The sequence below is a fragment of the Sarcophilus harrisii genome, chromosome X (genome assembly GCF_902635505.1).
Source record: "Sarcophilus harrisii chromosome X, mSarHar1.11, whole genome shotgun sequence".
NCBI lineage: Eukaryota > Metazoa > Chordata > Mammalia > Dasyuromorphia > Dasyuridae > Sarcophilus > Sarcophilus harrisii.
Window position 1 is genome coordinate 31035243 of NC_045432.1, and position 1153433 is coordinate 32188675.

The window sequence follows — 1153433 nt, forward strand, 5'->3', positions numbered from 1 at the left end:
GATATTGCTAGCTTACCTTCCTTCACATTTTTCTGCATTTACTTTCTTGATAGTCTTGTCAATTTGATACTCAAGATATAATTGTGTTTTTTTTTCTAGTTCTGTAATTCTTTGGTAATTTGATTGGTATGGCACAGAATACATGAATTAAATTAGGTAGTTTTCAACATTTTTTATCATATTAGCTAGACCTAGCAATGAGAAATTAATATTTTTCCAATTATTTAGATCTGTGTTCGTATGAAGTATATTTGGAAATTGTTTTCATATAGATCCTGTTTGAATTTACAGGCAGACTCTCAACTATTTTATATTGTCTGCAATTATTTAAAATGGAGTTTCTCTTTCTTTCTCTTGCTGCTGGGCTTTATTGCTGATATATAGAAAAGCTAATGATTTGTGTGGGTTTATTTTGTATGCTGCAACTTTGCTCAAATTGTTAATCGTTTAGAATAGTTTTTTAATCCACTCCAAGGTTCTCTAAATATATTATCTCTAAAAAATGACAGTTTTATTGACTATGCTTATTAGTTCAATTTTTTTCTTATTGCTATAGCTAGCATTTCTAGTCCAATAATCACCAATAACAGTGATAACGGACTTTCACTGTTATTGGTATTTGGCATCTTTTTATATACAGTTTACAGAATATAGCAACCCATTGTTTTTTAAATGTTTAATAAAATTCACTTGTAAATCCATCTAATTCTAAGGCCCCTTTCAACTTAGGAAGCTCTTTTCTGGCTTAATTTATTTTTTTTAAGACAGGGTTATTTAAACATTCTATCTCCTCTTTTCTTAATCTGGACAATTTCTATTTTTGTAAATATTTGTTATCCATTTCATTTAGATTGTCAGTTTCATTGATATACAATTGGAAAAAAATGACACCTAATAATTGATTTAATTTTATCTTCATTGATTGTATTTTACCCTTTTTATTTTTGATATTGGTTATTTGTTTTTCTTTTGTTTTACAATCAAATTAGCCAATAGTTTTTTTTCCCATTTTTTAATAAAATCAGTTTTTAATTTACTATTTCAATGGACTTTTTACTTTCACTTTTATTAACCTCTTCTATGATTTTTCAACATTTCTATTTTAGTATTCAGTTGTGGATTTTTACTTTGTTCTTTCTTTAGTTTTTTTTTTAAGTTTTATGCCCACTTAATTGATCTGCTCCTTTTCTCTTTTACTGATATAGTGTTTAGAGACACACATTTTCTCCCAAGTTCTGCTTTGACTGTATCCCACAAATTTTGGTATATTGTCTTATTATTATCATTATTTGAAATGAAATTATTTATTGTTTGTATGATTTGTTCATAGATCCACTCATTCTTTAGGATTAGGTTATTTAGTTTGTAATCAATTTTTAATCTCTCCTTCCTAGGCCTAGTATTAAATGTAACATCCAACTTCTTGAAGGAAAGGTTTAATTAATTTTAGGAGGAAATAGACAGTAAAACTATACTAATGGGGGACCTCAATTTATACCTTTTAGAACTAGATAAATTTAACCCTATAATAAATAAGAAAGAAGTTAAGGAGATTTATAGAATTTAAAAAAAGTTATACATTAATAATTATGACTGATAACTGCCTATTTCTCACTATCCTATTCTCTATTATCTTATTCTTTTTTTATACCCTTCTGTCCCTCTTACCATCATCTTTCTTTCTCTTACCTGTTTCCTTTCATATTTTTCTGTGTAGAGGAATTTCTAAACCCAACTGTGAAGATATAGATAGATAGATGGATATAGATACAATACATGCACACATAGATAAACACACACACACACACACACACACACACATATATACTTTATGTATATGTATATATATGCACACATATAAATGTGTGTATATGTGTATGTGTGGTCTTCCCTCTTTTTTTTCCCCATTCTTTTGATTATGAATTATTGTCTATTTATGTTTCATGGAGTCATTATCTTTTTTTTTTTTGGTGAGACAATTGGCACTAAATGACTTGCCCAGGGTCACACAGCTAGGAAGTGTTAAGTGTCTGACACTAGATTTGAATTCAGGTCCTTTTGATGCCAGGGCTGGTGCTCTATCCATGGTGTCATGTAGCTGACCATGAGTTATCTTTCATTCAACCTGCTCTCATGTTTAAATAGTAAATTTTCTTCAGTGAATTTTTGTGCCTTTTTAAACATCTGGCCAATGCTGCCCTTTAAGAAGTTATTTTTTTTTCAGTTATTTTGTAACACTTTTATGAAGTTGTCAATTCTATCTTTATAATTTTCAAGCACTGCTTTCATTTTCTCCTCAGTATAATTACATGTTTATTACCTATATCTATATGTATACTTCTCTATAGACTTTGTGAGATCTTGAGTCAGTTTTATACTGACAGCTGCCACCAGTGGATTGGGAAACCTATCCCAAACAGATTGCTCCCTGTTTACAATCCAAGGTGATTTATGAGATTTCAGTAAAAGACTTTTTGATTAGGAGAGTAAGCTAATTTGCCTGAACAATCATTTCTACTTAGGACAAAAGGTGCTACTTAGCAGAAAATGGTTATGAATTAGGGATCTTTTGGTAAGTTTTTAACAACCAGCTCTTCAGAAAAAAAAAAAAAAAGAAATGTAAGCGTGAAACCCTTAATTTGCAACATTAATGTTTTCTCTATCACTTCCTTAAGTCTAGAAAAGCAAAATAATCAATCAGACAATGAAGTAGAAATTCTCACACTGAAAATTTAACACTTGGTTCTTTTAAAGGCATATCTGCTGGCTCCAGCAGACATTCTGTGATAGATAGGAAATTGAGGTGAAATACAATTCTTTCATTTGGGGCAATCAATTGCCTACGGAATACCATTTGGATGGCACCAGGAAGGTGGCTTTGTCACAAATATATCCTATAGAATTGTCTGATGCCTAACTATTGTCTCTGGCTTTCCATTTTGATTTTTTTTCTTTTTTGCAAAATAGTCTACATTCTGAAAAAGATAATAGTTATTAGTTATTAGTACCTCATTTACATTAAAAGACTTTCTACTCATCAAAACCTCTTAATGGGAAGAGGCTACCCACAAATCCTTGGAGCACTACTAAAGTATCGCATTAATTGACTAGTTGCAGCATCCTATGTTACAGCTAACTGAGGAGAGAACAACAGGAAATGAGAATTTGAAAGAGGAAGATGGGACCAGAGGGCAGAATGCTTTTGGAGTATAGGGCCACCATTCAGAGAAGGCTCTAGACATTTAGGAGGCTTTAAGTATCTAGTTTGATTCAGTGTTAGAAAGTAGAAGAGATCTCTTCCTTTCTTCTCCCCTCAAAAAATACTGAAGGTTCCAAAGCCAAACTCTTCTCAAATCACAGGCCATAAGACTTTTACACCCAGTATAAATTAAGACTTCCAATCTGGCCTCTGACACTTATTAGCCATATGACCCTGGGCAAGTCATCTAGTTGCCTCAGTTTCCTCATCTGTGAAATGAACTGGAGAAGGAAATGGCAAATCACTCCAGCATCTTTGCTAAGAAAACCCCAGCACAAAGGAACAGACATGATTGAAAATGTCTGAAGAACAATACAAGCAACAGATTAAGAAGTAGAGGCGAGCATGTCTCTCTGGCTATCTCTGTGAAGAAAGATATTCCTTTAAAAGAATGATTCTGCAATGGAGAAAAATATGAAAGCACAAAGGATATATCACCAGGGCACACAGTGGTTTTGTACAATGAAACCTTTTTATGAGCTTCTTCTCTGCTCATTGGCACTTTTTCCATGTTGTGAAATGTTTGGTATTATCATTTTCCCTGGGTTATCGGTACATTTTCCATTACTGGCTGCCTAGAAAGTAGCTAGGAATGGCCTATACATTTCAATCACATTTTTACATATGAAAGAGATACTGGAGACTACAAAGGATTCCATTTAAAGGAATGGATAGGAGGGTACCCTTTTTTTTTTTTATCAGGAAGCTGGATTTGAGGATGAGAACAGAGATAGACTATTTCCTGCAGAAGAGATCACCAAGCAATTCAGTCCAGTAGAAGCAACACTTTTTGTAGTACACTGTCCTGACTTCATTTATCTGTTCAATGAATAGGAAATCTATGGAAGTCACAGATATGCCAAGATATACCACTTCTTTCACATCAAATGCATTCCCCCCCATCCCCCACCACAGGAGTAATGGGGAAAAAAAGTGTTCTAAATAACTAAAAATGTCACAGCCCACAGAAAGCTTAATTCATGCAGCGAAATGGTGAAAGTCGTAGACAAAATGTTTCTCTGTGGTTTTTAAGTAAAAAATAGTGCATTTTAAAACTTTCTTCACAAATGACGCTTTTTAGCAAATTGACAACCTGAAATTCCCACTTTTACACAACTACCTCTGTGCACTGGACTGATTTCTGTTTGTTAAAAAAAAAAAAAAGAAAGAAAGAAATTAGGTAAGAATACATTTCTTACAATACTACGGCAGGTAAGGTACTGGCAGTTTAAGACTGAATCTCTGTAAAGAACCTCAATGACTTTCTTCTTTTGATGACATTAACAGAACCTTTTGTGTAAATTTCCAAGTTTGCTTTCAACTTGAACCATCCACTGCTTTTTTGGGGAAGCCGTAAAGGGCTCATTTACCAAGAGACGTCTGAAGATAAATAGAAGAGTGATAAGATGGAATGAATAAAAAATATGCACGTAAAAACAATGTGCTAACCTAACAAGAACCTTTCAAGGAAAATAAGCAGTTATAATTAGTTATAGGCCATATGTTTTTGTGTTCTACCAGATGATCTTGTGCATCTAAATTATATAGAGCAAGAGGTATGACACTAATAAGTTATTGGAATTTAGAACCTTATATACGTCTGTATTCAAAAACAAGTATGACCCATAACCCAAGACACAGATATAACATGAACTTAGAAGGACAACACAAATGAATATGATGCTTTAAATCAATTGCTATCTTTTGGGTTTAATATGGCAATTTGCAGAGAGATAGCCTAAAGGCAGAATTAGTCCATAACTATTGGGCAGCAAATCATGGAAATATCTGGAGTCCTTCCTTCTGGATACACAAGAGAAGAATTAATGTATCTTAACTAAATTTCATCATTCAGATAGAATCAAACAAAGCATTTCTTTCTGGAGTATTTAGTACTGACCAATGGTAGAAAAGGACCAACCTGTATCATAGAAAGTGTGATCAAAAATGTGGAAGTCAGCTTGTTCTAGCTGGTTTGGGGATTCTGTTCGGAACACCTGAGGGCTCCTAGAACCATGACATCAGTGCTTTATACACTGTGTATCCTCGGTTTGAGATATCCACAAAATATAGAAGAGGAAGATGTCAGGAAAAGTAGTCAAATTCCACCAAAGGTTTTGGAACGCTATTCTCTCTGAGAGTGCTACTACCACATATCATCACAGGTTTAATTTTCTTGTCCTAGAAAGCTGGGAAGGGATGCGAACATGGCCCACAGATCCACTATGTTAAAGATAGCAGTCAATGGAAGGGCTTGGCAGTGCACTTAGAGAGTGAATGATCTGGAAAGGGAAGAGTCTTTTTGCAAGAATAATCATTCTCTAATTGATTCTATAAATTTTGAATCAAGTTTGTTTAAATCTAGACACAGAGGTTTTGTAAATTTTTATTAAAAGAACCCTGAGAGACTATGTTATTTGTACTGCAGTTTTTCCTATTGACTGAATTATTTGAAAACCTGAATTCCATAAATAGGTAACAGGTAAAATCCTATGATGTCACAATTTCCATTTAGATTTCAAAGTAGACATTATAGAAGAGAAATTGCCATTTTTTTCATGGCTTCCCCACAAAATATGGGAAATCAAAGTGAGGTCCGTTTCACAGGATTTGTTTCTACAGAGCCATACCAACACAGTTTTGTGATTTGGATGGCTAATGACAGAATCAGTTCAAATTTTTATTTTTGCTCATTTTTTAAAATTTTGCTTACTTGTCTGGTGAGTGGATCCATTTGAAAGTTGGAAATGTTCTAATCAATTCCTTATCTTCTTAGGTACCACCAAGGACAGGTGCTAAAGCATTCTATTTCCGCAGTCAGTAAGGCTGCCCTCTGGTGCCGTGACTGTCAATCAATCATGGGGTCCATAATCAGAACTAATCATTACTATAAAATTCTAGGTGTTTCCTCCACTGGTCAAGTGTTCAGCTAGAAATTAAAATAGCCTCCTGCAAAGCCATCACCTGCACAGACCCTCCAAGACATCTGGCTCTCTGCATCTGTCTTAGGTTTTCTAAGTATTTGTAAATCTTTTTTTCATATGTTTGTTCTGTTTTTAATCTAGACTGTGAATTTCAACAAGGCAGGCTCTTTTTTTTAAGATTTTTATTTTCAAAACATATGTATGGATAAGTTTCCAACACTGACCCTCAGAAAACCTTGTGTTCCAAATTTCCCCCTTTTCCCCAACTCTCTTCCCTAGATGGCAAGTGATCCAATCCATGTTAAATACGTTGAAATATGTTAAATCCAATATAGGTATACATATTTATACAATTATCGTGCTGCGCAAGAAAAATCGGATCAAAAAGGAAAAAATGAGAAAGAAAACAAAATGCAGACAACAAAAAGAGTGAAAATGCTATGTTCTGATCCACACTCATTTCCCACAGTCCTCTCTGTGTGTGAAGATGGCTCTCTTCATCACAAGAGCATTGGAAGTGGCCTGAATCAATTCACTGTTGAAAAGAGCCACGTCCATCAGAATTGATCATCATATAACTTTGCTGTTGCTGTGTACAAGGATCTCCTGATTCTGCTCATTTCACTCATTATCAGTTCCTCTAAGTCTCTCCAGACCTCTCTAAAATCATCCTGCTAATCATTTCTTACAGAACAATAATATTCCATAATATTCATATACCTTAACTTCTTCAGCCATTCTCCAACTGATGGGCAGCCATTCAGTTTCCAGTTTCTAAGGCAGGCTCTTTCTATAGGGAGTGTTAAATATATACTTACTGACTGCCTGGATTGCTTGAAGATTTCCTGTATTCAAACACTAATGAATGTCTCCTGAGCCCAAACTAGATAAAACAGCACAGCGGTGTTGGAATTGTGATAGTGAAGCTTCTGTGCTGGGCTAGATTTCAAACCCTGGGGTGAAGAGGCAAAATTCTCAGAAACAACTCTGTTACCAAGCAGCTGTTTGACTAAGGACCTCAGGAGTCTCCCCACTCCACTAAACATAAAAACACCTGAGCCACTGTGTCCAAATAAGATGAGTAGAAACTGTCCAAAGCCCCTTTGTTCTTCCAGAAAGGAGAAGGAATATCAATTTGTGGCCAGTTCCCTAGAAGTAGTTTTCACTCCTTTCCCTAATAGCAATAAATCAGCATTAGTTCCCAGATTCAGTTTCCTCCTTCCCTCTCCAACTGGGTTGGGTGCCCAATCGTATCCAGCAAACCTTTTTTTTTTTTTTTTCACAATCCAGTCTTGCTACTTGTACATATGCTCTACAGTTCCTTTTGGGAACTCCCTTTGGGAGTTTACTCCTTCAGTCATTCCTTCCTTTCCTATCCCTTCATCTTCATTAGTTCTTTCACTATCACCAACAAATGGCCATCAACTTTTCCCATGCTTAAAAGAACCTGCCATTCTAATTAGCTGCCATGCCATCTCTCTCATTCAATCAACCAATAAGCATTAATTAACTACCTATTATGTGTTAGGCTCTATATTGGGCCTTGGAAATAAAGACAAAAGTGGAACAGTTTCTGACCTTACAGAGTTTTATAGTCTTGACAGAGGAGACACTATATAGATATATAGTTAGATACAAAATGGATACTTATGTAATGCGAAGGAAGTAGTATCTTGGAGAATCAGGGAAGTCTTTAAACAGAATGTGGCATTTGAGTTGAGCCTTGATGTTAATGATGAATTCTCAGAGATGGAGATATATATCTCTAGAATAAAAAACAAACTCCCAAACCTGGTTTTTAAAGACCTCCAGAAGCTGACTTCCTTCTATCTTCCTTATAACTCTATATAGCTCCCCTTCCCATTATTTCTGATACAGTCAGACTAGTTTGTGAGTTATTCCTGAGATATTACATTTTATCTCTCTACTCTGTGCCTTTGCTTAGGCTGTACTCAATATCTGAAAAAGATTCCTTCTACATCTCTACCTTTAAGAAAACCACTAGCTTCCTTCCAATCATAGCTCAGATATCACTTCCTATAAAAGAGCTTTGCTGTTCTCCAAAGTTGTTAGCATATAAATGTATCATAAAGCTAAAAAGTTAGGTTGAGTCAAGATGCAGATACATTTAAAAGTCAGAGAGTTTTGTATTCAATCACAGAGATAATGGAAAGCCACTAGAATTTATTGAGCTGGGTTATGACATGGTCAGCCCCAGGCTTTTGCAGGGGTGGGGAACATCTGGACCATGATCCGTATAAAGTCCACACGACTATTAGCTAAGGCAACCACAGGTAATGATGAGCTGAATGCTAGGTAGAACAACCTCCCCCTGCTTGAGTTCTAGAAGTTGAGAATTTTGTAGGGCCTGCAAATGATGGTGCAAATATCCAAATGGCCCTTGGCAGAAAAAAAAAAAGATTTCCTTCTCTGCATTAAATTATCACTTTGAAGAGGGATTTGATTTGAGACACAGAAACCAATGGGCAAAGTTCTGGGTAAAGGTTCTCCCATTACCAATGCAGTTTGTAGTCATAAAAAAAATGTCTGAAGCATTGAAAGGTCATGTGACACAAGCTCAGGATCACAAAATCAAGCTCTCTCCTCATTATTTGATACTGTTTCTCTGGAAAGTTCTACCTGTCTGGATTAATCAAGATAATACCTAATATGCTTTTGGTATTTCTGGAGACATAACCATGGCTGCAACTGTTATTTGTCACGGGGTGGATAAGAGGAGGAGGGCAATACTGGTTAGTGGGAGCTCAGCTTTTGGGTCCTGTATAATATATTCGGCCTGCTGTAATATTCACGTGGGTATGCACTTAGAAATATGGAATGGAGATCTCAGTTTCCTCCCTATTTTAGAAAATGTGTAGGTATCTTGTATCCCATAGGTTCACTGAGCGCTGAAAAAAAGATTCTTGGGCAAAATGTAGATATTTAATGAAACAAGGGATTCTTTAAAAAAATAGCATTTTGTTTTTGTCAATTACATATAAAGACAACTTTTGACCATAAATTTTTTTGTGTGGAATTTTGAGTTCCAAATTTTCCCCACTCCTCCTTCCCCTCCCCTTCTCCATAAAATGGTAAGCAATTTGATGCGGATTACATATGTGCAATCACGTAAAGCATGTTTCCGTGTTGGTCATGTTGTAGGGGAAGAAGCAGAACAAAAGGAAAAAAAAAAAAACAGACACCAAAAGAAAGGAAATTAAAATTTTAAAAAGCTTCTTGGTTGCTGAGTTAGACTTGAGCGTGCATATAAAAAGCTCCAACAGATGCCTGTGAGTGAGATAAGAAACGCCAGAAACCTCCAAGTGGGGGAACAAAGTGACAGTGGCCCGCTGCCCACTGCCCAAACCATCTCATTTCCAGACCCAGCTGTCAGGTGGCTATAAATACTGGATGCTTCTTTGTTTTTCCTGTTTCTATTGGATTTTATTCTTTGCCTATCTTAGGTGAAGAAGTATCCAAGACAGAATGGACCAGAAAGATGTTGCAAGCTTCAAAAGGTCAAAAAGAGGCATGGTAGAGTTCCTCATTAACCAGAACAAGTAGCTGGGATAAATGAGACCAGTTAGAAGCAATTTCCAAGGATCAACCTACATGCCTAGAAGTGAATAAAGGCAACCTTTGAGAACCATTAAGAGTCCATCGTCGGATGCGTCAAACTTGGAAGTGAACTTCAGGGAAGGAAAGTTTGATAGCAATTACTCTAAATTTGGACTCACTTTTCCCAAGATCAAAGGCAATAAAAGAATTTAGGCTTCTGGCTTAAAAAGTTGTACAAGAATATTTGGTAACTTCTCAGTAAATAACCTTTGTAAAAGTGAACTAATGTTAACTAGTTATAAGAAATTAGGGAGATATTAACTAGCAATTCCTATTGGGGGATCATAGCAGATGCTGATTTACTAGTAACAATCCTGACCCTACCATTACTAGGGGTAATCTTTCAGTATTACCCCTAAAACCCTGAAAGGGCCAGATGAGTTCTGCCAGAGGAGTGGCAACAGAGAGGATGAGCACAGGGCCTATGTATTATAGAGTGATTAAATATATTAATTCTTTTCAAGAGGCTTTAGGTAGTATACCTTAGATGAAAGGCAGGCAAGGACTTATTGTATCTGAGTTCAAAAGTTTATAGGCAGAGCAAATTGAGAACTTAAATCACTTTGCAGTGACACCTTAATATTTTGGAAATTGCCTGTCTCACTCCTAGAATGCTAGGAATCTGTGGAGGCTTCTCCCTAATGGTTTTGAAATTAACACTTTGGAGAACCGAAAACAAGGTGATTTTTGGACAACACTTTTGTTTGGGGAATTTGTTTTGCCCTTGGGTCAAACTGTGCAAGAGATAACTTCCCTACCCAATCCCAAGTTGATTGTATGGTTGGACTTTTCCCTCCTAATTTTGTTCAGAGTTAAACTGATAGGTGTGAAGTACAAAATAGTGTTCATAAAGGAATATAGGAGTATTTCTGGTCACCAGATCTATTGAAAATATTTAAAAACAATTAAAACTGATATCTATCGGCATCAGTGGAGAAACTTTACTGAAATTGAATTCACACAATCCCAGCATTTAACTTAACTCAGCAAACATCTCTGCAAGGCATGCTGTAAGGTTGGAGGGATAGAAGGACAAATCAAGAGAGCTCCTGCCTTCAGTGAGCTTATACTCTATCAGAAACAGACATAAAATGTGTACACAGATTAAACATATATATATATATATATATATATATATATATATATATACACATACACACACAAAGAATCTGCATGCACATTGCAAAAAATTATGTTTGTATTATACAAAAATGGCAGCTACCATATAGACAGCACTTTAAAGCTATAATCTCCTCTGAATTATTTTGTATGATCCACAATTTGCTCCTGTGGGATGGCACTTGAGATGGGATTATCCATATTTCACATATGAGAAATTATGCAGCTTAGATAAGTGACTTGAACATGGTCACAAACTAGAGTCTCTGGTAAGATGTTAATTAATTCAGCTAAGTCCAGATTCTAAGGACAGAAGCCCTTCTCTTAGCCCATGGCTTCTTAAATGTTTTCTCCATGAGACCCCTTTTCACAGCCTCTGATTTTTTACGTAATGCCAGGTATATAGGTATAGAAAACAGGGATGCAAATAAAACATTTACTGATGGTAAATATCACTTTCATGTCTCTCACATTTAGTTATGAGACTTTAGATGGGGTCACAACCCACAGTTTAAGAAGCCTTGTTTTAGACCATATACACATAATCCGTGAATACTGGTCAGCTGTCAACTAGTCCCTTTCTTATAACCGTGGCCTGCTTCATGTTAGTCTATTGTATCTGCTTAGCCCTTTTAGCAGTTAACAAAAGGAACTTTATTAATCATAGTATGAAAAGCATATTTAATACTGATTCAGTTGAGCACAGCTTTTCAGTCTTTGGGTTGACCCTTCTGATGTATGTGTATTATTTATACACATACACATGTACATATATACATATTTCACATATATGTGTGTATTTATAGATACATTTCCTAAGCATATATGTGTTTGTATTTAATACACATTTACTATACATACATGTGTGTATGTGTGTATTTATATATACACAATTCCCTAAATATAGTTTCCAAATTAAAATATTTCTTTTATCCCCACTGTTTTACTCACATAACCACCAATGAGATCAGGAGCTCATTATTTTTCTCCTTTGGATTTCAATAACTTTATCATTGGTTGCCCTCCTGCCAGTTTTCCTTCTCTCCAATTTATTCTGTACAACATCAAAGAACTTAAGAGTTGGAAGAGACCTCAGAGGTCATTTTGAGCTCAATGGTATCAAATTCAAATAGAGACATGTTGGTAAACCTTACATAAGGCGCTGTGGTCACATATTGACTTAAAAATACGTAAGCAAATTATCTACGTTAAAAAAAACAGATAATTTTTGCATGTTTTTAATTTTTATTTATTTTGTTAAATGTTTCTCCATTGTATCCTAATCGAGTTCTCTTGAAATATGTATGTATGAAGTTGGAAGGCATAGGAGATTATGGTCTCATGCACTCCTGGCCTAATACCTCTAATGTAGCCTAACCCACAACAGAATAATTCCCATCATGACATCCTCAACAAGGATTTATCCACTCTTTGCTGGAAGATCTCCAGTCAAGAGAACCCAATATATTCTAAGGCAGGGTTTCTTAAACTTTTCCCACTAATAACCCCTTATTTGCAGGAGAAATATTGACCCCAAGTATACAAGCATATAAAATAGGTATTCAGTTACTGAGAATAAATAATAATTTAATGACCCCCACGTTTAGCTATAAGACCCCACATGGGGTCCTGACCCACAGTTTAAGAAACTTTGGTTTAAGGCAGTTCTTTCTACTTTAATGAAGCCCTAATTGTCAGATAATTTTTTTGATGGTAAACCTAAATTTTCCCTTTTACTATTTCAACCCTTTTTTTCCCATTTCTGTCTTTTGGAGATAGTCAGAATAAGTTCAGTCTCTTCTCCACATAATGGTTATCCTTCAAATAACCGAGGATAGCTACCATTGGCCCTCAGAATCTTGTCTTTTTCAGGTTAAAAATTACTAATTCCTTCTGCCAATGATCCCTTCTGGTTGCCTTTGTCTAGATATTCTACAGCTGATCCAAGTCCTTCTGAACAAGGACATCATTTTTTGCTAATATTCATGGACTTCTGGTCTATCAATAATTCTGACATAGGCAGAGGCCAGAGCCCTGAATTGGAATAATTTACCCCAAAGGCAGAATAAGCCTAAGTATAGTTGGGGAAGGAATATTTTGAAGGGGCCTTTAGCTATAGATGCAAAGTGGATTCCTGCTTCTGACTAAATGATCTCTGAGATACCTCCTGATGCTGCAAATATTAGGATTCTAGGAAGTAGTTGACTCAATATTGACATTTTTTTCTTTAGTGTTTTTATAAAAAAAAGAATTCTGAAATTTTGTTAAGAAAACAATATAACAATCCTCTCTTGTAAGGTATATGAATCTTGGAACAGTATGGAATCATTTTTAAAGGAGTTGATTAGCAAAATGAAGTGTGAGTAAAATAGGTTAAAAAAAGTAGGAGGACATTGGAGTAATATTGGAATAATATTGGAGTCTCAATGAAAGGAAAAAATGGAAAAGACACCGACAGGTAATACAAGGAAATTACAGCTTTCATTAAAAAAAAAAAGATATTTTTTGTTTGTTTGTTTTAAGTACTATCTCAATGAGGTCATGTTTGCATCCAAGTAGAATCTACACAGACAGACTAATAGGAAGGTGAGCTGAGAAAATCAGAGATAATCTAAGGTAGGAACAAGTAAAGTGGTAAACTCTGCAGCTCAAAAGAAAAGCTTAGACAAAGAGGCTGATTTCCCCCCTTCCAAACAGCATCTTTCAGCCCAGTGAATGAGATGCCCTGGGGAAGAAGGGAAGAGGTTTTGAGACCAAATTAAGACTGCCAGTGTAAGGAAGAAAGAAAGGACAGCATTTAACTCCTCTGAGCCTCAGTTTCCAAGAGAATGGATTGGATGATCTGCAGGGTTTCTTCTGTCCATAAGATTTTTCTGGCCTCACTTTGAGGCCCTATTAAGAGCAAGGTCTAATTTTATCCCAAAAGGCTGTGGAAGGTATATTGGGGTATTGGATTGCTATACTGCTAAGGGCTTGGCAATTCTGCCCATCCTCCCATAAGTGGCACTGTTCCTTTCAGGGGGCCCCCTTTCAGTTGTAATGTAAAAGAAATTGAGGCAAGACAGACAATGGTTTTTAATCTTTTAATGGGGAGAGTTTAATAAACTAGCTGACTTAATGGACTACCATTAGTCTAGAGTGACTAAGGCACAGTGTTTATATAGGATTGTAACTAGCAAAGCAATCGGGTGACACAGAAGTAAAAAGAATGCAGTTAAGTCATCAGGCAGCTGTTATATAAAAAGTTCTATTTCTCACAGGGTAAAGCAATAACCAGATGCATACAATGATGGGAATGGGCTTGGGATCCATACAATGGTGGGAAGAACTGGATGCATACAATGATGGGAATGGGCTTGGGATCTATACAATGGTGGGAATAACCAGATGAATACAATGGTGGGAATGGGCTTGGGATATATACAATGATGCAAATGGGTTTATGGGGACCTTCTATGGTCAATATTTTTGGAGAACAATAACTGATCTTATCTATAGAAACATCTTACAGGTGTGATGCCCAAGTAAGTAGAACAGAAATAGCCAGAGTCACTCTATGGTCATGCTTGTCACTTTGATCTAGTGTGTGAGGAAGCTAAGTTCAGATTCTCATGAGAAATTAGGGAGTCCTTTTTGGTTTAGCACAATCACGACTTTTTCTTTTTCTCCCTTTATGGGGGGATGGCTTTTCTTTCAATCAGCTAAAGCACAATGGAAAGAAGAATAGGCAATTCGCAGCCACCCATGCTAGTCCCTGCTTTTTTTTTTTCAACCACCTCATACCCACAACTGCTTACTTCAATTTCTAGAAATATCCAGAGGTAATTTTAACTGCTCTGGGAAAATACATGAGAGAGAGAGAGAGAGAAGGAAGAAGGAAGGAAGGAGGAAGAAGAGAGAGAGAGCTAGAGAAAAAGACAGAAAGCGAGAGCGAGAGCGAGAGCGAGAGCGAGAGAGAGAGAGAGAGAGAGAATTCTCTTTTGTTCACCATGAGGTCAACAGAGTCAGGACAAAAATACAAAGGAAAAAAGAAAGAAACACTGATGTCTGTGTTGTCATTGCTTTTCTGGTATGAGTCTCTTTGGGAAGCTGCTCCAAAGTTCTTTTTTCACATCAGAAAGGATGCCTCTGGCTATTAAGCCACCTTTTAGTAAGTGGCATGGTGAATAGAGCTCAGGGGACTGCAGTCAGAAAGATTCATCTTTATGAGTTCAAATCTAGACCCAGACAGTTCCTAGCTAGGTGAGCCTGGGCAGATCACCTCATCCTGTTTGCCTCAGTTTTCTCATCTGTAAAATGAACTGGGGGAGGAAATGGTAAACTATTCCAGTATCTCTGCCTAAGAAAACCCAGACAGTCAGAAACAAATGAAATAAATTAACAACATGAACTAAGCAAACCTGCCTCAGTCTTTCTTAGAAGCCGAAATCAGGTAATCCAAGCATATCAATTTCTTGCTTTCAGAGGCCCATACCTGGGAAGATACTTGAGAATGATGAAGTGACTTTTGGTTTCAGCCTTACAGGGTGAGGCACATTTTTGTCCTCCCTGCTCTACTGATTATATCAATTGGAGTGGAAGGAGAAAGAGGGGAAGGTTCTTAGCATCTACTTTGTGCTAAGGACTTTTACAAATATTATTTACAAATATAGATCCTCACAGCAACCCTAGGAGGTAGGTACCATTAGTTATTCCCTTTTAACAGATAGTGAAACAGAGGCAAACAGTATGTAAGTGACTTACCCAAGGGCCACACTTAGCTGGTAAGTGTGTAAGGTTAGATTTGAATTCAGGTCTTCCTAATTTCAGGCCTAGAACTCTATCAATTATATCCCTAGCTGGAAAACAGGGAATTGGGCATTGGTGGCGAATGTGGGTCTTTTTGCTAATGAAGTCAAAATTGTGCCAATCATCCTATATGGCATGGCTCATGGACTCCAGGAGCAAAAGAGGGAGAGCATATGAGAAGAAAGACTTTTTCATGACGTTCCAGTAGACTCTGGTTATCTGATCAAGACAAATGATTTCCTTCTGGTTGTTTTCTTCCATGATCCAAGAGGCTCCAAACCTATTGAGGGGGACAAGGGCACTTGAATCACTTTCTAGAGCCAACACTAGCCCAACTTAGTTTTTATCTACAGGATAAATGGAACTCAGATTCCCAGGGTAGAAGCCAGCCCAATGTATTGTTGACAAAAAAAAGTGTTTTCTTTTAAGAGCTGAAATAGAATGACGTTCCTAGGACTCCTAGAGCTTCTTTTTAAGCTACTGTCATGATGGACTTTTGACAGAGAAGGGAATATTATATTTGACATTAACAATATTAAAATTAATTTTCTTGTCAATCAGAGGAGCTTCTTCATTCTTTCTTCAAATGCAGCTTGAAGGTGGTTAGGTATTACATGTAAATAATATCAGCACTTTCAACATAATCAAATATATTAGTCACTCAAAAAGATTTAAATATTGTCATTTCTAAATACTGTATTTTAAGAGTACATCATTTACCAATGGCTGGCTCCCTGGGCCTTTCCAACAGTCATATATGTCTATCCACCTCAGTCTTATCCCACACTTTGTATCACATTAGTAGAAAGTTCCAGCCATGACCCAGAGGAATACTCATCTGGTGAGCTAAGTTTCTCCCCACAAAAAGATTGTATTTTTTCATCCTGATTCCCTTGTACTAAGGTTAATAGATTCTACTTTGTCTTGGCAGATCTAAGCTAATCTGGCCTTTTTTCCAAGGTCAATTCTGACAATCTGTTGCCAGACAAATCTCTCATTGATTAACAATATTTTAACTCTATGTAATATCCTGTCATCCTTTGTAAAAGACCTAGTAATGAGTTTCTAATAGCTTTCTGAAAGTCTTATTTTACCAGAGATTTCAGAAGGGTACACTTCTCTTGAAGTATCTATAGCATCTCTCCAGGTCCTTGTGTTTTAATTTCTGCACTGCTCCCTATACTAGGAGTGTTTGTATGGTGGCTAGAGATGTATTGTTAGGGATATGTATTCTAGCTAGGCAACAATAATACTACTCATATCAGTTCCCTAATGAATGCAGAAATATAATAGCGATTTTAGATATATAATATCAGTAATATGATAGCTATATTAGATATAATAGATAATGAGTGCTGAAACATTCAAAAGGTATATCCAAGAAACATATATGACTTGTCAAGGAAACATGCTGAAAAAAAAATGACTTATCTCATCACAGTCTGAAAGCCAAATAACATGAAAGGATCATTTTTCTCCAGTGGATACTTGCAACTATAAGGTTTTCAGAAAGAAGAGTAATAGCCCCTGCATCTCTCCAATAAGTCCCTACAAATACTCAGAGGACTTAAAAGATAATCCAGATGGACCCCCACAATATGGCCCCCTTGGCCATTCATTAGCATTCTTGGGATTCAAGTTGAATCCCCAGAGGACAACTATCCTTACAAATTCAAGGTTAATTATGTGGATCCAAACTCACAAAACTAAAGCTTACAAAGCTTCACCAGTTCATTAAGATTTAATAATTGATAGATACAATTACAGCAAAACAAAAGCATCAGTTGAGATGGCAAAGGAGTATAATTGTTGAGTCAACCCACAGAAAAGGACCCACTATGCAAACATGTTTGTAGAAGCCTTTTGTATGTTGGCAACAACTGGAAACTGAGTGGATGCCCATCAGTTGGGGAACAACTGAATAAGCTACGGTATATGGATTGATGAAATATTATTGTTCTATACAAAATGATGAGCCGGCTATTTTCAGAAAGGCCTGGAGAGACTTACATGAACTGATACTGAGTGAAGTGAATAGAACCAAGAGAACATTGTACATGGCAACAACAAGATTTTGTGATGATCAATTGTAACAGACTTGGCTCTTTTCAACAATTAGATGACTCAAGGTAATTTCAATAGACTTGTGAGAGAAAGAGCCATCCACATCCAGAGAGAGAACTATGGATACTGAATGGGGATAAAAGTACAGTATTTTTGCCTCTTTTGGTTGTTGTTTTTTGTTTCCTTGCTTTTTCTTTTTTTCTTTCTCTCTCATGTTTTACCCCTTTTTGATTTGAGTTTTCTTATATACCATAAAAAATATGGAAATATATTTAGAAAAAATGTACATGTTTAACCTACATTGGATGCCTTGTTGTATGAGGAAAGGTGTTAGGGGAGGGAGGAAAAAAATTTGGAACACAAGATTTTGTAAAGGTGAATGATGGGAATTATCATTGCATGTATTTGGAAAAATAAAAAGCTATAAAATAAAATAAAATGTAAGCTATAAAAAAGAGTCAACCAATAAAGCTTAGGTGCACTCTCCCCCCCCCCCCCACAAATACACACAGCTTAATAGGAAGAGTAGAGCCAAGAAGAATATTTTGGTAGAGAGGCATACGTGTGATAAACAAACATGTCCAATATGAATCATTCCTCTGATACCTCAGGAACTCAATGTCCTGTATTTGCTCCTGGTATTTTCACACTACTCTTCCCTAGGTCTGTTGTCTCTGCTTGATGGGATTTTCATTTCTCTTATCTAGACACTATACCTGTATGAAATCAACCTTTAAATGATCTTTCACATTAGATTTGTAGTCAAGAATTACTGCTGGCCCAGAATGAATCAATTAAAACCCTCAGGAGCTTTTTGCATGAGCTGTCATTAATCAAGGTGCCCCTCATTTTCTACTCATGAATTTGTGATTTTGAAAGTAAATTCAGGAGCATTTTAAGTTTCATCTTGTTAGTTTTGGTTCATCATTCCTGCCTGTCAAGATCTTTGTGAATCATGATTCTGTCAACCAATTTATTAGTTATCCCTCCCAGCTTTGTGATATCCACAAATTTGATAAACATGCCTGCTATGTCTTTCATCCATGTCACTGATAAAAATGTTGTACATGACAGAGCCCTGTAGCATGCTAGTAGACAGCACACTTTTAGGCTGACATCAGTCCATTAATCAATACTCTCAGTACACTTCTCACTATGGAGTCACACATTAGGATCATTATCCTCCAGTGCCCATTTCTCCATATTGTGTACAAGGCTGTTCTAAGAGATTTTATCAGATGGTTTATTGAAATTAAGGTAGAATTATGCCTATGACATTCCTCTTCTTTATTAATCCAGCAAGATCACAACATCATATAGACTTGAGCTAGAAGAGAACTTAATAATGTATCATCCTGATAATTATTATTTTGGCCAACACTTATGATTCTATTAGTGTGAAAACTACCTCCATAGTTCCACATGTCCATCAGGTACTACAGTTCATAGGTAAACCAAACAGCATTCATGACACCAGGTCCAGGTCAGTTAGAAGAATATGATGTTTCTCTAGTGTAGAATGAAAACATTGATTTTAGGAGACTTCTTTGACCTAAGACAATTGCCTACAGTTGTTCCAGGGAACAGAACACAGAGATCAGAATGAGAAATTCACAGGTAAGGGAAACAAAGATGGTGAACTAAATCAAGGTCTAGAATGACAGATCTTTGGTAAAATATATTTTTTTATATATTTTGCTTCAGTTGAAGATTAAAAAAAAGCAGGGATACTGATCCTGATATCTCAGACCAAGCAAAAGCAAAAAAACTCAGATCTAATTAAAGGAGATAAGGAAGGAAACTGTGGATTGCTAAAAAGTACCATAAACCATAAAAAGTACCTTCCATAAAAAGTAATATCAATACTAAACAAACTTGTTTAGTATTAAATGGGTATAGCATCCAAACTCTTAGAGCAGAAGTTAAGTGAGTCTCAAGAAGAAACAGCCAGCAAAACTATACAAGTGAAGGATCTCAACCTCACTCTCTCAGAACTACATAAATATAACCACAAAATAAACAAGAAAAAAGTTAAGGACATGAACAGAATTTTAGAAAAGTTAGGTAGGATATACCTTTGGAGAAAACTGAATGGGGATAGAAAGGAATATACCTCTTTATCATTGGTCCAGGGCACCCACACAAAAACTGATGATGTATTAGGGCATAAAAGCCTCACAGTCAAGTGCAGAAAGGAAGAAATAGTAAATGCAGCCTTTTCAGATCATTATGCAATAAAAATTTCATGTAATCAAGGGCCAGAAAAAATTTACAAAACATTAACTGGAAATTAAAGAATGAGTGGGTCAAACACCATATCATAGAAACAACTGAGAAATATATGCAAGAGAATGCCAATAATGAGACAACATACCCAAATTTATGGGATGCAGCCAAAGTAGTTCTCAGGGAAAATTTTACATCTTTAGGCGCTTACATGAATAAAATTGAGAAAAAAAATCAATGAATAGAGCATGCAACTAAAAAAAATCTTGAAAAGGGAAAAATTAAAACCCCCAAATAAACACAAAATTAGAAATTCTGAAAAAAAAATCAAATGAGAGATTAATAAAACTGAAAATAAGAAAACTATTGAACTAATAAATAAAACTTAAGAGTTTGTCTTAGGGGAAAAAAACTAATAGATCAGCCTAGAATGACAGACCTTTGTTTAATAATAGTACCATAGGTTTTCTGCACAAAAACATATTTTTATAATTATTTCAGGGGCATCTAGGGCATCTAGGTGGTACTGCAATGGATAGAGCACTGTGGTTGGAATCTGGAAGACTACTCTTCCTGAGTTCAAATCTAGCCTCAGACATTTCCTAGCTTTGTGATTTTGGACAAAGCACATAACTTTGTCTCCCCACAGTTTTATCATCTGTAAAATGGACTAAAGAAGTAAATGGTGCATTATTCTAGTGTTTGTGCCAAGAAAACCCCAAATAGCTTTGTCGCAAAGAGTCAGACACAACCGAAAAGAATGAACAACAAATATTTCTCATGTTTCTTATTTCGTCTTTGTATTAGTGAAAAACAATTTAGGAACCTAGAAGTATGCATGATAGAGACAAATGAAACATTGTTAAAGTAACATTATTAACTAGATACACATCCTTTTACTTTTGAATTTTTTTGCTATTTATACCAGAAGATAAATTCATTATTTATTTTCATTTTGTAATTATTCATAAGTTGGTTATTTTCATTCTGTAAACAAATAATTGCCTTTTAGATCATTTGAAAATACTGAAAATAGGCTAATTTTTAAAGTTTGGGATCTAAGTATGTTAGAAGTTGCTAGAAAAAAATATGTATGTTAACTGATACCCACATTATCACTACCTAGATGCAGAGAATCATCTAGATTGATTCACAACTATCAGAGCTATTACCTGGCTCTGAAATCATTGTCTATGCTTCCAACCCACTGACTTCCTAGAACAAAGATAAAAATTAATAAAAGGAGAAGAAAGCAGAAAAATAAAGGGAAAAGGCATATCTTCAATTTTACATGTTTAAATGAGTTACTTATGCAAAAAAAGCAAGAAATAGATGGAGGAAAAGACCTCTGCAAAAATCAAAATAATTTTACATAGAATTTAACTGATGGAAATCAACAAGAAGAAAATGTTTAAAAATGGCCTTAGCAAGAAAATTCTTGATCTACTTGCCAAACAGAAGGATATCACAGCCACAGTTAAAAACAGTTCAGTATGTAAACTTATGTATAAAAATCATATGGAGAAAATTAGTAGAAATTTATGAAGTCTTTTCCCTTCTCCCAAAAAAGAAGCAGTGTCAGGAAAAAAACACTTTAAAAAGTTTGGCAAGAAGAATAACTATGCAATCATCCTGAGGATATTTAATGATGAAACTTGAAGAAAAGCAAACAAAAGATCAGGAAAATCTGCAAGGATTTTTCTTTAACACAAACTTCTTTCTACCATCAGGGACAATTAGTATCAACACATGTATTCTCTAACACCAGGTGATTATGAAAGAAGTGGAAATGGTACTAAAGTAAACATGGATTAGCCAGACCAGACCGAATATACACAGAGAAGATCCATGCTTGAGAAAACAAACTTTTGAAGGTGCTGAGTGATCAATTCTCAAAGCATCTCAATTAGGAGAAGATACTAAATGTATGAAATAAGTCATATATTATTACTGCAAAATGGTAATTAAATAAACATATGTCTACTTATAAAATTTTTATAGAAATAATCTATATAGACATTGAGGATATCCTTTATGAATGTATTATAAGAGATCTACAAGTCTACATAAGCTATATTCTACAGTAGATAATAACTTTTAGTTCCGCAATTGAATGAAAGATGTAGAGAATAGACAATACCATGGTATTCATGATTTAACTATAAAAATTAATTTAATATAGTAGAGTAAAAACTCTACTGAAACTGCATATCATCCAAGGAAAATGGAGAGGCAAATAGTACATACTAGCAGGCTTGAAGACATTAAAAATAAGACATTAGGAAGGCAAATCAGAGCAAAGCATGTCAAATAAGAAATGCATGCATAAAAAAAAAAGATGGTCTGATCATGGGTCAAGAGAGAGAAATAATCAACAAATAATTTTCGCATTAGTAAGAAAAGTTTCTGCAAATTCAGTGGAACTATCGTGGCAAACATAAAGATGTGAATGAGAGTATTTCAGTACTGGCTATGTGAAAGATATGAATTCTACTTCATTAGAAGGAATACCCAGGGATGTGATCTTTGATTTTTTGGAGTATTTGAGTAAGACTAAACTAAGAAACAGTCTCCTATTAAAAAAGTGTATTAATTAGGCAGCCCTCCTAAGGCCTCCAACAATTTTTCATAACCCCCTTTAGAGAATTTATTGTTTTCTTTTATGATCCTAACAAGTTAGCTACTATATTCAAAATTACAGATTGTCAGAAGTGAAAGGGACCCTAGAGATTATGTAGTAGCTAATCCCCTTATTTGACAAATGAAGACTCCAACATGCAGATATATTAATTGACTTGATCAAGGTCACAAAGTTAGAACCAGGATCTGAACCCCCATTCTCTGAATTCAAATCTGGTATGTCTTCTACTACAACATGCTATTAGAACTCAAAATGTCAGCACTGAGGAGGCCTTAGAGATTATCTCACATAATTTGTCTTTTTGGAGAAAACTGAGGAAGAGAGAAGATAAGAGACTTATCTAAGATCACTGTGGTAAGGAAAAGAAGAATTTAAACAAATGGGTTTCTTAACTCCATCAAGTATTCTTTCCACAAGAGAAATTCTTTAGAAATTAGAATTTAGAAAGAAAAATTTATTTAGGAAAAAATATATATCCATTCCAACAATGCTGATAAGTTTTCATGTCTTTTACTCTGAAGAAGGTACTAGCTAAAAAAAGTTTTCCATAAAAATGTTAAATTTTTTTCCATGTGAGAACAACCAAAACATTCTTGGCAAAAAGAAAATGATTGTGTGTATTGTGTATGTGTGTGTGTATTTGCATGAGTAAACATGGAATCACTTAGCTGTCCAAAACATTGTCATCGGTCTTTCCTAATTGGATTCTGAGATTTGGGGATGCTTTACTTTTACTTATCTTTAGTCAAATGTTGTACCAGACAGCTAAGCCATAAGAATAGTCATTATTATTTTACCACCTCTTCACAAAATATGAAAGTGATGGTACAGCTACATATAGTTATGTCTAATGTACACTACAAAGAGGGAAAACATTACATTTAGGAATGATGATTCTTTTTAAACTTCCGACTTCAAAACCAATTAGTTCAATAAAAACATATTCCTTGTTTTAAGGCACAAAAATTTGGGTGAGCCAAATTCAAAGTATGGAGTTGAAACATATTCATTGTCTTTGGCTGTGATTTTCAGAATTTCTTAAATCATGGCCTTTGGAATGAGGAGATGGGAGCATATTAGGACCTAGAGAACCCCAGATTCCCCATAAACTAATGCATTTTTGAGAGAAACTCTAAACATACATCAGAAGAAACAGTTATAAATTAAACCAAAGAGAAAAAAAATCTAGTGCAGGATTGCAAAAAAAGACAGCAAGAAACTGTCCTGAGCAGAAGCAGGTACCAGGAAGTGGAAACCCAATCTGAAATGCAGAGCAAGAGACAAGGATAGAAGTACACTGAGGTAGGACTGCATGCGAGCAGAAATGACATCTACTATGAATAACCATAACTGGAGGGAAAGAATACTCTCGAGAAGTTTTAACTGGGAAAATTATTGTGACAGAATGCAATATCAATCCCTCAAGCATAACTAAAAATTTGATTTGGATGATTTCTTACATGTTCTTTCAAAAATGTAGCCAGAAGTGACTTATGAACCCTTAAGCAGAACTTAACTAAATTATATAATTTGATGAAAAAGGAAACAATACTTTCAGCATTTATTGTAGGAAAAGCAGAATGTGATAAAAAATTGATTAATTCAGTAACTTTTATTTAACTTAAATTTATACTTTAATTATTAAGAACAGTTACAACAGAACATCAGAGATGGAAAGGGGCTAAGGAGCCAGTTAATATCCATAAGGGGCATAAAAGTAAGTGAAGAGCCAACCCTGTATGTGATGGAGAAAAGTTGGAAGTCTTTCCAATAAGACCTAAGGCAAAGCAAGGATATCCATTATCATCCCTGCTATTTAAAATTGTGTTAGAAACACTAGCCATACAGTCATTTTTATAGTGACAAGTAACTGGAAACTGAGTGGATGCCCATCATTTGGGGAATGGCTGAATAAGTTTTGATATATTAATGTTATGGAATATTATTGTTCTATAAGAAACAATCAGTAGGATGATTCAGAAAGACCTGGAGAGACTTACACGAACTGATGCTAAGGGAAGTGAGTAGAACCAGGAGAACATGGTCACAGCAACAACAAGATTAAGCGATGATCAATTTTGAGTGATGTGGCTCTTTTCAATATTGAGGTAATACAGGCCAATTCCAATAAATTTGTGATGGAGAAAGAGGACCACGGGGACTGAATGTGGATCACAACATACTTTTTCACCTATTTTGTTGTTGAATCCTTGCTTTTTGTTTTCTTATTCTTTTTTTTTTTCCTTTTTGATCTGATTTTTCTTGTGCAGCATGATAAATGTAGAAATATGTATAGAAGAATTGTGCAAGTTTGGCATATGTTGGATTACTTGTCTAGGGGAAGGGGTGAGGGAAGAGAGAGGGTGAAAAGTTTGGAAAACAAGACTTTGCAAGAGTGAAAGTTGAAAACTATCTTTACATATATTTTGAAAATAAAAGCTTTTATTACCAAAAAATAAATAAAAGAGAAAAAAGAAATGTTTGCTTTAGCACTAAAACAAAAATAATTTAAGAAATTCAAAGAAAAAAACAGAGAGGAAACAAACATCATTTTAATGAATATTATTATAACCTAACTAGAAAGTCCAAAAAAATCAACAATTAAAAAACTGACACAATAACTGGCAATGTTCCAGGATATATATTCATATTAATCATAAGAGCATAATGCCAACAAATCAGATTGAAAAAGATAGATACTTTTATTCAAAGTAATTTCAAAATGTAAAAAATATGAATGTCTATCAGGCCCACACCAGAATTATTTGGAAATAAGTACAAAGCACTGTTGAAAGAAATACACAGACTTTTAATAACTGGAGAAATGACATTTGTTGATGTGTATTCCATGCTAATAGTAAAAAGTTACTATTAATTAATTTATTTTTGGTAGTTCGGTAATTTGATATGCCAAACACCAAAGGATTCATTTATAAAGCTAGATAAAATAACAACAAAATTCATCTGGAAGAACAAAAGGTCAAGAATATCTAGAAAATTAATAGGAAAAAATGAGAAAGAAAAGGCCTATTGATGCCAGATCAAAAATTATATTTCAAATAAATATTCACTGATATTAATTTTTACTGATAAAACAAATTAGAAGAGGGCACAAAAGGAATTATCTTTTATATCTCTGGAGATCAGTTAAGTTCATGATTAAACATGGAATAAAGAGGATCAAAGACAATAATTTTTGCTGAAATAGACTATGCAGCTAAAAGTTGAAAGGAAATGGTAAACCGGGGGAAAGTTTTTACAACAAGCTTTTTGATCATAAAATCATAATCAAGACATACAAGAGCTACAACCCAACAGGTAAATGGTCAAAGAATATGAGCCAGCAGTTTTCAAAGGAAGAACCCTAAGTCATCAAATTAATATTGGGGGGAAATTATTAAGGAGAAAATGCTTCAAATCTCCAATCAGCAGAGAAATTAAAAATAAAACAACTATGAGGCTCCATCTTATACCCATCACATTGGTGAAGATAACAAAAATAATAATAAAAATGACAATTGATGGAGGGACTTTGAGAAAGAAAACATGTGAATGCATTGTAGATAGATATAAAAATTAGTCCACCCATTCTATACAACAATCTGAAACCTAAAAGTCATTAAACTATGTATATTCTTTGAACTAGTGATACCTTTACTAGTCTTATACCACAAAGAAAATGACTCATATGTTCAAAAATGCTTATAGCAACTCTTCTTGATATAACAAAGAACTGGAGGTTAATGGAGTCCCCATCAATTAAAATGGATAAACAAATTATGGTATACTAATGTCATAGAATACTGTTGCACTGTTAGAAATGATAAAAAAAAAGAAATTTGGCAATAATTCCATGAAATGATGCAGAGTGTCATAAGTGGCAGAAGATCATTGCATGCAAAAATAACAACACTATCAAAACTAATGTTGAAAGACTTAATTCTAGTCAGTACAATGATCAACAAAGATTCAAGAGGACTAAAGATAAAACATGCTACATACCATCTTACCAAGAGGTAATAAACTCAATCTGCAGATTAAGACATATCTTTTTTGACATAATCAACATGGGAATTTCTTTTGCTTAAACTATGAACATTTGTTACAAGGTCTTTGTTTTTCTTTCTTTTTTTCCCATTCTGGGTGTAGATGAGAAGGAGAGAAGTTGTATGGATAGCGAACAAAATGGGAGGGAAAAACAAAAGAAAATTCAGTCACTGAATCTTCTTTTTTTTAAATGGTCACAAAACAAGGGAAGACGATGCAAGTAGGACAATTTGAAAATTAGGCATTGAAGATGTTATGTTTGATTGTAATTTATTTTATTGATAAAGGAAGGAAAGTGGTACATAATATAGATGCACGTTTTCATGTATAACCCTCTTTTTTCTCTTGTACTAGGTATATAAGATGTTCCTTTTATTTGGTGTTAAGTTCAGAATATAAAAAAGGAAATATTAAATGATTCAAAATAAGACTGTTTACTCCTTTTTATACCCTGATATGGACAAGTATGTAGTGGTCAGTATTTTAACATAGATAATGTTTTAAAATTTTAGTTGACAATTTTCAAAAATATTTCATTCATTTCTAAAGAATAACAAATAAATATGCTTTTCCAAAGGTTAAAAAATGAACCCATGAAAATAATAAAAACATCAATTCGTAATTCTTGGTATTAATTACGTGAGAAGTACTAACTAGCAAAAGGCAGGAGAAAAGCTAAAATATTTAATAAGCGTACTAGCTAATTACAGGTGAGGCAAGAATTTCCCACCTTTCCTAGGTTAGTACAAATGAGTCAGAATTAACATAATAAGCTTATAAAACTTTGAAATAACCAAGTATGCATCCAAGCAGAAATGACATTTATTATGAATAACGCTAACCAGAGGAAATAGATATTCTTCTGAATTTTCAGCTGTAAAAATCATTGTGGCAAAATGCAATATTAAGGAAAAAAACCAAAGAAACCTTTAAGAAACCAAAGATTTTCATGTGGGTGATTTCATTCAAGTTGCTTTTATAAATTTAATTCTGACTTATAACCACTTTATCAGCACTTATCTAATCTATACAACTCAATGAAATAAAAGACAACTCATCAATTCATCATTGGCATAGATGAGTATATGGTAATTCTGTAACTTTGGTTTATCTTCCAATTCTACTTTAATTATGAGCATCTAGAATTTCAGAGATGGACAGGGTTTCAGAAGCCAACTAGTCAAACCATTAACTAAATAATAATCTACTTACCAACATACCTGGCAACATACAGGCTTTGACTGAAGACGTCTAAGGAGGGAAGCCCTTCTCCTTTGGGACAGTCTAATTGTGACATTTGGCATAAATCAACTTCTTTGTAAATTCCACTCACTATTTGTTCCTCACTCTGTCCTTTGGGATCAAACAGAACACCTAATCCTGCTTCCACCTGCTAATACTTGAAATGCTTGAAAAGAGTTAACATTTTCTCCCCTATGCCTTCTCTTTTCTTCCAGTCAATCATCTTGAATTCCTTCAGTTATTCTTTAATGGTTTCCTTTTCTCTCCCCAACATGATTGCTATTATCTTATATATGTGTTACAGTTAAAAAAATCTTTCTAAAATGTGTTATAATGAGTGGAATATAATCTTTTAGATGAAGCTGACCAAGATTGATAGAAGAGACCAGAATTATGACCTCGATAGTCTTGGGGACCAGAACTATCTTAATATAACTTAAAATAGCATGTGATTTTTTGGCTGCTGTTATCACATTGTTGACTTATATAGAGTTTGAAGTGACTGAAACTCCAGATATTTTTCAGACAAATCACTGACAAACATGCCTCCCCATCTTGTGCTTGTGAAGTCAATTTTTCGAAACGAAATGTAAGACATAAGATCTATCCCCATTAAACTCACCCCAGTCGGCCATCTAATAGCTTCCTATTTTAACTAATTAGTCTTGCTAATTAGGCACAAAATTCTCTTGTTTCTAGCTTCAGAAAGACTTAAAGTGCTATCAGTATCATCTAAATTTGGCACCCTGAAGCCAAGCCCCAGGTTCTCCTCCCTAGTTATGGCTCTGTTCATATTTGTTATTTAGCTTCATGTTCAATGATCCTTCTTCTCTCCCCTCTTTGCTTTCACATTTTCCCATCTTCTAACCTTTTGCTACAGGTCAGAATTCCATTTTTCCTATGTAGATCCACCTTTTTTCCTTTGAAGTCAAATTTATTCTCTCTCTCTCTCTCTTTCCCTTCCTCCCTTCCCCCTCCCTTTCCTCCCTTTCCCCCTTCTCTCTCTCCCTTCAGCCTCCAATATGAAGTGTAATAAGGTACTCTTTTAACCTCTTCATGTTCTTTTCTGGAAGGAAGAGTTATCTGTACATTTTAGAAGAGAATTATCAGTCACCTGACAATAGTAGTAAGACACACTTGACAACCTAGGCAGGTTAATGGACAATTACCTGTTTTTCATACTGCCTATAAAGTAAAGGACACACTAATCTATCTTCAGGCTGAATTATTGGTTAAAAATGGTTTCCTTCAGTAAAAATCATTTTCTCCCAAATGGCTGAGTACTGGCCCACACCATTGTCTCCAGGAAATCATCATCCAGCAAAACTGAACCAACTCTGAAACTTGATCCTCCTCAGTAAACCCCTGACCCTGGGACTCTCCCCTCCCTCTTACTGGAAAAGGTTGATTGGAGAAGTCATTAGAGAACCCTCAGATCTTCTATTTAAGGAGGACTCTTTCAGGTACCCATCCCGTTGCCCCTAACCTTTTCAGTTTCATTTTACATGTTGTATGTTGTCTTCCTCCATTTGACTGGGAGATTCTCAAGGATAAGGGCTATCTTTTGCCTTTCTGTATATGAATCTCCAATGTTTAGCACAGTGCTCAGCCCATGGTAGGCACTTAATAAATGTTTATTGACTGTCAAATTTTCACATCTTTTTTACCTCCTTAGCACACCCCCAACTGAAATTTTCAGGGAAACTTTGAGTAGGATTTTATGCCAACTTCTTCCTACTTGTCACATAAGTAATACATAGCCTCATAATATTTAAGGCTGTAGAAAATGATTTGACAGCATAACAATTGTTGGGGAAAAAAAGACTGAGGGAAAGAAGAAAAAGAAAGCTATGTAACCATGTGCCAGCCAAAAGTACACAGTATGCTTTCTCTAGAGTCAAGTTTAATAGGACTTTCAGTATTCTAGCTCTGATGATTACTATTATCATCATTTGCCTCGTGCAGTGGGAGTCCATGGGCTATACAATAGGAATTATCAAGAAAATACATTTGCAAATGTGCGGCACAAAACTTGTTTATAACAGCACGAAATTAATGCTGATTTTTTTATTAACAAGCTCTTGCGAGACCCAGACTGTCATTGAAAACACAACTGCTACAGTGCCTAGTTCAATTATTTAGCCCCAGGTTTTAATTTTTTAAAATGTCTCTTAAATGGAGAAAGTCTTGACAAAAGTGATTTTCAAAGACCTTTTTTCTTCCCTAAGCTACCTCTTAAAGTTAAAAGTAGTTATTTGGCATTTGAGAAATCCTCCTCATCCAAAAGAATATGTTTGATTTTCTCTTAGCAGCATTTTTCCTCAGGACGCACAGTTCTTTCATTGATTTTAAGGGAAGATCCATCCCTGATTTATTCAGAGTGTGTGTATGTTGGTTTCCTTCTGCTTTTCCTTAGATGGGAACATAAAGCTGTCTCTGAAACTGGGCACCTCGTTACTAGTTACTACCTTGTTACAAATGACAATGGTTATCTTAATACATATTTACCAATTCATTAAAAAAGACTGAAGGGACTAAATGTATCTAGGCAGGTATAGAACTTGGGAGGCTTCCACACCCCAGGTTCTGTTCTTATATTCTTCTATATGCGATATGCTTGTCCACCCTCCATATCTTAAATGATAAAATGGATAAATTCTATAAATGACTGTTCCTACAAGAATATATGACCATTCTAAGAAATATATAGTCAGCCACCCTACTGAAGGCAATATTGGGATTATTTAAGAACAAGTTAATCTGTTTGCAGATGGAAACTTCTCCTACTCTCACAAAATTCTTTACAAGTCCCTCATTTAAAGTTAACCTTCCTGATTAACTGGCAATGAGGTGATAGTGTCCACACCCAACAATTCCCAAGGGTCACAAGCACACCACAAAAATCTGAGGCAGTTAAAGCAGAAACAGAGTTCTTTTTTATTAAATGCTTATGGTTCATGGGTCTCTGTGAACCATACAAAGAGCCTGAGGAAGGCCTCTCACATGTTAGGTGGACCACCTAAGGAGAATTTCCATGAGGTCATAGATGAAAATCACCCAGGATGAGAGGGAACAGAGGGGTCAAAGTCTGGACTAGTGGAAGGGGAAACAAATGAGATAAAATTCGATCTCAGATCAAGTGCTGGAAGGGACTACAGAGGCATCCAGTCCAACCCCTGCACTTTGCAGATAAGGAAACAAACTCAGAAGAAATGAATATTTTGCCCAAGGTCAAACAGCTAGTGTCAAAGGTGTGAATTTAACTCAGTTTCTCTGACTTCTAAAACATGGCTCTTCTCTCTGTTATATTAATTGATCGATTAAAAAGGCTTAAGATGGCGCTGGCAATATTACTACATGCAATATTAGGAAGGAGTAGTGTGATATAGTAGAAAACAACAACATTAGACTTGAAGCCAGGAGAACCTGGGATCAAATTGTGCTTTAAGTGCTTAGTAAAAAAAGTCACAACTGATCTGATCCTCAATTTCCAAATCGGTGAAATGGGGATAATAAAATCTATAGAACCCACTTCACAGTTTGATGAGAATCAAAGTAAACGATAACATAAATGTGCTTTGCTAGTCTTAAAGCCCTCTACAAATGTGAACTTTGTGAATTATTATATTACCAACATGTTTTTGTCTTGATTACAAATATGCTGAATCCAATTCCACTATTATATTTCCTCCTGGAAATAGGTTAAGGCCATGATAGAGCTATGCTGATTCTTGGAGGGTCCTAAATAAACAGCTCGAAACTCCTACTAGAATTCTAAGAGATTCACTGTCATGTTCTCTAGACAGAAACACACTGTCCGTGTAGTATTTAAATAATCTAAGTGGTTCTACTTCTTTTGTCTTTTCTGTAATACTTCTGACTAAAGGAACCATGAGTGGCCACTGAATCCATTTCTATGCTGTCCAGATTTTCCTCAAAGTTCATCAGGGACAAGAAATTATGCTACCTCTCCCTAACATTTCATAAAAACAAAGCGAAGGAGAAGGAAATAGAAAATTTGCTCCAGAAAGATAATTTTCTATCACCTGAAATGCATTCAAATTCCAAGCCCATTCTTAAGGTTCAATTGTAGCCAGAATAGTACAAGGAACATTAGATTTGGAGTCAAAGAACCAGGCTTTGGGTCCCAAATCAGCCACACTTACTACTTGGGTGACAGCAAACCCTGTTTAGTGCTTGTGAGTCTCTTCTTCCATATTCTATATATAGATATATATTCTCTATTCTAAAAGGATTGAGCTAGATGGTCACTAACAGCCCTTCTTCCTCTGATTCACAGCATTCAATGGTTTGTGCCTGGGGAAAGTTATAGATCTGAGAATGTATCTACATGGCTTCGTTGCTATGGTTTCAAGAAATATTTCACATACATACACACACACACACACACACACACACACACACACACACATCCCTAATAGAAGAAAACATTCCCCAATGGATCAGTATGGAGAAAAAATGGCAGACCAATTGGGAGAACTTAATTATTTTCCAGGAACACTCATCCTTTTCTTTGTACCTGACCAACATTCTTATTTTCTAATATAATTTACTCAACTGTGCATGCTATAAATACTTTCCTTCAATTATTCCTGGACTTCATTTGAATAATGGTATAATACAGTTGCCTTGAAGACTGCAAAACAAAAACGAAACCAATGAAGAAGTGCATAAAGAAAAGAGAGCATTAATGGACTCCTTCAATGTTTCTGACTTTCTGAAGTTTTCCCTGGGTACCAAAATATAAAATCAATTTTGCAAACTTCAGTATCAAAAAGTATATTCATTTTAGACACACCATCCAAGCTTGGTACCACAACAACAATAACCAGTAGAATAGGGATTTATAAATCATTGCAGCATATCAATGGTACTTGAGGGCTGTCAATGTATACATATACATGTATGTATATATGTATGTATACATATATACATGTTTCTGTGTATATACATATGTACATTATATATAATCTGAGACTTATAACAACTTTCTTAATCCAATGCTATTATTGTCACTCCTATTTTACAGATGAGAAAACTGAGGCCAGTTTATAAACATGTCTTCCTGATTTGAGGTTCAGCGGTGATTATTAGAGGGATATCCCCCCAAATCACTTATGAGTCCAATGGGCCTAAGTGATAACAGAATCCTGTTAAATGTTGCCTTTGCTACTTATTAGCTATATGACTTTGGGCAAGTCACTTTCCCTTCTGAAATCCTGATTTTGGCCGTTGTAAAATAAGGTTAAATTTGATGAAGTCTAAATCTATAAAGACTTCAATCTTTGATCCTACACAAATATCACTCAAAGGCAATATGTTTTATAGTAACGCTAATACCAAATTGCCTCTGATTCGAACCAAATTTAAAAAACAAAAACAAAGAATGGATCCGGTAAAAGGAACATGTTTAGACTTGGAAGGTTTTATCCTGAAAGGTAGGGAAGCTCAGCTAAACCAGCTTCTTGTTGTCTCATTTGGGGTAATAAAGTAGCCTTAAAGAGTTCGCTGTGCTGGGAAAGAGCTTATTTGTATTGTGAAAGAAACAGGTGAATAGGGAGATTTCTCCATTTGGCCCTTACCATACACTCTCAGTCCTGTGAATTCACTGTGAATTTTCTTCATTAATATGAATAGGGTGGGTCAATTACTACCGTCATTGTTGGCAGAACTGCCAACATCTTTGAGATCACAGATCCATACAAGTACCCACCCAAGAATAGCCACGATGGCATGGTAGCAGTGATCATCCCGGGTTAGTGTTATAAACTTAGGCTAGCATTCAGTGGAAGAACTTAGAATTGTACTTAAAGGAGAGGGAATCTAGCATTCTGGAGAGACAACTCACCTCACATCCAGTGAAAACTGGGTCCAAGTCCCACCTGTGATACACACTGGCTATGTGACCCAGGGAAAGTGACTTTTGGTGCTGGGAGTAACTCTCTGAGTGCCGATCTACGGCGGGGGGGTGGTGTAGGAGTTTCCCTCTTGGCATTCCCCAGATAAATAATATCCCATGTCCAGTCCTTTCACCAAGTACAGCATTTCAGGTTGCAGTGAGGGAGATGAAACTAGATTCCAAAGGAGCATCCCGTTACCATGGCACTGATAAGACAACACAGGCATTTTTCAAACTTCAAAGTTAGCTGAACGACCAGAAGACGATGGAAAGTAATGGTTCGATGGCAGATATATATCATGTTTCAAATGGTAGCCTGGAATCTCAAAGAAAGAATTTTTCAAATGAGAAAACTCGCGTGTCCATTTGTATTAACATGTTAGAAGATATGAAGTGCTTGTGATAGCCCTGTCATCTGGCCTTATCCCTAACTCCCCAAACTTACACAAAGAATGTTCCTAGCTGCCGTTGACTGGCACTAAACCTCCTATACCATGACAGGTGTAATCCTCTGGTAAAAGAGGCTTCTTTATCTCTAAAGTTATCAGCTGTCAAACAACGTGATGTGATGTCGCATCAAGGACAGAATATAATACGATTGGGGTATAGATACACAAAATTTTCTTTTGCATGGAATAATCTGATTTAGAAATCCCCGACAAGCACTGTAATTATTTAAAGTACTTATGACAAAGTAGCATAATTTGTCAATATTGCAAACATAATTGCAATGCAAGTCGTCAAAATCATTGTGATTAAACCACTCTCCAGACACTGTTTAGATGGGGATATAATGAGAATGACAAGGAACTGTGGTTACTGACATTGAGAACTCATGGCAATTTTTCAACATATCTATAGGGATTCCTTTTATGATAAAAAAATATTTTGCAGTATGAGTTGGATGCTACAAAGGTGCATGATACTGGCTGTGCATTTGGATGGGATTGTCAAATGCATCCTGCCTTTCCCAGGACATGATCTATTCAGTCTGTAATTACTGTTTCATCATGTGTGTCACTGCAGGAGAGTTCCACCAATTGCCTGCCTGTCTCCTATTTCCTCTGTCTCTCTTCAAAGGAGCCTAGACCCTAGTCCAATTGCATTTCCAAATAAGTGATGCATCTCTTCCATCTCAGACTATTATAGATCACTGTTAGATTTTTTTTGCTATTTGTTTATGCCTTCCTTCACTCCCTTCTTGGACATTAGCTGATGTCCTTGACCTACTGTATATTATCTTTTTATTTATTTATTTTATTTATTTTTTTTTAATTTAATAGCCTTTTATTTACAGGTTATATGCATGGGTAACTTTACAGCATTAACAATTGCCAAACCTCTTGTTCCAATTTTTCACCTTTTACCCCCCCCCACCCCCTCCCCTAGATGGCAGGATGACCAGTAGATGTTAAATACATTAAAATATAAATTAGATACACAATAAGTATACATGACCAAACCGTTATTTTGCTGTACAAAAAGAATCAGACTCTGAAATATTGTACAATTAGCTTGTGAAGGAAATAAAAAATGCAGGTGGGCATAGATATAGGGATTGGGAATTCAATGTAATGGTTTTTAGTCATCTCCCAGAGTTCTTTCTCTGGGCGTAGCTGGTTCAGTTCATTACTGCTCCATTGGAAATGATTTGGTTGATCTCGTTGCTGAGGATGGCCAGGTCCATCAGAACTGGTCATCATATAATATTGTTGTTGAAGTATATAATGATCTCCTGGTTCTGCTCATTTCACTCAGCATTACTGTATATTATCAATGCATGTGGGCCTTTTTTCTCTCATTGTTTTCTATTTACAGAATCATAGAATTTCAGATTTAGAAGAGATTCAGCGGCTATCTCTTCGGCCCCTTACCCGAATGACAATTCATTAAATTCTCTTATGTTACAGTAATAAATACAATATATAATATAACAAATACACACATATCCATACATATTTAAATGTCTACCCATATATATCTAATTGAGCAAATAACTCGGTTGAACACATTTTTTTTTTTGCTTTTCCTTTCAAAGCGGTATTATACTGACTTCTGCTTTAGTCTATAAATAATATTTCAGCTTGGAATATGGCCATGGCTATTTCATATACAAGGTCACTACTCATATCATCCTTGGGAAAAAATCAAAGCAAAACCCCACACATGACCATTGAGATGGCCTTCTGACCCAACAAACAACACAGAGCATAATTCACCCAAATCTGTTTCATCTTGCCTTCTGACATCAGGGCCACGCTAAGTACAGAGTTCACTGTAGAAATATGGCTCTGAGCTTGAACCTGGCCCAAAGGACTCAAGCTAGATCCTACTTTCCAAGTAGTCTTCCTCCTGGCTTAAGCAGATTTCCTGAGGCAAATCAAAAAGCAGTCCTTTATTGGGGATAACATTCCTCACTCACTAGCCTATAAAGAATAAAATCATTCACGACCAAGCCTCCATAACCCAGTCAGAACAGCATATTTCAGGCTCTTCCCTTTTTCAGAATATTTGACAACTCACAAGTCTGCTATTCCTTAAACTGAACTTGTTTTCTAGATCATTGATCTGGTTCCTCCATACTTTATAATCCTTGGCATTTTCAATTAGGATCATGCATTATCCTATCAACTGTTAGTCCTAGATTTTCAGTCTTTCAGTGAAATGCCATTCATTGATTTCGCAGGGCTGGAATCATATTGAATCTCATGTTTGAAATGACATGGAACAATTGGATGGCACCCTGCAGAATATTTTAAAAATAAACCAAATTTTTAGCAATCAGTCTTCTAATTTCTAAGAACAGATTCAGTAGACTGAACACTAGGCACTGGGCTGAAATCTAACAAGTAGAAGTTTAAGACTGGGCCAAAGAATATTTTGTATTGGTTAAAGCAATAGATTTTTCACACCCAAATTCATCTCTTGCTAATGTTTCCAGTTTCAATACTATGCGAATGATTTATTTACATACTATACACTCCCCTTTTCCAATGCCTAATAAATGTGTTAAGTAAGATGAGGTGCCCATGGCACCTGACTAGACATCTCTATAAAACATCCTGGACTGCAATGGCTTTTGTTTAGTAGTTTATTAGTCAAGCTTGTCTTTAGAACTACACTGTCATGGATGCCAATTAGAACTAATTTTACAACCAAAGTGTGGTGTCAAATGATTTGCACCATGTTCTGACTAGCCGGCTGTGTTCTGTGCCATGGTAAGAATGGATGGCAGTCTATGGCTAAAGAGAATCTTCCCAAAAAAGAATAGTAACGGAAAATATTTGATAAATCTCATGTCATAACATAATTGCCACTATTCTCATCTCAGACAAGCATCTGAGATATTGTTAGATATTGATATACAATGAGATAGAGAAAAATAGAGATATAGAGATATTTTTAGATAATTCTGATGACCAAAGACATTTGTACACAGGTGATAATAACATCTACAAGGCAATCATCACGACACTTAACTTCAGTGAACCAGGATTTCATCGGTGCAGATGCTCTATCTACCAATAGAGGCCACAATCTGTCAGTTCTACCATTTAGGAGACAGTCTTTAAGTGTTATTATTGCCCCTAAATTAATCCTTTTGCAGCCAATCTGCTGTCAACTTAACTAGTCTTGTTCTAGCTCAATAGGTCTGTCACCGAGCCTGTGTTGGAGATATTTTCAGCTTGATGTGGCCTAGGAGAACCAAAGGTCATCTCCAGACCACAATGACTCCTTAAAAGAAGACTTTAATAGCAGCTTATATTTATCCAAAGTAATCCAAATATCTTAGTCAAGTTTTAATCTATTAAATTTAAATAGTGTTTTAGAGTTTACAAAGCACTTTCTTCACAATACAATGAACTGTATCTATCTTAATTTTAAAGAAGCATCTGGGGCTCAGCTTAAAAATGGCAATTTAATTTCTTTGGAGTTCTCCTCCTATTTCTTTCTTCTACCACAGCTAAATTGTAAATTCTATCAGACAGAATTAATCCCATCCCATTTTTATTGGACTAATAAGACATGGCCATGATCTTTAGTTCATATTATTAGCCAAGTAGCTTCATGGAGGTTTCTAGAGACTCTCTCCTGGTTTGACCCAATATTGCGAGTCTACTCAAAGCCATTTGAAGACATGCCTACCAATTTTAAAAATGATATATTTTAATCTTCTGAAAAAACCACAACTCTAATATAATAAGCCCAATATATCATTATAAAGCAATATTAACATGCACCTTTTTAGAATAAATAGTAATCCCCAATGCACTGAACATTTAAATTAGAGAATTATTTTTAAAAAATACAAAATTTTGGCTGTAATCATTTAAAATTATTTTGAACTCTCCAGTTTTTAAGGACTGTAATTTTTCGATATGCTATTCCACCTCTACTTTTGAACACGGCAGTACCCAGAAGGCAAACCTAACAGAACCTGGAAAATAATTGTTATAATGGTGATTGTAATCTGTTTGGCATGGAACAGCCTAGTAGTGCTCAAATTCTCTTCCCATTAACTTTCCATTATATTTAATTTCATTTTCTACTACTGCTGTGTTGCATTTCTTTCAATAGGCAGAACTTTAAAAATAGCAGTCAGCTGTAGTCTTTGGCAGGAAGGCAGAGGTTTTAAAGCATCCGGACAAAGGCTACCTACTGCGTGCTAGGGACTTTTAAAATATGTATATTTAAAGCTCTGCAACAGTGTTGCTAATGTGTTTCACATAATCACACATAGCAGGGTCTAAATGTGTGTGTGTGTATGTGTGTATGTGTGTGTGTGTGTGCAAGTACCTGCAAAGTCTAGAAACCTTTGGTATTAGAAAGTTTCTTCCTCACTCTGACTGAAAAGTCAATCTTGATCTCACTAGGTTTTAATAAGGTAAAAGAATAGCTATGCTTTACAAATGAGGAAACATCCAAAAACAAAGGTTAGGTGGAAATTGACTTTCTAGTTACATAAACTCACAGAAAGGAAAATTGCCCAGTTATAAGTGTAATATATATGCTGAATACATTCTCTCATTTGATCTTTACAACCTTGTGAACCAGGTAATGTGGGGTTTTCTTAAACAAATGAGGCATTTTAAACAACTCTATGCACCAATAAAGCCAATCAAATTGACATTATAACTATTTACATGTGAATAAATGAATTGTATCACAGAAAATATCTGTTATTTTTGGCAGTCATCCCCTTGATCTCTTTTTAGTTCTGATCCTAGAGACCATTGGCTACATGTGAATGCAACACTGGTCTAAAGTTGATAGGCTGATCTGGTAAGGCAATAGTCATTTCAGCTCACCTGGAACTGAGTTTCCCAAAACTTAAATCTGAGTTGGCAACCCAGACCTATGGCAGGCCTTCATGCTGTATGTAATATTGTGGAAAGGGCATAGGATCTGGAATGAGAGCAGTTGGGTTCTAATCTTTGCCAAGTACTCCCTGTGGGATCTGGGATAAATCAATTCCCCTCTCTAGGAAAATGAGACACTTGAATCATGTAAAGTCTGTTCTAGTTCCAAATTTTGGATCTCAGGTATTTCACTCCTAAATTCTCACTCTCTTCCCTCATTTCCTTCTTGCAACTAACCCAAACAAGTAGTTCCTTCTGACCAAATATTAGGATCTGTCTTGCTAATGTATCACTTGCCTGAATATTATCTTTGATATGGGGAATGTCATCTTTTCTTTCTAGCTTCCTGGACTACAGATTCTTTCCCAAACAATACATCTGGAGTGGAGGAGAGACTGCCCACATTTATAAAATACTACCTTATTCCAGGTAAACTAAAATGTGACTTCAAGCCAGTTTAGAAGTATTTGACAACTTACCAATGCAATTAAGTGGGTCTGTATCCCAAGGAAATCATAAAGGAAGGAAAAGGACCTACATGTGCAAAAACAGCTCTTTTTGTGGTAGCAAAGAATTAGAAAATGAGTAGGGGAAATGGCTGAAGAAGTTGTGATATATGAAGGAAATGGAATATTATTGTTTTATTAAAAATGATGAACAAGTTGATTTTAGGAAGGCCTGAGAAGATTTACATGAACGGATGCTGAGCAAAACAAGCAGAACCAGAAATACATTATACACAATGACAGCAAGAATGTGTGATGATCAACTATAAAATGCTTGGTTCTTCTCAGTGGTTCAGTGATCCAAAGTAATCCCAAGAGACTTTGCAAGCTACAAAATGCTGTAGGAATAAGAGAGATGAGTGATATTATTTTATGTAGAGGCTTGGGATTGCTATACTATAGAGAATTTTCCTTGAAAAACTTCCCCTATTAATAGAAAGTAGATACTATTCTGCAAGCTAATCTTACAAATGTACATGGGTGTACTGAGAGGTTGTGAATTTTTCAGGGTCACAAATTCAATATTTTTCTGAGGTCAGACTTGAACTTGATTCTGAGGTCACCTCTATATCTAGTGAATTGAGTTGCCCTCATTATTAAGTATGGTCATGTTACAAATAATTCAAGATTTTGTCACTGTGGATGATTTTTCTGTCTATGCAAATTTCAATACCCTAATGCTCTTCCTCCTCATCTCTGCGTTGTAGTTTCCCTGTATTTTTCCAAAGCTCAGCACATTTCTTGGCATACAGTTAAGTGCTTAATAAATTCTAGTTGCCTGACCAACCCTAGCAGATAATTTCTGTTACTTCTCTGTCTGTCTCTCTCTCTCTCTCTCTCTCTCTCTCTCTCTCTCTCTCTCTCTCCCTCCCTGTCTCTCTGTTTCTGTCTGTCTCTGTTTCTGTCTCTCTCTATCTCTCTATCTCTATCTCTATCTCTATCATCTCTCTCTCTCTCTCTCTCTCTCTCTCTCTCTATATATATATATATATATATATATATATATATCAGGTGTCCAACATTCTGATGAGAAACATCTTCATCATTATTTAGGATGGCCCTCAGGTGACTGTAGGTAACACAACCTTTTACCAAACATGCACATAGCCCTTCCAGATTGGTGGGAAGAGCTTCCAAAGAAAAACATAACTCCCTGCTTAAAAATTTCCAGTTGTTCCCTCTTGTCTTTTAATAAAGTACAAACTCTTTAATTTGACATTTGAAGTCCTTAAAATCAGACCACTGACTACATTTCCAGTCATTCTTTCACATAACTTCCCATCATGCACTTCAAATTCCAGTGAGTCCGGTCTACTTGTCTGCTCACCATTGTCTCTCCTGCCAGAGAGTCATGGTCAAAATGTTCTCTTTGAACATTGTACACAGTAACAACAAGGTTATGCAATGATCAATTCTGGTGGATGTACCTCTTTTCAACAATAAGGTGATTCAGGCCAATTGTAATAGCTTTCTCGTGGAAAGAGCCCTCTGTATCTAGAGAGAGGACTGGGGGGACTGAGTGTGGATCACAACACAGGGTTTTCACTTTTCTGTTGTGTTTCCTTGCTTTTTTTCTTTCCCATTTTTTCCCTCTTTGGTCTTATTTTTCTTGTGCAGCATGATAAATGTGGAAATATGTTTAGAAGAACTCCATATGTTTAACCTATATCAGATTACTTGCTATCTAGAAGAGGAGGGTGGAGAAAGGGAATGGAGAAAGGGGTTTTGCAAAGGTGAATGTTGAAAGCTATCTTTGCATGTATTTCGAAAATAAAAAGCTATTGTTCAAAAGGTTTTAAAAATGATGTTCTTTTTACTTCCAATTCTTTGAAACCCCTTCCCTCCTTCCTTTTTTCAAGGCTTAACTCGTGTTATCCCCTACAGAAAGCCTATGCTGATCAAACTGTTAGTACTCATTCCCTCATAAATTAATCATGTGTATACCTGTTTATATGTTCTATCCCTGCAATGGAACCTTAAAAAGTGAGATTTTTTTTGTTGCTCTTTAAATCTCAAGGAGAATTTCTATATAACAGATGCTTAATAAGTACTTAATGGATTGAATTGAATTGCTGGATTGTAGAGAGACTAGGATGATGAAGAAAGAGATTTGATTCTCTGGAACATGAAGGACCACTGAAGGAAATGGAGACATTTACCCCACTGCAGAGACGATTTCAGGGGCACAGGAGATCTGTCTTCAAGTATTTAAAGGGCCATCCAGTGGAAGGACCATTAGACTGGTTCTGTTCTGCCCCAAAGGGTGGAAGTAGGAACAAGGGAATGGAGCAGAGTGGGGATGGTTTTATGGTAAAAGTGTTTCCAACCATTGGAGCTGTTCAAAAGTGGAATGGACAACATGGGTGGAGCTGAAGGGGGTAAGAGGTATTCCTCACTGGAGTCTTCCAATAGAGAGAAGTGAACATATCAGACCTATTAAAGGGAGGAATCCTTTAAGTATGAATCAAGTTATATGGAGTCTCTTCCAGCTATGAAATACCCTGATTCTCTGGGTGAGATTAGACATCTAGAAGGAACACCTAGCGAATGGAAGCAATTTAAGAACAAGCTATATGTGAGTGGCAAAGAGCACAGAATAAAAGATCTCCACTTCAGGTGGCCTCAGCTCGGAAAGACTTCTTAAAGGAGCAAGCTTTGAGCCGAGATTTGAAATATATGAGTGTTATTTGGTACAGAAAAGGGGCATCCCTGGAAGAGAAACATTATAGGCAAACACGCACAGACCACATTTGTTTGGGGTGTTTGAAATAACAGAGTATCTCTGTGGGGGGAATGGATAGGGATTCATGTTGCAAGACTGTTCTACCTTTGTTTATGGATTTAAAAAAATAAAGGAGTAATTGCTTCTGGGCTATACCCGTGAAGTTATTAAACAAATAACACCATAAGACTTTATTTGTTGCCTGTTTACATCAGATAAGAAATGAAACAATTTCTATAGCATATTTGCAAACCCTGAACTTATGAGCCCTTATTTCTCTTTAGACCTCTCACTATGCTGTTTTTATAACACATTGCAGATCTGCACTACAATTACATTAACAAAGGAGTCCATCACCATATCTACTTATTACACCCAATTAGAGAACTGGAGCTGCTTTGCTAAGGTATTCATTAACCTTTTCAGAGCTTATAATAAGAAATCTAATCACATGGAGGTGGTAGACTGCATTCTGAAAATGAGACTAGTTGTCATGTACAGTAAATTTTAATACCCAAATTCTCTGTAAATTGGGCAGTTTCATGAAATTGAATGAGGAGCCTCTCTTTTAATCAGCTTAAAGGTATGAAATTTGAATTCTTTTGCACTGTAAAAATAATGAATGTCTTGGATAAATGCTAAAAGAACATTTTGACTTTTTAGTCTAATTAAAGGTGTTGCATTTATTAATTTTATTTCTCCTTTTTATGTTTTTTCAGGCTTTTAAATTCGGATGGAAATTATATATTCAGTAGTAAACATTGTTAGTTGATCTCTCCCTTGCCTGTATTCTCATGAAATACAGCAAGAAAGCTAAGTATTTTATTTTTAATAAACAGTTCAACTTTACATTTCGTTGTTGTTTCCATGGAGAATGGTGCAGTGTGCTTTGAATAACTTGCCATGTCTAAAGCACTAAACTAATTTCCTTTTTTCTATTAAACTTTAAAAATTATTTTAATTGATCCAAGCATAGCCTATACCTTTGTATGTTTGTTGGTGGGTTTTTTTTCCAAGTGTCACATTTTTATGCTTTGACTCAAAGGACCTAAGATTGCAAGGTACCTCGGAGATCATTAAATCCACAGCTCTCACTTTAGAGATGAAGAGACTGACATCCAGAGAGGAAAACTGATTTTCTCAATGTCATCTAGATAGTAACACACAGAGTCAGATTTAAATCATATCCTCTGACTTTGCCTACAATCCACACCATTTTCCCTGAAAGGAAACAAAATAATTCAAAAAATTCCTTTCTGAGACTTTAGGCTACTTCCATTATTGCACATGGAGAATCAAGCTTTCTAATTTTCCCAAATTCAAAGGTATTTACCAATTCTGGCAAGATACGGAATCTTACCACAAATTACCACTTCATTTTCATAACTCTTTACCATTTTATAAGCATTGCCACAAATATTGTTTCATGTGATCATTCAATAGGTATTCCTTTATTCTTCAAATATTTTCAGTGTTGAGGGCCTATTAGGTATAAGGCATAATACATATTAGGTATAAGACATTGCGAACAAAGTCAGACTCACTTGAATGAGCCACCTGACATCCATTTCCCTTATGAGGCTAGTCGAAGCCATTGGGATAGTCCTGTGTTGCAGGAAAAATTTACTGGTCACCTGGATGAAAATTGTAATTCACCCAAAGGGAAGAAAGCAACTGGATTGTTAGAGACTCCTGTGAAATGTTTGTGTTTTTATATAATCTTTCTCCGAGGTGAAATAATCACTTTCCTATACATGATACTGTTAACTTGAGTGCTTGCATGAGATCTGGGGCCCTTTAACTCACATTTGTGGAGGCTTAGATATGATTTATATTACAAGGGTCCCACTGAAACATAGGGAGGTCAAAATTAATCACCAAAGAGAGTGATTTCTGAGGAGCTGGCCCCCAAGATTGAATCCGATTAATTTAAGCTCAGAGTTAGGATTGCTAGTATTGGTGATACAAAGAATATAATTCAATTGGTCTGTCTTTATGAAACCGAGCCACAAATAAAACAAAAAAAGTTTTAATATGAGAGGATGTGAAAGCCCGATATAGGAGGTAAAATTCTCTATGAAAGTTAAAAGAAAGGAAGACTGATTCAGACTCTAGGAATGAAAGAAGTCTTCAGGGAGAAACATTCAACAGGCAAATCTGGGACGGGGCATCCCAGGAAGAAGGAAAGGCATGAACAAAGACGCAGAGGCAGGAAAGCATGGGCATTTTTGCAGAACAGTAAATAGTCCTCTTGAGTGAGGGTAAAAGGTATACAAAGAGGAGAAATGGAAAATTAGGAAGAAGATGTTAGATGGAGCCAAAATTATGAAGTCCTAAAATGCTATAATAAAGAATTTAAGCTATGTTTAATTGTCAGGAGACTATCATTGGAAGGTTTGAAGTACTGGTGACATGATCTAAGAGGTGCAACAATAGAGATGATCAATTCTAGGGGAAAGAAACCAGAGCCAAGAAGCCCAATTAGGAGGTGCTCACAATAAGAGAGTAGACAAGAGGTGATGAGCAACTAAAGTAGAATGGAAATAGCAGAAGTGGGGAAAAAAAGCGTGGGAAAGATTTTCGGGAGAGAAACGCAAAGATAGCAGCCAATTAGATGAGGAGCAGAACAAAGGGAGAGAATGGAGTCAAAGCCAATTCTGAGAAAAATGGTAACATGAACACAAATAGTACTATCAGGTAGATGGGTCATTTTGGAAGAAAATTAGTTTGGTAGTAGACATGTTGAGTTTATAATCAGGAAAAAATGTGGTTCTAAGCTAAACTGGGGAAAGTTCTTTAAGACAAAGTTTCAGGAGTAATTAATGGAGAAAAGTGATAGTTGAAACCAACTGAAATAGACTCTTAGAGGTAAAGAGTTTTATCTAATGGAAATTTTTACAATTATTTTAAAAGAAATTTTAAAGTCATTTTTTTGCTATGTATAAATGTAATCTAAAAGTTCTCAGTTTGGTAAACAAAAATATGAAACCTGAAGGGAATTCAGCTGACAAAACAATGAAGATTTCTTGGCAACAAACACATCATATGTTTTTAAAATTTTACTTCATTTTTTGGTCTAACTATTCCCTTCCCTTCCTGTCCTTTCCCCCCACTCATGAAGTCTGGACTTATTTACTTTTAAAATGTTTAATTGGGTGTGTGTTGTTACTTATCCATCTTATCAAATATATTTATATATGTAATTTTCAATATGAAAATCACTTGTGAGACACTAATAACATTCGTTACCCATCTCACCAGCCAGAGCAAAACAAGTTCAGTAGAGGCTCATTAGTGAATATACTACCAGTAATACTTAACATAGGTTTACAATTTCATATGACAAAGTTCACAAAAACAGAGAGGCATCAACCCATGGGAGTAGACAGCAGGAAACAGGATGAGAGTTGCTGTCACAGTTGAGAGTTTAAGAAAAAATAAATGGGCTGATGGTGGCAGATATACCATTCCCTTATCAATTCTTTTCTTGGCATCTATTCCATAACAAGATCTGGAAATCTAAATCTCAACCATTAATTAGTCACTAATTATTCAGGAAATCATCTTATGTGCCTGATTTCAATTTTTGGTTCACTGATTCTCAGGACATTACCGGTTTAGGGAAGACCTCACTAATATGACCTTGATATAAAGTGTATGACTCAGTGTCTGTTGATATTAGGGAAGTGTACTAAAGGCTAATCTGTGAAGGTCAGAGTCAGCTACCTACTCCTCACCTGGGTATCACTATGTTCTGCCTCATCAGAACTTTGCTATCCTTTTCATCATGTCTCATGTGCTTTTTCTTGACTGGTCTGAAAAACAAATTGTGCTCTTCCCGACTAGTCTCATGTGATGGGTCATTAAAGAATAGGAGAATACCTCACTTAAAAAGCCCCTCCAAGTACTTAATCCCCTTGGTCCCACTGACCTCTATTAAAAGCTGGAGTTCCCCTCCAACTATATCTTCCATAGGATATCTATTGCAAATGGGGTAGCCTTCCTAGTTCTGTTACAAGAGATACAGAGCTAGACAAGAAGAAATCCTGGGAGCCGAGAAGTTGAATATCTTAATTTTAAAAAATATTTTAAAAATAAATTTTAAAAATTCAAAATAAATTTCTTTTAAAAATTTCAAATAAGGCCTTAGGACATAAAGTATATTTTTCCAAGATGACAAAGATTTTCTGACTCGTGAATCAATATTCTTTTCCCTATACCATATTGTCTTCCTTTTAGTAGCATAATGAAATTTTTTGAAAGGAAAGATATTGGCCAATATGTGAATTGTATTTGATATTTTAGTCCGAGAAATTCAAACTCTTTCTCATGTTATTTTTTTAATCCTCATGCCAGGAAATTATGGTCACTGCTAGCCAAAGTTCATCATCTTGCCAGACAGATCATTCCTGGTAATTCATCAAATAGGGCATTCCTCTGTTGTCGCCTCTTACACAGTACACTGTGATCTTGTTTGCTATTCCATGGTTCCTTTACCCTAGCATAACAAAGCACTTAGAGATCCTGATCTGGTTTTTTCAACACTTTATATATCCCCTATCTTATTCAATAATCAGTAAATCCCAATGAGGAAACCTGGGATTTGGACTTGGCAGCTGTTCGCCTTTGCTCCTTCCTTGGCATTTCTCACTTACTTTACCATTGCCAATATGAGCAAACCAGCTGCAGTGACCAGGTTGAGACATCCCAGACACAGAAGATTCTGCAGACGTAATCATAATAATAATGATACTAACTTAGTTGAAGCCCTGAAAATAAAACTTCCAGAGAGAAATCAAGGAAAGATGAAAAGCATGCAATTCTTTTCTGTGTCTTTCAGATAACAATCAACAAGCCAAAAGAATAAAATATCATTTATTAAGAGCACTTCTTGTGGGCACAACGCCAAGTTCTGTCATTACAAATACAAGCAAGTAAAACATTTCCTGTCCTCAGGGATCTTATGTTCTAATGGGGACAGACCACACAGGAAGAGGTGCTAGAATTGGAAAGGATGGGAAAGAAGAGTTGAGAGCGACATGTTATGGAGCTGGTAAGGTTGGAATTAGAGGCTTTCTAGTACCCGAGCCAGATACAAAACAATAGGAAACTGATATAGATGTTGTCATCTTTAACAAAAATATTGCATTTCTAACATTTCCTATTAGGCAAGTATAAGGACCCTGCCAAATAATTCACTAAAGAAACTCTAACCTGGAAAATTGGATGTAAGTCAGATTCTATGTTCTGTGTGTGGACCTGTCACAGATTGTAAAATGGCCAAGGATGCCACTAATCTTACATTTACCTCAGTTTCAACATCCATAAATATGAAAGGAAAAGTCAATTTCTTTATTCTATAGAGGTTTTCAAAAAGAAATAGCCCAAGAAATCATTTCTCATTTTTGAACCTCAGTTTCCAGATTATATTGGGGGGGGAGTTAGACTATATGGTTTGTTAGGTCCATTCCAACTTCAAAACCTGTGAGCCAAAGGCATAAAATAGACCCAAGACCCATGCTCAGTGGCTGCACATGGACTTTAGTGTGATCCTATCCTACAAGGGACTATTTTTCTTGCTATAGAAGATATGGCTTCAAGAGGTTAGAAGCTGAGAAGGCAACAAGCACATAGGTCCCCTCAACTGGGACTGTACCTCCATGCCAAAATCATCCATAATTTACTACCCTATCAGAGGTAGCTGTGAAGGAAAGAGGTCTTGGCCCATGAACGTAAGTTCAAGAACGCAGAAGGAATATCTCCAGCTAAGGGAGCAGTCAGCAATGAAGGTCAGGTTATTAGGCTAGGATAAGATACACAGAGACAGATCACCAGCACAGAGGAGAGCACCTGGGGGCCTTAAATACTTATCTCCATCTGGCAGCATCTGTTCCTCACCTTGGCCCTGACTCAAAGGTTAACCTCTTATGAAAAATGGACGGGAGGACGAAGGGAAGGGAAAGGGGAGGGAGGGAAGGAAGATGCTGTAGCTGGGTTTTTCTGCCTGGCTTTGCTGAAAACATTTATCTGACACAGATTATCTCAGTTGTCTGGAGAAATGGTTGTTAAATTAATATTTCACATTTGTTGCAGGTTTATATGTACCTTGTTTCTCTCGACAATGCCTACTTAGTCGAAATGTATATTCATTTGAATCAAGGGCCAAAGGACTGCAGAATATACTAAAATATATTTGTTTGAGGAGGAGCAGGAAGGATGGCCAAAGGTTTCTATTTCAAAATATCTTCTAAGAAGCCTGTTATTAATGCTATCCAATTCTAGTCTACCTCTGAAGTGTCACCTAGTCTCTCACTATTTCTACTGCTATAATGCTTGTCTAGGTCATCATCAACATGAGTGTAGAGCAATGTAGCAGTCTCCTGGGGTGGGGATCATCCCATAGGACATCTCAGAATTCTGTCCTGTTTCTGGTCACAGCCCTGCAGCCACACTGTGGCCCAGCAACAGCCAGGACATGGCAACTTGGTCTAATGTGGCAAGCCCTGCAGTCTCTTGGTACCCAGACAGGGTTGGGAGACAGATTTTTTGGTGGTGCTGGGGGAAGGGAAGAATGATTTCATCAGCAACTAAACACAGTGGTATATGGGCAGTGGACCTAGTTCAAGTGTAGCCTCAAGCACTTAGTAGGTATGCAAACCTAGGCAAGTTACTAAACCTCTAACAGGTTCACTTTCTCCACCTGTAATGGGATAATAACAGCACTTACCTCCCAAGGTTGTTGGAAGATAAAATGAGTTAATATTGTTAAGTGTTGTGAATATCTGAAAAATACATATAAATGCTGCTTATTGTTGTTATTGTTATTATCAGTTACAAGAAGAAATAAGCATTCAACTGGGCCTTCAACTCTTGCATGTGACAAGTGGTGCTCTCTGTCTCTAGACTCCCTCTGAAGGGGAATGGGGAGATGGGCATTGTCCTTTGGGTCCGTATGAAGCAGAGACTTAAAGCGAACCTGCACCTAGGGCCCTGGCCGTCCTTTAACACTTGTGCTTCTTTTTCATAGAGGATGACCTAGCACTGTTCTAAGATGGGAAGTACCCTGGCATGGAGGTAAAGTTGTGAATTTGAGAGACCCAGGGGTGTCAGGTTCCCTTAGGATTTGTGAAGTCTAGTGACGAGGAAAGTTTCTGGACACTGAAGAAGATGGCCAATGACAGGAGAATGGGTCATTTACCAAAAGACATCGATAAAACAGAAACTTGAGCCATGCTGAGCAGTCCTGCAAACTCTGTGTGGATATGCTTCCAAAGGTATGCTTTCCAGCTGACTGTAACAGTAATTACAGATAATCTAATCATATTTGGATTTGTTATTATCAAATGAACACTTGGAACTGTTTTATGTTAGGGATTTCTTTTTGTATACAGAAATATATTGTCTGTCCTGTACCTGATTAGTATTCCACCTTTTACCAAGTACATTCTATATGTCTATTTTTGGGGAACCCTCATATCTATGAGTCATAATTGAAATTATAAGTAAAATCATCTCAGGAGTACTAGGGTACCCTAAGAATGTGAAGAGAGGGAGCCTACAACATTTCTTATTAGAGGGAGGGCTTCTCAGGAAATGCCCAGTCCAAATCACATGCCATGGTAGAGAACAGAAAATGGTGTCATCCTCCAGTCTCTCTGGGCCCAGCAGCAATACTTCAAGAACAGACTCCTACTGGGTCTTTCCCCCTCCACCCTCTGCTTCCTCCAATCTAAACCTCACAGTTTTGCCAGACTTTTATCATTCTTTATCTACTTATTTATCTACATCTTCTTCCATCAGCAGCCCCTTAATACCTACTGAGTAAAGTTCAAACACCACAACCTGGCATCCAAGGCTCTTCATAATCTGATCTAGTCTTATCACAAACTAACTCTCCTCTACATATTTCATATGGTTTTAGCAAACTGAACTCTTTGCCATTACCCAGAGATACTTAGAACTTTTTTTTCTGAGAAAATTGGGGTTAAGTGCTTGCCCAGGGTTACTATTAGGAAGTGTTAAGTGTTTGAGGTCACATGTGAATTCAGGTCCTCCTGACTTCAGGGCTGGTGCTCTATCCACTGCACCACCTAGCTGCCCCTACCTAGAACTTTCTTAACTTTTTTTTTTTTAAATTAGTGCCTGTGTTTTACTATCATACTCTTTTACAGAAGTATCCTTTTCCTTTTCTAGAATGAATGGCCCCTGATAACAAAAAAACAGTTAAGCAGATCAAGTAACTAAATATTCTGACTAAAGATGTATACAGAATCAGAGACACACAGATTATCAGAATGGAAAAGCACCTCAGGGGTCATCTGGACCAAAACTTTGCCCACTCATGACCCCTTTTGCTTAAAAAAAGTTTAGTGACCATGGGTTTATAGACACATAAAATGTGAATATGAATCAAATATTTACAGATAATAAATCATAATATTATGACCCCCACATTCAGTTACAAGACCCCATATCGAGTCACAACCCAGAGTTTGAATAATCATCTGTTGTACATTGTTTTTATTTCTGTATGTACCATCTTTTACTGCTTGACTGTAAGCACCATGAGGGCAAGAATTATGTTGTATTTAGAGTCTTTGTATTTCCCCAAGTGTCAAGAATAGCCATTTAATGAATGTTTATTTGAACAGATTTGCTACCAATTAATTTTTCTCTGTTCCATAATTAAACCATAATCCTATGATCTCAGAAATTAGTAAACAAAACCCTAACACATACACATTTATACAAAATACCAGGAAATAAGCAAGGTTAGGTATGCTATTACAAATTCACTATCACTACTAGAAAAAACTAAGTATATATTCTGTCAATGGAATATAGGTAACATCAACTTTTCCCATGCAGGATAGAACATTATGATTAAAATATAAGTTGATTATTGGATAGGATAGAGAGATATTGAGAAAAAGCATAAAAATATTACTGGTCTATAGTTTTATATATATAGTATGGGTTTAAAGGGCAGTCTTAAAATTGATATCATATAAAAGCATTATTTCCATTAAAACTTAGTAAAACTGAATAGGGTAATGATAAACATCCACACACACACACACACACACACACACACACACACGCCCACATGTGTGCACATATGCACAGAAGGTATATATGGTTAATCCCCCAATTCCCCAAGCATTATTTCCCTTCATTAGCTGCCTTTCCCCTGCCATACCAAAGAAAGCGTGTCACTTCCCCATCTTCCATATGTCTCATCGTGAACATATCATCTGCTATTTCCAAGTTGGCATCATTAATAGAAAGGAGTTGACTCCTTCATTGCATTCCTAGTGCTTTGCTTCAGTAGCCAAAAGCTCATTTGCTTTGCCCAAATTGTCAAGTCCATCTGCCGGTAGCCTCTCCAACTCATGATGCCATCTGCCAAGCACTGACCTATCATTCCCATTGGTCTGGATGCCACATTGCCTGAGTCTGGAGTCTCCAAATACTCTCTTACTTTCTTCCAGAATTTATAGAAATGATTCAGCTTGACATTTTACATCTAGCAAAAGAAGGAGCAAAAAGAATTTTTTTTTACCCCGTGAACCATTCCAACTATTGGACTCCATCAGTATTTTCTCCAAATAGCAGTATGAAAGTTTTGACGACTGGAAGAGATCAATAGATTTTTTTTTACCTTTCAGAGGAAGTGAGAAGCTGAGGTGGGGAGAGCAGGGTGGGGGAGACAAATACTCTTTGTTTTCTGAATCTATGTGTGTCCATACAAAATGTAGAAGGGACAGTTTTAAGGAGAAAAAAAGTTTTTATTTTCTATGTAACCTTCTCGGTACAGCACTGACGTTTTTGAGCTCAATGATTTCTGGGGCCCCAGGGATGCTGTGTTTGACGTAAGGAGGTTCATTACTGGAAGAGACAGTGCACTTCCTCAAGCTGCTAACTCATTTAGTAACTGGGAAGAACTTGGACACTAGAGAAACAGATCACACTATAATAAGAGAAGTCAGCTTACATGTACATTTCTACTGCCTGCCAGGATAGAAAATGTGATTGTTCATGAAAAAAGAAAAAAACCAGGTGCCAGAAACACAGATCCTCTTAGCTATTGATAGAAAGTCACTGCAAGATCAACAAATGGGAAAATAATCCCCAGCCTGGTAGTTTATAAAATTCCCTCAAATATATTCATGGACCCTGTGTTAAAAAACCATCAATTGAGAGGATTTTGATGAGGTTCCTCATAAAATTTCCTTAATTCTTATTCCTCTACAAAAAAAAATATCAGTATGTAAGCTCTGACTATCATTGTGATGGTCCTTTTTGCTTTACTTATACTGAGCCCTACAAAGCAATATGAAGAAGCATATTTCAAACTGACCTTTCTTCTTGCCTTTGGATTCATGATAAAGCCAACTGGGCCACTTTTTTTATAATCTCTTTCTCTCTAAGGAGAAACTATAATCCTTCCTTTTAGTTGAGGCTTCTTTTTGTCTTCTTGCTTCATTTGTGCCCAAAACATCAATATAGATATGGTACAGTTACTATATATGTAGCTAAATCATCAGCTGTTGGACTCAGAGCTCACCTCTGGAGGACCAAGAATTAAATTCGGATCTACAGACAATCAGAATCCTAAAAACATACTCTGCCTACATTCCTATTACATTGTCATAATCAGTACTAGAGTAGAAGGCAGCTACTGTACTGTCACCTAAAATAAATTATTCATATGGAAGTGTGAGACATTAACACATGCATGACACTCTGTACAACACTTTTGGGATACCAAAAGATCCTGAGAGGCCGCCCTATCAAGTTGAATATGCTATGATGAAATTCAATATGGACAAAGATAAAGTATTAGATTAAAAGAAAAACCAGCTTTGCAAGTAAGGGGAGAAGGCTGTAGATTTACTTAATATCAGTTTATCTAATTAAAAAAAATATCTGTGTGGTCATCAGGTTGGCAATGTGATGTAGCAGCCCAGAAATCAGATATGATCTTCATCCATATAAAGAGGATCAGAGCTTGCAGGATTGAGGTGACAGGGTCCCTTTGTACTGTACCAAATCAGACTACATTTGGAAGAAGTGAGCTCACCTCTGGTCACCATGGTTTAAATGATGTTTACTGGATGGAGAACAGATAGAGGAAGACAACCTAGATGATCAAGGACCTACAGGCCATATTCCATGAAGGTCAGCTAAAGTGACATGGGAAGGTGAGCCTAGGAGACTGAGAGAAGATATGGCAACTGTCTTCAATCAAGTATGTAAAAAGTTGTCATGTGAAAAAAGGAGCAGACTGGGTTTGATCACAGTGAGTAAAAACTGAAATAAAGTGTAGAAGTTGAAAGGAAGCCGATTTCAGTTTGATGTCAAGGAAAACTGCCTAATGATGACAACTGTCCCCAAAAATTAAACCAGGAAATTCAAAATATGGAGGTCCCCCTTACTGGAGGTCTTCAGGTAGACGCTAGGAACTACCTGTCGGAGACAGTACAGTGAATGTTCCTTTTCAAGTATGTGTTGGAGTACATGATGAGATGCCTCCCAACTCCCAAATTCTCTGATCCCATGACTTCTGAATAGTCTGCAAGCCCTTTTCTCCTTTCATTCAATCATTCTGAACCATGTTTTCCAACATATTGTTTTACGGGCTTGTACTTGGCATTGAAGTCACAAATACATACAATAAACGTATGGTGAATTAAATTGGAGGAACCTGTCATTTCCTCATAGAATTTCTCTACCTCTTCATCCTGAACAACAAATGTTAGCAAATAAGCTACAATCATTGTCATGGTCCTCTTGTTGCTTAGCTCATCATGAGCACCACAAGGCAAAATAACCAAATGTCCTTGTATTTTTTTTTCTTTCATAGCTTCCCATAGCCAAAAACTTTTTCACTTACCAGCCAATATGTTGGTGATGAGCCTTTCCATATGTTCCTGGTCTAGTCTCTTATTGTGGGGCCCTAACTTGGAGCATTGTTGGCTTGGTAAACGTGCCAAAGTTTGGACCCTGAGGGCAGAGTATCTGCGTGCCCAGAATTATCTCCTTGCCCCAATGAGACACTGGAGAAGGATACAAAGCACAGTAATGCAATAAAGTCAACATAAACAAACTGTCATTCCGGGATACTCGCAGTCATCAGATAAAAAGATGAAAGAGGCATCAATCTCCTACAGTCAAATTAGTTACTGGGACAGAAAAGATACACAAGAGTTTGCTTTTATACAGCAGCAGGAGACCATTTCCCTAGTAGGCAGAATGAAGATTATGCTATTTTTACAACTCATTAGGCAAATGTTATATTATGATAAATTATATACTGAACATTTTCCAATATAAAGAGAAAAAATATTTTACCTATCCACTTCTCCATCTATTTATAGGAATGTTTGGCAACTACAATAATTCTGTTTGGATATTGTTTTAAATTAGTTTTTGGTGACCAAGAAAAACACTCAATTTAATGGCCCTATGCATGTCAACAAACAAGCACTTATTAAATTCCAACTACATATGAGGTACTGTGTAAAGTGCTGATAATATAAAGGCAAAAAGTAGTCCCTGATCTCACAAAACATGTGATCTGAAAATATGCTTCCTTTGTCTTGACTGTGCCCTATCTTTACCCAGAAGTTTTTGGTGTCAGGGGCATTTTGAAAACAAAACAAAACAAAAAACTTGAAGCATTTCAGTATGATTCTAAAGTGAAAGAAGCTGTAAAAAGCAAGAACAGCTTAAGTAATTTAAAGTTATGGTCAAACTTTTTTCCCAAATGAAGTACATCTCTAGATACAGAATCCTAAACTTGTTGGCAGAGTCAACAAAGGTCATTTTTGAAAGATCATGAAAACATGTACGATTGGAGATGGCTTACTATTTCAATTCTGACAATAACAAAGGGGGGGAAGTAGAAACTATAAACTATAATCAATGAGCTAAACTTTAATTTCAAATAGAATTTTAAACATATCAGTGAAGGGATGGGATGTAATAATTTAAATAGAAATTTCAAAAAAAACCTGAATTTATGAAGAATAATGAAAGGTGAGCTTGAAAAGTCTATTTCATTCTTTTTGTTTATATTCCCACCATGTGCTAAAGAAACTTGCCCCAAATAGGTACTTCCTTAAAATGTTTATTAATTTTATTTATTTAAACCAACCCTTTTTCCCATCAATAATTTTATTTGGATTGGAACCCTAGTCTGGTAGATCAGGACAATGCTACTGGCACAGATTACTGAATTTCACCTAAACATTTGATAAGGCCTTTTATGATATTCTTATGAAGGACATAGACAGATGTGAGCTAGACAATAATACATTTATGTGAATTTGTGAATGACTGAACTGCTATCCAAAGTACAGCCATTAAGGGCAATATGTCAACTTGGAGAGCAATTTCCAATGGATTATCAATTATTTACTCTTGTCTCTCTGTGTTATCAAATCTGAAGATGGTCCCCAACTGGAAGAAATAGCTAATAAATTACATGACAGCGAACAGGAAGATCTCAATAAGTTACAAGGACAAACACTCCTAAGAGGATTAAGGCACTATCAGTCATTACCAAAATACTGTGAAGTATCCCAATCAATCAATCAATTTATTAAGTGCTCACTATGTACTAAGCATTATGTTATATGCTAAGGATACAAAAGCAGACAAAAGAAAGTTCCTGCCCTTAAGGAGGTTACAATCTAATGGGATAATATGTAAAGAGATATGTACAAATGAGTCTTGTATAAAATAAAAAAAAAATATATGAGGAAAGAATTGGAAAAAACTTCCCATAAAAAGTGGGATTTTAAATGAAACAATGGAAGCCAAGGGAATCAAAAGGTAGAGATGAAAAGAAAGAACATTCCAGGCATGGGAGAAAGCCAGAGAAAATGCCCAGAGTCGAAAAACGTCATATCATAATTATAAAAGATCCAGGAGGCCATTGTTACTGGATTAAAGAGTATATTTTGGAGAGTGAGATACACTGGAGAACTAGGAGGTAGCTAGATTATGAAGGGTTTTGAATCCCAAAGAGGATTTTGTTTTTCTTTTTTTTTTTCTTTTTTTTTTTAATAGCCTTTTATTTACAGGTTATATGCATGGATAACTTTACAGCGTTAACAACTGGCAAACCTCTTGTTCCAGTTTTTCACCTCTTACCCCCCACCCCCTCCCCTAGATGGCAGGATGACCAGTAGATGTTAAATACATTAAAATATAAATTAGATACACAATAAGTATACATGACCAAAACATTTTTGCTGCAAAAAGAATCAGACTCTGAAATATTGTACAATTAGCTTGTGAAGGAAATCAAAAATGCAGGTGTGCATAAATATAGGGATTGGGAATTCAATGTAATGGTTTTTAGTCATCTCCCAGAGTTCTTTCTCTGGGCATAGTTGGTTCAGTTCATTACTGCTCCACTGGAAATGATTTGGTTGATCTCGTCGCTGAGGATGGCCAGGTCCATCAGAACTGGTCATCATCTAGTATTGTTGTTGAAGTATATAATGATCTCCTGGTCCTGCTCATTTTACTCAGTATCAGTTCGTGTAAGTCTCTCCAGGCCTTTCTGAAATCATCCTGTTGGTAATTTCTTACAGAACAGTAATATTCCATAATATTCATATACCACAATTTATTCAGCCATTCTCCAATTGATGGACATCCATTCAGTTTCCAGTTTTTAGCCACTACAAAAAGGGCTGCCACAAACATTCATGCACATACAGGTCCGTTTCCCTTCTTTATAATCTCTTTGGGATATAATCCCAGTAGTAACACTGCTGGATCAAAGGGTATGCACAGTTTGATAACTTTTTGAGCATAGTTCTAAACTACTCTCCAGAATGGTTGGATTCGTTCACAACTCCACCAACAATGCATCAATGTCCCAGTTTTCCCGCATCCCCTTCAACAATCATCATTACTTTTTCCTGTCATCTTAGCCAATCTGACAGGTGTGTAGTGGTATCTTAGAGTTGTCTTAATTTGCATTTCTCTGATTAATAATGACTTGGAGCATCTTTTCATATGACTAGAAATAGTTTCAATTTCTTCATCTGAGAATTGTTTGTTCATAGAGGATTTTGTTTTTCATCCTAGAGGTGACTGGGAGCCACTGGAGTTCATTGGGCAGGTATGTAATATGGTCAGACCCATGTTTTAGGAAAATAGCATTGGTGACTGAATGGAAGATGGACTGAAGTGGAGAGAGATGAGGCAGGCAGACCTACACGCAGGTTATTGCCAGTCCAGGCATGAGACACTAGAGTAGCAGCTATGTCAGAGGAAAAGAGAGATATTTGAGAGATACCGTCCAACTGAATCACCTTTATCTAACCAGCTACAGAAATTTTGTTGACTTTAGTTTTTTCAGTATGGCAATGGAAATTTAGATTAACCAATAATTTTGGAGCTCTGGGTAATATATAGTTTTGCAGGGGCAATGTTGGATAACCAGAGAGAAGCCAGAGAGAGCAAGGTGACAGGAAAGCAAACCTTAATTATACCCTTTCCAATGCCTTCTCTTAGGTTGACCTTGAACCCTGATAAGGAGGAGAATATGGCTTCTTATGCTGCTTCCTCTTCCCGCCTGCAATGTAGGACCTCTAGCTGTAAAATACCTAGAATTCAGTCTAGTATTAATTACAGGTGAAAATAGGTTTCAGAGAGTTATCCTTTAAAGCTACGTACCATGTAGAGCTCCTTGCATAGGAGAAAATGTCTTCTGATTTTTCAAAAACAAACAAAGCAGAAGCAGACTACAAAGGAAAATCTGAACTGTCCATATTAAAACATGATTCTGATTTCTTCCTCATACTTAAACATGACTCTGATTTATTTCTATTATGCTGTCTGTGCAATTTTTTTGCTACAATGGGTACCAATCTCTTGCTACAGAGCTTTGTTAAGAATCTTACTTTGCAAATTATTGTACCACAGAAAGAACAAAATAAACATCTTATATCTGAAGAGTCCTATGTGGCCCAGTGAACACTGGAGCCTTTAACTTAATTTCCCCAGACAGCTCTCTTTGTAATCATCACCTACATTCTGCCCAAATTAGGAGTGCCTCGGTTAGGCTGTAGTTGCTTGGCAGAGGGACTGAAAGACGTGGAGTCATTTTAAAGAAAGAAAACATTGCTTGCATCTGAATATTTCCACTCAGAATACAGGCCTACTTCACCTCCAGTTGACCATATGCTCTACCCGCATTCTCTAAACACTTTGTTTGGTTATGACACTTGGTTATTTTTATCCAGTCTGCCTCTTTTCATAAAGGGAATCAATATGAATTTACTGATACAACTTTATAAGTAAGACCCTAAAGGTATATATTTGTCATCTGTCATTCTCAATGTTGAGAGAGAACCTTATGAAGTAAATGTGAGGAGGTAGCTATCTTTGTACCTATCACTCAGTGTAAATACAGATGTCGTTCCCACTTAGTGCTCCAGAGCTCAAATCCCCAGGGTAGAAGGCACCTTGAGAAGCCTCTGATCAGAGGCAGAGCTGTTGTCCCCAGAAGAAACAGGTACTCCCTTGTAAACAGTGGAATTTCAACAGCCTAAGGACTATTTGATTTACAATAAGAGAAGACGACACGTGTCCTAGTGCTATTCTTTTTCAGTGTCTGGATGTGGAACTAGGCACAATGGCTTGCTCTGGATCCTTTGATTAAACTTGGCTATATGTCTCTGACCAAGGTACTTAACTCCCAGTGTTCCAGGTAACTTGCTAAGATTCCAGTCACAGAAAGAGTGCTTCTCAATTCGCAGTTTCCTAAATCATTGATGCAAAAGTCTAGTTCTGATTCCTAAAGGGCTATATAATTCCTATGGAATGTTAAGAGACCTACAGCAAAAAATAAGTCCTCAAAAATGGGAATGGATCCTTTGCAGAGGATTTCTGGGATGACATGGAAAAAATGTCACAAAGAATTATCACTAATTCCCTTTGCGTTTTGTGGGGTTATGCCTCAGGGCACTGGACTGGGCCTCCTTCTCTCCCTACATTATCTCATTATCTCTCAGCAACTTTATCTATTATTCTGGGTTTAACTATTTCTCTCTCTCTCTCTCTGTCTCTCTCTCTTTTTGTGTATATGTATATGTATGTATGTATGTATATGTATATATATATGAGATGCCTAGATATCCAGGACCAAGTGTCTCACCCTAGTTCCTCTCACAGATCACTGAAATCCCAACTAGATGTTCCAAACCCAATCTCAAACCCAATATGTCATGACATACCAAAAAGGAACTATTACTCCAGTCAGAAGATCTGGGTTCAAATCCTACCCCAGGTACTTGACTACCTGTGTGAACCTATCTAATTCATTAAATCACTCAGAACCTGAGTTTGCTCGTCTATAAAATGAAGAGCTAAACTCAGTGATAATAAGGATCAAAACCAGCTCAAAACGTACAATCCAATGATACAGAATCAAATAGTTTTAAGTCTAAAACAAAATGCATGATGTTTTTTTCCCCAAACCCGCCTTTCTTTCTAACTTCCCTCTATTGCTTCAGTACATTAATACTCTTCTAGTCATGCAGACCTTTAATATCCAAGTCATTCTGAAGTCTCAACTCCCACTTGTTCCCCAGTACCAGTTTCCAAATTTTGTCAATTCTACCCCCAAAACAGCTCTCGGTTTGTGGTCCCTTCTCTCTGCTCATAGACAGCTCCCACCCAGTTGAAGACCTCTTCACCTCTCATTTGGACTATAACAACAGTGCATTATTCATCTCCCTGCTTCCAGTGTCTTCCCATTCCAATCTATTTCCCACAATTGCCAAACTATCTGAACAACACAGTTCTGACAGTGTCATGCTCCCACTTAAAAAAGTTTGGCGTCTCCCAGTAACTTTTGCAATAAAATACCAACTCCCTTTCAAAACCTTTAACTTTGCAGGCTTAATGAATTTAAATGCCATTCATGCAATCTACATTTAGGCCAATGCAATCCTCTTGTTGTTCCCCATATCTTATATCTATACCTTTGTATAATTCCACTGTGTTTTCCCTAACTTCCTTCAGTTCTCATCTCAAGAACCACCAAAGCAAGTATATGGCCTATCAAGATTCCCTGCTAGGGTCATCCTTAACTGTCAAAACTAACTCTGTATGCATGCATGTATGTATACATGTAATTTCTATTTCCTTCTGTGTATGTGACATCTCTAGCAACAGAACATAGTCCCCTTTACAGCAGACAGGGTCAATTTCATTATTTGCCCCTGTATCACCACATCACAGCACGGTATCTGGCACATAGTATGTGCTTAATAAATGGGAATGTCTGTGTATGTGAATTTTTAAATTGAGCCAAAAAGTGTAAATGGATTGCAATCGGTCCTGGTGGAGAGGAGCACCTACTCCTAGAGATCACAGATCCATCCAAGTGCTGAAGCAGATGGGGCAGGTTAGCATTACATGATATATGCCAACGGGAAAGAATAGCTTTCAGAGAATGCTGAAAAATGTACTAGAAGCATCTCTCTCCTGTCTGTCAGTGGAGTATATGATCAGGCCACACAAAAGGAAAGGAGAGCAGGATAGCTGGCCCTGTCTAAAAAACAGTTTCTACTCCCATGCAATAGAGCCTTTCTGCAGTAAAAGATTTCCCAGTTCTTGCTTATAAATTATGTAGTGTGGTATATAGATTTATGAGAACACTTTTAATGTATAATTAATTGTGAAACTGATTAAACATTTATTTAATTAGATTATAACACAATAATTTAGCAATTACATTAAAAGGTGGATAAAACAAGACATAGAGAAAATATGACTGCTTTCCTAAGGCTGTGTCGGCCAAAGGGATCTTTCTAAAGCATAGGTCGGACCATGTCATTCCCCTACCCACTTAACTCAAATGTTTTCTTGCCAGCTCTTCACAGCTTGGTCTCTTTTCACCCTCCTCCCCCCCCAGTCTTCTTACACATTCCTCCTTTCCAAAAATTCTATGATCTAGTCATACTGATCTATCTGCTATGTCTCAGACATGACACTCTACCTCCTGTATCTGGGCCCTGGACATCTACCTTGCCTGGAATATTTTCCCTCCATCTCTTAGAATCCCAAACTTCTTTCAAGATTGAGCTCTAATCCCACAATCTAGAGAAGGCTTTTCCACAATAGCCTCCCTCAGGTCCAGCAATGTGCTAGGAAATGTTTTAACAACTAGCTTGAGCAGGAAAGTGAGGGAGGGCAGAATAGTATACACCAAATGCTTTTAACCTTAATCAGCCTCATTAATATTTTCTCCAACACTAAGGATAGAGATAACCGACAAAATAATAAATCAAATCAAAGCCCTGATTTGGAGCATCTGTCAACTTCTTGGAGTATAAATGCTCACATCAAAACTTTACCAATTCTACCCTAAGTCTGTGAATACCTATAAAATAGTCTTAAAAATATATCTAGTTCTGTACCAGACCTAAAACTATATTATAAAGCAGCAATCGTCAAAATCATTTGATACCAGCTAAGAAATAGAATAGTACACATCAGTGAAAAAGAATAGGCTCATGAGACACAATGGTCAATGGCTATAGTAATCTAGTGTTTGAGAAACTCAATGACTCCAGTTTCTAAAATAAGAATTCACTGATGGGAAAATTGGAAAATAGTATGGCAGAAACTAGATACTGACCAACAAGATAAGGTCAACATGGGTTCATGATTTAGACAAAAAGGATGGTATTATAAGCAGCTTAGGAGAACATGAGATATTCTGTCTCTTACTTCTGAGGAGAAGGAAAAAAAATTATGGCCAAAGAAGAACTAGAGAACATTATATAATCCACAATGGATAATTGTTATTATATTTAATTAAAAAGTTTTTATATAACCAAAACCAATTCAGACAAGATTAGAGGGAAGCAGAAAATTGAGGGAAAAAAATTTACATCCAAGGATTCTGATAAAGCCTCATTTCTAAAATTTGTAGAGAATTGACTCAAATTTATAAGAGTACAAGACATTCTCCAATTTATAAATGGTCAAAGCATATGAAGAGTTAATTTTCAGATGAAGAAATTAAAACCATTTCTAGTCATATAAAATGCTCTAAATCACTACTGATTAGATAAATGCAAATTTAGACAACTCCGAGGTATCACTACACATCTCTCAGATTGAATAAGATGACCGAAAAAAATAATGATAAAAGTTGGAGGAGATGTGAGAAAACTGGGACACTACTACATTGTTGGTGGAGTTGGGAACTTATCTAACCATTCTAGAGAACAATTTGGAACTATGAACAAGCAGCTATCAAACTGTGCATACTCTTTGATCCTGCATTATCTCTTTTGAGTCTGCATCCCAAAGAGATCATAAAAAAGGGGAAAGGACCAACGTGTGCAAAAATGTTTGTAACAGCCCTTTCTGTAGTGGCAAGGAACTGGAACATGAGTGGATGCCCATCAGTTGGAGAATTGCTGAATAAGGTACAGTACATGCACATTAAGGAATATTATTGTTCTATAAGAAGCAATCAGCAGAATGATTTCAGAAAATCCCAAAGAGACTTACATGAACTGATGCTAACTGAAATAAGCAGAATCAAGAGCAAGTTGTAGATAGTGGCAACAAGATGATGTGATGATCAACTCTGATGGACTTGGCTCTTTTCAACAATGAGGTGATTCATGTCAGCTGCAATGATCTAGTGATGGAGAGAGCCCTCTGCATCCAGAAAGAGGGCTGCAGGGACTGAGTGTGAATCACAACCTAATATTTTTACTTCTTTGTTTTTGGTTGCTTACTTATTTTCTCATTTTTTTTCCTTTTTGACCTTATTTTTTCTTGTGCAGTATGACAACTGTGGAAATATGCGTAGAAGAATTGCACATGTTAAACATATATTGCTTGCTAATTAAGGAAGGGGATGGGGGAACGAAGGAAGAAGAATTTGGAACATGGGGTTTTGCAAGGGTGAATGTTGAAAACTATCTTTGCATGTATTTTGAAAATAAAAATGTATTTAAAAAATGAAATTCATTGTGAAACCATAAAAATGTATCTAATAGTCACACACATACACATATCTACACAACTATTCCAACAGGATGGTGATTCACAATCAAGAGGGAACCAAATTACTAAAAATCACACATTGTGCTACTGAGTAAGACAGAAACTCTGGAGTTCTTCAAGTCAATAAGAACTTGTTCATTTGTAAAGAGTTACACATGTTTTCCCTAAGGTATCAGAAGGCTAACACTAACCATCATAAGCCACTATAAATTCAGCAAACATAAAAAGTAACAGAATAATGAAAAACTCAAACCAGATGTTATCATTAAAAAATCAAAATTAAAGAAAAGACTTCTGACATTTATGTTTTCAAAGGTGAAAAAAATACTTTTATGCATTGATAGAAACCGCTTTTGCCTCAGGAGCATAAATTTCAAGCAGGAAGGGACCTTACAGGTCATCTAATGCTATCCTTCACTTTATAGATGGGGAAGGTAAGACTCAACAGAGGTCAGTGACTTGTCAAAGCCCATATACAAATATTAAATATGTATGAAAGATATGAATAAAGCCAGTATTCTCACTACTACCTGGTGATATTCTCTATGGCCCACATTATTTAAACATTTATGGGTACTCTGGCCTTCTCTTTCCCCCTTTGATTGTGAAACTTAATTCCAAAATTTCCAAAATGCAAGTGAAATTTCTTTGTGTGGAGCATGTAAATGAGAAATATGTAGTATTTTTAATACTGCCTCTTTCTTGTCATTTTCATGCAAAAACGGACACAATATAGGACAGAAAAAGTATAAACTTAATAGAAGTGGAAGAGATTAGGAAGAGCAGGCAAAAATAAACAAAATAACTACACAAGAAAGATATTAACATCACTGATAATTACATTGGTATGATTACTGATCTAGAACCAGACATCCTGGAGAATGAAGTGAAATGGATCACTAACAATAAGGCTAGTGGAGGTGATGGAATTCCAGGGAGCCATTTAAAATTCTAAAAGATGATGCTGTTAAGGTGCTATATTCAATACACCAGCAAATTTGGAAAACTTAACAGTGGACACTGCATTGGAAAAGATCATTTTATATCCCAGTCTTTTTTTTTTAATAGTCTTTTATTTGCAGGTCATATGTATGGGTAACTTTACAGCACTGACAACTGCCAAACCTCTTCTTCCAATTTTTCCCCTCCTTCCCTCCACCCCCTCCCCCAAGATGGCAGGATGACCAGTAGATGTTAAATATATTAAAGTATAAATTAGATACACAATAAGTATACATGACCAAATTGCTACTTTGCTGTACAAAAAGAATCAGACTCTGAAATATTGTACAATTAGCCTGTGAAGGAAATCCAAAATGCAGGTGGGCAAAAATATAGGGATGGGGAATTCAATGTTATGGTTCTTAGTCATCTCCCAGAGTTCTTTTGCTGGGCGTAATTGGTTCAGTTCATTACTGCTCCATTGGAACTGATTTGGTTCATCTCATTGCTGAGGATGGCCAGGTCCATCAGAATTGTTCATCATGTAGTATTGTTGTTGAAGTATATAATGATCTCCTGGCCCTGCTCGTTTCACTCAGCTTCAGTTCGTGTAAGTCCCTCCAGGCCTTTCTGAAATCATCCTGTTGGTCATTTCTTACCAAACAATAATATTCCATAATATTCATATACAACAATTTATTCAGCCATTCTCCAATTGATGGGCATCCACTCAGTTTCCAGTTTCTGGCCACTACAAACAGGGCTGCCACAAACATTCATGTACATACAGATCCCTTTCCCTGCTTTATGATCTCTTTGGGATATAAGCCCAGTAGGAACACTGCTGGTATATCCCAGATTTAAAGACAGGCAGTGCTAAGGAATGTTCAAATCACTGAACAATTACACTTATTTTACATAGCAGCAAGGTTACGCTTAAGATTATTTAAGTTAAGCTTCAACAAAATATAAATGGAGAATTGTCAGCAGAGCAGGCCGGTTTTCAAAAGAGGCAGAAGAACTAAAGACCAAATTGTCAATATTTACTAAATTATGTTGAAAGTAAAGGAGTTCTACAAAACATCTACTTCGGTTTCATTGACTAACTAAAGTCTGCATGAACCAAAACAAACTCTGGCAAGTCCTCAAAGTGATGAGAGTAACAAATCATCTAACCTGTCTCCTGAGGAAACTATATGTGGTCCAAGAAGCAACAAAATTGAACGTGAAACAACTGCCTGACTTAGGAATGAAAAAAAAAAGTATGACAAGGCTGTATGTATATTGTCACCTTATTTATTTTTATATGCAGAGTACCTCGTGTAAAATGCCAGGCTGGAGGAATTAAGCAGGAATTAAGGATGCTGGGAGAAATGTCAACAATCTGATGTATGCAGATGATACCACACTGAAAGCCGAAAATGAAGAGAAATTACCAAATTTCTTGATGAGAGTGAAAGAAGAGACTTTAAAAGGTGGCTTAAAAGCTTAACAAAAAAAAAATCTTGGCAACTGTTCCCATCAGTTCCTGGGAAATAGAAGGGGAAGAAATGGAAGAAATGTCAAATTTCATATTTTAAGGCTCAAAGATCACTACGGATGGTGACTACAGATAAGAAATTAAAATATGCTTGATACTTGGAAGGAAAGATATAGCAAATCTGAACAGCATAAAAAAAAAAAAAAAAACAGATTCATCACCCTGCCAACAATGGTCTGTATAGTCAAAACTATGTTTGTTTGTTTTTTTCCTAGTAGCAATTCACAACAGTGAGAGTTGTACTGTGAGGAAAGCTAAACACTGCAGAATCGACTCCTTCAAATGTTAGTACTGGAAAAGACTCTTGAAAAGCCAACAGGCTATTTACTGGGAAGTTTAACTAAAGTTTAAATACTTTAGTCACATAATGAGAATTCAGAATTCATTAGAGAAAAGAGAAAAAAATTAACTCTGATTTTGGGAAAGATTGATGGGGAAAGGAGAGATAGTGAAGGCCAGAAGGGTCTGATGTGCTTTGGTACATGGGTCACTAAGAATAGGACACAAATGAATGAATGAACAATTAACATTCTATTAAGGCAAAGCTTCTTAAACTGTGGGAAGTGACCCTATATGGAGTTATGTAACTGAATGTGGAGGTCACAAAATGTTTGACAATAGTAAAGGGTATCAAATACTCAAACACAATCTAATTCTTTATGTAAAAATCAATCAGCACATTCATCTCATTAGTATGCAAATTTGCTTCTATCTTTAATAATAAAATTATATGTATACCACAGAAGTATTCTAAAACAAATTTCTTACTATCAGCATAATTGACCATATCAATAGCCAAACTAACAGAAATCATGTGATTATCTATAGATGCAGAAAAAGCATTTGACAAAACATAATACCCATTCCTAATGAAAACACTAGATAGCACAGAAATGAATAGAGATTTCCTTAAAATGCTAAGTGACTTCTATCTAAAAGCATGAACAAGCAGTCTATGTAACGGGGATAACTTATAATAATTCCCAATAAGATCAAGGGTAAAACAATGTTGTCCACTGTTACTACTTCAATATTGTACTAGAAATGTTAGTTTGAGCAATAAGAGAAGAAAAAAATTGGTATGGTTTTTCTTGCAAAACATGAAAATATGGAAAGAATTGCATATATTTAGTCTATATCAAATTACTTACTGTCTTGGCGAGAGGGAGGGAAGGAGAAAAATTTGGAATATAAAGTCTTATAAAACAAATGTTGAAAACTATCTTTACATGTATTTGGAAAAATAAAATATTATTAAAATAAAAAAAATAAAACAGCAGAATAAAAGAGAAAGGAAAGAATTTTAAAAATAAAATATATTTCTTTGCAATTTATCAATAAATGTTTGATTTGTGATACACACACATATACACACACACACACCTATACACGTATACATACACACACACACATATACCTGGGGTTGTATAAAAATGTCTTGGGCAAAAGGCATTTGTGAGTAGGGGACGTTTCAGAAGCCCTGTTTATAGAACCAGAATGCTAGGGAAACAAAGAATTGTGATTTAATATGATATTCAAACCTTTTCTTTGTTGTTGAAAATCATTTTCTTTTGATGTTTTTACAATGGCTGAGTCGATTTCTTCCCTGCTTTTATAAGTTCAATCTTGTAAACATAGTTGAATCTTTTTTAATGACTGAATCTCCTGTAAGTGCCTTTTAAGTCATCATTCTGAAGATCAATGATCTCTTTGTAGAACAAATGTAGAAGGTGGAGTGGAACCAACGGTATATTGAGCCCCAGCAAGGTCTGGAAGTTGACTTTGTGACTGAAATCCCTGATACATATGTGTGAATACATATGCACATGCATAAATATAATTGCATACATTTGTATATGTATATGTGTATTTATAGTTTCTGAAAAGGTAAATACAAGTGGGAAAAATCCAGATAATTGAACATTCTAATTACACTGGTTCTTCCTTAAGCTGTATTATTTTCAGCAATGACCAGTGTTATTGTTTCCACATCAGAATATTATTAAAATAAGTCAGTTAGCATTTACTACTATCTAATAAATTGCCATATATAATACAAAGCAGATTTTTTAGTCAACAGTGTTTGTTGGAACATCATTCTCTAGAAATTACCATAGTAAGAATTATAAAAGGAATGAAATTAAAGAAAAAATATGTATGATATATTGTAACATATTTAACATGTATTGGACTACCTGCCATCTAGGGGAGGGAGTGGGGGGAAGGAGGGGAAAATTTGGAACAGAAGATTTTGCAAGGATCAATGTTGAAAAATTACCCATACATATGTTTTGTAGATAAAAAATTTTAATTAAAAAATGTGTATGTCTTTTTCCCAGTATACTAGGAAAACAGGGAAGCTACACATGAAGAAATAAAATCAAACATAGTATATAAATACTCTGTGTTTATAACTCTATGTATAAACATAAATGCTCATGCAAAAAAAACATGTAGATAAACTGATTTCAATGCTTCATATGTGGGTCCATCCTCCACAAAAGGTGATGGCAGCCACTTCCATACCTTTCTGGATGGTCTTCATTACTTCTTTTAGGGGAAAAAAATTCTTATTTATAAGTATGTTGGAACTTAGGAAAAAATGATACATGGAAAAAAAGACATACACCATTACTGAGCCCAGACCTGAAGTCTTTCTAGCTCAGAGAGAATTGGCATTGTTGTTATACTATTGTTTGTCATGTATAACTCTTTGTGACCCTGTTTGGGGTTTTCCTTGGCAAGGACAGTGGGATGAAATTGAGGCAGAGTTAAGTGAAGTCCCAGGGTCACAGAGCTCATAAGTACCAAAGCCTGTATTTGAATTCAAGTCCTTCTACTGCATCAACCAGCTACCCTCATATCAGGTTTTGTTATTGTTGTTGAGTCCTTTCTGGTGCATCTGATTCTTTGTGAACCCTTTTGGGGTTTTCTTGGCAGAAATACTGGAGTGGTTAGCCATTTCCTTCTCCAGTCCATGTTAAAGATGAGGAAACTGAGGCAGAATGAGGGTCACACAGCTAGCAAGTGTCTGAGGTCAGATTTTAACTTATAAAGATGTATCTTCCTGATTCTAAGCCCAGTGCCCCTATCCAATGCACTACCTAGCTGCCGATATCTGTACAACACATGTACATACACAGGGGAGGGGAACAGTGGAGTGAGAAGAAGAGAAAAGGACAGGGGAGAGGAATCTGAACTTATTTGATCCTCAGACAACTTTTTAAGATTCTAAGAAATGGATAAGCACATGAAATGGTAGAAAGTCTTTCCAAACTAACAAAATTGTAGGGCTACAGTGTAGTGATGCATATGTAGGCTTTAGAAATATATGTGTATGTTACACCTATACACATGTACATGATCACATACTCATACATGTATAAATAAATATACATGTGTATAAGTGTGTATGCCATAACTGGTTAGAAGATCTAATGAAATAAGAAAGACTTAATTTTTTCCTTCTGATTCTTACTTTCTGTGTGACTGTGGCTAAAACCCTTACCCACTCAAAGCTCCAGGCACACCTCTAGGTTACAGAGGAATTACTAAGCTTTGGTGATATTAAGTTTCCACATCAAGACCTCCCTCCACTAATAAAATCGCTAGCAGTATGTGTGTGTATATATATATTTATACCTTTTTATATATACACATACATGAACATATACATGTCTACACGCCCATGCATATGTATATGTATGTATGTATACACAGAGAAAAAGTGATAGAGAACAGGAGAAAGAGAGATGCAACACCCCCCCCCCCAGCTATGGATACTGTGTTGAAAGTAATTTAAGTGGTTTGTGGCAGCCCTTTTTGTAGTGGCTAAAAACTGGAAACTGAATGGATGCCCATCACTTGGAGAATGGCTGAATAAATTGTGGTATATGAATATTATGGAATATTACTGTTCTGTAAGAAATGACCAGCAGGATGATTTCAGAAAGGCCTGGAGAGACTTACACAAACTGATGCTGAGTGAAATGAGCAGGACCAGGAGATCATTATATACTTCAACAACAATACTATATGATGACCAGTTCTGATGGACCTGGCCATCCTCAGCAAGGAGATCAACCAAATCATTTCCAATGGAGCAGTAATGAACTGAACCAGCTACGCTCAGAGAAAGAACTCTGGGTGATGACTAAAAACCATTACATTGAATTCCCAATCCCTATATTTATGCCCACCTGCATTTTTGATTTCCTTCACAAGCTAATTGTACAATATTTCAGAGTCTGATTCTTTTTGTACAGCAAAATAACGTTTTGGTCATGTATACTTATTGTGTATCTAATTTATATTTTAATGTATTTAACATCTACTGGTCATCCTGCCATCTGGGGGAGGGGGTGGGGGGTAAGAGGTGAAAAATTGGAACAAGAGGTTTGGCAATTGTTAATGCTGTAAAGTTACCCATGCATATATCCTGTAAATAAAAGGCTATTAAATAAAAAAAAGAAAGTAATTTAAGTGAGTCAGAAAATGTTCCCCAGAATAGGAGATATGCGTGGAGTTTTTGGAAAAATGAGGCAGATTGTGGAGCAGTCTAGAGGACCAGTATGTGAATAAGGCAGGCTGGAGAGCCTTTACTACTTGGTTAATTACAAGAACAAAAGTGCTAACTTGGCGAGGAGATGGCAGTTAGGGATGGGTTTTGATGGGTACATGAAATTGATGGAAGAATAAAAACCAGAGAAGGGAAACTGTAGGATTTAGAAATGGAAAAATGAAATGAGTAAACTAATATGTAACATAAATTAAGGGGAGAAACTGGGGGCAGGTAAACTAAAGTTTCATATGGCTTTTTGTACTTATAAAATTGTTAAAATAGTCCACAGTTTTTCTGTACTTTAATTAAAAGATCTCAAACAGAACATGATTTTTGAAAGAGCTGTTGAAAGCCTACATTATATTGCAAACAGAAGAAAGTAAACTAAAATGTGAGCTATGTTATACACAATCCATTCTTGTACTTGATCCTACTTGAAAAACTAATTTAACTCTAAGGAATTTAACTAATATTATGTTGTAAAAATGAGTCTTCACAGGCCCCCATAGATTCAATTCACATCTTTTTTTTTTTTATTATAGCTTTTATTTACAAGATACATGCCATGGGTAATTTTTCAGCATTGACCCTTGCAAAACCTTCTTGCCAACTTTTCCCCTCCTTCCCCCCACCCCCTCCCCCAGATAGCAGGTAGACCAAAACATGTTAAATATGTTAAAGTATATTTTTAAATACATTATATGTATATATAGCCATACAGTTATTTTGTTGCACAAGAAGAATCGGACTTTGAAATAAGGTAAAATTAACCTGAGAAGGAAATAAAAAATGCATGCGGATAAAAACAAAGGGATTGGAAATTCTATGTAGTGGTTCACACTCATTTCCCAGAGTGGTTCCCTTTTGCTGGTTCTATTCATTATTGAACAAATGGAACTGATTTGGTTCATATCACTGATTAAGAGAGCCATGTTCATCAGAACTGATCATCATATAATATTGTTGTTGAAGTGTATAATGATCTCCTGGTCCTGCTCATTTCACTCAGCATCAGTTCATGTCAGTCTCTCCAGGTTTTTCTGAAATCTTCCTGCTGGTAATTTCTTACAGAACAATAATATTCCATAACATTCATATACCACAATTTATTCAGCCATTCTCCAACTGATGGGCATCCATTCAATTTCCAATTTCTAGCCACTACAAAAAGGGCTTCCAAAAACATTTTTGCACATACAGGTCCCTTTCCCTTCTATAAGATGTCTTTGAGATATAAGCCCAGTAGTAACACTGCTGGATCAAAGGGTGTGCACAGTTTGATAACTTTTTGAGCACTGCTCCAAATCACTCTCCAGAATGGCTGGATGTATTCACAATTCCGCCAACAATATATCAGTGTCCCAGTTTTCCCACATCCCCTCCAACATTCACCATTATCTTTTCCTGTCATCCCAGCCTATCTGAGATGTGTGTAGTGGTATCTCAGAGTTTTCTTAACTTGCATTTTTCTGATTAATAATGACTTAGAGCATCTTTTCATATGGCTAGAAACAGTTCCAATTTCTTCATCTGAAAATTGTTCATATCCTTTGGCCATTTGTCAATTCTCTCTATATTTTGGAAATGAGACCTTTATCAGAACCTTTGACTGTAAAAAATACTTCCCAGTTTATTGCTTCCCTTCTAATCTTGTCTGCATTAGTTTTGTTTGTACAAAAGCTTTTTAATTTGATATAAACAAAATTTTCTATTTTGTGATCAATAATGACCTCTAGTTCTTCTTTGGTCATAAATTCGTTCCTCCACAGGTCTGAGAGGTAAACTATCCTATATTCTTCTAATTTATTTATAATCTCATTCTTTATGCCTACTTCATGAACCCATTTTGACCTTATCTTGGTGTACAGTGTTAAGTGGGGGTCAATGCCTACTTTCTGCCATACTACTTTCCAATTTTCCCAGCAGTTTTTGTCAAACCATGAATTCTTATCCCAAAAGCTGGGGTTTGTGTCTTTGTCAAACGCTAGATTATTAAATTTATTGACTATTCTGTCCTATGAACCTAGCCTATACCACTGATCAATTAGTCTATTTCTTAGCCAATACCAAATGGTTTGGTGACCGCTTCTTTATAATATAGTTTTAGATCAGGCATAACTAGGCTACCTTCATTTGATTTTTCTTTCATTAGTTCCCATGAAAGTCTTGACCTTTTGTTCTTCCAGATGAATTTTGTTGTTATTTTTTCTAGAACATTAAAATAGTTTTTTGGGAGACTGATTGGTATAGCACTAAATAAATAGATTAGTTTAGGGAGTATTGTCATCTTTATTATATTCACTCATTCTATCCAAGAGCACTTAATATTTTTCCAATTGGTTAGATCTAACTTTATTTGTGTGGAAAGTGTTTTATAGTTTTACTCATAAAGTTCTTGACTTTCCCTTGGCAGAGAGATTCCCAAATATTTTATACTATTGGTAGTTACTTTAAATGGAATTTCTCTTTGTATCTCTGTTGGATTTTGTTAGTGATCTATAAGAATGCTGATGATTTATGTGGGATTATTTTGTATCCTGCAACTTTGCTAAAGTTGTGGATTATTTCTAATAGCTTTTTAGTAGAATCTCTGGGGTTCTCTAAGTATACCATCATATCATTTGCAAAGAAGGATAATTTGGTTTCCTCATTACCTACTCTAATTCCTTTAATCTCTTTCTCAACTCTTATTGCCAAAGCTAGCATTTCTAATACAATATTGAATAGTAATGGTGATAGTGGGCAACCTTGTTTCACTTTTATTGGTAATGTTTCCAGTTTCTGGATTACATATGATGCTTACGGATGGTTTTAAATAGATGCTCCTGACTATTTTAAGGAAAAGTGCATTTATTCCTATACTCTCAAGTGTTTTTAATAGGAATGGATGTTGGATTTTATCAAAAGCTTTTTCTGCATCTATTGAGGTGATCATATGGTTTTTGTTAATTTGGTTATTGATATAGTCAATTATGCTAATAGTTTTCCTAATATTGAACCGGCCCTGCATTCCTGGTATAAATCCTATTTGGTCATGGTGTATTATCCTGGAGATGATTTTCTGTAATCTTTTGCTAATACTGTATTTAAGATTTTAGCACCAATAGTCATGAGGGAGATTGGTCTATAATTTTCTTTCTTTCTCTGTTTTCAACCTACCTGGTTTAGGTACCAGTACCATATTTTCCTCTCCCATGTTTTAATGAAGTGAGATAAATTTCTCAGTAAACCAAGTATGTCTATTATTCTCTCTTTGAGCCAAATCTGATAAGAGTAAGATTCACACAATATTCTTTTCCCTCCCTAAATTCCCTCAGATATGATAGGTTTCCTTTGCCTCTTTGTGGGATGTAGTTTCCCTCTTTTTATCTCCCCTTTTCCCTTTTTCTGATACTATCCCCTTTTCACTTGTACTTCCCTTTTTTGTATTATAACAGTAAAATCAAATTATACACAAGCTCTTTATGTATGCCCATAACAGAAATACAATTCTCAAGAAGTCTTTTTTACCTTTTTCTGTTTCTTTTGAGTCCTATATTTGGAGGCCAATTTTTTTGTTTAGCTTTGCTTTTTCATTTGAAACAAATGGAATTCACCTCTTTCACTGAATGTCCATCTTCTTTCCTGGAAGAAAATGCTCAGCTTAGCTGGGTAGTTTAAGCTTGGCTGCATTCCAAGTTCTTTTGCTTTTTGGAATATCAGATTCCAGGCCCTTTGATCCTTTAATGTGGAAGCAGCTAGATCCTGAGTGATCATTTTTGTGGCTTCTCGGTGTATGATTTGTTTTTTCTGGCTGCTTGTAATATTTTTTCCCTTAATATGATAGTTCTGAAATTTAGCCACAATATTCCTTGGAGTTTTTATTTTGGGGTCTCTTTCAGAAGGTGTTTAATGAATTCTTTTAATGCCTATTTTACCTACTGATTCTATTCTTTCTGGACAGATCTCTTTGATGATTTCCTGTAAAATATTGTCTAGACTCTTTTTTTCATTAGTTTTCAAGAAGTCCAATAATCCTCAGATTATCTCTCCTAGCTCTATTTTCCAGGTCTGTTGTTTTTCCACATAGATATTTAACATTTTTTTCTTTCTTTCTTTTTTTTTTTAAGTTTTGCTTGACTGATTCTTGATGTCTCAATGAATCATTCATTTCTATTTATTCAGTTCTGATTTTAATGAGTTATTTTCTTCATATGTCCAATTGAATTTTTCAATGAGTAGTTTTGCTCTACGTAATTTTTTTTCCATTTCACTAATTTTTTTACTGAGTTATTTTCTTTTTCCAATTCACAAGTCCTACTTTCCTGGGAGTTCTTTATGTTTTCCAATTCACAAATTTTGTTTGCCTGGGAATTCTTTACCTTTTCCAAATCACATTTCAGGAAGTCATTTTCTTTTCCCACTTTATCAAATTTTTCTTTTAGTGAGTTATATGCCTTTTATGTACTCTCTTGCATACCTTCTCTTTCCTTTTCCCATTTTTCTTCTAGCTCTTTTTTAAGATCTCTTATAATTTCTTCTAGGAGAGCCTTGTGTGATAGGGACCAGGTTACATCCCCCTTTGGGGTTTTGTCTGGAGATTGTCTGCTATTTGTCTCCTTGGGGTTGAAAACCTGCTCTCTTTCTGTATAGAAAGTATCAATGGTTAGAGTTTGCTTGGCTTTCTTACTTATTTTTTTTAAAAGTCCTTTGGGTCTGCCTTCAGGGCAAGGAGGTTACCAGTTTCCTCTATAGAACAGGGATAGATAGATGGACAGTAGCTGTCTTGCAAACATGCTGCAAAGAGCGGCCAAGCTATGGAAATGCTCTGTGAAGAGCCCTGCAGTGGAAGTGTCACTGCCCTGGGAAGAGCATCTGTGAGAGTTCCGCTGTCCTGGGCAGAATCTCCCCTCCCCCCACTGTGCAGAAGTGTGGCTGCCCCAGGCAGAGCCCCCCCTGCTGTGCAGAGGTGTGGCTACCCTGGGCAAAAGCCCAATGCTGCAGAACGTGGCTGCACCGCTGTGCTGTGGTTCATGCTAAGTCACTTCTGGTGCTGGGTGTATGTAGCCAAGTCTTGTTAAGCTCTGGGGTTTGGGGGTACATTCAACCTTTGGCATTTGTCTAACTTCTCTGCTGATCTACCACTCTGCAACCAAGACAGAACAGCCAATGTGTGGTAGAGTCCTCCCTGCAAATTCTCCACCTGCAGTGACCACCCCAGCCCCTGGTCTGCTCAGCGTGTTAGCCCTCCATGTTCTGGCTCCTTGCCTACACTGGCCTTCTCCTGCTCATCAGGACAAACCTTTTTGGCAATCTTCCAGATTATCTCCAGCTGGTAATTTGTTGTACTCCCAATATTCATGGATTTTACCAGTCAAGCAATATTTCAGAAGCTGAATTTTTTCATCAGTAGTGAGGGTAGAAGAGAGTTTAGAATGAAGTATGTGTCCTCCCTACCATCTTGGCTCTGCCCCCAGCAATAATATTCTTAAGTGTTTTTCACTAAGGATCTCCTTGAGGTGGTGATCTGAGGATTTTTTTTTCTCTATTTCTACTTCCCGTTTCTGTTCTATCACTCCAGGACAATTTTCTTGGTTTGTTTCTTGCATTATCATTTGAAGGTCCTTTTTTGGGCACAATTTTCAGGCAGTCCAATTATTCTTATATTTTTTCTTCTTGATTTGTTCTCCTTATCTGTCATTTTCCTTATATTTCACATTCTGTTCCATTTTTTTATTCTTTATAATCTGATTTGTTATCTCATGGACTCTTGTAGCTTCACTGGCCTCCCCTTGCCCAATTTTAATTTTCAAAGAGTTATTTTCATCTTTGAGATCCTGTATCTTCTATCTTCTTTTATAGTTGGTTACCTTTTTTTTTTTTTTTTTTTTTAATAATTTCCTTGTTTTTCTTGGATGGTTTTTATTTTTTTAAGTTTTTTTTCTCAATGTCTCTCATTTGATTTTTAAATTATTTTTTGAGTTCTTCTATAAATTCTCTCTGGTCACATTATTCTTTTTTGTTAAGCTTTTTTTTTACTCTAGTGTCTTCTGATGAAGATAAACCCCAATATTCCCTGTTCCCATAATATGTTTCTATAGTTGGATTCTTATAGTTGGATTCTTTTTTTTTTTTTTTTTTTGTTAAGCTTTTTTTTTTTTTACTTCAGTGTCTTCTGATGAAGATAAACCCCAATATTCCCTGTTCCCATAATATGTTTCTATAGTTGGATTCTTTATTCATTTTTAAATAAGAAGTAATAGTATAAACACCTCTAATCCTGGGATGGGAGAGTGATGTCTCTGGCTTATCTTCAGCTCTCCACTCTGACCAAGAATCCCAAACAAATAGTTCCACCCTCCAGCAAGTGCACATAGGCAGCAACATCCCTGCCTCACTGCCCTTGCACTCCTGATATGCTGGTTCCTTCTCGCCGATGGCTGCTTCTCAGCAACACAGCTGGACCTGGCATTCCTAATCAGCCAAGGTTCACCCTGTCTTCCTGGACTCAAACCCCTACTTGACAAACAGTCCAGGAGCAGAAAGTTTGTGTGGTTCCTGCTGAGGTTCTAGCCATACCCAGCTAACCCTAGGACTCCCCACTTGGTGGTTCTGCAGAGCTAGCCCAGAGGTGTTTGTATTACAAATTGGATAATCCCAGGCTCTGGGTCTTTCTTTGGATCTTTTCAGATTGTATGAGGAAAACTCCTGTTCTGCCCCAAGTTTTCTTGATATTTCACCAGTCTGTGTTTGCTCTGAGGCTCAAATTTGTTCTGTTTGTGGAGAAAATTGGAAGAGCTTAAAATTTATCAACCTACTCTGCCATCTTCCCAGAGTCCTCCCCCCATTTCATCCTTCTATCATCAGACAATATATGACAATGATCATCACATTTTAGGGAAGACATTGATGAACTGGGCAGTATCTAGAAAGGATCAATCAGAATGGTGAGGGGTACTGAACTGATGGCATATAATGATCATTTGTAAGATTTAGAAACGTTAAGTGGGGAAAAGAGAAACCGTGTGTGGGAAAGTGGGGGTAATGTTTATGGTAGAATGGTAGGTGACCTGAAGCATATGAAGGGTTATCTTATGGAAGAGAAGTTAGATTTGTTCTACTTGACCCAAGAGGATAGAACAATGAGCAATTGCTGGTGCTGCAAAAAACAGAGATTTCAGGTCAATATAGGGAAAAATGGGAAACTGAATTAAGCTTCAAACATGAAATACAAAAGACATTGTTATCCTGGAATTCTAAGAGACTAATGACTTCCAGCTAACTCCCCAAAAAAGTAATTATAGGTGAGTGCAAGAGATTGTTTGTGACAAGGTTAAGAGAAATACTGTGTGTATCCAAACATGCTTGGTTTTCGAAAATGAGCAACATTTTCTAATATGGCTAGTAAACATCAATTGTTTGCAAATCTATATCCTAAAGGCAGGAAAAAAATCATAAAGGACAACAATTAGGTAGATAGGATTTTCCCTAGAAAACATGGTAGCAAGCAGACAATTTTGTGTGTTGGGCAAGTAATTTGTCTTCTAAAATTTCCTGGTATCCTTGATCTATTTCATGCCAATATTAGTAACATTACATGATGTACAACATTTGTTGAACTTTGTCTTCTTCTACATCATTTTGTAAGTCACAGATGCTCCCAGAGTTTAAATAAGTCATTGCCATGCATCTGTCTCTTCCCTCCTCTAGCTTTAAAAATCCATTATATTTGGAAAATCTTTAGTTTTCCCATGAAGACTTTTTTTTTTATAAAGTAGAATGGTAAAACTATTTTAATGTTGCCATTGATGATGTATCTTCTCTATTTCATTAAAAATTAAATAAAGACCCAAGGGGTCGAAGGAAAATGGATTTTCCTTTTTTTTTCTTTTTGCTCCTGAGAATGATTTATGAAGTACAAGTACATTCATAAACTGAGATACCATACTCTAGAGAAAATAAACTAGATATTATTCCATTGTTCAGGGTCTGTGTTAGGAAATGGCCTCAACCAAATTTACATGGTGATTTTAAGTCATTTTTAATTGCATAATGTCAGGCTGTATGATGAGAAATGGGAAAGAGCATTCATCCATTTTTCATCCAAATCAAAAACCTTTCCAAATCGTTTCAAATGAGATGTCTATTTTACATGGTACAATCAGAAATGCTACTGCTACTACTGAGTTCAGTTCATTATAGGGGACATATGCAATGGAACAAGTCTTCCTGCTGCATCTTCCTGCAACTTGAGCTATTTATTCAACTTCTGTTTTCATGGTATAATACAGACAATAGTGATATTTCAAAAGTGGAGCTCTTGTTGAATCATGAGTCACTACTAGAAAACAAAAACAGTACTAGGGGTGCTTCAAAATTTTCAAGCACTTATTTAAGAAGGCCAAATTCCTACCATACTTTCATTTTCCTTCCACTGGACCCAGTGCTCTACACCTCTAAGTAATGTCAGTGAAATCCTTCCATATACCCTGAAAGCAATTCAGCAAGTTGTCTGAAATAATAAATCAAAAAGAAAAATTTCAAACATATTTCTTCTTCTGATTTCCTTGTCTCTGAGACACCTGCATTCACTGAGTAACCCAGGCTCAAAATCTGAGAGCTCATATCCTTCTAAGAAGTCTTCCTACATTTATTTTCTATCACTTCTCTCCACATGATTGCCACATTACCCTTATTTATTCCTGACTTCAATACTATATCTCAACTGTAGTCTCACCCTAGAACATCTCTTTGCTATGTCAGTCCTCTTCTCTCATTGGCAAATTACTGCTGAGGCCTCCATTTTGTGCAGGCTTCCTACTACTCATTTCCCTCTTCATTTCATTTACTTTTGACTTTCCCGACTTCAACACCATATCCCCAAATGGTTACCCTTTCTCCACCTCTTGCTTTTCAGATTACTTTTATGTGTTGTTTTGTCCTATAAAAGAGTAAATTCCTTAATGAAAGGTTTTATCTTTTTGCTTAATTTGTTTTTCTAACATTTATCATCTTTCCTAGAACACCGCAAAATGCTTAAGAAATGTAGATTTGTTACAAAAATTTGTACAGGTCTGCTCAAAATCATTCACCTCTCTTTTGCTATCAAATCAAGTTCAAATCCTTATGACTGGCATACTCAAAGCTTAAAAAACCCAGATTTTTAGTTCACACTACTCCCCTTTGGCTATCACTCTCTAATCAAACTATACTGCTCAGCATGCCTCATATTTCCTAGGATTTTTTGGCTCCAGGGATGTTCTCTGCCATCTCATCCTTTCATCTGCCAGCTATCCTATCTTTACCTGTTAAAACCTTACTCATATTTTCTTATTCAGTTAAGATATTGCTTCCTCAAATTTGTGACCAAAGAAGAACTAGAGACCATTACTGATCACAAAATAGATAATTTAGATTATATTAAGTTAAAAAGTTTTTGTACAAACAAAACTAATACAGACAAGATTAAAAGGGAATAAACTGGGAAATATTTTTACATTCAAAGGTTCTGATAAAGGCCTCATTTCTAAATTATACAGAGAACTGACTCAAATTTATAAGAATTCAAGCCATTTTCCCACTGATAAATGGTCAAAGGATATGAACAATTTTCAGATGAAGAAATTAAAACCATTTCTACTCATATTTAAAAATGGTCTAAATCACTATTGATTAGAGAAATGCACATTTAAAAAACTCTGAGGTGCCACTACACACCTTGCAGATTGGCTAAGATGACAGAAAAAGATAATGACAAATGTTGAAGGGGATGTGGGAAAACTGGGACACTGGTACATTGTTGGTGGAACTGTGAATGGATCCAGTCATTCTGGAGAGCAATTTGGAACTATGCTCAAAAAGTTATCAAAGTGATGCAGCAGTGTTTCTACTGGGCTTATATCCCAAAGAGATCTTAAAGAAGGGAAAGGGACCCACATGTGCAAAAATGTTTGTGGCAGCCCTTTTAATAGTGGCAAGAAACTGGAAACTGAGAGGATGCTCAACAATTGGAGAATGGCTGAATAAATCATGGTATATGAATGCTATGGAATATTATTGTTATGTAAGAAACGACCAGCAGGATGATTTCAGAGAGACCTGGAGAGATCTACATGAATTAATGCTGAGTGAAATCAGCAGAACCAGAAGATCATTATACATGGCAACAGCAAGATTATGCAGTGATTGATTCTGATGGACATGACTGTCTTCAATAAAGAGATGATTCAAACAAGTTCCACTTGTTCAGTAATGAATAGAGCCATCTACACCCAGAGAGAGAACTATGGAAAATGACTGTGGTTCACAACATAGCATTTTCACTCTTTTTGTTGTTGCTTGCTGGATTTTATTTTGCTTTTTTTCTTTTTTACTGGTTTGATTTGATTTTTCTTGTGTAGCACAATAATTATATAAATATGTTTGTTTATGTTGACTTTAACATATATTTCTACCATGTTTAACATATATTGGACTATTTGTCACCTAGGGAAGGGTGTGGGGAGAAGGGAGGGAAAACTGGAACACAAGGTTTTGCAAGGGCTAATACTGAAGAATTGTCCATATATATGTTTTGAAAAATAAAAAGCTTTAATAAAAAAAGAATCCCCAAACTGAAAAAAAGATATTGCTTTATCTATGAATTAGTAATCCCAAAGTCATAGTATAGCACACCAAGTAGCCTCGATTTGGGGTCACAAAGAAGTGGGCAAAATTCTGCCTCGGACACAACTTACATAAGCATAGAAAAGTCACTCAACATATCTGAGGCCTAACTTCCTCATATGAAATTGGGGGGAATACCTGTAGTATTTTCAGAGAGGACTGCTGTGAGGTTTAAAAATAGAACTTCAATAAGGGGCTTTGCAAACTTGAAAGTTCTCTAGGCACAGGATTTAATTGTATCATCATCCATCATTCATCCTTCAATTGACCTCAGATAGCAGTGGTTTCTTCTCTTATGTTCTTATCACATCCTCTTAAACATTTTTTATCATTGTACACTTCCCACATACTTGTATAGATAGGGTATTTCTCCTGTTAGATTGCAAGTTCCATGAATATTGGTTTTAATCAATCTATCTGCACCAGGATCTACCTCCATGTTCTGTACAGAGAAGATCTTAAATTACCCATTGTTAAATGAATAAAATTTACAGGTCTTTTGAAAAGAATATGGATCACATATCGTCATAGAAGCACTTTTACGGAAAGGCTCAGATCCAAATGAAAGTGCTATGTGAGGAGGAGAAGGAGGAGGAAGAGGAGGAAGAAAGCATATATTTCTACTGAATTGCGAGGTTTACAAAAAAAATTACCCCACAACTATCATATACACAGTGGGTTATATGAGTATTATTTTTCTCTATTTCACAGATGAAAAAACAGAGATGAAAAAAGTTTAAAAGTTGTCCCAAATCACAGAACAGGTGTTGGAAGGACCTTTAACAGGCAAAAACTCTATGACATTCTAACCTAGTAGTTATCTCTTGCCTCTCCTTGAAGAACACTACTGAAAAGAAAAAACAACATGACTTAGTGAGACAACCTGTTCCACTTCAGACACTCAAATGACTGAGAATTTTTTTTCTTTTTATCAAATCAAAATTTAAATCTTTGAATATCTTGTTAATTGATCTATTTTTGGTCAATCAGAATAATTCTAATACTTCTTTAAGGAATCACAAAATGGCAGGTTAGAACAAATTTCTTTAGCCATCTAGTCCAAGTCAGACCCAAAAAGGAATCCTCACAATGACACATCAGATAAATTGTCATTTAACTTTTGCTTGAAAATCTCCAAGGATGGGGAACTCACCCTCTCCTGTGATAGCATGCCATCCCACTTTTGGACAGCGCTGATTTGAGAGGATATTTTTCCTGACATCAAAGTAGAACTGACCTCTTTGCAATATCCATCAGGTAATTATGATTCTTCTATGTGAGAATACTTCACATACCTACATTTCTCCCTTCATTATTCTTCTCTGCTCTGGGCTCAGCATTTCTCGTTCTTTCAAATGACCTTTATGTGACTTAGCCTCCAATTTCTTTACCATCCTAACCTCTCTTCTCTGGATGTACTTCAGATTATCAATATTCTCCCAAAAATGGGGCACACAGAATTGAACACAGTTTTCTATTTCTGAGCAGTACAGCTGTACTTTGACTTGCCCTGAATCGCTTTTCATATAGACTAAAATAACACTTGAAGGAACCAGAAGGAGGAGACTTCCCTTTGGCCATAATGTTTTCCTCTTTATTAATTTCTAAATTTGCTGCTCTCTAAACCCCAACTCAAATTCCACTTCCTCCATAAAATCCTTCCCTTATTTCCACTGGTCTGGAACAATTCAGATAATCAATCAGTTATAAGTAGATATTAAGTTCTTACTGTATATGAATAGTTAGCATCTATATAGTGCCTTAAGGTTTGCAGTGCATTCTACAAAATTATCTCATTATGTAGCTCTGAGAGACAGGTGCTGTTATTATCCCCACGTTTCAAAAGGGGAAACTAAGCTAGGCAAAAGTTAAGTTACTTGCCCAGGGTCATACAACTTTTAAGTAACTCAGGTCAAATTTGAAACTAGACTCCCAGTCTAATGCTCTATCTTCTGCACCATCAAGCTGCTTTTCTGAGGCTGGAATTATGGGAATTAATGGGATGCAAATACACAGCGTCCACAATGCTCTTGTCCACAATGAACTTATATTCTGCTAAGGAATAGATGCAAATAGCTAGGTATAGAAGAGAAGGGGGCTGAGAGGCAGAGAGAGAAAGAGACAGATCTTGTCTCTCCACATATGCATACAGGCACATATAAAATCATGTACATGTATGTGCATATGAATATATACACAATAATACATGCTCGTAAGTGGGTATATACGTGTCTGTCTATAACACAGACATATACACAAGCAAAATACATATGAACACATAGAAACACAAGCATACATTTATGCATGGTGATGACTGGTAGAGGGACCATAAAGCCATGATGTAAAAGGCAAGACATAAATGGCAAATCTTGAAGGAAATGACAGAACTCATGAGGCTGGGGGGGGAAGGGACAGAAAATTCTAGGCATAGGAGTCAACAAATGCAAAGGTAGGGAACTGTTTCTCACAGATCTCTTCAGTATCTTTTTAAAAAGTATTTCAAACAAATTTATACTGAAATGTATGGAAGCATACAAGAGCCCACAACCAGATTGACCGGATACAAATGAAACTAGTTTTATTGACAACTATGTTTCAATCTGGAGAAGTTAGGTGGTTCAGTGTTAGACTTGGAGTCAAGAAGATTCTTCCTGAGTTCAAATCTGGCCTCAGACACGTATTAGCCATGTGACACTGGACACTATTTCACCCTGTTTGTCTCAGTTTATCAGTTTCAACTCTCAAATGAGCTGAAGAAGGAAATAACAAGCCATTCTAGTAACTTTACCCAGAAATACCCAAGCAGGGTCACAAAAAGTTGGAAAAGCTGAAAAAACAACTGAACAACATCAAATTTAAATCTATGATGAGTCAAATATTACCAATTATTACCTATACATTTGTAAATGACTTTTTACAATCTCTCCCCTGTTTCCCCCATTTAACCAGTAAATTTTTAATAGTCAAGAGAAATATTAACCAAAGCAGAGTGGATATACTTAGAATGTTAAAATCTATAGCCAAATTACATGCCATTTTGATACCATAGATTTTTTTTCTTCTAAAGATTTCACATCAACTTCTTGAGGTGTGCTTTTTATTTGCCAATTGCTTCTGTGCCCATTTACACATGAAGAACACGGCAGTGGGCCCGGTTAGTGTTTCGTAAAGTTACTGTAAATAAGACATCTATTTCATACAACACATCTACTCTTTCAGTGTCTATCTTTTGTTTACTGGTTCATGAAAATGAACCAGGAAGCTCTATAGGACTTTTTTGTTGAATGGGTGCTCTGATTATCAGGAACATTTGTTAACATTTAATAAAGAAGTATTAAAAATGCAATCATCAGTTTCCTGATCTTGCCCACATTTTATCCCAGCTTTTTCTTTGCTATAAGATTATAGAATAGTAGAGTTTGAAGAGCCTCTTGAGAGCAATATAATCAAAACTCTTGTACAAAAGGAGAAACCGAAGCCCAAAATTGAGTAAGTGACTTATCCAAAATTACTCAGCTAGTAATTAACAGTCAGCATTCCAACCAAGGCCAACTCACTCCTAATCTGATATTCTTTCCAGCAAAACCTAAACATTAACTGAATCAATATTTATCAATGGCCTTTGAGGAATATGGACAACCTAATAGGTCTGATGAAGTGGGCTACATAGCTTTGTTCCAGCTCCTACTCATTACACTCTTGCCTTTTATCTTTCTTTCTGTAAAGGAAGAACAAATGCTCAAATTGATTTCAGTCTCCCCATCTCCTCCCTTTCTCCTGCCCAATCAACCTCAAGGGAGGAAAAGTATCCATTGGAGCAGAGGTATAATTGACTGTACAGGTGCTGAGAGGTAATCACCTCACCTCCTTGCCTTCCCTTTTCAATTTAAAACAAATCCATACAATATACACCTTGCACCCTGACAGTTGATATTTACAGGACCAGAACTAATTGCTGACTGAACAGCAACTCACAAATATTTATGTGTAAATGAAACAAGTAGTTGGTACATAGTTTTGAGATTGTGTTATTGTGAGTGTTAAAAAGAAATGTTTTTGTATTCATCTCAAAAAATGACAGTCATCATCCCCACTCCAATAACAGGGCCAGCAAAAGGGGGAAAATAGAAGAAGAGCACAGACTGTGGGCAACTGTGGGGTTCCACCATTATTTTGATTTGTGCTTTTCATTTTGAGAATAGGCAAGTTACCCAGAGAGAGTCATCAAGTTAAACAAAAAAGATTCAAGCTTTTAATAAGGCATCATCTTAAGCTTATGCTGAAAGCAAACTATATCAGTGCTATGTGTTTTTACATATGCACGTACACATACATGCAAACACACAAAGACTAAAAAAACTCAAAGTGCCATAATAATAAAAAATCATTTTCCATTGTAGACAATTCTCTGGCCACTACTTACAAGAATGGAGCATTTCACTATCAACATACTGACTGTAAGGGAAGACCAAGCATCTGACTTTATCTAATGGTCTGGAAGTAGAAAGCTCTGATGTTGCTGTGATTCCCAATGATCCCAATACTAATCACAGCACCTTACCAGATCTCACAGTTAGAAACTCTTTCTCATCTTTCGTTAGCAATGTCATATTGCCTCAGGTAGTCAGGATCAAAACATGTAGGTGAAAAGGGAGGCAATACAGCCACTCAGATGTCTTTATTGTCTACAGTGTGTTAAGTGGACCATTTGCCAAGTCCTGTATTCTTCTCCTGCTTGTTACACTGATTAATTTAGCTAGATTAACAAGTTAATTTGCCACTGTGTAAATGTGATCATAGAAACCTATCTAAAATTCATAGTAGGAAGTAACAAATTTGTAAATGTATGAGTGATGCTTCTGTTGATCATCTTATTTCCAAGCCTAGTGGTTTACTTAACACCTTACGAGTCAAGGCTTCTGCTTTAGCCAATGGGGGGAAAATGGTTCTCAAAAAGGTTTGGTTTTCATAAAATGAAACCAAGTTCAGCAACGATAATTCCAAGTACTGACATAATAAAATAAGACAAAATTAACCACGAGAATGAAAGACTAAATAGAAATGTAATTCACACATCTGTTGATTATTCTTTCCTCACTGACAGCATAGCAACATTTTCAATATATCAATATTTTGATATATCACTTTAGGGCTTTAACTGATATTTTCACCTCTGTCATCCTCTAACTCACAAGCCTGATAAGTTATATTTGGTGATCTTGAGTGATGTGGAAAGTCACCTGACATCTTCATTTTAGGTTATTATAGAATAACTAAATTTAGAGCTAGAAAGTCTCCTTGATGACCATCCAGTTAAATAAACTTCAGGAAACTTATTCCTGAAAAAAGGATCTAGTACTGTGAGCTATGGAGGAAAAAAAGATATGCCTAATAATTTTTAGAATTTGTGGGTGAGGAATAAGGAAGTCTATTTTAGAATAAGCCTAAATCTCTCCTACTAGACTAGACATCTTGTCTAGTTTTCTCTTTACTAGATTAGGCTTAAGAAGCCTACTAGACTCACTCCTTCAGAGCCAGACATAATAGGTAACTAATAAAACCACAACAAATATTGAAGTCATGTGAATTCTTCTGGTAAAAAGGAAAACATTTTCCCTAACTTATAACTATTTTTAAGCTTTTCATTTTCAAAATACATGCAAAGATAATTTTCAACATTCACCCTTGTAAAAAAAACCTTGTGTTCTGCATTTTTCTCCCTTCCCTTCCACAGAAAGTAATCCAATATAGGTTAAACATGTGCAGTTCTTCTTAACATATTTTCATATTTATCATGTTGCACAAGAAAAAAAACAGATCAAAAAGGGGAAGAAATGAGAAAGAAAACAAAAAGTGAGCAAATAACAACAAAGAAAAGTGAAAATACTACATTGAGCTCCACACTCAGTCACCACAATCCTTTTTCTGACTGAAGATGGCTCTCTTCATCACAAGACAAATGGAAATGGCCTGAATCACCTAGCTGCTGAAAAGAGTCATGTCCATCAGAATCAATTATTATAATCTTTTTGTTGCTGTATATAATGTTTTCTTGGTTCTGCTCATTTCTCTTAAGTTCATGTAAGTCTCTCCAATACTCTCTGAAATCATCTTTCTAATCATTTCTTATAGAACAATAATATTCCATAACATTCATATGCCATAACTTATTTAGCCATTCCCCAACTGATATGCATCCACCCAGTTTCCATTTTCTCGTCACTACAAAAAGAGCTCCTGCAAACGTTTTTGCACATGTGGAAACTTTTTCCTCTTTTATTATCTTTTTGTGATACAGACTCAGTAGAGACACTGTTGGATCGAAGAGTATACACAGTTTGATATCCCTTTGGGGATAGTTCCAAACTGCTCTCCAGAATGGTAGGATCAGTTCACAACTCCACCAACAATATATTCATGTTCCAGTTTTCCCACATCCCCTTCAACATTTATAATTATCTTTTCCTGTCAGCCAATCTGAGAGTTGTCTTAATTTGCATTTCTTTGACCAATAGTGATTTAGAGCATTTTTCATATGACTAGAAATGAATTTAATTTTTTCATCTCAAAACTGTTCATATCCTTTGTCCATTTAGCAATTGGAGAAGACTTGTATTCTTGTCAATTTGAGTCAGTTTTCTATATATTTTAGAAATGAGGCCTTTATCAGGACCTTTGGATGTAATTTTTCCCCCAGTTTTCTGCTTGAAAAGGGAAAACATTAAAGAATTATATTCTAATGCAAATCACCTTTAGTGGAATTCTAACAGATAACCTGAGGGTATTTCTCTAAAACCTGAGCAAACTTTCCACTACAGCACAAGAAGCAGTTATAGCATAAGGCAAGTAACAATTGGTCTGAAGTCAAAGTTCAGGTCAGTGCTGAAATCTTTTAGTCTTGAGTTCACCAAGTATTTAAAGCTGTCAAGCACTGTTCTCTCTGCTGGAGAAATATTACTCTGGCCTACTGTTTGCTTAGATTGGAAACCTGAATCATGGAGTCTCAACACAACCTCCACAAATCAGGCCTTTGAATTTTTTTCACTTTGATGACTCTGCTTGCTTGATAATCTGATTCTGATCATCTGTGATTATAGGATTATAAAACATTAGCTCTGGAGAGAATTGTACAGGTCACAATCTACACTCCTCCCAGTTTTTCAGATGAGAAAAACAGGTTTAAAGGGATCCATTCAGTTGCCTAAATTCACTCAGGCAGTAAGTGGTAAAGCAGGGATTTGAACCTATTCCTCCATTTCCAAATCCACTGCCTTTCAAACTCAATATCCATTAGTTTTTTCTATTTCACGCTCAATCTGGATCTCTGTAACTTTTCCCTAGCATTCTGATTTGAATTCACTGTATCCAGTTTTCAGTAGTAAAGCAAGAAGACCCCAGCATCTTTTCCTGGCCTATTCATCCTAAAACTATACAAAGTCCGAATTGTTTCAAATGACTCCCACTGTCTTGCATAGGAAGACACACAAGCATACACAAACATATGTGAAAATAGAAATATATTTTTAAAGCAGTCAATTCTATCTTTGAAAAAGGACCTCAAGAGCAAGTCTGTCATCTTTTAATGGATGATGGCAACATGTATATATTTTTCAGGGGGAAAATGATGAAAGTTATTTGTGGGTAACGGGCATTTGGATGCTAACTCCTCTCTTTCTCCTGAAGCTTTTTGGTCTTTTCAAATACATTCCCTGAGGGAAATTCTGAACAATCAAAAATAGGCAAAGCTTATGTTTCAAACAATCTGGTCTCATGTCAAGTATGGAAGATGCTACATGTGTTTTTGTGTTTTTATTGCTGGATGTGACAATCTAAAACTTCCAAATAAATTCACCTATTTAAATTGTAATAAACTAACACATGCCACACATCAAAATGGATATATGATGAATAAAAAAGTGATATGTCAATCTATTTTTTTTGTTTACTTGGGTATTATCATGTTTACCACTTCCCTAGTTAACTTCTGGGCCAAGAAGGAATTGGGCAAAGAACATGGAAATTTGGAATGGGTATCTGAGAAACTGGGTTTGACCAACGAAGACAAACTTCAGTATGACATCAGTGTGTAGTCATGAACAACATGGTGAATGACAAAGACAGATCTAGGCCACTCCATGAATTTACCTATAACTGGCAATGTCATTTTCTCAGATAAAAAACTGATTTAAAAAATCCTGATAACCAAACCTGCAACAACATTTTCTCCTGACTACCAGCTCTGCAAAATCAAGGAATTACGAGGTAATATTTCATAGCATGCTTTTAATCTATTTTTCCTCCATCCCTAACAACTGAAATTTGGGAAACTCACTTTTTATTTCTGCCTGCCCATCTCTCTAACCCCCAAGGGAAACAGACAAATGGCATCATTATGGGCAATGTGGTTTCTGCTTTTCAGAAAGATGGTCCTGGTGCATAAAAGGCATGAACAGAAATTGGGCAGAAATTATGTATAGCACCATCAATATGGTATTAAAAAGACAACAATACAAAATGTGCTGTAAGTAAAAATTGATGGTTTGGGGACAATATTTGCTTTGTACAAATCACTTTTAATTAATATTTATGAAATGCAAACATATGTTCTCAGATTAGTTTAATTTAAAAATAAACCATAAACAAAAGTCTCTCAAGAATAATTTTGTAAAAATTACATCCATAGAAATAATCCTGGTACTGTGTTTCTCTGCTCATTTGCTAATATAAATATGCAATACTGCTGTACAGCAATGCATTTGTAATCATTGTATTTCTAAATGAAGTGAGTTCCCTGCATCTAGATTAATGCACCTGAAGAACTCTTCCCTTTATGTCTAAGCTCATGAATTATTTTGAGCATTTCATCTGAAGTTACATAGCCTAGTAGCCCACTGAGCCGGAATGGATATATCCAAAAGGGTTTTTGATTTGGTCACAATCTTAGGGAAAAGGCTTTGCTATAGGGAACCTTGATCCCTACTAGCATGGGCTAAATCCTAAAAAAAAAAAACAGAAACTTGTCTGCCAGGAGAGACCAATGATTCTGGATTGGGTTCTATGCGACTTCTGAAGTCTGCTCCAACTTGAATAGTCTGAGGTATGTTGTGGAATTTAAAGTTAGGTCCAGTCCATGGCAGGCTAGGTGGCAGAGTCTAAACTATATTTTTTCTACACTGACATCCGTGTCACTTCTTTGTGCCAATAAATATGCATGTCAACCTCTTCCAACTCTCAATCATATGTCAGGATGCAATGTGGGATACTGCAAAGGGCAGTGGATATGGACTTAGAAGATATGCATACAGACTTGACTTAGAAGATATGGATATGAACTTAGAAGATATGAATACAGACTTAGAAGATACAGATAAAAACTTGGAAAATATGAATATACACTTGACATAGAAGATATGGATGGAGACTTGACTAAGAAGATATGAACATGGACTTAGAAGATATGAATACAGACTTAGAAGATATAAATATGGAGATAGACTTGACTTAGATGATATGGATATAGACTTAGAAGATATGGATGTGGATTTTTAGAAGATATGGAGATAGTCTTAGAAGATATGGATACAGACTTGACTAAGAAGATATGGACATGGACTTAGAAGATATGAATACAGACTTAGAAGATATGGATATAAACTTGGAAAATATGGATAAGACATGAATTAGATGATATAGATATAAACAGATATATGGATACAGACTTAGAAGATATGAATGGAGACTTTTAGATGATATAGATACAGACTTAGAAGATATGGATATTGACTTAAAATATGGATATAAACTTAGAAGATAGGAATATAGACTTGTCTTAGAAGATACAAATTTTGACTTTTAGAAGATATAAATTTTGACTTTTAGAAGATATGGATATAAACTTGAGTTAAATGATATGGATAGAGACTTAGAAGATATGGATATAAACTTAGAAGATTATGGATATAGACCTAGAAGAAATGGATATAGACTTGCAAGATATGGATATGACTTGGAAGAACAAAGATACAAATCCCTCCACCAATGCCTACTATGTGATCCTGGATAAGTGACCCCCCAGGCCTCAGTTTCCTTTTTTGTAAAATGAGACAGCAATACTAGATCAGCCCTCAAGTTCTTGTCTAGCTTTACAGCTCACTCCCTATAACCAAACCTACAAACTTTAGGATTCAATAACTGAATCATTACTTTCCAGCAGAGCCATAATAAGGAATTATTATACCTCAGGCATGTATCCAACACAAATATCATTCTGTCAAAACAAAGCCTTTGAATGGGAAAGAATGGCTTCTAGTAGAGGAGAAGCTCATTTCTATGGAAGCAAGAGGAAATGGGGAATGAGCCAACAAAATTTGTAATCAAATCTGATCTGAGACACTGCTAGCTGAATGACCCTAGTCAAGTCCTGGAATCTCTCTGAGAGAACAATCAGTGATTTGAAAAGAAGGAAAATAGTGCCTACCTTAAGGGATTATGGTAAAGAGTGAATGAAATAGTAGATATACAGTTCTACAATACTTAAAGCCTATATCAAGGTCAGCTATTTTGAGTATTATTTTAACTATTCTTGTAGACTCAGAGCTAAGCCCATTTGTTTCTAATCTCCTAAAAGGAGGGGCAATTGCAATCAATTCCCTCTAAATTGGGCACCCTGGAAAAAAATCCCTGACCACCACATTCTAGTTATGGCTCTGCCATCTTAACAGCTTCATCTAAGTGTTAATGATCCCATTCTTTTTTTCTCAGATTCTTCCTCTTTGTAGTTTGTGTGTGTGAGAGAAATAATTGTTGATAATCAATTACTAATTGAGAGGATCCAGGCTTTTTTTCTTCTTTCTCTTTCCTCCTATAAAGGCCAGATCAAAGTAGCTTCAGAAGGACAGGGTTGATGATGACATTGGGTTAACATTATTCTTAATCTCTGGTGGGACCCCACCCAACTAGGAAAGCTTATTTCTGATCAAGAATAAAGACCATCTAATCTAGATCAATTCTGGCCCACTGTTCACCCACTAAGTGGCTTGGGTGGAAATAGAGTTGTCTGGGTAGAGATGACTCTCTTTGTCCAAGAGTGATATAATCAGAAAAAAGTACACAACCCCTCCTTAGAATAAGCCCACCTTGCATTATAATATCCTTTTTCTCATTAACTGCTAACCAAATGCAGTTGATTTACACCTACTGGGAACACCTATTCTTCTAAGGATATTCAAACTCTCAGAGGTCTCCCTATGTTTCATCATTGGTTTATGAGCCACTGATCATGATTTAATTATTTACTAGTCATAATTTATAAACATTGAACATTAATTACCCAGAAATTATGTATCTCAGATTTTTGATTCATCACAGTTAATGGGTGTGTGTTCAGGGGGTGGGGGGTTGGAGCAAATCCTACAAAGCAGGAGTACTCCTAGTGATGCTAGGAGATGTGTAGTAAATGGTAGATGGTGCCTTGAGACCCGATTCTCTTACTGTGTAATCATGGTAGGGGCATGAATCATAGGAGCATCAAAAGGCCAGGATTCCAGACTACTCATGAGGATTGCAGATGGGAGTTTTTTTTTTTCCCATTGAGCAAGGCCATTTACAACAACTGCACTCCAACAGTGGCAAAGCATTCAGATCCCATATCTCCCAAGAAACCTGCATTGGCCATGTTTCTCTCCTTACTCTCAAATCTTTACCACCCTCTGTGTGTTTGCCTCATTGAAATGAACCAATGTTTGTGGATACCCCCCTCCACCTTACAAGAATTTATAGATAGATCATGGGTGGCTGACATTGAAATCCTAAAATGTGCCTTTCCCCTATCCCTGGATTTTAGACTGGAAGACATACAATATCCTTGAATCTTATATCTCTAAAACTGTTAAACAAGGCTAGAAAAACTGATATTAAATCACTGTGAACTGAGCAGATAGTTATCAGGGACAAGGAGCTGGACATAAGGAAGGAGGAAGGTCAGGGCAAAGATATATATGCTCAAACCACAGGAGAAGAGCATTCCCTTCCTTATTCCTGAAAGCTCCACATCTCTGCTGTGGTGCAAAGGTCCCATAAAGCAAAAACAAAAGTAATACAGCAATGCTTTGCCATGTTGCCATGTCTAGGTCTAAGGAAAGCATCATGAAAAGTACCATCAAGTCATCTCTATATTCAGTCATGCATGAGTGTCTGAGTCAGGGGGTGACAGAAAGGACTCAGTGAAATACCACAGATCTCTGGACACCATTCCTTTTAAGTGAGAGAGAGGCCCCAAGACATCACAAGTCTACTGTGAAGGAAGATTTACCAGGGGCAAGAGCAGGGAAAGGCCAGACCAGAAAGGACATTTACTAGGAGAACAGCCACCAGGTAGCTTCCTAGTGAAACTCTTTATTCTCATGCAGAAGGAATGGTTTGAAGCAAATCCTACAAAGCAAGAGTTCTCCTAGTGATACTCATGATGTAATACTGGAAGGCTTGAGGTTAGGAGATATGTAGTAAATGGTAGGTGGTGCCTTGAGCCCCGACTCTATTACTGTGTAATCAGGTCAAGGGGATAAATTGCTAAATCATAGGAGCATCAAGGGGACTGGCCACTAATCCAAGAGTGATATATGTGATCAATACTAAAAGGAAATGGCTTCACCATCTGGTTTCCTCTTTCCTTGTGTATGCTGCAGGTGTCAAGAGCTTCAAGCCTCTCCCTGTCATCCTCTGCACTGGCAGAATGAGTGAACTGATTAAGCAAAGCAATCAGCATATATATTGACCTAGGTGGACTGGAGACTAGATAGCAAATCCCCAGATTCCTCTTCTGCTGTATGTTTCTTTCCTGAATATAAGTTATTTTAGAATACTGAGATGAATTTTCTAGGCTTTTTGGAATTCCTAAGTTGAAGTTGGGAGTTTCTTGCTCCTGAATCATGACTAACTACACTTTAGGGGAAAAAACCCCCACTGGAAACCAGTATAGCACTTCTGAGAGGAGATGACTACTGGCAGGAGGATACAAACCCAAGTCCTGACTTGTGTTGCCAAAAGATATGGAAATAGAAAACAATTGCTTGGATAATGGAGACCTGAAGTAAAGATGAAATATCAATTCAACAATTTTACAAAATATTTCAGGTTTGGATGTTATAAGTATCTACCCTCCAGGACATGTATGTGTGTGTGTGTGTGTGTGTGTGTGTGTGTGACTTATTTCTACTTCTTAAAGTTTTTTTCAAGGCATAGGTGAGTCTATTAGGTTTTGGCATTTCCTTTGTGTGAAATATACTTGATTTGCATTATACAATTAACAATTTTCTTCTTTTCCCTTTTTGAAATGACATGAACTACAACCAAGAATTCAGGGATTTCCTCCCAGCACTTGGCTTCAGTAAGCAGTTCTTACCCTGAGTCTTCTTATGCTTACTAACCTGATGCAAAGTTCAGTTGTTTCTAGCTGCTGAAGAGATACAAACACTGTCAGCACCCTCTAAATTTTGGTGCCCTGAAAGAAAGTATTCATCTTTAGTTATAGTTCTGGACACCATCTATTTGTCTGCATTACTCCAAATAAATAATGCAATAATTCAATGCTCCACGAGTTTCTAAAGTCTATAACCTAATACTTGATCCTCTACTGTTTTATTCTCTCCTAGTCGCTTATATATATATATTATAAGAACTGACCCATAATTTCAAAAATGGGGGTCAGGTTGTCTACTTCTTTTCAGCCCCCCATAAATCTAAGGCATTAAGCATTCAATAGGCATATCATTACACAGTTTCTATGAGTGTGTGGTAATTACAATGAGAGGCCTCCATAAATATTTGCTGATTGACTCAATAATTCAAGGCAAAAAGTATAGGATTTTCTTTCTTCTCCAGCACACTGTTGCATATCTGGGCCCCTTTCCTATTTTATGAAGGGCTAAGGAAAGAATGTTAGCCACTCTGATCTAATCTGAGTTAAAATATTAAAAAGAGCTTAAATATAGAAGAGGCACTTTTGTCTGTGAAGAGGCCTGGTCAAGAGGCAGCAGCTACTGTTGACACTGCTAATACAGATACCTTTGAAAAAGGAATAAAGGAAGAGACTGAAGGGTAAAGAGAAAGGGAAACGAATGAAAAAGCTGACAGGCCATTCACAAATATGCTCACTGTGGAGAGTTATTTGGATGGGAAAGTTCCCCATCAGTATTCCTATATAGGAAGAAGGATGTTATAAACTCAAGCTTTGCAAATTGGAACAATTGCTCAGCTCAGATACAAAAGCATCTGTCTTCACAAATGGAAGAACACAATCATTTTCAATATAGTATATACAGAGCCCAAGGTTGCCTTTAAAAAAAAACAACTATTATTGTGATGTGATCTGTGTATATGTGTGTGTGTATATTTGTTCCTTGACTTATCGTTACTTGCAATGACTAAAAATAGGCTAGTGGAGGGGGGGGGATAGAGGATGACAATGAAAAGAAAAACACAGTTAATTAGGGTTGCTATAAAATAATATATGGTAATGACACCCTGTTATTTATAAGCAACACAAGGCCAACTATTCCTGAATTATGAAGTCGAATAAATTTTCACTTAATCTCTAATTATAATGCAGTTATACTACTGCAAGCTGTGACCTTGTCAAATCTCTCAAGATAAGCAGCTGTGAACTGGTCTCCAGTCAGATGGAAGGCTTCCTCAAGACCTCATGATGCAGAAATGAGTAGAGATGACTCAGCAGGCGGTGTTTTCTTTACAAAGTCACTACTAAAGGCACATTTTGGCATAAGGCACTAGAAATGCAACACGTAGGGTTAAGGAGCTGGGGGAAGAAACAAGGCAAAGGGGCAAAAGAGAAAATCTCATGTAGGATTAAGGAGCTGGGAGAAGAAACAAGGCAAAGAGGCAAAAGAGAAAAGTTCATGGAGGATGAAGGATTTGGAAGAAGAAACAAGGCAAAGGGGCAAAAGAGAAAATCTCATGTAGGATTAAGGAGTTGGGGGAATAAACAAGACAAAAGAGCAAAAGAAAAAATCTCTAATTTGAAAGCAAAGCATTTCAAGGGGATTTGGTCCACCCCTTGCAGACAAAGGCCTCCCCTTGTACCCTTGGGTATCCTTCTCCTTTTCCACTGGGTAGTTCTACTAAAGGACATCATCAAGCATACAAAATTATGCAATGTATACTGTCTGGACATCCCAAGAGGTCAATACACCTGAGGCAGGACATCTGTACTATCGATCAGTTCCTGGCAGGAAGGGAATAGAACAGCTCTACTGGTAAATTCTAGCATTCCGAAATTCCTGTGCCATCTGCTTAAGCATCACTCTCCCTGTTGGCTTATTAGCATGCATGTGTGTGGCTTAGAACTATATCCCATATAAACTAATCTCTTTAATTAAATGTGGGAGAAGAGAGGTGTTCTCTTTATCTTCCAAGGCAGAATAGAGAATATGTTTTTATGGATTTGCTACTGTGGGGGAGAATCATCTGATAGAGGCAAGAAATGTGAAGTGTATATTTAATTTACCAACATGGCTGAAACAGCATTCATGTAGTGGATTAATGGGAGATGTGACTGGAAAGGGAAGCAAATAATGTTCATTGAAGGCCTTGAATGCCAAAATAAGTGCTTTGAATTTTATTCTGTTGGCAAAGGCTTTTCTGAGTAAAAGAGTCATGGATACCTAGCAATCCTACAGAAAAACTAAGTGTGTCGAGACTCATTTAAGACAGATCAGCGGCCACTCCGTAGGTCAAACACTACAGTCGAACAGTTTGGTGTGAGATAACTGGTACTTCTATACTACATTAATGGCAATAATGAAGATGTAAAGGAAAAGGATGGATATGAAAGACATTATAAAGGAGAACCGAGAGCTTTTGTGGATTTGCTATAGAAAGTGTAAGTGGTGGCTCCAAAGTTTCCAATCCAGATGGCCAGGAGAATGATGGTAACACTGTCAGAAATAAATAAGTTAAAGCTCACAACTTTTATTGTAGTAGGGCTTATTCTACTGCATGAGGAAGTAGGATGAACTAACAGAACAGAAGGATGTTTTGATGGGTTATTTTGTTATTGTCATTATTTTCTTCTCTTCTTTTCCAATGGGGTTCAAATAAAAATAGTACTGATACATATTACAATCGTATTATTATTCTTGTTACTTAATGTGCCATAGACTATTGCACAGCTTAAGAGTAGAAGGTTTTTTCTTTAGTTTAGCACACATATTTGCATGAAAACATCCTCCTTAGGCTTAGTATCCTCAACACAATGCCAGTAACATACAAAACAAGGATGACACACGTTTCATTTGATGAACATGCACTTTGTTGGGATCTCTCTGCTAGGTTGTTGTTGTTATTATTACATTTATCTCCTTCGTCTGGTCAGAGGAGTTCAATAGGAATATTCCTGGAAACAGTCATTATTACTATCCTTTCTAAATTAAGTTCTAGGTTAAAACTGAAAAGTAGGCAACTTCTTTTTCTGGTTGGATAAAATAATATGTAAAATCATATTCCAAATTTCTGGGAAGTTGTCTTTAGAACAATTCCAGTAGCATACAGGATGACAGAGATGACAGGTCATCCTCCTTAAGTCTCTATATTTTGAAAACTTTTCATGTGATATAGTTTGGAGAATTTAAGTAATCGCTGTGGCATCATAGATCAAAAAGCAGGTTTTTATGATTTGAGGTCAAGTCCAAGTGAATGTGGAGAACAGTTTGGCTTGTGAGAGTGGTCTGGTGCCAATACCATTTATTTGTTGAGTTCTCCAAGATATTTTGAGGTCTATATTTGCAGTATATGTATCTGTCATCTATTAGTCCCTAAAAGATAGGGAATTTCTGGTATATAATACTAGCAACAAGACTCTGTCTTTTTAAGCACCTGTTAGAGACTGTTGATGTTTTTTTTTTTTACATTCTTCAGTGAGATATTATATAGTTTCTATCATCGTGCTGAAAAATCTGCGTTAATAAATCCAGATTCCCTAAAAATGACCTTTCTATAATTTCTGGAGGCAACAACCTGATCCTGAATTGCTATTGTGTACCCCTACGTTTCTGTGAACAAATCAGTCTGGGTCAGCCATTTGATGCTCCTTTTTTGGCAGATTATTCAATGAATTCATATCTTTGATGTCCATGAAGCAGCTTTCCATTGCTCCTGGATCTTCTCTGTGTCATAGGCTCCATATGGAGACAAACCTTGGTTACATTCAACATACCTGGGGGGGTATATATCTGTTTTTACAATTTATGAAGTGAAATATGTTTGTCCCAAAAACATTACTTTATACTTTTAATTGGTTTGTCTAGTGATCTCTTTTTTGCTTTTGATGGAGAGGTATTAATTTTTCTATTGTTGCCTTAGTGTGGGTATGGCTTTTTGTTTGGGTATAATCTAAACCTTTTGTTACCTACTTGGTTGTGCTAAAAGTATAAATGAAGAAACCTACTGTGTGTTAACTGATCTAAATGGGATCTTTCCTAAGATGTTTTGCAGTCTCTTAACACACACACACACACAAGCTTTCTCCTTGATTGATATCTTTGGATGCGATATGTCTAGCCCACAAGAGAACATAGCACATATTACCTCCAGACATTAGTTCAATTAAGTCTCTATTCAAACTCAGAAATCTGCTATTTCAATTCTTCCTTCTGACAACACACAATGATTTCAAATGAAACTTTGATACTATGGGAGAAAGTTTTCATCAGATGAAGTCAGTGTTAAAGGTGTTTTCATCAGGCCATATATCTACCTTTGATGTGACACATGTATATCAAGGAATTAACATGTTAGCATTTTGGTATAAGTCTTCCTTTGCCTTAAAGACCCATTCATTTCCCTTCAGGAGTAATGGCAATGGTTTAAAGGCTAGGAAGAATGACAGCAGTCTTAAACTTTTTCCCTAAAGATGCTATGTTTAAATCAATAGCTCTTAATATTATTTTCTTGGTGGCAATAAGTAGGGACTAATTTCCATGTGGAAATCAAATACTCTAGTATTTTATAATATATTTTATCTAGAAGGTTCACTAATATATTTAATATACTTCTAGTATGTGATTAAACCATAAATACAGACCAGAAACAAAGGTTATGAAGTAACCAATAAAACAGATGTAAATCTTATAATGTTTTTGAGTGACTGGTTCAAAAATCACCAAATTGGTAGTTAGTTATTCTTTAAACATAGGGCTTTTTGATCAACCATTTTTTCCTTCATCCAATATATAGTTTTCCTGGAGACTTTTTGAGAGATATGAATGCTTTGTATAAAGCATATAAACATATGATTGAACTATATCTGGAGGGGTCGTTGGTACTCTTGTCTGTTGACAATAAATAAGTTAACTTCTATTCAAAAAAAGATTGAATCAGATTTGCCTAAGAGAGGAAGTTGGCTGCACTTTGCTAGTAACTACTTAACACTATAAAGCTTTCGAGCCAGTGATGCAGATCTTATATGAACCAAATGCTTACCGGATTTGCAGAAAAACAATAAATTAAATAACTGCCCCCTTCTCTGCAAATAACCATTCCATAATTTATGACAGTAAAGCTACATAATCTTTATCACCGTCATAACCTGTTTCTTTATCTAGATATTAGGTCTGGTGAAGATTTAATTACTCTCAGTTAAAAGATATTAAAAAAAAAACTCCAAACAAGGTAAAGTTGGATTAAGTCTATTAGTGACCATATAAATAACATTTAAAGATGTATGTCATAACAAAAATCATCATCAAACTATGCAGGAACATTGAATCAGGGATGAGGTAGCAGAATAATATTCAAAGATTACTATATTTTGAATCAGAATAACTTAGTTCAAATCCCAAGTCCATTCCTTATTACCTTTTTGACTTTGGGCAAGTTACTTCCCATTATCATGTCTCCGTTTCTTCTTCTATAAAATGAAAATACTCGGTCAGAGGGTCTCCAAGGTTCCTTTCTAATCTGATGCCACAATCCAATTAAATGTCTTAAATGAACACAACAATAATTCTAAATTTGAAGCAATCACTGAATGGATACCTCACCTACTTCCCACAAAAGAAAGAATATTTAGGAAATCACATTTTTTATAAATAGGGCATTTTTTGATTTTCCATCATTTGGATTGGGATCATGTATCTGAAACTCAGTTAGAAAATATGAGGACATGGGACTATGGCCATGACTGAACTAGTTCATCTCTTCGAGGTAACAATAAATTCCTTTTAAAGGTCAGTCAACTCAGTTATTTGACTGTGTAGACCACCTAGGTTTACACAAAGTAAAGTAGATGAGTGTACATATTTGGTCCAAATTTGAGTTGGCGATGTTCCTTCATTCTATTAGGCACATCCAACAGTAAGATTATAAATAGGTCACAGAGTGAAACCTATAATTTATAAAAAAAAAATAAAGAAATCTAATGATTTACTTGAAAGTTTTCTACAGTTCCAAAGTAATAAGGGGTTCATTTGTGTCTATAGATTGTTCAGCACTTAAATGAATTATTTCATCCTATTCCAGGCATTGTAAATTTTCTGCTCCTGCTGTGTCCCAGAGACAAATGAAAATGAATTTACAATAATAAAATTAAAGGCTTAGCCATGCTGTTCTTGTATGTGGTCATAAAGCTTTTCTATTTCCTTACCTACTGATTCTTGCTGTGGGGTTTCAAAAATTCTCTGCCAGACTGGTAGCAAATCCATTAAAACACAGAAGTATGAAAATATCCTTTGAAAAACTAACAAACTTAGGGAAAACTTTTCAAGATATCTGGTGTAAGAGCTAAGTACATTGTGACTGGAGAAATCAGACAGAATATCACAGACAAAGCAACTTCTTCCACATTTCCTTCCGCTCACCCAACTTCACGGAAAAATATCTTTCTACTCTCCCAGCCCTCAACTTTGACCTCCCACCTCCCACTAGCCCCAGTTATATCTTTGTTTTTGGAAGACATGCTTTGAAAGTCATATACTATAATTTCCCTGATATGTTGTTACAGACTTAGAGGGTATCATATGAACATATTTTGGAACTGGGAAGTTCCAAACGTTACCTAGGCTGAAGTCTTACTTTAGAGTTAAGGAATCTGATGCACTGGCAGGGAAAATAATTTTTCCAAAGTCATTAAAGTCCTAAATACTGAGGTCTTCTGACTCCAAATCTGCAACAGTATACGGCCTTTATTTATTTCTGGTGGCTTGAGGCTATTCTGAAGTAGCTCTTCTATATAAGCCCAAACTTAAGAAAAACTATTAAGAGCTGATTCTTTCCTTGGTCACATAATGGGAGAATGGTTTACCAGAACCCAATTCTATGGTGGACAATGTTTGCTTGCTCTACTCAATATGCATCTACCAAACAAATAATAATAATAATAATAATGACATCCACAGGAGAAAATAATTGATTATTATTGTTGTTCAATTGTGTCCTTCATAACTCTTGATAACCCTATTTGGAGTTTTCTTGGCAGAAGTAATTGGGTAGTTTGTCATTTCCTTATCCAGCTCATTTTGTAGATGAAGAAACAGATACAAACAGGGTTAAGTGGACTTACCCAGGGTCAAAGAGTTAATTAGTGTCTGAAGTCAGATTTGAACTCATGCACATTAGTCTTTCTGACTCCAAGCCTAAAACTCTATCCACTGGGGGCTCCATCTAGCTGCCTCATAAGTAAACTAATGTCACTTTATAAATATACCAGGATCATGAGAAGTTGTACAATTTATTTGTTATTGATTCTGACATCAGCAATGGATTAAAAAAAAAAAAGGATAGGACATCATTAGGTTTACTCACTGCATCTTGAAAGTCAAATAAAAATAAAAGAGTGATAAAGGAGGAGATGATAAAGAGTCAACTTATCCAACATTCTACCAGGAAAATAGTAGACTAGCATCAAAATAAGATCTAGACAAACACAGAGAAAATCTCAGTTGGTCTTTTTAGCCTTGTGATTTTAAGCTACATTGTATCTCCCCTGTGCTACTGACTCATTGATTTGCAAATCCCAGGAGGGGGAAGCAACCACATTCAGGTTATTTGATTAACCAGATACATATAGATTGTTGAAACAAGTTAAAAAGTACCACATGCAGATATTATTTTAAAACTCAATTATCTTCATACAAAGTGTGAATTAGTGCAAAACATCACAACGTAGTTCTTCCAATAGGAGTGCAACAAAAACCAAAACCAAAACCTCTATCTTGACCTTTAGCAATTAACAGTCTCTCCAACACCAAGCACAAACTGTAAGGCAGATGGTGGCTCCCAACATACAATCATTATGGAGAATAAACGACTGAAAGGAATGTGAGAAAATTTGCGGACTATTTCCTCAAAGTGTCTGTAAGTTACATGACTCCAAAGGACGCACAACAGGCAACAAAAGAAGTTTGTGAATTCATCCTTGTTCCCTCCATTAGATCAAGATAGGGGATGTCACTTGCTGCCTGCCTCTGTGAGATTTCATCCTCCAAACAAGGAGCATCCTTGGTACCTTGTCACCTGCCTCGAGTCCTTGAGTGTTTCTCGGCTGAATAAATGGTTGAAAAGTAATCTTTTTGAACTAAATTGCGTGAATGACATATGTACAATAAATACTATGCCTTACAAAGTACATATGATTTACAAAAATTAGTCTAAAGCAAGGCTTCTTAAATTATTTCCATTTGTGAATCATTTTTGCCCAAGAAATTTTACGGGACCCCAGGTATATAGGTATACAAAAAAAAGATATACAAATCAAACATTTGCTGATAAGTAATAATTTCATAAACTCCACATTCAATTACCAGACCCCATATGGGGATGCCACCCACAGTTTAAGAAGCTGGGGCTAGACAAGAACAGCATGTCAGTGCATGAGAGGTGGCACAGTATAGCAGAAACAAACTGATAATTGGTTTGTTCATATCCCATCCAGCCTTTGATACTTGCTGCTAGACCATAGAAAAGTACTTAACCTATCAGTGCCTCAGGGACTTATCTACTAAGTCACACATGGGCTGCAATCTGCATCGGTAAAAGATACCACAATGGAAGTACTCTATCAACAAAACAAGATTCTTTGCATATTTGTTCCAGTAACTGCAGAAAAAGCAGTAGGTTAATAGCATTTAATTGCAGACTCCCCTGCCTACAACTGGATATATCTTATGAAAGTGTGTTAAAATAAAATATTATCTCACAAGGTAATCGTACATGGTCTGAGTCTCTTAGAAGCGTCATTTGAAATCTTAAATTCAGAGGCCCTTGGCCAGAGGCACAAGTTACCAAAAAAGATGTCTCTTTCCCTGGTGCAGCTTTTGTTTGGTAACCTTGCCCTTTAGTTTGATCACCTGTTAGCATCTGGCCCTTAGAATAAGTTATTGGGAGTAAAGAAAAAAAAAACTGCTGAATAAAATACCATCTATCAAACTAGGTTATTATCACTTCAGATTTCACAGATAAGAGGTAAGACCTTAAGTGAGTCATTGCCTTTTTTAAATGAAAACATAAGATGAATGAATACATCTTATGACAAGTTAAGAGGATAAGAGTTTTAAAAAATTGGACTGGAAAACCATTGTCATAAAAAATGTAGCAAAGCATTGCCCATTGGCAATAAGGAATTTTAAATGAGTAATATATCTCTTTAGCAAACAAAAGCACAGCCCTAGATTCTGTCCATGATAAAGGTACTGCAAGGAATTTCCAGAGGCATTTAGAAAACCCTATACAGATACTAAATCTCCAAGACACAGAGTCTTGATTTTATGGGGGGGGGGGAATGGAAGGGGGGAGTTGTAGTGCAATCTACCACCGCAGCCCATAAAGAGCTGATTAGAATTTCTTCTCAACACTGATCACACACTTATCTCTACATCTTCTGTACTGTAGTCCTACATCTGCTCCCAGGAACCAACCTGAAGACACCAATTATGTCCCACCCCATCTTTTCTCCAGGCTACACATTCAGAATTCCTCCATGACTGATCCTTGTATTACATGAACTTAAGGCCCTTTATTACCCTGGATGTTCTTTGGCTAACTATTAGTCCCTCCAGAAATGTGACAATATGAACTGAACAGTTCTCTAGGTATGGTCTGATTTGAATCAATGTATAACTGAACTTTCAGTTTTTCTGCATGTTACTCCTTTCTTAATGTAGCCTACATTGCATTAATTTTCTTGGTTGTCATATCACATTGTTGACTCTTATTGGACATGTAGTCCACTAAAAACCCCAGATCCTTTTCAGAAGACTACTTGTTGGGAATGCATTATGACTATAATAAATGGAACTGCAGTGGTCTCTAAGTCATGAGAGTTCCCGAAAGTGCATGACTTCTCCCAGGGAATAACTTCAGCACTAAGACGATATGATTTATTCATTTAGAATGATTATGATCCAAGAATGAAGCCTCACAGTGCTAAGTAAGGAATGTTTTTGAATGAAGGACTATTAAGAATTGTCAATGTAAATAAAAAGCTATTAAAAAATTAAAAAAACAAAGAATTGTCAAAATAAAAACTAGCAGAAGACATGCATCTTCTGTAACAGCTTTAAAAGTCACTAATTTCTAAACAAGTTTGGAGCCCAAGGGTCTGTGTAAAATAAGTGTTAACCTCAAGAGTTTACTCATTGCATTGCTCTTCAGGACTGATTCCTAGTGATAGAAGGGAATAGGCTGGATAGAGCTCATTCCATATAAAATTCTGCAGAAGTATCTGGTGGAAAAGTAGAGATATTTTTATGACTAGAAACAGTAAAAAGGAGAAAATTTTAAAGCTTTTTTTTTTCATAAGCAGACCAAAAAGCCTTTGCAATGGTGCCACTTAATCCAGAAAGGAGTGTAACAAATAATTGAAAGATACATTTTTATCTGTTGGAATCAGCCTCTATATGCAAATATGGGATTTATATGGGTGACAGAAAGATTGAAATCATTGGGAGCTTTCAGCCATGAAGAAGTTGCACACTGTAAACACTCGAATCAAGATCTGTCATCCATGACCAAATGCTTGTTACTTTGCACAAAGGACAATAAACTGTCTCATAAGCAAAAGGAGTAATTGTTTTAAACACACTACAGCATGTATAACAACCCATGTGACATATCTGCCTATCAAGCTCATCATGTGTAAATGCAAAGAGATTTTGAAAGGAAATCTGAAAGCCAGGAAGAAATGGAAGATGGAACATGATTGTTATTCAGTGGTCTTTGCCCTCTGTTTTAGAACTCAAATGGCTCAAAGAAATTAGTAATCACAATGTCTGATAAATTGCCTTCCTGGTGGTAGACACAGAGAATGGAAAATATTACTCAAAGATGGCTATATGTCATTTAGGGAAAGACTGAAGAAACGTGGGACAAAGAAGTTATTAGGTTTCTTTAAGTCCCAATTTATGAACAGGCTTTTGATTATTTACAAGCTTTATGAACAGTACACTGGTATTTAAAAGACAGGAATACATTTTATATGCTATAGTCTTTAAATGATTAACAATGAATTGTGTCATCCTCACTGGCATGGCAAGGAGATAGAAAACAAATGATTGTATTTTCTGTGATAGTATTTTACTGAGGGGGCAATGGTCCCTAGTAGAGAGCCTGAAGTATGAAAGACTTTTCTTATGTGTTAATTTTGTAGACCTGGAAAATCAGGTTATCTCTACATATATTGAGAACTTGGATATTTAATCCCAGGGAAGTTGCAATCTGTCTTGGTGGAAAGAGTTCCCTAGGCTGGTAGAATTGCCAATCCTTAATGCATTCACAGATTTCTGCCAAATGAAAGGTACCAAAAACATAGTTTGGAAGCAGGGAGTATATGGCAATCAGGTTCACAAAGGAGGAAGGTTAATTTCTGTCTTTCAAAAGATGACCTAAAAGTAGTTTATATCAGAGTGGAGACAAGGATTGTGGAATCATATGAAACATTAATTTTTAAAGGAAACTGAAATAAACTCAAAAGACACTGAAAAACACACACACACACATGTCTAAGCTATCAAATGATCAAGCAATTTTCCTTTGTTTATGCTGGTTTTATTGTCCTAAGTTGTTCACTTGTTCACTTATATCTGACTCTTTGTGACCCTGTGGACCACACTGTCCACAGGCTTTTCCTGGCAAAGATACTGGCGTGGTTTGCCATTTTCTTCTCCGGTGGATTATGACAGAGGTTAAAGCAGCTTGCCGAGTCACATAGCTAGTCAATGACTGCAGCTGGATTTGAACTCCAACTTCTCAACTCTGAGCCTTTCTAAAGAGTAATAAAAAACTAACAAAATTTGCAAGTTTACAAAATAACGTTTTATATCAATTATGTGAGGGGTTTATTTATGCTTAACAGCCACACCAGCTTCGACAAGGTAATTAATATATTGGTTGTGCATTAAGTATGACAAAAGTACATTAAGAATCCTGATTCTAAGCATATCATTCATTGGCTTAATGTTTATCAAAGGGATCTTTCACTTGGACCTTGCCAACTTGGCTCAAAAGGAATAAATAGGTCACTAGTCTTGACTTTATATATACTTAGATTTATATTAGAACACTGAAAGTATCTGTGACCTCAGGAAGGATAAAACCTACACTCAAATCTTTCCCAGTTTACCAGGACCAATCAGAGATTTCATTTCACTGGTCAAATCCAGTGGCCTTTTTGCAGTCTCCATTCTCCTTGATCTCTCTACAACCTTGGACATAGTCAATCACTGTTTTCCTTGATAATTTTTTCTCTCTAGGTTTCCATGAAAATAGTTTATTCTAGTTTTTCTCCTATCTATTTCACCAAACTTTCACAGTCCCCTTTATTGGATCTTCATCCAGGTCATGCAAATCAACCAGCAGTGTATCAGAGGGCTCTTTTTCCTGGGCCTTCTTCACTTCTCTATCTATACTATTTCTCTTGGTGCTCTCACCAGCTCCCATGAATTCAATTATCTCCTCTATGATGATGATTCTTAGATTGACTTATGAAGCCCTAACTTTTCTCATGGCCTCCAGTCTTACATTTCCAAAGGTCTACTAGATATCTCTAACTTGATATAATGTAAATACAACAAGCTTGACAAGTCTAAAACTGAATTAGTGAACCCTTTCCCTCACGCTCCCTTTTTGTAACTTCACTATTATTGTTGAGGATGCCTTCATTCTCCCAGTAAAGCAAACTTGCATTCAACATATACAAGTATGACATATATGATTCCTCACTCTCACCTTCTGTATTCAATCAATTGCCAAACCCTATATAAATACTTCCTTTTTAATCTCTCTCATTGTTCTTTCTCAGATCTGATACTTTTTACCATTCTAGTGCAAGCCTGTATCATCTCATGCCTGGACCACTGTCATGGCCTTTGATTTGACTCCTGATTGGTCTCCACTCTATTCTAGCCTCTTTTCAACTGTTGAACTGATCTTCCAAAACCCAATTCTGATCACACAATCCCCCTATTCAATAAACTGTGGCTTCTTATCATCTCCAGAATTAAATACAAAATTCTTTTTTGACATCCAAAGCCCTTCATCACCTAGCTTTCCAGTCCTCCCTGCTCTTTACACCATCCAATGACAATGGGCCCCTTATCGTACCTTATGAAAGATGACTCCTTACTAGGTGCATTTTCACTGGCTTTGCCCCAAGTCTGGAATTCTCTCCTTTCTTATCTCTTCCTCTTCTTTTCCTTGGGTTTCTTCTAGTCTCAGGTAATTTCTCACCTACACTAAATCCATCCTCATTCTCCTTAATCCTAGTGCCTTTATACTGTTGATTATCTCTAGTTTCTTCTTTCTCTAACTTCTTTGTACATAGTTGCTTACCCGTCTTCTCCCCCCATTAGCCTGTGAACTTGTCCAGGTCAGGGACAGTTTTTTGACTTTCTTTGCATCCCAAGTCTTATTATGCCACCCGGAACATAAAATACTTAATAAATGCTTAGGGACAAAGTGACTGGCTCTGCTTATAAGAAGTTGAGGATTTCTACTAAAATTCCTCCCTTCCACTGTGAGATAATAGTTTATAAAACACGTCATTCATCGGGACAGACATACAGACAGATGGTAGAGTGAGCTAAAATGATTTATTTAGGAGGCATAATGGGTCGGCAGTAGATAAAGAGTACAGGCCTAAGAGTTAGGAAGACTGGATTCAATTACCATGACTGACACATTCTGTATGACTTTGGCCAAGTCATTTCTTCTCTCAGATCCCCCAAAATCACCAAGACACTAAGTTTGGGCAGAATTGTTGATGTGTATTGTGTCTGTGTGTCTGTGTACATACACATGAAACATTTCATTATCGGTCTCTCTTCTTCTGATTTGCTACTTCATCAGGAACCGGGACATAAAGATGAGAAGAGGACTGGCTCTGAAAAATTGTTATCACATACAATTTATGAAAGAGAAATTAAAAGACTTTATAGGAAAGAGACAAAGAGACACGTTCTTTATGATATCTCAAAGCTCCTTCTTTTTCTATCACTACATGTAATTAAAGCTATGCCCCAGGCTCTTCTGTGATTTTATCTGAACTCCTGCAAACTGGCCTTTGCAGAACTACTGGTTTCTAGCTGATCCTCCTTTCCTCACCTCTCCCCTCAAATATTCCTCAAGTGGAGTTGTTAAAATCATCTTCCTACATTGGCCTCCCTATGCCCATTGATAATGTCATTCACCTCTTGTGACCCTGATAGTGAATTCAAAATCTGATATATTAAATCTCAACTCCTGGACAAAGACTTCAAAAACACACAAATAGCACATCACTATGGCAGAACTACAGTTTATCCATGAAGTGAGCTATCCAGATGAAATCAGTAGCTTCCTACCTCTGACTCATACACCAACTGAGAAAAAGCACTGACCCTTCAAGGAATAATGTTAGGACCTTCTGGATCTGGAGGACAAAGGAAGGGTTGGCCAACAATAAAGATGTATGTGAGGGTATATATGTATGTATAGATGTATTATTTTTCTTTTTATATTATAACTTGATCCTTACATTAATTTATAAAAGTTTACCCAACACTCTTAGGGCCCTTAAATGTTATGATGTCAAGAACTTTTTGCAAACTTTACTCACCAGTTTTAAGCAACGTGAGTAGTCTATAAAGTTTGGGGTTAAAGAAGCACATTATCCAGATTTTACAAACCCCACAGATGTCAAATATTCCATACCAAAAAAATCTTAAAAATCAGATTTTTCTGAAGATTAAAATGGATATGTTTACATAAACCTATTTTAGGCTTTAAATTGCCATGGATCATGTACACATATATAATAGGTTGTTTTGTTTAATGAACCAGATTCCTGAGCACAAGGTTTCAGTTCATTTACGGTGAATACAATGACTGAAGGCATTGAGGTGTTTCCTATCAGATGTAGCTAGCTGGCTAATGCCTGAAGATTCTGCAGTAAATGATCAAATTCACCTGGGAGAAAACTGATGTCAATGCTAGGCTTTTAGGGATCAAAGTTCCTTTAACGTGTTTGGCTAAATGAACAAAGGCCCATATTTCCATTAGACTTCCACTCTCAATAGTTCTTGCATCTGTCCTCTCCTCTCCATCTACATAACCAACACTCCAATCCTCTTCTCATAGGTCCTCATGAATCTCTTACTGGGATTATTGCACCAGTCTTCTGATAAGTCTCAGTGTCTGATCTCTCTCTTCTCCAATCCATTCACCACACAGTTGCTGGGACAATCTCAATAACAGGTTGGAAACCTGCTACTCTCCTGATCAAGAGATTTTAGTGGCTCTTTTTTCCCCAAGAATGAGATACACACTTCTCAACTTGATATTTAAAAACCATCACAACTTGCTTTCAACCAATTTCTTATGATTCCTTGACAAACTTTCCACTTTAGATAAACTGACCTACTTAAACCTTCTCTAATAGAGTATTCAATTCCCACCTGCATACTTAAAAACAAATGGTCTCAAGTGCTTTAAAACAAAATTAATTAAATTGTGGGTCATGAACCCAGGGGGTTGCAAAATTATGGGTATATTATCAGTAATTGTGTATTGGTATAACTATTTTATATACCTATTAATTATGGTTGTATAAAAATTTCTTGGGACAAGGGGGTCATGAATGGAAAAAGTTTAAGCCACCTTGCTTTAAAGGAGCTGACTCAAAATTTCTATGCCTTAAAATCAATAAGAGTCCTTCAAGGTTCAACCATTATTTTTCTTTCTACATGGTAATTAATCTTTCCCCCCAATGTACACAAAACCTTTTTGAACCTCCTATATGTTAGAGTTATCTTCAATTAATCTTATATTTATTAAATATTAAATACTGTTTCTTATCATAAAAGAGGAAAAAAGGACTCGTGTAAAAATCTTTCTAGCAACTTTTCTGTAGAACAAGGAATTGGAAACTGAGTAGATGACAATCAATTGGAGAATGACAGCATAAGTCTTGGTATATGAATGCAATGGAATATTATTTTGTTATAAGAAATGATGAGCAAGTTGATTTCAGAAAAGCCTAGAAAGAATGAGATGAACTGATGCTGTGGGAAGTTAGCAGAACCAGGAGAACAACCTGTGATAAGAAGATTATAGGATGATCAACTATGACAGACTTAACTCTTCTCAGCAATGTGGTGGTACAAGATAATTCCAACAAACATGGGATGAAAATGCCATCCATATCCAAAGAGAGAACTATGGTGACTTAATATAGATCAAAGCATAATATTTTCACCTTTTTTGTTTGCTTTTTCTTTCTCATGCTTTTTCCCCTTGTGGTATTATTTTTCTTACACAAAATGACAAGTATGAAAATATGTTCTAAAGGATTGTACATATATAATCTATATCAGATTTCTTGCTGTGGTGGGAAAGGGAAGGTATGGGAAGGAGAGAGAAAAATTTGGAACATAAAATATTAGAAAAATAAATTTAATTTTTTTTTAGAATTTTCAAAATTTAAATAAAAATTTATTTTGGAAAAAATAAAATTAAATAATCTAAAAAAATATTCTGTATCTTTAATAGGAAAACTACTTTTTTTGTTTTTGTTTCCATGGTATGTAGTACTATTTCTTGCACATGACAGACAGTTAATTAATTCTTGGTGGTTTCTACCACATTTTTTCCAGTATCAAATTTTTCTTACCTGGAGAAAAATCCTCCTAACCCAAAACACCACTATATTAATTTCTCTATCTTGAGATGTATGAAACAGACATTAATTCAACTCAAGAAATAGTTAACTGGTAAGGTTTTGGCAAAGATAGATTTAGAAGATGTTCCACAGATATCAGGCCTATGAAAACTTTTTTTTTTAAGATTCTATGAACAATTCATTGTCAAGTCATTTTTCAGTCACATCTGACTCTCCATTTCCCTATTTGGGATTTTCTTTTTTAATTTTATGTTTATTAAAAAAAAGAGAGAGAAAAGGAAAATTAAAAAAAAAATAATATTGTCATGCCCAGCAAAACATCTGATAGGATTAAAAATACATGACAATAAATTAACAGTTCAAGAAAGGATATATAATAGTAGAAGAAATTATATTCATGGGCAATCATTTTTCTTTTTTGCTTCCTTGTACGCTGTTCAGTTGTTCTCTGCTGCAAACTTTTTACTTTATTCTTTTTTTCCTCTTTCATCCCCCCACCCTTCCCATGCAGAATATTAAACACAGATATATTTATATATACATATAGATATATACATACACATATATATATATACATGCACACACACATATATACATGTACATATATATACACATATCTATATACAAACATATTTCCTCCCTTTCCCTGCTAATTCTTCTATTTTAATTTTGCTCCTTAATTTATCTATTACTTGATCTCCCCCCACCCATGGATCCCTCCCTTGTCTTTTCCCCTCACTTATTGCTTCCCCCTTCACTCATTCCACCCTTTGCTTCTTTATAGATTTTGGAGAGTACTATACCCTTCATGGTATATATGTAGTGATGCCAATTTAAGTCATTTCCAATGTGAGTAGGTTTTCAGAACTAACAGTCTTCTCTCCATCCAATGCCTTTGTGTCTATTCTTCTTTTGTAGCTCATTTGTATAATATAATTACTTTTTTTTCCCCTTTCTTAGGGAGTTTTGTTTATTAGTGTAAGATCATTTGTCCCAATTTTTCTTTTGAGCTACCCAATTGCTGATGTCAATCTTAAACATATGGTATATATTTCTATGTTAAAAAATAAAACAAATTGTTCATATGAAGTCCCTTGAAATTGATCTTTTGATATTGGTTCTTATAGGTTAAATTTTCTATTGAGTTTGGGTTTGGTTGAAAGAAAGTCCTGGGGGGTGGAGCCAAGATGGCAACGAGTAAACAAGACTTTGCCTGAGCTCTTCCTCCCTTCCCTTAGAATCAATACTAGATTAATTCTCTGAATAGATTTTGACAGAACACACAAATATTTGGAGTGTAACAAATTTCCAGGAGAAGATATCTTACAAGAACTTCAGGAAAGGTCTTTCTCAATTGACCATGGGAGAAATGGCCCAGTGCTGGTGCAGCACAGGGAGACTAAGGGCAGAGAGGCCACACATAAAATCCAGTGGGAACAATCTATTTATTTAGCGCTATACCAATCAGACTCCCAAAAAACTATTTTAATGACCTAGAAAAAATAACAACAAAGTTCATATGGAAAAACAAAAGGTCAAGAATTTCAAGGGAATTAATGAAAAGAAAAATCAAATGATGGTGGCTTAGCTGTACCAGATCTAAAATTATATTATAGAGCAGCAGTTACCAAAACTATTTGGTATTGGCTAAGGAATAGATTAGTTGATCAGTGGAATAGATTAGCTTCAAGGGACAAAACAGTCAACAAATATAGCAACCTAGTCTTTGACAAACCCAAAGATCCCAGCTTTTGGGATAAGAACTTACTGTTTGATAAAAATTGCTGGGAAAATTGGAAACTAATATGGCAGAAACTAGGCATTGATCCATACTTAACGCCGTACACCAAGATAAGGTCAAAATGGGTTCATGACCTAGGCATAAAGAATGAAATTATTAATAAATTAGAGGAACATAGGATAGTTTACCTCTCAGACCTGTGGAAGGGAAGGTCTTTATGACCAAAGCAGAACTAGAGATCATTACTGATCACAAAATAGAAAATTTCGATTATACCAAACTGAAAAGTTTTTGTACAAACAAAACTAATGCAGACAAGATTAGAAGGGAAGCAATAAACTGGGAAAATATTTTTACAGTCAAAGGTTCTGATAAAGGCCCCATTTCCAAAATATATAGAGAATTAACTCTAATTTATAAAAAATCAAGCCATTCTCCAATTGAAAATGGTCAAAGGATATGAACAGACAATTCTCAGATGAAGAAATTGAAACTATTTCTAGTCATATGAAAAGATGCTCCAAGTCATTATTAATCAGAGAAATGCAAATTAAGACAACTCTGAGGTACCACTACACACCTGTCAGATTGGCTAAGATGACAGGAAAAATAATGATGATTGTTGGAGGGATGCGGAAAACTGGGACATTGATGCATTGTTGGTGGAGTTGTGAACGAATCCAACCATTTTGGAGAGTAGTTTGGAACTATGCTCAAAAAGTTATCAAACTGTGCATACCCTTTGATCCAGCAGTGTTACTACTGGGATTATATCCCAAAGAGATTATAAAGAAGGAAAGGGACCTGTATGTGCACGAATGTTTGTGGCAGCCCTTTTGTAGTGGCTAAAAACTGAAACTGAATGGATGTCCATCAGTTGGAGAATGGCTGAATAAATTGTGGTATATGAAAATTATGGAATATTACTGTTCTGTAAGAAATGACCAACAGGATAATTTCAGAAAGGCCTGGAGAGACTTACACGAACTGATGCTGAGTGAAATGAGCAGGACCAGGAGATCATTATATACTTCAACAACAATACTAGATGATGACCAGTTCTGATGGATCAGGCCATCCTCAGCAACGAGATCAACCAAATCATTTCTAATGGAGCAGTAATGAACTGAACTAGCTATGCCCAGAAAAAGAACTCTGGGAGATGACTAAAAACCATTACATTGAATTCCCAATCCCTATATTTATGCACACCTGCATTTTTGATTTCCTTCACAAGCTAATTGTACAATATTTCAGAGTCTGATTCTTTTTCTACAGCAAAATAACGTTTTGGTTGGGTATACTTATTGTGTATCTAATTTATATTTTAATATATTTAACATCTACTGGTCATCCTGCCATCTAGGGGGGGTGGGGAGGGTAAGAGGTGAAAAATTGGAACAAGAGGTTTGGCAATTGTTAATGCTGTAAAATTACCCATGTATATATCATGTAAATAAAAGGCTATTAAATAAAAATAAATAAATAAATAAATAAAAGATATTTCAATTAAAAAAAAAATCCAGTGGGAACTTCTTAGGCAAAATACAGCAGTATTGGTTACTGTATCCTGGTTCAGGAGGCCAGTGGATCAGCAATGAGACCTAGCTGTGAGACCTCCAAGGCAACTACAAAAAACAAATAGTGAGCCTCTGAATCTCAGCATAATAGTCAGGATTTCAGTGGTCAGGCCCAACCAGTAGGGAAAGAAGGAAAGAACTGGAAAATGAGTAGATGCCCATCAATTGGGAATGTCTGAACAAGCCATGGTATATGAATGTAATAAAATATTGTTGTTCCATTAAAAAAAAAAAACAGAAAAAGAAGCTGATTTTAGAAAGGCCTGGAAAGATTTACATGAACTGATGCTCAGCAAAACAAGCAGAATCAGGAATACATTGTACACAATAACAGCAAGAATGTGTGATGATCAACTATGAAAGACTTGGTTTTTCTTGGTGGTTCACTGATCCAAGGCAGTCCCAAAAGACCTGGGACAGAAAATGCCATCTGAATCCAGCAAAAGAACTATGGAGACTGAATATAAATTAAGACATGCTATGTTCATTTCTTTTTTCTGTTGTTTTTTTCTCTCCCATGGTTTTTCCCTTTTGTTCTGATTTTTCTCTTCCAATATGATTCATAAAGCAACGTGCATTAACAACTCATAAATAAATAAATAGATGACCATTAAAAAAGAACTGTATCTTTGTCAGAGGTATAATTAGAGGGTGTAGGTATAAGCTGACTTTAATGTAATGACATTAAAAATGAGGGGTAGAAAACGGATTGTCCTGGAACAAGAGGAAAGAAGCAGTAAAATGGAGCAAATTACATCACATGAAGAGGTAAAAAAGACCTGTTAGAGTTGAGGGAAAGAAGAGAGGGAAATAAGCATTGTTTGAAACTTAATTTCACTGAATTTGGCTTTAAGAGGGAATATTATACTTATTTAGTTTGATATAGAAACTTGTATCACCTTATAATAAAGTAAGAGGAAAAGGGAAAGAAAAGAGGAGGCTAATATATGGGAGGACAGAAGTCGAAGGGGAAAGTGATAAGAAAGGAGAGAGAAGCTAAAAAAAGGGAGGGCAGATTGAGGAAGATGGTAGTTAGAAGCAAAACATTAGTGAACAGGGAAACGGGGAAAGGAGAGAGAAAATTTTAATTTGGAAAAAGTAAGATGGCAGAAAATAGAGTTAGTAATTTTACATATGAATGTGAATAGAATGAACTCTCCCATAAAACACAAGCAGACTGTAGATTAAAATCCAGAATCCTATAATGTGATGTTTACAAGAAATACACTTGAAGCAGAGAAATACATACACAGTAACGGTAAATAGAGCAGAATCTATTAAGCTTCAGCTGAAGTAAAAAATTCAGGGCTAATGATCCTGATATCACATAAACTAAAAGCAAAAAATAGATCTTATTAAAAGAGAAAAATAATTGGAAACTAAATAATCTGATCCTAAAGAATGAGTGAGTAAAACATTAAACCATAGAAACAATCAACAATTTCATCTAAGAGAATGGCAATAATGAGACAACATACCAAAATTTATGGGATGCAGCCAAAACACTACTTGTGGGAACTATAATATCAATAGATACTTACATGAATAAAACAGAGAAAGAGAAGATCAATGAATTGGGCATGCAACTAAAAATATAAAAAAAGAACAAATTTTAAAATCCTCAATTAAATACCCAATTTGAAATGTTGAAAATAAAAGCAGAGATTAATAAAATGGAAAGTAAGAAAACTATTGAACTAAAAAAAAAACAAAACTAAGAGTTTGTTTTATGAAAAAAATCAACAAAATAGTTAAATCTTTAATTAAATTAATTTAGAAAAAGGAAAAAAGAAAAGCAAATTACCAGTATCCAAAATGAAAAGGGTGAACAAAAAAGAAAAAAAAATAAAGCAATAACTAGTAGCTATTTTGCCCAACCATATGGCAAAAAATCTGATTACATGAAATGGATGAATACTTACAAAACTAACCCAGATTAACTGAGAAGGAAATAAACTACTTAAATAGTTCCATCTTAGAAAAAGAAATTAAATAAGCTATAAATCAACTCCCTAAGAAAAAAATCTCTACAGCTAGATGGATTTACAAGTGAATTTTATCAAACATTTAAACAACAATTAATTCCAAAGCCATAGAAACTACTTGGGAAAATAGGGAAAGAAAGAGTCCTACCAAATTCTTTTATGACACAGACATGGTACTGATAACAAAAACAGGAAGGGCCAATACAAAGAAAGAAACTGATATTCCTATTTCCCGAATAAATATTGATGGAAAAATTTCAAATATTATATTAGCAAAGAGATTACATCAACTTATCACTAGAATTATTTCAAGAATATAGGGCTGGTTCAATATCAAGAAAACTGTTAGCATAATTTACTATCAGTAATGAAACTAATAGAATCATATGATTACATCAATAAATGCAAAAAAAGAATTTGACAAAATACAACATCCATTCCTATAAAAAGTTTTGAAAATCTGTAAGTTTGTTGAATGTCTTTTTATTCATAATTATGGATAATTTTGCTGTATATGATATTTTTGGCTGCAAACTGAGTTTTTTTTGATTGTCAGTATATATGATACCACAACTGGTGAACTTTTATTGTGGCTGCTGATAAATCCTGTACAATTCTAACTGTAGCTCTAGTGTATATGAATTGCATCTTGTTATTTCTTGCAAAATTTTCTCTTTGAACTGTGGATTCAAAATTTGGCAAAAAAATATTCCTATATGATTTCCACAAAGGACCTCTTTGAAATGGTGATTGGTGGATTTTTTTTCCATTTCTACTTTACCTTCATGTTCTATCACTGCAGGACAATTTTCTTGGATTATTCCTTACATTATTGTAAATTATTATTGTGTCAAGGTTCTTTTTTGGAGCATAGCTTTCAGGGCTTTCAATTATTTTTATATTTTCTTTTCTTGAACTGTTCTTCAGATCTATTGTTTTTCTTATAAGATGTTTCACATTCTATTTTTCTTTTTCTATTCTTTATATTCTGATTTGTTATTTCTTGATCTTTTACAATTTCACTAGTTTCCCCTTGTCCAACTCTAATTTTCAAAAACTTATTTTCATTTTTGAGATTCTGTATCTTCTTTGTTAGTTGGTAAACTTTTTTTCATAATCTTCTTGTATAGTTTTTATTTTTAATTTTTTTTTGTTTTTTTCTCAATGTCTCTGATTTTTAAATTCTTTTTTGAGTTCATGTATAAACTCTCTCTCAGCAGGAAGCCATTTAACATTACTCTTTAGAGTAGAAGAAGCTTTTTTATACCAGTGTCCTGCTCTGAAGATGAACCCCAGTCTTCCCAATTCCCATAGTAAATTTCTATGGTTAAGCTCTTTCTTCTTCTTTTAATGAGAATTGTTAGTGTAAGTACCATGAATCAGAGATTGAGGGGATGGTGCCTCTAGCTTCACTTAAGCTTTCTACTCTCCCTTGGAATCCCAAACCAAAAACTCCTCACTCCTGCAAGTGCCCTTAGTCAGCAGCAACTCTGCCTCACTGTCTCTGCACTCAACATGTTTGATAGTTCCTTCTTACCCAGGGCCACTTCTCTGAAGCAGAGCCAGGCTTGACATTTCTAATCAGCCGAGTTTCCCTCAGTCATCAGGGACCCAGATCCACACTGTCTGGAAGGTGAAAGTTTTTGTGGTTTCAGTTGAAGCCCCATCCAAACCCAGTTCACCCTAGACATCCACACTTAATGTTGTGCAGAGCTAGCCCAGACATGTTTGAAGTTTACCAGGGTTAATCCCAGTCTGAGGTCTTTCTCTGGAACTTCTTGGGTTGTGCCAGTAGGACCCCTATTCTATCCTAGGTCTTTTTGTTCACCTAATTTTTTTTTCAGTTGGAGGAAGGGTGATCTGCAGAGCTTGAAATTTACTGACCTATTCTGCCATGTTCCTGGACTATTTTTTCCTACTATATATAGCTCCTTTGCCAAACTTTACCACATACTAGAACATAACAACTTCACAAAAATGCAAAAAAGAGAGAAATATTAAATGTACTCTTTAGATCATAATGCAACAGTATAACACTCAATAAACGAGCCTCAGAAGCTAATTGGAAATGAAATAATCTAACCCTAAAGAATGAATATCTTAAATAAGATATTAGCAAAAAGACTACAGAAAATCATCTCCAGGATAATACACTATGATCAAGTAGGATTTATACCAGGAATGCAGGGCTGGTTCAATATTAGGAAAACTATCAATATAATTGGCCATATTAATAACCAAATTAACAAAAACCATATGATCATCTCAATAGATGCAGAAAAAGCATTTGATAAAATCCAACATCCATTCCTATTAAAAACACTTGAGAGTATAGGAATAAATGGACTTTTCCTTAAAATAATCAGCAGCATCTATTTAAAACCATCAGTAAGCATCATATGTAATGGAGACAAACTGCAACCATTCCCAATGAGATCTGGAGTGAAACAAGGTTGCCCACTATCACCGTTACTATTTAATATTGTATTAGAAATGCTAGCTTTAGCAATAAGAGCTGAGAAAGAGATTAAAGGAATAAGAATAGGCAATGAGGAAACCAAATTATCACTCTTTGCCGATGACATGATGGTATACTTAGAGAACCCCAGAGATTCTGCTAAAAAGTTATTAGAAATAATCCACAACTTTAGCAAAGTTGCTGGTTATAAAATAAACCCACATAAGTCATCAGCATTCTTATATATCACTAACAAAATCCAACAGTCAGAGTTACAAAGAGAAATTCCATTTAAAGTAACTACTGATAATATAAAATATTTAGGAATCTATCTGCCAAGGGAAAATCAGAAACTTTATGAGCAAAATTACAGACCACTTTTCACACAAATTAAGTCTGATCTAACCAATTGGAAAAATATTAAATGCTCTTGGATAGGGCGAGCAAATATAATAAAGATGACAATATTACCTAAACTAATCTATTTATTTAGTGCTATACCAATCAGACTCCCAAAAAACTATTTTAATGACCTAGAAAAAATAACAACAAAATTCATATGGAAAAACAAAAGGTCAAGAATTTCAAGGGAATTAATGAAAAAAAAATCAAATGAGGTGGCTTAGCTGTACCAGATCTAAAATTATATTATAGAGCAGCAGTTACCAAAACTATTTGGTATTGGCTAAGGAATAGATTAGTTGATCAGTGGAATAGATTAGGTTCAAGGGATAAAACAGTCAACAAATATAGCAACCTAGTCTTTGACAAACACAAAGATCCCAACTTTTGGGATAAGAACTTACTGTTTGATAAAAATTGCTGGGAAAATTGGAAACTAATATGGCAGAAACTAGGCATTGATCCATACTTAACACCGTACACCAAGATAAGGTCAAAATGGGTTCATGACCTAGGCATAAAGAATGAAATTATTAATAAATTAGAGGAACATAGGATAGTTTACCTCTCAGACCTGTGGAAGGGGAAGGTCTTTATGACCAAAGCAGAACTAGAGATCATTACTGATCACAAAATAGAAAATTTCGATTATACCAAACTGAAAAGTTTTTGTACAAACAAAACTAATGCAGACAAGATTAGAAGGGAAGCAATAAACTGGGAAAATATTTTTACAGTCAAAGGTTCTGATAAAGGCCTCATTTCCAAAATATATAGTTAATTCTACTCTAATTTATAAAAAAATCAAGCCATTCTCCAATTGAAAAATGGTCAAAGGATATGAACAGACAATTCTCAGATGAAGAAATTGAAACTATTTCTAGTCATATGAAAAGATGCTCCAAGTCATTATTAATCAGAGAAATGCAAATTAAGACAACTCTGAGATACCACTACACACCTGTCAGATTGGCTAAGATGACAGGAAAAAATAATGATGATTGTTGGAGGGATGTGGGAAAACTGGGACATTGATGCATTGTTGGTGGAGTTGTGAACGAATCCAACCATTTTGGAGAGTAGTTTGGAACTATGCTCAAAAAGTTATCAAACTGTGCATACCCTTTGATCCAGCAGTGTTACTACTGGGATTATATCCCAAAGAGATTATAAAGAAGGGAAAGGGACCTGTATGTGCACGAATGTTTGTGGCAGCCCTTTTTGTAGTGGCTAAAAACTGGAAACTGAATGGATGTCCATCAGTTGGAGAATGGCTGAATAAATTGTGGTATATGAATATTATGGAATATTACTGTTCTGTAAGAAATGACCAACAGGATGATTTCAGAAAGGCCTGGAGAGACTTACACGAACTGATGCTGAGTGAAATGAGCAGGACCAGGAGATCATTATATACTTCAACAACAATACTATATGATGACCAGTTCTGATGGACCAGGCCATCCTCAGCAACGAGATCAACCAAATCATTTCCAATGGAGCAGTAATGAACTGAACCAGCTATGCCCAGAAAAAGAACTCTGGGAGATGACTAAAAACCATTACATTGAATTCCCAATCCCTATATTTATGCACACCTGCATTTTTGATTTCCTTCATAAGCTAATTGTACAATATTTCAGAGTCCGATTCTTTTTGTACAGCAAAATAACGTTTTGGTCATGTATACTTATTGTGTATCTAATTTATATTTTAATATATTTAACATCTACTGGTCATCCTGCCATCTAGGGGAGGGGGTGGGGGGGTAAGAGGTGAAAAATTGGAACAAGAGGTTTGGCAATTGTTAATGCTGTAAAGTTACCCATGCATATATCCTGTAAATAAAAGGCTATTAAATAAAAAAACAAAAAACAAACAAACAAAAAAAGAATGAATAGGTAAAAGAGCATATTACAGAAACAATCAATAATTTAATTAAAGATAATGACAACAATGAGACAACAAACCAAAATTTTTGAGATGCAGTCAAAGCAGTACTTAGGAGGATATTTATATTTCTAAATGCTTATATCAATAAAATAGAGAAAGAACAGATCAAAGGCATGCAACTAAAAACACCTAGAAAAGGAATGAATTAAAAATGCTCAATTCATGAGCAAAACAAATCCTGAAAATCAAAGAAGAGATTAATAAATTTCCAAGTTAAAAAACATTTAACTAATAAATAAAGCTACTAGCTAGTTTTATGAAAAAAAACAATAAAATAGATAAAACATTGACTAATTTTATTTAAAGGAATGAAATAAGGGGATCAAAGTACCACTATCAAAAATGAAAAGGCCAACTCCACTACCAATGAAGATAAAATTAAAGCAATTACTAGTTGATATTTTGCCCAATTCTATGCCAGTAAAATGGAGCTAAATTTAATGTATGAGTATTTACAAAAATGTGATTTGCCCAGATTAACCTGAAATGAAAATAGAATGCCTGAATAACTCTATCTTAGAAAAAGAAAATTAACAAGCCATAAATGAATTACTTAAGAAAAAATATCCTGGATCATGTGGATTTATTAGTGAACATGACCAAGCACTTACAGAACAATTAATTCTGATACCATATAAACTGTTGGGAAAACATAGTTTAAAATAGAATCCCACCAAATTCCTTCTATGGCACAAGTACAGTTTTGATACCTAAACCAGACACAACAAAAATAGAGGATCTTAAATAAAATACTACCAAGAATATTACAACATATTTTAAATAATCTATTCTATGATCATGTGCTATTTATTCCAGAAATACAGAGCTGCTTTAATAGTAGGAAAACTATAAGCATAACTGACCATATCAATAAGAAAAACAATGAAAACCTTATGATTATATTGAAAAACAGAAAAAAAACTTTTGACAAAATACACCTATTCCAATTAAAAACACTGGAGATCATAGGAATAAATGGACTTAAAATGATAAATGGTATGTATCTAAAACCAAGAGCAAGCATTATCTTGAAATTGGAATAAACTAGAAGCCTTTTTAATAAGATCAAGAGCGAAACAAAAATGGCTGTTATCAACACTATTATTCAATATTGTACTAAAAATGTTTGATATAGTAATAACAAGAAAAAGAAACTGAAGGAATAAAAACAGGCTGTGAAGAAACAAAACTATCCCTCTTTGCTGATGAAATGGTATTATACTTAGAAAACTCTGGAGAATCACCTTACAAACTAGCTGAAAAAATGAACAACTTTAGCAGAGTTGCAGGATATAAAATAAACCCACATAAATCATCAAGATTTCTATATATTACCAACAATTCCCAGCAGAAAGAGATAGAGAAATTCCATTTAAAAGAATTGTAGACAATAAAAAAATCCTTGGGAGTCTTCCTGCTATTTCAAACCCAAAAACTATATGAATACAATTACAAAACACTTTTCACACAAAAATGCATCTAAAGAACAGAAGAAACATTCATTGCTTATGGGTAGGCAAATCTAATATAATAAAAATGATAATTCTACCTAAGTTAATGTATTTATTTAGTATCATACCAATCAATTACCAAGTAATTCTTTTACAGAGCTAGAAAAAATAATACCAAAATTCACCTAGAATGTCAAGGGAAGCTATGAAAAATATGTAAAGGAAGGGGGGGGGGGTCTAACAGTATCAGATTTCAACCTGTACTACAAAATGGGTAATCATCAAAACAAGCTGGTGTTTGATAATGAATCAGTGAAAAAGATTACATATACAATGCACAGTAGAGTAAAGGATTACACTAATCTATTGTTTGATAAACCCAAAGATCTAAGCTTTTGAGACAAGAATTCAGCATCTGACAAAAATGGCTAGAAAAAAAATTGGAAAGCACTGTGGTAGAAACTAGGAATAGACCAACATCTCACATTGTATACCAAGATATGATCAAAAGGGTTACATGATTTAGACATAAAGGGTGACAACATAAGCAAATTAGAGGAGAATGGAAAAATTTGCCTGTCAGATCTACAAATAAGGGAAGAGCTTATGATAAAATGGATCACAAGAAGATGAATCATTTTAATTACATGAAATTAAAGAGGTTTTGCACAGACATAACCAATGCAGACAGAATTAGAAAAAAGCAGGAAACTGGAGTAAGGAAATATTAGCAAATTTCTCTGATAAAAGATTTGATTTATAATATACATAGTAAACTGAGCCAGATCTATAATAAATATGAGCCATTCTCCAACTAAAAAAATGACCAAAGAATATGAACAGGCAGTTTTCAGAGGAAAAAATCAAAATTATATCAATAGTCACATGAAAATGACCTACATAACTATTGATTAGAGAGATACAAACTAAAATGACATTGGGGTATCAATATCTCCCATCAGATTGGCTAATATGACAAAAAAAGAAAATGATAAATGCTGGAGGAGATGTGGGAAAATGGGGACCCTAATGCACTACTAGTGAAATTGTAACCATTTTGGAGAACTATTTGGAACTATGCTCCAAAAGGCGTTAAAACTATGTATACCATTTAACTCAACAATACCACAACTAAATCTGTATCCCAAAAAGATCAAAGGAAAGGGACCCATATATACAAAATAATATTTGTAGCAGCTCCTTTTGGAGTATTAAAAAATTGGACATTGATGGGATGTCGATAAACCATAGAATAGCTGAACAACATGTTGTATGTGATTGTGATGGAATACTGTTGTGCTTTAAGAAATGATGAGCAGACATGCATGAAATGATGAAGAATTAAATGAGCAAAAAGTTCTACACAGTAACATCACTATCAATCTAAGAAGATTTTTGAACAACTAAGTCATTTTGAGTATTATTAACACTCAAATCACCCACAAAGGACATATGAAGGAAGATGCAATTCACACCTGGAGAAAAACTGATAAATATTTCTGGCTGCAGCAGAGAGCTACATTTTATTAAAATCCAATGACTCACGTGGTACACTAAGTAGGTTACATGGAAAGGAAACAATAAGACAATGGGATAGTTATTACCATAGAGTGGAAGGTACAAGTTAGGCTTTATGGTTAAAAACTAACAAAATACCCTTCTAGCTAACTCAAACTATCCTATACAGCATGAGGATGCATATGTATAGAAGGCTTACCACTTTATTGTGTGTATGTGTCTGTACGGTCATATGTGCAATGCAATTATCTGTCTATTTTATGGTATGTGTATATGCACACAAACATACGTTAGACAGCTGAGCCTTCTCTTAATGAGACCTTAGGAGCAATGACCTGTTGATTCTCCAGTTGCTAATACAAGGGAGAATCTGATCATGGCTAATGAGCAGCATGGTGGCTATCAGTCTTACTAAACCAACAATAGCTTCAGGATCATAGGATGATTTAGAGCCAGAAGGAGCCTTAGAAACTAGCTAGTCTAATTTTTTCTTCCTTCTCTCTTTTCCAATGAAGAAACTGAGGTTCACAGAAGCAACTTGTCCAAGGTAAAATAAATGGCACCATATTGCTTCTGAGATTCAAATGTGAGTCTTCCAACTGCAAATCCATTATGCCAAAATGGCCCCAGCAATACAGTTAACTTGGGCTGTTAATATACAGAAAGTTGATGTGACAACAGGATTATTTTCTAAATCTGCCAGTGTTCTAATCTGAAAACTTGAGAAGTATCCCTGCTTCTTCATGCTTCAGGACTTCCAAAAGGATGTCTGCTATGGTTACTGTAGTATCATAGATTACCCAGGTCTGACTGGTCCAATGCAAAGTTCTCATTTGGTTGGTGAAAGCTTTGCTTATCATTTTGGTGTTACAATCCTTGAGCAAAGGATATTTGCAAATTGACTCCATCCATTTGCCATGCTCAACATGTCTGTCACTATAAATATTTGCATTCTCTTATCAATTCATTTGGAAATGATCAGTCTTTACTGAAAGGCAAAGAATCATTTTCTGATTTTTTTTCATGAAAAATGTCACATTATTAAGGACAAAAAAAGCACAGATACTTTAGCTCGCTTTTCATATACACATTTTTCATTTGATTGGAATTTATGGACTGATATTCAATCTTTCGATGTCACCCCTGGTTATATCATTCATCTGATTCTGTAGTGTTAGTAAGTGGAATGACACAACACTCCAAAGATCTGGCAACCTCAGTATTGCAAAAAAGATGAATGATTAACATGAGAATGAAAGGACATCATGATGGATTGGATAGAAATTTGTTAACTATGCCAGAGTGGGGGACGAGCAAGGTGGACCTTGCGTATAATGGAGCCAACACACTACTGTGAGACGAGTTTCCTTTTAAAAAGAAGTCTTTCCAATGGCAATTGTCATCATCATTTCAGCACTGAGAATCTTTAAGCAGATTCCATTAGACAAAACTGAAGATTCATTTTAAAATCTGCGTGTCCATTTGCAGGATATCATTGATATCAGAAACTGTTACCCTATCTACTGTGATAACTAATAATAATGATAATGATTATGATGATAATGATGATGATAGGTCTGTATGTCTCACTTCATAAGGGAAGACAGAGAGTCCTTGGAATTGAAAGGCCACACTTGAACACATTCAGTGCTCAGCAAATAATTTCTGAATGTCACCGATCCTAGATCCTTTTTAAAAAGCTACTTCTCCTTACTTTGACAGATGGGTTAGGCTGCATTTCATTACTTTTCCTCCTTACCTCGTTCTTCTTTTGTTTGGAAATAAGTGATGAGACTTTAGGTGAAGATTAAGTGCTAGCAGGCAGTAATGCAATGGCCCAAACATGCTTTTAATTGGAACCTCAAATCCAGTGGAAAAATAAGAAATTAAATCATTAATAAAATGCATTTTCCAGAAGACACCGTGTCGATGCGTCTTTTAAAAAAAGGCTTCAGGTTTCCCCCCCTATATTATTCCTAGAGGTATCACTGTACAATACCAAAGCCACCAGCCAAATCTCATTAAGTATAAGAGAAGAAAATTCTCAGCCATCCAAAGTTCCAAATTTCAATGGTGTAATTAAAAGCCACGGTGACTTTACTTTTTTTTAGAATGAAGAAGCTTGGCATTTTGATGTCACTGTGAATCCCCACATTCTCTTGCTATTACAATGTCTTCCTTGCCTAATGAATTCCTGACAAAGCACTTCAACTGTATTTCAATATGACCTAAACTCAAGACACAATGATAAACAAGTCAAGTCACTGCAAGACACATAAAGTTTGGAAACACGTGGCTCACAAAGACTTTCGATACATAAACTTCTAGTAAAGGGAAGCAAAAGAATCATTTGATAACAAGGGATAGGAATGCAGCAATGTCCCACAGGTGATTAGAGTATCTTTTACAAGGAGCAACCTATTACACTATGACTGTTTCTAAAAACCCAAATTTTGATTTATTCAGACAACAAACAATTAGTGAGCAGCATCTAGCACTCTCCTGGTCATCTTCAACTGCTACAAAAGAAGACTGCATTATGGTCGGTACCTTGGAGAGTTTACAATTAGGTTGGAGATGAATCAAACAGTTGAAAGAGACTTATGTGGCTCTAGGGTCAAAGGACTTCAGTTCAAATTCTGTGTCTGACATCTACTACATTTGTGAACTTGAGCAAGTCAAGTTGGCCCTCAGATGCCTGCTGTATAAAATAGATGGCCCTTGACATGCCTGCTAGCTCTAAAGCTAGGAGCTTATGAACACATTAAACAACTAGTGAATAGTTGTAGTCATTGTTAAGATGTCACACTGAGTTTGTACATATCTTGAAGCAGGTGCTCTTAACTTGGAGTCTATGACCTTTTTCTTTTAACATTCTGATAACCATATTTCAATATAATTACTTTCCTTTGTAATCTTATGAATTTTATTTTATGCATGCAAAAACATTATTCTGACTAGACTGCCAAAGAAATTCATAGCAAAGAAAAGTTTCAGAACTACTCTCTAAAGGCAATGACTATGAGTTCAAATCATTACCATTATTATTAATCACCAAATTTGCAAAATGAGTTACATTTCTATCATAGTCTAGATTTCTATAGTTCTTAATTCACAACACCTTGTAAGGTAAAGAGTAAAATTATTATTCCCATTATACAGATAAGGAAACTAAGGTTCAGTAGTTAATAAATTTTCCCTCTTCCTCCCTCCTTCCCCATACAGTCAGTAGCCAAGTCCTGTTCTTTCTACCTCTCCAATAACTAGCATACTTATCCCTTTCTCTTGACTCAATCTGCACTATGCTAACTTAGGTCTTTTCTTTCTCAGACTATCACAAATGCCTCCTTAATGATCTACTTGCCACCATTTTTTTTATAATCATCATCATCATCATCACATAAGATTTGCAAAACGTTTTACAAATATTATTTCATTTTATTGAACTAACAATCCTGTGAGGCAAGTGCTATTATTGCCCCCATTTTATACCTGAGGAAACTGTGGCAGAGATATTAAATGATCTGCACAGCGTTCCATAATCAATAAAGACCTGCAGCTAGATATAAATTCAAGTCTCCCTGATCCTAAGTCTAGTGTTTGTCCTACAACACCATCTACCTAACTCACTTCTTTAGTTCATCTTTCATAAAAATTCAATGTGAAGGGCCTTCTTCACCCACATAATTGAAAACATATCTGAAAAAGTCTGGTGCTAACAAGTGGTCGTACAGTTTTTTCTTGAAGACTCCAAACTATGGGTTTCCCACTATCTTCTAAGATAGCCTATTTTACTTTTTTCAATAGTTCTAATTGTTAGGAGCTTTCCCTTGCTTCAAGCCAAAAAGTGGAATGCTAAAACATTAATTCTACTAAATAGGTGGGACCATACCTATGTGGGGTTTAAAACTCTTTAGAGGATCACAGACTTAACATTAGAAGGAACTTGAGAGGTGATTCAGACCATTCTCATATTCATTTAATGATTGGGAAAGAGATCTGTTCAACAAAGGTACCTTGCCTCCTCTTTTACCCTCCAAGGGATTAAGCCGACATTGAAGACTCTTCGGGGTCTAGAACTGATCTGGTTTCACAGCATTATTTACTCTATGTATATTGCACATATGTGGATATGCTCCACACATATGAAGTCCTGCTCCTACCCTACTATAGCTTAGCCTATAATCTATTTCCCAAATTCATCCTGCCTTCTGAGGAGAACCCTGGGCTAGTCTCCATACTTGAAGCATGCCTTTTCTTGTTTCAATGTCCAGCTCCAGCATCAATCACTCAGGAAAACCTTGGCTTTTGCCTGATTCTTACCTTGTGCCACATCCCACAAACTAAAAATGATCTCTCCTTCCTCAAATCTTCTTAGAGAATTTTCCCTACATCTCTCTTTTACTATCTAATATTCTACTTGGCTCATATTTATTTTGTGGCCATGTTGTATCTGCAATCAATTTCCATGTTACCGGGGCAGCTGCTTCACTGCACCCCTTTCCCTCAAACCTGCAGCCCAGCTGCCATAATTGTGGGGATATTCTTTTATAAAGCTGTCTTCAGTCCAAGCTCACTCTCTGCTGCCATTCCCTTTCTACCCCACCTTGCTTACCACTTCATGCCCTAGGATTCTTAATCAAGCCAATAAGACGAAAGTTTTAGGAAAGGACATGTCCACTGACTGACCTAGGACTCCACTCATGATTTATATGACTCCTCAGGTCAAAATCCCATTTCTAGATCAGGAATTATTGAAATGTGCTTTCTCCTTTTATTAGAAACTAAGCTCCTTGATTTCAGAAGCTGTTTCAATTTTGTATTTGAATGTCCTGAGTTTATCACAAATTCTGAATATAGTAAGACCATAACATATTTTCATACTTAATTGGTACTTAATCAGTTTTTGCCTTAAGGATAGTTTTGGACAGCTGTGGGCCACATAAATGGTAGGGGATAGAACCAAGAAAGGAACTGAGTTTTTCTCACTTTATACTTAATACTGCTAACCCTGTGTCTTTTCTCTGTAAACAAAACCCCCCCCACAATTTTAGGGAAATTTGTCATGTTCTCTATGCTTAAAAGAAAGGAATGACACACACACACACATATATATACATACGCACATACACACATTGTTTCTCTGTGTTACTTCCCATCATTTGATGACAAATATAAACAAAAAGTGAATCCCCCTTGAAATATGTTTTGGTTCGTCTTGCTCTGCTGTCTGCAAATAGTCCATGTATTTGGCAGAGTTTAATGTGGATATACTCTCAATTCCCTGTAGATGGCAGGTCCATGAACTCCTGAAAAGGTCACACATTTTTTCAATGGCATCCTACCAATTAGAGTTTGCTCCTCTATTGCATTCATGCTGACAGATGCTGATGAAAAGATGTATCCCAAAGATCATCAACATGATGGCAGTTCTCCTCTAGTTCCTTCTATTGGCTTGAGCATATGGCCTGGAGAATTCCCACAGTGTTTCATCTGGCTTCTCCACTCAGAAAATGAACATCATTCTCATTCAAGTTTAATGTTAACAATTTAGTGGTAAAAACAAAGGCCAAAGATGTGACCAGTGAGTACGTAAATTTTTTCAGAGAAGCATCAGGGCAGAACAGATAGAAAACCAAGCTTGGAGTTGGGAAGAATGATGTTTGAATTTTGCTTTAGACAAGGCCTATGTCTGTGAACTGGGCAAATCATGGTAGGTCTCTGGGTTCGAGAATCATCCTTTATAAAAGGGGGATATTGATAGCACTTATGTGGTGAGTTATAATGAAGGTCAAAGGAGTTAAAGCAAAGCACTTTGTAAACCTAAAAGCCCCAAAGAAGTAAACATCAGAGTTTTGAACCTGTTGTTTTACCAGTAAAACAGCATTAAATGTGTCTAATTGCTGGGAGATACTACAATTTTTCAGTAGATTTGTGATCTCAGACATATGGATATTATCTCTAGCAAAGAAGATTCCAGCCCTTCAATGCTGGTGCATCCTGTATGATTCTTGTCCACTTTACCAATAAAACCAATGTTAATTAACCTATGAGAAGCGAGATGTCCAGAAACTGTATGTTAAAGAGAACTTTCAGGTTAAACTACCAGATCTCCATAAAAAAGGGGAAAGGACTTATGGGTGCAAAAATGTTTATAGCAACCCTTTTGCAGTGGCAAGAAACTGGAAACTGAGTGGATGCCCATCAGTTGGAGAATGGCTGAATAAGTTATAGTAAATGAATGTTATGGAATATTCTTGTTCAGTAAGAAACAATCAGCAGGATAATCTCAGAGAGGCCTGGAGAGACTTACATGAAATGATGCTAAATGAAATGAACAGAATCAGGAGATCATTGTATACAGCAACAATGAGATTATATGATGATCCATTCTGATGGACGTGGGTTTTTTCAACAATAAGATGATTCAGACCAGTTTCAAGAATCTTGTGATGGAGAGAGCCATCTACACCCAGAGAGAGGATTGTAGGAACTGAGTATGGATCACAACATAGTATTTTCACCTTTTTTGTTGTTGTTTGCTTAGATTTTGTTTTCTTTCTCATTTTTTTCCTTTTTGCTCTGACTATTTTTTTGTGCAGCAGGTTATTGTGTAAATATTTATAGAAGAACTGCACATATTTGACATATGTTAGATCATTTGTCATCTATAGTAGGGGGTAGGGGATAGGGAGGTAAAAATTTGGGAAAACAAAGTTTAACAAGGGTGAATGTTGAAAACGATCTATGTATATGTTTTGAAAGTAAAAAGCTTTAATTAAAAAAAATAAAAAAAAAACTACCAGATCTCCAAGTCAGAAGGGAATTCTGAGGCCATGTTGTTGTCTAAACCCTGCAAGGACAGAGAACCTTCCTATAACACTGCTGCCAAGTGATCATTCAGCCTTTGCCTACAGGCCTCCAGTGTTGACGGGATAAAGAAGATCCACGACTTCCCTGACAAGGTCCTTTCATTTTTTGGAAAAAAATGTAATTGTTAGGTAGTATTTATTTACATGAAAATTATTTTGATCCCTTTACAATCTCTGCCTATTACTATAGTTCTGGCTCTTGAGGCTAATTTAATTGCTCTTCTACATGAAAGTCCTTTAAATATCTCAAAACAACTGTCCTGTTTCCCTTATGATGTTTTCCTTATCTAGGATAACCATCACCAGCTAGCTCCTTCAGTTGCTCCCATTTGTAGCCTGATTTCAAAGTCCTTCACCATCCTGATTACCTGAATTATCCTGAATACTCTCCAGTTTGTCAACATACTTTCTAAAATGTAGTATCAAAAGAGAACATAGTTCTATGGCAGAGGACAGAGGGACCATCTGCCCCTGTCCCCTCAAAATCTCCCTTTACCTCTTAAGGAATCCATGGGAGACACAAGTACCTGCTTTCTCTTTGGATTCCTTTGATGCACCAGCTTGGCTCCTTCCAATCAGGAGATGAGAACACAGATATGTAGATTGTCTTTTGATCAGATGTGTTGAATATGTTATTTTATACTGGTTCAATTCAATTTTTTTCTAGAGCTTATTCAGTGGCTACATAGAAGAAATGAAGAAGGAAAACATTTTCTTGAGGGATTTGCCATCTCTCATACCAGCAAGATTTTCTTTCAGGGAGTGGGCTCCAACTTTTTGGTTTGTCATGTACTTGATTTGGTATTGGAATGCAAGTCATTTTGTACATAGGCCAAGAGATGTGTCTTACTGTTTCAGACAATCCCAAAATGTCACCTGTATGGCTCCTCTGTCTTTAACTAAGGATAAAAAAAACCTTTACCCTTTCAAACTGATGGAAGGCATGTTCTTTAGTCTATACTTTGGATTGACTGACTGATTGATTGATTAAATAGAATTGTCTGGACCTTTAGTGGATGCATTAATCAACCCCACCCTTACACATTTATCTCTATTAAATGTCATCCTATCAGGTTCAGGACAGTGGTGTAGCCTGTCAAGATCTTGTGTTCATTCATATCATCAATAAAAAGGTTCAACATAGGGTCATTCTCTCAGGGCCTAAGGTGTTCTGACATAATCTGATAAATAATAAATTCTTATTATGGAAGGGATGGATGAAATAAGATTAGAGCACCGCTGACTAGGAATATGTGCATTTGAACTGTAGCCTTCTAGAAATAATGACATAATGTGTGTTGTCTGGTCCAAGTACTGGCAACTGATGGTTGAGAATTTATACCAAGGATATTTGATGGGGAGCACATACGGGGCAGACACTACTCTTTTTTTCTTTTCTTTTCTTTTTTTTTTTAACCGTTGTTCATATAACAGTATTGCTTATTTCTTGAGAATCCCAGTTCAAAAGAACAAGTTACAGAACCCTTTGAGATCATGCAGGTTCACAGGTAAGCATGGAACTGTCATTTATAAGTAACAAGGCAGAAGGAAAGGTTCTATCAGTAAATAACCAGAAAGGAAGGCGTTTTGAGTAATAAATCAAAAAAAACTTGTTTTTTATGTTAATTTCTTTAGACTTCCCAATGGCACCAGATAGCTCACAACAAAAGAAAGACCTTGTCCAAGTTTTCCTGTTACTGGAAAAAGTCAAATGGTAGTATGGAGAATCAAGCTATTTTTTGAAATGTTTTATAATTACTGTATGAATCACAAGGAAGTAGCACAACCTAAACTACCTAAACAAATGTACAGTCAGTTCTGCCATAATGAGACATGTGTTTCTAAAAGCACTATGCTATGCAAAATCATGCAATAAACACCATCAACCTCAAGCAGAAAATGGGGTTGGGGCACAATGCCCAAAAAAGTTGACTAGTAACATTAAAAAAGAAAGAAAGCCAATAAAACCACTAGCACACTTTCAGTTATTTTAAATGTTTAAGAAATATATAAATACTATGATAAATAGTGTCCATAAACTGACTTTTGGGGTTTGCTCTGTAGGCTGAAGGAGAAAACTGGGCAGGTGTGACTCCCAGACTCAAGCTGAAGGCCATAGTAAAAGTGTGAGAGAGTGTGGAATAACCCTGCTCTGCCCTGCCCACAACTTCTGCCAGAAGCAGAGTAAGTTTGGTACTCAATCCTGACAAAGGCTTTTACTCTGCTCCTTGAAGTGGACAGCAAATGTGTTGCAGGTTGAGGATTACAGTGAACCGGGGAAGAACTCTTGAGTTCTCACATTGTTTCTAGTAGAAGAAATCAAGCAGAAGTAAATTTGAAATGTTTTACAAACAAGAAGTTCCCTAACATATTAACCACAGAAGACAAACTGCATTTGAGAAACATGTGTGGTGTCAGAACTGTACACAATCAAGCTTTTTGTTTGGACCTCTCAGGCTTTTTAAAAATACTCCTTTGTTTTATGTTTGTGCTACAGCTTTTCTCTCTGACTAGATGGCAGGGAAAGGGTATACTCTTTCTGTCAGTGGAGACAAACGAGCACAAGTAAGCTGTACCTTACTTCCAAGGATCACTTATACTGCTTGATCCAAGGACTGTCATGAAAGAAACATATGAGTACAAATTCAAATAATAGGATCAGCCTTATACTGAGGAAAAAGAGACACATGGCCTAAGAGCTATAGCTTTATTAAAATAGAATGATCTAGAAAGAAGAACCAACCATGTTGGATAGAACATGAAAGGTAGTTATAAGAATGGAAATTCTTAAATGTTTTCTACTTGTGATCCTTTTTCACCTGAGAATTTTTTCTTTTTTTTTAAAGTTTTTTATTTCCTTGGATAATTTTCAACATTCACCCTTACAAAACCTAATTTATTCTCTCCCTTCTCCCCACCCGCTCACCTAGACAGCAAGTGAGCCTATATATGTTAAACAAGTGCAATTCTTTTATACTATACATATTTCCACAATTATCATGCTGCACAAGAAAAATCAGATCAAAAAGGAAAAAAATGAGAGAGAAAACAAAATGCAAGGAAATGAGTGAAAATGCTATGCTGTGGTCTACATTCAGTTCCCACAGTCCTCTCTTTGGGTGCAGATATCTTCATCACAAGACCATTGGAATTTGCCTGAATCATCTCACTGTTAAGAAGTGCCATGTCTATCAGAATTGATCATTGTATAATCTTGTTGTTGCCATGTACAATGATCTCCTGGTTCTCTTCATTTCACTCAGCATCAGTTCATGTAAGTCTCTCCAGGCCTATCTGAAATCATCCTGCTGATTGTTTCTTATAGAATGATATTCCATAACACTCATATACCATAATTTATTTAATCATCCTCCAACTGATGGGCATCCACTCAGTTTCCAATTCCTTATCACTATGAAAATAGCTGCCATAAACATTTTTGCACATGTGGATCCATTTTCTTCCTTTAAGATCTCTTTGGGATACAGGTCCCATAGAGACAATGCTGGATCAAAGGGTATGCATAGTTTGATAGCCCTTTGGGCACAGTTCCAAATTGTACCTGAGAAATTTTTATGTGACCTGAGGTATATAGGTATATGAAATAGATATACAAATCAGTCATTTACTGGTAATAAATCATAATTTCACAACCCCACTTTTAGTTATGAGATCCCAAATGGGATTGCAAACCACAGTTTTAGAAGCTGAGTATTAGAAGACTTGGATAAATCTAAATAAGATGAGAGGGCATGGAAGGTTTCAATCAGCACTGGTGGAGAATAACATTCATTATGTAATGAGACCAGAGAGAAGCCAAGGAAAAGAAGCTTGATATGGCAGAGGGAAGTCTGAACCTTAGAGTCAGGAAAATATGAGTTCAAATCCTGCTTCAGAAATATATCAGCTGTATGACTTCTCTCAAGTTTCTTTATCTCCTTTTGTAGTTTGTTGCCTTAACAATTAATCAACAACTTTCTAGACTCCAACATGGCAGAATAAGCAGTAAACTGCTGTAACCCTCCCATCTTCATCTCCTGGCATTCACAAAATAGCAGCACAAGACAGGTCCTGGAGTGGCAAGAAACTCTGAGGTTTGGCAAGAAAGGTGCTTCTCACTTGAATTAAGAGGGTGCACAATCTAAGACAGAAAGTTTTTGCCATGAACCAACAGGAAGCCTAACTTCAATAAATCAGTAGATCTTCAGCTGTAGTATGGTGGAGTGGGCAAACAACAACACACTATGGCAAAACCCGGGGAGCCAGTGAATTCAGCTCCAGGAATTATCACATCCTTTGATATAGTCCTAAACAAATATATGTCCTTCAGCAGCCAGCACCCTATGTGCAACAGGAAAGCATCAAGAAAACGGCGGCCTCCAGAAGCCAGATCACTATGTGCTTCAGTTTCTCCAGGGAAACACAGACACACCACACCCGGACTTAGCACACTCAGGATACTACCATTAGGACTCCATCTCATTACAAGATAAGCTGCCAGACCCCTATAGCCTTCAGTAGTGCCAGCCACCCCTGCTCAGCTAGCAACAAACACAAGGGCCCCTGTGGGTCTCAGGGTAACATCAGTACAGTTCAAAGCACTGACACAAGGAGTCCAAGACATTCTCTCTCCACCCAGGGAGCAGAGCTTCAATTTAAAAGAAAGGGAAAATGAAGAGAAAGAAGGAGAGATGAGAGGAAAGGAAGGAGGGAGGGAGAAAGAGAGGGAGAGGGAGAGAAAAGAAAAGAGAGGGAGAGAGGGAGAGAGGGAGGGGGGGTGGAAGGGGAAAGGAGGGAGAGACAAAGATACAGCAATGACAAAACATCTATGGACAAAACCCTGAGAACAGGAAGTGGTTGCAAACCCAGAAACAACTCACTGAAGAGCTCAAAAAGGAACTTAAAAATCATAAAAGAAAGGTAGAAGAAAAAAAGGGGAAAAGAAATGAGAGTGATGTAAGGCAATTATTGGGGGGTCGGTAAAGGTAAAGAGTCAACAAATTGGAAAACTGCTTAAAAAGTAAAAATTGCCAAATGAAAAGGGAGTTGCAAAAATCCACTGAAGAAAACAACTCCTTAAAGAGTATAAGTGGCCAAATGAAAAACAATGTACAAAAACTAAATGAAGAAAACAGCAGCTTAAAGTTAGAATTGAGAAAGTAGAAAGTAATAATGACTCTAGGGAAACTCAAGAATCAAACAAATTCAAAAGAATGGTAAAATGGAAGAAAATGTAAAATATCTCATGGAGAAAAAAAAAAAACTGACCTGGAAAATGCATCCAAGAGAGACAATATCAGAATCACTGGACTACTTTAAAGCCATACTCAAAAGGAGGATCTGGACAGCATTTTTCAGGAAATTATAAAAAAATTACTCTGATATTCTACAACTAGAAGGGAAAATTGGCATTGAAAGAATTACTCTTTACCTTAGAAAAGAGATTATTAAAAAAAACACCAAGGAACATCATAGCAAAATTTCACAACTATCACAATGAAGAAAAAATACTGTACGTGGCCAGAAAGAAACAATTCAAATATCGGGGAGTCACAATCTGGAATACACAGAATTTGGCAGTTACAACATTAAAGAACCATAAACCAAACAATATGATATTCCAAAAGACAAAGGAGTTAGGACTACAAGTAAGTATCACCTGCCCAAAAAATTAAGCATAATGCTTCAAGGGGAAAAATGGTCATTAGATGAAATTGAAAGATTTCAAGTTTTCATAAGGAGAAGACCAGAACTGAAAAAAAAATTAATATCAAGACCCAAGAGAAGGCTAAATAGATAAAAGAGGAAAAGAAAATATAAAAGATTCAATGGAACCGGACTGTTTATATCCCTACATGGGAACAAGATACTTGAAGTTCTTAAAAATTGTATCACCACAAGTACAGCTAGAAGGAATGCACACAGAGTGTACAAGTATAAGAGGAATCTGAGGGAATGACATAAAAGATAATTAAAGGATGAAAAAGAGGAGTATACTGGGCAGAAAGGGTAGAGTGGTGTAAATTATTTCACATGAAGATGTTTGAAGGACCTATTATAGTGGAAGGGAACATGAGATGTGAGTTATGAACATTACTTGAACCTATTCTCATCAGTATTGGCTCAAAGCTGGAGTTATCATTCCCTTATACACAATCACTTGAATATACAAACACATATTACCAGAGAAAAAAGTAGGAGAAGAAGAGATTTTATAGATGGAGGAATTGACAGAAGGGAAAGCATATCAGGGGAGGTAGTATACAGAGTCAAAACACTGGTGAGGAGGAAAAATGTAAAAGGAGAGAGAGAATAAACAGGAGAAAGAATAGGATGAAGGGAAATGCACAGGCAGTAAGCATAATGGTGCTTGTGAATGGAATGAACTTTCCCATAGAGTGGATCAAAAAGTAGAGTATGACAATATGTTGTTTACAGGAAAGACATGATGCAGAGAGACACAAAGAGTGAAAGCAAGGGGTTGAACCAAAATCTTTTATGCTTCAGCTTAAAGTAAAAAAAAAAAAAAAAAAAAAAAAGAGAAAGCAATCCTGATCTCAGACAAAGCAAAAGCAAAAGTAAACCTAATTAAATAAGATAAGGAAGGAAACTACATCTTGCTAAAAGGTACCATAGATAATAAAGCAATATCTATACTAAACATAAATGCATCAACTGATATATAGCATCCACATTCTTAAAGGAAACATTCAGTGAGTTATAGGAAGAAACAGACAACAAAACTATACTGAGGGAAATCTCAGAATTCAATGAATCTAACCAAAAAATTAACAAGAAAGAAAGAGAGGTAAAGAAAACACTAGAAAAGCTAGGTATGGGAGATCATTGAAGAAAAATGAATGCAAACAGGATGAAATAGACCTAATCTAAGCAGCACATAGCAGCAACAGAAAAACAGATGATGTGATAAGGCATAAAAACCTCAAAATCAAATGTAAAAGGGCAGAAATATTTAAAAAAAATTTTTTTTCAGATCTTCATGTAATAAAAGTTACATTCAACAAAGGGCAATGAATAGATTAAAAATTAATTGAAAACTAAATAATCTAATCCTAAAGAATAAGTAGAACAAATCATAGAGTCAATCAATATTTTCATTAAAGAGAATGATGAGACAAAAATGGATGGAATGCAGCCAAAGAAGCACTTAGGGGAAAATTTATTTCTCTACATTCTTACATCAAGTAAATGGAAAAAGAACAGATCAATGAATTGGGCATGCAACTAAAGATCATTGAAAAAGAACAAATTGGAAATCACCAATTGAGCACCAAATTGGAAATCATGAAAATCAAAGATAAGACAAATAAAAATGAATGTAAAAAACAAACTACTATGCTAATAAGTGTAGGACCCATTTTTATGAAAATCAATAAGATATATAGGTCATTGGCCAATTTGATTTTTAAAAAGAAATTTTAAAAAATATCCAGTGGTAAAAATGAAAATGCTAAAATCAACACCAATGAAAAAGAAATTAAAGCAATCATTAGGAAATATTTTGCCCAATTATATGCCAAAAGATCTGATGATCTAAACAAAATTAAGGAATATTTACAGAAATATGAATTACCTTAATTAACAGATCAGGAAATAGAAACCCTTAATAAGCTCAACTTAGAAAAAGAAATATAAAAAGCTATTAATAAACTCCTTAGGGAAAAAGTTTCCAGGGCCAGATGGGTTCATGGATGAATTCTACCAAATATTTAAAGAACAATTAATTCCAATATTATATAAAACATTTGGAAATATAGGTAATGTGCTGACACCTAAACAAGAAAGAGCCAAAAGAGAGAAAGAAAATTACAGACCACTTTTGCTGTAAATATTGATGCAGAAATTTTGAACAAAATACTACTGAGGCAATTATAGTAATATATCACAAGAATTATACACTATGACAAGGATTATACATTAATACCAGGAATGCAGAGTTGATTCAATAATAGGAAAACGATCAACATAACTAACTGTGTCAATAAGAAAGCCAATAAAAATCTTATGATTATTTCAATAGATGCTGAAAAAAAACTTTTGACAAAACACAGCATTCATTCTTACTAAAAACATTAGAAAGCATAGAAATAAAGGAAGTGTTCCTTAAAATGACAAAAAGTGTGTAGCTAAACCATCAGCAAGCATTATTTCTAATGGACATAAATTAGAATTCTTCCCCAAAGGTCTTATCATTATTGTTATTCAAGAGAGTACAAGAAATGTAAGCTATGTCAACCAAAGAAGACAAAAGAATTAAAGGGATTAGAATAGGCATTGAGGAAATACAACTATCACTCATTGTAGATGATATGGTGGTGTACCCAGAGAATCCTCAAGCATCAACTAAAAAATTACTTGTAATAATTAACAACTTAAACAAAGTTGCAAGATATAAGATAAAGCAACATAAATCACCAACATTTCTTTATATGATCAACAAAGTCTAGCATCCAGAGATAAAGAAATTCCATTTAAAACAACTGTAAACAACATAAAATATTTAGGAATCCACCAGACAAATGGAGGAACTATATAAACACAATTACATAACATTTTTCATACAAATAACAATGGGAAACAACAGGAAAAAATCAATTACTCATGGGTTGATCAAGCTGATATAACAAAAATGAGAATCCTGCCTAAACTAATTTATTTATGTAATGCCATACCAATCAAATTATGTGATAAAGTCAGAAATAATAAGAAAAAATTCACCTGGAAGAAGAAAAGGTCAAATATATCAAAGGAATTAATGAAAAAAATATAAGGGAAGGTGGCCTGGCAATACCAGATCTCAAACTACATTATAAAGTTGTGATCATCAAAACTATCTGATTCTGACTAATGAAAAGAATGGTGTATCAGGGGAAAAAATTTGGTATACAAGAAACAGTGGTCAATAACCATAGTAACCTAATAGTTGATAAATCCAAGGATCCCAGCTTCGGGGATAAAAAGAATTCACTGTTTGACAATAACTTCTGGGCAAACTAGAAAACAATAGGTCACAAATTAGGTATAGACCAATGGCTTACATCATGTACTAAGATAAGGTCAAAATGGGTATACAAATTAGACACAGAATGAAATCATAATAAAATTAGAAGAATAATGAATAGTCTATGTCTCAGATCTATGTGGAAGGGAAGAATTTGTGACAGAATAAGAGATAGAGTTACAAAATGCAAAATACATACTTGTGATTATATTAACATAAAAAGTTTTTATATAAAAAACCCAATATAAACAAGATTAGAGGGAAAGCGGGAGAGTTGGGAAACAATCTTTATAGAAATTGTTTCTAATAAAGGATTCATTACTCAAATATATAGAAAATTGATTCAAATTTATAATGCAAGCCTTTCCGCAATTGATAGTCAAGGGATATCAAGAGGCAGTTTACAGATGAAAAAATCAAAACTATAAGCATATGAAGAGATGCTCTAAATCACTTTTGATTAGAGAAATGAAAATCAAAACAACTCTGAGGTATCACCTCACACTTATTATGACAAAAAAGGAAAGTGATAAATGTTAGAGAGGATGTGGGAAAATGGGGACACTAATGCATTGTTGGTGGAGCTGAGAACTCATCCAATTGTTCTGGAGAGCAGTTTGGAATTATGCCTAAAGAGAAAATAAAATATACATACCCTTTAATCCAGCAATACTACTACTAGGTCTATATCACAAAGAAGTTGAAAAAGGGGAAAACAACCTACATATCTAAAGATATTGCATGTGGTATTGTGTGGTGTGTGTGTAGTGGAATTGGGGAATGGCTTAACAAGCTGTGGTAAATGAATGTAAAGGAACACTATTTTGAAATAAGAAATTTCAGAAAAATCTGGAAAAACTTGTAAGAACTGATGCAATGTGAAATGAACAGAACCAAGAAAACATTGTACACAACATCAGAAACACTGTGTGATGATCAGCTATGAATGACTCAGTTCTTTTCAGAAACACAATGATCTAAGACAATGATCTACAGGATTCACAAAGGAAAATGTTATCCATATCCAGATAAGGAAATTATGGACTTTAAATGCAGATGGAAGCATATCTTTTTCACTTGCCTTATTCTTTCTTTTGTTTTTTTCCCTCTTGATCTGCTTCTTTCACAGCTGTGATTAATATAGAAACACATTTATACTGATAATGCATGGATAAACTGTATCAAACTGCCTACCATCTTCATAAGAGGGGAGGAAAAGGGAGGGAAGAAGGGAGAAACATTTGGAACTAAAAATCTTGTAAAAATGAACGCTAAAAATTTTCTTGACATGTAACTGGGAAAATGCTATTTAATAACAATGAAAAAAATATAAAACTAAAGAAATCAATCAGCAAGTACTTATTCAGCACCTATTATATGTTAGGTACTGTACACTAGCATAGGAGTACAAGTACAAAGAAAGAAGTAAGTTCTGCTTCCAAGGAGCTGGCATTTGCACCGAAAATATGGGAAAAATCATAGCACCTACCTCAAAGTGCTGTGAGAATGTAATATATATATATATATATATATATATATATATATATATATATATATATAGTGTGTGTGTGTGTGTAAAGTATTCTGTAAACTTTACAACCAACACTGACTTATTTAAAACAATAAGATATTTTCTATGTAATATATCCAGTGCTAGATTATACATATCATATAACTAAAGTTTTAAAAGTATGTAACCCTAACCCTACAGATCTTCACAGAACTGGGGCTAACTACTGGTATTCAAGTGATCCCAGATTAAAAGAATTGAGAGATGAGTAGACAAGTTGAGAACCTACATTATGTAAGAACTTGTGGAGATAGGCATTTATTGCTATCCTCTTTCATTATGGCTTTAGTTCTAAGGTCAAACCAGATACTTACCCAGGAAGAACTACAATTTTTATATAAAATTTAAAAAGTTTTGAATAAACAAAATCCATATAACTAGGCTGAGAAGGGAAATATTAAAATTGGAGAAAATCTTTGCACAAGTAATTTCTAACAAAATTATACACACATAAATACTATATAAACACACATGTGTGTATATAAATATATGAATACATACTCACAATTTCATGTATTGTGTATGTTTAAGGACAGGTAAATGGTGTAACAGATGGAAAAACTCATTCTCATCTTTCTGAGGTTAAATCTGCCCTTACGAACATGAGTCTTCCCACCTATTCTACCATTTACTCATCCTTAAACATACACTACACACATGCATATATTAATTTGCATTAGCTTATTCTCAGTGATCTGGAATTATTTTTCATATTACTACAGATCTTAGCTTTTGGTCTCATGTATTTTTATTAATTATATATTCCGCATATATGGAACTACTAAATATTATATTTCATATTTAAGGGATCATATAATTTTCCACATATATAATTAATAATTTTGTTAATTATAAATTATATATATGGAATTGTATATATTCATATATACACAGAGAGAGAGACATAATTATAGAAAGAAAAAAACACATCAATGTAATTTTTTAAAAAAATTATATTTGCCAGAAGGGCTTTACTAAAAAAGAAAGGGGTGGGTGGAGAAAACTGACTATGTATATGTACAGTGTAAGAAGAAGTATAGCAACAGGGATGCCAACAACTTCACAGGAGATAAAACTGAAGGGAGTCCAAAAAAAATAAACATGCGTGTCTTCTGATGTCTATACAGCAAATGTACAAAGTACCAATAATAATAAAAATAAACTAACAAATATACCAAGTATCAAACATTCCCCAATATTCTTGTCCTCATTATCTCTCTCTCTCTCTCTCCTCTCTCTGTTGCCCCCCCCTGCTCTGCCTCTCTGTCTCTCTTCCCCCCCCCATTTCCCACTCTTTTCTATCATCTGCTGTTATCTTCTTTTAAGATTCATTGTTCTCTCATTTCCTTTCCCTTTTCTCTCTCCCCTGCCCAGTGGTTCTTCCCGTTTCTCTACATCTCCACTGTCACCAGTGGCCTATTCCCTTCACTCCAAAAAAAGAAAAAAAAACCCTCTCTCCTGACAATGCTCTAAGTGATCTTTTACCTTATCTAGCTGGGAACTGAGCCTCAACCTCATTCCCCTTTCCTGCTTTTCTCTATGTGTTATCTTCTACCAGCAGAATGTTTCGCTTTTTGTGTAGGGTTATATTGCTTGAACTTAGTAAAGTATCTTGCATATAGCAAGCCCTTAAAAACTGTTCTATCTATACATCTCTACCAGATTTCATGGTATGAGACTCATGACTGGACTATGGTCCCAGAAGAATATATGGAATTCCAAAGAAATAGGAGAGGGACAGGAAGTTAATACATTACAAGCTATATTCATGTGAGGAATCTCAGAAAACAAATGAGAAAAACATGATGGAGAGCATTTGAGCATAGAGCAATGAAAACAGAAGCAAAAGTAATATTATCTGTCATTAAATAGATTAGACAATCTAGACAGAAAGAAGTAGATAAAGAATTCGGAAAAACAAAAACCACAAGTTGGTTATGGCCTCAGAAAAAAGGAGAGGTTGGATTTATAGTCATAAAAAATGCTCTAAATCACTATGGATCAGAGAAATGAAAATTAAAACAACTCTGAGGTATCACCTCACACCTCTCAGATTGATTAAGAGGACAGAAAAAAATAATGATAAATGTTGGAGGGAATGTGGGAAAACTGAGACACTAATGCATTGTGGGTAGAATTGTGAAATGATCCAACCATTCTGGAGAGAGTTTTGCCCTAAGGGCTATCAAACTTTGCATACCCTTTGATCTAGCAGTCTCACTAGTGAATTTGTAGCACAAAAAGATTATTAAAGAGGGAGAAGGACCTGCATGTGCAAAAAAAGTTTGTAGTAGCACATTTTGTGGTGGCAGGGAATTGGAAATTAAGTGGATGCCCATCAATTGGGGAATGGCTGGATAAGTTATGGTATATGAATGTAAAGGAATATTATTTTTCTACAAAAATTATGAGCAAGCTTATTTCATAAAAACCTGGAAATACTTACATGAACTGATGCTGAGGGAAATGAGGAGAACAAAGAAAACACTGTTCACAGTAAGAGCAAGATTATGTGAGTATCAACTCTGATCGACTTGGCTCTTCTCAACAATACTATGATTCAAGACAATTCCAACAGCTTTAGGATGGAAAATGCCACCCACATCCTGAGAGAGAACTATGGAGACCGAATGTGGATCGAAGCACAGGATTTTCATGTTTTGTTTGTTTACTTTTTTCTTTTTCGTAGTTTTTTTCCCCTTTTATTCTGATTTTTCTTGAAAAACATGACAAATGTGGAAATGTGTTTACAATGATGGCACATGTTTAACTCATATCAGATTGCTTACTGTCTTGGCGAGGGAGGGAGAAAAAAATTTGGAACAAAAAGACTTAAAAATGAATATCAAAACTATCTGTACATGTATTTGAAAAATAAAACACCATTGAGGGAAAAATAAAATAAAATGCTCTAAACTCCAAAAAAAATAAATGTAGGGAATTTGTTAAGCTCTTCCCATAATTGTGAGGAAACAAGAGATAAAATGGCAGTGGAAAAAAAAGAATGGAATTAAAAGAAACAAAGGTGAAAACACTGAGAATACATCAATAAATTTAGGGTTTTCTTTTAATGTACATAAAGTGGCCGCCCGATCAGGGAACATGAGGATGCATGCAAAAGCAGGGCATAGTTAGGGAAGAATAGTTTTCAGAACAAATGCTAGCTGGCAAAGAAAACTTAGGATGAGGAAAAGGATGGTGCTGCTTTTAAAGTTCTCTAAGGGAAAAGAGGATTAGAATAGGTATGGGATCATTGTTTAGATGGCAGAAAGCCACTCAGCTGTTCCTTTTCTCCATGGTTGTTCATATTTGTCTTCCTCATTAGAAAATATGCCTCTTATCATTATATACTTCAACAACAATACTATATGATGATCAATTCTGATGGACCTGACCCTCTTTGGCAATGAAATGAACCAAATCAGTTCCAATAGAGCAGTAATGAACTGAACCAGCTCTACCCAGCGAAAGAACTGTGGGAGATGACTAAGAACCATTACATAGAATTCCCAATCCCTATATTTTTGTCCATCTGCATTTCTGATTTCTTTCACAGGCTAATAGTACACTATTTCAGAGTCCGATTCTTTCTGTACAGCAAAATAACTGGACATGTATACTTATTTTGTATTTAATTTATATTTTAACATATTTAACATGTGTTGTCAACCTGCCATCTGGGGGAAGGGGTAAGGGGAGGGAGGGGAAAAATTGGAACAAAAGGTTTGGCAATTGTCAATGCTGTAAAATTCCCCATGCATATCACTTGTAAATACAAAGCTATAATAAAATTTTTAAAATTCTTAATGTGGGCTTGGGGAATAGGAACTGCTTAATAATGCTTACTGGCTAGATTGTTTTTCTCTCCCACCCTTGGTCTAGAAAAGGCAGCCCAAAAGAAATGCTGAAAAGAAAGCTGATAACCAAGATAGAATACAGCAGTTAGATAGTGCAGCAGAGAAAGCACTGTGTTTAGAGTGAGGAAAATTCATCTTCTGAGTTCAAATCTAGCCAAGACAAATATCTAATAGAGGGGCCCAGGCTTGTCAGGGAAATAAGTAAAGCCAGAAATAGGATTGAGAAAAAAATGATTTAAAGACTGAAGGTCAAGAAGTAAAGAACCAGTTGAATAAGTAGGAGGGAATGAAAGAGGATGCCAATTAGGTCAAAACCAAGTTGTAACATAGGAGTTAACATTAACTTACAATCAAATTGGAACCTCAGATCCCTAGCATATATATATATCATATATATATATATATATATATATATATATATATATATATATATATGAAATGTCCCAAACAACTTCTGTGAAAAACACCCTAGTGAAGATGAAAAAAAAAAGAATTCCAGATAAAACAATGTTTCAATAAACCTAAGAGAAACATCAACAATCCACTTCAGGACTGAACAAGATTATATATATACACATATCAAGATATGTATATATCTATATACACTGCAGGACTGAAAGGGGACTTAACAATCAAGAGAAACTTAAGATTTAGAAAAGCCGCAGAGGTAAAGCCAGAAGCAAAGAGTAACTCCATAATAAACAAATGCAGAGCCTCAGGAAAAATGAATGCAATTCCCATAAGTATTAAAAGAGCATATATAAGATATGAAGTAAATGATTTTTTAAAAAATGAAATTAGAGCTTTTAGGGAAAAGATGGAAGAAGAACAAATAGCACAAACAGATATAGAAAATCTTACTCAAAAGAATGGAACAGAGGGACATCAATGAGTCAGTAAGGCAATAGGAAATATTTTAACAAAGTCAAAATACTGAAAAATTTATAATATGTAAGGCATCCACTATCAAAGAATTTCTCAAGGTGAGAATTAGTACCATATGAAAACATAACTTAACTCACTAAAAATAAAATGCAAATTAAAACACCTCTGAGATTTCTTAGACTGGCAGATGACAAAAAAAGTCAAATGACAGTTGCTGAAAGGACTATGGTGACAAACTATACTAGTGTAGATAGAGTTACATAGTGGTCCAAACATTCTGGAAAGTAAACTGGTATTATATCATAAATTTCACTAAACTCTATATTGTCTTTGACCCATTCATATCAGTAAAAGACATGCCCAAAGAAGGTAAGACAAAGGAAAGGACACATTTGCAGAAGAACACATTTGCTGGCAGCAAAAACTACATATATATATATATATATATATAGATAGATAGATAGATAGATAGATAGATAGATGTAGATGTAGATAAAGTGTGGCAACAAAAAATTAAGCTAATGTATAACTGACATAAAATTGCTTGCCTTATCAAAGGGTGAGTGAGATATGTCAAGAAAAGAGTGACTATGGAACTCAAAAGTTTAAAAAAAGTTTCAAAAAGTTTTTAAAAATGTTAAAATTTTTACATGTAATTGGAAAATTAACAATTTTTTAAAAAAATGTTTGAATTATATTTTGAAGGAATACAAGAATTCTATAATTGAGGAATGAATGCATTTGAGGCATGGGGAAGAATGTACTGTGTGATTAACACAAAAGAGAGCAGAAGGAAGCTCAAAAGGGAACACATATGAGGACAGTTTAGCTATCATGCTAAATTTAATATACACTTTTTTAAATTGTCATAGAAAATAATAGTCTTACATCTTTTTACCTCTTCTTTATATTCCTAAGTGTTAATGCTACTCAGGTATATAATTTTTAAATAATTTGAAACCTTCCTGAGGGCAAGGAATATTATCTCCTTCAGGGTCCTTCAGATAGATAAAATAGATAAAAATTAAATAGATTTGTTCAAATGAATGAAATTTATACTCAGAAAGGGGGAACTCTATGTCTCTAGTTTTAGGGCTTGGAATATGCCAAACATTTTTTAAGAGTTCAAAGATCATTTCAGTAACTGGCAAGTTCGAAAAATTATTTACCGTGAAGAGTGAGTCAGGGACATATTTTGATTAATTTCCAGTATGCAGAGAAAGAAAGGGGCGGCTATAAAACAAGTACCAATTCTTTGATTGACTGGTTCTTTAGTTTTCGCTCTTCTTGGGTACCTGAAATTTCCATTTCTGTGCTTACAAGTACTTCTTTTCTTTCTCTGCAAACTCTCTCCTTTGTTTCATAGAGTCAACATTTGTGATGATGACATTTTCATATTTGCGTATATGTGAACTAGAATAATTTTAATCATCATTCTTTGCCAGAGCTGGATTACTCATTTTCATAAAGATAAGGGTAAAAATAACTATTTGGGCAGTCCTGGTTTTATGGGACTGCTGTCTACGAGAGGATTCTGTGATACACGGTTCATCCTGAGGTTGGGGAGAATAGGGAATTGTATCCAACCTCTGGAGCCATTCAACCTCTTCCATTTCTTTAAATAGATGAGCAGCTACCATTTGGAGCTCTTTATTTCAACTGGTTTGGTTTTTAACTACTTAGGAGCATAAGAAAAAGAAAGAAAATCAAGGAGACCAACAGTGATAGCCTTGGCAGATTTCTCCAGCTTGACAGCCATTCTGAACACCTTGTGCAGGCTTCTGGGAATAGGTATTTGATTGACAGGTATCCTGTTGACATGATAGTGGAATGGGGCAGCACTGACAGCTACTCTTCCACTGGCTAATGCTTTAAGTTCATGACTAGTTAATGCTCCAAATAAAAGCAGAAGGCTATGTAAGTGTATAGAAAGCTGGTGGATATGAGTGGCAGGACTGATTTTTCAATGAACCAACCAGAATTGATCAAATGCAAATGATTTCCAGCCCTCTTAAAGTCATCAATCACCTTGGGAAGGCATCGCTGTCATTGTTCAAAACATTTCCTTTCAAATTATCTTCAGAGTCTCCTGGCTTAGTTTTTTAATATCTCTAATAGTTGGGAATCTGTATCCTTTGGAGGCAAAATTGGTTTCTAATAGGCAATAGCACTTTGAAGCAAGTTGAATGCGCCTATTCCCCATACATCTGGTGAAAACTTACTCAGTGTTTCGGGCCTCCTTCAGAAACTATCTCTTCCATGAATCTTTCTCTGATACATAGAGTGATATCCCATGCCTGAAGAAATGCACTGAGGGGAAAATGTTCTGCTTTGAAAGGCAGTCCATTCAGCCTTCAGAGAGCTCAGGATATTAAGAAATTTCTCTTTACATTCACACTAGCTTTTCCTAGATAAAACTATCACCAGTTGCTCCTAATCCTACACTTTACAATAAAGCAAAATAATTCAACACCCCTTTGACATAACAATGCTTGAAATAACAAGAAATCCTATATAATTTTAATGTATGCACTGGTGACAATTTATTGGAGGAGATCTTTTAAGGCTAACTTAAGCACTACTGAGTCAAATACTTTTATGTACTAGTCAAAAAATAAGTAAAATATCATCTTTTATTCTCTGTCAAACTCGCTGCATTGTGGAACCATAAAGATATAGTGAAATGGACTTCTGTTAAAAAGCATCTGCATCTTTCCTCTTGCTTTTTTATCAAGAACTTCTTCAAATTAAGTGCAAATCATTTTCTTTTCTTATTATAGCTTTTTATTGACAAAACATATGCATGGGTAATTTTTCAACACTGATCCTTGCAAAACCTTCTGTTACACATTATCCCCTCCTTCCCCCGACCTCTTCCCCTAGATGCCAGGTAGTCCCATACATGTTAAATATGTTAAAGTATATGTTAAATACAACATATGTATACATATTTATATAGTTATCTGTGCAAATCACTTTCAAAAAGATTTTTTAGAAATGAGAAAGTAGCCAAAAAGGTCAATAAAGCACAGGGCATATGTCTGATACACAGTAAATATGTATGAGTTAAATGAATGAGTGCATGCATGAATGAATGAATGAATGGATATTTTCTTAATCACCTTTTAATTTTTGCGTGTTTTTTCCTAGCGATTTTGGTATCACATACTTTGAAAACTGATACTCCAATACATCCAAAATTATGCCCCTGTACAGATTTCTTTTGTGTACTTGATCAAGCAGTTCTTTCTTATATATATATATATATATATATATATATATATATATATATATATATATATCTTCCACATACATAATATACTGAGGACTAACATATTTGATTACAAATCCCTTGGTTCCATCAACACTGGTGATGAACATCACTTGTTATAAAAATTCTGACAGATTTGTTTTATTTTTCATGTGATTTTTACTTCCCTTTTAAGTGATTTGGAGATAGTATTGGGATATTTTCTATTACTATACTTTGGTCGCATGCCAAACTTTCTGCAGACTTCTGTTCTCCCCTCCAATACTCTTTGCTGTTTTGTAAAATTGACGAGGTCCTGGGTAACTAGATGGGGTTGGCAGAGAAAGCCTGAAGTACTGATAAGATTATAATAGCCCCTGAGGCAAGCAGGGAAGGGCATTGATGAGGATTAGCTCAGCTTTATACTCTCATACCAGTAGAGGTCTTGAGAAACCACACCAAACTATATCCAGTCAGAAAGCCAAGTTAAGATGCCAAAACCTCTAAGTTACATTTCCCTTATGGATCTGTTCATGTCCTTTACCATCTTTGCTGAATCCATATTGACGTTAGCCTGTCAAGGCATTCTGCCTCATGGTGTTTTCAACCTCTCCCCCATGCCTCAGGGTGTCTTTCCTGTCCCCCTTTTCCCCTGTGTCTCATGGTGTCTTTATCTTTCTTATAGCTAAGTAACTCTTATACACTGCTAAACTCCTCTATGGATTTAGCCTGCCACTTAATGACATACTCCCACCTCATGGCATAATCCCTTTCTCAGGGTTAATTATGAGTCCCACTGGGGAATTTGTCTTTTCCATTGCTAAATGTTGAAACCCCTTTCCTTGCTAACTATATAGTCTCCCAAATCTGTTTCTTATTTACCATTCCTGGTATCTATTTTATTTCTTCATTTTGTACATAATCTTTTCTCAAAAATAAAAGTACCATTTGGTAAGGAGGAGGTCATTATGAATTCTTCATATATGGATTGCTACCAAATCCCATCATTTGGTGACAATACCCAACACGTGGTAATGGACCTCAATCTCATCAAAATGATACTGCTAACAATCTTCTACAATCTTCTATAATGTTTTCTAAATTAGTTTATATTCCAAACTTGGTTTCCTCTTGAGATTCATTTCTTTCTTCTTAGAAGGGAGAACAAGTGTTTGCTAGCTGACCTGGATTCTAGGTTCTTTTGGCCTCCCCAGTTTGGCAACAGCTTTCCATTTTTTCTACAGATACAGTGATAATCTAAGTATCTCTTTTTATCTGTTTTCCATTTAAGAGTATCAATGGGTTGTTTGGAAACATTGTAATTACATGCAATCTCTTTTCTTTTAACCTTTGTTGCTAAGTCTGACTTTTGTAGAGGGTTTGCCTCCTCAAAAGCAGACTTTTACAGAGGTTTTTAGTTAGAACTTTCATGTCTGTGAAGATGTTTTGGAATTTTTTTAACTTGTCATGATGTATATATGTATATGTGGCTATTGGATAACTTGCAGAATATTTGCTTCTTTCTTTTTCCTTAGTTCTGCACTGTATTTTTCAATACATCTATTCATCATCTTTCCCTGTGACACCCTGGCCCTAAAGCCTCAGTTATATTTTGACATGGTTTGAAGAACTCTAGAGTGTTCTTTTAGTAATTTGAATACCTAAGATTGCTGTGGATAGTTTGCAAATTATATTCACCTAGCTGGCTCCATCCATGCTTCTCTTCACTCTAAATTATCTTATTACCAGTTGCCTTGCTGTCCAAAATGAGGATACACTGAAAAGAGAGGGGGGTTCAGTTCTGAAACTCCTTCCTTGGGACACCAGTTCTAATCAGAGAGGGCCTCTTGTAGCTCACATTATCTAGGCTACTTCATGTCTCATCATCTTCTCACCAACCTCCTAATCCTTACATTCTAGTTCTGGAACCAGAATCAAATCAATACTAGTACCCCTATTGGAAAGGAAAAGTCTATATATATATTTCCAGCTGGCTCTAATAATTATCTTTGTAACTACTTCTCAAACCCAAACCTCTCTTTTCACAATCCTCTCTAAGTACTGTCTCCTTCTATTAGAATATCAAGTCCTTTTAAAAAAAAAGAATACAAAATCCTTAAGGGTGGGTATTACTTTTATATTCATATCGTTGGTACTTAAGCACAATATTCAGCAAATATTAAGTGTTCTATGCATGCTTTATCATTCATTCCTTCATAGTAGTCTGCTTATGGACATCATTAGCACTTCAAAATAAAATGCTGAAACCATCTTCTGAAAAGCTATCTCCTATTGTCTTTGAATAACGGGAAAAAAATTCTACCAACAAACACTGGATTGGGCATCACAGGTCCTGGGTTACCTGTGTGAACTTGGGGAAATCACTTAACCATGTTGAGCCTCATTTTTCTTGTCAATAAAATTAAAAGACTGGAGAAGATAATCTCTGACATACCTTTGATCTATTTTCTTAACTTGTGAAACTTAAGATGTTAAACTGCAACTTCTAGATGTAGTCTAATCAGAATATAGTAAAGCAGCATTATTATTTCTTTCATCATAGCCATAGTTCTTTGCTTAATGATTCTTAAGAATTAATTCTTGACATGTTGCTGATTGATATTGAGCTTGTAGTCCACTAAAACTCCCAGATCATTTTCTGACAGACTGCTCTCTAATCACATCTCACCAATTTTCCTTTTATTTTTTTTACCTACATGTAAGATTTTACTTTTATCCATACTGAGTTTCATCTGATTCTGCTCTTCAGTCCATTCCTCTAGCCTGTCAAATTCTATTCACATTTGTCATCCAATATTTGAGCTATCCATCTATGTGAGATCTACAAATCTAATTAAGCATATTGTTCATGCTTTTAATCTTATATTTTTTAAAAAGTTAAATATAACAATGACAAGCACACATCTCTGAGTCACTCTATTCCAGATTTCCTTCCAAGTAGACATCAAATCATTTAATGACTACATTTTCAGACTAATCATTCAATCAGTTTCAAATGCATTTAACTGTTCTATCATCCAGCCCACACCTTTCTATCTTATCCACAAGGATGAGCGTGAGAAACAAAAAATGTTAGCTGAAAACTAAATAAACTATATCACTTTTCCTGACGTAGTTAGCAATTTTGTCACAAAAGGATAAGAGATTATTTTGCCATGACCCACTGCTAATGACTCCATGATGGTTCTTTTAAAAATGTTGGCTTTCTGGCCTGAAGAGACTTACATGAACTGATGCTGAGTGAAATGAACAGGACCAGGAGATCATTATATACTTCAACAACAATACTACATGATGATCTATTCTGATGGACATGGCTCTCTTTAACAATGAGATGAACCAAATCAGTTCCATTTGTTCAATAATGAATAGAACCAGCTAGCTATAATCCAGTGAAAAAAATCTGGGAAATGAGTATGAACCATTATATAGCATTTCCAATCCCTCTATTTTGTCTGCCTGCATTGTTGATTTCCTTCTCAGGCTAATTTTACATTATTTCAAAGTCTGTTTCTTCTTGTGCAGCAAAATAACTGTATGGATATGTATACATATATTGTATTTAACATATACTTTAACATATTTAACATGTATTGGTCTACCTGCCATGTGGGGGAGAGGGCGGGGGGGAAGGAAGGGAAAAGTTGGAACAGAAGGTTTTGCAACTATCAATGCGGAAAAAATATTCATGCATATATATCTTGTAAATAAAAACTTATAATAATAATAAAAAATGTTGGCTTTCTGATTACCACTTTCTTTTTCAGGTGTTCACCAAGCATCTCTCTAATGTTTTAATGTTATATATTTTTTAAAAAGTTAAATATAACAAGGACAAGCACACATCTCTGAGTCACTCTATTCCAGATTTCCTTCCCAGTAGACACCAAGTCATTTAATGACTACATTTTAGTTAGAGAATTTTTCCAAAGACCAAGGTCAAAATGACTCACCTATAGTCTGTAGATTTTTACATCTATACTGTCTCCCACTCTCTGTCAAAGATCACCAAATGCAACTTAATCATCACATTGGTCAGTTTGTTCAGTGCCCTGAAATGTTCTTCTGGTACTTGGTGACTTAACAAAAGCAAATAGGCAAGAAAATGCTGGTAAATGGTTAACAACTGACTATGGCAGGGTAGGATATGGAAGACACGTTGTTAAAATGAAGCATAAACATTTTATTCATTCATTTCTTAAGGCTAAACATTTTTTTAAATCAATCAAGCCTTGTTTTGTAGCATTTACCATTTTCTAAGTGGTATATACTCATACTGGAAATTTAACCATTAGCTCTTCTAAGTTGGTAGGAGCTGGCTCTAGTATACCCTGCAGAAAGGCCCTCTAATTATCTCCTTACTTATCTTGGATTACAACTGCCTATGAGACTTTTCCCCCAGTCATGACCAACTTAAGATATGGCAGATAACACAGAAGCAAAATGAGATTCAAATGGTTCTGCCTTCTTTCTGAAAGCCTGTCTCCTATAGTGGTGTTTACATCAGGGGAAACATTTGTACAGCATCTGGCACACAGCAAGTGTTCAATAAATGCATAGAGATTTTCTTCATTGTTACCTCCACTTTTTGAAGAAGCAAATTATCATTAAGGGAAATCAATAATTTAATTTCTCAAATAAGGACATTGAGAGCTAGATATTAGATTCTAATCTAATCTAAATCTAATTCTAATATCTAATAGTAGATATTAGAATAATTACAGTATCCCTACAATATGATATCATTCCACTGTGATAGGCTTTGATATGTCCCAAATTGATTTACTTACTCTTTCTTATCAGGAAGTCTGTAATATGTTCCCACAACAACATTGCATCTTCCATTAATTTTCTTTTTAAATTTTTTTTTACATTTCAGCTCCAAGCTCCCTCCCTCCATTACTGTCCCACACAAGGGAAAGCCAACAGTTGCCAGACAAATTTATGAAACAATATAATACACCATCCCATATACCAGTTGAAAATTTGAAGGTGGATAGCATCTTCCTTCATAGGTTCTTTGTAGTAGATTTGAATAGTCACATAATTCAGAATAGCTTAATCATCCACATATACTCTTTGAGCAATATTATTACTATATACAACATTCTCTTGGTTCTTCTCATTTCACTCTGCATTATTTTATGCAGATCCGTATTTGTTTTTTTCTAAAATCCACCTGCTCACCATTTTTAAAGCGCAGTATATACCACAACTTATTCAGTCACTCCCAAAATGATAGAAATCCTGTCAATTTCCAGTTCTTTGCCATCACAGAGAGACCTACTATAAATATTTTAAAACACATAGGTTCTTTTCCTCTTTTTTTCATCAACTTGGAAGACTTAATAGTGATACTACTGGTCAAAGGGTAAGCGCAGCTTTATAAATATTTGGTCGTAATTCCAAATCGCTCTCCTAAACCGTTGGAATAGTTCACCATTCTACCAACAGTACATTAGCGCTCCAATTTTTCTATATCCCCTCAAACATTTGTCATTTCCTCCTCTCATTTTAGCCAAACAGGGTAATAGGTGCATCTCAAAATTATTTTATTTTGTATTTCTCTAATAAATGATATATATATATATGAAATATGACTTTGATTTCTTCCTCAAGAAATTTTCTGTTTATGTCCTTTGACAAGTTCTTTATAAATGGAGAGATGACTCATATTCTTGTAAACTTGACAAAATTACCTACATATTTTTAATGTAAAAGGTCTTTATCTGAGAAACTATGTATAAAATACTCCCCCCCCCCATTTTCTGCCTTTCTTCTAATTGTGCTTTGTATTTACAAGAACTTTTAAATTTAATGTAATTAAAATTATTCAATTTATGTTTCACAATACTCTCTATCTCATTCATAAATTCTTCTCTTATCTATAAATGTTTCTTGTTCTTCTGATTTACCTATAATATTTCCCTTTGTGTCATGTATCTACTCTGACCTAACTTTCATAAGTGGTTTACGATATTAGTCTATAAACCTAGTTTCTCCAGGTTAATTTTCCAATTTTTCTAACAATTTTTACCAAACAGTAAATTCTTGTACCAAAAGTTTAAATATTTACATTCATTAAACACAAAGTAATTATAATCATTTACTACTGTGTATTTTATATCTACTCTATTCCACCAACCAATCATTCTTTCTTAGCTAGTATCAGAGTTACCACCTCAAGTTACCACTTTAAGATCAGACATAGTAAGATATGCTTCTGTTACATTTTTTCATTAATTGCTTTGATATTCTTGAACTTTTATTTTTTCTACATAGAATCTTCAATTATTTTTTCTAGCCCAATAAAATAATTTTTTGGTAGTTTACTAGGATGGCATTGAATAAGTAGATTAATTTATGATGGTTCTTACTGTTGTTTTCTGAGCTCTCTCTGAGAGTCTGTGACATCTTCATTCTTCCTATATCCTATAATCCAAGTCCAGGTGTAGTCACTACTCTTTGGATTCATGCCTTGTTTTATAAGTGATCTAAGATATTCCTCTTCATCCCAGAGCCTTGATATAAGGCCCCCACACTACCAACACTGCAAAATCTCTTGGTCCTCATATAGTATATTTCACTTCTCCTTTTCTGTAGTTACAGCCTGGTTACCCATCCAATCAATGGATTGGCCCCAGGTCTAGGACCTGTGAAGGGCACACAACAATCTGATCAGCCACCCAATTCCCACACCATCTGACAAAAGTTCTTGAAACTGAGACTGTTGCCTAGAGAGTGCCTCCCAATTAGGCACATTTGAGCTGTCAGATCTTTCTAAAAGTTCTCCCAACTGTCATAGACTGGATGACTGCTTTACTACAAATTTAAATTATTTGTACCTCGCAAAAATTCATTCTGAAATGTCAAGTTTTGAGGTTTGGAGAGCTAGATCATTTCCTCTCTTATTCTATAATCTTCCCACAATTCTCCCCCCCCATTAACTTTCACTGGACTTGGAAATAGAAATAACTGGGTCCAGAATCTGCCTTAGAAAATTAAAAATTAGGTGACATCACTTAACTTCTCTCATTTTCAGTTTCCTCATCTTTCAAATGAAGGTAACAACAACAGCTAGTTCACAGGATCATTGTGACAATCAAATGAGCACATATATGTAAAGCATTTTGCAAACATTAAAGTGCTATATAAAATTTATCTTTTTTCTCTCTACCATACTTCTCCACAAAATATGCTTCTCAGAATTCCTCAGAGAAGTCTATCTTCTTAATATTCAACAAGACATGTCCCTTTCCCCCCCAATCTCTTCTATTCTTTTTGAATTAGATGTAGCTTTCCATCCCACCAGATTTCAATCAATATCTACTTATGAGGTCAATTTGCCTTCATACCTTAGGATTTCTAGTTTACTTTGTATTTTGTACAGGTATACTTTTTTTTTTTTTATTTAATAGCCTTTTATTTACAGGATATACGCATGGGTAACTTTACAGCATTAACAATTGCCAAACCTCTTGTTCCAATTTTTCACCTCTTACCCCCCCCACCCCCTCCCCTAGATGGCAGGATGACCAGTAGATGTTAAATATATTAAAATATAAATTAGATACACAATAAGTATACATGACCAAAAGGTTATTTTGCTGTACAAAAAGAATCAGACTCTGAAATATTGTACAATTAGCTTGTGAAGGAAATAAAAAATGCAGGTGTGCATAAATATAGGGATTGGGAATTCAATGTAATGGTTTTTAGTCATCTCCCAGAGTTCTTTTTCTGGGCATAGTTGGTTCAGTTCATTACTGCTCCATTAGAAATGATTTGGTTGATCTCGTTGCTGAGGATGGCCTGGTCCATCAGAACTGGTCATCATATAGTATTGTTGTTGAAGTATATAATGATCTCCTGGTCCTGCTCATTTCACTCAGCATCAGTTCGTGTAAGTCTCTCCAGGCCTTTCTGAAATCATCCTGTTGGTCATTTCTTACAGAACAGTAATATTCCATAATTTTCATATACCACAATTTATTCAGCCATTCTCCAACTGATGGACATCCATTCAGTTTCCAGTTTCTAGCCACTACAAAAAGGGCTGCCACAAACATTCGTTGCACATACAGGTCCCTTTCCCTTCTTTATAATCTCTTTGGGATATAATCCCAGTAGTAACACTGCTGGATCAAAGGGTATGCACAGTTTGATAACTTTTTGAACAAAGTTCCAAACTACTCTCCAAAATGGTTGGATTCGTTCACAACTCCACCAACAATGCATCAATGTCCCAGTTTTCCCGCATCCCCTCCAACAATCATCATTATTTTTTCCTGTCATCTTAGCCAATCTGACAGGTGTGTAGTGGTATCTCAGAGTTGTCTTAATTTGCATTTCTCTGATTAATAATGACTTGGAGCATCTTTTCATATGATTAGAAATAGTTTCAATTTCTTCATCTGAGAATTGTCTGTTCATATCCTTTGAACATTTTTCAATTGGAGAATGGCTGTACAGGTATACTTTGTAATTTGTACATATATGTATAGCTCTCTGAAAGCAGGTTTTTTTTTTTTTTTTTGCTTCTTCTTTAGAATTTTTCTTCCATTAGTCTCTGGGCATCTCTATCATTATACTTTGCCCCATCTTTGCTATTTCCTATTGTTATCTTGTTGGATATGTAAAAATAGTTGTCTTCCTTTCCCTTCATTTTTAGGTTAAAACTTTTTATTAGACTTGCAAAACTGTCCTTGTTAGATATACTCCATCCCCAGCCAGAAGCCTATCACTGCTATATTTTAGGCTGTAGCACAGAAATCCAAATTTCATTCTCAAATATCATTTCTTGAAATCAAATCTATTTTTTTTGTCTTAAATGCTTTTATTTCTATGGGTAGCAGTGATGAACCACAACATACTGGCAAAAACAATTACAGAAACTGATAAACCCATATTTCTAGCTGTAGTAGAACGCCAGTGACACAATGACAGAACTGTTCTGACATCACTGAGTCAATCAATGTGGAAACACCAATGAGGTGATGGGACAATTGACAAAATTTATTAAGTGTTTACTGTGTACTAGGCATTTTACTAAATGTTGAGGAAACGGCAAAAAGCAAAATCATGATCCCTGTTCTCAAGGAGCTCATATTCTAACAGGTTAAAAAATATATAAATCATTATGCAGATACAAGATATATGCAATTAAATAGTTTATTTTAGACCGCCCCTTGTTATACATGTAAGGATTCACATAGGTGACTCTAGAACATAGGTTACACATCCGGAAATCCCCTTAGTAATTGCAGGTGTTTCACATAAGGTAATTTTTACTAGGTCCAAAGGGCAGTCATCACTAAAGACAGAAGTAAGAAACTTTTTGTTCACATTGTCTATCTAAAATCTTTTGTAAACTTGTTCTATCCTTTGTGGAGTTTATAAATTGGCTCAAAGGGGTTCTCAAAAGGTTGTGAGCAAATAAGGAATCACTAGAAGGTTAAGTCCAACTTCAAATGAAGGATTTCTTAAGAGTGTGTTATGTAGCAGCAACAGCATTATTTGTACTTGGGTGGGATCATTGGCCCAGATAATCCCAGCCTTTCAGAAAGAAGTGATAAAGGAACACCCAAAAAGAAAAGCACCTTTATTTTGGAGAGAAGGGAAAATAGCAAACAAACAGTAAAGTAGAAGCATGCAACACTCACCCATCATTTGAATAATCCATATTTTCAGTAGCATTTAGAAACTGACTTTAGAAATGTGGCTCTCCAAATCACAACTCCAGTTTGAACTGAAGCTTCCTAAAATAAAATAGAAACAAAGAAACAAATAAAAATGTCTTCTGGGCTCCTTTAAAATATGATGTCTGCATATAGGTTTTTTTCCAATAGTATATAAATACAGTACTCTGCAATTTGATGACCCATTTAAACATCACGGTGTTATTAGCAATGAAAGTAATGTACCATTTTGCCAATTTGCTACATTTATATTTGGATTATTCCTATTTTACTGCCTTAAAAATGAGTGCTGGGCACAACAGTCACATTTTGTCCACAAAAGGCAAAGAAGAAGTACTTTGACGATGATGATGATGATGATATAGCAGTTAGCATTAATATAGCACCTACTATAAGACAGGCCGTACTAAGTTCTGCACAAATGTTATCTCACGTTTATCTTTACAATTATCCTAGAAGATAGATGCTATTATAATTCTTTTTTCACATTTGAGGAAACCGAGGCAGACAGAGGCTAAGTGATTTGCCAAAGGTCACACAGACAGTAAGTGTCTGGGGAAGATCTGAATCTAGGTCTTTTTGACCCCAAGTCCAGAACTCTATGCACTGCTGTACCATCCTAGTGCTCAAGTAAATTTCTTACCAGGGATTTGGCCCATACTTATAACAGTTATAAAGTCTGTAAGGTTATAATAACACATTAATTGAAAACAGGTTATTTCATGCAAACAAAGGCACAAAAATTTCTGTTAAAAAAAAAAGGTTCCTGCTTTGGTTAAAATTATGGTCTGTGGACCAAAAAAGAGATAGAAATTAATTTCTACTAAAGGAATTCTCAACACATTGAGGGCAAAAGCTGTTATCCCTTTTCTTTGTATCCCTAATGTCTGATATGACACCTTACACCTTTTTTGGAGGCAGGGTGGTTGTCTGTTCTGAGATTCGTTAGTATAAATATTCCTGGTAAGAAAACTATTTCAACCAATGTAGCTGCTAGTCTCTGAAAGTTGCCTGAAACATTGAAAGCTTAAGTGACTTGCTTAGGGTTACAAGCCAGTAGGTGTCAGAAGAATGACCTTAGCACAGGTCTCCCTCACTTACACAGGGGCATTCTAACTCCTATGCCATATCTCCTCTTGTCTTAAACAAAATAAGCACTTCATGTTTGACAAATTGAATTATTGAAGGATAGAATGGATAGGTAAAACCAGAGGCTTATAATATCATTAATATTCTGTTCCTGAGGAGTCTCATAATATTCAAACATTTAATTTGACCAATGAAGTAATTCCACTTAGAAATTATTCCTCATCCCATATGCACATTCAATGAATAGCCAGTGCCTAGCAATAATAATTCATTCAATTGACAGAGCTGATTACACTTATTTGTAACAAGGGAAGGTTTTAATTTGGGATGGGAAGAAAGCAGTGGTGGGGAAGGAGGCAATAATAGGCAAAAGAAAAATGATGACAGGTCAAAGAAAAAACTAAAAGTACAAAAATTAGGGTAAGAATTTTAGAAGGGAACAAAGACAAAGAAAAATAATATTGTTATCACTATGTTCAACTAAATAGATACTCATTCTTAACATAAAGTAATAAATACCTTTAAAAATGAAATAACATATGCATAAAAGATTCAATTTCACATACAATCCTCTTTTTCTGTTCTTTGCATATTGAGAAATCCATATTGATTAGTGTCTTTTAGTATGGTCATTTTTTTTTATTTAAAAAGAAGAAATAAAGGCAGCAGTGCCCTAAAAAGATTTTGCCTCCAATGTCATGGAGTAAATTTACTACATTGACTTCCCTAAAAAGACTACAAAGGATTCCAAGTTGTCTAGATTGGTTTTGAAGTTATGGCCAGGACTGAGGGAAAAGAATGGATGAGATTCCTATTCTTCTGCTCACAGCTCATGGGCATTAGATGGATTACTCCTAATGAATTTCAATGGTCTTACTATTAGGGATACTGAATGTGACTGGCACTGTGATTTCATTATTATAGGGAACTTCCAGATGATGAAATTCCCTCCATCAATCTAAGTCAGTAACTTTTCTAGACCTTAAGTCTCAGAAAGTTACAAAAAGCACTAATGGGTTAAATAAAGGCACATAATATGGGGAAGAAGTAGAACATCCTAGCCTTCTTTGAATCCAAGACCAGTATTTTTATTTTTTTTTTGATTTTTTTATTAACTATACTATACTGCCTCTCTGGTAATTCCTTGCTTTTACTAATTCAATTATGTTTCCCTCACTCCCGTAAAGAATTGAGGTGATCTGTGATGTTCACAAGTAGAATACAACACCTGTAAAACAGGAGCAAATAAGTTCAAGAGACTATCTGTTACCTAGCAACAACAAAGATTTTACCAGTCTTTACATTTAAAGATTTATGTTATGGAAGTTCCAGGGACAGAGCCAAGATGGTGGAGTAAAGCCAGGAAGCTAGTCAAGCTCTCCCAGTTGCCCTCAAACACCACATGAAACCAACCCCTGAACACAATCTGACAGAATGAAAATCACTCTCCATCTCAAGACAGACTAGAAGGACTTCAAAAAAAATCAGTCTCACTGGAATGAAAGGATATTCAGCCCAGCTTAGTCAGTGTCCAAAAAAGCCTGTGAGAGGATCTTAATCACAGTAGACCAGCAATTCAGAGTCTTGGTCCTGGCTCAATAGAGGGGACAGACGAGTGGGGCAGCCTCTATTGCTAACAGAAAAGGAAAATTGTTACCTAGGGAAATCAGGCTGTTTCCTGGAGAGAGAGTAGGTAGCGCTATCTCCTGCTGTGAGCAAGACACCAAACACAAGGGGACTCTCTGCTCAAAGCCAAATCGCACTGGAAGATTGATACAGGGCCCTCCTTGCCCCAGAATCAGAGTTCAACCATAAAAAACACAAAAGAGGAAAAAAGGAGGAAAGACAATTAACAAGAATTAGGAAAGAACCTTGACACAGAAAACTACTATGGTAACAGCAAAGACCAAAACACCAGTACAGATGAGAACAGAATCCAGAAAGGAAATCTCAAAAAGTGAAATAAATAGGTCTGTAGCCCAAAGAAGCTTCATGGAGCTACTCATAAAAGATTTTAAAAGGCAAATTAGAAAGGAAGAAGAAAAATGAGAAATGAAACAAGAGATATGCAAGAGAGAGTCAACATCTTGGAAAAGGAAGGCAGTTCCTTAAAAAAAATACAATTGGCTAAACACACAAAAAAAAATCCTCTGAAGAAATTAATTCCTTAAAAAAACTAAAAACAATGGAACAAATGGGAGGGGAGAATCCACTGAAGAAAACAACATCTTGAAAAGTAGAATTAATGAAATGGAAGAAGAGATACACAAGCTAACTGAAGAATATCACACATTAAAACCTAGAATTGAGCAAATGGAAGCTAATGACTCTAGGAGACATGAACAGTGAAACAAACTAAAAAAAATTAAAAATGTTATAAAATGTAAAATATCTCTCTGGAAAAACAGCTGACCTAGAAAATAGTTCCAGTGTAAAAGTTATTGGTCTATCTGAAGGCCATGACCAAAATAAGAGCCTGGATAGCAATCTTCAAGAGGTCATCAAGACAAACTGCCCTAATGCCCTAGAATCAGAGTGGGAAATATACACTGAAAGAATCCAATGATCATCTCTGGAAAGAAATTCCACAAGGAAAACCTCAAAGAACAATATGGCAAAATTACAGAACTATAATCTCAAGGAAAACATACTACAAACTGCCACAGAAAAACAATTCAAGTATCAAGGAGGAACAGTCAGGATCTGGGAGCTTTTAAAACAAAGGGTTAGAGGGCCTGAACACCATATTCTTTAGGGAAAAGGAATTAACCAAGAATTAAATACCTAGTGGAAGTGAGCACTATCTTTCAAGGGAGGAAATAGACTTTCAACGAACTAGATACTTTCAATTGTTTCTATTGAAAAAAAAAAACAGAACTAAACAGAAAATTTGATCTTCAAACACAGGACTTGAATGAAGCATAGAAAGGTAAACAGCTAAAAATGTATATATTTAAAGGTTAAATTATATCCCTAGATGGGAAAATGATATCTGTAACTCTTGAGACCTGTATCTGTTATTCTGGCAGAGAGAGGGGGCATATATTAATAAAAGGTGTGGATATGAATTGACTCTGATATGATGATATCAAAGAAAAAGACATTAAGGGTAAAAAAAAGAATTGTACTGGGAGAAGAGGAAAGGAAAAGTAAAATAAGAAAAATCAGATCACATGAAGAAACAAAAAAGACTTAATGCACAAGAGAGAAAGAAGGGAGGAGGATAAGCACTATCAGAAGCTTAATTTCATCTTAAAAGAAAACTGAAAGATAAAATAACTTTATCACTCAATTGGATATAGAAATTTATCTTATTCTACAAAGAAGTAGGAGGAGAAAAGGGAAAGAAAAGAGAAGGGTTTGATAGAAGAAAAGGCAGAAATACTAGAAGAAAGGGCTAAGAGAAAAGAGGAGGGGTAATAGAAGGGCAGGTCGAGGAAACAAAACACTACTAAGGAGAAACAGGGTGCAAAGAGAGAACAAAAGTATATTCAGGGGAGAAAGTAGGATGGAGGGAAATACAGAGCTGATAATCATAACTGGGAATGGGAATGGGATAAACTCTCCCATTGAACATAAGCAAATAGCAGAGGGAATTAAAAAAAAAGAACCCCACAGTATGTTGTTTACAAGAAACACATTTGAAACAGAGAGATACATACAGTAAGGATCAAAGGCTGGAGCAGAATTTATTATGCTTCAGCCAAAGCAAAAAAAGCAGGGGTAGTAACTCTGATCTCAGATAAAACAAAAGTAAAAATAGAGCTAATCAAAAAGATATGGAAGGAAACTACAGTTTGTTAAAGGGTAACATATACAATGAAAGTAGTATCAGTATTAAATGTATATGCACCAAGTGGTAGAATACCCAATTTTTTAGAGAAGGAATTAAGCCAGTTAGAGGAAGAAATAGCAAGACTATATTAGTGGTGAAGCTCAAACTCCCTCTTTCAAAAAAAAACATAAATCTAACCACAAAATCAATAAAGAAATTAGGAAGGATAATAGAATCTTAGAAAACTGAAATAGTATAGACATCTGGAGAAAACTGAATAGGTACAGAAAGGAACACACCTTTTTCTCAGAAGTACATAGCACCTACACAAAAACTGACCATGGATTAGGGCATAAAACTTCATAATCAAATGCAAAAAGGCCAAAATAGCAAATGCTTACTTTCCAGAGCATGATGCAATAAAAAGATATTAAATAAAGGGCCAAGAAAAGATAGATTAAAAACCAATTGGAAATTAAATAATCTAATTCTAAAGAAAGAGTAGCTTAAACAAGAAATCATAGAAACAGTCAATAATTTTATTCAGGAGACTGACAATAATGAGGCTAATTCAATATCAGAAAAACTATTGCCATAGTTTACTATATCAATAACAAAACAACAGAAAGTATATGCTAATCTCACATATTTAGACAGATGCAGAAAAAGCTTTTGACAAAATACAGCATGCATTCCTATTAAAAACACTAGATAACATAGGAATAAAGGGAGTTTTCTTTAAAATGATAAGCAGCATCTATCTAAAACCACTAGCAAGCATTATTTGTAATGGGGAGAAAGCTAGATATATTTCCCAATAAGATCAGGGATGAAACAAGGATGCCAATTATTACCATTATTACTCAATATTATACTAGAATTGTTGGTTTTTAGCAATAAGAAAATAAAAAGAAATTAAGGGAATAAGAATAGGCAATTGGGAGATAAAACTATCACTCTTTGCACATTATATGATGATAAAGAATTCTAGAAAATCATCCAAAAATCTATGGGAAACACTTTAGCAAAGTTGCAGGGATATAAAACAAACCCACACAAATAACCATCATTTCTATATATTACTGACAAAACCCAGCAGCAAGAGTTAGGAAAAGAAATTCCATTTAAAATAATTGTAGACAAAAAAAAGTATTTGGACGTCTACCTGCCAAGACAAACCTAGGAACTATATGAACACAATTACAAAACACTTGTCACACAAATAAAATCAGATCTTAAATAACTGGAACAATATCAAATGTTCATGGGTAGGCCAAGATAATATATTATAAATGACAATTATACCTAAATTTGTCTATTTGTTCAGTGTCAAAGCAATCGAATTACCTCAAAATTATTTTATACAACTAGAAAAAATCATAACAAAATTGATCTGTTAGAAGAAAAGGGCAAAAATACCAAGGGAATTAGTGGGAAAAAAAACACATAAAGGATGGTGGCCTAGCAGTACCAGATCTAAAATTATATTAATAAATATAATATTATAATATATATTATTGTTATTACATTAACATTACATATAATGTTAAAAATATATTAATAAAACTATATTATATATGCAGCAGTCATCAGAACCTTTTGGTACTGGCTAAGAAATAAAGTGGCGGATCAGAAGAATAGGTTACATACACGTAGCACAATAATCAATAACTATAGTAATTTAGTATTTGACCAACCTTCAGACTCTAGCTTCTAGGGTAAGAGCTCACTGTTTCACAAGAATTGTTGGGAAAAGGGAAACTAATATGTCAGAAACTCAGCATAGACCTACATTTAATCATGATAAGGTTAAAATTAGTACATAATTTAGGCATGAAGGGTGATACCATAATCAAATTACAGAAGCAATAGATAGTTTACCTATCAGATCTTTGGAGAAAGGTCTTCTTATGACCAAAGAAGAACTAGAGAACATTATGAAATGCGAAATGGACAACTTTGATTACCCATTGAATAAAAAGAGGTTTTAGACAAACAAAACCAAAAGAAACAAAATTAAAATGGAAGTACAAAACTGGGAAAGTTTTTATAGCCAGTGTTTCTGATAGAGATCTCATTTCTAACATACATAAAGAATTATGTCAAATTTATAAGAATACAAATCATTCCCCAATTGATAATTCATCAAAAGATATGAACAGACAATTTCAGATGACAAAATTAAAACTATTCTATAGTTATATGAAAAATATGCACTAAATCACTATTGATTAGAGAAATTAAAATTAAAACAACTCTGAGGTACCACCTCACAGCTCACAGATTGGCCAAGATGACAGGAAAAGTTCATGATAAATGTTGGTAGGGATGTGGGAAAACTGGGACACTAATGTGTGGTTGGTGAACTTGTGAAATGATCTACAATGGTTGCATTGTAGAGAACAATTTGGAACTATGTGCAAAGAAAACTGTGCATACCTTTTGACCCAGCAGTGCTATTACTGAATCTGTGTCCCAAGAAAATCATAAAAGAGAGAAAAGGACCCACATGTACAAAAATGGTTGTAGCAGCTCTTCTTATGGTAGCAAAGAATCAGAAAAATGAATAGATGCCCATCAACTGGGGAATGAATGAATAAATCATGATATATGAATGTAATGGAATATTGTTCTATAAAAAATTAACAGGCTAATTTTAGAAAAGCCTGGAAAGATTTACATGAACTGATGCTGAGTGAAACAAGCAGAACAAGGAATACATCGTACACAATAATAGCAAGAGTGTGTGATGATCAACTATTAAAGACTTTGTTCTTCTCAGTTTATCAGTGATCTAAGGCAATCCCAGTAAACTTGTATATAAAACACCATCTGCATCCAGAGAGAGAATTATGGAGACTGAATATAAAGCAATGCAAATTATGTTCACATTTTTCCCTTTTTCTTCGGTTTTTCCCCCTCTAATGGTATTTCCCTTTTGTGCTGGAAATGTATAATTTAAAATTAATGTACATGTATAAACAAAAAGTAAAACAATTAAAAAATTAAAATTAAAAAAATGTTCTTAAAAAGAGATCTTTGTTGGGGAGTGGTGGAGGAAAAGTCTAGTTAACCACACATAGACAAAGCATATGCAAAAAAAAAAAAGATTATTTGAACTGGTTTTATTATGTCTTTTGCCCTTCAACCATTATAATACAAGAAATCATAATTTTGGAATCCTTAAAGAATGAAATATAAAGCCAATCCACCATTCCTATCATGGGCAATTAAATAACAATATTTATTAGCACAGAAATGAATATATTTGATGAAAACTTGTAAAATTGTCTAGCATTGAAAATTGGAATTTTGTACTATCTGGCAGAATACAATACAGAACAAAGACATACCTATACAGGTATATGTATGGATATATATCTATATAGGAATATATACATATATATTTATATATACATATATTCATTTATAAGTTTATGTGTGTATCTGTCTATCTGTGTAATCATATATATATATATATATATATATAAAATCTCTCTGTACATCTATACATATATATATGTGTGTGTGTTCATATAAATATACACCAAATAATATTGATTTAACAATAAAAAGAAGTCGTTCTCAGACCGCTTTTGGGGGGGGGGCATAATTCCTTCCTCTTCTTTCTCCTTCACTCTACTCTCTGCATTTTGGCCATTACCCTGTTCATTAGCACATATATCAGACAGAAAACAAGAAAACAAAGGAAAAGGTGGTAAGACAAAGCATATATTTTGCTCACCATTAGCAGTTTTTCAAAAAGCAGTTGGAAGAGAAGATTGAAATTTAATTGTAAAATGGATAGGATGTATTATCAAAGCTTAGTTTAGAAAGTCTAGAAAGAAAAAGAGAAGGACTAGTTTTTCAAAAATTAGAATTGAGCTTTCCTTTTTACTCCTTTATTTCCTGTATTTATTTAATATTTAATTTTTACCAATTATATATAAAAACAATTTTAACACTAGTTTTTTTTTTAATTCTGAGTAGCAAATTTTATCCCTCCTTCCCCTTCTTTCCCTTTTATTGAGAAGGCAAGCAATTTAATATAGCTTATACAAGTGTAATCATATTTGCCATAGAATCAGAGTATATCAACAATAAAAGTAATATTTATTGCTTTCAGATGTCAAACTATATTATAAAACAATGAGCACCAAAGCTATTTGATACCGATTTGAAAAAATAGGAAAGATGTACAGTAGGGTCAACCAGTCAAGGAAGGATTGAAAAAAACTGCACTCAGCAACCTAGTTTCCAATAAAACACAAAAAATATTTCCTAAGATGAAATTGAACACTCCATATTTGATAAGAACGTATCAAGTTAAGTGGGAGGATTTAAAAACAAAAGAAATATTTTTTTTATTAAAAAAAAAGGGCTGATGGCTTATTTGGCCAGTCATGAGTAAGGTAAGAGTTGGAGATTATTTTCATTGCCTGAAAGTCTTTTGAATTAAATAATTAAGAATAAAATAATATCACAATTAGAAAAAATTAAATAAAAACAAATAGTCATCAGTATACTATAATGAGCCCAGGATGTTAATTTCTCTCAAATCTTTCTCCAAATATTATTTTTCCTTGGTTTTACAAGGAAACATGGACATACTGATTGGTTTTCATATTAATATCTTAAAAATCTTTAAATATATTTAAATATGGATGTGATATGTGCATTTCGGCTCAATTGGCCATCATTGGGTGCAGAACCAGGAACTCATTTGATGGCAGCAACTAGAATTATAAGCAGAGTGTCTGTAAGGAAATGATTGCCCATTAGAAAATTTAACTCACATCAGTCTTAACAAAATTGACCCCAAAATATATCAACATAATCTGGGCAAAATGTAATATAGAAAACTGGTGGCATGGCATTACTGTTAATACAGTTAAGATAAATGATATTAAAATGTGCAAAACCCAACAATGAATATGTAAAAAGTTCTATAAACATTAGACCTATTCACTTTAAGATACACAATAAAATTTAAATCAAAATCTTTGGTTATTTAGACTTAGAAAAAACATATAAACATAAATCTATAGTGTTAAAATTTTTGGAACCATTGTATACATCTATACTGTGTTTCAATTATACTTCTTGAATCTTTCAATGTTGAGGGTCTTTAAGAAAAAAAAAACTCAGAGAAAGAAAAATTAAAAAGACATATTAGATACTTCCTTTTTAGCTTATCTCTGAAATTAACTATAAGAGTATCTTCATCCCAATAATGAGTCTACTAGTGACAGAGTAAAGCAATTAGAGATAGTTTCTTTGTCTTTATCAAATACTGTGTCAACTGAGACTATGCAGAATGTTTTAAATTAGATTGGTATTGTAGAGAATAGCATTAGTTTGACAAGCTTTTATATGCATAGTTTTTTGATTGAACTGAATGTTCTGAATCAAGCATTTTTCCAAATGAGGAAAATGTTGTAAGCAAACAAATATTCATAAAGTGTCTTTAAAATTCCCCTAAGATGCATTTTTCCTCATATTACTTACTTCAGTAAACATCAGACTTTCTGCTTGGTTGGAGGTAAGCATTCTTCACTGGGTTTCTGACCACAGAATGAAAAAATATGGTCTATACTACTGGTTCATAAAGTTTCAAGTAAAAGGATCTCCTTTTGATATACCAAAATTCCAAAGACAGTAGAACACAGCAGCATTTGTACTATTAGGAGGCAATGATTGAGAAAATACATGACAAAAGCTACTATAAATTTAGTAATATATTTAACTGAATTTTATATCTTTAATCACAAAAGAGTGCACATGACTTTCAAAAATACTTCTATATTAAAGTGTGAGTTGGTATTGATTTCATTGACGGAGAAAATATTTACATATTTATGTATTTTCACAGAGATTTATATAACCTCCAATTCTTTAAGATATCTATGACAATGGGAAAGAAACCATTGGTTTGTATATAATAAAGGAGCCACATTACTTTAAAATTATATAATTAATTGTCTTTATATAAAATTATTTCAGTGGTTTTCTAGGCAACTAAGTAGCTCTGTGAATGAAGTTTTGAGCCTAATAACAGGAACATTTTAATTCAAATGCAGACTCAGACATTAACAACCTGTTACCCTGGGTAAGTCAATTAACTTGTTTGCCTCAATTTTTTCAACTGTAAAATGGGGAAGATAATACTTCTTCCTAGGGCTTTATAAGAATTAGATGAGATGTTAGTAAAATGATTAGCAAAATCAATAGGATTATGAAAAAAATCTCTAAATCACTACTGATGAAACACATGCAATTTAAGAAAAATCTGAGATCATTAAAAAGGGAAAAGTACTGACATATGCAAAAATGTTTGCAGCAGTCCTTTTTGTAGTGGCAAGGAACTGAAAACTGAGTGGGTGCCCATCAGTTAAAGAATGACTGAATAAGTTATGGTATATCAACATAATGGGATATTATTGTTTTATAAGAAATAATGAACAGACTAATTTCAAAAAGGCCTGAAGAAACTTACATAAACTGATGCTAAGTGAAGTGAGTAGAACCAAGAGAATATTGTACAAAGCGACAAAAAGATTGTGCAATGATCAGTTTTGATGGATGTGGCTCTTTAACAGTGCAGTGATTCAGGCCAGTTCCAATGGTCTTGTGATGGAGAAAGCCATCAGCATCCAGAGAAAGGACTGTGGGAACTGAGTGTAGATCATAACATGGTATTTTCATTTTTTTGTTGTTGTTTGCTTGCTTTTTTCTTTCTCATTTTTTTCCCTTTTTGATCTGATATTTCTTGTGCAGTGTGATAATTGTAGAAATATATATAGAGAAGAATTACATGTGTAACATGCATTGGATTACTTAAGGGAGGAGATAAGGGAAGGGAGGGAGAAAAAATTTGGAACAAGTTTTGCTAGGGTGAATGTTGAAAACTATCTTTGCATGTATTTTGAAAGCAAAAAACTATTATTTTAAAAAGAAAAGAAAAAAATCTGAGGTATCACATCACCTTTATCTGATTGGCTAACATGACAGAAGAGGGAAATGATAAATGCTGGAGGGGAATGTGGAAAAACAGGGGCACTGATATATTATTGGTGCAGTTAAGAACTGGCCCAACCATTTTGGAGAACAATTTGAATTATACCCAAAATGGTATAATAATACTACTATGTCTGTATCTCAAAGAGATCAAAAAAAGGGGAGAAGACCTATACGTACAAAAATATTTATAGCAGTTCTTTTCATGGTGACAAAAAATTGGAAATTAAGGGGATGTCCATAATATGAGGAATGACTGAACAAGTTGTGGTTTATGATTACTATTACATACTATGCTATAAAAATGTTGAAGAATATAGTTTCAGAAAAATCTGGGGAAATATATGTGAACTGATGCAGTGAAGTAAACAGAATCAACACTATATTGTATACAATAACAGAAATAATATAATGATGATCAACTGTGAAAATTTTAGTTACTCTGATCAATTCAATTATCTAAGATAATCCCAAAGGACTCACGAGCTGTCCAATTGTCTATTTTATCTATCATCATCTTCTCCATCCCCTGTTTGGTTAAGATTTCTCCATCTAGCTTGATTTTAAAAAAGCATATAACCTCAGTCACTTCTAATTTGTTTATCAAATTACCTTGATATGTTCAGGATGTGTATTCATTTTTAGGTTATCCATAAACCATACTAAGTAGGGAATTTGCTCCTACATTACAAATAAATAAAATGAGTCATTTGAATTAAATTGGAAGAATTCTGAAAAGAAAGAAGAATGAGAGATAACTGTAGGTCAAGCATTCTCTTCTAGCTTAATTAAGGAAGTAAAGGGTCAAAAAATGTAACAAGTATAACAAGGACAATGAAAAGAAAATTAAAATAATTTTGTGAAGTATTATTTTATATATAATATATATATATATATATGTATGTGTATGTGTCTGTATATGAATACATATACACACATATATACACACTAAATGAAGCCTTCCTCACACTTCTGGCACTCTTGTCCCACATCCCCTTACCAAACCTCCCTAAAATCTAATGCTGAACAGAGGCAGGGTAGCTGTGTAACTCCTAAAGCTACTATACTTAATAACCATAAATATTTATGCCCACCTTCTAGTAGTATCTAAAAAACATGATACTCTAAAGGCCACCAAAAAATCCCCTACCTCTTGGCACTTCAGTGCTTATGCTCCAAAGCCATACCCTTAGCATCTCCAGTCCAGAGTAGGTTGAATCCTTTCCAGATATTGCTGTTTTAAGCACTCATTACTTAAGTTATGCACTTTCTAATGTCCTTGAGAAAATACTGATCCAAGGGTTAGTTGAGGCTCCAGACTTAGACCAGAAACAATTCTCTGGGAAAAAGAAAGGGTTTCATGCTGAAGGACTATGAAGCTAAGAGGTAAGATTCTGGAGAAAGAGTAAGACTAGAAACACAGTGATTCTGAGAAGTTTTTTTTATTGACTATAACAAAAGATGGGAAAAGTTAGCCAGTAGGAGTGAAAGGCGAAAAAAAGATCTAATTGGAAAAGCTTCTCAGACAACCACAGTGTCAAGAAGAGTACTTAAACCTAACTACTTCATAACCAGGTCCCAAGGGTCAAATAAAATAAAAAAGAATGTTAGTCTTAAAGAGGAGGAAAGACCCAAGAGTATAGAACTAATGAAAGAATAGAGCTAGAGAATAATCCCAACACTGTTTCCCTGAAGTCATATCCCAGCTGATCAACTTCACCCCTTGATGGATACAAACTACCCCCCATCCTGGCAGTCTAAAAAAAAATAAGTTGTAGTATGGGCAGCATAGGCAGTATAGACTGGGGAATTATTACAACATTCTGGACTCTCAGAAGGAAGAGTCAGTTGGAAGCATATTAACAGTAAGGAAATCACAGAAAAATTAGCAGACTGATAAAGAAAGGCAAAAAGGAGGTTAAGTGGGGAGGAGGAGTGAAAAAAATATTAGTAAAATAATCTCAGTGGACAAGTACTTTGAAAAAAAGGAAACAGCCTAGAAATCAATACTCTAAGGGAGGCAAAGTCATTGATACAACCTCTGTGTGACTTCCTGTTAAATAAGAGCAATGAAATAACTTAATGAAACTATCAAGTATATAAGAAATCAGAGCTCTTAAATAAGAAAAAACAAAATAAAAAAGGCTACAGTATTTAGAAAGACAGAAACACTGCATATAACAGTAGTCTGTAAAGAAATGAAAATCATTTGAATGAAAAAGTATAAATTCAAGAAGAAGCAAAAATAATGGAATAAAAATAAAAATTCAACAGATCTTAAAACAAGACTGAAGGAACATAAAAACTCTACAAAACAAAAAATAGTGACCCTGAAGATAAGTGGAGAAGAGATAATTTAAGAATCACCATTATTATTAGATAAATATAACACAAATGTGAAGCCTGAACGCTATGCTGAAGAAATGATACTGAAAGAACTGTTCAGAGACATTATAAATAGACAGAAAAGTCTAATGCAAGAGAATACCAAGAGAATGAAACCTTAAGGTTAATTCCTGAAGAAACATCAGTGTCAAATTGCTAAACAACAATGTTGAAGAACAAATTACCAAGGCAACAAGGAATAAATTTTTAATATTCCAAGGATGCACAAAAATGGTATTTACTTTACATAGACTGGTATAATGTTCCTTTAGAGAAGCAAGAAAGCCATACTCTAGACTTACTTAGTCAAAACATCTAAAAGTACAGAGTTCAGATTGTACAGTGGATTGGTCTTGGCACAGTTCCTTTACTCTGAAAGATGTTTGTCTGATTCAGCATAGGTGCTCACTTAAGTGTAGATGTGGATTGAGCACAGCATATGTTTTTAATAAGGTATATAGTTTCCATTCATTTAATGCTCATTTATTAAATGCCCATTACTTTTTTATACACTGTAGGTACAAAAGCATTACAACAATTAAAACTCTGCCCTCAAGCAGTTCATAATCTGGTACATACAGGAAAGTGAAGAAAAATAACTGGTATGTGATATTCCAAATAGCCAAGAATATTGGTTGGTACTTAAAAACAATATATTCTCCAAAGACAAGCCTACCACAACAAAGAAAACAACTGGATACTCAATGAAAAGGAAGAATCTAAATTATTTTTTCAAAAGACCACAGTGGCGAGCAAGATACTCAACATACAAAAACAAACAAGTAAATTCAATGACTTCAGATTGTAATGAAAGAATAAGAAAGTGTCTGTTTTCATGTGGTTAGGGTTAGAAATTCCTATGAATGAATGCTGAAGTGGCAGAGTTCTGTGTTCAAGAATGCAAAGAAACACAATTAAAATTTTTAAATTTCTGAACAGTAAAAGATAATAGAAAAAGCAGGAAAGGAGGTAGAAGTAGTAAATTAATATTTCTTTGTATAAGGTGTGTGTGTATACACACCCACAAAAATTATTTTTCTTCACTTTACTTTTTCTGTCTCTTTCTTTCTTTTTTCTCTCTTTTTTCTCCCCTTCTTTCTTTCTTTCTTTCTTTTTTTTCTGAGGCAATTGGGATGAAGTGACTTCCCCAGGGTAACACAGCTAGGAAATGTTAAGTGCCTGAGGCCACATTTGAACTCAGGTCCTTCTGAATTCAGGGCTGGTACTCTAACAACTGCATCACCTAGCTGCCCCTGTCTTTTTCTTTTTAATCTATTTTTTTCAAAATTGTGACTAATATAGAAATGATTTTACAATTTTTTTACACATTTGCACCTATATCGAACAGCTTACTGTTTTAAGATGGGGGAAAGGAAGAAAGGGAGGGAGAAAAACTTATAACTCTAAATCATGTAAAACTAAAAACTGTCTTTACATATAATAGAAAAAATACTATTAAAATGAGGTCATATGTGCGGTGTTTTTTATTTAAATTCATTTAACACTAAATACAAAATAAGAAAAAACAAAAGGGGAAAAAGAAAGACAGAAAAAGGAAAACAAAACAAAACATTGTCATATGCCCAACCGAATATCAGGGAGGATTTGAAATAGATAACAATAAATTCCCATTTTAAAAAGCATATATAAAACAATAGAAGATATTATAGTTATAACTGCCCATCTTTTCTAACTGCCCATCTTTTCTTTGTTTTGTTATAGGTTATAATTTTGTTCTCTGCTGCATACTTTTTACTTTATATTTTTTCCCTCACATCCCCCTTGCCACATTCTCTATGAAGGCTACAGTCAAGCACAGATATATTTGTTTACATATAACACATACACATACATGCATATAGAGAGAGACACACACACACATACATATACTTATCTATTCACACCTATATCCACACTTCATTCAATACTATGTTTAATTTTACTGGATATTTTTGCTCATGGGGCTAATTTTTTAGATTGTTGATATATGTTTTTCTAAGATCTTTTGCCATAGCTGCTAATAAATGTTGTATGATTCTAACTGTAACTCTAGGATATTTGAATTTTTTTGTTGTTGTTTCTTTATTTGCTTCTTGAAAAAGTTTCTTTTTGACCTGAGGGTTTAAAAATTTGGCAATAATGTTGCTATGTGTTTTCTTTGTAGGATGTCATTGAGGTGGTGATTGGTGCATTTTTCTATTTCTATGTTGCCCTCTTCTTTTATCAGTTTAAGACAATTTTCTTTGAATGTTTCTTGTATTATTGTGTCAAGGTTCTTTTTTGGTCACAGTTTTCAAGCAGTCCACTTATTCTTATGATTTCTCTTCTTGATTTGTTTTCCAGATCTATTGTTTTTGCTATAAATTGTTTCACATTCTCTTCTATTTTTTCATTCTTTATATTTTGCTTTATTATTTCTTGGTGTCTTATAGTTTCATCGGCTTCCCCTTGTTCAATTCTACATTTCAAAGAATCATTTTCTTCTTTAAGACTCTGGATGTCCTTTTCTAGTTGGTCGACTTTCTTTTCGTAATCTTCTTTTTTTTTTTTTTTTGAACGCTTATTTTTTTTTAGTTTTTCCTCAGGCTCTCTCATTTGACTTTTAAAGTCTTTCTTGGGATCTATAATTTTTTGGTAGGGAAGAAGCAATTTAACAGTATTCTGTGGGGTAGGAGAGGCTTTTTTTTTTACTTCAATGTCCTTAGAAGATGAACCTCAATCTTCCCTATTTCCATTATAAGTTTTTATGATTGAGTTCATTATCATTTGCCTGTTCGTTTTAAAGTGAGAACCTAATTAGTATCACCACTTCTAGTCTTGGGGTAGTGATGGGGGAAATGATGCCTCTGGGCTTCACTTTAGTTTTCCTATTTGGTTAAAACCAAGAACTCCACCAGCATCCCGGTTCCACTGTTCTGAAGTCACTACATATGTTAGTTCCTTCTTCCCCAGGGCTGTATCTCTGTAACACAGATGGGCATGGCGTCCCTAATCAGTTAAGGTTTCTGCAGTCTTCCTGGACTTAGACCCCCAATGTGTGGATAGACACCACACTATCCCAGGTAAAAGCTCCTGTGATTCCGGCTGAAGCTGCTTCAGAACCCAGATAGCCTTTGGGCTCTCTACTTGCTGTGACACCAGAGTCAGCCTAAAGGTGTTTATACTTCACCCTGGTTAAACCTGAGTTCTGGGATTTTTCTTTGGGTTTTCTCAGATTATTCCAGGAGGACCCCTGTTCTGCCCCAGTCTTGTTTTTCTCTGGTATATTTAGCCTCAAGATACAATTTAATTCTGTTTGTGGGATAAATCTAGAGAGCTTGAAATTTTCTGACCTACTCTATCATCTCCCCAGAATCTACAGATACACATATTTAACACTATTATCTATCTACCTACCTACCTACCTGTCTATCTATCTGTCTATCTACCTATCTGACAATGTATCACTATGTTTGCCCATGTGTATCTCTATCTCATTCAATTTTCCTAGGATAGAGGTATCTATGTTTGCCTCTATAGCTATAACAAAAGAACAAAAACTTAACATTTAAAACTCTATATGTAAATGCAGCAAATTATCCAAGTATAAAGAGAAAGAAGGAATGCATATTAAATAAAAAATTCTACACATAAAGAACATATTTAAGATATAGAGAAACAGAGTAAAAATAGATGAATGAAATAAAATCTCTTGTGTAACATAAATCTTCAGAAAAATGAGAGGAATTCACGATCCAAAACGAATTAAAGTAAAATAGTTGAAGCCAAGAGAGAAAAATAAAAATAAGGAACCTCTGTTATACTTAAAGGTACCACCAAGAATGAAAAAGATGATATTGAATATATTTACACAAAATGAGTTCACAGAATCATAACTTTGGTGTTGGTAGAAAGCTTAAAGGCCATTAAGTCAGTTTCCTTACTTTATGGATAAAGAAACTGAGGAAAAAAGAAGTGCAGTTTCTCACTCAGGATCACACACTTAGAAAGTCTCTGGAGTAGCACTTGAACCCAAGTATTCCTGACTCCCACACTAGCTCTCAATCTACTATCTCTCAAAAATTATATATATATATATATATATATATATATATATATATTAGCAGCATAAGAATTTCATAGGGATTTAATATTATTTTCTCAGAATTAAATAAATCCGAAATGAAGACAAACACAAAGGAAAATACATAGCAGAAAACATTGTTGGCAGTTTGAGATTTGATTGACCAATGTCATAAATTTTTTTAAAGATTTATTCCTCAGTAACTCACAGTATCTTTGTAAAGGCTTGTCATATATAAGGGCATAAATGAATCATAAATAAATGAGTAAAAAAGAAATAATGCACAAATAATTTCTAGAGTACAAAACTATGAAAACTTAACAATGAGTGAAGAAAATATAAGAAAAAATGTAAACCAAAGCAGAGATTAAATAATGACATCTGGAAAAAACAATTAGATAAAAGAATAATAGAAACAGTAAGTGACCATCTGAAAGATAATGATAAAATAACATTAATCTACAGAGTGAGTAGGTGAAATAGTTATTTGGAAAATTTATATCTTATTTATACTTATATTAATTTATAATTTATAAAACTCATAGCAAAATAGAAAAAGAGTGGCTCCATGGAGTGAGCATGTAATTAAAAAGATCTGAAAACAAAAGTCACCTTTATAGGAAAGTTTATATCTCTAAAAACTCATTTTAATGAAATAGGAAAAAAAGAAAGGATCAATGATCTGAGCATGCAAATAGCAAGACTTAAAATAAGCAAATTAGCAAGTCTAAAACAAGTACAAAAGAAGAAATCTGGAAAATTATGGAAATTAAGAGACATTAAAATATAGCTCATTGAAATGATAAAATTATGAACTGTATTTTTAAAGGCTAGGAAAACATAACCGATATCTAATAATATAAAAGCAGGAGGAAAATCAAGTTATCAAAATTTTTAAAAAGTTAACAAGTAGAATCACAATAGAAAGAAAATAAAAATAATTCTTATAAACAATGATGCCCTCAAAACTGAAGATTCAAAAGAAGTTAATGAGTATAAACAAAAAATATAAATTACCCAAACCAATACAAGAAGCAACAGAGACTTTAAACAATGCAACTTAAGAAAAAGAAGTTGAGCAAGACATAGATGAATGGTTAGTGTGTGGTGGAGAGAGGGGAAGAGTAAAGTGGAAATTGGAACAGTGGATTTACAGTGAATTTTAGCAAATGTTTTATTAGCCACATAACCTATGCTAATTTTTTTTCCCTCAACAACAGAGAGAGAAGGCACTCAATCAGACTCTTTTTAAGAGCGTAAGATACTGAAACTCAAAACATGGAATGACCATGCAGAGAAAGATACGTATAAATCAATTCCATTAATAGTGATACATCATTATTATGAATAATTACGTTGTTTTTGTTTTAGAAACCAATGATTACAAAGTGTTTGAATAAATTCATTCACTCGAGAAACAAGAAGAGACAGTTTCAGTGTAACTAGTAGTAATATCTCATCCACTCCCAGACACAGCCTTAGGCAGAGGAAATAAATAGTAGACTACGATCAGAAATTTGGAGTTGAACAGGCTACAGGACTAGATTGTAATTCTGCTGTAATTCTATGTTGCTGAATGGAGCCTTCATTAGCACCTAATCTCAAATGAGTTGCGTAATCATGATTTTTCCTTTTCAAGTATATTAGTGGGAGTATTTTTCACCCAAAAAATGTTGGTCTCTAGGTGGATCAGATAACCTACATATTAAAAATTTGTTTCTCAGAAGGGAAAAAAAAAAGCTGAAATGTCTTACATTGTTTTATTTATTACCTAATTATGAGTCTCTTAGACTTGTCTAAACAACTTTTTGTTTATTTGTCTTTGTTTGGGGAAAGATAGAGAATTTAGTAAAAATTAATTGGCCTAACCTTGTGATACTGAGAAAGCCCCTTCATCTCTGTCAAGGCATCAGTTTCTTGCTCTAAAAATGAGAAGGTTAACTACTTCTGAAATCCCTTCCTTTTCTTAGTCTATGTACTTAGAAATGACCACGGCCTAGTTGCTTCCTTTCCCTAGAGCTTTAGTTTTCTCCTTTGTCAAATGAGGGGGCTGGACAGATGGCCTCTAGGGCCTCTTGCAGCTCCAATTATGTGCTGTTATAATCTAAAACTCCTTTAAAAAGGATTAATTGGCCAATTAATTCCCCAAAAATTCCAAAATTCTAAAACCCTTTGGTGATCTAACTTAAAGACTTAGCTTAAAAAGGCCAAGATGTGTTCAGGGCCATCTCCAGTGGTTCTCATCTATAAATGGCCACCAGATCCAGATTGCTCCGGTGGAGAGAATGAGACTGGTGACTTTGTACATACCTCCTTGGCTTAAATCCAATACACCTGTAAGTCATGGCATCACATTCTGAGGTCATAACCCCCACTGAGAAAGAAGGACAATCAACAACCAAACAAATGTTCATCTACCTTAAGCCTTCTGTTGCTTTTCTTTATTAAGGGTATGGCTATATATAACCAAAACAACAGAGCAAAAGATAAAAGATATGGTTTGTCAACCAGCAATTTCAGCTACAAGATGCCAAATAACCAATTAATGGATTTTTCCCTCAGTGAATTGGCCAGATGCTTTAATGTTGCATAGACACAGCCTAAGAAACTCACTCAACCACTGTCTTTTAAATTTGTGTGGCAGAAGGTTTGGAATTTATATGCTTAACCACACCCACATTGGCAGGATACACCAGTTGCATAAAGTGAAGCACACTTGTATAATTTTATGACGATATGCCCACTGCAATATTTTACCTTGTCCAGGAATTATGAAGACATTCCCTAGCTACATAAAAAAGTGTCTTGTTTTACCAAAGTTCTGATGAATTAAGGTAATTTATGATGCACAGTCTTTGTATGTGTTTAAAATACCTAGAACATGAAGGTTTTTTTCTGAATTATTAATCTAAAGATTTTTCTGATGATAGAATTGTGAGCTCCAGGCTGAATTTTTAGAAGTAAATGTGGTGGTAGATTTACAATTCAAAGGAGTTACTTAAATGAACAGAAATGCCCTAAAAGAACATCTGTCTACCTGAATGATCCAAGAAAATGAACACTGAAAATAAACAGCTGCCCTGTAGAAGACTTTGTGGTAAAAAGCAATCACCCTAAGCATAATGAATTTATTTTCCTTGTGCTTATTATGAACTTGGCAAACTTTCTCCCATATAAATATTAAATGTTAACACCCCAGAGGGACGCAATATAAGATATTAGGGCAGCCTCTGGGAACCACATCCTACCAGAGCCTTTGGGTCTTCTGAGAAAGGAGTTAGCAATCTCTTCAGAATTAAGTGCTGTTCCCAGTGCCACCTGCAGACCTTCCCCACAATAAAGGAAAAGGAACTCAAAGGAAAAGAACAAGAAATATAATTCAATCAACCAAGCACCGGCCATGTACAAATTATGTGCTAGGTGCTAGAAATGCTCTGATAGAAAAACAAATAGTCCCTGGCCTCAAGAAGCTTACTCTCCAATAAAAAAGAGAGTTTGGGCATAATTGAGAAAGATGAAAGGAGAGAGAAAAATCAAGGTTATGAATGTGCTAGCAGTTGTAAAAAGTCACTCAGTGAGAAAGGCAACAAAGAACCAAGGGTCAAGCACTAAATTTGGAGTCAGTTATTCAATTCTATTTAATTCAACAAGCATTTACTGAATACCTAGTATGTGCGGAGACACTGATAATACAAAAACAAAAATGAAATGACCTTTCAGGAAGACCTCCATGACATTCTACTGGAGGAAGAGGCATTTACATAGATAAGTATATGCAGAACATATTCTATGTTATGGGGGAGGGGGAAAAGGGCTGGTAAATCATCTTAAAAAGTAGGGAAGGCAAATTAGAAAAATATCCTCTGGGAAGTTATAACTGAGTTATACTTTGAAGAAAGTAAGAGATTGATTCTGTGAGGTAGAGGTGAGAAGGAAGAACATTCTAGGAAATGGAGACGGCCTACGAAAGGCTAAGAGATGGAATGATGTATACATGCAGGGGAATAGAGGTATACAGGGAATAGCAAGTAACAGAGTTTAATTATGCAATGTATGTGAGAAGAAGCAAAGAAAAATCTGACTAGAAAGACATGTTGGAAGATGTGAGTTTGAATCTAGCTAGATATATGCTAGCTGTTTCACCCTGAGCAAATCAATTAATGTTTTTCTGCCACAGTTTCCTTGTTTTTAAAAATGAGGATAATAACAGTATTTATTTTTCAAGGTTCTTGTGGGGGCAGAATGAAATAATATTCATAAAGCTTTGTAAACCATAAAGAATGGGATCATTTTACTCAAGAAGGATTCTATTTTTTTAAATTATAGCTTTTCATTTTCAAAATATATGTAAAGATTGTTTTCAACATTCACCCATTCAAAACCATATATTCCAAATTTTTCTCCCTCCCTTTCCTCCTCCTCTTCCTCTAGACAGCAAGTAATTCAATATAGGTTAAACATGTGTAGTTCTTCTAAACATATTTGCACATTTATCATCCTGTACAAAAATATAATCAGATAAAAAAGGGGGAAGCTGAGAGAGAAAGAAAAAAAGGTAAGCAAACCACAACAAAAGAGGTGAAAATACTATGTTGCTATCCAGATTCAGTCCCGACAGTCCCCTTTCTGGAAACAGATGGTTCTCTCCATCACAAGGTCTGCTGGAATTGGCCTGAATCATCTCATTGCTGAAAAGAATCACGTCTGTCATATAATCTTGTTATTGCTGTGTACAATATTTTCTTGGTTCTACTCACTTCATTTAGCATCAGTTTGTATAAATTTCTCCAGGCCTTTCTTAAATTACTGATAGATTCTTATAGAACCATAGTATTTCATTACATTGATATACCATAACTTGTTCAGCCATTTCCTAGCTAATGGGCATCCACTCAGTTTCCCATTTCTTGCCATTATAAAAGGGCTGCTACAAACATTTTTGCACTTCCCTTCTTTATGATTTCCTTGAGATATAGACCCAGTACAGACACTGCTGAAACAAAGGGTGTGCACAGTTTGATAGCCCTTTGGTCATAGTTCTAAATTGTTCTCCAGAATGGTTACATTAGTTCATAATGTCACCGACAATGTATTAATAGGATTGGAACCCATGAGTTTAAGAATAGCTCAAAGAATCAAGCAAATTTTTGCATCAATTGATATATCTGTTCCTTCCTGCATTATTATTATTATTATTATTATATTAATCTATTAATATTATAGCCAAGTACGGGATAGTAGGCAAGACATTTTGGTACAATATCTAGCCATGTCCCATAATCCCAAAAAGGTGCATGTGAAAGGAAAACATCCTGAAATGAACTAGTCAAGCATTTCATCTCTAGGACTTACAGTTAAATACACAATAAGTCCATAATACACTATGAACAAAGGCTTTAAGTCATAAGGTATTTTTGTGACCATGCTAATAGGAAAGCTTTTAGAGGAAAATAAATTGGGATCTTTTAAACATGCGAATGTTTTACAAGATTCTAACATTACAAATTCTCAATTACAGAAAATTCCATTAAAGCACCTGTTTTCATAAAGAACTTATGTGGAAAATGAGTGAAGCAGAAAAAGTCAATACTGCTGCATGATTTTAAGCAACACAACTCAGCCATCATAGTCCGGCATCTCTACGAATGCAACAGACAGATAAACACCAAGATAAGGCTCCTCCTCCTATGGTATGAGTGTATCATTCTGCTATTAGAACCCCAACATCAGTGACCATGTAGCAAGCTATAGAAACGATGTTTTGGCTCACTTAGGCTTAGAACAGATTGCTTTTCTACAATTTCCTCATTGATTTGGAAAAAAATAGAAAACTATTATCTTCTTAATTTCAAAAAATTTCTATCATTAGGCTTCCAAGTTTGTCTCTTATTTTTTGGTGTTTTTAAATGCTTTCTGGAGGATACTTTTCCTAATCTGATCCCAATAGGTCAAAGGAGGTGGTGGGATAGGGGATGGGAAAATCATGGAAGCTGGGAAGGCAGCTGCAAAGACATATATGGAAGGGCAAGACACCAACCACATTGAGAATAGTCTGGATGCTGAAGGAGAAGGAGGTCAATGGGATTGTTACCCTAAATCAGCAAGGAGAAAAGACTAGAGACTCTGCCTTAAGTCTATCAGTGAGTTTGGAGGAACTCTTTCCTATTTTGGCTGGAGTGGTTGGTCTAACAAAAGTGATGGAAATTGGTCAAGTAGCTGGACATAAACCTATCCTGTCTATCTCATTGCAGAAGAACTAAATGGTATAGTGACCTTCATGTCAGCCTCAGTGATATGTGGCCAGGAATGACAGTGGAAATGGCATTAGTGCATCAACCAAGTGACAGAGCTTTGACTAGAGCAAGGGTTTGTTGACAGACCTATTTATATATATCCTGTGTAAGAATTGTTTTTACATTTTTAAATAGGGAAAAACTGTTTTATTTTTTCAGTAAAGAAAAATTTATTTTAATTTGTAGTTTCTTAATTATACATACACACACACAACATTTTAGCTCACAGAGAATATAGAAACAGGTAGCAGAGCAGATCTGGCCTGTACAATGTAGTTTGCAAACTCCCAGTCTAAGGGAAGGGACTGGGAAACACAAAGTAGCAAGAGAATTCCAGGAGGAAGTGGGATGAAAGAGAGGGAGAGACAGACAGAGAGATAGAACAGATTTTCCTAATCTCATGAGAGCTCAGCTAGCACTGGATACTTGTGGGTTTGGGTATGAGAAGCCCCTTTGGCTGCCTAGTTACTGAGAAATGTAGTGCTAAATAATGAACAGAGACCATGAAATGTGGTATCTGGGGGATACCTCTGGTCTTGGATGAGGAGTCACAAAAAGTACTAGCGAGAGTATTAAAAAAGAAGAGCAAAAGAACATTAGGTACAAAGCATGACTCTTACCACTCTTCAAACTCTAGGCATCTTTCTCTCTTACATATGAGACATATAAACTTGGACTTAATTTCCATCTGCAAGCATTTCCTTTTAAAATTGGTACCCTCTGCTTCTCCTACTAAATTGTCAACTCCTTGATGTTGAAAGTAAGCCATATGGAAATTGGGCATTTTCCTTCTAAGCTTATGGTTTAAGCTAAACTTTTAGCTCCTAGAAATTGTGCCCTCTAGCCCAGAATTTTAAAAATTTGCCTGGCTTGCTTTGTAGAGTACATACTATTTTGGCGATGAGGGAGTGAGCAGATCTTTCTATGCAAGGTTCTGTGCACAGTGAGAACAGTGTCAGTAACAAACAGTGTTTAAAAAATGAATATAAATCCAACAGACAGGTAGATGATAGATATTTGCCTACAAAATTCCATTCTTTTTAAACTAGAGACAAAATGAATGGTTGTTTAAAAAAGAAAGCCCCATTACGACTGTACTTCCTTTGTTCATGATGACTGTTTGATCTGTGTTTCCTTCTTCTGAAGATTCCTCACCTCAAGCTTGGGAAAGAGAAGAAGGGCCAGTTAAATGATTACATTCATCATTTTTGGGCCATAAAGAAATCAATCAAGTTGACTATTTTGAAGTATGGAAAGCACACAAGAAAAGAGAGTCTTGGCTGAGTGTATTTTCAAATAAAAAGGGAAGAGCAATCTTAAAGATCCATTAATAAATAAGTACCAAAAAGCCAGAATTTAAATAGGTCTTGTTAATTGTGTTTATCTCAGTGTGAGACCATGTCAAAAAGCCAGAAGCAAATGTATTTTGTTAAAAGTACCATTGGCACAGCAGGTCTTGAACATTAAAAAGGAAGCTTGTCATTATGGGCCTGGAATGGAGAGAGGCAACTAACATCAGACTAAATCATTAATATCATATCTTAAATTTGAAATGCAGCATTAAAAATCCATTTATGCACAACATTATTTCCTAATATCATGCTTCTATCCCAGGCCTACTTGGCTTGAGAGCCTCTGGTTCTGCTCAGCATCACACAGGCTCAGAGTTCTGTGGCTTGACCTCATAGCTGGTGAGCTGGGTTCTGGTATATGCAAAGAAGGCCTATGTGTTTGAAAATAATCATGGCTACTGCTGTTTTGTCGTCAAGGATGCCATTGGAATCGGTGATTAATGTTATTGTTTGGGGGATCATTTTATCCCAAGGAAATGTTTGCAGAGAGACACAATATCTGAACTAAATTAGCAGGCCATCTACCCCAACCCAGAGCTGAACAAGACTCCACTCCATATCCTGCCTTTGCTTAAAGACTTTCTATAGTTTTCTCCCAAGGCCACCTATTCCATTTTTGGAGACCTCTAATTGTCAGGAAGTTTCTCCTTAATTTTAATTTGTTGCATTGAGACTTCCAATAACTGCCCTTTGGCCTGCCCTACAATGTAAGAACAGAAAGGAAAGTGACCAAAGGATTGGGAAATAGAAAATACGAGGAAAAGAATAAAGCAAATTAAAAAAACTCTCTTTTATCAGGAGAATAGTGATCATAATGTTTCCTCTCCTCACAAAGGAGTGTCCGTAAAACAAAACAGGCTTAAAGTGCAACATGATGAATTTGAGCTGGATTCAGGAAAAGACTAAGGATAATTAGATCCCCCAAAAAAGTGGCCAAGAAAAATATTCCCCTTGGAGAAATGTCACGTCTACAATGTGACTTTTTCACTAAAGTGTAACACAGCTGGTCTCGGAAGAATTTCCTACTTGAAATGAATGGCCACAGCTACATTACTTCAGTGCTGATTGGCAATGTCTGCAAAGATGAGCCAAATGGTAGGCCATGACAATACCCAGCCATCTGTCTAGCTATTGTCAGTACTACCAGAAAATTAGCCAGCTTGATCTCAAACAGTCTTTTGGCGTCACACATCCTTGATTCTAAAATGTAAACTTTAGCCAGTAAGTTTCAAATACCTGGAACAGCCCATTGGTGTGATGATACAGTAAAGAAAATCTACAAATGGGTTCAGGGAATGTAGGGACAAATCCTTTTAAATCTTCTATTGCTGGTAAGGAGGAAATATAGGAAAAGTGAAGAACATTAGCTACGTATTTGCACAGGATTAAGATATATGATTGTGAAAAAATTAAGGACTCAACTAATTTAAGCTTTGAGTTAACTAGGTTTTCTGTATTCCCATTTTACAAAAATGACAAAGGGCAATAAAGTAATAGAATATGAACTCTTTTGAGGCTAATGATTGTTTCATTTTTGGCTTTGTATGACAATCGTCTGCTTCTGATTTGAGGGGAAACTGAATTTACTGAATTGACAATATGATTCTATGAGGAATGTAACCCAAAACCAATTTCCAAAGGGTAGACTTTGTTGAAGATCACTCTGGTCCAGCTTCTTACATCTCCTTGCTTTATAAAACTAGACACACTATATAAATGTGAGTTACCTGATATCCACAGCACTAGGGAAAAAAAACTAATTTCAAAATGATGATGGTATAGTATTATAAGGCCATCAATTCATGAGATTCAGTTATCTTTACTTACTGTCTTTACTAAGGCAGGAAAATAGACTGAGCAACAAATGGCAACAGAATGATTAAAAGGCAATCTCTCGGTTGATAAGAACATTAGGTGAACCATAACACCCTACTTCTTGGACACTTCTTTTCAGAGTAGCTTTACCATGTCACACTGTACTGCTTTCTGAGCAGGGAAGACGTCTATTTGGCAAGCTGTATCACCAGGATTTACCACTGGAATAATTTGTTTGTTTATTTGTTTTTTGGGGAGAGGGCAAAAAATAATCCTCCAAAGCATAGCTATGATCTGAAACTACTTCTTTAGTATGCACCTAGATCTCCCCCCAGCAGGACACAAGCATCACAAGCATCAGCTTCCTGGGGCAGCACACACATCCGTCCACCATGCTGTGTGTGGTACAGAGCTTTAGGCTTCAAGCCAAGACTTGTCTTTACCTGCAGTAACAACTTCTCCTGACTTCTGTTAATCACAGATTACTGTCTATGTGAAGATTTCTTTTTATGAAATCGTACATTTCTTCTCCAGGAGGAGGTTTTCAGAGGAAAGGATATTTTTAAAAATCTATAGAAGATGAGAAAGTCATTGTTATTGCACAGAATTCTTTGTAATAAGGTTGCAAGCTTATTCCCTAGCTCTTGTGGTTATGGAAATGATTTGGTTGCTTTATCTTTTGAAAATTATCATGGGATATCAAGTAAGAAGAATAACTGATGTGAGAATATCTTAAAAGATGAAGCAGAGGAGAAAAGGTTCACTTTCCAGATTGGCAGAGATTGCTTAATGTTCGATAAAAATGAGGTATTATCATTAATACAGAGGACTATGGTAGTAAAAAATTGGAAATTGAAGGGATGCCCATCAGTTAGGGGATGGCTGAACAAGACTGGGACAGAATGCTATTGTGCTGTAAAAAAAATGACAAGAGGAAGGTTTCAGAAAAAAACAAACTGGGAAAATTTATATGAATTAATGTGAAGTGAAGTGAGCAGAACCAGAAGAACTAGTAACGGCAATAACGTAAGGATGACCAACTGTGAATGCCTTCACTATTCTTAGCACTACAATGATCCAAGATGATTCTGAAGGACTTATGATAAAAAATGCTATCCACCTCTAGAGAAAGAACTGACAGAGTCTAAATATAAACTGAAGCATGTTATTTTTCACTTTATTTTTCTTGGATTTTTTATCTGTTTTTTTCCCTTGCAACATGACTAATATGGAAATATGTTCTGCATGACTTCACATGGATAAGGATGAGAAAGGTACAAAAGGAGGGAGAGAATTTAGAATTCAAAATTTTAAAAAAATCAATGTTTAAAGTTATTTTACATGTTACTGTAGCAAAATAATACATAAAATGTACTGAGGACTAGCCTTGTGAGTTGGCAAAGAAAATGACTCGCATGGTGTGATGTTGGCCAGCTCTGCCCCATTATTAATTCCTGATGTTACAGTTTTAACAATCATTCCTTTGTACTAAGCATTGCCCTATCCAAGCAAGCTTCTCTGAAAGTGAATTCAGTTTTTTTTTACATAAAAGAAACATTTAAACTTACTGTGAATTAATTGATCAAACAGGATTCGTCAGTTATAAGAGCAGGAACTCTATAAGAATACCAAGTTAACAAGCATTTATTTAAACCACCTACCAGGTGCCAGGCACTCTTCTAAACACTGGATGAGCTGCCAAGCTATTAGGATTTGTGTCAGTAATAGGGGCGAGGGTTGCTGAAGGTCAAATGAGAGAGGACACACTGGGAAATGGAACAAGATGAAAGGTCTCTTGAGCAAAAATACCCTGATTCACTATTCTGCCCAGTGCCAACCCAGCCAATACTAGGACATTTCATTTCTTCCTCATCTATCTAGATGTCAAATGTCTTTGAAGTGCTTTGATTAGCAAGCTAACTTTTGTCCATCAACACACAATTATTCATCCTTTACTATATCCCAGAAATCATCTAAAAAGATACAAAGAAAGATAAATGCATGGGCCTTGACCTCAAAGGGCTACCAGTTTAATGGAGCTTGAATTTGTCTCTAGGCTGCACTCCTGATTCATCTCCAAAGCACTGGTCTCTACTGTACCAGAACAATGTGTTCACCCTGGAAGCTTGCTCCAGCCCGCATGACTTTTCACATTGGAAGCATCTTCTTTCTGTATGACTTCTCCATCTGGCTGTCCAAGTCCTCCCAGAATTTCATCTCAAGAAGGAGGCCTAGGGCAAATATGCCCTCATTCCTCTCCAGGCTATACTCCTGACTCATCCCCACAGAAAGTTGTCTATCCCTCACCTCTTCTCCTTGTACCTTCATCTTCTCACCCTCACCTTCTTTTTTTTTTTTAGCACCCTTTGATGTGTGGACTATCCCTATTAGAATGTAAATTCTTGAAGGGCAGGAAGTGATTTTTCTGCTTCATTTGTATCCCCAGGCTTAGCACAGTAGGCAGCACATAATAAATGCTTCTTAACTGACAGACTCATAGGGAAATCAACAAGCAAACAATGATATGTAAGATACTGAGAGAGTCCATATAAGATATATAAGGTAATGCTATATTCTTTACTCTCACTCACAGAATTTATTCCATATCCAATCAGTTGTCAAATTTTATCCATTCTACCTCCCCTTTCTACTCACACAGCTATTACCCTAGTTCAGCCCTCACCACCTCTTAGATTACTATAATGGCCTCCTAAATGGCCTCTTAGGTTTCAGTCTCTCTAATCTCCAAATCATCTTCCACACAGCTGCTAAAATAGCCTTCCTAAAGACTGACTACGTGACTCCCCTATTCAAGATCCATCAGCAATTGCTTATTAGCTGTAAGACACAGGTCCTTAACCTGGCATCTGAGGGATCCATGGATAGATTTCACAAGGTCTATGAATTTAGATGAAAAAAATTCATTTATTTACATTAATTTCTAACTAAAACAGTATTTTCTTCAGTTACAAATATAGGCAACAAACATTTTTTTTTTTCTAAGAAGCCTTCACTAGACTGTCAGAGGGATCAATGATACACAAATGGTTAAGAACCTCTAATGCAAAACAAACAACTCCTAAGTATGAAATATTAAACCCTTTATAATCTAGCTCCAATCTATGTATTCAGATTTAGCCAAATCCAGCCGTGCTTCAGGTTCTATCATGGCCATTTTCCGGCTCTCTGCCCTGTCTTCTGCTGCAACCTCTAGAACAATGGACTTTGCATGCACACTGCCACCATTTAGGTCCCCTTCCACTCCCCTGGCCACTTTCCAGTACTGAAACTGTAGTCATATTAGCATTGCCACCATTCCTGGAAAGGTTAGGTCTTCCACATGCCATTTGTCACCAATGACCAGTCCTGTGTCTTCTCAAACCAAAATTCTCCCACCTGAATACTACTCTCTGATACATCTCCTTCATTCGAATATAAGGTCTTTGAGGGTATGGATCACAGATGCACATAACAGTTGCTGCATTGACCTCACTCCTTCAGAATATGAGCTCTTTAAGAAGAGCAGAAATTGCATTTTTTGCTGTTATTTGTATCCTCAGGGCTTAGCACAAGCACCCTGCATATACAAAATAAGTGATTAATATATGCTTTTTCTTTCATTCCAAGTACTCATGCATACATACATACATACATACATGCCATTTTCCAGACAAAGAGGAGAAATGTGAGATTCTCCCTTGGACATACAAATTCTCATTAGCAATCACTCAGTTCATCCTCACTTCCACTTCTCAGAAATTCTAGTGAACATCTTTGGAGTTTTTTCTTTTTTTCTTTTAAAGAATTTTGATGTGGGAATAGGGGAAGAAAAGCTGGTGTTTTCCAAGTCGTGTGACTGTTGGTTTAATTTCTTTGCAACTTTTTTTCCAAGAAATTCTGATAAATCCTAGCGAACTTCGAGGCTCCCTTCATGCTTCGCAGAAGCCCTTCCAGATTCCCCTAGTTGTAAGAATGACCTTTGTTCTTCTCATATTAGTATGTAGTTAATTACCTATTGATATGACATATTCCCAGCCTCCCCCAGCACAATGTAAGCTTCTTCAAGACAAGCGTTCCTTCTTATCACTTCAAATGTCCAGTGCGTGACATATAAATGCTTAATAAACCTCTGGTGGATGCAAGTGGATATGCATTATATGAATCTCAGCTTGTTGGGAGTGATGATTACATGGATTTTTCCATTATGATACTCCAGAAGCTTCATGAGTCCAGATTAATACAACCCTTTAAAGTGTTTCTTGGGATCTGGTCACTGACCTCTGAATCCACCTCAATCTACTATGAGAAAAGGACATCTGGGGAGAAGCTCTTTTGACAAACAACACATGGGCATCCTTGATCTTTCTCATTCTGCTTTTGTCATTGAAAGGAAACCAATACAAGAATTCTGAGACTGAGAGGTGATGGGCAGTCCTGAGAAACTGAAGAGACAAATCTTTATTAAGTGTAAAGCATTATTTCTAAGGGCTTTCCCAGAATTAACTTTTGCGGTCATAAGTAAAATTTAATTCATGGAAAACAAGAAATGGGATCTTTAGCTTCCAAGTGAAATCATAGGTGATCCACAGACAAGTCTGGGCATTTCACTACTGGATCAAGTATGATCTAAAAAGAACAAGGCAGAGGGAATGTGGAAGCTCTCTCTTTAACTAGAACAAATAAGGCCACATGCAAGGGTATTTAAGATAAAACTCCCTAAGAGTCTGAGGGTCACAGGTAAATCCAAAGAAAAATTCAGGCAAAAACTAAGGTAAATGCTGTTTGCCAAAAATGAGAATTTCGTGACAAAGGAATCCAAATTTACCTAAGTATTTAAATTTCTTTCTTTAAACTGCACTCTCAATATATGGCCTACTGAAACACAATTTTAGTGATATTTTTAATAGAAAAATAATTGAGGAAAAACAAACATAATAGTAGTATTAGAGACTCATAGGATCATAGATTTAGTGCTAGAAATAACCTCAAAAGTCATCTAATCTAATTCCCTCATTTGACAGATGATGAAATTGAGCTACAGAGAACTGAAATGATTAGCCCAAGATAAAAGAATTAGTTGCCAAGTATCTGAGCTGGAATCTCTGGCTCAGTTACACAGTAATGGAAAGAATACAAGATTTTGAGTCAAAAACCTGGCCTCAAATCTAATCTTTGCCACTCAAGCTGTACTAATAGTGTATGAGTTATGACTCAGAAAAATACTCAAATCAATCTGTTAATATATACCCCAAATTTTTATGTTTAGTATCTTTTTGTTTGTGTGGGAATAAATGGACTGTCCCATGTATGATTCATCTCTGTCTTTCTCTGTCTATCTACTATCTATCAATCTGTTTTTTCTTACTTTTACCCCTGTCTGAGAAATGTTTTAAGTGAATGTAACTGTAACCCCAGTTGAAAGTCCATTAGTATGGGATTCTCTCCTGATTGGTGGAAATAAATTCTCCACTCTTACAGGAGAAGTGTGACTTTAGTGTCAAGAGCAACAGAGAGAAGACCACGTCAGTGCTCTTTGAGCTTCAAGTTGCTTCAGGTGCTTCTGGCTTCCAGCTTCAAAATAGCTAGGGCCACGGCCACTTCAAACACGGATTAAGAAGACAGGAGAGGACCTGGCAGTCTCAGTCATATAATTGTCCTTAAATTCTGCACTAGAGACTTCAAGGGAGTTTCCCCTTGAGTGGCATCCATAACTAGTTCTTGGATGAGCCGACTTATGTGGATCCCAATGGGAAAGCTCCTTCATTCTCCTGGGTCTTGTATATATTCTCCAGTGAAGACTTTCTCTGATTTCTGTCTTGCTAACAATTTGAATAAATATTTCTTCTTCTTCTTCTTCTTTTGATAAGGCAATTGGGGTTAAGTGATTTGACAAGATCATATAGCTAGGTATTGTCAAGAGTCTGAGGCTGGATTAGAACTCAGCTCATGCCTGACTCCAGATCCTCTTGATTCCAGGATCAGTCCTCTATCCAGTTGTTCCTTAAACAGGTTTTCTTTGATAACTGGTTTTTGGAGAGAAGGGAGAAAACCCTGGATACAAAGTCTGAGGTCCTTGCTTCCCCCACCATCATGACAGCAATCAGAAGTTAGTGCCATTCCTTAGACTAATAATATTTAAGGGAAAAGAGATAATTGTATCTGTGTATCTGCTCTGAGGACAGCAGAGTGACAGTCTCTAGTCCCTGCCCTCTCTTACTTTGCCTCCTGGAAGAAATCAGCCTCCCTTGGAGAAGTGGAGGAGGAAAAGCACAGAGAAAAGATTGTATCTATTCTGCCCCACTTACAGCCACAGAGATCCCCCCATATCACATGAGGGAGGTGGTGGGAAAGGTTCCTAGTACATTTGGCCTGATTGCAATTACATAAGTAGAAACTTCTAGGATACTGGAATGGGCATGATGACCCCCAAAATATAAGAATTGGGGAGCTCATTTCTCCTGTTTAGAAGTCAGGATCCCCCTTGAAATGAACATGGCAAACCCAGTCGCACAGTTGTGTGATAGAAAAGGAAGCAGTACAGGTCACCAGCCCTGTGAGTGCCAGACAAATTGTTATCTCTAACCAATATATTGCTAGATGAGAAAATCATGTCCAAACATTGCACAAAGACTTTGCTTCCCAATTTCCTTAACAAGGTAAGGAAATGATTTTTTTCAACCTTCGCCTTCTTTTTGGATGTAATTCAATTTTGCCATGGAGTTAAAGCCTGAAAGAAGGACCCTGAAGCCTTGGGCTGCTTCTTTTTAGGTCACTCACCAAATAGGAGGCTATAATTCCATCTCGAAGGTCCGCAGATAATAAACCTCAAGAGCACAGGTTTCTGTTAGCCCGCCCCTGGCTCCCCTTGCCCAAGCCCCTACAGATTATTTACTTTTCAAATATATCATGTAGGCAGAGAAAGTCCACAGTACAGGCAACACAGAAGGAAAGAGGGCAGCAGCTTGTGCTACTGGGGACAGAGAGCACTTGGAAATGCAAAATTTTACAGATGTTCCTGCTGTCAACAGTTCATGAGAATTGTTTGTATGAAATTAAACCACCAAATCTCTGGGGGGACCTGAGGCCCATGGAGGAGCTGTGTGGCGAATAGAATCTAGACCTAAGCACATCCTGACCTCTATTTTCATTAAACCAAGTATGACTTTTAAAATGCATGTCCAATTAGCTCATCCAAAGGGGATAAAGAAAAAAAACAACAACAAAAAACCAGGGAGCACTTTCGCCTTTGCCTCATTTAGAGAGCTGTCATCATCAGGGTCCAGCAATCATTTTCTTAATTGCTTGTCCTGTCCCTTAAGCAGCCTCCTTACATTGGGGGAGGTAAGGAGAGATCTCAATGGACGCTGAAGTTTTCCACATTCCTTCTGCTAAAAAAGTGATTTTTTTTTGAAACGCTCAAAGAAAATGAGTCCAGCTACCTTTGAGTTATGTGAGCTAAGGGTCAAGGATTCATTTTCTTTTGATTATTTGGACTTTTTTGAATGTGTCCCCAAACATCTCAGGAAAAATAGATGCTGGATTACCACAGTATCTGTCTGGCCATACTGGTCTATACTTGCTGGCAGCTCTAGAAGAAATGAGGATTTTTGTGACTTCATTACAAATCTACCTGTGAGCTTCCTCAGTGTTATTTACCTGGTTCAGGTTCCCTTAAGGAACAGACTAGAGCAAGATTTCATACCAGTGAAGAAAGCATTTTGAATTATATGGAGGTGAGAGAGGGGAGGAGTCTGTCTGGAGAGATAGTATATTATGAGTACTTGAAGATTTGTATTAACTACAGTCTAGAATGGGCAAGAGTAAACCAAAGTTAAAAGGCAGCACAGTGTATAGTAGACAGAATACTGGAACACCTGTTTTGTGCAAGACATTCTGGTAGGTACAATGGATAAGATTTAAAAAATTAAGATTGAAAATGAAAGATTAAAAGATTTTTTTGAGTGCCACAGTCCCGTTCTTCTATAGGCTACAGGTGAGGGCATGATATGTACACAAATAAGTATATAATATAAAGAAAGAATATAACAGGGACAATGGAGGGATCGTAAAGACCAGACATCAAGAAGTGGAAGGAATCTTAGATATGAGCAAAGTATTGAGAGAACTTGGGAATAAATCCAGTTGGGAGATGAGAAAAGGCTTTATGGCAGCAGGAAATGAGTGAACTGAGTCAGGAAGGAAAAGTTTAGAATGGCAAATATGGGGAAAGAAGAAATTGAAGACTTAAAGAATCATCTGCACAAATACAAAGAGGCTAGAGAGGGTGTTAAATTCAGGGAACAGTTAAAAGGCCAGTTTATCTGCACCTTTAAATGTGTGAAAAGGCATGATGTGAGGTGCAGCCCCAAGGTGTTTGGAGCCCTAGTAAGGTGGAAAGCTTGAAACTCCAAAGTGAAGAGTTTGTATTCTATCATAAAGACACAAAGGAACTATTAAAGACTTTGTATTCAGGCATAGTAGCAATGAGGAAATGGTGAAGAGATTTTGAACAGGGCACTTACCTGGTCAGCCCTATCTAAACTTTAAAAGAATTACTTTTGCAGAAGTGTGAAGGATGGATTGGACAGGGGATAGATTTCAGGCAGGGAAACCGGTTCAGAAGCAATTGTAATAGTCTAGGCAAGAGCGGTTGAGGGCCTAAATCAGGGTCTTGGCACAATGAGTGAAAAGAAAGCTGCAATGTGAAAACAATGAAGGGAAAATAGAAATTCGATGGATTAGAGAAGGCAAGGGAAAAGGAAGGAGAAGAAAAAGACAAAAAAGATTCATGAGGTTTTAAGACTATAGGAATGGTAACTTAGTGGTACTGAGAAGTTCAGAGAAAGAGAAGACTATGGCTTCCATTTTTAAAATGTTTAGTTTGAGATGGTACATAAGATACAAAGTAGAAGTTCAGGATAGATTAGAACTGGATATACACAAGTGGAATTTAGCTACAGATAAGTAATAACTGGACTAAGTTCAGGAGAGGAGATGAGAAAAATTTTTAGGACAAAATAATGGGGACCCCCATAACTAGTAGGGAAGAGATGGTCATGATCTACCAAATGAGACTGAGAAGGAGCAATCAGATAAATAAGAGATGAGCTGGGAAAGCCAAGAAAGGAAACCTCATCCACACAAAAAGAACAGTTAACACTGATGAATGGAGCATCATGTTCAAAGAGGCTACTGGATTGACCATTTCAGAAGTCACTGATGACCTCTGAGAGGAGAATTCAGAGAATCACAAAATCACTCTGTGGGTCTCAATTTTCTTATCTGTAAAAATGAAGCATTTGAATCTGGTCACCCTTAAAATTTCTTGTGACTTAAACCCCTAGGATTCCTGTGAAAAAAAGTATTGAGATAAGCCATTCTTCGAGTGATAAATGGTCAAAGTCTATGAACAGATAATTTTCAGATGATAAAATTAAAACTGTTTCTAATCACATGAAAAAAATGCTCTAAATCATTATTGGACAGAGAAATGAAAATTAAGACAACTCTGAGGTACCACTACACACCTCTAAGACTGGTTAAGATGACAGGAAAAGGTAAGGATAAATGTTTGAGGGGATGTGGGAAAACTGAGAAACCAACACACTGTTGGTATTTATATTGTGTCATTAGTATTGTGAACTTATGCAACTATTCTGGAGAGCAATTTAGAACTATACCCAAAGGGCTATCGAACTATGCATACCCTTTGATCCAGCAGTGTCTCTACTGGGTCTGTAGTCCAAAGAGATCATAAAAATGGAAAATGACCCACATGTACAGAAATGTTTTTTTTTTTCCTTTTTGAACTGATATTTCTTGTGCAACAAGGCAATTATGGAAATATACATAGAAGAATTGCAAAAAGTATTGAGGAAATGGAGAGAGACTACTGCTGAGATTTCCATATTTTCAGAGAAAAAAACAAAGGTAAGAGTGGATCAATCAAGCAGTTGATAAGAATTTAGCAAGCATGTATCCCTCCCCAATCTTCCTCTTTCCCAGGAATCCTTATAAGCAGGAAAGCCAGTATCTGAGTTTAACATATCTTCAGCTTACTACATCTGTGTGTGTGTGTGTGTGTATATATATATATACACACACACACACACACACACACACACACATAAATTTATGGAAGAGGGAAATTCCACTGATACCCTCTAAGGGTGACTATTCCGGGAAATTAATTGCTCAGAATATCTATGAGTATTTCAAAGTTGTACAGTTTTAAGATACAGCTCCAAAGAAAAATGACTAGAAATAAGCACATTTCTTAAACTTGATCTTGTTCTTCCTATTTAATTTTATTTCTAGCAAAAAAAGTATTACCTTTTAAATACATCAGAAGAAGGATCTATAGCTTACTCCCATAGAACAATCCTCTCTGAGGAGATTTGGAGATATATGCAACTCAGAGTCAAGAGATATTAGTTCTAGAGCTGACTCTGTCCCAAATGAAGTGTGTGACACAGTATCAAGGTAGCCAATCACTGAATGTCCTTGGGTATTATTGAGTTCTGTTCAGTTCAAGCCTGCAATCCTCTATGAAGTACTCAGTTTTAAAGTCAAGGGGTACACAAAGACAAAAATGGCAGTTTGTGACCTCAAGGAGTTTATTGATTAGAGGAATGAATTTGGCATGAGGAAAACTGAAGTTTAAAGTTAGAAGAAAGCATTTACTAGTTTCAAGACCTTGGGAAAGCCTCAGTTGTCTCATCTGTAAAATAGAAAGAGGAATAAAATCTGCCTCCCAGATTGCTGTGTAGATCAACTGAGATAACATGGACATTTTGTAAAACCTAAAGTATTACATTAATCTTAGTCATTTTCATTATTATTCTATTATTACTGAGGGTTTCCTCACATAGATAAGTGAATGCACAGCTCATACAAAGATCTAAAGTCAATGCTGGGAGGGGGTGGCACACTAACAGTGGGGGAAATTGGGAAAGGCTTCTTGAATGAGGTGGCCCTTGAGTAAAGCCTTGAAGGCACTCAGGATTTTCAGAGGGAGAAGAGAGAGAATTCTGGATGCTGGAGCATCCTGAACAAAATTGGAAGAGAGAAAGATCCACATAGGGAACAACAAATAGAATGGTTTGGCAGGGGTGTAGAGGACATGAGGGAAATACAGTATGTTTACCTCAGATAGAGCAGTGCCCAATTGTGAATGTCTTGAAATGTCAGAAATGTTTACATTTAATCTACAAGATACTAAGGACCACTGATGGTTTTGAGCAGAGCAGTGTAATGATTAGAGATAATTTAGAAATAATAATTTAGTACTTGTATGGAAGAAAAGGGAAAAGATTTGACATAAGAAGCCCAAGTAGAGGGCTATTCCAATTGTCTAGGAGGTGATGAGGGTCTGTATTAGAGTGGTTGTGGCATGAGTAGAGAAAAGCAGATGAAAAATGAAAGATAATTATGGAGATGGAATTGATAGATTGGATAACTAAGGGGAGAAGGAGAATGGGATGGTGAGAATGAGGACCTAAGAATGATTCCTATGTTGCAAACCTGGGTGGTGAAAAAAATACGAGGACACTCAATAAAAAAGAGGGAATTTAGGAAGAAGAATAGTTTTAGTGGTCAAGAGGATATGTTCCATGGGGGAATACCTATGGGACATCTAGGTGAACATGTTCAAAAGGAGGAAAGAGATGAAGGATGATTAAACATAAAACTGGGATTCAGTAAAGAGAAATGGCATCTGAACCCACTGGAAGTGATACTATCACTGAGAGTGCAGGGGAAAAAAAGAAGAGGTCCCAGGCCAGAGATCTTGGGTACATCCATGTGGGAGGGAAGGAACCTGAACAATGACCTTGTAAACGAGGCTGCAAAGGACTGGTATGATAACTAGAGAAATACAACAAATCAGGGCCAGGAGAACAGCCAGGGGTGGTCAATGGCATCAGTTAAGGGAGGGTAAGAAGGCCAACATCTGAGAAAGGGACTCTGGGCTTAGCAGTCACAAGACCATCAGTACACTTGGCCAAAGCGCTTTCAGTCTGACAGTGGGTATGGAAGCCAGGCTGTAGGTGGCTGAGAAGAAAGCGTGAGGTAGAAAAATGGAGTCAGGTAGTATAAATGGTTCACTTTTCCTTTTTTCTTAGCAATTTGGCTGTGGAAAGGGAGGAGAGACATGATGAAGGGATAGCTTTGAGTATCTCAGTTTCTTTATCTGTAAAAGGAGGACTGCAACATGTCTTTATATCTATCTCCTAAGCATTTACATAATATACTTCTCCATTTGGAGAACAGGCTCAGGTTGACTTGTTCCCTCCCAGTTGTACTTCTGCCTAATATGGCCTTTGCCAGAGTAACTCTTTCTCCCCCTAGAAATCCTTCCACTATGCCATTGGTGCATATCTTACAGGCCTTCTTTTGGGGGGAATGAGCCCAAGCTTGCTAAGCATCATTTCCCTCCTGGCTTTACAAATGCCTCTCTGCATTTCACTATATACCCTTGCAGGTACCTGTTCCTCCCTTCTCCTCACTTTTCAGCTTCCTTTTATTTGTTGTTTTCCCTCATTAGAACGCTTTGAGCTCTTTGAGAACAGGGATTGACTTTCTTATTGCCTGTATTTGTATCCCCAGCATTTGGTGTAGCATGTGATTCATGATACTTGTTGACTGGCTCATCTTTGGCTCTGTTTCAAGTGTTAAACTCTTCAAAGTATCACTGTTTTCATCAGTCATGTTACAACATGGCATTTCCTTAATGCAAGTTAGCCTTCATCAGCCTCAGTGGCCTCATCTGTAAAATAGAAAGTACTGGCTCCAAGTTATGTCTAATGACACAAATTGATACACAAGAGAAGAAGACGGCATAATGTAGCTAACCCCTATGGTGGATGCCAGTCCAATTCCTTGATATAAGAAACATAATTATGGCTTTCATCTGCCGAGAGTCTTAAAATGCTTTTTCTATTGGTTCTTCACTAACAGCCATCTATAAGACTATCGACTTAATCATCACCTAAACGAATTCTGCATCTGGACCACTACTGTCACCTGACAGTTACAAAGTTTAAAAAAAGGTAAGATTCTTGACTATTTGATGGCCTGGATCCCTTTAACAATCTGGGGAAGCCTATAAACCCTTTATCTGAATCATGCTTGTAAAATTCATAAAATAAAATACAAATAATTCTAAAGGAAACTGTTTAGAGTGAAATCCAGTTATCAAAAGAAATTCACAGACCCCCAAGTAAGAGCTCCAATTTAAGGGTTGTTGATCCAAATGACAAAAGGTGAAACAAAACAGGCAAGGCAAGAACATGGCTGAATAAGCTGGGCTAAGGAAAACCTTCAAATTCTAAGGACTTCTTAAAGTGTGTTTTTTTTTTTTCTCATGGACCCCTTTGTCAAATCTGATGAAGCCTATGATTGGCCACCTTAGAGTAATGGTTTTAAATGAATAAAATAAAGTACAAAGGATAACTACTATCATTAAAGAATAGGAGTAAAATTTGGAAGTCTACCAAACAATGAGATGCAGATAGGTGGCTCAGTGGATACATTACCAGGTCTACCATCAGGAAGACTCATCTCTGAGTTCAAATCTGGTCTCAGATAATTACTGGTTGTATGACCCTGGGCAACCCCTTTGCCCTATTTGCCTCAGGTTCCTCTTCTGTAAAAGGAACTGGAAAAGAAAATGGCAAAACATTTCACCATCTTTGCCAAGAAAACCCCAAAGAGGATCTCAGAGAGTTGGGCACGACTAAGCAACAACAACAGGGCAATGTTAAGGGTTTATTACAGAATAGCTCTCAGGAAAGGTCCATGACAACAGTAGTTTCCAGAACATTCTTTTGAGCAGGAGCAGCAATGGCCTACTTACTCGAATCCATTGCTGACTGATAAACTTCTTTGCAGCTAAGGGACGCTGGTCTCGTGCTATTATTGCCGGTTATTTTTTCCAAAATGAAAGATGCATGGGCTCACATGTGAGTGACAGGCTGGGGGGTGGGAGGGATATGTACGTGGGCATCCATATGCACAGGTAAGGATTCTCATGGTTGGCTGGCTTAGCTCTCTCTTTCTCCTTCCTGTCCGAGGTTGGTATACTTCTTAAGAAAACTGCATTACAAGAGCTTAGAAAGAAGTCTTTATGGTTTAGGAAATATGGGAGCAGGCAGGCCCATGACTGTGCTAAGAGGCCTTAGTAAATTGATCATCATAGCCAAGAAATCCCCAGATACAGCAACAATGGGTTCTAAAGAGATATATAACATATAAAATATTTACTAGTGGTTCTGAAGATCTTACTCAGTGTAATCTCAAAACATTTATCATGTTGTTTCAAGATTGAGCCATAAATTGAACTTAAGGCATATCTTTATGGCTCTTAGTTGTATTCTGAAATCAGTTAACTTCAACAGTTATAATGGAACAACCAAGGACAAAAAGATAAATAAGTGAAATGTCAAAGTCAAACTGAAACGGAGCCTTCACATGTTATCCATCCAAATCACTTCTGAGTCTGAAATCTTTTCTCAATTATTAGGGGAGTTGATCTGGAATTTACATAGTGATACAGTGTGGGTCGAGTGAACTCTCTGGCAGGGGTGAGGTCCCGGGGGGTGGGCAGGGTCCGAATAGCCAGCAATAGCTAGAATTACCAATGGCTCCCCAAGAAGATCCCTTAAGACCAAAAGAATTCTAGCAGGTCCTGTGTACACCCTTATCTAGAGCATTCATAATTAGGAAGGCAACCTGTATGGTAATAGATAGTATTTAGGGGACAGCTAGATGGCTCAGTGGATAGAGAACTGGCCCTGAAGTCAGGAGGAAGTGAATTCAAATCCCCTTCAGACACTTAATAACTACTGTGTCTGACCCTGTGTGTGACCCTGGGCAAGTCACTTAACCCCAATTGCCTCAGCAAAAAAAAAAAAAAAAAAACAGTATTATATGACATGGAAAATTAAGTCTTGGAATCACAAAGGATGTAGTTCAAATCCACTTTTACCCCTGGCTATGTGACTAAGGAACATCACTTAGCCTCACCCTGGGCAACTCTCCAAGACCATACATTGCAAAGAGCCATTAACAATCAATCAGTGCTGACTTTATGTTGAAAGAGGGAATTTCCTCACTAGATACTCCCAATTTCTACTAAATAACAGGTATAGTATGGGACAGGGATAGATTTGTTGTTAACAATAACTTTCATTTTTGTACTGCTCTCCCTTCCTTTGAAGTTCAATATCTGTCATTCAAATTGACTTGAAAACACATACAGTGGAGTGGGATGGGGATTACTCAGTCCTTCTCTAAAATAATCATATCTAGGGTGTTCATGAAGAGGTTGTTCAATTTCTTTTTATAAAATGGGAATATTTAAGTAATTTATTTCCTCCTCTCTCAATCTGAGCAAACTACATTTTTGTAAGTATTCATCCATTTCACTTAGACTAACAGGTTTATTAGCAAAACAGCTCCTAATTACTGCTTTAATTTCCTCTTCATTGGTGGCAAGTTCACCCTTTCCATTTTTGATATTGGCAATTAGATTTTCTTCTTTCCTTTTTCTAATCAAATCAACTAGAGGATTATCTATTTTGTTGGTTTTTCCATAAAACCAACTCTTAGTTTTGTTTATTGTCCAATACTTTCCTTACTTTCAATTTTATTAATCTCTCCTTTTACAAAATTATCATATCTAGAAACAACTTTCCTTGTGGTACAATAAGCACCAGAAATAGAAGGCCCTGAAACTCCTCCTCTCTCTTTGTGTTAGAGGGAAGAAATTAATTCCAAAGTTTTCTTCTTCTTGAAAGTTCTCTTGTGCTTCTTATTTTCATGAGCAGAATCACTGGCTTATATATATATCTAATTTCTTATAAGTATGTGGTTTGGTGTGCTTTATTATTTAGTGACTAGGAAGGTGTGAAAGAGAGAGACACAGAGACAGGCATGTGATGGTATGAAGAAAATAGGTATTTTCAAAATTTGGTAAATGATTTGAGGCACTGTAATATTTCCATGGCATTGTCTAGGCTATGAGAGGGCCAAGAAAAGGATGGAAGGGATTTCCCCTTCCACCTTGTGGCAGATTGACAATGGCAGGCCCCCACTTCCCCAGCCTACCCCAGTCCAGTTTTCCAGGGCAGAAAGGAGGCCTATACATATATTAATAATTATTCTACTTTTGGTTTTGCTCCAGCTAGATTCTACTATTAGGATACTGGAACTGAAACAGTATAAAACATATATTCAAGTGCTAGGGGTAGGCAGACTCAGCTTGCAATTCTGGGCAGGGCTAATTCTGAGACTGCCACATAAGTAGTTTCCCATCTCAGAAAACAGAATCAGCTGGGACTACAACAGCCTGTGGAAGGAAGCTGCTCAATCCTTACGCTGTAGTATTGTTCAGGCATGTATAGCTTCACTAATATGCTGTAGACAGTTAAATCCAGCACACTTCAGGGAGCTGATTTTTGAAAGTTCAGTGTGAGCATCTATAGCTCAAAATTTAAAAATATAACTTGGAGCTGAATTTATTGTCTACATTTACATGATGAAGAAAATATTAATAATTCAGATTAAGTTTAGAAGAGTATCATATGCATTTTTGTTCAGAGATCTACTTGTTAAACATTTATCAGTATAATTATGGGGTTTGTTTATTAATATAGTACATTAATTCCAAAACAAATCCCAGAGGTAGACCTAAGCAGTACAGGAGACTCTGTTTCTCTCCCTTGTAATCTAGAGTCAAACTAACACATACATGTACTTGCTGACCTGTAGCTTAGTCCACCATTAGCATTTGTCAGTGTTCTTTGGAATCTTAGAGGTCTATGAAGAATGAAAAAAAAAACATGTAATAGTAGAGAGGCAGACACAGAAGTGCTCTCTACTTTTCTTTCTATATGTATAAAAGCGCAAATTAGAGAACCAATTGAGATTAGTTTAAACTGATAATATTACTGAAAAGTTGGCTTTTTAGTGGCCTAGATACTATTCTTGAATACCCTTAATAATTATGACACACCATGGACATGATTGTCTGTCTTCTTTGGCAAAGTACATGTTAAATAATGAGTATGCATTTATATTCTATTTTTGCAGTAATTCCTTTACGAATAATTGAAGAAAACTAGGAAATTTAAAGAGACAAGAATGCATTCCTGTAAATAACAAGGAACTCTATTGATGAAATCAGTACCCATAAACCTAATCTAAACATAAATTCTTAGTATAGTTTTATACTGTACTATATAAGATCTGGAAATATAGTGTGCAACTCCAAATTGGTTTTTTTCTGGTAATCCAGATAAGACAGTATGTGTTATATTACTAGTTTTTAATAGTTCCAAGATTCCAGGAAAACAGCTAAAAACAACATAGATTTAAAAACAAAACTCTTAAATATTGAAAGGAAAAAAAACGTGATGATGGAAAACAGTCACCTAAATACAAGATTATAGGAATGAGGATAGCAGAAAGTGAAACATCTTTCTCTTTTATCCAATACTGTTCCTAAATATAAATAATACATTTATTGCTAGCGAATAATCTCATCCTCACTAAGTCAGTATTTTTTTTTGGCTGAGGCAATTGGGGTTAAGTGACTTGCCCAGGGTTACACAGCCAGGAAGTGTTAAGTATCTGTGGCCACATTTGAATTCAGGTCCTCCTGACTTCAGGGTTGGCGCTCTACCTACTATACCAACTAGCTGCCCCACTAAGTCAGTACTTTTAAGCTACTAAAAAGATACAGAGTTTGAAATGAATCTTACAATACTTACAATATAATAAAATAACTTTATGATACTTAAATATTTTTATTTTATTTTTTCTCAATTATGTTTAAAAACAATTCAAAATTTTAAGAATAATTTTTGAGTTTTAAATTTCTTTTCTCTCTCCCTCCCTTTACCACTTTTTGACAAGTCAAATAGTTCGATATAGATTAAACACGTGCAGTCATGCAAACTCTATTTCCATATCAGGCATGTTGCAAAAGAGAAAAACAATAGACCAAATAAAAGAAAGAAAAAGAAGATTTAAAAGTATGCTTTGATCTATATTCTCTAGAGGCAGATAGCATTTTTCATTCTTAATCATTCAGAGTTGTCTTGCTGAGAATGACTAACTCATTCAGAGTTGAATCACACAACACAGCTGTTACTTTATACATTGCTATCCTGACTTTGGTCATTCACTGAACTAATATTCAGATAAGTCTTCCCAAATTTTTTAAAAAGAACTTGGTTTGTCATTTCTTATAGCACAATAATATTCCATTACAATCATATACATACAATCATTTGTTAAACCATTCCCTCATTGACGGGTATCCCCTCAATCCCCAATTTTTGACACCACAAAAAGAACTGCTATAAATAATTTTGTACATATTTTGGATCTTTTTGGGATACAGACCTAGTAATAGTATTATGGGTCAATGTAAAGTTTTATAGTCCTTTGAGCATAATTACAAACAGTAGGGTCAGTTTACAACTCCATCAGAGTATATTAATGCCACATTTTCCCATTCCCTCTCCAACATTTGTTTAAAATAACATGTCATTTATTAAAATAACAAATGTAAAATCATTTCTGTCATACTACCTAATAGGTGTAAGGTGATAAATAAGAATTGTTTTAATTTGCATTTTATAATGCATAGCGATTTACAACATTTTATATGACTACAGACATTTGATTTCTTCTGAAAACTATCTGTTTATATCTTTTGACCATTTATCAGTTGGAGAATCAGACTTGATTCACTTCTGTATATATTTGAAAAAGGAGATCTTTAGTAGAGAAATTTGCTACAAATTTTCTTCCCAGTTTTCTCTTTTTTCCTAATCTTGTAAATTTCTTTTTATCTTTTTAATTTAATGTAATTAAAATAATCCATTTTCCACATCACAACATTGTACCTCTTGCTTGGTCATAAATTTTTCCCTTACACAGTAATCTTATAAGTAAAGTATTCCATGCTCCCAATTTTGTTTCTGCTATCATCCTTTAGGTCTAAGTAATGTGCCCATCTTGACCTTCACTTGGTATATACAGTGTGAGATGTTGGTCTATACCTAGCTTCTGCCAAACTGTTTTCTAATTTTCCCAACTTTTTTTTTTGTCAAATAGTGAATTATTTTCCCAAAAACTTGGATCTTTGCCTTTATCAAACACTCAACTACTAACATCATTTTCTACTCTATATTGTATACCTAGGTGCAAGTAGGAGGCAAAGTGGAAAGAGAGCCAGGTTTCGAGTTAACAACACTCCTTGAGTTCAGATGCATAGTCAGACACTTACTTGCTTTGTGATTCTGAGCAAGTCACTTAATCCCATTTACCTCAGTTTCCCTATCTGTAAAATAAACTGGAGAAGGAAATGGCAAATTACTTCAGGATCTGCCAAAGAATCAGATATAACTGAAAAAAATACTGAACAACAAAAATTGTGTATCTAATCTCTTTGACAGATTTACCACTCTATTCCTTACCTACTACCAGATTGTAATATACTTTGAGATCTGGTACTGCAATAGTACTTTCCTTCACATTTTTTCATTGATTCCCTTGATATTCCTGGCATTCTTTTTTTTTTTTTTTAAATGGATTGGGTTACTATTTTTCTCACTCTGTAAAATAGTTTTTAGTAGTTTGATGGAATGGCAGTGAATAAAGGACTTAATTTGAGTAGAGCTGTCATTTTTATAATGTTGACTCAACCTACCTTCAACAATTAATATTTCTCCAACTGAGTAGATCTAAGTTTATATTTGAGAAAAGTGATTTGTAATTTCATTTATATAATTCCTGAGTTTATCTTGAAAACTCCTAAGTGTTATATATTATCTATAGTTATTTTAAATGAAATTTCTCTAGCTTTCACTGTTGGACTTTGTTGGTAATATATAGAAATGCTGATGAGTTTTGAATTATTTTCACTAGTTTTTTAATTGATTATCTAGGATTTTCTAAGAATAGCATCAGATCATCCACTAAGAGATACTTTTGTTTCTTTTCTACCTGTTTTAATGCCTTTAATTATTTCTTCTCTTATTGCTACTGCTAACATTTCTGTTAGCAATATTGCTAATTGAATATTGATTCAATATTGAATTGAATACAATATTGTATTGTATTCAATATTGAAAAATAGTGACAGTGGGCTTCTTTGTTTCATCCCTGATTTTATTGTGATAGCTCCCAGCTTACATTATCTTACATATAATGCTTACTGGTGGTTTTAGAGGGATACTATTTATTGCTTTAAAAAAAATTCATGTATTTCCAGGATTTCTACAGTTTTTATAAGAATGAGTATTTTATCCAAAGGTTTTTTATGTGAGATAATCACATGATTTTTATTGTTTGTGTTATTGATATGAACATTTATGCTGATCATTTCCCCAATATTATCAGCCCTGAATTTTTAGTATGAATGCCATCTAATAATAATGGATTGTTTTTGTGATGTATTGCTATAAACTTGCTAGAATTTTTTTAATATTTATATCAATATTAATTAGGAAAATTGGTCTATAATTCTTTTCTTTTTCTTTGCTTTTCTAGGTTTAGGCATCAGCACCAAAAGGATTGCAGTAGGACTTCTTCTTTGTGTATTTTCCCATATAATTTATATGTATTAAACTTAATTGTTCTTTAAATATTTGGTAGAATTAGTGTGGTCCTGAGGATTTTTTCCTAAGGGAGCTCATTTATGGCTTATTCAATTTCTTTTTCTAAGATAGGGCTATTTAAATATTCCATTTCCTCTTCTGATGATCTGGGAAATTTATATTTTTGTAAATATTCATCCATTACATTTAGGCTGTTAGAATCATTTGGCATATAATTGCGTAAAATAGGTACTAAGAATTGTTCTAATTTTATCTTCACTAGTGAGGAATTCACCCTTTTCATTTTTGATACTGGTAATTTGTTTTTTTTTTTTTTAATTCAATTACCCAATGGTTTGTCTATCTTTTTGTTATTTTTCTAAGTACACATACAAATGCATGGCCCCTACATTAAGAACTTTCATCTTTTCTGCCACTGATAAATGGTCAAAGCATATGAACAGACAATTTTCAGATTAAATTAAATCCATCTATAGTTATATGAAAAAAAATGCTTTAAATCACTATTGATTAGAGAAATGCAAATTAAAACAACTCTGAGATACCACCTCACATCTCCCAGATTGGTTAAGATGATAGGAAAGGATAATGATAAATGTTGGTGGGTATGTGGGAAAACTGGGACACTAATGGATTGTTGGTCAAGTTGTGAAATCAACCATTCTGAAGAGCAATTTGGAACTATGCTCAAAGGGCTATCAAACTGTGCATACCCTTTGACCCAGCAGTGTTGTTACTACTTCTGTATCACAAGGAAATCATAAAGGAGGGAAAAGGACCCACATGTGCAAAAATGTTTGTAGCAGCTCTTCTTGGTGGTAGCAAAGAATTGGAAAATGAGTAGATGCCCATCACTTGGGGAATGGTTGAACAAGTTGTGGTATATGAAGATAATGGAATATTATTGTTTTATAAGAAATGAAGAACAAGCTGATTTTAGAAAGGCCTGGAAAAATTTACATGAACTGATGCTGAGTGAAACAAGCAGAACCGGGAATACATTCTACACAATAGCAGCAAGAATGTGAGATGATCAATCAAGTATCAAAGACTTGGTTCTTCTCAGTAGGTCAGTGATCCAAAGCAATCTCAATAGACTTTGGACAAAAAATGCTATTTGCCCCAAGAAATAGAACAAAGGAGACTGAATGTAAGTCAACACATGCTACATTCACTTTTTTTTCTGTTTTTTTTCTTTTTCCCATGGTTTTTCCCTTTTGCTCTGAGTTTTCTCTCTCAATATGATTCACAAAGCAAAGTGTGTTTAAAAAAAAAAAAAGGAAAAGAAGAACTCCCATCTTAAAGGAATTTGGGGGTGGAGGTATTGTGTACTAACCACATCATATATAAATATAGCTACAGATAGACATATACAAAATAAATGCATATATACATATATATGTATATGCATACATATATCTGTGTATATATATAGTACACATTCTTGAATATGTGTGTATATATTTAAATGTTTCAATATCACTGATATCCTGTATAATTCTTTATATTTTATTTTATATACTTAAAATATTATTTTGAGAAAGGGTCCATAAGCTTCCTTCCCTGGATTGTCAAAGGGGTCTATGGAACAAAAGAGGTTAAAAATCCCTGCTATCAGAAGACAAATTAAGAATAATGCTTTTGAATGATAGCTAGGATAACACTGGGGATTGAATGAGTTTCGGTTGTTCAATAATTAAATAGAAATCAACAATATCATGTCCTTCTCAGGTGGTAAAGAGAAGGCAGTGAATGCACAAAGTAGGAGAAAGAATAACACAGAATCAGAGAATTTCAGATATGTAAATAGGACTTCAGTGGCCAACTAGTCTCACACTGACAAAGGATCGTTTTTCCAATTATCTTCTTAGGTGGTCACCAGCCAGCCTCATCTTACAGGCCTCCAGAGAGAGGGGGCTTCCTAGGTATCTATTCACTTTGGGACAGCTTTCATTTTTAGGGAGTTCTTTTCAGTAAATCTGGATCTTCCTCATTGCTATTTCCAAACACTGGTCCTGATTCTGTCCAATAAAGCCAAGTAGAATCCATCTAATCTCTCTCCCCTGGGAGATAATCATTTTCCATTCCCTCTTCTCTTGTCCAGGATTGCGATGCCAGTCATTTTTCAAATGTATGTATGTCTACATATGTGTGTACAATTACATACATGAACTCATGCATATATGCATGTTTATTTCCTTTTATATTTCCCAATCACATAAAAATTATATTCATTTTAAAATTTTTTTAATTTCAAATGATTTCCCTCTTTCCTGTGCCTCCCCTTCCTGGAGAAGGCAATTTGATATCAATTATATATGTGATGTCCTGCAGAACATATTTCCATTTTAGCCATGTTACAAAAGAAAACAGACAAAAATTCCCAAGAAAAATAAAATTGAAAAAAAGTATGCTTCAATCTGCATTCAGAGTTTGTCAGTTCTCTCTCTCTGGAGGTGGATAGCATTTTTCATCATGGGTCCTTTGGAATTGTCTTGGATGATTGTCTTGATCAGAGCAGCTATGTCTTGCACAGTTGGTCATCCTTACAATACTGCTGTTACTGTGATCCCCAGTCCTTTCAACTAAACCTCCAACACAATAGCCCTTTACAATTCCAGTTGCCTTCCTCTGGACAGTGTAGTTCTTTTCTTTTCTTTTCTTTTTTTTCATATCCATTAATGTTTTCAATAGGGGGAACTCCTAGTGGGAAATTTTTCCCACTAATATAGTTTATAGTCACATGTTATTTATAGCTTAGAGTGCCTGGGGCATTGATAGGTTAACAGATTTAACCATGGTTACAGAAGCAAGATATGAATCTCAGTCTTCTTGCCTACAAAAATCTGGGCTCAGTAAACATTATATAACATTCCCTGAGGGAAAAACCTTATCCTCCCCTAAAGTGGTGGTCAGAACTAGACTTAGTACTCCAGACATGATCTGAGATGAAGACTATGTCTCACTTTACCCTATTCTATATCACACTGCACTAATGTTATAGAGAGAGCAGAGTCAAATACCACTCCCATCCCATGTTTTCTAGGTTGGTTACTGTCTATACACTACTCTCCATTTTGTACTTGTGAAGCTGCTATCTTGAACCCAAGTCAATGGTATTGCATTTAGCCCCATTAAATTTCACCTAAATTGATTCATTTCAATGTTCCAACCTGCCAAGTGTTTTTTAATTGTTGTTTAACATGGGAGCCATTGCTTCCAGCTTCATGCCATCCACAAATTGTACAGTCATACCATTTATATTTTTATCCACATCACTTTTTTAAAAAAAAATTAAACGGCACAAAACCAAGCACAGATCCTTGGAATTGCCCATTGGAGATTTTCCAAGTTGATATTGAACCATTAATGCTTTTTGGGTCTAGGAATTCAACCAATTTCCAGTCTAGGGAATTTTACGATCACGTCCGGGGCTTCTTAAATTTTTTTCCATTCGTGATCCATTTTTGCCCAAGAACTTTTTGGTGACCCTGGATATATAGGTATACAAATCAAACAGCCACAGATAATAAATCATAAATTCATGACCCCCCACATTCAATTAAGTAATCCCATAAGGGGTTGTGACCCATAATTTAAGAAGCTTTAACCTAATCCACATCTTTCCATATCTTTCCACATCCATATCTTCCAAATCCACATCTTTGACCTAATCCACATCTTATATCTTTTCATAATAAGACAGGGAGAGAAATTATGCAATACTTTGCTAAAAATATAGGAAGACTGCATGTACACAAACAACCCTCCCCTGCACTATTACATTAGCAACCTTATCCAAAAAAAGAACACATATTTTGTCTGGCATAACTTGATAAAACCATGCCAGTTCTCTGTGCTCAACCCTTCCTTTTTCTAGACATCCACTAATCATCTGTTTAGGGACAGAGTTGAACATTTTGCCAAGAACCAAAGACAACATAGTTGCCCTTTAGTTTGCACTCAAATTTCCTCCTATTTTTTAAACTCAGGATAACATTTGCCCCTTCTGAATTCTTTTCTGCTCTTCTTTTTCTTCACTGTCTTTCAAATATTATTGACAATGAGCTCCAGTCACATTTTCCAGTCTTCTTTGTTTTTGAGGATGTTGTTCATTTGGGTCAAGTGATATGAACTCATGAAGGACAACACATTATGAGCCAATTTGATTGGATCTTTTCTCATTAAAAGATCCTTCCACTTGGCAGAGAAGGCAGAAGCAAAATAAGGTTATCTTCAACCTCATCCTCCACAAGCAGCTGTTCTAACACTTCTTTGATTGTCCTATTTTCTTGACCGATTCCTGAATAGTGTCATGAAGTTCAGTTACTGTAGCCTTTCCCAAATATTCATTGATACTACTCTCACAGTTGGACGGCTGCACTGGATGAACGACTGGCCTGCCCCACTGTGATAGGTCTTATGTTCTCAAAGAGTAGGCCATGGGGCAATGTTGAAGAAATTTGTATTGTTTTACCAAAGAAGAATTGAGTAAATCACTTTCTCTTTACCTTAGCAGAAGTCCAATTATGCCTTTTAGCAAGAAGGAGTATGTTTTGCTCCTATGGCATCCTGGGAATTTCTACAACAAACCGTTTGCTGATTTTTAAGAGAACACTCACCTGAAGAAACAACAGAGGAAGATAATGCAACTTCTACATGGATGATCAACCCAATACACAAGGAGAGCAATGCTGTGGAAAGTATTTCCAGGACTCAGTCCATGGGTCATGGAACACTGCTCTTACTTAGCTTCTGTTTTAGAGAAATGAGGAAAATTATTCATTTGAAAGGAATGATGCAACAGCCATGTGAAAATAGTGATGTTTCCTAGAAAGACTTTCAGATAACATTTTGTACAGCTCAACATTATCTTGGGAGTCAAGTTGAACACTTCCATAGGGAGAAGGGGACATAGATGGATGTATTGATCATTGTAGATTAAAATCAGGTTGGAAATATCTCAAATTTCTTTTTTTTAAGGGACTGAGTAGACATTATGAAAGGTGATATAAATCATGGTCTCTCCCAACTCTCCCAAATATTTATTTGCCTAAAACAGGTACTGAAATATCCAACTAGACAGATGCATTGACATTTTTCTTGACAGATTCATAACCCTATGGTTTCCAAAACTTTAATGTTCAATAACATTTCATTAGTATACTCCAGTGTATTTATTACTATGCATTATTAATACAGATATGTGCTGAGGAGATGTACAGTTTGTAATTATTTTTCCTTTCAAAACATAATAGCTTCACACTGGGCTTGTTGCAGCTACGATATTTCATCTCCAAATGCTCCTTCAAACATTCTGGGGCTGTGACAGAAATTTGTATTTGAACAGAAAAGCTGTCAGGAAGGTACTGTGGGACTATCCATCACATTTCTAATCCTGCCCATACTTAGATGCTAGTGAGGCTAGCTGTCCAGGACACTAAACAAAGATTGAAATTATGCCTTCTGTTCTTACACATCAAAGTATCACCCTTATGGCAAATTCAATAGGCCCGTATTACAGTCTATTAATTTCCTATTAGTTCTCAGCTATGCAGAATCCAACCATGGTGTCACTATGGTTTAGACATGCTACCTTGATTCCAGCATCAAAAAAAATGGAACCTGTCACTTCTAATAATTTTACAGGATATTCTACAAATGTAAATCCTTTTTCATCCTGTCATCCTTTCATGTCTTTAATGAGTTTGCTCACTAACAGTGTAGAATCTTAATTTAACTTTCAGAAATATTAACAGCTATTATAACTGAGCATCTCTAGGAGTAGCCTAATTAAAGGATAATAAAGAATAATTTATAGTACCTGCAAGGTTTTTTTTTTCTTGACAAACAAAACAAAACCAAACAAACAAACCAAAAAAAAGATCAACAAATCACATTGACTGGTGTTCATTTGGAACAAACACTTAAGTTCACCAGCTGATCTCTCTGCATAACCAAATTCTCGACTTTAGAGGGAAAGTGATGTCTCACACACTCAGGTTCTTACATATGCTCTGATGGCCAGCAAGTGAATTTCTAGCATTTGTAGAAACAAATGACATTCCATTCACTTGACAGGCAAATTACCCTGGGATTGCCATTTGTTAAAATTTCATCATAGAAAATAGTTTAACTGTTGTGGATAGGTGCCAAGATCAGCCTGACAAGTACTTTACATGAAAGATTAGCATATTCTCTTAGAGAAGTTTATACTTAATTCAGATGCATTGACTTCTGGCCACCATTGCTGACCTTTACGTCTAATTAAAGTTCCTTTGAATCTAAATCCACCCCCTTTCATCTCTCCTGACAGTGCCTAATTTGAAGGTCTGTAATAAAGTATATTAACATTTAAACCATACCATCGGCAAGTGGGTAGGGTAAGAGATCAGTTGGCTGCAAGAACGGATTTCATACTTTCAATGGATTGAACCGATTCATCTGGAAGGATATACAGCTTATTAAAATATTCCCAATGGATTCCATTGGGGTTTCAATTGCAAGACAAAACAGGAAGAACAGAATAAGTGAACACTTATGGACTTCTTATGTCAGAAGCTCTCACTGACCATGAAGATGCTCTTCAGACACATAGTGCATTTATTATGAACTTATTATTATTAAGCCAGGCACTGGGCTAAGACTGTTGATACACATATAAACAAATGGAATAGTCCTTAACCTCAAGGAGCTTATATTCTAATGAGGGGAAAACGGAGGCGATGATAGAATGGCCCCAGTTGAGTATTCTTTCTTAAAAAAAATGATCTTAGAGGACTTTGTCTGATTTGCCATTCCCATCAAGTAATTTAGAACTATCCAATGTGTTGGTACCAATGCTCCTTACAAACATATACCGATCAAATATTACATTTATTCACAAAGTAATACAAAACAAGGGAAGTCACACTGCCCATGGAGATATTATCCACCAATGAACAACACTTCCCTTTAGAAATTAGGAGAACCTCAGGTACTTTTCTTCTCTGGACTTCAGTTTCCTCTTCTGTAAAATGAGGGATTGAACTAAATGGCTTCTATGGTCCCTTTTAGTTCTACGTTTTGAATCCTAGGATTCTACTTAAAGCATGCAACAAACAGGTAAAACTCTCATGGCAAAATGGAAAGAGAGCTGGATTTCAGAAGCAGATGACCTGAGATTGAATCTAAGAGTCTTATGAGTGGGTGTCACTTCCTGGGTAATCATGAGAAAATCACTTAACCTCCCCATTTATTCAAATGTAAAATAAAGAAAAATTGGATTAGATGGCCTTCCAGGTGGTTTGCAGCTCTCAATCTGATTCTCTATGGTATTTTACATTTCTCTACAGTCTGGCTCCTCAGTTCACCTCATTTTTAGGGTTTCATGGTCATTCTCATGTGGTGTTCTAGCCTCCATGTCATCCTGCTTACAGGCCTTCTTAGCTTATAGAAAATCACACCCAGTGTGTCCATTTGTTACATGGTCACCAGAGTATGTCCTAGAGTCTTTACTTAGAACAATCTCTTCACCTTCCCACCCCCTCCCCCAAACATGCACACTCATTGACCTTTTCCATGACTCTGCTAGTAGTATTACAGCCAATTCACCCTATAACCAAAGCTCCCCCTTAGAGGTGGGGGAATTCTTCAAAGCTCCTTTTTTGGAGCCAGTCTTAAAGATCCTGCTATATCCATGATACAAGCAATCCCAACAAAGCATCTCCCTCTGGGTTTTTCCCTTACTCTAAAGTCTCTCAGGTTCACTTCACAAAAGTTACCTCAACCTTCAAAAGCATTCCATTTTCCTTCTAGTTGGTTTTTGGTGCTCATATACCCCTTTGTACCAACTGTTTAGGCTCCTTTCTCTTTCAAACCTTTGCAGAGTCCCTTGGAATATTTCCCAGTAATGGAGAAGCTGGGGAGCCATATGATTCTGGGTCATTTCCTGGGATATCTGGTTTAGGGTAATGCACAGAGAAATCCAGACACAATTCCTGCTTCATGCACATGTAGCATTCTTCACAAAGACTAAGAAAATCTCTTCCACTTTTAATACTTGAGCTTCTAGGCTTAGCATAAAAAAATAAGGCCTCTGAGAATCTTTACTTCTAAAATATAAATTTGTTTTATTCAACTGAACTCCCTTTAATTTAATAATATACACTTGTGATTTAACCTTGTTAAAGGAACTGGTCAACTAAGAAAGATATTACAAAAGTACCTGAAAGGGTTATAAGATTAGAAATTTTCTGTTTCTACTCATAAATGATCTATAGCCCATGAAAGCTCAAATTATATTTAAGTTTACACAATCTCTCTCTCAGGAGTAACCTACATCAAATCAGTATTCAATACTAGTTATATGGTACACAAAACAGTATATCCTTCTCTGGTGTAATTGTGGGATGTGAAGCAAGATAAACAAGGAAGTGCAAAAAGAACAAGGTAGAAGAGAAAATGAATCCATAGACACTCATTTGGTGAGTAATAAAATTGCAAACGAAACTAGGTCCCTAAAAGACATAACATCTAGAATTATGTGCTGCTAACAAATGAAAATGAACCAAACTTAAGGCTGCCAGCTAATACTTTTTTATTGGCGATGAGTTGGTTTTTAATGTTTGTTTTTCTTCATATGCAACTACAGTATCATAGGATTTGGATTTTTTCCCTCCCATTCCTCTTCTGCCTTCAAAGTATCATCTCTACTCATGGTTTATGGAAGAAAATTTCCCCCTTCTCTTGTCATCATATATCACAGTTTTTTGGTGCAAAAGATGCACACGCAAGCAGGCCTTACTCTAAGACAGCTTTCATAGGGTACAAATCCTATTCTCACTGAAGGCCAAAGCTTTTACTTTGAAGGTGACTATTTAGACCTCATTCACCATTTGCACCCTTGGATTTTTGTTCTTCTCATTTCTTTTTTAACCAAAGTTAAAGTTCTTCAAATTGGACTTAAATGTCTTGTTAGATTCTTTCTTCTATATATCTTGAACCCAGTATGTTTCTTACTTCAATTAGCCATTCCTTTTAAAGCCATCCCACTCTGGAATCAGTCCTTCTCTTAGAACCAGTTCAGCCCAGCCAAGCTACAGAGAATTAGGTTATCACATTCACCTAAAGATTAATTTCAAAGATGACTGAATTTTCCAGTAATCTGTGATGTACAGAGTCCAAGGGACTGCCAAAATATCCCTGGGAAATTCTTCACTGTTTAGTGATATGTTATGGGAATTCAGAAGAAGGAAGATTTTTTTTGACTGATCATGGAGAAGGTAACATTTGGCTGGGCCTTGAAGGATAGCCATATAATTTCAACAAGGCTAGACTTAAGAAAATCATTTCAGGAATATGGAATAGCACCACAAAAAGTCTGAGGTGGAAAAGTACAGTACATACTCAGGACATAATGAGTAGTCCATGTTGGTAAAGCTGGAAAGATAAGTATGGAGGGTCTTGAATGCCAATCACATAGTAAGAAATATAAGGCTTTTGAGCATTGGAGGTAACAAAACAAAAACAAAACAAAACAAAACTTCAACAATCACTCTTATAGTATTTTAAAGTATACAAATCAATTTCCTCTTTAAAACTTTTTTTATTTTCAAAACATGCACGGAAAATTTGTCAACATTGATCCTTGCATAGGATTGTGTTTTGGATTTTCCCCTCCTTCCCCCAACCCCTTCCCTAGATGGCAAGTAATTCAATATATGCTAAACATGTTAAAATATATGTTAAATCTAATATGTGTAAGCATATTTATAAAATTCTCTTGTTTCACAAAAAAAATCAGATAAAAAAGGAAAGTAAATGAGTAAGAAAACAAAATGGAAGCAAACAACAAAAAGAGTGAGAATGTTATATTGTGATCCACATTCAGTTCCTATAAGTCCTCTCTCGTGGTGTAGATGGCTCTCTTCATCACAAGATCATTGGAACTAGCATCAGTCATCTCCTTGTTGGAAAGAGTCATGTTCATCAGAATTGATCATCATATAATTTTGTTGCTGTGTATAATGATCTCCTGGTTCTGCTCATTTCACTCAGCATCCATTCATGTAAGTCTCTCCAGGCCTCTCTAAAATCATGCTCCTGATCATTTCTTGAAGAACAATAATAGTCCATAACATTCATATTCCATAACTTATTCAGCTCTTCCCAAACTGATGGGCATCCACTCAGTTTCCAGTTTCTTGCCACTATGAAAAGGGCTGCCACAAACATTTTTGCACATGTGGGGTCCTTTCCTTCATTTAAGATCTCTTAGGGATATAGGCCCAATAGAAACACTTTGTTATGGAATTAGTTTCACAATCATTTTTATACTGTCAATGTTTTTGGTTTAAACTTCATTTACCTATTTTTCCAGTTTTAGTTCCTAAATTGAGATTTTGTGACAAGACCAGACTCTGCTTACTGTGGTATTTTTAGATCTACTTGGTCTCAGCCTAGGTTACCAGGTCTCATCTGATATCTGATACCCGTTCTGATGTTTCAGGTATTAGTGAGTATTTAGACTGTTAGTAAATTGAGAACCCCTGGGCCAGGACCATCCAGTTCCAAGCAGTCAGTACCATGCTATCTCCCACACTGTACCATGAGACTTCCAGCATTCCTACTTTAGGTCTTTCTAAGTATTTTAGGCCTTTCTCAAGGGAGCCCTCTCTTCTTACTGCCTCTGCACAGAAGGACACAATGTATTATCTCTGCACAGAAGGACACAATGTGTTATCAGCTACAATACTTTGTCAACCTTAAAATGCTATATAAATGTTAGCTATTAATATTATTATTACTCTTTCAAAATTTGTAATAATTTGGACAGAATCTAAGCAAAGTTTACCGCTATTTAGCAAATCTATTGTTCTTAATAATATAAACAAGTATGCAGAAGGAAATGAGCAAAATCCTTAAGAGAAGATATTGTTTTTGAGAACCGTCAACACTTTAGAAATAACTCTCTATAGAAAAATCATTTATATTCTAATTATAAATCCTTCTTACTAAGACATTCCTCAAAATCTCCTGGGGCTTTCTACTAGTCTGAGTTACTGTGGTTAATTGAAAATAAAAAATACATTTCCTTAAAAATATTTTATAAATCAGACTTTTGACTAATTTAGAATGGTCCACCCCAATTAGTCCAATATTACTGAGTTTTACTATATATAAACACAATCTCATAATCCTTCTCCTAGGAAATTAAGGGATATAGCTAATGTATTTATAAATCACTCAGCCCATTTAAAAAAAAAGGATTAAAAAAAAACACCCAAGAGACAACAAATAAGTAACAGAGACTAAAATTTCCAAAAGTCAAGAAATTAAATAATAGATTATGGTACTGAAAGAAATGTATATTCTGATTTTACATCCTGGACTTCTCTATCAAGTGGAATACAATCAGCTCTTTATGGACAAGGGTTTCATAAAATATTCCAGGGTGCCCTCCAGCCAAGAATCCTTATGTTAATTTGTCACTTCTGTTGTCCCCACAGCCAAAGGGGGTGATTCCTCTATGTTACATAGTACATACATCTGGAGCTCAAAAAAGAAGAAAGGCCAGTGATCAGATCTTGGAAATCATCTTCATAGATGTCACATTTCAACGCCTGGTAGAACATGGGAGGGCAAAGAAAGCTGATATGACAACTCAAGACAAAGCTTTAGAGAACACTGAGGTAAGAGTAGAAAATAAAGAACCATCGAAGAACAAAGAGGTGAGGTGAAGAAGATGGTAGGAGACATGAGTAAACATACTCCTGAGAAGTGGAAGATCCTAGCTGCAGTGAAACCATGGAGGAAAATATCTAGAAAGGACTCCTGGATTGGAAGGTATATTGGTAATGATAGCATCAGGAGGATGTATCTGTATTTTACAGTTTAGTCCTTTTGAAATTGTTCCACATCAAACAGACCCTGTAGCATTTTAGGTGTGTCTACATATTCTACTTCATTGAAGTACAGCTTGTCACCTTCTTGTATGTGAGATTTTGGGATGGATTTCCAAAATAACCAGGCACATAAAACATGTTTTCTTCTCTCTGCCCTCCAGATCCCATATTTTAAATATTTCTTGACAAACAATGGTTGAAAGGCACTTTAAACTAAGAAGGTTTGCACAAGCTCGCTCATTTTGACAAATACATTTTCTAATTCTAAGGGAGCATAGCAGTGGTCTTAAATGACTGCTACCACTATTTTTATGGTGGAAACTTGGGGCTTCTGACAAGCCAAAGAGGAGGTGCTCCCAGGGAGACCTTTGTCTTTCTCCTTCACTGTTGGAGAATTCTAATGAACACCCCATTTTGACACTGATAAATGGGGAAGTTCCTATGTCAGAGCATTTCAAGCTTGTACAAACCTTGGAAATCATCTAATCCAATACCATTCTTTGAAAAACAAGGAAACTGAGACGTGAAGTCAGAAAAGGACTTGCTCAAAAATCAAAAAGCTAGGAAATAGCAAGGATGGGACTTAAACCCATCCTTGTCCTCTGACTACATATTTGATCTGGTTTGTGTGGTTATCACCAGACACAACAGGTGAGCACACATCTCCCATGTTCGTAATGTTGCACCGAACTTTCAAACCAAGACATGCTACCCTAAAACTGAACGCTGAAGCAAATGTCAACAGTTCCAAAGCAAAAAAGGAAAAAGTGTCTCTAATATTTGTAAAATAGCCCAGGTGTTAGACAAAGAAAAGTACTGAGGATGAGATCTTATTGCTTCAGTGATTATAAAACTCCAGCTGCAAATGCTGGTGCCAGGGGGCCATAGGTATTAAGTTCTACTGTTGCCAATCATCTGATCATCTTCTTGATTAGAACCTCAATTTCTGTGAGACTATAAGACTGAGAATTCTAAAATCAATCTCTCTCTCTCTCTCTCTCTCTCTCTCTCTCTCTCTCTCTCTCTCTCTCTCACACACACACACACACACACACACACACACACTCCTTCCTCTACTTCAACTGTTGGCAGCTCATCAGAACCTTCTCAAATCATGGCCAACAGATGTTTATAATGTTCTTATGTCAGTGTATGGCAAGACAGCTGAGCATATGTTCCCCATGTTCCCAATGGCACCCAAAATTAAAACCAAGTGAAGTCCCCTGCTCTGGAAGAAGCTGTCATATCATGTGCCCCATAAAATATAAGTAGCTTGTAGAACAAATCAACACAACAACCAACCAGTCACATATTCTCTTCCCTTTGGCTACTTCATGAAGTTAACATTTTACCAACAGCTGAGAAAGACAAAGGCAAAAATGAAAACCAATTCTTGACGATGATAATAACAATTTTCCTTTAGCATTTTCATTTTCCAAAGTACTTTCCTCACAAGCACCATGTGAGGAGGCCAGACCACTAATTTGTAGACAGCAGGCTGCAGAAAGTTGCGGCTGCTCTTGCCAGAAATGAGAGACGCGGGAGCCAAAGTTGCTACAGTCTTGGTCACATGGCCCTGACGCCAGACAGCTGGGCTGGACTACTTCAAACAACGCCCACTCTAGGGGTCTACTACCTGCTGCTGGTGGGTATAAAAGGGAACTGCGCTACCAAACATGTAGCCAAAGCACACAGGCTGAAGCTAAGCAAAATCAGCACCTCACTACCACTCATGAATATTTTATCCTTATGAGTTTCTTGCCAGTTGGTAATTAGTACAATCTGAATATACTTTGATGAATTCTGACTGAAAACAAATGTGAAATTTATGAAGCTAAATATTCCTGGTCCTTGAAATTCCAGTTTTACATGCCATTTCAGAGTCATAAAATTTAAGTATGTAGAAAACAGTAACGTCAAATAACACATACACATAGACAAACACAAAAACTCTGCATATGCATTTCCCTGTTCCTAACTCTAATGGCTTAGAAAGAAAAAAAATTCACTTAGAGGAACCAGCAAAATAATCTTTTTTTATAGATTTTTGTTGACAAAACATATGCATGGGTAATTTTTCAACAGTGACCCTTGCAAAACCTTTTGTTCTAATTTTTCCCCTCCTTCCCTTCACCCCCTCCCCTAGATGGCAAGTAGTCCCATACATGTTAAATATGTTCAAGTATATGTTAAATACAATATATGTATACATATTTATACAGTTATCTCAGCAAAATAATCTTGCAGCCACAGTTGGAGCGAATATTTGCTCAAAGAGTGAGGAGAACTGCAACTGCTGCTCTGAGAGGGAATCGAACTATCTGTTGACTCCTACAAGTGTACAAAATGAAAGATGCTCTGAGATTCTGAAGAGTTCACCATCTATGGGAAATAAATCCATCCAGAATAAAGCTCCCTAAATCCAAATAGGCAACACATCTTAGCCCAAATGACACCAACTGCAATTACTTGCACTTTAGGGAGATATTATCATTTTAGCTAATTAAGTCAAAATGCCAACAAAGAAAAAGGAAATTGAACTTCTTCAGGAAGATTTTGAGGACCCCTGGGGAGAAGCTTTCAAAAATGAAATGTAGTAACCATTTCAGTTTCAAAAGTCTCTCCATTTCCAAGGACCAAAAATTCACTTGAAATGAGGTCATATTCACCTTGGAGGCCCCCACAACCACCAAAAAAGGCACAGAAGTACCAGTTTTCTTTCACCAAAAGTCTGTGAAGGACCTTAAATGCCATATAAGCATTGGCTAATGAAATAATAAATGTTAAGCCTAGAGAAGAGAAGACTTGGACAAGGAGTGGAGGAAGGCATGATAGTTTTTTACTGAAGAGGCATTAGATTTGTACTTGGTCTCAGGTAACAAAATAAAAAGGAGTGAGTGGGAGCTAAAGAAAAAAAAAAGAGAGGTATAAGTTCGATTTAAGTAAGGACTTCTAATAATTAGATCTGCCCCAAAGGAGAATGGACATCCTTCAGCTGACAGGGAGCTTCCCTTCTCTGAAGTTCTGCCTAGCTTCAAGCAAAAGCCATATGCCCACTTTTGTGTTACATTGTACAGCAGTGACATCAAATGCAAATAAAAATGGAGGTTACATGTCCAGGGTTTCTTATGTTTTTCCCACTCATGGCCTTTTTTTGCCTGGAAATGTGTACATGATTACTGTGTATACAACTATATCAAAGCAAAGCAAACATTTACTGAAAATAAATCATAATTTTGAGACCCCCACATTCAAATTACATGACCCCATATGAGGTTATGACACACAGTTTACAAAGCTCTGCACCAATCCATATATAGGGATCACAATGAACTGCACATTGTTTTAGTTTCAAAATGTAATTTTAACTATGTTTTAGTATATTTTATCACTTCCCAATTATAGTTTAATCTCATTCAAGCAGCACATGGCTGAGAGACATGTGTTTGATACCTCTGCTATAAAGAGATTTCCTCTTTAGGTAGAGGTTGGACATGAAGACCTCTCTCTAACATTGACAATCTCTGACTCCATTTCAAGAAAATGTATTTATCACTTTTCACAACAAAGAATTTTGAGATGAATATACATTATATTTTAATGTATTTGTTTCAGGGCTGAAATGAAAGCATTTTAGTATGATGTAAATTGAATCATACATCTGAGATTTGAAAAATCAAGGATTTCAAAATCAGAGTTAAGGTAGTTTAGGACCACGTGAGCATATGGGCTTCGAGTTGTTCTCCTAATAGTGGTGATGGAATTTTCCAAATACATCTATCTACACACTCTTGGCTGCACCCCTTACTAATGGCCAGCTTAATTGGCTGGCTGACAGAGGGATTCAGTCAATGATCATGAAGAACACTGAAATTATCTAGCCCTTTTAGGGCCTGCCTTGTTTTCTTGGTGGCATTTCCACTATACTCATCAAACGAGTATTCCATAACAGGTACTACTTATTCACACTAATTTACATTTGGTTAATTTCAGCTAAGCTCTTTTTAACTAACTGAAAAAAATTTGAAAGATACTCAGGAATGGGAGGGGGAGAGCAAATATAACTAAGAAAAACTTAGAGGTCCATAGAAACCACAAAATTCATAGTGATTTACAATATTTGAAAATGTGAGTTCAAATTGTCCTTAAAAAATAAGAAACATCCAGTGCTTCCCATCACAGATCTATCTGGTTGATGCTGTTTTAATAATAAAACAGCATCAAATGAGCTCCTGACTCAGACCTGGGCTTGAGATTTCACTCCCTAGACCAACCCCACACTGAGTATTCCAGAGATAGGAACTGAGTCTCCAGGGGAAGGTGCTGGCACTTCTCCTCTGTGCCACCCTCTGCCAGGCAATTAGTACCACAGCTTGTAACAGCAGTTTGACAAAGGCACTGTGGGCACTATTCCTGCCAGCTGGAGGTGGGACACAACACAACTACTGTGATAGGGAGGAGATATTGGGGCTATGCCAAGAATGGAAAGTCAGCTGAGAGAATACATTTGTTCCAACATAAGACAACCAGAGTACTCACGATTTTGACAGCAAGCAAGAAAGCAACCTATTGTGCACAAAGAGAGAATGTGCAGGTAGTACATTATGAGTTCCTGGATTCCAGCTGTTAGCATTTCATCATTGTTGCCAATCTGCCATTACCTAACAAGTTTACTACTTTGGGTGCTCGCAGGTATCTGGAGAGAATAAAATGGAGGCTTTTATTATGCCCAAAAGAGCTTTCGAAGGAAGCTACTAATTGCTGACCCAAAGTAACTGAACAAACACGCCTCTTCTTGCGAGGAAAAACAAAATGCCTGCTACAGAGAAACAAAAATTCCTTTATGAGTCTCTTTGGCAGTTGGCCAAAGCAGATCGCCATAGGACTTGGCCAAAAGAACAATTAACAAGAATTCTATAGGACTGGTATCTGTGGGCCATGATTCCAGGAAGCATAGAAAGCAAGGAGAATTTGGCAGTGATGGACATACCATGCAATATTTGCATATATGCTTTATTCAAATAACTTCTATAAGTACAGAATGAAGGTCAAAGTAAAGGTTAAAGAATGTTCCACCACTCTTCAAGTTATCAAGGAGAATGAAAGGCTCTGTGTTGGGGGGGGAGGAGCGGGGGGGGGGGGCGGCGGAGAAAGGGGAGGAAGAGGAGCAGGAGGAGAGTATTTATCAAGTATCTATTTTGTACCAGACATTGTGCTGAGTTTGTAAGTTTGATCTCATTTGATCCTCACAAAACCCTGAAAAATCAATATTATTATTATCCCAATTTTACATTGAGAGAAACCAAGACAGAGAGCACTTAAGTGACTTTCTCAGGGTCACAAAGCTAATATTTGTTATAAGATATGAATGCAGGTCTTTCAAACACATTTGAAAAAAAGAGACATATACAGAGTAAAATTAAAAGGCTGAAACAATTTATTATGCTTTATCTGAAGGGAAACATTTAGTTTCCCAAGTGGGAGAGCAGTCAAATTCCTAGAGAAGATTTTAAGACAGTTACAGGAAGAAACAGACAGCAAAACTATACTAGTGGGAGACCTAAAAGTTCCCCTCTCAGAATCAGACAAATCTCAGCACAAAAAAAGAAAGAAATTAGAGAGGTTAATATAATCCTAAAAACCCTAGATATGATAGACCTCTGGAGAAAACTGAATAGGAACAGAAAGAAATAAACCTCTTTTTTTTTTAAACTAGTACATGGCACCTACACAAAAACTGACTATGCATTATGGCATAATAACTTGACAATTAAATGAAGAAAGGCAGAAATTGTAAATGCTCCTTTTCAGACCATAATGTAATAAAAATTATATTCAATAAAGAAGCAAGGAAAGATAGACTAAAAAGCAATTGGAATTTAAATATTTTAATTCTAAAAAATGGGTGGGTCAAACAACATTGATACAATCCATAATTTCATCCAAGAGAATGACAACAATGAGAACACATACCAAAACCTTTGGGATGCAGGCAGAGAAGTTCTTAGGGGAAATTTTATATCTCTAAATGACTACATTAATAAAATGGAGAAAGAGAAGATCAATGCATTGAGCATGCAACTAAAAAAGCTAGAAAAAGAACAAATTAAACCCCACCAATTAAATACAAAATCAGAAATTTTAAAAATGAAAGGACAGAATAATAAAATTGAAAGTAAAAAAAAAAAACCACTAAACTAATAAATAAAACAGAGTTGGTTAAGAAAAAAACCAAATCATCAGCATCAAAAAATGAAAAGGGTGAACTTCTCACCAATGAAAAAGAAATGAAAGCAATACTTAGGAGCTATTTTTTGAACTAAACAGGCAAAAATTCCAACAATGTAACCAAAATGGATAAATATTTACAAAAATCTGAATTGCCCAGATTAAAAGAAGAAGAAATAAATTACTTAAATAGTCCCACTTTAGAAAAAGAAATTGTACAAGCCATTTATGAACTCCCTAAGAAAAAATCTCCAGGACCAGAGGGATTCACAAGTGAATTCTACCAAACATTTAAAGAATAATTATTTCTCATACTATGTAAAATATTTGGAAAGACAGGTGAGGGAGTCCTGCCAAACTCCTTCTATGACACAAATAGGTACTGATACCTAAAGCAGGAAGCGTCAAAACAGAGAAAGAAAGTTACAGATCAATCTCCCTACTGAATATTGACGTAAAAATTTTAAATAAAATATTAGCAAAGGGATTACAGCAATTTATCAACAGAATAGTACACTAGGACCAAGTGAGATTTATACCAGGAATGCAGGTCTCATTCAATATCAGGAAAACTATTGCATCAATGACAAAACAGAAATAATATAATTTCAACAGATGTAGATAAAGCTTTTGACAAAATACAACACCCATTCTTATTAAAAACATTAGAGAGCATAAGGATAAAGGGAGTTTTTCGCAAAATAATCAGCAGTATCTAGCTAAAACCAACAGCAAGCTTTATTTGTAATAGACAGACATGTTCCGAATAAGATCAGGGTGAAACAAGGATGTCCATTATCACCACTATTATTCAACATTGTTGAATAGAAATGTTGGCGTTAGCAATAAGCATAAGAATAGGCAGTGAGGAAATAAAACTATCACTCTTTGAAGATGATATGAGGGTATACTTAGAGAATCCTAGAAAATCATCCAAAAACCTCCTGGAAACAATTATCAGCTTTAGCAGAGTTACAGGATATAAAATAAACCCACACAAATCATCAGGATTTCTATGTTACTGACAAAGCCTATCATCAAGAGATAAAAAGAGAAATTTCACTGTAGACGAAATAAAATATTTGGGGATCAACCTTCCAAGACAAACCCATGAATTACATAAACACAATTACAAAGCATTTGTCACACCAAGTCAGATCTAAAACAACTGGAAAAATATCAATTGCTCATGTATATACTGAGCTAAATTGGTCTACTTGTTCAGTGCCAAAGCAATCAAACTTCAAAAAATTATTTTATAGAACCAAGAAATAATAATAACAAAATTCATCTGGAAGAACAAAAGGTGGAGAATATCAAGGGAATTAAAGAAAAAAGAATACAAAGAATGGTGGCTTAGCAGCACCAAGCCTAAAACTATATATTACAAAGCAGCAGTCGTCAAAACCATTTTGTACTACCTAAGAAACAGAGTGGTGAATTAGTGGAATAGAATAGATACACACAGCAGAAAAATCGAGGCTTATATAATCTGGTATTTAATAAATTCTCAAACTCCAGCTTCTGGAATAAGAACTCACTATCTGACAAAAATGGCTAGGAAAACTGGAAAATAATATATCAGATACTTGGCATAGACCTACATCTCATAATCCATACCAAAATAAGGTCAAAATGGGTATGTTATTTGGGCATAAAGGATGATTCCATAAACAAATTAGGAAAGCAAGGGATAATTTACCTTTCAGGACTTTGGAGAAGGGAGGAATTTATGACTAAAGAACAACTAGAGAACAGCATAAAAGGCAAAATGTAATCTTTGATTACATTAAATCAAAAAGGTTTTGCACAGAAGAAAGCAACAATAAAAACATTAAAAGGGAAGTACAATGCTGGGGGGGGGGGAAGTGTTTGTGATAAAAGTCTCATTTCTAAAAATATATAAAGAACTATGCCAACTTTGTAAGAATACAAGTCATTCCCCAACAGATATATGGTCAAAGGATATGCATAGACAATTTTCAGATGAAGAAACTAAAGCCATCTATAGTCATATGATGCAAATTATTTTTTTTATTTAATAGCCTTTTATTTACAGGATATATGCATGGGTAACTTTACAGCATTAACAATTGCCAAACCTCTTGTTCCAATTTTTCACCTCTTACCCCCACCCCCTCCCCCAGATGGCAGGATGACCAGTAGATGTTAAGTACATTAAAATATAAATTAGATACACAATAAGTATACCATATGATGCAAATTAAAACAACTCCAAGATAACACTTCACACCTCTCAGATTGGCTAAGATGACAGGAAAAGATAATGATAAATGTTGGGAAATGGGGAAATCTGGGACACTAACGCTTGTTGGTGGAGTTGTGAAATGATCCAACCATTCTGGAGAACAATTTGGAACGATGCCCAAAGGGCTATCAAACTGTGCATATCCTATGATGCAGCGGTGCCATTACTGGGTCTGTATCACAAGGATATCATAAAAAAGGGAAAAGGAAAAATGTTTGTAGCAACTCTTTTTGTGGTAGCAAAGAACTGGAAAATGACAAGATGCCCATAAACTGGGGAGTGGCTGAATAAAATGTGGTATATGAAGATAAAGGAATATTTTTGTTCTATAAAAATGATGAACAAGCTGAGTTCAGAAAGGCTTGAAAAGATTTACACAAACTGATGCTGAGAAAAACAAGAAGAGCCAGGAATACATTAAACACAGTAACAACAAGAATATGCGATGATCAATTATGAAAGACTTGGCTCTTCTCAGTGATTCAATGATCCAAGGCCCAATACACTTTGGACAGAAAATGCCATGTGCATCCAGAAAAGTAATTATGGAGACTGAATGTAAATCAGCACAAGCTATCTTCATTTCTTTTTTCTGTTTTTTTCCTTATTCATGGTTTTTCTCTTTTGCTCTGATTTTTCTCTCCCAACATGATTCATAAAGCAAACGTGTTAAAAATAAATATTTTTTTTAAAAAAATAAATCTGGTCTTCCTCACCCCAAGCTTAGCACTCTATTAGAAAAAGGAGGAGGATATAAAGTACCTGATTTGTGTTAGAAGGTTGAAGGTTTGAAGAATGGAAATGGATGGATGGAAAGTAAGAGCAATATAAACTTCTTCCTTAATGATTTCAGTAAGGTTAGAATATGGCAGACCCTATGAAGAGAAAGCAGTTCCTTGTACTTTTGGAAAAGATGCTGTGAGTGCATAGGTGCTACCAGGTAAGAGATCATCTAATATGGGTTAGAACAAGAGATTCACGGTAGATGATTGATTAGTGACTGCCTAATAGGAGTTCGAAGCAACTGTTTGTTGAAATTAAACAAGCAATAGAGAGGTTTGCTATCTTCTCACGCATGTTTCCAGGATATGATAGAGAGCCTTCTCAGATTCCAAATTCAAGATATTTCCAGAGGGAATCTACAAAATTTTTCTAGGAGTAGTGAAATTCTAGGAAAGAAATTGAAGAGCTTAGGGTCATTATTACAGATTGAAGGCAAGGGCTTTAAGAAAAAAATGAAGACTTGGTAAGTGAATGGCTGTTTAAAAGATGATTCTTCAGAAAAATATATGGATTTCTGGAGCACAACTTAAAATAAAGGGAGGTTCATGATCTTAGTTGTGGATGGAATGTAACTGACAAGATGGAAAAAAACATACATTTTCCTCGAATCTTGCAAATATGATCAAGAGAAGGTTAAAATAAAAATGGAAGTGTCTGGGAGGGGCATTATACAAAGCATATGTATCAAGAATTATGTGATATGTGATTGTTAGAATAGCTGCAATATCATAAATAAGTAAATACAAATAAACATATATATATATATATGTATGTAGGTGTGAAGCAGAAGTTCTCATTAACTCATGGGAAAAAAGTTCAAGGAAGCTCCAAGTTATCAAATGTTACAAAAATATTACAGGATGAAACAGAGATGTTCTTTTTTTTATAAAGCTTTTTTATTTTCAAAACACATGCATAGACAGTTTTCAACATTCATCCTTGCAAAACCTTGCGTCCATTTTTTTCTCCCTTCCTTACACTCTCCCCCAGATGGCAAGCAATACAATATATGCTAAACAGGTGCAATTCTTCTAAACATATTTCTACAAATATCATGTAGCACAAGAAAATTCAGTCAAAAAGGGAAAAATGAGAAAGAAAAGAAAAAGCAAGCAAATAACAGAAAAGGTGAAAATACTATGTTGTTATTCATATTAAGTCCCCATAGTCCTCTCTCTAGATGCAGATGGCTCTCTCCATCACAAGACTATTGGAATTGACCTGGATGACGTCATTGTTGAAAAGAGCCAAGTCCATCACAATTGATCATTGTATAATCTTGTTATTGCCGTGTATGAGGATCTCCTGGTTCTGCTTATTTCACTTAGCATCAATTCATGTAAGCCCCTCCAGGCTTCTCTGAAATCATCCTGTTGGTCATTTATTACAGAACAATAATATTCCATGACAGTGATATATGACAATGTATTCAGCCATTCTCCAAATGATGGACATCTATTCAGCTTCCAGTTTCTAGCCAATACAAAAAGGACTGCAACAAACATTTTTGCATATGTGAGTCCCTTTCCCTCCTTTAAGATCTCTTTGGGAGATAAGCCCAGTAATAACACTGCTGGGTCAAAGGGGATGCACAGTTTGATAACATTTTGAACATAGTTCCAAATTGCTCTCCAGAATGATTGGATTCATCCACAGTTTTACAACAATGTATTAGTGTCCCAGTTTTCCCACATCTCCTCCATTATCCATCATTATCTTTTCCTGTCATCTTAGCCAATCAGAGAAATGTGTAGTGGTATCTCAGAGTTGTCTAAATTTGCATTTCTCTGATCAACAGTGATTTGGAGCACTTTTTCATGTGACTACATATAGTTTTAATTTCTTCATCTGAAAATTGTTCATATCCTTTGATCATTTATCAATTGGAGAATGGCTTGATGTCTTATAAATTAGAGTCAATTCTCTATATGTTTTGGAAATGAGACCTTTATCAGAACCTTTGAATGTAAAAATGTTTTCCAAGTTCATACTTTCCCTTCTAATCTTGTCTGCATTAGTTTTGTTTGTACAAAAACTTTTTAATTTAATATAATCAAAATTACCTATTTTGTGATCAATGATGATCTCTAATTGTTCTTTGTTCACAAATTCCTTTCCCCTCCACAGATCTCAGAGGTAAACTATCCTATCTTCTTCTAATTTGTTTATATTATCATTCTTTATATCTAGATCATGAACACATTTCAAACTTATCTTGGTATACAATGTTATGTTTTGGTAAATGCCTAGTTTCTGCCATAATAATTTCCAATGTTCCTAGCAGTTTTTGTCAAATAATGAATTTTTATCCCCAAAGCTGGGGTCTTTGGGTTTGTCAAACACTAGATTGCTATAGTTGTTGACTGTTTTGTTCTGTGAACCTAACCTATTCCACTGATCGACTAATCCATTTCAAATAGCTTTGATGACAGCTGCTTTATAATATAGTTTTAGATCTGGTACAGCTTGATCTTTTGTTCTTCTAAAATTCTAGATGAATTTTATTTGTTCTAGGTCAGTAAAATAGTTTCTTGAAAATCTGATTGGTACAGCACTAAATAAATACATTAGTTTAGGTAGTACTGTCATCTTTATTATATTCACTAGACCTATCCAAGAGCACCTGATATTTTTCCAATTGTTTAGATCTGACTTTATTTGTGTGGAAAGTGTTTTGTAGTTTTGCTCATATAGTTCCTGACTTTCCTTTGGCAGCTAGATTCCCAAATATTTTATACTATCAGCTGTTATTTTAAGTGGGATTTCTCTTTGTACCTTGTGGTGTTCTTTGTCCAAAACACAGCCAGGTGATTAAAAAGTTCAGATCTTTTATTGTGTCCTTCAATATAGCCCATTAGCTCAGGCCTATCTCTCCGCTTGGTTCTAAGAGCTCCGCCCGAATGTCCCCAAATCCAAAAGTTTGTCCTTCCAACTGCAGCCAGCACCAAGGTGAAAGATGCAATCTCTCTTGCCTTGAAGATAGGGCTTGTGGGCTTCCTCCCAGAGTGCTCCTCTCCGACCCCAGTCAATGTTACCAAGAAAAACTCTATCCAAAGCTCTAAGAGCTTCCTTTATATATATGATCTCTCAAAGGTTAACTCCTCCTTCTGGAGAGAGAGGGATTCTGGGTTATCTCCCAGAGTGCTCTCTGGCCCTAAGGGAGGTGTGAATTCAGATATCTCATACTAAGCCATACTTAGCCCTGAAATTTCCCAAACGTGTGAACTTCATTGAGCACTTAGATACTTATGAGCTCTCTAAAGGTGTGAACACAAGCATCGTTTCTATCAGTTGTATTTAGTACCTTGTTTCAAGTTCTGGCCCAAAATATCTCCTTCTAAGATCAAATCAATCATATTGAACCATGCCAAATTAGATAATTATTGTCTCTATCAACTCCAATGGCTTAACAGTTTGTAAAGATTCCAACAGTACCTCTTGCTGCTAGATTTTGTTAGTGACGTATAAAAATGTTGATGATTTATGTGGATTTATTTTGTATCCTGCAACTTTATTAAAGTTGTGGATTATATCTAATAGCTTTTTAGTAGAATCTCTGGGGTTCTTTAAGTATACCATCATATCATCTGCAAAGAGTGATAATTTGATTTCCTCATTACCTACTCTAATTCCTTTAATTTTTTTTTCATCTTTTACTGCCGAAGCTAGCATTTCTAATACAATACTGAACAGCAGTGGTGATAGTGGGCAATCTTGTTTCACCCCTGATCTTACTGGGAATGGTTCCAGTTTATCCCCATTACATATGATGCTTACTGATGGTTTTAAGTAGATGCTACTGACTATTTTAAGGAAAAATCCATTTATTCCTAAACTCTCTAGTATTTTTAATAGGAATGGGTGTTGGATTTTATCAAATGCTTTTTCTACATCTATTGAGATAATCATATGGTTTTTGTTAATTTGGCTATTGATATAGTCAATTATGCTAATAGTTTGCCTAATATATAAATATATTTATTTTATATTTATATGGCATATTAACATTGACATTCATTATATTATTATATTTATTAAATATAAATATATAAATCCTGGTATAAATCCTACTTGCTCATGGTGTATTATCTGGGGGATGATTTGCTCTAATCTCTTTGTTAATATTTTATTTAGGACTTTTGCATTAATATTCATTAGGGAGATTCGTCCATAATTTCTTTCTCTGTTTTCATCCTACCTGGTTTAGATATCAGTACTATATCTGTATCATAAAAGGAATTGGGTAGGAGTCCTTCATTCCTTATTTTTTCAAATAGTTTTTATAGTATTGGAGTTAATTATTCTTTAAATGTTTGGTAGAATTCACATGTAAATCCATCTGGTCCTGAGAATTTTTTTCTTAAGGAGCTGATTAACAGCTTGTTCTATTTCTTTTTCTAAAATGGGACTATTAAAACAATTTACTTCTTTGTCTATTAATCTGTGCAATCTATATTTTTGTAGGTATTCCTCCATTTCCCTTAGGTTATCAAATTTATTGGCATGAAGTTGGGCAAAGTAACTTCTAATTATTGCTCTAATTTCCTCTTCATTGGTGGAAAGTTCTCCCTTTTCATTTTTGAGACTAACAGTTGGATTTGACTCTTTTCTTTTTCTAATCAAATTTACTAAAGGTTTACCTATTTTTGTTGGTTTTGTCATAAAATCAACTCAGTTTATTTATTAATACAATGGGTTTTTAATTTTCAATTTTATTAATCTCTTCTTTTATTTTTATAATTTCAAATTTGGTATTTGATTGGGGGGTTTAATTTGCTCTTTTTCTAGCTTTTTTAGTTGTAAACCCAATTCATTGATCTTCTCTTTCTCTATTTTATACAAGTAAGCATCTAGAGATATACAATTTCCCTTTATTACTGCCTTCGCTGCATCCTACAAATGTTGGTATGTTGTCTCATTGTTGTCATTCTCTTGGATGAAATTATTTATTGTGTCTATGATTTGCTGTTTCACCCATTCATTCTTTAGGATGAGATTATTTAGTTACCAATTACTTTTTGGTCTATTTTCTCCTGGCTTTTTATTGAATGTAATTTTTATGGCATCTTGATCTGGGGAAAAGTGCATTTATTATTTCTACCTTTCTGCATTTGATTTTGAGGTCTTTAGGTCCTAATACAGGGTCAATTTTTATATAGGTTCCGTGAACTGCTGAAAAGAAAGTGTACTCCTTTCTGTCACCATTCAATTTTCTCCAAAGATCTATAATACCTTACTTTTCTAGTATTCTATCTACCTCTTTAACTTCTTTCTAATTTATTTTGTAGTTTGATTTATCAAGTTCTGGGAAAGCAAGGTTGAGTTCTCCAACTATTATAGTTTTGCTATCTATTTTTTCTCGCAGCTCTCTTAACTTCTCCTTTAGGAATGTCCATGCCATACCATTTGGTGCATATATGTTTAGTACTGATATTGCTTCATTGTCTATGCTACCCTTTAGCAAGATATAGTTTCCTTCCTTATCTCTTTTAATTAGATCAATTTTTGTTTTTGCTTGATCTAAGATAAGGATGACTACCCCTGTTTTTGTTTTTTTTTACTTCATCTGAAGCATAATTCATTCTGCTCCAGAATTTTACCTTTGCTCTGTATGTATTACTCTGCTTATATGTGTTTCTTGTAAACAACATATTGTAGGATTCTGGCTTTTAATCCAGTCTGCTATCTGCTTCTGCTTTATGGGAGAGTTCACCCCACTCATATTTATGGTTAAAACTACTAATTCTGTATTTCCTGCCATCTTATTATCCCCATATTCTACTTTTCTCTTACCTTTTCCCCTTTCTATTCTCCCCAGTATTTAACTTATGGGTACCACTTGCCTCAAGCAGCCTTCTCCCTTTAGAATTCTTTCTCCTAGAGGAAAATCAAATTAGTAGTCTTAAAAATGAAAAAGGAGAACTTTGCACCAATGAAGAGGAAATTAAAGAAATAATAAGGGGTTACTTTGCTCAACTTTACGCCAATAAATTTGATAACCTAAGAGAAATGGATGACTACCTCCAAAAATATAGGCTTCCCAGATTATCAGAGGAGGAAGTAAATTGCTTAAATAGTCCCATTTCAGAAAAAGAAATAGAACAGGCTATTAATCAACTCCCTAAAAAAATCCCCAGGACCAGATGGATTTACATGTGAATTCTACCAAACATTCAAAGAGCAATTAGTCCCAATGCTTTGTAAACTATTTGAAAAAATAGGGAATGAAGGAGTCCTACCAAATTCCTTTTATGATACAGACATGGTACTGATACCTAAACCAGGTAGGTTCAAAATAGAGAAAGAAAATTATAGACCAATCTCCCTAATGAATATTGATGCTAAAATCTTAAATAAAATATTAGCAAAAAGACTACAGAAAATCATCCCCAGGATAATACACCATGATCAAGTAGGATTTATACCAGGAATGCAGGGCTGGTTCAATATTAGGAAAACTATCAATATAATTGGCCATGTTAATAACCAAATTAACAAAAACCATATGATCATCTCAATAGATGCAGAAAAAGCATTTGATAAAATCCAACATCCATTCCTATTAAAAACACTTGAGAGTATAGGAATAAATGGACTTTTCCTTAAAATAATCAGCAGCATCTATTTAAAACCATCAGTAAGCATCATATGTAATGGAGACAAACTGCAACCATTCCCAATAAGATCTGGAGTGAAACAAGGTTGCCCACTATCACCGTTACTATTTAATATTGTATTAGAAACGCTAGCTTTGGCAATAATAGCTGAGAAAGAGATTAAAGGAATAAGAATAGGCAATGAGGAAACCAAATTATCATTCTTTGCTGATGATATGATGGTATACTTAGAGAACCCCAAAGATTCTACTAAAAAGTTACTAGAAATAATACACAATGTTAGCAAAGTTGCTGGTTATAAAATAAACCCACGTAAGTCATCAGCATTCTTATATATCACTAACAAAATCCAACAGTCAGAGTTACAAAGAGAAATCATTTAAAGTAACTACTGACAGTATAAAATATTTAGCAATCTATCCATCAAGGAAAAATCAGAAACTTTATGAGCAAAACTACAAAACACTTTCCACACAAAATAAGTCTGATCTAACCAATTGGAAAAATATTAAATGCTCTTGGATTGGGCGAGCAAATATAATAAAGATGACAATACTCCCTAAACTAATCTATTTATTTAGCGCTATACCAATCAGACTTCCCAAAAACTATTTTGATGACCTAGAAAAAATAACAACAAAGTTCATATGGAAAAACAAAAGGTCAAGAATTTCAAGGGAATTAATGAAAAAAAAATCAAATGAAGGTAGCCTAGCTGTACCAGATCTAAAATTATATTATAAGGCAGTGGTTACTAAAACCATCTGGTATTGGCTAAGAAATAGACAAGTTGATCAATGGAATAGGTGAGGTTCAAAGGACAAAACAGCCAATTACTTTAATTATCTAGTGTTTGACAAACCCAAAGACCCCAGTTTTTGGGATAAGAATGCATTATTTGACAAAAATTGCTGGGAAAATTGGAAATTAGTATGGCAGAAACTAGGCATTGACCCACACTTAACACCATACACCAAGATAAGGTCAAAATGGGCTCATGATCTAGGTATAAAGAATGAGATTATAAATAAATTGGAAGAGCATAGGATAGTTTACCTCTCAGACCTGTGGAAGAGGAAGGAATTTATGACCAAAGAAGAACTAGCGATCACTATTGACTACAAAATAGAAAATTTTGATTGTATCAAATTGAAAAGTTTTTGTACAAACAAAACTAATGCAGGCAAGATTAGAAAGGAAACAATAAACTGGGAAAATATTTTTACAGTTGAAGGTTCTGATAAAGGCCTCATTTCCAAAATCTATAGAGAATTGACTCTACTTTATAAGAAATCAAGCCATTCTCCAATTGATAAATGGTCAAAGGATATGAACAGACAATTTTCAGATGATGAAATTAAAACTATTACCACTCATATGAAAGAGTGTTCCAAATCACTATTGATCCGAGAAATGCAAATTAAGATAACTCTGAGATAGCACTACACACCTGTCAGATTGGCTAGAATGACAGGGAAAGATAATGCGGAATGTTGGAGGGGATGTGGGAAAACAGGGACACTGATACATTGTTGCTGGAATTGTGAACACATCCAGCCACTCTGGAGAGCAATTTGGAACTATGTTCAAAAAGTTATCAAACTGTGCCTACCCTTTGATCCAGCAGTGTTTCTACTGGGCTTATACCCCAAAGAGATACTAAAGAAGGGAAAGGGACCTGTATATGCAAAATGTTTGTGGCAGCCCTGTTTGTAGTGGCTAGAAGCTGGAAAATGAATGGATGCCCATCAATTGGAGAATGGTTGAGTAAATTGTGGGATATGAATGTTATGGAATATTATTGTTCTGTAAGAAATGACCAGCAAGATGAATACAGAGAGGCTTGGAAAGACTTACATAAACTGATGCTGAGTGAAATGAGCAGAACCAGGAGATCATTTTATACCTCAACAACGATACTGTATGAATATGTATTCTGATGGAAGTGGATTCCTTCAACAAAGAAAAGATCTAGCTCAGTTTCAATTGATCAAGGATGGACAGAAGCAGCTACACCCAAAGAAAGAACACTGGGAAATGGGCAAGCAGTTTACTTGCATTTTTGTTCTTCTTCCCGGGTTATTGATACCTTCTAAATCCAAACTGTTCAGTTCTGCACACATATATTGTATCTAAGATTTATTGTAACTTATTTAACATGTATAGGACTGCTTGCCATCTGGGGGAGGGGGTGCAGGGAGGGAGGGGAAAAATCTGAACAGAAGTGAGTGCAAGGGATAATGTTGTAAAAAATTACCCTGGCATGGGTTCTGTCTATAAAACGTTACTAAATAAATAAATAATCATTGGGAAAAAAAGAATTATTTCTCCTTTAGATCCCTCTCCCTTTCTTATACCTTTCCCTTACTATTCTTTCCTTCTATTTAGCCTACCCCTTTTCTTTTTGTCTTTCCCCTCTCCCTTTCTGCCTTTCCTCTCCCCTTTTCAATAAGGTGAGAAAAGATTCTCTGTAAATCAAATATGTCTAATATTTTTTCTTTGAGCTAAAACTGATCAGAGTAAGATGCACATAATTTTCATACCTCTCCCTTCTTTCCCTCAAATATAATAGGTTTCCTTTTCCTCTTCTTGAGATGTAATTTCCTTCATTTTACCTCCACTTTTCCCTTTTTCTGGTACAATCCCCTTTCCACCTCTAGTTCCTTTTTTATATCATAACAGTAAAATCAAATTATACATGCACTCTCTATGTATACCTATAATAGAAATAGTTCTCAAGAGTTCTTTTTACCTTTTTATGCTTCTCTTAAGTCCTATATTTGGAGGGGAAATTTTTTGTTTGTCTCTGATCTTTTCATCAGAAATAAATGGAATTCACCTAAACAACACTGGAGTGTATAGGAATAAATGGAGTTTTCCTTAAAATGATCAGTAGCATCTATTTAAAACTATCAGCAAGCATCATATGTATTGGGGATAAATTAGAATAATTCCCAGTAAGATCAGGGGTGAAGTAAGGTTGCCACCTATCACCATTACTATTTAATATTGTATTAGAAATGTTAGCATTAGCAAAAAGAGAAGAAATAATGTTAGCTTTAGCAAGAAGAGAAGAAAACAATGTAAGGTAAGAAGGCCAAGTTGATTTCACAGGCATCACTCAGTGATGAGTCCAAAAAATCTTGGTAGGCTACAACACAGGGGAGAGTCTAATAACATGAAATTTGATATAAACAGATGAAAAATACTTCTTATGGGTTCAAAACAAAATTCCACAATGACAATATGGAAAAAACTCATGTTTAGATATGTTTTTTTTAAATCTAGAGTTTTTAATAGAATATAAAATCAATATGATTCATTAATGAAATTGGTAAGGCAAAAAGTTGTTATTTACATTGAAGGGTATGGTGTCAAGGACTAGGAAGGTCAAAGTTGGACTTTATTTTAGCCTATGTTCAATTTTGGACACCAGCTTTTAGGATGCAGATAAAGTGAAGATCATTCAGAGTATGATGATGAAGGATCATGAACTCATTGAAAGAACCAGGGTTGTCTACCATGGAAAAAAGAAAACTTGGTGAAAAGAAATAGAGTGTGATGTCCATGTTAAAGTATCTGTAGTTTTGTCAGATGGAAAAAGTTATAATTACTTTACCCTAAAAAAGAGAAGTAAGAACAATGGGAGGGAATTGAAAATATTTGGATTTGGATTTAAGAGAAGATTTCTAACAATTAAGGCTACCCAAAGGTGAATTAGGATGCCTCAGAAAGTAGGAGGTGGCCCTTTACCAGAACTCTTCAATCAAAAGTTGGATGACCTCTCATCAGACATCACTGTATTCTATTATATCATGTTATAGAATATGATGTGAGATGATACATCATATTATACAGAAAAACTCTGGGATTACATGATTAATTGGTTCAGTCAAGCATGACACTGAATAAAATCCCAATGTTCTAGGGGAAAGTGCACAGGAATCGAAGGAGTGAAGTCAGTGAATTGGGGCATGAAGAACTGTGCTGATTGTGGAGGGGAAACCATGAGTGAATGGGCTACATGGCTAGAGAGGATTCTAGATTGCTGACATCCAGTTCCTCATGGAAAATAAGGCACAGGCCAGGGGCAGACACTGAAATGATATAGATTTAGTGGCCCACTGCTGTCAATTGCTTGTGTGACCTTTTAATTGTAACCTAAGTAGCCAAAGGCCTTTGTTTATGTAAGGTTTCTGGTAGGTTTCTGGGGCTGCAATCTTTCACATACCTCCTTATAGCCCTGTCGACTTTACAATACCACACCACTGTTCGATTTCGAGCTTTCAGTGAGAGAGACTGTAAATCTTTGGTTGCAGTCATCGATCCACAGAATTCCAGAGTTTCAAGATTTAAAAAAAAATCACCAAGATTTGCCAGTATATTTTCTTTTTCTATGACTTGCAGTCATATAATATTTTTAGAAGAAAGGCATAAACATATAGAATTTTATGTTTTACGGGTCATTGCAGGGATGTACAATTTGTTTCTAATATCTGAAGAAGAGAACGAAAAAGTCAGTGCTTTTCAATAATGTTTATCAGACTTATTTTATCTTCTATATGTATTTCTGTTTGGGGTATTCAGATATATATTTAATTATTTTCCAAAGGCTTTAATAAGCTATTGAGGAAAAAAAGTAAAAAAACCCATTGGATTCTTTTCTCATTGCCATAGCAAAACCTATATAGACTAGAGAAAGATTCCTTAGTTTTCCTTATAAGGAATTTCTATATTGAGGTTACTTAACAAAACCTTTGCAAGGCTCTATTGCGATTATTTTTAATTTTTATTTACTTCCTCACAACAAAAGAATTGTCTTCCTGAGATGAAGTTCTTCCTTCTTTTACTTTACAAATAACACATTTTCCCCTTCCAGGCTTTATACTTTTAGCTATACTGTATCTTTATAAGGATTAGTTCAGTTTGAGGAACTGCTTAACCAGGACCTGATTCTCACCAACCAGGAGGAATTGACTGATAGAAATGTCTAATAGGATTTCAAGATAAGCAAATAGCACTTATCTACTCCTTCCAGAAATTCAAAATCACAAGATCCACATTAACTACATCCCAAGGAACTGAAAAACATTGTTTAGCTACTATCAAAAATCTCTGAAAGATCACAGAAAATAGCCGAGGTGGTGGAGAAGATGGAGGTATTTTGATTCAGGTATGGCTTGGACTACATGGCCTCTGAGCTTCCTCCACATTCCAAGATTCTGTGATTCTGATTCTTTAGAGGTATGACTCTTGGGCAGAATATGCTTCAGAAACTGCTCCGTGCCTCAGAAGGTAAAGGTTTCATAATGTCTAGAATCACATGATCACCACAGACAGCATCAAATGAAAATATCATGGGAATGACCAAACTTATTCAAGATGTGAAGTTATAAACTAGACTTTTATCAACCAATAAGAGTAAAAATAGAGCTAAATAATCAAATATACACATATCACCTTGGAAAAAACATTAAAAATAATTTAGAATCAAAGAGCATAGAGCTGGAAGGGACTTCAAGATTCATATATTCTAAGCCCTTAGAATAATGTGACAACTGATGGCCAAGGAATGGGAATGTCTTGCCCAGAGTGATATGGGTAGTTTGTAGTAGACCAGGGACTTGATCTAAGATCTCTGTTTCTTAGTCCATTGCTATTTCTACTGTGTCATAAAGAGGTAACTTAAAAGTTACCACTGAAAAATGAGTAGATGCCCATCAATTGGGGAGTGGCTGAATAAGCTGTGGTATATGAAGATAATAGAAAATTCTTGTTCTATAAAAAATGATTAATAATCTAATTTCAGAAAAGCCTGGAAAGATTTCCATGAACTGATAATGAGTGAAAAAAGCAGAACCAGGAATACATCATATACAATAACAGCAAAAATGGTCAACTATGAAAGACTAGGTTCTACTCAGTGGTTTAGAGCTACAAAGCAAGCCAGAATAACTTTGGGCAGAAACTTTATCTGCATCCAGAAAAAGAACTAAGGAAATTGTAAATAAACACACGCTATTTCACTTTTTTCCGTGTTTTTTTTCTCTCTCGTGCTTTTTCCCTTTTGTTCTAATTTGTCTCTCCCAACGTGATTCATAAAGCAACGTTTATTAAAAATAAATAAACCAAGTGGAAGAAAAAAAAGTTAGCATGGCCTGGGAAACTGGCTTCTTTCTTTACCAGTCCATGTACTGTAAACTAGGAACTAATCATTCAGAGTTTCTTTCCCCGGCTAGAGGAATTGCAGGGGAGACAAAATTTACAGTTCTGAACGATGCCAAGATAAAAGCTCTGAGCAACTTAAGATAAACTAAGCCCCACTCAGGACAAAGTGGGAAGAGAAATAAGATCTACTTGAATTGAGAATTCACAATGTTGTCTAGGAAGAACACCAAATTAGCCGTAATACATACTGGAGGGACACTATACTTTTACCATCTCTTATGTATCTGCCTTCACTCTTTTTTTCTTATTATGGTCCCAGCTACCCTTAGCATTGCTCCTATCATTTTCTTGACCTTCTTTCCCTGAATATAGCTTCAAAAATCTTTCCCCAGATCTTTCACTTCAGAAACTAGTATTTCTCCCTTACATTGAGCCCAAATCTGCTGCCTGCCAACTCAAGGTCTTTTAGGTAACTTTCACATATTTGAAATAGCTATCTCACCTTCACCAAGTCTTTACTTCTCCAGGAAATACATTTCTAAATTTCTCCAAAGGATCCTCTTATGTGATTCAGGACTGGTTCAATGAAGATATTAGGTAATGTCATATATGAGATGGTTGGAAAGCTATTTTGTGGGCCTTGCTAGCCCATAAATTCCTCTATTGGCTCAAATTCTCTACAAGGTCTGGCTCTTTCCTGTTCTGATTTCATTATACTTTGATTTTTTTGGTAATAGAAACATTATCTCCAAGAGGTCCTTATTTAAATATATAGGCTCTCTAGCAAAGGAAGGAAAAATCTAATAGTCCTCTCCCTGGAGCACAAATTAGTTTACCAGATTAGCTAATCTGTCAACTAGGAAGTAGCATCCCTTTGTACTAAAGGAAAGAGTTCAAGGTCAATATATTTCAAATGGTATATTAGTTTAAGGGATACAATATTTTACCCACTCCATAATTTCACTGAAGGCTGACCCTGTCTGGTTTCATCTTCTAGCTTGTGTGTGCTAACAGAAAAGAAACCAAAAACTACCAAGTGACCATTCTAAGGCTAACAAGGACTAATCATGAAGTATATTAATAGCTAGCAATTAAGCAGTGTTTTAAGGCCTTAAACCAAAACAAAGCTGATTCTAACAGGCCACCTAATAGGTGGGTCAAGCCCCAATTGGTCATTGTTGGGGTTCTGATTGACTCAGATTGAATGCAAGTAGCAGTCATGTCTGCTTTAGCCAGAAACCCTGAGGGTCTTCCCCTCCCAGATTCATTCATTCATTTCTTTATTTAGTTTTTTTTCTGGACTAAGTGAAAGAGGAGATTCTTTGCCTTAATTACAATCAACCCTTAATCACTGATGGGGCATTGCCTCAGTCAAACTGAGACTGCTGAAGACCTTAGCGTTAAAAGGCTAAAGTCTCCCACTGCATTCAGAGCCACCTCCAGTCTTCCAGATCTATATCTTGTGATCTCCCTCACTTCCATCTGATTCACTTGCAAGTCATGGCATCACCTCCCTGAAGTCATGGTCCTCTTCAAGAACAAAGGACAAACAACAAGAACCTGTCTGAGTAAGGTTTACAAATCGCTTTTGCAAACCCCAGGAGATGAGGGACTATTATTCCCATTTTATAGATAAAGGAACTGAGGCAAACAAGTTAAGTAACTTACCCAGGTTCACAGAGGCAGTAAGTATCTGAGGCAGAATTCGAACTCGGGCTTTCCTGACTCCATGTCTAGCACTTTATAGACCAAGATACCCTGGCAATTGCTAGAAAGTTTCTTAGTTTCCCTCAATTTCTTCATCTTTCTTCCAAGACCTAAAAGATCTGCATCTATTTACAAAATAGCAAATGACTGAAAGAATTAACCAGATCCTGCTTGTGTACAAACTAGTCCCAAGAAGTTCACCAACTGGGCCATTAGCAATATGGAAGTCCTCAAGTTTCACTGAATGCATTTATGATTCCCTTGCTACAGGATGCTGAAGAGCTCTCCACAGCTAAGATTCTTCAAGGGATTCAGGAATTAAGGCAGGCAGCATAAACATCTCTGCAGAAAGGCACACCACTATGCCAAGGGGCCCTCCTTTCAAAATCATAAAAAAATCAGCTCTGTTTCTTTCGGCAATTTTCAGAAATATAGCGCCGATGTTCCTATATCTAAACTGAGGTTAATAATACATATTAAGGGCACTGTAGGGTTGAATTAATGTTTGCAAAGTGATTTAAAGATGAAAAAAATCTCTAATTAAATGAATAAGCCCTATAGTCTTTAAGTTCTGTGTTCCATTGTGCTGGGTATAATACCTAATATCAGGCTAGAGGCAAGTTAGAAAATTAACTGAATTCATTAGGAGACTGAATTCATTCGTGAAAGTAAAGCAGAGAGATAAAACTTTGTCTTTCTAGCAAAATCCCTTCCACTGAGCTCAGTGCCAAAGGGGTGTGATGGGACAGGAAGCTCTCTTTCAATGAAATGCATGACAAACAAGTCTCACAGCTTCAAGCTCAACTTTCATAGGCTTAATCTACATTGAGCATTTCACCTTGACTAAGTCACTGCATCTCTGTGCCTCAATTTGTTCCAGGGTAAAATGAGGGGATTTGACTTCAGGATCTTTAAAAGGCCCTCCCAGGTCTTCCACTGTCATGCTGGGGCTGGGCCATTTTCCCTGCTATCGGGGCCACTTTTTTGTTTCCTCAATAGCTATGGGCAGGGCTTCCCTGTATTTATGTGAATTACATTCAGTGCTGGAAGAACAGCAATCAAGGGTCAGCCACAAAAGGCTATTATGGTTTTAAAGAAAATTCCTTGGTCACATATCTTCACATGGGACCACAGACTGGGAGCATCAATCTACTGAGAAAAGGTATTGAAAGGTTTGTGAATTTTAAAAGCCAAAAGTAAAAGAATACAGTGTACCTTATCAAAAGTTGTACTACCCTTTTTGGTGTAATCCTTTAATCAGCCTGAGAACATTTATATATTTAATTCTGGGCTACATTTGAGGGTAGTCTAATACTTTAATTAGCTATTTACACATGGCAAAAATTACAGAAGTAATTAAGGATATTCAGATTAATTAAACGCATTAGGAGGTATTAAATGTGAAAGAACAGATTTTAATTAAATCTTTCAAGTATTTTTTCATAATCTCCTGTGTTGAAAAATAAATGGTAGTAACAATTATATCTGAATCAGTTATGTGGTTAATAGGACCAGGCTACTGTTACAAATGTGGAGGTGGGAGGAAGTTAGACTCGGTGGGTTCAAATTGTTTTTGTTTTATTCCTAACTTATTAAAAAATGTTTTGGAGATAGATTAACCTTCATTACTATTTATAATTGTTTCAACAGCATCAAAATGGGAAATATAAGCTCTGCTGAAATTATTCATTCCACTGGAGCTCCGGACCTCTAGAGTCTTCCATTATTACCGGACTCTCCTGCATTAAAAAACAAAAAGTGAAATTCTACACCACTCCAAGAATCAGGCCCGGCAGCGATACCCTAAATTTGGCAAAATCCATGCTCACTCAAATGGCTCAAGCTTGAGGAGGACAGGGTTGTAAAGATCTGGACCAGATGTAGACACACCAATGCAAAAAGCACTACAAGCAGACCTGAGGCATATCTACCGCTCAGGGCAAAGCCCCCATGAATCCTCCCACAGACTGTGAGCTCACTAGTTTTTAGGTCATTTATTGAATAGCTTCTATTTATTCATTGTCAGAAAGTCTTTCCAAATAAAGGACTAAAGTCTGCTTCCTTTGAACATCAACCCATTGCTCCTCATTGTGCCTCTTGGAGCCAAGCTGGGAAAGGCTCATCCCTCCTTGTTCACCTACCAATGATTCAAATTCTACAGGAGAGCAAATAGGTTGCTCACTCTCATGCCCCCTGTACATCCTCTCTTCTCTAAGCTAAAAATCTCCAGGATTCCCCCCCCCCTCCATTTTGTTCTAAAATGCCATTGCTTTCAGTCCAGTCGCTATCCTTGTTCTCCTGTGATGTTTCTGAAAAGCGGCTCTCACAACAGAACAAGATACTCTGTGTGTAATCTCAACAGTGCAGGAGACACTAGTCATTGCCTCCAATGGGTGGGAAACTGGCCTTCAAGTCAATTTAGCCTATAATTGCATTAACTTTTTAAACAAACTTGTAGTTGACTAAAATCCCCAAATCCTTTTCCCTTGATTTGTTGGTCAAGCTAGCTCTCCCATGTTATTCTTGTGAAACTGATGTTTTGAACTAGATACAGAGCCTTAAGTTTATTCCTCTTAAAATTAATTTTCCCTTCCCATTCCCCTCCATCCTCAAGAGTCAAGATCCTGAGTCTTCTGGTCAAAAGAGTACCATATTTCGCCTAGTGGATAAACACACAGAGTTTTGGAGGTGATGAGCGGTTTGGAGCAGGCTTTCAAGATTACTACCATCCTGCCAGTCACCTGGACTCACAAAATGGGTAGCAGTCTTGACTTTCCCACCACCTCCCCCATATTTAATTTGTGACCATGTACTGTACATTTTGCTTTTATAACATCTCTTACATAGGCCTCCTTCTTTCTCCTGATCCCCCCACCACCATGATGTAAGCCCCTCTCACCTCATAGCCTGGATTATTGCAATATCCTACTGATGGGTTTCATTGCCCCAGGTCTATCCCCACATTAATCTATACCCCAGTTCAGTTGCCAAAATTATGTTCCTAAAGGACCCTCTCACCCCATAGTTAATAAAAACCTTCAGACTCAAATATAAAATCCTCTGGCATTCGAGGCCCTTCAAACCCTGCCCTCACCCACATTTTCCCAGTCCTTTTATATATTATATTTTATGCCTACCCCATATACACCAACCTTCCTGTTGCTTCTCTAGTAAGACACTTAGTTACCAGACTCTGGTATATTGACCAACTCAAGACTTGTTTTAAAGCCCTCTGGCCTCACACAAATATACACAGGTCAGCAGAGACCTGTAAGGTGGCTCTTCTCTTATTCGTAATGTTTGATTCCCCTAGACCAGAATCTTATAACACAAAAAGACAAAGTTTGTAAGATGGGGGTTGGGGAAATACTATCACAGATTTCTTTAGGACAGAAGAGAGAATTTCATGGAGAATAGACTCCAATGGGAACTCTTCTAGCCTTGGGCTTTCAGTTCAGCACAGATTTCCAGTAACTTAATGTTGGTGGAAAGAGACCATGAGTGAAGATTCTCTTGGGCTAGGTATTATGGACAGCATCCTACTGTCACTGCTGGGTATTGAAAGGTCAACATCCCTGTGATGGGGCCACATGATCTGAAGTTTCAGAACTGCCCTTAGGCACACGAGTGCCTCTTGAGCTGCCTATAACCTTATCACTACCTGTGACAGTTATAGTATGCTGTCATAATATATTAGCTATCCATCTCAGCTTTGTGTCTTGCACAAATTTGATAAGTATTCCTCTTCTGTCTTCATCCAATTAGCTGATAAAAATATTAAATCAAACAGCATACTTCTAGTTCCGTGCCATTCTTTATAATGTTTGTTTATGTGCTCTACTTCCACCATTTGCACCTGAGTTCATCATAGTTATCTGTACACTTCCCTTGGTCTTTTGTCAGTTTAGATTTGTTTCTTTCCTTTGTTGCATCATTAAAGATTCTACGGTCACAGTTTTGGTTCTGAGCTCCTTCTAATTCTCTTAACGGGACTTAGTCATTTAGAATTATAATAATGGTTTATATCTATTTATATCTATCTTTTCTCTGAAAATTTTAAAGTCTGCATTCCTAAAAATAAATTAGTTCGATATCAAAGTTCAGCTCCCACGACTACTGTGAACTCTACCATGCCATGGCCATATCCCCAATGATCCTGTGAATTCTCCAGCCCTAACCAGTTCTTCCTTGTTCCTCAGAATTAGGTCCACTCCTCTACTGCCCTTACCAGATTTTCTATTTAGAAGTTCTTTGCAAGCAATAGTGAGATTTTTTTATTACATAACTGTATCCTCAGCATCCAATATTTGACTTAGAATACAGTAGGTGCTTAATAAATATCCAATTGTTTTTGCTCCTTCTAGCTTCAGAGAGATGGCAAGGCAAGAATTTCATAGAATCATAAAATTTAAGAGTAGCAAAGGCCTTCAGTACCCATCTAGTCCAACCTTTGCACAAAACAATCCTCAGAATATAATACCCCCAGCAAGTGCTAATCCAATGTTTGTTTGAGGACATCCAAGTGGGAAAAATTGACCACTACTCAAGGAGGTCATTTCACTTTTGGATATCCCTCTTTCTTTGGAAAGGTTGTTTGCTGGCTTTTAGATAAAACCAAAATTCTTCTCTGAAAAATTCTTCTCTGAAACTCCTACCCCAAACTCCTAAGTTTTCCATGTGGTTCTAACAGAACAAGTCCAATCAGCTTCCATATGACAGCCCTTCACACTTGAAGATAATTATCACTTCCTCCCCGAGTTTCCTTTTCTTCCGGTGGCACATAATCAATATGACTTTCTCTCTCATAAAACATGAACATAAAAACTGGTGCCATCCTTGGGTGTCATCCTTGGGTCATCTGGACATTGTCTAGTTTATCAGTGTCCCTTTTTGAATTTGATGCCCATAATCAAACTTAATGTTTCAAAAAATGGCTAATGAAAATGGTACAGTAGGACACTTAGCTCCCTATTCATGGAAACTATATTTTTAATGTTATACAGCCCAGGAAAACACTAGTTGTTTTTTGTTTTGTTTTGTTTTGTTTTTTGGGGATAACCACATTGTACTGCTGACTCAAATTGAGCTTGAGGTTCATTAAAATCCAGAGACCTTTTTTCAGAGTAACTATCTAACCATATAACCCCCCATTTTATACTGGTGATGTTGATTCTTTGTACCCAAGTGCAAGACTTGATGTTTCTCTCTGAAGAATTTCATACTATTACATTGAGACTCACATTATAACTAGTCAAGATCCATTTGCATCCCTACTCCATCATATATTGTGTTAGCTATCTTTCCCAACTCTGCAGCATCTGCAAATTCAGTAAGCATACTATTTATAGTTTTATTGAAATTATTAAAAAATATTATACAGAATATGGCTGAGCCCAGATTCCTAAGGTCCTTCACTGGAGATCATTTGCCACAATGACATCTTTAACTTTGGTCATCCAGACAGTTGCGACTTCATCTAATTGCATTATTATTGTCTAACTTATACACCTCCATCGTCTCGAGAACAGTCTGAACTACTTTTTCCTAACCTCTATCTACAGCATGCCTCTCATTTTGTCAAAAAAAGAAAAAGGAATCTGTGTTAAGAGATTTTTTTTTTACTCTATTGCACACAAGTTGTTGACCACAGTGTTGTTGTTGTTGTTGTTCTTGTTCAGTGACAAGATTCATAACCCCATTTGGGATTTTCATGGCAAAGCTTACTGGAATGGCTTGTCATTTCCTCCTCCAATTCATTTTACAGATGAGGAAACTGAGGCAGAGTAAAGTGATTTGCCCAGGGTCTATATTTTTTTGAAGTATCTGAGGTCACATTTGAATTCAGGTCTTCCTGACTGCAGGACTGGGTACTCTTATCCACTACAGCACCATTGAGCTACTTTTCATTCCAGAGTACCTGCAGGGTATATGGCAATAGTTTCAAAATTAACAGAGTTGTCCCTTGCTTAGCATACCATGTGACATCTCTGTCACTCAGTCTGCTGATTTCTTCAATGGGGATGAGATTACCTGTAGTGACAACTTTTTCAGGTTCTAGAGTCAGGTGAGTTATTTTTGTGACAATAGAGTTTTCCACCAAGAGACCCACAGAAATTCTAGGTAAAGAGAATAGAAATATTCTCCAGATCCTACATCCAAATTTAATTGGAATTTTTTTTTTACTTATTAATAGGATTTCTATCTTCTCTTTTCCGAAACTAGGGAAAGAAGAATGACAAGTCCTGGTAGGCACTGGCAGATTTATCAAAACCAAAAGGAAGATCTTCCTCTATTTGTAGGGGGTGGAAAACATTGGCTCAAGAGTTAATGGCTCTTTTGATACAGAAAAGTACGTTCATCTAGACTTTAGGCAACTTCTCCTGCCCTAATAAATCTCTCTGTGTGAAAACATATCCCCAATCCCTCTTTTATGCCATTTTCCTTTACAACCTTTGGAAGTTGTTTATTTATAGCAGTTGAATGACATTTTAGATACTGTTCTTATTAAATATATCAAAGAGAATCTACAGTAGCTAGTCTTTTGAAGAATCCACACACACATAAGCATACACATACATACACGCTTTCTGCTTCATTCTCAAAGACCCATATTGCTGAATGGCTGTGTCTGCCAGTCTAAGAGAATGTCAAAGGTTATGCAGTCAAACACTTGACCAGATTCATGGATTCTCAATTAGTGAGCAGGCAGTCTCTGCATGAACACCTGGACAGCCTACCTCTGTAAGTAAAGCCTAATTACAAGTAATGAAACAGGAAAAATGTTTCTCCAAGACCTTCACGGAAACCTGGGCCTATAATCCCTGCTACAAATATAAAGCCTTGACTTCTACTTTCCCAATACTTTCATTTTGTTTGTACATTAGTCACATCTACCATATTAGATAATAAATCCCCTAAGAATAGGGAACCCATCTTAAATAATCGTTGCATCTTCCCTAATACTTAGAACAATACTCTGCACTTAGGAAGTGCTTAATTAATATTTATTGTACTGAAATGAATTAAATAGCTTTATCTTCCTTACAGCCTTAGATAGTTTAATTTTAAAATAGAAATAAATAATATAGCCAATATTCTCTGAATAAAAAGAATACAGACAGCTGGGTTAGCAATTTTTATACTGAAAGCCACTTCTTTCTCTGTTTTCTTGCTCCCCACTGCCTTCCAGTCTGTTCCTGGGTAAGCAATAATGGGGTAACAGTACCACAAGCCAAGGTTGTACTTAGAAGAAATATCAGTGTCTCAGGCTGCATTCAAAGTCCAGTAGAAATGTTTGGAGCCAGGACTCTGCCCACTCATTAGGATAAATAATTGTGAAAGTACTATTATAGTAAACCAAAGCCATAAACCAAAGAGAAGTAATTCCTTAGCACTCATTCAAGTCTCAAAACCTATACAAGTGACAGTAACAGAACTGACACTGCATGTTCTGCCCCACCCAGGTTGCTCTTGCTGTAATAAAGCAATTGCTAGTCTTTCTGAAGGCATGTGACATTGGAGGCAGAAAAATTGGCCTTTGTAGACCAATCACTTGTGACTTTACATCTGCCTCTATGTCCTCGGGAACTAAAACAAAAAATAGGTGTGCTTAGGCCAACTGTCATTACCAAAAGCAACAAAGCTTGGGGCAGCTGTATGGCATAGTGGGTAGAATACAGACCATGAAGTCAGGAGGACCTGAATTCAAATCTGGCCTAAGATACTTAATACTTATTAGATGTATAAGTGGGCAAGTCACTTAACTCCAATCACCTGGTCAAAATATATATGGATATATATGAATGGTTTTTTAAACAACAACAACAAAGTTTAACTGAGTGATTCCAGAAATATGACTAGAGAGGGAGAGAGGACCTTCTCTTGTGAACTGACTTATCAAAATGTCTCCTATACATATTTAACATGGTTAATAATGCTCTTTCCCTGAACCCTAAGGTCATAGACTCCTGCAACTGGGAGGAGCCAAGCTCTTCCCCAATGGGTAGGCTCTCAATATAAAAAGAACAGCAGCCGGTATAAAGCACAGGTGTTTAGTAAAGATTTGATGAATCCACTTAAGCGTCCTTGAGATTGGTCTGAGCCAGAATGAGCCTACCCTCTTTCCCCGAGGTCTTTTTTTATGCCCATTAACAAAAGAGGTAAACTGTGCTCACAAAAACGAATCTCAATTATTATTTCTAATCTTAAGTTTTTACAAATGATTTTATAGTAATGCAACAAAATAATTTATTTTTCTCTGAAACATTTAAGGTATTTTGACAATACAGATTTAAAAGATACTGGAATAATTTTGGCAACTATGCCAGTGTAATAAATCACACTTATTGTGAAAATATGAAAAAGGATTTAAAATACTCTCAGAAGTATGCAGAGAAACAGATCCTTATAAACTATTTGGGGGCGCTAAAGTCTATTATTGTCATGTACCTAAGAGTCCTTCTTCCCTCCATATCAGGAAAGGCTCTTATTAGAAGTATGTAATTTGAGACAACAGATTTTTAAGAATACATATGAAGGAAATGGAATTGGTTCAGAGAAGAAACATTTAAAACAAAAACAGATCCTTTGCAGAAAGGGAAACAGGTTGGGGTTGCTTAGAATGAAGGCACATAAAATTATAGCTCTGGAGTTGGAAGTGATTTTAGAAGCCATGGAGTTTAATCTCAGGGGAGAAAACTGAGGCACAGCACAGAGATGTGAAGAAATCACCAAAGGTCACAAGGGTAGTGTGTTGTATACTGTGTCCCAGGTTAAAGGGGGACAAGCTTCAAGAAAGTGAGGGTTATGTGAAGAGGGTGTTGAGCAGCTCTCTATATACAATAAGCATCAAGCAAAAGGAAATAGGCTCAAATAAGTACAGGGGAGTTGTCATGTGGGTATTACTAGTCACTAATGAGAGGGTTTGGTCAGGTTGACTCTTTTCTCAAAGAAGTCAGTTGCTTCTTCCCCAATGACTGTGGAATGAATATTCTTTTAGTTGGATTAATGTAGTCCTGGCCATAAAGAAGAGCTTGATGATCAGGGAACTGATGTACTATCTAAAGTTCCAGGTGGAGGTTAGGGAAGCTCTACCCATTAGATCTTTCACAAGAAACAGGTGCCTGAAAAGGAAGGGACTTTACTAACATGAGTAAGAGCCACATCAGGAAGCTAGAAATTTTTTCAGTCATCAGACTTTAAGACATATACCCAGTGGCCCTTGGGTACTCATGGAGATAAATAAAACCTTCTTAGATTACTTAGTATATGGGGGATAATATTATTGGTGACCTTTTGCTTCCTTGATAACTGTGATATTATGAAACCTATTATCCAGAAATGCATTCCACACACAAACCCCATGCATGCTGCCGGCATAGAGCCCTGATCCTCAAAGAAGAGTGTCAATCAAACCAAAGGGCCCAGAGAATATTGTTCCACAGTCATTGGGGAAGAAGCAACTGACTTCTTTGAGAAAAGAGTCAACCTAACCAAACCCTCTCTCATTAGTGACTAGTAATACCCACATGACAACTCCCCTGTACTTATTTGAGCCTATTTCCTTTTGCTTGATGCTTATTGTATATAGAGAGCTGCTCAATACCTTCTTCACATAACCCTCACTTTCTTGAAGCTTGTCCCCCTTTAACCTGGGACACAGAGTATACAACACACTACCCTTGTGACCTTTGGTGATTTCTTCACATCTCTGTGCTGTGCCTCAGTTTTCTCTCCTGAGATTAAACTCCATGGCTTCTAAAATCACTCCTATGGTAGGATTACTATTTCTATTCTACCAAATGAGCTACAAGTAAAATGGTGATAAACAATCACCAGGAGGGAAAAACAGTGAGATGTTTGTTCAGTTTAGGAGGGAACCTGGTGCTGATGGAAACATAATGGAGGGAGAGGTTGTGGACTGCACCAGAATATGTCACGTTGGAAGGCTTATGAGAGGCCATGTGGCCTTTCTGAGAAAAGTGCACAAAGATGTCAATTTAAAACAGTAAGATAAAGAAGCCTGCCTCACAGAATAAGAGCACCAGCAGAGCAGCACTAAGGTGGTGAGAAAGCCAAGGTAGTTAAGATGTGTGTGGGGGGAGGGGAGGAGGTGGCAACAAGCAGCAAGGTGCAATGGTTCCAAGGAGGACATCATTCTCTCTCCCATTCAGGGGAAACCACTGATAGGAATAAGAGAAAAGCAAAAAGAGCCTTCTGAATTGGTGGTTGTGAAGTGGGAAGAAAACTATAAAGGAAGCACAGAGAAGACAAATACATACCCCAATGAAACCCTTCCCCAATAGAAGCATCAGACCTCCTTGCTTCGCCATCAAGAGGCCTAACCCTAGCTGCCAGTTTTTTCCACACATAGATTAATAGAGAATCTGATTATCATGGCTACCCCAAGAATCGCCAGAGGTACAGAGTTTTGATTTAGGCTAGCATGCTGCTGAATACATTACAAGACTATAAATAGCAGCAATTGTTTGCCTGATTACGACTATGAATATTTGTGATGAGACTTTTGTTTTTGTTTTTGGTTTTCCCCAAAGTCAGAAGAAAAGAAAATAATGCTTTTTTCTTGAAAAAATAAAATGTTTTACAAGTCATTCCCCAATTGATAGTCAAAGAACATGAACAGGCAACTCTAAGATGAAGAAATTAAAGCCATCTATAGAATTATGAAAAATGCTCAAAGTTATTACTGATTGAAGAATTGCAGATTAAAACAATTCTTTAGTACCACCTCACATCTATCAGATTGGATAAGATGACAGAAAAAGAAAATGATAAATGAGAGGATGTGGGAAAACTGGGTCACTAATGCACTCTGGCTGGAGTTGTGAGCTATTCCAACCCATTCTGGAGAGAAATTTGAAGCTCTGCCCAAAGGGCTATCAAACTGGGCATATCCTTTTATCCAAGAGTATTACAACTGGGGGGTCGGTGTTCCAAAGAGATCATAAAAAAGGGAAAAGGACCGACATGTGCAAAAATGTTTGTAGCAGCAATTTTTGTGATGACAAAGAACTGGAAACTTGAGTGGATGTCCATTGATTGGGGAATGGCTGAATAAGTTGGTTATAGTAATGTAATTTAATACTATTGTTCTATAGGAAATAATGAACAGGCAGATGGTAGAAAAACTTATAAAGACTTACATGAACTGATACTGAGTGAACTGAGCAGAACCAGGAGAACATTGCACACGGTAGAAAAACTTATAAAGACTTACATGAACTGATACTGAGTGAACTGAGCAGAACCAGGAGAACATTGCACACAGTAACAGCAAGATTATATGATGATCATCTCTCACAACTTAGCTCTTTTCAGCAGTAAAGGGATCGAAGACAATTCCAATAGACTTGTAATGAAAAATGCCATCCACATCCAGAGAAAGAACTGTGGAGACTGAATGCAGATTGAAGTGTACTATTTCCAATTTTTTTGTTTTTTTGTTTCCTTTTGTTTGGATTTTTCTTTCACAACAACATGGCTACTATAAAATCTGTTGAAAATTATTATACATGTATAATCTATATCAGACTGCTGTTTTGGAAAAGGTGAAGGCAAGAGAAAAATTTAATACGTAAAATCTTACAAAAATGGATGTTGAAAATTATCTTTAGATGTAACTGGCAAAATGCTGCTGGGAGGGGGGAAAATAGAAAATCATGTAAATCATTTAAATCCATTTGTAATAACTCCAGTTAATTTCAAAGACCTACCTGGAAGGCCCCTTGCTAGGCAGGGAGATCACATTCATTTGGAAGTCAAAATGCATTCTGAGAAAGACAAGATCATCTAAGGAAGAAAAGCACTCTATCAAGTGTAGGGGGGGCAAGGAAAAGCTTCAGGTCAGAGCTAACCCTTGAGGTAAGTTTTAAAGGAGGATAAGGAATCTAAGACATGGAGATAAGAAGAGAGGACATTTCAGACTGGTAGTTACGGGGTGTGGGCGACATGTATGGAGATCTAGGGGCAAGAGCTAGAATGGTAGGACGAACAAATCATGGGCTAGTTTGGGCGGAACTGAGAATACAGTAAAGTGAAATAAGAGTACCAAGAGAGGCTAGAGAATGAAGAGCTTTAAATATGAAGCTGAGGAGCTTAGATTTCAACCTGGAAGTAAGAGGGAGTTATTGGAGAATTTTGAGGAGGAGGGTGACCTACTATGCCTTGTAAGAAGATTCTTTTTTTTTTTTTAATGCAGACTGGAAAAGGGAAAACAATTAGGAGGCCATTATTGCCAGGGCAACCAAATCAATAGATCAAGGCAATGGAGTTTACCTAGATCTTAGCAAAGCATTTTGACCAAGTGTCTCCTGTTTACATTCGTGGAAAAGAAGGGGAGACGCAGGTATCCTGAGATGGACAGCCAGGACCAAAGAGGAGTCATTACTGGATACGTTTAGAGGAGACCTCATTGGAAAGCCAGAGGAACTTGCACTTGGCACAGCCCTGCTTCATACACTTATTCCAGACTTGGATAAAGATGTGGCCTCTTTATCCAACTTGCAGAGAATACCAAGCTAGGAAGTATAAACAACACAGGAATCACAGAGTCAGAATGTTAAAAAAAAAAAAAAAAACCGATGTGCAACAGCACTGGACCCTTGCATTGAATAATGACATTTAATAGGGATAATATAATTTCAAAAATCAAGCTCACCAGGACAAAATGACATAGATATGAAAAGCAATAATTTACCTGAAGAAGATCTAGAGAAAATAACAGCAGCCGCAACAGTGACAACCAGCACTTAAGTAACACTTTGAGGTCTGCAAACTTATTTGCAAATACTATTTGCAGATACTCTCTTACTTTGTACTCGCAACAAACCTGGGATAAAGTTGCTATTATTATCTCCTTTTGCAGATAAGTAAACTGAGGCAGACAGGTTAAGTGACTTGCCCAGAGTTTTATTGTTAGTAGTACTCTGAGACTGGATTTGCTGACTCCAGGTCCAGAACTCTGACCGCTACCTTGTTAGTGAGATGCAAAGTCAACATTAGTCAACAGTGCGACAGGGCAGCCATTGAAATCTTAGGCTGCACCAGGGAGATGACACTTAGAGTGTACTCCATTCTGGTCAGGTCACATCTAGAGTAAGTATTATATTCAGTTCTGGGAACTACATTTTCAGAAGTTGGAAAGCTTCCAGAGAAGTACAGCCTAGAATGATGAAGGGCCTTGAGTTCAGGTGGGTGAAAACCAGCTGAAAGAACTGAAGATATCTAGCTTAGAGAAGTCAGCATGGGGGCAGGAAAATAACAGTTGATTTCAATTATGTGAAGAACGTTCCTGTGGAGTAGTGGTTAGATTTCTGCTTGGTCCCAGGAGGTAGCATTCAGAGCAATGGGGAGAAGATGTGAAGAAGCAGGTGGAGATTTGTTGTAAGGGAAAACAAACCCCAAATGAAATGGACTGATATGAAAAGGACCACGCTGTTTCTCACCGGAAGTCTTTAAGCAGAGCCCAGATGACCACCTGTTGGGCCGATATTACACAGAATTCTTGTCCAAACATGGGTTAAACTGAAGGGCCTCTGAAGTTTGTACCAATCTGTAGAATCTCTGATTCCATGTTGGAAAAGGGTGTTCTGTTCTTTGCCAGGAGCAGAAATTGAAGTTAAAAAACAAATACCGTATGGCCTCTCCTGTAAGTTAGTTCATATTTGGAAAACCCTGGAAAGATGGGGGAGGTGTTAGCATCTTGATGCCAATCAGGGTCACCAGAGAGTCAAGTGTTGAGCCTGGTCTGTAGGACCATGGGATCCCAAAGGTACTGCCCTACATGGAGATTCTTCTGCCTTTCTGGAAGTACCGATCATTCTACTTCCCTAGCCAGGGAAGTCAGTATTCCTCCGTGGTAGAAATGTTTTTTTTCCCCTTTTAGTTTTTCTTTCCTCTAGGGTAGTATTTCTACCAGTTCATCCTTGCATCGGGTTAAGAGGGAAACAACACTCTGACCTTTGTTGGGCATCTGACCTACACAGATCTCTCCAATGAGTTGTATGTAGAATAAAATAATATGCACGCATACACACGCACACACACAGCTTTCTTTCTATTTCGAATGAAGCTCAGTTCGGCGCTTGGATTAGAGTCATTTTTCCTGAACACACATTAATATGCCAGCAGCTAAAATGTCGAGGAGCTGAATGAGCTCTAGTTCAAAAGGACAGACTGCAAAATGAAATCTGTCTCCTCCTCTTCCTAACCCCATATTGCCCTCTTCATCGTTCCCCTTCCCTCCCTCCCTCCCTCTTCAAAAAAAAACCACAAACCAAGAATAAAAAATAAATCGTTCCTCTTAAAAACCATCCTAAATTGAGATAGCATCATCTGATATTTATGGGCAATGACTTTGGCCATCCTATATACTTTAATCTACCTGAAAAATATGCCCATAGAAAGTGATCACCACCCCCATAAACTCAGTAGCCACTGTTTTTTACTCTCTTAGGATTCTCAACCAAGGTAATTGATGTTGGGCACAGCCTGTCTTGAAAGCATCGATCCCAATCCAGGCACTATAATGCATCACTACATGCCAGCCTGGAATTTTGTAGAAGGTGAAATTGACCTTCTTTAGGTGTGCAAAAAAAAAAAGGGGGGGGGGGAGGAGGGGGGTGGTAGCTGATGCAATAGCTTATGATGGACTGAAAGACAGAGCTTCTCAAATGAGACATAACTGGAGCAAAGGAAAGAATTAGAACTCCTCCTCCACCCTAAACCTGATGGGTTAAAGAGAAAATGACAAAATGCCTTTCTTGAAGCTATTAGAAGGCCAGTCAAAAGTGTTACAAGTCACCTGTTCCTACAGTGAAGGCCGGTTCACCTTTAAGAAAAGTACATTTGCACAACACAGATCAGGAGGTGATTATTTAAAGATTCACTCCCAGGTATGTTCCTTTTAAAAAGAGAGCGCAAAGCTGTGAGGATAGATGGGGGCGTGTACAATGACAGCAAAGGTATGACTGACAATACAAACAGATGTCATCATTGAAATGAAATATCTAAGATTGGCTCCAGGTTTGAAGTTGTTGTTGGGACACAGTCATCTCATTTTGGGGACACTGTTTGCCTTTCTTTGTACTTCCAGAATTTGGCACATAGTAGGGAATGACTACGGGTACAAAATGGAGCACGTGCTGCCAGCTGAAGCTGTATCTGTTTCAATTTGTCATAAGCGTGTGGAGGGGCGGGGGGATCATGGAGGGTGTTTCTGAGAAGGGACGGTGACAAAAATACAAAGTATTCAAAATATTGAGATCCTCACAATAGACAAAAGAAGTTTCAAAAGACCAATAAAATGTACATTTGTACCCAAAGTTTCAGATTGCTGTGATGTAGCAAAATGAAGCCCACTTAACATGACCCTAACAAATGTCACTGCCTTGAGACAGATAATATGAGCTGCTCACTCTAAGTTCCCTAGATCCTGCTCTCTTGGTATTGGAAAAGAAGAAGGAAAGTATTCTCTGGGAGAGTCGGAGGCAATTGGTGCCAAATGCAAACTGGGAGAGTGGAGCCCAACTACCCAGAAAGGCTTCTGAAATGTGTGACTGAGCCACTGTTGACAGACAGAAGGCTGATAACAGTTGGGTGTTGTCCCTCTTTCCTTGATCTAATTTCTTCTTTTGTCACCACAGTAACAGTAATCTTTCTCATACAGCACTCTGATCCTGTCACTCCCCATTTCTTATCTTATCAGATTGAAACTCTTCAGCTGAGAAGGTTGCAAGGTAACAACTCCTGCCTCTTCATGGCACTATTTCTTACTAGGGCTCTTAGGCCAAAATGGGTGAGTGGTGAAAAGGGAGACAAGGGGGGCTTGGTTGTTCCCAAATATTCCAGTATACTTACATCCCTGATTCTTCCTATGACTTTGTTTTAACCTCTACCACGTGCTTTCATTATGTATTCCTCCAATTCTCCTCCAATATAGAAATGTCTCCCTCCTTTAAAAAAAACAAACAAACAAACAAACAAACATCAGATGCTATAACCTTGACACCACCTCATAGGATGCTGCCTTGGAAAGGTAATTCAGTTTTTATATCAACAAATGTGTTCTAAAAGTGTGTGCACACATGACAAAGCAAGCATTCAGTAGTCATGTATACAGGCAATGCCCCAAAGTTTTGTGGGTAAACATGGGACATTCGCAACTCCTTAGGTGGACATGACCCATGTTTGAGGATAAAAAAAAGAGGGGGATCATAAGCCATATTTTTTTTTTGGTAAAAAGTAGCATTTTCCCCCCCAATTACATGTCACGGATTTTTAGGATCCATTTTTTACAAGATTCTGAGTTCCAAATTGTTCTCCCTCTCTCTCCCTCTTCTGAAAATGGGAAGCACCTTTAAACAGGTTACACATGCTATCATGTAAAAATATTAGATAAAAAGAAAAAAACACAAAAGAGAACAAAGTAAAATAATATGCGCTGATCTGCATTCAGAGTCCATTAATTCTCTATCTGAATGTGGATAGCATTTTCCTTCCTGAGTCCTTTGTACTTGACTTGGATCGTTGAGTTGATGAGAAGAGCTGAATCGTTCATAACTGGTCATCACACAGTGTTGCTGATATGGTATACAACATTTTCCTGGTTCTGCTCATTTCACTCTGCATCAGTTTGTACAAGTCTTACCAGATTTTGCCTGTTCATCATTTCTTAGTGCACAAAGGCATTCCCTTACTTTCATATGCCACAGCTTGTTCAGCCAGTCTCCAGTTGATGGTCATTCCTTAAGTTTCTAGTATTTTGCCACTATGAAAAGGGATGTTACAAATATCTTTGCACAGAGAGCCCTTTTCCCTTGATCATAACCTGTTTAGGATACAGATCCAGTAGCAGCACTGCTGGATGAAAAGATATAGCCCTTTGGGCAAAGTTCCGAATTTCTCTCCAGAATGGTTCAAAACTCTGAGCATCAGTGTCACAATTTCCTCACATCCTTTCCAACATTTATAATTTTCCTTTGTTTTTCATCTTAATCAATCTGATAGGTGTAAGACAGTATCTCAGAGTTGTTTTAATTTCCATTTCTCTTATCAAATGTGGTTGAGGGAACTTCTCCACATGCCCATAGATAGTGCTGATTTCTTGATGCAAGTTTTCACATCAAGACTCCCTGTTCATATCTTTTGATCATTTACCATTTGAGTAATGCAAGCCATCTATTTATGTTGACAGTATAAACTCCCCTGGACAGAAACAGACTCCTCCACCAAGCTGTAAGGTAGCTTGTTTGTTTCTACGCCGATCTTACCCTCTTTTTAAGGACCCTTTTCTTCTCTTTTGGTAACCTCCCTTTTTAAAACATTGAGCTCCTTCATCTGATTGACTAACTAGAGCTCTTTCTCCTCAAGGCTATGCTTCCCATCCCTCTTTTTCTACCATATCAAAACCTCTCTGCTGTCAGCTGAAAAAATTATTAATGAACCTATTCACACTAAGTTCTTAATGCTAATAATAGCTTAAATCTCTATCTAAGGAATAGCTATATTTTAACTTGGACTAATGGCCTTATACTGGAGAAATAAAAGTGCTAATGGTGGAATTTTCAGCTTCAGGGGCAGATTTCTGAGGGTGAAAACTGGGGGCTGAAAGGTTTTCCTAGTGCCCTAAAATCAATTTTGCTTCAGTTTGCATAGCTCTGGTATTTCTGTTAAGCTGCTAAGATTTCTGACCTTGGATACCCGTCCAAAAAGGGCAAAGATTATCCTTAAAGAGAACCATATACATTCTTCTTTCTGTCGTACCACTTTCTTTTTTGTATTTTGCTGCACCCTCTAGTCTATATGGACCTTCACCTAGTTTATAAATCCATTAATCTATGTATCAAAATCATGATTCAAAACTATGAACTTGTAAGTCTTCCAGGTCAACTCTTCACTTTCCACATGAAGAAGTTGATATCCAGGAGTGAGAGGCAGAGGTGGCATTTGAATTCAAGTTTCTGACACCCAGTCCTACCAAGCATTATACTTCTACAGGAGACCATGAAAATAGCATTGAGAAAGAGACAGACAGACAGGCATAGAGAGAGAAAACACAAGACAGATGGAGATAGACAGCTAGCTTATATATACGTATATTATACATAGATACTATATAGTTCTGTATATATATGGAAATGTGTATATATACATATATACTCACACATATATGCCTATACCTATATATTATCTCCATAAACTACCTAGCCCAACAGCCTGCCTTGATTGTGGCAAAGAGAAATACTTTTGGGGAGGATACATTTCCTTTATGTTCATCTCAAGAGGGGCAGCTAGTTGGTGCAGTGGATAGAACATCAACCCTAAAGTCAGGAGGACCTGAGTTCAAATTTGGTCTCAGACACTTAATACTTCCTAGATGAGTGACCCTGGGCAAGTCACTTAACCCCAATTGCCTCAGTAAAAACAAAAATTTAAAAAGGGCAACTACTATGTTCATCTCAAGAAGTTGGGAATATGTCCCTTAATGGCCCCAACTTTTCTTTAATAATCCCTTAGTGACCTGGCATTTATATGACACTAATTTCTGAAGCATTTATGTAGTTTTTCATTCTGAAATGCAGATTTGGATTTCGTTTGCTTATTATACAATATTTAATGTCCTCATTCCTGATTCCAGGAGAATCATGAATTCAAGTAAATAAAGTTTTGGTAAATAAGACTTTGCAAGCTATTCATAATTGAAAGATGTGTTAGATGCATCCCCTTTAACCCCCCTAGCCCCATCCTCCAATTGTATTTCATCTTTCTAGGCTTCAAAGCCCATGTGTTTTATTTTATCCCCATAAGAAAGTTTAGCTAACCATCTCTCCAACTTTTCCAGGTCTAGCCGATATAGAGCAGCATAGGTAGTGATGGTTTTATATAAAAGGAAATACTCATTGGGTTACACTCTTGAGAAATCTGTGATGACTCCATAATCCCTATTTCTTAAATCTGTAACTAGTAAAGAATGGTAAATCTAGATTAGCAGAGAATAACCAGGAGATGGTGGGGCCATGCCCGGGGGCACTACATTTGCAATCTTTTAACAGTAGTAAGAACACAGTTCAGCACATCAGTGGCAAAAAGAATTGATTAAAAGAGAATCCCCTTTCCCTACGCTGCTTCAGCACTCCTTCCCAGAAGCATTCTTGTGTCTACTTCCCTGACAGCTTCACCCCTACAAGTGATGATACAAGCTGTCACCCCAACACATGGTTTGAGGTATTCTCTCAAATTGCAAGAAATCATACTCTTGCCTCTGCCTATTTGAAATCAAGCTGACAACATAGAACCATCCAGCCATCCTTCTCTCTTTCTCCCTCTATCATTTATATAGAAAAAGCAAGAAAGAGATAGTTATCTCATGTTATGTGTGTGTGTGTGTGTGTGTGTGTGTATATATATATATAAATATATATATAATACATAGATATGATATTGTTGTGTACATATATACAGATATCTGTGGGTGTGTATATATATATATATATATATACACATATATATGTATGTATATGTATATATATATATATATATATATATAGGTATAGACACACATACACACACAAATAAGTCTAGACCCATACCTATACATATATATGTATCCATTAAAGACCAAGAGCTGGTAGAGACATGCCAGAAGCTGGAACCTTTCCTATGGCCCAGGAAAGAGTGGTTTTTATATTTTAAAATAATTTGTATTGTGTTTTTAAATGTAGAAAACCCATCTTGAAGGTGGTATTAAAAACAGGTAGGAAGGCACATTTGGAACTCAAACCATTGTTTTTTGACCCCTGCTTTAGATTCCTTTCCCTAGAAAGTATATGGACCATATATGGTCCAAGGGAAAGGAAAGAAATAAGTAGATGAACATACTTAAGAGCCACATACTACTCCTAATCTAGCCAGCCTTAGTCGTGCTAAACAGATAGTTTTTTTTCCCTCCAACTGAACTGATAGGAAGATGCTTTGAAATTCAGAAACTCAACATCACACATTCGAAACAGTAGCACTGGAAGAGATACTATAGGTCATCTAGGCAATGCTTTCATGTTACAGATGAGAAAAACAGAGCTGATTTGCCTGAAGTCAAACGTTCAGAAGTGTGAGAGTGCTACACTGAAATTGGAGTCAAGGTCTTCTGAGTGCCACTTAGTTGCAATGTCAATGTCAATATTAATATCAATAAATATTTATTAAACACCCACTAAGTCCCAGGCACTTCGCTAAGCACTGGGCATACAAAAAGAGGCAAAAGATAGTCCCTACCCTGAAGGAGTTCCAAATGCAATGAATAAATAGTTCAGGGCTTTTTCCAAAATACTATCTCACATTGTACAAATGAATTCAAAAAGAAGAAAAAAGTTTTGTAAGAAGTAACAATGGGGGCAGCCAGGTGGTGCAGTAAGCAGAGAACCAGCCCTGAAGTCAGGAGTACCTGAGTTCAAATCTGACCTCAGACAGTTAATACTTCCTGTCTGTGTGAATCTGGGCAAGTCACTTAACCCCAATTGCCTCAGCAAACAACAACAACAAAAGAAATAACAATGACTTTTATGCAGCCACTGAAGGTTTGCAAAGTGCTCTAGGTACTGGTTTGCATTGATCTTGAGGACAACCTTGTAATTTGGGCAATGGTACTTATGTCTGGGGACCAAATGCCCCTCCCCGAATAATGTCATCACTTCTGATCTCATCACCATGTAGTACACTCAGTCCTTGGACACCACCTCTGATTGGAGGGCTTAGAGCATAAAGCACCAAACTACCCAGAGCCTTCAAAAGGGGACAGAAATTCTATCTTCAGCTCACTCCTACCTGGTTTCAGCTCCATAGAACCACCTGCCTCAGGACCACTGGGTACCCTCCATGCTATCTTGACCCCTGGCTCACCTTTTCTTTTCCAGCTTTCTTTTACCTAGCCTCTTCTCTTATCAGACAGTAAACTCCTTAGGGGCATTTAGGGATTAAATATGTCCTACCTACAATAAAAGAGACTGAGGCAGACCTTTAAACCAATGGCATTTAGTTAAAGAGTCTATGGTCTCCTTTAATTAAATGAACCTCATGATTCAGGCCAGTTCCAATGGACATGTGATGGAAAAAGCCATCTGCACCCAGAGAGAGGACTGTGGGAACTGAGGGTGGGTAACAACATAGGATTTTCACTTTTTTGTTTTTGTTTACTTGCTTTTTTTCTCTTTTTTCCTTTTTGATTTGATTTTTCTTGTGCAGCATGAGAATTGTGGAAATATGTACAGAAGAAGTGCATGTTTAACATTTATTGGATTACTTTTCATTTAGGGGAGGGAGTGGGGGGGAGGAAGGGAAAAAAATTTGGAACACAAGGTTTTGCAAGGGTGAATGATGAAAATTATTCATGCAGATGTTTTGAAAGTAAAAAAGCAATAAGTGACTCTCAGATCTTCCTCATTCTCTGAGACTCCCCCCTTCTTCCAAGATCTTATATTTATAAAATATGATATTCAAATATGTAAAAAAGGCATGGTGAGGTACATAATCTCACTGGTTGGGATATGATGCAATCACATACTCATACTGGACAAGAGAGACTGGTCCAGAGGTACAAAAATAAATTGAAGGACTTGAATCACCTTTGCCACACTGGGTTTGATCACAATGACAAGGAAAAAAAGGGTAGAGAGTCTCTAGTTAACTTCTTACACTTGAACAAGTGAACTTAGAATTTGCAACTCACAGCTTGAGGCCTTATATACAGAACTATGGTACGATTTTATCAAATTGATCAATGATTGGAATAGAGTAAGGGTCCAAATGATTTATTTCTTATAGTCAAAAACTGCCTCTTTTTCTTATTTTTATCCCCAACATTTAGCTCAATGCCTGGCACATAGTAGGAGCTTAACAAATGTTTACTGAAATGAATTTTGCAGATGAGAAAGTTGAGATCCAGAGTTGGAGTGACTTTTGCCCAAGGTCCCATAATTAGTAGTATCTGAGGCAACATTTAAACTCGGGCTTCTGCTGTCTTCAAGTCCAGTACTCTGCATGCTGCTTAACAGCTCCTTCAAAATTCAATATTCACTAAAGCAAATGTTTCTTACTTGTCTTCCCTATTTTCTTCCAAAAAACAAAACTGAAACTGAAACCAGGCACACACTGAATTTGTATATAAAATGCTAAGATGAAAAACAACAAAGCCCTTCCAAAGGACTTGAGGTATCCTCTAGGGCAAGAATTCCTCCTTGGGGTTTTCCTCTCTCTTTTCTGTGACCTAATATTTCTCATTAGTGTAGGAGAACAACCTCCAACTAAGGATTCAGAATGATGATGATGATGATGATGATGACGACGACGATAACAACAACAAAATTTACAAAGTGATACAAGGTCTGCAATACACTTTATAAATATTATTTCCTCTGATCCCGGAAACAACTTTGGGAGATAGTTGCTATTATCATCATCATGGTACAGATGACACTGAGGCTTATAGCAGATAAATGATTTGTCCAGGGCCACACGGCGAGCAAGCAAGTATCTGAGATAAGATTTGAACTCAAATTTTCTTAATCACTCAAGTTCTGGCACTCTGGCTCAGAGAAAGGATAAGAATCTCTTCACTCCCTTAGTACAGAATGATCCTGATCTCTCCTGAAGACTTATTCCTGAGCTGGAAGTATCACCATATACAATGGGGAAAGTAGGAGATTAGCCTGTTGGTACCATCCAAAATACTAGTTAGTTCAATGGCCAGAGATGCCTGAAAAAAAGAATTTTAAGGCTCTTTTAGTAAGGGGTGGTATGTGATATAAGTAACATCTAACCACACAGACTAGGTTAATCCCCCCCCCCCAAAAAAAAAAACTAATAAATTATTCTTGAGATTTAATTGGTTGTGGGAACTAAAGGACTGAAAGTAAAAGGGAGATGAACATTTCTTAGGCTCAGCTTACCTGAATCAGATCTGGCCCAGAACATCCTATAGATATCCACTATCTCAAAGTTACCATGGGAAAGGGAGAAAGAGGTATAAGATACCCTGGCTCTATGTGGATACCAATGGAGCAAGGGACAGGTTTACTAAATAGCCCTTCTTGCTACCTGACTAGTTCACTTCCTTTGATATGCTAGGATTTATTTGATAACTTTTAATTAATTTATTTATTTAATATTCTCCCCAGTTACATGTAAAACAATTTATTACATTTATTTTGAAAACTTTTGAGTTCCAAATTCTCTCCCTTATCTCTACCTCGACGGCCATTAATAGATCATATGTGACGTTATGCAAAACATTTCTATAAAAGTCATGTTCTGAAAAAAAAAATACATATCTCCCACCCTAATAAAAAAAAAAACCCTCAAGAAAGATCAATGGGGGCGGGGGAGAGGGAGAGAGAGAAAGAGAATGCTTCAATCTGTATTCAGACACAATCAGTTCCTTCTCTGGGTATGAATAGGATTTTTCATCCTAAGTCCTTCAGAGTAGTTGTGGATCATTGTACTGTTGAGAATAACAAAGTCATTTACAGCTGGTCACCCCAAAACATTGCTATTGCTTTGTACATAGTACATTGAAATTTGCTTGATTTCATGGAGGACTTTCCAAGTTTTTTCCTGAGAGCATCCTGCTCATCATTTCCCACAGAACAATACTATTCCATGACAATTACATAACACAATTTATTCAGTAATTCCGCAATTGGAGGGGATCCCATCAATTTTCAATTTTCTGCCCTGAGAAGAGAACTGCTACAACTATTTTGTACATATAGGTCCTTTTTCTTTTTTAAAATCTCTTTTGGTGTTCGTGCTTAGTAGTAGTATTATTGGGTCAAACAATATGCCTGAATTTATTACCCTTTGATTGTAGATCATATCTTCTGATCATTTATCAATTGGGACATGGTTCTTAATTTTTTAGAAATTTGATGCAGTTCCCTCTATGTTTGAGAAGTAAAGCTAAATACAGATGTATATATATAAGTATGTATATATGATATCTTTTGGACTGCTTCTTGTGCATGGATCTTTACTGGTAATGTGTGGTGATCTCCTTATAATCACCATGAATTTTTACAATAACTTTGGGGCAACCAAAACCTTGAATTCTTCAGAGATCTATGCTTTCCAGACATTTAGTATCATAAGAAGAATATAGGTATTAAAATGATGGGCCTTTGTTTCAGGGAGAAACTTGAAATCATTAAAAGTACTGTGTAATTCCCCAAATGTAAAGCAACTTCATCATCATTTGTGGCATATATATATATATATATATATATATATATATATACACACACACACACACACACACACACACACACAGTGTCTGTCCAAAATATATGTAGTTGCAGATCACTGCTATAACTTGTCCATCTAACTGTACAGAATAATCTAGGCAGCGTGTATTTCACATTCACTTGGCTTTTCCTATGTGAATGCTTAACGTACACTCTTTGAGGTACTCGTGATTCTCACTGAAAATGCTTTGCAGTGAATGATGTTGTTCACAATCAGGAGCAGCTGAAGGACCTCACCATCTGCAGAGAATCCCTCTTCCATTTGTAGTCTACAGTGGCCATCCTGCACCCTGCAGATGTAACCCCGTATTATGCCTTGATTGATATTCATAATCACAGGCTTGCTAAACAAAGATATCTCTATCACTGCATCTTGATTTTGATATGTACGAAGGGCAAAGCTGCTTTGGAGGAGAAACTTAAGTTGGTCTTCTACTATTTCAAATCAAATGATTTTTCCAATCAGCAAGAGACAATTACACGGGGATCCTGTTATCGGTCCACCTTTCAATCAATTGTAAGACTCAAAATATGAGATCTATGTATAATATCATTTATGAAAGTCTGCCTATTTCCTTCTTATGCCTTCATCAGTGATGTCCTGAATAACGTGTCGTAAGTGGTTCTCTTTTTTTGTACCGATGAGATGCATATGGATGCACAGTTATTGATGCTTTCCCAGGAACCCCATTCTTTTTGGTCCTAAGAAACATATTGAAGGATTTTCCTTCCTCAATGACAAAATGAAGGGGTTGATAGATAATTTCTAAGTCCTCTTCAGCCCCAAATTCTATATTCTTTATGAACTTCTGATTGGGTGCTAATCCGATACGAAGGTACAATTCTGAGGCAGAAGATATAAGGATGATTAAGGTGGGTCCTTGATGCTCGTGGAGCTTATCATATAGAAAAGAAGAGCAGCATGTGTACAAATGGTTGCCATATAAGGAAGCATACGATAAATGCCACATGATCAGGACAAAGAGTAGGCCAGAAGAGTTTACGGGAGAAAGAGATCACTCCTGCCATTTGAGCTGGGACTGGAAAGAGGAAGAGAATTTGGATAGGCAGAGATATTGGGGGGAATGCCTCATAGGCAGGGGGAATGAAAGAAGCAAAGCAATTCAGCAGAGTGATGGACACACAATGTAGTGCCATAAGTATATTCTAGATAAAGCTTAATTCACTGATTTTTCCAAGCCTACATCTGGTTTTCCATGCTCACTCATACAGAGCTTTAAGACTCAAGAAGAGAAAAATAATTGACTCTTGTTTTGTTCATGTCTGTGCTTTTATCACAAGGTTCCAACCCGACTTCCTTTAGAATTGGAAGCAGTCTTTTGCCTCAGTTGAGAACATTATAGCAAATAAGTTTATTCCATTCTATGGATGCTACAAAGATTATTTTTCCCTGAGAAAATCAGAGTGAGCTCACATGACATGACTGGTGAATCTCATGTCTGTTCCATGATTCCATGCAATCTCCTTTTCACTTATTTCTGTCTTCTGTAATAGTTACCTAAGCACATGTCTTTCAATATTATTAGATTATAAGCTGCTGGGGGAAAGGACCTGTATCTGTATCTCCAACACTGAACAAAGAGCTTTGTACATGGTAGCTGCTTAATAACTTTTTTTGTTGTTGAATTAGGTTGAACTGAAGTGAAATGAATACAACCAAAAGGTCCAAACAAAGCTGTGTTCTAGATATAATGACCTAGGCATAGTGAAGGAAAGAAGATGGAAGAAAGGAGAGAATAGTGAGTGCCTAAGAGAAACAAAAAAGGTATAGAGAAAGAATTGTTAAAAAAAAAAAAAAGTAAAAGAGAGAAAAAGAAAAAGTCTAAGTGATGAGGCTTGATGAGTACCACAAACATGTGCCCCCTTCCAGGTCATTCTATGGCATTCTCCCTGCAGGTGTCCTGATGCTTAATTAATGGGTTTTGATGCTCCTTGTACCTGCATAACTGATAAGCCTACCACCCCTTTAACTGATATTTCTGTGAGCTACATGGCCAAACCTATCCATCATCTTTTGAGTAGGCTTTTGTTGAGGAACCAAGAAATACTATTACCTCTAGGGGAGGGACAGATCGTTTCATGGAGAGCAAACCTAGTATAATGAGTAGTTTACCCATGGCAATGGCAAGCCAGGGAGGGAACCCTGTTTCTGACCCATTGGCTGCATGACTCTAGACAAGTCAGTCCACCTCTGTAGTATTCTGAGCTCTGAGGACAGATGATGAAAATAAGGAGCTAAGCTACAGCACATGCACATGTGTAAGAGGGAAAAGAAGGAGAGGAAAGAGAAGGGAGAGAGAGGAATAGGTTTCATCTAGCAGCTCCCCACGTGGATGAATAAAATCCCAGGTCTAGTCTCTCTCCCTAAAATGTTGACAACTCCTCTACCTTTATGGATAGTTGGATTAAACTCCATTTTCTGATACTCTGTTTCTCAAAACCTCAAAATTACCATCAATTTTCCATTTATAATTTGATACCACTTTTAAATTTGGTTTTTATTCAAAAGAGCCCTTTCTGGGTTTGATCTCTGGCTTTGATCACTTCCAATCAAATTGCCTTAGATTAAATCTTCTTTTGGAAGGCCCCCATTTTTTCTGGGTGGTAGAATACCACTACGCTCAGAGTGTTCTGTGTAATTAATTAGGGAATCCAAGTCACAATGGGACATTTTACTTAGAAAATTTTGTATTGAAACAGCTGCCTCTCTCATTACCAGGAGATCGGTACCCTTTCAGATGCTGGGGCTGACATTTCTGTTTTTCCATTTCTCTACAAAATGAGCATCTTGAAAAATTCTAAAGGGCCTGTTCATGAGTAACTTCCACAGTGGCATTTATATAGGGCGGGTTTTTTCCCACACACACTTTTTATCATAAGAAATTATGTATGATTCAAAAGCTAATAAGTTCTGGGGCAGTCTTAGTCTGTCCAAGGATACAAACTTTGGGGAACGAGAGGAACGGAAGAGCCGGGCGGGAGCAATGGTAAAAAGTCAGCTGTGGGCAAATATGCAGACATGGAAAGGCAAACAAAGGAGAAAGAGAAAACAAATAGAGGGGAGAACCTAGCATTTCCCACATCTCAGGCAGCCAGAGATGCCCTATATAGCCCCTCTCCTGCTGGTAAATAACTAGCTTTGACCCTCATTGATTTTCTGTCAAATAGGCATATTTACCTTTAAGTACATGCTCAAATACTAACTGGGAAAACCTTTCTTTAGGAAAAACATTCTAATCTCAGAGTATTGGAAGGGCTCTATCTTATAGGCACACAAACAGAACCAGGGCTGAGCCTAAGAAGGCCTTTTCCATTGCTTTCTCAGGCCTCCTTTGAGGGACTCGCACCTATCTTTCCAGGTGTCCAGGCCCCACCTAATGGACTCTGGCTTCCCTGCCTCACCTTTCGTCCTACAGCTTTTCATTCTACATCCTACATCCTACAGGGCCTTCCCAAACCTACAATTCCCCATTATCTTTCCAATTCTATTCTGGTCTTCAAAGTCACGATCCTTGTATTGCCTGTTCACCCTGGAACTTCTCTTAGTGCCTCTTCCAGGGGAAAGAGGAATGGAAGAGGCCGCCACAGGCTCCATATTTCTCCTATTGGTGACTTCTTGGAGTCTCACACTTTTGGAGGAACCAAGGCTGGCTCTCTTTCATTTTCTGTCAAGGTCTATTCCTGACTTCTTTGTAATTTCCAAGCCATCTTGCCCCTGGTTTTCAGCTCCGTGTTGTGCTTATCTCCTCCCTTTCCAACATAAGCTCCTTGAGGGAAGGGGCTGGCTTTCTTTTTGTTTCTTTCTGCACCCCCACTGTCTGGTGATAAGTATTTAGGAAATACTCATTTTTCTTCCTTCCTTCCATGATCTGGAACTTTCTCTCTCAAAGGGAAGCCCATCTGACCTTTGCCTCGTTCCTTAGGATGGTTGACTAGCTAATGTGATGAATTCATTTAAATTAAGGTGTTCATGCTTGGTAATGGCTTCATGTATTAGTACTCTCCGAAAACACTTGTAATATCTTACCCCAAAGGAGTGATTAATGACCAGGATCGCAAGCTACATAGCATGTCTGGAGTGAAAATATTTTTCTACATTTGCTAACTTTGCCTGCTTGTGAAATTAGCCCTATTGGCAAAAAAGGCAGCAAATGCTGTCTCTTGTCTGTTTCTTAGCTTTGGATCCCAGGGGACAGATTGCCCAAATGTATTCTGGCCTCAAAATGCTGCAATTCACACACACACACACACACACACACACACACACACACACACACACACAGCAAACTTTAGATTTTATAGGAAGAAAACTATATAAGATGAACTTAGAATTTTTCTTCTTGGTTAGAAAACCCATTCTACTAATTCACCTACTAATGTAACACATAATAAGGGGAGAAGAGAAGAGAAAAGGACAAAAACAAAAAGGGGAAGGGAAAGGAAAGGAAAAGGAAAAGAGAACAAAAGAAAGGAAAGCAGAAGAAGAGAGAGGACAGAAGGGAAAAGGGAAGAGGAAAAGAAAAGGAGAAGGGGAGGGAAGGGAAGAGAAAGGGAGGGAAGGAATGATAAAGACAAAAAGGAGTTAGCTTCTTTAAAAGATGACTCACAACATGATATCACAGAAGAGTTGGATTTCATAAAAGCTGAACAGAATCACCTCCAAATCCTCTTTTTTTCCCCTTGGAATTTTCCTTTTTAAACAATCCCGTGAGGTGACCATCCTACCTGAGAACAGAATTTATTTGAAATCACTGACTCCAGTTCACTCAGGAAATCTTATCTCCATGACCCCTTCTCTAATATTAGATTTCATCTACCTTTTAGCCTTTACAGTACTGTTCTTCTCAGTGTGAAGGTTCTTTTCTTTTGCAAAGAAAACATAAGTACTGTCAATAAAAAGTTATTATAATAAAAAAAAACTAAAAAAGAAAAAGAAAACATAAGTAAATTAACAGTGGAAGAATTGCTTCTTTTCTTGCTCCTCCTATCTCCCCTGCCCTACTCCTCCACCCCATGATTCCATCCCTTCTTTGATTTCCTTCTTTTCAGCTTGATCCCTTTGGGGCAGAATTCTTCCTTATTCTCTGTCCCTACTAAAGTCCTCAAAGCACATTTTCTTTTTCTAGCCTCCTGACACTTTCACTTTCATTACTCCCAGAACAGCAACTTTCCTACCCAGACAAAATGGGCTCCCTGGGAATTGCCAACTATATCATTATTTAAACAAAATTACATATGTATGTCAATTGAATTGTCTTCCAATATCAGTGGTATTTCTCAGTCAGCAAGGGCCCGGGCAGAAGGTGTTTTGCATTTTCATCTACTTTAATGTCCAACTGCTCAGCTAATGAAATCACTAGAGCCTGATGGGAAGTTCAACTTTTAAGCCCATGTGTTTTTTTTTAAACCCAAGTTTTTACAACATTTTTCTCAACTGAAATGCTGGAGGTTGTTGCATTTGATCCGTTGTTAAATCTATTCTGTACAGAGTATAAGCTAGAAAGGGTCTTATCTGATGAGAAAATCAGTTTATTGCCACCCTCTTAGATTGCCTAGGGTAGCTATTTCCAAGTATGAAAATTACAGAAATATGTGATATTCTTAATTTCGACTTCTGCATTCAGTTTCTGCATCTAATTTTGTATTAAAGTCTCAGAGGCCAAAATATTTCGAGATACCTATGCAAATTGCAGTGGAATGGAATAGTTTGGATTCAGGAGAAACAACAAATACTCAAAATATTACCAACTAAAAGTAAGCATGTTAACCAGGTCAAACAGAACCCAACTACTGAGCTGGTCTTTCATCACCACTGGCCTTTTTTCATGCTTTGTCACTCTTGGAGCCATTTACGATTAAATGGCCAAGAATCTCTTCAGTTTTCCTTAGGGCCAGGGAGAGGAACTACTAGAGTATGTGATTTCCCATTTTCTCTATCACATATAGACGTCTCATTGTTTTGGTCGGAGCAAAGACTTATGCCATCGGCCTCCCCCCCTTTGACCAGATGTAACGTGAAGTAGGACAAGGAGCCTGATTCAGATTGAAATCACTGTTCTCCTTGGTTGAGGTTTTAAAATGCAAGTCACTCCATTTTTAAACTGCATCTCAGATTTCCATCACTTTGAAAATCATATGCAGTTAAATTTGAGTGATCAGAAAAACCAGGACAGTAAATTTGGTCTATACCACAAGACACTGTTGCAGTATGTCATTTGTCTGCAACTCAGCAGTGATGGTAAAAGAATAACCAAAAAGAATTCCTCTTTATGAAGAATAATGAAACAACTCCTTTTTCTGAACCTCAATTTTGGCACACATAAAATAAAGAAAAATTACTCATCTCTCTTACAGGGGTATTAGAGAAAAATAAAATCATACATAGAATAGAAAATTGTCTGGAAAATAAAATCAAATATCATTCTATCATTTTATGAATATCTAGGGAATATGTACAGGAAGGACCAATGCTAATGAGGCAAATGTATTCCTAGAAGAACCTTCTTTATTAATTGAAAGGATTCCTGGGACATCATCACACATGAAAAAGATAGGCCCTTGTGTATAAAATCAGGAATTATTAGAAAGAATATTTGGGTTGAGGTAAATAGAAAGAGAAGCAGAAGAGATATTATCATGTGAGCATAGTAGAGATGACCTAGAGAGAGAAGAAGGAAACAAATTCACAAATATGAGCATCAACTTAGTAGGAAGGTTTGGTACTAGATTGTGAAGGAACATCAGCTGGAGACCTTTTCTCCTGTTTTTCTCCATTTTCCCCACCTCTTCTATGCAGAGCATCTGGTAAATTTTAATTTTATACTATTTTTTGAGAAACAATAATGGATATAACAAATAGAGGACTATATTTGGAGTCTGAAAGAGCTGGGTTTAAGTCATGCTTCTGACACATAAGCACATCATTTTATCTCTTATTTCCCTCAAGAAAACTATGAGAAGCTGTAAGATACCAAGAAGCTGCCTATCTTCATTGATGTAAAACTGAATGTTTCTTCAACACAGTGAAGTACTATTATGGACTTGATTTAGGTCGACAAGAAAGTGCAGAAATAGAAATGATAGAAACCCTTAAAGCTAGATCAAAGAACATTTGTTAAGTCCCTTCTATGTATAAACAAGTATGGAGAGTGCCACAGAGGGATAGAGAACTGGCTTTGGAGTCTGGAAAAGTGAGGCTCAAACCATACCTTTGATATATATTGACTAGATGACCCTGGGGAAATGTCAGCCTCTATATGAGCCAGTCAACACTCTAGATCTGTTGCAGGCAGAGGTGGTAAAGGGCATTTCCTCACTGGGAGCCCTATCGTACTGAAATCTTTAACATGAACAATAACACAAAATGTGTCCACCATTTTTACCAGGTGTCATGGATACAAAAAAACAAAATAATGTGCTCCTTGAATTCAAACCCTTATAGCGTGTCAAGTGCAGTAGAGAAATAAAATAATATAGTCATGTATAGATGTAACAGAAGGCAGGATATACTGGCTACAAAAGAGAGACTTTAGCAGAGGTCAAGGAGAAGCTGAGGAGTGAGAAAAAACTCATTTGCATACACGAGGGAAGTCTTCAAGAAGGTTTAAATTGTGAGTTTCCTGACTATTTTATTATTTTTGTATCATCCCCGATTAGCATTTGCTGTTGTACAATCATTTTTCAGTGGTGCCCAACTCTCCATGACCCCACTGGGGGTTTTCTCATCAAAGATACAGGAGTGGTTTGCCAATTCCTTCTTCATCTCATTTTACAGTTGAGGAAACTGAGGCAAATAGGGTGAAATGACCGTCTCACTGTCACTCAGCTAACAAGTATCTGAGGCTGAATTTGAACTCAGGTCTTCCTGACTTCAGGCCTGGTATTCTATCCACTGAGCCACCTAGCTGCCATAATGACTGACACAGAACTTGGAGGAAGTGATTCTTGGGGAAGGAAAGACTTTACTTTGGTCACAGGTTTTCAAGTCACATAGACGTGAATGATAGTGTGCCTAGTTTTTAGCTAGTTGAATTGTAGAGTCTGAAAGGCCTTAAATGTCAGGTTAGAGAGTATGTATTATATCCTAAAGGTAACTTCATTTTGGAATTGGAAGTAAATAAGAAAAGCAAACATACTCTGAAATACACCCAAGATTTTGGAGAAGGCAGATTTCAAGGGGTAGAAAGGATAGATCTGAGCTTGTGGCCCACAATTCTACAAGAAAAGCAAGTTCAAAAGTATGCAGAGCTCTAAGTAGGAACATTTGACTTTAAGATGGAACCCTTCAAGGGCAACCTGGTTCTCCCATGTCTAGTTCCAGCAGTAATCTATAAAGGTTACCAGGACAAAAGATCATTGAGAAGAGCAAAGAGAAGAAGCATCAAATAAGCTCCTCCATTGAAACCAGCACAGTGCACAAAAGACAGTGGAAGTAGAGTCTGGTCAGGGAAGCAAGTGTGAACAGATGAAAGGCTCAGAGCCAATAAGAATACCCTGACTAGAGCGGCCTCAGGATAGGGCAGAAGCCCACAGTAGGGCTAGGGCACCCAAGAGGGAATGGAACATGGTAGTGATACCCTTACTTGGGATGACTCTGAATCACATAGAAGGGCATAAACCAAGGGCACTTTGAGAGTCAGAAAGCCAACAGTTTGGCCTTCAATAGAGGCATTTCAGGGAGGACAGAAGAATTTCAGCAGCACTCTGAGGAGACATGCTGGGGCAGGGCTTTTCCGAGATTGAAGCAGGGCTGTGACTGGGGACACTGCAGTCTGTTAGTGTCCTGGGCACAGACATACAGGAAAGTAGAAGCTAATGAGAAACATTCATTAGCTTGTATAAGATTCTAACTATTCTCTGGGGCCAGGACTTCTACAAAATGAGTGGGAAAATATGGGAAATTGTATAGATTATGAAAAGCTAAGGGAAAATATGAGTATTAATCAGAGGAAAAACAACCCAAACAGGGCCAAACCACCTTCACCCAAATGTGCAGAAGAAGCCAAGTCTGGCCCTGGAATTATTTCTGAAATCAATAATTGAAGCTAGAGAGAATAGCAAGCAGAGCAAATATTATGGGTGAAGACATACCCAAGAACTAAACCTAGGAGACGACAAATAATAGAACTAATTAAAAAGAATGGAAAGAAAAAAACTTTAAAAACATAAAGTATTAATGTAAAAAAAAACAGACCTACAAAACAGATTGAGAAATGATTCTTAAATCTGCCCCTGAAATGTTATCAGTCCAGAAGATTGAGGTTTGAAACACTGGCACAGCCTCTGGGTGGCCTAAGGCATGAAAAGCTCAATAGAAGAGGAAATGGGGCTCTTCAGGCTCCATGGATGAATCTACATAAAATACTTAAAGAGGGGGACTATATGAAAATGAACTATCTTTCCCATGGTATTGTGAAGTAAACTTCCTTTTGTCAAATATTATATGGACTGTGAATACTTCTTTTCCCTCCAATCCTGACCCTAAACCAAGAGACTGGCCCGAGTCAATCCTGGACCAGAAGAGAATCCATCAGAGCAAATGGCTAAAGGGGTTCAGTTCCTTTAAGCAGCTTGTACAGCATGTTTCATTGTGGAGTTGCTATAGGGGATATATGCAAGCTAAAAGAGCTGAGAAACATTCATTAGCTTGTATAAGACTCTGTCTATTCTCTGGGGCTAGGACTTCTACAAAATGAGTAGAAAAATATGCAAAATTGTACAGACTATGAAAAGCTAAGGAAAATATGAGTATTAATCAGAGGAAATACATTACGTTAATACTTATTGGGGGAAGGGTGGAATAAGTATTTATATGGCAACTATTATGTGTCAGGCACTGTGCTAAGTGCTATGCAAATATTATCTCATTTGATCCTTATAACAACCCTAGGGGGTGAGTGCTGTTACCATCCCCATTTGATAATGGAGGAAACTAAGGCAAACAGAGGCCAGTTTTAGGGGAAGGTATTCCTGACATCAGGCCTAGCTCTAACCACTGGGAAATCTAGATCCCTTATAAGGCAGGAGTTCTTAACTTGGGATCTGTCACCTTAAAAAATTTTAGATAACCATATTTTAATATAATTGGTCCCTTTGTAATGTTAAATATTTTGCTGTATACGTTTTAAAAAAACATTATTCTTAGAAGGGGCCACAGACGTCATCAAAGGAGACATGACATAGACGCAAACAAAAGATAAAGAAATCCTAGTAGAAGGGCTTTGACCATGCAGTATATACATGCAGACACGTGTAACGATATGGCAATACCGAGAGTGAATTTAAGCTTGTCTTTAAAATATTTTACTCAATAAATGAACAAAAATATTACCAATTTTATATTGGAGAAACTGAGAATGACATGTATAGTCATAGTTTTGAGTATATAGCCATACATACATGACACATGTAGCAACACATAAAAAGGCCCCAAAGAGAACAGGGAGACACAATAGACTGTGATTGAATTGGGAACTCCCAACCTTCTGAGAGAGGAACCTTTTTTGACCAATGCCAGTGATAATGAGAGAACTGCCCAGAGCACAGAGAGGGGAAGTAAGATGCACAGGGGCTCCCAGCTTGTGTCAGAGGTCAGAGGTCAGAAGTATGGAAGCAAGTCTACCTGGCTTCTAAGTCTGCTCTCTATTCACTAAGCCATGTGGCCTCTCCTGGCAAATAAAGCTTAGGAAAAAGAAAAAATCACTTTAGTAACTGAATCACACATGAGTGCTTCGATTACATTTCCATGTACACATGTGTATATATATATATATATATATATATATATATATATATACATGTATTATGACTGCACAAATTGTCAAGGGAAGAGTAGTTTACTTCAATAGACTCACAAATCCACTAATATGTGGAAATCTGTGCACAATATTCATATAAGCAAATCCCTGTTACATTCATTAATGATGGGGAACAATGGCATATGGAATCCCAAAGAATCCTATATACACATTTGTTTATTTGCATCCGGATTACATTTTCCACAACAGTTATATTCCTGCTTATTTTCTGCTTAGTATAATATGAAAACATAAAAATTACTATATGCTCGCAAGAGAGAAGAGAGAAGCAGCCCAGAAACATCCCTGGCCCACAGTTTGAAATGAATTTTGAAATATCCGTAAAGAGAAAACTCGAAGTAACTTACATACAGGGGTATGTGTGTACAACTTTTACAACTGAAGACCTAGTAGTTAAAAGTAGCTAAGGGATATCCTAGCAGGGATAATTGATTGAAACTGCAGAAATGGATTATTTTCTTTTGATATTCTTAAGCCAACTGACTCAAATGATGCTATCTAACTATGAAGCACAGGGACCACAATCTCCAAAGAATTAAGTAGTGTGGGTCAACCAAACGAGCAATGGAGAGTTGTGTGGTCAGCTCAACTTACTTGAGTAACAACTCAAGTTACTAAGTTATTACTCAAGTTACTTGAGTAATAAGTAACAACTTACTTATACACTACTAACGATACAGGTATCCAGGTCTTGGTACCGGCACCTCCTCCTAACCTCTTGCTTCCTAGAATTCTAGTTCAAGCTATACTCACATTGCCTCTGTCTCTCCTATGGAATTAATTACATATATGTTGCCTCCCCATTTAGAAAGTAAGCTCTTTGAGGAAAGAGATTGCGATTTTTCTTTTTATCCCAAACACTTAACACAGAGTTTGGCAAATGCTTAATAAATGTTAATTAACAAACAATTAGAAAAAGATTGAGTCAGTCATGTACAAAAAGCAAGAAATAAGAGATGGACAACCTACACTCTCAAATGTCAAGAGATCTAGAAGACCTTCCAGCATAACGAGCGGACTTCTCACGATGAGGATATGTCATAGAATGGTGAACGCATGGATGGGCTGTAATCTATGGCACTGGAAACAATACCCCCATCTATGAGAACACAGATCCATTGATATATCAGAGTAGTTTCAAGCCCAATCATTTTTCTTTTGTCTTAATAAGCTCTTTTGCCTGGATTAGAGTTGTCAAGATGTGAAAAAATGTTGACTAAGCCTGACTCCCTAATGTGAGAAAAGAGATCCATCAAATTCAAATATGCTCATCAATATGCACACAAGTTCATGTACTAATGCCCCACTGTGGGGAAAAATCAAGAAAAAAAACCTCTCCATTATCTTTTGGAAATCAAGTATAAACAGAAGGGTAGTGCATTTTCTGATGGTTCTTTGAAGCTGGCATCAGCAAGAATTTCAGCTTTAGGGAAAACGTCCCATTTCCACCTGTGCCTGTGTGCGCACTGGGGAAAGGTAGAGTTTTAGATGGGAGGGACAGCCTTCTATGTATTGAAGGTTTTTTTCCACACATAGCCACCTGATAGGATTGGACAGTATGGAATCTGATCGCATAGTTGCAGATAATACAAAAAGACCTTAGCATTGCACTATCTTGCTGGAGGCTAATCACTTTATAATGAGTTTAGTAAAAAGTACCTATACAATAAGTTGTAGCTGACAGCAGCCCAAGGGAACCTCTAAGTGCTCAAAATTAGCAGCTGAGAGATGTTGGATGGCATCCTTTTGAAGATAGGAAACAGATTCCTCTCGAAAATACAAGCAGTTTAAAGACAACATAAATCACCCAGATGGTAAAAGAAATAACTTGTTGCTATGGGCTTTATTCTGTGTTTGTTCCTACTGCTTTATGGAGTAACAGAAGACAAAAGAAAAATCCGTCTGTTAGCGTTCCAGTTTGCAGAAACAATACCTTAACACCACAGCTAGAATACTCTGGGGTAGTGGATATTGGACAGTCCAAGAAAATGTTTACTTCAAGTTCCCCTTTTGAAGTGTCTGTTGGACACAGACTGAGCATTCATCTAACTTTGAAAAGATGATGTAGTGTTTTAGTTGGTCAGAATTAAAAATGCCATAAATTGTCACAAACCAGTGGATGTTGGGGGGAAATGGGGAGCCCAAAGGGGTCACTGATTGTATTCTATAAGCTCCTGGCTCATTAGGAAAGGGGACTAGTCATTGCAGGCAATTGAACTGGGGTTACCCCGTGATGATGTTATTGATAATCATCCATAAGTCCTACTCAGTTCTACCTCCAGTGAAGATGTACCATGACTAGTTAAGAGAAGAGCAATCACAGATTCCTTGTTGGAAGGATATCTTTTTTTCACCTTTATAATATGACACTTAAAATTATAGAAAATAAACTAGAGAAGAGATACTTAAATTTTAAAATGAAAAACACCACCAAACCATTATATTTTCTGATAGCAAAGTGTACACACACAGTATATGCTGGTTTTATAGAGAGCAAAATAATCAACAGCCTGACATTTCTAATTGGCTTAGATGCAATCACTAAACCACTGGTATGTGCCAAAGTAAATACTTCCTACAGAAATTAGTTAAGTACCACATAGAGTTCTACAGACATGGTAAGAAGAAAACCAGTTTACCGTAGAATATGACAGTGCCCTGTATAGAGAGAAGTCTGATACCTAATGCAGACATTGCTGTTAAGTGACCCTGTACCAAGAACACTGGAGAAAAGTCCAAATTGTCAACCTTTCTAACATTCACAATGACATCCTCAGAAAAGGAGAAAGTAGAAGAAAAGGTATTCTCCTTCCCTGGCCCCAAGGTATTTCTTCTCAGTGGTCTATTGGATTCCTTCAGCTTCTTTTTCTTCTCTTATTGCAAACACTGAAATTAACAGTACAATACTGAATAATAATGTTGATAATGGGCATTCTTGTTTCATCCCTGATCTGATGGAGAAAATGTTTAACTCATTCCCATTACATATAATGCTTGCTGATGGTTTTAGATAGTCATCATTTTAAGGAAAACTCCACTTATTCTTAAGGTCTATAGTGTTTTTAATAAGAATGAGTATTGTGTTTTGTCAAAAGCTTTTTTCTGCATCTATTGAGATTTCTGTTAGTTTGTTATTGACATGGCCAATAATGTTGATAGTTTCCTAATACTGAACCAACCCTGAATTCCTGGAATTAATGCCACTTGGTCAGAGTGATAAATGGCTAAAATTTCATTTTATTTAATATTTTATTAAATTTTTGCATCAATATTCATTATAATAAATGGTCTGTAATTTTCTATATCAGCATCATATTTATATCTTTAAAAGAATTTGATTGAACTCCTCCTTTGCCTATTTTTCCTCAGTAGTTTATCTGGAAAGCTCTCTCTTCTCTACTTCCAGGCCCTTAAATATGATTCCACTTAGATTTTTTTTTATAATCCCCTCTACCAGCATGAACAACCTTCTGTCATATCAGGCTTTTCTATACTTCCTGAAATGATATCCATTCTCCCCGAATCAACATACTGGGGAGTGGCACCTTCTCACTGACTTTAAATGGGGTGTGGCTGACCTTCACTCTTACAACTTCTTAAAAAAATTTTGATAACTGATTGGCAAAATAACTGGTTATGCATGAAATATATAATAGTAAATATCCTTTATCCAGAAACATACTACAACAAGCCAATGATAAAAATAAACAGAAGATTGTAGATCTTTTTTTTTCTAAACTTGGTGATGTAGACCCAACTTCACTTTGAAAGGCCAGGCTTTAGAACCATGAATAACAGACCTCTTTGAAGATGTCTCTTAAAGGTGGTTCATTTATTATCTTCTAAACAGATTTATCATTTAGAAAACATGATCAATAAATCCATCCACTAAAATAATAGTGAGAAGGAGCAAAAGCCCAGTGCTGTCTACCAAGTAAAGGTAATAACATTAACTCCTTTAGTCCAGCAAATGAAAAGCCTTTTCTCTATAATGTTGAAGCAGTTACTCCCAGAGGCGAGATCAGAGGAAAAAGGAAACATTCTTGTTACATATTCAGCAAAAATGAGAAATTTTACATACTACAAATCTTTTGCATGGCCTCATTTATTTTTATTGGCAGAGAATACAGAAGCAAGTCAACATTTTTTTTGGCATCTATATGCCTCCCTGAAGACCTATAGAATCAAATATCAACTTTGGTTCAACCCATTTTTGTTAGGTGGCAGGACTTAGGCAAATATCAAGAAATATAGGAAGTATCTATTCACATCAGAAGTTCAAGTAGGGTTGTTTCCATTTAAAAGATATTCAAAAACTATGGCTCATTTACATTTCTCTTAGCTAGACCTCTGGATAATATTTTTAATACCTTCATTTTATTATTACTCTGCTATTTTCTTTACCTCCTTCCATATGAACTGAAATCTTAATTTGACGTGTCATTACCAGGGATTCAGTTCTCAGAAAGTGATCCAAACTTATAGGCAAATACTCCAACACCATTTTTCTCTAAAACAGGCTATTTAATGATGATCTGAATTTCAGTATGAAGAAGTGTGCATCGTATCCAAAAGAAAGCACACTAAGGTATTATCTCATGTTACATAGTGGACATCTGTGGTTCTTACTGCCATTTTTTCATCAGAATAAATTCGTATTTCAACTGCACTGCTCGTCACTCCCATCAGTATTCTTTCTACAATCCTTAAATTTCATTTTTAACACTTGTATAACACTTGCTCTAGATGGTCTGGGACATCCCTCCCACTTCTGAGAATACCTGATTTTATGAAATCACAAGGTGGCTTTAGTCATTCAGATCCTCAATTGCTCTTGTGAAATTGTGTGCCAAATTAAAATGCAGACGTTTCTAATGAGAACATACAGACAGACTATTATGGTTCTGTTGTTATTGATGAGTTTTTTCACCCCCAGCCAGCAGTGTGAAAAAGAACCAGTTGAAATCCTACTCTCCAGCCTGAAGGTAAGCATTACCAAGGAGGATTTTGAACTTGGTCACCAAAATTCAGATCCTGATTTCTTATGCCTGCAAATAATAAACTATGAGAAAATCACATCATCTCCCTTGCTTAACAACTTCTATTTTTAAAAATGTTTTCAGGAATTGGAAGACAAATGCTAATGTATTCTGGTTATCCCAATGGGAGGCAATGAAAGGCATGAGGTTGTCCTTCCACTTCCAAGATCCCGAGTCCCCATTAAGCTAATCATGTACTAGTTACTCTTAGTCTATTTACATTCTTTTATGTGAGTGACTCAATCATGGAAACAATCATAATTCTATTTGAACTAAAATAAATTTAAGTAATGTTTTCTCCCCAAGCTTAATCTTTTTCCCACTAGGAAACTAAAAACCTCAGCAACATTCAAACATAGCCTAAAACTCTTTATTCAAGAGGTACCACAATTATGTTTCTTTTTTTATTCAATTTCAAATGGCAGAGGATAAAAATACCCTTTTCTACTCTACCTCAGCATGATCACCCTGACCCTAATGCTAATAGAGATTAGTACACCATGGTTCCTTCTTAGTCCTCTCTTCGACCTAATACTTTAAGCCTTTGAAAGCCCACGCCACCTTGGTCGTGAGTTTTATTCTTTCACTCTTTCCCAACTACAAAATCCCAAGTTTGTCAAACTGGTGGAAGATGAATATTTAGTCTTCAAGTTTATGAAAATCAATCGTTTTGTTAAGCAGCTAGCTGCAATGAGCACTCTGCTAGGCTAAGACATGATACATGAAGAGTGTTACAAATTGGGGAAAGGAGCAAAGTTTTCATGGGGAAAGGAGATAGGTATCAGAGGTAGGGAATCAGTATGTCTTGCCAAGAAGTTTCTATTATAATTTTGATAAATTGCATTGGAAGAAAAAGTTAAGGGCTGTGAGTATTCTTCTATTTCATTTTATCCTCAAGGAGGAATTTCTCAGGAAAATCTGTCTGAAACACCTATCAGAAAGAGTGGAACTGAATGAATGAATGAATGAATGAAGCAGACAAGCAAGCAAACTTTTGATTAAATACCTAGAATGTGCCAGGAACTCTGCTAGGCAATGGGAATAGAAATACAATAATGAGACAGTTGTCCTCAAGAAGTTGATACTTTACTGGGAGTGTAAAGGATGATGTATGAGAAAATATCCTTAAAATAAGAGAACAGATATATGTGTAGTAAAAGAAGAAAAGCCAACATTGCCTGGATGTCAGAGCATATTGGATGAGTTTCAACCTGATGAAACCTCACTTGCATTAATGTATTTTGTGGTGAATCACCAAATAAATGGAGCCATTCTAAAACTACCAGGCAGAGTTAAAATACATTCAAGTTGGATCAGAATGAAGGGATTGTGTGCATGTTTGTGCTGACAACAAAATTCAAATCAATTCCACAAATATTTATCATATAACTTATGACATGTCAGATTCCTATCTCCTGAGTTCCTTACCTAACTTCCTACTTGCACTACAATTTCATTTGAAATCCTGATTTCTATGTTTCAGACTACAGTTTGGCAATGGGGCACAGATGTCTGATTGCTCCCTTATTCAACAGTTTGGTGTGGGCAAATTTTTTTAAAAGGCTTCACTATTTTAAAAAAACTTAATAGATATTAGTTATTTCTGGATAAAAATCTCTCTCCCAGAGAGCCTTCCTCTGGAACAACTGAAAAAAAAAACTTAAGAAAAACCAAATTAAGACAGCAGTTCTATATGACACTATATACAATGTTCCATATCCACGATTGCTCACTTTTCCCATCAAAGAGAGGAACATTTTCTCATCTTTAGAGACAAGCCCAATTTGAAAGAACTAAGGCAAAGTGATTCAGAAGAAAGACCCTTTTGCTGACAATATGAGGAGGCCATGATACACTTCTATAACAATAACAATGGGAAGTAGCAGCATAGACCAATTAACTGGTATAGAGACTGAATCTTCCCACTAGGCCTAAACTGGAACAACTTCTCCAAGAGAGTTAACTAAATAAATCATACCTGAAATGTACAATCCAATTACAAAATATAGGATCCAAAAAAGAAAACTATGATGAAATGGTCCAATGCTCTAGAAGAGATCAGATCCTTTTCTAACTTGTTAACATAATGAAAAGGAAGCACTAAGACCGCTAGCATAATATCATCTCTCAGTCAATGTTTTTAATAACTTTTTTCACTTTTCTATCATCAGCACAAAGAGTTAAGTTCTAGAACTCAAAAACTATTTTAGTGAACTGTTTAAAAAACAAATTTGAAAGAGACTGCTGAAATTTTATTTGGCATACTTGGTAATTTGAAGCTGATTTTAGTAAGATATTTTTAGATTATAACTTCTCTGCTGAAGAATTGTTTATAGTGGTTATTCATATTTAATAAAAATAATGTTAATTCTGTGATGGGGGAATTAAATGAGTCATCTAGGAGAACGATTATAAAGCCCCAATCACTGTTTTACAGTAATTGAAACATTACTAATAATTATGTGTATAAGTGCTGCCTGTTAGTAAATGAAGTTCCCAGTTTGAATGCTCAGGGACTTGGAAGATTCCTAAGAATTTGAAAGAAATGTAGTTTTCATTAAAAAAAATAAAATGTGATGATAAAAATAATGGTATGAGATGAGTTTCTTAGGTTAAACAGGATTTGAAGACTCCTTTTTCTCCCTCCTCTTTTTTCTCCCTTTTCTAAGTCATGCTCCAAAAGGATAGACTCTTCTTGGTACAGCAACAGACAAGGTGAATCAATCCTATGACTAGAAGGCACTTCAGAGGTCATTTTTGTCTAGTTGCTTCATTTCAGAGGAGGAAACAGGTCACCTTTCTCAAGATCACATAGATGGTCACAGATCTTTGTCTGAAAGGGACCATAGATACCATATAGTATGACCTTCTTTTTTAGGGAAAACTGAGACCTAAGGGAGGTGTGATGCCTTGCCTGTGGTTACACAGGAGTAAGTATAAGAAAGCAGAATTTGAACACAGGACCTGTAGTTCCAGTGTCAGCCCTTGGAACACCCTCCTATGGGACACGTCCCTCAATGGGAATGCCTTGACCTTGTGTGAACAAGTATTTTTTAAAAAAAGTATTCCAGTCTTTGTCACTGACTTCTTACACACAACAATGGAGTCATTTAGCTTCTTTTCCCTGAATTTCTTCATTTATAGGAGAGGGTTGTTTCAAGGATCAAAATAAAATAATGGCTCTATATGCCCATGGCCAAGCATAAAGTTCTCTACAGAAAGACCAGAGCTATTACTAATTGCAAAACTTGTTGCTAATGAATGTCTACTGGAAGATGTGCCCATGGCCTAGAGCTGGGGAAAACACAAATCGGCATTAGCCAACAAGTGGTACTGGGAATATAACAGAACTATTGCTAACACTGTTAAAAATATAAAAGTCATGCATAATTAGACAACAGTATTAAGATAAAAGGGGTATTAATAATATATGAAAAAAATTCATTCCAAGAAATATGTATACTAGGAAAGGAGTTGCATCTAGGTTATGTCTACACCATAAATGCAAAGCAGATCCCTATGTTGGAAATGAAAATGTCACATATTTGTAACCATCGATAAACTTATATGCACTTGGGGAAGAGAAAACTGTTTCAGTGATATTTTTCAGGTCATCTTTACAATCCGGTTATAATCATCTGAGTCAGGCTACCATGAACTGAAGTCACATTGTATAAACTAGACTAATGAGAGCTCTAGCTGTTTCAGGGCTTTTAAAGAAAAAGCTGGCAAATGATTGTCAACCTCAATGAAAAAGAACGGGAAAAAGCTCATCTCTTTATATTTTCACTGGGTGGGAACAATTTAACTTCAAGGAAAAGTTATCAAAAAATTAGAGATGGTTATTGCACATTTATTTATGAATATTTAATTGGAGCTCAGAGAACTGGCAGGATTTCAAGCTGTTGATCACAGATTTCTAAATGCATATTAGCTAATGGGTGTGTAAAATTATGCCTATCTTGTCTCAGATAAATGTCTAATTAAAAGTCCTGGGTGGGGGGAGGGGAAGAGAGGGCCCTTTCACATCATTACTAGGTGAAAAATAATATGGAACTGTGTACAGTGCTCCAAAGTCCTTGTACCTTCCCCATCTGGAGACGAGCAACCCAGGTAAACAAATTTTGCTCATTTAAAACAATATTTTGCTGTACACCCAGAACATAATAGCTAATTTTCAGAGAGCTTCAATTTACCTAAATTGATACGTGAGCTTACTAAAGCATAAGGGGAGCAACAATTTTTTCCTTTCATTATGACATAGTGGATTTCTAAATTCAGATTTGAAATCAAAAGCACCAAACCAATGCCAGGATTTAGATGGCTTGAGAAAAGCACTCTAAATTAGCCCCAGATTCAAAGTTCATCTCTGAACTCTCATCCCCAATTACACGACATTTACAAAACATGGTCAGACAGGAGTTAGGAAAAAGAATTAAGAAGGCGGGGTAGAAAGTAGTGGGCTGTAAGATTAAAATGAGTCATCAGTGTGATTCATCAGCAAAGAAAACTACTTAATCTGAAGTTGTGTTAAGAAAGAAAGGCAGATCTACGATTGGGGGGGGGGGTACTAGCAGACCTTCTATCCTCTGCTCTGGCTAGACCACAGCATGATTGTGTTCAGTTCTGAATATTACACTCTAAGGAAGGGCCTTGATAGACTGGACCAGAGCATCCAGGGAAATAATTTAGGGGACTAAAAGACCTCAAGGTCACGGCACATGAGGATTGGCTGAAGGCAGCAGGAGCACTCAGAAAACACTTTGAGACAAGGAACACCATAGCTATCTTAAAGGAGGGCTTCTTAAACTTTTCCCACCCCTGATCCTTTTCACTCAAGAAACTTTTAGGTGACCCTGGATATATAAGAATATAAAATAGGATTGCAAGTTAAAACATTTACTGATGATAAATCATAATTTTGCGATGCCCACCTTCAGTAACAAAGTACATACAGGAGAATCATGTGCAAGAGGGATTCAGCACAGTGTGTTTGACTCCAGGGGACAGAAGAAGAAATAGTGGATTAAAGCTAAAAAGAAAGTCAACTTAGCCTTGAGCAGTTGAGAAGGGGAATAAAACGCCCCGCCCCAGAAGTCTTCAATCACAGGCTGGATGACCGTTTGTTGGATATACGGTAGAAAAAAAGGGTTTAGGGACTAAATGACTGCTGAGACTCCCTCCCATTCATAGAGTCTGTGATGAATCAATACAAGAATGACCAGCAACTTGAGAAAAAGGAAAGGATCCCTTAATAGCATTAACTCTTGTTCACCAAGAAATGGGAGAACACATCTAGCACTTCTTCAGAGGATCCTAAATTTGGAGATAGAAATTCTCTTCTAGGTCACCTGGTCTAAAGTCCTCCCTTTATAGATAGGAAGACAAAAGAAGAGAGATGTCAAGTGAGTGGAAGAGCCAGCATTTGCCACTAGCAGTTCAGCTTCCATACCTGGGACTGTTCACTGGAACACTCTATATACCAAGTTCTCCTAACAAGACTAGCATGAATCTGCCATTTACCTAATCAGGAGATGAGAGCTTTTCACTGGGGTTTGGGGCCAGACTTTTTTGTCACTGGTATAGGGCAACCTAGTGAGGAAACTGCTTCCACCAATACAGAATGATACCTGGTTGGCAACTTACAGTCTTTAAGAGATGGCCCAACATCAGAATGAGAGGCGACGTAAGCACACACTACTGCATGTCAGAGACAGCACTACACAGAAATAAGGTTGTTCTGACTTGGAGGTCAAGGGTAGCTTTCTACCAAATAAGTCACACTCTACTTCTCATCACATTTTAGTGATATGACCTTAGTGTAAATGTGTTCCTTTTAAGAAAACTTGGCCTATAAAAATCCAGAATTACAGAAGAGATAAATTACAGAACCACAGAAAGATAGGGCTCAAAGGTCATCTGTTCAACCTCTTTCCCATTTTACAAATGAAAACAATGAGATAGAGAATAGGAAGTGATTTGTTCAAAATCGCAGATTGAATCTTGATGTTCCAAGTCTGTCCAACAAACCATGTTTCATCATTGGTTTTACATGGAGATTCTTTACCTTACACAAGGATCCACAGATTCCTTTATTCATGCTTTCTCTTATAAATACATAAGTTTTAATTTATACATAAATATGAATTCAATCAAGTTTGATTTGCTTGTAACAATTTCACTCAATTTCTCCTTTGAACTTATGTTCTAACTTGTATTACCGTTATTTGTTTACATGTTTAAGATGATAAGGCACATGCATGGGAAAGCTCCCCAGGTGTGTGGCAAGCAGAATTTTTTAGGAGGGGAGCTGTTTATATAAACAATTTGATTATATTCTAAAATTAAACATTCCAAGATTCATGAACTTAAGTGAGATATACTAATTTCTTGATGATGATTGAGAATACTAGCTAGAGAAGAGGCACTTAGGTGTTTGCCAGGCACAATGATCAGGGTAACCAGATGCTGTGCCCAAATCCCATGGCTGGAGTCACTAAGGGCAGCTCTGCAAGGGTTTAGGCAGAATATAAGAGCTACTCACCCACCCATCTTCCCTACCCTTTCCTGCATCTCACCCCTACCCTCTGCCAGTCTCATCTGTGAGCTCCTCTACTAAGGCAGACAGTGGAAATTGATGTGGAATGAATTACTGCAGCAATCCTCTAAGTCCCAAGCTCCAGAACAGGCAAGTTATCTCTCAGCTCTCAATCATGTCATGAGCACTAGGTCCTGGGCTAAGATCTAGAGCAGGTCCAATTCTAATGGCAATATTTTAGTCTGAATGTTTAAGAATTACAGGGGTGGGCAGCTCTTAGGGCATGGTCAATGGGGCTCCAAGGAGCTGCTATGCTACAAGCGGTTCCAGTGCCCAAAGAGCGAGTCTGGGGCAGAGTTCAGCATCAGTAATGGGACATGTTTTTAAATAAGGGATTGGAAGAGGGTAAGAAAAAAGGTGAAGGGGAAAGGAAGGGCTACCCACTTCCTGGGGTTCCTTTTAGTACATGGACATGAATGGGGTGCTTAAATAGACCTCTGCATAGGATGGCTAGGGTTTTCAGTTTCTTCCAAGGAATGGGATGGAGTGTAGGCAGGTTAGTTTCTACAAAGTGGGAGATACCACCAGTGACTATTGCATGGTATCAAGTATGTCTTAATAGATATGTGGGGCTCTCAGCTACATCACCACTTGGACAAACAACAGATTTCCCCTACCACTCCCCAATTGCAATCACTATGAGGAGCAACCTAGGTACAATTGAAGTTACTCCCTCCCACCTTCCCCCAAGCTTCCCCAGCATCTAGCACAGATGCTAGAACTAGCTCAAACCAAGGTTGTAGAGGGCAGGAACTCTGAAAAGGTACACTTAAGGCTCAGTATGATTGATTTAATCCTACAACAAGATATTAACTCAGTGGAATTGATGAGACAATTGGTTCCCTGGTGATATAATGATTGGCTTATACTCAGGATGATAAATTGATTTAATTGTAATAGAGTATATAAACTGGGGACAACCTCAGCCACAGAAGAGAAGACTTGACTAGCCTCATGGTGGCTCTTCTGCCTTCATCACTTCTCCACTAAGACCAAGGATTTGGGCTGGTCCTGAGAGCCTCCAGAGAGCTAATCTGGACACTATATTTTAATCCACCCCAGTGTGGGGTCTCTAGAAAGCAAAAGTATGTTTTGTCACCCCAACTTGGGTGCTCTAAAAAAGCAGGACATTACATTGAGATGTGTAGACTGCTGACTGGCTGACTGACTGAGACTGCTGGTGTAGCCTGGGAGACTGAAGGAGACAATAAAGACTTGGGACCTTATCCCTGACTATTCTTGGGGTGATTGTCCTGCTGAGACCAAGATTGGTCCCAAGGCCCTCCAGAAAGCTAACCCAGACATTACATAAGTTCCCAAGAAATACTGTGAAACTGACAGCATACACATTTATAACTCAGAAATGATCTACTATTACAAAACAGGACTTAATTTATTGTTTTGTTGATTCAGAGAGAGGACACTGCATACTCTTATGTCCATTTCAATGGATGGACAAGGATCCCAGATGTTGTGCCTTAGTCTGAGAGTTGGAGTCAGCAGAAAGGAAGGTTTATGAAAAACTCAGGGTGCAGGGGTGTGTGACAATTGGTGGATGTTGCCCACAGAAGCTGAATTCTACACACATACACGCACGCACGCGCACACACACACACACCCCTTAGACACTCCCTAGTCTCAAAAAATTATGGCCCTGAGTTTACATAGTGTGCCCGCAAGCGTGGTAGGAGGACCCTGGGGGCAATCAGTCAATAAACACACCTGCTATGTTCTAAATGGTAGGAATACAAAGGAAAGACAATTCTTGCCTTACATTTGCTCGTAGTCTAGGACTGTCAAAGTGTAAACAAATACAAATTATTAAATCATGTAGGACAAAATGGAGATAATCAACAGAGGGGAAGGGAATTAGGCAGATAAGTAACTGGAAAGATAAAATAAAAGGGACTGGGGGCAGATTTCCTACAAAAAGTAGGATTTCAGATAGGACATGAAGCAAGTTCTGGAAGCCAGGAAGTGGAAATGAGAAGGGAACAACTTCTTGGCATTAGGAACAGCCAGTGAAAAGGCTGGAAATAAGGGGTCTTATTCAAGAAATAACAAGGAGGCCGGTGCCACTGGAACAGAATATGTGAGGAGCTATGAGATGTAGGAATACTGGAAGTGTAAGAGGGAAGCCAGGCTCTGAGGAACTTTCGAAGAGAGAGGATGGAGAAAGATTTCTGGGAATGACATTAAAAAAAATTAAGGGTTAAGAAAGAGAAATACATTAGGGAAAAGTAGAATGGAATAAATTATTTCACATGAAGAAGCACCCAAGATCTATTACAGTGGAGGGAATGATGGAAGGGTGAGCAATAGCATAAACATCATTTGAATCTTACCCTCATTGGTATTGACTCAAAGAGGAAATAATATACAAATCTATCTTACCCAACAGGGAAATAGGTGGGGAGGAGACTAAATAAAGGGAGGTGCTGAAAGGAGGGCACATCAAGGGAGGTGATAAACAAGCAAAATACTGGTGAGGAAGGAAAGGATGAAGGGGGAGAGAGGACAAACAGGAGCAAAAATAGGATCAGGGACATACACAGCAATCATAACTGTAAATGTGAATGAGATGAATTCTCCCATATAATGGAAGCAGATAGCAGAGTGAAATAAAAACCAAATCCTACAATATGTTGTTTACAACAGAAACACTTAAAGCAGAGAGGTTGTTGTTTGTCCTTCATTCTATAAGAGGATCTCATCAAGAAGGGGATGCCATGACATGCAAGTGAATTGGATTTGAGTGAGGGAGGCTGGGCAAAGTCACCTGCTTCAATTTCCCTTCTAGAGCTGTCTGGGTCCAGTGACTAGATAGAGATCAGGACAACTGGAAGTAGCTGTGAATGCATTGAGAGACCTTGGCCTTCTTAAACTGAGGTCTTTAATATGTCTCAGTTTAACTGAGACAATACCCAATAAGTGATTAAGAGAATGACCTCTTTTAGTTAGTCAAAAAAATCAATCTGGGAGAGGAAGACCCTCAGGGTTTTTGGTTATAACAGAAAAAATTATTATTTACATTCACTATGAGCCAATCAGGGCCAAAACAAAAACTAAGTAGGACTTGGCCTGTGACTTATTGTTGTCCAACCTAAGAGAATCAGAGTGATTTGGATTTAAGGCATGATACTTAAGAAATGAAACTTTAAACCTTTAAAACCTCAAGATATCTTGAGAGGTTTCAATGAACAAAATTCATTCATTTGGGCCAAGTAACTACAAGTAATATCCTATGTGGGCAGAGAGAATGGAAGAGAAAGAAGAAAGATAAGAAAGAAAGGAAAAGAAAGGGAAGGAGAAAGGGGGGAAAAGGGAAAGGAAGAAAAGAGGAAAACAAAGGAGAAAGGAAAGAGGAAGGGGAAAAGGAAAAGGAAAAGAAAAAAAGGGAAGGGAAAGAGAAGGGGAAGGAACTTGTCAATTATTCATTAACTGACTAGAAAGGCTTAATGAAATATTTACATTAATGAAATATTACATTTAATGAAATATTAAAACATTTTTTTAAAAAAACTAGGAATACAAATAATCCCAAAAGAAGAAACAATGGGTGAATTTTGGGGAAAAAAAAACTATGGAAAGGCTTCGATTTATCAAGGAAGATGTTATCAATCTGCAGAGAAACAGAGGACAAACAAGCATAGTATTGATGTAATATAGCTTCTAGGGGAGATAGTAATGATTTTGAGGTCACTTGACCTTAGGGGGCTTCTGTTCTAACAATAAGTCGGTAATTCTAAGTCCTCTAACTTTGGAGTCTGACTCAGACCCAATCTAAGAATAACAACCTGTCTGATTCTGAAGTCTTCTGGCCTCAGGATAGTCCCATGGATGAAACTCCTGAGACAATAGCAAAGAGACCACTCCTCAATTCATTAATGACTATCAAATAGATAATCTGTTGTTCAGTGAGAACCAATTTCCAGAGACCACTCCTTGGTCCTACCTCTGGGCTATAAAATGAGCACATCTATAACATGAAGAACTAGCTAAATGTGTCTCCTTGCTTCTGTTTCTTTGCTAAATTCTCTTGAAATTTAGACTGCTTCCAACTGATGTTACAATTACAATAAACTTTGCCTCTTGACTTAGAATGGGTTCAAGTCTGCAAATTCTTTTGAGACACCTCGCAGTATTATTCCCCGATACAGATGTGAGTTGAAACCGATTTAATTTAAGTGGAAAGTTTTATTGAAAGTCAACTGACCACACAGGATTCCCATCCAAAGCACATGGCATCAAACAAAGGGGACATAGGGCTTTATATAGGGTTCTGTGTGAGCGGGGTTGACAGTAGCCAGACAAGTGGTCAGTCTACTTCCTTATCTAACATCTTGCAGCTCTTGTTATCTTTAAGGAAATACTTTAAAGACAGGGACACAGAGACAGGGGTCTGCATAAGGTTTCCATTGCTATTCGTATGTGAAAGAGGATTCCCACAGGGACAGGGAGACAGGGATCTACATGAGGTTTCTGTTGCTATTCATATGTGAAAGGGATTGGGAGTTTTGGGTCACCTTAAGTTTAGGGTTTTTTCAAACTCAGTTTTCCCCAAGGAGTAGAAGGGTATGGTCTATCATCCAGGGTCTAACAGCAGAAACGCTGGTCTGTGACTCCAAACTTTTGAGGTTCCTTTCCAGACCTCAACAGTATGGTCTTATATAAATGTATATGAGTGTATATGTACCTATATGTATTATTATAGCTATTTATATATATATATATAATGGGGGTATATATTTGTGTATATGCATATATATATGCACATACACACATATTTATTCTCACTTAATTGTAGCCTTCTTGGGAGAGAGGAAAAAGGAAAAAAGAAAAAGTACAACTGCACAGATGAGAACAAAAGAAAACCTACAAAAAAGTACAGGAGAGACAGAAAGCTCTGAAGACAATGTATAGTATTTATTATATAGACTTTCTTGAAATAGACATTTATTGCCTTATATTTTGAATCCTCTCATGTTTTGCTGTTATATAGCAATGTATTTTTTTCTATTTTGTATTTAAGTTTTAAATAAATAATTGTTTTTTAAAAAGTAATGATGAAAATTAGAGGAAAAATAGAAAAAGTTTGACAATAACTATAAAAATAATAAACAAGACTGAAACTTAGTTCTTTGAAAAGACACTTAAAAGATGATATGAAATTCAATCAACAAAATGGTAAATGAATAAATTAAAATAGCAATAAAGCAAAAAATTTAAATGAATTCGGAGACTACTAGGATTGTTTATATGCTAACAGAACTGAAAACACAAAAGAAATGGAAAAATAGTTTTAAAAACAAAAACTTCTCAGAAAAAGAAAAGATCTCAGAAAAGGAAAGAGAATTAATGATAATGAGAAAACCAGAGGAAGAAAAACTGGTAATGGAAAAATTTTATCTAACTCTAAGAGAATAAATACCCATATCACACAAATTATTCTCAAAAAATTGAGAATAAAACACACTACCAGAATCCTTTTAGTAAATGAATATAGTCCTAATACCGAAAGCAAAGATGAATAAAACACAGGAGAACTATAGGGCAATATCATTAATGAATATTAATTAATAACACCAAACAAAATCATGTCAAATGGACCACAGAAATTCATCCAATATATATTTCATTATGACCAGGTTAGACTTATGCTACAAATGAAAGGATAATGCAACCCTAGGAAAATAATACACATAATTAATCAAAACAAAAACTTCCCTAACCACATGATTATCTTAATAGCTGCAGGAAAAACAATTGATAAAGTGTGACTTTTATATGCTAAAAACCTATAAAACAGGCAAATGGTTCTTTTTTTTAACATCACAAAAAGTACCTAAATACAACCCAAATATTACAGGCAATAGGAATAGATGGGAACCTTTCTTAATAAGTAAACCAGTAAAGCAAGGTTAGCCACTTTCCCTTCTAGTATTTATGAAAGAAAATTTTATAACAGCAATAATTGAAATAAATTAAAGATATAAAAATAGGTAAAGGTATAACAATAGAAAATCTTAGGGAACCCAAAAAAGATACAAACTGATAAAATTAATACATCAGCAAAGTTGTAGGCTTCAAAATAGACCCACACAAACCAAGAGCATTTCTAAATAACAATAAATAATAATAACAATAAAAAGGCAAAAAAAAGAGAACTTCCATTTAAAATAACTACAAAATACATAAAATATTTGGGAATCAATTTAATAAAGCCTACAAAATTCTAGTATAGACCTTGACTGTAAACAATTGCTCATTAAAGAAATAAAAAATGCAAATACCTGTAAATTCATTGCTGGTAACTAAATGAAAGACTATTTTCTCTAATCCTCATGACCTCCCAAACCACTCCAGGAAAAAATTACTAACAAGAATTAAAGCAATTTCAGCTTTCTTCATGATACATCAAGGATTATAGGCCACTATATAAAGTATATTATTTAAGTTACATGAAATTGAAAAGTTCCTCACAAGCAAAATTTATGCATCTAAGAAAGGAAGTAGGTAAATGGGGAAAAACTTTGTACCAATTTTTTTCAGATAAGTATTTGGTTTTTTTATATATAATATATAACACACACACACACACACACACACACATGTAGAGGGCCAGAACTATGGAGAAATATATTTGAAACAAGGATACTTACAACAAGGTGTTATCTCAGTGGAATTGATGAGATGATGGTTCTTAAGTATCCATGTATTTAGTACTTAGCATGTGATGTAATGGTTCTCTAGTTCACACATATTCAGTATGCTGTAGTGATGTAATTGTACTAAGGTATATAAGGGCTGAGAGGACTAGAAATGAGACATACCATTTTTGACCATCCTCCTGGTGGCTCTCCTGCCTCATGCACTAAGATCAAGACTGGTCCCAAGGTCCTCCAGAAAGCTAGCCCGAACGTTACATATATACATATGCAAAAAGTGCTGGTTCTAGAGTCAGGAATACATGAGTTCAAATCCAGCCTCAGATACTTACTACCTGTTATGACCTTGGACAATCACTCAGCTTCCATATTTCTCAGTTTCTTCATTTTTAAAATGGAGACAATAGCACCTACTTCCCAGGTGAGGATAAAGTGAGATGATATTCGTTACGTTCTTTGCAAAACCTTAAAGTGTTGTAAATAAATGCAAGTTAATATTTCAATTCTCAAAAGAATTGAAATCTATTAAAAACCATAGGAAAGAACGTTCAAAATCACTAATATTGAGAGAAATATGAAAATAAATAACCCCAAGGATTAGCCTTATACCCTGAAAGTTGGCAAAGATGACAAAAATATTTAATATTGGAGGGGTTGTAGGAAGATAAGCACATTAGCACATGGATAGAAGAGCTGTAAATTGGCACAATCATTTTGAAAAACAATTTGGAATTATGCAAATAAAGTGACTAACACTTCTATACCATTTAGCCCAGAGATTCCATTACTGGGCTTAGTTCCCAAAGAAGCCGCACAAAGTCCCCAAACATACCAAAATAATGATAGCAGTAATTTTTGTGACAACAAAAACTTGAAAACAAAATAGATGTCCATTGTTTGGTGTATGGCTAATTAAATTGTGGTTATATGAAAGCAATGGAATACTACTGAGTCATTTCTATAAGAAATGAAAAATATGAGGAATATAAAGAAGCATGGAAATATTCACATGCACTCTACAGAATGAATTGAGCAGAGCCATGAAAACAAGAGACAAAACCTAAAACAAAATAAATGAAAAGAATGACTTCCATAAAACTATCAAAAATGAATGCTACAGAATTATAAAGACAAGCACAGCCTCATAGAAGAGATGAAAAGACATCCTTCAGTATTAATTTGTACAAGTGGAAGTTCTATTGACTGGTTTTGCTTATTTTCAAAATCTTCTACCTTTTTTCCTTTATTTTTTTAAAAATATTTTTTGTTATGTGAAATGCCTCTCTAGGAGGAGAGAGAAGAAAGTAAACAGAAAAAAAAATGAAGGCCATTTAAAAACCTAAAAGATGATAGCAATAAAATGTATTTTAGAAATTAAAAATATACGTTAAAATTTCTCTATGAAGAAGATTACCAATTTATCCCCCAGTAAATATATTGTAAGTGCTTTGAGGAAACTGAAAATGGCTTAAATTCTTTTTTAAATCAAATGTTTATGTGAGGTAGGGGAAAAGAAAAAAGAAAGGAGAGGAATTAACAAAAGAAAGCAAAGTAGAGACAACTATATGCCACATAAATTAGTGCTTTGAGAATTAAATTCTTACTTTTGAAAACTAATCTAGAGCATTACAGGAGCATATTTTTTCTATTAGCTTTCTTTTAAATTTGTAATTTATTTTTACACATATTTATGATGTATTCTTCCTACTTTCCCTCTTCTGTACAAACAGCAAACATCATAAAGTAAATCTTAAAATTTAAAAAAAATAAGGAAAACGGATAGTCCAGCAAAATAAATTACTTAATTGGCCTTGCTCAAAAACAAGCCTTATTCTACACGAGAAGTCCTTCACCTCTGGAAGGAGGTAGATAATATGCTTCATTTTCATTCCTCTGGCACAGTGGTTTCTCACCGCATAGCTCACAATTCTAGTCTTTCGACGTTATTATTCTTTATAATGTTGTTGTCATTATATAAATTATTCTCTTCGTTCTGCTCACTTTACTGTGCATAAGTTCACTGAGGTCTTCCCAGCATCCTCTGAAAATGTCCCTTTCATCATTCCTTATGGCTCGATAATATTCCATTACATTCATATACAATAATGTTTAGCCATCTTCCAATATGTGCACATCACCTTAGTTTTCAGTCTTTCTCTACTGCAAAAAGAGCTACTACAAATATCTTTTTACATATGGGTCCTTTTCCTCTTTCTTTGATCTCTTTTCAGTAGTAGCAGGATCACTGTTTCAAAGGCTATGGATAATTTAGTGACTGAAGGCGTAGATTCCAAATAAGCATATATCAGCAGAAAAAAAAAAAAAAAAAAAACTGTCCTTAGGTCCTAAGAGTTGGGACTGACCATCTGACTGATTAGCATGAAAAAGTTACCAGTCACATTTATTTTACCAATCCTGAGTTTCTTTTAAATTGACATTCTGTTCAAATGTGATTTTACTAGACTTTATTGCTGACTCTCTGAGTTTTATGCAGAGCAAAAGGTAAAGCCATATTTTTAATTGTAAAAACAAAGCACAGTCAGAAAGAAATTAAAAATAGGGTTTTCAAGGTGAGAAGCTAGAGCTATTGGTAATGATCATAAATATATAAGCTCTTTGTACTCCTCAAATTGGGCTAATTATGTTTGTGTTAACTAAATCATTGTTCTCTTATTAAAGGCCCTCCTTCAATATACCCTCTGAGAGAATTCTGGTGTAACTTACATACATGCTACTGACATTTGTGCCTTCTGCAGCCAAGAAGAACAGGCCTAACCCCACTACAATATGCTGGCCCTTCAAGTACCTGACGGCAGCCATCATGTACCTGCCAAACCCATTCTCACACCCATCACCCTGGAGATGTCTTTACCAGGTGAGCAAGATACCTAGTTTCTCTAACTGATCCTTCTATGATATGATCTCTAAGCCTCATCATCCACAATTGCACCACCAGCATGGTCCCAAATCATTCCTCCTCATCTACGGCCCAGGGAACTCCAGATCAAGGGGGTTACTCCTTAGAGATAGGAGAAAGAAGGAATTATTACAATGTCTAATGCATTAAAGACGTTTCCAGATTTCCTGCTTTTAAAGCTTGCCATTTTTTGATGAGACAAGACAGGAGTTTACATTTTCAGCTCCAGTATTCACTAGAAGCTATTTTTTATCTGTGAGAAATTCATAAAAAGAATCTAAAAATACTAAGTTCCCTGGGAGCCCTCTTTTGTTTTAGCCTCCTAGAGAGGAATCAACACTATGGCAGCTCACACTTCAAGAAACTACAGACATGAGCACTTTTATTATTCTGCACAATGAAAACCATTTAGCTCCAGAGAATGATGCTATTGAACCCACATTGTAAATATTATTCTTCTGCATGTGCAATTTAACTCCTAGTTGTTTACTACTCACTGCCACCAAAAGCCTAAAGGGGAAATGGGATCAAAAGCCCAATGGCAGGATGAAAAAAAGGAGAAATTCAGAGAATTCAGTTGAAGCAGCTAGGTGGCAGACTAAATAGAATGCTGTCTTGAATTCAGGAAGACCTGCATTTGAGTTCTGCCATTCACAACACTTAAAAGAATGACTTGGGATGTTACATAATCTCACTAGGTTTCAGTTTCTGATTTTATGAAATGAAAAGTTTGACTTAATTTTTTTTCAGTTTACTTCCATATCTAAAGTTACAATCCCACAATTGCCATAATTTAGCATGAAATGTAACTGACAAGGTTGTGTGAGCACTGCTGTGTCAGTAGTCATTGGCGCCAATCTAATCACTAGCTCATAGTATTTACAGAAAATACCAACTCCTTACTAGCATCTAAGATCCATGGGATCACGGAGAGTTGGACATAACGGAACAACTGAACAACAATAAATCAAGAGTAAAAAAAGAAATGTTACCCATTTTGTTGTAGGAAAGGGTACACGGTTAGCAATGTACCTTTCATGTTAGAGGAGCTGCTCCAAATCAAAAATGAGAAACTATTCATCAGGGTGAAAATTTTTTAAAGTAAACCCTTATTCTGCTAGAATAGTAGAACAGTAAGGAAGCAATAGGAAAGGATTTAAAAAGGAAAAAAATACTGTATGCTATTGGTGTCAAACCCAAATAGAAATTAAGGTTACTGAGTCATACATATGGATCTCTGAAAGTACATAATGGCTTAGAAAACCACACAAAACATTATCTGTGTTCAGCTAGATGGAACCACAGTGGACAATTGAATAGGGTGCTAGGCCTGGAATCGGATTTATCTTCCTGAGTTCAAATCTGGCCTCAGACAATTACTAGCTATGTGACTGCTGGAAAGTCATTTAACCTTGTTTGCCTCTGTTTCCTCATCTGTAAAATGAGCTAGCGAAGGAAATGGCAAATTCCAGTATCTTTGTAAAAAACAAAACAAAACAAAACAAAAAAATAAATGAGGTCCTGAAGAATTGGACGCAATTGAATGACAAAAAATTCAAAGTGCATATAATTTGTAAAATACTCTCCAATTACATTTAAAATTTTTTTATTAAACCAAATAAAACAAGAAAAAACAAAATAAAAAAGGAAAACAGAAAAATATAATTAAAAATAAACACAAAAGATTGTCACTTGCCCCACAGAACATCAGGGAGGATTCAAAATATGTAATAATAAATTTTCAATTCAAGAAAGTATATAATTTTGTTTTCTGCTGTGCACTTTTTACTTTATTCTTTTTTCCCCTTTTATTCTCCCCACTTCCCCCCAGCAGGCTATAGTTAAGCATAGATATATTTATACATAGAAATATACACACCCATATATCTATATACATAAGCATATCCTTACATGCATACATACACACATATATACACATTTACACATATGGAAACATGCATTTAAAACAATATGAACATGGCTGACATATGTAAATTTCTCTCTTTTTTGAATCTTTGACCTTATCTGAGATCAATGATTATTATTCTCCTTATTTTTCTAATAAATTCTGCTCCTGATTCTTATTGTAGCATTTCTATGTAGCTCTTATTTCCTATGCCTGATAATTCTTCTAATTTAATTCTGCTCCTTAACTTACTTTGCTATTACTTAACCTCTTCCCATCCATGGATCCCACCCTTACCTTCTCTCCCCATCCTTTCCTTCTCTCTTAATCCCATTCCCATTAATCTACATACTTTATCCCACTCCTTTTAATCTAAACACCATTCTGTACCCCCACCTTATCCTACGCCACCTTTACCCGCTTTATCCCTTTCCCGTTAATCTACACACCTTGCCCAATTGCCACAAATCTGCATGTTCTGCTATACCCCATCTTATTCTATTCTCTCCCCCTTTATTTCTTTATAAATTTTGGAGGAGCTATACCCTTTATGGTGTGTGTATGTGTGTATACACACAAAAACACACACATATATACATTTTCTTATTAATACATTCCCAATGTGAGTATATTTCAGAATTATCAGTCTTCTTCCCTTCTAATGCCTCTGTCAGTTCTTCCTCTGTACTTAATTTGCATAGCATAATTACTATTTTTCCTAGATACTTTTGCCTTTTAGAATCAGATAACATTCAATTCTGCCTCAATCCTTCTTTTTAACTACCCAATTGATATCAATCCAAACATATGATGTACATTTCCATGTAAAAATATAAATAATTTGTCCATGTTGAGTCCCTTGAAATTAATCTTTGATGTTGGCTCTTATATGTCAACTTTTCTATTAAGTTCAGATTTGGTTAAAAGTCCTGAAAATCTTAATTTGTTGAATATCATATTTTTTGTTCAATGTTATTCTTAATTTTGCTGTAATTTTATAATTTTGGCCACAGACCTAATTCTTTTAATTGTCGATATGTATTATTTCAGGACATTTGTTTTTTATTGTAGCTGCTGATAAATCCTGTAAAATTCTAATTGTAGCTCCAGCATATTTGAATTGGTTTTTCATTGTTTCTTGTAAAAATTTCTCTTTAAACTGGGACTTTCAAACTTTGGCAGTAACATTACTATGTGTTTGCCACACAGGATTTCTTTGAGGTGGTGATCAGTGGATTTTGTTTATTTCTACATTCCCCTTATTTTCTATACCTCCAGGACAAATTTTTTGGAAGCATACTATTTTCATTTTTTTTTATTTTGGGTGTTTTGGGTGACTTTTCCCTTTTTTTTCTGTTTGTTTTTTCACAACATGACTAATGTGGAAACATGTTTACAAGGCTGCATATGTATAATCTATATCACTTGCCATCCTGGATAAGGGAGGCAGAGGGATGGAGAACAATTTTGAAACTCAAAATCATAGAAAAATGAATGTTAAAAACTATCTTTGCATGTAATTAGAAAAAATAATAAAATGCTACTCACTTTTAAAAACTGCTATATTTGGAGTCTGAGGTCCTAAGTTCAAAATCACACTCTGAACTAAGACAAGAAGTAAGTCTCTTCACTTCTGGACACATCTGCTTCCTCATCTATAAATAAGGTGGCTTATCTAGATGCAGGACAAGTTTCTTTCATTATTTCTTGGGTTATTATGTGAAGGTTCTTTTTTTGCTCATACCCTTCAGGTAGCCTGATTATTCTTATGTTTTCTCTTCTTGATCTGTTCTACAGATCTATTATTTTTCTTACACTTCACATTCTCTTCTAATTTTTTTTCATTCTTTATATTCTGTTATTTCTTGGTTTTTTTCATAGCTTCACTAGTTTCCTCTAGCCCAATTCTAGTTTTCAAAAAGTTATTTTCATCTTTAAGACTCTTTAACTTCTTTTATAATTGGTTAACTTATTTTTCATAATCCTGTTTTTATTAGATCATCCTTATTTCATTTTAGTTTTTCTTCAATCTCTCTCATTTGATTTTTGTAGTCTTTTTGAGTTCTTCTGTAAATTCTTTCTGGTCATCTGCTAGACTGTCTGTGCGCTACCCTAGGTTGCCAGGGCAATACTCACAAGTCTTCAGAGCCTACCTGGAGACACATGGAGACAAGCAGACAGGCTATCTTTATTTAGTAATTATCTTAGCAGGAAGCAAGAGCAAGAGAGTGCAAGAGCAAGTATGCATATATGTCTCCCAGTTCAGCTCGAAGCTGACTCTTTACGCTTCCTCTCTTCTGAGATTACCCCATGCCCATCCCACTCAGTACTGCATAGGTGGAGCCACAGAAAAGAAACACCTGGAATTAGTACTGTGTCCCAGGTGGAGATCTAGCAAGAGGACTCACTCCTCGCCACCTCAAGGAACCTATTAGCAGTTCCTTTAACATCTGCTAGACACCATCTCCTGCTTCAGAGGCCAAGCCCCTTTTTACCTCCTGAGCCCAACCTACCAGCTAACATAGCATATAGGCTACATGGCAACTCTCGGGGAGAGAGAGAGAGAAAGAGAGGAATGCCCCTAACATGGTCAGGTTGCCATTTGATGTCACTCTTTGGGGTTGGAGCGGCTTTTTTTTTTTTTTACTTTAATGTCCTCCTTTGAAGATGAACCCTACTCTTCCTTATTCCCGTAGTAAGTGTCTGTGGTTGGGTTCTTTCTTCTTTACCTGTTTATTTAAAAAAAACTGAGAATTATTAGTGTAAACATCTTCAATGCTGGGATGGGAGCATGATGTGTCTAGATTCACCTCAGCTCTCCCCTCTGACCTGGAACCCCAAGCCAAAAGCTTCCCACTCCTATACGTGCTCACAGCTAGCAGCATCCTTGCCCCACTGCTTGTATACGCCTGGTGTGCTGGTTCCTTCTCATCCAGGCCTGGGTCTCTGCAGCACAGCTAGGCCTGGCATTTTTTTTTAAATAAAGCTTTTTATGTTCAAAACATATACATAAATAATTTTCAACATTTGTCCTTGCCAAACCTCAGGTTCCCAATTTTTTCTCTCTCCTTTCCCCCCCACACCTCCCCAGATGGTAAGTAATCCATATAAAAATGGCAAACATGTGCAATTCTTCTGTACAAATTTCCACAATTATGATACACAAGAAAAATCAGATCAAAAAGGAAAAAAATGAGAAAGAAAACAACCAGAAAATGTGAAAATACTACGTTGTGATTCACATTCAGTCCCCACAGTCCTCTCTCTGGGTGGAGATGGCTTTCTTCATCACAAGACCAATGGAACTGTGGGCCTGGCATTTTTTAATAGCCAATGTTCCCTCAGTCTTCCAAGTCTCAGACCACAACAGCCCTTCCCTTCACTGTCTTGAATGAGAAAGTCCCTATGGTTTGGGCTGAGGTTCCCCCCAAACTTAGCAAGCCCTAGTATTCCTCACTTGCTATTATGAAGCTAGCCTAGAGGTGTTTATACTTCATACCAGTTAAACCCATCCTGGATTCTGTCTTTTTTTCCAGGACTGTTCCAGAAGGACCCTTGTTCTGCCCCAAGTCTTACTTGTTTTTCCCTAGTTTACATTCGCCCTGAGATGAAATTTTGTTCTGTTTTGGGGGGAAATCTGGAGAGCTTGGAATTTTCTGACATACTTTGTCATCTTCCCAGAATCCTCCCCTCCCTCAATTAGATTTTAATCTGATTTGAGCACTCCAAGAGGGTCAGCAGGTGCCTACTTGACACCTCTGCGATAAACTACCAGAGACAGACATATTTTAACTCCCAGTCCTGATGCTTTTCTCCATCTACTCCCCTCTTCCCCTTCTCATTCTTCATCTAAGGATCTACTTAGGATTACTTAGATCCACTCAACCCCTCCTTCTTGTTTTCTTGATATTTTGTGCAGCACTCAGGCTTGCTCTTGCTATGTACATGACCAAACCCCTTTTCTGGTCATAGGTATCCTTGATGATGTGTTTTATGTCATTTCAATACAAGTCAGAGTTGGGACCATAATAATGCCTACTTGCACTTGCAGCAAAACTTTCCATTATCCTTTGGGTCATCTACAAATCTTTAGACATTATTTTTTACCAGTCCCATATTTTTTTTTATTAATTACTGCTATCTTCTGCTGTAATCTTCTGCTTACCCTCTTTTAGACATGATCCAGCTTTAACATTTTATTCCTTAGTAGGTGGACTTAACTGTATAATTTTATGCCATGGTATCTTACTTTTTTATCTGAACATTTCAAATTCTGCTTTCCAAAAATCTAGGATCTGCATCAGACTATGTCTAGTTTTCTTCTCCTTCCTTGACAAAAATTTTAAGAGAAATATCAATATTAATTGGAGGTCCTCCCAATTTTCCTATCATTTCAATTTCAAGGTTCAGTTCTTTAAGAAGAGAATCAGGTAATAATAGAAGCTAGGCAGACACCAACATCTAACACTATATACCAAGATAAAGTCAAAAAGGAAAAACAGTTTAGACATAAAGGGTGATAAATTATGCGAGCATGGAAAAATGTACCTGTCAGATTTATGGGTAAGGGAAGAGTTTAAAACCAAACAAGAGATGAAGAGTCTCTAAAATGGATAATTAGGATGGCATGAAATTAAAGAGCTTTTGCACAAACAAAATTAACGATGCCAAAATTAGAAGGGAAACAGGAAAATGAGAAAAAATACATAGCAAATTTCTCTGAGTAAGGCCTTATTACTCATCTAGATATAGAGAACTGAGCCAAACTTGTAAAAAGAAGAGTCTTTCCTGAGTTGATCCATGATCAAAGGATATGACCAGGCAGTTTTTAGAAGAAGAAAGCAAAGCTTTGAATAAGCATTAAAAATACTCTTAATCACTACTGATTAGATAAGTGACTTAAAATACTATGAGATGCTATCACATACCTAACATATTGGCAAACATGGCAGAAAATGAAGATGATAAATGCTGAAGGAGATCTAGAAAAATTGGGATACTAATGCATTATCAGTAGAGTTGTAAAGTGTTCAGCCATTCTGGAGAACAATTTGAAACTATGCCCAAATGGCTATAAAACCCTGCAAACCCTTTGACCTAGCAATACCACTACTAAGTCTGCATGCCAAAGAGATAAACAAAAAAGGAAATGGACCTATTTGTATAAAAACAATTTTGTGAAAGACAGAAAGAATCAAGTATAGACCTCCATCTATTATTTGCAAGAATAAGGGACTATCTGTGGATGTGGTTTAGTGAACATGCTATCAGATTTGGCTAGTTCTGTTGAACTTTTTTCATTAGCTTTCTTTTTATATTCTTTGTTAAAAGAGTAGGAAGATAGTTAGAAATCAAAGTTGTGTTAAATAAAAGATATCAATAAAGTAAGAAAAATAAAATCTAAGATAGCTAATTTTAAAAAATCATATACACAGTAGGATTCCTTCTCATTGTTTCTTCCATTTTTGAAGCATTACATTATCATCAAGGCAAATCATGGAATTACTAGTTCCTATATTTTGGGCAGAGAGCTACAACAAATATAGAGTGAGCTTCTTTCATCCCATTTATTATTACTACTATTATTATTTTAAATATTATTATTATTAATATTATTACTATTGCCAGGCTGCCTTGCTTGGCTTGCAGTCTCTTTCCCAAACTCATTGATTTCTTCTTTCTGTTCAAGGGTTTCAGTCTTCAGTTATCTTAACCCAAATACTGCTTCCCAAATCATGTTTCCCTCATTTTTTTTTGGATTTTTTCCTATATGAATATATCTTCTTAGCAGGTAAATGTATGCCCCATTTACCTATCATGTCCATTTTATATAAGATGTAATATTTAAGAACCATCTTCCAATAATGTATGTTATCCCTCCAAGTCTCAGTGAACCTGTGAGATCAAAGTCATTTCCCTATTAAAATCTCTAGTGATTTCTATTTCCTTCACTTAATGCCTGGGTTATACAAATACCTGAGGCTATGATTTTCATTGCTGGCTACTTTCCTGGATTTCACCTCATCTGGACTTCTACAATTCTTCTTCCTATGTTGCAACTAAGCTTTGTCACATATAGCTTGATAAATAGAGTTAAGAGATCAATTCTCTTAGGCTCTTCTCTTAGGTTTAGAATATCTTAATTAGATTTGCAAGATTCTTGGCAAATACATTTGATAAGCCCTTATTAAGTACACATCAACCTAGTTTTAAGTGTAGCTAGTCTTCACTGATTTTTGTAGCTGAAAAACATTTATGCTCTATTGACTAACCTTCTAATTGTAAGCTTCTCCATAGTTATTGAGCCTGGTCTTCTTGTGTTAGTAACTGAGTCCATCTTTGGATGTGTAATTGAAGCTGGTTCTGCTTGTTAGGACCAATCATAATTCACCTGGATTTCTGGAGAAGGATGCTAAGGTTGATACTAAGAAATTCGGGGGAGGGTGGGGCAGAAAGTAATTCATCTGAATGACTCAAACCAAAAGAAAAAAAAGGAAAGGAAGAGTTCGTTAAAAATAATTATCTCATTTCTCTTCATGTTGAGAATAAATTTGACTTATCATTTGTGGAATAAGACTGCAAACTGCTCAACTTCTCTGGTCTCCATCATGGTCTATGAAATAGTTAATTAAAATGACAGACACTTAGCTTTCCTAATTAATATAGACAAGGACATGCTCTTTAGCATCACACACTGAAAAAAAAATTATGACTTTACTACAGTGTCTATTCTGAATTTGATCTCTTATCCTTCAGAGTAAGCTGGACCTTACTTCAAATAGTTGAACTGTTGGGTTTCAGTTTGTCCCAAAGCACTTTGTAGAACTTTCTTTTTTTTATTTTGCAAAAGAAAGGTAGAGTAAGTGTGTACCACAGAAAATTCTCCTTTTTGTTTTGGATTTTTAAAAAAATTTTTAACAGCTTCAAGTCAAGCTTTCCAGTGTGTATTTACTGAATTTATGATACTATTCTTTCAAGCTTTTAATAAAATCACATGCAATATGTCTGATAAACTAAGCAAAAGAAAAATTCTAGAAAGGCAAAGAGTAACATCTTTATATGAAAAATTACACAATAAGAAAAAGGTCCCACCTGTGCAGTATTCCAAAAAGAACCAAACTTAATTGGACATTTTTTGCTGTAACATTTAATAAAGGAAGTTAAAGATAAAGTCAATTAACTTCTCTGAAATGAAATTCTTCTTGGGAAGGCACTACAACATGTAATGAGAGTATATTTTGTATTGTCATCAAATGTACTAGATGTTCTTTTAGAATACTTCTCATTTTCTAGATAAACAAATATACATATACATACATACATACATATATATATATATATATATACATATTTCACATATGAGTACATTAAGATATAGATAAATATAGATTGATATCTAGACATATTGCTGATCCAGATACAAATGATATAGATATATGAGTGAATATGTGAAAGATATAGAGATTTCAATAATATGGTATGGGTATACATATAGATTATATAAGTGACAGAGAGATAGAGGTGATAGAGATAGAGATGAGAGAGAGAGAGAAATAACAGCCAGAGCTACAAGTAGAGGTATGGATCTAGATCTGTGATTTCACTGTTGTAGAGAACTCCTAATGAAGAAACTCCCTTGAATAGTCTAGAACAGCAAATGTTTTCTAATTTTGTGGCTTGTATGGAGGACACTGAAAGACTAAGTGGTTTTTCCAGGATCAAGTAGCCAGTAGGATTTGAAGCCAGATTTTCCTTACTACGAGGGTACTTCTTTATCTCCCATTTTTTTTTATCCAGTTAACAATTCTGGATTCAATTGATCTCTGCCTTAACTATCATACAGAACAAGGATTGAGCATTTGCCTTGCTGCCCTTCCCACTCAACATGGAGAGATAATCTACTCAAATTACCTTTCCCATCCCTTTCTCAGGGATTATTAATCAAATCAACACTGTCTTTGTAACTGAGTCCATCATAACAATCTACAGCCATTTGGATCCTCCCCCAATCACTATAATCCTGTGTCAAAAGTTGTTTAGGCTGAAGCTCCCTTCCCTGACCACTACCCCTTGGCTCCCTCATATTCATATCAACTCTATATTTCCATTTTTCCTAGCTCATCTATGCTCATTCAGTGCCTTCAAGAACATCTGTTTGTTAATAAACTACTTTTCATTTTAAACCTATGCACTCTCCCATACAAAATTACATTGTAAGTATTTTGTATGTGCTAATTTATATATGTACAAATCTCTCCCCACCCCCAATATAATCTTGTTGAGGAAAAAAAACTGTTTTATCTTTGTCCTCAGTACTTATTATAGACTCTTGCACATAGATGGCATTTAATAAATGGAAATTATATATATTATTAATAACCATTAATAAACAGAAAGGTTAAAGCATTCTAATGAATGCAGTGATCAATGACAAATCCAGAAGATTGACAAGAAAACATGCTATGCATCTCTAAGCTCTAATCCTACATTTATCTGCTTCGGACTCCTCATTCTGCTCATAACTGGAATGCCCTACCTTGTTATCAACTGAAATTTTTACCCATTCTTTCAAATCTCTTAAAAATGCCAACTTCTTCAAAAATGCTTCCCCTGACAGTCCCAAGTCTCCCCTTATACTCCCAAAGCAGAAATGTCTTTTCCTTTCTTGGCACTTAGAGAGCCATGTTTTACACCTCTATATAGTATCATTTCATATTACAGTTTCATATTTGTCCTATCTGTTGCTAGACAGAAAATTCCATGAGAGGGGGAATGTTGTGCTGAGATTTGTACACCATATTTTACTAAGGACATGCAAGAACTGAAGATTGTTCAGAGTAGTATAACTAAGGTGGTGAGGGGCCTTGATTTCAAGCCAGTGTGGACTGTTGCATAAAAATGGAGCTGTTTCACCTGGAAAAGACTTAAGGAGCACATGATGGATGTCTTCAAGTTGTTAAACAGCTCTCACTTGGAAGCCAACATAGATATATTGCTCTTCGATCCACAGAGGGCAAAGTCAGGAGCAATGGGTGAAAAAAGGAAAGAAACATATTTAGGTCTGCCATGAGGAAACACTTTCGATCAAGGCTGGCCCAAAGCCACAGGACAATAAGCCACCTTGGAAGCGGGTGAGATTTCTATCACTGGAGAACTTCAAGCAAAACCTAGATGATAAACATTCACTGGATACAGATTACAAGGGATGATTTTTGTTTCATTGTAAGGTGCACTGAATGTCCTCTTAGGTCCAACTTTAAGAATTGATGATTTCATGAATTATCTAACTATTATACCTATTCCAGGACAGTGCATGTTTAGTAAATGTCTGTTCAAAGTAAAGCAAGGTATGTACATTAATTTGATTCTTTAAAAACTAAATTATAAAATTCATTAAATCATTGTTATGCTAGAATTGCAGTTTTTCAACAATTATATTAATGACCCTTAGCTTAGTGGATTTAGTTTTCTAATATTTATATCTCAAAAAGATATTATCGTTATAATGGGCTCCAAGCTGAATCTGAGTTCTCACTGTCATGTGGGACTCCCAAAAGTTGAATGGGAGTTTGGGTGACATTAAGAAAGAATTTCCAAAACCAAGGAATTCTCTATTCTGCCCCAGTCAGATTACATCTTGTGAATTATATTCGGCTCTGAATTTCAGAGTTCAAGAAAAAGGTTGATATACTAGAGAAAATCCAAAGAAAGACCCAGGGGTTGGTAATGGGTGCTGAAAATATAGCACAACAGGAAAGGTTTAAGAAGCCCGGGGAAGTTTAGCCTGGAGAAGAGAAGCATGACAACTGTGGAAATTCCATCATGTGGAACACAACCTAAGGTTTGTTCATGCTCAACCCCAGAGGCCAGAACTGGAGTAGAAGCAATGAAGGGAACAATAGGGGATAATTGATAACAAAGAGGTGTCTTTCAGCTTGATAGCAGCAAAATACCCTATCAATGAGAGCTGTCCTGAAGTGGTGAATCCTCCTCATTGAAGGCCATCAAATAGTCTGGGCAAACACCTGTTAAGCTGAGAAGATGGTGGCAAGTACACAAGACTTTGCCCCAGCTCTCCCCGGCTAACCTGAAAGGTAGATCGAGTCTCTCAATGGATATTGGAGTGACAGAAACAACAAACATTCACAGCATAATGATTTAAGCTTAAGATGTCTTAGAAGGGCTTCTAGATAGATCTGTCTGAATTGGGCACGGGGTGGGGGATGCAGTCCAGTGAAGGCCCCAAATGGGAAATGTAACAGGAGGCTGTTAAGCAAAGTACAACAGTCTCGGTGACTCTGTCCTGGTTCAGAGGGCCAGTAGCTCAGCAGCCAGCTATGAGACCTCCAATGAGACTACTGAAGGAAAATTCTGAAACCCTGAACCTAAGTAAAACAGGTGGGACTAGGCCAGACTAATACATGGTAGTGGAAAAGCTTATAGTAACACCGGAGCCTGGTGTACCAAAAAGTCAGTGAGAGGCCTCCTTCCCCCAAAAATAAAGGGGAGATTTGGAACAATTTTCCCTGTATCCTATGAGCAGAACTCAACAGTTACATATAAACATAGCAGGAAAATGAGCCCTGACCATAGAAATCTGCTATGACAACAGAAAATCGGAACAGAAACCTAGAAGAGGACAGCAATGGCAAAATGCCTACATGAAAACCCTCAAAGCGGGATTTAAAATGGTCTCAAGCTTAAAAGGCTCTTTTGGAATAAATCAAAAAAGGATATAAAAAGAGAGATAGAAGAAAAATGGGGAAAATACATGAGAGCTATGTAGAAGAATTATGAAAGTTGAAGGCAAAAAGCCAACAGCTTTGAAAAGGAAGCACAGAAATTGACTGAAGAAGACAATTTAAAAATAAATTTGGTGAAATGGAAAAATATATATACTGAAGAAAACAACTCCTTAAAAATGGAATGTTGAAATGGAAAAAAAATGACTGGAAAAAGCAACTCCCTTAAAAATACAATTGGGCAAATGCTAAAGGAGGTAAAATAGTTAATTGAAGAAAATGATTCACTAAAATTAGAATTGGACAAATGGAAGTGACTCAATGAGACATCAAAAGTCAATCAAACCCCAAAAAACTAAAAATAAAAGAAAATATAAAATGCCTCATTGGAAAAAAAAAAAAAAAAAAAAAAAACAAACAACCAGCCTGGAAAATAGAACCAGGAAAGACAATCTAAGAATTATTGTACCACTTGAAAGTCATGATGAAAAAAAAAAAGCCTGAACATCTTTCAAAGAAATATCAAGGAAAACTGCCTTGATATCCTAGATCCAGAAGGTAAAATAGTCATTGAAAGATTCTACTGATCACTGAAAAAGACCCTAAAATGAAAACTCCAAAGAATATTGTAGCTAAATTTTAGGATTATCAGATCAAAAAGAAAATACTAGAAGCAAATCAGAAAGAAACAATTCAAATATCAAGGACGCACAACGAGCATTCTTCAGGGCCTAGCAGCTTCCACTAAAAAGTATCAGACGGACCAGAATATGATATTCCAGAAGGCAAGAGAGCTTGGACTACAACCAAGAATCAACAACCCAGCTAAAGTGAGCATTATCTTTCAAGGAAAAAAATAGGCATCCAATGAAATAGGGGGTTTTCAATAATTTCTGATGGAAAGACCAGAGCTGAAAAGAAAATCTGTTCTTCAAATAAAGAACTCAAGAGAAGCATAAAAAGGCAAAAAGGGAAGGAAAAAACCTCACTATATATTTTTTTGATTACAATAACTTTTTTATTGACAGAACCCATGCCAGGGTAATTATTTTTTACAACTTTATCCTTTGCACTCACTTCTGTTCCGATTTTTGCCCTCTCCTTCCACCCCCTCCCCTAGATGGCAAGCAGTCCTATATATGTTAAATATGTCTCAGTATATCCTAGATACAATATATGTGTGCAGAACCGAACAGTTCTCTTGTTGTACGGGAAGCATTGGATTCAGAAGGTAAAAAATAACCCGGGAAGAAAAACAAAAATGCAAACAGTTTACATTCATTTCCCAGTGTTCTTTCTTTGGGTGTAGCTGCTTCTGTCCATCCTTGATCAATTGAAACTGAGTTAGATCTTCTCTTTGTTGAAGAAATCCACTTCCATTAATACATCCTCATACAGTATCGTTGTTGATGTATATAATGATCTCCTGGTTCTGCTCATTTCACTTAGCATCAGTTCATGTAAGTCTCTCCAAGCCTCTCTATATTCATCCTGCTGGTCATTTCTTACAGAACAATAATATTCCATAACATTCATATACCACAGTTTACCCAACCATTCTCCAATTGATGGGCATCCATTCATTTTCCAGTTTCTAGCCACTACAAACAGGGCTGCCACAAACATTTTGGCACATACAGGTCCCTTTCCCTTCTTTAGTATCTCCTTGGGGTGTAAGCCCAGTAGTAGCACTGCTGGGTCAAAGGGTATGCACAGTTTGATAACTTTTGGGGAATAATTCCAGACTGTTCTCCAGAATGGTTGGATTCGTTCACAACTCCACCAACAATGTATCTATCACTATATTTTTAAAGGTTAAAATGTTTACATCCCTACATAGAAAGATGACATTTGTAACTCTTGAGAAGATCTTTCTCAGTAGAGTTATAATGGATATACATAGGCAAAGAGTATGGGTATAAGTTGACTTTAATGTGATGATATAAAAAAACAATTAGAGGTAGAAAAAGGATTGTACTAGGAAAAGAGGAAAGGGGAAAGGGGAAGTAAAATGAGGAAGTACAACTTATCACAGTAGAAGGAAAAAAGGAGGGGAATGAGAATTGTTTGAACCTTAATCTCATCAGATTTGGCTCAAAGAAGGAATAACATACATAGTTGGTATAGAAATTTGTTTCACACCATAAATAATTAGGAGGAGAAAGAGGGAAAGGGAAAAGAAGAAAGAGGCTAATAAAAGGGAGGGCAGAAATAGAAGAGAAAAGGCATGAGAAGGAGGCTGATAAAAGGTAAAACAGACTAAGGGAGGTGGGATTCAGAAGCAAAATATCGGTGAAGATGGAAAGTATGAAAAGAAGAAGAAAAAAGAAAATTATAAAATGGGGAAAATAGTAGGTAGAAATTACAGTTAATAATCTCAACTCTAAATGTGAATGGGATGAACTCTCCCATAAAACAGAAGTGTATTACAGAGTGGATTAAAAGCCAGAATCCTACAATAATGGTGCTTACATAAAACACATTTGCAGCAGAGAGATACATACAGAGCCAAGGTAAAAGGATGGAGCAGAATATATTATGCTTCAGCTGAAGTAAAAAAAAAAAAAAACAGCAAAGTAGTGATCCTGATCTCAGACTAAGCAAATTCAAAAATAAATCTAATTAAAAGAGATAAAGAAGGAAATTACATCTTGCTAAAGGGGACCATAACTAATCATTAGGGAGGTTTCTCTCTCTCTGAGAATTGCCATGTACACCATGTCAGCTGGTAGCATGGGCCCAGGAGGAAAAAAGGGGCTTGGCCTCTGAGGCAGGAGGTTGTGTCTTGCAAGTGTTAATAGGTTCCTTGAGATGGCAACGAGTGTGTCCTCTTGCTATATCTCCATCTAGGATGCAGAACTAACTCCAAGTGTTTCCCTTCTGTGGCTCCACCTACACAGTACTGAGAGAGAGAGACTAAGTATAAATAGCTAGCTTTGAGTTAAATTCTGAGAGAGACACAGGTACACATATGCACACTTCCTATTGCACTCTCTTGCTCCTGCTAATCCCTGCTGAGATTACTAATAAAGAAAGGCTGTTTTGCACCACATCATCATGTGTGTCTGAGAATATCCTGAAGACTGGTGTGTATCGCCCTGGAAGTAATGGTCTGGCACAGCTAATGAATTAATATCAATACTAAACATATATGCACCAAGATTATTAGACAAGTGAGCTGCAAAAAGAAATAGACAGCAAAACTATACTAGTGGGAGATTTCAAGCTCCCTGTCTCAGAAACAGATAAATTTCGCCACAAAAAAATAAGAAAGAAGTTAAAGAGGTAAACAGAATTTTAGACAAGTTAGGTATGATAGACCTTTGGAGAAACTTGAATGGTAATAGAATACACCTTTTTTCTGAGTGAGACATGGCACCTATGCAAAAACTGAGTATTATGGCATAAAAACCTAATAATCAAATATAGAATGGCAGAAATATTAAATGTGTCCTTTTCAGATAATGATGCAATAAAAATTACATGTAACAGAATCACTTTTTTTTACATTGTGGTAGGAATATTTTGGAGATATGAGCTAAATTAAAATCAGTAGTATCAGACTAAAATATAAAGGAATCCTTGCTGGCCACATATTGACTTAGAAAACTACAGATAATCATTTTCTTGTTTTGTTAAACATTTCCCAATTATATTTTAATATATTGTAATCTGGTAATGACCTACCTAGGAGTTCTGAAGGCTGTGTCTTTGAAACCTCTGATTAGAGTCTTTTTGAGGCCCTTTCTAATTCTTAAATTCTGTTGATTTGGAATAGATGATATTTAGATTGTGTCTTAAGGGTTCCAAAGTATCTTATGCTCACAACTTCATTCTCTATTCACAAAAACACTCTAAGGGAGGTGGTACAAAGGAAAGAGCCTGTAACTGTGATTGTATTGGTTTACATGGCTCCTGATGAGGAACTCCCTCTACCATTGGAGTTCAGCACCTTCTCTGCAAGTCAGTCTTAGAGTACCGCCTAATATATCTCACAGGTGAGACCTGAAGTCAGATTTTCATATGTCTCTATGAGGTACATTATATAATATTCTCATCCCTATTTTATGGATAAAAATGGACATGGAAGCTCAACAAGTAACAAGTTCAGGGTTGCATAGCTTTTAAAAAGTCAAAGGAAAGATTTGAAGTAGCTTCTCCTGACTCAAAGTTCAGCTAACGGAACTCTCAGCAGATCGTTTCCAGGACTGGGAACATCAAGCTTCTCTTTTCAGCCCCTGCTCTTTAACTGATTGCAGCAGTTGCCACTAAGGCAGGAAGGGCTTAGTAAAGTTTTCCAAACCATCTGTTTCTTATATATAGTATAGTTGTGACCTTGCATAAATCACTTCCCTGTAATTCCATTTGCTTAGGTACAATGTGAGGCTAACAATATCTGTCAGGATGACTATGAGGAGGCCATCTAATGTGGTCATCCTGGAAGGAAGGAATGACTGATAGTGTCCTACAAATTTAAAGTTCCATACAATCTACAGTGTGGTTAATGTTGTTATGACCTGTACAACAAGGAACATGCACTAAATGATCTTTGACTTTAGGAGTCTCTAAACTTCCCCATCCACATAAGAGAAGCCATTTTGTTATCTAGGGCAACCATTTCCCAGGTGTTCTGAATTGAGAAAGGAAGGGCAATTGATCCTAATGAGAGAAAAAGTTGGGAACAGAGATAGTACTAGTGACTTTTTTCACCTGGGACAAAAAGAGTTGGAAGCAAGTGCAACAGGACAAGGGAAAGTCTTCTGGGAATGGTGAAAGGGAATAGTATAATCCTGTGCATAGTAAGCAATAAATGAAGCTGAGTTATGCTGTAAGAGGTAGGTCAGTGAACGAACAGGAGTTATGAGGAATGGGGGCAGCAGCATACTGGCTGCTGCTGAAGAAAATACTCTGCTTCCTACCAATATTTCTTTTATCACAGAATTCTGGAGCACAGATTTACAGAGCCCCAAGAAATTATTTAGCTCAACTGCATCCTTTTACAAATGAAAAAATGAAATTCAGAAAAGTTAAGCGAGTTAACCCAACTTAAACGGGTTGTGTCAGTTACCTTTCAAAATCAGGTCCTTGGGTGCAAGATCCAACTTGTTCCCAGGTAGAATCCTAGTAGAGTCATTTTGTATTACGACTTCTTTAAACCTGGGGATGGTTTTTAATTTGAAAAAATGGTATAGAGTATTCTGTATTACTTCGTGGAAAAATACATATTACATTGATATACATGTGCATGTATAATATATACATTTATGTGTGTATGTGTATAGATGCTTGTGTAAGGATGGCTAGATGATACAGTGGATAGTGTCGCAAGCCTGGATTCAGGAAGACTTTTCTTCCCGAATTCAAAGCTGGTGTCAGATACTTCCTAGTTGTATGATCCTGGGCAAGTCACTTCATCCTGTTTGCCTTAGTTTTCTCCTCTGTCAAAAGAGCTGGAGAAGGAAATAGCCAACAACTCTAGTATCTTTGCTAAGAAAATTTCAAATGGGATCACAGAGAGGCAGATGTGACTGCAAGAACTGAACAACAAAAACCTCTATGTATGTATGTAAATGTGTGTATAAATCCCTAATGAAAGACATGAGACTTATGTATTTAAATGCTACAATGAACTCAATGGGGAAATAAAACCCACAAGGAGAACACCTACTATTTTAGAACTTGTGACAAAATCAGACCACTATTAAAACATAGAAAAAAATCAGACACTCAATTGAAAAATGTCATGTTTATGCTATTAACTCACCTGAATTAACTCATGAGATTAAAAATAACCATTTGATCTAGAAGTCACTGATTAATGACAGAGCTTACTAAATTTTATTAACATTCTCATCATTGAAGAAGCACTTTTAATTTTAAACTACGTTGTTGTAATAACCCAATAGTTTGTTGACACACTTTGAGAATATAGGGTTGCTTTCTAAGGTTTTTTTTCCTCACAGAATGGTTCTACAATTAATGTCTTCATTAGTTTAACAAGGAGATTGTGAGAAAGATCTTTATTTTCTTGAAGCAGAGCATCTTGGACAATAATGGTATCCAGTCATAATGGTGGGAAAGTCTTCATCGGTTGACTTGAGTCATTTTTGACCAGGTTAATGTTTTGAAATTATTCTTAGGAAATAACTGTATAAATTTCCATTCCATTTCAATACTTTAGATAAACATGAAAGCTTAATGCAAAGCCTAACTGGTAAGAAAGAAAATTGTAATACGCTGCATATTATAGGGATTAAAACAAATTTGGTTGAAGGTTTTCAAAGCATTAATTTGAGAGGTTTGGGGTGAATATTATCTATAAAAGCATACTTTCCAAATCCCTTCTGGGCGATTATCAGTGAATTGTTTAACATTTCCATTGTGCTTTCCTCCTTTCAGATCAGCTAGCTGTCCATCCAGGATTTCTGAGTCTAAGCCACTGGGCCAATATCACATTAGAATTCATTTCACTTTCCCTGGCACATTCATAGTCTCGTTTTCAAAGCAGCTCAATGGAGCCTTCCCTTTTACCCAACTGAACTATGCTGTTAGCTAAACTAACGGGTAGATTAGGTGGTCAGAGACCCTATTATGGACACTGGCAAGGAAAAGTGGAGAGATGGAGAATCACAGGCCCAATGTCATCTTCTGTTTCCATCCAAAACAGCATGCAAATGGAGTGCTTTGGGGACTTGGTTGGGTGCTATTTTGTCACTCACTAAGGCACCATATGAATGTGCTAAGAAAAGGGACAGGGTCCATTCTAGTGAGATATAGGATCTGGCATAAATCATACAGGATACCCTCTGTAATGATAAATTTATTCTTACAGTAGTGTGCCAGAAAGTGAGAATTCCCTTCCCACAGTGCCCCAGGGACCTTGTAATAAGGATAAATATGGAAGAAAGGCAGAGAGGAAAGGCAGGCAAGCAAATAGTAAATAAATAATAACTCTTCATACTTCTAAAGCATTTTAAGGTTAACAAAGTGCTCTCCTCCCAAATCCCTGGGAGGGAGGTAATGCAAGTATTATTCGCCCTATTTTACAGATGAAACCGTGGTTCAAAAAGTCAAGTTATTTGGATGGTAAAACACAGTTCATAAGGAACAGAGTCAGAGGGTACATGGTAAAGGTTTCCATACTAAGGTTACTTCTTTTCCTTCTCTAGAAATGAAGGAGTTAGGCTACATGATCTCAAATATTACTTTCATCTCTGCCATTCCATGAAACTCTACCAGCTGCTACTAACATGGTCTTTGGTGATTCTTGATATCTGCTTCTGGGACTTGAGCATGTTGGGACCATGTCTGGATCAATCTTTCCTCAAATGTGATCCAAACATCCTTTTTAGTATCTTACTAGCCTGCTCAACCTGGTATCTGCAATGGTTGGATCATGGCTAAATTTGGTCTGTTCTAGAGTAGAACAACCTGAATATTGAAGAATAATTGCTTTTGGATAGAGAATATTTATCTTTCCAGTAAATCCTTTCCTACGAAAATAGAGTTCATTCATTATCCTAGTGTATATCTGCAAAAGTTAAGTGACTTGCTTTTTAAAGTTAAGCATTAACAACACTTTTTGACCCCTGAGTTAAAAATTATAGTAGGACAAACAACAATAACTATAAGAGGTTATGCAATTATCCTCAACACTGAGCAGGAGATGATCACAAGTGCTAAACACAATGGAGAGTAAAAGATTTCTTCAGAGAGGAATGCAAAATATTGTTAACCACTTTTACTCAATTATCTCTAGAGGAAGAGAGGATAGCTTGTCCACTTGAGGAGTCAGTGTCCTCCTCAGTATGCATCCAGAAAAGAAAATCAAGACTGAGTTCTCATTGATCTTACTACTGCCATTTGGTTTCAAAACTTTGTTATATGCTTCACTCAACTTAATTGCTCCTTTATTGAAATAGTCACTTTATATTACTTCCTAAAATCCAGAAAAATATTCACATTTTTATTGGGATAGTTTGTCTGTGATCCAATGCTATCTGATGCTAGAGCATAATTAGGAATTTGCTTATGTTTTGGCAAGGAAAATGGCACTGTGATTCATTTCAATGCCATGCAAAGCACTGGACACAGTCTGCTGTATGGAGAGCCCTGTGGTCTCTCTAATGGGGAAATAGAGAGAATATATATACAAAGTACAATGAAAGAGAATGCTTATTCAAAGAGTAGGCAGCAGCTAAGCTGGACTTTGAGGGGTCAATAGGATTTCCATAGGTAGAGATGTGGGAAATGATATATTATAAAAATATATTATAAATAATGATATCTCAAATATAGCAAATGTCACAAGCCAGTTCAAGGAAGCAGAAAAGCAAAAGCAGAGCATGAGGGATGTCAAATAGTCCCATTTGGCTAGAGTATAGAATATATCATAAGGAATAGTATCATATATGAAAATTCAGCATTTGTTCAGATGAGAAAAGGCCTCAAATTCTAGGTCAACTAGCTTGGATACTATTTGTTGTAAAATAGAGAAAATTCAAACATTTTGAGCAGTGGTAAGTTGGATCCTTACCAAGGAATATAGAACAAGGACAAATGTAAAATGTACATTAGCAAATGTTTAGTTGTGGGAAGGAAGGGAGCTAAATGAGGCAAAAATCAAGACTTCAATCACGTGTAAAGACAAACATCTAGACCTAAAAACTCCTAACTAGTAGATCAAATATATTGCAGAGAAAGTAGGCTTTCAAAAATATGGTACATATGGCTAGTGGTGATGCCAGGGATCAAAATAGGGATGTCAAGTTTTGGAGAAATGTTAAGTAGTGGCAAAGAAAATGAAGTGTTTCCAATGGGAAATACAGATGGAGATGTCCTCAAGGGAGTTAGAAATAGGGGTCTGGATCTTGGAAGAGAGGTCAAGACGGCAGCCAAAAGCACTGGAGTGGATGGAATTACTAAAAAAAAAAGAAAGAACAGAAAGAAGAGTTTAGGCTATAGGTTTGAAAACATGCATATTAAAAGGCCAGGGAAAAGAACCAGCAAAAGGATATGGAGAAGAACAAGGAAGAAAACGAGAAAGGAAAGCTTTGAGAAAACAATAAAAAGACTGAAGGAACCTACTAAAAAGCTGAGAAGTGAATATATGGTACAGCACCAATAGAAAAAAGAGATTTCAAAGAATAGAAGATACTTTAAAAAATTTCAGATGTAAATGAATACTAAAAATGCATAAGTCCAATAGAGAACTGAGAATAATTACCTTGATGAATTAAGCAAAAGTAAACTTTTGGCTTGAATTATAAGAATAACTCCTTCAATGATCCATTTCTCTTTCCCCGTCTATATTTCAATATTTTAACAACTTAGGCAGGTTTGTCCCCCTAGATGACAAATGTAAAATCCTTCACTGGGACCCTATTTAATGTCTTTTAATCTGGGTAGTAACTTCCAGAGCTTATGCAATAAGATAAAGCCATAGAAAATTCAGAATTAGCTCCAGGTCATTTTGAGGTATGTGAAAAAGGAAATCACTAATGGAGTTCCAGGTCCACACCAGGTAAAAATACCCGCATACTCCATTTTTACTTGTAATTTATTAAAATGTAATGTATAAAGAAAGAACTCAGTTTTCAATGAAATAAGAACATGTAAAATGTCTATATATTTTTTGATCCCCTTCCCTGCAACTTCCGGGTTGATGTAGTCGTAAGACAAAGAATATAAACAAAGACCACAAAATTTTAGTATGGTAACAAGGTGTTAACCCCGGGAGATCCCTTTTTTGAACTTTGAATACTTCTTTTATTGAGGCAAAATTTCAGGACCAATTATTCTCTCCCTCTAGCCTACCTTCCCATGATCCTTAAATGGCCTGGTCATGTTGAGTCAAGACTTCAAGAGTTCAAGAGTATCAAAAAGAGAGTTAGCAATTGGGCAGGAACCTAGATCTTTACTTCTCTGGGGAAAGTGGGGCATTTTTCTCATCATTCTTCCTGCCCCAATATTGATGATGCTGCCTAGCAAAGAAGTTATATATTGAAAGGGAGATATTACCCAACAGCTAGAGTTAGTTTGAGAGGTCTGAAGACCGGTGAGGGAAAGCTTTTGTTGTTGTTCAGTCATTTTTCAGTCATGACCCCATTTGAGGTTTTCTTGGTAGTGATAATAGAGTGGTTGGCCATTTTCTTATCCAGCTCACTTTACAGAAGAGGAAACTGAAGCAAAAAGGGTAAAGTGTCTTGCCCAGGATCACACAGGCAGCAAGGCCTTGCAGTGAATAATCCAAATCTGACCTCAGACACTTAATGACTATATAAAATGGGCAATTGACCATTCCAGTATCCTTTTTTCTTTATTTGCTTCATTTTTTCTGGTAATACATGTATATTAAGTTTTAATACATATTTCTTTATCAATAGTATTGGGAGAAAAAAATCAGAACAAAAGGGAAAAACCACAGGAGAGGAAAAAAACAGAATAAAAGAAATGAACATAGCATGTGTTGATTTACAATGAGTTTCCATAGTTCTCTCTCTGGATGCAGATGGCCTTTTCTACCCAAAATTAATTGGGATTGCCTTGAATCACAGAATGACTGAAAAGGACTGAGTCTTTCAGAGTTGATCATCACATATTCTTGCTGTTTCTGTGTACTGTATATTCCTGGTTCTACATGTTTCTCTCAGAATCAGTTCACGTAGATCGTTCCAGCTTGTTTATCATTTTTATAGGACCATAATATTCCATTACCTTCATATACCACAACTTTTTTAGCCATTTCCTAACTGATGGGCATCTACTCATTTTTTAATTCTATACTACAAGAAAAAGAGCTGCTACAAAGATTTTGCACATGGGGCTCCTTTTCCCTCCTTTATGATTCCCTTGGGATACAGACCCAGTAATGGCACTGCTGGGTCAAGATATGCATAGTGTGATAGCCCTTTGGTCACAGTTCCAAATTGCTCTCCAGAATGTTTGGATCAGTTCACAACTCCACCAACAATGCATTAGTGTCCCAGTTTTCCCACATCCCCTCCAACATTTATCATTAACTTTTCCTGTCATCTTAGCCAATCTGAAAGGTGTGAGAGGTACCTCAGAGTTGTTTTAATTTGCATTTCTCTGATCAATAGTGATTTAGAGCATTTCATATGACTATATATGGCTTTAATTTTGTCATCTGAAAATTGTCTTTTCATATCCTTTAACCATTTATCAATCAAGGAATGATTTGTATTCATACCAATTTGACAGTTTTTTATATATTTTATAAATGAGACCTTTATCAGAAACACTGGCTTAAAGATATTTTTCCCAGCTTTGTACTTCCCTTTTAATCCTGCTTCTGTTGGTTTTGTTTGTGCAAAACCTTTTGAATTTAATATAATCAAAGTTGTCAATTTTGCATTTTATAATGTTCTCAAGTTCTTCTTTGGTCAAACATTCCTCTCTTCTCTAAAAGATGTGATAGATAAATTATCTCTTGCTCTCCTAATACGCTGATGGTATCACCATTTATGTCCAAATCATGTACCCATTTTGATCTTATTTTGGTATGGGGTGTGAGATGTAAGTCTATTTTCCAGTTTTCCTAGCACATTTTGTCAAATAGTAAGTTCTTATCCCAGAAGCTAGAGTTAAGTTTGGGGGTTAAGCAAATACTAGATTACTATAGTCACTGATTATTGTGTCATGTGTATCTTATCTCTTCCACGGATCCCCACTCTATTTCTTAGCCAGTACCAAATGGTTTTAATGACTGCTGCTTTATAATATAGTTTTAGGTCTGGTATAATTAGGCCACCATACTTTGTGAGTTTTCTTCATTAATTCCCTTGATATTCTTGATCTTTTGTTCTTCCAGATGAATTTTATTATTATCTTTTCTAGATCTATTAAATAATTTTGGGGCAGTTTGATTGGTATGGCACTTAAAAAGGCAACCAATTTAGATAGAATTGTCATTTTATTATATTAGCTTAACCTACCCATGAGCAACTGATATTTTTCCAGTTGTTTAGATCTGACTTTATTTGTGTGAGAAGAATTTTGTAATTGTGTTCATATAGTTCATGGGTTTGACTTGCCAGGTAGATAGCCAAATAGTTTATTTTGTCTGCAGTTATTTTAAATGAAATTTCTCTTTCTATCTTTCTGTTAATCTTTGTCAGTAATATATAGAAATGCTGATGATTTGTGTGGGTTCATTCCAGTATCCGTGACAAAAAAAAATCCAATGTGGTTATGATAAGTTAAACATGACTGAAATGATTCAATAAGAAATAAGGGTCACATTGCTAGTAAGAGTCTGAGGTCAAATTTGAACACAGGAAGATGACTCTTACCTCAGGGATAGTACTCTATCCACTGTGCCACCTATATCCCCCAAGGGAAGGGTGAGCTCTTGATAAACACTTGATTTACTAGACTCTCCTTCCACAGAGAAACATATACATAGAGGCACTCTCTTCAAGAAGGAAGGTTACAGGAGGAAGACCTGCAGCACCAGACAAAAGAGTTCTTTAAAGACTAAAGAGACAGCTAGTCCTGGCAAGCTGATTGTGATCTCCTGATCTCTACAGGAGACTAAAGAACTTGAGGTCCAGCAGTACCAGAAGAGGGAAGAATAGTATTACTAACATGTATTTTCTCTATGGGTTCCACACTAGTAATGTGTTCTAAGTTTGTGCCTACTTTTCCTACAAACACTTAATTTGTAGAAGAGTGTGCCATAGGTTTAGGCAGAAATATTTGTAGCTAGGGTTAGAGGAGCCTCTTTTGTTTGTATCATACTACCTCAGCATATCTCTTTCTTTATAGAAAAAGAGTCTACAAGCTGACTGCTAATGGCAGCTTAGAAGTTGTAGCTACAGAAGTCTAGACCCATAAGATTCCCTAATATCCAAGGGGGATACGTGTCCTCTGAAGACAAGTAATTTAATGAAAGGGGAGAATTTTAAAGAGCAACTAAAAGAGTCAATTCTTGTGTTGTCCAACAAGTTCCCTCCAATGTTGTTTTGTAAAACTATCAATGACTTGTAATGTGGTTTTGTTCTTGAGTTGTGCTTGTGCTGTCAGATTATTGACAAGCTTCCACATCTGTGTGAAAATTTTAAATCACTGTAATACAGCAGATGAGCCTGTAAGCCTTCTAAATTAATCACTGCTAACCACAAAATCAAATGGGTGACAGGAGGTTCAATATTTCCAAAACTTAGCCCTCATTGTGGTATTTACACTTAGATTCAACAAAATAATCTATATTATTTGTCTTTTATTTCAACACAGGTTAGAGTATTTTATTCCCCAGTTAATTAAAAAGAAGCATGTAACTGCAAATAATTCAATTGTGGGACATTTACTTGAAAATAGACTAAGGTGTTTAGTCTTTATGATCTAAATCTTTCACTGCTGACCAATGAATTTTTAAATTATGATCTGAAATCAAAACTTCCAATTCCAGCACAGCATGACCAAAATTCCACGTCATTGAAACTTTTAGAGTAAAAAATTATTGCCAAACTTCATTGTCCTTTGTTCATATAATTCTTTTCTCCTTTATGTGGGAAGAACATAGAAGCATTAGCAAAGAGGACCCTCAAGAAAGACAGCAAAGGCAGCTGGATTTTAACAACAAAGAGATCTTTGGCAACCTCAGAAAGAGCAGTTTAAGTTAAGTGCTGTGTCTGAAAGCCAGATTGGAATGGGTGGGGAAGTGAGCAAGAGCTGAGAAAATAGATGCCACGAGTACAGATGGCTTTTTCTAGGAGCTCAGTTGTCAATTGGAAGAGAGCTAAATAACAATAACTTCAGAATGTGGTACGCTCAAGTTAAAGGGTTTTTTTTTTAAGGAAGGAGGTAATCTCAACATTTTTGGAGGCATCATGGTAATAATTAATAAACAAAAATTAAAGATGAAAAAGAGAGAAGATGATCAAAGGGGCAATGTGTCAAAGGAAATGGCAGAAGGAGAATCAGGGACACAAATGGAGTCTTAACACAGATAAGGACTACCTCTTCCTAAGATAGTGCAGCAAAAGAGAAGATGATATGGGACCATTGAAGAACTGAGAAGACAGAGCATGAGATGAACAAAATCTTGTTCTCAACAAATGAAAGGTCACTTAGGGAGAGAAATGTGGTAAAGGTGACTTGAAATGAGAATGGATTTGGAACAGAGGCAATGGAGAATGCAAGAGGGAGTTGATTAGTGAGGGCCCTGTTGATCTTAGATAAGGCAAATCTGTAGTAAACATAATTGCCATAATTGCGGGAGGTTTTTAAGGGCTCTGCAGGAGCATATGAGTAAAAGCAGAGAAGAAGCATTCCACGAATGATTTAGGGTTCAAGGTCAAAAATGGATGATGGTCAGCAATAGGGTAAGAGGGAGGGGGCCTAAGAGTGGAGGCAAATACAAAAGTGAATGCTAATTGTAGGATCAAGAAGATGAAGTAAGGAGAATGAGATCAGAAGATGGATGATGGCCCAGGAAAGTAGGGAGTCACAGAGAGAATGAAGGTGGTAGTGAGAGTGAAACATAATTATAGGAGCAATGAAGCACGGAGAGTGATGTTTGGATAGGAAGCTGTGGTAAGATAGAGAAACTTTAGTATTCTGCATCCCAGAGGAAGGAAGAATGGAGTAAACAATTATGAAGCATTTCTAGTGTGCCAAGAACTGGGAGGAAGGGATGGCTAGAAGAAAAAAACAGAGGCGTTCTTGGAGAGGAAACATTATTAGGCAGGAAAACACTCTGAATGTTAGTCGGATAAGAAGAAAGGAGTTCAGTTTTCTCAGCGTTGGGATAAAGACACAGGGCTCTGTGCTCAGAGAACAGTTGGGCTTCCTCGTCAAAGGGTTACACAAAGAGGCAGCCCCACAGCGTGAGGTTTCATATCAAGTAGGTGAGAAAACTGGTGCATTAAAGGACTGATGACAGGGAAAGGAAGTAAGGCTCATTAGTGAGCCTGAACCAGAGCAGCAACTGTCTTTATCACCCATACCTGAAACAGCTAAGACCATGTCGGGCCCATATCACAGCCACATACAGGCCACCTCAAATACTACCTTTCCATGCCAGTGACAGGATATTCTTTGAAGAATCATCTTCAAATCAGCTGAGAGACACAGAGGATACTTTTCAAGCCCAGAACTGATCCCAACTGTGGCAATTGGGTAAGAAGAAAGATAGCATCTTCTTAGCCTTGGGGACTTTGTTAATAGTGATCTCTGAACCAAAGCATTCTGTTGCCTCCCATAGTTCTGCTAGCACAGTTAGCCCTATCAGGGCCCAAGGGATCATTCTCATAACCTGAAGCCAGAGAGGACTCCCAGCACCTCCTCCCAGTGTCTACTTTCCCCTCTATACTTCTCATAATTGGACATTAAAGTCACAGAGAAGGAAGCATGTCAGGTCTTGTTTTCCCACTTGAGCACCAGATTCTATCTAGAACTGGCTTAAACTCTGAAGCAGGCTAAACCATCTATGGCTAGCTGACTGGTGTGTTAATCACATTTTATTATCTCTCTCATTGCCTTCCTGGTACAGTACTTTGTACAAACTTGAAAGAAAAGAAAGTAACAACACTTAAAACTATGGCTGGATGACAATTTTAGTTTCTAAACTGTTTTACATATGCTCTCTTATTTGATCCTTACATCAGTCTTGTGAAATACTTCATCCAAGAACTGTTATCTCCCACTTTACTGATGCACACATTGAGGTTCAGAAAGGACAAGTGACTTCTCAAGAAAACAGAGATAGTAAGTGGCAGAAATGTGCCTCCAATCCAGATCTCCCCAATCTAAGGAAAACTAGCTTTCCTTCCCCTACCCCAGAGTCGCATAAATATGGGTTACACTGGGACTTAAAAGTGAACAGAAAAATGTAGATTGTGATAATGAAAGTAATTCACTGCACATTTTAAGGATGCCAAAGAACTTTATCTCATTTAAACCTCACGATGTCAATAACAAAGACACTTTAGGAACTGTTATACCCATTGGAGACTGAAGATTCAAGTCCTTCTCAAGCTAATAAGCCAGCATCGAACTTCAGCACAACTGAATTTAAAGCCAGTCTTTCTGACTCATGTCCGACTACGTTACACAGTAGAGCTCAGTTGACTTGTATAGAGTATTTGTAAAAGTTAAGACAATTTATAACCTTAAGCTCTCAGGGAACAAGATAATTAATAAATGAATGAATGAAGGACATTCATTAAACTTAAAATCCAAAGATTTCCATTACTGGCAGCTAAAGTGTAATGTGTTCCAGATAATCATCCCCACCAAGGATATAAAGAAAATTATTTTTGATACTATGATGGTGTCCTTGATTGTCCATATAAACCCATATCACCTTGGGGACCAGGTGTGACTTGCCACCAAAGTCTTGTGTTGACAGTTTTTTTAAAATAAAAATTCAAAACAAAAACCGAAAAATAACTTTTTATAATCCAGACAGAATCACATCTAAAAAGATGACTTCTTGGCATTCATGTTGATATACTATCATGATCCAAAGCTAGGCTGGGATTTGAGAGACTCATAGAATATTAATATGAAGTTGCTTCTTTGCTTTTCTGAAAACTTTTGGTGATTGGAATTGTGGCTGTTTTACAGATAATTAAACTTTACCTAAAGGGCATCCTTCATGTTATTTATCTCAAAAGGCCTACTCAATTACACATTGAGGAATTGTGTGATATTTACCACCTCCTCTGGTTAATAACCCAATGTGTGACCTACTTTGATGAATTAGTCGTGTGGTGATATGTGATCATGCATGCCAAAAGCAAAATAAAGAAAATGTCAACTTACTTTGGTGGGTGGAATCAAAAACAGACTTCAATTCTCCATAAGCTCATACAATGCAATCACACTAAGAAGAACAAGAGGCTCTCATTCAGTGACTTCCCAAGAGTCTTCAGCAAAACCATTGGAAGTACAGGAAGGTCTTTTTAGGAAGCCTAAATATATTTGTTGGCCCAAAATGCAAGGCTAAGATATAATACTTTCTAACTCTCTGGATACCTTATAGGTACCCCATACGTTACATGTCCAAAACAGAATTCATTATTTTGTCCCCCCCAAAAAAATGACCTTCTCCTCTTAACTTTGATGTTTCTCTCAAGGTACCACAATTCTTACATTCACTCAGGTTCACAGTCTTGGAGTCTTCTGCATATTTCCATAGTAGCACAGGATTGGTTTGGGAATGGAAAGGAAAGTAGAGGAAGAAGGTGCTACCTGACTATCTAGAAAACTATGTTTTATTGTTCTTAAGAGCATAATGAAAAACTTTGGCTGTATTCTCTCTCCCATTCAATTGCCCAACCATTTATCCCCTCCCCATCTAGCTATAACTAAATTTTAATTATATTCAGGCCCTCCTGTACCACTTCCAAATATCCTGTGCCTTTCTTTATAATTCAACTGTCAAGGATCAAACAAGTAAGACTAGAGTAGGTATCATCATTCAAATTGATCTTTAAAGATGGCAAATAGTTCTAGGTTAGAGGTAGGTATAAGTCCACTAAAAATTATTCCAAATGACCAACATTTCAACCTTTCTGAAAAGGTAACATATTTATTTGAGGATTTAGTTTTTCAATCATTCTATCTCAACTACTTACATCTCTAAAATCAAAGCACATTGGCCTCTAGAGCAAATGGAAATCTTTAAACTTATGTTGTTTTGTAGATGCTCAATATTTGGAACTCCAATTAAAGTTAATTAATAGTCTTTCATGGACATTCTAATGTGAAATTTGGAGAATTCATTTGTTGCAGAAACAACTACTGTTAAAATGTATCCTACTCCCACAAAGCCCTCAAAATTATTTACTGAAAGGCTGTATCCTATTACTCATCCCCTTCTAACTATCAATCCGAAGCCAAAATGCTTAATGTCAAAGAAATGAGAGAAAGAACTAATATTTATAATTAAAGGACAAGTTATCTCCTGTACTACCAAATGTAAAAAGAAATGATGATTACAGTCTTTATTAGGTCTTGAATAATGGGAAGACATTTTGCAGTAATTATGTACTACTTTGGGATGCTTATCAAGGTGTCTATAGGACATCAGCGTATCACTTTGCTCCAACAAATATAGAATGAAGAGAAAGGAATCCATTGTAACAGTCTAAAATGCAAATATAAATTAGAACTGACCTGAGTGGGAAAAATAGAGGTCAAAGAGAAAGGAGCCACTATTACAGGAAATAGACAGGGACTCACCTGAACTATCTAAAATTTCCCTCCAAACAACTTTAAATAATACCTGAAAATGAATCTTGGAGTAGCAGAATCTACAAAGGGGCAGGTTTTAAAAGCAACTAAATCAATCAGCTGCAATAATAGCTTTCAGAATTCTCAGCTGGGGTTGGACAAGTGGATGAAAAGAGATTGCAGGGGTCTTTCTGCAGTAATAAGGTACAGGATTATGTTGTATTGCCCATTTTCAAATCCTGATCACTGTCCAAGGATGAGGAGGAGTTAACTAACACAATAGACACTGCAGCTGTAGGGGAGCCAGGACTCTGATCACTGTTCCAAGATGGAAAAGACAATTTATGATCCCTCACAGACTACAGAACAGGACAGGACTAAATTCTTTTTAGATCATACCAACACAAAGAAATTAGAAACTCAGAATCTATCAGAACTGGCTCTGAAAACAACTGCCCTAAACACCCTCAAACTTGGGATAATGCCACTTGTACCCCAGGAGCAGAGCTCAACTTCAATATCAAGTTAAAAGTCAAGAAATAGACCTAAAATGGAAAATAACCCAAAAAAACCCTGAATATAGAAAGTTACTTTGGTGACAGGAAAACTCAAAACACAAACTAAGAAAAAGACAACAAAGATAAACTGATAATTCAAAGCCTCAAAGAAAAATATGAATTGGTTTTATGCCTCCAAAACATTCCTTAAGAAGCTAAAAAAAGGAGTTAAAAATCAAATGACAGATTTGGGAGGTAGATGGGAGGTAGAGAAAGAGACAGAGACAGAAAGACAGAACAGAAAGAGTGAGATAGAATTTGGGAAAATAAATGATGGTAATACAGGAAAATCATGAAAAAGATTCAATATTGGTAAAGGAAGCACAAAAATATTGAAGAAAGTAACATCTTTAGTTACTAAAGTAACAGAATAGGACAGGGGCAGCTAGATGGTGCAGCCATTAGAACACTGGTTCTGGAGTCAGAAGAACCTGAGTTCAAATCCAACCTGAGACATTTAACACTTTCTAACTGTGTAACCCTGGGAAAGGTTAATCTCAATTGCCAAGCCAAAATAAACAAACACATATATATGAAGTAAGACAAGTATAAAAAGAGACACAAAAATCCAATGAAGACAAAAATTCCTTAAAAAGGAGAATTGGCCATATGTAAAAGAAAGTACAAAAGCTCACTAAAGAAATGAAGTTTAAAAATTAAAATTAGCAAGTAAAAACTAATGATTGCATGAGATATTAAGAAACAATAAAACAAAGTCAAAAGAATGAAAAACAAAAATGTATAAAATATTATTGGAAAAAGAATTTATCTGGAAAACAGATCCAAGATGATAAAGTGAATACCGTGTTTTTTCTTTGTTTTGATTTGTTTTTTTAAGAGCCTTGCCATCATCTTTCAAGAAATTGTCAAATAAAAAAAATACCCTGCTATTCTAGAAAAAGAGGGTGAAAGAGATTTTGAAAAAAACAGTAACCTCTTAAAAGAGATCCCAAAATGAAAACTCCCAGGAAGATGATAGTCAGATTACAGATCTCCTAGGTCTATTGTAAGTAGTTGAAAAGAAACAATTCAAATATCATAGATTCAAAATCAGGATAATCCCTGATTATGGAATCAGGGATAGGAATATGATATACCAGGGGGCAAAGGAGCTAGGATTAAAATCAAAATCACCAAGGCAGCAAAACTGAGTATAATACTTCAGGGGAAAATAGATTTTTAATAAAAATAAAGACTTTCAAGAATTTCTGCTGAAAAGGAACAGAAGTGAACAGGAAAATCTGATTTTCAAATCTAAGACGGGGAGCAGCATAAAAAGGTAAACAGGAAAGAGAAATTATAAGTGATTTGTAATGTCCAGGCTAGCTCCCTGGAGGGCCTCAGGATCAGTCAGAGTCTGGATCAATCAAAATCTTTGATCTTTAAGGGGAGAAGTAAAGGAGGCAGACAAGATGCCAGGAGGCTTGCCAAAGATGTATCCCAGATTCTGAATTCTGGAGTTTCCAGGCTCTCTCCTCCTCGTCCTGCAGCCAAGTAACCCTGACCTCTCTCCCTCAGCCCTCCAATCTTTGCCTACATTTGCCAAACATTCAGCAAGCACCAATCATGAGAAGAGCCATCACATTACTTATCATCTAAGCATATCTTATAGAGCCATTATCTCACATCTAATAGGTAGTTGGCCTTAAGTTCTCTGCTGTCTGATTGAAGCACACCTTTTCAGAGTTTCAGCCATCTACATCATCCCACTTTCTTTTGTTTTAGAACACAGGTGGTCATGCCCTCCCTGACTTCTCAGGGAGGTGAGAACCCCCAAAAGGAGATGATCATGTCCCCCTGACTTCTCAGGAAGGGAAATGAAAACACTAAAATGGAGATGACAGGGATTCAATAAAGTTAAACTTTTCATATTCACACATAAGAAGAAAAGAGTTGTCACTCTTAAGAATGTTTTCATTAACAGGTCACTTAAAATGAGTACACATAGAAAGAGAGCATGGATGTGAATTGAATTCAATGGGATGATATCTAAAAAAAAATAGAGATGAGAAAGAAGAGAGAAAAGGAAAGGTAAAGGTAAAATGCGATAAATTTTCTCACATAAAATAGATTTTTCACAATGAAGAGAAAAATGAAGGGTGTTGGGAAGGGAAACTTGAAACTTAATCTCATCAGAGTTGGCTTTAAAAGGAATAAAATACAGGCACAGAAAACTATCTTACCCTATAGGAAAGTAGGTGGAGAAAGGGATAAAAGAAGGGGTGGTATTGATGGAAAGGCAGGTAGATTGAAATGGGTAGTAGTCAAAAGTGTTCTGACAATAAGAAATAATGAAAAAGAGTAATCAATGAGGAAAGTTCTACAAAATGGTGGCAGAAACCATGTGGAGGGGAGAGTATAGAATAGACAGTTTGGAAGCTTTGATTACATAAATAAACAAAGAAAAAAGAGAGATTAGACAAATATGAAGGTTATGAATCAGAAAAAGAGGGTCTAGAGCAGACAGAAAGAGAGGGCATACCATGGAAAGAAAAAAAAATCCTTTTTCAGAATGGGACATTAAAAATGAAATTAAAAGAATAATAATGGACAAGATTAGTTGCCAAGGTAGAGATAAAGGGAAAATCTACTTGACTGAGAGGAAAAAGAAGAGAGAATATATAACCAGATAATAATAGTGAAAAACGAACTAGTAAGGAAAAGCCCAAATAAAAATGGGTAACAAATGAAAGGAAGATATAAGGACTGAAGAGAAGATAGGTAATAGAAAATGGTCACCTTCATTGATGCATTGTTGGTGGAGTTGTGAACGAATCCAACCATTCTGGAGAGCAGTTTGGAACTATGCTCAAAAAATTATCAAACTGTGCATACTCTTTGATCCAGCAGTGTTACTACTGGGATTATATCCCAAAGATATTATAAAGAAGGGAAAGGGACCTGTATGTGCACGAATGTTTGTGGCAGCCCTTTTTGTAGTGGCTAAAACTGAAACTGAATGGATGTCCATCAGTTGGAGAATGGCTGAATAAATTGTGGTATATGAATATTATGGAATATTACTGTTCTGTAAGAAATGACCAACAGGATAATTTCAGAAAGGCCTGGAGAGACTTAAACGAACTGATGCTGAGTGAAATGAGCAGGACCAGGAGATCATTATATACTTCAACAACAATACTATATGATGACCAGTTCTGATCGACCTGGCCACCCTCAGCAACGAGATCAACCAAATCAGTTCCAAGGGGGCAGTAATGAACTGAACCAGCTGTGCCCAGAAAAAGAACTCTGGGAGATGACTAAAAACCATTACATTAAATTCCCAATCCCTATATTTATGCACACCTGCATTTTTGATTTCCTTCACAAGCTAATTGTACAATATTTCAGAGTCTGATTCTTTTTGTACAGCAAAATAACGTTTTTGGTCATGTATACTTATTGCGTATCTAATTTATATTTTAATATATTTAACATCTACTGGTCATCCTGCCATCTAGGGGAGGGGGTGGGGGGGTAAGAGGTGAAAAATTGGAACAAGAGGTTTGGCAATTGTTAATGCTATAAAGTTACCCATGTATATATCCTGTAAATAAAAGGCTATTAAACAAAATAAAAAAAAAAAACTAAAATTAAAAAAAAAAAAGTAATACAGTGATCCAAGATAAACCCAATAGATTTGGGATTTAAAATGCCATCTGCATTAGAGGGGAAAAATGGAAACTGCAGAATGAAACATACAATTTTCACCTTTTTTATTTGTTTGCTTTTTCTTTCTTGTGGTCTTTTCCTTTTGTTCTGATTTTTCTTTCACAACATGACTAATATGGAAATGAAAAAAAAAAAAAGAAAATGGTCACCTTAAAAAAAGACTAAATTCAAGTAACTTAAGGAATATAATATTGTGTTAACAGCAGAAAAGGGGAAATTCATAACTTAGAAAGATAAAATTAAAGAAAGTTGGAGGAAAATACAAAGCAAATTTTTATAGGTTTAAGTATGAATAGATAAAATGATTAAATAAGCCAGCTACAGTTAAACATATATATATATATGTATATATATATATATATACATATATATATATATATATACATATATATATATATTCACACTCATCCACAGACCCATATATATATATCCACACACACAAATATATACACACACACACACATATAGCTGCTTAAATACATATACTCAGATACACATACCAATAAGTAAATATGGGTAAATATTGTTTTACAATATTAATGTGGCTAACATATAACGTAGAGTTCGCTCTTGATTGAATCTTTCATTTTGACTTTGAGATCAATGATTACTAGTTCTACTTTTTTTCCTAATAAATTCTACTGGTGATCCTTGTTGTAGTGTTTGTATATATGTTTTATTTCCTATCCCTGCTAAACTTTTTACTTTAATCCTTCTCCTTAACTTGTCTTGTTACTACTTTCCCTTCCACTCATGGAACCCTACCTTATCTTCCTCCCTTTCCTTCCTTATCACATTCCAATTAATCTATAAATTTCATCCCACCCCTGTTAATATAAACACCTTTCTGTATCCTATCTTATCTTATTCTTCTTCCCCTTATTTCTTTATATATTTTGCTATACCCTTCATGATGTATATATCTATATCTATATCTACCTACCTACCTACCTACCTATCTGTATGTGTATATATGTAGTGTTCCCTATTTAACCCATTTCCAATGTGAGGTTTCCAAAACTACAAGCCCCCCTTTGCCCTCTAATTTAGCCTCTGTATCAGTTCTTCCTCTGCCTCTCGTTTGTATAACATAATAACAGTATTATATTTTAGAATCAGATCATACTCAACTCTAACCCAACTGTTCTTTTAAGGTACCCAATTACTGATGTCAATCTTAAATGTATTGTATACATTTCCATGTACAACACATCCAGGGATCCTCAAACTATGGCCCGCAGGCCAAATGTGGCAGCTGAGGATGATTATCCCCCTCACCCAGGACTATGAAGTTTCTTTATTTAAAGGCCCACAAAACGAAGGTTTTGTTTTTACTATAGTCTGGCCCTCCGACAGTCTGAGGGACAGTGAACTGGCCCCATATTTAAAAAGTTTGAGGACCCCTTAACGATTTGTTCATGTTGAATTCCTTGAAATTAATCTTTGAACCCCAGCTTTTGGGATAAGAACTTACTGTTTGATAAAAATTGCTGGGAAAATTGGAAACTAATATGGCAGAAACTAGGCATTGATCCACACTTAACACCGTACACCAAGATAAGGTCAAAATGGGTTCATGACCTAGGCATAAAGAATGAAATTATTAATAAATTAGAGGAACACAGGATAGTTTACCTCTCAGACCTGTGGAAGGGGAAGGACTTTATGACCAAAGAAGAACTAGAGATCATTACTGATCACAAAATAGAAAATTTTGATTATACCAAACTGAAAAGTTTTTGTACAAACAAAACTAATGCAGACAAGATTAGAAGGGAAGCAATAAACTGGGAAAATATTTTTACAGTCAAAGGTTCTGATAAAGGCCTCATTTCCAAAATATATAATTAACTTTAATTTATAAAAAAATCAAGCCATTCTCCAATTGAAAAATGGTCAAAGGATATGAACAGACAATTCTCAGATGAAGAATTGAAACTATTTCTAGTCATATGAAAAGATGCTACAAGTCATTGTTAATCAGAGAAATGCAAATTAAGATAACTCTAAGATACCACTACAAACCTGTCAGACTGGCTAAGATGACAGGAAAAAATAATGATGATTGTTGGAGGGGATGCGGGAAAACTGGGACATTGATGCATTGTTGGTGGAGTTGTGAACGAATCCAACCATTCTGGAGAGTAGTTTGGAACTATGCTCAAAAAGTTATCAAACTGTGCATACCCTTTGATCCAGCAGTGTTACTACTGGGCTTATATCCCAAAGAGATTATAAAGAAGGGAAAGGGACCTGTATGTGCACGAATGTTTGTGGCAGCCCTTTTTATAATGGCTAGAAACTGGAAACTGAGTGGATGCCCATCAGTTGGAGAATGGCTGAATAAATTGTGGTATATGAATATTATGGAATATTATTGTTCTGTAAGAAATGACCAACAGGATGATTTCAGAAAGGCCTGGAGAGACTTACACGAACTGATGCTGAGTGAAATGAGCAGGACCAGGAGATCATTATATACTTCAACCACAATACTATATGATGACCAGTTCTGATGGACCAGGCCATCCTCAGCAACGAGATCAACCAAATCATTTCCAATGGAGCAGTAATGAACTGAACCAGCTACGCCCAGAGAAAGAACTCTGGGTGATGACTAAAAACCATTACATTGAACTCCCAATCCTTATATTTATGACCACCTGCATTTCTGATTTCCTTCACAAGCTAATTGTACAATATTTCAGAGTCTGATTCTTTTTGTACAGCAAAATAATGGTGTGGTCATGTATACTTATTGTGTATCTAATTTATATTTTAATATATTTAACATCTACTGGTCATCCTGCCATCTGGGGGAGGGGGTGGGGGGTAAGAGGTGAAAAATTGGAACAAGAGGTTTGGCAATTGTTAATGCTGTAAAACTTTACAGCATACTTTACCCATGCATATAACCTGTAAATAAAAGGCTATTAAACAAAAAAAAAGAATTTAATCTTTGATATTGAATCTTCTATATTAAATGTTTTATTAAGTTCGGGTTTGGTTGAGACAAATCCTGCAAAATTCACAAGTTTGTTGAATGTACATTTTCTTCATTCACTATTAAGGATAATTTTGCTGGATATAATAGTTTGGGCCAGAGACCTACTTCTTTTGATTGCTGGTATAAATAATTCTAGAACCTGCAGCTTTTTATTGTGACTGCTGCCAAATCCTGTACAATTCTAATTATAGCCCCAGAGTATTTGAATTCTTTTTTGTTTCTTTCTTGCAGAATTTTCTCTTTGATCTGGGGTTTTCAATATTTGCCATTAATGTTCCTATGTGTTTCTCACAAAAAATCTCTTTGAGGTGGTAATTGGTGGATTTTTTTCTATTTTTACTTTCTCCTTGTGGTCTACCAGCCCATGACAATTTTCTTTGATTATTTCATTCAGGTTCTTTTTTTGGTCATTGAATTCAATTAAGTCCAATTATTCTTATATTTTCACTTCTTGATTTTATTCTCTAGATATGCTTATTGTCTTATGTTTCCATTTTTTCATTCTTTGTTTTGTTATTTCTTGGTCTCTTATAGCTTCACTGACTTTTTTTTTCTTTTTTTAAGATATTTTCAATCTTCTTTTCTAGTTCGTTAACTTTTTTTTTCAAAATTTTGTTTTCCTTGGATGGTTCTTATGCTTTCTTCCCCCTTCCCAGTTTTTCCTTAATCTCTTTCACTTGATTTTAAAGCCATTTAAAAAAATTGTTCTATCAATTCTTTTTGGGTAGGGAACCATTTAACATTACCCTTTGAGGTAGAAGAATCTTTTTTTTTTTTACTTCAAAGATTGGAGTCTTTGGGTGCTGTCTTTTGTACATAACCAATTCCACTGGTTCACCAATCTATTCCTTAGTAACAGATATTTTTGATGATTAATATTGTATAATATAGTTTGAGGTCTGGTCCTTCTAGGCTACCTTCTTTTGTACTTATTTTTTCATTAATTCCCTAAATATTCTTGATCTTTGCTCTTCCAGATGATGTTTGTTGTTATTTTTTCCAGCTCTGTCACAAAATTTTATTGTTACTTGGATTGGTATTATGGACCTTAATAAGTAAATTATTTTAGGCCCAATTATTATCTTTAAAATATTGTCTTAGTCTATCCACAAGCAACTGATAATTTTACAACTCTTTAGATTTTACTTTATTTGTGTAAAAACTGTTTTGTAATTATGTTGCTTTCTAGGCTGGTACACAACCAAGTATTTTATATTGTTTATAATTAGTTTAAATTTAATTTCTCTATCTCTTGCTGCTGAGCTCTGCTGTTCATATAAAGAAGTGCTGATGAATGAAGCAGGTTTTTCCTATATCCTGTAACTTTATAAAAGTTGTTAATTATTTCAAGTAATTTTAAGTTGATTCCCTAGGGTGCTTTAAGATTAGTTCACAACTCTATCAATAATATATCAGTGTCCCAATTTCCCTACATCCTCGCCAACATTTCTCATTTTCCTTTTTTGTCAAATTTGCTAATCTGATAGATGTAAAATGGTACCTCAGAGCTCTTTTAATTTACTATAACTATAGTTAGTTATAGTATATAGTATATAGTATAGTTATAGATTGCTATAGCAATCTAGTGTTTGATAAACCAAAAGACCCCAGCTTCTGGGATAAGAATTCATTATTTGACAAAAATTGCTGGGAAAATTGGAAATTAGTATGGCAGAAACTAGGCATTGACCCATGCTTAACACCATACGCCAAGATAAGATCAAGATGGGTTCATGATGTAGCCATAAAGAATGAGATTATAAATAAATTAGAACATAGGATGGTTTACCTCTCAGACCTGGATAGGAGGAAGGAATTTGTGACCAAAGAAGAAATAGAGGTCATTATTCATCACAAAATAGAAATTTTTTATTATATGAAGTTAAAAAAGCTTTTGTATAAATAAAACTAATGTGGACAGGGTTAGAAGGGAAGCAATAAACTGGGAAAACATTTTTATAGCTAAAGGTTCTGACAAAGGTCTCATCTCCAAAATATATAGAGAACTGACTATAAGAAATCAAGCCATACTCCCATTGATAAATAGTCAAAGAATACAAACAGACAATTTTCCGATGAAGAAATTGAAATTATTTCTAGTTATAGGAAAAGGTGTTCCAAATCATTGTTGATCAGAGAAATGCAAATTAAGACAATTCTGAGATACCATTACACACTTGTCAGATTGGCTAAAAAGACAGGAAAAGATAATGATGAATGTTGGAGGGGATGTGGGAAATCTGGGACACTGATGCATTGTTGGTGGCCTTGTGAATGGATCCAACCATTCTGGAGAGCAATTTGGAACTATACTCAAAAAGTTATCAAACTGTGCATACCCTTTGATCTAGCAGTGTTACTACTGGGTTTATATCCCAAAGAGATTAAAGAAGGATAAGGGACCGAGATGTGCAAAAATGTTTGTGGCAGCCCTTTTTGTAGTGGCTAGAAACTAGAAATTGAAGGGATGCTCACCAATTGAAGAAAGGCTGAATAAATTCTGGTATATGAATGTTATGGAATATTATTTTTCTATAAGAAATGACCAGCAGGATGAATACAAAGAGGCTTGCGGAGACTTACATGAACTGATGCTAAGTGAAATGAGCAGAACCAAGAGATCATTATGCACTTCAACAACAATATTATATGATGGTCAATTCTGATGGATGTGGCTCACTTCAACAATGAGAGGATCCAAATTATTTCCAATTGATCTGTAATGAATAGAACCAGCTAAGCCCAGAGAAAGAACACTGGGAAATGAGTATGGACCACAACATAACATTTCCATTCTTTCTGTTATTATTTGCTTGCATTTTTGTTTTTTTCCTTAGGTTATTTTTACCTTCTTTCTTGATTGCTTTAATTTCTTCTTCACTGATGGTGATTTCACTCCTCATTTTTCCATACTGAATAGTTTTCTTCTTTCTTTTTTAAATCAAATTAACTAAAGACTTATCTACCTTATTGTACTTTTTCATCAGTCAAGCTCCTCTATTTATTAAATAGCTCAAGTTTTTTTTATTTTGTTTTATTTTGTTTCAGTGTTATTAATTTTATCTTTGATTCCCAATGTGGTGCTCAATCGGTGATTTTTAAATGGTTCTTTTTCTAGTTTTTCTTAGTTTCATGTCCAATTCAATGATCTGTCCTATGCATTTTGTTGATGTACAAATTTGGATAAGCGCATTTTCCTGTATGGACTGTTTTGACTGCATCCCATAAATTTTAGTATGTACTCTCATTGTTATTCTCTCTAATGGAATTATTCTGTGATTTGTTCTTTGAGCCACTCATTATTTAAGATTACATTAGTATCTAATTAATTTTTAACTTAAGTCTATCTTTCCACTGCTCTTTGTTTAATGTATTTTTTATTGCATTATTACATTAAAAGAATACATTTACTATATTTACCTTTCTGCAATTGATTCTATGAGATTTTTATGCCCTAATACATGGTAAATCTTTGTGTAGGTGCCATGTGCGCCTGAGAAAAGGTATATTCCTTTCTGTTCCCGTTTAGTTTTCTCAAAAGATCTGACATATCTAATGCTTCTAATATTCTATTTATCTCAATTTCTTGGATGGATTTACTGAGTTCTGAGTGGGGACAGTTGAGGCCCTCAACTATGAGGCCCCCCATCATTTTACAATGTCTTCCTGTAACTCACTTTACTTCTTCTTTAAGAAATTGAATGCTATGGACTTGGTACATATGGGTTCAGTACTGGTATTTCCTCATTGTATATGGTACTTTTAGCAAGATATGCTTTCCTTCCTTGTCTCTTTTAATTAGATCTATTTTTTTCCTTTTATCTTGACTAAGATGAAAATTGTTATCCCTCATTTTTTAAACTTCAGTTGAAGCATAATAGATTGTGCTCTAACCCCTTACCTTTACTCTGTGTGTGTCTACCTGCTTCAAGTGTTTTACATGTAAAGAGTGTTTTGTAGGATTCTGATTTTTGATCCAATCTGCTATGCCCTTCCATTTGTTTGTGGAATAGTTCACTCCAATTCACAGTTATGATCATGTGTACTTCCTTCCATTTTGTTTTTCCTCCTGTTTATCTTTATTTTTTTCCTTCATTCTCTCTTCTCACCAGTGTTGTCTTTCTGTCTACTACACTCCCTGATCTGCTCTCCTTTCTGTCAGTCCTCCTCCATTTATTTAATCTGATATCTTCATACTTTCCTGGTGAATGAGATAGATTTCTGCATCTGTATATTATTCCCTGTTTGAGCTAATACTAAAGAGAGTAATGTTCAAGTAATGCCCACAGCCCATCCTTCCTTTTCTTCCTCGAATATAATAGGTTTTTCATACCTCTTCATGTCAAATAATTCACCACATTCTAAGTCTCCCTTCCTTCTGCACTCAGAGTACTTTTTTCCCCTCATCCTCTGATTAATTTTTATGTTATTCCTTAAAATTTGCTTTATACCCATATTCTCTGTCTGTGTATTGGTCTACCTGTGAAAGCCTGAAATATTTTATTTTGCAGAATGGCCATTTTTCCCTCGATGTATAAAGCTTATTTTTTCTGTGTAAATGATTCTTGGTTGTAATCTTAGCTCCTTTGCCTTCCAGACTATCATGTTCCATGATCTCTAATCTTTTAAAATTGCAGCTGATAAATTCTGGCTAGTCTTGATTATGGATCATTGATATTTTACCTATTTTTTCCTGGCCACTTGCAGTGTTTTTTCCTTGACCTTATAATTCTGAAATTTTGCTATAATCCTCCTTGGAGTTTTTATTTAGGGATCTCATTCCTGAAGTGATCAGTACATTCATTCAATGCCTATTTTGGTTTCTGGTTACAGGATGTCAAGGCAGTATTCTTTGATAATGATGTTTTCTAGGACCTCCTTTTGGTTATGACTTTTGGGTAGTCCAGTGATTCTGATACTGACTGATCTGGAAATATTTGCTAGGTCAATTGGTCTTTTTTCCCATTAGATATTTTACATTTTCCTCTTTTTTTCATTCTTTTGAGTTTCTTTGATTCTTGTTGTCATTAGCTTTCATTTCTCAATTCTAACATTTAAGGAGTTGTTTTCCTCTATTAGCTTTTGAACTTTCCTTTCTATACTGCCAAATGTAATTTTTATAAGACATTTTTTCTTCAGTGGATTTTTCCATTTCCTTTTCTATTTGGCCAATTCTACTTTTTAAACAGTTGTTTTCTTTTCCCAAGTTGCTGAGACTTTTTTTCCCCCATAATTCTCTTGTATCACATTCATGTCTTTCCCCAGTTTTCCTTCTCTCTTACATGACTTTTAAGTTTCTTTTTGAGTTCTGCTGTGAGTTCTTTTAGACTTGAGACCACTTCCCATTTTCTTGAGAACATTTCCTATTATGGGTTTTCCATAGATGTTTTGACATTGTTGTACTCTTCTGAATTCATGTCTTGATTTTCCCTGTCACCATAATAACTCTTAATGGTCAGATTCCTTTTTTGTTTTTTGCTCACTTCTTTAAAAAATCATTTTTCCTTTCTTTTAAATTTCTGCTCTGCTTCCCTGATGGAAAGCTTTCTTGTGCCAGGGGCTGAGAAGACTTGGCTATTTACCTTGTACTGCACAGATGTTGCCCTGAGGCTCACAGGGGACCCTCTTGTCTGGTGCTGCACTGAGAGGGATGGTTGAAGGGTGGCTAGTGCTGCTGGAAACCATAGGGGATGTGGCAGTTTAGCTGGGGCTGAATGGGTCTTATAACTGGTGCTGGAGTATGCAAAAGCCAAAAGATCTGTTTCTACATTTCCCCAGGGATACACTGAAACAAATGGAGTCCAAGCTGCTGGAAATTACTTGTTTGTCCAGGACTATACTGAAATACATGATGATCAGACCTGGACTCTGACATTTCTCCAGGCTATGCTGAGGCACATGTGATGGCATTTGCCTGCTCTGCCACACTGCAGGACCTACTACTAATTTCCTGAGCTGAAGCTTGCTATTGGCTTGCTGGGATACTTCCTGTCCTGGAATGAGCTCCCTTTTTACCCCAATGAGAGAGATTTTTTACTGCCAATTTTCCAAGTTTCTTGAGCTCAAAGATTCACCAATCTTTTTTTCCAATTCTGCTATTCCAGGATTTTGGGAGCCAGTTATTTTATGATTGTTTGGGGGTGAATATTTGAGTGTTACAACAATTTACTATTTACTCTGACATCTTGGCTCCCTGAGGCCCAAGAAACACATTTGTAAATAAACAAAGGCATACACAAAATAAAATTGAGGGGATGGAAAAAAATTGCTATGTATCAAATGAATCCCTCCGAAAAGCAGGAGTTACAATATTCATAAACTTAAAAACAAGGATCTTTTTTATGATGAAAAGAACCATAGACAAAAAAAGCATTATCAATAATAAGCTATATTCTCCCAATGCCTTAGCTTACAAAATCAAAGAAATATCTATGTAACATACAAGAAGAAAGATACAGTAAGGCAACAGTATCAGGAGACTTGAATGGTTTTGTATCTGTTTTGGATATGTCTAAAAGAAAAATAAACAGAGAGAAAAACATGGAACTGAACAAAGTATTGTAGAAACTAGAGTTAAAAAACTTATAGTGCCTTTTAAATTGGAAAGCAAAAGAATATACATATTTCTCAGCCTCACACAGAACTTTTACAAAAAGTTATGACCTGAGTTCAAATCTGGCCTCAGACACTTAATACTTCCTAGCTGTGTGACCCTAGACAAGTCACTTGACCCCAATTGCCTCAGCAAAAAAAAGTTCTATGCTAGGGTACAGAGATATTGTAAATAAATGTAAAAAGGCATATATATTTAATACAACTTTTATGCACAATAAAAACAGAAATGTATTCAGGGATTATTATAAACAAAAAATACATATCCAAATAGAGACCTAAAAGTGAAATACTAAATAATGACTGGATCAAAGAAAACAGTAATAGAAATATTTAATAATTACATAAAAGGAAGTAATAATAATTGACATATGAAAATTTCTAGGACATAGCTAAAAGAGTTCTGTAGGGGAAAATTACATATTCAGAAAAACAAATGAACAAAATAGAAAAAGGAAGGATAAAATAACTGAACATTTATTTTTAAAATATAGAAATTTAATGAAAAACCAAACCTAAAATAATTATAAAAGAAGAGAAATTAAAAACAAAAATAAAATATACAAATGATAAATAAAATTTAAAACTGGTTCTTTGAAAAGACTGATAAACCTGACAAAACTTCAGCTATTCTAATTAAAAATAATTCAGCAGAAAATCACATCAACAAAAAAGCAGGTAAAATCACAGAAAAACTAGAAGGAATATAAATAATAATGAGAGTGTATTATGCACAATAGAGAGAGAGAGAGAGAGAGAGAGAGAGAGAGAGTGTCACAAAAAAAAAACAGAGGAATGGCTTTAAAAATATTAAATACCAAAAGCATTAGATTAGAAAAAAAAAAAACAACTTAAGTAACCCAAATCTCACAATCTTTAAAGATCAACCTATAAAGGAAATTCCTGGTTCTGATGGAGTCACCAAAAAATTCTAACAAATCATTCAAAAATCAAATGCCACCTGTACCTCACAAATTATTTTCAATAACTGATATATTACCCGACCAAATTTCTTTTATGAGACAAATACAACCCTAATGCCTAAAAAATCAGAGAAAGATAAGATACAATAAGAAAACTATAGGACAAAATCATTAATGATTATTCTATCAAAAACCTGAAATGAAATCCTATTAAACAAGCTATTTTTTTAAGAAATCATTCACTATCACTATTATCTATATACCAGTAATGTAATGACTGTTTAATATTAAGAAAACAATCAAAATAATTAATCATATTAAAAACCAAAATACTTGAGACATCATCATCTAAATAGATGCAGCCTTTCATTACGATATTCTTTTCTGCTGAATATCCCTACAGAGTATAGCCACAGAGGGACTATATTTTAGTAGAAAAAGCATCAGCCTAAAACCAAAAAGCCAGCATACAGAACAGGGATATGTTAGAACACTTTTGAATAAATATGAGTGTGAAGCAGGGATACCTACTCTCTCCACTAATATCTGATATTATTCTAGAAATGCTAGCAATAGCAGTAAGTGGAAAAAAATTAATGAAATAAAGAGAAATAAAGAGGAAATAAAACTCTCTGTTGCTGATATTATGGTTTACTTGGAAAATTCTAGAGAACCAGCAAAGATACTAATTAGAACAATTAATAGCTTCAGCAAAGTTGCACACTATAAAATAAATTCTTAAAATTCAACAGTTTCTATATAACAATTAAAAACACAGAAAAAAAACAATAAGCATAAGAGAAATCTCATTCCAATTAATTACAAAAATATAAAATGTTTTCGGGCATATAAAATACCTCTTGAGACATACAAAAGACTATTACAGAATTAATTACACAATGCTCTTTAATGAAATGAAGGATAACTTAAATAGCTGCAGAAATATGCAGTGCTCATGGCTATGCCATGCCACCTTAATAAAAATGATAATATCATCTAAATTAATGTACACTTTTAATGTTATGCTAATCAAATGACAAAAGAGATATATTATAGAACTTGATGAATAATAACAAAAATCATTTGGAAAAACAAAATATCTAAATTATCAAATAAATGATAAATAGAAGTAGGTTTGAAGGGAGTCTAGCATTCCAGACCTTAAACTATATTATAAAGCCATACTTGACACCATTTGATATTGGTTAACAAAGACAAAAATATAGCTATAGAATAATCTATACAAGGGATATTCAGAAATAATAAGACTTAATAATTCAGTACTTGATAAAGTAGAAAACTTAAGTTCCCAAGAAAAAAAACTTTTTATTTGATAAAAAAAACTGAAGGGGGAAAAATCTAACAAATTTCTCTGATAGGGAATTAGTATCCAAGACATAATATTAATAAATATATATGTGTGTGTGTACACAAAATCCATTCTTCAACAGAAAAGTAGTCAAAACATATGAACAAATAGTTTTTAAATTAAGAACTCCAAAGTATCCATAACCACAGTAAAAATTCAAAAAATTACTGATAATAAAAATGAAAATCAAAACAACCCTGAAATTTCACCTCACCCTGCAAATTAACAAAAATTATCAAATATGGCAATACTCAATAAGTAGATATTGTTTAAGGATAGGCACAAAAACACATTGTTGGTGGAACTGTGCATTGGTACAGCCCTTTTGGAAAACAACTTGTAATTATGCAAATAAAATGACTGAAATATCCAGACCAGAGAGTTCTTTAATGGGCTTATACATCAAAAAAGCCATAAATAAGATGAAAGTCACCATATATTCATAAAAATATAGGGGAATACTTTTTTTGTCGTACCTGAGAACTGGAAAAGATGGAGATGCCCATCAACTGGGGAATGACCAAGTAAATTATGGGAAATGAATGTAATGGAGTTGTACTGTGCTGATGTAAATTGTGTGATTAATAACGAGAACATGGAAAAATCTTTATGAACTGATACAGGGTGAAGTAAGCAGAGCCAAAAAACCATATACATATATATACATATATATATATATATATATATATATATATATATATATATATATGCAAGGAACATAATACAAAAGCAAAAGATAATTATAAAGATCAAACAAGACTTAAAAGTAGAGATATAAGAGGTGTCTCCCTACTCCTTTGTAAAAATGAAAGGTCCACAGGTATTACACATTGCACATGTTTTTTGACCTTTTCAGAGTATTACTCAGTTGTGATGCTTTTTTTCCCTAAAGAATTTTATTCATCATATGGGATAGACAAGTATCTGGGAAGGGGATGGGGAAGGATATGTGTAATTAACTGTGGAGATTTAAGAAACAAAAAATATCAACAAAATCTTGTTTACAAAACAGAAGTCTAGCTTTTTATTTTAGAGTTAAGTCTAAATTTTCTCTGCATCAGATACATGAGAGAGAACCCTATCCATTGGACAACAAACTTACATGGACATCTAGAAAAGAAAATGTTCCAGTAACTTATGCTTTTTTTGTATGCATTTCTAAAATGTGGATACCACCTTATATTTTTATTTTATGCTTTTCTTTGTAAAGTCCTTCAACATGATGTTTTTCTTTTCATTATCATTTTTATTTTATGGGCTGCCTAGTGAAATAATATTTTGAACACTGCTGAGCTAAGTCTCAAAGAAAGGTCAAAAATAAATAATTTGTCTTATAATTTGTTTTGTTAATTTTATTTTTAGTATAGCTTTTTATACACAAAACATATGCATGGGTAATTTTTCGACATTGACCCTTGCAAAACCTTCTGTTCCAACTTTTCCCCTCCTTCCCCTAACCCTCTCCCCTAGATGGCAGGTAGTCCCATACATGTTAAATATGCTAAAGTATATATTTAATACAATATATGTGTATATATTTATACAGTTATCTTGTTGCACAGGAAAGATTGGATTTAGAAAGAAGGTAAAAATTGCCTGAGAAGAAAAAAATAAAAACGCAAGCAAACAATAAAAGAAAGAGTGGAAATATTATATTGTGGTCCATACTTATTCCATAGTGTTCTTTCTCTGGGCGTAGCTGGTTCTGTTCATTACATATCAATTGGAAAGCATTTGTATTGTTGAAGAGAGCCACATACATCAAAATTGATCATCAGTGTCCCAATTTTCCCACATCCCCTCTAACATTTGTCATTATATTTTCCTGTCATCTTAGCCAATCTGAAAGGTATGTAGTGGTATCTCAGAGTTGTCTTAATTTGCATTTCTGTGATCAATAATGATTCAGAACACTGTTTCCTATGACTAGAAATAGTTTCCATTTCTTCATCCGAGAATTGTCTGTTCATATCCTTTGACTATTTATCAATGGGAGAATGGCTTAATTTCTTATAAATTAGAGTTAATTCTCTATATATTTTGAAGATGAGGCCTTTATCAGAATCTTTAGCAGTAAAAATATTTTCCCAGTTTACTGCTTCCCTTCTAACACAGTCCACATTAGTTTTATTTGTACAAAAGCCTTTTAACTTAATATAATCAAAATTTTCTATTTTGTGATAAATAATGACCTCTAGTTCTTCTTTGGTCATAACTTCCTTCCTCCTGCCTAGGTCTGAGAGGTAAACCATCCTATGTTCTTCTAATTTATAATCTCATTCTTTATGCCTATATCATGAACCTATTTTGATCTTATCTTGGTGTATGGTGTTAAGTATGGGTCAATGCCTAGTTTCTGCCATACTAATTTCCAATTTTGCCAGCAATTTTTGTCAGATAAAGAATTCTTATCCCAAAGCCAGGGGTCTTTGGGTTTGTCAAACACTAGATCATTAAAGTTATTGAGTATTTTGTCCTGGGAACCTAAACTATTCCACTGATAAACTAGTATATTTCTTAGCCAATACCAAATGGTTTTAGTGACCGCTGCTTTATAATGTAGATTTATATCAGGTACAGCTAGGCCACCTTCATTTATTTTTTTTTTCATTAGTTCCCTTGGAATTCTTGACCTTTTGTTCTTCCATATGAATTTTGTTGTTATTTTTTCTAGGTCATTAAAATAGTTTTGGGGGAGTGTAATTGGTATAGCACTAAATAAATAAAGTGGTATTGTCATATTTATTATATTCGCTTGACCTATCCAGTAGCACTTAATATTTTTTCCAACTGTTCAGATCTCTCTTTATTTGTGTGGAAAGTGTTTTGTAGTTTTGCTCATAGAGTTCCTGACTTTCCCTTGGCAGATAGATTTCTAAATATTTTATCCTATTGACAGTAATTTAAAATGGAATTTCTCTTTGTATCTCTTGCTGTTGGATTTTGTTAGTGATATATAAAAATGGTGATGATTTATGTGGATTTATTTTGTATCTTGCAATTTTGCTAAAGTAGTGGATTATTTCTAATAGCTTTTTAGTAGAATCTCTAGGGGTGTTTAAGTATACCATCATATCATCTACAAAGAGTGATCATTTGGTTTCCTCATTACCTACTCTAATTCCTTTAATTTCTTTTTCATTTCTTATTTCCAAAGCTAGCATTTCTAATGCAATATTGAATAGTAATGGTGAAAGTGGGAAAATTTGTTTCACTCCTGATTTTACTGGGAATGTTTCCAGTTTAGCACCATTACATATAATGCTTACTGATGGTCTTAAATAGATGCTATTGACTATTTTTTAAAAATCCATTTATTCCTATACTCTCTAGTGTTTTTAATAGGAATGGGTGTTGGATTTTATCAAATTCCTTTTCTGCATCTATTGAGAGGATCATATGGTTTTTGTTAATTAGCATAATTGCTAATAGTTTTCCTAATATTTACCATCCCTGCATTCCTGGTATAAATCCTACTTGGTCACTGTGTATTATCCTGGAGATGATTTGTTGTAGTCTTTTTGCTCTTATTTAAGATTTTTGCATCAATGTTCATTAAGGAGATTGGTCTATAATCTTCTTTCTCTGTTTTCAACCTACCTGGTTTAGGTATCAGTACCATGTTTGTGTCATAAAAAAAATTTGGTAGGAGTCCTTCATTCCCTATTTTTTCATAGTTTATATAGCATTAGAGTTCTTTAAATGTTTGGTAAAATTCACATGTAAATCCATCTGGTCCTGGGGATTTTTTCTTAGGGAGCTGATTAATAGCTTGTTCTATTTCCTTTTCTAAAATAAGACTATTTAACACATTTATGTCTTCCTCTATTAATCTGGGCAACCTATATTTTTGAAGGTATTCATTCATTTCCTTTAAGTTATCAAATTTATTGGCATAAAGTTGGGCAAAGTAAATCCTAATTATTGTTCTAATTTCCTCTTTGTTAGTGGAAATTTCTCCCTTTTCATTCTTAAGATTAACAATTTGATTTTCCTCTTTCCTTTTTCTAATCAAATTTATCAAGGGTTTATCTGTTTTGTTGTTGTTTTTTTCCATAAAACCAACTCTTAGTTTTATTTATTAATTCAATAGGTCTTTTTTTTACTTTCAATTTTATTGATCTCTCCTTTTATTTTTAGAATTTCAAGTTTAGTGTTTGATTGGGGGTATTTAATTTTCTCTTTTTTCTAGCTTTTTTTAGAGGTGCCAGATGATTTTCTTCTATTCTATAAGTAAGCCTCAGAGATATAAAACCCCCCATTACCATTGGCTGCATCCCACATTTTGGTATGATGTCTCATTATTGTCATTCTCCTGGTGAAATTATTAATCGTCATGATTTGTTTTCACCCATACATTCTTTAAGATTATTTAGTTTCTAATTACTTTTTCGCCTGTTTATTCCCTAGCTTTTTGTTGAAGGTAGTTTTTTTTTTTTTTTTATAAGGCAATATTTTTTTAATTTAATAGCCTTTATTTACAGGATATATTTGGGTAACTTTAGCATTAAAATTGCCAAACCTTTGTTCAATTTTTCACCTTCCCCCACCCTCCCTTGGCAGGATGACCAGTAGATGTTAAATATTTAAAATATAACTTAGATACATAATGATACAACCAAAACATTATTTTGCTGTAAAAAAAGAATCAGACCTGAATTATTGTACAATTAGCTTGTGAAAAATCAAAAATGCAGGTGTCATAAATTGGGGATTGGGAATTAATGTATTTTTAGTCATCCCCCAGAGTTCTTTTTCTGTATAGTGGTTCAGTTCATTACTGTCCCATTAGAAATGATTTGGTTGATCTTGTTGGGGATGGCCTGATCCATGAACTGGTCATCATCTAGTATTGTTGTTGAAGTATTAATGATCTCCTGGTCCTGCTCATTTCACTCAGCATCCAGTTCGTGTCCTCCCAGGCCTTTCTGAAATCATCCTGTTGGTTTTCTTACAGAACAGTAATTTCCATAATTTTCATATACCACAATTTATTCAGCCATTCTCCAACGTGGACATCCATTCAGTTTCCAGTTTCTAGCCACTACAAAAGGGCTGCCACAAACATTCGTGCACAACGGTCCCTTTCCCTTCTTTATAATCTTTTGGGATATAATCCCAGTAGTAACACTGCTGGATCAAAGGGGCACAGTTTGATAATTTTTGACATAGTTCAAACACCCAAAATGGTTACCACAAACCCACCAACAATGAATCAATGTCCCAGTTTTCCCCTCCCTCCAACAATCATCATTATTTTTCCTGTCTTTTAGCCAATCTGACAGGTGTGTATGGTATCTTTTAGAGTTGTCTTAATTTGATTTTCTGATTAATAATGACTTGGAGCATCTTTTCATTGACTAGAAATAGTTTCAATTTCTTCATCAAATTGTCTGTTCATATCCTTTGACCATTTTTCAATTGGAGAATGGCTTGATTTTTTATAAATTAGAGTTAATTCTCTATATTTTTTGGAAATGAGGCCTTTATAGAACCTTTGACTGTAAAAATATTTTCCCAGTTTTTCTTCCTTCTAATCTTGTCTGCATTAGATTTGTTTTTGTACAAAAAACTTTTCAGTTTGGTATAATCAAAATTTTCATTTTGTGGTCAGTAATGATCTAGTTCTGCTTTGGTCATAAAGACCTTCCCCTTCCGGTCTGAGATGTAAACCATCCTATTTCCTTAATTTATTAATGATTTCATTCTTTTGCCAGGTCAGAACCCATTTACCTTTATCTTGGTGTTTGGCGTTAAATGGATCAATGCCTAGTTTCTGCCATATTAGTTTCCAATTTTCCCCAGCAATTTTTATCAAACAGTAAGTTCTTATCCCAAAAGCTGGGATCTTTGGGTTTTCAAAGACTGGTGCTTATATTTGTTGACTGTTTTATCCCTTGAACCTACTCCTATTCCATGACAACAATTTTTTCCAATACCAAAAGTTTTGGGTAACTGCTGCCTTAAAAATTTTAGATCTGGCGCAAGCCACCATCATTTGATTTTTTTAAACCCTTGAAATTCACCTTTTTTTTCCATATGAACTTTGTTGTTATTTTTTCTAGGTCATTAAAATATTTTTTTAACTGATTTTGCCAAAAAATAGATTAGTTTAGGTAATTTGCATCTTTATATTTGCTCGCCCTTCCAAGAATTTAATATTTTCCAATTGAGATCAGACTTAATTTGTGGAAAAGTGGTCTGTAATTTGCTCATAAAGTTTGATTTTTCCGGCAGAAGATTCCTAAATATTTTATATTATCGATTACTTTTAAAAACTCCCTTTGAACCTTGACGGGGATTTTTTGTGATATAAAGAAGTTGAACTTAGGGGTTTATTTATAACCAGCAACTTTGTTAAAGTGGGGTTATTTTTAACTTTTAGAAATCTTGGGGTTCTCATACCCATCATGTCATCGGCAAAGAGTGATAATTTGGCTTCCCATTTGCCTTTCTTATTCCTTTAATTCTTTCAGCTTTAATAGCTAGCGTTTTAATAAATATTAAATAGTAAGTATGGGCAACTTTACTCCTTATTTGGGAATGGTTGCAGTTTGTTCCCATATATGCTTCTATTTTTAAAACAGTGCTGATTATTTTGGGAAAAGTCCATTTTTCCCTATACCAAGTGTTTTAATAGGAATGGATTGGGATTTTATCAAATGCTTTTTGATCTATTGAGATGACTAGGTTTTGTTAATTTGGTTATTAAAAATTATAGATAGTTTTCCAAATTGCCAAACCATTCCGGAAAATCCCTTGATCATGGTAATCTTTTGATTTTTAGTCTTTTGCAATATCATTTAAGATTTTAGCATCAATATTCATTGGGGAATTGGCAAATTTTCTTTTCGTTTTCAGCCCACCTGGTTTAGGTATCAACCATTTGTCCAAGAAGGGAATTTGGTAGGACCCTTCATTCCCTATTTTATCAAATAATTTTTAATATAGCATTGGGCCAATTGTTCAAAAAACACATTAAACCATCTTCCGGGGATTTTTTTTAGGGATTGTTTTTGCCGCTTTTCTTTTTGAAATAGGACTTTCAACAATTTACTTCCTCCTCTTTGTTGGAAGTCATATTTTAGGTAGTCATCCATTTCACTTGGTTATCAAATTTATTGAAAAGGAGCAAAAAACCCTTTTTTTAATTTCTTCCCTCCCTTTTCATTTTAAGACTATAATTTCATTTTCCTCCCTCCTTTTTCTAATCAGATTTCAAAGGCTTATCTATTTTTTGGCTTTTTCATGAACCAACTCAGTTTTATTAATTGTTCAATAGATTTTTTACTTTCAATATTTTTAATTTCTCCTTTTAATTTTAAATTTCCAATTTAGTATTTGATTGGGTGTTTTTTAATTTGGTCTTTTTAGTTTTTTTAGTTGCAAGCCCAATTCATTAATCTTTTCTTTTCTGTTTTATTCAAGTAAGCCTCTAAGGATATAAAATTTTCTTATTACCGCTTTGGTGCATCCCACAAATTTTTGGAGATGTCTCATCAGTCTTATCTTAGTGAAATTAATTTACAAATTTTCCCCTTCACCCAACCTTTAAGATGAGATTTTTTACCCAATTACTTTTTGGTCTATTTCCCCCTAATTTTTTGTTGAATGTAGTTTTTATTGCATCATGATCTGAAAAGAAAGCATTTACTATTTCTGTGAATGTTGTTTTTAATTGCATTGTGATCTGAAAAGAATGCATTTACTATTTCTGCATTTAATTTTGAGGTCTTTATGTCCTAATATATGGTCAATTTTTTTAGGTTCGAACTTGAAAAAGTGTACTCCTTTTTTTCCTCCATTCAGTTTTCTCCAAAAATCTATCATAGCTAACTTGTCTAATGTTATATTTACCTCTTTAACTTCTTTCTTATTTATTTTGTTGTTTGATTTATCTAATTCTGAGAATGCAAGGTTGAGATCTTCCACTTTAGTTTTCTTTTTTCTTCTTGCAGCTCTTTAACCTTTACAAAGTTAGATGCTATACCACTTGGTGCAATATTTTAAATATGGATTTGTTTCAATATCATCTACCCTTTAAAAGATAAAGTTTCTTTCCTATTCTTTTAATTAGATCAATTTTTGCTTTTTGCTTGATCTGGATAAGGAGGGCTACCCTTGCGGCTTCACCTGAAGCATAGTAAATTTGCCGCCTTTTACCAAGTTCCAATATATATCACCTGTTCGGTTTCCTGTAAACAAAAGGATTCTTTTTAATTCATCTGCTATCGCCCCGTTTATTTTACCCATTCCATTTTATAAAACTACTAATTCTGTATTTCCTGCCATCTTATTATCCCCAAATTATGCTTTGCTCTTTCCTTTCCCCCTTATTCCCCTCCCTATTATTAGACTTATGAGCACCACTTGCCTCACTAAGCACTTCCTCTTTAGAATCCCTCCTTCCCTCTTAAAGTGCCTCCCCTTTTCTTAAACCTTTCCTTTACTATTTCTGTATTCCCTTCTATTTACTCTAATCCTTCCCTTTTCATTTTCCCCTCCCACTTTTCAATGAGGTAGGAGAAGTTTCTATATAAAATAAATATGTCTAATATTTTCTCTTCGAGCCAAATCTAATGAGATTTAAGATTCACACCATGTTCATCCCCCTCCCTTCATCCCCTCAGATATAATAGGTTTCCTTTGCCTCCTCATAAGATGTAGTTTCCCTCTTTTTTACCTTCACTTTTCCCTTTTTCTGGCACAATTTCCTTTCCACCTCTAGTTCCTTTTTTATTACAGTAAAACCAAATTATACATATACTCTTTATGTATACCCATAAGAGAAATACAGTTCTCAAGAGTTATTTTTACCTTTTTATGCTTCTTTTGAGTCATATATTTGGAGGAAAAACTATTTGTTTAATTCTGGTTTTATATAAAGAATAAATGGAATTCACCTATTTCATTGAATGTCCATCTTCTTCCCTGGGGAAAAAATGCTCATTTTGGTTGGGTAAGTTATTAATGGCTGCATGCCAAGCTCTTTTGTCATTCGGAATATCAGATTCCAGGCCCTTCGGCCCTTTAATGTGGATGCTGCTAGATCCTGAGTGATCCTTATGGTGGCTCCTCTGTATTTTTGAATTTTTTTTTCTGGCTGCTTGTAGTGATTTTTCCTTGGTCTGATAGTTCTGGAATTTAGCCACAATATTTCTTGGAATTTTGATTTTGGAATCTCTTTCAGTAGAGATCAATGGATTCTTTCGATGTCTATTTTGCCTTCTGTTTCTATAACATCTGGGCATTTCTCTTTGGTGATTTCCTGAAAAATAGTGTCTAGGCTCTTTTTTTAATCATGATTTTCAGGGAATCCTATAATCCTTAGATTATCTCCTCTAGATCTATTTTCCAGGTCTGTTGTTTTCCAAAGTAGGTATTTAACAATTTTTTCTATTTTTCATTTTTTTTTTTTTTGGTTTTGCTTGACTGATTCTTGGTGTCTCCTTGAGTCATTCATTTCCATTTGTTCAAGTCTGATTTTTAATGAATTTTCTTCATTTGCTTTTTTATTTCTTTTTTATATTTGTCCAATTGAATTTTTAAATGAGTTGTTTTGTTCTATGGGTTTTTTTTTTTCCATTTTGACAATTTTTTTAAAGAATTATTTTCTTTTTCCAATTCACAAATTCTGTTTTCCTTGGAATTGTTTACCTTTTCCACTTCACCAATTCTGTTTTCCTGGGAGTTGTTTATCTTTTCCAATTCACAAATTCTATTTTTCAGGGAGTTGATTTATTTATCCACTTTATCTTTTAATGACTTATCCTGACTCTCTTGCAAAGCTTCCCTTTCCTTTCCCCATTTTTCTTCTAGCTCTCTTTTAAGATCTTTTCTTTTAATTTCTTCTATGAGAGCCTTGTGTGATGGGGACCAGATCATATCTATTTTTGGATCTAGAGACAAATTGTTTTTAGTCTCCTCAGGGCTTTAAGTCTACTCTCTTTCCGTATAGAAGCTAGCAATAGTTAGAGCATGCTTTGCCTTTTTGCTCATTTTGAAAAACAAACAAACAACGACAACAACAAAAAAAACCCTCTGGTCTGCTTATCAGGAGTAGTGGGGTAATTCCAAGCTACCTCTACAGATGACAGGAAGTGGCAGTGAAGGGGCAGTGGGACAATACTCACTGGCTGTGCTGGGACCTGAAATCAGCAGCAATAGAAAGGCAGCTACTAGGGCTGCCCTGGACCAACAACTGTGGGTGTGCCTGGATTATGCCGAGTCACTTTGGGTACTGTGTGGGTGTGGATCCAGGTCCCAAGAAACTGTAGCATTTCAGGGTTACAGTCTTTACCTCCTGTGTTTATAGCTTCTCTGCTTATCTACTAGCTTGCTGCCAGGGCAAAGTGGCTCACACTGTGGTAAAGTTCTCCCCATAGATTTTCTTCTGGCTGAGATCACACCCTGCCCCCCTCTGGTCTGGTCAGCATGACCAAGCTCTCACTGCCTTGCTGAGTCTGTGCCTGGCCTACCCCCGTTCTGTCCCTACCCATGAGCAAAACAGACCTTTTCTGGTGAATTTTCAGATGATCTTCAGTTGGTAATGTGTTGTACTCCCAATATTCATGGGTTCTGACAGTCAAGTACTAATTCAGAGGCTGAATATCGTTAAAATAGATTGAGGGAAAAGGAGAGTTTAGGGAGATGTGCGTGTCCTCTCTGCCATCTTGACTCTCCCTCTTGTCTTATAATTTGAAGAAAAGTTCTATATCGCTAGTTTTGGATATTTAGTGTTCTTCCAGGTATTGTGCTATAGCACTGACATGAGTAACAGAACCTCTCTACCATAAGTGAAATATTGAGAGGAAAAGGACCATGTGCAAAGCAAACTCTTATAGGAAAAATAACAGATCTAGAGAACAGAATAAGAAAAAAACATAAGAATAATTGGGCTACTTGAAAGCTGTGATCAAGAAAAGAACCTTGACACAATACAAGAAAAAAATCAAAGAAAATTGTCCTGAAGTGACAGAACAAGAAGGGAAAGTAGAAATAGGAAAAACAACTGATCATCACCTCAAAGAATTCCTATAATAAAAACACATAGGAATATTGCAGCTAAATTTCAAAAGTCCCAGATTAAAGAGAAAATTTTACAAGAAACAAAAACAATAACAAATTCAAATATAATGGAGTTACGATTACAATCGTAGAGAATTTATTAGCAGATATAACAACAGACCAAAAGTTTGGGGATGTTACATATCATCAATCAAAAGAAGCAGACTTGCAGTCAAAAATATCACATCCAGCAAAACCAACAATAATACTGAATGAAAAAAATGGACTTAACAAACTTGCAAATTTTTAGGACTTTGTCTCGACCAAATCTGAACTTAATAAAAACTTTAATATGCAAGAACCAACATAAAGACTAATTTCATGTAACTCAGTAAGGACAAATTATGTCTTATATATGGAAATATAAACAATAAGCCTAAGACAGATCGGTAATTAAATAGTTCAATAAAAATTTGAGCAGAGTTGAGTCCAAAAAGCAAAATTGTCTAGAAAAAGGTAAAAATAATAATTAGGCTATACAAATGAAGTACAGAGGAAGAAATGGTGCAGAGGCACTTGATGGAGGAGAAGGACTAGCAGTTCTGAAAACCTACTCACATCGGGAATAGATTAAATAGGGAACTATCTGTCTATGTGTGAGGTATAGCACTCTCCAAAATCTATAAAGAAATAAGGGGGAAGGAACAGGATAAAGTGGGATATAGAAGAGTATGCAGATTTATGGCAGTGAGACAAGGTATGTGGATTAATGGGAAAAGGATAAAGAAAGAAGCAATGGGTGGCACAGGATAAAGTGGAGCACAGAATGATGTTTAGATTAAGGGGAGTGGAATAAGGTATATAGGTAATGAGCATGGGATTAAAAAAGGAAGGAAAGAGTGGGAAAAGAAGATAAGGGTGAGATCTTTAACCATTAGGCTAAATAATGGTAAGGAACTAAGGAATAGACCCCAAGTAGAACTTTTAGTAGGGATAGGAAATAAGAGATATACACAAACACAATAACAAGGGTCAGGAGTAGAACATCTTAGAAAAAAATAAAGTAGGGCTAATAATCACTGATCTCAAAAACTATCTCAGTCATATGAATATTGTTTTAGATGCAAGTTTATATATATATATATATATATATATATATACATACACATACATATGTATATGTGTATATATACATATCTATGCATATAGATACATGTATGTGTGGGGATGTTAATACACACACACACACACATGCTTAACTATAACCTGCTTGAGGAAAGTAAAGGAGATGAAGAGGGAAAAAGAATAAAGTAAAAACTGTACAGCAAAGAACAAAATAGTGACCTACAAGGAAGCAAGGAAAAGAGGGAATGTCATGAATAAAATCTCTTCTGTTATTATATATGCTTTCTTGAAACAGAAATTTATCATTAAATATTTTGAATTCTCCCTGATTTTCTTCCAAACACAAGGCAATATACTGTTTTTGTTTTTCCTTTTTTCTGTCTTTTTCTGTTTTGCTTTTTTCTCATTTTGTATTTAGTTTGAAATAAACACATTTAAAAACTCTATCACTTTGCTTACAGAAGACCAGACTATACCAATTGATCTTTGATTTGGACATTCTCTTTATAAAGAAGTTCTGAGGCACAGAAGAAAGAAATGAAGATTTCTATTCCTCTGAAGTAGACAGTTCTCCCAGCCATTTACCTCCTAGAAGTGAGAAAGTCATGTACATTCCAATCCATCTGGCATTGATTTCCCTCCCTCCTAAATGGCTACACATGAGTGCAACTCTTCCTTATATGGCCAATTCTGACAACCCTTTTTCACTTACATTTTTCTCTGCACAAAATGACTATAACTTACTGAAAAAGTAAATCAGAGGCGTGGAGCTTTTCACTTAAAAATTGTCACCTTCAGTACATTTTAACCTTTTCTGCATGAATTAAAGACCTAATGAGATATTCAGCAAAAGCACAGTGAGTAAAACTTAAGTTGGTATTCAGCAGGGGGTGGGGGTGGAGAGAAACCCTTTTGAATTCACTGTAGCTAAAATCAAAGACAATATATTAATATATAACTTTTTATAACACGAATAGGAAAAAAGAAGAGAAAAATACTAGTTAAAGAAGTCTTATAAAGAGAAGACACATAGCTCTGCTCCTTAACAAAATGATAACTTTTTGGCAATGCAGAAGTACATTAATTTTTTGTGTAAAACAATTTAAGGATTAAAACAATTAGTATCAGGGAAATCTTAAGGAATGTACTTGAGAAAGACAAAGCCAGATCTTTGTCCACTTGCTAGTAATTTAGGCTCCAGATTTGAAGCTAATAGGAACATTAGGAAGTATCTGGCCCAATCCCCTCATTTTACATAGGTGACAAAGATAGTAAATGGAAGAGCTAGGTATTGGAATCCAAGTGCACCAACACCAAATGAAGCATTCTTTCTACAAAACCACACTTTCTCTAGTGATTTTTAAGAAAAATCTATAATCACAGGAACACTGTGTAAGGAGGTAAGACAAGGAACTATGACCACACTGTTGGCCTGCATCTGCATCTCCATATCAACCCAATAGAAACACTTTGTGAGGAAGTAACTTGTGTCAGTAACCTGCTGAAGAATGATTTAAATAACATTATAACTGACACAAAATTTTGTTTCCTGAATGTTAAAGATATAAATTCATCCATTTTGATAAAGTTTGTGAAGAAAAATGGAAGCAAGAACTATCTGAACCCTTTCAAAAAGAATTAAAGGAAGCTCAAATGAGTTGTCTGAAAAACAAAGGAGGTCAGTGACAAAATACAATCTCGAGTCTTAACTGACAATCAAATCATGCTTTTCATAATATTTATTGAACAAGTATTTGTTAGGTGTTAGTTGCAAAGGAGAACATAAAATGGGTAATATAGAGTTCCATCTTCAAGGAGCATATAAGCTAAAAAGAGAGAAATTAAAAGTATATAAAATAGATTACAAAATATAATGTGAAAAGTGTGTAACAAGAAATTTTGGAAGAGATTGCGGAAAGGAAAACTCACTGAGTTCCAAGTAAGAGGGTAGGAAAAATGAGATCAGCAAAGGATGGGAATAGGGATATGAGCTAAGCATTTAAGGATAATTTGGAATTCAACAGAAATGGGGCTCAGAGAATAATGTGTTGCTAGTATAGAAAATGTCATGAGCAAAATAAGACAAGGCAAAAAAGTTAAAGATGGGAAAGGACAGAGAGCAACCCAGTTTAGCTTAGGGCATAATTTAAGTCGTGAGTAGTGAGATTATAATAATAAATATAATAATGTGTTATAGAGCCCATTGATGTTTTCAAAATACTATATATATATACATATATATTCATTCTCATTTGATCCTCACAATAATTTTTGATATAAGTACTATTAACCCAATTTAACAGATGAAGTTGATAGAGTTTAAATAAGTTTCACAGGATCACATAGAGCTACTAAGCAAGTATCTGAAGCAGAATTTGAATATAGGGTTTCATGACTGCAAGTCAGTTTATCACCCTTAACTGTTACAGAAGATTTAGAGAATCACAGAAATTAAGAGTTTATAAATAATTTAGCCCAAATAATAACTTACCAATCATCAAGACCCATCCACTTTATCTGAAGAGCTCTAACAAGGGGAAATCAATGGTCTTCCTAAAAAGCATATTCTTTTTGGGGGCATTTCTAATTTAAGGAATTTTTTTTTCATGACAATCAAACAAAGTTGCTTCTTTACACCCTTATCCATGGTTTATACTTTTCTCCTCTGAAGTCAAACTGAACTAACTGAATTCTCCATCTACATATCAGCTCCTCTAATACTTGAATACAAGTATCATAAGTTCTGTAAACATTTGCTTTTGTATAAAAAAATTATAATTCAGCAAAGTTTGCCAGATATTAAACAAATATACATCAACCATGACCATTCCAGTATGGTACAAGCAAAACATAACAGGAAGAAATGGAACAATAAATTCTATTCAAAATAACAATCTACAAAAGCTACAAAAAGAAATAAAAACAGACCTAACTCATTGGAGACACATGAATGGCTCAGGGCAAGTCAATTAACAAGACAAATTATAATACTACCTAAATTAATTTATTTATTCAGTACTATGCCAAATTACCAAAAGACTTTTTTAAAGAATTAAAAAAAAATTCACATGGAAGTCAAGAATTTCAATATCAATATAAAAAAGGTAGGGGCTGTCAGCACCAGACCTCAAAGTATAATACAAAACAAGAGTTATTAAAAAGTTTGGCAGTGACCCATTAGTGGAAAGGATCAAATATATATTACAGAATCAAGCAAACACAGGAACCTGGTGTTTGAAAAAGACAAAGACCCTAATTACTAGGGAAAAGACCTTAACTATTGGATAAAAACTGCTGAAGAATATTAAACAGCACCTAGCAGAAATTGGTCACAGATTAATTTCACAATATATACTCACACCATATACTCCAAATGTATACATGACCTGGATTTAAAAGGTTACGTTATGAACAAATAAGAGGACGAAGGAAGAAATGATCTTTCAGATATCTCAATAGACATATTTTTTTTTATAATTTAAAAAGTGATAGGATTGCATAAGAAAAAAGAACAATTCTGATCATTAAAAAATTCAGTTTCTTTCACAAAACAATCTGATTAGTGGTCAAAATTAAAAGGGAAATAAATAGAGAAAATCCTCATAGAAAAATTTTCTGAGAAAGATATCATATACAAAACATAAATTAACAGATGCAAATTTATAAAACTAAAAGCCATTGTCTAATAGACAAAAAGCATATGAATAGAAAGTCTGTAAAGAAAGAAATCCATGGTATTAACAATCAGATGATAAAAATGCCCTAAATCACTGAAGTTTGTTCAACCATTTTCAATCATGTCTGACTCACTGTGAACCCATACAGTTTTTATTGGCAGAGATACTGGAGTGATTTGCCATTTCTTTCTCCAGCTCATTTTACAGATGAGGAAACTGGGGCCAATAGGGTTAAATGATTTGTCTAGGTTCACATAGCTAGTAAGTGCCAGAGGCCAAATTTGCATTTACAAAGATCAGTTTTACTGACTGAAGGCCTGGCACTCTAACCACTCTGCAACCCAGGTGCCCCAAATGACTAATGATTAGAAAAATTAAAATTAATGCAAATTTAATATTCTACATCAGACCTATCAGATAAAAGAAGAAATAATCAATGTTGAAGAAACTGCAGAAAAAGGCAAACTAACGCTCTGAATTAGTTCAAGAATTCTGGAAATCAATTTATATCTATGTTCCAAAAATCACTAACCTGTATATATCTATCAAACCAGCTATATCAAGCCTACCAAGATTATAGCCCAAAGAAAATAAAAGAAATAAAAAAGACATATTAAAATATTTTAGGACTTCATTTTGTTGTAATATAAAAACTGTAACCTAAGGAACTGCTGTCTTTTTGGAAAATGAATAAAGAAATTAGGGCATGGGAATGAAGCTGAATATTATTGTACAATTGGAAATGACAGAATGAACAGTTTCAGGGGAAACTAGTGGGAACTCTATGATCTGATGCCAATTAAAATGAGCAGAAGTAGAAGAAAATATATAAATTGGCCACAACATTATAAAGAACAACTTTAAAGGTTTTTAGAATTATGAACAATACAATGATAAAATATAAGTCCAGAAAAATGAAGATGAGAAATGTCATTCACTTCCCACCAGAGACATTAACTTAAAATGCAGAGCAAGAGATATGTTTTTTATATTTGGGGGTATGGCCAATTTGAGAATTTGTTTTTGACTATCCATTTTATGAAAAGGCTTGGAATTCTCTCTCTTTTTTTTTTATTTAATAGCCTTTTATTTACAGGATATATACATGGGTAACGTTACAGCATTAACAATTGCCAAACCTCTTGTTCCAATTTTTCACCTCTTACCCCCCCACCCCCTCCCCTAGATGGCAGGATGACCAGTAGATGTTAAATATATTAAAATATAACTTAGATACACAATAAGTATACATGACCAAAACGTTATTTTGCTGTACAAAAAGAATCAGACTCTGAAATATTGTACAATTAGCTTGTGAAGGAAATCAAAAATGCAGGTGTGCATTTATAGGGATTGGGAATTCAATGTAATGGTTTTTAGTCATCTCCCAGAGTTCTTTTTCTGGGCATAGCTAGTTCAGTTCATTACTGCTCCATTAGAAATGATTTGGTTGATCTCGTTGCTGAGGATGGCCTGGTCCATCAGAACTGGTCATCATATAGTATTGTGGTTGAAGTATATAATGATCTCCTGGTCCTGCTCATTTCACTCAGCATCAGTTCGTGTAAGTCTCTCCAGGCCTTTCTGAAATCATCCTGTTGGTCATTTCTTACAGAACATAATATTCATATACCACAATTTATTCAGCCATTCTCCAACACCCAACTCCTGAATGGACATCCATTCAGTTTCCAGTTTTTAGCCACTACAAAAAGGGCTGCCACAAACATTCGTGCACATACAGGTCCCTTTCCCTTCTTTATAATCTCTTTGGGATATAATCCCAGTAGTAACACTGCTGGATCAAAGGGTATGCACAGTTTGATAACTTTTTGAGCATAGTTCCAAACTACTCTCCAAAATGGTTGGATTCGTTCACAACTCCACCAACAATGCATCAATGTCCCAGTTTTCCCGCATCCCCTCCGACAATCATCATGATTTTTTCCTGTCATCTTAGCCAATCTGACAGGTGTGTAGTGGTATCTTAGAGTTGTCTTAATTTGCATTTCTCTGATTAATAATGACTTGGAGCATCTTTTCATATGACTAGAAATAGTTTCAATTTCTTCATCTGAGAATTGTCTGTTCATATCCTTTGACCATTTTTCAATTGGAGAATGGCTTGATTTTTTATAAATTAGAGTTAATTCTCTATATATTTTGGAAATGAGGCCTTTATCAGAACCTTTGACTGTAAAAATATTTTCCCAGTTTATTGCTTCCCTTCTAATCTTGTCTGCATTAGTTTTGTTTGTACAAAAACTTTTCAGTTTGGTATAATCGAAATTTTCTATTTTGTGATCAGTAATGATCTCTAGTTCTGCTTTGGTCATAAAGACCTTCCCCTTCCACAGGTCTGAGAGGTAAACTATCCTGTGTTCCTCTAATTTATTAATAATTTCATTCTTTATGCCTAGGTCATGAACCCATTTTGACCTTATCTTGGTGTACGGCGTTAAGTATGGATCAATAAGGCTTGGAATTCTCATGAAAATGTTAGAGAGATAGTAAAATTATAATTGAAGTTAATTTTCAAACTATTAAAAAAAAGTTTCAGATAGCTACTATTGGATTTTTTAAAAGTAAAAAAGAAAAGGATTTGTTAGAGTAAAAAAGAAAGCCACCAATTAAATTCCTGAATAGGTCAAACTCACCCCCAAAATAGAATGGATTATAATGCAGACCATAAAAGTTTGCTTCATGGAAGATGAATAATTAAATCATAAAAACTGAAAAAAATGTTAAAAAAACAGGCTAAAATGAAAATTTTTGTTGGGTAACTAGCTCCAGAAAAATTGCACTACCAGACATGCTCTTAGAATTAGTAGATACTCTCAAAATAAAGAAATTAGGAAAGTACATTATATTTAGAGATATCATATGGCAATGGAACAACATTTGTAACAAGCACATATACCCCAAATATTGTGGCTTTGAAATATTTGAAGGAAAAAAGTATCTGACTTGCAAAAAAAAAAAAACTTAGATATAATAAAACAATAACTGTAGAAGACTTCAAAGTATCTTTTTCATATTTTGACAAATCTAATGGAAAGGTAAACAAGAAGACTATGAATCTAAATTGAATATTCAAAAAAACTAAATTATAGACCTTTGGTGATGACTGAATGGGAATTTTATGGCATACACTTATTTTTCAACATCATAAAGTACATTTATGATATTGATCTAAAGAATAACAAAGTCATAAATAAATGCAGAAATAGTGAATACCTTTTAAAGCCAAGAAAATTGCCTTCAATGTGAGAAATAAGAATTTATAAAACTAGAGAGTAAATTGCGAAATAAATAATACAGTAAATAAAAATAATCACTGAAATAATAAATACTAATATTAAAGAGAACATCAAGTAGGTAAGATATTGAAACTTGTGCAATTGTGCTAATGGAGTCATTGCAGCAAAGTTTATAACTTTGAAGTTACAAAGAAAAGAAAAAGAGAAGACTCATAAAATGACCCACAAACTAAAAAAAAATAGAAAATTACCAAATTAATAAGCCCATCAAAGACACAAATATGTTTTTAAAAAAAAAATATATATATATATATATATATATATACACACACAAAGAATGATGAAGTGATCCATAAAAGTATGCTGTTTTCTTTAAAAGATCATCAAAAGAACTGGATCCAACCATTCTGGAGAGCAATATGGAACTATGCTCAGACTTCTGCTCCAATTTCTGGGCTGCTGAGTTCTGCTGAAAGAAGTTGCATAAATTCTAATTTCAGCTAGATCTCTTTGTCATTGTAAATCCTGTCCTTCACCTCTGTCTCAATAGAGGGTACTTTAGAAAATCTATATCATTTATCATGCGTTCCCCTTTCTCCTTGCTCCAAGTCTCAAAACCCTCACCCCCCACTATCTCCTCCATGGCAATTGTCTCTCTATTTGTGATCTCTGTCCTCTCTGAGAGTATTCCTTTTGATTACCACTCTCACCTTTAGTCGGTCATTCATTATCTATTGGCTCCTCTCTGTACAGATAAATGAGGAGGTCTCATCTAACTTTTAAAATAAAGTTGCCATTCTTTCATGCTTTCATTCGCCTTGCCTCTTACAGGACTTAATTGTTTTTCCATTAGTTTTCCCTGCTTCTATTATTTCTCTTTTCCAATCCGACTGCCACACTACTAATAAAATAATCTTCCTAAACTGACCATATTATTCCCTTGCTCAAAAATCTTCAGTGCAATGCATTTTTGATGGAATTGTGAAATGATTCAGCCATTCTGGAGAGCAATCTGGAACTATGCTCAAAGGACTATAAAAATGCGCACACCCTTTGATCCAACAGTGTCTCTACTAGGTCTGTATCTCAAAGAGATCATAAAGGAGGGACAAGAACCTACATGTGTATAAATGTTTGTAGCAGCTCTTTTTTTGTAGTGGAGTGGCAAGGAACTTGAAATTGAGTGCATGCCTATAAGCTAGGGAATTGCTGAATAAATTATGGTATTTGAAGTCATGGACTATTATTGTTCCATAAGAAATGATGAGCAGGCTTATTTCAGAAAATCCTGGAAAGCCTTACATGAATGATGTTGAGTGAGGTGAACAGAATTAGGAGAACACTGTACACAGTTATAACAAAGTTATATGAAAATCAACTGGGATGGACTTGGCTCTTTTAAACAATGTGTTGATTATTAATTATAAATAAAATATTTATTCATACATGATATGTAAATTACATGCTTATATGGTAGGGGAATATATATGAATGTCCTATGTATAAGTATGTCTTATAGCATAAATATTATGTAATAAGCAATTCCAAATAGGCAATTCCAATAGATGTGAGACGGAAAGTGTCATGTGCATCCAAAGAGAGAAGTATGGAGACTGAATATGGATTGAAGCATAATATTTTCACCTTTTGTTGCTGTTGTTTATTTTATTTTCTTTCTTTCTCATAATTTTTGCCCTTTTGGTCTCATTCTTTTCATAATATGGCAGATCTGGAAATAAATTTTAAAGAACTGCATATATTTAGCCTATATTACATTGCTTGCTGTGTTGGGGAAGGGGGCAAGGAAGGGAGGAAGACAAATTTACAATGCAAAATTACACAACAATGAATGTTGAAAACTATATGCATTTGAAAAAAAAACTATTGGAAAAAAACCAACAACAACAACCATCACTGGCTACCTATTGCCTGTAGGATAAAAAAGAAGGTCATAGCTGGATGTATAAGTACTTCACAAATGACTTCAACTTAACTTTCTAGACATATTTGCTACTAATTCCCTTCTCATTCTCTCTGTTCCATGACAAAGAATCCTATTACCTGTTCCAAGAACTTGACTTTCTATTTCCATTTCCTTGATGTCACATAATCTAGTTCTTATTCCCTCAATGCAATCCTTTTACAGGCTCCTCTTGGAATGCTTAGCTTTCTTCATGGCTACAGGGCCATATACTATAAGAAGTTTTTCACAGTTCCAACAATGTACCATTATCCCAGTTTTCCCATATCTCCTCCAACATTCGTCATTATCTTTTTCTATCACTTAGCCAATTTGAGAGGTGTGTAGTGGTATCTCAGAGATGTCTTAATTTGAATTTCTCTGATCAATAGTGATTTGGAGCACCTTTTTTTTCATATAATTAAAAATAGTTTCAATTTCTTCATCTGAAATTTGTCTATTTATATCCTTTGACCATTTATCAATTGGGGAATGGCTTGAATTCTTATAAAGTTGAGTCAATTCTCTATATATTTTGGAAATGAGTCCTTTATCAGAACCTTTGACTGTAAAAATATTTTTCTTTCTCATTTTTTCCTTTTTGTTATGATTTTTTCTTGTGCAGCATAATAACTGTGGAAATATGTATAGAAGAATTGCACATGTTTAACAAATATTGGATTACGTTTCTTCCAGGGGAGAGGGTAAGGGGAAGGGAGGGAAAATTTTGGACCACAAGTTTTTCAAGGGTGAATGTTGCATAATATTTATGCATATGTTTTGAAAATAAAAAAGTGAGGGGTAGAGCCAAGATGGTAGAGAGGACACATATTTCTTTCTAATCTTTTCCCACAACCCTCAGACTAATTAGCAAATTTAGCCTCTGAATTAGTTCTAGACCAGCAGAGCCCACAAATATTAGGAGTGTAACAAATTACCAGCAGAAGATATTTTTTAAGTTCTCCAGAAAAGGTCTGTTTCAATCAGGCACAGTGCTTGGTGGGCCAAGCACAAGCAGGCAGAGCACAGACTCCAGTGCTGGCAGCTCACAGACCTGAATGTTGTGGGCTGTGCACACCAGAGAATTTATGGGGAGGAATCAACAGCAACGTTGACTATTATGCCCTGCATACAATCCATTAGATCAGCAAACAAGTTATAAAAGATCCAACACAAACACAAAAGAGAAATAATGAACCCCAAAATGCCAGAATTCTACAACACCTGGCCACACCAATCGAGCACCTGAAGTCAGTCTGTGCTGACCTGGTGTAGCCAGCACTGACCCAGCAGAGCCACTGCCATTTGTAGAAAAAGCTTGGGCAATCTCCCTTGCCCTAAAGCAGATCTCAACTTTAAAAAAAATAAGTAAAAAAGCAAAAATAACTCTGACCATAGATAGTTTTTTGATGAAAGGGAAGAACAGATTGCAAACCCTGTGGAGACTAAAAGCAGACTGTCTCCAGATGAACCCCCAAAGGGTGGTATAAATTAATCCCTATAACACAAGGCTCTCCTAGAAGAAATTATAAAAGATCTTAAAAGAGAACTAGAAGAAAAATGGGGGGAAATGAGAACTTTACAAGAGGGTTTAGAAAAGGAAACAAGTTATTTGAAGAAAATTTATTACAAAATAGACTTAGTGAAATGGAAAAAGCATATAATTCCTTAAAAATAGATTTGATAAAATAGAAAAAGAAAACAACTGCCTGAAAAACAGAATTTGTGAAATGGAAAAATAAAATAACTCCTTAAAAAAATTTGTGAAATGGAAAGAAAAATCCATAGAACAAAACAACTCATTTAAAAATTCAATTGGACAAATACAAAAAGAACTAAAAAAGTAAATGAAGAAAATAATTCACTAAAAATCAGAACTGAACAAATGGAAATGAATAACTTGATGATACTTCAAGAATCAGTCAAGCAAAACCAAAAAAGAAAGAAAGAAAGATAGAAAAAAGAAAGGAAGAAAGAAAAATAGGAGAAAATGCAAAATACCTACTTGGGAAAACAATCAACCTGGAAAATCCTTAGAGAAAATCTGAGGATTATGAGACTTCCTGAAAACCATGATGAAAAAAGAGCATAGATACTATTTTTAAGGAAATCATCCTGAAGAAACTAAGAAGGGTAACTGATTCTTGGGAAATCAAAAAGAGATAAGGGATTTTCTATATATTGTGGTGAGCTTAGCCATCTTGGGAGGAAGCCATTTCTTATACTTCAAGGAACTCAAATCTGCAGAAGCCTTCAGGAGAAAGGTCACAAGTCCGGGGAAGAAGACAATAGTTTTGACTGGGAACTGATTCCCTGAAAAAGACTACTGTTGTGGCTTGTCGTCAAACTGGCAAACACAATAGCAAGTTCTTCTGTCTTCTCAGAGCATGGACACAGGAAATGACTAAGACTTGTCAAATATAATACCTAATATCCACACCTCATGATTCATGGGGCGTGGGGGAAAATGATATCACCAGAAGTAAAAGAGAAAGCATTAAGAGGGGTTATGAAGTCTTGGGCAAGAAATTTAAGCTGTTGAGGACACAGGTGATATTCTCATCAGGGTTGCTAATGGAAGGCAAAAGCTGCAGAAGAGAAAAGCAGACTTAGAAAGTGCCAAAGGGGAGAATATCTGAGAACCACATTGGTCCTTCTGCACCCTGGCTTAAAAGATAGGAAGTATGAGCTCTTGGCCACGGAGGAAATGCACCCAACAAAAAATTGTCCACCCCCAAATTTGCCAGGTGTCCTATGAATCTAATCTAGGGGAGTTAAGCCAAAATGAGAAAATATAAGGAGGAAATATATAGATAAAGATAATGAGACAAAGAGAAAAAGACACACAGAGAGAAGAGACAGGGAGAGACACAGAGCATGGCATAGTTGATAAAAAGCCATCCTCAAAGGCAAGAAGATGGAGCTTCATACCCGCCTGTGACACATACTGGCAATGGGATCCTGGACAAGTTCTCCAAGTTTTCAAGCCTCTCCATAACTTTCAAAGATTGTATGTAGCAGGGAAGGCACCAAGTTGTACTGGCTGAAGTGATGTTCCTACCCTGGACCACTCTGTATTAATGAAATCATAGTTCTTGTTCCTATTTATCTGCCTGTCTATCAATCAATGTCTAGCTGTCCATAGATCTGTCTGTGTGTTCCCCATCTGTCTCTCCCTCCATCTTTCTGTGTACCCCCATCTGTCTGTTCCCCATCTGTCTGTGTGTCCTTTTGTCTGTCTGTGTCTCCCCAAATCTGTGTCCTTCTGTCTGTGTGTCCTCCCCTGTCTGGCTATGTGTCTCCCTGCCTGTCTATATGTCCCCTGTCTGTGTGTGCATGCCCCTGTTTGTCCACCTGTCCACTTTTGTAAACATAAAGAACTCAGTAATTGGAAAGCTATTCAATGTTCATGGCAAGTAAGTACCAATGTGGAAAAATGATACTATTATTCTACCATTCAATGTTATATCAATCCTATTACTAAAAATAAATTCTTTAATATCACAGAAAATAATAATGAAATTCATATGGAAGAATATCAGGGGAAATGATAAAAAAGGAAGGAAAAAATAGGCTTTGGTGTTATTGACCATAAATTATATTGCAAAGTAATAGCTGACATCATTGTACCATAACATTAAAATATATATATATATATATATATATATATATATATATATATATCTTTTCTGTTAACTACTAGAAAATTGCAGAAGTGGGAAATAACAAATAGCATCAGTTAAAATTATAAGATAGTTTTTCTTAGCCGTTTTCATAAAATATAGTGTAAAGGGGCAGCTGAGTATTTATTCAGATACATTTGTTGGTTCACAATTAATGTAGTAATTTGGAAGAACAATTATCAACAACAATATAAGAATCTGTCATCGTGGACAAAAGAATTGGCTTTACAAAAAAAAAAAAAAGGATTAAACATGAAATTAAAGAAAAATCTTTGGTAACTGTTTATCTTTGATATTGGGGTACCTCAGATGACACAAAGTGACTCTACACCAAAATGGTCAAATAACATTAGCACTTTTAACCAGTCTTGGCTCAAATTCATAGAATTTCCCAATGAGCATTGACAGTCTTTACATTGATTAGAAGAAAGGGAAAATAACAAACTGAGAATTATTTAATATTTTACCTCCCACCTCTGTCAATATATCAGCTTTCAGATATTTTAATTCTATATTTTATTCCTTTACAAATATGAAGATGTGAGGTTAAGACAATTAAAGTGAAAATGATCAATTAATTAGAGAAAAAAAAAGAGATGGTAAATGAGAATAAGGCAATTACTTTGATGATATTTTCCCCTGTGTCATGTGTCTTCCACACCACTTTACTGGCAATAGAATTAAGAGGGAAATAATAAAATGTAAAATCAATATTGTAGGATCCATGTATCTTGTTAATGGTGAAAAAAAACATTTTGAATGTGAAAGACCATTCAAGACTAGTCTCAGAACAGGACAATAAAGGAAAAAAAATATCTGAAATTCAAAAGAATAAAAAAATAAATATAAGACAAATCACTTAACACTAGAATAAAATCACTATAGTTATAAAGTAGTATTGTCCTATTAACTTTTGGAAGTGGACCTGTAAAATAAGCAGTAACTCCAGCAAGCTCCATTACTAAGTTCATTGGTAGAAATTATTTTCTCTATAGACTAGCTCCTACTTTTCCAAGAATATGCCTGAAGCTAGTAAGTATACCAAGTTACATCACATACTCACATATGTGATCTAATTTTTGAAAATAATTGCAAGTTTATGGTTCTAATAGTATTTTCATTTATCAACTTAATGCCTATATACTAGTAACACATATTAATGTTAAAAAAAACATACCAAAAAAACCCAAGAAACATAACCCAGCCTACAATGTCAAATATGAACTTTACCAGACCATCACTAGTATACCACAAGAGCTACTTGGCTCCTGACCATATTTCGTCATTTACAAGTTTTAGTTCGAAAGTAAACTATTTTAATCTTCTCTTTATTCATTCATTTAGAATCATCAGCATTGTCGGGTCAAAGTATGAAATCAGCAAACTTGAACACTAACAAAAAACAGTATTGCAAATTAGCCCTCTATTCAAAACACAGAAGTTCCTTTTAAAAGAACAGTCACTGAAACCTGTCTTACAAATAATGGACAAAATGACTGAGGGAATATATTGTCCTTTGTGACCTAATGGAAGAATATGATATCACTATGAAAAGGTATTACACAAAATGATTTATGAAATGTCATTTTCTAGAATTTAGTTTCTTTTGTTTTCCCTAGTTTCTTTCTTACAATTATCTCAGCATCCAGGTGAAATTTTATCAGTCACTTTCAAAAGGGTCGAATTTCTTCTGGAAGTAGACACGATCTGATAATCCTATTTCTGGCCCTGTCTGATAATCAATAAAGTTCGAAATACTCTGTTCATTTTTAACATCTCTAGTACCTAAAAAGCTATTGATTAAGGTGCTCTATGTAAGAAAATATCGTTGTTCTAATTAAGGTAAGTAGCAAGTTAGTATCTTAAGTCTTTCTAAGATGTGGGCACATGAAAAAAAGCACATTCAGAACAATAGCAGCATAACAAACCTGCAAAAGCACTTGTGAAGTCTCCTAGGCCAGAGTCCTGCTTCCACAGAGCACTATGAAGAAACAAGAAAACACTAGTAAAGACTGGGTTAGCAACATGCCCTAATTATGTTTTTAATAAGTGTATTTAGAGGAAGCATTAAGTATAATATGGATTGTTAAAATGCATTTCACCATTATAACCAAAATATATTTCTAAAAGGAAAAATCCATATTCACAGTTTGTTTACAAAACTGTGTATATTTTGTAATCGAAGATAACCAGAATCTATAAGTTTATTTCTATTAAATATAAATTAAAATGTCTAAAATCACAGACATCAATCTTAATATAGTCTGACTAAAACTGGCCACAGGTCATTCCTCAGGATCCTTTGGATTCAGAAATGGCTTTCCTCCCAATGACTTAACCAGTCTGTACTCCCAGTAACTCTAAAGAATGTTTTAAAAGTTAGTATTAACAATTTTTGATAAATTATGAAATCAATCTCAATATTTTTTTCTAATCATGACTTTAAAATGTAGAATATGGTCATAACTCTCTGTAACTAGTAAAAATTACATTATTTTAAAAGCAAACAAGAATAAAAATCCATCTTCAGATTTTTCCCATGTGAGTCCTAAAAGGTAATAGGGAGCCAGAAGGGTTTATTGAATAAGGGAATGTCACAGACAAAATTGCATTTTGGGAAAATCATTTCTGTAATTGCACGAAAAATAGTCTAGAATAGGGAGAGGTTTGAAGCAGATTCTTGAGCATTAAGATAGCATGGTCACATGAACTCCTTAGGAGGATATTATGGCAACTTCACAGATCATCCACTAGAAAGGAGGGAACCAAAAAAAAGGAAACCAGTTATGGGATTATTACAGTACCCTTACTACAAAGAGATAAAGACCTGAATTAGGGTTTTAAATGAGCACAGAGAAAGGCACAAATTCAAAGAACTGACAAGACTTGGCAATGAAATAACAGCTTTAGGGAGTTAGGGAACAGTAAAGGGCATGATCTCCTCAAGATTTTGATGCAGGAGGAGAGAGAGGATAATTAATTATCATTAGGGTATTCTTTTCAAAAAACACAGTTTTAAAATATGGTCCTGGAGCAGAATCTCTTAAGCTTCAGCTGAATTAAAAAAAAGGAATCCTGGTAGGAATCATGATCTGAAAGCAAAAGCAAAAAACAAAGAGACAAAAAACAAAAACAAAAACAAACCCTAATTAAAAGAGATAAGTAGGAAATTACACCTTGTTAAAAGGAACCATAAAGAATAAAGTAATCTCAACACTAAATATATGTAAAACAAATTCTTAAAGGAAAAGTTAAATTAATTACAGAAGGAAATATTAAAACCACATTAGTGGGAGACTTCAATTTCCCCACTCAGAGCTAGATAAATCTAACCATAACAAATAAGAAAGTCAAGAAGATGATTCGAATCTTAGAAAAGGTGGACCATGGGGAAAACTGAATGAGAACAAAAAGGAACATATCTTTTCTCCACTACACAAGGTATATTTACAAAAATTGATCATGTATTAGGGCAAAAAAGCCTCAAAGCCAAATGCAGAAAAGCAGAAACTTTAAATGCACCCTTTTCAGACCATAATATGGTGAATGATATTTAATAAACACCCACTGAAGCACAGATTAAAAGTTAACTGGAAATGAAGTAATGTAATTCTAAAGAATGAGTGGGTCAAAGAACAAATCATAGAAAGAATCAATAATTTCATTAAACAGAATGACAAAAATGAGACAATAGTCCAAAATTTGCAAGATAAAGTCAAAGCAGTATTTAGGACAGAACTGATATCACTAAATGAGTACATCAATAAAAAAGAGAAAAAGCATATAAATGAATTGGGCATGAAAACAACAACAACAACAACAAAAACCCTAGAAAAAATAAATTAATTAAAACTCTCTAATTAAACACCAAAATAAAAGTTCTGAAAAATCAAAGAAGATAGCAAAAAAAAATGAAAATAAAAAATAATTAAATTAACAGTTAAAACTAGAAGCTGGTATGATGAAAAAATAATAAGAGAAATGAATATTTACAAAAATATATATTGCCCAAATTAACCAAAGAACAAATAAAATGCTTAAATAGCCTTTTCTTAGAATAAGATCTATGGAGATTTATTTAAAATAATAAGAAATAGCCATCAAAACTATGACCAAGGATTACTCCTAATGGCCTATCTGTTCAGACAAACCCTGGAATTACATGAACAATTAAAATGCAATTTTCACACCAATAACAACAGATCTAAGCAACATTAATTGCTTATGGATATCCTGATTCAATAAAAAATAATATTACCTAATTTAGTATCAAAGCAGCCATAACACATCAAACTAACCAATAATAATTGTATAGAGCTAGAAAAATAATAGGACCAAAATCCATCTGAATGAAGACAAGGCCAAGAATATCAAGGGAATTAATGAAAAAAAATTATCAAGGAAGGTATCCTCATAGTTTAAAATGTCAACCTATATTACAAAGTGGTAATCATAAAAACCTGGGTAAGTAGTGCCTAAGAAAGATAATGGAGGATTAGTGGAATAGATTAGGTACACAATACACACTTAATAGATGAGGTCCCCAATAACTGAGGATAGTAATCAAGTGTTTGATAACTTTAAAGATACAAGCTTTGGGGATAAGAAGTCCATTTGAAGAAAATTATTAAGAAAACCAGGAAGCAGTTTGACAGAAACTAGGCATAAACCAACATCTCCCACTATATATCCATATAAGGTCCAAATGGTTAAATGATTTCAATATAAAGGATGATATAAATAAATTAGAGAAGCATGAAAAAAGTGTACCTGTTGAATTTATGGATAAAAGAAGCATTTATGACCACACAAGTGATACAGATGCTTGCAGGAAATAACATAGACAATTTTGATTACATGAAACTAAAAACCTTTTGCACAAACAAATCCAATGCAGTCAAAATTAGAAGGAAGACAGGAAACAGGGTAAAGGGGAATTTTTGTGCAGATAGGTACTTTTCCATTTTCTTTGATTTTGAGAGGAGAGATATTGTTGAGTTAAAATGTATGCACAACTTTATAGCACAAAAATATTAATAGCAACTCTGTCTGTGGTAGCAAAGAACTGGAAATCAAGGTGATATCCATCAAGTAGACAACAGCCAAACAAGTTGTGATATATGATTGTGAAGGAATGGTAGTGTGCTATTAGAAATGATGAGCAAGATAGTTTCAGTAAAACCTAGGAACATTTAAATGAACTCATTTATAGAGAGCAGAGTCAGATGAATATTGTACAAGCAACTATGAAACCTTTGACTCTTTTGATCAAGACGAAGATCCAAAATAATTCCAAATCAATGTCAAAAACATACTATCTACCTTCAGAGAGCAAACTAATAAAGTCTGAGTGAAGACTGAGGCACACATTTTAAACTTTCTTTTTTGTTATTTATTTGTGTTTTCTTTTGAAACATGACTAAAATGGAAACGTTTTAAATGACTTCACATGCATAATTGCTATCAAATTGTTTGCTTTCTCCTGAAGTAAAAAAAAAAGATAACTTGGAACTCAAATTTTTATATAGTTTTTGGCATTTAATAACATCTTATTTTTTGAGACACATGCAAAACTTGTTTTCAACATATACTTTTGCAGAACATTATGTTCCAATTTTTTTCTCCCTCTCTTTCCTCCCCTATCCAAACACAGCAAGCAATCCAATATAGGTTAAATACATATTTCCTCAACATATTCCCATATCCTTCATGCTACACAAGAAAAATCAGATCAAAGGGGGAAAAATACAAAAAAGGGGGGAAAAAGCAAGCAAGTAAACAACAACAAAAGGTGAAAATATTATATTCCGATTTAGATTCAATCTCCATAGTTCTCTCTCGGGATGTGGATGGCACTTTCCATCACAAATCTATTGAAATTGCTTTGAATCACCTTACTGCTCAAAAAAGCCAAGTTCATCACAGTTGATCATCATATAATCTTGTTATTGTGCACAATATTCTTCTGATTCTGCTCACTTCATGTAGCATTAGGAACTCAATTTTTTTTTAAAATAATAAAATCTTAAATAAATAAAAATATTTTAATAAAAAAAATTAAAGTGAAAATAGATAAAAAGCTAATACATTACTTTCCAGTCACCCATAAGGACTAATACATTAATTTTCACTTTGAATACTTTAAGATTATCACTTTAATATATTCTACATTACCAGAACCACAATGTGAGATTATAAATCATTAGAACAAAATTTATAATGCATTTTTAATACACCCTGGCATATTTGCCTAAGAGTAAGCATAGTACAATGAAAATGTCAAGGATTCTAGACTAGCTGTCAGTATAACTGGGTTCCATTCCTGCATCTGACCTTCTATGACTATGGACAAGTAACTTAACATAACAACCCACCTGCCTCAGTAAAATGAGGATGTTGGATAAGATGCCCTACAGGATCCCTTCCAGTGTTAAATCAATGATCTTATAATAGGCTTTGGAGCACATGAAAATGAAATGGTAAAGCAATGGGAGAATGGTCTACTGTCTTCCTACCTGCCATTCCTCATTCAGTTTCCATCATATTTAAAAAAAAATCTAATTAAACAGAGAATTGCTTAATTAATGGAATGACATATTCAATTTGAATTTTTATAAGGCCAATCTTATAAAAATCTTTTAGGAGCACTACTCCATAAACTAAATAACAAGGTCTGTTTCCGAACTCAGCATGTGGCTATCAATCAAATGTTAAGTCACTTTGAAAATCCCTAAAAGCAAATTCATAATGTAGTCAAAGAAAAACAAAGAATGATTTACAAGGAATTATGCCAAATATAATCTAATACTTTGATAGAGATTCACTTTTATTTAACACTGTAATTTATCTAAGAGTAGTTGGGGTTTTTTGTTGTTGTTGTTGTTGTTGTTTATTTTGTGAGTGAGAAGGATGGATTTGTATTTTTTCACACCCCCTATAATAAAAAATTTGAAGGCATAAATTTATTTTATTGCTATTTTTTCAGAAAATCAACAAATGGTTCAGAGTTAATAAGTATACCATAAGTTACATTACATATTTATCAAAATATTTGCTGTTTCTTATATGCTATCAAATCACAAAATGAGACAGGCAAGTGTTTAAGGAAATCATACCTATGTAAAGAGTTTTCCTTGAAAAAAATGTTTCATGTTGACTATCTCATCTATAATGCTCAAATACCATCTATTCTACCAGATTCAGATACATTTGCATTATATTTTTGTGACTGCTGCAATAAGTCATATGCTGCTGCTCTTATATCACACATTTTTAGCAACATCTTCATTATGACTTCTGATTGGAAACTGAGGCAGTAACCAAACTATTGTGTGCAAATTAATACTTTGCTTCACAGAAAACAGTTTAGGGAAGCCAATGATAAATACAAGGATATTCAATATTGTTAAGCATCTTAATGTTAAAGATCAGTTTAGGATATGAGGATCAGTTTAGGAAGTGAGGTGTTAACACTGGAGAAGAGAAAGCTCAAGATGAGCAAGACAGATATCTTTAAATACCTCAACATCAGTCACACCAAAGAGGGGTTAGATATGTTTGGCTTGACTCAACTGAGCGAAAAGGGAATTATTATCTTCTTCAGATCACAGATAAGGAAGTGAAATGGACTTTCAAGGGTCAATACTTTCACTTTGAGAATGAGTAACAAGCAGGTATTATAGGCAAAAATTTAGGATTGCTAATGAAATAACATCCACAAAATTAGAGCTATCCAAAAGCAGAATGAAGTGTCGAAGGAAGTTTTCTTTCATTATTTTCTCTGTCAAGGTCATCATGCAAAATATAGATGGTCCTTTTTGGCATGTTCTATGGCAGGACTGATTTTGTGGTTTGGCTTGAAGTCAAAATCTGAGGAAATCCCTCTAAACTCTAACATTCTGTGAAGCTATCCTACAAAATTAGCTATAGAATAAATCTCTGTAAAATGAAATGTTTTGAGAAGTGGATGGTAGTGTGTGAGAAAGAGATATGTATTTTCAACCATAAGTTTTAATAGAAAGATGATCAGCTCCTAGCCCAGGATGTATTTTACCCAACAAAGGCTGATAAAAATGTATTTCCTTGAGATCTTACAAGTTTTATCAAAAGGGACTTGAAAATAAAATACAAAACAGAGAGAAAAAAACTGTCCATGAATATCTACATCCTATGTACACAAGAGAAAGAGTGAAGGAAGGAAAATAGCATTTGAGATAAGCATAACTTCACAGGAGACAAATCTAAGCAACAAATCAGTAATTAAAACCTATAATGTCGAATGAATTTTCAAATATCATTTTTTTTTGGAAATAAGAGGAACCTAATCCAAGGTCCTAGTATAAGGAGGTAAATCTGACTTTCTAGGGATCATTCTGTAGTGGGGGAGGGTGAAATCCATTCTGTTAACAAGGTCATGGATACTCAAGACAAACCTAGGAACTATATGAACACAATTAAAAAACGCCTCTCACACAAATAAAGTCATATCTAAACAACTGGAAAAATATCAAATGCTCAGAGGTAGGCCAAGCTAATATAATAATAATGACAATTCTGCCTAAATTGGGCTACTTGTTCAGTGCCATAACAATCAAATTGCCCAAATTTCATTTTATAGAGCTAAAGAAAATAATAACAAAAATCGTCTGGAAAAACAAAAGGTCAAGAATATTCAGGGACTTTTTTATTATAGCTTTTTATTTTCAAAACATAGGCATAGATAATTTTCAGCATTCATCCTTGTAAAACCCTTGTGTTCCAAATATTCCTCCCTCCCTAGACATCAAGTGATCCAGTGATGTGCAGTTCTTCTATAAATATTTCCACATTTATTGTGCTGCACAAGAAAAATCAGAAAGGGGGGTGGAAATGACAAAGAAAACAAAATGCAAGCAAACAACAAAAAAGTGAAAATACTATGTTGTGATCCACACTCAGTCCTGTCTCTGGGTACACATGGCTCTCTTCATCACAAGACCATTGGAACTAGCCTGAAATCACTTCATTGTTGAAAAGAGCCACGTCCATCACAACTGATCATCATATAATCTTGCTGTTGCCATGTACAAGGACACCTTGGTTCTGTTTACTTCATTTAGCATCAGTTCGTGCAAGTCTCTCCAGGCCTCTCTGAAATCATCCTGCTGATTTGGTTCTGGCAACACTCCAATGAGTGTTTGACACCTTTGTTTTAGGCGACTAAGACAGTTGCAGAAAATATGCTGACCTCCATTGTTAAGAAGGTAGTTGCCTCATCTGGGTGTTCCTATACCAATGAATTTGTAGCTCCTGTACCTATCTCCAGTCCTGTTAAAAACTCTAGAATGTATATATCTATATAGGAAAACAGATGAATACAGAACTTATTAAGCATTTATTATATGCCAAACATTATGCTAAGTACTAGGGATATAAATACAAAGAAGCAACATAGCCCTTTGCCCGTAAGGACCTTATGTTTTAATAGATTAGATAAGACATAAACAGGTACTGAAAAGTGAGGGTGGAAGGAGGAAGGAAGGTACTTGGAACAGGTGTATGGTAAAGAGATTGCTGGTAAGTCCCATGCAGACTGGATCCCTGGAAGACAATGTAAATATTTAACTACCAGTGGCATAGAATAGTGTTTACAATACAAGTTTTCAGTGGGGTAGCAAGGGTCAGAGAAGAGAGGGGTGATGATGTGACAGGCTCATCCATGTTTCCCATTATTTTTACCCTAGTAACCCATTCCTTTCTCTTAGCGAAAACCACATGCATAATGGAATAAATGACTCTTTATTGTTGGTTACTTTACCTATTGAAAGATGAAATTATCACTAAAGCATATCGGTTTTATTCTCCCTAACAACCTAAAATGTAGAGAAGAGTTTTTAGAAAAATCTACTCTATTATGCTTCCACTCTTGTGATACAGAGAGGAAATATGGGCACATTCTGACATGTATTCGGGATTTGAGTACAATATCTCAAAAGTTTCAGAGGCAATGCATGGATAATCTCCAAAACCAATGTGAGAAATTCAAGAATAAAATTCAGAAAATACAAAAGGAAGCAATTCTAATAGGAAGTAAAAATCGGATTAGTCTCAAGATACTGATGTCAATGCACAGGGAATTTAACAAACAGTGAATATCTTGAAAGATATACAGAAGATGGCACAACTATGTTAAGACAGTGTTAGAAATGCTCAAGTTCAGAATGAGCTGGGACTGATAAAGGAAGCTAGTGAAACAGAGTGGCATTTGGTTTGGGTTTGGATTTTTTTGTTTGTTTGCTTCTTAGTTATATTGTAAGAATAGGGAGGATTAACCCAAAGTTAGGATCTTTGCTTGAGTTTTTTTTTTAATTTAATAGCCTTTTATTTACAGGATATATACATGGGTAACTTTACTTTGCTTGAGTTTAAGGGAATGAAGGTACAGAGAAGTCAGAACTGTTCAATTCTAATTTGATTTCTGTTAATCATACTTAAGAAATGACAGGGGGAAATAACAAACAGGGAGTTGATATCTAAAATAAGAGCCTTTATTTCCCTTGATGATTTTGAGTCAACTGGCCTAGAAGAACTACATCTTTGGACAACAAAAATGGGCAGGTATGAATGCCAAAGGCATCATTATTGATATTTGAAAAATCTGAGAAAACAAGAGAAGCTGCATAAGAACCAAGAAGGGAAATTGCTATCTCAATTCTTTTGAAAGGAAAGGAGGAGGGAGAAAAGAATATGAAAACTATAAGCCTGGGACCTTTCTTTCTGTTCCTAAGAAAATTTGAGAACAAGCAATTAAAGAGACAGTTAGTGACTCTATAGAAAGGGAAACAGTGATTACTTGTAATGAGATTTGAGATGAAACATAGCTGGGAGAGATAGCCAACACATTAGATGACAATCAGTGGGGGAAAATATATTGACACACACTGGATTGAATCTAGCAGAAGAAAGGTCAGAATGAATAAATGGAAAACCTTATATTTAAGCATAAAAAATCTGCTTTACAAAAGTAAGATAGAGGAGGCATGGTGGACAGTAGTTGTTTTGAAAAATAACTGGGATTTTAAAGGACTACAAACCCCAAAAGAATCAGTGCTATGAGGCCAAAAAATCGGATGTAATCATTGCCTACATTAAGAAAGGCCTACGTTCCAGGAACAGGGAGAGAGTAACAGTCCCACTGTACATGGTCCTCTTTGGACCTCATCTGGAATACTAGGTTCAGTTCTGCAATCTACAATTTAAGAGATTAATAGGCTTGAGAGTGTGCACAGAAGGCAAACCAAGAATTGCAAAGGGCCTTGAATCCATGTCACGGAAGCAGAAGTTAAAAGAACTGCATATAAATTAAGACAACTCTGAGATACCACTACACACCTCTCAGATTGATTAAGATGACAGGAAAAGATAATGACTAACGTTGTAAGTGTGCGGGATGTAGAAGACCCTTACCCAAAATGACTACTCAGAGATCACTCGGTAGAAAACAGAAAAGTTGTTTATTGAAAACCTTCAGAGGATAAGCCGTCCCATCATGAGATAAGAAAGAGAAAACTTGTGGTAGGAGGGCTAAAGAAGTAGTAAAGATACATAGCTTTTATACAAGAGATTACATCACAAGTAAGAAAGCATTGAGAAGGGGAGGGGGAGACATCTAATTGGTTGTTGCTATTTGGAGAGATGGGAATGGAAGGTTTCTATTTCCCCCACATCTCCTGATTTCTAGGAAACAGAAAATCAGGCCTTCAGGCTTAACCAAGCAGAGAGTGGTCAAGCTAATAGACTAAATATCGATAAATGTCAAATACTGATAAATGTCATCAACTCAGATCAAGTAAATATGTTTATAGCTGGCCAAGGCTCAAGTAAATACGAGCCTGCACATATTATACAGGTAATAGGGGAAACACAGAAATAATGAAAATAAAATACAGAAAAAGAATTCATATATTCCTGTAAGTTCTTCACCTTATCTCTCTTTATTTCATACAGAAGGGAAGTGGGAAAACTTGGATATTAACACATTGTTGGTAGAGTTGTAAATGGATCCAGCCATTCTAGAGAGCAATTTGGAATTAAGTTCAAAAAGTTATAAAACTGTGCATACCTTTTGACCCAGCAGTGTCTCTAGTGGGCTTGTATCCCAAAGAGATCAAAAAGGAGGGAAGAGGACCCACATGTGCAAAAATGTTTGTGGCAGCCCTTTTTGTAGTGGCAAGGAACTAGAAATTGAGTGGATGCCCATCAGTTGGACAGTGGCTGAAAAAGGTATGATATAAGAATGTAATGGTATATTATTGTTCTGTAAGAAATGATCAGCAGGATGATTTCAGATAAGCCCGGAGAGAGTTATATGAACTATGCTAAGTGAAGTGAACAGAACCAAAAGAACATTATACACAGCAACAAAAAGATTATGTGATGATCAACTCTGATGGATGTGGTTCTTTCCAACAATGAGATGATTTAGGCCAGTTCCAATAGACCAATGATGGATCAAGCCATCTACACCCAGAGAGAGGACTGTGGGAACTGAGGGTGGATCACAACATAGTATTTTCACTCTTTTTGTTGTGGCTTGCTTGAATTTTATTTTCTTTCTCATTTTTTTCTTTTTAACCTGATTTTTCTTTGGTAGCAAGAGAATTGTATAAATATGTATGCCTATAACAGATGTAACATAAATTTTGACGACATTTAACATATATTGGATTACTTGCCATCTAGGGGAAGGGGAAGGAAGGGAGGCAAATTGGAACACAAGGTTTTTCAAGGGTCAGTGTTGAAAAATTATCCTTGCATATGTTTTGAAAATTAAAAAAAAACTTCAATTAAAAAAAGAACTACATATGCTTAGCTTGGAGAAGAGTAGGCATCAAATGAGTGCTATATTCAAACATCTGGAGATTTCTCATGTGAAAGAGGCAGCGGAATTGTAGCATTTGGCCTGAAGGGGGCAAAACCAAGTAGCAATTCTGTTGCTGGAATTATCACTGTTGTTGATTAGAAGTAGCACAGAGGCTGATTTTGGCTGTAAGCCAAGGTCCGGGTGGGAACTCTCCTTTTTCACAAAGAGAACTCTATGAGTGGAAAGGACTGCCATGAGAGATGGTGGGTCCTTCCTCCTTAGAATTCCCCAAGTCGAGGCTGAATGACTATCAAGTATACTACATTAAGGATGGAGTAAAGATTGTCTAAGGTCCCTCAGTCCCCATAGCAAAATCATTTTTTAAAATGCTCATTTATGTGAAAAAATGAACATACCCATTTTGAACCATGACCAATAAACTGAAAATGCCAAATGCTCCTACTGAAAAGTTTTAATATTATTCCTCATAGGTGAGCTCTTTTTAAAAGAGAGCAAACTGAATAAGAAGTGGTTTCTATGTCTCAAAGCTGCTTGATATAACACAATGAGTGAGAATGCGATAGTAATGCATTTCTTTATTCAAAGTTCTATTAATGATATAATATTGTGGTGATTCAGTGGGTCTGAATTGAGGCTCTAGTATTTCCAACATGTATGAGCATAAACAGTCACTTCTCTCTCGGTCCCAGGTAGATGTCCTAGACCTAGAGTCACAATCATCCAAGTAATAGTATTGCCTCAGCTACTTCCTAGAGGTGTGACTCTGGTAAGTCATGTAATCTCCGTCTGCCTTATTTTCCTCAACTGTAAAATGGAAATAATAACAGCATCTATCTCATAGGCTTGTTGTGAAGATAAAGAGAGATATCTGCAAATCCTCAAAGCCAACAAGTGCTAGTTAGCAGCAGAAAAAGAAGATGGAGAAGGAAGAAGAGGGCTTTGGACTATATTATTTCTAGGGTTCCTTTCAGCTCTACTTCTGTAATCTTATAAAACAAACATAAACTTACATTATCATGGTTCATGCCAAGGCTTTGAAGTCCAGGGCAGAATCAGGAAATACATTCTAAGGCAGGTATCCAGTGAATAATAGACAGGAAATGATCATCTACATGTACATAGCTAGTTATCTGCTTTTTCAATGGGAAAAAAAAAGCCACTGAAGCAAAAGAAGGCCATCTCAAATGAGAAAAATGAATCTGTTGACCTTTAAAGGGAACATGGACTTCAGGAGACAATTCTTATTTGATCAAAACATGACTCTTAATAACAACTTATACAAGATGGATAAAACTAACACAAAGCAAGATGGCGTCCTTCACTCGTGTAGATGGCCGAAATGAGGTTATGTTGAGCTCAACAAAAACCTCCAGGGGCAATACAGAATTTCTATTTTGGTACAATATAACATATATCGTGGCCAAAGTCCTGTGGCCTCTTCTCAAATATGAAACCTGTGTGCATTTTAATAGAAATTTGACAGCTGGGGCTGAGTCCACTTTGATGAATTCATCTAAATGTTAGTTGGAAACTGTTCTATAATACAAATCTGCACTTTCCCCCATCATCTTGATATATTGATTTAAGTAGTTAATAAATATGCTTAATTTACATTTCTAAGGCTTAATAAATTGAGTTAAAGCCAAAATGATTTGAAGTAAATATGATTTTCAGCCCTCATTGTTAGTTCCATGTCAGGTCATACATTAATGTACTAAAATAGACACTGAATAGAAAATCTCTCATCCACAGTGGCTACAAATGCTATTTATATTAATGACTTAATAACATTAAGATTAGTCCTTTAATGTACCAAGTGAAAGCCTAGTTCCATTAAGGGAGAAAAAAACAAGATGATAGAAGAGAAAGATGCAGTGGACAATTTGGATGGGAGCAAGCTGTTTTAATATCAATGCCTATTCTGTTTTGTAATGATGGGAATATAAAGCCATGGAGAATGCTAAAGGTAGCTCAAATAACACCGTAAAAAAGGGCAGGTTGCTCTTCATTTCATTTGTACCTAACAATATTTAATCCAATGCAAGAGATTAGATGACTTTGTAACCAAGGAGAATTCTAAACACATTAAATTTCTGCTATCGGTGTAAAAAGAGGCTACAATAAACCCACTTTCCACAGTTTTGCTGTTATTAGAAATAGACTTTGAGCTTTTGTGGTTTAGGCAACCCTTGTTCCCAGGAGCAGACATTAACAGATTTGGGGATTCTGGGTCTAGTAGTCTGTGCCAGTGGGAAAAACAACCACAGTAGCTTTAACTGGACAAAAATGATGCATGCCTAGGATGAGCTCAGCATTAGCTGTGTGCCCTAAAGCCACCGGCTAACCCCACAGACTCGCATACTAATATACACGAATATAACTGCAGCCTGTGGATGACTAAAGAGCAAGGCAAATTTGTCAGTTCTTCCTGCACAATTTGGAGGGCGCTACAGGGAGCTGTCACATCAGAGAAGCAACATCTCCTACCCAGCTTTTTCATATCCACACAATGTAAAGGTTGAAAATTCCCTATTTCTAGCTAGTAACCAAAAGGCAGGTTCAATTCCAGGTATATTCATACTTCAGAATTCCAATAGATTCAGACATATGTAGCAGGCATGCTTGTATCATTCTATTCACTACCCTACTGAAAATAATTTAGCTTCTTTCAATGTCAGCATTACTTAGGAAAATATATTGACAAGCATATTCTTTAAGTAAAAACTAGTATAACGAGAACTTTTTAAATTCTCTGACTGTAATTAAAATACATAACTATGTAAATCTAATAAAGGAGAATAGAGATGAAATTATAGAAGCCAAATGAATGCATACTTGTATATGCATTTGGAATTCCCAAAGTACATGGATCGATATTTGTTATTGTAGGCCAACTTAAGCATCTTCTAAACCTACCTCTCTAGAACATTCAATAATGACTTAATTCCCTATTGAACTTTCTTTGCTTTAACGTAGGGTCTATGGAAGATGACTTAGTTGCAATGGAATGATCCAGCAAACACTTTCCTGTATAGACACACACAACACACACTCAATATATATATATATATATATATATATATATATATATATATACACTCCAAAATATACTTTTATCCTAGAGAATTACTGTAGAGTTTGTAAAATTTCGCTCCAAAACTAAATATGAATGAACAAGCAAGCTAAACCTCATTTTACCAATCTTAAGGGACAGTTTGGAAAAAAATATACTTTGCTTTTTTTTGTTTTTAGTCATATGATTCATGGTTAAGAACATTTGAGAGAAATGGTCCTAGCTGTGCAAAGCAAACAAGGGTTTCACTCTAGAAGAAAAACATTATTTCAGGATATTAATGAACAACATTGAGAGAACCAAAATGCAGTTAAAATAACTTTTAAAACCTTGGGAAGTCTTCTCTTTCAAAAGTTCTACATGAGCATATACTAAGATTTCTACTTGAAAGGTCTGTATAAGAAGGAAGCTTAGTCAGATCAAAACATTATCAAAAGAGATTTTCCATTTAGATGAAGTGACACATAACAGTAGTAATATATAATAAAGCACAATAATAAAGTACACAGCAGATAATTTGCCTGTTTACAATAAGCAAAATGGCCATTGACAAAGAAACATTATGGTTTGCACACTCTCATTGGTGTCTTACTGCTATATGACTCCTTCTGACAGAAAATGAGGAGGAGAGAAGTTGAGAGGGTAAAGAAACCTCTTGGGAATGATCCTGGAAGCTGTAGCAATGGATGATTCCTTATGTGGAAATGTGGACAGCCAATAGCAAAAAAGAAACAGTAAGAAGTAGAAAGGGAATGGTAATGAAGGTGATGAAAGAGAAAAGTTAGGATGTTCTACCAGAAAGAGCATCAGAGGCCAAGATAGCTTGAAGCTTTGGGGTTCAAGGTGACTTAGAAACCTTTTAAAGAGTGTGCCTGTCTATCACACTGAATATCAGTGACATTGACAAGACCAGTATATATGCATATAGTAAAGAAACAGACATTTGCTGAAAGAAAAATCTGGGACAAAGACAAGCACTACCTTAATATATGATTGACAGGTCAACCAATATATGGTTGAGCAAGAAAAAGGCAAGTTGTCTTCATTTTGATAACATTTAAATGAACTTACGTGGCTTATGAAAGAATAACAAAATTTCATAGTTAGAAGAAATTGCAGTGATTAGCGAGTCCAATAAACTGCCAAAAACAAATTCCTAACATACTAAGCAATCTCTTCTTAAAGACCTCCAATGGAAAAAAAACATTTTTAGTAACTAATACTTAGGAAGTTGTTCATTAAAATAAATCTAAATTTGACACTTTTAATCATGCATCTGTTGCTCCTGGTTCTTGGGATCACATAAAAAAATTGAAATGAGGCTGTTCCACATAAAAAATACTTGAACTCTACTATCAAGATGCCCTTGGGTTTTATTTTCTCCAGGATAAACATCCCCATTTCCTTTACCAGTGTACCAAATTAGTACAGTAACCACTCTAGACCTTTCCCTCGCTAGGTTACTTTCTTCTAGAACAAGAATTCTAAATATGGAGGCTATGAATTTTTATTTTTTTAATATTTTATATCAATATATCACTCTCCTTTTTAATTCTACAGAATTATTTCACACGTTTGCAAGGATTATTCTGAGAAAGTTTAACCAGATATGCAATGGGCTCATGACACAAAAAAGTGAAGAACTCTTGCTCTAGCTATTCTTTCACTTACCACTTCCTAAACTACAGTACCTCAACCAGAAAATAGTACTCCAGTTGAAGACTTTTTGCTTTGTTATATTTTACATTGCTTTACTATTAAAATAATTTTTATTTTAATGGTATATTTTTAACTAGAAGTAAAAGTGATTTTCAACATTCATTTTTGTAAGACTTTGAGTTCCAATTCTTTTTCTCCCTCTGAGACTTTCTCAAGATAACAAGTACACTAATATAGCTTATACAAATTTTTAACATATTTGAATAAGTCCTTTATATCTGAGTCTGATACCACTGATTCTAAGCTAACTCATACTCCCAAAATATTCTCACCACAATCTAAAGAGCAAGTGCTTCTCTAATGCATGCATTTTATTGTATCGTGATCTGAAAAGGATAAATTTAATATTTCTGCCCTTCTGCATTTGATTGTAAGGTTTTCATGCCCTATTACATAGTTGATTTTTACATAGATGCCATGTACAAGTGAAAAAAAGATATATTCCTTTCTATCCCCAATTCAATTTTCTCCAAAGATCTATCATATCTAACTTTTCAAATATTCTAATCAACTTCTTAACTTCTTTCTTGTTTATTTTGTGGTTAGAGTTATGTAATTCTGAGAAGGGGAAGTTGAGATCCCCTACTAGTATACTATCTATTTCTTCTTATAACTGCCTTTTCCTCTCAGAATGTGGATGCTATATTCATTAGCTAGGATATTCTTTTTTTTCCTGAGGCAATTGGGGTTAAGTGACTTGCCCAGGATCACACAGCCAGGAAGTGTTAAGTGTCTGAGACCACATTTGAACTCAGGTCTTCCTGACTTCAGGGCTGGTGCTCTATCCACTGCCCCATCTAGCTGCCCCCAGCTATCATACTCTTTAGCAAGATGTAGTTTCTTTCCTTATCTCTTTTCATTAGATCTCTATTTTTCCCCCTGTGAAAAAAGCTGTCAAAACAGCCCAGGTCCCTAGAACATGCTTCCTGGGTCTTTTTTTCATAAAGGATATATCAGATCATTAAGGACTACTCTTTGATTCTGGACAATAGTCTAGTTCCAAATCCATTTAATGGTACTATCATCTATTACCATTGAGCCATCTAGGCGGCACAGTGAAGATAGTGCTAAGCAAAGTGAAGATGACCTGATTTCACATTCAGCCTTAGATACTTAACAAGCTGGATGATGCAGGGAAAGTCACTTAGCCTCTGCTGCTTCAATTTTCTCAATTGTAAAAATGGGGATGATAATAACATCTACACTACCTTTCCAAGGATGCTGTAAAGGTCTAAAGAGCCATTTTTGCAAAGTGCTTAGCCCAGTATCTGGCACATAGTAGGAACTTCTTTTTTTCCTTCCTTCTAATCAGGAAAGGCAGTAGTAGAGATTAGAGCTGAAGGGCTGTGAGTGAGGAATGGTGAAAAAGGCCAGTTTAGATACAATATATGAAGTAATGTAGAATAAAGTTTGAGAAGTAGGTTGAAATCAGGTTGTAAAGAGGTTTAAATGCCAAATAGAGATATTTTTATTTGATCCTAGAGCAAATTGAAAGCAACAGGAGATTATTGAGTAGAGGACAGATATATTCACTTTGGAAGAATAACTGGCAACATGATAGCGGACAGATTACAGAGTGGAGACTCACTGCTCTAGAACAGTGGTGTCAAGTTCAAATAGAACATACATACATAAAAATCTCTGTGGGCTACATTACAATGTAATATTATCTACATTTTATTGTATTTTTATTATTTTTCTTAAATATTTCCTAATTACATTCGATACTGATTCTGATTGCACGCAGGAGTGTTGTGGGCTATGTTAGACTCCTTTGTTCCAGAAAACTCTCTAAGGTTATAAATGCAGAGCAGGTGCTAATGAGCATTGATGAAGGGAGTTACTTCACCTGAGAGCTCCATATTTTGAGTTTAATTATAATCCCAATAAAAATTCTCTCACCCAATTAGTCTCTGTCTCTCCCTCCTCCCTGCGTTCTTCATTCCTTTATCCACTTCTCTCCCTCTTCCCTCCTCCCCTGTGCTCCTGGGTGTATAGATAGTACAAATCCTAGTTCCTCTCTTGAGAGGCTGACCTGCACCATAAACAACCGATTCTTGGAACGCTATTGGACAAGCTGGTAATACTCACACACATATTCATGACTCTGTAGGAGTTTTCTTGCATGCCTGGAATGTGCATCCTCCTCTTGTTACTTTTCTTGGCTTGCTTTTTATTCAGGAATCATTTAAGATACCAGCATCTCCAGCAGGTCTTCCCTACTGAGATTACTTTTATGTACTCTGTGTGTATTTTGTAGGTACCCAGTTGTTTGCATATTGACTTTGCCATTAGCAGATGAGCTCCTGGAGAACAAATACTGTCCCTGGTATACAGTAAGAACTTAATAAAGTTCTGCTGACTGACAGAGGTGAAAAGAGACTTTTCCAGCAGTTTAGCTATGAAGAGGAAGACAGATACAAGACGAGAGTTAGTAAGGACAGTAGGGTCCAAAGATAGAGGATATTTGGTCATGTTTGTAGATAGTAAGAAAGGAACAACTGGACATAGGATGACAGAATAGCAGAGATAATATACAATAATGAGAATAGGACAAGCCGGATTGTAAAAAACAATAGTAGGGGATGGTAGGGGATGACACCCACAGTACATATAGAAAGACTAGCTTTGATAAGGAAAAAGGCCACATCATTATTACAGAAGGAAAGGAAAGAAGAATGGGAGATGCTATTTTGAGCCCAAGAATAGGCATTTGAATCCCATCTCTGTTATAAACTATCTTTATAATCAGAAACAATTTCCTTACGCTTTGGGGCTTCAGTTTACTCCATTATAATAATGAGGGGGTCCACCTAGTGTGGGGGCTTCCTGTGAACTTTTAAAAAAAAATCTGGAAAACTGTAAGTTTTCCTTTATAAATCAATTCCTTTGCAATCCTATGTATTTTGATTTATGCAATTAGTGACTGAGAAGTTGATGGGTTTTATCAGTCTGTCAAAGGGTGGCGAAATATAACAAAGGTTGAAAATCCCAGAAGAAAAGTTCTTAGTCAAGAGAGTGGGAAGAATTACAGGTGTAGGATGATTAAAGCAAGAAGCTTTGGAATATTAGGGGAGAGACATGTGATGGAGAACTAATTAGGGAAAGGATTACCTTGCCATTATGTTTTATTGGTAAAATTCTGAAGAGACAAGATATAAATTCAATGACGGGGAAAAGGGGACTTGTGTAAAGAGGTATAAGAAACTTCCCAAGCAATTTGGATTTTAAAAAGACATGGAAGATGGAGGCAAGAATCAGAAAGAGAGGATGACAAGAAAAGCCTGGCCTGGCCCAGTGAAAGGGATAAAAGTCAAAATGAGCCAATACAGAATAGGAAGGTTAAGGACCATGAAAAAGGATGGATTTTTACAACTATATTGAAGAAAAGGTCAAATAATAAATAAGGCCATGTATCAGGGTATAAAGAATAATAACAGAGGATGGAGAAAAGGTAAAATTACTATTTTCTTATTTTGCTTCAGTTTTCTCTGTTAGAAAAATAGAAAGTAATAAGCATCACGTGATGAGAGCATCTAAGTGAATCTGCTATATTTGACTAGGCCCAAAGCAGCTACACACCAAAGTCCTGAGAAAAGCCACTGATGAGATGGCATCTTTGTCAAGGGAAATTGATAGACTGTGTAAAATAGAGGTCTTCTTTTATTACTGGAGAGGGGCAAATGACCAAATTTTGTAAAAATACAAAATATAGCAGGCCATAAACTAAAGGCTATTGAGCCTGAAATCTATTCTGGAAAAACTCCAGAATACATTATTAAAAGGATAATTAATGAACACTCAGGGAAGAATCCTGTAATAACAAACAACAAAAAATAGGATGCTTGGTTTCATCAATTTCATTTCTTTTTTTCACAAGGCTGTCAGGGCAATCTTCCAGATATAGTTTATGTAGAATTTAGCAACATTTGATAACATAGCGCATGTAATTCTTATAAAAGAATCATAGGAGTATGGACTCCAAAATGGGTGGATGACCTGGGCTCTTACAACTGGAAAAACTCAGAAACCACTCTGGCAGAAACTAGGCTTATACCAATACTTTATACTATTTTCCACAATACATTCAAAATTAATGTATGACCTTAACACCATCACAAAATAAGTTTCTCCCCACTCTCATCCATTGTCCACTCAGCTGTCAATTTAATCTTCCTAGAGCACAAATGTGTACATGTCACCACCACTTCTTCCCTATTTCAATAAACTCCAGTGTATCCTTACTGCCTCTAGATCAAATATAAAATCCTCTAGTTGCTTCTGAAAACCCTTCATAATGTGGCTCCTTCCTACATTTCCAGTCTTGTAACAAGTTATTGCCTACCATGAACTTTGCAATCCAAAGGCACCGTCCTCCTTCCTGCTGCTCACACATCTCCTGACTCCCAATGTTTTCAATAGCTTTCTCTCACTCCAGGTGTCCCAGGCTTCCTTCGATTCTCAGCTTAAATCCCACCCTCTCCAAGAAACCTTTCCCAGCCCTTCTTAATTTTAGTGCTTTCCCCATGATATCATCTCTATGTTAACCCCCTACATGGCTTATTTGTACAAAGTTGTCTGTATGTTGTCTCCCCATTAGACTGTGCGCTCCTCCAAGGCAGAGACTGTCCTTTTTACCCTTCTTTTTGTCTCCAGCACCTAGCACACAGCCTGTCACCTAATAGGTGCTTAAATGCTAGCCAAGTGATTTGCCCAAATAACAGATGTAGCTTATTTTTTTGGGGGGGGAGAGGGTGAGACAATTGAGATTGAGTGACTTGCCTAGTGTCACACAACTAGTGTCATATGTCTGAACCCACATTTGAACTCAGGTCCTCCTGATTCCAGGGCCAGTGCTCGATCAACTGGACCACCTAGTTAACTGTCAGATACAGAATTAGAATCAAAGTTTTCTGAATTGGAACCCAGGGCTCTTCCCTCTATATCACAGTTCAGTGAAATGTTTTCAAACTTTCGTTTCTTCACCTTATGTAGAATTTTCTTCGGCTCTGAGTCATGAGCTAACTTTTCAAATAGCAAGATGTATTTTTTTCTGTGTGAATACTGTAACAGCCCCAACAAATCATGCGTGCAGTCAATGCCTAGCCATCAAAAGAGTCACTCAAATGTGTACTCAATGCTTTAGAATAAATTTTCATCCATGCAACTAATTTTAGCCCCGCCATTTAGAAGTTCCATAATAAAGGCAGTTTGTTTTCTCGGCATCACAACTGAGAAAATTTTCACCATGTTATTGAACAAGTTTGAGTTAAAGTCAACTGTTTCTATCATAATGAATGCCAGAAATTACTATACAAAGAAATATGATAAGATGACAACAAGTTACCTGGGTTCAGAACAATGAATATTCTTTTCACAAATCAAAATTACAGAACTAAAGAATATTTGTATCCTTTATGATTGACAAAGGTCTGTGTCTCTCTGGAAGCAATGTGGCACATATAATGAAATGAGAGTTCCTCACTCCACTGGAGGTGAATAATCAGTAAGCAGGCTATGTGAATTCTGAGAGACGTAGGAGTGTGTAAATGTACCTCATTTGGAATATATGCTTTGTTTACAGGTTATGATTTAAAAGCATTATTTTTGGTGAAGTGAACTTTTTTCCATTGCCATATTATAAATTTCAATGCTTTAACTTAATTTCTGTGAAGATTTCCTGCCTGTTATCATTAAGACTTTTGTTAAGGGTATCCTGGGACCAGAATGTACGCAAGCAGGGAAGTAACCAGCTGTTCAGGTTTCTAAGACGTCAAACAGATTCTTAGTTGGGTAGAATGACATTCAAAATAAATCAATCCAATATTTTTAATACCACAGACATCACAGGCACCAAAGATTACTCATACATGGGGAGAACATCTATCCAATCCATCCCCTAAGAGCTGATTTCTTGGATGAATCCCTGAATCTCAGCTTGGTTTTCTTGTCACTTTTCTCATCAAAGCACAAGGCACGAATTAAAAAAAAATACATGTAACTCATTAAAGGTTACAATGAGTTGGCTTCCAAAACATTGATTTTTTCCCCTCATTTTATTTAATATATATTAAATAAAATTATATTATGGTTCCAGGTCCATAACAAAGTTGGGGTCACCAATGCTTTATTCCCCATCCAGAACCCCATCATTTAAAGGATATAGACATTATTTACATTCCTTTTTCTATACAGAAAAAAAAAATGAGCTTAGAATCTAGTTATCAAGTTTGGAAGAAAAAAAAGGAGATTCAAAAAATCACTAGATAGATCACTAAAAAAAGCATTTCCAGAACTCAAACTACAGTCAAAAGCAGAAGTCATCAAAACTATTATATTGGTTTAAAAAGAGAGGAGATCAATGGGAGGCTAGTTAAGGGAAAATCAGAAACAATGGAACTCAAAAACTGAGAATTTGATAAAATGGACACATGTATTACTTAGGAAAGAACTTCCTATTTGATTTTTTAAAAAAATTCTAGGAAACTAGAAAGCAACCTGGAAGAAATTAGGCTTAGACCAAAGTTTTATATCTCATTCTACAATACATTCTAAAAAGGCTATATGACTTGACTATGAAACCTCTAACTAAAACCTATTAGAAGAGAAGTAGATCAGGTATCTAACACAGCTCTGGGTGGAAGATCTATTCTTAACTAAATAAGGGGTTGGAAATTACAAAAAATCAAGGGGAGAACTATGATTTAATACAACAGAAAAGTTTCTGCACAATACATTTTAGTATGCATTTAAGAAAAGCAAAGGAAAAATCTTTTTGATTATACTTCTCTGATAAGGTCTTGTTAGTCTATATTGTTGTTAGTTTATTTTATCTTTTTGATAAGGTCATATATACAACTAACCAAAACATATAAGACTAAAAACCATTCACCAATAAAAAGGAGTCAAAGTATATGAATAAATAATTATCAAAAAATGCCAACTATTAACTATAGTTTTTTTTTTAAAAAGGATAAATCAGAAATGTCAAGTCAACCTTTTCACTAAATATCATAAAAGATGGGGATACAAAATGTACAAGGGAATACAGACATAATAATGTACTGTTGGTAAAGCTGTGAAACACCACAATCATTTTCAAAAGGAATTTGGAATTAGGAAAATAGAATGGTTACGATGTTTGTACCATTTGATCTGGAGATTCCATTACTAAGCCTACATCCAAGTAGGCCATTAATAAGAAGAAAGTCTCCATATACACCAAAATATTCATAGGAGCACTTTTTGTGATGGCAAAAAATTGGAAAGTAGATGCTCATTGATTGGTAAATGACTAAACTTATTGTGGTACATGAGTATAATATAATATTGCTGGGCTATAAGAAATGATGAATAAGATAAACACAGAAAAGCACGAAAAGGACTACTTTTTGTTATATGTGTTGACTCTCTGGGAAGGAAAGGGAGAGAGACACTGGGAGAAATTATAGTGATGTAAAAATGCATAAATAACAACTTATTAATAGATAGATAAATAGATATATAGAGAGGCCTTTATCATCTGGTCAAAGGACAATAGGCAAACTATTTTTATCCTTTTTTCCCGAGACATTTACAGAAAATGTAAAGGAAGTTATATTACAGAGCCAAACATGAAATTTAATAAATTCCTATGTGTATTTTTATATATTAAGATAATCACACAAAGCACAAATCAGAGATGTGAGGGTAGATGAGATTTTATTTAATATTCAAAATCAATCAGCATGTGCTTTGATATTCAGTGACTTTAATGCAAATGGTGACATAACCAAGGATAGTGAATGACATCTCAAGAAAATATAATTCAAGAGTAAGGAATAAGAAAAAGCAATGGCATATAGAATCCCTAGAAATTTCATGCCTAGACACCATGAAAATGTTCTTCATGAAAATAATCATAAAAGAGCCAGAAATGGTGAGGACCAAATAAAAGTTTTTACTTTTTATATTTCATGTTTCAGCTGATGAAAAAGGTCTCATTACTGATGTAAGAGTTCTGCTTGAATCAGCTATCCCTGTAGAGTCAGGCCACTGCTTTATTAAAGCAAAGATCAAATTTCATACAAAACTAGAAGAATATAATGAAAAAAAGAACAAGAAAAATAAGTAACAAACTTCAACTTGACATGTTAAACAAGTTCATGATGCTAAACACACACACACACACACACACACACACACACACAGGGAAAACTGGGAGTGGAAAGGGCAAACCCAGTCACCTGTTTTCAATCCTTATCAATTTCTTTACAGTCACTGACCCTGTTAATTACTCTCCTCCCTTGAGGTGTTCAGGACACACCTCTCTCCTGATCTCCTCCTACCTAACAGACCACACCTCCTCAGGCTTTTTTTTTTTTTACCTTAACCTCTTCCACATGGTGCCCTGTTACTGTACTCTTTCATTTGTCAGTCTCATCGGTTCCAGGAACTTAATTACCATCTCTATGCTAACGATTCTCAAATTTTCCCAATCTTTCTACTGACCTCCAAGCTCACATCTCCAATTGTCTTTCAGACATCTTAAAACAGTAGATATCTTAAAATAAATATGTCCAAAATGGAAATCATTACCTTTTCCCTAAACCTGCTTCCCTCACATTTCTACCCTCCCTAACACCAGAAAAGGCAACAGCATCCTTCCAGTCCTTCAGGCTCATTATGAAGGTGTTATCCTGGACTGAGTCCTCACTCTTTCATCTGGTCCCCATGTGCTACACATTTATTGCTAACTTCTGCTGAATTTACCTTTGAAAAACCTTCTTTATATGTCCCCTTTGCTCCTCCGATTCTGTCAAGACTCTAGTTCAAATCTTTATTGCCACATGTCTGAATGATTACAATAAACCAATCTGCTGGTGGGTCTTTTCCCACTCCAATCATTTCTGCCTTTAGGCACTAAAGTGATTTTGCTGAAGTGCAGATCTGTCAGTCACCTCCATACTCAACAAACTCCAGTGGTTCCCCATTATCTCCAGGATCAAACACAATATGCTCCGTGTGTCATAAAAAGCCTTTTTCATAACATAGCTTCCTCATACCTTTCTCGTCTTCTTACACTTGACCCTCGACACATACTCTTTAGTGCAGTGACACTGGTCTGTCTTCTTGATGCTGCACAAACAAGACACAGGGAATTTTCTTTGACTGTCTCCCATCCATAGAATGTTCTCCCCTGTCAACTATACCTATGGGCTTCCTTTAAGTCCCAGATCATCTTTGAATATCTACACTATCATCAATACCTCATCCACTACAAAAATCCTTCTCAACCACTCTTGCTTGTACCTTCCAATCTGCAATTTGACTGGATATACCTCACCTATGTTTGTTTGTTGTCTCCCTAATTTGAATGTGAGCTCCTTAAGGGGAAAGACTGGCATTTGCCTCTTTTTATATCCCAAGGCAGAGCCCCGTACCTGGCCCACAGTGGGCCCTTGGTAAATGTTTAGTGACTGACTATAATTTTGTTGTTATTGTCTGACTTTTTGTGACCCTGTGGACTAGAATGTTCATGGAGTTTTCTTGGCAAAGATAATGGAATAGTTTGCCATTTCCTTCTCCAGTAGATTAAGGCAAACAGACCCGCCCAAGGCCACACAGCTAAGAAGGATCTTTGTGAGTTCAGGTTTAGTGTGCTGTCTATCTAACCATCTAGCTGCCCCTTGATTATACTGCTAGTTAGAATAATTTTATATATAAAGTCAACTACTACAAATCTTGTTCGATAAAGAAAGCAAAAAAAAGTCCACAGACTAGAACCTGCTAAAACCAGTACATGGATCCTTCATGCCAAGAAAAGAGATATGGCATCATGAATTTACAAAAGGAAGTAGTGGAATCTTAGGGGAAAGGAAAATGGAAGACTATAAAAAAACGGAAGAGAAAAAAATGAGATTTTTTTTCAAATTGGTAAGAAACTCAATGAAACAAAATCAGCACTGAGATTTATAGATGAAATCGGAAAGAGAACAACTGTCAGGAAATGTCAAAGAACTCGAATCGTTTTTAAAATAAACTTTTTTCCACCACAGAGGGCAGCAGAGTCCCCACAGGTTAATACTACTTACAATCTTGATTTTACTGCCAGAGGCAATGGAAACAGCAGTTTGAAGAAAACAGTGAGACAACAACTGGGCTAAACCAAGTACTTGGAAAAGAAGTCTGTGCTGGAGGGGTCACAACTTAGTGTATAGTAAGGAAATGATTCTCCTGGTTCATATTTTAATCCATCTATCAATCAGTTAATTATGTTTTACAAAACTGGTTATTTTTCCCCATGTAGATGTAAGTACAGGGACTGCTCATGGTCTTGATACTAATTTGATCAGGACTGGAGCTTTGACCTGCCAATTTCCCAAATGGGAATTTCGGGAATTCTTTGGCAATCTACTAGCTATCTATTCCTAGGGGCTTAATTTATTGGTGCTGAGCTCAGAGTAGAAACCCAAATCAGCTTAATGCACTGCAACTTAAAACTCTTTAGCTCAAGTAATCTATCTGCCTCAGCCTCTTAGTTATCTGAGATTATAGGCATATGCCACCATATTTGATTTTCAGGATACATGAAAGATGGAAATATACAAAAGTTATGGGGGAAAAATCCTGGACTTATTGCCCAAAAGAGGCAACCAACAGATCATCAATAACTTGACTCAAATGCCCACTTTCACATATATGTATATGTGTATACATATATATGTGTTATAGCTAACATATGTATGCACACATATACATACATATATACATATATATGTATGTGTGTGTGCGTGCGTGTGTGTGTACTGCTGAGGCAATTGGGGTTAAGTGACTTGTTCAGGTTTACATAGCTAGTGTATTAGACCATATTTGAACTCCAGTCCTCCTAACTTCAGGGCTGGTGCTTTATCCACTGCACCACCTTGCAGCCTCAACAAATATATTTTTAATGAAAATAATCTACATAAGTAGTTTCAAGTTCAAATTGAGAAAAAGGCCATAAAACCATACATCAGGATCACTATAAGCCACATAAACAACAACATATCAAAATTAGATTCTAATATATTTTGTTAAATATTTCCCAATTCTATTTTCTTCTGAGGACATTGGGGATTGGATTGGGCTGTGTTTCATACCTCTCAACTGCACATATCAAGATCATCTTGAATGAGTTTAATAAGAGAACAGCTAGGCTTCTGCAAATGGTATTCCACAATAGATCACAACTTTATAATTATGTAACTGACTTAAAGGTAAAAATGAAAGGAGAACAAACTATTATCCATGGACCAAATCTGGCACACTGCAAGTTAGGAATGGTAACTATTTAATCAGATTAAAATACACATTAGCTGCAAGACAGTTTGCCAATCCTGGCCTACATAATACCAAATAATCAACTACGCTTATTATTTGGTAAATGTTTTAAAAAAACTGATTCAATAGTGCAAATTTGACTTTAAGGGCTTTTCCTCCAACAGAATATGTACCATCCTGGCATCAATATGCATGTTTACAAATAAGATTTTTTGACTGATAGGTATGATGAGGCAGTCAGGGATGTGTAAAGCTGAACAGTCAAACAAATGGCCAGGCAGTTATGGTAGGAACTCAATTAAAACGTAGCTGAGGCAGAGTGAACAAAAAGAGTGAAAATACAACAGGACACAGATTGTGTTAATATGTAATTTTCTAAGTCAATATGCAGCCCGCAGGAATCCTTTCGTACACTTTAGTGGTCTCCGTTTCTATCTAAGTTGGACATCACTGCTGTAGTGGACAGAACAATTGACAGAGAGACTTGTAATAGATACTATGTGAGCATCTATGAGCAAGTCATTACCTTCTTTGTGCCTCAGTTTCCACATATGAAAAATGGAAATAAGAAGAAGAATTATCACATTTCAATGCCCCTAGCTTCTGTGAGATACTCAAAGTAAAGTGTGTATATCAGAAAAAAGGAAATCCTTCAGTTTAACTTCCAGAAAAATAAGAAATAGGAAAGCAGAGACAAGATGGTAGAGTCAAACCCTTCCAAAAACCTTTAAATAATTACTTTAAACAAATTCTGGAGCAGCAGAACCAACAAAAAGATAGAGTGAAACAATTTTCCAGCCCAACACAACTTAGAAAATTGGTAGGAGAGATCTATCTCATCTCAGTGAGATTGGAGCAGCAGCACAGGCCAACTACACCAGCCCCAGGAGGAGGCCTTGGGAGCCACTGAATCAGCAGAGGTAGCAGCAGCTTGGGGAATTCTCAGCTCACAGCAGTAGTAAGGGGGTCAAACAATTAATCAGAAGGGGGATTACAGTTGTCTCTGCTACATTACAGGACTGGAGGACTTGGAATATGATATTTTATAGGACAAAGGAACTAGGATTACAATCAAGAATCGTCTACCTAGCAACAGTGAATATAATCCTTCAGAGAAAAAGTGGAAACTTGAAATTGAGGACTTTCAAGCACTCTTAGTGAAAAGATCAGCGCTAAATAGAAAATTTGACTTTCAAATAGAAAGCTCAAGAGAAGCATAAAAAGGTAAACAGGAAAGAAAGGGAAATCATAAGGGGTTTAATAAGATTAACCTGTTTACATTCCTACATGGGAAGATGATACATGTAACTCATAAGAACTTTCTCATTCTTAAGACAGTTAGGAGGCACACCCACATATGGAAAGAGATAAGAAGAGAGAAAGAGAGCACAGGTTGAGTTCAATATGAAGTAATGACATTTTTAAAAATTAAATTAAAGGTGGAGATAGGAAAGTATTGGGAGAAATGGAAAGGGAGAAGTAGAATGGGGTAAATTATCTCACATAAAAGAAGCAAGAAAAAGCTTTTACAATGGAGAGGAAGAGGGGAAAGTGAGGGGGACTCTCAAAGAGAGAATAACACTCAATTGGGTACAGGAATCAACCTAACCCTAAAGGAAAGTAAGAGGGAGAGGAAAAAAGAGAAAGTGGAGCGGTGAAAAAGAAGAGCAGATTGGGGGAAAAGGTAATCCCAAGCAAAACACTTGAGTAAGGACAGGATGAAAGAAGAGAAAGACTAGAATAAATGTGATGGAGGCAATAAATAGGTTATATAAGATACAGTTTGCAAAAGTAATTATGAAAAAAATTGAAGAGCCATTTCCCAATTGAAAAATGACCAAAAGATATGAACAATTTTCAGATGAAGTAACCAAAGCTATCTAAAGCCACATGAAAAAATGTTCTAACTCACTATTGATTGGAGAAAGGCAAATTAAAATAACTCTGACATATCAACTCATAACTATCAGATTTGGCTAATAGGGTAGAAAAGAAAAATAACAAGTGGTGAAGATATGTGGGAAAAAATGAGACATTAATGTACCATTGGTGGAGTTGTGAACTGATTCAACCATTCTGTCGAACAATTTGTACCTATGACTAAAGGGCTATAAAACCATGTATATCCTTTGACTTAGCCATACCACTACTAGGTCTGTATCCCCAAAGAGAAGAAAAAACAAATAAGGAAAAGATGCTGTATAAAAGAAATTATAGTAGCTCTTTTCTGATAGCTAAGAATTGAATATTGAGGGGATGCAGATCAGTTGGGGAATGAACAAATTGTGGTGTGTAGAATGGAATAATGATGGAATATTACTGTGGTATAAGAAATTATGAGCAGGATGGGATGCTCTCAGAAAAACCTGGAAGGACTTCCATGAGTTGATGCAAAGTGAAATGTACTATGTATAAAGTAATAGCAAAACTGGATCAGCTATAAACAACTTAGCTATTCTCAGTAGTACAATGATCCAAGAAACCTCTGAAGCACTTATGATGAAAATATGCTATCCACCCCCAGAGAAAGACCTGATAATGTTTGAATACTAACTGAAGTATATATATATTTTTTACTTCCTTTATTTTTCTAGATGTATTTTTTGGTCTGCGTTTTCTTTCACAACATGAATATGATGGAAGTGTTTTGCATGACTATGCATGTATAGCATATACCAAATCGCTTGACTTCACAATGAAGGAGAAAATTTGGAATTCAAAATTTTAAAACAAAAATGCTAAAATAGTTTTGACATGTAAGAAGTGAAAAATAAAATACTAAATAATTTTTAATGTGAAATACACATTTAAGATGCACAGTGACCCATAAACCATCAATAGAATTCTATTTTTTTTTCTTCTGAGTCCCAGCTTCCTCCTAGAAGCCTATACACTGTCCCCTCCTGGTTAATATTGCCATTCTGTGATTTGGACGATTCTCAGAAGGAATATTATCTTGTGATTATTACAAAGGCAACATATCTGACATTTTACTGTATCTTACTTTCAATCCAATTAGTCACATAGATCTCTAGACTTATTTTAATACAACAGATTTGGGGTTCCTCAAGAAACAATCTCCTTTCAGTCAGATTTCCCTACATTGAAAAAGTCACAGTTAAGTGAAGTCCAAGTCTAGGGTTTGGGGCCTCTTTTATCAAAAATTTCATTCCCTAACAGTGGTTTCAGCTTCAGGGAACATTTACAAAATCTGTTCTTCCTTAGAGACCTGGGCTACCCTGGAATTCTCTTTGTTTTCAGCAAAGGAATGATATATTGCATGATGCAATGGATAGTGCACTTGGCCTGGATTAAGAAGGACTTGAGGAAAAGTTCACTCTCAAACATTTTCTAGCTGTGTAATACTGAGCAAATCTTCTAACCCTTATGGCCCTATGAGCCATGTCTTCAGGGAGCATAAATGGTAAGGAATGCTAATATAAAAATAAGCATCAACAAAACCCTAATTTCAAAATAAAATGAAGGTGTTGGTCTAGATCACTGGTATCAAACTCACATAGAAAAAGCAACAACTAAATTTTACATAAGGATTGCTGCCTACTGCAAAATGTTTGAGAATAAAACATATTCACTTTGTATTCTTTTGTATTTTTGTTTTTGTTTTTTAACATTTCCCAATTACATTTTAATCTTATTCAGCAGAGGGAGGAAGGCGAGTTGAAACAGGCTCTGGGCTACATGTCTGATACCTTTAAATTAAACGTCCTTTCCAAATGCAACATTCTGTCATCCTATGAGTCTAGGAGGTAACATTATATGCTTAAAATCTCAGATCCAGGGTAACTTAAATGAGAAAGCTTAATTTCTTATGAGTTCCCAGAAGAGCCCATAAAAGCATCTCTTAAGGGGTGTGATCTGTACAAGTAAAAGGTCTCCCAAACACAAATGCAACCAAAGATCTCTGAACCATCTCCCCAGTTCAAAATGCTCTGCACAAAACACAACTTTTAATAAACATTTGCTGAATTGATATACTGCTACTTTGAATGTTGGAAAGATGAAAAATAGCCTCTAGAAATCCAAATTAATTTCACTGATGATGAAAACTTGAAAGAAATATTAAGAACATAGTATGAAGTATCTATACATATTCCTGAACAAAGTAGATATACAATTTGCCGGATCAAAGTGGGGGTGGGGGTGGCAGGCAATACTGGCCACTTCCAAGACAGTAAATTCATATCTGAATCTCCTGTCAGTATCCAAAGCCATATTCATTGAGCAAATGGAGAAAACTAAACAGGGACCAGATGGAACTCATTAGAGTATTTTTATTCTTAAACATCAGAACAACTTTACATGAATGTTCTTTTTTTAAACTGGATTCTTTTGTTTTATTACTTGACAGCAAGAATGAGGATAGTGCTTGATATAAAATTCTTATCATCATTGTACCATGTCACTAAACTTTCCTCTCATCTCTATAAAAATTTTTTTCCTATTGAACATATTGTCATTTTACCAAGTGCTGAACAGAAGAAAAACTTTGAAGAGTTTGGATCGACACAGCACCCTGTAATAATGTGGATAACAAGATGTTCTTGTAAGAAATATGTGGCTGCATTGATGTTAGAGACCTAAGACCCTGGGCAGGTTCTCCAATGCATAGGAGGAAGAAGAAAAGTAATGCAAATTATGAAGAACTTGGTTCAGTCTCTTCAGTATCATGAGTGATCTAAGCCTGTCCTTGAACTGAATATGACAGTGTAACTAAAAGTGTTTCCAGATGATTCCTTCCAGATGCTCAGTAATGGCTGAATTTCCTAAAAGAAAGAAGAGAATCTAAAAATTCTTGTGCTGTGGAATTCATATATTAGTAACGAAAGCAAAGTATGCATCATTCTTTAAAGGAAGGAATCCTTGCATGGCAGAGTGCTGTCTTGGGGACAGAGAAATTAATTTATCAGGATTACAAATTCAAAGACCCCAAGAGCTGGTGATGAGTACCTGGTCAAAACTTGCCTCCCACTGGGAAATATTTTCTTTAGCTCAGTGCTGATGAATGTTGGCTACCCAAGACCTATGAAGCTTGTCCTATTCTGGAAATGCCTGATCCCTACATAGAGGTCACTATCAGTCTTCAGGATTACTCTCTTGGGCAGCATTCCCTCAGTTAAAAAATCAAGGAAAATGAGCTCCCCATGATTTTGACTTTTTGTGGCAAGTAAACACAGTCATCTAATAGCTGCATGGAAAAAATGACAGAATTTCAATTATCTATAGATAACCATTTTCAGTTGAAAAAAATTGTTAAAATATTTCAGAAAAGAGATGAGATGAGTGCCAACTCTATGTGCGATGTGAGATGATATTCTTAACTTCAGGGTAAAATAAGCTTCCTCGGCTGCTCAGCAACAGTACATACAAATGATAGAATGATTAACTGGGTCATTATTTATTTTGCTAAATATTGGCCTGCGTCTCAGTGGGCCCCTCCAATTGGAGTTCTGTGAAGATTTCATTTCACTAGGGATGGGATAAGTAGAATTGCTAGTTTCAGGGTTGACTGGAGCTAAAGATCAAAATGACCTTTACACAAATTTCTTCCAAACTCCTCTTAATAAAAACAAAATGTGCTTTGTATTGTTCTCTCTACATATTTTCAAGCTATATGGGAAAAAAAAGTGAATGGACATCACAAGATAACAATTTCTTGTTCTCATACATGATACCAAATGTTGTTAACCTGGCTTTAAAAATGGAAAGAGTAAGATCAAATAGGCGAAATGACAGTTTATTAAGTGACTGCCCTAATCACACAATAACATTTTCTCATTAGCATATGCATTTGAAAATAGGGAAGAAATTTCAAGAGTAAGAGTTAGTCAAAATTACGGCACCAAACTACATTAAGGAGGGAAATATTTGATTTAGAGTGAAATGCCATTTAAACATCAGCAAAAGTGGAGCATTAAATGTGGAGGCTGGAAGACTTGGGTTTCAGCCCTACTTCTGACATTCCAGAGAAGGAGAGCCATAGGCAAGTCATTGACTCAATCTGGGCAACAACTATTTTATTAGCAAAATTGAGGGGGTGGTAGTGGGGATGGTAATAATCATCCCTACAGTACAGAGTTTCTATAGGCTCAAATACTACAAGTAATGACAAACATTTCAAAATAAATGTCAAATATCTCTGTTCCCCCAACTTCCTCATGTTAGAGCAGAAGAAAATGCAACACATGGAAAAAAGGATTTTCCAACAGTCATCAAGTAGCAAAATAAGTGTCTGAACTCCGGGGGCCATGACTCGATATCTAGCACTTGATCTAATATATTCCTCTACACTACATAGCCTCTAGCTCTTGTTTCTAATAAACATGAATTAAGTGTTAAATATGATACTATCTTTTTAAAAAAAAAAAAAAAAGGATGTCAGTTCTAAGTGGAAACCACATGTAGAGAAGAGTGCTAAAGGCTTCATGGGCACCTGGGAAAATTTCTAAAGTCTGCAAGGTTTCTGTGTATGTATGTGCATGCATTCTAATACATATGGATGTATATTCTCATATATACATGTAAATATGTATGTATATTTGCACATGTGTGTTCCCATTTGTATGTAGGTATATTCATATATGTGTGTGATATATCTGTATATATGAGCATATATGTATGCCTATATATTCATTTATCTACCTCTCTCTATATATCCCTCTGTCCCAATAGCACAAGAAGGTCTGCCACCACTGAGTTGAAAATGGAGTGCACAAGGGTAGGAAGCCATTATTCTTTTTATAATGTTATGATGCACATTAAATAATCAGAAGGAAAGGAGATGATATCCAAATAAGCAAAAGAATCATCAGTGTTTTCTATTACGCCTCTGTTTATGGAGACAGAAAGATCAATTAGTTTATGAATAAATGATGCACATTAACTGTTTACCAGGACAGTTATTAGGGTGAGGTTCAAACCCAGATTTCTTAAAAGTGGTAGAGACCAGGAAAAGAGACAGTGTTGAGAATTATCATTGAAGTCATGGTATGATATTCCAAAAGGAATATGGGCTGTGGGACAAAAACACTGTTAATACAAAAGTGGCTGTGAGTTGCATAGGAATAAAATCTTAATTATTCTACCATTAATAGAGTCATTCTAATAACACTTCATTATATGGCCAAAGGTTAAACTGATCAGATTTCATGGATGAGGGAACATATATAGATCATAATTTGATGTCAATAAATAAAAGTACATCTGGCTTAAGAAATCAAGTGAACACAATCCCCAATAAAAGCCATTAATTTTTTAAAGGGCAGATATCTATAGAGCAGAAGGAAATAATTCTTAAAGGTTAAAATAAAATTCTACTATACACTGAGTGAAAAAGCTATGCTTTAATAACAGGATAATACTAATAATTCTGGATACTATTTATTTACTGAGTGAGGAGTCAATACAATTAAAGAGTTATTCTCCAAAATACGTACTCAACCTATTAGAAGGCAAAATTAGCCAAACAAAAAAGATGATGAGAGTTGCTCATAAAGGGATTTAAAATCAGATCAATTTCTTTTTTCCACTACCCAGACAATTTACCATTTGCCTTAGAGACTGTACTAGAAAATAAACACAAGAAGAGGTTTGGGGACACCTCAATGGTAACAGAATAATATATTCTGGACAGAAGATGAACTATTCTGTTATATAATAACCTGTGTAATAATATATAGAAATTAGTTGATAGTACTATAGAAAAAGCTTACTAATCTATACAGAGAAAGAAAATGCCCTTGTAAATGAAGGCTACCTGAAAAATATATTTGCCTAGATTTTTGGAAACCCGATTAAGAGGCTTTTAAATAGGAAACAGAAGCACAAAACTGCCAAAATATATCTGGCAAACCAAACGGAGTGTGCCAGTAAGATGAGAATAACAACAGACAAGAGAGAAAAATACAAAAAATGGAAGAAAACCCCCTATGATCTCAAGGGTCTATCCACAAAGTCCTGATATTACACACTGAATAAGAGAAATTAAAGATATCAATGAAAAAGTGAATTCAAGGTTAAGGATAGGCAGACTGGGATTTGTGGCTGGAATACGGTACTAAAATGGTATGCCTTAATTAAAAGGAAAACAATAAATAAAGGTTTGGTGGAAGGAGGGGAGTATACGGTGGCACTAGGTGAAGACATCCGAACAATGGAACAGGAAGTATCTGAAAGAAATGATTTCAGTAAATGTCATGGAAGTATATTTTGACCAATGGAGTGAAAATCAAATATATTGGGGCTATTAAATGAAACATAAGGATTTCTACAGGTTGTATATTGAATTAGATAACCTCAAATTAGCATAATCTATGGTCTACTCACATAGGGGTCCTCAAACTTTTTAAATAGGGGGCTAGTTCACTGTCCCTCAGACTGTTGGAGGCCAGGACTATAGTAAAAACAATAACTTTGTTTTGTGGGTCCTTAAATAAAGAAACTTCATAGCCCTGGGTGAGGGGAATAATGGTCCTCAGCTGCCGCATCTGGCAGGCAGGCGTAGTTTGAGGACCCCTGGATTTTATTTATCCTGTTAAAGATTTTCCCATTACTTTTAATCTGATGCAGGTGAAATTGTTGTATTTGATACCTCAGCTATAGACCCCCTGAGCAGATAGAAGAAACAGATTATAAACATATAGGAGCATTATACAGTTCTACTGAGATAATTCAATTATTCCGATATCTCTTAGGGCTATTCCTGTGACAAAAGAGCATTTGACATGCTCTTCTGAAAGGAGGAGTAATGAAAAAAGAAACTGCTGTTATGGGCTGAATTAGAACAAAAAGAGGAAGAACTGGTTTTTAAAGAAGTAGCAATGAGAATCAAGAGGTTAAGGAGACTACTCTATCTTAGAATTTCTCATATGAAAGGCAAGGAAAGCCAGGCATAATAGGATATAAATATCAGATTGACAGATAATCAATCTCAGCACAGGGAAGGGTCAGGTGAGAATCCATGTACCAAATTGTTACATGGAAAGTAATCTCAAGAAAATGTTAAAAAAAATGAACTTCTGAAGGTGGTAACACATTGTGAAAATTCTTAAGAGGAATAAAAGAAAGTGAAGTTGAAAAGCTCAGCAAGTAATGTAAAATTTTTAAAGACCAGTAAAGAAGATGGAAGTAAAGGCATCTACCTAGAATGATGAATACGAAAACATGATATAAATGTCAAGAGACCTAAGGCTGGTGAAGAAATCAAAGGAAAACAGAAAGGCTTTTATAAGTTTATAATTAAAAGTCAAGAGAGGCCAGATGGCTTAAGGGTCAGAAAATGGTTTCCAGGCAAGGCAATCATTGGGCACATGAAAGCAAGTCATAAGTGAGCCTCTAAGCCTCAGCACAGGGCAGCAACTAGGTCCAAAGACCCAGGATGGCTAGCAGGTTGGGAGGCCCTGCCCAACTCCCCACAGTAAAAAGTTTAGGACAATTCCTCTTTATTCCAGAAGCAGAGTCTAAATTTATTGTAAAATCGAAAGTCATGAAATAAGTTAGAAAACTGAGCAAACAAAACCAAAAGAACCTGACCACAGAAACTAACTTGGTGACAGGGAAAATCAAAGCATAAATTCACAACAGAACAACAATGTCCAATTTGAAGCATCAAATGAAAATATGTATTTTTCTGAGTTGCCAAAAGAAATCCTGGAGAAGCTTGAAATAGGTTATGAAAGCAAATAAGAGAGAGAGAAGAAAATTGGGGAAATAAATGACAGTGATTCAAGAGAATCATGAAAAATGAGTCAACAGCTTAGTAAAGGAAAGACAAAAAATGAAAAAAATGCACAAACATTCAGTGAAAAAAAGAATTCCTTAAAAACTTAAACTGGCCAAATGCAAAAGGTGGTACAAAAGATCACTGACAAAAATAATTACTTAAAAATGAGAATTGGCAAGTGAAAGCTAATAACTTTATGAGAAATCGAAAAACAATAAAACAAAATTAAAAGAATGAAATAATAGAAGAAAATGTGAACAACATATTAGAAAAACAACTGACCAGTACAAAAAAGATCAAGGAGAGATCTTTTAAGAATTATTGGACCTCCTGAAAGTCATAATAAGAAAAATCTGAACGCATTTTTCTTTTTTATTTTTAATAGTTTTTGTTTTATTTTTCCAAATATCTGCAAAGACAGTTTTCAACATTCACCTTTGCCAAACCTTACATTCCAAGTTTTTCTTCTTCCCTCCCCTCTTCCCCTTCCCCAAGACAACAAACAATTTAATATAGGTTAAACATGTGCAGTTCTTATTCACATATTTCCATATTCATCATGCTGCACAAGAAACATCAGAAAGAAAGAGAAAGGAAAAGAAAAACAAGCAAACAAACCACAACAATAAAAAGGTAAAAATGGTATACTTTGATCACATTCAATCTCCACAGTTCTTTCTCTGGATGTGGATGGCATTTTCCATCACAAGTCTATTGGAATTACTTTCAATCACCTCATTGTTGAAAAAAGCCAAGTCCATCACAGTTGATCATTACCTAATCTTGTTGCCATGTGATGATCTCCTGGTTCTATTCATTTCACTCAGCATCAGTTCATACAAGACTTTCAAGGCTTTTCTGAAATCTGCCTGCTCATTATTTCTTATAAAACCATAATATTCCATAATATTCATATACCATAACTTATTCAGCCATTCTCCAACTGATGGGAATCCATGCAATTTCCAGTTCCTTTTCCCTAAAAAAGGGCTACTACAAATAGCTTTGTACATATGGTAGACCTCATATTTCAATAAATCATCAAGGAAAAGTGTTTTGATATACCAGAACCAAAAAGTAAAATGGAAATAAAAAGAGTCTATCAATTACCTCTGCAAAGTTTCCAAATGGAAACTCTCAAAAGACATTATAGTCAAACTCCAGAGCTCCCAGAATAAGGAGAAAATACTATAAGCAATCAAAAAGAAACAAATCAAATAGCATAGAACCACAGCCATGATTAAAAAGGATTTGGCAGCTTCTACATTAAAAGATTGGAGGACATGCAAAGCAATATTCGAGAAGACAAAGAAGCAAGAATTACAATCAAAATTCATATGCCCAGCAAAAATGAGTATAATTATTTAAATAAGGGGGAAATAGACATTCAGTGACATAAAGGACTTCCAGGTATTCTTGATGAAAAGATCAGAGCCAAACAAAAAATATGATTTTCAAATACAAGATACAAAAAAAAAAAAGCATAAAAGGTAAACAGGAAAGAGAAAACACAAGGGAATGAAGAAGGTGAATAAACCAGAAGACAATACAGGTTAACTCTTAAGAATTTCATCACTATTTAGGGTAGTTGGACGAACTAAATAAAGTTTGATTTTGATGGGACAATATCCAAAAAGCAGAATTAAAGGGTGAGAGAGGACTGCACTGGGAAAAGATAGAAGGGAAAGGTAGAATGTGGTAAATTGTCTCACATGAAGGGGGACAAAAGACCTATTATACTGGAGGGAAAGATGTAGGGCAATCACTGAACCTTATTTTCATCAAAATTAAATCAAAGGTGAAATAACATACACACTCAATTTGGTATAGAAATCAATCCTAGCCAATAGGGAAGTAGGAGGGAAAGGAGAAGAGATGTGGAGGGAATAATAGAAGAAAAGACAGGGGGATCAGAAATAAAACACAGGTGAAAAGGGACAGAGTGGAAAGAGACAGACAGTTAAAAGGGAGGAGAAAGATAAACATGGGGAAAATCACATAAATGGAAATAAACAATAATCAGAGTTATGAATGGGATGAACCCATGTATAAAACAGAGACAAATAGCAGAGTGTAATAAAAACCTGAATCCTACAATATGGTATTCACAAGAAAAACATGTGAAGCAGAGGAACATAGAGTAAAGGTAAAGGGCTGATGCAGAATATATTATGCTTCAGATAAAGTTAAAAAAAAGTAGGGATAGCAATCCTGATCTCAGACAAAGCAGAAGCAAAAAATAGATTTATTTAAAAGAGATAAGGAAAGAAATTGTATCATACCAAAAGGTACCAGAGACACTGAAGTAATATCACCACTAAACATATATCCACTAAATAGTATAGTATCCATTTTTTTTCTTTATATTTTTGGGTTTTTTGAATAGTTTTTTTTATTTTTCATAATACATGCAAAGACAGCTTTTAACTTCCACCCTTGCAAAACCTTGTGTTCCAAAATTTTCCCTCTCCCTTCCTCTCCTCTCCAAGATAGCAAGTAATCCAATATAGGTTAAACATGTGCAGTTCTTCTAAAGATATTTCCACATTGATTGTGCTGCACGGAAAAACTCAGATCAAAAGGGGAAAAAATGAGAAAGAAAAAAACATACAAGCAAACAACAATAACAACAACAAAAGTGCAAATAATATGTTTTGATCCACATTCAGTACCCATAGTCCTCTCTCTAGGTGTAGATGGCTCTCTCCATCACAGGTCTATTGGAGTTGTCTTGAATCACTTCAAAAGAACCAAGTCTATCACAGCTGCTCATCACCTAATCTTGTTTTTGTCTACAATGTTTTCTTGATTCCAGTCACTTCACTTAGCATTGCATCCTTATTTTTAAAGGAAAAGTTAAATGGGTTACAGGAAGAAATAAGAAAGCAAAACCATAATAGTGTGGGACCTCAATTTTTACCTCTCATACTAGATAAATCTAAGTACAAAGTAAAGGAGAAGTAACTTAAAGAGGTAAAAAGAATTGTTGAAAATTTAAATATTATAGACTTCTGGAGAAAAATAAATGGGGACAGAAAGAAATATACTTTTTTCTCAATGCTACCTTGCTCATACACAAAAAGTTCATTTATCAAGACATAAAAAATTCACATTAAAATGTAGAAAATCAGAAATATTATATGTATCCTTTTCAGAACACAATGCAATAAAATTACATTTAATAAAGGACCATGGAAAATACATAAAATTCAATTGGAAACTATTGTAATCCTGAAGAATGACTAAGTTAAAAAATAACAAATCACAGATACAATCAATAAGTTCATTAAAGAGAATGACAACAATGAAACAGCATACTACAATTTATGGGACACAGGACTTAGGTAAAAATATTTCTTTAAATATTAAAATGAATAAAATAGAGAAAGAGTAAACCAGTGAATTGGGTATGCAACTAAAAAAAGCTATAAAAAGAAAACCAAATTAAAATATCCTACTAAATAACATATTAAAAATCTAAAAATCAAGAGGGATTAATAAAATTGAAAATAAGAAAACTACTGAGCTAATAAATAAAACTAGAAATTGGTTTTATGAAGAAAAGTAACAATAAACAAGATAAACCGTTAGTTCACTAGATTTTTTAAAAAAGGAAGAAAAAATCAAACCAACAATATCAACAATGAAATGGGTAAATTTAGCATCAATTAAAATAAAATGAAAGCAATTATTAGGACCTACTTTTCCCAATTATATTTGCCAAAAAATCTGATAATTTAAGTGAAACATATGAATATTTACAAAAATATAAATTGCCCACATGAAGAGAAGAAAAAAGAGAATACTTAAATAACCCTGTCTTAGACATAGAAATTAAACACACCACCAATGAGCTAAGAAAAAAAATCCCTAAGACCAGATGAATTCAGAAGTGAATAGTACAAAGCATTTAAAGAGCATTTAATTCCAATAACTACATCAATTATTTGGTAAACAAGAAGTTCTATCAAATTCCTTTTACGGAACAAATATGGTGCTTATACCTAACTCTGGAAGAGCTAAAATAGAGAAAGAAAACTATAGATCAAATTCCCTAATGAATATTGATGCAATTTTTTTTTAAATACTTACTATCGAGGAGGTTACAGCAGTATATCACAATGATCATAGACAATGCCAGGTAAGATTTATTCAAGTAACTCAGGGCTGGCTCAGTATTAGAAAAATAACTGACCATACTATACAAATGTAACAAATATTTGTTATAACAAATACCAACAGAAATAATGTAATTATCTCAACAGATGCTGAAAAAGCTTTTGACAGAACACAGCACTCATTCTTAGCAAAAATACTGAACAGCATAAAAGTAAATAGACCTCTTAAAAATAAGTTATATTTATCTAAAACCATCAGTAAGCATTATCTATAATGGGGATAAGCTAGAAGCCATCCCATTAAGATCAGAGGTGAATCAAGGATACCCATTATAACCTTTATTACCCAATATTATGCTAGACATGTAGCAAAAAGACAAGGAAATTGAGGAAATTAGAATAGGAAATGAGGAAACACAGCCTTTACTCTTTGCAGCTGATAAGATGGCATAATTAAGGAATCTTAAGGAATCAATTAAAAATGATGTAAAACAATTAACAACTTTAATAAAGTTGGAAAATATAAAATAAAGCACGAAGCATCAGCATTTCTAAATATCACCAAAAATTCCAGCAACAAGAGATAGAAAAGCAAATTCATTTAAAATAATTTTAAACATTATGAAATACTTGGGAGTCTATCTGCCAAGACAAACCCAAGGACTATATATACTAAATTACAAAATAATTTTTACACAAATAGTCAGAAATAAACAATTGAAAAATATCAAGCACTTATGGTTAGGTTGACTCAATATAATAAAAATCACAATTCTACTAAAATTAATTTACTCATTTAATACCATACCAAAAATAATACCAAAAATTATTTTAAAGACCTAGAAAAAAAATTTTAATCATCTGAAAGAACACAAGTTCAAGAATATCAAGGGAATTAATGAAAACAAAGTTGAAATAACGTGGCCTAGCCATATCATATCTCAAATTGTATTATAAAGCATCAAAGATCAAAACAAACGAGTACTGACTAAAAACAGAGTGGTAGATCAGAGGAATACATTATGTAAACAATACATAATAGTGAATGATCACAGTAATCAAACATTTGATCAACTCAAAGATCCAAGAATTTGGGAGAATTCACTTTTTGACAAAAAATGCTGAAAAACCAGAAAATGGTATGGCTGAAACCATGTATATATCAGCATATATCAAGATAAAATGAGAAAATAAGTACATAATTTAGATATAAATTGTGATAAAAAACAATTTAAGACAGCAATGAACAATTTGGTAGTTATTCAAAGAAGGGAAGAATTTATTACTATAAAAAGAAATAGCAAGCATTTCAGCTTGTAAAATGGATAATTTTGATTATATTAAAATTAAAATATAATCAAGGTTAAAAGAAAAGTAGAAAGCTAAGAAAACTTTAAAAAACTACAAGTATTTCTGATAAAAAACCTTTTTTTCTCAAATACATTGAGAAATGACTCAAATTTATAAGAATACAAGTCATTCCTCAATCAGTATATAGCTAAAGGATATGAACAGGCAACTTCCAGAAGAAGAAACTAAAGTTATCAATAATCACATGAAAATGTTCTAAATCATTATTGCTTAGGGAAATGCAAATTAAAAACAACTATGCGGTATCATCTCACACCTATCAGATTGGCTGTGACAGAAAAGGAAAATGACAAATATTAGAAAGAATACAGAAAAAGTAGAATAGTAATGCATTGTTGATATAGTTCAGAACTGATCCAATCATTCTGAAAAGCAAATTTCAAAGTAGGTCCAAAGGACTATAAAACTGCATGCTCTTTGACCCAGCAATATCACTAGTAGCTCTATGTCCCAAAGAGATAAACCAAAAAGAAAAGGGACCTATACAAATACAAAAAAATATTCATTATAACAGCTCTTTTGAGGGGATGCCAATCAATTGAGGAATGACTCAACAAGTTGTGGTATATGATTGAAATGGAATATTACTGTGCTATAAGAAATGATGAGTAGGATGATTTTAGAAGAAACTGGAGAGACTTAAATGAACTGATGCAGAGTGAAGTGAGAAGAACCAGGAGAACACTGGTTATAGTAATAGCAATTTTGGACAAAGATCAATGTGAATGAGTTATTCTCAGTAACATGAGGACATGAGACAATTCCATATATTTAAAAATGTTACTACATCTCCAGAGGAAGAACTGATGAATTATGAGTGCAGATCAAACATACTCTTTTAACATTAGTTTTTAAGGTTTTGTGTTTCCTTTCAGAACATGACGAATATGAAAAGATGTTTTACATGATTACACGTGTATAACATATATCAAATTGCTTACCACGTCAGGGAAGGGTAAAGAAAAAGAGGGAGAGAGTTTGGAAGTCAAAATTCTTAAAACGAATGTTAAAAATTGTTTTCACAGGTAATTGGGAGAAAATGAAATATTTTTCAAAAAATTAAAAGAAAATAAAGAAACATAACTGAGAAAAAAAAGGTGCTAGAAAAGAACAACCATACCCCTACTCACAAAAAAGAACTAGGTGAAGTCTGAAAACTCTACATCAACTCCACATGCTTGCTTCAAATTTCTAGAAAATATTCTAGAAAAGGAAGCAGTGCTCACTTAAAACCAGCAAGAATACTTCAAGCCAGACTTACCTCATTTCCTTTTTTGATAGGGTTATTACATCAGGATAATACTGCATAAATATTATATCAAGATTTAACTTGACAAGACATTTGACAAGACTCCTCCAGGCTCTCAATGTGGACAAGACAGAGTTGTGGGCTAGATGATAGAACACATAACTCCATTTAAAAATGTCTGAATGACAAGTCCCAAAGAGTATTTGTTAACGGATTATATAAAAAAGAAGAATATTTCAAATAGAGTGCCTAGGGATCTTCCCTTTGTCAGTGGTTCAACGTTTTTTGTCAGTAGCTTGGAAGTAGATCAAGATCAAATGCTTATCAAATGTGAAGAGAACATGAAGATAGTAGGGATGACTAATAATGATAGTGGAAATTTTCATGGGATTTTAACATTGCCAAAATTCTTTTTTAAATTTTTTATTATAGCTTTTTATTTACAAATCATATGCATGGGTAATTTTTCAACACTGACCCTTGCAAAACGTTCTCTTCCAACTTTTTCCCTCCTTCCCCCCCCACCCCCTCCCCAGATGGTAGGGAGGTAGGTAACATGTTAAATATGTTAAAGTATATGTTAAATCCAATATATGTATACATATTTATACAGTTATCTTGCTGCACAAGAAAAATCGGATCTAGAAAAAAAGAAAAAAGCTTAAGAAGGAAAACAAAAATGCAAGCAAACAATAACAGAAAGAGTGGAAATGCTATGTTGTGGTCCAAACTCATTTCCCATAGTTCTCTCTCTGGGTGTAGCTGATTCTCTTCTTTATTGAACAACTGGAACTGGTGTGAATCATCTCATTGTTAAAGAGAGTCGCATCCATCAGAGTTGACCCTCATATAGTATTGTTGTTGAAGTGTATAATGATCCTGGTTCTGCTCATTTCACTTAGCATCAGTCCATGTAGATCTCTCCAGGCCTCTCTGAATCATCCTGCTGGTCATTTCTTTTTTTTTTTTTTATTTAATAGTCTTTTATTTACAGGTTATATGCATGGGTAACTTTACAGCATTAACAATTGTCAAACCTCTTGCTCCAATTTTTCACCTCTTACTCCCCACCCCCTCCCCCAGATGGCAGGATGACCAGTAGATGTTAAATATATTAAAATATAAATTAGATACACAATAAGTATACATGACCAAACCATTATTTTGCTGTACAAAAAGAATCAGACTCTGAAATATTGTACAATTAGCTTGTGAAGGAAATCAAAAATGCAGGTGGGCATAAATATAGGGATTGGGAGTTCAGTGTAATGGTTTTTTAGTCATCACCCAGAGTTCTTTCTCTGGGCGTAGCTGGTTCAGTTCATTACTGCCCCCTTGGAACTGATTTGCTTCATCTCGTTGCTGAGGATGGCCAGGTCCATCAGAACTGGTCATCATATAGTATTGTTGTTGAAGTATATAATGATCTCCTGGTCCTGCTCATTTCACTCAGCATCAGTTCGTGTAAGTCTCTCCAGGCCTTTCTGAAATCATCTTGTTGGTCATTTCTTACAGAACAATAATATTCCATAATATTCATATACCACAATTTATTCAGCCATTCTCCAACTGATGGGCATCCATTCAGTTTCCAGTTTCTAGCCACTACAAAGAGGGCTGCCACAAACCTTCGTGCACATACAGGTCCCTTTCCCTTCTTTATGATGTCTTTGGGAAATAAGCCCCTGCTGGTCATTTCTTACTGAACAATAATATTCCATAACATTCATATACCACAATTTATTCAGCCATTCTCCAACTGATGGGCATCCATTCAATTTCCAGTTTCTAGCCACAATTGCTGCCACAAATATTTGGCAAATTTCTTTAAGTATATTCTTGTGTAATTATCTTAATTATGAGGTAAATACTGTTGGCATAATCATTCCTATTTTACAAATGAGGAAATTGAGGTTAGAGAGGTTATGTGACATCCTCATGATTATGTCACTACTAAGTTGCAGAGACAGTATATGCCTCAAGATCTCTTCTGATTCAAGGGCCAACATTTTTTATTACTGGCTATAATCTTCTTGACATTCTGATTAACAGGATCAAAAATCAAAATATCTTAAAAGGGTAAAACAATGGACAGAATCTTATGAGATAAAATTTAATGAAAATAATGTAAAACACCACATTTGACTTGGGGAAAAAATGCTGCTTCACAAGTAAAATAAGAGTCATACCTCCATAATTGTTCATATTAAAATAAGATTTAGGCATTTTACTGAACTAAAAGCTGAGTACAAATAAGCATTGTAACATGGCAAATGAAAAAAACCTAATATGATCTTACACTAAATTGAGAGACAATATCTGAAACAAGGAAGGGTTCAGTCTGCTCTAGTCAATTCAGATCAGAATAAGTGTATTCAATTCTTAGGACTATGTTTTAGGAAACAAATAGATACATTACAGTTTGAATAGAAGAGGGTAAAGAGAATGGTAAAGAAGCTGGAATTCATGGATAGAAAGAGAGGGCAAAGGTCTACAAGATATTTTGATGGGGTATGAAAAGACTGAGATGACTATTTTCATTAATTTAGAGGTTCATCATGTGAGATGGATTTAGCTTGGTTCTGATTGTCAGCAAAAAGAACTACAAAGAGTAAAAGTTTCAGAAAGATTTGAATAAAAGAAAAGCTTCCTAATGATTAGAGACATCCCCCAAAAGAAGGAAAAGTTTTGGGAAATAGTGACTTTGTCCTTATTAGAGGTGTTTAGTAAAAGCTGGATGGACATATTTAATGTATGATATGAAAGGATTCTTATGTAAGTAGGTATTGCATCAAGTAACGACCAAGATTACTTCTATTTCTGATAACCTGTTACATTACAAATAATAAAATTCTTATATAGAAAATGAAAGAAAAAATACTAAATATCAATAAAGTTTTCTTCACCACTAAATTTACATCATCATAAACCTAAACATCATAAGGAACTAGCAAGTAGTTATGTACAGGAACCAATTCAGAAAACAATATTTTTGGAAAATCTCAAGTCTTTTATGTCAACAATAACTATAATTTTCCTGGCAAATGTTCATGGTTTAATGATATGTCAAGATAACGTTACCTGAATAATGAATTAAAAATTTAGCATTCCATAGGATTAGAGAATTTTTGACTGAAGCAGATAACATCTTCACTTAGGATTCAGGGCAAAGAAGGGACCTTAGAGATAACTGATTTATTACTTTAAATAATGCTTCTATCATAGCTAGTCAAATAGATTTGTTAAGAATAATAACAAGTGACATTTATGTACTGCTTTATATAGATCATCTCATTAAGTCAGAACAACACTAATTCATCTACCTCTACATCTCAAGATACATATAGTTGCATGCTACTTGAAATAGAACTGTTCAGGATTTATGGATAAGAGACCAACTATTTATGGCACACAAAAAGAAGGATGCACAGACACATGAACCAATCAGCTATTCTGGCCACCCAATTCTAATCTATCTCTTCTGTGCCGTGAGAAGCAAAGATGCAGGTTCTGGCAAACATTGTGGAGTGACTGGCAGAAGAACAGCCCAGTTTGTACACATCTGTGCCAGTAAGAATCCCAAAAGCTCAGAAGAATGAATAAGTATCAAGCAATACAAGGAAAAACTTCGAAACATACATTTGGTCAGCCCAGATCTATATAAAGAAGGTGGCAGAATTCTGAGTACAGAGCAGGTAGCCATGCAGAAAAGCTAGATCCAGGAGATTAGTGCCTAGAATCCTTGTATAGCCCATGGACAATGGATGAGTGACGGACAAAAGTGGAGTCTATATCTTTGGTCCTTAATGGGATAAGGAACCCGAAAAGTTCATGTGATAAAGATAATGATCACAATGTGCCCTAGAATTTTCACATGCCATAGATGTCTTTCTTGAGCTGCCTCTGAGACTTTTACAAAACACATTGTACTCAGAAGTAGTAATAGTATAATCCCAGATAAAACAAATCAGAAGTCAGAAACATCCCACCATATTTTCCAGAAGATCACAGAGTCTATCCTTGACATAATAATTCATTTAGAACAAAAGACTGGGAAAAATCAATAAGAATGCCATGAAAATATCATAAATCTATGGTCTCCAAAGACACAACAATAAGTAACTCTTTAGTATCTAAAAACAACATCTTAAACAAAAACACATTTTGGCCAAAACCTCAATTAAAAGGCCTGGAAAATATGTTAAGAGTTACAAAACTAAATTATGACTAAAATTAGAGCTTTAGAGAAAAGAACTGGAAATGAAAGAAAAGCTCTGGGAAAAAAAAGAATGAAATGAAGAATAAAAAGTTTAGTAAAGTAGGAACAAAACAGTATTTAAGAGACAATTCTTGAAAATAAGGATGGACAAATCAGAAATCAACGACCTCCTGACACAACAAGAAATATTAGAAAGAAAAATGCAAAGTCTGAAGAAAATTAGAAGAAAACATAAGGTTTCTTCTGTCAAAAGTAAGTGATTCAGATAACAGGTCACAGAAATATAACCCAGAATTCACTAGACTAACTGAAAACCTCAACCAAAAAAAATAAAAGCCTAAATAAAACATTCCAAAGTATCATGAAAGAAAAATTTTAGACTAATCATAATAAGAAGATAACTTCTTAAAAGAATACCCAAAATGAAAACTTTCAGGAGAAATATAACCAAAGGCCAGAGTTTTCAGGCTAAAGAAAAAATATATTACAAATAGCCCTAATGGAAAAAATTAAAATACCATAAAACCACAGTTAAGATCACAGAAGACTTGGCAGATGCAAAAGAGAGGAAAGCTAAAAAAATATATCAAATGGAAAAAATAAAGTCTTATGACCAATAATAGCTTACTTTAAACACACACATACACACACACACACACACACACACACACACAAAAGTAGAGAGGAACATAGAAAATTTAATCAATTTGATCGATTATAAGAGATAATTATGTCTTTATGTACTAATAGCAAGAGAGGAGAATATCCCTCAGAACGGGGTGTTGGTCACATTTTCATTATCTTAAGAGGAAATAAAAGTAGGGCAATATAAATAAAACACTAGCAGAAAAGGAGAGGGAAAGTGTAGGGAACTTACACTTTCACATAAATAAGGTATATTAGAACAAGAATAAACAGAGTAATAGTCAGTGGGCCTACTTTCATACTAGATGAGTTAAATCATGGGGTTGAGGAAGGGAAGGGGAGGACAGAAAGAGGAGGAAAGGAGAAAAAGAAGAGAGAGACAGGGACACAGAGAGAAGAAGCATGGAGGAAAAAAAGGAGGAAGAAAGAAAAGAAGGGATAAAGGGACAGGTAAGAGAAAGAGAGCAAATAGGTACCTGGGAAAGGGAGGATTGAGAAACATGCAAAATTGAGGGAGGCGGTTTGTAAAAAACAAAAAATACATATTTTAATTACATCATGAGTTGGAAAGTGAAGAAGAGATAAAAAGGAAAGAGATAAAGGCTAAAAATCAGTGACTAAAGTCTGTGTAATGGAAAAAATGTCACAGGAACAAAAGCAGATCAAATAAATTATATATCACTGTGATTAAACACATTCTCTCATCATTCCTTTCTTCTTTGTAAAGGATGAGGTAGGGACAAAAGGGAAAAAAGCATAAAATAATAGGAACAACAATAACCGTAAACATTCATGGAATGAACTCACATAAAAAAATGAGGATAGTAGTAAAATAGAATAGAAAGTTGAATCTAAATATACACTGCTTTTAAAGAATACATTAAAAGATTTAAACAGAATTTTTTAAAGGGGGCTAGATAATATAATAATAGTGGGAGATTTTAATGCCCATACCTGAGAGTTGCACAAATTTCATAGAAATATTAAAAAAAAGGGAAAAAACCAAAGTTGAACAAACAGTTAGAAAATAGACCTAAAAATATTACAGGCAGCTAGATGGTACTTTGAATAGAGTGTTGGACTTGGACTTGCAATTAGTAAGAAGTGAACTTAATTCCTGCCTCTGACTCTTACTAGTTGTATGATCCTAGGGAAACAATTTAACTTTTCTAAGATTCTGAATGCTCCTCTGCAAAAAAAAAAAAAAAAATGGAGATAATAAAATAAACCACATCACAGGTTTTTTGCAATGATTAAATAAGATAATAATAATCCAAGAAATCTTTAATTGTGACTAAATTGGATTTATGTAAGGGATACAAAGATAGTTCCTTTTGGGGAAAATGACTAGCATAATTAAATTATATTAAAAATAAAACTAACTCTAAGATATAGAAAGCCTTTGCCAAAATATAACATCCACTTATGCTTAAAACAAAACAAAATATTTATTAATACAGAGGAATATAATTGGTTTCAAAAAATGTAAAAAAAATCTTTTAAATGTAACTGGGGAAAATATCAAATGAATAAAGAGAAAAAAGAATTTTGGTAAGGCAATTGGGGTTAAGTGACTTGCCCAGGGTCACACAAAAAAAAATACATTTTGACCATAGCTAAGAGACAAAAGAAAGAAATTAAAGATGTACAGACAGGCAAAGAGACCATAAATCTATCTTATTCAACTAATGAAATAATGGTTTTAGAGAATTTCAGATGGTTTAGAAAATTTTAGAAAATGAGCAAAAAGAACCCTAATGACACAATAGCTTTAGCAAAGTTGCTAGCTACAAAATAAATGCACAAAATCAACATTTCTACATAATAAAAAATACTTGAAGCAAAAAAGAGCGATGCCATTTCAAATACCTATAAAATGCATACAATATTGGGAAGCCAATCTACCAAAGGATACAAAATAATTTTATACCATAGATTCAGTTACAAAATATTTCTTAAAAAAAGAAAGAACTGAAATAGGGAGATGAATGCTCCATGCTCATAATTGGCATGCCAAGATAATAAAAAGAAGCTATATTACCAGTTAATATACAATTTAATGTTATATCTATCAAATTATCAAGAGGACATTTTACAAAGTTCAGTAAAATAATAATATAATTAATTTTCAGAAAAGGAAAATCTAATATATCAGTTAATTAAAAAAGATAGAAATAAAAGGGAAATAGCACTCAACCTACACAACTCATGGTTTAAATACAAAGAAGAAAATAAATGTAAGACAAAAATGAATCAGAAATACAGGAATTCAATAATACAATGTTTGATAAACTAAAAAGTAAATTACTCAGCAAAGAATTCTCTATTTGATAAGATTTGCTGGGAAAAGGGAAAGCATTTTGGCAGATATTAGGTATATGCTAATATTTTATACCACATTCTACAATAAATTCAAAACATAATAAATTTTATATCATTTATAAAGTAAGAAGTATATATCTCTCACAGGGATAAGTTTAGAGGATATATTCTTAACCATAGAAGGAATGAAGACAATCACAAAATATTACAAAATATTAAATATGTAATACTGATTACATTAAATTCAAAAGCTTTTGCACAAACAAAATGATTGGATTAAAGATAAGGGAAGAAATAATATGGAAAAAAAATTTTTGCCAAACTTTTGTTTAAGAGTTTGGTATTAAAGATATAGAGATATCAAATAAAAATAATATAAGAATATTCAAGACCAGAAACTATTCCCCACGTACATCAGTTGTTGGAATCTTTACAAACTGTTAAGCCATCAGAGTTGATAGACACAATAATTATCTAATTTGGCATGGTTCAATGATTGATTTGATCTCGGAAGAAGATGTTTTGGGCTGGAACTTGGAACAAAGTACTCAAGTACAACTGATAGGCAATAATGCTTGTGTTCACACCTCCCTTGAAGTTCTTGGGGCCAGAGAGCACTCTGGGAGTTAACCCAGAATCCCATTCTCTCCAGAAGGAGGAATTAACCTTTGGGAGATCATATATATAGAAGAAGCTCTTAGAGCTTAAAAGAATTTCTCCAGAACATTGACTGGGTTTGGAGAGGAGCACTCTGCAAGGAAGCCCACAAGCCCTATCTTCAAGGCAAGAGAGATTCATGGCATCTTCCAACTTGGTGCTGGCTGGAGACTGCCAGCCAAGCTTGGAGAAGCCAAGGACAAAGCTGCAAGAGCTCTTGGAACCAAGCAGAGAGACAGGCCTGAGCTAATGGGGCTATATTGAAGGACACAATAAAAGATCTGAACTTTTATCAGCTGGCTGCGATTTTGGAGTAATTATTTACTTGTAACTGAAACTAAGGCTGCCTCCAGAAAACCTCCCCAAGAAACCTGCTTTCTTCCAGAGAGAACCATCTTATTATTATTTTAAAGAACAAAAACACCAACATTTTGGCACCCAATGTGGAGCCAAAAGCCCACAAGCCCTCTGTCCGAGGCAAGAGAGATTCATTACAACTTCCACGTTGGTGCTGGCTGGAGGCTGAAGATAGCAGAGGCAGGAGCAAAGGACAAAGCTGCAAGAGCTCTTAGAACCAAGCAGAGAGATAGGCCTCAACTAACCGGGCTATTTTGGAAGGAGAAATAAATGTTTGCATTTTTACCAGCTGGCTGCATTTTGGAGTAATTATTGATTGTAACTGAAATTAAGGCTGCCTCCAGAAAACCTCCCCAAGAAACCTTCTCCCAGAGAGAACCATCTTATTATTTTAAAGAAGAAAAAACACCAACAATCAGTAATCAAAAGATATGAGCAAATTGTTCTCAAAATTAGAAATATAAACTATTTACAATAATATAAATTAATTCATTAATTATTTAACTAATAAGAGAAATGTAAGTCAAAACAATCCTGAGCTTTCATCTCATACCCACCAAACTGACATGGATGGCAAAAGATAACAGTCAGTATTGAAGGGAGAGGCATGATAAATGAACTGATCCAACCATTCTGAAAAGCAATTCGAATCCTTTTGAATCCATTTGATCCAGCAATATCACTATTAGGTCTGCATCCTAAAGAGATCAAAGAAAAGGGGAAAATAATGTACATGTGCAAAAGTATTTATACCAGTTCTTTTTATGATTGCAAAATGTTAGAAATTGAGGGGAAGCCCATCAATTGAGGAATGGCTGAACAAGCTGTGGAATATGAATGTAATGGAATACAAATATGCATAAGGTAAGATGAAGAGGCAGAGATTTCAAGAAAACCTGGAAAGAGTTGTATGAAGTGATGCAAAATGACATGAGCACAACCAAGAAAACAGTGGATTCAGCATCTTTGTTTGATGATCAACTATAAATGACTCAGCTCTTTTCAGCAAAGCAATGATCTTAGCCAAGCACAAATGATGTAAAAAGGAAAATGATGTCCATACTCAGATAAAGAACTGATGGATAGACCAATGCATATTTTTTCACTTACATTATTCTTTCTTGTATTTTTTTTCTTTCAATCTGTTTCTTTTTTCACAATTGTGATTAATATGTAAGTATGTTTTAGATGATAGCACATGTATAAAGCATATCAAATTCTACCCAAATCTACAAAAAAAAAAAGAAAGAAAGAAAGAAAGAAAAGAAAAGAAAGGAAGAGAGGGGGAAAGTTTTGATATCAAAATCTTGTAAAATGAATGCTAAAAAATTTCTGCACATGTAATTAGGAAAAGTATTATTAAAATTTTTAAAAATGAGCAAGACAAGTTAATTGATTTACAAGGAGAAATAGTAAAACAAAAATACTAAAGGACTTCAATATAACCCTTTTACACTGAAATACACCTAAATACATATAAATAAGAATATAGTTAATAATTTGCATCTCTGGAGATTACTGAATGAAAAATGAAGAAACATACCTATTTCTTAGCTATGAATTGGACCATCATAAAAATTAGCCGGATAGTAGGACACAAAAACTATCTAAACACATATAGACAAACAGAAATACTAACAACAAATTTTATTTTATGTTCAATAAAAGACCTTTGAAAAATACTTTAAAGTTAATTGAAAACTAAAGATTTCACAGGTCAAAGGATAAATCAAAGAGAAGAGATAACTTCATGAAATGACTACAATTAGTGGAAAATTTATAGAAAGTAAGAAAGAAAAAAGGAGAGGAGAGGAAGGAAAAAAACATATCGCTGATTTGGATATACAGCCTTTTTAATGGAAAAGCAATAAATTTTAATTAAAATATTAGAATAAGAATACTGAAATATTAAAGAAGAGATAATAACAAACTTCAATGAAAAAAAAAACAAAAGGTCAGAAACTTCAAAGAAATCAGGGGGTAAAAAGATGTAAAGTAAGCAAATTTAGTAGTATTAGACCTTAAACTACTATAAGATGAAATGATTTTTAAAGAATAAAATGAATAATTTTGATTATTTTAAATTAAAATTCTCTTGAATAAATAAAAATTATGCAGCCAAGAAGAGAAAAAATGAAGGGAAACAGGGGAAAATCTTTCATAGTCAATTTCTGAGATAGAATATGATCAGGTTGAAATATTGTTGTAGTCTGGGAAACAATGAGTTGGTTGATTTAGAAAAACATGTAAAGGCTTAGCTTTATGAAAGAAGATGCTATCCATCCCCAGGGAAATAGATGACAAGTGGAAATAAGAATAGTTGAGTCTTTCAGAAATGTATATGGGTGTTATAGTGTAATATGTATATATTAATAGATATCAATTTATATGAATGTGTATATGTGTGTATATATGTATATAAATATGTTTATGGGTATATGCATATTAAATGTATTATTGTCCGTGTGTGTGCACTTGCACCAAACTGTAACTATCATTAGGGGAAGGAAGGTAGATACAGGAAAAACTAAGTAAAAAGTGCCCAGCAGAAAAAAAGAAAAAAGAAAACCTACAAAGAAGAAAAGAAAACTGGGACAGCTTTGAAAACAATTTGTGGTATTTATTACATAGATTTTCTTGAAATGGAAATGTATTTTTGTATTCTGAATTTTTTCTTATATACATACTGTGTACATGGAACATTTTCCCCTTATTTTGTACTTAAATTTAAAAACAAAATAAATAAATTTTCAGTGTGAGCATTTATAAGGCTGAAAATTATTTTGAAAATATGAAACATTACCCAAACTGAAAGCAAAATTTTAAATGATGAATAAAACAAGGAGTTATTTTAAGAGGAAAAACAATAAATAAACCATTAGCTAGTCTGGCTAACAGAGATAAGAAAACAAAATTGCCATTAAAAAGTAGATTTCACAACAAATGAAGGAAAATAAAGGAAATTTTTCCAACTATTGTTGCCAAATTATATGCCAACAAAATTAACTATGTAAATAAAATGCATGAATGCTTATGAAAAATACATAACACACAAGTTACTAAAAGACAAGAAAGTGAGAATTTTAAAAAAATAATTGCTAGGTAAAGAAAAAGAAGCCAAAAATGATATACAAGATTTGGGGGTAAGAATTAAACATTTGAAAAAATTGCTGGGAAAATTGGAAATCAATTTGGCAGAAAGGAGGTACAGACCAATATCTCACATGATATAGCAAGATGAAGTCAAAGTAGATAAATGATTTAGATATGAAAGGTGATATAAGTAAATTAGGGTAGCATAGAAAAATGTACTTGTCAGATCTATCATTAAGGGAAGAGTTTATGAGAAACAAGAGAGAAAAGATTACAGGGTATAAAATAAATATTTTTGGTTACATGAAATAAAAAAGCTTTTGTAAAACAAAACCAATGCACCTATATTAAGAAGAAAAATAGGATATTAGGGGGGAAATTCTGACAGACATAATTTCTCAAGTAGATAGAGCACAAGAGGGGAACGTTAAGCTTGCAAGCCATTTAAGCCCACAAAATCATTTAGTCTGACCCTACCAAGGCAACTGCATGAAACCAACAACCTCCCACAGCTCAAGTTCTTTAAACTGATAATTTTGCATGGCCCACAAATGATGTTACAAGATTTCCAAATGGCCATTGGCAGAAAAAAAAAAGGTGACTCTTTTCTGATATGTAGAAGTGAGTGAAATGTGGAATAAAAAACCAAGTCATTCCCCAATTGATAAATGGTAAAAAGGATATGAAGAGATATTTTTCAGAAGAAATCAAAGCTGTTAATGGTCACATGAAAAAATGTTCAAAAACACTTCAGATTAGAGAAATACAGATTAAAACAATTTTGACACTCCCACACACCTATTAGATTAGCTAAAATGACAGAAAAGGAAAATGACAGAGGTTGGAAAGAATTTCTAAAAATTTAGAAGTAGTCTAACCATTTTGGAGAACAAGTGAGAACTATGCCTTAAGTACTATAGAAATGTGCACACCTTTTGACCCATCAAAACCACTACTAAATCTGTATCCCAATAAAATCAAATAAAAGAGGAAAGGATCCATTTGTACAAAAACATTTATAGCAACTTTTTGTAGTAGCAATGCATTGGAACTGAAGTGATGCTCATCAAGTGAGGAGTAGTTGAACAATTTATGATATATGATTGTGATGGAACACTATTGTGTTATAAGAAGTGATGAGCAAGATGGTTTCAGGAAAACCTGGGAAGACATACATGAATACATGTAAACTGAAGGAAGCATAACCAAGAGAACACTGTACACAGTAACAGGAATTTTGTAATATGATCAACTATGAATGACTTAGCTAATCTGAGCAAAGCAATGAACTAAGACAATTCCAAAGGATTCCATTATGATTATCAAGAAAATCTATCTATCTCCAGAGAAAGAACTGATAAAGTCTGAATGCTGATCAAAGCATATTTCTTTAAAAACTTACTTCAATTTTCTTGGAGTTTTTTTTGGGGGGAGAGGGATTTGTGTTTTCTTTCACAACACAGATAATAGAAGTATATTTTGTATGACTACACCTATAAATCTTTTATCAAATAGCTTCACTTCTTAATTAGATGGATGTAGAGAAAATTTGGAATTTGAATTTTAAAAAAATAAAAAATACAACATGTTTTTATGTAATTTCAAAAAATATAGAAAAGGCTCACATTAAAAAAATATGAAATATAATGTACCTTTATACATTATGGGAAGATTTGCATGTATAGGTAATAATCTAAGTAAAAAGAGCCAAGAAAAAATATACACAATAACAACAACAATATAAGTAAAAGAAGAACTATAAAACAATCAAATAAATTTTGCATAATTGCAAAGAAGAAATATGGTCCCAAATATGACATACAGTAATATATTCCCTCTTGCTTCCTTAGCAGAAATAGATGGTATATGGTTTTGAAATATTGCATATACATTCAAACATTTTCAATGTAGTAATATGTTTTACTAATTTTTATCTTCTTACTCTTTTAAAATTTAAAAATAACATTGGTCATATGGGATGTCACCTTGGACAGTGCTAGGGAGAATTGTACTAAGTGAAATACTGGTGATGTAAAAAAGATATCAAAACAAATTTATTTTTTCATGTTGCATAATATAAAATGCATACATGTATATATATATAGAAACCATCTATATTCAGGATATAACTAATAAAACCTATCAGGAAGAGATATAATGAGATATTTCATTGAAACAAATTAAAGAGTTTGTAAAATATTTGGAAATCTACCTACCAACATACATAGGAACTGTAGGAAAACAACCTTAACAGAAATAGACTGATCTAAATAACTGATGATATATGTTAACTGTCCAGGAGTGGTTTAAGCCTATATAATTAAAAATGCAATAAAAAAACTTTTTATTTAAGCCTTACCAATGAAGTTACCAAAAGATTCTAAAACAGATACAGAAAAAAATTCATCAACAATTCAAATAAAGAATTAAGAATCTCAAGGGAAAAAATGAATATAAATGAAAAAATGGACCAATATCAAACTATACTACAAAACAGTAATCACCCAAACATTTTAGTATGTGTTAAAATATCAAGCGGTCTGTCATTGGAATAGAATAAATATACAACATACAGAAGCAAACAATTAAAGTAGATTAGTGTTCAATAAACTCACAAATCTTAATCACTGGCACAAAAGATTCACTATTCAACAAAAACCGCTAGGAAAACTGGGAAGGAGTATGTCAGAAATTAAGTACAGATCAATATTGCTCACTATAAACCAAAATAACCTCCAAGTGGATATGGTACATCATGAACAAATTAGAGGAAAATAATAGAAAATATCTTTCAGAACTATCTATAGACAAAGACTTCATGACCAAACAAAGGACAGAGATAAAATGGACACCATAGATTACATAAATTTTAAGAGTTTTTCTATAAACAAACCAATTCATTAAAATAAGAATGGAAATAAGTGATTGAAGGGGGGAACTTTACTACCAGTTTCTTTGATAAAGGTATTAACGACTATGAAGAAGCTCTTTTCTCCAAGATAAAAATAACCAAACGATATGAATAAGCAGGTTTCAAAGAAGAAATTCAAGCTATCAACAACCATGAGAAAACATTGCAAAAATGCTAGTGATTCAGGCACTTTAGAGCAACAGTGAGGTTCTTCCTCATACATACTAGAGTAGTAAAGTTGAAAGAAAAAGAAAATGGCAAATGTTGAGGGAGCTGCAGGAAAACAGACACACTGATACAATGGCAATAGACTGTGAATTTGCCTAGCCATTCTGGATAGGAGTTCAGGAATGTGGACATAAATTTACTAAAGAGAACATAAGTATACCATTACCAGGCATAGAGCCCAAAAAGATCAAAGATAGAGGAAAAGGTCCTTTATGAAAAAAAATGTTTATAGCAGCCTTTTCTGTGGTGGTAAAGAACTGGAACCTAAAAGTCTGTCCCTTAATTTTCCAACATGGCCTGTGGAAATCTCTTTTGATTCACTTTGTTTATTTTCAAAAAGTTTTTTTCCTTCAGTAGGGGAAAGGTAGGACAGAAATGGAACATTTGGATACTTTACCCCATCTTCCCAAAAATGCAAGGAGCATATGGAAGACCAGAAAAAATTATAGACAAGTAATAGAGCTTTGAAAGTTACAGCTGGAACTCATAATACACTTTAAAATAAAAGCAATCTTTATGTAACAAATACTGTCAGTTTCATTTAACTTTTTTTTAGATAGAAGATATGGACATGCTCATTTCAATTTGTATTAAGTTCAGAATAAAGCTAAAATGCAATAAAAAGAAAAGGAAACAGGGTCACTGAAACATTTTGAAAAAAATGGACAGAAGGGAACAAGAAGGAAGTGCAAAGGGAAAATGAACAAACAAAAGTTTCAAAGGTAGCATATAAAAAGCAAAAGTTCTATGTAAGAGAAATTTCTCAATTCACACAGAATATATTATTTTCTTCATTGTGTTCCATTTCATATGTGGATTTTCTTTTCTTTTGGTATGAAATTCAGACTATTTTAAAAATAGTACTTTGATACCCCATGATCTTCCTTAGATACCAGATCCTTAACTTATGTGTTTGTCAGCAATTTTCCATAGGTATTTAAGATGAATGCTTTATTTAATGAACATTTATTCTCTTTTTTTGCATGTCACTCTTAAATAAGGTAGACACTTAGTAAATTTTCATTGTGCTAAATTAACATATTCACCTTATGTGTCCTTTGTATAATATAGCCTGGTCCAGATTCTTTTCACATCTTTGGCTCCTTTCTTGCCATTTCTACTTCCTCATATAAAACACTAGAGAATGATGTATTAGGTTCTAAGGTTACAGTAGTGATCTTCTAATATTTGGATTTCTTCATCTAATAAGTTCCTAATTCATTGCACTTCACGATTATCTAGACCATATCTCTTCTGTTTCCCAAGGAAAAGACAGAAAACTCTGCCAAATGACATCTCAAGTCTAGTTATACATGGCCTACGTCAGTTCTCTGAATGAACATCTAGTTAACTTAATCAGTATGAATGTTCCACTCATCTTACTGGCTCCCAGGAAAAAGTTGAAGGAAGTTGATAAAGTCCAGGAGAATAGTCAGATAAGAAATTATGAGTGGTACCGTGACAAAGAACATCTTCTTTAAATGGGGAATCATGGAAAAGTTCTCTGATGTTCAGCCTCCCTACCTTCTCTAATTATAATGTCTAGAGATGCAAAAACACAAAAGTCCTTAACTACTTAGTAAAAGAGTAATAAAAGTGGAGCCTCACTAGAACACTATTTAGAATTCTGTGTGTCTCATACCTTGTCTTGTAAGCCATCACAAAGCAAGAAATTATTATAAGTACCAACACCTTCCTACACAATGGAAACCCAAGATGGCATTATAATGAGGTTCCAGTGCATATTCATACAACCTCTTTCTTCACCCCTTTCATTCTCCATGAAAGATACCATTCTATTTCAACTTCTCAAAAAAGTTAGATATCAAATTCTTCAAAATGAAGATTAAATGTAAAGAGCTTTTTCCCTGAAGGTAAATGTATTTTGGAGTAGTGGTGCAAGAAGGAAAGACATTTAGGTGGGGAGAGCAACTGAAGGAATAGAAGGTCAGATAAAAACAAATAGAAGAAAATAAGCCTGTAGCCAGTCATAGAATCATTTACCCATTCAACAACCATCTACAAAGAGTTTACTTTATATACATATAGATACACACATATATGTATGCATACATATATACATGATAAATATATATGTGTGTGTATGTCTGATATTGTGATGGAGGTGCAAAACTTCAGCTCTCATCTTCAAGGATCTTCATGATTAAATATACACAGTGATGTCAGATTTACTCATTAATTTCCTTGTAAATTGTTAAGAATTGGGGCAGCTAGGTGATATAGTGGTTAGAGCACTAGCCCTGAAGTCAAGAGGACCAGAGTTCAAATCGGGCCTCAGATACTTTTAACACTTCTGGATGTGTGATCTCGGACAAGTCACTTAACCCCAATTGCCTCAGCAAAAAAAAATTTTTTAAGAACTTATATATATTAAAGAGTCCTAAGGTATATGCCCCTTAATAAGGCAGTGATATATGCATTATAGATTTCTGACGAGAGTTTGTTACTTTAATAACACTCAACTCAGTGGTAAAGAAATCTAGTGAAGATTTACAAAGAAGTGCAAAAAATTAACTTTGCCAAGTATTGCATCATCATCTGCGGTACTATTAGAGCACATTCTCAATTATCCATTCTAATGGCAGGCGGAAAAATATGGCTCATGAGAAATTGACTAAGAAAGTCAATTTATTCAAATTTTGAACAGCTGAAATATGTAATAGGAAAACTGACTCTGGAAGTAGCGAGAATATGGGAAAGAAAATACAAGACAAAAGAGTATTAACAACATTGCACCAAAAAAATGCTTTTATAACTGTGCATACCCTTTGGTCCAGCAGTGACACTACTGAGTCTGTATCCCAAAGAGATCATGAAAGAGGGAAAAAGACCCAGATGTGCAAAAATGTTTGCAGCAGTTATTTTTATAGTGGCAAGAAACTGGAAATTGAGTGGAAGCCTATTAGTTAGGCAATGGCTAAATAAGTTATGGCATGTGAATATCATGGAATAGTATGTCTTATAAGAAATGATAAGCAGGCTAATTCCAGAAAAGCCTGGGCTTATATAAACTGATGTTCATGTGAACTAAGTGAAATAAGCAGAACCAAGAGAACACTGTACACAGTAAAAGCAAGATTATATAATGATCAACTGTGATGGACTTGGCTCTTCTTAGCACTGCAATGATTCCAGACAATTCCAATAAAATTGGGGTGGAAAATGCCATCTGCTTACAGAGAAAGAACTATGGGCAATGAATATTGATTGAAGCATAGTATTTTCACCTTTTTTGTTTGTCTTTTCTCTTTTTTGGTTCTTCCCCCTTTTAGTCTAATTTTTCTTATACAAAATGACAAATATGGTATATTTGAAAGGATTATATTGGTTTAACCTATATCAGATTGTTTGGTGTCTCGGGGAGAGAAGGGGTAAAGGAAGGAGGGAGCGAGAAAAATTTGGAACATGAAGTCTTACAAAAATAAATTTTGGAAACTAAAACAAATGCATTTATAACTGAAATTTGTTCTTTCATAAGGAATGATAAGGATCCAGAGAAATGAATATCATGGGGCAACTGCAACTTGTGGCATGTTTCTTACTATATGGCCACCAAGATCATAAAAAGATCAAAACTTTCAGCCCACAGAAGACATATCAGATGACAAGGAGCCTGAAGATATACTATGAGATATGAAAGATTACCATAGGGAAGAAGCAAATACTGCCATGTGGCAGTGCCTGAAGACTGCCTTCCACCTCCACTATACCAGAACAATGGCACCTGATCAAGGTATATAGCCTTGTTTTGCCTATGGTGAAATAGCCTCCAGATATTTCACAATTTCTGTCTTCTTTATATCAGATTTTCCTTGTGTTCCAGAATCACTAGTTACGGCTCTTGAAGAACTTGTCTTGAATTATGAATTGTGGATAATATTTCAATAACATGGAGACAGCAGCCTTTGGAAACAAGCATATTTTGTTAATCAAGGTTTATGCCTCAACGTTCTTATTACTATTGGGTAATCCTTGAAAACTTGGGTCAACGAATACAAAATTGTTTTCCATAACTTTTAAGGATTACATTAGCAGTTTACTCTGGCAGTTATTTTTTCTTTCATATGCAAAAAACCCAAACACAATTCTACCTACTACAACAGCTTCATTCTGGGGTTTTTTTGGGGGGAGAGAAAGGTTTAATATTGGAAGAACCATGATAGACCTACCCAGAATTAGAGGGTTGATAGAATCTGTGAGGATGAATCTGCCTTCAGGACACTGCTGTATCAGCATCCTTGCCATTTGCTGAATAAAAGCTGATAAACAGTAAAATCAATTTAAACAATCATAACAGTTAATGCATTCTACTGTGTATTACCAGCTCTAGAGAAAGTGGGGCTGTTAGATATTAAAACCTACTGCATCTAAGGCAGGAAAGAGACTAACTAAACTCCTTTCCTAATTTATTTTTCCATATAGTTTGTTTTTGTTTTCTGAATGTGGGTATTTATCATTTGTGATCATATTTCTCTGAAGTATTATATTTATCTTCTATATCCAAAAGATATTGGTTAGTAAAAAAGTTAGAGAAAAAACAGTATTAGTACTCATATTTTTCTCTTAGCTTTTCCTCCTGATAATTGTATCAGTTTTGTAATTGTATGCATGTGTGTACATATATATGCATCCTTCTATTTCTAATCTGTATATTATATAGATATAAATATGAATTAAAATCTTCCTCATTCCTATTTAAAATAATATCCAGTGGTTTAATTTTCATTGAGTTCTGAGGTCACTGAAAAATAATTAAATTTACCTTCTCCCTCCAAAAAGTTGAGGACCAGTTTTTTGTATAAAGTATTTTAACTAGGAAATGAAGATGCTGAATTGCAAAATCCATTGGAAGCTTCATTGGTAGGGTTTTTCCTTTGGTTTTTTTTTTGTTTGTTTGTTTATTTGTTTTGTTTTGCTTTGTTCTGTTTTTTTTATCAATACTCTAGGACCTATTGATGAAATTGTGGCTGAGTGAGGGAATGTTAATCTCCTCCATCTTTGTTTAATTAGAATACAGCTGCACACTGTTAAGTGTCACAACAAGGGGCTCCTCTGAAAGAAGTTAACTTCAAGACTTTCTGAGTATCTGCTTTATGGACTGGCTAGCTATAACAAAATCAAATATATGGACTTGCAGATATCTTGGTGCTAATGACAAGAGCAAACTGCTATATTTGGTTGATTAAAATTGGCATTCTACAGGAGTGTAAAAATTAAAGTGAATTCAATTAAAATCTCCACACACAAGTATTATTTCAAGGATATTTCAATATTGATTTTTCTTCTATCATGGAAAATAAACTGAAACTCATTTCTGTAGGGAGATTTAAGAATTCGTCTTTGTAATATTCTGTATCTCCAGATATTTGGAAGTACTCACTAGTTTTTGAATGCACTAAGTCTGTTAACAAGTATAGACAATAGAAGAGTAGAATCTTCACTTTGGGCCACAATTTTATGGAAGTGTACTTTGCTAACATTTTCCAAATCATCTTTCTGTCCATATAGACTCACTGCTCTCTTTCTCCTTGATTATGGTTCTCATTAAGCTGAGAAAAATAAAATGGAGACTAAACAGACAAAGAAAATGAATCTCCCCAACTGGTCCAAGATTTCCTTTAGTTCTTCTGGCTTATTCTTTTCTCTCCTGAACTCAAAGATGAATATCTGCATCTTCATCTGTTATATGTAAATGGAACATGATAAGTGCTTAAGTAATGCTTATTGATGACTGTCAGAGAACACAAAATGATAGAATAGTAGTTTTAAGTGGAAAATTTCAGATCTGTTTGCTCTATTATCAGAAAGTAGAGTAATGCTTAGCCTGGGAGATCAACTTACTAAAGATAACAAAAGTTCTAAAAAATAGAAAACACTATGATAGAATAAAATTTGATGTAACTTCTTAGGATTATCATTCCACAGAGACTGCTCTCTCCAAAGTTACTAATGATTACTCAGCTACCAAATCTACTGGGTTTTTCTAATTGTTTATTCTCCTCAATCTCTCAGGCTTTTGACATTCTTGATCATTTTCTCCCCCTTGACACTCTGTCCTCTCTAGATGTTCAGGACACCCTTCTCTCCTGGTTTTACTTCCATCTATACAAGTACACCTTTTCTATAGCCTTTGCTGGATCCTCCCCCAAATGTTGACTTCTGTTGACATCCCCCAAGGTTTTCTCCAGGCCTCTCTTTTCTTGTTCCTCTATAATTTTTTAACAAGCCAGAGCTTAGCACAGTATGTGGTACAGAGAAGGTGCCCTTTTGAAGCCATTTCCAAAGCTTTGTGCGCCTATTTGGCATATTCTTGGCAAAGATATAGAGTGGTTTATCACTTAATTCTCCAGTTCATTTTATAAATGAAGACACTAAAGCAAAGCAAAATGACTTACCCAGTATCACACAACTAGTAAGTGTCTCAGTCGAGATTTGAACACCGGAAGATGAATCTTTCTGACTCCAAGTTTAGCACTTCATCCACTGCCCCACCTAGCTGCCCTAAAAGATGTCTAATAATTTTTTTTACAACCATTACTACCACCCGTCCCCTTCCATCCCATTACCAATTCATACATATGCCCCCAAAGCTAAAAGCAAGACAAGATTCCTGAACCTCTCTTACTTACAAGTGTGTATGTGTGTCTGTATATGCATAAACACTGATACTGTCAGTTTTACGAATATTCAACTGGAGAAGAAATACTTTTGTTGTAAGCTAAATATCTTAAGAAGACCTATCCTACATATACAATGAAATCATCTTACTGAAGTTAAGAATGAAATGTAATTGTGTCACCATCAAATACGTTAGTTCCTGCTTTTCAACTCCCCAACTCATTACCTCAGTACTTTTCACCTGTTAAAGTAGGCCTCATTTCACATACTTTTAGGTGCCATGTAAATTATAATATTCCAATGTGAGAAACCAGCCTTAGTTCTTTCAGTAGTGCCATGGCAAAATTTGTGGATAACTAACTTGAAGAGAAAATATAAAGTACTATCCTATGACCTCTTTGGCATAATGGCTGCAGATATGGACGTTGAAGCCACAAGTCCTGTCTCTGATATGTACTGACTGTGTGACTCTGGACAAGTCAAATGACCTCTCAATATTCTGCAAGTGTTATTTATAAATCAGATGCCCATCACCAGTCACCTCACTTGTGTCTTGCCACCAGATTCAGATGCTCTTGAAGGAAAGAGTGAGGCTGATGATTTTTCTACAACTCTGCCTCCTTGAAATTCAACTGACTTGAAAATCCAGACATCACTCTCATAATATCATTGGTTTTCCTCAAAAACAAAAGGATTTACCATAACAATTATAAATTGCAGCAAAAAGGTTGATGCTATTTCTTCACCTCAAAGACCATCATGCTAAGGAGATAATGAGTCCCATCCCTACCTTCTTCAATGACAAATTAAGGGACAAGATAGTTTAACGTCCCATATTTCGATGATGGAGAATGAAACCCATTTCCCCAAAAAACGCTTTGCCACATACATACTAGAAATTCAGCAATGGCTGACAAATAGATACATTCCCAGAGTTTTCCCCTTTATTATCACTGCCCAGTGCTAACAATTGTTTGTTGTTCTATTTTAAGACCCTTTAAAGTTAAAGGCCACGCTAAAAATAGATTCTGTGTTCGTTTAAAAGTCCTGTACGACAGGATAATTCAGTGTAATTTATTGTTATTTGTGTCAGCCTAAACACCAGGTATTTGAAATAGAAGGGAAAAAAGCTTTAACGTTAAACAGGGAAGAAAATGCAAGTAAACAAAGGAATGATTTATTACTCTTTCCTTCATAACCAAACCTCCCCTGATTTACGATGCTCTCCTCGTCTGTTTACTACTCCAGTGCCTTCCTCCCCATGAGTTTAAAACCATTTACAAAGGTTACTTCATTCATCTTTCTAATATCTCTCTAAGGTAACTAGCAAGCTAGTATTATCTTCATATAAAGTTGGAGGTATTTTTTCAAAAAAAAAAGAAAGGGGGTGATAGAACTAGAAGAATGTTGATAGTTCCTCTGAACTCCAATCTGAACCTTAATTACTTATTGCTTTGCAATGTTTCCAATGTCTTTCTCTGATCTTTGCAGCAAATGTCTATGCTCCTGGAAAAAGTGGGTCCACGAGTACTTCTGGATACCTTCTGGTGCTGAGAGTACAATGAATCAAGGTTTGCTGAAGCACGTGCTAGCCAACTGATACAGCATCTGAATTCTAGAGGAGTTGTTAAAAGAGTTAAAAACATAAAATATTTTTCTGCTTTTGCCACTTATGAGTGGCAAGAATTGAGATAGTCCCATCTTTTGCCTTGATGATTTTGATACTGAAAGGATGCTTGGAAGCACATTTTTTCCAGGTTCTCTGGATAGAATAGGTAGGTGGCCCAGTATTTAGCTACATGGCCCAGTAGGTACAGTGCTTCATCTGGTGTCATGAAGACCAGAGTTCTAATCCAGCCTCTGGCACTTACTAGCCATGTGATTTGGGGCAAGTCACTAAAACTCAGTTTCCTCATCTGTCAAACACAGATAATAATAGCACCTTCCTCCAAGGATAGTGGTAAGGATTGCATGGCACACTACTTCTAAGGTGCCTAATGTGATATTTGGCATAGTAGGCACTATATAAATGTTAGTTATTATTACCTCCTCCTTTCCAGTGAGGATATCAGAAGCATGTCACACAAGAGGATGGAGGGCAATTTGTCAAGGTCTCTTTGCTTTGGAGTTCTTGTGTATTTATTTATAAGATAGTTTCCTGCCATTTTCTGTCATTCAGTTCTCCTATAGCATGAATTCAAGGTCTGTTATTGTTCCAGTCAACGTTCAATTTTTAAATGTCTCTTTAAAATATGACAATCACAAGCGAGCACTGTACTCCAGAGGTCTGGATACTAAGTCTTCCTTAAAGTAACCTAATATTTTATTACTTTTTTATAGTTAAATTAGGTTGAGATTTTTAGGGGGAATGTTAACTATGCCATTGAGTGTTATCCCTCTAAGCTTTGTGCCACCTTCATATTTGATAAGCACACCAACTCAAGCTTAGCATCCTACACTTTCGAAACTTCACAAAAACCCCACAAAATCATAAAAAAGGTGTGAAACCAGGCAAGCCACTTAATATCCATTTGCTTCAGTTTCCTCAACGGTAAAATGAAGATACCAGTAGCACCTAATTCCCAGGGTAGTTGCAAGGATCAAAAGAGACATTTGTAAAGCACTTAGCACAGTATTTGGCATATAGTCGATACTTAATAAATCCTTCTTTTCTTCAAGGGGACTCAGAGACCATCTAGTCTAAATTATACCTCACTGCATCTTGTTTATGAGAAAAAAATAAGAACGTTTGCTATAATATCAAAGCATCTGTATATTCACTGAAATCTCATATTTCCCTTACCATCATCCCAAGTTCCATGATGACAAAAAGAGACATAGAGCAAATTACAGTAGTTGTCACGCTATTGGGACAGGATGCAAGTACATTGGATAAAGGCAAAAATGATGGAGGAAGCAATATCCCAAAAGGATTGCAACAACCACAGGGCCATAAGCTTCTGGAAGAAATTAATTATCTTAGCTTTATCCTCCTCTTCCACCTGAGGATCATATAGAGCAGAAGAATATAGACCACATGGTTTCAATGCAATCATTGGTCCAATTGCATAAGGAAGAGAAGTGGGGGAGAGAGGTTAGGAAAGGTAAGCATCTAGCCCTGAATCTAAAATTATCAGCCTCTTGAGTAATTAAATACAAAAGAAAAGTAGAAAGAGGGGGAAAACAAGTTAGCATCATAAATAATGAACAAATCAAAGAAAAATTAGGATTTGATAGAGGAATTGTAGAAAATAACAGAAGCAAAAGAAAATCTAATATAGAATTTCAAACTAGATCTAAATTAAAAGTGATGGAAGAAATATAAACAGATAAAATGAATGTTATAATGAGAACATTGGTGGAATTAAAGGAAGATTTCATTTTTTTAAAAAAGAAAAATGTAAAAGATTATAAATTTAGAGCAAGGAGAAATTTTAGAGACCATTTAGTCCAGGAGTTCTTAACATTTTTTGCATTATGGATCTCTTTGACAATCTGGGAAAACTTATGGGCCCTTTCCCAATAAGACATATTTTTAAATCCCTAATTAAGGGAAATGTTAAATTTCTTAATGGTTTATAAAAAATTAAATGTAATTTTCTCCATCCAAGTTCAAATAACCCCTGAAATTTATCCATATACTATTTAAGCATCCTTGGACCCCAAATAAAAAATCCCTGATCATGTGCAAACACTTCCTTTTCCAGTCCAAAAATTTAGGTGCCGGAAAGATAGTCATTAGCCAAGCACTCACAAGATAACAGTAGCAACAGCAGGATTTCAGGTCAAGTACTATGACTCCAAATCAATTTTTGTATTTTACTATGACTTCTCTCTGAGAATCTCCAAAAATATAAAACAGCATAGAATATTTCAAAACAACAATGGAAGAAAACAAAAGCCACATAAATGTAATTGAGCCAAAATCACTGGATTATGAGAATAAAATATTAAAGCCTACAGTTGTAAAAATGATAAAACTGACAAAGTAATAGGTACTAAAGATGTTTTTGAAAATTGTTTCTGAAGATTAAGAAGTTTAAACATTAATTTGAATCACAGATGGCAAAGGAAATAGTTTAAAGAAGAGGAAAAAATTTGGAGATAATTTCCCAAAATAAATCAAAGTAGGTTGCATTCTCCAAGCAGAAAGAATTCATAGGACTCCAGCATGGAAAGAATCCAAAATTCCTGTCTCTAAGAAACACAATTATTAAATTTGAATGTGAAAATGCCCCCCTCAAAAAAGACAAAGAAATGAAAAAGCTATTACTGTAATATAAAGTACCAATAGAATCGTTGCTGATAGTGAAAAAGTGGAGTTGATTAATTTGTTCAATTGAGTCACCCTAACCCCACTTAAAATCTGTGCTAAGATAGCTGGCACCTTAAAAAATGAAAAAGCACTGATTAATATATCATTGTCTTCAGAATAAATGTGAAAATTACTAAGTGGAGTGAGTTATACAGAAAAAAAGGGTTCAACAAATTGAGGAAACTTAGTAATACTCTAGGACTAATCCATAAATTATCAAATGACTTGAGAAGGGAATAATTTAAACAAGGGAAACAAGCGTGGCAATTAAACTAAAACTGAGGAACTATCTGAAAGAATGAGGAAGGAAGTAGAAAAAGCCTTGGCTTTCTATTTGGCCTAATTTCCCCCTTCCATCCCAGCTCCTAAAGTGCTCTTAGATAAAGAGGGACTTGGGAGTTTTGAAGGATCTAGGTAAGGTATTCTTAAACTTTTTCAACTCATGACTCCTTTTCATCCAAAAATTTTTTCATGACCCCAAATATATGGATATATAAAATAGATATACAAATCAAACATTCACTGATAACGAATCATAATTTCATGATCCCCACTTTCAGTTATGAAATCCCAGATGGGGTAGTGGATCACAGTTTAAGAAGTTGGGATCTATAGGATGTAAGAATAACCATGTTTACTTTGGTATCCTAGCAGCATATCTGGACTAGCTACTGGAGCTGTTTATATTGGAAGTCAAGGATAACTCAAATCTAGATTCATAATTCTAGAAGGAGATGGCAAAGAAACTACACCATGCCTAAAAGGGAATATCTTTAGCATCAAATAAATAGAAGAAAAGGAAGGACTTCCACTGCTAGGAAATGTGAGAGATCCCATTACCATATGTGATCTTTAAGCTTGAGATCCCATTTCCCTGGACTCTTAAGTACATGTAGAAGAATGTGTCACAGACCTTGACAAGGATATTTGGAAACTAACTGTTCTTACTAAACCACCTTAGGAAATAGTCCTTTTTAAAAGCTACATCAGGTTTGAATATAATTCTCAACAGATAATTTTTGGGTAAAACACATTACTAGAGACTAGAGCTGAACAATCCTCCTCAAAGGATCCCTAGACTGCTGAGGAAGATAGGATCTGAGACCTACTTGTGAGAGTGAGAGTTGGGATAAGATTCCTAAGAACTTCTAGGAGATATGTGAACAAACACTTAAAGAAGAAAGAAAAGTTGATCAAAATATACCTACATTTCTAATCCAAAAGTTATAACTTCAATCAAAATGTTTGTTTTCTTTGAGGGCAGAGAGACATTTTAAAAAGATTTCAAAGAATTTGCTAATAAAAAAGTTTATTATGAAAGATGGAAAGGAATCTCAGACTAGCCAGGTAAGAAATACTCAAAAATGGCAAAAATATAAGCCTGTTATGAATTGCATTTAATCTAGATTTGTAATTACATTGTTGGAACTAGATTCTAATCTGGGAAGTTCCCTCCACCAATGCAGAAAAACATTTTTTTTTCCTCTTGGGTTGGGTAAATCTACACTTAACTCATTAGCTCAGCATCTATTAGTTACCACAATTTAGCCATCAGGCACACTTACAAAGTGGGGAAGTTGGAAAGAAAATAAATACAGCCCTTCCTGTCTTCACTCTCTCATTCCTTATCATTCTTCCATCCAACTAAAGCGGTGGTCCTACCTCTTCCTCAATTTTATTCCTTTCCTTGTTGTTCTTAACAGAGTCTTGTCATGTTTTTCCCCCTTCATCCAAAAAAACTCCAAAACCCTGTTTGGTTGCCTTCAATATTGCTCCTCATCTTTAGCTCATTCTGAGATTTAGTAGTCCTGTCACTACTCTTATAGGACCATGACACACGCTTGTAACAGCTTTTATTCATTCAACAATGCCTCCCCTTTGTTCATTTGCTGTACATGCCATCAGTCTCCTTAGACAACGTCCACTTTCCTCCTCCTCAGTACTGTTTTGCTTTGTGTTTTTGTAATTGCATTCTTGAAAGCTTCCCATACCTCCTGGCCTCTCTTACTCTGTGCTATCTTAGCCCATGGCACCCTATCTATCTATCTTTTCTCTGAAAACTATGTTTGCCAAATCTAGGATTCATGTCAGACTCTGCTTGGATTTCCTCTCTTTTAACATCAGTAACTAGAAGAAAATGGATACTTCCCCCCTGGGGTTCCCATCATTTCTACCAAAGCAACTAGCTTTTCCCTGTTGCTCAGAATTAGCTCCAAAATGTCTCTCTTGCAACTCCTTCTACCTTTAGAAATAATAAATTAAAAGGCAACCATGAAATGAGTAGATGTTGTCCTTTTTGGCAGATGGAGAGCTATAGCAGATGTCTGGTTAACTGAAGTTCTTAAATATTAATAACATGTTACTGCTTCCATTCAAGATGCCCGATCTGTTTCCCCAACTCCTCATGTTATTTGTGCTGTCAAAGTGATCTGTGCTATATGCAAATGACAAAAATCGCCTTCTTTTCCATCTACATTGATCTTTCCTTCAATGTTGTCCATTGTGTCTCTCCTCTGCTTCCTGTATTTCTTCTTATCACTATATTTTTCTCCATATGCAATGCTAGTATCCCTTCCCTAACATACTCTCCATTTATTTAATCTATCTTTTCTGAATTATGTTTAAGTCAGAGATATAATCCAACCAAGGCTTAGTGGTCATTAAGAAATCAAATTTACTGCCTACCCTCCTGTATTAGGATCTTAAGATAGCCTTACATTTTATCCATACTTTGCACATTTAGACATAAATTATGGAGTCTTGTGGCGGGGTTTTTCTTTACTGAATCTTATTTTATCTAGCTACCTACTTCACACATTTTAGTGATGCCATGGTATCTGGTTTGTAAGCTATACACAAACAATTTTCCTTTTCAGTTTAAATCTCTTTTGACTGGCTTTTCAAATTCCAGCAGAAAAACAACTTTTTTGGCCACCACTTGTTATGTGGACTATATCCTGGCCAATTGCTCATCATTCCTACTATTTGAAGATGTAGTATAGAAATCCAAATTCAGTTCTAAATGTGACCTTAGTAATGAGCTCTTCAATCGTCAAAACTGCCTCTCAGTCCTGAAGCTCTCACCTCAAATCATCAACAGAGACAAATATACATGTCACATCCTAGTGCCTTCCCCTTCTGGCTCGGAGCTTCATAATATTTAGCAATACCTTCTAGATTCACTCCAGACATATCATTTAGATTCAAATGAAACAGCAGATGGGGGAATGGTTCTCTGTCAGGTATTGAATATATATGCACCAGGAAGACATCAGGCCTCTTATTACTAAAGTCAAACAAATGTTTGCCTCAATACACATTGGCAGGAAGTCCCAAACCAGTATTCTGCCACTTCTGGATCTATCCTGATGATAACAATGGACTCATATCTTCATTCCCTGAAGTGCCTCCTTCTCAGAATTGGCTGCTTTTCTTATTTTCATCTACTTCGGGCAGGGGGATGGAAAGGTAAAAGGGATTAAGTGACTTGAACAGGGTCACACACTTAGTAAATATCACATAGCTGAGGTTGGATTTGAACTGCATCCAGGGGCTTGTGCTCTATGCAGTGTAGTGCAACCTACCTGCCCCTTCATCTACTTCTAAAAGGTTGGTAGTTTCCTTTCTCCACTGTATCATGCTCTTCTATTCTTCAACCTTCTGACATAGGTCAAGATTCTCTTATTTGTCTTTAAAATGTTTTTCTTACAATGTGTGAAGATGTCTTCATATTGAAGACCTTACTTTTTCAAAAGAGCACAAATCTCCTGGAGAGAGAGAGAGAGACCCTTTTTATCTTCTCCTTTGGGAAGAAGATGAAGCCACACTTTACAGACAAACAACAATTACTTCATCCTGCTAGAAAGACAAATGTCACATACTCTAAATATGTAATTGCAAAACGTTTCCTATAATACTCTTCCTATTTACTACAAGTTCTAGGTAATTCTTGCTAGCATTCGTTCTGACCAACTTACAAAGAAAACAGCAAAACTCAAACTGAATTAAAATTTTTAAAGAGGAAATAAAACAAAGAACTTTCTTTTTTTAATTTTATTTAATAGCCTTTTATTTACAGGTTATATATATATGGGTAACTTTACAGCATTGACAATTGCCAAACATCTTGTTCCAATTTTTCCCCTCTTACCTCCCACCCCTTCCCCCAGATGGCAGGATGACCACTAGATGTTAATATATTAAAATATAAATTACATACACAATAAATATACATGACCAAACCGTTATTTTGCTATACAAATACAAAATCAATTAACCTTAAGGAAATCAAAAATCGGTGGGCAAAAATATAGGGATTAAATTCAATGTAATGGTTTTCATCTCTCCCAGAGTTCTTTCTCTGGGCATGCGGTTCGTTCATTACTCTCCATTGGAAATAATTTGGTTGATCTCATTGCTGCAGATGGTCAGGTCCATCAGAACTGGTCATCATCTAATTTTTTTAAGTATAAATGATCTCCTGGTCCTGCTCATTTATAGCATCAGTTCTTTAATCTCTCCAGGCCTTTTGAAATCATCCTTTGGTTTTTAACAGAACAATATTTTCCATAATTTCATATACCACAATTTATTCAACCATTCTCCCGTGGGCATCCCTCAGTTTCAGTTTCTACCACTACAAAGGGCTGCTACAAACATTCATGACATACAGGTCCTTTCCCTTCTTTATATCTCTTTGGGATATAAACCCAGTAGTAACATGATGGATCAAAGGGTATCACAGTTTATAATTCTTGAGCATAGTTCAAATTCTCTCCAGAATGGTTGGATGTATTCACAATTCCCCAAACAATGTATTAGTGCCCTTTTCCCATCCTCTCAATATTCCGCATTATCTTGCCCTGTATTCTAGCCAATCTGACAGGTGTGTAGTTATTCAGGTTGTCTTAATTTGCATTTCTCTAATTAATAATGACTTGGGCATCTTTTCATATGACTAGAAAAGTTTCAATTTCTTATCCAGGTTTGTCTTTCATTCCTGACCATTTATCAATGGGAGAATAGCTTGATTTTTATAAATTAGAGTCAATTTCTCTATATATTTTTAAATGAGGTTTATCAGAACCTTTGACTGTAAAATGTTTTCAAGTTTTTCTTCCTTCTAATCTTGTCTGCATTAGTTTTGTTTTTTACAAAAAACTTTTCAGTTTGATTATCTATATTTTCTATTTTGTGATCAGTAATGGTCTCTAGTTCTTCTTTTAAATTCCTTCCCCTTCCACAGGTCTGGAGGTAAACTTCCTGTTTTCCTTAATTTATTATAATCTTATTTTTTGCCTCGGTCATGAACCCATTTGACCTTATCTTGGTTCTGTTAAGTGTGGATCAATGACGTTTATCCCATATTAGTTTCAATTTTCCAACAATTTTAAGCAGTATTCTTATCCCAAAGCTGGGGTCTTTGGGTTTTTCAAAGACTAGGTTGGCAAGTTGTTGTTTTTTGTCCCGAACCTAACCTATTCCCACGATCCTAAAATCTGTTCCTTAGAATCAAATGGTTTTGGTTGCTGCTCTATAATATAATTTTAGATCTGGTACAGTAAAACCTTCATTTGTTTTTCATTAATTCCCTTTGGGAATTCTTGACCTTTTGTTTTCCAATAATTTTGTTTTTTTTCTAGGTCATTAAAATTTTTTTGAGGTCGTTGGTATGGCTAAACAAATAATTGTTTGGGTAGTATTTCATCTTTATATTTCTCACCTATCCAAAGAGCATTTAATATTTTTCAGTTGGTTATATCAGACATAATTTGTGTGAAAAGTGGTCTGTTTTTGCTCATAAAGTTTCTATTTTCCCTTGGCGATAGATTCCCCAAATATTTTTACACATAGTTACTTTAAATGGAATTTCTCTTTGTACCGACTGCTGGATATTGTAAGGTATATAAGAATGCTGATGCTTATTGGGTTTATTTATAAACAACTTTGCTAAAGGTTTTGGGATTACTAATAACTTTTTATGAATCTCTGGGGATCTCAAGTATACCATCATATCATTAGCAAAAGGTGATAATTTGGTTTCCTCCTTTATTCTTTTCCCAATCTCTTTCTCAGTTCTTATTGCCAAAGTTAGCATTTCTAATACAATATTATATAGTAACAGTGATAGTGGGCAACCCTGTTTCACTCCTTTTCTTACTGGGAATGGTTGCAATTTGTCCCCATTATATATGATGCTTACTGATGGTTTCAAATAGATGCTGCTGATTATTTTCAGAAAAAGTCCATTTGTTCCTATATTCTCAAGTGTTTTTAAGAGGAATGGATGTTGGATTTTATCAAATGCTTTTTCTGCATCTATTGAGATGATCATATGGTTTTTGTTAATTTGGTTTTTGGCCAATTATATTAAGTTTTTCTAATTTAAACCAACCCTGCATTCCCTGGTATAAATCCTACTTGATCATGGTATTATCCAAATGATTTTCTGTAGTCTTTTTGCTAATATCTTTTTAAGATTTTAGCATCAATATTCATTAGGAGATTGGTCTATAATTTTCTTTCTCTTTTTCAACCTACCTAGTTTGGATCAATTACCATTCTGTGTCATAAAAGATTTGGTGGACTCCTTCATTCCCAATTTTTATCAAATACTTTATATTGCACTGGGACCAGTTGTTCTTTAAATGTTTGGTAAATTCACATGTAAATCCATCTGGTCCCTGGTTTTTCTTAGGGATTTTTAACTCCTGTTCTATTTCTTTTCTGAAAGGGACTATTCAACAATTACTTCCTCCTCTGTTGTCTGGGAAGTCTATATTTTTGGGGTAGTCATCCATTTCAACGTTATCAAATTTATTGGCATATAGTTGACAAAATAATTCCTTATTTTTCTCTAATTTCCTCTTCATTGGTGGAAATTTCTCCCTTTTCATTTTAAAACTCTTTTCATTTTCCTCCTTCTTTTTCTAATCAGTTTAGAAAACTTATCTATTTTTGGGCTTTTCATAGAACCAACTCAGTTTTATTAATTAGTTCAATGTTTTTTATTACTGTCAATATTATTAATTTCCCTTTTAATTTTGAATTTCAAATTTAGTATTTGATTGGGGGTTCTTAATTTGGCCTTTTTGTTTTTTTTTAAGCCTTCATTTCTTTTCTTTCCTTTTTATTCAAGTAAACCTCAAGGATATAAAATTTCCCTCTTATTACCGCTTTGGCTATCCCCAAAATTTTGGTATGACGTCCTTTATCATTATCTTGGGTAAATTATTATTGTATCTATAATTTGCTGTTTCACCCAATCATTCTTTAAGATGGATTTTTTATTTCAATTACTTTTTGGTCTTTTCCCCCTAACTTTTTGTTGAATGGTTTTTATTGCATCGTGATCTGAAAAAAAACATTTCTTTTCTGCCTTCTTGTTTTAATTTTGGGGTCTTTTGTTAATCTATGGTCAATTTTTGAATAGGTTCCTGAATGCTAGGGAAGAAAATTATTCCTTTCTATCTCCATTAATTTTTCTCAAAGATCCAACATACCCTAATTTTTAATATTTATTTTTCAATTTCTTTCTTATTTGTTTGTGGTTTGATTTATCTAATTCGAGGGTGCAAGGTTGGGATCTCCCATATTCAGTTTCGTTTCTAATTCTTCTTTCTCTCACTTCTCCTTTAGGAAGTTGGATCCAACCACTTGGTGCATATATGTTTAATATTTATTCCTTCGTTGTTTATGCCCCTTTTAAAGATTGTTTCCTTTTATCTCTTTTTTAAATTAGATCAATTTTTGCTTTTTGGGAGTCAGAAAAGGATGACTACCCCTCGGCTTCACTGGCTTGTTTTGCTCCAGCCTTTTTACCTTTTCTCTGTATGTATCTCCTGCTTTAAATTGTGTCCTGTAAAAACATTTGTGGGCTTTGACTTTTTGATCAGTCTTATCTGCCTCCTCTTTTGGGAAATTCTCCCATTCACATTTTAAATTACTAATTCTGTATTTCCTGCCATCCCTAATTTCCCAGATTATGCTTTTTTTTCTTGCCCCCAACCCTCTTTCCCTTTTTAATTTATGTACCCCACTTGTTCCCCACTTTCCTCTTTAGAATCCCTCCTCCCCCCTTTTTTTTTTTTCCCTTTCATTCTCTTTTTCTTTTCCTTTTTTCCTCTCCCCTTTTTAATGGGGCAAGAAGAATTTTCTCTAAAACAGATATGTCAATTATTTTCTCTTTGAGCTAACTCTGATGAGAGTAAGATTCACACAATGTTCCTCCCCCTCTCTAAATTCCCTCAGATATAATAAATTTCCTTTGCCTCTTTGTGGCATGTGGTTTCCCTCTTTTTATCCCCCTTCCCACCTTATTCTGTCATCATCCCTTTTCCATATCTACTTCCCTTTTTTATGTTATATCAGTAAAATCAAATTATACAGGTAGTATTTTTGTTTATCCACAATTCTCAAGAGTTCTTTTTACCTTTTCTGCATCTCTTGAGTCCTATGGTTAGAGATCAAATTTTTTGTTTAGTTCTGGTTTTTTCCTTAGAAACAAATGGAATTCATTTGTTTCATTAAATGTCCATCTTCTTCCCTGGAAGAAAATGCTCAGCTTAGCTGGGTAGTTTATTCTTGGCTGCAATCCAAGTTCTTTTGCCTTTTGGAATATCAGATTCCAGGCCCTTCGATCCTTCAATGTGGAGGCAGCCAGATCTTGGGTGATCCTTATTGTGGCACCACGGTATTTAAACTGTTTTTTCTGACTGCTTGTAAAATTTTTACTTAATCTGATAGTTCTAAAATTTTGCCACAATATTCCTTGGGGTTTTTATTTTAGAGTCTCTTTCAGAAGGTGTTCGATGAATTCTTTCAATGCCTATTTTACCTTCTGATTCTATTACATCTGGGCAGTTCTCTTTGATGATTTCTTGTAAAATAGTATCTAGGCTCTTTTTTTCATCATAATTTTCAGAAAGTCCAATAATCTTCAGATTATCTCTCCTAGATCTATTTTCCAAGTCTGTCATTTTGCACGTAGATAATTCATGGTTTTTTCCAGTTTGTCATTTTTTTTTTTTTTGGTTTTGCTCGACAGATTCTTGCTGTCTCAATGAATCATTAGTTTCTATTTGTTCAGTTCTACTTTTTAATGAATTATTTTCTTCATTAGTTTTTTATTTCTTTCTGTATATGTCCAATTGAGTTTTTAAATGAATTGTTTTTCTCTATGGAATTTTTTTCCATTTCACTAATTTTTTTTAGTGAATTATTTTCTTTTTCCAATTCACGGATCCTATTTTCTTGCAAGTTATTTGTCTTTTCCAATTCACATTTAATTTATGTGAATTTCTACCTTCTAGTGAATTCTTTATTTTTTCCAATTCACAAATCTTACTTTCCTGAGATTTTTTTTACTTTTTCCAATTCACAAATTTTGTTTCCCTGCACTTACTGGGAATTTTTTATCTTTTCCAATTCATATTTCAGGAAGTTGTTGCTCGCTTTTAAAGCTTCTCTTTCCTTTCCCCATTTATCTTCTAACTCTCTTTTGAGACTTTTAATGGTCTCTTCTATGAGAGCATCATGTAAAAGGGGACAGGTGACATTCCTCTTTGGGGTATTGTCTGGTGCCTGTTTGCTATTAGTCTCTTCAGGTTTGCTGACCTGCTCTTTTTCTGCATAGAAGCTGTTGATCATTCTTTTCATCTTTTTATTCATGTTGTAAAGCCTTTAGGGTATGCCTCCTAGGCAAGGGGGTTACCAGCTTCCTCTACAGAGCAGGGAGAGATGTAAACCGGCTGACGGCTCTGAGGTATGGGAGTGCTCTAAGTGAGAGTTTTCCCTTCCCCCAACCAGAGGTGGATTCAGCACTGGCAGTGCTATCGAAGTGCCCAGTTGGGCTGTGTGGGTTAGCGACTGCCCTAGGCTAGAGACTAAGCGGTGAAAGTGTCACTGCCCCAGGCCAGGGCCCCTTGTGGGGCTGTGGGTATTAGTAGCTGACCGCAGATAGCCGATTCTACCTGGAAGTCTGCCTGGAAGTCTCTGCCCCAACGTCTCTGCCCAATGCAAATTGGCCCTGTGAAAGCTCTATGGCCCCAAGCCAAGCCCCCCACTGCGCAGATTAGAGGCTAACATGGGCTGTGTCCTCCTGCCGCACAGGTTCGCAACTGCCTCAAGGAAAAGCCCCGTACTGTGGGTTGGGACCACAAGCTTGTGCTGCGATCTGTGCTCCCATTTCCGGTTTGAGATTCTACTGGGTGCCTTCCCTCTCTCCCAGCTTGCGCTGATCTAGCCCCCAGCCCTGGGACAAACCTTTTTTGGCAAGACTGCAGATTTTCTTTGGCTGGTGAGTTGTTATACTTCTTATCTTTATGAATTGTAGCAGTCAAGACTATTTTTGAGGCTCGATATAATATTGATAAAGAGGGTAAGAGAAGAGCTTCGAAAGTCGGGTGTGCCTTCTCCGTCATCTTGGCTCTGTCCCCCAAGAACTTTCTTTTTACAAAAACACCAGTGAAATTGTAAACAACAAACCACTAGAAAAGGTAATAATCTAAAAAATTAGAAAAATGATAAGCTAATCTTAAAAATAAACATGAATTCCATGGTAGCCAAAATCTATGGATTTTTTTCAAGGAACTGGTCTTTTTCTGACAAACTGTGCTATAAAGATGTTCCTTTAACATGGCTTGTATCCTTGTCCTAAATATTTTCTCAAATCCTGCATATCAGGAATCTTTCCTTCTGCAAACTTCCACCTCCTATGCTTCCTCTCTAACTGGCAGTCCCTGCTTGGTACAATGACAAGTAATCTGTCACTGAGACTCCATTCCCAGTTATAACATTTGTGGCTCTCTTCATCTATATAAGGAACTGGAGAACTTACTGAGAGGCTGACTTGACCTGAACATAACTATTCTGTGAATTGTTCTCTCCCCTACTTCTGACTAAGTCTGAAAATAATTTCATTCAAGGTCCAAGCCCTCCAAAGTTGTGTTCATGGCCAGACTTATTTCTTCAGGTAGCTGTAGTCTCTGCTGTAACATCTGATCCCTCCTCTCTCTCCCCCTTTCTTATAACTCCTCCTAGGCAGCATGAGAAACTTCATTTGTGAAATAAAATGTACTAAGAACAAAAGGCCTATTTCTTTGAACATCATTGCTTAGATTTCTTCTTTAAACACCTCAAAGGCCCACAAAAGCATTTGTGATAAACTGAAGAAAATGCAAAAAAAAAAAAAAAAATAGAAAAAGAAACACTGATAAAGAGAAAACAAGCAGATATTTTTAGAAAATATTAACTATCCATAAGCAAAGCAACCAAGCAGGAAGTATACCACAAACATAAGAACATTCAATATTACAAAAATCAATATGCAAGAAAAAGATAGAAAAAGCATATTGTCATGTACAGAATATATAGAAAAACTCAAAAAAGACTAAAAATCAAAGGAGGAGAAAAGGGAAGAAAGGATAGAATCTGGAACTCAAAGTTTTAAAAACTTATGTAAAAATTGTTTTACATATAACATATATATGTATATAAACACACACAAATCATATGAGAGATCGAAGAAAAACTAAAAATCAAGAAGAAACATACAAAAAATAAGATTGGAAGGGGGGAAGTTAACCAACTAAAAAAGAGATCTTAAAGAGTTTTAAAGAAGAAAATATTTGAAAATGAAAATTGAGCAAGATAAAGACAATGAAGCTCTAAAAGACAAAGAAATAAAAAGAAAACAAAATATAAAATGGAAAGATAAAAAGAATGTGAAACATCTTATAAGAAAAACAACAAATCTGAAGAAGAAATAAAAAACATAAGAAAAAAAACATAAGAAACATAAGAAAAATTGGACTACCTGAAAGCTATGACCAAAAAAAAAAGAACTTTGATATAATATTTGATATAATAAGAGAAGAAATAATCAAAGAAAACTGTCCTAGAGTGATAGAAAAAGGGGAGAAAGTAAAAATAGGAAAAATCTACCAATCACTACCTCTAAGATATCCTACAAGGAAAACACAGGAATATTTCTGTCTCCACTATATCATGCTCTTCCATCCTTCAGCTTTCTGACATAGATCAGAATTCTCTTATTTCTTCTTAAAATGCCTTTTTTTTACAATATGTAAAGATGTCTTCACATTGAAGACCTTACTAAATTTACTAAATTATTAAATTTCAAAAAAAAAAACTCAGATCAAAGGGAAAAATTTACAAAAATTTGTCAAAAAAAATAAAGAAACAAAAAAGAAACAGTTCAAAATGTTGGAGCTACAATTAAGAATTGTACAGGATTTATTGACAGCTACAATACAGTACCACAGGTCCTGCAATAATATATACTGAAAATCAAAAGAAATTGGCCTGCAGCCAAAAATAGGCCTGAGCAAAATTAACCATAATATGGAACCAAAAATAAATTTTGAATTCAATGAAATCGCAGGCTTTCAGGTAATTTCTCAACCAAACTTGAACTCAATAAAATATTTTATATGAGAGACAACAACAAAGATTAATTTCAAGTGACTCAACAAGGACAAACTATTTTTAACATGTAAATCTAAACTATATGTTTAAGACTGGCATCAGTAATTGAGTAGTTCAAAAGAAAGATTGGGGTAGAGCTGAGTATGATCTGACGCTAAAAAGGAATACTGTCTAGGAAGAGGTAAAAATAGTTATTATGTTGTACAAACGAGGTGCAAAAGAAGAACTGACACCGAGTCATTAAAGGGGGAAGGAGAATTGGTAGTTCTAAAACTTAATATAAGGAATGAGTTAAATAATACCAAGGGAAGTTAAGGAGTAGAATTAAAGAAGAATTAGTAGGGATCAAAAACAAGAGATATACACGAACACCATAACTAGGATCAGCAGTAAAATTTATTAGAAAAAAGTAGGGCTAGTAATCATTGATTTCAGACAAAGTCAAACTTAAAGATTCAATCAAGAGATAAATCTATATTATATCTTAGCCATATCAATACTACTTTAGATGCATGTCTACATATGGGTAAATGCATGTGTATATATGTGTGTTGTGTATACATGCATATAGGTGTATGTATGTGTGTATATAAAAATAAGGAATAAACATATATATATATAAGAGAGAGAGGGAGAGAGAGAGATAGAGAGAGAGGGAGAGAGAGAGAATTATAGCTTGCTTGGAGAAGGTAGAGATGAACAGGGGGAAAAGAATAATGCAAAAAATGCACAACAGAGAACAAAAGAATATCCTACAAGGAAGCAAAGAAAAGATGAACAGTCATGAATATAATCTCTATTATCATATATGTTTTCTTGAAATAAAAGTTTACTGTTACATATTTTGAGTTCTCCCTGATGTTCTTCTGGACGCATGACAATGTTTTGTTTTGTTTAATTTTTTTATTTTAGTTTTCTTTCTTATTCTATTTTGTCCTTTCTTGTTTTGTTTTAGTTTTAAATAAATATTTAAAATAAAAACTACAATTATAAAAAAAGAAAATCTGTGAATTCAAATTGAAAAAATAGGTTTGCCAATAGTTTTGACAATACTCCATAAATTGAGCTTCATATATAAAATAAATTTATATTGCAAAATAATACCATCAATAGCTAATTTTAAAAATACCAAAAAGCAAATGAAGATAAACCTGTCCTAAGAGGCATTAAAATATATTTTAGGCAGTTCTCATACAAACTCTGTAAATGGGTATTATACACAATAAAGAAATGCAGAATAATTTCATATAGCTAAATACATAAAAGGAATGATGTGTAATAAACTTATGAGCAATACAAAGTGGAAAAAGGATTTTCAAAAAAAAAGTTGTTGGTTTTAGGAGTAAATAATAAGGTAAAAATAAATTAGGTCACCTTAGATCATTTAAGTTCCACCTGGCTCGCAATATTAAACATAAATTAAATAATATTCAAGTGAAAAGACAGGAAATCATCTTTGTTGATTACATAGAGCACTTTTCTTTGTTTAAGCAATTGGAAGGGCTGGCCAGTGAAGACCTAGTCCTTCCAGCATCTGCACTCATCATGTGAAGGCCACTGAGTTGCTCCTGGACATGTGTGCTAGAGAACATTTTCCCTTCTACTTTCAGAGTAGGTACAGTTACTCCCTATTGTAACTTTATTATAAATGGACTAAAGGGAGAGAGAGAGAGTGGGACAGTGGCAGCCTGCTCCCTGCTGCCCAAGTTCCCTATCTAGACACCACGTGGCAACAAATAGATGTTACCTCTGTTTCTACTGTGTTTGTTCTTTATTTATCTTTTCTGAAGGAGTGTAAGAAGTTAAGTGTTTGAGTTTTAAAAGGTCTGAAGAGCTATCAAAAATTTCTCTACAATCTGAGCAGTAGCAGTAATAGGTAAGTCTAAGGAGGAGCCAACCCTAAGAAATGACAAACTGGAGCCAGTACAAATGCAAATGAACCCATCACTTTGTCCTTCAAACAAGGGTGCAACTTGTCTAATGACTGTGCCACATTCATAAGCAAATTTGGTGGGAGCTCCTTGAAGGGAAAAAAGGAACTTGAAATAAGAAATGTTTATAGCAGCAACTTCAAGTTTGATCCCATTCTTCCCAGGAAGTGAGATATACAGAAAGAAGAGTATATTCTCAGACTGGGAACTTACTGTATTTCAATCCATGTTACACTTTCTCAGTAAATATCAGTAAAAATTGATAATTGAATTTAATTTAACTGATAGTGGAATAATGGGAACAGGTTGACTGATAGTCAGGGGAAACACACCAAGAAGTAGAAAGAGAGCAATAGTATTGGAGAACCTCCAAGATGCAAGAAGGGAGAATTTAAGTATGAGAAACAACAACAATAATAAAGAAGATAAAAAAGGAGGATCAGTAGAAGCATTTATGTAGCACTTCAAGGTTTATAAAACACTTCATAAATATTTTCTCACTTGATTCTCACAAAAACCTTGGGAGGTCAGTGATATTACTATCTTCATTTTAGAGATGAGAAAATTAAGAAGACAGAGATCAAATGACTTGCCCAGGTTCACAAAACTAGGATGTATCGAGGGCAGATTTAAATTCCAGTCTTCTTCCTACCTATCTTCAACTGCTAGCCTAAGTATATTCTTGAGAATTTGTTGCACATAGATAGATAGATAGATAAACAAAGGAAAATATTAAGAAGAAAGTAGATTAATTTCATTACACAAGAATAAATTCTATATAACAAAAAGCAGTAAAAATCAAGGTAAGAAGAAAATTTTGAAAATTTGAAGAAAACAGATTTTTAATTTTAAAACTTATAATTTCATGTATTTAACTTTTATATTAGTTTAACTAAAAATGAAAATATGATTACATATGGACACTTATAGACAAAATATTCAAGGGTTCATTGGGTAGAGGGACAAAAATTATGTAAAATGTAAACTAAAAACATAACTTAAAAAATGTTCACCCTTTCATCCATAATCAGAGAAATGTACACTGAAATAGTTTTATACACACTAAAGTGTCCAAAATAACTACAAGTGATAAAATCCAGTGCTGATATAGTTGTTGGGGAAAAAAATACAAAACATGAAATCAAACATTTCTTTTTTTTTAATTTGGAAGAGAAATTTTATTTTGTAAATTCCTTTTCTGTTTACATGAACTTTATTTATTGAATTTTTAGTATCTTATTTTTCCTAAGTTACATAAGAAGAGAAATTTAACATTTATGTTAAAACTTTTGAGCTCCAAATTCTCTCTTCTTTACTCTCCACCTCACCTCATTGAGAAAGCAAACAATTTGACATAAGTTATACATGTATAGTCATGCAAAATATTTCCATATTATTTATGTTATGAAAGAAAACAGACAAAAAGCTCAAAAAAATTAAAGCAAGTTTTAAATAAGGATGCTTCAATTGATATCCAGAAATAATCAATTCTTTCTCTAGGAACGGATAGCAATTTTATCCTAAGTACTTCAGAGTTGTCTTGTATCATTGCATTGCTTAGAATAACAAAGTCATTTATAAGTAATCATCTTACAATATTGCTGTTACTTTGTACATAGTACATTTCACTTTGTAGCAGCTCATGAAAGTCTTTCCAGGTTTTTTCAAAGACCATCCTGCTCATCATTTCCAACAGTATTTTTACATTTTTACATATTACAACAGTTTTCCCTCGTGATCATATACCCACAATTTGTTCAGCCATGCCCCAATTGATGGGTGTCCCCTGAATTTCCATTTCTTTACCATCAGAAAGGAGCCATAATAAATACTTTTTGTTACATATATCTCCTTTTTTCTTTTTCTTTTTTAGTCTCTTTTGGGATATGGACCTAGTAGTAAGTAGCATTGCTAGGTCCAAGGATATACATGGTTTTATTGCCCTTTGGGCATGGTTCCAAATTGCTGTACAGAATAGTTGGATCAGTTCACAACTTCCTCTAAAGGGCATTAATATCTCATTTTTTCCCACATCCCTTGGCCACTTACTTTCCTTTTCTGTTCCATTAGGCGACCTAATAGGTATGAGGTAGTAAATTAGGATTGTTTTAATTTACATTTATTCAATAAATCATGAGTTAGAGCATTTTTTACCATGCTATGGATAGCTTTGATCACTGTTCATGTCTTCTGATCATTTAGCAATTAGAAAAGGGCTCACTCTTTTGTAAATTTGACTTCATTTTCTCTATGCTTGAGAAATAAGGTTTTTATCAGAGGAACTTGCCTCAATTTGTCTTTCAGATTACTATTGTTAAATGTATTTATGTCTCTGCTATTCAGCCCTGTGTATTCTATTGTCTCCCTCCTGTTACCTAGTACCTCCTCAAAAGTATTTTGCTTCTGCTTGCTCTTCCAATGTGCCGTTCTTTCTACTTTCACCACTTTTCTTGTCCCCTTTTCCTACTTTCCTGCATGTCAAGAAAGATTTTTATACACAATTAAGTGTGTATATTATTCCCTCTTGAGCCAATTCTGATGAGAATAAGATGCATTATACCCTTTGATCCAGCAGTGTTACTACTGGGCTTATATCCCAAAGAGATCATAAAGAAGGGAAAGGGACCTGTATGTGCACGAATGTTTGTGGCAGCCCTTTTTGTAGTGGCTAAAAACTGGAAACTGAATGGATGTCCATCAGTTGGAGAATGGCTGAATAAATTGTGGTATATGAATATTATGGAATATTACTGTTCTGTAAGAAATAACCAACAGGATGATTTCAGAAAGGCCTGGAGAGACTTACACGAACTGATGCTGAGTGAAATGAGCAGGACCAGGAGATCATTATATACTTCTACAGCAATACTAGATGATGACCAGTTCTGATGGACCAGGCCATCCTCAGCAACGAGATCAACCAAATCATTTCCAGTGGAGCAGTAATGAACTGAACCAGCTATGCCCAGAAAAAGAACTCTGGGAGATGACTAAAAACCACAGTTGATGATTTCTAAAGTGCCTTTCAGTTCCAATATGCTACAAACAGATGATTCCCCTTCTCTTCCTACCTGCAGGTGAATTTGGGTGAGTGACCCCAGCATCTCACTATTCCAGATGCACCACATTTCAGTCTCAAAGAGAAATGACCATATTGGTCCAAAGTCCAATCACCATCTAATTGGATGAGCACCAAACAATGAAAAGTAATAGACATAGTAAGAATTTCCAATTGCTTTTAAGTACTTAAAAGAATCGTCCTTAACCACTGGCCATACTTTCACACTGTATAGCCCATGACAAAAATGATCCTCATTGCCTGTTCCTCATACCCAAGGCCCATCACTAAATCGAAACTTTCCAGTTGGTAGAATATTTCAATACTGACACCCATTAAATCTCTAACTTATTTTGCAACTGTGATGAGTGCATTATGCTGGAGAAAATTTTGTAATGATCACTAGAAATAGGAAAATCACTGAATAGTGCAAGCTAGAAATGACTGACAAACCAGTTTCACTGGAGGGCTGGATTGACTTAGTTGTGAAACCACCTGTGACAGATACTTTGACTCCCTGGAAGTGTGAGTTCTAATCACAAGCCTTTCCGGCTATCTAAAATAAATTATATGCTTGGTTTCATCTCTTCAAATCATATTCTAAAAAGTAATATTCAGGATTCTTTTCTAAAGTTGATTTTCATTGATATTTTTGTCTTCATTTCACCTTCATTTTCCATTGTTTTCCCTCCCAGAAAATGTCACTCATAAAAAAAAATATGAGAGAGGGAAAAAAATCCATCTATTACCTACATGCTTCTTTAAAATGACAGTGATACAAAATTAATTGTGTGCCCATGCTGATACTACTCATCAAGGCTCCTCTATCAATCTTCCTGACCCTTAATCCTCCCACCAATCCTGATTCTGATCCTCTCTAGGCTTTTCATATCTTAATTAGGTCACAAAGCAGAGGGTCTATAAACACAATGTAGTAAACTCTAATCATGGAAAAAAAAATCCACTTTCAATGGTAATTCTACTATCATTGATGTACTTTTAAATATGAACTCAAAGTATGTATATTTGTATATGTATAATATATATATTTGTATACATAGATGTATATACATATACAATAATTATATTACTGTGTACTACAGATGATTCCCTTAAATTAGATTACACAAAATAAAATATTAAACTAACCTCTTTGATTTTGGACTACGTCTTGCAGATTTTGTGGAGTTGGGCCTACCACCAGCTCTCAATGAATAAATAACAATGATGAAGGATATGAATAATAATGATGAATTACACTGCAAATGTTAGCACAATGACTCCTGACTAAAATAATAATAAAATCAGGATGTGGAGTTTATAAAAAGTCATCTATTTTTTCAGCAGCTTCATTACCCAATATTAATATCATTTCAAGTAGGTGATTAATCCTCCTTGCTGAAAAAATAAAATTCTAATAATTGCTTTTCAATACAAATGCACTGCATTAGTTTAAAAGAAGGCCAGTTTATTGAAGAACTCTTGTTCACCCTGCATCCAAATACAGACTCATTTCTTAGATTTATGAGCACTGGCATCAAGGCAAACACCCATTATAAAGCTGCTACTTTATCAGCATCGTCTTTTCTTTTTTTGTGGGAAGGGGTGGGAAATCTAGTCTAGATCTTCAGCTGGGTGTCCTGAGAATTGCAGTTTTTCTATACTGCTATAGCACTGCTTTCCAAGATCCTTTGCCTTCTAACGTGACCTTCCCACAAGTCGAAGGCCAAAAATGATACAGTCAATATGTCCTGGGATGAATGGCAAATTCCAATTTCATTTAGAAACAAATGGGGGAAAGTTGCATCAAGCAGATCGTCCACTTACATAATCAATGCCTTCTGCTGTCAGAAATTCATTGAGATTTTCCCCACTTCCCATCCCAGTATTTTCTTGGCACTAAGAATGTCTTTCTTAGATTACAGGTCATTTTTTAGATCCCTAAAGAAAACTACTGTATATATAACAATTGAGTTCAGACTTTTTCAGAAGACAGAAGAAGAAATAATTTCCCTTCATGTCTTTGTACCCATGCAATTAAGTTTTTCTTCTAAATATCTTTTTTTAAAAATGCCCTAAACTTCTAAGCAGACATGTCCAAGAGACAACAAATGGTATGGGACTAAAGCTCATAGGCTAGACATCATCAGCAAGGGCTAGCAGAGTCTAGGTCACCAGTAAAGAGATGATAATTAAACCCACAGGCACTGATGAGGTTACCAAAAAACAGATAATGTGTCAAAAAAGGAAGATAGCTTAGGAAAAAACTTAGAATACACCCACAATTAGGAGGCAATATATAGTTGAAGAGGCAGCGAGAGAGAGAAGGAATGGTTGGAGGGAGAAAAGAAGCAGGAGAGTTTTACAAAAATTCACAAAGGAGGCACACAGGAAGAATCATCAACAATTTCAAATGCAGCAGATAGGTCAAGAAAAACTGGGAATACTAAGAAGAAGAAAAAAATAACATCAGATTTACCAATTAAGAAGTCACTGATTCTGTACACAGAGGAAAGACAATAAAGAATACAGAGGATTGCATTATATAAAATGGGCAATTTTGATTACATAAAATCAAAAAGATTCTGTACAAACAAAACTAATATAAATACAAGAAAAATAGAAATGGTTAAAAGGGGGAACATATTTTAACAAGAATTTTTGATTAGTATTTCTAATATATAGTCTGATGGACTAGATATATAAATAGCTAATTCCAATCACAAAAATGAAGTCCATTCTGTGAAAGACAAATGACCAAAGGATATGAACCAATATTTCTCAAAGGAATAAATCCAAACTTTCAACAGATATTTAAAATGCTACAAATCACTAGTAACAAGAGAAATGCAAATTAAAGGAACTCTGAGGTTCTGACTCAGATACATCAAGTTGACAAAGATGACAAAAAAAGGAAAACGACAACTGTTGGAGGGGCTAAGGGAAAAAAAGGCACGCTAATGCATTGTTATTGGAGCTGTTGGTGAAATTCTCATTTGGAAGAGAGACAGAAGAAAATACCTTGAGAGGATATTAGCATCTAGTGAAAGTTTATTTGTTTTTTAAAGGATGGAGAAGATTTGGGTATGTTTGAAGGCAGTAAGGAAGGACCCAGTAAACAGAGAATGAGTCAAGATTTGAGAAGTAGTATGGAAAGATAAACGAAATCTACTGGAGTAGGGAGGAGGAAATGGGGATTAAAGACACATGTAGAGGGGGCTTGGCTCTGGTAAGGAGAAAGGGCACCTCTTAGAGACTAGAGGAAAAGGGAAAAGAAAAGGGAATGATATCAAGGGCTTTGGAGATAAAAGAAAAAGGAAGAGGAAGCTCATGGTGAAGGGCCCGTTTCTTCAGTAAAGTAAGAGGTGAGGTCCGCAGCTGACAGACAACAATGTAATCTTTAGAATGGTAAGGCCTATTCCTCACCTCCTTTTTGTTTCCTTCCTGTGACTTTTCCAAGAGGGCTCTTTTTCTGACAGAGGAGGCACTTGCCACACACAGCACTCAAGCCCCAAAGTATAATCATGCTTCTCACAACTTCCCACCTTTCCCAAGCTTCCTTCCTTCACTCTTTCCATCTGTTCAAAGGCACTTTTCACATGCTCATCCTCTCTGAGCCCTGTCGTTGATACAGACCTGGGGAAAGAGGAGTTTCCAAACCTCTCCATTTTACCATCAGCAGCTCAAGACACTTCCCTCTGATCACCATCCCCACTGGGGACATGACAGACTTCAGGTATGGATTTGGTATACTGCATTAAGGAATTGCTGTTAAGGAACAGTGCTAGGGTAGTTCCAAATATCTGTAATGTGAGTCCAGGGTTAGCACAGGTTAGGAGGTGTCTGGAAGATCATCAAAAGGAGGAAGGAATCAGGAGGTCAATCAAAAAGGACTTAAAAACAGGTTGTAACTTTGGAGTTACAGAATAGAAATGGTTTACTCTCTTGCATACAATTTGATCCACTGTAAAAAAAAAAATGGTCTACTTTCTCACATACAACTTGCTTAGGGAATGGGACTACAAGTCTTGGTCAAACTTCTGTACATAGATAAATCTTGCTTCTAGAGGTGGCCCTGGCTTGCCTCACATTCTGGCTAATGTTTGGAAATAACGGAGCACTATTAGGCCAGCTACAAATTAATTAGTGACACATTTGTGTCTCTATCATCAACTTGAATCATTGTTTGTTTAAACTCAAATCCCTTTAGTTTATTATAGTCATTACTACTTGTCAGGAAGAGATAATGTGCTTGAATTTCCCAAGTACCTATATAAAGTGTATAAGCTTATATCTCGTAGCAGGAGGCTCAACCTCAGTCAATATTTTCCCCGAAGGACAGTCCTCATCAAGGCCTAAGATATTATTTAATCTAATAAATGATCATCCTTCACAAAAGAACTACAAACAGAACCCTCAATAATGAATTCCAGACTGCTTCCTTCAATACGGTACTGACTTTTCACTACAGACGCATAATGGCAAGCTCTGCAAAGAAGATGACAGTTACCAAACATACTTCTAAGGAGGCACAACTTCCCAGGCTCCTCTGGCTAGTAAACAAACACAATCAGCAGAAAAGGAAGGGGATCCTCTTAAATGTGGGCATGGAGCGAACGAGGCAATCTAGAGTTTCAGAGTTGCCCTATAAAGAAGTATCTAAATTCATTCACAGCCCTAGAATCAAAACTAGTGGAGGCAGAGAAGCTGCCCCATCTCAAGGTCGTAGCGATCTCACTGCAATGATCCCTACCATGCTAGGGTTTATAAAGTTCTTGGAAAGACACTCATTTAGTTTTGCCTTTGCCTTATGGTGTCAGAGTCTTCCCAGTAAAATCGATTCATGGTGTTCTTTTGGATATTTTCATTATTGTTTTGATCATCTATTTTCACCACTTTTCCTACTGCCTACAAACAAGACATGATTTACTAAGAATAAGATGCAGCAGACTGTTGCTCTTCTGGTCTATATTGAAAATAATCTTAACTAAGGGATGGCAGATAGCAACTCAGTATTGATTTCCTTTTTCTGTGTTTCACTGAGAAACAGTTAGAAAATAAATTAAACACTGGGCGGAGATTGAAGGGACCTCATTTAGGGGTAGCATTCAACAATCAGGATTTGGAATTCACTTAAAACAACCACAAATTCCATCTGTTGAATCGTGATATTTCCCAGTGGTTTCTAGTCCTGTGGTGCTCTGATCTTGGACTCCTTTAATATGTTTCCAATATCTATTAGACACTTCAAAACACTTGCCTGTTAGCAACTATTTTGTTCTCTCCCAAATCTCCCCCCAGTAAGAAGGAAACCATCAATGTCATCTGTATCTGTACTCTCACTCTTAGTACCTGGGGCAGGTAGAAAATTTTGATGGAAGCAAAAGAAAATAGTAGGGGAGTCTCAACTCATTGTACTATATAGAGAGAAATTCAAATTGAAATGTGTCTTTAATAAACAATAAGATGATATGTTTGTAACAGGGCATCCAAGAAATCAATAAACTATTGCAAAAGATGGGAGCACCACAGAAATCAGATTCCATCTCATACATGGAGCTCGTAAGCTCACAAAGTTCCCACTTTGATTCATGAGAGGTCACTGAAAAACTCAAAAGGATAAAGGTACCGGGGGCCGAAGGAAAACAAATAAAGGCCTATGTATTTTTTCCTAGATGAGGAGTTATCATTTTATTTTGGACTTTGTTTTCTAATCCTAGGAAGGCAAAAAATCACCATGATAGGCAGCACTCAGTACAGCTTGGTATGTGTACAGATCATGAAAGGGGCAGAGCTGTTCAGAAAAAAAAAGAATCTAACCTAGACAGGGAAGTGGTGCGAGACTGTAATTCCAGCTAGCAGGGATGCTAGAGCTGGCAGATCTCTTGAGTTCAGGAGTTCTGAGATGCAGGAAACCACAATGAAAGGGTGACTGCAATAAGTTTGGCCATGGGCCAATTGGGTGGCCCATGGGTCTTGGGGTGGAGGGCACCGAAAACCAAGTCAGGTTGGAAATGGAGCAGAAGTTCCAAGTACCTGTGCAGAGGAGTAGGAGAATGGGTCTGTGAGTGATGTTGCACTGGAAGAGAGGAAGGGGGAAGAAGAGAGGGAGGGAGTGGGGAAGAAGGAACTACATTTCAGCACAAGAAGACTTAAATCTAAACTATCTCATTTACTTATCTCATAAGTGAAATCACAGACATAATCTTTTTCTTTATTCTTTCTTAAGTGTAAAAATATTGCTTATAAAATGACAAATATTACTTCTGATTTCAAAGAAAGGAAGGAAGGTATTCACCCAAGGATTCTATTTTCATGGGGTGTGAAGGGGGAGAAGGGTATTCAAAATTTCAAGTTCACCATAAAATAAACTCAGGCCTAAAGAACCATAAATGGGAGGGAGGGTGGGAAGGAGAGAAAAGGAAGGAAAGAAAGAAGGAAGGAAGGAAGGAAGGAAGGAAGGAAGGAAGGAAGGAAGGAAGGAAGGAAGGAAGGAAGGAAAGAAGGAAGGTCATTTATTATGTGCCAAGTGTTGTGCTAAATGAGTACCTAAATGATTTACAAATATTGTCTCATTTAATCCTAACAACAATCCAAAGGGGATTATGGGAGAGAGGGCTTCTTCTTTTATTATTATCCATGTTTTACAGGTGAGAAAACAGAAGTAGCTAAAGGAAGGAGACTGAAGTCCACAGCGCTAGTAAGCGCCTGAGAACACATTTGAACTCCAAGCTCAAAGTCTGCATTTCCTAGCTGAGTCTAACAGTTGGCAATCTTGGCTCCAAATACGAACCCAGAGAAAACCTTCCCCCTGCTTCTTTGCAGACGTGGGAACCAGGGGTGTGAAAAGAGTTTCCTTCTCCATGTTGCTTAGTTTTCCTGAACTTCTGTGCTTTTGCTTTAAATTCTTTCTTATAAGAGATGGCACTCTGGGAGGAAATGAAGGACGGATACAGTGGAAAACAAAGGTAAAAGTAATATAAGATAATAAGAAAAGTTATTTTTAAAAGATACTTAATGTCCTAGGGGATATGATACACCCACAGATAATTCTAAGACAAGGCAGGGAGTAAAGGAGCCTCAGAATGTATGAGGAGAGAGGGCACTCAAGAGGGCATGGCACCTGTGCCAGAGCCACAAGACTTAAATTGGCAAAAGATGTCATTAGGTAAATGCATAAACAAAAACAGAAGACAAATTGGTCATTCCAAAAGATGCATGAACTGTCCCAAAGGCTCCACAGGTATCCTCACTAGTGGCAATTTACATCTCTAGAAAGAACTTCCACAATGGTGACATCACTAATTCAATAAATTTTGTATCATACACACACACACATACAGAAAATGTATCAATGTCTGTAAAAGAGAACTGGCTTCTGAAGCCTGCTATCATAGAACAAAAACTCATTTAAGGACAGAAACATGGACTGACCAGACAGTTTTCAAGATTTAATCCTGAATCATTCAAGCAAAAGTCTAAGAGCTAAGAGTTAAAGCTCTCCACAATACATAACATGCGTGTGAGTCACAAATTAAATCTGATCTAACTAACTGGAAAAATATTAAATGCTCTTGGATTGGGCGAGCAAATATAATAAAGATGACAATACTAGCTAAACTAATCTATTTATTTAGCGCTATACCAATCAGACTTCCCAAAAACTATTTTGATGACCTAGAAAAAATAACAACAAGGTTCATATGGAAAAACAAAAGGTCAAGAATTTCAAGGGAATTAATGAAAAAAAAAAATCAAATGAATGTAGCCTAGCTGTACCAGATCTAAAATTATATTATAAGGCAGTGGTTACTAAATCTGGTATTGGCTAAGAAATAGACTAGTTGATCAATGGAATAGGTTAGGTTCAAAGGACAAAACAGCCAATAACCTTAATTATCTAGTGTTTGACAAACCCAAAGACCCCAGTTTTGGGATAAGAATGCATTATTTGACAAAAATTGCTGGGAAAATTGGAAATTAGTATGGCAGAAAGTAGACATTGATCCACACTTAACACCGTACACCAAGATAAGGTCAAAATGGGTTCATGATCTAGGCATAAAGAATGAGAATTAAAAAATTAAAGAGCATAGGGATAGTTTACCTCCCAACCTATGGGAGGAAGAATTAGACCAAAGAAAACAGAATCATATTGATAAAATTGAAAATTTTGATTATATCAAATTGAAAAGTTTTGTACAAACAAAACTAATTCAGGCAAGATTAGAAGGGAAACAATAAACTGGGAAAACATTTTTACAGTCAAAGGTTCTTATAAAGGCCATTTAAAATAATGAGAATTGACTCTAATTTATAAGAAATCAAGCCATTCTCCAATTGATAAATGGTCAAAGGATATGAACAGACAATTTTCAGATGATGAAATTGAAACTATTTCCACTCATATGAAAGAGTGTTCCAAATCACTAGTGATTAGAGAAACGCAAATTAAGACAACTCTGAGATACCACTATATACCTGTCAGATTGGCCAGAATCACAGGGAAAGATAATGCAGAATGTTGGAGGGGATGTGGGAACACAGGGACACTGATACATTGTTGGTGGAATTGTGAACACATCCAGCCATTCTGGAGAGCAATTTGCAACTATGCCCAAAAAGTTATCAAACTGTGCATACCCTTTGATCAAGCAGTGTCTCTACTGGGCCTATACCCCAAAGAGATACTAAAAAAGGGAAAGGGACCTGTATGTGCCGAAAGGTTTGTGGCAGCCCTGTTTGTAGTGGCCAGAAGCTGGAAAATGAATGGATGCCCATCAACTGGAGAATGGTTGAGTAAATTGTGGTATATGAATGTTATGGAATATTATCATTCTGTAAGAAATGACCAGCAGGACGAATCCAGAGAGGATTGGCGAGACTTACATGAACTGATGCTGAGCGAAATGAGCAGAACCAGGAAATCATTATATACCTCAACAGCGATACTGTATGAGGATGTATTCTGATGGAAGTGGATTTCTTCAACAAAGACAAGATCTAACTTAGTTTCAATTGATCAAGGATGGACAGAAGCAGCTACACCCAAAGAAAGAACACTGGGAAATGAATGTAAACTGCTTGCATTTTTGTTCTTCTTCCCAGGTTATTTATACCTTCTAAATCCAATTCTCCCTGAGCAACAAGAAAACTGTTCAGTTCTGCACACATATATTGCATCCAAGATCTACTGTAATCTATTTAACATGTATAGGACTGATTGCCATCTTTGGGGAGAGGGTGGAGGGAGGGAGGGGAAAAATCGGAACAGAAGTGAGTGCAAGGGATAATGTAAAAAATTACCCTGGCATAGGTTCTGTCAATAAAAAGTTATTTAATTAAAAAAAGCCATGCATGTGAGTATAGAACAATATATACACATTATACACATACATATACACATATATGTCTATGGGCAGCAAGGTGGACACAGCAGGGCCTGGAGTTGGGAAGACAAATATTCCTGAGTTCAAATCTGCCTTCATATGCTTCCAAGCTGTGTGACCCAAAAGCCTGGGGTCTTCTTATCATTTAGTCTTTTTCAGTCATCTCCAACTCTCTGACTCCATTTGGGGTTTTCTTGACAAAGATATTACAGTGGTTTGCCTTTTTCTTCTCCAGCTCATTTTACAAATGAGGAAACTGAAGCAAACTGACCCAAGGTCACACAGCTAAGAAGTATCTGAGGTCAAATTTGAACTCAGGTCTTCCTGACTCCAGTCCCAGCTCTCTAGCCACCTACCTAGCTACCCTTGGGGACAAAGTAAGGATTTAATAAATCCTTGCCTAATTGAGCAGTAAGCTAGACCAAGCATTTAGAAGGAGGAAGTGGAAGTTCCAAAATCTGTCCCAGGCATAGCCCTGGAGGCAAATCCTTGCTTTTTATCCTTTTCTTTAAATGCCTGATTTGAAGGCAACTATGTGGATGAATCAACCTTCCCCATAGTCTAATGTATACTCTAGAGCTAAAAAATGAAGGACTAAGAGTGACGAGATCCAAGATCCTTTTTTAACCTAATGGAATTATGGGCAGCAGCATTCAAATATTTATAAAAGGGAGAGAAGAGAGCACGCATATTGTCTGCTGTGGGAGATACTTTTTATTGTGGTAATTATTATTTTTTAAATATCTATTCATTTCTTGGGAAAAAAACTAAAGATAATGTTTGTGGCCCAATGACAAGAGTACTGGATCTGCAAATGGAAGACGTGAACTGAGGCTTTTGTGACCCTGCAAAAGGACCCTCTCCTTTCTGGATGTGAATTTCATACTCTGTTCAGTGAAGGGGTTGAATTTAGTGGAATCTAGCTCTCACTTGGGGGTACCTTACCTTATCTATTCCATACAGAGATAGGTTAACCATAACCCCATGAACTGGGACAATATTAAAACACCTATTTTATCTGAATGCACTCCTACATCACTTTTTCACTGACCCATTAGGCAAATCAACACTGTCCACGTGGATTCCAATTTTAATATCTTGAATAATATATGTCATGTCCATTTTGCATAGACTAAATTAATATAAATGTAAAAAAAATCATTTTAAATAATCGCCGTGAAGTCTAAGTACATTTTTATGCATACATTTTTTATACTAAGTTTCAGGTCCCATTAGAAAATGTGACTCATAATTTAAAAAGTATATTCACTTTAAATTTGTGTTCTTTAAGGTCAAGTCAGAAACCTGCAAATAGGATACAGAAGTAGATAGATTCTATTCTTGATGAAATAGCAGCAAACAAATCCAAAAAAGAGGCCCATTTTTCTTTTAGGAACAATATATTGGGGTTAGCTAGGTGATGCAGTGGATAGAGAGTCAGGAGGACCTGAATTCAAATCTGGCCTCAGACACTTAACAATTCCTAGCTATGTGAACCTGGGCAAGTCACTTAATTCCATTTGCCTCAGCAAAAAAAAAAAAAAAAAAAAAAAATGAAGAGGAATCAATACATAGGAGTGATGGAGAAGAACCATTGCTAGTGAGTGTAGAGGGTCAGAACTCTCAAAAGGTATACTTAAGACTCAGTATGACAAATGAGATAATGATTCTCTAGCTAATGATGTAATCGTTCTAGTTAAGTACATAGACTTAATATGCTGTGGTGATATAATGCTACTATAGTAAACACTTGTGCAGTAGTGGCTACAGTTGTGCATGCTCAGTGTGATGTAGTGAGGTAATCGTACTGAGTACTTAAAGGAAGGCTCAGACACAGAAGATTCTCTCTCATCAGTAGCTCTCAACCCCAGCTCTCAGAGAAGACTTTAGGTTCCAGACTCCAGACTCCAGATTCCAGATTCCATCTTTGACCAGCCATATGGTGGTCCTCCTGTCTCCTTCACTCTTCCACTAAGACCAAGGACTCGGGCTGATCCTGAAGTCCTCCAGAGGGCTAGAGCAGACTTTACAAGTGGGTTCTAGCAATATACTGAGCAAGGCACAAATTCAGAAGTGAACACTATTTGGCTCTGATCTTAGGAAGAGAACAAAAAGTTCCAGGGAACAAATGCACCGTAATCAATTTTCACAATGATATCAAATAGGAGGTGCTGGTGGCACATCTCATCCGATGAGCTCTCTCAAAGATATAAGTGCCATGTACTTTGAAAGAAGATCCTTATCCTAGGCATAGGAGTGCATGTGGGTCAAGGAGAGGATGTGGGGCACCAGGATACTTATCCTCAAGGATCTGAAGAGCTGGCATGTGTAGCAGAGAGATCGGAATCATTCAGACCACTTACAAAGAGTAGAAGTCTCAGGGAAGGAAATTATGATTTAGCAGAAGGAAAAATTCTCTAACAGTAAAAAAATTGACCCAAAACAGACTGGGCCTTCTTGATCTGTTCTGGGTTGCCACCCCTTCTTCCAGTGAATTGTAAGATGTCATATCAAGTTGGACCTGGTAAATTTCTACTTTTGATGTAGATTAGGATTCTATGCCAGTTCTGGAAAGACCTTACTGCAAAGTGGAAAAAGGGAGTCCACAGGGACCTCCCACCACCACCATTCCCACTCATAGCCATACTCACCCTGACACAAAGATAATGGGCACAGAAATGGCAAATATGTGGTACAATGGTAGAGCTACATAAAAGCAAAATAATGGCAAGAATGGGAATCCTGGTATCAGGAGAAAATTGGATTCAAATTCTGCCTTCATGCAGAAAAATGTCTTCAGTGGGTAGAACTGATGAACTTTTAAGTGCAAATTGAAGCTTTCTTTTTCTTTTAATTTCCTTCCTTTTTCTTGATCTTTTATATGTTTTCTTTTGCAACATGGTTAATGCGTAAATAGACTTGTGACTTCACATACATAATTAGGATTACAACCCTGGCCTTTACAAGGAGTAGGGGAAGAAATATAGGGACAGAGACAATTTGAAACTCAAATTTAAAAAAAATGCTAAAAAAATTTTATATTTAACTGAGATGTATTTAACAAAATATATAAAATATACTAAAAAACAAAGGAATACTATCTCGGTTTTAGAAAAAAAAAACACAATCCTGTCTTATAGATGCTATACCATGAGCAAGTCTCTTAAAATTCTGGGAACTTCATTTCCTCATCTGTGAAATCAAGTTAATAGTACTTGAGTAAATATCATACAGATTCTCTACAGAATTAAGAGTGGTTTGTAAACTTTACTACTGTCACCTAATATTATTAGTGAATGGAAAAATGTGAGAGCTTAATGGAATTGTGTACTACTGTTGTACTATTTCACAAATAGAATACAGATCATGAATAAATACAAATAAAATAGAAATTCCATCTCTTGTCTACTCTTTTTGGTAGTTGGTAATAAAGGGAGTTCTAATAAGCTACATCTGAAAATTGTGAAGAATGCTCAATTGGCTACCAAGAGAGGCACATCTTCATGAGAAATGGACACCTAGAATTAATTTGGTGCTCCCTAAACTGCTGCAATTCTCTTTTTGAATGAAGAAACTTATTTCTAAGCATCCAGGAACCCTGATCTATTCTGATCCTTTTTTACTCCATCTCTTCAAACAACGAGCACGAGATTTTGGCTTTGGTAGTCCATCAATGACTGTAACACAACAGACCTTACACAACAAACGTACAAGGAAATTGTCTGCCATGACAAAATGCTAGGACATTTGTAGTTTTAGAAAGTGGATTTTTAAGCTTAAACCTGCAAAGGCATATTGATTTAGGTAAGATTGCCAGAGAGTTGGTCCTGATTGACTTTATTCTATCAGGAGTCTAAGCTCCTGACCAATCAATCCTTGCATTCATAGAACACCAGACAATTTTTTTTCAAGAATTTTAAACAAGTTCCTTTTTGGGAACACAAAAATGGAATTGGTGCATTTCCCAGTCACATAATTTGCCTGGGAAAATAGACTGGATGGTGAGAGATTGTCTATTTCATCTATTATTTAAAATAGATTTTCAAGTGGTACACTCTCAGTGCTGAATTTCAAATTAGTTTCAGGTGTTCATATTCTCTTAGCTGTTTCCTTTCAATCACCTGGCAAGCCTGGGCCTCAAATGGCACATTCTCTAATTCAAGCTCACCCTACTTCCCAAGATGTTCTGCAGAAATCTCAGGGTATGGTCAATTTCACTAAACTCACACCTATGTTTAGAATACTAATTACTACTTCGTTCTAAATCGATTTGTCAGCATGGTCTCCTCCCCATTCTACTTTTTTTCCCTCCTTCATCCTCCTCAACCCATGAAGACTCTTTCTTTGCAGCCACCCAGAATTGCCTAAATACTAGTTGCTGTGCTTTGCTCAAAGAAGACAGCACTGGGGACGGGGGGGAAGGTTCTCTGCTTTCTGACTTGCAATAGAGTAGTACTGTGATTACATTGGAGGGGGCTTCCTAAGTGCAACAACTCCCTCAGTCAGTGAAGAGAGAGCAGGGAGCTGGGATTTCATTGCTATAGGGAACTTCTAGGAGAGGAACCGGAACTTCTAGGAGAGGATCCTCTCTCTGCCAATGCAAACTGACACCTTTTCTGCAAGCTGTAATCTTAGAGCTGGCTAGTGCCCTGGCAGGCTTCATGGCTTGCATGGCAGAGTGATACCAGAAATTGCTGTCAGAGACAGCACTTAATGCAGTGCTCGGCACATGGTAAGCTCCTAAATGCTTACTATCTGACTAACAGACAGAATCCAAACCCATAGCTTTCTGATTTTGAGGGCAGCTCTCTATCCCCTAGGCAACACTGCCTTTCATTTCTGGCTACACTGTCTTTTGACATTCTATTCCCCCTAGATGGAAGGCTCTTCACTGTATTTGTGTCCCAATCCCTTTTGGTAATCTGACAAAGCCTTGGACATCTTCTCAGAATAAGGTTTTTAAATGCATAAAATAAAACATGGGGTACAAAGGAAAACACATACTGAAATACAGTCCTCAAAATCTGAAGAAAAGAAAGTTCATGGACCCTATGTTTAAGAAATTCTGCAGATTATAAATTGATCAAAGGCAAGGACTACTTCAGTCTCTGTCTTGGATTCTCTAGCACCTGGAAGAGTTCTCCATACAGTGTAGGTGATTAATATACACTGGATGAACTCAACTGGTTTTGGGAGCCCTCTGTTTCCCTCTTCTAAAAGGCCCTGAGCCCTGACTGCAGAATTATATCCAATATAAGAGCTGGCATCTGGTTAGGACTTTACCTAGATTATACTCTGGAAAGTAGGCAGAATGGAGAAGATTATACCCATTCTACAGATGAAGAAAGTAGGGCTTATAGTCACGTGAAAAAATTCTCTAAATCACTATGGGTCAGAGAAATGTGAATTAAGACAACTCTGAGACACCACTGCACACCTCTCAGATTGGTTAAATGCTTTACAAGAATTATTTCATTCTATCCCCACAACAACTCCAGGAGGAAGGTACTATTATTATCTTTATTGTACAGGTGAGGAAACTGAGGCAGACAGATTAAGTTGTCTAGGATTACACAGCTAGGAAGGTTCTGAGATCAATTTGAACTCGAGTCTTCCTGTGTCTTCTCTACTGACGAGCACTTCTCTCAATCTCAGATCTCACCCATCTCCTGAAATACCTGTAGATCTTAAGTAGTCACTTTTTTCCTACAGAAACGACTTCAGTTTCTAAAGACATAAAGTAGGGAGGTCGGTGGAAGATTAATGACCAGACATTCATGTTTCCTAAATTAACTGTCTGGACTTAGAAAGGGAGGCCTCCGAAAAAGATAAAAGAAGAAACAAGAAAAAACTTCTCTGTTAGGATATAATCGTTATGAGGACAAGGATTGTTTTTTTAAACTATCCCCAGCCTTAGAAAATTAAGGTGCCCACAGTGGATGCTTAATAAATATTTGTGAAACTGAATTTAATTAGGCCTGATAAATTTGCGCATTTTACAAATCCCACTTGGTTTCAATAAATATAAACTAGGCAGATTTTAGTTATGTCATTTAAGAAGAACCAAATTTGTAATACTGACAAATATTTACATTACAAAGGTGTTCTTCCATTAACAAAATGAATTGAAAGTGATTCTTTCAAGTGAAATTACTTATTTGTTTTCAAATCACTAAATAATGAACAAAAAAACCTCGATTCCAACTTCTAATGGAGGATAATTGGAATGATTTTGAAATACTGCTGTAGTGGAAAGAGACACACATGATATAAAAATCTTACAGAGTGTCTATGACCATTGCTATGTACTTCCCCAGGACGCAGCCCCATTCCTACAAAAAAGGCTCTTTGAAACTCAAGCTATTTATACATCTATACATGTATGAATGTGCATATTTATACATATATGTGTGTTCGTATAGCTTTACCTATACACATATCCATTTCTCTCTCTCCATACATTTGTGAGTGTTTATCAAAAAATAACATGGTCATGCATTTGCACTTGATACAGCCCAGATTTGGTGGAAAAAGCTGGACTAAGTGTGACACGAAGAACCTTGTTTGTTGCTGTTTTAAAAAGATTGCCAGTATTCTAATGAAAAGGGGGAAAGGGAAATTTAGAAATACTTAAATGGATCTGTAATATCCATTTGGAAAATCATTCAACCTACACAGATCAAAAGCCCTTCACAATGCATGTTCATCCTGTGTTGTATTTACTCATAGCCCCCATAAATGGACCATCAGTGGTCCCTACCACATGCTGGAGGATGCAGTGAAGTACTTTGAAGGTCCACCTGTCAAGTCTCACTCTTGTCACGTGACTAGCCCACCTTTCCTTCCACTGATAAAAATCCCTAACAATCTGTTTTACTTTTGTTATTCTCCATAAGGTTCCACTGGTTCTAAGTTACAGCCCATTCACAAACTCCATTGCTTTGTGGATGAGAGTCATTTTTAATCCTTCTAAGGAAGGTACATTTCATGTCTTGCTAAAATACAGCAATACTGGTAGAATGTTATTATTAAAAATACGTGTCTTTGTTGTCATGGAAAACTTGGGGCCAGCAAAGGATCTTTGCAATTTCCCAAAGGCAATTGAGTCTGCTTTCTTCTTTTTGTTCAACTTGTCCATTTGTGCTGCCTATCTCACACAAATTTATTTCTACATATTTGTATGTATATACACGAGAGTGTGTATCATCTCATCCAATTGGTATTGATTGTACTTATCCATTTTTCATTAAAATAATTCAAATCATTCATTTAAATAAAACGGGGTTAAACCAGATTTCTTATTATAATTCATTCTTCTTGTTTTTACTAATTCTAATCAAAGCTTTGATAACTCTATGGTCTGACTTTATACATGGAGCTGACTCAATCACTACCAATCACTATCACCACACTATCAATCATCAATAACAAATCTTCCTTTTAAAAATATAATCCATTTTGTTCTTTACAGTGTTATATGATGCTCCCTTTTTCTAGCACTTACAAATTCTATTCTGAAAGAACGTTCTCATAGAAAGTATCATGAGGCTTCGATATTATCTATAAGTCTTCAGTCTCCCATATCTTTGGTCCTCATATATTTCTTTGCATCTTCAGATTTTCTGACCTTTGCAATGAAATTGATGAATATCAAAGCATATGGGCATTTAATTTAGATGGCTTTCTTAAGTTTTTTGTAAAAATTTTCTACTATTTCATGCTCAGCAAACAATGTTAGTACTGTAACAATTTTTATGATGGTAGTCTTGCAAATACTTATCACTAGCAAAACAAAATATGATGATCAAATATCCCATTGAACAATGTTTTCTGTTGTCTTTTGGTATTTGTTACAAGCCCATCCTATTAATCAATCAATCAATAAACTTTTATTATGCTCTTACTATGAATGAAGTACTGTGCTAAGTTTGGGGATAGAAAAAGAGATAAAGATTAGTCACTACCTTCAAAAAGCTAATGAGGAAGATAACATGCAAAGAAATATACAGAAAGCAAGCTATATATATAGTAAGAGGCATTGGGGGAGACTTCTTATAGAAGGTGGAATTTTAGTTGGAACTCAAAGAAAGCCCACAAACTAAGTAGTCAGAGTGGAAGAGGGAGAACATTTTCAGGCATGATGAACAGCCAGAGAGAATGCTTAGAGCTGAGAAATAGAGTACCTTATTCATGGAATAATCAAGAGATTAGTGTCAATGGATCTCGAAGACTATATGTCAGGGAGTAAGGGGTAAGAACACTGGAAAGGTAGAGGGAGGCCAAGTGATGAAGGGATTTGAATGCCAAACATAGTATTCTCTTAATTCTTGCTATGTCCTCTTCAAGGTACTACCGGCAAATCATTCTTTAACATATAACTTTATTCTCTCTTCTCTTTTTGTTTATAGCAGTAATAGTAAGATGGCTATGATTCAGCACTATAACCATTTACTGGTCATTAAACAAGGATTTTACCTTTATAGTATCAAAAGTCAAAGTAAAATTTATTGATGTTTAAAAAAAAACATAATTCTTAGCACCCTCATGCTACTTTCCCACTATGATTACTCAGCACAAGAAAGGAATCCATACCCACATGTGAAAAACTGTTCCTAAAAGTGCTTTTTGTAATGGCAGGAATCAGATATTCAGGGCCTGACCATCACGTGGTCTATGAATGTGATGGTATATTACTGTTCTATAAGAAATGATGAACAAGTTAATTTCAGAAAAACCTGAAAAGAATTACATGAACTGACACTGTGAAGTGAGCAGAACCAGGAAGACCTTGTACATAGGAACAGAATCATGTGGTAAATATTACTCACATCAGGTTTGACTCAAACAAAGAATATTAGACATATTTGGTTTCCCCAAGAAACTTCTCTCCCCTTTTAGAAAAGTGGAGGAAGAAAGGGGAAAAGGGAAGGGGTAGGCTAAATAGAAAAGAAAACAGAAAAAGTAGGGGGAATGGATATGAAAGGGGGAGGGTCTCTAAAGGGGAAGGACTGCTTGAGGCAAATGGTGCTCACAAGTAAAATACTGGGGAAGAAGGAAAGGGGAAAAGGAAAGAGAAAGTACAATTTGGGGTTAATAAGATGACAAGAAACACAGAATTAGCAGTTTTAACCATAAATGTGAATGGGGGCAACTATCCATTAAGGATAAGTGGACAGCAGACTGGATTGAAAAGCAGAATCCTACAATATGTTGTTTACAAGAAACACATTTAAAGCAGAGCAATACATACAGAATAAAAGTAAAAAGCTGGAGCAGAAAATGTTAGGCTTCAGGTGAAATCAAAAAAGCAAGGGTAGCCATCCTGATCTCAGATCAAGCAAAAGCAAAAAATGATCTAATTAAAACAGATAAGGAAGGGAACTATATCTTGCTAAAGGGTACCACAGATAATGAAGCAATATCAGTACTAAATATATATGCACCAAGTGATAGAGGATCCAAATTCCTAAAGGAGAAGTTAAGAGAACTGCAAGAAGAAATAGACAGCAAAACTATGTGGGAGATCTCAACCTTGCTCTCTCAGAACTAGATAAATCAAACCCCCCAAAATAAGAAAGAAATTAAAGAAGTAAATAGAATACTAGAAAAGTTAGATATGATAGATCTTTGGAGAAAATTCAAAGGAGAAAGAAAGGAGTACACTTTCTTTTCAGCAGTTCATGGAACCTATACAAAAACTGACCATGTCTTAGGACATAAAGACATGAAAATCAAATGCAGAAAGGCAGAACTAATAAATGCATTTTTTTCATATCTTATTGCAATAAAAATTACTTTCAATAAAAGGCCAGGGAAAATAGACCAAAAAGTAATTGGAAACTAAATAATCTCATGCTAAAGAATGAATGGGTGAAACAGCAAATCATAGACACAATCAATAATTTCATCCAAGAGAATGACAATAATGGGACAACATACTAAAATTTGTGGGATGCAGCCAAAGCGGTAATAAGGGGAAATTTTATATCTCTAGAAGCTTACTTGAATAAAATAGAGAAAGAGAAGATCTGAATCGGCCTTGCAACTTAAAAAGCTAAAAAAAAGAGCAAATTAAAACCCCCCAATTAAATACTAAACTTTAAATCCTAAAATTAAAGGGGAGATTAATAAAATTGAAAATAAAAAAAAAACTACTGAATTAGTAAATAAAACTAAGAGTGGGTTTTATGAAAAAGCCAACAAAATAGATAGAGCTTTGCTAAATTTGATTAGAAAACGGAAAGAGGAAAATCAAGTTGTTAGTCTTAAAAATAAAAAGGGAGAACTTTCCACCAATGAAGAAGAAATTAGAGCAATAATTAGAAGTTACTTTGCCCAACTTTATGCCAATAAATTTGATATCCTAAGTGAAACAGATGACTACCTTCAAAAATACAAGCTGCCCATATTAACAGAGGAAGAAGTAAATTGCTTAAATAGTCCCATTTCAAAAAACAAATAAAACAAGCTATTAATCAACTGCCTAAGAAAAATACCTCAGGACCAGATGGATTTACATGTGAATTCTACCAAACATTTAAAGAACAATTAACTCCAATGCTATATAAACTATTTGAAAAAAAAATAGGGAATGAAGGACTCCTACCAAGTTTCTTTTATGACATAGACATGGTACTGATACCTAAATGAAGTAGGTTGAAAACAGAGAAACAAAATTATAGACCAATCTCCCTAATGAATATTGATGCAAGAATCTTAAATAAAATATTAGCAAAAAGATTACAGAAAATCATCCCCATGACCAAATAGGATTTATACCAGGAATGTAGGGCTGGTTCAATATTAGGAAAAGTATTAGCCTTATTGACTATATCAATAACCAAATTTACAAAAACCATATGATCATCTCAATAAATGCAGAAAAAGCATTTGATAAAATCCAACATCCATTCCTATTAAAAACACTTGAGAGTATAGGAATAAATGAACTTTTCCTTAAAATAGTCAGGAGCATGTATTTAAAACCATCAGTAAGCATCATATGTAATGGGGATAAATTGGAACCATTATGAATAAGATCAGGAGTGAAAAAAAGGTGGCCCACTATCACCATTACTAATCAGTGTTGTATTAGAAATGCTAGCTTTGGCAATAAGAATTGAGGAAGAGATTAAAGGAATTAGAGTAGGTAATGAGGAAACCAAATTATCTCTCTTTACAGATGATATGATGGTATACTTAGACAACCCCAGAGATTCTACTAAAAAGCTATTAGAAATAATCCACAACTTTAGCAAAGTTGCAGGATACAAAATAAACCCACATAAGTCATCAGCATTCTTATATATCACTAAAAAAATCCAGCAGTCAGAGTTACAAAGAGAAATTCCATTTAAAGTAACTGCTGAGAGTATAAAATATTTGGGAATCTATCTGCCAAGGGAAAGTCAGGAACTATATGAGCAAAACTAGAAAACAGTTTCCACAAAAATAAAGTCAGTTCTAACCAATTGGAAAAATATTAAGTGCTCTTGGATAGGCTGAGCAAATATAATAAAGATGACAATAATAACTAAACTAATCTATTTATTTAGTGCTATACCAATCAGACTTCCAAAAAACTATTTTAATGACCTAGAAAAAATAACAACCAAATTCATCTGCAAGAACAAAAGGTCAGGACTTTCAAAGGAACTAATGAAAAAAAAAATAAATGAAGGTGGCCTAGATGTACCAGATCTAAAACTATATTGTAAAGCAGCAGTCATCAAAACCATTTGGTCTTGGCTAAGAAATAGACTAGTTGATCAGTGGAATAGGTTAGGTTCACAGGACAAAATAGTCAATGACTATAGTAATCCAGTGTTGGACAAAGACCCCAGCTTTTGGGATAAGGATTCACTGTTTCACAAAAAGTGCTGGCAAAATCGGAAACTACTATGGCAGAAACTAAGCATTGACCCCCACTTAACACCATACACCAAGATAAGGCCAAAATGGGTTCATGAAGTAGGCATAAAGAATGAGATTATAAATAAATTAGAAGAACATAGGATAGTTTACCTCTCAGACATGTGGAGGGCGAAGGAATTTGTGACCAAAGAAGACCTAGAGATCATTATTGATCACAAAATAAAAAATTTTGATTACATCAAATTAAAAGGCTTTTATACAAACAAAGCCTAATGCAGACAAGATTAGAAGGGAAGCAATAAACTGGGAAAACATTTTTTACAGTCAAAGGTTCTGGTAAAGGTCTCATTTTTGTATATAAAGAATTGACTCTAATTTATAAGAAATCAAGCCATTCTCCAATTGATAAATAGTCAAAGGATATGAAAAGACAATTTCTGGATGAAGAAACAGAAACTATTTCTAGCCAAATGAAAAAATGCTCCAAATCATTATTAATCAGAGAAATGCAAATTAAGACAACTCTGAGATACCTGGCTAGGATAACAGGAAAAGATAATGCTGAATGGGGGGGAGGAGGGGAAATGGGACACTTATGCATTGTTGGTGGAATTTTGAATGCATCCAACAATTCTGGAGAGCAATTTGGAACTATGCTCAAAAAGTTATCAAAGTGCATCAAACCTTCTGATCCAGCAGTGTTACTACTGAGCTTATATCCCAAAGAGATCTTAAAGAAGGGAAAGGGCCCTGTATGTGCAACAATGTTTGTGGCAGCCCTTTTTGTAGTGGCTAGAAAGTGGAAATTGAATGCATGCCCATCAATTGGAGAAATGGCTGAAAAAGTTGTGGTATTCACAGATTTTTCTTTAACAACATGACTAATACGGAAATATGTTTTAAATGTTTCTACATGTATAACCTATACTTGCTGTCTTGGGGAGGGGGGAGGGTAGTAGAGAAATATGAAACTCAATATCATAGAAAAAATAATTAGGAAACTATCTTTATATGTAATTTGAAAAAAAAATGCTATCAAGTTTTTAAAAAGTGAATCCCAATAGGGCCAATGAACAATAATTGATTTTTTTTTTAATTTCATGGAATTCCATGCCGCACCACTCCCCCTCAAAAAAAAAAAAAAATGAGTGCCAGGTAGTAGCCTCCTTATAATGGCTCTCCATAGGTCTCAAAAATCAGGTAAAATATCTGCCAGGCTGTCCTCAAAGATTTTCCAGCATGATAAAACTTGCTGGAGCATTTACATCATAGTCAAACAGTATGAGACAATAGAAGTTGTAGGTTTAAATTCAGGCTCTTCATGACTTTGAAGAAATTATTTCCCCTCCACAAGACTCAGTTCATTACATCTGTAAAATGAATGGTTCGGAACAGATCTCTGAAATGTCTTCTAAATTTATGTAAAGTATGCCATGATTATGTGTCTCAGGTCTGGTTTAGAAAAAAAAAAAAAAAAAAGACCCTTCCAGATCACTGGAAAGTAGAAGAAATGAGGGAGAAAACCAGTCAATTCTGAGGCACTTGACAGTGTTGTTTGCTGAATTTACTGCAAGTCTAGAGTTGCTAAGCTCTGACTAGAAGATTCAAATTTAGCATTTGTACATAACATAAAAGAGCAATTTAGATGTTAAAATTTAATCATCGTGAAACTTTAATGCCTTAGGTAGAAAGAGAGAATGGCACAATAATGGCACCAAAAAGGATAGAAATAGTGCCATTAGTCTCATGGACATCACCAATGGGTTTACTTCAGTCAAGTAGACCATAACAACAAGAAGTTATTGTCAATATATAGCTTTGCTCTTGGCTAAATACAGAAAAGCTTTGACCTTATATCTAAAGGGTGTACTCCAAAGATACATGTCTTTTTTCATGGATAAGAGAGGTTTTGGTTCTGTCTTTTAGAGTATATTAATTCCAGGATTTATTATTATAAAAAGGAAGAGATGAGCAATGCCTTCAGGTTAAATTGATAATCATGTTCACATATAACCATATAAAAATTTGCATGAAACTAAAAAACCATCTGGAAAAATCCATGAAATTCTAAAATCAAATATCTGGGTATTTTTTTAAGTATACAAGAGAAGTTTTTTGAATCTAAAGGAGAAGTAATTCAAAAGTGAAAAGTAAAATGTTATTATAGTAAGTAATACTCATTGTACAATCAACTTGGAATAGTTTAAAGAAAATATTAAAATTTCTCATGCGTTAATTCAGTATAGTAGAGGGGAAAGGTCATTATAATAATGGTCAAAAGTCTTTGCTTCTAAACTGGAAACTGAGTGTATGCCCATCAAATGGAGAATGGTTGAAGAAATTGTGCTATATGGATGTTATGGAATATTATTGTTCTGTAAGTAATGACCAGCAAGACGATTTCAGAGAGGTTTAAAGAGACCTACATGAACTGATGCTAAGTGAAATGAGCAGAACCAGGAGGTCATTATACATGGCAACAAGAAGACTATACAATGATCAATTCTGATGGACGTGGCTCTATTCAAAAATGAGAGGATTCAAACTAGTTCCACTTGTGCAGTGATGAAGACAGCCATCTACACCCAGAGAGAGAACCATGGAAACAGAGTGTGGAACATAACGTAGCATTCTTGTTAGAATTCTTATAAGGTGCTAAGTCAGTTATCCAATTTAGCATGATACTTAACAGTTCTCTAGTTCACTAATGTACTTAGTACTTATTAGAGTTCTACAAGATTCACACCTTTAAGAGAGCATATATAAGCTAGGAGACTCAACCAGGATGGACTCCGGGAGATTCACAAGCCAAGATTCAGTCGAGGAGATTCACAAGCCAGAGACGGCAGCTGGGCAGAACGAAGGAAGACAGAGAAAAGAAGTGGTGGCAGGCTGTCCTGTGGAGAACACACAAACCAAGATCCGAAAGGCCTCCAGAAAAGCCCCCTGAACCCCAAGTGAAGGGGACAAGATTTTGAAGAGACAACAAATGATTTGGACTTGAACTCCTGGCTGCATATGAGGTGATTATTACACTGAAATGAAACTAAGGCTGCTCCCAGAAGTCCCCCGAGAACCTGCTCTCAGAGAACATTAAATTTTAGAGAAAAATATTACACATTCTCACTCTCTCTGTTGTTATTTGCTTGCATTTTGTTTTCTTTCTCAGCTTGCATTTTGTTTTCTTTCTCAGTTTTTCTCTTCCTTCTTCTTGATCTGATTTTTCATGTGCAGCAAGATAACTGTTTAAATATATAATATATCATGGATTTAACATGTATTTTATCATATTTAACATGTATTGGACTACCTGCCAGTTAGGGGAGGGGGTGGGGGGAAGAAGGGGAAAATTTGGAACAAAAGGTTTTACAAGAGTCAGTGTTGGAAAAATCACCTAGGCATATGCTTTGTAAATAAATAAATAAATAATGATTTTTTTTTAAGTCTTCGCTTCTATTTACAATTGTGCCATTTCCTATCTAAGTGTCCCTAACCAAGGCACAGGGTCATTGGATCTTAGATCTTTATGAAGGGATATAAGTTGAGTCTAACTTCCTCATTTCATGGATCACACAGCTAATAAATGTATGAGGGAGGATTTGAATCCAGGTCTTCCTAAATCCAAATTGATTTGTGAAATGACAGGGCTGGATGATCTCTCAAGCCCCTTCTAGCTCTAGACCTAGAAAGCTCTAATTACAAGATTCCACTATCCTATCCTTTCATATTCTTGTAGATACTTTTCGTCATTCATTTATGTCCAACTCTTCATGACTTCATTTTGCTTTGTTTTTTTGGAAAATCCAACACGAGGATGAGAAGGAACAATTTTCCAGATCAATAAAACTTAAAGGGTGGCCAAAAAAGATCTCTCTCACTGAGATGAGAAGGGAGTACAGTCCAGCACAGGTACCAACAAGTCAGCAACAGGGCAGTCCCAATAAGTAAGCAGGAAGATGGCCCAGTCTGTCAAGTAACCTGAATTAGCAGCAACAATTTCCAGAGTTCTCAATCTTCAGATCATAAAGGGGGAGGTACAATTGGGCAGAAGAAGATTACAGAGGTCCCTTTGCTGGCTAGATAGTTCTGGGTCAAATGCATGGATCATAGTCCCAGGACAAGGAGGAATAGTAGGACACTAGGAAATATCAGCCACAGGGAAGAGTAGATGCTGGTCATAGTTCCAGAATAGAAAAAGATGCTTGAGTTCACTCACAGACAATTCTAAAGAATTTATGATGAATAAGGCTACCTACTCCAGAGAAAAAATTGATGGAGTCTGAATGCAGATCAAAACATACTATTTTTTACTTTATTTTTATGGGGGCTTTTTTGGTCTGTGTTTTCTTTCACAATGTGACTAATATGGAAATATGTTTTGCATGACTGCATATGTATAACCTATATCAGATACCTTGCCTTTTAAACAGGGGGAGAGGGGGTGAAGTGTAGGAGGCAGGGAGAGAATTTGGAACTCAAAAACTGTTTTAAAATGGTTCTACATTAAATTGGAAAAATAAAATATTAATTTTTTTAAAAATTTTTTTGAAGGGCTCCCTACAACCTCCTTAATAAATCTCAAACTCCTTGGGTTAGCCTTGAAAGTCCTTATCAATTTTATACTCTCTGACTTATCTATACTAAATCTCACATTCCTCCATTCTTCATTTGGCACAAAGTAGATAACTCTCTGTCCTCCAAAAATGACCCATATCTTTGTGTTTCCATGACTTTCCTCAAACTATTCTCTGTGCTTGAAATGTCTTTCACCTTTTTTGCCTACTGAATTGCTATACTTCCTTAATGGTTCAATCCAAATGTTCCTACCAGCAGGAAGCCTTCTCTGATATCTGTGTATATTCCTCCTACACCCTTCAACAGTGGCTAATAACCTTCTCTCCTCCTTAGAGCTTACAAAGCATGGCCGGATGTATTTACCATGTATTATTTTGTATATAAGAAAGCTACAAAGGTTTCACTACTGACAGATATGCATAATAAATGCAGGAATGAGAGAGTTCTGTCTATTTCATCCATGTTCATTTCTATGCCAATAAGAAAGGATATTGAGATTGGATTAATTACACCCTCCCCCCAGGGAATACTATTGTTAAGATCTGAGATCAGCAGAGACACTCAAGAGAGGAGACCTAGCAGGTTGAAAGGAGAGATGTGCTGTAGGTACCAGAGCAGTAACACCAGAGGCAATTGATAGTTCCACAAGATGGAGAGGGTTAGGTGTTTGGCCATAGATATACTCCAGCCACATGTACCCCCTACGCATAGATGCCCTCTGTGTTCCTTCTGTGTATGCCCTTCTGCAAATGCTTCCTAGTCACCAGTGTTCTATAAACCATATAGTGCCTTAGAGAACCACAAATTGACACCGTCTGTGTTTACTGCATTTCTTTCTATTTGCGAAACATTTTCCAATTATCTTTTCTTTTGATTTGGAATTTGGGGTACTACAAGCAACCTAGAACTACAAGTTTACCTGGTCTGCTCTCTCTGTATGCTCCTCCATTGGGAATATATTAACTGTGAAAAGGGATACCCTATAAGTACAGAAGATATTTTGTGATTTTTTTATTTATGTCTTTTTTGAAATTAATAATAAAATTAAACATATTGTTATGTTTGATCAGTATCTCAAAACTAGTGTGACATGTCTGGGAATCTTCATGGGATATCACAAGATTAGGTCCACACAAGTGTTATATATGTGATAAGGTGGGCATTAGCAGAGAAAGTCTGAATCTCTGTAAAAAATCTGAAGCCTAGCTACTTTCTGAGGCAAATTGAGAGGAAAGCTGTTAGGATTATAAATGGACCCTTTTGATTATGTTTAGGTCTTTTGTTTTTAAGTAGGTTTTTTGTTCAGGTGGACTTTCTATTACAGTCCCAACCCAGGTGGAAGTCTCTTAAAACTCCATATTATTGTATCCAATCAGAAAGCTATAGATGATGTCAAACCTTTCCCTATAAAAGATCTGCTCATATTGTAGATATTTGCTAACTCTTTTTAGAGTATTAAATCCCTTTTAGTAACTAGCCCATTATGGTGTACTCTTACCCCATGTCACCCTCCTCCCGATTAATTGTGAGTTCCACTAGGGAATTTGTGTTTCCCCTTTTTAATTGCTCAAACTCCTTTCCTTGCTAATTCCTCTTGGAATTTAGCCTACTCTTAGCAGCTTAATAAAATCTTTACCTTTTGATTTGGGGGGGGGGGGTCTATGCCTACAAAGCTTTTTGGGATGAATCACAAAATTGCCCTGTAACCAGAGACTTTTGGAATCTCACACCATACCCATCATTTTGGTGGCTAACTCCATCATTCTGGTGACCTGGTATAGGAAGAGTCTGATTGCACTATGTAACCTCAACTTATAAAAGGGTTAGGTCCCCTTTTACTACTAGATTTTGTGTGAGTGGACAGCTACCAGACATTATTGATATTCTTTATCTTCCCAAGCTCTAGACAAGTGGAAAATCCAGTCATAGGCACTTGAGAAGCACAAGAGTAATGAGTGGAGTGAAAAAAGCAAGGTCCTGGTTAACAAAGATTATGGATTCTTCAAGAACATATCTTTAAATCTGCGAAGTAAGATGAGCAGATTTCATCAGTTTGGTATTTGTCTTGTCCCAGGAGCCTTACCAAGTCAGGGAAAGATTATGTCTCCAAGAAAACCCAACGTTAGAAAGTCATACCATTCAATCCCTCAGCCAAGGAATCTACCAATATATATTGGTTAAGGGCTTATTAAACCCCAGGAATAAAAAGACAGAAATGAGACAGTCCCTGCCTTCAATGAGCCCCTTTGCTTGGAGTGGGGAACTACACAAAGGACAGAATCATAAAAGCTCCCCAAAAGAAATAACACTTGAATTAATCCTTGAAGAGAGGTAAGCTGGAGCATAAGTGAGGAAGGAGAGCATTCCAGGCACAGGAGCCAGAATGAGCAGTCACAGATGCTGGAGATGCAATGTCAGAATGGCATATACTAAAAACACCAAGAATGACAAGGGGAATAATATATGATCATCCTTCAAAGGGAGTCTGGAGCTATCCTTTGAAGGGCTTTAAATGCCAAACAGATAAATCTGTACTTTATCCCACAGGCAACAAGGAGCCAATGAAAATTCTGTATTAGGGTAACAACATAGTCAGACATGAGCTTTAAGAACTGCAAGCAATTGGGAAAGGGGAAAGACTGAATTCAAGAGATCCAATAAGGCCATTACAGTATTTCAGTAAGAGGTGATGAGGTCCCGACTTAAAGTGGGGATTGACTATTGAATGGAGAAAAGGAGTCATCTGGGAGAAATATTCAGGAAACAGAACCAATAAGACTTGACAATTGATTGGACATAGGGGGAAAGGTGAGAGTAAGTGGAGACTTCCATTAAAAAGCTTACTAATGGATTGATGTCTAAAGGAGGTAAGGAAGAACATTATAAATGGTGTTAAAATAATTCCCATTCTCTAGCACTTTCAAGTTTAGAAAACATTTTCATCACATTTTATTGTTAGTTGGCTACTTTCAGATGACTAAAAATTGACCTGTTACTTAGAAGTAGTATCCAAGAAACAAAGAGAATGACATTTGGTAAAAGTGAGTACAGGTGGGAGGAAAGTCATGGAGTATAAAAGCTAGGTGGGGAGGTGACAATTATGAAAGAGTAGAGATGATCTGTAGGTCACTAATCACAAGGCACTGTGTTTTTACAAATGCATAAATGGTGAATTACAGTTATGGCTTCACATACCTTTCTTGGTTGAGTTCTATTTCTGGCACCCACATATAGCAAAGCAGATTATAGGTAAAAGTGCCATGCACAGCAGGTACTGTGAGCAGAATGGATTAATTTGAGATGATTCAAGCAATTTGGCTATTTTACAGAGAATTAATTAAAAGTCTTATACAGTATTCTCCACACTGTGGGTGCTCAATAATGTTACAGACCAACTCCAAATGCCCAAGCACAGAGGTAATCTGGCATGGTTTTAGCTTCTTTTAAGGGCTTCTGAAATGCTCCTTCAAACCATCCATCTCCAGCATGAATCTATCCAAATCAACAACATGCAGATCCGTTGATGTATAAGCTTGGAAAGTCTGGGTAGACTGCACTTAGAACAAGAATTCAAGTCAGGGGACCTGGACTCAAGAGTCAGCCTGGGAACTCACTTCCTTTGTGACCTTGCACAATTCATTCCCCTTTCTTGTGGCCATTTCTTGACCTCTAAAATGTGGGCAATATACCATGGGAAAGTCAACAAGACACTGGCCAGGATGATGAAAGGCCAATTAATGAATCAATCAGTGAGCATTTATTGAGCCATTATCTAACCACTGGGCATACCCAGCCAGGAGAAGGGAAGACATGGGGTTTGGAAAGGATAAGACTGCAGTCTCCAAGTATTTGGAGGGGTGGCTTGTAGAACTTAGAAAAAAAGTTCTCTTTGTCTCCAAAAGACAGAATGAGGAGCCCTGGGGGAAAGCTGCAGAGTGGCATATTTAGGTTGAATGTTAAGAAAAAACTTCTTAAACATTAATTAGTACAGCCCAACTTATACAAAACCACTTCTGTGACATCCAAGTCTGTCATAACAGATGATTCCTAAAGCTCTTTCTAGTTACAAACCTAAGATCCCAGCTAAGGTATTTTGTTGACACTCCCCTGCACGCCATCAGGAAATTCAAGTAGTTAATTCATGCCAAATGCCAAATGTTTTAGGCCTCTTGGGTGACACGTTTGCATTTTGAAGTGCCTTCTTGCAGCACAATCCCTGCCTTAATCCAAAGGAACAATTCCAAGGAAGGGAAATTCTGGCCAATGAGAGCCAACGGGTCCTTAGATTTGAGATCAGGTGGGAAGGCCATTTCTATTTTTCATAAAATATGCACCTGTCTAGAATTTACCCAGCCCTTCTCTCATCAAAAGGAGGGACAGGGTAGAGGAAGAAGAGGCCTCTGGAAACATGTATATGCCGCTAGATTTTGAACCCTTTGTGGAGACTTAGAAAGTCATGAAAACATTTCCAGACTAGAGTGAAAATTGCTTCCTAAAATCATTCTGAATTAGAAATTAATAGGAATTTTTCTTTGACCACTTTATTTCACCAGGAGTACAGCTGGAGGAAAAGCATCCTCACGAAAACTCAATTTTGTTTATCATTAATTTGGGAGTTACTTTAACAGATGATTTCTTGAGTAGTCACCTCAATTTATTTCTGCTCCATAAAGCAGATACCCTTGATAAATAAAGTTCCTCATTCTGTTTCCAGTTTTCTTCCATCATTACCAGAACATGTATAGAATTGCAAAGCAGAAGAGTAACAAAGAGAAAGAGAAAAGAGGCCCATGTTTTCTGAAACACAAAGATGCTTGAGAGTAGGGTAAAACAGGAAAGAGACCCAACTAAGGCCAGTCATAAGTCAAGCTAGTTTTACAAAGCTCCCTCCTAAGTGTCTCAGATTTTCCAGGTGGATGCAAAAGAGAGCAGGTTTGCACATTTTCATATGAACTGCCAGTCTATTTTGAATGGAGTTTTACCAGTGGGTCTCCAAGAACCCCCGGATAGTAAGTAGTTCAAAGAATTAATGTACTCATAAGCAAAGGCCAAAAAGCACCACTTTCCATTCTTCAAGATATTTTCCATCATGAACTATTTCACCATAATGTGTGGGACAGTGCTTGCCCAAATTAATATCAGAGATTCTCAAGGTAAAAATTAAAAAAGGATTTATTAAGATCACCAAGAAAGGGCCAGTTCCAAAAGACAAGGTATCAGTGGAAAAGTGTGAAGTGCGAACTGAAAAACACAAGATTATATAGACCCTAACCAGAGGCACCCCTACCCCTTCTGACCTTTTTTGGGGGAGGGAGTTCAGGCTTATACTCTAAATGTGGAAATCTTTCCCAGAAGCAAAAAAACACTAGTAAATAACAAATTCTTTACCCATTAAATACTTAATGCTAATTAAGAGGTGGGGGTGGAGGGACAGGAGGGAAATGTTTATCTAGGATAATGGAACACCTGCAGCTTTTAGTTATAGCTCAACTTGTTATTGCAAAGTTTCAAGTCACGATTGGGGCATAGATCAAGGCCACATTTTTATGACAGGTCTTCACTCAGTTTATCCTGTTCAATAAGACTTCCTTTTTGCATCAATTATATCACCATTTTGTTGTTCAGTCATTCCAGGCACGTCCAAACCTTTGACCTCATCTGGAGTTTTCTAGGCAAAGATGCTGGACTGTTTTGCCAATTCTTTCTCCAGTAAATGCAATCAGAGGTTAAGTCACTTGCCCAGGGTAACACATCTAGAACATGTCTGAGACTGGATTTTGACCTTGGTTTTTTTTTCCTACTCCAGGCCCAGTGCTCTATACACTGAGCAACTAAGCTGCCTACTTATACCACCACATAGTAAATACCTGTTTTTTAAAAGCTACTTAAGTCTGTATAACTAAATAATATCACCAGTATTTGTGGAGGGGAAACACATGAGTGAAGGCTTGTAAGTTATACTGTACTAGAATTCTTTCCCGCCCCCCCCCCCCACCAAACCTCACGGATACCCCTGTAACTGTGAAGGGAGATAAAACAACTGGCCTCTAGGGATCCAATTTGCCAGTGAAAATGGAGCTTTGGCAAGTAACTCCAAAACTTGCATGGGCTACAATTCCTAAATGGTGGTGCCCAGGAACAAGCAGAATACTCTAAGATGGTTTGATGAGGAAGAATACAATGGAATTGGCATCTTTTCATTTTTAGAAACTAAGCCTCTTGCCTCCATACAATGATGCTGACTACTCGTGAGAAACAAAATGTCAGCCCCTTCCTAGGAGCAGCAGGAAAATTGATTTCATTATTAATCCATTTTTAGCAGTCCACCAAAAGCTCTTACTTAGACAAACTGTTGTCTAACTATGATTCCAACATCTTGTGTTTAAAAAGTCAATTTTTAGATATCAAATATAAGTCTTTATATACAACTCTGTTTTCTCTGTTTATATTCAGCCAATGATCATAAGATCACAGATTGCATTTGTGGATAGCTAGATGGACAGATACCCCATTCACATCTTTATCCAAAATGTCAAAAGTATAAGCACAGAGCTCAGGGACACTCCACTAGAAATCTCCTGCCGAGCTGACACTAAACCATTAACAGTTACTATTTGAGCCAGGCATCCAACCACTTTGGAATCTATACAACTTCATCTATTCCATATCTTTCCATTTTTTTTGGACTAGAATATTATGAGATGATGGATCAAATATTTTGTTGAAACCTGAAAAATTACATTAATACATTATTCTCATCTACAATCTTAATAAATTTAAAACAGAAAACATGTAAATAAAAGACAGCTTGCTGTGCATTCAGAAGCCTGAAATCAAATTCATCCTCAGACACTTACTACCTGTGTTGTCCTGACAAGTCACTTAATCTCTGCCTGCCTCAGTTTCCTGATATGTAAAATGGGGACAATAACATCTATTTCCAGGGTTGGGGTGAAAATCAAATCAAATAATATTTTTCAAGCACTTACCACACAGCCTGGCACATAACAGAAACATTAATAAGTGCTTGTTTCCTTCCTTTCCATATATTTTGCAAACCTAAATTGCTGGAAGTTAGTAGTTATTATTTGACAAAATTTGAAACTTATTCAAAATAAAACCAAACACCAAATCATAAAACAAAAATAACAAAAGAATGATATATCTGAACCTTCAAGGGGACCATAGTTAACATCTGGTCCTAAGTCCACATTTTACATTTGAAGAAACTGAGGCCCAGAGTGGCACAGTGAATAAATCAAGGTGCCAAAAGTGGCCTTTTGACTCAGTTTCTCTGTCTCTGAATTTAGATCTCTTTCTAGTGTACTATACTGCAATTAGAGTTTTCTACAGCAAAAATTTCAGAATAATTCATTTTTCCGGTACCATTTTTGTCAGGCTGAATGTAATTAAGTAGGTAGAGCCTGCGGTGCCATAGCAAAGACCTTGATAATGCAGTGTCTTCTTGCCTTCATCCAGCTACTGTGGCCAAGGTGAGAAGGTCAGGCTTTTCAGGTTTATAAGAGTCCACAGGGATTCCATAAGCTAACCCAGATGAGCCCCTGAAGCCTACTGTGTGTAGTTTGCCAAATTTCTCTCATCTGAGTGCTATAGCAAAAACCTTTTAAATGATTTCATTCAATGTAGGATGATACTGCAGCAGAGCTCTCTTATTCTACCAGCCCAAGGCTCTAGGCTTTTAGACTTCCCCCTAGAAGAAACCACCTTCTAATGAGGTCCTTTTCAGTAATTTGTCTCTCCTGGATGAACTTTACAATGGATTCATACTCTAATGAAGTCTACCAGATAGTAAATACTGCCCCAGTTGGCCATAACTATGGCAAAAGAATAGTCAGAACCCTGGCTTGGCTTCTTACTCCCTGTATGAAAAGGGAAAAGTAACTTCCCTTCCCTAGTTGTCATTCACCTTCTCTAGAAAATGAAAAGTGTGGACTAAGATGGCACCAAAAGTCCCTTCCAGTTCTAGATGTGATGATCCTAGCTCTCCAAATGTTCCAGACTGCCCACATGATCTGGGGCAAGTTCCACTTAATCTCTCTGTATCCCAGTTCCTTCACTTGTAAAATGGAGATAATATTTCCACTGTGCAACTCATGGGGAGTTTATGAGAACCCAATTAAATAAACCCCACATAAACATCAGCTATTATTATTATCACTATGCCTAGAGTTCCAGAAAGAAATCATTTCAGGATTGTAAGGGTGCAACACTGAACAGAGAAATCAGTAACTAAAAATTATAATGTCTATTGGCATGTGATAAAAAATTGTGAAGGTAAGTTAGCATTTTCTTCCTAGAGAGACAGACTAACAGACAGGATAGAGATCTGGCCTCAAAGTCAAGAAGGCTTGAATGGAAGTCTACCATCTGCTTTCACTGCCTGTGTGGGATAATCAGTGCCCTCCCTGGTACTTCTCTTGCACAAAATCTACCTGGGACGTGCTTATCTGCCTTGATGGAGACAGTTATCTGACAAAACAGTTTCCAATTGCAAGGAAATCATAGGTCTGGTCCATATATGAACAAAAATCATCAACCAGGTTTCCATTTATAGATATTGTGATTGTCCTAGGACACATCAGTCAAGTTTGTTCATTCACAAAATCCCAAATATGCTTTGCCTGGAAAGCACAAGATTACACACGGTGCAGTTTCCCAAAGACTGAGGCCAGGCCTTCTTTGTTTCACTTGGTAAGCCCAGTCCTGAGTAGAGCACTAGACATACTGAGGGTACTTTTGTAACAACAGAGCTTCAGGGAAGGAAAGTCGTTCCCTTCTTTCTTGGACAAAGACAACCATTCTGGACCCAGAGGTCAATTCTTGAGTTCCCTCAGTAAATTCTCTGCAATCTCAGGAAATAGTCTTTCAGCAAACCTAAAATCCCAGATGTTGAGAAAGAAGCATGCTTTTGATTATTTTTCCTATCCATCACAGCTCTTATAGAGAAACTTTCCAACGGTGTGAAGGCCATTACTCACTCACCTTTCAGTCTTCCTTCCTCCGGCCACAGGCATCACATGGTTTGTGGACTGTGTTTCCTATTTCTTTGTCATTTTCTTCACTCTCCTCAGAAGCATCTCCTGGATGCTTTTTTTCTCGACTGGAAGATGGAAGTTTGATGGCAATTTCTGCCTGGATTCTTGATCCCAAAGGGAGAGAGACACGAGACAGGGTAGCGCTGACACAGCAAAGCTTAGGAGCAACCAAGAACATCCAAGGAAGGCAAAGGAGGGAAGCTGCATCAAAGAGCACCAAAGACTGGACTAGAAATGGTACCTCCTGAAATCAGACGCAGGCATGAGCAGTCTCCAGGTAACAATGTCATTGTTGATGGCACTGAAGTCTACTCATGTATATACTCTTGCCTTTAGTGCTGAGTCTTTGTGAGCTACTTATTTCCCTGTCTACTGTGAGGGCAAAAGAAGGATGCTCTACTCATTTGGAAATATAGCTAATGTGTTTTTCTCTAGTCTCATTCATTTCTATTCTGAATAACTATTTTGCTTTTCATTCCTGCCCTTTGCCTCACAAGTTGCTGAACAAATGGTCTCTTTCATCAGTTCTCCAAAGGTAAGACTGTGTGATTCTATGGTGGGCTAACTGAAGAGAATACATAGAGTAAAATGCCACCTTCCCAATTACAGGAAAAGCCCTCCCCAGGGATGCCAGCGACTCCCAGAAACCCTAATCAATAGCTGTACTTAGCTACAGGGGGACAACTATGGGCAATGATCACACACGGAAGCTGATCTGGGCAAAGTGAGAGAGTCTGGCAGTAAACATGGCCAAATCAATCCCAAATCTAACTATAAGCTTACAACCTATGGAAATGTATACATATTACACTATGAGTTCCTTGAGGAAAAGGACTATGTCTATATGCCATCACCAACACTGTCTTTTACTCAAGAGGTACTTAACAAATATTAAAAATTGAAAGTGTAATAACTGAAGAGATTTATGAATAGGAAAACTTACAAGAGAAATGGTTCATCCGGATCTTCTCTGGGAGATGAACAGGATGAAACATCTAATATCCTATTTTGAGAAATTCTCTAGAATGACCAATCACATGTTTCTAGAGAAATCTAATGATTAGCTGCATAATCCAGAACAAAATATGAGCAATCCTGTCCCTCTCCCTGCTAAGCATATATATACCAAACTAAAAGAAAAATATAAACTTTTTCATGGCCTGTCTATAGGAATCTACTGTTCTGAATAAGTTCAGTAGATATTTGCCCATTCTTCAATTCCATTTGTTCTGTGTGGCATCTTTTGGATAGAAGGTAGACAACAAAGTACAGAGAAAACCAAATGATATGTCATAATGGTAGGAGAGGTGGCCATGGAGTAGTGGAGCATAGAGCCCTGACACATGCCAGCAATGTGATCTGGGCCAAGTTACTTTACCTCTTGGGGTCTTAGTTTCCTCATCTATAAGATGAGAGAGTTTAATTCAATTCTCTTTCATTCTTGGACTGCAAGGAAGAGTTTATAATGACATGAAATGGGAGGGTGGGGACTGAAATGGTCGGAAAAAGGAAAGATATGATACTCCGGGGGAGCTGTGTTCTTTGGTACTCTCTGCACAATGATGCAGGATGTTCTTCTGCCTTTTCAGCCTATATATTTGTCACTGTTTTTCTAGGAATCTTCTACACGGGATCTAAACAACACACTGGATTTCTTCTCATTTTCCTTTCATGCATTCTTGGGATTGTGCACAGCCCTCTCAGGCTACCAATCTCTTCCCTCATTCTTGCTTCATGAGTACTCTTTGTCAAGTCATACTTTTATGCTACTTCTTGCATGCAAGTCATGGGGATACCGAGTTGCAACCTTGAAATGAGGTGGCATGGTAGCTAAAAGTAATAAACTTGGAATCAAGAAGACCTTAATTCTAATCCTTTCTCAGATACTAATTAGCTGGGTGACTCTGATGGGCAAATCACTTAACCTCTGCTTGCCTAAGTTTCTTCATCTGTAAAAGAAGAATAATACTAGCACCAATCTCCAAGACTTATTGTGAGGCCCAAATATGATAATATTTGCAAAGCACTTAACAAAGTGTCTGAGAGCAGAAACTTTATGAAGGTTTTTTATTATTATTATTATCTTAGTCTCAGTTTCTTCATCTGCAAAATGAGAAACATAAAAGAACCTACTTCCTACGGCTGTTTTAGGGATCAAATGAGATGACATGTACAGTGCTTTGCAAATCTTAAAGAAATATATAAATACTAGTTATGATAATGCTCCTCGTGTGTCTCTACAATCCTTTTATAATTTTAGTTCTTTCAAAAATCATTGTATTCCAAGGTTTTCAATATCATTGGGAGGATACTGATGTTAGAATCCTAAAGACAGAAATTCTGAGGGGAAAAATCACCTGAGGGATTTAGTAGACCTGAACCATGAGTCAGCAGGATGATATCATAATCAAATGAGCTAATACAAACTCAGGCCACATAAAGGAGACAGAGTTTCCCATAAGGGATAGGTGAGAGGTCCTCAGTGTTCTACCCTAATCTGTTATGGTGTGCTCAGTCCCAAGCCCTAGGATTTAAAAAGGACATTAATAAGCTGGACAACTTCCAGAAGTGGGCAATCAGATTAGTGACATATGAGGAGCAGTGGCAGGAAGTGAGAATATTTAACCCAGAAGGAAAAAAAATTTAAGAGGCCATGCTAGCTATCAAGTATTGCAGGAGCTGACATGAGGAAGATGGACTAAACCCGTTCTGTTTGACCACAGACAGCAGAACCAGGAATAATGAGAGGAAGGAGGAAAGAGGCAAATTTAGGCCAGAGGTTAAGATAACATTTTCTCACCATGAAAGCCAGCCTGTGTGAGATGAGCTACCTCTGTAGAAGGTAGCTTCCCTCTCCCAGAAGGGGTCTAAGTAGAGGTTGGGCAACCATTTGGCCAGTACAATATATGGGGGACTTCTTTGTGGCACAACTTGAAGTAAATGCTCCTTCCTAACTCTGCAATGTTGTGATTCTCCGATGGCATCTTTGCACTAGTGAGAATTTGGGGTATCATTGGAAGGGATGTATAATTTCCTAAATGCAATCTGGAGAAAGCTGACAAGTGTTAATTAGGGGCAATGAGGGATTTTGCTTCTCCATGCCCATGAGGATTGCTAAATCAGGAGGCTTGGCAGAACCTTCCTATGTCAGTGCTGCTATGTCAGCTTGGTGAATACAAGCACATGAAATGAAAATCCTAAGGCTTTAGAAAATCATGCTGACTTTGGCAAATCATCAACCCCCAAACCCTCTGTACTTTGGCAGATTGCTTGACTCTGAACCCCTGCACTCCACTAGCCGGCCCAGCTACGTCAGCCTTGAAGCTCAGGTATCTGCAGCCGATAGCCTCGTTCTACCTCTGCAAGTGATGGTTGTTTTCCTCTCCCCATGTGAGGAGTACCCTGCTTTCCAGAGCACCCACAAGGAGCTGTCTAATAAGTACTTTGTAATTACACAGATTGCTCCTGCTTCAGACAAGGGCCAATGGTGTCAGTGACTCGGAAAAAGACACCTGAGCTCAAGGACTTTGCATTCTAATGGAGGAAACAATACAGATCTGGGAATCATAGACAAGGAGGGTGATTTGATTAATGTTCTCAGAGAAGGAGATGGAAGTGGGGACAGAAGGAAAATGATAGAGTAGACAGCAATCCTGTATCAGCCAGCTAGTAACAGTGATAAAGATGAGGCAGTAAGAGGTGAAGATGAACCTACAGAGGACAGAAGTAAGTGGTACAGTTCCTCCTCTAGGAAGCTGGTTTGAAAAGAGGAAAAATCAGACAAAGAGAGCAAAATGGGTGATTTCAATCACATAATATTGCAAAGTTTTTGCATTAAAATCTAGAATTAGAGGGGAAACTGAACTTTACAGCAAATTTCTCTGATAAAGGCAAAGATTTATAGAATACTGTTATGAATATATAAGAATAGGAGCAAAAGATACAGATAGTTCTAAAAACAATAAAGACAAGCAACTGATATACATATGCAAAAAGGCTGATTCACTAAAAGGAGAAATGTAAATTTAAATTCTACCTTTTACTCTTCAAATTAACAAAAAGCAAAGGTCAATGACTAGAGTGGTTATAGGAGGATGGCCCACTGATGTACTATGGGTGGAGCTGTGCATTTCCCCCATCACTAGAGAAAGCAGTTTGGGTATACCCAAAGTAATTAAATTGTGCATTCTTTTTTTCCCCTAGTATTCTTTATTTTTTCTTTTTTTAATTAAAGCTTTTTATTTACAAAACATATGCATGGGTAATTTTTCAACACTAACCCTTGCAAAACCTTTTGTTTCAAATTTTCCCCTCCTTTCTCCCACCCTCTCCCCTAGATGGCAGGTAGTCCAATACATGTTAAATATGTATATATATATATATATATATATATATATATATATATATATATATTAAATCCAATATATGTATACATATTTGTACAGTTATCTTGCTACTGTGCATTCTTTTTGACTCACTGATACTACTACTGGCCATACACCTTAAAGGGAAAAAGTAGAAGGAAAGGGCCAATATGCATAAATATTTGTGTAATCACTTTTCATCTCAGCAAAGAACTTAAAATGTGCCAGTCATGTTAAGGATGGTTGAACACATTATGGCATACAAACATAATAAAATAATATATTACACCAAATAAAGGAAAGAAAGGGAGCGAGACTAGAGATATCTGTGGAGATTTCTCTGAACTGATGTTAGTAAAGTAAGCATAACCAGGAGAACAATGAATACAATACTATAAATGCAATAAAAATATGAACGATATAAAAACTCTGATCAATAGAATGACAAGTTCTAAGTCTAGAAGATTGATGATCATGATGAAACCTGCTTCTTACCTACTGGCAGAGAAACAGGGGATTATAACTAGAGAATAACACTTCCATTTATAGGCATGACCAGGATGTGACTCTATTTTGCTTAACAAAACTTATTTTTTATAAAGAAGGGCTTTGTGAGCAGAAGGATAGAATGATGCAAGGAGAGTTATAATGATGTCCAAAAGAGAAAAAAAAAGGAAAAAAGAAGTGTTGATGAAACACATTCAAATACAATGAAAAGAGCAAAAGAAAACTCAAAAAGGGTTGAGATCAGCAGAGTAATAATATCAGTACATTTTTGTTACATGTAATACATATTTTAAAAACAATTGTATATAATAAAGCTATCTTCATATCTAAATTTTATTATTCTTCACATATGGAAATATTGAGGTTTGTTGATTTTTTGTACATTTATAATACAAAAAAAGGTTTTCAATATTTTTTTAAAAGTCCAGTCCTTCAATGAGTCTATGCATTCAGCTATAGTACTTGTCATTCTAAAACCTTTCAATGTTTGAAATGAGTATCTGCCATTTGAAGAATCTCAAGAGGAGTTTAATGGATGTTTAGTTCCTTTATCACAGATGCTTTTTCAATGTTTAGAAGAGCAATCAAAGTAAATTTGTACCATCATTCCCCTAATTGCTTACATATATGTGTCCTACAGAGTGAACTCTTCAAAGAAACCTTTGGGTGAAAATAGATCTGGGCAGGCTTTTTTTAAAAAGCAAAAGTAACTAGAAAAAGTTTCCATGTAGAAGTAATGAACTTTCTTTTCAAAGAGTAACCTACTAAAATCTCAAACATGTGAAATAAATTGTCACAACCTTATTTTTTAAATGTCATGATAGACAGTGAAACAATTAAGTGAATACAACTAATTAAAACCAAATTACTAAATCGATAATGTAATTTACCCCAAACTAAAACTCACTCTGAGAGAGGTAAAATACTTAGATCTGACAAGTCAAGTTTGGATCTCAATTAGGCAATAAGGAACCATTTGCCAGAGGAAAAAACATAACAATTAAAAAAAAAAAACCCTCTCTTCTCAAATGTAAGATTAGGAAGTGCTCTCTGAACATAGGCAGAGTTTTAAGAATAAACAGCTTAAACCATTTCTATGGTTATCTCATAACAACCTACATTTCCTGGTTTGAGGGGAAGGAGTCAGTAAAAATAATATCCTATATTTCACAGAAAAAGAGCTAAAAAGTGATGAAGAAAAACAACTCCATTGCAGCATGGCTGCCTCATCTGAATTCTCAGGTAGTGAAGTAGGGTTAGCAAGGCCAGAGTTGAGTAAAATGAGTGCGTGTGTGCATGTGCATGTGTGTATTTTTTCCTGGGTTTCAATGTCACCAGAGACTTAGCTGCTGCTAAAACAACCATGTAATACTAGAAGTCCCTGCCACCCAGCCTCACCCAAGGAGGAAGCCATCTAGCACTAGCTGTGGCCACCATGCCTTGTGCACAGAGGACCCCTGTTGAAATATACAAAGGGCATTCAGGGCAGGGGGCGATTAGATGTTTAATAACAGACTTGGTCAAACTGACAGAGAGCAGTAAGGCTGGGAGAGACAAGACTCTAAAGACTGCTTTAGACAAAAACAAAAGGTAAAGCTCTTTATAATTATATGGGTGACAATATCTTAAATACAACCAGAACTTCAGAAATCATGCAATAATAAACCTGAAATGGACCTTAGAAATTATCAGGCTCAATGCCTGCATTTTTCAAATGAAGAAACTGAAGCCAAGAGATGGGAATGGACTTTCTCAGGATCACACAGCAAACAAATTGGAGGGCTAAGACATGAACCCGGGACTTCTGGTTCTTTGGAATCCAGGTTCAGTGGTCTTTCCATTATATGTCTTCTACCTTCCTTCTAATAAGTTATACTGAACTGAATGTTAAAATGCCTTATCATTGAGCTCTAGAAATAAGTGAAACTAGTCATGAGAAGACTATGTAGAGGTGGGAACCACGAAGGAAAAATGAATTATGTTTCATCACATTTATGTTAAATTAACTGGAATTTATTCCTGATGTTTAAAAACTCTAAACCATGTATGGCATCTACAATAACTCTATTAACTAGAGCTTTACTAATGTTAAAATTAACATTGTAATCAAATGTTTAAAGAGAACAACCCATTTCTGGACTATCTTAGAAAAGAGAGTCGTCTATACTTTGTTTATTAGGGTGGAATAAGGGCGGTTAACTTCAGAAAAAGTCACAGTGTGTTCTCAGAAGCATTAAAGTACTAACAAAGAGGCTTGGCTTATATGACTTGCAAAGAGGTAAAATTTAATGTTATATAAGTAGAAACTTACTTGAACTATGCAAAAGGAAAATGGTCAGCCCCAAAAGGTTGCCCTCCAATCCTTACAAGGGTCTTCATGGCAAAGCTGGATGGCTATTTTTCTGGAAATATCGGGGAAGGAGACAGTTCTTCATCAGATGCCTATTAGAGAGGATGGTCTGTGAAGGTCCTTCTAAGTCAAGCATCCTGACATTCTAGACCACATCAAATGGAGATTTCTATTCAATTTTGCTTGGATTTTTATTGGGCCCACTCAGAGTCTCAAAAAGTCATTCAACAATTTTGTGAACTAGGAGGATGATATTATAAAGACACAGTCCTATCTGCTAAGTAATTAAAGACTAAAGCAATTCTGAACTATGTAGGAATGAGGTTGAATAAGAGTCCTTTCCCCTCATTCATCATTTATTTTTGGTCAGTTGTAACTGCTTTTTACATAGCAGGTCTTAATAAATTCCCCTTAAAATATCCCAACAAAATAAACAGTTTCTAATTAACTTGTCTCTTCATAGTAAAGCCTTTGCATTTTTGTTTTAGCTTGCTGTTCATTACATCCTGCGTACACATACAGAAGGCAGATGGTTGACAGAGAGACGAGATAAGAAAAGACATGTTTGTCTACCTTCCAGAAGTGAGGGTTTCTAATTAATTTTGCTTTTACTTTGCAGATGTCACTTGAGGTGAGCTTTCCAATTGGCAGGCTAGCTGATGAAGATTCAACCAACATTCCCAATTCTTTTTGGCATTCTTGCAGATAGTTCAATGTTGTAACAAGCAAGAAAGTTTTTTTAAAAAATGCGAATGCTGATTAAATTCTTATTAGAAGGAGCCGTGCAGCCTCCTGAGCCTTCTGTTGCAATACATAGTTTATTTCAGATGCCTTTACTCCAACGTGTTCAAGGTTTCAGAATAATATATATTTATGTGTTGTGACTACAAGTGGAAATCGATGTGATATCATCATGGAAAAGGCCTATTTTTTGACAAATCTGATGCCCGTCCTTTGTTAATTACCATAAGGAGTGCATAATAAATGAAAATGAATCATCTATGGTCTAATCAGTGTGATCTCACTTTCTTTGCAGATTCACAAAAAAACTTCCATTGGATTCAACAGCATTTGTAAACGTGCCAAAGTATAGAACATACTTCTCTTACCAGTAGCCCTGGACATTATCTACAGCTTGTAAAGTGACTCTCCAAAGTTTCTGTCTTTCCTTCAAATGGTGCTCAGAAATAGTTATTTCTAAAAGTATCTAAGAAAACCAGGGTATTACTAAGTCTAAGCTATCATTGTCTACACACAAGAGCCCCCCTACTCATTCTTCTTTGTGTTCGTGTTCTCTATCCCTCTTTCTCTCTCCCTCCCCCTCCCCTTTTTTCTCTTTCCTTTCTCCCCCTGTCCCATTCATATATGTATTCACACACATATGTACACTCTTACACAAATATCTTTTTTCCTTCTTCACATATCCAAAATTTATGAACAGAACCAGAAAATCGTATACACAGGTCCCTAGCACCACTGGAATTGATTTTCATATCTGTTTTTCCTTTACTTTTACTCTTAAATAAGAGAAGTGACTTGGGCTTGATCAGCAGTGTCCTATCTCCCTGCCCAGTTGTACTGCTGACTGATTTGATACACTTAGTCCCCTATATCAGCCTTCCTAGATCCCAGGATCATTCCCCTATCTTCTATTACTTAGCAGGGCAGTGGGGCAGAGAGTCATCCATCCAATCCATTTTCTTAAACATTTATTTATTGTCTTCAGCACCTACCCCAGTATTAGGTCACTGAGGGAATAAAAATAAGTACATAATATAAGAGCCTCTGCTAATAATCTAGCTGGTCTAGATTTTCTAGTACCTAGATAAGACCATAACCTATGCCTCCTGCTATCAGCACTGCTCTGTTAATGAAAAAGAAAAAGGGTGGGGGGAGGAAATAGCCACCTTCAGGGAAGAAATAACAATTTAATTTTAAAACACTCTTGAGAGTCATATAGTCATTAAATCAAATGGAATCAACAAATATTTATTGAGCGCCTACTAGGTATGCTGTGATGGATAACAGTAAACAGAAACCATCTTAGGGATACTTAATGTAAATGTGAGATCTGTGTGTGTGCGTGTGTGCGTGTGTGCGCGTGTGTGTGTGTGTGTGTGTGTGTACACATACTATATGTGTGTGATCGTATGCATTTACTGAGAGGAAAAAAATCACTCTGGGGGCAGGGCAGACAAGTTAGATATATAAGGAGGCTAATGGAGAGAAGAGGGAGAAAATGTGAACAAAGAAAATCAGAAACTGTTTTATAGATGAAACAACATCCTATTTGGAGTCAGAAGACCTAGATCTTAAATTTCCTCTGCTACTGATTAATGGTGTGACTTTGGACAAGGACTCTCTACTTCTCTGGACCTCAGTTTACTCATCTATAAAATTAAAAAGGTCTCTTTCAGCTCAAAAATCTCAGCTACTATGCCTGGGGGAAGAACTAACAAGTTAATCAGGGAAAATACTAAGTGAATAAAGGCAGTGACTAAAGGACCAAAAACTGAGAACGACAGCCAGGCTGAAAATCAAGGCAAGGGACACAAAATTACCCATTTACAATCACACAATGACTTAAGGAAAATCAAGGGATTCGATCTCCTCTGATCAGCCGTACCCAGAATTCATGTGAAACAGTGGAGCACAGTCTAAGGCAGCAACCATGACTGTAACTGCTTCAGAATGGTCAGAAATGAGCTTGAACTGATTAGAATCAGTTTGAATCTTTCTGAAATACCTGAAATGGGCTTGAACTGATCTGAGCCAGGTAGAGTTGGCTTACACCAGATGATCTTGTTCAAACTTTTAGGACTGGAATGAACTAATTTAAAGCTGTCTCAGTTGGATATAACTGATTTCAACAGGACAGAATGGACCTGTTTATAACCATTACTCTCCATTAACACATCGGGAGGGACAAGAGGCACTGAAAAAGGAATTGAAGATCAGGGGCCATCTGCACTGTAAAAGTTAGTCCCCATTATTGATGAGTTCCCAGATCCATTGAAATACTGAAATACTAAGGGATCACAATTTATCATTTTTCATCTTCATCCCTGAGAGTAAGGCCCAGTGAGGATTGCTTATTGGAACAGGAAATAGGGACAGAAGATTGGGTTAGAGACCAAATCATGGGGTCCTGACAGACCAAGGGAAGCACTTAAAGCTGGGATAGGGGGAAGGTGTCTGATGTAGAAACTGGGAAAAAATAAAGACAAACTTCACAACTCTTCAAAGGCATAACCATGACTCTTCCACAGGCAAGGGATATGGTGGATATAGAATTTATTAAGATCAATGCTGATATAAGCCAAATTAAGGAAAAGCATTAAGTCCTTCAATTCATTCTAGTGTATTGTGAGCAGTACATATAAATCAATTCTTTCAAGAAGAGTTAAGGCCTCTGGGTAAGGAAGTCACCAATCCATTTGCCTAATGTTTTAAAGGATTTTTAAAATTTTTCTTTTCCTGTCTTTGGTAGACAACCTGAACCAAGTGTGAACATTTACTCTTCATCCTAATGAAAACTTGCGGTCAACATGCCTTGTTGACAGAGTAGAAACTCAAATTAGACAATCAGGAGCATAGGACGCTACTAGCATTCCACCTCCAGAAGCAAGTCAGGGAAACTTCTGGAGTAGGAAAAACCAAAAGGAAAGGCACCCTTTCTTAACATGAACTCAACTATGTTTTCAAACCATCAAGCTGAATCACAAAAGCAAAGGCTGATCAAAGAGGCCATGCTGATGGCCTCGGAGCATAAGTTGGCACCATCGCGTACCGGCTCACATATCCTAATCAATCAGACTGATTTTTAATTAATCCTAATTGTCTTATTATGGTTCCTTGCAAACAACAACACGGCAGGCAGGAATCCCCAAGCAGTTTAATTGACTTAATCGGTTTCTTAATAATCCTTCTTCAGATTTTTGAACTAACCTTCAATTCATTTAAGTACAGAAGTAGGGCTCTGGAAAAAAGTTAACTCACTGAGGTCAGAAGTCAAAATTCTCAAAGGCCAGCTTTTTTATTTCTGAAATTCCAAAACTAGAAGAGCTTGCTGCAGATTTAAATCCGGTCAATTTAGTGCCAAAGGGGAGAAATCTGCAAAGAGAAGACAAGGTTGATGCAGTTCTCATCTCCCCAATCTTCCTATGCTCCTGTGGACCAGTACCCATATAGTATCATGATCTTCCCTAGTCAATAATCTATTCTGTCAGTGGAACTCTGTGTACTATTCATTTCTATCCCTGAATGTTCTGTCTTTTTCACTCCATCAAAACACTTTTCCCCTCTTCTCCCTGCAAAAACATTTAGGAATGGTCTTATTTCAGACAATTCATATCTGTCCCATCACCTTCTTAGAGTTGACTTAAACAGTAGACCCCAATATTCCAAGAAAATATTTCTACCCCTTTGGCATTAAATTGACTGGATTTTATATTTAATAATGCTTTCGTAATTTCTAACAAGTGACTATTCATGACTATGTTTAGAGAGGCTTAGAATAGTGTCTTTGTAAGAGATTCCAGATCCCTTTATTTCTCATTATAAAAACGTCCACAATCTCTGACAATCATAGCTCTACAATTTGGATCAATCTACTTTCCTCAAAGATATTATACATACATACAATGATATATACAGTTATGATCCATTTTCATGCCTTTGGACTCACTCCATACCGGGAATGCACTTTCCCCTCACCTCCATATGGTTTTCCTGGATTTCTGTAACAGTATTGTCCCTTGGTTCTCTTCCTACCTGTCTGACCACCTCTTAGTGTTCTTTGCCGAATCATCATCCACCTTGAACCTCTAGCCATGGGTGAACCCATAAAGCTCTGTCCTGGCTCCTCTTTTCTAACTATATTCTCTTACCAGGTGACCTCATCATCTCCCATGGATTTAATTATCATTTCTCTGTAGATGACACCCCAACCTATATTTTGAGCTCAAGTTTTTCCCCTAAGAACCAGTCCCAAAATACCAGTTACCTAGTGGAATCTCAAATAAAGTCCGAAATACATCGCAAACTCAACATGACCAGAACATAACTCTCCATAAACTAGTTGGTTTGAGTTCTGGGTAACCATTTCATTTCTTTAAAATCCTGGCCATAAAAGAAGACTGTATAATTTAGCATAATTAAACAAGAATTTTATTGAACGTCTTCTATGAATTTTATTAACTATCTCCTATATGAAAAGCAAAACAGCCCCTGCCATCAAAGAACCCACTTTCTACTACATGTGTAAAATTAGGGAATGCAATTCCAGTTAAAGACCATTTAGTTATTAAGATGGTTCCAGGGAAGTGAAAGGTATATTTTCTGCTATTCATCCATATTCTCCAAGGTCATGAACTCCTTTCTCAGCACAGGTGTGCCATCTTTTTCATAAAAGCTACCCTTTGGTAAATTTCTGTTGCAATGTGTGAACATCGGAGCCAGGAGATGCGGTAAAGTTATATGGCCAGCACGGTGTAGTTTATACTATTTTTATATCATTCTAAGAGCTGTGCGAAGAGGTCATGTGAAACAAAATTAAAGGGAACAAATGGCTGTTATTGACTGGAAAAAATTTCATTAGGCTGGCCCATTTCTGAGTCTTTGGGTCATCTGGATTGTTCATAGAATAAGGAGGAGTCTAGTGTGAAAGCAGGGAAACTGTGATGTGGGAAAGACACCACTGCATCATCTGGGCTTCCTCGGAAGAAATTCCCTTACAGTTTGTGACTCTTTGGGTTTCTTCCCAAATATTCTGAGCTGCAGAAAAGCAGCTGGAGAAGGAGTTTGGCTGTGGGTGCCTCTCCAGGGGATCCCTTCTCTTGTCCTTGGGTAATAGTGACATTCTGCTAAAGGCTGAGCATGTGATAAGAAGGCAGCGTCAGCAGCTGCATTTCAGATTCAGTGCTGGATGTGAGAGGTGGGGAGCCCAAATAGAAATAGGGAGCTCGACTCTAAAGAGTTAAAGGATGCATTTTTAATTTACCCATCAGCACTCTGAAAGGACCAACAGTATTCACACGGTGCTTTGTATTATGAATTAACTTAATAGGCATATATATTAGAGAACACGTTTTCAGATTATTTAACAAACAAGATATAACTTCAAAGTGGCTTCAAATGCAGTCCAAGTTTAAAAGCTAGAGATGAAAAAGTGTTTCACTATTTAAAGAAAGAAACCTGTAAATCCAGTGTGCATCCAAGAAGGAGAAAAGCTCTGAGAACTTCACTTGTCATTTCAGTGGTTAGTTAGCATCTCGGCTCCCCTGACATCCCTTTCTTATAGGATTGAGGTGACCCAAGGAACTCAAAGACTGTTTCTGGCAAGTTCTACCAAACTGGAAAGGTTCCAAGGGCCTTGCAACAGAATGCACATATTACTCGAGGTCTGGAGAAACTCATTATCAGACTGCTGTCCATCAATCAGGTAGTGATTTGGGGGTATTGTTATTTTTAGAACTCACTAGAGGCAGCTAGATGGCACAGTGAACAGAAGGCCAGTCTGGCTGTCGGGAAGACTTCAGTTGAAATCCAACCTCAAGACACTCACTACCTCTGTGATCCTGGCAAATCACACACTCTCTGTCTGCCTCACTTTCTGCATCTGCAAAATAGGTATAATAATAGAACCTACCTCACAGGATTGTCAGGATCAAATAAGATCATATTTATAAAGTTACTTAGCACAGAGGATATGCTTAACAAATGTCATTGCCTTCCTACATGAAATGAGCAGAGAGAGGCTGTTATCTTTTTTTAGAGGCAAAGTCTATATCAGTGATGATAAGAACATTGAGAGAATTAGAATATAAATAAATATTGCCAATTTTACTTCACCATGACATTTTAGTTTCAATTTTTTAATGAGTTTCAAATTCCCAGTAGTATTTAACTCTCTTATTAAATATATTCCATCTTTTCAAAAGATGCCTGATAGCCTGACTTAAGGCAGAACCAAAAATCTTTTTAAATTCAAATTTCTTAATGTTGGCACCTTACATATAAAAAAGAAATCAGTTCAAGAAGTTAATCTGTTTTAAGAATAAAAATTATGTTCTCACAAAGTTCATTCATGTGGATACATATTGGACAGAACTCTTAGGAAAGCACAGAGTGAGAATAAACCATCACCCTTAGAGCTGATCAGGATTCTCTCAATGATCACTTCATCACTTCATGAATATTTCTGATCAGCATCTCTCTTGGTAACAATCTCATGTCATATGGAGCAAGGAATTAAAGAACAATCATTGCCCACATTCTCTTGACAAAGGCTGGATAAATAGGGAAATGTGAGTATCTGACTGCCTCTTTCTTGGCCCGCTATAGCCAGCCAGCTACTCCAGCAGCACTTCATTTTACTGGCTCACCATCTCACCATCCACTGTCTCTGTCCTATCCACTATCCCCTTTCCAATTGGAGACTGAGTTTTAATCAAAACTGCCACTGCTACTGGAAAGAGTGTGTTAATCTAACCCCCAGTAGACTCCAAGCACCCTAACCATAACTTGTGAAGCCTAAAGACTGGCTACATGTGTTGTTTCTACCATGAAAATGTAAGCTCCATGACGGTGGGGTCTTCTTGCTTTTATTTCAGCATAACCAGAGCTTAAGGCTTGGACCTGGTACATAGTAAACACTTAATGCATGCTTTTTCATTCATTTAGATAGATAGATAGACAGACAGATAGGAAGATAGATAGATCATTTATTAAGCTCTCACTCTAGTATCATCGATTAAGAACTCGAAGAGACCTTGGGAGTAATCTAGTTTTGTTTGGCTTGTGAAACTGAACAAATCTCTTGTTTGATGCCTAATTGTACTTTAGAACAGAGAGGCACATTCAGCACAATTTCACAATTTTCCCATCAATGCTGACATTCACTGACATCTTGGCAGCCAAAGTAAAGTAAGGAAATCTTTGCTAAAACAGTGATGCTTCAGATTCAAAAAAGTATGACTTTATCCATTCATCCAGCCTGGAAAAAAGGATGGCTTTCATTATTAGGTTACAATGGATCAAGATTTGTGTTCCCACTAATGTTGTCCTCATTTCCATTTATATTAAACTGGTATTTGTTTTTTCAAGGAGGCACATGAATGAGCAGAGCCCGGCCCAATCTCTGTTTGTTCAGCTTCTAACATGCACAATAGCAAATGCAATCTTGTTAAGAGGCTTATTCCTCCACTAGAGAACTTCCCTGAATTGCAAGAAAGTTCGAATTTGCTTCTGTGGGTTATGTGTTTGTGTGGCAGAATGAATAGAAGAATTTTTTTTTTTATTTTTTAAAAAACTTTTTTTTTAACTTGCAGTAATAAATTGCCTCTGACTGCTTGATTTCAAACATCCTTTGCCCATTCCATTACACAGCTGGGAACAAATACCTTCATTTCGACAATAGGGAAGTCAAGTTCCTCTGACAAACAACAGCTGGAATGTCAGTGAAATCCCACCTCTTATAACTTACAAGGCCAATTTGTCACTCAAACAGCTCCCTGAAAGCAAACAATGCTTTGCTTTGATGACGGTGAATTCAGTTTAAGTCAGGTAACAAGGCATTAACACAGAGCCATAAACTTCCCTTTGCTAACAAATTACCGTTTGACATACACAAGGAACCTTTTTTTCCCTCACACAAGGTTCAGATGAGAGATAGTGTAACATAGTAGGCCCAGACATATCCTGGTGTCAAGAAAACTTGGATTCCCCTCATAGCTCTAACACACAGTGACCATGGGACCCTGGACAAAATCATTTCACCTCACAATGGCCTAGGTAACTTTCTGAAACTGATGAGTTTTCCCCACTAATCCACAATGGGAGTAAATAGACTACTTCATACATGTTTTTTCATTCATTTAGATAGACAAACAGACAGAAAGATAGATAGATAGATCATTTATTAAGCCTCACTCATAGTATCATCAATTAATGATGATACTTCAAAATCCCAAGTCAGTCAAGAGCAGATACATACACATTCTGGGGGAAAAGACTAGTATAATAGCTATAGTGCCATGCTGGGAACTAGAATACCCAGACTCCAAACTATCTCCCACACTGTGTGTGTGACTTTGGACAAACTCCTTAATCTTTCAGAGTCCCAGTCAGTGACAGAGGATTTGGGAATTCCTCATAAAGATGAAAACTTACTAACTTAAGCTCTTAAGATTCAGGTCAAAACAAAATATGATAAAGATGACTAATTGTGAGTGTGGTGTCAAACTAAAGATAGGAGGACACAGAGAGAGAATCAGAGAGACAAAGAGACAGAGACAATGACAGATAGACAGATAGGTAGATAAAGACATAAAGAGAATTTATTAAGCTCTCACTATACCAGGAACTGTATAAAATGATGGGGATACATGGAAAAGAAGGAAGAGATTCCTGGTCATAAGGAGTTTACAATCCAAAGGAGGAACACAGTATATAAAGAGGAGATGAAAAAAGCAAGGTCGAGAGGATCCCAAAAGATTGGGTCATAGACTGTGTTACAAGGTGTCTCAAAAGAATTTGCAGGCTTGAACCCATCTCCAAAGTCAAGGGGTAAAGTTTATTGTAATTGTAATGGCAATTAAAGTAGACTAAGTTCCAAAAGGATTTAGCAAAGAACCAGGAGAAAGGAGACAAACTTACAGGACAAAATTAGAAAGACCGGAGCTTCATGTTACTTATCTGCTAATTTTATGGCTTACAGGTAGGCTTCAGGGGTGCTCTCTTCACTATTGTCTCAGGAATTTGGTTATCATTGACTAGCAGATTATCTATCTGACAATCAGTAATGATTGTAGGATTATCCTAAGGTCAGAATACTTTAGAATCACCCATAGATTGCTAGAACAATAGCACTTTAAGGTCAGGGGACTTTTAGACAAATGGACAAATTCCATTTCTTGGGATCTTAGATTGTTCTGTAACAAAAACATAGGAATACTTGTTTACCACAGAGGGCTGTTTGGGGAAGAACAAAAATATATGTAAAAGTGAAATATAAACTGTAAAATCCTATTCTTTTGTAAGAGAGTGACCCTCACCTCAGTAGCTCATTGAGCACAACTAAAACATCTTATGGTCTAATACCTTTATCTGGTAGAAAGCTTCTTATGTGGAATTACAGATTCAAACAGTCAATAAATGGTGTAAACAAGACATAGATAATACTATCATATTAATCAGTTAGTGATGTGGGACTGGAGCTTAGGAGAGACACTAGGGCTCCAGAGAGAGGTCTAGGGATCACCTGCAGAGACAAAGAAACTGAACTCATGGGAGCAGATGACAAGACAAAATAAGAATTTGGAGAGAAAAGAGGCCCTGGATAGAATCTTGGAAGATATCCATAGTTAATGAGCATGACACAAATGAAAAAACAAAAAAAAAAACAAAAAACGCATAGGAGACCAAAGAAGTCACAAATTTCAGTCCCCATTAAGGTACTTTCTAAAACTTTAAGTTGCAGAGAAAGTGACAACCTGCATTGATGGAGGGAGTTTCCTCAATTGGGAGTTCTCTATAACAGGGCTTTTTAAATTTTTTCCACTTGCCACCACTTTTTGCCTGAGAAATTTTTAAGCATCCCCTCAGTATACAGATATATAAAACCAGGTATACAAATCAAACATCTATTAATAACAAATCATTTAGAAATTTGTTAAAAAATAATTTGTTGGTATACATATGTTTGCCATTTATTAAAAACCAAAGCAAATTTGCATACTAAAGATATGATTGTTTATTGCTGCATAAAGAATTAAATTTTGGCAGAATATTTGATCTTTTTGACTGTTGCCAAATTTTTTGCAACCTCATCATATGATCCATATTTTAAGAAGCTTTGTTCCACACCAATGAAATCACAGGTCTAAAGCCTAGTCACCGAGTCACAGGCTTGTAAGGATCCTCAAAGACAGATGTGTTCTAATTCCTTCATTTTGTAGAGGAGGGAATCTGGGACCAGAGAGAAGAGACTTGTCATACAAGGCATTGGTGGCAGAGCCAGAATGACAATCCAAGTCTCCCCTCACTGAGCCCTAGAAAAGAGAGCTCCTTCCACAGTTTATTCTAATGTGGGGAAAGCAGGAGAGAAGATACTATTAGAGAGAGGATATGTTAAAGTCTGGCTAAAGTCTAGAATGATACCCCCCCCAAATTTTTTTTTCCACAATTTATTTTATTTAAAGAAACAGAATAAGAAAAAAATGAACAGAAAATGAATACAAAACAAAATGAAACAAAACAAAAGAGAACATTAACGTGCCCAGCAGAACATCAAGGAGAATTCAAAATATATAACAACTACTTACCAGTTCAAGAAAGTAAGGGTGTATTATAATTAGAAATTATATTCATGAGTGTCCATCTTAACTTCCTTGTAAATTGTTCTTTTGTTCTCTGTTGATCACCTTTTTTACTTTATTCTTTTCCCCCCTTTCATCCCTCTACCTCCCTGAAGCAGGCTATAGTTAAGAAAAAATATACTGATATATACATATACAAATATATACATATACAACATAACCCCACACAGAGACACGCACAGCACATATCTTTTCTATCCCTGCTGACTCTTTGCTTTAATTCTATTCCTAAATTGTCTTACTATTACTTAACCTCCCCCCACCCATGGATCCCTCCCTTCTCTTCTTCCCTCACCCTTTGCTTTACCCTCCCCTCATTCCTGCCTCCTTATTTCTTTACAGATTTTGGAGGGTACTATACCCTTCGTGGCATATATGTAGTGTTATGGAACCAAAATTAAAAAGAAAACAGGTTGTTGATTGGTGCTGCCCAAGCAGATTGACACCAATCCTAACCTTAACAGTGTGTTCCTTTTCCTGACCACCTATTCAAACAAGAAGGGGGGTGCTAGCAAAACAACACAACAGTGGGAATACAATTCCTCAGTCTCAACAAACACCATTTTGATTTGCTAAAAGACTTTCAGGAAAATAGCTTGTGGAATTAAGCATACCCTCCTCTGTGAGCAGCCAAAGCAGGGACATTCTCATTCTTCTCACTGGCTGAATGGTGATAGGATGTCAGCCAATTGATGCTAAGTAAGAAAGCGAAGCCTGGCTGTGGAAATTTGATTTTTGGGGTAATCTTCGAAGTGTTTAGATTTCTGGACCTCATGAATGGTGAGCAATCATCAGGTTCTGGGTTTTCCCTTCTCTCCTTATTTACACAGTGGCTGAATATATGTCATAATGGTATAGAGACAATTAAAGCTAAAACTCAAGAGGCAATATGGTTTAATGGAAAGAGTGCTAAATTTGACACGGGACTTGGGTTCAAATCTCAGGTCTGCAATTTGCTACCTATGTGACCTGAGAAAAGGCACTTCTCCTCAGTTTTCTCTGCTCTAAAATTACAGGCCTGTATTAAATGGCCCCAGAAACCAGTAAGTGATGAAATTCTTAAACTAAAAGAAGTTAATATCATGTCATTTGAGCAGTGTGGTTTTTATTTTTAATTCATCTTCTTTTCTTAATTAACAAAGCATTATTACTTCAATGACCATTCATTCTACAAATTGTTATTCAACATATGATTTAATCAATCAAGAATGGGAAGATTCTATTTTCTCCTCAACCTGCTTTTTCAACAATAGAGAGAATCATATTCTTACATCATCTTGAAATGAATACAGCAATTGGAGGTACCTTAAAGAGTGAGTACATATCCCCGGATGATATCCCAAACTGCAAGATGCTATCAGGGAGTAACAGCCTCTCAGAACCAATGTTTGAATGGGATGGGACCCCAGAGGTCATTCGATCCAACCCCCTATGTTACAGACAATGTTTCCCTTCCCTCCCAGGGCTGTTGTGGTCCAAATGAGACAATGTGTTTAAAACATTCTGTAAACTCTAGAGTGCTGTATAAATGTCAGCTATCATCTGGATCAACTCATACAGCTCATGGAGCAGGATGGGCTGAGCATGTCTAAGAGCAAATATAGCATTAAGGGACTCTGGAAATTAAGTTCAAGATCCTGCCCGCCCATCCTCCTTTCTAGAGATTGAAATCCCGCATTCATGATTGCTTTTCTCTTGCTGAAATGAATATGCATCTTTTCAGTGACAAATCAAAAAGGTAAGAAGACCCGGTCTTACTTTAGAAGTGAAGCTCCTATTTCTGCAGCAAAAATAATGAGTAGATGTATTTATTCCCCAGACAGCCTGCAGATGCTTAATGTTGAGATAACAATAACTGTAGAGGATGTAGTCAGGAGACACAGGTGTTTTAGTCAGAACAGAAATTCTAGCTCGTTAATTCAGTAGAACAGATGAGAATATTTTGAATTTTTTAGCTCTTGCAGCTTTATGAAGGGTCAGAGGTTACTGAAAGAGAGAAATTATCTCTCTTTTGAAAGTTGGAATTTTTATATTCACTCATACAAAAAGGAATACCTAAATAAGATTTCATTAGAATAGTTGTAATGAGCTGTAATATTTCTTTAACCACCAGAGATAGGTCATGAAAGTTGGCAATGTACTAAAACTTTTAAATCTGATCAAAATGATGACAACTTAAGTGCAAAAAGTACTCCATTATCTATACATCCCAAAGAAGAATGTGCAAATTAGGGAAGAGGGACTAAGTTTCACTCACTTGGGCTTGAGCTTATCATAAAAAACTACTGCTTGAGGGGGCATCTGGTTTACAATCCAGAACTGAACAGATGCAAGATCAGAACAATTGCAGAGGCAGAAGGGTCTTCAGGGGCCATTTTGTCCATATCCAGGATGAACAAAGATTTCCTCAATAACTCCCCTAAGAAGTGGGAAGCCAGTTTTTGCTTGAGTCCCTCCAGAGTGGACTTCTATGATGGATGCATGCAAGACCACTGGATTTGAGGATTGGAGGTCCCATCTTTTTTTTTCTGAGGCAATTGGGATTAAGTGATTTCCCAGGGTTATCCAGCTAGGAAGTGTTAAGTGTCTGCTGAGAAGAGATTTGAACTCAGGTCCTCCCGACTTCAAGGCTGGAGCTCTATCCACTGCACCACCTAACTGCCCTGAGGTCTCACCTTCTTTATGCGACATACAATATATACCATACAAGACCAAGTTTGAAGGTCTAGCAAGTTTCTAAATTTTTATGGAAATTCATTAAATACAGAAGGAATAAACTCATTTCTGCCAGTCGATATTCACACAACATAAGACTGTCTTACAAGGTGAAAACGAGACTTAAAGGGAATAGGTATATTAAATGGGAGTAAATAGCAAAATTTCAAAAGGAAACTTCCAAAATAGGAAGATTTACAAGTATCTGTGAAAGTATTTCATATTATCATAAGGATACAGCGACTTATCTATAATGCATGCAAATATACATATCATATTTTTACGACAAATTAGCTCTCCAATTATTTGATTTTCTTCTTATTCATCTTCCCTGAAACATTACTATCCCTGAGAAGGATTCCTAGGGTACCATTTAGTACACTGAAGCAGTAACTTTCTAGATAAAAAAACAGCCACCAAAGTGGGTGATTAAACTTTAAAAAAATTATATAAATGTCAGTATCTCCTATGGTTTATAAGCAGCTTTAGCCAATCCATTAATGTCCTACAACCCAAACTAATGAAAACTGGTTAAAACTTACAGTAACTTATACCATCTATATAATGGGCCCAAGTGGTACATAAAGACAGACAAGCATAACTCACTTTCACAATTACCCTAGAATGTAGATGCTATGATTATCATCTCCATTTGACCACTGAGGAAACTGAGACAGACAGAGATTAAGTAATTTACTCAGGGTCACATTGCTAGTAGATGTCTAGGCCTGGATATGAACTCAAATCTAAGTGGCTCCATGGCCAGCACTCCATCCATAGCACTACTTAAGCTACCTTGGATATCCTATAGAATTTCTAAAAGCAAGTGGCCAAGATGATGAAAGGCAGTGAAAAGATTCCATATGAGGATCAGGTGAAGTAACTGGGGTTGTTACCTGGAGCTTTCTTGACATATCTGAAGAGATACCATATAGAGGCGGGATGAGACTTCTACTGTTTGGCCCCAGACAACTAATAAGTAGAAGCTGCAAAAAGGCAAATTTCCCTTCATCTCAAGGGAAATTTCCTCACCATGAAAACTCTGCTCATGCGAATTGGGTTACCTCATGAGGGATCATATTCTTCTTCACTAAAGGCTTTCAGATATAGCCTAGGTGACAGTCTGACAAATATATATTAGGAGTGATTCCTGTCCAGGTACTGGGAAAAGATCCAGAATTAGAGAAGCTCAGATTTGGAAGAGGTCTCAGAGATTCTGTAATTTCGTATCCCTCCCAAGTAAGACTAAACATCTTGTAGGCAGGGACTGTTTTCCGTCCTCTTCTTATGGACAATGCAAAGTATACAAGGGAAGATTTATTAGAAAATGAATGTTTGCTATCTCTCCCAGTTCATACGCAATAATCTATATTTATGGATGCTCCAGTCATTGCAAGACAACGTACAACACGACATTGTTTTATGAGCTATTCCAAGGGCTCAAGGATCTCATTGGTTCAACACATTTCTCTGTCATCTTTCCTGACTGAGATTTGGGACAGGTACCAGGACTGGGATGCCCATGTTCTCAATGTTCCATTATTTTTTGTACCACTGAAAAATCAGATGCTGCCAAATGCTTAAAACAAAAGAGATTTTTTTAAAAAGAGCCTTAAAATTAATGACCTGTAAAGAGCTAAATCTTTAGATAGTCATATTCTTCTAAAAATCAGGTTTATCATTTTGAAACTGAAATGAACTAGCAGAATTTAACTATGGAAGTATTATATCTTAAAAACATCATTACATTTTTTTGGTTGAGGCAATTGGGATTAAGTGACTTGTCTAGGCTCATACAGCTAGGAAGTGAGACCATATTTGAACTTAGGTCCTCTTGACTTCAGGGCTGGTGCTCTATCCGCTGCCCCCATCATTAGATCTTAAAACAATGAATGGATTAAGTACATGGACTATCGAATGATACTATATGTGAACAAATGCTCAGAAGGCCAAAAAAGAAGTGAGATGTACAATGAAGCCTGGAAATAAAGACAGGAGCCTGGCACACAAGTCAGACATCAAGAGGATAGATTTGGGGAATGGTGAGTGGTTTAGTTTGGCTGCAGTGGGAAGCAGAATACTGGGAGGTTAGCTTGGAAAGGTTGATTGGAGTCAGGTCATATAAATACCAGGCTAAAGAATATGGCCATGATTTGGTAGGCAACAGGGAGACACTGAAGTTGATGATTGAATCTGAGGGTGGAGGATAATCAAAGCTGTGCAGGGATAGTCCAAGCTACGAAGAAAATTCTCAAATTTAAAATGCGGGCCCATTCTTAAAATGCACAGAGAGCATGTAAGCAATGGAATCTTTCTGAAAAGATTATTCATTACCCAAAGACAATTCAGTGTTTTGTTTTTTTGCTAGACTGCTTCTCCTAACTATGCTACCTTACAATTAAATGGAGGAGGAAGACTTTTGCTTTCATTTTCCTTTCATTTGTTTAATATTTATTCTTTTTTAAGGAAATCTCTATCATGTTGACAGGGACTGTTTTCCTTTGTCTTCTTATCCTGCTGCAAGGTACAAAAGTAAACATTTAGTTTGCTAAATTTAACCCAGGATGGGTAGAGTATAGCAAGAGATGACTCAGAGAAGTTGGCTACCATTACCATAGCAGATTTAGAAGATTTTCTCTATAATGGGACTTCACTGCTCTCACTCACAAGGCAGCCCATTCCATGTTGATTGGGAAGTATTTCTTGACATCAAGCCTAAACTGGCCTCATTGCAATTTCATCCCTTGCTTCTATTTCTGCCATCTGGGGCAAACAGAATTGTAATGTTCAGGCTAGTTTTCTGGAGGTTCTCATGACCAGCCTTGATCTTAGTGCAGAAGTGCAGGAAATAGGAAAATCAAGAGGCTGGTCAAAGATAGAATGATGTCTTCCAGGCCTTCTTAGCCCTTATATACCTTGTTGTGATTACATCATTACAGCATACTGAATATGTATGAACTAGAGAACCATTATATCACCATACTAAGTACTAAGTATATGGGAACTAGAGAACCATCATCTCATCAATTCCACCGAGTTAACACCTTGTTTCATGTATACTTCTTCAAAGTTCCACCCTCTACACAGAACAAGGATAAACTTTCTTTCATGGTACATGGACTATGTAACACCTGAGAACTGCTATCATCCAATTCCCTTTCCACCCACTACCTCACTCTGATTCTTCTCCTTTCTAGGCTAAGGATCCCCAGTTATTTTAAACAAAGCTCCTATGGCATAAACTCGATAGGCTTAGCTTTTCTAAGTAATACAGTAATCCAAGACAATTCAGTAAACTAGGGTTATAAAACTTGAGATATAAAATACCATCTGCATCCAGAGAGAGAACTATGGAGACTGAATATAAGCCAATGCATACTATTTTTGCCTTTTGTTATTTGTTTGCTGCTTCTTGTCTCATGGTTTTTCCTTTTTGTTCTGATTTTTCTTTCATAATATAGCTAATATGGAAATATGTTTAAAATTTATATATATATATATATATATAAACCTATACCAGACTGCTTGCTGTCTTGGGGAGAGGAGAATTAATGGAAGGAGGAAGAAAAAAATTACAACTTTACAACTCAAAATCTTACAAAAATGAATGCTAAAAACTATCTTTATATGTAATTGGAAAAATAAAATACTATTGAATTTTTTTTAAGTCTATGATCCTAAGTGTGCAGTTCTAAACCAAATTTCATAATGAAAAGTTGGTACAGTTATCATGAATGAATGAAAGAGCGTGCATTAAATACTTGCTCTTATATCACAAACACTGTGCTAAAAGCTGGGGACGAAAAGAATTTTAAAAAGAGACAGTCCCTGCCCTCAAGAAGCATACATTTTAATAGTGGAAGATGACCCATGTTTAGGGAATCGTGACAAGGAAAGGGAATGGTTTTCTAGGACAGTTAGAAAGGGTGGAGAGGGGATATGTGTGTCCTGGTAGACAAATGGTAAGATATCTTGGGTGAGGGCTAGATCGATTGTGAAGGGTATAGGATCAGCCAGTAGATAAAAGCCACTAAGTGGCTTCTTTACACACAGATACCAATCAAGTTGTTTGGATCCTTAGGCAAGAGTGTAGTGATTCTCCTGGGAAGAGGAGACAGGGATTCTCAAAGACTCAGTATAGAGAGTGTCAGTCCAGATGGAGAGTAAAAAGTCAGTAGTGGCAAGCAGATGGCAAGATGGCCGATGTAGATGGAAGGTTAGCATGTGTTTTAACACGTAATGTGCTATGATATGCAACATGCATCATTTTATATTTTATATTTTAGAGGGAGAAATATTTCAAGTACTGAAACCTTCTGCATAATCCTTATTTACATTGTATAGAACACTTGATTTCTGCAGAATACAAGTGAAGATAACATGAACATTGTGGTTCAATAGAACCACAAGAATTCACAGAATATCATCAAAGAAGGAAGCCGCCCAACCCAAAAGTTCCCCTACATGGCAACACCTGGTCTTCAGCTCCCTTTTGCCATAGTTAGAATTAGGTAACATTGCTTCATCCAAGCTCCACGTTCAGGAAAGCAAATTAGCCAAAAGGCTCAATAAGACAAAGAGGCTCTCCTCTGACTGTTCAAATAAAATGACATCTGATAATAACTTACCATTTTGACCTTTATTATATGTGTAAATACAGATCTGTGCAATGTGTTTGAACAATCCAAATGTTTCAACTCAGATGGTTTCAAAATAGTTGGGCACAGAATTCCACTTGGGGTTGAACACCCTGATAGGTTTTAATTTTCTGATTCACTTTTGAAATAGGTTTACTTTTTTCCTCTCCGTCTTGGTTAATAGCTGGAACACAGCTCAGGGAATCATTTGGCATTCTCTCCAGGTCTCCACTGACTGCACTAGCTGCCGACACCTTTTCGATCTGTCTGTAACTCAATTTCACCCATTTGTAAGACAGGAAGAACTGTAGTTAGCAAAGCAACAGGAGACCAGCCAGGTGGAGTGGATTAAGGTCAGAGGTTTGCAAATCCAAAAGACTAAAAAGATATGAATAACATTATATCACTTTTCAAGGAAGCAAAATGGTTTTTGAATTAAAACTTTGTGACAATGAACCACCGACCTAACAGGGTTACAAGCGCTTATACTGAACATGAGAAGGAAATCCCAAAATGATTTTAATGAGTACTGAATTCAAAAAACAATAAAAATGTGGATATATGATAATGCAATTTATTCAACTACATTTTGATATGAATATCCATTATGTACATGGGACTGCTTTAAGGGTAAATAATGGGAGGAAAAAAAATCAGCCAAGATGAGCTGAAGGTGTGTCCTATTAGACATCAACAAAGTTGAAGTTTGTTTGAAGGGGCAAATACAGAAATAATAAGGTAGAAAGGTAAAGTTCTTTCACATGCACATAAAGGATTCCATATCTTTTAGGGGATTGGAGGTTTTGAGTAGCTCAAATATTATGAAAAGGGCAGCCATCAGTGAAACTGTAAAGACTCTTGGGCAAAAGACATGATACGTGGGCCCTGTGGTTTCAGAGTTGTGAGTTGTCCGGGCCACATATGTTCTATGTGTGTACACATATGTGTACATATGTTCTATACACATTTGTTTCATGATGCTTTTATTTTAAGTCTGTGAGAACTCTGTGTATGTTTGTAGAAGAGCATGTGCCAGGATTTGAAGAAGAATGTTTTGTAGCAAGTGCAATTACTTTCTACTTTGCTAAGCCCTAAGTGAATCTGCAGGCTGATTGCTCATGGGAAGTAGACCAGTAGAAACTCTTGAGATTTAATAGGGGGAGGAGTCACCCACAGAGTTGCCCTGGAATTCAAGGCCCCAGCTACCCCATCGAAGACACAACCTCTCACTGGTCCCAGAAAAGGCATTACAAATGTTACATATCTTGTATCAGAATGGCCATTCACTGTTAATACATGCAACAGAGGATGGGATAACCTTTCTTAAGGAAGCCAAGCAAATATATCTGATACCAAATGGCTGGATGAGGCTTTCCAGTGGGTAAAGGCACTGCTGTTCCCAAGCACAAGTTCATGCCATAGTTTTACTTGGCTTCATTTTAAGGTAAATGACTGTGGTAGTGTGGACTGTGGTAGTCTTCTGCCCACTGTATAGCAACTGCTTTCTACTTTAGCGTGCCATTTTCTGTATTCTTCTGACCAAAATAACTACATCTCTTAAGGAAAGCCTAGGGGGACATGTGTACATTTCACAAACATACCATTGACCATATGTACCTTTATTTTTTAAAATATATTTACTTTATGCAAAATAAAGGGACAGAGAAATCTGAATTATTATTAGTTATTCATGCATAGAATCTAGCATAGCTCACTACTACTAATAATATTGGGTTGTCCAGAACACAACATTCACTAAATTGTCTTTGCGTTAACTTGGTGCATATTTATTATCTGTTAACATGCTGCTTTTCCCCAATGGAATGTAAACTTTTTGAGGACAAGAACCCTTTTGAGTTTTATATCTCTAAGGCTTTAGCATAGAACCTAGAATGTAAGTAGGTCTCAATGAATTATTTTTGAATTGAATTGCATTCCCAATTAAGCAAGATAATAGAAAGGTCATATAGCCATTATTTGGAAGACAGGGCAGTGTGGTTCATGGGTAAGAGGACTACATTTGGACTCAATGTTTAAGTGTCAATGTTGCCACATATTGTCTGTGGGACCTTAGCTAAACCATTTCCCTTCTCTGAGGCTCGTGATCTTTACTGCTCTCAAACTCTAAGTCTAGTACTTTATGACTTATACATTTCCCAACAGATAAGTGGTCAAAGTATATGAACAATTTTCAGACAAATATATTAAAGACATTTCTATTCATATGAAAAAAGGTTCTAAATCACTACAATCAGAGAAGAGTAAATTAAGGTAACTCTGAGGTACTACTTCACACCTCTCAGATTGGCTGAGATGACAGCAAAAGATGATGATGAATGTTGGAGGGGATGTGGGAAAACTGGGACACTAAATACATTGTTGGTGGAGTTGTAAACTGATCCAATCATTCTGAAGAGCAATTTGGAATTATGACCAAAGGGCTATCACACTACATATTCTTTGATCTAGCAGTGTCCCTACTGGGTCTGTATCCCAAAAGGATCATAAAAAGGGAAAAGGACCCACATGTGTGAAAACATTTGTAGCAGACCTTAATGCAGTGGCATGGAACTGGAAATTGAGGGGATGCACATCAGTTGGATAATAACTGAGTGCATTAGGGTATATGAAGGTAATGGGATATTATTGTTCTATAAGAAATGATGAGCAGGCTGACTTCAGAAAAGCCTGGAAAGACTAAGATGAAATGATGCTAAATGAGTGAGCAGAACCAAAGGAACAACATACACAGTAACAACAAGATTATGTGATGATCAACTATGAAGGGCTTGGCTCTTTTCAACAATGAGATGATTCAAGGCATTTCCAATAGTTTTAGGATGGACAGTGCCATCTACATCCAGAAAGAGCTAACTATGGAGAATGAATGGATCAAACCACAGTATTTTCACCTTTTTGCTGTTGTTTTTTTTCCCATTTCTAATGTTTTTCCCCTTTTGATTTGATTTTTTTGCCGACCATGAAGAATATGAAAATATGTTGAGAAAAACTGCACATGTTTAATCTATGTCAGATTGCTTGCCATCTTAAAGAAATGAATGGGGGTAGGAAAGCAAGAAAAATCTGGAACACAAAGGTGAATGTGGAAAACCATCCTGTCATGTATTTGGAAAAATGAAATATTATTAAAATAAAAATTAAATATATATATATATATATATTTTACATACATTCTTATTCTATTCCTCCCACTAGCATTCTCCTCCAATAAAAAGAAAATAAAAACAACATAAAACTCTTGTCATAAGCCTGCACAGTCCAGCAAAAACAAATACTGAACATTGTCCATGCCTACAAATGTATGTCTCTCTGCTTTTTAAGTACATCACTCTCTGGCAGATGGCTGTGTCATGTTTTAAGTTCTGTGCTCAGAACTAAAATTTATCATTGTGTTCAGTTTGTCATTGCATTAATCAGAGTTATTTAGTCTTTCAAGATTGTTTTTTTTCCCTAGTGTTGCTATTGTCTGCCTTGATGCAAGTAATTAATAAAAATAACAAACAAACAGACCTGAGCAGAAATTGCTGAGGCAGTCCGTTTGAGACTTTTTTCCAAATCTAACTATGGATAAATTAATGACTACTTTGGGGGTCTGACCACTGTAAATGACTTTGCTCACAAAAAAGTCTTGGATATAGGGAGTATGAAAGTTATTATTTTATACATAAAGAAGCTTCTACAGTAGGGAAATGGTGTGTCTGGCATGACAGTAGTTGATACAGTTCCAATGCTAGAACTCACATACCATCATTTGTTCAGCCATTCCCCAATTGACAGATGCTCCCCTATTTTCCAATTCTATGTCAAAACAAAAAACACTGCTATAAATATATTTTCATATATGGGTTATTTCCCTCTTTTTTTAATCTCCTGGGGGTAAAAACTTAGGACCAGTACTGCTGGATCAAAGGATAAGCACAGTTTAATAGCTGTTTTGCCATGGTTCCAAATTGCTTTACTGAATGACTGAACTAGTCACAGTTCTGTCAAAAGCACATTAGTGTACCTGTTTTGCCATTTCCTCTAGAGTATGTACTTTTCATTTTTTGTCATTGTATGCAATCTGATGGGTTTCAGGTCGTACCTCAGAAAAAATGTTGATTTCTCTCATTATTAGTGATTTAGAATGTTTTAAATGACCATTAATAACTTTCATATCTTCATCTAAAAATTACCTATACATATCCTTATACTATTTATCAACTGAGGAAAAAGGTCTTACTCTTGTAGATGTGATTCCATTCTTATATATTTTAAAAATGAGATCTTAATCAAAGAAACTTGCTGTAAAGATAAGTTCCCCAGGTTCTGCTTTTCTTCTAGTTTTAGATGCACTGGTATTAATTGTGCAAAAACGATTTTGATATTTTGTAGTCAAAATTATTCATTCTGTGCTTTCTATCCATTGTTTCATCATGAACTCTTCCCTTAGCTACAATCTAACAGGTGATTTATTCCTAGTTCTACTGATTTATTTATAACATTACCCTTTTTATTTAAATGATGCACATATTTAGAGTTTATGTCGGTATATATTGTAAGATGTTGGCCCATGCCTAGTTCCTTTTTTGTTCCTCAAGTTTTTCTCAAATAGTTCTTGCTCCACTACCTGGAATCTTTGGCTTTATCAAACAATAGATTACTGTACGCATTTGCTTCTGTATGTTTCATATCTGATCTCATCCACTGATCAACTGATTTTTTTCACCCAGGAATGCAGGGCTGGTTCAATATTAGAAAAACTATTAGTATAATTTACAATAAAAATAACAAAATTAACAAAAACCCTATAATTATCTCAATAGATACAGAAAAATCATTTGACAAAATCTAACACCCATTCCTATTAAGAACACTAGAGAGTATAGGAATAAATGGACTTTTCCTCAAAACAATCAGTGGTATCTATTTAAAACCATTAGCAAGCATCATATGTAATGGGGATAAACTAGAACCATTCCCAATAAGATAAGAGATGAAACAAGGTTGTCCACTATCATCATTACTATTCAATATTGTATTAAAAAGCTTGTTTTGAAAATAAGAGAAGAAAAGAGATCAAAGGAATTAGAGTAAGTAATGAGGAAACCAAATGATCACTCTTTGCAGATGATATGATGGTATACTTAGAGAACCCTAGAGAATCACCTAAAAACTATTAGAAGTAATCCACAATTTTAGCAAAGTTGCAGGATACAAAATAAAATAAACCATCAGCATTTTTATACATCACTAACGAAATCCAACAGCAAGAGATACAAAGAGAAATTCCATTTAAAATAACTGTCAATAGGATAAAATATTTGAGAATCTCTCTGCCAAGGGAGGGTCAGGAACTAAATGAACAAAACTACAAAACACTTTCCACACAAGTAGAGTCAGATCTAAGCAATTGGAAAAATATCACGTGCTCTTGGATAGATTGAGCAAATATAATAAAGATGACAATACTACCTAAATTAATTTATTAATTTAGTGCTATACCAATCAAACTCCCAAGAAACTATTTTACTGAACTCGAAAAATAACAACAAAATTCATCTGGAGGAACAAAAGCTCAAGAATTTCAAGGGAACTAATGAAAAAAAAATCAAATGAAGGCAGCCTAGCTGAACCTAATCTAAAACTATATTATAAAGCAGAGGTCAACAAAACTATTTGGTACTGGCTAAGAAATAGAGCAGTTGATCAGTCGAATAGGTTAGGTTCACAGAACAAAATAGTCAATGACTATAGCAATCTAGTGTTTGACCAACCAAAAGACCCCAGCTTTTGGGATAAGAATTCACTATGTGACAAAAACTGCTGGGGAAATTGGAAACTAGTATGGCAGAAACTAAGCATTGACTCACATGTAACACTATATATCAAGATAAGGTCAAAATGGGTTCATGATCTAGACATAAAGAATAACATTATAAACAAATTAGAAGAACATAGGATAGTTTATCTCCCAGATATGTGGAAGAAGAAGGAATTTGTGACCAAAGAAGATCACAAAGACTAGAGATCATTATTGATCACAAAATAGATAATTTTGACTGTATCAAGTTAAAAAGTTTTTGTACAAACAAAACAAATGCAGACAAGATTAGAAGGGAAGCAATAAACTGGGAAAACATTTTTACATTCAAAAGTTCTGATAAAGGCCTAATTTGCTATGCCACTCCAAAATAAGATACATTATTTTAATATGGTAAAATATCTATAGGATACATTATTTCAAAGATGTTGGAAAGAAACATTGGGATAATTTTGTTGAGCTGGTACCTCTTCTCTGCCATTTTAGTTCCTGATGATTTGTTTTTCTTCTGTCATTTCTTAATCAAATTAAATTTTAATCAAATGTTTTATCGATGGGCTTTAAAAAAAATCCCTGTTTCATTTGTTAGTTTAATGATTTCTTTTTTTACATTCAATTGTGCTGATCTATTCTTTGATTTTCAAGAATTCTATTTTGGTGCTTACTTGGAGGGATTATTTTGTTTGTCTAATTTTAATTGTATTCCCAATTAATTAATTTATTCTTTTCTCCTTTGTTGTTGTAAGCATTTAGACATATTTGATCTCAAAAATCTTGATATATTCTCTCTGTTATAATCTTTAATAAAATCATTTATTATTTCTGTTATTTGACTCACTTATTCTTTAGGACTCAGATATTTAGATTATACTTAGTAATTATCTATGCTACATAGACCAATTACTGAAAATAATTTCTATTGTCTTTTATTCAGAAAAAAGGTGAATTTAATATTTCTGCATTTGTTTGTAAAGCTTTTATTCACTAAAACATGGTAAAGTGTGTGTAGATATCATGAAATTTGATAAGGAGGTATATTCCTTTCTATTCCTATTCAACATTATACAAAGTTCTAGCACACCTAAGTTTTCTAAAATTCTATTCAGCTTCTTCACTTCTTTTTTGCTTTATAGTTGGGACTCATCTATAAATTAAGTACTGTTGGATTCTAGTTTTGTTCCATTTTGCCATTCTCCTACATTTTATGGGTAAGTTCTATACATTCACACTCACAAATATTATTGACTGTATAATAGCCTCCAACATGTTCTCTTATAATTTTTCTCTTTTTTAAAACTCTATATCTTATTTAATAGTATGTCTTATTTATGATCATTGCTTTCTTTTATCTATGCTCTTTGTTCCTCTTCCTCCTTTCTTTTTATCCTTTTCCTACTACATTCCTAATGGTTAAGATAAATTTCTATATCAACTAAGAATGTACATGTATTCTTCTATCCATGAACTAGTTCTGATTGGAATAAGGTTCAAAGGTTGCCTGCTCCATCACCATCCCATTCCTTGCATGCTCCATTTATGTGAGACAATCTTCCTTTTTCTTTTTCTCATGTCTAGCCTCTCCAAGGACATTCCTCTTCCCTGCTCCCTGCATTTTCTATTCTTCTTTGGAGATCATCTCAACATAACAAAATCACAGTCAAACCTAATTAAATTCTCTCTAAGATCCATTCTGATAATATTATGTTCTAGGGATTTCCTTACATAAATGAATATAAATTGTTTATTCTTACATAGTCCCTTTAGTCTCATGCATGTTTATTATGTTTTTATGCTTTTTATGACTCATGTTTGAATGTCATATTTTCTACTTAGAGCTCTTTTTTTTTTACCATTAGGCACGTTTTAAAATCTTGTATGTAGTTAAATATTCAATTTTCTCAATTAAGGATTATACTTAGTTTGGCTAGGTAGGTTAAATTGAGTTGTAATTCTTGTTCATTTGTCTTCTGTAACATCATATTACAATCCTTTTCTTTAAAGTACTGGCTCTGAATCTGTGTATTTTGGGTTTTGACTACAATATTGCCAGGAGTTTTGATTTGGGAGTTTCTTCAAGAATGGTTGTTTCGATGTCTACTTTGCTTTCTAGCTCTAAGCTATCTAGGCAATTTTCCTTTAAAATTTGTTAAAATATGTTGCTAAACATTTTTGTTCCTGGTTTCCCAGTAGGCTCAGTGCTTCTTAAATTATCTCCCCTTGATCAATTTTCTAGTTCAGTTGTTGTTCTTAGGCATTTTATTGCATTTTCTTCTCTCCTTTTTTGGTGACTCTGCTTTATTATGTCTTGAAGTCTCATGGAATCATTGGCCTCCATTTGAACAAATTTAGTTCCTAAGGAATATATTCTTCAGCAATGCTGGTAATTCTCTTGTCTCTTTTCCTCCATTTCTTCTACAGTTTTATCTGATTTTTTAAAAATCTATTTTAATTTCCTGACCCAGGTTTATCTACTTGGCAATTTGTGGTTGAGGTTCAGAAGACTATTGCTGGACCACCGAATCACTATTAACCATCCGGGAAGTTTTAGAGCAACTGTACTGCCAGTTCCCCATTGGTCTTGGGCTAGACCAATTGTCTAATTGATCTACTAAAAGTTTATGTGCACAACTAAAGTCAGAACTGAGTTCCCACTCTGTTCCTGGACTTAAAGACACATTGTTAATGTCATGAAACTGGTTCCTTGTTCTGCACACAGCTCAGGCCTTTCTTCTTGTACCTGCTCCTCTACACCCTTAAAATATGATGTAAAACTAGGTAATGGGCAAAAGACCTGCCAGTTGGGAATACTGATACATTGTTGCTGGAACTGTGAATGGATCCAATCATTATCAAACTGTGCATATCCTTTGATCCAGCAGTATTTCTCCTGGGATTATATCCCAAAGAGATCTTAAAGAAGGGAAAGGGACCCACATGGGCAAAAATGTTTGTGGCAGCCCTGTTTGTAGTGGCTAGAAACTGGAAAATGGATGGATGCCCATCAATTGGAGAATGGCTGAATAAATTGTGGTATATGAATGTTATGGAATATTATTGTTCTGTAAGAAACGATCAGGAGGATGATTTCAGGGAGGCCTGGAGAGACTGACATGAACTGATGCTGAGTAAAATGAGTAGAACCAGGAGATCATTGAACATGACAAAAACAAGACTATACAATGATCAATTCTTATGGATGTGGCTCTTTCCAATAATGAGATGATTCATGCCAGTTCCAATGATCTTATGATGAAGAAAGCCAGCTACACCCAGTGTAATAACACTGGGAAATGAATGTGGACCACAACATAGCTTTTCCACTCTTTCTGTTATTGTTTGCTTGCGTTTTAGTTATCCTTTTCAGGTTTTTTTTTTCTTTCTTTCTAGATCCTATTTGTCTTGTGCAGCCAGATAACTGTATAATTATGTATACACATATTGGATTTAACATATACTCTAACATATTTAACATTTATTGGTCTACCTCTCATCTAAAGGAGGGAGTGGATGGAAGGAGGGGAAAAGTAGGAACAGGTTTTGCTAGGGTCAGTGTTGAAAAATTACCCATGCACATGTTTTCTAAAGCTATAATAATAAAAAGGAAAGAAAGGGGGAAAAAGAAAATCAAATGGTTTGTTCTAGGATATACAAGTGAATGTTCTCATTTCTCCTTTCCCCTCAGTTTCCCAAAGTTTAGAGGTGGTGGACACCTGGGCTGTGGACTAGACCATCTGGTGACACTGACAGTTAAAGGGTCCTGAATAACTGAAAAGCTCTTTTACAAGTTTCCTTTCCAACAGCAGTTAATATGCACAGTTATCAAATATGAAAAGGCAAAACCAGGTAGGATTAAAGAAATCAGAGGTACTATACTAGAGGGCAGAAAAGGACACTTTGCCAGATACAGATCTATTTAGGCTTTCCAGACAGAGCACTCCAAGCCTCCTGAGATGATCTCCTTGTACTAAGAGTCTGCAGAGCCCTCCACTACCCCACCAGCCCCTTAGTCCACTCCACAATAAACACAGAACCAAAGAGACCGGGACACTGAGGTGAGTGTTTTCACCCTCCCACAAGGATGCTTACTTATTCAAATAAATATGGGTGCCAGGGCCATAAAGATAAACACCAAAGACAAAAATCAGCCTCCAATATTCTGGATTGGCAGTGCCCAGGGAAAGCCAGGCTGCAGGCATGACTGCATGGGCATCCACTAATGGAAGTGCTCTTACTGACAGAATACCCTCTTTGGGGAGGACTCAGCAGAGTTGTGAAGGAGCTTTCTCAATCAGTGATGACTTTTTCATGAATCGCCTGGCACCTCTCGGACCCCCTACCTTGTTCAGGATCCCCCTGGCATTTCTAGGATACCCTGCCTTTTTCAGGAACCCCCATGGCACTTCTTGGACCTTTTGCTTTATTCAGGAAGTGATTGCCACCTCTTGGACCCCCTGCCTTGTTCAGGAATTCCCTGGCAACCCTAGGACCCCCTGCCTTACTGTTCAATACTGTATTAGAAATACTAGCTTTGGCAATAAGAGAAGAAAAAGAGATTTAAAAATTAGAGTAGGTAATGAGGAAATCAAACTATCACTCTTTGCAGATGATATGATGGTATATTTAGAGAACTCTAGAGAATCAACTAAAAAACTACTAGAAACAATTCACAACTTTAGCAAAGTTGCAAGATACAAAATAAATCCACATAAATCATCAGTATTTTTATATATTACTAATAAAGTCCAGCAACAAGAAATAAAAAGAGAAATCCCATTTAAAACAATTGTAGATAATATACAATATTTGGGAGTCTACCTGCCAAGGCAAAGTCAAAAACTACATGAGCAAAATTACAAAACACTATCCACACAAATGAAGTCAGATCTAAACAATTGGAAAAATATCAAGTGCTCGTGGATTGGTTGAGTGAGTATAATAAAGATGACAGTACTACCTAAACTAATTATTTATTTAGTGCTATGCCAATTAGACTCCCAAGAAACTATTTTACTGACCTAGAAAAAATAACAACAAAATTCATCTGGAAGAACAAAAGGTTAAAAATTTCAAGGGAATTAATGAAAAAAAAATCAAATGAAGGTGGCCTAGCTCTATCTGATCTAAAACTATATTATAAAGCAGCGGTCACCAAAACCATTTGGTACTGACAAAGAAATAGAGTAGCTGATCAATGGAATAGGTTAGGTTCCCAGGACAAAATAGTCAATACCTGTAGCAATCTAGTGTTTGACAGATCCAAAGATCCCAGCTTTGGGGGTAAGAATTCATTATTTGACAAAAATTGCAGGAAAAATTGGAAACTAGTATGGCAGAAACTAGACACTCCTAACACCATATACCAAGATAAGGTCCAAATGGATTCATGATCTAGACATAAAGTATGAGATTATAAATAAATGAGAAGAACCTAGAATAGTTTACCTCTCAGATTTATGGAGATTTATGGAAAGAATTTGTGACCAAAGAACTAGAGATCATTATTGACCACAAAATAGATAATTTTGATTATATTAAGTTTAAAAGTTTTTGTACAAACAAAACTAATGCAGACAAGATGAGAAGGGAAGCAATACAGTGGGAAAACATTTTTATAGTCAAAAGTTCTGATAAAGGCCTCATTTCTAAAATAAAGAATTGACTCAAATTTGTAATGGTTCAAGATATTCTCCAATTGATAAACGGTCAAAGAATATGAACAGACAATTTTCAGATCAAGAAATTGAAACTATTTGTAGTCTTAAGAAAAGATGTTCCAAATCACTATTGGTCAAAAAATGCAATTTAAGACAACTCTGAGCCACCACTACACACCTGTCAGATTGGCCAAGATGACAGGAAAAGATAATGACCAATGTTAGAGGGGATGTGAGAAAACTGGGACACTGATACATTGTTGGTGGAGTTGTGAACAGATCCAACCATTTTGGAGAGCATTTTGGAACTATGATCAAAAAGTTATCAAACTGTGCATACCCTTTGATCCAGCAATGTTTCTACTAGGCTTATATCCCAAAGAGATCTTAAAGGAGGGTAAGTGAACCATATGTGCAAAAATGTTTGCGGCAGCCCTTTTTGTACTGGCAAGAAACTGAAAGCTTAGTGTTTGCCCATCAAATGGAGAATGGCTAAATAAATTACCATATATGAATATTATGAAATATTATTGTTTTGTAAGAAACAATCAGCAGGATGATTTCAGAGAGGCCTGGAGAGCCTCACATAAACTGATGCTAAGTGAAATGAACAGAACCAGGAGATCATTATACACAGCAACAACAAGACTATATCACAATCAATTCTGTTGGATGTGGCTGTCTTCAACAATGAGATGATTCAAACCTGTTCCAATTGTTCAGTGATGAAGAGAGCCATATAGACTCAGAGAGGACCGTGGGAACTGAGTGTGGACTACAACATAACATTCTCACTCTCTCTGTTGTTTGCTTGCATTTTGTTTTCTTTCACGGGTTTTTTTCTTCCTTCTTGATCTGATTTTTCTTGTACAGCAAGATAACTGTACAAATATGTATACATATATTGGATTTAAAATATATTTTAACACATTTAACATGCATTGAACCACCTGCCATCTAGGGGAGGGGATGGGAGGAAGAAGGGGATAATTTGGAACAGAAGGTTTTGCAAGGGTTAGGGTTGAAAAATTACCCATGCATATGTTTTGAAAATAAAAAGCTTTAATAAATAAAAAAAAACCTGCCAGTTGGCACCCATTTCTAATCCCCTTGAGTTTCTCTTCCATTACAGTGTTTCTTGACTTGGTGTCTAACAGTTGGGCACTTAAATATTTACCACTCCTGCTACACCTATGCTGGACTCATGGCCGGTCCCTGCCCATGCCTCTCTGTCTCTTTTCTTAAGCTACTCTGGACTAGAAAAAACTTCTCATGGTCCAATTTTCTTGACTCTCCAATCAAAATTTTATCTATTGTATTTTTTAAATTGTTGTAGAAGAAGTAGGCTGGGTGAGCTGAACAAAAAATAGTGACTCTTATTTTGCCATCTTGAATCTTCCCAAAGGGACAATATTTTTAAATTCAATTTTATATTTATTTTCAGTTCCAAATTATCTCCCTCTCTCTACTCCTCCCAAACTTATTGAGAAGATAAGAAATATAATACCTATTATACACAGGAAGTCATGCAAAATATTTTCATATTAGCCATATTCTACAAAAAAATCTAAAGGAAAGAAAAGGAAAAGAAGGAAAGAAAAAAATACATTTATATATGCATCCTGAATCTGTCAGTTCATTCTCTATTTGGAGGTTAATGGCAGTTTTCACCATCATCCCCTTGGAATTATGGCAGGTCAATATACCGATCACTTCATAGCTGCTGATCTTTACAATATTACTATCCTGTGTATACTGTTCTCTTAGTTCTGCTTACTTTACTTTGTATCAGTTCATATGTCTTTCTAGATTTCTTCTGAAGCCATACCTATTCATTCCTTGTTCCACCATTCCCCAATTTATGGGCATCCCCTTAGTTTCCAGTTTTTTGCTATTTCAAAAAAGGGCTAATAAAAATTTTTGTGTATATATATATATATATATATATATATATATATATATATGTTTGTTTAATTTTTGATCATTTTGAGGTATCTCTTTTGGGGTAGCGAGATCAAAAGGGTTGCATAATTTTATACCTTTGAGGAAAAAGTTCCAAATTACTCTCCAGAAAAGTTAAACTAGTTCACAACTGCAACAGTTATACTTATTTTCCTACATTCCCTCCAGTATTTATAATTTTCATTTTCTGTAGCCTTAATAACAGGTGTGACAGGTGTGAGATGGTACCTCAGAGTTGTTTTAATTTGCATTTCTCAAATTATTATTGATTTAGAGTTTTTTGTATATTCATTTATAGCTTTGATCTCTTCATCTAAAAATTGGCTATTCTTATCCTTTGGCAATTTATTGTTGGGGAATGGCTCTTATTTTTCTTATAAATTTAGCTCAGTTACCTACATATTTGAAAAAAACCTTTCTTTATCAGAGATACTTCTATAAAAAATTTCCCAAATTTCCTGCTTTTTCCAAAAGAAAAATCTACTGAAGATGCAAGTGGATGCCCAGGGAACTGAAATTTTTAAAATCTATCTACAGAAAATAGAAACAATAGTAGTTAACACAATAAACATGAAAGCATGGCACACTACTATAAAAATGGAGAACTGAAAGCTAATGTTCAGAATAAGCTAAAGCTGGTAAGAGAATCTAAAAACAATAAAAAGAGGATTTTTCCCCCATACACTGCTTTTTTGTTTCTTAGCTATATTGGGGAAATGAAGAGACTCTAAGAAGGGCTAAAACCACTCTTCTGAGAAGATGGGATGACAGTGATTAACAAGAGAGAGGACAGAGCTCCTCAACTATTATCTTGCTTCTCTTTTCTCTGCCAAGGAAAATTTCTTTGTCATGCACTGGACTGAATGAAAATGACTACCGATGCACTGGATACTCAAGAGAAGAAAGTAGTAAGAGGGCAACAGAATTTTCTTTGATGAATTCAACTCACCTGACCCAAAGGAACGATATTCTTGAATACTGAGAGGACTGTGGGATGAAATTGCTGAGCTACTAAAAGCAATCTATGAAAGCCTGTGGAAAGTAGGAAAGGAATTCAAGTTTGGAGAAGGTCAAACATTGTTTTAATTTTCAAAATAGCAAAACAGAATTGGCAAATGATAGACCAGTGAGGTTTATTTAACTAATAGGAAAATTCTAAAAGAAATCAGAAAAGAAATGATTAGTGAAGATTAAGTTAATTGATATTTCAGACAGAAAAAAAAGATTCAGCAAGAACATTCAGCAAGAATCATGCTAGGATAACATAATTTCCCTTTCTGACAGGGTTAGAGAAGACAGAACCAACCTTGACAAAATTGATAGATTATGACAATGCTATAGATAAATTTTTTTCTAGATTACACTCTACCTAGATTTTAGCAAAAAATACCTCTCTTTTTTCTCAAATGTTTATAAGGTACTTTTTGCTAAAATCTAGGTAGAGTGAAATCTAGAAAAATAAAAAAATGGAAACATTATTATTATGGAAAAAGATATAACTATCTCCATCTATCTATCTATCTATATACATACTACAAACATAACTGAATAATTAAATCAATTAGATGGCTGTGGAGCAGGCTGAGTAGCTAGACTAGGAGTAATTAGTAGTTAAATGTTAACTTAACAGGAGGTTTCAACAATTGGAGCCTTAGGAAGCTGTCCTTGGTCTCCTACTACTTAACAGTTTTGATCAATGATTTGGTTAAAGGCATTCGTATCAAATTTGCAAATGACACAGAACTAAGAAGGATAGCTAACATACAAGATGACAGAATCACAATGCAAAAATGACTCTGACAAACTAGAACACTCACATGAATCTAATGAGAATACTTTCAATAGAAAAAAAAATGAAGGCTCATGATTTCTCAAAATTACTTCACAAGAACAAAATGGAGAATTATTAAGTTTTTATTTGGTTTTGTCTTTTAAATAAAATAGGGCCTTTTGTGGACTACAAATTCAATGAGTCACCAACCTCCTTGGGGCTCAGTTTCTTCCTCTATAAAATGAAATGTTTGGGCTAGATGACTTCTGAAGCCTCTTTCAACTAAATCCTATAATCCCAGAGGAAATTCATCCCTCCATTGACACTGTGTACATATATGGCATGAAAATAGTTCTTTGTGTGTTGTTTCCCTCATTAAAATGTGAAAACCTTGAGGGCAGGGCCCATGTTTTTAACTTGCTTTGAATCCCAGTGCTTATCAGAGGAAATGAACAAGAATGAAAGATCTTAAGTCTATATCAATGTCACAAGTCTATGAGAAGACAGATATGAACTGGATGATAACATAATTAAATATATTCAGAATTGGTTCAAAGGATAGATTTGAAGAGTAGTTTTTAATTGTTCAATAATAATGTGAAAGCATTTCTTCTTGAACTTGTGCCCTTTAAATCTTTATCAGTGACTTAGATAAAGGCACAGAGGGCACACTCCTTGTTTTTGCAACTCAGACAATGTTGGGAGGAAGAGTTAACCCACTACATAATAGAGTCAGTATCCAAAATGATTGTAAGAGGCTAATGCACCTGACTGTATCTGATACAATGAAATTCCTTCCTAGGAAATATATGTATTCAAATTTATAAAATTACAAATTACTTATCAAACACTAAGTACAATTGTTTTTAATTCTCCCGGGCCTACTATGTATCACTGATTTATTTTCTGTTTATTAACCAGTATCAAATGGTTTTGGTGATTACCGCTTTGTAAAATAAGTCTGACATCTGGAAGTGCTGATCATTTTCATTCTTAGTATTTTCATTATTTACCTTGATATTCTAAATGAATACACAAATGATTTTATTATTATTTAGTCTAGTTTTATGGGGGTTTGGTAGTTTGATCAGCACAGCAATAAATCCAAAAATTAACTTTGGGAGCACTGTTATTTTTATTACATTAGCATGCCTCAGCTATTTAAGCTGTCCTTCATTTTGATAATGTGAAATTCAATAGCATTAAACATGAAGTCTTACACATGAAAACGAAAACCCAACTATACAAGTACAAGATAAAGTAGTTAGAAATTATAAAAAAAATTCTATAACTTTTCATGAATTGTAAGCTTTATAGAATTTATTAATGTGATGTGAGAGACACAAAAGATAAAGCAATCTTGGCTTATATTAAGAAAAGTACAGATTGCAAAACTTAAAACTAATAAGCCCAGGGGACTTTGCCATCATCTGGCTACATTCAGAACACTGTGTTCAGTTCTGGGTGCACAGTTCAGAAGGTCACTACTATGCTGGGTGGTATCTGAAGGAGAAAAAGCAGGATAGGATGGTGAAGGTACTTAAATTCATACCATATGAGTATTAGTTATTTATCCTGGAGCAGAAAAACTCAGAGGGGACATGAGATACTTGGTTTCTTTATGCTCAAGTGCAGTCACTTAGAACAAGGATTAGCTTTGTTCTCTTGGGTTTCAGATGGTACAAGCAGGAGTAATGGGTAGAAGTTACACAGAGACAAAAATCAGCTAAGAATTAAACTGATATTTAGCAGAATGGACGACTTTGGGATGTAGTGGGTATTCCCTCTCTCTGGAGGTCATCAAAGAGAAAATGGACAACCACTTGAAGAAAAACCTCTTTCTGAGGGGTTACGATAGATGGCTACTGAAGTTCTTTCCAACTCTGCAATTCTATGATTCTGTGGTTCTTACAACTAACTCTAAACACTAAAACTACAACCTGAGTAGTAAGAAAGAATCATGAATAGAGCACTGGGCCTAGCCTCATAAAGACCTAAACTCAAATCTAGCTTCAGATACTTACTAGCTATGTGATGCTAGAAAATTCACTTAGCCTCTGAAAAACTTAACTTCCTTAAACTGTAAAATGGAGATAAGAAAAGAAGCTACATTACACAGGTATTTTAAGGATCAAAGGAGATAATATGTGTAAAGTTACTTTGCACAGTACATGGCACACAGTATGTGCCTGATGAATTTTATTCCTTTCCTTTTTCCATAAATCACACTAAACTACTTCGCTTCAGTGCAAAAAAATGTTTAAGCGTTTTCATTTTTTAATTTTTCTGTTCTTTGTCTAGACTTGTTCCATGTAAAGCATATTGAGGGGTTAGAGGCCCAAAAGTAATGCACAAACTGACATCCCCAAAAAACCAACAAACTGAAAATGAGGTTGAAGCCAAAACCAAATATTCCCCAAAGCAAGCAACCTCTAGAGATAAACAGAAGAGGAAGTGAACTAAATTAAAGAGCAAAATGGCCCAAACTTGGGGAGGTCCACACAGAGCAAGGTTGTCAAAACTTCAATGGTAATGAAGTGGGGTACAGAAAAAAGTAGCATGGGAAACTGACCCATAATTTCATTCAAGGAATAGAACATGGCATCAGCCTCATATGCCACTATTTATGCTCTTTACTTAGGTATGGGTCAAGACAATGTGCATTTATGTCATAACATCAGAAAGTTCATGAAAACATGTGTGTCTTTCCACAGCTAAAGCAAATGAATATTCCTGAAGTTACAAATTAAGAACTCACATTTATAGCAAGGAACCAAAATGGCATTGTTATGTTTTGCGCCTAAATTGAGAGGACTGATGCCATTAGAGAGAGTTTCCCTCCTGCAGATGATGACCAAAATTTGTTGCAAGAGAAAATACTGTTGCAAAATTCCCACCTAGTAGGTAAACACATGATCATACAGATGAGACTGGAGCACCATGTTCAGGAAAACAAACATTTTTCATCTACATAAATGAAGTGGTTTTGTAATTATAGTTCAACAACATTCCAGCATGAATTCTTATTATTACCTACATTCAAATATATGGAATGTCAAATCATAGCCAGCCCCTCAAAAAAAGATTTCTTAAAAGAACAGCCTTCAAAAGGTTTATTTACAGCAGCAAAATCCTAACCTAGCATAGTCTCTAAATCAGGTGTTATCCAGCCATAAAGTGTCATTGAGAGAGGATTCTGGAAAGATGGTAGAGCAGGTTAGCAAATGTCAACCTCTGCAGATTTCCCCCACATATAGAACAAATTTGCACCCCAGAGTGCACACAGACTGTTTGAAAAATCAAGAAGACTTGGGGCAGAACAGGGGTCCTCCAGGTACAACCCAAAAAGATCTGAAGAAATACCATGGACCCAAGTGAAGTACAAACACCTCTGGGTCAACTCCACAGAAATACCAAGTGGGCCCTGAGGCTAATTGGGTGTAGCTGGAGCTTCAGCAGGAACCACAGAGACTTTCTCCTCCTGGACAACGTGAGGAATCTAGGGTTTGAGTCCCAGTCCCAGAAGACTAAAGGAACCTCAGCTGATTAGGAACACTAAGCCAAGTTGTGATGCAGGCTCAGTTCTGGGTAAGAAGGAATCAGTTCATCAGCAAGTATAAAAGCAGAGGGGTAGGGATGCTGCTGGCTGCAGGCACTTGCAGGAGGGTGGAGCTTGTGATTTGGGGTCCTTGGTCAGAGCGGAGAAACAAAGAGAAAACTGAAGAAGCATCGTGTCCCCCACCCTATGAATAGAGGTGCTAACACTAATACGTCTTACTTAAAAAAATTAACTGGCAAAGAGAGAACGCCACTATAGAAACCCCACTATGGGAACAGGGAAGACCAGGGTTCATATTCAGAGAGGAGATCACTGAAGTAAAAAAAAAAAAAGAAAAAAAAAAACTTCTACCTCAAAAAGCAATGTGAAATGGCTCCCTGCCCAGAGATAATTTATAGAGCTCAAAAATGAATTTAAAAATCAAATGAAAGACACTGGGGAAAAACTAAAAACTAAAAATAAAAAAGCATCCAAGAAAAATAAAATTATGAAAAAAAGTCAACCAAATAGAAAAGAAGATACAGAAAATCTCAAAGATGAAAATTCTTTGAAAATTATAATTGGGCAAGGGGAAACCTAGTGAATCTATGAGATACCAAGAAATAACAAAACGGATTATAAAGAACAAAATAATAGAATATAATGTGAAACATCTCATAAGAAAAATGATAGATCTGAAGAACAGATCAATAAGAGAAAACATAAGAATAACTGGACTGCCTAAAAGTTGTAATGAAAAAAAGAACCTTGACACAATAATGCAAGAAATAATCCGAGAAAATTGTCCTGGAGCAACAGAACACAAGGGGAAAGTAGAAAGACAAAAAAATCTACTGATCACCACCTCAACAACATCCTTTGTAGAAGTATCTTCTACCCATGGGAACATTATTGCCAAATTTCGAAACCCCCATATCCAAAGAGAAAATTTAACAAGAAACAAGAAAAAAATTAATTCAGATAGGAGCTACAATTAGAATTGTACAGGACTTAGCAGAAGCCACAATAAAAGACTACAAATCCTGGTATCATAGCTACCAACAATCAAAGAAATAGGCCTGTGGCCAAAAAATCATATCCAGCAAAACTGTCTATAATATTGAATAAGAAAAAAAATGGACATTCAACAAACTCGCACATTTTCAGGACTTTCTATTAACTAAACCTGAATTTAATAAAAAAAATGAATATAAAAGAGCCAATATCAAAGATCAATTTCTAGGAACTCAACATGGACAAACTGTTTAATTTTTTAAATAAGGAAAACATATACTATATATTTAAGTTTGACATCAACAATAGGGTAGCTCAAAAGAAAGTCTGGAATAGAGTTAAGGTAAAAATACTAATCATCTTATATAACTGACATGCAAAGGAAGAATAGACACAGTGGCATTAGGTGGGAAGGAGGCCTCATAGTTCTGAAAAACTATTCATATTGGGAATGGGTTAGACAGACAACACTACATATATATCTTGAAGGGTATAGCACCCTCCAAAATCTATTAAAAATAAGGGGGCAGGGGAACAAGGAAGCAAAGGGTGAGGGAAGAAGACAAGGAAAAAATTCTTGGGGGTGGGGAGCTTAAGTAATAGCAAGGAGGTTAAAGAGCAGAATTAAATCGAAGAGTCAGCAGGAATAGGAAAGATATGTGTGTGTGTGTGTGTGTGTGTGTGTGTGTGTGTGTGTGTGTATCTATATAAGTAAACATAAATAAATCTTTTCTTAACTATAGCTTGCTAAGGGGTGGGAAGATAAAAGGTGAGGAAAAGAACAAAGTAAAAAATTTATGCAGCAGGGGACAAAACAATTTACAAGAAAATAAAGAAAAGATGGGCACATGAATATAATTTCTTCTACTAATATATGAAACAGTAAGTTGTTATATATTTTGAATTCTTCCTGATTTTCTGCTGGGCACTTGACAATGTTCTCTTTTGTTTTGTTTTATTTGATTTCAGTATTCCTTTTCTGTTTTTCTTTTTTCTTATTCTTTTTTAAATAGAATAATTTTTTTTAAAAGTGGCATCGAGAGGAACCTCAGAGTTCATTGCAAACCCTCAACCCAATTTATCAAAAATAAAATCTGAGTACAAAGAGAAGAAGTTATTTTATCAATATCATACAGGTAAGGAGTAGTAGAGTCAATGTCTGAATGTCATGCCTCCAATCTTGTACTTTTTTCACTTCATGATTTTGACTTGACCCTTGCCTCAATGACAGCCTTAGTAAGCCTGATGCATAGTAACACATGTGGGTCCCAACAAACACCTTCTCTCCATCTCTAGAAGGTTACAAGCACAACAGACAGGAATGTGCTAAACATGTCATCTAAAAGGGTTTTCAAGAAGGAAATGTAAAAGAAACCCATTGGATAAGAAAATAGAGATGGGTTGCCATCTCCATCAGTGGAGTAAGTACTGATGAGAATTAGAATGAACTAAGTCCTAGAGAGCATGCAAGCGCTGCACATGGTTGAAATATTATAAGCAGGTAAACGACACAATAGCAAAAACACCTAGTTACCTATGTTGGAAGCTGCCCTCATTTCTGCCACCAGGCAATCTGCACCCGGGGACTGTTTTCTGTTTGCTAGACACAGACAAAGGCACTGGGAGGGATAAAGAAAGATTCAATAAAATGGGCAAAGCAAGAATGTCTTCCCCATATAGGGATGAGTAAGAGGTTGCAAATTGAAGTTTTCAATAAGACTAGTCAATCACAAGTTTATGGGATAGATATTTACAAAAGATACAGACAAAGATCTATGGAAAAATTTAAGGATGAAATATAGGAGGAGAAAGAAGGAAAATCTCTTTTTTATTACATAAAAAAAGAAAATTGTCAAGTGCTTACAGAACTCAAATTGTCGCCACTACAATGCAAATGAGACCCAACCAATTGGTGGAGTTTTGTTTTGATTTTTTTTTTTTTGAAATTGGATGTCTAAGACTGAGTTTGTAGAAAATGTTAGGAGAGAGGTGCCAGTAAAGGAAAGTTCTTTTTCCTTGTTAAAGGCACACAGGCGGCTCCAAGATCCTGATGGTGTCTGATCTCTAGATACTTCCAGATCCTTCTACTGAGACTGAAGTGCTACTGCTGGATGGAATGAATAAGACTGCTGTCAATCCTCTACATATTCTGGAAATGAGGTCTTTCTCAGAACCTTTGAATGCAAAATTTTCCCAGTTTGTTACTTCCCTTCTAAGTTTATCTGCATTGGTTTTGTTTATACAAAAACTTTTTAACTTAATATAATCAAAATTATCTATTTTGTATTCAATAATGTACTCCAGTTCTTTATGGTCACAATTTCCTTCCTTTTCCACTGATCTTAGAGGTAAACTATCCTTTCTTCTTCTAATTTGCTTATAATATCACTCTTTATGTCTAAATCGTGACCTCTTTTTGACCTTTTCCTGGTATAGGGTATTAGGTGTGGATCAATGCCTAGTTTCTGCCATACTAATTTCTAATTTTCCCAGAAATTCTTATCAAATAGTGAGTTCTTAATCCAAAAGCTGGGATATTTGGGTTTCTCAAACAGTAGTTTACTATAGTCACTGACTATTTTGTCCTGTGAACCTAACCTGTTTCACTGATAAACTATTCTATTTCTTAGCCAGTACCAAATGGTTTTGATGACTGCTGCTTTATAACATACTTTTAGGTCTGCTATAGCTAAGCCACCTTTATTTGCAATTTTTTTATTAATTCCCTTGAAATTTTTGACCTTTTGTTCTTCCAGATGAAATTTGTCAACATTTTTTCTAGCTCTGTAAAATAATTTCTTGGGAGTTTGATGGGTATGCATTGAAAAAGTAGATTAATTTAGGTAGTATTGTCATTTTTATTATATTCATTCGGCCTAACCATGAGCACTTGATATTAACGTTTTGTCATTGTATTCATATAGTTCCTGACTTTGCCTTGGCAGGTAGATTCCCAAATATTTTATATTATCTACACTTATTTTAAATGAAATTTCTCTTGTATTTCTTGCTGCTAGATTTGGTTGGTAATATATAAAAATGCTGATGATTTATGTGGATTTATTTTGTATCCTGAAACTTTGCTAAAGTTGTAGATTGTTTCTAGTAGTTTTTTTAGGTGAATCTCTAGCGTTCTCTAAGCATACCATCATATCATCTGCAAAGAATAATAATTTGGTTTCCTCATTGCCTACTCTAATTCCATTAAACTCGTTTTCTTCTGTTATTACCAAAGCTAACATTTCTAATACAATACTGAATAATAATGGTGATAGTGGGCAACCTTGTTTCACCACTGATCTTATCAGGAGTGATTCTAGTTTTCTCCATTACATATGATGCTTGCTGATAACTTTAAATAGATGCTACTGATCATTTTAAGGAAAACTCCATTTATTCTTATAATCTCTAGGGTTTTTAATAGGAATGGGTGTTGGATTTTGTCAAATGCTTTTTCTACATCTATTGATATAATCATATAATTTGTTAGTTTAGTTATTGATATACTCAATTTTGCTAATAGTTTTCCTAATATTCTCCTTCAAGATGCAATTCAAGCACTACCTTCTATTTATTATCTTCCCTAATCTGCCCAAATACTTTGGATACTCTTTATGTTTCTTCAAAATATATTTATACATGTACTTAGTATCTATCTCATTTAAAATATAAGTTCTCCAAGATAGAAGAATGTTGCATTTTTATTAGTACACTTATCATGTAGGACAGTGCCTAAATAAATGCTTGTTGATGGAGCAACTGATTTAGACCTCTTAATTAGATTTGGGCAAATACAAGATATAGCCCAAACAATCTTAACATCTATATAGGTATAGTCTAGCCTAATAAGCAAAATAAGAAGAAAGGGAACAAAAATTCATCATTCAAAATTTTCCCTGAGAATATTTTCCCCTGAGGTAATTGGGGTTAAGTGACTTGCTCAGGGTCACACAGCTACAAAGTATTAAGTGTCTGAGGCCAGATTTGAACCCAGGTCCTCCTGACTTCAGGGCCAGTGCTCTATTCACTGTGCCATCTAGCTGCCCCAGAATAATCTGTTTTAATAGCTAAAAAAAAATTAGGAACTGTTTCTTCAATGAAATGAATGAAAACTATAAATTAATTAAAACATTAAGGCAGAAAATTTCATGATTCAAATCATAAAATATAATTTTTATGCAATAAAAAGGTCCTCTAAGGTCCAGATGAGAGGTCCAAAGGCTTAAACAAGAAGGACCAGATACTATGGAATAGTTAATGTGTCTTACTCACCCCTTGGTTGGAAAACTAATCTTAAGATTACATAGAGAGAAAGACTATTATTAAAAGGACCTGGTCAAATGTTATAGCTCTCATCTGTCTGTTCCCACCAGGGCTCCAAACACATACAACCCAGGGGTGAAGGGGAACAAAAAAAAAGGGAGAGGAAGCAAGGAACTGTAGTGCAATGGATCAGAGACCTCCATAAGAAAATATTAGCCAAATGCTTTGATTACATAGTTTTACTTAATTCTATGAAAGTGAACCAAAAGTCTTTTTTTTTATTTCGAATTTTATGCTAAGAAACCTTCTAAAATGTAAGATCATTTTCCTTCCTTGCTTGGTAAACACTATCCCTTTTCTCCTCCCTTGATATTAGAAATGACAAACTACTCCAGTATCTTTACCAAGACAATTTTAGATAATGTCCTAAAGAGTCAGACAGAAGTGAAACAACTCAACAACAACAACATATATTCAGCATGTTTACACACATGCACACACACACATGGTAAACCCTTTGAAGGTGACAGGCATTTTTCATTATTCTTAGTAACTCCATCATCTAAGAGTTTGATTGCATACTGCCTGGACTTAATAAATGCTTGTTACATATTTTCTTCTCTACTTTCTCTTTCAAAAAGTAAAGGGGGGGGGAGGGGGAGGCAAAGCCAAGATGGCGAGCAGAACACATGCTTCATTCTAAGCTCCCCTTCTACCCTCACTACTAATTACTAAATTCAGCCTCTGAAATAGTGCTTGACTGGTAAAATTCACGAAAATTGGGAGTACAATAAATTATAAGCTGAAGATCACCAAAAAAGATTTGTTCTGATAGGACTGGAGAAGGCCAGCACAGACAGAGGGGCAGAACATGGAGGCTAGCACACTGAGCAGACAAGGGATGGTTGGAGAATTTTCAAGGAAGACTCTACCACAGTTGGCTGCTCTGCTTTACTTACAAAACAACATATCAGCACAGAAGTTACATAAACACCAAAGGTAGAGTGAACTCCAAAAAATGCCAGAATTTAACAGGACCTGGCCATACCCACCAAGCACCGGGAGTGACTCAGCACAGACCACAGAACAGCTGTGTAGCCATATTCTGCAGGGGAGAGGGGCTTTTGCCCAGGCAGCCACACTTCTGCATGGGGGAGGTAGCGCTCTACCCGGGACAGTGGAACTTCCACATCAGGGATCTTCACAGGGCACTTCTGCAGCTCAGCTGCTCTTTGCAGGCTATTTGCAGGACAGCAACTGTCCATCTATCTATCTGTGCTCTGTAGAGGAAGCTGGTAACCTCCTTACCCTAAAGGCAGATCCTAAGGACTTCTTAAAAAATGAGTAAAAAAGTCAAGCAAACTCTAACTATTGATAGCTTCTATACAGAAAAAGAGCAGGTTTCCAACCCCAAATAGACTAATAGCAGACAGTCTCCAGACAAAACCCTAAAGAGGGATGTAACCTGATCCCCATCACCCAAGGCTCTCCTAGAAGAAATTATAAAAGATCTTAAAAGAGAGCTAGAAGAAAAATGGGTAAAGGGAAGAGAAGCTCTACAAGAGAATACAGAAAAGGCATATAACTCATTAAAAGAAAATTTTGATAAAGTGAAAAAAGAAAACAACTTCCTGAAATGTGAATTGAAAAATGTAAAGAACTCCCAGGGAAACAGAATTTGTGAACTGGAAAAGATAAAGAACTTTCAGGAAAGTAGGATGTATGAACTGAAAAAAGAAAATAACTTAGTAAAAAAAAATTAGTGAAATGGAAAAAAAATTCCATAGAACAAAACAACTCATTTAAAAACTCAATTGGACATATACTAAAAGAATTTTTTAAAAAAAAGCTAATGAAGAAAATAACTCATAAAAAATCAGAAGTGAACAAATAGAAATGAATGATTCATTGAGACATCAAGAATCAGTCAAGCAAAACCAAAAAAAATGAAAAAAATAAAAAAATGTTCAATATCTACTTGGAAAAACAACAGACCTGGAAAATAGATCTAGGAGAAATAATCTGAGGACTACTGGACTTCCTGAAAATTATGATGAAAAAAAGAACCTAGATACTATTTTACAGGAAATCATCAAAGAGAACTGCCCAGATGTAATAGAATCAGAAGGTAAAATAAGCACTGAAAGAATTCATCGAACACCTTCTGAAAGAGACCCCAAAATAAAAACTCCAAGAAATATTGTGGCTAAATTTCAGAACTATCAGACTAAGGAAAAAAAATTACATTTGGCCAGTAAAAAACAATTCAAATAGGAAGGAGCCACAATAAGAATCACTCAGTATCTAGCTGCTTCCACATTAAAGGATGAAAGGGCCTGGAATCTGATATTCCAAAAGGCAAAAGAACTTGGAATGCAGCCAAGAATAAACTATCCAGCTAAGCTGAGCATTTTCTTCCAGGGAAGAATATGGACATTCAATGAAACAGGTGAATTCCATTTATTCCTAATGAAAAAAAAAACAGCTAAATAAAAAAATTGACCTCCAAATACAGCACTGAAGAGAAGCATTAAAGATAAAAAGAACTCCTGAGAACTATATTTCTGTTATGGGTATACATAGAGAGAATGTGTATAATTTGATTTTACTGTTATAACACAAAAAAGGGAAGTAAAAGTGGAAAGGGGATAGTATCAAAAAAAGGAAAAAGTGGAGATAAAAAGAGAAAAATTATATCCCACGAAGAGGCAAAGGAAACCTATCATATCTGAGGGAATTTATGGAGGGGGAGGAACATTGTGTGAATCTTACTCTCATCAGATTTGGCTCAAAAAGAAAATATTAGACATATTTTGCTTACAGAGAAATTTCTCTCACCTCATTAAAAAGTGAGAGAGGAAAAGGGAAAAGGAAAAGAGTAATAAGGGAAAGTTACAAGAAAGAAGAAGGGACTCAAAGGGGTAGGAGGGATTCTAAAAAGGGAGAGCTGCGTGAGGCAAGTGGTACCCATAAGTTTAATACTGTGGAGGGAGGTAAGGGGGGAAAGAAAAAGTAAAGCACAATCTGGGGACAATAAGATGGCAGGAAATACAGAATTAGTAGTTTTAACCATAAATGTGAATGGGATGAACTCTCCCATAAAGTAGACTGGATCAAAAGCCAGAACCTTACAATATGTTGGTTATAGGAAGCATAGTTAATGCACAGTGATACATACAGAGTAAAGGTAAAAGGCTGGAGTAGAATCTATTACACTTCAGGTAAAGTCAAAAAAGCAGGGGTAGCCATCTTTATCTCAGATCAACCAAAAGCAAAAATTGATCTAATTAAAAGAGATAAGGAAGGAAACTATATCTTGCTAAAGGGTAGCATAGATAATGAAGCAATATCAATCCTAAACATATATGCACCAAGTGGTATAGCATTTAGCTTCCTAAAGGAGAAGTTAAGAGAGCTGCAAGAAGAAATAGACAGCAAAACTATAATACTGGGAGATCTCAACCTTGCACTCTCAGAATTAGATACATCAAACCACAAAAAAATTAGAAAGAAGTTAAAGAGGTATATAGAATATAGAAAAGTTAGGTATGATAGATCTTTGGAAAAAACTGAATGGAGAAAGAAAGGAGTACACTTTCTTCTCAGCAGTTCATTATATACATATATAATATATATGTTATATACATATATAATATATATTATATACAAAAACTGACCATATATTAGGACATAAAGACCTCAAAACTAAATGCAGAAAGCAGAAATAGTAAATGCATTCTTTTCAGATCACGATGCAATAAAAATTGCATTCAACAAAAAGCTGGGGTAAATAGACCAAAAAGTAATTGGAAACTAAATAAGCTCATCCTAAAGAATGAGTGAATGAAACAGCAAATCATAGACACAATTGATAATTTCACCCAAGAGAATGACAACAATGAGACAACATACCAAAATCTGTGGGATGCAGCCAAAGTGGTAGCAAGGGGGAATTTTATATCTTTAGAGGCTTACTTGAATAAAACAAAGAAAGAAAAGATCAATGAATTGGGCTTGCAACTTAAAAAAGCTAGGGAAAGGGCAAATTAAAAGCCCCCAATCAAATGCTAAACTTGAAATTCTAAAATTAAAAGGAGAAATTAATAAATATTGAAAGTTTAAAAATCCTATTGTATTAATAAACAAAACTAAGAGTTGGTTTTATGAAAAACCAACCAAATAGATAAACCCTTAGTAAATCCCATTACAAAAAGGAAAGAGGAAAATTAAATTGTTAATCTTAAAAATCAAAGGGGAAAAGTTTCAAAAATTAGAGCAATAATTAGGAGTTACTTTGCCTAACTTTATGCCAATAAATTTGATAACCTAAGTGAAATAGATGACTACCTTCAAAAATATTGGCTTCTCAGATTAACAGAGGAGGAAGTAAATTGCTTAAACAGTCCCATTTCAGAAAAAGAAACAGAACAAGCTATTAATCAACTCCCTAAGAAAAAATTCCCAGGACTAGATGGATTTACATGTGAATTCTACCAAACATTTAAAGAACAGTTAACTCCAATGTTATATAAACTATTTGAAAAAAAATAGGGAATGAAGGACTCCTACCAAATTTCTTTTATGACATAGACATGGTACTGATACCTAAATGGAGTAGGTTGAAAACAGAGAAACAAAATTATAGACCAATCTCCCTAATGAATATTGATGCAAGAATCTTAAATAAAATATTAGCAAAAAGATTACAGAAAATCATCCCTATGACCAAATAGGATTTACACCAGGAATGTAGGGCTGGTTCAATATTAGGAAAAGTATTAGCATTATTGATTATATCAATAACCAAATTTACAAAAACCATATGATCATCTCAATAAATGTAGAAAAAGCATTTGATAAAATCCAACATCCATTCCTATTAAAAACACTTGAGAGTATAGGAATAAATGAACTTTTCCTTAAAATAGTCAGGAGCATGTATTTAAAACCATCAGTAAGCATCATACGTAATGGGGATAAATTGGAACCATTCTGAATAAGATCAGGAGTGAAAAAAAGGTGGCCCACTATCACCATTACTAATCAGTGTTGTATTAGAAATGCTAGCTTTGGCAATAAGAATTGAGGAAGAGATTAAAGGAATTAGAGTAGGTAATGAGGAAACTAAATTATTGCTCTTTGCAGATGATATGATGGTATACTTAGAGAATACAAGAGATTCTACTAAAAAGCTATTAGAAATAATCCACAATTTAGTAAAGTTGCAGAATACAAAATAAACACACATAAATCATCATTCTTATATATCACTAACAAAATCCAACAGCAAGAGATACAAAGAGAAATTCCATTTAAAGTAACTGACAATAGTATAAAATATTTGAAAATCTCTCTGCCAAGGAAAAGTCAGGAACTTTATGAACAAAACTATAAAACACTTTCCCACACAAATAAAGTCAGATCTATCCACCTGGAAAAATATTAAAGTGCTCTTGGATAGGTTGAGCAAATAGAATAAAGATGACAATACTACCTAAACTAATCTATTTATTTAGTGCTATACCAATCAGACTTCCCAAAAACTATATTAATGACCTAGAAAAAATAACAACAAAATTCATCTGGAAGAACAAAAGGTCAAGAGTTTCAAGGGAACTAATGAAAGGAAAATAAAATGAAGGTGGTCTTGCTATACCAGATCTGAAACTATATTATAAAACAGCAGTCACCAAAACCATTTGATATTAGCTAAGAAACAGACTAGATGATTGGTGGAATATGTTAGGTTCACAGGACAAAATAGTCAATAACTTTAATAATCTAGTGTTTGACAAACCCAAAGACTCCAGCTTTTGAGAAAAGAATTCACTGTTTGACAAAATCTGATGGGAAAATTGGAAATTAGTATGGCAGAAACTAGGCAGTGACCCACACTTAACACCTTACACCAAGATAAGGTCAAAATGGGTTCATGATCTAGACATAAAGAATAAGATTATAAATAAATTAGAAGAACATACGATAGTTTACCTCTCAGACCTGTGGAAGAAGAAGGAATTTGTGACCAAAAAAGAACTAGAGACCATTATCTATCACAAAATAGAAAATTTTGATTATATCAAATTGAAAAGCTTCTGTAGAAACAAAACTAATGCAGACAAGATCAGAAGGGAAACAGTAAACTGGGAAAACATTTTTACAGTCAAAGGTTCTGAAAAAGGCATCATTTCCAAAATATATAGAGAAATGACTCTGATTTATAAGAAATCAAGCCATTCTCCAATTGGTAAATGGTCAAAGGATATGAATAGACAATTCTCAGATGAAGAAATTGAAACTATTTCTAGCCATATGAAAAGATGCTCCAACTCATTATTCATCAAAGAAATGCAAATTAAGACAACTCTGAGATACTTCACTCCTGTCAGATTGGCTAGAATAACAGGGAAAGATAATGCGGAATGTTGGAGGGGATGTGGGAAAACTGGGACACAGATGCATTGTTGGTGGAATTGTGAATACATCCAACCATTCTGGAGAGCGATTTGGAACTATGCTCAATATCAAACTGTGCATACCCTTTGATCTAGCAGTGTTACTACTGGGCTCATATCCCAAAGAGATCTTAAAGAAGGGAAAGGGACCTGTTTGTGCCAAAATGCTTGTGGCAGCCCTGTTTGTAGTGGCTAGAAACTGGAAATTGAAGGGATGCCCCAAATTGAATGGATGAATAAGTTGTGGTATATTAATATTATGGAATATTATTGTTCTGTAATAAATGACCAGCAGTAACATTTTAGAAAGGACTGGAGAGACTTACAAGAACTGATGCTGAGTGAAATGAACAGGACAAGGAGATCATTATATACTTCAACAACAGTACTTATATGATGACGTTTTTTGATGGATATGGCTCTCTTCAACAATGAGATGAACCAAATCAGTTCCATTTGTTCAATAATGAATAGAACCAGCTACAGCCAGCGAAAGAAGTCTGGGAAATGAGTGTGAACCACTACATAGCATTTCCAATCCCTCTGTTTTTATCTGCTTGCATTTTTGATTTTCTTCTTAGGTTAATTTTTACCTTATTTCAAAGTCCAATTCTTCTTGTCCAGCAAAATAACTATGGACATACATACATATATTGTATTTAACATATTTAACATGCATTGGTCTACCTGCCATGTAGAGGAGCAGGTGGGGGGAAGGAGGGGAAAAGTTGCAACAGAAGGCTTTGCAAGGGTTAATGCTGAAAAATTACCCATGCATATATCTTGTAAATAAAAAGCTATAACAAAAAAGTAATGTTGGAAATTTACAATCTTCAAGACAGTAGTGATTATTTTATAGGGGGTCTGTGTGTATATGTGTTTGTATGTGTAAAATCACTATACATTTTTGAAAATACAGAACATGATTCTGATAAAACTAAGAAATCAGCAGACTTCATCATACAGCCACTTTAAAGACCTAATCATTACTTCTATGCCCCTAAAAAGGTTCTGTGGTAGGCAGAGTAAAAATTACAAGCAGCCATTGTTTTGAAACCTTGTTGTTTTTTGCTAAAGTAATGACAATAATATTATACATCAGATTCAGGATTAATGCTGGGGACTTCAAAAATATTTTCCATAATTTTAAAATTCAGGGCTTTCCCATTTTGAATTAAATATCATCATGTAATAGCAGCGGCCTCAAGCTCTGCTTTCTCTGGAGTTACCCAAATAGCTATTGGCAATTCACATGTCTTATTATTAAAGTAACGGGGTATTGTGAACAGTGCTAAGGTATATTTATGTACGGTCTGTGCTGAATAGTTTATCGCAAGCTTTCAATGAATTATTTTATTGTAGTGAATTTATCATAACAAGTTATTTATTACATGTTCTGTTATTCGTGTTCCTGCTCAGTGAAAAATAATTTCTATTTCCATGACATTTACTTGTTGATAGTATTTTTTATAACCTTGCATTTTTGCTCTACTATTCATTTTTAGCCATGACGAGCGGTGATTTAAAGATTTTACAACAGCTTCCTAAGGTTTATGCACAGTGAATCATAATACTGGCAACTGTCTCCTCGTACGTAAGGTCAACAGGAGAATGAAAAGGTTTTACCATTATTACAAATTTTGGAATTAAACATAAATAGCAAAAAAAATAAACAATTTTGTCCAAGCTTTAAAACAGTAAGACATGCACACGTACTTATTCATTTGAACAAAAATGAAATTTTCATTGGCTTATATCTATCAGAAAGAGATAAATCCAGTTCCCAGACAGCAGGCTACAGTGGATGACAATCAGTATCTCCTATTCCTATTCATTTAGCTATGCCTGCCTTGTTATTCAAGTAGAGTGCTCTAAAGGAAGCAATTTTTACCTCAGTTCTATCTCTCTTTATCAAAATGGTTGACTATCTAGAAATTCATATTGCCCTACATTAGCGGGAACCAGAGTTACCTAGACCAGTCCCAGTTATAATTCTGATTTATTCTCAAGAATAACCTTAGGTATAGTATCATTACCATACATTATCTACTTTGAAGGTAATAGAGTTAGGAAACCTGTATGAAATAGGATCACAAGCTTGAAACTCCTGGTTTTTTTTCTAGATCAGGGGTCTCCACTTGAAATCCAATAATATAAAAAGTATGTATCTATGTATGATGAATATATGGATGTATGAATATATGTATGTATGTATATAGCATACCTATATTTCAATATAATCAATTTCCTTTGTAATCTTAATTTATTTATTTAAAAACATTATTTTTTAGAAGAAATCCATAGGCTACCCCAGAATGAACAAGAAGTTCATGACAAAAAAATTTTAAAATCTCTATTCTACACTATGGATAAGTCAGATAGGAACAAAGGATAGCAAAAGGACAGTGGGAATCTAGGGAGAGGGGCCCCAAAAGACAGGAGAGGTGGGAATTGGGAGGGCACCAAAGACACCTGCAGTTTGGCCTAGAAACTTGCTGGCAAAATTTACCTTGTGCTACTGGAGATGCTTTCTCACAGGCATCTGCACATGTATCAGTATGCCTTTAAGTAGCCACTACAGGAAAATGACATTGCCAAACTGCAGGGATTGTGGGGGAAAGATCATATTTGGTTTTAAATACTCCAATCTCAGTCTCTAGGAAATCCAGGTGTTCCAATGAAATGATGTATGGAAGACTGCTTTGAAAACTATATACTGCTGTTTATTTGTAAGTAATTAGAATCATTATTAATTACATGCTTCTCGTTGATTTTGCAATTTCCTCTTGAAAAAAGAGAGCACTGTACATTAAATTGACAAAGGTGAGCTTAGAGACACAATTAATCAACAAACAAATCAATAAATATTCATTATCTATCTAGTGGTTTTAGAGCCTTGTAAGAGGTTCTGGGGAGAGGTTCAAATTTTATATGAGATACAATGACCAGAAGATACAAAATAAAAAGCATGAGAAAAATGTGCTACTCTCTAAGACACTAGAACTCTCAGTAACCCAAATGGTATTCATTTGAAACAATGTGAACTTTTACAAAGTCAAGACACACTCTCCCCAAAGGCTTACATATGTGAAACTCAGTATAATAACTGCGTGACAGTTATTCAGCCAAATGAAATCCAACAAATTTTAGGTACCTACTATGTGTGACATAACACTTCAGGAACTGGGGACACGCAGCAAAAACAGTCCTTGTTCTCATGTAGCTACAATATGGGAGGTGACCAGGGAAGCAGTTGAAACTATTACAGAAATAAGTGTATAGAAGATGACACACAGAAACAGAAAGAAACAGAGAGAAGAGAGAGAAGAAACAAAGACAAAGAGAGACAGAGTGAGAGAGACATATGGGGGTGGAGAACAACAACACCAACAACAAGGGAAAACAGAGAAGGAATGAAAGAGAAAGAAGGAAGAGAAGACAGAGAGAGAGGAGAAAAAAGGAGGAGGAAGGAGGAGGAGAGAGAGACAATTAAACAGAGACAGAGACAAAGAGAAAGGAAAGAGAGAGAGAGACACAGAGAGAGAGGAGAGAAAGAAAAGAGAAAGAAACACAGAGGAAAGAGACAGAGAGACAGAAAGATACACACATAGAGAAATAGGCAGAGACAGAGAATAGAGAGATAGATAAAAGAGTAAGACAAAGAGCAGAGAGCCAGGAAAGAGTGAGAGAGACAGGGAGAAAAATGGAGAGACCAAAGATAAAGAGACAGAAAGAAAAAAGAGAGAGACAATGAGACAGAGAAGAGAAAGACAGACAGAGACAAAAAGAGAGTAGATTGCCAGAGAGATCCAGAGAGTGAGAGAGCAAGAGAGAGGGAGGAGGAGGAAAAGAGAAACAGAGAAATAGAGAAATACAGAGAGAAATAAAGAGAAACAGAGACACAGAGTGGGGAGGGAGAAAGGGAAAGAGAGACCGTGAGACAGAGACATGGAAGATAGAGCATATGGAGAGGGGAGAAAGGCTAGAGAGAGAGGAAAAGGAGAGAGACACACACAGAGAGAATAGAGAATGAGAGACAGAGACAGAGAGAGGGGGAGGAGTGGAGAAGAGGCAGAGACACAGAAATGACAACAAAGATTGTCACAGAGGAGATCTCATCCTTTAGTTTAGCCTTGAAAGAAGTTTAAGGTTCTAGGAGATGGTAGTGAGTAGGAAGTATTCTAGGCATACTCCTAGGATCTTTACTCTTTTTCATGTGGGCACCCTCAGAAAAGACCATCTTAGTTTGGAGTACTCTGAGTCAACATCTGCTCAAACCTTTAGACCCCATGCTACACCAGGGCAAATTTTCATTTAAATGAAAATTTTCATTAAATAGCATAGCAACACAAAAGAAAAGAGAACTGTTTTCTCTCCTAACCATGGGAGAACACCATGTAGAAAGTACACATGGCCAGAGAAAATGCATGGAGAGCCCATAGACAGGGTCCACGAGCAGGCAGAAAACATGTACAACAGGGTCTATTCAATGAATTTAAGTAGCTTGGTCATTTATAAGCTACGCATGAAGGAGACACACTACAAAAACCCACTCGGAGCATCTCACACTTCTGCTTTGGTTGGGTTTCTATTGTCCTCTGCCCATGTCATCACAATCTCACCATTGCTTTCTGTAAGGAGAGTATGCTAGGAGCATATAATCCCTAATAGCTTCCTGGATTCATCTGTTCAGAATCTTCTCCCCATTATTTTCTGCTGGAATACAATGTCTACAAAGTCTCTCCCCAACTGAAACCAAGAGTTCTTTAGTCCTATCTACAAGTTATAAGTAATTTTATATAGCTAAGGGATCTACTGAACAAAAGCCAGAGTTTCCATTCATCTACCAAATTGGAAAGTTTTTGAATATAGGTCCCATGAGGGATTATGTACCTGTTGTTTGAGGATAAAACTAATAATAAGGTTATTTAAAAGGCAAGGAATATCTTCAACCATAAAACTTCTTCAAGACCACCTAGAGTTGAGATATGTTGATGGAAACAATACCCACAACAGTGAAATTATAGTTTTTTCAATATTAAGTACCTCATTTATTTGCTAAAATGCATTACAAATTATAATCAATGAAGGTACATTGAAGATAACAATAAAAACCCAATTGAAAACCAAATAACTCACAATTACAGGTGACTTCAGGACAACAATGAAATAACATACCAAAATTTGGCAGATATAACCAAAGAAGTTTAAAATTTTAAACTCTGAAGTCTGATCAACAAAAGGCATTCAGAACAGATCAACAAATTGGACATATAACTAAAAATCTAGAAAATCAGCAAATCAAAAAGCCTCAACTAAATAACAAAATGGAAAATTTTAAAATCAAAGGTATTAACAAAATTGAAAACAAAAATATAAAACTATTGAATTAGTAAACTAAATTAGGAGCTGGATTGTGAGGGAAAATAATAAAATAGATAAATCATTACCCAATTTTAATAAAGAACTGGATTTTTTATTAAAGCTTTTTATTTACAAAACATATGCATATGTAATGGGCTGAGGCTTGAGTTGATGCACTTAGGTCGCAAGCACGTGAGGCTAAATAGTAATTGGACCATACTCTATTAATATATATGCTTGGAGAAAGAATGGCCCCCGCCCACTCTCTGTGCAAGTCCTGATGTGTTGTATAGGAAATGAGGATTTTGGTGGGTGGAGGCAGAGGGGCAGGAGGAGAGGCAGAGAGAGACTGCTGACTGGGTTCTGCTCTGGTGGCTTCTGGTCTCATGGCTTTTGGTCTGGCTAGCTTCTTGACTCAGCTACACACACGAATTCCCCTTTACCTCCGACCCTTCTTCACCTCTACTGAGAATAAAGATTGAAGATTTTCTCTTAACCTGAATTCCTGACTCTGGCTGATTTTAAAATACGCAGTCATCACATGCATGGGTAATTTTTTCAATATTGACCCTTGCAAAACCTTTTGTTCCAAATTTCCCCCTCCTTCTCCCTACTCCCTCCCCTACCTGGCAAGTAGTTCAATACATGTTAAATCCAATATATGTATACATAGTTATACAGTTATCTTGCTGTACAAGAAAAAGCAGATCAAGAAGGAAGAAAAAGAAAAAACTGAGAAAGAAAACAAAATGCAAGCAAATAACAATAGAAAAAGTGAAAAAATGCTATGTTGTGTTCCACAATCTGCTCCCACGGTTCTCTCTCTGGGTATAGAAGGCTCTCTTCATCACTGGACGAGTGGAACTGGTCTGAATCCTCTCATTGTTGAAGAGAGTCACGTCCATCAGAACTGATCATCGTATAGTCTTGTTGTTGCCATGTATAATGATCTCCTGGTTCTGCTCATTTCACTTAGCATCAGTTCATATAGGTCTCTCCAAGCCTCTGAAATAATCCTGCTGGTTGTTTCTTAGAAATTACAGTTTTTTTAAATACTGAAGTACACACTTCATACCACTCAGATTGACTAAGAAAAGAGGAAAAGATAATTATAACTATTGAAGGGGATATATGAAAACTGGGACACTAATGTATTATTGGTGGAGCTGTGAAGTGGTTCAATCATTCTGGAGAGCAATTTAGAACTATGCTCAAAGAGCTATAAAACTGCTATGACCCAGCAATGGACCTATATCCCAAAGAAATCATAAAAAGGGAAAACAACCCACATATGCAAAAATGTTCTTTTTGCAGTGGCAAAGAACTGGAAACTGAGTGGATATCCATCACTTGAGGAATTGCTGAGTAAGTTATGGTATATTAATATGATGGAATGTTATTGTTCTATAAGAACAATATAGTCTTCTTGAGCTATATTGTTGAGCTTGTTGAGGAGGCTGATTTCAGAAAAACCTGGAAAGACTTATGTGAACTGATGCTGAGAAAAGTAAGCAGAACCAAGAGAATGTTGTACACAGTAACAACAAGATTATGTGGTGATCAGTTGTGATGGACTTGGCTCTTTTCAACAGTGAGGTGATTCAAGGTAATTTCAATAGACTTAGGATAGAAAATGCCCATGTAAATGCAGAGAGAAAACTATGGAGACCAAAATGGATCAAATACGATGGTATTTTGACGTTTTTGTTGTTTGTTTACTTGCTTTTTTTCTTTCTCAAGGTTTTTGTCCTTTCTGATATGATTTTCTTGTGCATGACAAATATGGAAATATGTTTAGAAGAAATCATGCTTAACCTATATTGGATGCTTTGCTGTCTTGTGGGGGAAGGTAGGGATAAAAATTTGAAACAAGGTTTTGCAAACATGAATGATGAAAATGATGAAAATTATCTTTGCAAGTATTTGAAAAAATAAAATACTATTAAAAATGAATAAATATTAAAGTACAGTAAATTATATTTGGTAGTTTTTATAGGGAGATTCCAGTAGATAAAGCAGTTTGAATTATATAAACATATATATATATATATATATATATATATATATATATGTATGTATACAATGTATACAATGAAGAACTGTGAATCATTTAACAATTCTTAGCAATATCCAACATAAATCCAAAGTATTCATGATGAATCCTGCTATCTGCCTCCAGAAAAAGAACTGATATTGTCTGAATACAGAATGAAGCATGCTATTTTTTACTTTCTTTTTTTCAAGCTTTTTTGTATAAAATTACCAATATAGAATATTTCACAAGATTGTACATGTATAAGCCATATTGGATTGCTTGCCATTTCAGGAAGGGGAAAGGGGAAAAAGAGGGAAATAGATTGCATCTGGAACTCAAAATTTTAAAAAGTGTTAGAGTATTTTAACATGTAATTATGGAAAAATAAAATATTATTAACATAATATTCTGAAAAGAAGTCAATGTGCAATACCAGACTGCCAAAGAATCCATGACACTAAAAAGGTTAAGAACCCTATTGTTATACAGCAAAGCTGGATGACAACAGAGGCTATGTCTTACACAATTGTTTTATTTCCGCCAGCATGCACAAAGTAGGCTATCTATGTAAATGTTTTGTGAATTTAATTCTGACCCATAACTGTTCTAAAACTATATTCTCCTTTATAGGACTGATGACAACTTTTACACTGGCTAAATAACTTCATAAAACATATGATGCTTCTGATTCTGTTTGTACTGAATCCCTAGAATTAAAGAAACTAAAAATACAACCATGCCTGAAACAATAACAGTCATCATGACAATCCATTCAACCTTGGTGAAAAATAAACTCCCACAATGCTCCTTTTTTGTTACCAGAAAAAACTAGGTGCTTCTCAAATGAAAAAACCATGCTGAATAAAATATATTCCTCTCCACCATCACAGAACATATACACATACATATAAACAATGACAGTTGGTACATATACATGTATATAGGTATCTATATCTATAGATATAGATATATATGCATGTATATATGCATCTATGTGTAGATACATATATGCATACTTATGTATGTATAGTTTTAGGCTCCAATTCTACTGCATTGAAATGGTTAGGACATGAGGTCTTCCATATAAGACATTTTTAAGTAACTAACCTTAAAATTAATGATAGAAATATAAAACCTATATTTCCCTATCTTTTAAAAAGAGTATAATTAATGTTTTACAGATAAGCAAGACACATATCATCAATGTCACCTACTGTGTTGTAATATCATTGCCTTCTCTCTAATACCTTTGGGGATTACACAGGTATAGGAAACAGACTCAGACTGCTTTATAGGTGATTGTACTTTGTCTTTCTTCATTATATCCGTTATTTCTCTGAACTGTTGTTTCTAACGTTCTTCCTACTTACAACAAAGAAGAAAAGAAAATGTGTTGACTCAATTACATTTAGTGTACATTTCTATATCAACGGGCTTTGGTATCCAGAAAGAAGCATCACTTTTCTATATAAAAATGCATGAGCTTTATGATAGTCATTTTCTCTATTTAGAAGCTTTTTTTCACTTCTTTCATGTTTCCCATGGCTAAGTTGAAATAGCTGAATGACAGACAAATGGGAAAGTTATTGCACTGTACTCATCAAATGCGATCCATTAAAATAACGTCAACTACAAAATCTGAAATCGCTTATGCAAATAATTATAGTGTTTCTAATATGGGCATGATTGTTTCCTTTTGGAGAGTTAAAGCAGAATAAGACCCCTGAATTACTCAGTTATATAATGAGTTGTTCAGATGGGTAAATGGAAATATGAATGTAGTCTAAACCTCATAAGCAGCCAGCTAATTTCATATGTTCCCTGGACACATTATTGTTCAGATTGGATCTCTAAACCCTAACTATAGATTTTGACAATGCATACTTTTGGTTACATGGAGAATGAATGGTTCCCAATAAGCCATTAATACCAATTTTTAGAAAAAAACAACTCAAATTGCAAAACATGTATGCAACAGAGAACAGTTGCATTTCTTTGATATGAACAGTATGGACCTTTTCTTCTTATTTAAGGATAAGAGATGTGAAACCTAAAAAAATTATTGTTCACTCTTGGGTTCCTCACTGTGTATTCTGATTTAGCATGCTTCCACCAGATTGCAGAGAGAAGTTTTGATTTTCAGGGAGAAACTAATCAAAGTTAAAACAATTCTTGTTATTAATGCATTGAAAAAATGGTTTGAGATTCAATCATGTTTGATCATTAATGAAATGATCATATCATTTATTACATAAACTGGATTCTACTGATAACATGATCCTCTGAAGATCAAAATGGCAAATTCAGGAACTTAATTAGAGATTTGAAAAATGAACCTTCCTTCTTTTTTAGCTTTGGAGTCAATGATAAACCACTTGTAAATGTCAGAAATAAGGATTCTTATAGCTTCCAATATTAGTATACTTTAAAGTTAGGTATTTCTACTCTATCAATTGAATAGAAAATGCCAAATACACAATCTTTTTCAAAAACAATCTACCATTATGTGAAATGATCCAGATATTCTGGGGAGCAATGTAAAACTATGCCCAAAGGGCTATAAAGCTGCATACCCTTTGATCCAGCAGTGTCACTACTGAATCTATATCCCAAAGAGATCATAAAAGAGGGAAAAGGACCTGCATGAGCAAAAATGGTTGTAGAAGCTCTTTTTCTGATAGCAAGGAATTGGAAATTGAATGGATGCCCATCAATTGGGGAATGGCTGAACAAGTTGTGGTACATGAATGTAACAGAATATTATTTTTCTATAAGAAATGAAGAGTGGGCTTATTTCAGAAAAGCCTGGAAAAACTTATATGAACTGATGCTGAGTAAAGTAAACAGAACCAGGAGCGCATTGTACATAGTAACAGCAAGATTGTGTGATGTTCAGTTATGACAGACTTAGCAATACAGTTATTCGAGACAATTCCAATAGACTTGGAATGGAAAATGCCATCTGCATCCAAAGAAAGAACTATGGCGACTAAGTACAGATTGAAGCATACTGTTTTCAATTTTTTTGTTTTTTCTTTCTCATGATTTTTCTCTTTTGTTCTGATTCCTCTTTCACAACATAACTAATGTAGAAATATGTTTAACATGATTGTACATGTATAACCTATATCAGATTACTTGCTGCCTTGGGGAGGCGAGAGTGAAGGGAAGGAGTGGGGATACTTGGAGCTCAAAATCTTAGAAAGATGAATGTTAAAAACTTTTTACATGTAATTGGAAAAAAATAAAATACAAGCAAGAAAAAAAACACCATCAATAGGTGTCATCCTATGAATTGTGACAATTCTAGGTTCAACTTAAAATTGAGAGTTGGGTGGTAGTGGAGATTAAGCAATATAGATAATAAAGTAAAAGATTTTTCTACCCACTAGCCATAAAATGTGCAATGAAAACCAGTTCATTCCTTTCATCTCTAGAGTTTCAGCATACATTTCTGGAAAAAACACAAAAAGAAACAAATTTGAATAGATTACAAACCATGTAGTTTAGTGAATTATTGATTTTTTTAATTTTCAAAACACCTCATTCTCATTCACAAGCTAGAGAAATAATCTGTGTTTTCCTCACAGAATTGTTCATTTCACCTTCTGCAAATGAGAATCTAGTCTTCCTTTTAAAACAATAGGATCGACACTTTCCCTTCTTTCAGAGTCAAATTCTTTTGTTCACACCAACACAGTTTTAAAATGATTAAACATGACCCACTGGACTATTACCATATTCTTCTCCCTTCCTAGTACAATATGTTAATCAAAGCACTAAAATGTACTGAGAGACTTAAGGGAGGATCCAAAAAAAGACCTGTGGGTGAATAACACCAAGTAGCTTACAATTAAGACTACCTTAATTATTCTATGTAGAAGTTTGGTCTTGATCACCTCCCTACAAACTCATGAAACTGATGGAGGAATTACCTTAATAAACTCCTTGCATATAACAGTGTAATCCTAGATTAACACTTAGTCTTTTTTTCCTAATAATTCACAGGACATTCATCCATTCAATGACCACTTACTAAGTACCTATTGTTTACAATCCCATATCTAAAGTCCACCTCCAAAGCTTCTTCAAAGTAGGGATTATGACCCTGGGTAATTGAAGGCAATGCCAATGGAGTGTGTGCTCCAGTAAGTCCTACCAATTTAGAAAAGTTTTAAGCATGGACCCAGCAATGAATATGTATATTTTTCCTCTGGGGACTAGTCTGACTGTGTTTGTAAAGGCTTACCATGACCAGAAAGTTGAAATCAGACAGATGGAATATTCAGTCACAACAGCTAAAATTATCTACCAAATCATATACTAGCTATAATCTTCATCAGGGATTAAAGACCTAGAACAAGTAAATCATAGACCCTGAAAGTGTTGAATGAAGTCTCTACAAGGTAATGTATGAAGAACTGGTAGTGCAAACTGATCCATGATCTCACTGATGTGGACATGTCTTCCAATGTTGTGCCACGTCTCATCCTGTGCAATTTTTGTATGTGTCCACTGCCCCAAATTCCCAAACTGAATCCAACTAGTCACTCATGTCCATGCTCTAACTCTTTTAATATTTTATGAGGACTAATGCAATACTCAGGCTACTCATCTGCTATCTCCCTGTCTACCTCCTCCACCAGTCATATATCTTGGATGATATGTTTTACACTACTCCTGGAATTCAAATCACTCTTGGTAATAATACTGCAGCCCACCATACTTTGGAATCAACAATTTGGAGTGTTCAGAAACTGGTGTACTATGATTTCATAGATAACTGAAAAATCCCAAGATGAAAAAGACAGGTTTTTCTGTCAAGGAACACCCCGGAATCATTGAAAGCACTGGACAATTTCCCAAATGCCAATTCAGTCTCCTCTTTTTCACCTTTTAAATTTTGTACCCAGATCACTGTCAATTTGTATTATCTATTTAGTGCATATGGATTAACTCAATGGGCTGTCAAACCAATTATATATCATAGTCTAGGCAAAGGGCATTCTTCAAATGATTTTTCCTGTGTGGAATGTTAGCCTGATCTCTTCTGAATGGCTGGAGATCTCATTAGGGAGGCTGAAGAAAAGATGTGGTGATCACAAAGAGCCAGCAGGGCTTTATTAAGAACAATTCATGTCATACAAACCTTGTTTCCTTTTTGGAAAGGGTTATCAGACTGGAAGGTCAAAAAAATTCTATAGATATCGTTACTCAGATTTTACTAAAGCACTTGACAAAGTTTTTCATGCTATTCTGTGAAAAGTCAGGGTGACATTTGTCTGCCCAATGACAACAATTAGAGAGATCCATTGTCTTTCTGGGGCACGAATCTAAGACATAACAGGAAATATCCCAAGGCTTACCAAAATGGCTAATAAATACCCACTTGTGGTGATTCATGTAGGCACAAATGGTACTGCCAGAAGGCATCTACAAAGCATTGTCAGTAATTATGAGGACTGCAGAAAGAAACTTGAAAAAATGTAGGGCACAGATTGTATTTTCCTCACTATTGAAAACAATAATTAATAGTTAGTACTAGGATTTATGTAGCACTTGAAGTTTTGCAGAACAGTTTACTTACATTATATCCTTTAATCCTTTGGATCAGGTGCTGCCATTATATTCCCATTATACAGATTAAGAAACTGAGGTGATTCAGGTGAAATGACATTCCAGGGTGACATAATTAATAAATGTCTGAAGCAAGATTAGAACTCAAGTCTTCCTGACTCTGTAGTAGAGAAAAATTAATTTGAAGAGTCAATAGCAGAGTAAGAAGGTGGTTTTTGGAAAAGGTGTTTTGACTTCTAGGCCATGGCTTAATATATATGGATGACAGATTTTGGCCAGGGATGGGGTACAACTAACAAAGTCTGGTGGGAATGTACTTGCCAAGTGCCTTGGAAATCTAATCAAAAGGCTTTTAAATAAAGGTGAGTTGGAATGGCAGAAGGCTGTAACATCTAGGCTAGATACCAGAGAGTATAACTACAATGAAAGAAGGTAACTAGAATTTGAAACAACCAGAAATTCCCAACTGACAAAATTCGAGAAAGTAATCGGTAGAAAATCAGTGGCCTCCAATGATTACATAAGAAGACCTACAGTTTAGGCAACAAAGGGAACCACATGGTCTAACACATGTGCCTGATTGGTATCATTGGGATTTTAGTGTAATAAAACCCATAATCAGAATATGTCTCTAGAGGAGTAAATCGTATTCTAAAGAAACAAGATAGGTAAAGGGGGAAACAGTGGAATTATTCTTCTTGTTGTTGTTCAGTTGTATCCAACTCTTCAAGACTTTGTGGATCATAACAGAGCAATACAATCCATTAGGATTTCTTGGGAAATATATTGGAGTGGTTTGCCATTTCCTTCTCCAGTAGATGAAGATAAAAAGAGGTTAAGTCACTTGTCCAGGGTCACACAGCTAGTAAATGTCTAATGCAAAATTGGAACTGGGTTACTATTGACTCCAGGTTCAACACTCTATCCATTGAGCCACCTAACTGCCTCCAGAGTGGTGGGGTAGATGTACTCTTGTGAAGAAATGGAAGAATCAGAGGGGAAAAACATGACAGGAGACTATTTGAGTGAAAATAAATGGAGGAGGAAACAAATTATTGTCATTGGACTAGGCAATAAGCCATCTGGGCAGAAAAAGAAGAAAGATGAAGAGTTCAGGGGAAATACCACAAACGTGGCCAATATGTATGAATAGCAGTGGCAGCTAGGTGGTATAAGGCCTGAGTTCAAATTCTGGCTCAGATAATTACTGGTTATAGGAAATTAGGGAAGTCATTTAAACCATTCTCAGACTCAGTTTTTTCAAAGGTAAAATATGAATAAAAACATCATCTCCTTCACAGTATTGTTGTAAGGAACAAATATGATAATATATATACATATATAATAAGACACACTTTCAATTGTTATATATACATGTTGGGGGTTTTTATTGTTGCTCTTAATAATGACAATCATGATGATGTAGTAGTGAAGGAGGAACTCAATCAACCAAAAACTCAAATCAACCAAAAACAAAACGGCTAATAACTTATTTACAGCAGTTAAAATGCCAACTTTCTAAAGGTAAAGGAATCAATAAGGTGGTATTATTCTACTCTGGATCAGATTCTCACTAAGAAGGTGCTGAGGTAGAAATGATGGGTATTCTCCTGTGAAGGGCCATCTCCCTGAGAGAGTTGGAAATAACTGGGAAAAAATTTTGGCACAGTCTGAGACGTACCCTACATTTTGGAAAACTGATTTCAAAAGATTCAAAGGAAATATGAGCATTAATTCCTAGGCACTAAAATGCTATAGGAGATGTCAGCCCAAAAGGAATAGGAAATGTTAAAGATGAAATTTTAAAGGCAGATTGGGAAAATTTTCATTGTGGAATAAAAATGTGATTTTTCTAAGAGAATGGAGGTTCACAAGGAACTCATGAACCCAACTAGGTTTTAAAAGGAAATTCACAAAAGATGAAAACAAGCCCAGGCAAAAGAAGTTGAATATAAGAGCAAGTCATGAGACTATACAAAAATTTTTCAGGAATGCTAAGACCTGAAATGAAGCTGACAAAAGAAGCAAATGAGACCCTCTCCCCAAAAAAGAACTTGGTTTTTGCCATTTTGCCAGAAAAAGCAGCATCAATGATGAGGTGAGACAAGACCTTTGGTCAGAGGGGATTAGACAAAGGCAACTGACAACTGAAAGAAGGTAGAGCTGTTCAAATGCTTATTCAGCTTTTGATTTTTTTCTTACAAAGACATGACATTGAAAAGATGGAAGAACAAAAATGATTAACAAGGAGTGGATACCTGAGATAGGTCTAGAGACAGTAGGTGAAAAACAATTATCATCCCAGATGAAAGAAATCATTGAGTCCTGAAAGAACTGGTGAATGTGATCACCTAGCCATTAGCACTGATATTAGAAACATCTTAGAGAAGGTCACTTTCTCCAATTCTTGAAAAAGTTAAGACAACAATTAGAAAAGGATATACTAGTCAGCTTGACTTTAATTCCAGAGAAAATTATAGTATGGATCATTAAAGAGATAATTGGCAACCATGTAATGACTTTCTCAGGATCCAGTCATGGCAGACTAATCACCTTGCCTTTTGGGCCTGAATTACTAAATTAGTAGAGGGGAAATATCATGTATATAATTTACGTAGATTTTAGCAAAGCTTCTGATACAGTATTTCATACTATCTTGTAGAAAAGTAGATGGACCTGGAATCTATATGGCTGGATGATGAGATTCAAAGAGCAGTTGTTAATGATTCAGCACGAACATGGCGAGAAGTCTCCAGGGAAGAAATTCAAGAATACGTGGTTGGTCTTGCAGTGTGTAACATTTTTAACAGTGATTTGGATAAATAGAGAGATGGCATGCTTGTTAAATTTTTAGATCCTAGGGGAAAAAACTGGGGGAAGAGGGAATGGGGCATACTAAAAAATAAAGCTTGGATCCAAAACATATTAACAGACTAGAGTATTGACCTAAATCCAATAAAATAAATTTCAATATAAATGAATGTAAAATTGTAAGCTTGGGTAAAACAATAAACTTCATAAGTATAAGTTGGTGGAGGCCCAGGTAGTCAGTAGATCTGAAAAAACACTGGTGTGCAATTTTGAGAAATAGGGAGATGATAGTTTGCATCACAACTCATCTAGTACATTATGTTCAGCTCTGAAAGGCTTTTGTTTAAGGACATCACTAAGGCAAAGAACATTCAGATGAAAGCAACCAAGATGGGAACTGAGTCCATGTCATATGAAGAACAATTGCAGAATTAGGTACTGTTTGCTTCTGGAGATGCAAAACTGAGGAAAAGGGGGTGGTGGATATGAATAGCTATTATTAAGCATCATATAGAGAGAAGTGATCCTCTTTGGCCCCAGAGGGCAGAACCAGGAACACCAGATAGAAAGAAAAGGACTTGAAACTCAGGCTTGACATCAAGAGAAACTTCCTTTAAAATGTCCAAAGGATAGGGTTTCTTGAGAGGTGGTGTGTTGGTTGCCCTCCTTTAAAGTTCTCAAAGTAGAAACTGTATGACCACGTGTTAGATATGTTACAGTGGAGGTTATTTTCATGTATGAATTGTATTAGATGGCTGCTGAGGTCCCTTGGACTCTCAGAGTGTATGGATATCCACAGAAGAATTCCAAAATAGGAGGGATGTGTGCCTGGATACCAATATATCTGAATAAAGATCTTGGGGGTAGGTTTTAAGTTGATGGTAAGCTCAGCTGTTGGTGTGTCAATTTAGTCATGTATGACTCTCTATGATCCCATTTGGGGTTTTCTTGGCAAAGATACTGGAATAGTTTTCCATTTCCTTTTCCAGCTCATTGTTTTACAGATGAGGAACTCAGCAAACAAGATTCAGTGACTTGTCCAGAGTTGCACAGCTAGTTAAGTATCTGAAGTTAGATTTGAACTCACTAAGATGAATCTTGCTGACTCTAGTTGCACCACATAGCTGCCAGTGTGTTCATGTAGTGAAGAGTGTATTGAAGCAGCAAAGAGAAGTAATTAAGAAAGATTTTAACATTCAGGGTTAAGCAAGTTATACCCTCACAATACCTTGGTCATACCAAACCAGAAAGCAATGTTCTTAGTTCTCGATGCCACATTTTTGAAAGTACCTAAACTGGAATTTCTAGAGGAGGGTGACCATCATGATGATGGTCCTGGATTAACATCCCATATGAAGAGAAGTTAAAGAAACTGATGGTTTTTAGCCGAAAAGGAAAAAAAAAAATGATAGCTGCCTTCAAGTATTTAAGAGCTTCCATTCAGAAAAGAGATTAGACTTATCTTGATTGGCCATAAAGCCAGAGAGAGAAGCAATAAGTAAAAGGTACAAAGAGAGAAATTCAGATTTGGTCTAAGGAAAAACTAATCGACAATTAGAAGAATTTGAATGAGCTAGCTCCGAGGATAGTAGGTTCTTTTTATCACTGGAGGTTGCAAAGGAAAATCTGAATGATCACTTTTGCAGTATGTCACAGAATGGATTCTTCCTCAGCTATGAGATGGAGCACAAGGAATCTGAGGTCACTTCCAATTCTGAAATTCTGTCATTCCAAAACTATAGATAACTTTGATAATTAAAAAAAAAAAGAAATAAGACCCAGATGTTGCTTTTGTGGAGGTTACCGCAAAACTGGAGGAGATACAATATACATATAAGCCACTATGAGTTTGTAGATAAGTATATACATGTAAGAAAAATTGCTATGAGCTCAACTGAAAAAGAAATTACTACATATTGGTAGAATCAAGGAAAGATTTGTGGAGAAGGGAGTACTGAAATTTGAACTTTGATGATGGGAGTTTTGTCAGTGACCAAAAATGGGGACACACCATTCAAGAATCAGGGCAGCATGAGCAAAGGAATGCAGTTAGGGTTTTGTGGGCTTTGCCCCTCACATGGGGCAATGTGCACATTTTGCAAAAACAAGACTATATGTGATAGGAAGGGGATGCATTTTCTTCTAGCCATTCTTTTTAAGATTCACAGCATTTTGAATTAACTAGGGTGAGATTATTTTTTTCTCTGTTTCCTATGGATCTCTTCTGCACTTATAACATCCTATTAAGTTAATATGGTCTCAGTGCATATAGCAGATATGGGGGGTTAATGTAAAAATGAGAATTTGACCCATGGTGATTAATAATAATAACCGCATTTCTCTCCATTTCTCTCCCAGGGGAACTCAGAATGCTGCATAATTAAACGGCTGCATCAAATGGGAATAATGAAAACATTAAAATATAAACTCTTCTGAATACTCCAGAAGAGCCCAACTAACATTACTTTCTTCTCCCATCATTTTCTGAAAAACACATGCTATGGATATATTTTAATTTTAAATTACCTATTTTTTTAGTGTAACCCTTCACCTCCTACTCCCAGAGAGACATTTCTTAAAATACAGAATAAAAAAGAGAAGAAGAAAAGACAGTTCTTCAAAACTAGCCAGCTATTAAAAAAAAAGTCTGACACAATAGTCATTTTCCACATCCAGAGTCCCCCAGCTCTGCAAAGAAAGAAAGCAAGAAATGAAGGGGAGACATTTTATCTCTTCTTGTGGACCAAGCTTGGGTAATATCATTTCAAAGCATTCAATTTCAATGCTTTTTCATTCTTATTCTTTCATTTTCATTACTGTATATATTGTTTTCCTAAATCTGCTTATTCTAATTTGGATCAGTTCATTTTTGGCTTTGCATGTATCTCTATATTCATCATATTAAACATTCTATCGCCTTTGTGTTCCACAACTTCTTTAGTCATTACTTAATCCACAGACATCTACTTTGTTTCCAGTTCTTTCTAATCGTATAAAGATTCACAAAGATATTTTTGCATATCTTGTAATCATATGTGGCAGCTAATGGACAGTTACATGGTACAACTGATAAAGAGTACTGAACCTGGAAAAAAGGAGGTCCTGAGTTCAAATGAGGTCCTAGACATTTACTTCTGATATGTGCTTCTGGACAAGTCACTTAATCTTGCCTTGCCTCAGTTTCCAGTGGTAAAATGGAGGTACTAATAGCACCTACATCTCAGGGTGGTTATGAGAATCAAATGAAATGATATTTGTAAAGCGCTTAGCATGGTTCCTTGAAGATAATAAGGACTATCAAAATACTAGCTATTATCGGTATCATCTTAATCTTCATCCTCATAATCAACCTCCTTGGTATATATTCCAGTAGTAGAATGTCTCTGTCAAAAGTCATGAACATGTAGTGAGTCTATATTGCAACTGGCTTTTGAGAAGGCACTAATTCAGAGCTCCAATAATAGTATATAAGCATGCATGTCTCTCCACAGTCTCTTCAAAATTTACTATTCCTTTTCCTTTTTTCATATTTTCTAATTTGATAGTTGCGTGGCACAACCTCACAGTTGTCTTCTTCATTTTATTTATCAAGTGAAATGAAGCATTATTTCTTAAGAAAGACGTTAATAAGAAGGTTGGCAAGCAGGGGGAAGGTAACATTGTTCAAATTGCATAAAGAACAGCTGAAGGAACTGGTAATGTTTAGCCTGAAGAAGATAGGAGTAGGAGGAAGGGAGCAAGGGAGATTTGTTAACAGTCTGCAATACTTCCTTTGCAAATTATTGGTTTGTATTTTTGGACCACTCATCTGTCATAGAATGGTTTGGGGATTTATTTTTATTAGTTAGCCATATCTTAAATATCAGACCTATCAGAGAGACTAGATACAAAGTGGTTTTTCCCTAAAATGATTACTTTCCTTCTTATCCTCTTTGCAAAAATCTTCCTCAAAACATTTTTTTCTTTATTGCTTAAAGTTTTTTATAAGGTTAAAAAAGTCACCCAACTTACCTTTTGTATTCACTTTGATGTCCTATTTCCACAGCTTTAAAAGATACTTGATCAAGTTCTGCTGCAATTTTTTTCATGATATTACTTTGAATATTCAAGTTACATATACATTCTGAGTTGATTGTGGCATGTAGTATGAAATGTTGGTCCAAACCGAATTTCCTATTGGACTGCTTTACATCATTCTCATTCATTCTTGTCAAACAGTTCTTTTCTAAACAATTTATGACTTGGATTTGAACAGACTGGATTATTTAATTCAGTTATTTCTAGTTCTTCCTTAAGCAATCCATTCCATTGATCTACTTGTCTAGTTTATAACTGGAACTAAAAGGTTTTGATAATTATTACTTAAAATATATTTTGAGGTCTGAAGTGCTGTTATGGTCTTGATTCCTAGTTCTGCCCATTGTTTCCCTTAGCCTTTTGTTTTTCGTTTCTCCAAATAAAGTTTAATGTTTTTATTTTTTTTAGCTCTGTAAAATTTCCCCTCAAACATTTTACTGATATAGTACCAAATCTATACATTAATTTAGGCAGCAGTATCATTGTCCTTCTACATCCTTCTGCACTGAAGCTCTCTCCATTTACTTAAATAACAATTATTCTTTTAAAGAACATTTTACTACTGTATTCATAAAGATTTCTAAAGATGTTGAAGGTGTTTTAGTATACTGAATTCCCAATATTTTATACAACTTACTTGTTTTGTATGAGATTTCCCTTGCTATAGTTCTGCCTATCCCCCCCTCCTCGTTATTGGTGGGTGGGTGAGTGTGTGCATTGGTACTTGTAATTGGTATACAGAAATGTTACTGGTTTTTAGATTGGATTTCACTGTTTTGCAGAGGTTTTAAACGTATTGTTTCAAATAGCATCGTACTGATTCCTTAGGATTTTCTAAGAAAGCTATTGAATCATCAACAAACAATTGTACAACAATACTAGATGATGACCAGTTCTGATGGATCAGGCCATCCTCAGCAACGAGATCAACCAAATCATTTCTAATGGAGCAGTAATGAACTGAACTAGCTATACCCAGAAAAAGAACTCTGGGAGATGACTAAAAACCATTACATTGAATTCCCAATCCCTATATTTATGCCCACCTGCATTTTTGATTTCCTTCACAAGCTAATTGTACAATAATTCAGAGTCTGATTCTTTTTGTACAGCAAAATAATGTTTTGGTCATGTATACTTATTGTGTATCTAAGTTATATTTTAATATATTTTAACATCTACTGGTCATCCTGACATTTAGGAGGGGGGGGGGGGTAAGAGGTGAAAAATTGGAACAAGAGGTTTGGCAATTGTTAATGCTGTAAAGTTACCCATGTATATATCCTGTAAATAAAAGGCTATTAAATAAAATAAAAAAAAAATAAAAAAAAAACAAACAATTGTAATTTTATTTACTCACCTCTCTAGAAGTGTCAAATAATAGTGGGGAAAGAGGACATGCTTCTTAACTCCTGAATTTATTGAGGAAGTTAATGTTTCTTCATTGCATATAATGCTATGATTTGGATTTAGATATGTATTTCTATTAAATTAAAATAATTTTTCTTTGATGAAGTTTTATAGGGCTTTTAGCATATAGAAGTATTTTACTTGGTTAAAGGCATTTTCTGCAACTGTTTATTGAATCATAATGCTTTCTATGATTCACTTTTAAGATATTAAATAATGAAAGCATAAAATACAATTTGTTCTGACTAGTCAAGAAGGTAACTAAATATCACATCTTTTCTCTGTGTGTTTCTGTGTGCATCCAATATTGAGCTGACAATATTTTTTTTGCACAAAAAGAAATATAGGTAAAATTATCATTATATTCCATTTAATCACTGAGGAGTTTGAAAGTAAAAAAAAAAAAGAAACATTTTCCAGTGATACCAAGCTTAACCTTCCCCAGGAGGCTTTCTGCTGTCTGGTTGAAAGACCACCAGCTTTAAATCTGGGAATACTGTGTCATTGATATTTGGAGAGTCCTCTCTTCCTTCTGAACCTCTTTAAAACTCCTTTAAAATGAGAGAATTTGAGTAGATAATCCCTAGTACATCTTTCTATTCTAAATCTTCCAAAAACATAAGCACTGAATGGTGCAGTCCTGGCTCTCTAATGTGCTTCTCTCCAATAATGTCAGCCTAGTATAATACTACCATGAACTCTATTTATCAATATTTGTATCTTTTCCCCATTACTAGACTCTGAACTTGATGAGGGCAGGACCTGCATCTTATCTATAAACCTTCCATCCTTCCCAGCTGCCAGCACAGAGCTCTGTACCCAGTGTAGAATAAATGGTTGTTAAATGAATATACAAATCACAATTCTACCAAGGACATATAGATCCTAGATCCCTAGAAATTGATTCTCCCAACCAATTCACAGTCTGTCCCTTCCAAAAGAGCTTGAACTGGATTGAACTTTCAAGCCACGAACACCCTTTCAGAGTGAACCCCCTAAATCTGCTGAAGCCACGCTAAATAAAAGCAAAGAGACCTAAGCCTATGATTGTGTGAACCTGGCAAGTAACTTCATCCTCCAGAGATCAGTTTCCTATCCATAAAATCAACAGGCTAGATTAGATAGATTCAGATTTCTCCCAGTTCTAGAGCTATAATCTTTTGATAGATAAATTATGAGTTCTCAGGCAACTGTCTATAGATTCTGGAGAAGGTTGAAGTCTCTCTGTCTCTGTCTCTCTCTATGTGTGCTTATGTTATATTGTGTATAACGTATTGTGTATGTGAGGATATACACACATATGCTCTTAAAATTACAGTTCAAGTTGTAAAACAATAAAATATATGTTCTCAGAAACTACTGAATGAAAGTGAGATTCCATAGGCCCCAGTGATGTCTACGTTCCCTCCTCTTTAAGTCACTCATTCTTGGGTTTGTTTATTCTTTGGCCCACAAGATACTTTGCCAAAGGTGGGTATGAAACACCTGAACTCTTTTCCTTTTGTCCTATAACTCCTTGCAAGGCCAGCAGGACATTCTCCCCACCACAGATCTCAGAGACAGAAATATTTTGCCGGTGGCTTTCCCAATGAGAGAAACAAAATTCCCCCACATGAAAAACTTATTAGTGCCCAGAGCCAGGTCCCAAAGAAACACAAACGTTCTAGTGTGGTAGCAGGTTCAGGCAGCCAAATCAAGTCTGTCATCTCCCTGATGGCCAGAAAACATAAATAACACCGACACTGAGCCAGGAAGTGGACTCATATCACCTTCTGCTGAGGCTTTCAGGAAACCTTTCATCAACTTTATTGCCAGAGCTGCTACACGTTATTGTGTTCTTTATTAGGCATTCTTCTCCCTGAAGATTAATTCATGGCTTTATGAAGCTGCATGTTCCAGAGCAATAGATGATTGCAAGAAAGTTAAGAGGTGTCATGCTCCCATCACCACAGAGGAACGGAATTGTGGTCAAATGGCCAATGACATCTCTGGGAGAATATAGGACCTAAGCCCTCCAGGGATAGGCTCTTCATGGACAAATTGTCCAAATACAACTAAATTCACAGAACTTTCAAGGTGGATAGGAACTTAGAGGACATCTAATAGGTTCTGCCTTGCAAACATGACAACTGGTCATTTCTGATAGCTGCTATCTGGTGATTAACTCACCGATTCAGTGATGGCAAAATTAGTCCAGGATGGCAGACACTTGGCACTGTGTGAGAACAAACCAAGTGGTGACCAAATAATCGTTTCCACTTGTGTAGTGGGCATCTGATTTTAAGACTGAAGCCACATCTATACCATGGAAAGTAGGTGGAGATTTGGTAAGTGTTTGGCTTACTTATAAAGCCCATTGAAATAACAGACCCCAGGGGACAAATCAGAGCTTTGTGTAAATGGTGATATAATTGAGCAGAAGGTTATCAGCCTCAGACACACAGCCCCAGATTTGTCCTGACCCAAGCACACTCCCCGCTCAGTTTGGTGACCACTGAGTAGCAATCTCTTTCACTTTGATGACAAACAGCATCACGGCAAAAGGATAAATGTAGAGATGAGGAGCCAAAGCAAAGAGCTGGTGCTCCCTCTCTAGCTCATGGACCCTTAAAAATTGCACCTCTCCTGAGATGTTATGAACTGGTAGTATTCCTTGAAAACTCACTTCCAAGCCCAGAAGAACTTTTGCTAAATCTCACTCATGTTGAGTTAATGAGAATTCCTCAGTTCTCCATCTTTTAAGCAAACCAGTTGTTTCACAGTCATCTGGTGGTACACTGGCTAAGTCTTTCCCACACGTGGTAACAATCCTCACTAGAACCGACACAACTTTCATTTTGTTTTGTTTTGGACTACAGGTATATCTGCTTAAGTCTGTTTGTTCACATTTAGAAAGATGACAGCTCTAGAGCCTAAAGTTGACTTTATCTGCTCAGAAAGAATGGAGCAAATTCCTAACTAGCAAGGCCCAAAAAGAAGTCCTAAGATTATATTTTGGTTGGCTTGGTTGGATTTCTTTCTTTCCATAAGCAGGATAAATTTTCAGTGACAGAATAATCCCTCATAGAAGGTAAATAAACAAAGACAGACAATTAAATGAACAGAACTATATGAGAGAGATAGAAAGAATAACATTCTATCAAATATCTTTACAATGTACTGTTTTACATAGATTATTCTTGCATGAAAATAAGTTATTTCAGTAACTCAAACTAAACAAAATTCAACAACCTTCTCTTAAACACCAACTGCCCATTATCAACTATGCTTGGCACTGAAAAAACAAAAGTGAAAGAAAGGAAAACAAACCGCAAGCGTCATCCTCAAGGATAATACATTTTATTATAATCTTAACCCACTTAAGACTTAACAACAAGCAGGTCACTGAAAAAATATAAATATTTGATATAATGACAGGTCTGCTAGACTTGAAGGAGATTTGAGTTTAAATATCAGATCTGGCCATTATTAATTATATGCCCTGGGCAAGAGTCATAGCCTTACCATGCCTCAATTTCCTCATCTGTAAAATAGGGAATATTAACCTCACAGGTAGTTGTTAACAAGGCGCTTTGGAAAACAACAGTGTAGGGAAAAAAAACATTTTGAGGTGTTATTGGTAATATATAGAATCTCCTTTTTCCAACTTTGTTTTCAAACATCTGTTGCTCTCTGATTAAGGAGAGTTTCCCAGGCAGCTAATGAGTTTAAAGCTTATTCTGCCTTCTTACTCTTTAGCCAGTTCTTAACTATAAGCTGATTTTAGGTTGATCTCCGCGTCTCTTCCTGTAGCCAGCCCATGCCAGGAAGATAAAACATCCAGAAGGCCTCTAAAGCCCTGGAAACCACTGCAACTTCTAAAAGGTAGCTGACCCAGTTGCAGGAAGTAAAATGATTAATCTTGGCTTGGAAATGGTACCTTTGGGAATGGCGTCTCCAATGCCTGCAAGAAGCCAAGCAGCGAGCCAACGTTCTGGATCCGACATCCACTCAGGAGGGCCTGACATGAGAGACAGACGTCATCTACCTTTCCTTTACCTGTTGAAATCATATGACCACTGAAGCATTTAAACTATTTTTCCTCTGTGGAAATTGCCATTTAAGAAAAACGGGGATGCAAACCCAAAGTCAGAGCTTTTATCTTTCAAAGACTCACAGAGGAAAATATTGATGCAACCTAGAAATACTTTTCTTCCCAGATTTTCTCACCGCAGAAGCAATATATTGGGGAAGCCCTATAGCCCTTGACATTTCTGATCGTAGAACTAATCAAAAATACTACTTGCCAATGGAGGCTGGGGAAAATATATACTTAAAGCCTGGTAGTCTCTGCTCCCAACCACTACTACCCAGTTCCTCCAGTGGTCTGGAAAGATTCTGAGCAGATTACAGGCACTTTTGCTTCACTCACTTTAATTGCATTTAGCATTAGAACATAGAACATTAGAGCTAGAAACGACCATCGAGATCCCCTAGTCTAATCCCTTCATTGTATAGAGATACCACCTACAGAAGAGAGAAACCAGGTTTGGAGAGGGGAGGAAAAAAGGAACCCGGGATGGAGGGGAAAGGAGGTGAAAGATGCCTTGCTTAAGGTTGCAAATCAAGTGAGTATAAAAGCCAGGACTCTTGTCTGCTGCCTCTCCTGAACCAGAACCATTTATCTTAAGCAACCTCCCAGCCCAGTCTGATACTGAAGAGAAACACACACAAACATGAACAAAGGAGGGGGGGAGCAAGGCCCGGAGCAACTACTCAGGCTCTTTTTTGAACCCATGGCAACAAATGCTATGCTATCAATTTAGAGAACTCACAATACAATCAGAATTATGCTGAAGGCCTAAGGAAATTGATAGAGCTTATTAAAACACAGGATCTGAGAGTGTGATATAAAAGAGACTAATGAATAGTAACATCACAATGACAACAGCAGCAGCTAACAAATCTTAATGAGCTCGCAGGGTAGTTTGAGTGCACTGGCACACAGAGATGGGCAGGGACTTGACCAGCAAAAGGGAGTGAGCATGTTCAGCAATCTCCCAGGTCTGCTAGACGGGGCTGGGTAATGTGACAGGGGAGAGTAGATTTTCCAGATCAGCTTGTTAGCAAAGCGAGAAGGCACGCCTTTGACTTCTCACCGCATTTTTCTCAAAACTGGAGAAATGCCTTCCCAAGACAACAATGCTCAGATTCTTCCCAGAAGCCAAGCATTCTAGTAGAAACAGCACTGGGGCTACAAATCTGGAGATCTGGGTTCTAGGTCTGCCATCAATTAGTTGTAGAGCCTCTGGCAGGTTGTATATAGTTTTCTCATCTGTCAAATGGGGATAATGACACCTTGTAATTATTCATAAAGCTGAAAGGCCCAAATGACATAGTATACGTGAAAAAGTCAAAAAATTTCAATTCAATAACAAAAAAACAGTTATTAAGCTCTTTCCAGGCCCTGTATTAAATACTAGGAATAAAAAGGAGTACGAAAAAATATACCTGACATAGGGAAGGACAAGAAGGAGGAAACAGCCTGTACAAATGTTTAGAGATAGGAGAGACAGAGCATGATTTCAATAACACTTCAAAGGCCAGTTTGGTTGGAATATAAAATATATGAAAACAAATCACAGGTAATGAGGTTAGAAACATAGGTGAGAACCAAGATAGGAGAAGCTGTGAATGTTAGAGTAAGATGTTTACATTTTATTCTCTAAAGACTATGGAGCTACAGACAATTTTTAAGCAAGGTAATAACAGTCAGATCTACTCCTTCTATGATTATTTTGGCAGCTGTGTAAAGGATGGATTGGAAAGGAGAAAGGAGGTAGGGAGAGCAATTAGGGGCTCTTACAATAATCCAAGTAAGAGGTAATGAGAGTGCGAACCATTAAGGAAGCTCTAAGTGCATGGAAAATAGGGACCAACCAATTGCAAGAAATGTTTCAAAAATTAGAATGGTATTGTGAAAAAATGACAAAAGAAGGAGAGAGAATGGTGGGCCCATCAAAGCAAATAAAAGGAAGGCCGAAAAGAACAAGTTTAGGAGGAAGAGGAAAATTTCAGTGTTCCCTGTGCTGAACTGGAAAGTCGGCAGACCGTGTAGTTAAACATAGCTAACAGGCAGTTGTAGCAAAGGAGACAATGAGACTCGATGTATAGAAGTAAAAAATGTTAGTCACTGTCATAGAGGTGATCATTCACAATGCGAATGAATAAGGTCATAAATAGAGGGCATGCAGAGAAAATAAAAGGTAAAAATCTTAGAGAATAAAACTACAGCAGGAGGAAGAGGAAGCAGCAAAGGAGACCAAGACTGGTCAGAAAGGTAGGAAGAACACCAGTAGTGCAATGTGACAACGGAAGGCAAGAAGATAAAAGTCCCAAGAAGAAAGAATCAAATGCTAGTAAGAGGTTACATTAGTAAAAGAATGAGAAAATGCTTGAAAATTTTGTAAGACAAAAGCCAGATCACTAGATTTTGGTTGTGAAGTTAGGCAGCAAATACAGCATACTTTTTTCTACAAGTTCAGAAATGATGAAGAAAACAGCTAGAGGGCTAATGGTTCAAGAGTAAAAGGCTCAAAAGAAGGGTCTGGTTTGGATTTTTGGCGTGTGTGAGTGTATGAGTTTTTTTGCTTCTTGGGATAAAGTCTTTCTGAACATGTTAGCATATAGAGAAGGAAGCCAGAATAGAAATAAATACTTTAAAGATGGAGGGGTAGATCATTAATGAAGAAAATTCCTGGAGACTGGAAGAGTTGTGATCTGGGACATAAAATGTAGTGATTATCATTAGCAGGAAGAAAGTCAACTCATCCTTTGAAAGGATAAAAAGGGAGTTTACAACAGAAAGCCTCAATCTTCCTAGGAGTATATGACTCCTAGGGTTCCAGCAAGGGTAAGCAGTTAGTATGCTTCCATGTTTTCCTTCCAGAAATACTTGGTGACTAAGAAGTATGTGCAGAGAAGCAATACTAAAGCTGATTCAGGATTTTGAAATTAGCAAGATAGAACAGAATTTGAATACAGATGGTACATTACTATGCCACTAGAGCTTTGACAGAAAGTCAGGACACAAAGCCATGTCCATTTGCCAACAAGATCTCAGGTGGTTTGGTCCCAATCAACTGATTGATTCCCCCATTCTATGATTTAAAAACTCATACTTTACAATTTCCTTATCTCTGTGATTGAAAGTCAGAGTCTATTAAGGTGAATTTTCTTTTCCCTAGTATTTGTACCTCTTTCCCTCTTCTCAACGCTATTCACCTGATTCATACCCATTCACAGTTCATATCCCCTCTAATTTCCTATTCTATTGGGCCCTTGGTTCTATCCACCCTATGTTTAACAAACTTCTCTTCTACCTAAGTCTCTTCATTTTGTACCATCTGGTACTCACCAAAATGTGGCTCAACTCCAAGGATACCTAGTTACTCGAGCCAGTACTATGTAATCTCTTTATCATGTCCCTCAATACGACTCAGGAAAAGGAAAAGGTACAATCCTTTCAACTCAATGCCATTTCCAATTTGTCTCTTTGGCACCATCATTAAGAAACTCAATTCTACAATTCACTTCTTCTGTTTATATATTATATTATATTATATTATATTATATTATATTATATTATATTAAACAGTCAAAATTCTTGTCATAGAAATAGTTATTAGTCTCCAGGACTTTCTCTTTTTTCAGTGTATTCAGTAGCTGGTTCAAAGTCTTGCTCTATACCCCAAATCCTTCTCTAAGCATGGAAGACTTCCAAAATATACACTGATATCCCCTTGGACAGTGGTCACCCAGCTCATCAACCTTTAAGTCCATAACCCATACCTTCACCTCAATGAGCAACAACAACAAAATACACCTTGGATTTCACAAGAAAGCAAAACTGGGCTACCTCCATGATTGTAAATGCTAAAATTTATCTTTCTGATCACAATTTCATGACTATAATACCCACAGCTTTGATTCTCCTAAACATATCCTTCATTTTCTTCATTCTATCCATTCCTCCATCTTGTACTATTGTCTCAGTAATCATTCATCATTGCCATCCTCACCTTCAGTTGTGTTTCCTTGATTAAGCAGTTAAAATAAATGCCATTATCTTTTCAACAAGGAGGTGATTCAAGGTAATTCCAATAGACTTGGGTTGGAAAGAGCCATGCACATGCAGTGAGAGAAGTAGTGATACTAAATGTGGATCAAAGCATAAGATTTTCACCTTTTGTTGCTGTTGTTTGTTTGCTTGATTTTTTCTGTCTCTTGTATTTTTCCCTCTTTTATCTGTTTTTTTTTATTTTTGCACAGCATGAGGAATATGGAAATATTTAGAAGACTTGCATAGGTTTTGCTTATATCAGATTGTCTTGGGGAGGGGAGAGGAGAAGAAGAAAAAAATGACACAAAAATTTTTACATGCTATCTTTGCATGTATTTTAAAAAATAAATAAATGCTATGAAAAGAAAATGCCATCTTGTATGCTTAAATCCCCTGACCCCTTGGTCCATCACAAAACTCCAAACCTAGAACATTCTCATTATTTGTCTTCTTCCACACCTATACAAATGCTCCTGAATGCTGTCAGAAAAAGTCACCTAAGCTTGTTGCTTGAGTACATTACCAATTAATTTTCCCTAACCTCTGCTGGCCTTTACCATTGTACAGCAATTCTTTTATTGTTTCTAGGCCGGAACACCACGGCACTCTTTACATAAGGGATAGCAAAGCATCTCTCCTGCCTTTGATTTCTCCATCTCCAACTTTACTCAAGAAACGGACATCATTTACCATAGGTTCCCCTTTTTTCTCTACATCTCAAAACCTTTCTACATAATTCCTTTCTTCCTCTGTTTTAATCTCTAATGAAGGGCATCTTTTTTTCTCTTTGCTAAAGCCAAAAGTTTTGCTTGCAGCTTTGATACTATCTTCTCCTGAATTCTCCAAAAGCATGACCCCTTCATCACCCCCTTCCTATCTGCAATCTTTCTCTCCTCAGTCATTGGTTTATTTCCTGTCTCTATATTGTATATATCTAGTAATAATACTTTCACTGTCACCAACATCCATTCCTATTAAAAACACTTGAGAGTATAGGAATAAATGGACTTTTCCTTAAAATAATCAGCAGCATCTATTTAAAACCATCAGTAAGCATCATATGTAATGGAGACAAACTGCAATCATTCCCAATAAGATCTGGAGTGAAACAAGGTTGCCCACTATCACCGTTACTATTTAATATTGTATTAGAAACACTAGCTATAGCAATAAGAGCTGAGAAAAAGATTAAAGGAATAAGAATAGGCAATGAGGAAGCCAAATTATCACTCTTTGCCGATGACATGATGGTATACTTAGAGAACCCCAGAGATTCTGCTAAAAAGTTATTAGAAATAATACAACTTTAGCAAAGTTGCTGGTTATAAAATAAACCCACATAAGTCATCAGCATTCTTATATATCACTAACAAAATCCAACAGTCAGAGTTACAAAGAGAAATTCCATTTAAAGTAACTACTGATAATATAAAATATTTAGGAATCTATCTGCCAAGGGAAAATCAGAAACTTTATGAGCAAAATTACAGACCACTTTTCACACAAATTAAGTCTGATCTAACCAATTGGAAAAATATTAAATGCTCTTGGATAGGGCGAGCAAATATAATAAAGATGACAATATTACCTAAACTAATCTATTTATTTAGCGCTATACCAATCAGACTCCCAAAAAACTATTTTAATGACCTAGAAAAAATAACAACAAAGTTCATATGGAAAAACAAAAGGTCAAGAATTTCAAGGGAATTAATGAAAAAAAAATCAAATGATGGTGGCTTAGCTGTACCAGATCTAAAATTATATTATAGAGCAGCAGTTACCAAAACTATTTGGTATTGGCTAAGGAATAGATTAGTTGATCAGTGGAATAGATTAGGTTCAAGGGATAAAACAGTCAACAAATATAGCAACCTAGTCTTTGACAAACCCAAAGATCCCAGCTTTTGGGATAAGAACTTACTGTTTGATAAAAATTGCTGGGAAAATTGGAAACTAATATGGCAGAAACTAGGCATTGATCCATACTTAACGCCGTACACCAAGATAAGGTCAAAATGGGTTCATGACCTAGGCATAAAGAATGAAATTATTAATAAATTAGAGGAACATAGGATAGTTTACCTCTCAGACCTGTGGAAGGGGAAGGTCTTTATGACCAAAGCAGAACTAGAGATCATTACTGATCACAAAATAGAAAATTTCGATTATACCAAACTGAAAAGTTTTTGTACAAACAAAACTAATGCAGACAAGATTAGAAGGGAAGCAATAAACTGGGAAAATATTTTTACAGTCAAAGGTTCTGATAAAGGCCTCATTTCCAAAATATATAGAGAATTAACTCTAATTTATAAAAAATCAAGCCATTCTCCAATTGAAAAATGGTCAAAGGATATGAACAGACAATTCTCAGATGAAGAAATTGAAACTATTTCTAGTCATATGAAAAGATGCTCCAAGTCATTATTAATCAGAGAAATGCAAATTAAGACAACTCTAAGATACCACTACACACCTGTCAGATTGGCTAAGATGACAGGAAAAAATAATGATGATTGTTGGAGGGGATGCGGGAAAACTGGGACATTGATGCATTGTTGGTGGAGTTGTGAACGAATCCAACCATTTTGGAGAGTAGTTTGGAACTATGCTCAAAAAGTTATCAAACTGTGCATACCCTTTGATCCAGCAGTGTTACTACTGGGATTATATCCCAAAGAGATTATAAAGAAGGGAAAGGGACCTGTATGTGCACGAATGTTTGTGGCAGCCCTTTTTGTAGTGGCTAGAAACTGGAAACTGAATGGATGTCCATCAGTTGGAGAATGGCTGAATAAATTGTGGTATATGAAAATTATGGAATATTACTGTTCTGTAAGAAATGACCAACAGGATGATTTCAGAAAGGCCTGGAGAGACTTACACGAACTGATGCTGAGTGAAATGAGCAGGACCAGGAGATCATTATATACTTCAACAACAATACTATATGATGACCAGTTCTGATGGATCAGGCCATCCTCAGCAACGAGATCAACCAAATCATTTCTAATGGAGCAGTAATGAACTGAACTAGCTATGCCCAGAAAAAGAACTCTGGGAGATGACTAAAAACCATTACATTGAATTCCCAATCCCTATATTTATGCACACATGCATTTTTGATTTCCTTCACAAGCTAATTGTACAATAATTCAGAGTCTGATTCTTTTTGTAGAGCAAAATAATGTTTTGGTCATGTATACTTATTGTGTATCTAAGTTATATTTTAATATATTTAACATCTACTGGTCATCCTGCCATCTAGGGGAGGGGGTGGGGGGGGTAAGAGGTGAAAAATTGGAACAAGAGGTTTGGCAATTGTTAATGCTGTAAAGTTACCCATGTATAAATCCTGTAAATAAAAGGCTATTAAATAAAAAAAAAATAATACTTTCACTGTCATATATGGTCACTTTGTTACTTAAGTTTTGTTTTGTTTTTTTGTTTTTTTTTTAACCAGTTTTACTTGACACAAGAGAAGGTTCACTAAGGGGAGTGAATGACTGGGGTAGGATATAAGAAAATGACTGGTACAAAAACAAAATGCATCAATAAAATTAAAGAAAAAAATCTTTCAACTCACCCTGCCATTGTCTCAAGTAAAGATATCTTCCCCTTTCCACAGACAAATTCCTAAAAAAGAGCCATCCTCCATTGCTGCTTCCATTTCCTCATTTCCCAGTTACTCTCGGCTCCTTGTAATCTGACTTTCAGCCCCTCAGTTAATTAAAACTATCCTTACCAAGGTTGCCTATGATACTTTAACTTTTACATATCCATCTTTTCTTCATTCTCACTCTACTTGAATAATACACAGCTTTTGTCACTGCTGACCATGCTATCCCAAATTCTTGTCTCTTGATTTCTCTTATACTCTTCCCTACCTTGGTTCTTCTTCTATCAGACCAATGTGATCAGGCCTCAACTCTTTAATCTCTACATTCTTGAAAATCTATACATCTCCTAGGGGTTCAACTATAATCTCCAAAAAAATAACTCCCAAATTTTTATGTCAAACCTTAGTTTCTCCCATGAAATTCGTCTATATTGAAAACTGTCTGCTAGACATCCCAACTTAGATATTACACTGGCATCTCAAACATAACATGGTCAAAAGGAAATTTCCCATTTCCCTCCTCATTTCAAACCTGTACTTCCTCTTAATCCCCAGATTTTTGAGGGTCCCACCATCCTTCTAATTATCCAAGTTTCCAACCAATAAGTTATACTTGTCAAAGTTATACTTTCTCTGTTTCTTTATGTCTCCCCACACACACACACACACACACACACACACTTCTCCAAAAGCTTGACCCCCATTTCAGAAAGTTGTTTTCTTTTCCCATTTTATCAAGTCTTTCCTTTAGTGAGTTATATGCCTTTTCCATACTCTCTTGCAGAGCTTCTCTTTCCTTTCCCCATTTTTCTTCTAGCTCTCTTTTAAGATCTTTTCTAATTTCTTTTTAGGAAAGTCATGTGTGATGGGGACCAGATTATATCCCTCTTTGGGATTTTGTCTGGCGATTGTCTGCTATTAGTCTCCTCAGGGTTGGACAACTGCTCTCTTTCTGTATAGAAATTATCTATAGTTAGAGCTTTTTTACACATATTTTGAAAGCCCTTAGAGCCTGCCTTCAAGGTAAGGAGGTTCTCAGCTTCCTCTACAGTACAGGGACAGATGGACAGTAGCTATCCTGCAAATGGGCTGTGAAGAGCAATCACACTTCTGCAGAAGTGTTACTGCCCTGGGAAGAACCCCCACTGTGCCAGAAGTGTTTCTACCCTGGGCAGAAACCCCACTGTGCAGAAGTAGGACTCCCCTGGGAGGAGCCCCCACTGTGCCAAAGTGTGACTGCCCTGGGCAGAACCCCTCTGTTTCAAAGTGTGACTTTCCTGGAAGGAACTCCTGCTGTGTTGAAGTGTGACTTCCCAGGAAGGAGCCCCTGCTATGTGGAAGTGTGACTTCCCTGGGCAGAGCCCCCACTGTGCCAAAGTATGACTACCCTGGGCAGAACCCCCACTGTGCCAAAGTGTAACTACCCAGGAAGGAGCCCCTGCTGTGTGGAAGTGTGACTACCCTGGGCAGACCCCTTGCTAAGTGCAGAAGTGTGACTGCCCTGCACAGAACCCCCACCGTGCCAAAGTGTTACTACTCTGGGAGGAGCCCCTGCTGTGCAGAAGTGTGACTGCCCTGGGTAGACCCCTCACTGTGTCAAAGTGTGACTACCCTGGGCAGAACCCCCACTGTGCCAGTGTGACTGCCCTGGGCAGAGCCCCCACTGTGCAGAGGTATGACTCCCCTGGGAGGAGTCCCCACTGTGCAGAGGTATGACTACCCTGGGAGGAGCCCCCACTGTGCAGAGGTGTGACTACCCTGGGCAGACCCCCACTATGCCAAAGTGTGACTACCCTGGAAGGAGCCCCTGCTGTGCAGAAGTGTGACTGCCCTGGGAAGAACCCCTCTGTTTCAAAGTGTAACTTCCCTGGGTAGACACACACATCCCCACCCCGCTGTGCAGAAGTTTGACTGACCTGGGCAGAGCCTTGTGCTGTAGACTGCGGCTACAAAGCTGCACTGTGGTTGTAATGAATGACTCCCGGTGCTGGGTGGGTATAACCAGGTACTGTTAAAATCTGGCATTTTGGGGTACACTCTATCCTTGGCATTTGTGTAACTTCTCTGCTGGTCTACTGCTTTGCACCCAAAGCAGAGCAGACAACATGTGGTAGAGTCCTCTCTGCAAATTCTCCACTAGTGGAGACTGTGCCTGCACTGGTCTTCTCAGTGTGCTAGCTTCTGTGTTCTGCCTCCCTGCCTACACTGGCCTGCTTCTGCCAATCAGGACAAACCTTTTCTGGTGATCTTCCAAGTTATCTTCAGCTGGTAATTTGCTGTACTCCCAATATTCATGAATTCTACCACTGAAGCAGTATTTCTAAGGCTGAATTAGGTAATCAGTAAGTGAGGGTAGAAGGGAGCTCAGAATGAAGTGTGGTCCTCTCTGCCATCTTGGCTATGTCCCTCCAATTCAAGTCTATATTGCAAACTGTCTGCTAGACATCCCTACTTGGATATTATAATGGCATCTCAAACATAACATGGTCAAAAGGAAATTTCCCATCTCCCTCCTCATTTCAAACCTGAACTCCCTTGTAATTCCCAGATTTCTGAGGGCCCCGCCATCCTTATAGTTAGATCCTTGTAGTTATCTAAGTTTGCAACCAGTATGTTATACTAGTCCTCTCTTTCTGTCTCCCTACACACAAACAAACACAAACACACACACACACACACACACACACACACACACACTCACACCCAAATCAGATGAAAGCTCCTGTGAATTACATTCCCAGAACATCATTTGTGTTCATCTCTTTCACTCCATTAACACAGTGACCATCCTGGATCAAAACTTCATCACTTCTCTCTCCTAGCCCATTACTTATAGCTTCTTCCTGGGTGTCCCAGCTACCAATCTTGAAGTTGTTGCATCACATTGCTGACTTATATTGAGCTTACTACCCACTAAAGGTCTCCAACACTTCTCAAACTGTTGTCTAACTCTTCCACACCTTTTATTTAAGAAACTGACTTTCTGAGCCCAAGTATAATACTTTACATTGAGTTTTACCTTTCTGGATGCTCTGTACCCTGACTCTGTCATTCAGTGTGTTATCTATCCTTCACAACTATGTACCATCTGGAAATCTGAGAAACAAATTTCTTATTAGTCACCTTCACACGATCTACATTTTACCCAAACTGGCATACAGTTTATTGGTTAAAAGTCAAAATCCTGTCTCCCATCTCTGTCTCTTTCCACAGGCAGTGTTCTGTACCAGGAATGAACTCTCTCCACAAATCTGTCTCTCAGAATTTCTAGCTGCCTTTCAGGTTAAAGTCAGATGCCAATTCTTAAGTGAAAGCTTTCTGGTTAGAATTCTTTCTGTCCTAAAATTATTTTATGTTACCTTAGCAGTATCCCATTTATAATAATCCCAGTAAAACATAAGGTCCTTGAAGGCAGGAACTGTTACATTTTGGCCTGATTGGCACCAAGTGCTTAGAGTACAGTACAGTGCTCAACAGAGTAGAGTACGGTAAGTGCTCAACAAATGAATGCCAAAATGAAATAAAGCATTGAAAGGCAGATGGAGAGATCAAGGGAGAAAAGGACAATAAGGAGGCTCAGAAGAAGCACAGCAGTGGTGAGCAGGGAAAGGATAGGAAGTTGTGATCACAGTAGAGGATCTGAGATTTCAGTATGATTGGAGTTTAGATGAAGGTGAAGAAAAGGTTGTGAGGATCCCTATGGTTGTCTGAGTAGATAAATTCTGAAGTTGAGGCTCAAAGAACAAGGTGGACCAGCAGGTCCGAATAATAAAACAAGCAAGGGCTCATTGGGTGAATGTGGGGGGTTAAGAAATGGAACACAGTATTTCTGAAGATGAATGCAATATAAAAAACAAAAGATGTCAATTTCATTAAAGAAAAAAAAGATATACAGATACATAGATAAATAAGTGGGCTCCATTCGTAATGTCACCAAAACAAAATTTGTTATTTTATAATACGGAAAAAACGATGCTGTCAAGGACAATGGCAAGACTGGGGATGGAGAAAAAGACCATAAGGCCAGATGTGCTGAAGTCACTAACGAAGGTAGATGGCTGTCCTGGAAATTAGCAGATGGCAGTGAAAATAATCTGCACGGTGTGATTCAATTTTATGAACTTACAAAGCAGGAAATGCTTTTAAGATGATGGCAAAGAGAGAGTTTGGAAAGCTGGCAGTAGGCAACAAAGAGAATGCCCATTTTTCCTCTAGACTGTGAGTCGGGGGAAAGAAAAAGGGCGTAAAGGAATAAAGAAAAATGCCAAACCCAAGAGAAGACAGCAAGGGATATGGTATTTTTAGGGAGAAAGTTCATTTGTACAGTCAGGACCTGGAAGTGCCTAAGGGTAAAGGAGGGTTAACAGTGAATCGACAATTCCAAAAAACACACTGGAAAAGATGGTCAGAGGAAGATATACTCCCCCAGGAGAAAGTTAGGGCTGAGATACATGGAGGCAGGATTGCCTATAAGGAGAAAGAGTGGGAAAAAGAATTTTCACCTGAATAGTAGCTCTAAATGACAAGGATTAAGGAAGGAGGGGGTTGGGATTTGTTCCCCATAGCGTTGGGGAGTACCAAGTACGATGAGTTTTGTAGCCTCATCAGGGTCAGGGTTCTAATTGAAATGTGGACAGGATGCCTTCAAAGATCCCATCTCCGAGCTGAATTGCACAGTGGGCTGATTGTGACTATAAAATGACAGATTATTGGAAGCAAACCATCATGGGAAAAGATGATGGATCTGTCACGTATGAAGGATGATGGACAATAGATGGCTCATCCAATTAAGACCAGATAGATCTCATGGGACCACAAACAGCCCACTTTATAAAGCTCATATTAGCACAGTGATATACCCTCCAGAGCCTGTTGAGAGATTCAAGGGTAATGAGAGCTAAGTACTGGTATATCTCTATCAGTAGATAAGTGTTTTCTCAAATCAAAGTCTGCTGCTGTCAGAAGACACTATGTAGTCTGAGCCCTTGTGGCGCCAGCCAGTATATATTTTTAGTGAGTGGAACAGTTGTCTGGATGTGACATATTCAAGGCTGCTATGTCTAGAGAACCCCCAAACCACCCAGCAGACCCTTCTTGTTGGCTGTCTCAATCTCAGACTATCTCCGGATGTCATCACACTAACACGTCAAAGTCTCGTAATAAAGATGTGTTAACTCCTGCTATTGTGAAGGCCAGCTAACTCTTCCTTGGTCTTCTTTGCAGTTTTTTCTCAGATTCTATTTTAATAGGACTTATCAATTTTGTTATACCTTCAACATATTTTTGATTGATTTGTAAGCTGAAGTGATAGCACAGTGTTTGTTGCCATGGTTTCAAAAAGGAGACAGGGATTTGTGATTCTGGTTGGGGATGTGTTTCTTTAGCTTTTTTATTTTTCATTTTATTTTTTACATTTGAATTTCTAATATGTAATTCTTATGTTACCCAAATAAGCTCCTCAATGCTGACTGTGCAGCACTGGAGAGAACAAAGAACCATATTTCTGTGATCGAGGCTCTGGAAAATACTTTAATTCAGTCTCTCAATTATGACATAGAAGGGGAAGAGAGAAGAGCTTTTAATTCCAAATGTAGTTTGTTCCAACATCGAAAAACTACAACTTTGAAGTCCTTGAACAAGACCTTTCCTTCACATCCCAACACACTCCAAACTATAGCTGGCCACCATCCCCAACCCAAGACTGGAAGTTACAAATCAAAGAATCTTAAGGGTAGGAACTAAGTCTGTTTAAGTCCAAACCTCAGTGTTTCGTATGTTATTTTGCACACAGCTGGTGCTTAATGAGGTGTTATGTTGTGATAGTATAAGGGCCAGAAAAGAAAATTCTAGCATTCCCTTCCCTTGAAATGTAAATGGTACCCTCAATATTTTACTTCCTTCTAATACTAAATGTGGAATTAATGTAGATACTATACTGCCCATATTTTTGTGCCTATTCCAAATAAAAGCACATTGCTTGGTTCTTTTAATTTATGGAAGGGGGTTATTCACCATCTCAGGATGAGAAGTAGAAAAGTCAGGTGGGTAACAAGCAGGACTTATCAGGTACTTCCTATGGGCCATACCCCAGAGATACAAAGAAAGGCCAAAAACAGTGCCTGCCCTCAAAGTGATTACATTTCAGCCAGAGAAACAGCATGCAAATAATTATGTACAAGTGAGAAAGAGACAGTGTAAAGATATTAAGATGAAAGATAATTTTAGATGTAAGACACTAGCCAAGCAATAAGGGAGATCAGGAAAGAGTTCCTGGATGAGATAACATTCAAGTTGATTCCTGAAGGAAGCCAGAAGGGAGAAGCAATGCAGTGCAAAGGAATGGAGGTGGTAACTTGGTGTGTCAAGTGTCAGAAATAGTAAGAGACGATTGGCACTATTACTTTAGAGTATGGGAAGGAGAGGCAAGAGTACAAGAAGGCTGGAAAGGTCAAAAAAAAGAATTGTGTTGTAAAGGGCTTTAAATGTCAAAAGGAGGATGTGATCTTTTATCTCAGAGGTAACAGGGAGCCACTAGAATTTATGGAGCAGAAAGGTGATGTGGTCAGAACTTCACTTTTGGAATATCTCTTGGATGCCGAGGGGGAAATGAAATGGGAAGACCGACTGGAGCACTATTATGAGAAAAGTATTTTTCTCTTACTTCTTTCATTTAAAGACATCTCCTTCCAGCATCATTTTTTTCCTCTGCAAACTACAAAATTGGTCAATAAAACCTACTCAGGCCCCAGTCGATCCAAATCCAACTTGATATTGAAGATGATTTGTGAGGATGTAAATTTTACTTGAACCTGAGACAAAAGAAAACCCGCTACCACGTGCATCTCCTCTTTCTTCATGTATTTATGTATTTATCCAATACACAAAATTTGCTTTGGTAGCTGGGCAAGTATATGCTGCATGGGCACTATTCCTAATTGTAGCTTTGGAGGTCTGCCTGGTACTTCTACGAGCTGGTGGGACATTTCCCCCCAAAACAGAGCACTGTTGCTTTCCTACAATTCAATCCCTGACACTTCCCCCTTTCCATCATCAGCATATCACATTCCCCATCCTTTGGAACATATGGTCTGGAACTATTCAATAGCTGCAATATGATGATTCTGGGCTGCTGAGCACAACTGATTGGCACATTAAACTGCTGGGAGACTCTTATCTGGGGCAGACAGAATTCTTTCCAATGTAGTCCTAAGGGGCCCTCAGTAATGAAAAAGAGTAATTCGAAGTCTTTTCTACCTGTCTGTTGCCAGGCAGCTCTAAATGGAGTTCCAATAGTTTTCCTTTTCCCATAACCCATATTAAAGCAAATCAAGTGTAAGCCAGTAGAAGTTGGAGAGCTTCACTAGAGACCCTGCCGTTATCAATTTAAGGAGAGGTATTTCAAAGCTCATTCATCCTTAGATTTAACACTGGAAAGCAATTTGATGAATACAAAAAAAGTTAATATATTTTTCCAAACTGTTATCAGCAAACTAACTTGTCAATTGAAAAGAGGTATACATTAACATGGTTTCCATTTTAAAATGCTCTTTTCATCTTTTATGCACCTGAAATGTATGCTGGAACCATAAAAAAAGAGTTCAGTTTTGTGCTCCTCTACCTTACTTCAAGCTAAATACAACACAACAAAAGAATCATTTCTGATCCAAGTTAAAGAATCACAGTTGAGAAATTCTGATTACGGGACACTGGTTCGTACTCAAGAAATTGTATAAGGCATCAGGACATGTATCATCAGAAAAGGAAGGAGACTGGTCATCCACTGAGTTTCCCACTGGCTGTGTTTGTTTGCATTAGGTTTTCCTGATCCCTCTAGCTCTGCCAAAATTAACTTCCTCTCTTTTATCTATATTGGATGATAGCCCAGTGACGGAGTAAGAGCATTGCACTGGGAGTCAGGAAAAAGGTTCCTTCCCTGGTTCTGTGAACCTTGGGAAACAGGTCCCTTCTCTAGACCTCAATTTCCTTTTCTATAAACTGAAGATTTGAGATTCTTTTCAGAAGTGATATCCTATGATTATGCAACCCACTGGGGAAGGCTTTTGTTTATTTAAAGGCTCTTCTAGAAAAATAAAGAATTAATCCAAGAGCTTTCCATTTTCAGGTATTCCTTAGTATCTCACACATAGCTATATGTTGGCAGACGACTGAGCCAAAAAACATTTCTGTTAAGATGGAAAAGGGCAGCCCTAAGTTTTACATCCTGAAAAGTGATCCCACTGTCAAAACAATGATCTCTTAAAGGTCCCACTGGGCCTCTCTTTAGCTCTGCTTTTCTAGTTTACAGGCTCACCTTATCATTCAAGGTTCAAATTAATAAGTCATCTTTAAATTAAGTCTTTGTGTTTTCCACATTTGGGAAGGCCCATAGAGAAAAAGCTGCAACATTTCAAACCCTTGCTTGGTAGTCTTCTGCCTGACCAAACACCCAAAGTGAGAATTCAGAGGAAGAAAGTTCAAATGAAACTGAAAGACCGGAGTCTCATTTCAAGATCAAGAATTAAAGCCCACGTTCATCTTTTTTTCTATTACCAAGCTGTCATTCAAATGCAACTTTCTGGATTGTGGTAGGAAAAAGCTTTATACAATGCATAGCTATTTGTACTTTCTGGGGCTTGGCAATTAACTTTTCCCAAATAGTGACTTCTCAGGAAAAGCAATCATTTCTATCTCCCGTGGTTGCGTAGAAAGCAGATGCACTATGATTTATTTTGTACCCTAACAGTAATCTGGTTAGTAAGGCTGTTTTGATTATTATGTTAAAATGTCTCACTCTGAGATCTTAGAACATCAGAGTCGGGAAATATCTTAAATGACCCACTGTGGTCCAATGGCATGTGACCAGGTCCCTGTGATATCCCTCCTCTATGCTAATCTACAGGACCTTGAACATGTCACTCTACTGCTGGTTCCTAGTTCCCTCAACTGCACGATAAATCGTCAGGCCGACAAGCAAACAAACATATATTAAGCTTCTGCCATGTACCAGACACGGTACTAAGCACTAGAGTTAAGAAGGGAGGACAATTAGATCCTGGTCTCAGGTAGCTCCCAATCTAATAAAGGAGATAATATAAAAACAACTATATATAAATAAGCTAAAGGAAGGAGAAATTAAAGATAATCTCAGGGAGTGGCATTAGCGCTAAGGGAGGTTGGGAAAAACTTCTTGCAGAGGTAGGATTTTCAGGGATACCTGACGTAAGCCGGGCAGCAGAGGCAAGGAAGGAGAAAATAAGGGCGTTGGACTAGATGTCTCTCGAGGTCCCTTCCTGGTCCATATCCAGGGTCTTATTGCCAGCTGGTTGAAAAGGACTAGATATTTCTGAGGAGGGAACAGAGGTCCCCCCGAAGAAAAGGGACTTGAGTGTGTGTCTAAAATGATATAAATAGTAAACAGTGAGAGGATTGGAGGAAAAAAGTCTTTGGCCTAGAAATCCCAGCAGGGGTACAAAGATGATAACAATATCTCCGTTTTCTCTAGTTCTTTAAGGTGTGCAAAGCAGCTTCCATATGTTGGATTGAGCCACGGAGCAAGGGGATGTTATCTCGATTCTACAGAGGAGGACTCTGGGACTCAAAGGAAAAGTGACCTCCCTAGGATGATGTAGCTAGTAAGTAGCTTGGCAAGGAATGAGCTCAGTTTTCCTGACTCCAAGGTTGTCATTTTCTCTTTAATGTCAGACTGCTTCTTGAGCCAAAATGACTGGCTCTCCTTTCAAATTTAGAATCCAAAAGAGTAGGCCATGCAAACAAAGAAGAACGATACAACATAAGCAGAGAAGAGTAAGAGCTGGAATCGGCATGGAGCAGTCACCCCCACTCCCACTAAGCTCAGTGCCTGTCTCAGAATCAACTCATTCTCCATGTCTCCAAACTCCCCAAATGCCATGATTTCTAGAGCCAGTCTACTTCAACCTGTAGGTACAAAAGTATTCAGATCTTAGATACACCATTTCTACTCCCATTAACTAGATTTGCCCTAGGTGCTAAAATGACTCATTATGACTCTAGATAGGAACTAAATTCAGATCCAAACAAAAAAAATCAAGCACAGTCCCCCCTCAAACAAAAACCTTGAAAAGAGAGAATGATTTCAGTTTGGGGATAAGGAGAAACTGTCTGGGAGGAGGAAGCCCCTGTGTTTACCATTGAATAAAGAAAAGAATTTCACCAGAAATAAGGAAGGCAGCAAAGATGGTCTCTACACAAATACCCAAAGGCAGGAAAAGGCAAAACAAGGTCTGGGAACTGCTGGTTTGGTTACCCCACAGAATATATGGAGGAAAGGAGTACGAAAGGAGTATAATCATCAGATTGTGGATGAAGCTAGATATCAGTGGTCATCTAGGCCCAGTTCACTATGTTATAGAGGAAGATGTCAAGGCTCAGAGAAGAAGGCACTTGTCACCTAAAGCTTCAGACTCCAGGTGCTCCCCCTGCTCTTCTTATTGTGATCCAAAATATAATTCTATACAAAAGACCTAAGAAAACATGAAGAGCCTAAACAGTGATGGTAATGCTTCTCCTAACACTTACTCTCCTTGGTGATAAGGCAGTGACCATTGAAGGGACAAGTGAATACTGCCTTCCATTTCATGCTCCTTCTGCCAAGACAGCAGACATGATCTAACTTTCATATTCTCAAATGGCTCCACTCTAGTTTTTTTTTCCATCTTAGCCATTCGTTATTCTGCTTTCAATATAGAAGGATAAACCCTCTGCAGGTTTCAAGCAAAAATCACCGATGAAGCACACATTAAGTGTGCTAAGAGACAAATAAAGAGAGCTATGAGAGAGATTCAACTATCCATGAGCTTATAATCTCTTGAAAGAAATCATCTATAACTATGATATAAGGGAAAATGTAAGTGCTGAATAAAATCTTGACAATGAAATTGAATGTAATGATAAATCTGATGAGGGAAGGATCTCTTTCACTTGTGCACAGGGAAAAGTGCAATCAGGAAAAGGATTCAAAAGGAAGGGGACATCTGAGTTGGGGCTGGATGAAAAAAAAAACATTTCAACAGGTATAAAATAGGATATTCCAGGTATGAAGTATAGAGTGAGCAAAATCATGGAGACAGGAGAAAAAAGAAAGAATGCAGAAATGAAGAGAAGCACTGTCTGAGGGGAATGTAGCATAAGAGAATGGGTAATGATACAGCGGGGGGAAAAGTAGGTTAGAGCAGGACTAAGAAGGGTGCTGAATGTCAGGATCACAAATGTATCACTTATTTGGTCACTAAAGTAGAACCAGTGAGTATTTTTGAGTACAAGAGTGAAGGGACTGAAAAAAGTCCTTTTGCAGCATGGACTGTAGAAGGGAAAAGAAGAAGGAAAAAAATATTAAATCGCTACTCTGTGTCAGGTATTACAGTACTTTATAAACATATTCTCATCTGATTCTCACAACAATTCTGGGGAGCAGGAGCTATTACTGTCTGTGATGTCCTGGTTAGCTTTCTGGAGGTTTCGGGATCAGCCTTGGTTTCAGCAGAATAATAACCATGAGAATAGTCAGGAATAGAGTCCAAAATCTTTATCATCTCTTTCACAGTCTGTCACTCTTGCCTGGGGCCCGGCCAGCTCTCTGGAGGTCCTCCCAAATGGGTCTTGGTTCCAATGGAGGAATGCAGGAGACAGGAGAACCACCAGAGGCTGGTCAAGTCTTCTCTCTAAAGGTGCAAGAGGTGGGAGAGCCACCAGGAAGGTCTCTATCTTGAAGTCTGTCTCCCCTCCCAGATCTCTTAGCTCTTAAGTACTCTACTATAAGCACATCATTGCAGGTGTCAATCTTGTAGAACTAGACTAAGTACTAGAGAATCATTATCTTAATTCTACTAAGTTAACACCTTATTTTAGGATTAAGCTGAACTAGAGAACTCATCTGCTAAGCTAGATAACCATTGTCTTATCAATTCCACTGAGTTAACACCTTGTTGTAGGATTAAATCAATCATACTGAGCATTAAGTATATTTCGCCAAAGTTCCTGCCTTTTTTATTTGACAGTTGTGAAAACTAAGGCGGACAGAGTTATGAGGAAGTAGCTCGGCACCTAGTCAAGGTCTAAGGCCATATTTGAAAATGAATCTGCCTGACTCCAGACCTAATATTGTCTACTCAGGCACCATTAAAATTAGACTTAAGAAAAACAGGAAAACCATCAAAGTGGTTTAGGCAAGAGGTAATGAGGGTCTGCACTGGGATGGTTTCAGGGGGATTGAAAAAAGGAAAGAGATAACGCCCCAGGAGAATGGAAAGGATTTGGCAAATGACTGGGTATGCAATGGAAGGAGCATGTTTTCTCTCTGATAACCCTTCTAGAATTCCTAAAGCCAAGAATCATGTGAACATTCAGTAAATGTCAAGTAAATCCAGGAAGAGAACTGGAGGAACTTCCCCAAGAGCTCAGCAGAGCTTCATAAGAATGAGAGGACAACCCTGTGTTATATAGTTCTAAGTACCAGGATCTTAAGCTGTCGCCCATCTCTCAGCTTCCTTCCAGTTCCACTGACACTGCATATCACGGACCTGCAGAACCCAAAAAACTATTGCCCACGGCAAATCAAAGCCCAAGTTTTACATTCTGGGCCTCTTGAGCAAAGCTACTGCAGCCATCTTTCTAAATGTCCTCACTTCTACATACACCCCAATGAGGGCAAGAGCAAGGAGAAGGGTGGATGCAGGAAGGCAGGATGGACAAAGAACAGGTCTGAGCACCAGGAGACACGAAATGGGCCTCCAGCTGGAATCAGGAAAAATCAGTTTCACAACCTTCCTGTGACACATATCCAAGACTAAGCTAGGCTACCCCAATCCATATTACAAATGATTCAAATATTCATTTTAAATATTGCACAAGTGATAGAAAATCATCTGATAGAAAAGTGTTCTCAGGGAAGATGGACATGGATTATCTCATGGCTTAAAAAAACTGGTTATAAGTTCAGCATTGTCTGATTAGGCAGGTACACAGATAATAGCCTCCAAGTTTCAAAGGCCAGTATTAAATCCACTCAGAATTAGAAGAATATTAGCTCCCTTCAGATATTCACACACATGGTGGATTCACTGAAGCTTGGTCCCACAAAAGCAATTTCCAAGGGCAGCTGTAGAGTAGGGGCTAGCTCCCTGGAGGGCCTGGGGGTCAGCCAGAGTCAGGACAAATTAAAGTCCTTAGTCTTTAGGGGGAGAAGTGAAGAAGGTAGGCAAACTGCCCCAAGGCTTGCCAAAGATGTATCCTCGATCCTGGAGTCCAAAGTCTCCAGCCTCTCTCCTCCTCATCCTGCTGCCAAGTGATTCTGGCCTCTCTCCCTCTGCCTTCCAATCCTTGCCTATGATTATCTTAACACCAAACATTCAGCAAGTACCAACAGTGAAAAGAGCCATTTATCCAAGTATATTCTAACAGTCATTATCTCACATCGAATAGTTAATTAGCCATAAGTGCTCGTTTGTCTGATTCAAGCATACCTTTTTGGAATTTCAGCCCTCTATAGGCAGCCTGTCCCTGGCAGGTTTGTTCCCCTGCTCATCCCCACCCCCAAAACTACAGCAACAACTTCCTAATATTCTGTGGTTTTCTTTTTCCTGGACCACCTCTTAGGGCAATTTGCAAAGCTCTACTTCAGGGTGTTTCTTTCCCCTTCAGCAGCTCAGAAACCTAAAGATGACTTAGGGCATTCTTCTTGCTGCAAGATTTAGCCTAAGTAAGCCTGGCCACTCTGTTCCACTAGGTACTTGCCCTAGGTACAAAAATTAGTATTTATTATCAATTTGGGTTCCACTATGTCTTTTTCTCTTTTTGAGAAAGCAAGTATGGTTTTTCATAACAATCGAAAAGTTGGAGCATGGGCCCATTTCTTCCCCCCCTCCATCGAAGCTTAATGTTTTTGATTTTGCTCCATTGATCACACATCTGAATGGAGCCACTGTATTTATTAGGAACATTGAGTCTGAATTATATAACTAGGAGACTCATATTTGTTTCTGAGAAATTTCAATACTCTTGCTCTGTAATTGAAAATGCAAACAAGAAACAAGATAAACCAAGTTAAGCACAATAATCCATCAGTGACCCACAGAATCCATGGAGTGATCAAGATCTGTGGTAGAAATGCACTGTATATTATATATGCTTACAATACGCAGGGCTTACCAAATTATGATGCTGCTTTCTCTGATTCTAAATTAAATCTGGATCATCCACCTGCAAAAGAAACATTACCAACTTAGTAATGAAATTATAGGTGAAACATCTGATAAACATGCAGGATTTGCCAAAAAAAAAAAAAAAGTGATTATATCCAAGGACTCCAAAAGTTCTTTGTGCTTTGTACCTGCTCCCACTCATAGAATTAACTGGTGGTTAATCAATCTGAATGCAAATAGCAAAAAAAAAAACAAATTACAGCAAGTCACCCCTTCCCTATCATAGCTTCAAGCAGAGGTAACCTTAGACCAAATTATAAAGTCAGGAAGCAGAAGAGCATTGCACTTAAAAGCAGGGAACCAAATGTTGGTACTAGTTTGGCCACTGAGTAGCTATATCAGCTTGGGATTCATTCCCCACTGCTTGTCCTCAGTTTTCTCGCAGATAAAATGAAGGGGATAGATTAGCCGAGCTCTAGAGCATCCAGATCAAAGATTCAAGGCTTCTAGAGTTTGGTTTGCTCTTGGTGGGTGCTTCTTTCCTTTCTGTTCCAGTCTGTTCCCCTGATTGTTTTCAACACCACTCCACAGCTTAGGGCTCTCAACCACAGTTGATACCTAGTGATATTGGGGATGGTTGCTTGGAAACTAAAAAGTGAGTCCTTGTATTCCTAGGATAACATTTATATTCTTCAGGGTTCTAAGACTTCGCTCCTGTGAATTTAGTTAGCATATTTCAGAACTGGACACTGGTTACAACTTTAAAATTGGTGGGTATTCTACAACTGATACCCCTTCAAAGACTTAAGGCATCAGAAACCAAACCATACTTTACTTTAGTCCTTATCAACAGTTACCAAACTTCAAGATCAAGAGAATGAATGCCAAATCCAGGAGATTTTCAGTTAGCCTTTCAAATTCAAAGCAATCCTTTAACTCCTTCCAAAGTAGATAATGCACTATCCAAAGGCTTAAACTGTTTTCCATTTGCTTCATACAAAATCACCTAGTGTTTGTCTATGGACATCAATCATCTCATTGGGTCTTACTTCCCAAAGGAATTGAAGTATCACCAAATGGATTCTTAACCAGGGAATCTTCTTTCACTTTTTACAGAATCATATGCTCTCAGAGAAACCACAGGCCTTTTAGTCCAATCAAAATCTACCAAAAACTACTTCTGTAATATCCCCAACAAGAACTGCCAAACCCTACTAGAAAACCTCTAATTAGAAGACCTCACTTCAAATTAAGCTGAACTCTGACTCTGCAACTTCTACCTTTTGTTCCCAGTTACACTTTTTGAGGCAAAGTGCCTTTAATTTAAGCTGTTTTTTAAATTGTATTTTATTTTTTTAATACACACCAAGATAGTTTTCAGCATTCACCCTTGCCTAGCTTTGCGTTCCAAATTTTTCTCCCTCCCTCCCTCCTTCCCCCTCCCCAAGAGGGCAAGAAATCCAACAGAGGTTAAACATTTGCAATTCTTCTAAACAGATTTCCACACTGATCATGCTGCACAAGAAAAATCAGATCAAAAAGGAAACAAAAAACATAAGAAAAAAAAACAAGCAAACAACAAGAAAAAAGGTGAAAATCCTATGCTTTGATCCCCATTCAATCTCCATAATTCTTTCTCTGGATGGGGATGGCTCTTTCCATCACAAGTCTATTGGAAATGCCTTCAATCACTTCATTGTTGAGAAGAGCCGAGTCTAATACATAATCTTGTTACTGTGCACAATGTTCTCCTTTAGCATCAGTTCATGTAAGTCTCTCCAGGCTTTTCTGAAATCATCCTGCTGGTCGTTTCTTACAGAACAATAATATCCCATTACATTCCTATACCATAACTTATTCAGCCATCCCCCAGCTGATGGGCATCCACTCAGTTTCCAATTCCTTGCCACTACAAAAAGGGCTGCCACAAACCTTTTTGCACAAGTGGGTCCTTTTCCCTCTTTTCTGTCCTCTTTGAGATACAGATTCTGGGGCCAAGTATTATTCCTCCTTCACACAGCAACTGGTAAAATGCTTGAAGACAGTTTTCTTTCCACACCCTATCTACTCTTACCCCCTAAGTCTTCTCTGCTTCAGGCTAAATATCCACAGTTCCTACAACCAAACTTCTTATATGATGTTGATTCTCACCAATCTGGTTGCACTCTTCAAGGCATTTAGTTTACATTGCCTTTCAAAAAATATAACATGAACCCAATAGTACAATGTGGTGGTTTTCTGGAGGCAGCCTTGGTTTAAGTTACAATCAATAATTACTCCAAAATCGCAGCCAGCTGGTAAAAATGCAAACGTTTATTTCTCCTTCCAAATTAGCCCAGTTAGTTCAGAGACCTATCTCTCTGCTTGAGCTCTTGCAGCTTTGTCCTTGGCTTCTGCGTCTGCTTTCTTCAGCCTCCAGCCAGCACCAAGTTGGAAGATGCAATGGATCTTTCTTGCCTCAAAGTTAAAGCTTGTACGCTTTCGTCCAGAGTGTCTCTCTCCTAAGTCCCACAAGAAGAACTACACCCAAGCTTCAAAAGCTCCCTATATATGTGATCTCCCAAAGGTTAACTCCGCCTTCTGGAGGGAGAGGGATTCTGGTTTATCTCCCAGAGTGCTCTCTGGCCATAAGGGAGGTGTGAATTCAGACTAAGCGTACTAAGCCCTGCATCCTCCCACACGTGTGAACTCCATTGAGTACTTAGATACTTATGAGCTCTCTAAAGGTGTGAACACAAGCATTGTTCAATCAGTTCCACTTAGTACCTTGTTTCAAGTTCTGGCCCAAAATAACTCTTTCTAAGATTAAATCAACTCCAATGGCTTAACACTTTGTAAAGATTCCAACAGTACAAGATGGGGTCTGACCAGGATAGAGTATCAACACAATTGTTATAACCAGCAGTCTGTATGAGGTGTTTCTCTTAATCTTAGATAGCATTCACTTTTTGGAAGGTACCTCATCAATTACCTAACTCAAACTGAAATTCCATTGGAATCCTCAGTTTTTTTTCCAAATGAACTACTACCTAATGATAGCTATAACAACAGCTAGCATTTATATCGTGGTTTAAGGTTTCAAAGGCTCTTTGTGATTATTACCTCATTTTAATCTCTCAGGAATAATTAAAGGTAGGTACTATTATTATTACCTTCATTTTATAGATTAGGAAACTGAGGCATACAAAAGCTAGGTGACTTCTCCAGGTAACACAGGTTAACACACTAGTAAGATTCTAAAGCTTTATCTGAACTGCCATAGTTCTCCCATTCTATATTTTCTAGGTTTTTTTAACTCTACTTTAGAACTTTACATCTGTTCTAATTAAAGTTCATCCATATGGGTAGGACCTTTTTAAATCGATAACATCAACATGTTAGCTAACTGCCCAAGCTTCATGTCAACTACACATTTGACTAGCATGATGACATATTCATTCCTTCAAGCCATACATCAAAATGTTAAATATCACAAGGACAGACTTGGGGCATACCATACTAGAGATCTTTGTTTAGAGAAGTTAATGAGTCACTAACATCAAGATATCATCTGATGATTTTTTAATAAACATTGCCATTTCTTTTATTTCAACTTAATAGTGTTTTGTTTTTCCAATTACATATAAAAACAGTTTTTTTTTAACCCTTCTCATAATTTATTTGTTTATTTATTTATTTTTATTTAATAGCCTTTTATTTACAGGATACAGGCATGGGTAACTTTACAGCATTAACAATTGCCAAACCTCTTGTTCCAATTTTTCACCTCTTACCCCCCCACCACCTCCCCTAGATGGCAGGATGACTAGTAGATGTTAAATATATTAAAATATAAATTAGATACACAATAAGTATACATGACCAAAACATTATTTTGCTGGACAAAAAGAATCAGACTCTAAAATATTGTACAATTAGCTTGTAAAGGAAATCAAAAATGCAGGTGTGCATAAATATAGGGATTGGGAATTCAATGTAATGGTTTTTAGTCATCTCCCAGAGTTCTTTTTCTGGGCATAGCTGGTTCAGTTCATTACTGCTCCATTGGAAATGATTTGGTTGATCTCGTTGCTGAGGATGGCCTGGTCCATCAGAACTGGTCATCATATAGTATTGTTGTTGAAGTATATAATGATCTCCTGGTCCTGCTCATTTCACTCAGCATCAGTTCGTGTAAGTCTCTCCAGGCCTTTCTGAAATCATCCTGTTGGTCATTTCTTACAGAACAGTAATATTCCATAATATTCATATACCACAATTTATTCAGCCATTCTCCAACTGATGGACATCCATTCAGTTTCCAGTTTCTAGCCACTACAAAAAGGGCTGCCACAAACATTCGTGCACATACAGGTCCCTTTCCCTTCTTTATAATCTCTTTGTGATATAAGCCCAGTAGTAACACAGCTGGATCAAAGGGTATGCACAGTTTGATAACTTTTTGAGCATAGTTCCAAACTATTCTCCAAAATGGTTGGATTCGTTCACAACTCCACCAACAATGCATCAATGTCCCAGTTTTCCCCATCCCCTCCAACAATCATCATTATTTTTTCCTGTCATCTTAGCCAATCTGACAGGTGTGTAGTGGTATCTTAGAGTTGTCTTAATTTGCATTTCTCTGATTAATAATGACTTGGAGCATCTTTTCATATGACTAGAAATAGTTTCAATTTCTTCATCTGAGAATTGTCTGTTCATATCCTTTGACCATTTTTCAATTAGAGAATGGCTTGACTTTTTATAAATTAGAGTTAATTCTCTATATATTTTGGAAATGGGGCCTTTATCAGAACCTTTGACTATAAAAATATTTTCCCAGTTTATTGCTTCCCTTCTAATCTTGTCTGCATTAGTTTTGTTTGTACAAAAACTTTTCAGTTTGGTATAATCGAAATTTTCTATTTTGTGATCAGTAATGATCTCTAGTTCTGTTTTGGTCATAAAGACCTTCCCCTTCCACAGGTCTGAGAGGTAAACTATCCTGTGTTCCTCTAATTTATTAATAATTTCATTCTTTATGCCTAGGTCATGAACCCATTTTGACCTTATCTTGGTGTACGGCGTTAAGTATGGATCAATGCCTAGTTTCTGCCATATTAGTTTCCAATTTTCCCAGCAATTTTTATCAAACAGTAAGTTCTTATCCCAAAGCTGGGATCTTTGGGTTTGTCAAAGACTAGGTTGCTATATTTGTTGACTGTTTTGTCCCTTGAACCTAATCTATTCCACTGATCAACTAATCTGTTCCTTAGCCAATACCAAATAGTTTTGGTAACTGCTGCTCTATAATATAATTTTAGATCTGGTACAGCTAAGCCACCTTCATTTGATTTTTTTTCATTAATTCCCTTGAAATTCTTGACCTTTTGTTTTTCCATATGAACTTTGTTGTTATTTTTCTAGGTCATTAAAATAGTTTTTTGGGAGTCTGATTGGTATAGCACTAAATAAATAGATTAGTTTAGGTAATATTGTCATCTTTATTATATTTGCTCACCCTATCCAAGAGCATTTAATATTTTTCCAATTGGTTAGATCAGACTTAATTTGTGTGAAAAGTGGTCTGTAATTTTGCTCATAAAGTTTCTGATTTTCCCTTGGCAGATAGATTCCTAAATATTTTATATTATCAGTAGTTACTTTAAATGGAATTTCTCTTTGTAACTCTGACTGTTGGATTTTGTTAGTGATATATAAGAATGCTGATAACTTATGTGGGTTTATTTTATAACCAGCAACTTTGCTAAAGTTATGGATTATTTCTAATAACTTTTTAGTAGAATCTCTGGGGTTCTCTAAGTATACCATCATGTCGTCGGCAAAGAGTGATAATTTGGTTTCCTCATTGCCTATTCTTATTCCTTTAATCTCTTTCTCAGCTCTTATTGCTAAAGCTAGCGTTTCTAATACAATATTAAATAGTAACAGTGATAGTGGGCAACCTTGTTTCACTCCGGATCTTATTGGGAATGGTTGCAGTTTGTCTCCATTACATATGATGCTTACTGATGATTTTAAATAGATGCTGCTGATTATTTTAAGGAAAAGTCCATTTATTCCTATACTCTCAAGTGTTTTTAATAGGAATGGATGTTGGATTTTATCAAATGTTTTCTGCATCTATTGAGATGATCATATGGTTTTTGTTAATTTGGTTATTGACATGGCCAATTATATTGATAGTTTTCCTAATATTGAACCAGCCCTGCATTCCTGGTATAAATCCTACTTGATCATAGTGTATTATCTTGGAGATGATTTTCTGTAGTCTTTTTGCTAATATCTTATTTAAGATTTTAGCATCAATATTCATTAGGGAGATTGGTCTATAATTTTCTTTCTCTGTTTTCAGCCTACCTGGTTTAGGTATCAGTACCATGTCTGTGTCATAGAAGGAATTTGGTAGGACTCCTTCATTCCCTATTTTATCAAATAATTTATATAGCATTGGGGCCAATTGTTCTTTAAATGTTTGGTAAAATTCACATGTAAATCCATCTGGTCCTGGGGATTTTTTCTTAGGGAGTTGTTTAATGGCCTGTTCTATTTCTTTTTCTGAAATGGGACTATTCAAGCAATTTACTTCCTCCTCTGTTAGTCTGGGAAGTCTATATTTTTGGAGGTAGTCATCCATTTCACTTAGGTTATCAAATTTATTGGCATAAAGTTGAGCAAAATAACTCCTTATTATTTCTCTAATTTCCTCTTCATTGGTGGAAAGTTCTCCCTTTTCATTTTTAAGACTACTAATTTCATTTTCCTCCCTCCTTTTTCTAATCAGATTTACCAAAGGCTTATCTTTTTCATAGAACCAACTCTTAGTTTTATTAATTAGTTCAATAGTTTTTTTACTTTCAATATTTTTAATTTCTCCTTTTAATTTTAGAATTTCCAATTTAGTATTTGATTGGGGGTTTTTAATTTGGTCTTTTTTTAGTTTTTTTAGTTGCAAGCCCAATTCATTAATCTTTTCTTTCTCTGTTTTATTCAAGTAAGCCTCTAAGGATATAAAATTCCCTCTTATTACCGCTTTGGCTGCATCCCACAAATTTTGGTATGATGTCTCATCATTGTCATTATCTTGAGTGAAATTATTAATTGTATCTATAATTTGCTGCTTCACCCAATCATTCTTTAAGATGAGATTGTTTAGTTTCCAATTACTTTTTGGTCTATTTCCCCCTAACTTTTTGTTGAATGTAGTTTTTATTGCATCATGATCTGAAAAGAAAGCATTTACTATTTCTGCTTTCTTGCATTTAATTTTGAGGTCTTTATGTCCTAATATATGGTCAATTTTTGAATAGGTTCCATGAACTGCTGAGAAGAAAGTATATTCCTTTCTATCTCCATTCAATTTTCTCCAAAGATCTAACATACCTAATTTTTCTAATATTCTATTTACTTCTTTAATTTCTTTCTTATTTGTTTTGTGGTTTGATTTGTCTAATTCTGAGAGTGCAAGGTTGAGATCTCCCACTATTACAGTTTTGTTGTCTATTTCTTCTTGCAACTCTCTTAACTTCTCCTTTAGGAAGTTGGATGCCATACCACTTGGTGCATATATGTTTAATATTGATATTGCTTCGTTGTTTATGCTACCCTTTAGCAGGATGTAGTTTCCTTCCTTATCTCTTTTAATTAGATCAATTTTTGCTTTTGCTTGATCTGAGATAAGGATGGCTACCCCTGCTTTTTTGACTTCACCTGAAGCATAATAGATTTTGCTCCAGCCTTTTACCTTTACTCTATATGTATCTCCCTGCTTTAAATGTGTTTCTTGTAAACAACATATTGTAGGGTTCTGACTTTTGATCCAGTCTGCTATCTGCCTCCTCTTTATGGGGGAGTTCATCCCATTCACATTTATGGTTAGAATTACTAAATCTATATTTCCTGCCATCCTAATAACCCCAGATTATACTTTACTTATTCTTGCCTCCCCCAACCCTCTTTCCCCCTTTTAAACTTATGTACCCCTCTTGTATCACGATGCTTACCCTCTTTATAATCCCTCCCTCTCCCTTTGAGTCTTTTCCCCTTCCTTCCCTTATTACTCTTTTTCTTTTCCCTTTTCCTCTCCCCGTTTTAATGAGGCGAGAGAGAATTTTCTCTAAAACAAATGTCAATTATTTTTTTTTGAGCCAACTCTGATGAGAGTAAGATTCACACAATGTTCCTCCCCCTCTCTAAATTTCCTCAGATATGATAAGTTTCCTTTGCCTCTTTGTGGGATGTGGTTTCCCTCTTTTTATCCCTCCTTCCACCTTATTCTGCCATCATCCCTTTTCCATATCTACTTCCCTTTTTTATGTTATATCAGTACAATCAAATTATACATGTATTCTTTTTGTATATCCACAACAGAAATACAATTCTCAAGAGTTATTTTTACCTTTTCTGCATCTCTTGAGTTCTATCGTTGGAGATCAAATTTTTTGTTTAGTTCTGGTTTTTTCTTCAGAAACAAATGGAATTCATTTGTTTCATTAAATGTCCATCTTCTTCCCTGGAAGAAAATGCTCAGCTTAGCTGGGTAGTTTATTCTTGGCTTCATCCCAAGTTCTTGTGCCTTTTGGAATATCATATTCCAGGCTCTTCATTCTTTAATGTAGAGGCAGCCAGATCTTGGGTGATCCTTATTGTGGCACCTCGGTATTTAAATGGTTTTTGGCTGCTTGTAAAATTTTTTCCTTAATCTGATAGTTCTGAAATTTGGCTACAATATTCCTTGGGGTTTTTATTTTAGGGTTTCTTTCAGAAGGTGTTCGATGAATTCTTTCAATGCCTATTTTACCTTCTGATTCTATTACATCTGGGCAGTTCTCTTTGATGATTTCTTGTAAAATAGTATCCAGGCTCTTTTTTTCATCATAGTTTTCGGAAAGTGCAATAATCCTCAGATTATCTCTCCTAGATCTATTTTCCAAGTCTGTCGTTTTTGCGAGTAGATAATTCATGGTTTTTTCCAGTTTGTCATTTTTTTGTTTTTGCTTGACTGATTCTTGCTGTCTCAATGAATCGTTAGTTTCTATTTGTTTAGTTCTAATTTTTGAAGAATTATTTTCTTCATTAGCTTTTTTTACTTCTTTCTGTATATGTCCAATTGAGTTTTAAATGTATTGTTTTGGTCTGTGGAATTTTTTTCCATTTCACTAATTTTTTTTAGTGATTATTTTCTTTTTCCAATTCACAGATCCTACTTTCTTGCGAGTTCTTTGTCTTTTTCCAATTCACAAATCCTACTTTCTAGTGAATTCTTTATTTTTTCAATTCACCAATTTTATTTCCCTGCATTTCCTGGGAATTTTTTAACTTTTCCAATTGGTATTTCAGGAAGTTGTTGCTCTCTTGTAGGCTTCTCTTTCCTTTCCCCATTTATCTTCTAACTTTCTTTTGAGACTTTTAATGGTCTCTTCTATGAGAGCATCATATAAAGGAGGACAGTCTGATGCATTTTTGCTGTTTGAGGTCTCTTCAGGTTTGCTGACCTGCTCTTTTTCTGCATAGAAGCTGTCTATCGTTCTTTTCATCTTTTTATTCATGTTTTAAAGCCTTTAGGGTAGGTCTCCTAGGCAAGGGGGTTACCAGCTTCCTCTGCAGAGCAGGGAGAGATGTAAACCGATTTCCAGCTCCGAGGTATGGGAGTGCTCTGAGTGAGAGTTTTCCCTTCCCCCAACAGGAAGTGGATTCAGCACTGGCCGAGCTATCGAAGTGCCCAGTTGGGCTGTGTGAGTTAGCGATTGCCCTCGGCTAGAGACTAAGGGGTGAAAGTGTCACTGCCCCAGGCCGGAGCCTCTTGTGGCACTGTGAGTATTAGCAGCTGACCACAGACCACCCCAAACTCTGCCCCAGCGTCTCTGCCTGATGCAAATCGGCCCTGGAAAAGCTCGATGGCCCCAAGCCGAGCTCCCCACTGTGCAGATTGGAGGCTAACCCGGGCTGTGTCCTCCTGCCGTGCAGGGTCACAACTGCCCCAAGGAAAAGCACCGTACTGCGGGTTGGGGCTGCGAGCTTGTGCTGAGATCTGTGCTTTCACTTTCGGTTTGAGGCTCTCCTGGGAACCTAATTTCTCTCCCAGTCTGTGCTGATCTCCCCCCTGGCCCCGGAACCAACCTTTTTTGGCGAGACTGCAGATTTTCTTCAGCTGGTGAGTTGTTCTACTTCTTATCTTTACGAATTGTAGCAGTCAAGACTATTTTTGAGGCTCAATATAATATTGATAAAGACGATAAGAGAAGAGCTTAGAAAGTCGCGTGTGTCTTCTCCGCCATCTTGGCTCCGCCCCTAAAACCAGTTTTCAACATTCATTTCAGTATTATTTTGAGTTCCGATTTTTTTGTCCCTCCCTTACCTTTCCTTCCCAACGACAGGATATAATCTGATAGAGGTTAAATATGTGCAATTTTCTTAAACATATTTCCATAGTAGTCATGTTGTGAAAGAAAGAATCAGAATTAAACAGAAAAACTACATGAAATAAAAAGAAAAAAAATAACATTTTTATCCACATTCAGTCTCCATAATTCTTGCTCTGGATGTGGATGACATCTTCCATTCAAATCTATTGGAAATATCTTGTATCATTGTATAGCTGAGCTAAAAACTGAGTCCATCACAGTTGATCATTACATAATCTTGCTATTACTGTGTACAGTGTTTTCTTGGTTCTGCTCATTTCACTCAGCATTAGTTCATGTAAGTCTCTCCAGGTTTTTCTGACATCCATCTGCTCTCATTTCTTAGAGAACAATAGTATTCCATTACATCCATATGTCACAACTTATTCAACTACTCCCCAACTGATGAGCATCCACATAATCTCCACTTCCTTGCTGCTACAAACATTTTTGCACATGGGGGTCCTTTTCTCTCTTTTATGATCTTACTGGAATACAGACACAGTAATGGCACTGCTGGATCAAAGGGTCATTATCTGATGTTTCAACTAGATCAAGTATGACCACCTAAGTCCATATTTCTAGTTTTCTTCTAGTTATACATGTGGATACGTGTAGAAATCAAGAGAAGTAGATAATGGGATGATAGTTCTCAGTAGGTGTTCCATTATACTACAAACACATGCCCAAAGAAGACAGAGGATTTCACTCTAGTTTCAATCAAGTGAACCAAGAGCTCCCTCAGTATCCCGTTCCTGGGAGTCACTCAATACTACTACTCTTCTCTCTTTCCTTTGACCCTTCCTGGATGACATTTCTCCTCTTGATGGCACCTAAGGCTCCAAAACATCATTCTCTAGAGCACAAGCGGATGCTCCCTCCTGAGTTACAGTCCCAGGTACCCCTCTAGAGGAAAAGTCACATACGTATTGTAAATATTTAAGTATTAAATGTTCTTTTTTCCCTTCCTTCAATGCCCCATTATTCTGCCCCACCTCTCAACCTCCTGACAGATTCCCTCCTGCCCCCAGCCCCTCCTTCTACATTGTTCTTCAGTTGCTTTCATGAAGTACTTTGCAAAAAAAATAGGGATATGACAGAGAGCTGTGATGTGTTTGGTATAGGATACTAAAGGATTAAAAAAACCTGTCTCTTGTCAAGGAAATTTTGAATTTTCTCTTAAAGGATTGCCAGATTGAGACTTTAAACATCTTTCCCAGTCACCCAATCAGTATGTGTCACAGCAGGGGACTTGAACCCAGTCTCTTGATTGCTAAGCCTATCATTCATTCCACTACAAGTCACTATTCCTCAAAAACATGTTCTTCTATATAACTTCAGGGTGTAATGACTTGATTCCACTGGACAAACTGAGAATTCCAATATTTTGTCTTAATTTCCTAAAAATTGAGCAGCCCTATTTTAGCTGATATTCTAAAGTTCATCCTCAGTGGGATTCTTTTCCTTGAGCTGTAAAGTTGTGCTAAGGTGAACAACGGTTATGTTTTCTTTCCAATTGTTTCAGTAGAAATTTCTCTTATTACATAACATTAACTTAACAATCAGCTATTTACTCGAATCTGTTTTTCCTCTTTGACTTCTTTCCTTCTAGATGAAGATAAACTGTGAAATCCCTTCTTTTATTATGACCAAACACTAAAATCCTTGGGCTGCTTCTCTGTGATTTATGTGTGACTATAAGCATAAGTCATGAGAGACAATAAAGTCTAGCCACTTAAAACAATGACTCATAGGGTGCCATACTGTACGCATGCAGGATTTATAAAGAGAATTCCACTCTTCTGACACCTTGTTCAAAACCCATAAATGAATGTTAGATAATACTCAGCAGGGACAAAATAGACTAAAAAGTATCTGCTATTAGAGAGATGTGCTCTCTGGACAGGGTCTCAAGCAATTTTATTAAAGCAGTCAATTAAATCAGTGGCAAAGCTATAGAATTCATTGATGGCACGGGACCTTAGGAGAAAACAAAAACTAATTGCCACACCCATCTGCTCAGAAGCCATATTTGTACAGACTGTGACCGTTCCAAACTTTTTTATAACTTCTCTGATCCTTCCAACCAACAAGTGTCTGTTAACAACTTGCCGTGTGTCAAGCTATGATACCCATGCTGGGGACACAAAAAACCCAAAAGTAGTCCCTGCCCTCAAGGGGATCACAAGGGTGAGCAAGGTGTGAGAGAACAGTAAAATAACACTGTGTGTGTGTGTGTGTGTGTGTGTGTGTGTGTGTGTGTGAGAGAGAGAGAGAGAGAGAGAGAGAGAGAGAGAGAGAGAGAGAGAGAAAGACCTAAAAGAGGCAGATGGAAGCTATTGTCAGGAGGCAGACACTGAAGGTAGGAAAGGTGACCCAGAAAGGCCTCCTGGAGAAGGTAGGATTTGCAATGAAACTGGAAGGAAGCCAGAAAAGTTTGACTATGTAGAGTTGAGGAGTGTACAGGAATGGGGAACAGTCAGTCAGTGCTGCAGTCACAGAGACAGGGGATAGTTCAAGTTGTGGAGGGCTGAATATCCCAAACTCAGAACTTTACTTTTGATCCTGGAGATAACAGAGAGATAGCTTAAGGGAAAGGGAAGTGATGTGGTCAGATATGTTCTTTAGGAAAATGATTTTGGCAGATGAGTGAATGATGCATTTGAGTGAACTAGGGTGGTAGCTGTTCAAATGAAGAAAAGGGGATGTATCCCCAAAATGTTGTCAAGGTAAAAACAAGAATTAGCAACACAACAAATAGATGGGGTGAGTCTGGAAAGTCAAGGATGACACTAAGATTGTGAGCCAGAGTGCCTGGGAAATCAGTAGTGTTCTTGAAACTAATAGGGAAATCTGGGAGATGGGCTGGGGTGGGGGAGTGGAGAAGAAACCCCTGGAGGGTAAAGACAATGAGTTCAGTCCTGGATGAGTGGAGTCTGAGATGCCTATAGGACATTCACTTCAAGATGTCTAACAGATGGCTGATGCAGTAAGAAAGGTAGAAAGGCAGGCCATATAGGTCTGGTAATCATTCGGACAGATAGAACTAAACTCACAGTAGCTGAAGAGATAACCCAGAGAATATAACAAAGGGAGAAAAAAGGAAAGGGCTCAGGGTAGAGCCTCAAGGCTCAAAAACTCAACTTCTCTTCAAACTTTCTTTTTCTTTGAGTTTCAAGGATCTTTACTTTGCCTAACTATGGTTTAAGGTTTTAACAACTGATTGGGGGTGGGGGGTGGGAGGAGATGGAATGTGAGAAGAAATGGGTTAAAGTGCAAACACAGCAGGGGTTCTTAACCTGGGGTCTGCCAACTTTTTGGACACAAAGTGATAACTGTATTTTTTTTTTAATTTTATTTTTTTTTTATTTATTTAATAGCCTTTAATTTACAGGATATATACATGGGTAACTTTACAGCATTAACAATTGCCAAACCTCTTGTTCCAATTTTTCACCTCTTACCCCCCACCCCTCCCTAAATGGCAGGATGACCAGTAGATGTTAAATATATTAAAATATAACTTAGATACACAATAAGTATACATGACCAAAACATTATTTTGCTGTACAAAAAGAATCAGACTCTGAATTATTGTACAATTAGCTTGTGAAGGAAATCAAAGATGCAGGTGTGCATAAATATAGGGACTGGGAATTCAATGTAATGGTTTTTAGTCATCTCCCAGAGTTCTTTTTCTGGGTATAGCTAGTTCAGTTCATTACTGCTCCATTAGAAATGATTTGGTTGATCTCGTTGCTGAGGATGGCCTGATCCATCAGGACTGGTCATCATCTAGTATTGTTGTTGAAGTATATAATGATCTCCTGGTCCTGCTCATTTCACTTAGCATCAGTTCGTGTAAGTCTCTCAGGCCTTTCTGAAATCATCCTGTTGGTCATTTCTTACAGAACAGTAATATTCCATAATTTTCATATACCACAATTTATTCAGCCATTCTCCAACTGATGGACATCCATTCAGTTTCCAGTTTCTAGCCACTACAAAAGGGCTGCCACAAACATTCGTGCACATACAGGTCCCTTTCCTTCTTTATAATCTCTTTGGGATATAATCCCAGTAGTAACACTGCTGGATCAAAGGGTATGCACAGTTTGATAACTTTTGAGCATAGTTCCAAACTACTCTCCAAAATGGTTGGATTCGTTCACAACTCCACCAACAATGCATCAATGTCCCAGTTTTCCCACATCCCTCCAACAATCATCAATATTTTTCCTGTCATCTTAGCCAATCTGACAGGTGTGTAGTGGTATCTTAGAGTTGTCTTAATTTGCATTTCTCTGATTAATAATGACTTGGAGCATCTTTTCATATGACTAGAAATAGTTTCAATTTCTTCATCTGAGAATTGTCTGTTCATATCCTTTGACCATTTTCAATTGGAGAATGGCTTGATTTTTATAAATTAGAGTTAATTCTCTATATATTTTGGAAATGGGGCCTTTATCAGAACCTTTGACTGTAAAATATTTTCCCAGTTTATTGCTTCCTTCTAATCTTGTCTGCATTAGTTTTGTTTGTACAAAAACTTTTCAGTTTGGTATAATCGAAATTTTCTATTTTGTGATCAGTAATGATCTCTAGTTCTGCTTTGGTCATAAAACCTTCCCTTCCACAGGTCTGAGAGGTAAACTATCCTATGTTCCTCTAATTTATTAATAATTTCATTCTTTATGCCTAGGTCATGAACCCATTTTGACCTTATCTTGGTGTACGGCGTTAAGTGTGGATCAATGCCTAGTTTCTGCCATATTAGTTTCCAATTTTCCCAGCAATTTTTATCAAACAGTAAGTTCTTATCCCAAAAGCTGGGATCTTTGGGTTTGTCAAACACTAGGTTGCTATATTTGTTGACTGTTTTATCCCTTGAACCTAATCTATTCCACTGATCAACTAATCTATTCCTTAGCCAATACCAAATAGTTTTGGTAACTGCTGCTCTATAGTATAGTTTTAGATCTGGTACAGCTAAGCCACCATCATTTGATTTTTTTTATTAATTCCTTGAAATTCTTTACCTTTTGTTTTTCCATATGAACTTTGTTGTTATTTTTTCTAGGTCATTAAAATAGTTTTTTGGGAGTCTGATTGGTATAGCGCTAAATAAATAGATTAGTTTAGGTAATATTGTCATCTTTATTATATTTGCTCACCCTATCCAAGAGCATTTAATATTTTTCCAATTGGTTAGATCAGACTTAATTTGTGTGAAAAGTGGTCTGTAATTTTGCTCATAAAGTTTCTGATTTTCCCTTGGCAGATAGATTCCTAAATATTTTATATTATCAGTAGTTACTTTAAATGGAATTTCTCTTTGTAACTCTGACTGTTGGATTTTTTAGTGATATATAAGAATGCTGATGACTTATGTGGGTTTATTTTATAACCAGCAACTTTGCTAAAGTTGTGGATTATTTCTAATAACTTTTAGCAGAATCTCTGGGTTCTCTAAGTATACCATCATGTCATCGGCAAAGAGTGATAATTTGGCTTCCTCATTGCCTATTCTTATTCCTTTAATCTCTTTCTCAGCTCTTATTGCTATAGCTAGCGTTTCTAATACAATATTAAATAGTAACGGTGATAGTGGGCAACCTTGTTTCACTCCAGATCTTATTGGGAATGGTTGCAGTTTGTCTCCATTACATATGATGCTTACTGATGGTTTTAAATAGATGCTGCTGATTATTTTAAGGAAAAGTCCATTTATTCCTATATTCTCAAGTGTTTTTAATAGGAATGGATGTTGGATTTTATCAAATGCTTTTTCTGCATCTATTGAGATGATCATATGGTTTTTGTTAATTTGGTTATTGACATGGCCAATTATATTGATAGTTTTCCTAATATTGAACCAGCCTCGCATTCCTGGTATAAATCCTACTTGATCATAGTGTATTATCTTGGAGATGATTTTCTGTAGTCTTTTTGCTAATATCTTATTTAAGATTTTAGCATCAATATTCATTAGGGAGATTGGTCTATAATTTTCTTTCTCTGTTTTCAGCCTACCTGGTTTAGGTATCAGTACCATGTCTCGTGTCATAGAAGGAATTTGGTAGGACTCTTCATTCCCTATTTTATCAAATAATTTATATAGCATTGGGGCCAATTGTTCTTTAAATGTTTGGTAAAATTCACATGTAAATCCATCTGGTCCTGGGGATTTTTTCTTAGGGAGTTGTTTAATTGCCTCTTCTATTTCTTTTTCTGAAATGGGACTATTCAAGCAATTTACTTCTTCCTCTGTTAGTCTGGGAAGTCTGTATTTTTGTAGGTAGTCATCCATTTCACTTAGGTTATCAAATTTATTGGCATAAAGTTGAGCAAAATAACTCCTTATTATTTCTCTAATTTCCTCTTCATTGGTGGAAAGTTCTCCTTTTCATTTTTAAGACTACTAATTTCATTTCCTCCTCCTTTTCTAATCAGATTTACCAAAGGCTTATCTATTTTATTGGCTTTTCATAGAACCAACTCTTAGTTTTATTAATTAGTTCAATAGTTTTTACTTTCAATATTTTTAATTTCTCCTTTTAATTTTAGAATTTCCAATTTAGTATTTGATTGGGGGTTTTAATTTGGTCTTTTTAGTTTTTTAGTTGCAAGCCCAATTCATTAATCTTTTCTTTCTCTGTTTTATTCAAGTAAGCCTCTAAGGATATAAAATTCCCTCTTATTACCGCTTTGGCTGCATCCCACAAATTTTGGTATGATGTCTCATCATTGTCATTATCTTGAGTGAAATTATTAATTGTATCTATAATTTGCTGCTTCACCCAATCATTCTTTAAGATGAGATTGTTTACTTTCCAATTACTTTTTGGTCTATTTCCCCCTAACTTTTTGTTGAATGTAGTTTTTATTGCATCATGATCTGAAAAGAAAGCATTTACTATTTCTGCTTTCTTGCATTTAATTTTGAGGTCTTTATGTCCTAATATATGGTCAATTTTTGAATAGGTTCCATGAACTGCTGAGAAGAAAGTATATTCTCTTCTATCTCCATTCAATTTTCTCCAAAGATCCAACATACCTAATTTTTCTAATATTATATTTACTTCTTTAATTTCTTTCTTATTTGTTTTGTGGTTTGATTTGTCTAATTCTGAGAGTGCAAGGTTGAGATCTCCTACTATTACAGTTTTGTTGTCTATTTCTTCTTGCAACTCTCTTAACTTCTCCTTTAGGAAGTTGAGTGCCATACCACTTGGTGCATATATGTTTAATATTGATATTGCTTCGTTGTTTATGTACCCTTTAGCAGGATGTAGTTACCTTCCTTATCTCTTTTAATTAGATCAATTTTTACTTTGCTTGATCTGAGATAAGGATGGCTACCCCTGCTTTTCTGACTTCACCTGAAGCATAATAGATTTTGCTCCAGCCTTTTACTTTTACTCTATATGCATCCCCCTGCTTTAAATGTGTTTCTTGTAAACAACATATTGTAGGGTTCTGACTTTTGATCCAGTCTGCTATCTGCCTCCTCTTTATGGGGAGTTCATCCCATTTACATTTACGAGTTAGAATTACTAAATCTGTATTTCCTGCCATCCTAATAACCCCAGATTGTGCTTTACTTATTCTTGCCTCCCCCAACCCTCTTCCCCCTTTTAAACTTATGTACCCCTCTTGTATCACGATACTTATCCTCTTTGTAATCCCTCCCTCCCCCCCTTTGAGTCTTTCCCCCTTCCTTCCCTTATTACACTTTTTCTTTTCCCTTTTCCTCTCCCCGTTTTTAATGAGGCAGAGAGAATTTTCTCTAAAACAAATGTCAATTATTTTTCTTTTGAGCCAACTCTGATGAGAGTAAGATTCACACAATGTTCCTCCCCCTCTCTAAATTCCCTCAGATATGATAAGTTTCCTTAGCCTCTTTGTGGGATGTGGTTTCCCTCTTTTTATCCCTCCTTCACACCTTATTCTGCCATCATCCCTTTTCCATATCTACTTCCCTTTTTTATGTTATATCAGTACAATCAAATTATACATGTATTCTTTTTGTATATCCACAAAGAAATACAATTCTCAAGAGTTATTTTACCTTTTCTGCATCTCTTGAGTTCTATTCTTGGAGATCAAATTTTTGTTTAGTTCTGGTTTTTCTTCAGAAACAGATGGAATTCATTTGTTTCATTAAATGTCCATCTTCTTCCTGGAAGAAAATGCTCTGCTTAGCTGGGTAGTTTATTCTTGGCTGCATCTCAAGTTCTTGTGCCTTTCGGAATATCATATTCCAGGCCTTCTTTCCTTTAATGTAGAGGCAGCCAGATCTTGGGTGATCCTTATTGTGGCACCTCGGTATTTAAATGGTTTTTTTTTGGCTGCTTGTAAAATTTTTTCCTTAATCTTATAGTTCTGAAATTTTGCCACAATATTCCTTGGGTTTTTATTTTAGGGTTTCTTTCAGAAGGTGTTCGATGAATTCTTTCAATGCCTATTTTACCTTCTGATTCTATTACATCTGGGCAGTTCTCTTTGATGATTTCTTGTAAAATAGTATCTAGGCTCTTTTTTTCATCATAGTTTTCAGAAAGTCCAATAATCCTCAGATTATCTCTCTTAGATCTATTTTCCAAGTCTGTCGTTTTTGCAAGTAGATAATTCGTGTTTTTTCCAGTTTGTCATTTTTTTTTTTTTGCTTGACTGATTCTTGCTGTCTCAATGAATCATTAGTTTCAATTTGTTCAGTTCTAATTTTTAAAGAATTATTTTCTTCAATAGCTTTTGTTACTTCTTTCTGTATATGTCCAATTGAGTTTTGAATGTATTGTTTTGGTCTGTGGAATTTTTTTCCATTTCACTAATTTTTTTTTTTAGTGAATTATTTTCTTTTTCCAATTCACAGATCCTACTTTCTTGCGTGTTCTTTGTCTTTTCCAATTCACGGATCCTACTTTCTTGCGAGTTCTTTGTCTTTTCCAATTCACAAATCCTACTTTCTAGTGAATTCTTTATTTTTTCCAATTCACAATTCTTACTTTCCTGAGATTTTTTATTTTTCCAATTCACCAATTTTGTTTCCTGCACTTCCTGGGAATTTTTAACTTTTCCAATTCGTATTTCAGGAAGTTGTTGCTCTCTTGTAAGGCTCTCTTTCCTTTCCCATTTATCTTCTACTCTCTTTTGAGACTTTTAATGGTCTCTTCTATGAGAGCATTATGTAAAGGAGGACAGTCTGATGCATTTTTGCTGTTTGAGGTCTCTTCAGGTTTGCTGACCTGCTCTTTTTCTGCATAGAAGCTGTCGATTGTTCTTTTCATCTTTTTATTCATGTTTTAAAGCCTTTAGGGTAGGTCTCCTAGGCAAGGGGTTACCAGCTTCCTCTGCAGAGCAGGGAAAGATGTAAACCGATTTCCGCTCGAGGTATGGGAGTGCTCTGGGTGAGAGTTTTCCCTTCCCCCAACAGGAAGTGGATTCAGCACTGGCCGAGCTATCAAACTGCTTAGTAGGGCTGAGTGGATTATCGATTGCCCTAGGCTAGAGACTAAGTGGTGAAAGTGTCACCGCCCAGGCCGGAGCCTCTTGTGGGACTGTGAGTATTAGCAGCTGAGCACAGACCGCAGAATGCAGACAGCCACAAACTCTGCCCAGCATCTCTGCCTGATGCAAATCGGCCCTGGAAAAAAAAGCTCTATGGCCCCAAGCCGAGCTCCCCCCTGAGCAGATTGGAGGCTAACCCGGGCTGCGTCCTCCTGCCGTGCAGGATCACAACTGCCCCAAGGAAAAGCCCCTTACTGCGGGTTGGGGATGCGCCCTTGTGCTGAGATCTGTGCCTTCACCCTCGGTTTGAGACTCTCCTCGGAACCTAATTTCTCTCCCAGTCTGCGCCGATCTCCCCCCTGGCCCCGGAACCAACCTTTTTTGGCGAGACTGCAGATTTTCTTCGGCCGGTGAGTTGTTCTATTTCTTATCTTTACGAATTGTAGCAGTCAAGACTATTTTTGAGGCTCGATATAATATTGATAAAGAGGGTAAGAGAAGAGTTTAGAAAGACGCGTGTGTCTTCTCCGCCATCTTGGCTCCGCCCCATGATAACTGTATTTTAATATAAATTGGTCTCCTTTGTGCTTCTAGGCATCTGATTTTACTCATTGAAAAACATTTTTTCCAGAGGTTTTATCAGACTGTCAAAAGAGTCCCAAATACAGAACAGTTGAAGAGCATGCACCCGAAGGCCACCAACAGCGGTGGGCTGAGCCATACACATCTTTGGTTCCTCCTATAAATTTTGCAAGGAATTTAAATACTCTTTGAGTTTGAGGCAAGAGGGATGAGATTTCCCTCTGGCTGCGGACAACTCTGCGCTAAGTCATGTGACAGTTGTAAGATGTCCGCCATCCCTCATGACCAAGTCACACTGAGATCATCCATGATGAGGGGGGGAGAGGGGAAGGCGCGATGAAATGAGAGGGGAGGACGATCAGAATAATCGGTAACTGAAGTCAACATCAAAGATAGAGATTCAATTTTACAAATATATCGAAAAGACACCCTGACTTTGCCCAACTGGCTTTGGGCAAGATTTCCTCCCTGTCCCGTAACCGGACCCCTACCCCCTCAACATGGGAAGGGCTGAAAGGTCAAGAGAACTTCAGTTCCCTTCCAGTGCCCCTCCTCCCAGTCACACGTACTGCTACTTCCAGCGTTCCAATCCTTTACTTCAGAACTCTATCTCCAGGGTACAACGTAGGTCGAGCCGAGGCACAACAGAAATGCCTGGCTCCATGGCAGACATTGAGAAAACCGATTTGGGGCCCTTGGTCGGCGCTATCGATCAAGGGACCAGCTCCACTCGCTTTCTAGTGTTTAATTCGACAACGGCCGAACTCCTCAGCCATCACAAAATTGAGCTGAAGCAGAAGTTTCCAAAGGAGGGCTGGGTCGAACAAGACCCCATAGAGATCCTGCAGTCTGTCTATGACTGTATGGAGACAACATGTGAGAAGCTTAATGAGCTGAATGTTGACATTTCTACCATCAAAGCCATCGGGCTGAGCAACCAGAGGGAGACTACTGTTATCTGGGACAAGTTTACTGGAGAGCCTCTCTACAATGCCGTGGTTTGGCTTGATCTTCGTACCCAGTCAACGGTTCAGCTTCTCAGTAAGAAAATCCCTGGCAATAATAATTTTGTCAAATCAAAGACCGGGCTGCCTCTGAGCACTTACTTTAGTGCCGTGAAGCTCCACTGGCTCTTGGAAAATGTGAGAAAAGTTAAGAGAGCTGTCGAGGACCAAAGAGCCCTTTTTGGGACCATTGATTCCTGGGTGATCTGGAACCTGACCGGAGGCATCGATGGAGGGGTCCACTGTACAGATGTAACCAACGCCAGTCGAACCATGCTTTTCAACATTCACTCGCTGAAATGGGACGTAGAGCTGTGTGAGTTTTTTGACGTTCCTATGAATATGCTTGCAGAAGTCCGCAGTTCTTCCGAGATCTATGGGCTGATGAAATCTGGAGCTCTGGAAGGTGTGCCAATATCCGGATGCCTGGGAGACCAGTCTGCAGCTTTGGTGGGACAGATGTGCTTCCAAGACGGGCAAGCCAAAAATACCTACGGAACCGGTTGCTTCTTAATGTGCAATACAGGAACAAAGTGTGTCTTCTCTGAACATGGCCTCATCACCACTGTGGCTTACAAGCTGGGCCGAGACAAGCCAGCCATCTATGCGTTGGAAGGATCCGTTGCCATCACCGGGGCTGTCATTCAGTGGCTGAAAGACAATCTGGGCATTATAGAAACCATAGAAGAGATCGAAACACTAGCCGAAGAGGCGGGATCGGCTCACGGCTGCTACTTTGTTCCAGCATTCTCAGGTTTATACGCACCATACTGGGAACCAACTGCAAGAGGTATTATTTGTGGACTTACTCATTTCACAAACAAACAACATATCGCCTTTGCCGCATTAGAGGCAATCTGTTTCCAAACCCGGGAAATAGTGGATGCTATGAATCAAGATTTTGGAACTCCACTCACCCATTTACAAGTAGACGGAGCAATGACCAACAACAAAATTCTAATGCAACTTCAGGCAGACGTACTGAATATACCGGTAGTGAAGCCTTCGATGCCTGAAACAGCTGCACTGGGGGCAGCCATGGCTGCTGGAGCCGCAAAAGGAGTAGACGTCTGGAGTCTGGAAGCTGATGATCTATCACCTGTCAACGTGGAGCAGTTTGAACCGGAGATAAATGCAGAAGAAGGTGAAAATCGCTATTCTACTTGGAAGAAAGCCGTGCAGAGATCCATGGGCTGGGTTGTACCTCGGAGCCGTCTAAGCGGCCATTTTGATCTCATCTGCAGTATACCTCTGGGCTTTTTTATAGTGTCTACCATTATAATGTTAATTGGAGCAAGGTACATCTCAGGGGATCCCTAAATATCTGAAAAGGCTTAAAGAATTCCGAAGTTAAAACCTTTAGTGTTTAACAATAACCAAAAAACTTAGTAATCTGTTCTCTGCATAAGTCATTCCTCTATAGGAATATATTCATAAAGATTAGCATGACCCATAAGAATATAGCAATGTTGTAATAGATAAATATATAATGTGCTTTTCAAAAATCAGCAGTTAGAATTGGAGGAAGGAGTCAACTGGGTTGGGGGGGAAGCTGAACCTCTTATTAACCATTATCATCCAATCATTTCTATGATCTAAGAAAAAGTCTGATTCTAGTCATATTATCTTTCATCAAATATTCTATGTGACTGACTAGAATATTTACTGTCTGTACTTAGTAATTACGATCTAAAGAACAGAGATGGATTTTTCTTACTGGCTCCCAAAGTTGTTCTTGCCCACCTGGTAAGGCATTCAAAGCCTTTCTTAGATTTTTCATAGCAATCTTTTTAACACCTTAAAGGAGTAAATATTTAACAATAGCCCAGTTTGGACGTTTTCCTTAAGTTTAATTTAAGCTAAGTGGAATGATCCCTTAGAAACACCAATATAACTAATTTTTCTGTATCTTTTGCTTACCTAAATCTTGTAATGGAAGTTTTTCCCCTTCCCTACTGAATTTAGTTTTTTATAAATATACATATATATTTTGCTCTGAATGTATAACAGGAATATCGACATACTTTACATGTGTAGGACTAAAATAAATAGAAGATGTATTAATATCTACTGAGATGATTTAGGGATAATAGCTATGGCTATTGAAAGGAGAATGATGATGCACATTTTTCATCAGAAAAAAATATTTTCTTGAGACATCAACTTTTACAACAAAAATATACATTCCACATAAGTCAATAAAAATAAGCTTAATTCTGTAGTAAATCTTTCCTACCTTCTTCCATATATCTCGTAGTAAGATAAATACCCCCCCAAAAAATTAATAAACAAATTTTGCTCCAAATAAAGATGTTTCTGTGTTTTCATTTGCATCACTTTGGGGTTTTAATATTGTCAAGTTCTTAGCTTTTTATGGAGTTCAGGGAAAGGCAGCAACTTGCTATCCTGTCATTATTAAGTTATTATATTATTTTTATCTTTATCCCAGTCCTCATCCCACCCCCCAAAAAAAGAGTAGAAAAAAGTAACTTGATTACAAGTTAGATAAGGTGGAAATTTACTTATGAGAGACAAGGGACCTAAGATGTGGGACAGAATGTAGGAAGAGTATGGTAACAACTTAGTTCAGAAATGGGACTTAAAATTGGTTCTGAGCAACTTAAGGAGGAAAGTTACCTATCAGAGCCCCCAGGGTGTGGGGGGTAGTCCTAATATCTGTGGGAGGTAAAAAAGTAGCATAGCCCAGAGATGGAGAGGTACTGTATTGGGGCAAAGTACCATGAAAAGTCATCTTTCCAAGTCTCAGGGGTGGGAGTCTTGAGTTCAGTAAAGGTGGAAGAGTCAGAGTACAGGGGATATGGTTGGGAAGGGATACGAAGGAGTACAGAGGTGGTTAAGACTAGATAGAGGGAAAGCTCACTTCTTAGAGCTTCAGGGGCTGGTTACCGAGTGTTGATGGGAGGGAGAGAAGAGTCAGAGTAGGAGACAAGATTTAGACGGGTTGTGGACAGAAGATAATTCCTCAACCTGAGAAAGGTAAGTTAAAAACTTGACAATCAGGGTCCCAGGGGTGGGAGGCCAAGTTCAGGTGGGAGATGGCAGATGGCCAGGGTATACATAGTTTAATGGGTACAAGGACACACTTGAAGTGGGAAATGGCCCAGAATGGAGCAAGATAAATTGGAGAATTACTTATTGGAGCCCCACTGGTAGAATTCTGAGGTCAGTAAGGAGGTGACAGAGACTGCAGCATGGTTTAGAAGTGTGACAGAGCCTGAACATAAACAAGAGAAAATTTGAAGATGAGACAAACTGATTTGAAGTAAGAGTAGCTGAGAGCTCACATCTCAGGAGTAGTAGGAGTAGGATTTTGAAATCTGTGAGAAGTGATGGGGGGTTAGGAAAAGTTTTAGATTAAGTATGGACAAGAAAATGCACTTCTCAGAGAGTGAGGGGTCATTCTCCAGGTTCTGGGGAGAGATTGAAGACAGCAAGTGGAGAGGCCACAGTTTGGACATGGATGGACATGGGAAGCACCCTAGTTCTGGCCAAGATAATATGAAAACTCATCTACCAGACCCCCAAGGGCAAGGTTTGGGTTACCGGTGGGAGGTTGAGGATGGTCAGAGTGAAATAGGAATGATTTGGGAGTGTTTAGAAGACGTAGCATGGCCTGCTCTACAGCAAAATAAGTTAAAATCTCAGCTATCAGAGCCATAAGAAAGGGATTTCCAATGGGAGGGAGAGGAGGGCCAGAATGGCAGTTTAGAGGTAGGAAAAGGCCTGGTTTCAAAATAGGGAAGCAATATGGCCTAGTCCTGAGAAGGGTAAGCTAAAGACACACTTTGTAAGAGTCCCAGTTCTGGTAGAAAAGGGAAGTTAAGGAGAGTAAGTTAGAAAAGGGCCCAAGTATAAGGGTCCTGGTTTAGACAAGGCATTGGGGCCTAAGCAGAAAAATTAAGCAGAGGCTTAGGGTTGGGATTTTGAATTCTGCTGGACATGACCAAGGGACAGAGGACAGGGGGAGGGTTTAGGACATGACAGGAGCTGATTTGAAGGAGAGACGTGGCCTATTTCTGGGCAAGATAAGGAGTAATGTCACCTCTCCAAGCCCAAAGGGAGATTCTTCTGTGGATAATAGAAGACAGTCATCAAGGAAGCAGCACTGTACTTGCCCATAGTAGAGACCTGGAGAACTTTCTTTTGGAGGCTCCTCCACCAGGCTGAAAGTTAAGCAACTCTGGGTGCTGTGCATGGCTCTTTCCAAGGCTAAATTCAACAAGAACACCAAAGCGCTAGGAGTCATACTCCCGGCTTCACCCCCGGGTATCCAGCAGACAACTGATCTTCAGTCTCACTTATTCTCTGGAGGCTCATTGTCCAGAAGAGGCTAAAAGAGATCAGCGGGGCAGGGCAGCAAACATCCCTGGGGAGGGGATAAAACAAGAGGGGATGGGGGTGAGGGTCAGACTTGGAAGAAGAAAAGACTCGGCGGCCTCCTTCCTGAGCCTGAACTTTGTTCATAGAGGAAAGTATGTTCTATCACCAGCCTAAGAGGAGGAATGCAATTACAGCCACATTTTGTAATGAAATCCAACATTTGGGAAAAGGAAAAGAAAATGAAGAGAAGCTATTTCTCATTTTCTATCTGATATATCTGACTGAAAGAAAATTATATTAAATAGAATATCTATCTTAAAACAATATCAGAGATGTCAAGCTGCCAAAGGCAAAAACTACATAGTTAAAATGAAAACTGGAAGCATTTTACTCATCCAACAATCAGAAACTTTCCCAGAAGATATGGTCTCATTATGAAAAGTCTGAATTAAAAATCTTTTTAAAACAGCAAGGAAAAAACCCTTGACATTTTTAGCTTCAGCTGGTACCTGGAAAAGAAGGTCCCTGCAGCACTGCCACAGATGAGAGGGTGGCTACTCTTACTCCTAGTACTAATTAATATAAAAAAAATATCAGTTCATGCCCAAGCGTGGATAGACATGCTCACCTATGTCTGCCCATTATCCCACCTTATGGGGAGTTAGAGTACTTCTCTGAGTTTTCCTACAATATGAAAGGAGCTGATCTTTATAACCCCCCTCCAATTAGTTAAATAAGGAACTTCTTTCAAACTTCGGAGATCCAGAGTCAGAGTCAAGAAGGCACAGTAGCAGTAAGAAGGGCAGCCCAGCTTCTTGACAAAGATCTAGAAAATGAATCAGACTGAATCCTGATTGGGAAATCGGAGAAAAGAATTTCACTAGCTTAGGATAGGGAGACAGAAAGGACTGCTAACACAGGGAATGGGATCGAGGCAGAAATGTGGGATGTCAAACACTCCCATGCCTGTGACTGAAAAAGGATGTGTACCAGAGCTGGATTGGCACTGGGCTAGGAGGAGGACCCCAGGGGGTCCTAGAACTAGTTCAGGGTAGAAAAAGAAAAAAAAGACCAATCGATATGAATTCAATATTTAGAGCGATTTTATTGTTGTGGCAACGAATTAGAAACTGAGGGAGTGTCCATCAATTGGGACAGGCCTGGATAAGTTAGGGTAGATGCAGATAATGAAATAATATTGTGTTACAAGAAATGATGGAGATAGTTTCAGAGAAACCTGGGAAGACTTCTTATGAACTGATGTGAGAAGTGAACAAAGAAGACTACTCATACAGCCATATTGGAAAAACAAATGTCTTTGAAAGACTTAAAAAGCCTGCTCAACATAATGATCAACCATAAACACAGAAAACTCAAGATGAAACATCCTGCCCACCTCGAAATAGAGGATGGGTTCAGAGTGAATCTATTGACCAGACATGGCCAACACAGGAATTTTGTTTGGATCGACAATCCCTGTTTGTCAGATTCTGAGGCTTTGGTTTTCATTTTTGATTTTCTCGGGAAGGGGGAGAGCTGGGATAGGAGAGTAAGAATACAAACCTAAAATAAAACCGGAATTTAAAAAAATAACAGTGCCATCTGAGTACAATTTTTTAAAAGAATTACAAATGTCAGGGCCCCATGACATTTCCTATTGTGGGGAGGTTTGGTATTCTAGTAGCAGGCTTCTTGGCACTTAGCTAGACTGATTCCTGAATGACTGGAGTACAGCCTGGCACAGGACCCTAGCCAAAGCCTATCTCAATTGGGAGGGGTTGGCAGAGCTTTCGTGTGATCTTTGAGAGCCCAGGGTCACCTCCCATGCCATGGGACAGTTAATCAGTTTGATGTCATGTTGATGACTTTTTTTTTTTTACTGTTTTGATGCAATATTTATTGTCCTTTTACAACAAGTTTTTGGTCTACAAACTGCTTGTATTTAGTTGACTTATTTTTCCAACATTAACTCAAGAGCTGATGTAAAATAAAATGAACCTTCTTACTATGTAAGTAAAGATGCATCAGTTACAGCCCTTATCCTGCTGTGGACAGAGAAAGAAGGGGCAGCATGGGCAACATGGAGTGAAGGCCAGGCACTTTTTTATTGCTGAGGGATAGATGATAGCTCCCTTGCTCATGTCCCACACAGGCCATCCTCCCATTGTACCCCTCTAAACTATAACAGAAGTGACACAGGCTCAAGGCCTGATTCCCTGTTGGTAGTTTCCTCTCCACCTCCCAAATGAAAATTGCTTTTATTATATTGCTTTTGTCTTTTTTTTTTTGCAACAGAAACCCTCAGTCCAGAGTCTGACTGGAGCTTAATTGTTTGGACTGAGGAATGGAGCAGGCTCTGAGTTCCCCTGGGTTCTCGCAGGCAAGAGGCTCTCTCCCTTGGGGACCAAGGCCTGGTCAGACCCTGCCACTTAACCATACAGGTCCCTGTCACTGTCTTCTGTGTACAATTAGCCTTGTCTGCCTCCTCCACTGTGACAGGCCCTTCTTTGATTACCTGAGGGGAATCTGAAGCTGCCAAAGCCCCCTGCTGTGCTAAAGGGTCTGGACAAATCTCCCATATTTCCAGATACCACTGTCAATGACAGAGTGGGGGGCAAAGCACATGGCCTCTTCAAAGTAGTCTTCTGGGACCGGATTATCCTTTTCTACCTCAATAATGGGAAAATCAACCTTTCCTGCTCTCTTTGGATTTCACTCTCAAGGGACTGACAGATAGCCAGTTTGCAACCGCAATGACAGAATTCTGACAGGGAAGCTCCAGAGAAGTCAGTGGTTACATTGGCCAGGACTTCTAAGTCTACATCCTTGTCAACTGGAGACTTTCTCAGGCTGGCCTTAAGAATTTCAACATGTGAGGAAGCTAGTTGGTATAGTACCATCTCTGAAGGCAGGAGGACCTGAGTTCAAATCTGGCCTCAGACTCTTAACACTTCCTGGCTGTGTGACCCTGGGCAAATCACTAAATCCAATAGCCTCAGCAAAAAAAAAAAAAAAAAAAAAAAAAAAGGATTCAACATGTGATTGATGCCAGTTCCAATAACCTTGTGATGAAGAGGGTCATCTGCACCCAGGCTGTAGGAACTGAGTGGAGATCACAACATAGCATTCCCACTATTTTTATTGTTGTTTGCTTGCTTTTTGTTTTCTTACTCATTTTCTTTCCTTTTTTTATCTGATTTTTCTTGCACAACAAGAGAAATGTATTAATATGTTTACACATATAGGATTTAACATATTTTAATATATTTAGCATATATTGGATTATTTGCCATCTAGGGGAGGGGGTGAGGAAGAAAGGAAAAATCTGAAGCACAAGGCTATGCAAGGGTCAATGCTGAAAAATCATCTGTGTATATGTTTTGAAAATAAAAAGCTTTAAAAAAAAAGAAAAGAATTTCATCATTGATTCCAAAGAGATCATAAAGAAGGGAAAAGGACCCACATGTGCAAAACTGTTTGTGGCAGCCCTTTATGTAGTGGCAAGAAACTGGAAACTGAGGGGATGCCCATCAGCTGGAGAATGGCTGAATAAGTCATGATATATGAAGGTTATGGAATATTATTGTTCTGTAAGAAAAAATCAGCAGGATAATTTCAAAGAGGCTTGGAGAGACTTTTATGAACTGATGCTAAGTGAAGTGAGCAGAACCAGGAGATCACTGTACTCGACGACAATAAGGTTACATGACGATCAATTCTGATGGACGTGGCTTTTTCACAGTGAGGTGATTCAGGCCAGTTCCAACGATCTTGTGATAAAGAAAGCCATCTGTACCCAGAGGGAGGATTGTGGAAACTGAGTGCGGACCACAGCATAGTATTTTCCCCTTTTTTGTTGTTGTTTGCTCACTTTTTCTTTTCTTTCTCATTTTTTTCCCTTGTGCATCAAGATAATTGTGGAAATATTTATTAGAAGAATCATACATGTTTAACCTATATTGGGTTACTTGCTGTCTATGGGAGGGGGTGGGAGAAAGGAGGGAAAAAGTTGTAACACAAGGTTTTGAAAGGGTGAATGTTGAACAGTATCTGTGCATATGTTTTGAAAATAAAAAGCTTTAATAAAAAAAAGAAAAAAATAGAATTTCAACATGGGACTTTTTATCAAGCAGGGATATATAGAGGAGCTTGTCCAAGTGGCCATGCTGAGAAATTATAAGGTCAATAATATCAGTCCAGTTGACAGCACCAATGATGAACATGCTTTTCTTTGTGGACATACAACTTTGTCAGCATCTGCTTGACAACTGTCAACATCACTTCCTGCATCCCTTATGTTGCTACCATGAGCTTTGGTGATTGAACTCGGTTTATTTGAGAACAGAATGCAGGGGTCAATTTGGTGGCCTTGTCAAATATCTCATAGACACTGAACTCAGACTCAAATCACATGGTGAGAAGTTCAAGACCCAGATGAAGTTGAAGTTTGCCTGGAATTCATTGGTAATAGCTTTGGCCGAAAGGATTTTTCCACAGATAAGGGGTTCATAGAGCAGGATTCGTCATACTGAACTTGTCTGAATGCTCCATAAGGTACGGAACAAGCCCTTGGACCTCGTGCTTGTCCTCCCAGGTCACCTGTTACACCTCCACAACAATCTCCCATAAGTGCTGAGGAGTTGTTCTGTCTCAGAGTTCACCAGAAGGCATCGGTGGTGACAGCCAACCATCCTCTAGGTTAATAAAGGTACATCTTCTTTCAAATGTGCTTCCATGCTGCCTCTAAACAGAGGCCTGTCAAATCAGTACCTACATGTCTGCGGGTCTCACTGGCCACCTATTCTAGGTCCACATCATCCGCCAGCTTCATGTCCTTGGTAAGGATCTGCAGAATCTCCAAGTACTCCACAGCATCAAGAATTCCAATATGTACCTTCCTGTCAAATTGACTCAACTGTCTAAGAGCTAAATCAGTGCTAATGGGTCTGTTGGTTGCTGCCCTAATGATCATGTGTGCCCTCTGCTTCAGACCATCCATAAAAGTCAATAACTGTTATGGCCAGAACTCTCATTTTGAAACAAGGATTCTTACAAAGTGCTAACTCAGAAGAATTGATAAGACAAAGTAGGTGGCTGCCCATGTTGCTCTTTAAAGAGCATTTCCCTCCCTTCCCCCTCCATAAAGCATCCCCACACTGGAAGAATTTTTCCCTTATTTATTTAAAATTGTTGCTATTCTACTAATTCTACTAATTCTACAAGTCTGCAAGTTTTCAGTACTGCCAAGGTGATGTTATTCGGGCAGAGGTGCAATCACTGCTCTCTTGGTTTGATTTCTAATCCTCACAGGCTCTAATCCAGGCAGAGGCCCTCCTTCCATGCAGCTGCAAGTACCAGTGCTCCTCTTAGCCCTGAAACTATGACCTGCTCCCTTGTGACCAATAATCCTGCCCTGAAATGGTGAATTTTCACAATTTTGATTATGGTCAATAGGATTACCATTTAGTACCAACTGAATTACAGGGTCCCCTGTAATCTCTTTGTACCCATTTATCTTACTCTCTTATCATCTCTTGGCAGAAAGATCCCAAAGCTGCTGCTGCTGCTTTTGGGACTGTCTCTAAGGCCCACAGATGGTGCTCCTGCTGCAGGTGCTTGTGCCTACAGATGTTACCAACTTCTCCTAGGCTGGGAAAAATGTCTCCTGTGATCTTTCATTGACTCTTCCACTCCAAAATTTGATTTAGGGCATTATTTTAAAGTTATTTGGAGGGAATGTTAGGAGAGTTCAGCTGGATGCTGATATACTCCAGCATTTTAACCAAGGAATTTCATGTTAGTTTCTCTCAAGAAGGCTCTTTTGAAAAATATTTAATAAAAACGAGCAAAGGGACATTATCTGGCCATTAGCACCTTAAGTGAAGAAGTTTAAATGAGCTAGCAAAGATGACTCAATTCAATGCTATTCAATTCAATAAATATTTATTAAGCGCCTATCTTGTGAAGAACATTGTATTGGGGAGCAAAAGGGCAGGAAGTGAATATCTATTAATCGCCTACTATGTGCTAGGCACTGTGCTAAGTGTTTTACAAATACTATGGTACCTCAGTACTCATCTGCTTCAAAAGTCATCGAATTCAGTATTCTACACATTTTGGTAAGAAAATTTTTTGATGGAGTGGCCAGCATGGTCAAAAGGAGAAAAAGCAGAAAAAACAAGAATAGCCACAGAAACCCAGGTGAAAGTTTGGCGAATGACCCAGAGAGCTCCAAGCTCCATGTGGACAATAGCTTCTGTCTCCATATCCTGCAACCTCTCCCCTAAAGGGAGCTTGGACAGTGTGGTGTAGGAGGAGAATATAAAGATTGAAATTCCTCTCAGAAAGTGATCTGGATCAAGAAAGGAGGAGCCCAGCTGGAGTGGGCTGGCTTGTTTCTCCATAGCTGGAAGCTGCCTGTCTTCTGGAATCAATTAACTATGAATACCAAGGTACCACTGTGTTACCCCTTTTCATACTCAGCCACTTTAGGTAGGTGTAAAGCTGACTCTTTTGATTCTAAGTTTCTTGCACTTTTTATTGCATCATATTAGAAAGAAAGCCAAAGGTCTCTGCTTGGACTTCCTACTTACTCTTCACAAGGCTAGTCATTATCTGTTTGTTTGGTCTTGATTTGTGATTTCATTAATGTAGGGAACTCTCAGTGGAGAAATTCTATCAACTGATGGACAATTTACCTATAACCAGTAGTTTTTTTTTAATTACCTGAAATACTTGAGAAAGCATAGTGTATAAAGCTATCCATCTACCCTTTGAAGTTACAAAGACCTCGTTGAGAACACAAAAAGGATGTGTTGCTTTAACTTAACTAATGCATACAAAAGAAGGGGGGAAAGGAAGACTCTTGGATTTAGAACTGGAAGAGAGATGATCCAATACAAAGAGGAGAGAGAATGTAACTTGGCCAGGACCATAAAATCAGAACAAGACAGTATTTTCCCCCAGGTATCTCAGTCTGGTTCCAGTGCTCTTTTTCCTCTGTTCCATGCTCAGAAAGGAAAAGAGAGGATCATCTGCCCATGAGTCCCACAACAGTCATTTCATAATCCCTTTGTCATGGTCCAGCTTGACATGGCAACTCTTCTTGGCCAAAAAAGCGTGGGACGATCTTTGGCCGGCCTTAATTACTTCAGTTATGTATGTGTCATCTATCTCTATGCAAGACTCTCTGAACAAGGCACTGGGAATACAGAGATGAGCAAGAAGAAGAAGACAGCCCCTGTCTTCAAGGAGCTCACATTTTACTTGGGGAAGAAAGGAAGAAACAGAACCTACAGCATCTAAACAGTCACAGGAATGTAAGATAACTGGAGCATGGAATGGGTGGGATGTCAGCAACAGTTCCCTGCAGGAGGGAACACAGGGCTGAGTCCTTTAATAATGGCTACCAATTAGGTAAGGATTTAAACTTTACAAAATACTTTCGAGACACTACCTAGTGTCTCAAAGTGGAGACTTCCACTTCGTGGATGCTAGCAACCCTGATCTGAGTAGCCCAGAGGGAAAATTCTGCCCTACCTTCGACACTCTTTTAAAAGCCTCATTTAGTTTCACTTTACTCCAAAACAGTGGGACATACAACTGTACCAGTCTGCCGCAGTCACAAAACTGGGGGCTTGACACATAATTCCAACTAGGAAATGCTTCCCCTGCTCACAGAAGCCCGGTACAGTTTTCTTATCACTTCTCCCCAAGACCTGCTCCTTTCCTAGGACTATCTCCTTCTTCACAGCTTCCAGAATGACTTTACAGGGAATTCTTCCTTGAAGCAAGCAGCCTCTGTATCATTAGCACAAAGTAATCCTTAGTATAATGGGCTTTAATTGCCTTTAATTATTTTATATTTGAATTACTGTACACTGCAGGACATTTAGAAACATAATAATAAAATATCTTATTATGGTGGTTTATTGAAGTACTTCCCTCAACTTTAACTTCTGGGAATTGTGCTGAAGTCCAACTGTGTCTGTAAATCATTCTAATCTCTCTACAGAGGTAGAAGGTACAATGGGACCCTGGATAGGAAAGAAAGCATATAAACTTTTCCAATTCCCTCATATTAGGACTCACAGTTTGTTTCCAATCTTATCTTGATTAGGTTTCAGCAGAAGTGAAAAGGACTAGGAGAGAAAAGAGCGCTGTAATCTCTACCACCGGAGTGGCTAAGGCTGGTGGAGCTCTTGAGTTTGAGAGCTCTGAGGTTCAATGGCCTAAGGTGACAGACAACTAATTATTTCAAGTCAGGCCCTAGGACCAGGAAGCTCACAGCTTACCTAAGGAGGGTCTAGTTCAGAAAGACAGAGCAGGACAAAGCTTCCCAGCTGATCGGGAAGGGAGGAAGAAAGAAGAGGAGTGAGGAGAGGGGAGCAGCAGCAAGGAGGAATAAGGAGGAGGAGGACAGAAAGCAGGAGGGAAAGCGCCAATCTACCCATGCAGCAAATAAGCCTACCCCCTATCCTAGTTGATAATAAATCAATGTCTTCCTCTTTCTGCCAATGAAAAGAAGTCATTTGTTCCCAAGAAATCCCTGCAGCTAACTGAAGAGAGGTGACATCCGCTTTCCAGGTGGTTCATATATCTCCAGCCAGAGCCATTCTCTAAAAATGTGAGTTAAAATAATGTTTAAGATCGTGAGGCAAAGTTCCTTCTGAAAAAGAAGAATGGCACCATTTTCTCAGCGGTCCCAGGCAAGGAAAATGTTCATTAGGAATAAAGACTACATGGAATAAGAAAGCCAGCTATGTTAGCAGACGAAAGGCAATAGAGCCATTATTGCCCATACTTTCCTGGTTTCTATTCTTTCTTACTCAGTATCCATTTCTGGAGAAAACAGAAAAAGCATCTTTCAGAAAGAAAATCTCTGTATATAGATGAACTGTGGTTCACTGAGCTTCCTTGGGTGGTAGAAAGATACACAAGAAGCATTCTTGAAATAGGAGCCTTCATATTCACTGCAACTTTGGAAACTGACTTCTGAAGTTGAGTTTCTCCTTAATAGATGAAACATTCCCAGGGGGAAGTTACAACTGTCTCTATCCCAATTCAATACGACACAACAGCAGTGCTGCTTCAGTATAAATCCTCTTTTTTACAAATCCACAGACAAAAAATTGAAGGCAAGGGCAGTGGGGAGGGGGGAAGGGTCAAGAGGAAGACAGACACTAAACACTACCATTTCCGGACACGGTTTTCAGGAGACAATCACTATTTCCTTTGGGCAAAAACCTTGAGAGGAATGGAGCTAATTCAACATCCTAGTGAGACAATAAAGTCCATTTTGCAATTTGAACAGCATTACCAAGATTTCATTCTGCCAGCCAAACAATTTTAACTTTTTCCCTAGGCAATCAGAATCTTTTCCTCTGTCTACTGCACTAAACCTGGTCTGGGTCAGATGTGTGCTCTTCACCTTCAACTCCTCTACCCCTTGGGATTTCCTCCTTCTCATTATGGCCAGATCAATAGCAGGCCGACAATCTCTTAGAAAATAGCAAAGCTGACAAAATTCTAGGGGCAAAATTGAGAGATTAGAAAAGTCTATTTTTTCCTCCTCTAATATATATTTTAATTGTTTGGTAATGCCAGCATGGCCTAAGAGTCTGTTTTTCAGTGATTCTTATGGCCTTGTGCACATCCATCCTTATGAAAAAAAAACAGAAGATAAAAATGTCCCATAATTATTTTTTGGGGGGGAAATCTGTCTAGATAAACCATCTCTGGTGATGAGCTGAGAAGATGATTCAGTACTAGGAACTTCTCAGAAATGGCTCTCCTGAAGCTGTGCTGAAAATGTGCTTTCTTACTTGAATCTTTCGGACTCCTCAAAAAGCACTCAGTGGCATTTGGACATGTTTTTGTAACATTACACAGAGGGATCCACAGCAATCATTTTGGTGGAGAGAGATGCAGAGGTCTATTTTGTCTCAGGTAATAAAAAAGGTACTGAACTTACAGTCAGAGACCCTAGATTTTGGTCTCTGTGAGCCTGGGTAACTTTTGGAGCCTCTTTGAAGCTGTTTCCCCAGCTCTAAAATGAGGAGACTGAATTAGAAGCTGCCCCTTTGTGTCTTCCAGAATGGAAATGGACAAAGATGCAAAAATCACCCAGAAACAGATGTGGGGCAAATACAGGCTGCTGGCATCGATTAGAACAGAACTTAGTTGTCCGGTTCTCACGTTCCATGATGAGACAATACCGTTTTGCCAAGGTCATGGGCTTGAAAACATCAGGCTCTGCCTAGACAGGAAAAACAACAGCTAAGCTTCCCTTCCAGTTAGAAATGACTTTATCCAAGTTGCTTCTAGAATAGTGGGAAGCTAAAAATGCCAAATGCCATGTGTGAATAAAAACCAATTCTTCCACACTCAGATAAGAAATAGGGGGGATAGCTTTCACCGCCATCCCAAGACTTCACAGGCAAATGGGCATAGAGAGAGAGTGATGGCACATCAAAAGCTCTACTAGTTCTGGCAGCTTCCAAATACTAGCTGAACACCTTTCAACTTGCAAGAAGAACTAACGTTGAGAAAATACTGTCACTTGCCTGTTTTAATTCCAAGGCTTTCCTCATTTTCCCCAACATACTTCAATTGATTTTAATTCTAATCCATCAGAAGAGCAAAATAAACATTTCAGAATAAAAATGGCGGTTGTGTTTTCTATCACTAGCCTAGAGACTGCATGCACAGGTGCATAAAGCATTAGAAAAAGCATCAGAATAAGTAAACCTGAATTTAAACCCTGTGTCCCTCACTAACTTTTGTAGCCTTGGGGGGAAAAGCAATGCCCTCATCTGGTCTCATTTTGGGTGTTTTAAATGAGAGGAGTGGACCTGATTTCACCAAGCCCTTTCAGGACCCGCATCTTTGGTAAGTCTTGGACCTTTAACTGCTCATGAAGTTGAGATATTTCGATTCCTCCCTTTTTATTAATCACTTTGATTAAATATTGTTGGCAATCTGTTTTTTTAAGCCAAAAATCTATGTCTTTACGAAAGCTGAAAGAAACATGTATGGATGCTAGTGAATTAACCAAAAGACTTTCCTTTCCCTGGCTATCTGAAGAAGGGTCAGGTGCAGAGCAATTCCCCCAGCCTCCTGCCATGCGGGCTTTTCTGTCACTCCATGATAGCTTTCAGAATAATAGGTGAAAATATCTTCTGCATCTGGCTGCAAATAAGTGTGAACAAGATTCCAGAGCACTCGAGCACTGCTGAAGATTAGAAACATCCAAATGAGGCCTCTGCCATATAGGACTCCACATGTGGGAGTTTGACCTTTGGAGAAGAGTGATGGAAGAAACAAAGCCCAGCAGCAGCAGCAGCCATCCATGAGCTCACTTCACAATAAGTTGATTTACTTTTAGGCATTCCAGAAAAAGGTCCTTTCTTCCTCCATGGCTTAGAACATTATCAGCTCCATTTTCAAGTGGTAACAATGGACTTAGACTAAGGAAGTCCAGGCTTTGAGAATGTGTGGTAATACTGAATGGCTGCGTGGTCTTGAGTCAGTCACATTTCTTCATCTAAAAGGGAGGGTGATGTGTAATAATGATATTTCCCAATTTTTAGAAGTTTTGCTTTCTGGGTGGTAAGCGCTTTCCTCTGAAGAGCCCTGGTGGGGAGATGGTACAGGTGTTTCCGCAGGAGGAAAGTGAAACCAGTCCTTAAGGTCCCAGGCAAGAAGAAGATCCCCAAGTTAGCTCCACACTACCTCTCGTCATCTGCCCTACCCACCTATCAGAGTTGTTTCAGGAAACATACACAGGGGAAAAGGGAGTTTTGTCAGTGTTTTGTTCGTGGTTTCACTGATGTAGAAAACTCCCAGGTCTTCCCGAGAGCAGCCTTTTCTCCATCTGCTATAAGACACTGCTTCTCTTGAGTTATTATAGTCATTGAGCTATGATTGCAGATTGGAATAGACTGTTCTTACAGTTGGCATGGCACCTTTAAAAAACCCAAAGATCTATGGGACATGTGGTGTTTGGTAAGCCGTGTTCTTCCCTTTTCCAAACAACCGCCTTTTTGTTCTTATAGATGTGATCGGGTGACATCCTTATCCAAGATTTCCCAATCCTCCAGCTCGCTTCCGGGCTGGGTGTGCTGAGTTGGCATTCTTGGACACACAGTTTTCTCTGTAGTTTCATCAAAATATTACACACTAGAGGGAACACTTCCACAAATGCTGATTCAGCATACTGAACAAGATAGGCCATGAGAAATTTATAGGAGGAAGAGAAGGGAAAGCAAGGGAATGAGGTAGGACAGGAAGGGAGAGCAGAATGCTAATGTGAGTTTGACTGTGCAGCTTGAGGATCCGGAGATCAATTAATTTCATTTTGCTAGAAAGGAATATTGGGCTAATCCCACAATATACCTTCTATTTTAATTTCCTCTACTTGGATAATACTTTTAACTTTTCACAGCACTTTCACGCCTATCACAGTATTTAATCTTGGTGGCAACCCTAGAACCCAAGCAGGGAAGGTATAATTAATTTGAAAATCAAGAAACTTGAGGTGCAGGGAGAGTAAGTGATTTGCCTAAGGTCATACCACAAGTTAAAGGTTAAGAGCATTCAACTAGGAGTCACACAATCTGTCACAACAACGAAATCCAAACAAAAGGTCACTGAAACATCTTTTTAAAAAATGCACAGAATAGTCCAGAAGGAATTACAGATAAGTAGAATGACTCTGAAAGCCATATGCTGAATTTATTATAAAGAAATGCTACAATGTTTCTAGTGATATCGTTTATTTTAAGAGAAAAACTAGCCGTATGGAAGAGAGAGCTACATTTCATATGCAGTCCTCTTCTGTATATGGAACTAGCCATTGTATATGGTGTTTAAATTCAGAATAAAAAAAAAAAAGAGACTAAGATCTAGAACTAACTGTGTGACTTTGAGCAAAACATTTTTTCTGGGTCTAAATTTCGTAGTGAATTATCCTTGACAATCTTAGGCTCTCTTTTAGTTTCAATAATACGGGATTCTGGGAACCAACATCTCCCCATCGCCTCCACGCTCCTTCTAGAATCATCTCCAAATTAAGTTCTACATTTAGCACAGAAGTTTTTCTACAAGTGGGACACATATGCACATACAGAAACATTTGTGTAAGGCACACTTTCTTATTTACTCAACAATAGCACCATCAAGATAGACACAGCACATGCAATGTTGAATAAACCTTCTCTGGAAAATGGAGATATTAGTACATTTAGATGTCCCAAAGCTGATTCAGCTAGGTGGCACGGAGAATAGAGTCAGGAAAACTCACTCTTCTTGAGTTCGAATCTGGCCTGATTAATAGCTGTGTAACCCTGGACAAGTCTCTTCATCCAGTTTGCCTCAGTTCCTCATCTGTAAAATGAGCTGGAAAAGGCAAACATTCTACTACCTTTGCCCAGAAAACCCCAAATGGGGTCACAAAGCGTCAGGCAAGACTGAAAAATGACTTAAGAACACCAAAGCTTATTCTCTGTTCCACCCAACAATCATTTGTTAAAGCTGCAGAGCACTGTCCTAGGCAATGGGAGGAGATCAAGATAAATAACATCTCGTCTCTGCCCTTATGGGGTTTGCCTTCCAGTAAATCCCAGGCCATATGGGCTTCGTTCTGAACTTCTTCTTCCTCACTTTTTAAAAAATCTCTTGCCACATCCTTCGTCAATCTGCTAGGGTGTACAAACTGTCTCTTTTGTACTGAAATATGGAAAGGAAGGGGAAATACCCCTGTCTGCTCCTTTTCTCCCCATGCTTATAGAGATGACAACTGCCTGAATGAATCAATGTGTTAACTATGTGTGTGACACTGAAAAAATGAATATAAAATTGAGACACTCCTTGCCTCTAAGGAGCTCCTGACATTTTGATGGGGGAACTAATATATAGATCCATGGTGCTCAAGGAAGACTGCTCTGCTACAGAGAGCAATAGAGATGGTGACTAACTAGGTCCCCTTCCAGAAGATCTAGAGATAGCCAGGGTGGACTGCTGGATGGAGGAGGTCAAGTCCAGCTTGCTCAGGGGCTGGCTAGATATAGTAGGCTAGAAGAGGTCCCTTCCTATTATGAGCAGTCCAGTCTCGGAGCAGGAATTTCTAAAGCCGAGGTGACTGATCAATCAATTAACACACATTTACTAAGTATTCACATTATCCATTAAGTGCTTGAAGCCAGGCGTCAAGTCCAGCTCAGATACAAAGAAAAAGCTAAAAACAGTCTTTTCGTTCAAGGATTTCAAATTCTCAGAAAGGAGACAAGATAGACTAAAGCAGGACATACATGATGCATGAAGAATAGATGGAAGGTAGTCTTAGGGAATAAGATAGCTGCAGCTAAGGGAACGGGGAAAGGCTTCCTACAGGGCATGATGGTCCACAATGTACAGCAGCAGAGCTCATGGCAAGAAGAAGGCCAAGGGCTACGGGTGGCTGGTGTGCTGAGGTAGTTTGTGTGCTGAGGTAGTTTGTGTGCTGACCAATGGGAGAATACACTTCTGAAAGGGACCTATGATCCTGTTCAACATTACTTGGAAACTCATTTTTCCAAGTCCTTTTCAAAGAGGATCAGTGATATCATGGAGTAACGACATGAAGTGCATATGGTTTGGATTTAAGTAAGGCAGAGTTACACGACATTGTTAGCTTCACTCTGTTCCGGAGTCATCAGATTCCAGAGGCGAGACAAAGGTCAGGACGACTGGCAACTGGGGATAGCCTGGGATGTAATGGAGGACCTTGGCATTGTCAATGTCCATATGCAGTCCTCGAGCTCGAAGTGCCTTCGGGCCACAGTGCCTTCTTCAGCCCCTTGTAGTCATTGGAACAAATTGGTTTGCTCCACCCATTCCACTGGGGGAAGTCTTCACAAGCGTGGGACAGATACTTCCCCACCTTGAAAATCAAGTTAGCCAAGTGAACAAGAATCAGTGCCCCCATTAAATAGAACACCACTAAACAGCATCATATAAGTTATCTAAACCATTTCAAACCAGTCAGAGCTTTGATGGGGAGTCAATATTTAACAGTTTGTCCTACAATGACATGACAAAGTACATGCTCCAAATATCTTAGTGGTCAAAAGCCAAAAGCAAGAAATATCACTTGCGGCAGTATGTCAGATGGAATGGTCTCATGGAATAAAGGGACCTCAGACACCATCCAGTCCAACTGGGCAAATCACTTAACTCTGGTTTCCTTAGTTTCCTCATCTGTTGAAAATGAACTGGAGAAAGAAATGGCAAACCACTCCAATGTCTTTGCCAAGAAAACCTTAAATATGATCACAGTCAGTCAGACTTACTGAAAAATGACTGAACAAAAATATGTTGTTAGGAAGTTTGGTTTTTTTCCTACAACAGAGCCTAAATCTGCTTCTCCAAAATTTTCACCCATTGCTTCTCATCCTGTTTTCTGTGGCTAAGTATAACTAGTATAGTCCCTCTTCCATTTGACAGACACCAGTGGTGATGTACCCCCTATGTGGTCTGTTCTTAAAGCTAAAGAATCTTAGGAGTTCCTTCAGCCAAATCTCATATGACCTTATTCTCTATCCCCTTCTCCATTTGGATCTCCTTCCCTTGGATGTTTTTCGCCACATCTATATGCTTTCTGCAGTATGGCACTCAAAATCTTCATTAATCTTTCCTCCCCCTTTTATTCCAGCAAAATTGACCGCCACACCTCAAATTGCACTACATTATCAATACTTCCACTTCAAGATGTCTTTTGAATATTGGCCTTCCTCAAAAAGAATGCTACTTCTGCAAGGGTCAGAACACCTCTGCTTCACTTGTGTCCCTATCCTTTCCCCAGCTGAGTGTTCTCTCTGTATTCGAGGTCTCTCTATCTAATACTACTCTGTGCAAGAGACCACTGCCTATAAAATACTTATCAAATGCATTTTTTGATGGGAAACCATCTTATCTTCCCTATAATAGCAATCAAAAATTTTGAGTGCTAATTCTGTACAAAGCACTGTGCCAGGTGCTATGGGAAATAGATTACTAAGGTCTTGTTTATGCCTCAGCAAGCTGAGGAAGTAAGATATAAATAATGATAATTCCCAACACTACAGAGTTTTAAAGTTTGGGTGGTAAAGTGGAAAGAACACAGCATTTGGAATCAGAGCACCTGAGTTCAAATTTGGACTCCATTCTTACTTGGTTTGGCAAATTACTTAATCACTTTGGGCTTCAGTTTCCCTTTCCAAAGGAAGAGGGTTCAGGTAGGAGATTCCTACTATTCCTTCCAACTCTACACCGACTATTCCACAACTTCGTTTCTCACTCCAAACTCTATGAGGTAAGTAGCAGAAACACTAAAACCATTCATCAGAGGAGGAAAGTGAGGTTCAAGTATAAGAAGCAACTTGATAGAAAGCACTGGAATTTGGGTTCAAGCTCATGTCTTCTGATGGAGGCTCTAGCCATGACACCGAGCGCCTCACAGGCCATGCACACATATCAACACGTGGCAGTAACAGCCAAGTGAATATGAAGGTCCTACACAGTTAGGAGCAAAGGGATCACTCCCAGCTGGCTGAATCACTGAAGGTTTCCTCAAGATAGAGGGCTTGAGTGGGCCTAGAAAGTATGGATGAGCGTCTCACAGGCAGAAAGGATGGCGGTGGGCACTTCCAGAATGGGGAAGCATGGATGGGCCAGAATCCTCCTTTCAAGATTAAAGTATATATAAATATATATATATATATGTAGATATCCTGAAATCAGAAGCTTGGTTTCTTTAAAAATCAGGGAACTGAACTAATGAGCCCTAAGGCCCCTTGCAGCTCTCAATGAAATGATCTCCTAACTAGTTTTGAAACAGGCCAGCTGCTTTAGCAAGCTTGCACTGGAGAAGCACAGAGCCAAAGTTAACATAAATTAATTTGACCCTTAAAAAATACATTTGTAATAAGGGTAACTAAAGACCATAAAATGAAGATAGCACAACAAAACAGAAATCAAATTAAGAAGCTGTCCTGAAGGCCTTTAAGGTGAGCAGGACCTTTTCCGCCTGGGGGGTTGTTAAATCATTCATTTCATTTCACAGTGCCTTGCTTTTGATGCAGTCTAGAATGAGTCCTTTGCAGCGCCAGTGCATAATTAATAGCATTCTGTAGTCTTCATCACCCAAGTCACCTTGGAATATTGAGAAATAATGGCTTTTCCCCTCGTTTTCTCTTTCCTCGGCTCCTTGAATTGCTGGAGAAGGTCCAAAGGGGAGAGAAGTCTCACACAGTTATCCTTTATCATACTTGGCCTTCCTCCCTCCCTCCTTCCTTCCTTCCTTCCTTTTCTTCTTCCTTGCTTCTTTCCTTTACTTCTTCCTTCCTTCCTTCCTCACTTGCTTCCTTCCTTCCTTTGTTCTTCATTCCTTCTTCCCTCTCACCTCCTTTCCTTTCTTCCCCCTTCTCTATTTCTTTCATCTTTCTCTTCATTACGCCACTTTGTTCCCATATCCCTCACCCTTATATTTTCCTCTCCTTCTCTTTCTCTATCTCCTTCTCTCTCTCTCCTTTTTCCTCACCTCCACACACCCATCCTGTCCCCCAGCTTCTCCTTCCTCACCCTGATTCCCTTCTATCTTCTCAAGAATTCTTGTCCTTTGGTGAGACTGATAGAGATGGAAAAGCCTCATATTAATTATAGCTTCAATACAGTCTAGGCTCAAGCACATCCCACTTTTTCATGTCCTTTTCTTCTCTCTTGTAGTCAACAGCTGAATTTAGGATCTTTGAGATCTTTGAGAATCTCATAAGCCTCTCGTTTTACCAATAAGGCAATGGACACAGAGATTTGTGTGGCTGGTCAAAGCTCACAAAACTGTTGGTTTCATCCAGGTTACTCTGGAACATTATTGGGTATTATGCAAGAAAAGTAGCAAAATAGATAATCCTTTTTTATTTTTTATAATAGCTTTTTATTTTTCAAAATATGTACATGGATATTTTTCAGCATTCACCCTTGCACAATCTTGTATTCCAATTTTTTCCCCCTTCCCAATCTTCCCCCTCTCTTAAACAGCAAATGATTCACTATAGGTTAAATGTGCACTTCTTCTAAACATATTTCCACATTTATCATGCCGCACAAAAAAAGTCAAAAAGACCAAAATGGGAAAAAATGATAAAGAAAAAAAAAGCAAGCAAACAACAACAAAAAAGGTGAAAATACTATGTTGTGATCCACATTCAGTCCCCATAGTCCTCTCTCTGGATGCAGATGATTCTTTTTTTAATTATAGATTTTTATTTTCAAAATATATGCATGGATAATTTTCGACATTCACCCCTACAAAACTCTGTGTTCTAATTTTCCCCTCTCTTCCCCCCAGCTCCTCCCTCACTGGGCAAGTATAGATCGTGTCTTTTAACCTAGCAATTGATGCCTCTACAGAATTTATATGGCACAGGAATTAATTAATGACGGTCAAAATAAAAGACTATGCGTACAAAATAATTCAAAGCCAATCTTTCAGCACATAATTATTAGGTACCTATTACTTCCCACACATTATCCTAGGCCCTTAGGGACTCAAAAATCAAAATCACACTTCCTTCCCTCAAGGAGCATGACTTTTTATCACCAGGAGGAAACACATTCACACATAAGCAAATGAAGAAGCTTAGGGAATGAGTCACCATGCCAAATACCCCATGAGGTGGTTTGCTTCAGCTGACTTCAGAGACTCTACTTTGGATAAAGGAAGGGGTTTTTGAGTGATTGGTTTCTGGTGGTGGTATTAGCTGTTTTCAGCCATGTCGCACTCTTTATGACCCCATCTGGGTTTTTTTGGGCAAAGATACTGGAGGGTTTTGCCTTTTCTATCTCCACCTCATTTTACAGATGAGAAAACTGAGGTAAACAATGACTAGTTATGGATGATATAGCTAGAAAGTGTCTGAAGCCAGAATTGAACTCAATAAGAGGAGTCTTCCTGACTCCAGGCCTGGCACTCTTTCCACTATTCCATCTAGCCACCCATGTCTTTGTAGTATCAAAACAAGATGAATTAATTACACACATTTCCAAGAAGCCCAAGCCATACAAAGAGTAAATGCCAGCACTAACTAGACAAAGCCAGGCATCTGCCTCTGAATTCAGAGCTGTCCATTTCACCACTGTTTCTTCTCTCCACAAGTGAAAGAACACAGGCACAGGCAAGGGCCAAGCAAAAGACCCAATGCTATAGGAGGGTCTTCTTTGAGTCTCTGAGGTCACTCAGTCTCTAATGCAATGCAATAGTTAGCATTGCCATTAGTCCCTCTCTTCTCTCCTCAAAAATAGGAGATTCAAACAAATTTTCTCACAAAGTTTCTTTTTACTCTATGAATTCCTTTCATTGCAGAAATAAGAGGATAACTAACTATATCTCTATCCTCTATATCGTGGATAGAGATGCTCAGACCAAGGAGCTCACGTGGGCTTTGGGGATCCAAAAAGAACTCTAAGACACCAACTCGGAAGTTACATTCACTTTGGGGGTCAGCTTTATTTGCATTTGAGTGGTTCTACTCATTCATACCTGACTATATAGAAAATGTTATTTTCAACACCCACAGTTCTATAAATCTATGGCTACAGTAGGTTTTATGTACAAATAGATCTAGGAACTTTGCAATTTTGGAGGCTTGGTCACAATCCAATCACACTTGCCTATTCTGAGAAACTTTGATTCATATCATACAAATCCAAGTCTGCCTCTGAAACTTTCCCTTGTTGCTCCTGGTTCTGCCCCCAAGGCAAAGCAATACAAGGCCATTCCTTTTTCCACATGATAGCCCTTTCAACACTTAAAGAGAATATTCATTCCCTTCTTCTGAAACATTTTCAGTCAACTCTCAGATGACATGTACTTCTGAATTGCCCTCTTCTGGATATGCTTTCTAAAATGTGACAGTAAGAATGGAACACGGTACTCATGAGGTCATTTGGTTAGGATGGAGAGCACAGGAACTTGTCCTCTCTCACCTCTTGGACATTCTATCTCTCTTAATGCAGCCACAATCAGTCTAGAGTCATAAGAACTTTGCAAAGGCCCCAGGTCCTGATGCTACTTCTACCACAGAATTTCTATGACCTCTTCCTTTTCCATATTCCAAGTTAAATCTTTCCTTCCATTCATAACATAATGGGGATTTTCATCACTAGCCTCCCACCTCAATTCATCGGCATACATTTTCTAGAATTGATCTTCAGAAAGAGCTTTATTTGACTGTTGGACAAAGGAAGATCAGGGATGACGGGAGAAGTCAGTGGCTACATAAATTTTTTTCATTCAAAAAGGAAATTAGGAGGGAAAAGGGAAAATTAAGAAGAAAAGAATGAGTTGCAAACTAATAGATGGAGTGGTCCTAAACAAAACAAAGTCAAAGGATGTACAAAAATATTTATAGTAGCTTGTTCGGTGGTAGCAAAAAAACTGAAAACTGAGAGAATACTAACCAACTAAGAAATGGCTGAATAAGTTGTGACACATAAGGATGATGGGATATTCCTGTACTATAAAAAAGAAGAAAGGGGATGATTCGGAGAAGCCTGGAAAGATTTGTATAAACTGATGCAAAGTGGGTTCACCAGAACGAGAAAATAACAATGTTATAAAGAGAAACAACTGAAAAACTTAGTTAACTGATTAATTTAATGATCAGCCAAGACACTAAAGAGAGGATTCATGCTGAAACATGATACCTACTCCTGAGAGAGTGGGAATGCAGATTTTTTGAGGCTTGCTTTTAAGAGTTTTATCTTTCTTTTTCACTGTAGGGAGAAAGAATGAGGGGGAAGGAGAGAAGATGGAAATTGTTTTAAAACAATAAAATTTAATTTAAAAAAGAGCAGGATCTCAACTTCAATGTTCTGATTCCAAAGTCAATAAATAAAGTCTACCCTTTGCAACAACCTGTAGGTCACAGAGAGAAAAGGGCTTACTCAAGGTCAAACAGGTAGCAAGGGGATATTAATTCGAGACTTCTGTCAAAGAAAACATCACAGTCTTTCACTAAAAACAAAAACAAAACCCTTTCAAGACAAATTGCTTTTTTAAGAACAATTCCTTCTTGAGCTCATCTATTTTCATTATTAGCAGCTTCTGCCTCTATCTTTATGTCTATTATGGCCATTCCAATACCTGAGCTTATTACAGGAAGATCTTCCAGTCTTTTGGAAAGCTTCCCTTCTGAGCCTGCCACAATCTCTCCAAGCAAAAAGTATCAGGTTTACAAAGAGCCTTGGGCACTGCTTCTTTGGCTGTGCTTTGTTAAACTGTATGTATTTTATTAATGCATTTGTGATTTCCTTATCTCTCCAACAGCTGGATAATAGACTCTCTTCCAGCTACTGGGAATGAGGGAAAAGATTTTTGGCCACAAAGCAAATTAGGTTACTAAGGCAATATCCCCCCAAAAGGAAGGCTAATGCAGCTACAACCCTCTCCCTGTTTGTCTCAATGCAGGCCCACAGTCCCATTGTCTTCAGATTCCCTCTGCTGATGTGTAAATAATCTTGGAGGAGTGGGATAGAGAGTTCTATTTAGCCGATGGTTTGACAGCGACCCAAAGCAGCCACTATTTGGAGTACAGAGCTCTGAAAAATCCGAACCCAAGGGAGCAAGTGGGTTCCTAGGGAGTTCTCCTGACCTCACTAAGGTGAGCAATAGAGAAACGACAGTTCTACCTGTTTGCATCATCTCTATTTTGGGATGATATTCAATTTTCTGGGGTTCTTGGCACAATGGAATGCTTAGGACTTGGAGTCAGGACAATCTGATTTCAAATCCAGTATCAAACTCTTACTGGCTGGGTGACTCATTTCACCTCTGTCTGCCACAGTCTCCTCAACTATAAAATAAGGAACATAATAGAACCAACTCCCAAATCTGTTGTGAAGATCAAATAGAATATTATTTGTAAAAAGTCTTCGGTATGGTACCTGGCACATATTAGGTATTATTGTATAAATGTTTACTCCCTTTCCCTCCATTCTCAGGAAGTATCCTGGGGGGAAAGAGCTGGAAAGAACCCACACAGGTATTAGGGGTAATAGAAATTTTTCATTAAAATGGGGGGAATCAAAAGAAAAGTCATCCAAGACTGATCCTCTTAAAACATTATGTTGTTTCCAATATCTATCTGCTGAATCAGTCTAGAAAAGAAATGCATCTGAAAGTTTTGGCAAAAGTGAAGGAAGACAAAAGAAGAAACATTTTAAGTACAACAGGAAGAAGTTGTGCGATCTCAGAGCAATTCTGTTGGTATACCGCTCTACTCTATTCTAATTTTATAGTCACGGAACAATGGAAAATGTGGGACTGACCACCAGGAGAATGCTCCTGGGAGAAAAAATAGATCTGGAATGGGAGGATCTGCTACTAACCATTTGAAAGAGTCGGGCTAAGGTGCAGGCCTTCTGATTTTCAGGTCCTTGGGTCTAATATGATAGGATTGCCTTAGATGACTACTATAGGTCTCTTCTGTCTCTAGACATACAAGGACTTTCTAATCTGGGCCTACATTTTCCAAATCAATTCTAGTTTGAACTCTCACCTCAACAAAGTTTTTAAAAACTCTTTGCTTATGTTGAATACTGATGATATAGAAGGAGCCTCTATGCTCCTCAGATGCAAAGTCAAGGCCAGATTTCTTAGGAGTCCACAGTATTATGGAAAGAACGCTAAAATGTGAAGCTAAAGGACCTTAGTTCAAATTTGGGTTCTCTTTACTACCTGAACAACTCTGGGTCTCAATTACTTCTGTAAAAGGAGAAAACTGGACTAGTGTCAATCTCTAGGAGTCATTTCAGCTCTAGGATTTTGTGAAATATCCTACCAATGATTTGTACTGACCATCAGCACCGACTTAAAGAGTAACCAAAGAGGGAGATGGGGGAAAGGGAAGAGAAGGGGCTGCGTCCCTGTGCCCTGCAAGGTCACAACCTTCTCCTGAACTCAGTGATTTAAGTAAAAATGGGTAAAAAAACCCAACCCTGCCATGTCTCCCAAACTATGCACAGCAGTGATGCTACCTCCAACCTCCTATGGTTTTCTTCTTTCAGTTTTTGAAGCAGTAGAGTGGACACCCACTGCCTTGAGTTGATATAAAGCCTCTCTGAAGGAGGAAGAACACCAAATTCTAGGCAGTGAAATCCGCCAGATATGCTGACTACTAGAGATCAAACTCTGGAACAATATCAATTTCACCTACTAAGGGGATGGCACGCAGTGAAGGGCTAAGGTCACGAGCAGTGATTTCCTTTCGAGTTAATCTTGGCTTCCAAGCAAGCCTTGCTATGGAGAAACTTCCAGGAGAAGACGTCTCAATCAACCACGCATCAGACTTTTCCTTTTATCAGCATCCTCTATGAAACTCAATGTCACCATGTCACACAACCCTCAGTTCAAATGGGCAAATGTAGATAGTTTACAGAAGGAAATTCCAAGATGGATATAAGGGTGATCGCCCTTTTGTTCAGAAGAATGGTCTGCCAAGACACATGGGGGCCAAAGGGCAAAAATGGGCATGTCTCCAGATTTATGATACAGCTAGTCTCCCAGGCATCATTCCATCTCCACTTGTTATCTTTGCTGATTTGGAACATAAAGAAAAGGAAAATTGGGAATGGATTCTTCCTCTAATTCCCTCTTCTTAAACTGTCTACATGGATAAGTCCACATTCTAAGCCTTAAGAAGAATGTCCATCCATTCATGTCAACCCCCAACCCTTTATAGTATGCTATACTGACTTCATAAACATATACTTCAAGTGAATGTCATTCACAATTTTGCCTTTCCTTCCAAATCTTGCTTCCTGTATTTTCCCATCTTTAAACTATACTCCATAAACCTTACCTTGTCAAACCATTCATCTTCTGGTTTTTATTTGGGGGTCTTGACTAAAACTGAAGTCTTGTGGAATAAAGTTTAAGAGGACTAACACTATTATATTATTTCCTTTTGTACATTCTACAATCAAGACAAGCAGATTTTAGTGCCATTCTTTCCATATCAATTAATTAAACAATAAGCATTTATTAAGTCTCTACTATGAATCAGGTATTATGCTGATCCTTAGAGCTACAAGGACAAAATGAGACAATCTATCTACAAGTGTACATTCTGTTAGTGGAAATAATATGTAACCAAATAGACAAAACACAAAATAAATTATATATATATATATATATATATATATATATACACACACACACACACACACATATATATATATATATATATATATATATATATATATATATGTAGTACTCCATCTACCACCTCTGAACCTTTGTCCTCCATGTCTGGAAGGCCCTGAGAGCCCCCCATAGGCTATAAAAATCCCTCATTTCCTTCAAAGCTGAGCTTAAAGAAGGGTTTTTTTTTTGGTACTCCAAATTACTTTGAATGTATTTTGTAACTGTTTTCATGTATACAAGTTATATCTCTCAATAGTCTGTAAACTCCTTAAAAAGAGTTTACATACATTCATACATATACATATATATCTATACCTACAAACACACACACACGTATACAAGAGGGTTGAAAAGTGAAATTTATCATGTATTAAGAAAAAAATACTTCTATAAAACCACAGAAGATTGAGGAGCTTTGAGGCTTGGTATATCTTCCATGTTGAAGGATATCATTTGTATAGATTACCCTGTCTGAATTAAAAAAAAACACAAAAAGAAGCTGCTTCAACCATCCAACAATCACTCTTTTTCTCCTACTTTTATCTTTTGCCTTTTGAAAATGTCAATTTTTAATGGTAGATAAACCACTCGATGTCTTTTCTAGAACAGAACATTGGGCAATTTAAACTTACTTTGTTGCTGGCTGACACCGTTTCTCATCTTGTGGTTTTCTAATGGATTTGGAGGACTTTCAATACCTCTAGCAGTCATCAAAGTTCCAAAACGACCTAAATTTTAAGAACTTAAATTGATTATTAAGTTGATGGTATTGGTATTGCTGGTAGAAACCTTCAACTCAAAACCCAATTTCCATCGTAATATCATAACAAATTGGAGCATGTTTTATTAAAACAAACAAACCTGACACTGAACCATAAACTCTTTGAAAATGATCATTCAACCGATTTCATATTGTCCTAACTTTACTATGATCTAATCTACACATCCACATCTTAATCACAAAGAAAGTGTTTAACTCTGTTAAATATTTTTGCTGATCTTAGTAAACCAGTTACAACATCCCTTGAACCAACTAAGCAAGAAACCTAGTCACAAAAAGACAGGAGGCTAGTCTAGTATGGTTTGTTCTTTAATATATGTATACGTGTGTATGCATATATACATATATAATTTTAATAAAATATTTTTTAAAATTGAGTTCCAAATTCTTTCCCTCACTCCCAACACTTCCCCTACCCCTGAGAAGACAAGCAATATGATATCAAATATACATGTGAAATCATGCAAAACACATTTCCATAGTAACTATAAAACAAAAAAGCAAGAAAAATAAACAGAAAACTATATTTTAATTTGCATTCACAATTCAGAACTCCCTCTCTGAAAGTAGGCAACATCTTTTCATTATGAATTCTTTGGAATTTCCTTGGATCATTGAGTAGCCAAGTCTTTCACAATTGATCACCTCTGAAACATGTCTTAACTGTGCACAGTGATTTTTCCTGGTTGTTCTCACTGCATTTTCCATCAGTTCATATAGGTCCTCCAATGTTTTTTTCCCCCCTGGAACCATCTTCATCATTTTTTACAGTACAATACATAGAAAAGCATAATAAATTCTGTTCCAAACCCTTTATTTCAATGCTGTCTTTCTGTTTCAAGAGTGTCTCTTGTAACTAGATTTTTTTAGGGGCAGCTAGGTGGTGCAGTAGTTAGAGCACCAGCCCTGAAATTGAGAGGACCTGAGTTCAAATCTAGTCTCAGACACTTAACACTTCCTAGCCATGTGATCCTGGGCAAGTCACTTAATCCCAATTGCCTTAACAAAAATAAAATTTAGATTAAAAAAATAAAATTAAAAAAGTAAAGACATTTTTTAAGAGATCATTTCAACATAATTGAGTCACATACTTATCTTCTCTATATACTTCTAACTACCCTATTAATGTTAACATTCTTAGGCGTTATGGGGAATCATCTTTTACATAGAAATATAAATAGTTTCACTTATATTGAGTGTCTTATGATTACCCTTTAATGTTGACCTTTTTATATTTCTCTTGAGTCTTATGTTTGATCTTTTCATTAGGAATGCTTGAAAGTACTCTATTCATTAAATGTCATTTCCCCCTGAAAAATTATATTGTTTTACTGGGTAGATTATTTTTGCTTGTTTTCATAGCTCCTGTGTCCTAATATCATATTACAAGTCTTCCATTACTTTAACATGGAAGCTGTTAAATCTTGTGTAATCTTGACTGTGGCTCTACAGAGATTTCAGATTGTTTCTTTCTGGCTACTTAAAGCATTTTGTCTTTAAACTCTGGAGTTTGGCTATACTATTCATGGAAGTTTCCATTTTGGAGTCTCTTTCAGGAGATGATTAATGAATTCTTTCAATTTCTATTTTACACTCTGGATCGAAGATGCTGGGGCAGTTTTCCTTTACAATTTCTCGAAATGTAATATCTAGGCTATAGATATTTTTCATCATGGATTTCAGGTGGTCTAATAATTCTTAATTCATCTTGCCTCAATCTGTTTTTCAAGTCAACTATTTTTCCAGTGAGATGGTTCACATTTTCTTTTTTATTCTTTTGATTTTGTTTCATTCTTTATGTTTCATGGAGTCATTAGCTTCCAACTGCCCAACTCTGTTTTTTAAGGAATTATATTCTTTGGTGAGCTTTTGTATTTCTTTTTCTATTTGGCCAATTCTGCTTTTTAAGGAATTTTTTTCTCTAGTATTTTTTAAAATTTCTGTTTATTTAAAAAACAGACAGAAAAGGAAAACAAAGACAGAACAGAACATAATCATGTGCCCAGTAGAACATCAGAAAGGAATAAAAATATATAACAATAAATTTTGAGTTTGAAAAAGAATATGTAATAGTTGAAGAAATTATATTTATGATTGTTCATTTTTTCTTTGCTTCCTTGTAGGTTTTCTTTTTTGTTCTCTGCTGTGCACTTTTTTTACTTTATTCTTTTTCCCCCTTTCATTGTCTCCACATTCCCCAAGCTGGCTGTTATACAGTTAAACACAGATATATTTAATAGATATACACATATACACACAATCACATACACATACATACACACATATACATTCACACCTATCCACAGGCCCACACACAACTACATATATCTATATACACTCCTGCTCTCTGTTATAATGTTTGTGTGTATCTCTTCTTTTCTAACCTTGCTAACTCTTCTACTTAAATTCTGCTTAATCAGAGAAATGCAAATTAAGACAACTCTAAGATACCACTACACACCTGTCAGATTGGCTAAGATGACAGGAAAAAATAATGATGATTGTTGGAGGGGATGCAGGAAAACTGGGGCATTGATGCATTGTTGGTGGAGTTGTGAACGAATCCAACCATTTTGGAGAGTAGTTTGGAACTATGCTCAAAAAGTTATCAAACTGTGCATACCCTTTGATCCAGCAGTGTTACTACTGGGCTTATATCCCAAAGAGATTATAAAGAAGGGAAAGGGACCTGTATGTGCACGAATGTTTGTGGCAGCCCTCTTTGTAGTGGCTAAAAACTGGAAACTGAATGGATGTCCATCAGTTGGAGAATGGCTGAATAAATTGTGGTATATGAATATTATGGAATATTACTGTTCTGTAAGAAATGACCAACAGGATGATTTCAGAAGGCCTGGAGAGACTTACACGAACTGATGCTGAGTGAAATGAGCAGGACCAGGAGATCATTATATACTTCAACAACAATACTAGATGATGACCAGTTCTGATGGACCAGGCCATCCTCAGCAACGAGATCAACCAAATCATTTCTAATGGAGCAGTAATGAACTGAACTAGCTATGCCCAGAAAAAGAACTCTGGGAGATGACTAAAAACCATTACATTGAATTCCCAAGCCCTATATTTATGCCCACCTGCATTTTTGATTTCCTTCACAAGCTAATTGTACAATATTTCAGAGTCTGATTCTTTTTGTACAGCAAAATAACGTTTTGGTCATGTATACTTATTGTGTATCTAATTTATATTTTAATATATTTAATATCTACTGATCATCCTGCCATCTAGGGGAGGGGGGGGGGGGGTAAGAGGTAAAAAATTGGAACAAGAGGTTTGGCAATTGTTAATGCTGTAAAGTTACCCATGCATATATCCTGTAAATAAAAGGCTATTAAATAAAAAAAATAAATTAATTAAAAAAAACTATTAAAAAAAGACTATATATCCCCTTATCTAATTGAATAACTTTTTTTCATGATCTTATTTTTCTTGTATTTTTAAAATTTTTTCCTCCATGTCTCTCCTTTGACTCTTAAATTCTTTTCTGACTTCTATAAATTCTCTCAGGGCAGAAAGGCATTTAGCATTACTCTTTGGCCAAGAAAAAATATTGTTGTTTTTTTACTTCAGTGTCCTCCTCTGAAGATGAACCGTGGTCTTCTCTGTTCTCATATTAAGTTTCTATGGTTGGGTTCTTTCTTCTTTGCGTTCATTTCTTTAATTAGAAGCATTAGTGTAAGTACCTCTAATTGTGGGATTGGGGGGGGGGTGATGTCTGTAGCTTCACTTCAGCTCTCCCCTCTGACTGGGAAGCCCAAACCAAAAGCTCCCTGCTCTTGTAAATTCTGGCATCCAGCAGTATCCCTGCTCCACTGCTGTTGTTCTCTCTGCCTGCTGACTCCTTGTCCAGGGCTGAGGCTCTACAAGACAGCTGGTCCTGGTAGTCCTAATCAGCCAAGGTTTCCTCAGTGTTCCTGAACTCAGACCCCAACTGCATATGCAGTCCAGGAAGGGAAACTTTCTGTGATTCTTGAGGTGTTTGCACTTCACATGGGTTGATCCCAGACCTGAGGTCTTTCTTCAGATCTTTTCAGGTTGTGCTCGAGGACTCCTGTTCTACCTGAAGTCTACTTAATTTTTCACCAGCCCATGTTTGCCCAAGATGCAAATTTTTCTGTTAATGAGGGAAATCTGGAGAGCTTGACTGACTTGTCTACCATCTTCCCAGAATCTTCTTCTAGTGAATTTTTGTGCCTCTTTTACCATAAGGTAAATTTTGATTTTTTTAAAAGTGTTTTTTTTTGTCAATATTTTTGTGTTTCCTTTATTGAGTTATTAATTCTCTTTTCATAATTCTTTGTATCACTCATTTTTTCTCTTTCTTTTTTCTATCACTCACTTCTTTTTATAATTCTTTCAGCAGTTTCTGTTGGGCTTGAGTCTAATTAGCATTTTCCTTTGAGTTTTTTTTTAATAAGCTGCTTTCCCATAGCTGTCTTCTAAGTCTATATCATAGTCTTCACTATCACTGTAGTGGCTTTTTATAAACAAGATAATTTTGCTGTTGTTTGTTCATTTTCCTACCCTAATTTTTGACTTTGAACTTCATGTTAAAATTGGGGGTCTGCTCATTTGGGAAAGGGGAGGCATGGTTTCAAGCTTCAAACATTTTCATGCTGCTGTTTGCAGAGCACTGTTTACTCAAAAAGGGGCGCTGCTCCTTGACTACTGCAAGGGCTACTGCTTTTCTTCGTGACTCTGAAATGGTGACCCAAGTCCTCTATTTTCTTTTTGCCTCAAACTCCTCTCTGCCTTGAAACTGCAACCAGAGCCTCTGCTGGGTTGTGAATGATCACAAATGTTCCTCTGCACCCTAAAACTGCAACCCAGAACTGCTTGTGGACAACAGAATTGCCAAACATTGCCACCTGCATCCAGTCAACAAAGTGCTCCCTGTATCCTCTTTCTGAATAGTTGCCTCTCTCTTATCAGCTCTGAGCTGAGAGCTCATGAAGCTGTTGCTTTTACCACGTCTGTCCCAGTCACCTCTAAGGTCCACTGTTGGTGGTCTCTCCACATGAGTTCCTGGCTAGCCCCCCTGGTTTCTGCTGGACTCCTAAATTGTCTAAGGAGGCAAAATGTCTCGTTGTGACATTTTATGAGCTCTGTCACTCTAAAATTTGATTTGATGAATTACTGGAGGGGAATGTTGGGAGAGTTCAGCTGGGTTGCTGCCCACACTGTGCCATCTTTGATACTGTTTGTTCTTGACAGTTATGTGGGCTCTTGATGATCATCAACTTGCCTTTCCAGATATTCATCAGATAATCAATTGTAACAGATAGTCTTATAATCCCTATGCCCTAAATTCAAACTATTAATACCTTTCAGTGGAAGTATCATCCTTTCAGTTCAACAAGTCACATGTTTCCACAAAATAGATCACTACTAACCCAATAGGGAGCTCTTGCCATGTGATCAAAACCATAAAAAGCCTTCTACTAAATGCACTTTATATTTATGCCATATACATTTATCTAAGCAGTTGTTCTTATTAGAATATAAACTCCTTGTGAGTAGAATTATTTCAGTCATTGTATTTATAATTCCAGCAATTAGCACAGTGGCTGGATCATAATAGCTGCATAATGAAATCTTTTGGATTGATTGATTAAAAAAAGACTTGTCACATAGTAACAATTTTCTAAAATAAAAACCTTGTTCTTCCAATGTTTTGTACATTTCTGTATATTTTCTGGTACCATTTAAGACACCAAGTCACATGCACTTCATTTGAAGGATTTTACAAAGGAAAGGAACAAAGTGCCTAAGCCCAGATAGGTACTGACCCCCCACAAAAAGGGGAAGCCCCCAGTTTGGCACTCTGCTACTATTAGAATACATTCTTCCAAGGTTAGAAGGAAAAGGTGGCTGTGTTTTAGTTAATCTCACCTATTTTTCAGACTAGCAAAGGTAGCAGCTTCCTCCCCCTTCCCATATTTCTCTGTGCCCCACTCCCCGACATACAACCCCAATCTGGGCCAAGTCTATTTCTCTTTTCATTTCTCTGACTAACCTTGTTTTCTCAACTACATTAGATTTCTTATTTCTCCTCCAAGAGAACAAAAGTTGGGGAGGGCAATAAGGGAAAGGGTAAGAATGACTACATGTCCGAGAGAAAAAGCTCAATACTCTGGTTTTCGTTTCCAATCCAGAAAAAAAAAATATGATAGAAAAGCCCTCATCACGTTTTTTTTTTTATCAAGAAGACAACAGAGCAAAAAGACAACCCTAAGAATGTCTTGATTTAGCTAAGACCCTTTCAGTCAGCACAACAGCAAAGAAAAATAGCTGACATTTCTCTAAGATTTTGCACTCTACAAAACACTTTATATACATTATATCATTTGCTTTTCATGACAATCCTGTTAGCTAGGTACTACAACAAGCTGGTGTATTGGAAAGAATATTGCATTTGGAGTCAGTGCATCTGGAGCTGAAGCCCAAGATTTAGGAACCAGAGGCACGTCACATACCTGCTTGAAACACAGCTTTGTTCCTCTATTAAGTCAGGACAGTAGACTTGATGGGATCTAAGACTTCTGGCAACTCCATATGCTATCATACTATATATTATTCTTTTGATTTTATGGATGAGCAACTTAGAGGGTAAATGGAATACCCATAAGTGGCAGTACTAGAACCAAAACCCAGGTACTCTGGTTCCCCATTCAGCACTCTTTCTTTCCCCCACACCATATGGTTCCATCTCCCTATTCCACATAGTTCCTCACAGACAACAACTCAGTCTTCTTAATGAACAGGTCTGAAAAGGGCACCTCCCTACTTAAGTAATTTCAATATTTTCCCTTTGCTAATTCAATAATCTGTATGCTTTATTCAGGCATTCAGGTCCTCGTCCTCTATACTGTGGAGTCGATTTACCTTTTCAGTTTTATTTCCTAGCATTCCTGATGGGAATATTACAATCCTGCAAAACTGGAACACTTGCCATTTCATGAGGCAATGGGTCTAAGAAAGATGCAAGGCTCACTGTGGACTACAAGCTCAATTTAAATTAGTAGTGTTTGGTACTGAGCTTTGGCTCCTTCCTGATGAGTGGCCTTATAACCCAAGCTTAACTTTGCAGTACTAATTAGATTTTTATCATGCCCCATGTCTCACTGGACATGACAGTTTCCCACTGTCTCTATGAGACTCGCCTTCTACACCTACCATTCAGCATCCTCTGTCTTTTAAGATTATAATTCAATCCAAGTATTTACCCAGCCAAGACATGAAGAACTTATTTTTCACCTCCTGGGACATTCTCTATACTTTCTGGAGTTCAGTGGTTGGTTTATGGGCTTTCTCTCCACCCCAAACACTATTATTATGTTATGGAATTTCAACAGATTTGGTAGATTGACTGAAAGACAAACAGATAGAAGGTGGATAATTTTTCAAATACATCAATTTCCAAATTTCTTAACCTACTGAAATTTCGTGACCTCCTCTACCACCATACCTAAGCTAGGGGCACATACACTTGATCATGCCATGACCCAAAAGTCTTCCATTTCTAAAACTGTGAACTCCAAAATTCCTTTTTGGGACAATGATATTTCATCATCCCAGAGTTTCCTCTGCCTTATAACACATAACCCTTTTCTCCATCATCACTATGACCTACAGGATGTCTTTCTCTGGCCATTGCATTTGCACTGGTTACTAGGTCTTCCCTATCTCAACTCCTTGGTGAATCAGTTTCAGTGTACAATACCATGTATGCTCACATCCTTTTCTCCCTTGTCCTATCCTTGACAAATCTCAACTCTGGATTATCCTAGCAGTGCTTGCTATCTTTTCCCTTATCCATGTACTTATAAACAGTTAGAAGATATCACAAAACCACGTCAACTGGAAACAATTCAGATTTATGTTACCTAAACTCAACTGCGTCCTCATTGTAGCAAGGTAATCTTTTCATCCCTCCCCAACTGAATCACTATCACACTCAAGCAAGCAGCTCTTCCAGACATTTTCATCCCCCCTCAATTCTCTCACTGCCCTTACCCTGCCTCACTGCTGAGGATATCACCTCATTCAGAGGAAGTTTTAGAGAGGTCAATTTTGGCTCACTACAGGGGGAAAACCTGCCTAATAATTAGAAATGACTCCAAATGAGATGGTCTCAGGATGTAATGGGTTCCTTCCTCATTTTCAAGATATTCATTGGATGATCTATAACCTATTCACGGGGACAGGTTTAATTTGAAAGCCCTTCCAAGTGACTCTATGAATAATCCCCTTGTTGTAGAAATGTAGATCACTCTAAAAATCACCTGATTTTTTAAATCTGCCTCATTTTATATATGAAGATACGGAGATGAAGTGAGTGGCCAAAGGTCACAGAGCTGGAAAGTAGCAGAGATGAGTATACAAGTATAATCTATTTCAAATTACTTCCCTTCCCAATGTGGGGAAATGGAAGAAAATTTGGTACTCAAAATTAGAAAAAAAATTGTTGAAATTGTTTTTATCTGTAATTGGGAAAAACATCAATTACTATAAGTTTTTTAGAAAATGACTGAGACACAAGGAGTGCCCAGCTTGCCTACCACTCCACTCTTCTTCCAAAGATGTTATGCTTCCTCCCTAACAAAAATGAATCTGAATCTTGGATCACAAAAGGGAAAACAACAGATGTGGGTGATACAAACAGTAAAAAGGCCTGTCCAAAGATTCATTGCAGTCAAGTGATCGCAATTAGCTTAAAAGAAATGCACTGATATGGAGAAGTTCTGAGCAGCATAAAAGGGAATAGATAGTCACAAACAAAGAGAATTTAAGCAACAAAAATCAAAGGGGCAAAAATGGACCCTTTCCCCTATGTCAGATTGTACCAATCCAGTATATAGAAAAACGTGGACCTACAGGAACCTAAGCCGTATTTTTATAGATTAAATTAATTAGTCTTCAGTTGATAAAAGGCATAAATAGAGAAAGCACTGGTTCTAGAGTCAGGGGACCTCCCCTCAAATCCTGCCTATAACACTTAAAGGCTGTTACCAGTGTGATTGACCTTGGGCAAAGCCCTTTCCTTCACTGGACCTCAGCTTTCCCCTCTGTAAAATGAGAAATTTGGACTAGATAGTCTCTGAGGATGCTCCCAAATTCTAGATCTGTAATACTATGAAAACTGAAGATTTGAGGAAAACCTATGTCACAAAGGGAATGAGGTATATGGACTTGTTCCCTTTTAGTTAACTAGTGTGACTATGAAAAGAGCACCTTCTCATTCTGTTGACACCTCTCCTGCTTATTGCATGAAACAGTAGGGCTTCACATGGGGAGTGCTGGTAGAAGTAGAGCAGGCTAGAAAGGTGACAGGGGAAAAAGAGACATTAGTACTAGATTCTCTGGGTCAGTTCTTTACCAGATTGGGCAGACTACTGACTGAGTTAATAAGTCTCGCTTTGTGGTAAGTTAGAGCCAAAAATAAACTCAAACTGTGTATTTCATGGAACTCCTGAGTCCAAATTCATCCTGTATATCTGGAAACCTTTCAGCAATCAGGAGAAGACAGGGCTTGCTGACACTCTGTAGTACTCCTGATGGCCTATTGCTTCTAAACTGAGAACAAATACTTGATACGGTATCCAAGGCTGTATGTCTATTTATGCATAGGAACAACTTCACTGTGCCAAATTGCATTTTACTACTATTCACTGAAATAAAGCAAGTTCATTCAACGACATAGGGTTTCACCATTGGGTAAAGGAATGATCTTACTTCTCAGACAGACAAATCCATACCACAGACTGACACACTCTAATAACAATAACGGCACTGATTTGATTGTAGTTCCAGAAATGGAAAGGGAGGAACACAAAGACAGGTTCGGGAAAAGGTAAAATGAAGTCAATGGTAGAATAATTATGGATCATTAATTGTAAGTTATTAATATGTGAAGTACATCAAACAAAACCAATGCAGCCATGATTAGAAGGGAAGCAGAAAGCTGGGAAAAATTTACATCCAATGTTTCTGATGAAGGTCTCATTTCTAAAATATAGAGAGAAGTGATTCAAATTTATAAGAATACAAGCCATTTTCCAATTGATAAATGGTCAAAGGAAATGAACAACATTCAGACAAAGAAATTAAAACCATTTGTAGTCATATGAAAACATTGCCTAAATCTCTATTGATCAGAAAAATGCAAATTAAGACAACTCTGAGGTACCACTTCACACCTCTCAGGAGTGAATATGGAAAAACTGGAACACTAATGCATTGTTGGTGAAGTTGTAAATTGATCCAAGCATTCTGAAGAAAAATTTCAAGTTATGCCTAAATGGTTATCAAGCTGCATACCTTTTGATACAGCAGTGTCTATAGTGTCTGTATTTGAAAGATATTACAAAAGAGGGAGCAGGACCCACATGCACAAAAATGTTTGTAGCAGTCTTTTTTGTAGTAGCAAGAAACTAGAAAGTGAGTGAATGCCCATCAGTTGGGGAATGGCTAAATAAATTACGGTATATGGATATATAATGGAATATCATTATAAGATAAGAAATGATGAACAGTCAGGGGGAGGGAATGGGGGGAAGGAGGGGGAAAATTGCAACAAAAGGTTTGGCAATTGTCAATGCTGTAAAATTACCCATGCATATAACTTGTAAATAAAAAGCTATAATAAAAAAAAAATTTAAAAAAAGAAATGATGAGCAGGCTGACTTCAGAAAAGACTTACATGAACTGATGCTAAGTGAAATGAATAGAACCAAATGAACATTGTACATAGTAACAAGATTATGTGATGATCAACTGTGCTGGACTTTGTTCTTTTCAACAATGAAGTGATGCAAGGCAATTCCAATAGATTTAGGACGAAAAACACCATCTGCAATCAGAGACTGAATGTGGATCAAAGCAAAGGATTTTAACTTGTTTTTTGTTTGCTTGTTTTTTCTCATGTTTTTTCTTTCCCCTTTTGATCTGATTTTTTTGTGCAGTATGACAAATATGGAAATATATTTAAAGAATTGTGCATATTTAACCTATATGGATTGCTTGCTGTCAATGGGAGGGGCTGCAGGGAGGGAGGGAAAAAGATTTGAAACCCAAGGTTTTGCAAAGTTGAATGGTGAAAACTATCTTTGTTTTCTGTATTTGGAAAAAATAAAAAATTATTAAAATATTTGAAGTACATGTCACAGGGGGTAACTAGGACTTCCACAAAACAGGCACTCCTTGGAGTCATGATTAAAGATATTATTATTATGAAAATAAGATCTTAAAATTGTACACTGATTCCAAGTTTACAAACTTATTTCATATTCATTATTTTATCTGATTCTCACCAATACCACTAGGCTAGATGGACCATGGGTGCATCTGGTGTGGCATCTGGTACTCTTAGGTTTATGTCTATAAATTATCTTGTGGATTATCATCTGCTGATATGGTCACAGTCATCCCTGGTACCACTGCCATGTGAATTAAAGTGACTCTGTTGATTTTTGTTTGTTTGTTTAAGGAAGACAGCTGGCTTCATTTGGTCCCCTACTAACAGAAAATGAATTCTGACTAATATTAAAGAATCACAGAATTTAAGAGTTGGAAAATAATTTAGTGGTCATCAATTCAGGGGAAAGGAAGACAATCAAATTCCTGTAATGTGTTTATCAGTAGGTGTCTATTCCTGTGGCTCACTGCCAATTTCTGTATTTCTGTCTTATTGGGGTTTCTTATTTGCTGAAGCTAGTGCTCAGAGGATGTACAACATAAGGCTTGTGAAAAGCAAACTAACACTGATGCCTAACTACTCTAATTTAGACAGAAGCATCCACTGAAACAATCCAGTTTGGGAATTAAAATAAAAAGAGCAATATAATAAATGAATTGTGATTCCCTTTTTACCAACATCACCTAGAACTCAGTCATCCAGAAAGTACAACAAATAGCTCCGGTCACCAAGAAACATCAGGCAATACATGGACGCGATGCAGAAAGAACTTTGACTCACTCAGTGGTCCTTACAATCCCACTCAAGCACAAGGAGCTTGTAACTTCTCAATCACCAGATACTATTCTAGTAGTACTTTAAAGCATGTATTGTATCCTGGCCAGTGAACTACAGCAGCTCAGAACAATGGCCTGTGACTTTATGTTTTCATCAAGAATGGATACCCCTGACATAAGTAAACTTTTGCCTTCTGTGCACTACATGGCTACCATTCCCAAATTATATTGTAATATATAATGGATTTCTTTAATAATTATCTGCCTTTTATTCTATGCATTTTCAGGTTTTTTATTTTCTGTTTATTTAAATAAAACAAGAGAAAAAAGACAGAAAAGGAAAATAAAACAAAAGAGAACAGAACATTGTCAAGTGCTCAGCAGAACATGAGGGAGGATTCAAAATACAATACATTTTGAGTTCAAGAAAGGATATATAACAGTAGAAAAAATTATATTCATGAGTGTCCATCTTTTCTTTGCTTCCTTGTAGGTTGTTCTTTTGTTCTCTGTCGTGCACTTTTTTACTTTATTCTTTTTCCCCCTTTCATATCTCCTACCTCCCCTAAGCAGGCTATAGTTAAACACAGATATATTTAATACACATATACATACACACATATATACATACATTGCCCCGCCCATACACACATACACATAGTAATATTTCTATGTATACATTCACATCCATTCACAGATCCACACACACACATATATCTATATACACACATACATAGAGCGACAAGCATTCATATCTACATATACTCAGATACACATATATACGTACAAGTTTACTTATATGTAAATATGCATCTAAAACTACATTAGTATGGTTAACATATAAAGTAGATTTGGCTCTTGACTAACTCTTTAAGTTTGACTTTGTCTAAAATCAGTGTTTACTAGCTATGCTTTTTTTCCCTAATAAATTCTACTCCTGAATCTTCTTGTGGTGTTTATATATATCTTATTCTTTCCTATCCCTACTCACTCATTTACTTTAATTCTACTTCTTAATTTGCCTTGCTATTACTTAACCTCCCCATACCTATGAATCCCTCCTTTGTCTTCTTCCCCCACCTTTTGCTTCTCGCTCTGTCCATCCTTTCCCCCCTTATTTCTTTATAGATTTTGAAGGTTGCTATAGCCTTCATGGTATATATGTACTACTGTCTATTTAACTCATACCATCGGGAATAAATTTTCAGAATAATGAGCCTTCCCCACACTAATACCTTTGTGTCTATTATTCTTCTGCACCTCATCTGTTTAAATCTTTCTTTTGAGCTACACAATTGCAGATGTCAATCTTTAAAACAAATCGTATACATTTCCATGTAAAAAAACAATTTGGACATGTTAAGTTCCTTGAAACAAATCTCAGATATTGATTCTTATATGTTAAATTTTCTATTGAGTTATGGTTTGGTTGAAAATCTTGAAAATCTGGAAGTTCACTAAATGTCCATTTTTTTCATTCAATATGATGGGTAATTTTGCTTGATATGATATTTTTGGCCAAAGGCCTGGTTCTTTCAAAAACTACTATATATGATTCCAGGACCTGCAGTCTTTTGTTGTGGCTACTGCTAAGTCCTGTACAATTTTAATAATAACTCCAACATATAATAACTGTTTTTATTTGTTTGTTTCTTACAAAATTTTCTCTACGATCTGAGGGTTTTGAAATTTGGCAATAATATCCCTATGTGTTTTGAACAAAAGATCTCTACTGAGGTAGTGAGCAGTGGATTTTTTTTTTCTATTTCTACTTCTCCCTCTTGGTCTAGCACTCCAGGTTAATTTTCTTAAATTATTTCCTGCATTATTATGTCAAGGTTTTCTTTTTCTTTGTTTTTTGTTTGTTTGTTTGTTTATTTGTTTAGGTCAGAGCTTTCAAGTATTCTAATTATTCGTATATTTTCTCTTCTTGATCTATTCTCCAGATGGGTTTTTTTATGTTTCACATTCTGTCCTATTTTTTCATTCTTTATATTCTGTTTTGTTACTTCTTGGTCTCTTATAGCTTATAGCTTCCCCTTGCTCAATTCTAATTTTCAAAGAGCTGTTTTCTTCTTTAAGACTCTATATTTCCATTTCAACTGGATAACTTTTTTATGATTTTCTTGGTTTTTCTTGTATTGTTTTTTCTAGTTTTTCCTCATTGTCTCTCATTTCGCTTTTACATTTTTTGATACCAAATTAATGAATTATGAATTCAATAATTCAAAAATAAAAACAAAAGAATGTGGTAGCCAAGTTAATGAAGTCAAATCCCAGAAAATTTTAAAGGAAATACAATTTACTTATTCAAATACCTGCAGTTATAGGAATAAAGGTTAGCAAAGTGTTATTTATCAAAGATTTTTTTTATTTTTGCATGGTTTTATTTAATAAATAAATAAGGATATTTCTGAATTATTAAGTTGACTATGTGCAAACAGATGGACTAAAGTGGTCCTGAGAGTAAATTAAAGGTTGCTATACTGAAAGATCACTTGAACTCAAATCAGATGATCTTGGTTCAGGGTTCATTTCTACTACATTAATTAACTTGAAAATCTTGAAGAAGCTACTACATGTCTCTGGAAAAGAAGGGGCTGGTTTCAACTATGTTTTAGGTTCCTCGGCACCCCTGAGATCCTATGCTTTAGTCAAACTCCCTCATTTGTTGAAGAGGCCCCTAGTGAGGCCTCTTGTGATGTACCACAAACCTTTTCAACTCATCTTTATGGCTCATCTTCCCTATTTGCATGTTGGGGCACCTAGAAGACATTAGAGTAGATAGAGCACTTGGTCTGGAATCAGGAAGAATCCTCTTTCTGAGTTCAAACTATCTCAGATTCTGACAAGTTATGTGATCTTAGACAAGTCATTTCACTCAGTTTGCCTCATTCTCCTTATCTGTAAAATAAACTGGAGAAGGAGATGGCAAACTACTCCAGCATCTTTGCCATGAAAACCCCAAACAAGGACACAAAAAATTAAACACAATGGAAAAAAACCTCAACAACAAAAATTTACACATTAGCTCCCTGAAAGCAGACATAATTTTTTCTTCCAATTCCCATGGCTTAAGACAGTACCAAGCATACAGTAAGTGCTAAATAGATGTTTGTCTGTCTATCTAGTATTCTCTCCTTCCTTAAATTGCATTGTAATTAATTAGGGGAATTTTTATATCTCTAGATGCTTACTTGAAAAAAATAGAGAAAGAGAAGGTCAATGAATTGGGCATGCAACTAAAAAAGCTAGAAAAAGAATAAATTAACCCCCTCCAATGAAATACTCAATTTGAAATTTCAAAAATAAAAGGGGGAGGATTAATAAAATCAAAAGTAAAAAAAAACTATTGAACTAATAAACAAAACTAAGAGCTGGTTTTATGAAAAATCCAACAAAATAGATAAATCTTTAGCTAATTAGATTTTAAAAAGTAGAGACAAAAATCAAATTGTTAGAATCTAAAATGAAAAGGGTGAACTTTCCATCAATGATGAGAAAATTAGAGCAGTAATTAGGAGTTATTTTGCCCAACCATATGTCAATAAATATGGTAATCTAAGTGAAACGGATGAATACTTACAAAAATATAGATTGTCCAGATTAACAGAGGAGGAAATAAATTATTTAAATAGTCCCATTTTAGAAAAATACATAGAATAAGCTACTAATTAACTCCCTAAGGAAAAATCTCCAGGACCACATGGATTTACATGTGAATTCTACCAAACATTTAAAGAATAATTAATTCCAATACTATGGAAACTATTTGAAAAAATAGGGAAAGAAAGAATCCTACCAAATTATTGTTATGACACAGACATGGTGCTGATACATAAACCAGATAGGGTCAAAACAGAGAAAGAAAATTATAGGCCAATTCCCTAATGAATAATGACACAAAAATCTTAAATAAAATATTAGCAAAGAGATTACAGCAAGTTATCCCCAGGACAATACACCATGACCAAGTAGGATTTATACCAAGAATTCAGGGCTGGTTCAATATTAGGAAAACTATTAGAATAATTGACAATATTAATAACCAAAGTAACAAAAATCATATCATTATCTCAAGAGATACAGAAAAAGCATTTGACAAAATCCATTACCCATTCCTACTAAAACATTAGAGTATAGGAATAAATGGAGTTTTCCTTAAAATGATCAATAACATCTATTTAAAGCCATCAGCAAGCATAATATATAATGGGGATAAACTAGAATCATTCCTAAAAAAGATAGTGGGAGAAGCAAGGTTGCTCACTATCACCATTACTATTCAATATTTCATTAGAAATGCTAGCTCTGGCAATAAGAGAAGAAAAAGAGATTAAAGGAATTAGAGTAGGTAATGAGGAAACCAAATTATCACTCTTTGCAGATTATATGATGATGTATTTAGAGAATCCTAGAGAATCATCTAAAAACTACCAGCAACAATTCACAACTTTAGCAAAGTTGCAGGATACAAAATAAATCCACAAAAATCAACAGCATTTCCCTATGTTGCCAACAAAGTCCAGCAGCAAGAGATACAAAGAGAAATTCCATTTAAAACAACTGTAGATAATATAAAACATTTGGTAGTCTACCTGCCAAGGCAAAGTCAGGAACTATATATATGAGCAAAACTACAAAATACTTTCCACACAAATAAAATCAGATGTAAACAATTAGAAAAAATTATCAAGTGCTCTTGGATAAGTCAAGTGAATATGATAAAGATGACAATACTACCTAAACTAATCTATTTATTTAGTGCTATAGCAATCAAACTACCAAGAAACTATTTTACTGACCTAGAAAAAATAACAACAAAATCCATCTGGAAGAACAAAAGGTCAAGAATTTCAAGGGAATTAATGAAAGAATGCAAATGAAGGTGGCCTAGCTGTACCAGACCTAAAACTATATTATAAATCAGTAGTCATCAAAAACATTTGGTACTGGTTAAGAAATAGAGTAGTCAATCACTTAGGTTCACAGGACAAAATAGTCAATGACTATAGTAATTTAGCGTTTGACAAACCCAAAGACCCCAGCTTTTGGCATAAGAACTCACAATTTGACAAAAACTTCTGGGAAAACTGGAAATTAATGTGGCAGAAACTAGGCAATGACCCACACCTAATACCCTATACCAAAATAAGATCAAAATGGGTTCATGATTTAGACATAAAGAGTGATATTATAAGTAAATTAGAAGAATAAAGGATAGTTTACCTCTCAGATCTGTGGAGAAGGAAGGAATTTGTGGCCAAAGAAGAACTAGAGTATATTAAATTCAAAATGAATAGTTTTGATTATATTAAATTAAAAAGATTTTGTACAAACAAAACCAATGCAGACAAGATTAGAAGGGAAGCAATGAAATGGGGAAAATTTTACATTCAAAAGTTCTGCTAAATGCCTCATTTTTAAAATATATATAGAATTGACTCAAATTTATATGAATACAACGAGTCATTCTCCAATTGACAAATGGTCAAAGGATATCAACAATTTTTAGATGAAGAAATTGAAATTATTTCTAGTCATATGAAAAGGTACTCTAAATCACTATTGATCAGAGAAATACAAATTAAGCCAACTCTGAGATACCACTACATACCCCTCAGATTGGCTAAGATGACAAAAAGATTAAGATGAATGTTGGAGGGGATGTAGGAAAACTGGGACACTAATACATTGTTGGTGAAGTTGTGAACTGATTGAACCATTCTGAAAAGCAATTTGGAACCATGCCCAAAGGGCTATCAAAACGTGCATACCCTTTCATCCAGCAGTTTTTCTACTGTGCTTGTATCCCAAAGAGATCATAAAAATAGGAAAAGGGACCAACAAGCACAAGAATGTTTGTAGTAGCAAGAAACTAGAAACTGAGTGGATGCCCATCAGTTGCAGAATAGCTGAACAAGTTATGGTATATGACTGCAATGGCACATTATTGTTGTATAAAAAATGATCAGCAGTATTATTTTAGAGAGGCCTGGAGAGACTTGCATGAACTGATGCTAAGTGAAATGAGCAGAACCAGGTCACTTAACACAGAAATAACAAGATTATACAATGATCAATTCTGATGGACGTGGCTCTTGTCAATAATGAGATGATTCAGGACAGTTCAATGGTCTTGTGATGAAAAAAGCCATCGGCACCCAGAGAGACAAAACAGGGAATTGAGTGTGTATCACAACATAGTATTTTCACTCTTTAGTTATTGTTGGCTTGCCTTTTGTTTTCTCATTTTTTTCCCTTTTTCATCTGATTTTTCTTGTGTAGCATGGTAAATGTGGAATTATGTATAAAAGAACTACACATGTTTAACATATACTGGATTAACTGCAATCTAGGGGGAAGGGGTAGGGGAAAGGGAGGGAAAAAATCGGAACACAAGGTTTTCCAAAGGTGAATGTTGAAAATGATCCATGCATATGTTTTGAACATAAATAGATTTAATAAAAAAGTAAAGAAAAGAAAAAATATAGAAAAAGAGCTACATTGTATTTACTTACCCATGTACTTTTTAGAGTCCTCTCCCCTCCTCTAATGGCGAATGCTTTAGGGCATTTACTGATTAATTTTTTTTTGTCTTAGACTCCCCCAGTATTTATCTTACTAAAAACTATTTTCTTCACTGATAGTACAAGGTAAATGTTATCCCAATTTACTTCTGAATAATTAAGAATTCTAAACGAAGGGTTTGGAATGTATGGGGCTTTATTTCCTCTATAAATGCACACTTGCAACATACTCATGAATATAACTGTGATTAATGAATGATGAAAGAAGTCATAATTCCTTTAAAAGAGAAAGAGCCAGGTAGAAAATCTAGACATCTTTTTGCCTTTGGAAAGTTCTTCTCTCCATAAGCGACAAACATGTAAAAGTCAATGGAATATCTTTTGGCTTTTCTCTCAAGGGTCCATGTTATGAAAAAACCACAATGTTCTTATTTCATTGGAATTTCTCTTAATTTCTGGTTTCCTTTGGCAATTAGGACAGATATGAGAGGTTTTTTTTTTGAAAATGTCTGTTTTAACTGGCATCTAGAGTACAGAAGCATGCTTGCCAAATACATTTTTGTGCTAGAGGCTCAAGTTTCCATTTCAAGTGGGGAAATGCCTGCCTATAAACATAGCATTTTGCCTTTTTTCTTTAATGAGTCGAAGAATCTCTCCGTCTTGAAGTCCCTGTGCCTTAGATGTCTGTCTCCATCAGCTACATTACTGTCATCAGGATCTCACAAAGCCTGTAGATTTCTGCCAGGCTGCCAGCTTCTGGAGGAGCAAAACAAAAGCCAATGATGAGCAAATCCGATTTCTGCTTGCTAGGCCCAGGCCTGAGGACTCCTAATTGGAATTTCTGAGGTGTTCAAAATTCACTCCAAAACAAAAGACCACAAAGGCTAACCATTTAAAAACCAGGCTCTGCGTAATGTTCAGATTTGCTGAGTTATTTCACTTAGAAGACACATATTCAAAGATTCTTCATTGACAAAAGATGTCCAATTTCATCTATTCTCTGCCATCAACCCCTACCTGCATTACATATATCCTCTCCTGTTTCCCCATTTCCAAAATCTACATGACCCCTTCTGATTTATGTGGTGCAGCTCAACTTCTACTCAGGAGCCCTGTGGGAAATTGTTTCAAGATGACAATTAGGGGCTGACATTGACTGAGGCCTCCTGACAATCCTGCCCCTTTACAAAGCAGATGGGAATGGGGCCAGCAATATTCACCAACAACAGGAAAAATGATACTGCTCACAGGGAGCCCAGCAAACTAGCAGCTAGTAAGGGTTCTGAGTTCCTTTCAATGCAGTTTCCCTGGTTACCAACCATTTTGAGTTTCACTCTCTCTTCAGCTTCCTGTACCTGGTTCCTTCCAATTTATACTAAATTGGTTGTACTACTTTTCTCCATTTTAGTTATTCCTATTAACACAGCGACTTCCATTCGGCATCTGCCCACTGTGAATTGAGGTTTCACACTAAGGTTGTTGCTAAGATGTTCCTAGTGCTGGTTTCAGCTTCCTTACTTAAGCCTTAGACAGTTGCCTGGAGTTCCTCAGAGAAAGGATCACAAGTCTGAGACACAAGTTCCCTTAAATCCTTCCCTTGTCCTTCCATTCCAACAACACTTTCCCATTCCAACAATTCACCTCTCCCAGTAACCAACACCAGAGAAGTAACTACACAGCTTTGATATTAACCTTACCTACCTGATATTGACCAACTAGATGGAACAGTTCTCAACATAAGGCAAAATATTTATTTTTCACTGTAATATTTAAGTGTTTTGAGCCTAACAGCAGATGGACTAAGAATAGATGGTATTATCATTCTTAGTGAGTCCTTTCCTTTCAATTTACCTCTTCCATGCACACACACAAAAATTCCAGGACAGACACAGAGATAGAGGATAGAATCAACTAAACAAGGGACAGAGCAGATTATAAAAAGATAAAATAGATTCTTTAGATTACATGAAGTTGAAAATTTTTTGCTTGAACAAAATTCATGCAAAAAAGACGAAAAGGAGGGGATTAAAGTGGGAAACAAAACTCTATATATCTAATAGCTCTGGTAATTATTTGATATCCAATATATATGATCAACAGGAATATATGAGACCAGAAGCATTCCCCACTGGAAAAATCATCAGAGAATATGAACAAAAGTTCCCAAGATGGGAACCAAAAGTGATTAACAACCACGGACAAGAATGGTTGAGATTACTACATATAAAAAAGGACAAATCAAAATGCTCCTGAGGTTTTACCTCTCACCCAACAAATTGATTTGAGAATGACAAAAGTCAAGGAGGATCAGTGTTGAAGAGGTCATGTTAAAATACACATTATTAATGCATTTTGAGAAAGTTCTAAACTGACCAAGTATCCTAGAAAATCAATCTGTAAAGAAAATGAAGAAGATCCCACTAGGCATATAATCCAAAGAGGTTAATAACAAAAACAAAGTCCCTCTAGAAACCAAAAGTTATTGTAGGACTTTTTGCAGGAACATGAAACAAGAAAGAAAAATGGCCTCTGAGATCCCTTCCAGCTTTAAATCTAAGATTCTATAATTTTCACTCTAGACGGCCATCATTTGAAAAATAAAGAACCTATAATGCACAAACATAATTGGGTATCATTCTTTTGTAAGAAACTATGAATGGAATAGATATTAGAAAATAAGGGAAAACATATAAACTGGTACAAAATGAAGTACAAGGAAAACAATCTATTGTTTTGAATGGTATAATCCTCAGTAAAACAATGTAAATTAAAAGAATAATAAAAACAAAGCCAATGATAGTGAATATTGTGAAATTGTAATATCCAAGACTCAACTTCAAAGAAAAGAGAAGAAGATTCTCCCAAAGTTTTCTTTGCTGGTATGGGGGTATGTGTGAGTGCGAGTGTGAAAGAGTGTGTGTGTATGTGGAGTCATTTTTATGTGTATATAACATCAGATCTTTGAGTGTGTTAGTTAGTTTGACTCAACTCCCCCCCCCACCTTCTTCTTTATTCTTTATCACAAGGGATATGCTTATTCAAGAAGCTGAATGATATTGTACCTGATGCTGTATCCTACCAGTCTGGATGCTAGTAGTTTCAGTGTATAGAGTACTAGACAAGGAATCTGGAAGATTAGAGTTAAAATCTAGCCTTAGATACTTCCTAACAGTGTGACCCTGGAAAAATGATATAACATACCTGCCTCAGTTTCTGCCTCTATAAAATGAGAGTACCAGGACTTCTGTAAGGATAAAACATTATTTCTAAAATGCTATGCAAATCTTTAAGCACTACATAACTGCTTCTCCAGATTATATTTAAATGATGATTCTGTCTATAATCAACTAATATTGGACTATTAACATGGCTCAATCAAACACTCAATAAATGGAAAAGGGGGAACTAGTCTGGGCTGAACTGGGCAGCCTATTTGTTTAGGGCTGAATAAATGAAAAAAACTTCTACTGAACTTTTTCCATATGGTTCCCTTGGTGTCATAATTTTCTTAGTCTGTAAACTAGAAGGAAACTAGCATAGCACAATCATTACGCTATTGTTGTTTGCCCTGCATTTTTGAAGACCATTAACTTGGTGATGTCTTGATTTGTATATGGATTGGATTTAAGTGAGGTGGATTTATACAAAGTTGTCAGCCTCATCCATTCTCCCAATCATCAAAATCCAGTATCAAGTCAAAAGTCAAGATGATGGGCGATGGCCCAGGATACAATGGATGGTCTTGGCATTTTCAATGTCTGACCAAGGTCGAAGTGTTCCAAAGAGTCTGCTTCAGCCACTTTCATGGCCCCTGGAACAAACTGTTCTCATCTGTCCACTCTGCTGGGGTAAGTCTTAACATGCTTAGGGTAGACATCCCCTTAATCCACTAATGGGTTTGAAGCCCATTGGTTATCTCTAACTAGTTTAGCACATATGCCAAGATGGTTTTATCAGCGTGTGGCCAATGCACATGGTACAACTTTACAGAGCCACAGGTGAGAGTTCACCGACAAGTAGACACCAAAGGAAGATGAACAGACCTGAAAAGGGCTCAGCATGGCTTCACCCCAGAAATGCCAGTCCTCCTTGAAGTCAAGGAATTCTTTTCCTCAATTAGCTTTTGTACCTCCTTTTCCATTTGCCCAATTCAACTTTTTAAGGAGTTGTTTTATTCTTGTTTGTTTAATTAAAATAAAAAGAAACACATAAAAAAGAAAGAAATGAAAAAACAAAACACTGTATGTGCACAGCAGAACATCAGTGAGGATTCAAAATATATAACAAGATTTCTATTTCAAGAAAGCATATATAATAATAAGAGATTATATTAACAACTGTCCATCTTTTTGTTGCTTCTTTATAGCTTATTCTTTTGGTCTCTACTGTTACTTTTTACTTCATTCTCTTTTTTTCTCTTTCATTCCTCCCACCCACCTCCTCAAAGCAGTTAATCAAATATGTATGTGTGTAATATGTAAGTATATATACACATATATAAACCCACACACTTATCTATATGTAGAAATACATATTCCTACATGCACACACACACACTTATTATTTTGTGGTTGACACAAAATCCAAAAAATCTATGAGTTGATTGAATGTTCACGTTTTTGTCATTCAATATTATGTTTAATTTTGCTGGACATGACATTTTGGCCATAGGCCTAATTCTTTTGATTGTTGATATAGAATATTACAGGACCTGTAGTCTTTTGTTGTAGCTGCTGTTAAATCCTATATAATTCTAACTGTGGTTCCAAAATATTTGAATTGTTTCTTTTGTTTGCTTCTTGTAAAACTTGCTCTTTGATCTGGGGGTTCTGAAATTTACCAATAATATTCCTATGTTCCTTGTAGGATATCTTTGAGGTAGTGATGGGTAGGTTTTTTTTCTATTTCTATTTTCACCTCTTTTCTATCACTTCGGGACAATTTTCTTTGATAATTTCTTGCATTATTATGTCAAGGTTTGGGGGTTTTTTGGTCAAAAGTTTCTGGTAGTCTCTTTTTATGATTTTTCTTCTTGATCTGTTCTTTAGATCTGTTATTTTTCCCATATTTCACATTCTCTTCTAATTTTTCATTCTTATATTTTGGTTTGCTTTGGTTTTTTGGTTTCTTATAGCTTCATTGGCTTCCCCTCAGCCAGCTGTAATTTTTAAAGAATTATTTTCTTCTTTAAGATTCCGGATCTCCTTTCCTAGTTGGCTGACTTTCTTTTCACAATCTTCTTGCTTTTCTTGGATGGTTCTTATTTTTTCCCAAAATCTCTCTCATTTGATTTTTAAAGTCTTCTCTGAGTTCTTACATAACATCTTTCTGGGCAGGTAGCTATTTAATGTTACTTTTTTCCCTTCAATCTTCTCCTCTGAAGATGAATCCCCATCTTTCCTATTTCCATAGTAACTTTTTATGGCTGGGTTCTTTCTCTTTTTTCTTCTCTTGTTTTAATGAGAACTTATTAATGAAATGCCTCTAATCATGAGATAGGATGGGAAGGCACCTCTGGCTTCACTTCAACTCTCCCTTCTAACCTAGAACCCAAAAGGCTCCACTTTCCTGTAAGTATCTTCAACCAGCAGTATCCCTGCCCCACTGCCTCTACAGCTCACCAGCGTGCTGGTTCCTTGTTGGCCCTTTTGTGCAGCACAGCTGGGCTGGTATTCCTGATCATCAGAGGTCCCCTCAGTCTTCCTGGACTCAGACCACCTGCTAAGGCTATCCATGAGGTGAAAGTTCCTATAGGTCAGGCTGCTGGCCCCAAGTTATATCTGTGGTTTACATTTGCCATGAGATGTAATTTTGTTTTGTTTGTAGGGGACATGTGAATAGCTTGGAATTTTCTAACCTACTCCACCCTTTTCCCAGAATCCTCCATGAGCGCTGAAGTCAAATACAAACACAAATCAGTCACAAATCAGTACATAAAGAGTTCTGCTGGCCACACACTGACTTTCTTAGAAAATGTAACATTATCTAATTTTCATTATTTATTTCCCAATTAAGTTTGAGTGTGTTTCAGACAGCACTTGGGAGAAGGCTCCATTCTGGATGCCTTTGATGTATATGATTTCAGTAAATGTAAAACTCACATTCTTTGGCAATGCCAATTTTGATTGAGTGATGGAAACAGAGATGACTACTCCATTTTACCCACTTTAGAGAATAACGTCATACCTATTTTGTTTTTATTACAAAGCAACCGTGCAATTATTTAATTAATTAATATTCTCATAGTCATTTGTGCAAATATTTTTTCTTACTAAAAACTTCCCATAGTAAGATGTAAAACAGCTTTAAGCAACATGACAAACACAGCACTACAACCCCATATCTTTCCACCAATAGCAGCAAAACTCTCTGTCTGCTATGCATACATTTTTGTCTTTTAATTTTGAGTGGAACAACACCCATACAACTCTGACAAACTCCCAATAAATTCAAGTCATGAAAACTCTCTTTTGTGCCCTTCATTCTCCATGTATGAAAAGTATTCTCCAACTCTGGCAAACAGAGGGTGATTGTTGCCTAAGCAGAAAGTTCCATTCTTACACAAGTACTAGATAATTATAATTACCCAGAATATAAAACCGAGTTAACCTGACACATGTGTAATGAGATACATGATCCTTATTAGGCCACATGGTAGATAGGCATCAATAACTAAGCAATTCATGTAAATGACTGAACTTAGCATTACTGTGTACAGCCAAATCAAATGTTTAGTTTTCTTCTGTCAGTTCTCCAAAATCCCCAATGAGCATCAATAGTGTTTTCTCTAATACTACATACAATCCAGCCACCATTAACAACAAATGGTCAAGCAGACACATATATTAAAAACACATAATTCCTGATCAAAATGGATGCATGACCTGGGACATACAAGGAGATCTGAGTAAATTAAAAGAACATGGAACATGTTATCTATCAGACTTCTGGACAGGAGATTTCATGAATAAGCAAGAGCCACAGGTGAGAGTTCAGCCTTTCAAAAGCATTGTGAAATATAAAACGAATAGTTTAGATTATATTACATTAAAAGGGGTTTGTACAAATAAAAACTGCATGGTCAAGATTTGAAGGAAAACATAAAATTAGAAAGAATATTATAGCCATATTCTAGAATAAAAACCTCATATCCCAAACATATAAAGAACTCTGTCAAATTTATAAGAATATGAGTCATTTCTCAAAATGGTCAAAGGATATACATAGACAGTTTTTGGAGGAAGAAATTAAAGATATACAGAGACATGCGAAAAAATGCTTTAAATGATTACTTATTAGAGACATGAAATTAAAACAATGTTGAGTTCCCAACTCACAATTATTAGATTGGCTAAAATTATGGGAGAATGACAAATATTGGAGGGGATTTAGAAAAATTGGAACATTAATACACTATTGGTGGAACTGTAAACTGATGGAACAGAGCAATCCGGAGTTATAAAACTACATATACCCAGCAATACTATTATTAGATCTGCCTCCCAAGGTGATGAGGGGAAAAGGAAAATTATACACATACACACACACACATACACACACACACACACACACACACACACACATATATATATATATACATATATATATGTATATATACACACATATATATGTATATCTATACATATATATAGATATATATATATATATTCTAAAAATGCTTATTATACTAACTCTCTTTGTAGTGACAAGGAAGTGGAAACTGAGGAAATGCCATCAATTGGGGAAAGACTCAGTAAGTTGTGGTATATGATTTTGATAGAATAAAACTGTGCTGTAAGAAATAATGGGCAGGTGGATTAGAAAAACATGGAGAGATCTTGCATGAAAAAAATGAACAAAGAAAGCCCAGAGAACACTGTACACTGTAACAGCAATACTGTTCAAAGACTAATGATGAGGGGCAGCTAGATGGTGAGGCCGATAGAGCGCCAGCCCTGAAGTCAGGAGGACCTGAGTTCAAATCTGACCTCAGACACTTAATATTTCCTGGCTGTAGGAGGGAGGAAGGAAGGAAGGGAAGGAGGGATGGAGGGAGAAACTAATGGTTACTGCTTGAATATTCAAATCAACTGAAAAGGACCCATGAAGGAAGATGCTATCCACCTCCAGAGAAAGACCTGATACATGGAAATATTATCTAGTTTTATATATTTATCTATGTCAAATATTGGTCTTCTCCAGTGAAGAATTGAAAGGGAAGGGAAGGAAATAGCTAGAAACTCAAAGGTAACAAAAGAAAATTAGAAAAGAAGAAAACCACATAATTCCTGACTTATTTCCCTCTAGCAAGGGGTCCCCCCCATTCAATGGCTCACTATCACATGAGACTAGAGCCATCACCCCATCATACTCAGCCATATTTCTTTGACCTTACTAGTCAGTGTGTAGTTGAGGAAGGAGATTAGGGATTGTGGAGCCAAAGGACAAGAAGCAAGTGGAGTTCTAATCATAGTGATTCCAACTGAAGGGAAGTATTTCAATCTCTAGAAGAACTTAGGGATGAGGCAAACTGCTGATGTATGAGAAACTAAGATTTTAATAGCATAGTTTGTTTTACATACAGCTTTACACTTAGACTTGCCCTGACACCTAACTTAGAGCTACCATTTAGAACTAGGGCCAATAGAAAGGACCCTAGGCCAGTCAAAACTTTTCAACATCATTACAAGTCCATTTCCAACTGTACTTGAAAATTCCCAAAGTGTTTCCTTCAAGATAACTCTGTAAAATAAACAGAACAGCTGTATAAAAACTACTATTCCCACTTCACAGGTACCAAAACTAAGGCTAGCTTGTTGCAGGGAAGCTGCTGTTCAGCACAGCAGGGTTCGGCCCAGAACAGTCACACTTCTGCACAGTGGGGGGTCTGCCCAGGCAGTCACACTTGTGCAAAATGGGGGGTCTGTCCAGGGCAGTCACACTTCTGCAGTGGAGGCCCCTCTCAAGGGAGTCACACATCAGCACAGTGGGGGGTCTGCCCAGCGCAGTCATGTGACTGCACAGTGGGGTTCTGCCCAGGATATTCACACTTCTACACAGTGGGGCTTCTATCCATGCAGTTACACTTCTGCACATTGGGTGGGTCTACCCAGGGCAGTGACACTTCTGCACTGCAGGAGGGGTCTCTCCAGGGCAGTCACACTTCTGGACTATGGGGGGATCTGTCCAGGTCACGTACACTTTTGCACTGCAGGGGGTCTGTCAAGGGCAGTCACACTCCCGCACATTGGGTGGATCCAACTAGGGCAGTCACACTTCAGCACAGCAGGGGGGCTGGCTAAGGAAGTCACACTTCTGCACTTGGGGGGGGGTCTGCCTAGGAAAGTCACACTTCTGCCCATTGGTCTGCCCAGGACAGTCACACTTCTGCATTGCGGGTGGGTATCTCCAGGGCACTCACATTTCTGCACTTGAAAGGGGTCTATCCAGGGCAGTCACATTTCTGCAAAGCAGGGGGTCTGCCCAGGGCAGTCACACTTTTGTACAACAGGGGTCTGCCCAGAGCAATCACACTTCTGCACTGTGGGGGGTTTGCCCAAGCAATCAAACTTCTGCAAAGTAAAGGGTCTGCCCAAAGCAGTCACACTTGTGCACAGCAGGGGCGGTCTGCCCAGGGCAGTCACAGTTCTGCAAAGCGGGGGGTATGCCCAGGCCAAGTATGCTTCGGCACTGTGGGAGGCGGGGTTTGTCCAGGGCAGTCATGCTTCTGGACTATGGGGGGGTCTGCCCAGGTCATGTACACTTTTGCACTGCAGGGGGTCTGCCAAGGGCAGTCACACTCCTGCACATTGACTGGGTCTACCCAGGGCAGTCACACTTCAGCACAACAGGGAATCTGCCCACGGCAGTCACACTTCTGCACTGCTGGGGATCTGCCCAGAGCAGTCACTCTTCTTCACAGCTTGGGGGGGGTCTACCCAGGGCAGTCACACTTTTGCACAGTGGATTTCTACCCAGGATATTCACACTTCTACACCGTGGGAGTTCTATCCATGCAATCACATTTCTGCACACTGGGAGGGTCTGTGGGTCTGTCCAGGGCAGTCACATATTTGGAAAGCGAGGGGTCTGCTGATGCAATCACACTTCTGCAAAGCAAAGCATCTGCCCAAAGCAGTCACACTTGTGCACAGCAGGGGGCACGGGTTTCTACCCAGGATAGTCTCACACTTCTGCACAAAGGCAGCCCCTCCCAGTGGAGTCATACTTCTGCACTGCGGGGGTGTCTTCCCAGGGCAATCACACTTCAGCAATGTGGGGGGGTCTGTCCAGGGCAGTCATGTGACTGTACAGCAAGTGTATGCCTAGGACAGTCACACTCCTGGACACTGGGTAGGTCTGCCCAAGGCAGTCACACCTGTGCACTGCAGATGGGTCTCTCCAGGGTAGTCACACGTCTGCACTACAAGGGGGTCTGTCCAGGGAAGTAACACTTCTGCACATTGGGTGGGTCTGCCCAGGGCAGTCACACTTCTGCAAAGCGGGGGGTTCTGCCCAGGGCAATCACACTTTGGCACTGCAGGAGGGTCTGTCCAGGATAGTCACACTTTTGCAAAGTGGGGGTCTGCCCATGCAGTCACACTTCTGCACAGTGGGGGACAGGAAAGGGTCTGTACAGCGCAGTCACTTCTACACTGTGGGGGCCCCTAGCAGGGGAGTCACACTTCACCACAGGGTGGGGGCTGCTAAAAAAAGTCACACTTTTGGACTGCGGGGGGTCTGGCAAGGACAGTCACAATTCTGGACTGTGGGGTGTCTGCCCAGGTCATGTACACTTGTGCAAAACGGGAGGTGTGACTATGGTAGTAACACTTATGCAAAGTGGGGGGGTCTGCCCAAGCAGTCACACTTCTGCACATTGGGTGGGTCTCCCTAGGGCAGTCACACTTCTGCACTGCGGGGGGTCTGTCCAGGGCAGTCAAGTGACTGCACAGTGGGAGTCTCCCTAGGGCAGTCACTCTTCTGCACAGTGGGGTTCTGCCCAGGGTATTCACATATTTACACAGTGGGGCTTCTATCCATGCAGTCACACTTCTGCATATTAGGTGGGTCTCTCCAGGGCAGGCACACTTCTGCACAGCAGGTGTTTCTGCCCAAGGTACATACACTTCTGCAATGTGTGGGGGGGTCAACCCAGGGCAGTCACGCTTCTGCACTGCGGGGATCTTACCAGGGAAGTCACACTTTTGCAAAGCAGGGGTTGTGGGTCTACCCAGGGCAGTCATACGTCTGCTCAGTAGGGTACTGCCCAAGGTATTCACAGTTCTACACAGTGGGGCTTCTATCCATGCAGTCACACTCGTGCACATTGGGTGGTTCCACCCAGGGCAGTCACACTTCAGCACTGTGGGAATCCCACACAGGGGAGTCACACTTCAGCACAGCGGGGGGGGGGGGGGATCTACCTAAGGAAGTCACAATTCTGCACTGCGGGGGTTCTGCCCAGGATAGTCACACTTCTACACAGTGGGGCTTCTAATCATGCAGTCACACTTCTGCACATTGGGTAGGTCTGCCAAGGATAGTCACACTTTTGCAAAGCGGGGCTTTGGGGGGGTTTACCCAGGGCAGTCACTCTTCTGCACTGTGGGGGGTCCTTACAGGGGAGTCACACTTCAGCACAGTGGGGGGGTCTGCCCAGGGTAGTCATGTGACTGCACAGTTGGGTTCTGCGCAGGGCATTCACACTTCTACACAGTAGGGCTTCTATCCATGCAGTCACACTTCCGCACACTGGATATGTCTGCCTAAGATAGTCACACTTTTGGAAAGCGCGGGGTCTGCCCAGGGCAGTCACACTTCTGGACTGTGGGGGGTCTGCTCAGGTCACATACACTTCTGTACTCCAAGGGTGGGGGGAGTTTCCAGTGCAGTCACACCTCTGCATTGCGGGGGCCTGTCCAGGGCAGTCACACTTCTGCACAGTGGAGGCCCCTCTCAAGGGAGTCACACATCAGCACAGTGGGGGGTCTGCCCAGAGCAGTCAGGTGACTGCAGAGTTGGGTTCTGTCCAAGATATTCACATTTCTACACAGTGGGGCTTCTATCCATGCAGTCACACTCCACACACTGGATATGTCTGCCTAAGATAGTCACACTTTTGCAAAGCGGGGCGTCTGTCGAGGGCAGTCACACTTTTGTACAACAGAGTTCTGCTTGTGCACAGCAGAGGCGGTCTGCCCAGGGCAGTCACAGTTCTCCAAAGCGGGGGGTCCGCCCACGCCAAACACACTTCAGCTCAGTGGGGTTCTGCCTAAGGAAGTCCCACTTCTGCCCTGTGGGGGATCTGCCTAGGACAGTCACACTTCTGCACAGTGAGGTTCTTCCCAGGGTTTTCACACTTCTACACCGTAGGCCTTCCATCCATGCAGTCACACTTCTGCACATTGGGTGGGTCAATCCAGGGCAGTCACACTTAGACGCAGCAGGGGGTCTGTCTAGGTAGTCATACTTCTTTACAATAGGGGATCTGCTTCGGGAAGTCACACTTCTGCACAGTCAGGTTCTGCTCAGGGTTTTCACACATCTACACAATGGGGCTTCTATCCACGCAGTTACACTTCTACACATTGAGTGGATCTACACAGGGTATTGACATGTCTGCACAGTGGGGGGTCTGCCCAGGGAAGTCATGTGACTGCAAAGCGGGAGTCTGCCTAGGACAGTAACACTTCTACACAGTGGGGTTCTGCCCAGGGTATTCACACTTCTACACAGTGGGGCTTCTATCCATGCAGTCACACTTCTGCGCATTGGGTGGATCTGCCCAGGTCACATACACTTTTGCACTGCAGGGGGTCTGCCAAGGGCAGTCACACTCCTGCACATTGGGTGGGTCTACCCAGGGAAGTCACACTTCAGCATAACAGGGAGTCTGCCCAGGGCAGTCACACTTCTGCACTGTGGAGAACCCTCGCAGGGGAGTGACACTTCACCACAGTGGGGAGTCTGCCTAAGGAAGTCACACTTCTGCACTGTGGGGGGTCTGCCCAGGGCAGTCAAAGTTCTGCAACGTGGGGGGTCTGCCCAGAGCAGTCACCCTTCTTCACAGATGGGGGGTTCTAGCCAGGGCAGTCACACTACTGCACAGCAAATTTCTACCCAGGGTTTTCACACTTCTACAGCATGGGAGTTCTACCCATGCAGTCATGCTTCTCCACATTGGGTGGATCTGCCCAGGACAGTCACACTTCAACATAACAGGGAGTCTGCCCAGGGCAGTCACACTTCTGCACAGATGAGGCCCCTCACAGGGGAGCCATAATTCAGCACGGCTAGGGGTCTGACTAAGGAAGTCACACTTCTGTACTGGGGTGGGGTTGCCAAGGACAGTCACTCTTATACACATTGGGTGGGTGACAGTCACACTTTTGCACTGCGGGGGCCCCTGGCAGGCAAGGCACTCTTCAGCTCAGTGGGGTTCTGCCTAAGGAAGTCCCACTTCTGCACTGTGGGGGATCTGCCTAGGATAGTCACACTTCTGCACAGTGAGGTTCTTCCCAGGGTTTTCACATTTATACACCGTAGGTCTTCCATCCATGCAGTCACACTTCTGCACATTGGGTGGGTCTGTCCAGGGCAGTTACACTTAGACACAGCAGGGGGTCTGTCTAGGCAGTCATACTTCTTTACAATAGGGGATCTGCTTCGGGAAGTCACACTTCTGCACAGTCAGGTTCTGCTCAGGGTTTTCACACATCTACACAATGGGGCTTCTATCCACGCAGTTACACTTCTACACATTGAGTGGATCTACACAGGGTATTGACATGTCTGCTCAGTGGGGGGTCTGCCCAGGGAAGTCATGTGACTGCACAGCGGGAGTCTGCCTAGGACAGTAACACTTCTACACAGTGGGGTTCTGCCCAGGGTATTCACACTTCTACACAGTGGGGCTTCTATCCATGTAGTCACACTACTGCGCATTGGGTGGATCTGCCCAGGTCACATACACTTTTGCAGGGCAGGGGGCCTGCCAAGGGCAGTCACACTCCCGCACATTGGGTGGGTCTACCCAGGGAAGTCACACTTCATCATAACAGGGAGTCTGCCCAGGGCAGTCACACTTCTGCACTGTGGGGGCCCCTGGCAACGAAGGCACACTTCAGCTCAGTGGGGTTCTGCCTAAGGAAGTCCCACTTCTGCACTGTGGGCGATCTGCCTAGGACAGTCAAACTTCTGCACAGTGAGGTTCTTCCCAGGGTTTTCACATTTATACACCGTAGGTCTTCCATCCATGCAGTCACACTTCTGCACATTGGGTGGGTCTATCCAGGGCAGTTACACATAGACACATCAGGGGGTCTGTCTAGGCAGTCATACTTCTTTACAATAAGGGATCTGCTTCGGGTAGTCACACTTCTGCACAGTTGGGTTCTGCTCAGAGTATTCACATATCTACACAATGGGGCTTCTATCCACGCAGTTACACTTCTACACATTGAGTGGATCTACACAGGGTCTTGACATGTCTGCACAGTGGGGGGTCTGCCCAGGGCAGCCATGTGACTGCACAGCTGGAGTCTACTTAGGACAGTAATACTTCTACACAGTGGGGTTGTGCCCAGGGTATTCACACTTCTACACAGTGGGGTACTACCCATGCAGTCACACTTCTGCAAATTGGGTGGATCTGCCCAGGTCACATACACTTTTACACTGCAGGGGGTCTGCCAAGGGCAGTCACACTCCTGCACATTGGCTGGGTCTACCCAGGGAAGTCACACTTCATCATAACAGGGAGTCTGCCCAGGGCAGTCACACTTCTGCAATGTGCGGAACCCTCGCAGGGGAGTGACATTTCACCATAGGGGGAGACTGCCTAAAGAAGTCACAAGTCTGCACTGTGGGGGTTCTGCCCAGGGCAGTCAAAGTTCTGCAAAGTGGGGGGGTTCTCCCCAGAGCAGTCACCCCTCTTCACAGATGTGGGGAGAGTCTACCCAGGGCAGTCACAATAGTGCATATTAAATTTCTACCCAGGGTATTCACACTTCTACAACATGGGAGGTCTACCCATGCATTCATGCTTCCACACATTGCGTGGGTCTACCCAGGACAGTCACACTTCTGCACAGATGAGGCCCCTCACAGTGGAGCCATAATTCAGCACGGCTAGGGGTCTGACTAAGGAAGTCACACTTCTCTACTGGGGTGGGGTTGCCAAGGACAGTCACTCTTATACACATTGGGTGGGTCCCAGGACAGTCACACTTCTGCACTGCGGGGGCCCCTGGCAGGCAAGGCACTCTTCAGCTCAGTGGGGTTCTGCCTAAGGAAGTCCCACTTCTGCACTGTGGGGGATCTGCCTAGGACAGTCACATTTCTGCACAGTGAGGTTCTTCCCAGGGTTTTCACACTTCTCCACCATAGCTCTTCCATCCATGCAGTCACACTTCTGCACATTGGGTGGGTCTATCCAGGGCAGTTACACTTAGACACACTAGGGGTTCTGTCTAGGCAGTCATAAATCTTTACAATAGGGGATCTGCTTCGGGAAGTCACAGTTCTGCACAGTCAGGTTCTGCTCAGGGTATTCACACATCTACACAATGGGGCTTCTATCCACGCAGTTACACTTCAACACATTGAGTGGATCTACACAGGGTATTGACATGTCTGCTCAGTGGGGGGTCTGCCCAGGGAAGTCATGTGACTGCAAAGCGGGAGTCTGCCTAGGACAGTAACACTTCTACACAGTGGGGTTCTGCCCAGGGTATTCACACTTCTACACAGTGGGGCTTCTATCCATGCAGTCACACTTCTGCGCATTGGGTGGATCTGCCCAGGTCACCTACACTTTTGCACTGCAGGGGGTCTGCCAAGGCATCACCTCCCTGCACATTGGGTGGGTCCCCAGGGAAGTCATTCCAGCATAACAGGGGTCTCCCAGGGCAGTCAAACTTTACAATGTGTGGGCCTGGCAAGAAGGCACACTTCGGCTCAGTGGGGTTCTGCCTTGGGAAGTCCCACCTTCTGCACTGTGGGGGATCTTCCTGGGACAGTCCAACCACTTCTGCACAGTGGGGTTCTTCCAGGGTTTTCACACTTTTACCTGGATCTTCCATCCATGCATTCACACTTTCTTTTGCAACATTGGGGGGGGTTCTTCAAGGCAGTTTTTGGGGACACTTAGGGACACCCAGGTAAAGGGCCTGGGGTTTTCCAAGGGGCAATTCCCATAAACCTAATTGGTGGCACACATGTCTTTCCTTTGTTGGGCAGTCTGCCCAGGGAAGCCAAGTGACTGGCACAGGGGGAGTCTGCCTGGGACAGTAACCACTTCCCACACAGTGGGGCCCTTGGGGTTTACACTTCCACAGTGGGGGCCCTATCCATGCAGTCACCTTCCCTGCAAACAGTGAGGGTTCTTTGGGGTTTTTCCGCTTCCTCGTGGGTCTTCCATCCATCAGTCACACTTCTGCACATTGGGTGGTTCTGTCCAGGGGCAGTTACACTTAGACACAGAGGGGGTCTGTCTGGGCAGTCATCTTCTTTACAACAGGGGATCTGCCGGTAATCACACTTTGCACAGTCGGGTTCTGCCAGGGTATTCACACATATAAAATGGGGTTCACCACGCAGTTACACTTCTGCACACTGGTGGATCTACACAAGGGTATTGGACATTTTGCACAGTGGGGGTTCGCCCAGGGCAGTCATGTGACTGCACAGCGGGAGTCCGTTTGAAAATAACACTTCCCAACACAGGGGTTGGCTTGGGGTTTCGCGCCCTCCACCGTGGGTCTTCCATCCATGCAGGTACACTTCCACATTGGGTGGGTCTATCCAGGGCAGTTACACTTAGAAACACCAGGGGGTCTGTCTAGGCAGTCATACTTCTTTACAATAGGGGATTAGCTTCGGGAAGTCACACTTCTGCACAGTCAGGTTCTGCTCAGGGTATTCACAAATCTACAGCATGGGAGTTCTACCCATGCAATCATGCTTTTCCACATTGGGTGGGTCTTCCCAGGACAATCACACTACTGCACTGTGCGGAACCCTCGCAGGGGAGTGACATTTCACCATAGTCGGGAGTCTGCCTAAGGAAGTCACACTTCTGCACTGTGGGGGGTCTGCCCACGGCAATCAAAGTTCTGCAAAGTGGGGGGGGTTCTCCCCAGAGCAGTCACCCCTCTTCACAGATGTGGGGGGGTCTACCCAGGGCAGTCACACTAGTGCATAGTACATTTTCTAATCAGGGTTTCACACTTCTACAACATGGGGTTTCTACCCGGCCAGTCATGCTTCCACATTGGGTGGGTTCTGCCCCAAAGGACAGTCCACCTTTGCACCGGGGCCCCTGGCCGGCAAGGAATTTTTCAGCTCGGTGGGGTTCCCCTTAAGGGGAAGTCCCACCTGCACTGTGGGGGATCTGCCTGGGGAAAAGCCATTTCCCTGCACAGTGAGGGTTCTTCCCAGGGGTTTTCACACCTCCACCATGGGTCTTCCATCCATGCAGTCACACTTCTAATTGGGTGGGTCTATCCATGGCAGTTACATTTAGAAACACAGGGTCCTGCAAGGCGGTCATACTTCTTTACAATAGGGATAGCTTGGGAAGTCCACCCTGCACATCAGGTTCTGCTCCAGGGTATTCCACATCCCACCAATGGGGTCCCTATCCCTCAGTTAACTTCTACACATTGAAAGTGGATCTAAAGGGAGACATGTTCTGCACAGTGGGGGTCTGCCCAGGGCAGAGTGACGTGGAGGTCTGCCAAGGGAAATAACACTTCTACACAGTGGGGTTGTGCCCAGGGTTTTCACGCTTCTCCACCGTGGGTCTTCTTCCCATGCAGTCACACTTCTGCACATTGGGTGGATCTACACAGGGTCTTGACATGTCTGCTCAGTGGGGGGTCTGCCCAGGGAAGTCATGTGACTCCAAAGCCCGGGAGTCTGCCTAGGACAGAACACTTCTACACAGTGGGGTTCTGCCCAGGGAATTCACACTTCCAACAGTGGGGCTTCTATCCATGCCAGTCACACATCTGCGCATTGGGTGGATCTGCCCAGGTCACAACCCACTTTTGCACTGCCGGGGTCTGCCAACAAGTAATCCTCACATTGGTTTCCACCCAGGGAAGCCACTTCATCATAACAGGAGTCTGCCCAGGGCAAGTCACCTTCTGCACTGTGGAGAACCCCTCGCAGGGGAAAGGAGCTTTCACCACAGTGGGAGTCTGCCTGGGAATTCACACTTCTGCCTGTGGGGGGGTCTGACCAGGGCAGTCAAAGTTTCTGCAACTGGGGGTCTGCCCAGGCAGTCACCCTTCTTCACAGATGGGGGGTTCTGGCCAGGGGAATCGCTTTACTGCACAGCAAATTTCCTGCCCAGGGTATTCAACTTCCCACAGCATGGGAGTTCTACCCATGCAATCATGCTTTCCACATTTGCGGGTCTTCCCAGGACAATCACACTCTGCATTGGGGAACCCTCGAGGGGAAGGCATTTCACCATAGTCGGGGGTCTCCCTTTGGAAGTCCACACTTCTGCACTGTGGGGGGTCTGCCCACGGCAATCAAAGTTCTGCAAAGTGGGGGGGGGTTCTCCCCAGAGCAGTCACCCCTCTTCACAGATGTGGGGGGAGTCTACCCAGGGCAGTCACACTAGTGCACAGCACATTTCTAATCAGGGTATTCACACTTCTACAACATGGGAGTTCCCAACCGGGCAGTCATGCTTCCCACATTGGGTGGGGTCCCCAGGACAGTCACACTTCCCTGCAGGGGGCCCCTGGCAACAAGGCAATTTCTTCAGCCCAGTGGGGTTCTGCCTAAGGAAGCCCACTTCTGCACTGGGGATCTGCCTAAAAGGTCAATTTCTGTACATTGAGGTTCTTCCAGGGTTTTCAACCTCCGGCATGGGTCTTTCCCATCCATGCAGTCCACACTCTGCACATTGGGTGGATTGCCCAGGGCAGTTACACTTTAGAAACATCAAGGGGTCTGTCCTAGGCAGTCAATCCCTAAATGGGGTCATTGCCGGGGAAGTCACACTTCTGCACAGTCAGGTTCTGCCAGGGTATTCACATCTACACAATGGGGCTTCTATCCATGGTTTAACTTCCCTTGGGTGGGATTACACAGGGATTGACAAGTCTGCACAGTGGGGGTTGCCCAGGGCAAAGTCATGTGACTGCACAACTGGGAATCCGCCTGGGACAAAACACTTCTACACAGTAAGGGCCCAAGGTTTCCACTTCTCCACCGTGGGTCTTCTTCCCATGCAGTCACACTTCTGCACATTTGTTGGTCTCCAGGGCAGTTACACTTGGAAAACAGCAGGGGGTCCGTCCAAGGGTCATCTTCTTTTAAATGGGGATCTGCTTGGGGAAGTCACCTTCGACAGTCAGGGTTCTGCCCAGGGTATTCAAATCCACACAATGGGGCTTCTACCCGTAGTTCTTTCCACATTGGGGATCTACAAAAGGTATTGACATGTCTGCTCAGTGGGGGCTGCCCAGGGAATAATGTGACTGCACAGCGGGGGTTCTGCCTAGGAAAGAACACTTCTTAACAGTGGGGTTTCCCAGGGATTCACACTTCTACACAGGGGGGCTTTATCCCTTTGCAGTCACACCTTCTGCACATTGGGTTGGATCTGCCCAGGACACCCACTTTTGCACCAGGGTCTGCCAAGGGCAGTCACACTCCTGCACATTGGCTTTGGACCAGGGAAGTCCACTTCATCATAACAGGGAGTCTGCCCAGGGCAGTCACCTTCACTGTGCGGAACCCTCCCAGGGGGTGACATTTCCCTTAGTCGGAGTCTGCCTAAAAGTCCACATCTGCACTGGTGGGGATTGCCCGGGGAAGTCAAAGTTCTGTAAAGGGTTTGGGGGGTTTCTCCCCAGGGCATTCACCCTTTCACAAATGGGGGTTTACCAGGCAGCCAACATTGGGTGGGTTGCCAAATTTCACCTAGGACACCCCTCAACAGGGGAGTTTCCACCAGCAGGGTCACAAGGGTTTCACACATTTTGGGGTGGGGTTTGCCCAAGGACAGTCCAACACTTTTGGCACAGCGGGGGCCCTCCAGGGGCTCATTGGGGTTTCCTAAATTATTCTGACTTAAGGGGAAGCCACTTGTTTTGGGGTGGGGTTTTCCAAGCACCACTTTTCCAGGTGGTTAATATCCATTCATACGGGGGCCCCTTGGGGGATCACGGGGTTACACTTAGCCAGGGGGTTTTGCCTAAGGAAGTCCCCTTTCAACGGGGGGATAGCCCGGACAAAATTTTCGCACAGGGGTTCCCCTTGGGGTTTCAACACTTCTCACTGGGGGCTTCCTTCCAGCAGTTCATTTCTCACATTGGGTGGGTCACCAAGGAAAGCGCCTTGCACAGGGGGGTCTGCCCAGGGCAGTCAAGTACCACAACGGGGCGGGCCTTGGGAAATAACCTCCACACTGGGGTTTGCCAGGGTTTTCCACTTTCCACCTGGGTTCTTTGCCAGGTTACACTTCTACCTTGGGTTGGATCTCCAAAGGATTGTGACATGTTCTGCCAGTGGGGGGTTTCGAGGGAAGTCATTTGACTCAAAGCGGGGTTGCCTAGGGACAATAAACACTTTCCACAGGGTTCGCCAGGGTTTTCAACACTTCCTCCACGTGGGGCTTCTTCCCAAGTCACTTCTGCCATTGGGTGGGACTTTGGCCAGGGGTCTTCTGAAGGGTCTCCTTTTGGGGTCGCCCGGAAGTCAAGTGCTCCCAAAGGGAGGTTCTGCCAGGGAAACCATTAAAATAAATAATTTCTAACATTGGTGGGGTTCTCCCAAGGGGTATTTACATTCTACAGTGGGGCTTCCCACATTAATTCTGCGCATTGGGGGGTTCTGCCCAGGGGCAAGCACACTTGCATTGGGGGAGTCTAAGGGAGTCAACTTTAAAAGGGGTCCTTGGGGGTCACACTTCGCACGTAGGCCCTCCAGGGGATTGGACACTTCACCAAAATGGGGGTTCTTTTCCAAGTTCACTTTGCCACTTGGGGGTCTCCCAGGGATTAAGGTTCACGGCGGGGGGTTCTGCCCGGGGCACATACCCTTTTCAATGGGGGGTTCTTGCCGGGAATCACACTCCTTTGGGCACTTTGGGGGTTCTACCCAGGAATCACACTTTCCATTAAAGGGGGTTTCCCCAGGGCAGTCACACCTTCGGCATTCGGGAACCCCAAGGGGTGAACTTTCACCAAGTGGGGAGTCTGCCCAGGAAGTCCCACCCACCTCTGTGGGCCCACTTTTGTGGGGTCTGCCCAAGGGCAGTCAAAGTTCTGCAACGTGGGGGTTCTCCCAGAGCAGTCACCCTTCTTCACAGATGGGGGTTCTAGCCGGGGGTAATCAACACTACTGCACAGCAAATTTTCTCCCAAGGGTATTCAATTTCTACAGCATGGGGTTCCCACCCATGCAATCATGGTTTTCCCACATTGGGTGGGTCTTCCCAGGACCAAGTCCACTTCCACTGTTGGGAACCCCTGGGGTGACATTTCACCATAGTTGGGGTCTGCCCAAGGAAGCCACACTTCTGCACTGGGGGGTCTGCCCGGCAATCAAAGGGTTCTGGGCAAAAGTTTGGGGGGTTCTCCCCAGGCAGTCACCCTCTTCACAGATGGGGGGTTCTCTTTCCGGGGTTGGGTTCACACACTTTCCCTTTTCCCAGGGTATTGCACTTCTACAACATGGGAGTTCTACCCCATGCAATCATGGCTCCACATTGGGTGGGTCTTCCCAGGACAGTCACACTTCTGCACTTGCGGGGGCCCTCAGGGGAGGGACTTTCCACCTAGTTGGGGTTCTGCCTAAGGAAGCCCCTTTGCACGTGGGGGTCCCCCCAGGGCAGTCAAATTCTGAAATTTGGGGGGTTTCCTTTCCCAGGGAGTTCACCCCCTCTTCACCGTGGGGGGGCCCCTTAGGGAGGTCACACTTGTTTGCAAGCAACCCCTTTCAACAGGGTATTCAACCTTTTTCCAGGGGTTCTACCCTAAAGTCAACTTCCCCTGGGTGGGGTTGCCCAAGGACAAGTTAACCTTGGATTGGGTGTTGGGGCCCCGGCAAGGTGCACCCCAGCCCAGTGGGGTTTGCCTGGGGAAGTCCCCTTGCCGTGGGGGGTTGCCCGGGCAGTAAACTGACATGAAATTTCCCCGGGTTTCACATTTCTCCTGGGTCTTCCACCCATGCAGTCAAGTTCTAAATTGGGTTGGGGGTTTCACCAGGGGAACCCAGTCCCTTTCAAAGGGAAGGCCCTTCGGGGAAGCCATTCTGCACGGCAGGGGTTCTGCTTCAAATTTCACACTTCTTTCCTGGGGTTTCCAAACCCAATTCACTTTACACATTTGGATGGGGGTATTACATTTGCCCATTGGGGCCCCGGGAAATAATGGACACTTGCCAAGGGGGTTCTGCCTGGGAAGTCCCACTTCTCACGTGGGGGTTTGCCCAGGGTAATTAATTTTCTCACAGTGGGGTTCTTCCTTGCTTTACCTTCCTGCATTAATTTTGGGTAATCCCATGCAGGGGGTTCCAACAGGTTCCTGCACATTGGGGTGGGTCTACCCAGGGCGTTACCCTTAAAACAGGGGGCCTTTGGGCAGTCAACTTTTAAATAGGGGATCATTCCCAAATTCCAAAGTACTTCTGCACGTAGGTTTGCCCCAGGGATTCAATTCTCAACGGGGGGTTTCTTCCCCAAAGCAGTTACCCCCCACAATTGGAGTTCTACCGGGTAAATTACATTCGCTTTCATGGGGTTTCCGCCTAAAGGGAAATCAATTGCTTTCCAAAGGGAGTCTTCCCGGGACAGTTAAACCACTTTGCACGTGGGGTTGTCCCAGGGGATTACATTTTAACCAAGTTGGGTTCACCAAGGAAGTCACACTTCGACTGGGGGGTCTGCCCGGCCAATCAATTTTGAAAAGGGGGTTCTCCCAAGGGCAGTCAACCCCTCCTTCACAATTGGGGGGTCTACCCAGGACGTCACACTTCACAAACAATTTTCCTCCCAGGGGATCACACTTTCAACTGTGGAGGCCCCCAATGCTTCCACATTGGGGGGTCTGCCAAGGAAGTCACATTCGACTGGGGGCCCCGGCAGGTAAAATTTTGGCCAAGTGGGGGTTCTGCCCAAAGGAAGCCCCCCTTCTTCACGTGGGGGTTCACTTAAGGGCACAATTTCTGCCAAGAAATTTCTTCCAGGGTTTTCCACTTCTCCACCTGGGGTTTCCACCCATGCAATCAACCTTTCCAAATTGGGTGGGTTCTTCCCAGGACCAGTTACACTTTGTACCCGGGGGGCCTGCGGGGATGGCCTTTTTAAATAGGGGATCGCCCGGGAAGTCAAATTTTCTGCAGTGGGGTTCTGCCCAGGAGTTTCAAATTCAAAATGGGGGGTTCTTCCCAAGGCGGTTACCCTTCTTCACGTGGGGGATCTCACCCAGGGCCGTTCACAAGTTTGGGGCATAGGGCACACCAAACGGGTTTCAAACACTTCCTACAAATGGGAGGCCCCAAGGGATCACGCCTTAAACCGTGGGGTCTTTTCCAGGCAGTCAACACTTCTGCACTTGGGGGCCCCGGGGCGGACCTTTGCTCAGTGGGGCCCGCCCAGGGGTCCCATTGACTGGGGGACCTGCTTAGGACAGGAACATTTCTCACAGTGGGGTTCTTCCCAGGGGTTTTCAACCACTTCTACCATGGGGCTTCCATCCATGCAGTCACACTTCTATTGGTGGGTCTTCCAGGGCAGTTCACTTTGAAAACATCAGGGGTCCGTCTAGGCAGTCATACCTTTAAATAAGGGGATCAACCAAGTACACTTCTGCACAGTCAGGTTCTGCCAGGGTTAATTACATCTAACAATGGGGCCTATCCACGCAGTTACACTTCTACACATTGGTGGATTCTTACAAAGGTATTGACATGTCTGGACAGTGGGGGTCTGCCCAGGGTATCATTTTGACTGCCAGGGGTCTGCCAAGGGGAAATTAAATCCTGCACATTGGGGTTGGTCTCAGGGTTTTCAAGCATTAACCGGGGGTCTTTCCCAGGGCATCACACTTTGCACTTGGTGGGGGACCCACCACAGGGGGTCTTGCATTCTGCCAGGGGGGGTCTGCCCAAGGGGAAGGTCAAGGTTGACTCCAAAGGGGGGTTGCCCAAGGACAGGAACCCTTCCCCAACAGGGGGTTCTGGCCCAGGGTATTCCACCTTCTACACATGGGGTTCTACCCCATGCAATCAATTCTCCATTGGGTGGGTCTTCCCAGGCAGTTACACTTTGAAACCAGGGGGTTTCCTACAGGGTCATTTACCTTTACCAATAGGGATCCAGCTGGGAAGGTCGCCCACCAGTCAAGGTTCTTCTCAAAGGGGTTTTCACACATCTTCACAATTGGGGGGTTCAAGAGTTACACTTTCCAAGGCCCATTCTAACAGGGGTATTACATTCTCAACATTGGGGGTTCTCCCAGGTCAATTCACTTTGCACTGCCCAGGGGGGTTTCTGGCAAGGGCCCAGGTACACTCCTTCCGGCCCATTGGGGGTTCTCCCAAAAAGTCCCCCTAACGGGGGTCTGCCCCAGGGCGTCAATTTTCTGCACGTGAGGAATTCCCTTTCCAGGGGGTTTACACTTCCCACCATGGGGTCTTCCCAAGGAAGTCACACTTCTGCACTTGGGGGTCTTCAAGGAGCAAAGTTCCTTGAAACTGGGGGTCTGCCCGGCGGTCACCCTTCTTTAAAAGGGGGTTCAGCCGGGAAGTCACACTTTTGCACAGCAAATTTCTTGTAGGGGTATTCACACTTCTACACAATGGGGTTTCCCACCCAATCAATTATGGTTCTCCACATTTGGGGGGGTCTTCCCAGGGCAGTAACACTTCTTGAACTGGGGGAACCTTTCACAAAGGGGAGTGAACTTCACCATTGGGGGGTTTGCCCAAGGGAAGTCAACAATTTCTGCACGGGTGGGGGTCTTGCCCAGGGTTGCAAAGTTTCTGCGGGGTTTCCAAGGACTCCCTTTCACAATTGGTGGGGGGTTCCACCCAGGGGCCCCCAGGCACGGCCCATTTCAATCAGGGGGTTTCCAAACCCACTTTCAACATGGGGGTTTGGCCCAGGCGGTAATATTTCCCACATTGGGGTTCCCCTGGGTTTCCAACCCCTTTGCACCGGGGCCCCCAGGCAAGGCACCCTTCGCCATTGGGTTCGGCCTAAAACCCACTTCACGTGGGGGGGGTCCTTTAGGCAGTCACCTTTTTTGGGACAGTTGAGGTTCCCTTCCCAAGGGTTTCTGGGCCCTTCCCACCAATGGGGTTTCCTTCATGCAGTCACACTTTCACATTGGGGATCTACCAGGAAAGATTGAAACCTTCAGGGGGTCTGCCCAGGAAATTCTTTATAAAAGGGGTCGCCTGGGAAGTAACACTTCTCACAGTGGGGTTTGCCCAGGGGTATTCACACTTCTACACAATTGGGGCTTCTATCCAGCAGTTACACTTCTCCATTGGAGTTGGGAATCCTTTACCAAGGGGTTTGACTGTCCCTGCACAGGGGGGTCTGCCCAAGGGAGTCACTTCATCATAACAAATTTCCCCAGGGATTCCCTCTCCTGGCCAAACCCTGGGGGTTCACCCATGGGAGTCTGTTTCCCCCATTGGGGGGGTCTGCCCAGGGCATCAAATTCTGCAACAGGGGCCCGGAGGCCCCCTTTCAATGGGTTTAGGGGGCCATACCGCACGGCAGGGTTTCTCAAGGGTACACTTCTTTCCTGGGGTTCTCCCAAGGCAATCACTTTTCCACATTGGTGGGTTTGGCAGTCACACTTTGCACTGGGGCCCTCCAGGAGGACATTCACCTAGTTGGGGTTCCTGCCTAAAAGTCCCACTTCTGCACTGTGGGGGTTGCCCGGCAGAAAATTCTTGCAAAGGGGGGAGGTTCTTCCCTTTGGGGGTTTTCCAAGCCACTTGCACCGTGGGGTTTCCTTCCAAATTTCCCATGCAGTCAATTCCCACATTGGGGGGTCTCCCAGGCAGTTACCGGGTAGGGGAAACCCAACAGGGGGTTCTGCCCTAAGGAGCCCAACTTTTTACTTGGGGGATCGCCCTTGGAAGTCACATTTCTGCACAGTAGGTTCTTCCAAGGGTTTTCACACTTCTAAACCAATGGGGTTTCCATTCCATGCGTCACACTTCTACATTGGGTGGATCTCCAGGGATTACATTTGCCATGGGGGTTGCCTGGGAAATCATTTCTTTAAAAGGGGATCCGCTTGGGAAGTAACACTTCTCCAGTGGGTTTGCCCAGGGTATTCACACTTCTACAAATGGGGCTTCTTAGCAGTTACACTTTCCATTGGGTGGATCTCCCAAGGTAACTTTTGCACTGGTTAGGGGCAAGCCAACCCTGCACATTGAATTCCCAGGGAAAATAACACTTCTAACAGGGGGTTTGCCCAGGGTTTCACACTTCTCACCGTGGGGCCCTTCCAGGGAGTCACTTCCCATTGGGTGGCCCAAGGAAGGTTTCCATTCTGCCAGGGGGTCTGCCCAGGGGCAACCCAAAGTCTCATAAATTTGGGGGGCCCTTCCCAGGGGATTCACCCTTTCTTCAAGTGGGGGGTTCTACCAGGAATCCCCACCTTCTGCCGCAAATTTTCTGCCCAGGGATTCATAAAACACAGGGGGGTTCTTCCCTGGGCAATCCCTGCTTTTTCCAATTGGGTGGGCTTCCCGGAAGTCACACTTGCCCGTCGGCCTCTGGGGATTAAACATTTCACCAATTGGGGCTTCCAAGAAAGTTCCGCCTCCATTTGGGGGGTCTCCCAGGGTAAAGTTCTGCCAAAGTGGGGGGGGATTTTTCTCCCCAGGGAGCCACCCTCCTTCCAATTGGGGGGTCTCCCAGGGAAGTTCCCACTAAAGGGTTGCAAGCACATTTCCTTTAAATTCAGGGATTACATTCACCAACATGGGAGTTCTCCCAAGGAGTCCCAACTTCCCCTTGGGTGGGGCTCCCCAAGGGGCAGTCCAAATTTGCAACTGGGGGCCCTTGGCCCAGGCAAGGTACCCTTCCCCAGTGGGGTTCTGCCAAGGGAAGTCCCACTTGCACAAGGGGGAAATTTCTGCCCAAGGAATTCACATTTCTCACAGGGAGGTTCTCCCAGGGTTTCAATTCTCCCCATTTGGGTCTTCCAACAGTCACACTTCTGCACTTGGGGCCCCGGGCAGGTTGGCACCTTAGCTCAGGGGGGTTTCTAGGAGGGTACTTCCTTATTGGGGATCGCTTGGGGTCACATTTTCTGACAGGAGGGTTCTTCCCAGGGTTTTCCCTTCTCCCCAACCTTCCATTCCAGCAGTTCCACTTCAACACATTGGGTGGTTTACCAAGGGATTACATTTGGAAACATGGGGGTCTGCCCGGGCAGTCATGTTCTTTAAATGGGATCGCCTTGGGAAATCACTTCTACAGTCAGGCCCAGGGTTTTCACACTTCCACCTGGGGCTTCTTCCCAGCAGTTACACTTTCACATTGGGTGGATCACACAAGGGTTTGACATGTCTGCCAGTGGGGGTCTGCCCAAGGGAAGCTGGTGACCCGGGGAGTCTCCGGGACAATAAATTCTTACACAGTGGGGTTTGCCCAAGGGGTTTCCACTTCCCCACGTGGGGCTTCTTCCCATGCAGCCACTTCTGCATTTGGGTTGGATCTCCCAGGGGCTTAATTGGCTCAGGGGGGGTCTGCAGGAATCATTACTTTCAAAGGGGGTCGCCTGGGAAGTAACACTTCCCACCGTGGGGTTCCCTTCCCAGGGTATTCAACACTTCTACACAATGGGCTTCTTCCAGCAGTTCACTTCCCATTGGTGGATCTGCCCAAGGGATTACATGGCCACAGGGGGGTCTGGCCCAGGTCCATCCTTTTCAATGGGGGTCCGCCAAGGAGTCACACTTCCTGCACATTCGGGTTTTGCCCAGGGGTTTCACACATTAACAAGGGGCCCTTCCCGGGCAGTTACACTTCTCACTTGGTGGTGGAACCCTTAGGATTGATTCCCACAGTGGGGGGTCTGCCCAGGTTGCCACCTTTGCCTGGGGGGGTCTGCCAAGGGGCAGTCAAATTCCTGCAACTTGGGGGCTGCCCCAGGGAACCCTTCCACAATGGGGGTTCCCAGGGTAGTCACCTACTTTGGGCCCCGCAAATTTCACCCGGGGATTCCAAATAACTTCTCACTTGGGGGGGTTCTCCCAGGGCAATCAGGTTCTCCAACTTGGGGGGCTTCCCAGGCAATCACCCTTCTTCACTGGGGTTTAATGGCCCCCTTTGGCAGGCAAGGGAAATTTCCAGCCTCAGTGGGGTTCTGCCCAAGGAATTTAATTTCTCCACTTGGGGGGTCTTCCAGGACAGTCACATTTCTGCCGTGGGCCCTTCCCAGGGTTTACCTTTCCACCATAGTTAATTCCTGGAAGTCACACTTCTGCCAATTGGGTCGCCCAGGCAGTTAAATTTGAAAATGGGGGTTCTTCCCAAGGCAGCCCCTTCTTCCTTTAAATGGGTCGCCGGGGTCACACTTCCCGGTTTCAATCAAGGTTCCCTCAGGGTTAATTCAACATCTTACACAATTGGGGGGTTCTTACGGAAGTTAATTCTCACAAGGGCCCTGGATTGACATTTCGCCAGTGGGGTTCGCCCAAGGAAAGCCCATTCTGCACAGGGGGATCTGCCTAGGACAATAACATTTCTCACAGTAAGCCCGGGGTTTTTCAACACTTCTCCACCCTGGGTCTTCCTTCCCAGAGGTCACCTTTTCCATTGGGTGGGCTTCCAAGGGTTCCTGAAATAGGTCTGTCTGGGGGGTCTTTCCTTTAAATAAAGGGATCCAAAGCCGGGAGTTCCAACATTCGGCACAGTGGGGTTCTCCCTTTGGGGTATTCACACTTCTACACAATGGGGCTTCATCCAGCAGTTACACTTCTCCATTGGGTGGATCTCCCAAGGCGTTACACTTGAAACATGGGGGTCCCCAAGGGCAGTCATTTACAATGGGGCTGGGCCTTGGGAACAACCTTCTCACAAGGTAGGGTTTGCCCAGGGTTTCCGGCCACCTGGGCTTCTTCCCAGAGCCACACTTCTCACATTGGTGGATCTTAAAGGGTTTGACATTCCCTCAGTGGGGGGGTCTGCCCAGGGAATCATTTTGACTGCAAGGGGTCTCCGGGCAGTAACACTTTCACATTGGGGGGTTCTCCCGGGAATTCACACTTCACAAATGGGGTTCTTCCAGGCAATCACTTCTGGCATTGGTGGAACCCTGCAGGGAAGTTACACCACACAGTTGGGAGTCTTTCCTTTAAAGGGGAAGTTCAAGCACTTTCCCCCCCCCGGGAAAGGGGGTTTTGGGTTCCAAAGGGGGGCCCCCGGGGGGGTTTTTTTTTGGGGGGGGGCCCCCCCCTTTTTGGGGGCCCAAAACCCCCAAAAAATTTTTCCCCCCCCCCCCCCCCCCCTTTGCCAAAGGGGGGGTTTTTTTCCCCCCCCCCCAAAAAATTAAAAAGGGGGGGTTGGTTTTTTTTTGGGGGCCCCCCGGGGAAAAAGGGGGCCAAAGGGGGGGGGGGTTTCCCCCCCCCTTTTGGGGGGGGCCCCAAGGGGGAACCTTTTTTTCCCCCCGGGAATTAATTTTGGGGCCCCCCCTTTTTTTAAAAAAGGGGCCTTCCCCGGGGGGCCCTTTCCGGGGTTTCCGGGCAATTTTCCCTGTTGGGGGCCCCCAAAAACCCCGGGGGCCTTTCCAGTTCCCCCTCCGGGGTTTTCCCGGGGTTTTTTCCCCCCCAAAAACCTTCCCGGGGAACCTTTTCCCTTTTGGGGGGGGGGTTTTTTTGGGTTTTTGGGGTTAACTTTTGGGGCCCCCCTTTTTTGGGGTTTTTCCCGGGGTTTCCCCTTTTAACAAGGGGTTTTCCCCCACCTTTCCCGGGGGGTTTCCCGGGCCCAATTTTCCAGGGGGGTCTGGGAAGGAAATTTTTTTTGGGGAAAAAACCCCCAGGGGGGGCCCTTCCCGGGGGCCCCAAGGCAAAACCCCCATTGGGGGGCCCCCCCCTTTGGTTTCGGGGGCCCTGGGAAGGGAACCATTTCCCAAAGGGGGTTTTGGGCCCAAAACCCTTTAAAAGGGGGGGAAAAATTTCCCTTTTTTTTTTGGGGCCCGGGGTTTGGGGGAAAAAAGGGGGCCCCCAAACCTAAAAATTTTTTGGGCCCCTTTGCCCCAAATTTCCAACCGGGGGAAAAAGGGGCCCCGGGGGGCCCGGAAAAAAATTCCATGGGGGTTCTGCCGGGGGGGGGGGGGTTTCCCGGGGCCACTTTTTGGGGGGGGGGGCCCCCCCCCCAAAAATTTTTTTTTTTTTTCCCTTCTTTTAAAAGGCCCACCCTTTGCAAGGGGCCCCCGGGGGGTTTTCCCCCCCCGGGGCGTTGGGGCCCCCCCCAACCCCCGGGGCCCGGGGGGGGAAAAATTAACCCCTTTTTCCCAAAATTCCCAAAAAGGGGGGGGCCCCTTTCCCTCCCGGGGGGGGGGGGAAAAAAAAATTTCCCCCCGGGGGGGGGGCCCCTTGGCCCTTGGGGGGCCCCCCTTTCCCCCCCAAATTTTTTTTTTTTTTAAAAAAAAAAAGGTTCCCCCCCCTTTTTCCCCCAAAAAATTTTTGGGGGGTTCTACCCCGGGGTTTTTTAAAAGGGGGGTTTTTAAAAAATTTTTTCAATTGGGGTTTTGGGGGGTTTTAAAGGGGGGTTTAAATTCCCCCCCCCCCCCAAAAATTTTTTAATTTTGGGAAGGTCCCCCTTTTGGGGGGGGGTTTGCCCCGGGGCCAAACCTGGGAAAAAACCTTTCCCCCCCAAAATTTTTCCCCCCGGGGTTTTTTTTTTGGGGTTTTTTTTTCCCGGGGGGCCCCCAAGGGCCCACCCCCCGGGGGGGGGCCCCCCAAATTTCCAACCCGGGGGGGGGGCCCCCCCCTTGGGGGGGGGCCCCCCTTGGGGGGAAGGGCCCCCGTTGGGGGGGGGGTTTCCCTTTAAAAGGGAAGGTTTTAAGGGTTTTTTAAAATTTTTAAATTCAATTCCCCTTTGGGTTTTTTTAAAAAATTTTTGGAAAGGGGGGCCCGGGGCCCCGGGGGGCCCTGCCGGGGGTTTTTTTGGGAAAAATTTCTCCAAGGGGGGCCCCCCCGGGGGCCCCCCGGGGTTTCCCCTTTCAATTGGGGCCCTTTGGGGCCAAATTTAAAAGGTTGGGTTTTGGGGGCCCAAATTTTGGGGCCCCAAATTGGGGGAAAACCCTTTTTCCGGGGGGCCCCAAAACACCCGGGGTTGGGCTTTTTAAAACCCCAAAAATTTTTGGGGTTTCCCCCCCGGGGGTTTTGCCTTTTTTAAAAAAAAACCCCCCCCTTTTACCCCCCAAACCCAAAAGGGTTTCCCAAAGGGGTTTGGGGGGGGTTTCCAAGGGGACCCCCCGGGGGGGTTTTAAAAATTCCCCCGGTTTCCCGGGGCCCGCCCCCCTTTTAATTCCCCCCACCCTTTTTGGGGGGGTTTCCCGGGGCCAATTTTTAAAAAACCCAAATTTTTTTTCTTCCAAAAGGGGTTTTCCCAAAAAATTTTTCCACATTGGGGGGGGCCCCCAAAAAAAGGGGGCCCAAACCCCCCCCAATTTTGGGGTCCCGGGGCCCCTTTTCCCCAAACCCCCGGGGGTCCCCCCCCCTTTTTTGGAAAAGGGGGGCCCCGGGGGGCCCCCCCCCTTTTGGGGGGGGGCCCCAACCGGGCCCCCCAAAAATTACCCAATTCCAAAAATTTTAACATTTTTTTAAAAATTTTCCCCAAGGGGCCCCCCGGGGGCCTTAAAAGGGGGTTCTTCCCAAAACCCTTCAAAACCCCCCGGCAAAGGGGAATTTTCCTTTTTTCCCAAAAGGCCCTTTTTTTGGGGGGTTTCCCCCCCCCCTTTTCCCTGCCCAGGGGTTTTCCCCGGGGGGCCCCCCCGGGCCCATCCCAAAACCCCCATTTTGGGGGGGGGTTTTTTTTTTTAAACACTTTTTTAAGGGTTTTTTTTTAACAAAGGGGCAAAGGGGGGGCCCCCCAAAAAAGGGGCCCCCACCTTTTGGGGGGTTTTTTTTCTCCCCTTTTTGGTTTTCCCGGGTTTTTTGGGGGAACATTGGGGGCCCGGGGGGGGGGTTTTTTTTTTTTTTCCCACCTTTTCCCCAATTTTTGGGAAAACCCCTTTCCCCGGGTTCCCCCTTTTTTTTTTTTTCCCCCCTGGGGGGGGGGGCCCTTTGGCGGGAAGGGGGGGGAAAAAAAAATTTCCCCGGGGGTTTCCCTTTCCAATTTTTTTAAAAACCCTTTGGCATTTTTCCCCCTTTTTTAAAAAAGGGGGGAAAAGGGCCCCCCCTTTTTCCCCCGGGGCCCATTAAAAAAGGGGGGGTTTTTCCCCCCAACCCTCCCGGGGGGGCCCCCCTTTTTTAAAAAAAAAATTTTAAATGGGGGGCCAAAAAGGGGTTTCCCGGGGGGTTTTCCAAAAAACCAACCCCCGGGGGGCCCCCTTTTGGGGGGGCCCCCGGGGGAATTCCCAAAATTTTTAAAAAAAGGGGGGAAGGGAATTCCTTTTCCCCCGGGGGGGCCCCCCCTTTCCCCGGCGGGTTTTGGGCCAAATTTTCCCTTTTTTTAAAAAGGGGGGGGGGTTTTTTTTCCGGGGGCCCCAATTTTTCCCCCGGGGGTTTTTGGGTTTTCCCCAGGGGGGCCCCAAGGGGTTTTAAAAAGGGGGAAAGGGAGGCCCTTTTACAAAAACCCGGGCCCCCCAAAATTTTTAACCCAACCCCGGGGGTTTGGGTTCCCCAGGCCCCCCCCTTTGGGGCCCCCCCCCCCCGGGGGGGGGGGGGGCCCCCCCCCTTTTTTTTGGGGGGCCCCCGGGGGTTTGGGGTTTTCCGCATTTCCCCCCTTTTTGGGGGGGTTTTGGAAACCTTTGGGGGGGTAATAAAAAGGTTTCCCTTGGGGAAGTCAACCCCAAAGGGGGTTCCCGGGGAAAACCCCCTTTTTGGGGTTTTAATTTTTTCCCCGGGGGTTTTAAAAGCACCCCGGGGGGGGTTGCCCAGGGCCAAAAAAATTAGGGGGGGGGAAAAAAAAAAACCCCGGGTTTAAAAATTTTTTTTTCCCGGGATTTTTTGGGGTTTTCCCCCCTTAAAAAAGGGGGGCCCCTTTTTTTTTCCCAAAAAATTTTTTTGGGGGGTTTCCCGGGGGCCAATTCCCCCCGGGGTTTTCCACCCGGGGCAATTTTTGGGAAAAAATTCTGCCGTGGGGGCCCCCGGGGGGAAAATTCCCACAGGGGGGTCTGCCCCCCCGGGGGGGTTCCCCGGGGCCCCCCCGGGGGCTTTTTCCCCCCCCCTTTTAATTGGGGGGGCCCAAACCAACCCGGAAATTTCCCCGGGAACATTTCCCCCCGGGGGTTTCCCCCCCCTTAAAAAGGGGGGGCCCCCCCCCCGGGGGGGCCCCCCGGGGGGGAACATTTCACCCGGGGGTCTGCCAAGGAAGTCCCTTTTGGGGGGGGCCTGGGGGAAAAACCTTTTTGGGGGGCCCCCGGGAAAAAACCCCCCCCAAATTTTGGGGTTTTGGGGCCGGGGAACACCTAGGGTTTTCCAAAAACCCCAACCCCCTTTTAAATTTTTCCCCAACAGGGGTTTTCCCCCCCAAAAACCAATTTTCCCCACTTGGGGTGGGTTTCCCAAATTTTCCTAAAAACCCCCCCTCCCCGGGGTTTTAAATTTTTCCCCCAAATCTTACAAGGGTTTTTCTTGGGGGGGGGGCCCAAAATTTTTCCAAATTTGGAAAAAATTTTTGGGGGGCCCCCCTTTGGGCCCGGGGCCCAGGGCCCGGGGTGGGGGGGCCCCTTAAAGCCCCTTTCCCGGGGGGGGAAAAGGGAAACCCCCCCTTTAAAAAACCCCCCTTTTTTTTCCCCCCCCTTTTTTCCGGGGGGGGGGTTTTTTTTCCCTCCAAAAACCCCCCACAAGGGGGTTTTTTTGGCCAAGGCAGTCACACTCCTGCACATTGGGTGGGTCTACCCAGGGAAGTCACACTTCAGCATAACAGGGAGTCTGCCCAGGGCAGTCACACTTCTGCACTGTGAGGGCCCCTGGCAACGAAGGCACACTTCAGCTCAGTGGAGTTCTGCCTAAGGAAGTCCCACTTCTGCACTGTGGGGGATCTGCCTAGGAAAGTCACACTTCTGCACAGTGAGGTTCTTCCCAGGGTTTTCACACTTCTACACCGTGGGTCTTCCATCCATGCAGTCACACTTCTGCACATTGGGTGGTTCTATCCAGGGCAGTTACACTTAGACACAGCAGGGGGTCTGTCTAGGCAGTCATACTTCTTTACAATGGGGGATCTGCTTTGGGAAGTCACACTTCTGCACAGTTGGGCTCTGCTCAGGGTATTCACACATCTACACAATGGGGCTTCTATCCACGCAGTTACACTTCTGCACACTGAGTCGATCTACACAGGGTATTGACATGTCTGCACAGTGGGGGGGCTGTGCAGGGCAGGCATGTGACTGCACACCTGGAGTCTGCCTAGGACAATAACACTTCTATACAGTGGGGTTGTGCCCAGGGTATTCACACTTCTACACAGTGGGGCTTCTATCCATGTAGTCACACTCCTGCACATTTGGTGGGTCTACCCAGGGAAGTCATACTTCAGCATAACAGGGAGTCTGCCCAGGGCAGTCACACTTCTGCACTGTGCGGAACCCTTGTATGGGAGTGACATTTCACCATAGTCGGGAGTCTGCCTAAGGAAGTCACACTTCTGCACTGTGGGGGGTCTGCCCAGGCCACTCAAAGTTCTGCAAAGTGGGGGGGTTCTCCCCAAAGCAGTCACCCCTCTTCACAGATGTGGGGGGAGTCTACCCAGGGCAGTCACACTAGTGCATAGCACATTTCTACCCAGGGTATTCACACTTCTACAACATGGGAGTTCTACCCATGCAGTCATGCTTCTACACATTGGGTGGGTCTGCCCAGGACAGTCACACTTCTGCACAGCGGAGGCCCCTCACAGGGGAACCATACTTCAGCATGGCTAGGGGTCTGACTAAGGAAGTCACACTTCTGTACTGGGGGGGGTTTGCCAAGGACAGTCACACTTATACAAATTGGGTGGGTGGCAGTCACACTTCTGCACTGCACGGGCCCCTCGCAGGCAAGGCACACTTCAGCGCAGTGGGGTTCTGCCTAAGGAAGTCCCCCTTCTGCACTGTGAGGGATCTGCCTAGGACAGTCACACTTCTCCAAAGTGAGGTTCTTCCCAGGGTTTTCACACTTCTACACCGTGGGTCTTCCATCCATGCAGTCACACTTCTGCACATTGGGTGGGTCTATCCAGGGCAGTTACACTTAGAAACAGCAGGGGGTCTGTCTAGGCAGTCATACTTCTTTACAATAGGGGATCAGCTTCGGGAAGTCACACTTCTGCACAGTTGGGTTCTGCTCAGGGTATTCACACATCTACACTATGGGGCTTCTATCCACGCAGTTACACTTCTACACATTGAGTGGATCTACACAGGGTATTGACATGTCTGCACAGTGGGGGGTCTGCCCAGGGCAGTCATGTGACTGCACAGCGGGAGTCTGCCTAGGACAGTAACACTTCTACTCAGTGGGGTTGTGCCCAGGGTATTCACACTTCTACACAGTGGGGCTACTATCCATGCAGTCACAATTCTGCACATTGGGTGGATCTGCCCAGGTCACATACACTTTTGCACTGCAGGGGGTCTGCCAAGGGCAGTCACACTCCTGCACATTGGGTGGGTCTACCCAGGGAAGTCACACTTCATCATAACAGGGAGTCTGCCCAGGGCAGTCACACTTCTGCACTGTGGGGAACCCTCGCAGGGGAGTGACATTTCACCATAGTGGGGAGTCTGCTTAAGGAAGTCACACTTCTGCACTGTCGGGGGTCTGCCCAGGCCAGTCAAAATGCTGCAAAGTGGGGGGGTTCTCCCCAGAGCAGTCACCCCTCTTCACAGATGTGGGGGGAGTCTACCCAGGGCAGTCACACTAGTGCATAGCACATTTCTACCCAGGGTATTCACACTTCTACAACATGGGAGTTCTACCCATGCAGTCATGCTTCTACACATTGGGTGGATCTGCCCAGGAAACTCACACTTCTGTACATAGGAGGCCCCTCACAGGGGAGCCATACTTCAGCACAGCTAGGGGTCTGACTAAGGAAGTCACCCTTCTGTATTGGGGTGGGGTTGCCAAGGACAGTCACTCTTATACACATTGGATGTGTGACAGTCACACTTTTGCACTGCGGGGGCCCCTGGCAGGCAAGGCACTCTTCAGCTCAGTGGGGTTCTGCCTAAGGAAGTCCCACTTCTGCACTGTGGGGGATCTGCCTAGGAGAGTCACACTTCCGCACAATGAGGTTCTTCCCAGGGTTTTCACACTTCTACACCGTAGGTCTTCCATCCATGCAGTCACACTTCTGCACATTGGGTGGGTCTATCCAGGGCAGTTACACTTAGACACAGCAGGGGGTCTGTCTAGGCAGTCATACTTCTTTACAATAGGGGATCTGCTTTGGGAAGTCACACTTCTGCACAGTCAGGTTCTGCTCAGGGTATTCACACATCTACACAATGGGGCTTCTTTCCATACAGTTACTCTTCTGCACACTGAGTGGATCTACACAGGGTATTGACATGTCTGCACAGTGGGGGGTCTGCGCAGGGCAGTCATGTGACTGCACACCTGGAGTCTGCCTAGGACAATAACACTTCAACACAGTGTGGTTGTGCCCAGGTTATTCACACTTCTACACAGTTGGGCTTCTATCCATGCAGTCACACTTCTGCACATTGGGTGGATCTGCCCAGGTCACATATACTTTTGCACTGCAGGTGGTCTGCCAAGGGCAGTCACACTCCTGTACATTGGGTCGGTCTACCCAGGGAAGTGACACTTCAGCATAACAGGGAGTCTGCCCAGGGCAGTCACACTTCTGCACTGTGCAGAACCCTCGCAGGGGAGTGACATTTCACCATAGTCGGGAGTCTGCCTAAGGAAGTCACACTTCTGCACTGTGGGGGGTCTGCCCGGGGAAGTCAAAGTTCTGCAAAGTGGGGGGGTTCTCCCCAGAGCAGTCACCCCTCTTCACAGATGTGGGGGGGTCTACCCAGGGCAGTCACACTAGTGCATAGCAAATTTCTACCCAGGGTATTCACACTTCTACAACATGGGAGTTCTACCCATGCAGTCATGCTTCTACACATTGGGTGGGTCTGCCCAGGACAGTCACACTTCTGCACAGCGGAGGCCCCTCACAGGGGAGCCATACTTCAGCATGGCTAGGGGTCTGACTAAGGAAGTCACACTTCTGTACTGGGGGGGGGTTTGCCAAGGACAGTCACACTTATACAAATTGGGTGGGTGGCAGTCACACTTCTGCACTGCGGGGGCCCCTGGCAGGCAAGGCACACTTCAGCTCAGTGGGGTTCTGCCTAAGGAAGTCCCACTTCTGCACTGTGGGGGATCTGCCTAGGACAGTCACATTTCTGCACAGTGAGGTTCTTCCCAGGGTTTTCACACTTCTCCACCGTGGGTCTTCCATCCATGCAGTCACACTTCTGCACATTGGGTGGGTCTACCCAGGGCAGTTACACTTAGAAACATCAGGGGGTCTGTCTAGGCAGTCATACTTCTTTACAATAGGGGATCAGCTTCGGGAAGTCACACTTCTGCACAGTCAGGTTCTGCTCAGGGTATTCACACATCTACACAATGGGGCTTCTATCCACGCAGTTACACTTCTGCACATTGAGTGGATCTACACAGGGTATTGACATGTCTGCACAGTGGGGGGTCTGCCCAGGGCAGTCATGTGACTGCACAGCTGGAGTCTGCCTAGGACAATAACACTTCTACACAGTGGGGTTGTGCCCAGGGTTTTCACACTTCTCCACCGTGGGTCTTCTTCCCATGCAGTCACACTTCTGCACATTGGGTGGATCTGCCCAGGGCAGTTACACTTAGAAACATCAGGGGGTCTGTCTAGGCAGTCATACTTCTTTACAATAGGGGATCAGCTTCGGGAAGTCACACTTCTGCACAGTCAGGTTCTGCTCAGGGTATTCACACATCTACACAATGGGGCTTCTATCCACGCAGTTACACTTCTACACATTGAGTGGATCTACACAGGGTATTGACATGTCTGCTCAGTGGGGGGTCTGCCCAGGGAAGTCATGTGACTGCACAGCGGGAGTCTGCCTAGGACAGTAACACTTCTACACAGTGGGACTGCTATCCATGCAGTCACACTTCTGCACATTGGGTGGATCTGCCCAGGACACGTACACTTTTGCACTGCAGGGGGTCTGCCAAGGGCAGTCACACTCCTGTACATTGTGTGGGTCTACCCAGGGAAGTCACACTTCATCATAACAGGGAGTCTGCCCAGGACAGTCACACTTCTGCACTGTGGAGAACCCTTGCAGGGGAGTGACACTTCACCACAGTGGGGAGTCTGCCTAAGGAAGTCACACTTCTGCACTGTGGGGGGTCTGCCCAGGGCAGTCAAAGTTCTGCAACGTGGGGGGTCTGCCCAGAGCAGTCACCCTTCTTCACAGATGGGGGGTTCTAGCCAGGGTAGTCACACTACTGCACAGCAAATTTCTACCCAGGGTATTCACACTTCTACAGCATGGGAGTTCTACCCATGCAATCATGCTTCTCCACATTGGGTGGGTCTTCCCAGGACAGTCACACTTCTGCACTGTGCGGAACCCTCGCAGGGGAGTGACATTTCACCATAGTCGGGAGTCTGCCTAAGGAAGTCCCACTTCTGCACTGTGGTTATCTGCCTAGGAAAGTCACACTTCTGCACAGTGAGGTTCTTCCCAGGGTTTTCACACTTCTACACCGTGGGTCTTCCATCCATGCAGTCACACTTCTGCACATTGGGTGGTTCTATCCAGGGCAGTTACACTTAGACACAGCAGGGGGTCTGTCTAGGCAGTCATACTTCTTTACAATAGGGGATCTGCTTTGGGAAGTCACACTTCTGCACAGTCGGGTTCTGCTCAGGGTATTCACACATCTACACAATGGGGCTTCTATCCACGCAGTTACACTTCTGCACTGCGGGGGCCCCTGGCAGGGATTGCACACTTCAGCTCAGTGGGGTTCTGCCTAAGGAAGTCCTACTTCTGCACTGTGGGGGATTTGCCTAGGACAGTCACACTTCTACACAGTAGTGTTCTGCCCAGGGTATTCACAGTTGTACACAGTGGGTCTTGTATCCATGCAGTCACACTTCTGCACATTGGGTGGATCTGCCCAGGTCACATACACTTTTGCACTGTAGGGGGTCTGCCAAGGGCAGTCACACTCCTGCACATTGGGTGGGTCTACCCAGGGAAGTCACACTTCAGCATAAGAAGGAGTCTGCCCAGGTCAGTCACACTTCTGCACTGTGGGGAACCCTCGCAGGGGAGTGACACTTCACCACAGTGGGGATTCTGCCTAAGGAAGTCACACTTCTGCACTGTGGGGGTCTGCCCAGGGTAGTCAAAGTTCTGCAAAGTGTGGGGTCTGCCCAGAGCAGTCACCCTTCTTCACAGATGGGGGTGGGGTCTACCCAGGGCAGTCACACTACTGCACAGAAAATTTCTCCCCAGGGTATTCACACTTCTACAACCTGGGAGTTCTACCCATGCAGTCATACTTCTACACATATGGTGGGTCTGCACAGGACAGTCACACTTCTGCACAGAGGAGGCCCCTCACACGGGAGCCATACTTCAGCACGGCTAGGGGTCTGACTAAGGAAGTCCCACTTCTGCACTGTGGGGGATCTGCCTAGGACAGTCACACTTCTGCACAGTGAGGTATTTCCCAGGGTTTTCACACTTCTACACCGTGGGTCTTCCATCCATGCAGTCACACTTCTGCACATTGGGTGGGTCTATCCAGGGCAGTTACACTTAGACACAGCAGGGGGTCTGTCTAGGCAGTCATACTTCTTTACAATAGGGGATCAGCTTCGGGTAGTCACACTTCTGCACAGTCGGGTTCTGCTCAGGGTATTCACACATCTACACAATGGGGCTTCTATCCACGCAGTTACACTTCTGCACATTGAGTGGATCTACACAGGGTATTGACACGTCTGCACAGTGGGGGGTCTGCCCAGGGCAGTCACACTTCTGGACTGTGGGGGGTCTGCCCAGGTCACATACACTTCTGTATTCTGGGGGTGAGGGGAGTTTCCAGCGCAGTCACACTTCTGCATTGCGGGGATCTGTCCAGGGCAGTCACACTTCTGCACAGTGGAGACCCCTCCCAAGGGAGTCACACATCAGCACAGTGGGGTGTCTGCCCAGGACAGTCATGTGACTGCATAGTTGGGTTCTTTCCAGGATTTTCACACTTCTACACAGTGGGGCTTCTATCCATGCAGTCACACTTCCGCATACTGGATATGTCTGCCTAAGATAGTCACAGTTTTGCAAAGCGGGGGGGGTCTGCCCAGGGCAGTCACACTTTTGTACAACAGGGGTCTGCTTGTGCACAGCAGGGGCGGTCTGCCCAGGGCAGTCACAGTTCTCCAAAGCGGGGGGTCCGCCCACGCCAAACACACTTCAGCACTGTGGGGGGGAGGTCTGTCCAGGGCATTCACAATTCTGGACTATGGGGGGTCTGCCCAGGTCACGTACACTTTTACACTGCACGGGGTCTGCAGAGGGAAGTCACACTCCTGCACATTGACTGGGTCTACCCAGGGCAGTCACACTTCAGCACAACAGGGAATCTGGCCAGGGCAGTCACACTTCTGCACTGCTGGGGGTCTGCCCAGGGCAGTCAAACTTCTGCAAAGTAGAGGGTCTGCCCAGAGCAGTCACTCTTCTTCACAGCTTGGGGGCGATCTATCCAGGGCTGTCACACTTTTGCACAGTGGATTTCTACCCAGGGTATTCACACTTCTACAACGTGGGAGTTCTACCCATGCAGTCACACTTCTGCACATTGGGTGGGTCTGTGGGTCTGTCCCGGGCAGTCACACTTCTGCACATTGGGTGGGTCTGTGGGTCTGTCCCGGGCAGTCACACTTCTGCAAAGCAAAGCATCTGCCCAAAGCAGTCACACTTGTGCACAGCAGGGGGCAGGGGTTTCTACCCAGGATAGTCTCACACTTCTGCACAAAGGCAGCCCCTCCCAGTGGAGTCATACTTCAGCACAGCGGGGGGTCTGCCCAGGACAGTCACAGTTCTGCACAGTGTGGTTCTGCCCAGGGTATTCACACTTCTACACAGTGGGGCTTCTATCCATGCAGTCACACTTCTGCATATTGGGTGCGTCTGCCCAGGGCAGTCACACTTCTGCAACGTGGGGGGTCTGCCCAGGGTAGTCATATGACTGCACCGGGGGAGTCTGCCTAGGACAGTAACACTTCTACACAGTGGGGGTCTGCCCAGGGTATTCACACTTGTACACAGTGGGGCTTCTATCCATGCAGTCACACTTCTGCACATTGGGTGGGTCTGCCCAGGTCACGTACACTTTTGCACTGCAGGGGGTCTGCCAAGGGCAGTCACACTCCTGCACATTGGGTGGATCTGCCCAGGGCAGTCACACTTTTGCACATTGGGTGGATCTGCCCAGGGCCGTCACACTTTTGCACATTGGGTGGATCTGTCCAGGGCAGTCACACAATTCCAATATGGGGGGTTTGCCCATGCAGTCACACTTCTGCATAGCAGGGGGTGTGCCCAGGGCACTCACACTTCTGCACTGCGGTGGGTAGAAGGTGGGGTCTGGCCAAGCAGTTAAACTTCTGCAAAGCAAAGGGTCCCAAAGCAGTCTCACTTATGCACAGCTGGGGGGAATGTCTACACAGGGCATTCACACTTCTGCACAGCGGTGGCCCCTCCCAGTGGAGTCACACATCAGCACGGTGTGGGGGGGGTCTGCCTAGGGCAGTCATGTGACTGCACAGCAGGAGTCTGCCTAGGGTATTCGCACTTCTACACAGTGGGGCTTCTATCAATGCAGTCCCACTTCTGCACATTGGATGGGTCTACCCAGGGCAGTGACACTTCTGCACAGTGGATTTCTGCCCAGGGATTTCTGCACAGTTCTACACAGTGGGTGGTCTACCCATGCAGTGACACTTCTGCATATTGGGTGTTTCTGCCCAGGGCATTCACACTTTTGCTAAGCGAGGGGTCTATTCATGCAGTCACACTTCTGCAAAGTGAGGTTTTGGGTGGGTCTGCCCAGGGCAGTCACACTTCTGCACCACGGTGGAGTCTGACCAGGGCAGTCACACTTGTGCACATTGGGTGGGTCTCCCTAGGGCTGTCATACTTCTGCAAAGTGGGGGGTCTGCCTAGGCAGTCCCACTTCTACACAGTGGGGGTTCTACCCATGTAGTCACATTTCTGCACATTGGGTGGGTCTACCCAGGACAGTCATACTTTTGCACAGTGGGGGGGTCTGCCCAGGGCAGTTACACTTCTTGTACGGCGGGAAATTTGCAAGGCAGAAACTAGGCATTGACCCACACTTAACAGTGTACACCAAGATAAGGCCAAAATGGGTTCATGATCTAGACATAAAAAATGAGATTATAAATAAATTGGAAGAGCATAGGATACTTTACCTCTCAGACCGGTGGAAGAAAAAGGAATTTATGACCAAAGAAGAACTACAGATCATTATTGATCACAAAATAGAAAATTTTGATTATATCAAATTAAAAAGCTTTTTTACAAATAAAAGTAATGCAGACAAGATTAGAGGGGAAACAATAAACTGGGAAAACATTTTTACAGTCAAAGATTCTAATAAAAGCGTCATTTCCAAAACGTATAGAGAATTGACTCTAATTTATAAGAAATCAAGCCATTCTCCAGTTGATAAATGGTCATAGGATATGAACAGACAATTTTTGGATGAAGAAATTGAAACTATTTCTAGCCATATGAAAAGATGCTCCAAGTCATTATTATTCAGAGGAGTGCAAATTAAGACAACTCTGAGATACCACTACACACCTGTCAGATTGGCTAGAATGACAGGAAAAGGTAATGCTGAATGTTGGAGGGGATGTGGAAAAAACTGGGACACTGATGCACTGTGATTTGGAATTATGCTCAAAAAGTTATCAAATTGGGCATACCCTTTGATCCAGCAGTGCTACTACTGGGCTTATACCCCAAAGAGATACTAAAGAAGGGAAAGAGACTCACATGTGCAAGAATGTTTGTGGCAAAAACTGGAAACTGAGTAAATGCCCATCAACTGGAGAATGGCTGAATAAGTTGTGGTACATGAAGGTAATGGAATATTATTGTTCTATAAAAAAAGATGAAGAAGCTGATTTGAGAAATGCCTGGAAAGACTTACACGAACTGATACTGAGCAAAACAACTAGAGCCAGGAAAACATTGTATACAATAACAGCAAGAAAGTGTGATCAACAACTATGAAAGACTTGGTTCTTCACGGTGCTTCAGTGATCCAATACAATCTCAATAGACTTTGGACAGAAAACTCCATCTGCATTCAGAAAAGAACTATGGAGACTGAAGGTAAATCACCACATACTTTGCTCATTTTTTGCATGATTTTTCCCTTTTGTTCTGATTTTTCTCTCCCAACTTGATTCATAAAGCAATGTATATTAAAAATAAATGAATGGATCAATGGACAAAATTTTTAACAACACTATCTGCAAGAATTTTTTGATTGTATGTAAAGAAAACTGATCATTTTATCTTTTATTAATTTCTCCATCTCATTTAATCAAGATTTTTCCTTGTAAAAGACTGTAAAACTGCTCTTCTAATTTATTCCTGATGTGAGTTTTATCTCGTAACCCTTTGAACCTTATTGAGGTATATGGTGTGAGATGTGTATCTAAACCTAATTTTTGCACACTGGTTTCAAGGTTTCCTAGAATTTCCTACTAAATGGCCCTTACTTCAGCAATTAAATGTCTTTGGGTTTACCAAACATTAAGTTACTACTTTTGTTTGCTTCTCTGCATTGTTGACCTAAAATTTTCCACTAATCAAATTTTTAAAAAAAAGTTAATCACTACCATAGAGTTTTTATTTGAAATGTTTTGTAGTAAAGTTTGAGAACTGGTATTGTCTAGTCCCTTGCCTTGCTATGTTTTTTATATTTCCTCCAGAAGACTTGTGTTACTATTTTTTCGAACTCTAAATTCTTTGATAGCTTTATTTGAATGGCTCAGAATAAGTAAGTTCATTTAGATTTCATTTTACTGTCATGGTACACCCGTAAGTAATTAACATCACTCCAATTATTTAAGGTTATTTCTATAAAGAATATTTTATAATTGTTTTTCTTTTAGTTCTTTGTTCTCTAGGTCAGTGAACTTCCAAATAGTTTATACTTTCTCTAATTACTTGAAATGGAATTTCTATTTCTATCTTTTCATTGTGGGTTTTTTAATAATATACAGAAAGACCAATGAGTGTTATAGTTCAATTCTGGATTCTGCTACTTTACTGTAATAACTTACAATTTCAATTTGGGTTTTGGCAAGTCCACGAATTAAAAGCATTTATTGAGTACTTACAATTATCCAAGCACTGTGCTAAGCACTGGGGATGTAAGTAAAAGCAAGCAAGAAAATACCAATTCTCAAAGTAGTCATTTTCTAATAGGGAACAACGGCACATATAACTAGATCCAGGGTATGGAGAGAAATGACAACAACAACAGTGTGGCATGGAGAGCAGTAAAAACAAAACAAAACAAAAACAGGAGCGTGCAGTACCAGAACGACATAAAGTGAAAGTTCATCAATCAATCACTAGAGCTTATCAATCAGGTCACAAAATTGGGCATTCAAGTCCTAGGTGGGAAAGAGAAAAATGGGAAGGGGCAAGGCATATAAAATGGTCTGAAAATTCTTTAGGTAGACCACTATAACATCTGCAAAAAGTGATGATTTTCTTTCTTCTTTTTTTTTTATTTGCTGAAAGTTTCTTTTTTTTATTATTAAAGCTTTTTATTCACAAACCATATGCATAGGTAATTTTTCAACACTGACCCTTGAAAAACATTCTATTCCAAATTTTTCCCTCCTTTCCCTCACCTCCTCCCCTAGATGGCAGGTAGTTCAATACATGTTAAATATGGTAAAATATATGTTAAATCCAATATATGTATGCCTATTTATATAGTTATCTTGCTGAACATTTTCTTTCCTCTTTGTCTTTCTTTTTAGCCTCGATTTTGCTTGTCTTACTGCAAAAGTTTTAACTCTGATCTTATTAGAAAGATCTCAAACATTTCTCTCATAAATAATATTACCTTTATTTGCAGACAGATATTTACCATAACAAGGGAATATCTATTTATTCCTCTGATTTTTTAGCACTTGTAACACAAATGAATGTTTTATGTTCTTAAAATATTTTTGCATTTAATGATATAATCATGAAACTTTTGCTAACAAAATATTTAATATTATGTCACAACGTATTCTTTTAAAAATGTTATACAGACATTTTGCTAATATTTTTATGTTGATATTAATTTGGGATATTTGTCCACAGTTTTTTTCTTCTTCTCTCCTCTCCATCTCTCTAGTGTAGTATCAAGACCATTATTGTATTACAGATAGGAAAAGACGAGATGGCTTCAAATTCTATTTTTATAAGCAAAATTAATATTGAATTTTTTCTTTGACAGAATTCAGTTGTAAATCCTGTTGGTCCTGAGTTCCCACCCCCCTTTGGGAAGTTCTGTTATTAGATTTATTTCTTTTTTTAGGACTCAATTATTAAAATTCTCTATTTTTATCTGTTGATTTGGTCATTTTTTATTTTGTAAATATTCATCACTCTCATTTAATACCAATTTTTCTATCATATAATTGGGCAAAATAATTTCCTGCAATTTCTTCTTTTCCTCAATTGTCACAAATTCTTCTTTTTATTTTTCATATCAACACTTTGTTTTTTCCATTTTCTTAATTAGACTACCTAATGGTTTATTTTAACATTTTTTAAAAAAAATCTCAGTCTTATCAGCTCAACATTTTCATTTTGCCTTGAATTTTGTAAATAATATCTTTGATTTTCTGAATTCCTAATTTTTTTGTTTTAGATGGCATTTTGAAATTGTTGCATTTCTATATAATCTGCATGTCCAATTCATCAATCTGTTCTTTCTTTCGTTTGTTATTGTAACTAAACAGAATTGTAAAATTTCCCCTAAAAATCTAATTTGATTTCATGCCAAATGTTTTGGTAAATCATCCCATTACCCTCATTTTCTCTGATGATTTCAATGAATTGTTCTTTGACCCCCTCCCCCCAAATTCTTTAGAATAAATAGTTTAATCATATTGAATCCTTTCTTCCAAGATCCTATACTGATTGTAATTTCTATTACATTGTGGTCAGTACAGGATATGTTTAATGGTTCCTGTGTTTCTGCATTTATTTAATGACCTAATGCCTGTTTGATTAATGTCAGAATTTTGCCAATAGCTATCTCTGATTAGAACCCTAAGTTAATGTGTGTATGTATATAAGTATATACACACACATATATATGTATATATAAATGTTTATGTAGATGTATATATATCTATCCTTAATATGCCTGCTTGAAAGAGGTGGGGAGGAGGAGGAGGAAAGGGGAAAAATGATAAAGTAAAAAGCACATAGCAGAGAATAGAAGGAAACATACAAGAAAATAAGACAGTTTTGATTACAGTGTAGTACATTATTATATATGCTTTCTTGAAATGGAAATTTATTTTGATATATTTTGAATCCTCTTGTGTTTGTGTGTGCATATATGTATAATGTAACAAAATAACAGTATGTATTCATAATAGTTAAAAACTGGAAACAGTCTAAATGAAGAACTTAAGAGTGAATGAACTGTGGAATAGGAGTAATGAAATTGGATTTTGCCATAAGAAATGACCACATGAAAAATACAAAAAGCATGTACAGACACACCAAGGGATGAAGACTAGAGGTAAATAATGACTAATATTGGAAAAACATAATGACCAAAACTAGGTAAGAATAGTATCATAGTAATATAATCATTTAGCAATTTTGAGCTGCAAGGGACTGTAGGGATTGTATAATCCAAAGAGGAAAGGAAAGCACAGATATGTCTAAGTACTCATGGCTAGTGATCAAGAGCAGAACTGAAATTCGAACCTTGTTCTTTGATTCCAAATGCAAAGCTCTTTACTATACCACACTGTCTCCTAATGATAGCATCAAATCCTGCTCCTCATGCCCCTCCCCTAAAAGGAAAGAAAACTAACTCCCACAAAGACACAGAAGCAAACTGGATGTTTTTACTACAATTTTGTTAACATTTATATATGCATGTATGTATATATACATAGATATTACATATCTATGTATATACACACACATCTATACATAAATATAGATGTATCCTTACATAAAGGGCCAATCAGAGAGTGATTTATACGTGTGATTTTTAAAATTGTGTTTGATTTTAAAAGCGTTGTATTCTCTTATTTGATTGTCCTTGTTGGTAAATTATTCAGTTCAGTACAAAACCAACAGCAGCAACAAAAAGAAACTAGCCTTTTGACAAGAACGGCATCCCTTGCCACCAAGCCCTATCTTTTCTCTTGTGTTTCCTGAGATATGAACTAGTTTTTCTGTTATGCCCAGGGAGTAGCTCCACTGTAAGACAATCACTGGAGTGTGATTCAGAGGCCTCTTCATTCCCACCCTGGACTCTTTCTCCCCTTTCTCCACATCATTTTCATGGGCCCCGAGGCTCTCGAGGAAGTTTATGAGACAATCCTTGTTGAATCCATAAAGTGGCATTTGCCCGTTGGGGGAATACACACTCCCAATGCACATACCTTATAAATCCAGGTAACAAGTAAACTTTGCCATACAATTTTCCCCTGAAAAGTGTACGCCTTCCTCAAGACAGAGGCCAGCCGGCCTAGTTCTTTCAGAACCATCATTTCATATGAATGCACTTCAAATAGCTATTCATTCTATTAATAAGGTATCATGGCTAAATAATCCACAGCCCTCTAAGTAACCATCAGATTGAGTTTGCTCAAAAGCTCCCTATGAATCGTTCCCTCTGGACTTTCTGAAACCCATCTGCCTTGGATTTTAACATAGTCAAATTGTTTTCTGGCCAGTAGCACTGCCTCAGGCAAACATATCAATCTGACAAAAAGTCATACAAAGTCCTGCTTCAGAGGTTCTCCATGCTTAAAGCTCCAAGCCCTTTTTGAAAATCTCTAAGGGGTGATCATTAAAAATGTATCAATTGTTTAATTTGTCAACCAACGGCAGGCAGGGCAGAGCATTCATTCCCACCAACATCCCCAGTGTCCTAGTACTCCCACACAGGGCTGCATCTCTAGAGCCAGAGAAGTACAGGTTTCTTTCCTGGAAAACAGCCTTCTCTCCCAGACTTCTCCTCTCTTGGAAAGGAGAAGCCCACTTTTTGATCCACATACGGGATTAACAGGCACAGACCAAAAGGCATCACGATGAGAGATGTTCTGGTTTGGGGAGCAGGGCCTCCCTAGAAATATTCTCTTGACTACACGACAGAATGGCAATGGAAGTTGTATTCACAGGCTATTTCTTCATGATTTCTTTATTCTGATTTTTCCCTTATCTCACCCCCATTCAACCATATTTTCTCCATAACAGATACAGAATGTAATAAATCACATAATGACTAAAGAAAAAAAAGGGGAGACTCCCATAGACTCACACAATCATTTTGGACACTTTTTTGAGCTCTTGCCACCGTGTCAAATTAGCAAATTCTCTCCCTTACGCAAAGTTTATTGAGCAAAAGTCATATGATCTTCCTTGTCTCCAGATGAACAAGCCCTAGCATCTGGCAGAGGGAACAATGGGATCTCAGGGGGAGAAAGGGGACAAAATTGCTGGTACATAAAGCAAAATGCCCCAATCAGTTCTCCTCTATGGAGTTTGTGCAAACAAGTGGCTTTTCATGGACAGCTTTATTTTATTTTAATTAAATAACAGACTCAACCCACTGCAAATAATTGTGTTGTTAATCTCGCTCCATTACTTTGAACTGAAAGTGAGGAAAAACTGGTCAATGTTAATCAATTGCCTTAGAGGAATAGAGAGCTCTTTTGACAGACTTGCATAATGGATGAAGCACAAAATGAGATAATTGGGAGATGTTTGTCCTAGAGGGTGCTAAGTTCCTAATTACAATTAAAAAGTTTTCTTATATCCTCACTGTACCCTTTGTAAATACACACACACTCCATCTTTACAGCTTGCATCAATATCCTTTTGCAACCCAATAGTAGTCAGTTGGCTCTTAAACTAGCCTCAGGACAAAAAGCTCACCAGAAATGTGGGAAGTGGAAGAGCCAAGAAATACACATATGACTTTTCAGCCTATGACCTCAATTCTTTCTATTATATCACACTGCCATATATATACATATATGTAGATATGTAGATACACACACAAAAATACACACATATATATATATATATATATAGCTATGTATACATATATATGCACATATATATACATTACATATATATATATATTTATAAAGCCTAAAGTAGAATCAATTTAGAGAATTAAATGCTATTGAAAAAAGGGAGAGAGGGACAGAAGGTGAGAAGAAGGAGACTGTTTTATGGATGCCTTGCAAAGGCTTAGTTGCAAAGTCAGATCACCTGCCACAGTGTCAGTAGAAGCCTATCAGATGTAAAATCTCAAGGCAGTAGGGATTCTCCTTTGGGTAGCCACAGCCTTTACAGTTAATTATAGCCTCCCCAGCCCAAGCTTAAAAAGGAAAGCTCAGACAACATGCCATAAAATACAAGTGAACAATGCATCCAGAAGCTTCACTAAAGTGATGTGCTTATGATTCAGAAATTCAGAAATTATTGTGAGTAGCCAGGCCCTCTGAAAAATCCATCAGGTCCAGTCATCCTCTTTTTAGGAGATATAAGAATGAAGAAGACCCATGACACTATTAGACCCAGAAGAATTTTTTTTTTCATTTGACATTCCCTGCCTTTTCCTAGGCCACCAAATGAGGTCTCGTAGAGTGGCCAAGTATTATTTGACAAACCCTATCTTCTCCTGCTGACTTTTCCTTTTCTGACAAATCTAGAATACATCTATAAGGCATAACCAGACTCTCATGACACTACTAGGCCTCAAAGAGATTTTCTTCACTTGAAAATCCCTGCCTTTCCCTGGAAAAGGGCATGAAGAGTGGCCAGATGAAAATTTCTATTTTCCTCACATCCTAACCTGAATTCCTCTTCTGATGAGTCTATAATTAGACTATAGGGCATAAAGCAGACCCTTGAAGTACTAGTAGATGCCGGAGAGACCTTCTTCATTTGAAAATTCCGGCCTATCCTATACCAAAATAAGGTTGAAATGAGTTCATGATTTAGACATAAAGGGTGATACTATAAGCAAATGAGAAGAACAAGGGATAGTCTACCCTTAGATCTGTGGAGAAGAAAGGAATTATTGATCAAAAAAGAACTAAAGAACATTATGAGATACAAAATGGATAATTTTGATTATACTGAGTTTTAAAGTTTTTGTACAAACAAAACCAATGCAGCTAAGATTAGAAGCGAAGCAGAAAACTGGGAAAAAAGTTTTAACATCCAAGGGTTCTGATAAATATCTCATTTCTAAAATATAGAGAGAAATTTATAAGAATTTAAGTCATTCTCCAATTGACAAAGAATAGAAAAGCCAATTTTCAGAAGAAGAAACTGAAACCATTTCTAGTCATATGAAAGAGTGCCCTAAATCACTATTGATCAGAAAAATGCAAATTAAGACGACTCTGAGGTACCACTACATACTTCTCAGATTGACTAAGATGACAGGAAAAAATAATGACAAATATTGGAGAGGTTTGTGGGAAAAACGGGACACTAATACATTGCTGGCAGAGTTGTAAACTGATTCAACCATTCCGGAGAGCAATTTGGAACTATGCTCAAAGGGCTACTCTACAGGGCCTATATCCCAAAGAGATCATAAAGGAGAGAAAAGGACCCATAGGTGCAAAAATATTTCTAGCAGACCTGTTTGTAGTGGCAAGGAACTAAGTCAATGCCCATCAGCTGGAAAATGGCTGAATAAGTTGTGGTATATGAACATAATGTTTGGCCACAGAGGAAAGAACTAGGAACAATGGGTAAAAGCTGTAAAAGGAAACTTTAGCCTTAATAATAAAAACAAACAAACTTCCCAGAAATCAGAGCTACCCCAAGCCAACTGGCTGCCCCACAGGCTTCCTCCTCAATAGAGACATTGACACAAACAAAAGATGGCCACATGCTGAATATGTGGCATAGAGGACAAGTGTTCAGGACTATATTGTCTTTGAGGCTCCTTCCAAATCTGGGATTCTGTAATTCTTGGAAGTAAAAAGGGAGAATTAACATGAGATGGCTAATTAACAATACTGAAGCTAATGTAGTTTGTAAACCTAAAAGTGCAGTATAACTATGGATAAGGGGGAACAGGATGGGTCCTTCTAAAAAGCAAGGCAAGCTCTGGACATGAATAAACTCAGTCCCATCAAGAAGAATGCCTCAATGAATCAACCACATATTTTTTTCTCATTTTGCCTCATCCAGGATTTGTTCTAGAAATTTCAGAATAAACATACCTTGTATCTTGAAATAAAACTTATATCTCAGTCAATAAACATGCATTTATTAAGCATTGACTATATGTCAGGCACTGTGCAAAGCACTAAAAAGGAAATAAAAGTAAAAATATGTAAGTTGTCACGGTGGCCATGCATACATCAGGTAAAGGACATTCTTTTACTTTACTCCCCAGAAAACCCAAACAAAGAATGCAGAGTAGCCCATAATCAACTGATAGACCCCTCCTCCCCTTTCCCTCCAGAGTCCTGCATAGGCTACAGACTCAGAGGAAGCTTGGAATAGTGCCCCCTTTACCTTAGGAGCAGAGCTTGACCATAAAAGTAAAAAAGAGGAAATAACAAAAGAAAAGGAAAGAAAATGAGCAAGAAACAAAAAAGAATCATGACCACAGAAACCTACTAAGGTGACAGGGAAGACCAAAACATCAGCTCAGAGGAGGACAAAATGTCCACAGAAGAAATCTCAAAGAGTGATAAGAGTTGGTCTCAAGTCCAAAAAGCCTTCTTGGAAGCACTCATAAAAGACTTTAAAAGGCAAATAAGAGAAGTAGAAGAAAAATGAGAGGAAATGAGAGATATGCATAAAATAGTCAACAGCTTGGAAAAGGAAGGAAAAAAACTGACTGAAGAAAACAACTCCTTAAAAAATACAATTGGCCAAATGAAAAAAAAATCCACTACAGAAAACAACACCTTCAAAGGTAGAATTAATCAAATGGAAAAGAAGATACAAAAGATAACTGAAGAATATCACACATTAAAAACTAGAACAGGGCAAATGGAAGCTAATGACTGTGAGACAGCAAGAATCAGTCAAACAAATTAAAAAAGAATGAAAAAATGGAAGAAAATGTGGAATACCTCATTGGAAAAATAACTGACCTAGAAAATAGATCCAGAAGAGACAATTTAACAATTATTGGCCTACCTAAAGGCCATGACCAAAAAAGAGCATTCTTTAAGAGATTGTAATGGAAAATGGCCCCAATATTCTAGAAACAGAGGGAAAATACTCATTGAAAGAATCTATTGAAACCTGTGGAAAGAGATCCCACAAGGAAAACTCCAAGGAGCATTACTGTGAAACTCCAGAACTGCATTATCAAAGGAAAAAATACTACAAGATACCAGAAAAAGAAATTCAAATATCAAGGAGCAACAGTCAGGATTACAGGATCTGGCAGCTTCTGTAATAAAGGATCGGAGGGCCTGGAATACCATATTCCATAAAGCAAAGAACGTGGGGTTATTACCAAGAATTAACTACCCAGCAAGACTCAGTATCACCTTTCAGGGGAGATGATGGATCTTCAATGAAGTAAGAGATTTTTAATCATTTCTATTGAAAAAAAAAACAGAACTAAACAGAAAATTTTATTTACAAACATAGGACTCGAGAGAAGCACAGAAAGGTAAATAGGGGAAAGTATACATTATTGAAAGGTTCAACTGTTTACATCCCTAGATGGGAAAATTATATCTGTAACTCTTGCAAACTGTATCTGTCACTAGGGCACACAATGCGGGGGGCATCACATGGACTGAGGATTGGGATGTGATGGGTGGAAAAAGGTCTGTACTTCAAAAAGAGGAAAGGGAAGGTATAATGGGACAATTAGAGCACAGGAGGAGGGACAGAAAGGGAGGGAAAGAAAGGAGGGGGATGGAAAGCACTGTCATCAGTTTTGGCTCTAAGAGTAAATAATTCAATCATTCAATTAGGTAAAAAAAAAATTATCTTTCCCTATATAGAAGTTGGAAGAGAAAGAGAAGAGTAAAGAGAGGAGCAGGATAGAAAGGAGAACAGAAATACTAGAGGGAAAAGAAAGAAAAGTAAAAGGGTGATAGAAGATAAGGTAAGGATTGGGTTGGGTCAAAAAGATACTACTAATTATAGGGTGGAAAGAGAGAACGTAAGTATATACTGAGGAGAAAATAGGATAGAGGGAAATACAGAGCTGGTTATTATAATTTTGAATGTGAATGGGATGAACTCTCCCACAAAACAGAAGGAAATAGCAGAGTGGATTAAAAAACAGGATCCTATAAAGTGACTTGCCCAGCATCACACAACTACTATATGTCTAAGGCCAGATTGTAACTCGGGAAGATGTCTTCCTGGTTCTGAGCCCAGCACTCTTACATGCTGTCCTACCTAGTTGCCCTAAACAGTAATTAGCAGCTTCCAAGATGAGGATGAAGATGATTGAACACACATAGGATTTTACTATTCTTAACTCTACCGCTCTCTGGATTTCTTAACAATAAATAAATAAAGGCAAAAAGGACCCAAAAAAGCAAAGCTGGGCTTGGAGCCAGGAATCAAGTTGGTTATTTTGTTTGTTCTGTTCCCCCTTCCAGAAATAAATAAATGAGGAAATGAAATTTAAGGTCAAACTACTTGTTGGTGCACAATCGTGCCTTTTAGTGTTGTGCCTTTTAGCTTCCCAGCTGAAAAAGGGGGAAGGGAGAAGAGCTAATGAATGAAAATTCCTTTTCACATTAGAGTGCCAATGGTCGTGTAGACATTAGCTTCTAATTAGAATGCTCTTTTGCAGCTCATCTATAATTATAATGGGAATTCAAAATAGCATTTTTTTCTAATAAAAAGAATAACAATGCCTGAGATTACACATTGCATGATTAGGCTTCTTGCTTCCACATCAATGTCTGGGTTACAATCCTAATTTCTGAGATGCGTAGCCTCATTTTAAATATTTGTGAACATCGGAACATTTCCCAGTTACCTGTTACTCAGTAATTACCTCTTAATAGCTGCCTCCTGAATATGACTCATTAAGAGCTTAACATCAAAGCTCTTTTCTGATCTGAAACTCCAGCCTAAAAAAGAAATTTAAGGTTTGGATGGGACAGGACAACTTTGTCTTTTGCTCAGAGCAGTCACACACGTGAGTCATCTTGTCTAAAATCTCATTGCAGCCTTTGTTTTGTGGAGCTTGACAGGATGAAAAAGAAAGGAAATAGTTGCCACTAGGATGTGTGAAAATTAAATTGACCACTCTGTGCTAGATCTCTTCATGACCTACAAAATCCCAGGGCTTTACAGGATATATTGGGAGATGGCAGTGGGCCAAACTCCCCAAACATGACTTCCTGTGTCTCTGCATTCTTTATTAATACCTGCCCAAGTGGTCACTGGATCTCTACTACTTCCACCATCTAATGGAACATCCACACAGTGTGCCAGTTTTATCTTCATTAAACCCTGTTCTTATTCAAGCTCTTCTCTCTCTACTGCATTCAACCCTTCCTCTCCTGTCCCCCACCCATCACCCTGGCTCAGGTCCTCATGCCCTTTCACTGGAACTGTTTCAAGAGCTTCCTAATATGTCTCTTTGCTTCCAGTCTCTCCTTTCCACAATCTACAGTGCTCACAGCTCACCAACTGATTATCCTAAAGCCCAGGGCTGACCATGGTACCTTCTTGCTCAAAAAGCTTCAGAAGCTCCCTACTGCCTTTAGCAGCAAATCCAAATCTCTCTCTCTGGCATTTAAACCCCATTAACAGTATGAATCTAGTCCATTTCACCCTCTCCCTAGAACTCTACTATTATCCTCCTGACACATGGCCATACTAGCCCCCCCGCTGTTCATGAGTCCCATAATTCCATCTCCTACCTTTCAATACACGGCTATTCTCCTGCCTTTTGGAATCCCCAATTCCTTTCAAGTGTCAACCCCAAAACTACATCCTACAGGAGGCTTTTTCTAACTCTGTCAATAACAGGGCCACCTTCACCCCCACTGCCACCTGACTATTTACTTATCTGTATACATGACATTATCCCCAGTAGAAAATAAGCTTCTTAAGGGACAGAAATTGATTCCTTTTTTGTCCTTTTTTCATCAATACTAGCACATACAAGTAGGCACTTAATAACTTTTGAAATGGAATTGCCACTGACTGAATATATAAACATTACAGATTTCAGCCTAAAAGGGACTTGCCCCCTCGGCCTAGAGGGAGGCAATATACAATGAATATGGAGTTTGAACTTAGGCCTTCTGGCTCCAAATGCAGTTTTTCCCACAAGATTGTTGTCCGGGTCTAGTGGGGCATTCAGTCAGGGAGAGCCTCTATCACTTTCAGTTTGAGACAAAGAACGGAGAACGTGTGGACGCCCAGACTGGGCAGCTCTTCAGGGCAACATATTTGGTATCATCAGAGAGTTCTGTTTATGCAATGAAGCAATATGCTCTATCAATCCAGAGGGAGACTGTCCCTAAGTCTAATAAGGCATGTCCTTTCCATGAACTAACTGAAACAAAGAATCTGCTAGTCAATCTGAAAACTGATTATTTCACAGATATTATTCTGGAACACTAGCTTTTCATTAAATGCCCTCTAGTTCCTGCAAATATGGAAGACTGACCCGGCCTGTGAAATTAAAGGGTATAGAAAACAGTTGCAATCCTTCCACAGAAGAAATAACAGTTTGGTACCTAAGAATCCTGACAATTTAGCTCAAGGAGGAAGGGATCAGACGATTTACTTTCATCTATTACTTCCCCAAGGTAGTTCCCCCCTGTCCACTCCCATGCCCATCTGTTTTCTACCTTCCCAGCAGCCTCTTGAGGTCTGCTTTTTGGTGCTTTTTTCCCCCCTGGAAGTAGCTAGGAGATAATAATCCTCAGAATTCTCTACTTCACTCAACTATCATGGGAAAGCACTTTGTGGACCTTAAAGTGCTATAGAGACAAGAGTTACCATTACTGAAACTGAACTGACAACTGACAAATGGCCCCACGGTACTCACACGAGGAAATGGATGTGGGGCCTGGCCCATCTGGGACCACATTTTCGTGATGAATATTTGATATTTCAGATAACACACTTAATGAGTTCCAGGATGTTTCAAATAAGCTGAGCCATTTAGTCATTTGTTTCTGGCTTTCCCCTCCAATGGCAAACCCCAAAGCCCTCCCCCCCAGCTTAGTACCCCCTCCAGTTCTTTTCCCTTCTGCCCTTTCCCCTCCATTCTGGCTGCCTTTTGGTGAAGGGGCACATCTGCCATCATCACCACCCAAATGGACACATCAGTGCTTCTGAGGAAAATAAAAAATGTCACTGCAATAAGGGAATGTTTTGAAAGCCAGCCAGTTTGTCAGTAAATTATAAGCTTCATTACCATAAAACTCGAACAAATAGGAGCCACATCTCATTAACCGAAAACACAATATGACTCTAGTGATATCCATCTCCCTCAAGAGTGTTTATCCATTGGGAAAAGAGATCAAAGTTTTGCTGAGAGCGGCCACTAAAGAACACGTTAGAACTTTCCTTATTAACAAATATTGTGCGATTAGCCAAATATCTAGGCATCCCCTTCCCTTCCTCCCTCTGGCTGAGTGCTAGGGGGTAGGGTTGTTCTATTTGGCTTTCCCGATTAAGGACACTGGCAAATCCTCTAATAGTGGTTATGTGAGACTCAACTACTCACCACTCTGACAGACTTTAAATTCTGCTCTGCTCTCCTGAGAGGAACTGACTCCACTTTTCTATTGCCACTGACTCTTCCCCCATACACTGTAGGCAAAACAACTTTTGATTTGGAGTCAAGGGAGCCAGATTACCATCCAAGTGGTGAGACCCAAGGAAAGTCCTTCCCCAGCTCTAGGATTCACTTTCCTTACCTTTCAAATCAGATCTACAAATCTATAGATCCCCTTTGGCTGAATTCTGCAGAAACAGGATGACTGTGAGAAGAAGGGAGGAGGAATGTCATCCAGAACCACAGGCTTTAGGGTTAAAAGGGAGCTCCAGCCATCTCATCCACTCTCATCCCCATTTTACAGGAGAAGGAACTGAGGAAAATGAAGCAACTTGCCCAAAATCACATACAGAGTTTTAGATCTCTAGGATTGGAAAGGGTCCTTAAAAACCACTCATTTTATAGAAGAGAAAACTGAAGTCCAGGAGAGGGAGGAACTTGCCCAGACTGAAGGTGAAAGAAACATCAAAGGCCTCTACTGAGACCCAGAGAAGGTTTTTGTTTGTTTGTTTGTTTGTTTTGTTTGTTGTTGGGGTTTTTTGTTTGTTTGTTTGTTTTTGGTTGTGGTTTTTTGGTTTTTTTTTTCCAGGGGAAGAACCTTGGACCCACAGATGTTCAGTGGGAGAATGAGCCTTGGAGATGGGGCATGGACCTGAGCTCTATAACCCTAACTTCAGCACTCTTTCCTCTTTCCCATTAGCTCTGATGCTTATTTCCCATCAATTTGGACAATTTGTTTTTACAAGGAATTTGGCAGCTCACAATCTATCTGGGTGTAACTTATCTGGGCAAATATGGAAGAATTTCTATTAAGCACGTAGTTAGCCACACATTTGGCTAAGTATGGTGTGGTGCGGTGTGGTGTGGTCAAACATACGCAGCACTATGGCCCTCCCAAAAAGCATAACACCTTTTGTCCTAGGAAGTCCAGTTTGTCACCAACAGTCAATCTGAGGTTAAAAAAGCCACATGTTCCAAGTGGGAAAGTAGGAAAGACTATGACAGTCACGAAGAAAAAAGTCAAAGGATTAGCAAGTCAGCTCCAAACAAAGCCACTTAGATGGCAAGACGCCCTCTGGACTTTCCTTTTCTCCATCTATAAATGACAGCACCAGACTAGATCATAAAAATGATTGCTATTTCTATAGTGATCTAAAGTTGCTTTTTTAAAACAAAGCTTTTCATTTTCAAAACATTTAAATAGATAGTTGTCAACATCTAGCCTTGTCAAATCTTGTGTTCCATTTTTTCCCTCCCTTCCCTCCCCCAATCCTCTCCCCTAGACAGCAAGCAATCCAATACAGGTTAAACACATGCAGTTCTTCTATATGTGTTTGTACAAGTATCTTGCTGCACAAGAAAAATCAGATCAAAAAGGGAAAAAAGAGAATGAAAACAAAATGCAAGCAAACAACAACAATAAAAGTGAAAATATTATGTTGTGTTCCACAGTCTCCAGTCCTCTCTCTGGATGCAGATGGCTCTCTCCACGTGTTCTAAAGTTTCAAAAGCATTTTTCCCACAAAAATCTCACAATGTATAAGTCACAAGTATTATTATATTCTTTTGACAGATGAAGAAAATGAAGCTCAGAGAAGGCAAGATGTTTGCCTAAGTTTACAGAGCTACAAAATAGCCCTGAGAGAATCTGCTGCCATGACCAAAAGAATTATATTCACAAGAACATATAGCCTCTCTATTTTGTCATCTGAGAGGAAGAAAAATAATTGAAGAGACGAAAAGAACTTACAAGGACCATCTAAGAAGGCAACTTGTATCTTTTCCTCTAAAACGTCCTCTCTTCCTAACTTCCCTCTCACTATCAAGCTCACTATCAAACTACCCTCCCAGTGACCCAGGCTCACAATCTCGAGATTTATCCTCTGTTTTCAATCATTTGCCAAGCGTCACCAATTCTTCCTGTAGTCCATCTCTCCCATATACCAGGTTTTAGGCTCTCATGCCACCACCACTCGGGCACATTCTCCTCACAGCAGGGTGTGGGCAACAGCTGCTGTTCTGTTTCCCTGCCTCAAGTCTCTCCCCACTCCCACTCAACTGCCAAGTTTACCTTCCTAAAATTCACGTTTGACTATATCATGCCCTTAGTCAGTAAACTCCAGAGCTTGCCTATCACTTCCAAGAATAAATGTATGGTCCTTTGGTTGGCTTTCAAAGCCCATGGTAACCTGACTTCTTCCCATCTCTTCGTCTTCTTACCCCTTCTCCCTTCTACCTACTCTGACCCCTCTGATATTGACCTCTTGATTGTTTCTCACGCACATCCAGCAACTTCACTGGTTGTCCCCTCTGCCTGGAATACTCATCCTCATCTTCTCCTCCTATTTTCCATGGCTGCCTTCTAGCACCAGATCAAGTTCTTCCTTCTGCAAGACTTGCCTAGTCCTTCTTAATACCTTTCCTCAGAGACCATCCTTAACTTATCCAGAATATCCTGCTAATACAGATAAAGTGCTTTGCATGCCATCTCCCACATCACACTGTGAGCTATCTGACAATAGAGACTGGTCTTTGCTTTTCTTTGTACCCCTAGAACTTAAGACAATATCTGGCACATAGTAGGCCTTTTAAAAAACTAGATGGCTTGACTTACTGTATGTAAAAAAGTGAGTGAAAAAAAAAGATGAACATAGGAGACCAGGTGAATGGTGATTTAATAAATAGAATTAATAGAGACAGAAAGAGAATCTGGTTTAGGAAAAAAGAGACTAAGTTCAGTCTAGGACACACTGATTAAGGCAAATGCCCATGTAGACAGCTGGAGCTGCAGGTATAGAACTCAAAAGAGTCGTTAGTCCCTGAGATATGGATTTGGACCCCTTTTGCATAGAGGCAGGCTGGAAGAGCGAGAGGCACAGAGACAGAAAGAGAGAAGGGGACATAACCTTGAGTGATGCCGACACGAGAAGCTTAGGAACATGCAAGCAGCCAGCAAAGGAGACTAGGAAGAACCAGAAGAGTATGATGGCTCTGAAGCCAAAGGAAGAGAGAGTATCCTGCAATTCATCAGTGTCAAAAGCTACAGAGAAGTCAAGGAGAATGAGGACAGGAAAACCAGATCCTGAGCTCTGGGAATTCCAAGCTCACTGTTCCACCCTCCACCCCCAACCTCTTTGGCCCTGGAAAAGTGATGAAAATCCACCTTTCTCTAATATTTGCAGGGATGAAGAACTCAGGTGCAAAATAGGAAATACCAGATCTGCTAGAAGACGGGATTCATACATTGCTTGGATTTACTCAATTATTTCCCCCTACTTTTCTTGGGTTTTTTTGTTTGTTTGTTTTGTCAGAAAAGAAGGATATCTTCAGGAATCAAATAGCCCAAGATGGCAGAGTAGCAGCAAGTAGTATAGCAAGTGTCTCACAAAACTCCATGAATGAAATCTAAGAAAATGCATCCGACTCCATTTGGATGGGGAAAAAATCCAAGAAAAAAGGAGAGAGTCTCATTTTTCCAGCCTAGGTTGAAGCAGAGAAGTCTTTAGATAAAGGAGAAAGGGGCCTAGCAAGAGTTTTCCTCAAGGAAGACTCCAGAGCAGGGAAAGGTTACACACTAGGGCAAGAAGACCTCAAAGATGGCATGTGGGAACAGGTGTCGGAGACAGCTTTGGGCCTCACTATCCAATCCAGGTCGGAGATCCACAGCGGACAATGTCCTCCACTCAGGGGAGCTCTATTGGAGTAAGGAGACATTTAGTCCTGGGCACTGGCTATCAAGAAAGAATAAGATCAGAAGTAAACAGGAGTGTTGTGGCACAGATCCCAGGTGTGGAACAGGGTCTTAGTTCCAACCTCAAGTCCAGTCTGAAGCTTAAAGAGGAATATTCACAGTAGGAATCATCAGAACCCAAAAGGAAGCCAGCACTTTTTTCACTATGGGTAGACAGATCTTCTCAGTGGGCTGACTTATCTACACAGTCTCTCATGCAAACATATCCAGTCACCCATATACAGATCCCTGGAGAGTTTCAGTTTCAGAAAACAACTTTCTTAATTAAGCTCTGTAAGATATGAAGTATCAGATTGTTGCAGATGAAGAATCTAAGGTTCAGAAGGTGAGAATTAAATTGCTTATAATCACATAGTGAGTTCTCAGATTTAAAAAAAAATCACTTTAATTACATAACTCATTTGATCCTTCTGACAACCCTTATGAGAGAAGTGTTACAAACATTACACTCCAAGTCATGAGATAATAGGCTAGAGACTTGAACTCAGGTCCCTAACCACAAAGCCAGTGTTCTTCCCACTAAACTGTCCTAACTCTCAATCACCATGGATTAATATGAAACTTTGGAAGACTTATCCAAGTATATCTCAGCATCTGGAATTCTCACTTGGGCAGTAAATTCAAATGCCTGTATACTGTATATGCAAGTTTATCTAGAGTCCATAGGTCATCTAGAAATAAATGCATCGGCCATTTCCCTTTTCATTCGCCATTTCAGAAGATACTTGTCTGTGACATTCTCTTTGCTTCCTAAACCCTCCATCTTACGTTTTGTCTCCCAAGTAAAAGTTCCTTGAGCGCTTGTGTGTTATATTTTCTTTATAAAAACTGCATCAAATATTCCAATTTTAAAGTTCTGTGAAGAGCAATCAATGTATGACGAATGAATGCAAAAAAGCTCCTTGAGTCATTTCTACTGTGCCTGACTTTTCACACTAAGAGGGATTTTTGAAGAAGGCTACTTTTCTCAACTTTCCCAGTGGCCTGCCTCTAAAGGATCCACTTTCCAATACATACTAAAGCCATCTGCTGACATCTACTTACCTCTGCTGTCTGTTTCCTACTTCTTGAAGTAAACCACTTGCCTGATGTACCACCTGCTTATTTGTTTCATGCATTAAGACTCTCTTGTTCCTTTGGGACCTAGAAGATAACAAAAGGAAGTCTTAGTATTCTGGAGAAATTAAATTTGAATATATTTTTGCCATTTTTCTTTCTTTCAGAATTTTCCTTTTATAATTATTATGTCCAGGGGTCTAAACTAAAATATTTAGTAATATCTATTCATAAATCCTAAAGTAAAATAATAATACTAAAACAAGAATTATTCATTATACATGTATGTGCCTTCATATACAAAGAAGACCAAGGAAAGAGTTTGTGGCTTAATTTGACTTTTCTTGAAGTAAGAATGAGTTTACACTGATCTCTATATACTCTTCTATGCATGCACTAAAGCTAAGTTCTGAGAGGAAACTATGATTCTGATAGCTTCTGAGCAGTATGATCATTAGAAAATTACTTGCCCTCTTTGAGCTTGTTTTCTTACTCAGAAAATAGGGATAATAATGCTTGTAGAGCTTAAGACACAGGGTTGTTGAAAGACTCAACTGAGATCATATATTTAAAAAGATTTAAAGAAAATTTGATAAGAACCCACTATTTCACAAAAATTACTGGGAAAACTGGAAAGCAGTTTGGCAGAAACTATTTAAGACCAACATTTATACTATGTGCATATATGTAATTGTGTGTGTATGTACACTCAAAATGGGTACAAGATTTAGAAATAAAGGGTAATATCATAAGCAAAATAAGGGAACATAGAAAATTTTACCAGTCAGATTTATGGATAATGAAAGAATTTATGATGAAACAAGACAAAGAGAGCATTACAGGATGTAAAATGGATAATTTGATTACACTAAATTAAAAAAAAATGCATAAACAAAATCAATGCAACTTGGATTAGAAAAGAAGCCAAAAGCTGGAAGGAAATTTTCACAGCAAGTTCCTCTGATAAGTGCCTCATTTCTCAAACATACAAAATGGAGTTAAATTTATAAGAACACCAGTCATTCCCTAATTGATAAATGGTCAAAGGTTGTGAACAGGCAGTTTTCAGAAGAGATCAAACCTATCTATAGTTACATGGAAAAAAATGCTCTAGAAAACCACTGATTAGAGAAATGCAAATTAAAACAACTCTGAGTTAACACTTCACACTTATCAGACTGACTAACATGAAAGAAAAAGAAAATAATAAATGTTGAAGGGGATATAGAAAAATTGGAATACTAATGCTCTACTGGTGAACTTGTCAATAGATCCAATCATTCTGGACACCAATTTAACAATATGCCCTCAGGGTTATAAAACCGTATATACCCTTTGACCCTACAATACCACTCCTACATCTGTATACCAAAGAGATCAAAAAAAGGAAAATGACCAATATGTAGAAAAAAACATTTATAGCAACTTTTTCTGGTGGCAATAAAACCGTGGAAATTGAGGGGATGTCCATCAATTGGGGAATGGCTGAACAAGTTGTAGCATATGATTGTGGTGAAATACTGTTATGCTGTAAGAAATGATAAGCAGGAAGGTTTCAGAAAACCTGGAAAAACTTTTAAATATATATAAATGCAAGTATGACGCAAAATGAAGTGAATAGAACCAGGAAAACATCGTATACAGTAACAGGAATGTTGTACTAAGATCAAATGTAAACGATTTAGTTATTCTCAATGTTACAATGACCCAAGACAATTTCAAAGGACTTATGATGAAAAATGCTATCTACCACCAGAAAAGTAACTGATAGAGTATGAATGCAGATACTTTTTTACTTTATTTTTCTTGGGGTTTTTTCTGTGTTTTTCTTTTGCAACATAGTTGATATCGAAATAGATTCTGCATGACTTCACACATATAATCTATATCAAAGTGTTTGCCTTCATAAGGAGTGGGAAGGGCTGAGAGGGAAGAAGAGAACTGGAAACTCAATTTTTTAAGCGTTATTTTTTATTTGTAATTGAGAAATATTTAGTAAAATAAATAAAACAGGTTGGGGGAAAAACAACAAAAAAAGAAAAGTTGTTCTAAATTACTTAATAGTAAGAGAAATATGTTTGTTGTTTGGCTATCAAACATTTGTTAAATGTTTACTTTGTGCCAAGGAAAGAAGCACTTAAAATGAAGAGATGAAAAAAACATAGTCTCTGTGTTCAAGAAACATACTATTCTATCAAGGGAAGAAATCAAGACAAGAGAATAAGAAATAGGAAGAAGGAACTATCCCTCCCAGTTGGGGAAATAGGAAAGGCCTCACACAGAAGGGGACTGCTTAACTGGACATGGAAAGAAGTTTACAAGTAGACAAGTGGAGAGGGCACACTGCAGGTGGGTAAGGCAGCCTGAATGAATAAATAGATTTAGGAGAGGGCACAATGAAATAAACAAACAGAAAACGCTGTGGTATGGCTAGAACATGACACGGCTAAGGAGTGCATGGTCTGACCGCTTAAACTGAACACCTTCAGTGGAATTGGTGATCAGCTTGGATCCTCTTACCCACTTCTTTCAAAGACCTTATTGAGCAGACTCTGCCCTTCTCACCCAAATTTACTTCTGGACAAGGTATTACACATATTTCATAACTTTTTCACTCAGTAAATGATGCATCTTGGGATGATCACTGCTAAAGGGCATGAGGAAGTTTGGAGGCAGGCCTCAAATTCAGGTTTCCTTACTACAGTGCTCTGTCCAATCAGTTTGGAGCCTCCTAGCTGTCTTTCTCACAGGATGTGGCCAGGACTGAGTGAGTGAGCCTGACAAAGCTGTTATTAGACGTTTGTAGTGTGACATCATGGATAGTGGACTGATTTCAGAGTCACAAAGACCTGTATTCAAATCTCACCTTTGATACTTCCCAGCTTCATGACCACAAATAAGTCAGTTCATTTTTCTGGGCTGTACTTTTTCCCCCTACAGATAGCAAGTTCTGATAGTAACTATTTGAGAGGGTTAAGGCTCCAGGATCAAACAAAATCATTCATGGAAAATGCTTTGAAAACATTAAAAACACTAGAATTGTCAACTATTTGCATTATACCACATTGGTTTTCAGGCAAACATATCTGCACACCTATGTGCAGATCAGGGGATTTGGTGGTAGGACTTAGGGACCATCTAGTCTGAGAAGAAAGTGACACAAGATTTATGCCCACATACACCCCCCAACTCCTTAACCACTGTCACTGTCAACATACGTTCACCCACCAATGACGACATCGCAATACATTTTCGAGCCTTTAAAATATTTTGTTGCCTTACATGGAGCCTGTAGCTTCCTAGCGATGATGAAGTCGAGCGTTCTTTCACTAGAAAGTCTTTTCCTTGTAAAGGCACCGATGTCCCAAGTTTATACTGCAGCACTTTTTTAAATGATTAAAGGAGCAGGTAATTGTCACAATTCAGATGTAAGGTATCTCAAATTCCCAAGAATCTCAGAATTATTCTCATGTTATTTTCTATTGTTGTTATTGTTTGGGTTTTTTTTTTTAAGTCATCCCAGCAAGCAGAGCAGGCTGACCTGTGAATCTTGCTAAGCTGCAGAAAGAACGACTTAGCAGATGCAGCCTAGTCTAGTTTGGCTTTAGCAGGCAGTGGGAGCAAAAACGGAGCCTCTGTTAGCAAATAACAGTATGGGATATAATGAATACTGAGCACTTGATACTGGCAGTTCCAACCCTCTTTCCTGTGAGTGATCCAAAGCACCAGGCTAAACAAATATAATTAGGTTTTGCTCTGTAAAGTTATTATTTGTTTAAATGTTGTAATCCTCTTACTAAATATAAGCTGAAATTTAATTTGGTGACAAGCAGTAAATATTGCAAAGCAGTTTGAGCTTACATCAAAGCTACCTACATGACTTGGTTTGTTGTTGTTGTTTTTTCCTCCCCTGATGACAACTTTATATTTGCATAATTAAACCCCCCTTTCCCCTGCTGGTTCCTCAAGTCAAATGACTAAAAGCTGAGAGCTTCTTGTAAAAGAAAGGTGGGGAGGACAGAAAACCCCAATTTCTTTGTTATTTTCCCCTTTTCTAAATCTTCCGCAAACCCATGTGAGGTCCAACGAAATTAGCTGAGCTGCTGAAAGTCACAAAGCAAGCAGGTAAGAGAGTCAGAATTCAAATTCAGGATATCTTACAGCAAAACCAGTTACTCTTTCCACCTCTTCTCTCATATCAAATGTTTCTGCCTTTTGTGGGGGGAGGTATGGCAGGAAGAAGCAGGGAGAAGGGACTCATAGTCACACACTTCATGGCAAGGACCATGTCCTCAGTCATTATTCTATTTCCTCCTGACCCTGGGCTACATTCAGCCCAGCCAGTCCTCAAGGGCCCGCTATACCCCAGTCTCCAGGAAGTCCTCTCCATTTACTTCAGCCCACATTTCTTTTTTATCTTCCACAGTATCGTGTGCCAAATTATTTTAAAGAAATTTTGAGAACAAGTTAGCAGGATAGAATCTAACCTGGGGCAATATTTTCTTTCAGTTCTTAAGGCAATGTCTCTTATCCCTTGTTATCTAAACACTTTACAATTACACTGAGGCTGAATGGCTGAATAAATTATGGTATATGAATGTTATGGAATATTATTGTTCTGTAAGAAACGACCAGCAGCATGATTTCAGAGAGGATTGGCGAGACTTATAGGAACTGATGCTGAGGGAAATGAGCAGAACCAGGAGATCATTGTACATGGCAACAACAAGACTATACAATGATCAATTCTGATGGATGTGGCTCTCTTCAACAATGAGATGATTCAAACTTTGTTCAGTGATGAAGAGAGCCATCTGCACCCAGAGAGAGGACTGTGGGAACTGAATGTGGACCACAACATGAGCATTCTCACTCTCTCTGTTGCTGTTTGCTTGCATTTTGTTTTTGGGTTTTTTTGCAATTTTTTTCCCTTCTTGATCTGATCTTTCTTGTGTAGCAAGATAACTGTATAAATATGTATACATCTATTGGATTTAACATATACTTTAACATATTTAATGTATTGGACTACCTTCCATCTAGGGGAGGGGGTGGGGAGGATGGGAAAATTTGGAACAGAAGGCTTTGCAAGAGTCAAAGTTGAAAAATTACCCATTCATATGTTTTGTAAATAAAAAGCTTTAACTAAAAAAAAAAGCATAAAAAGCATAAAAATGTCAGGAAGTTAGAAACTGATCGTGTGTATTACTGTTTCAGTATTTCTCTTTATGGATCAACTGAAATCATGAGGGAGAGGAAAAGAGGCGAGAGAGAGAGAGAGAGAGACACTTTCATTAAAGTAACAAATCATTCAGAAAATCAATCAATTCAGATATCCCCTATCAGATCATCTTGCTCTCCTCTTTGTTCCAGGATTTTCCCTCTAATCATTACTGGAACTTTCAGTGACTCCTGCTGTGAAATGGAGTTAAATGTGTGTGTGGTCAGAAACAAAAGATAGCATGAAACTAATGGAGCAGGGCCCAGTATAAAGGGCTTAAGTATATCAGGTGGAAAGACCATGAGGGGAACACTAACTGAGGACTTCAAAGCATTTGGTAACTTTGGGGATTTAAATAGAGTCAGGAAAATGTTGATGGGCCTGATAGGCAAATAAAGCAGGTGACCACCTAGAGGGTGTGAATAAAGGGGCTCAGAGCTAGACAACCCCAGGAGACCTGAGATAGTATTTGAAATGCATACCAGGAAAGCACAGGTGGTTAGGCCAAAAGGGGATGCAAGGCATTATGGAATAAGACCTATATGAATTTAATCACTCTGCAACACTCTACACTCTGCCAGATTGGGGGGTGAGGTCATGGCATGGAGGACTGAGGCTTAATCAAGAAGAGGAGGTGACTGGAAGCACTTGAGACAAATTTGTAAGCTGGAGATCTGGGGACTCCCAGATCCCACTGCAGGGCAGCACCCAGTATAAGAACACACTTTCGCCTACCTGCACACCAGCTCCTATGTCTGCTCAGACCACCTTAAGATGGGATGACTGAAGGCTTAAAAGGTCGCTCATTTCTGGGAGCAACAAGGCTGTTTAGCAAGATCCCAGGTCACCTGAATTTTCTCTCACCATCTTGAATCCAAAGGGCCTAGGCTTTTCAGGAGCGACTCCTCTTTTGCTTGCATAGAGGGACACGTCAGCAGGGAAGGGCTTTCTGAGGGAGAGGACTGGGGTCTACTTGAACATGGATACCCTGCACTTAGCATGGTAATTATCTTCTAGTAAGCACTTAAGAAGTGCATTTTCATTCATTCTAGTCATCAAACTTAGACCAGAAAACGAGCTCAAGCAACACATCTCTCCTTTTGGTCGTTGTAGATGTGAGGGACTACAGCTGCAGAATGCTGAATGTATTGTAGACTCAGTTAACACGCTAGTTAATTTTGCCAAACTGCTAGAGAAGAGGGAGGAATATACTCCAATATAAATGTTAAATAAACTTCCAAAAATTTTAACAAAAACTGGGTAACTAAAATCAGAGAATCACCAGTGGAGAGGAGCCTTGGAACAAGCCATCTTCCTTCTATTCGTCCTTTCTCTGGGAATCACAGCTGGGTATCCCCACATCAGGTTGGGAACGCTCTCTCCATTTTCAAACTACTTTGTATTTTTTATGTTTTTATGTTTAGGAGATAAAACGTATCTCCTAGTCGAAGAGTCGTGAATAGAGATCATTTGATTTGGGGCTTTGTGCCACCACAGCCCTTCCCTTATCTAGGATCTATGCTCCTTTCCCTGGGCCCAACTTTGCTCCTCTAGACCAGAGCTTCTTAAACTTTTTGTAAATGTGACCCCTTTGGGCCAGAGAAATTTTTATGCAACCCCAGGTATACAGGTATATAAAAGAGATAATACAAATCAATGTTGACTGATAAAAAATCATAATTTCATAACCCCCACATTCAGTCATCCAAGGCTATATGAAATTGTGTACCTCAGTTTAAAAAGCTTTGCTCTATAAACTAAGGCCACAGTCACAGAAGAAGCAGGCCTACTGGGTCTTCTTCCTGCAGTTGCTTCTATTGCTGCTTTTACATCTGGATCCCACCTCAGATGCAGGGAATGATCCTGGCTCTCACCAGGAGGCCTAGAATGACACCATAGTCAGTACTGGACACAAATCCATTGACTTAATTTACCCTAGACCAGAAAATGAACCAGCCTACTGGGCAGAAACTTCTTCCAGATCTTCTAGGCTACAGCTGACTATGGTACAAAAAATGTTTCACCTAAAGGTTACAGAGAAAACCTAAGCTGGAATCCCAAATGTGATACTTTTTATGCAGCCCTAGACAGGTGGTTTCTCTCTTTAGTCTCAATTTCCTCAGCTGGAAATACTAATATTTGTCCTACCCACTTCACAGGACTGGTATAAAGAAAGAGTTTGATAAGACCATCAAGTGTTAGAAAAGTTTAAATTGTCAGTAGGACTGCAGAGCTAAACTACATTTTGAAAACAGAAAAAAATGAATGTGGGCTCCAGAAGAGGGAGGGAGCAGTTTGAGGTCTTCCTCATTACCTGGTGTCTGATTCTTTCTTGATCAGTATTGGCAGCAGGTTCTCATCACCTTCTTATCAGCCTTTCCGAGCCCTAGAAAATGACATTCGGCCTAGACTTGCACATCTGCAAAATCTCATTGCAAGAAAAATGGGATGATTTTGGCAGAATGGCCACATACTTACTGGCTTCATTACATTCATTACTGGCTTCATGGCAAGAGAAAATATATCCAGAGCAAGCTCTCACTTGGCATTTTAATGCAGTTCTCAAAATCTTCTGAGAGACATATGGAGAATATCTGGAGCTGGGTCTTGAAATATGAGGGCACCAGTAATGAAAAGCCTTTACAACTTAGGAGCTATCACCACAGAAATGCTTTCTTGGCAAATCCTTAAATACCATAACCCACTTTTCACACCCCCACCTCGTGCCCTCAAAGCAGTCACCCAGGCCAAAAAATATACGTTCTTCTTGTTGTTTACTATCAAAGCTTAGTAAACATCTTGAAAAACACTAATTGTCAGTTTTGACTTAAAAAAACACATTTTCATTTTATTGATATCTTTAGGTCTTACATTATTCTCACTTAACTCTAAAAACGAATTTTACCCCACTCCACTCACCTGTTCAGTGAGCCAATCCTTCTACCATAAAGAGGCAAAAATAGCAGTTCGACAAAACTAACCAACCAAACCATCGACTGCACCCAACGTGGCAGGCAGTCCTCTCCAGCTCAGTTCCACAGCTCTGTCATATGTGGGTGCGAATCCAGCTCAGCCTAATGAGTACAAATACTGAGCATGTAACCCAGCGCACTCGACAGGCTCACACTTCTCTAGATTTCTGCCAAACTTGGAACCTCAAGTGACTGAACACCATGAACATGGAATACCCATTCCTCTATCTCTGCATTCTCACCCTGAACATCATTCACTCTTCCAAACAGAATAGCCTCTTCTTTCCTCCACTCCATATAAAGTCTTCACTCATCTTCAAGACCCAGTTTAAACTTCAAATTTTTCATGATGTCTATTGGGTCCCAGTCTCTGAGATAGACAAGCCACTTGCCCAAAGTCACATATAAAGGTGTGACTGATTAAGTCACTGATTGGGAATTGGAGAAAAACTCAGGGGCCATCTAGCTCATCCAAAACCTTCACTTCAGAGAGGAAGAAATCAAGACCCAGGGAGACAATGTGTCTTACATTTACAAAGATAATAAACATCAGAGGTGGAAAGTGAACCTCTGACTGATGGGTCAATTCTATTTCCACTGGATTATTAGGCTTTCTCTAAAGTAAATCATTTCTACAAACATTTAGTAAGCACATTCTCTGTGCAGAGGAGCAGGTTGAACACTAGATGGGATAGAAAGTTTAGGTAAAATATAGTTCCTGCCCTTGTGGAGGTAAAATACCAAAACAATTATAATACAAAAATACACAGAAATGCTTTAGATTTCAACAAATTCGACTCTGATGTCTTATCATGGCACAGAGGTGGCCCCAAATTTCCTGCGAAATTTGAGCCCTGCTAGTGGAGTGTAAGAAATTCCATGTCTTATTTAGCTTTGAGCAAAGGCCAAATAATGGCTTCCATGTCTGTTGCACCAAAATCAGCCAACAAAGTATGAAGAGGCTCACGGACTAGTTAAATGAAGAACGATTAATATGTCTGCCATAACAATGGCCGAAGCAATCCGGTAAGGTGTAGCGAGTTTCCAACTAGTGTTGGTGAGGCTATACCATGCTGAAGAAATCAAAGATAAATCTTTGAGGAAAATACATTGGAGAAGTGAAAGACAGTTTTATGTACCACTTATGAATATTTCATTCTGAACACAATTACATGTAACTTGAGAGCAGGGACATAGCTCTTATATACTTGTTTATGCAGCATCAATATTACAGACCATATTTGGACAAAAATCCATAAATGGAAAACAACTCTTGGCAAATATACTAACTGAAGCCTTCTTTGCAGATCTATCACGAAGAAAGGTCATTTGTTAGTTTAAGTAAAGCCCAGGAGTAAAGTCAGGAGAGCCGGGTTAGCTTGCTAGCTGTCTGACTCTGGGTCTCACTTTCCTCATAATGAAAATGGGCTGTTTCACAGGATTGTAACAAAGCGTTCTATAAACCTTAAAGCAGCTTGACTGACATGACAATAATGACTAACATATACAACACTGTAAGGTTTACAAATACTTTACATATGCTAACTCATTGATCATTGTAATATTCCAGTGAAGTGGGTGGTATTATTGTCCTCTTTTACAGATAAAGAAACTGAAGCTGAGAGACTTGAAGTGACTTGCTCAGGGTGACACAGGTGAGTGAGACACAATGGGAGCTCAGGCTTTCTTGCCTCCAAATTCTTTGCTTTACCCAACCAGACCACCTACTGGTGCTACTCATATGGTAACAATTCAGAGGCACTACAATAACAACAAGATTACAGGATGATCAATGATCAAATCTATGGACTTGGCTCTTTTCAACAATGAGGTGACTCAGGCCAACTTCCATGGGTTGGTGATGGAGAGAGCCATCCTCACCCAGAAAAAGAACAGTGGGGACGACTGTGTGTGATTCACAACATACTATTTTTATCTTTTTGTGTTACTATTTGCTTGCTTTTTCCTTTCCTGTTTTTTTGCCCTTTTTGATGGGATTTTTATTGAGCAGCGTGATAAATGTGAAAGTGTTTAGAAAAACTGTACTTGTTTAACATATGTTGATTACTTACTGCTAGGTGAGGTGGGGGTGGGGAAGGAAGGGAGAAAAATTTGGAACACAAAGTTTTGAAAGAGTGAATGCTGAAAACTATCTTTACATGTATTTTGATAATGAAAACTATTAATAAAAATAAATATTTTTTTAAAAAAATACACCATTAAAAATGATGAGAAGGCTGATTTCAGAAACACTTGGAAATATTTAACGTGAACTGATGCTGAGTTAAATGAGCAGAACCCAGATAACATTGTACATACCAACACAACTATATAATGATCAACTGTATTGGAGCTGGCTCTTTTCAATACTGAGGTGATTCCAAGCAATTCCAACAGACTTAGGATGGAAAGTATCAATCAAAAAACTATGGAGACTGAATGTACATATTAGTTTGATGTTTCTTATTGTTTTTGGTGCTTATTTTTTCTTCATAATGTTTTTTATCTGTTTTTTCTTTCACATTACAAGTATAAAAATATGTTTAAAAGATCTGCACATATTCAACCTATATCAGAAAGCTGCTGTCTGGGGAAAATAGCTAAGGAAAGGAGTTTAAAAAAATGAACACAATGTCTCACAAAAATAAATGCTGAAAACTATCTTTATATAGATCTGGAAAATAAAATACCGAAAATTTTAAAAAGGAAATTCACACAATTCTGCAACTAAGAGTCTTGTCTTAAAAACAATGAATAAGAAGGAACATGAAGTACACACACACAAATAAAATATTTCTAAGACTGACTTATTAGACACTGTTTTCTGTTACCGTATTATCCAAAAAATAAAAAGATTAACTGAAAAAAAACTTAACTGTTATAAATAAAAAATAAATATAAAAAGGGGTACACAATAAACCATTCACACAATATTTCCAAGACTGATTTATTAGACACTGTTTTCTTTTACCATTTCATCCGAAAAATGAAAAGATTAACTTTAAGAGAATGATATTAATAAATAATAAATATAAGAGGGGGTAAACAATACAACACAAACACAATATTACCAAGACTGATGTATTATACTTTTCTATGGCCATTTTATATAAAAAAAATTTAATCAAAAAAATGTTTAAATGAATGTTTAAATAAATAATGAATATTAAAAGAGTATACAATACACCATTCACAATATTTCCAAGACTGAATTATTAGACACTGTTTTCTGTTACCATTTATCCCCAAAAGAGATTAACTCAAAAAACAATTTTAATTTTTAAATGATAAATATAAAAAGGAGGTACACAAAACAACACAAACACAATATTTCCAAGACTGACTTAATAGAACTGTTTTGAGTTATCCTACTATCAAAAAAATTTAACTCAAAAAACCTTTTAAAAGATTTTTATAAATAAATAATAAATATAAAAGTCAGTACAAAATACAAGAAAAACAAAATATTTCCAAGACTAACTTATAAGACCCATTTTTTGTTATCCTACTATCAAAATAATTAACTCAAAAAACCTATTGAAAGATTTCTATAAATAAATAATGAATGGGAAATGGAGGTATATAAAATACAACACAAAGAAAATATTATCGAAACTGACTTATAGACACTGTTTTCTGTTATTCTACTATGAAAAAAAAGAATTAACTCAAAAAAACTGTCAAAAAACTTGTGTAAGTTTGTAAATATTTGTAAATATATAATAAAAAAGAGGGTACATAATACAACACAAACACAATATTTCCAAGACTGACTTATTAGACCTGTTTTTGATACCCTATCAAAAAAAATAAAAGATTAACTCAAAACAACTGTTAAAAGACTTTTATAAATAATAAATACAAAAAGAGACTGCACAATACAACACAAAATATTACCAAGACTGATATACCAGACATTATTTTCTACATCTTTTATCCAAAAAATATATTAACGCAAAAAAGGTTACGCAAAATATTATAAATAATAACTATATAAGGTGGTACAAAGTACAATACAAACAAAATATTCCAAGGTTAAATTAACAGGCCTATTTTTCTTACACTACTATCCAAAATAAATAAATAAATAAAACTTTTAAAAGACTTTAATCCATAATAAATATAAAAAGGGGTACACAATACAACACAAACAAAATATTTCCAACACTGACATATTAGACCTGTTTTTTTGTGAATCAACTATAAAAAAAATAAATTGAAAAACTTTTAAAACACTTTTATAAATACAAAATAAATATAAAAAGGTACACAACACAACAAAAACACAATATTTCCAAGAATGACTTATTAGTTTTTTTTTGTGAGCCTACTATCAAAAAAAAAGATTAATTCAAAATAACTTTTAAAAGGCTTTTATAAATAAATAATAAACAAAAAAATGGGGTACACAATACACCACAAATGCAATATTACCAAGATTGACTTTTTAGGAATGTTTTTCTTTCCCTATTATCAAAAAAAAAAAGAATTAAATCAAAAAAAATTTAAAAGATATTTATAAATAAACAATACAAAAAAAGCAAGTGCACAATACAGCAAAAACAAAATATTTCCAAGATTGATCTATTAGACCTATGTAAATAATCTAATATCAAAAAACTGACTCAAAACACTCTGAAAAGACTTTTATAAACAAATAATGAATATGAAAAAGGGTACACAATATACCACAAACAAAAAATTTCCAAGACTGACTTATAAGACCTGTTTTTTGTGAGTGTATTATCAAAAAAAAAAAAAAAAGATTAACTTCAAAATGTTTTAAAAGATTTTTATAAACGATAAATATAAAAAGGAGGTACACAGTACAACACAAACACATTTCCTAGACTGACATATTAGACCTATTATATATCCTACTATAAAAAATTAATTCAAAAAAGTTTTTATAAATAAATAATGAATATAAAAAGGGGGTACACAATATAACACAAACACAATATTTCCTTGACTGAATATAAGACCTGTTTTTGGTGAGCCTCGTAAGATAAAAAAAGATTATAAAACACTTTTAATATGTATTTATAAATGAACAATAAATATAAAAAGAAGGTACACAATACAACACAAACAGAATATTTCCAAGACTGACTTATTAGACCAATGTATATAATCTAATATCAAAAAAATTAACTCAAAAAACTTTCAAAAGACTTTCATAAATACATAATAAATATAAAAAGAGGTACACAATACACCACAAAAAAAATATCCAAGACTGACTTATGAGACCTGTTTCTTCTGAGCTTACCATCAAAAAAAAAAAAAAAGAAAAAGATTAACTCCAAAATACTTTAAAAGATTTTTATAAAGAATAACTATAAAAAGGAGGTACACAATACAACACAAACAAAATATTATCAAGACTGACTTATTAGACTATTTGTATATCCTAGTTTAAAAAATAAATGTAAAAACCTTTCAAAAAAATTTATAAATAAATAATGAATATAAAAAGGGGATACACAATATAACACAAAAAAATTATTTCCTAGACTGACTTATTAGACCTCTATATTGTTAGCCTACTACCAAAAAAAAAGGATTAACTGAAAATAATTTATAAAAGATTTTTATAAATTAATAATAAACTTAAAAAATAGATATATAATACACTACAAATGCAACATTTCCAAGGCTGAATTATTAGAACTCTTTTTTGTTACCTTATTACAAAAAAAAAAAAGATTAACTCAAAAAAACTTTTAAAAGATTTTTATAAATAAACAATAAGTAAAAAAGGAAGTACACAATACAACACAAACAAAATTTCCAAGACTGACTTATTAGACCTATGTATATAACCTAATATCAAAATAATTAACACAAAAAACCTTTCAAAAGACTTTTATAAATACAAAATAAATATAAAAAGGGGTACACAATATACCACAAACAATAAATTTCCCAGAATGACTTATGAGACCTGTTTTTTGTGAGTGTACTAACAAAACACAAAAAAACAAAGATTAGGTAGAAAATACTATTAAAAGATTTTTAGAAATAAACAATAACTATAAAAAGGAGGTACACAACAGAACACAAACACAATGTTTTCAAGAATGACTTATTAGAAATATTTATATATCCTACTATAAAAAAATGAACTGAAAAACTTTCAAAACACTTTATAAATAAATAATGACTATTAAAAGGGGGGTTACAATACAACACAAATACAATATTTCCTTGACTGACTTATTAGACCGGTTTTTTAATATCCTCCTATTAAAAAAAAAAAGATAAACTCAAAAAACTTTTAAAAGAGTTTCAAAAACAAATAATAAATACAAAAAGAGGGTACACAATACAACACAAAGGAAATACTATGAAGAATGTTGTACGAGACACCATTTTGTATTACTTTTATCCAAGAAATATATTAACTCAAAAAAACTGTGTTTCAAAATGATATAAATAAGAATTATAAAACGTGGGACACAGTACAACACCAACACAATATTTCCAAGACTGCCTTTACAACTCTTGTCATTAATCTACTATCAAAAAAGAAAAAAAGATTAACTCAACAAAAACTTTTAAAAGATTTTATAAATAAATAATAAAAATAAAAATAGGGTGCACAATAAAACACAAACACAATATTAACAAGAATGACTAAGGAGACCACTTCTTTGTGAGCCTAGTAACAAAAAAAAAGATTAAAAAACACTTTTACTATATATTTATAAATAAAAAATAAATATAAAAAGGAGGTACACAATATAACACAAACACAATATTTCCAACACTGACTTTTTAGAATTCTGTGTTGTGAGCCTACTATCAAAAAAAAAAAAGATTAATGCAAAATAACTTTTAAAAGACATTTATAAATTAATAATAAACATAAAAAGGGGATGCAAATTACACTACAAACAGAACATTTCCAAGGCTGACTTATTAGACCTGTTTTTTGTTACCCTAGTACCAAAAAGAAAGGGCTAACTCAACAAAACTTTGAAAAGATTTATATAATTAAAAAATAAGTATAAAAAGGAGGTACACAATACAACACAAACACGATGTTTCCAAACACTTACTTGTTAAACCTATGTATATAATCTAATACCAAAAAAATTGACTCAAAAAACTTTCAAAAGATTTTTATAAATAAATAAAAAAACAAAATAAGGTACACAATACAACATAAACATAATATTAACAAGAATGACTTATGAGACCTGTTGTTTCTGAGCATATTATCAAAAAAAGTTTAATTCAAAAATACTTTAAAAATTTTTATAAACAAAAAATATAAAAATGAGGTACACAATACAACATAAACACAATATTTCCAAGACAGACTTATTAGACCTATGTATATAATCTAATATCAAAACAATTAACTCAAAAAAACTTTCAAAAGACTTTTATAAATACATAATAAATATAAAAAGGGGTACACAATATACCACAAATAAAAATATCAAAGACTAACTTATGAGACCTGTTTTTTGTGAGCGTATTATCAAAAAAAAAAAAAAAACATTAACTCCAAAATACTTTTAAAAGTTTTTTATAACAATAATTATAAAAAGGAGCTATACAATACATCACAAACAATATTTTCAAGAGTGATTTATTAGACTATTTATATATCCTACTATAAAAAATGAATGCAAAAAACTTTCAAAAGATTTTTAAAAGAAATAATGAATGTAAAAAGTGGATACACAAAACAACACAAACACACTATTTCGTTGACTGACATATTAGACCATTTTTTTGATATCCTACTATGAAAAAAAGATAAATGCAAAAAATTATTAAAAGACTTTCATAAACAAATAAGAAATGAAAAAGAGGGTAAACAATACAACACAAATGAAATACTATGAAGACTGACGTACTAGACACTATTTTCTGTTACATTTATCCAAAAAATAGATTAACTCAAAAACAAATTGTTTTACAAAATGTTAAAATAACAATTATAATATGTGGGACACCGTACAACAACGCAATATTTCCAAGACTGACTTTTAGAATTCTTTTTGTTATCCTACCATCAAAAAGAAAATTAACTGAAAAAAGTTTTTGAAGATTATATATATAAATAATAAATATAAAATAAGGTTCACAATACAACACAAACACAATATTAACCACTGTGAATTATGAGACCTCTTTTATGTGAGCCTAGTATCAAAGAAAAAATTAACTAAAGAACACTTTTAATATATATTTATAGATAAACAATAAATATTAAAAGGAAGTACACAATATAACAAAAACACAATATTTCCAAGACTAACTTACTAGACCTTTGTGTTGTGAGCCTACTATCAAAAAAAAAAAAGATTACCTCAAAATAACATTTAAAAGACATTTATAAATTAATAATAAACATAAAAAGGGTATACACAATATACTACCAAAGCAACATTTCCAAGGCTGACTTATTAGACATGTTTTTTCTTACCCTATTACCAAAAACAAAACAAAACAAAAAAAAAAGATTAACTCAAAAAAATTTTTAAAGATTTTTACAAATACACAATAAGTAAAAAAAGGACATGCACAATGCAAGAAAAACACAATATTTTCAAGACAGACTTATTAGACTATTTATATATCCTAGTTTAAAAAATGAACACAAAAACATTTCAAAAGATTTTATAAATAAATAATGAATATGAAAAGGGGATACACAATTTAACAAAAAAACAATATTTCCAAGACTGCCTTATTAGACCTCTGTGTTGTGAGACTAATATCAAAAAAAGATTAACTCAAAATAACTTTTAAAATACTTTTATAAATTAATAATAAACATAAAAAGGGAATACATAATACACTACAAATGCAACATTTCCAAGGCTGACTTATTAGACCTGTTTTTTGTTACCCTGTTAGCAAAAATAAACAAACAGAAAAAGATTCACTCAAAAAAACTTTTAAAAGATTTTCATAAATAAGCAATAAGTACAAAAAAGAGGTACACAATACACAACAAACAATAATTCCAAGACTGACTTATAAGACCTATATATATAACCTAATATCAAAACAATTAACTCAAAAAAACTTTCAAAAGACTTTTATAGATAAATAAAAATATAAAAAGGAGGTACACAATACAACACAAACACAATATTAAAAAGACTGACTTATCAGACCTCTGTATACAATCTAATATCAAAAAATTAACTCAAAAAACTTCTCAAAATACTTTTATTAATACATAATAGATATAAAAAGGGGTACATAATATACCACAAACAACAAATTTCCAAGATTGACTTATGAGACCTGTTTTTTGTGAGCACACTATCAAAAAAAAAAATTAGCTCCAACATACTATTAAAAGATTTTTATAAACAATAACAATAAAAAAGAGGTACACAACACAACACAAACACAAAATTTTCAAGAATGACTTAGACTTATTTATATTTCCTACTATAAAAAATGAATGGAAAACTTTCAAAAGATTTTATGAATAAATAATGAGTATAAAAAGGGGGTACACAATACAACACAAATACAGTATTTCCTTGACTGACTTACTAGACCGGTTTTTTAATATCCTCCTACCTATCAAAAAAAAAAAAAGATAAACTCAAAAAACTTTTAAAAGACTTTCAAAAACAAATAATAAATACAAAAAGAGGGTACACAAAACAACACAAAGGAAATACTATGAAGAATGATGTACTAGACACTATTTTGTGTTACTTTTATTCAAGAAATATATTAACTCAAAAAATTGTGTTACAAAATGATATAAATAAGAATTATAAAACGTGGGACACAGTACAACACCAACACAATATTTCCAAGACTGCCTTTACAACTCTTTTTATTATCCTACTATCAAAAAAAAAAAAAAAAGATGAGCTCAAAAAAAAAAAACTTTTAAAAGATTTTATGAATAAATAATAAATATAAAATGGGGTACACAATTCAACACAAATACAATATTAACAAGAATGACTAAGGAGACCTGTTTTTTTTGAGCTTATTAACAAAAAAAAAGATTAACAAACACTTTTAATATATATTAATAAACAATAAATATAAAAAGGAGGTACACAATACAACACAAACACAATATTTGCAACACTGACTTATTAAACCTCTGTGTTTTGAGCCTACTATAAAAAAAAAAAGATTAACTCAAAATAACTTTTAAAAGACATTTATAAATTAATAATAAACATAAAAAGGGGATGCACAATACACTACAAATGCAACATTTCCAAGGCTAACTTATTAGACCTGTTTTTTGTTACCCTAGTACCAAAAAAAAAGGTTAACTCAAAAAAACTTTTAAAAGATTTATATGATTAAAAACTAAGTATAAAAAGGAGGTACACAATACAACACAAACATATTTCCAAGACTGACTTGTTAAACCATTGTATAAAATCTAATATCAAAAATATTGACTCAAAAAACTTTCAAAAGACATTTAGAAATACACAAAAAATATTAAAAGGGGTACACAATATACCAAAAACAAAAATATCCAAGACTAACTCATGAGACCTGTTTTTTGTGAGTTTACTATCAGAAAAAGAAAAAGATTAACTCCAAAATACTTTTGAAAGGTTTTTATAACAATAACTACAAAATGGCTGTATACAATACAACACAAACAATATTTTCAAGATTTATTAGACAATTTACATATGCTAGTATAAAAAAAGGAACGCAAAATACTTTCAAAAGATTTTAAAAATAAATAATTAATGTAAAAAGGGGATACGCAAAACAACACAAACAAAATATTTCCTTGACTGAATTATTAGACCGTTTTTTTTAATATCCTACAGTGAAAAAAAAAAGACATGAAAAAAAACTTTTAAAAGACTTTCATTAACAAATAATAAATGAAAAAGAGGGTAAACAATACAACACAAATGAAATACTATGAAGACTGACGTACTAGATACTATTTTCTGTTACATTTATCCAAGAAATAGATTAATTCAAAAACAAATTGTTTTACAAAATGTTAAAATAAGAATTATAAAATGTGGGACACAATACAACACCAAAACAATATTTCCAACACTGACTTTTAGAACTCTTTTTGTTATCGTACCATCAAAAAAAATTAACTAAAAAAAACAATTTAAAGATATAAATAAATAATACATATAAAATAAGGTACACAATAAAACACAAACACAATATTTGCCAGAGTGAATTATGAGACCTCTTTTATGTGTCTAGTATCAAAAAAATTAACTAAAAACACTTCAAATATATATTTATAGATAAACAAAATATTTAAAAAGGAAGTACACAATACAACACACACACACAATATTTCCAAGAATGACTTACTAGAACTTTGTTTTGTGAGCCTGCTATCAAAAAAAAGATTAACTCAAAATAACTTTTAAAAGACTTTTTAAAATTAATAATAAGCATAAAAAGGGGATACACAATAAACTACAAATGCAATATTTCCAAGGCTGACTTATTAGACTTGTTTTTTTTTGCCCTATTACAAAAAAAAAAAAAGAGATTAACTCAAAAAAATTTTAAAAGATTTTTATAAATAAACATTAAGTATAAAAAGGAGGTACACAATACAACACAAACACAATATTAACCAGAGTGAATTATGAGACCTCTTTTGTGTGAGCCTAGTATCAAAAAAAATACATTAACTAAAAAACACTTTCAATATATATTTATAGATAAACAATAAATGTAAAAAGGAGCTACACAATATAACACAAACACAAGACTGACTTACTAGACCTTTGTGTTGTGAGCCTACTATCAAAAAAAAAAAAAAGATTACCTCAAAATAACTTTTAAAAGACTTTTATAAATTGATAATAAACATAAAAAGGGGGCACACAATACACTACAAATGCAACATTACCAAGGCTCACTTTTTAGACCTGTTTTTTGTTACCCTATTACCGAAAAAAAAAAAAAGATTAACTCAAAAAAACTGTTAAAACATTTTTATAAATTAACAGTAAGTATAAAAAGGAGGTACACAATACAACACAAACAATATTTCCAAGACTTACTTATTAGACCTATGTATATAATCTAATATCAAAACAATTAACTCAAAAAAATTTTCAAAAGACTTTTATAAAAAAATAAATATATGAAATAAGGCACACAATACAACACAAACACAATACTAACAAGACTGATTTAAGATACCTGTTGTTTCTGAGCATATTATCAAAAAAAAAGAGAGAGAAATTAATTCAATAATACTTTTAAAATATTTTTATAAATAAACAAAAAATACAAAAAGGAGGTACAAAATTCAACACAAGCACAATATTAACAAGACTAACTTATCAGACCTCTGTATATAATCTAATATTTTAAAAATTACCTCAAAAAAACTTTAAAAACACTTTTATTAATACATAATAAATATAAAAAGTGGTACACAATATACCACAAAGAAAACATTTCCAAGACTGACTTATGAGACCTGTTTTTTGTGAGCGTACAATCAAAAAAAAGATTAACTCCAAAATGCTATTAAAAGATTTTTATACATAAACAATAACTATAAAAAGGAGATACAGATCACCACACAAAGACAATATTTTGAAGACTGACTTATTAGACTTATTTATATAGTATACTATAAAAAATGAACTGAAAAATTTTCAAAAGAACTTATACATAAATAATGACCATTAAAAGGGGGTACACAATACAACACAAACGAAATACTATGAAGACTGACATACTAGACACTATTTTCTGTTACTTTTATCCAAGAAATATATTAATTAAAAAAAAATGTGGTTCAAAATGTTACAAATAAGAATCCTAAAACGTGGGACACAGTACAACGCTAACACAATATTTCCAAGACTGCCTTTACAACTCTTTTTGTTATCCTACCCATCAAAAAAAAAAAAAAAAGATGAACTCGAAAAAAACTTTTAAAAGATTTTATAAATAAATAATAAATATAAAATAGGGTACAAAATAAAACACAAACACAATATTAATAAGAATGACTAAGGAGACCTGTTTTTTGTAATCCTAGTAACAAAAGAAAAACATTAAAAAAACTTTCAATATATATTTATAAATAAACAATAAATACATAAAGGAGGTACACAATACAACACAAACACAATATTTCCAACACTGACTTGTTAGAGCTCTTTGTTGTGAGCCTATTATAAAAAAAAAAAAGAAAAGATTAACTCAAAATAACTTTTAAAAGACATTTATAAATTAAAATAAACATAAACAGGCGATACACAATGCTCTACAAATGCAACATTTCCAAGGCTGACTTATTAGACCTTTTTTGTTACAGTATTACCAAAAAAAAAAAAAAAAAGATTAATTAAAAAAAAATTTTAAAAGACTTTTATAAATACATAATAAATATAAAAAGGGGTACACAATATACCACAAACAAAAAATTTCCCAGACTGAGTTATGAGACCTGTATTTTGTGAGCATAGTATTTAAAAAAATAATTAACTCCAAAATATTTTTATAAACAATTACTATCAAAGGATGTACACAATACAACAATACAACACAAACACAGTATTTCCTTGACTGATTTATTAGGCCTGTTTATTTATATCATACTATCAAAAAAATGAGATAAACTTAAAAAAAACTTTTAAAAGACTTTCATAAATAAGTAATAAATACAAAAAGAGGGTACACAATACAACACAAAAAAATACTATGAAGTCTGATGCACCAGAAACTATTTTATATTACATTTATCTAAAAAATATATTACCTCAAAAAAAAAAGTTTTACAAAATGTTATAAATAAGAATTATACAATGTGTGACACAATACAACAGCAACACAATATTTCCAAGACTGACTTTTAGGACTCTTTTTCTTATCCTACCATCAAAAAAAAAAAAAGAAATTAACTCAAAAAATTTTTTAAAAGATTTTATAAATAAATAATAAATATAAAATAAGGTACACAATACAACACAAACACAATATTTCCAAGACTGACGTATTAGACCTCTGTTTTGTGAGCCTAGTATCAAAAAAAAAAAAAGATTAAGTCAAAGTAAATTTTAAAAAACTTTTATAAACTAATAATAAACATTAAAAGGGGGTACACAATATGCCACAAACACAATATTTCCAAGACTAACTTATGAGAAGTGTTACTGTTACCCTAGTACCCAAAAAAAAAAGATTTATTCAAAATAAGTTTTAATGTACTTTCATAAATAAATAATGAATATAAAAAGAGGGTACACAATACAATACAAACAAAATACTAAGAAGATTGACAAACTAGACATTATTTTCTGTTACATTTCTCCAAAAAATATATTAACTCAAAAAAATTGTTTTAAAACCTGTTATAAATAATAACTATAAAATGTGGGACACAGTACAACACCAACACAATATTTCCAAGGCTGACTTTTAGAACTCTTTTTCTTATCCTGCCATCAAAAAACAAACAAAAAAAAAAAAGATTAACTCAAAAAAAAACCTTTAAAAGATTTTATAAATAAATAATAAATATAAAATAGGGTACACAATACAACACAAACACAATATTTCCAAGACTGACTTATTAACCCTCTCTGTTGTGAGCCTACTATCAAAAAAAAAAAAGATTAACGCAAAATAACTTTTAAAAGACATTTATAAATTAATAATAAACATAAAAATGGGATGCAAAACACTACTAACGCAACATTTCCAAGGCTAACATTTTAGACTTGTTTTTTCTTACCCTATTACCCAAAAAAAAAAAAAAAAAAAAATTAACTCAAAAAAACTTTTAAAAGATTTTTATAATAAGTATAAAAAGGAGGTACATAATCCAACACAAACACAATATTTTCAAGATTGATTTATTACACTATTTATATATCCTATTATAAAACAAGAACGCAAAATACTTTCAAAAGATTTTATTTAAAAATAATGACTATAAAAAGGGGATACACAATATAACACAAAAACAGTATTTCCTTCACTGACTTATTAGACCGGTTTTTTTTCATGTCCTACTATCAAAAAAAAAAAAAGATAAATGGAAAAAAACTTTTAAAAGACTTTCATAAACAAATAAAAAATAAAAAACAGGGTAAACAATACAACATAAACAAAATACTGTGAAGACTGACTTACAGGACACTATTTTCTGTTACATTTATGCAAGAAAGAGATTAACTCAAAAACAAATTGTTTTGCAAAATGTTATAAATAAGAATTATAAAATATGGGACACAGTACAACAGCAACACAATATTTCCAAAACTGACTTTGAGAATTCATTTTGTTATCCTACCATCAAAACAAAAAAAAAATTAACTCAAAAAAACTTTTTAAAGCTTTTATAAATAAATAATAAATATAAAGAAGGTACACAATACAACACAAACACAATATTAACCAGAGTGAATTATGAGACCTCTTTTGTGTGAGCCTAGTATCAAAAAAAATTAACTAAAAGAAATTAATATATATTTATAGATACACAATATATGTAAAAAGGAGGTATACAATACAAAACAAACACAATATTTCCAAGACTGACTCATTAGACCTTTGTGTTCTGAGCCTGCTATCAAAAAAAAAGAAAAAGATTAACTCAAAATAACTTTTAAAACACTTTTATAAATTAATAATAAACAAAAAAAAGGGATACATAATACACTACAAATGCAAGATTTCCAAGGCTGACTTGTTAGACCTGTTTTTTGTTACCCTATTACTGAAAAAAAACATTAATTCAAAAAAACGTTGAAAAGATTTTTATAAATAAACAGTAAGTATGAAAAGGAGGTACACAATACAACACAATCTTTCCAAGACTGACTTATTAAAATTATGTATATAATCTAATATCAAACAATTAACTCAAAAAAACTTTCAAAAGACTTTTATAAATAAATGAAAATATGAAATAAGATACACAATACAACGCAAACACAATATTAACAAGACTGATTTATGAGACTTGTTGTTTCTGAGAATATATTCAAAAAAAAGAGAAATTAATTCAATAATACTTTTAAAAGATTTTTATAAATAAACAAAAAATATAAAAAGGAGGTACACAATAAAACACAAATACAATTATTAACAAGACTAACTTATCAGACCTCTGTAGATAATTCTAATATTAAAAAAATTAACTCAAAAAAACTTTCAAAAGACTTTTATTAATACATAATAAATATAAAAATGGCTACACAATAAAACACAAAGAAAAAATTTCCAAGACTGACTTATGAGACGTGTTTTTTTGTGAGTGTACTATCAAAAGAAAAGATTAACTCCAACATAGTAATAAAAGATTTTTATAAACAATAACTATAAAAAGGAGGTACACAACACCACACACAATATTTTCAACACTGACTTATTAGACATATTTATATATCCTACTATAAAAAAATGAACTGAAAAAAGTTGAAAAGATTTTATAAATAAATAATGACTATTAAAAGGGGGTATACAATACAACCAAAATATAATATTTCCTTGACTGAATTACTAGACTGGTTTTTAAATATCCTCCTATCAAAAAAAAAAGAAAAGATAAACTCAAAAAACTTTTAAAAGACCTTCAAAAACAAATAATATATACAAAAAGAGGGTACACAATACAACACAAAGGAAATACTATGAAGAATGATGTACTAGACACTATTTTGCATTACTTTTATTTAAGAAATAAAACAACTCTAAAAATTGTGTGACAAAATGATATAAATAATTATAAAACGTGTGACAGTACAACAACAACAAAATATTTCCAAGACTGCCTTTACAACTCTTTTTGTTATCCCACTATCAAAAAAAAAATAGATTAACTCAAAAAAAAATTTTTTTAAGATTTTATAAATAAATAATAAATATAAATTAGGCTACACAATAAAATACACACAAAATATCAAGAAGAATGACTACGGAGACCTGGTTTTTTTTGAGCCTAGTAACAGAAAAAAAAAAGATTAAAAAACACTTTTAATATATAATTATAAATAAACAATAAATATAAAAAGGAGGTACACAATAAACATAAACACAATATTTCCGACACTGACTTATTAGACCTCTGTGTTGTGAGCCTACTATGAAAAAAAAAAGATTAACACAAAATAACTTTTAAATGACATTTATAAATAAATAATAAACATAAAAAGGAGATGCACAATATACTACAAACGCAACATTTCCAAGGCTGACTTATCAGAGGTGTTTTTTGTTACCCTAGTACCAAAAAGAAAAGGTTAACTCAAAAAAACTTTGAATAGATTTATATAATTAAACAATAAGTATAAAAAGGAGGTACACAATACAACACAAACACGGTATTTCCAAACACCTCCTTGTTAAACCTATGTATATAATCTAATATCAAAAAATTGACTCAAAAAACTTTCAAAAGACTATTATAAATAAATAAAAATATAAAATAAGGTACACAATACAACACAAACACAAGATTTCCAAGACTGACTTATGAGACCTGTTCTTTCTGAGTGTATTACAGAAAAAAACATTAATTCAAAAATACTTTTAAAAGATTTTTATAAACAAAAAATATGAAAAGGAGGTACACAATAAAACACAAACACAATATTTCCAATACTGACTTATTAGATCTATGTATATAATCTAATGTCAAAAAAATTAAGTCAAAAAAAACTTTTAAAAGACTTTTATTAATACAAAATAAATATAAAAGAGGGTACACAATATACCACAAAGAAAAAATTTCCAAGACTGGCTTATGAGACCTGTTTTTTGTGGGCATACTTTCAAAAAAAGAAAAAAAGATTAACTCCAACATAGTATTAATAGATTTTTATAAATAAAAAATAACTATAAAAAGGAGGTACACAACACCACACAAACACAATATTTTCAACGCTGACTTATTAGACCTATGCATATATCCTACTATAAAAGGATGAACTGAAAAACTTTCAAAATATTTTATAAATAAATAATAACTATTAAAAGGGGGTACACAATACAACACAAACGAAATACTATGAAGACTGACATATTGGACACTATTTTCTGTTACTTTTATCCAAGAAATATATTAACTCACAAAAAATATTTTACAAAATGTTATAAATAACAATTATAAAATATGGGACACAGTACAACACCAACACAATATTTCCAGGCTGACTTTTAGAACTCTTTTTCTTATCCTGCCATCAACAAACAAACAAAAAAAAAAGATTAACTCAAAAAAAAACTTTTAAAAGATTTTATAAATAAATAATAAATATAAAATGGGGTACACAATACAACACAAACACAATATTTCCAAGACTGACTTATTAGCCTTCTGTGTTGTGAGCATACTATCAAAAAAAAAGATTAATGCAAAATAACTTTTAAAAGTTTATTAATTTATTTAATTAATTAAATTAATAAAAAAAAATTTATTAATTAACAATAAACATAAAAATGGGATGCACAATACACTACTAATGCAACATTTCCAAGGCTAACATATTAGACTTGTTCTTTCTTAACCTATTACCCCCCCCCAAAAAAAAAGATTAACTCAAAAAAACTTTTAAAAGATTTTTATAAATAAATAATAATGATAAAAATGAGGTACACAATACAACACAAACAATATTTCCAAGAAAGACTTATTAGACCTATTTATATAACCTAATATGAAAACAATTAACTCAAAGAAACTTTCAAAAGACCTTTCCAAATAAAAAAAAAATATAAAATAAGGTATACAATTCAACACAAACACAATATTAACAAGACTGACTTATGAGACCTATTGTTTCTGAGCATATTATGAAAAAAAGATTAATGCAAAAATACGTTTAAAAGATTTTTGTAAATAAACAAAAAATGTAAAAATTAGGTACACAATACAACAAAAACAAAGTATTAACAAGACTGACTTATAAGACCTATGTATATAATCTAAAATAAAAAAAAACTCAAAAAAACTTTAAAAGGACATTTATAAATACATAATAAATATAAAAAGTGGTACACAATATACCACAGAAAAAAATATCCCAGGCTAACTTATTAGACCTGTTTTTTTGAGCATACTATCAAAAAAAAAAAAAAGATTAACTCCAAAATACTTTTAAAAGATTTTTATAACAATAAGTATAACAAGGAGGTACACAATCCAACACAAACACAATATTTTCAAGACTGATTTATTACACTATTTATATATCCTATTATAAAACAAGAACGCAAAATACTTTCAAAAGATTTTATAAAGAAATAATGAATATAAAAAGGGGAAACACAATATAACACAAACACAATATTTCCTTCACTGACTTATTAGACTGGTCATTTTCATATCCTACTATCAAAAAAAAAAAGATAAATGGAAAAAAACTTTTAAAAGACTTTCATAAACAAATAATAAATAAAAAAAAAAATCAAATGATGATGGCTTAGCTGTACCAGATCTAAAACTATACTATAGAGCAGCAGTTACCAAAACTATTTGGTATTGGCTAAGGAATAGATTAGTTGATCAGTGGAATAGATTAGGTTCAAAGGGATAAAACAGTCAACAAATATAGCAACCTAGTCTTTGACAAACCCAAAAGATCCCAGCTTTTGGGATAAGAACTTACTGTTTGATAAAAATTGCTGGGAAAATTGGAAACTAATATGGCAGAAACTAGGCATTGATCCATACTTAACGCCGTACACCAAGATAAGGTCAAAATGGGTTCATGACCTAGGCATAAAGAATGAAATAATTAATAAATTAGAGGAACATAGGATAGTTTACCTCTCAGACCTGTGGAAGGGGAAGGTTTTTATGACCAAAGCAGAACTAGAGATCATTACTGATCACAAAATAGAAAATTTCGATTATACCAAACTGAAAAGTTTTTGTACAAACAAAACTAATGCAGACAAGATTAGAAGGGAAGCAATAAACTGGGAAAATATTTTTACAGTCAAAGGTTCTGATAAAGGCCTCATTTCCAAAATATATAGAGAATTAACTCTAATTTATAAAAAATCAAGCCATTCTCCAATTGAAAAATGGTCAAAGGATATGAACAGACAATTCTCAGATGAAGACATTGAAACTATTTCTAGTCATATGAAAAGATGCTCCAAGTCATTATTAATCAGAGAAATGCAAATTGGGACAACTCTAAGATACCACTACACACCTGTCAGATTGGCTAAGATGACAGGAACAAATAATGATGATTGTTGGAGGGGATGTGGGAAAACTGGGACATTGATTCATTGTTGGTGGAGTTGTGAACGAATCCAACCATTTTGGAGAGTAGTTTGGAACTATGTTCAAAAAGTTATCAAACTGTGCATACCCTTTGATCCAGCAGTGTTACTACTGGGATTATATCCCAAAGAGATTATAAAGAAGGGAAAGGGACCTGTATGTGCACGAATGTTTGTAGCAGCCCTTTTTGTAGTGGCTAGAAACTGGAAACTGAATGGATGTCCATCAGTTGGAGAATGGCTGAATAAATTGTGGTATATGAAAATTATGGAATATTACTGTTCTGTAAGAAATGACCAACAGGATGATTTCAGAAAGGCCTGGAGAGACTTACACGAACTGATGCTAAGTGAAATGAGCAGGACCAGGAGATCATTATATACTTCAACAACAATACTAGATGATGACTAGTCCTGATGGATCAGGCCATCCTCAGCAACAAGAACAACCAAATCATTTCTAATGGAGCAGTAATGAACTGAACTAACTATACCCAGAAAAAGAACTCTGGGAGATGACTAAAAACCATTACATTGAATTCCCAGTCCCTATATTTATGCACACCTGCATCTTTGATTTCCTTCACAAGCTAATTGTACAATAATTCAGAGTCTGATTCTTTTTGTACAGCAAAATAATGTTTTGGTCATGTATACTTATTGTGTATCTAAGTTATATTTTAATATATTTAACATCTACTGGTCATCCTGCCATTTAGGGGAGGGGGGGGGGGTAAGAGGTGAAAAATTGGAACAAGAGGTTTGGCAATTGTTAATGCTGTAAAGTTACCCATGTATATATCCTGTAAATTAAAGGCTATTAAATAAAAAAATAAAAAAAAAAATAAAAGACTTTCATAAACAAATAATAAATAAAAAACAGGGTAAACAATACAACACAAATGAAATACTATGAAGACTGACTTACAGGACACTATTTTCTGTAACATTTATGCAAGAAAGAGATTAACTCAAAAACAAATTGTTTTACAAAATGTTATAAATAAGAATTATAAAATATGGGACACAGTACAATAGCAACACAATATTTCCAAAACTGACTTTTAGAATTCATTTTGTTATCCTACCATCAAAAAAAAAATTAACTCAAAAAAACTTTTTAAAGCTTTTATAAATAAATAATAAATATAAAAAAGGTACACAATACAACCCAAACACAATATTAACCAGAGTGAATTATGAGACCTCTTTTGTGTGAGCCTAGTATCAAAAAAAAATAACTAAAAAAAACTTAATATATATTTATAGATACACAATAAATGTAAAAAGGAGCTACACAATATAACACAAACACAACATTTCCAAGACTGACTCATTAGACCTTTGTGTTCTGAGCCTGCTATCAAAAAAAAAAAAAAAAGACTAACTCAAAATAACTTTTAAAAGACTTTTATAAATTAATAATAAACAAAAAAAAAGGATACACAATGCACTACAAATGCAAGATTTCCAAGGCTGACTTGTTAGACTTATTTTTTGTTACCCTATTACTGAAAAAAAACATTAACTCAAAAAAAGTTGAAAAGATTTTTATAAATAAACAGTAAGTATAAAAAGGAGGTACACAATACAACACAATCTTTCCAAGACTGACTTATTAAAACTATGTATATAATCTAATATCAAAACAATTAACTCAAAAAAACTTTCAAAAGCCTTTTACAAATAAATGAAAATATGAAATAAGGTACACAATACAACACAAACACAATATTAACAAGACTGATTTGTGAGACCTGTTGTTTCTGAGAATATATTCAAAAAAAGAGAAATTAATTCAATAATACTTTTAAAAGATTTTTATAAAGAAAGAAAAAATACAAAAAGGAGGTACAAAATACAACACAAGCACAATATTAACAAGACTAACTTATCAGACCTCTGTATATAATCTAATATTAAAAAAATTAACTCAAAAAAACTTTCAAAAGACTTTTATTAATACATAATAAATATAAAAATGGCTACACAATAAACTACTAAGAAAAATTTTCCAAGACTGACTTATGAGACGTGTTTTTTGTGAGTGTACTATCAAAAAAAAAGATTAAATCCAACATAGTATTAAAAGATTTTTATAAATAAACAATAACTATAAAAAGAGGTACACAATACCACACAAACACAATATTTTCAACACTGACTTATTAATAAACATAAAAAGGGGATGTACAATACACTACAAATGCAACATTTCCAAGGCTGACTTATCAGAGGTGTTTTTTGTTACCCTAGTACCAAAAAGAAAAGGTTAACTCAAAAAAACTTTGAATAGATTTATATAATTAAACAATAAGTATAAAAAGGAGGTACACAATACAACACAAACACGGTATTTCCAAAGACTTCCTTGTTAAACCTATGTATATAATCTAATATCAAAAAATTGACTCAAAAAACTTTCAAAAGACAATTATAAATAAGTAAAAATATAAAATAAGGTACACAATACAACACAAACACAATATTAGCAAGACTGACTTATGAGACCTGTTGTTTCTGAGTGTATTACAGAAAAAAACATTAATTCAAAAATACTTTTAAAAGATTTTTATAAACAAAAAATATGAAGAGGTACAAAATACAACACAATAAAACACAATAATAAAACAGGAGGTACACAATAAAACACAAACACAATATTTCCTTCACTGACTTATTAGACTGGTCATTTTCATATCCTACTATCAAAAAAAAAAGATAAATGGAAAAAAACTTTTAAAAGACTTTCATAAACAAATAATAAATAAAAAACAGGGTAAACAATACAACACAAATGAAATACTATGAAGACTGACTTACAGGACACTATTTTCTGTTACATTTATGCAAGAAAGAGATTAACTCAAAAACAAATTGTTTTACAAAATGTTATAAATAAGAATTATAAAATATGGGACACAGTACAACAGCAACACAATATTTCCAAAACTGACTTTGAGAATTCATTTTGTTATCCTACCATCAAAAAAAAAAAAATTAACTCAAAAAAACTTTTTAAAGCTTTTATAAATAAATAATAAATATAAAAAAGGTACACAATACAACCCAAACACAATATTAACCAGAGTGAATTATGAGACCTCTTTTGTGTGAGCCTAGTATCAAAAAAAAAAATAACTAAAAAAAACTTAATATATATTTATAGATACACAATAAATGTAAAAAGGAGCTACACAATATAACACAAACACAACATTTCCAAGACTGACTCATTAGACCTTTGTGTTCTGAGCCTGCTATCAAAAAAAAAAAAAAAAGACTAACTCAAAATAACTTTTAAAGACTTAAAATTAATAATAAACAAAAAAAAGGATACACAATGCACACAAATGCAAAATTTCCAAGGCTGACTTATTAACTTATTTTTATTACCCTATACTGAAAAAAACATTAACTCCAAAAAAGTTGAAAAATTTTATAAATAAACAGTAAGTATAAACAGGATACACAATACAACCAATCTTTCAAACGCTTAATAAAACTATGTATATAATCTAATATCAAAACAATTAACTCAAAAAACCAAAACCTTTTACAAATAAATGAAAATATGAAATAAATTACACAATACAACACAAACACAATATTAAAAGACTAGTTTGTGAGACCTGTTATTTCTGAAATATATTCAAAAAAAAAGAAATTAATTCAATAATACTTTTAAAGATTTTTATAAAGAAAGAAAAAAATACAAAAAGGATTACAAAAATACAACACAAGCACAAATTAACAAGACTAACTTATCAGACCTCTGTATAATCTAATATTAAAAAATTAACTCAAAAAACTTTCAAAAGACTTTTATTAATACATAATAAATATAAAAATGGCTACACAATAAACTACAAAGAAAAAATTTCCAAGACTGACTTATGAGATGTGTTTTTTGTGAGTGTACTATCAAAAAAAAAAGATTAAATCCAACATAGTATTAAAAGATTTTTATAAATAAACAATAACTATAAAAAGGAGGTACACAATACCACACAAACACAATATTTTCTACACTGACTTATTAATAAACATAAAAAGGGGATGTACAATACACTACAAATGCAACATTTCCAAGGCTGACTTATCAGAGGTGTTTTTTGTTACCCTAGTACCAAAAAGAAAAGGTTAACTCAAAAAAACTTTGAATAGATTTATATAATTAAACAATAAGTATAAAAAGGAGGTACACAATACAACACAAACACGGTATTTCCAAAGACTTCCTTGTTAAACCTATGTATATAATCTAATATCAAAAAATTGACTCAAAAAACTTTCAAAAGACAATTATAAATAAATAAAAATATAAAATAAGGTACACAATACAACACAAACACAATATTAGCAAGACTGACTTATGAGACCCGTTGTTTCTGAGTGTATTACAGAAAAAAACATTAATTCAAAAATACTTTTAAAAGATTTTTATAAACAAAAAATATGAAGAGGTACAAAATACAACACAATAAAACACAATAATAAAACAGGAGGTACACAATACAACACAAACACAATATTTCCAATACTGACTTATTAGATCTATGTATATAATCTAATGTCAAAAAAAAATTACCTCAAAAAAACTTTTAAAAGACTTTTATTAATACAAAATAAATATAAAAGAGGGTACACAATATACCACAAAGAAAAAATTTCCAAGACTGGCTTATGAGACCTGTTTTTTGTGGGCATACTATCAAAAAAAGAAAAAAACATTAACTCCAACATAGTATTAATAGAATTTTATAAATAAACAATAACTATAAAAAGTAGGTACACAACACCACACAAACACAATATTTTCAATGCTGACTTATTAGACCTATGTATATATCCTACTATAAAAGGATGAACTGAAAAACTTTCAAAAGGTTTTATAAATAAATAATGACTATTAAAAGGGGGTACACAATACAACACAAACGAAATAATATGAAGACTGATATATTGGACACTATTTTCTGTTACTTTTATCCAAGAAATATATTAACTCAACAAAAATGTTTTATAAAATGTTATAAATAAGAATTATAAAATGTGGGATACAGTACAACACCAACACAATATTTCCAAGACTGACTTTTAGGAGTCTTTTTCTTATCCTACCATCAAAAAAAAAAAAAAAAGAGAGAGAGAGATTAACTCAAAAAAACTTTTAAAAGATTTTATAGATAAATAATAAATATAAAATTAGGTACACAATACAACACAAACACAATATTAAGAACATTAACTTAGGAGACCTGTTTTTTGTGAGCCTAGTAACAAAAAAATAGATTGAAAACACTTTTAATATATATTTATAAATAAGCAATAAATATGAAAAAGAGGTACACAATACAACACAAACACAATATTTCCAAGACCTATTAGACCTCTGTTTTTTGAGTCTAATACCAAAAAATAAAGATTAAGTCAAAATAAATTTTAAAAGACTTTTATAAACTAATAATAAACATTAAAAGGGGGTACACAATATGCCACAAACGCAATATTTCCAAGACTGACTTAACAGACCTGTTGTTGTTACCCTAGTACCAAAAAAACCAGATTTATTCAAAAAATGTTTTAAAGTACTTTCATAAATAAATAATAAATATAAAAAGAGGGTACACAATACAACACAAACAAAATCCTAAGAAGATTGACAAACTAGACACTATTTTCTGTTACATTTATCCAAAAATATATTAACTCAAAAAATTGCTTTAAAAAATGTTATAAATAATAACTATAAAATGTGGGACACAGTACAACACCAACACAATATTTCCAGGGCTGACTTTTAGAACTCTTTTTGTTATCCTGCCATCAAAAACCAAGCAAAAAAAAAAAGATTAACTAAAAAAAATTTTTTTAATGATTTTATAAATAAATAATAAATATAAAATAGGGTACACAATACAACACAAACAGAATATTTCCAAGACTGACTTACTAGACCTCTGTATTGTGAGCCTGCTGTCAAAAAAAAATTAACTCAAAATAACTTTTAAAAGGTTTTCATAAATTAATAATAATATAAAAGGGGGTACACAATACACCACCAACGTAATATTTCCAAGACTGACTTATTAGATCTGTTTTTTGTTACCCTAGTAGCAAAAAATAAAAGATTAACTCAAAAAAATTTTAAAAGATTTTTATAAAAAAACAAGAAGTATAAAAAGCAGGTACACAATACAACACAAACACAATGTTAACCATAGTGAATTATGAGACCTCTTTTGTGTGAGCCTAGTATCAAAAAGAAAAAAAAACATTAACTAAAAAACACTTTCAATATATATTTATAGATAAACAATAAATGTAAAAAGGAGGTACACAATATAACACAAACAAAATATTTCTAAGACTGACTTATTAGACCTTTGTGTTGTGAGTTTACTATCAAAAAAAAAAAAGATTAACTGAAAATAACTTTTAAAAGACTTTTATAAATAAATAAAATTATAAAATAAGGTACACAATATAAAACAAACACAATACTAACAAGACTGATTTATGAGACCTGTTGTTTCTGAGCTTATTATAAAAAAAAAGAGTTTAATTCAATAATACTTTTAAAAGATTTTTATAAATAAACAAAAAATATAAAAAGGAGGTACACAATACAACACAAACACAATATTTCCTAGACTGACTTATTGCACTTATTCATATATCCTACTATAAAAAGATTAACTCAAAAGAACTTTTAGAAGGTTTTTATAAATTAATAATAAATATAAAAAGGGGTACAAAATACAACACAACAAAATATTACCAAGACCAACTTAGTAGACACTGTTTTCTGTTACTATTTTCCAAAAAATATATTACCTCCAAAAATTGTTTTACAAAATGTTATAAATAATTATAAAAGTGGGTACACAATAAACCTAAAACACATTATTTCCAAGAGTGACTTATTAGATCTGGTTTTGTTATCCTATTACAAAAAAAAAAAAGTTTACACAAAAATACTTTTAAAAGACTTTTAAAAATAATTAATAAACATAAAAAAGGGGTAAACAATACAACACAAGTGCAATATTTCCAAGACCTCTTATTAAACCTTGTTTATATATCCTACAACCAAAAAACTTAAGTCAAAAACATCTTCAAAAGTTCATGAAAAATAAATTATAAATATAAAAATCAGTACACAATACAACACAAACAAAATATTACCAAGACTGACTTAGTTTTTTAAGTAGGCATTGTTTTCTGTTACTGTATTAACTATAAAAAGGAGATACACACATACAGCACAAAGACAATGTTTCTAACACTGACTTATTAGACCTGTTTTCTATTACACTTTTACCCCCCAAAATAGATTAACTCCAAGAAAATTTTTTACAGAATAATATATAAATAAGTAATAACCATAAAAGGGGGTACACAGTACAACACAAACACAATATTTCCAGGACTGATTTATTAGGCAGTTTTCTTCTACCCTTTTATCCAAAAAAATAAAAAGATTAACAATTTTAAAAAGCATGATATAAATTAATAATAAATATAAAAGTGGGGTACACAATACAAACACAATATTTCCAAGACTGACTTATTAGACATTCTTTTCTGTTACTTTTTATGTCAAAAATAGATTAACTTAAAACGTTTGTTTTAAAGAAAGGTATAAATAAATAATAAACATAAAAAGAAGATACACAATGCAACACACAATTTTTCCAGGACTGGTTTATTAGACACTATTTTCTGTTACTTTTTTACCCCCCCAAAAAAGATTAATTCAAAAAAAATTTAATGATATATATAAATAATAAATATAAAAAGGGAGTAACACAATACAACACAAATACTATATTTCCAAGACTGGCTTATTAGTTTTATTTTACTCTTTTATCCAAAAAATAATAAAGATTAACATAACATTTTAAAAAGAATGATATAAATAAATAATAAATATAAAAGAGGGGTATAAAATACAATACATAAACAATATTTCCAAGACTGACTTATTAGACATTATTTTCTCTTACCTTTTTATCTAAAAAACAGATTTACTCAAAGATATTTTTCAAGAATTTTATAAATAACAGATATCAAAAGGTGTTCATAATGCAATACAAACACAATATTTCCAAAACTGACTTATTAGACACTGTTTTACCCTTTTATCCAAAAAAAATAGATTAACTCAAAAAAATTTTTACAAGAAGTTTTTAAATAAAATAAATACAAAAAGAGGTATACAAAGCCAGGGCTCGTCAAACTTTTTAAATAAGGGGCTAGTTCACTGTCCCTCAGACTGTTGGAGCGCCGGACTATAGTATAAACAAAATCTTGGTTTTGTGGGCCTTTAAATAAAGAAACTTCATATCCCTGGGTGAGGGGGATAAATGTCCTCAGCTGCTGCATGTGGCCTGTGGGCTGTAGTTTGAGGATCCCTGCAATGCACAATACTCCCAAGACTGATTTATTAGACACTATTTTCTCTTACCCTTTCAATGAATAATAGACTTACTGAAAAAAAAATTTAAAGAATGTTATAAATAAATAATAAATATGTAAAGGGGTTACACAATACAACACAATTTACTTAAACTAACATATTAGACACTGTTTTCTGTTACCTTTAATCCAAAAAACTGAAATATTAACATAAAAGAATTTTTACAAGAATTTTTTATATAAATAATAAATATAAAAAGGGGTCACACAATGAACCGCTCACACAAAATTTCCAAGATTGACTTATCAGACAATGTTTTCTGTTACCCTTTTATCAAAAAGGTAGATTAAAAATATTTAAAGGATGTTATAAATACATAATAATTAGAAAATGGGGGTACACAATATAACAAATACAATATTTCCAAGACTGACTTATTAGACACTGTTTTCTCTTATCCTTTTATCAAAAAAATAATATTAACTCAAAACAACTCTTAAAAGATTTTTCTAAATAAATAATAAATATAAAGAGTACACACATGTACAACACAAACACAATATTACAAAGACTGAGTTATTATACACTGTTTTCTGTTACCCTTTTATCTAAAAAATAGATTAACTCAAAAACAATTTTACAAGAATGTTATAAATAAAAAATATAAAATGAGGTACACACATACAACACAAACACAATATTTCCAAGACTGACCCATTAGACACTTTTTTCTGTTATGCTTTCATTCAAAAAATAAAAAGATTAACTTAAAATTTTTACAAGAATCATTTTAATAAATAACAAATATAAAAAGGGGTACACACATATACCACTCACACAATATTTCCAAGACTGACTTATTAGATACTGTTTTCTGTTACCCTTTCATCCCCAAAATAGCTTAACTGAAAAAAATTTTTAAAAGAATGTCATAAATAAGCAATAAATATATAATGGGGGTACACAATACAACACACATACAATTTACTAAGACTCACATATTAAACACTGTTTTCTGTTATCCTTTACTCCAAAAAATTAAAATATTAACTTAAAAAAATTTTAACAAGAATGTTTTAAATAAATAATAAATATAAAAAGGGGGTTCACAATACACCACTCACACAATATTTACAAGACTGACTTATTAGACACTGTTTTCTATTACTCTTTTATACCAAAAATTGATTAACTTAAAAAAATTTTAAAAGAGTGTTATAAATAAATTATAAATAAAAAGGCGGTACACAATACAACACAAATACAATATTACCCAGACTGAGTTATTAGACAGTTTTCTGTTACCCTTTTATTCAAAAAACATGATTAACTCAAAAAAGTTAAATAGATGTTATAAATAGCAAAAATAAAAACGGGGTATACAATATAACACAAACACAAATATTGTCTTATTAGAAACTGTTTTTATTACCCTTTTATTCAAAACAAAGATTAACTGAAATTTTTTTTTAAATTATGATATAAATTATATATAAAAGGGGTACACAATACAACACAAATTTAATATTACTAAGACTAACATATTAGACACTGTTTTCTGCAACCCTTTTACCCAAAAGAATAAAGATTAACCTAATTTTTTAAAAAAGAATGATATAAATAAATAATAAATATAAAAGGGGGTACATAATACAACACACAGTATTACCAACAGTGACGTATTATATACTGTTTTCTATTACCCTTTTATCCGAAAAATAAACTCAAAACCATTTTTAAAATGATGTTATAAGTAAATAATAAATATAAAAAGGGAGTACATTATACAATACATAGTATTTCTAAGAGTAACTTATTATACAGTTTTCTCTTACCCTTTTATCCTAAAAATAGATTAATTCAAATAAAATTTTTAAAGAATGTTACAAATAAATAATAAATATTAAAAAGGGGCACACAATACAACAGAAACACAATATTACAGTTATTAGACACTGTTTTCTGTTACCCTTTTATCCAAAAAAAATTATTCCCCCCAAATTTTTAAATATTATAAATAACAAATGTAAAAAGGGGATACACACATACAAAAACTAACAAAATATTTCCAAGATTGATTTATTAGACACTGTTTTCTGTTACCCATTTATTCAAAAAATAGGTTGACTCAAAAAAATTTTATGAGCATGGTATAAATAAATAATCCATATCAAAAGGGAGTACATACATACATCACAAACAAATCATTTCCAACACTGACTTATTTGACATTTTTCTGTTACCCTTTTATCCAAAAAAATAAAAAGATTAACTCAAAATATTTTTAAAATAATGCTATAATTAATAAATCTACAAAAGGGTTACACGATACAATACCACATATACAATATTTGGAAGTCTAATTAGCAACTTTTTTCTATTACCTTTTTATCTGAAAAAAAGACATTAACTCAAACAAAAAATGTTAATGTTATAAGTAAATAATAAATATAAAAAGTGGGTCAACATTTATCCTGAAAGCCAGTCTGGGGAGCTTTTTGCATCATTTGTGAGACAATACAGAAGTACAAAGTTTTTAAGCAGAACAAAAAGTCAAGATCATATAGTGAGTTAGTCCACAGGTCTCAGGATTTCTTATTTCCAATAGGTAACTTTGGGTGACATATTAAATATTCATTGTGATATGACCTAAAGACATTTCCCCCGCCTAATTCCCAAATTAGCTCTCATTTCATAACTTTCTCAAAAGCTTGCCAAAAGATAATGAATTTCTCATGGGATTCCTTTATTTAGCGTGAGACTGGATGAGTTTACTATCTGTGTAGAGTGTTTTTTCTTTGCACTTGTTTAAAAAAAAAAATACCATTACTAAAAATATGTTTTCTCCCTTTAAATGTTGGGTGTGCCCAGCCCCTCCCCCGCCCTGTATACCTAAAGAGTTATCACCTAGGAGACAACTGTTTCTCAATGTTGATCATTGCAGAATATTAGCTGTTGGAGAGCACTGGCAAGTCAGAGTTGGGTCAGCTTGAAGCTGGAGATTTTCTGGCTAATGGTGAGACCTAACTTTGCCTGCCTAGCGAGCTACCTCCAGCCCAACTTCAACAGAGGCCGACGTTGTCCCTAAAACACCTCTCTACTACATTGACTAACAATTTTACAGATACCTAGTTTTTACATGGCTTCTCCGGATAAACCGTGAGTACCTTCTTTCCTTTCCACCTCTAAAACTTTATATAGGGAATAGCCTTTTGAATACTATCTCAATGATGGGGAAGCAAAGGGGGCTGAGAAGGACCAAGCTCAGAGGTCACACAGTTGACAGAGCTTGCCTTCTTCATTAAAGAGCATATGTAACTCTAGAAGGAAGGGAGGGGAGAGCAAAAAATAAGACCTCCTTTAATTAATATGATTTGTTTAAAAACTAAATGACTTTACTGATCAGTACAATCAATTGAACTCATTTGTTTACCTTAACTTATTTACTTAACTAATTTTATTTGAAATAGTAAGGAGTACATTTAAGGAATTTATTCTGCCACAAGGTTACATGAGATAAAAATAGAGGTACAAGAATATTTGCCTAAAATTGCATATTGATGGAGTCATAATGTCTATCCAAGGGGACTGGGTGGGAAAGGACATGGGGTGGGGGAAACCATATTTCTAACTTCTTGTTTTCTGTCTCCCAAAACTTCAATAAGAAACCAAATCCTAGGGTATAACATAACAGAGGAAGGATTTGAATCCGGGCATTCTAATTCCAACTCAACCATACTCTCACATTAACTCTTTTCCTCCAAATTCTTTATCATAAAGGAAACAAAATCCCATTTCAACCGTGACCGGCGGCGAAGTTCACCAAGCTCCCAACCTCAGGTACTGGAGTCCACTGGGATGATGGGCCCGCCTCAGGAAGCCTATGCTGGTCTGCCTTGAAGAACAGGAAGGGTTATAACAGCCACTGATAAAATTAAGAGGGGGAACAAGGACATCTTAGGGGCAAAAGGGGGATGACTTATGTGTATGGATATAATACAGCAGGGTGGGCAAAGGGCGTAGAGACAAAATAAATAGTGGGGTGTTTGGGAAAGGATGAGATCTTCTTCCCCTAGCTATATCCTAGAAAATTCATAGGTGTATCAAAAGCTGGGGGAAAAAAACTGAGATAATACTATCTGTGACATTCTCCTTTTCTCCTCTTTCTTACAGCCACCAAGAAAACTCCTCTTTGGCAAAACTAGACAAGCAAGATGACTCTGAGGCATGTGTCAACGGACAAAATGTGCAGGCTAGATGGCCACAAGGCTGGTTAAAGAACGGGAATCGGGATGTCCGACGGTGCCCTTTTGCCCCCTTGAGACCACCGGGCACTCTTCTCCGGGAAGAGAGGAAGAAGCAGATGGAGTGGGCCTCCATGTGGCTGAATGAGGGGAAAGGCCCTAACACCCGTGCCTATTCATCAGGTCCCCTCCGTCCTCCTCTGGGGCCCCCACCTGTCCCAGCAGAGCCATTAGACCCTAACAACCAGAGGAAGCAGCAGGCCAAGTGGCAAAAAGTTAAGGGTGACGTTCCCATCTGCCCACCTCTTGGCATTCTAAGACCTGCTTCCGAATCTAATGTGCAAAAAAGAGAGCAACTGCGAGGTGACCACAAGCCCCCAGAGAACCCTGGGAATAATGCTAGAGGTGCCATGTGCTTACAAAATGGGAGGAGCAATCAAATGGCTAGGGTTTCCCCCTGCTCTTTAAAGCATCCCCTACAGCCACCACCCAATAACATGCAGGGAAATGGCAAGGGTTTCCCACCCCGTGGGCCACCAATGCCCAATCAAGAGCAGGTACAATATCCTGCTATCACCCAAGGGGGTCCATGGCCGCCTATGGATAATTGGATGCAACCCATCCTATTTGCAGCTTGTATGCCACAATGTTACATGCCCAATGGACAGGGCTCTTTCAATCAATATTCTTCTCCACCCTATAATATGCCATTTCCTTTTCCCTTCATGAATTCCCCAACCTTTGTTCCTTTTTTGCCTCCCTATATTTTTCCTTCCCCTCCTATCAACCCTCTACCTTTCCATGGTCCTCCTTACCCAAACAGAAGGAACAACTGAAGCCTGAAAGAAGTATGGGGAAGTGAAAGTATAACTTCCTTTTGTTATACTTATATTTGGAAGAATTTCCCTCTAGTTATTATGTCAAAAGGAAACCCAATAAAAAGTTCTGATACTTGAAAGACTGGCAGTTATTACTTTAAAACACATTAAAGAGACTTAGAGAAAGTCTCGGGTTTTTCCACCCCATTAGGATAGCACAGAAGAATTTCATTGACATTTTCCTTGTAGATTAATTAATCGTGGGCCACCCTAGCAAAAACAATGGGTAATAATGGGCACAGTTTGGGGTTTGGAGATCGAATATTTAAAAAATGAATGGTTTCTACCATTTCCCCACATGGGACAATGCAGAGGATCACAGGATTTATAACTGGAAGTGACCTTTCCAACACAAGAAAGTAATGACCAAAGTCACGGGGCCACATAATAGAGCAAAGATTCAAATCCGGGCATTACCCTCCCACTAGCTCTTTTCCTTCAAATTCTTTATCATAAAGGAAACAAAATCCCATTTCACATGTGTGTAGCCAAGTTCACCAAGCCCCCAGTCTCAGGTATGGGAGTCCACTGGGAATCTAAGATGACACTCATGTAGTGAAATCACCAGAATTCACAAACTCTTAGTTTTCCATGTCCATCTAACCAAACTTATATTGCCCTAGAGACTAATTATATTTCCCCAAGTCAGTCCAACTGTAATCCTTACTTCAAATTAATTTGATATCAGTTTGGGGGAGGAGAGTGACCTGGTATAGCCCTACATACTCACAAGGTAAGGTAGATACTTTCACAAGCAGGAATAAGAGATTTGAATTTTTGTCAAACTCTAATAGTTTCTGGAATGGATGCCTACAAATTAGAAATATATTCTAGGAGCACAAGATGACAGGATTTAGAACTCTGAGGGGCCTTAGAGATCACTGAGGAAAAGGCCCTCATTTTGCACAGAAATTAAGGGTCTGAGGCGGGGTCAGGGAAAGAGACCTCGCCAATGATCCAGGGGAAGTGAGTGGCAGATGCTCCCTCACGGGAAAGCGAGAACTCTCTAGAGCATGGTCCACTGCTTCCTTCACTGAAGATGAACTCAAAGGAGCACAGGCCCAAGGGCCAAAAAAGACCTAGGTGTAGGTGAAGAAATGGCACAAAGAGAAATGGGACTTTGTGCTAGGCCACATGGGTAGCAAAGAGTCAAGCTGGAATTTGAACATTAGTTTAAAGAAGAGACTTCATAAAATCCTTTTAGCCTGATGATATAACAGTAATACTTTTACTTTACTTTTGAATTAATAATGTGCCAAGTCCAGGGAATCCCATGCTGGATGGGAACAGTTTTCCCTGTGATTTTTTTCCTGTCCCTTGCCAATGTTGTATCAGATTTAACCCAACAGACCAGGATGCTCAGAGAGAAAATCTCCAAAAGCTTCTGGGCCCCATGTTTCATGTCTGTCTGCCCATGGAGCTTCTCAAGCAAACAGTCCGTCAGAATCCTCTGAGCTTCCTTTCTGGTTATTCATATCCAGTCACTTTAAATTGGCTTGTTCTAGACTCTGAGGTGGGAGCGCAGGGCTTTGGAGGAGCAGCTGGGTAGTGTCGAATGAATTTCCCCTCACATTGAGCATGTCCTGAAGCTGGCACCATTCCACCAACTCACTGTGGATTGGACAGAAGGATTCAGCAAATCATTCGACAGCTGCTCACTAGGAGATAGCTTCATCCCACTGTACCAAATACTTATAGCATTTTCAGCCTTAATGAATGAATGAGCTGGGCTTGCTTATGGGCATCACCAAGACCTCCCCAGCCAGATGCTAAAAGATATATAGACAAGAAGCACAGTCTGCATATCAAGCAGACTGCCAAGTGTCTGGAGAGTCCCCCAGACGGAGAGCACAAACCACCGGGGCCAGACCCATTCCTCTTCCCACTCAAGGAGTACAAACAAAGGCTCCCGTTATCTCGCTCCACAACCAATTCATCTAAACCAGAAAATACCAGCAAAGCAATCCGTTAACAATCCCTTTAATGTCATTCTGCTCCATAAACCTTTAGGGGGTACCTTCTGTATGTCCTGCTAAGTTATAAGGGAGATACCCAGACCCAATGAGAGAGTCCCTGGGCCTATGACGGGGAGGACACAATGATAAGGAGAAGGTAAATAGGCAAATAACTATAAGGCAAAGCAGAGCATAAATGCTCAGGTGAGATAAAAAATCCTTGAGGAGATACAAGGAAAAACCAAGGGAGATCATGAAGGAAGTGACATTTGAATGGGATCTTCATTTAATAAGTATTTATAAAGCACACACTATAGGCTTGGCATATAGATACCAGGGCCATAAAGAACAAAACAAAACAATCTCTGCCCTCAAAGCGCTTATATATCTATCAGTGGGAGCCTGGGAGGGAATGACACAGACACAGACAACATCAAATTCTACTGAGGCAACACAGAGTCACTTGTGGAGAAGGGGAAGGGGTGACCCTAAGACTTCAGGAAGGATGACGAATATGGAAATATGTTTTGAAGAAGTGTGAAGAAGTGTAATACATATCACATTGCTTGCTGTCTAGGGGAGGAGGGGATGGGAGGGTGGGAGAAAAATTTGCAGTGCAAGGTTTTGAAAGGATGAATGCCGAAAACTATCTTTACATTGGATTTGGAAAAATAAGAAACCGTTTTAAAAAAAGATTTCAGGAATGGCTGAGTGGGTAAATAGTGAAATAGACCAAAACAAATGGTGGAAATAGACAAGCTTGGGGGAAGAATTCATTGAGCAAAAAAAAAAGGTAGGCTCAGTTCTACTCAGAACAGGCTGCTTTTTAAAAAAAATGTACATGGAACTTTCTGCGTGATGACCAGTAGGCAGTTGGAACTATAGTTCTAAACCTCATGAGAGAGTATCAGAACTGAAGCCAAGGGAGGGAATTAGAATGTTAAGGAAGGATACAGTTGTTTTCAATATTTTAGATTGTTCGGTTTAAAAAAAAAAAAAAAGCTGAGCATTCACTTCCAATATAGGTTTACTTACTTACATTTATATTTATGTTTATATTCTATTAATTAATTTATAATATATGTTTATACATAAATATAAATTAATTGATAAAATGAATATGTATATTTACTTACATTTATAAGATATATGTGTATATCCATATGAACAATTATACTATATGATAAAAACAGAACTTTTTTAAAAATAAAGAAATATTTTGAAACAATCTTTTACTTAGCAGTGGTACAACATGCTTTGTGCTCTCACCAAAAGTGTTCCTGATATTTTGTATCAAGGGCAATGTTGATCAAATGTTTCATTGTTTTTTAAAATCTTGGTTTAACTTTGTGACATAAAAATTCAAAGGTCTGTTTCTGAGCCCAATTTACATCTGTACTTGATTTTAATGATATTAGAGATGAAAAAAAAAGATTTTGAAATGATAGATTCAAATGGAAGAAGTACATCATTGGCTATGTTGACTTGGCTCAATTCCAAGTACCAGGTAGACAAAGGTTTTATTTTTTTATCTTTTGTTTGTTTTTTAAACATGACAACTTTCATCTTCCATGTCTGTTAGTTGTTCTCATAAATTAATCAGAAGGTATCACTTTTTACATTTTAACAAATGGTTTTGAAACATACATACATCCTGCCTGTAACTGGTTCTAGGAGGCTTATCACATGGTAAAAAAAAAAAAAGCCTCTGGGTATCCAGGGGGACAGTGCCAAGGCAGAGGCAAGCAGAGCCTGGTCTCTTCTCTTAGTTTGACAGATCTCTTAAAGCAACTTATTCCTGGAACAATGATGTTCTGTCAGAAACAACTAACAGAAGAGCCCTTGGGTACTCACCAACTGAGGTCAACGTGCAGCCCTATGAAAAGAGGCGGCAGGCAGCCTTTTGCCTCCAAATTTGTTTATTTGTATTAGGTGAAGACAATTACTTCAGGCCATATGACCTCAGAGATATGGTGAAGAATTTACAGGAATATGTGAATTCTTTTTCTGTATTTTATTTTCATTATTTCTGTGTTCCTCCTATGACCTGTATAATATGGGCAGGCTCATAATTAACTTGAGCCTTGGCCAGCTAGAAACATATCTACTTAACCTGAGCTGATGACATTTATCAGTATTTGATATTTATTGATATTTAGTCTATTAGCTTGACCACTATCTGCTTGATTAAGCCTGAAGGCCTGGTTTTCTGTTTCCTAAAAATCAGGTGATTTGGGGGAAACAGCAATCTTCCATTCCAATCTCTCCAAATAGCAACAACAAATTAGATGCCTCCCCCTCCCCTTCTCAAAGCTTTCTTACTTGTGACATAATCTCTTGTATAAAAGCTGTGTGTCTTTACTACTTCTTTAGCACAAGGTTTCTCTTTCTTATCTCGTGATGGGGCACCTTGTCCTCCAGATGTTTTAATAAACAACCTTTCTGCTTTCTACTGAGTGATCTTTGAGTAGTCATTTGGGGTAAGGGTCTTCTACATCCCTCACAGTTGGGGGCTCTCTGGGATGGGGTCTGTGGGGGAGACGGCTATATGCACCACGGACAGGGACAGGTGCCCACAGGGTAATTTTCTCCATGGTCTCTGGTTCTGGGTGAGCAGCCTCCCTCCCCTTTTAGAGAACAACCCGAGGCAGGGATACTCAGTGGAAAGTAAAATTGAAGATTGAAGGAAATGGAGTCCTGGTGGCTGGCATTGCAGCCTGAAAGATATATACACGTGTAAACTCAAGGTAACACTCTCGAGGGTCTGGGGGTCCATTGCCTGGGTCAAGGGAGACCCCGTGGGATTAGCCCTCCTAAATTTGTTTTTGGTGTGGACTGCTGTCGACCCCAATGATAAAGGACTTTCCTGAGGAGACTCTCGAGTGGCTGCAGGGCGTGAGGGTAACAAAGGGCCTCTGCCAAACACCTGGACTGGGTCCAAGGTTGTAAAATGGGAAAGAAGCAGTCCAAGAATTTGTATCAGGACGTTAGCTAGGGAATTCAAGACTGGGATGAACCTCCCAGATACAAAAGAGAAGAAAACTGGGAGGACTATTTGGGTATATCAGACTTAAATCTGTATGTGAAAGGTGAAAATAGCGTGTATGTGTGTGTGTATGTCTGCTTTGCATTTTTTGTTCTGTGTTAAAAGTTTGCAAGCTCATAAGAGATAAGAATTCAACCTCTGTGTTGCAGGCTTAGAAAATATCAGGCTGAATTGTGGGAATTCGAATTCATTCAGAGTAGTAATTCTTTCAGAGTGGCTCCAAATGTACTGGTCTTAGATCATGGTAAGGTAATTTGGGAACTACTTTTGGACCTCTCAAGAAAAGAAAATCTTTTTTTCTCTCTCTCTCCCTCTGCCTCTGGCAGCAGCTTTTCAGGAAGGGGGAGAGAAGGGGAAAAATAAAAATATAGATTAAAAGTTTATAGATATAGATATAAATATAGATTAAAAGTAAAAAATATAGATTAAAAGTTTTGGAAAGTTTTGAGAAAACAGAACACTGACTATCACTCCTGTAAGCAAGGAGACTGTTATCCGAACTCAGGCTGTTATCCGAACTCAGACTGTTGTGGGCCTATAAATAAAGACACTCCATAGCCCTGGGTGAGGGGGATAAATGTCCTCAGCTGCTACATCTGGCCTTGGGCCATAGTTTGAGGACCCCTGGTGAGCCTTTAGGCTAAACTTGTTAATTGTTTGTCTGCAACATTTGATTAAGAGTTTGGGGAACTTACTATATTTTAAAGAGGTACGATAATTTTGAAATTGGGGGAAATAATTTTACTGTTGCCTTGCACATGATAGATTTATTCTGAGTATAAAATCTTAAGAATTGTTTGAATATTGTGGCTTTTACAACTGAAGAAAAAAACTTTTTTTATTATTTGGTTGGACTTCAAATTGAAATGTAGGTTATAAAACAAAATGCCAGCGGCTTACCTTAGGGGAGGTCGTGTTTGTATCTCCCTACTTAAATGATTTTCAAAGTATTGGGTAATTTGTAAACTATATTATGATTTTTATAAAATTTGGTTCAAAATTAATTATGAATCTTAAAATTTAAAGTTTAAAAAAAGGTGATTTAAAGACAAGGGAAAAGAGAGATTAGTTTACAAAAGCAATTAATAGTTTAAATGCAGCATCTAGTCAGAAGGGTTATTGGTCTGGGAGTGTTTAAAGTATGTTAGAGAAGGTTTGAGCAAGTAGGCATTGGGAGGAGAGAGAGAGACAGAAAGATGGGACAGGAGAATAAAGATGATTTAAGAAGGATTGATTAGTAGGAGCAAATGATTTCAAGAAGAAATCAGGGGGAAAAGAAGGAACTGGTTGGAAAGGGTAGTCACAGAGAGATGGCTGTGAGATGGACTGTTTTTGGAGGGCGAGAGGGGGAAAGAGCAGCAGAGCAGCCGTGGAAAGGTGTAACCATTTTTGGCTGAAGAAAGAAAATGGTGATTTAAAGGGACAGGCTGCTCTTACAAGATGTTAGCTGATTGAATATTTGTTTCTTTAGATACATAATGGTAATGAATATTAAAGAATATGATCAGAAACGTGATATATAGTTTGAAAGGGTTGTTTCAAAAAAAGTTTAATTGATGTTTTCAAGAACTTTTCAGATTCTTTTTATGTGAAAATAGGATGTTTTAATTAACTGTACTGATGTCAATTATCTGAAAGGGACTCTAAAAATAATAGTTTTTTGCCTTTATCCTTTTGAAGATGTTTTTGTTATGAACAATATGTTATTTGGGATTTTTCTGTGTATTGAGTATTTTCAAAGCAAAATGATTGCTATAATATTCAACTTACTCAAGATTCAGCATCTACTTGGGTATGTAAGAATTGTGTGAATTTTCTGGGATAAATTTCTTACTGTTACTGATAGAAGGTCATGGTAAATAACCATTTGGGATTTATCTGAAACTTTGGAGATAAAATTCATTGGGCTTAGAGTTAACAGTATTTGGGAGTTTTAAAGCTCCACTCTCTGATGTGCTGAAGGTTGAGTTTTAACTGCTTATGTTAGGTTATAGTTACATTTTTGCATTTTTTTCTTCCTGTGACTGATTTCTATGATCAGAACAATAGTTAATAAGAAATGTTAATGCAATTCAAATATGTCATACTTTGCTGTTTCCAATCTGGTTATATGTAATCATTATATCCTAAATACTTAGGCAAATAAGTATTTAGCCTGGTCATCTGTCTGTTACTGGATATTTGTGTTTTGTTTTTAAAATGTTTCTAAATGATAAGAGGACAATTAACAATGGTCTGTGAAACCTAACTGCTATTTATTGGGACTATAGCCGTCTGCCTGTCCTGTGAAGCAAACTTGTTCCTTCACATAAAAACTGCTGGCCAATCTATACTGGCCTCCCCACATTTTATAGCAGTTTCAGACTGTTCTAATCTTTATTTGTTAGATTTGTTTTTTGTTCCAGATTTTGGTCACATTACAGCTATGTTGACCCGCTTTTGGGACCTGGATCAGTCCACTGATCGCTGTCAGCACACCATATCCATCCCCCTGCTTGGAATGAGAGCCAGTTCTCCACTCCTTATCAGCATGAAGCAGTTTTTGAATGAAAAACTATCGCCCCTGCCTCTGATGGACTGATATGGGGGACTTGGTAATGGTTGATGAAAAACTGTTAAACCCTGATTTGGTCATCTATTACTGTATATTTAAGATTTGGGATGGAAATTCTTAAAACTGGTAACTGTTGCTGTTAAGGAAGTTAAAATATGTTTATAATATCTATGTTCACTTTAGAATATGTAATTGTTGGGGGATTTTTTTAAGGAACCTCCTCTTGTACTAGTCTGTTATGTATAGGAACTTTAATTCACTCTTGAGATTTATATGTGGATGGTTATTTGACTTTTTAATTTTTGGAGGGATGATTCCTTTCCATGGGGAAAAAAAAGGAGAGGAAGAGATAAAGGGAAACTGGTGGATTTTTCTCAAAATACCTAAGAGAGTGGGAACCCTTAGTTTTCTGTTCACTTTGCCTTAGGTACTTCTGCCCCACCCCCTATCTCACCAGTTCTGATTGAATTGGAAGTCCTTAAAGAGTCCTTTTTTCCTTTTTATTATGCTTTAGCTTTGAAACCCCTTATTCTGTGGAATTGCCCTAAAAGACTCCATTTGGGGGACTATTTTTTTAGGAATAACCAGAAATCATACACCTTGAGACTTAGCAATCTCCAGTCCTATAACCCCAGTTTCTTAATTATTATTTCAGCATTCTCAAAGGACATTGCAGTTTTGAAATCAAGCCTCTAAAGTTCGGGGTTTGCCTGCCTTCATAGTGTAACTGCATATTCTGCTCAGAAATCCTTTCTGGAATCTAGTAGCAGCTCCTGTTCTGTCAGAGGGGACAGGCTTTAATAAACAACCTTTCTGCTTGCTACTTAGTGATCTTTGAGTAGTCATTTTGAGTAAGGATTTTCTACATCCCTCACATGACTAATATGGAAATGTTTAAAATGATTGTACATACATAACCTGTATCAGATTGCTTGCTGTCTTGGAGAAGGGGGAGGTAAGGGAGGGAGAGAGAAAAAATAGTTGGAACTCAAAATCCCTATAAAAGTAAAGACTGAAAACAATTTTACATGTAATTGGAAAAAATAAAATATGAGTAGGTAGAAATTTTTTTTTATTTAAAAAATAAAAACAAAAAACAACTAAAATGATTCAAATAAGTGTTTGGCTCAAAAGACTGCTTTGTTGTTTTTTGGAGGGTAGGAATATTTTTAATTCTGTTTTCCTCATATTTTTAAAGTAAATAGTCTTTTGTAAATTGTAAATGAGGTTAACTGGCTACATAGAACTGGGGTGTTAGTCATTTATGGTTCACGAGAGGAAGAGAAGATGTGGAAATACATACAGAATGGGGGGAGGGAGGCCCTAAGCCAATGGCAATAAAGAAATTGACTGGAAACCGCACAACACAGAGGGGATATTGTATCCAGCCTGGCTCCAAAGCTGACTCAAAAAAACTTGCTAGAATTAAGACAATTCTTGAGCTCAGACTGGCTAAGATGACAAGAAAAGATAATGACAAATGTTGGAGGGGGTGTAGGAAAGCCGGGACACTAATACGTCATTGTGAAATGATCCAACCCTTCTGGAGAGCAATCTGAAACTATGCCCAAAGGGCTATCAAACTGCATATATCCTTTGATCCAGCAGTGTCCCTACTGGGCCTGTATCCCAAAGAGATCATAAAGGAGGGAAAGGGACCCACATGTGCAGAAATGTTTGCGGCAGCCCTATTTGTAGTGGCAAGGAACTGGAAACTGAGTGGATGCCCACGTTGGAGAATGGCTGAATAAGCTATGGTATATGTATGTTATGGAATATTATTGTTCTTTAAGAAACGACCAACAGGATGATTTCAGAGAGGCTTGGAGAGACCTACATGAACTGATGTTAAAAATGAAGTGAGCAGAACCAGGAGATCATTGTACATGGCAACAACAAGATTATATGATGATCGATTCTGATGGACACAGTTCTTTTCAATAATAAAGTGATTCAGGCCAGTTCCAATGGTCTTGTGATGGAGAGAGCTATCTGAGCCCAGAGAGAGGACTGTGGGAACTGAATGTGGATCAAAACACAGTATTTTCACCCTTTTGTTGTTGTTTGTTTGCATTTTGTTTTCTTTCTCATTTTTTTCCTTTTTTGCTCTGATTTTTCTTGTGCAGCACGATAATTGTGGAAATACTTTTAAAAGCATTGCATATGTTTAACCTGTATTGGATTACTTGTTATCTAGGGGAGGGGGTGGGAGAAAGTGAAGGAAAAAACAGAATACAAGGTTTTTCAAGAGTGAATGTTGAGAATTAGCTATGCATATGCTTTGAAAATACAAAGCTTTAATAATAAAAAGTACTTGCTACTCCAAAACAGAACATAAGAGAAGAGAAGGGGGCAGGGGACAGAAATTTGGGAAGCAGAACCAGTGAATAAGACAGAGATTACTTTAAAACTTTTTTTACTTTAAAAGTAAATTTTACTTTTACTTTACTTTAAAAACATAGAACAATCACAGAAGTAAAGATTTCATACTGGTGAGTTCAACTGCTCCTAATGTCTCAAATAAGGAATAGAGGCCTACAGAGGTTCAATAAACCTAAGTAGTAAGAGAACTGGGATATGAATACAAGTCCTCCAACTTCAAATTCAGCACATTTCCCTCCATACAAAGCTGTCTTTGAGAATAATGGAAGCATGGCCAAGTCCACGCCTATACCTCCATATCTTGAAATTCTTCTTTTCCTTCAAAACTCAAGCGGCCCCTTTGAGAGGAGACCTGGCCTGACATCCTGCTAGTAGTGCCTCCCTCTACAAATTTCCTGGGGTTTACTTGGGGAGTTTTGGGTATATATGCCTATGCATGTATGTGTTATCTTCTTGATGTGAATCTAAGCTTTTTGAAAGCACCTAGACCATGGTTAAGTGCTTAATAAGCCTGTGATGAATGGGTGGACTTCACAGAAAACACTCTGCTCCTCCCTCAATTTTATTCCTAACAGTTTCTTTGTGAAAGGTCATATCTAAAGAGTGAATATTAACTGTAAGCAACAGAGGAGAACAATTAGCCAACTGAAGAATCAAATTTGTGTTTGCCCTTCTATTATGAAGGATATTCATTTAACTTCTGTTTCAATCAATACCTTAAACAATGAAAATACTGATTAATGGTCCTGTGTCCCTGCTATGAAATTCAAATAGATGTGTGATTTTTTTTTCTATTTTATTGACTCACAGAATGTTATGGGTAAATGTAGGTAAGCCTCGGTTCTTGGAAGCTATATCATCAGAGCATCCAAGCTCTGGCAGATCCTCCCTACCTGGAAGGCCAAGCCAAGCTCAGAAACATTTTGTGCCAGTGATCTAAGGCCTGGTCTTGTTAAGTTTAGAGAGGTTCATCACTAGGAAGTTGGTCAACAGGTCACATAGGTTTCAGGACACAGCGATTCAAAAAGACCACCTGTGGCTACTGGTTAGAAAGTCATTGCTTATTTTGACAGAAGAAGCTGGTTGGGAAAGGATCTAAGGGAGGGATCCTTAGAGCACTGAAAAAGGGAAGTCAGCTATTAGACACTTTCCCATCTACAGGTACAGATAGCTTAAAGGAGAAAAATGGCTTAAGCAAAATACTGGTCTTGACAAAGAGATATGAGAGAGGTGAGAGAGATGAGAGATGAGAGATGAGAGAGAGAGAGAAAGAGAGAGAAAGAGAGAGAGAGAGAGAGAGAGAGAGAGAGAGAGTGTGAGTGTAAGTGGGAGCCTGATTCATGAACTTGGGATTTGTTTGTTCTGGCAAATGGTGATAGCACTCAATCTTCAAGCAGAGGTATTCAATTAAGTTCAGCAAATATTCATTACAAGCCTACTATGCACACACTCCATTAAACTAAAGAAGCCCTTTTCTTTTTTGAATAAATAAGTTAAGGAAATTATTGGCAAAAGTCTCTTTTTATGACAGCAATGAGAATGGGTTAAGTATTTCCCGTTCTAGTTATAATCATTGTCATAAGGAGATTCATGTTATACTGTTTATTATTTATAGTTCTCATTATATTCTTTGTCACAGGACTGTGGCATCAGAATTTTAATGTCCAATATATTCTCTAGAAGATAATAGTAAACTGTACAACTTTGACCTTTTCAGCGTCCCAAAGTATGATTCATTAGCCATTCCTATTCTCTCCCCTGTTTACAACTCCAGAAGCCTGGAAGGAAGAGGTGGCATGAACAACCAATCAAAATACAGGACAATGAATAGGTTAAAGTTCAAAGTGATGAATATCTTTTAAGTTTATAGTCTTTCATAAACTAGACATGGCATTAAAATTATACCTCGTTCTCGGGAAAATAATTATAACAGAAACACTAAACAGTAACAAATAATTTATTTTCATTGGCGTCTTAAGGTTGAGATCACAGGCCCGTCTTCATCCACCACAGAACATGAAGTTTATTTTGTAGCAGTCACTAAATAACTAAGTAGCACATCTATAAGAGCAGAGAGATATCTTTTTCCAGCTAGTACACTGGCCCTAGTGATGGCCTTGCATTAAATGTGTAACTCAAGTGTCAATTTTTTTTCAAGGCCTTTATTAAGGATCTACGTGAAATGACCCAATTTTAAGATCAATGGGCCAAATCTAGAAACAAACTTTTACTTGTGGGATGAAATCACAGCCACATCATGACACAGTTAATTCTATAGCTATCAGAGAATCTCAAATGGCTTCCTTATAATGAGCTGTAATGAGTGATATTCCCATAGAGAGAACAGGTGATGGGACTAAATTAAGTGAAATTACAGCTGTTTCTCTGTGGCTCTAGCCCTTTCTTTTCCCAATAATGGACACGCATAGTAGTTCTGCTCAGCAATCAGTATGCTGTGAATATTGAGAAGTCAGTGAAATAGTGTCTCACCACATAATATTTTTCTTCACTTCTTAAGAGGATGGCACTGTTGCTGACGACACATTAAATGCACACTGGATGTCTCAACCCCATTTTAGGACCTTCATTACCATTCCAAAGGGCTTTCTCAGTGTTTCGGGTCCCTGACAACAACAGGTTTGCCATTTCAATTTACCAGAATATCTGTTACATAAATGGATCCAGGCCCCACCTGCACAACAGGACACGGGCCTAGCTTGCCACTCAGAAAAACTTGTCAGTTTTTCTTCAATCCAAACCCAAGCATCTCTTTTCCCTACTAGGTATCAATAGCAGGACATTCACAAATATGGTTCAAGAGGTAAAGGAAAGCCTCTCCAATTAGTATAGTTAATTCACAGCTTTCAAAACCAAAAAAAAAAATTGTTAGGGAAATGTATGTGTCTGTGTCTATGTGTGTGTGTATGCACTAACTAGGAAGAAGAGGAGAGAGAAAAGGAATTTATGGGTAGGGAAAGAGAGAGAATAGGAATGAATTAAATGACCAGTTCAAAAGGAGGAAGTAAATAAATGAAAAAGTAATTATTGCATGATGACTATGTTTCAGGCAATGTGCCTGTTGCAGAGGTAAAGTGATAAGATGCCCAGGTACTTTAACTGGATGAAAGCCATCATGAGAGTAAGTTTCAATCAAGCACAGAGTCCCGTTGAAGTACAAAAAGCCCTTGGAACTAGAGTGATGCTATATAAGAAGAGTATTCAGATACGTGGAGTAAACTTGGTCACACAGTAGCAGTCACCTATAAACTACCAAACAAGCTGAGAAGAGAATCATTCTTGAGACCGGAGCAATTGTTATGATCTAGGAAGAAGAGGAAGAACTGCCTGGCAGGGGGTGGGGGGGAGGCCTTGCCCTAGGTTTATACTACTCTCCCTTTCTCCCCTATTTCTCCCATCCTCATGTCCAGAGAGCTTCAAAGGTTGTTGAGAATTTCAGTCTTTCCATTGGTGTGCTAGTGACATGATGAGATCAGCTGACAGTAGGATCTATAATGGAAACCAAGGACAGACTGGAAATAGACTCAAGCCTAAAACAGGAATGGAAAGAGATTCAAGGAGCCCAGTGGGGAGGGTGGGAGGGAGAGAACTACAGGTATGTAAGGCAAACTTCTAGAGCATCCCATGAATGAAGACCTCCATATAAAGGAAGAGTTGGGAGTTACCCCCTTGCCATGTGTGCTTTCTAAGTTTGAACCATCTTCTCCCTGGTCTTTGTATGTACTGAAGAGTATAGCACTGAATTGGAGGGGGGAGATAATTTGTACCAATTGTTTTTACTGTCCAGTCTTAGTAAATATGCCTTTCTAAAAGTTATTTAAGGCTGTATGATTAAAATAATTCTCAACTGATAATCAAGATCCAGGGATGTCCCAAGACCCTAAGGAAATGCACTCTTGTTTCAAGACCCCAGACTTGTCTAAGAGAGCCAGTACTGTGTTTAGAATCCTTAGCTAAAAGGGACTAGAGTGGGAAGATAACTGGGGAAAACAGTTGGTGATCCAGGCCAAGAAGCTGCAGTGGGTTTTTTCCCAATCAATGGAACTCAACCTAACAGTGGAAATAACAAAACCAAGTGCTCTTTCAGGATATGGTCTCTAGTTATAAGAGAGAGTAGGTGGAAGGAAGAACTGCATGAATTATGGAACTTTGGGTAAGGAGGACCATTTGGTAAAAGAGACTTTTAAGCATTAAGTGCTTCACCGAAAAAGAAAGTTGCATGTGGCAAACTGGGACTCACGAGTGTGTGCACTGGAAGGCAAGAATGAGGTGGTCAGGGAAATCTCAGGAAACTTCCTTAAAAATGAACCATTAGCCACTGCTCCATTTCTTCCCAGTAATATCATCTATATTCCCCCCCAACAGACCATTTCATACTCTCCACATGAACCTATAAGCATTTTATGGTTTGGGTTTCATCAATTCCCCAAACGAGTCCTTATAACCAGACATATCATCATCATCATTGCCAGAAAATCGGGTGGGCAACGAGTTAGGCTGAAGAAAGGGCACCTACTTTTTTTCTAGTCCTCAAGCATAAGATGCATTGCTGAATGCAATGAATTGCTGAATGCGATAAAGAAAGCAAAGTTTCGAGTCCAGTCACTGTTTTACCCCAGTGAAATCATTTGATCGTTTTCCATTTTTGCATTTTCATTCTTCCCACTGAATTATGATTTTCTGAGGTGGCATTTTTAGCTTTATTCAATTCACTTCTCATCAAGAAGCCAATCAATGTGCCCTGTTACTTTTTCCAAAGGGCATATTATTATCTCCCTGGGGTATAAAGGTTCATGTATCTCAAGCCCATATTGGCACTTAAAAGCAAATAAGTTAGATGTGTGGAAGAGAGTGTTTAATACCTGAGCTGGAATAGTGATTACACCAAATAAGCAAATAAATGAAACTTTCACTTGAATTTTGCACTGATGCTTCAGTGTGGCCTAGAGGCAACTGTGAGAGCAAATGAGCTCTTGCAGTTGGGCCTTAGCAAGCCAGAAAGGCTTTTAGCACAGACTCAGTGCTTTACTGTGCTCATTATCTATAGATCAGACTAATTATGGGAACAGGGTCTCCCCACTAGAAGGCAGGCCACTGCATGACTTGAGTTTTTCAAATATAGCAACTCACAAAGAACTAATTCACAGAGGACTGAAATCCATGTCAGTTGCAGTCAGGCCCTCATCATCTCTCACCTGGATAATTGTCAGAGGCTCTTACTTGGTCTCCCTGCCTCAAGTCTCTCTCCATTCCAATACTTCCTCCACTCAGCTGCAAGAGTGACTTTCCTAAAGCACAAACTGACCACATCACTCTCCTTACTCAATCAACACTGAAAGAAAGGTCTGCAATACCTCTAAGGTCAAAAGTAAGCTCCTCCGGAACTGAAGAGCCTTCCCACAACCTAGCCCCAATCTCCTTTTCCATCCCTATTATACACTACTCTCCTGGCCACACTGTCTCAGCCAGCCACGTTGGACTCCCTGCTGTTCCTCCAACACTATATGTCGCATCCCATCTCTAGGTCTCCTCTTGGAAATCCCCAACTTCTCACCACCACCTGTTATCATCTTGGTGTTAAGGTTCAACACCATCATGCAGCATATATGAGGCTTTCCTACCCCCATTTCCAGGTCTCTGAACGTCTTCCCTCCTTCTCTAAATTACTTGTAATGGCCGGGCTAGCTCTCTAGAGGACCTCGGGATCAGGCAAAGTCCTTGGTCTTAGGATGGAGAAGTGAAGGAAACAGGAGAGTCAGCATGTGGCTGGTCCAAGATGGAGTCTGGAGTCTGCAGCCTGAAGTCTTCTGTGGCTGAGAGCTGTGGCTGAGAGAGAGAGCCCTCTGTCCCTGGGACTCCCTTTAAATACCCCAGCACAACTATATCCCCAGGCCACACTGGGCATGCACAGCTGTAGAACATCAAATCACTACATTACCCCAAGCATATGCCAACTAGACTGACCACATCATTACATCAAGTATGTCCTTAGAGAACCACCATCTCCCATGCAGTAGGTACTTAAGGACAAGCACCCTGATGTCTTAGATTCAAGTACACCCTTTCAGAGTATAATTACTTCACTTTTTTAATCTATAATTTGCAAATACTTATTATGCGTTGTCTGTCTCAAGAGAATGTAAACTCTTTGAGGACAAGGGACTCCTTGATTTTGCTCTTTATATTGCCATTCCTCAGCACAGGGCTAGCACAGAGCAGGTGCTGAATGATGCTTCTGAACTGAGTGCAGGGAGCTCCCTACACTGTGAAATAAGAGATCCCTAAAGTCTTAAATACACCATGCTCTGCTAAGTACAAAAATGATCACCTATAAATATGAGTCATTTAAAAGTCTGGAAGAAATATCATGGGCGATGGGGGGTATTCTTTAATGGGAGGGCACGGCTTGTGCACCAAAAAGGCCAGCAGCTTGCTTAGGCTTTACCTCCCTCACCATCCATATGTGACAGTCACCAACTCTTGGAAACTACTCCTAACCTGGCACAGAAAAAAACAAAACAAAACAAAACAAAACAAAAAAAAAAACAACGGCCTAAAATATCCTCCTGGCCAGGGAAAGAAAAGTTTAAACATTCAGAAAAACAGGCCATGGGGCACAAGTCTGCTATGTGACTTGACTGAGGACTTCTACCAAAACCAACAGGCCCAAGCACAGACTAAGGTTAGCACAGCGTTTTCTATTCAATGTAAAATCTGTAGTATAATGAGAAGTGTTTCTCATACATTTTTATGCATATATTAAGTACTTATCAAATACAGAGCGGGATATTAAGTGCTGTAGAGAATGCAGAGTATTACTGTGACCAAGTCCTTTTCCTTAAGGAGTTTATACCATAGCTGTGAAGAAAAGACCCCCCAGGGACAGCTACGGGCAGCAGGGGATAGAGTTCCAGCTCTGGAGATAGTAGGACTTGACTTCAAAACTGATCTCAGACACCAGATGTTTAATTGTGTGAATCTGGGCAAATCATTTAACCCTAACCTTCCCCCTCACACCCCCCCCCAAAAAATAAAAAGGTGCAGAGATAAAGCTGGACAGGAAGACAAAAGAGGAATGATCCATGGCCTTAACCCAAATTAAGCCAACATGAGATTAGGCCCAAACCTAATTGTTCCTAATAAAGACAGGGCCTAGCAGCACTTGCTTACATTATTCAAAATTAAGAGAACATGCAGCCTTACTCAAACACAAAACTCCAATGAAGAAACTGAAGCTGACGATTGGGCTCGTATCCCAAAAAGATCACAAAAGAGAGGGAAAAGACTCACATGTGCAAAAATGTTTGTGGCAGCCCTTTTTGTTGTGGTCAGAAACTGGAAACTGAGTGGCTGCCCATCAGTTGGAGAATGGCTGAATAAGCTGTGTTATATGAATGTTATGGAATATTATTGTTCTGTAAGAAATGACCAGCAGGATGAATACAGAGAGGCAGAAGAGACTTACATGAACTGATGCTGAGTGAAGTGAGCAGAACCAGGTAAACATTGTGCATAGCAACAACAGGACTGTGCGATAATCAATGATGATAGACTTGGTTTTCTCAGCAATTCAATGATCCAAAGCAATCCTGATAATCTTGGGATGGAAAATGCTATTTGCATCTAGAGAGAGAACCATAAAGACTGAATGTAGATAAATGCACACTATTTTCAGCTTTTTTTTTTTCTCATGATTTTTCCTTTTTGTTTTGATATTTCTTCCCCATCCTGACTCCTACAGAAATATGTAAAAAGAAATGAATTTACATGTATAACTTAAAAAAAGAAAAAAAGTTGAGTCTAGAGACATAAATAAACAAAACAGCCACCTGAGAACCCAAGATGGAAACCCAGAAGGACACAATATGGAAGATCTTCTGAACCTCCCAAACATACCCAGAAGGACACAATATGGAAGATCTTCTGAACCTCCCAAACATCACAAACAAGAGGAGTAAGTATAAAAAAGGCATAGTGTGTGTGTGTGTGTGTGTGTGTGCGCGCATGTATAACTTTATATTTCTCCAGGATGTAGATTTGTCTATGTTCTTTTATCTACCATCCAATTGTCAGCTTCTCTTGAGGAAGGATAATTTCATTCTTGATCGTCCCTTGAGTCCATAGCAGTGTCTGACACAGAGAAAGCCCTCAATGGATGGTTGTCAACTGACTGGGTGATGTAATCTCCCATATGGTCAAGATACATATGCATAGAATGCATAGCATTCTTTCCCTTACCCTAAAATGGGGTGGGGTATTTTGACAAATCTACTTCATCAAACCCATCATTTAGTACATAATGACTCTAATGATGTACTACTTAATGACAACCACTGAGAGATAATAAATCTTGGGTCAAGTACAACTCTTCAAGTTGGGTCTATCCTACCAAGTTAGAGCACACATCCATCCACATATCCATTCAAGTCACAATCACACTTCTGGACAATTTTGCTTAACTGTTTTGAGGGGACCGTACTTTGTAAAGGCATCTGTTTGGCTACTTATTGGAAAGTCTTTTGTAAGAACTTAAATAAGTTTTTGAAATAAATATCCCAGAAAGGAATTAGATCTCATTGCTTTCCGCAGATTATTCATTTATGTCAGCCTATTAGATAAATGTCTGAGGCTTAGCAATGGGGACTGGTCTTTCCCAACTAGAAAGTGACCATTTTTCAGCTCATTTTTCAACACACCCAGCAGGAGATGAAAAACCAAAAGGTTCCCAACTTCTCCTGTACCTGATGAAAAGCTACCCTTTGAGGTAGAAAATAAGATTAATATGGACAAGTGAAAATTAAAAAGAACAGTGCTGCAAATTATTGTTTTAAAAGGATTCTCAGAATGGAAAAAAAAATCCAATGAAGCTTCCCTCCCTCCCCAAAGACACTGAATTGAATTTGATGCAGAAATTCAGCCAGCATTCTGTAACAACACCAGGGCTGTATTTCAAATACACTTCGGAAAATTACTGCTGTGACTTACACTATTAAAATATTAAAAGTAATAACACTGAAATTTACAACAGTCATATAACATAATCAGCTTCCAAATACAGACTAAATACAGTTAAGTATGAAATCTACTTCTTTAAAGCATATGTTGAATATGTGGATCAAGTATGTTAATGATATACTTTCCATGAGCAAAACAAATGCGTTCCTCAGATACATTTACAGATCCCACTTCATGGTATATATGAGAGTGTGGAGGTGGGATGGGGAGGTGAGACTCAAGGATGAGACTGGCACTAAGATTCTTAAGTGGAAACTTCTCATGCAATTCTGCTGTAGTCACATTTCAAATGAAGTAGCTTATTTAACAATTTCTTAGGAGATGTCTCTTGGGCTTTGCTGTAGGCAGGAAATGATGTATAATTAGCAGTTTTATGTGGCATTAACAAACAATCTTGTTAGTTCATTACTTTTTAATATTTGCATCAGTCTTCTGAAAGTAGATTAAGAGCAACTGTAATTTCCATATGTGAGATTTGGCGACTCTAAAGCTCAGAAAATTCACTTTAATCAAAAACAACTCTGATGTTCCAATGTTTTCATTTCTGGCTCACCCCACCACAACACACCACCACATCCCTTCTGCAGGTTACTTGTTACTCTGCCAACATTTTCACTTGAATGACCTGTGGTCTAGTCCAAAGAACCCAAGCTGCCAATATCAGAAAAGCAGATTTTTAGGACTGGAAGGGATATGAAAGATCACGTACTCCAATCCCCTTATTGCGCAAAGAAAGAAAGTGAGTCCAATCATACTTATATTGTTATTAGAGACCCTTAAGTCCCTTTAAAACCTCCTGCTATGTAGGAATTCTGAAGCCTTTTTTGTGTATCTCTATTCCCTTTGACAGTCTGGGAAAGCCTGTGGACTCCTATTTCAGGTAGGTTAATGAAAACAAAAATGTAATTTTCCCATTCAAGGTTCTAGAAGCCCTGAACTCTACCCACAGACCCCTCAGGGCCCTACAGACCTCAAGTTAGCAATACCTGTTCTAAGTTCTTCTCTAAATTGTGCGTTTCCTCTTCGATGTAGTTGAAGAAGTATTGGTCTTTTTTGTGACACAACTAAAAGAGCTATTTAACCATAAAAGTATTTGGTACACTTAAGCTTTAATAACTGAAAAGTGCAGTGAGCCATTCGGGACACCCTGTATATACGTATACATAAATATGTATGTACTCTACATATTCTACAATATGCGTCCATTAAAATTGCCAAGTATAAAGGAATATAATATAAAAATTTATGAAATAACAGAATGGAAAACAAAATAGGTATTTTGATTATGTAAAACTAAGCAACTTCTGCACAGGCAAAATGAGTGTGTCTAAAATAAGAACAGAAGTAGGCAAATGAGAAAAGCCCTTCCTTTGAGTATCCTGGAGGAGGTTGGGAATCCAACACATAGATAGAGATAATTAGTGGAAATGTTTAAGATAAGCAGCCATTTTTCCAGCCAATAAGCAGTCCAAAAACTTGAACAAATAGCTCTCAGTAGAACTTCTAACTATTCACAACTATGTGAAGGACTTCTCCACATCCTAAATAGGAGAAAGGCATGACTAAGCAACCCTGAGGTTTTACCAGATCCCCAGCAAAATCGGCAAAGACAACAAAAGATGAGAACTGTCAGTGTGTGGGAACAGTTGTGAGGAAAACAGCAACACTAGTGCACTACTGTTGGAGTAGTCAGTTAGCACAAACCGTTCTGGAAAGCAGTTTGGAAATATGCAGCTAATTCCTCAAAGAGGAATTTGGACCCCGAGATTTCACTTCTAGTTATCTATTCTAAGGAGCTGATGGTTAAAAAGAAGTTTCCATTCACATCAAATTGGTACAACATCATTTTTTTATGGTAACAAAAGACTGGCCAAAAAAAGTACAAGTTAATCTTTACTGTGCCGCAAGCAACACTGAATTCAATGAACAGAGAGAAGCAAGACAGTTTCATTATCTTTTAAGGAAAAAACAGCCTACCCTACATGGGGCAGAGCCTTAGGATATTGCTCCCACCGTCAGAAGGAAAAAAATAATTTAGAACATTTTGTGATAGTAATTTAATGGTAAATAGCTAGAAAATTTATTGATATATTTTCAGTATTGTTTATGAAAATAATGGAAAAATAAAGACAGAAAAAGTGAAGGTAATTTAACATATTGTCATACTTCTGGAGCAGGATAATTTCATAGTACCCTGACCTTGATATTGCTTGATTGCCAGGATATGCAATTATTGTTCTCTGGGACTGAGGAAGTGCCCCAAGTTCTTTGATTTACTGAGGTCTAGTATAAGAGTTATTCTTACATAAGTAATATGTAACATAACAATTTAGGAAGAAATGTGAGCATGACCCAGGGTTGTCTACTTTTCAAGGTATGGCTTATCAACTTACTTGGGTTAATGTTATAATTTCCCATTCGGTGTGTCCTGCTGCAAGATGTCACTCACTATCCTCTCATTGTATTTCTAGGGGAATAAGTTTTTAATCCATTACAAACTATTGGTGGGAGGGGGTGGGGGTGGGGTACAACAGACCACATCCAACCATACAACACAAAAAATAAATATTTTCTGAGACAGAGGCAAAGTTTTAGGGGTTGGTTCAGACATTCCATCTTTTTCACCTTTGAAACCTTCTATTACTGAAGCTATATCACTGATCCTATTTTCAGCAACAGAAACAAAATAATCATTTTTTCAAAGTTTAGTAAGGGATGGTACAGGTCAGGGAATGCTCACCATGCTTCCCTCTGAATGGCCATGGGTACTGCCCCAAAAAAGCAGCAAGTAAATGATCATCCTGGTGCTTATTCCTCTCACAGGGACTAATTTACCACATTCTTCAAACCATCTCCGGTCATAAGGTAGATGAGAGAGGGGGGGGGGAGGAGTACGTTTGGTCACTTTAATATTTCCCTGGCCATTGTAAACTAAGATTTGCTTATGTCACTGTGTGTGCACGGTGATGTGATGGGACATCAGGCTTAGCTGATACACCAGAATGAAAACAGAACTTGTGATCACAGAACAAGTCACTTATTCACTTTGTGATCTTGGGCAAATCATTTCACTTCCCATGGTCTCAGCTAGAAAATAAGGAGACGGTATTAGAACACCTGAAAGGTCTCTTCCAGCTCCAGATCTAAGATCCAATGAGCCTGTGAACTAGAGCTCTGGGACCAATTCATCAAGGACCTGCAGCTAGTTCTAAACATATGGAACAGGTCAGTTCCAGATATCACTATCCATTCCTTGATATTTTCCTACCAGAAAAGAAATATTCAATTTTCTATATGTAGCATTTATTACTTTATAATCCACATATTCTTATGAAGGCTCATATTCCTTTTTTCCTTCACATGTGAGAAACGGAGGAAAATCTCTAGGTAACTAAACTCTACACCGACCTATTGAGGAACTTGAAAAGGCTCTGTATCATTTCAGAATTGATTCTGATCTGTAACTAGCCTAATTCTGTATTACCTCTGCATTTTGTCAAGCCACACTTATCTGTTCTTGAGTTAGGCTTAGAGAGATGCAGTTTTCCTCAGTCAGTGTAAAGGTGAGGTTGAAGGGAAAAGTTGTTACAATTCCCACCATTAGCCCCCTGTTGTCTATAAGCCCCCACCAGCTTAACCTAATGCCACATCCAAGAAATATGCTATCCGTCCTTGTCTCTCCTTCTGCAATTAAGGGAGGTTTGATTTCCTCCAAGGGGACAGCAAGGCCGATGGTACTGATCCCCTAACGATTCTAAGAGGCAGATGAGTCCCATAAAATAATTAACATTCCTTTATTGTCGGAGAGGAGTGTGATTAGCCACACCTGAATGCCAACTCACTTCTCTTAATACAGCTGGTTGTAATTTTCTCCAACTACTCAAGCCCCTCTCTTTCCTGTAGGTAAAAAAAAAAGGGTCCCCTATTCTCACGTGGGTAGGTGGCCTGAGATGGTCTGACTAACTTTATTAACTGTTATACCCATCACTGTTAATAAATTGATTTTGCTTAGAAAATGTACATTTGTTTCTCCTTATCATATTTACCAGAGACACTAGTCCTCATCAATTGGGCATCAGCTAACAGAGCAACAAAATCATCAACAACTTTTAAGTATGTTGTTTTAGGTGCTATGTTAAGAACAAAGTTTAGATAAAACTTGTTACCTGCCCTCGTGCAGCTTACAATCTAATAAAGAATTTACAGACCTAGTAAGCAGGATTTCAATTCTGTAATGCTGAACTAGGAATTGGGCTGTGGGTAGGTGCCAATGGAAGAGCAGTCTACTTCATAAGGAGCTTAACATCATTATTAGGGACATATTACTATTCTGTATTCTAGGTCCACTGATGTTCCCTATCTATCCAAGAATCAAAAATCTCTCTCTACTCAGAGACTATAAGGAAGGAATTTCAGGGTCCTTTCCAATTCAAGATTTATGATCCCATGAGAAACTCCTAACATATGAGCTACCCAAGTAAAAGAACTGCTCTCCTGGGTAAATATCAATGATGCAACTAGCCCAGTACTGTATTTGTATCCACAACACAAAGAAACATTTCATGCTCTAACTTTCTAATTCTAACAACAATTATTGTCTACACTAGCACTTCTTAAACTTTTTAGTCTCAGGGCCTTTTACACTTTTAAAAATTACTAAGAACTCCCTCAATAAGCTTTTGTTTATCTTAGTTATAGCTGCTGATTTTTACCATCAATAAAATTAAAATATCTCACTATTATCATAAAAAAATTCATCCTCATGAGCCTCCTAAAAGAGTCTTGAGGACATCAAGGATTCCCCAAAATGTACTTTTAGAACCACTGCTCTGAATTACTATCCCCCATTTCCTCTTCATTTCTACCATTTTTGTTTCATTATTGTCCTTGATATTCTAGAGCTTTTGTTTCTTTAAATGACTTATTTTATTTAATTCTATAAAATATCCCTTTGAAAATGTGATTGATGTAACACTAAAACTATAAATTAACTTTAATATCATTTTCAATATACTGCACAGCTTAGCCATGAGTACTGAATATTCTTGCATAATTTGAAACTGAAATCTACAATAGTGAGATGACTTCACAGTACCTGCCTTCCCACATAGCAAAGACTCCCCCTAACAATGACCTTACCTTTTGTCATTTATGTCCAACTTTACTTTCCATTCTTCTTATAATTAGTGATTTCAAGCATTCTTCCATATGGACATTTACACTTTGCACATTTTCTTTTGAAAACTATTCACTGACTGTAATGGAATATTATTGTTCTATAAGAAACAATCGGGAGGCTGGATTCAGAAAGGCCTGAGCACTAAGTAAAATGAGGAGAACCAAAAGAAAATGTACACAACAACAGGAAGATTAAGTCATGATCAGCTGCAATGGACTTGGATCTTTTCAACGATAAGGTGATTCAGATCAATTACAATAGTTTTGGGGGGCGAAGCCAAGAGGGCTGAGAAGACATACACCTCATTCTAAGCTCCCTTCTGCCCTCACTACTAATTACCAAATTCAGCCTCAGAAATAGTGCTTGACTGGTAAAATCCATGAACACTGGGAGTACAACAAATTACCAGCTGAAGATAATCTGGAAGATTGCCAAAAAAGGTTTGCCCTGATCAGCGGGAGTAGCCCAGTGCAGGCAGGGAGGCAGAACATGGAGGATAGCACACTGAGTGAACTGGGGTCAGGGTGGTCTCTTCGAAAGGAAAATTTGCAGGGAGGACTCTACCACAGGCTGGCTAATCTTCTTTGGTTGCAAAGGAGTATATCAGCAGAGAAGTTACACAAATGCCAAAGAGAGAGTGTACTCCAAAAGATGCCAGAATTTAACAAGACCTGGCCACACCGACCTAAGCACCAGAAGTTGCTCAGCACAGACCACAGCACAGCTGTGCAGCCACATTTTGTTGGGGGGGGGGGGGGAGGGACTTTTGCCCAGGACAGCCACACTTCTGCACAGCAGGGGAGCTCTGCCCAGGTCAGCTACAATTGTACACAGTGGGGAGTCTGCCCAGGGCATTCACAATTCTGCATAGTTGGGGGGGGCTCTGCCCAGGTCAGCCACAATTCTGTACAGCAGGGGAACTCTCCCTGGGGCAGCCACAATTCTGCATAATGGAAGGGCTCTGCCCAGGTCAGCCACAATTCTGCACAGTGGGGGGGGGGCCTCTCCTTGGGGCAGCCATAATTCTGCACAGCGGGGGGGGCTCTCCCCGGGTCAGCCACAATTCTGCATAGTGGGAGGGGGGGCTTTGCCCAGGTCAGCCACAATTCTGCACAACGGCGGGGGGCTCTGCCCAGGGCAGCCACAATTCTGCACAACGGCGGGGGGCTCTGCCCAGGGCAGCCACAATTCTGCACAACAGGGGGGCTCTCCTCAGGGCAGCCACAATTCTGCACAGCGGGGGGGCTCTGCCCAGGTCAGCCAATTCTGCACAGCAGGGGGGTCTCTCCTTGGGGCAGCCACAATTCTGCACAGCAGGGGAACTCTCCCTGGGGCAGCCACAATTCTGCATAGTGGGGGGGGGCTCTGCCCAGGTCAGCCACAATTCTGCACAACGGGGGGGGGGAGCTCTGCCCAGGGCAGCCACAATTCTGCACAACTGGGGGGCTCTGCTGGGGGCATCCACAATTCTGCACAGCAGGGGGGCTCTCCCCAGGGTAGCCACAATTCTGCACAATGGGGGGGCTCTGCCCGGGGCAGCCACAATTCTGCACAGCAGGGGGGCTCTCCCTCAGGGCAGCCACAATTCTGCACAGCGGGGGGGCTCTGCCCAGGGCAGCCACAATTCTGCACAGTGCGGGGGGGCTCTCCCCAGGCAGCCACAATTCTGCACAGTGGTGGGGAGAGGAGAGCCTCTGTTTAAAGCAGTTGAGGAAGCTGGTATCCTCCTTGCCCTGAAGGCAGCCCTTAAGGGCTTTAAGAAAAATGAGTAAAAAAAACAAGTACACTCTAACCATTGATAGCTTTTATATATAAAGAGAGCAGGTTTTCAACAGCTGTGCAGCCGCATTCTGCAGCGTGGGGCTTTTGCCCAGGACAGGCACGTTTCAGCACACCACAGGGGGGTTCTGCCCAGGGCAGCCAGACTTTTGCACAACAGGGGGGCTCTACCTGGGGCAGCCACACTTCTGCACCTGGAGGGAGGGGGTGCTCTGCCTGGGGCAATATAGGAAGCTGCTAACCTCTTTGCCCTGAAGGCAGACCTTAAAGCCTTTTTAAAAATGAGTAAAAAAGCCAAGCAAACTCTAACCATTGATAGCTTCTATACATAAAGAGAGCAGGTTTTCAACCCCAAGGAGACTAATAGAAAACAGTCTCCAGACAAAACCCCAAATGGGGATGTAACCTGATCCCCATCACACAAGGCTCTCTTACAAGAAATGAGAAAAGATCTTAAAAGAGAGCTAGAAGAAAAATGGGCAAAGGAATGAGAAGCTCTGCAAGAGAATATGGAAAAGGCATATAACTCATTAAAAGAAAGATTTGATAAAATGGAAAAAGAAAACAACTTCCTGAAATGTGAAATGGAAAAGGTAAAGAATTCCCAGGGAAACAGAATTTGTGAATTGGAAAAGATAAAGAACTCCCAGGAAAGTAGGATTTCTGAATTGGAAAAAGAAAATAACTCAGTTAAAAAAAAAAAGTAGTGAAATGGAAAAAATTCCATAGAGCAAAACAATTCATTTAAAAACTCAATTGGACATATAGAAAAAGAAGTAAAAAGAAAAAGCTAATGAAGAAAATAACTATTAAAATCAGAATTGAACAAATAGTAATGAATGATTTGTTGAGACACCAAGAATCAGTCAAACAAAACCAAAACAATGAAAAAAAAATAGAAAAAATGTCAAATATCTACTTGGAAAACAACAGACCTGGAAAATAGATCTAGGAGAGATAATATGAGGATTATTTGACTTCATGAAAATTATGATGAAAAAAGAGCCTACATGTATAAGACTGCCTGCCATTTAGGGGAGGGGGTAGAGGGAGGGAAGGGAAAAATCAGAACAGAAGTGAGTACAAAGGATAATGTGGTAAAAAATTAACCATGCATATGTACTATCAATAAAAATTCATAAAATAAATAAAGAAATAAGTTTTAAAATGAGGAAAAGAAATAGCAATGAAGGAGGAATTCCATTTCCAGTCTTCAAAGTATAGTATAAAGTAGCAATTGTCAAAATCTATCAGATTGTGATTAAAGAATACAAAAATGGATCAATGGAACTGATTAGAAAAGAGATATTCAGAAACAAAATAATTCAGTATTTGATAAAGTGAAAAACATAATACCTAGGGGAAAACTCCCTATTTGATTAAAAAAAACTGCTGGAAAAAGTAGAAAGCTGTCCTTCAGAAATTAGACTAGGATTAAGCTTATGCCACAATACTTCCTAAATGGACACGTGACCTTAATTTTAAAGATAAAGGCATTAAAAATTAGAAGAGAAACAGATCGTATATCTCTTGCAGCTATGGGGAAGATATAAGTTATTAATCAAATACGTAATAAAAGCATTTACAAAAGATAACTAATTACTTGAAACTGAAAAGCTTTTGCATGGTCAACATCAGCACAGCTGGGACAAGAAGGGAGGTGGGTTAATGGGTGGGAGGAGAATCTTCCTATCAAATTTCTATAATTAGGGTTTATTATTCAAGATAAAGAAACAATAAATATATATGAGTAACAATTTCCACATAAAGGGACTAAACGATGTGGGGGGTGGCGGGGAAGGCAAAGGGACTGCGGGACGATGGGACCACGGAGTGACGGGACAACGGGACTGCAGAGTGACGGGACAACGGGACAGAGGGACTGTGTGCCACAAGGGGATGGAACATTGGAGGGATGGAACCACAGGAGACAGGACCCCGGACCAACTCTGGGAGTAGACAACAGAATGGCAGGGGACAGGACTTCAGGACCACGGGATGATGAGAGGGACAACAGGATGCAAGGAAAAAAACCAAGTTTTATAAGGAAAAATTACTAAGAATTCATAACCACATGAACAAATAAATCTAAATCTCTGAAATCATTCACAATAAATGCAATGCAAATCAAGGCAAACCTAAATTTTCGTTCAGTTCACATCCTTACAAATTGCCAAAAATGGCAATGTTCAATGTTGGAGGGATTATTGAATGCTAAACCCTCTAATTCATCCTTGCTATACATATGAAATGGTACAAGGATTTTGGAAAGCAGCTGCTATATGCAAATATAATGACTAAAATGGCCATATACCCTTTGAACCAAAAACTCTCCTACTGGACATATAACCCCAAAAAAGCCACTGAAAAAAAAATTTATAGTAACAATTTTTTTTTTTAAAAAAAAAAGGTTTTTGATTAAAGCTTTTTTATTTTCAAAACATTTGATGGATTATTTTGAACATTATTCCTTGCAAAACTTTGTGTTCCAATTCTCCTTTCTCCCATCCCCTGTCCTAGATGGTAAGTAATCCAACATGTGTTAAACATGGTAGAAATACATGTTACATCCAATATATGCATACATATTTATACAATTATCTTGCTGCACAAGAAAAGTGAAATCAAACAGGAAAAAAAATGGAGAAAGAAAATGAAAGGCACACAAACAACAACAAAAAGAGTGAAACTGCTATGTTGTGAACTACACTCAATTCTCACTGATGGTTCTCTTCATCACAAGACTGGTCTGAATCATCTCATTCTTGAAAACAGCCACTTCCATCAGAATTGATCATCATATAATATTGCTGTTTTCATGTACAATGATCTCCTGGTTCTACTCATTTCACTCAGCGTCAGTTCCTGAAAGTCTCCCTAGGCCTCCCTGAAATCATCACACTGGTTGTTTCTTACAGAACAATAATATTCCATAACCATATACCATCACTGATTTAGCCATTCTGAAGTGATGGGCAGCTACTAATTTCCAGTTTCTTGCCACTATGAAAAGGGCTGCCACAAACATTTTTGCCCATGTGGCTCCCTTCCCCTCCTTTAAGATCTCTTTGGGATACAGATCCACTAGAGATTCTGCTGATCAAAAGATATGCACACGTTCGTAGCCCTTTGAACATAGTCCCAAACTGCTCTCCAGAAAGTTAGATCCATTCACAATTCCACCAACAATGTATTAGTGTCCCAGTTTTCCCACATTCCCATCACCATTCATTATTATCTTTCCCTGTCATCTTAGCCATTCTGAGAGGTGTGTAGTGGTACCTCAGGGATATTTTGATTTGCATTTCTCTGATCAATAGGGACAGAGCACTTTTTTCATATAACTAGAAATGGTTTTAATTTCTTCATCTGAAAATTGCCTGTTCATATCCTTAGACCATGTATCAATTGGGGAATCTGCCTTATATTTTTAATGCCATGTCAATCAAATTACCAAGAGGATAATTTACAGAACTTGATCCAATAAGAACAAAATTCAATTTGAAAAACAATAGATCTTAAATATCCTCAAAAAGGAGGAACAGAGACTTCCGGCCAAGATGGTGGAGAGGACACACACAGCTACTTAATCTCTGTCTTTGCTCTCAGAATTTATTTCATGACAAGGCCTCGGAATTAGTGCTTCACTGAAAAAAAATAATTACCAACAGAAGACATCCTTGAAATTCACCAGAAAAAAGTCTGGTCTTGCTCGCAGGTGGGGGCAGTTAGACTGAGTGCAGACTGAGGACAGCCACAGTGCAGCAGAGTACAGAACTGACTTGGGGGGGGTGGATGATCTCAGCCGTTTCTGAGGGGAGATCTTTAACCCAGTGTTGGCTACTTTGCCCTGCCAGCAAGCCAGTAGACCAGCAGAGGAGCCATAAACACAGGAGGTAAAGACTATAACCCTGAAAAGCTAGAGTCTCTCAGGACCTGGCCACACCCACCTGGAGTGTCTCAGCAAGCTATCAGAGTCTCAGAGTCTCAGAGCGCAGACACAACGCAGCCATAACTGTCCTGCTAGTGCCTCACTGCTGCCCCCCACAGTCTGCAGAGGAAGCTCGGTAATACCATCCAGCCCCACCCCCACCCCCCAAGAAAAAGCAGACTGCATTTATTTGTTTGCTACTTTGTTTTCTTTGACAAAATGAGCAAAAAATTAAAACGGACTCTAACCATTGATAACTTCTATGTGGAGAGAGAGCAGACTTTAAACCCTGAGGAGACTAAAAACAGACTGTCTCCAGATGAGTCCCCAAAAGGAGATATGATCTTGTCCTTTACACACAAGACTTTCATAGAAGAAATTTAAAAGGCTCTCACAAGAGAGCTAAAAGAAAAATGGGAAAAGGGAAGGAAAGCTTGGCAAGACAGTCTGGATAAGTCATCCCACTCATTTAAAGATAGTGTTGATAAAGAAATCAAATCCTTGAAAAATAGAATTAGTGAATTGGAAAAAGAAAATAGCTCTCTAAAAATAAAATTGGCAAAATGGAAAAAAAATTCCATAGAACAAAACGACTCACTTAAAAACTCAATTGGACAATTAGAAAAGGATATAAAAAAGTGAGTGAAGAAAATTATTTATTGAAAATCAGAATTGAACAAATGGAATTGAATGACTGGAGGAGACACCAAGAATCAGTCAAGCAAAACCAAAAAAAATGAAACAATGGAAAAAATGTCAATACCTTCTTGGGAAAACGACAGACCTGGAAAATAGATCTAGGAGAGACAATTTGAGAATTATTGGACTCCCTGAAAAATATGATGAAAAAAAGAACCTAGACACTAAATTCCAGGAAATTATCTAAGAGAACTGCCCAGAAGTTAGAAACAGAGGGTAAAATAGACATTGAAAGAATTCATCGATCATCTACTGAAAGGGACCTTAAAATCAAAACTCCAAGAAATATAGTGGCTAAATTTCTGAACTAGCAAACCAAGGAAAAAATATTACAAGCCGCTAGGAAAAATCATTTCAAATATAGAGGAGCCACAATAAGGATTACCCAGGATATAGCAGCATCCACATTAAAGGATCAAAGGGCCTGGAATTTGATATTCTGAAAAGCTAAGGAACTTGATATGCAGCCAAAAATAACTTACTCAGCAAAAATGAGCATTTTTCCCCAGGGTTAAAGATGGACATGCAATGAAATAAGTGAATTTCATCTATTTCTGATGAAGAAACCGGAAGAAAACAAAAAGTTTGATCTCCAAATATAGAACTCAAGAGAAACCTAAAAAGGTAAAAAGAAATCTTGGGAATTATATTTCTGTTACAAAGATATATAAAGAACACATGTATTATTTGTTCTAGAAACTAGAGGTAGAAAGGAAATTGTATCAGAAAAAGGGTAAAGTGGGGGTACTACATCTCATGAAGAGACAAAGGAAATGTATTATATCTAAGAGAAAAAATGGAGGGACATGAACATAGTGTGTATCATACTCTGGTCAAAACTGGCTTAAAGAGAAAAATATTAGACATATTTGATTTATGGTGAAACTTCTTCCACATCATGGAAAAGTGGGAGGGGAAAAGCAAAAAGGGAAAGAGTAAGCTAAGCAGAATGGAAATTGTGACGAAAAGGAGTAAGATAGGGGGAGGAACTTTAAGGTGGGGGGAGGGATACTAAACAGGGAGGGCTGTGAGAAACAAGTGGTGCTCACAAGATTAATACTGGGGAGGGAGGTTAGTGGGGAAAGGAGAAAAGCATAAGCAGGGGTTAAGAAGATGGCAAGTAATACAGAATTGGTCATTTTAGCCTAAATGTGAATGGGGTAAACTCCCCCATAAAGAGGAAGTGGTTAATAGATTGGATTAAAAGGCAGAATCCTACAATATATTGTTTACAGGAAACACATTTGAAGCAGGGCGATATATACAGAGTAAAGGTAAAAGGTTAGAGTAGAATCTACTATAATTCAGGTGGAGTCAAAAAAGCAGGGGTAGCCATTCTGATCTCAGATCAAGCAAAAGCAAAAATTGATCTAACTAAAAGACATAAGGAAGGGCACTATATCTTGCTAACGGGTATCATACACAATGAAGCAATATCAATATTAAACATATATGCACCAAGTGGTATACTATCTAAATTCTTAAAAGAGAAATTAAGAGAGCTGCAAGAAGAAATAGACAGCAAAACTATATTAGTGGGAGATCTCAACCTTGCACTCTCAAAATTAGATAAGTCAAACCACAAAATAAATAAGAAAGAAGACAAAAAGGTAAATAGAATACTAGAAAAGTTAGATCTTTGGAAAAAAACAAATGTAGACAGAAAGGAGTACCCTTTCTTCTCCGCAGTTCATGGAACCTATATAAAAACTGACCATATATTAGGACATAAAAACCTCAAACTCAAATTCAGTAAGGCACAAATAGTAAATGCATCCTTTTCAGACCATGATGCAATGAAAATTGCATTCAATAAAAAGCCAGGGGAAAATAGACCAAAAAATTATTGGAGACTAAATAATCTCATACTAAAGAATGATTGGGTGAAACAGCAAATCATAGACATAATTAATAATTTCACCCAAAAAAATGACAATTATGAGACATCATACCAAAACATCATACCAAGATGCAGCCAAAGGGGCGATAAGGGGAAATTTTATATCTCTAGAGGCCTACTTGTATAAAATAGAGAAAGAGAAGGTCAATGAATTGGGCTTGCAACTACAAATGCTAGAAAAGGAACAAATTAAAAACCCCCACTCAAACACTGAACTTGAAATTCTAAAAATAAAAGGAGAGATTAATAAAATTGAAAGTAAAAAAACTATTGAATTAATAAAACTAAGAGTTGCTTCTATGAAAAAAAAAAAACAAAATAGACAAACCCTTAGTAAATCTGATTTGAAAAAGGAAAGAGGAGAAAATCAAATTGTTTGTCTTAAAAATGAAAAGGCAGAACTCACCACTGATGAACAGGAAAGTGGAGCAATAATTAGGAGTTACTTTGCCCAACTTTATGCCAATAAATTTGACAACGTGAATGAAATGGAAGAATACCTTCAAAAATATAGCTTGCCCAGATTAACAGAAGAAGAAGTAAATTGGTTAAACAGCCCCATCTTAGAAAAAGAAATAGAACAAAATCAACTCCCTAAGAAAAATTCCCCAGGATCAGAAGGATTTACATGTGAATTGTACCAAACATTTAAAGAACAATTAACTCCAATGGTATATAAACTATTTGAACAAACAGGGATTGAAGGAGTCCAAAACAGAGAAGAAAAATTATAGACCAATCTCCCTAATGAATATTGATGCTAAAATCTTAAATAACATATTAGCAAAAAGATTACAGAAAATCATCCCCAGCATAATACATCATGACCAAGTAGGATTTATACCAGGAAAGCAGGGCTAGTTTAATATTAGGAAAACTATTAGCATAATTGACTATATCAATAACAAAACTAACAAAAACCATATGACCATCTCAATAGATGCAGAAAAACATTTGATAAAATCCAACATCCATTCCTATTAAAAACACTTGAGAGTATAGGAATAAATGGAATTTTCCTTAAAATAATCAGCAGCATCTATTTAAAACCATCAGTAAGCATCATATGTAATGGAGATAAACTGGAACCATTCCAAATAAGAAGTGAAACTAGGTTGCCCACTATCACCATTACTATTTAATACTTGTATTAGAAATGCTAGCTTCGGCAATAAGAGTTGAAAAAGAGATTAAAGGAATTAGAGTAGGTAATGAGGAAACCAAATTATCTCTCTTTGTAGATGATATGATGGTATACTTAGAGAACCCCAGAGATTCTACTAAAAAGCTATTAGAAATAATCCACACCTTTAGCAAAGTTGCAGGATACAAAATAAACCCACATAAGTCATTAGCATTCATATATATCACAAACAAAATCCAACAGAGTTACAAAAAGAAATTCCATTTAAAGTAACTGCTGATAGTATAAAATATTTGGGAATTTGTCTGCCAAGGGAAAGTCAGGACGTACATGAGCAAAACTACAAAACACTTTCCACATGAATAAAGTCAGATCTAACCAATTGGAAAAATATTAAGTGCTCTTGGATAGGTTGAGCAAATAAATATAATAAAGATGACAATACTACCTAAACTAATCTATTTATTTAGTGCTATACCAATCAGACTCCCAAAAAACTATTTTAATGACCTAGAAAAAAATAACAACAAAATTCATCTGGAAGAACAAAAGGTCAAGGCTTTCGAGGTAACTAATGAAAAAAAAAATCAAATGAAGGTGGCCTAGCTGTACCAGATATAAAACTATATTATAAAGCAGTGGTCACCAAAATGATTTGGTATTGGCTAAGAAATAGACTAATTGATCAGTGGAATAGGTTAGGTTCACAGGACAAAACAGCCAATAACTTTAATAATTTAGTGTTTGACAAACCCAAACACCCAGCTTTTGGGATAAAAATTCACTGTTTGACAAAAACTGCTGGAAAAATTGGAAATTAGTATGGCAGAAACTAGATAGTGACCCACATTTAACACCATATACAAAAATAAGGTCAAAATGGGTTCATGACCTAGGCATAAAGAATGAGATTATAAATAAATTAGAAGAACATAAATAGTCTACCTCTCAGACCTGTGGAGGAGGAAGGAATCTGTGACCAAAGAAGACCTAGAGATCATTATTGATCACAAAATAGAAAAATTTGATTATATCAAATTGAATAACTTTTGTACAAACAAAACTAATGCAGACAAGATTAGAAGGGAAACAATAAATTGGGAAAACACTTTCACAGTTAAAGGTTCTGATAAAGGCCTCATTTCCAAAATATATAGAGAATTGCCTCCAATTTATAAGAAATCAAGCCATTCTCCACTTGATAAATGGTCAAAGGATATGAACAGATAATTTTCAGATGAAGAAATTGGAACTATTTCTAGCCATATGAAAAGATGCTCCAAGTCATTATTAATCAGAGAAATGCAAATTAAGACAACTTTGAAATACTACTACACACCTCTCAGACTGGCTAGGATGACAAGGAAAGCTAATGTGGAATTTTGGAGGGGATGTGGGAAGACTGGGACACTGATGCATTGTTAGTGGAATTGTGAATGCATCCAACAATTCTAGAGAGCCATTTGGAACTATGCTCAAAAAGTTATCAAAGTGTATCAAACCCTTTGATCCAGCAGTGTTACTACTGGGCTTATATCCCAAAGAGATGTTAAAGAAGGAAAGGGACCTGTATGTGCCAAAATGTTTGTGGCAGCTCTCTTTGTAGTGGCTAGAAACTGGAAATTGCCTCGATACCCATCAATTGGAGAATGGCTGAATAAGTTGTTGTACATGAATGTTAAGGAAATATGATTGTTCTGTAAGAAATGACCAGCAAGATGAATACAGAGAGGTTTGGAGAGACTTACATGAACTGATGCTGAGTGAAATGAGCAGAACCAGGAGATCATTATGTACTTCAACAACCATACTATATGATGATCAATTCTGATGGACGTGGCCCTCTTCAACAATGAGATGAACCAAATCAATTCCATTTGTTCAATAATGAAGAGAACCAGCTACACCCAGTGAAAGAACTCTGGGAAATGAGTATGAACCACAGTATAACATTTCCTCTCCCTCTGTTTTGTCCACTTGCATTTTTGATTTCCTTCTCGGGTTATTTTCACCTTATTTCTAAGTCCAATTTTTCTTATGCAGCAAAATAACTATGGATATTTATACATATATTGTTTTTAACATATACTTTAATATATTTAGCATGTATTGGTCTACCTGCCATGTAAAGGAGGGGGTGGGGGGAAAGAGGGGAAAAGTTGGAACAGAAGGTTTTGCAAGGATCAATGCTGAAAAATTACCCATGCATATATCTTATAAATAAAAAAGTATAATAAAAAATAATTTTTAAAAAAGCAATGCATCATAACAAATCTGAAAATGGAAACATCACCTTTACCTGAGTCATTATGAAGAAAGGGCTTAGTACTTATGGTAATATGCAAATGTAATCATGTTCCAGCCCTATATGTGACCTTATTTTCAGAAATGAGGAAATCAAGGAGGAACAGAGAGGCAACGGAACCTTGCCCAGCATCCCATGGGGAGGAAGAGCCAAGACTGAAAGCCAGACCTGATCCTAACCCTGTGTTCTTTCTACTACACTCCCAATGCATCCACAGCCTCAGCAACCAATGCCTTCATCAGCATGTAAGCAGTTAGGAAAGCACCTGGTATGTGCCAAGCCTTGAGGGAGGTAGATTTAGAGGGAAGGTCCTAGCAGCTAGGTTGAGCAAAAAAGGCTTCATGTACAATGCGATGCTTACAATGAACCCTGAAGGAAATTAGTGATTCCAGGGGCAGTCGGGTGGTACAGTGGATAGAGCACAGGTCTTGGGGTCAAGAGAAATCAAGTTCAAATCCAGCCTGAGACACTTGACACATATTAGCTTTGTGACCCTGGGCAAGTCACTTAACCCTGATTGCCTTACACAAAAAAGAAGAAATTAAAGATTCTGAGCAATGGAGGAGGGGAGGTAGAGCAACTTAACCATAACGACATGCAAAAGCATGGAGGAAGGAGATGGATCACCAGATAGGAAAACAGTAAAAAAAAAAAAAAAAAAAAAAAAAAAAACAGTTTGAATAACTGAGAGTGTAGTAAGTGTAGTAAAAGGAATCAATATTCAATAAGGCTAGAAAGGTAAGTTGAAAGGCAAGATGGGAGAATTTACATTTGATAACAGAAATAATGGAGAGTCTCCATTCTTATTAGAAATAATCCACACCTTTAGCAAAGTTGCAGGATACAAAATACTCTACTCAATACATTGAGTATTGAGTAGAAGAGTAACATGATCAGATTTGGGCTTTATGAAAAATCATTTTGGAATCTGAGAAGAGGATGATATGGAGTGGACCAATTAGAAAGCATCTGCAATAGTCCAAGTGAGAAGTGGCAGAAGCCAGAATTAAAATTGTGGCTGTGTGAGCAGAGAGAAGGGGCTGGATGGTCAAGATAGTGACAAGTGAGTAGCTATATAAGGTGAGAAGCAGTCAAAGATAACTCAGTCAATGTAATGAATATTGCCTTCCCTCTGTCTCCAACCTTCCCATTATGCTTTGAGGATGGGCAAAATTTACATATCTGTAGAACATAAATAATTCAATTAGATGAATTATCAAAACCCTGAGATAACAGGACACGATTTAAGATTGAATGAGCTAGGAGGTCCCTTCAAACTCTTTCAAACTCTGACACTGTAATTTTGATACTTGTCGCCCTTTTGAGTTGGTCATAAGCTGAAATATAGCCAGGCAAAACACATCTGTCCATAGGACATGAGGCACAATAAAACGGTCAAACAGAGCCTCCGTTAGCTTTGGCTTCCTATATTGGCTTTGCTTAAGAGATTCCTTTAGAAAGTGTTTGAAAATTTATAAAAACCACATTTGCAAAGTAGTGAAAAACTTAGAACTGTGCAAAAGAAATAAATCAACAGCATCCTGTTTACTCATATTATTATTTTTTGATCAAACAAGGAATGTTTGACTGGAAGAAAACAAGTATTTATGTGAAGTACCTATTGTATGTTATCTCCTTTGATCAACGCAACCACCTTGTTCTTATTCCCATTTTACAGCTGAGGAAACTGAGGCAAGCATTAGTTTGACTTGCCAAGGTTCCCATTCCTAGTAAGCGTCCAAGGCCAGATTTGGATTCAGATTGTTCTGACTCTAGGCCCAATGCTCCATTTACTGCCATAGCAAGTTGCTCATGAAAAACACGCTAAGTTCTTCAGAAGAAAATGGACCTTTCTGCTTTTATTCCAACTAGAAAGAAATGTAATTCCTCTAAAGCCAACTCCTAACACTTGTTCTACATAAAAGAAAAGATAATGATAATGTGCTCGAGGATGAGCACATACAATTGGGTTGAAAATATATGTAGGCCTCTGGGGGGGGTCACGAAAAGAGCAGGAGGCCAGAAATTCAGAGGCTCATCTGCAAAATGGGGCCCTGTGATTCACTTTGTCTCTCTGAAGTCTCAGAAGAAGAACATCCGCGACTTGCTATCTCAAAAGGTTGTCTAGAATGTGATATGCTGACCGAAACGCGTGACAAAAAGAGTTTTACCACAACTGTTGATTTTTACCTCCCTTTTGCAGCTTCTGAGAATTCTGATGACAGGCCTGTATATTTGCCAGCAATAAAAAAAATAGGTGTGGTTTTCTGTAGGGCAAAAAAGTGCCACTGCAGGCCACCTTTAATTTGGACAATCTGTACAATCAACTCTCTGTCCTCTAACAATCTGTTAGAACACTTTAAGAGCAATTCTGCACTGCTACCGATACCATACAACTGATGTTTCCCACAACAAAGCCAACTTATGGCAAAGCCAAGAGTCTTCTGAATCAGCGGAGATTAAATAATGCTTAGGAGTGTTTTGTGTTGAGCATATTTGATAGTATTCCAAATCTCTGAAAATTGGCGATGCATTGTGTCCACCACAACCACTAATTCTCTAATAAACAGTAGATGGGCTCTCTAAAACTTCATTCCCTGATCATAGTGAATAACTACTGGATTGTACACAGAACACAAAGGCTCTTAAAAGACGGGCTCCCTTTTTAAGTAACTTTAGTTTGGGGAGATATGTTTTATAGAACTTGTCCACTCCACTGTCAATCACTGTAATGACAATATTTTGATACGCTGTGATTTTGTGTGTCGGGGGGGGAGGGGTTGTCTCCATACATGTCAACTGTAGTGCTTTCCTGCCTTAGGATGCCACAAAAAAGCTGCTGTGATCCCTTTCCCCCTCAAAAAAAATGTTTAACACTTTGTCAATGAGCATCCTCAAACTTTACTAGTGGTCCTTGGACAGCAGAAATAAAGCGTTCTCCTCCTTTATGTCTTTCCAACCGATAGGACCTGCTAGGTGAGACCTCAGAGAAGACAGGCTCACTTCCATTCTGTAAAGGACTTGGGAGAAATTCAACAACAATGGAAGGATGATGATGATAGCAAAAATGTCAACAACATTGATGATAATTATTATTATATAATATGTATTATATATAATTATATCTAAAATAAATTATATAATTAATAACAATTCATATATATATATATATATATCTCATACCTTACAGTTATGAAACCTCTCTACTTGGACTCCACCTTGACTCCTCCCAGCTCTATCTTGCCAAAGTCTACTGCTCCCACATCCCTGTTCCCACAGTCTCCTCCCTATGGCTCCAAACAAATCAACTGTTGCCTTTGCCAGTTAGAATGTAAAAATCCAGAGGCCAGGGGACTGTCTTGCTTGCTTGTATTTGTATCTCCAGCACTTAGTGCTTGTCAGAAAATAAGTACTTAATAAATGATCTGCCTATAAAACCCTTTATATGCATTAAGCTCCAGACAAAGAAGTAGAAATAGTATGTATAGATGACCACAATACAATAGGTTACAAATGGACTATAAAACCAAGATCCCAGACAATGAAACAAACACAGATTGTCATCTCCAACTTTCATCCAGGCCTAGACTTCGATACCTGGGCTAACTGCTTTGCAAAACCCTTTACCAATTTAATGTCGAGATATATTAAATAATAGCTTATGGCTAAATGTTTAAAACAAGAAGAGATCTGAGAAATAATCTGGTCCTACCTCTCAGTTCCTAATCATGCTGTGTGGTCCTAAATGGGAAGTATCAATTATGATAAGAAAATACAATGTAAGCTGGTGGATAAAAAACCAAAAGACTTTGAGAATTCTTTTAAAGTTATAAATTATTCTGAATCAATATAGTGTTAATTCATCTTAACAGCCTATAGTGGACTAATAAATGAATGGGAAAAGATCTACCAAGTATATAAGGCAGGTACTGTGATAAGCATTATATGTAATAGAAATACAGATGTCAACATTAGAGTCCCTCCCTCAAGAAGCTTGAATTCTAAGAAAAGAAGACAACACAGTTGGGGGACAGTAGTCAAGAAACGGGAGGTCTTTGATCTGAGTGATCCATAGGGCAGCAGCTGATTAAAGGGCCCTTTCCAAAAGCCATGGCAGTTTCATTACTTATGCCTATGAAATAGAAAGCAAGGGAAGGTTTTGGGACATCCATAAACGATGGAAGAGTAGAAGGCAAATGACTTGATTAATGACTGGATGGTATGTCTGGTCTAGGACAGGCAAGATATAACAGGCTGAGTCTGAACTCATTCTTTCATCAGTCAAGAGGTGGGATTTCCAGAGATCTTGTCTCAGGGTTCCAGTTCCAAATGGAAAGAAGCAAAGCCACATTAAGGCAGATGGGAAAATGGATGAGGCGGACAACCAGATGGGATGTGAAGCATGGTCTGGTGTGCGGCCAGCTAGACATAGTTGGCTAAATGAATCTATGCTCACTTACTCTCCAAACGAGACCACTCAGTTCCAGGATGGGAGTTCTAAAGGAAGCCTCAAACCTTAAATCCTATAACCCTTGACTCTGAGCACAAAGTACTGATTATCAGAGTCAAAGATTGGTAACCAAGGGGAAAGAGCGAAGGGAAGGAAACAAGCTATTATCTAGCAACAACCATGTTGTGCTAAGCACTTGAAGGCTGGACCTAGGGGCTGCAGGAATTCACAGCTGCCTCAGGTCTACTCAGAAGGACATACTCTCATTCTATGTTTATTATTATTATTATTTTTTTTACTATTTTAAAGTGTTGGGAGGAGTAGCTAGCCTGTGGGTATGGCAAAGTGAAGGAATATGGACTGAAGGAGGTAGCTCCTTCAAAGCACTGCAGACAGAAACTTTTTGAACTCGAAATCAGTGTTATTTCAATAGTATGATACCGTATGAATGGATAAAAAAGAGCAGAAACCATGAGTCTGCTAACCAATCCCAACAGCCCAAGTGAGCTGGCTGAACCAGAGGAGGAGATCCATTTGGAAATAAAGGCCAGGATCTGCACAGAACAAGGGCCAGGGAGCTGGTATGACAACCAAGTCAGGCAGCGGGAGCTATCTATGTATTGGGTCCTGGTAATCCTTGCTGGAGCAGGAAAAGTACTGGAGGCCTGGTTAGATCTGGCATCTGAATGGCACACTTCGGAGTTGTGTCTATTTTCTCCAAAGAGAGTGAACTGGAGAGGAGGAGGTTTAAGTGAGTGCACTAGGCCATTAAAAGTGAAGGCCTTAGCACATGTGCACCATGGAAGAGGCAGAGCTGTTTTATACGAGACTTCAAAAATAATTAACTCTAAAAAGCGATTTATAAAGCCACAATTAATGACCATTCATTGCATCTCAATTAGCCACAGTGCAAAGGGAACTGGTATTCTGGTTAATTGAGAGCTAAGGGAAAAAACCTCGGGCTTCAGTCATTGTTGAAAAGAAAATTGTTAAAACATCAATCTACTTTTGTGACTTTTTTTGAGTATACAATGACCTGGAATGGTTAGGCACCATGGGGTTAGTATAACGAGTAAGCATTACTGTCTGTAAGTAGAGTTTAATGAATGGTTTACTTAATCAGCTCCTGCTGTTACTTCTGAAGCATCTTCTTCCCTTTTTGTATTAATGCCCCCAAAACCATACATTCGAGGACACCCCCAGGAGAGGATCTGGAGTCAACTAAGATGGATAAAAATTGGAAGGGTTCCTACCCTTTAATAGGTCTTGATTAAAACGGAGAAAATAGGGTAAAGGAAGGATTTCAGCCAGTTGGAGGCAAGGAAAACCATTGGAAATGTGCAAATAGGCTCTCCCCCAGCCCTGAAACATTATATAAGTGCTAGCCGTAAATCCAAGCCAATCCAGTTAGGCAGCTATCTTAACTGTAGCAGATAGAAGGATAGCAAAGGGGACAGACAAATAAAAGGGAGGACCCCTGTAGAGGAAGCACAGCAAAGTTTGCCAGTTGCTTGCTACAGATATTTCTGATCACCCCTTCATCTCCTTTATAGGCTCATCATCCACATAATACCCCCAGATGCAGGTGATCCCCAGGGCTGCCTATTATTGTTTTACACACTCTCACACTCTGTGTGTGTATGTGTGTGTGTCTCTCTGTTTTTCTATCTCTCTGTGTGTCTGTCTCTCTCTCTCGCTAACTCAGTGTCTCAGTCTCTCTTTTTCTGTCTCTCTCTGTCTTTGTCTCTCTCTGTCTCCCCCCGTCTCCCCTCCCTCTTCCTCCCTCACTTCCTCCTCTTCCCCTGTGTATTTCTCTCTATCTTTTTGTCTGTCTCTGTGTGTCTGTCTGTCTGTCTGTCTCTCTCTCTCATCTCTCTCTCGTGTCTCTCTCTCATGTCTCTCTCTTGTGTCTCTCTCCCTCTGTCTCTATCTCCTTCCCCCTCTGTTTCTGTCTCCTCTCTTTCTAGGTCTAGTTCTTTCTCTCCTCTTTCTCTCCTCTCTCTCTCTCTCTCTCTCTCTCTCTCTCTCTCTCTCCCTCTCTCCCTCCCTCCCCCCCCACGCTGTGTGTCTCTATCTCTTTCCGTTTCTGTCTCTCTTGCTCACTCTTGCTCACTCTTTCCCTCCCTCCTCCCCCCCCCAGTAACTATCATTGTATCTCTCTCATTTGTCTGCTCTCTCCCATCTCGCTGTCTCTCCTCTGTGTGTCTCTCTGTCTCTCTCTCCCTCCCTCCCCCCTCCTCTCTTTCTGTCTCTGTCTGTCTCCTCTTTGTGCCTTTGTCTCTTTCTCTATGTGTCTCTTTCTCTGTCTCTGTGTGTCTGCTCTTTCCCTTTCTCTCTCTCCTCTCTCTGTCTCTCTCTCTCTCTCCATCTCTCTCTGTCTCTGTCTTTCTGTCTCTCTCATTCATTGCATTACTCCTATGGGTCTGTTTAGCCCCTCTATGGTTTATATTTTCAGCCTCCCTCTCTTCTCAGATCCTGGCCCACACCACCCATTTCCTCCTGGCATTTCAAGCTCCGTGTCCCAAGGACATATCAAACTCAACATGTCCAAAACAGATTTCATCATCTTTCCCCCCAAATCCCAGCCTCACCCCCATCTTCCTAATTTGTGTCCAAAGCCCCACCATTTTTCCAGTCTCCCAGATGTGTAAACATGTTCTCCTCAACTCTTCCCTCTAGGTAGGAATCAGCTGTCAAACCTTGACAGCATCTCTCACAATCCCTCTTCCATCTGACCCCTTCTCTCCCCTCAGCTGGTCTCTGTCTTTCTTTCTTTCTTACTTCCGAGCCATCCAGCCGCCTGCCTATATTGCAATGGTCTAATTATTCTTCTTGCCCAAAATCCTCCAATTCTGGTCCATCCTGCACAGTAAACAAAAGATTGCAAAAGGTCTGATTATATTGAAATAGTTAAAGAAACAGTTTTAAAAAAAAACACACAAGTTCCCAGACCCCAAGTTAAGACCCCTTGATCTATGATGACTCTAAGGTTAGGAAGTAAGACCAATGGTGCCCTCAAAAGAACTAACAGAGTTTGTCCTGGTGCTGGTTTAGAAGGCAGGGTGGCAAATTTCATTTGGAAGATCCCATCGTTAGCAAGTTTAAGGAGGGGGGGAGGGAAAAGGGATAATACATAATAGAATCAATCAATACATGTATTAAGCACCTCCGATCAGGGCCCACCCTGTGTGGAGTACTTAATATTATCTCACTGGATTCTCACAATATCTCTAAAATCTGTGCTCTTATTAATACCATTTAACAGCAGAGGAATCTGAGGTAGACAGAGGTGAAATGACTTGCCTACAGCCATGGAGTGAGTAAATGTCCGAAACTGGATTTGAGCTCAGGTCTTGCTGACTGCAGGCCGCAAATTCCACCCGCTGCAGCAGCCCCATCCTCCCGGCCAAGTGCTGGCAACAGAGAGACAAAGTCTGACAAGCCTCTGCCCCCAAACAAAAGCCACGCTGGCGGAGGGCACTGAGGGCTCAGCTTAGGCTCCCGGCTCTGCCACAGAACTGCCTCCCATCTTCTGTAGCTCTTGAGGCCAAACCTCCCCCTGAAGTCTGCTGGGCAGGTGAGGGATTACAACTTAACAAGGTAGCACTCTCAATTCTGCCATTTGGTGCCACCCATTCTTAGCTAAAGGAGCTTATTTGTTCTATCCTGCCTCAATACACACAGAAGAACCTGTTTTCTTTAGAGCTACCTACCGAGTGTTTGCCATCTCTTATCATGGCCCAGTGAGGGTAACTCCAAGGGGACATGGCAGTGTGGGAAGGGTAGGCCCGTGAGGGTCAGACCCACAACCGCACAGTGGCCAGAATCCTACACGAGTGGGCTGAAGTTAGAACTGCAAGTGGCTTTTGCTCTACTGGGGTCTCAGGAGAGTAGCAGGAAACAGAACTCTTTTCAAGGTAATGAATACCTCACAATCACCAGGATTCTACACATGGGGCTTCAGAGGGGGGGTGGTTTCCTAGGTTACTCGACCCCTCACTAAGTTTATGGTGGGGCTCTTTTGTGCCACATTTGCAGATGCCATAAGCATATTTACTCAAAAAGACCTTTTGTTTTCTTTCTCAACTAGGCAGAAAACGTGAGATGTGAAAACATAAGAAAGAGATAAATGCATGTGTATACAAGGTGATCTGCTGGCCCCACTTGACACTGTTCATTGAATTGAGAAGGGGACGAGGGAAAACTAATCATTTGCCAAATAGTGGTGGGAATGAGCATTTAGGCAAATCTGTCAATAGAGGAAGCTCAGGACAGTGAGAGCATAACAGAAACTTAAAGCTCTAAGTAGGATACCATTTTTGTTATCCAGTTTTTCTTTGCCCCCCTTTTTATAAAGAATTAGATAAAATCATTGAGGGCCCAAATCTAGTCTGATAATTGTCAACTCTGGTATCTCCATCAAGCTGGTTTATTTATCTTCACGAGGCTTTTTGTGTCACACTCCTGGAGCAAAGAAACAGGAACAGAACTAAGGTAAAGATACAAACTTGGCTCCACGTGGGCCATCATTTCTAAGACATGCCGTTCATCATTTTCACTTCTGAATGCCCGGCAGGAAAAAGTTCCAAAGAGAGCAAGGTTCTAGACTCAAAGTAACAGCAGTAGTCCTGTCATGCCAACACGCACTAGCACAGGTATTTCCATACTCTGGATGCTGAGGGAGAACTCTTTTCTGAACAGATTTGGCTTGGGATTCAACTGTAAAATATGTCATCTTTCTGACTCAGTTTCCCAAAATTTAAGAAACTTGAGTGAGGAGAGAGAAATTCACTTTCTATGCCTTCTTATAATTATCAGTTTTTCTGACTAGGGACTGAAGCATCACAGGATATCGAAGCAGGGCCTGGGTTAAGCTTAACTGCAGCACTGTTGCCATTCTGTGCATTCAGGATTTCAGAAGAGACTTTCCAATATTTTCATATGAAGTCATAAATTAAAACATATTTGGAGACTCTCAAGCACAAATGTCACATTAACCTCATGGTGCCAAACCAGACATCTCCATGCTATGTTAGCCAAATGAGTATATAATGAAGCAAGTCTTCAACATGTTATTATAAAGGGACAGATTCTATTTTCCCTATCACATCTAATTACTCTGGTGGTTGTTCAGAGTCAACTCAATCTCCTTGATCCTCTTTGTGTAACAGGTAAACAGAAAATGATTTCCAAGTGGATTAGAATTAGAATCCTTTCTCTTTTGACTTACAAGTGCCTCATCTCATAATTCTATGACGTGGAGTTTGGTCCCCAAGACAAGTATCTTCACAGAAGAGTTATATCACAAGGAAAAATAAATCCTCTAAAGGCAGAGACCTGTGTCAAAGATATTACGGAAGCGAAGTCAACAAAATTTGACAACTGATCATCGAAGGGGACTCCGGAGTGGGAGAAGAGAAGCAGCTGAGTCAGAGAAGAGTCAGGAGGAGAGATGACTGAGGTTATGAACCTGAGTGAATGGAAAAAGCGTGGATGGGTTCAGAAAGAAACAGAACAAGTTCCAGCACTGGACCTACTAAATCTGATGCACCTACAGCATTTCCTGGTGGATACATCCAGCGGCCAACCCACTGTTTGTACCAGTAGTCAAGGGAGACGTTAAGGAGAGATGTGTAAATGTGGACACCACCTGCATATAAACTCTCTGGGAAGGAAAAATGAAGGTAATATCTCAAGCGAATGTTGCTGACCCTCCAAAATAAAACTAACTGACACCCAAAATCTAAATTTCAGAGCAAGCACACTAATGTAACGCTAGCTAAAATCTATAATGGAAGAGATGATGAAGGTTTCACAGTGACCATTCCCAAACAGAATCCAGACCCACAGGTGCCAAATCTAGCACATTAACAATGAAATACATTCTAGACAAAAATCAGAATTCTTAAATATTCTACCTTTGAAAATCAAAACCATGGTGCAAAACAAAAGTTTATGACCTTGTAATGGAGATGATACAATCATTGAGGTTAGAACAAACTTTTCCAAACATGTCCACTCCATATTTCTAGGGGAAAAAGTTCTCCTAGGAAGTAATAGCTTTATTGTTAGGCTACAATTGATGGAAAATGGAGCGTGAGTGTGCCCTCCATTTCTTATATGTAATCAGTCTTAAAGTCACTTGAGCTCTTTTCTACATACTACCCACTAATAGTCTCTCTCAGTTTAGCTGGTAATTGAAAGATCTTGAAGACACTTGAGTGACTTACATGTACAGTTACCCAGCTGTCCTTTAATGACCAAGTCCAATGTCACTTCCTCCAGAGTCTTCCTCAGCCGTTACATCTTCTAGTGTCACTTGACTTTTCTCCCTTCCCAATATGAAGCTCAGAGTTAACGATACCCTCTACTTTCAAACACTTTGATTTCTTGTCTACCTGAAACCAGGGATTACCAACACCATCCTCCTCCTTATCAGGCACGGAATGGGCCCAGAGAAAGACCACAACTAAACTGACTGGCTACACACCAGATTTATGGTAGCTAACCTCAAAAGTAATGAGATAATCCCTGTCCTCTATTCCACTGCCCACCCCCACGAGTTGCTGCCAACCTCCTTTCTTCAAGTGTCTCACACTTCTTCTTTCCCTTCTCACCCTGTTAGTTGAGGATTCCCACTTGATACTGTATTCACAATCAGGCCTCCCTTTTCTTCCTTCATTTCAAAACTCCCTGACATAATCCCCACCACATCACTCTCTTCTCCTTTTCTCTAGTCGCTGACAATGAACTAGGTCTTTTCCTTACTGAGAAATACCCTTCCACATGGCGTTCTTGATTCCATTCCCTCAGGATTGCTTCAGCACACTGCCCACTCATTCATTCCATGACTCTCTAATCTTCAGCCTCTTCCCGTGTGCCGATTTCTTCTCTGCTGATCTCAAATATACCCAACTGTCCCATGCTCATCAAATTTCAAGATAATGCCAAGGAGGGAAAAATACCTAACACAATTATTGACAGGGTGAATATCCAAAAAGATCATGACAAGTAACAGTATTGGGCTATATGTAATAAGATAAAATTCAGTAGATCTCAATAGAGAGAAAATCTTTTATTTGATTGCAAAAAGTAAATTATACAGTTCTGAAAAAAATCTGCAGACTACAGACTGCAAGCTTAACATGAGTAAGCAGTATGATATGTCAGCAAAAAATCCCACCTATGATCTTGAGCTGCATTGGCAGGTACAGCGCCCACTGTATTCTGTTCTTAGACATTATCTGGAGCATTGTATTCAGGTCTAAGTGTCATAATTTAAGAAATGTTCTTTTAGAATTTGAGTTATGATGGCCATGTGGAAGACACCTAGCTCTCAGCCCCCCCCCCCCACACACACATCCAAAAAGTATCCCAGACAGAAAAACGTAAAGGAAGTTAAAATATAACAGAAGCTCTTCCTTCCAGTCTCTAATTGTAACAAACACGGTCAGAAACCAGAAGACACAGGCCAAAGGGTGGCCAAAGAAGCTGTCATAAACTCTAGAAAATTTGTACTAAGTCTGGGAGTGTGTGAGAGGATCTGTTATGGTGATGGCAGCGAGACCTTTGGTAATTGGAACTGAAGACAGAACCAGACTCAGCCTGTCATAGTAGAAACAAGTGAGAGGCTGAGCCTTCTTTCCGTTGGTCACCTTCCATAGGTTGACAATCAACAAGCACTTTTTAGACTTTCTAAAGCAGTGCCCAATTCTTCGTGATTCTATTTGGGGTTTTCTTGGCAAAGATACTGAAATGGTTTGCCATTTCTTCCTCTGGTTCATTTTAGTGATGAGGAAACTGAGGCAAATGGGGTGAAATGACCTGCCCAGGGACACACAGCTAATAAGTGTTTGATGCCAGATTTGAACTCAGGAAAATGAGCCTTCCCAACTTCAGGCCCGGTGCTCTGTCTACTACAGCACCACCTAACAGCTTTATAATGACCTCCTAATTGGGTCTCTTGTCTCAAATCTTTCTCTTTTTCCATCCACAATCTGTACCGCTACCAAAGTGATTTTCCTTAAGTGTCAATCACTCTTCTGCTCAAACTCCAATGGTTCCCTATTTCCTCTACAGGGGTCCTCAACTTTTTAAATAGGGAGCCAGTTTGCTGTCCCTCAGAATGTTGGAGGGCCGGACTATAGTAAAAACAAAAACTTTGTTTTGTGGGCCTTTAAATAAAGAAACTTCATAGCCCTGGGTGAGGGGGTCAAACGTCCTCAGCTGCTGCATCTGGCCCTCCGGCCATAGTTTGAGGACCCCTGGAATAAAAAAATAGGCTAGCCTGTTTCACTTTCCAATTCCTTCACGAGAAGGGATTGGCCCCAGTCCACCTTTTCCAGCCTCATTACATATTAATAATATCTAATAATAATCATTATTACTCTCCTTCAGAAACTTTATGGCTTTCTTTCCATTCCTCATGTACTTCTTTCCATCTCTCACATCTCCATGTTCAGTTTTCCCTCATTCTCCCCTCATCACTGTTTCACAGAATCCCTTATTTCCTTCATGATTCAATTCAAACATTACCTCCTATATGAAATTTTTCCTGAGCCTTGATCATATTGATAGATAGTACTTAGGCATTTATAAATCATCCCCAGGCATAGAACATAAGCTCTTATAAGGCAGGACTGAGTACCTAGCAAATTAGTATTCTAAATGTACAGGTGAAAAGGATCTGAGTGAGCTTAGTGTCAATACTGACCCCAGTCCAACCCATTCATTTTACAGATGAGGAAAGAAACTGGAGAAGTGACTTAACTAGGGTCGCACAGGTAGTCATAGTAGAGTCAGCATTTGAACCCACATCCTTTGCTCCTCACAAAGTGAACCCAGACATTGGCGGTCACTTCCAATCCTCTTTGGAAGCAATCCCAGGGTTTTACATTCATATGTTTGTGTTGTACTTGGCACAAGAAATAATTTTGAATATTTTTATTTTGTGGCAGCAATGGTCACACGTATATGCTTCTAATAGCCCAGGCTGACCTGAAACATCTGATCCTGGCCAAATAAAAAGAGATCAAGTTCATTTCTACAACTTCAGTTAATTCTGTCAGTTGAGTTCTAGATTTCATATCCTGCTCATGTTCTCTTTTACATTTTGAGTTCCGTGGTTTTGAAGAATGAATATTACTATAAGAAAACCTGCAAAAATTGTAACTCTTAAACAGCACACTATGTGCGATATTGTGATAGCTTTTGGCATGGAGATTGCAAGGAAGCATTTCTACGATTACTTGACTCTACAATGAAACAGGACATTAAAAGGAAAGTGTGTTTACCAAGAAAAAAATAACCATTCCATACACTAACCTGAAATGTTCTAACAAAGCCTTAGAAAACAAAGCCCTTCAGAAGACTGGTAACTGAAGGAGTGCTTCTTCCTTCTCTCCAAAGCACTGAAAGCTTCTTAAAGTTGGAAGATTAACAGGAAGGTCAGTTTTTTTTAAAAAAAAAGCATCCACTTCAACAAAAAAGGGCTAGTAATCATTTGAATGACAGCGAAATAACTTTCATAGTGAAGATAATACAAAGACAGGAGTCCTAAAGATTCAAAAAAGTGTAATTTTGCCAATCAATCTCCCATTTTCTCATTCAAAATATAACAAAGTTTGTCATAAGTTCAAGTCAGCCTCAACAATCTGAAGATCTTCACTAAAGTGTAAAAATATCCACTCAAAAATGCACTGGGGATTTTTTTAAACTTTCTGTGGGCCTGAAGGGAATAACAAACTATTAAAATATATCAATATACTAAGAGAAGCAGAATTGTTCTGAAAATACAGAAATTTTCAAATGAAATGGAATAGTACAATATGACATTGTACCATGACACCTGTCACAGATTTTTCAAGATATGGAGATGAGCATGAAACTCACCCAATTTAAATTCCAATAAAAATCCATGTGCTACCCATGGGCATTTAACATTTCTCCAATTACTTAGTTCTGTCTTTATTAATTAAAGAATGTTTCATAAAATCATTGTGGATATATTGCTATATACACTCTCAATTATTTTATACCTTCTAAACTTATTGTGAAAGATATTATTCTAACTGCTGACTTTTGTGTAGAATTGTACAAGAATGTTGATGATTTACATAGTTTTATTTTAGATACTACAATTTTGCTGAATTGATTATTTCACTTAATTTTTGGTTGATTTTCAGGTTTTCTAAATAAATTTATCATATAACCTGCAAAAAGCAGTAATATCGCTTGCTCTTGACCTAGATTTATTCCCTCAGTTTTTCTTTCCTTTGTTATCACTATATCTAAGATCTGTAGCAGGATGTTAAATAGTAGTACTGACTCTGAGCATCGTTGCTTTTATCCCTGATCGCACTGGAAAAATCTCTAACCTCTGGTGGAGCCAAAATAATAAAAATAACAATACTACCTAAATTATTTTACTTATTCAGTATCATACCAACCCACCAAAGTTATATTTTATAAGGCTAAAGAAATAACAATGAAATTAATATGGAAGAATACAAAGTCAAGAATCTCAAGGGCACTAATGAAAGAAAAAGAGCAAAGAAAGGCATGAATCAATATGAGATCTTCAATTGTACTACAACAGCAATCATTAAAATAACTTGACACTGGTCAAAAAACCAAGGTCTATCCATGGAAATCAGGTCCAAAAGCATTTATCAACATAAGAAGGACTAGAACTTAAGAACACTCAAAGGACCAAGCTAAGTCATTGTCACAGTGCATGTTTTTATCCATGAGGTAAAGACGATAGAAAAGTGATGAAAAATTTTATTTAGAAATAAAATAATAATGAATTCTTTGCATCAGTTGAAGTATCCAGTCCTTCTAGTGTTAACAACTTGCTATGTGACAGGCATTGAATTAAACACTGGGGATACAAAGAAAGTAAAAAATAATCCCTGCCCTTAAGGAGCTCACAGTCTGAAGGGGAAGACAACATGCAAACAAGTATATATAGACAAAATATACATGAAATAAACCAGAGATAATTTCAGAGAGAAGGCACTGGGATTAAGGGGGATCAGGAAACACTTCTTGCTGAAGGTGGGATATTAAATTAGACTGAAAAGAAACCAAGAAATAGAGATTATAAGGAAGAGAATTTCAAGCTTGGGAGAACAGACACTGAAAATAATCAGAAAACAGAGTGTTATGTGAAAGGAACGTAAAGAAGGCCAGTCTCATTAGATCACAGAGCATGTGAAAGGAAGTTAGCTATAAGGAGACTGGAAAAACAGAGATAGGTCCAGGTCGGGAAGAGTTTAAATGACAAATGGAGATTTTATATTTGATACTAAATGTAACAGAGAATCACTGGAGTTTTTTTTTTTTTTTCTGAAGGCATGCCATGGTCAAAATTGTACTGTGGAATAGATTATGTACACAATATGTAAAAGGAAACAAATACAGCAGTATAATATTCAACAAACCCCTAAACTCCGGTTACTGAGAGGAAAGACTTGCTTTAAAAAGCTGCTGGGAAAACCGGACAACAGTCTGACAAAAATTAGGGTTAGATCAATATTTCACACCATGCATCTCACACCATATACCAATACAAGCTCCAAATGGATATGTGACCTAGATATAAAAGGTAACATCATAAACTAATCAGAGGAGCAAAGAAGAAATCTTTTTTTGTTCTATGGATAGGGAAGACTAAGCAAGTAATAGAGAAGATTATAAAAGATAAAATGAACAGTTGGAAAATATATATTTTCAAAGGATTTGTATAAACAAATCTAACATAGTTAAAATTAAAAAGTAACTGGCGAAAATTTATTTGCAGTTAAGTTTAATAAAGACCTCATATCATAACACACACACACATAGGTATCACCTGTGTATAGATATAACTGATTCAAGTATATAACAGCCTTTTCCCAAAAGATAAATGTTCAAAAGATATGTACAGTCAGTTTTCAAAAAAAGAAATCTAAGAGATCCATCAAGAATGTGGAAAATGCTCTAAATCACTAATAATTAGAAAAATGAAAACTAAAGCAACTTTGGAGTTTTAAATCCGTAAGAATGATAAAGTTGGAAAAAGAAGAAAATGACATATCGGAATACATACTAGTCTGATGTTGGCGGAGGTATGAATTAGTCCAACCATTCTAGAAAGTAACTTGGAACCAAGCCTAAAAATTTACTAAACTGTAAATTCTATTTGACCCAGAGATATTCCTGCTAGGCCTATAGGATCTGTATGTATAAAATGTATTTATCACAGCTTTCCATGTGGTAGCCAAAACTTAGAAATGAGAGAGCTGTCACCTGCTAGGGGAGAGAATTTTTAAATGTAGAAAGACATATATGTCTGACCATGGACAGTGTCAGAATTTGTTGATGGACTATGTATATTGGTAATGTCTACTGATATGTTGGGAAATGAGGAATTTCTTTTCTTCCTCTTCATGGGAGAGGGAAGAGCACAGTGGGAGGGACAAATCATAGATGATACTGAAAATGATAAAATTTATTTTACTATTAAAAAAAAGACCATCTGTGGACTATTATTAAGAATAAACTTGAAAAAGGAGACTTTTCAAATGTATGATTACTATCCAGATCCAGTATGCTTTCATGATAAAGAGTTAAAGAATATGTCAAAATCTTCCCAACTGAAGTCATTTAAAATAAATGGCTGCAGCAAAAGCTCACACCGCACAAGAGTTTTTTTTAAGATATAAAAAAATAAGTTTTATTCTAGAAATCAATTTATTTCACTTTGTTCTAGTTAATTTGCACAACAACACAGAGGGTAGTTCCCTCACACAAAACTCCTGTTCTCACCATGCTCAAGATTACTCAGACCCTTTCATGGGGTGAGAGCTAAAGTGGACTTGGAGAGTTCACAGGAATGCAATAAGAGTGATTAAATCATTGAAAACTCAACCCAACAGTTAATTAAATTGTAGCACTGAGATTATTTCAACAGTGAAATGGATTACAGAGTTCAGGCATGGGATCTATTTCCTTGGCAATCATTAAACTTCCGATGCTCATCCATCTGAATTTAGTTAGGGCAAGTACTACCCCAAGGCAGGTCCCTGTAACTCCCAAGAAGGCCTGCAACTCCAAACCTCTAATGTTCCAATACAATAAACATCGATCCAATGCTTGATCCTGCTGGGTTATAGCAGGAGAAGAAACACCACTGTCATATCAATGCAGGGAAGAATTGGTTTGATAGGTCTACTCTGCTTTCATTTAATTTTTCCCTCCAGACACATTTGTATTTCCTTTATCGAGTTTGTTTATATAGCATGCCTACTGTATCTAGCTTCTTTCCCTTTGCAAAGACTTTAAAGGGATAGCGTGATGACTCAAAAGTTCAATTAGGTTTAAATTAATTTTTGCAAGTTGCCTATGCGTTTCAGATTTACCCTCACAACTCTTTTCCAAACGAATTATCTGACTGAGGTAAAAGATAGAAAACGAGATGAAAAGAGGGGAGAAAAAAACCAAACATGCATCAACACTAAAAGCCAACAAACCCCATAAGACCCAAAGCAGTCATTAATAACAGCTTTCTTAAGAAATGAAAAGGGAATTGATATGAATTTCAAAACAGCTTTCTCAGTCTGCAGTATGAATAATGGAACTTTTAGATGTGTTTGTTTATTAAGAATCACACTGATTCTATTTATAACCAGCCATCATATGGTTTTAACCTTTGTGTATTACCATGACATATTATCATGTCCAAAAGAACTTGTTACAAATTGTGTTTCTAACAGCTGCTGTCATTCCTAATTTCAACTATTTCCATCTCACTAGCTAGCTGGCATTCCTGAAAAAAATGTTTTTTGTTTAGTCTTGGTCTGTACATTAGTCTTCATTTACTACTAACCCTTTCGACACAGTAAGAGTACATAGAGGCTCCGTTACCAAAAGTTCCAAATGGGAGCGTACAATATCACCATCTCTTCCAAGAGGTGAAGGAGGCTTGTTCTTCAGCCACTCATGGCATTCAGCATTCATCGGGCTTGTGAGCAGAAGACTCACATTTAAGAAATCGCCTTCCTTAAGTCATCATCTAATGTCATTATTGGTCTTTCATATTCCTGGTACATATTCGCCCCTTCAGGCATATCTGAGGTTTGTTTTACACAAAGGGTTTCTCATTCATACAGCTTCCTCCACCCCAGATTCTTAACAATTATCTTACCAATGCAAGTGAACCCAAGAAAACAAAGGCCAGATTTAACAAATTAATTAACATTTTGTATTAATCTTAATGAGAAGCACTTGTGGCAGAGTAAACAGAAGAGGTGCCCTCAAATGAAATCAGAGTTCTGTCCTCCACCAACAACAAAAAAAAGGACTAAAGAATAATTTCCTCCTCAGCCCACTTCTGCCATTAGGAAATGAAAGTGATATTAGTTAGCAGCAGCGATAAAACCACCAAAACTTTATAGAAATATTTCTTTTAAAATCTTTCAAATTAAGTATTATTACAGAAGAATGGACAACCTGGAAAATGTCAGTAACCACCAGTCCAAAAACATACTTTTCCAAAATTATAAAATTTTTATGAGGAAACACAAAGGTTAGATGCAGGGAAAGTGTGATACAATTTCCTCTGAGGAAAGAACATCCCCAGAATTTCATGAATTAGTTGAATGGGATGTTAGCTATTTTGCTCAGGATAAAGAGACTGGACTAGGACCGATCAACTAGTGGTCTAGTGAAATGACCATGGACTTCACTAGGACTGAAAGCAACCGGAAGCTAGAGAGGAGGGTGAGTGCCAAGTTGGTCAGCAAGCAAGAAAGAATTGAAACCCTGTGGGGAGCTCAAAGAACTGAATTGGATTGATTATCACTACTACTAGTAATAATAATATTAGCTAGAATTTATATTGCGCTTTAAAGTTTACAAAGTACTTAACAAATTTCTCATCTGATTCTCACAACAACCCTGAGAAATAAGTGCAATTATTATCACTACTTTCAAAAATGAAGACACTGAGATGAACAGTAATCAGGTGACTTGCCCAGGGTCACAACAGATGTTTGGGTCTAGCTTTGAACTCACGTTTTCATGATTCCAAGTCCAGTGCTCTTTATTCGCTGTTTTACCTAGCAGCCCCATTGGACACACTAAGGGGTAAATTATTAAAAAGCTGAGTACTTCCTTGATATGAGGGATAACAGACAAGCAACTCTTTGGGAATGAGTGGTGGGGGAACTTAACATTTGATTGCATTCCATGGTCTTGCCTGTGACTTTGCTTCAATGAGTGCCTTTTCTTTAAGTCTGCAGATACTATTTTGGATTAATAAAAAGCAAAAACAAAAACAAAACAAAATTGGTGGAGTTCAAAGAGTTCTCAATAGCCACCTACCCCAATTACCAGTAACTTGGAGGTACGGCTAAGAAGAGATCACTCTGCACGAGGACTAGAATAGAGGAAAATTATGATCATGGTCCATGTGTACACATAAATCGAGGGCATTGTTGATGAAGGCGTAAGAAAGAAATGGAGAGGATTTCACCAGTGATCCTCTGCATGTGATCATACCTGCATACCTGTAAACAGTCACACAAGTCAACGAAAAGAAAAAGACTGGAGAGCCTCCATTAATTATATTTTTAAAACATTGATGTAGCAGAACAAAACAATGCTTTATATGTTCTTCTCCAACAAGGTGGCTCCCAAGCATCTGTCAAAGTTATACAAGATTCCTTGAAAAATATAAAAGCAGAGAACTTTGTTTAAGGTCCTATCAATTAAGGTATAAAATCAGGAGACATTTCTTCATTAAAGATATTTCTGCTGTCATCAAGGACACATGCATAAGAGAGAATTCAAGCTGAGTGAAGCCCTCCACATGCTCGTGTTTGCAGATGACATGGTAATGTTTGTATCAAGCTGGGAGCACTGCAGAGCCTCCTAAATGATATCCATAATCATCCGAGAGTTTCGCCTAACTATCCACATAACAGAAACCCAGCTTACTGAGGATGTCTACTGTCCAGACTATTACACAGTTGAAGAGGAGAAAAAGAATAGGCTGCACTACCTTTGGAAAATACTTTTTTGTGATTCCAAGCTTCTCACTGAAACAAACTAAGTGCTTGTGTTTTTTTTTATCACCAATATACATTAAATATAGCAGCAGAGAGTAATGGAACACCTCGGTATCCAAAGAATGGGTGCGGCAGATCACCCAAAGGCCAAGGAGAGGTACACAGTCTAACTGTAAGAAGCCTGTGATATGCCATCAATAAAACTTGTGCAAGAGAAGTGCAATGGACATAATATGACTAGAAAAGGAGGTGAGCCAGTCACGCAGAGATGACGAACATCCAATCTGGCCTACATGCTCAGCTGCTATCTACACGATGTCAAGAAATCCCTGAAAAGACCCTCAGTCACAAGTAGGGACCCTGCAGAAGAGTCAGAGAAAGACATGGCCAAGAGTCACATAAGATGAGAGAGGGGGGTAAATCTGTGATCTACACTATCAGGAAGAGTGCCCACAGTAATGGGGCCAGAGTCGGCAAAGGTCTGAGGGAATTTTGTATAATTACTTTTCAGCATATACCTGAATGTTTTCCCCTTTGAAAAGGACCCTTTTATTAAAGGTGCAGCCTTTATTCAGAGCCTTGTGAGAAAGAGAGGGAAAGGGAGAAGAGGAAAAAAGGGATGTCACAGTGAATTTAAATCAAGGAGATAACACCAGAGAGTTGAAAACAAATAGATGGGAGGCTAAGGGTTGTGATTAGAGAACAGAATGAGCCCAGAGTTCTGATGTGGCGATGGTGTCTCGGTACCTGGCTTTCCCTCGGTTCCCAAAAGCTATTGCTGAGATGGGAACAGATGCCCTCCTCCCCACTCCTAATAAAAATCACTAATAGGAAAAGAAGAATATATATGAGACCAATAAAGAAAGCAGAGCAGCTCGATAACCTTCACTCACAGAAACCGTGGCAATTCCTGCACAAGATGGGAGGTTCACTTCACACAAAGTTTTTTCCAACTCTACCAGTTCCTAGCTCTGAAAAACATTTCAGCAAAAGGCAAAAAGGCCCAGAGAACTCAGAAACGCAGGCTCTATCTCCATGACGCCAACACAGCTGATTGAAAGGTAGGAAGAAATCCAGCAGCATCAATATTATGCCAAATGACTCATTTGTGCCTACATGGAGCAGAACTGGATGGAAAGTGCACACAATGACAACCAGTTAAATTGAGGGTTTTTAACCGCATCAATTGAATCAGGGATTTTGGAGTCACATGTAGAGTCCTTGCACATTCTGGTGAAAATTAATAAAGGCTAGACTATTCCTCGAATGAGTTTCTTAAGATACAGAAAGGGGTGTTTTCAATGTTTGCTTATTAACAGAGATACATTGAACTTACAATGCCCAACTGACGATAAAGCAAAGACAAATTAATAGCACCTGCTGTATTTCATTAAGAAGAGCTCAAGAATATGAAATAGAAAAATATCTGATGAAAGAGCAGCGATCTAAAAATACTTAACATATAAAGGGAAGAATCATTCCTATAAGATGATATTTTAAATAGATTTAAAATAAAAATATTTAAAATAGAAATAGATGTGCCTTTGTGATTTTTGTATCTAAGCATATGATAAAAACTGAACTCCCACCCATCTCTGGAAGTCCTATTTATCAGTGGCCAAAAGTTATTTCTGCTTCCATACCATATTAATTAAGGGAGGCGCAGGGGATCTGGGAAAGAAGCGATAGTATTTGGATGTTGCCTAAGAGAGCTCTTAACCAAAACTTTCACTCTTCTTGACCATGAGTGGGACTTTCACTCTTCTTCATCAGGGTAGGGAATAAGGCATCTTTGGCAGTAACAATGTTCATTCGGTTGAACTCCTTGAAACTGGCACCTTCCAGTTGGGCTGATGTGATTAATTAACCCATCAGCTGGCTCAGCTGGCGGATGAGATGTGGAAGCGGCACAGCACAGAATCTCAAGGACAACTTGAACTTTTCAAGGATCTTGAACTGAAATTTCTCCTCAGACAAGTGCCGTAATTGAATTTCAATGAGCTGGAAATCAAGGCTTTCTAAGACTTTTTAATTTTGGAAAGGACAGTTTTCTTTCCTATAATATTTTTCATTTTATATACTACATGACTATATCAGGCCATACACCCTGAAATCTTCAACATTCTTAATAGGTAGAATGAAATGACTTATCCATTTTATGTTAATTATATTTTTTCCTAATGTCAATTTGGTATTATTCTTTTATGTTTTTACTATATTAAAGCAAAAAAAAAAAAAAAAAGCAGCCACACTGAAAGCCTCACAAAATTATGTGGGGAATATTTTTAAATCCGGATCTAAAAAAGAATGTTGACATGTTCGTATGGGGCGTATGTATCACCCTGTATAAATGTGAAAAGTCAAAAAAATGATCGTCCTGCTCAGAGGTAACATAATATTCGATTTATTATCAATTAAGACTGTAAAAACACTACCATTATAATCATTTCCTCTTTGAAGACATTTCTAAGCCACCATATGTGTTTCATCTATTAATCATAAAACCAAATACACAAAACAATGCATCTCATATTGTTCATCTGCTGAAGCACACAGTCGGAATGGCAGAACAATGGGGAGAAAAATGCCATCCTGTGTTATACTGATGCGCCAGCTGGTTCAGCATTTTACCAATGGGAGAGCAGAATAAGCGCTCTGGAAAAGATAGTATTCGAGAAATATTCTTCCTCTTTCAAATATACATAAATATACATGCACAGGTATGTATGTATATGCACTCATACACGTGCATTTTGCCATCTCTGCACAAACATTTGTCTAGTGTATCTACACATATATGTACGTATATAGGTTGGTGTGTGTGTTACCTGTATGCACATGCATACATGCATACATATACATTACTGTGTATGTACTATATGTGTGCATATATTTATAGATATAGATATAAAATCTGGGGACCCGAGATAAAGTCCTGGCTTTGCCATAAAATAGCTGGATGAACTTTGGCAAATCCCTTCCCCTCTCTGATTCTGAGAGACTTCTTCTGTCAAATAAAGATACTGAACTGGAGTGCTGTTAAGTGTCTTCCAGTTGCAATATCAAATGATGACTAAATATCAACAATATCCCATTAGGTAGTCATAATTCATGAATTTCTAGGAGTTCTAAACTACCATTTTTCCTGTGAAATCTCCTTTAGGCCCCTGACTACATCAAACAAGAAGTGAAGGAGGCATCCAAAAGACCAAGATTTCTCATGATACCTAATGGACATTATTTGTTTCGCAGTTTCAGGAGTGATGGAGAATGTAAAGGTTTACAAGGTGCTTCCTATTCACGACTATTGTGAGGAAGCACCTTGTAAACCTTAAAATGCCAGAGAAATGCGAGTAGTTGTTATTGTTACATCCTCCATCACTCCTGATCCCGTGAAACAAATAGGCCTCACAAGGTCTTGCTCACTGTGCAAAGCATTACAGAACCTGTGGGTCATTTCAGACAGGCTAAAGTACATTTGTTGTGCCCAGAACTGTGCTATTCATTCAACTGGCTCTCAAGAAACACCTTTTCATTGGTTTGTGTGAGGAGATAGCTATCACAAGCAAACAAGGAGTTCTTGAGGATTCCTTTATTTCTTGCTTAAAGAAGCCAAGAGTCCAGAAGAGATAGCACAGTTGTCATCATAAGCAACTAATTCACAGCACCCGAAACTCATAAATCAGGGTGACATAAATTATTCAGCTTCACGGAAGATAATGTTCTCTGTCCCACTGCAATCTGAAGGTTGGTCAAACACAGTCTGAAAAGAGAAAATTCTTAGTACCTTCCTCATTGAGGATCTCAATTAAGAGAAAAAAGCAGCTCTACAAGGCCTTTCAGTTACCAATAGCAACAAACAAGCCCCATTGTCAGAAAGTGTTTCTTTCTAATTATCCCGGGTTTCTTGCGCTGTAACTTAATCTGTTTTCTTCTTGTTCAATCTTCCATGGTGATGGAGAACAGCTAGTCATCAACCTTCTGAGAAAAAGTTCTTTAAAACCTTGAAAGCGGTCGTGGAATCTATATTTCACCAATGTCAAAATAAGGCAGTGAATTCAATCCAAAACTTAGTAAGAACCAGTTCATGGTAACATGTAGGCAAGGCACTCAGTTGGCCGTTTCATTTTTCAACCAGCTGTTTCTATGTCATATAGATACAGCTCGTGAATTCTAATAATAGTAGCCTACCTTTAACACTTTCACATATGTTGTCTCCTTTCATCCTCAGATACTCCAACAACAGGCAGATGCTTCATCCCTAAAAGTTCTCTGCTATCACTCAAATCTATTTCTGAGGAATGGTAAACATTCCTAATTGGATTTGTACTCCTCACTCTGCCTTCCTGTGCTGAACTTACCTCCTCTAATGACTAAGTTACACTAACCCTGAGAAAGGGAATACATCTTCCCTCACCCCCAACCCCCATTAAGTTCACATGGACTAAGCTTCAAGGATGCTCTGCAGAATCTGGTTTCTTCCATGGGTCCCTGCCATAATACTCTCCTAATCAAGTTCAACGTTCTGTGGGCTAGATTCATGCTCCTAACTTACTAGCATCACTGAAATGAGGGACACAAGTTACGACCAATGACTGCTTGTCCAACTTGCTCGATGCTTTAACCCCTAACCCTGCTGTCAGGGTACTGAACATACTCTTTCTTTTGCAAATGGTTCACTTCAAAAGCATCAAATACATAGCCTTCAAGCTCATACGCCTGCAAAATTCCCAGATTGAAATGTTGATAAGAAATATTTAATAAAATAAACATATAATAAAATATAGATAATGTTACTATGTGATTTTCTAAAGCAGTATCTGCCTAGAGGGATCTTGATGTGACATTTAATGGTTTACAATTCTATTTGAGTTTGACACCACTGATTTACTTTGTCCAGGTTAAATAAACTATATATATATATATATATATATATATATATATATATATATATTTATATTTATATATATACACATACACACACACACACAAGATATCTCACTCTTCTCTGAAGCATTCTTTTCTGAACTTTGATAGCACCTCTTTGACTCTTTATTTCCTATTTCATGGGATATTTGTCTTCTCTCTTTCAGCAGAGTATAAACTGTAGAAGGACATTGTTTATGTCTGTATTTCCTCCTGGACTGAGCAGCATAGGTAGGAACTCAACTAACAGTATATTTACAAAGGATTATTAGATGAATGCTGAACCATCTGAATTGGCTTCTGGAAATGGAAGGGACTTATATGGGCAATTAGGGATCCAGTTACTAAAACTAGAAATTACTGAAAGGCTACCTGTTCTCAAGGAGTTCAGACAATTCAATCAATGGAGATAGATTTCACCTTCCCAACTTCTCTAGTGTATTTCTCCCTTCTCCCTTCTGACACTGTTCGTCCTGATAAAGGCTCTCATCACCTCAGATCTGAACTACTGCAATAGCCTGCAGGTAGGGCTGCTTGCCTTATGTCTCTCTCCACTTCAGTCTATCCTCCATTTACTACCAAAATTACCTTCCCAAAGCTCGGGTCTAACCATGTCAGTCCAGTGGCTTGCTATTGCCTCTGGAAATATGCTCTGTTTGACATGCAAAGCCCTTCATAATCCAGTTCCACCTCCATTTCCAGTCTTCTTATACCTCACTACCTGTGACATACTCTGATCCAAAGACAATGGCCCCTGGCTGTTTCACAAACAAAGTACACCATCTCTTGGTTCCAGGCATTTTCTCTGGCTGTTCCCCAGGTCTGGAATGTTTCCCTTCCTCATCTGTCTACTGGCTTCCTTTAAGTGCCTACTTCTAGTGGAAGCCTTTCCCACCTGCTCTTGATTGTGTCTTCCCTCTGCTGTTGATGATTTTCTACTTATCCCATATGTAGCTTGTCGGTATGTTTCTTTGTATTTTGTTTTCTGCATTAGATTACGAGCACCTTGAGAGCAGGGACCGTCTCCTTTGCCTCTTTTTATAGTCCCAGAGCTTAGCACAGTGCCTGGTACAAAGGAGGCACTTACATGTTCATGGATTGATGCTAACAAGTGGTAGAAACTTCCCAACAAATCATAAGTAGTAGAATACAAAAATCAGGGTCCAGCAGAAATCCAAAAAAGATCCAACAAAGTGACTAATATGACACGCCAGCAGCTCACTAATTGAGCAGAATGAGTCCTTTATTCCAAATATAAGCACCCAAAGAGGAGAATAAACCACATCATTACAGACAGAAATATTGCCCACATCTATAGGAACATAACAATGAACTTTCACACCCAAACTAAAGAATGGCATTTTAAATAAATGCTACTGTAGTGAATACTCACATTCTCCAAGCTACACAGAATGACAAGTTTTCAAAATATAGAGACCTAATGGAAGAAATAAAAACCAGGTGGGAACAGGATGAACTATGTCACCCCCAACGTTGCAAAACATGAGGCACTGTAGACATGTCACGTTTTTGGTTGTTGTTATTAGTAACATTATAAATACAATCAAATAAAAATACATTTTTTCAGTAAAAGGAAATCTCCATGATTTGTGAATATTAGGGATCTTGCCAAAAATAATTAGAAGAAAACCTGAAGACTGTGAAGAAGAAGGAAGAGTTGGCAGGAAATGGTAGTCTTTCAAAGAGCTATTTGCCTGGGACTGAATGTCAATTACTGCCAGGTATATAGTCAAGAAAATGAACTTCATTGATTTTACTCCATAGTAGCCTCCAGAGAGAAGAATAAGTAGTAATAAACTTTTTCAGCTTTTGATGGCTAATCTACACAAATGTGGTAAAATATGAACTCATACATTAGACAACATGCTTCATTAATATACTTTTCTTTCTTCAAATCACTTTGCTTATTTTGTTAGCTGTTTCCCAATTACATGTAAAAATAATTTAATAATCTTTTTCTTAATTTTTTGAGTTGCAAAATTTCTCCTTTCTTGTGAAAATAAGCAATTTGATATTGATTATACATGTAAAGTCCTACAAAACATATCTTTGTACTATTGCAAAAGAAAACAATAAAAATTTTAAAAGTTTTTCTTTTTTATTAAGTATGTTTCAACTTACCGAGTTCCTCAGTTCTCTCTGAAAGTAAGTAGCAATTAAGTGAAATGAGGAGAACCGGAGATCACTGTATATAGCAACATTTTGTTTTCGTACTCATTTACTTTCTTTGTTTTGATCTGATTTTTCTTGTGCAGCAAAAGAATTGTATAAATATGTTTACACATATTGAATTTAACTTGGATTTTAACATGTGTAACATATTGCTTGCCACTGAGGGGTTGGGGGAAGGAGGAGAAAATCTGAAACACGAGGCTATGCAAGGGTCAATATTGTCAAATTATCAGTGCATATGTTTTGAAAAGAAAAAGCTTTATTTTAAAAAAAAGAAAGTAAGTAGCATTTTTCTTCATGGGTCCTTTGGAACTGTCTTGTATCCCTATCTTGATCATTGTAGCTAAACTCTTTAGAATTGATAATTGTACAATGTTCTTGTTACTATGTACAATGCTCTCTTGATTCTGCTCACGTCACTTTGTATCAGTTCACATAAGGCTTTCCAGGTGTTCCTGAAACTGTCTTGTTCATCATTTCTTATAGCACAAGAGTATTTCACCACAATCTTATACCCAACTTATTCTGCCATTACCTAATTGATGGCATCCCCTCAATTACCAACTCTTTGCCCCAAGGGGTATAAAACTGTGCATACTCTTGACCTTGTATCCCAAAGAGATCAAAGAAAAGAGGGAAGGACCAATTTGTACAAAATTGTTTATAGAAGCTTTTTGTGGTGGTACAATTGTACTCTAGAATGCACCAAGAGTGCATTAGTGCCCCAATTTTTCCATATCCTCTCCAGCATTTATCATTTTCCTTTTCTGTTATGTTAGCCAACCCAATAGGTGTAAAGTAGCATCTCAAGAGTTGTTTTAATTTGCAGTTTTCTCATCAGTAGTGATTTAGAGCTTTTTTCATGTAACTAGTAATAGTTTTAATTTCATCTTCTGAAAACTGCCTCACCCAATCAACATTTGAAGAGGATGCAAAGTCAACCAAACCACAGCTCCCGGGAGATACATCCTGCCACATGTATGCCTCCCTACCTGGGGCAGATATAGGTGACGTCCCTGTCCTGATCTCTATATTCCTTTCCTTGAAACACCTGGATCATTTTCTAACCCAGAAAGAATACCGCCAGGTCTCCAGTCACCAAGCTTCACAACTGTGGCGTCATCCCAGACTCTACCTTCACTAATTGCAATAAGTTGCCAAATCTGGTTAATTTTACTTCTGCAACAACTTTAGCATCCATTCCATTCTTTCCATTCATCATGACCACTAGCCTAGTTCAAGGCCTCCATCACTTCTTGTCTGGACAACAGCAATCAGGAGATTTCTCTCTGTTTCTAGTCTGTTTCATTCCCTAATCCATCTTCCACACAACAATTTTATTCTGAAATAATCTTCCTACAACACAAGTATGACTGTGTGTTTTCTCTTGTTAAGATCCTTTAACCTGTGACTCGATTCAGCTGTTGTGCAACAAAACTGGTAACTACTCCCAGTAAAGGTCAAAGAAAGAGGAAAAGAGACCACAGACATACAAATAACAATAGTAGAACTTTTTCTAGTAACAAACTAAAACCTAAAGGGATAGCCATCAATTAGCAAAATGGCTGAACCAATTGTAGTATATAAACGTAATGGAAAACTGTTGTTACCTAGGAAATGATGAAAAGGAGAATTCCAAGAAAGGTGGGAAGATAATATAAATTGATACAGTTACGGAAATAGAACCAAGAAGATAATTTATACAATAACACCACCATAAAGATAAACAACTTTGGAAGACATCCAAACTCTGATCAATGAAATGACTAACCATAACTCCAGGGGACCACTGAGCAAGTACGTTACCCACCTCCTGACATAAAAGTGGTGACCTGCAGGTGTAAAAAAGGACATTTTTTTTTTCTTGGACATGTTCAATGCAGCATGTTTAACCTTTGTTGGTTGCTTCCTGACCAGGGGAGGGGGCAAAGAGAGAGGGAAGGAGAAAATTTGGAATATGAGGTTTTTCAGGAGTAAATGTTGAAAACTATTTTTGCATGCATTTGGAAAAATAAAAAAGCTATTATTATAAAAAGGATAAAAAGACATATTCAATGCAGGAATTTGTTTTGTCTACTACAAAAGTTTAGTTTTTCCCCCAATTGGGGAGGGTAAGAGAGAAAATAAGATTTTTGTTAATTTTTTTTAAAAACTGAGTTATTTTTAGTACTAGTATTTTGGTACTGCATCAAGGTAATCTACCAACACCTGAGTCTGACATTTAAAGCCCTTCAAAGTGTGACTATAAAGTCCCCTTGCCCCCTTATTTCATATAATCTCCTATATGTACTCCATCCCCCACCTCCAGGCCTTCACTCAAGCTGCCACTCTTACTTACAAAACTGCCTTCCTTCCTTACCGTTGCTTTTTAGAACTCTTGGCCTCCTTACACAGATCACTTCAGGACCACTTGAAAATTTAGAGAACAGTTCCACACATCACTGGGCCTTTCTGTTGTTGTTTAGTCGCTCTTCAGTTGGGTCCAAATCTCCGTGACCCCAAAGTGGCAGAGATACTGGAGTAGTTTGCCATTTCCCTCTGCAGCTCATTATACATATGAGGAAACTGAGGCAAACATGGTTATGTCACCTGCCCAGGATCACACAGCTAGTAATTGTCTGAGGTTGGATTTGAACTCAGGAAGAGAGGGCTTCCTGACTCGTCCCAGGGGGTCTATCCATTGCACCATTGTGGTTAGTCAAGTATTAAACTTATGGAGGCCAGCTTAGTCGGTGCTAATGAAATTGAAAACCTGCTCTGATAGAATCTGTCATGCTGAATGGATCCACTGCCATACCCATTTGGGACTGGGGCTACTTTTACCTTTTGAAGAGACTTAGACTGATCTGTGATCTGCCCGATATCAGGAGACTCCATGTGAGGTGAAGAGACTCCCCCAACCAAGGCAGGCAGGAGATGACTCCGAAGAGCGCAGTTATGCTCAGCTGCCCTGAGCACTGAGGGTAAGTGATTTGGTCACACAGTTTTCACTGTGCAGGACCAGGCCTTAAATCCAGGTCTGCCTGTCTCAGAAGCCACCTCTCTATTCACTAAGCCATGATGCCTCCCTTCAGAGAGGGGATCTGTGACTTCACTGGGATCAGAAAAGATTCTCTGCCAACACAGACATAGGGCTTCTCCGAAACTTAGTCTGGGACGTTTGTCCAGGGTCACAAAGCTAGTTTGCTGTGGAGGCTGCACTTGAACCCAGAACTTCCAGGCTTTGAGGTCAGCTCTCTAGACACTAGGCCATGCTGCCTCTTAATTAAATAATAACATTATGGCCCAAAAGTAGTTGTTTCTAATCATAGTGCTGAAGCAGTCTTTTTCAGGTTGGAAAGAGGAAATGACACTGGTTAATAAAAGTACTATAAATTCACACAGACTGCCCAAAAAAAGGGCCTTTGTGATCACCTAGGTTAAGCCCCTTTGTTTGAAAGACCAGGACACTGAGGTTCCAAGGGAGCAAGTCTCACAGGATTCAAACTGTGCAGTTGGAGATCCTGGATACAACTCTTGCTCAAGTTGACCTTGCAATTCATTTCCTCTTTTCCTGGCTTCTGATTGGGCTAGATCAGAAGTTTTTAATTATTTTTGTGTCACTGACCCCTATGACAGTCTGATGAAGCTATATGGGGCCCTTTCTCGGAATAATGTTTTTATAACATAAAATTGTATTTTTAAAGTGTGTGTTGTGCCCATGTTAAGTCCTTACTTTATTAGGGAATACTAACAGCTTGAGTTACTCCATGAAATCAGATGATGGCACACTAGAAAAACCTTAGTATTGGCTAAAAGGATTTAAATGAATTGGGGACAGAGGCAAAAGAAAAAGGATTCTAGCACTGTCAGTGTCGGGAGTCCTTTGAAGAGGTAGACCAATCCACCTGTAACTATCTATAACTCCACACCAACAGAAATTCCACTTGAACCCACAGAACCTTTGCCCATACAAGCTTTGGATATACTTTTGGGGGGTTTTAAATAATATTTTTAAATTTCTTTTAATGTGCATATAAAATATATCATAATTTTTATAAAAATGCAAAAAGTATATTTTATATATACATTACTTATATTTAGATATTATATATGTATAATGCATAGATTACAAAGTAAACCAATAATAGTGAAATGCAGCTATAAAAAAAATATATATATAATATATATTTTAAAGTTCATGGGCCACAAGAACTCCTGAATTAGATGACCTCTGAATCCTTTTCAGCTGAGAGCTATGATCCTATGACTTTGGATAAGTCATTTCCCTTTCTTGGACCTCAATTTTCTTCTTTTCATCATTTCAAAACTGTGATGAATGGGCAGCTAAATGGTGCAGTAGATAGAGCAAGGGCCCTGGAGTCAAAAGGACATGATCCTGCCTTAGACACTTAACACTAGCTGTGTGACCAGGCAAATCACTTAACCCCAGTTGCCTTGCAAAAAAAAAATAATAATAAATAAATATACACACACACACACACATATATATATATACATACATACAAAGCCCAATTGACTTCAATACATATGTATTGAAGTCAATTGGGCTTTGTAGGAGATGGATAAACCTGAGGGCTGTGAGCTTAGTAGGAAGATCTACTCCTTAGGGTAAAGCAACCTCTGAGACTCGGGAGACAACATGCACTCTGCACTTTATTTCCCTCCTATCCTTGAGAATGAAGGGATGAATAAAAAGGATTCTATTTTAGAAGGGGCTCCATCACCTCAGAAACTTCCCACCAATACAGACAATTCTCATGGGACTAACATTTCAGCACTGGACAAAACTTGACCTTTAGCACATAAGGTGACCACACCCTGGCCTTTACAACACAATCCTGTTCCCTTTCTACCTTGAAATACCCAGATTGGCTGTGTACTCCAAGCAAGCATAACTAATTAGAAAAAAACTCAATCTCTTAAAAAAAAAAAAAGAGAGAGAAAGAGAAAGGAAGAAAGGAAGGAAGGAAGGAAGGAAGAAAGAAAGAAAGAAAGAGAACTCAAGTTCTTAAAAAAGAAATATAAAAGAAAAAACTCAATCTCTTAAAAAAAAAGAGTGAGAGAGAAAGAGAGAGAGAACTCAAACTCTTTAAAAAAAAAGAAATATAAAAGAAAAACTCAATCTCTTAAAAAAAATACTTACTCTCTCAGAAAAAAAATCTTTTAAAAAGAGGTAGGGCAGAGAAAAACTCAATCTCTAGCCTAAGATGGTGAGACTGCTACTAGCCCGAGCAGTCTTCCTTAGTTCACTAATTAATTTTTTTTTTCTGTTCACTATAGTGACACCCTTTTTGACTCCCAGTCTTCGAAATATAATAGCCGTCGAGAATCTCCTTAGGCTCTCAAGGAAGCCGAGCTGGGAAACTTTCACACCAGGCATCCTTCTTAGAATAATGTTTTTTTTTAATTTCCCATTTGAAGGAAATATTAAATTTCAGTTAAGAGTTTAATGGAAATAAGGATGGAATTTTTTTTCTCCATCTAAATTTCCAATACCTCCAGGTTAAGAACTTCCGGACTCGATGGGTCTTCTTTGCCCTTTCTATACTAAAATGATGAGCCTAAGACTCTCTTTGGGCATCTCTTCCCCTTTGCCCAGACGGGAAAGGGGTAACAGCTAGTTTCCTAAATCGCAAGGGCAGCCCCTGCGAGCCAAGCGCAGCGTCATTTTTTTTTTTTGGAGAATTCTTGCAGGAGGCTCACTAGGAGAGCTCTGGAAATCATGTGTTCATTAATTACATTTACTCATTCAAAGTATGGGGCTTTTTCCTGAAAAGCTATACCGACGGCCAGCAGCCCAGTTCCGACCCCAAAGAGCCTGTCGGAATCGTCATGGAATCAGCGCCCTTTTAAAAGAAAGAAAGAAAAAAAGAAAGAAAATGCTGCCTCCCCCCAAACCATGCAGCCTTCTCCCTCGGAAGGTGGGTGCAGCCCTCTGCCCTGCTCGTGCCTACCTACCTGCCAGGGAGGCTGCTGCTGCTGCCTAGTGAAGGACTTAAATCTAGGGAACAGTGAGGTGCCACTCCCCCCCCCCCGCCCCGGGCCGCACCCCCAGGCTTCGGTTTTAATTTGCCAAGCTCCTTTGCGGAGCTCGGAGGAGCAGCGGCTTGGGGCTCTCAGCCGGGGAGTCGCTGCGATTCCAGCCCGGGCCCCGGGACAGAGTGAGCCCAGGGAGACTAGAAGGGAAGTAGAAAAAAGCAGAGGATGTGCGGGGGGTCCCGGCGGGAGGGGGCGCGGGGAGGAGGCGGCGCACGTGGCCCAGCTGGAAACCCGCTAATCCCGGCTCCCAGTCCCCGCGGGCTCCCAGGAAGATCTCCGCCCCCCCCCCCCCCCCCCCCCCCCCCCCCCCCCCCCCCCCCCCCCCCCCCCCCCCCCCCCCCCCAGCCCGGGCGCCCGCAGGTGCCCGGCCCACGTGGACCCAGAAACACCGGGAGCCGGGCGCCCGCCGGGTAAACGATCGTAGCACCTGGCCCGGGCCAACCGGGTAGGGCGGTGCTGGGGACAGCTCCAAACGGCCTGACCTGGGGGACAGCGCTCCTTCCGTGCTGGCCTCGGACGCGGCTCTCCCACCGTCCTGGCCGCCAGGTCGGCGCAGAAATGGCTCCAGCTGCCCCTGGCGGCCCTCGCTCCCGGAACCCACTCCTGTACCTGCTGGTTCCGGATTCGAACGCTAGCCTTACTCTGCACGTGGCTCCCGGACCGAGTGCGCGGTTCGTACTGCGCCCAGGGCGCAGAAATCGGAAGGGGCACGCGGGATGCCACCTGCCTTCAAAAGCCCAACTGCCGGCCCTAAGCGGTCCTCAGGCTCCAGCCTTCACCAGGGGAGGGGATGAAGTAGGCACTTCCTCTCTCTAGGGGTCTCAGCTTCCTCCACCGAGAAATGGGGACAATAATTATGGGTCGTAAGAATAACAATAGTTTGGGGAGGGGGGAGTGCTCAAAACCTAGAAAGTTGATGACCAAATTTGTGTGCAAAAGGGCCAGATTTTCTACCCAGGGTCCGAGGGGGACGCACGGCAGCTTTTTTGTTGTTGTTGTTCTTGCGTAGCGACCCTTTCGTTTGCAGAAGACATTTGGAGCCAAAGCAATCCTTCCCGATCTGATGTTTTGGAGCCCATCCCATCCCCCATCTCCAGATGCTTTGTGCTGATGAACCACAAACCTTCTCTCTAACAAGAGGATAATGGGATCTCTGCCAGGGGACTCCCTGAATTAAAAGGTAGTCTCCATTTGAAACCGGAGACCAGTACTGGGGAGTGGAGGTGGCAGGTGGGGGGGGGGGAGTGATTTACCTGTTAGCAATGCATTATCCTAGCACGTGGATTTAGAAACGCTACTCATTTTATTTAAATTGACTGACTGCAATAAAATCACATCATAATACCACCTCATCGCGCAACCCTGCTTTTATCACAGCTGGAAAGGAGGTCGTGAGTCACCTACTGTCTTTTGAATTTGCCGAAGTAATAAAGCATCGGGGGAAAAAACAATGTCTCATACAACATTTGATAAAGTGGAGAGAAAAAAAAACACGGTCTATGTGGGATTTTGACTTGGAAAAACGAAGGATCTGTGTCTACATACATGACCCATTTGACCAATTTGAGTGAAGTGTCCAGGCAGTTCAAAAAAAGACTTGTAGATTCAGTCAAGAAGTCAAATAAAGTTGAGTCTCTTGACAAGTAATTTTATTGAACTGTCCTTTATTTATAATCAATGAAATGGCTCTGTCCCGGATATTTTCTCTCTTGTTGAAAACAACTCGCATAGATTCACCCTTATCATCACTAGACAGGGGATATAATCAGATTCCCATATCCAGTCCAAGATAACTTCTTAATGGAATGGATGTCCCATGGGCACTTCCAACTCAACATGGCCAAAACAACTTATTCTTTCTCCTCCAGAACCACCCCCCCCCTTCCCAACTTGCCACTTTTGGTTGAGAAGATGATCACCCTTCCAATCCTTGGTGCTTACAACCCCCTAAAGTCATTCTCAACTCTTCATTCTCCCATATGCCTCCCACCTAATCACTTATCAAGCTAGATTGATTCTACCTGTGCAATATATTTTGCAGCTGTCACCATATTCCAAGCCCTCAGATTCACTTATATGATCACTAGAAAGAGGATATAACCAGATTTCTGTATCCAGTCCCAGACTTCCTCCTGAAACCCAGTCCTGCACCAACAGCTGCTTAATGGATATCTCTAAAGGGATGCCCCACAGGCCCTCCATCTCACCATGGCCAAAGCAACTTATCCTTCCTCCTCCAGAACCATCCCTTTCCCAATTTCCCTATTTTAGATAAGAAGATGTTCATCCTTCCAATCCTTGGTGCTTACAACTCCTAAAGTCATCTTCAACTCTTCACTCTCCCACATGCCTCATGCTCAATCAGTTGCCAAGCTAAACCGTACAATGTATCTTGCAGCTAACACCATTTTCCAAGCCCTTATAGTTCCCTTGAACTATGGAAATAGCCTCCTAATTAGTTTCCCTGCTTCCATGCTCTTCCCTGTCCAAATTATCCTACAAAGAGTTGCCAAATTGACATTCTAAAATACAACTGTGACCATGTTATTCTCCTGCTCAAGAAGCCTCAGGGCTCCCTCTTACCTCTGATAAAATACATACATAAATCACCTGGCCTAGATGAACTGTGTTTATTGGATGCTTCAATGCCAATGCTCAAGATAGATCTCAGTCCCAATATGTTCTAAGTAAAACATGTTTCTGTATAAACCTCACCCCTTCCAAATTTGCCTATAACGCACCACCAGTTTTTTCCCCATCAAATTGATAAGCTGAGTCTGGAGCCATGCTCTATTCCTTACTTTCCCAAACCCCCATAATAAACAATCATTTGTCAAACTTGCCTTCCAAGTCCTCTTCTCCACTCACAAAACTGCCACCTCTGTTCAAGTTCTCATCACCACTCACCTATTTTTCCCCAACAGTTAGTTTCCCTGTCTCAAGTCTCTCCTCATGGCAGAACATCCTAAACAATCCTACCAAGTGATTTCTTTGATGCAAACATCTGAGCAAGTCACTTCTGTATTAGAGCAACTCCAAGGGTCCCCCCTCCATTGCCTCAGGATGAAATGTTAACTTCTCCAGTCAGCTTTCAAAGCCATAAACAACCAGACCTCAACCTATCTTTGCACCTTCTTTAGCTATCATTGCCCTCCTGCTTAAGGCAATCCAGTCAAATGTCCCTTCTCTGTTTCTCACTCCTATTCCCTTGCCTTGACACTGCCATTCCCTGCTGACTAGAATGTATACTCTCCTCACTTCTGTGTCACACGCTGACCCTCTTCAAGATAGAAATATCACCTTTGATATAAAGCATTTCTTGATGTTCCCAACTGCCGGTGACTTGTTTCCCTAACTAGGGTATTTTGGTTTGTATTTATTCTTTCCCTGACTACCTCATTTTTATTTGCTATTTACATCATTCTGCACAGACATATATTTACCTCTATCTTAGAATTAGTGAGCTGCTTGATGATAGAGAAATTTGTTTTGGTCTCTATCTTCAATGCCTAAGGCAGTGCTTAGCACACAGCAGGTCCTTCACAAATGCTTACTGACTTACTGATTGATGCAGAGAATTACCAAATATGATTTCTAAGCCATAGTCACTTGAAAAAAGTCAAAGAATCACTGAAAGCAAAAAAGTACTGGATCATTCAAGAAGGGGAAATGTTCCCATTAAAAAGAAAAAAAGAAAGACAAGAGAAGGTGGTCTTGGAATTATAGACCAGTGAGCTTAATTTGGTACATTCAAGAATGTACCATTGAAAGAGAGATGTTTATGTATACTTATTTTGTTTTTAATTTATACTTTAATATATTTAACATGTATTGGTCATCCTGCCATCTAGGGGAGGGGGTGGGGGGAAAGAAGGGGAAAATTGGAACAAAAGATTGGCAATTGTCAATGCTGTAAAATTACCCATACATATAACTTGTAAATAAAAAGCTATTAAAATTTTAAAAAAAGAAAGAAAGAGATGTTTAAATAGGCTTGTGATGAAAAGTGCCATCTACATCCAGGGAGAAAACTCCAAAGACTGCATGTGGGACAAAACATAGTATTTTCATCTTTTTGGTCTTGTTTCTTTGCTTGTTTTTTTCTTTCTCATTTTGTTTTCTTTTGATATGATTTTTTTTGCTCAACATGAAAGATATGGAAATATGTTTAGAAGAATGGCATACATTTAACCTGTATCACACTGCTTGCTGTCTTGGGGAAGGGGGAAAGAGAGGAGAAAGGGAGAAAAATCTGGAACACAAGCTTTTGTGAAGGTGAATATTGAAAACTATCTGTGCATGTGTCTAAAAAAAAAAAAGAAAGAGATGGTTAGTCAATAGGTAGCAATGGAAAGTGATGAGTATGGTTTAATGTGGCTTTAGCAAGGATGGATCACGTCACAGTATCTTCATTTTTTCTTTCTGATAGGGTTCCTAAACGGGTAGATGAGGGAATGCCATGGAAATAATAACTAGATTTTAGCTAGTTTTGATAAAGTCTCTCATACTATTCTTGGGGAACATATGAAGAGGTGCCAATAATAATTGGCAATAATAGCCAATAATAAAATGAAATGGATTTGGAACTGGCTGAATGGCCAGATTCAGGGTGCCAGGAGGTCTTCAATGCAGAACATTAGGGATCTGTGCTTGGATCATTTTTATCAAAGATTTGGATCAAAGCAGAGATGGCACGCTTCATATTCACAGAAACCACAGAGTTAGGAGAGCCAAAACAATGTATAAGAGAATCAGGATGCAAAAGGATTTTGATAGGTTAATTAATGCATCAGAATGAATCTAATAAAAAGAAAATCAATAGGGATAAACGTAAATTCTTATGTTGTTGTTGTCATTTCAGTTGTGTGCAACTCTTTGTGAGTTCACTTGGAGTTTTCTTCACAAAGTTACTGAAGTAATTTGTCATTTCCTTTTCCAGCTCATTTTACAGATGAGAAAACTGAATCAAACATGGTTAAAGGACTTGAACAGGGTCACACAGCTAGTAAGTGTCTGAGGCCAGATTTGAAAACGAGTCGTCTTGACTCCAGGTCTAGCAATCTATCCACTGTACCACCCAATTGTACATAAATCCTTAGACTTGGTCCTTAGACCATAGTCCTTAGACTAAGGGTCCTTAGACCCTTAGACTGGGGTTTAAAACAAATCACCTTCAAGTATAGGATGGAAGAAACAGCCCTGTGTCTGAACAGAACCTGGAGAGTTTAGTGAAATGCCAGGTCAGTATGATTGAGTAGTATGATGATATAGCCAAAAAAGCATCTGTGGTCATGGCCCACATTAAGAGAGGCACAACTTCCAGCAAAGAGAAAGTGATGGGTGCACTACACTCTGTCATCGTGAAACTACATTGAAAATGTGCTCAGTTCTATGTACCACAGCTTAAAAAATACATTGATAATATGGAGAGCATTCAGAGGAAGCCAGCAAGGACAGTGAAGAACCTGGAGTCCATGTCATAGGAGGAACATTTGAAGAAACATTAAAGAAGAGACTGAAGGGGAATGAGGGGAGAGTATCAGGAACAGGATAATGTCAAAGATGTGTTCAAGAATCTGAAGGGCAGTTGTGTGGGGTGAATGATTAGTGATTTAAGCATTAGTGTCCCTCCTTGGACCTAGGAAGCAGAATCAATGGCAATGGACGAATCTGCCAAAGACAAAAATAGAGGCTCAAGTAAGGGGGGACCTTCCTAATACTCAGGGGTCTCTGAAATTCAATTCAGTAATGTATAAGGCACTTTGCTCATGTTGGCGATACAGAGAAAGGCATAATGGCTCCTGACCATCAAAGAGTTCATACCTTGTTTGTATATGAATAACTATTTACAAACAAGATAGATGGTAGGTAGGCAGGTAGACAGACAGATAAAATTAAATTAGATAGATAAATGGAAGGATGGAGAAAGAAGAGAAAGACAGACAGACACATACAGACAGACAAAGAGACAGAGACGTACATAGACAAGGGGTTAGGGAGGGAGAAAATTATATATGATTAAATAGAAATAATCTCAGAGAGAGGACGTTAAGATTAAGGAGGATGGGGAAAGGAATCACTAAAAACTCTTCATAGGAGATCTTCAAGCAGAGGCTAGAGGACCATTTGCTTTATATGTTATAAAAAGGTAGATTAAGATGACATGCTAAGAATTTCTCACAGAAAACAGAAATATACAGATGGAAGAAACAGTTGGAGCCTTCAATTGAAGACAGCCTAGACCAGGGAAAAGGACACTGAACATGGTTTCGAATCCCAACTCTGTTGTTGACTAGTTGTATGACTCAGAGCTGTTCACCGATGCTCTGTGGGCCTCAGTTTTTAGAAGATGGGAGGATTGGACTATGTAATCTCTAAAGTCCCTTCCACCTCTAAATTTATTGTGGGATAATATGTGCTAACTCCATATAATAATAAAGCCTGGACAAAAGCTAGAAATTGAAAAATAGAGCCCAAGAGTGAAGGCACTAAGACTTTGGGTTGCTTCATGGCCCCAAGGAGAGTGGTCTTAACATGAATAATGACACCAATGACTATGAAAAGTCCTAAGTCATATCTCCTAACCCCTCAGAAATGTATGTGCACAAAGATCTCTTTTACCATATATGTGTGTATTTATTCCTGCCTGTGAATTTTTTCAAAGATGCCTCTGAAAAAACTAAGCCAGCTTCTGGGCTGTCAGCTGAAATAGAATTATTCAAGTACATTTGAGAAGTTTGTAATCATTTGTTATTTCTGTTTTTCTGTCCATTACTCCACCACTTACCATCTTAAGTGCCTGATGACCTTTCTCCTGATTTATAAATATACCGCAGAAGACGAATGGACCAACATTTGGGGCTAGCTGACCTTTCTTGGCTTTCTAGGGGTCTCAAATTCTCATTTATTTTCCATCTACAAGTATATAAATCAAACTAAAGTAGGTGATACAATGAAGAGTTAACTCTGGTCATGACATTTGTATGACTTCCTTGAGGGGAAGTCTACACAAGGGTTATTCTTGTGTATTTGATGGACTGAGTTGTGATCATGGGGCAGAGTTCTGATTTAGGGACTTCAGAGGTGATTTTAACCATTAATGATAACGAACTTCTGTCTTCCAACTACAAAGCAACCAGGTTACCCTGCACTCTAGCCTTACGGCTTCCCTAAGCAGAATATGCTCTCCTTTAGTCAAGGGTGCTTCAGTGGAGGTAGAAGACAGCTCCATCTGTTGATGTGGGTTCCATCTACTCTTAACAAGAATAAATCAAGTCTCATGCCTCATACACAAAGAGCTATAGGATGTCAGAACTTCCCAAGACCACTGCTCCCCATCCAATTCGAGAAACTCAAATTCAGAGACATCTCCACTCCAAATGTTCATATGGACTATTTGTGCCCAACCTGTGGTAGAGCCTTCCAAGCTCATATTGGTCTGATCCACACAGTTGAACACACTATACTTTGACCTGTGAACACAGTCATTTTGGTCCTCTTCGGGAACAAGAGACAACAACCAACCAACTACCAACATAATGATGTAAAAACTCTGCTTCTCCATAGAAGCTTATAGCCATTCTTGGGTTGTGCATACAGTGGATTTTGCAATCAGCATAATAATCAACATGTAAATAATAAGTAGCATGCAACATGTAACACAACAATATAGCATCTACTAAGCAGCCAGGAGATTCCTATTCTCTCCAGTTCCTGAAGTCCGTTCCTCAAAAGTACAAAAGTTGCTCACCCCATGGCTTCCAGCAAATGCATGATTTGTGGTTTACTTCTCCACCGTCATTCTAGCATGGTTTAGCAGAAACAACACTACAGAATGAGTCAGAGGACCCACATCCAAATCCTTTCTCTGCCACTTATTCCTTGAATGACTTTGAGCAACTCATTCTTCTTGGATATTCAGTTTTTCCAATCTACAAAGGAAAGGAGTTGGACTAGATGGCTACTGAGATCTAGCTCTCAATCTCTGATTTTATGAATAACCTGGAATGATTTATTTCAGGTCTTTAAATATCAGTATGTCAATATTCCCCATCTATAAAATGAAGAGGTCCTAGTTCTACATCTCTGATCCTATGGGTGATCTTGAACAGGTCTCAGTTTCTTCCTCCACAAAATGAGAGGATGGATCTCTACAACCTCCAAGTTCCCTTCTAGCTCTAATTCTATGTCTTGTTATTCTCTCAGCTGACAATGGAAAACTCACCAGCCAAAGAAGAAGGAGTAACCTGGGACTCCTGGCACAGGAAGTAGACTATGAATCTGGGTGAACTTGAGAAGCTCCTGTCCTAGCTACTACTATTCTTGGTCTCAGCTGACTATCTTGTTGCCACAGGAACCTTTGACTTCTTTGGAGTTCATCAAACTCAGTCTTAATCACTGAATAGGTGTGGCCTCAGTCAAAATGAGACCTTAGCCAAAGCCCATTTGGTGCTTATTTGGGTTCTGATTGACACGTGTTGAATGGAAATATAGGTCATTTCTGCTTTGGCAGAAACTCTGAGGGTCTCCCCCTTCCAGATTCATTTATTTAGATTTTTTGGATGAGGTCAAAGAGGAGATTCTTTGCCTCAGTTGCTCCCTAATTTTAGTCACCGAATGGGTGTAGACTCAATCAAACTGAGACTTGTGGAAGATCTTAGCTTTAAAAGGCCAAGGTCTCCCACTGCATCAAGGCCATCCCCAGTCACTCTGATCTATCTCTGGCCCCTGGCCCCAGAGTGCTCTGGAGGGGAAAGTGAGGTGGGTGACCTTGCACAACCCTCCCTCATTTAAATTCAATTCACTTGCATGTCATGGGATCACCTCCCTGAAGTCATGGTACTCTTGGAGAACAAAGGACAAACAACAATGCCACAAGGAGAACAGACTCAGTGGGTGGTCCAGTAAGGAAAAACCTGCCATCCCTCTCCATCTGCAGGGTCCCAAGCTTTCCTCCTACTGTGGCCTTTACTCTTATACTTCCTTGCCATTGCTAAAACACAACTTTGATTGTGTTCATCTTTTCCATGCTTTCTATTCTGAAAATTCCTACTGTTCTAGGCAGCATAGGAGGAGGGAGCTATAGAGAAAAGGATATTACATCTCCTTTTCTCTTTAAAATGTCTTATTGATGTATTTTTTGGTTTTACATCAGAAATTATTTTTGCCTAGGTAACCCCCTCATCCTCAAAAGTGAACCCTCCTTTCTGGAAAAAAAAAACAACTGAAAAAATTACTGGCAAAGTGATCCTGTAGGACAATATATACAACATATTATCTGAGCCTTTCCTCCACCTGCCAGTGGAGGAAGATATATTTTATGATCGGATCTCTGAGAGTATTATTGTTTTTTTCAATTACTCAGAGTTTGACTTCTTTTGATGATCTCTTTCTGAAACCTAGTTTCTCGACTTCCAGACTTTTAGGCCACTTAGCTGTCACTGCCCAGAACAACCAAAGGATGCCATGGTTAATGGACTCTACGGAGCAAGAGAACTCATGATTAAGAGTAAGATTGCCTGACCGATTACGACAAACGGAAATGTTTCATTTAAAATAATGGTGAGCACATTTTGCTGTGGCAAAAAGGCACTAATTGCATCCTGTTATCACATAATGGCATAATTCACTTACACCCCAGCCTTGGCTAACTCTCTGAAATGCTTCCAAGTAGCTGATCATGGTCTTGCTGGAATATGCTTTTAAACAACAATGTGAAAAATGTGTGTGCAGCTCATTTTCATCTTCATTAATAGCTTTAATGATTAGGCTAAGATTCCATGCATAGAACGAATCCTACAAAATTACTGGAATTCTGCATTTGGAAAGAAACGAAGCATTCCCTCCGGGGTGGGTTTTTTTTTTAACAGGAACATAGACTGTTGCAGCTATCACATTTGTACTCATTACAAAGCAGATGGAAAACATTTACTTCCCAAAAGCACATGCAACTTTTAATGGCAAACCTTACCTCCTAAGTCATTTCTTTTAAGAAGCAAAAGCAGCCTGGGATGAGCCACAGATGACCAGGCATCTCTCAGGTTCCATTGAACCTGATTAAAGGAGAGCACAGTTTGTCCTTATGCAATCCCAGTGGCCTTATTGGCACTAATTCCACAGCTGTTTTGTCACCATCGCCAGTCACGTGACCACCTTGCCCTCTGGTGAACATATTTGGGAAACAAACTAATGAGGTGATCTACAACAAATACTCTCGCTTGGTCCCCTTTGGCTGATATTTCTGGATTTATGTCATTTATTGTTCATTGTTAATTAAATGATAGCAAACAGCGGGCACTTTCTCTAACACTGGGCATTCAAAAATGGAGCTGGATAATGTGACAGAAAAATTTGTTTGTGTGGAAATGTTCAAGATGAAGTGTTGAACCTTAAGTCTATATTGATAGTTTAAAGGGGAACACAGACATTTCTGAAGACCCCAGTTCATTAAAGACAGCAATATTTTAACAAGGGTATGTTCTTAAGGGAACCCGTCATGTAGTTCTATCGTAGAAGTCATTTTGTTAAGCCTGGGTTTATGACCCGATGGATCCTTATTGAACTAAAATGCTAATGATGAAACGTGGCCCCAAAATGAATGATTTTGCTTCTGGAAAAGAGGAAGGAAGAGGAAGAAAGAGAGGGAAAAGAAAGAAGAGGAGGAGGAGAAGGAAAATTTGGAAGGTGAAGAAGAGGAGGAAGGAAATGATGAAGTGGAAGATGAGAAGAAATAAGGAAGAAGGAGAAGGAAGAAGAGGAGAAGATGGGAGGAGGAGGAAGAGGAGGAGAAAGAAGAGGAGGAGGAGGAAAGGAGAGGAGAAAAAAGTAGAAAAGAGAAGAAAGCATTCTAAAACAAACCTCTATTTTAACTATATAACAAGAGTCTGCTAGTGGGTGAGCCTTCTGTTTACCTTTATATGTGACTCTAAGCTCAGGGCCTGACTTTCCACTTACTTACTCTCTGTGTGCATAAATGTTTCTTTTTTAATGGACATCTAATTAAGGAGTAATGATAACAGCCCAAGAGGGTATTTCTTACAGATTAATGACTGACCAGGGGAGTTGATAATTTTAGGTTAATTCTCTACTTCAAAGTTGTTTTGGTTTTAAGTTATAGCACATTGAAATGTCCTTTCCCTTCTCCCCCCACCATTTTTCTCATGGGAAAACTCCAGCCTGGCTTTCTTTTCTTTTCAGGTACTACTGCATTGGCTCCCATACTCTATTCGACTCATTATATCCAGGCACCTCTGGAAAAGCAGCCAGTACACAAAAAGGCTGGTTGAGCCACCACAGAAATGCAAAACAGGCTAAACAAGGAAACCAAAAAAAATTGGGCCCATAATAGAAGAAAATACTGTACACTGACTGATCTGGCATTGGAGAGGAATGAGGTGACTTCCTACTCCCCAGGGCCAGTTGGAGTGGGCCCTGGTACATTTAGTGGGAACAATGAAAAGATCACAAAGTAGAGGATCTGGAGACGGAGGTGCCTTTGGTGTCCAAGAGTGAAAGAGGTCAAGGTGGTAGTCTTCAGAGAGTAGGAAGCACAGTTAGTAGTTTGTGGCCTACTTAGTCCTAGCCTTTAAAAGTCAAGGAACAAATTAAAACAACTCTGAGGTCCCACTTCTCAGATTGGCTAAGATGACAGGAAAAGACACTGTTGGAGGGAATATGGGAAAATTGGGACACTAATGCATTGTTGGTGGAGTTGTGAAGTGATCCAACCACTCAGGAGAGCAATTTAGAACTGTACCTAAAGGGCTATCAAACTCTTTGATCCAGCAGTCTCATGACTGGGTCTATATCCCAAAGAGATCATAAAGGAGGGAAAAGGACCTCCTTGTGCAAAAAAAAAGTGTTTGTAACAGCTCTTTTTGTGGTAGCAAAGACTTGGCAAGGGAGTGGGTACCCATCAATTGGAGAATGGCTGAACAAGTTGTGGTACATGAAGGTAATGGATATTGTTCTACAAAAAATTAAGAACAAGCTGATTATAGAAAGGTCTGGAAAGATTTACACAATCTGATGCTGAACGAAAAAAGCAGAACCAGGAAAGAATACATTGTACACAATAACAACAACTATGATCAGCTATGAAAGACAGTTCTTCTCAGTGGTTCAGTGATCCAAAACAATCCCAATAGCTTTTGGACAGAAAACACCATCTGCATCCAGAAAATGAACTAATGAGACTAAATGTAAATCAACGCATGCTCTGTTCACTTCTTTTTTCTGTTTTCTATCTCTTCCATGGTTTTTCCCTTTTGCTCTGATTTTTCTCTCCCAACATGATTCATAAAGCAATATGAACTCAATATAAATAAATTTACTGCAATAAAAAAAGTCAAGGAAGAAAGCTTTTCAGTTGACCAATTTAATATACACAGAATAATAGAGATCCAGGAGGGCCCTAAGAGGACATCTAGTTCAATCCCATCATTTTACTTATGAGGAAACTGAGGTCCAGAAAGATGACTTGCCCAAAGTCACACACAGAATCCTAGATCAAGATCTGGGAGGAACCTCTGAGTTCAAATAATCCAATCTCTTTATTTTATACATGAAAAACCCGAAGTCCAGGGAGAGGAAGTGATTAGGCCATAATTCATAGCTTAGTAAGACATAGATCCTTAAAGTAAAAAGTTAGCATTCTCTCCAGCAAATCTTACTGCCTCTCCCTGTCATGAGAGAGAGCAGATAGTTTGTTTAATAATAAAGATTTAACAGCTAACTGGACCCTTTCTTATCCTGCATTTCTTGGGAATCTGAGGGCAGCATGTACAAGATGGCAAGGAATCCTAACAGAAGTAATGTCTGCCACCTCCATCAGCTAGCTTTCAGAGAAAGAACCCCTGTGGCAAAGAGACCAGTCATATCCACAAATTGCAGACCGGCTACCACCTATGGTGTAGGCAATCTAGACTAGATGTAACAGTGGGGCATCAGGATGTATGTGTTATACAAGTCAAACTTCTACAACCACCTCTTCTTAGATCCTGTTAGAGACACCCCGGGACCCTGAGCCAAAGAGCTTTGGGAACAGCAGTGTCTCCAGACTACCAATCCTACTTCCAGCAGCCACAACAATTATCCAGGGAAGCAATTTCTGCAGAGAGATGGGAATCTGGCAAATGCCTCTCAAGGTCCTACAGCCCCTGCCATCTCGGCAGCCACAGCTACTGAAGAGCAAGAAAAAAATCCTCTCCGCCAAAGACTGGCACCATCATGTGAAGGCATCAGAATCTGATACGGTTTTATCAGGAGAAATGACACGATAGCAAATGTTTTGCATTACCGCTTGCCTTCTCAATGGGAGGGAGGTAAAGAAAATGGAATTCAAAAGAATGTTCACAGTTCTTTGTCCATGTGATTGGAAAAAAAAGAAAATATTTCTAAAAAGAAAAGAATATCCGATCCTTGAGGGCAGGAACTGACGAGGTCCTGAATGGTGGGTTTGGTGGGCAGAGATTGATAAAATTATTCCCTGGAGCAGGCAGGGAGAAGGCTGTGATACAGATCAGTTTACCTCTGTGGTCCCCCTCCAGGGAGGGTGTACAGTCAGAAATCCAAGTTATGTCAAATCCCGGAGACCCACCCTCTGTGGAGGTCGGCAGCCTCGGCTTGCCATGTCCCATCAGAAATCCCAGTCATGTCCCCAAGGTTAAATTTTCCCCTTTAGGGTCCATGCCAGGCTTATTGCTCTCCTCTGGGCCAGTCTGCCATGACACTCCATCTTCTATTGTTTTTGCCCTTACCCCTCCCCTCCATGCCATGTGGTGTCTCTCCTAACCCCACCATACCTTACAGGGCCTCTCCTCTCCTGACCCCACTTCTTCTCCTTACAGCTAACTAACTCTTTTAGGGAGCTAAGTCCTCTTCAGGATTTAGCTTGACAGCTAAGGACATGCCCCATTCATTCTACTGGGTAATTGTGAGTTCCACTAAGAAACTTGTCTTTTACACGCTCTCCCACTCTATTTCACATGTGCCAGTCTTGGTATCTATTGTGCCAATTATTCTGTTTGCAACCTCTTCTCCTGAATAAACCTACCTCCTGCCAAAGAGAATGGCCACTGTGAATTCTTCACGTGACCGAACCCCAACATTCGGTGCTCTCCTAAAGCACATGATCTGATACCTGCATCAGCCACATCAGAACTACCCACAGTTTTCTATTTGTATCCCCACCACTAAGCACAGCATTTTGTACAGAGTGAGCAATTAAAAATGCTTTTTATTCATTCATTCATTCATTCATCTATCCATCCCTTCATCTAAATCATTTGAAGTCTGTAGGAGACTATCACTCCCTACCCCCAAACCTGGAGATTAATCGGTTTCTGGAACTTGCATTTGTGGAGCTGAAAAAGATCAACAGAGATCACCAATCCACTGCTCTCATTTAACAGGTGGGGAAACTAAGAGATGTGGTTTGAGGACCAACATGACGTGGGTGATGTAGACACCAGATGATATAGGCACCAAAAGTTGGGGTTCGGTCACATGAAGAATTCACGATGGTCATTCTCCTGGGCTAAAAGACAGATTTATTTGGGGGAACAGGTTACAGACAAAATAAAGGGATACGACAGACACCGGGAGTGGTGTCTAAAATAGAATGGGAGAATATAGAGAAGGGTTTTCCTGAAAGAGACATAGCACCCTGAAAGGAGGAGAAGTAGGGTTGGGAAGCAGAGTGGAGTTAGAGGAGATACCACATGGCATGGGGGAGGAGAAGTAAGGGGCACGACACCATGAGGCAGAGTGCCTGATGTGGCGGACTGACCCAAAGGAGGACAGCAGCCATGGGATAAACCACAAGTAGATTTTATAGGGGAAATTTAACCTCAGGGACATGACTGGGATTTCTACAGAGGGTGGGTCTCAGGAGTTTTGACATAACTTCAATTTCAGACTAGACCACCTCCCTAAAGGGTGAAATCATGGACCAAAACTGATCTCTATTAAAGCCTTCTGCCCGTTTCTCTCTGTCCCAAACACCGTTCAGGATAAACTTACCAGTGTAAGTACTATACTGGAGACACGACTCATCCAAGGTCATATAACTACTATAAAGCAGAGCCTGGATTTCAACTTACATCCACTGACTGGAAATCGAGCATTCCTTTCATTTCCAAACCTACCACATTTTGTTTTATGTTCACTCTCCCAGAACCTAGCCCCCACATCAGTTCAATTTCATTTGCTTATTACAAATAATTCAATTCCCACTGATTCAGCATTTACTCTGAGCAGAGCATACTGTGCTGGAAACTGAGACAGATAGAAATACTGAACCCTACACATAATAATATGTTTATAATAAATACATAAATAATTGTAATGCAAAAGGACAAGATGTTGAAACTGCAAAAGCACTACAAACAAAGCATCAGGAGAAGTCCCTAGATAGAAAGAACCCTGTCAAGGAGACCAAAACTTAGTCTGTGGGTCACAATTCTATATGAAATCACCTAACTGAATATGAGGGTTGTGAAAAATATGGCAATAGCAAAAACGGTTCTGAATGCTTTTTTGTTCTGCGATATCAAATATTCTGCTAAGATTTAATCCTTTATGTAAAAATAAACAAACACATCCATCTCCTAGTATACTAATTTGTTTTATCTTTAACAAATGGTAAAATTATATATATACCAAAAATTTGTTTTAAAATACATTTTTTATGATTTAGTATCAGTAAGTGTTTGATTTGTATAACCTATTTTATATGATTGTATGCCTGGAGTCACGTACAAATTTCCTGGGTGAAAAGCAGTCATGAGTGGAAAAGTTTAAGAAGCCCTCGACCAGAGGAGATAGGATAGGAAGTAGTTGGATAGATAGAGATATTTCACATATCAGGTAGGACCTGTATACAGAGATGGGACAAGTTCTGGACACATGCAAATAACAACGAGTAGTCCAGTTTTGCTGAACTACTGGGAAATAGGGGAAACAGAATAAGAAGTCAAGTGAGCCAAAGTTAGGAAGGTAGGGTATCACCAGACCTGGAAGGCCTTTGAATGCTAAGTTAAGAAGTCAAGGGCTTCAAGTGTTATTAGTTGTCAGGTTCCTTCAAGACGGAATTTTACAGATGCAGTGAGCAAGTCTGCAATTCTGTAACAATGCCCAGTAAGAACCAGAGCTCACCTTGGAAGGTATTTAGGAACCTGCCGCGCCTGCTGCGTATTCTGTGTGCAATGCCCTTGAATTCAAAATACTGAGCCTCTACTTTGTTTATGAGTATTTTAATAGCCGTTTTCAATGGCCCCAATTCTCTCAGCTTTAGCAGTAGGATCCGGCAGGAATTAGGTTTGCCTATTGACTGATATTCAGCAATTAGAGATGCCGCCCATCTCCCCGTAGATTTAGGGGGCCAAACCTCTCTGAAGGACATGTTAAAATGTTGGCCACCAAGGCTTATTTTGAGAAATATGGAGGTCAAAGGCATAAATGCAGCAGGAAAACACAGAGATAGTTAACCAATAGGGAACCCCATAAAGACCAGTCCCTTTATGCAAATACCATCTATGTAGGCAGGAAAACAAAACTGCCTGAGAGTCAATAAGTAACTCAGAACAATCTAATCTATCATCAGACACAAAGGAAACTGACAGAGCATCATTTGTTGAATATCTAACTGTATCTCCCAGTCAGATAATTCATGACCCGAAATGGGCAAAACCTGGAAAAATGGAAAATTGGCATTCACATTGCCTAACGTAACCAATCTCTCCAAGTGCGACCTCGATACGTTTCGCGTTTTGTAGTCTGAGACAGAATCGGGACAGGCCAAATGACAGACAGACTTTGTAGCAAGGACAGGTCAAGCCGATGGAAGTTTCTTTCTTTTTAAAAAAAAAAGATTCCTCTTTCTTTGTATTCTCCTTAAAATGTTGCTACTCAAAAACATCATGATACCATGGGGGGAAAAGGTGTTAGGCTTGCAATAAGGAGTCCTCGGTTTCAATTTTATTTCTAATGCCCACTAACTAGCCGTTTAACCTTGGACTAGTCACTTTTGAATTCTCTGAGGTTCCACTTCTCCTTTTTCAAAATGGGGGCAATGTTACTTCTACTAGCTAGCTCACAGGGTTGTTGTAGTAAAAGCACCTTGGGAAACTTCAAGTGGATGTTGTTGAGTTAATAATTGCTGATGCAGATGGGATGTACCAACAATCTTAATGCAGTTTTAAGTTTTAACTGCTTATTAGAACTATTAAAGCTTTAATAGCTATTTAAGCTTTAATAGCTTAAAAGCATACTAAGACTTTGGGGATAGTCCTCTGTATAAGTACATACACATAAATACATGTACAATACATGCATGTATATGAAACACAATTTTATATCATTGATATTATATATGTATAATATATATACATAAAATATAAAATAACAAGTTTTAATAGCTTAAAGCATACTAAGACTTTGGGGATAGTCCTCTGTATAAGTACATGCACATAAATACATGTACAATACATGCATGTATATGAAACACAATTTTATATCATTGATATTATATATTTATAATATATATACATAAAATATAAAATAACAAGTTTTAATAGCTTAAACCATTCTAAGACTTTGGGGATTATCCTCTGTATAAATACATACACATAAATACAAGTGCAATACATGCACATATGTAAAAGACAAGTTTTATATAATTTATATTATATCATATAATCTATACACATAAAATATGAAATAACAAGTTTTAATACCTTAAAGCATACTAAGACTTTGGGGACAGCTCTCTGTATAAATACATACACATAAATACAAGTACAACATATGCATATATATAAAATACAAGTTTTGTACAATTTATATTATATATAAAATATGAAATAACAAGTTTTAATAGCTTAAAGCATACTAAGACGTTGGGGACAGTCCTCTGTATAAATATATACACATAAATATACGTGCAATACATGCATATATATATATATATAAACACAAGTTTTATATAATTTATATTATATACGTATAATCTATATACATAAAATATAAAATAATATGTTTTAATAGCTTCCAGTCCTCTGTATAAATATATACACATAAATACACGTACAATACATGCATATATATATATATATATATATAAAAACACAAGTTTTATATAATTTATATTATATACGTATAATCTATATGCATAAAATATAAAATAATATGTTTTAATAGCTTCCAGTCCTCTGTATAAATATATACACATAAATACACGTACAATACATGCATATCTCTCTATATATAAAACACAAGTTTTATATAATTTATATTATATACATATAATCTATACACATAAAATATCAAATAACAAGTTTTAATAGCTTAAAGCATAATAAGACGTTGGGGATGGTCCTCTGCATAAATACATACACATAAATACATGTATAATACATGCATATATGTAAAACACAAGTTTTATATCATTTATATTATATATGTATAATCTATATACATAAAATATTTTAAATATTTTAATATTTTATTAATTTATTGAACTATTTTAATAGCTTAAAATTTCTTAAAGCATAAGACAGTCCTCTGTATAAATACACACACATAAATACATGTACAATACATGCATATATATAAAACACACATTTTATATAATTTATATTATATATGTATAATCTATACACATAAAATCTAAAATAACATGTTTTAATAGCTTAAAGCATAATAAGACGTTGGGAATGGTCCTCTGCATAAATACATACACATAAATATATGTACAATTCATGCATATATATAAAACACAAGTTTTATATAATTTATATTATATACGTATAATCTATATACATAAAATATAAAATAATGTTTTAATAGCTTTCAGTCCTCTGTATAAATACATACACATAAATATATGTACAATACATGTATATATATAAAACACAAGTTTTATATAATTTATATTATATAGGTATAATCTATATGCATAAAACATAAAATAACAAATTTTAATAGCTTAAAGCATACTAAGAATTTGGGGACAGTTCTCTGTATAAATACATACAGACACAAAAATACATGTAAAATTCATGCATACATATAAAACATAAGTTTATATAATTCATATTATATATGCATAATATACCTATGTACATAATATAAAATAACAAGTTTTAATAGCTTAAAGCATACTAAGACTTTGGGGACACTGTAATGCAAACATACATGTAAAATATTCACATACCCATAGATATTTTGTTTGGTTTCAATTATCCATATATTTATAATATACATATATAATAACAAATTTTCATAGCTTAAAACTACACTAAGACTTTCAGGATACTACATATACATGCGAGCGTACATACATACACACATACATACACATATAAACTATATGCACACACATAAGTTTTATATAGTTCATAATATAGATGCATAATATACATATAAATAAAAATATAAAATAACAAGTTTTAATAGCTTAAAATCACATTAAGACTTTTAGGATACTCTGTATACACCCAGAAACACATAAATACACTATAACTTTTATATAATTCATATGATATATGTGTATAAATATATATCATATATACACATGCATGTGTGTATGTATGTGTGTATATATGTAAAACATAAGCTTTGGCAACTTAAAAGGCTTTTGGGATATCCTGTATGCATGCATAATGCACACACATCCATGTATAAATTCACCTGTGTACATACAAATGTAGTTGCATATAATAACATACATGTACATACATATCAATACTTGTATGGACACACACGCAACTTTGAGTTCACAAAGAACTTTACATAAATAATTTGTTCTGATCTTGCCAACAATCCTCCGAGGCAACTTCTAAAAGTATACATTTTACAGGTGAGAAAACTGAGGCTTAGAGATCAGTGACTTGTCCACAATCACATACGCTGTAAATATCAGAGATGGAACCTGACTTGTCCCTTCTGGAGTGGGATCTAGTCCTCCTTCCACTATAGCCTGCTGCCTGTTGTAACAATCCTGAATGTGAAATGTTGAGATGAGTTTGAGATATTTAAAGTCTTCATGTAGCAGGCATGTTAAGGAGCTTTCACTCTCACTTCTTGAAAGAGGAAGTGGGTACATGCATTGATCAAATGTATTTTGCATTGATCAAATGAAAGTACAAATGGCATTTCCCAGAATACTCTGGGCCATAGGTTAATGAGAGATTGCACACAAAACAACTGCTGATGGGAAGAGAGCAAGAGATAGAGACAAATTGATGAATGCAAAAAAGAGAAGAGTTTCTGCTTTACACACCCAGCTTAGGAGCAAAAAGGGAAGCTAGGCATCTCAGTGGCTAGAGCATTGGGGCTGAAGTCAGAAGACCTGAATTCAAATGTAGATTCAGACACTTATTAGCTAGGTGACTCTGGGCAAGTCATTTAATCTTGTTTACCTCCATTTCCTCATCCGTAAAATGAGCTGGAGAAGGAAATGGCAAAGTGGTCCAGTATCTTTGCCAAGAAAACTCTAAATGGAGTCACAGAGGGTTATTGAAAATGATGCAACATTTCAGCAAAAAGAATGAAAATAACGTGACTTAGGATGATGTTGGGATGGTAAAGGTGAGTTGGCAAAGGCAGCAGCAGAAGTCATGGCAGAAACAGTGCACTGCCATTTCCTTCTTTAGCTCATTTTACGGATGAGGAAACTGAGGCAAACAGGGTGAAGTGACTTGTCTAGCATCACACAGGGTCCGTGGCTGCCTCTGAATGTAGTCTTCCAGATTCTAGGCCGGGAGCACTATATCACCTAGTTACTCCATATATATGCATATATATATGCACATGTTATGTATATGAAAATATTTCTTCTATCTTTCCAAATCAGCAAATGTGCAATTTAAAAAATCTTTTTAAAAATTAAAAAAAAAACCAAAGATGTTATTTCAATAATACTATTTTCCTTTTAATTGTAGCTGACAAGTCATATGTGACCTTCAAGTCGAAAGCAGACATTTTCCCTTTGGTGCAGTATGACACCAAAGTTATGACCATATGAATTATGGGAATTTATGAGCAGTGAATTAAAGATGACCTTTGAGTCATCTTTAACTCTTTAATCTCCCTTCCTCAACCCCTCCCCCACCCATTGGTTTCTAAGTTCTTGTGTTCCATAATATTTCTCAGAGCAAGCTGAACTTTGGGCTACTTTCTTCTTTTTTTTTTTTTTTTTTTTTGGCTGAGGCAATTGGGGTTAAATGACTTACCCAAGATCACACAGCTAGGAAATGTTAAGTGTCTGAGGCCAGATTTTAACTCCAGTCCTCCTGACTTCAGGGATGGTGTTCTATCCACTGCAGCACCCAGCTGCCCCAACTTTTGGCTACTTTCATAACGAAATTGAATGACTGAGTATTACTATACCAGATGAATTGAACTTGCTTAGATGAATCTGTGATCCCATCCATGGGGATATGCCGACTACTGACTCAGTACCCACACTTCCCTCCACATCTCCTCAATCATTTCTTTCCATCAAATCTTCCTTGAATGATCTACCCAAAACACAGGAGGCCTTCCTCTGCTTCTTTTAATTTGTTTTAATGGGTATGAACAAAGTATTCCCTTAAGCTATATATAAAGAATGAATGAATGAATAAATGCATGAGTGAAAAACATTTATTAAGCACTTAACATCTTCTAAGTATTGTGCTAATCCTGAGGATAAGAATGCAAACACAAAGGTAGTTATTGTGCTCAAGGAGTTAGTAGTAAGTACTCTAATGGAGAAGACAACATACAAAAGGATGTGATAACCAGGAATGGGTACTTTGGTCCTGAGAAGTAGAGGGACAGTGAGTGAATCTTGTTGCTGTTGTTTAGTCCTGTCCAACACTTTGTGACCCCGTTTGGGATTTTCTTGTCAGAGATGCTGGAGTGGTTTGTCATTTCCTCCTCCAGCTCATTTTACAGATGAGGAAACTGAGGCAGTAGGGTTAAGGGACTTGCCCAGAGTCACACAGCTAGTAAGTGTGTGGGGCCAGATTTGAACTCAGGAAGATGAGTATCATTATTATTCCTATTTTATATAGGAGGAAAAAAAAATCTGAGACTTAAAAGAGATTTAAAGCCTTACTTAGGGTCACACAGCTAGCAAGGTAGGATGTGAACCCAAATCTTCCTGATGTTAAGTCCAGCATTTTATCCACTTATAACACAATAAATATTTATTAAGGACCTACTATGTAGCAGACAATGTGCTAAGTGCCAGAGGTTAAAAAAAAAAGAGAAAAAAAAAGATAGCTCCTGTCCTCAAGGAGCCTAAAATCTAATTGGGAAAGATAGCACATAAAAGGAAGCTGAAAAGTGGAGGGTGGGTATAATGATGATGAGGGAGTCAAAACCCAAGTACACAGCTAGTGGGAAATTAAGAACTGGTTGGGCTGCATTTCTCATTTGCACAATCATTGCCTCTATGTTGAAGTCTACTTACACCCATAATTTGTCTCCATATTACCCTTTGGTCATGATTCACAACAATGGCAGCACAGGTAGAATACTGGTGTTAAAGACATGTCTTTTTGCCATAAAGACTGACTTAGGCTCATTGAAAGCATAATACATTTTCCTAAATGCGATCCAGACTATTTTTCTCCTCCTCTTTTACTCTAATACCAGATTACTGTATTTGTTTGATACCCATTTTACACACACACACACACACACACACACACATACACACACATACACACAGGAACTAACACAATAGGTTGTTCATCACACTATCTATTATAATTTAGGAAATAGGTTTTCATCCAATTTATTTTTCCATTGTAGATGGTTAAAGTAATCTCTTGCAAATAGTAACAATGGATTCTGCACTAATAAATACCTTAGGGAAGCCTATGTCTCCCTGTGGAGACAACTATGTTCAACTTAGTATTGTTGTCTTTTGAATTTTATATTTCTTATTCACAGATATGGTCTTTGTTCTGTTCCACAGTCCATGTACAGTTTAGAGGAGCTGTTTTCAGAGATATTCTACAAAAAGTGCAATGATAAGTCTCATTTGGAAACATATCACATATTTTCAGGTTTGGAAAGTGTTTTACCTCACAATAGCTCTTTGGGGTAGAAAGCACATGTATAAATGTATCTTCATTTCACAGATAAGGAAACTAAAGGTCAAAGGGATGATGTTGATGAGGTTAGTGGCAGTGCAGAGAACTGTGGAAATCCCCTTTTGGTCAGAGGCGCAGGTTCTTCATGAAAGAATGCACAAACCCGAAGAGTTTTCGGTGGCAAAAATGGAAGTTTTTTGTTGGATGAGAAGTAAGCTTTGCTAAGAGACTGACTTCTTTAGTGGCAAAGAGCTATTAGGGAAATGGAGACTGGCACTGAGAAGAGAATGCCTTTTCAGTGGGCAGGGTCCTGGAAGCTATACCAAGGGACAAGGCATAGTCCTGCTTTGGACAGTCTGCAAAGAAATGAGTAAACAGAAACCTATTATATGAGCAGATCTTGGCATGAGGGGAGGGGGGGGGGGGCAGCCTGAGCCGATCAGACCAGGATCTCCCAAATGAAATTGCTTTGAAGGCTTCCTCAGCCTGAATTTGAATAGAGATCCGGCTTGCCCTAGAAATGGCCCAGTCGGATGCCGACACTTAACTTGTCTGGGGAGATATGCCTCCCAGGGGGGCCTGAGACTCGAATATCCCTTCTTTACAGATCAAAGGGTACACAATGTTAGAAGGTTAATTTTACAAATTAAAGGGAATACAATTTCACACCCCCATCAATGTGACTTGCCCAAAGTCCTTTAACACTTCAGTGGCATGGCCAAGAATCCAACTCGGGCTCCTGACTCTAAGACCAATGTTCTGTTCTCTTCCTCAACCTCGGTCTTGGCTCTTCTTGTATAATGTGTTGGACCATCCTTCTAACTTTAAGCACTGATTTAGAAAAGCTAAATTATGGTGACTGGAGCTTTCCTAGTTACAACGATCACTTACAACATGTTCAGAACACCCCAGAACACAAAGCCACATCATATCTGAGTTCAGTCTAAGGTTGTAATACCAATGTAAAATCAATATTCAAAATTCCTCCCTTACCTGAGCCACCCAAACACCAGCAATGAAAGAGTGATGACTTTGGTGTCTGGTGTCCAAGGGTGACTGTGTTCCTGGCAAGTCTTTTCATTTCCCTGTGCCTCAGTTTGTACTCCCCGACACACTGGAGTCAGAGGGCAGTTTGTGAGCCAGTAAGAGCTACCTAAGTGTTGTGATTACCCTAGTCCCTGAATACATTTCTTACAAAGTGGGTCTTGCGAGCAGCTCAGTCGTATAGCACCAAACAAGGCAGAGCACAGTAATTAAGTTGTGTCCATCAGCTTCTGATGCGCTTTCTAAATGCTGATTAGGTTTCATCCAAAGAGCGGCTGAGGAGTCTGTGCCCAGTTAGCTCTTGGCAATTCTGCTTCTGAGGCACATAAAGAAGAGAGCCACACTCTTTCATTCAAAGCCCAGCTATCTGGAGGAAGGAGGGTTCAAACAGACATTCATCTCAAAGCTACTTGAAATGGTGCATTTCCCCCAGTTCTCCTGATGTGGGTTCCATTTGAATCAGCAAGAGTGGAAAGATCCAACTTCCAAGTCACTGAACCAGCCTTCATTTTCTAAGGACAGGCCTAATTACAAAATACCAACCCCTGTCTGTGCCATGTAGGACGGGTAAGGTGGGGGTGGGGATGGAAAAGCAAAGAGGAGAAGAAAGGAAGGATGGAGAGAATGAGAAAAGAAGGGGAAAGGAAGCAGAAGAAAAGGGGGGAAAGGCCAAAAATGAAGATGAATCGAAAGAGGAAAGGGAAAATGTACAGAAGGGAAGGAGAAAGGAAAGGGGGGAAAGAAAAAGACAGGAAGATAGGAGAAGGGTAAGAGGAAAGGGAAGGGAAGTGAAGAGAAAGAAGAGGGGGGAGAGAAGTTGAAAGAAATATTAAAGAGAGGGAAAGAAAAGGAGAAAAGGAAGCAAAGGGAAAGATAAAGGAATGCGAAGGAGAAAGAAAAAGGGAAGGAGAATTGGAGGAAAGAGAAGGGGAAAGATAAGAAAAGGGAGGGAAAAAGGGAGAGAAGGGGAAGTGGGAAGTAAGCGTTGGAGTCTGTTGCTGGGAATAAAGGAATTCTGCTGAAAAATCAGATGGGCCAGGTAATGCTAAACCAACTGGACATTTATAGACAGACCTTGGAGTTTAAATGGAGAGACCTAAGGACCAACAAGAGATGAATGTCGTTGCTCCCCTCTGACTCTCTACACATGTCCTGCAGCTGACACCTAGGAAGCATGGCAATGAAGGGAAAAACATAAGAACATAGGTAGGTAGCCTCCTGCTAGTTAGTCCTCTGGACATGGAAGGAGAAAGGAGTTCCCAATGGTCTTTGGAGGTATACACATAGTTTACCAAGCTGAGAATGGGACTCCTGGGTTATTTCTTCCTTTTGGCTTTGGGGTAATTCAGAGTTGTTTCAGTTATTTTATAAGGGGACACCAATCAGCTAGGAAACCCAAAGGCGCTGATTAGAGCAAAGAGTTCTTCAGATTGGTTGCTTCCAGAGGAATGCCAGACTAAAGGAGGGAATATCACTTAAAAAAAAGGGGGGGGAGTTAATCAGCCTGATTAACAGAGAAAAATGAAGCCAGAAAAAAACCATCTGCAGCAAGAATGGAAGGGGAAAGGGAGGTCAGGAAAAGGAAGGGAAAGAAAAGGGAAGGCCAGTGGAGGGAAGTAAAGGGAAAGGGAATTTGGAAGAGAAAAAAGGTAGAGAGAGAAAGCAAAAAGTAAGATGGAAGAGATGGGAGGGAAAAGAGAAAGGAAGATAGACTGGAAGGAAAGGAAAAAAAAGGTGGAGGTGAAATAGACAGAAAAGAAGAGAGGGAAAGAGAATGGAAGGAGGAGGAAAAAGAAAAGGGGGAGAGACAAAAGGAAAAGATTAGAGGGAAGGGAAGGGAAAGGGAGAGGAATGGAAGGGGGAAGGAAAATGAGAGGAGGGAAAGAAGAGAGGGGGAGAAAAGAGGATTAAGATTTCTCCTTGGTCCAAAGTAACTCTCCAAAAACAAAACAGTCCACAATCAGCAACAGGAAACTAGCAGTTGTATGAAGAGATTCCATGTTTGGTTCTTAAATTATGGCTGCTTCCAGATGAAAGCAACCCTCCTCACCGAGCAGGCAGCGGCCTTTATATCCTCTGGCACCATCCTGGTTTTTTTATTGCACTAGAAACCAATGTTGAATTTCCTGAATAATTACATAAATAAACCATGCACTTTACTTATTTGTGTGCCCATATTTAATGATATATTGTGCATGTAACTTTCAGAAATATGATTTATGGCATTTTATATTACCACAGAGGGGTGTTTACTTGAAATATGTACTTGGAAAATATCATATAAAATGATGTTATTTGATATATATTCAGAAATGATCTGATTTTTCAAGAAAATGCAAGCTGAAAAACCTAGTTCCAATTAAATCATTCTGAGAGTGTTCTTAATTGAATTCTCAAGTTTAAATGATGTAACAGACTAATGAGCATAAACATATAAATTATATTTATTTCATTCTCTGTTGTGATGTTTGGGATTGAAACTGTGCAAATGGGTTGACTGGTGCTTCCTTCCAAGGGTATAAACCACATCCAGATCCCTAACGTCTAACAACTTTAAGCATATGCAGAGAGATTTAGGAAGCAGCTTTTGAAGGCCAGCAGCCACACATATTTAACAACCCATCAACTTCTGATTTTATCTAGACGCAGAGAATTTTATCCAGTCCAAAACATGTCCCACTCACTCAGCTGCTCTCTGTGCCCAGTTTAGGGTCCAGGAGACACCTCAGGGAGGAAAATTAACTCCTTATGGACACAAGGGAATTGTAATTCAGAAAGTCTTATGGACATAAATTTACCTACTCATTGGAGACTCCCTATAAAATATAGCATGCAGGTTGGAAACAATTCAAGGGCCCTGTCTCCACCCATAACTCTCAATACAGTTTGATGATATGCTGGACTCCATGGTCAAGATATTCTATGTATGTTTGTAAAAATTGGCTAATTCCTATCAATAGTTTGTTCTTCACCTAAAGGCATGTTTTTACCTGTTGGCTGCTGTCCTACTGAGAAGTTAGCATACCAAAATGCTATTTAAAGTTCCATCAATTAGCATTAAAATCACAGTATAAACTGGGCTTATACCCCTAAGAGCTATTAAAAAAGGGAAAGGGACCTGTATGTGCAAAAATGTTTTTGGCAGCCCTGTTTGTAGTGGCTAGAAACTGGAAATTGAATGGATGCCCATCAATTGGAAAATCGCTGAACAAGTTATGGTATATGAATGTTATTTAATATTATTGTTCTATAAGAAATGACCAGGATGATTTCAGAGAGGTTTGGAGAGACTTACATGAACTGATGCTGAGGGAAATGAGCAGGACCAGGAGATCATTATACACTTCAACAACAATAATATATGACGATCAATTCTGATGGACGTGGCTCTCTTTGGCAATGAGAGGATCCAAATCGGTTTCAATTGATCAGTAATGAACAGAACTAGCTATATCCAAAGAGAGAAGACTGGGAAATGAGTGTGGACCACAACATAGCATTTCCACTCTTTCTGTTGTTTTTTGCTTGCATTTTTTGTTTTTCTTCCCAGGCTATTTTTACCTTCTTTCTAAATCCGATTTTTCTTGTGCAGCAAGATAACTGTATAAACATATATACATATATTGTATTTAACATATACTTTAACATGTTTAACATGTATGGGACAACCTGCCATCTAAGAAAGTGGGTAGAGGGAAGGAGGGGAAAAGTTGGAACAGAACTGTTTGCAAGGGTCAATGTCGAAAAATTACTCATGCATATGTTTTGTCAATGAAAAGCTATAATAATAATAATTTTTAAAAACATTCACAAAAAAAATCACAGTTCAACTTCACACAGTCATTTGGTCAGTCGGTCAAAATACATATTTCTAGCTCTGTACTGATCACTGGGGATACAAAGAAAGACAAAAAACATAGCCCTTGCTCTTAAGAAGCTTTCATTCTGAGAAGAACCAAAAGAACATTGTACACAACAAGATTATGTGAGAATCTATTGTGATAGACTTGGCTCTTCTCAACAGTTTGAGGCAATTCCAATAGACTTTGGATGGAAAATGTCATCCACATCCAGAGAGAGAACAATGGTGACTGAATGTGGGTTGAAGCATAGTATTTTCACTTTTTTATTTGTTTGTTTTTCTTTCTCAGGTTTTTTTTTCCTTTTTAGTCTGATGTTTCTTGTTCAACATGACAAATATGGAAATGTTTAAAAGAATTAAACATATTTATCCTATATCAGATTACTTGCTGTTTTGGGAAGGGGAAAAATAAGGGAGGGAGGGAGAAAAATTTAGAACACAGAGTCTTACAAAAAAGAATGTTGAAAACTATCTTTACATGTATTGTGAAAATAAAATACTATTTAAAAAAGAAGCTTCCATTCTAATGGAAGAAATAACATGTATATAGATCCATATATATAAGATTGATTCAGAGCAGAGAGAAGATAACTTTAGGTTAAACATTCTTAACCTAGATTCTGAAAGGTCCAAAGATCTTTCAGGTAGTCTGTGAACTTGAATGGGAAAAAAAATATGCATCTTTATTTTTCACTAAAGTCTAAATTAAATTAAGCATTTTTAAAATTATGAATGTAGACAACAAACATGATTTTGAGAAGGGGTCCATGGACTTTACCAGTTGGCCAAGGGGGCTCATGACACACAGAAGAGGGCAAAAAAACCAACCCTTTCTTAGAAAGAAAGACTAGTAGCTAATGGGGGTGGGATGAGTAGGGGGATTGGACTAGTGCTGGGAAAGTGACTTTTGCAGATGCTGGCATTTGGGTTGAATCTTAAAGAAATTCAGGGAAATGCAGTAGAGGTGAAAAAGGAGAACAGTCCGGGGATGACAGCCAGTTCAAAGGCAGATGGAGTTTCCATGTGCAAGTTGGTCAATGGAGTTGAATTGGAAAGTTCATGGAAGGGAAAAGAGTAGAGGAAGACTGAAGATGAAGAAATTGAGTCTGATCGAGTCTGGTTGTGAAGAGAGTGAAATGTCAAACAGCACACTTCGTATTTGATCCTAGAGCTAATAAGTTTATTGAATTGGGAATCTAGGGTTAGGTGGGCGAAGGGGTAAGACTTATGGTTTCAGGAGAGTCACTCTGGCAGCTGAATGGAGGACAGATTGGTGACTCATCAAATAATGCCATGCTAACAAAAAAAACAAAGCACTGGTTATTTAAACTGGGCAGAAAGAGTAATGGAGTTTCCTTAGGTCACATGACTAGCAAATGGTAGAAAGAGGATGTTAGCACAGGTCTTCCCTCTCCAAACAGACTATATCACAAATGAACTTGACCATAAACAGATGCATAATTCCAGAGGAACAAAGGAATGGCCACCTGGGGTGAGGTTAGTCTGGAATTATGTTGCCCTCTAATTTCCAATCTCTAAGCAACCATTTTTGTCCTATCATCACTTGGACAAGGCAGCAAAGTTGATAAGCGTGGATTAACACCAAGTAATGAGGAAAGAGACCAGAGTTTTTAAAGAAATTACAAATAGATGGTGGTTGGAACAGAAATTTCTCAATCTCTTATGTGGGATGTTGGGTGGCGGGGGTGTCTGATTCTGGATAGGTTCACGATAGTACCAAAGCCCAAGACTGTACAAATGATGGCATGGGATAGTGATAATGAGGTCATATTTCCCCGTGTGTTAATATGCCACTAAAACCAGGTGGCTCATGTATAGTCTTCATTTCTAAAAACACATTTGGATTCAGGGCTCAGTGAACCTTGTCCAGGGCTAGACTTAAGATGCTTCTTCATTCCCCAACCAAATTGGGCTTCTATTGAAAAGCAGACTCCACTGCAATTACTTACTCAAACATAAGGGAGATGGAAGGAATATGGGATCACAAAATCACAGATTTAGAGCTAGAAAGGACCTTAGAGGTGATTGAATCCAGTGGCCTCATTTTATAGTTGAGGAAACTGAAGCTCAGAGAAGGTAAGTGGCTTCTTCAGGGTCACACGGCTAATAAGTGTCTGACTGGGATTTGAATAAAGTTCTTCCTGATGGTACTCCTAAGCTGTTTAGACACACTAAGAAGCATAAGAAAAGCTTTTAAACTCTTCCAAGAAGTCTATATACATGCTATTTCTTCCATTAGAATGGAAGCTTCTTTTTTAAATAGTATTTTATTTTTCACAATACATGTAAAGTAAGACTCTGTGTTCTAAATTTTTCTCCCTCCCTCCCTTATTTTTCCCCTTCCCAAAACAGCAAGTAATCTGATATAGGATAAATATGTTTAATTCTTTTAAACATTTCCATATTTGTCATGTTGAACAAGAAACATCAGACTAAAAGGAAAAAAAACCTGAGAAAGAAAAACAAACAAACAAATAAAAAAGTGAAAATACTATGCTTCAACCCACATTCAGTCACCATAGTACAGACACCTCATTTTAGAGATGAAGAAATGGAGAAAGAGTGAGGGTCACATAGTATTGAGGTAGGATATAAATTCGGGTCTTCCTGTGTCTTAGACCCAGTGCCTACCATGCCAGGAAAGATGGTAAACTCAGTATTCCATTTATTAAATGAATTCAAATGCTGGAATGCCACATCTAAGGCCTGGCATTCCCAACAACTGCTCCAATCCAAACCAATCCATATTTATTAAATGCCTACTATGTGCCAAGCATTCAACAAATATCACCACCAAGGCAAGCCAGTCAACCTAGCTGAAGTAGGAAGACAACTGGAGGAAAAGACAGAAGAAACCACATATCCACCTCTTCTCAGACCTAGATGGACACAGTCTAGGGGAGGAAAGGAGGGAGTGATGGAGGGAGAGAATTTGGATCTTAAAATTAAAGAAAAAGGAACTGTAAAAATAAAATATAAAACAAAGATATATAAATTAAAAATAAAAATAAATTAAAATGAAATAAAGAAAAAAATAGCATGCTAGGGTCTTAAATCAAATTGTGGTTATTTTGATAACAGTATTCCCCAGATCACCAGCCCTCCTTCTAGGAGAGTCCCAGTAATCTTCATCCAAAGAAGTCACCCCTTATGGAGAGAGAACCTAGCAACTGGTCCTGAAGGGTCTGTAGTTTTCTGCTTCGTCTGCAGTCACAGACACTGAAGACTTGGAAAAGATTACCAAGGGCCTTGACTCCACTGACAATTCAACATTAGAAATGGATATGGTTTTACCTGTGAAAAATGAGCCTATAGTATATTCTTTGCTGCTATACCTTGAGGACCACAAGCCCTTTTCAACTAATTTGTTGCTGAATCCTATATGTGGTTCCCCATTAGAATGTGAACTTCTTTAAAGCAGGACTGTAGCCAATGTACTATTTGGATTCTCAGCACTTCTCAGTGTTTTGTATGTAGAATTGAATAAATGCTTTTTTCATTCATTCATTCATCCTAGAAAGATGTATTGATATGTCCAGAATTTCATATTCAGTGGTGAAAGAGGCTATAAGGAAAGTTGAAAACATCATACTTTTCCTCACGGATCTGTAGGTCCCTTGGGCTAATGGATTCACAAAATCTCAGAGCTGGAAAGGATCTCAGCATCTCCTGAGTCTAATTTATACCTGAAAAGGAATCCCTTCTATAACATTCCTAACAAGCGGGCATCTAGACTTTACTGGATAGCCTCTAATGAGTGAGTGAGAACCCATTCCCTCCCAAGACAGCTCCTTCTATTTTGGGATAGCTCTTGTTGCTAGGAAGGTTTTTCTTGACATTAAACCTAAACCTGCCTCTTTGCCCCTTTGACCCATCCATCATTCCTCATTCTGTCCTCTAGGGCCAAGAAGACCAAGATTAATTCCTCTTCTGTGACAGCTCTGCCATCATACCCTTCTCAAGTCTTCTTTTCTCTCTATTAAGCATCCACTGGAGCCCAGTGGTCCTTATGCAATTCAGATGGAACCAGGCCATTGCCGCAAACAGAATTTCCCTTCTTATTTAATTCTTCGGCTTGAACAGCCCCAGAAAGTTCCAGCAACATTTCAGTAGCAGAGACAACTGGTTTTAATTACTGATCTCACTTCCTGTAAATTAGGATTTCAATAATCTACAAATGCTAATTTAAACCTGCTCTTGCTCCCGTATATAGTAATGAACACAGAGCAGATTATCCTCCGAAGGGCAATCCAGAGGCCCACAAATCATCAGGTGCATTTCCTCTGTTTTTTTGGTGATTCCAAAAAGATATTATTAAGCTATAACACCTTAGTCATTTTCAAGCTCTCGGCACTTAAAGTGCTGAATTTTCGATTGCTTTTTTATATTCTGCCTGCGCCTAGTTTCCTTACTGTATGTAAAGTTATTAAAGCTGTCTGCTCCAATTTTTCCTCTACTTAGGAAGATATGACAAAAAGATAAAAGAGACTACCTTGAATCTCGAAAGGCTAAACACCACACAAAAAAATGGGAACAGGAGAAAGCATAAAGACAATGAGAATGTGTCTCCAAAGGGAGTTTCTATTCATTGAGTGGTCACTAAAAAAGCACTAAACTAGGAAGATGTGACACCATAGCGGGCCCGGGGCTCCATCTCTGCTGCATGGAGCCGATGTCGTTTTTTATTACACTGTGTAATTGAAATGCTACTTGCCCTATAATGATTTGCTTTACTGAGGGGGGAAAAGAGACATTGCTCCTCTGGAGTACATTTGGAAAAATACATACCCGTATACTCACTCACACATACACACACGGTTGTGTATATTATAATTAGGTTCATCTCAGATTTAGAACCCATTTCTACAGCGTTGCAACTCACAAGGGATGAGTAGGGCTTTGCTCTAGGATGCTGACATCTGGGAGGGGTACGTATGTGTGTTGTGATGTTTAAAAAGTTCAAGAGAGATAATTTCTGTGTAGTCATTTTATTAATAATGCCAGCATTTTAAGAAAAGGTCAGGGGTACTCTCAAGTGCCAAAGACAATCATGGCAGCAGGCCCACAGTTTATATGCCCCTGGAAGAGGGGGATTTCTCAAGGGTGGACATTGGCTCTGATTGGTTAACAATTAACGAGAGGAGGGCTTTATGAAGAGAAGGGACTGAAAATGTCATTATAGTCTCTATTTGACAAAGAGATTATTATTCCTATATCCAGACCCACCCCCCAGCTTAGGCAATCCAAAGCTTCTTAAACTGTGAATTGCAACCCCATATGGGGTCTAATTACTGAATGTGGAGGTTGAAAAATTATGATTTATTATCCATAAATGTTTGATTTCTATATCCATGACCCAGGATCATGTAAAAATTTCTCCAGAAAAAAGGGCTGGTGAGTGGGAAAAGTTTAAGGAGCTGGAATCTAGATAAAGAATCTGTATCCTCTTGGGTGGAACAGCAATATCCATTATGAGGAGAACAATGATCCTATCTTCCATTAGTCCTGTCCTTGAGAGAATGGACAATAGACAGGGAGAAAAGATGCTGGGAGAGTCTCCCCAGTATTAATAATAGCTATTAATATAAGAGAAATGATCATTTCTCTCATTGTGTGAGGGCTTCTAGCAGATGCCTCCTGGTGGGATCTACCGTCTTCATCCTTCAATTCATAGTTCTCTACTGGTTTTTGAAACCAGGCAATTCAAGCATCCCCTAATCCCAAGTATACATACAGCAGTACACTTCTCATGTGTCCTGCTTTCCCTTCTATTGAGAATGGACTGTCCCCTCTTTGATAATGACTACATCTGGGTTTTGACTGTACCTCTGTGCCATCCCACCCCTCAAGAGATGGTTTTTCTCCAGGTCAAAGTATTCCTAGTTATAGGTCTGTCATCTCATTCTACACAAATATAAGAAAATACATGAAAATTTCTCTTCTGCAAAGCTTGACCAGTTTGTGATAGGGTATCTTCTATTCTGTATCTTCCTCTGGACTCTCTGTGTGAAATGTTGTGGGTTTGGGGGCTGGGGAGTGAGAGAGGAATTGATGAGAGATACAGTAATAGGAATAAATAGGTGTGATAGTAAAGGTCAAAGAGAGGGTGGTATAGTGGTGATCAGGTGCTTCTCTTTATCTTTGTCAGCTGCACTACGATGGACTAGCTATGACTGGTGGGGGACTGGAGTTTCCTGCTAGGGTCAAAACAGTCACATAATGGTTTGGTGGAAAATCCACTGATTTTTGAGTCAGAGGATTGGCGTTCAAATCTTACCTCTGATGCGTACTATCTGTGTGTCTTTGGACAAATCATTTAACAACTTCCTGGGGCTTCATTTTATTTCTGTATAAAATATGGCGGCTGGATTATATAGTCTCTGTGTCCCTTCCAGCTTTAGTCCTACAAATTCAAAAAGTCTTGGGAACTTCTACGTTCCCTAGAGTTCACCTAGATTCTGGGTTCATTCCTTGTTCCATAAGTCCAAAGTCTAGAGTTTCTACTTCCTAACTTGAGGACCAGCTCTGCTGCAAGCAGCATGAGGTGAATGGGAAGTCTTGCACCCATTTTCAGGTGGCCTAGCTATAGAGAATGAACAAGTCCAAATTGTTAGTTGCCTAAAAATTCATCAGAGAAGGTACCATGCTCTATGAGAAAAGCAGAACTGATTTAGCTCCAAAGAAATGTGAGATGTGCAATTAGAAAAGCACCCCAAATGTTCATAGGGACTGTGCGTGCCTGACCTATGGTAGACTACTCCAAGCTTGTATTGGTCTCATCAGCCATAGTCAGACGCACAATAACTTGACTCTAACACAGTGATGTCATTTTGGTCTTCTTCAAGAAGAACAATAACCAACATGCTTTTCAGAGTTGAAATCAGTTCAGTCAGTCAACCTGGTGTCCATTTATCCTAATCCTGTTCTCTTGCTTACTTGAGGGGAGATTGTGGAAGGAAATGGACACACTTGACTGTATATTTCTGTCTTTCCAAAAGTACACATAACTGTAATGTCCGGACTAGCTCTCTGGAGGATCTCGGGACCAGCCTTGACCTTAGTGGAGAAGTTCAGGAGGCAGGAGAGCCACCAGGAGGATGGTCAAAAATGGAATGTCTCATTTCTAGTCCTTCTTAGCCCTTATATACCTTAGTACAATTACATCATTACAGCATACTAAGTATGCATGAACTAGAATACCATTACATCACCGTACTAAGTATTAAGTATATATGTGAGGTAGAGAACCATCATCTCATCAATTCCACTGAGTTAATACCCTGCTGTAAGTATCCTTGCTTCAAGTATACTTTTCTCAGAGTTCCCTAATATCTGCGGTCTTCTACACATCACCATATCCTAGCCCTAGGTATATTTTAGGAATATCTAAAAGACTATGGATGTGTCTTAGAGCTGGTTCTGGGCCCAGTTGGGAAGTAGATGAAATTTGTATTTGGAGACTCATTTTACCCTTCTGTGTTCTTTTTCTTTTTCTCTGAAATTCCCACATCCCAAGGGGCCCCTGCCTGTTTCCCTCTTGTTAGAGGAAAAAGCTAAGATGACTAAGATGTTCTAATTGTGTAAACACAAGTCACCAATCTTCAGTTTCCACATCAACAAAATGGAGGAGGTAATAGCATTTGTTTTGACACAGCAGATAGAGTGCCTGGCCTTAAGGCAATCCAGCATCAGATACTCACTAGCTGTGTGAAGTTGGGCAAATCACTTAAGACCTGTTTTCCTCAGTTTCCTCATCTATAGTACTCTTATCTCCCAAGATTGCTGTGAAGATCAAAGGAGATAATATTTATAAAAGCACTTAACACAGTGCCTGGTACATAGTAAGCATCATTTAAAAGTTATTACTATTAACTAATATGAAAATCCAATTTGCATGACTGCACATACATAATGTATATCAAAATACTTGCTTTCTCAAGGAGTGGGGAGAGGAGAAGGGGAATGTAGAACTCTAAAGTTATAAAAAATGTTTAAAAATTGTTTTTAAATGTAACTGAGAAAACATAAAAAAAATTCTAAAAATAAGTATCATCATCATCATCATTATGCAGATAATATCTGGGACACTCTCTTTAGTTCTCATGTCACAATTTAGGAAAGACATAAATATGCTAGAGAGGGTTCAGATGGGAGGAACCAGGATGATAAAAGACCCTCAAGATCATGACACAAGGGCATCAAATGAAGTACCAAAGTATTATTAGCTTGGAGAAGACGCAGAGAGGGGGGCATTTGAGCTGTCTTCAAGCTTTGAAAGATCATTACATGGAAGTAGACTAGACTTGTTAAGTAGAGAAGTAAAATTCAGTTCTATGTAAGGAAAACTTTTCTAATGATTAGAGATTTCTAAAAGTGGAATGAGTTGCATTGTTACGTGGTGGATTTTCCCTTTCTCAAAGTCTTATGATAAAACCTGGATGACTTCTTGGTAGGGTTACTATAGGAAGGGGACTTTTTCAAACATGGAATAAGCCAGTTGAACTTTGAGTACTCTTTTACCTCTGTGATTCTATGATACTGAGAAATTGGAACAGGGTTTACTCCTATGGGAAAGCTTGGTCCTATGTGTATTTTCAATAAGCTAGATGAGCCTCAGTCCTAAAATAAACAGGAAAGCTAAGATGGGATTGTTATTTCCCTTAGAAAAAGAATACTGCATGAAAAAAATAATCCCTGCATGCAACTGTTACATTGATCAATCACAGAATAACAAAGACTCATGGAACTCTCAAACTGGGAAAACTATTAGAGTTAAAGTCATTCACTACTCTATCACCCCATTTTGTAGATGAATAAATCAAGGTCTAGAAAGATCACCTTTCCCCATTTCTTTTAAAGCATAGTTTCAACTTACCCTAATCCTGAGTCACATACAACTTTCTTTTACCGAATCAAGTATTTGAAGACATAATCCCAAATGTCGATCGAAATAATTAGAATTGGCTTCAGTGTTTATATCTTTAAACCCCAGGGCTGACATCATTCTCCTTTTGCATGGCCGGCATGAGTTTGACTGGACCAACTATGGGAAGCCAGCTGGGGCTCAGTGGCAGTGTCAATGAAGATGGATTTTCCACATCTTGCAGCAAGGCCATTTCCCTGTGACTATTGATATTGTGTCACCTGCCTGACTGGAAATCCATCAACATTTTGGGGTGTTTGTCTGACTCTGGGTAAAGCAAGTCAATAGATCTGAAAACAGCTACCTATTAGGGTGGCATTCTGAAATTCAGGAAAGGAGTCTGGGCTAAGAGTTGGTTTCTAGTTCCAACTCTGCACTAACGTAATGGTATGTCTTTGGACGCGTCTCTTTACTTATGTGAGCTTTAGTTTCCCTGTGGATAAAATGGGAGGAAGGTTGACCCATATGATCTCTAGTGTGTTTTCTAGCTCTGCCATTTTATTATCTATGAACTTTAAACCTTTAGAATAGACTATCTTCAAGACGGTCCATAATCTTTAGCAACTGGTCATTAGATCCTACCCAAATAAACAATGTGAATAAATGAGGTTGGATTATATTTGTCAGGTATTTGGTCATATCATCCAAGCAATTCAATTCATTTCGGTTCATATCACAGTCAACTCAACATTTATCAAGTACCTGTTGTGTACCAGGCACTCTGCCAGACACCATGACTAGAGATACAAAGACAAAAATAAAACCCCCTGGTCTCAAGAAGCATATATTCTACTGGTGAGGGTGGAGAGGGATACAATATATACCTAAATAAGCATGATACAAGAAAGAGAGCAATGGAAGCAGAGGAGGGGAGACTAATCCTATAAAAGAATTTGAGGATGAAGAGAGGGAAGGGAGAGCAATCGGGAGATAGCCTCCTGAGCAGAATTTTGAAGAAAAATGAGTATTCTGAAAGGGAAAGATGAGAAAAGATCACATTCCAGGGCTAAGGAGACCGCCTGTGGGAACTCATGGTGTGCTGCTAGAACAAATTGGAACTGAAAAAGCACTGAGTTGATAGCTAAAATCATTAATTACAATTCTTAACAACAAGAAAAGTATATCTCACCCCCCCCAAACACATACATATTAAAGGAGCAATAACCATAAACTATTTTAAAAGAATATGAAAAATGTAATTAGGCATATTTCTAATTGACTAAGATTTTATAAGCTGAGTTAAATGCTCTAAGGAATGTCTTCAGAGCTGGTGAAATTGCAAATTCTGTACACGTAAATACAAGCAAATCCATAGATTCCTACTCCAGGTGTGCATTTACAATGTTCTCTATTCTCTGTTCTTTTGGTATTTATATATTCATCTCTATCTAGAATTTGTAAATGTATAATCAACACTGTACCACAACTAGCTTTGCTTGCCACAGATGTTGAAAAGCCCTGGGTTTCCTGTCTAGCACCGCTTAAGGAGAACAAATCATGATGCATGGTGGGAATTTGGGGGTAGGAGACATGGACAAAAAGATCTGCACTCCTCCAGTGACTTAAATCTCATAGTGCGACCCTACTAATAGAAAGCATAATGGCATTGTGGGTCTGCCAATTAATGTCATGGTTGGCTGTCTGCAAAAAGGACCTCATTACTTCAAGTAGTATAGGAAGTAATGCTTCAGCAAGCCAAGTCGCAGAACCCATTCATGATACTTGCTCCTTGAGAAAATCAAGAGGGGGCATCAGTGAAATCTTGTGCCTGGTTTATACTGCAAAACACTTTTTTTCTAGAGGAGGAACAAAAGGAAAAATCTTTCTAGGATGTGGAGATTTAATAAATACTTACAAAACCACATGGCTATTTTTACTATTTCTGCTGCTGCTACTACTACTACTTCTACTACCCCCAATAAAATAATAACTAAAATTGATAACATTTTGAGTTTTGTAAACTTGGAACTCAAAATCTTACAAAAATAAATGTTCTAAAAAAATAAAATTAAAATAGAAAAAATGAATGTTGCAAACTATCTTTACAATATAATTAGAAAACTAAAATCCTATTGAGAAAAAAATGCCTTACAATTTTTTTCCCTTTGATTTTCACAACAACATTGGGAGGTAGGTACTATCATTATGCCCATTTTATACTTGAGGATACTGAAGCATGAAGAGGTTAAGTAATTTGCCCGGAATACATGGCTAGTAAATATCTGAGGTCAACTTTGAACTCAGGTCTTCCTGACTCCAGGCCCAGTGCTCTACCCAATGTACTTCCCATCTTCCTTTGATTTAGAAAGACTAGTCCTATTGGTTTTTTCCCTTTCTTGTGTTTTTTTCACCTTCTGATCTGATTTTTTCTTACACAGCATGATGAATATGAAATTATGTTTAGAAGAATTGCACACGTTTAACCTATATCTGATTGCTTGCTGGCTAGGGGAGAGGGGGAGGAAGAGAAAAAATTAGAACACAAGGTTTTGCAAAGATGAATGTTGAAAACTATCTTTGCATGAATTTGGAAAAAATCAAATATTATTTAAAAAAAACAAAACAAGAAAGACTAGCCCTAGAACGCAGATGAGTGAAATGGAGTTTTCACTTGTTTTGAAAGCACTCCCTAGGAGGCATGAGATACAACATTACCAAACATTTCAAATCATTTAGAAAAAATATTTCCAAAGAGCCACCCATCAAGAAAATCCTATTTGGAAGATATGGATTTACATTTCCACATAGCTAATAAGTATGGGATCTCAGATCCAAAATCAAGTTCTTTGACTCTAAGTCCAAAATTTCTTCCCATTACTTCAGACTCTCTACTATATTGTGGAGGATATTACTGGAATGTAAGTTCCATGAGGGCAGGTATCATCTCCACTGAATTTTCTATCTTTTCTGGCCTCCCATTCTCAGAGTAGGTTCTTAATATCTAAATGAATGAATGAATGGTGCCTCAATTTTTTGAGGTCGGTGTCATAGAGAGAGAAGTCATGTACTCCTAAAAACCTATCAAAAGCAAAGAACCGAGTTGAATCGACTACTGATCCAGCCCAGTGTGCCAATTATTCTGCATTGTTCTTAATGAATAAGGGCACAATAATTACGGGAGCGTTTCCATTTGATTGTGTACACATCCGGGATCAAAACTCAATGCATAAGCACTATTATCTACATGGGATTTACTGTAAGAAGCACAGCCAACAGTTCACTACTCAAATCCCTGAGGATACCAAGCTAGTATGTAATTTAGTAGGTCAAAATAATGTTAAAATATGCCTTCTCTACCATATTCCACTGGAATCATATTTTCTTGCACAGGCAAGTGGTTAACTTTGCGGGAACAGGTGTTATATAATTCATGTTTTCAACATACAAAATGAAGACATTTGCTGAAGATTTCAAGAAATCAATCAGTCCCATTATAATATTTCTTCTCCAAAAACAAGTACCCACCTTAAGCATTAATTTCCTCTTAACCTGCACTTCAGTTAAATATTAGACTGCTGGAATCTGGTTTCTTTTTCCATTAACCTACCTTTCTTCAGGGTGATGTAATTTAGACCACTCTGCTACTAATCATCATCCTTCTCAAGTAATTAGAGGGGGCTTGGTTTTGAAATACCTTCTTCCATAATGGCTGATAGAAAATGGGGAAATGTGCTCCCTGGAAAATCACAGGCCAAAATGTCTGCAGCATCGTTACAGAATTATTCTAAGTGTCAGGGCTGTTTGCTACTCTTGCTGCATATTTTGGCATATTATCTGTGCCTGGTCTCAACCACCACGAATGGAAAATAAATTAGATGAAAGTACAGTCTGAGAAAGGGCATTGGTGGGAAGGTGAAAAGAATATTTTGGCAAAAGTTGGAAGTAGATCCAAGACAAGACCCATTTTAGCTTTCTTGTACCTACGCGTTTCATCTTGGAATGGAGAATATGCTTAGAACTTAGCCCTAGGATGAAAAACCATTCTTTGAGGCTAAATACCATCTAGGCTATCTAGGTCATTTGGATCCTTTGCAAGAGAGATTTTATTTAATCTGCCACCTATCACTGCACCCTGTCTCCCCTACTAAGTGGATCCCTGGATTCAAACAGAAGTACTTATGTGTGTAGAGCAAATTATAGTCCCTAAGCTTCGGGTCTGACTATTTCTGAGGGACATTTTGAAAATAGCAATATTTATTTAGGGCCAGCTAGAGGCTGCAAACTTCTCTCTGTTTCCATATATTTTTCAATGGATTCTATACCAACAAAGCAGTGATGAGCATATGCCATTATGGCAGGCCATAAGAAGGAAGCTTATAAACCCAAGGTGGAGAGAGGAAGACTTTATTCCCCCTGCAATCCTTCTTCTCCTTCCCAGGCTTACTTTTAGGTTATCAATCTAATTACAGTATTCTGGATGACTACAGGAGCTATGGAACTGCAGACAGCTGATGGGAAGAAATATCAACCCTAAGCTCTGAACTTGCCATCCCATCAAATGGACAACTCCTCGGAGAGAAAGGCAAGCAAATGCCCTCCCTGAATACTTCCTATTGACAAAGTAAAAGCAATGTCCTTGGAAAGCAAGGCTGCTTCTTCGTGTTTCATTGGCCCCCTCATTTTCCCGGAAATGGATGGCACGGAAGCCCAGGAACTCGGCCCATTCCTGAATGTTTTCTAGTTGTTTAAAATCAAGTGTGTAAGGCACTCAACAATTACTCAAATCACTTTGAACAACACCACTGGCAACCTTGATGGTGCTGGATTTCCATCAGTTGTATGTCATTCTTCAAAGACTTGCCAAATGATTTCAGTCCCCATTACTTACAAGTTCTCATCCTTCTTCCTCCCACTGTATCTGTCCATGCCATATTCTCCCTTGGTTTTGATCATTAATAATAATACCACCAGCTGCTTACATTTATAATGGTGCTTTGCTGTTTACAAAACACTCACCACATAATACCCCTGAAAAAGAGCGCAGGAAGGAGCATAAGATCATCACATTTCAAGCCAGATGGGACCTTAAAAGATCATTTAATCCAATGCTCTTCATTTTATAGAGGAAGAAACTGAGACTGGGAGAGTTTGATGTGACATGTGCATAATCACACACCTAAATAATGTTGGAGATAAGATTCAGACCCACTCCTGTCAATGGAAAGGGCATTAATTTGGAATCTTAGGATTAGCATCTGAATCACAGCTTGGTGACTTAGTGGACCCAGGATCTTGGCTAAATTCTTTTCCTTCCAAAGGGCTCAGTTTCCTCTTTTAAAGGGGAAGGGGAGAATATATGATGCCTAATATCCCTTTTCAGATAAAAATCCTATGATTTCAGGACTCAAAGTGTTGTACTCTTAGATCTGCTAGGTTCTTTTAGCTAATGAATGGATTAAGATATGATTTGATTAATCCACATTACACTATGATATTTCCATAAGAAAGAGAAACTTCTCCCTGCTATAGAAATGTTAATCTGCATGGTGCAATAGATAGAGGAGGCAGCTAGGAGGCACTGCAGTGGATAAGCCACTGGACTTGGATTTAGGAAGGAGTTAAATTTGAACTCAGATGCGTACTAGCTGTATGACCTTGGATAAGTCACTTAACTCTGATTGCCTCAGTGTCCTCCTCTGTAAAATGAGTTGGAGAAGGAAATGGCAAATCCATCCAGTATCTTTGCTAAGAAAAGCCCTAAGAATCAGAAACAATTGAAATGACTAAACAACAGTGAACAAAAGTAGAGGAGAATGGATTTCAGACTCAGAAAGACTAGGTGGAGTCCTGCTCCTGACACATACTGGTTATGATCCTGGTCAAGTTGCATAACCCCCTCATTGGCTCAGGCAATTCTCTTAGATGCTCCAAGTTGCAGCACACATTCCATTTGCATAGGTAAAGGGAATTTCCTCACCAGGGATTCCCTATGCCAATAAAATCACAAGTCCTATTTTCCCCTTCCAAAAGGCAAACGATGCATGATCTTGTAATTTCAAAGAACTCCCACTATGTGAACCAGTACCAATTTACAGACTAACTAACCTATGATTTATATGATAAGTCTTAAGGAATTGCCGACAATAATGAGATCACACTTAATAAGTATCACAGGGAAATTTGAACCCAGGTCTTCTCAAAAGTTTAGCTCTTTATCCACTAATCCAGATTGTCTTCATAGCTCTGTACTAATAACAGTGATTATCTTTCCTTAAAGGATACATATTATCAACCTAACATACTCCACTACTCACTCTACCTCATCCCTTCATTCTATGCAATCTGTACAAAGTCTCTTCAATTCTGCAACGTCTCTTGAACGTGGTCCTTTCTGTCCACCACCATTGCCACAACTATGATGCAGGTGCAATTTGAGATCCTCAAACCTGGACCATTTCATGGCCTTTTGGTCGGTCTCCCTGCCTGAAGTCTTTTTTTTACCCTAGACTATCAAATTGATCTTCCTAAAGCACAGCTCATCCTCCTACTCGACAAACTCCTAGTGTCCCTATTACCTCCAGAATAAAACATAAAATACCCTGGCATTCAAAGTCCTTCACAGCCTGCTCCCTTGCTACTTTTCCAGTCTTCTTACACTTTACTTGCTTTCACGAACTCTCTGATTGAATGGCACTGGACTCCTTCCTGTTCCTAGACCAAGATACTCCATCACTTGGTTGTCCATTTTCCCTGGTTCTTGCTACTGTCCTCCCTGCTGGTAACTCTCTTCTTCCTCTCCATCTCCTTCCTTCCTTTGAGCCTTAGCTAAAATCTGACTTTAAGAAAGAAACCTGTCCTGATCTCCCTCAATGCTAGTTCCTTCACTTGGAGATCATTCTCATTCATTCTCTCTCTCTCTCTCTCTCTCTCTCTCTCTCTCTCTCTCTCCATATATATATATATATATATATATATATATATATATATAATATTTTAGGTTAGGATTTATATATATAAAAAGAGAGAGATTGAGAGATAGAAATATAGGAATCTATTTCTATCTCTATATAGAGAGATTTCTATTTTTTAATCTCTTTATCTTTCTATCTCTTCTCCATCTCTACATAACAATAGATATCTGACATATCTGATACAGAGATCTATGTCTATCTATATCTTTTTGCCATCTTACTTGTTTGCTATCTCTCCTCTTAAACTATAAACTCACTGAAGGCAGGCACTATTTTTGCCTTTACATCCCCTGTGTTTATAGGGACTGGCACACAGCAGGTACTTAATAAATGCCTGCTGATTTCATCGGACTTGATGTTCCCCACCTGCTGCCTCATTGGCTTTTATATCATGCAGTTAAATCTTCCTGTCTTATCTTCCCTGCTGTGAAGCCCAGAGAACAATAGCATCTACAGCATTCTTAACTTTGTTTTGAAGTTCATTTGTCAGGGCTCTCCTCCAGCCTAATTGCTTTTGATGAGTCACCCCAAGCAAGGGAATGCAGATAACAAATGACAGCTTTCCATTTTCTCCTCTGGGGACAGATTTTAACTCATTTTTTCAGAAGTGATTTTTTTTGAGTTATCAGAAGCAATCATACCCCTTCCTACCCCACCACACACACACACACACACACACACACACACACACACACACACACTCCCTAACTGAACCTACATATTAAAAGTCAGAAGGCAGTCTTTGCCCCACCGCAGGTAATAACAGGTTCTGAGGACATCAGGACGCTTAATTACTAGAGTATACTTTGGTGCTATCCACAGGTGACCATGCAGGGAAAGTATTCTGGTCTCTGCCCAACTCACTAAACTATATTTTTCTTGTCATGTTAGTCCCATCCTACTTCCCTCTTTCCAAGCATAATTGCAGGTAGAGACGGCAACAAAAATAAAGGCTAAGAGTCAGGCTGCAGAGGCAGGGACGTAGTGCCTAGCAACCTGTGATAGCATAGAGGAAGAAATCCCAATTTATCGGCAAGAAGCAGTTGGAACTGGGCTTGTGGTAAACAGACACACAAACAACATGTCAGCCATGATAAAGAGCGTAAATTTGAACAGATGTCACTTCTAGAGCGGCGGCAGCAGGCAGATTCAACAGAATTGGCTTTGGATGAAATCCAAAGAGTAGGAAAAAATATGAAGCATGAAGCTCTTGCCCTGAACTCCTAGGGGAGCCCAGGGTCCGGTGTCTCTCTCCCATGGTAATCATTGCCTAGTATTAGGGGAAAAACAAACACCTGTTGGTTTAAAAGGGGGGGATGAAAGCTGCTGATTGAAAAAGCTAAAAAAATTCATGCTTCTTGCACTGCAAAGGAGAAAAAGATGAGCTGTTTACAAGTGTATGAAATCAATAGTCTAAATACCCAGGATAATTTTGCGAAGGGGGCATATTTGTAAATCTACTGCCACATTGCATGACATTGGTTCTATTTATGGTTATGTTATTATTCTGTCATTAGAGAGAGTTCCATTAATATTTATAGAGTGAAAAATAAGACCCAGTGATTCCCTTTTGGGATAGTGGAGAGAGCACTGATATTAGAGTCAGAAGACCTTCATTTAAATACTTGCTAAGCTCCATACTCTCTATGTGACCAAGGGCAAGCTATTCTCATATTCATTCTCATTCTCATTCTCATTCTCTCTCTCTCTCTCTCTCTCTCTCTCTCTCTCTCTCTCTCTCTCTCTCTCTCTCTCTCTCTCTCTCTCTCTCTCCTCTCTCTCTGTCAAATTTTTGTCCTGTGTAAAAAAGAGGGGGTCTTATCTGGATCTGGATTATGTGACCCTAAAATTGAATCACATGATACTTTACAATATGCAATCTGGTTTAAGTTGTACAGGTAGCACTGGGTTGAAAAGACCACATGTTGGCTACATCAATATTTATTGTGAATGTATATTATTTCATAGTTCCCCAACACTGGGTAAGATGCAACGATCTCGAAGCAGGGGCAATTGGCCAGCAAAAGGCTGTGACCTCTAGGATTCCTTCTAACTAAAAGTAGACAGCATCAAAGGGCAAACAACAATAAAAGTGGAGCAACCTAAATCTTTGCATTTTGTTATACCCTTCTTTGTGCTGGTTGAGTCTCACCAAACAATTTGATTGCCTGCCAGGGTAAGCTTCCAACACTATTGATTCCACTCTTGAGTCATGGCTGGACTGCTCTTTTCACTTACTTCATTAACATGGGTTTTCCTACTGCCAGTACAGATGACAATATCTCTAGAAGGGCTACAAGACTGCAGCTATAAAAAAGTCATCATTCATTACCCCATGGTCCATCTAGTGCTGAAGTATTACCAGCTGAGCTAAATTGATCCTCAGATGATAGTTGTGCAGTACAATGGCAAGCCCATAATTGAAACTTTTCCAGTTTTCAGAACTTACTTTCTACTGACATAACCTGTGGAAATTCAGGGTCCTTCCATTCTCCAAAAAACATCAAAGAAAGACGCTGTTAATGGTTTCTCTGCACTGTATCACCTAATTCCATATGCTTATCTTCAGTTCAAATTAGCATTGATGTTATCTTAAAGAAACAAGACTTGTGGAAAGAGCACCAGCCCTGAAGTCAGGAGGACCTGAGTTCAAATCTGGATCAGACACTTAACACGTCCTAGCTGTGTGACCGTGGGCAAGTTACTTAACCCCAATTGTCTCAACAAAAAAAAAAAAAGAAGAAGAAGAAGAAGAAGAAACGAAAAGAAACAAGACTTAAAAAAGAAAGACAGTTATTAATTTTCACAAACATAATTTCAAAGCCAAATAGAAGTGATTATCTCTTGATTTGACTCATCAGAAATGCAATTTTCACCAAATTTTTCCTTTTCCTTTCTCTTTCTCCCCCTTTTGCATGGTTAAATGTATTATTCTTAATAAACAAATACTAATGTTTGCTCTTGACTCCAAATATCGGGAGGGCATCTATCTCTTCCAGCCCTTTGTCATTGTCAATTTTAAATAATATTTTATTTTTCCAAATACATGCAAAGATAATTTTCAACATTTACCTTGCAAAACCTTGTGTTCCAAATTTTTCTCCCTTTCCTCTCTCCTTCCTCCTCCCCATGAAAGCAAACAATTTGATATAGGTTAAAAACATGTGCAATTCTTCTAAACTTATTTCCATATTTGTCATTCTGTGTAATAAAAAAATCAGATCAAAAAGAAAAAAACAAGCAAATCAACAAAAAAGGTGAAAATCCTATGCTGTGATCCACATTTAGTCTCTATAGTTCTCTTTCTGCATGTGGATGGCATCCAGAGTCTACTGGAAGTGCCTTGAATCTCCTCATTGTTGAAAAGAGCTAAGTCCATCACAGTTGATCAGCACATAATCTTATTACAGTGTCCGACGTTCTCTTGGTTCTTCTCACTTCACAGTGAGCAATTCTTGTCTCTCCAGGCCTTTCTGAAATCAGCCTGCAGCTCATTTCTCATAGAACAATAATTTTCCATAACATTCACAAACCATAACTTATTCAGCCATTCCTCAACTGCTGGCCATCCACTCAATTGCCAGTTCTTTGCCACTACAAAGAGGGCTGCCACAAACATTTTTGCACATGTGGGTCCCTTTCCCTCCTTTTTATGATCTCTTTGGGATATAGGCCCAATAGAGATACTGCTGGATCAAAGGGTATGCCCAGTTTTATAACCCTTTGAGCAAAGTTCCAAACTCTTCTCCAAAATGGTTGGATCATTTCACAACTCCACCAATAATGCATTAGTGTCCCAGTTTTCCCACATCCCCTCCAACATTTGTTATTATTTTCCCCTGTCATCCTAGCCAATCTGAGAGGTAGGTAGTGGCACCTCAGGGTTGTCTTAATTTATATTTCTCTAATCAATAATTATTTAGAGCATTTTTTTTATATGTCATAGTCAATTTTGTTTGTTTGGTCAGGATCTGTGACTTACTGGCATAGGACCTCCCGCTGAGGAAATTCCAATCAATGAAAATTTGATAATCGTTCTGTAACTTATCATCTTAGAGGCAGCTTGGTGGCATAGTGGACAGAGTGCTGGACTTGGAGTCAGGAAGACCTGAATTCAAATCCTATCTCAGATAATTAGTTAGCTTTGTGATTCCAGTCAAGTCATTTAATTTCTGTTTGTTCAGGTTCCTGGGGATAATAATAAGTTCCCTGAAGATAATAATAGCACCTATCTCACAGGACTGTTGTGAGGGGATCAAATGAGACCTATTAAAGGATTTGGCAAATCTTAAAGAAGTATTAAAAGTACTTGCTAGAATAATCACATCTTTTATATTACTTGATTTTATCTTATCTTACTGTTATTATCATTTTAGAGGCTTGTCTAGGGTACTGAAAGGTTAAGTGATGTCTCCAGGGTCATACCAGAGATAGAAATAGGATACAGCTTTTTTTCCTTCAATTTCTATTGAGCAAAAAGAATGAATAATTGCCATAAGGTTGGTCTTATTCATAAAGATTCTGTGCTCATAGTTCTAGAGCCAGAGCTTTAGCTCTCTCACCTCCCTAGGAAGGAGAACACTTGAAGCTGTAGCCATCATTTATACCTGAGAGAAGGATTTAAGAGTGAAGGAAAAAGCAGGCATTGGTTGCCTGTGGAAGGTAAGCAAGGGCTATCTTTGGAAAGGTTCTAAAACATGGAGGTTGCAGGCACCAAATACACACTTCATCTATGTCTCATTTTTGCCAGGGGTCATCTCAGTATAAGAGGGTTTGATTTTCAACACATCAACATCCAATTTGTGCTGCTTTTCTTCAGGTGATAAGAACTCTCATTTTGATAAGTACTTAAGGGTGACAAAGCGCAATTTATGAAAACCATATGCCTCTTTACTAAGTACCTACTATGTTTGGAAGGCCCTGAGCAAGATGTTACAGAAAATATAATGAAGTATAAGATATGACCCCTATTCTCAAAGAAAAGACATTTTGTTGAGAAGAGAAGAGCCCTTATAACAAGAATCATAGAGTTGAAAAAAAAAAAACTCAGAGGTTTCATAATCCATTTTTTTTGGCCAGAGCATGAAATAAGCAGATAGCCAGCATTCCCTTGAAAACCTCCAGTGATGGGAAATTCACTATCTCCTAAGGCAGCCAGGCATTATGGTACAACTCTAGTTCTTAGGAAGATCTTCTTCATATTGAGTCCAAATTTCCCTCCTTCCATTATTTTTTCTCCTTTTGCCCTCTGGGACCAAAGAGAATGTTTGATGCCATGAAACTATTTTTTAAAATTTTCCCTGAGATTTGTGTGATGCAATGAGGTGAAATGGTTATCAAATTTGTTTGTAAGAAATCATTGCTTTAACTTTAAAGATCTTTCTCCCTGTATTTTAAAAGACTATATAAAACCATGATTCTCAACCCCTTTTTCCACAGACCCCATTTAGCATCCGATGAAGTCTACTGATGAACCCTTTTTGCAAAAAAATGTTTTTAATAATTTAATTAAATATGAAATTTCAGTTAGACATTAGTGAAATAAAGAAGTAGCCTTTTCCCATCGAAGTTCACAGGCCCCATGAAGTCTATCCATAGGCCTTTTTTTTCTTTCTTTTTTTAAATTAAAACTTTATTTTCAAAACATATACATAGATAATTTTCATTTTTTTAATTAAAGCGTTTTATTTACAAAACAGATGCATGGGTAATTTTTCAACCTTTTGTTTGCAAATTTTGCAAAACTTTTTGTTTCAAATTTTCCCCTCCTTCCCCCCCACCCTCTCCCCAGCTGGCAAGTAGTCCAATACAGATTAAACATGTTAAAATATATCTTAAATCCAATATATCTAGACATATTTATAGAGTTATCATGCTGTACAAGAAGAATCAGATCAAGAAGGAAGGAAAAAAACTGAAAAAGAAAACAAAATGCAAGCAAACAACAACAGAGAGAGTCAGAATGCTAGGTTGTGGTCCACACTCAGTTCCCACAGTCCTTTCTCTGCTATACAGATAATATTTTCAACATTCACCTTTGCAAACCTTATATTCCGATTTTTTTCCTTTCCTTCTCCCTACTCCCTCCCCTAGAAGGCAAGTCATCCAATATGTTAAACATGTGCAATTCTTCTATATGTATTTACACAATTATCATGGTACACAAGAAAAATCAGATCAAAAAGGAAAAAGAACTGATCATTGTATAATGTTGGTGTTGCTCTGTACAATGTTTTCCTGGTTCTACTCACTTCACACATCAATTCATCTAAGTCTCTCCAGGCCTCTCTAAAATCATCCTCCTGATTGTTTCTTATAGAACAATAATATTCTATAATATTTATATTCCATAACACATTGTCATTCTCCAATTGATGGGCATCTACTCAGTTTCCAGTTTCTTGCCACTACAAAGAGACCTGCCACAAATATTTTTACACATGTGGATCCCTTTTCCTCCTTTATGATCTCTTTGGGATATAAACTCAGCAGAAACACTGCTGGGCAAAGTTCCAAATTATTCTCCAGAATGTTTGGATCAATTTACAACTCCATCAACAATGTATTAGTGTCCCAGTTTTCCCACATCCCCTTCAACATTCATCTTTTCATGTTATCTTAGCCAATCTGAGAGGCGTGTAGTGGTACCTCAGATTTGTCTTAATTTGCATTTCTCTGATCAATACTGATTTAGAGCATTTTTTCATATAACTAGAAATGGTTTTAATTTCTTCATCTGAAAATAGTCTGTTCATATCCTTTAATCATTTATCAATTGGAGAATGGCTTGAATCCTTATAAATTTGAGTCAGTTCTCTATATATTTTAGAAATGAGTCATAGGACTTTTCTTGAAGAATTCCTGGCATGATTCTTGCTTTGTTGCTATTAAAAATGATTAACTCAAGAGAGGATTCTGGGAAGATGGCAGAGTAGGTCAGAAAATTCCAAGCTCTCCAGATTTCCCCCATAAACAAGACATAATAGTGCCTCAGGGCAAATGTAGAGCAGATAAAAATAAACAAGAGTTGGATAAGAACAACAGTCCTCCAGGGACATCTAGAGAAGATCCAAAGAAAGATATCAGGTTGGAAGTTGGGGCTCCTGTGAAGTGTAAATACATTCAATCTAGCTCCACTAGCTTTGAGTCCTGGGGTTAGCTGACCTGAGCAAGTAGCCGTGGCCCCAGCCACAGGAATTGTCACCTTGCTTTCAGCGTGGGGAGATGGGAGTTTGATGCAAGGAAGATTGACAGAACCTCTGCTTATAAGGGAAGTCAAGCCCAGCAGTGCTGCAGAGACAGTCCAGGACTGAGAAGGAAGCAGAATACACAATTGAATGCAAAAGCAGTGGGGCTGGGATTCTGATGGCTATGGACACTTACAGGAGGGCAGAGTTCTTGGTTTTGGTTCCAGGCCAGAGGGGAGAACTGAAGGAGAAGCTGAGGCCAGAGGTACCATTCCCTAAACCTCAAGACTAGAGATTTTTATGATAACAAGTTGTTACAAATAATATGTAAAGTAATAATACTTTTTAAAAAATGAATTGGCACAGGAAAAAGAATTTAGCCATAGAAAATTATGAAAATAGAGAAGCCCAGGGTTCATCTCCAGAGGAGGATACTGAAGTAAAAAAAAATCTTCCTACCCAAAGAGTAATATTAAATGATAACCTGCTCAGAAAGAATGTATAGAAGAATTCAAAAAAGATTTTTAAAAATCAAAATAGAGTGATTGAGGAATTTAAAAAAGAATAATTCAGCAAAAACGAGAAGATTATGGAAAAAAGTCAACCAACTTGAAAAGGAAATCCAAAATCTTAAGGAAGAAATCAACTCCTTGAAAAACAGAATTGAACAAAGGGAAGCCAGCAAACATATAAGGAAGCAAGACATAATAAAAATAAAATACAAAAAATGAGAAAACAAAAGGGAATGTAAAATATCTCATAAGAAAAACAACTGGATATAAAGAACAGATCAAGAAAATATAAGAATAATCTGATCACCTAAAAGATATACAAAAAAGAATCTTGATACAATAATTGATTAAAGAAATAACTGAAAAAAAATTGTACAGAGGTATTAGAACAAGAAAGAAAAGTAGAAATAGAAAAAAAATCCACAGATCACCACTTGAGAAAGATCCTATGAGGAAAACCTATGGGAATATAATAGCCAAATTCTAAAACTCCCAGGTCAAGGAGAAAATATTACAAGCAACAAGAAAAAAATTCAAATATGGTGGAGCCACAATTAGAATGACAAGACCTAGCATTGGCTATATTAATATTCTGCAGATCTGGGAACACTATATATTAAAGAGCAAATGAACCGGGGTTATAGCTGAAAATATACCCACTGAAGTTAAGCATAATGCACTGCCAGATTTGCAATATTTTGTTGCAAAAAAACCTGAAGTTAAGAGAAAAAATCTGACATACAAAATCCCCCCCAAAATAAAGGTAAACATCAAAGACTAATTATATGGAATTCAAGAAGGACAAATTCTATTTTTTATATGAAGAAATGCAAAGCAGATTTCTAAGATTGTCATTAGTAATTGGGTAGTTAGAAAGACAGGGGCAGAGCCAAGTGTGATAAGATTCTAAAAAGCTAAGTAAGGTATGAAAAGGTAATAAGAGTATCTTAAAAAATTAGATGCAAGAGGAAGAACTGACATTGGGGAATTAAGGGTAAGGGGTTAATAGTTCTGGAACCCTATTCTTCTTGATAATAGATTGAAGAGAGAACAATACATATATATCTAGAAGGGTATAAAAGTCTTCTCAGTTCAGAAAGAAATAAGAAGGTAAGGAGATAGGATGGGGGTGATATATAAAGGTGTGTAGGTTAACAGGAATGGAATATATGGAGAGAGTTATAATATAGTTATACTTAAATATATTTATTTTTTATTTTTATATTATATATTAAATATAAATATGTTTATATTTAAATATAATATATATATATATATTTGGAAGGCTAAAAATGTCTTCAAAATTAACATAGAAACACAAGGGCAAGGAGAAAGGGTGGGAGAACAGGATGAGGGAGAGGTCCTTGGTGGGGTCTTGGGGGGTAGGTACAATGAAAGGAAGGCAAAGTAGCAGGAAGAAGTAAAACAAAAGAGTCAGAAGGGGTAGGAAATAAGACATACACATAGACATAATAATAAAGATCAGGAGTGGAATTTATTAGATTAAAAAAATCAGGAGTAAACATGATCTTAGACAAAGTAAAAGGTAAAATAGATTTACTCCAAAGAGAAAAATGGGGAAACTACATTATATACCAGTCACATTAATCAATATTCTTTTAGATTACTTAAAATAAGTAGAGAGTATGAGGATGGAATATTGCCGTGATGTAGGAAATGATGAGTTGGTAGATTTATAAAAATGTGGAATGATTTGGACTTATGGAGGAAGATGCTTTATATTTTGAAATCTTTCATGTTTTACTGTACACATGGCATTTTTTCCATTTTGTATTTAAATTTTGTTTTTTATTAAAGCTTTTTAATTTTCAAAACATATGCATGGATAATTTTTCAACATTAACCCTTGCAAAATCTTGTGTTCCAATTCCCTCCCTTCCCCCACCACCTCCCTTAGATGGCAAGTAATCCAATGTATGTTAAACATGGTAAAAATATATGTTATGTATTTAAATTTTAAATAAAATAAAAATTTTAAAAATACTAATTCAATTGTTGAACTGAAGTTAAGCAAAGGGAGAAGATAAGAGATTTCTATTCAATTTCACCCAATAAGCACTTTTTAAGTTTATAAGACATGCTAAGCTCTAGGAACCCAATAACAAAATAGAACAGTTCATACCTTCATGGAGCTTATGTTCTACTGGTAGAAATGAAACATATAAATAGATAATTATAGACATGATGATTTGAGAAAGAGAAAAAATGCAAAGGTTTCCTGTAAAAGGGAACATGAGCTAAAGTAGTAGAGGTAGGCTGAAGCTAGATTTTGAAGCGTGCCTAAAAGGCAAGGTAAGGATTTTGTATATTATTCCAGAGGCAATAACTACATACCTCATAGAGATGTTATAAAGATCAAATTATGTAATATTTGCAAAGCACTTAGCACACAGATGGAGACATAATAGGCACTTAATAAATGCTATTCCCTGCCCTTTTCCAATATAGAGCCACTGAAGGATATTAAGCAGAGAAGCAACATAGTCAGAGCTGTAACTTCACAAGGGAAATTATTTTCTCAGCCACAGGGGTATTGAACTGGAGAAGGAACAATATAAAAGCTCATCTAGGAAGCTACTGAAGTAACCCATATAACAGGATGTGAACCAGGATAGTGAATCTGTTCAACTAATTTTTTTAGTAGATTAGAAAAGAAAAAGAAAGCTTATGTAATTGGAGAAGTAAAAAGCAAATGTGGATACTCTCCAGGTGTGAAAAGCTAGATCTAGAACAGGGATATCAAACTGAAATAGAATCAAATTCATGAAATGGAGGAATTTATGACCAAACAAGAGACAGAGAACACTATGAAATACAAAGTGGGTAATTTTGAATATATTAAGTTAAAAATGATTTTGCACAAACAAAACCAATGCAGTCAAGATTAGAAGGGAGGAAGACTTGGGAAACAACTTTTACATTCAATGTTTCTGATAATGGCCTCATTTCTAAAATATATAGAGAATTGAGGCAAATTTCTAAGAAAACAAGTCCTTCCCCAAGTACTAAATGGTCAAAGGAGCTGAACAAGCAATTTTCAGATGAAGAAATTAAGACTATCTATAGTCATATGAAAAGATACTCTAAATGACTGATTAGAGACATGCAAATTAAAACAACTCTGAGGTATCACCTCACACCTATCAGATTGGCTATATTACAGAAAAAGAAACTGATAAATGTTGGAGAGGATGTGGGAAAGCTGGGACACTAATATATTGTTGGTGGAGTTGTGAACTGATCCAGCCATTCTAGAGAACAATTTGGAACTATGTCCAAGGGCTACAGACCTGTGCATATCCTTTGACTCAACAAAACCACTGCTAGTTATATATCCCAAAGAGATCATTAAATAGTAAAAAGGACCCACATGTACAAAAATATTTCTAGTAGCTCTTTTTGTGGTGGCAAGGCAATGGAAATTGAGGAGATGCCCATCACCTGGGGAATGATTGAACAAGTTGTGGTATAGCAATGTAATAGAAGACTTGTTCTATAAGAAATGACGATCAGGCAGATTTCAGAAAAGCCTGGAAAGACTTACAAGAACTGATCCTTAATGAAGTGAGCAAAACCAGGAGAGCATTGTACATGGTAACAGCAACACCGTGTAATGATCAACTTTGATAGACAAAGCTTTTCTCAGCAATTCAGTGATCCAAGACTTCCAAAAGATTTGTGATGTAAAATGTGATCCATATCCTGAGAAATTCAAATTATGGAGTCTGAATGCAGATGGAATCATATTGTTTTCACCTTTTGAATTTTTTTCTTTCTTATGGTTTTTCCCTTTTTTTTTTTTTTTACTTCTTTGAAAAGTGATTAATACAGAAATATAATTAAAACGGTTGCACAATAACCTATAGCAGATTGCTTGTTGTCTTGGGGAGGGGAGAGCTAAGGGAGGAAGGGAGAAAATTTTGGAACTCAAAATCTTACAAAAACGAAGCTAAAAACTATCTTTACTAATAATTGGAAAAATACTATTAAGTGAAAAAAATAGAAACAAACTGCTGGCTGGCTGCATACTGACTTAGAAAACTACATATTAACATTATCTGTGTTGCACTGTATTTTTATTTATTTTGTTAAACATTTCCTAGTGGTGTTTTAATCTGGGTCAGCTTTCACTTATTAAGTTTTGGAAGACATAAATTTGACACTTTGATCTAGAGCTGTATACTTTTAGCAACAGTGACTTAGTGATCTGGGGGGGAGGAGAGGGTCCCCTCTCAGGAAATGAATGTTAGGACAGAGTGCAATTGGGTGGAAAATCAATAAATTCTGGAGTTCCCAAATGCCACCACTACCACTTACTACCTTTGGTAAATGATGGTCTCTGAGATCTTTCCATTTTTAGAGCTGGGAGTGTGTGTGTGTGTGTGTGTGTGTGTGTGTGTGTGTGTGTGTGTGTTTGTGTGTGTGTTTTCAGTTTCAGCGTTGTCCCTTGACCATTGCCTTTATTCTTTGTCTTCAAGTTGTCTTAACAATTATATAAAGGGAAATCATTTCCCCTCTCCGAGGCCCAGTTTCTTCACTGGTAAACAGATGGTCTTAGGGTATATGTGCATGGTATAATCCTAAAGTTCTAAAAGCCTACAACCCCACATATGGCTTCCTCTCCCACATCATTTATATTTACAACCAAGTACAAAGAAGGGGTCTGCCTAGCAAATTAATGGTATAAAGAGGATTCCAAAATAAGTTGAGTGTTGAGACTGACTACATCATGCTACATTCTAGAGTGTCTGAGTAGGTACATTCCCTCCTAATAACACGTAGGCTTGGTAGAAAGAGAACCATGACTGAGTAGTCCAAATGAGACAGAAAATTGCTCCCATTTCCATCACTATCATTATTAGCGACACTTACCCAAATGTAGTGTCTGCATTAGGAGGTGGAAAAGAGGTTTGATGGACTCTCAGACGTGTTATCTGGAAAAGCTTCCATTTTTATTCACTGTCAAACTTTCTCTTACCATCCATTGGACTCACAAGTATGCTTTCTGTTTTGGCACGGGCCGATCCCAAAGGACGGTAAATGGAGCTCTGAATCAGTTTCCCCAGCAAGTGCCAAAATGAATGACAAGTTTTAATTTTTCAAAAGTAATTAATACTAACTTTCCTTGTTAATCCAATGCTCCATGTGGAAGATGCAAAAATAGCTTCCTTCATTGAATATGCATAACAGATGCTGTTATATTCCTACACATCTGAATCGTGTTCTCATATTTGTTAGGAACTGAGTGCAGTATTTCAATCTGAATTGTTGCAGGGGCTTTTTTTTTCCAAGCCAATAATACAAGCCTACAAAATTAAAATGCACTACTTGTGTCAAACATAACAAAATCATTGTTTGTTTATTTTTTAAGGTGCTAATAAAAAAGATTAATGATACTGCTGGGTAATGAAACAATCTGCCAGGAGGTGAGCCCCGGAATATAGAGCGGTACTGTGGCAACAACAGCCTCCCCAAATATGCTCAGCTAGGAAACTTTTACCACTGGGTGACATTTGGCGTTTAAAGGGGTTGCCTTTGTTTTTAATACCTGGCTCAAATGTCAGGGAAATGATTTGCCTCCAGACTAGGAGTGTTTGCATTCGAAGGTATTTCAGTGGCACTTAATCCCCTAATCCTTGGGAGCCCTAGGCCAATAGACCTTGATTTTTCCCAACAAAGATGTTTTCCCTAGGACAGAGATTGAGAGTCTATTAAGGCAAAGTTCTTCATTCAATATTTGGGACCACCTAGAGAGTCTCATTTCTGTTAGGTAGAAGGAATTTGCTAAAACAAATGAAAATTGGGAATGGAGGGGGTTGGCAAGGTTCAGAGGAGAACAAACCATTTTCAAGCACCCTCAAGCATTTTTTGAGAGTCCATTTAAATACTCATTTCTACCAATTCAAGGATTTGTGATTTTAGCTGTGTGGGTATCTCCATTACCAATGCGTTATCGCTACCCCTTAAGAGCTGGTCCAGAGATAGAGCAAGGCAGGACTTGAGAAATAAGTAGTCCAACCCCATCATTTTGTAGTTGTGGGAATCGAGGCCCAGAGAACGGAAATGATGTCTCCAAAGTCAAACCCAGGATCATGGCTCCACGCTTAGCAGAGACCGGGTAGTCCAATCCAACCCCTTCTTTTTATAGGAGAGCAACTGAGGCCCAAAGAAGGGAGGAGTTTGCTCCAGATCACACAAATAGCAGAGTTGGAGTTTGAACCCAGGTACAAATTCAGCATCCACATATCATTTTATCTCTACCTTGTGGCTCCTGAACAAATTCCTCACCTAGTGACTATTTCAAAGGATCTTAGATTTACAGCTAGAAAGCACCTCAGGCCATCTTGTCTAATCTCCTAATTTTATACATAAGGAAACTGAGGTCCAAGGAGCTGAATTGACTTCCCCAACATTATATACACAATCAGTATTAGAGCTGGGATTTTAAGTCCCTCACCTACAGAGTTAAAACTATGCTGCCTTCACCTTCTGCTGCAAGTGAACAAATTCCTTACTAGTAGCCACTCTCCTATGATGGATGAGCCCCTTTGCACCTCACTAGGCTTCCCCTTAAGCCCATAGACACAGTTAATCACTTGTCCTCTCCTGGAAGGCTTTCCAGCTTCTTAAGTCTTGCTAGGGTTTATATTGCCATCAAGAGGTATCTTTCACCTGTAATCTGTGAAGGGGCTCTAGAAAAGGCTTTTCAAGATAATCCATTTGTTCTTATCATTGAGTTGTTTCAACTCTTTAGAACTCCATTTGGGGTTTTCTTGGCAAAGATATGGAAGTGGTTGACTATTGCCTTCTCCAGCTCGTTTTACAGATGAGACAACTGAGGGAAACAGTGTTAAATGACTTGTTCAGGATCACCTAAGTAATGCCAGAATAACTGAAGCAAGAAAGAGATTGGTTTATAATATTTTAATGTGGAGAGTTTAGACTAGCCGACTGAATGGAATTCATGTTCAAAAATCATTTGGTCCTGAGGAACTGAGGCAGGGAACTTATATAGCTAACTAGGGTTTGCAAACAGGATACATAACCTGAGTACACAATCTTATAGGGGAAACAAAGGCAGATGGGGGGGGGGCAAGGACACTGGTTGAGTGGACAAGCCATAATTCCAGGAAAGAATCATAACTTAATCCTGGCAGGATAAGGGTCAAGATAAGAAGTTTGAGGGCAGGAGACAGCGAGGCGAGGGGCAATACTCAAAAGGAGATAGAATTATCCCAGCAAGGATTGAGATAAGGAACCTGGAATTCTTATGATCGGATGGCCAGAGCTTCAAGGTTTTTCCTGACTCAATTCTCCCAGCCCTAATGGTGAGGAAAAAAGGTGGTGGTGGTGGTGGGGGACTATAATAATTTTATTCAGGGCATAGAAATTTAGGGTATAAGAACCTAGCTAATAAATATCTGAGGTCACATTTGAACTCATAATAACGAGTCTTCCCGATTCCAGGCCCGGCACTGTATCCACTGCAGTGCCACCTATCTGTGATCTATTTCCATACAAGCAATTTGTAACCCACAACCAATTAACGGTAGTTGATCATTAAAACAGACCTCTACCAAGTAGCATAGTTCACCTGTGGTTGATGAGCTAAGCTGCTTCCAACAATTGGCTAACAAGATAGAGTTAAGAGTTTAAACTACACCTAGGGACCATCAAAAAGCAAACTGCCTTTCCAATTTGTGCTATTGGTTAAGAGAATCTGGATAGGTTTGAAGAAACCTCCTCCTATTTCCAAACCTTCCTTTACAAATCATATGGTCTATTGATAAGGACATTCCCTTCATTGTATGCATTTGAACACTGAAAAAGAAGCTATCTTTTATAAGGCTCTTTGAGTTCTGTGATTCATGTCTTTTATTCACTTAGATGAGTCGCCTTCCCTGCTGGCTTAGAAGAGCTTAGCTCTATATGAAAATGATCCCTTAGCCCTTCCCTCACTGTATTCCCAACATCTGAAAGGCAAGAGGATCAGTCTAGTGCACTGAGTGGTCTCTTGATGCTAAAGGGGAAATGAGTCATTCCATTCCATTTTATTCTATGTCATTCAATAATGTTTCAAGGGCCTACTATGCAACTTAGGAGCCTAAAATGAAAGCTAGAAGAAACAGTAGAAGTCAATAAATGTCAATAAATCCAACCCTTTCCTTTTATAGAGGAGAAAACCGTCCAAAGTTACATAGTAAAGATTCAAGGTGGAATCTGAACTGGAATCTCCCTATGTCCAGTGCTATGTCCACTTCATCAGGACCTTTGCTGGTCGTTCGGATCTCAATTTGAAGCACAATGTGATTCCTCTCCTCAAGGAAATTATACTCTAATCGAGAGGGTACAAAATATATGCAAACTGGCATAACACAGAATAGATGGAAATAGAGACAAATAAGAGACTCATGTAAAGAGTTCTAAGATGAGGTGTGTATGTATATTGGTGGGAAGGAAAGTTTGGGAAGGAAGTTGAAATACTTCAGAATTCATGCATGTGTATTGGAAAATGCTTCACAGAAGTGACAACACTTGGGTTGACAGTCAAAGGTGAGAAGACCTTTCATGGGAAAATCATCACATCTAGCAATGGAGGAATACCTATGTGAATGTTTAGAAGAGGGAGATTTCAGGGTGAGTTCCAGGAATGTCTAGGAATCTAGTCCAGCTGAAAGATGGAGTGCCTAAGGAAAGTAATATGAAATGTCCGGAGAATTAAGGGAACCATTAAACATCACGCGAAGGCATTGATGTTTTCTCTCAAAGGCAATAGGGAGCCACTGAAGACTCTTGAACAGTGGGATAACAGAGTCAGGCTGTGGCTTAGGAAAGGAAGATTATTTTGGAAGCTATGTTGAGAATGAATCAGGGAACTAGTGACTTAAACCAAGAAATCCAGTTATGAGGCTAATAATAATTCAGGCAAGAATCAGTGAGGGTCTAAGTAAGATTGGTGGCTCTGTCCTTGAGGAAAAGGAGACAAGCAGATTTTGTAGTAGTGGGATTAATAAAATTGTGCAGCTCATTAGATTTTAGGGATGACAGAGAGGAATGAATCGAGATGATTTCAAGGTTTTAAGCCTAAGTGACTGGGTAGATAGTGGTAGGAGGAGGAGGGGAAGTTTTAGAAGGATGTGACTAGTTCTCATTGAAACACATTATTTTTGGAGGTGCCAGTAGGACATCCATCCAGGCAGGTTGAACTGTCCAACAGACATGAAATGTGAACTAGATTGCAATGATTCAACACCAAGAATAAGGCCACCTTAAGTCCCATATCTTATAAGAAAGATAATACCATATTCCATTATTTTTGCCAGTTTTTAGAACTTTTTCAGGATATACAATTATCTTATGAATACGCAGCTAGCAAGTGGGTTTATAGAGGCACCATGCTTGCTTTCTGGTTTGAAAAGTCAATGAACAGTAAATTGGAAAACCATTCATTTATTTAACAAATATTTATTGGCTATAGTTCCCATGTTATGGATGAACAGTCTTTGTAGACAGCAAAGCAATGCTCAGGGAATGGCTTAATGCATATAAATGGCAGACATATATATTACATTGTAGAGATTTGGCTGAGATTTGTTTGAATTTTTGAAATTTGTGGAATTGTGTGTGTGTGTGTGTGTGTGTGTGTGTGTGGTCAGATGGAGGCTGTTGTTGATTAATTTTTTTCCATATCATTTGCTTTTATCATTTTTCTAGGTTATAAATGATAATCAAAAAATTCTCCTTCCTCCATTCCCAACCCCAAAACTTCTTGACCAGACCAGTTGATCGGAAACAATTGTTATTCTGTTATTGAATAGTGTTATTGAAATTTTATGCTACTGTTTGTCAAAGGAAATGTGTCAACTTGAAACTGTACATTGCATATATGAAGTAGGTTTTCTCACCCTGGAGTTACTGCTGAAGTGACATTGTAGCTTGAATATCTGACTTGTCTCGGGTGTTCTGCTGTTTGGGGACTGAGGCTCAAATGAGGGGACTTGATCCTCATCAAGGGAAATCGGTTTCAGTGCATATTGACTGTAGTGATTATGACACTATCTAGAAAGGCCCTAATGCCAGCTTGTGGCCACTGTGAAGGGAAGGGCAGAGCATTGTGGAGTTCAGGCTATGGCATAGAGGGAAGAAGGAGTAAGATCCGTAATAAGGAAACGAACTGATTTAGGAGAAAATTTCAATAACTGGATTTTGGAAACTTGGACTCTGGACCTTGACTAGGAGATAGTAAGAAAATATAGATTAATTCTTTCTAGAGTTCTTTGCTAAGTAGAGGTTGGTCACTTAACCATTCCTCCCACGATTAAAGTGCTGGTAGCTCTCTTCTTTAGAAATTGTATATTATTGCTGAAAGGTCAAAGTAGTAGAACTTCAAAAGGTCTATAGGTAGGCAGAGAAATCTCACGTTCATCTTGGGAAGGTAAAAAAAAATACCATAAGATCATAGATCGAGGGATGGAAAGGACCTCAGAGGTTACTTATTCCAATCTCTCCTTTTTATATATAGGGGAAACTGAAGCACAGGGAAGTTAAGGGATTTGCTGAAGGTCACCCATAGCATCCTAGATTGAAAAGTGGGAAGGACGTTAGAAATCACCTAGAGCAATTCACCTCTTTTACCAATCAGGAAAATGAGGTGCAGAAAGGCTGAGCTGCTCAATGTCATCCAGGATGGCAAGTTATCAGTGATCTAGGATCAAAAGGTGGGAGTGACAGTATACTGGAGTCAGCATGAACTGGTTTTTAAGGGCCAAGTGTTAAATTTTCGGAGTGAGCATTTGGAAATCGCCAACTTTCCTACAAATCAGGGCTAGAAATATTTTTTTTGATTGTCTACACTTTAAGAAGTGATGAAGAAAATGTCACCGGGCAGATTAAACTCAAAGTATATTGTGCATACATTTCCCTGATAAGGAGCCAATTATTAAACATTGATCAATCCACCTCTGGGTAGAGGGGACCTCAAAGGTCATCCAGTCGAACCTCTTCCTTTTACAAATGAAGAAACTGAAGCACAGAGAGGTCAGGTAACTTTTTCAAGGTTCCAAGGCTAGATGGTAAAAAGCTATAAAGTATGTTGGAGCAAGAGGACTAACACAGGTGCCCTAGGGAAGAAAAGTAATGACTGCATTAATGAAGGTGGACCACATGCACCCAGTTGGTTGGTTTCCTTCCTTTACTGTTGAATCTCAAGGGTAACTAACAATATATTATCTGCTAAATTCCTGAGCTTGCTCCAGGCCTTGCCTTAAGATCATTGTTAGAGCAAGTCAGTAGTAGGACAGCTAGCTTTGCACTTTTATGGACAAAAACTTTAGCAAGACTGATGTCCCCAGGGAAACCTCCTATCAAGAGAGTCTCATAAGTCTATTCCTTTCTATTCGGTTTAAGTTCATGCCCTTTTCCTGGGTTCTACCCCAGTGGGTATAATTTCAAGGAACATTGTCCAGTCTGTATTCTTGTAAAATAGGGAACTCAACCTGGGGCATTCTGCTATCCTGTGGCTCACTGTGGGCAACGAGAAGGAAGAAGGAATCCGGTCTTAGATGATCAGATTGCTTAAAAGGGACAGCTAAAGGTGAACTCTGGTGCCAGACTTGACTGATAAATGAAGTTTCTGTGCCTAAAAGTGTGATCCTGAAGCTCTTACTGCCCCAAAATTCAACTGGCAAAATAAAGATCCTCTAACAGGGGTCCTCAAACTCTTTAAATAGGGGGCCAGTTCACTGTCCCTCAGACTGTGGGAGGGCCGGACTATAGTAAAAACAAAAACTTTGTTTTGTGGGCCTTTAATTAAAGAAACTTCATAGCCCTGGGTGAGGGGGATAATCGTCCTCAGCTACCACATCTGGCCCACAGGCCATATGTAGTTTGAGGACCCCTGCGAGTGACTAATAGATCTAATGTGAGATCCTTCTTTTACACATAAGAAATTTGGAAGACAGAGAGGAAACATACAGTTAGTAAATGTGACAAATTTATAGAATGTAGGCTCACTGATGGAAGGGGCTGATTCATTTTTGTGTTGCCTGGCATATTTAACATATGCTTATTGGTTAATTGATTAATTGGAACATAAGGGACTTTAAAAAAAAATCTTGAGCTTAATTGATCAAAGCCGAGAAGTAGAAACTCTAGGTCAAAGCATATTGGCATTTTAGTCACATTTTACTTAGTTTACTTCGAAACTTAGTTTATATATTCAGTTTTACTTAATTTAGAATTAAATTCATAGCTCTACCAATAGTGTTCTTATCTTGTCATAACCCCTCTAACATTAACTAGTTTTCGATTTTATAATTTCTATCAATTTAATGGATATAAGGCAAGAACTCAGGGTTCTTTTCATTTGAATTGATCTTATTATTAATGATTTGGTACAATTATGCTCACAAAAATATATAGCATATATACAGTTGCTTATAAGTTTGCAATTCTTTTGAGGACTCATTTTTGATGTAATTTGACCATGTCATCTGTTGGAAAGTGTATCTTGATCATACATTTGTATTAGTTCCTTATATATCTTGGATATCAAACCCTTATGAGAGATAAAGATTTTAGATGCCAATATTTTCCTCAGTCAGCTGTTTCTATCTATCTATCTATCTATATATATATATATACATATATATCTCTTTTATTCATTAAAAACTTTTCAATTTCATGTACTCAATATCACCTACTACCAGATATTTTTCAGATGAACTATTATTGAGCCATCTCATATTTCTGGAACTGATATTTCTGAACCCAAAGGTAGAACTTTATTTTATTTAATTCAGGTTGGTGGTTTAAGAGATTGAGATCCTGATAATTAGTATGTTGGTTATCTTTCTAATTTAATTGAATAATCTAGAAGCAAATTTAATAATCATATATTTATGGTTTCACTCAAGACTTGAGGTCAAAATATTGACTAGCATAAGGTAAAACACAGATCCCTGAAGCACGTGGCTAAAGACTACTCTCCAAATTGACATTGTCTCATTTATTGTTACTTTTCAATTCAACCAATTTCAGATTTATCTCATTATACAATCGTGTAGTTTCTATCTCCCCACATTATCTACCAACATAGCATGAGAGACTTTGTCAAACACTTTGCTGATTACATCAGTACTTTTAGGTGGGTGGCTGCAAAGTTGAACAATGATAGGGTGATGGGACTTCCACAAGAATGTAAATAACTGGCACACAGAAATTCATAGCTTTCAGAAATCATTTGGATCCACAGCACATGCCATTTGCCTAAAACACTAATTGCTGCCAATCTGCCTGTCACACAACCTAGGAAAATAGTTGTTACTTGAAAATCTCCATCTTCCAGTACAGCCCACTCAGTCACCAGCATCAGGGATGGGGAATAATGCAACAAGAGACTCCAAACAAAAACAGTGTCGTCTCCAGGAAGACGAATTGACCTTAAAAACATCTTTATGATTTCTGGGTTTCTTTCCGTAACGGGGTGGTGAGCATGATCACTTCCTGCTTTCTTGGCTTAAGTAAGATAACACCAAATAATGTTTTAAATTACTACATATTTAAAACACAGATTCAAGATCACAAAAATTTTCAGTATATATGCATATGTATACACACACATATATGTGCATATTAAAAGTCACCTCTTACTTTTGCCATTTATTAAATATTGCATTTGTGTGACAGAATGGAAGGAGAGAGGTACAGAAAACATGGGAATCTGTGTTCTAATCCTGTCTTTGCCACATACTTGCTGCCTGACTTTAAAAAATTAATACTATCTCCCTAGTCTTTGGTTACTTTTGCTGCAAAAATGGCGCAGGCAATTCTGGCAGGCAATATTGGAATAATGGGCAGAACGCTGGATTTAGATACAGGTTCAAATCTTACCTCTGATATTAGCTGTGTGATCATGGGCAATTCATGGTACCTCTCCTAGATGAATTGCCCCTTTTGCAAAATGGGGATAATAACACTTGCAACAATCACTTGAGTGGCCTGTTGTTGAGACTTGCATGTGAATGTAATGTAAAACACTGTATACGGAGCTAATGTGATCATTATCACGATGCAGGCAGAGCATGAGCTAACATGCTATATGTCAGAATTTCTTAAATTGTGGATTCTGACCCCATACAGGATAAATAACAATGTGGGAATTGCAGAATTATGATTTATCGTCAGTAAATGTTTCATTTGTATACCTATTTTATCTACCCATATATCCTGGGTCAATGTAAAAATTTCTTGGGCAAAAAGGGGCTGTGAGTGGAAAAAGTTTAAGAAGCCCTGCTACATATGATGTACCTATTTATGCCTATAAATCTTCCTCAGATGCTTTTTGGCATGCTGGGACTAGCCATGAATTCTCAAGCCTAGGCTATCAGGGCATAAGCACACATCTGACGAAGGCCTGTAGGTGTTGACTGTGAGTGGCGTTAAGGTTTCAAAAAGTTTATCTCCAGAAGGTTGGCCGCAAGTTGATGAATATTTCAGTCATTAAAAATGACGCACTAATTCAGTATAAACCCCACCACCACCAGGAAGGTGATGATGACAACTCGGACAAAGGAAAACAAATGGTCTCCAAGCTCCTCCTGATGCAAGAACTTACAAAAAGCATCACCTTTATTATCATAATGCAACTGAGAAAACCGTGGCCTTGCCTTTTAAAGATGATGGCTGAAAAAATGGGTTATATATTGTCTGGGCTATTTCCTGAAAATACAAAGGATTTTTTATTTGAACTACCATTTAATTCATCATTAATTTTCAAAACTGTGTGAAGGGATTTCATTAGATCTGTGGATGCTTTCCATAAATATCATATTGCAAGGCATTGAGAGAAATTTCCTTAAGCAAAGCTGCCCTTCAACTTGGCTCAATGTGTCAGAGAGCTCGTTTCTCTTTGGTTCCGATTGATTGCTGCTTTTAGGATGCACAGTTGGGTCTTCAGAGCCTGACTCAGAGAGCCTCAAGGACGTTTCTAGTTCCAGGCAGCTTCGGATTATTTAAGGAACAGCAGCTAGCTACCTGCTACTTCCTTTCCCTCCTCTTGTCCACTTACTTGTCTACCTACCTGCCTGCTCATTTATATGCCTACCTATTATACCATCTATATGCTTACCTGTCTGCCTACCTATATACATACCTACCTGTCTCTTCACCTACCTTTCCCACCTTTATGCTTACCTTCCTATCTATCCACCTACCTGTCTGCCTACCTCTATGCTTACCTACCTTTAGACTCACCTATTTGCCTACCTATATGCCTACCTACCTGTGTGCCCACCTACCTGTCCATCTATTTGTCAACCTAGCTAAATGGCTATCTCTTTATAAGCCTAATTACTTGCCTGTCTACCTTCCAACCAGTCTACCTACTGTCCCTACAACATGTCCCTCAGGAAGCAGGTGCATAAAGAAACAAAAGCATTTGGCTTCTCAGCTGCACTGAGAAAGATTATGTGGGGAGGAGGGTACAAAGTAAATTGAGTTTCAGTGGCTTTCTAGCACCTCCCTACTCACTGTAGTTGCACAGAGGGAGTGTGTGGCTTCCATGTATGGGGAAAACAGGCCCTACAGCAGCGGGGAGCAGTGGAGGTGTCTAAGAGCAGAACAAGTGAGGTGGAGGGAATAGGCAGGTGCTCCTAGAGTTTATTTGTACTGTGTCTTTGCCTTCAGCAGAACTGAGACTTAGCTAGAGCCATGTTCTGTGCCCATATGGGGTAAGCACATGCATTGTTACTATTAATAAGCATGCCTCTGGCACTCCGGGTTTACATTGTAATCATCCTCTTAACTCTTTTCTCAGAGCACCCTAGAAAGCAAGGCTTTCAGTATTAGGCCTGGCTTATAGCCCAGCCCACTTTTTTGTGAGTTACCATGGATCAGATTCATCCCTCAGTAGCCAACCTTGTGACAAGTCAAATAGAGCGGGAACAAAAAGGTTACCTTTAGTACTCGCTAGCTCTGTGACCACAGGTAAATCACCTCACCCCTGATAGCCTGAGTTTCCTCACCTATAAAATAGGCATAATAAATATGGGGCAGTAGAATCAAAGGAACTGGGACCAGATCCCTCCTCTGACCATTTGTGCCCACATGACCTTGGACAAGTAATTTTAATTCCTTGGATTCTGGTTCTTCTGCCATAAAATGGGAAAATTGGGTTAGATGATCTTTGAAGTCCCTTCCAGCTCTAGATACCTGACCCTGTGTGTGACCTGGGGCAAGGAACCTGACCTCTTTAAGTCCCAGTTTCTTCCTTTGTAAAATGAGAAGGTTTAGACTAGTTGGCCTCTAAGGACCCCTCTAGGTCTGGGAAGCAGAACTAACCTATCTCACAGGGTGGTTGGGGAAATCAAAGGAAATGATGCCGATGAAGTACTTTGTGAGCTTCAAAGATCCCCCAAAGGAGTTGGGGGAGAAGGATATAAACAAGTTTCCCATATCTCCATTTTTGATCAGCAGCTCAACTTGATTTGGACCGGCACATAGTAGGTGCTTAACAAATGTTCCCCGAATTGATTTGAACATCTTTGGTTTTGGAGACACCTTTCCCCTGCTCTTCCCAGGATGACTACTGAGCAAACCTAAGTGGCCAAACACTGGTCAGCATGGACACATGGATTTTTGTCATGCTGTTCCTCCATCTCTCACCCTAATCCCCATAGTAGCCAAACCCAACAAGCAGTAAGGAACTAAAGCGTCACATGTGTTAAAATTAATCCTTTCTCCTTTTGACTCCATTAAAATCCTCTCCCAATGCTTTGGGATCATATGGAGGTGATGCTGAACGGTCCCAAGCTCTGCCAGTGAAGTACAAACACTTATTGGACCAGCTTAGCCAAGGAAAATGAGAGGGACACTAGATAGTGGGCAATCAGGGAAGAAATTTGATTCTGATCACTTATGAAGCTCTTCTCCTCCGGCTTTTGGGGGAGGGAAAGAAAAAAGTAATTGTACTAGACCTTTAAAGGTCTAGGGAATTCCCAGGTCAGGAAACTCCCTCTATTAATGCAGGTCTATACCCTTTATAGTTGTAAAGAGTTTTGTGGTGCCCTGAGAAGCTGTTGGCCTGCCTAGTGTCACATGGCCAGTCTGTATCAAGGCAAGAATATGAACCTATATATTCTTGCCTTCTAGGTCGGCTTGCTATCCACTATGCCTTGCTACCAGTTGGTAGCGGCCTGGAGGGAAAGAATACAGGAGATGTCAAAAATGGAGATCTGGGAAGGAGTAGGGAAGAGAGATCCATTAAGAACAACTTTCAAGGTCAATTATTCAAACCATTGTCTTGATGTTTACTGTATGGCATGGACCATGAAGGATATCAAGTAAAATCTGAGCTCTTTAATATTTGATATGTTCAGTTTACTAAAAAGGTGGCACTATAGGCAATGCTGCCACTGTGATTGAACCATCACCAACAAGAGAGTGTGGAGCAGGGGAAAGAGCCCTGAATTTGGAGTCAAGCTGGATCAGAATCTTGGCTCTGCCACTTATCAGCTATGGAACTTTTAGCATGTCATGGACTCGAAGGAACAAATATTTAGATGTGGAGGGAATGGATCAGGGTGGTGCTTAAGCAATTTGATTGGTTTCATTGTCACTCCGATGAGATTATAGGGCACTGGGCTTTTGTTTGGATACATCTGAGGGGTTTTGTCGACATGGATCCTCCATGTGGCACCCCTAGGATAAAGGCTGGATTTTGAGATTGGAATCTTAGGAGAGAAGAAGAGGAAGAGGGAGTAGTGGTATCTGGGCCATATGTTGCATATAGAAGGTGATGGGAGACAGCTTCTAGGGGAAATGTGGCAGTGGCCCTAAGGCCACTGGGCCTTGGCAGGGCTATAGTTCCACAGAGAATTCTGCCTGACAGATAACGATCAGTTGGTCAGTGATAACAGGGTTTCTGAGACAAATGGTGAGGGATATACCAGACTACTCTTCAGTTTTCACCTCTAAACCATAAAATTCAATATTGAGATGGATGGTGAAATTAGCATATCAGTAATGCAAAATATCAGATTTCTCTTTCTTTTTCCTGTAAATTTATCTTCCTGCTACAGGTTCTTTGCTAGTCCATTTTGGAACTTAGCCCAGCATTATAAATCTTTGCTCCTTAACTTGGAGACAAACTGAGTCTTTCACCATACCTGTGACACTGACCAGGGGACTCTACCTAATCTTGTGGGGGTTTCTTTCACCTTCAATAGAGGGGACCTTATAGATCAAGTCTAATTCTCTCATAAAGGGAGAAGATTAATTTCATAGGGCAGCTAGGTAGCCCTGAAGTGGATAGAGCACTGGGCCTTAAGTCAGGAAGACTCATCTTCTTGGGTTCAAATCTGGCCTCACACACTTACTGGCTTTGTGACCCTGGACAGGTCACCTGTCCACACTTCACCCTGTTTGCCTCTGTTTCTTTACCTGTAAAATGATCTGGAGAAGAAAACGGCAAACCCTTCAAGTGTTTTTGCCAAGAAAACCGCAAATAAGGTCACAAAGAGTCAGACATGACAGAAATGGTCAAATAGCAATAACAGCAACAAGAACAAGTTTCATACCTACCATTTATCAGTTTGATTGATGGTCAGCAAATTACTTAAGCATAAACTTTTGTTTTTTCATCTACAAAATAGGGATAGTAATGCTTCAGAGACCTACTGAGGTGCATGTGAAATCCTTTGCAATCTTCAAAGCATCATTTAAATGCCGGGTCTTTTTTATTATTATTTACTGAGGAGACAACAATGGCCCGGGAAGCTGAAAGGACTTATCCAAAGTCCCAAAGCTAGTGGCTAGAAGCAGCAGTATTTAAACCCCTTTGATCTGGTTTATATGGTTGCTCAGTCACTATCAGGAATTTTTTAAAGACTGTGGAAAGGCAGAGAGGTACCAGAGGTACAATCAGAGAATGTATTATGAAAAGATAGTTTGGGGATACTCAGAAGAAAGGAAAGCTGGGATCACTCAGAGCCAGAGTGACTTCATCAAGAAGAGGTCATAGCGTAGGAGTTCTCTTTTCCTTTTATGATATAGTTACAGGACTGGTGGATGAGACAACTGGTGTAGACAGAGTCTAGATAGATTACAGTAAAGAACCTGGAGCCTTTATAGAAAAAAAATGGAGAATTATCAAACTATGCATACTCTTTGACATAGAGATACCACTACCAGTCCTATATCCCCAAAGAAAAGGAAAATGACCCATATGTACAAAAATATAAAGAGCAGCTCTTTTGGTGGTAGCCAAAAATTGGAAACTGAGGGACTGCCCTCCTATTGTGGAATGGCTAAACAAATGATAATATGTGAACATAATAGAATATCATTGTGGTTTAAGAAACAATGAAATAAGACACTTCCGAAAGAGACTTGGATGATCTTTATAAACTGATGAAGAGCGGAGTACTCAGAAGGAGGAAAACAATTTACACAATGACAGTATTATAGAGAAAAGTGGCTTTGAAAGACTTAAGAATTCTGATTAATGACATGATAAGCCAGAAGACCAAAAGAAGAAAGATCAAACATGACACTTCCTGAGAGCGAGGTAATGAATTTAAATTGCAGAAAGGAACATATATTTTGGGGCATGGCTAATGTGGGAATTTTTTTCACTAGACTATGTAAATATATATTGAAGAACTTGTTTGGGGGTTTGCTATTTTTAAAAAAAATTGGTCCATGAGGATATTGGGAAGGGTAGTAGGAAAAATATATTAAGTAAAAATGTGTTACTTGAAAATTTGAAATAATAAATGAAAAAAATTAATGGACAAGAGAATACAAGATGATACCACCGAGAAGTGGGTTCAGAACCAGTTGAATTGCTAGACTCAAGGAGTAGTCATTGGCGGGTCAATTTCAACTTAGAGAGTGACGGTCTCTAGTATTCATGTGATCTGTCCTTAGACCCATGTGTTTCAGCAACTTTATCAATGACTTAGATGAAGGCATAGATGAAATGCTTGTTAAATCTGCAGTTGACATGAAACCAGAAGGGTAGCTAACTTATTGAATGGCAGCCAAGATCCACGTGCACTTCAATAGGATAGAGTGTTGGGCCACAGGAAATAAGATGAAACTTCATGGAAAATAAGTAAAAGATTACATACAGGTTCAAAAAATCAACTGCCTAAATACAAAATAGGGAATGTGTGGCTAGACAACAGTTCCTGTGGAAAAAAAACTGAAGGTTTAAGCATACTGCAAGCTTAATCTGAGCCAACAGTGTAATGTGGCATCTAAAGAAGCCATTGCAACCTGAAATTGCATTAAGAAAAATCTAGTAGGGGCAGTTAGGTGGCGTTGCAGTGGAGAGAGCACTGGTCTTGAAGTCAGGAGGATCTGAGTTCAAATGTGACTTCAGAAAGTTAATACTTAACTAGCTGGGTGACCCTGGGCAAATCATTTAACCCCAATTGTGGAAGGAAGGAAGGAAGGAAGGAAGGAAGGAAGGAAGGAAGGAAGGAAGGAAGGAAGGAAGGAAGGAAGGAAGGAAGGAAAACAAAAGATGTATAGAGTATTATAGAGAGCATAGGAGGAGATAGTCTTGCTATACCCTGATCTTATCAGATTCTTGCCTTGCTTCCTCCAAATCTGGGATACTTTATTCAATCCTAGGTGCCACATACAAGGAGGGACACAAGTTGGAAGACGAGAGAATAGTAGGAAGCCTCTAGCCCATGCTACATGAAAATCAGTTGCATAATAATAATATTATTAATCATTATAATAACTTTCTATCACACCATCCATGTGCCACATATTGTGCTAAATGCTTCACAATTATTATCTCATCTGATCTTCACACAACACTGGGAGATAGGGGCTATAATTCTCATTTACAGATGAGGAAACTGAGGCATATATATCTTAAAGTGATGTGCCCAAGGTCACACAGCTGAAAAGTGTCTGAGGCTGGATCTGGATTCAGGTCTTCATGGCTCTAATCATAGCATTCTACCCACTATGCTTCCTACCTATCATTAAAATCTCCAGTTTCCTTGGATCAGGGATGCTCAGTCTGAGAAAAAGACTTAAAGGGCATTGTATAATATTTCCTCACTGTATTTGAAGCACTATCACATGGAAGAGAAATTAAAGTTATTTTACTTGGTCCCAGAAGGTCAAACTAGGAACAATGGTGGTGGTAAGGGGAAAGAGTAAATTGCAGAGGGAAAGATTTAAGCCTGGTGTCAGCAAACACCTTTCTTACCATTAGTGTCATACAATAGGCCAGGGCTTCTGAAACTTTTTCCACTTGTGACCCCTTTCAGCCCAAGAAATTTTTACATGACCCCAGGTATATAAGTATCTAAAAGAGGCAGATTAATCAAACATTTATTGATAACAAATCATAATTTATATGATCATAATAATATAAATTATTTACATAATTTATATTAATAAAACATATTAAGTTATGAAATCCCTTAAGGGGTCAAAACCTAAAGTTTAAGAAGCTGCACAGTGGAATAGGTTGCCTTAGTACAGTGCAGCTCATTCAAGGTGGTCAAGAGAAGGCTGGATTACCACTTCCTAGTGAGGCTATAACACCAGCAATGGATGGGTTAGAAGGCATCTTAGTCCCCATTCCTCAATGCTCAACTGCCCACCATCACTCCCCTTCTTTTCGTCTTCTTTCAGCTTCATCTTCTGCAAAATGTGGAGTGGGGAAGAGAATCAGATGACCTCTAAGATCCTATAGTCTGTGGTTCCCTAATCTTGTCATTATAGTATTCTTTTTCCACTTAGTTTGGTGTGTATTTTTTCAGGGTTTTTTTTTAGTTCTATTCTCCTGACTGAGGCATGAATGGAATATGAATTTCAGATGGAATTTTGTGAGACTCTTCAGGCATGATCCTGCCCCCCAGGATTGGTTTCTACTAAAAATGCAGAATAGTCATAACAAATGGAGCAAACATCGCTCTCCTTTCCTCCATCTTTTCTGCCCTGACATCTGGCACACATGCATGCATACATTTAGCAAAGCCCTTTTATTTTCAATTCCTTTAGCTACTCCCTGGTTCAAGAAACTTTTATAAGAAACCGGTATCTCCAAATCCAGACAATCTTCCAGCTATTTGTTGATGTTGTTTTCAGTCATGTCCAACTCTCTGTGACCCCATTTGGAGTTTTCTTGGCAAAAATCCTGAAGTGGTTTACCTTTTCCTTCTCCAGTTTATTTTACAAATGAGAAAACTGAGGTAAACAACAAAGTGACTTGTCCAGGGTCAGCTAGTAAATGTCTGAAGATCTGAACTCAGAAACTGATTCAAGGCCTGATTCAAGGCTGGGAAAGAATGAAAGAAAGAACAAAAGAAGGAATGAAGGAAGGAGGGAAGGAAGGAGAGAAGGAAGGAAGGAAAGAAGGAAGGAAGGAAGGAAGGAAGGAAGGAAGGAAGGAAGGAAGGAAGGAAGGGAGGGAGGGAGGGAGGGAGGGAGGAAGGAAGGAAGGAAAGAAGGGAGGAAAGAGGGAGGGGAGGGAGGGAGGAAGGGAAGGAAGGAGAGAGAGAAAGAAAGAAAAAAGAAAGCGAGAGAAAGAAAGAAAGAAAGAAAGAAAGAAAGAAAAGATTTAAAAATGAAAGGAGACTATTTGAATATGTGTTCAAATTGCCCTTGCTTGGAAATGTCAAAGCAATTTGCAAATTCATGGCTAATATTATTGCTCCCATTTAAATTAGAGAAATTGAGGGCTAGAAAGATTTACCCTACAATAGATGTACTTGGGAACTTCAAAGCATCTGTGTTCTCATTGATGCGAATACTACTTTCCAGTGTCACTGACTGAAAGCCATCCAGACTTTGAGCACCCCAGTGTAGATGCCTACAGACTAAATGGGTTATCCACTGATTGTCTCTCACTGTTTCTACAAGCCTGACCCAGCTCCTTTACCAGTTATACATCTCTCTGATAATATCCATTCTATCACTTCTCCCATGCAATTCAAGGTTGGTGGTATGTTACACCCTCCATTACACACCACGTACCTCTCCTTTGTGTGACCTGAAATTTGAATTCTTTGGAGACTTTGGTAGTTCGTGGCTCATAGCCATAAATCATCATGGAAAGAAGAGGATAGAAAACAAAGTGTATATATACCAACGTCCTCAAAGTGAGACAGGGAAAATAATAAAGGATTTGGACTGAGAGAATCCGGGTTCAAACACCACCTTTGTACCTTTATGATCTTAGTCAAGTCACTTAATCCATCTGAGACCTGGTTTCCTCCTTTGTAAAATGGGAGTTCTCTAGAGATCCTTTCCAGTCCTGATGTTTCTTTATCCATGTAGTAAAGACCCTTTCAGCAATAACTCCTAGAAGTAAAAAGCCAACAGCCCTGAAACAAACAGAAACCTAGGAAAATGAATGGGGCTAGATCACTGTGTTGGTTTTCATAATCAATATCCATAATAAAGAATCCACGCAGCTATGGCAATGTCTATTGATGATTGTGATGAGACTCACTGAATCATAATGACTAACTTAGCTGTTTTTCCATTTATTTCTCAGGCCACAGTTTTAGTAATGTCAACAAATGATCTATTTCCATTGCCAAGTGTAAGCGGTTTCTGACAGACAGAAATTAAAGTTCTAGAGCAATCCAGAGGGTCTCAGCTGTGACATAGGTGCCTTTTCCTTTCTCCCTTTTCCCCATTTTATTTAAACAGCATGGCATAATAGGAAGAATAATGGTCTGTAAACAGAAGAATCTGGGTTCTAGTATCAGCACTGCCAAGAAATAATTAACTGATTGGTAAAGTCCTTTTTTTCTTTTTTCTATTATGAAGAGTCCTTACAATGTCAAGGTTATAGTGACTTCATAACTAAAGAGTTGAGCAAAGGAAATGTAAATTTTAAAGAGGAATATGAAAAATTAAACATACCCACTCATACTCTCTAACTCCTTGGCTCTAATTTTACCTTGAATGATTTTTTTTGGAGCTTGATGAATGCATCATCATCAATATGATATTCTTGTTAAGTCAAAGGTCCTCCAGTGGGCAATTTCAGAATTTCTATACTGATATGGAAGGGAATTTCTAAGCTACCCAAGAAGACCTATTATCAAACCAAAAGTGAGATTAGCCCAGTTGGAAAAAAAGGCTTTTTTCTTCCATTTTTAAGTCCCTTCTTAAATGAGTCCTTTTAATTACAAAGGAAAGAAACTACCCAACTATATCTCTGGACTTCTGCCATGGAGCTGAATGATTTTTTTCTCTTTCTCGGGATAACAGTTTTGAAGCTGGGTCTGTTGTCCAAAGGAACATCTCTAGACGAGAGAATCCAAGCTTGAGTGATCTAATTTGTTATGTTGCTGATGATTTATTACTCATGGAGCTAGAAGTTGCTTCTGTGCTAGGAAATGTTCAGATCAACATGCTCAGCTTGTTGTGGCCATCCCTGTTCTGGTTGAAATTGATTAATGGGCAGGTAAATGTTGCAAAAGAAAGATAGGAAAAAAGACAAAAGGGCTCAAAGAACTCCCATCACCTTCTACTACTTCCCCTCTCTGGGTCTCAGTTTCCTCCTCTGCCAAATGAGAACAGACTAGATCACCTCTGAGGTTTTTTCCAACTCTAGATCTGTGGCCTTAAAATATAGTAAATTAAGTATTCACAGACACCGAATGTGATTTTCAGTGATGGGAAAATGGAGGAACTTAAATGGAAAAGTAAAACTATACACTTTGATTTCCCCCCATGATCCTTTTTTCCTAAAGCACGCTAGCTTTAGAGAATTACAGGCTGAAAACTACAAGTTGTGACCTATCTCTGATGATGTCACAGATTGGCACCATGATATAATAAACTTGTTAATTCAATCAACCAATCAACCAAAAGAGGTAATAATGGCAATAAAGAGAATGGGATTTAGAGTAAAGAGACATGAATTCAAATAGTAATTCTTCTCATTGCTCCCTATTTAACTACAGGCGAGTCATTTTGCTTCTTTCTACCTTGTGTTCTCCATCCATAAAACATTAGTTGCTGAATGAAGGAGTTGGAGAACAATTATTAAAGAGAAAGTTTATGGAAATTTAGAAAGGGAAACAAAGATTGCAAAGAGCCAGAAGGGTTTAATTATGAACAGGTAATTCCAGATTACCCTAATTTTCCTTTTCTGACAAAGGTACTAAAACTATAGGGAAATGACAGAGATATAATAGAGTTAGATTTCAGGAAAATATTGGATAAAGTATCTCAAGCTATCCTGGTAAACAAAGTGGAAAGATGTGGTCTAGAAGAAAGCACATGGCAGATTTGGAACTGGCTAAATGATTACATTTGAAGTATATTCATTAATGGGTCAAAGTTATCTTGAAGGGAAGCCTCTAGCGGAATTCCTGGGGATCTGTCCTTGATCTTGTGCTACCATTTTTTTTTTCAATGAGTTGGATAACATAATTCAACACAGTGTAATTCAACAGACCTGTGCTAAAATTATCAACTACGTGCCAGGTTTTGCATGAGGTAAAGGATATATAAAGATGAAAATAGAATAGCCTCTGCCCTCTGGGAGTTATATTCCACAGGGTGGGGCAGAGTGGGGGAACAACACTTACAAAAAGAAGCAAATATAAAATAAATACACTAATTTTGAGTATGTGTTTGTATGCATGTATGTATAGGAGGCATGAGGAGCAGAAATAAAAACCAAGGGAATTAGGAAATCTCTTTAGAGGAGGTAGCATTTGAGTTGGAGATAGAAAGGAGCTAGATATTCTGAAAGGCAGGTTTGGGAAAGAATCCATTCTGGGTCTTAGATCTGTTGAACATTAGATGCCTCTGGGACATCCAGGTGAAGAGGACCAATAGGTAGTTGGATGATCAGACCTTAGGACATTTTTGCAATTAAGAGAATTTGCAGTTAAGAGAAGTTAGGAAGGATAGCTAAAAATAAATAAAAAAGGAAGGATAGATAACATGGTAGATGACAGAGTCAGGATCCAAAGTTTTCTTGGCTGACTAGAAAGATGGGTTGAATCTAAGATGACAAAGGTCCATCCAAAGTTTTATTCTGGGGCTTACGATAACATTTTCACAAGAATAGGTTTGGGGAACTGGGGTTCTTTCTCTTCAGCTGAAAAAAGGTCTGAGGAGGCCTTAATATGAGTCAACAGTGTCATCATGCATCCATAAAAATTATTGTGAACTTAGACTGCATTAAGAGAGGGGGAGGATTTGTAGAACTCAGCAAGTAGAAGTCATGAAATACAACTGCTCTGATCAGACCCCATCTGGAGTACTACGTTTACTTCTGGGTGCTACACTTTGGTTAGATCACTTCTAAGCTTGAGAAAGTTCACAGGAAAGTAAGTGCCTCAGATAGTGAAGGTCAATATCAGGATTAGTCAAAGGAAATGGGGATGGATAGTCTATAGAAAAGAAAACTTAGAGGGGACACTATACCTGTCTTCAAGTGTATGATGGAATATTAAGTGAAAGAGAACTGGATCTCTAAGAGCTGTTCCTAGATGAGGAGCCTCCCTTTTACCAGTACAGATGGCTACTTTCTCTGCAAATTAGAGAAAGCTAATTAAAGGTTAGAGTCACTAGTCCAAGGTCACATAATCAATGGGGGGTCAGAAATGAGTCTTGAACTTGATTCTTCCCGGTTTTCCATCCACTATACCACATTATTTTTCTAAGAAAAAGAGGGATTTATCCTTCCTGATCCCAGGAGACAGGACCAGGAGCCTGGAGGTTGCAGAGAAAATTCAGTCCAATGTTGGGGGGAAAATACTTCTTGACAATTAGAAATTGTTAGAAAGTGGAATGGGTTCTTCAAGGAGAAGGTGGATGACACCTTATTAATGATGCTTTAAAGGTAATTTTTGATCAGAACTGTGTTAGAGATTCTGTAATATCTAAGGTTCTTTCTAACAGTCTGATTATATAATAAGTCCAAATTCAGTCAAATTAATGAAAAAATAAAACCCAAGCAAACCATGTGTTTGAATGTCAGGTAGGCAGACATGTCCCCTCCTATTCTTATGTACTTCCTGTAAATGGATTTGATGTGTAGAACATGATAAGAATTTTGGTACTTATCACTTCCTCATTAAGAATGATGTCACATTTGGGGGCAGGAAGTAGAAGATTCAGCTTTTAGAGGGGGGAGTAAGTACTTTTACGGTTCTGAGTGATGCTTATTGTATCCAACAATTGACATTTAATAACTCTCTGGTTAAGTCAATATTAGTAATGTGTTCCATGTCTCAGATGAAATGTCTTACTTATAAGTATTGAATTTTTCCCAAGTTCATTTTTATCCCTAGACATCACGTTCTTTATTCCTCATTCTTCTTGGCAAACCTTCTGGATGGATTTCCATTAGGTCAATCTACGATGCTGTATCACACTTAAAAACTTCAAATTGGTTTTGAGGAGAGCAGAAGAAAAGAGTGAGAGCCTATCTTTAACAATAGCAACCATATTAAAGTTCATCCTCCACCTGTGTCCTACCCCAGTGCTTCTCAGAAGCCTGGGGCCTCTCCAAGGCCCTGCCAGCAGAATACAAATACTGCCAGTTCTTCCTATATTAGGCAGGCTTCAAGACTGAGCTTTGGGATGAATTGTAAGTCTGTCATTCAAAGACCAATATAGTGAAGTTTGAATAGCCTTGTGACCTAAAGACTGTGGTCATTAATGAGATTGTTGAGAGAGTTGTAGGGAGATCTCTATGACTTATAGATTTCTGTTAGTGGGAGAACTGACATTGACTAAATCACAGATCCTCGAATTATTAAAGTAAAAATATTACTAAATTAAGGTGCTTTAAAAAATAATTAATTAATTAAGGTGCTTTTTATACACTAAAGTATTATGCCACCATATAGGGAAAAGTCAGCTCTCAATAAAATATAAACTAGTTTATCTGACATTCAAGGACCTTTATATAATCTGGCTCCAACTTAAATTTCTAGCCTTATCTTATACTCTTCTCCTTCATATGTTCTTGCTTACACACCCAGTGTCTTCACCCAGAGACTATAAACTACTAGAAGACAAGAATTGTTTCATTTTTGTCTTTGTATCAATAGAGCCTATCACTGTGTCTGGTACATCCTAGATGTTTAGTAAAAAGATTGTTTACTTGACTGATTGTGTACTTTCCCAGTAGAATGTAAGCTTCTTGAAGGCAGGGGTTATTCATTTGGTCTTTGTATTTCAGTGCCTAGCCCGGAGTCTCATATATAGTAGGTATTTGGTGAATTTGAATCGACCTCAAAGAACACTAGATTTGTAGTTAGAAGACCTGAGTTCAAATTGCTCTGTCAAATCAGGAGGTTGGACTGAATGATCTCTAAAGTCCCTTCTAGTTCCAAATTTATAAATCACAAATCTCTTTCTCTCATTTGTCTTCCTGCCATCTGTTACTCATTGAAACCTAGCTTTCTTCTAAAGATGCCACCTTTTTGACGTACTCTCCGAGGCTGGCTGTTGTTTCTCTCTGATCCCTCCAGGAGAAGGAGCTGTATCTTCAATCTCCACTGTGACTTTAACTACTTCAGCTACCAGCACTCAGTAAGCCATCTTTTTAAAGATCTCCAGGGAAGATTATGGGAAGGTGACTGAGTAGGTTAAAAAATTCTAAGCTTTTCAGATTTCCCTTGTAAATAAAAAAACAAAATTGTACTTTAGGGAAAACATAAACCAATGAAAAACAAATACGATCTGGGGCAGAAAAGGGGTCTTCCTGGACAATGTGAGAAGCCCAAAGAAAGACTCCAGGAGCAGGTTTAACCTGTGTGAAGTGTAAATCCATCCAGGTTAGCTCCATGGAAAAAGCAAGCAGAGAGCCCCAGAGTTGGCTGGTTCAAAAGGAGCCTCATACCAAACTACAGGAACTTTCACTTTCTGGACAGCATGGGGAATCAGGAGTCTGTGTCCAGGAAGACTTAAATAACTTCTGCTGATCAGGAATGCCTGACCCAGCTGTGCTACTGAGATATGGCCTTGGGTGAGAAGGAACCAGTACACCTTGTGAGTGCAAAAGCAATGGGGCAGGGAGGTGACTTTCCATGGCCACTAGTAGGAGGAGAGAAGTCTTGGTCTGGGACTCCAGGTCAGAGAGGAGAGCTGAAGTGAAACTAGAGGCACCATCCTGCCCTACCAGGATTAGAGTTCTCTTTTTAAAAATGAACAAAAGAAGAAAGAACCAAATCATAGAAATTTACTATAGAAATAGGAAGAACAGAGTCCATCTTCAGAGGAGGACAATGAAGAAAGAAAGCCTCTTCTATTCCAAAAAGTGATGTTAAATGGCTACATGCTCAGAAAAAAATTTATAGAATTCAAAAAGGAATTTAAAAATCAAACGAGAGTAAAGAAAAAAAATTAAAAATAAGAGCCATCCAATAAAAATAAAAAGATTATGAAAAAGGTAACCAACTATAAAAGGAGATCCACAGTTTTAAATAAAAAAATGAAGCTTTGAAAATTAGAATTGGGCAAGAGGAAACCAGTAAAGCTTTCAGAGATCAAGAAATAACAAAACAAAATGTAAAGAATGAAAAAATAAAAGATATTGTGAAACATCTTATAAGAAAAACAGATCTAGAGAACAGATCACAAAAATCATAAGAATAATTGGACTACCTGAAAGCTGTGATCAAAAAAAGAACTTTGACACAATAATGTAAGAAATAATCAAAGAAAATTGTCCTGAGAAGAAAATAGAAATAGAAAAAATTCACTGATTATCACCTCAAAGAAGTCCTACAAGGAAAACACATAAGAATATTATTGCTAAATTTTAAAACCTTCACATCAGAGAAAACATTCTATAAGAAACAACAACAACAAAAAAAAAACAATTCAATTCCATTATGTGGGAGATACAAATAAAATTACTCAGGACTTAGCAGCAGCTATAATAAAACACCTCGAGTCCTTCAATAATATATATAGACAATCTAAAGAATTAGGCCTGTGGCCAAAAATATCCTAGATAGCAAAACTAACCATAATATTGAATGAAAAAAAAAGTGGGCTTTCAATGAATTCATAAATTTTCAGGACTTTGTCTCAACCAAACCTGAACTCAATAGAAAATTTAAGACAGAAGAACCAACATCAAAGATTAATTTCAAGGGAACTCAACAAGGACAAATTTTTTATGTTTTTAACATGGAAACGTAAATCATGTGTTTAAGATTGACATCAGAAATTGGGTAGTTCAAAACAAAGATTGGGACAGAGCTGAGTATGATCTGACTTTAAAAAGTAAAACTGTCTAGGATAAGGTAAAATAGTAATTATGATGCATGAATAAAGCAAAGAGGAAGAACTGACACAGAAGCATTAGGTGGAGGGGGAGGGCTGATAGTTCTGAAAACCTACTTGCATGGGGAATAGATTTAGGGAACAATACATTGTGTGTGTATGTGTGTGTGTGTTGAAGTATATAGAACCCTCCAAAATCTATAAAGAAATAAGGGGGCAGGGAATAGGATAATGTGGGGTATAGAAGGGTGTGCAGATTTATGGTAATGGGACAGGGTATGTAGATTAATGGGAAAGGGATAAAGAGGAAGGGAAAGGGTGAGGGGAGAAGATATGGGAGGGATCAATGAGTCAGGGGAAGTTAAGTAACATCAAGACAAGTTAAAGAGTAGAATAAAGTAAAGAATTAGAAGGAATAGGAATAAGAGAAGTACAAAAACACTACAACAAGGTGTAGTAGTAGTAGTAGAATTTATTAGAAAAAAAGTAGGCCTAGTAATCATTTTTCCCAAAGTCAAATTTAAAGATTCACTTAAGAGAGAAATCTACATCATGTCACCTATATTATTAATGTTTTAGATGCATGTCTACATATATATGTGTGCGTATATGTGTGCATGTATATATAGGTGTAGGTATAGTTGTGAACATATGTGTGTTTAATATACCCATGCTTAACTGTAACCTGCTTGGGGCTGAAAGGGGGAAAAAAGAATAAAGTAAAAAGTGTACAGCAGAGAACAAAAGAATAATCTACAAAGAAGTAAAGAAAAGACAGTCATGAATATAATTTCTTCTATTATGATATATGCTTTTTTATTTATTGAACTATATACATAATAAGAAAAAACAGAATAGAAAAAAGGACTAAAAAGGAAAATAAAAACAAAACAAAACAATGTCATGTACTCAGCAGAATATCAGGGAAGATTAAAAATATATAACAATAAATTTCTATTTCAGGACTGATTAATCTAAACAAATTTTTGTACTCCCACCTTACCTTATGTTACCCTTTCCCCCCTTTATTTCTTTCCCATTCAGTTACATATTTTGTCTCACAACCATTATTCTATACATCCATCTGTACCCATTTTATCCTTTATCCCTTGCCCATTAATCCATACACCTTGTCTCACTGCCATAAATCTACACAATCTTCCATATCCCACCTTATCCTATTCCTTCCCCCCTTATTTCTTTATAGATTTTGGAGGGTACTATACCTTTCATGATATATGCATACATATATACATATATATATATATATATATATATATATATATACACACACACACACACACACACATATATATATATATATATATATATATATAGTTGCCTATTTAATCCATTCCCAATGTCCCTCCTCCTCCTCTAACATATCTGTGTCTATTCTTTGTCTGTACCTTATTCATATAGCATAATTACTATTTTTTAACTTTTCCTAGACAGTTTTGCTTTTTAGAGTCAGATCACATTCAACTCTGTCCTAGTCTTTCTTTTGAACTACCCAATTGCTGATGTCAATCTTAACCATATGGCATACATTTTCATGTAAAAAACATAATTTGTCCATGTTAAGTTCTTTGAAATTGATCTTTGATATTGGTTCTTATATGTTAAATTTTCTATTAAGTTTGGGTTTGGTTAAAACAAAGTCCTGAAAATGTGCAAGTTTGTTGAATGTCCAATTTTCTTCATTCAATATTATGGATAATTTTGTTGGATTTGATATTTTTGGCCACAGGCTTGTACAATTCTAATTGTAGCTCCAGCATATTTGAATTAGGTTTTTTCCTTGTTTCTTTCAAAATTTTCTTTTTGATGTAGGAATTCTGAAATTTGGCAATAATGTTCCTATGTGTTTTCCACAAAGGATCTCATTGAGATGGTGATCAGTGTTTTTCCTATTCCTGCCTTCCACTCCTGTTCTATCACTTTGGGACAATTTTCTGAGATTATTTCTTGCATTATTTTGTCAAGGTTATACTTTCTTGAAATGGAAATTTATGGGTACATATTATGAGTTCTCCCTGATGTTCTGCTGGGCATAAGACAATGTTTTGTTTTGTTTTTAATTTTCCTTTTCTGTCTTTCTTCTATCTTGTTTTTTCTTATTAAGTTTTAAGTAAATAAATACTTTTAAAAATACAAAGATCCCTCCATTCTGTTCAGTTTCTTTACACTGTCATTTCAAGACTGACAAGTCACCACTGCTTCCCAAGAATCCTAGTACTTGATTTATAGTCTTGTCCTCCATCCAAATTCCTGTCCTCTTCAATGGCCTCCCTTTTTCAACTACCTCATTCCTGTGGACACCGTTTCTAGTTTACCTCAACCAGGCAATTAAGTAGCACAGTGGATAGAGTACTGGCCCTAGATTCAGGAAGACCCGAGTTCAAATGCGACAGTTACTAGTGCCTGTGATCTTGGACAAGTCATTTAACTGCCTCAATTTCCTCAACTGTAAAATGGGAATAATAACATCCCCTACTTCTTAGGGTTGTTGTGAAGATTGAAGGAGATAAGATTTGTAATACACTTAGCATGGTGCTCGGCACATACCAGAGGTTTAATAAATGCTTGTTTTTTTCCTTATTGCCCACCGCCCTCTTTCCCTGCACAGGAACATTCATGCTTTAGACCTCCTCCTTAAAACAGGATTTGTCCCAGGCACTAGGAAGAGTTATGGCTCTATCCTTCCCATTTTACAGATAAATAAAATGAGGTTAAGAGAAGTGTAGTTAATAACTCAGATGCTGCAAGTAGTAGCAGAGCTGGGACTAAATGTCAGGTCTCCCCAACTTGGCCCAGTGTTTTTCCCCCTTCAGCATTTTGCCTTTTGAATGCTTGAAGGGAAAGCTATATTCATCACCCTAAACAGCATTTTATGCCATGCCCTGCACACAGTAGGTGCTCCATAAATGGTACTGAAAGGTTGGCTTTTTCCCAGTGAAGATGTGGAGAGTCTCCTCTCCTTGTTTTGATTATGGTTTCTTCTTCCCTTTCTCATTCTTGCATCGCCCCAGAACATTTCAAGTTCCTAGGCAGATCACAAGCCTTTATATTAACTCCTCACCTCTTACCTCCCCCAACAGGCAGACTAATCAATTCACAAACAGCTGAAAATATTCCCTGAACTTCTTCGAACTCATTATGGTCCCACTGGAACGGGGGGGGGGGGGGAATCTTATTTTTACCCCATTGTGATCCTGGCAGGAAACTCAAGGCAATGAAGGTCATAGCCTAGTTTTTTTTTTTTCCAAAACTTGCGATGGACTTGTTCACCTGAGTTTCAAAAGCTTTCCTGTCACTCTAATTCTGTTGCCTATTTAACATCTGAAATCCCAAGAGACTAGTGAGGCATCCTGACTAACTCAAAGTGTCAGCCTTCTCCTGACCTAGATCTGGCACTGCTATTTTTTGCCCCAAATCCAGCGATGAGAGCCTCCATCCTGGTTGTTAATAAGAGCAATGACATTGTCTGAGATGGGCTGCAATTGACCACTCTTCACTGTGTCTCAGACACAGCCCCTTCGAATCAATACCCAGAAGGATACAGAAGTCCTTGTTCTTTGGGGAACACAAATGCAAAGATACTTTGTTAGGCGACAGTTCTAGCCATTTGGTTGTTTTTATAGGTGGGTAATGGGATGGAGTACTAATAGTAGGGAAGACAAGGGGTGAAGGCAAATGGTGTCCTTGCCTCCATCCAATAGAGTCGTTCAACTAAAATGAGAAACATTTATTATGATCCAGGCTCGAGTCTCAGGTTTGCTGCTTCTTACTTAGCGGGATAAGCTCAGCAATAATGCTAGTAAATCACATTTACTTGACATCTCAAAGTTTATGAAATGTTTTTCTCACAATTGCCCTGTGACGTAGGTATGATGTGCATGGAAACTCCTCGGAGCAGGGCGTTTCATTCTTTGTGCATTTCTGGCACTTAGGCGGTACCTGGTACATAATGGATGCTTAATAAATTTTTATTGATTGACTGGCACCATTTCAGAAAGGAAGAAATGTAAACTCAGACAGGTTTAACCACTTGCTCAATGTCACACAATTAATAAATATTAGAATTAGGAGTAGAGTTAGCCTATATGAGCAGCCTCAGTTTCCCAATCTGTAAATTGAGGTTGCTGCCTACCAGCACACAGGAGTACGGTGCTGATCAAATGAGATAATGTACGTGTAATGAGTGAGGAGGGAAGCTAGTCTTGGGAAATGAGTATAGGTGAGGATACTTCCATCTGGGCCTGATGACATGGAATCATGGGACCCTCCATTTCAAAGCACACATAGGCATTCCAGCCAATTTCCTATCACACAGTGAAAGAGATATGTAAATGTGAGTTGCTGTTATGATTATCCGAGCAATTATTTCTTAATTTTTCGGCTCTGAATAGCTAGATTTTTTTGAATAATGGAATATAGTTGTCAGGGTTAACTGATCTTCCAACTCAGAGCCAAAATGAAATTCACAGGTGGACCCCAACTAATCATATTAAAAGTAGCATTTACAGGATAAAGACTGCACCTGTGATTTCATTGCATTTCATTTCATTATCATGTCTTGCAAATTCCTTGCTTTCTAGAGTGAACTATGGAAATTCACACATATATCATCAGGCACTAAATGTGCTGTTAAAAGTCCAACTTGGAAGATAAAATGGCTGGACTGTCAACAATTTTGCTATCGACATTTGAAGTCCATCCACCAGACTGATCTCTGGCCAGTAGATCCCAGGTTGACGAAGGTCTATGGGGAGGCAAGCCTTGCCTCCATTTTATAGAACAGAAAATTGAGCTCTTGGAAGGTAAAGACTCTTAGGGTCATGTAGGTTCTAGCGCTGGAAGGGACATAGGAGGCCATTTGTTCCAAATCGTTCATGTTTAAGAAGAGGAAACTGGAGCACAGGAGGTAATTGCCCAAGATTACATACCTAATAGGGGGCAAAGCTGAGATTTGAACTCAGGCCCTCTGGTTGCTAACCCCCCTTTCTTTTAGTTTGCTGAAATCAGATGATCTTTGGCATTGAAATGTTTGGCCAAAGAAATTCATGATGAGCATTTAATAAGGCATGGGTATGAAGTAATGGGACCGTTTGGATCATGGATCCTTGAAGTTGTAAGGGAATGATAACAATAATCATAATAAAGATGATAATGAGGTAGTAATAATAAAAATGAGATAGATAATAATAATAAATTATTTTTCTAAAGTACATGAAGGGCTACAAAATGTATTCCTCCCAATGATCTTAGTCTAGTGGCCTAGCAAGTATGTTGAGGGGAGGAGGACAGAGAGACCCTGAAGCTTCACATAGAGGAGCCGCCAAAGGATAGCTGCCTCCAGTAGTCATGGAGACACCCAGGACAAGGGGCATCTCGCAGGGCAGAGAAGTATTGAAAGAGAGGAAAAGGACACAGAAAAAGGAAGGGGGTGTACCTATGCCCCAGTATACCCATGAGGCAGTGAGGAAATTTGCTCCCAGCCCCGGTCAGAGGGTCAAATCTCCACTCCTCAGGTTCCAAGGAGGTAAGTGCTAGCAATGGCACTATAGGGTTGATTTGAGAAAATGGACAAGAGAGTTAGTTACCTATGAGCATGCTTGACTCCTATCAGTTCTCAAAAGAATTTTAAATCAGATTACTCAGCTAAGGAATTGTTTTGGTCCACATCCAGATATAAATATTAGAAGGAGTGGGAGGTAAAGTTAACATTCTCATTCCAGCTTCTCTTGTTGAGGTGATAATAGTTATTAATACCAAGCTGTTCATTCATGTCTCTTTGATGAGAGTGTGACAGCGCCGATCTGTTTGTCTTTTCCCCAAAGAATTATCCGGAGGGATGGGGGAAGAAATTCATCAAAATATAAAGACGACATCTTAGCCCTAGAAGGCAGCTGGCTCAGCCCTCATCTTTCTGGGTGTGTGATCTGATCTCTGTGGGACTCAATGTTCTCATCTGTAATGTGGGAATAAAAATACCTGAGCTGGCTCCCTCCCTCCTAGGGTTGTGCAGGAGATGGAATAGAATGCCTTTGAAATGCTCAAAAACACTATACAAATGAAAAGTAGCATCTTGGTATACAGTAGCTGTGTTGGAGCTGCAGGCCGAGGCCCCAAGTTTCAAGGCTGTTTCTGTTGCTTAATAGTTCAATGCCCCTAGTTAAGTCCCTCTTTCTATTTGGGCTTCAATTTTCTCATCTGAAAAGGAGATAGACCAGAGCCATACTCATCAATCAGTCTAGTATTTAATAAGCATCTTTTAAGCACTCACTCTCTGTCAGGCTCCATGTTTAGCACTGGAGACAGAAAGACAAAGAATGAAATCATCTTCCTTTCTGAAGGAGATTACATTCTACTGGGTGACAAATAGGGCTTTACTTCCTTGCTGTGACAATATTCAGCTGGGGTGGAGCACACTTTTCTTTTTCCCCGGGAAGGTGTACTTGCACATTTCTTCCCCATGAAGACTCCTACCTCTGTGCCTTCTTTGTCCTCTGGAGCTTGGGATCCCAGCCCCCACTCTCTCATCTCCATGAAACTCTGTATAGCTGTATCTGCCTTTCTTGGTTCTGTATGGGATTGTGCTCTGGGACTTCAGGTCTCCCAGTCTTAACAGAAATCAGCTCGCATGCCCTCTCAGCCAGGGCTGGATCTGCTAGCTGAGCTATGAGATCCCTTCCAGTTCCAAAATCCCATTATCTTGTTTTCTGGTCTCTTCAGTCACTAGATCAAACTGGAGGATAATTTTCAAAGTTAATAGCTTTGAGTCAAAATTGTCAACTACCAAATGGATTGGGATGGAGTAGGAATCTAGGCCTGGAGTCTCCAAGGTGCCAGAAGTTACTCTCTGCGGCTGCTAACATAATTCTGCATGTGCAGTGAGTGGTACCTCAAGTGTACCCAAGGCTCTTCAAGAAATGACCAGACTTAAAGGATATGAACAATTTTCAGGTAAAGAAATTAAGGCCATTTCTAGTCATGTGAAAAAAATACTTTCATCACTATTGACTAGAGAAATGCAAATTAAAACAACTCTGAGGTACCACTACTCACCCCTCAGACCAGCTCAGATGAAAGGAAAAGATAATGATAACGGGGAAACTGGGACACTAATGCGTTGTTGATAGAGTTGTGATGTGATCCAACCCTTCTGGAGAGCTATTTGGAACTATGCCCAAAGAGCTATCAGACTGTACATAACCTTTGATCCAGCAGTGTCCCTACTGGGTCTGTATCCCAAAGAGATGATAAAAAACAGAAAAGGAACCACATGTGCAAAAATGTTTTATAGTAGACCTTTTTATACTGGCAAGGAACTGGAAACTGAGTGGATGCCCATCAGTTGGTGAATGGCTGAATAAATTGTGATATATGAATGTTATGGAATATTATTGTTCTGTAAGAAACAATTATCAGGATGATTTCAGAAAAGCTTGGAGAGACTTACATGAGCTGATGCTGAGTGAAGTGAGTAGAACCAAGAGAACATTGTACATAGGAAGAACAAGATTATGTGATAATCAGCTGTGATTTACGTGGCTCTTTTCAACAATGGAGTGATTCAAGACAATTCCAATAGAATTGGGGTAGAAAATGACAATCACATCCAGAGAAAGAATTATGCAGACTGAGGATGGATCAAAGCATAGTATTTTCACCTTTCTTGTTGTTTGTTTGTTTGTTTTCCTTCTCATGTTTTTTTCCCTTTTGATCTGGTTTTTCTTGCACATGGAAAATATAGAAATATTTTTTAAAGAATTGCACATATTTAACCTATACCAGATTACTTGCTGTCTTGGTGAGGAGGGAGATAAAGGAGAGAGGAAGAAGAGCTTGGAACACAAAGTTTTTTTTAATTAATGTTGAAAACTATCTTTACGTGTATTTGGAAAAGTAAAATGCTACTGAAAAAAAAATCATTAGTCCTAAAAAAACAACAAAAAAAGAAGTACTCAGACTGTCTGTTTTAGATGGTTTAGAAGTGAATGCTTAGGCCATGGCAATAGTAAAAGATATAGGAGGCTAGACCAGTGTCATAGCTATGGCATCATAACAAGAGCATTGGATTTGGAGTCGAAAAGATAGGATATGGATTCAAATTCTGATTCTGCTGGTCGACAACTTATGTGATCTTCCTTTTTCTGGGCATCCGCTTCCTTATCTGTAAAATGCACAGGCTGGACACAATGATCTGTATGGGTCTTTTAGCTTTAAATCCTTCTTCTATCTCTTGAGCTCCAATGTACCATGTAATTTTCTCTGATGGTCAGCTCAGTATAAATTTAGTCCTCTGGATGTTTACTTCCTTTATTTCCAAACTACCCATATTTGACTGAATTAAGTAGACATGTTAGTTCCCAGTAGATAAAGGCTCAATAGGAAGCTTTAAATTTCTGCCCCCTATTGTCACCATACATTGTCTTTTCCTCTATCCACTGCCATTCAAATGAGCAACTGTTTACTACACAACATGTCCCTCAGCATACAGTTTTCCCCCTGCCCCATTTGGCTGTCTACTCCCCTTCCTAGCCTCTTTTCCAGAACCCACAATTACAAATACACAGTTGGATCCAGCTGCCCTCCTACTACCATCCTTGGTTCTATCTCTCTATGTTGCCAAACCCTACAGACCAACTTGTGCACTATTGTCTTGGCTTGATGTACCCTCCATCCAATCTGCTCCCGATTCCATATCAACTCTTGCCGCCGTTAATAAAGTGATGGTAAACTACTTATGGGCAGACAGAATTAGCCACAAAGCCAAATGTTTGACTTAAGTTTAAATACAAGGCCTGGCACCTAAACTTGCTCAGCTCCCTTGGACTCCAAGTTCATTATTATCTCCATGGTGCCATTCTGTTCTCCACCAGTGGTAATTTAATAGGGTTATGGCTCAGCTCCATTTAAGGGATGACTTTTTTCGGCTATAACTTAGATAGACTTGTAGCTTTATGTAACCTCATTAATATAGACTACTTCATTTTGATACCTTATTGCCTAATTGGAGGGAAGGCCTGATTCAAAGAGGAGAGAATCTGATTTATGGACTATCTTTAAAGAAACACCATTTTATGACTTTCAATTACACATAACAAATGGAACTAGGTTAACAAAGTATTCCCCAGTAGAGGGACTTAGGGGACCAGCTTTAATGAACACATAAGGATTTAAAAAAAATTATTACATTCATTATTGATATGTAAATGATATATATTCTTCTCCTTAAGAGGAACACCCTTGACCACTACAACACTTCTTCCTTGCCATTACAATTTCATAGCCTCTCTTGTATCAGAAGTTTCCTCTGCTATAAAAGCCCATGGCCCTGAGCTAACATGCCTCTACTGCAAAATATTCTGTGTAAACCTAGGATAAACCACTTGAAATGCATTTTAATGTCAAATAGCCTAGGAGAGCAGGAAATGGTTGCTCTTTGATATTTGCATATGCAATTCAGTAAAGATTCTGGGCAATTCAACCTTTTCACAATAGGTGGTATCTACCTGCCCACAAACAATGGTGTGAAATATCAATAATTCAACAAATTCCAGAGTTCTGTCAATGTTATGTCAAAGCTGTGGGAGAGGGTGTTGGTTTTGTTATTTTTTTTAACATATGTAGAGCTATATGCATGTTTTTTTTAAAAAGATCCAGATAAACACCCCCCCTAGATATAACCAAGGAATATTTAATTTCTGTTTCTAATAGGCATTCTACTCCACTGCTTTCCCTTCTTCTGAAAAAAAAATGCACAATCACACATGGGTAAAATCCATAAAAATCCATGAGCCATGAACAGGATAATATACTGAGGATTAATTCACCACCATATGCTTACTGAGTGTGTGCTGCACTAATCACTACTTGAAAATCCAAGGGAAGAGAGCAGGCTGGTATGACGGAATGAGTCTTGGGTTCAGACTTTGGAGAGTTCTGGTTCAAACTGCAACTCTGTCACTAATTAGTCACCTGGGTGACCTTGGGCTAGCGTATCAGACCTTGAGGTTCCTTCAGCGAAAGGATAGCAACCCAGCTACTGGCTCCCATTCCAGCCTGATGGAGCTCACAGAAGAAGGAAGCTAGAGCTTGGGGTAAAGGAGAAGGTCCATATGGTTTTCTAGCTGGCTATATTGTAGGCTTCCATGACTGGAATCACTCACTAAGGGACAACTGGTTTTTCCTTGTTCCTGTGTATCTTTGTAATCGATCTCATTTCATGCTGTCACTGAAAGTCTCTCTTCTGTAGTCAAACCTGGTGATTTGAACCCAAGCACTAAATGATTTTCCCAGGCGGAGTGATTGGGACCAAAAGGAAGAACGTAGGAATCTCTAACATGAAAGAAGTGGCCCAAAAGAAAACAGGAGGATGAGGAGTAGGAATTTCCTAATCTGGATCAGAGGGTTAAAGGGAAGGGTTTTTTGTTTTGTTCTTCGCCTCTGGAGGAGGGCATTGCTTCTGGAGGAAAGATATAGGTCACACTAGGCTCCTGTGGAGTCTGGCTGGTTTTCACATAGAAGAGAAGAGGGGTGAGGGGTGTACAGTAGCCCCAAAGAAACTAGAACAGTTGGCAAAGAAAAGAATAAATCATCATCCCCTCCCCAACTCCCCAACTGACACTCTTATGAGCAAATTCAAACCTAGGGAAATCAAACTATCACAAATTTGGGGAAACTGGCTGAAGCAGATTTATGATTAGTTTAAAATATGGTGTGTGTGTGTGTGTGTGTGTGTGTGTCCAGATATATGTGCTATTTAAATGTGTGATCACCAGTCTGGGGGAGTTAATTTGTATTAGAATTCACTGTTGCTTTCCTCAGCAAGTTACCAAGTGCAAAAAGATTGGGGGGGGGGGAGGATATAAGATTTCTGACTCTGAGTTGTGTGAGGAAAGGTTGAGAGCTCACTGAGAAGAAATTTCAGACAAATGTGGAGTCAGAAAGGTTTTTTTATTTGGGCATTCTGGGATCATAGATTAATAGTTGGTTTATCTCCTCACATCTGGCTAATGGGGACAATAAATTTTACCATGAGATTAATAGCGAAGAGTTATACCAATTTCTGTGAATTTGTGCACCAGTATATGAGTTTGTCTTTGTGACTGTCTGAATCCTGCTTTTGGGTAACAGGCAAGCTTGGCAGAAGTTATTACAGAATATTCTGTTAACTGTAGATCTGGTGCAAATAATACTGGGAGGGAAACTGGGTTTTGATATGATTTTAATCAGAGCTGTTTCATCATTACTGTCTTCTGTCTTCTCCCTTTATTTCTCTTGCTTGCAGGCAAACTATTCCCCCTTTTCTCCTTCTTTCTTTCTAAGGGCTTAGAGATTTAAAATTTCTCTTTCTTTTTTTTTAATCTGCTCAGGAGCTCTAGGACATCCCACTGAGAAGAATCCAATGGGATTTATCTTGGGAAGGTATTTTTTATTGTCCTGTCCTATCTTCCTAGAGGTAATTTCACTGAAAGTTGCCACCTTTACTTATGCCTTCAACATCTTATCTTTATCTGTGCACTTTGCTTCCCCTTCATGAATTTTCATCTTGCTTGTCTCCCTTCCAGACATGTATGTATTCTCTTCTTGACAGTAGTATGTGACATACTCTTAGGAACTGTCAAAATTCAGTTTCTAAAGCAAAATATTAATCTGACTGGACTAATTATCATTTTTGGGACATATTTGCTTTGGATCAAGTTTCTCCAATCTGATCAATTGGAATATTGGAATTCTGTATGCTTAGTAAATTTCCAATCATCCCTTCAAAGAAATACTTGTGAGAATGTAATTTCATAAGATCACAGTTGTAGAACTGGAAAGGAAATTGTCTCTAAAACAATCTAATCCAACTTCTCTCATTTTACAGATGAGGAAACTGAGACCTAGGGAGGTGGATGACTTGCCCAAGGTCAATAGTTGGTGAGCTGCTGCAAACCTGAATGACTGACTGCCAAATATAAAAAGATCCCCAATTCATGAGAATTTTAGACACATGTCTAAAAGAAGCACTTTCCATGCACTTCTATGAATAGTGCAGAGAATCAAAGAGAATCTGGGGAAAAGTAGCACAGATGTGCATATGTTACTTTAAAAAAAATCTACTGACATAGTAACATAGTTATAGCCTTGGCTAGCTTTGACCTAGCCTTCTGTTCCTGTCAGTGTAGGGATGCTGTTCGTGTGTGTGTGTGTGTGTGTGTGTGTGTGTGTGTGTAAACTGGAAATAGAATATTTAAGTCATAATATTAAAATGGAAAAGTGAGCAGTTCTGAATTTGTAGCTTCAATCTGCATCCTTTCTGTGGAAAAGGAAATGAAACAGGCAAATTCAATGATTTAAAGATATTACCATTACTCTCTGTGACTAGTGGCTAAGGAAAATTTAGAATTTTGTCTTTCTGATAACTCACAGTAACCCTTCAGTGACAGGCACATAGTAAACAATACACGTTTTATCGATTGATTGATATGTAATTCCTTGCTGAATTGCGGCCATAGATTCTTTTGATTTGTAGTAAATTTTGAAAATAGAGGACAATGTTCTAAATGGTAGAGGCAACACATGGAAAAGGAACTTGAAGGAATCCGACTTTTGCCAGGAAGAGCCAAAGGGAAGAGTCCTGGAATATATTATTAGAAACCTCCCTCCAGATTAACAGCAATCCATTGCTCAAAATTCTGGGAATAGTCAAGCAACCAGCTACACGTCTACCAAAAAGTGCTATCAGCTGGTTCATATTTCTTCATCTTGTCTAAGATACGATAACAGACTAGCCAAAACACTGCTAAAAATCAAAATATATTACACGCATAGGCCATGCTTCTGATCTATCAACAAATCATCCTGTTTTTAGAATGAGGTTATTTTGGCATAATTTACTCTTAATGAGCCCATCCTGGCTCCCAGTGATCACCTCTTTTCAGTTCACTTTGCCTTTTTTATATGGAAATTGACTAACTCCAAAAGAGGAAGCTTAGTATTTTCCTTTCTCTGTCTCTCTGTTGTTGTCTCTCTGTCTCTATCTCTCTGTTTATCTCTGTCTCTCTCTCTCTCTCTCTCTCTCTCTCTCTCCCTCTCTTTCTGTCTCTCTGTCTCTGTCTCTTTCTCTGTCTCTGTCTCTCTGTCTCTCTGGTTCTCTCTGGGTCTCTTCTGGGTCTCTCTGGGTCTCTCTCTGTCTCTGCCTCTCTCTGTCTCTGTCTCAGTCTGTCACTCTCTGTGTCTTTCTCTGTCTGTCTGCCTGTCTCTGTCTCTCTCGGGGAGAAAGAAAGCCACAAAAAGACTTTAGGCTCCATGAGTTTGGAGTTTCAGTTGGATGGTATGGACGGTAAAGAAAAGATCTCCATCTCCGCCCCCATGTACAGAACCAGTGCTCTCAAAAGCAAAGTGTCTTCCACAGTGTTTTCTGGGAAGTGTTCCTTGTCACTGCCATAACATATTTCACAGTGGGAAAGATAAAAATGAAAATATTCAAGCCTCCAGTAAGAAGCTTCAGCTAATTGTCTCACACTACGATAAACACATCTTAGCAGCTCTGTGTTGCTTAAAGAAAAGGGAAAGAGCCAGTGCAAAATGGGAGAGACATAAATAGCATTAGATAAATGATGCCCTCAAGAGTGCTTTTATTTTTATGACTAAAACAATAAAGTATTGCTAAAAATTCAATAAAAAGAAAGTTGTGACTACCAGCAAACATTCTTTTGACCTAAAAGTCAATCGGCGTGTAGACCAACCCTTCATTAAAGGTAGAATCAATAAATGCACACTTAAAGGTGCCTTAAAAATGCATCTTAGATTGAAATGAACATAAGGAAGATAAAATATAACAAATGTTAGCGATCAAGGCATTGTATGTACATTCTTCAATCACTCCATAGGCAGCCTTTCTATTCCACAGGACTGAGAGGAGACAGAAAGGGGGGAGGGTGCTTTAAGTCTTGCCACCTGGGGAACACGCCCTCTACCCTCAGGGCTAATTTTCTTGCCATGAGAGCTCCCCATCACACATTGCAGGAACTAACCTCAAAGGTCTTGTGGTTCTGAAGGACTTTTTTAGCTATGAACACCTGATGTTGGAACTGAAAGTTTTTCATTGAAAACAGACATTGCCAAAATTGTATCGTTGGTATGATAGAAAGAGTGAAGGATTTGGAGTCAAGTAATTACCCATGTGAACTTGGTCACATAATAATCTCATATAATCTCCACAGACCTTGATTCATTTATCTTTTAAATGATGTTGGACGGGGGACAGAGAAGAAAGGAAGGAAATAAGCAAGGGGATTAAGTAAGTGCCTATGATGTGCTAGTCATTATACCAAATGTTTTACAAATATGAACTCATTCGATCCTCACAACAGCCCTGGAAAGTGGGTGCTTTGATATTCTTGCTTTACAGTTGAGGAAACCGAGGAAGACAGAAGTTGAATGATTTGAGTGGAGTCACAAACTATTTTCTTTTATTTGCTGAGACAACTGGGGTTAAGCGACTTGCCCAGGGTCACACAGCCAGAAAGTGTTGTGTCTGAGGCCAGATTTGAACTCGGGTCCTCCTGATGTCAGGGGTGGTGCTCTATCCACTACACTAGTTAGCTGCTCCTGGGTCACACAACTATTAAGTGACAAGTGACTGAAGCTGGATTTGAACTTGGTCTTTTTGACTTGGGGTCCAATCTGATTCCAAACAGGGGGAAGTTGTAGATTAACATCTAAGGTTCCTTCTAGTTCTGAAGTTATAAACCCACGGCAGCACCTCAGACTTCCCCCTTCACATATGAGGCTCCCCCAAATAACAACCCAAGGTTCAAGTTATTGTTTGTCCACATGTACTCAAAACCATAGCTCCCAAATCCCCACCAAAGTGACTACTTTTTTTCTCATGAGCCGGGAGCCAGAGTTACTTCAGAGCAAGACAGTTAGTGAAACTGCATCGTGAGCAGTTGTATACTAGAACATTTGCCCCATAGATTTAGGGCACAGTTTCCCATGATATCTACATTATTAATGGGAAAGTTGGGAATGCATGAGGGGCAAATGAGTAGGGAATATATATGGCTAGAGTAGACATGGAAAAGGATGGCTCATAACTCCTACAGTGCAGAGCCACCTTTGGCTTCTGGTGAGTCATCATATTGTTGCACTCCTCCCTCAATGAATGTGGCATTTTAGATCACTCTGCTAATCTTTTGGAGACTGTTGACCATGAAGTCTGGGAACAGCTCAGCTGGTGTTATGATGGCTATTAACTTCCAAGCACACAGTCTTAGCTTAATTTGGATGCAAAAGTCCTGGAAGAGGCACTGTTCTACTAGCCTCTTGGTGGATGGTGGCTATGCTGGCCTCTGCTGGTTATTAGTCCTTGGTACTAGTTTCCAGGTTCATTTCTTCAGGGAAGTCTGCTGACCATCTTACCTCTCGTCTACTAGGGTATAGTGATGAGAACTCCTCCTTGAAAAGGATTGATTCCCAATTTTTTAGATATAGCCACCATCCTCAACTAACAAAAGCCAAGTAGAGTGGTCTTAGAACACTATTATTTTTTTTCTTCTGAGTCTTAACTAGGAAGAAGGAAGGCTATACCCTCTCTTACAGATAAATGATCTAATATAGGATTTGTTGTTGTTCAGTCATTTTTCGGTCATGTGTGACTCTTCAGAACCCCATTTGGGGTTTTCTTGGCAAAGGTACTGGAATGGTTTGCCATTTCCTTCTCCAGCCCATTTTGTAGATGGGAAAATTAAGGCAAACCAAGGTTAAGTCACATCACTAATAACTGTCTGAAGCTACATTTGAACTCAGAAAGTCAAGTCCTCCATCCATTGTGCTACCTAACTTCCGATTTATGCTAGACATTCCATCTCTTGTGTAACATGCAAATGAATTTTGGTCGGAACAACCATATCACCACCCCACCCTTCACTCATCCAACCTAAAACCCATACAAATGACCCTACCATAGTCATAATCACCAAAATAACCAAACTATATACTTCTTGTTGTTGTTGTTTTACAGAGTGAATAAGTACTGTGTGCCAGGTTCTGCCCCATTCACTATCAGGGTGACATAGCTCATTTGAATGTGATCTCTTCTGGTGAGCAAGTCTGATCTCTCTCTGCATCCCCACAGTGCTCAGATTAAACATGGAAGATGCTTATTATGGTATTCATTATGCAATGAATAAAAGGAAATGGATAGCATGATTCCTGCCTTCAAGTTAAATATTCCTCAAAGTTTAAGACAAATTTTAAAATGTGTTTCTTTTTTCTCCACTTACTATGGTGAAACCAAAAAACATAGGCAGGTTAATGCAGCCCAAACTCAATATATGACCTGAACAAAAGGAGCATAGGTCTTAGAATAGGGAGAGGTCAGAGTTCCTTTAGCACAGCCCCATCATTTCACAGAGGATGAAAAAGAGGCTCACAAAAAGGGAAGAGATGTGGCCAGAGTCACTGAGCTTTGCAAATCCTTGTACATGGCTCTGGCTGGCCTGTTGTTTATCATGTAGACTTTATCAATAATCAGTTAGCAACACAGCATGTAATTAGTGTGAAAGAGGAGGCTGGAAGGAGATTTTGAAAAGCTTAAAATACAAACAGATGAGTGTGGATTTTGTCCTACAGGCAATAGGGAGCCACAGATTTTTTTTTGAACAAGACAGTGACATGGTTAGATCTACGACTGAGGAATGTAAATTGGAAAATTCTGTGGAGGATGGATTGGACAGGGGAAAGGCTGGATTGAAGGAGAACAATTAGGAAGATATTGCAGTACTACTGAAGAGAGGTGATCGAACCAGAGCGGGGAAGAGAGGCGATCGAACAAAAGCGGGGACGAGAGTGGTTATGGTATAAGTGGAAAGAAAGGCACAGATAAAAGAAATATTGAGGAAATGGAATCAACAAGAAGTACTGAGCATCTCAGCAGCACATTTCAGTGCCATTAACCAGAGAAAGACATGATTGATCGTTAGATTCCAGACACTGAAGCAGGTCAACAAGGACAATAATGGAGAATGGAACTCACATAGCCTTTTATTTATGTCCCTAAACATTATGGACAACTTCTTTGGTTGAAGAGAGTTACTCATAATGTGAATTTAGGCAATAAAGGGCCATATTGTTTACTTTTTTCCACTCCATCTTGAAACTGACTTCAATATAAAATAGCAGGACTTGACTTTTCATGGGAGTCCTCAGAATCTGAGTCACTTTGATCTGTTCTTCAGGGAAAATATGTGAGGGAAAGGAAATTATTTGATAAAACTTAAGGTGCTGAATACACATTAATTATTGTTGTGGCTCTTATTGGAGCTGACATGTATAAAGTGCTTCTAGGTGTATCAAACACTACATACAGTATTTCATTTGGTTCTCCCAACAATCTTGAGAGGTAAGTATTATTTTCTCCATTTTGCAGTTAAGGAAACTGAGTCTCAGAAGTAATGGGCAGAGTTCTGGAGTCAGGAAGAGCTGAGTTCAGTTCTTCTCTTAGATCCATACTAGCTATGTGGTCCTATGCTTAATCTCTGCCTCAGTTATGTAAATTATATAAATCTGTAAACTTGAGATAAGAGAACCTACTTCCCAGGTTGTTATGAAGATCATCTGGATAGGGCTTTGCAAACCTTGAAGTTCTATATACCACTAGCTCTTAAGGTCACAGAACTGGTTAGTGACAGAAGGAGGAATTTGAACCCAGATCTTTTTGATGGTTTCATATGAGTTTCACTTATTTGAAATTATCAAGGGAATGGAAGCAGTGAGCAAATTTCTAACTCTGTTAACTAGAGTTTTAAGAGATGATGTTTCAAAATGGGGAGATAGCTGCTCATGGAACATATATAAGACCATAAATTAAAACACACACACACACACACACACACACACACACACACTATGACAAGCAATTTACAAAGCTGTTCACTTACTTTGCAAGGTAAAGAGCCTCCAAATGGTTCTACTTGCATCATTGAGTGGAGTAAATTTTCTGCCCAATCAGAACTCTGGAGAAGGACTAAAATCTAAAGCCTGACACCCTTGGGAGAGTTCTTTGTCCCCAGGCTACAAGACCAGGTTGATGTTTTCCTCTGGATAGTTGTGATTACAGATTTCTCAGCAAGACTCATTTCCATAAATATCTACGACACAGATCATTTTCTAGGCTTCTGTGCTAAGCACTTTAGGATACTCCAAGCTGGCTGTGTCTTCCATCTAACGCCTCCTATAATACTCTAATCTCATTTGTGGCCTGGAAGAATCTGCCCTAAATCTCCCTGACACTATTGATATGCCAGATTCTCGCTTCTCTCAAGGCAATATCTAAGTATTACCTTATGATTACACACTGTGGGCTGCGTTGCCAATATTCAATGACAGGGCTGAGATGCAGTAAATCGGGATATACCATAGCGATTTCACTCAAGCTTAGGAAGGCCACAAAAATATTCTAACAATTCAGCGAATGGGAATGCCGTCTGAGTGTCTTTTGCAAATTCAATATTGGTATTCTGGCTTTGTGCCTGGGCATAATTATTTGATATTGTATGGCAGGTAGAGCAGGCTAATGGGGGTGTTGACCTGGTATCCAGACAAAGAAAAAAAATAGTCATTAGACCAATTAGAGCATCCTTTCTAATCTAGTAAGGTCCCCTTCACCATGGCCACGTAGCTGTTTTGTCAGGGGAATAGTGGCTACTCTTCATGTATGGCTCTGCCCTCTGCCACGGAACACCCTGGGGAAGCCTAATACATATTAATCACTAGGATGATAACAAAGGCCTTTGTTGTATTATCTCTACTTTTCTTTGAAATGCCCCGGGACCTCAAAGCTCATTCATCCCACATCTACTATAGCTGTGACCATATTCAAAGTAGAGTTGACTTCCATGGTCCAAAGTGCAGGAAGGGAACATGGATAATTTTAGAGAAGAATATTTCTTGAACTGCTAAGGTTGGTACCAAAACTGAATGTGGCCCTATCTGGCCCGGGGGCTTCCTGAGCACACACTGCGAAAAGCTACCCCAGCTTAATGCATCGAAATGCTTTGTCACTTCTGCTTATCCAACTCTGTACAAACATCCCAAGCACCTAAAAGTCAAATTTCATCTTTTCTAAGAGGTCCCTTTTGTCCTTAATGAGTTTTTACCCAGAGCTTTCTAGCTGTGAAAAAGCTTCAGTTTGGGTGTGGAGCAAATCCTGAATAATGAAGCTTAACTTACTATAGTTCATACTCAAGATCCCGCTTTCTTAAACTGTAGTTCATGACCCCACATGGAGTCTCATAACTGAATGTGAGAGTTGTGAAATTATGATTTATTATCAGTAAATGTTTGATTTGCATACCTGTTTTATATACAGAGGGTCACATAAAAATTTCTCGGGTGAAAAGGAGTCATGAGTGGAAAAAGTTTAAGAAACCCTGCTCTAGACTACAAAAAGAAAGTTGATATCCTTTACAGATGCACTACTTCAGAGCAAGGAGGTCCAAGAAATTTAGGAATGCACCAATTATAAAGAAACAGATAAACATGCCCATGAGTGTCTGTACAACTCCTCTGATGCTCAGTTTTGCACCCAGGCAAGCATGGTCACTCTAGCTCAGTGGTTCTCAAAGTATGGTCTAGGGAATCCCGGGGATCTCTGAAACTCTTTTAGGGGGGTCTACAAATTCAAAAATAGTTTTTATTTCCAATATGGTAAGTGTCTATAAATATAACCCAAATAAACAAAAACACTTTGGAGAGATCCTCAATCATTTTTAATAGGATAAAGATACTGAAAACAAAAATTTGAGAACCACTGCTCTAGCTGTTTTTATTTCCTTATTATCCCTTCCCTTCTGGAGGAAAAGGCCCTCATTATCCTACCTTAGGTGACTTCCAGTCTGCTTTGTTCACAGAAGCCACAGATTAGAATGGAGGAGTGAGTTCCTTTTGTCTATAATACTATACCACCTTGGCTTCCCGTGGTCTGACAGTGCTCTTACTTTATGTAATCCAACAGTTACTGTATTAAATACTTACTATGTACAAAGCACTGGGCTAATAACTGGGGATACAATCATGGGGATATCCAGACAGCCTCTGCCATCAAGTAACTTTCATTCTAACTTTCATTCTACTGAGGAACTGCGGTGGAGGAAATACAACATGCAATTAGATAACTATATCAATAATAACTTGAAGAGGAAAAAGAACATAAAGAACCAAGTAGATTAGGAAGGGAAATGTCAGATGATCTTACTTTTGAAGAAAGCTAAGGTCCACAAAAAGTGGAGGTGAAGAGGGAGTACATTTCAGGCATGCGTGAAGGGCACCCTTCAAAGGCACAGAGGCGGGAAATGGAATATTATGTGTGAGGAGGAGCAAGTATGACTAGAACACAAAGTGTATGAGAAAAGTATTAACATGCAGTAAATTCCTAAAAGGATATTCTGGAGCAACACCGTGAAGGTCTTTAAATGCCAGAGACCATATTCCATCTGAGAGTATTATTAGGAAGGCACAGACATTTCTTGAGCAGGGAAATGATAGAATAAGACCTAGATTTCAGTAATATCAATTTAATAACTGTACAGAGAGAAGAAACACTGAAAGAAGGAAAATCAATTAGAATGGTAGTATAATGGTTGAGGGAAGAGCTATAAAAAGAGCCTCACCTAGGATGGCAGCTAGGGAGAGAGAAGGAAATGCTTGTGAGATATCAGGTAGAATCATTAGATTTGGCAATATGTGGAGTCCAAAAGAGGGGAAAATCAAGGACAACTCCAAGGTTGGAACCTGGGTGACTAATGTCTCCAGTAGGAGTAGGGAAGATGGAGGGGTAGGTTTAGAGAAAATAATAATTTCTGTCCTTGACATATTAAGGGAGAGATGCCCATAGAATCCAGATGGAGCTGTCCAGCAATCACTAATATGACACTAAAGCTTAGGGGAAAGACTCCTGCTAGATATATAGATCTGAGAGTCATCTGCATATTTACTAGGTGCTAAACTCATGGAATTTGGTGCCAAAAGTGAATATATCGGTATCTATCTCTCTGTATATAATATATGAGAGAAAGAGAAGTGAAAGGGCTTAGGAGAGAGCTTTAGGGGATATCTATAGTTAGGGGTTGGGAAATAGATCATAATATAGCAAAGGAAAATGGAAAGGAACGGGCAGATCAGTAGGAGAACTAGGAAATGGCATGGCTAAATTTATGACACATGTGCTCTTCCAAGTATGGGCCAACAACATATACTCAAACTGACACCATGAACTGTTTTAGTGTTTTCAGATTGCTTCACTATACTCACTTTCTCTAGCATTTCAAGCAGAATCAAACATAGAATCAACTAAAGCAAAAAAGAATAACTTTACTGTGAAATCGACCCATCAAAAATCACTTATTCAGTGCCTGTTGATGGTTTCTGTCCTTAAACAGTTTACATTCTACTAGGGGACATCCTCCCTTCCTTCTTTATGTAAAAAATATTGATTGATGAATGTAAGAAAGATTTCTGGCCCACTTTACTGGAAATTAAAGAGTCTAAGTCATTTTCAAATCTATTAGACAAATGGATAAACAAATTATAGCGTACTAATTAAATGGAAAATTACTGTGTAGTAAGATTTGACAATTATGAGAAATTCAGAGAAATATGGGAATACTTGCATGAACTGATACAAGAGAGAAAAGAATCAGAAGGACAACAAACAAAATGACTTTAACAAGAAAAGTGAAAAGAAGGTTAAAAAGGAGCTGAATTCAGAATAATTATAATTATTGATGTTGGTCCCAGAGAACAGATATATGGTAGAATGGAAAAAGTTCTAGATTTTGAGTTAAAGGATCCTTTATTGTGACGTGGCTACTTCTTACTGCTGTAGTTCTTGTCTCCAAAAAAATCTTGTAACTTCTCTGTGCCTCCATTTCCTGATCTGCAAAATAAAGGGGTTGGAATGGATGGTTTCAACTCTAAATCTATGAACTGAGATCTATTCTGTAAACCTTCCCCTTGACTCGGAATAGAAGTGGCAGGTTAAAGGGGCAGGGTGTTGAATATATTGTCAGATGTATCACTACCAGTTTCTTTTGCTTGTTTTTCATTTTTACAAGTGAGAATTCAATTTCTAAGAAAGGAGTTTGAGAGGGGCATATATTGAGAAATGACTACAATACAAAAATAACATTGGCTATGAATAAATGTTCTTTTATAAAAGAAATGGGAAAATTCAAATTATAGTGGAATACTATTGATGGAGAAAATTTTTATCTAATTTTTGATGGTGAATGTTTCAAACCTTTTACTCTGTCAAGTTCGCAGACATGTATTAATTTCCTTCTGTCAATGGACTTTTTCCTAAAAGTATACATAATATCCTTGAAAGCAACAAATGTTTCCTTTTGGTCTCCGTATACGCAAGGATCTAATAGAGCAGTAGAAGGCACACAATAGGTGCTTAATAAATGCTTGTGGAAATAACAAAGATTCCATCCATTTAGATAAAGAAAGGGTTATACAGCTCTATCCCCATGATGCTTCCCCTTCCTCCATCTGGGAGTGAGAAAGGAACATCCAATTAATGAGCACTTGTGATCTCAGCACTGGCTTTGTTGGGTCACCCATGGAATCAATGTGTCAAAAGCACAGCAAACTCCCAGAGGCAAACACTGACTGTTATGTACATGTCTGTTCACCTTCCTAATGAAATAACCAAAGAACTGTGAGCATCAGGTTGAAATTCAGCAATTCGACTTTGTTCCTGGTTTAGCAGTTGCACAAAAGGAGAACCAAGGCTAGCAAGTCATTGACTATTAATGAAGCTTTAAATAATCCACTAGCTAGGCTTTCCTTTTAACTAGAAAAATCTGACCTTTAAATGGATACTATCCTTTTAAATAGTTTTATCTTGTATTTCCATAACACTGCCTTTTGCTGGGCATATAAAGTCAGGGATTCATTTTGAAAAGCACAGATGCATTTACTGAAGGATAAGCATCAACATTAAAAGTAGAAGTACACAATTAATTTCAGTTTCAACCAACTCAAAGAGATATGGCCCCTGGTCATTAAAGAAGGCGCTTGTTTGCTGGATTTATTATCTTTTTCTCCAAGCTCATTAAGAAAGAGTCCAGCAAAGGGCTAAGGTCTCAATTAATTTTAATGGGCATTACCAAGGTTTAATAGAGTATGTATTTTAATTGCCTTGAGATTAGGCTAAATTGTAGCCTTAGTTTGATATTGATAGAAATGAGATTTTGATCGAGAGGAACAAAATAGTTTCCCTGCACAAATTGATAAAACAGGTAACCTTTGGGAGGGTACATTATTTTCCTCCGAAATGATGTCTCTTCACATAAACCGCTAAAATGAGTGAAGAAAACTGGCCATTTAGTAAATATTGTATAATCAGTTTACAAATACAGATGCTGATCCAGCTACGGCAGGTGGTGGATGCAAAAGCCCATCTGCCATCTTACCGTTTGTGGCTGGAGGTAAAACATACCGATCTTTGGAGACTTGGAATATTGACAGCAAACAGGACCATTTATGAAGCTTTCCAAAATGGTCTTCCTGGGTACTTCGCGACCTAACAAGCCTATAATAGCATTTGGTGGAGTCATGGTAACTTCCCCAAGTGACAGCAGACAACAAGGTCTGTGATTTGGGGAGCTTTGTAATTGGGTTCCAGTTGTCCTGGTGATTATTCCATAAGAAGAATGTCATAATTATGATATACAATGCCAATGCAGTTAACTTGGGAGAAATGCCCATATATTTGAGCAACTTTGGAAAATTCTACAACTTAGAGAAAGAAAAAGTACTTCATGCACATGCACACACATGTTCAGACACACACACAGATATGCACACACATCTAGCACATATTGTGCTAGATGTAGGGATACAAAGACACAAACCACAAAGTCTCGGGTCTCAAAGAGGTCATATTCCATTGAGAGAATACAATATTTATATATAAATATATGTATATAAGTGGACACCAAAACATAGATAGTCATTTCAAGAGAGACAGTACTAACAATGGTGGCAAGAAGGAAGGTCTTGTTCGAGAAACGACCATTGTGCTGTTCTGGGGAGGACACTTAGGAATTTTGTGGGGCAAAGGCAGTAGAGAGGGTATTTTAATATGAAGGGACAGCCCATGAAGAGATGGGCAAGTAAGATTTTGAATTGGTCCTTTTTTAGCTGCATCATCGTTACATATTTGAGACTCAAAATTCAGACTCAAAATCCCAGTTGTTTTTTAATTGTCTCTTTCCTTTAGTCTCTGGAAGTTACCAAGTCCTATTCATTGTTATTTCAAAATGCCTCCCATTTGTCTCTTCCTTTCTTTCATTTCTCTTCTCTGGTCCTCAATTTCCTCATTTGACCTTATTGTCAAAAGAAAGCCGAGTCTAGATTTTCAATGAAAGGACAAAGGTGGAATTCTTTTATGATCCATGAATTTTGATGAGTTATATGTATTTGCTTTTCCTTTCAGGTAAATATTCCAGCTAGTTCAGTTGTTTATATATTCCCCAGCCCCAAAGCCCATTGGTATGGAATCTTCTCATTGGTGGAGAGCAATGGCCTGAATCTGTATGAGGGGTTGGGAGAAGTCAGCAAGAGCCAGAGAGAAAAGAGATCTGTTCTCTTCAGTCTCTTTGCATTTTTCTAATTCCCAAAGTCAAGGGAGGATGTGTAGGAATGCCAACCTCTCTTTAGGGACACAAAGAGAGAAAGACTCTAGGAAGAAGCCAGAATGTCGAGCTTTAAGCATGCTCTTATCTTCAGCTTGCTGCACTAGTGACTTCAGGGCATTTCCCTTCATGTGGTATCTGATACTCTCTCTTGGTTGAGCCAAGTTACCTGTCTACAGAGTTCCTTTTAAAATCTGTATTATGTGGTGTATATATACTCATAGGTAGGTTTTCTCTGACTTCTGTTTTATCGTTGGCTTAGTTAAATAGATTTCTTTGCTATTTGCTATGGATGTTCATTGTGGAAATGGAATTTGGTGGGAAAGAAGTCAAAACTTGGATTTTAAGCTTGGACTTCCTTTCCCCATAGAGAAATAATAAAGACTTTTACTTGAACCTAAAATGATGTCTGCTAGGTTAATAATATTTAAGGAATCAGGTAGAAATTATTCTAACTGGATATTCTTCTTCTCTTATGAGAATAGAGAGATTGACTTCTGGGCCCCACCTTATGCTTATTTCCTGGCAAAAATTAAAGGCTCCCTTGGAGAAGGGTAGAGGTAGAAGATGCTAGAGATGTATCTATTTTGGCCTCCCTGCGAGCCATAGTCAACACCCTATTACATTTAGAAACTGTTAATAAAGGAAGCTAAAACCATAGGTTTAACCACAAATAGCTGCCTGCGCTTGTCTCTGTTCTATAGTCACAGACTATATTACTCACTCTAGCATCAGGCCATCTCACTATTCAGTAATCATCTACATCAAGAATGCATGATACTAGCTAGCCTCCAAGTAGACAGGATGAGAAAGAGTGGGTCACTCAGTACAAGACACTTTCAGAAAGTCATCCAATGATACAGGTCCACTGGGGCAATGATTGGAATACAAATGGAGAAACAAAGAAGTCCATGGGTTTCATAAGCAAGGTTAGCACAACCACCTCAAATACGGATGGAAACAGAATTTTCTCAAACAAATGTAAACAGATGAGTGACTGTGAATAAGTCATTTAACTTTTCTGTGCCTCGGGTTCCTCATCTGCAAAAAGGAGAAGGGTTGGACCTGATAGTCTCTAAGATCCTCCAACTCTAAATCTATGATTCCATGATTGCTCTATGTCTCCTTGATCCCATTCTCTCCCACCTCTTCAAGGACTTTTGCCCTCTCTCTTGTACACCTACAATCATCCCTGCTTATTTCCTATCTACCTTGAGACATTCACAAAGAGAAGTTAATGACTAGCTGTGAGTGCCTTTCAAGACTAGGTCCCTCATCCTCTGTTGGAATCTTTACAAAGTGTTAAGCCATTAGAGTTGATAGAGACAATAATTATCTAATTCGGCATGGTTCAATATGATTGATTTGATCTTAGAAAGAAATATTTTGGGCCAGAACTTGAAACAAGGTACTAAGTACAACTGATGGAAACAATGCTTGTGTTCACACCTTTAGAGAGTTCATAAGTATCTAAGTACTCAATGGAGTTCACACGTTTGGGAGAGTTCAGGGTTTAGAAAGAGATATCCAAATTCACACCTCCCTTAGGGCCAGAGAGCACTCTGGGAGATAACCCAGAATCCCTCTCTCTCCAGAAGGCAGAGTTAACCTTTGCGAGATCATATATACAGGAAGCTCTTAGAGCTTGGGGGAGTTTCTGGAGAGAGTTTTCTGGGGAACATCGACTGGGGTCGGAGACAGAGCACTCTGGGAAATACAGAAGCCTACTCGCCTCAGTTGGAGATTGAGAAGCCACGAGTGGGAGTTGAGCTGGAGGCGTTAAAGGACAAAGCTGCAAGATCTCTTGGAACCAAGCAGAGAGATAGGCCTGAGCTAACCGGGCTACATTGAAGGACACAATAAAATATCTGAACTTTTATCACCTGGCTGTGCTTTGGAAAAAGAAACACCAACAATCCTCTTCTCTTTTCCCTTCATCCTATGTCACTTGGTGACCTCATCAACTCCCATGACTTCAGTGATAATCCCCATGTAAATAATTCACAGATCTATATGTCAATCTCTAATTTCTCTTCTGACTTACAGTCTTGCATCAACAACTGCCTTTTGAATATCTCAGGATCGTCGGTATAGAGCTGGACTTCTTAAAGTCATTTAATCTACTCTCCTTTTCATCTACCTTCTAAAGGCCAAAGGGGTTAAGATATCTGTTCCAGGTCACAGGGTGAGTTAAGCAGCAATTCTGGGATTCAAAACCAGTTCCTCTGACTCCAAAGCAGGTTCTATCAACTGTACTCCACCGTCTCCCACTGCTGAATTTCATCCTGAATCAGCTACTTCTTAGCTGTGTTATTTTGGACAAGTTACCTCATCTCTCTCAGATTTCTTCTGGAAGAAAAATATATCCTATTTTCATTACCCGTCTCCTAGAATTGTTGTGTCGTTTGAATTAAATAATGTTAGATAAGGTATCCACTAATCATAAGAGTGAGCTACAAATAGAAATCATAATTTTGATAAAAGGGTGCTATAAATAGAAATCTGTTTTATAAAAAGTATGTTATAAATAGAAATATGTTTTTATAAGGACAAGTTTTCAAAATCACAGAGATAGACCCCGATCTGGAAAATTATGAAAGGCACAGAGAAGGCGAATACTCTTGTATCATATAATCTCAGAGTATCAGACTAAGGAATCTCCAAATGAAGTCTGGAAGAGATTAATCGGAGACAAATCAAAGGAATTCCTCCATACCAGAGGTATTAAACTTATGATAATTATTACTCCTGATGATGATAAAGGTTGAAAATAAATGCTATTTTTCTTGGATACATTTCTGAGGAACCAAGCTATACCAGCTTATTTAGGAAAAACAAGAATCAAAGGGGATGTTAGGATTTAGAACTAGAAGGATCTTTGGAGGTTATCCTATCTGGAGGTGTCAAACATGCTGCCTACAATACTCCCAAACCTAATCAGAAACAGATTAAAATGTAATTGGGAAATATTTAAGCAAATAAATAACAACACAATAGGACAGAGATAATGTTACTATGTGCTTCTGTAAGTCGATATGCAGCCCTCAGGGATCGTTATGAATGGTTTAATGGCCTTCATTGATGCAGTCCAACTGCATTCATTTAACAGACTAGAAGAATGAAGCCCAGAGAGTTTAAATAACTTGTAAAAAGTCACACAAATAGTAAACAGCAGAGGTAGGATTGAGACCTGGCTCCTCTGGGACCATATCCAGCGTTTCACTATGTCACAGGATGTTAGAAGTGGAAACTTCTGAAGAGATCATCTAACACAAGCCCCCAGTTTTACCGATGAGTAAACTGAGTCTCAGAGATGCTAAGTAATTCAGCCAATATCACAGGGGTCATCCTTTCTGACTTTTATAGGAAATCAAATAGATGATGAGCTGTTACCTGAACCAGTGTGGTGAGTTTTAGAAGTGTCTGTCAGTCCAATGGATTGCTGGTTCTCTATATAATAATTATACGGTCCAGACTAGGTTTATTTTGAAAGCTCCAACTTTTTGTCACGTCTTTCAGACATGTTTACCAAGTGGAACAAGACCGAACATGTCCTGCAATGATGAGACTCTTTGAAAATGATACTGAGGATGTAGACAGGACTACAGGAAGGAAAAGCTAGCCAATATGCCAATTTCCAGATGCTAAAGATTGCTTTAAAAATAGATTCTGCTTTAAGGCTACCTTCCCTTTAAAAAAAAAAAAAGAAGAACATGAGATTTTTCTTCAGAAAAATCCTGATAGACCTTGGAAAAAATTCTCTCAAATTTATCTCACTACACTATACAAATTCCATGGATTTACATTTCCTGTAAGAAGGCTTTCCTGATCCCCCAGATGTTAGTGCTTCTCCTCCCTAATCACTCGGCATTTGTGCTTTTATTTTGTGTATTTGCTATTAGATGATCAAGCTGTATCTTCTTCATTTGGCTCCTTGAAGATTGATGCCTTTGGATCCCCAACACCTTGCACATGGACTGGCCTATGATAGATGCATGCAATAGTCAACAACTTGTTAAGTGATTTACTAATTGACTAGTTTACAAAAACTGAAATCTTGGTGGCTGAGAAAGTTTCAGAGAGTTTTCTTTTTCTTTTCTTTTCTTTTCTTTTTTTGGTGAGGCACTTAGAATTAAGTGACTTGCCCAGGGACACACAGCCAGTAAGTGTTAAGTGTCTGAGGTCACATTTGAACTCGGGTCCTCCTGACTTCAAGGCCAGTACTCTATCAACTACAGTGTCTCTCAGAGATTTTTCAATATCTTCCTTCCGAGTCTTCTAAACTTCCATCCCCGCTGCCCTGTGGGACTTCTACATACCTTACCCTCACCTGTGGGCTCTACATGAGATTTCAAGTTGTCAGAGGACTATGAAGTTGTTTGATTTGTATATTTATTTTATATGCCTATATACCTGGGGGCAAAAATTTCTCTGGGTTAAAATTTGTCAGGCACAAAAGGATCATGAGTAGAAAAAGTTTAAGAAGCCCCGATCTAGTTTACCTCATTCAAAGTCACACAGATAGGAAGTAAATATGAAAGCTTTGAAGCCAGGATCACTGACTCCAATCCCACTATGCCACATGGGTAGCTAGAAAAAAGACTAGGAATGCTCAACAACCAAAAAGTAGCAGGGGAGGAGGGGTTGAACTACTGAACTAATCCATTATCATGGCTAAGGTTTCTTCTGTATGTGTAAAACAAGAGTGAAACAAGGTCACTCGAAGCCTATTCTCCTTGCTCTGGGCCCATCCAGGGCATCACTAAATTACAAAAATTCATGAGAGTAAACTAGACGAGTTAGAATATGGCAAAACGATGGCCAATAAATTGGTCATTTCATTTGACAAACACATTAAAAATCAAGTCAGTCCCAAGTTAAGCTAAACAGGTAGAAGAAGAAAACATTATCATTCCACCTGGAGGAGTCACAAGCCTGTAGTTGAAAATGTGGTCAGGCTCTTCTATATCAGAGCTTCTTAACCTTTTTCCAGTTGTGAGTCCTTTTTGCTAGGGAAATTTGGGAGTACATAGGAATAAATAACAATAATAATAGTAACAATAATATGATAATTATAATAAATGATAAAGAAATTTATTTTAAAACAATTTTTATTCGTGTATATACATATGTACATATATACATGTATATATACATAAAATATATGTAGAATGTGTGTTAAATTATATGTATATACATATAAATTTATGTATAATGTATGCTAATTATATGTATACATACATTGTACATATAATTTCATATATTTATGCATACATATATTTATATACGTTATAAATATAATGTTATTAAAATTGAAAGCAAATTTGCATTCCAATAAGATGAATGTGATTGTTTATTTTTATATGAAGAATTAAATGTTGGTGAAATATTTAATACCTTTTACTGCTGCCAAATTTTTCATGACTCCCATTCCATTCCATGACTTTTTATGGGGTTGTGACCCACAGTTTAAGAAACTTCATTATATACGACAATATTGGTCAAATTCTGAGCGGTACTTTTGCCAAAAAATTTGTGTATGTGTGCTTCCTTTCAAAGAATCTCAATTGAGAAATATGTCAATATGCAGGAGAAGCCAATACTCAACTAAATATGTTGTTTTAATTCTGAAGGATTTTGTTCAGATCTGCTTTCATTTGATAATTGATATCCACATGATCCACCCAGCCATGGAAAGTCAAGAATTGATGTCATTCCAAAGCAGCTCTTAAAAATATAAACTTTGTAAGAGCAGCCAGGGACTCTGTACACAGTGCCCGCCTTACATGAAGCCAGAGGAGCCTTCGTAAAGAACCCTCAAGGGTTCCAAGAAACTATTTCTTTCCCTGATGCGCTAATGTCTAAAATGTCACCCATAGGAGTTTCATTCATTTAACTCAAAGCATTGAGGCAAATTTCAATACTAACCTAGAAGGAGGGGACTGTACTCTATAGTGGAAAGCAAACTGCCCTTGGAATCAGAGGATCTGACTTAGAATTCCAATTTGACCCTGGACTATCCTGTAGAAATTACTTCATCTCCTTGGGCCTAAACCTTAGCTTCTTTATCTGTAAAATTCAAGTGTTGGACTAGATGACCTCTAAAGGTCCCTTGCAGGTCTAGATTTCAGATCACTCTTGGGAAAGGTAATACCTTAAGCCATATTCCTCTACTTTCACAATGTCAGAACAGGAAGACACCTTTGAGTTCCTTGCATCCCCTAATTTTTTGAGAGGAAGAAACTGAGACCCAGAAAGGAGAAGTCACATACAAATCATCAAAGTAGTTAGTGAAGCTTACAGGATGATGCATCTTGGGCTAGTGTTACTCTTTAAGATACAGTTTCCTCTTTTGTAAAAGGGAAGTAACAATTCTTGCAAACTAGTTACCTCAAAGATATCTGAGGAAAGCTCTTTGTAAACAGAAAGGGGGAAAGAAATGGCACTCATTATCCTTTTGGCTATTATCTCATTCTCATTTTTTTCTATTGGAAATAGAAATGGTCGAATGACAAAACACTATTATGCTATTGTTTTTTCATATTTTATATTCTATGGTTTGTTGTCATCATTCCCAGCTTTATTGTCATCATCATCCAGGCACTATAGCATGGTGGCTAGTGAGCCTTCCACAAAGCCAAGAAAACCTGGGCTCAAGTCCTGCTCCTGGCCCATCCTGCCTGGGTAACCTGGGGCAAATCACTTAACCTTTCAGTTCCCCCGCCCCTGCCCAGCAACTCTTTAAAACTTTAAACTGGGGCAGCTGGGTAGTGCAGTGGATAGAGCACCAGCCCTGAAGTCAGAAGGACCTTAGTTCAAAGCTGGTTTCAGACACTTAATACTTCCTGGCTGTGTGACCCTGGGCAGGTCGCTTAACCCCAATTGCTTCAGGGAAAAAAGACTGTAAGCTTCAGAGCAGGTGCCAACCTGATTAGCATAAGATTTCTCTATTAATGTAACAAGACACCCTGTACTTTCTTCTATAAGTATGATTACTGTGATTAGACTTTCCAGTTCTGCCAAAGGCCAAAGTAATTCTTCCATATTCTAGCAAACTGTGAACTTGCCCCTTGGAAATAAATTTTCCAAATGATAATACCCACTTCAAATTAATTCCCTATTTGCTATCATATTAACATGGTCAATAGGCACATCTTTAATTTTTTAAACTAAAATTAGTGTTAAAACATGGAAAGAATCCTCCTAATTTTAGAGTTTAGTTAGAAAATGAATCTATTTGCATTTCACAGTCATGTGGAAACTTCACACATTATCTATTTCACACCAGAGACCCAGGGTCAACAAATATATACCCATGTTCTAATAACTCCAAGGACAGAAAGCCTTGACGATACCACCGATGTGATTTTGTGCACGAAATCCTCACATGAGAACACCAAGGACCTGTGATATCAGTAATGGGAGGAGGACCTGACCACTAGTATGTGTAAGAGCTGGGACTTGAACCCAGATATTCCTGAGTACAAGTCTATCGATTTCTAATAAGCCATGCTATTTAGCCAACCCCTTAAAAATAAGGGAAGGGAGAAGGTTGGCAAGGAAACTTGAATTTCATGAATTTTCTACATCACTAGATGGTCTTTAAACTCTTATAATGATTTAGATAAGAATACCTCTTCTTTGCAGAGGTATACAGATTAGATCATATTTTGTTTTGTTTTTAATTAAATTTATTTTTTATTTTTTAAGTTATAAATATATATGTTTGTATACATGCATATATTTGATAGTATTTTATTTTTCCAAATACATGCAAAGATATTTTTCAGGACTCACCTTTATAAAACCTCATGTTCCAAATAGACAGCACAAGAAAAATCAGATCAAAAAAGGGAAAAAAACACGAGAAAGGAAAAAAAAGTCAAACAAACAAATAAGAACAACAATAACAAGGTGATAATACTAAGCTTTGATCCACATTCAGTGTCCATAGTCCTCCTTCTGGATGTAGATGGCTCTCTCCATGCCAATTCTATTAGAATTGCTCGGAATCACCTCATTGTTGAAAAGAGCCATGTCCATCACAGTGGATCATCACATTATCTTGCTGTTGTGGACGATGTTCTCTTGGCTCAGCTCACTTCACTTAGTAAAATTAGATCATATTTTAGAGACACTGGTCAGATTTTCTACTAAAAGGAATCTTATGTTAAAATCAATTCAATTAGACCTCTATTAAACAAATACTATGGCAGTTAGGTAGATCTGAAGACTCATCTTTTTGAGCTCAAATCTGGCCTGTATGACCCTGAGCAAGTCACTTAACTCTGTCTCAGTTTCCTCATCTGCAAAATGAGTTGGAGAAGAAAATGGAAAACCATTCCAGTGTCTTTGACGAAAAAAACCTCAAATGGAGTCACGATGAGTTTGGGACTACTAAAAACAATTCAACAACAATAAACAAATATTGTGTGCAGAGCCCTATGAGGTACATCACAGAAACAAAGCTTATGTGAAAACACAATCCCTGCCCTCATGGGGCTTGGGGACATTGATATCGAGTAGGGAGATAGAGAAGAGGAAAGTAATATTTATTAAGCCCTACATTCCAGGTATCAAACTGTTTTATAAATGTTAGATAATTTGTTCTTTTTAACAACTTTTGTGAGGTAGCTGCTATTATGCATCTCATTTTAAAATGGAGGAAACTGAGACAGACAGAGGTTAAGTGACTAGGTAACGATAATATGTACAACTACCCTTTGGGAGTGGTATAGTTACTTTCCTGGTTAAGTGAGGAAAGGCAATGACAGCTAGAAAATGAATATGGAGCAGAAAAACTAAGAGAAAAAGAAAAAAAAATGACAGGAAGAAGAGGAACAACTCTGGAGAGGATGGTGCACTGAGAGAGTTCTCCCTCAACACACATTAGAGATAAGATACAGAAAGAGTATATAGAAGGTTCACCATTTAAGCATGCTTTCTTGAGAAATTTCTGACAAGGGGGCAAGCTAGAAGGTACTATGATGGATACAGCACCAGCCCTGAAGTCAGGAGGATCTCAGAGCAAATTCAGCCTCAGACACTTAACACTTCCTAACTGGGTGACTCTGGGCAAGTCACTTAACTCCAATTATCTTGCCAAAAAAAGAATAAGAAAAGAAACAGAGAGAAAAAAAAAAAAAAGAAAGAGAGAAACTACTGACCCATCAGCCATGTTATCAAACTGGGAGCCCAAGTTAATGAAAGCATGCAATTGATTTCTCTGTTTAATGAGTTTAACAGATGGGCAGCAGACCACACCCTGGGGTTTGGGTGTGAGTCTGTTTTGTTATACTAGAGAAGCTCTAAGTGTAGCTGGGGGTTTCCATGCATCTTTGGGACAAATGGCAGCTTCTTCAAGGGCCTCTGTTTTCTTCCTCCTTTTGTTAACACCATGTTTTTTCTGTGGAAATGTGAACTGCACACTCCTAATTTGCCTAAATTCCCTGTGCAGGGGCTATGAACCAAGGCAATGAGAATCCCACAAAGCAAACTCATTCACTTCCTATCTAAAGGGTCTCTAACACAAGTCACAGTGAAATAAAAAAACCATCTCACAATTGTTTTTTTCATAGAGAAGATGGTACAATGGTTAGAGTGTAAGGCTGATTCAAGAATCCTGGGTTCTAATCACATCTTTACAGCTTACCATAAATAACTTGATACTTAACCACTCTGCAACTCTACTTCTTCAACTGTAAAATGTGTTTAATACATATTAATTCATGTATCACCTACCTTACAGGTTTGGTGTGACAAAGGTACTTTGCAAACCTGCCAGCACTGCGTAAATAGGGACAGTTGATGTCTTCTGTGTACATCAGACCTTTCAAGGATCCAAGCTTCTTAAAGCAAGTCTTACCTGCCTAAACAGATTTAGCCTGTGCATGAGTGTGCCTGGATATACCTAGACCTCTAGACAGCTCAGGGAAAGAGCTTAAACGAAAATACTTCTGGAGGCTTACCAAAGAAAAGGTTAACAAAAGACGTGATTGTCCCTACGACAGGTATGGAGGCAATTAATATCAACCCCTATAATCGACAAGCACATAAAACATCGGAGAGAGATTTCCCAACTTGGTTGTCAAAAGCATAGGGATTTAAAAAAAAGAAGAAGAAGAAGAGCTGGGAAACCATTCCTGAAACCCCCTGTCATAATTTGGGGGCATTTGAATGAATTGTATCCATAAATGAGGACATCAGAAATGGTAACCAAATGATGGGGACCAGCCATGTGCTTGCTGCACATGGGGAGAGGAAAATGACATGGCTGACCTTAAAATGCAACCCTCCTTTTTATAGATCAGTCTGTTTGTGTTAGGAATGCCAATCAAGCAGTGCATGAATATATTTCAGCAGCTATAAAATTTGATTAAAATTTAATGTAGCCTCACTCCTTCTCCAAGTCTGAATGAATTTAGATGGCCAACTACCTGTGAAATGGTGATTTTGCTTGTTAATTGTTCGTGATCTTTATCAGATGGGAAGTAACTTTTACTTTGTTCAGAAACTGATGGCTAAGGTAGTAACTGGATAGGAAATTTATCACTTTCATACTCCCTATGCAGTTTCTAACTAGACCCGGGTTATTTATGATAAGAATTACCTTTCTCTTCTGGAAGGTCAGAACTCACACAAAAATCATTTCAAAGCACATTATATCCAGAATCCTCATCTGTGAAATGGGAATAATAGTTCTAACCTACTTCTCAAGGGCAGTGGGGGAATTAATTAACATTTCTAAGTTATGCTAAGTACCACTGAGCTCTTTCAAAAGAAACAAAAGCAAAATATCATTTCTGGTTATTTACTACAGGAGTCTGCCTAGAGAAAGTAAGCAATAAATCAATAACTAATTATAGACATATAATGTTTGTCTTCCACAGAGCTTAATCCCTCTGGCTAAGATACTGCCTGGGTGAGCTTCCCTCGCATCTTATGCACATGATTGGCTCTAGAGTCTCAAATGTGAGGAGAAAAAGAAAGAAGACAGGGCCATGAAAGAAGGGGGGAAGTTGGATGGGAGTGAAGGCAGGATTACAGCTGTTACAGGGGTTCTATTTCCTGACCCTCAAATACCGAACAGACACCATACGCCTGACACTGTGATGAGTGCTATTAGGGGACTAAGGCACAGCCTCTGCTCTAAGGGAGCCTAAGTTAGACTTGGGGAGACAAAATACATGGAATGATTAGAGGATGTCAGCACATATAAAGTGATAACTTTAAGAGGGTTCTAAATTCTGGAGAAGAAGGTTGCTGTGGACCAAAGTGGTCAGGAGGGAGGTGTGACTAGGAAGGACCTTGTTCAAAGGGTGGAATTTAGGCAGGAAAGAGGGCCCTTGGACAAGGTTTCTTCTTTAATCCTCCCTAAACTGCATACAAAACTGCCTTGTTCTTTTACACAGCAGCCTAAGAAGTGAGTCAAAAATAAGATCTGTTATTAGTTCTCCCTTCATCAAAAGAGTATTGAGAATAGACAGTTGATAAAAAGTGTACAACAGAAAACAAAAGAAAACATACAAGGAAGAAAAAAAAAAGATGGACAGTTATTTTTAATTATTTTATTATTATATATGCTTTTATTATTTTTATATGCATATACTTCATTATTATATAAATATAACAACATATATTAATAAAATAATAAAACATACATAATAATAAAATATATCATGTTTATATATTTTATTATTATATGTGCTTTTGTTATAATTATATATTTATTATTATATATGCTTTCTTGAAATGGAAATTTATTGTTCCATATTTTGAATCCCCTTGTATGCTCTGCTGTGTACATGGCCATGTTTTTTTTCCTTTTTCTATTTTCTATTTAAGTTTTAAATTAAAAATGGGGAAAATAAATATATATATATATATATATGGGGGAGAGAGAGAATAAAGCATCAGGAAGACCTCTGTTGAAATTCTGTCTCTGACAGATTGGTTGTGTGATCGTGGCAAAATCATGTGCCTCTTTAAGTCATTTGCCTTGGAGATTGAAAGTAAATCACCACATGCTATGTTTACTTCTTTTTTCTGTTTTTTTTTCCTCTCCATGGTTTTCCCCTTTTTGCTCTGATTATTCTATCCCACCATGATTCATAAAGCAATGTGTATTAAAAATAAATAAAGATTGAGAGTGAATGGAAGCAAAAAAAAAGCCATTTGCCTCTCTCAGCCTTTGGCAAAATGGGAATCATAGGATTGTGTTAAGAATAGAGTAACAGACTTAGGCAGCTAGATAATGGAGCAGATAGAGCTCTGGGCCTGGGTCAAAAAGATCTGAGTTCAAAGCTGACCTCAGACACTTACTAGCCGGTAAGTGACTCTGGGCAGGTCACATAAGTGCTGCTTGATTCAGTTTCCTCAACTATAAAATGGAGATATTATAGCACCTCCTCAAGGTTATTGGGTTATTAAGTAGGCACTTAGCAAATCTTGTTCCCTTCTCTCTCCCAGTAGTCTACAATCCCCAGCAGCCCAAAGAGCTTTTGGATAGATTTCAGGAGGCCCATGAACTTGGGTGGTTAACTAGTTATATTTTAATTTTCCCTAGCCAGGATGTTTAGCACTTCCTTCTATTATAATTTTTAAACAACTACATATCACCACTACTCTTCTGACAAGGGGTACACAGGTTTTACCAGACCTGTTAAAGAGTTCATGATATGAAAAAAAGACTAAACAATTCCTAAGGTTTGGCTTTAAATTTTGCCTCTAGCACTCACTAGTGCTATGACTCATGGGCAAATTTCTCAACATCTCTCAAGATCCTCACCCATGGAAAACTGAAGGAATAATACTTGGAGTACTTACATCACAGGCTTGTTGTAAGATTCCAATGGGATATATATCTGTAAAGGACTTTGCAAACCTCAAAGAGCCAGAGTTAATGATGTTGCTGCTGTTAATTTTTTTCTGTTTTACAGTAGGTCAATCAGATAATGTATAACAATAGAAAGAGCATTCGATTTATAAAAAGAGGCCCCGGGCTCAAATATCAGCTCTGTGACCACAGGTAAGTCAGTTCAACTCTCTGAGTCTCAATTCCCAGCTCTACAAAATGAAGGGGTTGAACTACAGGGTATCTGAAATCCCTTCCGGCTCTAATGATAAAAATTCTATTATTGACCCAAGACAAGTCGCTTTAATTCTGTGGGCCTCCATTTCCTCATCTGTAAAATGAAGGAGACATCTTCCAACTTTAAAGCTATGATCCTATGAGATTGTTTTGTATACTTTAGAGTATTCTATTAATATCAGTACTATTATTATCAGCCTCACACAGTCTCACCTAAATCGGAGCCAACCATGCATGGAGTAATGCTAGGCCCAATACAGAGATTATATGGATTTGGTCATCAGTTTCTAGAAGTTTATAATCTAAGATGGTTCACATGGATGAAAGGGAAGTGATACACAGTTATCTATATATGTAGTAAGGGTTGATCAGGGAGCCCCTGCTCAGTCTGATGACCCCCCCCTTCCCACAGCCCCGACCTTCCCCCATCCCTGGCTTGGAAGTCCAAAGGAAAGAAAGATCATACAAAGAATAATAATAAGGGGGAGAAGAATATTTCACTGCTCATCCTTAGAGACTGAGAGAGGGCAACTGGCTTTGACAAAAGCTTATTCCATGTAAAACTGTGAGAGTAACAGAATAATACAATATACTATTATATTACAGGTGATGGATGCCTCACAGCCTCCATTTCATCACAATTAAGGCTTTCCAGAATTGTTGTGAGAAACAATTATAGCTCCCATTTTGAGAGTGCTTCAAGGTTTGCATACTGCTTTGCTTCCATTTATTCAATTGATCTTCACAACACTTCTATATGGTGAGTGCTATGATTATCCCAATTTTATCAATGCGGTGAGGAACTTTCCTAAGAACAGCTGGATCGTGACTTCCAGGAGCCATAACTGCCTCCTACTGAGATAGACTTGGCTCTTCTCAACAATGTGGTGATTCAAGACAGTAGACTTGGGATGGAAAATTCACATCCAGAAAGAGAACTACAGAGACTGAATGTGGTTCAAAGCATAAGATTTTTATCTTTTTGGTTTTTTCCCCTTTCTTGTGTTTTTTTTTTCCTTCCTTTTGGTCTGATTTTTCTTGCACAACATGACAAATATGGAAATATCTTTAAAAGGACTGTACATATTTAATCTGGATCAGATTGCTTGCTGTCTTGGGGAGGCAAAGGAGGGAAGAAAAAAATTTAGAACACAAAGTTTTACAAAAATGAATGTTGGAAATCATCTTTACATGTATTTGGAAAATAAAATACTATTGAAAAAAAATTTTTAAATGGTACCTCAGAGGATGTCAGGGCCATAGGACATCCCAAGAGAAATGATCCCAGAATTCAATCTAAGTACAAAGGAGAAGGAAACTAACTTCACAAAAAAAAACATAACTTAATTTCTAGCTACACAGTAGCCAATGGAATTTTTTCAGATCTACCAGGAAAGAGAGAACATTAATGAAAAGTTATTACTACTCCAGGGTCAGAGAGGATAGGGTTAGGAAGGTTACATTAAGCTTATAATAGGTTTAGAACATAATAGACTGAACCTGTCAGGGAATGGTGAGGAAGAGTAGGGCAGTCCTGCCACCAACTTGAAGCTGACATATCCTGAACTAAGGATAAGGGAAGCTGGTTCTGGTTGACCTGAAACACACAAAGCTTTGTCCAACCAAAATCAAATGGCCTGAAATTAAGACCTGAGTTAACATGTAAAAAGACAATGAATATGGACAAACTTGAACAGAGGGAGCCAGAAGATAGAGAGAAAGAGTAGTTCTATATCCCTATGAATGTACATAGAAGAGGAAGGTGAACTCAATCACTACAACTATGAAACTTATTGTTTGGAATATAAATATAACCCTCCTGTGTGTTTTCTTGTGATTCTTAGTTGTAGTCTCTGTTCCACAATAGGATTAGGGGAAAATACGTGCAACCTTCTCCTCCCACCTAGGTAGGGGTTTAGGATACCAAGTATAAAATGGATAGGGGGTAGCACTGAAAAAGAGTATCGGGCCCCAGAAAGAACAATCAAGAGATATGTTGATTAAAAAAAAAAAAGAGATGTCATAGGTAGTCCATTTTACAGGGATATCCAAGAGTTCTTTTAAGCTGGGTATGCCAATTCCAAGCTCCATCTTTAAGGGAACACCTGAATCTTTTGAAATCTCCATTAAGAAAGGAAACTACTAAAAACCCTTTCTTGATGTCATTGACTGACTGAACCATTGACAGGACCCATGTGACATATTACCTATCACATGTCCCTTTGAATTATGTTTCATATATTAATAGAATAATACAAAGTGGAATTTAAGAACAAAAGATTAACAGTTATTTTCAGAAACTGAAAATAACTTTGATTTTTTGTTGTTTTTTGGTTAAAATCAAAACATTCAGAGATCAACCTGGTTTCATACAAAATAAAATATCGTTCGACAAACAAACAATATAATCGATCTTATACTCTTCATCACAGCTTAGGTAAATTATATTCTAAAAGGATGGCAGCAGCTACATGCAAATAAAGCTTGCAAACCTTTAAAAATGTTAGTTGCTATGTAAAGGTCTCAGTGGAAAAGAGATTTATAGATATAGATATACATGTGCATATATACATATAGACATATGAATATGGTTGTGTGTATACATGCACATAAACACACATACACAATCTTTTCAAATTTTCAAATCAATATCCTTTCTATACAAGCTGTTAACTTGAATTATCTAGAATTGCATTTACTATAAGAACATATTCTTTGCAATTAAATTAACAAGCAGTATTAAACCGGCTTGATGTGTTCCCTAATATTTGGCTATTCTAGTATTTCCCAAAGGAACAAAACAGTTCCATCTGCCTCTGGATACCCATACGGGAAAACTAGAACAAACTCAACTGCAGCTGAGGTCACAGTGAGTTCATTGTCCTCAGCATTGCCTATATCCCAAAGCGACTACTCCCCAAATTAAGTAGCCTTATACTTGAGTATGTCATTTAGGAGTTACAGTTGTGCTGGATATTCCTAATTAGAAATGACAAGGCCCCCACAACCACAGTTATACTCTATAACTCCTGTGCTGTGCACACAGCACAATTTACAAATAGTCTCTTTCCTGTGTGGGATTAAAGTAATATCTCACAGGCGATTAGATGGTATGGACCCTTTATACCTCGAGGTGCAGGGAAATGGATGGGAGCAATTTCCCCCTCAATAGACAACGATAGATAAGCAAGCAAATATACAAACTGGCTTTAAAAGGTCGGCCATAATCAGTTGTCTTGCCCTGCTGGTGACTTTATTTTTTTAAAAGGAAAAGAAATGGTCTATTGGATATTATGATGATGATATTTTTCCATTTACTTTCCAATGTTTTCAAAGGATCAGGAACATACAACCTAATTTATTTTGAAATCAGATTTATGCTCACACACATCAACATGTTGGGACCAAACTAAACAAATCTTCCCTTTGAATAACCTTGCTCTTCCTGCCACCCCTCCAAGTTCCTATGTGTGAATTTCTCAGTTTTTCTTCCTTTCTTTACTAATGTATTTATGAATGGAGTTGCTTTGATTCAATACTTTTACTGCTCTAGCTGAATTCCTGGCATCATACCTCATCTGGATCAATCAGAAATATTTTTTCAAATGAATAATACACAACACAGAAAATGTTGAGAGCTTTGTAAAGGTCAAAACACGAGGCTGGGCTTCACCCCAATGACCCTTGGATGATTTGATTCTTGTATTATTCATAATGCCATGGTCACTCTTGGGTATATGTAAGGTAGAGAAGAATTAAAAAGAGAGAGAGAGAAAGACAGAGAGAGAGAGAGAGAGAGAGAGAGAGAGAGAATACTAAATGGCATAGCTTTCTCATTTCTCTGAGCCAAATATTTCTTTGCTGACCAATTCAGGCCCCTCAGGCTTTAAGCTTATTCAGAAACACATTGCCTGCAGCCGTGCATAGAGGGGGAGTGAGGTCACTGTCCACTTGCCCTTACTTCAGGACCTTGGAGAGGCAACCTGTCCCTTTGCTGGCCAAATGTAGCCCAGACTTGCAGGAAGAAGGCAGCACATACCCTTTGGAATTAGATTATGTGCTCTGAAGAATATGAATCTATCTGGATTGATGGTACATTTGTGTGTACATTATCTTTGCCTGTGTACTCAGATGGGGCACCTGTCTTCAATCTTGCCCAGGTCTGACAGCCTAGCTCATGAGCATACAAATTGAGCAAGTTTCCAATGCAAGCTAATCAAGTTCTCCCTGACAACCTCAGCAATCTTTCTGTTTTAGGTATGGTGACATATTCGTCCTCCTCGATCAAGTCATGACTAATGGATGAGAATGTTAACATCTTTCATCCTTTATATATATCCGGAGATAATCCAGAGGGGGAGAGGAGATAGAGTGCTCCACATTAGGACTGGTTTTGTTCATTCTTCAGACAATTAAGGGGAGACAAGTGAATATGAAATATTGCAAAGTTAATATTTATTTTCAGTAGTAACACTTTCACTGGAAAGCCTCCCTTTGGCTCAGCAGTTTCTTCCCAACTCATTTTGATAAGGTATTACCTTTGGAATAAGTAACTGCAATATATGATCTGATTAACAATAGTACAGAGAAATAGCCTTTGGGGAATGCAAAATATATTTGACATATATGTTCTTGTGCTCATCTAACTATTAGCAAGAGGTACCTTTGATATCCAAAGGAGACACCAGTCCGCCACTGGACAATTCCGGAAGCTCCTGTCCATCAGAATTCATGGAGGGAAGTGCTAGAGTACGCATGTCAAATGAGGAACAAGATGTCGATATGTGTGTGATTTTGTCCTGTTTATTTAAAAAGAGCTCCCTAACATCCTCTGTGGTTATCTCATTTTGGTGTAGAGATCATCCAAAGACTATTTCGCTGGAGTACCACATTTGGCAGGCCTGAAAAGACTCTGAATGGGAGTCCAGTGTTAGACTCCTTTTCTGTCTTTCAAGAACCAAGCTGAGTAAATCTAGAGAGGCTAACTCCTAGAAGATGTGGTAACTTAATGATGAGATTTTTCTATCACAAAATCTCATTAAGATCATTCACTAAGGCTTCAATCTGCCTCAAACACAAGGAGCTCTAATGCAAATGATATCATGGATGTTTGAAGTTGTGATGCAATTTAAAAGTAATATAAACACACCTTTTCCAGACTTGATAACTTTCCCCCACTTTTGTGGGAATATATTTTTTCAGTGCAGCTCTTAATGTTAATGTAAATGAAATGACAGGTGTTGCCCGTAGTGGTCTTTCATCCTAGATGTGGCAAATCAGTCTATATTTTTCCTTTGATGATTTTGTGGGAGATTTGACTAGAGAATCACCTTAGTTTCTCAGTTTAGACTTCGAAATGACACCATTAGCATGCTCAATCTAATATTTGAGCCTCACCTACATGGAAGGCAAGGAAAAACAATGTTTATGGACCAAGATCAAGGATTTACTAGAAGTCTTTTCCAAATGCTAAAGCCTGTTGATTTAATGGATCAATGATATTGCCTCTGTTGGATTCTGAGTAAGCCGCTGAGCCTTTGGAAATCAAGTGTGTTAACAGAGGATCTATATAAGACTGTGTTTCCGTAACTATCGATGCTTTTCATAAAGAACTTCCCAGTGGGCTTTGTATAACCTTTGTAGGTACCACTCCTACAAATTAATCCCTGCCACGAAATAATCAAGCTATAAGTTTGGGAGTCAAGGTCAAAGATAAAAACACAGGATGTCCACAGTAAGGGCCAAGTGCGCCAGCATAGTAGGGAAACATCTCCATTGGCCCTTGTTTTGAAGGGAAGGGAAATATGGATGGTTAAATAGGTTTTAAGATGATAGAATTTATGATAGGGAAGATGCTGATAGTCATTAGGTAGTGTTTTAGAGCTCAAATGGACCTCAGAGATCATGTGGTCCCATCTCCTGAATTTTATAAAAGGGAAAATTGAGACCTAGAGAGGAACAGTGACTGGCCTGAGGTCACATAGGTGGTTGCTGTTGTTCATTCTTCATTCTGGAAGAGGACCAATGACATCATAAGAGTAGATTGGATTAAATGAGGCAGAGCTGAACAAAAGTCATCAGCCTCATTCTCTCTTCCATAGTCACCAAAGTCCAGTGGCAAGACAAAGGTCAAGATGACTAGCCATGGCTCAGAATGCAATGGCTGACTTTGGCCTTTCTCCGCAGCTAGATTGTCAAGAGAGTTGGGTCTGGAGTCAGGACGACCCGAGTTTAAATATGGCCGCAGAAATACTAGCTGTGTGTCTCTAGAGACCTCTGCCAGCTTCAGAGAAAGGAAGAGAAGAAAGAAAGGGAGGAATTGAAGAAGGAAGGCACAATCGGTGAAAACAAGCATTTATTAAGCACCAATTTTGTCTTATGTGCTTTACAAATATTAACTAATATGAGATAATATTATATTATAGTGTATAACAGTAAGAAGGGTAGAAGATTTGGAGTCACAAAACCTGGATTTGCATGTCAACTGTTAATTCTTGTATTATATAAATACTCACTAGTAGAAAGGGTGTTTAAATGCAGTTCTGCCTCCAATCCTTTCTGTTTCATGACATCATCTACTTTTAGATGTGAATAAAACTCAGATTGAACATAGGATTTGCTCATGGCTCATTTTGTACTTTGCCACACACATAGCTTTGATCAAATTAGACAGCTTATGTTTCAGAAAATAACATCAAGTAAGTTTTACTCCATAAGGAAGGTTTCTTATTTTCAGTTTTATATTCAGTGGCCCTCCCCAGAGGTGTGAAGAAATGGCAAGAGTTATAGTCATTGATCTAACCTTCCAAGGAGAAAAACTAGTGAATTTCATAGTAAAAATAAGGCCCCTTCCATTCCCTTCTTCAATATTCATTGATATAAACTTGCAAGGAAAAAAACCAGTATATTTCATAGTAAAAATAAGGTCCCTTTCATTCCCTTCTTTAAGGTCCCTGGGGAAAAAAATCAATGGAGATTGTTCTTGAACTTATGGTGATGCTATCATAGACAAGTAGAAACAGATAATTTAAGGGCCATATTTATCAAAATATAATTCAAGCCCTAAAAAGAAACTATCTTGCCATTATTTTAAATATATATATATATATATATATATATATATATATAGATATAGATATAGATATAGATATATGTGTATGTGTATACACACATACATGTATATGTCTGTATATATCTAATTAGATAAACAAAAATAAATAGATAGATAGATAGATAGATAGATGATAGATAAATTCAATTACAAATATATTGGATTCCTGGCAAGCAGATGAAGAAAGAAAAGTGCCATGTGAACATCTCAGAGAAATTGAGATTTGTATACCAACATCTCAAAGCAATGATGCATTTTTATCACAGAGTATAGATCCCATCTGAGTGCTCTCCTTGCCAATATACTGAATGTGGTTTGGTGGAAAAACATTGAACTGGGAGACAGAAGACCTGGGCCCCTCATTTACTGGGCAACTCTTGGAACATAACTTACCCTCTTGGGGGGTCTCAGTTTTTCTTCTTTCAAATGAAATGTACTAGATGATCCCTAAGAATGCCAGAACTGGAAAAGATCTGGGAGTCTACAAAAGGTAGAGTGATCTTGCCACCTGTTCTATAAAATGTTCCCTGGTGTCCTTGATCCTTAGTGGTCTTCCGCCTTGGACCTCTGATGGCACATTGTTTTGACTCTCTCTAATGTACTTAGCATGGAATATGTGGATTGGAGTTACCTAGGTGTCTAATCCCCTGCTTAGACTGGGAGGTCCTAGAGGTCAGAGACCAAGTCTTAGTCCAACTTGTCCACCTTTTTCAAGAGTTCTAAGAAAGACAGAGTTAGGTTGTATCTGTAGGTTTATTACCCTTAAGAAGGTGGACATGTATACATGGGAACATAATTAGAATTGAACTTGGGATGGGCATAGGCAGCAAGGGTTAAGTCAGGGTAAGAGGGCATACATAGTAACTGCAAAAAGATAAAAATAAAGGTCAGGGATGGGATGGGGGTAATTATCTTTTTTTTTTAATAGCCTTTTATTTACAGGTTATATGTATGGGTAACTTTACAGCATTGACAATTGCCAAACCTCTTGTTCCAATTTTTCCCCTCTTTCCCCCACCCCCTCCCCCAGATGGCAGGATGACCAGTAGATATTAAATATATTAAAATATAAATTAGATACACAATAAGTATACATGACCAAACTGTTGTTTTGCTGTACAAAAAGAATCAGACTCTGAAGTATTGTACAATTAGCCTGTGAAGGAAATCCAAAATGCAGGTGGGCAAAAATATGAGGATTGGGAATTCAATGTAATGGTTCTTAGTCATCTCCCAGAGTTCTTTCGCTGGGTGTAGCTGGTTCAGTTCATTACTGCTCCATTGGAAATGATTTGGTTGATCTCATTGCTGAGGTTGGCCAGGTCCATCAGAACTGGTCATCATATAGTATTGTTGTTGAAGTATATAATGATCTCTTGGCCCTGCTCATTTCACTCAGCATCAGTTCATGTAAGTCTCTCCAGGCCTTTCTGAAATCTTCCTGTTGGTTATTTCTTACAGACCATATTCCATAATATTCATATACTACAATTTATTCAGCCATTCTCCAACTGATGGGTATCCACTCATTTTCCAGTTTCTAGCCACTACAAAGAGGGCTGCCACAAACATTCGTGCACATGTAGGTCCCTTTCCCTTCTTTATGATCTCTTTGGGATATAAGCCCAGTAGTAACACTGCTGGATCAAAGGGTATGCACAGTTTGATAACTTTTTGAGCATAGTTCCAAACTGCTCTCCAGAATGGTTGGATTCATTCACAAGGAGTTGTATCCTTGTGTCCATTGTATCCAACAATGTATCAGTGTCCCAGTTATCCTGTATCCCTTCCAACAATCATCATTATTTTTTCCTGTCATCTTAGCCAATCTGACAGGTGTGTAGTGGTATCTCAGAGTTGTCTTAATTTCTCTGATTAATAATGACTTGGAGCATCTTTTCATATGACTAGAAATAGTTTCAATTTCTTCATCTGAGAATTGTCTGTTCATATCCTTTGACCATTTATCAATTGGAGAATGGCTTGATTTTTTATAAATTAGAGTCAATTCTCTATATATTTTGGAAATGAGGCCTTTATCAGAACCTTTGACTGTAAAAATATTTTCGATGGGGGTAATTATCAACCACATCCCTGGGCTGGGTTGTTTTTCAGAAGTGGGAGCTGACATAAGTCAGTCTGGGCTGGTAATTTGGAATATAGCAGAGGGAGTCTAGATTCTGCCAATACCATAAGGAACTTCTGGTACACAAGTACTCTGATGCACCCAGCTTAAGGAATGCTCAGTTTTATCTGTTGCTCAGCTGGTGACAGTCTGGTCTCTTCTGGATGGTAAAAGAGCTCAGAAAAAATTAAGGTGATAAGTAAAGTTGAAGTGGGTGTGGTCCCTTTAAGAATAGATTATTCCTTTCTTTCTGATTCCCAACCCCTCCTAGTTGATCAGTCCAGGACCTTTTGATTCACAAATCCTGGTCCCTTTAAATTCCAATAGAAGATCTGGGCATGTCCCAGCCCCATCCGGATCTGAGCCAACTTGGATCTCCACCCACAGATCCCTTTAGCTAAATCTCTCTTTATAAAAGAGTTAAGCTGGAAACCTCTCTTTACAGAAGGTCAAAACATGCTGCACCCCATGGACCCTCTGTCCCCTAGAATCCTGTTTCCAGTGTTCTCTTATCTCTACCTTCACCTGTTTCCTTAACTAGACTTTAACCTCACTTCCAAACCCCATAATAAACCTCTTTTATCAATCTAGCCTTTCGGGCCAATAAATTCCTTTATTGGGGACTCTCACACCGCTACTAGACTTCATTTAATTCCATATCCTTGCGCCAAATCCAAAGGAGTCGCAGGGGAACCCTATTTGACTCCCTGTACCCCAGACCTGCCACTAGACCTCAATTAAACCCTAACTTCATTTAGGTACCTCATATGTAGACCTCATCAAAGTCATTAAGCACTCCATTTTCATAAACTTTGTTTCCCCCTCACCCCCAAACCTAGTGCAGTGTTCCACAGACATTAAGCATTTAATAAAATGTGCACTGTTTCAAAGGCTGTACAGTTATTAATAGCCTATAAAGTAAGACTCCAAAGTCCTTAAATCAAAAGAGATGTCATATTTTAAGTGTACCCAACAGATGATCAACTCTGATAGACATAGCTCTTTTCAATAATGAGATGATTCGAGGCAATTCCAATAGACTTGGGATGGACAGAGCCATCTGCATCCAGAAGGAGAATCATAGAGACTGAACATGGATCAAAGCATAGTATTTTTGCCTTTTGTTGTTGTTTGTTTGCTTGGTTTTTTTTCCTTTCTCATGTTTTTTCCCCTTATGATTTGATTTTTCTTGCACAGCGTGATGAATATGGAAATATGTTTCTATTATTGTACATGTTTAACCTATATTGGATGACTTGCTGTCTAGGGGAGGAAAGTGAGGGAAGGGAGGGAGAAAAATTTGGAACACAAGGTTTTGCAAGGGTGAATATTTGAAAACTATTTTTGCATGAAAAAAGAAAAAGCTATTTTCAAAAAAGTTAAAAAAAAAAAAAAAGGACACAATAGTAGGGCTGGATGGCTAAGGAGGCATCTTTCCCCATCTTTTTTCCCCTGCAGAGTGCAGGAACATTGTAAATGATGTAAAAAAAGAGAAAAAAACCTATTTTCAAAAGTAAAGTGGAAAGACTCCTCAGTCAAAGCTGATTAGAGGGCATGTCTACACATGTCTTTATTAGAACCCTGACTTTGGTGATCATTTCAAATCAGGACCAAAGAAGGATCCTGATTTCTCTTCTAATATACAAATAACCAATTTACCAAGGACTCTCTCACTGCAAAGTTCAAACCTGTTTGCTGAAGGTTTCCCATTGAAAAGTTGCTTAGCAGGTATGTACAGGGGGATATAAGTCTGCAGCCTACACATGACTAGCCACTTTTTTAATCATAGTATACAAATACAATGCTTTAATATCATGTTGATTCTCATTAAACCTCAATGATTTAGAAGAAGGGACATGGTACTGTTCAATGGAAAGAGCCCTAAATTACAATCAGGAGACCTCAGTTCAAGTCCCAGTTTAACCATATACTCTGCCTTTGTTCCTATTTTTTTTACCTCCTCTAGGGGATGCTGCTATAGATAATGTGCTGGACCTGAAATCAGGGAAGATTCTTTTTCCTAAGTTCAAAGCTGCTCTCAGACACTTACAAAACTGTATGACCCTAGACAAGTCCTTTAACCCTGTTAAATGACTCAGTTTCCTCATCTGTAAAATGATCTGGAGAAGGAAATTGCAAATTCCACTATCCATTCCATTGTCATTGCAACAAGTTGGACACAAACTGAAAAGACTGAACAACAAAGGACTTCTCTCTGGTGATTGTACTCGTATCCCCATGTATCTTTAATCCTTCCCTTCAAATGGCTCCTGCCTATTAGCTACATGTGAGGTTTCTGCCATTCTTTAAAAGAAAAAAAAAAGAATCCCTTTCCTCAAGGCTTCTACATTATCCAAATCCCGTTTCTTTGTACTCTCTTTTATTGCCAAAATCTGTCAAGTCACTGCTTTCACTTCCTCACTACCAATATTTTCCCTTACAATCCAATCTCTACCCTTACTACTCTACTGAAGCCCTACTGGAGGTCATTGATAACTACCTAATTGCTAAAGACAACAGGCCCCCTTTTCAGTTCTCAGCCTCCTTGACTTCTCTGACTGTTGACTTTTCTCTACTCTTTTTAGTTTTCTGAGGCAGCTGGTAGCCCAGTAGAAAGAATGCTGGGTCTAAAGTCAGGAAGATCTGAGTTCAAATTTGGAAGTAGATACTTACTATGTAACCTTGGGCTAGTCATTAACCTCTGTCTGCCTCCTTTTCCTTAACTGCAAAGTGGGATAATAAGAGTACCTACCTCACAGAATTGTTCTGAAGATCAAATGAGATGCTATTTGTAAAAAAAGCAGTATAATTCCTGGCACACAGTGGGTGCTATATACATGCTTCTCTTTGGCAATTTTAGAGCAGAGGTGTCAAATATGTGGCCTACAACATTCCCTGATAATATCTGCTCAAATCAGATTAAAATGTAATAAGGAAATATTGAGCAAAATATAGAAAAATACAATAAAATATCAATAATATCAGTATGTGGTCTTCTGATTCCATTTGCTGCCACTTTAAACCAGTGGTGTCCAGACAAAAGGGAAAATGGAGCCACTAAACCTTACATAAGGATCCCAGAAGGGAATAAGTATATATATGGTATCCACTTTGTGTCCAAAACTGTGCTGAGGGGTATTGAGTGATTTTTCACAGGACTTGAATTCAGGACTTTCTGATTCTCGGGCTGGTTCTCTCTTGTCTAATTGACTTTCACATACATTATAAAGATAATATAAAAATCCCTTGACACATACAATCATAGAAAGGTCTCTCTTCATCCATTCTCTGATTATATGAGGGAACTATAAAACATGCCTTCAATGTTTACCACTACCAGAGAGGATATTCAATGCTGAGTTCAAACAAAATGGTAAAGCCCTATAAATGGTAAGGTCCTCCAGATACTTCTATGATGTTGAGCTCAATATATCAACCACTAGAATATTAGAAGTTCTACTCAGTGAGATAGACAGACACTTCAAAAGAGATTACCCCCCAAAATCCATACAGGGAAAACCCCGTGGAGAAATAATATGTATTGTCTTTATAAATTATAACTGGCAGCCCATCAGCACACAACTCTTGGACAGACACTGTAAATGGACAGCGAGCTAAGAGGAATCATAATCACATTTAGGAAATTGTGCAGCACTTTCAATCTTTCTGAGCTGTTCTCTAACACAAAACCTCATCGTTTTAATATAAACAATCTTTTGGTGATACAATTCATAGAATGCTACAGTCTTAAAAGGATCAAAGTTGCCGATGACCCAAAGGACAATGAAGAAATGTACAATAAGCCGTAGCATATCACTAATGATGGCTTGTGTGCCACAAGATGTCATTGGGAAAATATATAACCAGTCCTGTGGTAAGAGTAAAAGATAACATATGGATAATCCCAGTGGCTGGGTAATATTAAAAGTCATCGAGAAAGACCTCTGGCATTGAGGGTTGCATGGTATGAGAGGGCATGGTTGGGTTGCTAGCTATCCATTGGAAGGAACGCCTTCACTGATCTCATGGATCGCTTGAAATAATAAAGTGATTATTTATTGTTTTTTTTGAGAATGTCACAATTGACTGACATCTTATGTCTCAATTTCTTAGTGATTTACTCAATTAATCAGAATAATTCTCCGCTACCAAGAGATGTCATGTTTAGAGAAGTCTATCAATATTCTGAATGAGAGCTCTACTTTGTATGGAGCAATGCATCTTGGTGCTGAGACCACAATGTTATTTTACCTCCAGTCAACCTGCCTTTACATAAAGACATAAAATGATATGAGCTAAGTGCTTCTGTGCTTACTCCAGTAAAGCAGTTTGAAGAAAAGGTTGGGGGGGTACGTATATATTTAAATATATAAAATAACAAATGAGACAATGCTGCTCTTTACAGAAGTCCTTTGACTAAATAATCAAACATACTCAAAGTTATATACATAGGCTTCACTAGATCCTCTTGTCTTAAGTACTGCAACAACAGAGTTCTATTAGAGAAGTATTATTTCGTGCATCATTTCAGGTTTTTTTTTTCCTAATGTGGGTTTCTACAGGGCTAAAGTCAAAGGCAATTTGCAACTCCAAGAAATTAGCAAAAGTTCTGCATTTTAAAGTTGACATGCCTGATGAGAATATAGTTTCAACTTAACTTGCACTCTAACAGTTTATCTTTCTGTTTGAATGAAATTCCCTCTGGCAGTTGAAGAACACCTTACCCCTAGGAAGTAATTGGGAAGAAGGTCAAGTTAAATTCCCAGAAAGTCTGAATTTTAGGATATGTGAAAAAAAGATAAAATGTTGACAATAAGTTAACAACAATACAGCTCACAGTCTTTTTTAGGAAAATAAATTGAACTGAATATAATAAGCATTACTGTTTTCCATGCATTGAGCTAAACAAGCAAAATATTCATTTCAGCATTGACTAAGGGCCAGAATGCAAGGGTACAGCAGATACAAAAGATATGACCTAGGACCTCACTTCCAAAAGCTTACATTCGTATAGGGGAGATATAATCACATAGAATTTCTGAGCTAGCATGGACCTCTGAGGCTATGTGGTTCAAAGCAAAGATGCCCAAGAATCTTTTTCCCCAAAAGATACAGCAAGGAATCATCTCTCTTTCTTTTGGACAGCTCCAGTTGCAAGGGAACCCCATTCATCCTAATAAAGTCCATTCATTTGAAAAGTTTTAGTTGTTGGCAAGTTTTTCCCCCTCTCTCCACACAGAAAAAGAAATCTGCCTCCATCATATTCATCTGTTGCTCCTGGGTCTGCCCTCAGGGTCCTAAGAGAACAAGAATAATTCCCCTTTACATGACATTACTTCTGATATGTGGAGACACCTCCATGTTCCCTCAAATCTCTCCTCCAGGCTAAACCTCTTCAGTTCCTCCAAATCAGGGGTCCTCAAACTAGCAAGCCAGGTGTGGCAGCTGAGGACGATTATCCTCCTCACCTAGGGCTAGGAAGTTTCTTTATTTAAAGGCCCACAAAACAAAGTTTTTGTTTTTACTATAGTCCGGCCCTCCAACAGTCTGTGGGACAGTGAATTGGCCCCCTATTTGAAAAGTTGGAGGACCCCTGCTCCAAACAGTCCTCATATGGACGTGACTGATGATTCATGATAGATTCTTCATCAGGGATGGGGAAAGCTGAAAATTGTATTTTAAGATTAACTTGGTAGCTTGCAACAAGATGGAAAGGAAAGGGCAGAGACTAAAGGGACAAGATCAGCTAGAAGGCTGCTGCAGACGTCTTGATGGGAAGTGATGAAGGCCTAGACCAGGAGGGCAGCAGTGAGAATGGACAGGAAGCTTTCAAATAGTTTGAATTACCAGTTCCTCTTGCCTGTGTTGGTTAAGGCTGTGTCCTGCTATCATGTGCTTGTCTTTAAAGGCCAGATAATGTTAAATTTACATCTGTATAGAATAAACCACCAGAAATTCAAACAGTGATAAATGTCATCCTATCAGGCCTGGTTCGGCTTTGAAGAGCTTTTCAGTCAAAAGAAAAGCTAGGGTTTCCCCTGAGATCATATTTGATCCTCAAATCTTTCTGTTCCCACCGAAAAAGGAAAGGAAAAAAGACTCCCCCCTCTTTTCCCAATTCTATCTGCAAACAAGGCAGCACCTAGACGGAGAGGAAAGGCTAAGCGAGGTCAGGAAAGAGAAGTCACTGATAAGAACTCCTATTCATGTTCAAAATTATATGACATTGTGCTCAGAGAGCTGGAGATGTATTAGATGACAGTGTTCTCCTTTTATCAAAAGAATAATGGAGACCACAGACCATCAACAAAGGGGCCTGTGTACTTTCTGAGCGATCCACAAATGCCAGCTACTTGCTAGGGTCTAAGCCCAATCACAAATCTTCAGCCATTCGACCGTGGCTAGACCACCTTGTCCGAATGCTCACTAAGGCTGTCCCCTATGCCTATGGTATCCTTCCTCTAATCTGCTTCCTGGAATCCCTAATTCCTTTCAAGGTTCAGCTTACAATTTATATTCTTTTTTAAAATCGTATTTTATTTTCCCAAGTACATGTCCAGATAGTTTTCAACATTTATTTTGTAAAACTTCATGTTCCAAATTTTCTCCCTCCCTCCTTCACCTCCCTCCTCCCCAAGAAAACAAGCAATCTGATATAGATGAACTACGTGCAATTCTTTTAAACATATTTTCATATTTGTCATGTTCTGCAAGAAAAATCACATCAAAGGGGGAAAAATATGAGAAAGAAAAAAAAATGCAAACAGCATGTTATATACTTCATGGACTCTTTCTCAATTCCCCTACACTGTTAATGCTCTCCCCCACATACTTGCTTTTTATTTTTATTTTGTATACATAATTTTCTTATCTTTCTTACTTATCTGCATAAATGTTATTTCCTTTCAGTGAAATATAATGTCCCCGAAGGCAAGGACTACATTATTTCTTCTCTGCACCCTCAGTACCTAGAACATGGTAGGTGCTTAATCGGTGCTTGTTGAATGGAACTGAATCAGAAACACAAGCTATTTCTTTTTTCTTTCTTTTTTGTTTTTGGCTGAGGTGATTAAGTGACTTGCCCAGGAAGTGTTAAGTGTCTGAGGTCATTTTTGAACTCAGGTCCTCCTGACTTCAGGTCTGGTGCTCTATCCACTGCACCACCTAGCTGCCTTAATAGAAGCTATTTCTCTAAAGCCTTGAGTAAAACCCTAATTAGAAAGGTCAACCTCCTGACAAAGAGCATTTAATGAACCCTCAATCAATCAGATTTCTTCTTTCTCCCCTCATTATCTGCAATCTCTGCAGTAGTCTTCACCTCTCACAGCAGGATGTCAGTATTACTATTACAGTCTCTTAGTGGGAATAGCTGGGAGGGGGATTCATGTTGGGGTGAGGGAAATAGCTACCAATTCTCAGGAAAAGGAGATTGTGAAACCTCATTTTCTCTTTCTCTTGTCTTTTTTTTTTCTTGTTGTATAAAGACTAACAATCTTTTTTAAAAATTATACCTTTTTATTTACAAAACACATGCATGGGAAATTTTTCAGCATTGGCCCTTGCAAAACCTTCTGTTCCAAATTTTCCCCTCTTTCCCCCAACCCCCTCCCCTAAATGGCAGGTAGTCCCATACATGTTAAAATATGCTATATATTTATACAGTTATCTTGCTGCACAAGAAAAATCAGATCAAGAAGGAAGAAAAAAAAACTGAGAAAGAAAACAAAATGCAAGCAAACTATAACAGAAAGAATGAAAATGCTATGTTGTGGTCCACACTCAGGTCCCACAGTCCTCTCTCTGGGTGTAGATGGCTCTCTTCATTACTGAACAATTGGAACTGGTCTGTATCAATTCATTGTTGAAAAGAGCCAAGTCCATCACAGTTAATCATTCTATAATCTTGTTTTTGCTGTGTACAATGATCTCCTGGTTCTGCTCCCTTCACTTAGCATCAGTTCGTGTAAGTTTCTCCAGGCCTCTTTGAAATCATCCTGCTGGTCATTTCTTATGGAACAATAATAGTCCCTAGCATTCATATCCTCTAACTTATTCAGCCATTCTCCAAATGATGGACATCCATTAAGTTTCCAGTTTCTGGCCACTACAAACAGGGCTGCCACAAACATTTCTGCACATGTGGGTCCCTTTCCCTCCTTTAAGATCTCTTTGGGATATAAGCCCAATAGAAATACTGCTGGGTCAAAGGGTATGCACAGTTTGATAACTTTTTGAGCATAGTTCCAGATTGCTCTCCGGAATGGTTGGATCTGTTCACAGTTCCACCAGCAGTTTTCCCACATCCCCTCCAATATTCATCATTATCTTTTCCTGTCATTCTAGCCAATCTGACAGGTGTGTAGTGGTATCTCAGAGTTGTCTTAATTTGCATTTCTCTGATCAGTAATGACTTGGAGCACCTTTTCACATGACTAGAAATAGTTTCAATTTCTTCATCTGAAAATTGTCTGTTCATATTAAAAGGGTAACAATCTTAACGTGGGGAAGAAGAATGGTGTTTCATTGTGGGCAGGGCATTTTTTCATTCGGCTGTTCCAAATTTCCCAGAGACAGCCTTACAGTTAGGTTTGTGAATCACCCGCAGTAGCTTGGGATTATCCATATGGACCCTAGTCTACTTAGGAAGGTACTTATATTCTGCAATTATTACGAGAGGAGCACTGAAATCTTAAAAATCAATGGAAAAAACAACATGAATTTCCTTGGAGAGCATGGAGACTTGATTGTTCAGCTTTTAAAGATGTTGACAAGCTGACCCCAATCTATCTTTCCAGCCTCATCATAGATAATTTCCTTTCTTGCACTTTCTGGTTCAAATTGGTCTTTCTCCCTGTTCCTCAGCATATTTTCATCTCCCATTTCCATGTCTTTCCACTGGCCACCTCCCTGGTGTGGAAGTCACTCCTTTTTCACCTTTGCCTCCCTGAATGACTCACAGAACCATCTTCTACACAAAGCCTTTCCTGAAGTAACTCCTCAATTTGGCATTATTTCTTTTTTTTTTCTTTTTGTTGAGGCAATTAAGGTTAAGTGACATGCCCCGAGTCACACAGCCAGGAAGTGTTAGGTGTCTGAGGCCAGATTTGAATTCAGGTCCTCCTGACTTCAGAGCTGGTGCTCTATCCACTGCGTCACCTAACTGTCCCAATTATTTCATTTTTTGCCTTTGTATCTCCAATAACTAGCACAATATCCTCACAACCAATGGAATCTCCTCCTCCTTGTCTCTGACTTCTCTCCATGTTCTAACTCAAACCCTGATCTTACACCAGAATAAATATATTCCAGGGCAGCTAGATAGCACTATAATGGATAGAGCACTGACGGTGAAGTCAGAAGAACCTGAATTCAAATCTAGTCTTGGACACTTCATATTTATTAGGTGTGTGACCCCAGGCAAGTCACTTAACCCCAATTGCCTCAAAAAGCCAACAACTCCAAAACAGAGTAAACATAGTTTTAGTCTCCCTATTAGCAAGTTTGTGCATGAAGCTTCCATGGAAGTCATACCTGCAGACTAGTGGTGGGGGACGAAACACACACCCTAAAATCAACCTAAGCACATCTGAGAAATGAGGCCTCATTTCTTTGGCTCAGATACGTGAGTTATTCAAAATTGTGGAAGTTGTATGAATTACTTATACATTACTCCACTAGTCTCCTATAGCCAGCTACCTCATTGTAATTTGAAGGTCACCATGCTAAAGTTGTTCTTTTTCCTTAATAGAACATGGGCTAGGGTCATGGAGCAAATATGATGGGAAATGGGCAGAAACTGAAGAAATTAACTGAAAATTTCAATCATCCAACTATACTCTGGCTGTGTATGTGTTGAAAGCGGCTCATTAATATGGAATTTCTGATCAGCTGATTTAAACCTGACTCCAATTCCTCAGGCTTTTGTTGACTTTGCCTAGAAGGCAGGAAGGAAGGCAGTGAAAAGAAGGGACACAGTTTTCTTTGGTTAATACATAACTTAAAATGAGTCATTATTATTCCACCTAGAAGACTCAATCTGGAGCTGAAAGGGATCTCAGAGGTTATTTAAACCTACGAGAGGAGGTCCTATGTAAACTTTGGCCCAGAAAATGGAAGAGATTTGTCTAGGCTCAGAGAGACTCATAGTTCTAGAGCTGTAAGGGAACTGTGAGGCCATCTAGCCCAATTCTCTCATTTTATAAGGCCCATGAAGATGAACTGATTTGCCAAAATCAGACTAATAGTGTCAGAATCAAAATCTGAATTCAGTTTCCTTGAATCCACATCCCATGATCTTTCCGCTATATTCCATAAACCTTGAAAAGTCTTTCTCCAAGAAGTACCAGCACTTGCCACCCACATCTTTCTCTATTCCTGATTTGGTTTTCCCAGGACTGATATCGCCACTATCACCCAAGGAAGCAGTAACTGACATGAGACAGATCCGAGTGGCACATAGATGTGTGTGCTTTACACATCTCTATTGCCACAAAAAATATTTTTGAAACTCAAAATGTCATGTTTTCAAGTTATTCTCAGTGCTGCTGGCAGTTGTCGATGTTTTCAACATTGATTCTGGGGCTGCAATGTCTGATGAACAACTCAAACAAGGCTGTGGGATTTGGTGGCCCGTTTGTTCTTTCTTTTCAATGATTTTGGCTAGCAAACAAAACAATCCTCATAAAAGTGGAGATAAAAGAAAAAAAAAACCTATAAACCCCTCAAAATCCTTAGCCTTTTTTTTTCCTTTTCCTATTCCCTCTGTAGATGGGAGTCAGATTTAAAGAGTCTAGATTTGGGCTCCAGTTAACTCCAGTTTTGAAGCAAAGTCAAATGTGAAGAAAGGAATACTAACCACACCCTTTTGCTTAGGAAATTCTTAAACAGCCCAGGGACATTCCCTTCCTTGTCCTCTTCCCTCTTCCTCCTCTTCCTCTTCCTCCTCCTCTTCCTCCTCTTCCTCTTCTTCCTTCTCCTTCTTCTCCTTTGTCTCCAAGTAGATGCAAAGATAGTTTTCAACCTTTATCTTTGCAAAATCTTGTGTTCCAAACTTTTCTCCCTTTCTTCCCTCCTCCCCCTCCCCAAGACAGCAAGCAATCTCATATAGGTTAAACATGTGCAATTCTTGGAAACAAGTTTCCATATTCATCATGCTGCACAAGAGAAATCAGATTAAAAGGGGAAAAAAACCAAGAAAGGGAGAAAAAAAAAGCAAGCAAAGAAGAACAACAACAAAAGGTAAGCAATTGGTCTTGAGGAGTTTTCCTGTCTGCCTTTGGCAGACTTGTCACATGAGGCAAATATGGAAAGTATGTCTATTTTACACCATTTCACATTTGTTCCTTATAGAATGAATGCTTTGGTGAGGAAATAGAAATAAATAAGATGACGTTTAAGAACGTTCTTGATACTAGTGCCCCACCTCAACAGTACCCTGGCTTTTTTTTCAGGGATTCTTTTAAATACTGTGTGTTTTAGAATTCATTCTGCTAATATAATTCCAAAGCACAGTTGCATCTGCTGGATCACCAACCAATGTCCAGATACAATAGGTTAACACAGCAGTTCTCAAAGTCTGGTCCAGAGCATCCTGGGAATCTCTGAAATCCTTTCAGAGTCTACAAATTCATAATTAGTTTTTATTTTTAATGTGATCAATATCAATAACTATAAACCACATAAACAAAAACTCTTTGGACAGATCCTCAATCATTTTTAATAGGATAAAGATACTGAGAACAAAAGCCTGAGGAACGCCAACTTTTGTCAGTCTTATTGCTCTTATTTTAAAAGTTTAATTTCTAAACTGAATACACAGAAACATATCTGTTGTTTATGGCATTCTGTAGTGGATGTGAGAACATGGGTTCATATATATGTATATGTACGCATGTATGTATGGATGTAATCCCTAATTCCATTCCCATATCTATATCTCCTCAAATCATATAACATATGTAAAACATTTGGCAAACCTTAAAGTGTTATGTGAATGCAAGCTATTGTTATTATTAGCTCTAGATTTACATATCTATCTATATCTCTACATCTACAGTTATAGCTATCTCTAGATTTATATTTATATCTCCATCTCTATATGTCTGCATCATCTATATCTATTTTTATATCATATCCGTTTCTTTATGTATTGAAGTAGTTTCATATAATAGATGGACAGAGAGATTAGAAACAGACAGACAGAAAGAAAATGAGATTAGAAACATATGGGATGCATACGATCTGTAGGAAACTGAGCAAGTCACTTACTCTCAATCAGTTCTCTAGGGTAAGAAACCACAGATGAATTGGTGGAGATTTTCTTTGCTGGGAGTTCCCTACATTGATAAAATCACAAATCTTCTTTTCTTTCTATTAAAACCCCCTTCAGGATGGATTTATAGGGGCACCTAAGTATTTCTAGCAGAGAATCTTGAAGAGATATAGTTATTAATAGAAGCATAAACACAAGTTGAAAAGAGATATGGCTTAGCACAGCGGCATCAGAGACACGGTTCACAGACTGCATGCAGCCCACAGCACTCCCAAGTATCCCAAACTGGGAAGATTAGTACACATGAATATGTATTATAATTATCTGTATAAATTATTATTAATAATATAATTAATAAGTATTATTAAATGTTATTGTATATTATATTGTTGTATATAATTCTTAAAATAAGCATGCAAAAATAGTCGAAAATTTAATAAAACCTAGGTAATATTAACATGTAGCTTTATAAGTCAACATGTATACCCTGGGGATCTTTATGTATAGTTTTGAGTTTCTACTTAAGTTTGACACCATCGGCACAGTGCACTTAGAGTCGGCCTCATAATTGGAAAGAGTTGAGTTCGAATTCCACAATGATAGATATTGGCTCGGTGATTCAAGACTCCGGGCCATTCTCTACTGTAATGGGCTGAGGTTTGAGTTGAGGCACTGAGGTCCCAAGTACATGAGGCTAAATAGTAATTGGGCTATACTCTATTAATATACATGATTGGATAAAGAATGGTCCCTGCCCACTCTCCGTGCAAGTCCTGATGTGTTATATAGGAAATGACGATTTTGGTGGGTGGAGGCAGAGAGAGACAGGAAGAGAAGCTGGGAGAGATTGGGCCTGGGTTCCATAGTCCTAGCTGCTGGTCGTGTGGCTGCTGATCTAGCTAGCTTCTTGACTCAGCTGCACACATTGCTATCGCCGATTATCTTCCACCTCTGATCCTTCTTCACTGAGAATAAAGACTGACGATTTTCCCCTAACCTGAATTCCTGACTCCTGTTGATTTAAAAATACACGGTCTTCACACTCTACCACTATTTACTGACTTGCATTAGTAGATGAATATCCTAACTTGAGAATTATCTGTGTTAATGAAGACACAGAAGTAATATCTATCCCCCAAAATACAGATATGAAAAAAACTCTGTTATCTCACCAGCAACAGGTCCAAGGGAAGCAAAGCTGAGAAAAAATGGCGACTACTATATATACTATATAGTTCAATCGTATTCTGGGTTGAGAATCTAAATGCTATAAGTGATAGTTTTATTTTTAGTTTTTTTTTAGGAACCAAATACTTTGAAATTATACTGATAAAGTTAGGAAGAGATATAATAATGCTAATACAATAACTGGCACTTATATGGTACCTACTGTGTACCAGGTGTTGTGCTAAGGACTCTATAAATATTAGAATGATATTGTTTTTATATTGTTTAATGATATGATTTATTGTTTTATGCATGGAGCCCCTATTTAGGGTAGAAAGAGTCAAAGAGGGCATGTGAGTAGGAGCTGATGTATCAAGAAGAGATTAAAACAAGAGGAAAAAAACGAGCTGAGAGGCAGCAGGAGAGAGTCTATATAGAGTGTCTGGAATAACAGTCACTAGGGGTAAAAATAGATGGGATTTATATAGCATTTTAAGAATTAGAGAACACTTTACATACACTGGAATTCAAGCAAAGGACCTGAGTTGGACTGGGCTCTGCTATTACTTGTTAGCAATGGATAAATCAGTTACTTCTCTGGATCTCACTTTACTTCTCTGTAAAATGAGAGTTGGAGGGGGGCAGCAGGCGGTGCAGTGGATAGAGCACCAGCCCTAAAGTCAGGAGGACCTGAGTTCAAATGTGACCTTAGACAGTTACCACTTCCTGGTTGTGTCACCGTGGGCAATCACTAAACTCCAATTGCCTCAGGGAAAAAAAAGAGTTAGACTAGATGACCTTTGAGGTCCCTTTCAACTCTAAATGTATGATCCTCTATGTGACCTTGGGCCTATTATGTCATCTCCCTGGACCAGAGTTTCCTTATCTATAAAATGAAGAGTTTGAAATCAATGGCCTCTGAGGTCCCTTCCAGCTCTAGACTGAAGAGCTAAGTTCCAAATGACTCCCTCACCACCCCCAAATAAACTCGGGGAATAACTTCTTCTCTTTTTTTTTTTTTTTTTTTTTTTGCTGAGGCAATTGGGGTTAAGTGACTTGCCTAGGGTCACACAACTAGGAAGTGTGAAGTGTTTGAGCTCAGCTTTGAACTCAGGTCCTCCTGATTTCAGGGCTTGTACTCTATCCTCTTGTGCCTTCTAGTGGCTCCTATCCCATGGCTTCTTAAAGCTTTTTCCACTCATGACCCCTCTTCATCTGAGAAATTTTTCTATGACCCCATACAGGTATATAAAAGAGGGCTACAAGTCAAATATTTGCTGCTAATAAATCTTAATTCTGCAAACACTACATATTCAATTACGAGACTCTATATGGAGTTGTGAGTTTAAGAAGCTGTGGTCGATTGTATGGTTCTAGGACACTGGCCAGATTTATCTGGGGCCTACTTTTATACTAAAAATAGATTTGAAATTTTAAAAAATAATAAAACTTTATTTAAAATACAACAACTATTCTCAGCCCACAAAAACAGATGGGAAAAAATCAGCAGGGTCAGCGGGATCTGGACCTTAGGCCATGGTGGAAAAAAACCCTGTAGAAAATGCTATCTTCAATCTGGTTAAGATCTAGCTCACTGTCTCAAGTTGGATTTGGTTTTTTTGTTGTTGTTGTCTGTGGCGTTGTTAGATGATGCTTTGGAAGTGGGCCACAGCTGGTCACAGCGATAGAAAAGAAACACTGACAAACAAAAGCAACTGGCAAAGCTCTGCCACGGAGACTGGCACACGGGGTTCATTATAAACCTGGGGATGATAGGTATTTGGAGATTTCTTCTGGGTGAAGCAGGAAACAAGTGGTGTGTTTGCAGGAGATACCACAAAGGTGGCCCACAATATGGAAAATGCCACTCAGAACCCGCAAACTGCATTTGTAGTTTAATGAACACACCACAAAGAGACGGCCCAGAGAAAGGACCGAGAGCAGGTTAATGATGCAACTAACAGATGGAAGAAAGCAACAAATATCTTCGGACAAATAGCTCACAAATACACATCTGAAGCTTCTTGAAGACAGGGGATGCTTTTTTTTTTATCACTGTATACCTAGCTCCCAAGACAACCTTACACATAGTAGGTGATTTTACTTTTTTTTAAGGTGGGGGAGGGGTACAGGAGGATGAGGAAGTTGGATACTTTTCAGACATGGGGTAGACGGCCATGTCTTGACCCAAGACAGAAAACTGAGAGATCACTACCAGTAGTCTGGCTTCTTTCCCTGTCTATCCCATCAACAGCAACCATCATAACTAATGGCTACTGGTATCCTTTCCCCCCTGTTCAGTTCTGCCCCTAACATCATGCTTCTCCCTCCTTCTCCACCGCCATATTTTCAGCAGGAGAGAAATTTCCTGCTGAAGTGTAAGAAGTCCCAGCAGACACTTTCTCCTGGCTGTAGGCACACTTCTGGCTTCCTTCCTCTCCCCCAGGCCATCCGCCAAATTGGTTTATTGCCTCATTTACTGCCCCACCTTCCCCCATCCCTTTGCTACTGGTTCCCTTTAGACATTAGAGTTCTACAGAGAAGATTTGGAAATAACTCATTGTCATGCAGTTGAAGTAGAAAGCTCTTGTGTCAATTAAGAAGGATAAAATTCACATGTTATAGATCCATAGGGATATAACCATGATTTCCTTTAAAATCAGGACCGGAATAGACTCTGATATTGATAGATATTGGCTATAAGTAGATTCAGGGACCAGGAAGGCAAGGAATACTTACTTCCTATGAACTAGCATAATAGAACCAAAATATGGAAACTAATGGTACCAATAAAGCTACACATGACTAGGTTTCTTCAAAATCTACAAATTCCTGGTAAAAAAAAAAAGTATGATGGAGAAATGTTCTGAATTAGAGCTGGCTACACATACACATACACATAGAGAAAAGATAGGGAGCGATGTTGAGGTGATCTAAATATCCATGTCTTGACTTCATTTATATTTCATTGTCTGAAAGGACTTTGGGGACAATTTAGTCCAACTTCTACCACAAAAATCCCTTTTTCAATAAGCACAATGGCATAGTGGATAAAATCCTGGACTTGGAGTCACAAAGAACTGGATTCAAATCCTGCTTGAAACACTTCTGATTTCTGAATTTAGTGACCCTGGACATACAAGTCGCTTAACTTTCCTTCATAGGATCTTTGAGGCTAATTTGAGTATTTATCATAATCAAAATGAGTCGGTTGCTCAAAGTTGTCCTTAAAAATAATACCGCTGTTACTGCACGCAAGATCCTTTTGGCTCTGCTCATTTTAGTCTTCATTATTTGGTGGTGTTCTCTCCATGCTTTTCTAAAATCATTGAGCTCATCATTTTTCTAGCAGAGTAACATTTCATTTGAACAATGCTACAATTTGTTTAGCAATTCCTCAATCGATGGGCATCCCACAATTTCCAGTTCTTTGCTACCTACATTGCTTTTTTGAGCCTCGATGCAGAATTTTACTTTTATCCCTATCAGACTCATCCTTTTCATATTCAGTCCATTATTTGAACTGCAGTTTTTGCAACTCGATGTGTTAGATAGCTCTCTCTCTGCTTTGTGCATCTGCAAATCTGGCAAATATCTCTTCTGTAGCTTCATCCAAGTCAGTGAAAAAAATATTTTTCAAATGGTTTGGGAGTGGATCAGCATAGTGACTAAAAGTCATCTTTTTGACATAGAAAGGTCTTTGATTGTTTAAGTGCCTTATATTAAAAGACAGGGTTTTCTTCCCAACTAATTAGATATAAGCTCAGAAGGAGAAGCTGTATTTCATATTTTAATGAACAATTTTGGAATATTTGGATACACAGAAGAAGTTAGGGTCAATTCATCTCCTCACAGATGGAGATGGAGAAATTGAGTTACTCTCAAAGGCTACATTTTAGAACATCTGGAAAAGACAATGGCTTTAGACTCACAAGACCTGGACTTAGACATGTATTCTATAGATGGGGCACTGCTGGGTCTGGAATCAGGAAGACTCATCTTCCTGAGTTTAAATCTGACCTCTGACACTTAATAGCAGTGTGACTGTGGGCAAGTCATTTCACTTTGTCTGAGTTTCCCCATTTATAAAATTAGCTAGAGAAGGAAATGGCCAACTATTTCAGTATCTTTGCCAAGGATATCCCAAATGGAGACAGGGAGAGTTGGACATGACTGAAAAACAACTGAATAACACCAGAACACAAACCTAAGACTCAGTATAAGCACTGAACTGTATAGTACTGCGGGGGTGGGGGGGACACAAAATATGTCATTGTTTGGGGAGCTAATCCTACACAAAAAATAAGATGAAACACAGTCGCCAGTCACAATGGGAGACAAATTACTAAAGGACTACATATTCTTAACCATTAACGACTGATGACATACAGATGGAGTGGTGAGAGAATAAAATAAAGGAGCAAGCCATGTGAACAAGATTGCCCCTGCTAATAATAACAATGGATACACATATAATTCTTTAAGATTTGCAAAGCAATTGACATTCATTATTTTAAGAGCTCCTTTGAGATGTGTGCTATTATTATTCCCTTTTTAAAGATGGGCAAATTGAGGTTCAGAGAGCTTGTGACTTGATAGAGATCCAATGGATGGTCCGCATCTGAGGTAAGATTTGAACTCAGGCTTTGCGGAGCCAAAGTACAATGGTTTTATCCCAAGTCACTCAACTTTTCTGTTCCCTTAGTTTGCTTCCTTATAAAATCCAAGGGTTGGGGTAGATGAATTCTAAGGTCTCTTCCAGATCGAAAATCTTACAATCTAACAAAAGAAGAAAGGGGGTGGTACATGAGCAATATCCAATAAAAGAAATCGAGGGCCTGCTTCCTACTTATTACATTCCCATTTCTAAATTATGGGGAAACACACAAACACACACATGTGTATGCCCTCACATGTACACACAACATCTCTGATCACTCAGTACCAATAAATATAATTACTCACAGTCCTGGAGAAGAACCTTCCTGGATTAAGGCTTGGTTGGCTCCGAGAGCCCGTTAGGGATCAACAGCATTTTCATAAATGGTTCTCTGGGGTTTTGGAATTCATTTCTGGGAACTATCTGAAAATCACAGGTTTCAGAGGGCAAGTTTGTCCCCTGCAGTTTATTATCTCTGAGTGCTATAAAAGATGCACGTATGCACAGATGCAAATTGAAACAGCTAAGTTTTTTCTTGCTTAATGAAAGCATAATTTGGCTAGCAGAGCACGGAGAAGAATCTGAGGGTACCGGAGCGATGTACTTTGTTTCTTTCCCAGTACAAGGGAAGCTAATTCCTATCAGGGAATGACAGTGAGCAAGCTAAGATAACTAAAGGCACTATATATGTCACAGGAATCACAGAGCTGCTAGCTGGAAGAGACTTTATAGATTGTCTAGTCTATCACCAACTCATTTTACAGATGAGGAAACTGAGGACTGAGAGAAGAAATGAATCAGGACTGAGTGTTTATTTGATAGAACACTGAGGATTAGCAGAGTTTCACAGACTTAGAGCTGGAAGGGACTTGAGAGGCTATGTAATCCTCATTTTACCATGAGGCTCAGAGAAAGAAAATGAGTTATCCAGGGTCACACAGACAGCAAGTGGCAACACTGGGACTGGAACATTGATTCCAAATCTTCCCACTGAACCACACTTCCTTCCTACCAAAAATGGCTAAATGACCTTTCTGTTATGTAGCTTAGTTGAAAATGCAGTTGATGCTGTGATGACCTGTGTTGATGTTGGGAAGGGGGACCTCTAAAGTCCCAAACCAGTGTCCCAAGGTGTCTCCAAAGAATTTGCAGGCTTGAATCCATCTCCTGGTTAAGGGGTAAAATTTTTATTGAAAATAAAGTACGCCTGGGGCAATTGGGTGGTACAGTAGATAGAGTATAAGCCCTGAAGTCAGGAGGACCCGAGTTCAAATCTGATCTTTGACACTTAGCACTTCCTGGCTGTGTGACCCTGGGCAAGTCACTTAACTCCAATTGCTTCAGCAAAAACAGAAAAAGAAAGTAATCTACATCATTACTAGGCAGACTGAATTGTAAGGGAATTCAGTAAAGAAATAGAAGGAAGGAGATACACTTATACAGCTTTCAATCATAGATATAGTCATTCTACAGTCCAAAGGTAAGGGAGAGAGAAATCTCCAGATAAACTGAGGGGGGTCTCTGAAATCTGATCATCACTGACCAGATGATCAGTCAGCAATGACTGAGAAGTAGACTGAGAAATAGTCTATTTAGAATCAGACAGCCTGGGCTTAGGAGTTTCCTGAGGCCAGAAGCTATCTGGCTAAGGAGGGGTCAGAATCAGATAGACTGGGAGTTTCCTGAGGCAGATTCCAAAGCCATGAGACTCAGGACCACTGACCCATTAGAAACAGAAGCCCCCCAGGGTCAGGGGACCTCAAAATCTCATTACATCACGTGGATAATTTTTAGTAGGGAGCTATGCTAGATCCTATACATCGATAACAAAAGACAATTCACATTTCTCTAGCACTTTAAGACTTATAAAGCACTTTTCCTCACAACTACCTACCTTTTAGGCAGTATAAATATCATTATCCTCATTTTATTCATGGGGAAACTGAGTCCCAAAGAGAATGGGTGATAGAATAGAGGTCACATAGCTAATGTCAAAAATAGGGTCTGAACTTAGGTCTCTTTCACTATACCATAGAACAATTTTCAAAGAATTCAAGTACAACTCAACACATACTACTCTTTTTTTTTAATTTAAGCTTTTTATTTTCAAAACAAACACATGGATAATTTTTCAACATTGACCCTTGCATACTGTTGTGTTCCAAATTTTCCCTTTCTTCCCCCCACCCTCTCCCCTAGAGGGCAAACAATCCAATATAGAACATAGACTACTCAAGTGATACTAGTCGAATACTTCTCTGGCCACCCAAAAGAACATTTCAGGATCCTACCTGGCTATCTCAATGAAATTCAGTTACTATCCTTCTGCCAGCAGAATGCCAGGTAATGCAGAATCAAGTTATCCTGTAGTAGATGAATGAATTAATGAAAAAGCATGTTTCAAATACTTACTACTTTCAAAACACTATGCTCAGCACTAGGAAATCCAAATCCCCTACTTTTAAGGGGCTCACTTTTTAATAAGGGAGATGCCACATAAAGAAGATTTCACCTACGAGTCTGATGGAAAGACCCTATAGTTCTTAGGGCAAATCAGATGTTAACACATTTCCCTTAATGACATACCCACTGATAAAATTATAGCCATTTCTGATGTTTGAAAGTGACAAAAATTTTCTCCTCTGAGACTTTAGTATCTGTGGTGGCAGTGGCCATAAAAGGGGATGCATTTCCACAGGGGGTAGCTTCTTGGATGAGGACTAAGAGGTTTTGGCTAGAAGCAGGACCACTGTTCTGGAGATTGCTGCTACCCCCTGGCCTCCTGGGCTTATCTGTCCCTTGGGGGCAATCTGTTAGTAGTTGGTGGTGGTGTTGGCAGTGGCCAAGAAGGAGCTCTTTTCCTCATTGACAGATGTGGATGCTGAGCTGGGAAGTGGGCCGGTGATCTGAAAGGGAGGGCATTATTTTCCCTAAGGATCTTGGGTTTAGAATTCTAAGCTATCTCCATCAGTGTCGGAAAGAAAACGGCACACGCTGCTTCCTGTCTTTCCCTTGGGATACATGATTTCTTCTGCTAGGCTGACTTTCCTGCCCCAATGGTAGCTGATAACCATGAGCTATTGGGTATGATACTATGGTTTTAGCAGGACCCACCTTGCGTATTGCCAATCATACTAAACTGCATATGTGCAACCCAAGCAAAGTCAAGTTTCCCTCCCTTTGCAGATGCAGACATAGCTGGGGAAGAGGCAGGTTTCCAGGGCACCTAACCCCCAGCTACACACTCCGAGGGACAGAGTATTAGTCACGTCTCCCCAGTCTGACTTGGCAACATTCCCGTTTCAGAGCTGTCATTCCAAAGCAGAAACCCGCTCAAGCAAGTCTCCAAAAGAGCAAACAAAAGAAGGCTGTGCACTGGGGCATAGTAAGTTCACATTTATTAAGCACTGCTTAAATCTCTGTGATACGGAAGCAAATAGCTGTTTCACAGGATTAATAGAAGAGTAATTTCAATTAAAAGAATTCATTAAATTTGAATGGCATCTTCCTCAGAATTCTGGGCAGCACTTTAGATAAAAAGTCCATTTCTCAAAAGAGCTGCATGGGGACTTATCTATACCACCAGAATTAAAGTTAATAGAGGTCAGAAGGTCAAAGCCCAGGAAACTCCCACATTTTCAGAAATACATTATGCACCTTGCTTCCTGTAAGAAGTTGATGCTCCTGGCCAATCAACAGAAGCTTTGCACTTTGAATCCCTCTTCTAGAAAATGGTGGAATTTGCACAGAGCTATCCATTACACTCTCATCTGGTATTCCAAATTTGAAACAGCAGGCCAAGGTTAGGGGAAGCAGAGAGCAGAGTTCACTGGCCTACAGGGTGGGCCACTGATCACCCACCAAGATGTATAACTTTTTCAGATTACTCCCTCTTGGTTTGCCATCCTTCTAGTCCACTACAGTTGCCCAAAGTGGTTTTTCTTTGACCTTTCAATAAACAGTACAACAAGTGAAGAAAGCACTTGAATTCTTTTTTTTCCTTTCTAGGCCTGAAGTTCTGCTCCCTTTGGCACTTTTCTCTTGCTTTTCTTTTTATGTACTTGTAGGAAGATGTAGTAGTACTGTAGATTTCATTCTATATCTCCTTGTGTTTGCATTTTCCAAACTTCCAAGCATACATTCTATTTATATTTTTAAAGCACCATAATATGCAATTAAATTGTTATACTATAATTTAGTCATTCTTTTTTGAGTGAATGAATAGGCATTTATTAAGTGCTTACTATATGTCTAGCTCTGTGCTAAGCCTGGGGATAAAAATATAAAAGGCAGACAGACCCCGGTCCTCAAGGAGTCTACATTATCCTAATGGGAAACAAGATGTAGAGGGGAGTGATAGACAGGAAAGGCTCTTTTGTTTGGAAAGTATCATGGATGGTGACTGGATGGAGTCATAGAATAGTACTGTAGACCGAAACACTCTTTCTAAGGAGCAATGACTGAGTGATTTGATTATGTTTCCAAAAAGGGGTTGGAAAGAGAAGGATTACTTCATGGAATGACAGCCAGTGTGTCAACCAAAGCATAGATGGAGCCAGCCCTAGATATAGTAGGTCACTAAAGCAAACATCGATCTACAATAAAGCCCCAGTTGTGGGCATGAAAGGATTAAACTTTTCAGGGCTCGGTTTCTGGGCTTTTGGGGTTGTTGAATATAGATTGTTCAGGGCATGTTATTGCTCTAAATAGAGCAATGCAGGGTAGGTTTGTACAACTCAGTTCTCCTCCCTTTCCTCTGTTTCATGATGTTTTGGGGATAGAGTCCAACAGCACAATTCCTGGGTCAAAGCTCTGATCATTTTTATGACTCTTGCGACATACATAGCGGTCTCTGAATGCTTATAGCAGGGTGCAGACCCATTAGGAATATAGTAGAGTACCTGTTTCCCCATAGTCTCACCAACATTTAAAAATCAAAAAAACATTTTTGCCATTCCAGGGGGACTAAAGTTTGCCTTAAGGTTATCTTGGTTTGCATGTTTCTGATTATTAGGGAAATGAACCACTTCTTCATTTGGTTATTTTTCTTTTCCTACTTTTCCTATTGCTCACCCCACCACTATGGAAGTTTTCTGTCCTTGAATAGAGTGATTGGTGGGTCTCAACCTTTTTCTCATCGTTATGTTAAAGGACCTCTAAACTGACCAGATGAATTTTTTTTCACCAGATGACTTCTAAGGTCCTTGTCCAGTTCTGACCCATTGACTTGAAAAACAAAATCATCAAATTTATTACAACCAGATCTTATAGAGTGGCAAAGAAGGAATATTCCCAGGCCAAGAAGTACCAACCCCCCCCCCATCTTTATTACTTTGGATTCATAAAAAACAATTATGACTACTCTTTAGCATAGTGTTTCTTGCTTATGTTGTCATAGAGATGCTTCCCCTAAATTAAGTATGGTTCTAGAGTCCTTTGTAGCATTAAGGTTCTATGGTCTAGCACCTTTCTGACGCTGATACTTTTATGGTCCATGGGTCCTTCCGGGTTTATATTCTATAGTCAAGAGATACTTCTAGGGCTGATAATTCAAGGTCTAATGGCTTTTCTGGGATTGATTGGATCCTTTCAAGGCTGGGCACTCAATGGTTTGATGACCCTTGCAGGTCTAATATTCTGTGGTCTAAGGGATTATAGACTCTCCTAAATCTCATTTTCTATGAACTAGGAGCCCTTCTAGGATGTGTAATTGATAGCTTAGGGTTCATTCTAGGGCTGATACTCTATGGTTTGGAGTCTTTGAAGCCTTCTAGACCATATATTCTAAGGGTAGCTAGGTGGCAGAGTGGATAGTAGTCAGGAAGATCTAAGTTCCAATTCAACCTGATATAGGTATTAGCTGTATGACCTTCACCTCAGTTGCCCTCAGTTTCCTCATTTGAAAATGGGGAATAATAATAGCACCTTCCTTCTGGAGTTGTAAGGACCAAAAGAGATAATATTTGTAAAGTACTACCTAAGTGCTACATATTATTATCATTATTGCAGTATTTTTTATCTTTAATGAAGATGCTGAGACAGGAGATCTTCAAAACAACTTTAAATTAACCCTGAGTATGTTTTATCTAATAACTCAAAGCCCATTTCTTCAAGATCTATTAAATAGGGTTAAAACCACCTAACTCACAGGGTTACTGTGAGGAAAGTACATTGTAAATCTCAAATCATTGTTGAAATCTGCGTTTTTAAATGTTATTTTAATTGATAATGTAGAGGAACATATAGTAGGCACAGTTATCAGATTTGCAGATGATGGGAAGCTGGGTAGATAACCAAGATTCATTAAATGACATAATCTATATCTAAGATTCATAATAGCCTGAAACCTCGAGTCCAAGCTAGGAAGTTATTATTTAATAAGGATAAATATAAAACCTTCCATGTGGAGTCAAGAAAGCACCTGGATGTTATAGGTCAAGGGAGGACTACATAAATTTATTAGATAGATTCTGTAAAAAAAAAATCTGGGAATTTAGTGGACCACAAGCTTAATATGACTCAAGAGTATGATGTGGCTACCAAGAGAATGGAGTTAAAAAAAGTATAGCTCCCTGATTTCCAATGAAATCCTCTTTAATGAGACTTCATTGGCTTTGGAGGTGACTTTATATTCTCAAAGGCTAGATCAGCAGCATACAAGCTGTGGTAATTTCAATCAAACTGGAAAGATTTTGAGTACAAGTGTGATGATGGAAAGATTTTGAGTAAAAGTGTGATGATGGATCTTTTTGTTTGAGAACCAGACTAGGTAAGTACAGAGAGACTCTGGTAGATTAGCTATAGGGCAAGGAATTCTTTGGTTACTAAATTTTTGAGGGGTTGTGATCTGCATTTGGAGAAGAAATACCCACAGAAGAAATACCCACACTAATGAAAATCCAGCCTTTAGCATCCCGAACAAGGGAGTTTCAGTCTCACTCTGCTCAGAGACCACACTTAGGTGATTGTATTTAATTTGAGGCCCTGAATTTTAAATGGACCCTTAAGGTGGACTTTGAGGCTGAAGGATCTAGGAAAGCCCGACATATAAGGGAGCTGAAGGGCCTGGGGGTGTTTTGCTCAGAAAAAAGAAGATTTAATGGGAACTGGATAACTTTCTTCAAGTTGAGAAAGGTTATTGGGCCAAACAAAGCCAATGCAAGCAAGATTAGAAGAAAAGCAGAAAGCTGAGAAACAATTTTTACTGCCAGAGTTTCTGATGAGAGTATCATTTCTAAAATATATAGAGAACTGAGCCAAATTTATCAGAAAACAAGGTGTTGAGTGTCGGTCAATGCCTACATTTTTAATTTATTTTGAATTAAATAAATTAAAAAAATTTTTTTTGGTTTGTAATTTCAAAGAAGGTGCCAACTTGCATTAGTGTGGGACATTCCCCCTCCAATGAAAATACAAGTCTGGTCACCATTCTATTTCTGCCTACTTGATAGTAACCCTTTTGAAGGCAGGTACTATCTTTTTTTTGTCTTTGTATTACAGTACCTGGTACAGAACAGGCCCTGCTAATTGATGAACTGATGGATAAAATCACACATTGAGAGTATGATTGAGCTATCTTAGAGTGGATATTACCCAAATATCAAAGAATCTGGAAAGATTCCGTGGAAGGGACCTTAGAGGTCATGGAGTCCTACTCCTTTTTTGATAGATGAGCAAACTGAGGCCCAGAGAAGGGAAATGGTTTGTTCAAAGCTATACGGTTAATAAATCTGGGATCAGACCTGAGGTCCTCCTACGCCAAATCAAGTGTTGTCTTCTGTACACCAAACTGAAGGCTGTAAGAAAGCACATAGCTATGAAGAAGCTGACTTGGGCCTGGGATCAAGACCTTCCGAATCCAAAGGCGGCACTCTACTACAATATAAAACATTAAGATGTTCAAAAATTAATCTTATTTGATTTTTAAAACAACCCTTGGAGATAAATATTATTCTTATCTCCATTTTACACTTGAGGAAACTGAGGTAAGCAGAGGTAGACTGATTTATCCAGGTTGACTCAGCTAATAAATATTGAAGGCTACATTTAAAACTTCCCAGACTCTCTGGTCTTCCTAACTTCAGGCCTAGCATTCTATCCACTGAAGCACCACCTGGCTACTTCAGGTAGTACACCGTTGCACAAATGCTGTCTTACTGTCATTTTCCTCCCAACTCCCCTCATCTTAAAATATTCTCCTTCATTCAGGTTGGTAGACAAAATCAATAATTTCTGAAGCCCTGGGCACACTTGAGTTTTAATGGGCCAAAAGCGAACACTGAAAGACTAGGGAGCTGAGGAGTCAACTCCCCATTATCTGGGCTAAGGGGAGGTATGAGGCATCAGAAATGCAAACAAGCAGAGAGTCACTGTTATTCACTCCAGATGTCTTTTTTTCCCTACTTTCATTCACACGTGGGTACATCTATGCTGCTGAGAACTTGTCACTTGGGGCATCTAAAGCATGATGGGATACCATGGAGGTCCAGTTTAGAGACTAAAAATGGATCTACTCTGACTCCTCAATACTGAAAACTGATAACATCAACCTTCTTCTCTGCCTCATTCCTTCCCAATCTCTAAACTTGCTGCTGATCTGCTTTCACCATTTCTTGTAGATTTAGGGTGTAATTCAAGTCCCAGATGTCAATTACTTTTGTTTGACCAGCAGATGAGCCTACATGGGAAGAGTAAAGTGTGTCGGCCTCAGAGTCAGGAGAGGATTGTATTTGAATACTGCCTCTGACACAACTCGGTAACTCGGTGACTCTGGATAGGTCAGTTTTCTCAGCTGAAACATTGATAGACCACAAGCCCCTAGGCTCAATTTGATTTAACCAAAATTAAAAATAAGTGTAGGTAAAGAGGACTAATCTGAAAAAAACGGATTATCTATTCACAGATCACTGAGTTATTTTAGTGAATTTCAACCTTACCCTGAAATAAAGGGGGGTCTTTTCAATACCAATATTCTACCATTGTTGTATGGTTATGAGTCTTCGAACGCTATAGAATTAAGAAAAACCAAAGAATTGTTCTGTCACATGACAATGGAGAGACTTATAGATTATAAAATCCTAGGTCAAAATTGGGGTCAGAAGCCAGCTATTCCATTTCATAGATGAGGAAACTGAAGCCTGAGTCCCAGGGAGGCGTAGGCCTTTTGTTCAAAGCCACACAAAGGATCATAAGACGATAGGTCCAGAGCCTGAAGAAATTTTCAAGACCATCTTATGCAACTATTTCATTTTACAAATGAAGAAACCTAGACCTCTAGAGGTTAATTAACAGAGATAATAAAAAGTCAGAGATGGTAGGTATAAATAGGCTGAAACTTATCACAAATAATAACAAAAAAAGTCAAGGAATGATATACAGAAATGCATGACTATAAATATCTCAAAATTCCATAGAGTTTCAGATTTTCAAGGCACTTAATAGGCTATAACTATTTTAAACCTTACATCAATCCTTAGAGGAAAGTATTATTACTATCCCTTTTTTATAGACAAGAAAACTGAGGCTTTGAGAGGTTAACTGACTTGTTCAGCTAATAAAACATTCAAAGTGGGCATTCAAATAGAGTTCCTCCTGACTGTAAATCCAACATTCTTGCCATGCTCACACCGTCTCTCACAGGACAAGAGAATTGGATAGCTAGTTGGCCCAGTATTATTTCCCTGATGTTGGGTGACAGGGCCGAAGACCGCAGGCGTTTTGAGTGGGTGAACTAATGGTAAAGTGTGGACAAAGCTTGTAGAGTATGGGCGGTCGGAGATGGTTGTTAGCCTAGCTCCTATCACTGAGATCTCAGAGCCATTGTATATTAAAAATAATAGTGTTCATTGAATTCTCATAGCCACAGCATTGAAAAAATGCCTTACGATCCTCAAGTCCTTATTTCCTCCTTATGAAATCATTCTGGGCCCCCAGCTGATAGATCACAGCCCAAGTTAATGGGCCCCCACTTCAGACAAACACTGAGCGGAGAATTAGCTCTCCCACCGCAATAGCAGTTTCTGATCTTTTCTCTTCATAGTTAGATGTGCTCAAGGATGAGAAAAATTACATACCATCCTCGGTGTGTTGAGGAAAAATTTTAATGGCCCAACTGATCACCGGGATCCAATGGCAGTTGATGAGAATTTCCAGGCAGTCCTGCATTGTGTGTGTGTGTGTGTGTGTGTGTGTCCGGTTATTGATTCCTTGTCAGCATCCTGTTAGTTCTTTCCCAAATGAGTTCTGAAGCTTGACCTTGAGAAAATCTCAGCTGTATGTCCGCGGGTTCATTCTAATTGCTGCTACCGCTCATGGGCTGCACCACACTAACCTGCCACTCATCAAGTCCATTTGTCTGTGAACTGACTTAATTAAACAGCTCAAATCCAATTTACTTGATCTTTCTACCATTAAGGGGGTGGGGGGGAATCCCTGTCTATCAGCTCTGAGGAATTTTGTAAAGAAAAGTCTCCTTAAGGCATTTGGTGACATTGCTGAGAGAGGAAAGATGCAAAATGCAAAAGCAAGAGGCCTAATTAGAAAGCCCGAGAAAACAGCTGCAGCAGAAAGAAGGCACTCTCTGGTGGATTAAAAGGGAGAGAAAGCCAGAGGAGGCGAAGCTCCTTCTGCTCTCTCATTCTGTTCCTGCCATCCCCCTTAGAGTATTTGCAGGCTTCATCAATATTATTCTTTTGTGTGTTTTTTTCACCTCAGACTCAAACTGGACCTCCTCCTTCCTTTTGCTGGCGAGGTGGGGGACTATGGGTGCAGAATATTGTGTGTGCTGCCAGATGTGGTCACTGCGTTGCTTGATATAGCTCAATAGTTTTTTCTCTGTTACACAAGAAGGCTCTTGGGAGTGGTTGGAAGAGAGGAATACTGTCTCCGGCAAAAACTGATGTAAAAATAGCAGGCCCATTTCTCTCTTTCTTTCTGTATCTGCATATGTATCTGTATCTATATCTAGGTCTATGTTTGTATGTACATGGGCAGAGCAATGTATATATGAATCATATACACATATGTAAATACACAGAATTTGCATATATGCAAAATATCTTAATACATGTGGGTACATATGTAAAACTCATTGGGATCTTTTCTGTTTTACTCTTTCCCAGAAGTGTAGCTAAGAATCTTTTCACCAGGGGCAAAAACAGTGAGGGGTGGGAAGGGGAAGAAGGGTGGGAGGCGGAATGGGGGCATTTGGGTGGCTTTGATAGAGAGGGCAGTCCAAGTGTAGGTACAGCAATTCTAGCAGAGGGGGTAGTCCAGTGCTCCTGCTGAAAACCCACATGAGAACAATGGCCAGACTGACCCTTGTGATTGTGCGTGCAGCTGGACCAGAGGTAGTTATATTATGGTGTAGGTCTGGAAAGAATCAAGAGAACCAGAGATAGTGATTGCAGTGGGAGTTAATGTTTCACTTCAAAGACAGCACCCATTGATCCTGTGCTAATTAGGGGTGTTGTGTTTCATTTTCTGTTCAGCCACAGCAGCCTTCCAACATTCCTTTAGAGTTTAGGCCTTTATCCAGTGACTGCCTTAGGACCATCCTAGCTTTGCCATCTAGGATTCTGTGATATCTCTTTCCAAATAACTACTAGAGATCTACACCATCCTATTTCCTTCTTCCTTGGACAAATAGGCTAAGGGTGAAGCTGGGACATTTTAGGCAAAGGAGCCCAAAAGTTATGGTTAGGTCACTTGCCACCGAAGAACAGTCTCTTGAATTTGTGTGATTCTTCTTATTCGGTTGCATTGAGTTGAGTTCGTCTTTATGTTCTAATATGGGCTAACCATGTGACCCTGATGAATCTGTTACCTACACTGTAAAACAGGAATAATAATAATAATACTTATATTATCTTCCTCACAAGGCTATCCCAAGGAATGCACTTTGTAAAGTATTACAAAAATATGAGTTACTATTACAAACTATAGAATCAGAGAATTTTAAGCTGGAAGGGACCCTAGAGGTCAAAGGTTCCCAGATTTGGAACTGAACGGAACTCTAGATATCATAGGATCACTATTACAAGGTTAGAAGGGATCTTAGATGGCACAGAATCAAAACTTTTTAGTTACAAGAGGTGTAAAAGGATCTCTAATTCTGCCCCTCATTTTACAAAGAAGGAAACTAAGGCTTGGACAAGTTAAATGACATGTCCACCGCTACATAGATAATAAGTGATAGACAAAAATCAGACTCAGGTCCTCTACCTCCAAATCCAGTGTTATTTCTACTGTGTCCAGACCCCTCAATGAAGGCCTTATCTATAGAATTTTAAACCTTTTCCTTGGAGGCATCTTCATGTTGTCCAAAGACAAGCCTGATTTTGATTTTCTGGGTTCTTCTATTTGCCATTAGAGTTCTCTAAGTATTTCTACCGACACTTTTCTCACTGGACAAATGATTTTACTTTTCTTGTATCTTCTTCTGAGGGATCTCTGCTCATTACCATCAGAAAAAAATTGGATCAGTTCTTATAAAGCACAGTTAGAACTCCCACTCAGAATCCCATTTGAAATGGCCAATCACTTCAGGTTTCTGCACAAGTGAATTCTAAACACAGTCCCAGGAGTCAGTGCACTCATTAGCTGTAACTTTGCATTTCCAAGAGTGGCTTTGCAATTAACCATTAAGGAAGACCTCCTCCATGCAGGTAGCAGTCACTCACTCAGTTTAAAAAATTCCAGTCACAAATTGAATGGATGCCCATCAATTGGAGATTGCCTGAGTAAACTGTGGTATATGAATGTTATGGAATATTATTGTTCTGTAAAAAATGACCAGCAGGATGAAGACAGAGAGGTTTGGAGAGACTGACATGAACTGATGCTGAATGAAATGAGCAGGATCAGGAGATCATTATACACTTCAATAACAATACTATATGAGAATCATTTCTGATAGATGTGGCTCTTTTCAACAATGAGAGGATTCAAATCAGTTCCAATTGATAAGTAATGAACAGAACCAGATACAACCAGCAAAATAATACTGGGAAATGAGTGTGGACCACAACATAGCATTTATATCCTTTATGTTATTGTTTGCTTGAATTTTTGTTTTTCTTCCCAGGTTATTTTTACCTTCTTTCTAAATCCAATTTTTCTTGTGGAACAAGAGACCTGTATAAATATGTGCACATATATTGTATTTAAAATATACTTTAACATGTTTAATATGTATGAGACTGCCTGCCATCTATGGAAGGGGATGAGGGAAGAAAGGGAAAAGTTGGAACAGAAGTGTTTGCAAGGGTCAATGCTGAAAAATTACCCATGCATATGTTCTGTCAATAAAAAGCTATAATAAAAAAATTTCAACTTTAAAAAAAATCCAGTCACATGAACAACTTAGGAGAAAGAACTGGCGACAGTCTTTCTCTTCCTCCAAGGCTTGATAGAACTTAAAAGAAATTCAGCAGCTCTCAGAAAATGTGGAGTGCTCTTCTGTAGAGCATCCTTCACTTCAGAATTTTTCTCTTTTTACATTGGAACTTTCCAAGATCGTTGAATTTCTCGATCAAAATTATTGTCCAAATGAGAAAGGGGGGAAAGAATTCCCCAATATCACCTTCTTCTGGTTGTGTAATTTAGGGCAGGTTGCAAAAATACCCAGATCTTCCTGGCTCTGAGACAGGCTCTCTGTCTACCGCAACACCACACTTTGGCCTCTCATACAGCATGGCTTTGTGAGTCTAGGCAAGTCAATTAACCAGTTAGTATCTTAGGCAGCTCTCAAAAACAATGTTACACTGGTAGAGGGAATTACTTCACCCAGATACTCCCTATACCAACAAAACCAGAGGTCCATTCTCTATCTGTAACTGTGATCAGACAGATTTTTTTTTCAATAGTGGGAAGACTTTTTGTGAGGAGATCAAATTAGGGCTTTCTTTGTTAGGAGGCAGGATGGTGGAGCTATCTCGGGGATCTCGGACAAGCAATTTTACCTCTCTGAGGCTCCCTTTTCTCATCTATAAAATGCTGGGGTTCAACTACATAAGCTCAAAGTTCCCTGCAATGTTGAATCTTATGACCCTATGGCTAAGAGTTAAGCTAGGAGTGTTCTAATTCCCCTTTTCTCCTCTACATCTCATATCACTCACTCTCTCTCCCACTACTCCAGCCTCTGATGAAGAGGGTAGCCCTTCTTAAAGCCAATCCTTTCTTAGGTACTCTTGATGCTCCTCCCTTTCCCCCAGCTATTCCAACAGATCGCCAGCTCTTTCATCCCTGCCCTCTCACTTACCTTCATTCTCTCCCTTTCTAAAGGCTCCTTCCTAGCTGCCTACAAACATGCCCATGTCTCTCTCATCCTTATAAAAAAAACCCTTCTCTTTATCCTACCATCCCTCCTAGCTGTGGCCCCATAGCTCTCCTCCCATTTGTGACTAAACTTATTGAGATCATTGTTATTTGTCTCCACCTTATCTCCTTTTGGCGCCTACTAAATCTTCTGCAATTTGTTTACCCCATCATTTAACAGAAACAGCTCTCTCCAAAGTCACCAATGATCTCTCCACAGCCAAATCGAATGGCCTTTTCTCTGTCCTTAGTCTTTTTGTCCTCTCTGTAGCCTTTGACATCAAACATCCTCTTATTCCAGATGCTCTCTTTTCTCTAGATCTTCATGACACTGCTCTTTCCTGTTTATTCTTCTATCTAAAAGTTCAGTCTCTTTTGTGTCTCTGTCTTGGGCCCTTTTCTTCCTCCCTCCCCTCTATTTACTTGGCCATCTCAGCTTGTTTAGATTCGATTACCATCACTGGGCACATGATTCTCAAATCTATATATATATACAGCTCTAAACTCTCTCCTGCATCCAAGTCCCATAGAACCAACTTCCTTTTGAGTATCTTAAACTAGATATCCTGCAGGCATCTCAAACTCAATATATCTAAAACAGAACTCAATATTTCCCCCCCACAACCCTCCCTTCTCCCTCGCTTATTATTTCTGTCAAAGGCAGTCATCCTCCCAATGACCCAGATATCTTTCCTTTTGCCATATAATCCTAATCTCTACCTTAACCTTCGTTATGATTTCTAATTCTTTGACCCCCTCAATTCTTTCCCAGACCATCACCCTTGCACTATCTACAGTTCTTGTCTTCTCTATCCCTTCCATCTCCTGATGGTACATTAGTTAAGTCAAGACTATCTTATTCTCTTGATTCCCAAGCTTTTTAACATACTACTAATCTTGCCCCACAAATGCTCAGTCTTGAATAACTCTTACCATGTGACACCTTTACTTCTACATACAAATGTATGTTAGAGAAATGAAGTTAAGAGAAAATCATGAAACAGTGTTGACTGGGTCCACTACCAATTTTATTTTCTATAACCTTACTGTGGCAAAGCAATTCTCTCTAATTAACTCACTACCCTATTTTCTAATTTGGCTTTTTAAAACTTTTTCATCCCTCCTCAAAATTTCCACAGTTGTTCCTACCCTCACTCTCTCAGGTGAGAATATTGCCTCATATATTATTGAAAATTTTAAGGCCACTCACTGAGCTCCTTCTTTTCCCTTCTTCCTCATCTCATATTACCCAGATGCCTTCTACCACTACCTTCCTCCTCACACTTGTCTCACATGTCCCTTCTCCTCAAGGAAAATCTCTCGACACGCACAAATGATCTCATTTCATCCTGTCCCCTCCAGCAGATTTTCCCTGTTGTCTCCTCCTCACTGGTGTCTCCTTGCCCACTGACTTTCGCTATTGCCCACAACCATCCCATATTTGCTCCATCCTCAAAAAAGCCCTCTATCTCTACTAGCTATGATATTGGTCATAGCTGTGGAGAAGGTCTTCTCCTTTTTTGTTGCCAAACTTTTTGAGAAGGCCATCTATAATCTTTGTATCCACTTTTCCCTTCTCACTCTCTAGTTAACTTTCCACACTTTTGCTTCCAACCTAGTCACTCAACCAAAACTTCTCTTTCCAGAATTACTTGTGATCTTTTAATAGCCAAATCTATAGGCCTTTGTCTTCTTAATCTCTCTGCCACCATTGACATTGCTGTTCCCCTTCCTTTCTCCTTTTCTCTAGTTTTTTTTTTCTGGTTTTCCTCCTCCCTATCCACTGTTCCTTCTCAGTCTTTTTTGCCTAGGTCATCTGGATGGATGGTGAAAATACATTTCTAAAGACAGGCATTTTGAAATGTTTTATTTTGTTTCTTGTTATCCTCTTATCCAGGTGCACCATGCCTCTCTCCTGGGCCATCTTCTCTTCTTTTTTTTGCAAGTGACTTGACCACAGTTTCACAGCTAGTGGTAAGTATCTGAGGCCGAATTTGTCTTGTAGATGTTTTAAACTTAACACATCCCAAACTGATTATAAAGCATAAATCAGACCATTATCACTCATGAGCTCATGAACCTTTGGTGTTTTGTTTTGTTTTGTTTGTCTCTAGGCTAAAACACAAATTCCTTGATATGTACAGCCCCCACTTGGTCTGGGTCTAGTATTCCTTTCAGGCTTTCTTGAAGTTATTCCCCCTTATCTGCTCTGTGTTTCAGTCGAACTGTTCCACTTTTTATTCCTTGATCTCTCCATTTGATCTCCTGCCTCTGGGCTTTTGAATACATTGTCCCCCACCCCTAGAATATTTTCCCTCTCCTTCTTAGAGCTCCTCCCTTCTTTCAAGTTTCACATTAAGGGAATTATAAATAAAATCCTTATTCTCCTATTTGGTAGTATTCTCCCCCTTTGCAAATAATACTCTATTTATTTATGGTGTCTTCTCCAGTACACTTTAAACTCCTTGAAGAGTTTTTAGATCTGCACTATATAGCACAAACATTTCAACATATTGATGACATCATATACGTTTAATGGATCTGAATGGGAAAACATTCCATGGGGAGGGGGGCGAAGTCCTCTCTTTTACCAGCCAAAGTCTCTGTCTCCAGCAAACTCTTACAACCAAAGGTACTTTTTCTACTTCTTTTCAGGTTAAAAATGTCTTAGTTATAACTCCTAATCGAACTGGGATAGTATCTACATGAAATAAAAAAATGTTGGTATGAACTACAAAACATCTCAGATCAAATCTGGATGACAAGAAGCAAAATATTTCAAAATACCTATCTTTGGAAATGTATTTTCACCATCTAGCCAGATGGCTTGCCATCCTGTACACACAGATAAAGAAAGAGAGGGAGAGGGAGAGGGAGAGGAAGAGGAAGAAGGTGAGGGAGGGAGGGAGAGGGAAAAAGAACAGGAAATTAAAATAATGTTCTATTAAAATGTATTTCCACTGGGTAACATCATAGAACGTGAAAATTCAGAAAAAGCTAAAAGGGTCTTGTAGCATCATTGGCAATACTTCTGCAAAGAGAAAAAATGCCACCTTCAGTTTTAGAGATTAATGGTAAGGCATTCTAGATTATTTATTGAAGGCAATAATCTTGGAATGGCCAAAAAAGGGAGACTTTATGACACATTAGCCATTTCCATCTCTAATTTCTGTGCTTTTATGACAGGGTTCAAAAATATGATCATTACTTCACTTACTACCAGCAGCACTTCAAACTTAATGAGATACCAATTCATTTTGATTCTCTGATTTGCTAAGTAGTGTGATGCAAGTGTGACATGTATAAAATACTGAAGTACCTCATTTTACTCCAAAACCATCTTAAAGCTTTCAAATAAATCTGTTTAAGCAAAAGTCCAGACTCTAGATAATGTCAAAATTAACCCAATAATCTTAATAATAGACAGAAGATCTAACTAATGTCCAATTTTTTTGAAGAATAGAGGGAGTCTGCTCATTAATTAAGCTTCAAGAGGTTTCACACATACACTTGAGTGCTAATAATTACTGGTTAGTACCCATTTGTTATCATCCAACTCGAGCAAAGTAACAAATTTTCTCTTTGTTATTACAACAATTAACATCAGCCACACTTTGCAATCTTTCGTTAAGATCAATTGGGTAAACTTGATACTAGGGATAATTTGTATTTTCTTTATAACACCTGGCATCTGTGGTACTCTCCAAAGGTAAGTCTATAGGCCAAAGACAAAACTGCAAAGGCTGCAAAATTTGATACCACTTGCTCTTTTAATGTTCTTTTCCCTTTTCATCTCATTTTCTCATTCCTTTCTCAAGTTGATCAGTTTCATCCTCCTACCTTCCTCTCCTAATTACACAGCCTTTCTCTATCCCTAATCCAAAGAGACTTTTATCATTCAAGCTTGTCCCATATTCTGAACCTTTTCCATCTCCTTTACCTCAAATTTACCTTCCATGTATTTTGTATATACTTATATTTCAAACAAAAGGGCCACTAGGTGGCGCTACAGTGGATACAGTGCAGGTCCTGGAGACAGGCCTCATCTTCCTGAGTTCAAATCTGACTTCAAACACTGTCTAGTTATGTGAACCTGGGAAAGTCACTTCACCCTGTTTACCTCAGCTTCCTCATCTGCCAGATGAACTAAAGAAGGAAATAGTAAACCACTCCAGTAACCTTGCCAAGAGAACCCCAAATTGAGTCACAAAGAGTTGGACATGACCGAAAAAAATGATCGAACAGAAACAACTTGTTTGAAACAAGAGGTAGTATAGGACACAGTTCTGGTTTGGGGATTTGAAAGACATGGGTTCAAGCTCTACCTCAAACATATACTAGGAGAGTTTCTCACCTGATGTTCCTGTTCTAGGCCACTCTGTCAGAGTACACATTGGACATTAGGTACCAAATCACACCAGTAGAGAAAAAGTTCTCAAATTGGAGCCGCTTCGACCAATGAAATGACAGATCTATTCTCTAACTATCCACACACGCATTTTGTCTCCTAGAAAAGAATGCAAACTTGATTGCGGGGACTTTCATTTATGTCCTTGTATCCTCAGTGTCTGGCTTAATAAATGCTTCTTGATTGATTGAGTCTTCTATCCCATTTGTTCAGACCTCTGTCCTTTGTTCACAAAAAGTGAAAAGAGCAAGTCTGAGAATGTGACCAATGCTTAACTCGGGGGAGTAGCTGCATTTTAAGAGACTTTTGGACCGACGATGCCTTAATATAGAGAACACATCATTTTTTCTTTCTCCCTCATTGCCTAAGCACAAAACTTCGCCCGTATCTCTGGCTTTAATAAGCGTTAATCGAATCAACAAAGAAATGAACCTCAAATGGTATTATTTCAGGTACCATAGGCACCACAGGAGGCATTTATACAGCAGAGATATCTTTCAGTGGCCCTTCAAAACACATAACATAAGCAGCAGCTGCCTCCTCCTATCATATATAAATCTAGCTCATGGCCATCTTCTGGATGAAATTGCTGTATAATGAAGACCTTATGGCACCTCAGTAACTAATGCCCCTAAATGGGTTACAAGAGCACCTCACCTTATGCCGGCTCCTCTGGTGAAATCATCAGGATATGTGCATTTGTTACTATGCACTGGTGCTGGATACCGTGCATGCATCTGGAGCAGAATCAGAAATGCCATGCCCTTTCCTCCCAAAGCCTCCATTTTGCATGAGGACCCAGGCAGGTACACATGGACCAGAAGGGCACCGAGGCAGACACAGCAGGCAGTATATCAGAATGTCGCCTTCAGACAAGATGCTATAGCACAGTAGTTGCTGCTGCCATATGGATGTTCAGCTAAAGCATCCCCTTCCTCCCTAGTTCCCCTAGTCTCTGAAGTGCTGGTGTTGTCGAGTAATCCTGGCTAAACTTTTCTTAATGCCGGAGAGTTGATCCAGGGCATTTTGCCACCGAGTTAATGAATGTCACTGCCATAATATGTTAGTGTTGGCATCATATGGAGTAAGTTTCCTTCCGATTTAGCAGCAACTTAGAGTAAATTAACTTCTCATTCAAACTTCACTCTAATCAATATGTAGATGGTACAGCAGGTGGACACATGTTAATGTCAATTTTCTACATAAGCAACATAAGTCAGCCCACTTCAAATAAACTCCCCTGCTAAAAGCAGCAGGATTTCATTGAGCATGGTTATTTTATGGGGAAGAAAACGCATTTAAAAAAAAATTGACAAGCGTACAAAATGGTCAATTTCCAAATTCCATTCAAATGTATTCCTTTTGCACAGCAGCCAGGCTTTTGTTTGCAGCAAAGCTTAAAACTGGAAGGACCTTGATATTGTGCAAAATAATTGGACGCAGACCTTATTTTAGTGGAATCTTCGTGGGGAGCTATCAAATAAAGTTGAGGCTATAAGGAACTAACGTACCCAGGTGCAAAACAGAAAATTTAATGAACTTTCCAATTACTTCATCTAAACAAAACTAAGAATTCAAATGTTGTTAAGCTAAGAGATTTCTGATGTTCTCTAACACAAGATTTCTAGATGATAATCATAATACTTTTCAGTTTTGCGGTTTCTGTCCTAGCATTATATATGTATTCCTGGTCAATATTCATTTAGCTAGCATTCATTACAAGCCTATTACGTGCTCAAGATTGCATTCAGTGTTGGGAGTGAGGATAAGGCATGAGAACGTCACCAGTGAAGTCCCCAATTAAATTGGAGCTTAAGATCAGAGGATAGTAGAGCTACAGATAAAAAGGATCTTTGGAATCATCTAGGTCAACACCCTTATTTGATGGAGACAGAAACTGAGTTTCAGAAAGGTGAAGTGACCTGCCAGTTAACTCATTATTTCCAAACTGATATATCCAGTTCTTGTTTCACTCTTGAATGTCAATTCCATGTCTCTAACTGCATAATAAACATTTCCCATTAGAAGTCTCATAGGTACCTCAAACTCACCATCCTCCAAACAGAATTCATCTTTTCATAAAAAAAACCTATTCCTTTTTCAAACTTCCCTATTTCTGTTTGGGGGTACCACTTTCCATCCAATCTCATAACTTTTCCATTGGTGCCATATCTGACTCTTGTCTTGTTCCTTCTTCACAACATTCTATCTCCATGGAATATAGGCTGTTCCCTGTGCCTGGAATACTTCCTTTCTCATTTCCTCCCTTTAGAACCTTTATCCTTTCTTCAAATTTCACTTCATGTGTCACCTCCTCATTAACTCCTTTCCTGATTTCCCAATGGCTATCGCCATTCTCCCAATTACTTTATATTTACTTTACATTTATTTACCTGTATAACTGTCATTTCCCTTAATAAATTTTAAGCTTATAGAAGGCAGGTTCCTTTTTATATCTTTCTTTGTAATATTGATTGTAGAGGCCCAGAACTCTGGAAGAGTATACTTGAAGCAAAGATACTTACAGCAGGGTCTTTACTCAGTGTGCTTGATGAGATAATGGATCTCTAGTTCACATATACTTAGTGTGATGTAATGATATGATCACTCTAATGTGATGTAATGATGTAATCACTCTAGTGGGTATATACTTAGTGTGATATGGTGATGGAACGCTTCTACAGTTGGCACATGCTCAGTGTGCTATAGTGATGTAATCATACTAAGATATTTAACAACTGAGAGAACTAGAGATAAAGAGTATGTACTCAAGCTCGATCTCAGACTCCATCCTTGACCAGCCTCGTGGTGGCTCTCCTGCCTTCATCACTTCTCCACCTAAGAACAAGGCTCATCCACCTAAGAACAAGGCTCATCCACCAAGAACAAGGCTGGTCCAGAGATGCTCCAGAGAGCTAGTCCGGACATTATAACTGGTGGCTAATCTAATACTGCAGTAGACACTTAAATGGTTGCTGACTTACCGACTGAATGTCTTTATAGCTATATGTTTTATAGAATTTCACCTTTTCTCTTTAAATTCTCTCAACAAGACAAATTTAGACATTGTTAAGAGTGAGATGAAAGCAACTACATGAGATTTCACAGGCAGAAGTCTAAAACCTCACATTAAGTTAAAAGCAACTATTAGTTGGGGATGTTGAAAGAAGTGGGTCCTTCAATGACTAAGGAGGGGCTGAACCACCTAACCTCTGAGGTCTTTTCTAATGATTACAGAGAACTGAGAATGTCACAGTGCTATTTTCTCACTCAGTTGCCCCTTTCAAAAAGCTTTTGTAGAGACAGAAAATTGCTTTCACCTTTAATCTAAGTGACATCTAAATAAAACTTGTCTCATGTCTCCTTGGATGTTCCCATTAAGTTTTAAATTCTTTGAAATGATTTTGTATATATATGTATGTATGTACCTATGTGTATATATTATATATACCTATATGTGTATGTATACATATATGTAGTATAAATGTGTAATATACATTTATGTACATGCATACACATAAACAGAATTTACACACACACACACACACACACATATATATATTTACACACACACACACACACACACTTATATAGAAAGAAAGCTCCTTGAGGGATTATTTCATTTTGTCTTTCTATCAACTGTATACAGCCCATGGCTTAATAAATGCTTGCTGGTTGATTGATGGTTAAGCTGGGTTCTATTCCTCTTTGCATGCTCAGGATCTAGGACAGGGCTTTCCTTACACGCAGTAAGCACTTGATAAATGTTTTCTGGGTCAAATTATAACTTAGATTTTCTCAGTCTGTTCAAAAACAATGGACTAAAAGACAAAATGATTATGAATTTTGGCTTTTTATTTACCAGCTAAAAGTCACTCCACTGTTGAGAATCTCAATTCCCTCATCTGAAAAATGAGGGAATCACACTTGTATTATCTTCCAGAGTGAATATGAAGAAAATGCTTTGCTAACCTTAAGGCTTAAGAGAAACAGGAATTATTATTATCATCCTCATCTTGTAATTGAAAAGGAAAACTGCATCAAATCGTATGAAAACGGTTTTACTTTTCACTGCTTTCATCAGTACTGGGAATTCTCTCTCCAGTTTTTCCCACCATTCATAAGTAAGTCTCTGCCAAGAAGACAAAATGAAGAAATGGAAAAATTCGACCAGATCTCTTTTGACAATACAGTCTGTGGTTGGGGATGGAGGGAGGGGAAAAGATGGAACACACTAGGAAATCATATCACAAAACAGCCAATTATGCTTCCAGTAAAAGAACTTGAGGGAAAAAAGCATTTTCCAATAAAATGAGCTCTCTGTGTTCAGTGGCATTTCATGAAGATGACTTTGTCCCTGGAGTTTCTGTTTCTTTCCTTGTAATTATAATTCCTCTCTTACCTTATAATTTTATATTTTTCCTATGAGTTATTCTTTCTAAAATCTTCCATATATTTATGTCTTTGGAACTAACCCCCCATGGAGACCACAGGCAGACCCGCCCCCCATGGAGATCACAAGCAAACCCCTCCCCAGAGATTAGGATCAGAGTCTCCCAAAGGAGATCGGGGGAGTCCCACATGGACACCAGAGGCAATATCCCCCAAGAGAGATCACAGACAGAGATGCCCCATGAAGATCAGGATCAAAGATCCCTAGGGGTAGGAGACCAGGGTCAAAGAACACCAAGGAGATCAAGATCAGAGATACCCCATGGATCCCTGTACCTTAGGGGCAAAGACTTTCCATGGAGATCAGAGGTAAACCCCCCCTGGAGATCACAGGCAGACCTTCCATAGAGATCAAAGTTAGAGACTCTCCATATAGATAAGGGGAGACCCCCCATGGAACAGAGTTGGAGATATCCCATTGAGATCAGAGACAGAGACTCCCCATAAAGATTCAGGTCAAATATCCGTAAGGAGTAGAGACCCCCCTGGAGATCAAAGGAACACCATGGAGATCAGGGTGAGAGATCCATCCAGTCAGAAACCCTATGGACACCTTAGGCAGAGCTTCCCCATGGAGATTAGGCTCAGAGACTTCCCATGGAGATCCAGGGCAAATATGCCTAGGAATAGAGACCCCCTGGAGAATGGGGAAGAGACTCCCTCCATGGAGATCAAAATCAGAGACTTCCCCCATAGACATCAGGATCCAAAAGCATTCAGGGAAAGAAACGGCAGCTGCCCCTGGATGGGGAGGTCAGAGAACACAGCTGCGGGTCTGTGGAGAGGTGAGAGAACAGCAACTGCCCCCCGGGGGGGGGGGGGGAGGTGAGCTTAGAGATGGGCAAGTGCCCCCCGGTGGGGAGGTCTGAGAGTTGGGAGAGACCACAACTGCCGCCCTGTGGAAACTTCAGAGAACAGCAACTACCCCTGGGTGGGGAGATGGGAGAGGGCAGAGAGACCGCAACTGCCGCCTTGTGGAGAGGGCAGAGAACAGCAACTGCCTCTCAGTCTCCTTGCATCATCATTATCCCTTCAAAGCAAGAGATCCATTCTACAGGTCCAAGTTCAAGCTCCAACAGCCACTGGGAGGAGGCTCCCGGACCACAATAGCAGCATGTCAATGTTAGCTCTTATTTATCTAGGGAAAGTGCTTAAAAGAGTGACAAGCACCTATTTGGCAGGATGGAAATACTAGCTCTTGGAATATACTGTGATTCACATGGTTACTGGCACACAGTAGGGGTATCAAATGCTAAGGATGAGTAATCATTTCTGTTTATTACTTGCAAGAGGAACTGGAACGTAGTAGGGACCATATCCTAGCTATTGTTATTAATATCTGGAAAGATTTACTAAAATGAATGGCACCTAGTATATGGTATAATTGGAAACTGTTCCTATTCATAAATATACATTGAGTGGGACAATGACTAGCACATAGTAGGTACCATGAATCTCAGTGATGATCAATAAATGGAAAATGCTTTACACAATGACTGACCTACAGCAGGGGTATAAATGCTAACATGTTTTATGACTTTCTGTGCATTCCATTCTATACTGACTGGTCCATAAGAGGCACCATCAATGATGCTTATTCATATTAAGCAATATACAGCCCATAATACTGTGGCTTTTACACAGTAGGCAGTATGTAAATGTCAGCTCTTATTTGCCTACGGAAATTGCTTAGAATTATGACAGGTACATAGTTGTCAGTATGTAAATACTAGTCATTACTAATATAGGGAGTGTTTCACATGGTGAGTGACACATAGTAGGTGGTATAAAGTGGTACCTATGAATTTTAAATTGTGTATATTACTTGGATCAGTGACTGGAACATAATAGGGGCTATAAAGGTTCTTATTAAAATCTGGAAAACTTTTGGAAAAATGATTGGGACATAGTAGGTGTTAGAAATGCAAAATATTACTATTAATATATGGCCAATGCCTAGAATAACGATTGGCAGAAAGTAGGTGCCATAAGTCCCAGCCATGATCAGTAAAAGTATAGTGTCTTGTACAATGACCTTCACACAGCAGGTGGTATAACTGTAGACCCTTTTAATGAATTTTGGTGAGCTCCCTTCTACAATGACTAGCACATGGCAGGTACAATAAATGCTACTTATTTTTATTAAGAAATATGCAGCCCTTGAGATGGTGGCTTTCACAAAGTTTGTAAATGTCAGCTCTCAGTTGCCTATGAAAAGAGCTTAGAACTGTGATGGGCACATATTTGGCAACATGTAAATACCAGCTATTACTAATAGAGTGTTTTTTACATGCCGAGTGGCACATAGTAGGTGCTATAAAATGGTAACTATGATTACTAAATTGTGTATAATGCTTGGATCAATGACTGGAATGTAATAGAGACTATAACTGTTAGCCCTTACTATTAATATCTGGAAATTTTTTTCAAAATAAATGGCACAAAAAATGTTTGTGGCAGGTCTCTTTGTAGTGGCCAGAAATTGGACACTGAGTGGATGCCCATCAATTGGAGAATGGCTGAATAAATTGTGGTATATGGATGTTATGGAATATTATTGTTCTATAAGAAATGACCAGCGGGATGATTTCAAAAAGGCCTGGAGAGACTGATAGGAACGGATCCTGAGGGAAATGAGCAGGAACAGAACGCCATTATATACTTCAACAACAATATTATAGGATGATCAATTCTGACAGACGTGGCCATCTTGAGCAATGAAATGAACCAAATCAGTTCCAATAGAGCAGTAATGAACTGAACCAGCTACACCCAGCGAAAGAACTCTAGGAGATGACTATGAACCACTACATAGAATTCCCAATCCCTATATTGTTGATCACATACATTTTTAATTTCCTTCACAGGCTAATTGTACACTATTTCCAAGTCCGACTCTTTTTATACAGCAAAATAACTGTTTGGACATGTATACGTATATTTTATTTAATTTATACTTTAACATATTTAACATGTATGGGTCAACCTGCCCTCTGGGGAAGGGAGGGGAAGGAGAGGAAAAATTGGAACAAAAAGTTTTGAAATTATCAATCCTGAAACATTACCCATGCAAATATTTTGTAAATAAAAAGGTACTATATATATATATATATATATATATATATATATGTATGTATATATTTCCAACAACAACAACAACAACAACAACAAATAAGAAGAAGAAGATCTGGGTCAAAGTTCCAGACTCCAACGGACATTGTAAGTAGAGACTTCCTATCTTGAGATCAGGAGTAGAACCCCCATGGTGATTTTTGTCAGAGACCCCATTATGCTCCCTAGGGGTAGAGACTCCCATGGACATCAGGAGTACAGACTCCCTGGAGACTAGTTTCAGAGACTCCCATGAATATCTGGGTCAGAACTCCCTAGAGGTACAGACTGTCATGGATATCAGAGGTAGAGACCCCCCCAATGGAGGTTAGTGTCGGAGACCCCCACGAAGACCTGGGTCAAAGCTCCCCAGGGTTAGAAACTCCCATAAACATCACGGGTAGAGACCCTCCCATTGAGATCAATGTCAGAGATCCCTTATGAAAATCTGTGTGAAAGCTCTGTAGACATAGACACTGTGGTTGGAGATGAGGGGTAGAGAACCCCAAGGAGATCAAGGGAAGACCCCATGGAGTTTAGTGTCAAAGACCTTCATGAAGATCCGGCTCAACAGTGAAAGAACTCTGAGAGATGACTATGAACCACTACATAGACTTGCCAATCTCTTTATTTGTGTCCGCCTCCATTTTTGATTTCCTTCACAGGCTAATTGTACAATATTTCTAAGTCTGACTCTTTTTATACAGCGAAATAACTGCTTGGACATGTATACATATATTGTATTTAACTTATACTTTAACATATTTAACAGGTATTGGTCAACTTGCCATCTGAACAAAAAATTTTGAAATTGTCCATCCTGAAAAATTACCCATACACATATCTTGTAAATAAAAAAGTATAAATAAATAAATATTTGTGTTCAACAACAACCAAATAAAAAAAGAAGAAGAAGAAGAAGATCTGGGTCAAAGCTTTCTCAGGGTAGAGACTCCCATGGACATCTTCGGTACTGACCTCCCATGGGATATCAGGGTTATAGACCCCCCATGGAGATTAGTGTGAGACACCCCTCTACAAAGATGCAGGTCAAAGATCATTAAAAGTAGAGACTACCATGGACATCAGGGGTACAGACCACCCATGGACATTAGTGTTAGAGAGGCCCATGAAGATCTGGGTCAATGCTCCCTATGGGTAGAGACTCCCATGGACATCAGCGGTACTGACCTTTCATGTTGAGATCAGGGAGAACAAACCCCATGGAGATTACTGTCAGAGATCCCCATGAAGATCTTACTGAAACCTCTCTAGGGGTAGAGACTCCCAAGGACATCAAGGGTAAAGACACCCCACAAAGATCAAGGATAAGGACCCCCCATGGAGATTAATGTTATTTACTCCCCATGAAGATCTGCCTCATACAGAGCTGTCTTGGAAATGAGGGGTAGAGACCCCCAAGGAGATCAAGGGAAGACCCCCATGGAAATAAGTGTCAAAGACACCCATGAAGATCTGGGTCAACAGCAAAAGAACTATGGGGGATGACTATGAACCACCACATAGATTTCCCAATCCCTCTATTTTTGTAGGGCTGCATTTTTGATTTCCTTCACAGGTTCCTTATACACTATTTCAAAGTCTGATTCTTTTTGACCAGAAAATAACTGTATGGACATGTATATGTATATTGTATTTATCTTATACCTTAACATATTCAACATGAATTGGTGAACCTGCCATCTGGGGGACGGTAGAGGAGGGAAAATACTGGAACAAAATTACCCAAGTATATATCTTGTAAATAAAAAGGTATAGTAAATAAATAAATAAATATTTGTTGCTGACACACACTAAAAAAAGAGATCTAGGTCCAAGCTCCCTAGGAGTAGAGACTACCAAGGATGTGAGAAGGAGAGACCTCCTCTGTTGAGATAAGGGGTAATGACCCCCCCCATGGAGATTAGTGTCAGAGACCCCTCTACAAAGATGCAGGTCAAAGCTCAGTAAATACCATTAGAAACTCCCATGGACATCAGGGGTACAGACCACCCATGGACATTAGTGTCAGAAACCCCCATGAAGATCTTGCTCAAAGCTCTTTAGGGGTACAGACTTCAATGACATCAAGCATACACAAGTGCTGTGAAGATGCAGGGTAGGGACCCCCCATAGAGAATGATGTCAGAGACCACCTATGAAGATCTGCCTCAAAGCTCCCTAGGGGTAGAAACCTCCCTTGGAAATGAGAGGTAGGGAGGCCCCAATAAAATCAAGGGAAGACCCCATGGAGATTAGTGTCAAAGACCTCCATGAAGTTCTGGGTCAACAGCAAAAGAACTCTGGGAGATGACTATCAACAACCACAGAGACTTCCCAATCCCTCTCTTTTTGTCCGCCTCCATTTTTTATTTCCTTCACAGGTTAGTTGTATACTATTTCAAAGTCTGATTCTTTTAGTCCAGCAAATAAATGTATGGACATGTATACATATATTGTATTTAACTATACTTTAACATATTTACCAGCTATGACTAATATAGTGTTTTTCACATGCCAAGTGGCACATAGTAGGTGCTATGAAATGGTAGCTATGATTACTAAATTGTGTATACTGCTTGGATGAATGATTAGAACGTAATAGAGATTATAACTGTTAGCCCTTACTATTAATATCTGGAAAGATTTTTTCAAAATGACTGGCACAAGAATGTTTGTGGCAATCCTCTTTGTAGTGGCCAGAAACTAGAAACTGAGTGGATGCTCTTCAATTGGAAAATGGTTGAATAAATTGTGGTATATGAATGTTATGGAATATTACTGTTCTGTAAGAAATGACCAGCAGGATGATTTCAAAAAGGCCTGGAGAGACTTACATGAACTGATGCTGAGTGAAATGTGCAAGACCAAAAGATCATTATATACTTCAACAACAATATTATATGCTGATCAATTCTGATGGATGTAGCCCTCTTCAACAATGAGATGAACCAAATCAATTCCAATAGAGCAGGAATGAACTGAACCAGCTACACCCAGCGAAAGAACTCTGGGAGATGACTAGGAACCACTACATAGAACTCTCAATCCCTCTATTTTTGTCTGCCTGCATTTTTGGTTTCCTTCACAGGCTAATTGTACAATATTTCAGAGTCTGATAATTTTGGAACAGCAAATAACTGCATGGACATGTATACAATTAATGTATTTAACTTATACTTTAACATATTTAACAGGTATTGCTCAAACTGCCTTCTGAGGGAAGGGAGGGAAGGAAAGAAAAAATTGGAATGACAATTTCTAAAATTGTTAATCCTGAAAAATTACCTATCCATATGGATAGGTAGATCTTGTAAACAAAAAGGTATAAATAAATAAATAAATATTTGCTTTCAACAGCAACAACAAAAACAACAACAAAAAAAGAAGATCTGGGTCAAAGCTCCCAAAGGGTAGAGACTCCCATGGACACCATCAGTACAGACCTCCCATGTTAAGATTATGGGTTAGAGAACTCCCATTGAGATTATTGTCAGAGACCCCCCCTTTATGAAGATGCAGGTAATAGCTCCCAAAGGGTAGAGACTCCCATGTACATCAAAGGAAGAGAACCCCCATAGAGATTAGTGTCCAAGACCCCCATGAAGATCTGGGTCAAAAAGCACCCTAGGTAAAGAGACCTCCCATATCGAGATCAGGCAAAGAGAACCCCCATGGAGATCAGTAGCACAAATTCCTCTATGAAGATAGGGGTCAAATCTCCCTACAGGTAGAAACTCCCATGGACATCAGTGGTACAGACTATTCATGCTGAGATCAGGGGTAGAGACCCCTATGGAATTTAGTGTCAGAGACCCCCATGAAGATCTGGGTGAAAGCTCCCTATGGGTAGAGACCTCCCTTGGAGATGAGGGGTAGACAGACCCAAGGAGATCAAGGGAAGATCCCATGGAGATTAGTGTCAAAGACCCCCATGGAGATCTGGGTCAACAGGGAAACAACTCTGGGAGATGACTATGAACTACTACATAGACTTCCTAATGCCTCTATTTTTGTCCGCCTCCATTTCTGTTTTCCTTCAGAGGTAAATTATGTATTATTTCAAAATCCAATTCTTTTTATACAGCAAATAACTCTATGGACATGTATACATTTACTGTTTTTAACGAATACTTTAACACGATTAACAGGTATTGGTCAACCTGCCATCTGGGAGAGGGAGAGGAAGGAGGGGACAAATTGGAACAAAAAGTTCTGAAATTGTGAATGCTGAAAAATTACCCATGCATACACTTCGTAAATTAAAAGGTATTACACATATATATATTTGTTTCCAACAACAACAACAAAAATAATAAGAAGAAGATCTGGGTCAAAGCTCCCTAGGGGTAGAGACTCCCATGGATAGTGCAGGTATAGACCTCCCATGTTGATATCAGGAGTAGACCCCCATGGAGATTTTTGTCAGAGACCCCACTATCAAGATGTAGGTCAAAACTCTCTAGGGGTAGAGGCTCCCATGGACATCTGGGGTGCAGAATCCCTGGAGATTACTTTCAGAGACCCCCATGATTATCTGGGTCAGAGGTCCCCAGAGGTAGAGACTACCATGGACATCATAGGTAGAGACCCACAATAGAGATTAGTGTCAGAGACCCCCCATGAAAATCTGGGTCAAAGCTCCCCATGGGTAGAAACTCTCATAAATATCGGGGCTAGAGAGCCCCCCACTGAGATTAATGTCAGAGACCCCTTATGAAAACCTATGAGAAAGCTCCATAGACAAGGAGTCCTCAATTGGAGATGAAGGCTAGAGACCCCCCACAGAGCTCAAGGGAAGACCCCATGGAGTTTAGTGTCAAAGACTCCCATGAAGATCAGGTTCAACAGCAAAAGAATTATGGGAGATAAGTATGAACAACTATATACACTTGCCAATTCCTCTATTTGTGTCCGCCTCCATTTTTGATTTCCTTCAGAGGCTAATTGTACACTATTTCAACATCCCACTCTTTATATACAGCAAAATAACTGTTTGGATATGTATATGTATATTGTATTTAACTTATACGTTAACATATTTAACATGTATGGGTCAACGTGTCCTCTGGGCGACTGTGGAGGGGAAAAGGGGAAAAACTGGATCAAAAGGTTTTGAAATTTCAATGCTGAAACATCCCATAAAGATGCAGGTAAGGGATACCCATGGGGATTAATGTCAGATACCCCCTATGAAGATCCCTATGAAGATCTGTGTCATAGTTCCCTAGAAGTAGAGACCTCCATCAGAAATGAGGGGTAGGGATCCCCCAATAAGATCAAGGGAAGACCCCATGGAGATTAGTGTCAAAAATGACCATGAAGATCTTCCTCAAAGCTTGCTAGGGGTAGAGATTCCCAAGGACATCTGGGGTAGAGACATCCCATAAAGATGCAGGTTACGGACACCCCATGGGGATGAATGTCAGATTCCCCCTATGAAGACCTGCATCATATATCCCTAAGTGTACAGACCTCCTTTGGAGATGAGGGGTAGTGATCCCCCAATAAGATCAAGGGAAGACCCCATGGAGATTAGTGTCAAAGACTCCCATTAATATCTGGTTCAACAGCAAAAGAACTCTGGGAGATGACTATGAACCATTACACAGAGTTTCAAATCCCTTTGTTTTTGTCCGCCTCCAGTTTTTATTTCCTTCACAGGTAAATTGTACACTATTTCAAAGTCTGATTCTTTTGGTACAGCAAATAAGTATGTGGACATGTATATGTATATTGTACTTAACTTGTACTTTAACATATTTAACAGGTATTGGTTAACCTGCCATCTGAGGAAGGGGGGTAAGATAGGGAAAAATTGGAACAAAAATTTTTGAAATTATCAATCCTGAAAAATTACCCATGTATATATCTTGTAAATAAAAAGACATAAATAAATAAATATTTGTTTTTAACAACAACAATAAAAGCAAACAAACAAAAAAGAAGATCTAGGTCAAAGCTTTCTAAGAGTAGGGACTCTCATGGACATCATAGGTATAGACTTCCCATGTTAAGATTAAGGTTAGAGACCCCCCCATGGGGACATCACCCCATGATGATAACTATCAGAGACCCCCCTTTATGAAGATATAGGTAAAACCTCCCAAGGGGTGAAGACTCCCATGGACATCAAAGGTAGAGAAACTCCATATAGATTAGTGTCCAAGCCCACCAGGAAGATCTGGGTCAAAGCTCCCTAGGTATAGAGACTCCCATGGGTATCAGAGGTAGGAACTTCCCATACTAAGATCAGGAGTAGAGAACTCCCATGGAGATTAGTGTCAGAGATTCCTCTAGGAAGGTGCAGGTCAAATCTCCCTATGGGTAGAGACTCCCATGAACATCAATGGTACAGACCATTTATGTTGAGCTCAGGGTTAAAGACCCCGACTGGGGATTGATGTCAGAGATTCCCACAAAAATCTGGGTAAAAGCTCTCTATGGGTAGACACCTCCCTTGGAGATTAGGGGTAGACAGATCCAAGGAAATCAAAGGAAGATCCCATGGAGATTAGTTTCAAAGACCCCCATGGAGATCTGGGTCAACAGGAAAAGAATTCTAGTAGATGACTATGAACCACCACGTGGAATTTCCAATCCCTTTATTTCTGTCCGCCTCTATTTTGGATTTCCTTTACAGGTTACTGATACAATATTTCGAAGTCCAATTGGTTTTGTCCAGCAAATAACTGTATGGACACTTATATTATAATGTATTTAACTTATACTTTAACATATTTAACATGTATTGGTCAATGTGACATGTGTGGGGGGAAGCGGAAGGAGGGGAAAAATTGAAAGAAAATGTTCTGAAATTGTCAATTGTCATGCATTTATTTTGTAAATAAAAAGGCATTAAAGATAAATAAATAAATAACTATTTGTTTCCCTAAAAAAAAAAAAAACATGAATATCTGGGTCAAAGCTCCGTAGAAGGAGAGACTCCCCTGGAAATTAGTGTTACAGATCTCTCATATCAAGACCAGGGATAGAGAACCCCCGTGAAGATTAATGTCAGAGACCCCCATCAAGATATTTTTCAAAGCTTCCTAGGGGTAGAAATTCCCATGGACATCAGGGGTAGAGACCTCCCATGTAGACATCAGCGTAGAGACCCCCCATGGAGATTAGTGTCAGAGACCCCTCTATGAAGATGCTAGTCAAAGCTCCCTAGGGTTAGAGACTCCCATGGACATCAGTGTTGCAGAACTTTCATGTCAAAATTAGGGGCAGAGAACCCCATGGAGATTAGTGTCAGAGACCTGCATGAAGATCTGGGTCAAAGCTCTCTAGGTATAGGAACCTCACTTAGAGATGAGGGGTAGAGACCCCAAAGGAGATCAGGGGAAGACCATATGGAGTTTAGTGTCAAAGACTTCCATGAAGACCAGGTCCAACAGCGAAAGAACTTTGGGAGATGAGTATGAACCACTATATACACTTGTCAATTCCTCTATTTGTGTCTGCCTCCATTTTTGATTTCCTTCACAGGCTAATTGTACACTATTTCAAGGTCCCACTCTTTATATACAGCAAAATAACTGTTTGGATATGTATATGTATATTGTATTTAACTTATACGTTAACATATTTAACATGTATGGGTCAACCTGTCCTCTGGGGGATTGTGGAGAGGAGAAGGGGAAAAAGTGGATCAAAAGGTTTTGAAATTTTCAATGCTGAAATATCCCATAAAGATGCAGGTTAGGGAACCCCCATGGGGATTAATATCAGATACTCCCTATGAAGATCTGTGTCATATCTCCCTAGGGGTAGAGATCTCCCTTGGACATGAGGGGTAGAGATCCCCCAATAAGATCAAAGGTAGACCCCATGGAGATTAGTGTCAAAGACTCCCATGAAGTTCTGGGGCAACGTGAAAGAACTCAGGAAGATGACTGAACCATTACATAGATTTCCAAATGCCTCTATTTTTGTTCACCTCCATTTTTGACTTCCTTCACAGGTTAATTGTACACTATTTCTAACCCCGATTCTTTTGGTACAGCAAATAACTATGTGGGCATATATACATATATTGTAATTAACTTACACTTTAACATATTTAACAGGTGTTGGTCAACCTTCCATCTAAAAGGGTGGGGGGGAACGAGGGGAAAATTTGGAACAAAAGTTTTTGAAATTGTCAATCCTGAAAAATTACCCATATATATATCTTGTAAATAAAAAGGCATAAATAAATAAATAAATATTTGTTTTTAACAACAACAACAAAAAAAAAAAAAAGAAAGAAAAAAAAAGAAGATCTGGATCAAAGCTTTCTAAGGGTAGAGACTCCCATGGACATAATCGGAACAGACCACCCATATCGAGATGAAGGTTATAGACCCCCCATGGAGATTAGTGTCAGAGGCCCCTCTACAAAAATGCAGGTCAAACATCACTAAATGTAGAGACTACAATGGTCATCAGGAATACAAACCACCCATGGACATTAGTGTCAGAGAGCCCCATGAATATCTGGGTCAAAGCTCCCATGGACATCAGGGGTACTGCACATTCATGTCCAGATCAGGGGTAGAAACCCCATAGAGATTAGTGTCAGAGACCCCTATGAATATTTTAGTCAAAGCTCTCTAGGGGTAGAGACATCCAAGGACATCAAGAAGACTCATGGGGGGTCTCCTGTGAAGATCTGCCTAAAAGCTCCTTAGGGTTAGAGAGCTCTCTTGGCAATGAGAGGTAGGACCCCATGGAGATTAGTGTCAAAGGCCCCAATGAGGATCTGAGTGAACAGCAAAAGAACTCTAGGAGATGAATATGAACCATCATATAGACTTCCCAATCACTCTATTTCTGTAAACCTCCATTTACTATTTCCTTTACAAGCTAATTTTACAATATTTCAAAGTCTGATTCTTTTTGTCCAGCAAATAACTATGTATATGTATATGTATATTGTATTTAACTTATACTTTAACATATTTAACATGTATTGGTCAACCTGCCATCTGAGGAGAGGGGGGAGGAAGGGAAAAATTGGAACCAAAATTTTGAAATTGCCAATGCTGAAAAATTACGCATTCATACATCTTTGAATTAAAAGATATAAAAAATAAATAAATATTTGTTTCCAATATAAAAAAAAGTAGATCTAGCTCAAAGCACCCTAGGGTTACAGACTACCAAGGAACTGAGAAGCAGAGACCTCCCATGTTGAGATCAACATTAGAGACCCCTCATGGAGAATAGTATCAGAGACCCCTCTACAAAGATGCGGGTCAAAGCTCACTAAAAGTGGAGACTCCTATGGACATCAGGGTACAGACCACCCATGGACATTAGTGTCAGAGAGCCCCATGAAGATCTGGGTCAAAGCTCCCTAGGGATAGAGATGCCCAAGGACATCAAGGGTAGAGACATCTGGTAAAGATGCACATTAGGAACGCTCCATGGAGATTTATGTCAAATACCACCTATGAAGATCTGCCTCATAGCTCCCTAGAAGTAGAGACCTCCATTAGAAATGAGGGGTAGGGATCTCCCAATAAGATCAAGGGAAGACCCCATGGAGATTAGTGTCAAAGACTCCCACAAAGTTCTGGGTCAACAGTGAAAGAACTCTGGGAGATGACTATGAACCATTACATAGACTTCCATATCCCTCTATTTTTGTCCGCCTTCATTTTTTATTTCCTTCACAGGTTAACTGTACACTGTTTCAAAGTCCAATTCTTTTTGGACAGCAAATAACTATATGGACATATATACGTATATTGTATTTAACTTACACTTTAACATATTTAACAGGTATCAGTCAACCTGCCATCTTAAGAGAGAAGAGGGAACGAGGAGAATCTTTGGAACAAAACTTTTTTAAATTGTTAATCCTGAAAAAGTACCCTTATATATATATCTTGTAAATAAAAAGGTATAAATAAATATTTGTTTTCAGCAACAACAACAACAACAAAAAAGAAGATCTGGGTCAAAGTTTTCTAAAGGTAGAGATACCCATGGATATCATCGGAACAGACTTCTCATATCAAGATCAAGGTTATAGACTCCCCATGGAGATTAGTGTCAGAGGCCCCTCTACAAAAATGCAGGTCAAACCTCACTAAATGTAGAGACTACAATGGTCATCAGGGATACAAAATCAGGGATACACTCTTTCAAAGTCTGATTCTTTTGGTACAGCAAATAACTATATGGACATATATATGTATATTATATTTAACTTACAGTTTAACATATTTAACAGGTATCGGTCAACCTGCCATCTAAGAGAGAAGGGGGAACGAGGGGAATATTTGGAACAAATTTTTTGAAATTGTTAATCCTGAAAAAGTACCCTTATATATATCTTGTAAATAAAAAAGAATAAATAAATAAGTAAATATTTTTTTCAACAACAACAAAAACAAGAAGATCTGGGCAAAGCTTTCTAAGGGTAGAGACTCCCATGGACATCATCGGAACAGACCTCCTATATCAAGATCAAGGTTATAGACCCCTCCCCCCATGGAGATTAGAGTTAGAGCCCCCGCTACAAAGATGCAGGTCAAAGCTCACTAAATGGAGAGAGTATAATAGTCATCAGGGGTGCAAACCACCCATGGATATTAGTGTCAGAGAGCCCCATGAATATCTTTGTCAAAACTCCCATGGGACAGAGACTCCCATGGACATCAGGGGCAGTGAACTTTCATGTCAAGATCAGGGGTAGAAACCCCATACAGATTAGTGTCAGAGACCCCCATGAAGATCTTACTCAAAGCTCTCTATGGGTAGAGAAACCCAAGGACATCAAGGAGACCCATGGGTGGTCTCCTATGAAGATGTGTCAAAAAGCTCCCTAGGGGTAGAGAGCTCTCTTGGCAATGAGAGGAAGGGATGCCCCAATAAGGTCAAGGGAAGACCCCATGAAGATTAGTGTCAAATATCCCCATAACGCTCTGGGTGAACAGTGAAAGAACTCTGGGAGATGACTATGAACCATCACATAGAATTCCCAATCCCTCTATTTCTTTCCACCTACATTTTCTATTTCCTTTATAGGCTAATTGTACACTATTTCAAAGTCTGATTTTTTTATGTCCAGCAAATAACTTTACATATATGTATATGTATTTGTATTTAACTTATACTTTAACATATTTAACATGTATTGTTCAACCTGCCATCTGGGGAGGGGCGGGAGGAGGGGGAAAATTGGAACCAAAATTTTGAAATTGGCAATGCTGAAAAATTATCCATTCATATATCTTGTGAATAAAAAGGTATAAAAAAATAAATAAATATTTGTTTCCGATACACAAAAAAGTAGATCTAGGTCAAAGCTCTCTAGGATTACAGACTAACAAGAACTGAGAAGCAGAGACCTCCCATGTTGAGATCAGCATTAGAGACCCCCCCATGGAGAATAGTGTCAGAGACCCCTCTACAAAGATGCGAGTCAAAGCTCACTAAAAGTAGAGACTCCTATGGACATCACGGTACAGATCATCCATGGACATTAGTGTCAGAGACCCCCATGAAGATCTGGGTCAAAGCTCCCTAGAGGTAGAGACTCCCAAGGACATCACAGGTAGACAACTGCTATGAAGATGTAGGGTAGGAACAGCCCATGGAGATTACTGTCAGAGACACCCTATGAAGATCTGCCTAAAAGCTCCCTAGGGGTAGAGAGCTCTCTTGGCAATGAGAGGAAGGGACACCCCACTAAGATCAAGGGAAGACCCCATGGAGATTAGTGTCAAAGGCCCCCATGAAGATCTGGGGCAACAGCAAAAGAACACTGGGAGATGACTATAAACTATCACAAAGACTTCTCAATCCCTCTATTTCCGTCAATCTCCATTTTCTATTTCCTTCACAGACTAATTGTATAATATTTCAAAGTCTGATTCTTTTTGTCCGGCAAATAACTTTATGGATATGAATATGTTTATTGTATTTACCTTATACTTTAACATATTTAACATGTATTGGTCAACCTGCCATCTGAGGAGAGGGGGGAGGAGGGGAAAAATTGGAACCAAAAGTTTTGAAATTGCAATGTTGAAAAATTACCCATTCATATATCTTGTAAATAAAAACTATAAAAATAAATAAATATTTGTTTACAATACAAAAAAAAGGAGATCTAGGGCAAAACTCCTCAGGGGTACAGACTACCAAGGACCTGAGAAGCAGAGACCTCCCATGTTGAGATCAGGGTCACAGACCCCCCAGGAAGATTAGTGTCAAAGACCCCTCTACAAAGATATGGGTCAAAGCTCACTAAAAGTAGAGACTCCTATGGAGAGCAGGAGTACAGACCACCCATGGACATTAGTGTCAGAGAGCCCCATGAACATCTGAGTCAAAGCTCCCTAGGGGTAGAGACTCCCATGGACATAAGGGGTACTAAACTGTCATGTCGAAATCAGGGGTCAATTCCCCATGGATATTAGTGTCAGAGACTCCCATGAAGGTCTTCCTCAAAGTGTGCTAGGAATAGAGATTACCAAGGACATCTGGGGTAGAGACATCTCATAAAGATGCAAGTTAGGGACCCCCCATGGGGATAAATGTCAGATACCCCCTATGAAGACCTGCCTCATAGCTCCCTAAGGCTACAGACACCTCCTTTGGAGATGAGGGGTAGTGATCCCCCAATAAGATCAAGGGAAGACCCCATGGAGATTAGTGTCAAAGACTCCCATGAAGATCTAAGTCAACAGTGAAAGAACTCTGTGAGATGACTATGAACCATTAAACAGACTTTCAAATGCCTCTATTTTTGTCCGCCTCCATTTTTTATTTCCTTCACAGGTTAATTGTATACTATTTCAAAGTCTGATTCTTTTGGTACAGCAAATAAGTGTGTGGACATGTATATGTATATTGCATTTAACTTGTACTTTAACATATTTAACAGGTATTGGTCAACCTGCCATCTGAGGGAGGGGGGGAAGATAGGGAAAAATTGGAACAAAAATTTTTGAAATTATCAATCCTGAACAATTACCCATGCAAATATTTTGTATATATATATATATATATATATATATATATATATATATATATATATATATATATATATATATTTTTCCAAGAACAACAACAACAAATAAGAAGAAGAAGATCTGGGTCAAAGCTCCAGACTCCCATGGACATTGTAAGTAGAGACTTCCTATCTTGAGATCAGGAGTAGAACCCCCATGGTGATTTTTGTCAGAGACCCCATTATGCTCCCTAGGGGTAGAGACTCCCATGGACATCAGGGGTACAGACTCCCTGGAGATTAGTTTCAGAGACTCCCATGAATATCTGGTTCAGAGCTCCCTAGAGGTACAGACTGCCATGGACGTCAGAGGTAGAGACCCCCAATGGAGGTTAGTGTTGGAGACCCCCATGAAGACCTGGGTCAAAGCTCCCCAGGGTTAGAAACTCCCATAAACATCACGGGTAGAGACCCTCCCATTGAAATTAATGTCAGCGATCCCTTGTGAAAATCTGTGTGAAAGCTCTGTAGACATAGACACCATAGTTGGAGATGAGGAGTAGAGACCCCCAAGGAGATCAAGGGAAGACCCCATGGAGTTTTGTGTCAAAGACCCCCATGAAGATCTGGCTGAACAGTGAAAGAACTGTGAGAGATGACTATGAACCACTACATAGACTTGCCAATCCCTTTACTTGTGTCCGCCTCCATTTTTTATTTCCTTCATAGGCTAATTGTACACTATTTCAAAGTCTGACTCTTTTTATACAGCAAAATAAGTGTTTGGACATGTATACATATATTGTATTTAACTTATACTTTAACATATTTAACAGGTATTGGTCAACTTGCCATCTGAAAAAAAAATTTTCAAATTGCCCATCCTGAAAAATTACCCATACGTATATCTTGTAAATAAAAAAGTATAAATAAATATTTGTTTTCAACAACAACAAAAAAAAAAAGAGAGAAGAAGAAGAAGAAGATCTGGGTCAAAGCTTTCTCAGGGTAGAGACTCCCATGGACATCTTCGGTACTGACCTCCCATGGGATATCATGGTTATAGAACCCCCATGGAGATTAGTGTGAGACACCCCTCTACAAAGATGCAGGTCTAAGCTCATTAAAAGTAGAGACTACTATGGATATCAGGGGTACAGACCACCCATGGATATTAGTGTCAGAGACCCCCATGAAGATCTTGCTCAAAGCTCTTTAGGGGTACATACTTCAATGACATCAAGCATACACAAGTGCTGTGAAGATGCAGGGTAGGGACCCCCCCATAGAGAATGATGTCAGAGACCACCTATGAAGATCTTCCTCAAAGCTCCCTAGGGGTAGAAACCTCCCTTGGAAATGAGAGGTAGGGAGGCCCCAATAAAATCAAGGGAAGACCCCATGGAGATTAGTGTCAAAGACTCCCATGAAGATCTGGGTCAATGCTTCCTATGAGTAGAGACTCCCATGGACATCAGCGGTACTGAACTTTCATGTTGAGATCAGGAGAACAAACCCCATGGAGATTACTGCAGAGATCCTCATGAAGATCTTACTGAAACCTCTCTAGGGGTAGAGACTCACAAGGACATCAAGGGTAAAGACACAGCATAAAGATCAAGGTTAGGGACCCCCCATGGAGATTAATGTTATTTACTCCCCATGAAGATCTGCCTCATAGCTCCCTAGGGGTTGAGAACTGTCTTGGAAATGAGGGGTAGAGACCCCCAAGGAGATCAAGGGAAGACCCCCATGGAAATAAGTGTCAAAGACACCCATGAAGATCTGGGTCAACAGCAAAAGAACTATGGGGGATGACTATGAACCACCACATAGATTTCCCAATCCCTCTATTTTTGTAGGCCTGCATTTTTGATTTCCTTCACAGGTTCCTTATACACTATTTCAAAGTCCGATTCTTTTTGACCAGAAAATAACTGTATGGACATGTATATGTATATTGTATTTATTTTATACCTTAACATATTCAACATGAATTGGTGAACCTGCCATCTGGGGGACGGTAGAGGAGGGAAAATACTGGAACAAAATTACCCAAGTATATATCTTGTAAATAAAAAGGTATAGTAAATAAATAAATAAATATTTGTTGCTGACACACACTAAAAAAAAGAGATCTAGATCCAAGCTCCCTAGGAGTAGAGACTATCAAGGATGTGAGAAGGAGAGACCTCCCATGATGAGATAAGGGGTAATGACCCCCCCTATGGAGATTAGTGTCAGAGACCCCTCTACAAAGATGCAGGTCAAAGCTCAGTAAATACCATTAGAAACTCCCATGGACATCAGGGGTACAGACCACCCATGGACATTAGTGTCAGAGACCCCCATGAAGATCTTGCTCAAAGCTCTTTAGGGGTACAGACTTCAATGACAGCAAGCATACACAAGTGCTGTGAAGATGCAGGGTAGGGACCCCCCATAGAGAATGATGTCAGAGACCACCTATGAAGATCTTCCTCAAAGCTCCCTAGGGGTAGAAACCTCCCTTGGAAATGAGAGGTAGGGAGGCCCCAATAAAATCAAGGGAAGATCCCATGGAGATTAGTGTCAAAAACCACCATGAAGTTCTGGGTCAACAGCAAAAGAACTCAGGAAGATGACTATGAACCATTACATAGACTTCCAAATACCTCTATTTTTGTCCGCCTCCATTTTTGATTTCCTTCACAGGTTAATTGTACACTATTTCCAAGTCTGATTCTTTTGTTACAGGAAATAACTATATGGGCATATATCCGTATATTGCATTTAACTTATACTTTAACATGTTTTACAGGTATTGGTCAACATGCCATCTAAAAGGGAAGGGGAAGAACGAGGGGAAAATTTGGAACAAAAGTTTTTGACAATGTCAATCCTGAAAAATTACCCATATATATATCTTGGAAATAAAAAGGTATAAATTGATAAATAAATATTTGTTTTCAACAACAACAAAAAAAATAAAGAAAGAAAAAAGATCTGGGTCAAAGCTTTCTAAGGGTAGAGACTCCCATGGACATCATTGGAACAGACCTCCCATATCGATATCAAGGTTATAGACCCCACCATGGAGATTAGTGTCAGAGCCTCTGCTACAAAGATGCAGGTCAAAGCTCACTAAATGTAGATACTACAATGGTCATCAGGGGTACAAACCACCCATGGACATTAGTGTCAGAGAGCCCCATGAATATCTCAGTCAAAGCTCCCAGGGGATAGAGACTCCCATGGACATCAGGCGTACTGAACATTCATGTCCAGATCAGGGGTAGAAACCCCATAGAGATTAATGTCAGAGACCCCTATGAATATCTTTCTCAAAGCTCTCTAGGCGCAGAGACACCCAAGGACATCAAGAAGACCCATGGGGGATCTCCTATGAAGATGTGTCAAAAAGCTCCCTAGTGGTAGAGAGCTCTCTTGGCAATGAGAGGTAGGGACCCCCCAGTAAGGTCAAGGAACGACACCATGTAGATTAGTGTCAAAGGCCCCAATGAAGATCTGGGTCAAAAACAAAAGAACAGTGGGAGATGAATATGAACCATCATATGGACTTCCCAATCCCTCTGTTTCTGTCCACCTCCATTTTCTATTTCCTTTCCCAGCTAATTTTACACTATTTCAAAGTCTGATTCTTTTTGTCCAGCAAATAACTTTATGTATATGTATATATATATATATATATATATATATATATATATATTGTATTTAACTTATACTTTAACATATTTAACATGTATTGGTCAACCTGCCATCTGGGGAGAGGCGGGAGGAGGGGGAAAACTGGAACCAAAATTTTGAAATTGGCAATGCTGAAAAATTACGCATTCATACATCTTTAAATTAAAAGGTATAAAAAATAAATAAATATTTGTTTCCGATACAAAAAAAAGTAGATGTAGGTCAAAGCTCCCTAGGGTTACAGACTACCAAGGAACTGAGAAGCAAAGACCTCCCATGTTGAGATAAGGGTTAGAGAGCCCCCATGGAGAATAGTGTCAGAGACCCCTCCACAAAGATGCGGGTCAAAGCTCACCAAAAGTAGAGACTCCTATGGACATCAGGGTACAGACCACCCATGGATATTAGTGTCAGAGAGCCCCATGAAGATCTGGGTCAAAGCTCCCTAGGGATAGAGATGCCCAAGGACATCAAGGGTAGAGACATCTGGTAAAGATGAAGATTAGGAACGCCCCATGGAGATTTATGTCAGATACCCCCTATAAAGTTCTGCCTCATAGCTCCCTAGAAGCAGAGACCTCCATTAGAAATGAGGGGTAGGGATCCCCCAAGAAGATCAAGGGAAGATCCCATGGAGATTAGTGTCAAAGACTCCCACAAAATTCTGGGTCAACAGGGAAAGAACTCTTGGACATGAGTATGAACCATTACATAAACTTCCAAATCCCTCTATTTTTGTCAGCCTCCTTTTTCCAATTCCTTCACAGGTTAATTGTACACTGTTTCACAGTCCGATTCTTTTGGTACAGCAAATAAGTATAAGGACATATATATGTTTATTGTATTTAACTTACCCTTTAACATATTTAACAGGTATGGGTCAACCTGCCATCTAAGAGAGAAGGGGGAACGAGGGGAATATTTGGAACAAATTTTTGAAATTGTTAATCCTGAAAAAGTACCCTTATATGTATCTTGTAAATAAAATGTATAAATAAATAAATTTTTCAACAACAACAAAAAAAAGAAGATCTGGGTCAAAGCTTTCTAAGGGTAGAGACTCCCATGGACATCATCAGAACAGACCTCCCATATCAAGATCAAGGTTATAGACCCCCCATGGAGATCAGTGTCAGAGCCCCCACTACAAAGATACAGGTCAAAGCTCACTAAATGGAGAGATTACAATGGTCATCAGGTGTGCAAACCACCCCTGGATATTAGTGTCAGAGAGCCCCATGAATATCTGTGTCAAAGCTCCCATGGGAAAGGGACTCCCATGGACATCAGAGGTACTGAACTTTCATGTCCAGATCAGGGGTAGAAACCCCATGGAGATTAGTGTCAGAGACCCCCATGAAGATCTTACTGAAAGCTCTCTATGGGTAGAGAAACCCAATGACATCAAGGAGACCCATGGGTGGTCTCCTATGAAGATCTGCCAAAAAGCTCCCTGGGGGTAGAGAGCTCTCTTGGCAATGAGAGGAAGGGATGCCCCAGTAAGGTCAAGGGAAGACCCCATGAAGATTAGTGTCAAATATCCCCATGACACTCTGGGTCAACAGTGAAAGTACTCTGGGAGGTGACTAAGAACCACCACATAGAATTCCCAATCCCTCTATTTCTGTACACCTACATTTTCTATTTCCTTTACAGGCTAATTGTACACTATTTCAAAGTCTGATTTTTTTCCCAGCAAATAACTTTACATATATGTATATGAATATTGTATTTAACTTATACTTTAACATATTTAACATGTATTGGTCAACCTGCCATCTGGGGAGAGGGGGGAGGAGGGGGAAAACTGAAACCAAAATTTTGAAATTGGCAATGCTGAAAAATTACCCATTCATATATCTTGTGAATAAAAAGGTATAAAAAATAAATAAATATTTGTTTCCGATACAAAAAAAAAGTAGATGTAGGTCAAAGCTCCCCAGGGTTACAGAATACCAAGGAAATGAGAAGCAGAGACCTCCCATGTTGAGATCAGAGTTAGAGACCCCCCATGAAGAATACTGTCAGAGACCCCTCTACAAAGATGCGAGTCAAAGCTCACTAAAAGTACAGACTCCTATAGACATCACGGTACAGACCATTCATGGACATTAGTGTCAGAGAGCCCTATTAAGATCTGGGTCAAAGCTCCCTGGGGTATAGTCTCCCATGGACATCAGGGGTACTGCACTTCCATGTCCAGATCACATTAGGGGTATTGAATTTTCATGTCGAGATCAGGGGTAGAAGTCCAATGGAGATTAGTGTAAACCCCCCCCCGAAGATCTTATTCAAAGCTCTCTAGGGGTAGAGAGTTCAAAGGACATCAGGTATATAGACATCCCATAAAAAACCAGGTTAGGGACCCCCCATGGAGATTAATGTCAGATACCCACTATGAAGAGCTACCTCTTAGCTCCCTAGGGGTAGAGACCTCCATTGGAGATGCTGGGTAAGGATCCTCCAATAAGATCAAGGGAAGACCCTATGAAGATTAGTGTTAAAGACCCCCAAGAAGATCTGGGTCAACAGTGAAAGAACTCAGGGAGATGACTATGAACCAGTACATAGACTTCCAAATCCCTCTATTTTTGTCTGCCTCCATTTTTGATTTCCTTCACAAAGTTAATTGTACACTATTTCAAAGTCCGATTCTTTTGTTACAGCAAATAACTGTACAGACATGCATATTTATTTTGTATTTAACTTATTCTTTAACATATTTAACAGGTATTGCTCAAACTGTCATCTGAGGGAAGGGGGGAAGGAAGGGAAAAATTGGACGACAATTTTTGAAATTGTTAATCCCAAAAAATTACCTATCCATATATCTTGTAAACAAAAAGGTATAAATAAATAAATAAATAAACACTTGCTTTCAACAGCAACAACAAAAACAACAACAAAAAAAAAGATCCGGGTCAAAGCTTTCTAAGGGTAGAGACTCCCATATATATCAACAGTATAGACCTCCCATGTTAAGATTACGGGTAGAGAGCCCTTCCCCCATGGAGATTATTGTCAGAGACCCATGGACGAAGATGTAGGTAAAAGCTCCCAAGGGGTAGAGACTTCCATGGACATCAAAGGTAGAGAAGCCCCATATAGATTAGTGTCCAAGACCCCCATTAAATTTTGGTCAAACCAACATAGCTATAGAGACTCCCATGGATATCAGGGGTAGGGGCCTCCCATATTAAGATCAGGAGTAGAGAATCCCCATAGAGATTAGTGTCAGAGACCCCCTGAAGATCTGGGTAAAATCTCCCTATGGGTAGAGACCTCCCTTGGAAATGATGGGTAGATAGACCCAAGGAGATCAAGGGAAGATCACACGGAGTTTCGTGTCAAAGACCACCATGGAGATCTGGGGCAACAGGGAAAGAACTTTGGGAGATGACTATGAACCATTACACAGACTTTCAAATGCCTCTATTTTTGTCCGCCTCCATTTTTGATTTCCTTCACAGGTTAGTTGTACACTATTTCAAAGTCTGATTCTTTTGGTACAGCAAATAAGTGTGTGAACATGTATATGTATATTGTATTTAACTTGTACTTTAACATGTTTAACAGGTATTGGTCAACCTGACATCTGAGGGAGGGAGGGAAGATAGGGGAAAATTGGAACAAAAATTTTTGAAATTATCAATCCTGAAAAATTACCCATGCATATATCTTGTAAATAAAATATATATAAATAAATAAATATTTGTTTTCAACAACAACAATAAAAGCAAACCAACAAAAAAGAAGATCTAGGTCAAAGCTTTCTACGAGTAGGGACTCCCATGGACATCATAGGTATAGACTTCCCATGTTAAGATTAAGGGTAGAGACCCCCCATGGTGAAAACTGTCAGAGACCCCCTTTACGAAGTTATAGGTAAAACCTCCCAAGGGGTAGAGACTCCCATGGACATCAAAGATAGAGAACCACATAAACATTAGTGTCCAAGAACCCCAGGAAGATCTGGGTCAAAGCTCCCTAGGTAAAGAGACTCTTATGGATATCAGAGGTAGGGACCTCCCATGTCAATATCAGCAGTAGAGAACCCCTGGGGAGATTAGTGTCAGAGATTCCTCTAGGAAGGTAGGGGTCAAATCTCCCTACGGGAAGAGACACCCATAAACATCAGTGGTACAGACCTTTCATGTTGAGATCAGGGGTAGAGACCCCGATAGAGATTAATGTCAGAGACTCCCATGAAAATCTGGGTAAAAGCTGCCTACAGGTCGAGACCTCCCTTGGAGATAAGGGGTAGACAGACCCAAGGAGATCAAGGGAAGATCCCATGGAGATTAGTTTCAAAGACCCTCATGTAGATCTGGGTCAACAGGGAAAGAACTCTGGGAGATGACTATGAAGTACCACATAGACTTGCCAATCCCTTTATTTATGTCCGCCTCCATTTTTGATTTTCTTCAAAGCTTAATTGTGTACTATTTCAAAGTGCAATTCTTTTTATAAAGCAAATAAGAATATGGACATGTATACATATATTGTTTTTAACTAATACTTTGACACAATCAACAGGTATTGGTCAACCTGCCAACTGGGGGTGGGAGAGGAAGGAGGGGAAAAATTGGAACACAAAGTTTTGAAATTGTGAATGCTGAGAAATTACCCATGCATTTATTTCGAAAATAAATAGGTATAATGTATATATATATATATATATATATATATATATATATATATATATATATATTTGTTTCCAAGAACAAAAAAAAAAAAAAGAAGAAGAAGATCTGGGTCAAAGCTCCCTAGGGGCAGACACTCCCATGGACATCAGGGGTAGGGACTCCCATGTCGAGATCACAGGTAGGGACCTCCCACAGAGATTAGTATCAGAGTCTCCTCCATGGAAATGAGGGTCAAAACTCCCTAGGGTCAGAGACTCCCATGGACATTGGGGAAGAGTTCCCCCCAAAGATTCGGGTCAGAGACACCCCATGAAGTTCTAACCCAAATTCCCTAGGTGTAGAGATTTCCATGGACTTCATGTCTAGAGACCCCCCATGGAGAATACTGTCAGAGAATACCCACCATGAAAATCTGGGTTAAAGTGCCAAGGACATCAGGGATAGAGATGCCCCACAGAAATTAGTGTGAGAGACCACTCTTTGGAGGTGTGGTCCAAAGCTCCCTAGGGGTAGAGACTCCCATAGACATCAGGGATAGAGAACCCCACCACAGAGATTAGTGTCGGAGATCCCCCATGAAGGTCTGTGCCAAAGTTCCCTAGGGACAGAGACTCTCCATTGAGATGAGGGGGAAAGACCCCCCCATCGAGATTAGTGTCAGAGACCCCTCTATGAATATGCATGCCAAAGCTTGCTAGGGATAGAGACTCCCCTGGACATCAGGGGTAGAGACCCCCATGTTGAGATCAGGGGTACAGACCACCCATGGACATCAGAGTCATAGACCCCCATGAAAATCTTGCTTAAAGCTCCCTATGGGTAGAGCCTCCCATGGACATCAGGGGTACTAAACTTTCATGTCAAGATCACATCAGGGGTACTGAATTTTCATTTACAGTTCATGGGTAGAAACCCCATGGGGATTAGTATCAGAGATCCCCATGAAGATCATATTCAAAGCTCTCTAGGAGTACGGACTCCTAAGGATATCAGGGTAGAGACATCCCATAAAGATCCAGGTTAGGGACGCCACATGGAGATTAATGTCAGATACCCCCTGTGAAGAGCTACCTCATAGCTCCCTAGGGGTAGAGACCTTCTTTGGAGATTAGGGGGTAGAGATCCCCCAATAAGATCAAGGGAAGACCCCATGGAGATTAGTGTCAAAGACCCTCATGAAGATCTGGGTCAACAGGAAAAGAACTCAGAGATGACTGTGAATCATTACATAGACTTCCAAATCCCTCTATTTTTATCTGCCTCCATTTTTGATTTCCTTCACAGGTTCATTGTACATTATTTCAAAGTCCAATTTTTTGGTATATCAAATAACTGCATGGACATGTATATGTATATTGTATTTAACTTATACTTTAACATATTTAACATGTATTCTATTGGTAAACCGACCATCTGGGGGAGGTGGGGAAGGAAGGGAAAAATTGGAACAAAAAGTTTTGAAATTATCAATCCTGAAAAATTACCCATGCATATATCTTGTAAAAAAAAGGTATAAATAAATAAATAAACATTTGTTTTCAATGTTTCAAATACAACAATAAAAACAAACAAACAAAAAAGATCTGGATCAAAGCTTTCTAATGGTAGAGACTCCCATGGACATCATTGGTGTGGACCTCCCATGTTAAGATTATAGGTAGAGACCCACCATGGCGATTACTGTCAGAGATCCCCTTTACAAAGAGGCAGGTAAAAGCTACCAAGGGGTAGAGACTCCCATGGACATCAAATTTAGAGAACCGCCATAGACATTAGTGTCCAGGACCCCTATGAAGATCTGGGTCAAAGCTCCCTAGGTATAGAGACTCCCATGGATATCAGAGGTAGGGACTTCCCATACCAAGATCAGGAGTAGAGAACCCCCATGGAGATTATTTTCAGAGACCCTACTATCAAGAAGCAGCTCAAAAGTCCCTAGGGGTAGAGACTCCCATGGACATCAGGGGCACAGATTCCCAAGAGATTAGTTTCAGAGACCCACCATGAATAGCTGGGTCAGAGCTCCCTAGAGGTAGAGACTATCATGGACATTATATGTAGAGACCCCCAATGGAGATTAGTATCAGAGACCCCCATGAAGATTTGGGTCAAAGTTCTGCAGGGGTAGAAACCATCATAAACATCAGGGGTAAAGAGCCCCACTTTGAGATTAATGTCACAGACCCCTTAAGAAAACCTGTGTGAAAGCTCTGTAGATGTAGAGACCTCAGTTGGAAATGTGGGGTAGAGATCCCCCAATAAGATCAAGGGAAGATCCTATGGAGATTAGTGTCAAAGACCCCCATGGAGATCTGGGTCAAAAGCGAAAGAACTCAGGGAGATGACTATGAACCATTACATAGACTTACAAATCCCTCTATTTTTGTCCGCCTCCATTTTTGATTTCCTTCACAGGTTCATTGTACACTATTTCAAAGTCTGATTCTTTCGGTACAGCAAATAAATGTAGGAACATGTATATATATATATATATATATATTGTATTTTACTTATACTTTAACATGTTTAACATGTTTAACATGTATTGGTAAACCTGCCATGTGGGGTAGAGGGGGAAGGAAGGGAAAAATTGGAACAAAAAGTTTTGAAATTATAAATCCTGAAAAGTTTCCCATGCATATATTTTTTATATAAAAAGGTATAAATAAAAAAAATAATCATTTGTTTTCAACAACAACAATAAATACAAACAAACAAAAAAGAAGATCAGGGTCAAAGGTTTCTAATTGTAGAGACTCCTATGGACACCATCGGTATTGACGTCCCGTATTAAGGTTATGAGTAGAGACCCCCCCATGGCGATTACCATCAGAGATCACCTTTATGAAGATGCAGGTAAAAGGTCCCAAGGGGTAGAGACTCCCATGGACATCAAATTTAGAGAACCCCCATAGATATTAGTGAACAAGTCCCCCATATGTATGTGGGTCAAAGCTCCCTGGGTATAGAGACTCCCATGGATATCAGAGGTAGGGACCTCCCATACCAAGATCAGGAGTAGAGAACCCCCATGGAGATTAGTGTCAGAGATTCCTCTAGGAAGGTAGGGGTCCAATCTCCCTATGGGTAGAGACTCCCATGAAAATCAGTGCTATATACCATCCATGTTGAGCTCAGGGTTAGAGACACCAATTGGGAATTAGTGCCAGAGACTCCCAAGGAAATCTGGGTAAAAGCTCTCTATGGGCAGAGACCTCCCTTGGATATAAGGGGTTGATAGACCCAAGGAGATCAAGAAAAGATCCCATGGAGATTAGTTTCAAAGACCCCCATGGAGAACTGGGTCAACAGGGAAAGAATTCTGGGAGATGACTATGAACCACTACACAGACTTCCTAATCCCTCTATTTTTGTCTGCCTACATTTTTGATTTCCTTCACAGGTATATTGTGTATTATTTCAAATTCCAATTCTTTTTATACACTAAATAACCCCATGGACATGTATACATATATTGGTTTTAAGTAATATTTTAACACGATTAACAGTCATTGGTAAACCTGCCATCTGAGGGTGAAAGGGGAAGGAGGGAAAAATTGGAACAAAAAGTTTTGAAAGTATGAATGCTGAGAAATTACCCATGCATATATTTCATAAATAAAAAGGTATAATGTATATATATATGTATATGTATATATATATTTCTTTCCAAGAATAACAACAACAACAACAAAATAATAATAACAAGATCTGAGTCAAAGCTTCCTAGGTATAGAGACTGCCATGGATAGTGTAGTTATAGACCTCCCATGTTGAGATCAGGAGTAGAACCCCCATGGAGATTTTTGTCAGAGACCACTCTATGAAGATGCAGGTCAAAGCTCCCTAGGAGTAGAGACTCCCATAGATATCAGGGGTACAGATTCCCTGAATATTAGTTTCAGAGACCCCCAAGAGGATCTGGGTTGGACCTCCCTAGAGGTAGAGACTGCCATGGACATCAGAGGTAGAGACCCCCCAATGGAGATTAGTAACAGAGACCCCCATGAAAATCTGGGTCAAAGCTCCCCAGGAATAGAAACTCCCATAAACATCAGGGTAGAGAGCCCCCCATTGACATTAATGTCAGAGACCCCTTATGAAAATCTGCATGAAAGTTCCATACACATAGAGACCTCAGTTGGAGATGAGGGGTAGAGAACCCCAAGGAGATCAAGGGAAGACCCCATGGAGATTAGTGTCAAAGATCCCCATGATAATCTGGATCAACAGCGAAAGAACACTGGGAGATGACTATGAACCACCACAGAGATTCCTCATCCCTCTATTTTTGTCCGCCTCCATTTTTGATTTCCTTCACAGGCTAATTGTACACTATTTCAAGGTCCGACTCTTTATATACAGCAAAATAACTGGTTAGATATGTATATGTATATTGTATTTAACTTATACTTTAACATATTTAACATGTATGGGTCAACCTGTCCTCTAGGGCACTGGGTGGGGGAGGAAGGGAAAAACTGGATCCTAATGCCTCTTGCAGGCCCATTTGAAAACTATATATAAAAACCTAAATGAAGAGTCCAAGTAATTTAACCAAAATACTGGTCTTGTAAGTCAGCTATGAAGGTAAAACCCCTTCCTAGGACCCATCAGGAAGGAGGCATTATGCCCCACCATCAAGGCCCAAAGTTGATATTCTACTTAAACTACTTCCTGCATCAAAAATTTTATTTCTTTTTAATCACAAAATTCAATTTTTGTTCTATCTCAGTATTAAATTTTTTGCAAAATTTTTTCATTATACTTACATTTTCAGGTAAATTATTTACATAAAATTTTACATACATAATGTAATTATAAATATTTATGTATGTAGAGCATACAATTATAGTCCTCTATCATATAATAATGTACATATTAAGTAAATAGTACTATATACATTAATATAATATATTACTAAGAATTAATAAGTACATGCATATCTTTACCTAATATAACTCATAATAGTACATACTATTTTTTTTTTGGAAAACTGTCAATGTTTTGAAATTGTCAATGTGGAAAATTACCCATGCATATATATTGTAAATAAAAGGAAAATAAATAAATAAATAATTTTAAACCAAAAAACCAAAAAAAAAAAAAAAAAAAAAAGGAGTCTGGGTCGCCCTCGGTAAAGAGAATTTATGGAATAGGTGGGACCCCATGTCAATATCAGCAAGAGAACCCTGGGGAGATTGGCAAAATTCCTCTGGGGAGGGGGAAATTCCTCTACAAGAGACACCCAGAACATCAGTGGAAGACCTTTCATGTTGAGATCAGGGGTAGAGACCCCGATAGAGATTAATGTCAGAGACCCATGAAAATCGGGTAAAGCCCAAGGTCAACCTCCCTTGAGATAAGGTAAAGGGCCCAGAGACCCTACTTCCTAGGAAACTTATGGATAGTGCAGTTATACACCTCCCATGTTGAAATCAATAGAACCCCATGGAGATTTTTGTAAGACCACTCTATGAAGATGGGTCAAAGCTCCCTAGGAGTAGAGACTTATAGATTTCAGGGGTGGATTCCCTGAATATTATTTCGAGACCCCAAGAGGATCTGGGTTGGATTCCCTAGGGTAGAGACGGCCATGGGACATCAAGGTGAGACCCCCCAATGGAGTTAGAAAGAGACCCCCAGAAAATGGGGTCAAAGCCCCAGGAATAGAAACCCAAAACTCGGGGTGAGGCCCCTTGTTAATGTCAGGACCCATGAAAAATCTGAGAAAGAGACCTCAGTTGGAGAAGGAGAGAGACCCCCAAGGAGATCAAGGGAAGACCCCATGGGAAAGTCAAAGATCCCCATGATAATTGGATCAACGAAAGAACACTGGGAAAGATGACTAAACCACCAAGCCTACCCTCTATTTTTGCCTCCATTTTTGATTTCCTTCACGGCTAATTGTAAACTATTTAAGGTCCGACTCTTTTATACACAAAATAACTGGTTGATATGTTATGTATATTTATTTAACTTATACTTTAACATAAAATGGGTCAACCTGTCCTCTAGGGCACTGGGTGGAGGAGGAAGGAAAATGGATCCCAATGCCTCTTGCAGGCCCATTTGAAAACTTATATAAAACCTAAATGAAGAATCCGTTTTAAAAAATACTGTCCTTGTGGGTCAGTTATGAAGGTAAAACCCCTTCCAGGACCCATCAGGAAGAAGACAATCCCCACCATTAACACCCAAGCCGATATTTTCTATTAAACTACTTCCTGGATCAAAATTTTATTTCTTTTAATCAAAAAATTAATTTATGTAATTATCTCATATTAAAATTTTGCAAAATTTTTTCATTATATTAATTTTTTTAATAAAATATTTAATAAAATTTTTAAAATAATTAATTATAAATATTTATGTATATAGAGTATATTTATGTCCCTCATCAAAATAATGTAATAATAAAAATACTAAATACGTTAATATAATATATTACTAAAATTAATAAGTACCCCTTTACCTAATATAACTCATAATAGTACATACTATTTTTTTTTTTGGAAAATTGTCAATGTTTTGAAATTTCTGCTGAAAAACCCATATATATTTTGTAAATAAATGGTAAAAAATAAATAAATATAGTTTTAAACCAAAAAAAAAAAAAAAAGATTTCCAAAGCCCCAGGAAGACTACCAAGGGCCAAAAAAGAAAATCTCAAGTCCACATCAGGGGCGACCCCAATGGATATTAGTTCCCGGCCCCTGTGGGGGCAAAGTTCATTAAAGAGAGACCTATGGATATCCGGGTACAGGCCACTCATGGACATTAGTGTCAGAGGGCCCCATGAAGATCAGGTCAAAGCCCCCTAGAGGTAGAGACTCCCAAAGACATCAAGGGTAAAGACATACAAAAGATCCGGAAAGTCCCCATGGTGATTAATGGCAGAGACCCCTTGAAGATCTGCCTTAGGCTCCCCCGGGGAGAGACCTCCCTTGGAGGAGGGGGTCCCAATAAGATCAAAAGACCCCATGAGATTGTTCAAAGACCCCATGAAAATTTTGAAATAACTCTGGATGACATGAACCACTACATAGACTTCCCCTCTATTTTTGTCCGTGGATTTTTGATTTTTCACAGGTTCATTGTATATTATTTAAAGTCCAATTTTTTTGACCCAAAATTATATGGAAATTATTATATTGTATTTCTTAATTTAACATTTTCAACATGTATTGGTCAACCAGTCATCTGGGGAAGGGGGGAAGGAGGGGAAATATTGCAAAAAAAAGTTTTGAAATGTCAAGGCTGAAAAATCACCCATGTATATATCATGTAAATAAAAAGGTATAATAAATAAACATATATTTCTGACACACCCAAAAAAGGAAATCTGGGTCAAAGCTCCCTAGGGATAGAGACTACCAAGGATATGAGAAGTAGAGACCTTCCATGTAGAGATCATGGTTAGTGACCCCCCATGGAGATTAGTGTTAGTGACTCCGCTACAAAGATGCGGGTCAAAACTCACTAAGAAGCCTTAGAGACACCCATGGATATCAGGGGTACAGACCACCCGTGGTATTTGCCAGGACCCCATGAAGATCTTGCAAAAGCCCCGGGCAGAGACTCCCAAGGACATCAGGGAACAATCGAAGGTCCAGGGGTCAACCCCATGGATGTTAGTGACAAAGATCCCATGAAGATTCCATCAACAGCAAAATAACCTGGGAAATGACTATAACCATCTTGTTTCCCAACCTCATTTTGCCCACCTCCATTTTTATTTCCCACATTCAATTGTACACTATTTCAAAGTCTGATTCTTTTGACCAGCAAAAACTGTATAGACAATATATGTATATTGTTTTAACTTGTATTTAAATATTTAAATTTGACAAACCGAATCGTAGGAAGGGGGGGATGGAAAATTAACAAAAAATTTTGAAATTGTCAACCTGAAAATTTGAGATATGTCTTTAAGTAAAAAGAAGATAAATAAATAAATATTTTTTCAAGAACAAACAAGAAAACAACAAAAAAAGAATATCTGGGTCAAAGTTTTAATAAGTTCCCATAAATCCCATTATATACCCCATGTTAAGATTATGGGGAGAGCCCCCATCGAGATTATTGTCAGAGACCCGTTTAGAAATTAGGTAAAGCCCCAAGGGAAAAAACCCCATGGACATCAAAGATTAGAACCTCATAGACATTAGTGTCCAAAACCAGGAAAATCTGGGTCAAAACCCTGGTAAGAGTTTATGGATAGGAGAAGGGACCCCCATATTGATATCTGCAAGAGAACCCCCAAGTTAGTGTCAGAGATTCCCTAGAAGGTGGGGTCCAATCTCCCCAGGGTGGCCTCCATGAAAAAATCAGTGCATAATCCATGTTGGTTTAGGGTTGAGACACCAATTGGGGTTGTGCCAGAGACTGAGGAAATCTGGGTAAAAGCCTTATAGAGACCTCCCTTGGATATGGGGTTAAGAAAGGATCAAAAAAAATCCCATGGAGATTAGTTTCAAAGACCCCAGAATCCAAAAAGGGAAAGAATTCTGGGAGAACTAAGAACCACCTAAGACTTCCAACCCTCTATTTTTGTCTGCCTACATTTTGATTTCCCCAGGTTATTTGTACTACAAAGTCCACCCTTTTATACACTAAATAACCCATGGACATAAAAATATATTGGTTTTGAATATTTTAACACGATTAAAGTTATTGGTAAACCTGCCCTCTGAGGGTGAAAGGGGAAGGAGGGAAAAATTGGAACAAAAAGTTTTAAAGTATGAATGAAAATTACCCATGAATATTTCATAAATAAAAGTATAATGTTTATATATATATATATATATATTTCTTTAAAAGAACAACAACAAAAAACAAAATAATAATGAGAAGATATATCAAAGTCCCGTGAGACTCTATGGATAGTGTAGGTATAGACTTATGTTGAGATCAGGAAGACCCCCATGGAGATTTTTGTCAGAGACCCCATGAAAATGGGTCAAAGTCCCTAGGAGTAGGACCCATGGAACGGTACAATTCCCTGAATATTAGTTTCCAAGACCCCCAAGAGGATCTGGGTCCCCTAGGGTGAGACTGTACATCAGGGGGACCACCAATGGGATTAGTAACAGGCCCCATGAAAATTGGGTCAAAGTCCCCGGAAAGAAACCCCATAAACCTGGGAGAGAGCCCCCATTGACTTAATGTGGACCCCCTCAGAAAATCTGGATGAAATTCCATGACATAGAGACCTTGATTGGAGATGAGGGTAGAAAAAGGAGATCAAGGAAGACCCCATGAGTTTAGTGTCAAAGAATCCCATGAAGATTGGTTTCAACAGGGAAAGAACCTGGGGATGACTTGAAAACAAATTCAATCCTCTATTTTCTTCCACCCCATTTTATTTCCTTCACAGGTTAAATGTACACTATTTCAAGGTCCACCTTTATATACAAAAATAACTGGTTGAATGTATAGTATATTGTATTTAATTTATCTAAAATTTAAATGTAGGGTCAACCTTCCTCTAGGGCCCTGGGGGAGGAAGGAAAAATGGATCCCAATGCCCCTTCAGGCCCATTTGAAACATATTTAAAACCTAAAGAAGAATCCAATTTTAACCAAAATACTGGTCTTGTGTCATGGGAAGGAAACCCTTCCTGGGACCCCTCAGGAAGAAGGCTTTGCCCATCATCAATGCCCAAAGCCGATATTCTACACACTTTCCTGGATAAAAAGTTTTTTCTTTTTAATCACAAATTCAATTTTGTTTATTCTGTTAAATTTTTTAAAATTTTTATTATAATTAATTTTAGGAAAATTTATGAAAAATTTTAATACATAATAATTAAAATATTTATGTTTATAGAGCATACATTTATAGTCCTCTATCATATAATAATGTACATATTAAGTAAACAGTCCTAAATACATTAATAAAATATATTACTAAGAATTAATAAGTACATGCATATCTTTACCTAATATAACTCGTAATAGTACATACTATTTTTTTTTTTGGAAAATTATCAATGTTTTAAATTTAAATTTAAAATTACCCTTTATATATTTAAATAAAAAGGTCAAATAAATAAATAAATATATGTTTCTAATACCAAAAAAAAAAAAAAAGGAGATCTGGGTCAAAGTCCCCTAGGGGTACAGACTACCAAGGAACCGAAAAGCAGAGATCTCCCATGTCCACATCTGGGTTAGAGACCCCCAATGGATATTGTTCTGAGACCCCCACAAAGATTTGGGGAAGTTCATTAAAGTAAGACATATGGAATCCGGGTACAGGCCATCATGGACTTTGTAACCCTGAAGATCGGGTCAAAGCCCCCAGAGTGAGACCCCAAAACATGAAAGGTAGAGACATCACATAAAGATCCAGGTTAGTGATCCCCCATGGAGATTAATGGCAGAGACCCCTTGAAACCTCCTTCTCCCAGGGGTGAGACCTCCTTGAGGCGAGGGGTTGAACCCCCAAAACATCATGGGAAGATCACATGGAGATTAGTATCAAAGACACCCATGAAGATCCAGCAAAATAATTCTGGGAGATGACTATGAACCACTACATAGACTTTCCACTCCTTCTATTTTTGTCCGTCTGGATTTTTGATTTCATTCACAGGTTCATTGTATATTATTTCAAAGTTCAATTCTTTTTGACCAGCAAATAATTATATGGACACATATATGTATATTGTATTTAACTTGTACCTTAACATATTCATGTTTGTTAACCTTCATCTGGGGGGGGAAGGGGAGGGGAAACAAAATGTTTTGAAATTTCAAAAATTACCCATGTATATATCATTAAATAAAGAGGCATAAAAAAAAAATTTTCGCCACCAAAAAGGAGATTTAAACCCCAGGGATGGGGCCCAAGGATATGAGAAGTAGAGACCTCCCAGTTAGATCACGGGTGACCCCCCATGGAGTTAGTGCGGGAAAAGGTACAAAGATGGGGCAAGCCCTAAGACCTTGGACCCATGGATATCAGGGTAAGAACCCAATGGATATTAGTGCCAGAAACCCCCAGAAGATCTTGTTAAAAGCCCCTAGGCTAGACACAAGGACATCAGGGGTAACAAACGCATGGGTGAAGGTAAGACCCCATGGATGTTAGTGACAAATACCCCTATGAAGATCTGCATCAACTGGAAAATAACTCTGGGAAATGACTATGAACCATCATATAGATTTCCCAATCTATTTCTGCCCACCTCCATTTTTTATTTCCTTCACATTCTAATTGTACACTATTTCAAAGTCTGATTCTTCTTGTCCAGCAAATAACTGTATAGACATGTATATGTGTATTGTATTTAACTTATCCTTTGACATATTTAACAGGTTTTTTTCAAACTGCCAATAGGAGGGAAGGGAAAAAAGGATAGAAAAATTGGAACAAAAAATTTTGAAATTGTCAGTCCTGAAAAATTTGTTATGAATTTTGGGTTAAAAAATTAAAAAATAAATAAATACCTTTAAAAACAAAATCCACAAAACAAAAAGAATATCTGGGTAAACCAAGGGTGAGACTCATATACATCAACTTTATATACCTCCCATGTTAAGATTATGGGTAGAGAGGCTACCCCATCGAGATTATTTTCAGAGACCCCCCTTTATGAAGATTCAGGTAAAAGTTCCCAAGGGGTAAAATCTCCCATGGACATCAAAGATAGAGAAACCCATAGACATTTGTGTCCAAGAACCCAAGGAAAATTTAAAGCTCCTAGGAAGGGCTTATGGAATGGGGTAGGGACCTCCCATATCGATATCAGCAGTAGAGAACCCCTATGGAGATTAGTGTCAGAGATTCCTCTATGAACGTACCGGTCAAATCTCCCTACGGGCAGAGACTCCCATGGACATCAGTGGTACACACCTTTCATGTTGAGATCATTGGTAGAGCCCCTGATTGGGAATTAGTGTCAGAGACCCCCATGAAAATCTGGGTAAAAGTTCCCTATGGGTAGAGACTTCCCTTGGAAATGAGGGGTAGATAGACCCAAGGAAATCAAGGGAAGATCCCATGGAGATTAGTGTCAAAGACCCCCATAGAGATCTGGGTCAACAGGGAAAGAACTCTGGGAGAAGACTATGAACCACTACATAGACTTCCCAATCCCTCTATTTCTGTCTGCCTAAAGTTTTGATTTCCTTCATAGGTAAATTGTGTACTATTTCAAAGTACAAGTCTTTTTATACAGCAAATAACTGTAAGGACATGTATATATGTATATATATATATATATATATATATATATATATATATATATTGTTTTTAACTAGCATTTTAACACGATTAACAAGTATTGGTCAACCTGCCATCTGGGGGTGAAAAGGGAAGGAGGGAACAATTGGAAAAAAAGTGTTTTGAAATTGTGAATGCTGAAAAATTACCCATGCATATATCTGGTAAATAAAAAGGTATATATATATATATATACACATTTGTTTCCAAGAACAATAAAAAAAAATAAAAATAAGATCTGGGTCAGAGATCCCTAGTGGTAGCAACTCTCATGTACATTTTAGGTAGGGACCTCCCATGATGATATCAGGAGTAGACCCCCACCCTCACTGGAGATTTTTGTCAGAGACCCCACTATGAAGATGCAGGTCAAAACTCCCTAGGGGTAGAGACTCCCATGGACATCAGGGGTACAGACCGTTCATGTTGAGCTCAGGGTTAGAGACCCTAACTGGTGTCAGAGATTCCCATGAAAACCTGGGCAAAAGCTCTCTATGGGTAGAGACCTCCCTTGGAGATGAGGGGTAGAGATCCCCCAATAAGATAAAGGGTACACCCTATGGAGATTAGTTTCAAAGACCCCCATGGAGATCGGGTCAACAGGAAAACAATTCTGGGATATGACTATGAACTACTACATAGACTTCCCAATCGCTCTATTTTTGTCCGCCTGGATTTTTGATTTCCTTCACAAATGAGTCGTACACTATTTCAAAGTCCGATTCTTTTTGACCAGAAAATAATTATATGGACATTTATATGTATATTGTATTTAACTTATACCTTAAAATATTCAACATGTATTGGTCAACCTGTCATCTGGGGGGGGGGGGAAGGAGGAGAAATATTGCAACAAAAAGTTTTGAAATTGTCAAGGCTGAAAAATTACCCATGTACATATCATGTAAATAAAAAGGTATAATAATAAATATATATTTTCGACACACACAAAAAAGGAGATCTCGGTCAAAACTTCCTAGGGGTAGACACTACCAAGGATATGAGAAGTAGAGACCTCCCATGTTGAGATCATGGGTAGTGATCCCCCATGGAGATTACTGTTAGTGACTCCATTACAAAGATGCGGGTCAAAGTTCACTAAGTAAACTTAGAGACACCCATGGACATCAGGGGTACAGACCACCCATGGATATTAGTGCCAGAGACCCCCATGAAGACCTTGCTAAAAGCTTCCTAGGCTAGAGACTCCCAAGGACATCAGGGGTAGACAACTGCAATGAAGGTCCAGGGTATGGACCTCCCATCGATGTTAGTGACAAAGACCCCCATGAAGATCTGCATCAACAGTAAAAAAACTATGGGAGGTGACTATGAACCACCACATAGATGTCTCAATCCCTCTCTTTCTGCCTCCTCCATTTTTTATTTCCTTCACATTCTAATTGTACATTATTTCAAAGTCTTATTCTTCTTGACCAGCAAATAACTGTATAGACATATGTATGTATATTGTATTTAACTTATCCTTTAACATATTTAACAGGTTTTATTCAAATTGCCAATTGGAGGGAAGGGGGGAAAGGATGGAAAAATTGGAACAAAAAATTTCAAAATTGTCAATCATGAAAAATTTGCTATGCATATATCTTGTAAATAAAAAAGGATAAATAAATAAATAAATATTTGCTTTCAAGAACACCAACAAAAACAACAACAAAAAAGAGTATCTGAGTCAAAGCTTTCTAAGGGTACAGATTGCCATATACATCAACGTTATAAACGTCCCATGTTAAGATTATGGGTAGAGAGGCCCCCCCATCGAGATTATTGTCAGAGACCCCCTTTACAAAGATTCAGGTAAAAGTTCCTAAGGGGTAAAAACTCCCATGGACATCAAAGTTAGACAACCCCATAGACATTAGTGTCCAAGATCCCCAGGAATATCTGTGTCAAATCTCCCTAGGTACAGAGACTCCTATGGATATCAGAGGTAGGGACTTCCCATATCAATATCAGCAGTAGAAAACCCCCATCAAGATTAGAGTCAGAGATTTCTCTAGGAAGGTAGGGGTCCAATCTCTCTACAGGTAGATACTCCCATGGACATCAATGGTACAGACCTGTCACGTTGAGATTGGGGTACAGACCCCGTTGGACATCAGTGTGAGAGACCCCCATGACGATCTGGGTAAAAGCTCCCTTGGGTAGAGACCTCCCTTGGAGATGAGGGGAAGATAGACCCAAGGAGTTCACGGGAAGATCCCATGGAAATTAGAGGTATATACAAGGTATATGTATTTGATTTCAAGAAAAAAAAATAATAAGAAGATTTGGGTCAAATATCCCCAGTGGTAGAGATTCCCATGGACATTGTAGGTAGGGACCTCTATGTTGATATCAGGAGTAGACCACCCCACATGGAGATTTTTTTCAGAGACCCTGTTATCAGGAAGCAGGTCAAAAGTCCCTAGGGGTAGAGACTCCCATGGACATCAGGGGCACAGACTCCCTAGAGATTAGTTTCAGAGACCAACCATGAATAGCTGGGTCAGAGCTCCCTAGAGGTAGAGACTACCATGGACATTTTATGTAGAGACCCCCAATGGAGATTAGTATCAGAGACCCCCATGAAGATTTGGGCCAAAATTCTTCAGGGGTAGAAACCATCATAAACATCAGGGGTAAAGAGCCCCCATTGAGATTAATGTCACAGACCCCTTAAGAAAATCTGTGTGAAAGCTCTGTAGACATAGAGACCTCAGTTGGAGATGAGGGGCCGAGAACCCACAAGGAGATCAAGGGAAGACCCCATGGAGTTTAGTATCAAAGACCCTCATGAAGACCTGGTTCAACAGTGAATGAACTCTGGGAGATGACTATGAACCACTACATGGACTTCCTAATCCCTCTATTTGTGTCCGCCTGCATTTTTAATTTCATTTACAGGTTAATTGTACACTATTTCAAAGTCAGATTCTTTTGGTACAGCAAAATAACTGTTTGGATATGTATATGTATATTTTATTTAACTTATACCTTAAGATATTTAACATGTATTGGTCAACCGGCCAACTAGGTGGGTGGCGGGAAGGAGGGGAAAAATTGGAACAAAATTTTTTTAAACTGTCAATCCTGAAAAATTACCCATACATATATCTTGTAAATAAAAAGGTATAAATAAATAAATAAATGTTTGTTTTAAACAATAACAACATACTACTGGGATTATATCCCAAAGAGATTATAAAGAAGGGAAAGGGACCTGTATGTGCATGAATGTTTGTGGCAGCCCTTTTTGTAGTGGCTAGAAACTGGAAACTGAATGGATGTCCATCAGTTGGAGAATGACTGAATAAATTGTGGTATATGAATATTATGGAATATTACTGTTCTGTAAGAAATGACCAACAGGATGATTTCAGAAAGGCCTGGAGAGACTTACACGAACTGATGCTAAGTGAAATGAGCAGGACCAGGAGATCATTATATACTTCAACAACAATACTAGATGATGACCAGTCCTGATGGATCAGGCCATCATCAGCAACGAGATCAACCAAATCATTTCTAATGGAGCAGTAATGAACTGAACTAGCTATACCCAGAAAAAGAACTCTGGGAGATGACTGAAAACCATTACATTGAATTCCCAGTCCCTATATTTATGCACACCTGCATCTTTGATTTCCTTCACAAGCTAATTGCACAATAATTCAGAGTCTGATTCTTTTTGTACAGCAGAATAATGTTTTGGTCATGTATACTTATTGTGTATCTAAGTTATATTTTAATGTGTTTAACATCTACTGGTCATCCTGCCATTTAGGGGAGGGGGTGGGGGGGGTAAGAGGTGAAAAATTGGAACGGGAGGTTTGGCAATTGTTAATGCTGTAAAGTTACCCATGTATATATCCTGTAAATTAAAGGCTATTAAATAAAAAAAAAATAAACAATAACAACAAACAACAACAAAAGAAGATCTTACTCAAAGCTCTCTAGGGGTAAAGACTCCCAAGGACATCAAGGGTAGAGACATCCCAGAAAGATCCAGGTTAGGAACGCCCCATGGAGATTAAGGTCACATACCCCCTATGAAGAGCTACCTCATAGTTCTGTAAGGGTAGAGACCTTCTTTGGAGATGAGGGGTAGAGATCCCCCAATAAGATCAAGGGAAGATCCTATGGAGATTTGTATCAAAGACCCCCATGGAGATCTGGGTCAAAAGCGAAGGAATTCGGGGAGATGACTATGAACCATTACATAGACTTCCAAATACCTCTATTTTTGTCTGCCTCCATTTTTGATTTCCTTCACAGGTTAATTGTACACTATTTCAGAGTCTGAATCTTTCGGTACAGCAAATAAATGTAGGAACATGTATATATATATGTATTTTACTTATACTTTAACATGTTTAACATGTATTGGTAAACCTGCCATGTGGGGTAGAGGGGGAAGGAAGGGAAAAATTGGAACAAAAAGTTTTGAAATTATAAATCCTGAAAAATTTTCCCATGCATATATTTTTTATATAAAAAGGTATAAATAAAAAAATAATCATTTGTTTTCAACAACAACAATAAAAACAAACAAACAAAAAAGAAGATCAGGGTCAAAGGTTTCTAATTGTAGAGACTCCTATGGACACCATCAGTATTGACGTCCCGTATTAAGGTTATGAGTAGAGACCCCCATGGCGATTACCATCAGAGATCACCTTTATTAAGATGCAGGTAAAAGGTCCCAAGGGGTAGAGATTCCCATGGACATCAAATTTAGAGAACCCCCATAGATATTAGTGAACAAGACCCCCATATATATGTGGGTCAAAGCTCCCTGGGTATAGAGTCTCCCATGGATATCAAAGGTAGGGACCTCCCATACCAATATCAGGAGTAGAGAGCCCCCATGGAGATTAGTGTCAGAGATTCCTCTAGGAAGGTAGGGGTCCAATCTCCCTATGGGTAGAGACTCCCATGAAAATCAGTGCTATATACCATCCATGTTGAGCTCAGGGTTAGAGACCCTGATTGGGAATTAGTGCCAGAGACTCCCAAGGAAATCTGGGTAAAAACTCTCTATGGGTAGAGACCTCCTTTGGAGGTAAGGGGGAGATAGACCCAAGGAGATCAAGGGAAGAGTCCGTTGAGATTAGTTTAAAAGACCCCCAAGGAGATCTGGGTCAACAGGGAAAGAATTCTGGGAGATGACTATGAACCACTACATAGACTTCCTAATCCCTCTATTTTTGCCTGCCTACATTTTTGATTTCCTTCACAGGGTAACTGTACACTATTTCAAGGTCTAACTCTTTATATACAGCAAAATAACTGGTTAGATATGTATATGTATATTGTATTTAATTTATACTTTAACATACTTAACATGTATGGGTCAACCTGTCCTCTAGGGCACTGGGTGGTGGAGGAAGGGAAAAACTGGATCCTAATGCCTCTTGCAGGCCCATGTGAAAACTATATATTAAAACCTAAATGAAGAGTCCAAGTAATTTGACCAAAAAACTGGTCCTGTAAGTCAGCTATGAAGGTAAAACCCCTTCCTAGGACCCATCAGGAAGAAGACATTATGCCCCACCATCAAGGCCCAAAGCTGATATTCTACTTAAACTACTTCCTGGATCAAAAATTTTATTTCTTTTTAATTACAAAATTCAATTTATGTACTATCTCAGTGTTAAATTTTTTGCAAAATTTTTTCATTATAATTACATTTTTTACATAAAATATTTACATAAAATTTTACATACATAATGTAATTATAAATATTTATGTATATAGAGCATACATTTATAGTCCTCTATCATATAATAATGTACATATTAAGTAAACAGTACTAAATATGTTATTATAATATATTACTAAGAATTAATAAGTACATGCATATCTTTACCTAATATAACTCATAATAGTACATACTATTTTTTTTTTTGGAAAATTGTCAATGTTTTGAAATTGTCAATACTTTAAAATTACCCATGCATATATATTGTAAATAAAAAGGTAAAATAAATAAATAAATATATGTTTCTAATACCAAAAAAAAAAAAAAAGGAGATCTGGGTCAAAGCCCCCCAGGGGTAAAGACTACCAAGGAACCAAAAAGCAGAAATCTCTCAAGTCCACATCAGGGTTAGCGACCCCCAATGGATATTAGTGTCCGAGACCCCTCTACAAAGATGCGGGGCAAGTTCATTAAAGTAGAGACTACTATGGATATCAGGGTACAGGCCACTCATGGACATTAGTGTCAGAGAGCCCCATGAAGATCAGGTCAAAGCCCCCTAGAGGTAGAGACTCCCAAAGACATCAAGGGTAAAGACATGACATAAAGATCCAGGTTAGAGATCCCCCATGGTGATTAATGGCAGAGACCCCCTATGAAGATCTGCCTCATAGCTCCCCAGGGGTAGAGACCTCCCTTGGAGACGAGGGGTAGAGATCCCCCAATAAGATCAAGGGAAGACCCCATGGAGATTAGTATCAAAGACCCCCATGAAGATCTGGGTTAATAGCGAAATAACTCTGGGAGATGACTATGAACCACTACATAGACTTCCCACTCCCTCTATTTTTGTCCGCCTGGATTTTTGATTTCCTTCACAGGTTCATTGTATATTATTTCAAAGTCCAATTCTTTTTGACCAGCAAATAATTATATGGACACATATATGTATATTGTATTTAACTTATACCTTAACATATTCAACATGTATTGGTCAACCTGTCATCTGGGGGAGGGGGGAAGGAGGGGAAATATTGCAACAAAAAGTTTTGAAATTGTCAAGGCTGAAAAATTACCCATGTATATATCATGTAAATAAAGAGGCATAATAAATAAACATATATTTCTGACACACCCAAAAAAGGAGATCTGGGTCAAAGCTCCCTAGGGATAGAGACTACCAAGGATATGAGAAGTAGAGACCTTCCATGTTGAGATCACGGGTAGTGACCCCCCATGGAGATTAGTGTCAGTGACCCCGCTACAAAGATGCGGGTCAAAGCTCACTAAGTAGCCTTAGAGACGCCCATGGATATCAGGGGTACAGACCACCCATGGATATTAGTGCCAGAGACCCCCATGAAGATCTTGCTAAAAGCTCCCTAGGCTAGAGACTCCCAAGGACATCAGGGGTAGACAACTGCTATGAAGGTCCAGGGTACAGACCCCTCATGGATGTTAGTGACAAAGACCCCCATGAAGATCTGCATCAACAGCAAAATAACTCTGGGAAATGACTATGAACCATCATATAGATTTCCCAATTCCTCTATTTCTGCCCACCTCCATTTTTTATTTCCTTCACATTCTAATTGTACACTATTTCAAAGTCTGATTCTTCTTGACCAGCAAATAACTGTATAGACATATATATGTATATTGTATTTAACTTATCCTTTAACATATTTAACAGATTTTTTTCAAACTGCCATCGGAGGGAAGGGGGGAAAGGATGGAAAAATTGGAACAAAAAATTTTGAAATTGTCAATCCTGAAAAATTTGCTATGCATATGTCTTGTAAGTAAAAAAGTATAAATAAATAAATAAATATTTCCTTTCAAGAACACCAACAAAAGCAACAACAACAAAAAAGAATATCTGGGTCAAAGCTTTCTAAGGGTAGAGATTCCCATATACATCAACGTTATATACGTCCCATGTTAAGACCCCCCATCGAGATTATTGTCAGAGATCCCCTTTACGAAGATTCAGGTGAAAGCTCCCAAGGGGTAAAGACTCCCATGGACATCAAAGTTAAACAACCCCATAGACATTAGTGTCCAAGACCCCCAGGAAGATCTGGGTCAAAGCTCAATAGGTATAGAGACTCCTATGGATATCAGAGGTAGGGACCTCCCATATCGATATCAGCAGTAGAGAACCCCCATGGAGATTAATGTCAGATATTCCTCTAGGAAGGTAGGGGTCCAATCTCCCTATGGGTAGAGACTCCTATGGACATTAGTGGTACAGACTCCGATGGAGATTAGTGTCAGAGACCCCCATGAAGATCTGGGTAAAAGCTCCCTACTGGTAGAGACCACCCTTGGAGATGAGGGGTAGATAGACACACCAGGAAAAGAATTCTGGGATATGACTATGAACTACTACATAGACTTCCCAATCGCTCTATTTTTGTCTGCCTGGATTTTTGATTTCCTTCACAAGTGAGTTGTACACTATTTCAAAGTCTGATTCTTTTTGACCAGCAAATAATTATATGGACACATATAAGTATATTGTATTTAATTTATACCTTAACATATTCAACATGTATTGGTCAACCTGCCGTCTGTGGAGCGGGGGGAAGAGGAGAAATATTGCAACAAAATTTTTGCAATTGTATAGGCTGAAGAAAAATTACCCATGTATATATCATGTAAATAATAAGGTATAATAATAAATATATATTTTCGGCACACACAAAAACGGAGATCAGGGTCAAAGCTCCCTAGGGGTAGCAACTACCAAGGATTTGAGAAATAGAGACCTCCCATGTTGAGATCATGGGTAGTAACCCCCCATGGAGATTAGTGTCAGTGACCCCACTACAAAGATGCGGGTCAAAGATCACTAAGTACCCTTAGAGATGCCCATGGACATCAGGGGTACAGACCACCCATGGATATTAGTGCCAGAGACCCCCATGAAGATCTTACTTAAAGCTCCCTAGGTAGAGACTCCTAAGGACATCAGGGGTAGACAACGGATATGAAGGGCCAAGGTACAGACCCCCCATGGATATTAGTGTCAAAGACCCCCATGAAGATCTGGGTCAACAGCGAAAGAACTCAGGGAGATGACTTGTTATGCCACAGTTCTCTTTAACTCTTATAACTCCGTTTCCCTGCACTAGTTCCCCTTGTCTCAGTTTCCTTAACTGTTCTGTCTCAATCCCCTAAGCTGTAAAATTCTCTCTCTGACCCATTAAGCCTGAGAACTATTTGCTCTAAGGTTGTAAATTGTTAATGCAAGCAAGATAAACAAGAGAGTAGACCTCTTTCAGTCCTCAAGAATTTACAATATCTCTCTAAAATATTCCAAGATACCTCACTGACATCTTTACCTCTGTGTATTCAGACATCCTGTCTCTGGGTTTTTAGGATTTATGTTCTCCCACCATCCCGATAAAAATTTTCCTATGCTTTGTACCCCTTCTTTGTTTCCAAAGGGTATTTAAGAAGTTGGGTTTCTCCTATTCATTGCTGGAGGCTGGCTACTGGATACTGGACGCTGCATTCTTTGAGATGACAGTCTCCTCCAGCCCTGGGACCAACATGCATTCCTTAGTCCCAGTAAATCTTTATCTCTGTCTGACTGGATAATTTGAGATGAGAGTCCTGTCCAGTCAATTATACTCTCCAATTAATAAAATATTAAAAAGCTCTCTAATCTCTCTCCTGCCTCGGTTTCTCTGGCATTACACTATGAACCAATACATAGACTTCCTAATCCCTCTATTTTTGTCTGCCTCCATTTTTGATGTCCTTCACAGGTACATTGTGTACTATTTCAAAGTACAATTCTTTTTATACAGCAAATAAGTGTATGGACAAGTATACATATATACTTTTTAACTAATACTTTAACACAACTAACTGGTATTAGTCAACCTGCCATCTGAGGGAGGGAGGGGAAGGAGAGGAAAAATTGGAAAAAAATGTTTTGAAACTGAATGCTGAAAAATTACCCATGCATATGGACATTGTAGGTAGGGACCTCTATTTTGATATCAGGAGTAGACCCCCCTGGAGTTTTTTTTCAGATATCCCACTATCAATATGTAGGTCAAAACTCCCTAGGGGTAGAGACTCCCATGGACATCAGGGGTACAGACTATCTAGAGATTAGCTTCAGAGACCCCCATGAATAGCTGGTTCAGAGCTCCCCAGAGGTAGAGACTGCCATAGACATTATATGTAGAGACCCCCAATGGAGATTAGAATCAGAGACCCCCATGAAGATTTGGGTCAAAGTTCCGCAGGGGTAAAAACTATCATAAAAATCAGGGGTAGAGAGCCCCCCATTGAGATTAATGTCACAGACCCCTTAAGAAAACCTGTGTGAAAGCTCTGTAGACGTAGAGACCTTGGTTGGAGATGAGTGACTGAGAACCCACAAGGAGATCAAGGGAAGACCCCATGGAGTTTAGTATCAAAGACCCCCATGAAGACCTATTTCAACAGCGAAAGAACTCTGGGAGATGAGTATGAACCACTACATAGACTTCCCAATCCCTCTATTTGTGTCTGCCTCCATTTTTGATTTCCTTTACAGGTTAATTGTACAATATTTCAAAGTCCGATTCTTTTGGTACTGAAAAATAACTGTTTGGAGATGTATATGTCTATTGTATTTAACTTATAGCTTAACATATTTCACATGTATTGGTCAACCTGCCACCTAAGGGGGTGGTGGGAAGGAGGGGAAAAATTGGAACAAAAAGTTTTAAAATTGTCAATCCTAAAAAATTACCCATGCATATATCTTGTAAATAAAAAGGTATAAATAAATAAATAAATATTTGTTTTAAACAATAACAACAACAACAATAAAAGATCTTACTCAAAGCTCTCTAGGGGTAAAGACTCCCATGGTCATCAAAGGTAGAGACATCCCAGAAAGATCCAGATTAGGGACACACCATGGAGATTAATGTCATATACCCTATATACAGATCTGCATCATAGCTCCCTAGGTGTAGAGACCTTCTTTAGAGATGAGGGGTAGAGATCCCCCAATAAGTTCAAGGGAAGACCCCATGGAGATTAGTGTCAAAGACCCCCATGGAGATCTGGGCAACAGCAAAAGAACTAAGGGAGATGACTATGAACCATTACATAGACTTACAAATCCCTCCATTTTTTGGTCCACCTCCATTTTTGATTTCCTTCATAGGTTCATTGTATACTACTTCAAAGTCTGATTCTTTTGGTATAGCAAATAACTGTATGGACATATATACATATATTGTATTTAACTTATACTTTAACATATTTAATGTGTATTGATAAACCTACCATCTGGCGGAGGGGGGGAATAAAGGAATAAATTGGAACAAAAAGTTTTGAAATTGTCAATCCTGAAAAATTTCCCATGCATATATCTTGTAAGTAAAAAGGTATAAATAAATAATCATTTTTTTCAACAACAACAATAAAAACAAACAAATAAAAAAGAAGATCTGGGTCAAAGATCCCTAGTGGTAGCGACTCCCATGTACATTTTAGGTAGGGACCTCCCATGATGATATCAGGAGTAGACCCCCACCCTCACTGGAGATTTTTGTCAGAGACCCCACTATGAAGATGCAGGTCAAAATTCCCTAGGGGTAGAGACTTCTATGGACATCAGGGGTACAGACTCCCTGGAGATTAGTTTCAGAGACCCCCATGAGTATCTGGGTCAGAGCTCCTGAGAGGTAGAGCCTGCCATGGACATCATAGGTAGAGACCCCCAATGGAGAATAGTGTCAGAGACCCCCATGAAGATCTGTGTCAAAGCTCCACAAGGGCAGAAAGTGTCACAAACATCAGAGGTAGAGAGCTCCCCATAGAGATTAATGTCAGAGACATCTTATGAAAATCTGCATGAAAGCTCCGTAGATGTAGAGACCTTGGTTGGAGATGAGGAGTAGAGACCCCCCAAGGAGATCAAGGGAAGAGCCCATGGAGTTTAGTGTCAAAGACCCCCATGAATATCTGGTTCAACAGCGAAAGAACTCTAGGAGATGACTAGGAACCACTACATAGACTTTCCAATCCCTCTATTTACCCACCTCCATTTTTTATTTCTTTCACAGGCTAATTGTATAGTATTTCAATGTCAGACTCTTTTTATACAGCAAAATAACTATTTGGATATGTATATATATATTGTATTTAACTTATACTTTAACATATTTAACATATATTGGTCAACCTGCCATCTGGGGAAAGGGGTGGGGGGAAGGAGGGGAAATATTGTAACAAAAAGTTTTGAAATTGTCAATGCTGAAAACTACCCATGTGCATATAATGTAAAGAAAAAGGTTAAATAAATAAATAAATATTTGTTTCTGATACAAAAAATAAAAAAGGAGTTCTGGGTCAAAGCTCCCTAGGGGTAAAGACTACCAAGGAACTGAGAAGTAGAGACCTCTCATGTCGAGATCAGGAGTAGAGACCCCCATTGGAGATTTTTGTCAGAGACCCCACTATGAAGATGCAGGTCAAAACTCACTAAAAGTAGGGACTCCCATGGACATCAAGGGTACAGAGCACCCATGGACCTTAGTATCAAAGAGCCCCATGAAGATCTCGGTCAAAGCTCCCTAGGGGTAGAGATTGCCATGGATATCATAGGTAAAGATGCTGAAAACTAACTATGCATATATTTTGTAAATAAAAAGTTATTATATATATATATATATATATATATATATATATATATATATATATATATATATGTTTCCAAGAGCACAACAACAACAAAAAGAAAATAAGAAGAAAATCTGTGTCAAACTCCCTATGGGTAGAGCCTCCCATGGACATCAGGGGTACTGAACTTTCATGTCGAGATCAGGGGTAGAAACCCCATGCAGATTAGTGTCAGAGACCCCCATGAAGATCTTACTCAATTCTTCCTAGATGTACAGACTTCCATGGACATCACGGGTAGATACCTTCCATAGAGATTAGTGTCAGAGACCGGTCTGTGAAGATGCAAGTCAAAGCTCCCTAGGACTAGAGATCCCCATAGACATCAGTGGTACTGTCCTTTCATGTCGAGATCAGGGGTAGTGATCCCCATGGAGATTAGGGTTATAGACCCCCCCCCCATGGAGATAAGTGTCGAAGTCCCCCATGATGATCTGGGTCAATGTTCCCTGGGTGTAGAGACTTCCCTTGGAGATGAGGTGTAGAGACCCTAAGGAGATCAAGGGAAGATCCCATGGAGTTTAGTGTCAAAGACCCCCATGAATACTGAGAAGGAACTGAGAAGTAGAGACCTCCCATGTCGAGATCAGGGTTACAGGCCCCCATGGAGATTAGTGTCAGAGACCCCTCTACAAAGATGTGGGTCAAAGCTCACTAAAAGTAGAGACTGCTATGGACATCAGGTGTACAGACCACCCATGGACTTAAGTGTCAGAGAGCCCCATGAATATCTGTGTCAAAGCTCCCTGGGGGTAGAGACTCCTATGGACATCAATGGTATTGAACTTTCATATCCAGATCAGGGGTAGAAACCCCATGGAGATTAGTGTCAGGGATCCCCATGAAGATCTTACTCAAAGCTCTCTAAGGGTAAAGACTCCCAAGGACATCAAGGATAGAGACATCACATAAAGATCCAGGATAGGGACCCCCCAATTGAGATGAATGTTAGCTACCTCCTATGAAGATCTGCCTCATAGCTCCCTAGGGGTAGAGACTACCAAGGATATGAGAAGTAGATACCTCCCATGATGAGATCAGGGGTAGTGACCCCCCCCTATGGAGATTAGTGCCAGCGACCCCGCTACAAAGATGCGGGTCAAAGCTCACTAAATATACTTAGAGACTCCCATGGACATCAGGGGTACAGACCACCCATGGATATTAGTGCCGGAGACCCCCATGAAGATCTTGCTTAAAGCTCCCTAGGGGTAGAGACTCCCAAGGACATCAGGGGTAGACAACTCCTATGAAGATCCAGGGTCGGGACCCCCCATGAGGATAAATGTCAGAGATCCCCTATGAAGACCTGCCTCATAGCTCCCTAAGGGTAGAGACCTCCTTTGGAGATGAGGGGTAGGAATCCCCCAATAAGATCTGCAAACTGTTACTGTGAATGAATGTACATAGAGAAGGACAATTACTGGCACATAGTAGGTGCCATAAATCCCAAGTACAATCAATCAATGTAAAGAGTTTTGCGCAGTGAACGGCTTACAGCAGGTGGTATAAACGCTCACCTTTTTCATGAATTTCCGTCAATTCCCTTCTACAATGACGGTACATAGTAGGGACCATAAATGCTAGTTATTATTATTAATCAATATAAAGCCGTTAGCACAATAACTGTCACACAATAGGCAGTATTTCAATGTAAGGCATTATTTATATAGGGAAATTGCTTGGAACAGGGAAAGGCACCTATTTGGCAGTATAGAAACCCTTGGTATTACAAATATATAGAGAGTGTTTCACGTGGTGCCTTTCATGTAGTAGTTGGTATCAGAGTCTAGTTATGATTATTCTTTTCTGTATAATGCTTGGCACAATCACTGAAAATAATTGCTGCAAAGGCTAGATATTTTTATTAATATCTGAAATGGTCTTTGCAAAAGGATTGGCACTTAGTAGGTGCCATAAATGTAAACCATTTGTATGAATAAATGTCCATTTCCAAGGACATTTATTGGCACACAGTAGGTGCCACAAATCCCAATCATGATCAACATATTGAAAATGTCTGAAAGAGTGAATGGCTCAAAGCAGGTGGTATAAAAGTCACTCTTTCCATGACTTTCTCTGAATTCCCTTCTAGAATGACCATACATAGTAGGTACCATAAATGGTAGTGAGTATTATTCATAAATACTGAGCCTGTAGCACAATGACTGTCACATGGTAGGCAGGATGTCCATGTTAGCTATTATTTCTCTAAGGAAAGTCTTGAGAACAGTGGCAGGCACAAATGTGGCAGTAGGTAAAGTCTAGATATCGGAATATATGGAGTGTTTTATGGGGTTACTGGCACATAGTAGGTAAGATAGAGTGCTAGGTGTGACGAGTCAGTTGTGATATCAGGGGTACAGACGTCCCATGTAGAGATCAGCAGTAGAGAACCCCCATGGAGATTAGTGTCAGAGATTCCTCTAGGAAGGTACGGGTCAAATCTCCCTATGCGTAGAGACTCCCATACACATCAGTGGTACAGACCTTTCATGTTGAGATCAGGAGTAGAGACCCCAATGGAGATAAGTGTCAGAGACCCCCATGAAAATCTGGGTAAAAGCTCCCTATGGGTAGAGACCTCCCTTGGAGATGAGGGGTAGACAGACCCAAGGAGATCAAGGGAAGATTCCATGGAGATTAGTGTCACAGGCCCCCATGAAGATCTGGGTAAAAAGCAAAATAACTCTGGGAGATGATTATGAACCACTACATAGACTTTCCAATCCCTCTATTTTTGCCCACCTGCATTTTTGATTTCCTTCCCAGGTTAATTGGACACTATTTCCAAGTCCAATTCGTTTCATACAACAAATAAATGTATGGACATATATATATATATATATATATATATATATGTATTTTGCATTTAACTTATAATTTAACATGTATTGGTCAACCTGTCATCTGGGAGAGGGAGTTGGGGGATGGAGTTGAAAAATTGGAAGAAAAGGTTTTGAAATTGTATATGCTGTACCAAAACCATTTGGTATTAGCTAAGAAATAGACTAGTTGATCAATGGAATAGGTTAGGTTCAAAGGACAAAACAGCTAATAACTTTAATAATTTCGTGTTTGACAAACCCAAAGACCCCAGTTTTTGGGATAACAACTCACTATTTGACAAAAATTGCTGGGAAAACTGGAAATTAGTATGGCAGAAACTAGCCATTGACCCACACTTTTCACCATACACCAAGATAAAGTCAAAATGGGTTCATGACCTAGGCATAAAGAATGAGATTATAAATAAATTGGAAGAGCATAGGATAGTTTACCTCTCAGACCTGTGGAGGAGGAAGGAATTTATGACCAAAGAAGAACTAGAGATCATTATTGATCACAAATAGAAAATTTTGATTATATCAAACTGAAAAGTTTTATACAAACAAAACTAATACAGACAAGATTAGAAGGGAAGCAATAAACTGGGAAAACATTTTTACAATCAAAGGTTCTGATAAAGGCCTCATTTCCAAAATATCTAGAGAATTGACTCTAATTTATAGGAAATCAAGCCATTCTTCAATTGATAAATGGTCAAAGGATATGAACAGACAATTCTCAGACCAAGAAATTGAAACTATTTCTAGTCATGTGAAAAGATGTTCCAAGTCATTGTTAATCAGAGAAATGCAAATTAAGACAACTCTGAGATACCACTATACACCTGTCAGATTGGCTAGAATGACAGGGAAAGATAATGTGGAATGTTGGAGGGGATGTAGGAAAATAGGGACACTGATACATTGTTGGTGGAATTGTGAATATATCCAGCCATTCTGGAGAGCAATTTGGAACTATGTTCACAAAGTTATCAAACCGTGCATACCCTTTGATCCAGCAGTGTTTCTACTGGGCTTATATTCCAAAGAGATACTAAAGAAGGGAAAGGTCAAAATGTTTGTGGCAGCCCTGTTTGTAGTGGCTAGAAACTGGAAAATGAATGGATGCCCATCAATTGGAGAATGGTTTGATAAATTGTGGTATATGAATGTTATGGAATATTATTGTTCGGTAAGAAATGACCAGCAGGATGAATACAGAGAGGCTTGGAGAGACTGACATAAACTGATGCTGAGTGAAAGGAGCAGAACCAGGAGATCATCATGTACTTCAACAATGATACTGTATGAGCATGTATTCTGAGAGAAGTGGATTTCTTTGACAAAGAGAAGATGTAACTCAGTTTCAATTGATCAATGATGGACAGAAGCAGCTACACTCAAAGAAAGAACACTGGGAAATGAGTGTAAACTGTTTGCATTTTTGTTTTTCTTCCCGGGTTATTTTTACCTTCTGAATCCAATTCTTCCTGTGCAACAAGAAAGCTGTTCGGTTCTGCACACATATATTATATCTAGGATATACTGTGACATACTTAACATGTATAGGACTGCCTGCCATCTGGGGGAGGGGGTGGAGGGAGGGAGGAGAAAAATTGGAACAGAAGTGAGTGCAAGGGATAATGTTGTAAAAAATTACCCAGGCTAGGGTTCTGTCAATAAAAAGTTGTAATTATGAAAAAATAAAAAATATTTTAAAAAAAGAAATTGTGTATGGTGAAAAATCACCCATGCATATATCTTGTAAATAAAAAGGCATAAAAAGTAATAAATAAATAAATAAATAAATTTTTGTTTCCAAAACATACACACACACACACACACACACACACACACACACAAAAGAGATCTGGGTCAAAGCTCCCTGGTTGTAGAGACTACCATGGATATTAGGGGTACAGAACTGTCATGATGAGATTAGCGGTGGAGACCCCCACAGATATTAATGTCAAAGACCCCCCCATGAAGATTTTGGTTAAAGCTCCCTAGGGGTACCGTAGGGGTAGTGACTCCTATGGACATCAGGGGTAGAGACCTCCCATGTTGAGATCAAGGGTAGATTTTGTAAATAAAAAGGTATAATATAATAAAAAAATTTAAAAAAAGATATATGCATGGGTAATTTTTCAGCATTGACAACTGCAAAACCCTTTTTTCCAACCTTTTTCCTCCTTCCCCCTCTCCCCTCCTCCAGATGGCAGGTTGACCCATACATGTTAAATATGTTGAAGTATAAGTTAAATACAATGTATGTATACATGTCCAAACAGTTATTTTGCTGTACAAAAATAATCGGACTTTGAAATAGTATATAATTAGCCGGTGAAGGAAATAAAAAATTCAGGCGGACAAAAATAAAGGGATTGGGAAGTCTATGCTCATAGTCATCTCCCAGAGTTCTTTCGCTGGGCGTGGCTGGTTCAGTTCCTTACTGCTCTATTGGAACCTATTGTTGAAGAGGGCCACGTAGTCGAAATATATAATGATCTCCTGGTCCTCATGCATATGTCTTGTAAATAAAAAGGTATAAAATAAATAAGTAAACAAACAAATATTTGTTTCCAACCAAAAAAATTAAAAAATATAAAGAAGCTCTGGGTCAAAGCTCCCTAGGGGTAGAGACTCCCATGGACATGAGGGATATAAACCCCTCATGTGGAGATCAGTGGTAGAGACCACCCATGGAGATTTTTCTCAGTGACCGCTCCCAATAAGATCTGGTTCAAAGTTCCCTATGGATAGAGACTCCCATGGATATGGGGGGTGGGTAGAGATCCCCCCATGGAAATTAGTGTCAGAGAATCCCATGAAGTTCTGGCTCAAATCTCTCTATGGGTAGAAACTCCCATGGACATCAGGGGTACAGACCCCCCATGGAGATTAGTGTCAGAGATCCCTGTACGAAATGCAGGCCAAAGCTCCCTAGGTGTAGAGACTCCCATGGACATCACGGGTAGAGACCCCCCCCACAGAGATTAGTGTCAGAGTCTCCTCTATGAAAATGCGGGTCAAAACTCCCTAGGGACAGAGACTCCCCTGGACATTGGGGAAGAGATCCCTCACAAAGATTCGCATCAGAGACCCCCCATGAAGATCAGGGCCATATTCCCTAAGGGTAGAGACTCCCAAGGACATTAGGGTAGAGACCCCCCACGGAGCTTAGTGTGAGAGACTACTCTGTGGAAATGTGGGCCAAAGCTCCCTAGGGGTAGAGACTCCCATCAATATCAGGGGTAGAGACCCCCCATGTCGAGATCAGGGGTAGAGACCCTCCATGGAGATTAGTGTCAGAGACCCCCATGAAGATCTGGGTCAAAGCTCCCTAGAAGTAGAGACTCCCATGGACATCAGGGGTTGAGACCCCCCATGGAGATTAGTGTCAGCGACTCCAATATTAAGATCTAGGTCAAAGCTCCCTAGGGCTTGAGACTCCCCTGGAGATGAGAAGAAGCCTGTCTCCCCAATGGAGATAAGTACAAGCTGCACTTTTTTTTTAAGTTTCTGAATTTCTTTTTTTTTTTTTTATGGTTCAGTTGTTTATTCTTTTTTTTTTTTAATTGTAGCCTTTTATTTACAAGATACGTGCATGGGTAATTTTCCAGCATTGACAACTGCAAAACCTTTTGTTCCATATTTTCCCCTGCTTCCCTCCCCCTCCTCACCCAGATGGCAGGTTGACCAATACATGTTAAATATATTAAAGTATAAGTTAAATACAATATACGTATACATATCCAAACAGTTATTTTCAAGCTGTCCTTTCTATCCAAAGCTTCTCTGTTAGGGCATGTTCTTTACTGAGGTTTCTCCACCAGTCTTTCCTAATTTGCCTGGTAGGACCTCACTGTTGAGTACTTGCTGGCATTAAACACACACACGTACACACATGTACACGTACACACACACACACACACCCCATAGAGAAAAATAGACTGACCCATAGACAGAGATTAATTCAGTGCTATTGATGCTCTTTATTTTTCCCCTAGAGCCCTTTCATGAAATCCTCAAAGTCTCTCCCTGGATGGCCCACTCCCCATCCCACCCTCAATCAACTGAGTCCTTTCTGATAACCAAGAAAAATAATTAGCCAAGGCAGGACTTCTCTGACAAGAGTATAAAACACTCAGTTCCTGGAGCCTCCCACCCCTTTGCAATGACAAACACTTGGAAGTCACCTCCTGGAGTTCTGAGCAACAGCCTATACTGGTGGGTACGAGCAAAGATCGTTGTCTCATGTGGATTTTCAGTCTGAGATTTTTGACCTCATTAGTACCAGGCTCAAACTAATTCAGCTAATGGACTAGAGACTAGATGAAATTCGGCATTTCTCTGAGAGGGAGTAACTTTCTGCTCTTGATGGCGTGCTGCAGGTTGCCTTTTAAAACACATCATTTCCCACTCTACCCCCTCAGATGCAAGGCACTTCTTTATAAGCACTTCCTAAAAATATATTTTTTCCAAGTCACATTCACAAATCATAGTCACCCCCCCCCAATTTCTTACACTGATTCTCACTCTATCTCTGATAATGCTTTGATATGAGAACAATGTCACTGAATAGTGAATTCCTGATTTAATTATTGCTGCAAATTAAGACACTTTTAAATGAAGATAATACATTTAAAAGTGTGAATTTATTTTAAAACGTCTGAAAGAAAGCTGAAGCCGGCAACTAACGGGAAAAGATCTCTTTCTCCATAAAACCGTCAACTCTCTGGGTTCGGTCTCTACGGTTCGGCAGCATAGACTCCTTGAGGCATGAATGTTCTGTCTTCACATTACTGTGGCCTGCCCAGCAGGCTCCAATCACTTATTCCATTTTAATTAAAAATACTACGGTCTGATCTCAACACCAAATCACTACATGACCCCAGGCAAGACAATTAGCCTTTCTGACCTGCCATTTTTTCATCTGTGAAATGGGGATGATAATAGTGATTTGAGTTATAAGGATTTTTAGGAGGAATAATTGCAAAGTGCCTGCAAATATGAAGGTGGAGACAAATGAATGCTAATTATAATAATTAGACTACATATAGGCACCCTGTGTGCACAATGCTCACGTTAAGAAAATTTCCAAGGGTAATTACTATGGAGATTGACTGAAAATTTTGTTCTCTGGGGCTGAATGGAGCCAAATTTTTATTTTTTCTTGTTGTGGTGTGTGGAGAAGAAAACGTCCAGTTGTTTAAGGTAAGATATAATTTGGGATGGTCCTCAGGTCAGAGGGAAATAGAAGAGGACAGGTTGAAATTCTCCCTTCAGACGTATTCTCTGTCTCTTGAATGGACAAATGCCCACAGAAAATGAAAATCATCCATACTAAAAGGTATCACTTTCAATGCACTGAGTTATCTCAATGTCAGGCAACTAATGGTGAGTCATACCACATTCTTTTTGGTTGGGAGGTGGTGAACTACAGTATGACAAGCAGTGTACACGGTCAGACATGACTAGTGATTTGGTTGGTTTGGCTTAACTATTTCTCCCTTACAAGAAACAGTTCTATTAAGGGGGAGGTATCATAACATGACAAAGATATAAAAATAAAAAGTAAAAAATAAAATAAAAATGATATAAAAATTATTTTTAAAAATAAAATCAATGATTCCTAAGGAACAACTAATACCTTTCTTCCAAATTAAGGCCTGAGCTTTGCCCTTTGGCTAATAATGTATTCTCACTGAATCATTACTCTGAACATGGTATCTCTTGTTATACTTTTGTCCCACATTAGGCTCCTAGCCCATATGAACCATAAGTATTCTCCCCAAATATTCCTCAGCCATTCCTTTTTATAGTCTAATCATTTTCACTCATGTCTGACTCTTTGTGACCTGTTTGAGATTTTCTTCACAAATATACTGGAGTAGATTGCCATATCTCTCTCCAACTCAATATATGCCTGAGGAAACTGAGGCAAACCAGTTTAAGTGACTTGCCCAGGGTCACACAGCTAGTAAGCATCTGAGGCCAGATTTGAACTCAGGAACAGAGCGTTCCCGATTCCAGGCTCAGCATTCTATCCACTCTTGCCACTTAGACCAACACAACAAGTTCAAAATTTGTAGTTGGAGGATCTGTGTATGAATTCCAACTCTTTTGCATAATAGTTGTGTGACTGTGGACAGATCCCTGCCCACTCCCCACAGGATTTTAGTTCCTTGATTTTGAAAATGAGATTGTTGAACCATTTGTTCTCAGCCCTAGACCTGAGGATCTCCCTGCCATTCCCCTGCATTTCTACCAGTATATACAGTACTAGTCTCTTGTGACATTTTCCCCCCCTCAAGGTTTTTCTTGATGCTTGTTATGACTAGATTTAATTCTTATTAAAACTCAGCATAGTGGAGGGGGGTTCTAACTTTGGTGATCCTCTGATTATGAAGATCCAGTGAGGCATGAAAGGAGATATGTGCTCACCCAAGACTCCGGGTACTACTCTCCCACAGGAAGCCAGCACAGACAGCAAATGTAAGGGACAATAAGGTCCACATATGCTCCTGTTTTTGTATGGCAGACAAATGATCGCATCGTGCCCTAAAGTACCATACAAGCTCTTTAGTGATCCCCACGACCACTCAAAAGCATTATTCTGCCTAACAATCCACAGAAGTAACACCATGTGGGTCAATGAAGCATTTTTGACTAGGCTAGAGAGATGGGAAGTCTACTGAATTAGTCCATCAGTATATACTGGTGTACCAATTAAGTTCCAAATCTCTCACTGGCTCCTTTGAGACCCTGCTATGTTAAGAAATACTGCATGGAGGATTAGATCTGCCGGTAAGAAACTTTATATCCAGCGATGCAAAGACTTAGCAAATAAATGAATAAACAAACAAAATTTCAAATGTTGCCATTATTCATCATGAAATACATACACACACACACACACACACACACAAATATACACACACCTAACACATACATATAAAACAACAAACCAACTCCCATGTCATTTCAGGATTACTGAACCAACAAAATATGACAACTGATAGAGACTGACTTTTGAGTTCAACTTGAGCTAGCCACTCGTTGTTAATTCGTTTAAACTAAATATCAAAATGTTTAGCACACCGCACAAAGATTCTAAATAACAGATAGCACCACGCCTAAATATACTAGAGGAGGTAAGACCCAGATCTTCCCTGCCCATGCTATCTCATAGTAGTGTTGGGCCATATGAATCATGTGAATACACTTTAAGTAACTAGTCAAAAAGGTATAGCTCTGAGCCTGAGGTCACTGGGGTCAGGGAGGTGCTCCCATCTGCCCATTTTACTCTGGGATTATATAAAATATAGCAAGAGGTACTCCTGTCTCTATGTGTGGATCTAGGATCTTGGATCTAGCATCTCATTGAGTGTGATAGATACTAGATTTGTCTCAGCCTGAAGTCATTATAAAATTAAATACGTATCCACCAGGTGGACGGTGGTAGAAACTAGCCTCTAGATGTAAGCATAGCTGTGGAGTTTGAAAGTGTTGGGAGGGAGACAGAGGACAGTTGCATGAATGCAAATCAACTTAGCATGTGCTAGGAACTTGGGAATGCCAGAGGTATATCTGTGGGTATGGAATAGCACCATTATTTTAATTGGGGGGAGGGGGAAGAGCTATATATGTGTCAGGATGTTATTTAAGGCTGGGATCTTCAACACAGCAGATGCAAAGAGACTTGGTGTGAATGAGAATAGGGGCACTAGAGGAGCAACTGTATTCTGAGTAGTCTTAGTGTTTACCCAGGCCAGCAATACCAGTATATGGGAAGAAAAACTCTTTAGATTTGCTATCACAATGGCATGTTGCTTCTTATTTCTACATATTCTATACAAAAGAAGGACTTAAAGTATGAAGGAAATTGTCCAGATCGTGTGGGAGAGGTCTTTACCAACTGTTAAAAAAAATTGCTCAGGGGGGCAGCTAGTTGTTGTAGTAGATAGAACTCAGCCCTGAAGGCAGGAGGACCTGAGTTCAAATCTAGCCTCAGACACTTAATACTTTCCTGGCTGTGTGACCGTGGGCAAGTCACAGCCCCAATTGCCTCAGCAAATGAATGAATAAATGAATGAATTGCTTAGGAAGATTTCATCAAGAGTAATTGGGGGGGGGGGAGAGAGAGAAAAAAGGCAATAGAGTTCCACCCTAAGTAGTAGGAGCAGCTAGCTGGTACAGTGGGTAGAGCACCAGCCCTGAAGTCAGGAGGACCCAAGTTCAAATCCAACCTCAGACACGTAACACTTCCTGGCTATGTGACCCTGGGCAAGTCACTTAACCCCAGTTGCCACAGGAAAAAAAAAGAGTCCAAACAGAGAGCATGTTTTACCAAATGGTGAAAAGGCAGGCCTGTACAAGGACCATTTTAGGACCATTTTCATTAAGCAAGAGATTATCACATTTTACTCCCAAACTACCCTACTGCAATAGGTCATCACTGTGTGAAAATGACCCAGTTATCAAAGGCTCTGCCAATGGAGTGTAAGCTTTGGTCTTCCTATGAAGATGGCAAATCTCTGAGTACGATATCAGTAGTTGACTGTATGCCTGTTGTCTAAGGAGCAGGCCACCTTAATTCAGAGGCTCATCATCAAGTTAGCAATAGGACAAACATTCTTTTTGGTCAAAGCAACTCTCAGATCTGCAACTGATCAGGGACATGACCAACCACAATTCCAGTGGATTGATGATAATATACTTTTTGACAGAGAGGTGGAAGGCTAGGTACAGAATGGGAGACATTTCTCAACATGGCTAAGGGGGGAATTTATTTTGCTTGATTCACTCTATCTCTCTGTGTCTGTCTCTCTTTATGTGTGTGTATATATATATATATATATATATATATATATATATACATATATATATGGTGTATGTGTCTGTGGTGTACACCCTTTGTTACAAGGGTTTTCTTTTTCTATTTCCCATCAGGGAGGAGGAGGAAAAAAATAAATGCTCATTTAGTGAAAAATAAAATTTTAAAAGTTTTTTTTAAATTAAAAAAAAGCCCTAGACTGAATTACTAAAGATTTATGAATTCTTTGGCTGAAAAACTACCCACTCCAGTAAAAGTATAGAGCCCTACAGTACTGGGCTTTTGAAGAAATTGATTTTGTCTCATTTGATCTATCCCATCATTCTAGTGTGGCAAGAACTTTTTGGATCTGGCATCTCACTTAGTATGGTAGGTATTAGATTTGTCTCAACCTTGAGTCATTATCAAATTAAATAAGTATGCCATCTATAACAACTGAGTCATATTAGCAGAATTTTTGAATGACAATGGTAACACCATTCCCTATCCTCATAAATACATCTTCTTGGTGGGTATTTTAGCATCTGGTTTGCAGAACTTCTACGGTTGATTGGACATTAGCTCTGGAGTCCCTTGCTCATATGAAAAAAAATAAATATTCCGACATTTCCATTTTAAGATGTTTTCCCAGTATTTGTTGTATATTCAAATGTATGCTCCTTCACCCCCAGGCAAGGTGATCTATTGGTATTTTCTTCCCTTCTATTTTTTAGAACTATAGGTTGAATAGGTAGTTGAATTTTAGTTAACCTGAATAGCTAGGGATTCCTATTTCCAAAATTATTTCTAGAGAAAGAAGGTATAACATTCCCTGTTTCCATCATCATCCCCATCATCATCATCTTCATCATCAGCACCAGCAACACAACTTACCGGATCACCACCACTACCATTTTTCTCCATTGAGCACAGGAGAATTACATGGCAAAAATATTATCAATCCAAGGTACATTTCCAACTATAGACTCACCTAAGTCATGAATACTGTATGACTTCCAGATTTATAATGAATATTCATCGAGCTGGAATTTTCTTACCGAGACACCACAAAGTCCCCACACGGGTCTCATGGATTTCATTTCCATCGCCTCTGCAGGCCAGCAAAGAGCAGATTTCTAAATGATTGTTATTTGATGACTCTCAATAGTAAAACACTTTCCTCAATATACAATCCAATAGTGGAAATGTAAATATGTGCATAGAGGATGCCAGTCATTCAACTGTGCAACTCATTCTAAGTCAGTCTGTTCTGTTTTTTTTTATTATTATTTTTTTGAGATGAAGATATTCCCTGTCAATTTTGTAAACTGCAATACAGCAAGAATGTGATCAAATAATCCCCTGTCTAGCTTGCTTTGTACTCTAGACCATATCTTCTAAAATATAACTTCAAAGCTCCAACATAATGCTTTTTGCTTGTGATAAACCCAGACCGACAATAGGAGTTGAGCTTTCTAAGCAAGTTCGAAACTCTCCCTCAGAGAATATCAAAATATTATCACTAACTTCTTATCTTCTTCCATCATACGATAAAAATCAACACCAGCGTACCTTGAGGTCCGATGCAGGGTTACACATCTTAAATAAAACATTGGGTCTTGTAGCTGTGAGATGATAGTATGTGTGCCCTTTGCTTCTGAGAAAGGGAAAAAAAAAAGAAAGAAAAAGGCCAGAAAATTCCCTTCACGGCTTACAAAGAATGGGGGAAAATCTCCTCCACTGTCTACAAATGATAAATCAGCTTCCGTGGCGTGTAATCTAACATTTAGATTCATGTCTTTGGATTCTGGGTAGTAGATAGCCTATTATTTGTAATGATATCTCAAAATTCAATTCTAAACAATTTATTCAGCAGGGTGGGCCTCTAGAAACTCTGAAAGCTCTGCTTTGGACAGCAGACTGGGAGGGCAAAAAGCCTTTGGACTGCTACCCCAAAGCTTAGAAATAAACTTCTACCCATGTGGACAGTAGAGAGTACTCACTGGTGCTGTTCCCCATGCCTCCATGAATACCAGAAGTCTCTGCGGCATTTTCCTAGCAGCGCCCGGGAGCTACTGCAAGTGAAAATTTTGACAATGTCATCCCTATCCAAGCCGATTAATATTTCCAGTTCAACCAGGTCCCTACAGAATGTCACATTTTCCAGGTCATTTCTCCCCAGAATGGAATAGGATGAGGATTCCTGAATATAGGCCCAAGAGATTAGAGTCCACCAGATACTTCTGGATGTGCAAAGTACAAATCAATTCACTGGACGGGACTATTCCTTTCGATGTGACCAGCGTGTCAGGAACGCCAACATGTGAGACAAATAGTTCCGATATTTCATAAGAAGGCTCACCCTCAGTCCTGCCCAGGGCTCTTAGTTAATGCCACAGAAGAACATTGGGAATTGTCTATCGAGAAGCATGGCATTTGGATTCTTGGCAATCATTTTCTTGGGTGAAGGATATGGCCGGAGAAATCCTAGATTTCTCTGAACTGTTTCTCATGGAGTTAACATCCACAGGGGCACCTAAATGTATCTGGAGTCTTTTAAAAAAGATATATATATATATATATATATATATATATATATATACATACACACACACACTTGTCTCTCACAGTAGAATGTAAGCTCCTTGAGGGCAGGATCTTTTGCCTCTTAGAATTAGTTTATAGAATGAAAATATTGGACTTCCCTTATTTCTCCCAAATTCTCTAACTTCCTTGGGGTCTCAATTTCCTTCTTTGTAAAATGAGGGGGCTGTGACTCGATGGCCTCTGAAGGCCCTTCCCACTTGAGATCTAGACTTTTATGTGTAAATTTTGAAAAGTCCTTCTCCCTGGGCCTCAGTTTCCTCATGTGTAAAATGAAGGATTTGGACTAGATACCTTTGAGTTCCCTTTTTTAGATCCAGGAGGCTGTGTAGAGTCTCAGGCAGTCACTTAACTTTCCTGAGCCTGTTAGAGCCAGGAGAGACCTAAGAGGTACTTTAATCCAGATCCCTTATTTCACAGAGTACAAAAATGAAACTTCACAGAGAGGATGTTATTTGCCCAAACTCATAAAACAAGCAAGTCATAGAGTCCTAGCAGGAAATGGTCTCTTCTGACTCCTAATCTCTTCCCCTTAGACTACTGTTATTGGTAAGTAGAGCAAACTCTCCCAATCCTCTTTTAGATAGCTTGCTGCTTTCTTTTTTTAAGGGTTTTTAATATGTTCAAATATATGTTAAATCCAATATATGTATATATAGTTATAGAGTTATCTTGCTGCACAAGAAAAATGAGATCAAGAAGGAAGAAAAAAATGAGAAAGAAAACAAAATGCAAGCAAACAACAGGAAGAGTAAAAATGCTATTGTGGTTCACATTCAGTTCCCACAGTCCTCTCTCTGGGTATAGATGGCTCTCTTCATCATTGAACAACTGGAACTGATGTGGTTCATCTCATTGTCGAAGAGAGACACGTCCATCAGAATTGGTCCTCATATAGTTTTGTTGTTGCCGTGGCAACTGAGCGTGGTTCTGCTCACTTCACTTAGCATCAGTTCATGTAAGTCTCTCCAAGCCTCTCTGAAATCATCCTGCTGGTCATTTCTTATATTATGGAATAATATTCCATAACATTCATATACCATAATTTATTCAGCCATTCTCCATTTGATGGGCATCCACTCAGTTTCCAAGCTAGCTGCTTTCTGAGGAGCAGGAGTATTCCTGCCAACTCAGCGATGGCTCAGGACCCGCTCTTGCAAGCCAGGGATGCCTCAAACTTGTTCTCTGAAATAGTCATCAAATGGGTTCCATTGTCAAAAAGACTGGCAGCTGGGACCACACAGCCCACACTCTAGCCAGATCCCCAGGTAAATCTGATTTCTTGATAGGGCTTAGCACAACCTAAGGGAAAGCTTTACTGTAATCAAGAAAGGTGGAAGCAAATCATTGTGCCCCTAGATTGGAAGAATAAGAGTAAGTATTTCATGTCATATCTCTAATTCAATCATGGGAGCCCTGATTCCAAAAGTAGGGCCTTTCCTTATGATAGACTTCTTGCTACGGCATGATTAATTCCCATTTGATGGATGGGGAGACTGAGGATCATAGAATAAAGGGGTCTTAGGCAATACAGCTAACAAATACTATAGTAATACCAAGAGTCAAATCTATGTCTTCCAACTGATCTAGTCCTCTTTTAATTCAACAAGTATTTCTTAAGCATCTTGTACATGTCAGGTACTGAACTGAGGTCCAGAGTGGTGGATTATCTCATTTTTTGTTGCCCTGACCCTCTTTGGAAGTTCTAATGAGGCTTATGGGTTCCCTTTCAGAAGAATTATTTTTAATCTATAGAATAAAATCTCTCTATAAAATAAAATACACAAAATTACAAAGAAAGATTATTATATTAAAATAGTGATCTAATTGCTGAAGTCTGCAGACCCCAGATTAAGAACCCCCCCCATGCTCCAATCTAGGGGTCACAAAGAGCAAAATGGAAAAATGTTCCTGCCTTTAGGGAACTTAACTTTTTATTGGAATCTCTTTCCATCACACCCAACATATAGAAAAAGAGTTTGGGCTTTCAGGAGGCTAAAGCAATAATGCAGTTTGCCAATGATTTTGCTCCAGGTAGGTAAAGGAGGTAGTTCAAGGTTACCCAAATACTCAAATGAGTATCATTTGTTAACACCTCTATATCAGAAGAAAGTTCAAGGATGATTCCTCTTAAAGTATAAAGTAGATGTTTGAGTCGACATGGAGTGTCACCTTTTGAATTGTATCAATAACAAAAAACAAACCATGTCAGTGAAGACATTTATCCCTCCTAGAAAAAAATCAGTGTTTCGGGTGAGATTTTCCTCAAAGTTTATTTGGTTTTTATGGGTAAAATTCATATGGAGATCACTATCAGGGATAAAATAATCTTTTATTTCAGAAGACGGTATTGGCTACATGCACCGTAGTCAAAAGCCACTGAAACATCATTATCCACTTAGGGAATTATTCCTTTGGAGGGATATAGAGTATGTTCAGGGAAGACTAGTACCTTTGGGTGAGGGCTGCTTTCTACCAACTTTGGGGTCCACCTGATCCACCAGACTCTCACCTGGGGTTTCAAGCAGCTCTAGTATACACCGTAGCTACACCCTGGGAACCGGTTCAGCAGATGAGCTAAACTAGGGGTCTCAAACACTAAGGTGAATTAGGAGGATGTCTACTCCAAACATGTAAAGACTTCCCTTAGCAGAATGGGTAGATGAAAACAATTTGTTCCAATTGCCATTGGAACAGGTGTCACGGGGCACTTAGACTTGGTTAGACATTGAAGAGACCAAGGTCATCCCCTCCATCTCGAGTTATCACAAGATGTCTTGACTCTCTCCTGCCATTGGACAACAATGACTTTGGAAGACAGACTGAGGCCGAGGAATTTGTGCAATTATGCCTTAATTAAATGTAATTTACAGAGGGCAGCTAGGTGGTGCAGTGGCTAGAGTATGTGCCCTAAAGTCAGGAGGACCTGAATTCAAATCTGGACTCAGACACTTTACACATCCTAGTGTGTGACCCAGGGCAAGTCAATTCACCCCAATTGCCTCAGTAAAAAAAATGTAGTTTACACATGAATCAAAAGATATTCCTTTGGAGCTATCTATGTGTGCAATGCTGTGATCCACTAATCTTATGTTTCCCTGAAACCACTTAATGACTTAAGTTGGAATGGGGTTCTAGCCCAGTCCAGTAGAAATAGGTAACAACTAATTTGGAGGCGGTACTGGCAAGGAGACAAGGGATAGTACTTTGTTTGACTCATTCCAGGCTGGGGGCTCGGGAGGGTGAGGATGTGTCATAAAACATCACTGAATAGATTCTTCTTCTTCTGAGAGGATGAAAAATATCATGCACCATGGGAAACATGCGACTTTTGCGACTTAGCTTTTTTCCTCATAGTACAATCATTCCCTAGCTAATTTCCTCTGATTTCTCCTGGATGGTAGAAGATCAGGGAGTAACTCGCCAAGAGGCACAAAGGAAGAGGTGTCAGAAGTGGGTCCCAGCTTTTCTTGTCTCTAGGGGCAATGAGTTAGCAGAGTGGATAGAGTTCTAGATTTGGAGTCAGGAAATCTGGCTTCTGACACTTACTAGTTGTGTGACCCCATGCAAGTTACTTAACCCTGGATGCCTCAGTTTCCTCATCTTTAAAATGATCTGGAAAAGGAAATGGCAAACCACCGCAATAGTTTTGCCAAGAAAACCCCAAAACAGAACCGCAGAGTTGGACACAACCCAAAACAACAATTTCTTGACTCTAAAACCTGCTCTCTGCTTTACTACATTACCTTTCATCACCATCAGTCTTCATCAATATTGTTATTCATCTTGTCTATCTCATCTTTTTATATTAGTATTTGAAATGCAGCTGTTATTTATGATTATGATTATGATTATTAGTAGTAGTAGTAGTACCTGCAAGCAATAAATAATAATATTTTAGTTACTGGGATTTTTTCCTTTCTAGTTATTGGTATCTCTTTCCCTCAAATTAACCAGCAGGTGAAATTCAAGGGGGATAGAAGGTAGATTTTCTAAGTGATCTCAGGGCTGTACTTGCTGTTATAATAAACTTACAGCGTTAGTCTCTATACTCTCCAATCTGTTCCTTCCTCTCCCCTTCTTCCCATGAAATCCAGCAAGGGGATGATAATGACTCCCAATTTACCATCAAGGGGAAGGAGGAAGAATAGGAGTTTCTCCTTAAAGTCCCATTTCATTCACTACTAGTGTCAGGCTAAAATCCAATTCTCACCCCCTGAGGTGAAGAGTAATTGGATTAGGATTTCCAGTCATCCTGAATTTTGGATGAAAGGCGGGAGCACCTCCTGACCAGAAAGTCCTGCCATGACTCAAAGTTAAGTACCATGAGGCAGAATTAAAAAAAAAAAAAAAAAAAAGCTCATACCAACACAGCTGACTCTTGTCTGCAGGGCTTAGAAGAGAATACTTGTTGAGGACACTGTAATAAGAATCAGTCACAGGGGTTTCCACTTAATAAATGGCTATGCTAAGACTGTTTCTGCAAACTTATAGGGGATGACTAACATTTTGGCAACTCCTGCAGAAATAGACTCTGGGAAGTACTCACTCAAGTTCTTCCAGGCAGCTCTTCCCTTACAACTCCAAGGGGAAATTGTGTGTGACAGGTGGGAGCTATTTAAAAATTCCAGTATGGGGAATCTGGTGAGAAAGGAACTAACCGGAACGCTTAATAAAGCTTCTCCTTTCACTTCAGCTCCCTTTTCCTCATCCTCTGCCATTTAAAGGCAAAGAGATGCTTTGAAGAATAGGAGTTTCGGTGGGAGGGGAAGGGATTATGGTGGATCATATCCCCTGGCACTTTTCATCCATTAAGTACAAGAATTGATTTACTAATAATTGATGACGCATTGCCTTCCTGACCCAAACCCCCAAGGAAAGAAAGTACCATACTCCCCTTGATGCTGTTGCCTCCAAATCAGTTGTGATTTACTTTCCCTATTATGTTTCTCTGGACCCCAATTTCACTAAGCTTATATTTAGTGAAGTACCATCCTGACTGTTTCTTATTTTGAAGATTCCAAATGAGATAACCATTAGTGGTCAATGAATGAGTGAAAGTGTGTGTGTGTGTGTGTGTGTGTGTGTTTATGTACCCTCATGTTCACACTTTGCCCTGTGAATGGCAAAAAGGGTCTTTGTTAGTGTTGCCTGTGGCTGATGTAGTCATGACTAGACTTGACTATGAGAAACTTGGTGATTAAATGGCCCTGGTGAGCCACAGGGGCAGCTAGATGACAGTGCATTGAATGTTGGAACTGAAATCAAAGAGATGAGTTCAAATCTTGCCTCAGATACTTCCTCCCCTATAAAATGGGAATAATAATAACACCCACATCCCAAGATTGTTGTGCAGATCAAATGCAATAACATATGTAAAGAATTTTGTAAATATTGCAGCATTATAGAAATGTTATTATCATCATTATTCTTTTTTCCCCAAAGTCAGTAGAGATTTTATTTCCATAAATTTCCCATAGGTATTTTACCCCACCTGGAATAGTTCTTAATGTGTTTTTTTTTTATTAAAGCTTTTTTATTTTCAAAACATATGCATGCATAATGTTTTGACCCTTGCCAAACCTTATGTTCCAAATTTTCCCCTTCTTCCCCCCACTCCCTCCACTAGCTGGCAAGTAATCCAACATACATTAAATATGTTAAAATACATATCATCGTTATTCTTAATAAAAAAATTATAAAAGTGCTACTACCATCGTTGCTGTTTAATAAAAGCCAGCAATGTTTAAAGAGTTAGCTACCTGATGTGGTTTCTCTTGTTTTTTGGTAGGGAGTGGGGAGAGGCCGGCAGGCCAGCGTGTTTCACTCCTAAGCTCTGTTTGTTTTGCAGGAACAAGCGCATCATCACTATCGGCTTGTCTTTTGTTTCTGGAAGGTAGCTACTCCAGCCTAAGTGTGTCTATTGCTAGCAAGTGAGATTTCAACTGGGGAGGAGAAAGCAAGAGAAGTTTTTTTTCTGCAGGAGAAACAGCATGGTTCATTCAAATCAGGTCCCCAATGTTGATTTTTTTGGCAAGTGATTTTTGATTTAGGCTCATATGCATAACCTCCATTTGCTGTCATCCAGTCTGCAAGCGAGATTTAATGGGAAATAAAGACAAAAGGAAAACTTTGCCATTGCGGTGCCACATGATTCATGAGATTATGTTTTTTATAGCAGAATAAACACCGGAGAGATGCAACTTCAACTTTCTGATTGCTTCCAACATATGGCCAAGAACAGGCTTCTGCGCTCCAGTCTATTGCTTTAGCATAATTTAGTTTCCCAAGGACCAAAATGCCTTTGAACTGTAGGGGACACTCTTCTTAAAGCTAGACAATGTGATACCTGTCAACAAGGAGGCTAAATATGGTATTAATGATGGCACGGTAATGTAACAAACGAAGGGAAATATCAGCAAGATCTCGAAACCACTGCTGGCTGATTTTTAGAGATGAATTAGTGTTAGTGATAAATTATTTCCCAGTAGTATTAATCATACTCACTGGGAAATTAAAATGTCATAAAATGATAAAGTGTTAAAGAAACAGGCGCTCGTATCTCCGGCTGCATATGCAGCATAATGTCTCTGGGTCATGTTTTCTCCAAAGCAGCCACAAGAGACCCCTTTTCAGAATGGGCATAGAGTGATGCTCAGTATGTGGCCCATCACTGGCTGCCTTAGCAAAGGCAGGCATAATCAAATTAAGTACTTGCTGAGGGACCTCGTCAGCAAATAATGAGCAGGGTAAAGATTCTTTCCTGGTCCCTCCCAAGAGACAGAAATTGGGGCCTGTCCCATTTTCCTTTTTGTTGGCTCGTTGGTATTTGTTTTGTTTTGAGCACTGAATGTTGTATCAATGATTGCCAAGATTCTGATTGAAGAGAACCCCGAGTTCAGCTGTGAAATGAATTCATCTTTGCATAGTCTGTTTTTAAGTAGTAGTAGTGATTACGGTAGAGTTATTAAAGAGCATGGAGGTACACTCTTCCATGGTAGAGATGTGTGCTCATTGGGATTTAATAGAAAAAGTCACTCACAAGCAGCCCTTAAATTTCAGCTTATTCTTTCTCTTTCTTCTTTCCTCTATGATGACTATTTGGAATAGGACCAGATTCCAAATGCAATATTGTATATATTCAGAGAATGTCTGACTCCAGTTGTAAATGCTCAAATGTCTGGCTCAACACTGGAACAGCATTCCAGCCTCAGAACAAAATTAAAATGTTTGAAAGCTCTACACTCCTCATCTTCAACTCCGGCAGCTTAATAGGAGGTTTAATATTTTTAAAAAGAGAAAGGTTTAAACATATTACTTAGGACTGGGAGAAAAACATTTCTGTGAGTCACAACTTCTCTGATAAATTATGGAAGTAAAAATGGAGACAGGTAAATTATGCAGTCTCTAAGTGACGGCAAGGAAATAAGAAATCTATGAATAGTAAACAAAGTTTCCAGAAATTTGGAAAGAAAGGTTGTTCTTAATCCTAACCTCCTTTCTTCCCAAAATAACTTGGTTTACGAGAAATGGTGGGTTCAGAAACAGAATGATGTCAGTTATTGTCTCAAAGATCCAGGGTTTTCCTGGAAACTGGATGGATGCCCATCACTTGGAGAATGGTTGAATAAGTTATGGTATGTGAATGTGATGGAATATTATTGTTCTGTTGTTACAGTGATTAGCAGGATGATTTCAGAAAGGCCTGGAGAGACTTATATGAACTGATGCTGTGAAATGAGCAGAATCAGGAGATCTTTGTACAAGGCAACAAGAAGAATATATGATGATCAATTTTCATGGATGTGGCTCTCTTCAACAATGAGACGATTGAAGCCAGGTCCAATTGTTCAGTGATGAAGAGAGACATTTACACCCAGAGAGAGAACTGCGGGAATTGAGTGTGGACCACAACATAGCATTTTCACTCTTTGTTGTTGTTTGCTTGCATTTTATTTTCTTTCTCAGTTTTCCCCTTTTGATCTGATTCTTCTTGTGCAGCAAGATAATTGTATAAATATGTATGCCCATATTGGATTTAACATACATTTTTTACCATGTTTAACATATATTAGATTATTTGCCACCTAGGGGAAGGGGTGGGGGAAAGGGGAAAATTGGAACACAAGCTTTTGCAAGAATTAATGTTGAAAAATTATCTGTGTATATGTTTTGAAAATAAAAAGATTTCACAAAAAATCCATGGTTTTCTTTGGGAAAGGATCACCAGGTCTCCTAATCATCTATTTTTTTTTTCATCAGGCCTTTGTCATCAAAAGAGCAAAGAAATCCCAATTTGATTTGACTCTCTTCAACATGTCTAATTTTTAGACCTCAACAGCCTTGAGCTCATTATCACTTGTGAATAGGCTTCTGGGTAAAAAAATACACAGCACTGAGGGGCAAACTCTAGATGACTGCAAAGGATTATTTTTTTTTCTAAGGCCCCGCTACTTAAACTTTTTCTATTTGCAACCTCTTTTTGAGAAATTTTTATGCAATCACGCGGACATAGATTCACAAAATAGGTATACAAATCAAACATTTGTTGATATACATCATCATTTAGTGACTCCCACATTCAGTTACAAGACCCCATATGGGATTGTAACCCACAATTTAAGAAGCTGCCTGTGGAGGTCATGATGCTTGCTAAGCACCTTACCCACTGAAAGACTGGCATTATGCACAGCTGGGGAAGACTCTCTGGAAGTTTACAAATAGGAAATTTCATTCAGATTTGGTAACAACATCCTCAGGCCTCTTGCTCAGCTGCCTTCTTACAAACCTTCATCCCTTTTCTTGGAGGAAAAAACCCAACAATCATTCACTTGATCCAGTTGTTTCTTTAGCTATTGAGAAATAGCTTCCTTCTTAAATATATGATATATGTCTTCACTGCTTTTTTTCTCTCTTATCCCACACTATTGAAATAAAACCCTTAGGGGTCACCCTTAATGATCTTTTCACCAAACCCACCTGCTTTTTGTCTAGAACAAGATCTTCCTTGTATATGGTAGACATTTGGTAAATATATGTCTAATTTTCCTTACTCCCTACCCTTTTCTACTATTCAAATTTCACCAGCCTAACTCTGTGGTCTGGATGATGGTGGTAAAGGAGCTCTTGATCCTTTGTCTGTGAACTACATCCTGCCTCAGGTTCCAAGATCAATTGTTCTCTCACTTCAAAAAAAAAATGCAGGATATAAAGTAAGCCCACAAAGATCATCAGCATTTTTGTATATCACTAACAAAATCCAGCAGGAAGACAGAGGAAGAGAAATTCCATTTAAAATAACTACAGAATCCATAAATAACTTGAGAGAGTACCTGCCAAGACACATAAGTACTAGATGAATATTATTACAAAATTATTACACAAATAAAGACAGAACTAAATAAATGAAGAAACATTAATTGTTCATGTGTAGGTTGATCCACTATAATAAAAATGACAATCCTACCTAAATTACTTTATTTAATGCCATGCCAATCATACTATCAAAAGATTACTTTATGGAGTGAAAAAATAGAAAATTTCATCTGTAAGAACAAGAAAGTTAAGAATATCAAGGAACCACTGAAAAAGTGGGAAAGGATAGGGCCAAGTAGTATAAAATCTCAAATAATACTGCACAGTAGTAATTAAAATGGTTTGCGTTTTAATTCTATTTAAATTAATAAATTTAATTTAAATTTATTAAATTTAATAATGGGTAAGAAATAGAACAGATCAGGTAGAAAAATCTACAAAGGAACAGGGACACGGTTGCCTAATATTCGGTAAACCCAATTGCCCCCGTTATTGAGGATAAGAATTATTCAATTACAAATGGCTATTCATTATTCAACCAGAATACTAAGAAAACTGGCATACTTAGCAAGTTTGGCAGAAATTATATTTACATTGAAATCTCCAAATGAGAACATGACTTAGATATTAAGGGTGACATCATAAACAAATTAGAGGAACAAGGAAGAAAGTACTTTTCAGGTTTTCAGCTCGGGGAAGACTACATTACCAGATAAGGAATAGAGAGGACCGTAGAAGATAAAATAAATAAGTTTCACTGCATAAAATCAAGGTTTTTGTACAATCAAAACAAAGACAGGTAAAATGATAAAGGAAGCAAGTCACTGGAGGAAAATATTTACAGTAAGTTTCTTTGATAAAGTTCTCATTTCCAAGATAGAGAAAGAATTGATTCATATTTATAAGAATAAGAATCATTTCCCCAATTGATAAATAGTTAAGGAATAGGAACAGGTAGTTTTCATAAAAAGAAATTGAAGTCATCAATAGCCATATTAAAAAAAGTTCTATATCACTAATAATTAGTGAAATTCAAGTGAAGAAGTTGTACCTTACACATATTAGATTGACAAATAAATGGAAAACAATAAGTGCTAGTGGTACTGTGGGAAAACAGGTACATTAATTCACTGTTGGTGGAACTATGAAAGGATCCACACATTGCAGTAATTCATTTGGAATTATATCTTAGAAGTTACTAAACCTGTGTATATCCTTTGACCTAACAATACTACGACTGGAACTATACCAGAAAGAATTCAAAGAAAGAATTAAAGGAGCTATGTGTACAAAAATATTTATAGTCATTTTTTCTTTTGGCAGCAAAGAACTGGAGGGGTGTCCATCAAATGGCCAATAGTTTAACAAATCATGGCATGTGAATGTGATTGTATGCTACAGTGCTTTAAAAATAATGAAAGGGATGGTTTTAGAGAAATTTAAGAAGAACTATATGAACCAAAGCATATAAAGAAGGTAAAACTAAGAGAATCTATATCATAACGACATTATAAAGACACAAAACTTTGAAGACTTAAGAATTCTGATCAATGTAATGAACAACTATGATTCTAGAAGACTCATAATTAAATAAGCTACCTATCTCCTGAAAGGGAGTGGACTCAGGCTGCAGAATGAACTGTAGATTTTTGGACATAGAGAATTTGGCCATTTATTTGCCTTGACTGCATATTTGTTACAAGGATATTGCTTTTCTTCTTCAGGGAGAGGAAGAAAATACAAATGTTATTAACTGAAAAATCTACATTAAATTTTTAAAAATCACATCCCAGAAGGAAGGAAGTAGAGGTAATATCACACATAGGCAGTAGGTGAGTGGGAATAATATCATGGACAGACTACTTAGAGACATGGGAGTTGGGACTTGAGTCTAAGTTCTCACTTTATCATTTACAATTTTGACTAAATCATTTCTACTCCCTGAGTTTCAGTTTTCTCATCTATAAAATGAGGGGGCTATATGACATGGCCTCTCAGGTCCATTCTAGCTCTAAGTCTTTGAGCCTATACCATCATTTTGGCAGTTGTACGGAGAATGGATTATGGCGGGAACACAAAGAAAATGGATACCTATTAGAAAATTGCAGGCAGAACTTCCTGTCAACATGTATTTATTAAAGGTTTCCTATGTACCAGAAATCGTTTAAAGACCCGAGAACTCAAAGAAAGGAAACAATATATAATCTCTGCCCTCAAGGAGCCTACATTCCAATGGAGGAAAAACAAGTAGGTTGCAAAACGTGCAAAAATGGAGGGAAATGTGCAGCAACTGAGGGACTGGGAAAAGCTTCATGGACAAGGTTCAATTTGATGTGAGTCTTGAAGGAAGTCAGGGAAATTAAGAAATACAGGATGGAGCATTTCAGGTAGTGGGGGCAGTGAGAGCAAAGACTTGGAGATGGGACATAGGATGTTGTGCTTGACAATTGTAAGTAGGGAAGTATTCCTAGAACATAGAATGTATGAAGGAGAATAAAAGATAAGGCCACAGTTAATAAGGGGCCAGGCTATGTAGAGTTTTAAATACCAAAGGAATTAATTTATATTCGATCCTGGAGGTAACTGGAATCTGTTGGAGCTCATTAAGTGGAGGGAGGGGGTGTAAAAATAGAATTTTAGCTATTTGAGTAGAAATAAGAGGATAAATGTGAGTAATATCATAATCTTTAGTATTACTGAATGAATGAACTAGATTTGTCAACTGACTGAATATGTAATGGAGTGGGGGTGGGAGTTAAGAACCAGAAGGATGATGGTGCTCTTTCTTGCAGTGAGTTGGGAAAAGGGGAAATTTAGGGAGGAGAGGAAATAATGATTTTAATTTTGGACAAATTAAATTTGAGAACCTTATGGGATTTCCAACTAGAGATGCTCAACAGGAAGTTGAGGATGAGAAACTAATTTTTAAAAAAATTTTATTTATTTATTTGCTAAGGCAATCTGGGTTAAGTGAGTTGCCCAGGGTCACACAATTAGGAAGTGTTAAGTGTCTGAGGGCACATTTGAACTCAGGTCCTTCTGACTTCAGGGCTGGTGCTCTACCCACTGCACCACCTAGCTGCCCCAAGACACTAATTTTTTATAAGAGATTATGCTTCTCCAAGATATGGATTTTGGGTTTATAGATCTGGGAGTCACCTGCATTGACACTAATGCTAGAATCCACAGAAACTCTGGTGTGAAGAGAAAAGAGAAGAGGACTTAGAATGAAGCTTTGGGGGACACCTAGACTTACAGGATGGAAAAGTGACGATGACCCAGTAAAAGTGACTAGGAAGAAATGTGAGTTGAGTAGGAAGAGAACCAAAGAACAGTCCTGAAAGCCTAAGGAAGAAAGAATATTCAGAAAGGAAGGGAATGTTGAACGGTGTCAAAAGATGAGTAGGAGAAAGGAAAATTGATGATCAGATTTAGCCTGGACATTATTGGTGTCTTAGTACAATTTCAGTTGAGTGGTGGGATTAAAAGCCATCATTCTTGAAGGGGACAATGACATTGGGAAGGTGATTTTATGACTTGCAAATAAATTGAATTTAAGTGAGGGTAGCTTGGTCGGAGAGGTCAAGAGAAGGGAAGGCCACATTTCTGCCCCCCCCTTCACCTAAGCTATGATTTAATGCCATTCAAGTCAATTCAACAAAGATTCATAAAGCGCCTACTATGTGCACAGCATTGTGCTAGCAGCCAGAGATACAAAGACAAAAGGGAATCGATTTCTGCCTTCAAGGAGTTTCACTCAAAGGAATTATCCATCATGCTTTTCAGTGTTCAAAATCATTAGAATTATTCACATCATCAACTCCTCCTAAAAGTCAGTGCCGGATATACTAGGTCTCCAGATAAACCTGGGTGCTCCCCTGTTATCTGACAATGTAAATTAAAGAACCTGATATGTTTCCATTTTTGCCTCAGCAACCAGGAGACCCAAAAACTAAAATCAGGGCTCAGGTGCAGCAATTAACTCATCCCAGGTGCTGGGTAAGATCAATTTCTCTTGCTCTTCTCCTTGATTTTGGTTATGTTTTTATTTTTAATTGTCCTGTTTGAGATATGTTTTAATTTTATGTTCTGTCTTGAATTCTTTTTAGGAAGCAGGCAAAGGCAGAGATCATAAACAAGCTGCCTGGTGCTGTTTTCTCTGATTAGATAGCTTCTTAAAAACAGGGTGGGAGAGGCCGACTTGCCTTACGGCCCCCAGATCGGCTAACACAGTTCCGGGCACAGAGCAGGCCAGGTGTTCATTGATTAACTCGGGCAATTCCCCGACTAAAAGTGCATTTTTGAAAGCTGTTATGACCAGCCTTGAATCCATATGGCTCATCTCGGAGAAATTTGAGCTTCTAATATGGTAATTGTTTTAAATGCTTAGCACAGAACTGATGCACCATCAAAAATGACAATCACGTTACAGATAGGATTGCATTAGACTCCATCATACTTGTTAACCTGACAGGGGGGTCGGGATTATCGCTGGCAAAGAGACATAGAGGAACTGAACAATTTACTGTTTCAAATGGCATGAAAGAGGCAGTGTGGTGCAAGGCATCGGGTGTGAGCCCAGGAAGTTCCAAGCACACCTCTGATAGAGACTAGATGAACTTCAGTTTTCTCTTAGGTAAAATCAGGACATTACTATCTGCAGTGTCTATGTCAGAAGGCCACTTAAAGACACGAAAGAGACCATATATAGAATGTCCCAAAAGTTTTAGTGTAGTTGTAAGCAACAATTTTTAAAAAATAGCTTAAAACTATACTAAGATTTTGGGGATATTCTGTATATGAAAGAATCCTCCTTAAATACCAGCTGTTGTTTAGCCTGTGAGATTAATGCCATGTAGGGAACCAATCTCTTTGTTGACATGAACATAATATGACATGTATATAACATAGCCTAACATAAAAGAGTACTGAACTGCTGAGGGGTCTGAAGGACTGTTGAAAAAAGTCTTTGCCTAGAGACAGTTGAGTGGTACACTATGTCGAGTTCTATACTTGGGAGTCAGAAAGATCTGAGTTCAAATTCTGCCTTAAATATTTATTGTGTCATCCTGAGCAAATCACTCAGCCTCTTTGAGCCTTAGTTTCCCAATTTGTAAAATGGGTATAATCCTGCCCCCTATCTCTTAGGGATATGGTGAGGATAATATGAGATAATATCTGTAAAGCTATTTGTAAACCTTAAAGCGCTGCTTCAATATTAGGTGGCCATCACCACCACCCTCATCATTATCATCATCATCAATCTCAATCAGCATTTTGAATGAATTTTCCCAGAGTTCCTAGTATAATGCATAACCTACAACAGGCTCATCCCTAGGAATGAAAGAATAAGTGAAAATGGATATGGCCATGATTCTGTACGATACTGGGGCTATGATACCACCGGTCTGATTCCCTTCTGGTTATAGGCAGCTCCATAATGAATGCAAACTTGGGAACAACAAGCAAGACTCTGGCCTTGGAGAAGAGAAATCGGTTGCTGCATGCTCTCTGCAGAGCAGGATAAAAAATTCTCTTTCCTCCCTAAGAATGAAGGCTAGAATGTGTATATTTCTGAACGCCCTTTTCATGTAGAAGAACTAGACTTAGCTCTTTCTTTGCAGCTGGGAAAAAGGGAATTCCTAGCTGCCACAGAGAAAACTAGCCCCCCACACTTTGTAAAGACCTACTTTTTGACTTTGTGGTTGTTGTTCAGTCATTTCAGACACGCTGAATCTTCATGATCCCATTTGGGCTTTTCTTGGCAGAGATACCGGAGTGGTTGACCATTTCTTTCTCTGGCTCATTTCACAGATAAGGAAACTGAGGCAACTGAGGCGAAGTGACTTGCCCAGAGTCACACACTATTAAGTGTCTGAGGTCAGATTTGAATTTGGGAAGATGAATCTTGCTGAGCCCAGGCCCAACTTTGTACCAAATAGTAATGCAGTCACACTCTTCCAAAAGATTATTACTGTTTATTGTTAAAGATTTCATTATCTTTTGGTATTTAGAGTTACTGATTCTTAACTACTCTAATGTCTATTTAGACAACAGACCTGTTACCTAAAAGGGAATGGGCAGCATTGGGCATTTCAGAATGTTTTAAAGGTTAGGGATTTTGGTTAATGACTTTTTCCCTTAAAAACAAACAAACAAACAAACAAACAAGGAGCAAGGGGTTACTTGCAAAAGCAACGATTTTTTTTTCAGGCTCTTCCTGATAACAATATAGACTATGAGCCTAAAAAAAGGGGGGAGGTGAGAAAAGTATAATGAAACAATGACAAAGAAAAGTTGGAAGAGGAATAAAATGGTAGGCTTTCATCACCATGTTTCCAGGTTTTTTATTTTCCCTTCTCAGCTATGTATGTGTGTGTGTATCCGTATGCAACTCTCAGGATCATAAATGTACCTACCATCCCAGAACTGTGCACAACAAAGTAGGTATGTTTGAAAGTAGAACCTGTGTATTTTCTGCTAGCACAGTACCTCTTTTCCATCTCCTAGTTAGATGTAGCTTTAGGAAGGGGAAAAAGTCATCATCATAATTTTCAATGCTCTGGTTTAAAAAAAAAAAGGATGACAATTTCTAGCATTCATGGCAATTACACAATGCTGTCCAGAAAGAATGATGGGAACAACATCAGGAGTAAAGACGCCCCAGCGCCAGTTGTGGGACCCTTTTCTTCCCAGTAATTGGAAATAGTGAACAAAGCGACCCTGCTGTTCCAAGGACAAAGAGCACTGCTTCTTCTCTCGCGACAATACTCCTGCCTGCAGCAGCATTGCTATTTCAATAACAGTGTTTGATTAATTAAACATTCAATAAACCAGTCCCAAATTCAACTCCATGTTTTCCAAATCTTGGTGCGTGTGTGTTTGTTTTTACCAAAGAGCCGATGCTTTTATCTTCTGAGTGTCATTCACTGTGAATGACAGGCCAGGTCTCTGGAGGACAGGGGCTGAAATGCATTAGCTGGGAGCTGTGTGGAATAGCAACGCCGAAAAAGCTGGAGGTTTCAACAGGGGCCTCGTCCACTTGCGATAGAGCTTTGCTTCCTCGCTATCGGCCAAGCTGTCAAAACTAGAGGACGGTAGAGGCAAAAATTTATGAAGTCGTACTGTCTTAGTCTAAATTCAGGGTCTTACTAAAACCGCCAAAGCCTCCTTCCTCAGTTTGGAACTCTCTATCTAGATGTAGCGATTTTTCAACGGGGTATACAGTGGTATCATCCCTCCTCATCCTTTGGGCCCCAGCCATATTGTCAACTACAGCATGTCCCCGTGACCTCCCATATACTTTCTTGCCTTCATACCTTTACTCACTCAAATTGTTCTTTCCCTCTCCAGAGAGACTACCTGCTCTTCCAAACCTCTCTCTTTTATGGCGAAACTCCTATACATCCTTTAAAACTCATGTCAAAAGCAATATCTCCTTGATGCTTGGGATTGGTAATGACTTTCCCCATACCTTCCTCCTTGGATCTTATAAAGCACTTGGTTCTCCCCTTCTCTCAGGATCATAGATTTTGAGCCAGAAAGAGTCTGAGAGATAATGTTATTCAACTGCCATTTTAATAAATAAGGCAACTGAAGTATAGTGATTTATCAGAGGTCACACCGCTAGAGTGGGATCTTGGATCTAAATCCAGATACAAACCCTCAATCTACTGTACCATGTTGCCTAATGGCCTGATTCTGTAATGATATATATATAAAATCGTGATCTAGGTTTGTGGTCAACCCCTTCAGGTTAGGATTCTGGGTAATCCACACTGTATACCTCTCCTCCAAGTAAGAGCTGAGAGCTCCCACTGATCCTACAGTGATCTGCACATAGTAGGTGCTTGTTGTATAATAGTCTATTTTAGAAGCAAAAAATTAATGACTGGTTTCCAGGGAACAAGTTAGGGCAGTCCCTGACCAGTAAACATTTTTTTAAATGATTGAAACAGCTAATTTAGAGTAAAGCTCTGTGGACAAAGAAAACAAAATATGGAAGTCCCTGAGAGATTCCTATTCATGCCACAAACTCAGCTCTGGATTTTAATCACTGAATTTTAAGAATTTTAAGTATCACTCTTGCTAGCCCATCCTTCTCTGTAGACTCCAGGAACATTCGAGGTTGTACTACTTCCATCCTAGGGTAGATAATTAGGATACAATTGTGTAAAATGAGCATCCTCATGCCCAATCCCGAAATGTAATCCCAGCAGGGTGAGAGGAAAGCATATTTTCCAGTTGCTCCTGTTTGATGTCCCATGCAGTGCAGGATATCGGAGCGATACCTAGATCTGCAGGGGCTTGATTATACTGCTGTATAAATTAACTTCCTGTTAACATTTCATAGAGTAAGTCACAGAGCATGTTTTCTACATGCTTTTGAAACAATTACATTAAGCTACTTAAGCAAGATGCTATCATGTGATGTTTCTAAATATTTAAATTGGAAATCTGCAGATGACAAAACTAGTAAATAGAATTAAACTCTTGTAGAGGAAATGATCCAGATGGACCATTAAGCCATTCGAAAACTACATAAGGATGGGAGTGAGGGGGAAAACAAAACCTTTACAGCAGAACAACTCTGTCCCATAATGTAACAAATTTAAATGCTAATAACTGCTTGGGCAACATTTAGCCGGTCCAAATTTCTAAGATAGATCTCAGTGGCAGGTACATACATGACAAAGCAGATCAGAGCAGGAACATGTTGGTACACAGACATCCAAACACACAGCCTCAAGGACTATAGAAATAGTCAGAGGGAAATCAGTAGGAGCCAAGCACAGGAGTGGGACACTAAAGTGAATGACATCTATGAAATACTGGTTCTCAGATTGCTTCTTCTAGCTACCACTGCTTTGAGAATTCTGACAGGCAGAGGATGCTGTCATTTATGTAGTAGGCAAAGCACCACCCTCTCCTGGTCTCGAGATAACCAGTTGCAAGGGAGAAGCTGCAGACATAATACTAAAAGCTGTTTTCTTAACCATATTATGGCCTCCGGTCCAACCGGGGCCCAAAGATCCTATTCAGACTCTTGGCTTAATTTCCCTAAGTGATACCAACAAGGAAGCCCTGCAGAGCTCAATAGTGGTCTTGTAGCCCAATCTTGCAGGCTGTTATTTCTACCATTTCTCAGCATACGAGGTTATCATTCACCCACAGAAAGGTGAAATTGTGGCTACTGGGTTGGACTTGGATTCAGAAAAACCTAAGTTGGAATCTCACTTCTAGTACCTCTTAGCTGTACAACTTCTGACAATTCACTCAATTTCTCTGACTGTCATTTTCCCCAGCTGCAAAATGGGATAACAGTAACTACATCCCAGGAATATTGTGAGAATCTAATGAGATTAAATAGAAAAGGTGTTTGACAGATCTTAAAGCCATATCAAAATGTGAGAGATTATTATTGTGCCATCATTTGTATCCATTCCTACAAGCAAGCTGTGGCTGTTCTTCAAGGAATGTCATTCATGCATATTTGAATTGACTTGAATATTTCAGTACTCTCCCTGGAGCAAGAAGGGAACAGGGACAGAGAGAGACAGAGTGGGATATTTATGTGTATACATCTCCAATTCAACAAGCATTTATGTATAGACACACACATACTCTCACTCACTCATGTTAAATACTAGACACACTATAGTTTGCCCTGGGCAGCAGAACCGATCAGAGGAGCTGTAATATACTGTTACTGCCTACGTTAAATGATATTAAACTTGATTATACCGAGAAGAGACAACTTTTGGGTTGTTTAGAGCCTGGTTAAAATTAGCAATATTATTTATAGACAAAACTGACTCCATCCCAGAGGTGTCTACATTACTATCTTGTACCATTTTCTTACTGAAAAGTGGACCCAGGAAAATAATGCCAGGTAGGAAGGAATACAGCAGATGGTCTTAGGCTGTAGAGAGTAAAATGCACCTTGGTTCTATTTATTGGAGCAGTCTGTTGGCAGGGACTAAGTCTCCCCTAATAGATAAGGCGATACAGTGTTGGTACTCCCTTGCCCCCTTGTCATTTAGCCCCAAAATGTCCTTCCTTAACATAGTTCTCTTATGTCTCATTTGCTTATTTCATTTTCTCCTGCTTTCTCTTTCTTTCTAAGCAAAACTGGAGAGACATTTTACTCATTCCAGGTAGGTTTATTCTTTGAAATATAATTCTGCATCTGGGTCCATCGCCCTTTCTGGACATAGTCATTTTCTTTCCCGCTAGGTTGGACTCAAAATATTCATCCTGGAAATCTCTAAATTGCAAACCATATTTGGAAAATAGTGAATACTTAAGTAAGGCCCTCCTTCAATGTCTCTACAATTTGCACTGTCATATATGTAATTTTGTCACAGCACTCTAAGCTAGTAGGTTTAATTGCCCACCATTTTAACTGAAATGTTATTCATAAGACTCCTGGATTTTAGAGCTAGAAGGGACCTTAGAGCTCAAGAAATATAATACCCTTCTTTTATATGGATGAGGCGCCAAGTCCTTTGGCTTCCAATCCATTGCTCTTTCCACTGGTTGGTTTATTTTAGTTCTTTTTTCTTGAAGAGGACCAAAAGGACATTACTATGTTAGAGTCAGATTAGTGTGTCTAACTGTGGCCAATCAGAGCAATACAAGCCCAGAATGCTCTGCCACAGGTCGGATGCAAATAGTCCCTATGAACATTTGGAGTGGATGCTCTAACTTTGCATATCTTGCCTTTCTTCTGAGTTCATCCAACTCTGCTTTGCTCATAGAACACAGCACCTTCTCTGATGAGGGCACCCATGCTGGGCAGTCCTGTGCCAGTGTCTTCCATAACACACAATCAATTCTGAAGTTCTAAAGAGAGACCTTGAGAGTGTCCTTGTATTGCTTTAACTGACCACCTTGTGAGGGCTTGCCCCGTATGAGTTCTCTATAAAATAGTCTTTTTGGTGCGCAGACATTTGGTTCGAACAATGTGGCCAGCCCATCAACACTGCATTCTCTGCAGTAGAGTTGGAATGCCTGGCAGTTTAGCTCAAGAAAGAACGTCAGTGTCTGGTATCTCATCCTGTCAGGGGATCTTCAGAATCTTCCTAAAACAATTCACATGGAAGTGATTCAGTTTCCTGGTGTGGTGCTGGTACACTATCCAGGTTTCATAGACATACAACAATGAGGTCAGCACAATGGCACGCTAGACCTTCAGTTTAGTAGCTAATCTACTACCTCTTCTCCCCAACAGTTTCCTTTGGAACTTTCCAAACACTAAGTTAGCTCTGAAAATGCATGTGTAAGCATTTAAACAAAAATGAGACTGAAACATAAAAAAAATATATTGTTAAATAAAAAGATGGAAAATCCCCAGAAGTACCAATAGTACAATAATACTTAGATATTAGAAATGAGAACTCAACAGCCACAGGAACCTCCAGACTAGGTAAGAGCTTAACAAAAGAATTAAAGGAAATGAGGGAACTTAGAATTCTTTTTGTTTGCTGAGACAACTGGGGTCAAGTGACTTGCCCAGGATCACAAAACTAGGAAGTGTTAAGTGTCTGAGGCCAGATTTGAACATAGGTCTTCCTGACTTCAGGGCTGGTGCTCTATCCACTGCACCACCTAACTGCCCCCAGAACTTGGAGTTCTCAAGGAAGAATTTTAAAAGAAAAATACACCAGAGAATTAACATTTCAGAACAAAAGATGTACAATTTTAATAAAGCAGTGGATCCTGAAAAGAAGAATGATAAAAACAGGGCACACAAATTTAAGTTTGAAACAATACACATTAGGACAAAATCAATAAAGAGCAAAACTGAAAGGAGTTGGCAAAATTGATGTCCCTACAAATCAAAGTAATGGATCTTAAGCTCAGATAATCAGAAAATTTGTGCCTCAGACCAAAAAATAATTATGATTAAATAAAGACTCATGCATATCGTATTTCAGAAAATCATACTTTCTGGAACTATTAGAATTAGGGGACAAAGTACAGATCTATAAAATCTATCAGAGAGAACCTCAAGTGTAACTCAGTCAAAAATGTAGTCACCAGCATCCAGAGTTCTGTAGGTAAAGAGAGGGTATTGCACAGTGACAAAAGGTACAAATTCCCAGTTTGAGTAGGATAAAACTACTCATTAACAAGGATACATGGAAGAAAAAGCTATAATAAGATATACCAAAACACAAAGGAAAATAACTTGTACCACAAGATAACATCTAAGCATAAACCTATATGGAAAAAGATGGATCTTCATTAAGATTATTGATTTTAAATTATTCTCATTGAAAAGGCCAGGAATGAATAGATAATGCAGTGGATAAAAAGTTAGGTCTTCAAACAAGAAGACCTGAGTTCAAACACTTATTTGATATGTGGCCCTGTGCAAATAACTTCTATCTATTTCAATGTTCTCATCTACGAAATGAGGACAACGATAGAGATGTCTTCCAGGCTGGTGTGAGGATAAGAAGAGATATTTGTAAAGCTCTTTGAAAGCTTTAAAGTGCTATTATTATGTTATCATCATTGAGAGTATTATTAAATTTAACATCGTGTTCAATACTGTTATTATTATAATTGAATTGGAAGCTAAGTAGATAAAAAACTTAATAAAGATTAAAAAGTAAACATAGTATGAAAAAAAAAACTAGATGGCGATTCAATAGTGCATGCTGCAAGGAGGAGACAATGTCATTGTTCCAAAATATCCAGAGGTCACTGAAGTAAAGAGAAAAGAGCTATGAGCTAATCCCAAGAAGAATGATCCTATGGAAATTGTATAGCAAGAGGGAGAAGAGTAGAAGGGGATAACATGACTAAAGTGACATCTTATAAACATTAGGGCACCATAGAGGGATGGGGAAAGAGGGAAGGGTTATCAAACTCTTCTGGGATGGTCAAAAGAAGTATAGGAAAGAGCATATTAGTGAAAGGTAAATCCTAGCAGTATAGGAGGGAAGCGTGCTGTGTTTGAGAGGGGAGACGGACTGGATTTGTTAAAGCAAAATAAGCTTCAGGAACCTACTGGTAATTTTTAAAAATAGGTAAAGGTGAGAATGTTGTTGAAAAGAAAAACAAAAAGTGTTAAAAGCTTAAATGTTAAAGGTATAAGCCACCAAGAAAATGCATGCAATTTGAAGATTGTATTATGCAACTTGAAGACTGTATTATGTAGAAGCATAATTTGCTGCATAAAATCAGCACACTTAAAACACAAAGATATATAAAGAATTACAATTAAGATCTATATTCTTAAATATTCTTGTCCTCAAGTCATGTCTGATTCTTTGTGACGCCATTTGGAGTTTTCAAAGCAAATCTACTTGAGTCGTTTGCTATTGCCTTCTCCAGCTAATTTTATAGATGAAGAAACTGAGGCAACAAGCAGAATTGTTAATCAGGATTTCAAATAAGGCAACCGTAAAAAAGATACTGTCAATAGAGATATCAACTCTTTTATGCTTAAAAGTGCCATGTATAATGAAGAAATGTCAATATTTAAAATGTGTGCATTGAATCTCATAGCATCCACTTAAAAGAAAAGCTAACTAATTTATAAAAATACTAAAATAATAAAACAGTAAGAGTAGCTGACATCAATGTCCTATATTTAGATCTTGGTAAATCTAACAAAAGGATAGACTAGGAGGAAATTGCATATTTAAACAGAATACTGGAAAGACAACATTTAGTAGTACTACAGTGATTAATGGATGGGAATATTAAGTAGTACACTTCTTTTTGGTGTCACACAGCAACTTTACCAAAATCGATCACAAGCTAAGGCATCAGGAATACATAACCTAAAGCAGAAATATTACAAAGATTTTTACTGATCATTATGCAAAAGAATTATAATCAACAAGGGAAATATGAACAATAGATACCTCTCTAAATGGGGATAAAATAATACTATCTGAAATAATGAATCAGTCAAAAATAAAATTATAAAAAGAATCTAGTGAAAATAATCATAACTATGAAGCAACATATTAACATCCATTATTTAGTTAAAGCAGCCCTTGAAAAAATTTATATCTCTATGAACACTTTTAACAAAAAAAGAAAAATAACTGAGTTGAGGATGCAAGTTTTAAAAATCTAGAATAACAACTAATGTGCTAATTTCCAATCAAGAACAAAATGAGAAGTTTTGAAAATTTAAGAAGACGAAAAACAGATTGCAGAATTAATAAAAACCCACAGGGAAAAATATGATAACAATGTGATTTAAAAATAAACAGAGCAGAAAACCAAATTATCAAAATGTAAAAAGAAGGAAAAATAATGAGGAGTGGAATGGAAATACACAAGAGAAAATCAGAAACAATTACACTCAATCATATCAGAAAACCACTGAAAACAAACAAAAACAGAACTGTCTACTAAACTTAAAGATACCCAAATTAACAAAATAGAAATCAGAAGATGTAAACAAACATTTAATAAAGGGAAATAGGATCATTTTATTATAGATTCAGCACTGGAAGTAACTTGGAGATCATCTAGTCTAACACCCTATTTTACATATCAGGAAACTGAGCCTTAGAGAAGTTAAGTCATTTGCTAAAAGTCATATAGCTTGCATGGCTGGGATAAATCCATTTCTCTTTTCATTATACTGATGTACTTCAGAAAAAGTAATACATTAACTCTCTTCCCTCAACTGAAATTTCTCCCACCCAAAAAACAAAACAAAACAACCCTCCTGGTCCAAAGTTATTTTCTAGTGAATTTTATCAAGTATGTTAAAAAATAAATTTTTTGCCTCATAAATTGTTCTAAAATTATAGAAGAAAAGGAATATTTAAAACCCCTTATGTAAGAATTATACAAGGCTGATAGCCAAACAGAGTCATAAAGGAGAGAAAATATCACTAATGATTTTTGGAGAGTTTCTTGACCTGTGATTTCATCAATGTAGAGAACTTGATATGGAAGCTTCCTCTATCATTGCATATCACTAATAAATATGGATGCAAAGATATTAAATAAAACATTAGCTAGGAAATAGTAAATAATTAAGAATAAAACTATTAAATAAAATATAGTAAAGAAGCAACAAAATATATCCAAAAATATTTATTATAACCAAGTTGGATTTCTCCCAAGAATGCAAAGAAAGTTCAACACTAGGGAAAAAACTATTAGGTGAATAAATTATATAAATAAGCAACACAACAAAAACGGTGTGATTCTATCAGTAGATTGATATGTATAGTATTCATTTACTTTTAAAATTTGTAAGGGAATAGGAATGTAAAGAATTTTCCATAGAACAGTCTAATACAATTATATGAGTGCTAACATTTTTTATAATGGAGAAACAATGTAAGATTTCCTAATAAGATCAAGTACGAAACAAAGATGCTCTTTCCACTATGATTTGGACTGCAATAGATTGCTGGCTCTAGTAATAAAGCAAGGGGAAAAAATGAGAGCAAGATGCTTAGCCAAATGAGACAAAATTATCTCTAAATATAGATGATATGATAGGTTACCTAGAGCACCCTAGAGAATCAACAAAACATTGATTTATAGTTTCAGTAAGGCATTAGAATACAAAATAAATCCACGATGATTGTTAGCCTTTCTGTATATTAGTAATAAAACCCAGGAGGAAGAGATAGAAAGAAAAACTCCATTTAGAAGCACAACAAAATGCATTAAACATCAGGAACTGAGTCTACCAATACACACAGGACTTATGTAAATACAACTACAAAACAATTTCCCCAGAAACAAAAGCTCTAAATAATTGGAAAGATAGTCAAGGTTCACGGCTGCCCTGCACTAATAGATTTTAAAAGTATAATATTATCTAAACTCTGCAGATTTAGCACTACACTAATGAAATGATAGAAATAGACAAAGAAATAATGAAATTCCTATGGAAAAATAAAAGTTAAAGTGTATCAAGGGAAAGAAAAATAACAACCTTGACATCACCAGGTCTCAAATTCTATCATGAAATAACAATCATCCAAACTATATGATACTGAATGAAAACTAGAAAAATGCTTAAATATAAGAAAAAAAAAAGCAATATTCAGAAACCAACTCATAGCTGTTTTTTCTTCCCTAAATCTCAGAAACAAAAATAAACAAGGGTGGGGCTTCATTTGATGAGAATGCCAGAAAAACTGGAAATGAATCTGATGAAAAATATATGTTCAGTCCAGCATCATATACTATATATATCATAGTATATATATATATATATATATATATATATATATATATATGTAAACTGTGATTTAGACTAAATGGAAAATGGTCTATATATAAAAAAGTCATATTCTAAAAATCGATTAGAGGAGAATAGAAGGTTATAACTGTCCTGCCTATGGATAGGGGAAAATTATTTAATGAAACCCAAGACAGAAGACATTTTAAAACACAAAACAAACTAATTCATTATTTAAGACTTTTGCACAAAAATAAATCAAACTAGAATTATAAGAAAAAATATAAAATGGGAAAAATCTGTGTATTAAATTATCCAATTAAAAATGACTTATGTGGCATTTTATTTGGAAGTGGCACAGATCTATTAGACCAAAAGAACCAAAAATATAAAAATAGTTTTTGAAAGAATAAATGCAAATTAGCAACAGACATCTTAAAAATAGTTCAACATTGATATTTATAAGAGAAACAAGGTATTAGTCTTGGAGTATAGAAGACCTAAGTTCAAATACTGCCACAGTCAGTAACTGTGAGGGATCCTGGGCAAGTTCTTTCAATTTTAGTTTCCTCATCTATAAAATTAGGATAATAATAGCCTCTTTATCACAGAATTCTTCTGAGGATTAAATGAGATAATATTTATAAAGGGCTTTGAAAGCTTAAAATACTATAGAAATGCTAGCTATCATTAAATGTAAGTATTCATTAGTATTATTTAATATTAATCAAATTGGTAAGAAGGGAAAACTCAGTCTTGGAGTAGCTGTTGAAAGACACGTGTGCTAATTCTTTGCTTGAAGAACAGTGAATTGATCTATAAATTTAAAAATAGGAATTCTGCAAAAAAAAAAAAAAAAAAAAAAAAAAGAAATTGGGTCTTTGACAAAGAATTCCCACTACTTGGTTTATACCCTGGAATTAATGACCAGAATAAAGACTAGAATGAAAGACTTGTATGTACAAAAATATTGCAGCATTACTTGTGATAACAAAAGGCTAGAGGTAAAATTTTACCCAATGATTGAGAAATGTTTGAACTATAATATCTAATTGCAATGAACAATATTGTAACAAATAGGAAAAGTCATAGAAACATGAGAGAATTCATAAAGCAAATAATGCAAAGTTGTGAAAGCAGAACCTAAAGAACAATATATAACAATGATTACAATAACATGAATAAAGACAACACTAAAAGGGAACAAGATTCAAACCTAATACAAAAGACATTTTGGTCTCACACTATCAAAGTTGAAATCTAGATCCCACTTTTCCATAAACAGTAAGTAAACTAGAAAGGTGAAAACTGGCATATCGTATCACTTGCAATCATACAATTTTGATTCAGTGTTTTCTAGGGGCGTACTTTGTAGGGACAATTGAGCGTTTGTTGGTAAGTATAACATAGAAATAAATACACTAATTAAAAAAACAGAAAATAGTTAAAATCTGTCTGATTTTTGTGAGAAGAGAAAAAAAAAACTAGCTGTGATATTGTAGCTTTAATTTTCAACAGTTGCCTGGTGCTATGCAGCTATAACCTATGTCTAGAGATGAAGTTGTATGTGATAGAAAGATCATTGTTGTTGTTGTTGTGTAGTCATTTTTTTCAGTTGTATATGACTCCTTATAACCCTCTTTAGGATTTTTTTTGGACAGAGATACTAGTGTAGTTTGCTATTTCCTTCTCCAATTCATTTTACAGATGAGGAAACTGAATCGAACAGAGTAAAATGACTTGTTCAGAGTCACACAGCTAGTAAGTGTCTGAGGCAAGATTTGAACTTAAGAAGTTAAATCTTTCTGACTCTAGACTGGGCACCTAGATGCCCTGGTGGGAAGATCACTGAATCTCAAACCAGACCCTGGCTCCTAACCCTGTCTCTGCTATTGTATGTGCTTTGGGCAAATTGCTTTCCCTCCATGGGCCTCAGTTTCCTCCTCTGTAATGATCGCATTGGATTAGAAGGCCCTTAAGGTTGCTTCCAATATAATATCCTCTGATTTTTCCTGTAGTGAAAAGTAAACTAGGTGGGCATTTTCCCCCAAAATTCTTTTTATAACTCCTTTTTTCACAATAATTTTCTGTGAGATGTAGTTTGAATTTATTGAAACAATATATTTTTATTTCTCGTTATTACGGTTACACAATACAGTGTTGAGTAAGAATTTCCACCGTAAATCCTCCCAAGCAGGATTTAAAAGCTGGGCTCCTTTAGGTGTATATGTTTCAAATCTTGATGCAATTTTAGCCAGTTGAAAGTGCAATATTTCTTTCCAAACTCTGAAGAACAAAAAAATCCTTGGATTTTACTTATGTTTTATACAGAGATTTTTACTTTGGTACAGAAACCCTCTTAGAACAAATTCTAAGGGCCTGGAGGAAAATTAGTTTTGAAGTGGGGTTTGCCCTTGTAGTCATGCTAGCATTTGACGTGTCAGTGATTTCACAAGTAGAGAGAGAAGCATCTTGCACTCTCCCTAAATGTGGTTAACTTTTTAGAAAGATTTCAAACCAGAGATCCAGCACAACAGTGGAATTAAGGACACAGGCTACAACGGCAAATGGTCAAAGGAGGAAGGTCATCAAGAATAGTGAGACTCTTTGTGGTAGCAGAGAACTGAAAACCAAGTGGATGCCCACTGATCAGGGAATGATTGACCATATTGGGATACGTGAATGTAATGGAATAAATTTGGGGCGTGAGAAAAAAAGATATGAAGACTATAGAGGAGCATGGTGAAACATCAGCAATCTTCCAATGCAGAGCAAAGTAAGCAGAGACAAGAAAACAATATACACAAATCTGCCATTTGTACCATTTCCCCCTATTTATAACAATGTAAATGGAAACAACCACAACTACAACCACAAAACAACTGAAATTTATAAAGTTACGAAGCTCATTCTGGGAGAATATGAAAAGACATCTCCCATATAATCCTTTGCAAAAGTGGGAATCACAGGAGTTAAAAATGTATATCATATCAGATTTTTTTTTCAAAACGATTGATTTTGTGGATTTTTTCTCTCTTAAAAAATCCTTGTTATAAGGAATGGCTTTCTTGAAAGTGGCGAGGGGAAAGGTATAGGGGTAAATATAAGTAATACAAGAACAAAAGATGTCAATAAAGACCTACTTAAAACAAACAAACCAAAAAAGCAAAACTAAGACTATGTAGGGTTGTTCAACCTAATGGCAAGTCCCTACTTATTAGAATGTTTCTTATACAGCATTATAAAAATTATCCACTGATTCATGAGGAAAAGAAACCTCAATTTTCAAAGCACACTTAGGTCATATAAGCTTGTATCCTTCATAAGAGAATATGATACATTTTTGCGTAGCAATCAAACCAGTTGTAACTTAGCAGTCATATGAATGCATATATACATACACACTTATGTACGTGTATATATATATATATATATATATATATATATATGTAGGTATTCATGCACACCGCCACATAGGGTGCCTGAACCTATATATGAATTACTTATGCAGAGATTATTTATCTGGCAAAGTCAACTATCCAGAATACAACCAGCAATGTGGAATAACAAATAGAAATCATCTCTGATTGTCCAAAATAGTAGTTGCAAAGTTCATACATTAAAGCTAACATGCTTAATCCCAAGAAATCTCTACAGGCCCTCACTTGGGTCCTACCTGCTTTTACATCTACAAATAATTCTGACAAGATTCTGCTTTTCAAGCACATAAGCATAAGCAAGAAATAACATTAGGGTGGCACTTCTTGAGGTAAGTACACAGAGTGGTAACGAGTGATAACTGATATTTAGGATAGAGATGAACAGACTAAAAAAGAAATGTAGTCACGGGAACTCAAAAAGCACAGTATCCTGGGACCCTCAGGGCCAACAACATTAATAGCTTCAATATATCTCTACAGATGCTGAGGCCATCATGAGAGCATGGCACACTCTCTAGGAGATCTTATTTTCAGAATGATGATCTTGAATATGCCAAGATTTATTCACTCATAAATTCAGCAAGCTTTGGTGGAGAATCTACTCTGGGCCGGGTCTTGTACCAGGCTCCAGGGATACAAAGGCAAATAAAACAGTCCCTGCCCTCAAGGAATCTATATTTTATTGGACAAAAGTTGAATAATATTTGAGAGAGAATTATGCAATATTTTCTGAAAGATATCAATAAAAATGGTAAAAGTGAAAACAATCTGCATCCTCACCAAAATCTAACATTTAAAGATGGAAAATTAACTCCCATGGGATATCCTATTACTTGAAAATAGCCCCAAAACATACATTTGTCATCAAAACTTTTGTATCAGGTAAGTGAGAGAAAACCAATAAAGATTCTTGAGACTAGAAAGCCATGCCTTGCTAGCTCATCAAACCAATCTCAAATAGGTCCTTCCCTTCCCTACTCAATATCCATTTAGCTCACCTGATAAGACTCTTCAACTTTGGTTGTTTTCTGAGGGAAAAGAGTCTTCTAGGAAATGTGTTTTCCTCTCCTTGAGCAGATCTGAGAGGCTTTGCACCAAAGCACTGTCTTTATTAGCACCATACAGTTCTTGTGGCCTGATCTGAAAGCAGAATTTCACAAAAAATGAAACATCTGTAAAAACCATATCACAACTTCAGAATATGCAATAATTCAACCAAGGGTTGAACTCAAATCCCCCTTTACAATCTCCACGAAAAGGTCTGGGACAAACTATCGAAGCATCTTGACTCACAATCATTGGATTAATCACAAACATGACTACAGGACACTTTGAAGAAGGTCGTGCCGAACAATAAGATCAGCAGACAAGTTTATTGCAGGACCAGGGGTAGGCTGACTTCCCATGATATGCATCTGGTTCATTAGTGATACTTGTGTCCAATTTCCTCTCTATCTAGGACAGGGATTCTTCACCTATGGTTCATAGAGAAGTCTCTGGATAGATTTCACAGAGCCATGACCTGAGATACAGCCAAGTCTCCATTCCTTGTCTCTCAGAGAATTGCACCATTTTCCTTTGGACATAAAGTGTAGAGAGCTGGAACTCTGGGGAAGTATACTTGACACAAGGTGTTAACTCAGTGAAATTGATGAGATGATGGTTCTCTAGTTCCCATATATACTTAGTACTCAGCGTGGTGATGTCATGGTTCTCTAGTTCACACATACTCAGGATGCTGTAATGATGTAATTATTAGGGTATATAAGGGCTAAGAAGGACTGGAAATGAGACACTCTATCTTTGACCAGCCTCCTGGCGGCTCTCCTGCCTCCTGCACTCCTCCACTGAGACCAAGGCCATCCTGGAGGTCCTCCAGAAAGTTAGCCTGAACATTACAATAAAGAACATTTGTTTTTTTTTTTTGTGTGTGTGTGTGTCTCTATTTGTCATGTGCTGTGGTCTTAGTTATCTCTGTTTGTATCCTCTCCCCCTAGTAGACAAAAAGTTCCATGAGGGTAGCAGGCACATCCCCAGCAGCTAACACATTGTGCTCTGACACGTATTTTATGTATCATGTTGCAGTATCACAACCACAGCTAAACCTAAAGTAACTAGTCTTGCTTTTCCACCCTTCACTTTCATAGCAGCTGGACTGGAGCAGATCTTCAGGACCGGAACACCAAATATGTTAATAATGAGGCTGATGATCCCAAGAGAGCAATGAACAAAGAAGATTCTCATTATAACATAACCAGTTCATTTATGTTCTGTAGGACACTTTTAATAAGATCAATAATTCACTGAAAACATTTTACAGCATCCTAGCTTTAGAGCTAGAAGTACCAGATTTGAAATCGGGAAGTCTTGGAATGAAATCCTGCATCAGACACTTAATGTATGACCTGGGCGAGTCATTTAACCTATCTAAAGCTCCTCATCTGTAAAATGAAAGGACTGGACTTGATTGCCTCTAAGGTCTCTTTCTTCTCTAATGTTATGATCCTATTTTATCTTTGAGTTCATCTAATCCAACAATCCCATTTTCCTGGAGAAAATAAGGCAAAAGGAAGTGAACAGGCAATACAACTGGCAAATGTCAGAGCTATGATATGAACTCGGGTCTTCTGATCCTGATGGCAGAAATTATTTATTAGAACATATTCATTTTTTCTAAGTATTAAAAAAAGTTCAAATAGTAAATTATCCCTCTCCAAAGTGATAGTCATAATATTATTATAGCTAAGATGTAGAAAGGAAATAGTGTTAAACATTCTTCCTGAATTCTAGAGCAACTAGGTGACCTTACAGATAGAGCACATTTAGCCTCAGACACTTATTACTTATGTGATGTTAGCAAGGCAGTTAACCTCTGTCTCGGTTTCCTCAACTGTAAAATGGGGATAACGATAATACCTACCTCACAGAGTTTTTGTAAAGATCAAATGAGATAATATTTGGAATGGGCTTCAAACAAGCACCATGGCAGGTGCTTAATAAATGTTAGTTCTCTTCCCCATTCTCTGTTAAGCTCTACAATCCATTAAAACTCCACCATTCTAGCATTCTCTTCATAATCTCCTTTGGTTTACCCCAAATTGGGCTCTTGCAAGCTTTAAAAAATCCTTTCTCATTTTTGTTCAATTGAAATAAGAAAGAATCATCACTTTTTTAGGATGTAAATTTGGTAGGGTATGTATGGTATGTTAAGTACACACAGTTGGTCCAGAAATTGCCTTTACTGTACAAGTATGAACATGGTGGAGCTTTGTAAGGAGTTAGGGGAAAGGAGAAAGGAAGGTAATCAGATGATCACAGCTGCATATTCTGGGAGAGATGATCCTTTAAACTTCTGTTGTACCTTCATGTTTAATGAATCCGATTCTAGATGTGATACCTCTAAAGAGGCCGAGTCCAAATTCAAGACTTGGCTTTCTCTTTGAGAGATAGTCCAGAGTAGCAGAAAAAAGGCCAGTCTTGAAGTCAAGAAGACCAGGGTTCAAAATCTGCCTTTGAATTACATGATAATGGGAAAATCATTCAGTTTCTCACTGCCATCAGGCAAATGCCTAGAGAACTTGGGTTCAAGTACCTGGGCACAAGTGTTTGGGTTCAAGTACTCTGGCACATATGAGTTGGGTGACTGGGCAAACCACCCAATTTTATGCGTCTCATTGATTCCAAGTTTAAGTGTATTTAAGACTATAAGTTACAGAAGAGTTGTTGACCTGCATTTGTGGAAGATATTTTCCCACTGGGAAACCTCCACATTGAAGAAATCACAGGTCCAAACTTTTTTCTATTCCTTAAAAAGGCAGTGGAATTTCAACTCCAGAAATACGCCAAGATACCAGTGTCCAGGGTATGTTAATGTACCCTGAAGTCATGCCACAGTATGTAGTTGTCTATTTCTGGAACATTAGATTGATAATTTGACAGGAAACCTTTATTTCCCTTCTTTTGTCCCCCCAGATCTAAAAATAAATCAATTTCTGTGCCTGCTGTCACAGCCTCCTCACTCTTAATCTTGTGGATTGTCAAAGATACATGGGATTTCTCACTATGCCAGTGGTCATGGCCTGACTCCAAGGGAAAAAAAAAAAACAAAAATGTGGATCAGAAATGATCTTGAAATTCAGGATATTAATGCAACTTAACAATTCAACAAGTATATCGAGTGCCAGCTATATGTCATATGCTGTAAGTATTAATGTTATATTTGTCTGGGAATCAGCATTACCAGAATAAAATTTCAGTGCCAGCAGCAAGACTATGGCAAGAATTTATATTTGATCTTTCTGGCTGCCAGACCCTGACCAATGAGCCCGCGTTCTCTTTTGCCCTCTTTCATGAGTCTAGTATTGTCACATTGCTTATATTCTGTCCATGGTACTCAAGTGAATCTATTCATTCCAGCTCTTCCTTTATTTTATTTTTTTTAATAATAGCTTTTTATTTTTTGGACATTCACCCCAGTAAAACCTTGTGTTCCATATTTTTCTCCCTCCATTCCCCCTCTCTCCTCCCTTAGACAGCAAGTAATCCAATAAATGTTAAACATATGCAAGCATTCTATACATATTTCTACATTTATCATGCTGTACAAGAAAAAGGTGATCAAAAAGGGAAAAATGAGAAAGAAAACAAAAACCAAACAAACAACAAGAAAAAGTGAAAATACTATGTCAACCTATTTACTTAAGTAATAGCAAATGCTTTGTTTTAAATCTAGGTAAACTACACTGAAAGTGTATGAGTCTAGTAATCTTGTCAAAAAGAAATGAGTTTACAAGCATCATGGGTTTTGAAATAGAAGAAACTTGGAGGTCACTGACTCAAATTCTTTCATTTTCCAAATGAGGAAACTGAGACTCTGAGAGGTTTAGTGATTGGCTCAACATCACATAGCTGGTGAATGTCTGACTGGGGATTTGACTCCAGGTGCTCCTGACTCCAAACCCAGAATTTTTTCTATTACACTATGCTGACTCTCTTGGTCATTCTGTTATGAACTTTTCTTGATGAAACTGTGAGCTCTTAGTGATCATTGTTTCCCTTTCTAGATATCTGCAAATCATCCTTTAATAATACATCCTATAAATATGTCAGTTATAAGGATCAAGGTACTTACCTGTTTTCTCTTTCCTCTCTTAGAATCAGAACAATATTGATCCTTTTATAGTCCTGAGGATCCTTAACCTCTCAGATATCACTGAAAATGGCTAAATAATGCTATTGCTCAGTCCTTTCAGGGGATATAAAAGTCAAGGCTAGAAGACTTGAACTCATAAAGAGGAGGCAGGGTGGTATAGTAAGTAGTGATAGATTTGAAGTCTTGAGAACCTGGGTTCAAATTCTGCCTTTGGCACTTTTTAGTTTTATGTTTTGGACAAGTCCCCTAAGCTCCATGAGATTCTATTTTCTCATCTATGAAAGACAGGAGGTTAAGACCAGTTGGCCTTTGTGATTTCTTCCTTAGGTAGCTAGGTGGTGCACTAGATAGAGGGCTGAAGTCAGGAAGACCTGAGTTCAAACGTAGTTTGGGACACTTACTAGCTATGTGACTGGGTAGTCACTTAACCTCTGCTTCGTTTCCTCAGCTGTAAAAGGAGGAATGATAATAGTGCCAACTGTCTCTCATGGTTGTTGTGAGGATCAAAAGAAAAAATAAGTACAGAGTAGGTCTGTCCTTCCTCCCTCCCTCCTTTCCTCCCTCTCTCCCTCCCTCCCTTCCTTCCTTTCTTCCTTCCTCCCTTCTTTCCTCCTTCTTTCCTCCTTCTTTCCCTTCCTCCCTCCCTCCCTCCCTCCCTTCCTTCCTTCCTTCCTTCCTTCCTTCCTTCCTTCCTTCCTTCCTTCCTTCCTTCTATCCTTCCTCCTTTCCTCCCTTGATTCAGGTACTATTTTCATCTTATAACTTGGCTTAGCTTTGAACCCCCTACTAACCATTTGTTCCTGTTTGTTCCAGTCCAGTGATCATTCTCCTATACGGAGGAAATAGGAACAAAACAAGAGTTGAGCAGATGTGCATTCTCTCCATCATCTGCTATCCCTATCTCATCTACCCCAAGCAGTTTAATTGTTCTCTTTCTTCTTTGATCCTTCCTTTTTTTCCGAGTCCCAATTCTATACAAATCGCTTTGTGTGTGCCTAGCATTTGTCACCAGCATGGGCTCTTTCTGAGCCTCAACACTTCTGACACTCTTCTTTCAGGACTATTCCCCACATTGGCATTCATCCTTTGTGACTATCCTTGCTTCTTTCTTCCGTGCCCATCTTTTCAAATCCAGGTTGTTCTGTTAGTTTCCTGCTTTTGGTTCATGAATAATAATAATATATACTTTTAAAGTCTGTGCTCTTCCTTCAACAAAATTCCTGAGAAGCTTTCTTTTCTTAGCAATGTTGATGAGGATGCAACATGTAAAATTAATTCATGCCCCAAACAAAAGCAGGGGCCTTGCTATATTATAGCTACTAATATTATAAGAGACCAAGCTACAGATCAGTTGAATGACTCTTGAAAAGCATAGTTTTAAATCATTTTCCTGTAGTGAAATTTGTAATCAAGACCAGTCTTTGGCAAAAATGGGAATTTTTTTCTTTAGGAACCTTGCTTCGACTTTATGCCAGTGGTCTTATGGTAAACTTCCTTTGCCCAAGACCCTTCACTATTAGTGTGCCTCAGAGTTAACAAGAACCACATACTTCTTAGAGAGGCAGGTGGTTCAGTGGGCAGAAGTTGGGCCTGAAATCAGGAAGAGTCATATTCCCAAGTTCAAATCTGGCCTCAGACACTTAATAATTGTGTGACTCTGGGCAAGTAACTTCACCCTGTTTGCTTTAATCTACCGGAGAAATAAACGACAAACCACTCCAGCATCTTTGCCAAGAAAACCACATAAACAGTACTGGCTTGCTATGGTCTACCGAGTCACAAAGAGTTGGACACGAATGAACAACAACAACACATTTGTAACCCTGTTTATGATGAGAAAATCATCCTTTTGTGCCCTTTGATTGATGAAAATGTGTTAAGGGATCAGAGATTTAGAAGAAAAAAGTATTTTGGAGATCATTTTGCAGATGAGAAAACTGAGGCTCAGAGAGATTGTGTAACTTATCCAAAAAGACACATAGACAGCACTTGGCAGAGCTGGGATAGGAGCACATGCTTCAGATGGTTTATAAAGTCATGTCACAAGTGAATTAAAAGCCACATGTCTTTGGGTACCACTGTGTAATTTTCAATGGATTCGGTTAACCTTGCATGAGTTGCTTTAAGATTTTATTTGTCCAGCTATCAAGTTCCAGCATATCTCTCTACTCTCTATGCTAAGCCGAAAATACATTCATGTTTGTTAAAACACTTGGATCTCTTCCAACAACCATGTGAAATATGGATTGTCTCAATTTTAAACTTTTTATTTGACATTGACTGAGGACCATTTTATTATTTTATTTGTTTCATGGGTTGCCTTTGGGAAATCGCACAATTCTTTTAATGATCCTGAGCGTCTCCATCAAGCAAAAAAAGGTCCATCTTTTTTAATAAGAGGACCATTTTACTGATGTTGTCTAGCTGTAAGACCCAGAATCATATTGAAGAATAGAAGTTAAAGGTCATCTAAAGGGCAATGGTGAGAAGGAGTAGATTATAACAGGTTATAAATGAGCAATTATACAGGAGAAAGAGGGTAATAGAAATCATCAGAGAAATGCATGACTTTGGAAAAGATGTGGACTGGTCATGTAAAAAAGAGTGAGAGACAATTGGGTGATGGTGTACGTGAATCACTGGTATCCAAACAGCAGAAAAGCGATAGGGAATGGCCTCCAAAATTTCAGATGGGGTTTTCTATAAGTAAATTTATGGGAGATTATGGACAAGAGTCATATGGGCTTGGGAAGTATAGAACGATTGCAAGCTGTACTGTTGGAGAGAATATTTAATCATTTAGAACATGGACCCATTATAAAATAATTAATATTTTAATTTCCCAGCTACATGTAAAAACAATTTTAACATTTGTTTTTAAAACTCTGAGTTCCCGGTTCTCTCCCTTCCTTTCTTCTCCTTCCTCCTTGAGAAAGCATATGGGAAGTTATGCAAAACAGACCCATTATAAAATAACACAACCAGGCCCCTATGAAATATACATATATATAAACATGCACTCACACATGTATAAATATACACACATGGGTGTGTGTATAAGGGAGAGGGAGTGAGGGAAAGAAGGAAAAGTGGGGTGATGATTAGAGGAGTTTCCAGTGTAACTTGCTGAACTTACTAAACCTTTGGAAATGTAATTGCCTTTTCCTATGGAGGATTGTAGACGTGTTTCTCTGCAACCTTGTTGGAAAGATTGTCTCTCATTGGTTCTGCTTATGTTTCCTAGCCATCCCTTTGTGCTGTTACCATATCAAAGGGAATCTCAGTTGCAGAGAGTTCCCTTTTTGGTGCACAGTCCAGAAATCAACAGAGCTAGGTGTGAGTAGTGGCAAAAGGAGGCCATTGGGAGGCATCACCAGGGCTAAAGATATATGAAAGTTGAATAGCTTTTTGTTCATTCGTGTGGCCCGATGGTTGAGTTCTTAGATCCCAAATCACTAGTGCCAGCCCTGCAAAGGCAGTGATAGAAAACACTTGGCAGTTACATGTGCCCTTAAATATGTGGCATCAGGACAGGAAAACCACATGACCAAAAAACATGAGTTCATCAACTTTGGCCTTTTAGAGAGAAAAGTGGAGTTTCTTGAGCCGTGACAGCCTCAGGGGTGCCTCTCCATCAATCCTGAACTCACAAAGAAGGGAGTTCTTGATCAGATCCAAGCCCTTAGGGAATAAGTGAATCGTGAAACGGCCCCAGAAACTAAAACAGTAGCAAAGAATCTAATTCATGATACAGGAAAAGAAGCTGTGTGTGCGTACCTTGCCACTTACTATTAGAATAAGATGTTTGGATTCTGCAGGACATATGGAATGGGATTGCCTCTTTGGCAACTCCAAGTTTGTCACCTTTCTGGCCAAGGAAAGTCTGAGTCCTTAGGATTCTATCAGTTGGATGCCCCATCAAGTTGGCCACCTGTGTGAGTCTCTGGGGTTGAAGTGGAACTCACCAGAATATCAAGGTTTTGTCTACCTAGCAAACTCAAGTATATTTCTCTTCTGGAGAAATTTTAAGTCTTCAGGAAAATATCATAAGGATGGATAGTATAAGTCTCTAGAATAAAAGTATGACTTTTAAAAAGATGGGATGGTACCTTCCTGGCAACCCAAAAGTTCATTTACCTCTTGAAGAATCCAGGCCCCGAAGTAGTTCTATGAGTCTACAGGACAGCACAGAATCCTAGTGGGAAAGTGAGACTCACCAGAGACAGAGAAAATTGTATTAATGATTTCTGAATCTTTTATTTTATATGGAGTGAGATAAAAGTTCTTTTGTACTTGACAGGTATCGTCACATTCAGTTCTTATATAGGAGCTCAGAACCCCTTATTCATTTCTATGGAGAGGTAGGTATCAGTTATATTCAGAAATTTCCCAGTGGGAACTCTTGGTGGCAAAAAAAAAAATGAACATAAGTGTTATGGTAACAAAATGAACATAAGAATTAGAATTCTTTTGGAGAAAAAGCCCTCTAGATTGGAGCTGGCTTGTGCAAGCCCAGAACACAAGGCAACCTGGAGGACACCCTCCAATGGATTACAGAGGGAATGTAAAGCACATTTCCGGTTGTAGTAAATACTATCTTCACCTATAACCTGTATGCTTCACCTGTAACCAGTACATCTAACTACTCAAAGGAGATTTGCCCTCAACTTATAAAATTCAGTGTCTCAAAGTGGTGTAAACTGAGGGCAAAGACATGGTATCTGGCTCTTCTTTTTGGGTGTCACAATAATTAGAGATGAGATAATTGGCATTCGAGAATACCATATCCTGAGCACTCCAGTTAAAGAAGGTCATTGTAGTCCTTCCTTCTCATTATGAAAAGACATTTTAAAATGTTCTAATTAGATACCCCACTTGCTCATAATGACATAGTTCCAAGTTATTATATCAGAGGGTTTCTATTTTATTCAACAATTTTTTTGGAATGAAACAGAATAGTGTGATATATAAAGAGTGCTGTTGCTGGGGATCATCCCAAATTCTACTTCTTTCTTGTATAACCACACAGAACTTATTCACCTTCTATAGGTTTCAATTTCTTTATCAGCCAAACAAAAAGGTTGGGCTAAGATTCCTCTGGGCTGTAAATCTGTGAAGCGAGGGCTCCATTAAGTGAATCAAAAACCAGCATTGAAAAGAGTAAATACAGGAGCAAAAGAAAATGGTCAAAAATGAGTAACAAAGACACAAAGCAGATGACTTGGTTACTAAATGAAGTGATAAACGAGGCTTATTCTATTCTACTCAGATCCCCATCATTCAATCAGCTAAGTGAGGGAAAATACCAAGCCAGCCATTTTGTGCTCATCAGCCTCTCACAGTGTCACAGAACAGTATATTTCTGTAATATTAGAGTCAGAAGACCACAGAGATACCAGTTCACCTATTCCTCTTATATCGCTGAGGGGGGTGCTGAGTGTCCAAAATGAGGGAAATAATCATCCTATTTATTCATCCCTGGCCCAGCCACCTTTTAACTTGTATTTGGGGGTTTTGTGTGGATTACAAAAATTAGCCATTTGCAATAAACCATTTTGATTGGTAGCCCTTGGTATTTCTTTACTGGGACACCAGTACATTTCATTTTTATAATAGCATGCTATCTTTTAGATTGCAAGAATGCAAACCCCTTTACACATATCATTTTATTTGATATCACTCACCAGTATGTTGAGTTAGTTCAATCACTGGCCAGTCTGACCTTCCATACCATTTTGAAAAAGGGATTTAATCCATTCTGGCAATTAATTTAGAATCTCACGTCCTAAATGTCACTAAATTGTACATTCTCTTTGACCCAGTGATACTGCTGAAAAGGAGCCATATTAACAAAAATGTTTATTGCAATTTTTTGTAATAGAAAATAACTACAAACTAAGGGGGTGCCAAAAATTGGGAAGCAGCTAAACAAAATATTAGATCACACACAGGAATACTCTTTGTAAGAAATGTAGAGAGAAATGGAAAGAAATTTCAGAGGAACTGGGGAAGACTTGGAAGAACTTATGCAGAGTGAAGTGAAGAGAACCAGGAGAACTATTTATATGACAACAACATGGTAGCCAACCACTCTGAAGGCTTAAGAATTCTAAAAGATGCACCGACCAGCCATGATTCCAGAGCACCCATGACGAAGCCTGACAAAGAGACGACGGACTCAGGGTACAGAAAGAGACACACTTTTATACAAGGCCGATAGGGACACTTGTCTTGCTTGATTCTGCATATTGTAGGATTCCTACTACTTCCACTCCCTTTTTCAATTTGGGGGAAAGGAATATGGTATATTGAGGAGAAGGTTTTCTCTTCTCCAAAAAAGAGAACAGAAGAAGGGCCCAAAGGAATCACAAGCAGGATATCTTTAAATAGTTATATGGTAAATTGATTTTATATTTTAAAAGAAAATCAAGCTCTATGAAAGAGATTCACAGTTTCATGTACAATCCTTCCCTTCTGTGCTACTGTGTACATGGGAAAGTGAATTTTATTTGGAGAATTAAAATAAACAAACAAGCAAACAAATACATGAATAAATATGGAAATTGTTACAATAGGGGAAGTACAAGGCTTACTAATTAGACACTTTACCAGCACCAGGCTAGGTCCAATGGCCCCAACCCAGTCATGAATAAGTCATTGACTTATTCATGCCTCATCTATCTCAAACAAAAGCCTTCATTAGCTCTGTGTTTAAGCTCACAATCACACATTCTATCTTGCTTTTAGGAATATGGTTGTACACAAAGGGTATCAATTTCAGGTCCTTTGTTAAGAAGGAATGACCTCCATTGATCAAGTTTCTCACCCCTTTCCAGTTTAAATGTCAATTATGGATAAGACATATGTGTGAAATTATTCATAGCTTTCTCTCCATGTCAAAAAAATCACATATGAATAACACATAAAAGATATCGATCTAGAACTGATCTGCTATCCTTAGGTCTCCTTTTTTTAGAATCGGGTGCAAAAATATATAAAGAAATTAATTGAACCAGTGTTTCCTCTTTGTAATTCATAAAGCAAACACCTTCTTTAAAAGTAATTTCCAACTCGGGGCATAACTAATCAGGTCTTAGACATTTATTTATTTGTTACATTTATTAAGGAACTAGCTAGTCTTGTCACTCATGCCAAAGAAAATGGGGAGAAAGGTATCTTCATTCTGCCTTTCCAAAGAACTATTTGAATGCTGTTGAAAAGCAGGATATTTTCAAGATACCTGGGAACGGTGTTCAGGAATGATCATCTCAAATATAACTTGGTTTACATATATATAGAACAATTTTATTTCTTTGTTTAAATAGCCATACATATGCCCATGAGCCAGAGCCAGAGCCAGAGAGACAGAGTAAGAGAAATGAACGCAAATATTCCAAATGCAGCATTTCCTACCTAAAACCCATTTTCAGCACTTTTGACAAGAAAATAGCAGAATGTGTTAGCCTAACTAAATCATATATTGCAGACAGAAGTCTGAATAGCGGGCATGAGAAATGGAGTTCTTAAAGAGAAATCCATACCTTCCCCAAAGCTACAAGTTCACTTGAATATTCAGGTAGAAGTTCAGATGCACAGTAAATTCTACCATCAGAAATGCTGTCAATTGCAGGCTTATTCATGCCCAGAGAATGAATAGAACCCCATTGCAAAAGCCAGTTTTAATGTGGTCCTGATACAATAGTCAAGAGAAAAAGATAAAGCATTCACTCACTCCTTAGGCCGTTACACCTTTGGGAAATGATGGGCACAGGTGAATAGGGAATCCATTTCATGGTGGAAAACCCTTCCTAATAATCTCAGAAAACATAAGAGGCTGCACATTTCCAGCTCTCATACTGACGCACATGAATGAAGAGAAGTTGCCTGTATCGGCTCTTTATACATATGGTACAACAGCGATCTTTCCTCTAGGGATTAGTGCAATAAACAGGAAAATGTTAGAATGTTTCTCCAAACCTCTGTGATCTGCACACTGAACGAGGTCCACAGAACTTTCCAAATGTTGCCCTTAAGAAAATGGTGGACTTCCCATGCTAATACGAGGCCTTCTGAAATAAATGTACCTATTCTGAAGTTCTCTTTAAAAAAAAAAAGATTGCATACAATCTCTAAGACTTGTCTGTAATTTTCTCTCATTTGTGGCCCATGCCCAGTTTGGCTTCCTGTAAGATGGTTCAAAACATAGATGATCACCACCTGGCTTTTTAGCATACACATAATTGATTGCTGGCAAGAAGAGATGGAAAGAGAAGGCATTCAAACCGGAGGGTATAAGTTGCTGGAGGATGGGAGAGAGCCTGTGATACTGGCAGTGAGGCTTTGCCCTTGGTAAGGAGCAGTTGCTGGGCAGTAATAGCACTGGCATAGTGAGAGCATTTATGACTTATATTATCTCAAATAATAGTAACAGTTGCATTGGGAAAGATGGATCGGCAAAACAACAAATCACACGATGAATACCGCAAAAGAAGATCCCATACTTCCTTTCTGATTTCTACAATTCAGAGGAGGAACAAAAAACATTGCTTCTTTCTCTACCTCATCATGTACAACTATAAATGAGAAAACCAACAATTCCCCTAAAAAGCAGCCTGTTACATCATTAAAATCATAAAGACAAACATGACACTTCCCCCCCAAAAGCAAGGAAGTTAATAATATTATATCTTAATCCAGGGATGTACCTTCAATGCACGGTAATTCCAGACCTTTGGCATTATTAACGCCTTCATCCTATTGTCCTAATGATCTGTTTAGTCTGGTCTAATCTCATGAACACACAAATTGGGAATGATGAAACATCCTGGAACACACTGGGAGAAAAGCTTATAAACAGCAGGAGTAGGTCGGCATCTATTCAGGCATGCGGCAAAAGCAGAGAGAAGGACCGAGCGAGGCAGAATGGAACAGAAAATTAGCATTGGCTAATAGGGGCTCGAAGACCATCATGGCTGCAGAATGAAGGTCAAGGTTAAAGGTCTCCAGTGCAAAACCACAACAGCCAGCATACCAATAACAACCCCAACACTTTTCAGTGAGGGATGCCCAATGGAAAGAAACGAAATGGTAATTAAATGAAGAGTGATTTCCTAAATAGTAATATGTAGACACTATTTCCCCAGAGAAGGCTATGAGTTTCCTGGATGTGTAATTGGTTATGTTCCGTCAAATCTTAACATCATCTATCTTATCACAGTGCTATACACAAATGAGATGGCTCATTAACAAAAAACCTGTTAGATTGGTTGATAAAATCTTATTCTTCAATTTTGATATCACCCTCACCTGATAAAAACACATCGAAGAGACCAAGGTCATCCACTGCATCTCAAGGTAGCACCAGTTGTCTTGACTCTGTTCTGCCATTAGACAGTGATAATTTTGGAAGACAGACTGAGGCTGAAGAATCTGTGCAACTCTGCCTCACTTGAATGTAATTTACAGGGGCAGCTAGGTGGTGCGGTGGATAGAGCACCAGCCCTGAAGTCGGGAGGACCTGAATTCAAATCTGCTCTCAGACACTTAACCCTTTCTAGCTGGGTGACCCTGAGCAAGTCACTTAACCACAATTAGCTTGGCAAAAAAATAAAAAATATATTTATTAAGCACTTACTATGGCACATAGTAGGCACTATATACATATCAACTCTCCTTTCCTTTTGCTGAGTTAACCCCAAAGAATTTACTTTTCCAGGTAACCGCTCAAGAACTTTGGAAAGCAGGCTGTACCTCATGTCAGTTCTTTGGTTCATATGATAGGAAGTAGGAAACTTCTATCTATGAGGTTTTTCTCCCAGCTTCCTCCCTCTCTCCCTCCCTCCCTCCCTTTCTTCCTTCCTCCCTCCCTCCTTCCCTCCCTCCTTTTCTCCCTCCCTCCCTCCCTCTCTTCCTTCCTTCCTTCCTTCCTTCCTTCCTTCCTTCCTTCCTTCCTTCCTTCCTTCCTTCTTTCCTTCCTTCCTTCCTTCCTCCCTCCCTACCTCTCTTTTTTCCTTCCTTCCTTCCTTTCTTCCTTCCCTCCTCTCTCCTTCCCTCCCTTCCTCCCTTCCTTCCTTTTTTTCTATTGTGTTATTGTTAGAAACTGTATTAATCCAGGAGACACAGCCACCTGGAAACCTGAGGCAGGTGGCCAATGATTTCAGACAAAAGCCTGAGCTAACCAGCAGGCAAGAGAGTGCCAACCCCGAGCTTTAATGGCATCCTTCAGATTTAGGCCAGCTCTTTCTGTACTCTGCCTCTTCTGAAGTTTATGAGGAGAGGTCATTCTGGTAAGCACTTCACTGCCCCAGTTTGCTGCTAAAACCATGCTGGCTTTCATAGGGTCCCAGAAATTCCTTGCCTTTCTCCTAGAAAGGCAAATTATTCTGCGAGATGCCCATAGCACATACAGTCTCTCAGTTCTAATGAATACTTGGCAGCTAGGACCTTCCAAATCCCTTTCCCTGAATAAGGAGCAGGGAGGAAAGCCCAGTTCCTCCTGCTTCAGTGGCTGGGGGTGAGCTGCTGTCCATTAGCCAAGTCTACAGAGGAAAGCTTTGTGGCTCTCACTGCTGCTGGCCAGCACTATGTAGGAGGAAAAGAAGAAGAAAGGCGTGGCACTGAGGGGATTGGAAGGAAAGTTTGCTTTCTGCTTTGTGTCACTTAGAGATCTGGATTTCAGAAGGATCAAACACCCAACTCTCAACCACTGAGGGATTCTCTCTCTCTCTCTCTCTCTCTCTCTCTCTCTCTCTCTCTCTCTCTCTCTCTGTGTGTGTGTGTTATTTCAACAGACAACAGTTTTGTTTTCCAAATCTTATGGACCAACCTTTTCATCATTCTGCAAGGATAAGTACCTTCTTTTGCATTTTAGTTGCCAATTTAAGATCTGTTTCTAAGATGCAATATCTCAATCATGCTTAAATCAAATACCAAGGGAGATGGCGCTGCTGTCATGGCCCCCCATCCTCCAATTAAGTCCACTCACTGCATAGCACTGGGAAAATGTAGCTAGAAAACATTCAAGAAACTTGTGCTTCTCTCCCATCTCATTTCTCCCTTCTTCCTTTCCTCTCCCTCTCCCCATTCCCTCCTTCTGTCTCTGCCTCTCTCCTCTCTTCATTTCTCACTCTCTTTCTCTAACTCCCATTTCTTCCATTATCCCTCCCTCCTTCCCTTTTTCCCTCCCTCTCTCTCCCTCCCACTACCCCTGTTTTCTCCCTCTCTCTGTCTTAGATCTTTTTCCTCTCACTCTGCCTCTCCTTATATATTTTTTTATCTCTTTCCCTCTCCCCATCTCTTCTTTCTTTCTCCCTAGACTCTTTCTCTCCTTGATTCTTCTGCCCTGCTGCCTTTTTTTCCTCTTTCCCTTTGTCTCCCTTTGTCTTCCCTATTTTCTTTCCTTGCTCCCTTTTCTCTCTACCTTTATCTTTCTATTTCTCTCAGCTCTCCCTCCCTTTCAGTCTCTTTTACTGCCTTGCTCCCTCTTCTCTCCCCTGGCTCACTTACTATTAGTGACACCTTAGTTCCCTTCACCTCTCTGAGACTCCATTTTCTCCTCTGTAAAAACGTGGGAGAATAATACCTGCCTTCTGTCTACCTCACAGGGAATCTGTGAGAAGGAAATACAATTGTGTATATGGCAATACTTTGAAAACTCCGAAGTGATATAGGAATTTGCGCAAGTATTATTGTCGTCGTTTTCATTTGAGTGATTGGTGAGAAGGCCGGTATAAATGATTGAAAAGTTTGAATTTTCAAGTATTTCCAAAGCAATGCAGTTTGATCGATTTCAAGTGTAAAGAATATCTAAAACTAAGCCAAAAAAAGTTAAAAGCAAATGTGGAAGATCTTCAAGAGATCGGTTTTAATGGGTAGATATATGGAAAGAGACATACTTAATGGGGACTTTCAACATTCTCCTTCAGGGTTGATCCACATTGGTGAATATTTTTATTCACATTTATTCACAGGGTGAATAAACCTGGTGGCTAGCAAACAGTGTTGTAGGGATTTAATAAAAAAAATCTCTTGATTTGCATTGAACTGAATGGTGCAGAGGTAAACTAGTCCAGCCTCAAGTGACCCATCACACATTCTCAATTAGCAGGGTTTGAGGTAATAAATATTTTACATTGGCCTTCTGGACTAGAGGGGAGGCTGCTTCCATATTTTCAGATTTTTCCTTTTGCCAAGTGTTCAGAAAAGGACGATAAGTTCAGAGATTTCTGAGCCCAAAACTTCCTTCAAGGCCACCTGGTCTGAAGCTTTTATTTTATAGGTGAGGGTGCTGACGCCCAGAGAGGGTTAAAGGGCTTGTCTAAGTGGCAGAACTAGGATTTGAAGGAAGTTCTTAGACTCCAGATCCTTGCTCTTCCCACTGGGACATGTTGCCTCTTAACTGGAGGAATAGCTAAAAAAGATCGGGGAGCTGAAAGTAGAGCTAACTTGGAGAAAGTTTTGAATTCCATACTGTAAAGTTTGGACTTAATTTTGTAGACAATGAGGAGCCACTGAGGGCTTTTTAAGGAGGGAATTAATTAGATGAAGGCTCTAGATGACTCTCTAGACTATGTACAATATAGATCGGAGTGGGCGTCTTGGAGTGGACGACAAAACCAGACATATGGAGAGCTCGGGAATCTATCCCCTTCAGTGCACTACGGGTGGTCAATGCAACTCCTCCTGTGCTGATTAGGACAATTCAAAATGCTGTTCAAATCTTGTTCAAAATGCTGAGGGGAGAAAGCTTTGTTTTGTTTTGTTTGTTTTTTTTGCTGTTGGGGAGCTCTTACGGTGTTTTCCTCCTTCTTATTAGGGAGAAATACCATTTGAGAGAGGCCATTGGAATATTAGATTAAAGCTCTCTTTGCTTTTGAATGGCTTCTTTCTCTCCAAGAGAATGATGACCCGCTAAAGAGGTTTGAGGCTCTTGAAGTAGGGCTGCTACCCAACCATATGTTTCTCTTTCTTTTTTGTCAATAGGGATCCGGTTGCTATGGCAACTGAGTTATGTAGAACGTTCCGGAGCAACATTTGTTGACAGTTTCCAGTAGGATTACAGCCCAGCCAGGCTTTTAGAAAAAAAGATAGTGCATATTCTATTTTGATAGTTCAAAAAAAAATGTACTCCCTGGTCAAAGTCAAAAGCACTCTGTCTCCAAGGTGCCCTGGTGATAGTAATTCATTTTATTATTTTTCCTCCTAAAACTTAAAAAAATGGGCTTGTTTCTGAGAGGGGAAGGCTATTCCCTAATGGATAGGACACTCTCTATGAAGCTTGGTTCGTGCCAAAGATCTCCAAGAGGCACATCTGGAGGCTGGTGTGGGTTGAAACAACACATATTCTGGTGAAATGGGGAGGGAAGTGGAAGAACTCAGGGACTGATTAAGGAGATCCACTCACTGATGCATCCCTTCCCTGGCCCCCATATAGATATATTTCCAAGAACAGCAGCTCCAGTTTAGGGAAAGGGGGTAAGGACTGCAGGGAATTTAGTCTTGATTTGTTCTTTCCTATATTTCCATTCTGGTATAGGATTAAATTCATCATTACTATGGAAGCAGGATGGGGGAAAGAGATATTGTGGGTTTACCTCCACTTTCTCAAAATTCTCACCACCCCCTCCCACTTTATTATTTTTTAAAAGTCTGGGATCTATTCAATGGTCATCTGAGTTATGGATAGGATGCCTGCCAGGACGCTTCAAGAACTGGCTTAAATGTATTGGATTTGACATGTATTTCTACCATGTTTAGAATGTATTGGATTGTTTGCCATCTAGGGAAAGTTGTGGAGGAGGATTGGATTGGAACACGGGATTTTGCAAGGGTTAATGTTGAAGAAATGTCCATACATATGTTTTGAAAGATGAAAAGCTTTAATAAAGAAAAAAAAAGAATTTGCTTGAACTCATGTACCCTCAAAGCATAAGATCAGCTAAAGGGACAATCCCCAATCTCAGCTATCTTATCACTGAAACAGCTTTGCAGTTATGGGATCTGGAAAAGAAAGACTGGGCCCAATAAGGAAGAATAAAATGTAGGAATAGAGATGCAAGGACACTAAAGAGAAATCAGGCAGCCCTGACTGATTAAGAGAGAATAGCATTGCTAGTGGGTTTTAGTCCACTTAAGGAATCTTCCTTCCTGCCCTTCCCCACAAGTCCACAGCAGCTGGCCTCCATCTTGTTCAGGAAGTTTCCATGGAGGCTACCAGCAGGGGGACAGTTCCACCTACATTCTATGTGGAAAGTTCAAGTGAAGTCTCCATTTTGTGTGTAGATATTTGGGTCTTATTTCCTGATTCCCCTCCCCATTCTCTTTCCTGTTATCTCCAATGCTTCTGTCCCTTTCCTCTTAACTTTTAACAATTCTTCAAGAAATGAGTTCTTTCTTTTGTAAAACTTCATGTGAGGTTGTTTTGTATAACTTCACATGTGGTTTCTTTTTTTTTTCTTTCTTTCTTTTTCCTGAGGCAATTGTGGTTAAATGACTTTCCTAGAAACTCTAGAAAGGGTTAAGTATCTGAGGTCAAATTTGAACTAAGGTCCTCCTGACTTCAGGGCTGGTGCTTGATCCACTAGGCCACCTAACTGCCCCAACATGTGGTTTCTTAATGAAGGTTGGAGGTAGGGATAAGGGAGAGGATCTAGAACTTAGAAGTTTTTGAAACAAATGTAAAAAATTGTTTTAAATGTAACTGGGGAAAATATTAAATAAATAAATTTAAGAAATGAGATCTTGATTCCCTTGGGGTCCTGTAGCTATTGTCTGGTGTGAGGGTTTCTGAATTCTGCTTAGTGACATCTCTCTAGAAGAGTTCATTCAACTCAGGGTTATAGATTATTTGCACACATCTTGCTTTCAACTGTAAGCCCTCCCTTCTTTTTATTTCTGATTTTCTCCCAGTCACACTGGACTCAAATATTGCAGTCATATTCAACTACGTCCTCTCCATCTGCACCATCCAATCTGTCAGTAGGTCCTATTAGAGCCTCTAAAATATCACACATATTTAACTCACTGTCATTTTCCCACTGGGACCTTCATCCTCTTACATCTGGATCCATCCTCACTCTGCCAAAAGAATCACCTACTCCTTCTACCATGTCGGTCCTTTTCTCAGAAGCATTCAGTGTTCCCCATTGCCTACAAAATTAATTTCAACTGTGTTGTTTAGCACTCAAGGCTCTTTCTAAGTGACCTCCTAAATCCTTCGTTCCATTATTCTAACCCCTCCCACCCAGCAACAGAAGTCCTTAGCTCCAGGGAGGGCAGATTTTTTGCTGTCCCCCAAAGATCATGTTCATGTCGACTTCTAAATCACTGTTCATGGGTTCCTCTTATATGAGCATTGTTTTATATGACAATGGATAGAGCACAAAACCTAAAGTTAGGAAAACCTGAGTTCAAATGCAACCTTAGGCATTTATTAGCTGTGTGACTAGCCAGAATAGCACCACATCTGCCAAGGTGGTTGTAAGTATCAAAAAAGATAATATTTGTAAAGCACTTAGCAAAATGCCTGGTATATACTAGGCACTTAATAAATGCTTGTTCCTTACTTACCTACAGAGTATACTTTCTGCTTATAGAAATCTCATTTTTTCAAGGCACAATTCAAGTCTCACCTCTTCAATGAAACTTTTCCTAACCATTCCACAGGAAAGAAAAAAGGAAGAAAATAAGCATTTATGATGTACCTACTATGTATCAGAAATGGTACTTAGCTGCTTTATATATATATTATCTCCTTTGATCTGAACAATGACCCTAGGAGGTAGGTATTATTATCTCCATTTTATATTTGAGGAAACTGAAGCAGATAGAAGTTAAATGATTTGCCTAGAGTCACACAGCTAGTAAGATGGCTCCCTCCATAGAATACTCTTATACTAATGTTCTAGATTTCCTGTTACACTGCACTGCATGGCTTCTTTGTTTTAAATTGTGATTTGACTTCCAGTTATGAGTTTCATAACTCATTCGAATGACTAAGAGTCAGATTACATGCTCTCTAATCCTAGCTTTCCTAGGATATATATGTATGTATGTCCTTGGAGAAGTCATTTTGAACCTTTCTGGGCTTCAGTTTCCCTTTCCAAAAATTACAGAAATGATCCCTTCTAGCTTTCTTCACTTCTCCCACAAGGCTAGTTCAGTACCAGTCACAGACAACACAATGTACAGTGCTTGATACTTTCATTGAATTTATCATAAACGGCATGGCTGCCGACCTGATAAGCACAGATCTGAAATGGATCACATGGGATAAAGTTGCTTTCCTTCCAAGCCTTCTCATGCCACTTGCCATCATATTCCAAACATTTAGGAGATTTTCCCTCTTAAAATCTGTTGATGGAACTATCCAAGAGAGCCAGGATACTTTGGACTATTTCAGCCTTCATTATACCTCCACTCTATTCCAGTTGCAGAATGGCAAAGGTGCCCTGTGTCCCAAACTAACACTGTTGATGTGTTTTAGTTTGGTTTTGCATGTACTCAAGCCCCAAGTATATCCTTTTCACCATTCTCACACAGCTAGCATCAAGACAGAAACTTCCAAAATCAACGAGTCACACAAGGCAATTCCTAGTTTATATAAAGTAACCATCTTGCCAAGTTGCAGCTCCCTGGGAACTTGACTTATAGGACTGGGCAGCTATTTGCATTGTTCCTGAGATGTCTGATTGCATCAGGTGAGGATTAGATGGATTCAATCCATCATCTCTTCATCTTCTAGCAACTTTCGAGATTCAGAAGTTTCCTTTGGTGATGAGTAGAGCTCAATATCAGTGTATTAGAAATAGTCTGGGCATGTGCTATTCACAGAAAGGTCAAGTACAGCCATTTCCAAATGGGGCAAAAGAGCATCCTTCCCTGTATGGTCAAGTTTGTGCTGTGGACAAATAAAGCTTGTTTTCAATTTCCTCCTGACACGGTCATTACTCCATCACACTTTCTAATTATCTTGTAATCTCAGCTCCTGCCCTGACCTTGGCGAACCTGTGAAAGATTTCACTTTAGGGTCATCTTCCTCCCATGGGATATTGAAAAGATCCTTGGATCAAAGTCATATGATATGGATTTTAATCCAAGCTCTTATCTCTCCTTATCTGTACAACTCTGAAAAGCTTCCCTCCCCAATTAGGGCATTTTTTTTCTTTATCTGTAAGATGAAGTGGAAGACTAGATGATTTCCAGCTCAAAAGCCTACTTCCCCTATCCCCTGCCCACCCCATGACTTCTTTATTTCTACAGAATACTATTTATACTTATTTATGTGTATTTATCCAACAAGGAGACTAGGTGGTACAATATAATGGCCTGAGTCTGGAGTAAGAAAGACCCGAGTTCAAATATGGCCTTAGACACTTCTTACCTGTGTGACCTAGGTAAATCATTTTAACTTCTATCTACCTCAGTTTCCTCAACTGTAAAATGAGGATTATAATATCATCTGCTTCTCAGGGTTCTTGTGAAGACTGAATAAGACAATTATCTATAAAATACTTAACACAGTCCCTGTAGGTACTCATTTAATAATGCTGATTTTCTTCTTTCCCTCAAATAAAATGGAAGGTCCTTGAGGACAGGGACTGTGTTTCCATTCTGAGATTATATCCTGGTACCCAGCATCATGCTGGAACATAGAAGATGCTTAATAAATGCTTAGTGATTGATTAATCAACCCTCTGAGCTCAGCTTACTTATTGGGAAGGTAGACATGTTAGGAAGGCCTCAGTCCTGTCTCACCCCTTCTTCCATCTCTTTGTTGCCACCCGCTCCCTAGACTCTCACATTATTCTCTCATGCAGGAAAGTAGAATCAAAATCTGGCAGAGTGACTGGATTCTACTTAGCTATATAGCTTTATCCATTCCCCAGACTGGTACAAACTGTTTGAGGGGACAGGAGTAGACAAGCCATTGAATTAGACATAAACAATATCACAAGGAGAGGGGGGAGCTATTTAATATTTAATTCTAGAGCTTCTGCTCTAGAAGTACTTTATGAAACTATATCAAGTAACACATTCATGGCGACATTGATTTTATTCCCTAAAATAAAGGCTAGCTTCTACAAACACTAAGCCTTCATATACTAGCGCCTTTATTATTCCTTGATACCCTTATATAGCCCACCAGAAATGCCTTCTGACTCCATGCTCCACTAATCAGTTGATTTTATAGTCAAGTGAACAGTACAGACCAAGGCTTCTTAAACTTGTTCTACTTGTGACCCTTTGCCTGAGAAATTTTTACATGACCCCAGGTATAGGTATATAAAATAGGCATATGAATCAAATATTTACTGATAATAAATCATAATTCTGTGATCTCCACATTCAGTTACAAGACCCCATTGGGGGTTGCACCCTACAGTTTAAGAAGCTGGAATGGAGAGGACTACCTTCAAATGTGGTCATGGGCAGCACCAGAACAGTTGCCCAGAATAAATATCAACATTCATCCCTAAAGGATAGTACAGCCTTTGAGAAAGTATTCAATCAGTGAGTACGTGGTCCATGGAGGGGGTCGTGAATGGGAGTTCAGGGATGGATGGTTTCCCATATGCCTTCAGCACTGTTGTTGGAAGAAGAGCAACAAGCTTAAATGGATGATGGCTAGGACTTGTGATCCTACTTTAGTTTGTCTTAATGATTATAATGGCATGAGTTTTGAAATACTTTAGAAACATACTAGGTACCCTACACGTCTTAAATGATTGAATCTTTGAGGCTATAAAAAATAGGAAAACCAAAGGAACATATTCAATCATGTTCACACTACCATCATAAAGTATTGTCTTAAAGGGACAATCAGGGAGGAAAATGGGATTAATAGGATCCAGGAAGACTAAATCACACTGGTATCTGTTTCATCGCATTGGAGAATGGGGTCGAGGAAGGAGGTGAGTAAAGGACCCCTGAGGCACTAAGCCACATTAAGAAAGGGAAATGCATTTGAGTAACATAGCCTCTAAGTTAATTTACTATCGTGTCCAATCACATGATGGCAAAAACAGATCAATATTCAACCTGTTGACATACCACAAATTTCATCCCCATGTCACATCCACAATGATAACAGGCCAACTAGTCTCCAAATGATCTTATTAGCATCATGCTATATGCCTAAATAATAATATACCTGGGGATTTGTAGGTAGTAAAATATGTCCTTATTGCTAATACTTGTGGGCCCTGAAAAATGGCTTACTTGTTGGGAATAAGCCAGACCATTAATTCTCACCGATAATTCAGGATGCAGAGTTAATACCTCAATTTAAGTATCTGGAAATAGTAGGAATTATAAACTGCAATTCCAGAAAGAGATAGAGGCTAAGACTATCTCCTTTCAAGGGCCAATGTTCTGACTTAATCGTGATTAACAGAAAAAAATAACAATATGGATTGAAAGGACAATAATACTACCTCCTGACTGTGCCAAGGAGAATCCTATGTTCTGTAAAAAGAGAGTTGGGATGAGGAAGAACAAGAAATAGAAGACACACACCCTTAAAAAGTTTAGAATCTCAAGATAATTCCAATAGACTTAGGATGGAAAGAGCCATCAACATTCAGAAAAAGAAATATGAAGACTTAATATAAATGGAAGCAAGAGTATTTTCTCCTTTTTGGTTTGTTTGCTTGCTTTTTATTTCTCGTGGTTTTTTCCCCTTTTGGCCTGATTTTTCTTGTACAACAAGACAAATAGAGAAATATGTTTAAAAGGATTGTACATGTTTAACCTACACGAGATTGCTTGCTCTTTTGGAGGGGAGGAGATAAGGCAGGGAGGAAGAAACATTTGGAACACAAAATCTTATAAAAATGAATGTTGAAAGCCATTTTTATGTATATTTTGAAAAAATAAAATACTATTGAGGAAAAAAGTTTAGAATCTATTCAGGCAGACGATAATATTGTTTTTTTATTTATTTATATAGCATTTTGGGGTTTGCAATGCACATTACATACATCATTTCATTTTTTCCCTACAGAATAACTTGTGAGGGAGTTGCTATTATTATCTCCATTTTACAAATTAGGAAATTGAGACTGAGAAGGTTTAAGTTCTGTGATCAGCTAGTAATTTTCTGAGAATGATGGTAGTGATAGTATTGGAATTAGATCCCAAGTTTTTTTGATTTCAATATAACACTTTATCCAATATACCAACCAATTTCAACATAAAGAGCATATATAAGAGAATTGACTTATTTGATGTAATAGCATCTAGTAAAATGATTTGATGCAATTCTGCTTCACTTAAATCCAATTCACACACAAGTCAAGACATGAGACACGATGCCATTGGTCTTCAAAAAACAAAGTAGAAGCAATAACAAGATCAACGACCAGAACAATTCAGTAAAGTGAGTAGAAATGGAGATAGAATTCTGTTAGGAGTCCTTAGGTTAGAATTCTAGCTCTGGGGGATGCTAGGCAAATAATATAATGTCTCTGGGCCTCAATTTTCTTTTCCGTAAAATGGGGCTTGGAATATTCCTCTTAAGATGGTAGCAAAAATGTTTCTAGAACAGTCCAATTTTTTCTAAACAAAATGGGAAAGATTTTAAAGTGCAGCAGACAGAACAATGATTAGGAATACAAAAGTACATTCTGCCATCCAAACCTACTTAGTCCCCATGATGAAGTACAGAGCAACATCAAAAACTGCCAGTAAACCACACCGTTAACAGATCACATCCCCTTGCTGAAAATCAATACAAAATATTTCCTTACAAAAGAGCATTTCATTGTCTATGGAAACGTAGAGGTAATGGTTATTTGCTAGTAATAAATCAAAAACTCTCCAGCCGAGGTTATTCAGGTTGCCAGTAATTTGAAAATTGATAAGCCTGGTGAGACTTTGAACCAGCAAATAATGGAGGCAATTAAGAAGGCAATTCTGTGCCTGCTAAGTGGAGAGGAAGGCAAAAGTATTGTTCTTATTTATCTATTTATTTAATCAAGGCTGGAAATTTCCTCTGGACCAGACTTTAAGAATATCTTGAAGGACCAAGCTGTGTCAATTGACACAGGGCATTTATTATCATTTTTATCCACAGGGCAAAAAAAAATGGAGATAGCAGGATGAACAATTTTGTGTGAGGGTTAATTGCTGTGTTTGGGCCTTCTACTGTTAATGGACGTTATGGAACCCCAGTACTGATGAAACATCTGCATTTCAGAAGAAAGAGAAATGGTATGTCTTAAGGAAAGCTTCTAGACCAGAAAATCTATCTGTGACCTGTGGTTGCTGTATATTTTATAAGATGGGATGGTCTGTATTAAGAACAAGCCCTCTCAGTCCCTGGAGAGTTATCTGCTTGGAAAGAAGTTGTTTTTGGTGGTACTTTATTCTGACTGAAGGTAAGAACAAATGTATGATTGATAGCAGATGATGATGGGTGAATCAGTGCCTCCCCATTCAAATGGAGCATGGTACATTGCATGATTCACAGCATCACAATGATATTGATAAAAACCCTTTCAGTAGGGAGAGAGAGGAGGAATATAGTTTTTTTAATAATCACTTTTTATTTTTGAAATATATGCAGATAGTTTTCAACATTCACTCTTATAAAACCTTGTGTTCCAAATTTTTCTCCCTCCTTTCCCTCACCCCTCCCCTAGACAGCAAGTAATCCAATAGAAGTTAAATATATGTAATTCTTCTATATATATTTCCACATTTACCATGCTACACAAGAAAAATCAGATTAAAAAGGGAAAAAATGAGAAAGAAAAAAGGAAGCAAACAACAATAAAAAAGGTGAAAATACTATGTTGTGCTCCACATTCAGTCCTCCCCCCCCACTTCTTTTTCTGGATGCAGATGGCTCTCTCCATCACAAGTCTATTAGAATCAGTCTGAATCAGGGAAGAATGTAGTTAATACAAATTTTTACAGTGTCTACTTCTTTTCCAAAGGGGAAAAAACACCCTAATTCCAATGTTAGCTCTCCTCTCCAAAACAATGTGCAGTGTTACAAATCCAATCTTTATGTGCAGATCTTTATTAGGGGACAATTCACATCAAAAAAAAATCAATGCTTGGGCGGTGCAATGGATAGAGCACTGATCCTGGAATCAAGAGAACCTGAGTTCAAGTCTGACCTCAGACAATGAGTAGTTGTATGACCCTGAGCAAGTCAGTTAAAACCAATTGCCTCCAAAACAAAAAGATCATTGCTTCAAAATTCACAGAATAGAAAGTATCATCTGAACAGAGTCAAAATCAGGACAGGGATTTGAATCATGGTAGCTAATTTATTAGAATTATTAAAATAAATGAAAAATTAGCAGATAATTGGGATGATGGGAAATAAGTTCCTCTGTTTCCTCTAAAGTCTCTCATATCTATATATCTCAACAGGACAATATTAATACCCCACATAGGACTGTAGACTCATACGATCATAGATTTGCTGATAAAGCATTTATTAAGTACTGATTATATGTCAAGCACTAGAGATAAAAATAGAAACAAGCATGATACTCCCTGCCCTTATGGAACTTACATTCTGCTTAGCAAAGAGAAGAAAGGGATTTCTATGAGTAGCTGATATGATTTCGATTAATTATTCTATAGCACTTAGGTGCTTCCATGCCCAATATGTTTGTCATTGATGGCAGAGGATATAGGGAATGCATGTGTATTGGGGGAGGATGATTATAATTATGATCAAATTCTTGTCGCTGGTCATTGAGCAAGAGGAGAAATACTATTAGGGAGATTCTGGAAAACTGCAAATCTTTGGAGCTAGAAGAGGATATTCAAAAACTCATGTAATCCAATTTACTCATGTTTGAGAAAAGTAAACTGAGGCCAGAGAATAGAAGAGAATTGATTAAGTTCACACAATAAATTACTAGCTCTCTAGTCCAAGAACCCAGATCTAAAGTCTCTTGATCCAATTACCTTTCAGGTTGATATTTCATAAGAAATTAACCCATGTTAATACCCATGTAGGATAGTCCCTCTATCATGTATCCCTGGCTCTGCCTAGAAAAATATGGGGATGGAATAAGACTAACTAAAGAGGCAGCTTCTGAATTCTGAATCCACAACAGTTGCAATGTGTAGAAAAATTCTGGGCAGCAAAATCCAAAGGGTCACCACTTATAAGAATTGGGGGCAAGTGAAGAGTGTTCAAAGAATACATGAAAACTAGAGCTTCTAAACTCAGCTTCTAGCTTTAGATCACTGATTCTATCATATGATCTTGGAAAAGTTTAATGTCTTTCCAGAGATGATGGTGATGATGATAATGGTCCCCATTCAAAAGCATTTACAAGACATGCTACACTTTATTAGTCACTGATCTAGAAATCCTCACTATCTAGAAGCAGTCAAGAACCTGGAAAGACAAGTTGAAATACTGGTTCTGTGGCCTTGAATAGAGATCACTTAACTTCAGCTTTCTCATCTGTAAAATAAGAGAGGTGACCTAGCTGACTTCTGGATTTCTCCTATTTCTATTGAAATCTATGCACTAATACCCTTTGACCCAGCAATACCATTACTAGGTTTATTTCCCACAGCGATCATAAAAAAGAAAAGGACCCAGATGTACAAAAAAAAATTCTAGCAGCTCTTTTTAGGGTGGCAAAACTCTGGAAATTGAGGGGATGGCCATCAGCTGGGGAATTGGCTGAATATGTTGTTGTACATCAATGTAATGGAATATCATTGTGCTATAAGAAATGATTAGCAGGTAGAGTTCAGAAAAATCTGAAAGGACTTACATGAACTGATGTCGAGCGAAGGGAGCAGAACCAGGAAAACACTGTACAACATTGTTTAATAATCAACTCAGCTCTTCTCAGCAATATAATGATCCAAGAAAATTCTAAAAGACTCGTGATGGAAAATGCTATTCACATCCAGAGAAAGAATAATATAGTCTGAATGTAGATAGAAGCATAATACTTACACTTTGGGGGTCTTGTTTGCTTATCGTGGCTTTTGTCTTTTTCCTTCACAATATGACTAATGTGGAAATAGGTTTAACGTGATTGCATATGTATAACCTATATCACATTATTTGCCACTTTGGCAAGGGGGATGGGAGAGAGAAGGAGGAAGAAAAAGATTCAAAATCTTGTAAAAAAAATGAATGTTGAGAAACTATCTTTAGATTAAATTGGAAAAAATAAAATACTATTTACACACAAAAAAAAATCTAAGCACTGTCAAAGGCCAGAGCCTCTCACAGATCCTGTTTATTCTTGATTTACACATATTTCTAACAAAGCAATTTATCTGGTTTCCTAGCCTAAAGCCAATCAGATGGAAAGTACGGTCGGTCTACTGAAGGCGCATTTACATCTAGAAGAAGTAACTATTACTAGCCTGACAGCCTCTTGAATAGTGACAGCATCTAAATTCAGGTCTTTCTTCTCTTTAAAACCATTCTTTCTAGTTTATCTACTGTCCTCTGTGTTGAGAATGATGGCCATGAGTTATCTAGAAAATGTTCAATTTTGTTCAGGACCCTCCATTCAAGAAGACAAGGAATCACATAGGTATTCTATTCCACCATTTTCCATCCATTCAAAAACAGTTTTGGTATTAACTAGGGTTAGTTTTATCAGACAGAAGATCTCAACCTCCAAAAGGAGAACGTATTTTGTTGCTCTGGGTGGCTCCTAAACTCTTGCCCATATATTGTATGTACATTTTCTATTTTCTTCTCTTAGTGCCTGTGGTTTTCCTTAAATAGAATGTAAGCTCTTGGAGAGCAGGGTCTTTCACTTTTCCTATTTCTGTATCCCTCACACTTAGCTCCATGCCTGGAACACAGTAGGCATTTAATGCTTGTTGGCCAATGGAAATGAACTGAATTCCTTGGTGCTAAGTTACAGTTTTCCTTTTTCTGTTTTTCAGGTTTACACACACACACACACACACACACACACACACAAACACACACAGACACACACACACACACACACTCACATATCACCCCAATGAGCATATGGTTCAAATTATAAAATTGACTCGAATCTAGATACACATAAATGAGAACTTCATTCCAAGTGTTTCTGTGGAAACAACAAAAACTAGCTGATTATGACTGACACCATTACAATCCCAGCTGGGTGTGTGTGGGGGTGGCTAACTGAATTCTAAGCAAGGGCAGCACTGTAGCCATTTAAATGTATCACACACATACACGCACACCTCACAAGACAAAGAACCCCCTCCAAGACTCAACCCACAAAGGGATATTGCTACAGGAGCAGAAATGGCATCAAAGCCCCCAACGTGTCATCCCTCCTTCCTAGCCCATCTCATCTTGCCCCTGTACCCTAATCGAACGTGGATCTCCCTGAGAATCCCGTGAGCCAAGCGAGCACAGCTGCACTTCCTCAGATAGAGCCACTGGAAAACTGGGCCTCGCCTCTCTGCTCCACAGAGCCCAGGTTCCAGGGCAGCAAACAGCTAGATGCAACAGAAATAACACAGGCCTCGCTTTGCCTTTGGCTAAGCCAATGGGAGCTTTGTCAGGATCCTTGCAGAGGAGACACTTTGGTGAAATGTCAGCAGCCGGCCCTCCAAATCAAGTTTGGCAGACAGAAGGCTCCGTTCTTTGCCTTAGATCCTTCGATCTGCTCTATTATTACATTATTCTCTTTCATATTTCAGTGGGCTTGTCCTACGGGTACGTGCTTTATGCCTACTTTCTTACAACTTACGATTCTTGCTATAAAACATTTATCTTCATGAAACTACCAAGAGTCTTTAATTTTAATAATACTTAAGGCTGGCAATATTGAGATTAACTTTTCTTTTCTATCCAGGCTGGAGAAGCATGGTTTAATAAGTTTAATAGATGAACTGACTTGGTTGTTTTGTCTGTCCTAATCACTTTATTTCTCAAAGAGGTGGAGAAGGTATCCCAAAGGAGAATTCCTCCCTAGGTTAGCTCAATTTTTCATCAGCTCCCTCTTTCTCGCCCATCTTGTTTAGTCATTTATCAGGCATCATGGCTGAGGAGAGCGGCTATTTCCAATTCTCTGTGTTGATGTTGTGTTCCCACATGGGAGCCATGCAAACAGGAAAAACACAAAAGCTGGGTGTGAAAACACCAGGTTCAGAGCACATCTTGCTAGCATATGGGCGATAAGCTTAAGTTTCTCAGTATTTATTGAGGGGGGTACACTCTAGGACCCAGGAGCAAGAATGAGAAATACCCTTAAGCCTTCCCTGTTTCCAAAGCCTGCTGGGCACAAGGGTGGAACTGACATGGCATTCTTTACCTACTTCCTTTGAGTTCAGCTAACCATCAATCCCACCTTGGCCTTTTGGCCAGCCCATAGGAATGGTGTGACGGTGGTTGGGGCTCAGGGTGGGGGGGAAGCGATTATACTCACCACTGCCCATGCTCATCTTGGGGAATCCATTTAGGAGCCACAAAGAATTGCCTTTAGACCCCAGAGCTACATGCTACTGCCCACCCTAGGCCTCTCCCAGACAGAGGATCCCATGATTTTGTTCTATTTCGTTTCTTCCATTCTGTCAAATACGCTGCTTTAGATGGTGAAGTTTCAGCACTCAACTAAATCCCATTTCCTCACTCTTTTTACAATGATATTTATTATGCTACTACTATGGTCAAAGCCCGAGGTTAAACTCTCCTTTTTCATGTTTTTTTTTTTAGCTAGGCTCACTAAATTGATCTTGGGAGAGCCTCCCAAAACCTTTGCTTAACTGAAGCAAGCAACGACATGTATCATCTCATCCAAAGCTTCTTAAATGATGGGGTCTCATAACTGAATGTGGGGGTCATGAAATTACAATTGATCATCAATAAATATTTGATTTGTATACATTTTTGATGTGCCTACATACCTGGAGTCGTGTAAAAATCTCTTAGATGAAAAGGGGCTGATGGGAAAAGTTTAAGAAGGCCTGCTCCAATGAATGTTTTAAGACCTTCAATTGGTACAGGTGGTGGTTGGGGAGAAATAGGAGGTTAGAAGAGATTCCAGGACCCTGGCCCTCTTGGGCAGAGACACTGAGAGGACACAGATTGCTGAGGGTGTTGGAAGCAAGAGGAGTAACTAATCTAGGGTGTCAAAATTAAGGAAATAATAATGATGAGGATTAATTATTGTTGTTCATTTGCTTCAGTCATATCCGACGCTTGGTAACCCCATTTGAGGTTTTCTTGGCAGAGATACTGGAGTGGTTTGCCTTTTCCTTTTCCTCATTTTATAAATGAGGAAACTGAGGCAAACAGGATGAAGTGACTTACTGACATAATAACAATAACAGCTTGTAAATGTTTGAGGTTGGAGTGAAATTCAAGTCTTCTTAAGTCAAGCCCTAAAGCTCTATCCACTGAGCCATTTAGCTGCCCCTTAATGATGGTGATACCTAAAGAATATCTGGCATTTATATGACACTTTAAAGATTTGTAAAATCCTTCAGATGTAGTTTTGCTTTTGTTCTTCACAACAATCCTGTAATGTAGGTGCCATTATTATCCCCATGTTACAGATAAGGAAAATGAGACTAAGAAACATTATTTCTACACTTTTGAAGGAGTGCAATTACTGTCAGCACCTTCTGAATTCTGGTACCATGAGGCAAAAATGGTGTTACCTTGAACCTAACTTTAACTCTGGTCAAAGCCTTCAAGTACTAGGTGTCCTGGGAAATTTCCCAGAAAGTCAAAGATATGGCTTCCACACTGAAAAAGCTATCAAATCACAGAAAATCATATCTGGAAGGGACCTCAGTGTCCAACAAGCCTAATCCCATATTTGAAAAAGATACTCTACCTCAACAAGCTGAGAAATTACTCTGTTTATAGAACTCTAACAAGGAAGAACCTACTACTTCCATTTTACATAGTAACTTGGAATCATTTTATTAAAAACAAAAGATAAGACCTTATGTCACCAGTTACAGTTGCACATTAAGGAATAATATGTATTCATTGTATATATATATATATATATATATATATATATATATTTGTGTGTGTGTGTCTGTGTGTGTGTGTGTGTCTACCTATCTATCTATTGATCGATCTATTGATCAATCTATTTAATCTCTGACAATATGTATGTGTGTATTTATCACGGAATCTCAGAGTTGGAGGGTTTCCGGTATGACCTATAACTAAACAGAAAACATTTCTGACAAACACCTAGACATCTTGTGCTTGTGGCCCAATAAACATTGCATTCGGAATCAGAATACTTAGGTTTACCTACTGACTCTTTTTATCACACACACACACACACACACACACACACACACACACACCTCACAAGACAAAGACCTCCCTTTGAGACAAAGACTCAACCCACAAAGGGATGGGAGCAGGAACTGTGATATTTCTGCAGGAGCAGAAATGGCATCAAAGCCCCCAACGTGTCATCCCTCCTCTTCCCTTGGGCTCAGTCATTTTATCAATGTTTGCATCCGTAAAAAAATGAGTGGGGTAAATTAAATGATCACCAAACTCCTTTCTAGCTCTATGAAGACTTTCTGTCCCAGTCCATCCCAAGGTACTCCATTCTACTTTGGGAGAGCATCCTGTTCTAATTGCTTGGACGTTTTCACTGACATCAAGCCAACATCTGCTTGTCTGTGATTTACACCAACCACAGCTACTTTTGCTCTCTGGGGCTAAGAAAATCAAGGGTCATTCTTTTATTTATTTTTATTTTACTTCTTTCTTTTCTCGTTCATTCGTTCGTTCGTTCGTTCCTTCCTTCCTTCCTTCCTGCCTTCCTGCCTTCCTTCCTTTCATTCAAATAATGGGAAACATGTATCATATCCTCCATCTTCCTTCCTCTAACACACAAAAAGTAGAAAAAGTGCCAAATTCCTTCAACCTATCCTTGTATGGCATAATCCCTAGTCCTTTTATGACCCTGATTCCCCTCCTCTGGATATGATTAGGTTTGTCACTGGCCCTTCGGATGATGTGCTGAAAACCAAGAACTCCATGTATGGCCTGACTAGAGCATGACATAGGAAAATGACTGCTGCCCTTGTTCTGAGCTTGTTTCTTCACCTATGGTAATTTTAGCTTTTTATTTGCCATTTCACACTGTTGAAAGGATCCAAAACGTTCTGGGGCAAACTATAACGTTGAACCAAATTTAATAAGATAAAATTTATCAGTAAGAAATGGAAACTCTTAGACTTGGTTCAGAATATATATATATATATATATATATATATATATATATATATATCACAAGAAAAAGATGGGGAAGAATGGCTAGAAAAAAAGATCTTGGGTTTATGGAAGACCATAAGCTCAGTAGGAGCAATGTGATATGACAGCTAAGGAAGCTGATTTAATCTTGGTCTGTATTAGATGAAACATTGTTTCCAAGGACAGGGAGGGAGCAGCCCCTCTGCACCCTATCCTAATCAATCTATATCTGGAGTGCTATGTTCAACTCTGGGTACCACATGTTTTGGAACACTGTTGACAAAATAGAGCGTTCTCAGCAGGGATGTGCTGGAGTCCGCTCAGACTGGGTCACAAGAGCCCATTGTTAAATTTTCATTGGGAGCATTTATACCTCAAAAAATCATCAAATGCTACAAATTTGGGCTTGATTTATTGGGTTAGTGAATATATAGAAAAAAGAAAGTAATGGCCAACATGTTAATGACGCAGATTAAACTTAAAAGTGTGACACATATTCTCAGAGCACCGGTTTTTAAACATTCATCTGCACATCCTGAGTTAGCAGTGATGATCAAAAACCTCATGCTCATGCTATATGAGTTGAAGCAAGTGAGGATGTTTAGTCTGGAGAAGAAAAGACAGAAGTAAAACAAATCTTGGTTTCAAGCCAGTTCCAAGTAGTTGTAAGGCTGCTGCATGGAGGATGGATTCAGCTCGTTCTGCCTGGCCCCAGAAGGCAGAATTGGAAGTAACAGGGAAAAGTTAATGAGTACACCAACTCAGGCTTGATGCAAGGAAATGTTTCCTAATGATTCAAGCTATCCCATCCTGGCAGGAGTCATTTGGGAGATGGGGCAGGTAGAGGGCCCTGCAGGGGATAGAGCACTGTGCTTGAAATCAAGAAGACTAGTTTTAATGAGTTCAGACACTTATTACATATGTGACCCTGAGCAAGTCACTTCTTTGTATTTGTCACAGTTTCCTTATCTATAAAATGAACTGGAAGAGGAGTTACAATAATATTATAGAAGAATTATTAAAGAAGGTATATCCTTAGAGATCTTAATCCTTTGTTACATCCTGGACCTCTTTAGCAATATGGTGAACCCTATGGACTCTGCCTTAGAATCATATTTTTTGTTGTTTTTAAATTCATAATTGAAGGGAATGCCAAATTTAATTATAGGTCAGTGACAATAAAGATATAATTTTTTTCCTATCCAAGTACACTGAGCCTCTAAAATCTATCCAATGACCATTTTGGGGGTCCATGTACACCAAGTTAATAACTTTTAGAGTAGAAATTTTCACATTTATTGCCCAAATTGGAACTAGAACACAGGTCCCTTTTCTTTTTTTTTTTATTATAGGTTTTTATTGACAACACATATGCATGGATAATTTTTCAACACTGACCTTTGCAAAAACTTCTGTTCCAACTTTTCCCCTCTTTCCCTCCACTCCCTCCCCTAGATGGCAGGTAGTCCCATACATGTTAAATATGTTAAAGTATATGTTAAATACAATATATGTGTATATATTTATATAGTTAACTTGCTGCCCAAGAAAAATCGGTAGATTTTTAGAAATCTTAGAAAGAAGGTAAAAAATAACCTGGGAAGAAAAACAAAAATGTAAGCAAACCATAACAGAAAGAGTGCAAATGCTATGTTGTGGTCCACACTCATTTCCCAGTGTTCTTTTGCTGGGTGTAACTGGTTCTGTTCATCATTGATCAATTGGAACTGATTTGAATCCTCTCATTGTTGAAGAGAGCCACTTCCATCAGAATTGAACCTCATATAGTAGTGTTGTCAAAGTGTACAATGACAGATCCCTTTTCTTACTGTAGCCCAAGATTGCATTTGCTTTATTCCTTGCCAGATCACACTGCTAACTCCCAGACCAGGGTTTTTTTCCACCACAAAACAATGATGAACCTAAAGATTTTTCAAGTAATTTCTAGTTTTGGACCCTAAAGAAGGTATGTCAAGCCAATAGACTTAGAAATAGTTCCATTTCATGGATGTAATTCCCAACTGCTATAGAGTGTTAGATTTTCTTGGGCTTAATAGATATCATTGCATGCATCACTATGTCAGGAACTGAGGGTGAGAATGGAGAAGGCAGCTCCAAGTCAGTATAAATGGAAATGTTCTCACACTAACATGAAAGCAAGAACGTATTGAGCTCACAGTAATTCCTATTTCCACTTATTTAGTCGATGGAATAGACCACTGATGTTTCAAACTGGCCCAGGAAAAATACATGTGTTTTTTTCAAGGAAATAGCACAACTGTTACAAATACCACTGAAAGAAGGCAAATCTCAACAAAATCAGTTCATTTGGGGTTTTCTCAGGCCGATCAGCTCTGCTCGTTAGTTCACTCTGTAAAACATTGCATGGTACCATGAATTCAAAGTACACATGAGGTGGGTCACTAGGTCTCAGGGATAGACATCCACAAGTCAGGGGAAAGGAGACGTTGTTGATGGCACATGCATCTCAGCCCTTGTCAACCAGGAGGTCAGCTCTGAATGTCCACTCCCCTGTGGCTGAATTGGAGGCATGTTCTTGAGATGGGAATGATGGCGATTTAAGAAAAAATTCAAATAATCTTTACTTATTAGAATATGGAAGGGTAATATGGATCTATGCTCAAAAGACTATCCATCTGTGTACACCCTTTGATCCAGCAGTGTCTCTACCGGGTCTGTATTCCGAAGAGATCATAAAAAGGGAAAGGACCCACATATTCATATGCATGTGCATGCATGGCTGCACGTGATGTCTGTGGCAGCCCTTTTTGTAATGGCAAGGAACTGGAAACTGAGTGCATGCCCACCAGTTGGGGAATGACTGACTAAGTTGTAGTATATGGATGTAGTGGAATATCATTATTCTGTAAGCAGAACCAAGAGAACATTGTACACAGTAACAACAAGATTACGTGAAGATCAACTGGGTTGAACTTGACTTGTTTCAACAATGAGGTGATTCAAGACAATTTCAATAGACTTGGGATGGAAAGAGCCATCCACTTCCAGAGAGAGAACTATGGAGACTGAATGTGGATCAAAGCAGAGGAATTTCATCTTTGTTGTTGTGCTGGTTTCTTTGCTTGCTTGTTTTTTCCTTTCTCATTTTTCCCTTTTTCCCTTCTTGCACAGCATGATAAATCTGGAAATGTTTAGAAAAGCTGCACATGTTAACCTATGTTGGATTACTTGCCGTCTAGGGGAGGGGGGAAGTGGGGAGGGAAGGAAAATTTGGAACGCAAGGTTTTGCAAGGGTGAATGTTGAAAACTATCTTTGCATGGCTTTTTGAGAAATAAAAAAGCTATTCTTATTTTTAAAAATATAAACTTAAATACAAAATGAAAAAAAAGAGTATGAATTCATTTTTTTTTCAAACAAAAAAAATGAAAATGGAGCTAGAGGATATAAAGTACAATATCCCCTGTTCTAATTTAAGAAATGTAGTCCCCAAGGCTTCTCATGTAGGATTCCTACAAAGGGGAAGAGAATGATAGCTAAAAATTATTGCTACTTATAGGGACACTTGTATAAGCCTTCCCTCATCTCCCAGATGGGAGTGATCTCTGTCGCAACTAATCTAAAATCTCTGGCTATCACTCTCAGACATTTGCCACATTTCATATGTAGGTGATTAGTCTACAGATGAGCCTTATTGCCCGTATTAGACTGTGAGTTGCTGGAGAACAGGAATATGATTTCTTTACTTCCTTGTGTATGGACCCATTAGAACAAAGACCCTTCTTCTTAACACTGATAATCTGCCTGTAAAGCTGTCTGGCTGTGAGCCATGCAAGTTCAGAAAGCCAGTGGGAGTATTTACAAAAGGCTTGCCTACACTCAGATGCTTTTTTTCCTACAAATTCCCTATCCCTTGATGCAAGGCATGAACACTGATTCTTGGCTTCTGACAAATGTTCTGATTTCACACAGGAGATGAATTGGGCCAGAAACACGAAAGGGAGTCCGAGTCATGGGGAGCTCACTGCCAAAGCCTATGAATCCTGAGCCTCCTGGCTTTTCCAATGACTTTTCCCAATAAGCCCTTGAGAACATTGACATGTGGCAAGATTTGTGACCTTACTCAGATGGGAGTCTCCTTCAATGATACATGTCTTAATAAATCCAAACCCTTTTACCCAGAGCAGCTTTTGCTCATGTTCTCCCTTAAGTCCCCCAAGAGTACTCTCTCCATTACGTTCAGGACCTTCCTCTCCAAATCCTGATGTGTCTGGACACCAATGGAGTATGTGGATTATCTACTAGTAATCCTTCTCTTTTACCTTATGAACAACACTACATTTCTCTGACGTTACTCTTTGCCTTCCTCTTTGGGAATCCTTGGCCGGAAATTCTTGTGTTTCAATAATGAGGAAATTCTTAAACTGATTCAGAGTATTCTCTGTTCTTCATGGTCTTTGTATGTATTTGTATGCACACAAACAGGGGGAAGTGACTCATCCAGGGTCACACAGCTATGAAGGGTCTGAAACCAGATTTGAACTCAGGAAGATGAGTCTTCCTGACTCTAGGCCTGACACCCTATCCACTGTAGCACTTAGCTGCCCTGGAGTCAGAGAACCCAAGTTCTAATCCTCCCTGAGTTCCTTATTACCCATGTGACTGGGCATCTCATTTTGACTTTCTTGGGCCTTGGTTTTTTTCTCACTTGTAAAATGATAAGTTTGGACTAATAGGTTCTGAAAACACTTTTCTGATCTTATATTCTTCCCGGAGCTTCTCACTTGGACAATGAGAGGGTTGGATGGGAAGGTCTCCGAAGTCCCATTCACCTCTACATCCATGATATGTTTTGCAAATGTACAGGTAATGGGACAGTAGGACCCTGGTAGTAGCATCTAAGTTTTGCTAAGCGCAGGAATTGTTAGGAATGGCCCACTTTCTCTCACAGGAATTTTCCATGTGGTCCACATCCAGTAAAATCTAAACTACTATGGACTTATTCTCTCTATGTTCTCAGTTCCTTAGTACAGCACTTTGCACATAGTAGGTACTTTGAAAAAGTCTTCATCAGAGAACAAAAAGAAGGAACAAATGCTCGACTCCCATCAACCAATTCAAGCGCTTACTTCTTCTCTGGAGTTAATTTCTCTCGAACAATTTGAAAGTCAGTAAAATGAGACAGGCACGCAACTCGACAATCAGTTGCACTAAGGAGATTGTTCACAAATGAACCTCTACGGTAAGTGAAGTATGGAGAAATTGTAAAGTGATGAGCAGAAAGCTCAGAGATTCATTATGGTCTGAGATGTCGCTTTTGCCTTTATTCTGTCCAAGGACCTTTTCCCAATAGCTAATTGCCCTATACAGCAAGCTGAATATTCCAACCTTTGTCATACAGTTCATGATATTCCCTTATTTGAACCCAAATAAGGATCTGAATAAAACATCCAGTTTCTCCTGAATGCATGTTAATTTGCACTCAGAGGAAGAGTGAACTCGAGAGTCATGTTCATAAAGGGCAGGGGCAATTATCATCAATCAAACACTTAATAAGCTGCCACTGGGGCTGTGTTGCTGTCCTAGGCACCAAGAAATTGCTAAAAATGGAGAGCACCAGACTCCTACCCTCCCGGTATTCATCTTTAAACACTGCCTCCCCTTTACAGAAAGGCTTTTCTTTGGCAGTTCTGCTACATCCTATCAGAATTTTGTCCAACTGAATTTTCCCTTGATTTGCTACAACATCACTTGGTGATCCTGTAGGTCCAGCTGTGACCCATGCTCCTGGAACCATAAAACCAGATGATAACAAGTTGGGAGGACCTAGAGTGCTTATGTAGGAAGTATACATTTGAACTCCATTTTTTAATTGGTCTGTATCTCCAGCAAGGAATCCCATCACCTAGGGCAGATTTCATCAAGGTAGGGCAGGGGATTAGAGAGTGTGAGGTAATTGTTAGATAGGTTGCCTTGCACTACCATTGACACAGCTTCTTAGTCTGATCCTAGGCAGCCCTAGCAGTGTGACACAGGAAGTCTACTCTGATTCAATACACTCCTGGTGAAAGGCAGGCTCCTGCAGTAAGAGGCAAATGAGATCTGGGAAGGGCAAGAAATCCTACAGGCTGGTTTGGGGTCAGCCGATGAGGAAACACCTATCTACCTCTACCATGATTTCAGAGCTCTGGATCAAAGCTATCCCAGCCTAGTGGTGATGCTGGTCAAACCTGTGACTATAAAGGTGTAAAGAACTTCTAGTGTGGGAATTTCCTTTACAATGCACATAAAGATCTCATCTATAAATTAGATTCTTAGAGAGTTTTCTTGGGAATGCTGAGGGCTTAAATGACATTCCCATGGGCATGGAGCCCATATAAACATAAATATATAGAAATACATACATATATAATATATAAATATAAATACATATACTGACAGGAACACTCTGCCATATTTATATTGAGAAAATCCAGCCATGATGGCTACAATGATAGCACTTGAGGGTTTACAAAGCACCTTACACACATTCTCTAAGAATACCCAGAATCCCATTGTGTTCTTGGTGGCTACAATGGCCGCAATGTTCATTCACAGGGGTCCTGGGAAAGGAGCCAATAAATTACTGAAGATGATGTAGAGTCAGGCAGTCAGGATACCATGAATGAAAGGCTAGCACGTACCAGAAGACAGCTGATGCTGGTAGGACAGTGGGATGATTTCAACTGTTTTCAAATCTCCCAGGGTTACATTTGGTGACCCCATCAAGTTCTTCTCTGTCAACCAATATTTGGAATCTCATTGTCGGAGATGATTGATTTCATTTTGACCTGTTTGGCTCTTCTTTACATCTCTTTTATTTGTCTACTTTGGTATCCCGCACTGGATTTCATAGACTGGCTAACCAAATGCTGTTCTGTGTCATGACCAATGCCATCAGTCACATTGTGTTTCATTACTGACAAAGCCTAATGCAATGTGACCAATGTAATCAGACATGATGTATCATACAATGAGGTGTCACCCTGAGAAAGCCAAGGAGACATAGTGGGTTTTTTTAAATACACAGTTAAAGGTTGTTGCAGGAACAAATACATAATTTGTTCCCCACATAATTCTAGGGGGAAATTTTCTCAAAGAAGCATGTCTAGAAAAATGAGAAACTCCCAAATGTTATCCCCTAGTCGGGAAGAATTTTAAGGTGGAGTTGTGAAGTCGTCTTTGTAATTTCATTTTCAATTCCTGGGGAACCAGGTGAGAGCAATTTGGAACTCTGCCCAAAGGGCTGTCAAACTGTGCATACCCTTTGATCCAGCAACGTCTCTACTGGGCCTGTATCCCAAAGAGATCTTAAAGGAGAGAAAAAGACACACATGAGCAAAAATATCTGTAGCAGCCCTTTGTGTAGCAGCAAGGAACTGGAAACTGAGTGACTGCTCATCAGTTGGGGAATGGCTAAATAACTTATGGCACATGAATGCAATGGGATATTATTGTTCTATAAGAAACTATCAGCAGGATGATTACAGAGAAGCCTGGAGAGACTTACAAGAAATGATGCTAAGTGAAGTGAGCAGAACCAGGAGATCATTGTGAACAGCAAGAACAAGAGTATGTGAGGATCAACTGTGATGGACCTAGCTCTTTTCAACAATGAGGTGATTCAGGTCAATTCCAATAGACTTGTGATGGAGAGAGCCATCTGCATCCAGAGAGAGGACTATTGGGACTGGGTGTGGACCACAACATAGTATTTTCATCTTCTCTGTTGTTGTTTGCTTGCATTTTTCTTGCTTTCTCATTTTCCCTTTTTTTGATCTGATTTTTCTTGTGAAGTATGATCAATGTGGAAATATGTATAGAAGAACTGCACATGTTTAATCTATATTGGATGACTTGCTGTCTAGGAGGGGAGGAAGAGGGGAAGGGAGGGAGGAAAATTTAGAACACAAGGTTTTGTAAGAGTGAATGTTGAAAACTATCTTTGCAGCTATTATTTAAAAATTAAAATTAAAAATTAAAAGAAAGATCCAGGTGTAGCAATATTGTAGAAAGCTATGTAGTACGTTATTTTCTATGTACTGTATATACAGTATTTCCAAGGTTGCACTGGTCCAGAATTGTTATGTGTACATATCTATACCTACATTCCTTATTACGACTGAATACTGACTGAAGATCACAGGGATCACAGCCATCATAAGATAAAATGACATGACACAATAGGCAAAAAGCTAGAAATGGATTCGTGAAGATCTAAGTTGAAGTCTGGCATCAGTCACGTATTGATTGTGTGACTCTGGACAAGTCATTTTCCAATTCAATGCCCTAGGCATCTCTTTAAGGTTATCCATCTAAGAGAAGGTATCAATATTCATTGGTTGAGGGAATTTTCTCATCTGGGATTTTCCTATGCCAATGAAATTAGAAGTCCATTACCATCCTTAAGATTTTAGAATTTGAAAGGAAGATAAGAGGATACCTGGTCAGCCTTTTTGCTTCATACTCTGAGGAAATTATGATGTGTAGAGGTAAGGGGATTTGTACAGGTAACAGAGCAAAGCAGTGGGCAGAACCAGGATTGGAACCTCCATCTTACGCTTTCACCCAACTTCTTATATCTCATGAAACCTTTTACATGTTGTTCAACCGTCAGATTATCTTGGATCGATGTCTGTCAACAGGGAACAGCTCTCGGCCAACTCATTCATTTGCAGTTCCGTTGTAAAAGAATGTTTGTTAACTGAAAATAAGTCTCGGTACTTCACTGACATCAGTCATTTTCTGAGGCTAATTTGCCTTTGAACTTTTACGGCACTTTATTATTGTCTACCTTGGTTTCCTCATCTGAAAATGAAGTAGTTGGACCGGATGACCTCTAGAGGTGGTCCTGACAAGGTTCTTTCAACCTGTGAATCTACAATCCTTTGGCCTCCTGACTACCTTCTGCAGTGCTATTCAAACAAAATGTGACATGTCATGATTATTGAGAAATGTATCTGTCCCCATGCCTGTCAGTTACATATGCCCTTAGAGAATCCCCATCGCTCTGATCTCTCAGCGCTCCTTCCACTTCTAAGTTGGTGACAGAAAACTCTTTTTCAAGGACTCAACAAGAAGGAGTACTGCCTGGTAGATAAAGGGCGGACTTTGGAGTCAAGAAGACCGGGCTGTCTGCCTCTGACACCTCTTTGCTGTATGACTATGGACAAAGCGTTTAATTCCTCAGCGCCTCCAGGCAACCTGCTAAATTGCAGATCATTTGCTGTTCTGCACAGGTAGGAGTGCTTTTCTCTCTGATTTCCTTCTTGCATCAGTGAAATCACAAAGCCAGACCCATCCCTCCAAAATCCTCTACCAGGAGCTCAATCGGTCCAAGCGGCCTGGCTCCCATTGCACAGTTTCTCTGTCACAGATGAGGTGTTCCAGAGTCATTATCATGATCTTAGCTGGCAAGTCCGTGGTCCTTTCAAGTATTGGAACAAGAAGGAAGCTCAGAACCTGGTCACTTAACATGAGAAAAATAAAGCTCAAGGCCTTGGTTTTCCTTCGGGTAGTATAGACAATTCAGTGACTGACCTTAGAACCGTCAGTTCATTAATGACAAGAGTTCAAACTAGAGCCCAGGTTTCCTGCCTCCCATCCCACTCATTCGATACACTAACTAACTGGTCCAAAATGTTTTGTACACTAGCTTTTACTAGATGGAAGAGATAGATGTTCTCTTGCAAAAAGCAAGCAAACAAACAAACACAGGGGAAATTTTGCAAATGTTCTTAGTCAATGGTGCTCATCTTATGTTTATATTTAAGGTGCTAAAGACCATGAAGGGAACGCTTTGGTTCTTTCAAAAACAGCTCCTTTACCACTAGCAAAGCATGTGATTCTAGCAGTATATTATTTTGTTATTCACTCCGGGAGACTCCTCTAGATGGCAGCTATATCAGCAAGCTGACCTAAGCATGACTGTCTCATCATTAAAGTAATGTGGATCAAGATATGTTGAGTGAATGGTAGCATACCAGGAGCTGAGAAGATCTGGGTTCAAATGTAACCTCAGAAATTGACTAGTTGGGGGCAGCTAGGTGGCGCAGTGGGTAGAGCACCAGCCCTGAAGTCAGGAGGGTCTGAGTTCAAATCTGGTCTCAGACACTTAACCCTTCCTGGCTGTGTGACCCTGGGCAAGTCACTTAATCCCAATTGCCTCAGGGAAAAAAAAGAAAGAAAGAAAAGAAATTGATTGACTAGCTGTCTGACTGGGCAAATCATCTGACCTCCGTTTGCTTCTGTTTTTTTATCTATAAAATGGGGATAATAAAAGCACCTAACTCTCAAAGTTGTGGAAATAATAATTGTAAACCATTGAGAACCATCCCTGGAACATGGTAAGTGCTGCATAAATGTTAGTAGTCATCATCATTGTCATCATCACTATCATCACTATTGAATAAGTTTTAATTCTACCTCCCAGGAGCATATGGTACAGTTGCGGAGGCCAATCATCCACAAATAATTCCTACATAAGGCACTATCTGCTCAATGCCCAAAGAGACACCAATGGGATGTGGTAGGATGGCCCGGTCTGATTCCACAAAAATGACTTGGCAAAGCCACTTGTTCTAGGAAGGAGTATTCCATCAGCTCTTTGTAGCCCCTCAAAATGATTGGATATGGGCTGTTTAGCTAAGTAGCCATTCATGTGAAGACGACTTGAGGGATTTCATGGATTTTAGGATTAATATGCTTAGTTCAAGTGCTACCACCTACACAAGAACTTTCAGGAGCTCCACAGTTGCCGGAAATGCCCTTCCCATCTAACGATTGCTGCACAGTTACCTTTCTATATACACACTATTTTCACTCAGTAGAATATAAGCTCCTTGAGGGCAGGAACTGTTTTGTAAATGGTAAAAATCTCCAGCACTCAGCACAGTGCCTGGAACAGAACAGGGACTTAAATTAATGTTGGCACTTAGGGAAGGGGAAAGGAGCAATAGCATTGATGTAATATAGCTTCTAGGGGAGACAACCATGATTTTGTGGTCCCCTGATTTTAGGGGGACTTCTGTTCTAACAATAAGTCAGTAATCCTAAAGCTTCCGGCTTTGGACTTCCCACACTCCCAATCTAAGAACAACAGCCTTTCTGATTCTGAATAGACCACTCCTCGATTCATTGCCAACTGATAATCTGGTCAGTGAGAACCAAATTCTGGAGACTACTCCCTGGCCCTACCTCTGGGCCATGGAATTAGCATGGCAATGATAGAAAGCTGGATAAATGTGTCTCCTTGCTCCTGTTTCTTTGCTAATTCCTTTTGGAACTTAGCCCGCTTGCAATGGCATTACAATTACAATAAAGCATTGCCCCTTGACTAGGAAATGGGTTCAACCCTGCAAATTATTTTGAGATACCTTGCGACACGGGTCTATGACCCCAAATTTTTGGGGTCCCCTTCCCAACCTCAAAAGTGTGATCTGGCAATCCAAAAGATAAAACTGGAATAAGTTGAAGTGAATGGTAGGGGCAGCTAGGTGATTCTATAGCAGATAGAGAGCTGGGCCTGGAGTCAGAATAACTCATATTTCTGAGTTCAAATCTAGCCTCAGACAGTCACCAGCTGTGTGACCCTGGGCAAGTCACTCCACCTTGTCTGCCTCAGTTTGCTCATCTGTAAAATTAACTAGAGAAGGAAACGGCAAACCGTTCCGGTATCTTTGCCAAGAAAACCCCACATGAGGTCACAGAGAGTTGGACATGGCTGTAAATGACTGAATAAAACAAGAGAAAAGGAGAATGGGATCTGCATGACACATGTCCCTTTCTCTCTACTCACAGCCACCTGTCAAAAGAGGCCGATCACCTTTCCCCTAGACAATTTCAAGAGTTTCCTAATGGGTCTCCTTGCCTCAAGTCTCTCCCTTCTTTCCATTCACCCTCTATTCAGCTACCTAACTGATCTTCCAGAAGCAAAACTCTGTCCTTGTCATGCATGCCCCACTCCATTCCCAACTCAATAAACTGCAACAACTGTATTTCCTTTAGAATCAAATATAACCTCTTCTATTTGTCATTTAAAGTTCTTCAAATCCAGGACCCTCTGCAGTCTCACACATCACTCCTTTCCATTTATTCATACTGACATTTATTCCCACTGACTTTCTTCCTGCTCCCCACACATAGGATTCTGTGTGTGCTTTTGCACTGCCTGCCTCCCATGAATGGGGCATTCTTCCTTCTCCTCTTATTCTCCTAAAATCCAGTTCATATGCCGCCTCCTCCAGGAAGCCTTTTCTGGGACTCCCAGCTGCCAATTCCTTCCCATCTAAGATAACCTTGTATCTACTCTGTATGTAGCTTGTATGTTTTTAGCTTCCCACAGATTGTTTTCCCCACTGGAATAGAAAATCCTCAAGGGCACGGTGGGTTTTTTTGCTTTTTCCTTGCATCCCTAGCATTTAGCACAGGATCCGGCAATAGGGAATATTCCATAAGTGCTCGGTGACTTACTGACTGCTTCCAAATGACAGAGAAACAGATTATTGCCGGATGCCCCCAAAATCCTTCCTTTAAAAAATGAAGGCCCAAAGTGGAAGGGACCACCCCTGTGCTTGAATATCTTCAAACAGATGCCAGATAAACAGTCTCAAGAATATCGTGGTGGGGACTCAGACTCAGACTCTCGGGGCTGCACTAGACGGCTTCTGAGGTCCTTTCCAATTCTCTGGCTCAGTGGTAGGGGACTGGTATTTGTCCAACTTTTGGCTTGAATTATGCTTTAAATCAGATTTTATTCTCCTGCTTTGCAAAGTGAACAAGGCCCTGGGATTTTACTCCTAGCAGTAAAGGAAGAAACCCCCTGTGCTTGCAACTCTCCAAAGTGATTGCCCTTTGAAGCTTGGCTTCTGGGGGCCTCCAGGTAAGACAGAAGCAGCAAACTCAGCCTTTGTTTTCTCCTTTGAGGCTGCTAATGGAAGCCCATAGCTCCTTTGTCCTTTTCCACCTCTGATCCCTGCCTGGAAGCTACTCTGCCTACCAACTGAGCCTAGGAAGCAGGAACTGAGAGGCACCTGATCATCCCTCTACCATGTTTATTGACACAAATAACCTTTCTCCTCCTTTCGAAGCTGACTTAACCTTTGCAAGTGGATCTTTCTAGAGCCGGCTTGTTGTTTTTGTTTTTCTAATGGCACAGAAAGACCACAAGAGCAGGAGAGGCTGAAACCCAGGGCTGATTTTAGTTGGGGATTCACTTTTGCATTTTGCAGGGATTTATTAGGATGAGCTAGAAGTTCCAAGGCAACCCAAGGTCAACGGAAGCTGTCTCTGTCCCCTGACCACCTCTCCCCACCAGACTGTATACTTGCCTCCTTCAAGGCTCTGTCCAGTTACTACCTCCCCAAAAGGGCCGTTCCCTGGTCTCTCTTCACATTATATTGCCTTAGATAACTGTATAACCATGTATACATATATTGGATTTAACATATACTTTAACATATTTAACATGTATTACTCTACCTGCCAGCTAGGGGAGGGAGTAGGGGGAAGAAGGGGGAAAGCTGGAACAGAAGGCTTTGCAAAGGTCAATGCTGAAAAATTACCCATGATATGTTTTATAAATAAAAAGCTTTAATTAAAAAAACATACCATTGCCTTTCTTTATCCTAGGTTTGGCAATGATTCTCCCTCTTCCCCCACAATGGAGGCTAAGCTACATGAGGAAAGGGACTCTCCAGTTTTTGACTTCATATTGTCAGCATCCAGCACAGTGTCTGGGATGTAGCAGGTACTTAGTGGATGACCGAATGATGAATTTTTAAAAAACATATTTTAAAATGTTTCCTGGAAAGAAAGAGAAAAGTCTATTCTCTGGGAATGATTAAAAAAAAAGATTTGGCCCTCAGGAAAGTATTCTGACTATTCATTTCTGTCACAGAAAGAAAGAGAGAGGGGAAAAGAACAGGTGACAGTGATTGTGCGCCAGATGTGACACTCCCCCTACCCCAGCCACTTCTGAGTGATGAAATATTACCCCGGGCTAGCTTGGAGTCCCAGGTAACCTTGCAGTGGATTAGATTTCTGACATGCAAAATGCCATGTCTATATACTCCTTTGTTGGAAACAACAGGACACAGAGTGGATTATGAAAGGGCCAAGTGTACACTGAGCCGCCTTTCGGAAACACCTGAAAGGAAAGCAGAGGTCTAGAGTTGTGCAGGGGGAAGGCAGAGCGGAGGAAAAAGAGAATCCAACTGGGAAATTCTAAACTCAGGATCCAGAGGTGTAGCAGGTAGGGACAGGGGGGGTGCATGTGTAGGACAATCCAACCGGGGGCAAAAGGGGGGCAGCAGTGTAGGTCCAAAGGCCAGTCAGATGAAGATAGGGGATGGTATCCCAGAAACGGGACAGAGTCGCTACAAAAGGACACAGAGGGGAGATGTAGGGAGAAGGTAGGGGTCAGAGGACAGTGCCATGAGGGGCAGCAGCAGATTGTAAATGACAGTCTGAGCATGTGTGAATGCGGTCACACTGGGGAAGGATGAGCCACTCTTCCGTCTCACCCATGGCAACAGGCCACGGGGAGGGTCAGCTGCGGCAGCATTGCCCATTTTCCCTTTGGCACCCTGCGGCAAAGCCACACGAATATTATTCTAGCTACGGCTCTGGGAAGGACTCCCAAATTGGGAGTCCTTGAACAATAGCAGGAGTGCTATTTTTTCAATAGCACTATCTGACAACAACCTCATGAGGAGTACAAAGAGTATTTTCTCCATTTCACAAATTAGGGAACTGAGGAGGGGGGTGTTAAGTGATTTACCCAGAATACACAATGAACAAATGATAAATGAGAAAGATAGAAAATGGCACTAATGTTTGTTCCGAGTCGTTTCTCATTGTATGACATTGAGCAAGTCGTTTCAAATTTCTGGGGCTCAGTTTCCTCACCTGTCAATGACCTCTAGGCTTCTATCTGACTCTAACAGTTTGTGTTGTGATTCAGTCGTTTCAGTCCTGTCTAACTCTTTGTGACCCCGTTTCTTGGCAGAGATACTGGAATAATTTGCCATTTCCTTCTCCGGCTCATTATCCAGATGAGGAAACTCAAGTAAATGGAGGGGGAAGTGACTTGCCCAGGGTCACGCAACTAGGGAATAGCTAAGGCCAAGCTCGGATTCAGGAAAAGGCGTCTTCCTGACTTTAGGCCTGGCACTCTATCCACTGCCCGATAGTTCAGCACCCTAATTCTCAAAATCACTATCAGTAGCTTA

General features: G+C 37.3%; 2 protein-coding genes and 1 pseudogene across 2 annotated transcripts; 2 read left to right on the top strand and 1 right to left on the bottom strand.

Moving 5' to 3' along the window:
• Window positions 1-618985: 618985 nt before the first annotated feature.
• LOC100929016 (glycerol kinase-like) lies at window positions 618986-622139 on the top strand. The gene has a single exon (XM_003774748.2). The coding sequence runs from the start codon at window positions 619507-619509 to the stop codon at window positions 621328-621330; it is 1824 nt and encodes a 607-aa protein (XP_003774796.2). The 5' UTR covers window positions 618986-619506; the 3' UTR covers window positions 621331-622139.
• A 4641-nt stretch (window positions 622140-626780) lies between these two features.
• Window positions 626781-629356, bottom strand: LOC100929270 (annotated as a pseudogene).
• A 140368-nt stretch (window positions 629357-769724) lies between these two features.
• PRR32 (proline rich 32) lies at window positions 769725-772000 on the top strand. Its single transcript, XM_031944663.1, has 3 exons — window positions 769725-769962; window positions 770584-770643; window positions 770977-772000. The coding sequence occupies exons 1-3, from the start codon at window positions 769943-769945 to the stop codon at window positions 771881-771883; spliced, it is 987 nt and encodes a 328-aa protein (XP_031800523.1). The 5' UTR covers window positions 769725-769942; the 3' UTR covers window positions 771884-772000.
• The last annotated feature ends 381433 nt before the right edge of the window (window positions 772001-1153433 follow it).

Excerpts from the sequence above, each read along its gene's own strand:
- LOC100929016 (XM_003774748.2), top strand. The coding sequence starts at position 619,507 with ATGGGAAGGGCTGAAAGGTCAAGAGAACTTCAGTTCCCTTCCAGTGCC.
- PRR32 (XM_031944663.1), top strand. The coding sequence starts at position 769,943 with ATGGCTTCTCCGGATAAACC. Across the intron at positions 769,963-770,583 it reads ATGGCTTCTCCGGATAAACC|GAAACAAAATCCCATTTCAA; the intron begins GTGAGTACCTTC and ends TTTATCATAAAG. Across the intron at positions 770,644-770,976 it reads CACCAAGCTCCCAACCTCAG|CCACCAAGAAAACTCCTCTT; the intron begins GTACTGGAGTCC and ends TCTTTCTTACAG.